The 1,153,433-nt window shown below is 40.3% G+C and overlaps 1 protein-coding gene across 1 annotated transcript; it reads right to left on the bottom strand.

Moving 5' to 3' along the window:
* Positions 1 to 247,221: 247,221 nt before the first annotated feature.
* LOC136860967 (uncharacterized) lies at positions 247,222 to 949,002 on the bottom strand. The gene is made up of 6 exons (XM_068226024.1): positions 948,816 to 949,002; positions 884,822 to 885,117; positions 866,579 to 866,798; positions 527,691 to 527,868; positions 397,392 to 397,528; positions 247,222 to 247,342 (listed from the first exon to the last, which is right to left on the bottom strand). The coding sequence occupies exons 1-6, from the start codon at positions 949,000 to 949,002 to the stop codon at positions 247,239 to 247,241; spliced, it is 1,122 nt and encodes a 373-aa protein (XP_068082125.1). The 3' UTR covers positions 247,222 to 247,238.
* Between the last annotated feature and the right edge of the window lie 204,431 nt (positions 949,003 to 1,153,433).

Here is a 1,153,433-nt window from a genome sequence, read left to right as displayed (position 1 = left end):
GGTTAACAGTCACGGTGAAAAGAAACTACTTAACATTTTCTGTAATAGTCGAGGATGGAGTATTTTAGGGCAATTGTAGTGCAGGTACATCTGAACAATATGGGAGTTAAGCTTGAGGGCCATTGTCTTGATATAACCTACAACACGACTTCGCAGCAATTCCAGGTATTTCTGCACCTTTTCGTAAATTTTGGCAAATAATATTTAGGTAGTCTTCCTTTTCCAAGATCTTAAAACAATACCAGATGTGGCGTTTGAACCTCCAAAAATGATGACCGTACATCATCCATCGTTCGACCTTTATCTCAACACCAAAATGATCTTCCCTGTCTCAGCGTCTTTATATGTGTAACGCTGAGAAATGATTAACTTCGTAGTGCATGTTACATACTTTATATTAAAGTATCTGACGTACCCGTGCTTCACTACGGAGTTCTACATTGTATACAGTATTCTAGGTTAGGTAGTGTGCACGTTGTGAGCAAGACTGTATTAAATTGTATAGCTCTTAACTTTACCCCAGATACGCGACGGGAAAATCACCAAACCTCTTTTCTCATATGAAGACTGGGTTAGGGAATTTTCATTGTAATGGTAGGCCCGCTTGAATACCATAAGTCACGATCAGGTTGGGGGTTTTCATTATAATGACAGACACTCTTTTTCCACCTGCCTGTTTACATCCTCAGAAAGACTGTCTTAGTGGTTTTCCCAACTGAAATGAACAAAGGTCATTACAATTACGTTAGTAGGAATGACGAGAGTAAAAGCAATGCTTTCATATGAAATACTCGATCAAATGAAAAACTACACATTTTCTCACTTTTAACGAACAGTAATACGCTGCCTATGTAACAGTCCAAAGTTCCAGAGCTGAAATGAGCAGGCCGCAGATAGCCGTGATCCGTGAACACTCTTCATCTCTTTTCGGCAGAGGGGTTGAATAGTGGAGAGTCTCAGGATAAAAACTATGCGCTTTCACTAATCTGTTTCCTAGGAGTACCCGATGAGTCGGAAAATCTCAATTCACTACACTGGCGGCGGGAAAATCCTTCTGACTTCGAGGAAATTTTTTTCTCCCCTCTTCACTGCAAATTCAGTGTTGAATTTTCAGTTGTTTAGTGAATTGTGGTGTTATAATTTGGGTTAGGCCTAAATTGTAATTCTAGACCAGGTCATACTATTACTACTACTACTACTACTACTACTACTACTACTACTACTGAGCCTCTACCTTAGGTTCATTCAAAACAGTGCGTCAGAGTAGAGATGGAATAGTTGGAATACTATGATGAACCAGTGTGTTACGTACCAACAGTATCAGAAAATGTATGAACCAGAGGAATGGCATGCTAAAGAAGAAAATTATCTAACTCCCCAACTATTTCCCGCCAGTACTCAGTCAGACTGTTATACTCGGTACGCAGCAGTAATCCCATCTGTCGGAGTTGAATGGCAGCATAAGAGACAAAGAACATTACAACAAACAATGGTCAATGTAATGCTATTGTTGATGAATGGCACGCGTTTTGGATATTATAGGCCTTCACATTTAGTTTTCTTCCAAATCTGAAATACCACTCTTATCATAGTCTGTACGTTAAAACTGAATAAAACATTAAGGAAATTATATTCTCTATATCTTTTGTTATGTAGTACTTTTCGATAGAACCAATAACATAGGTATTTAAAAATTAAATTTTAGGCGCCTTTCCCTAAACTACAGTTTCATCCAGGGTGAATATAATTGTTTATAGCTTAGGCTGTAGTTTCTTATTCCTCGACTCTATATACCTATTTTCGTTAATTTTTTTACCCATTTTCTCGTAGCTCGGCGTTGATATTTTCTTAGCAACAAAAATACAATTCACGAACGTCTGTATTATCGTACCCGGTACGGTAACATTGTATGACATAAATTATCAGAAATTTAATTCTATAAAACTTTAGTTATGTAGTGTTTATCGATAGGGCCACTAATAATATAAATATTTGAAAATTAAATTCTACGCCATCCCCTAAACTACCATTTCACTCAGCGTGAATGAAATTATTTATAGCCTAGACTGTAGTGGCTCATCCACCGACTTCACATACCGGTTTTCATTAAATTCTCTTCAGCCGTTTTCTCGTGATGCGTGTACAGACAGACAGACAGACAGACAGACAGACAGACAGACAGACAGACAGACAGACAGACAGACAGACAGACAGACAGACAGACAGACAGACAGACAGACAGACAGACAGACATTACGGAAAAGTAAAACGTGCATTTCCTAGTTACTGTGGACATGATCGATACATAAATACCATTATTTTCAAATTCTGAGCAATGTACAGACAAAACTCTTTATATATATATATATATATATATATATATATATATATATATATATAGACAACTTCTTGTATGTTAAAGAAGTCTGAAAGTCATATGAACTACTTTGAACGGATTCTGAACGTTAGAGACTTCCACGTTTTTAAACAAATAGATGGTAACGAAAGCTTTTGACACCTTTTTCCATTTATCTGTAAAAGCGAAAGTCGCATGGAATGCAAGTTGACCTAGCGCCGTTCAGGCATCGTCCTGCTGGACATGTAACATTTTTCTGAGAAAAAACGGCGTTTATCGTGGTTTTGACACATTGCACCTTTTCAATTTCATATATATATTTACTTTATGTTCAACATCACTTCTCAAAATGTAGGAGCTAAAGCCTATTATCGAATCATCTTATGTACCCAGATACAAATAATATTATATTTGTCACGTTACCACCTTTCTTTGCAATGTAGTTCAGTATAGTCATGATTATTATTGGATTTGTATTCAGTTTCTTGCATGTTTGTTACTTACAGTGACCGTCATAATTTTTCGGACAGGCAGTGTTCCTTTATATTGTACCCGACGTAGTCAGTCTGCGAACACGAGACACCCCAGGGGTGCTCAGTTCGATGGCTGTAGGCTTATAAAATAAATGAATGTGGCAGGATTATCATAGGGTTCATCGAATAAGCACGTTCCAGGTATAGAACAAATGTGACACCTTTATTTAAAATAAATGAAATATTAACCATCCTGAAGTCTGTGATTATGACTATGATCACTACGTTATGTACTTTAATATGGCTCTTGATGTAACAAACCTAAGTACAAACAAATGGGATGGTACACGGCAGTTGTTTCCCTAACATTCTAACAGAGTATATAAAAAAAAATTATCGTCTTTAAAGTCATTAACTTATTTATATAAAGTTGAATCAAAAATTGTCATTCAGAAAAATGAGGTCTGGGCCAAGCCTTCATCGACAATCTGGAAAAAATGTAGTAATTGTAAGAACGAGTATAATAAAGAAATATCCAAGATTCAATAAGTTAACAATTATAGCAAAAATAAAATTTACATTCGTTATCTTAACAATTTTGTAGTTGTAAAATGAAAAGTTGAATTTGCCTTGGTTTTCTCTAAGTTAATCCGAGACGTCGGATATACCTGTTCACGTCGTCTCACATCTCTTTTCGTGAGAATTAATACTGAACTTTAAGCATCTGATCAATAATTAAACAAAATAAAACGCCTTCTGAGCTTACGAACATAAGTAAATGGGGAGAATATCATCCATGTGGAAACCCCGTCCACTACCCATCGATAATATCAAAGTGTCACACATTTTCAGAACAGAACATATAGAAAATAATTCTCTAACTACTAGCAAATTACTACATCTACAGCTAACTACGGAAATTATCAAGAAGACTGTGATTACCAAGAAGAAAATATCTACACTATTTACATGTCGACGAGTGTCGATCAACCATATTACTCCCCTGTTAACAGATTTATTACTTTCCGGTAAGATTGAGTTACCTCATGAGAGCGAAAAATTGCATCAACGAATGAACTTGCATAGTCACGAATCAAATATTATTTAGATATTTCATCGAAGACCTGTTCTTCAGACCTAAGGCCTTCACGAACATTCACCTGTACCTTCAACTTGAAAATTATGGAATTACTTGAGAAAAGTTGGGATATTCCCACGAATTAAGAAGTACATCGATCAACATGGACTTTCATTTTCTTCATCTGAAGACACTAATATTAGACTACACTGCATTCATCTCGAATAATCCATATTCACCTTACAACCTAATCAACATCAGGCTTAATAATATCACGACATTAACATGTGAAAAGCTCAGTTTCACGAAGATTCATATCATGCGCAATTATTCCATATACTTTACACGTACAGTGTACCACAATGACGACTCTAACTTGTCGCATCCTTATCTCAAATATGTGTAGCCACGAAATATCAGGACCTACCATCGTCCTACAAATCTATATAAATAAAATTGTTTCTGTTTGTCTGTTTGTCTGTCTGTTTGTCTGTTCCACCATCACGTCGAAACGGCTGGATAGATCTCAACCAAACTTCATATTTAGAGTATACTGACCCCGGGGAAGGTTTCGATATGCATATCATTTTAAAATCTTTGAAAAGACGGGGGTTTTATAGGAAAAACGGTTTTCCTCCATTTTCTCTTATACTATTACTAGCGAATGTACCCGTGCTTCGCTACGGTATTCTACATTGTATTCGAATATCGAAGTAAATAGTGTACATGCAGTAAATAAGATAGTTTTAAAATTGCATGTCTCTTAGCGTTATCCGAGAAAGAGCATGGGGAGGTCCCCGTACGTTTCCAATGTAAAGTGTTTGTTACGGATTTGTGATAACGGCAGGCTCACTTGCCTACTGGCATTCACAATCAGGTTGGGAAGTTTACATTATAATTGCAGGCCCCATTGCCTACTATGCGGACAGAATCGATTTGGGGAGTTTTCGTTAAAATGGCAGCCCCCCTTTCCTACCTCCAGACAGATTACAGTTTTTATTATAATGGCAGGCAATTACCCTACTATCACTCGAAATTGAGTTGTGCAGTTATCATTATAATGACAGGCCCCTTTTCCTACTGCCAGCCAGCGTACTGCCAGTCACACCAAGTTGGTGAGTTTCCATCAAAATAGCAGGCCACTATGCCTAATGCCAGTCACATTTTAGATGAGTACATTTCTTTATAATGGCGGGCACCCTTGCCTACTGCCAAACACAATCGGGTAGGGGAGTTTTAAACAAAACTGCATGCTCACTTACCTTCTGCAAGTCAAATCGAGAAGGGAACTATTCATTACAATTGTAGGCCTTCCTTACTAATGACAGTTACACAGGAGTTGGAGAAGGAACCCTTTCCTACTGCCAGTCAAAGTCGGTGTGCGGAGTACTGATTACAATAGCAGACCGACCCTTTCTCGATCGCTAAATCGACATCAGTGAATATATATAGATCGACATACGAAAGTATATGCGTGTTTACAATATTGAAGACCTTCATTTACAGATTAACTGCTACTAAACGTACGTCATATCGACAAAGGATTATACCATAAGACACGCCGGATTTAGTGGCCTAAATGGCTGGTCCAATGATATGTCATCTATTCTTGGGTCAGATTTAGAAACGTGGAACAGGGTAAAGGTTTTGTAAGATCATCTCACATTACATTACTTTTCGGATAATAATGTGACAGCTACATACGTAGCATTTGGCTCACATATGGCTACTGAGTGGGCCAATTTTCGTGAAGAGTTTGATGATTCTGTATTTCATATAAGTAATTGAAAGTATGAATAATGCATGTGAAAATTCCAAATTGACTTAACATCGATTAATAGAGAAAAATCAAACGTAAAAGGGATACAGATACGGCATAAAGTCATGAGACCAAGGTTGTAGATCATTCCAAATTGAACGGAGATTGTGCAATCCGTTACGTGATAGGAATTTCCGAAGGTCTGCACCATCATTAAAATTGCCTGCATATTTCGATATTCTTCGGGGATAAAAAATGAAAAATTTAATGATATAGGATTTTTCATTCGTTACAGGCTAAAACGTATAATTTTGTCAAATTTCAATTATCTTCTTATTCTTCTGGCAGATTATGCCACAATGTGGATTTTGGGCGAGGCGGGTAAAAATTAGGACTTTCAGGAAATCAAAAATTATGGAGATTGTTATTATTACCCCTTAAACGGAAAGCTGTACGAAAATTTCGCCAAAATTGTCAGTGTAGAGGTACACAGTCGTTACGATTTGATTTATATAGATAAGGAATCTGCTCCATGTAAAACACCTTTTGGGCTATGTCCGCTGGACTTAACCTGCAAAAGTGACCATTCATGATATCTCCCTTATTAATCCTCCTGACGAAAAAATGCACATGAAAAAAAAGGTTTAGAGGTGGAATTCCATCAGGTTTGGTCGATTTCCAGTCAGGTTGGTCTTGTTCTGTATATATTGTGGAAGAGTAAAATCACCATTTCGGTTCCTTATAAACCGCCAGTCCATTCCGGAACATGAAATGTTATTTACGTTTAAAACCTACCTTTGGACAGGTGGATGCTAAATATAAATTTTGTTTCGAATGTCTTCAGTAGTTTTCAAGTTGTAAGGAATACGCTTTACACGCACCCGCTCGTGAGTTAAGTCCGATGGGACTTGTACAGAAAAACGGTCCTTTAATGATATCTCCCTTATTGATCCTCGTATCGAAATGATGCACATGAGAAAAAAAGGTTTAGACATTAATTTCTACCAAGGTAGGTAGACTTCCATAAACTTTTGTTGTGTATATTTTTTGGAAGTGCAAAATCACTGTTTCGGTTTCGTATAAACCCCCAGTTAGTTCAGGGATTTAGAAACAATATTTGCCCTGAAACCTATCAAGGACAGGTGTATTCTAAATACGAATCTTGGTGGAAATGCATCCAGTAGTTTCTAGCATTCACGTACATACGGCGTAATTAAGGAAGAAAATAATACAGTTAAGAATGTTGAAACTAATAGAAAATGGATTATAACTGAGGACAGCCGGATAACGACAAATAAATAAATGCCGTGAGTTATGGATATAATAAAGCGCTAACAGAGGAGAAATTTAGGTTCAGTGATTCTTAGGTAAACAAATATGAAGATGACTAATGGTGTTATTACTTAATCTATTCGAGGGCGGTTATAACCTCCAACGATATTCCGCCAATATCCCGCAGATGAGCCGATTGATGCCTCTCTTGCCATCTACCCAAGGAACAACCACGAATTTAAAAGCATGATGAGGAAAATGGCAATACGTTACTTCCCTACTGGCATGCAGTCAGAGACGTTGCCATGGTAACCTGTAGGTTTGTTGTCGGTCTGTCGGTCACTAAATGCAGAGCATGATACCAGCAGAAAATTGTAAATTTCTCCGTCATGTGAAGAGTAAGGTAAATTATGAACATAACGAAAGTTGTTTATAATGAAGAGACGTTTCACGTACGGTAAACGAAGTTTACAGAAAATCAATAGTATAAGAGAAAATAGAGGAAAATTACTGTGGTTTTCCTATAAACACCCCGTCTATTCAAAGATTTTAAAATTATATGCATATCGGAACCTTTCCTGGGATGAGTATACTCTAAATATGAAGTTTGGCTGAGATCTATCCAGCCGTTTCGACGTGATGGTGGGAAAACCACTCTGGTTTTCCTATAAACCCCCCGTCTATTCAAGGATTTTAAAATGATATGCATATCTAAACCTTCCCCGGGATTAGTATACTCTAAATACAATGTTTGGTTGAGATCCATCCAGCCGTTTCGACGTGATGGTGGAAAAACCATTCTGATTTTCCTATAAACCCCCCATATATTCAAATATTTTAAAATGATATGCATATGGAAAACTTCCCCGCGATGAGTATCCTCTAAATATGAAGTTTGGTTGAGATCTATCCAGCCGTTTCGACGTGATGGTGGAAAAACCATTCTGGTTTTCCTATAAACCCCCTGTCTATTCAAGGATTTTAAAATGATATGCATATCAAAACCTTCTCCGGGATGAGTATACCCTAAATATGAAGTTTGGTTGAGATCTATCCAGCCGTTTCGACGTGATGGTGGAGCAGACAAACAGACAGACAAACAGAAACAATTTTATTTATATAGATTTTTACACTCGTTCTTCACCCCCTTTCCATCCCCGCCCAAAGGAGTCCTACGAGTGCCTTACACAACAGTATATTTTTTTCCCAGATATTAAGTCTTATTTGTACCTATTTTGGTTGACAGCTATGCCCAAACGTACATGCATAATCTCACTGCTCTAGAATCCTGGAGCTGACGTTGCCATGGTTACGGCAGTTCATTTCTTTATCCGATTCCTAGAGCAGGGGTAGTGTGGTGCCAATATCTCCGTAACGGTTGGTTTTAGGGCCTTAAAACATGGTTTTCGGGCCCGTAGGGCTTACCGAGTTTTGTTCTTTGCGTCAAGAGGATTAAATTGAGCTTTGTCTCGTCCTTATACGACAAATTCGATATTTTGCCTATAATAGTATAAGAGAAAATGGAGGAAAACCGTTTTTCGTATAAAACCCCCGTCTTTTCAAAGATTTTAAAATGATATGCATATCGAAACCTTCCCCGGGGTCAGTATACTCTAAATATGAAGTTTGGTTGAGATCTATCCAGCCGTTTCGACGTGATGGTGGAACAGACAAACAGACAGACAAACAGACAAACAGAAACAATTTTATTTATATAGATAGGCAAAATATCGAATTTGTCGTATAAGGACGAGACAAAGCTCAATTTAATCCTCTTGACGCAAAGAACAAAACTCGGTAAGCCCTACGGGCCCGAAAACCATGTTTTAAGGCCCTAAAACCAACCGTTACGGAGATATTGGCACCACACTACCCCTGCTCTAGGAATCGGATAAAGAAATGAACTGCCGTAACCATGGCAACGTCAGCTCCAGGATTCTAGAGCAGTGAGATTATGCATGTACGTTTGGGCATAGCTGTCAACCAAAATAGGTACAAATAAGACTTAATATCTGGGAAAAAAATATACTGTTGTGTAAGGCACTCATAGGACTCCTTTGGGCGGGGATGGAAAGGGGGTGAAGAACGAGTGTAAAAATCTATATAAATAAAATTGTTTCTGTTTGTCTGTCTGTTTGTCTGTTCCACCATCACGTCGAAACGGCTGGATAGATCTCAACCAAACTTCATATTTAGGGTATACTCATCCCGGAGAAGGTTTTGATATGCATATCATTTTAAAATCCTTGAATAGACAGGGGGTTTATAGGAAAACCAGAATGGTTTTTCCACCATCACGTCGAAACGGCTGGATAGATCTCAACCAAACTTCATATTTAGAGGATACTCATCGCGGGGAAGTTTTCCATATGCATATCATTTTAAAATATTTGAATATATGGGGGGTTTATAGGAAAATCAGAATGGTTTTTCCACCATCACGTCGAAACGGCTGGATGGATCTCAACCAAACATTGTATTTAGAGTATACTAATCCCGGGGAAGGTTTAGATATGCATATCATTTTAAAATCCTTGAATAGACGGGGGGTTTATAGGAAAACCAGAGTGGTTTTCCCACCATCACGTCGAAACGGCTGGATAGATCTCAACCAAACTTCATATTTAGAGGATACTCATCGCGGGGAAGTTTTCCATATGCATATCATTTTAAAATATTTGAATATATGGGGGGTTTATAGGAAAATCAGAATGGTTTTTCCACCATCACGTCGAAACGGCTGGATGGATCTCAACCAAACATTGTATTTAGAGTATACTAATCCCGGGGAAGGTTTAGATATGCATATCATTTTAAAATCCTTGAATAGACGGGGGGTTTATAGGAAAACCAGAGTGGTTTTCCCACCATCACGTCGAAACGGCTGGATAGATCTCAGCCAAACTTCATATTTAGAGTATACTCATCCCAGGAAAGGTTCCGATATGCATATAATTTTAAAATCTTTGAATAGACGGGGTGTTTATAGGAAAACCACAGTGGTTTTCCTCTATTTTCTCTTATACTATTGATTTTCTGTAAACTTCGTTTACCGTACGTGAAACGTCTCTTCATTATAAACAACTTTCTTTATGTTCATAATTTACCTTACTCTTCACATGACGGAGAAATTTACAATTTTCTGCTGGTATCATGCTCTGCATTTAGTGACCGACAGACCGACAACGAACCTACAGGTTACCATGGCAACGTCTCTGACTGCATGCCAGTAGGGAAGTAACGTATTGCCATTTTCCTCATCATGCTTTTAAATTCGTGGTTGTTCCTTGGGTAGATGGCAAGAGAGGCATCAATCGGCTCATCTGCGGGATATTGGCGGAATATCGTTGGAGGTTATAACCGCCCTCGAATAGATTAAGTAATAACACCATTAGTCATCTTCATATTTGTTTACCTAAGAATCACTGAACCTAAATTTCTCCTCTGTTAGCGCTTTATTATATCCATAACTCACGGCATTTATTTATTTGTCGTTATCCGGCTGTCCTCAGTTATAATCCATTTTCTATTAGTTTCAACATTCTTAACTGTATTATTTTCTTCCTTAATTACGCCGTATGTACGTGAATGCTAGAAACTACTGGATGCATTTCCACCAAGATTCGTATTTAGAATACACCTGTCCTTGATAGGTTTCAGGGCAAATATTGTTTCTAAATCCCTGAACTAACTGGGGGTTTATACGAAACCTAAACAGTGATTTTGCACTTCCAAAAAATATACACAACAAAAGTTTATGGAAGTCTACCTACATTGGTAGAAATTAATGTCTAAACCTTTTTTTCTCATGTGCATCATTTCGATACGAGGATCAATAAGGGAGATATCATTAAAGGACTGTTTTTCTGTACAAGTCCCATCGGACTTAACTCACGAGCGGGTGCGTGTAAAGCGTATTCCTTACAACTTGAAAACTACTGAAGACATTCGAAACAAAATTTATATTTAGCATCCACCTGTCCAAAGGTAGGTTTTAAACGTAAATAACATTTCATGTTCCGGAATGGACTGGCGGTTTATAAGGAACCGAAATGGTGATTTTACTCTTCCACAATATATACAGAACAAGACCAACCTGATTGGAAATCGACCAAACCTGATGGAATTCCACCTCTAAACCTTTTTTTTCATGTGCATTTTTTCTTCAGGAGGATTAATAAGGGAGATATCATGAATGGTCACTTTTGCAGGTTAAGTCCAGCGGACATAGCCCAAAAGGTGTTTTACATGGAGCAGATTCCTTATCTATATAAATCAAATCGTAACGACTGTGTACCTCTACACTGACTATTTTGGCGAAATTTTCGTACAACTTTCCGTTTAAAGGGTAATAATAACAATCTCCATAATTTTTGATTTCCTGAAAGTCCTAATTTTTACCCGCCTCGCCCAAAATCCACATTGTGGCATAATCTGCCAGAAGAATAAGAAGATAATTGAAATTTGACAAAATTATACGTTTTAGCCTGTAACGAATGAAAAATCCTATATCATTAAATTTTTCATTTTTTATCCCCGAAGAATATCGAAATATGCAGGCAATTTTAATGATGGCGCAGACCTTCGGAAATTCCTATCACGTAACGGATTGCACAATCTCCGTTCAATTTGGAATGATCTACAACCTTGGTCTTATGACTTTATGCCGTATCTGTATCCCTTTTACGTTTGATTTTTCTCTATTAATCGATGTTAAGTCAATTTGGAATTTTCACATGCATTATTCATACTTTCAATTACTTATATGAAATACAGAATCATCAAACTCTTCACGAAAATTGGCCCACTCAGTAGCCATATGTGAGCCAAATGCTACGTATGTAGCTGTCACATTATTATCCGAAAAGTAATGTAATGTGAGATGATCTTACAAAACCTTTACCCTGTTCCACGTTTCTAAATCTGACCCAAGAATAGATGACATATCATTGGACCAGCCATTTAGGCCACTAAATCCGGCGTGTCTTTTGGTATAATCCTTTGTCGATATGACGTACGTTTAGTAGCAGTTAATCTGTAAATGAAGGTCTTCAATATTGTAAACACGCATATACTTTCGTATGTCGATCTATATATATTCACTGATGTCGATTTAGCGATCGAGAAAGGGTCGGTCTGCTATTGTAATCAGTACTCCCCACACCGACTTTGACTGGCAGTAGGAAAGGGTTCCTTCTCCAACTCCTGTGTAACTGTCATTAGTAAGGAAGGCCTACAATTGTAATGAATAGTTCCCTTCTCGATTTGACTTGCAGAAGGTAAGTGAGCATGCAGTTTTGTTTAAAACTCCCCTACCCGATTGTGTTTGGCAGTAGGCAAGGGTGCCCGCCATTATAAAGAAATGTACTCATCTAAAATGTGACTGGCATTAGGCATAGTGGCCTGCTATTTTGATGGAAACTCACCAACTTGGTGTGACTGGCAGTACGCTGGCTGGCAGTAGGAAAAGGGGCCTGTCATTATAATGATAACTGCACAACTCAATTTCGAGTGATAGTAGGGTAATTGCCTGCCATTATAATAAAAACTGTAATCTGTCTGGAGGTAGGAAAGGGGGGCTGCCATTTTAACGAAAACTCCCCAAATCGATTCTGTCCGCATAGTAGGCAATGGGGCCTGCAATTATAATGTAAACTTCCCAACCTGATTGTGAATGCCAGTAGGCAAGTGAGCCTGCCGTTATATCACAAATCCGTAACAAACACTTTACATTGGAAACGTACGGGGACCTCCCCATGCTCTTTCTCGGATAACGCTAAGAGACATGCAATTTTAAAACTATCTTATTTACTGCATGTACACTATTTACTTCGATATTCGAATACAATGTAGAATACCGTAGCGAAGCACGGGTACATTCGCTAGTACATAGTATCCACTGAAATGTGTCTCGATGATTAATTACGCCAATTAATTATCACATGCCCCAATGCACATATTCTCATTAAATTCGTACATAGAATTCAGACTTAATATCCCGATGACACGTTATCTCAGACACGAGGTACAAGTAGAAGTTCCATTACAAGGAAAATATTGAAAATATTGACAAAATATCCTATCATTAAATCCATCGGACATAAATTAACTCGTATTCGTGACGAAATTCACTCAATAAGCAAAGATGGTGTCGATAACACATGGATAACTCTATCAGAACCCTCGCTGTCAAATTCATGGCCACATGGTCATTAAGCAATCGCATGTGTCAGTTTTTACGACATATTCGAGAAAATATACAACCATAAAATGTGTCAAAATAGATTACTAAGAAGGAAGAAAGGATAGAACAAAACTACATAGAACAGATATAAATGAGACGTAATCGACTTAACTTAATGAGATATCTTCACGTCTGGAAGTCTGGATTCTCAATCACCCATGCTAGGATGAAAGAATCTGCATCCCGACGCCGCCGACGGTGGTCGATGGTTTAGAACTTCATGGTGAAGCGCTGGTAATCCATAATGCGAAGTTCCGTCCTCTTCTGGAAATGATCACGTCCAAGTCTTCCGCGTTCACTCGTGAGAAAGCTGAAACTTACACAAAGTGCTTTAGAATAAACTCCAAACACACACGTAACTGTATTTTGGAAATGACACGTACTTAAGGGATTAATATCTGCACATTCGACGTCTGATCACAGCACTGTTCTAAGTTGTATACAATTATCAGAAGTGTAGAGCACAGGAGTGAAGCCACTGTTCCTGACGACAGTATTCACGATGTTCCACGTTGAAAATCTTGCTGTCAAGGGCTCTGAGCGACCGAAGGTGATAGTCCAGGAACACGTCCGTATGTGTGAGAGTGAGTACTCTTATCACATGACTTAAATATCATGTCTGGTGCACATGCACGGAAGTAAAGTCAATTTAGATACTAAATTCGTCTCCCGTATGGACATACAACTTTATCACCATTTTAGCCACGAGGTCGTGTAAATCATTTCAAAAATTTTAGTTTTTAATTTATATCCTCTAAATGTGCTCTTATTTATCCAGTTGATTTTAATTTAATCCTTGAGCCTTCCGTAAATATGCATGTCACGCCACCAAAGATATTATAAGTATTTCATTCATATCGTTCCTCGCAATGACAAGTGACACGCGCTAGCATCTTTCTTTCTCTCGCCAACCTTCATTTTTTATTTTTATTCTGTTAGCCAACCGGCCGCCCTCTTCAAGTAAAAAAACTTGTTCGCGTCCTCGTCCAAGGTCGCGCACACCCCATCTCGCCGACAAGCGAACACAAGCCACACCAACACCTGTCCAGTCAGCTGTGGCCTCACGGTCACAATATTTCACATAAAAAGATTAATAACAAACACAAATAGTAACGTTTTGCTTACTTCAGAATGAATAGTTACACATACAGTACCAAAAGTAAGTACTCACTTCATTTCATGATACACAACAAATTTGAAATTTGTGAATGTAATAATAATAATACAAAAAATTGCCTGTTCATAAATATTCGGACAATAATGCAAGTACAAAAAAAATATGAAGGATGGAGTCAATGTAAGAATATTAACACTTCGTAATTCTTTTCTTCCTGCGAAGCACTTCAGTCAGGCGTGTCGGCATGCTCTTCACGAGTTTCTTGTGGTGGAATGGAACAATTTTTCCCACTCCTCTTGCAGTCGTCTCTTCAGATCAGTTTTGGAATGTATGGGAAGTTTCCAGATGTTGATTTCCAGTATATTCCATAAATTCTCTATGGGATTAATGTCAGGGCATTGTAGGGGAATGATTCACAACTTTAGGACAGTTCAGGCCGTATGTTCCGGGTCGCTGTCCTGATAAAATTTAAAAAAGTCCCCAACTCCCATATTTTTTGCACTTTTCTTAAGGTAGGTTTTTTAAAATCTGAAGATACTGGTGGTGGTCCATATTCCTGTCCATAAAAACCAGCTCACCTACTCCTTGAGCCGACGTACACCCCACACCATAACATGTCTCCCTCTATGTTTTACCGTTGCCTTTATATTTCTTTCTTCACACTTTTTATTGGGCTGTCTTCAAACTATGATGCGCCCATCTGAGCGAGAAACGTTGAATTTTGATTCATCGCAGAAAATTAGTCTTTCACCAATTCATGTCTTTGGCAAGATGCTCCTTAGCAAATCGTTGTCGCTTGATCCTATTTATTTTGTTGATACAGGGCTCTTGCAGTTCGCCCGTGATAATCACCTCTATATAACACCCTCCGGATTGTACTTGCACTGATCTTCTTTCCAAACTCGCTCTCAGCTGCAGCAGCAATAGTGGTTGTAGTAAGACGTGGATTTCTTTTCACTTTCCTTACTACTGACCTCTATTCTCTCCTAGTAAGGACCCTGTGGCAAATTTTCAATTCTGTCTTGAAATTTCTATCAGCAGATAATATCGTTAACAGTAATTTTCTTCATGTTCAGCAAATCTGAGATTTGTCGATATGTCTTCCCTTTTCATGATGGAATATGACTAATTCCCTTTGATCAAATGTACTGTTGTTTCCTCTGCGTCCCATTTCACTCATGAATCGTTGCGCCTGCTTTGTGCATGAGGAAGGTACTGACTGGGACCTGCCTGCACAGCGCATAACAAGTGCAAAACATAACTTTAGCAGCTAAACATCTCCTGTCCGAAAAATATTGACCAGCAAGTTTTCGTACCTCAAATAAGTAAAAGATATTATTACTTTGTAAACTCATCTACAAATCACAATTGGATAATTCCAGTACCTACGAAGTGCATTAAATTTATAGTTTAGACATTTTGACTTTATCGCCTGTTCTTTCTTTAATAACAGGGGTATTACATGTATAGATTATTCTGTCCGAAAAATTCTGACTGTCACTGTACATGTGTCCGGAGTTCATTTCAAATTTTGAAGGTCATAAAGGGTGCCTTACGCACTGTTAGTCGATGGAATATCTGTAACATGCCAACCGATGTCTCTTACGGTGTGTATCTTGAGTTCTAAGCCATAGGTGAAATATGAGTATTCCTTTCACCAATATACAGTGCCTTTGCGGGTGAACTTCTACTGTGCGCCTTGTTATTTGGATTACAGGTGCTCTAAAGGTTTAATGCATATCAACGTCTTCAGAGCAGGAAATAGTAAGTACCGTGGACTTGTGGTTCAGTGTGTTCTTGAAGAGCCCTCGGGGAGGACGAGTTAAATGCGACCCGGCGTTACTAAACCATACCGTGTTCTCCACTCACCGTCCCCGAGGTGATATTTGGCTGCTGAAACATCAGAGCATGGTCGGCAAGGAGAATGACTCAGAGGACTGTTTACTGAATTTCTCCCCAGAAATTAGGAGGAGAGACTGTTGGCTTTCAACGTTGCTTTGTAATTTTTAAATTCCGATTATTATAAAATGTAACTATCAGAATGTTACTTTTTATTTTTAATTTATTTTTAACCTCCAGGGAAGGTCAATTTTCTGGAAATCAGCGAGGTATATCGCTTCACTACCACTGTCAGAGAATGTTCCGAATGTATACACACTCAATCTCTTCTACGACTGGAAAGGAAGTTATGGTTCTTTTGGACAAAATAGAAAGAAGGCCTCATAGGGATCGAAATAAAGAGATGATAGGCTGTGCATTTAAAAGAGTCAATCATGGTCTTAACTTATACATTATCCCGGCATTTACCTTTTGGTTGAAATTGGAAACCATGGAAAAAGATTACAGTTTTAACCAACTTTCAATAGCTCTCATGAAGCTGAGTAAAGCTTAGGATTGTGACAGCTGGGTAACCTCGCTACTTACTTCTCGTAGTAATCCATGCCAATACGTATAGGGTTTTTAAAATAGGAAGTCATGTTCTCACTGTTCGTATTGCACGTAAAACTGGAGGTCCCATAGTTAATATTAAAATATCAATATTTACGTAAAACTGCAAACTTGCTTCCTTGTTGAGTAAAGCCTTTTACAGCCCTTATGCCTGATTGTACATCTCTAATAGAATCAAAAATTAAACCCAAGGTGTTTCGGTACGTAGCCGAGGCTATACAAATAGCCTAGTATTACATAACAAATTATCCAAGGTCAAATTTTTTATCAGTCTTTTATACTTTCTGTTGGCGTTCATGAAACATTCTGTTTTTTAAGTTTGTTACAGAGATGTGTGTGATTTATTGGCCAGCCGATTAGAACTGGCATTCGTTATAAATGTTTAAAAGTTGATTTTTATTCTTGCTAGCCCATGATTGTAACTTGTTCATTTCCATATTTGAAAAATTTTCATTTCTTTCACAATTCCACTTTTGATTATAATATTAGACGGTCAGCGAATGCATTTGTTTGTTTCATGTAGTCTAAGTAAAGTAAGGATTTGTATTAAATGTTCCGGAATCCTGGTCCACAACACGATCCTTGTGAACAACCTTTGCTCACATCTTTCTCAACAGCTTCGTTATTAACTGACAGTACTAGGGGCAAAAGATCCACATGGGTCGACGCCTCAACAAATAATTTAAAAAACTGACAGTACTGCACTTTCTTTGACTAAGGTTAGTTGTAATGAAGTTATACAAGTTTCTTTGCATGTTAATTATTCTAAGGTATTCAGTATGCTTTGCCTGGTACCGTGCTTCATCAAATGCACATTGCACGATTGGGCTGATAAGTACAGCAATTCTTCCATCTTTCAGTCCTTTTTATTACAGGCACTTTTTATAAACTATAATAATTTCGTGTGGCTATTTCTAGCCGAGTGCAGCCCTTGTAAGGCAGACCCTCCGATGAGGGTGAGCGGCATCTGCCATGTGTAGGTAACTGCGTTTTATTGTCGTGGAGGATAGTGTTATGTGTGGTGTGTGAGTTGCAGGGATGTTGGGGACAGCACAAACACCCAGCCCCCGGGCCACTGGAATTAACCAATGCAGGTTAAAATCCCCGACCCGGGCGGAAATCGAATCCCGGACCCTCTGAACCGAAGGCCAGTACGCTGACCATTCAGCCAACGAGTCGGACTTTTATAAACTAAAGACGTGTGACAATAAATATAGGATACTGTAAAGTTAAAAAGTGCTTTCTGTGAGGAAGTTCCTACAACTGACGTCTCTTATGGTAGAGGTACCTTACACAATTTTACTTAATTATAGTATTTTAAAATTTTACGTCTAGTAATTGACATTAATTTCGTAATTTTCCTGCTTTTCTACAAAACTGTTTAGAGCCGTGCTAAGCGTATCAGAAATATATTCGTTCGACTGCTCGTCAGGATGTTGAATACTTTGTGAACGAGACTTCCACCTGTTTGGAAACACATGATTCTGAGATTCATTCAGTTCCAGGTGAAATCCTGTCGTCAAATCTGACCACGAACAGGACTAAGCATTCTCTCCTAGTTATTTTCGGTGTGGGGAATATTTCTCCAGAGGCCTCTGATGCCTGAATGAATGGCTAGGTCCCTTTTCCTCTATTATTCTAAGTCTATAATGACCAATCGATGGCCGTGTGGTTAGGATCACGTAGCTGTGAGCTTGCATTCGGGAGATGGTGGGTTTGAATCACACCATCGGCAGCCCACAAGATGGCTTTCCATGGTTTCCTATTTTTACACAAGGCAAATGCTGGAGCTGTGCCTTACTTAAGGCCACGGTCATTAACTTACGATTCGTAGCCCTTTAACATCCTTGTGTAGCCGAAACCTTGATGTATTAGTGCAACGTTAAACCACTAGCAAGAAGTCCATAATAGCTTTTCAAAATTTTAAAAATGGACAGCACGTAAATTTAATATGCCGGCTCTTCTGTTTCCGCTCAATATGTTTCAGTATATTTATGAGAATAAGTTGCTCCCTTCGACGCATTTTCGAATTACCTTTTAAATAACTTAATCTCCTGCGGCAAGATCGCGTTCTTCATCGAAACCCATGGCATTAATTTTGCTTGACCGATCGTTTACTTACCGTTTTATTAGCTTTTCTATACTAGACACTCCAATCTTTCGAAAACGTGAGTTCTTTTCATTCCTGTATCTTAGGTTTGAGCATATTTAGACTTAATACTTACGTAGAAGCTTCGGTTTCCAAATTTTAATTAAAATATAAACCATCGACATACTATCGTGTAGAACAATGTCATATTACAATTTCGTGGATTTGAAAGAAAAATACGACTGCTTACTGGTTGTGCTTTTCTCACTAATAGAACATACGTGACAGCCAAAATAATGTGTGGCATTTGTCGGAGGCTGTTAGGTACTGGTGTTCAAATCCTCGTCATCAAGTCCGGAAATATTTCACATCACCACGTGTAGAGAGGTACATGTCGCCAGTGTTCACTCAGTCTACAGCGAAAGAGAGTGCCGGAAACAGAGTTGGATTATTGGTCTTAATAAGTGCAGCGTTAAACCATTATGAAAGAGATACAGTACGTGTTACACATTATTACCCGTCTTTTTCCTGGTCCTTTCGCAGTCACTTGAGATCGGCACTAAGTACATTTTCGGCACGATTAAGATGGCTACGGGAGCGTAGCAACTTGAGCCTGCATTGCTCGACTCTTGTAAAAACAAATGACAAATCAAATCATACAACTCTTATCACATCATTCACCATTGTTCTGTAACGTTTTGATAACTGCTGAAAATTGTGCAAATGTAAATTTAAACGAATAAATAAAACAATGTAAAAATGTCAACTTCTCTAGCATTTCTAAATACAATAAACGAGAGGCGTTTCACGTACCGTGCATAACTCTAGTGGCTGTACCTTGTACAATCTACCACTGATTTTCATTTACACCAAGGGGACTTCATAGTCGAGTGACATCATTATTCTCGTCCCACCAGGGTGGCCGCGGTTAAAATTTCGACCACCGCATATGGTTTTTAATTTTAAAAATTCATACTTGTGGTTATGAATCCACGTAATTTTGGAGATCTCGTCACCTTTCCTATAATATAAATATTTAAATAAAATTGCAAACTTGTTTTGTACTGTGCTACCTCTAGTAATGTGTGATTACATTAATACTGAACACGTACAGTTTTACCAGGGGGATGTAATTTAATAAATACCTTCCATAACTATGCATCGAATGCGTGCGATTTGTTGGGAACCAATTTCCACTCTGATATTCGTTGATTACCTGCATTATACAGGCAATCGAACACCCTCCATCGTAGACCGATTTGATGACATGTGTGTAGAATGATATCCTTATCTATTATTGATTGGATGCGTGATTGAACGCGGGAAAGAATTTGATATTGAGGACTGATACAGTGAACTGTATTCAACAGGCAATATTCTTATTCTACCGGTGAGAAATATAAAATACATTCAAGACCTGAAATTATTTCAGTATATGCTGATCAAAGGCGGTAATGAACATCTGTCTGACCTATTGTGTATGTACTCATCACAACCTTGTAAGCTGAAAGTCTGCTACTACTGGTACTAAAATATTTTCATTACTCCCCTCAAGGTGGAGTCAGTCGTCAGTCTTGGAGATTTGTTGTTGATGATGATGATGTGAGGGAGTTTGTAGTCGTAGCCTGTACAAGTTTCTGTCCTGTATTCGTCTTATTGCAGGAGAATGGAAAACCACGGAGAACCATTCTCAGGACAGCCGACAGTGCGGACCAGTCCCTCTCCGTCCCTTGAATGGTGTAGAGCCAAGATAGAGCCGTGACCACCCGCTCACTTCTCGTTCGTCGGTCGGGGTGCAGAGCTATCGAACCAAGCACCACCCGTGGCCATTTGTAGGTCCAAGCCTACTCTGCAACCGCCGACCTGAAAGTCTATTTCAAGAACTATGCAGTCATGAAAACAACATAGTCAATACGAATGTCCCAAAGTGGGCGATTAGCGTGCTTTGCAGTCGTGCTGGCCGTAGTGACAGACGTGTAGACCTGTGTTTAATATCTCCTAGGCACATTCTTCATGTACTCGACACGACCTAAAGAGCTGAAGTCATATTTCAAGTATCTACAGCGTGGTCGTAAAAACTAAATAAATAGTCATTTAGAATGGCCTACAGTGGACAACTAGTGCACTCTACTGTGTATTGGCTGAAGTGCTTAGATCCCTGTAAACAGAACAAGAATAGCATAGGCCATCGAAGAGCAGTGATAGAACATCGGGTGCGAAGTCAAAACGTTGTGAGTTTCGTTCCCATCTTGTCTATTTGTTTATTTTTGTTCAGTACAAATTATAACCGTATCTTGTACTATGTGTTCTCAACATGGTCTAACAAAATTGGGCTTATTTTAAGTATGAAATTAGCTGTATTCAGAACGTAACGTTTTTAATGAGGTAACTTTTATAAGTAGCAAGCTCACGTTTATATCTAATGAGACATAGTGTTTATAATGTATCATGTCCTCTGGTATGGTTTACAATAAGGTAATTCATTCGTCGATTTGTCAGAGCGCTGTCCTTGCATGTAGAGACTAGCTGAGATATAACTGACGTGAGTAGTACAATGTAATTTCTTTAGAAGCCGGTCCGGGAGATGAATGATGTGAAGTTGTTTAAAATGTACTGCACAGTTCAGTCAGACTGTAATCAGAAAATTAAAGAAACAACCTTAAAAAATGTGAATGCATCCTTATAGTTCACTATAGTTCAATAGATAACCCTAAATGAGTAAGGAATTATCTTTGTGTAAATGTTTTCTTTTTATTAGTACATCCTTTCTTTATTAAATATCTAAATTAACTAAACAATCGAGTACAATATATCCTACACCTGCTTCTCGACTCACCGTAAGCCTGTAAAAAGTAGCAAAGAGAGTGATTCAATCACGGGACCGAATTTTATCCAATAACCTCTCAAGCTCTTTAACTAAAATGAAATATCTGACGTTCACGAAGCATAACCAGATGCTGTCAAGGCGGAGACGAACGACGACATCAATTTGTGTCTAAACTTGCGTGGAAGTTGAGCCGCTTGATTAAGCCTCTCACTTCTCTGTAAGCTGTGAAAGCGTTTATTCTTTTCAATTACAATAAGAGGCGTTCTTCTCACACCGCTTCGTAGCTTTGAATACTGCACCTCGTTTGGCGTATCTTTCGGATTATAGAACGCCGAGGATTGGAGAAAATACTGACACGGCGTTTTATTGCCGAATGAAATCCCGTAATACTTCTGTCAAACACTGAATGAAAGAAAATACTTCGTTGTGGTTTTAGCGTTCGTGAACACATACGGTACATAAGGGTTTTGTTTTGTTTGCTACGGGCTTTACGTCGCACCGACACAGATAGGTCTTATGGCGACGATGGGAGAGGAAAGGCCTAGGAGTTGGAAGGAAGCGGCCGTGGCCTTAATTAAGGTACAGCCCCAGCATTTGCCTGGTGTGAAAATGGGAAACCACGGAAAACCATCTTCAGGGCTGCCGATAGTGGGATTCGAACCTACTATCTCCCGGATGCAAGCTCACAGCCGCGCGCCTCTACACGCACGGCCAACTCGCCCGGTAGGTAGGTACATAAGGGAGGAACGAGAAGAGAATTATGCGTAGCCCTATCTTCAAATCAGTGTTGTTAACGTTTCAGTAAGTTTTATTGCAAAGAATAACGGTAAGGTTTAGTTTTATGCTTACACTTGTCATTAATCAATAAGGTACGTCAATTGACTAGTAATGGAAAGTAATATCGAAATAGAATTTACACTCTAGGGATTAAGGACTGATAGTCTGAAAAGCTGCAGTGGCAGTCCAGCCTGAGTGCAGCTATCTTCTCTACCCGAAATATTGTATTTTGTGAAGTATGAATTCTTAATACTTTCAAAATTTCACGAACAAGTTCTTTATTATAATAGAGACGAAAATAACATTCACTCTCAATACCTTCAGATTAACTGTACATGGAGTTAGTGATCATCTACTTTTCCAATCCCCGTAAGCCAGAGGATATATTAAGTATTTACTGTAATTCATGAAATTAACGTTTTATAAATTTCATGAAGATTTAATGTATGATATTAGGTCGAACTATTACAGTACAATTGCAGTACTATTACAGTGAATTCTCAGTGCAGCGGCTTCGTGTCAGTCGTACAGGGGTTCGATTCCCAGCTGAACCAATAATTTTAGTCGTGTCCGGTTAATAACACTGACTCGAGAATTGGATACTTGTTTGTCTAATACTTAGGCTATTATTTTAGTTACGTATAACACACAGCGCAATCAACCCTTCAAAAAAAAAGCATATCATAGTTGAATAGGTATCTCCACATAGGATGGTGTTAGGAAGGGTCTCCGGAAATAAAACAAGGACGGTCCCATGTTGTAAGGTTGAGGTACCTACTAGTTATAAAAAGTGTGTTCGATTCTTGGGTTGTCTCAGGGTTACAGTACCTGACTGAGGGATGAACGGGATTCATTCAAATTCGTGAGTAGAACTGTAAAGTCGTTTTGTACGAGAGGTATTGGGTCCAGCCAAGAAAGTTAATTATCGTAATATGGCTGAGAAAATCATCACATTGGCCACATGAAACTCCAATATTTGCAAGTCATCTGGCTAAGATCTTGGCAGGCTAAGAATTCACATGGTTCATTTCTGACAGATTGCAATTGCATCTATAATAATAATAATAATAATAATAATAATAATAATAATAATAATAATAATAATAATAATAATAATAATAATAATAATAATAATAATAATAACCATCATCATCATCATTATCATCATCATCATCATTTAGCAAAGTAACTGTTCAGTTGTTTTTGATTCGTTATTCATTTGAAGTCCATAAATACTTATTTGACTTAAGTTGTGGTAATGATAAATGAAGTGGCGTATGGCTTTTACTGCCGGGAGTGTCCGATGACATGTTCGGCTCGCCAGGTGCAGGTCTTTTGATTTGACTCCCGTAGGCGACCTGCGCGTCGGGATGAGGATGAAATGATGATGAAGATAACACATAAACCCGGCCCCCATACCAGCGGAATTAACCAATAATGGTTAAAATTCCCGACCCTGTCAGGAATCGAACCCAGGACTCCTGTGATCAAAGGCCATCGTGCTAACCATTTATCCATGGAGCCAGACGTGGTAATGGGGATTGGGGGAAATAGAAATGGCAACCGTATACACAGCTATTGGAAGCTTTTTGAGCTAGTGCGACACTTATCAGCTTACACTGTGCCATTTAATGGTATAACTTGAATTATTCCTGGGAAGAAACACACGCATAGCTTACCAAGACTTGCCTTAATCCTCAGAATAGAATTAGCTTTGTTTTCCTGGTTGTTTTAGGGTATTGAAGACAACAACGATGTTTTTTTTCTTCTTCAGATAAGATATTTTAAAAGTGTGAATACAGGTAGGCCTATAATTATGAAAATGATATTATGTATAATAATTATAAGAACACAATCTTATAGTCTCAGCTACCATCTTGCAGACATTCTGGTTTGGAACTGGCTGAGTGGTTCAGACGGAAGTGTACAGGCTTTCTGAGCCCAAGGTGGCTAATCAAACGCGGCTCATTCGGGCGATATTTCAGAATGCATCTACTCGAAATTAAAATAACTCCTATGGATCAAAATCTCGGCACGTAAGTGTCTCTAAAAGTTGTTAAAAGTAGTTAGAGAGACGTGAAAGCAATAACAAATATACTTGACATCATTTGGGCTTCCTGCGTGTCAATTTCGAAGCTCCGTTATACTCTACTGGATAGAAGTGGATCTGCAACTCATTTAGGTGATTTATCGCTGAGTTATTTAACATAAGATGTGACAATAGTGATTCTTTACACACCAAAATCGTACAACATGGGATACTGAATGGATTTTACCTTCAGTTCAAAAGTCCTGCTACTGCAGTCGGATTTTGAACGTGCGATCTTGGGATCCGAAAGCGACGTTCTCCGATTGAGAGAGATTGTATGTAGATTAGAATTATATTTTTAAGTTATAAGATGTAAGATGGTGTAAGTTAAATTATGCATATATTCTAGATATAACTCTAAAATTAGTTTATGACATCTGGTACGATGCAGGACACGCCGTGTTCTCCAACGGGCAAGAACAAGTTTCCTAACCTCCATCGATCTGTCCCATTGTCGAGTTTGGCATCGATGATTTAAAAACAATAGGAGTAATTATTTTCCTTATTTAATCGGTTCTTGTGATGATTATCGTGAATGAGTTTCCTTATTTAATCGGTTCTTGTGATGAATATCGTGAATGAGTCCCTTATGGGAATCGTGCATGTATTTCAGTGGAACTGGAAGACTGGCATGCCGGCCCCGCGGTGTAGGAGTAGCGTACCTGCCTCTTACCCGGAGGCCACTGGTTCGATTCCCAGCCAGATCAGGGATTTTTTACCTAGATCTGAGGCCTCATTCGAGGTCCACTCAACCTACATGGTTACAATTGAGGAGCTATCTAACGGTGAGATGGAGGCCCCGTCAGAAAGCCAAGAATAATGACCGAGAGGAATCTGCAGGCCTTCGGGCTGAGCAGCAGTCGCTTAGTAGGCCGTGGCACTTCGGGGCTGTTGCGCCATGGGAATGTTTTGTTTTTGGAAGACAGGTATGTGGTAGAATCTTCTGAATCGATGTGCGAAGTAACATGAAGCTACTGCACACTTAATTTACATAGTACAGCTCTTCAAGGATAAGTGTTAGTTGAATTATTATTATTATTATTATTATTATTATTATTATTATTATTATTATTATTATTATTATTATTATTATTTTATTATTATTACATACTTGTATCATTAAATAAATAGGTGAATTAAAATGAAATTTACAGGACAAGTTGGCGACGCGTTCTGGATCGCGTAGCTATGAGATTTAGTTCATGAGAAGGTCGGTTTGAACTCCTTTGTCAGCAGCCATGGGGATGCTTTTTCGTGCTTTCTCATTTCTATCATCATCATCATCATCATCTGTTTACCCTCCAGGTTCGGTTTTTCCCTCGGACTTAGCGAGGGATCCCACCTCTACCGCCTCAAGGGCAGTGTCCTGGAGCTTCAGACTCTTGGTCGGGGGATACAACTGGGGAGTATGACCAGTACCTCGCCCAGGCGGCCTCACCTGCTATGCTGAACAGGGGCCTTGTGGAGGGATGGGAAGATTGGAAGGGATAGGCAAGGAAGAGGGAAGGAAGCGGCCGTGGCCTTAAGTTGGGTACCATCCCGGCATTCGCCTGGAGGAGAAGTGGGAAACCACGGAAAACCACTTCCAGGATGGTTGAGGTGGGAATCGAACCCACCTCTACTCAGTTGACCTCCCGAGGCTGAGTGGACCCCGTTCCAGCCCTCGTACCACTTTTCAAAGTTTGTGGCAGAGCCGGGAATCGAACCCGGGCCTCCGGGGGTGGCAGCTAATCACGCTAACCACTACACCACAGAGGCGGACTCTCATTTCTATACCAGGCTTAATTAAGAACCACGGCCGATACCTTCACACTCATAGCCCTCTTAAAGCGTTGCTTCACCGAAAACCTTCCACGAGTTAATGCGACGTTTAATTATTAGGAAAGAGTGTATTCGAAAATGTAACATTTTCACAGATACGTGAATTTTACGTCACGGTTATCAGGTACTAGTTGTAGTACCCGAATCTGCTATGGTGCTGTTTTGAATGTTTACTTTTACGATTTGTATTACTGGTTTTTGTAGTGAATATCTTGTATATTTCTTTATTGTGACGTTGACTGAGAGTTTACGAACACTTTCGTAGATTTAGAAATAGTGTTATTTCTTTCTTTCTTTCTTTCTTAATCTGTTTACGCTCCAAGCTTGGTTTTTCCGTCGGACTCAGCGACGGATCCCACCTCTGCCGCCCCAAGGGCAGTGTCCTGGAGCTTCAGACGCTGGATCGGGGATACAACTGGGGAGAATGACCAGTACCTCGCCCAGGCTGCCTCACCTGAACAGGCCTTGTGGAGGAATGGGGAGATTGGAAGGGACAGGCAAGGAAGAGGGAAGGAAGCGGTCGTAGCATTATGTTAGTTACCATCCCGGCATTTGCCTGGAAGAGAAGTGGGAAACCACGGAAAACCACTTCGAGGATGGCTGAGGTGGGAATCGAACCCATCTCTACTCAGTTGACCTCCAGAGGCTGAGTGAACCCCATTCCAGCCCTCGTACCACTTTGAAATTTCGTGGCAGAGCCGGGAATCGAACCGGGGTCTCCGGGGGTGGCAGCTAATCACGCTAACCACTACATAGTGTTATTCTGTGTGTATAATTCAAAGGTTTTATTTCAGATAATTTTGTTTCGCCTTAAACTGTTGTGGCACTTCATATTGTCTGGGAAGTAGTTGATCCTTTTGAGCACATAACAAACATTAAGTTATAACTGTATGTATTTATGCGTCGCGCTATTGATATGGTGTACACGATTCTAACTGTCAAGGAATTAATACTCCTCTCAGTCATTTTATACGTTTCCATTTTCACCCCTCTGAACGCCCTATGCCGATGGAGGCTGAACTTCGATTCAAACAGCATCTGGAGTGTCACAATTCATCTCGGCTACCCCGAAAACTATGGATTCGACACTAATATCGGTCCATTTCGGTTATTTTTAATATTTCGCCCCTCCTATGGGTGATAAGGGTGTCTTGCTCCCACAGTCGTTTTACAGATAGTAAGTCATACCGGTATGTGTACCAAGTTTTGATTGAGAGCTATGCTTGAACATACACACATTCATCCATAATCTCGGACATTTTGGAACTTTTTCTCCCCTTCTAATCACCGGCCTCATGGGGACTTAAACGCTACCGGCTGACCCCGAAAACTATGTATTATTCGTTAATATTGGTCTTTTTTATTATTTTTATACTTCACCCCTTTTCCACCCGGCCTGCCCAGAGAGATGCTATCGGTGTCTTACCCTCACAGTATTCTTTTTCCAGATAGTACCGTAAGTAATATTTGTACCAAGATTGGTTGACAACTATGCTGCAACATACACACATGCATCCTTAATCTCGAACATTTTGGAATTACTTCACCCCTTCTCACCCCCATGCCGACGGGGCTGAACTTAGACTTAAATGTCATCCGGAGTGCCTCAGAGACACTGTTAACTATGGATTTAACACTATTTTCTATTACCGTACTTTTATTTGTCACACCTCCCCCACCACCCCTTGGTGGGAGTGGCTTACTACCACAAAGCTTTCCTCCAGATATTAAGTCATATATGTACCAATTAGTGAGTTTAAAATACTTAAACAGGTCTCTTGTAAATAGCGACGGTGACACTTAAATGCTATTATCTTTATAGTGGTATGGAAATGTGTATTCAGTAACCGTACGTACCTCGACAGATTAACGCCGTCTATGAATTTTAAAATATTTTGGTTGTATTCACAATCATTATGCCATAAAAGTATGGCAATGTGGTTCCAGTAGCCGTACGTATCTCGGCAGATTAACGCTATTTCAATAGCGAAAGAATTTTGGTGCTTTTCACAACAATTGTGCTTTTTATATGGAAATATAGTTCTAGAAACAATATGTACCTCAGCAGATTAACACTAGATGAGAGTTAATTTTTTTGTAAGCGGAATCTCTCCTTGGCTTTGTCTACAATCACACACGTGCCTACTTCGAAAACCAGCCCTGTATTCTACTGTAGAATCCTTCAGCTGACTTTGCTATGGTTACGGTTGGTCATTTCTTCATCCGATCCGATTCCATGTTAAGAAAACAGTACTGGTCTTATAGACCTACAAGGATCGAACACACGCCTTCCCAGACACTAATAATTCATCGTGAATAATGAATGTACTCTACTTAATGTACTTAATATTGTATTGTGAAAAAACTAAACAGTATGAGGCATTTTCTGGCCGTGCGTTATTAAAATAACTACTGAAGCTTTCCTATTTCATAAATAATTTTGAAGGGAGGAAGCACAATAACCGGAACAGCCACTGCTTTGTTGCTTTCATTCATTCCCCTTCCGTGTCGTTCTGGTACATGTAACGCGTAATCTTTTATCCTGTGAATTCTAGTAGCTTATTACTTTTGTAGAGAAGTCGTCTATTTACGTGCTGCGTGTACTTTTTAGTCTTTATGTCTGTGCGTACTTGTATTTTGTTGAGTTAGTTTTATGTGATTAGTTGGCCTACGTGTTCGATTCCTTTCTTTAACATTAATACAGTGATTTACATACTTTATGGACGAGGCTGAGGAAAAAACGTAAGTAAACTGTGCTTAATTTGGAGCTTATTTCCTTCCCCCTTTCCCTGAACTTAAAAACTGAGCTTCACCTATTTATGTGGTGTTGTTTTCCCGTTATGCTATGAATACAGAATAGGAGCCCCTCTAGACCCCCCAGTCCTCTTGAGTTGATAAAAAATATTTTCATCTTACCCTTTATATCTTGAACGTAAATACTAAGTTTCACGGTTTTCTTAATATGAAATGACCTAGAGAGTGGGGTTAGCGTGGTGTCAGTATTTCCATAACGGTTGGTTTTAGGGCGTCAAAACTTGGTTCTAGGTCCCGTAAGCACTTAACCGAGTTTTGTTCTCCACGTCATGGGGCTTAAAATGAGATTTGTCTCTTGCTTGTGCAACCTATTCGATATTTCTTCTATATTAGCCTGTGTTAAAGTGCCAAAGGGCCTAAATCTAGGAAATGGAGAGAGCTGTTAACATTTCGCGGAGAGAGGGTTATTCGCAGTTTCCTACAAGGTAACTGTATACAGTTTGTTTCAGATTGCAAGAACGATATTTATTTGTATACGGAATCGACAGGTAAACATTCAGACATTCTGTTTTATATATGAGAGGCCGGAAGCCTGCAAAACTAATTAATGGCATGTATTCTTAGAAAATGTATTATTTTAAATTAAAATCGTGTTACTTTTAACTCACAAGGGAACATCCACAATGGTGAAGTCGCCGATCGCCATGAAACCTAGCAAACACATTGAGGTACATGTAAAAACAATGCCAGCATCAATTTTAGGCGCCAACATTCATTAGCGCGTTTACTAAGGGACCTAAAAGTTGCGACATTTCAAGTTCCGCGCGATCAGCGATGAATACCTGCTGGCCAATGCTAAGCCGGCACACACACTTCCTGTCTGGAGACACACCCTCTGCACCGCCTTTTACCCTCCAAGTGGTTCTCCCCGGCACGTTCCCCTCCCTTCTCCTCGCGCTTGCGAGGAGATATAAAACAAATAACTATTATTATTATGCTAGGGGCTTTACGTCGCACCGACACAGATAGGTCTTACGGCGACGAAACAAATAACTAAAATACATGTTGTTATGTGTATATGTATTGACAGGAACAACGGAGAACACAACCATTCGTTTAAAAACAACGAGAGTGTTATCGGTAATGAAATGAAATGTCGTATGGCTTTTAGTGCCGGGATATCCCAGGACGGGTCTGGCTCGCCAAGTGCAGGTCTTTCTATTTGACACCCGTAGGCGACCTGCGCGTCATGATGAGGATGAAATGATGATGATGAAGACAACACATACACCCAGCCCCCGTGCCGTAGGAATCAACCAATTAAGGTTACAATCCCTGACCCGGCCGGGAATCGAACCCGGGACCCTCTGAACTGAAGGCCAGTACGCTGACCGTTCAGCCAGCGAGTCGGACAGAGTTATCGGTATCAAGATATCATAAACCTACAATTTCACATGCAGCGCAAAAGACCACGCTTCAATCTACGTTATTACGGCCTATGTCCACAGTGTGACATCTCCCCGTGAGCGTCAAAACCTATTTGACAATAGTTGACTGCTTAACACTCACCCTCAATCGCGTCATAAAGCTGCAGCTCCCGAAAGTTCAGCGGACCTTCTTCACCGTGACTTCCATGCTTTGCTTGAAGATGAAAAATAATTTTTGACACGCTCAGTGACATTGCCCTTAAAGACTGGTCGCAAACGTTTTCATAAATATTTCATAAAATGTAAACTGCCTATACAATGTGGAAATTCCAAGGGAGAGCTATGAGGAAGGCTGATAGCGTACGCAGTGTAGCACAGGTTCTGTTCGACAGCTAAGCAGACGGCAGCGCGGGGAGAGGGAAACGAGTGGTGCTGAACCAGGCGGGGCGGAGGGGAGGAGGAGCAGAGGTGTGGCACAAAGCAGTGTTCCGGCTAAGCATTGGTCAGGAGGAATTCATCGCTGTTCGCGCGGAACTTGAAATGTCGCAACTTTTAGGCCCCTTAGTTAACGCACTAATGAATGTTGGCGCCTAAAATTGATGCTGGCATTGCTTTTACATGTGCCTCAATGTGTTTGCTAAGTTTCATCGCGATCGGCGACTTCACCATTGTGGATGTTCCCTTGTCAGTATAAAATATGCATTTCAGTGCTCTCAGTTTATCAAAACGCTGAGGGGCTGATGGCCAGGATGTTTGGCCCCATTAAACAGCACTCATCATCATCATAAATATGATTTCCAAGAAAATTATGAATCAGCTCTTGAAAATCAAACACTTCATTTTGACTGACGGAAATAATAAGCAAATTATGTTATTGATTCCTGAATATTTTTACTTACGGCTTAGCCTCTAGTGTTCCTATTACGAATTTCACCGCGTGAGTTGGCCGTGCGGTTAGGGTCACGCAGCTATGAGGTTGCATCCGCGAGATAGCGGGTTCTAACCTCACTGCCGGCAGTCCTGAAGATAGGTTTCCGTGGTTTCCCGTTTTCACAGCAGGCACCTTAATCAAGGCCAAGGTCGCTTCCTTCCAATTCCTAGCCTTTCCTATCCCATCGTCGCCATAAGCTCTATCTGTGTAGGTGCGACGTAAAGCAAATTGTGAAAAAAAAAAAAAAAAAAAAACGAATTTCTTCCGATACTAAAATGTATGAATGAGCTCCCATGAACGGCTATTCCAAACATCCTATTGCGCTGTAGCAACATTCCATCCCTTCATTAGAGCCAGTTTGTTAGTGTGCTTTCAACGGCTTACTGGAGTTACATCTGTATGAAAAGGACCACTGTATGTAATGAATGCTGGACGACGTACAAAACATGTTACTAACCTGCACACGAGAGAGATGTGTTTAACTTGTGTTTTACTAATCAGGTGAGCGAAATTTGAATAGTAGTAGCGAATTTTGCTTTACACGGAAGTACAACAAGGCAACGATCCCCAATAAAGGTTAGTACAGGTCAGAATATTACTCCTTTAAACATCAAGATTTGTCTGAAATGGCGAACAGTCCTATATCTACGATTAAAACATACAGAGTTTTGGATATGCTGCAGTGTACATAGAAATGTCTGGGATGGGTGAATAAGTCTCCGTTTTGATCTAGTGTTTATGGTACACGGCACCTTCAGGTACGGGCTAGAGCAAGATTCTTGCTTATGCTTCCGTAGATATGTCTCAGACCTTCAGGTACGGGCTAGAGCAAGATTCTTGCTTATGCTTCCGTAGGTATGTCTCAGACTACGCTTTGACTTTGGCAATATATTAGTGACTGAAGTATGAGTGATGCGTGTAACACCATTCACTATGCAGCCACTACCCGTGATGGAAAAGTTTCTTTCGTAGGGTAAGTGCATTTCTGGAGGCTTAACTTATTGATACGTAACAGCACGTTCTGGCCCAGTGATGAAAGCAGCGGGAAATAACGTAACTAACCAGTTCCCTTGTATGATTCTGCATTAAAATCCGGGATTCTATGATAGATACTTTATACCTTCGGGATGCGTGCTCAACATACATGCAATATTACAGTATAATTCATATGACTTGTATGTCAATGGAAAGCAATTTTATGTACATTCTGGTTAATGATTTACACGTGAATAACATTCGCTTGAACGTTGTAATTGGGAATCGTTCACAATAAATAAATTAATAAATAAATGAATAAATAAATAAATAAATAAATAAATAAATAAATAAATAAATAAATAAATAAATAAATAAATAAATAAATAAATAAATAAAATTTCATATTTAATGTAGTAGGCCTAACAGATAAACAAATTTTAATAAGGACAAACATACATGTGTCAAAACACAATTTGGATTACAATAAATGATTACTAGGCCTATTATATTCTATTCTATTCTAAGTTACGTACCCATTGCCAAAACTGTGTTATTCCCCTCTGGGTAGGGTGAGTTGAATGCATCCGCGAAATCCCGTGCCTGTCGTAAGAGGCCAGTGAAAGTGGGAACAGGGACTCTGAATTTTGGGGTGTGGGTTGGCTATCACGGTTCCCCTAGCCAAGTGTGGTATTGTTTCCACTTTATTGTACCCGGATCTTCACTTTTATATTTACTAACCGAATTCCCTTGGTCATATCTTGCTCTTTTTCGACCACGGCGGTATTTGGTTTCCGAGGCCTAAATTTTCATGGGCCTCCTGGCCCTTGCCTGTCTTTTGCCGATTTTACGATATGTCAGACCTCTTAAAATTTTTTCTCTGATTATAGTTCATAGAGGATAGTTTCCCCAGTTATATTTTCTCTTAAAACAATAATCACTACCACCATTTAATGTGATTACACACCCTCGCCCAGACTGGGTTAATTGACAGCTAGGAAGTCAAGCTTGTGATCAAAATCAACCCTCGGATCACTTGAAATGGTCCCCTTTTTTAGGGATGGCAGAATACAATCATGTTATCCTCCGCCTGTCGTAAAAGACGATGATAAGACGGACCACGGCCTCTGAACGTAGGAGCGTGAGTTGACGACCACGGATTTTCCAAGCCGAATTTTTCATTGTTTGCACTTACTTGTGCCAGTCACTTCACATTCATCTTTCTTGGTCAACTCTGGTTCTTTTCTGATTAATGTTAATGTAGGATGGTTACCCAGTGTGCTTCCTCTGAAAACAATAATCACCACCGTCTCAGTTTAAATATCCACAGATGACTCTCTTTTAAAACAAAAACCACCGCCACCCCACTTCAGCTTTCCACAACTGCGTCACAGTACGAAGTCATGACACGTATTTCAACACTCGTACTATTTTATTTTAAAAGCATGAATCTCTAAATTGAGGTGTATTTCCATTTAGTGTGTGGAATATAGCGGCAATTTACCGCCTTGAATATTGCAGATAACAACGTTTCTACTGATGCAAATATTTGTTGATTAACTTTGTTATATAAACAACCGACTCCCCGAAAAAACGTAACATTGAATTCATATTTACTAAACGTCAATTTTGATCATCCCATAGGTATATAATATGAACTCTTAAATAACGATTTAATCAACTCCGTAAATCTTTTAACTTTGAGGTGTAAAGACAGTGCAAATATACAATTTCGTTGAAATTGAATTCATATACTTCTGCTATATGTCTAGTATACTCCATAAAATTGGGACTTGAACATTTCGTCTGCCATATCAAAATATCCCAGTGAACGTAGCATATGATTTCACATGGATAGGAAGGTAGGAGGCTTGTATGTACAAAATGTACGCTCAAACTCTGTTACCATTTCGACTATCAGTATCAATACATAAGAGCAAGATTATCTTTTATATTACTGGGAAACAGGTGACACCAATTCGATAAGGCTTAATCAGCCTTTTCAAAGAAATTCACTAGTGCATGGCGGCAGTAGAAAGAAGGGGACACAGGAGCGAGGGCAGGCGATCACGTGTACGTTAGCTGATTCTGACACTACTTCAACTTACTTGTGCCAGGCTCCTCACCTTCATTTACCCTATCCGATCTCGACGGTGGACACCACGTCTTGTCCGTCTCCCGAATGCGGGGGTGTAGAGCCAAGGTAGATCTGTGGCTATCCGTCCACGGCTCGGCTGGTCGGTCGGAGTGCAGACCTGTCGGGTCATTGTTCAGCCGAGACCACTTGTAAGCTGAAGCCTAGTCTGTATCCGCCGATGTAGGATATAAATGTTCGTACCTATTATACTGTATTTGACATTCCTATCTGAAAAAGAAATCTGAGTGCTATGCCTGATGGTGATTCTGATAGGAAGAAACTTTGTCTTCGATTCCCAAGAGGGCCCCGTCTTTAATGCCATTCGTACCCCTTGTCTTTCTTTGGCCGATACCTTAATTTTTCGGAGTATCAGATCCCTTCCATTTCTCTCTCTGATTAATGTCAATAGAGGATGGTTGCCTAGTTGTACTTCCTCTTAAAGCAATAATCACCATCACCGACCCCGACGCCATGATAGCTCAACGAGAAGTCGGACGTTTCTGAGACAACTTTTCACCTCACGATTATCACTACCATCACAACCATCTACCGCATCAGCTAGTATCGGGTATCGATACTGCCTCTAAATATACTAGTGGTGGGTGGTTGCCAGTTGTACTTCTCCTTAAACATGGCCTTCGTATGTTCATCGCGTCGGGTATACTGCTGTAACTGGGGGCGGTAGAATACAAACACTGTATACTCTGCCTGTCGTAAGGGGCGACTAGAAAGGGACCCAGGAGCTTCCATCTTGGGAGCATGAGTTGGTTACCACGGTCTCAGCTGGCCCTTCATTGCTTCCACTTATTGTGTCAGGCTATTCGCCTTCGCCTTTCCTATCCGACCTCTCTTGGTCAACTCTACTTCTCTTCCGAACCCGACGGTATTCTGTTTATGAGGCCTGGGGAGTCTTTCATTTTCACGCTCATCATTGCCTGTCCCTTTGTTTTGCTGATATCTTCATATTTCGAGGTGTCGTATTTCCCATTTTCCCTCTGTGTTAATAGAAGATGGTTGCACAGTTCTTCTACTTCCTCTTAAAACAGTACTTACAACCCCACCAGCTCACCTCGGGTAACGCATATTCGGTTTTCATTTTACTCCTTTCTGATCTTCTTTTGTTAACTATTGCTCTCTTCCGATCCAACGGTGATAGATTTGCGAGATCTAGAGAGTCTTTCATTTTCACGCCGTCCATTTCTTTTGCCGATACCTTAATTTTCCGAAGCAACGGAATTCTTCATTTCTTCCCTCTTATTAATGTTAAAAGAGAATGGTTGTCCAGTTGTACTTCCCCTTAAAACAATAATCACCACCACCACGACTCGGTCAGCTTCAGGGTCATCTAATCACTGACTTAAGATGGTTCATTGCCGCCATTCTGTATTGCTTTCTGAGATAGCTTTTGCACCCTGAACCATTTTCCGACGTTTTCATTTTTCCACATCATACCGCATTTATTTAAATCTGATATTAAATTATGCACATGCACTAATGCAAGTCGTTAGTAGAAGCTTTGCTTTAATTGAGTATTCGGATTGATTTATTAAGGGATTAATCGACCCTCCATTACAGTCATGTTTAAGAAAATTTTCAAATATTTTGACCCATATTAAAGACTGTATTCTTTAATTTTCAGAAATGTGTAGTTTATACGAGGGCAGATCAAAAAATAAGTTGCAATTCCCAGTTATGGCCATTTATTACACCACCTATACAACAGCAACACGACTATAACGTTATACACTGTAACATCACTTTCCCACATAGTTTCCAAGAGACTCCAAACATGTCTGCGAACGCACAACCAACTTGTCGATGCCGGATGCATAGAAAATTCCTCCAGCGTTCTGCAACCACTCGGAGACAGCGGCCTTCACCTCCTCATCGGTCTGGAAACGTCGACCACCGAGCTCCGCTTTTAAGCTTACCGAACAGATGAAAGTCACATGGCGCTAGGTCGGGACTGTAGGGTGGATGTTGCCAGACCTCCCACTTGAAACGCTGCAGCAGTTCTCTCGTTTGGCGGGCCTTGTGAGGTGTTGCGTTATCGTGCAACAAAATCACACCGGCGCTCAATTTCCTCCAGCGCTTCTCTTTAATTGCTTTACGCAACCGGTGCAACGTTTGACAATACGACGCCGCGTTGATCGTCGTTCTTTTTGGCATGAATTCCACGTGCAGCAAACCCTCCAAGTAAAAGAACACTGTCGCCATAACCTTACCGGCTGAAGGTTGAACCTTGGCCTTCTTCCGTTGTGGTGATGAGGGGTGCAACCTTCTAATGATGTTCTCTTCGTTTCGGAGGTGAAGTGGTGGACCCACGTTTCGTCGCCTGTGACGATTCGCCGCAGAAACCCGTTGCCGTCTGCGGCATAGCGTTGCAAAAATGCCAACGAGGATTGGAAACGTTGTCCCTTGTGCTCATCGGTGAGAAGACATGGGACCCATCTTTGACACAACTTACGATATCCAAGGTTCTCGTGAACAATGGCGAACACACTGCCGTACGACATGTTCAGCTGTGTCGCGATTTCTCTCAGTTTAATGCGCCGGTTCTGTCTAATGATCGCATTCACACTGTTGACCTTTGCTCGGGTCCTGGACGTTGTGGGCCTGCCTTCGCGATGGTTGTCCGTGATATCCGTGCGTCCGGCTTTGAATTGCTGACACCATTTTACGTTACCTTGCCGGGAAATGGCCCGCTCCCCATACACAGCACTAATTTCACGATGAATGTCCGTGCAATTCTTCCTTTTGGCCCATAGGAATCGGATTGTCGCACGCTCCTCATGTTTGGAGTGAACGTCCAGTTGACGCGCCATTGCATTTGGCCGCTATTCACACAATACTAGAGGAGACACCACAGCGACCTGCCTAACAGACGTGTGCGCAGTCCACCTACGTACGTGTTTTCTTGTTGTTGGCCTTATTTAAATGACCGATACGAACGTTTGTTATTCAAAGCGTGGGATGTATTTGGACGGTTTATTTATCATACTCAGAAGTTAAGTCTTCCCAGCGGCAGTGGAATGTATTCTTGGCGAAGTGTTTATATGGGGAAAGCATAGAATCCCAATGAATCGTTCAACGGATTGATTTGGCAACATTGCTTGAAGGATGTGTACATACAGTGGGAAGCAAACCCCTACACCTTAGAGTAATTAAGAGTATTTGCCAATTTTACAGTGGCAGTACGTCATAGTTTGACATCCTGAATCAGGCTGGAATCAATCCTGGCAAGTAGGCAGTGTCCGGGGTTCGTGCCAAGCATCTCAATTTGGCTTTGAAGCGGTGTGTTCCAAAGTAAAAACGTCGAAGATACATATGACCCAGGAGGAAGCACATTGCCCTAAAACGCGAAAAATAAGCCGCCACCTATACAGTAGGATGATTTTAGGAATAGAAAAGTAAGCGATTTTACTCTTAATGTGTAACTCAACTTTTCAGCATTTCATTTTTTTAAAGTATCTGTCATTACTTCGGCGAATGGTATTAAGGATCTACCCCTGATCATATTTTTCTCCCTGAGAATAATTGAATTTGTGGAAATCATAAGTAAATTTGCGTTTATCCAAGCCACAAAAAGTATTCTGCTACACAATAGTCAAAAGATATTGCAGAGCAATATTTGCAGCCAACGAGTCCTCTGGATTAAATAGGAACAGAGATAAAGAGTTCTAAAAAATACACGTTATTCTTGTAATTTTACTTTTAAGAATACCCTCATCTATTACGTTTTAATTATTTATTGCCAGAAATCCACTAGATAATATCTGTAGAATCTGCGACATCAGTTCCAATAAAATAATTATGTGGAAAATTCTTTACTATTGTCGGTGGATATATTTATGCGATCTCCTGCAGCCATCTTGGAACTATATATAATCAATTCCGTAGCCCCTAGAACCAAAAACAATGACACGTGACCAGGGTGGGCGGGAAGAAACTAACTATTATTAAATGGCTGTTAAGTTTTTAATGATCATGGATTAATATTGAAAACAGCGCAAACATACAGAAAATAAAATAGGTGTGCGATTTTTCATGACGCGTAGTACCGGCGGTGGCCGCGAGAGGCGGTACACTCAACAGTAACAAAGATGGCCGATGGCCTTACAGTAAGGCAACGAACACAGATTGCTTCGCGCTATGAGGTGTGGGATTCGGTCGTTCTTGTGCAGAGATGGTGACGTACGGTGAAGGGAAGGAATGCGACAATTCGTCCGTAGACAAAAAAGAATTGTCACGCGAAGTTAATGACCAGAGGTTCGGTGAAGGATGCAGCAAAATCAGGTCGTCCATCCCCTTCTCGGAGTTCTGAGAATGTGGCGATTGTGCGGAGCATGTTCAATCGTAGCTCGGGGAAATCAACACACCAGACAGGTCGTGTGAGCGGACTCACAAGACACGCTGTGCGACAGGTTTTGTATAAAGAATTAAAATTTCGAACATGGAAACCCAGAAGACTGCGATCGCAGAATGGTGCAGGGGGAGTTGATGTTGGGTTGGCACGAAGATTGGCCTCAATTGTTTCACAACATCTTCTGCAGTGACGGGGCAGTATTCCATGTGGGAGGTTCCATCAATTGGCACAATTGTCATTACTGGGCGGCACTGGATCCTGAAATTACGGTGGATAAGATGCAGTCTCGTTCAAAAGCAACCGTGTGGTGTGGGATAACGGCTACAAATGTCATCGGCCCATATCTCCTGTGTTGCAAAATGCACGGGGAACGCTACATTAAAATGCTTCAGGATTACGTTTGACCCACGGTCTCTGCATGGGAAAATACCGCCGACATTATCTTCATACAAGCCGGCGCACTGCCTCACTTTGCACATGTCCTGCGGAACTGGTTGGATGGGAAGTTTCCAGAACGTTGGCTGTTGAGACGTGGAGCTCCGGAATGGCTTGCAAGAAGTCCAGACCTGACACCCTGTGACTTTTTTTATAGGGATGGGAAAAAGGGGAGGTGTACCGGACGAACTGTCACACATTGGACGAATTAGAAGCACGGATTCGGAAAGTTCTTACCAACGTTCCACACGACTACCTGCGGAAAGCTGTGAATTCCATTCCAGGTCGTTTTAGGAGATTGGTCGACAGGTACCTACATCGAAATGTAAAATGGAATTGTACGGTATGCAATCATGTTCCAATATAACAGTGTATGTACTGTATTAATTTCAAATTAATAACTCTGCGAACATAGAAATGATAAGTCAGTTTCAATATATAGTTACTTCCCGCACACCCCCCTGTATATACAATCTTTTATTATATCTGTAATTCAGAGCGATATTGAGAAAAGGAGAGGGTTTCAACGTCTGAAATTTCTTTAAAGGAACAATGCACTGAACCTCTCATGACCACGACTTTTCCACGTTTTCGAAGAAAAATATTATATCAGCGATATCTTAGCATATTCGTCACGACGCTGCAGGTTACAGGTATATCGGACTGCGTACAACCTGGCTTGTATTACCTTCCATAGATATATTCAATGATACCAGACTTGGGTTACAAGAACAATGCAATGATGACCATCGTACTTGAACTGTTCAGTAATGAATACTATCTTTCAGCAAAATAAATTTATTTATATTTCTTGATACTTCCTTGAAGGAATCGTAGTTCAATCCATTGATTGGTCGGCTTGGTATGCAGACGCCTCGGAATGTCTGCGTCATTGTTGGGCTGCTTCAAGGCTTCGGACTCCCCTTCAGCAAAATTAATGGCTACTTTTTTTTTTTTCTATTCTGATGTTTATCAATAAGCACGTCAACTATCCGATCTAGTGGCCGTGGTCGTTAACGCGCCAAATCTATTAGGACACAGTGGCTAGACAGAATGAGTCCCTTTCGTTGAAAATACTTTTAACATCCGAATGTTGGGTGGCCGGATAGGGGAGGTGGTGGTGTAAAATTTCTAATCACTAGAACGCGTGCCGAAAGCATGGTTTGAATTCCAAATTCACTCACATGGAGTGGGGACGTAAAACCCAGAACAGACCACTTGGCGTTATTCGACAGAAGTAGGCTATGTGCCGGCACCGGGCTTCGCCCTCTCCCTTCCCACTATCGTATATCATGTCATTAATCTCATAAACTCCTCTGACGAGGCTGACGTAAGGAAGAGAATCCGGTCGTAAAAACTCGCCACAAAGATTCATCTCTCTTCACACCCGACCCTGTAGAGAAACGGGACAAGTATTGGGCACACAAGCATAGACAGGAAGTCTTCCGCAGAGTTTGAGGAACGACATCTTAACAAATGGTGATCTTGGATACTACATGGTAGGTGATTTTTATGATAGAAATATGATTTGGATGACATGGAATTTCGTATGCTTCGTCATTTCTCGATAAAATGCCTCTCATTCAACGAGTCGAGATTGTCACTTTGTTCCACGCAATAACATTAATGTCATTAATTGGCATAACATTGAGCCTAGTTCTACGTACTCTGTGCTTTAAAGTTTTCACATATTAAATGCAGTAACAGACCGCAATCGTTGATGCTTCTCATTCAGTGAAGTGAGGTCATTTTAAAGCCTTCTAATGGCATTAGACTGAACCAAGCCCTGCTTCTCGCTTTGGTGTCTTCGCATTGCAGATAGACATGTTAGCAAACAACAATAATTCAATATTCAATATATTTTTGTCCTGTGTATTTTAGTGTTTGCGTATAGACATCGTCACCATTTGTTCGTATATAATGGCAGATTTAATGAGTGAATTATAATCTGGTAATTATTTACCGGGTAGTGGTTAGTGTGATTGCCTACCACTTCCGGAGGCCCGTGTTCAATTCCCGGTTCTGCCACGAAATTTGAAAAGTGGTACGAGTGCTCGAATCGGATCCACTCCGACTCGGGGAAAACTGAGTAGAGGGGATTCGATTCCCTTCTCAGCCATCTTCGAAGTCGTTTTCCGTTTTCCTACTTCCTTTCCTACTTTCCGTCCAGGATAATACCCAACTTTTTGCTATTTGTTTTACGTCGCACCGACACAGATAGGTCTTATGGCGACGATGGGAGAGGAAAGGCCTAGGAATGGGAAGGAAGCGGCCGTGGACTTAATTAAGGTACAGCCCCAGCATTGATACCTGACTTAAGGCCAAGGTCGCATCATTCCCTCTTCCTTGTCTATCCCTTCCGATCTCCCCCCTCCCGACAAGGCCTCTGTTAAGCATAGCAGGTGAGGCCTCCTGGGCGATGTACTGGTCTTCCTCCCCAGTTGAATTATGCGACCCAAAGTCTTACGCTGAAGGACTCTGCTCTTGAGGCAGTAGAGGTGGGATACCTCGCTAAGTCCGAGAGAAAAAACAACCCTGGAGGGTAAACGGATTAAGAAAGAAAGAAAAAGAAAGTATTTACCAGGGGATTAAGTTAATTTATTTTCATGATATTGTCTCCAGAGAAAGATACTTCAGGCCACATAATGCTTTTATTTCATTGGAGCTTGGACTTTTGGACTTAGTTCAACCGCCTATACGTGCACACAAACAGATAATAATTAGAGGGAATGTCAAAACATTGATTATGTCACGCATCGTATGGGTGCTTTTAATGCTGGCTTCAGCATTAATATAACGATTGTTTAAACCAGGGCCTCTCAAACGCCCAAAATCTCACGCGTGCAGATAGAGGCGCAAGACCTCCGTGCACTGTGCATCGCTGCCGCTCGGCATGGCTCGGATCAACGCTTCGTCTCTGGGCTACTCGGCTAAGCTCGGCTCAACTCGCCTATGCTCGGCTCAAGTCAGCTTGGATTTGGAGCGCTACGGCGCAAGTGGGGCAGAGGGAGACAGGCGGAGCGAGCGAGACAGGCGTGAGGAAAGAGAGAGTAAGCGCTATTGCTCCAAATCGAGGAGTGGGGGTCTGCACTCTGGTCAACCAAGCCAAGTCGTCTCTTGCACCGTGCACAGTGCATGCACCACGCGCATGCACCCTGAGAGGCCCTGGTTTAAACACTAATACTTCGTTTACACGACAGAAGGATTTTATATTTAGGCTGCTCCTGACTGATGTTCCTGCGTTTATCACCGAGTAGATCATTTTCCAAACATTGTGGAGTTTACGCCATCGCTTTTGCTGCATCCACCACTTCATCAGAAATCCTTCAGGAGTACATGACGTCCATGAAGGTATGAGGTCCCACTAGAAAGAACTTACGATCGTCAAAGGCTGTATGAATTTTGTGTGTTAAATCAACAAATTTTTAAAGGACCTGACCATCGAACGTACTAAAACTCCACGAGGAAGACCAAAAGGCACAAATACAATCATAAAATACGCAGTTACAGAGACAAACAACTGAAGCTAAAACGATACATTTCGAGGAAGATGAGTTGAGAAACGTTAAGTCACAGGAAAGAGAGAGTAATTCGCAGACCTCTGTCTGAAATAAGAATGTGAGAAGACGAGGAGTAAATGGGACAGGTTACGATACCCATATGGGACGAGGTAACTGCGGCTCCCCTTTGCGCTCCTTCAGCAGAAGATCAGCTGCTTATAATAAACAACATGTCACCTTTTTCTAGAAAAGTGATCTTGCTTTGTGCAGTTTTCAGACAGTGTCTGGCAGTAATTCCTCACTGTCACAGAACAGGTGTTATCCAGTCAAGTTTTAAATATTCTACTTCAAATCAAAAAATCAAAATCAAAATCTCTCTATTTGCAAATGAGGTGTCTACCTCGGTGGCAAATGGTACACTAAAATACATTATTGTCAAGCACTAAATTTTAAATTAACAAGAGACGAAGAAAATTTTCCTAGAATACAATATTATACAATTTACGCTAATAATTTGTTCTATTAAACACATACATCATCCTTAATAAATTTATATTGTTTACAAAATTCTACTTATAATATCTTACAAACATAGTCAACTCATATACAGTATGTCAAATTACTTATAATAATATACAACTGGTATAAGATTAAAATGAACATTGAATTTATTTACATATTTGTATTTTACCCATTTTGGAACCTAAGTAACATAACGACCTGCTGCGTCTTAACCAGAGCCCCTTTTGCCACCACTTTTCAGAGTTCCTGAAGGGCCTTCACAGCTACCGTAGCGGTCCCAGTGCCCTCGAAGTCCCCACTGTACTTCACCCCTACAGGCAGTCCCCTACTTGGGCTGTCCAAACTCCATAGACAAGGGGATGGAATTAATTTAATCACACACATTTTTTATTTACAATATCCTGCACTGGTCGAATGCCCTCCAACATTTCATTTATTTTCTCAGTTGTTGTTTATTCTCTTCTTGAATATCTGTACAGATTTTGGAAAAGGATCAAACACTACCCCTGGTAAACTGTTCCACTCATTCACGCCCTTCCCAATGAATGAAAATTTACCCCAATCGCTTCTGCTAAAATTCCTTCTAATTTTGTACTTGTGGTCAGTTCTACCAATATAATTATTTTCCAACTGAAGCCTCTCACGGATATCTCTCCAAGCTTCTTCTCCTGTATAGGCTCTATATAATCCTATAAGTCTAGTTTTCTCCTTTCTCTTACTTAAAGGTTCCCAACCAAGTTCCTTTAACATTTCTGATACACTACTCTTTCTCCGGAAATCCCCTGTTACAAACCTTGCTGCTTTCCTCTGCACACCATCTAGTTCTTTTATTACGTATTCTTGGTGAGGATCCCAAACACTGTTTGCATATTCCAATAATGGACGAACCATACTTAAGTAACTTTTTTCTTTTAATTCTTTGTTGCATCCTTTAAGTAGCCTCATTATGACATGTAACGATCTGTATGCTTTCCCAACAATGTCATCAACATGACCCTTCCAGTGCAAATTACTTTCAAATCTCACACCTAAGTATTTGCACTTGCCATCTTTAGGGATAACTACCTCATCCAAAGTATATTCAAATTCAGTTTTAAAGCTCCTGTTTGTAAATGTTGTAACAGATGATTTGCCTCCATTAATCTTCATATTATTTTCTTCAACCCATTCTTGGATACTCTCAAGGTCCCTTTGTAATTCTGAGCAATCCTCAATGTTATTTATTTCCCTATAAACAATTATGTCATCTGCATACAATCTTATTTTCGATGTTATATTGTTCCCTAAATCATTTGCGTATATTAAGAAAAGTAACGGACCGATTATACTACCCTGTGCAATTCCCTTCCAAACTTTCTCTTCCTGTGATATATAATTTCCTACTTTGACTTTCTGAACCCTTGAATTTAGAAATGTTCTTATCCAACGTATAACCCTTACGTCCAATCCTATTCCCTCCAATTTCTTTAATAATATTCCATGTTCCACTCTATCAAAGGCTTTGGAAAGATCTATGGCTATGCAATCTAACTGGCCTCCTGAATCCAACTGATCTGATATGTCCTGCTGAAATCCCACCAGTTGTGCCTCGCAAGAAAATTTCTTTCTAAATCCATACTGGCTCCTCATGAACCAATTTTTATCATCGCATATCCCTCTGATGTACTTTGCTATTAAACTCTCCAGTATTTTACAAACTATACTGGTCAGGCTGATTGGTCTGTAGTTCTCTGGTTTCTTTTTATCACCCTTTCCTTTATAAATTGGTATTATTATAGATTCCTTCCATTCCTTTGGTATTACACTATTATTTATGACATAGTCAAAGAGAAATTTTAAATAAGGCACTATATACCACCCCATCGTCTTTAATACCTCCCCAGTAATATGATCACTTCCTGGTGCTTTTCCTTGCTGAAGCAGTTGGATTTCTCTGAAAATATCTTCATTTGTGAATGAGAAGCTTCTTGTTTCCATATGTGTCTCTCCCTCTCTATCTTCTGTTATGGTTTTCAAGTCCTGACAATCTTCTACTGAATCTCTGAATTCCCTACTGAAGAGGTTTGCTTTCTCAGTATCTGTTAAATAGTGTTCACCCCCTTCTCCCACCATTGTAGGAATTTGGATTCCTTTTCCTTTTTGATTCCTAATATATGAATACAGCTTTTTCCATTTCCCTTTATGGTCATTACCCTCTTGAAGAATGCCATTCATATAATTCTCTTTTGCTTCGTTTTTCACTCTATTCAGTTCCCTCATTAGCTGTTTTCTAGTTTCTCTATTCTCCCTATCCTCTTTGATTTTCCTGTTTACTATTCTACATTTTCTTTTTAATTTTCTTATTTCCCTTGTATAATAAACAGGGTCTGAGGTCATTTTACCCTTCTTAGCAGGTACAAATCTCTTCTCTCCTTCCCAAATGATTCCTTTAAATTTAGCCCAAAGTGTATCCACATTTCTCCCTTCACTTATCCAACAACTGAATTGTGATTTAAGGTAAGTCCCAAATTCATCAACTTTAGTTTTTCTGTATAATTTCTTGTCTTTTGTGACCCTCTTATTAAGCATTTTTGGTACGAGTCCTGCATTCATTATTACAGCCTTATGGTCTCCTATTCCTTCAATTACCTCAGTTTTATCAACAATTTCCCATGGTTTAACCAAGAATACATCTAGTAAGTTATTGAGACGAGTCGGTTCTTGTACTACTTGTGTAAATTAACTTATTTGCCAGTTTCTGTTCATGGGCTTCACTTGCAGCTCAGTTCCATTCAACTTCAGGCAAGTTTAGATCTCCTCCAATTATTACAATATCATTATTATTGTTTTTATGAGTATAATCTATTATTTTCTCAAATATTTCCATGTCTCTTTCCTCTCTTCCAGGCCTGTATGTTCCTATAATTCCCACTTCCTTCATATTATGACAAACTAATTTTATCCCTAATATTTCATCCCTTTCATCGGTAAACCATTCATGTGAACAATAAGTTTCCTTCACCAGAATAAACACCCCTCCTCCCTTTTTATCTCCTCGATCTCTACGATAGACTGTGTACCCTTCTGGAAATACTTCTCTATTACCCACCCCTTCTCTCAACCATGATTCTACTCCTATCACCACATCAGTCTCATAAGATTCCATCAATGTACCGAATTTTAATTGTTTATTTACTACACTCTGACAGTTTACCAAGAGCAATCTCAGACCTCCTTCCTCCCTAAAACTTGACTGTTGCAATTGGGTAACGTTTGACTCACGAGTTGAGAACGTCCCTGGAACCCAGATCCTTGTACAAAGATCTTGATTTAAGGGTCTGGGTTTTCTGGCAAGTTTCCCTGTATGTGCCAGTTTAGTGGTATGGGTTTTAAGTACAGATTAGTTTATGGTCCAAAATTTATTTAACTTCACTGATCGGCTTCTAAACGTCGAAATGGTGAACTAGACCGAATGGCGCAATTGAGATTAAAACAGTATTTTAAAAAATTCATTATTCTATTGGTTCTTCTCTTCATCTAAGTCAGAGTATACTATTTTCCACCAAGAAACGAACAAGTTAACATCATCCGCTAATAGGTTCTAAATAGTTTGATAGATGACCAAATAACGTACATTAGCATTGCCTCCATAACGACCAATAATATTAATAAAGCTGGTTTGTGCAATGGAACGAGATTGAATCTAGGGAAGCTAAATAAAGATATCGTTCATGCAGAAATTCATACCGGCCAGCTTCAGAAAGGAAGGATACATTTAGCGCATATTAATCAGTGTATACCATTCGTTCTTAAATGGAGGCAATTTCTTTTAAATTTAGCCATCTGTCACAATAAATAAGTCACCAGGAGCAATTTTAAAGTAGAGATAAATCTTCCCATTCCAATGTTTTGGACAGTTGTAAGTAGCTTTCCCAAACTACACAGATCCATAGACGTCAAAGTAAAACTCCGAGCTACAACTGTACTCAATATGCTTTGTAAGGAAATACTATACTACCTGTTTTGATTCTAATAGAATGCCGTATAAAACCTGGAAAGTGTAACTTTTATTCATAAGATACATTAACAGTTCATTTAGAAATTCCAATTACCTTATAGAGGGTAATTTCGACTGTCAAAGGCAGGATTATGTACCAGTTCGAGAGAATGTTTCAACGTGTTAGGTTGTACGTAGGTCGAGTCATAAGTCATGGCAACTATTTTTTCTCGCGAATAGGAGATAACACGGAAAATCTAAGATATGCATTTGGAAACGTACGGTATGTACTTGCGTATGATGCCACTAGATGGTGTATGTAAAAAACAGTGTAGGTCTAAGCATGCCCCTAAGTTCAGTGTGTGAGTGAGAGCGTCACAACGTAGAAGTCAACAAGCAGCAGCAACGATTGTGTATTAAAATAGCAGTTCTCCGCGGCAGAAATGCACGCCAATGCCATGCAGAGCTGCGAGAAGCATTAGGTCTGCATGCCATGTCCTATAGAACAATGGCGAGGTGGGTGGAGATGTTCAAACTGGGTAGAGTATCAACTGCCGATTTGCTTCGCCCAGGCCGTCCAGTGTCCGTGCACAAAGATGTACGCATAATGGTGATCGATCCGTGTTTACATGAAGACAGGCGTTGGACAAAAGTCGCCCAATAAGGTTATGGTAAACCTGGCATACGATGTTCAAGGTGTTCTTGTGTGTCATCCAGTGCGTGAGGGGCACACTGTCAATGCGGTTTATTACAATTCCTTTTTGTTGTACCAATTGAGCCATGCAGTGCGAACCAAACGTCTAGATCTTTTGGGTAACGCCATAATCCTACACGATAACAAGACATCTCACACAGCAGCCATCGTTCTGCGTCGCTTACAACGGTGGGGATGGGGGTTTCTTCCACACCCGCCTTATTTGCCTGATCAGAGCCCATGTGACTATGATCTATTCCCCAAAGTCAAGAAGCTGTTACGCGGACAACGGTTTTCTAACTAAGAGGACATCGTATCAGCATTTCGGAGAGAGGTGTCACATGCTAGCGATACACATGCAGCGAATGGTATTCAGCGCCTGCCCCACCGCTGGCAACGCACAGTGGAAACCTTGGGTGATTATTTCGAAGGTCTGTAACCAGTGGAGACCTGTCCTTTGTACGTAGTCTTGTGTATTTGCTGTCTATACCATAATAAAACAATGTCCACCAACTGCCTGTATTCTGCCAGTCACTTTCCTACGAGAATCTCCTGAAGTCAGAATTTGTCTTCAGGCACTATGCATAAGTACATGCCCTATATTTCCAAATGCATACCTTAGATTTTCCGTGTTGTCTCCTGTTCGCGAGAAAAAAATAGTTGCCATGACTTATGACTCGACTCTCGTATTAACTAACGATAAAGTGTGAGAGGTATATAAAGAAGTGAACTGCTTATTTGAAAACTTTAAAAAATAGTTGCCATGACTTATGTCTCTACTCTCGTAATAAGTAACGATAAAGTGTGAGAGGTATATAAAGAAATGAACTGCTTAGCTGAAACCTTTACCACGATAATAGATATTCTAACCATAGATAACAGATATATCGTTCTGTAAAATTATACCCAATAGTACGGCTAGAATCAAGCAAACAACAGCCGCACTATGTGCAATCCGAGTAGCAGGCAATTTTTCCACGTAATGGCTTCTTGACTTTGGGGATTAGATCATAGTCACATGGGCTCAGATCAGGCGAATAAGGCGGGTGTGGAAGAACCTCCCATCCCCAGCGTTGTAAGCGACGCTGAACGATGGCTGCTGTGTGAGATGTCGCGTTATCGTGTAGAAGCAGGCAGTATCCAATCATCTCATGGAGGAATACCACGTAAACTCCGTCACAGTTTATGAATTGTTAGTGGGCGTAGGTACCATACCGGGGATGACTGCCGAGTTGTGGAAGAGATTTGCCCTCAAGGAAAGCTACCCAATCATGATTGCCGAGACGGCTATGCGTGGGTCCGTGTTTCTATTAAGGAGACATTTATACTCCTTGAATAACATTACAATACTGTGTCTTATGGCAAATCCGTTGAGAGGCAGTTCCTTGAGTAAAAGGTTATATGTATAGTGCAGAACAAATATAACCCAGGACATAGTACCTCAATGTTAAGAGCATCCGACGCAAAATCGGAAGGCCGTGGATTTGTATAGTGCTGGTGCCCGGATGTACTTAACAAATCTTTGATAGGTACCGTACACGACCTATTTATTTCGCGTGCAGTGTGGTCTTAAATTTGTATTACCTGGTTTGAGCATGGAATACCAGTCGAAAGAAATCTCTTTACATAAACTTACATTTTGTAGCTCTTTATGTTCCCCACGAAAACAAACCGAGAAACGACCGTCATAAAAGTGTAAGAAGCTTTATTTCCGAACAAAATTTCAGTCACCACTTATTATTACCGGTACCAGACACCACAAAAGCATACCAAAAGACAAAAGTAGGCAGTTAGTGAAAATACACTATCTAGCGGACTGAGTCTTATAGAAACTGATGATGAACGCTAATGGCTGAACAAGACCATTACTACCTCGGTCGCTATGACCCTCAAATGACCCCATGCTGAGCTAACACGGGATAACTATTGACTCCCTACTGGGCATTTAATCTAATAACCAAAACAAGCTGTAATGTGAACATATCTAATCATCCTTTAACATGAGTACAAAATTTAATTTTAAGAGGAAGATGTTGATGTTTATATATTAGGAAATGTTAGAATCATTTGGACATGATATTTAAGGGGAGACTTAATTATGACCTTCCTATAGTTGTTCTAACATTTCAGATAGACCAACAAAATTTCGGCACATACATTTTAAATTTTGACACTTTTATCGACACATTAACCTTCCAGCCAATTTTAATTCTTTCACACCGCTTGGATTTGAAAATATTTCTATGTTAGCGATGCTCGGATTTCATATGGTCTAAGCAAACAAAAGTATAAATTCTTGAATATCTCTGTTATCATTGTCAGTACGGTAAAACTGTAAAAGACATAAAAGATCGGACATTGTATTCTCTATAACGTTTTTATGTAGTGTGTATTGGTTGTAATACTAATAAACCAGATATTTGAGACTTAATTATTTGTAATTAAATTAAATTATTAAATAAATAATTCACATACAGATTTTCATTAAATTCTGTTCAGCCATTCTCCTGTAGCTCGGCGTTGATATGGAGCAAGAAACAGACGAATAAATTAATGAATATCTCTGTTAATAGACATAAATTAACGAAAATTATGCGCCTTATAACTTCTGTACTGCAGTATGTATCGATAGGATTATTAACAACATACATATATGAGAATTACATTTTAGGAATTATAAACCTTCCTCCCTTCTCCCCACACTACCATTACAAACAGGGCGAATAAAATTATTTATTTCCTACACTGTAGTACCTCATTCCTGACCTTAAATACCGATTCTTACTAAATTCTGTTCATCCATTTTGCCGTTGCTCGGCGTTGATATGGTAAAACTGCATAAGACACAAATGATCGAACATTCTTGAATGTACTATTTATCGATGGGACCACTTAAAATCATAGATATTTCAGAATTACATTTTAGGCCTTCCGTTAAAATATCATTTGACCCAGTGTGAATAAAATTATTTATAACCTAAAATGTAGTGCTTACTTGTTGACTGTCTGTCTGTCTATATCGGCCCCTCATTCCTGAGGATCGTGATCTCTGAAGATATTTCTTTGTACCCGTTTCCATCCTCCACGGTCTTCTGCTATACGGGTAGATTGTATGAACGATGTCTTTGTTGCATGTTTTATGCCATCTGTCCTGCGTATAGGTTCTCGCCCACGCTTCCTCTTTCCAGGCACGTTTCCCAAGATTATGTGCTGTTCAAGGCTTCCTTCTCTACGACGTATAATATGACCGAAGAATTGGAGAATCCTCTGTTGACTGTTTGCCAATAACCTGGTACTGATGTTCAGCTCATTGAGGACGGATTCGTTGGTTCTAAATGCTGTCCAAGGAATGCGAAGCATTCTTCTCCAACACCACATCTCGAATGAGTTGACCTTATTCAGATATGAAGCTCGTAAAGTCCACGTTTCAGCACCATAGAGGACGGTAGAGAATACCAGTGTCTGTACTAGTCTCATCTTTAGCTTTACAGAAATGGAGCGATCCTTCCAAATATGAGATAATTCAGACATGATATTCTTGGCCATGGCAATCCTTCTCCCGATCTCTATTTCACAGCTGTTGTTGCTAGTTATAATGGCTCCCAGGTACAACATTTCTAAAACCATTTCCATTTCGCTGAAGGCACTGAGTGCGTTCAGCTTGTCAGGCCTATCAATGTAACCGTCCAGGCTTCTCCAGCCAGACTAATTTAATATACTATCATTTTACGCGATATCACTCGATATCAAGTTTATCCGCCATCGGCAAGTATTCGTAATATCATATTTATTCAACGTCAAGCATTTGTAAATAAGGCTTTTGCAATCATATTATATAATTATAACATCATTTATTATTTAAATTATTATATTAGGTAGGATTGGAATTCATTATGTACTGTAAATATGGTCAATATGTTGAGACATAATTGTTGTCATTTCATCTCATACTTGTGTATACGGAAAAGGTTTTTCTTATAGCGGGGGAAAATTACATGCGTCATTGGGTTAAACTCATGAGCAAGGGACTATACAGCGACCCGCACGCGAGGCTTGCATACCAGCAGAATACATCATCGCCACGCCTACTGGTCTTGTCAAGAAGAAAGAAGAGGGAGATGATAATGCGATCTACGAATCAGATGCTTCGTTATAGAGAGAATTGATATTGAGCTATTATCAAGAGTGGGGAGAGCCCGGTGATATATTATGTAGCGCGGAGCATTCCTCGATTCACGGAGTCACGGATACTCACTCACATCGCTACTTCTGCTGAGAACCAAACTACTATTAGAACTTCTACTATGAACATCTACTTTGAACGACGTTATTGATTTTGAGACAGTGTGTGGTCTCTCCGAGACATAGTTATTTTTGTGCAGTGTGTTGTCGCTTCGATACAGTACTTTGCTGCGGTTATGTTATCGGATCTGCGTGAGACGAAACAAGCTTACGGCTTGTGTTATATTCAGTAAATCTTCTAGACGAAGAACTATGTTTAGTTCAAGTCCATGGAATTTGGTACAAGTCTGTACCGTATAAATAGTATAGCTCAGTTGGATTGAGATTTCTACTAACATGGAAAAATTCATATCTCTGAATTTTCTTCTCATACGATCAACGCTGATCAGTTTTTACAAGTATAGGGCCAATGTCTAATTTAAAGACTAGGCAGTTAGGGAGTGCTAGTCCAGATAGCCCGTACCACATCAGAGAAGGAAGGATGTCCATGGAGCCAATTCTACATCGAGAAGAAGAGAACGAGTAACCACGGAAACCAGATGACTTCAACGGAAACTGAAATTGGTGAGCTTCAATTAGATAAAGCAAGCAATTAGTAATTTCAGTAACGTAAATTCTAAATACCTCCACGCTTTAAGGAACTTTTCCGATTCATCTCATTTTCTGTATAATAAATTAATTTGTATTTTATATTGCGTTAATTTTCTTTCTCGAACGATACTTAATGGTTAATTATTTAAAATCCTACCCCTGTGATTTAAGTATAAGTCTCTATGGTAGTAAATATAAATTTTGCTTTACGGTCTTGTTTAAAACTGTAACGCTGGCGCCCATACATCACATAGAGAAATGGGAAACCATGGAATGTTAATTGTTTCTGTTTGCGTGGCAATTTGCGGGCAAGCCACATATAGTTTATTTGATATTCATGTGTCCTAAGGTATTAACTTTCATCTCCCCTAGTGTTTTGATGAGGAGAGCGAACAGTTACATCAACTACCACAATTTTTGTCTTTTGCCGACTATTCATACTGATTTTCATTAAATTATGTTCAGCTATTTTCTCGTGATACATACATGCATACATGTAAAATACATAGGCCCTTCATATGTACATAAATACAGAACCCATAATCGTACAGATTCAAAAGTACCGCGGTAGGAGTAACAGCATTTGGTACGCGGGCGACTGAACATCCATTTTTATTATAGAGAGGGCAAGAGGTAAATAATTTACACCTCTGCCTGTTGATTTATTCGCTACGCGTCACGTGACCCGAATCCTCAATGACAGCGCGCGCGATCTTCGGACCGCATTCAGATATTACATAAATATAATTCATTAATAACTGATGATCTGGAGATATTTCGCTCTACTCTAACAGGTGATTATTAGAAGGGATTTATTGAAAAGTTGTTATAAAATTTCATTTCACAGGGAGATATATTAATTAATATGTGTTGTTGTTGTTTGAGTCATCAGTCCATAGACTGGTTTGATGCAGCTCTCCATGCCACCCTATCCTTGCTAACCTTTTCATTTCTACGTAGCTATTGCATCCTACATCTGCTCTAATCTGTTTGTCATATTCATACCTTGGTCTACCCCTACCATTCTTGCCACCTACACTTCCTTCAAAAACCAACTGAACAAGTCCTGGGTGTCTTAAGATGTGTCCTATCATTCTATCTCATCTTCTCGTCAAATTTAGCCAAATCGATCTCCTCTCACCAATTCGATTCAGTATCTCTTCATTCGTGATTCGATCTATCCATCTCACCTTCAGCATTCTTCTGTAACACCACATTTCAAAATCTTCTATTCTCTTTCTTTCTGAGCTAGTTATCGTCCATGTTTCACTTCCATACAATGCCACGCTCCACACAAAGGTCTTCAAAAACATCTTTCTAATTCCGATATCAATGTTTGAAGTGAGCAAATTTCTTTTCTTAAGAAAGCTCTTCCTTGCTTGTGCTAGTCTGCATTTTATGTCCTCCTTACTTCTGCCATCGTTGGTTATTTTACTACCCAAATAACAATATTCATCTACTTCCTTTAAGACTTCGTTTCCTAATCTAATATTCCTTACATCACCTGCCTTCGTTCGACTGCACTCCATTACTTTTGTTTTGGACTTATTTATTTTCATCTTGTACTCCTTACCTAAGACTTCATCCATACCATTCAGCAACTTCTCGAGATCTTCTGCAGTCTCAGATAAAATAACAATATCATCGGCAAATCTCAAGGTTTTGATTTCCTCTCCTTGGACTGTGATTCCTTTTCCAAATTTCTCTTTGATTTCCTTTACTGCCTGTTCTATGTAAACATTGAAAAGGAGAGGGGACAAACTGCAGCCTTGCCTCACTCCTTTCTGGATTGCTGCTTCTTTTTCAAAGCCCTCGATTCTTATCACTGCAGACTGATTTTTATACAGGTTGTAGATAATTCTTCGTTCTCGGTATCTGATCCCTATCATCTTCAGAATCATAAATAGCTTGGTCCAATCAACATTATCAAATGCCTTTTCTAGATCTACGAATGCCATGTACGTGGGCTTGTCCTTCTTGATTCGATCCTCTAAGATCAGACGTAAAGTCAGGATTGCTTCACGTGTTCCTACATTTCTTCTGAAGCCAAATTGATCTTCCCCCAACTCAGCTTCAACTTGTTTTTCCATTCTTCTGTAAATAATACGTGTTAAAATTTTGCAGGCATGAGATACTAAACTAATAGTGCGGTAGTTTTCACACCTGTCAGCACCGGCTTTCTTGGGAATAGGTATAACAACATTCTCCTGAAAATCGGATGGGACTTCTCCTGTCTCATACATCTTGCACACTAAATGAAATAACCTTACCATGCTGGTTTCTCCTAAGGCAGTCAGTAATTAAGCGGGAATATCATCAATTCCAGGTGCCTTGTTCCTATTTAGGTCACTCACAGCTCTGTCAAACTCTGACCTCAAAATTGGGTCTCCCATTTCATCAGCATCAACAGCCTCTTCATGTTCCAAAACGAAATTATCTACATCGTTACCTTGATACAACTGTTGGATATGCTCCTGCCATCTTTCTGCTTTGTCTTCTTTCCCTAGAAGAGGCTTTCCATCTGAGCTCTTAATATTCGAGCACCTAGATTTCCTTTCTCCAAAGGTTTCCTTGATTTTCCTGTATGCAGCATCTACCTTTCCCAGGACCATACAGCCTTCGACATCCTTGCACTTCTCCTTCAGCCATTCTTCCTTAGCTACCTTGCACTTTCTATCCACTTGATTCTTTAATCGCCTGTATTCTTTTCTGCCCTCTTCATTTCTAGCATGCTTGTATTTTCGTCGTTCATCAATCAGGTCTAGTATCTCCTGAGTTATCCACTGATTCTTTGTTGATCTTTTCTTCCTTCCTAACATTTCTTCAGCAGCCCTACTGACTTCATTTTTCATGACTCTCCACTCTTCCTCTACTGTGTTTCCTTCGGCCTTTTCATTTAGTCCTTGTGCAACATGTTCCTTGAAACAATCCATCACACTCTTTTCTTTCAACTTGTCTAGATCCCATCTTTTTGCATTCTTTCCTTTCTTCAATTTCTTCAATTTCAGATGGCATTTCATGACCAACAAGTTGTGGTCAGAGTCCACGTCTGCTCCTGGGAAAGTTTTGCAATCCAACACCTGGTTTCTGAATCTCTGCCTAATCATAATGAAGTCTATTTGATACCTTCCAGTGTCTCCAGGTCTCGTCCACGTATACAGCCGTCGTTTGTGGTGTTTGAACCAAGTATTGGCGAGGACTAAATTATGGTCAGTGCAGAATTCAACCAGCCGACTTCCTCTTTCGTTCCTTTGTCCCAATCCAAATTCTCCTACTGTGCTACCTTCTCTTCCTTGGCCTACCACTGCGTTCCAGTCTCCCATCACAATTAGATTCTCGTCACCTTTGACATATTGTATTAAATCTTCTATCTCCTCATATATTCTTTCAATTTCTTCATCATCCGCTGAACTAGTAGGCATATAGACCTGCACTATTGTGGTGGGCATTGGTTTGGTGTCTATCTTGGCGACAATAATTCTTTCACTATGCTGGTCGTAGTAGCTTATCCGCTGCCCTATTTTCTTATTCATTATTAAACCAACTCCTGCATTACCCCTGTTTGATTTCGTGTTGATAATTCGGTAGTCGCCTGACCAAAAATCCTGTTCTTCCTGCCAACGTACTTCACTTATACCAACTACATCTAACTTTAGCCTATCCATCTCCCTTTTCAGATTCTCTAACCTACCACAACGATTCAAACTTCTAACATTCCACGCTCCGACTCGCAGAATGTCAGTATCCATCTTCCTGATGATCGCCCCCTCTCGTGTAGTCCCCACCCGGAGATCCGAATGGGGGACTAGTTTACCTCCGGAATATTTTACCCGGGAGGAAGCCATCATCAGTACATCATTCATACAGAGAGAGCGGCATGTCCTCGGGAGGTGGTTACGGCTGTAGTTTCCCGTTGCTTTCAGCCGTGTAGCAGTATCAACACAGCTAAGCCATGTTGAGTATTATTACAAGGCCGTATCAGTCAATCATCTAGACTGCCGCCCTTGCAACTACCGAAAGGCTGTTACCCCCCTTTCGATGAACCATTCGTTAGTCTGGTCTCTCAACAGATACCCATCCGATATGGTTGCACCTGCGGCTCGGCTATCTGCATCATTGGGACACGCAAGCCTCCCCACCGCGGCAAGGTCACATGGTTCGCAGAGGAGGATTAATTAATATATTATATATTAATATATTAATTATTAACTTACATAAATTTTCATGTGTTTAAGGTGATGAACTGTATAATGTGTAAAGTCAAAATGGGAAAATTACTGTAACGTGTTGAGCGTTGTGTGGTCGACTTGATTAATATTAATTATTAATATATATATTGTATAATATATATAGTGTATTAACATATCCATGAAAGAAGTTCATCGGTCAAACGCCAGGGGATAAGGCACGCGTGTCATGACTGCATCACCACGCCGCCGGAAAGTTAGCAAATAAAATTTGAGGAATCCATGGAGTTAAAATCTGCATAAAAGGCCCAACGGTGCAAATTATGACCTATTATGGTGAAACAAAAGACGCTTTTGTTGACGTTCCGGGCAAAGCTTTTAAATACCCACCCCCTTTGAGGACCTATCCATTCCATCTGGAGGTCGAAACTACGTCGGTTATCGCCAGAAGAGGAAAGCACTTACATAAATTTTCATTTGTAATGAACTGTACAATGTTTAAACTCAAAATAGGAAGATTAGTGTAACGTGCTGAGTGACGTGTGGTCGACGTGATTTCATAGGCCGGACAATATTTCTCAACAGCACAGTGCTGAAATACACAAGAAACTCGTTTATTCGGATTAAGTGGGCTCGGAACGGATCCGGATTATCGAAAATCCGGATAATCCGGAAAACTAAAAAATATAGTATATGTTATATAATATATGAACATAAGTTATACGGTAATACCTATCTTCAATTGTACACAAAATATCAGAACACTTTTCTTACATTTACTACTCTGATTTATGCACTAAAATAATCTTTGAGCCTTTTCTGTTTTACATTTGTATAGCGTTTGCGCGCAGCACGATCACGAAGACATTTTACTAACATCAGTTCTGCCGGTGTGGTTTCAATCTGGGATTCTAAATAGGCCATCAGTTTGTCCAGCTCCATTGTTGCATCTCCATGAGTCATTGTTTCTTTTGATAGAGCTCCGGGTTCATCTTCCAATTCACCATCACTCTCTTCATTACCTACCGAGGAACAGGAGGCAAACATTTATTCATCTGTCATTATGCCATAGCTTGAATTACTGTACAGTCATTTACGTTGTTCACATCTACGTTAGAGCATCCGGGAATCCGTCCAAGTGTATCAAGGAACTCAGAAGAGTCCGTGGTTTCCCATTCTCAATTCCAGGCGAATGCCGGGACGGTACCTTTGATAGACCGTGGCCGACTTACTTCCAATTCCTGTCCTGTCCTTGGCGGAAATATATTCAAGAAGAATCGACCCCGTAAAAAAATACTGCACAAGTAAAAATAAATTTGTATTATCTTCGATCCGGATAAACCGGAGATGCTGATTAATGAGGGCCGGATAGACGAGGTTGTTGCGTATCCTCTGTGTGTATAAATACACTGACTGACAGAGCAAATGCAACACCAAGAAGGAGTGGTTCGAAAGGGATGAAAGTTGGGGAAAAAAACAGAGACGGCACGGACGAATAATTGATGTTTATTTCAAACCGATATGCAGGTTACACAATGCGCACGGCATCGACTCAGTAGGATGTAGGACCACCGCGAGCGGCGATGCACGCAGAAACACGTCGAGGTACAGAGTCAATAAGAGTGCGGATGGTGTCCTGAGGGATGGTTCTCCATTCTCTGTCAACCATTTGCCACAGATGGTCGTCCGTACGAGGCTGGGGCAGAGTTTGCAAACGGCGTCCAATGAGATCCCACACGTGTTCAATTGGTGAGAGATCCGGAGAGTACGCTGGCCACGGAAGCATCTGTACACCTCGTAGAGCCTGTTGGGAGATGCGAGCAGTGTGTGGGCGGGCATTATCCTGCTGAAACAGAACATTGGGCAGCCCCTGAAGGTACGGGAGTGCCACCGGCCGCAGCACATGCTGCACGTAGCGGTGGGCATTTAACGTGCCTTGAATACGCACTAGAGGTGACGTGGAATCATACGCAATAGCGCCCCAAACCATGATGCCGCGTTGTCTAGCGGTAGGGCGCTCCACAGTTACTGCCGGATTTGACCTTTCTCCACGCCGACGCCACACTCGTCTGCGGTGACTATCACTGACAGAACAGAAGCGTGACTCATTGGAGAACACGACGTTCCGCCATTCCCTCATCCAAGTCGCTCTAGCTCGGCACCATGCCAGGCGTGCACGTCTATGCTGAGGAGTCAATGGTAGTCTTCTGAGCGGACGCCGGGAGTGCAGGCCTCCTTCAACCAATCGACGGGAAATTGTTCTGGTCGATATTGGAACAGCCAGGGTGTCTTGCACATGCTGAAGAATGGCGGTTGACGTGGCGTGCGGGGCTGCTACCGCTTGGCGGCTGATGCGCCGATCCTCGCGTGCTGACGTCACTCGGGCTGCGCCTGGACCCCTCGCACGTGCCACATGTCCCTGCGCCAACCATCTTCGCCACAGGCGCTGCACCGTGGACACATCCCTATGGGTATCGGCTGCGATTTGACGAAGCGACCAACCTGCCCTTCTCAGCCCGATCACCATACCCCTCGTAAAGTCGTCTGTCTGCTGGAAATGCCTCCGTTGACCGCGGCCTGGTAATCTTAGCTATACACGTGTCCCGTGGCACACGACAACACGTTCTACAATGACTGTCGGCTGAGAAATCACGGTACGAAGTGGGCCATTCGCCAACGCCGTGTCCCATTTATCGTTCGCTACGTGCGCAGCACAGTGGCACATTTCACATCATGAGCATACCTCAGTGACGTCAGTCTACCCTGCAATTGGCATAGAGTTCTGACCACTCCTTCTTGGTGTTGCATTTGCTCTGTCAGTCAGTGTACTACGAACTTCTTTTGGACGAGAATATCACTCTCATCGGTCAGGTTAGCGGACAATCACCTTATTTTGCTGCGTGGAGTCTATCATGTTGCTTTAATTTGTCAGTTATGGGAGGAGAAATTACAAATTCCAACAGCCGCGAGAGATAAAGGACGTATGGTAATTTGAGTAGTGTGCTAGTTTCGGTCTGCGCGCCATGTATTGGAATTTTATTGCCTGCGAATTTTTGTGTCTTGTAATGCCTGTAACAAGAAATCTATATAAATAAAATCGTTCGTGTCTGTTTGTTTGTCTGTCTGTTCCACCATCACGTCTAAACGGCTGGATAGACCTCAAATAAACTTCATATTTAGAGTATACTCATCCCGGGGAAGGTTTCGATATGCATATCATTTTAAAATCTTTGAATACACGGGGGGTTTATAGGAAAACCAGAATGGTTTTTCCACCATCACGTCGAAACGGCTGGATAGATCTCAACAAAATTTCATATTTAGAGTATACTCCTCCCGGGGAAGGTTTCGATATGCATATCATTTTAAAATCTTTGAATACACGGGGGTTTATAGGAAAACCAGAATGATTTTCCACCATCACGTCGAAACGGCTGGATAGATCTCAACCAATCTTCATATTTAGAGTATGCTCCTTCCGGGGAAGGTTTCAATATGCATATCATTTTAAAATCTTTGAATATACCGGGGGTTTATAGGAAAACCAGAATGGTTTTTCCACCATCACGTCGAAACGGCTGGGTAGATCTCAACCAAACTTCATATTTAGAGTATACTCCTCCCGGGGAAGGTTTCGATGTGCATATCATTTTCAAATCTTTGAATACACGGGGGGTTTATAGGAAAACCAGCATGGTTTTTCCACCGTCACGTCGAAACGGCTGGATAGATCTTAACCAAATTTCATATTTAGAGTATACTCATCCCGGGGAAGGTTTCGATATGCATATCATTTTAAAATCTTTGAATAGACGGGGGTTTATAGGAAAACCAGAATGGTTTTTCCACCATCACGTCGAAACGGCTCGATAGATCTCAACTAAACTTCATATTTGGAGTATACTCCTCCCGGGGAAGGTTTCGATATGCATATCATTTTAAAATCTTTGAATACACGGGGGGTTTATAGGGAAACCAGAATGGTTTTTCCACCATCACGTCGAAACGGCTGGATAGATCTCAACCAAACTTCATATTTAGAGTATGCTCCATCCGGGGAAGGTTTCAATATGCATATCATTTTAAAATCTTTGAATACACGGGGGGTTTATAGGTAAACCAGAATGGGTTTTCCACCATCACGTCGAAACGGCTGGATAGATCTCAACAAAATTTCATATTTAGAGTATACTCATCCCGGGGAAGGTTTCGGTAAGCATATTATTTTAAAATCTTTGAATACACGGGGTGTTTATAGGAAAACCAGAATGGTTTTTCCACTATCACGTCGAAACGGCTGGATAGATCTCAACCAAACTTCATATTTAGAGTACACTCCTCCCGGGGAAGGTTTCGATATGCATATCATTTTAAAATCTTTGAATACACGGGGGGTTTATAGGAAAACCAGAGTGGTTTTTCCACCATCACGTCGAAACGGCTGGATAGATCTCAACCAAATTTCATATTTAGAGTATACTCATCCCGGGGAAGGTTTCGATATGCATATCATTTTAAAATCTTTGAATAGATGGGGGTTTATAGGAAAACCAGAATGGTTTTTCCACCATCACGTCGAAACGGCTCGATAGATCTCAACTAAGCTTCATATTTAGAGTATACTCCTCCCGGGGAAGGTTTCGATATGCATATCATTTTAAAACCTTTGAATACACGGGGGGTTTATAGGAAAACCAGAATGGTTTTTCCACCATCACGTCGAAACGGCTGGATAGATCTCAACCAAATTTCATATTTAGAGTATACTCATCCCGGGGAAGGTTTCGATATGCATATCATTTTAAAATCTTTGAATAGACGGGGGTTTATAGCAAAACCAGAATGGTTTTTACACCATCACGTCGAAACGGCTCTATAGATCTCAACCAAATTTCATATTTAGAGTATACTCATCCCGGGGAAGGTTTCGATATGCATATCATTTTAAAATCTTTGAATAGACGGGGTTTTATAGGAAAACCAGAATGGTTTTTCCACCATCACGTCGAAACTGCTCGATAGATCTCACCTAAACTTCATATTTAGAGTATACTCATCCCGGGTAAGGTTTCAATATGCATATCAGTTTAAAATCTTTGAATAGACGGGGGGTTTATAGGAAAACCAGAATGGTTTTCCTCCATTTTCTCTTATACTATTGATTTTCTGAAAGCTTTGTTTACCGTACGTGAAACGTCTCTTCATTTTAAACAACTTTCATTATGTTCATAATTTACCTTACTCTTTACATGACGGAGAAATTTCAATTTTCTGCTGGTACCATGCTCCGCATTGAGTGACCGACAGACCGACAACGAACCTACAGGTTACCATGGCAACGTCTCTGACTGCATGCCAGCAGGGAAGTAACGTATTGCCATTTTCCTCATCATGCTTTTAAATTCGTGGTTGTTCCTTAGGTAGAAGGCAAGAGAGGCGCCAATCGGCCTATCTGCGGGATATTGGCGGAATATCGTTGGATGTTATAACCGCCTTCGAATAGATTAAGTAATAACACCATTAGTCATCTTCTTATTATTTGTTTACATAGGAATCAATGGACCTAAATTTCTCCTCTGTTACCGCTTTATTATATCCATAACTCACACTAGCTTAATTTATTGAGGGGCATTTGATTTTCCAATACATTAACTTGGCATTTACATATTTGTCATTATCCGGCTGTCCTCAGTTATAATCCATTTTCTATTACTTTCAACTTTCTTAACTGTAATATTTTCTTCCTTAATTACGCCGTATGTACGCGAGTGCTACAAACTACTGGATGTATTTCCACCAATACTCATATTTCGAATACACCTGTCCTTCATAGGTTTTAGGGTAAATATTGTTTCTAAATCCCTGAACTGACTGGGGGTTTATACGAAACCGAAATAGTGATTTTGCACTTCCACAAAATATACACAACCAACGTTAATTGAAATCTACCTGCCTTGGTAGAAATTAATTTCTAAACCTTTTTTCTCATGTGCATCATTTCGATACGAGGATTAATAAGGGAGATATCATTAACGGACCGTTTTTTTTGTACAAGTCCCATCGGACTTAACTCACGAGCGGGTGCGTGTAAAGCGTATTCCTTACAACTTGAAAACTACTGAAGACATTCGAACCAAAATTCATATTTAGCATCCACCTGTCCAAAGGTAGGTTTTAAACGTAAATAACATTTCATGTTCCGGAATGGACTGGCGGTTTATAGGGAACCGAAATGGTGATTTTACTCTTCCACAATATATACAGAACAAGACCAACCTGACTGGAAATCGACCAAACGTGATGGAATTCCACTTCTAAACCTTTTCTTCATGTGCATTTTTTCGTCAGGAGGATTAATAAGGGAGATATCATGAATGGTCAGTTTTGCAGGTTAAGTCCAGCGGACATAGCCAAAAAGGTGTTTTACATTGAGTAGGTTCCTTATCTATATAAATCAAATCGTAACGACTGTGTGCCTCTACACTGACTATTTTGGCGAAATTTTCGTACAGCTTTCCGTTTAAGGGGTAATAATGACCATCTGCATAATTTTTTGGTGTAGTTTCCTGAAAGTCCTAATTTTTACCCTCCTCGCCCAAAATTTAATGAATGTTTATTTCCTAAAAATTGAATTTAATGAATGTCCCACACTTAAGAAGACCCTTGTGATAGATACAGATTTGAGTGTCAGAGTAATTTCAGATGGCATAAACATAAATGTTCAGAAATTTGCTTCCATTTTAGGCTCAGAGCTTGTCTGTAATTCTTATTCTAAGTTAGGAAACCTACTAACTGCCATAAATGACATGGAACAAAATGATGTTGCACCTGACAACATCAAATATATTCGGAGTATTCTAAAAAAGTGTATTGAAAATTGTGGTGAAAGCAAGTTGAAAGTTGGTTTGAATTTTGTTAGTGAACAGCTGCGCCTCTTAACTTCTAACCAGTTGAGATATTCTCCAGATACTCTTGTTTTTGCCTGCAGTTTCTTCCTGTCTTTTCCAGCTGCATACAGGTTTCTTAGGAGTTCAGAGATTGTTGTGTTGCCACATCCTTCATATCTTAAAACATTCAATCTGTCCAGTATTAACTGTGATGTGAATCAGTCTCTTGTTAAGTATCTGAAAATGAAATGTGATACCCTCGAAGCTCATGAGAAACTGGTATGTCTCTTTTAGATGAAATATATGTCAAACCTAGAATAACTTACAAGGCTAACAAAGTTGTGGGTATAGCAAAAAACTTAGATGATCTGACACCAGCTACAACTATTCAGACATTCATAATTTCTTCAGTTTTATCAAAAAACAAGGATGTTGTGGCACTGACTCCAGTTAAAAATTCTAATGCAGATTTTCTTCAAAAATCAACACTTTCTGTTTTGAAGGTACTTCATCAGACAGGGTATGAGGTTATTGCTGTTGTTGCAGATAATGCTAACATAAATGTTAAATGTTTCAAATTATTATGTCAGGATAATACCATTCACCCTTATATTGCTCATCCTAGTGATAGTGAAAAGAAGTGTTTTTTGCTCTTTGATACAGTCCATTTATTGAAAAACATTAGAAATAACTGGTTGAATGAGAAGGACAGCACTTTTATTTACCCGTCAATAAATGACAGTAATGCAATTAAAGTGAGTAAATTTCAAGATGTTAGGTCATTTTATATGGCCCAAAAGCAGAACATTGTTAAGCATGCTCCTGGGCTGTCATACCGTGTGTGTTTTCCAAACAATTTAGAAAGGCAGAATGTGAGTTTTGTTGTTCCATTGTTTGAGGATAAAACTATTGCAGCTATGTCCACAGTGCAAGATTCAGACGGTACAAAAGAGTGGCTACAAATTATAAGAAACTTGTGGATGACTGTAAATGTAAAGCATCCTAAGAAAGGAATCCATTTAAGAGATAAATTTTGTGAACCCGTAAGAAGTATGGAACAGGAAAACATTGAGTATTTGCGTTCTTTCTGCTCTTGGCTGAAGTGTTGGGATGATATTGTTGTCATGGACTGTCCAGAGCGTTGTGGAAAATTGAGCAGACAGACATTCTCAGCGTTGCTACACACCACTGAGACCCTGATTAAATTGTGTGCATACCTCCTGAATGACCTGAAGCTGTGTTATGTTATGTTAGGTGTTTTCCAGACAGATGATCTGGAAAGACGGTTTGGTAAATACAGGCAGATGAGTGGCTGTAACTATAACATCTCAGTTCAGCAGGTTATAGAGTCTGAAAGAAAAATCAAAGTGACAAGCTTATTAAAGTTAAAGAATAGACAGTCTCTAAGTGTAGCTCAGATGCTAAATGACATCAGCACAGCTTCAGAGAATGGAGTAGGTGATGATTGCCCTTTGCCAGAGCAATTAGAGGATGTGTTAAACATTTCCCAACAAGCAGTAGTAGATTCCTCAACCCTAGAAGTTATTATCTTTCTTGCAGGTTATGTAGGCTTCAAAGTGAGTATCAAACAGCAGTGTGACTTATGTAAATCCTATCTTCTGACAGATTCAGATCTTATTTATGAATTACCTCCAGAAGTAAGATATCTGAATTTCCTAAATCGAGGGGGCCTAAAGTACCCATCAGACATGTCAATAGAACTTGGAATTGAGGTGTACAAAGTATTTTGTGTGTTAGTGTCAGATACATTTAAAATGGTATTCCTAAATTCAGACAATCCTAAGTGTGTCACAAAATCCTTGGCTTTAGAGTCAATGCAGTTGGCAGATTCAACAGTTATTTGTGACTGCGGGAAGAAATTGGAAGACCTGGCTGGACAGTGTATAGATATATGGGTGAATATTTTTTTAAATAACTTTTCCAAAATTCACACCGACGTGTGTATTCAACAAGGTGCTTCAAAGAGAGCAGACCTACTCCATAGAGAAGAAACAGGTGTAACTTCCTGTAAGAGGTCCAGGAAAGCTGCAGTGTTCATGGAGTGGAAATAGTGAGGTACAGAAATAATTCATATTATTTTGTAGTATATTTTATTGGTATTTGGTTGCATGTTTTCTGTCAGTATGTATGATGTGAATGTTCCACTTGACCAGAAAATGGATAAAATCGCAATAATATGTCTCAACGTGTTATCCTGTACTCACGCAATCGAACGGATATACGCGAGAAATAGAATGTTACGGGGAAGGATATGCATTGTATGTCAGAATTAACAAATATTTGAGGATAGGTTTTGGTTTTATAACGTGTTAACAGTTCTTTAAGTAATTTAAAAGAGTGTGTTATTCAAGCGGAGCGTATGCGTATCGCCTTCAAGTCCCCCCCAAAGCGTGACGTCATCAGACCTATAGTACGGCCTGGGACATTACGAAGGCAGTGCCACAACACTAGTTGCAAATAGAGGATTGTGGTGCTGTTTAGTAAATTCACAGAGGCTTGCAGACTGAACGCTGAAAGGCATAACAGTCTATAATGATAATGTATGTAATGTATGTATGAAATCCTATCAATGTAATAACAGTTCGAGCGGAATTAAATTCTAGCTGGGAACATCTATTTAAAGAAAGTAAGAGTAAGAGGAGGTCTCATTACTTCTTTGATGCCACTTTGATACGTAAATAATGCAATAGAACATTGCATTCGGCCTGACAAGATTCCGTCTCTACCATCAACAGTTTATCGTTATAAGAACAGCTTTTGTTACTCAACCACCTAAAACTCCACGAAGTTTGATTTTTAGCGGATAACTGTTTTGTTATCTCGTATTGTGGCTAGCAAATGGGACACAATTGTGTGCAGTGCAAAAGCAGAGCCGTTTAAAACTTTTATTGCAGTATTAACTCAGAAGTGTAACGGGTTTTGGATACACACCATATGTAGCCTAGTTCTATGCTATACGGTGTTATAGACGATAGTTACTAGCAAAACGACTATGTGATCAAATTCGCTTACACATTTAATGAATTTACAGTCGCCAGTAATATTAAGTTATATCTATACGTGACTTTGCAGTGTATATTTTTATTGCAAGAAATGTAAATATCAATATCCAAAATTATATTGTTGTATATAATCTTCCCAGAGATTGTCAGTATTTTAAGATACCAATATTCTTGTATAGGCGTATTCAAATATTCAGATTACTTTTTCACCAGGAGAACGCACACATTCTAATTCTTGTCGTCCATCGGCCCTGGTTTATACTTTAAACACGGAAGACTATATCTGAAACCTAAACACCAATCACAAGCATGTTAAAAATGAGATAAGCACAACAGCGTATTGTATAATACTAGGAATACAAGAAAAGTGTAAATAAATAAATAAATAAATAAATAAATAAATAAATAAATAAATAAATAAATAAATAAATAAATAAATGATTCAAATAGTTTTCACGAGTACATAATGTGCAATATATGTATCTTTCAAAACCATGAAAGGACACAAACCATGCAAATGAAAAATGTTATTTATAATATTTCATTATATGATTTTACCCGACCGGGCGAGTAGGCCGTGTGTTTAAGAGAGCGCAGCTGTGAGCTTGCATCCGAGAAATAGTGGATTCGAATCCCACTGTCGGCAGACCGGAAGTTGGTTTTCCATGGTTTCCCATTTTTACACCAGGCAAATGCTGGGGCTGTATCTTAATTAAGGCCACGGCCGCTTCCTTCCCACTCCTAGGCCTTTACTCTCCCATCGTCGCCATAAGAACTATCTGTGTCGTTGGGATGTAAAGCAAATTATAAAAGAAATGACTACAATGTTTTATACGAGGGTCGAGTCATAAGTCATGGGGTCAATTTTTTTTCTCGTGAACAGGAGACAACACGTTAAATCTAAGATATGCATTTGGAAATATAGGGCGTATACTTATACATAGTGACTGAAGATAAATTCTGCCTTCAGGATAGTCTCGTAGGAAAGTGACAGAACACAGGCCGTTGGTAGGCCTACACATTGTTTTATGATGGTATAGGCAGCAAATACACAAGCCTACGTACAAAGGACAGGTCTCCACTGATAACAGACCATCGAAAATAATCACCCAAGGTTTCCACTGTGCGTTGCCAGCGGTGGGGCAGGCGCTGAATATCATTCGCTGCATGCGTATCGCTGACGTGTGACACCTTTCTCCGAAATTCTGTTTGTTAGCAAACCGTTGTCGACATAATGGCTTCTTGACTTTGGGGATTGGATCATAGTCACATGGGCTCAGATCAGGCGAATAAGGCGGGTGGGAAAGAACCTCCAATCCCCACCGTTGTAAGCGACGCTGAACGATGGCTACTGTGTGAGCTGCCGCGTTATCGTGTAGGATTATGGCGTGGTCCTAATGCTTTCCGCAGCTTTGCATGGCATTGGCGTGCATTTCTGCCGCGGAGAACTGCTATTTTAATATACAATCGTTGCTCCTGCTTGCTGACTTCCATTTTGTGACTCTCTCACTCGCACACTGAATTTGGAGGCATGCTTAGAGCCACACTGTTGTTTACATACACCGTATAGTGGCATCATACGCAAGTACATACCGTAAGTTTCCAAATGCATATCTTAGATTTTCCGTGTTGTAACCTGTTCCTGTGAAAAAAATAGTTGCCATGACTTATGACTCGACCTACGTATTATATTTACAGAGCTCGATAGCTGCAGTCGCTTAAGTGCGGCCAGTATCCAGTGTTCGGGAGATAGTGGGTTCGAACCCCACTGTCGGTAGCCCTGAAGATGGTTTTCCGTGGTTCCCCATTTTCACACCAGGCAAATGCCGGAGCTGTACCTTAATTAAGGCCACGGCCGCTTCCTTCCCACTCCTAGCCCTTTCCTGTCCCATCGTCGCCATAAAACATATCTGTGTTGGTGCAACGTAAAGCCAATAGCGTATTATATTATTATTATTATTATTATTATTATTATTATTATTATTATTATTATTATTATTATTATTATTATCTGGTTAGCACGTTAGCACTTCGTGACCATGGTGTGGACCAAAATGCTTATACGAACACCACAAGACGTGTACGTTGCGCTGTCGGCATCTCGTAGAGCTTCCCATTGAAAGTCAGTGTACACCAAGGCTCCGCAATTCCCCCACTGCTGAATGTCCTCGCCATGGATGCAGTCACATAGGATCTGCAAAGGAGTGTCCCTTGGACTCTCTTTCATGCAGGTGATGTTGTACTTGTTGATACCATCAGAACAGGGCTGCAGTGCCAACTGAAGTTAGCAACAGCTGTCTTTCATAATATGGTCTTGGTCTGAACAAAAATAAGAGCAAATGCCTCGAAACCATCCCAAGCAACGGCTCCATCCTCGTTGATGAATAGACCTCGACGAAGACCGTAAGCTTCAGATATCTAGAATCTCTCCTACAGACTGATGGTGGGATAGGTGATGAAGTGCGATTTAGGATAAAGAGAGCATGGATGAGGTAGAGGGAAATCACAGGCTCTCTGCTAAAGAAGTATGCCACTACATCTGAAGTCTAAAGTATACCGCATGGTAGTACATGCTGTTGCTTTATACGGTGTTGAATGTCGGTCAGCTGATAAAGCTACAAAGAGCCAGTTACACAACATACAAACTACATGCGTATGCTCCGTTTGTCGATGTTTATCACTCTCCCGCATCATGTCAAAAACGACACCGTTTGGCAGCAAACAGGCAACGCAACCGCTGTGTTGCCAACTCAGCGGATTTTCCGCCAAAATTTGGCGGATGTTTAAATGGAACAGCGGATAAAATTTCCATTTAGTGGACAGCGGACGTTTTGACGGATTTTCAAACTTTTTTCTTAGCGATTTTCAGCGGTAGCAATATCACCTTTCATAATCAGGAAGAAAAATTAACATAGAACTTACCACTTATTCCCGTTGTATTGAACTTATGCTGCATACTACCACTCGTTTTCTAGACCAGCACTGGCCCACAGCCTCAGTCACAATTTGTTACAATCGTTACTGTACTCTTGACGAGCCGGGTAGTGTCGTGTTTGATAACGTGCTTCTTTTGACATCATGTTTCTTTTTCTTTGCTGCAGTACGTCAATATGTCGAGAGAAAAGGTTAAAAAGTAGTCAGATATTCCGCAAAGAGTGATTAAATAACTGAACTTTAAAAGACTAGCTGTTTGAGCTTCCCATTGATCCCAAATACGGACGGTGCGTCTATTGGCATTCAATACAAATGCGAAATTGTTTGACATTGTTTCTTTCCGCATTTATCTAAAACAATGAAAACAGTAATGAAAGTGAAAATAACTTTCGAAATAGATTTGAAAATTTACGTATGTGCTTCGCTGCTGTGAACTACCAGCATATAGGCCTATTTTGAGAAGGAATAGCACCATGCGGCTTCATATGAGACCACAGGACCTCAACCCAACACATCTGCTTCAGAGTTTATACGGCAGTGCGAGGAGAAGAAGATGTTGAAGTACTGTTCTGAAACTGGTGAGTTTTGAGTTAATCCCTTTCATTAAAACAGCTGGTATATGCTATTTTTTTCAGTTCAAAAGTTAGCGGAATGTAGCGGATTTTCAACTAAAACTTAGCAGAGAAAATATTTATGGGTTGGCAATAATGCGCACCCGTCACTGAGAGGGCACGGGAAAAGCGTCTCCAATGGTATGGCTACGTGCGGCGTGCCGCAACTGGAACAGTTGCCAGTGTCACTCACTCGTTTAAAATCGATGGGCAATGTCCACGTGGATGTCCAAAGCAGCGCTGCCATAACACAGTAAACGCTGATATGAAGACTCTCTATTTAAGACCACATGATGCCCAAGTGCATGCAGAATGGCGAGGCAAGATTAAAACAGCGGATCCTGCACCAGCGGAAACACGCTAGGAAGAAAAGGAAGAATAGGATTATTAAAACCACAGGTCCATTGCATAAATACATACAATGTGTTTACAATTATTACCACGATGACTAGTTTATCTTAATACAGCATGTTTGTTTGTGTCCGGCTCCTTTACTGAATAGTCAGCGTAGTGGTCTTCGCTTCAGAGGGCCCCGGTTTCGACTCTTGGACGGGTCGATGAGTTTAACCTCAGTAGGTTAATTCCTCCATTTCTGGGGTTGGGTGTTTGTGTTCGTTTTAATACACATCTTCGTTAGGATAAAACGCATCTCACTACAAACCACAACTGAAACAAATAGTAGCGAACACATCCCTCCGCACGGGATTGGCAACAGGATGGGCATCTCGTCGTAAAACTGGGCTTAATTCACAAAAGTGACAACTCCAGATAACTGGTAAAAGGCCTGGAAAGACGAGAAGAATCAGACAATTAATATTTGATTCATGCTTGTTGTTTAAAGGGGACTAAATTCTAGGTCATCGGCCCCTAACGGTGCGAAATGAGTCGAAATGAAACGGCAAATTAAAAACCCAAAATCCCCCACTGACCACAATTTAAAACGTGAGGACGAAGAATGAATGGATGGATGGAGATGAATTTAAAACGATCAATGGAAACGACCCACAGTGCCTCACATGCACAGACGCTGGTGTAAAACAATAGTATGTAACGCTCTTTGTACTTGATAGTGTCTTTGCTTACTATCAACTTGCTAGAAATAGCGTTGTAATTGAGATTTGTTTTTTAGGAGAGTGCCCTTGATCGGGATACTAGACAACAAGATATCAAAGTACTCAGAACTGACAGTACACAAGCGCGCAGAGTGCCGAGAAGCGTGCAACATGAGAATATAACAGTTCAATACATCGTGCCAACATTACCGTAAACAGTGCAATTCAGAGCTCCATACATGTGCATAAAGAAGTTAAAGGGCCGCTACCCAAGAGAATTGCCGTGGTGGGTACACGTGAAAACAGAAGTAATAGGGGAAAGGAATTCGTGAAAGAGAATTTTGGAAAACAAGTTTGAAAATAACAAATATATTATACCAATCTCAAAGGGGTAACAAATTATCTTTACATCAGAACAAATAGTATGAACCAGCATATGGCGTAATAAAAGCATTAAGTTTGATTTTAAAACACGTAGGTGATACAAAATTTGATTACATCGTCATAATCGAATTCCTAAGCACCAATCACTACAATCTTTGGACATATGTTCCGACACTTCAGTTAGGGGAAAGAGAAAAAGGGGGAGGGAACCCATAGATTCTGAAATCAGTTTCTTTGCATTACATTACACAATACGCTAGAAGGGAGGTACATCAAATAAAGTTTGAGGCTCGTGCCAGTAGAATACAAAGTTGATAGTGTCATACACTTGCTAGATAAGCTAACAAATTGATACAATGTTTACAATAGGACATCAAAAAAATGTAACCTCAAGCCAAAAAATTATAGAGATTCAGAATAGAAATAAACCAATCTCCAATCCAGGGAGTGATCCTTTTGGTAGATTAGAGAAAAAAAATAGGAATTCTAACAAGTGATCCCAGAAGGGATTAAAACACACATGCATGCGCAGAAGCGATAATAAAATTGAAGCTAACCGATGAACATACAAATTAAATTAGCAGACCACATCTTTTGAGCAAGCACCATTTTTACGCAAAGTTAACAGGTAGATGGGATAAGAAAAGAAAACAAGGAAATAAGAAACGGAGGAATGGGATAGGATAAGGATCAAGCCGCCAAGTCCCCAGCACTAACAGACGCGATGCAAAAGTTCATCTCAGAAGGTAGGAATGTGTATGGGCTAGAATTTTAGATCAGCTGTCCAGTACACCATTTACACCACATTTTAGGAATATAAATGTCCAAAAGGCAGAAAATTTGCGCTGCACGAATACTCAGATGTGTCCTGAAGGGACCAAAGTTCAATTTTCGTTGCTACGGCGAAGCCCGAGTATAGCAAGGTAGGGCACGTTAAATGATAGAAGGAAACAGTGTCTGCTCACCCTTGACAGAAGTCCAGCACGAAGTTTACAAGTAAAATGGACACGGTCCAGCCGTGTACAGAGTTCCAGCTCCCACTGTCTTTAACAAAGTTATACCACAACTGACCTGCCGAATGAACGACACAAGGCCATATATATATGCCAGCGGGGTAGATCGAGAACATACTATAGGCGTGACGTCAGAGTGGATGCGCCATGCAGGCGAGCAGTGACAGCAGTAGTACAAGCAGCCGGGAAGCCGACAGTTCGTAACAGCAGACGGAGAAAAGAGCACCAATTCGAAGGGGAGAATTTTTTTTTTGTAAGGTAAGCACAAACAGCTCGCAACATGTATTACTGACCAAGGGACTGCTTCTATAGCACAATACAGAATTGATGATGCTTGTAGTCGAGAAGAGTCCAAAATCCAAATCATTGCCCCCCATAATGGTACTTATCGCTAGAAAAGTAGAATCATGGTATTTGTCATGTTGCGGTACTAATCAAGAGTAGCGTAGACTCGCGGTATTCCACACATTATGGTACTACTCACAGGCAATGAAATTCGCACATGTATTACAGACCTACTGTGTTTCGCACATTACAGCGCCATTGACAGGTAACGCAAAACTATGTTGCTCATCACCTAAGTGTACTAACTACAGGGACTTGTACTATCCCGTGGTGTTCCTCATAAAGTGGGTACTAATCATAGGCAAGCCAGAACCATGTGTTCCGTAATCCCATGGTGTCGCTCATAAAGTGCTACTAATCACAGGTACTGCAAAAGCTGTCGCGCTCTTTTGCTATTAATCACAAACCTAGGCTATTTGGTATCTAACATAGTGGTACTACGCGCGAGTAAAAGCGACCCATGGTTTCACCGCGTGGTGGTACAAATCACGAAGAGTTTCATGGTTCTAATATAATCATCCCTTGGTCGCCCCTTTTAGTCTCCTCTTACGACAGGCAGGGGATACCGTGGGTGTATTCTTCGTCTGCATCCCCCACCCACAGAGAGGTACAATTAATATTTGTCTTAACTGTGCTTAAAATGCAGAAACAGATAAAGGAAATTTGAAATGTATAATTAGGTTTATTCTTAACACTCTGTCTGGCTCCATGGCTAAATAGTTAGCGTGGTGGCCTTAGGTCATACGGGCCCAGGGTTCGATTCCCGGCTGGGTCTGGAATTTTAACCATCAATGGTTAATTTCTCTGGCACGTCTTCAATATCATTTCATCCTCATTACGACGGGCAGGTCACCTACGGTCGTCAAATCAAATGACCTGCAACTGGCGAGCCGAACATGTCCTCGGACACTGCCGGCATTAAACGCCATACGCCATTCCATTTCATTCTTCACACTCTGAATTTGTACTTATTAATAGTAGGCTATATGCTGCAGCGAAACGGTTAGTGTTATTAGCTGCCGTCCTCGAGGGCTCGGGTACTGCCAGAAATGTAAGAATGTCAGGAGAGCTTGTATGTAGTTGAAATGATACATGCAGCTCACCTTCAATGGGGGTGTGCTTGAAAATGACGGCACCACCTGAGGGCGATAATACGAGTTTCCAATAGTAGCCTATGCTGACTACGCCCACGGCAGAATACACGCATGCCCTATGCAGCTGTTTATAACACTAGTTTAGGTCCATCAAAAAGTGTATTGTACTGTATGTTAAATCAATAAATAAAATATATATATCGACCCTCATCATTTTGTGGTACGACACAATAATAACTTTCTAGGAGTTGATTTCAGATGCCTGGTAGGCTCAATTTGATAAATGGTTAGAGACATTTAAAGGAAAATCTGTGGGATAAAATCCCGGCATTGAGATCCTAAGCTAGTAATTTAGTTTGTTGTCTTGCTAGCGTGTTATACACCAGAATCAATCCTGCCGTTAGCAACTTATTTTTGCTCCTGCTGTTAAATCCCTTCACATTCACAGAACAGAAGTAGCAGTGCGAACAATGGTCTGTAGATTCTCGCCATACCTTCGGAATTCCGAATGGTTAACGCTGTTCGGTCACCGTTTGCCTACTACCCTAACTGCTCTTTACAGGTCCTACAATCATTATGTGGTTTCCGCGGCTAGTCTTAGTCTCCCAGTTTGATGCCGAAGTACGCATAGTAGGGCCTCGTTTATTATCGCTTGCAAACATTCGTAACTCATATGATCAGAATTTAGTAAGGGGAATTTCGTGTTTAAAATACATCCACAATATATTTATGTATTTTTCCTATCCGGTTGTCCTCAGGTATTATCCTATCTCCAGTTATTGTCAAATTTCTTATCTGCCTTAAATTCTTCCTTAATTTCTCGGAATGTGTGGAGGTGCTAATTCAGAAATATGGACTCTCCATTTTTCAGCGATATTATATACTATTTATTTCGTACATTTTTTTCCTTCGCAGTCTATGATTTCGCTGATTAAGTCGCATAACGGTACTTTAAAAGGAACTTATTTAGAGTCAGTGGGTAAATTGTGACACTTTTGTGAGTCGGTGGCTTTAACTATGGCCACTAAAAAACGAGTTGCCCTTGGAAAATCATCGTTCAGACCTTAACGACACCTGTCAACGTCTACGGCGTATGAGAGTGCTTTTGAACTTGAGGCGGATCTGAATGCGGACAGATTTAGGAAGATATTTTGAAAACAATGCTGACAGCAGAACAGATTTAGCTCTCAGAGGTAATTGTAAATCTAGGGCGCCTGAGGCTGCTTTTAATAATGAATTTTTACGTCCCAAGTTTTCTGAAGATGCCGAGGTGCAGGATATTTTGTGCCTCAAGCGTTCATTTAGGTACAGATAGATCTACGAGCGATGTCCCTTCACATACCATCAACCTGAATCAGGATCAAACCCACTACCTTGGGACAGCCAACCAACGGTCTACTATCTAACCCATTTAGCAAGACTGCTTCAGAGCGCGAGGCCAGACTTTCGGCTGACTGATTTAACAAGAGCGCTGTTCGATATTCAATGTGTGGTGCCGAGCCAAAATTCTGCCTTCAGAGGGTTAGATAGTACCTTTTATGAGAAACATCGTTGGAAGAATCTAATAAAACTGGTAGAAAGGTTATTTCATTTACACGAGAAATCACAACCACTGAAGAAGATCTGCAGGCGCTGGCAGAACGACGAATTTACTATACGTCGTCTACGAAATACAGATTGCTCAGCAGAAAGAGGAAAGACGGCCATCTCAGTAACACATGTCAGAGACAAATGATCGCAAATGCTTACAAGTAGACAGAGAAAAAATTACTATTTTTAGAAAATTAAGCTCAAACTCAACTGGAACTAGATTTCGTACTGCTCCACGAAATGATTAACTGATTATATGATGAAATGCCATGGACAGGGACCGTATTAGCTAACAGCTTAATGTACTATTGCTTACGTGCCAACTGTATGAAGTAAGATGTGGAACTTAAGTTGTAAGAGCAGCTTGATAAAGAATATTATTACAACGAAGGGCCAGTGTTCTAATGTATCACTTCTCTGTACGCTACCTATATAAATAGTGAATCACTTTTTATTAGGACTAAGGAAATAATCTTGACTTGATCCCTTAAATATTTTGATAGTTGATATAACTTGCCTGTAGGCTGTACATAACGGTTGTTTTATACCATTTTCTAGTCATATGAAGGTCCCTATTTTCGTTTTGTCGATTCCAATTATTTTGTCTTAAATTAAACGGATACCTTTCTCTGGAGTAGTTTAAGATAACAGCGTTGCTCATTCCCTAGAACGATCCGTAAATCCTCAAAAGTCATAGCTTTGGTATACCCCATTTTTGTTCAATACCGGTACTTCGTGACGATTTCCTTAGCAGATTGTTCTTATATCTACCGCAGGTTGATGTTCAGTTGTCAAAAACACATTTCGTAGACGATTTATCATTCCAGAAAAGTTATAATTCCCTTAAATCAGATGACTGTTCAGTGCTTCTGAAGTAGCAAGACCCAATTGGTAAAACTATGCAGTCAATTATATTAGGCATTTGCTAGGACTCTTCATAAACTGAAGCTGAGCAAAGAGATGGCAGTGTTCTGACGCTGTTCTATCGACATCATTCTCAGATTCGAACTGTTATAATCACGAATTACATATTCTAAATATGTACTTACTAGTGCGTAATATTTACTAGAATTGAACCCCACCTTCCCCTGAGATGTTAAACAAATGAATTATTGAAAATCAACCTTACGGCCTGAGTTCTGTATACATGGCTAAGATTTCATTACATCTGTTGTTGTGATCGCTGAATAAATAATCCACCCTCGTCATTTCATTATATAATATACTAGCTGATGAACCCGTGCTTCGCTACGGAATTCTACATTGTATACAGAATTCTAGGTTAGGTAGTGTACGCGTTGTGAGATAGATTGTCTTAAATTGTATAGCTCTTAACGTTACCCTAGAAACGCGACGGGAGGTCACCAAACATCTTTTCTCATATGAAGACTGAGGGAATTTTCACTGTAATGGTAGACCCAGTTTCATACCATCAGTCACAATCACAGTGGGGTGTTTTCATTATAATGCCTTTTAACATCCTCAGAAAGACTGTCTTTATTGGTTTTCCTAACTGAAATGAACATACAATGACGTCAAGAGGAATGGCGCGATTAAAAGCAATGTTTTCATATTACGAAATACTCGTTCAAATGAAACACCACACATTTTCTCACTTTTAACGAACAGGATACGTTGCCTATCTAACAGTTCAAAGTTCCAGACCTGGAATGACCAAACCGCAGACAGCCGTGATCGGTGAACACTCTTCGGCTTTCTTCGGCGGGGAGAGGGTCTAATAATGGAGACTCCCAGGGCAAAAACCATGCCCAATTACTATTCTGTTTCCTAGGAGTAGCCGGTGAGTCGGAAAATATCAATGCACTACACTGGCGGCGGAAAAATCTATCTGACTTGAAGGCAAATTTTTCCTGCAAGCCAGAGAGAAACCCCCTCTTCACTGCTAGTTTGGAATAAATTGAATGTCGAATTTAATAAAAGTGAAGGGAAAAAAGCTTTTCTTAAGAAATGGCTCTTTTCAGAGTTGAATTTTGAGTTCTTTTCAGCGAATATTGTGGTGCTATAATTCGGAAAAGGCCTAAATTTTATTCTAGACCAGGCCATACTACTACTACTACTACTACTACTACTAACTACCACTAAGTGAGGCTCTGCCCTAAGTGTGCACACTGCCCATTCAAAACAGCGCGTCAGAGCTGAAATACTATGATGGTCCAGTGTGTTACGTACCAGCTGTATTAGAAAATGTATGAACCAGAGGAATGGCATGCTAAAGAAGAAAGTTTTCTAACTCCCCGGCTATTTCCCGCCAATATTCAGTCAGGCTGTTATACTCGGTACGCAGCAGTAATCCCATCTATCGGAGTTGAGAGGCAGCATAAGAGACAAAGAACATCACAATAAATAATGGTCAATGTAATGTTATTGTTGATCAATATTATGCACTTTCGATATTATAGGCCTTCACATTTCGTTTTCTTCCGACTCTTAAATACCACTCTTATCATAGTCTGTACGGTAAAACTGAATAAAAGATAAATGATCGGGAATTGTATTCTCTATAACTTTCTTATATAGTACTTTTCGATAGGACCAATAACATTGGTATTTAAAAATTACATTTTAAACACCTTCCCCTAAACTACAATTTCATCCAGGGTGAATAAAATTGTTTATAGCTTACACTGTGTTTTCTTATTCCCCGACTCTATAGGCCTATACCGATTTTCATTAAATTCTTTTAACCCATTTTCTCGTGGCTCGGCGTTGATATGGACTTAGCAACAAAAATACAAATTCATGAATATCTGTGTTATCATAGCCGGTACGGTAAAAATGTATAAGACATAAATAGTCGGAAATTTAATTCGCTATAACTTTGGATATGTAGTATATATCGATACGACAAATAATAATATAAATATTTGAGAATTACATTTAAGCCTTCCCCTAAACTACCATTTCACTCGGCGTAAATAAAATTAATTATAGCTTAAATTGTAGTGGCTCGTTCTCGGACTTTGCATACCAATGTTCAGTGAAATATGACCACTAATAACGTAAATATTTAAAAACAAAATTTTAGGCATTCCCCTAAACTACCATTTCACTCAGCGTGAATAAAATGATTTATGGCCTAGATTGTAGCGACTTATTCCCAGACTTTCCATACCGATTTTCATCAAATTCTCTTCGGCCGTTTTCTAGTGATGCGTGTACATACATACAGACAGACAGACAGACAGACAGACAGACAGACAGACAGACAGACAGACAGACAGACAGACAGACAGACAGACAGACAGACAGACAGACAGACAGACAGACAGACAGACAGACAGACAGATAGAAATTAGGAAAAGAAAAAGTGCATTTCCTGGTTACTATGGACATGACCGGTACAGAAACACCATTCTTTTCAAATTCTGAGGAATGTACAGACAAAACTCTCATTATATATACACATATATATATATATATTCTATATCAATATGCAGACTGGTAGTGGACAAAATAGTGACCTCTGAAGATCCAAAAGTTCACTGTTTTGATTGCAAGACAACAGTAATAATCAGTGACGTAGTAAATACCATAAGAACTGTAAACGATAAATACAATGAGAACTGTAAATTATAGGAAGTACAGCTAAGAACTATATGTATGTAACAATAATCTATTCAAGAGGATATAGCTTAAATATTGAAAATCATAAATCAATAACTTCCAATCTTCAATTCTGCATGTGTTAAGTACGTAATGAAAACTCAATTTAGTTGTAAATATACACTTCAGCTTAGAAAATAAGCACCAACCATCAATTCTGTACGTACTTTGTAAGCGATCATAACAACAAAGAATAATAATTTCAGCCATGAACTTAAGCGAAATCAATAAGGCAAGGAGAATGAATACTACAAGGCCCGAGGCTTCTTTCTTCTGCCGCCTGATGGGAAGAGCGCTTGCGCAGCTATCGAGTCAAAGAAGAGTTGGATGGCGGAATAATGCACTTGCATGCCAGTGGGGTAGAGTTAATGGAAAATTAGAGATAGCTATTATTGAGATGTTCCTCGTATGTTTTAAAAACTTTCCGTCAACCTTTCGGGATTTTAAATATTTTTAATAAAAACCATAATTTGAAAGGAATAAATATCCAAAGTTTGAACTTCCTAGCTTACTGAGTAATCAGTAAAAATCCTCGGACAGACCCATAGCTGGACGGAAAACATGATGGAATATATAAATATAGGTAGATATGCATACAATTTTTCGATTATACGCATATACCAGGTATCTTAACGATAGTACACGATATTATTATATTGCTTAGATACTACTGTGGGGGGCGTGGTTAGAGCAGTGGCTAGCTTTCCGCCCCGATGATCCAGTTACAAATCTCTGTCGATGCTGTGTTGGAATTTTCACCTGAAAAATCACGTGGCGTTAGAAAGGGTATTCGGCCTCAAACTCTCCCCCAAAACCAAAGTTACTCTGGGTGGATCCAGAGATCGTGTAATAATCTGGTATAAGCTGAAGAAAGTTTTTGTAGGTAACACAGTACCGAGACGATAGCGAAGCAATACGGCTGAGGATATCGTCACGCTGACCACCTGCGCTCCACTATGTGCAGACCATCTGGATGGACAAAACATTGTCATGGGAGACGAAGAAACTGTACACACCGTCCCATGCTTTTCTTAATATTTCAGAGATAACACTTTTCACTACGACCTTTGTTTGAATGCCCTTTTTTAACAGCTGCAAGTCGCGGTGGTGAAGAGAGAAAAAAAAAAACAAGATATTTAGAGATCCGCAACGTATCAATTGTACGAGGAAGAGAACGAGTTCCAGTTTTCTGTAAGTGTGAGTAAAGTTTAAAAAAATGAACCTGGACTAGCACTCTCAAACATAATACGCAAGTGTCGATAATGATTAACACGAGCAGGGGAGATAAATGGCATTCAGGCATAGTAATGGTAAACAAAGCCATCCTATGTCACCCATGCACATATTGCAAGTTAGACGGGATGAGAATAGGCAGATTTCCTTCATTCCATACGGTATGACTTTTCACTTTCATCATCGTTGCTGAATGGTTGTAGTGATGGTGATCACGGTTTTTTTAAAAAGAAGTATAACTGGGCAACTACCTCCCTTAACACAAATGACGAGGGAAAAATGGAAGAACTTTGATACCAATAACGTACAACGGGTGATTGTTTGGTCCGCCCCGTCAATATAGTTTGAATAATTTATACGTACATATTTCGGGAGTCTTAACTCCCTTCGTCAGCGTATTTACATCAAAATCTACCTTACCTACGTTTCAAGATATAACATCTTATCACATTAACATTCAGCATTGTCCTTTCTAACCTCAACACTAGATACTATGTGTACACTTTGAATTTTTGTATAATAATGCCTGTTGTACCCGACACGTAAGGCATGGAACATTTTAATAACACTCTTGAATCGTCCATTCATTCCTCCTGTCCTTTGCACTCATACACGTGTATCATCATCCTGGATGGATCCACTAGCTGTGTCGACCACTGTGATAAGATGTTATATCTTGAAACTTAGGTAAGGTAGATTTTGATGTAAATACGCTGACGAAGGGAGTTAAGGCTCCCGAAACATGTACGTATAAATTATTCAAACTATATTGACAGGGCGGACCAAACAATCACCCGTTGTACGTTATTGTTATTACGAGTCAATACGGACCAATTAAGCACCGATATGGTCAAGTTTGTCGAACTTTGATACTTCCATAACTGAGGGGAGGGCCACGAAGGGTATGAAAATTAAAAACTTTCGAGGACTCACAAACCTAGTATAGTCGGTATCGAAGGAGTCTGCAGGGCCTTTCATTTGTGATAATAAGGTGGATTTCTAAGTAAGTGAGGATTATTGTTAGACATCCATCTACCACTGATAGTCTTTCACATTAGCTTGACAATTAATTTCGTTTAACTTAAATTTTTATAAAAAGGAAACAGGGATAGAATGTCCTTGGGTGTTCCTATGTACGAGACCATGAAGTGAAGTAAATTATACCTCCTCCGGGGAAGGAAGCGTTGTGTTCTGGGAGTAGGATTTCAGTCCCTCTTACTGAATGGGTTGGTTGTGAAAAATCGGCAAGGATTGATTAACATTAATGAAACGTTTCGCCTGCTCTCTTGAAAATCGAACTTTTGTACTAAAAGTTCAAGAGAATTTAGATACTTAAGTTTTAATTATTCCAAGCTCGATTGACGGTGACGTCCTTGCAGTGTGACTTAGAACAGCGTTGAACACGCCTCAGCTCATTGAGCAGCTCACAGCTCCATTACTGTCTGACAGCAAGAGGGGAGAAAGAGAAGGCGGCGACCGGCTGACATTTACAGGCGGACAGTGAGCTATTTCGTGTACACCAGAATGCACGAAAGATATCGCTGACATGGGGGCGGACAGGGAGATATTGGAAAGAAAATAACATAGAGAATCAATAAGAATGTCCACCTCGAATGTCTCCAGATCCATTAAGGATATCGACATTCTGTTGTCATGTTCTGAAGTGATATTAAGGTGCTCCTAAAATAACGCGGTGAGTTGTCGAGAATTTCAAAGCTTAATTAATTGCTCAGAGGTAACAATATTACCTACTATTTTTGTTACATAATTAGAGTATGAGTTTTCCACGTCACGCAGCTTGTACCTAAGAACTTGTTCGTAAACTTATGTTACCAGCATGTCGAACTCCTGTCCTCCTACACGACCTATCACGGATTAGTGTCGTCCCCAGAGCTGTTCACTCCGTAATTCGTTGCACTTGGCATATTCAAGACCAACTTACTCCTCACACGCACTCCCGAAGGACTTGTCACTGACTCTCAGGATTTCTCAGATGTTGCTATTTACAGTACATACGCCAGCGGAAAGTATTCGATAAAGAATCTCGCAGTTTCCTCTTCGAGATCAGTCCGGATGCCTAGTCACTGTAATCCAATTCCCAACATATTAGATCCCCGTCAATTTCCTTATCGTGTGCCTCAACATGGAAGCATAATCACCTAGGCCAATAGGTGCACTACAGAAATCCGGAGGATTGATCTAGCTAAACACGCCTTTTGTAACAAGAAACAGATTCTGACAAGAAGGAACGTAAACATTAAAATTAGGAAAGAATTTGTCAAAATATTTGTGTGGAGTGTTTTGTAGGAAAGAATTTATCAAAATGTTTGTGAGGAGTGTTTTGTTGTATGGCTGCGAAACACAGGTCTTAGCAAAACGGTGTATAAAAGACCTGCAAGTAATGTAAATATTGATTTATGAAAATAAGCTGGACAGAGAAAAGGTCAAACGAAAGGGTCTTTAAGGAAATAGATGAAACAAGGGAGTTGATCAGAACTATAGAAAAGAGGAATCTGAAATTCCTTGGCCACACACTATGTCATAACAAATTACACACGACCATGTTGAAAAGGAGAGTTCTGAGGAAGAAGGGAAGAGGAAAATTGAGAACATATCTGTATTCAGTGGTGGACAGACTGAGTTTCAAGAAAATAATATGCTGACTTGAAACGCTCAGCAGAGGAGATACAAATGTGATTGCAGAGACAAGGCCTTGCCTTAAGGATATGAATGAATGTGTCTCAGCATTTCGGTGGGGATATTATTTTGCGTGCCGCTGGTCTCGCCCGCAATATCTTCTCTACACCGTTATAGTCGCCTTCCACCGGCCCCTACACTCTCAGTCCTCACTGTCACGATAATACGCAGCCATTTTAATGATATTATTAAAACACAATAGCCGGCCCCGTTGCGTAGGGGTAGGGTGCCTTCCCCTTACCTGGAGGCCGCGAGTTCGATTCCCGGTCAGGCCAGGGATTTTTACTTGGACTTGAGGGTTGGTTCGAGGTTCATTCAGCCTACGTGATTAGAATTGAGGAGCTCTCTGACGGTGAGATAGCAGCCCCGGTCTAGAAAGCCAAGAATAACGGCCGAGGGTATCCGTCATGTTGACCACACGACACCTCGCAATCTCCAGGCCTGCGGGCTGAGCAGCGGTCGCTTGGTAGGCCAAGGTCCTTCAAGGGATTTAATGCCATGGAGTTTGGGGGGGGGGTTAATAACACAGATATCGATAGCAGAGTTCAACAAAGAAGTATAGGACTACTGTATACCGATTTGCTGTATAGCAAACACAGTAGTGTTAAATTGGGTAAATATGTATATTGGTATACTTGCTATTAACGTCGCATCATTCCTTTGGGAGGAAATTAGCATTCCAATTTACACTCCTTAAAACGTGGCACTTATGTCGGATATGTTCATCAGTACGAGGTCACGGAGGGTGCTATGCTGTAGCTGTGAATCACGACGTGGTGACAGCCATAGCACGAACCCCACAGTAAGCTGCCCTGAAAATGGTTTTCCGTGGTTCCCGATTTTAATACCAGGCAAATGTTGGGACTGCACTTTTATTAAGGCCGCGATCACATAAGACCTGCCTGAGCAAGTGAGACATACAGCCAATAGCGTTGCAGGATGAAAATACCAAGTAATGTTTCTTCAGGGAGGAAGTGCGATTACTGTATATGAACAAAGTTGTCTGATAGACAATCCGCTTTGACAAGTAGTGAGACGCTTACGTCGTTGAGTCTTGTGTTCTACCTGTACGCCAGCCGTACGAGAGACTCAAACGGAAACCTCCTGGGGTTCTCATCTTGGGAGTGTTATTTGGCAACCACGGGACCCCTAGCTTAGACTCACATTGCTTCCGCTTACTTGTGTAAGGCTCTTCACATTTCAGGTCCGACCTAATTTGTTCAACACTTATTCTCTTCCAACCCCGATGGTAATAGGTTCTTGAAGACTAGTGTCTTTCATATTCAAGCACTTCGTAGCCATTCACCTTTTTTCACCGATACTCTCATTATTCGAAGTGCGAAACCTCTTCCATCCTTTCCTCTGATTTGTGTATGGTAGGATGGTTGCCCAGATGTACTTCCTCTTAAAATAACAATTACCGTCACTTCAACTACATTAATGTACTTGTTCATTCAAAATTATCCACAATCGATTATTTAAATCCTGAAACAATATATCAGAAAAATTACATTGAAGAAATAAAGTGAGTTTCAAAATCGTGAAACGCATGGCGTTAGATTTATATTCTTACATTCGTCTGCTAAAGAAATTTCTGTAGCTCAGAAAGCCAAAGGCGAAGAGATATATTGAAATGTAAAGACAACGCGCCGAGAACAATACGGTATTCCGCTCTCCATTTTTTCTCTCCTTGGCTGTCTCTGGGGACAAAAGCTTCAAGCGGAGCTTCGTTACTCAACTGGAGAGACCTTCTACGATTTTTATTTCGTTCCGTGTATCAGACGAAATTTGCAAACGATGGATTAAGGAAACAGCTCCAGAACTTACGTACATTAATATGTCAGGTAAGTATTTAAATAATTATCCCCTCGTGGCCATGACCGTTAAGGCGTCAAATTTTTATGGTCTGACACAATAGTTAGTTGATTGAAGCCTTGTTGGGACAAAAAGGTTACTATTTTATGAAGCGAAGTACCTTTCTTCCTAGGACGTACATGTCCATGACTGTACCGCCATGTTTTATGGAGTGTCTTATTTGCTGCGAGGTCCATGTAACTAGGCAGGGTAGGAGAGGTGGAAATTCAAATTTTTAATCACTGGACTGCGTGCTTGCGAAGGTTCGATTCTGAAAAACTCCGCATGTTCATGTGGTGTGGTATGAATATAAAAGTGAAACTATATTTGTTAGTTTATTTGTTTGCTTGCGATTTCGATGAAAATTTCACAATTTGTTTTTACTACTCCTGAGAGGGTTTAGAAAATGATAACAGGGACTGGCTGATAAGGAATGGAAACATTACTCATAAGTCACTTTCATGTTGTCAAAGTGTCCGGTTCCATGGCTAAATGGTTAGCGTGCTTGGCTTTGGTCCAGAAGGTTCCGGGTTCGATTCCCGGTCCGGTCGGGGATTTTAACATTCATTGGTTAATTCCAATGCTCGGGGGCAACGTGTTTGTACTATCCCCAACATCTCTGCAACTCACACACCACACATAACACTATCCTCCACCACAATAACACGCAGTTACCTACACATGGCAGAAGCCTCCCACCCTCATAGGAGGGTCTGCCATGTCTGCACCCGGCTAGAAATAGCCACACAAAATTATTATTATTATTATTGTCAAAGTCAAGGATGATACTGAGACAGGTCCACGATAGTAAAAAGCCTGTTCTAGCCCATACCAAATTACGTAATTAACTGTGAACAGAAGGACTCATCAACAAAGGCATATTATGCATATACGTGATGTATTTTTACTTAAGTTTGAGATTGTTATTTAATTAAACGTCATACTCACTCAACTACTGAGGCTGCCCTCATGCTCAGAGTATACGAAGAGGCATAAGTCATCGATATAACTTGTGGATAATTAAAAATGGAATGGTCAAATACTAATAATATAATAGCAATGCGCCCTAATTTTATTTTTATTTCTTTCGCTCGTAGTTTAACGTCACACTAAAACTCGCAAGACGCAAGAATGGAAAGGTCTAGGACTGGAAAATTAGCGGTCGTGGCCTTAAATAAGAAAATGAAAATGGTATAAAAGTGAGAAACTACAAACTATCATCTTCAGGGCTGTCTACAGTGGGTTCAGGACCCACTTTATCCGGAATGTAAACTCACAGTTGGGCGACACTAAACGCGTGGCCAACTTTCTCGACTAGAGTACAGTTATTTAAATTGCAAAATTCATTCGACTGCTATGGAATAAATATTTCACATATAGTTTCCGATTCTGTGGGCGATAATGTTTACTAAATACTACATATCCCATTATTTAACTTTCATTTGTGCTTGCTGTTGCCATACGGTTAAATATTGGTTATGTATCTACTGTAGATTTATTTGTTGTAATAACAACAAATTAATGAATTCTCATAACTGATAGATGGCTGTAATTTGCATTGACTGTGATTGTGGTATGATGTGCGGTGAAATATTTTCCTATGATCTTAGTAGCTATAAGATGTACTAGAACTTGGTAGAGGCCGAGGACGATAATGATAAAAATGACAACGAAGATGACCAGAAGGTAGCAACGCCATGGGCTAAAATGCAGTGAGAGAAACTCAGAAACGTTGATGTCGAAGCAGGAGGCAGCGTCCAGTAGACAATGCTGGGATTTATCCAAAGTCTTCCAATGAAAATCACGATGCATAATGATAGGTACCCATGTGGATGGGAGCAGTTTAACAACCACTTTATTTGGAGCATGGGTTGGTACCACATTTCCCTTAACTGAGTCTGTTATTACATTCACTTACTTTTATTAGATTCCTCACTTTCATCTTTCATATTGGACGTCTTCCGACCCCGCCGTAATGAGGTTTGCGAGACCTAGGGAGATCTTCATATTCACGATCTTCGTGGCCCTTACCTTTCCTTTGTCGAAACCTTCATTCTTCGATGTGTCGGGCATCCTCTGTTTTCTGATTAGTGTTAATAGAGGATGGTTGTCCAGTTCTAACTCTTAAAACAGTAACCACCAACACCAATACCAACAACAACGACAGGCTATGTGACAGACGAGCAGTTTCCTCAGAAGACCAAGGAACGTGATAGACATTACGGTAATTTTTAACATAAATCGTTTCCATCGAAAGGGGAACAAAATTTTAGCCCTCTGACTAATTTTACTTTTTGCAAGTGTTTTAACGTCGCACCGACTCAACAAGGTCTGTTTGCGACGCACACAGATAAGAAATTAAATGAAATGGCGTATGGCTTTTAGTGCCGAGAGTACCCGAGGACAAGTTCGGCTCGCCCGATGCAGGTCATTTGATATGACTCCCATAGGCGACCTACGTGTCGCGATGAAGATTAAATGATGATGAAGACGACACATACACTCCGCCCCCGTGCCAGCGAAATTAACCAATTATGGTTAAATTTCCCGACCATGCCGGGAATCGAACCCGGGACCCCTGTGACCAAAGGCTAGCACGCTAACCATTTAGTCATGGAGCCGTAGTGTTTTGAGCTATTTTTGATGTGTTAGTATTTCGGTTTCAGGGTTGATAATAATAATAATTTCGTGTGGCTATTTCTAGCCGGGTGCAGCCCTTGTAAGGCAGACTCTCCGATGAGGGTGGGTGGCATCTGCCATGTGTAGGTAACTGCGTGTTATTGTGGTAGAGGATAGTGTTATGTGTGGTGTGTGAGTTGCAGGGATGTTGGCGACAGCACAAACACCCAGCCCCCGAGCCAATGAAATTAACCAATGAAGGTTAAAATCCCCAACCCGGCGGGGAATCGAACTCGGGACCCTCTGAACCGAAGGCCCGTACGCTGACCATTCAGCCAACGAGTCGGACTTCAGGGTTAATGTGGCTACGGCTTTTTGTTCGAATTGTTCCATGAACGTTCTGTGTTTGCAGTCTCTGAAGAGAGTGAAGAGCTCATCAAGGCTTCTTCTGCCTATTCGAAGAATTCCCCGTTGAAATCGAATTGTCTGAAATGAAGACATTCTTTGGCTAGTGCCGACAGGTCTTCTGACAGTCTGTTGCTGGGGTTACGTGTCCGATGCGACCGTGCCGGATGCGACCAGGCCATTATCGTGCTACTAGCGACCGAGTGGTTAAGCATCGTGCCGCATGCGACCCATCAATCACTTACAATTGATCTGCATTTAGGGCTGTCACCAAGTGGCAGATTGCTTATCAGTAGCTAACTTGGTCTTTTCTAAAATAAAAGTCTGACACCGTGGTTAGCAGGTTCAAGTGCCGTTGGTCGAAAGAAAAATATAATAATGTTGCTGGATTTACGTCCCAGTAACTACTTTTATGGTTTAAGGAGACGCCGAGGTGCCGGAATTTAGTCCTGCAGGCTTATTTTACGTGCTAGTAAATCCACCGACACAAAGCTGACGTATTTAGCACCTTCAAATACCACCGGACTGAGCCAGGATTGAACCTGCCAAGATGGAGTCGGAAGACCAGCATCTCAACCGTCTGAGCCGTCTGAGCCGTCTGAGCCACTTAGGCCTAGCCTGGATGAAAAACAAATCACCATCAGAATGTTGGCCGACAGTGTAGAGGAGTTGGTGGTATACAGTTTCTAATCACTAGATTGCATGCCAAAAGCCTGGATTCAAATCCAAACCTCTTCGCAGCGATCACATGGGGTGAGGGGATATGATGCTGTTGATGGTGATTCGTCCGTCGGATGGTGACGTAAAGCATTGAGCAGACCCCATGGTATTATTCGAGAGGAGCAGGCTACGTGCCGACACCGGGTTTCATCTTACCCTCCCTCATTATCATAATCCCACAACCAGACGCGCAGGCCGGCCATGGACGTCAGGTAGAAAGAACTGCACCAGGCAAGCCGAACACGTCCTCGGACACTCCCGATACTAATAGTACACGATAAGTAAGTAGGCCTAAGTCGTAAATAGTTTCAGAGAATTAGGTTTTTTTTTTGTTTTTTTTTGTTTTTTTTTTTTTTTTGCTAGTGGCATTACGTCGCACCGACACAGATAGGTTTTAAGGCGACGATGGGATAGGAAAGGGCTAGGAATGGGAAGGAAGCGGCCCTGGCATTAATTAATGTACAACCCCAGCATTTGCTTGGTGTGAAAATGGGAGACCACGGAAAACCATCTTCAGGGCTGCCGACAGTGGGATTCGAACCTATTATCTCCCGGACGCAAGCTCAGGGCTGCGCGCCTCTAACTGTATGGCCAACTTGCCCAGTGAGAAAAGAGAAATATGGTGACACTTCGAAGAATGAAGGTATCGGACAAAGAAAGACAAGGGCCACGAAGGGCGTGAAAATGAAAGACTCCCTAGCCCTCGCAAACCTAATAGCGTCGGGGTCGGAAAAGAACAAGAGTTGACCAAAGGAGGTCGGATAGGATAGATGAAACTGAGGAGCCTGGCACAAGTAAGTGTAAGCAATGCCGGGACTCAGCTGAGGGCCCCGTGGTCGCCAACCCACGCTCCAAAGTTCAGAGCCCCTGGGGCCCCTTTTAGTCGCCTCTTACGACAGGCAGGGGATACCGTGGGTGTTATTCTACCGCCCCCACCCACAGAGGGTGACCTTCCGATGAGGGTGTGCGGCATCTGCCATGTGTAAGTAACTGCGTGTTATTGTGGTGGAGGATAGTGTTATGTGTGGTGTGTGAGTTGCAGGAATGTTGGGGACAGCACAATCACCCAGCCCCCGGGCCATTGGAATTAACCAATTAAATTTAAAATCCCCGACCCGGCCGAGAATCGAACCCGGGACCCTCTGAACCAAAGGGCAGTACGCTGACCATTCAGCCAACGAGTCGGACGCTGGGCTAGTAGCAGAAATACTTCTGTTAGCAGCATCTTGGTAAAAAGTGACATGAACTCAAACTTTCTGCTTTCGACGGATTGATCATTTGGGAGGTGAATGAAATGTCTGCAGTCGTTAACGTAGCTGTCATTGTGCCCGTTGAAGTAGGCCTGCTTAGTGGATATTAATGGATCTCCGGTAGGCCATTCAATTTAGGAGGTACCATCTCCGAAGAAATCTGCTGTTTCTGATTTTCGGCTGGAATACTGGAGTTTACCGCTAATGTGACAGAATTTCTTGTATAGCTTGTCACTGACTAATTCTAATGTACGTTGCTGATGCTGTTTGACGTGGTTCTGTCATTCAGATGCAAAGTGCTGTCAAGTTTCAGGTCGAAGAGAAGTGGTTGATTGTTGAGGTAATTCAGAGTCTGTCTGGTGTCACTGAGAAGTTCTATGCTGTAAATTGAGAGAATAGGGCAGACGCGTAATCATAGGAAACGTCATAGGTTAGGAACAATTAGACATGTCAGTTCACAGTCTTGACACATCGACATTGCTAGAAGAGGTTCCTTTTTAAATTAAGATGTGAAGTACGGCACGTAAATGGTATGGTGTGGTGACTTATGAAGCGTAATTACTACTGCTTTTTGCTAGTGGCTTTTCGCACCGACACAGATAGGCGAAGATAGTATAGGAAAGGCCTAGGAGTTGGAAGGAAGAGGCCGTGGCCTTAATTAAGGTACAGCCCCAGCATTTGCCTGGTGTGAAAATAGGAAACCACGGGAAACCATCTTCAGGGCTGCCGACAATGGGATTTGAACCCACTATCTCCCGGATGCAAGCTCACAGCCACGCGCCTCCAACCACACGGCCAACTCGCCCGACATTACTACTTTTAGAGCCTAAAATTAAGACTTACAACCGAACCACAAGGCCAAACACATAAACAAGTTGTCGACGTTAGAATTTAGGCCTTCTGGTAATTCCTGAGTTATAATACACGAACCTACACGCTTGAGATAGATAAGTGGAATCAGGCAGGGTCATACGTGGCATGTCGGAACATTGAGAGTTCAAATCCTCCTTCATTAATTACTGTTAATTTCATTTGACATTCGAGTAGACATCCTTTATGAAGATTTGACGTTCCTGAAGCCTCAGATGTCCTTATAACGAAGTTAAAATATAAAAATTAGACATAACAAATATCGACTAGCGACAAACACATAGTCCGCCTCTGTGGTGTAGTGGTTAGCGTGATTAGCTGCCACCCCCGGAGGCCCGGGTTCGATTCCCGGCTCTGCCACGAAATTTGAACAGTGGTACGAGGGCTGGAACGGGGTACACTCAGCCTCGGGAGGTCAACTGAGTAGAGGTGGGTTCGATTCCCACCTCAGCCATCCTGGAAGTGGTTTTCCGTGGTTTCCCACTTCTCCTCCAGGCGAATGCCGGGATGGTACCTAACTTAAGGCCACGGCCGCTTCCTTCCCTCTTCCTTGCCTATCCCCTCCAATCTTCCCATCCCTCCACAAGGCCCCAGTTCAGCATAGCAGGTGAGGCCGCCTGGGCGAGGTACTGGTCATACTCCCCAGTTGTATCCCCCGACCAAGAGTCTGAAGCTCCAGGACACTGCCCTTGAGGCGGTAGAGGTGGGATCCCTCGCTGAGTCCGCGGGAAAAACCGAACCTGGAGGGTAAACAGATGATGATGATGATGATGATGATGACAAACACATAGTGTATACCACCGTCACCATTATGCTCAACGCTTTATGGGGGACCCATGCTTTGAAAATTGGACCGAGGACCTTATATGTTGGGCATCTTTAAAAAGCAAGCATCACCGTCATCATCTACTTTTAAACGTAGAAAAATGGGGAGTGTTGAACTTTTATGCCGCAGTAATAGAAATGAAAACTAAACGGAAACTTAGCATGACAAACACATTATTCAATAATAATATGCATACTTATTTAGAAATCATTTAAACCAATTCCATTATATATAATTAATTATTCAAAATGTGGTGCATCGTGGCCACTATTTTGCCGCTTCTCTGATAGTTCCCAAACATGAATATTTTTTCTTTTTTTTAATATGATTAATAGTCTAATATTATAGCCACAACATATACTAGAATCAGTGAAGTCCATCCAGTATACATTTTTTCATGAAGTTGTTCTCAGTCAGTCAATTTTTTCATTTTCTTTTAATTTTTTTAACTTATAAAGATAGGTCAATAGTTCTAGTATATATTCCTCATCTAGGCCTATATGAAATATACAGGCATGCAAAGTTTTTTAGATGAAACTTTCAGAGTTATCGGGGAAACGGTTCTGAAATAAACAGAAGTTGCGGAAAACGAGAAACACACTTACCGATAAAGGGCTTGCTAGGGTGACGGAGCTTCACGTTTTTGGTCATAACTCCGAAAGTGCTGGAGATATCAACGAAATGTTTACTCTGTTATAAAGAGAAAAGCTCAATTTTGAATGCGAAAGTGCATTAAAAAAACGCATTTCTGTTCATTCACAGGTGTCGGTCGCCCCTTAAATCAAGCAAGGGATACTATTTCACTAAGACTGGAGTAGTTACAACTTAAGAACTTTGCTTAACAAGTGGTAGTGTGTAATGTTTTAAGATGAAGTGCAATTATCGTGCGAGTTGGCCGTGCGATTAGGGTCGTGCTGCTGTGAGCTCGCATTGGAGAGAATGTAGATCCGAACCTTACTGTCGGCAGTCCAGAAGATGGTTTTCCGTGGTTTCCAATTTTCACGCCAGGCCACGGCCCCTTCCTGCCCACTCCTAGCCTTTTCCTATCCCATCGTCGCCATACGACTTATCTGTATCGGTGCGACGTAAAGCAAATTGAAACAAATAAATGAAGTACAACTAGGCAACTATTATCACTGACCAGAGGGAAAATATGGAAGGGGTCAGATATTTCGAAAAATGAAGGTATTGGCCAAAGAAAGAAAAAGACCGCGAAGGGCGTAAAAATAAAATACTTCCTAGACCTCGGATGATCTAATACCGTCGGGGCCGAAGAAAACAAGAGTTGACCAAGAGAGGTCGGATAGGATAGATGAAAGTGAGGTGCCTGGCACGAATATACGGAAGCAATGCCAGGGCTCAGATAAACGCTCCGTGGGTACCAACCCAGATCCCAAGTCATGAGACCCTAAGGACCCCTTTTAGTCACCTCTTACGACAGGCAGGGGATACCGTGTTTTATTCTACCACACTCATCCACAAGGGAATCTGGGCTTAGAGGTGTGTCGGTACTGGTGTACCGGTACGCGTCACCTATTCTTGGAATGGAGCAGTGACAACCTGCTGCAGGAGTCTCTCCTCTACCGGTCCACTGCTACTGTGACAGTGTTGCGCTGCGACTCGCCCTTAGCTGTACCGGGAAGTGTTGTTACTGCTATCCGCAAACGGCCCAGTGATACAGCCATCGGCGTCCCGTACCGTTAAGGAGGCCATGACAAGAACAGGACGGAGACATACCGATACGGTGTTCATGTTCCTAATAATAATAATAATAATAATAATTTATTTTTATGATTATTATTAATAGTTGCTTTCCTTAATACTGTATAGTTAAAATATAGTCAAACGTCATTTTTGATATGATAACTAAACATTTAATCTGGCGAATATGATCAATGAACATTTTAAATTCGCAAAACTGAATACTTTTTTTAAACGTCAGATGTTTCAAAATTATTATTGGCGTTCTCTAAACAATATTATAGGTCATTCACATGTCAGAATCTTAGGGAGAATTGCAGACAAAATGATTTCATTTTCCGAGTTGGGAAGCAATTGGGTAAAAGTAATCGGATTACTTGTAACGATTACATTCAGAGCAAATTTTACTTGTAACCGTTACGTGTTACAAAAAAAAAAGTACGGTATTTCTTACTTGTAATTTACTTCTCGAATAAAAATATGCCGGGCGGAGTAGGTTTGTCGGTTAGTGGTGGGCAAAACTCTCGTTCGAGATACTCGAGACTGACGTCACCACTCTCGATGCATCTTCGAGGTCTACGTAGGGATGGGCATAACTCTCGTATGAGTTACTCGAGCCTGACGTCATTATCTCGATGCATCTCGAGGCACGCTCCAATTGGACCTCAGCCAGGACGAATATGGTAGAAACAGAAATGATTAGCAAACATTGAACTCGAGCTATTAGTATGGCTCAGTTGGCTAAATAGCATCGTTGGGTGTTATCCTACGCTACGTTTTGTGGTGGTTCGAATCTTCTCTTCAAAGATTTTTTTATTTAGCAATCGGAGTTTCGGCTACCAAACACACGCCTGTTCGTGCAGAAACAACCAAATCGCTAATAGAAGTAATTGTAACGTTACTGAACATACAAAATAACCAATATATAATAAAATCTCTTCCACTTGAGCACATGCAATATACACCAATCATAATGTAAACAAACCTGATTACCTCGTGGCCATGTCATCAGATCAGTTAGCTTTGTATCTGTATTGCACTGAAAATAGTACTCATAATAATGTAATTTGTTTTACGTCCGTCCTAAATGCTAGTTCTTGACAGATGCCGGGGTGTGGGAATTATGTCCCGCAGGAGTTCTTTAACGTGCCGGAAGCCAACGACATGGAATTGTTACCTTTAAAACAGTACACTGACAGAATATATTGAACACACTGTGATAAAAGTGTACGTGTTTCTATAGAGGGTTATCCCATTACTGTGTTTTGTGTTGTGCGTTTTGGTTATTACATATTACAGGCTTTGTTACTCTGGGTTTTGTGTTGTACGTTTTGGTTATTGAATATTGCAGGCCTTTTCTCTGTTGTGAAGACATTTCCACAGAAATAAGGTTGTTTGTGGTAATAAATCCGAAAAAAAAAAAAATTTAATTACCGGTTCTACTCTATAACGAGCCACCGGAGACTACGGGTACCTTCTACCAATATACACAGAAGGTTTCCCTCAACAGTTTCCGAAAGTTTGTCTACGGAATTCGGCTTCATCCTGTGTATGTGCCTTCAGGTTGGATAATATTGTGGCTGGTCTTGAATGATCCTTTTCATGGAAACGATCAATTTGTTACCATACTTATATAAAAATATCGATAGTCCAGAATGAGACTTAACCCGAGAACGAGTCCCTTTTCAGATACATGCACACATACACCAGTATCTTTATGCCATTACCGGTATATTTTCCGTTCTGTTAAAATTATTACACAACTCGATGCGTCGTAAAAGAAATGGTTTCAATAAAATGTTAAAAATATGTCACACTCTTCATTACTATTTATTTCACATACCCAGTCCCCGAACCATAGGAACTAATCAATGAAGAATAAAATGTTTTACCTAGCCGAGAATTGAACCAGGAAGTACTTGGACCAAGCGCCAGCACGCTAACCATTTCGCCGTGGAAACGGACAGTGCGTAAGGAAAATACAGGAAGTACAGGTATTAAGTTGACTGCGAGTAGATTAAAAAGAACTGGGCGTATCGTCATTAATTGTTATAATGATGTTATTTGCTTTACGTCCCACTAACTACTTATTAAGATTTTCGGAGACGTCGTTAGTTGATCAGCAGGCGTAGTATAGCGAGGAATAACATGCGCATGATGTCCCGATTCAAACTTCGAGATAGGATTACCGGTACGAGTCATGGACTGCATCACTTGCTCGAAATGCATCGAGAGCTCTCGATACGTTTCCCAGCACTGCCTCGAGACAAAGAGCTCATGCGCCTGACGTCACTATACGGCATCGAGACAGCATCATGAGGCACGTACTGTATCGCTTGCTCAGAATGCATCGGGAGCTTTGCATCACGCGACCCATCACTATTGTCGGTACAGCGCTGGCCTTCTGCCTCAACTTGGCAGGTTCAATTCTGGCTCAATCCGGTGGTATTTGAAGGTGCTCAAATACGCCTGCGCCGTGTTGGTAGATTTATAGGCACAAAAGAACTCCTGCGGGACTAAATTCCGGCACCTCGGCGTCTCCGAAAACCGTAAATGTAGTTATTGGGACGTAAAACAAATAACATTATTATGCATGTATTTATTAATTGAAGATAAAAACTATATTTTCGAGTCTTTCAACCTACCACCAATGTGCCATTATCGAATCAGATAAGACAGGCGTGATCATGACATTATCGAAGAACAGAGCAAATCCTGCATCCCCTGGCTACGTAAGCCTACTAGGCTATGTTTCTCAGCTCCATTTGTGCTTGTACCGGTTGTCACTGGACCGGCAACGTGTCACCACACTGTGCGTGCTATGCCATGCTCCTCAGCTCCATCTGTGGCTGGACCGGTTTGTCACTGGACCAGCAGCGTGTCACCACACTGTGCGTGCTATGCCATGCTCCTCAGCTCCATCTGTGGCTGGACCGGTTTGTCACTGGACCGGCAACGTGTCACCACACTGTGCGTGCTATGCCATGCTCCTCAGCTCCATCTGTGGCTGGACCGGTTTGTCACTGGACCGGCAACGTGTCACCACACTGTGCGTGCTATGCCATGCTCCTCAGCTCCATCTGTGGCTGGACCGGTTTGTCACTGGACCGGCAACGTGTCACCACACTGTGCGTGCTATGCCGTGCTCCTCAGCTCCATCTGTGGCTGGACCGGTTTGTCACTGGACCGGCAACGTGTCACCACACTGTGCGTGCTATGCCATGTTCCTCAGCTCCATCTGTGTCTGGACCGGTTTGTCACTGGACCGGCAACGTGTCACCACACTATGCGTGCTATGCCATGCTCCTCAGCTCCATCTGTGGCTGGACCGGTTTGTCACTGGACCGGCAACGTGTCACCACACTGTGCGTGCTATGCCATGCTCCTCAGCTCCATCTGTGGCTGGACCGGTTTGTCACTGGACCGGCAACGTGTCACCACCTGTGCGTGCTATGCCATGTTCCTCAGCTCCATCTGTGGCTGGACCGGTTTGTCACTGGACCGGCAACGTGTCACCACACTGTGCGTGCTATGCCATGCTCCTCAGCTCCATCTGTGGCTGGACCGGTTTGTCACTCGACCGGCAACGTGTCACCACACTGTGCGTGCTATGCCATGCTCCTCAGCTCCATCTGTGGCTGGACCGGTTTGTCACTGGACCGGCAACGTGTCACCACACTGTGCGTGCTATGCCATGCTCCTCAGCTCCATCTGTGGCTGGACCGGTTTGTCACTGGACCGGCAACGTGTCACCACACTGTGCGTGCTATGCCATGCTCCTCAGCTCCATCTGTGGCTGGACCGGTTTGTCACTGGACCGGCAACGTGTCACCACACTGTGCGTGCTATGCCATGTTCCTCAGCTCCATCTGTGGCTGGACCGGTTTGTCACTGGACCGGCAACGTGTCACCACACTGTGCGTGCTATGCCATGCTCCTCAGCTCCATCTGTGGCTGGACCGGTTTGTCACTGGACCGGCAACGTGTCACCACACTGTGCGTGCTATGCCATGCTCCTCAGCTCCATCTGTGGCTGGACCGGTTTGTCACTCGACCGGCAACGTGTCACCACACTGTGCGTGCTATGCCATGCTCCTCAGCTCCATCTGTGGCTGGACCGGTTTGTCACTGGACCGGCAACGTGTCACCACACTGTGCGTGCTATGCCATGCTCCTCAGCTCCATCTGTGGCTGGACCGGTTTGTCACTGGACCGGCAACGTGTCACCACACTGTGCGTGCTATGCCATGCTCCTCAGCTCCATCTGTGGCTGGACCGGTTTGTCACTGGACCGGCAACGTGTCACCACACTGTGCGTGCTATGCCATGCTCCTCAGCTCCATCTGTGGCTGGACCGGTTTGTCACTGGACCGGCAACGTGTCACCACACTGTGCGTGCTATGCCATGCTCCTCAGCTGCATCTGTGGCTGGCAGTGTTGCCAACCCATAAATCTTTTCTCCGCCAAATTTTAGATGAAATTCCGCTAAATTCCGCTAAATTTCGATATAGCATATACCAGCTGTTTTAAAGATATTACCTCAACACTCACCAGTTTCAGGACAGGAGTTCATCATCTTATTCTCCCCGCACTATATGCTCTGAAGCAGATGTGCTGGGTTGAATTCCTGTGGTTTCATATGAAGCCACAGGGTACCATTCCTTTTCGAAGTATATGCTGGCAGTTCACAGCAGCAAAGCACATACGGATTTTTTCAAATCTATTACTATTACGAAAGTTATTTTCACTTTCATTACTGTTTTCGTTGTTTTTGATAAGTGCGGAAATAAATAATGTCAAACAATTTCGCTTTTATTTTGCACTGCCAATAGATGCACCTTTTAATGTAAAGTTTATTTGCTTAACCACACTTTACGAAATATCTGATTACTTTTTAACCTATTCGTTCGACATACTGGCGTACCAAATAGAACCTGATGTTAAAAGAAGCACGTTATCAAACACGACACTGCCCGGCTCGTCAAAAGTACAGTAACGATTGTAACAAGTTCTGACTGAGGCTGTGGATCAGAGCTGGTCTAGAAAACGAGTGGCTGGCAGTGTTGCCAACCCATAAATCTTTTCTCCGCCAAATTTTAGATGAAAATCCGCTAAATTCCGCTAAATTTCGATATAGCATATACCAGCTGTTTTAATTAAAGATATTACCTCAACACTCACCAGTTTCAGTACAGGAGTTCATCAACTTATTCTCCCCGCACTATATGCTCTGAAGCAGATGTGCTGGGTTGAGTTCCTGTGGTTTCATATGAAGCCAAAGGGTACCATTCCTTTTCGAAGTATATGCAGCGTAAGTTCAATACAACGGGAATAAGTAGACTATTAATGCCGTAGTAAGTTCTATATTATTTTTTTCCCTGGTGATGAAAGGTGATATCGTTACCGGAAAATCGCTAAAAGAAGTTTGAAAATCCGTCCAAAAATCCGCTGTCCGCTAAATGGAAAATTTATCCGCTGTTCTATTTTAAAATCCGCCAAATTTGGCGGAAAATCCGCTGAGTTGGCAACACTGGTGGCTGGACCGGTAACGTGTCACCGCGCTGTGCGTGCTATGCCATGCTCCTCAGCTCCATCTGTGGCTGGACCGGTTTGTCACTGGACCGGCAACGTGTCACTGCTCCAGTCGTGTAACTGAAGCAGTTGGAGCAGTGACACTATATTTCTGGACCGTCACACCTATCTGGGTCCGACTGGTTGGCTGAATGGTCAGTGTACTGGCCTTCGGTTCAGAGGGTCCAGGATTCGATTCCCGGCTGGGTCGGGGATTTTAACCTTCATTGGTTAATTCCAGTGGCCCGGGGACTGGGTGTTTGTGCTGTCTCCAACATCCCTGCAACTCACACACCACACGTTACACTATCCTCTACCACAATAACACGCAGTTACCTACACATGGCAGATGCCGCCCTCCCTCGTCGGAGGGTCTGCCTTGCAAGGGTTGCACTCGGCTAGAATTTAGCCACACGAAATTATAAATTATTATACACCTATCTGGGCTTAAGAGGGACATGATTCAACACACACTGGTCGTTGGAGCAAGGCTAATCTCTCTATACATTTGAGTCATAGCTCTTGCACAGGCAACCGCTATGTATAAGGTGATGAGTACGTGAATATGATACAGTATTACTTCTACGAAGAAGCAAGGCGTAATGCATAAGAAACACGGTACTTATACCAAGAACGATTTCTTGCATGAAGATTACGAGACCGGCTTCGAATACGATTCGACGGGTTGAAGGACGGTTACGTGAAACGATCTTCTTTCGAAGAGACCTCTTCAGGGTGCACCAGTGACGTCTAATTATAAGGAAGAAGCTGTGGTTAATGCAATTGAGAACAACTCGCACACCAGCTCATTAGCCATAGCACACGATCTGAGCATTAGCCAGGAGTCAGTACTGCCTGCTGCATAGCAATAAATTGTAAAGGCTACGTCGAATATGATATGTGATCATAATATTACTCTTGCTCATAATTATTAAAGCTCACGTACGATTGAAATAAAAGCATATGCATCCTCGTCCATCAGTGGGTTTGAACCTGGAAACGTATGGCACATGTTGCCTTTAACGACCGAGGCCACTTCTATCGGCCATAGAAGTCCCAATATTGAATTTTAATATACTCTGTTTAACATTTGAGATTTAATCGTGTGAAAGAGAAAAACAATTATTGGAAAACATCACGTTGAGCTCATTTTTTTGCTTCATTTTCTCCGTAGAGAAACTGGTATCTTCACGAAACTTCAAAACTGATCTCTTCCAAGCGATATAACGCTACAAGTTGCAATGCTATCAATAAGAAAATACATTCGTATTTTATCGCATGGGGGAGGCCGATGTTGAATTCTCTACACAAAAATCCACCCAGACTTTTTGCCGGGATGTTTTACGTAAAAACCTGCTTTGTTCAGTTAGTCGCCCCTTATCTGGGAGACTGGTAAGTTTATGTCCGGTGTTGCCAGATCCACGAATAAAAAATCGGTAGATTGTACGTATAACCTGCATTTCGGGAGTTTTAACCCTCCGTTACACGCGCCGCGGAGTGAGAGTCCGCACTTTATTATTCTTTGGTATCATAGGCCGAAAATGCAAGGCAGAACGGGCTGCCTTCTTGTAGCTTCCTGCTGCAACAATACAAAGGCCGTGACGGCGTGAGAATGTCTGAGTAATCGCCGAGCTGTTGATTACAGAAGTTTATATTGTCAACTGCAGACTTGCGGAGTCTGAGTCCGCAGGCGTGTGTTGGTGAGTTGTTAATCTTACTCATTCTTTTGGTAAGTCATCTATTCTTCCGTTTCTATTTATTATAAAATTATATACTTTTATTACCTACAAGTGTAGTAGTGGGCTCATTTTGATATATTTTCTACTTGTGATTATTTACAGTGGGATAAACACGATATTACAAAAAGAGCTATGAAAAATTATTTTGCGTCCTCTTTCCAAGGAGTTGGTGCGATTTATTCCGAGAGTTATGGATCAAATAGAGCAGTCATTGGACGACGACGAAGTTGGTGCAAGTGATGATAATGATCGGGACGTCGTAAACGATAGTGATCATAATTCTGAGAGCAAACAATCCATGTACGAAGAGGACGTGACTGAAAGTGAGCAGCATGGAATATATGTTGGAAAGGACGGGACCGAGTGGAATCATCGCCCTGCAATACAAGGGTCAGGCAACCTGAACATAATATTATAGAATACTTGCCTGGGGTAGTAGGAGTTGCCATGAATACTGAGACGCCAGTTGAAGCTCTGCAATTGTTCTTTACCGACGAAATGCTACAAGAAATCGTAACATGCACAAATCGCTATATATACCCTTGTGTCATACAAGTCAAGAAAAGACAAAGTTATATTGGTTCTATCTACCTTCCTTGAAGACCCTTCTGTTGATGACGATTCAGATGGATCAAAACCCTCAATGATTACCTTCTATAATGACGCGATGTCGGGCGTTGTTAAGGTGGATGAAATGAAATGCACTTACTCCATGGCAAGAACATCACGACGTCGTGACTTCGTCCGTGCGATATACATCAATTAATAGAATGTAACGATTACAATTTTATTCCAAGAAGTAAACTAATAACCAATTATTGTTAATTTACAATTAGTTTTGCTAAGTCCTGTGATTTGTAATTGATAACTTCTAATTTATCGTAAAGGACTGAAATGTTCTTGTAAATGTAGATTGTATACACATTTATCAATATATATAAGATCAAATAAAGTAATTACGATGTAAGACAGATTGACAAAAGAGAGAAATTAGGAATTCTTGAAAACAGAATTGAAATGAAAGGAATGGAAGCTTACAAACAATCGCGGACTGTCAGTCCGCGCGCGTGTAGTGGTGTTACAACAGAGCGCGCGTTTAACGGAGGGTTAACGAAAATTTCGGTAGTTTCTTGAGAACTGAATATATAAGGGAATATGACTAAATTAAAGAATATAATAGTCACGTGAGGTTATTAGAAAAATATACAATTTCACTCACCCGTACACTCTGGTCACTCAATTCTTCTTCTTCTTTTATTATTATATTCTCTTCGGCTCGTTACGATCCCTGATGATCACGAGTGACTTGTTCGGTACGTCTTCTTTCTTCCCAATATCTCTTCATTCTCTCACTCCACCTCTTTCTCTCTGCTTCCGTGATCTGAATCTGGATCCTGGTGTCTGTCCATCTGTGACCTTCCATGAGCTTCTTGTGTTTGGACCTATCATTTACTGTCATCAGTGGATATTTTTACTTCTTGCCAATAGTCTCCCAATCTTCTCTGACTTCCTTCATCCACTTATTTCCAATTAAGCAGGTTGCATTCCATATCTTCTTCGTCAGCCTACTGTCATCCATCCTCATGAGATGTCCAACAAATCCTAACCTTCTCTTTCTTATCACACTCGAGATTGGTTCTATACTCGCATATAGTTCCTGCCTTGATCTGTGTACCCAGATTTCACCTTTCTTTTTGGGGCCCCATATATGTCCCAAGATTCTTCTCTCTACCTTCTCCAATTGTATGCATGCTCTCTTGCCCAATGTCAGCGTTTCACTTGCATATAATGCAGCATATCTGATGGTTATCATGTAGTGACGCAGTTTGGCGTTCCTCGAGAGGTTCTTCTTTCCATATGTAGTCATGGCTACATATCGTAGTTCAGCAGCAGTTGAGCTCTGTCTGTGGTACTTTTGTTGCTTTGTACTTTACCAGTGATGTTCTCACCTAGGTACCGGAAGCTTTCAACACACTCTACCACTTGGCCTTTTACATTCCAATCGGTCGTCGTATTCAGTACCTTCGTCTTGTTGTAGGCTTTTAGACCAACCTTTGCTGCAGTCTCAGCTAGATTTGCTAGTGCCAACTTCGCGTCTTCTTCCTTCTCATGTAACAATACCACATCATCTGCGAAGGCAAGGCAATCCAATATGACATTGTTCTTGATCTTATATCCAACCTGTACACCTTCAGTTCCCATGGTTCTATTCAACTGTATCCACTGCTTCACCACTTCATCCAAAACTAGGTTAAATAATATTGGCGACAGACCATCCCCTTGTCGGACTCCTGTCTTAATTTCAAAGCTCTCTGACAACATACTCCGGTATCTTACTCTAGCGGTTGTAGCCTTCAAAGTTTCCCCCACCAATGCATGTGTCGTAGAATCCAATCCTCTGTTGCGTAGCATGCTCCGTAGTGTGTTCCTGTCTATTGAGTCGTAGGTTTTTGCGAAGTCTACAAATGTAACTATTGTGTCCTTTCCTTTCCTGTGTCTTTGTTCTATGATTCTCTTGAGTTCAAAGATCTATTCTAAGCAGTTTCTTCCCTTCCGAAAACCACCCTGGTATTCTCCTATGGTCGATTCAAGCTGTCCTTCCACTCTGTTTAGCAATAATCTCGAGAGTATCTTGTACCCAAAGTTTAACAGTGAGATACCTCTGTAGTTATACAGTATTCTTTTGTCTCCTTTCTTATGTACTTGTATAATTATGGCTTCTTTCCAGTCGCTAGGTATCTTCTTATTTATCCAGATGTCCATTATGAAACCGTACAGTGTCCTGTACAGCTCCATGGGAATGATATGGGCTTTATACTCCATTAAAAATTACTCCTAAAGGTCGCGTCATAGGTAGCAGTATGGGCGAAGGGCATCGAGCGGCGGCATGCCAGAATGGAACCCGCGAAAAGAGCACTTGCCAGACAATGGAAAGACAAAGGAACAGCCAAGCCCTCGCGGGAATACGCTCTCAACTTGCAGAGAGAGATAGAAAGGGGACGCGATGCTGGAGTAGTCAGATACGCCCCGAGGTGGGGCCTAGCTTCCCAGAGTTCCAAACGAACATAAGGAACTTCCGGTTTTTTATGCACATGTCACGGGTGCCAACGTCGCGTAAAACGGGGCGATATTTTAATCCAGACATAGGAAAATTATGTGAGACACACCATTGAATAGAGCGGAATTTTCTGCGTTCTCCAGACTAAAAATATGTAATAACTTATGCAGGGGAAGAAATGAGGTCACCAGCTGTCAAGATGTAACATATCGCTAACACATGTGGATATAGCGGCGTCACCCACGCCAAGAATCGCGCTTAGGAGATAGCTCCACCCCCCAGAGGACGCTATGAATTAATCAAAGGCGGGAAGCAAATCACATAAAAACTGCTGATCGGAGATCCGGCACGCCTGGCTCAAATGAAAGAGGAGACAGAGGGCTACAAGATGCACTATTCAAATATCGTCAATTCTTGGTACGAAAGGAGCTCTTGTTCTTAATGAACCGTGAACGTTGACGCCCCCGAGCTTCCGGCGGGTAAGATAATATAAGCCGGGCAGGCCATTGTAGAGACAGTTGTTCTTTCACGGGTCGCGAGACGGACACTGCGTCCCGCGGTGCTCCAGTTACAGTCAGAAACCCTTGTACAAAAGCCTTTGTGTAGTGAACGGGAGGCCAAACGAGCCTAGGTGAATCGTTTCTGTGCTGCGTGTCAAACTAGTAAAAACCGCGAGCATAATTTTCGAACAAGTATTAGAATTCGGCTGAGAAACTGCCGGTTTAATGAGTCAGTGAAATTCATAATTAGGTGTCACCCAAAGTGTTACTTCGAATCAGGGGCTCGAGTCTCGTGAGCTACCCGATTCTTACTGTGAACGCGGATGTAAGCTCTGAAATAGAGGACGTGTGACGAGTGTGAAAGTGTTACCCAATTGGATTACTGTAAGATTTCAGCTGTGACGAGTTCCCCAGGATGTCGGACTTGAATGGACCAGGGATGAAGGACTGCACGCCCGCCACCTGCCGAGTGGTCATGGAGTACTAAGAACTTCACCATGGGTCTCCCGTGGCGGGAGAGACAACGGCCACCAAACAGATGAGTGATGTCCAAATTTAATTTCTAAGCATGACATAACCCGGGGATAGGATTAGCGTTCTTTTGTAAATATCAAATGTTGTAAGTTAATGCATGTCCTATATGGAATTTTTATTGATTTTATAATGTTGAAGTAAAATTCAAGGGGCTAAATTCCCGGACGACTCATATTTCTTTCTTAATGATTAGCTTATCGTGAGGGTTATATTTTTAGTAAAATGTAGAAGGTCCTAGCAAATATGGGAACAAGGTTAGGAGAATATTCGAGTTTCCCGTAGGGGCGGTTGGAAAAATAGTGTTGGCAAGCAGGGAAACATGTCGAAATATTGGTAGTCACTGTCCCACGAGGTTGTCAAATATGCCAGGGAAACTCATGGGTCAGTCAGATAATGCATGCCTAGCTTACAGATATAATCCGTGCATGTACATCAAGAATGAAGAAAATCCCGACCGGGAGAGGTACATACTGTGTGATCTAGATAGGTGTGAGGGACCATGTGCAAGTCTCCCGTGATTTTGATTAATTGGCCATAATGGTTTGGAGAGTTTTCTTTTAATCTATAGCCGGGGTAAGACCCAGGGGCATGAGTCCCTAATCTTTGGCCAGAAGGTTTAAATATAAGTGTAGTTATGTGGAATGGACGAGGAGCCATGAGAGCCATAGGCCCAAGGGAAGAAGATTCGCGATATGAGACATAGTGGGACGGCTGAATGCCCGAGTAATTTACGATGAAATGAGTTAGAAATGATTGTGCCCATAGCCGGCGCTCAGCGATAATAATGAGAGAGAATAAAAGAGTATTTCGTGGGAATTCCACAATAATATGAATAAACAAATAGAATGGGCCGTGGATGTGTCCCTGAGACGAGAAGGTGACGTTTGAGGGAGAGAAGAATCTGAATGGCCGTGCGAAGTGAATGACCGGCCTCCTTTATTTTTTGTGAAGGTCTAGCTCTCGCCATCGGGACAAAAGGGTCCCGTCTCGCATTGTGTTAGGGCTTGGAGCCTGGTCTGCTCACGTTCTTTTGTTTGGGTTATATGGCTTAGCTAAGAATACTTGTATAATGATAATATCACGGTAACTTCTTTTAAAAGGTATTTAATAAATGAATAGGGATTCCCCCAGATATCCGGCGAGATGAGATTGTCGCTATTCTCGGTATCTACAGAAACCCACAGTACCTCTCGGTCGGGAGTCTGCCAGTTCGACGCCGGATTATGGTGGCGCCCATGAGCGAGCTGATTCACGCTTGCGCTTTGGGCCGGAGACAGTGATAACCATGTTGTTTCTTTCTAGGAATGGTTCTCCTGAGTGCATGAAGTGTATATATCCATATGTTTTGTGTATGTTTCGTAATGATGTGCACATATTTTTGAGTTCAAACAGAACCTATGTGCACGTTGTTTGGTTTTGGTAATAGATGAGGAGTCCGGGGTTTAGCAAAAGGGTATTTGTGTTTGTTTGTGCAAATGTGTCTTTTAATATGATCTTATGTAGCGTAGGCCCCGGTTATGTTCGTGCTTAGAACAGCTAGTAATATTTGTGTATCGGGACATCAGTTCATCTCACGGTGTGATCGACAGAATAATGTACAAATGTCATGAACGGTATGAATTAATGAGAAAAAAAATGAACGATAGCAAGTCGCAAAACCTCAATCATACCGTTATGCAGACGACGCCCATGGGCGATTCGTATTTTAAAATGATTATTATTTTCTTTTCCTCCCATATGTGGAGAGTCATTGTATAGAGCTGTATCAACCTTTTTAAATTGTCATATTTGAATAAATTTGCATTCGTACCCCTATTAAATGGTTCTTGTCATTTGTAGCAGTGTTAAGCAGTATCCAATAGGCATTTGAACCCAGAGATCCTACTTTCATATTATAGACCTAAGACTCCATCTTAAGTAGTTGTTGTTTTTGTTTTTCTTGAACGTACCACTTCCCCAAGTGCTCAGGCTGCCGGGCCGGCACAGAAAGTAGGAAGGGGAGCGGTCCGAAGCTCGTTAAGCAATTCGACCCGCTCTTCAATCCAATCTCATCCGTGGGTGTTTACCCCGTTACGTGGAGGCATTCTTATGCGTGGGTCATCCATTCGACGCCCGGTAGGGTGTATACTTGGCGCCCTTCGTGGATGGGCATTGTTTATAGTTTACGCTGGAGCATTTTGAGTAAGAGATAGGCCGCCCACAGGGAGGATAGTGTGCGATGATGGAGTCAAATTGCCAGGTTCGTGCCACAATCTGATTACATTTGGTATCGAACGGGTTGGCAATTATTTGAAATGGAGTACCCGCCACGTAACCGAACGGATGGAGACGTTAAGCACATGTCCGAAGTGCTAAGATTCATAATTATAAATTGGATACTGCAAGGGTTGTTCAGATTGTGTGATACTCAGCAGGACTGTCATGGTCATCGTACGGGTGTGCGTAAGTCACAACTCGTGATAACTCACACAAGATCAGCCATGAAAGGGAGCGACGTGAATAATAAACAGGATAGGAAAATGACAAGAACAGGAAAATCATGTGTCCAGTTTAAGTGGAAATCCGCATGAGTGTCGCTCATAAATTAAAATTGGTACCCGGGACATACTATGAAGTTGTCAGTTCGTTGGGAGACAATGTTATGGTTCTCTCAGTGTGAGGTTAAAACGGCCGGCAAAATTCTTCAAATTTCGCCAGTTACGGGTATCGGCCAAAGATTGTGCGCTGAGGTAACAACATTTGGCAAATATAAATATTTTTTTCGAGAGGGCTTTAGACGCCGCGGATAGAGCAGGGTACCTCAACCCAGGCTCTAATTTTTGCGCAGTGACGGATGCGATGTTGCCAGTTTGAGACGGGTAATTGTCTGCTAACGTCATCTTACCAATCTCAAGGTGATAACATTCATTTGTGACTGGGGTATGCCATGTTTCCGGCATACGTAAAATCGAGCCCACGGTAGGCCGCACGCGTAACCGGAAAACTTATTCCAGGATAAAAGGGCTAACGTAGAATCAGTATTATTAGTGTTATTATTATTGTCAAATGATATGACGAAATTTCCTATACAATGAAGTATGACATTAATATGGTAGGGGGCGTGACACAAGCCGTTTGTAGGCCCAGTTTGGATTGATTGTTGGAATTTCGAGTAAAGTTAGGTCACGCTGAAATTTGTATTAAATATTTGAATGTATCTATGCTTTCTGTCGATCACCGGTGGTCAATTTTCTGCCCACGGGAGATCCGCTTTCTCCAAAATTGAATTTAATATGGACATGGAGGCCATGAGGGAAATGATGTGCCAATTATTGGCAGAACAAAAGGAACAATTAAATCAATTAGGCAAGCAGGCAACAGCCGTTAAAGCGCAGCTAGACAAGCAGGCAACAGACGTTAAAGCGCAGCTAGACAAGCAGGCAACAGACGTTAAAGCGCAGCTAGACAAGCAGGCAGCGGACTTTAAGGCGCAGTTTGACAGGCAGGCAGAGCTTTGCCAGGCTCAGGCGGCTACGAATAAGGCTTCGTTAGACGAGCTCGCAGAGGATATGAGACTAGGTCGTGAACGTAGCGACGAAAACGCCGCGAGACTGGAGGCCGAGATGACCGAAGAAATAGGAGTAGGAAGAATCGGTAAAGTTTCTACAGAGCATACAGTGAAGGCAGATGGGAACAACGGAGCAGAGAAGGTGGCTACTAAAAGGGATACCGAAATAGACGCATCCGAAACCCAATGTGACGTCAAGATAGATGAAACTGACGTACGGCGACCACCAGGCTTGGAGATGAGTGACACGGCTGGCGGAGTGTACTCAAGAGTGGAAGAGATAATGGAGATAATAGATGACGTCGCGATAAGCCATCTGGAGGCGAGAGAAGCAGTAGAAACTGAATTGGTAGGAGCAGGAACAGCGAGAATGGCTAAGGACATAGAAGCGTCAGTTGAGGATACTGGGGAGTCGAACTCAGGACTAGAAGATATGGAGTCACGCGTACATCAGGCAGAGATCGAACCCAAACCAGAAGACTTAGTGGAAAGAGATGCGACCCCAGATGCCGAAGGGAAGTGCGAGATGAAAAGGTCAAAGAATGAAGCCAGGGAGTGTGGCTCGCTAATGGACGTAGCAGTAGCCGTGGAACAGAGGGACACAAACTGCTGGGAGCAGGTAGTGAACTCCGGAGAAGAAAGGAAGACATTGGGTCATCTGGGAGCAGAGCTGAAAGAAGCGGGCGAGCTATTTGTAAGTACCCAGGCCATTGTGAATGGACAAGAGGCGACAGGCGTATCCCTAGCTTATAATGAAGGAAAGGTCGCTAATGTAAATGTAATGGGAGAAGTAAGTGCGAGCGCTAATTCTCGTACGGAGCTAAGTGAACAGGTGATGGAGAACAAACAGTTTCAACCAGCTGGAGAATCGAACTGGGTATCTCAGCCCAGAAGAAGGAAGAAGAAGGTATTAGGACGACGTAAAAGACGATACCGCTACAAGTACGGATGGTTCACTAGACGGAGGAAGTTGCTGTCAGGAAGAGAGGAGCGACGCTACGGAAGGACCATGAGATCGCGACCCGTGCAGCGTACCTTACGTAATAACAGAGCTCGGAAGAAGGAGGACCGGTGCAGCTACGGGAACGTTAGCGCAGGAAAGAAGAAAAAGGGGAAGAGTTGTGAACCTCATCCTAAGGAAGGCAGAGGCAGGGGCATCCAATTAGACCCCCACGTCTCAGATTACGATCCCGGAGGGCGAAGAGAGGATCTACAGGATTGATAGCGAATTGTGGTCGCATGAGAAACTGTATATTATGTAAATAAATTTCACCATAGATGTGGGCAATTTTTTTTTCGCCACATATTTTTAAGGGGGCACGAATATATTATTAATTATGCATCAGATGAGACCAAGCTGGAATCAGCGGGAGCCCAGAAAGAGTTAAACTGAACTTGTGTGAAGACAACGGTGCAAGGTGTCCAGGCATAGGCCGAGAAGAGTCTGACAGCGAGGAATTATTACCATAGTTTACGGAACCCTACATTGGAACCTAGAGAATAACACTTACGAAGTACAGCCAATGGACGGAAGAACAGAGACCACTTACAACGCTGCAGATAACCAAATTTTACCACGCCCCAGGACAACACCCTGAAGAAGGTCCGGAGGAAGAAGAACCAGGAGAAGCCGAGGATGACGAGGACAACCCGGATCCAATGGAAGAAATGGAAGCCGATGAAGAAGATGATGCCGTGAATCACATTGTTTTGGAAGAAGGGAGCGAGTCCGAGGCATCAGCCAGTGAAGATTGTCCAGACTGCTCTGAGAGGACCAGTCTTAGGAACGCTTTAATTAACCTATGCTACCAGATACAACTGGAGAACACAGAGTTGACCGAGAAGGTCCGCAAGTTACGCGACCATCACCAGTGACTATTTTCCGAGACAGTTTAAAGGGAAAGAAAAATCCCGAGTTCGTGATTTTTCTTTGATGAAGTAGGAGGAGAATGAAACCGTACAGTGTCCTGTACAGCTCCATGGGAATGATATGGGCTTTATACTCCATTAAAAATTACTCCTAAAGGTCGCGTCATAGGTAGCAGTATGGGCGAAGGGCATCGAGCGGCGGCATGCCAGAATGGAACCCGCGAAAAGAGCACTTGCCAGACAATGGAAAGACAAAGGAACAGCCAAGCCCTCGCGGGAATACGCTCTCAACTTGCAGAGAGAGATAGAAAGGGGACGCGATGCTGGAGTAGTCAGATACGCCCCGAGGTGGGGCCTAGCTTCCCAGAGTTCCAAACGAACATAAGGAACTTCCGGTTTTTTATGCACATGTCACGGGTGCCAACGTCGCGTAAAACGGGGCGATATTTTAATCCAGACATAGGAAAATTATGTGAGACACACCATTGAATAGAGCGGAATTTTCTGCGTTCTCCAGACTAAAAATATGTAATAACTTATGCAGGGGAAGAAATGAGGTCACCAGCTGTCAAGATGTAACATATCGCTAACACATGTGGATATAGCGGCGTCACCCACGCCAAGAATCGCGCTTAGGAGATAGCTCCACCCCCCAGAGGACGCTATGAATTAATCAAAGGCGGGAAGCAAATCACATAAAAACTGCTGATCGGAGATCCGGCACGCCTGGCTCAAATGAAAGAGGAGACAGAGGGCTACAAGATGCACTATTCAAATATCGTCAATTCTTGGTACGAAAGGAGCTCTTGTTCTTAATGAACCGTGAACGTTGACGCCCCCGAGCTTCCGGCGGGTAAGATAATATAAGCCGGGCAGGCCATTGTAGAGACAGTTGTTCTTTCACGGGTCGCGAGACGGACACTGCGTCCCGCGGTGCTCCAGTTACAGTCAGAAACCCTTGTACAAAAGCCTTTGTGTAGTGAACGGGAGGCCAAACGAGCCTAGGTGAATCGTTTCTGTGCTGCGTGTCAAACTAGTAAAAACCGCGAGCATAATTTTCGAACAAGTATTAGAATTCGGCTGAGAAACTGCCGGTTTAATGAGTCAGTGAAATTCATAATTAGGTGTCACCCAAAGTGTTACTTCGAATCAGGGGCTCGAGTCTCGTGAGCTACCCGATTCTTACTGTGAACGCGGATGTAAGCTCTGAAATAGAGGACGTGTGACGAGTGTGAAAGTGTTACCCAATTGGATTACTGTAAGATTTCAGCTGTGACGAGTTCCCCAGGATGTCGGACTTGAATGGACCAGGGATGAAGGACTGCACGCCCGCCACCTGCCGAGTGGTCATGGAGTACTAAGAACTTCACCATGGGTCTCCCGTGGCGGGAGAGACAACGGCCACCAAACAGATGAGTGATGTCCAAATTTAATTTCTAAGCATGACATAACCCGGGGATAGGATTAGCGTTCTTTTGTAAATATCAAATGTTGTAAGTTAATGCATGTCCTATATGGAATTTTTATTGATTTTATAATGTTGAAGTAAAATTCAAGGGGCTAAATTCCCGGACGACTCATATTTCTTTCTTAATGATTAGCTTATCGTGAGGGTTATATTTTTAGTAAAATGTAGAAGGTCCTAGCAAATATGGGAACAAGGTTAGGAGAATATTCGAGTTTCCCGTAGGGGCGGTTGGAAAAATAGTGTTGGCAAGCAGGGAAACATGTCGAAATATTGGTAGTCACTGTCCCACGAGGTTGTCAAATATGCCAGGGAAACTCATGGGTCAGTCAGATAATGCATGCCTAGCTTACAGATATAATCCGTGCATGTACATCAAGAATGAAGAAAATCCCGACCGGGAGAGGTACATACTGTGTGATCTAGATAGGTGTGAGGGACCATGTGCAAGTCTCCCGTGATTTTGATTAATTGGCCATAATGGTTTGGAGAGTTTTCTTTTAATCTATAGCCGGGGTAAGACCCAGGGGCATGAGTCCCTAATCTTTGGCCAGAAGGTTTAAATATAAGTGTAGTTATGTGGAATGGACGAGGAGCCATGAGAGCCATAGGCCCAAGGGAAGAAGATTCGCGATATGAGACATAGTGGGACGGCTGAATGCCCGAGTAATTTACGATGAAATGAGTTAGAAATGATTGTGCCCATAGCCGGCGCTCAGCGATAATAATGAGAGAGAATAAAAGAGTATTTCGTGGGAATTCCACAATAATATGAATAAACAAATAGAATGGGCCGTGGATGTGTCCCTGAGACGAGAAGGTGACGTTTGAGGGAGAGAAGAATCTGAATGGCCGTGCGAAGTGAATGACCGGCCTCCTTTATTTTTTGTGAAGGTCTAGCTCTCGCCATCGGGACAAAAGGGTCCCGTCTCGCATTGTGTTAGGGCTTGGAGCCTGGTCTGCTCACGTTCTTTTGTTTGGGTTATATGGCTTAGCTAAGAATACTTGTATAATGATAATATCACGGTAACTTCTTTTAAAAGGTATTTAATAAATGAATAGGGATTCCCCCAGATATCCGGCGAGATGAGATTGTCGCTATTCTCGGTATCTACAGAAACCCACAGTACCTCTCGGTCGGGAGTCTGCCAGTTCGACGCCGGATTATGGTGGCGCCCATGAGCGAGCTGATTCACGCTTGCGCTTTGGGCCGGAGACAGTGATAACCATGTTGTTTCTTTCTAGGAATGGTTCTCCTGAGTGCATGAAGTGTATATATCCATATGTTTTGTGTATGTTTCGTAATGATGTGCACATATTTTTGAGTTCAAACAGAACCTATGTGCACGTTGTTTGGTTTTGGTAATAGATGAGGAGTCCGGGGTTTAGCAAAAGGGTATTTGTGTTTGTTTGTGCAAATGTGTCTTTTAATATGATCTTATGTAGCGTAGGCCCCGGTTATGTTCGTGCTTAGAACAGCTAGTAATATTTGTGTATCGGGACATCAGTTCATCTCACGGTGTGATCGACAGAATAATGTACAAATGTCATGAACGGTATGAATTAATGAGAAAAAAAATGAACGATAGCAAGTCGCAAAACCTCAATCATACCGTTATGCAGACGACGCCCATGGGCGATTCGTATTTTAAAATGATTATTATTTTCTTTTCCTCCCATATGTGGAGAGTCATTGTATAGAGCTGTATCAACCTTTTTAAATTGTCATATTTGAATAAATTTGCATTCGTACCCCTATTAAATGGTTCTTGTCATTTGTAGCAGTGTTAAGCAGTATCCAATAGGCATTTGAACCCAGAGATCCTACTTTCATATTATAGACCTAAGACTCCATCTTAAGTAGTTGTTGTTTTTGTTTTTCTTGAACGTACCACTTCCCCAAGTGCTCAGGCTGCCGGGCCGGCACAGAAAGTAGGAAGGGGAGCGGTCCGAAGCTCGTTAAGCAATTCGACCCGCTCTTCAATCCAATCTCATCCGTGGGTGTTTACCCCGTTACGTGGAGGCATTCTTATGCGTGGGTCATCCATTCGACGCCCGGTAGGGTGTAATTATTATTCTGTACATGCTTTCTTCCATTGCAGGACCACCCCATTTGATTTCCTCGGGACATATACCATCATTACCTGCCGCTTTGTTGTTCTTGAGATCCTGGATTGCCTTCACAACTTCTGTTCTTGTGGGTGCTCGTCCTTGGTTGATGTCTCTGCTATACTGCAGAGTCATACTCCCTGTGGGTGCTTCTGTGTTCAGTAGATCTTTGAAATATCTTTCCATTTCTTCGCATACCTCTTTTCACCTATTTTCAACTAGCCATCTTGTCCTTTCACAAAAGGTTCTCTTGCCTCATAACCCTTTGTCCTGCTCTTCATCTCCTTAAAGAAGGATCGTGATTTGTTTTTCTTAACGCATGATCAGCTTCTTCCAGCCTCTCATTCCACCTTTTCCTTCTGGCGTTCCTGATCATCTGGCAGCCATCTTTCTTGCTGTCTCGAATGTTGACAGGTCCTGTTCCTTCTTGGTAGTCTGCTACCTTACCCACAATTTGCTCCTGTACTCTACCGCCTCTTCACATTCTTCTGTCCACCACTCGTGCTTCCTTCTCTTGTTGTTAGTGGCCAATCGTTTGGATTCTTCTCTAACCTTGTCCTTTAAGTGTTCCCATTTACTCTCCACTGTCAGGTTCTTCATATACTGATCTCGGTTTTTTGTTCAGCAGTTCTCTGTCGATCTGGTGTGAGTTTGTGTTCGTGTTTCTCCTAGTCCTGTTTGGTATCCATCTACATTTCATTTCAGTGAGATAGTGGTCAGACTCCATTCTGCTGTTTTTCCTGACTTTGGTGTTCATGATCTCTGCATGGTTTTTGTCTCAGATCGCTGGGTGGTCTATCTGCCTTTCACCAATTCTATTGCTCGGAATTTCCCAGGATGTCTTTTTACTCGCCCTGGCTTTATAGTGTGTCATCATGATTCTCATCTTGTGTCATTTGCACAAGTTCGCAAGCCTTTCTCCATTCTTATTTGTTCTCTTGTGCGCAGGGTAATCCGCTACAGGGCCTTTAAATCTCCTTTCAGTGCCTGGCTGTGCATTGAAATCCCCAGCAAGATTGTGACATCTATCTTGTTTGCTTCCGTTACTACTTTACCCAGTGTGTTCCAGAAGTTCTCTGTCCATGCTTTGTCTTTTTTGTTTTAATCATTTGTGGGGACATGTACATTGACAAGTGTATAAGTTTTATTGCCAATTTTCATCATCAGGTAAGACAGACTCTCATTCACACCCCTCCAGTCAATGATACTACTCAATAAGTTTCGGTCTACTATAAACGCCGTACCAAACATAAACGGCTGTTGCTTCATCTCGATACCCGGTTTTCCTTTCAATATTGCATATCCTTCTGATTCCACCGTATCTTCATCTCTGAATCTCGTTTCCTGTAGAGCCAGTATGCCGATTCCATGTTCTCTCAGTGAATCTAGGACTTGTTTCAGTTTCCCCACTCTGATCATGGTCTGTATGTTGATGGTTCCTAATTTAAAGGTTTGCTTAGGTCTGATCTCTTGTGACCGGTGTATTGAGGATGTTAACGTATTGGGGAGCTCCGACTCTCCCTGCGCACACGATACAGGTTCCCCAGTATCCGACAACCTGGGGTAAGGTAGTGATTATCATATTATGCTCCATGGTTACTTCACAAGCCGAAGTATTAAGCTGGGCCACCACAATATCGGTAGCGTTGTTACAACTGAGGTAATGAGCCACAGAGGGCATTTTATACCTTCTGCCAGAATAATGTTCACCCTAGTTGGTCAGGGCTGGGAGTAGGAATTTCCTCCATAGCCCCCAATAGCTATGGTTTTCCCGCCAATGCTCGGGTGGCTGACTGCAGTGGGTTCCCACTGGGCGATGGGGTCGCCACATCCCTACGCCTCTTCTATTATTATTATTATTATTATTATTATTATTATTATTATTATCCTCTTTCTCCCCACTCTTCATGTAGATATAGTTACTCATCGGGCGTAGATATTGTGTGCCAGTTTTGAAGTCTTAGCAGGATACATATCTACTGTATATGCGAGTCGGGGATTTCCCTTCGAATGATGCAGTCAACGTGAGTGAATTCAGTAAGAGGGGAAGGATTATGTAATTCGAGCCTAAAATGAATTCGGGGAAATACCTATCGAGTGACGTTATCGATATAACCGTTTCCGGACACCTGGAAACACTGCTTGTGCCCAACCCAGCACTTCCCACTCAGAGATATATCACGTATATTTGGGGGTACAGGCTGAAATTCATCCGCCCACCCACGAAAACAGTCTATAACCTTTTCCTGCACATCACAGTAGTCAGTAGAACATTGCCGAAACCCAGTAGCTGTGATTAGAGGAGCGAGGGGGCAGGCACTCCCCCCCCCCAAATTGTGGAGGAAATGTTACATTTTTATTCAGTTTTAAACGGCTGAAACTGGGAATTATAGGAATTATTTAAAACAACAATTTCTACAAGCCCTGTTGTCTTATCGGCTAATTATTTCCTTTATTTTCTTTAATTATCGACAAAATTACTTGCGGAAATACGCATACAGTGTCGTTCGTCGCGACTAACCAATTTGTATAACGCCACAGCAAGTAGTGGAGGTTTGCATGTGTTGTGAGGAAGGGTAGCAGGGTTATATTTTTATGACAAGGTCTTGGACATTGAGGTTTGATTCACCCGCTTGCCGCGCGTATTCGTCAGTCTAGCAGTCTCTTTAGTGTCTCTTAGTTTCTTACTGTGTAGTCAAATACACGTGTAATACTGTTTCTTCGGTGAAAGTTTTATTGTATACTATAGAATCAAAATCTCAAAAATAAATAAAAAATAAAAAATACCGCACTTAAGTTGTTAAACCGTCAAATTAGCTTAGAGGGCATCAAAGGGTTACCATTTTGTATTCCTTTTCCTTTAATTTTTATGTAGGCCTATAATATCCTCCCCGCTCCAGGCAGCTATATCCCTAGTGATGGCAAAACTTTACAAAATATCGATATATCGGTTTTTCGATACATCGGTATTAAACCATCGACGTCATTGAACTATCGGTCTTCAAAATATCGATAGCCTATATCGCCGATATATCCGTTTTTTAAATATTGGCGCTATCATCATAATTAATTAGGTTTAATAAGTATTCTTGACACAGATCAGAAAACATGCTTAAAGCAATGACCAAGTAACATTACTTTTTCACTACAATGACACATAAGAACATTTACAGCCGAAAGATGTTATGATGCATAGAAAAACAGTATATGCAAGGTGTCTTGTAACGAGCTAATAACTTACACCGAAAAACCATACGGAAAAACTACAAACGTATCATTTGATAATTATTATCAGAGCTGTGTAAAACAATAAAACACTTCCTTCCAAACTTCTTCCTCCGCACTGTCGTTCCATTTGTTCGTGAAAGAAACACATGATGATGATCTTCCATTTCATCGGTTTCTCTTTTCCGTGATGGTGTTACCGGCCTTTGAAAATAATCTCTCTTCTGGGACAGAGGTCGCTTTAATGCTCAACTATTGCCTGGCTAACGTGTAAAGCTATGCATACAAGGTATGCACGATGAATGAGTTGTGATATTATCACTGTATTTACCGAAGTGAATTGAGAAATGAAATTTCTAATTTCGTAACTGTAGTATGCAAATATTGAAAAGGTCTGAAAAAGAATCAAATCGTAGCCAAAAGTATTAAATTAGACTGAAATATCGATATATTGAGCACAAAATATCGATATCGACAATATATCGGACTTCAAAATATCGATGTCGATATATCGATATTTCTATATCAAAATTTCGATATTTTCGATATATCGATATTCGTTTGCCATTTCTATATATCCCATAAACCCGGGTAATTTTCTTGCCTGTACCTTTTTGCACCCCCACCCCACTCCCCCGCCTTCTAATTCCCAATCGCCGCTACTGCCGAAACCTCGTCGCTGTTGATACAGAGGCTGCAAGACTAGGACATAGTAATATATTGTATCGACCTGTTTGTTTCACACATGCCATACGGTTAACAATAGTACGTGGATGATAATCATCCCATTACGAACCCAACAGCGTTATAACCCACATACATTTGAGATCCTTGGGTTCGACGCTAATACGGAGAAATTTAAACCATCTTTCTTGGTCGATGCGGAGAGAAGACACAGCAGTTTGAGATTGTTTAACTCGTCTCTAAAAAGAGGAAATATTCTTCTACAAAGTGGTGCGACTTCCAGCTGCTAGCATTTATTCGCGCTCTCTCCCTCTCTTTCGCTTTCGTGTTCCCTTTTCCCTCCCACTCTTGTTTGCCTCGTATCTACCTCAGTGTTGCTACACAGTGATTAATGTCCTCAACTCGCCAATAGCCGGCTGTCACCGACGAGGAAAGTCACTGCCAAAAAAAAATGTTCCTGGCCATTTTTTTTATTTTACTCAGCATACACACACACACACACACACAGATACGGGACTTATTTATTAATCAAAGTAGTGTGGGATAAGGGCACTCAGTAGAATACTGTAGGCTTAGGGTGCCATTCACTTCGGGCCGTGTATAATACAAGTTTTAGTTGCTATGACAACGAACCCGGTTAAAAAACGGAGCTTCGTCCTTAAAATATAGACCAATATACAGAGACGGTGTTTTGAGTTGCTCTATTTTTGACAGTCTCCTCTTTCTTTTTATATATATATTTATTAAAAGTTGGCTTCACAATGAACTTTCTGTTGAAAAACGTGAAAAGGTCAACGCATAGGGAAGTCAAATTTGTCAAAGACTGTTTTTCTCTACTTTGTTTCTAAAGATTTATCGAGTCCTGAATATTTTGCACCATTTTTTACGCCATAGCTTAAAGCGGCAGGGGATGGCAACAGCCCATCACGAAAAGCATTAATTTATCATCGGTCAAAAATGTTTTCATGGTATTTCAGCGTTTTGCTGTGGATTCCTCCATGTTATTCTCATCTCACATTCACCATTGTGTGATATAATGTCAAAACTATTCACTGAATATGACAACACAAAAGTTATAAATTATTATATTTTATACCAGGTATTTATCCAGCAGACAATGGAATTCCTCATAACCAACAACCGGGTCATGTTTTATAGGATGAGCGAATGAATCCTGATAATGTCTACGCATGTTATTAGATTTAAGAAGGAAAATACTTAAAAAATGAGGTTACCTTCATATTACTGTGCCATTCTTTAAACACATTTTGTAATATTAATAATAATAATAATAATAATAATAATAATAATAATAATAATAATAATAATAATAATAATAATAATAATAATAAAGTTATTAGCTTTACGTCCCACTAACTACTTTTTAAGGTCTTCGGGGACGCCGAGGTGCCGGAATTTAGTCCCGCAGGAGTTCTTTTACGTGCCAGTAAATCTACCGACACGGGGCTGTCGTATTTGAGCACCTTCAAATACCACCGGACTCAGCCAGGATCGAAACTGCCAAGTTGGGGTTAGAAGGCCAGCGCCTTAACCGTCTGAGCCACTCAGCCCGGCACACATTTTGTAAATGGTCTGGTTGTGATAATGATTGTCGTTTCAAGGGATGAAACAACAAGGTTATATGCTTCTCATCAAACGAATTATTAAAGAAAATAATAATAATGTTAATTATGGTATTTGATTTGCGTCCAATAGTCCGGCTCCATGGCTAAATAGTTAGCGTGCTGGCCTTTGGTCACAGGGCTCTCGTGTTCGATTCCCGGCAGGGTCGGGAATTTTAACCATAATTGGTTAATTTCGCTGGCACAGGGACAGAATTTGTGTGTCGTCTTCATCATTTCATCCTCATCACAACTCGCAGGTCGCCTACGGGAGTCAAATCAAAAGACCTGCATCTGGCGAGCCGAACTTGTCCTCGGACACCTCCGGCACTAAAAGCCATACGCCATTTCATTTCATTTTTTGCGTCCAACTAACTAATTTTTGATTTTCAGTGACGCCAAGGTGTCAGAAGTTTTCCCCGCAGGCGTTCTTTTACGTGCAAGAAAATTGACCGATACGAAGCTACGAAAATTAGCATCTTCAAGTACCACAGGACTGATAAAAATAATGTTATTGGTTTTTACGTCCCACTGACTCTTTTTGCGATTTTCGGAGATGCCGAGATGCCAGAAATTAGTCCAGCAGGAGTTCTTTAATGTGCAAGTAAATCTGCCTACGGGAGGTTGACGTATTTGAGCAACTTCAAATACCACCGGATAGAGCCAGTATAGAACCTGCCAAGTTGGAGTCAGAAGGCCAGTGCTCCAGCGTCCGAACAATTCAGCACGACCCACATCACTTAGCTGGGATCGAGTCCACTAACTTGAGTTCAGCAAATGAAAGAAAAAATCTAATCTTTTAATTGCAACGTTAAACTAGTCATTGTCCTACTTAATCTACTGTAAACCATAGTGTTAAGTTATTGGATTTATTTACGTTACAAGTGAATTTCCGTGTTACAATTATTACGCTACACTACTTTTAATGGAATAATTTTAACAATATTTTGTAATATTTCTGTGAATTACTATGCGATTGATTGTAATTGTTATAGTGCACTGCTCTTTAGTAATCCGCCACTTTCAGTTTGGTTTTCAAATTTTCTTCTTGTTGTCATGTTTAACATTCGTCCACTTGTTCCATTGCCATTAGACTTTATGTTTTGATTTAATTAAAAAAAATATTTTCGTGCGAATTTATTTGTATATTTCTGTTGTTTTGTAATTTACGAGATTTCCATAGCCAGCATTTTCGTGGGAATGTTCCCAGTTGCAAGGTATTTCTTAATAATAATAATAATAATAATAATAATAATAATAATAATAATAATAATAATAATAATAATTGTTCCGGGGTTATTTGTGGAACGCAGAGGTGAAAGAAGGTGCGGGCTGGAATGGATCTATCTACGAGGGACAAAAAATAATTTATAATTTTAAAAAAGGTTATATTTCTTTCAGAAGATTAAATATTTTAGGTACGTGTAGTCAGGTACAAAATAGCAATTTTGATACAAGAATAGAAAACCCAAGGATTGGTAATTTACAAGTTTTGAGCTTCTAGCTCCAAATTCACTAGTTTCCAAAGTCGCTAATGTTGCGTTTAGATAGATAAGGAGAGAAATCTCCCAAACCACAATTTCCAAGTGCACTTTGCTCCAACAGTTACAAATTTACGGCCTTCCCAAGGCACCACTCAGTATTACACAAATATCAGAAAAGAGCTTACATGCTCTCCAAATTCAAGCAAGGAGACTGCGCTTCCAACCCTTACAGCCTGATCAAGGCCACCTTAAAGTTTACATTAAAGATTAGAGCTTCTTTGCTCAATATAATTACCTTACTAGGCCTCTCTAGTCACAACCTACAATTTACAATACCATATGAATTTTAGTTGATACAGGGGTATCTAGTACCCATTCTACTGGGCCTTCGTTAAAAGGAACAGGTTAAGTTACTGGCCCAAACGCCTGTATACTTCCGCTCCTAGAAAAACAAGTTTAAAACCCTTATTGGGCTTGCGGCCCGATGATGCAGAGGCTAATCCCATTCTACTGAAGTGACTAGAAGAGAAAGTTAATTTTTAATTTACAGAAGAAAAACAGTTACTGAATCGTAGTCACCTCAAGATAAATTGAATCGAATTTCGAGAGGGTAACGCACTCTCTATCCCCGATTTACGGTTTAAGCCTTTATTAAATTTTACATGAGAAAGAAGAAAGTTTATATTTTATAAAACCGACGGTTACGTAGTTAAATATTGAACCTTCCCCTTCGGGCAGCTTGCGGGGATAACTCCTTAGATGGAAAAACTGTTGGCCATTACCTTAGCTGATGTTCTGCCTGCCGATGATAGAGGCCCCCACCTCCTGCCTTAACACACACACTCACTAAGTCGACGATCAATATGACAAGTTAGCTCGAAAAGCTACAGCTTGTATACCCAAGGGGAAGCTTCGAGAAGGCTCTGGACTAAATCAGGACACTCCGTCTCATTTGACTGGATAATCAAAAGTGACAAGATGCTTTTGATTGGCTAAAGAAATAAATACAGAAAATTTGCCATTGACCAGACTCAAAAGCCGCAAATCTTGGATGATAAAAAATAATGAAAGTCAATTCAATTGAGAAAACCTATAAACACAAAACTTCTTAAAAATCTCTAGTTATTCCACTTCGCACCAGAGTGCATGACCTCAGTTCTTTAATAGAGACATCTATGGAGAAAAGTGCGAACTTCCTGTGATACACCAAAACAAAACAAAAAATCTAGTCAGTTTAGGAAACTTTAAAATAGCATATTACTCTGTTATTTAGTAGTGACATCTTCTGATCAATGTCCCAACTTCATGCGCTAGCTGTCTCATGATTTGTTCGATAGATAGCGTTCCTTAAGGCGCTTCTTTCAAATGTGCTGGGTTGAGGTGTACCTATAAAGTATAATAATAATAATAATAATAATAATAATAATAATAATAATAATAATAATAATAATAATAATAATAATAATAATGGATGGAATCCCATGTGGCAAGTCTTCAGAACTAACGTGCATGTGTGACTTACCTAGCTGGAATTACAATGTCAAAGAAGACATACTCAGTGTCCAAGCCAGAAGAATTAATTAAATTTAAAATCCCTGATTAGACCAGGAATTGAACCCGAGGATTCTTAGGCCAAGCGCCTGCATACTAACCAATATAAAGACAGACCGGCTCCAAGGCTGAGTGCTCTGTTTGTTAGATTTCCACCCCGGGGTCCTGGGTTGGATTCCCGGCTGAGTCGTGAGTATATACACTTCTAGGGACACCATGACCTCGATGTCGGTGTGCGGGCTTGTGTACTCATCCATCCCGAAGACAGTGTCAGCTCAGAGTTACCCAAACTCGATTGGCCACTGTAGGGTCAAATTAACAAGACTAACAATTAACAAGGTGTCCCCCTACCTGCCTGAGAGATATCTGCGCTCATATCTCTTCATTTCCATTTCTTTCTTTCCTCTGCTAACCTCCTGAGTTTTCAAATCTCTGACTACAGCCAGCCCCTCTGCTTCGAGTAGTATATTTGTTTCCGGCGCGAAAGCACCACACACACGCACTCATTTGCCAGAGAAACGACAATATGCAACCTGAGAAGCAGCGAGAATTTTGCTCAACTTCGGACAAGGAACTGTACCATACAGTAAATTCGTAAATCGTCCTCATACTGTCTCGACTTTGTTCAGCTTTATCGTACTTCATGGGCGCGAAGCTGTGAGCTTGGATCCGGAAGATAGTGGGTTCGAACCCCACTGTCGGCAGTCCTGAAAATGGTTTTCCCGTGATTTTCCATTTTCAAATGCTGTACCTTAATTAAGGCCTCGGCCGCTTTCTTCCCACCCCTAGGCCTTGACATTTTCTAGTCGGACCGTCACAGGTCCAAGAAATTGGATATTTCTTTTTGGACTAGACTACCTTTGGCATATTTTGGCAGTGATTTGGTCAGGTGCCGAACTGACTGGGAATATTTTCACCACCACCAGATCTCCAAACTGGTAGGAAACGGCTTTTCTCCCATGATTAAATCTCTTAGCTACACGGTTTCGGGCTGTGACCAAATGTCCAATGGCTTCTTTCCATTTCGCCTTCACGTCGATGTTCCTGGAGGACTCGCAAAGGTATCCGATGTCCCACTTCAGTTGGAGCGGATCAGGGACGCTCCTCTCTAAAAACAAGTCAGCTGGTGTTTGAAGATGGGATTCATGTACTGCATTGTTGAAAGCTACAACAAAGAAAGCCAGACGATTATCTCAATTGCGCTGATAAGCGCAACATCATGGGCCTCATTTTTTCAGGAACGAAGATCTTGTTCCTCCCTTTTTTGAGGTTGCGTTGAACCAGCAATCCGCGTTTAATCGCAAACGAGGCGTCACGAATGGACACTCAGCGATCCCTTTTATTAAGCCAGAACACTCATCGTCTTCCTTCTGATGTGTGGAGATGTCTGTGAAAGACCAAGGATAGTTTTGAAGAATGTTTACACTACCAAGGGATCACAATTTTCCTGAGGTTCGACGTCGGATGAGCATTTTCCTTCGAACATTCGCGACAAACAATCAGCCACAGCGTTCTCTTTGCCGCGAACGTGCACGACCGTGAATTTATAGGCCGATAGCCGGAGGATCCACCTAGCCATCCTCCCCACTCTTTTCACATTGGCGCTCATCCATGACAAATTTAATTCAGTCGTTTATAATTTGATTTTCCTTGAATGAATAAACCTTGTTGTTGGGACATTTGTATTTCATTCGAGTAGCAGTTGGACTCTTATTAGTACTATTTTAAGAGCGCTATTTCCAGCTCAGGGTCTTATTCTTTCGGCCTTTCCCAGTCACGGTTGACGGTTTTGTTCTCACGTATTATATTCCGGCGACTTTTTTGGTTATCGGGCATTTACGTGAGGGTGGGATGTGGTTCACCAGCCATCTAGTCGTAGCAGTCATCCTTTCTGAGTCCGAAAATTTCACACCGCACATTATTGTATTAATATATTATTCTTTTATTTTCATATTTTCAAATTTTTATATTTTTATTTACGTCATATGCAATAAACAAATAGAAATCCATACTATATATTCTTGTTTGAGTAAACCTCTGACAATATATTCTACTTAACAAGATACCAAGTACAAAATGGTGTTGTATCTTATCAAAGCTTTGTCGAAGTAATTATGAAACCAATGTCCAGCACAAACGGACGGCACACAGACAAGCGCTAGCTGTTTCGCAAGCCTCCGTCAGATAATCTCTCACGCAACCGTGGCTTGTGAAGCTACCTTATAGAGAAAAACCTCTCACAAACATATGTTCTTAAGGATTGCACATTTTCGCCACTTCTGCTCTTTTCAGATGTGCTTGCGATAATGCAATGCGTTTGCAACAGCAGTTAAAACGACCCGCCGTCCTGAACCATATATGCTGTGTTCCCTAGCCGTCAAACTCAACTGACGAACTCTACAGTGAGTGCTCCCCAGCACATTACGTCTCTCTGTCCCCCCGAGAGCGGACACGCCTACCAAGTAGTGATGGGAAAAACTCTCTTTCGAGATACTCGAGAGTGACGTCACTATTCTCGATGCATCTTTGAGGTGCTCGTAGGCATGGGTATAGCTCTCGTTTGAAATACTCGAGCCTGACGTCACTATCTCGATGCATCTCGAGGCACGCTTCAATTGGAGCTCAGCCAGGACGAATATGGTGGAAACAGAAATGATCAGTAAACGTTGAACACGAGCTATCAGCGTCGCTCAGTTGGCTAAATAGCGTCGTTAGATATTATCCTACGCTACGTTTTGTGGTAGTTCGAATCTTCTCTTCAAATATTTTTGTTTGTTTTTGTTTTGCAATCGGACTTTCGGCTACCAAACACACGTCTGTTCGTGCAGAAACAACCAAATCACTAACAGAAGTAATTGTAGCATTACTGAATGGTATACAAAATAACCAATAGATAATAAAATCTCTTCCACTTGAACACATGCAATATAAACCAATCATAATGTAAACAAACCTGATTACCTCGTGGTCATGTCATCAGATCAGTTAGGTTTGTACCAATCTGTATTGCGCTGAAAATAATAATTATAATGATATTTGTTTTACGTCCGTCCTAAATGCTAGTTCTTGACTGAGGCCGGGGTGTGGGAATTTTTTTTTATTTTTTTTATTGATTTAGCATTTTGGCATTTGGTCCGTAAGACCATGCTGCCAGCTCTGTACATTTAGAAAACAGGAAAGTCAAAGAGCAACATCTTTACAACATGGGACCGTTAATGACATTGTAACTAATTGGTGATGGAAAGCCACGGTACAGGAACTTTGGTTGGATGAGAACAGTTTAACTACAGACTACAGAACAAACGTATCACAATGTTAAATTGGCTTTACTTAAAAATTTGGCTATTGCTTGATATATACGGATGTCATAGCTGCTGAACAACGACGAAACGGAAGTGGGAAGTGGAACTTTCAGTTGTATAAGCGTTTGATATAAATTGGTCACTTGTGGTTTGTATCTAGTGCATCCTAAAATTGTATGGTTGAGGTCTGCTTCTTGATTGGGGTCAGAGGGACAATGTGGGGAGTCTATGACTTTGAGTCTGAACAGATGACTGGGGTAAGATGCATGTCCAAGTCGCATTCTGATAATTGATGTCATATGGCGGCGAGTTAGAGATAGTAGACTGAACCATGGTCTCTGTGGGATGTGTCTCTGGATAGCGGCGTAATGCTTGCCTTTGATGCGTTGAGATGTTGCCCAGTAATTTGACCATTCTTTGTAAGCCTGTTCCTTGATGTGGCTTTGGAAGTCCGTGTATGGTAGGCGTAGTGCTTGGAACTGGCCTTCTGTAATGCTCTGCTTTGCCAGTTGGTCTACGGTTTCATTGTGTATAATTCCAGTGTGACCTTTGATCCACATAAGATGAACTTCTTTTCCGTTTTCCTTAGCTTGGTATATGCAACTTAGGATGTCCATGATGTATTTATTCGAACGCGTGTTCCTGCATGGTTGTTCTAGTTTTTGAAGTGCACTCTTGGAGTCAGTGAGAATTAATATACTGCTGAAGTGCTGGACGCCGTACGTGATGGCTGATTTAATGGCAAGTATTTCAGCTGTGAATATTGAAGCTTCGTGGGGAAGGGAGAACATTTTGCTAGTGTTGAGTGCAGGGCAGTAGTACGCATATCCGACTCCTTCATTGGTCTTAGACCCATCTGTGCATATTTGAGTATAACTGCCCCAATATGCATTGATAAAATTTGTTACTTTTTCGTTGATATTGGTACTGTAGATTATAAAATCTGGAAGATGAAATGTGGATGGTTGAAATACTGAAAGTTCATACCTCTGCCGAAATACTGGAAGCGCTGTATCTTGAAGAGTAAGGGGTATGATGTGCTGCAATTTCTTGATACTTTTGACCAATAGAGGTATCCGTAGTCTTCTGTTTGTTCCTCTGTCACACAGTGGAAGGAGGCGGCGCAGTTTAGATGTTATAGGGTGGCTAGTTATGGACGAGCGTTGCAGAAGAAAGTTGTTGGCAAGCAGATCTCGTCTTATCTGAAGGGGCATTTCTTTAGCCTCTACCAGTAGTGCGTTAGTAGGACTTGAGTTTATGGCTCCGAGACATATTCTGAGTGCGCGGAACTGCAGGACATCTAGTTTTCGAAGGACATACTGCGGTGCGTTGCCGAAAAAGATGCAGCCATAATCTAGTACAGATCGGATTAACGATCTATAAATTAGTAATAGGACAGATGGGTCAGCTCCCCACCATACTCGACATAATGCTCTGATTATGTTTAACGTTCGGCCCACTTTAGTTGCCAGGTACTCGACGTGGGTTCTCCATGTAAGTTTACTATCGAGGTATAAGCCTAGTAGCTTGGCTGAAGTTCGTAAAGGGAAGGAGTATGGCCCAAGATGTACAGATGGTGATATTGAGTGGAATTGCTTTCGAGTGAAGACAATAATAGAGGATTTTGTTGGGGATAAATTAAGACCTGTTTGAAATGTTCAGGCGTGGAGTTTCCTTGCAGCGTCGTCTAGCCATAAGCAAGTTAACCAAAGAGACTGCGATGATGCGTAGATACATACGTCGTCTGCATACTGAAGAACTTTGACTGTTTGTTTAAACATGTGATCGAGATCTGCAGTGTAGATGGCATACAGTAAAGGACTCAGTATAGCACCCTGAGGGAGTCCTTTTGTTACTAGTCTGGGCCCATACAGGGTGTTATCTTGGGTTCGAATATAGATTGTCCGCCGGAAAAATAAGTTATATATGCCTCGCACGTATATTTCGGGAAGACCAAGGTCATGTAGCTTTTCAGAAAGTACTTGTATACTAACGCTGTCATATGCCCCAGATATATCGAGAAATATGGCGGTAAGGTAACCATGGTTTAGAAATGTATGTTCAATGTCCGTAGTCAGAATGCTAAGATGGTCGTAAGTAGAACGACTTTTCCGGAACCCATATTGAGATCGAGGCAATAAATTGTGAAACTCTAACCACCACTCCAGTCTTAGTTTCAACAGCCGTTCAAAAGTTTTAACTATGCATGAAGATAGAGCGATGGGTCTGTAAGAAGCAGCTTCGTTAGGATCTTTACCTTGTTTTAAAATTGGGACAATAATCTGCGTCGTCCAGTCGTCGGGAAAATTGGTTTCATTCCAAATATATGTGAAAAGTAAGAGCAATATTTCCTTGGCATTGCGAGATAAGTTAGAAAGCATGCAGTAATGTATATGGTCATATCCAGGCGCAGAGTTAGCAGTAGTTTTTAAAACTTGTTCTAATTCATGTAGCGTGAAAGGTGATGTTAGAATATCTTGCGTAGGACGGAAAAGTTCGAACAGTGGACGTTGTTTTGGAGGAAATGAGGTCGTAGGTGGAGCAATAATATCTGAAAACTCTTCTGCCCAACATTTAAGTGCTTTAGGGGTTGGCGTTTTTTTCTTCATTTTGTTAACCATCGACCATATTTGCGATAGGGGTGTATACTAGGTCAGTTTTTCACAATAAGATCGCCAGCTATTCTTCTTTACCCTTTTCAGAAAGCGTTTGACTGCTGCATCTATATTCTTGTAATTGAGGAAATTTTCCATTGTAGTTGCTCGCTTTAACTTGCTGAGGGCCTGATTTCTCTTAGCTATCTGTCGACTGCATTCGGAATTCCACCATGGAGCAGGGAATCTTTTGGAGATGTTGGTTTGTTTTTGTTCAGGAATGGATATGGCGGCAGCGAAATTAATGGTGTGTACGAAGGCGTTGTACTTATCAAGCGTGGTTTTTTGATGTAACACAGAGTGTATATTTGCGTCTATCACCCTTCTGTATTTGACCCAGTTAGCGTTTTGAACATTCCATTTAATAGTGGGTTTGATCGGTGAAGGACGAAATGGTAAAACAGGCGAAATGATGATAGCATAATGATTAGAACCCATTGGATACGGCAAGATTTTCCAATGAAAATCAGATGAGATATTAGAAGAACAAATGTTTAGGTCGACAGCGGAGAGACGTTGTCCCGGTACTGGTAACAGGGTAGCCGATCCATCGTTTAACACAAATAAATTGAACTCATCCACTATTTGTAAGACAGCATCACCATATGTGTCATTTATCTCGCAACCCCATGTTGTGCTATGTGCATTATAATCACCACAAAAGAGAAAAGGTGGCTCTATCTGTTGCGTAAGCCGATACCATTCTTGAAGTTGAATTTTTGTTCGTGGTGGGCTATATAATGAGACCAATGAAATATCTTGGTTGTTAATGTGAACTCTTGCGGCAACGGCCTGAAAACTTGCAATCTGCGAGTGATCAATAACTGCTTCTACGTATGGAATTGTATTCTTTATTAATATTGCTACCCCTCCATATCCGTCTTCTCGGTCCTGTCGGATGACATGATAGCCAGGAATGGTTAGATTAGAATCGTTCTTAAGCCAGGTTTCACTCAAGGTGGCGAAATCAATATCTTCAGTGTATAAAACTCTTCGTAAGGTCTCTTTATTCGCAAGTACGGAACGTGCGTTCCATTGGAGTATTTTATTCATTACCTGAAGTAAATATACTTGCGATCATGTTATGTATTATAGCCGGGTTAAAGGCATCGGGCGTTGTAGATTGAGCTTGAGTAAGGAGGAGCATGATAAGGTTAAATATCTTTCCGATCAAATGCTCATAATTTTTGGAGGTGGTTGTCAAGATGTTATGTGGTTGGGGGGGATAGGGGTTGTGGGAAATTGGTGTTACAGGCAAATGTGGGGGAATATACTGACGTTGTTGTATCGATGGATAATTTGGTTGCGGTGTAGATGGGGGAGGAAATCTCTGGGGCCGTTGCAATTGCTGTGGTATGCGAGGATGCACTCTCATCGGCGTTTGTTGTCTTTGAGGAGGCATTATTTGTTGTGGATGGTGCTGTGAGGTTAACGACGTGTTGGTCAAGTTGTTTACTTGCTGAGAAACCTGTTCTGGATACCGAGGCTGCATGTTAGCCGGCGGGATATCCGTGCGTGGTAGCTGTGGCTGAAAGTCCGCTGGAGACGGGACCGCTGATTGTGAGAGAGGAGGGAATTCTTCCCTGCTTTGCCAATTGAAAGACGGGGCCAGTACAGCAGTAGAATAATTTCTGTTATGGTACATTTTGATTGCTACTTCTTGAGATACATTATTCTGAGCCATAAGGTATTTAATTTCGGACCATTTCTTGAACTCGGGACACTCCCTATCCGTGGCTAAGTGTGGACCGTGGCAATACATGCATGATGGTGGTGCAGTGTCAGTACAAGTTCTTACGTCATGGGGTCCCGCACACCTACTGCAGCGTTGCTGTCCTCTGCATTGAGATAATGAATGGTTATATCTTAAACATCGGTGACATTGCATCACTGGAAAGATGTAAGGTTGAACTTCGCACCGTGTTCCTAGGATATAAATATGTTGAGGTAGGTGTTGGACACGAAATGTTATGAGGCAGACTGGAATAGGTCGCGTGTCTCCATTGGGAACCTTCTTTGTAAATCGTTTCACTTGGGAAATGGGAATAGCACTCTGAATTTCCTTTAGAATTTCATCTTCACTAAATGTCGTGTCTACATTTCTGATAATCCCGAGCCTGTGCACAACACTGCTGGGAATATATACAACAAGGTGTTTTTCCTTCAAAAAGTTTGATTCAACTAGCTTGTTTGCTGCTATTCCGGATAAGGTCTCGATACGAAGTCTATTCTTACCAGAAGGTTTAATGTCCAGAACTTGTTGACGGGGAATTATATTTTCACTAAAGATCAATCGTCCTATTGACATCGGATGTAAGTTCCCTATATTATCCTGAGTCCCTTCAACAACAACAAGGAACGGTCCGTTATCAGTATTATTGTACCTATTATTTTGACTGAGACGGGATGACGACGGTGTACCCCTAGTAGAAGATGATGGGGCAACTAACGGGGTATTAACAGAAAGGTGGTTTGATGCATTTGTGTCATTAGTTGTGTCGGAAGAGGCATTTTCATTCTCAGTATCCATGTCTATTAACTGTTCCGTATGTAAGTTGGGATCGGCACGAAAACGCTTAGTTTTAGGGTCTAAATTGCACTTCATATTAGAACTATTATGACTATGTGTACCTGTACTTGATCCTCGTTCTGTTGATAAGGTGCCCGTGCTGACGTTGCTCTCTTCATGATGTCGAGTACGTAAAGTGTGATGTTGCTCCACTGGGAGGGCTGGTTGCTGTTGATCTTGAAGACGTGATTGAAAATCAAGAGGATTTATTCGTAAAGGTGTTGTAGCTGGATCTGCATAACAAGTCTGTAGGGCAGAATTAATGATCTGCCCCGTATCGGGCGGATCATTCATAGTCCAGTTGATAATGTTAGCTGCAGTTCAAGAGCGATAAATATCCTACACGAACACTGAAAGCTGTACGACGGGAATACCAGGCTATGGATGAGTCACACGTAGCGAGCACGAAAGCGACTGCACTCCACCAAGGTTGCGAACGTGGGGTGTGGGAATTATGTCCCGCAGGAGTTCCTTAACGTGCTGGAAGCCAAAGAAATTGAATTGTTACCTTTAAAACAGTACGCTGACAGAACATACTGAACACACTCTGATAAAAGCGTATGTGTATCAACAGAGGGTTATCGCATTACTCTGTGTTTCGTGTTGTACGTTTTGGTTATTACATATTACAGGAACTCCGCCACTAGGAATGACTCGGATTTGCTAGTGCCGGTCCCAAGCCCGGTAAAGGAGCAGGGTCAATGGCTGGTTGTTGAGTCTTGGGGGTTGCACTGATGTCGAGTAAGTGCTGCCATAAAAACTCAAGAAATGCTTTAGTTGACAGTCCATCTGTCAATGTAACCAGCAAATCCTGCCCCTCATGGGGATGGGTGAGGGCGAGTACCTGGCGCCTTAAAACTGGGCTCGCGTCGCCATAAGACCTATCTGTGTCGGTGCGACGTAAAGCCACTAGCAAAAAAAAAAAAAAAAAAAAAAAAAAAAACTGGGTCCCTTGGCTAAGGTATGGTAACCCCTACAGAAGAGTCCCTGGTCCTCCAGGTTGGGGGTTGTGCGAAGGGCTGGTAACTCTTCCACTTAAAAATCTTCCTCACTCATAAATCTCAGATGAATAACCGGACGGATTCTACGATGATGACAAAGGCAAAATCAAAGGCCAAACGATTTGGAATTAGAGATAAATTAAAGTTGGGAACTTCGAACGTGAGAGGCATAAAAGGCAAAGAAGAAGAACTGGATGGAGAGCTGGCTAGGAAAGAAATCAATGTTGCTGGAATTACTGAGACAAAAAAAGAAATTACAAGGAACAAAAGATATTGATAAATACACTATGATTTATAGCGGAGTTACATAGGATAAAAGAGCTGCAGCATGAGTCGCAATATTAATAGACAGGAAGTGGAAAAACAAAATAGAAAGCTACACTATTATAAATGAAAGGATTTTGGTGCTGAGGTTGAAGGTAGAGAGAGGGAAATTAACCTTGGTAGCCGCATATGCTCCTGAAGAAAACAAACAGGACGAATCTGAACAGTTTTATGAAATTCTTCAATCAGTGATGGATAACACATGTAAAAGTGACTTTGTTGTTCTGGCTGGTGATCTCATTGCCCGAGTAGGGAACAAACCAATTGCAGAAATAGCGGGAAATAAAGGTGAACCAACTTTGAATAAAAATGGTAAATTATTGATAGAATTTTCATCCTATAATCAATTAAAAATTACTAACAACTTCTTTGAGAAGAAAGACATACATAAATTCACATGGACTGCAACAGGACAGCGATCAATTTTTGACTATATAATGGTCAATAAAAAGTTAGGCCCAGATGTAACAGATCTCAGAGTACATAGAGGCAGCGATTTATATACAGATCATTATCTGGTCATTGCAAAAATCATAATTCTTGCTAAATGGAGGAAAAGGCTGAATAGAAATATACACAGAAATCAAGAGATCTATAAGGTATATTTACTACAGGATGATGGAATAAAATACTTATATCAAAATCGGCTGCAACAGTATTTAGGTCAGATTCCGACAAGTACTGATATTAACAAAGAATGGGAAATCATAACCTCAGCAATTCAGAGGGCAGCAGATGATGCCATTGGAATGAAGAAGAGATTTAGGAGAAAAACTGGGCTTAAAATATGGAATAAAGAAATTTCAGAAGCTGTCAAGCAAAAACAAATATTATACCTGAAAATGATACAGCATCGCACCCCACAAAATGAGAAAGAATATAAAAACAGGAGGAACAAGGTCAAGTCACTAACGAGAAATCAAAGCAAGAATCATGGGATAGGTTAATAAACTCAAAAGAAGATGATATCCATGGTAGGAAAGAGATGGCATATAAGTTAATGTAGTACCTCAACAGTGATGAAAGAGAAACTGCTAATATAAATGTAATCGAAGAAGAATCATGGATACAACACTACAAAGAATTGTGGTATAACAGAGAGTATGGAGAGAGTCAGGAAGATCAAGATATAGATATCAACATTGAAGAAATTGACCTAATAGATATAGAAGAACTTAATACAGTTCTGAAATCTTTCAAAAATAGAAAAGCACCAGGGTTAGACAACATAAATATGGAATTGTTCAAATATGGTGGGATCATTCTTAAATTTAGAATGTTACATTTAATTAATCTTTGTTGGAAAAGAACAAATATACCTGAAGAATGGAGAAAAGCTAAAATAATATCACTTTTCAAGAAAGGAAATCGAATTTTTTGCAGTAACTATCGAGGAATAAGTTTATTAAATGTTGGCTATAAAATATATGCTAAAATAATAAATAATAGACTTAAAATCATTGCACACAATCTCTTATTGGAAGAACAATGTGGATTTAGGAAAGGCAGATCCTGTACAGATAATATATTTAGCCTCAAACAGATATTGGAGAAGAGAATTTAACTTGAATACTTATGTCGCTTTTGTCGACTATGAAAAGGCTTTTGATAGGGTAGATAGAGAACAGTTATGGAATATAATGGTAAAAAATGGATACCCTAAACATCTTATTCAAGTTATCCAAAGTCTGTACAAAAGGACGAGAATTGTGTTAGATCTAGGATACAAACTAACGGAAGAAATATGAATTAATCAAGGTGTACGTCAGGGATGCAGGCTCTCTCCAACACTATTTTATATATTTATATAGATGAAGTAATCAGAAATTGGAAACAAATTGTGCACTCTGGAATAAAATTGAACACAAACGCATACATAAATACTATGCTCTTTGCAGATGATCAATTTATCCTGCAGGATGATGAAGATAAACTCCAGAAATCAATACATCAGTTAAACACCATTTGTGAAAGTTATAATCTTCGGCTATCCAGAACAAAAACCAAAGTTATGGCGTGTCAAGGGAAATATCCTATCAGAGCGAAGATAGTAATTGACAATCAACCAGTAGAACAAGTAACAAATTTTAAGTACCTTGGTTGTGAAATATCTTTTAATGATGATGACGAGGTGAAGAAGAAGCTTCATCGATTTCAATATATGTGTGGGACAATTCGCCGAACACTGAAAGGGAAAATAAGAGAGGATACTCAACTTAAATTCTATAAGACTATGGCTGTACCAACTTTGTTATATGGAAGTGAGACATGGGTGGATAAAACAAGCTATAGGAATAAAATACAATCATCTGAAATGAGATTCCTAAGATCAGTGAAAGGATACTCCCTAAAAGATAAAATACGAAATGAAGAGATAAGACAACAATTAAATATATTCTCAATGAATGAAAGAATATTCCAAAACAGGATAAATTGGAAAAACCGCGTTCTGAGGATGGATAACGACAGAATCCCAAAACTTGCCCTGGAATACCATCCTACGGGAAGAAGAGATACTGGTCGTCCTATGAAGAGATGGAATGAAATCTGAGGTCGGAACACGCTATTAGCCTAATCCATGAAGAGGAAGTAAGTAAGTAAGTACATATTTGCAGGCTTTACTACTCTGGGTTTTGTATTGTACGTTTTGGTTATTTAATATTGCAGTCCTTTTCTTTATTGGGAAGGTATTTTCACAGAAATAAGGTTGTTTGCGGTAATAAAACCGAATAAATCATAATTACCGGTTCTACTCTATAACGAGCCACCGGAGACAACGGGTCGCTTGTACCAATATACACAGACGGTTTCTCTGAACAATTTCCGAATGTTTGTCCATGGAGTTCGGCTTCTTCCTGTATATGTGCCTTCTGGTCTGATAATATTGTGGCTGCTCTTGAATGATCATTTTCATGGAAACGATCTATTTGTTACCATACTTATATAAAAGTATCGATGGTCCAGAAGGAGACTTAACCAGTGAACGAGTTCCTTTTCATATACATGCACACATATAACAGTATCTTTATGTCATTACCGGCATATTTTCCTTTCTGTTCAAATTATTACACTATTTGATACGTTGTAAAAGGAATCGTTTCAATTAAATCTTAAAAATACGTCACACTGATCATAACTATTTATTTCACACACCCAGTCCCCGAACCATAGGAACTAATCAATGAAGGTTAAAATATCCCACCTAGCAGAAAACCGAACCCGAACGCCCTTGGACCAAAGGCCACCACGCCAACCATTTAGCTATGGAAGCGGACAGGGTGTAAGCAAAGTGCAGGGCGTACCGGTACGGAAGTTGACTGCGAGTAGATTATCAAGAAGTTGACGTATTGTCATTAGTAGATCAGGAGGCGAAGTAAATGGTAATGGCGTACCGGTGTGGCTTTTAGTGCCGGGAGTGTCCGACGACAAGTTCGGCTTGCCAGATATAGGTCTTTTGAATTGACACCCGTAGGCGACAGCAGGCGAAGTATAGTCGAGGGATTACACAACGCATGCGCATGATGTCCCGATTCAAACTTCGAGATGGGATTACGAGTAATGGACGGGATCAGTTGCTCGGAATGCATCGAGAGTTCTCGATACGTTTTCCAGCACTGCCTCGAGACAAAGAGCTACGACATCGAGATAGCATTATGAGGCACGTACTGCATCGCTTGCTCAGAATGCATCGACAGCTTTGCATCACACGACCCATCACTACCACCAAGCCCTTCACGCTTGCTAAGTCAGTGTGCGGTAACTGCACACACTGTGAACCGTGCAGCGTTTGGACATCGCTGACTTAGAGCTTGGGACCATCCGAAAATTTGTGTAACGAAATAGTGTCATGTAACAAATTTTGAGAAGCAATGTTACCTAGCAATATTACTTGGAAAGCTGCACAGGCGATGGATCTGTGTAAAGAGAGCAGGATAGGTTGTGTATCTGTATGCCATGGCCATGCATCAATACTTCACATTACAGCCTGCCCGGGTGCTAGGTAACATTGTGTCACACATTTTATTAAAAGACATTTTTATGATCATTTAATAGCATTTCCTGTAACAGGCCTAAATGTCTTATGACTGGGGCTCATCTGAAATTGGCGATACAGAATGTTTGAAGCGATGTTATCTAGCAACCTTGCAGGCTGTGATGTGAAGTATTGAGAGATGGCCAAGGCTGAGGGAGATACTATCAAAGAGGAGCGTTAGAGTACAGATAGTCGATGTTATCTTGCAGGCAAAGGTGTGGCTGTGGCAAGTATTGAAGGACGGTCATGGCTGTAAGACACATAAAAGGCTCCTTTATCAAAGAGGCCTCATCCCATCATTCTCTTGATAACTGACTATTTCATTCGTGTATTTTCATAGGCCCTGAATCCTACACTTTTCGACTTTGAATTCTATATAAATGTCTCGAAAACGATTCATTAGATGCAAATATATTAATCATTATCGCTTTGAGCTTCATTTATTGAAAGCCATATTCATTATAATTTATTCTTCCTAAAGGGACATTCGATAAATTTCCTTTTCCTGACTGGCCTCTGTTCTTCCAAATGTTTTGAAATCGCATTCTTTTTAATGTCCATCGAGCCAAGTCATTCTCTGGCTGTTTTAAGGCTTCTCTCTCTCTGTGTAGGCTAGACGTGAGCCGTGTGCACACCTCAGTTGCGGCTCGTGGGGCTCGGCCACCTCGAATTTATAACGAATTACATAGGTTCTCTTACACTCAGCCACGAAACTTTTGAGCATGTTCGATTCTCTTTGATTCATTCAATCTATTTGGTCCCATTTTCAGTAGGCTTGGACATTAAAAAAAATAGGCATTGAGATACACTGACTGACAGAGCAAATGCAACACCAAGAAGGAGTGGTCAGAACTTTATGCCAATTGCAGGGTAGACTGACGTCACTGAGGTATGCTCATGATGTGAAATGCGCCGCTGTGCTGCGCACGTAGCGAACGATACATGGGACACGGCGTTGGCGAATGGCCCACTTCGTACCGTGATTTCTCAGCCGACAGTCATTGTAGAACGTGTTGTCGTGTGCCACAGGACACGTGTATAGCTAAGAATGCCAGGCCGCCGTCAACGGAGGCATTTCCAGCAGACAGACGACTTTACGAGGGGTATGGTGATCGGGCTGAGAAGGGCAGGTTGGTCGCTTCGTCAAATCGCAGCCGATACCCATAGGGATGTGTCCACGGTGCAGCGCCTGTGGCGAGGATGGTTGGCGCAGGGACATGTGGCACGTGCGAGGGGTCCAGGCGCAGCCCGAGTGACGTCAGCACGCGAGGATCGGCGCATCCGCCGCCAAGCGGTGGCAGCCCCGCACGCCACGTCAACCGCCATTCTTCAGCATGTGCAAGACACCCTGGCTGTTCCAATATCGACCAGAACAATTTCCCGTCGATTGGTTGAAGGAGGCCTGCACTCCCGGCGTCCGCTCAGAAGACTACCATTGACTCCACAGCATAGACGTGCACGCCTGGCATGGTGCCGGGCTAGAGCGACTTGGATGAGGGAATGGCGGAACGTCGTGTTCTCCGATGAGTCACGCTTCTGTTCTGTCAGTGATAGTCACCGCAGACGAGTGTGGCGTCGGCGTGGAGAAAGGTCAAATCCGGCAGTAACTGTGGAGCGCCCTACCGCTAGACAACGCGGCATCATGGTTTGGGGCGCTATTGCGTATGATTCCACGTCACCTCTAGTGCGTATTCAAGGCACGTTAAATGCCCACCGCTACGTGCAGCATGTGCTGCGGCCGGTGGCACTCCCGTACCTTCAGGGGCTGCCCAATGCTCTGTTTCAGCAGGATAATGCCCGCCCACACACTGCTCGCATCTCCCAACAGGCTCTACGAGGTGTACATATGCTTCCGTGGCCAGCGTACTCTCCGGATCTCTCACCAATCGAAGACGTGTGGGATCTCATTGGACGCTGTTTGCAAACTCTGCCCCAGCCTCGTACGGACGACCAACTGTGGCAAATGGTTGACAGAGAATGGAGAACCATCCCTCAGGACACCCTCAGGACACCATCCGCACTCTTATTGACTCTGTACCTCGACGTGTTTCTGCGTGCATCGCCGCTCGCGGTGGTCCTACATCCTACTGAGTCGATGCCGTGCGCACTGTGTAACCTGCATATCGGTTTGAAATAAACATCAATTATTCGTCCGTGCCGTCTCTGTTTTTTCCCCAACTTTCATCCCTTTCGAACCACTCCTTCTTGGTGTTGCATTTTCTCTGTCAGTCAGTGTATTTCGAAAATATTCACGAAACTGAGGTTCCAGTGCGGCTGAGGGCCAGAGATAGTATGCTTGAAGATCTTTGTAACTTACTCATGAATAGTGTCTCCACAGTCAAGGAGCAGAAATCCCCAAAAATGAGAAATGTAGTGAAAAATTTTCAGGGAATATTACCGTTCAGAAAACTTTCTGTGGAAAAACAAGTAAATAAAACAGATGATAATGGCTTACAATGTCCTAATTCCCTAAAACTTACAACGATAACATTGCACTGGTCGACTATTATTATGTGAGATGTGGTTTTCCACTTCTGCTGCCTTACATCTCCGTTAGAGAGCATTACTGCAGCAATTAAAAAGACTGCCCTTTAACGGTGGTAACGACAGCTTTTATGTAAGGTAATGATGCCCTTATGCCTCACAGACAACTAACGTGGTGATATTAAAATGTTTACCCAAGTTAGAAAAGCAAATAAGAGATACAAGTGAACAAGAATCGCAAAACTAACACTTCTCGAGTTAGAGACAAACATAAAATATTTCCGGGCCGTATATCAGTGGCATTCATTCTAGAGATGGTAGGTTCAAACCTCATTAAGAGCGGCCTTGAAGATGGTTTCCGATGGATTTTTATTTACACATAAGCAAAATGCTGTGGTGATACCTTCATTTAGACCATGGCCACTTCTTTCCCGGCCCTAGTCCTTCACTTTCCGATCACACCATTAATCTATGTGAGAAGGTGTGACCTGACGAAACAAAACCAGAACAGACACATTACTAAAACGAAAAAGGCCAACTTTAGTCTTACTTAAAATATAAATCTTTCACAATATTAGTTCAGTAAGCATAAAACATATCTTTCATAATTCTAATAATTTAAATGGACAGTGATATATTGCTATGAAAAATGGAAAAATTATACTGGAAAACAATAATCGGAAAATTGCTTACCATTTAAACTGCACTGGAAAGCGATGAGACCCATAAGTAATAAATTTCACTGAAACTGTTCGTTGGTCAGTTTTATATTGTATTGCTCCTTCGAAACATAACAACCTCCATTATTTCATTTAAATGCCGTATCATAAAATCATTTAAAATGTTCCACACAGCATCTAATACCCTACAACACATTAATCTAAAAAGTCATACTGGCTTTGTTTTTCCTTCTTTCTCCTTTCTTCCTTTCACTTGTCTTTTTTCCTTTTACATTTAAAATAATATAGTCCTTTTAATAAAAGCGAAGTGATCAGTTTGGCCCTACTCAAGAATTGATTTCGTGCTCAAGGTATGTTTTCTTGTTCAACTTTCAAGATTTATTTACTGTATGTAGATTTCCTGTGCTGTCAATTTTAACATAGATCTCAGTCTGAGAAGATGTCAACTCTTCAACTAAAACATTCCAAGATGGGTGGTATGAATTAAAATATGCATTGGGATTCACTCCACCACTTTTATGTCTAATATCATAAAAAACATAAAATCACGTATAATTATACAAATTTCCCTGTTCATTTGTTCCATATACAACTCAGGACATAGACTTAAGACTGATGATGCTATACATACGCATAGACTGAAGCAAAGCACTGATGCAGTTCATGTGTTCAAATTTATCGACTGACTCATGTGTGATACAATCTCAATCAAATGTTCACAAAATGCTTGAAAATAATGTAGGCCTACAGCACAATGTACATCCTCTCTTGTTAGTGATTCAGTGCAGTTTACATCGTGATTTATATACCTCCAGTGGAATTTGCAGCCTCGAAATTATAACTGAAGCTGCAAATAAATACACACATCAGAAAAAGTTCTGTATCACTCCTATGCATCATTTAACTGTGTCAGTATCTCCGTCTGTCCTACAAATACCGGAAACATGACCCATACTCCGTGTGTAAATATATTCACAACTGCACGTACCCCCCAATCCACAGGTAGAACTCCACGCTCAAATGGGAGGCAGTATTTCAGTTGATATAGTAGCACTAGTTTGGAGGCGTTGATGGTGTGTTCTAAGCAGTGTAGTGACCGTCTAGAATGGCTCGACGTGCAATGTTGACATGTGAACGTGCATGCATAGATATTATTTCAAGAAGGATGGTCAACAAATTCAGTTGCTCGACCGGAGGGCCGTAATCAGAGTACTTTGGTTCTAATATGGAAGGGAGACAGGAACTGTTTATGACGTTCCCCTCACAATTGGTCCAGGAACTACGACTGCACACTATGAGTGATACATTCGAATTTCAGCTAAGCGGAATTTGGAACGCAGTGCAAAAATGCTGAATCATGAACTCTAGGCGGCCACAAATAACCGCATTTCAACTCAAACAGTGAGAAACAGGTTGAAAGTGGCACAAATTCTTTCTCAACATCAATAGCGAGGTCCAGCTCGTAAACCCAGTCATCGTAGGGAGCAGTACAAATGGGCCCAAAATTATGCTAAATGTACTCTGAGAATTGGCATAAAATACTTTTCACCGATGATTGTCGCGTAAGCCTCGTTCTTGACGATCGTCGGCGACATGTTTGGAGGCAGTCTAGTCAGGCTTCACGTTTCAGACACCCTGTCCAGCACGTGCTCCAGCTTGGTAATTGGGCTGGCATTGTACGGAGTCCCCGTAAGCACTGGGACGTAGGATACAGGGACATCATCCTCCGACCCACAGTAACAGCATATTGACATCATTTTGGAGGAGAACATTCGTCTTAATGTACGATAATGCGCGTATCCACCGTGCAGTTCTCGGTAATGACTTCCTTCGTGATCGCGATATCGCTCGGCTAGATAGGCCGCTGTGTTACCCAGACGTGATCCCTGTCGAACATGTCTGGGATAAATTAAAGAAGGCTGTGTATATACGTCACGGCATACCAACCTCTCTGCCAGTTCTAAGCTGAATCACCATTAAAGCATGGAAGAATTACCATTACGAAATAGTGGAGAATATGCCAAGATGAATTCAGGTACACGTCGATGCGAAGGAACGTGTTAGCCGGTATCACATGTACTGGTGTGTGCTATATTAATTAACTCAAATTGAGAAAGCAAAGGTATCCTGTTGTAGAGGCTCTGATTTGTTGTCTCACAGGGCAATACATAGCGCTGATATGGTAACAATGTACGTGTAAAAGATTCAGGAATACTTTGGCCTGAAGTTAAGTAATATTTTTTGATGTGTATACTTTGGAGATACGGGAATTGTTTTACCATAACTGCAACTTCATCTCGCTCGTTCACCGTAAAAAAATTCTACATGGAACAGGATTAAGATCCGAGAGTGATACTCAGCGATTAGTCGTTTCTTGACGCAGAGATTTATCATGCATTAAAATTAACTACCATACCATTTCAAAAATCTCTGTAGCATACAGTCTATGCAGGAATACTTTCAGTTTAACACGTGTTTCACTGATATTCCTTTTCTGTCCTTAAATGTTCACGGCGTGCATTACCACGTAGCTGGATACCTCATTATTTAAAGTTTTAAATGTAGTAGAAATCATGATTTAAAGAATAATTCAGGCAAGTTTCATGTAGAGATGGATGCCTTGTTACATGGCAAAATCAATTACTTCGACAAATATGTGTGAGAGGATTACAAAATAAGAGGCCCTCTTAGCTTTATATGTTTCACCGTCCTCATATTAATGAAAAGAATATATTGATTAGGGGCTTCTCAAACGTTATCTTCAAATTTAACATCCAATTGCAATTGGTAATTACAAGGTAAGTAACTCGTCGTTATAATCTATATCCGTACAATTAAAAGTTTGTTTGTTTGTTTGTTCGTAATACAAATGTAAACGTCTCCACTAATCAGTACCAAAATTTCACCAAGGCTCATGAGGCACTCGGACGGGTCGTAGAGGTAGGTATATAGTCAACGATTTAGTAAAATAAAATTGGCTATAGTATGTGATATACGGGTGGAAGGTTTGTATATTTTGACGCCATTTTTGATACCAAATATCTTAACTGACAGACTGGATAAACTAATAGTATTGACCTTAAAATAGCGAGGAATATTTACAATACAATCTAATGATTTGTTATCTAAAAAATTAACCTCAATTCCATAAATGAGAATCAAATTATTGTTTACAGGTGACAGATTTTACTGTGTGACACCACATGGCACCATATGGTGCAGGACAGGAAATTATTTATTAGCATGCATTAAAATTAAATATCATACCATTTCAAAAATCTCTGTAGCATACAGTCTATGCAGGGATAAATTCAGTTTAACAGGTGTTTCACTGATATTCCTTTTCTGTCCTTAAATATTCACGGCGTGCATTACCACGTAGTTGGACATCATTATTTACAAGTTATAAATGCAGTAGAAATCATGATTTAAAGAATTATTAGGGCAAGTTTCATTGATAAATCTATATAAGCAAAATATGGTGTAGGGCTATCAAATAATATTCAAAGTCATCGATTTTTTTATTATTCCGCTGAATATATTACATGAAACATAAACTCACGCAGAGCCCAGCATTGTTCGGGAAATATGGAGTGTCAAATATTCACAAAACAGTGCAGTTCATTCAGTTCCCAGCAGGCATAGCTTTCATCCGGTGTCACGCGGTAACTAGCTGTACAAAGGTATGCATGGCTGCATTCAAATAGTTTCCTAGAATTTTTGAAATGTAAAGGCTACGACCGTTTTTGTGAGGTTACATTATGTATTGAAGTGTTCTGATGTTAAATATCAATAGCGTGCCATTATTACTACTTGAAATAAAATTGACCAAATTTACATATTCATTCTGAAACGTACAAAATAAATTTACCCATAAAACAAACTATAAGCATACAGAGAAGGTATTGTCGGAACCTTTGGCTAGTGTTACGTTCTTTATACACAGTACAAACTCTCGTTCCACCAAACTTTGACAGCATTCAACAACAGGAAATACATTTGTGTAAATGAGTTCCATCAATTTAAAACGCCTGTAATATTGAGTGTGACGATTATTTCACGTCCTGGTTAGTCAATTGAAACCACAGTAATGAAGTGTTGTCTTACATTTGTCTTGAATATACCACTACATGATGATACACCCACCAACTGCCATCTACTATCCTGAATTGTATGCACAGAACGCAAGTCTGTAACCTAGTGTACCATTTCGCAACTACTGGCAGGTGTAACGCGGAGACAAATTAGTAGAAATGAACTGGCAAGAGAAATAATGCTAGAAGGAATTGCAAAGACATCTATGGTGAACACTAAATTTACCAGTGGATCAGAATGGAACGACACCAGTTCAGGCCAGAAATGTTTCCACGAACGTTATCCCCTGTCTATCATAAGAGACGATTACACGAGAACCCTTAAGAAATCTGATTTTGACCGTAGATTGGTGGTCATGGGGCCTCTAGTTGAGTATGGCAATGTTTGCATTCTTTTGTGCAAAATTTCTTGTTTCCATTTACTTTTCCTTTCTCTTAATATGTTTACCTTCCAGGGTTGGTTTCTCCCTCGGACTCAGCGAGAGATCCCACCTATACCGCCTCAAGGGCAGTGTCCTGGTGCGTGAGACATTGGGTCGGTGATAAAACTGGGGAGAATGACCAGTACCTCGCCCAGACGGCCTCACCTGCTTTGCTGAACAGGGGCCTTGGTGGGGGATGGGAAGATTGTAAGGGGTAGAAAAGGAAGAGGGAAGGAAGCGGCCGTGGTCTTAAGTTAGGTGCCATCCTGGCATTTTCTTGGAGGAGAATTCGGAAACCACGGAAAACCACTTCCAAGATGGATGAGGTGGGAATCGAACCCACCTCTATTCAGTTGACCTCCCGAGGTTGAGTGGACCACGTTCCAGCCCTCGTACAACTTTTTAAAATTTCGTGGTTGAGCCCGGAATCGAACCCGGGCCTCCGGTGGTGGCAGCTAATAACACTAACCACTAAACCACAGAGGCGGACTTGTTTCCATTTTTCCATTTAAATATACTTTGACCAGCTCTCGTCCTCTGCTGATCACGATGCTGTACGTGGCCGAATGTGGATTTCTTCACACATCCTTTGTGGCCCTTCACTTACCTTCACAGGAAATATGTCTTAAAATCTTCGGGATTTCTCCACTTTGATCTACGGGCATAGAATAATAACATTATTTTCAAAGAGAACAATCAGCTAGTGAACATCATCGTACAGTCCAGGTGAGTAGCCTTCATTCGAATATTTTGCAATATGTACTGTTGCCTACCTTGATAGCATATATGTGTGAGGGACGTTTGAAAAGTCCGTGCAAAAATAAAAACTACTTACATGTTTGGGGTAAAACGTTTATATTTTTCGACATAGTCTCCTATTAGGCTTATACACTGTGTCCAATGATGTTCTAGTTTGTTTATCCCTTCCGAATAATAGGATTTGTCCAAGTCTGCAAAATATCCGTTAGTGTTTGCAATCACCTCCTCGTTTGAATAAAATTTTAGTCCCGCCAACCATTTCTTCAAATTGGGGTACAAATAGTAGTACGAGGGAGCCAAGTCTGGAGAATAGGGGGGATGTGAAACGAGTTGGAATCCTATTTCCATTAATTTTGCGACCACAACTGCTGAGGTGTGTGCTGGTGCATTGTCGTGATGGAAAATGGCTTTCTTGTGGACCATTCGCGGGCGTTTTTCTTGCAGCTCGGTTTTCAAACGGTCCAATAACGATGAATAATATGAACCTGTAATAGTTTTACCCTTTTCCAGATAGTCAATGAGGATTATCCCTTGTGAATCCCAAAAGACAGTCGCCATAACCTTTCCGGCCGATGGAACAGTCTTCGCCTTTTTTGGTGCAGATTCCCCCTTAGTAACCCATTGTTTAGACTGTTGTTTGGTCTCAGGAGTGTAGCAGTGTATCCATGTTTCATCCATAGTGACGAAACGACGCTTAAAGTCCTCCGGTTTCTTCTGGAACAGCTGAAATCCATCCTTGCAACACTTCACACGATTCCGTTTTTGGTCAAGCGTGAGTAATCGCGGCACCCATCTTGCGGATAGCTTTCTCATGTCCAAATGTTTATGCAAAATATTATGTACCCATTCAGTCGAGGTGCGCACAGCACTAGCACTAGCATTCTCATGCACCTTAACTCTTCTGTCATCTCTCACCATATCATGGATTTGATCAATGATTTCTGGATTCGTAACCTCCACAGGCTGTCCAGAACGTTCAGCGTCACTTGTGCCCATATGGCCAGTCCGAAAATTTTGAAACCACTTATAAACTATTCTAATCGAAGGTGCAGAGTCACCATAATGTTTTTCAAGCTTCTCTTTAGTCTTCTGAGGCGTTTTGCCTTTCATAACGTAATGTTCAATCACCACACGAAATTATTTTTCGTCCATTTCTTGAAAATCACTCGACTTCCTTGATTCACACGAATGCCAAACACAAAGAAATAGACCAATATGGCTGAAACTTGGTGTGCGTTCATTCAAGAGATGCTACTAACTAAACATGACCTCGATACGCACCGGTGGTGCCATCTCTTGGACTTTGCACGGATTTTTCCACCCACCTTCGTACTTTTGATTGCGTTTAATCAATTTTATGTGTTTATAGCCTTATTATTGCATTTACTTTACCATATCTTGATAAAAGTATCGTATCAGTAATATTGACAGCCTCCGTGGCTCAGGCGGCAGCGCGTCGGCCTCTCACCACTGGGTTCCGTGGTTTAAATCCCCGTCACTCCATGTGAGATTTATTCTGGACAAAGCAGAGGCGGGACAGGTTTTTCTCCGGGTACTCCGGTTTTACCTGTCACATTCCATTCCAGCAACACTCTCCACTATCATTTCATTTCATCTGTCAGTCATTAATCTTTGCCCCAGCGGAGTGAGACAGGCCTCGGCAGCCGACACAATTCCTATCCTCGCCGCAAGATGGAGGCTTCATTCATCCCATCCCTGACCCGGTCACTGACTGCAAAACAGGTTGTAGGTTTTCATTTTCATCAGTAGTATTGGAATTACACGCGACTGCGTACACTTAGCACAAAGTCTGTGACATCACAACTCTCGGTAGCAGGCTTCTATATCAAAAGGCTGTAACCTAACTCAGTGGCGACGATGCTAGAGAAATGGCTCGGTATTGTGAAGGAAGTGGCTGTGGCCTTAATTAAGATACAGCCCCAGCACTTGCCTGGTGTGGGTCTTTAGGAAATCTGAACACTGACGCTTTTGAACTACCCCCATAATTGGATTTACAACCAGGCACACAGCACATACGATCCTTCTGATTAAACTATAAACAAACTGTACAAGTAACTGAAAATAAAACGAATACACTTTCAGAGAAGTACATGACAACAATAACGTAATCACCACCGGGATTGTTGGAGTAAATAAGCCTTTTAGGAAAAAATAACCTCTTACTGCACTGAAAGAGGCTCTATATCCTTTCTGAGGCTATAAATAAATATAAGTTAGATTAATAATGTTACCGGGTGAGTTGGCCGTGCGTTTAGGGGCACGCAGCTGTGTGCTTGCATCCGGCAGATAGTGGGTTCGAACCCGACTGTCGGCAGCCCCGAAGATGGTTTTCCGTAGTTTCCCACTTCCACACCAGGCAAGTGCTGGGGCTGTACCTTAATTAAGGCCAGAGACGCTTCCTTCTCATTCCTAGGCCTTTTCTATAGTACCGTCGCCATAAGACCTATCTGTGACGGTGCGACGTAAAACAAATTTGTAAAGTAAAGTTCAAATTTCCGTAATTATTTGGTAACGACATTACTTCCATTAATCAAATGAAACACATGCGAGCACTCAAGTTGCCAACAATATGGACATTTTCGATAGGTCGGTTAAAGTGTTGTAGTAGTTCTTAGTTAGCTGGAAATCGATAGTTGCAATAAGAACGGTTCTTTAATTAATAGCAGTACTTTAAAGAATTTCATTAATATACAATTACGTCACATGTAATTACGTTGCCAACGGCCGTAGCCGTGTTGAAACACTGGATCCCGTGAGATCTCCGAAGTTAAGCAACATTGGGCGTGGTCAAGATTTGGATGGGTTGCCACGCGCTGTTGGTGGAGGGTAAGGGAATGGAGGAGCGGAAAGGAACTGGCCACGCTACCGCACGTAAACTCCGGCTCAGGCACACCTCAGCAGATATTCAGACCTGCCTTTGGGCGGAATACACCCTTACCTTACGTAATTACCGTATGGTAGAACAAAAATAATATTTATATACTGATACCATCCGCCTCTGTGGTGTAGTGGCTAGCGTGATTAGTTGCCACACCCGGAGGCCCGGGTTCGATTCTCGGCTGTGCCACGAAATTTGAAAAGTGGTACTAGGGCTGGAACGGGGTCCGCTCAGCCTCGGGAGGTTAACTGAGTAGAGGTGCGTTCGATTCCCATCTCAGCCATCATGGAAGTGGTTTTACGTGGTTTCCCACTTCTCCTCCAGGCAAATGCCGGGATGGTACCTAACTTAAAGCCACGGCCGCTTCCTTCCCTCTTCCTTCTCTATCCTTTCCAATCTTCCCATCCTCCCGCAAGGCCCCTGTTCAGCATAGCTGGTGAGGCCGCCTGGGCGAGGTACTGATCATCCTCCCCAGTTGTATCCCAGACCCGGTGTCTGAAGCTCCAGGACACTGCCCTTGAAGCGGTAGAGGTGGGATCCCTCGCTGAGTCCGAGGGAAAAACCAACCCTGGAGGGTAAGCAAATTAAAAAGAAGATATACTGATACCGTCATATATTTAGTAATACTATATTAATTCACTTAGTTTTAGTTGCGGTAATTGTGTGTGCTTGCATCCGGGAGATAGTGGGTTCGAACCCCACTGTCGGCAGCTCTGAAGGTGGTTTTCCATGGTTTCCCATTTCCATATCAGGCCGTCGATATGCTTATGTACATTGATCGAAGCCTGCTGACGTTTCTGTTAAAAATGCAGCAGTGGGGCAATTCTGAAGCATGGTATGGCTAATTCCACAATAGATCGTAATTTCACTGCCAATATTACTGCAAATAGTACTACTTGAAGGTCGCAATAAATACTGTACAGGTACTCACTTTAAACAAACCTATCTTCCTAACATAAAAAAAGAGGATAAGTACTGAAAATTCTCGATTTACCATAACTGACAAATTATAACCTTCTGATTATAAGGTGATTAGAGGATGCAGTGAGCCGATCACTCCTCCTTTTCCCGCCAACATACAGCCGCAATAAAGTTACGTTTCATTTACTTCGTAATTTACCATATTGCAGATTTAGTCGAGTCTCACCTATTTGAAAGGAAGAGGAGCAAGTGTGCAAGTTGCTTTACGCCGCACCGACACAGACAGGTCTTATGGCGACGATGGAACAGGAAGGAGCTAGGAGTGGGAAGGAAGTGGCCGTGGCCTTAATTAGATACAGACTCAGCATTTGCCTGGTGTGAAAATGGGAAACTACGGAAAACCATCTTCAGGGCTGCCGACAGTGGGGTTCGAACCCACTGTGTCCCGAATACTGGATACTGGCCGCAATTAAGCGACTGCAGCTATCGAGCTCGGTGGGAGTAAGCGTATGTGAAACATTAAGTTTAACACTACTTTATCTCATTTCACATGACATGTACAACTCAAGATATAGACTTATGAATACTGATACTATAGAGACGTAAAGACCGACCTAAAGCACTGATGCAGTTCTTGTGTATAGATTTCTCGACTGACTCAGGCTTGATACAGTCTGAACAAAATGTTCACAAAATGCTTGAAAATGATAAACAACACAATATACATCCTCTCTTATTAGCGATACAGTGATACACAGGAATGATGGAAAACGTTTTCTGATGTGTGTATTACTAGCTTCAGTTATAAATGCGCGACAGCCAATTGGCTTGGAGGTCTGTAATTTATGGCTCTTTAAATGTGTACGTAAGTTAAGCTCGATAAGTTATCAAAAAATCAGTGAGAAATAGGGAATTTTCTGAACGACAAATGTAACTAACAACTGTTGTGTTTGGTATGGACAATACCCTTATTCTTACATTTCCCTTCTTTACGTTCTCCGGCAGTCCTGTGCTACGTTGGGTATGGAGGTATGAAAGCCGTCGATATGCTTAAGGGGGGAGACCTAGCTCAACACGGGGAAAACAGGCCAATATTCATTCGATTGTTATATATGCTACAAACGTTCTTGACAAATGCTGCACATACCCCAGGATTGGCATGCTTAAGAGCAATCAGAAGCAACTTCAATAATGTCAAAATTCTAATTATAACACTTTAAAATAAAATGTTCAAAATATCCCGCCTTTTTAACAATATATCACGGTTTCCTTCATAACTCTCTTACTGATTCACGGATAATTATGTTTTTTTTTCAGAGTTTCCTCCCATAATATTGTACTACAATCTGTACCTCATTCAGATCAATAGGATGTAAATTAGATTTTATGTAACATATTTATTTACAAAAATATTAATATTGTCTGGTGCTCGGAATAAAAACCCGACAAAATATCCAAATCACAGTCTATGTTAATGATTGAGGTTCATTTTGTAGCTGGAGGTTTGATACACACTTTAAAAAAGGAAAAGTACGAAAATTCTTATAAACTTGGAATTTATAAGGGAAACAGTGATAAACTGTTAAAAAGGCGGGAAATTTTGAGCATTTTATTTTAAAATATTAAAATTATTAAAATTCTAACATTATTGAAGTTGCTTCTGGTTGCCAGGAAGCATGCCAGTACTGGGATATGTGCAGCAATTGTCAGAAACAATTGTAGCATATTTAACAATCGAATGAATATTAACCTACTTTTTACCTTTGTTGAGCTGGGTCTCCCCCCTTAACGTGATTACGTTTCTTTAGTCTACCACATATTCACCAGCCGCCGATCTGAATCTTGTAGGAAATATTGGTCACAGTTCCTGGCAATGAGATGTAACCGTGCCGTCGTGCACACCATTCATGCATTTTTACTTCAATAGGCACCATGCAAAACTATCGCCATTGAACATGCATAGTTCAGCGGATCGTACATTATCCGTAACGTGAAAGCAACACTGTGTTCTATACTGCAAGAGGATGGCTAACTGTGCGGTATGGTGTGGTGCCTTGCGGTCACACAGAGTCCAAGTTTATCTCCACTTTATTGAAGTGCCGTACTCTACGACGTACTTCGTCATTTAATCTCGAGATAGGATGCTAGGTATCGAGAAGACTTATCATTCTCCGGTCTTTGTTATTGACTCGAATGGAACCGGCTGCTGAGCTCATTTTCATAAGCTTCGTTTTCGTAGCGTTTAGAATAAAGGGGAAGTCAATCAGTACAGCTGAAGCCGTTAAGACTATTAATAATCTTGACCATAATGGCCAGTATTGGGCCCGTATTGAATTAATCACAGTAAATAGAGAGATGTATGAACCGTATTGCTTTTATATCCCTTTGACAGTCGCATGACAGCCTTGCACACCGCTTGTATTATAACATCGACCATATAAAGTTCATATCAACCTAGCTGCATAAACATCTGCGAGTATTAACTGAGAGTATCGGCTTGACAACTTGGTTTTACGTCATTTTACATTATTCTTAATATCGTCCTACTTGAATTTTATAAGGGAGTATTGGATCACAAAGGACACCGCGATGTCACGTCGCAACAGTGCTCAATTCTCAACATTTTATCCACATAGACATCCTCCTACTGTGTTTACATTGAAATAATAAGATGGAATTTGATTCTATGCCACTATCCATCAATATTTAATGTTACATTGTACTTGTCATAATTTTAGCTTTCTTAAAGGTGGCCCCCATTTTCATTAGGTCTTACTGTATACACGAACTTTAATCTAATTAGCTGAAGAAGAGAATGTGCATATTCTCGAAACATGTACTAGATATAACGTAAACGTGAAATGTAAATATAAAAGAAAATAATCACTTAGTGTTGACTACGCGGATCATCCATCTCTCTATTTACTGGAGCTCTCACGAACAACACTAACTACAAGCAGATAACCTTTTTGCTCCGACTTGGGCGTCCATATTAGCCATAGTAACAGCCATCAGTTGACGCTTGGAAATTAGATTTTAAAAACACACCTTATTATAAGCGATCACAACTAAATTGTTCTTTCATGCCTTCCTTGTATATCTTCACAGGTACCTTTCAAAGCTTTATTGTTAGATATAATCCTGGGATCCACTGGTTGGAGATTCGAATATCGAGCTGTTGTAACGGTGAATTATTTCTGTGAAGGTTATAGTTCGGTGTACGTGGAGAGATAACTTGAACGAGGTATGAAGGTATGAACTTAAGGTACGAATATTTCTTATATCACTTTCTATTTTCAGTGAATTAGAGGAGATAAAGAAAGATTATTCGCACACATTTGAAGTCTCAAGTTAACGAATAACAGATAATAAACTACTTCAAGGTTACAGTCCAGTTCTTCAGTCACAAATCAAAGTGAGAAAAAATTTCTAATATATTTAGCCGCTTTCTTTCAGTCGCTTGATACTCATATTTCCAATTTTGAAACCATTAAAATGGTTATGGAAATTCTGCTTCCGCTTTCTGAAAATAGAACATAGAAGCCAAGTAAATTGATTAAAGAAGTTAAACTACACCAAAGATAGCCACTATTAGACCAAACATTTTTTTACCATGGTGGAGTTTCCAATTTCTACCGTGAAACGTGAAATCAGGCTTTCACCCAAGAAGTTGTGTCTTTATATGGAAACAAAACGAAGCCTGTCCCGAAAATTATTTTCATAATTATTTTCTGAATTACAAAAATATTTTGTGCATAGTATCAGTGAGAACCGTATATGTCCTTTGCTGTAATCATTCTTTCATTTACAGATTCTAGTTTACTGTGTATCAACACTGAATTCTTCCTCAATGGGACAGCACTGATATATATTTTGTCTCATTGAATTGTTAGCACATTAACGTATATCTAATACTAGATAGGGGAGAGTACGAGGAACCTCCATTTCCAGTGGGTAAGTTGACATTTCATATTTTAAGGGGCACGTCTAAAATAAGCTATAAATGAAAAGAGTACAGGTGAAGAATTGAACATACTCTATTGGTCCTGAATTTTCTTTACATATTAAGGTTAGCCCTGATTTAAATTTTAAAGATAAAAACACTTTATCCTTTACAACTAATTATGTCTAACTCCCAATTGTTCAATTTTTGCCACTCGATAACCACCACATTATACTAAATTTAATATATTTTTGGTTTGACTATTTATATTTTCTATTAAAGATACAGTGTGTATGAACAATCAATGCATAAATGCATTCATCAACAGAACTGTTTATTAAACAAAATAAATGAAACCGAAAATCTAGTTTAATGAATTCTCGCAAAATATTTCCCAGCGAAGGAATTATAACAACTTCGGAATTCAAAGCATATTTCATAATTAATTTCAATAAACAAAACAGTTGCAAATCTACCCTCAGAATCATTTTAAGAATTTTACTCGTCAGTAACATGTTCCTCATGCTCCCGTTGGACATTTGAATCAGAATAATAATAATCGTATGGCCTGAGCTACAGTGTGCAGACATTTTAATTCAACGCCAACTGGCTGTCTGCTCATCAATTTCGACGTTTCGTTTTGCTCTTGGCCTACTAGATGGCAGACAGGGTAAACCAGATCTCTCTTGGGCGTCTGTGGCTGAGGTTTAATTTTGTCGGGTAAACACCGAATGTGTCACCAGAGATCATTAACATGCCGACATCGTATGACATGGTGTGTCGAATGGACTTTTTCCCGCCCTTCAAAAATCCGACTACAACTACCGAGTTCGAACCCGCTGTCTTGGGATCTGGAGGCCGACACTCTACCACTAATCCACAGAGGCAGCTTATTTGAATCAGAGTCTACACCCATATAAATATTTTCAAGAACACCTTCTTCTGATCACAATCACAGTTGTTCATATGACATGATTTTTATGCCAGTAATAAATAAAATATCTTATTGTACTGGAAAAGGAAGAAAGGAACTAAAATGGTATATTGGAACGTATAGGATAATCATTATATAAACAACAAGTGTCTTATTTTCAACACATAGAAGTACTGCCCATGGATAAATGGTTAGCGTGCCGTCCATTGGCCCAAGGGTTTCCGGGTTCGATTCCCGGCTGACTCAGGGATTTTTACGTTACGTTATCACGTTTTCATTCCCCACCCTGAAGGGGGTGAGGCGGGCCCCTTAGAGAGTGACGCTCTCGCTCGGGCCGGGAGATGCGAAGAGAGCAGTGCGATGTGGCTGAATGAAGAGGATGGGTAAATCGATGTGAATATTTAATGGGAAGAGAAGATGGGTTCTCTTGGTTATGGAGATGGGAAGAAATGGACGTTTATACGGGAGTGCTTAAAGGGAAGTTGCGGGGAAGGGTGAGATGGTAAAGGGTGGAGGCGATATGATACAGTATAGTTGTGAGTTGCCGGAGATGTTCGAGGGTTGGCGGCGGTGGGAAGTAAATATTGAAGTGAAATGGCATATGGCTTTTAGTGCCGGGAGTGTCCAAGGACAAGTTCGGCTCGCCAGATGCAGGTCTTTTTGACTTGACACCCGTAGGCAACCTTCGCGTCGTGAAGAGGATGAAATGATGATGAAGACGACACATACACCCAGCCCCCGTGCCAGCGAAATTAACCAATTAAGGTTAAAATTCCCGACCCTGCCGGTAATCGAACCCGGGACCCCTGTGACCAAAGGCCAGCACGCTAACCATTTAGCCATGGAGCCGGACAAGGAAATATTAAATGGGGGGGATGGGGGACGGACGTTGTGGGGTGGTTGAAAAGGAGGATGATCAGGCCGGGTGCGGCGACGTGGTGTGGTGAGGGGATGTCTTGATTGTGGGGGGTAACGAGAGGGTTCGACGTTATGGAGACGACCGTAGATGGGGGCACCGGTGGCGATGAGATGGTCGACGGCTGTTGCGGTAAGTAGCTGTAGGCGCATTAAGTATGTTGGGCCCGTGGAGATGAAGATCCGAAACGGACTGGTACGGCGTGAAGGCGTAGCTGGCGTTGGACTTCTGTTACGGAGATGAGTGGGTCGACGCCGCGCCGCGAACGACGCAACTGTAGACTGTGTTGGTATCTGATGCTGATGGCTGCGATGCTGGTTGACGGGCGGCCAATGCTGATGGGGCTAGAGTTGACGGTGTCGTAGATGGTGGCTGTGCAGATGAAGAGACAGGTGGTGAACTGCGGCGCAGAAAGCGAGGAGGTAGTACACTGATCTGGGGAAAAGTTTGTGGCACGGAGAAAGATGAGGACATAAGTGGTGTAGGATGGGAAGACGTAATAGTCGTCAGAGGGTGGGAGGAAAAGGTGAGGGCGGAAGTCGTTGTGGTGGTAGTGGTGGTGGTCGTCATTGTTGAGCGTAATAGGGAGACTGACATCCAACTAGGAGTCGGCCGTTATGCTGATTCAGGTCGGCGGGAGCTGTTATTATAGATGTGAAGAAGCCACCCGGCCGATCAAAAGACACTGGAGGTGCTGCTACCAAGATACGTCCACGTACAGCGAGGTTTGCTTTCGCTTCGGTCCGTCTTGCGACGATCCGAGAATTTCACCTCTAACGTCGCAAAACGAATGCCCCCGCCTGTCCCTATTAATCATTACCTCGGGTTCCGAAAACCAACAAAATAGAACCGAGGTCCTATTCCATTATTCCATGCACACAGTATTCAGGCGCAGCCGACCTGCTTTAAGCACTCTAATTTGTTCAAAGTAAACGTGCCGGCCCATCTCGACACTCAATGAAGAGCACCGCGGTAGGATTTCATCGGGGTCCGCCTACGGCGCGCAGGAACCGCACGCGGATAACCATGGCGGCCGCGCGCTTTCGACTCGCCACCACCGGCAGGACGTCCCACGAACCATGCCAGTTGGACACCGACGAGCGATGAACCGACAGCGTGGGACACAAATCCAACTACGAGCTTTTTAACCGCAACAACTTTAATATACGCTATTGGAGCTGGAATTACCGCGGCTGCTGGCACCAGACTTGCCCTCCAATGGATACTCGTTAAAGGATTTAAAGTGTACTCATTCCGATTACGGGGCTTTGAGAGTTGCGCAGGTCTGTTGCCCGGGGGATTTTTACCTCCATTAGTTAATTGCAGTGACTCGGTCGCTGGGTATGTGTGCCATATTCAGCATTTATAATTCGTCATAGGCAGGTCCCAATCCCCACAGGCATGCAGCTCGCCTATACGTCGTCTACTCGAAAGACCCGCACCAGACCTCTTCGGAGGCTGCACGCAATTATTAATACTGAGAACACAGAAGAACAAAAAACACATGAATGAAAATGTGTCGTCAGGATAATGCAACGTCGAAGTAGTTCCACTTTGAAACTTGAGAGGGGACCATTAAATCACTCTGCATTTCTCGATGAAATTGCTGCGTGGTAACAATTGAGAGCAGGACGGAGTTCAGGATGTTTTGGTAAGCATTAATGCACAGTACAGTAGTCTTCAAGAAAGACTAACCTGACCGAGTGAGGTGGCCGTGCGATTAGGGGCGCGCAGCTGTGAGGTTGCAATCGGGAGGTAGTGTGTTCGAACCCCACTGTTGGCAGCCCTGAAGATTGCATTCCGTAGTTTCCCATTTTCACACCAGGCAAGTGCTGAGGCTGTACTTTAATAAGGCCACAGCCGCTTCCTTCCCTCTCCTAGCCCTTTCCCATCCCATCGTCGCCACAAAACCTATCTGTGTCAGCACGACGTAAAGCAAATCGTAAAATAAGAATTCAGTAAAACTAACCTGAAAATTCCCGCTTTAAATTAACTTTAACCATGCACACTACATTAATAAATATGCCGTCAATAAGCTTGTAGTTAATTGTCGGTTACAACATTTTTAAAATTATTATTTGTCGTAGTAGTATTATTAGTAGTAAAAACATTATTCAATTTACGAAAGAAACAAGATACGATTCTCTCTTTGGTTAGCCGCCGAACTTTTGCAAAGTTAAAAGGAGAGATATTCCCATTTTACAATACTCGTTATATTGTGGAACTTGCCTCACTAACGGACTACCTGGTGAAAGTAGGATATCAACTCAATCGATTATTTAATAAACCATTTTAGTCTTTTCTTTCGTCAAAGCACTGAATGAAATTCATTCGATAATTTAATGAATCATTCTAGTCTTTTCCTTTGTTAATGTGGTAAAGCTATAGTAAATTAATCCCAGATCATGAAGGCTTACAAAGGAGTGGAAGATAAAGTCTTTCACTATTCGTGAACTTGGAGCTATGTGGAACGGAATGGTTAGCTCCATGCCTGGTTTTCAAAGGAGTATGAGATATAAGACGTTCACTATTCGTAAACTTGGGACTATGTAGAACAGAATTGTTTGCTCCATGCCTGGCTTTATTTGTCCCCTCTAATTAACCAGGTACTCACTTTTTATATTTACTGAAATTCTCCTTACACTGAAGTGTCATTTCTTAATTTTCCTAATTTCTAGCGAGAATCGAACCTAACTCCATCCGAACCGAGTACGTATTTTATGCCTCGGCCACGCAGTCCCGTTCTTGAAAATAGAAGGCCACTATAATTACATTAATCCATAAATGATCACATCTTAATGTCATATTCTAAATATCGTCCTAGTAATATTACTTCCTGTTTATATTATTTACAATCCAACTTAAGCATTTAGCTGACAGGTTAATTGTCTCGGGTATTTATGCTTAATTTTAGCATGAGAAAACTACAAGCCGCACGGATGCAAAGCGACAAACTAGCTGACTGTGTCGTCAGGATAATGCAACGTCTAAGTAGTTCCACTTTGAAACTTGAGGGGGAACCATTACACCGCTCTGCGTTTCTCGATGTAATTGCAGCATGGTAACAATTGAGAGAAGGACGGAGTTCAGGATGTTCTGGTAAGCATTAATGTACAGTACAGCTGATTTCCTCCTATTACAAATTCGGTTCAATAGGAAACGTTACGTCACCTTAAATAGGAAAATTTGGTTAAAATACGCATAAGGGCAAATTAAAATCAGTAGAAACCTAAAAGCCCGCCTCTGTGGTGTAGTGGTTAGTGTGATTAGCTGTCACCACCGGACGCCCGGGTTGGATTCCGGGCTCTACCACGAAATTTGAAAAGTGGTACGAGGGCTGGAACGGAGTCCACTCAGCCTCGAAAGGTCAACTGAGTAGAGGTGAGTTCAGTTCCTACCTCAGCCGTCCTGGAAGTGGTTTTCCGTGGTTTACCACTTCTCCTCCAGGCAAATGCCGGTATGGTACCTAACTTAAGGCTACGGCCGCTTCCTTCCCTCTTTCTTGTCTATCCCTTCCAATCTTCCCATACCCCCGCAAGGCCACTCTTCAGCATAGCAGGTGAGGCCGCCTGGGCGAGTTACTGGTCATCCTCCCCAGTTGTATCCCCGACCCAAAGTCTGAAGCTCTAGGATACTGCCCTTGAGGTGGTAGAGGTGGGATCCCTCGCTGAGTCCGAGGGACAAACCGACGCTGGAGGGTAAACAGAAAAAAGAAGAAGAATATATTTCTTTACCGGTCATTTTTTAGATGATGAAGGTCTTCATACTGAACTTCCTCTGCCGCTCTTTTCACTCTCTATCTTATCCCATCTACGCCTAAACTCTTCTAATCTCGAAAGTATCAGGTAAACGAGGACTAAGCGCCTCTTGTTTTCTAGTCTTTTTCTTTATTTTGGCGTTGCCTTTGTTCATTAATGAACATCTCGATATCTTCTTTCATTACAATTAAGAGCGGATGATTATCTCGGTGTGCTTCCCTTAAAACTATAACCATCACCAACACTTCTCTACACGATATCTAAATGTACCATAGTTATTGTAACATGTCCGGCTCCATGCCTAAATGGTTAGCGTGCTGGCGTTTGGTCTCAGGTGGCCTGGGTTCCATTCCCGGCAGGGTCGGGGATTTTAACCATAACTGGTTAATTCTCCTGGCACAGTGACTGGGTGTGTGTGTCGTCTTTGTCATCATTTCATCCTCATCATGACGAGCACTAAAATCCATACGCCATTTCATTTTTATTATAAAATGTGCGCAAAAGAGGGGGATTGTTTGATCATTTCAGTTACTCAAACTGTAAGAAAAATAAGCTTCTTAGTCTACGTATCTAACTTGAAATCTTGTGATTGTAAGACCTATAACATTTTTACATTTAATTTGAGCTATAAAGATGTGATTTTACACTTTTTAATACTTCACGTTTACGATGATTTCAACCGGGTCCATATTGGCGAGAAGCAGACAATGGTATTATTTTGGATACCCTGCCAATCTGACCGGCATAATATATTAGTATATTCAACGTAACTGGATATCCAGCAATTCATCTGCCACTACCTGCATCGTGAAGCGATGGCGGCTATTTACAAGTGGCTCCCTAGCCAAGTCGGTAAGGCACAATCGTTTCACTCCGAAGGATGTAGGTTCGTTTCTGAAAGTCGAATGATTTATAAACGAAATTTCCACTTCCGGATGAGCACATGTCCCTGATGGTCACTCAGCCTACACTAGGAATGAGCACCACTTTAATTCCTGTGGATAAGGTTGGCCGGGTTTGCAGCTAACCATCGTATCTCACTCAGTACCTACACGGCGGAAAATGAAACCGCAACACCAAAATGCCATTAGTATAGAGGATTACAGTTTAGGCTAAGCAATTGTGTAAATAACGTATTTATTTCATTAAAGTTTCCAGGTCACAAGTTTGAGTATGCGTGAAAAGCCATGTGGCATTTTGGTACATTAATAACTGCTGTAGTAGCAAAAATCTTGAATGCAAGCATACAATTGTTCATCCCTTGTGGTGTACAGGTACCGTATGTCATTTTGTGGGATTAAGTTCCACGCCTGTTGAACTTGCTCAGTCAAATCAGCAATGGTAATTGCTTGTTTTGGATGACACTGGATTTGTCGTCCTATAATGTCCCATACGTGCTGATTGGGCGAAAGGTCTGGTGATCCCGCAGGCCAAGGCAACTGGTCAATTCTCCGCGGAGCACGTCGGGAGAAAGCAGCGCCATGAGAGAGAGAGTTGGAAAGCACCCCCTTGAATACCGTGAATGAAAAGCAGCACAATCGGTTCAGACACCAGTCTGAAGTACATACATATCGTCTGTCAAGGTTCTTGGGATAACGCCACGAGCGCTCCTGCTGTCAAAGGAGATCGCTCCCCTGACCATAAATCATAGTGTAGGTCCAGTGTGTCGAAGTCGTCGACAGCTTGGTTCCAAGCGATCACCAGGCGTCCTACTCAAAAAACTACGTCCATCACTGGCATTGGCTTTTGTCTGAGAACGCTCCAATCCACCCTCCAGTGAGCTCTAGCTTGACACCATTAAAGTCACAAAAGGCAGTGATTCGGAGTTACTAGCATGGACGCTACAGGATGTCTGGCTCGGAGCTGTCCGTCATGTAATTGATTTGTTACAGTTCGCTATGCCATTCGGGTAACAACTGAACCTGTACTGGCTGCTGCAGATGCAATACGATCCACCACAGCCATGCGACGAATACGGTGGTCTTCCCTCTCCGCAGGGACTCGTGTGCTGCCGGTTCCCGTTCTTCTTGAAACGGTGCCTTTAGACGACTATTGTTTCTAACACTGACGCTCTGTGGATACAGTATTGCCAAGGCTTTCTGCAATATCGATGAAAGAACATCCACATCCTCGTAGCCCTGTTACATGGCGTAGTTCAAAATAAGCCAGCTGCTGGTACTGTCTTCTTCGTATCCTTATAGGCGTGTTGGACTCACACCTGCCCCACAACGTCAACACCGGACGATAACTAATGCTCGCGGGTAGTGGAAACATTTAGTTTCCACTTCTCCAGGGGACTACATGTCCTGCACGAATATGACTTTAATTTTGTTTATGTTCTATCCCAGACCCTTCTTCATATTTTTAATTCCTCGTTGAAGAGTCACTATTGAAGACCTTCACGGAATGAGGATGTAACTAACACATTTTTGAAAAGTGAGATTTCATTGGAAAAAGGATTTAGAAAGATGCCTCTGTGCTTTGGTGTCATCTTATGTCTTACATATGTACTTCAAGCTGGTTTACAGCCAGCAGAACTTCGTCCTTCGTGGTGTAAGAATGGAATGTCAGTCAAGATGGTGAACAGTGCTTGCGTCGGTTCATCACCAGGTGTAATATATCATGTAAACAATTGTCATATACGATATCACATCTATACTTTGAAATATTTTCTTTACATTTTTATTGTTATTGTTGTTATTTTTATTATTAAACTAATAATATTTGATATAATTTGTGTTCCAAGTACATGTACAGGATTTCTCTATGTTATATACAAATGTAAGACTTACTTAGCCTACAGATTATTTTCCATTGTGTCACTTCCAGTTCATATATTATTTTTTAAACCTTAAGTTGTAAGATCAAAATATTGTTTCTAATAGATGAACGCATTTGTACACTTGCATATGCAACTGGTTCAAGTAGTGTATACCATGAAATAAAAAGACAAAGACAAAGACAAAGACACCTCAGTACAGGCCATGAAGGCCCTTGGAGGAGTAGAAGGTAAGGCTTCCACCATTTTAACCGCGGCACGTGATGGGTAGAGTGGTTAGCTCTACGCTCGGCCACCTTAGCCGCACGAATTAACCAGGACCTCATTTTTGGTGTAGGCTGAGTGAACCTCAGGGCCATATGCACCTCGGGTAGTGAAAATCTCGTTTCTTAAATTTTACGTCTTCCTGACGGGGATTCGAACCCACGTCCTTGCTCGCGAAGCGAGCACGCCTTTACCGCCTCGGCCAGGCAGCCCCTACCATGAAATAACCCCCCTCCAAATTAAATTTCCTCTCTTCTGCTGATTTAATGGTTTCATCCGTATTCTGGTGAGGCCTTCAGTTTAAAACAGTCTTGAGACCTGTTGAGCCATTTTAAGACAATGGAGTACTTACCTATTGTTTACGCGACATCAATATCAGAGCATGCTACTTGGAAGGTATGCATCTAAGATATCGTCTCCTGAATGTTTTATGTGATGTAGGGAGTGAATATAAATTGTTCCTTACCGAACAAGTGGCAGAATGGTTTGGGTCGCGTACCTATCAGCTGCATTTGGGAACTAGTGGTTCGTGATCCGAACGCCACTGTCGGTAGTCCTGAACATCCATTCCCACGGCTTCCCATTTTCACAGCAGACAAATGCCAGGGTTGCACCTTAATTAAGACCAAGGTCACTTCCTTCCCAGTCCTAGCTCATTCCTTACCAATCGTCGCCATAAGTCCTATCTGTGTCGGTGCGAAGTAAAGCAAATTGTAAAAATTTAAAAAGATTCCTTGGGGTAAACTTATTTTAGTCCCGGCCCCGTGGTGTAGGGGTAGCATGCCTGCATCTCGCCCGGAGGCCCCGGGATCGATTCCCGGCCAGGTCAGGGATTTTTATCTAGACCTGAGGGCTGGTTCGAGATCCACTCAGTCTACGTGATTAGAATTGAGGAACTATCTGACGGTGAGATGGCGGTCCTGGACTCGAAAGCCCAGAATAACGGCCGAGAGGATGCGTAGTGCTGAACACACGGCCCCTCGTAATCTGCAGGCCTTCGGGCTGAACAGCGGTCGCTGGGCAGGCCAAAGCCCTTTCAAGGGCGTTAAGTGCCGTGGGGGGAAACGTATTTAAGGGGTGAAATCACAATCCCGAAATTTATGGATTTTCAGATAGTTTTCAATGAAATCGGCATGAAAGCATTTCGATTGGTCGGTAATGAATGATATATAATGTTGAGTACTCAGACCGAAGGCTGGTTGGATCATCAGAAACTCCGTCATCAACTGTCATAGATGTGCTAGCAGTCACTGAAGAGGCGTAGAAGGGAAATGAAGAGTGAGGTAGCTTCCCGTTGCTTTCCTCACGAGCCTCAATTTGCTATTAAACATCAGTTCACCATGTCCCATGAGCAACATTTTCACGCCATTCATAACAGAGACTGGAACGGCATTAGCATCATCAGTCATACTTTAGAGAGTTTCATGTCGTCAAAGAGAAGGATAATACTGAAACGGGTCAGCGAAAGTTAGAAATTCCTTCTAGCCCATACTAGCAAACTTAGTGTTTAAATTTAAAAATTTCATCATATATATCCGTATTGAACTGAGAATAAAATGGGAACAACTTACTGGTCCACCTTTTCAATACAAAACAATGTTGTAATGTCCGGCTCTATGGCTAAATAGTTAGCGTGCTGGTCTTTGGTAACTGGTGTCCCAGGTTCGATTACCGACAGGATCGGGAATTTTAACCATCATTGGTTAATTTCTCTAGCATAGGGGCTGGGTGGATGCGTTGTCCCCATCATAATATCATCGTAATCACGACGCGCAGGTCGCCTACGGGAGTCAAATTTAAAGACCTGCACCTGGTGAGCGGAACAAGTCCTTGGATACTCCCGGCACTAAAAGCCGCACGCCATTTCATTTCAATGTTATAATGGTTGAATTACAACATTTTAATTAGTAATTAGGACTAGTATCCGCCTCTGTGGTGTTGTGGTTTGTGTAATTAGCTGCCACCCCCGGGATGCCCGGGTTCGATTCCCGGCTCTACCACGAAATTTGAAAAGTGGTACGAGGGCTGGAACGAGGTCCACTCAGCCTCGGGAGGTCAAATGAGTAGAGGTGGCTGCGATTCTCACCTCAGCCATCCTGGAAGTGTTTTCCCACTTCTCTTCCAGGCAAATGTCGGGACGGTACCTAATATAAGGCCAGGGCCGCTTCCTTCCCTCTTCCTTGTCTATCCCAATCTTCCCATCCCCCACCCAGGCCCTTGTTCAGCATAGCAGGTGAGGCCGTCTGGGCGAGGTATTGGTCATCCTACCCAGTTGTATCCCCCGACCCAATGTCTCGCGCTCCAGGACACTGCCCTTGAGGCGGTAGAGGTGGGATGCCGCGCTGAGTCCAAGGGAAAAATCCAACCCTTGAGAGAAAACAGATTAAGAAAGAATTACAACTAGCTCTATCGCCAATATCTGCGTCATCTTCAGTCGAACATTGAGAACGGACATAGACATATATATATATATATATATATATATATATATAAACATACAAAGCAATGCACTAGAACAATGAACCTCTATGTTTAAAATGATTGAAATGGGCTAAGAGTTAAATTGAGTCAACATGAACTGGAACTCACTGTTGTCAAATCTCCCAGTTCATGTTTACACACTTTAACTCAGTGTTGTCAAATCACCCAGTTCATGTTCACTCGCTTTAACTCTTAGACCATTTGAATCATTTTAAACACAGAGGTACAATGTTCTAGTGCATTGCCTTGTATGTTTATTGATATATGTGTCTATGTCCGTTCTCAATTTTCGGCTGAAGACGACGCAGAAATTGGCGTTGAAACTAGTCCTAATTACTAATTAAAATGTTGTAATTCAACCGTTATAACATTATTTTGTATTGAAAAGGTGGGCCCATAAGTTGTTCCCATTTTAGAAGATATAGTGCACTGCGTCTCGCCAGCAAAGGCATAACGGAGGGTATATATTCATTAGGAGTAGTTGTACTAATTCAATGGCATTTTGAATACTTAATTTTCGATGGCTCTAAATAAAATAGTGCCAATATTGGTAGACCGCAATATTTAATGAGCTAACAAGTAGAGTTACATTACATTCCTTCACTCTACTCACACGCAAAGTCTATTACCTTTTGTCTAATGTCGGGAACCAACTGGGGACCGCTGGGGAGGCGTTCTCTGGTCATGACAGCGACGGAGCGCCCTACTGCGTGGATTCCATATACCACGTGAGGAAATCGGTGGCCTCGGAGAGGTTCCTTCAACTTCGGAAACAGTCACAAGGATTCACGTCCGGTGAGTTCGGAGGGTGTTCCAAGACCTCCCAAAGTCATCATTGCAATAAGAACTCGACAATGTTTGTGACATGACAGCGTGCGTTGTGCAACGCCATAGCCTGATCATCTCGCAACAAACGTGGATGTATCGCTGCAGAAATCGGCAATAGTAGCCACTGTTGACGGTTTGTCCCTCAGGCACAGCAGGCGTAAGAATAACACCCTTGTAGTCGCATGCCATAATCAGCATAACCTTCATCCGAATTGGTTCCTGTCGAAATTTCTGTGGACGTGGCCAATATGTGTGACGCCATTCATTGGATTGACGCTTTAATTAAGGCTCGTAGCTTGTGCCCACGTCTCATCAATGGCAACATCCTACGCGGCAGAAATGCGTCTCCTTCCTTGCGGTATATGTCAAGGAGGATGCCAGCCAGTGTGCATCTGTGCTATTTCTGTACGTCGGTGAGTTGTTGTGGATCCCAACGGGACGCAATTTTCATTATGTTAAGACATTTCATCACTGTGTGCCACACCGTTTGATGACTGAGACAAACCTCTACTGTACGGATAATTCCTGGACAGTCCATCGGTGGTCTAAGGAAACGAGACCACTCGCGATGTCAATCTGATCTTGAGGAATGGACGGCCGACCTGTGCGGTGTAATCCGCAGTCTCATCTCGACCCGCATGAAACGCCTTGTTCCATCGTGCAACCATCCTATACCGTAATGCATTCTCGACACAGGCTTCGCGTAATATTCGATAACATTTTGGTGCATTTTTCTCACGGGTAACCTAGATTTTAATCCATGAACGCTGATCACCTTATGAAAATATGCCTTAAAGTGGTGAAATTGAAACTCCTCACTTCAACGCCACGCAACAACAGCCCTCCCAATTGAATGCCCGTCTAAAGCACACTACACACCGACAATAGTGCCACCTGACCGCACCAATATCCTATTGGCGCATGCTCCATCTCCTGCGAGTGTTTGCACAACCTTGCTACCAATTCCTTTACATCCCTCATATTTTCGCTGTATTATTTTGAAAACTAGGTCTGTAGTAGAGTAAGTAGAAGTTAATAAAATTGTAATGTCGTTGCACTATATTTGACAAACTTTTCTAACGTCGAAGGTGTGAAATGTTCACCTACAGTTGTCAAATCCAATTACAGCGAAAATATGTGAGAATACTTCTAGTTCAGCATTAATATTTTCTCATCTTGAGGGAATTTCATTCGAAAAATACTTACTTGAATTTAGATAAATTTTACAAGTAGTTTATGATTCCATATAAGTTCGACTTCATACATTAATTTGGGAACCACGAGAAGAAAACATATTTTTTATTAATTATCAAATGAAAATTTTGGTGTTGATTTAATTCGCCTAACGACGGTTTCTGTGTACAATTGTTTAATTTTACGATATTAAGTTCTACATTGGTTAACGATACCACTCCTGCATAGAAAAACTTTCTGAAAATAAATTAGATTCTTATAACTTACTAGCAGTAGTACCCGTTCTTCGTACGGGTTATCAGAAACTGGCTTTAGTTACTCATACTATCGGTGTGACTGACTTCATTAGATATTTATATCACGGGTGTATTTACTTAAGTACGTAGAAATTATTGGTCATGTTTGGAATTATAGTGTATCTTCTTCTTCTTTTCTTCATGGGGCCCTCTAAATATTAGTTCCTAATTAGCGTCGACCTCTAAGATCTTTTGCTACCATATTTTTCCTTCATTCCCACCTAGATATACCGGCTCCCTTCACAAAGCTGCAGGTTTAGTGTAAGTATACTTTCGCCAGATAGTACCACAAATATAAATATTATTGAATGTATTTGTTTGATCCGACATTTTATAACTGTTAAAATGATAAAGGAAATACGCGATGTATAAAAGAAACTACTATAATTATCGAGAATTATAATTCTCAGGGCTTGTCACTCGTCGCACATCATATAATGAATCTGAGTATAAATGTTGAGAAATTTTTTCAAGTCATGGGCGCACCATCTTGACAAAATTGTGTACAGTATATAGGTTTCATGATTACAATGATCGTAAAAGTGGACTTAAATATCGGCACTAATAACATCAGTGATCCTACTACTCCATGATTTGATAAAAAATAGTTTTAACTATAGGTAACAGAATCCGCAAAATGCTGAAACCTAAGCCAGTACGTAAAAACGGAGGCCCGTCGGCTACCGCTGTTCGCTGTACTACGGAGATTTCCGGGGCTCTTATTTTTATACTTCACTCCCTTTCCATCTCCTCCCAAAGGAGTGCTATGAGCGTCTTACACAACAGTTTATTTTTTCCACGTAGTAAGTCATATGTGTATCAATTTTGGTTGGCAGCTATGCCCAAACGTACATGCTTAATCTCGCTGCTGTAGAATCCTGGAGCTGACGTTGCCATGGTTACGGCCGTTCGTATCTTTATCTGATTCCTAGAGCAGGGGTAGTGTGGTTCCATTATCTCCATAACGGTTGGTTTTAGGGCCTTCAGACATGGTTTTCGAACCCGAAGGGTTTACGGAGTTTTGTTCTTTGCGTCAAGGGGCTTAAAATGAGCTTTGCCTCGTCCTTGTACGAAAAATTCGATTTATTTTATTTTAATATTTAATATTTTTATATCTCCCCTCGTCGCCCCACCCCCTCAAATTGTTTTGTAAATAAAATACAGCCCATATTACTCACTGGCAATGTAGCTTTCTACAGGAGAAGTAATTTTTAAAATCGGTTCAGTAGTGTTTGAGTCTATCCGTTACAAACGAATATACAAATTTTTCCTCTGTATAATATTAGTATAGAAGTATAAATTACATCCCCACACATACGGTTGCCGTCAGGAAGGGCAACCCGCCGTAAAACAGGGCTTAATCCACATGTGCGACACAGTTCGCACCCGCAACCTCACTTGTGTGGGTAAACCGATAGAAGAAGAAGATACCCATTTTTAAACAAATTCACCCGCTTTTTAATTATTTTCACCCCCTTAAGTGGATTTTTCAAAAAGAGTGTGTTCATTTTTAAAGGAGATTCCAAGTACAAGTTTTAAAGTCTGGAACATCTTCTTTTTTGAGATATTTGTATCCTCATATAAATAATTCAACTCCTTCCTCATTTTCTCTCAGCCCCCCCCCCCCGCCCCTTAAGTGGATTTTCTGAAAAGGAATATTTGTGTTCTTTTATTTTTAAGGATGATTCCAAATATCAATTTTCATGCCTGTAACATATTAAGTTTTTGTGATTTATTGTAGATAATTTTGCTGCTGTAGAATCCTGGAGCAGGTGTTGCCATGGTTATGGCAGTTCATTACTTTATCCGATTCCTATAGCAGGGGTAGAGTGGTGCCAATATCTCCGTAACGGTTGGTTTTAGGGCCCGTAGGGCTTACCGAGTTTTGTTCTTTGCGTCAAGAGGATTAAATTGAGCTATGTCTCGTTCTTATTCGACAAATTCGATATTTTGCCTACATTAGCCTATTATTTTTATATCTCCCCCCCCGTGCCCCCCCAATTCATATTGTTTTGAAAATAAAATACAGCCCATGTTACTCACTCGCAATGTAGCTTTCTATAGGCGAAGACATTTTTAAATCGGTTCAGTAGTTTTTGAGTCTATTCGTTACAAACAAACAAATTTTTGCTCTTTATAATATTAGTATAGATTTAATGAAGCCCTTAAATATTCCAGAAGTACAGCAAGAGCAGTGCACGATATATAGGTATTTTCCTTGTATAATGATTCATATTTAAAGAAAATTGGCCCAATCACGTGCCTCTCACCCGAAGGCACGGGGTTCGACTCCCGGCAGGTCAGGGACTTTTCGCTTTTTAAGAATTTCCTTTACGTTGCACCCACACAGAAATATCTTATGGAGACGATGGGATAGGAAAGGGCTAGGAGGGAGAAGTAAGTGGCCGGGGTCTTAATTAAGGTACAGCCCCAGCATTTGCCGGGTGTGAACATGGAAAAACATGGTGAACCATCTTCCGGGCTGCCGACATTGGGGATCAAACCTGCTATCTCCCTGATGCCAGGGACTTTTACCTGGATCTGAAGGCTTGTTCGAGGTCTGCTTAGCGTACGTGCGAACAATAGAGTTGCAATATTACGCTGAGACGCACGCTCCGGTCAAGAAAGCCGAGAATATCGTAAATTTCGCACATCGCAGATAAAAGGCGATGGCTGCTTCTGGATATATCAAGCTACCTCCATGGTAAGTGATGGCCTCCGGACCCGAAGATTGAGTAGGATTTCTCAAGGATGGAAGAAGTCTACTCCACGCTGCATCTCGTACGATTTCAGAACTAAAAGATCTGAGGAGAGACATTTGGTGTTTACGCGATAAAATAGTTTAAAACTCAGCCATGGATACTCAAAGATATATTCGCTTTCCTCTGCAATCTATTAGGCCTAGAATTAAACGGAACCTCGAAATTGACGAGCAAGCAGTCAAATGGCGAATTAGCAATAGTTTAGGCCATATAATAATAATAATAATAATAATAATAATAATAATAATAATAATAATAATAATAATAATAATAATAATAATAATAATAATAATTAATTAATGTGATTCCTTGGATGTGACCACAAAGCAGATCAACCAGCTTCAAACACAAGTTGCAAAGGCAGACTTCCAGATCTCCTTTGAGTAAATGATATTCATTACAAACATCCAACCGGTGACAAGTGAGCTAGAAGGGACTCACGGAAAAGTCAAGCGGGTTGAAAAATGGAAGCATCTTGGTGAATGGATAGAACCTAACACGTCCGGAAAAGAAGCCTTTGTATCATGCATGAATAAAATTGAAATGGATCACCATCTGACTTAAAATGTCTATAACAAAAGATCGATATCGCCATGAACATAAAAGGCATGATGGAGAAATTGGAGGCTAAGGAGAAGATTATTTTGAAGAAAATCTGAGGTCCAGACAAAGACAATGGCATGTTTAGGAGACGGCACAAACAGGAGATGTACTCGCACGTGGAGAGAGTAACCGACGTGACGCAGAAAAGGAGATATTTTTATGGGCACATGGCCCGAATGAAGCCAACACGGTTAACCAATCGCATTTTCGATTTCCTTTAAGAGAAAAAGTCACAGGGAACATGGTTCAGTGAAGTACAGAAAGATCTGAAGGAGATTGGGATCTTATTTGAAGATATCCAGGAGCGTGACTCACTTAAGAAAACATTCCAAGTACATCAGAGTTTCCAACCAAAGCCGAAACCGAAAACTGGAAAGGCATGGACGAAAGTGCGAAAGGAGCAACACCGTATACGCATGAAGGAATACTGGACCAACATTAAAGCTCAAAGGAAACAGCTGAAATAACGTGGTCATTAGTAGGCCGAAACGAAACAAGAAGAAGAATACAACTAATATATTATATTAATGTATTATATTCATATTTAAAGAAAATTTTCCCATCCCGCTTTCTAGGGATATGTAGCTTGCCTCCCTCGACTCCGGGCCAAGTCAGGACTTCCTGATTTTTTAGAATTTGCTTTACGTTGCTCCAACACAGAAAGGTCGTGTGGCAACGATATTATAGGAAAGGGCTACAATAGACAGCGGGCCTATTTGGCATTTACGCGACAATATTACTAAAAAATCAGCCATAGACACTCACGAGATATTCGGTTCACTACGCAGTCTATTAATATATTTTATATATTTAACATGCATACATATACATCAACATTACAGACCGTTATGCCTTTCACCGTTCAGTCTGCAAGCTACTGAGAATTTACTAAACGTCGCCACAATCCTCTGTTCCCAACGAGTGCTATGGCCTCATATAATTCTATACCTCTTATCTTTAAAACGTTTGAAACTGAGTCTAACCATCGTCGTCGTGGTCTCCCTTTTCTTCCCTTACCCTCGTCAACAGAGTCCATTAATCTCCTAGGTGAGCAATCCCCCTCCGTTCTCCCCACATGGCCCCACTACCGAAGCCAGTTAATGCTTCATCCATCGAGATCATTCCTAACTTACCCCTTATCTCCTCATTCAGAGTACCTCCTGCTATTGTTCCCACCTGTTTGTACCAGCAATCATTCTCGCTACTTTCATATCTGTTACTTCTAACTTATGATAAGATACCCTGAGTCCAACCAGCTATCGCTCCCGTAAAGCAAAGTTGGTCTGAAAACAGACCGATGTAGATATAGTTTCTTCCTGGAGCTGACTTCCTTCTTACAGAATACTGTCAATTGCAACTGCGAGCTCACTGCATTAGGTCTGCTGCACCTTGATTCAGTCTCACTTACTACTGAATATTACCAACCTGGGAGAACACACAATGAAGTTGCCTACCTGTTCCAGCTTTTTGATTACCAATCTGACATTCAATTCTGTTGAGTTTATTACCTACTGACATCAATTTAGTCTTCGAAAAGTTAATTTTCATACCATACTCATTGCACCTATTTTTATGTTCCAAGGCATTAGACTGCAAGCTTTTGGCACGATCTGCCATTAAGATTAAGACCAAGTTGTCAGCATAGGCCAGACTGCTTACTACATTTCCACATAACTGAATCCCTCCCTGCCATTTTATACCTTTCAGCAGATGATCCATATAAACTATGAACAGCAAAGGTGAAAGATTACTACCTTGTCTAACCCCTGTAATTATCCTGAACCAAGAACTCATTCTACCATAAATTCTCACTGTAACCCAATTGACAACATAAATGCCTTTGATTGATTTTAATAATCTACCCTTGATCCAATAGTCTCCTTCCAGAACGTATCTTCCCTCGGTGCCGTGACATATGCTTTCTGTAGATCTAAGAAACATGAATAGAACTTTCTATTCGGGCTGAGCCTAGGGAATGTGAACATTGTGACTCAGCTGAGGACGCTAGTCATTTCCTATCACTTGTATTCGAGGAAACAGCACCGGAAGTCGAGCAAGATGGTGTGTTGTTACTAGAATTGCAATTCTTGGTAGTATGAGAAAAGGAGCCGCATTTAAAGCAACCTTGAGGCGGACTAGCTCCGTTCCTATTTCCGCTCGATTTGACCAAGGGACACTTGTTCGTAACGTGTTCAGTTGATCCACATGCATAACACTTTCGAGTGGGGAGGGTTCGACGAGGTGGTGGCCGAGAACTTTTAGATGACGAAGGGGGCTCCTTGGCGACTCGTAAGGTGTCGGCGTACCTTACGCCTTCTGCTGACACTGTCACTGGCTCGAGTTCCGAGAAAGTTTGAGGCCGAGATGCAAAACATAGGTATAACCTATAGGGTGGAGAGATACCTTCAACAATCGTCTGCAGTTTGGTCTTCAGGGAAATGAAGAGCGAATACCCTGGTGTAAAACTTTATATCCTGAATAAACTCGGCAATGTTTACGTCCAACCGCTGTACTCTAAAGTAGTACTTTTGGATTAAATATGACATTGCTCTAGCTGGGATAAAGTTATCCAGAAGATGGGCATGGGAATCTTCTATTTAATATCTGTCAGCTATTTCTTCTACGAACTTGTCCGATAGGATATCTGCAGAATAGGGGTATTTGATATGAAGTATTTGAGAATGAGACAGAGAAAAAGCTAGCGCATGGTCTTGAAATTCTGCTAAGAACCTTAGGAAAGAAATTACTTCATTAGTTAAATTTACTGAAAACTTGGAAATGCCTTTAAGCAACATAGGCAAACTACTGAAACCGGGTGATATAATAGGTGACGGCATAGGAGGTTGAGAACGCTCGAACACTGCATTACTCAAAAAGAAGGGTGCAAGTTGTCTCAGATGGTCAGACACTTGTTCCGATGGGGCAGATGTTTGTTGAGTTGCCACAGATGTTCTACTCTCAATCACTCTACTAGATTCCTCCGCCGTAGAGAAGTTTACCATAGGAACTTGGTCGCTTTTAGCAGTAGCGGCTCCGGACAACAATTGACTAAATCTATTGGACACTAGCTGATGTACCCGTGCTTCGCTACGGGATTCTCAGAAAGACTGACTTTGTGGTTTTCCTAACTGAAATCAACATAGGTCATTACAAAAACGTAAGTACCGAGCTCGATAGCTGCAGTCGCTTAAGTGCGGCCAGTATCCAGTAATCGGAAGATCGTGGGTTCGAGTCCCACTGTCGGCAGCCTTAGTTTTCCGTGGTTTCCCATTTTCACACCAGGCAAATGCCGGGGCTGTACCATAATTAAGGCCACGGCCGCTTCCTTCCACCTCCTAGGCCTTTCCTATCCCATCGTCGCCATAAGACCTATCTGTGTCAGTGCGACGTAAAGCAAATAGCAAAAGTATGAATGTAGCGATTAAAAGCAATGCTATCATATAAAATACTCGATCAAATGGAAAGCCTATGATGATCCAGTGTGTTACGTACCAGTAGTATCAGAAAATTTATAAACCAGGGGAATGGCATGCTAAAGAAGAAAGTTATCTAACTCACCAGCTACTTCCCATCAATATTCAGGCAGGCTGTTACACTCTGTCCGACTGGGCGAGTTGACCGTGTGGTTAGCGGTGCGCAGCTGTGAGCTTGCATCCGAGAGATAGTGGATTCGAACCCCACTGTCGGCAGTGCTGAAGATGATATTCCGTGGTTTCCCACTTTCACACCAGTCAAATGTTGGGCCTGTACCTTAATTAAGGCCTAAGTCACTCCTAGCCCTTTCCTATCCCATCGTCGCCATAAAACCTATCTATGTCAGTGCGACGGAAATCAAATAAAAAGTACTCTGTACGCAACAGTAATCCTATCTACCGGAGATGAGGGGCAACAGAAGACACAAAGCACATCACGACAAACAATGGTCAATGTAATGTCATTGTTGATCAGTGTTATGAGCTTTCTGTATTGTAGGCCTACACATTTAGTTTTCTTTCGACTCTGTGATTTATAAAATATTGTATACAGTAAACTGTAATTTCTTATTCTCCGACTTTACATACCGATTTTCATTAAATACTGTTTACCCATTTTCTCGTTACTCTGCGCTGATATGGACTTAGTAACAAAAATTCAAATTCATGAATATCTTGGTGATCATAGCCAGTACGGTAACAATGTATAAGACATGAATAATAGGAAATTTAATACTATATAACCTTAGTTATCTAGCATTCATCGACTACACTTCTAATAAGAAATATTTGAGAATTACATTTTAGGCCTTCCCCTAAACTACCATTTCACTCAGCGTGAATTAAATAATTTACAGCCTAGACTATAGCGACTTATTTCCTGACTTTGCATACCGATTTTTATCAAGATAGGACTATTAATAACAATATTTGAGAATTAAATTTTAGGCCTTCCCCTAAACTACCATTTTTCTCAGCGTGAATACAATTATTGACAGCCTAGATTGTAGCAATTTATTCCCCAACTTTGCATACCCATTTTCTTTAAAATACGACCACTAATAACATAAATAGTTGAGAATTCAATTTTAGGCCTTCCCCTAAACTACCATTTCACTCAGCGTGGGTAAGATGATTTATAGCCTAGATTGTAGCGGCTCATCCCCCGACTTCACATACCGATTTTCATTAGACCACTAATAACATAAATAGTTGTGAATTCAATTTTAGGCCTTCCCCTAAACTACCATTTCACTCAGCGTGAGTAAAATGATTTATAGCCTAGATTGTAGAGGCTCATCCCCCGACTTCACATACCGATTTTCATTAAATTCTCTTCAACCGTTTTCTCGTGATGCGTGTACATACATACATACATACAGACAGACAGACAGACAGACAGACAGACAGACAGACAGACAGACAGAAATTACGGAAAAGTAAAAAGTGCATTTTCTTGTTACTATGGACATGACCGATACAGAAATACCAGTATTTTCAAATTCTGAGCAATGTACAGACAAAACTCTTATTTTATATATATAGATATCAGATAGGTGTTATAATACATTAGTGGCTCCCTCAGCATGATCATCCCTTAATTTTAGAGACAATAGGTCCCTAGCTCTACTGAAAATGAAATGGCGTATGGCTTTTAGTGCCGGGAGTGTCCGAGGACATGTTCGGCTCGCCAGGTGCAGGTCTTTCGATTTGACACCCGTAGGTGACCTGCGCGTCGTGATGAGGATGAAATTATGATGAAAACGACACATACACCCAGCCCCAGTGCCAGTGAAATTAACCAATGATGGTTAAAATTCCCGACCCTCCCGGGAATCGAACCCGGGACCTCTGTGACCAAAGGCCAGCACGCTAACCATTTAGCCATGGAGCCGGACCCTAGCTCTACTATAAAAGTGAAACAGTCTAGCTTGAACTCTCTTAAGTTGGTTGGCAGAAGGGTCACTTACTTCAAAGAAACTAACTACAGAAGCTAGCTCAGTGATAATATATTTGATAGTGTATAGAGCCTCATCAATTACTTTCTCCCCAAATACTGGTATAAAAATAAGAATTTGTAACGACTCTTTAAGTTTAGCAATATATACCACAACCGTGCCTCCAGATTGGACCTTAATTATAAGAAGCTCGTAAATGAATTCCTTGCGCAAGTACCCGGGAGTGAGGACCTCGCGAGGACCAGACGTGATGGTAGAAAATTTAGACAAATTTTGACATTTCCAGCAACCAAGGAAATGTATAGAGTTTGGAGCTAATTCTACGTTTAGCCCTCACGAGGGGCTAAATGTAGACACATCCAACCACCCTCTGCTACCACTTATTACCGAGCTTGCGTGGAACAGAGAGGTGAAATAAGGTGCTGGCTCGAATGGGTCTATCTACGATAGTCAAAGATTAAGTTAAAACTTTTAAATTAAAGGTTATATTTCTTTTCAGATATTAAATTTTTACAAAACTATTCACTTGGTGAAAGAACAACATTTCAGGTACAGATCTAGTTTGGTACAGATTATGAAAAAAAGGAAAAACCCAGTAAGGTGAGTTACAATATTCGAGCTTCCAGATCGCAACTTACAAAAGTCCCTACATCACTACTGTTGCGTTTAGTTATATAGTCAAGGAGACAAATATCCCAGTTTCTTTTACAGGATATTTAAATCACACACAATTTTTATTAGCAACTTTTGCTCCAAAGGTTGCAAGATACGGCCTTCCAATGGCACCATTCAATATTTGCACAAATTACAAGAAAGAGCCTCTACGTTCTGCAATTCTACCAAGGAGACTGCGCTCCCAAACCCTTACAGCCTACTCAAGGCAACCTTTAACTTTTACATTTGGGACTAGAGCGTCTTTGCTCAATAAAATTTACACTTTTAGGCCTCTCTAGGCCCAGCCTATAATTTACAAGACCATATCAGTTGTCTTTTAAGTTTACACAGGGGTATCGAGTACCCATTCTACCGGGCCTTCGTGAAAATAACAGGTTAAAGTTCCTGGCCCAAAAATCAAAATGCTGCGGAGGCAGACCTTTGCACTCCTTGAAATTTGTACGCAAGATAAAACCCCTTTTGGGCACCTGGCCCGAAGTTACAGGGTCTATTCCCATTATACTGAGGTGACTAGATGGACACGTTAGGTTACTATTCGCAATAGTGAAAACAGTTACAAAATCGTAGTCACCTCAAGATTAAAGTGAAGGTGAATTAGAGAGGATAACGCACTCTCTATCCCCGGTTTTAGTTAAGTGCTATAGACTAGTTGAACTTTTACATGAGAAGAAAGAAAAATGTACATTTTCGTAATTTCACAGTTACATTAGTAAAGATTGGAAACCTTCCAAACGAATTAGCTGGCAGAGAGACCTACAAAGTTAGAAATCTGGTGGTCATTACTTTAGCTGCTGTTCTGCTCGCCGACGGATGAGGCCCCCGGTTACTCTCTTAACACACGCACTCAGTAACACGACAATCAATCAGACATGTTAGCTCGAAAAAGCGTCAGCTTTTATACCTAACAGGAAGGTTCGAGATGGTTCTGGGCTAAAAACCAGACACACCCCGAGTGTTTTATTGGTTAATTAAATATGTACAAGAAAACCCTGATTGGTTGAAAACTAAATACCAAAAAAATTTAATTGGTTACTTTTAAAGTTGGCGGAAAGAGTTCGAAATGTTGACAACTGTGATACACCAAAAAACAAAAGAAATCCCGTCAGTTTAGGAAACCTTAAAATAACACATTACTCTATCGCTTTAGTAGTGACATCTATTGACCAACGTCCCAACTTCTTGCGCCAGTTGTTTCAAGTCTTATGTGTTAGATAGCGTTCTTCAAGGTGCTTCATTTAAATGCACGGGGTAAAGGTGTACCTCCCGGTACAATTATAAAAGCAGCTGCTGGTTGCGAAACAAGCTACGAAGAATGTCTTATCATAGAGGTAACTCGTAGTGTGCAAATGTTACTGTGTAATATGATATACTTTAGAATGGATTGCTAGCGGGAAGGGCATAGGGGTGTCATTATCGAAAAGGGTGGAGCATACTTTGGATTTGAATCGAAAATATATCAGTTGTGAAGGCACATAAGATATCAGATAACACGTACAATTAATGCATCTTTGATTTGGAGCACATTTACAACCAATATGCCGATAATTTTATCTGTTAGTTGTGGACAACATTATTCCTTGAACTTGTATACATGAAGTGTCCCGAAATCGCCGTTAAATGTTCCGGAATTGACATGCTGTAAAGAATGGGTAACTCGGCAGTTGCTTTAACACCTTAAACACCTGACTATTAAAAACGTGCTGGAGATAATTCATTCAGTATGGTTTCTTTTATTTTAAAAGTTTTCATTCGACAGCTTTATATTCTTATAACATTTGGATTTGTTTAATATTATTTATAGTGTTGTTATTATTATAATCCTTGCATTAGTACTACAGTACGCTCGTAGAGTGTCTGTTTATTAACAGGTTAGGTGATCCTCATGTACATAGTAGTTCAGAACAAAAATGGTCAATCGGACATCAGTGGGACAAGAACCTACATCCTTCCAATTTCAGAATCGGGTGCTCTTTTCAGTTGAGCTATTGTGACCCAGGTCATATTTTCTCGGTGTCCTGGATATTTTCCAACATAGCAAATATGACCTTGGCCACCATACCTCAATAGGAAGAGGGATCCCACATGAAATCGGAAGGTTGTGTTTGGTATTTCACTGGTGTCCCGTTAGCCATATTTTTCTATACCCGACGTCTCTTCGATATGTATTGAATATGACGTTGTATGCTGAGAGTTTATTTAGGCTACGTGGTCGTGAAAATTAAACGTGCATTAAGTAATGATGATTTTCTAGCCTATATAAGTTCTTTTTCATTTCTTGGACAACAAACCATTTCCAACGAAACGTAATGAAAATGTATTTACGGTCATGAATAAATATACGGCATTACAAATTGAATTTTGCAGCCCAATATTTAAGCGGCTTTTTCCCAATGAAATGACGACACAGTATTTTGAACTATATGGAAAGGACTGATCTGTCATCTTTCATTTCAGCAACACTCCCCATTCTCATTTCATAGCATCTACCATTCATTATTAAATAACTTTGGGAGTGGCGACCCCATCGTACTAACAGCCTATATCTGCTTCATTCATTACATCCCTGACCCGGTTAATGACTGGAAAACAGGTTGTAGGTTTTCATTTTCTTGGGAAGGACTGAAATGTACGCATTGAACTCATTTCCTAGAAGATCGCTTGGCATGCTATTAAAGGAATATATATTAACTTTACATATTGGAAGGCTTCTAGCTCATCAAATAGTTATAACTTGATCGTGTGGGTACCTTGACCTCGTTAGACTCTGCGAATCAATAGGCTGCCAATCAACACAAGGATATTGCTAGAACTTAGATAAGGGGCTGGCTCAGGGCGGGAAAGAGTCGTTGTAAAATTCCATTACGAATATAAAAGACTGCTTCTGTATCGGAAATATTCTTTGCACTCGACTAAACATAAAAATTCGCAATAATAAAATTTGACTCAGATTTTAAATGAACGATTACTTGTCAATAAATATTTCACTATCGAAACAGATCCTTGACGATAGAGGTAGGGACAAGTGACGAATTTGAACTACACCTCCAATGGCTATGTCACATCAATCTCAGGCGGGTTGTGTGAATGGGGTCGCGTTGAACTGTGCCTCCAATCAGAACTCCCTGAGGAGATTCCAGTGGCAATGTTTGCTTGCGAGACGCTAATGACGGAGAGTTGGTTGGAGTTCCTCACAACTTGCGCAACTTGGTCGACATTGCGAAGCTCATTAGTCACGAGGATCACGAACAGAGATATTTCCTTTCACCGTAGGAATTTCTAAATTGTAATGTTATTAATTTCGACAAGGCGTTGGCCTCAAGGTGGAGGTTATCGTTTAAACACTTTCTGTTCTATAAAATACATTTGCGTCATACTTCAAATTTGAATACATTCTTAAACTGTTCTTATCCTGAACTTCCTTTGCTTCAAAATATCCAACAATTTCGATCAATCATGTTCAATGTTGTTATATCAATAATAATAATAATAATAATAATGATAATAATAATGAGGAACATGGCCCCTTTACTAAATGGTCAGCGTATTGACCTTCCGTTCAGAAATCCCCTGGTTTGAAACCGAAGATATTTTACTGCATGTGGTTCATTGCTATGGCTTCGGCACTTGGTGTATGTGGTCGTCTTAATACACTTCTCCTCATCTAGATACAGCACGGAACACTACAACGATACTGAAAACATCCCACAACATAGCGTGGGCATCAGAAGGGGCATTCTGTTGTAAAACTGGACCATATCCAGAGCCTATCCTAATGAACTGGAAAAATATAAAGACGAAGAAGAAGGATACCGGGCTATGCCGTTCAGATGGTATAGGTGGAAACGTTTGTGAGTCGATGTTGAAGGGTTTGATCCCAGCTCGGTCCTGTGCCATTTGAAATCATTCATGTACACCGGCGTCGATTCAGAAGATTTATTGGCATGTAACAGAATTCCCGAGGGGCAAAATTTCCGACACTCGGTCTCTTCAAAACCAAAAAGGAGTTAACTCAACGTAAAATTATTATTATTAAAATAATAATAATAATAATAATAATAATAATAATAATAATAATAATAATAATAATAATAATAATAATAATAATAATAATCGTATGGCCTCAGCTACCGTGTGCAGACATTTCAATTTGACGCCATCTGGCTGTCTGCTCGTCAATTTCGACGTTCCGTTTTACTCTAGGCCTCCACTAGGTGGCAGACCGAGTAAACCGAAACTCTCTTGGGCGTCTATGGCTGAGATTTTTAATGAATTTTGTCGGGTAAACACCAAATGTGTCACCAGAGATCTTTTACATGCCGACATCGTACGACATGGAGTGTCGAATGGACTTTTTTCCGCCCTTCAAAAATCCGACTACCTCTGCCGGGTTTGAACCCGCTATCTTGGGATCCGGAGGCCGACACTCTACCACTGATCCACAGAGGCAGCTATTATTATTATTATTATTATTATTATTATTATTATTATTATTATTATTATTATTATTATTATTATTATTATTATTATTATTATTATTACTAGCAGTTACCCGCGGCTTCGCTCGCGTGGATTTCGTAAACTAATAAAAGTAATCGTTCCTTGGTAGTGTACTAAGACATTATTTAAAAATCTCTAAAGTATAGACATTCACTGACAAACTGAGTTTCATTTACCCCGGAAACTCTTTGTAAATCACGATTGTGTTATTGCCCTTTGGGGCTAAGATGACCATGCAACATAGAACTGTACATATGAGAAACAGTCTTCTCTCAAATCGAAAAAAAAAAATTAAAGTAGATTCCAAATATTTATCTGCACGTTGTAACATATTCAGTTTTTGAGATAGGCTATAAGAATCCCCATAAAAATAATTCAACCCCTTTAGCAGTCCTACCCATTTTTCGAAAACAAAAAGAAATACATGTTCCTTTATTTTTAACGAAGATTCGAAATACTAATATTCGCGTCTGTAACATCATCAGATTGTGAGATATAACCATCCTCATTAAAAATTATTAACTTCTTTTTCATTTATTTTCAGCTCCCGTTAAGTGCCTTTTCCGAAAATAAAAAGTACGTGTCCCTGTATTTTTAAAGGACTTGCTAAATACCAAGTTTCATGTCTGTAACATGTTAAGTTTTGACATATATAGTAGATATACCTGTACTCATTTTCAAAATTCACCCAGTTTGTCAATTCTCTTCAACCCCTTAGTGGATTTTCCGAGAAAAAGTACGTAATTCTTTATTTTTAAGGGAGATTCAAAATACAGTACCAAATTTCACGTCTGTAACATCTTAAGTTTTTGAGATAGAAGTATCCTCATAAAATGAATTCAGCTTCTTTTCCCCTTTTTTCCAACTCCTCACCCATTAAGTGGACTTTCCGAAAACAAAAAAAATTTATTAATTTTTAAATTAGATTCAAAATACCAACTTTCAAGTCTATAACATCTTCAGTTTCTGTGATATAAGTATCCTCTTAAACAGAATTCAACTCCTTCTTTACTTATTTTCACCCCTCACCCCCAAGTCGATTTTCCGAAAGCGTAAAAATACGTGTTAATTTTTTAAGGAGATTCCAAATACCAAGTTTCACGTCTGTAAAATCTTTATCCTTTAGAGATATAAGTATCCTCATACAAATAATTCAAGGAATATTTCAATACTTTACCCCCCGTAAGTGGATTTCCGAAAACAAAAGAAGACGTGTTTCTTTATTTTTAAAGGAGATTCTAATTACCAATTTTCACGTCTGTAAACATCTTTTTTCAGATATTAGTATCCTCGTAAATAGAATTCAAATCCTTTTTCACCCCACCCCGGTTAAGTTGATTTTCCCCAAAATGGGCGTTTCTTTATTTTTAAAGAAGATTCCAAACACCAATTTTCACGTCTGTGGCCATCAGTTTTTGAGATATAAGTATCCACATAAAAGAAATTCAATTTTTCCACTTACTTTCACCGTCCCTCCCTAAGTGAATTTTCCGAAAACAAAAGTACGTTGTGCCATTTCACCGTTCTATAGTTGTAGTATTTGGAACAAAAATGGCGCTCCAGCCATTAAAGAATTAAAATAGAGCAATTAGCAGCGGTACGAGCTGAAGAGATAATAAATTCAACCGGCAATCACGGAAAGAACCTCTTTTAGAAGGCGGTGCGAAAGAATGACGAGAGCGGATTATTTAAACCGATTATTGAAAAAAAAAGTCTTCCATTAGAACAAATCTCAATTCAGCACGACATCGAAGAAAGACGGAATCGAGTAAAGAAACCAGCTACTTATCGGATACTTTAATCAGTTATTGGAGATAAGATCAAATCTACGATAACCGGCTAAACATCAGCTGTGATTGACACATATACGTGAGACTATAGACCAGCTGTTAAGAAACGTCAAGTTGGATCTGTACTACGTCACGGTTGGGCTCGGAACATTGTATTTGCCCGATACTGCATAACGTTAAGAGAGCTGAATTAAAGGGAAAATAGAGTGCAATTCTAAAAGCACGTAAAATTCACTCCGTTTCGGCGAGTAAGGCAGTTGAAATAAGACGATATTTAGAGTCTTATAAGCAAATTAGACGGACCAGAAAACAAATATATTTTTCGCATTAGCATTACTAAGCAGATTACAGCATGTATAAATCAACTAATGCCTTGTGTTATTCTGTCCTTGACGCAATGAAGACCACCATGATGTTCTAAGAAGCTGAGGCAAAGACTACTCCGGCTATGGTGACACTTCACGAGATGGATGATCCAGGAGGGCAGTAATCAGCTGTGAGGACGAGATGGACCCGATTACCTAAGCCGAACCATAGAGCGAGGCCTACCATCCCATGACGATCAACAGCGAGATGGAAGTCAATATCCAATAAGCAAAGTTAAGTCCCCATTTGAGTCGTGTCGTAAGTAGAAAACCTTATTCTTTTGGTTAATATATAATGTGCATTTTGACAATGTGTGTGCGTAGTTAATATACGAGTGTGCTTACAAGGAAATAGGTATTCATCTGAAGTTACCGTAAATCCCAGACATAGGTGTGAAATACCAGTGAATGCCGTTCGTAAGTTTGTCAATATGGTAATGGAGAAGTGAGTGATATTTTCTTGATTCGTTGTCAGTGAAGTGTTAGAGTATTAAGAGGAAGTTAATGTTTATATGCGTGATGGCTTTAACAAAATAACAAGCGTAAAGATCGTATTTAGGGAATGTTACAATAAAATATAGTGGCACAGTTTTAAGGTTACGATGTGCTGTTCTTTGATACTATGACAGTAATGATAATGATTTATATATGTGTAGGTTATGGCACATATGTTGCTCATTTTGATGAAACGAGTGCTTCGATTATAAATGCTACGCGATAATGGAAGTGTTAAATGGTGAATGTAATTAGCATATGAGTTGATAGTATATTTTGATGGTGATAGTTATTGTTATTTAGGAAGTTGGTCATAGTATTTCTTCGAGAGATGGTAGTATGTGTAGGTTGCACATGCTAAGGTATAGGTATTGAAACGTACTGTTTCCGATTGCTATTTTATTCCCTAATATATATATATAATACAGATTAGGATACGATCTCAATGCCATCAGTATAGAATTAATTGAGTGAGTAGGATCTTCAGAAGAGCCGAGAGGCTACTTACGTCAATATTTAGGCCTTCACTGACATATCTACGATTGTTTTCATGTATTCTCACCTACGGCAAATTAACTTATGATTTTATGGGAGCAGTTTAATACATCACTGGTAACTTAGTCTTTCATATGTGGATTTTAGATGAAGATAGAGTCTTCCTATGTGTCAATTTTTCCACCTATGGTATTATTCGTTGGAAGATTAATTAAATACACTTGGTAATGTTATATTAAGTCATATACGCACTTTAACTGAATTTTGACCATGAATTAAAATAATAATTGAATGATTTATTCACATAAACCTTACAATGAAATTTATTTGAGATTGCTTACGACTTAAAGTGGACTTAGATTTGCATATATGGAGGCTAATTAGGATGAAATATGAAACATAAAATAATTTGGAACCTCAAATAGAGAAAATCCCTAATGGACAGACATTAATCTTCTCACACGATTTTTCTACTGTGCGTGGACATTGATGTGAAGTGTTCAACCGAGTGATATGCATTTCTTTAATTGCATGTGAATTTAGGTTCAGACGATTGAATTTTGGTAATTTTGAGAAGCAACCTAGCTTAATATGGAAAGATTCCAGATCTTAGTTTATTAATTAATTAATTGATTGATTAATTATTGGCCTTTTCTTTGCGTTTTTCACATTTTCAATTGAAATTCAATTTGAACATTGTATATAGTAGGGAGTATAGCTTATTTTACTTAAATATTTTGGATGCATCCAACTTTTACAATTATGTTGAATAATTTTACTTGATTATATAATTTATTTATTTTCCTTTCATTTAATTCCCTTGGATACTACTTAGTTATGATACAATTCCTTGACAGGCCAGGACTAGGATACAGATGAATGAGGCCTAATGTCATTTATTTATTAGAGGTTTTTTTAAACCTATTTTCTTCAAGGCAACATAATTACGTCATTTAGAGATGCTGATTGCGTAGGGAATCAGCCACAGTGTAAAAATAATTTTTCAAGATATTCTACCTTAATTTCAAATCATACTTAGACCAATTTATTAATAAAAGCTGAGTAGTGAAAACATTAAATTATTTCAATGTCTACTTAGAATAAGTACTAGATATAAGCTTGTAATGACTAATTCTGATTGCGATTATGATGATGACATGTACTGAATTCTTGACAAGCCATGATAATCTGAATTTTACGATAAATTTCGGTGTCATACATATACGGTAACCGACTAATAGCGTGTTGAAGACGTTCATCTACGTAGGTTGGGATTTACTGTAAGCCATAGGTGTTCTTTCTCACGCGGAACTCACAACCCAGCAATAGTTGGCAGATGAAATTGTTATTAAGAGCTAGTCTGGAACTCGTGTATCCCACCTGGACGCGGGTTGGTGCTTGTAGTAATTGGCGCCACAACAGTGGGGCAATTCAAGAGAAAGACACCGTGGGAGTCATGTGTGGCAAATAGAGAAAGACACCGTGGGAGTAGAGTTGCCAAAAACATGTAATTTTTCGTGCCCAGTTGTGTGGCAATTTTGAGAAAGATACTGGAATGGTTTCCGAAGGCATGTAATTTTGTCGCATTCCCGTGGAAATTTGAGAGAAAAACACCGTGGGAATTGATTTGACAGAGGATTTTGAATGTATGGACCAGATGATGGAGTGAAAATGGAGGTATCGTGCAAAACTTAGTTATATCTGGTAAAAGAAGTTGTCGTTTGACCAGATAAATTTTTATATTGGGATCGAAGAAAGCACAGGAGGACAATAAACTGTGAAGTCGAGTGGATGCCCAATAATAATAATAATCAGAGATAAGAAAGAAGAGAAACGGATGGATGAGACGAAGAAAATATCTCAGGACGGCTGGAAATAGTCGAATTTCTGTTTAGAGGAAGCTGAGGTAGAATATGAAGACTTTATAATTGTAAATATAAATAATTGGAAGTGAATTTAAGAAATGATATTAATATATTAGTCACAATTTATTATGAGATAACTTAGATATAGGGAGTAGATGGTAAGAAATTAAGTTATTTGAACCTTTTTAATTATTTATGCCAGAATTAAGGTTTGGAATCTTCGTCATTAGGGTAAATGTTTCATATTTCATGGTGTAATTGGGTCAACCTCGTAAGCAAAGCCTAGTCAGAGTAGTTAAGCCTATATTTAAGCATAGTACCAGTACAGTTGAGTGAGTAAGAATAAGAATATTTGTGAATATTGAACTATAGAGAAGTTAGGGCAGAAATAGAGTATTATCTGAAATAATAGAGAACTCGGAAATAATACGTAAAGTAAAGATGTCAACATTGAGCCAATTAAAAACACAATTTGAAGAGTACCAGAAGGTACAGGAGGAGAAGCAAGAAAAATATCGGAAAGAACAGAAAGAAGAACAACAGGGAATATTGCAAGCCAAAAAACAAATGATGGAAAAAATAGATAAGCAGCAGGAATTAATGGTAGAAAACCAAAAACAACGGGAAGTGAAAGAGAGGAAACAGAAGGAAGAACAGGAAGAGAAAGAGAGGAAACAGAAGGAAGAACAGGAAGAGAAAGAGAGGAAACAGAAGGAAGAACAGGAAGAGAAAGAGAGGAAACAAAGGGAAGAACAGGAAGAGAAAGAGAGGAAACAGAAGGAAGAACAGGAAGAGAAACATAAGCAGATGATGGAGGAGATCAGGCAGATGAAGGAGGAGATGAAGAAAAGTCATCGAGAGCAAGAAGAAAGACACGAAATAATAATGACGGAGATGAAAGAAGAGATCTTGAAAATAGGATCAGAAATGGGCAAGATCAAGAACCACATGGAGGAGTGGAAAGCAGAAATTAGTGGAAATATGGAAGAGAAAAACCGGAAAATACAAGAGGAAATAAATGACATCAAGAAAGAGATGATAGGGAGCAATAATTATCTACAATCTCTAAAAGAGAATGAGATAAAGAACCTGACAGACAATATGGAGAGGTTGCATATAGATTCCCAAGAGAAATGGAAACAATACGAGGAGAAGATTGGGAAGTTGAGCGACGAAATACAGACAACGAATGCTGATTTGGAAAAGAAATACGAACAAGCTGCAGATCAGATCGGGAATAAAATGACGGAAATAAGAGACGAAATCGAGCACAACAAAGAAGAACTAAATCAGAGGATGAGTAAATCTGAGGAAGGACTTCGGCAGATACAAGCTCAAATACGAGAGATCCGAGATGAAGAACAGGGAAGGACCGTTACGATATCCAACGACGAGTGTCGTAAGAACGTGGAATTTCAGATGAATGAGAGAGAAGCTACATCTATACCGGTTACGCGTTCGAATCACAGTATTGTGGAAAGGAATACAGAGAATGGAAGCAGTGGGAGTCCCACTATAATAAACGTAATAAAGACATTCGACGATAGGCCTAAACATTTTAATAACACCACGAGTATTTCACCAAAACGTTTTCTTCGGGAAATGGATGATTATTTTAGAGAGCATGGTATCCCAGAGGAGAAAAAACTGAAAATAGTAGAAAAACACTTGGACGCAAATCCTAGTTTGTGGTTCCAAGCATTCAAATATACTTTTCATGAGTACAGCGATTTTAAAACAGCATTCTTGCAGCGCTTTTGGAATCCAGACGTTCAGCATAACCTACGTTTAGAACTCTATTCCCGTAAATATGCTTCAAATGGTCAAACAGGATTCAGCGATTTCTTTGCCCACCAATTTTACCGTTTTCAGGACCTGGATTCACCACCCAGCAAACTCGAAGCAATTAAGACTATACAACGTCAATTTCCATTAGACGTTCAACGATTATTAGCTACTGCTAACCCGGTAACCGCAGTACAAATGGAGACAACGCTAAGGCAGATTGACATGACTACGGTACCACATCCTCACAGGATAGCTAGGAACGGTTACAGTGAAGAAACTGTTAACATACTTACGCAAGATGATACGAGTAGAAATACCCTGGAAGAACGTAGAAACATAAACAGAAAAAGACAATGGGGTAATCCAGAAAATGGAAGAAAGGAGGAAGAAAAATGTCATTGCAGGAGAGGAGCCTATGGTCAAGGGACATATATGGGAAATAGGAGATATAAGCCCAATATGCGACTGAGGAACCAGTATCGAGAAGGCAGAGGAAGAAGCAATTTCAGAGAGAGACCCCGATACGAAAGAAGGAATGTTAGGGATAGCCAAGAAAAGGAAAGTTACAACCGAAGATACATTCAGGAACTGAATGAGGCCCGAAATGATAAAATTAAATGGGAAAAGGCTATAAGAGATCAAGACGTAAATACTGACGTGGAAGGAACTGAGAGTCTTGAACTACAAAGATTTAAGAAACGAAGACAGGAAGAACAGGCGCTCAATCCCAACACAAAGGAATTTGAGTATAGGAGAGAGAGCGAAAGGCCACCAAGCAAAAAAAACGCCGATTTCAGATTAGAAGGCGAAATTGAAAATGTAGAAAACGCAGGAAATTTCAAAATTAACAGTTATTTTATAACGCAAGTAGATTCGTGGGAGATTGATTCTGAAGAATTGGTTAAGGACTTAACACAGCATCATATGAAGAAAAGATATAATTTACCTATTATAGTAGCAAGAGTAGGAGAGCTCAAAGTACATTGCCTTGTGGATTCTGGAGCCAGTATTAGTGTGTTATCCAAAGAGCTTTTCCAAGACATGAATAAAAGAATGGAACTACTAACAATACCAGTGTCAAAAATTAAGATACGGGGTATTGTACCTGACAAGACAGTGGAGTGTAATGTACAAACATATTTGGAGATTAATATAGGAAACAGAAATTTTGAACACCCATTCGTAGTCATGAACCGAATCAAATATAACATCATACTAGGAATAGATTTTATGACAGTCACAGGAATGACCATTGACATGGAGAAACAAGAGATAAGATTTCCTATTTGCGATGAGAATACCGAAGAAAAACAGGAAAGAATTAAGATCAATGAGGACGTTGGTGTAGTTAATAGTGTGAAGGTCGAGGAAGAAGGAGAGGACTCACAGTCAGGAAGGAATTCGAAATTGCAGATAGAAGGGAATGAAATGTCAATGTCATGTGAGAATATACTAGAAAGTATTGAGAAGGTCATGATTACAGTGGAGGAAGAAAATATACCAAACATCTCAGAGGCAGTTGCAAATGCTAAAGTTTCACCTGTTGAAAAATCCAGACTTCACGGAATCTTGCAGGAATATTCAGACCTATTCAGGAACAAGCCAGGACAGATTCCCAATTTTAGGTACAAGTTGGTGAATGATTGGACACCTTTTAAAGGAAAATTATATGGGGTACCGGAGAAATATTTCTCAGAAGTAAAAGAAATTATAAAAGGTATGGAGGATGATGGAATCATCATGAAAACATCCAGTCCATATTTGAACCCGTTAGTAATAGTAGCGAAAAGCAACGGGAAACTCAGAATTTGCCTAGACGCGCGATCCTTAAATACCCGACTAATTCCTGAATATAATACTGTACCGAAGATTAAGGATATTGTACAAAAATTCCGAGACATGAGGTATTTTTCGACGATGGACTTCACGTCTTCCTATCATCATATTGTCCTTCAAGAAAAGTCTCGACTGCTAACGGGATTCATGTTTGACAGTCAGACTTATGTCTACTGTCGGTTGCCTTTCGGACTGAAGAACAGTTGTGCCGTTTTGGTGAGAGCCCTGGATAGGAATTTAACTCCAGAGGTGAAGGAATTTCTAACTTGTTATGTGGACGACCTCATTTTGGCAACCAAGACATTTGATGATCATTGTGATAAGCTGGAGAAGTTATTTCAGAATCTAAGGACAGCTGGATTCAAAATCAACATAGCCAAGTCCAAGTTTTGTCAGGAAGAAGTATTATTTGTCGGTCACATGATAGATGGTACAGGGGTACGACCAAACCCAGTAAAAATCCAGGCGATATGCGACTTTCCTCGACCAAAACGCATTAAGCATGTACGACAATTCCTCGGAATGGCCCAGTTCTTTTCTAACCACTGTAAAGGCTACACTCAAACTGCAGCACCTCTACAGGATCTGTTGAAGACAAATAACAGATGGAAGTGGGATGAAAAAGCAGAAAGGGCATTCCAAGAATTGAAAACTTTGTTGACCAGAAGTATAAAGTTAGGCTATCCTAATTACGAAAGGGAATTTATTATCCAGTCAGATGCCTCGAATGTCGGTATAGGCGCGTGTTTATACCAAGAGGAAGAGGGGACACCTCCTAAAAGAATATATTTAGCCTTCACCAGTCGAAAGTTGAGGAGTCATCAAATTCATTACACTACTACAGAACAAGAGCTACTAGCGATAGTCTATGCTTTACAGCAGTGGAAAAAGACCATCTATGGATATCCGATAACTGTCAGATCGGATCACAAAGCGTTGACTTTCGGACTTAAAGCAGCAATGACGAACGAAAGGATAACAAGATGGATGTTGTTCACTCAACAATTCCAGATAAAGATAGAATACTGTAGTGGAAAGGAAAATATCCTAGCCGATGCTCTAAGTCGAAACCCCGTGGACAACATGTAAGAAGTCCATAGAATAGAGCTAATTCCAGAAGATGAGAATATTCTAGAAAAACTACGGAATATTGTACAGTTGCAACGTCAGGATGAGAAGTTGAAGAATATCATAGACAAGTTAGAAAATAGAGATTGTGATTCTGAGGCAAGGTCGAAAATATCAAGAGTATACAGCATCGAACGGGGTATGCTCATGGCTAAGACAGGCAAAGATCAAGAAAGAGTACGCATCTTATTACCTTCAATATTATATAGAGAAGTGATCTGGCACGTACATCGAATCACAGGACATGGCGGTATGGAGAAAGTGACTCAAGTTATCTTAGAAAAGTTCACTTGGAAAGGAAACAGAAGGACTATAAGGAATATAGTAAGAACTTGTGATATTTGCCAGAAAGTTAAACAAGGTAATTGTCTAATAAGGCATGAACCAAGGGCCATACTACCACACAAAGCCAGAGAGCTATATGCTATCGATATATTTGGTAAGCTTCCTACGGCTAAGAAAGGAAATAAATTCATCGTGGTAGTTATGGACGTTTTCTCAAAGTACGTATCACTTCAACCAATACAGCGTGCTAATTCGAAACAAGTAATACGACGTCTAGTTAAACATATATTGCCTAACATGGGAAAACCCGAGAGGTTGTTGTCCGACAGAGGAACTCAGTTTACATCACTTCAATTTAAAGAGGCTATGGAAGAGATGGAAATTAAACATGTTCTATGTTCAATAAGACATCCAGCATCCAACCCAGTCGAAAGATATATGAAAGAAATAGCTAAATTTTGCCGGATATAATGTTCCAAGCAACACTGGAAGTGGATAGATGTACTTGAGAAAATTGAAGAAAGCATTAATAACACTGTCCACGAATCCAGCGGTCAAATTCCAAAAGTTATTCACTACAATATTAGACCTGAGAGACCATGGGACAAAATAATTCAGATACCTACCGAACCAAGCTTAGACCAAGATAAGCTGAACCAACTAGTTCGAGAGAGGCTGTATAAACAATCCCAGAGGAGACTGAGGAGGATACAACACAAGAAATTCCATCCTGAATTGAAGAAAGGCGACCTTATATTAATAAAGAAGCCAGCAATCTCGAATGTATCCACTAAAGTATTTGCAAAGTTCGTACATTTATTCGATGGACCATTTGTTATACATCGATCATTTGGGAACAACGCATACGAAGTTCACGATCTGAATGGTAGAAGTAAAGGAATACACAACGCGGCAAATATTAAGTTATACTTCAAGGAACAAAGGGATTAGAGTCTATCAAATGTCGCAGATAAACAAGGAATGAGAAGTGGAATGGCCTATGACAAGAACGAACCAATTCATCTCAAAACTTACAGTAATGCTCTCAAAATTCTAACTAAGAACAGTGAAAAGTCCCATTATGATATTAGAAATATATAAGATAAATATATAGCAAGCCATATATTTAAATCAACGTGGAAGGAGTAAATATGTCATTTCACCGTTCTATAGTTGTAGTATTTGGAACAAAAATGGCGCTCCAGCCATTAAAGAATTAAAATAGAGCAATTAGCAGCGGTACGAGCTGAAGAGATAATAAATTCAACCGGCAATCACGGAAAGAACCTCTTTTAGAAGGCGGTGCGAAAGAATGACGAGAGCGGATTATTTAAACCGATTATTGAAAAAAAAGTCTTCCATTAGAACAAATCTCAATTCAGCACGACATCGAAGAAAGACGGAATCGAGTAAAGAAACCAGCTACTTATCGGATACTTTAATCAGTTATTGGAGATAAGATCAAATCTACGATAACCGCCTAAACATCAGCTGTGATTGACACATATACGTGAGACTATAGACTAGAGGTGGGCTAAACTGTTATTTTCCTGTAACATGTTCCAACATTCCAGTTCCACTGAGATAACATGTTCCAGAAACATGTTATAAAAATAACATGTTCCAAAACTAGCAAAGCATAATGTTACGTAACGAAGTTGTTACTAGAAGCAGCCAGATATCTTGACGGGTGAGTGATACACCGACAGCTGTATGAATTAGGTGTGAAAAATGACCGGAAATGCCTCCGCTGATAGTCGCGACGTGACGGTTTCGATTAATTATTGCCGATAAAAATATATGATACAGAAACGGGACAAAACTGAATCTAGGAAACATTGTATATGTACACTAGGCTCGCCTTTTTTTTCTACTAGACCACCGGGCGAGTTGGCCGTGCGTTTAGGCGCGCGCGGCTGTGAGCTTACATCCGGGAACTAGTGGGTTCAATTCCCACTGTCGGCAGCCCTGAAGATGGTTTTCCGTGGTTTCCTAATTTCACACCAGGCAAATGCTGGGGCTGTACTTAAATTATTGCCATGGCCACTTTCTTCGCATTCCTAAGTTCCTAGCCCTGCCCTGTCCCATCGTTGCCATAAAAGCTGCCTGTGTCAGTGCGACGTAGAGTAAAATAGCAAAAATAAATAAATGAATAGGCCACTGATCCGTATTGAAATTAGGTTGTAATTTACAAGCTATCTAGCTACATTTCATAGTACAAAAATAAGTAGGGCCCATCATGTTATCACAAACAAAACAACGCATGCTGTTAAAACAATACCTTAATGAAACATAAAACAAATTAACACAAAATGCATATGACATAAATTAAACATAATTGTAAATACCTTTTTTTCACGAAAGGAAGGTCTTAATAGTATGCAATAAACAAATTCTCAAGATGAAACAAATAAGAAATTTACCGTAGCCTACAGTATGCCAAAACGATTTCTCCTATTACACAAATAACATAAATTGACCACTTAATTAAAGATGCAAAACAAGAAGTAGTTAAAGATCATACGTTATTACGAAATTCAAGAAAGAGGAAACAATACAAAATACCACACACCGGAACAAAACAACACTTAGAAACAGATATAGCTTTATGAATGTTAATAAGAGAATATCGGAAATTATACTGGTCAATTAATAAAAGTATTCATTTTGTAAATCTACTCCTCACTATTCATAATAGGTCTGCGCGTTTTCAACCCAACCTAGGCTGACGGTGGAATTACTGAGGATCCAAACAAAAAGTCGGATTAAATGCTGTGTATGCACTTGTATACCCGATTATAGCCTTACACAAGATGTAGAGACCCATTTTCACAAGATCAGAAAAGTATCTTGGGTCTATAAACTGGAATTCCTATTTAAAAACAGTATCATCTGAAGATGCTTTGCACTTAACCGTGTTCGGCGTTCGTTGATTATGTTTCCAGCTTTGGAGAAAATCCTTTCACATGGTACTGAGGTGGCTAGCATGTTAAACCGTGATTTAACCAACTTGGCCATCGTGGGGTATAAGTACTGGTTTATCTTCCACCACGAAAGTGGATCTTGGCCTCTCTGCAGGTAGTTGTCGTCCAAGAATCTGTTTATTTCTATTGTTGCAGCAGATGTTGGTGTTCCTGTAATAGTACGAAGGTATATCAGTAAAAACATTACTTTCTGAGAAATTTTATAAGGTGTGATATGAGTTAACACCAACCTGTTGGCTTTTTTGACGACACTATTCTGTCAAAATCCTCCCAAACAGAGTACCCTCCGTCGCTGGGACTGCTTTCCACAGACAGCTGGACATCTTCATGTCTTCTCTCCTCTGCTGGAGCCACCCGACCGTCCTTATTTATGATGTGTGTCATTAATTCAGTAGCGTATTTCTTTACTGATTCAGCAGCAGATTGGTCAGAAAACGGTAGGAGCTTAAATCGAGGATCTAAAAGTGTTGATAAAGCAAGAGTTTTGCTGTACTGTATATTTTTAAACCTGATAGTTAGTCCCTTATGTAGCTCTTTGACACAATCAAGTACCATCGGGTGCAGATTTTCTTTTTGAAGCTTCTCACAAACAGATGTGAGACCTTTCGTCAAGATGATCACCTGACTGCCGGTTATGTACTGCTCTGCACTCATCTCTACCGTTACATCATAGAATGGTTTCAGAGCTTTGCAGAGTTCTCCACAAATCGTCCACTCTTCTTCAGACAGGACTGGAATATCCTTGTTGATGAGGGCCACTGCTGTTTTCACCGCGTCCTGGAGTTCCCAAATCCTTTGTAGCATATGGTATGTGGAGTTCCATCTCGTTGGTACTTCCTGAATTAACTTTTTGGGAGTAGTTGCTCCTAAATTTATTTGGGCTGTCATAAGTTTTTCCGTAGCAGTGGTGCTTCTTTTGAAAAAGGCAACAATATTCTTAATTTTCTCCTGAAGCAAACCCGTGACCTTCAGGGCATCGCGCACAATTAAATTCAAGGTGTGAGCGAAGCACGGGAAGTGTTTCAGGCCTAAATCGTCTGTCACGGCATTCTTGATATTGGATGCGTTGTCTGTGACAACAGCTAAAATTTTCTCCGTGAGATGAAATTTATCAGTGATCTTCTTAATTGCCTCTGCTAGATTCTTACTAGTGTGTGAAACCGGCATTGACGAACACTCAAGTAGAACTGATATCAACGTGAAGTCATCATTTATAAAATGAGCTGTTACGGCTAAATAACTTTCTACATTTTTAGAGGTCCAGCAGTCCGTAGTCAGACAAACACTGGAGACAGACATTAGACGATTACGGACAACGTTCATGCACAGCTCATATTCTGCAGGGATCATACTGTTAGAAATAGTCTTTCTATTAGGCAGTTGGTAGCCCGGGTTAAGTCCGGCAACAAAATCTCGAAAACCTTTATCCTCTACTATTGAAAATGGTTGAAGGTCTGTTGTAAATAGTTTAAGAAGTAGCTTGTCAATTTTCTTCCTCTTTTCCGCATTCATTGCCTTTGGTGGAAGAGTTAAAAATGATTTTACAGATGTCTGTCTCACTGTGGGAAGTTGTGGTGTTTGTGACGGATGGGTTTCGATTGTGGACGGGCCGGGTAAATTGTCAATCTGTGATCCTACATTTTCATTCTGAATTGACGGCATAGTAATGGATACGAGGTTGTCTTCATTGTGATCATGAGTAAAGGTAGAAGTTGAAGAGGCGGAGGTTGAATGGGCAAACAGACTTACAGTAGGATGCTTTCTAGTGAGATGTTTTCTTAGGTTAGTGGGAGTAGATTTAAAACATAGTTTTTGACCACAAATATCACACGAAGCTAATTTATTTACATCGTCAGTTACTGAAAAATATGTCCATATATAACTTGTTTTCTGTTTTTTACTCATTTTAAATCTGACAGATCACTCACAACGTTACAACTTGACGGAACAAGATACGCTTCTGGAATTAGCACGCTGTGGCTGTTGCCTCGACGCAACAATCGCTTGCTGTGGAACGGTATTCCACAAATTAACCACGAAACATAAGCCTATTAACATAAACAGGCTGGTAATTGTATAACAGATACAGTACGATGGAACAGTATTCCAAGTTCACGAAAAACCGTCACGAAACTTTAATAAGATATACAGTACGTACTCACAGTGCAAGATAATAGTTCAGTCATTAGCGGGAATACCAGTGTTGAGCACGTGTTCATGTGATCGTTTATTGGTTGAACGCTACCGCAGGACGCCTGCGCGGAGACATCAAACTATTTCATTAGCAAGGTCACGACATAACGCGATCCTACATGCACAATGTCCAAAATATAATTTAGCAAATAATTTCAGTCAGAATAACATTCAAGAACCGATTCATCTGCGTTACATTGTGAGTACCGGTAGAAATGGAAGAGGCTGAGTTTGAATGGGCTACCAGATTTAGACTGGGAATTTTGAAATTAGTGACTGTAGATATTTGCAAGTTGCTTTTCGTCGCACCGACACAGATAGGTCTTATGGCGACGATGGGATAGGAAAGGGCTAGGATTGGGAAGGAAGCGGCCGTGGCCTTAATTAGGGTACAGCCCCAGCATTTGCCTGGTGTGAAAATTGGAAACCACGGAAAACCATCGTCAGGGCTGCCGACAGTGGGGTTCGAACCCACTAACTCCCGAATACTGGATACTGGCCGCACTTAAGCGACTGCAGCTATCGAGCACGGTAACTGTAGATTTAAAACGAATGCAATAATGTTATTGGCTTTTCGTCTCACTAACTACTTTCACAGTTTTCGGAGACGCCAAGGTGCCAGCATTTAGTCCAGCAGAAGTTCTGTTACTTGCCAGTAAATCTGTCGACACGAGGCGGTGGTATTTGAGCACCTTCAAATACCACCGAACTGCCAGGATCGAACCTGCCAAGTTAGGGTCAGAAGGCCGGCGCCTCAATTGTCTAAGCCACTCAGCCCCGCAGACTTAAAACAGCCTTGATCACGAATATCATACGAAGTGAATTTATTGACATTGTCATTCACTGAGAAATATGCCTTTATGTAGGCTAACCTGTGTTCGACCTTTTATTCATTATAAACCTCAGCGGAGTTCTCTCGAAGCGTTACTACTTTACTGAATAACGATACGTTTCAGAAATTATAATACTGTGGCTGTTACCTGGACGTAACACTCGGTTGTGGTGGAACAGTGTTCCACAGATAACATTCATTGCAATGGAACAGTGTTCCACACACCTTCGGCTGTTATCTCCACAGAATATTCATAGCGACGGAACAGTGTTCCACAGAGCTTAGGCTGTTATCTCGACAGAACATTCACTGCGATGGAACAGTGTTCCACAGAGTTCAGACTGTTACCTCAATAGAACTCTCATTGTGATGGAACAATGTTCCACAGAATAAAAACGAAACGTATTAGGACACGCGCTTCGGTTGTTAACTCAGCAGAAAATTCGTTGAGGTGGAACAGTGCTCCAAGTTCACGGGATTCAATCAAGAACCATGCTAAGTTGTAATGAACTAAAATAACTTCAGTAATTATCAAGAAATGCAGAATGACTAATGAAATAATGAAGGGTCGAGGAAGAATAGCTATCTGTTACAAATATAACAGGGTTAGTTGAGTAACATGTTATTTTGGTAACATGTTACCAGGCTGGAACACTGTTATCTTAACTGTTATGTTAAATACCGCCCATCTCTACTATAGACCAGCTGTTAAGAAACGTCAAGTTGGATCTGTACTACGTCACGTTTGGGCTCGGAACATTGTATTTGCCCGATACTGCATAACGTTAAGAGAGCTGAATTAAAGGGAAAATAGAGTGCAATTCTAAAAGCACGTAAAATTCACTCCGTTTCGGCGAGTAAGGCAGTTGAAATAAGACGATATTTAGAGTCTTATAAGCAAATTAGACGGACCAGAAAACAAATATATTTTTCGCATTAGCATTACTAAGCAGATTACAGCATGTATAAATCAACTAATGCCTTGTGTTATTCTGTCCTTGACGCAATGAAGACCACCATGATGTTCTAAGAAGCTGAGCCAAAGACTACTCTGGCTATGGTGACGCTTCACGAGATGGATGATCCAGGAGGGCAGTAATCAGCTGTGAGGACGAGATGGACCCGATTACCTAAGCCGAACCATAGAGCGAGGCCTACCATCCCATGACGATCAACAGCGAGATGGAAGTCAATATCCAATAAGCAAAGTTAAGTCCCCATTTGAGTCGTGTCGTAAGTAGAAAACCTTATTCTTTTGGTTAATATATAATGTGCATTTTGACAATGTGTGTGCGTAGTTAATATACGAGTGTGCTTACAAGGAAATAGGTATTCATCTGAAGTTACCGTAAATCCCAGACATAGGTGTGAAATACCAGTGAATGCCGTTCGTAAGTTTGTCAATATGGTAATGGAGAAGTGAGTGATATTTTCTTGATTCGTTGTCAGTGAAGTGTTAAGAGTATTAAGAGGAAGTTAATATTTATATGCGTGATGGCTTTAACAAAATAACAAGCGTAAAGATCGTATTTAGGGAATGTTACAATAAAATATAGTGGCACAGTTTTAAGGTTACGATGTGCTGTTCTTTGATACTATGACAGTAATGATAATGATTTATATATGTGTAGGTTATGGCACATATGTTGCGCATTTTGATGAAACGAGTGCTTCGATTATAAATGCTACGCGATAATGGAAGTGTTAAATGGTGAATGTAATTAGCATATGAGTTGATAGTATATTTTGATGGTGATAGTTATTGTTATTTAGGAAGTTAGTCATAGTATTTCTTCGAGAGATGGTAGTATGTGTAGGTTGCACATGCTAAGGTATAGGTATTGAAACGTACTGTTTCCGATTGCTATTTTATTCCCTAATATATATATAATACAGATTAGGATACGATCTCAATGCCTTCAGTATAGAATTAATTGAGTGAGTAGGATCATCAGAAGAGCCGAGAGGCTACTTACGTCAATATTTAGGCCTTCACTGACATATCTACGATTGTTTTCATGTATTCTCACCTACGGCAAATTAACTTATGATTTTATGGGAGCAGTTTAATACATCACTGGTAACTTAGTCTTTCATATGTGGATTTTAGATGAAGATAGAGTCTTCCTATGTGTCAATTTTTCCACCTATGGTATTATTCGTTGGAAGATTAATTAAATACACTTGGTAATGTTATATTAAGTCATATACGCAATTTAACTGAATTTTGACCATGAATTAAAATAATAATTGAATGATTTAGTCACATAAACCTTACAATGAAATTAATTTGAGATTGCTTACGACTTAAAGTGGACTTAGATTTGCATATATGGAGGCTAATTAGGATGAAATATGAAACATAAAATAATTTGGAACCTCAAATAGAGAAAATCCCTAATGGACAGACATTAATCTTCTCACACGATTTTTCTACTGTGCGTGGACATTGATGTGAAGTGTTCAACCGAGTGATATGCATTTCTTTAATTGCATGTGAATTTAGGTTCAGACGATTGAATTTTGGTAATTTTGAGAAGCAACCTAGCTTAATATGGAAAGATTCCAGATCTTAGTTTATTAATTAATTAATTGATTGATTAATTATTGGCCTTTTCTTTGCGTTTTTCACATTTTCAATTGAAATTCAATTTGAACATTGTATATAGTAGGGAGTATAGCTTATTTTACTTAAATATTTTGGATGCATCCAACTTTTACAATTATGTTGAATAATTTTACTTGATTATATAATTTATTTATTTTCCTTTCATTTAATTCCCTTGGATACTACTTAGTTATGATACAATTCCTTGACAGGCCAGGACTAGGATACAGATGAATGAGGCCTAATGTCATTTATTTATTAGAGGTTTTTCTAAACCTATTTTCTTCAAGGCTACATAATTACGTCATTTAGAGATGCTGATTGCGTAGGGAATCAGCCACAGTGTAAAAATAATTTTTCAAGATATTCTACCTTAATTTCAAATCATACTTAGACCAATTTATTAATAAAAGCTGAGTAGTGAAAACATTAAATTATTTCAATGTCTACTTAGAATAAGTACTAGATATAAGCTTGTAATGACTAATTCTGATTGCGATTATGATGATGACATGTACTGAATTCTTGACAAGCCATGATAATCTGAATTTTACGATAAATTTCGGTGTCATACATATACGGTAACCGACTAATAGCGTGTTGAAGACGTTCATCTACGTAGGTTGGGATTTACCGTAAGCCATAGGTGTTCTTTCTCACGCGGAACTCACAACCCAGCAATAGTTGGCAGATGAAATTGTTATTAAGAGCTAGTCTGGAACTCGTGTATCCCACCTGGACGCGGGTTGGTGCTTGTAGTAATTGGCGCCACAACAGTGGGGCAATTCAAGAGAAAGACACCGTGGGAGTAATGTGTGGCAAATAGAGAAAGACACCGTGGGAGTAGAGTTGCCAAAAACATGTAATTTTTCGTGCCCAATTGTGTGGCAATTTTGAGAAAGATACTGGAATGGTTTCCGAAGGCATGTAATTTTGTCGCATTCCCGTGGAAATTTGAGAGAAAAACACCGTGGGAATTGATTTGACAGAGGATTTTGAATGTATGGACCAGATGATGGAGTGAAAATGGAGGTATCGTGCAAAACTTAGTTATATCTGGTAAAAGAAGTTGTCGTTTGACCAAATAAATTTTTATATTGGGATCGAAGAAAGCACAGGAGGACAATAAACTGTGAAGTCGAGTGGATGCCCAATAATAATAATAATAATAAGAGATAAGAAAGAAGAGAAACGGATGGATGAGACGAAGAAAATATCTCAGGACGGCTGGAAATAGTCGAATTTCTGTTTAGAGGAAGCTGAGGTAGAATATGAAGACTTTATAATTGTAAATATAAATAATTGGAAGTGAATTTAAGAAATGATGTTAATATGTTAGTCACAATTTATTATGAGATAACTTAGATATAGGGTGACGGTTCCGTCGTTTTCTTCTCCTTCGGCCCTTATTCGTTCCTCTGATCGGGTTTGACACCTGAAGGATGAAGTGAGTGCCCTGCACACAAAAATTATGGCCGTGGAGACCCGTATCAAGCCAGCCTGCCGCGATGACAGATCCAGCGTCATGAAGGCGAAACTTCCGTGCTACGACAGGACCACTTCATGGAGGATATTCCAAACCCAATTCGAGACCGTCTGGGAGCAAAAAGGTTGGACGTTGGAGGAGAGGGCCGTGCTATATGGACAAAGAGCAGATGTACCACACAGTCTCTAACCGGGTGCCAATTACGAAGCTACTCCTCGTCCGAAGAATCTCGAAGGGTCATTCTCCTTGAGCCCTGAGCTCCATAGTGCTGAATAGAAACTAGGTCTCAAGAAAAGGTTCGCGTACTATAGGTGTCGTTGTCCCAGTGTCAGTTAAATTAGCGCACCTTCACGACGGAGATGGTGTCTCCTGAAGCTGTTCGCGGTACTTACGGGTGGTTGGGCTCCTTCTCTTGCTGTCCCCCAGGCGGACACCCTTGGATATATTGAAGAATTTTGAATTGTAGCCGTGTACCTTTACATTGCAATGAAACATTGACAGCCATTTTTGTAATCGAAGAAGCAAATAAGAACACGGACGCAGAACGTCTTGTGCAACGGAATTAAGATAAAGCTCGTCCAATCTTTCGGCCATCCTCCCGTCGTCCATACCCTGTTACACAATGAGTGAAACAAATTCATGCCTTCTTCTCCCATCTACTTACACATATTTTCAGAAATAACATCCGGTCCAGGGGATTTGTTGTTTTCAAACGGTTAATGACAGTCTTTATTTCTCTTTGCAACATATAAGGTTCTTATTAGAAATTCTTTATCTTACTCCATATTTATATTAAAACATGCTTTATTTTTTCTCGTGAAAACTATACTGAAATTCACTTTTTGCAATGTTTATAAAATAAAACAAGAACAACAACCACATTATTAGCATATTACCCCATGATAGTTACTCTTAGTAACTCTCTATCAAGAGTTCATAGAGATAACAAATCCAAAGCGTATAAACGAAGTATTTATAACATCCTCCCACCTTGGAGTTGTGGGAACAAATTCAAAACTGTACTCTCCTATGGGGTCCTCATTTCTTCTATTAAAGGCTCAGAGCCCCCTCTGTAGCTCTTCAAATTTCCAGCTTCGTCCAACATTGCCTTCGCCTTTCCCCACTCGCCCTTTCTGAATTCCAACTCTGCAGTCTTTGATGCGAGAAGTTCAGTGGTTCCGACCAGCTCTGCACGAACGGATGAAATGCCTCCTCCCCTACTATCACTACCTGGTCCGCTCTGATTCCCAAGAACAAAAGTGAGCTCTTCTTTCAAAAGATTTAGGGCAGCATTCTTTTCAATGAGCTGTTTCCTACAACAATCTAATTCATCCCTTAGACCATCTTCACTTCTCAGTCCACCATTTGCAAACATGGCTGTAACAGTCTCTACCTCTTTCTGAATGGATGTCAGTTCCTCGCCTTGTTTCTGCCTGACAGGACTATTAAAGTGGGTCAATTTATCTTCACCTTTCACCACACTCTGCTCTCTCGGCTGAAGTATTTTCATTCCTTCCCTGAGCTTCATGTTTTCAGTCTGTTGTTTCTCGCTGTGGTTTTCAAGGTTCGAAATGACTACGTTTAAATGTCCCAACTCTGAGTATAATCTGGCCACCTCTTCTTTCAAACGACCTTCTAAGGTCCCTTTAGTGTCCTCCGGTGGCGGAGGTAATTCCACGACTGTCTCAGGAGTGTGATCCAGACCATTCTTTCCTTGACTATCACTGGATGACTCAGTCACGCTTACTGAAGTTTCACTTCCTTTAGAAAGAGATTTGATTTTCTCCAAGTTCTCATCCAGAACTGTGATTGCTGCAGACAAGGAATAAGAAGTTGACGAATCATCTTTCATATCCTGCAGCACGGTGCACCCAATCTGTTGTAAAGCAAATGCAGTCTGTTGTATGCAAACGTCATTCAGCATCTTTGATTTCTGAACGCAAAGCACTAGTTTCAATGCTAACAGCTTGCAAGTCATGATTTAATTTCTCCTTTTCATCCTTTAAACACACATTTTCATTGAAAATGACATTCTTCTCTGTATTAATTCTATTTCACTAGCAAGTTTCTCCTTCTCCTCGTATAAGGCATTTTTCCCAGTAACTATAGCCTCAAGATATTCATTCAACTTCTGTTCCTCAGATTTCAAGAAATTGTTTTCTTCAGTAAGGATATGTTTCTCTTTGCTGATAAATTCTAAACATACAGTCAATTTACGATTCTCCGACTTCAGGATGTTATGTTCTTGTATAATGATATCCTTCTTTCGCTTAACCGATTCCAAACATTCATTAAGCTTATTTCGGTTAGTCTTGTATTTACTGTTCTCAATGACGAGAGCATCTCGCTCTTTACAAACTCCAGCAAAAACTTCACTAAGTTTATGTTTCTCTCCCTCAAGTCTGGAATTGTCCTTCAATAATGCTTCATTTGATGTTTCCTTGTTCTGAATCAAAATCAACTGTTTCAGTTCATTGTTATTCTTCTTAATACTCTCAATATCCTTCAAGATAGACTTATTTCCTTTGGACAGCGATTCCAATTGTTCGTTTAGAACATCATTTTGATGTTTCAGCTTTTCTTTCTCTTGGAAGTAAGTGCCTTTCTCAGCGTGTAAGATCTTCATGACATCTTTCAAGTTCTCTGTGTTAGCTGAACAGTCTTCCAACCTCTTCTTATCCACAGCCAACTGTGCCAGACGTTCAGTTAACGTCTGTTTGTCACGCTCAGCCACTTCTGTTACGGCTCGCAAGCGTTCCGACAGTTCCTTGTTTTCATTAGTAACGGTCTCCACGGTTTCCTTCACAGTCTTCAATTGTATCTCAAGCTCTTTCTTTCCCTTTTAGCAACCTCAAAGGCTGTATCTAAACGCTCGATGGCCTCACCAAGTTCTCGGGCTGCATTATCCATGGCTTCGTTCATAATGCGCAGATCTTCACGGTCCTTTCCTTCCATCTTAGCCATCTCATGGAGGAACTGTTGGTTGAGCAACTCAACTGTTCATTCTTCTTCTTGTTTTCATCCAAGATACCATGCAGCTCTTCATGGAAGACAGAAAGCTCATTTTCCAGAGACGTCATCTTGGATCGGTCATCTGTAAGTCCAGAGCGAGTGCGGAGCAGCCTGACTTCCATCTCCTGTTCATCGAGATGCTGTAGTAAGTCGTCGTTCTCCTGATCAAGCCTCTTGCACTGTCACCTACTGCTCTCAGCCGATGTCTCCAGTTCATCAAAGCGAGCCTGCAGCTGAGTTAACTGCTGACGAGCCCGCTTCTCATCTTGTTCTTCAGCTGATTTTATTTCTAGAAGATCCTGAACACCAATCGTTTCAAGATTCCACAAGTCCGTGATTGAACCATCTCTGTAAGTCATAGTGATTGTTGTATTTGCCATATTCACTTCGGAAGAGTTGTCAGTTAGTTCTCCACCCAAATTCCATCCCAGCTTTGTTTCAATGGCTGTAAGACAATTCTTAAATCGAACAATATTTCCAGGTAGAATTTTAGCATAGACATCCATTCCAATAAGATGCTGAATTTCTGGACAGTTATCACCCACATCACTGATCCATATTTTCTTCATTCTAAGTTCATGAAACAACGTAAATCACGCTGAAACTCGTGGGACTGACTGGCAAATACGTGGCTGGTCCCTGACTTCGACCTCACAATCAACGTTACCGCCTGGTTTTTGGAGCTTGATTGTGTACTTCTTATGATTTATTTCCGAGATCTTGCTTCCACCGAACAGAACATGGGAAACCAATACCTCAGTGTGTGATTTCAATCCGAGTTCTTCAGCTGTTTTCTTCAAGATGTAGGATTGTTGAGAGCCACAATCCAAAAAATCTCTCACTGTTTTGCTTCTGCCATTTCCGTGGACGGTAACCATCAGTGTTTTTAGTATTACTTAACGAACAGATGTATGACAAGCCACATTTGAAGTTGTGTGAGGCTGACTGGCTTCCTCTTCTTTCTTCGATTCATCCTTATCTTTCTGCAAAAGATCAGGACACATAACCGTGGCATGCTTCTTACAACAAACCAAGCACCTAACGTTTGATTTACAGTTCTTTGAGAAATGATTAGGTCTCAAGCACGTGAAACAATGCTTTTTTCTTCTGACCTTCGATCTTCTTTCCTCAACTGTCATGTTTGTTGTTTTGAAACCCTTCTCGCTGTCATGGGCCATTTCACAAAATATACGTAAGTCTTCTGAAGTATTGCTAACTGTTGCCACTGTAGGTGAATTAATCTTACCTTTAATGTGCTTCCTGTCTACTTTTGAAAATATTCCTTCCTTTCAGTCTTTCCTTTCGCTTCTGTACTACCTAAACCTAACTGTGCTAAGAGTATTTGCTGCTCATTTCGGATTTCAGTCTTGACTAACTCCATTAATCAATCAAGTCGAGACATCCTAGGTTGCATTTCATATACACTCTGTTTCCTCTGTCATGCCCTAACGTTTCTTCTGGCGGACTTGACTCAACCAAGGGCAATAACCGTGTAGCCTACCTGGATTTGTGCCGGTAAAGTATAAGCATGACGAATATAAGAACCAAGTGTGATGACTCAACTGTTATAGCGTGGTAGTTTGTGGACCCGCCACTGCGAGCACTGCAAACGTCGGTGTCCAACACGTACTTCAATAGACCGGCAAACCGTGTGTTGGAAAAGTGCGGGAGATGTTATCGTACGAGATATTGCAAGTCAACAAGTTGAATTTTCTTTGCTTTCAGTTCCTAAACTCAGTTCATTGTGTGTTGTGCACTTAAAGCACGTGTGTTATGTGGCCTGATTAAATTAATAGTTCAACATGCCGTACTGTTTTGTGCCTGGCTGTAAGTCAGGCTATGGTAGAGTAGTTAATGGTATAAAATTATTTTCACCACCGAAGGATAGAAATAAATTTGAAAAATGGGCCAGGGCTTTTCCACGAAAGGATACTGTGTTAACGCGTAATAGTAGAATTTGTCAAATTCATTTCTCTGATGATTTGAGAGTAAAATCAGATAACTTTATAGTGAATGGTGAAAAAGTGGTTATGTCTCGTGAGAGATAGAAATTACGTCCAGGAGCAGTGCCTCATATTTTCCCTAATTTGCCGAAATACCTTTCAAGTGAGATTAAGTCCCATGAAACTCCCAACAAGAAAAAAGAATCTAGACACCACTAGGAGAAGAAGAAAGACGGGAGTGTAGCAGCAAATAGAGAATTAAAAGGACAGTCTAATGTTGATCAAAATTTGGGTTATTCTAGTGTGCTTTCTGATGCCGAAAAGACAATATTATCGCTCAAAAGGCGTCTAAAAATGCTAATCGAAATTTAATTCGAGCTAGATCCAGTCTAAACTCAGCAAAATCGAGAATTAATTTATTGGAGAAGCAGGTTAGAAATACACAGTTCGAAACTCTGTAGTGAACCATTTGGCTGGGTACGTTGTTAAGCACTCTTCTAAATTTATTAAGTGTTCGCCCTGTGCCCATTCTCTACGTGATAATAATCATAGTACATTTTCAGTTCTCTCCGAAATAAAAGACTACGGTTCAAGCAATAATGAAGTGTTTTTAACACGCCCTTCGAAAAATATATGTGACATTCTTTTCCAGGCCGAGAAAGTATTTAGTGAAAAACTGAACTCAAAATCGATGTGGAGCGAAATATTTTTTTGATTTTATCGATTCTATAGACAAAATTTCAGTTGATCCTTCAGGTGCTGGCTGTTGTCTTCAGCATGATATGAATATATTCCCCAGCCTTGTTTATCATTATCTGAAGTGCCGATTTTTCTTCAGAATGAAAGAAATCCGGCGAGATTTACAATCTCGAACATCCGCCAAATCTTCACGCAAGCTTTCGAAAGTCCAGTAACCGACAAACTGAGATTGTAAGTAGAGTATTAAATAGTTCATGGGTGTTTTTTTAATATGTTGGGAGTTTTGTCATTTATGTATATATACACTCGAGTACCTTGTGCTTTTCGCAACATGTGATGAAAGTCGTAGCTCTTATTTCCGTGTATGATATTTTTCCATTGTTCTCTGCCGTGGTATTTTAATTGTAATCTCTCATTTTTTTTATAAAAGACAGTGTATATACTGATCAGTTACGGAGTAATACGTTTCCTGTGTCACCATTCCTAAGACCAGCTGATAGGTATTGTGGAGCTACCAAACTCTAGCGCTGCCTGGCGGGGCGCGCCTGAACTCGATGAGTCATCACACTTGGTTCTTATATTCGTCATGGTATAAGGTAATGAGTGACCGTAAATGCGATTATAATTTAATTTATAAAGTTGAAAGGGGAAGTTTATCATTCTCAGTAGCATTTGAAATTACTAGTTTCAACAGTTCTTTTACATAGACATGCATCAGAAGGTCATCACTACCGAATCGTTCTTTTAACGCCTCAATGACTTTTGGATGAATTTCTGCTGTTTGAGGGTAACTAAGAACAATTGCCTCTGGTTCTGTGCCTGTAATAAAAACTGAAACTTGTCACTGTTGTGCAAAGTACCATCTTCGTGTATCTTTCGGAACTGAGACCAAAACTCTAAACATTCCTTAAGATCCCCATCTTCAGTTCAATTTTGGGTAACTTAAAGGACCTTCGTTTACTGTCATGATTGCCTACCTCATTTCCGAACATCCCGCTAGGTGGTGGACTAATCCTTCCTGCGAACACAATTGTATTGTTTACTTGAACCTTATTAACCTCAAATTCGTCGCTATATTTCTCAGCACTTTCTCTTTCAGCTAAAATAACATTATCCTCCGCATGACTATCTAATAAATGATCCATTTTTTCATGTCAATTTCATGAAGTTCCTCCATTAAATCTTCTAAACGGTTAAAATTTGATTGCAACAAGTCACGAATCTGCGAGGTAATTTCTGTTACAAGAAACTCTTTAATACATTGAAACTTCTTTGTTACACATTGCTTAATAGGCGTCCTACCTTTCTTTAGCCGTTCCATGTTGCTTCCTTCTCTTCTTGGATAGGAATAATTATTCACGATTACTCACAACTTATTCCTCTCTCGCCTTGGACAGGAATGTTCACAGTAATTTATATACGTCTGCAATCACGTCGAGGGGCTGCCTGGCCGAGGCGGTAAAGGAGTACTCGGTTCGCCTGGAAGGACGTGGGTTCGAATCCCCGTCAGGAAGTCGTAATATTTAAGAAACGAGATTTCCACTTCCGGAGGTGCATATGGCCCTGAGGTTCACTCAGCCTACACCAAAAATGAGTACCAGGTTATTTCCTGGGGGCAAAGGCGGCCGGGTGTAAAGCTAACCGCTCTACCCCATCAAGTGCCGAGGTTACGGATAGTGGAAGCCTTTACCTTCCACCCCTCCAAGGGCCTTCATGGCCTGAACGGAGATGACTTTGCCTTTTTTTGCAATCACGTCGGGGGTCACCAGTTGTTAGAAATTCTTTATCTGACTCCAAATTTATATTAAAACATGCTTTATTTTTTCCCGTGAAAACTATATTGAAATTCGCCTTTTGTAATGTTTATAAAATAAAACGAGAACAACAACCACATTATTAGCATATTACCCCATGATAGTTACTTACTCCTAGGAACTCCCAATCAACGGTTCATAGAGATAACAAATCCAAAGAGTATAAACGAAGTATTTATAACAGTTCTAAAGCGGAAGGTCCGTCTGGTTGCCGCTCTGCTGTATTATTATTATTATTATTATTATTATTATTATTATTATTATTATTATTATTATTATTATTATTATTATTATTATTATTATTATTCCCAGAGAGCAGCTTTCCATAGTATCGTTTCCACCTTACTAGTGCTTCGTTTATATCCCCAATTAGATTACCAGTCTTATCGTCTATCTCCCACGTGTGTAGTTTGAATTGTCCAGTGATGCTCTTGGTTTGCTTGAAAAGATATTGTTTGATTTCGCTTCTGGTTTTGTTCTATTTCCTCGCAAACACTGTGGATTAACTGTAATTTATCATTTCTACAAATACGCTGTACATCTTTACACACGATTCGGTACCTGTTTTCACTCCAGACGTTTTGAATACCACATTTATTCAATTACATTCTTTCTTTAAATCAGTCGCAAAGTCGTCTGTGCTATTGAGGGATGTTTTGCGATTGGTGTCCTCGTAACTGGCTCTTGAAGAAGTGAGGAGACTATATCTTTTATTCTGTCCCACGTCTGAGAAGCTGATTCTTTTTCATCTGGTATAAGATCTGGGAGCTTTGTCGTTACAGATTATCTGAAGTGTACAAGAGATCCCTGGTTAGCCAGTCTTGGCTTTATTGTCCTTATCTTCTTAGCAAATATTTATTTTATCCGTATTTCAGCCACAGTCCACTCAAGCAGACTAATCACAGATGTCAGTATCTCCAGTAATACCCTCAATCTTAGCAGTGTAATTTCCTGGGATTATTACTATCTCCCTGTTTGAAAACTTGTCGATGGTATGTTCTGATAGTTCAGAGAACTCGTCAATTTCAGCAGCAGATGCTGCAGATGCGGGAGCGTGGACTTGTATAATAATAATCTTGCAAGGGGAAGCATTCATTTTGATGGTAATTATCTTGTCATTGATGGGTTCATCGCCTAGGGAGGTGTTGTTAATTTTCTTAGGTTAACAAGTGCAACACCGATTCAACTGATGTCATATCTTACTGAAAAGTATACGGTAGTCATTCCACGAGTCAAAACATGACCCCATCCCTTCCAATGAGTCTCATTATGTCTAAGGATATCCACATCATGTGAAATCATTTCTATTTCTATGATCGCAAATTTTATAGGCTGCGGGGCACCACGGACGTTCTATGTTGTGAACCCTCAAATGACTCTCATAGATAATTTAATATGACGGGCTAACATAGGGATTTCTCTTAATCCTGTTCGTCCCGGAGGCTCGACTGGAAGACTTGAGGTTCCAGAACATTTAGAATCAAACAAAGTCATCATGGTTTTTTTTGGGGGGGGGGGGAAATACTACAGTGGTGGTTTCGCGTTGCCTTCCACTGCCTCAAAATCCTATTCGCTCACTGACCCCGTATCCCTCTGGAGTTGGTTACCCGACCTTAAACAGGGTTACTCGGCGTAACAGGGGCACCACGAGTGGGTAGGAAGTTGGAGAAATGATTATCAGCAATAAGGATATTTTATTTGAACGTGAATGTCGACGTCTGCATTCCAGGCTCTTTGTAATATAAATATTATAGAAACACCCACTGGCTTCAAAATGTATCTGAAATTCGTTAATAAAATTAAGATAAATCATTCTATATTCATTTAGACAACAATTCCTTCAAAATAGTTCGATGCGCCGATGCACTTCTAACAACACGTGCATTGTGTTTGGAAATATTGATCGCAACCATTTTACGAAAAGACTTGAAAACACTAAGAATTTTCATCACATTTGTAGAGAATTCTTCAGCGCTTGGGAATTGTTGCCCGTAGCATTGGGTCATTAAAAATAAAATTCGTCTCCAGAGATTATGTTGTTTAGCAACTTACCATCCTAAGCCAACTATACTAAGACTCCAGCAAAGAGTCATTTGTGTTTATTTTTTATACAGGATACAACATCAGAGGAAAACCATTTAAGTTAGTCGCCCAGGTGGCAGGTTCCCTATCTGTTGTTTTCCTAGCCTTTTCTTGAATGATAAAAAATAAATTGGAAATTTATTGAACATCTCCCCTAGTAAATTATTCCAATTCCTAACTCCCCTTCCTATAAACGAAAATTTGTCTCAATTTGATCTCTTTAGTTGCAACTTTACATTCATAATGTGATCTTTCCTACTTTTAAAGACACCACTAAAAACTTATTCGTTTATTAATGTCTTTTCACGCCATATCTCCACTGACAGATCGGAACAGAAAGCTTAGTCTGGCAGCTCGTCTCCTTTCTCTTTAGTCTTCCCAGCTTAAACTTTGCAACATTTTTACAACGCTACTCTTTTAACGGAAATCACCCAGAACAAATCAAGTTACATTTTTTGAATTTTTCCACTTCTTGAGTCAAGCAATGCTGATGAGGGTCCCATACACTGCAAACATTCTCTATTTGGGGTCTTACCAGAGATTTGTATGCTCTCTCCTTTACATCCTTAATACAACCCCTAAACATTCTCATAATCATGTGCAGAGATCTGTACCCTTTATTTGTTGGGTGCGCTTGAGAAATTTCGGCTGTTGAGAGTGCTCTTGCATTATCGTAGTGATAAAGAAGTTAAAAGCTATTGAAATTGTAAAATTTTGTGTGTATGTGATCCATTTAGAGCTTGGTGTTTAGTGCTTGTTGGTAGAAATTTGGTGTAGGGATATTTATTTGAATTTTATAACACGTTTTTCAGTTAGTGTTCAGTAGATTACGTTTTCTAGCTTTTCTAGCTAGATGTACTTCGTTTCGAATGTAGGTTTAGGTAATAATATTAACGCTTTGTTCAAACTATCACTCATAAATATGCAAAGTTCTGTAAAGGAGTGTGTGAACACATTTAACTGAAATCCTGCTGATACCTCTTTGGCAGTATATCGTCCAACACCCGTCACGACATCGTGCACACAACGAATGTTTTCTTCCCGTGTCGCAATTGCAAGTCGACCACCGCACAGATCGACTTCCGTACTTGAATGGGCTTCGTATAAATGTTCATGACTAGGCCTGAATCTGCATTTTCTTCAATGATTCTTCAATCATTTTTAGGTGTGTGAATTTTTTTTTTTTTTTTTTTGCTAGTTGTTTTACGTCGCACCGACACAGATAGGTCTTACGGCGACGATGGGACAGGAAAGGGCTAGGAGTGGGAAGGAAGCGGCCGTGGCCTTAATTAAGGTACAGAACCAGCATTTGCCTGGTGTGAAAATGGGAAACCACGGAAAACCATTTTCAGGGCTGCCGACAGTGGGGATTAGGTGTGTGAAGAAGACTTGTACCATAATATAAAAAAATTGAAATTTGTGTATTGTTCTGCAGCCTACATCTTCAAATGCACCCATGGAATAACACATAAATAAGAAATATTTACCACTGTAAGACAACAACGCTTATTAATATGACATTTATACAACAGTGACCCAATACAAACTGCCCATACTAATATTATATATAACATTATTCATTTCAGAAAAAGAAAATTTCTAGAAACTTTTTGAATCTAAAATTACATTACATGAAACCAGCAAACAAACCTTCATTCCGGAAAAATCTTCATCGGAGGTGAATGGATAATTTTATAGCATAGCTCGCAGCATATCTTATAAACTACTGAAAATGTAATGAGGTATGAAACATAAATTTTATAATTCAATTAAACAACATAATTATATTAGTTTGCTGCAGCCATTGATGTGATTACATTTCGTCCATTAGTTTCATATCCCCATGACGCCACCATACTTCTATATTTGGAAATGCTTTTAACTTCATCTTAATGGTGATCTTCTTTTCTTTGCTGGTCTGAGTCGCTCAGGTGCTTGAGACGCTGGCCTTCTGAACCCAACATAGTAGATTCGATCCAGGTTCAATCCGGTGGTAATTGATGGCGCTCAAGTACGTCAGCTTCGTACTGGGATGTAAAGGAACTCCTGCGGGACTACATTCCGGCACCTCGGCGTCTCCGAAAACCGTCAAAAGAAGTTAGTGAGACGTAAAAGCGTTATTAATGATGGATTTGGTTTGAACACTTTCAGTTATCCGACTTCAAAATCTAGTTAATGATTTAGGAATTCAAAAGTCACATTTAATTTCAAATTCCCATTGACTTTTTAATTTACTTATTTTTACCTATTCAGATGAGTAATGGTAACATACTCGTTGAGTTCGTTTGGAATGCTGTGGAACGAAAATAATCTAGTTTCAGAGCACGTCACGGCGCGAGGCAGTGCCTTGTTAGTCTTGTGGAGAAAATCTCTCGAACTTTAACGAGAGAAGTTCACACCAATACCTTCTTGACATGATTAAAACTCCTCTTTCTATTGCTTTTATTCTTTACTCTGGAGGAATATCAGGGGAATACTATTTTCGACTTCACTAACCAAGTGTGTGTCCAACCCTCATCCTCTTTCTCAACGGGGTCAAATATGAAGTGAGACGAATATTCGTAGCGAGCTTTTACGACTGGATTCCCTTCCTGATGAAAACCTCATCAAAATAGTTATTGAGATGAAATGCATGACTTAATATATGTCAGAGCGAAGGGAGAGAGTGAAATCTGGAACAGCACATTGCCTACGCCTGTCTAATAGCACGAAGGGACTCAGCTCTTAACGTCTCCATCCGACGGACGAATCACTATCAAGAACGGCATATCACCTCACTCTATATGAACATTGCACGTAGGTATGGAAGTGAATCCAGTCTTTTGACACGCAATCTACTTATTACAAATTGTATGCCAAACCTCTCGTACACTGCCGGCCAAAATTCTGATGGTGAAAACCTTTTCGACCAACGGGTCACGAACCGGGTAACTACGGTGTCAGACCATACAGACTTGGCGCCTTAAAGACCATGACCACCAGGCGGGCTGAACTCGTTAAGGACGTGATCTGTCAAATTACCACGTATTAACTATATATAAAACAATAAATGGTGTTATTTGAATTATCAGACTATAATTGTGCTTAAAATATTGAGCGCTCTAGGTACGGCCAGAACAAGCAAAGCAACATATGTTCACATTTCATACTCCAATATTAAACAGATGTTAATGTATGTAGTTCTTCCGAGAAGAAGTAAACAGCCTGTGACGACAATAAAAGAATGAATCGAACGGGGCAATGTTGGTTGACATTTTTGACGTAGAATAAGTTATAAGTTTCGCGTGTTAGTATTATCGAAATAAAATGTCTGGTACCGGGCGAGTTGGCCGTGCGCGTAGAGGCGCGCGGCTGTGAGCTTGCATCCGGGAGATAGTAGGTTCGAATCCCACTATCGGCAGCCCTGAAGATGGTTTCCGTGGTTTCCCATTTTCACACCAGGCAAATGCTGGGACTGTACCTTAATTAAGGCCACGGCCGCTTCCTTCCAACTCCTAGGCCTTGCCTATCCCATCGTCGCCATAAGACCTCTCTGTGTCGGTGCGACGTAAAGCCCCTAGCAAAAAAAAAAAGTCTGGTTAGCATGAAATTGGTATTTTTTCCACCATAGGGGCAGGTGGACGAGGTGACTATTACTACAGAAGTACTTAAATTCACCTATAATAACTAATAAATAATAACTAAAAGTTGAGTCCCGGAAGGTGGTGTTATGAAAACTTTATATTTTCTTATGCATGATACAGTACTGCCGGCCCCATGGTGTAGGGGTAGCTTGCCTGCCTCTTACGTGGAGGCCCCGGGTTCGATTCCCGGCCAGGTCAGGGATTTTTACCTGGGGCTGAGGGCTGGTTCGAGGTCCACTCTACGTGATTAGAATTGAGGAGTTAACTGAGGGTGAGGTAGAGGCCCTGGTCTAGAAAGCCAAGAATAACGGCCGAGATGATTCGTCGTGCTGACAACATGACGCCTCGTAATCTGCAGGCCTTCGGGCTGAGCAGCGGTCGCTTGGTAGGTCAAGGCTCTTCAAGGGCTGTAGTGCCATACAGGGTGAACACCTAGAACTTGCACCCCAAATATTTCTGAAATGAAAGGGTCTATTGATGTGCTGTTTTCACAAAAAGGAAGTGTAACTAATGACTCATAATTGCAATCCATACACAGAGTTTATTATTATTACTATTACTAGCGAATGTACCCGTGCTTCGCTACGGTATTCTACATTGTATTCGAATATCGAAGTAAATAGTGTACATGCAGTAAATAAGATTATTTTAAAATTGCATGTCTCTTAGCGTTATCCGAGAAAGAGCATGGGAAGGTCCCAGTACGTTGTTTCCAATGTAAAGTGTTTGTTACGGATTTATGATATAACGGCAGGCTCACTTGCCTACTGGCATTCAAAATCGAGTTGGGAAGTTTACATTATAATTGCAGGCCCCATTGCCCACTACGCGGACAGAATCTATTTGGGGAGTTTTCGTTAAAATGGCAGCTCCCCCCTTTCCTACTTCCAGACAGATTACAGTTGAGGAGTTTCTATTATAATGGCAGGCAATTACCCTACTATCACTCGAAATTGAGTTGAGCAGTTATCATTATAATGCCAGGCCCATTTTCTTACTGCCAGTCACACCAAGTTGGTGAGTTTCCATCAAAATAGCAGGCCACTATGCCTAATGCCGGTCACATTTTAGATGAGGACATTTCTTTATAATGGCGGGCACCCTTGCCTACTGCCAAACACAATCGGGTAGGGGAGTTTTAAACAAAACTGCATGCTCACTTGCCTTCTGCAAGTCAAATCGAGAAGTGAACTATTCATTACAATTGTAGGCCTTCCTTACTAATGACAGTTACACAGGAGTCGGAGAAGGAACCCTTTCCTACTGCCAGTCAAAGTCGGTGTTGGGAGTACTGATTACAATAGCAGACCCACCCTTTCTCGATCGCTACAAATCGACATCAGTGAATATATATAGATCGACATACGAAAGTATATGCGTGTTAAAAATATTGAAGACCTTCATTTACAGATTAACTGCTACTAAACGTACGTCATACGACAAAGGATTATACCATAAGACACGCCGGATGTAGTGGCCTAAATGCCTGGTCCTATGATATGTCATCTATTCTTGGGTAAGATTGAGTTAGAAACGTGGAACAGGGTAAAGTTTTTGTAAGATTATCTCACATTACATTACTTTTCGGATAATTATGTGACAGCTACATACATAGCATTTGGCTCACATATGGCTACTGGGTGGGCCAATTTTCGTGAAGAGTTTGATGATTCTGTATTTCATATAAGTAACTGAAAGTATGAATTATGCATGTGAAAATTCCAAATTGACTTAATGTCGATTAATAGAGAAAAATCAAACGTAAAAGGGATACAGATACGGGAAAAAGTCATAAGACCAAGGTTGTAGATCATTCCAAATTGAACGAATATTGTGCAATCCGTTATGTGATAGGAATTTCCGAAGGTCTGCACCATCATTAAAATTGCCTGCATATTTCTATATTCTTCGCGGATAAAAAGTGAAAAATTTAATGATCTAGGATGTTTTCCGTTCGTTACAGGCTAAAACGTATAATTTTGTCAAATTTCAATTATCTTCTTTTTCTTCTGGCAGATTATGCCGCAATCTGGATTTTGGGCGAGGCGGGTAAAAATTAGGACTTTCAGGAAACTAAACCAAAAATTATGGAGATGGTCATTATTACCCCTTAAACGGAAAGCTGTACGAAAATTTCGCCAAAATAGTCAGTGTAGAGGCACACAGTCGTTACGATTTGATTTATATAGATAAGGAATCTGCTCCATGTAAAACACCTTTTGGGCTATGTCCGCTGGACTTAACCTGCAAAACTGACCATTCATGATATCTCCCTTATCAATCCTCCTTACGAAAAAATGCACATGAAGAAAAAGTTTTAGAGGTGGAATTCCATCACGTTTGGTCGATTTCCAGTCAGGTTGGTCTTGTTCTGTATACATTGTGGAAGAGTAAAATCACCATATCGGTTCCCTATAAACCGCCAGTCCATTCCGGAACATGAAATATTATTTACGTTTAAAACCTACCTTTGGACAGGTGGATGCTAAATATAAATTTTGGTTCGAATGTCTTCAGTAATTTTCAAGTTGTAAGGAATACGCTTTACACGCACCCGCTCGTGAGTTAAGTCCGATGGGACTTGTACAGAAAAACGGTCCGTTAATGATGTCTCCCTTATTAGTCCTCGTATCGAAATGATGCACATGAGAAAAAAGGTTTAGAAATTAATTTCTACCAAGGCAGGTAGATTTAAATTAACGTTGGTTGTGTATATTTTGTGGAAGTGCAAAATCACTGTTTCGGTTTCGTATAAACCCCCAGTTAGTTCAGGGATTTAGAAACAATATTTGCCCTAAAACCTATCAAGGACAGGTGTATTCTAAATATGAGTCTTGGTGGAAATACATCCAGTAGTTTGTAGCACTCGCGTACATACGGCGTAATTAAGGAAGAAAATAATACAGTTAAGAAAGTTGAAAGTAATAGAAAATGGATTATAACTGAGGACAGTCGGATAACGACAAATATGTAAATGCCAAGTTAATGTATTGGAAAATCAAATGCCCCTCAATAAATTATGCTAGTGTGAGTTATGGATATAATAAAGCGGTAACAGAGGAGAAATTTAGGTCCAGTGATTCCTAGGTAAACAAATAATAAGAAGATGACTAATGGTGTTATTACTTAATCTATTCGAGGGCGGTTATAATATCCAACGATATATCGCCAATATCCCGCAGATAGGCCGATTGACGCCTCTCTTGCCTTCTACCCAAGGAACAACCACGAATTTAAAAGCATGATGAGGAAAATGGCAATACGTTACTTCCCTGCCGGCATGCAGTCAGAGACGTTGCCATGGTAACCTGTAGGTTCGTTGTCGGTCTGTCGGTCACTCAATGCAGAGCATGATACCAGCGGAAAATTGTAAATTTCTCCGTCATGTGAAGAGTAAGGTAAATTGTGAACATAACGAAAGTTGTTTATAATGAAGAGACGTTTCACGTACGGTAAACGAAGTTTACAGAAAATCAATAGTATAAGAGAAAATGGGGGAAAACCATTCTGGCTTTCCTATAAACACCCCGTCTATTCAAGGATTTTAAAATTATATGCATATTGAAGCCTTCCCCTGTATGAGTATACTCTAAATATGAAGTTTGGTTGAGATCTATTCAGCCGTTTCGACGTGATTGTGGAAAAACCATTCTGGTTTTCCTATAAATCCCCCGTGTATTCAAAGATTTTAAAATGATATGCATATCGAAACCTTCCCCGGGATGAGTATACTCTATATATGAAGTTTGGTTGAGATCTATCCAGCCGTTTCGACGTGATGGTGGAAAAACCATTCTAGTTTTCCTATAAACCCCCCGTGTATTCAAAGATTTTAAAATGATATGCATATCGAAACCTTCCCCGGTATGAGTATACTCTAAATATGAAGTTTGGTTGAGATCTATCCAGCCGTTTCGACGTGATGGTGGAACAGACAAACAGACAAACAGACAGACAAACAGACAAACAGACAAACAGACAAACAAACAGACACGAAACGTAAAAACCACCGATTCGGTCTTGAGTTGACCTAAAACGGATAAATATCTGAAAAATTCGCAAAACAAAAGAAATTACAGACAGCGGACCCCCTACAATTTTATTTATATAGATTATTATTATTATTATTATTATTATTATTATTATTATTATTATTATTATTATTATTATTATAACGTGCATTTATTTTAGAAAGTTACATTTTTGAAAAGGAACAATGGCCATTGACATTAACAAAATAAAATTAGAGTAAATTAGAATGTCAATGGGCGTTTCTCTTCATGGTCGTGGTAGAGGAAGTTTTCGAGCCATCATAGTTTGAAAATTATAAATACCTGCAGTTGTTTGCTCCATGTGTCAGTACGAACTTAAGAAAATACAGTGAATAAACAAACTCTTGGGATTGTGAAGAAGAATTAGCCTTCAAAGGCTGTGTTCAAAGTGACGACCACCAGTGTCAATATAAGCTTTCATTTTACCATGTAAAGATTGGGGAAAATATTCATGTGTAGGAAGAGGAAATTGAGATTTGAATAATTTATCAAGGGAAAGGATCGATAAATTTCCAAGTTCCTTGAAATCAGTTAAGAAAATGATAAAAACAGATCAATGATAACTGATTGATTGTTTGAGTGGATATGGTCGACTGGTCCTAAAATTGAGTGGAACTCATCTGACGACGCTCCGCGTCTTCCGAATTCCTTTTCAATAATTTAAAGCCATTTTCTCAAATGTTCGCTATTTGTCTTATAGAATTCACTGTGGTGAATCATACAACATCTAACACGACGTTGTACCACGCTGGAGTCCAGAGTTACAGTAATTGATGTTTGCATGACATTGTGATTTTATTACCTCAAGATTGCGACTCCCGTGCGGTTCCGAGACTACAGACTTATTCGATCTCAGAACGCGCAGAAGAAACTTTCTTCAAGCCAATGGAAGTAGGAAAAATTACTAAAACGAATGAACTAACGTGAACTCCTCAGTGAAATATGTGGCTACTCAGCAAGCGGGTAGCAATGCAGTGCGTGTTCTATTAACTTGCTCAGAGAATGTATAAGTTCAGGCGCGAGTTTCAACTGAACAAACAAATTCCCCCCCCCCCCCCCCCGTACAATTACAGAAAGCTTTATGAACGCAGTGATGATCATCTGGGTTACTATTCCTTATCTACAGCTCCTGTACACTGTAGCTCCCGTTACTCATAGCCGATTCATTTTCTTTTCCTTTTCGATAATAGTATTAATTAGGCATGAAGATCATTGCCAATTGGCAGCGTGACGGGACCCTGCAGTGTTGTACCTGTGAAGGGAGACGGCGCCTGCTTTTTCTATTCTCTGTCTTAATGTACGGCGCTGACTCGCTGACGCCTCAGGTGCGGTTAAATATCATACAGCACATTTGTAACCACTGTCAACGGTTGCCGTGTGTAACCATATACAGAAACATGGTTGAGAACCGGGCCTGTCGTTATAATGAAAAATCCCGAACTCGAATGTGACTGGAATTAGACTTTGTAATGAAAACTTCCCTGATCGACTGGCATTAGGCAAGAGGGCCTGCAGTTAACCTGGACTTCTAAACTTGACTCTGACTAGCAATAGGAAACGGGTCTGCCATTATAATATAAATTCCCGAAACTGGACTTTACGTGAGAAACGACGTTTGACGGCCTCCCCGTGGTGTTTCATCCAGTACACTCTAATCAAATCTTACTCACACAATGTATAGTATTTTACCTAGAATTCCGTTTACTATTGGTAGAATTTTACTATGCATATTAAGGTCATTCTACGTGGTTATCAGCTAACTGTTCTGCACGAATTTTTCAGCAATTAATAAAACTAACGATAACATTAAGGTAAAAGTGATTATTACAATTACATTTTAGATTAGGTAATTGATCATTCTGCCAAGAGTCTGGTTCGACCTTGAGAGTTCATTTTCCAGTGGCAGAGCTGAGAATCGCATAGGATGCTAAAGGTAACAAGAATGCGATTAGTTCGACATCACTTCAGCTCCAGCAGTTCGAGTGACACAGTGACGGAATTTATTCGACAATAAGGCGTTAGAACGTGGCAGTAATTCTACTGATGCTGGTCTCTCTCGGATCAGCACTTAGAGATTACAGGTGACGTGTACATGAGGAACTTCGCTACTCATTTACTCATTTGGTTTGTTTATAAGTTAAAATATTACTCCGAATTTAGTATTGCGTGGAGTAGTTTTCACGAAAAATATCACGACATTATTTGTTGTTTCTTACACTATTGGAGTATATACAATGAAAGCTGCATTCAGTCAATGTAGCCTCACATCTATTTTAGATAGAATGTTAATTTTATGGTTCAAATTTGAATGAGTTTTCTTGAATGTGTTCTGCTCTAGAAGTGTTAGAATTAGATGATGTGATACTGATAACATATATGTCAAATCATAAAACAACAATTAGCTTTGTTTCAAGACGAAATTCTTTGTGTAGCTAGTTATACTTTACAAATTCTGTGTAGCTTACTCAGAAACTGGTATATTTGACATATTGTTTAGGTTTATATACATTATAGTAATTATATGAGGGTCGAATTCCATCTGCCTTGACTAAAGAACTTTGTCAAAATTTCCGTAAGATAACAGCCCCATACTGCAGACTAATTATTGGAACTATTATCAAGTAATTACCATGTTGAAAACTACTCCATAACACGACACATACAACGAAGGCTGTTAGGGAATTTACGACAATGGCCACAACAATGAGGGCATCGTTTGGTTTCCCGGAACTTCCTGCTTAGGCTTGCCGCAATCCAGCGCTATTTTACAGGAGAAACCTGACACAGCTGAAAGCAAGGACGAGGTGAATCACGGCAGAGAATTAAGGTGTGTGCTTGTGCTTGCGCGCCCCATACTGAAAATATGCATAAAAGAGAGAATACTTTACATAAATGGAGGTAAAAATTACAATAACTGAAATTTTAAAATAATACCCTCGGCCAGGATTGGAACCTCCCACCTCACACAAAAGACCTGCCCACTTTCCTTGCCCTTAAAAACTACGTTACAGTACACTTGGACTCAATCTGTGCAGGTTATAGCTCATGAAATAGTTTTAACGCGGTCAGAATGCATAATTCTTGTTTCGTAAATGTTTCATTTTCATATAATTTGGAGACGCACTTCTGATTGCCATTATTCAATAACGTTACAGCATAGCGTCTTCCTGTTTTGGTCATGCGGTAAATACAATGAAACCTGTTTCTTTTTGCTGTGCGTGTCTCAAAGGAGGCCAATGTTTTAATGATATATGTAAAACCGTCCGTTAGTTGGGCTGAATAAAACAACATTCGTAGGTGCAAGAGCTTCACAAATATATAATGTGTTAGCTGATATATTATTGCGTTTATAAAATAATGAAGAAGATAGTCACTCAGAAATTAATGCCAGTAGGGAAGTTAATATTGTTGTTCCGATGGTTGTTTTAAACACTACACACTAGCGTTTTCTCAGTGTGTTATAGACTATTCAGCTCATGTCTCAAATGACCAATCACAAATAAGAATATTAGAAATTTCAACCAATCAATAGCTCTCAAGATAATTTTATTATTTTCGTGTTATCATTTTCTTTTTATCACATTTACCTGCACTTGCAAAGAAAAATCTTCACAGCGTGCACAACTGACAGGATATAACTATGTTATTCTGAAGAAACCGATCACCAACATAATGAGAAATTGGCACCGAAAGAGTTTAAAGGCAAAAACAGAACAGTGTATTTCCGTGCTGAATGTTTTGCTCTCTGTATAGGTTATTAATATTTATGTATTTGATATGTTTTATATTTATGCGCCGGCCCCGTGGTGTAGGGGTAGCGTGCCTGCCTCTTACACGGAGGCCCCGGGTTCGATTCCCGGCCAGGTCAGGGATTTTTACCTAGCCCTGAGGGCTGGTTCGAGGTCCACTCAGCCTACGTGATTAGAATTGAGGAGCTATCTGACGGTGAGATGGCGGCCCTGGTCTAGAAAGCCAAGAATAACGGCCGAGAGGATTCGTCGTGCTGACCACACGACACCTCGTAATGCTGCAGGCCTTCGGGGTAAGCAGCGGTCGCTTGGTAGGCCAAGGCCCTTCAAGGGCTGTAGTGCGATGGGGTTTGGTTTTTTTTATATTTATGCACTTGTAATATCGTTACTTAGTTGTTTAGATATTCACTAAGTAGTCAAAAGACATACAAGTCAACCTCCAGGTTCTCTCGTTTAATTACTACAGATAATATATTTGTCATCTGAAACCATCCACGTGTAATCCTAATTTTCTCACAGTTGATATTATTATGTGGTGATTATCACGGTGACCTAACGCTCACAGCGCCATCCGGTGCCATCTAGTCAATTACGAACTAGATTATTATTTATCCTTTTCCTAGATTGCGTTACACAATTCTTCAGCCTAATTATCCAAATAATATGAATATAGTGGTCATGTAACGTGACAAATAAATGTACATTATTTCCGCACAGCAACCTACATATTGGTGACCCCGACGTGATCTCTGTGAATACAAATTAATTCCTTTCTTCCGCGTGTGAATTGTTATATTTATACAACATGCGTTATCACTATTATCATTGTGCTGATCATACTGTGACACGTTTAACCAAATGGCTACCGAAAATCTGTTGTATGTCCTCCGCTCTCTTCGCTCAGCGCCAGCCAGCCGCACGCACGCAAGCGTGGATCATTCGAGACTCGACGCGCAATCTTCAGTGCGCGTGTCTGTTACGTCGTGTGCAGTATATAAGGAGCTTCCTGTCTGTCACTCATTAGGATTCTCCCCAGTGTCCTGCTCCAGAATACACTGAACGTCGAACACGGAGACTACTCCTCTTAAAAATGTGTCTCGACCAGGTGGACGGAATTCTGGTAGTATGAGGTTTCACCTCAGGTCACTACTCCACTTTCCCGTTCCTTCATCCATGTCGAGCCCCGATGTTGTATGTCACACATCCCCAAGCTCACTCAAGCTCCGACACACACATTAGATTCTCTAATTGTGAACATAGCTTTCATTTAGTACAAGCTTATGAACTCAGACACTTCAAGTTAGAAGGAACTCTCTTAGCTAATCTATGCTAGTGCAAATTATAGTTTTCAACTATCACGAACTATATCTTTCCCAAGAACTGTCTTTTCAAGATAGCAGTGAGTGTAAATACATTCAGAGTGTACATAGTGTATAGAAACAGAAACTCTCTCAAGATTAATCATCTACTTTGCTTCAAGACAATTTTATGTTTTATTCCTGTACATACTGTAGAATTCTATGTGAAGCAAATAAATAAGTTGTGTTCTTGTAAACCTTATCTTGTTTACAACAAAATCAACAGGCGATAAGTCATATCTCTGTAAAATTCCCACCGTTTTGGTCAGACTACCCTGTGCTTTGTTTCGCCCAACTCGAAAGCCACTTTCGGCTTCCAAAGTATTCGCAGACTGCACTAAGTACAGCCATGTAGTAGCCAGCTTGTCAGAGGAGTTAGCTACATAGCTGCAAGACATTTTATCATCACCGCCAGTTGCCAATAAGTATGGTGCCATTAAACGAGCATTAACTGAACGTTTGTTGCAATCGGAGGCGAAAAGTGACAACCTTTTCGAAAAGAGGCACTTGGAGATTGCATTCCATCACAATGACTCTGCCGCCCGATACCATTAGCCGGTTTGACAATAGCAGACGATATGCTCAAAAGCATCTGGATGTCCCGCCTGCCTTCTTTTGTACAGAAAATTCTTATAGTGTCAGAGAAGGCAATCTTGATGCATTAGCGAGGATTTTCGACAGGCTAATTGAACTGTATCCCACGACACCTACTAACTCAACTATGGCATCCACTTGCGATACTGCAACAATTGCGTTATTACAAACTCAAATGAGTGAATTGACAAACTTAGTCACTGCAATGTCCACTAAATATTCTCGTTCCAGCTGTTCATCTGCACATCGCCGTTCTTCACGCCGACATCGCTCCCCACGCCCAATCACAACCAACAGAGATATTTGCTGGTATCATAAAAATATCGGCTCTGAAGCTCGGCAATGTCGTCCCTCATGCACCCAGCGGAACAGTTCTTGGAATCAGTAGCGACAACAACTGACCCAATGCATATAGGCCGCAGTCTCATCATTACCGACCGAATATCTAAAGTGGACTTTCTTATTGACACCGGAGATGTTATTTCCGTTGTTCCTGCAACTCGTCTTCTTCGACGTCGTGCAGAGGACTATTGACTTTCAGTGGCTAATGGCACAGTTATTAAAACTTGTGGTCATGCAACCATACAACTTGATCTCTCTCTCTCTCACTATGCGTCGTGAATGAACATGGCCTTTCATTGTTGCTGATGTCACTCATCCTATTATCGGAGCTGATTTACTTGCATACTATGGAATTCTTCCAGACCTACGTTAAGAACGAGTTTTAGACTCAAGCACCAACATAACGAGTAATGGGTATATTCGTTGTATTACCTGCTCATCAGTTCAAACCATAGCTGGTGATTCACCGTATCATCAGTTACTTAATGAGTTCGCAGAGGTAACCCGCCCAGCTTCAAATGCTGCATGAGGTTTACACTCTACAGTACATCATATTGTTACCATTCCTGGTCACCCAATACGACCGAGACCACGACGAATGCCACCTGACTAGCATACAATTGCCAAACGAGTGTTTGAGTTTATGATTGCCCAAGTGATATGTCGACCATCGGAGAGTTGCTGATCATCACCACTTCACATAGTTCCTAAGAAAAACAACCAGTGGCGACCATGCGGTGATAATCGTCAACTGGTTGCTCGGTCACTTGCCGATCGTTACCCAGTTCACCACATTGAAGACTTTGCCTTGAACCTCCGTGGATGTCACGTATTATCAACCTTTGACCTAATACGTGCTTTCCATCAAATTCCTACCACAAAAGATGATATTCGGAAAACAGCTGTCACAACATCGTTCGGACTATACGAGTTCACTAAAATTCCATTTGGACTCTGTAACACTGCCCATACTTTTCAAAGTTTCATGGATGAAGTTACACGTGATCTTGACTTCTGCTATGTTTTCATGGATGATATTCCCATTGCATCACGAGACAATGTCGAACATCCTGACCACTTGAGCGAACTATTCGACTCCGTAATTACGGATAAGTGATTAACGCTGGAAAGAGCGTGTTTGGAGCAGAATAGGCACAGTTCTTGGGTTATTCGGTAAACTCAGACGGAATAAGTCTACTTCTAAACAGAGTCCAACCAATCACACTCTTTCCGAAACCGTCTTCAGTCGGAGACTTATGCAGATTCTTAAGGTTTGTTAATTTCAATCGACACTTCATTTGTCACGTCGCTACTATCGCTGCACCATAAAAACAGTTTCTTGCAAGGAAACCCGGTACGTCACATGAACTCCATTGGACTGAAGTCGCAGAACAAGCATTTCATGACGTGAATCATGCTGTCGCCAATGCTGCTCTTCTTACTCACTCCTCCCTATATGCACTCCTTCCTTTAATGGTAGATGTATCATCGACAGCTATTGGAGCTTCAGTTCAGCAACTCATAGATATTCACTGGCAGCCATTGGCATTTTTCAGTAAGAAACTCTCTCCTTCGCAAAAGCAGTGCTCTACATATGATTGTGAACTCCTTGTTGCATATGCCTCTGTGAAAACGTTTATACACATGCATGAAGGAAGACATTTCATCCTATATAACAGGGCTGACAACAACGAGGCCGCATGCGGCTCGCGAGTCAGTCTTGTGCGGCTCTTGACACCAACCTTAGAATTAAATTAAATGATATAATTAATGGAATCTAACGACATCTCGCGGCTGGCGTCAGTCAGTAGCAGTGATGTGCGGCTTAACGTTATTAGCGCTGTAAGTCAGTGGTAAGACATGGGAGGTGAAGAGAGTTCCGGCGCCTTCAATTTGATAGTGCTTTGAGCGGGAGTGTGTCAGTGAACCAGTGTCGTGAAGTGAAGCCAGTCGCGTTCACATATAGGCAGTCGTGTGCTGTGCTGAAGAAATCAATGGCAGATTTAATGATTTGAGATCATTCCTAGAAAATCCTTTTTCTGTTGATGTTGTGAGCGATGGTAGTCCTGTTTCATCACCAATAACAAAGGATACAGCAGCTGTAGAGTTGGAGCTACAAGAACTGCAAGAGGACGAAGGATTAAAAGGACTCAAACGAAGTGGCATTTCTACCATAGAATTTTGGAAGAATGTTCCAGAAGAAAAATACACACTAACAAAACAGTGTGTCAAAAGACTAATCTCAATCTTTGGGACTACTTATGTGTGTGTGAATCACTGTACTCAACGATTAAATTCATTAAATCTACATATCGATCTGAACGAAATGATGAACATTTAAGTGAAATTGTGCGAACTGCGCTTACCAATTATCAGCCAGATTTCAAAAAACTAACAGCAAAAATGAACACTCAGAAAAAGCGATTCTCAAAAGTAAAATCTCATTCCTTGATGTGTACCTGAAAAATAATGGTCTGTGTAGTGTAGAAAATAAATGTTCCTTCATTTGTTAAAAAATAAAAAACGTGTCTTCATTTTATAAACCATTTTCTAAACATGCTCCCCATTTTTTGTCTCTTAAATTTGCGGCTCCGTGAAGTAACGTTAGTGGCCACCCCTGCTATATAATGATCATAAGCCTCTAACATTTGCCTTCAAACAATACCTAGAGAAAGCATCACCCCGTCAGTCACGCCATCTAGACTACATTGCCCGGTTCACAACAGACATCTGCCGTATTCAAGACGCAAGCAATATTCCAGCCAATGCATTTTCTCACGTCTCATTGATGATCGTGGAAGTCGATTGTTGATGAACTTCAAGCCCTCATTCACATTGGTACGTGTCTTGTGCTGAAGATAATTTTAATCCCAGATTCTATGGCTCAGTTCTACTGTGATGTCTCAACGCTTCACGCTCCTCCATCATCACAAAATATTTTCGACAAATAGCCATCGCGTTTCTCACACCCTAGCGTGAAAGCTACAGCCTAGCTAGTGAAGAAATCCTTTGTTTGGCCCGACATTGATCGTGACCGCGAAGCATTTGTTCATAAATGGATAGCTTGCCAACGCAACAAAGTTACAAGTCATGTCACAGTTCCAGTTGGTTCGTTCACTCCACATATCTTCCGGTTTGAACATGTCCGCATTGACATATTTGGTCCACTTCCCCATCTAATGGTTCCATATATTGCTTAACAGCAATCAACCGTTTTTCATGATGGCCAGAAGCATATCCAATTGAAGATATTAATGCATTGACTGCTGCACGAACTTTCTTCGGTGGTTGAAATTCCCGCTTTGATGTTCCACAACGGCTCACATCAGATCAAGGTCGACAGTCACACCTTTTCAAAGCTCTGAACGTTCCCACAGGGACATCTTGTATCCGAACCACAGCATTCCATCCAGCCGCCAACGGATTTGTGGAACGGTTCAACCACCAGCTTAAAACTGCTATCAGGTGTCGTGCCACTGACGTTGGACCGATGGTTTACCTATTGTCCTTCTGGGTGTAAACTCTTCGTGCAGTTACGACATTGGAGCAACAACAACGGAGTTAGTATGGATAAACGGTGTGACCGCCAGGAGTGTTCTTCACGAACACTTCTAGCGACATCATCGAGGCATCAGACTTTGTGAGAGATCTGCGAAACCGATTCAGACATTTGCGTCCTACCTCACCGCGCATTCACTTTTGCATTCATTTTTCGTCAATTGGACACTTGTTCGCACGTTTTCGTACGACATGATGCAATCCGTAGGCAGTTACAATCTCCACATGATGGCCCCTTCAAAGTCCTAAGTCGTGCACGAGTAACTGTTTCCATAGATCAACTGAAACCTGCCTTTATCGCAGACCCAGATGATTCTAAGACACCGAGCACTTCAGTAATTCCTGTTATACCACAAGAAAAATCGACAGATCCTACACCTCACACCACATCACCTCCTACTGTGACGTTGATGACATATTCATTTTAACAAGAAGTATAGTCGAACACTCGTGGGAGAGTAATGTGGTGTGTATTACGGTGACCTAACGCTCATAGCACCATCGGGGGTCATCTAGTCAATTACGAACTATCTTCTTATTTTTATTTTCCTAGATTACGATAAACAATTATCCATCTACATTGTCTAAATAATATGTAGTGTTAATGTAACGTGACAAAGAAATACGCATTATTTGCGTGCAGGAGACTACAACTAATATAATTTGATGATACTTTGATTTCCAGATTATCCTTTATTATTATTTATATTTATTTACATATTTTACGCCCACATTGGAGCACTGAAATCAATACATTTGAGTTAATTTCTTCTTCTTCTTCTCCCAGAACTTTTTCATCCTCTCCGACCTGGAAGCCCTTTGTGTGTCCGATATAGTATATTGTTTCCGTTCAACTGCTTTTAGTTTGAGACTTATGCTTTTGTTCTTCAAAATCCTCTTCTCTTTTCTGTCTTTGATTTGTTGCCGAGTTATACCCAATTCTTCCAAATCGTCCTGAACTTCTTTGAACCAATTATTATTGATTTTATTCTTCAAAAAGTAATCGAATAGTTGTTTCAATATCCTGGTGTCTGCTAATCTTGATATGTGACAGAAAAAGGAAATTCTTCTTTTACGCATTGTAGATATTATTGATTCACATTCACGATAGACAATGTTGTTAGGCAACAATCTCCACTGTCCATCAACTTGGTGTTTTTTATTAATAATTGTTCTAAGAATTCTTCTCTCAGTTTTCTGTAATTTGTCTGTTGTAGATTTTACATTTAATTTGAATAAAGTTTCACTAGCATAGGTTGCCTCTGGTTTAACTATGGAATTATAGTGTTTCAGCTTAGCGTTTATCGAAAGAGATTTTTTTTTATAGGTTGGCCAGGTAAGTCTTTGTGCTTGTTTAAATTTAGTTGTTCTGTGTTCTATTGCTTCTTTTTCATTTGTGTTCCATGTTATTATTTCCCCAAGATATTTGAATTTCTGAACAATTTTAATCTCTTTATTACTGTTCAGCTGAATAACTGGTAAATCAACTTTAAAAGTTGGCATCATTTCTGTTTTTTCAAATGAAATTTGTAATCCCATTTTTTTAGCTATAATTTCTAGTTGTTCAATTTGAAATTTAGCCTCTTCTACTGTATTTGCAAGTAATGCTAAATCGTCCGCAAAAGCAAGGCAGTTGAGTTTAATATTTCTACCGATCTTGATAGTTGGTTGGCATTTCTTGTTCCATTCACGCATAACCTTCTCCAATGCACAATTAAATAACAATGGTGAAAGTCCGTCTCCTTGTCGAAGTCCAGTTCTTATAGTGAATGATTCTGATAATTCTTATCCTTTAATACAGTCTAAATAAAGAAGTATTCGAAGCAACATTTTCAGACGTAAACTGAATATTCTAGGGTGCATTAGTCATCGTTGGCATAAAATATTATCACTTTATTATTATATGCAACGTGATTCCTTTCAAGTTCCTAAGACTATGTGGCGATGAGGAATTTAAAGTTGTGATGCAATTCCACTAGATTGTAGAAGAGGTCCCCACTAACTGCGGGCTCATTTCTTACAATCATATTAACTGTAACTCAATTGACCAGGTATTCATTATTTGGCTGAAATAATGTCCAGATTTTCTGAATATTTCTATAAATCTGGTTTAACATTAATGATTTCCAATGGCATTTTTCCATTTAGGGATAATAATAATAATAAACTAACATAATCATACAATCTCTATCTCTATCTGGATCATGTTTCTTGCGACCTTCTTTCTTTCTGATACGTATGTGTAATCACTGACATGTTTATCATGACCGACTTTGACTTCTGATTTTATACGCAAACTTAGGCCAAGGAGATCACAGATGTCCCCTGTGTCGTCCTGAGCTTTTACGACGTTATGCTTCCTGATCTTGTCTGCATGGCCTTGTTTCTCGATACTTGTTTTTACAGGCATTATTTCAAACGTTTCAAGAGGTGATCACTATTAGTCTCGGAGGATTCCAACATGCTTTATGACGTGGACCACTTTTGTGGTTCTTCCACCATTCTTTATCCCTCGTTGGCCTCGTCGACCATGTTGTTTTAGTAACACCACGTGGAATTACGCTTGGCTCTAATTCTTTATTCTCCGTAGATATTAATTAATTAATTAATTTATTTATTTATTTTGTGGCCCGTCTTTGAGTTGTTTATGAGACACGTATGATTATGTGAATTGGGCCTCCGATGTTGTGTTGGTTTGGCCTGCCATATCCGCGTGAGACTGTGTTTATGATTCGTACTTCTACATTTTTGCGGATCTTTCTGACCGTTGTTCTCTGTTATACGTTCCCTGCTCCTTGGACCCTTTTAATCTAATGCGTGTGTGTTCGAATGTGAGATATGTAGGATGCATGTCATATTGCCCAGATGTGTCGTTTGTTCTTATCTATCATTTTCTTGGCCACTTGCATTATTTTTGTGTGACTTTCTATTTCCTTAGAAACACCTTGTTTACCCCTGATTCAGGGCCCCAATGCTTGCGCGTGACCCTCTCTTTCTTTTGATCTTTGGTCCGGTCATGTTTTGACATTTCCGCCTTCATCTTTTGTGAAGTTCGTTGGAAACCATGGTTGTGAGTTGTATTTTATTTTATGACCATGTGTCGCGTTTGGTGAATACTCGTCCGGTTGAAATGAATATCAAAATGATATATTGCTTTGGGCCAAGGGCTGCTTTATGCAAAAAAAAAAAAGATATTTTTAAGGTAACAATTTTTCCCTATATTTTGTAAGTTTTTATTTATGAATGTTGAACATGTTGAATGAATCCTATTATGGGTATACGGGTCACAATGATGGTAGTGAAAATGTTTGTAGGTATTGTTCTCACAAGTCCGGCTTTCATTTTACCTGTTTCTGATTTTCGTGTGGCCATTGATAATATTTCGGTCTTCTAAAGTGTATTTAATAAACTCTATGTTTCCTACTCGGCATTATTATTGAAGACGAAGGAGAAGTAGGGGAGCATCCTTTTAAATACACTGAAGAAAATAGAAAATGCAACACCCAGAAAGAGTGGTGCTACATTGGTGCAGTTGAACATGCAAGACGTGTGTTCGGTTGTGCTTCGATGATTACACTTTCAGGTCCTTCTGACCGCAAGTTTGGACAACAATCAATACAGGATGTTCCCACATTCGTCGAGGCATGGAGTCAATAAGACGCTGGATCGCTTCCTGAGGATTTTTTTTGTTAGTTGCTTTACGTGCCACCGACACAGAGAGGTCTCATGGTGACGATGGGGCAGGGAAGGGCTAGGAGTGGAAAGGAAGCAGCCGTGGCCTTAATTAAGGTACAGCCCCAGCATTTTCCTGGTGTGAAAATGGGAAACCGCGGAAAACCATTTTCAGGGCTCCCGAGAGTGGGGTTCGAACCTACTATCTCCCGAATACTGCATACCCTCCGCACTTAAGTGACTGCAGCTATCAAGCTCGGTCCCTCAGGAATTGAGGCCCATGCTTGCTGCACTGCTCGGGTCAGTTCTTCCAGAGTTATGGGTGGCTGAGGACGGTTGGCCAGTTGTCGACCCATTATATCCCACACATGCTCAATAGGACTGAGGTCCGGGGATATGGCGGGCCATTCTAAGGTTGTGATGTCGTGGAGAGCTTCTCTGGAGATGCGTGCAGTGTGAACCCGGGCATTGTCCCGCTGAAACATCCCATTAGCAATGTTCGCCATCATCGGGACATCAACTGGATTGAGTATCCTATCAACGTACTGTCGAGCAGTCATAGTGCCCTCAACAAGCACTAATTGTGATTTCACATTAAAGCCAATAGCTCCCCAGACCCTAATGCTTGGTATTGGCCCTGTGTGCCTCTCGACAATAAGATCTGGGCGGCCCCTCTCCCCGGTACGTTGGCGCACATGATTCCGGCGATCACTGCGGGCAAGACAGAAGCGCGATTCATCACTAAAGACGACGCTATGTTACTCGTCGACCCACGTCGGTCTTTATCGACACCAGGCCAGCCTTACACGTCGCTGTCGTGGGGTCAATGGAACACCTTCTGCAGGGACATGGGCTCGTAAGCCAGCTAAACGCAGGCGATTACCAACTGTTTGTTGTGTAACGTGGGGTGCCACAGCTGCTCGAATTTGCGCTGCTGTTACATAGGGTTCCATGCGGGCATCCGAATGATGCGGCGATCTTCTCTCACAGTTGTCTGTCGCGCTGGGACTGTGCCAGGTCTACGAGTGTGGGTACCTTCATTTGACCACTGCTGCCATACACGTTGTACCGTAGATGACTGTCGGCCAACACGTGCAGCGACAGTCCTTAGCGATAATCCAGCCTCACACAGCCCAATTATACGAGCCCTCTCAAACGGCGACAGTTGTTGATAGCGTGCTCTTCTCTGTCGTCGAGGCATGTTTGACGAGAAACACTTCACTGCACAGACTGCAAGTCAACTACGCTAGTCCAGAGTCCGTATACTGGAGTTGATTCCTCCGCGACCAATCACGCGGGGAGACCTGTAGCAACAATCCAATGGGTCTGAAACTTTGATCGTTTACATACCTACATGGCATCGTTCCATTTCTTGAAAATCAACACAAACGACCAATGCCTTCATGGTGTTTCAATTTCCATTTTCTTAAGTGTATTATCCTTTTGATTTAGTAGGCTCGAGTTCAGTTCATGACTTTTCTTTCTGGTCATTTTAGACCCGGTCCGCACAATCTATCATTAGTAATTATTTATTCATCTCCCCGTTACCTCTGGTTGATTGGAGCTTTAATTTTTCGATTTCTTTCTTCCTGTGTATGTGTTGTGTTTTCCGGTTATTTATTCCTTGGTGTTCACTGTGCCCAACACTGCCGTGAGCATGCGAGAATAATAAGCTAGTTTGGTCTAGCAGAAGCACATACCATATTTATCTATGTAGTAGAGGGGTGCACAATCTACAAGAGAGGAGTTAAATGACACTCGATAACTACAGTGGCATCTCACTACTAAACAACGGATACAAGATACTTTAGAGATTATTATTGGATAGCATGGAAGAACAGCTTGAATTGAGCATATGAGAATATCAATGTAGTTTCAGGAAAGGGAGAACCTGTATAGAATTGAGTTTTGGGCTCAAGAGTATAATAGTACACAGACATGGGAAAGGAAGAATCACGATAATGACATTTGCAGATTTCGCTAAAGCCTACGACTCAGTAGACAGGAATACAATACTCTACGTCCTGCGTGCCAGAGGGCTAGATACAATAACACTTGCAATAATAAAGGACACTCTAGCATTCACAACTGCCCGAGTAAGATTCCGGAATACCCTGTCTGACAGCTTCCAAATTAAGACAGGTGTCTGACAAGGTGATGGACTTTTGCCTATACTGCTCATCTTGGTTCTGGATGAAGTGATGAAACTTATGGGAAAAATAACATATCGAAGAACGCCTATTGCGACACTATGTTTTGCATACACGCTGCATTGTACGCTACTGAGACCATGGCATTGGGCAAAAAAGTTTGTATTCGATTGAAAAAGGAGGAAAGAAAGATCTTGAGAGATATGGGGATCGAATGTGCACTGACTGGATACAAGAACAAAGACAACGCCACAGTGGACTGCTTGGCCTTTGTGGATGATATGACATTGCTACACGAGAAAGAAGAAAATGCAAAGGTGGCACTAACAAACTTAGCCAAGACTGCGGCGGAGGTTGGCTTGAAGATAGCGTACAAGAAGACCAAGGTATTGAATGTATAGGCCAACTATAAGGTTGGAGATCAACTAGTAGGGAAATTCGACAGCTTCCTGTATCTAGGTGGTAACATAGCAGGCAAACTACGGAATAAAAGGTGTGGGATACAAAGAACAACAAAGAACTACGATTCACGGCCTAGACGACGTATAGGAAGAATAACCTATCGAGGAGCGCCTATTGCGACAGTATACGATGACCTTCTGAAACGCTGCATTGTATGCTACTGAGACTATGGGGAAAAGAGCTTGTATTCGATTGGTAAAGGAGGAAAGGAAGATCTTGAGATACACTTGGGGTACGAAAATAGCAGGTTGAAATATGGGTGCATAGATCAAAGCTGGAACTATACGAGAAAGTATAACGTATTATGGAAGAGAAGGTTGAGTTTCGTGGAACATTTGATGAGGATGGATGAGAACAAGTTGACAAAGAAGACATGGAATGCGACATGCTTCACGAGAAATAACTGGATAAAGGAAGTTACGGAGGATGGGAAGGCTATTAGCGTAATGAATAAATATACACTAACGACTGTGCGGGATAGATCTTTTTACAGGAAACTCGTCCAAAGTCACAAATGAACCGATAATAAGATCAAGATCCTAATCACAGAAGTGGAGAGAATTAGGAGGAGTGAATGAATGAAGAGGTATTGGAAGAACGAAGACGTGCTGAACAAGTCACTCGAGATCCTATGGGTCGAAATGAATTTAAAAATTATTATTATTCCTATTATTATTATTGTTATTATTATTATTATTATTATTATTAATATTATTATTATTATAACAGAGACCTATTGTCTTGTGCAATCCTTGTAAGGCGGACCCTCCAATAAGGGTGGTCGGTTTCTAAATTGTGTGTGTCTCAGGAATATTGCGGTCAGCACAAACATCCATTTTACGAGCCAAGGGAATTAATAAGTCACGATCAAAGTCCAAAGAATCAGTCGGGGATTGAAGCCGGAACGCCGAGGCCCTATGGCCTACTCGGCCATTAAACCGGGCTCTAAAGTTGATAGCAGTGAGTATGGTGGTCTTCGTGCTGTATAACATTCTGATGTGCGTTGTTTGCGAGATTCTGAATGAAACATATTGATGCCATTTTCTAATTGAGGCGGAAGTGCTGTGTGTAAACTATAAGTGAAGCGAAGGAAACAACCAGCCTGTCACGAGAGCGACGCGTCGCGCCTGCGGATTTTAAACCTACCGTAATTTAAGAACGTTGTAAAATACTCACCGAATGACCGCGAATACGACAATCATTAATAGAAATTACCAACCAATGACAATCAAAATAAGCAGCGAACATTACGTTACAACTAGATCTCGGGATTTTAAGCAAAGTTTGTCTGTCATTTCTCCTGAAGCTATATTCTTAGAGTTCAGTGTTCCGGATCACGGGTTCCAACCTGACAGAGGTATTCAGAATTTTGAAAGAAGGAAAGAATATAAATTGGTACCTGCATGTCCTGCGATATCGACGTGTACAAGAATTCTGTGAGACTTTTGGTGTTTACCCGGCAGAGTTTAACTCAGCCAGAGATTGTCCATTAGAGGTTCGTTACTCTGCCATCTGGTAGAGTAAGCAGAACGTCAAAATCGACATGCCGGTAGCCTAAATGGCGTAAAATCAAAATGCCATGTGATTTTCAATATTATCATTATATATAGTATTCCACTAAGGAGACCTTTTTTAAAGAAATTACCTACGCTTTTCCTTCCATTCTTGTTCAGATGTTATTGCTTCTACACTGAGAAATTTGTATTCTAGTATATTATAGCCAGAACACTTTTAACATTATAGAAAATAATTTCCTTTCAATAAAAATATTTTAATGTGAACGTTTGAACATTAGAAATACTGAGAATAATCTAAGTATGGCAGATAATTTCAGGAAAATATATTTAGGAAAAGTATTAAGGAAATAAGGAAAAGCAAATTGTAGGATGCAGGAGTCAGGAAAGATGATCAGGAACGTAAAGCTAATAAGGTTAAACTACTTAAAATGGTGGTAGAAGGAAAAACTCCTCCTGTAGCAATTTTTTTAATGGATGCACTAATTTTAAATCCGTCTCTTGGCACAGGCCAGAGGAAAGAATAGCTTCCATGGAAGTCCCAGTCTCGTTCTTGGCTGTGACAATATGTAAGCTGCTGGAGTACGGATGGTGCTGAGTCATGACACTCAGTGCGTCGGACTCTTATGAAATATGTTGCTCATAGCGTCAGTCGTGCTGAAATAACACTTTCTGGCCCAGTGAGGAAAGCAATGACAAACTATCTCACATCTCATCTTGTCTCTTACGCCTTATTTTGGCACTCCCATGGGCTTTCTCGGTTTCCCTATAACCACATGCCTTTGCTGACGAGACCTGGTGTTTACCGTGCACTTTGTCTTCTGGTATTGGCAGGAACAAAGTTGTTATTTTTATTGACCTGTCTCAGTGTCATCCTTGGCTTTGACGGTATGAGAGTGACTGAGGTATGAACTTGTTAGTCATGTCATTCCTTATGTACCCAGTCCCTTTTATAAATTGTGTTAAAATGTCACTCATAGGGTCGGTTGGTGCATGCAGTTTCGTGGTCATGGCAGATTGATATTTAATAGTAACTAATGGCTCGGTGAGGAAAGCAACGGAAAACTACCTAACTCCCCGTTTTCCTAGAAGGCACCTTCAGTGACGTCTAGGCCAACTATGACAGTGGATGGTGTATATGTTGAGGATCAAACCAGCCTTCGGGCTGAATACCCAACATACGTACTGTAACCGCATAACCTATTTGAGGATCTAACTAGCCTCTTTGATGATGAACTAACAGACGGAGATTTCTATGATCGTATGTTCGTGATTTATTTCCGAAAATGATTACTGAACATATTTTACATAGTTTAAATAACCTTATTAGAGGGTTGGAAATAAATGCCAAAATGGATCACTTTTAAACTTCATTCGTGCTGCGAGGTGTTACAATATGTTTCAAATTCTCTTTTTGAGCTTGAAACGTTGTTTCCATTTTTCCATACTGCAGATGGTGGAAATCAGCTATATTAATAGTACTGGTTTCGCCCGAACTGCACAAAACTGTACTGAACGGACAGACAAACATAGCCTAATACTATGCAATATATTGTTACGAAAAAGTAGAAAGCAACAATTCTCACACTCTGGATATAATTTGATATGTGGCACCACTTAAAAGTACTAACTCTTCCGATATAATTCAAATTGTTCTCCATTGGTTGGTCTTCCAGATTTATCATTTACCACAGGAGGAATATGAGACTGATGTTAAGGGGAAAACGCTACAGGGAAATTGAATGAAAATTTTGAAAAATTATCGCGCAAATAAACATGAATGAATCTATAATGCTCATACAGCGATAGAAAAACTTGAGAGACGTGGTGTAAATATCCTTCGTCGTGAATTTCTCAGAGCCTGTTTTGTTTTTGTTGTCCCTTAAACTTGATTTTCTCATGCCTAAAATTCCAAGGTCTAGTTATAACTCACCATAGTTATGGCAGATACTGGAAGTGTTTTTCGTGGTGTTGAGGGAAGAATTCGACCCTTTTACGTTCACGTGAAAACACTTTCTGTAAATTATTCTAGAGAGTAGATTGAACTTGAATAGTGATTCCCATTTACTCCAAAGATAGTTTTATGATCAGGGGAGCTGATGGGCGTGGAGGGAGGCAAGTTCTTCAGAATATAATCTCTTCATAAATAAACATGATCTAACAGGAAACATACGGGCCGTTACATTTATCAGCTGTGTTCAGTCTTACGGTACATTCATTGAGGTGGGGAAACAAATGGACAAACTATGTCTGATCAAAGGCCAGTGACTGGACGAAATTGTTATAAGAATTGGTATCAGTATCGTGCCCTTCTTATGGCAATCTAACATCCGATGTTTCTCGAAGTTCATGGAATTTAATACCATAAAATGAGTGAATTCTGGGAAATTATAAGAATAAAACTGTGGAATTACACCAGTGGAACAAATTATGCTCAAGAAATCAAGTCCTTAACGGTTGGTGAATGCTAGAAACCACGTACGTAGCACTCCTCCTTCTCCTGATCTGTCTCCCTTAATTCTTGAATAGCTGCATAATATGTGAACCAGTATGTGTGAAAACTCCCTTACGTGCTATTCGCAAGGGCACAGGTGACCGTTCTGTTGAGTTCTACGTTGATTTATTTGGGCTTCACGACATTGTGTCATTCAGGCGATCATGTACACATACACTGGACATTGCATACAGGCAACGCATCGAATCATGTTGTTAACGTTTTCAATTTGGAAAACGAACGTGAAATTTAAGTAAAATACTTTCTGTCAACTTGCACCTGTACAGAAAACATGCTCCATTACTCTAAAATCACCCTGTTTCCAGTAAATAACATCCTGACTACACTCATGTCATAAACTCACTAATGGCAGGCTGTTGATTTTTTTCAAAGTTTTTATCAGCATGCCACATGGCTACGAACACCAGCGTAATTAAATGAGACGGCCAGGCTGCTGCCATTACCATCTTAGTAGCCATGTTTATTATAGAGATAATCAAGGACAATGCGTTTTAAGTTATTTTGTACAGGTTCAACTTCTTGTCTAAACGGTCAGCGTATCGGTGTTCGGTTTACCAGACCCAGGGTTCGATTCCCTGCCAGACCGGAGATTTTAAATGGGTCTGGTTAATCCTTTAGCCCGAGAAGTAGATTTTTTGTTCGTTTTAATACACGCCTTTAGCTATATGCAACACCACTCTATTAGCTTCCACTGAATTAGGCAGTAATCCACGTAGTGTTAGCGTCAGGAAAGGCATAAAGGTGTCCGACTGTTAAACTTGGCTTCATCTACACATAGTGCAAACCCCAAATAATTCGGTGCAGGGCAGGAAAATTTAAAAAAAGGAAGGAGAAGGAATAATTGCATATTTATGCACAGGCATGATTATCTTTGTAAGTCCTGAAAGAAGCGTTATAAGGGTAATTTTGAGGATGTCTTGGACGGTAATATTACCAGTTGGTCACATACGTACAAGCTACTATCATAAAGTAGCAGTAAAAAACAAATGGCAGACTAGTAGCAACGTTAAGTCCCCGATCATATTACATTGGGGGTCATGTGTCAATGAATAAACACGTAAGGTTTCATGAAAAAGTGGGTGATTGGTGGAGGTAGAACATATCAATGGTATCCCCTTCCTGTCGTATTAGGAGACTAAATAGGGGACTAGGGGCCAGGGGTCGGGAATGTGGGTTGGGGTCCACGGATACCCAGGCTGGGTCTGGCATTGGTTCCTTTTACTTTTGTCAGGCCCCTTGCTTTCAACTTTCCGTTCTGACCTCTTTTAATCAATTCTTGTTCTCCTCCGACCGCGAAGGTGTTAGGTTTGCGAGGCTTAGGGAGTCTGTCATTTTTGGGCACTTTGAGGCCCATTTTTTTTACCGAGACCTTCGTTCTTCGGCGAGTGGTGCCTCTTCTATTTTATCTCCAATTAATGTTAGGAGAGAATGGATGCCCAGTTGTACTTCCTCTTAAAAATGATCACCACCATCACACTACCACTCTTATAAAGTCCTTGGATTTTAGCACTAATTTTTGACGTTAATTAAAAAGTACGACGTAGTAAATTATTATCAATCATATTTGACGGAGTTCTCCTTGACCCATTTAGATCTAATTCATTTTCTTACGAATAGAACAACCATATTTAGGTGACTTGGTCTCCGAAATGGGCACGAAAAGAGCACCACACTTCAGAATAATTTTTTCCATATTTTGCTCAGGTTTATATACACTTGTGAGCTAATCATCTCGCCGATATCGAAGCAACTATTCGGATTGGTAATAAAAAATGTCCCACACCATATTCCTCCGTAGTGCCTAACTCCTTTCCCCTCTCGATGCTTGTAGGAACATGATTGACAAACGGTCCTTCCCCTCACGCCCCAAATTATCAGTCTTAATCATATTATACTGGTTTAGCCCCACCTTTCCTTATGTTTTTCAATCACAGCAAAATCCGCCAGTGATCACCAGGAGAAGAGTAACTCGGTTGATCATACATTAGGGATTCCCTTTCATTTTATCTCGTTTCTCTCAGGCCACACTAGGCAGTATTGTTTATGCAGTGAATGATCTCTTCATATGTATATACACGTACACTTATTTCAAGGATACAAAAGAAAGTACAGGAGCTGTAATGAATGTAGCTTACTTAACAGAAAGAGAATGGTAATTTATCGTAATCATGTGAAAAGAAAAATCCACAGCCTGTTTCCAGTCATTTGACCGGGCCAGGAATGCAACGAATGAAGTCCCAATCTAGCGGCGAGGATAGGAATTGTGCCGGCTGCCGAAGCCTGTCGCATTCCTCTGGGGCAATGATTAATGACATAGACGAAATGAAATGATATTGGAGAGTGTTGGTGGAGTGAATGATGGCAGTGAAAACCGCAGTACCCGGAGATAAACCTGCCCCGCCTCCGCTTTGACCAGCACAAATCTCACATTGAGTGACCGGAATTTGAACCACGGAACCAAGCGGTGAGAGGCCGGCGCGCTGCCGCCTGAGCCATGGAGGCTTCTCGTAGTCAGGTATTGAAATTAATTAAAAATTGCATTAATGAAATGTAAAATTATTCTAAATAAGCCCGAACAAAAAGGAGCAATTCTTGCACAAGTCCACGTCTAGGTTGAGAATGTGAAACACTCTGGACACGAATACGTGCAGTATTGAATGCATATAGCTTTTCGCAGTTTTCAGTTTTCTTTTCCTTCCTTTTTTCTTCTTGGCAACAAAGCACAAAAACCTTCCGTCAGTCGACTACGTCCACGTTCCCCTTCTAATTCCGATTTCTGCCAAATTTACCATGCATCTTCGTGAATACAGTGCCAGGTTAGGTGTAGCCGCACATCCAATGAGATGTGCTTTCATCAGCGCAAGAGGCTCTTCAAGTATATGCTTTTGCGGTATGACACTGTTTCGTTATTATTGTATCATTATATATTACCTCATTATTATCTTCCCTGAGAATGATTTGACAGTATACTCCTGTGATATTAAGGAGAGAAAGAAACACTGTTGGTGGCAATCTTAATCTTATACGAGATGTATCCAAAGAACGTGCATCCACATCTCCCTTGCTGATAATTTAGAAAGTCACAATCTCGGGTTTTCTTACTCTGTTTTTGACATTGAGTGCTGCATTGAGGAGAAAGCAAGTACTGTTGGGAGATCAGAAGAATGCACATGCCCGGTGAGGTACGGGGCGTAGGGCTTTTCACCAGCAGAACCAGTGACGCAATGATTACCATAGTAACTCCGCTACTACCCAGGTGACTTTATACTGTCTTCTACTGGCAGCTCTTCGCTCTTGTCAGTTGTAATCCAACAAACTGCAAAGTGTGAGTCAATGTTTTCGTGTAGCAGATAAGAGCAGATAAGAGCCGATCTGTCTGGGCAGAACAGGAAGTTCATACTTGGAGCCCACATTCTTTATTCTTGCATACTTCTCATCTCTGCACAGTACAGTTATTGCGTCTGAGAACATAGCATTATGATACTAATAAGCATTTTTTTCGAAATACAAGCATATTTCTGCAGGGGTCTGATTTTCGTGTTTAAAAATGTGGCGGAATTTCTTTGTGTTACATACATACATACATTATCATTATAGACTCTTATGCCTTTCAGCGTTCAGTCTGCAAACCTCTGTGAGTTTACTAAACGTCGCCACAATCCTCGATTTGCAACTAGTGTTGTGGCCTCATTCTTTGTGTTTTATCGCATTATTCCAACAGTAATATTTTTTTGTTTAAGCAGTTCATTGGATAAAGGGGCAGATTTAAATTAATTATCCATTGTTATTGCAGAACTATGTACAAGGTAAAGGCCTTCTCATAAACACTGTAGCTCGGAAGCACTCTGGCAAAGATCCATCATCAACCCAGAGTTGCTGCAAGTTCGTTTTATTGCAACCGTAAACGAAAGATCTAGTCGACCTGTTGCGTATCGGCTTCATGATCGCTGTGCTCCCTAGCCCTATCAGTAATTCAAGTGTCGTTTGACGCGTGTTGAAAGAAATCCTTCAAATAGCGCAGCGATTTAGAGAAAACCCCGTTAACGGGATCGGTAAACACTTAATTATACGAGCTTATAATATGTAACGGTCATAAATTCAGCTAATGAGATCTTGGTGATGATGATGATGGTTGGTGTTTAAAGGGACTAACATCTACGTCATCGTCCCCAGTTAGAAAGGAAACCAGATTTCGAAGTGGAGATACTATGACGTATAGGCCCACAAATTCTCTATATTGGTGTAAGGGAAATCTCATACCAGTGCGGTGTTAAGGGAGGATACTTATGACCAACTCTTACCCCGAATGTAACATAGTTCATTGGTTCGTTCTTGTTCCTCCGGATTTACTTCAGTCCAGTCAGCAGTTAGGACTGGGTGGAGTCAGCTGTTAGTAAACTGAGTGCGGAAACCTTAGGAAAGAAAAATCAGTTTTATGATAAACGAGTATGGACCAGATTTTCTTCACACAAGTGTATACGTTCAACTAAGAACGCCTTTGATATTTTTCTTGAACGTTTACTGTATATTGTACAAATATTTTGTTATGTCCGAGATAACTACTCTCGAATTTTAAAATATTTTTACTTGTAACATTTGAAATGTTGTAATTATTATTATTTTTTTGCTAGGGGCTTTACGTCGCACCGACACAGATAGGTCTTATGGCGACGAAATTATTATTATTATTATTATTATTATTGTTATTATTATTATTATCATTATTATGATTATTATCGTGTCAGAAACATAACTCATAGCTACAAACGTTTCTTCATTACATTATTTTTGACCAAAACTTGACCGTTTCCAATTTATCTCGTCTAGCATCAAATAGTTCACCTTCTGTACAATAAGATGGGCACAGTTAGCACTGGCGCATGTGATTGCCAGTTTGATCTTTCCCACATTTAACCTCGATCATGTTAGTGTTGATGTAGCCCCACCTCACCAAACTGACCACACCAATTCTGACTCAGTTTGTTCAGAGAGTTCCACACCATCGAATTCTCATCATGACTTGGTGGTAATGTTTCGCGTCCTTTCCTCCTTCCAGAGAGTAGGAAGAACTTTGTTTTCCACAGCTATAACTTAGCCCTTTCAGTTCTGTGGATGTTTGAATGAAACATTTTTTCTGCGAGATGGGAAAGCCGATTTTAGCAATCTGTTATTAATCTGCAGGTCTCGATGATATCCTCATCATGTTTGGAATGCCATAAATTGTGCCACGCTGGACAGGCACACTCTAGCGAAGAATAACAGAGTGTCAATTCTGAATTTTATTCAGTTTGTGGTTGACTACTCCATTGTGATCCAACCCATTTTCTCAGCAGATTATTCCGATTTGAAACTTTCAGCTTGCAGTTCATATGTTGTCTGTTGACTGTGAGCGTTCTCTAAAGAGCAGCTCCTAGGTATTCTATAGTTTCGTAGTTTTGTATTTCAATATCTAAACACTAATTTCTGCCTATGATGGTCTTCCTTGTTCCTTAGATGAAGAACACACCCTTGTTTCTCAGCAGGGTTTGGTCATGGTAGTTTGCTCTATTATACCTTGATAAACCTTCGAGGGTGGTAATCAGCTCTCAACCTTTCCTAATACACATTAAGAAAACTCACAAACTTACTTACTTACTTACTTACTTAATTACTTACATACCTATTTGCTTACTTACATACTTATTTGATCTTCTTTTAACCGCGTGCACGCGAGGTGCTGATAATTTATTAATTTTTAAGGTCATGTGTGTTGGAGATATTCGAAGTACAGCCATCGTGAGGAGGATCCAGAGATAGAACTTAAGTTCAGCAAAAAGCCATTGCAGGGTCCCTGTGATATCGTGGGCGTAGTTAGGACGTTTCCAGCTTTGAGTGGATTCTAAGACGTAAATTTTATATCAAAGAGAACCATGTGTGTTGGAGATATTCGAAGTACAGTCATCGTGGGGAGGATCCAGAGATGGAAACTTCCACAGCTATTTACAACTCATATATAAACATATTTTTCAGAGAATATTTCAGGCATGTCTTGAAAATTGTATCCTCTCGGCCGACCAATATAACAAAATTATATGTATTTATAGGCAGCAATGTGATGCACAAAATTGTAGTAACTTGTATATATAAATAATATCTTAGAATTAAAGCAAGTATTATAGTATATCATACGTACCTCCTAGTTGACCCTTGTCGAATCATATCAGGACATGTGCTACACTACACCTGTCTCCAAATGTTCCTCTGAAGAGAGTTGTGATGTATGGTACTTTAGCTCATAAAATCATAAAGATGATTTCAAAATATTGCGATTGATAATACTTTATTTTGTCAGTTACGCTTACATTAGTTTCAATATAAAATGTTATTCTTGAAATTTATTGTTTAATATGTTTTACATGTTACAGGTAACTGTCCATATGCTGAAAAGTTATCATTTTATCCAGCACACATATAATAAAATATCTTCCTTTACGACACAGTAAAACAATTCTGCAAGAGTCTCCATTATTTCATAATAAGGATGTCTTTCCAAGAATTCAAGTTCATTTACACTTCAATTTACACTTCAAGGTTGGAAAATAAGTTGTTCTTTCTCTCATGGTGGACACCAATGAGGCATAAAATTATTTCAGGTACGAAAAATTATTAAAATTATTTGAAATAACTGAAAATTCACCTTTTAAACATAGCATTTTCATCGGGAAACAAAACCTGATTGACTACGCAGATTACTGGAAAACACGATATATTAGTAATAGATAATAGAAATACTTCGTTGCAACATAATCAAATATTTACTGCTATTAACTATCACCCAAACTAAATAACCCGTGTGCAAGGTCTCATTTAATTCAAACGGTGAACACATCTCTTAGCGAACACTGATAATAATTTAAATAGATTTGAGGAAAATGGGACGAAAAGTAAATGAATACATATGAGTATATTTAACACGACATGCTGTTTGTTGTGATTATTAAACTAGTGCATTTGAAAATATTAAAAGTATCTTATGTAGCTTAGGTAGGGTTCCAGTTTATACAGCTATATCTCTTCGATGCCTTAAAGCAAAAAAGACGAAAACTGCATTGTTATTCATGTGGAAACTGAAAAGTATTGTTTGAAGTAGATAATTTTCACTGTACAAACAATGTCAGCTCAAGGTAATCATGATGTTTTCTAATGAGCGATATTTACTCAAACTTCTCTCATGTAGATCGATAATATGTATCGCAATAAAGACAAACCATTCGAACTCCTATTGCATACGAAAAGGAATTCGGAAAAGGTATATGGAGAAATTTCTAAATATGTGGGAACTGAAAACGACATTTTCATTTAGGAAAAGAGCAAATCTTCACAGTTTTCAGTTAGATTTTACATCCATTATCATTTGGCAGGCAGAACGAGAGAGTTTCACGCCTTAGGTCTATATTTTGCTGCAAATGAAGTATTGTCCAAATTGGGCGCGGGAACCTAGGCATTCCTTGGATTGTACTAGAGGTCTCTGTAATCCTACGCCTGAAGTCCAACCGTGTGTCTAATAATGTATGAAATGCCACTGGAGAACATTTTCTTATTTGGCGAAGGATTCCGAGCAGAATGAGTTGAAAAGTTGGACAATATGATTTCATCTCATGCTCACCGAGAACACTGCTCTAATTAAAGAAATTGAAGATTCCCGAGTTATATTTGTGCAGAGATTAAAGTATGTCAGATCTATTTAGTGCAAGCACTGCGGTTGAAACCTTGAAATTGAAAACTTAAAAATAAGACAGGTAAGTTTTCTTACTACTTCAACTGACAGAGTTCCTTTCAAGTATTTGTGGAGAACACCGATGAGTTATTGATTCTTATAAAGTTGTGTATTATTATTGGCTTTAACATGTTTGAAGATATTACTGGCAGTGATGATATCAGATGATCCCCTTCATTATGAAGTTTAAATTTTATACACACGTGCACATTTCTAACAAGAGCTTTAGGTCACATTAAATAGTAAGTTAATCATACTAAAAGCAAAACAAAGTCACCTCCGTACAGGCCATGAAGGCCCTTGGAGGAGTGGAAGGTAAAGGCGTCCACCATTGTTAACCCCGGCACGTGATGGGGTAGAGTGGTTAGCTCTACGCCCGGCCGCCTTTGCCCCCAGGAATTAAACTGGTACTCATTTTTTTGTGTAGGCTGAGTGAACCTCAGGGCCGTATGCCCCTCCGGAAGTGAAAATCTCGTTTCTTAAATTTTAAGACTTCCTGACGGGGATTCGAACCCACGTCTTTCCGGGTGAACCGAGCACGCCTTTACCGCCTCGGCCAGGCAGCCCTTAAGTTAATCATAATACGATTTCCATAATACTGATATTAAGTGGGGAAAAATAAAAGTTTGCAGTGGTGACAAATACCAAATTTTCAAAATAAGGTGGTACTCAAACAAATATAATATACGCTACAGAATAGATGGTCCATCAAAACATGATGAAGGGTTGGTTATATTATTTTACGTATTCATTTGTTGGGAATATACGTACATTTACAAGTTATCAGTAATAAACAGTTTCAAAATAAACATCGTAACCACGGGAAATAGTATTTTATGGGGATCATTTTTGACAATCAAGTAGAATACACATCGACGGCTTACTTCTAAAACCTCGTATCTCGCAATGCTTTTTCTATCCATTATTTCCCTTAAGACTGGTCACGCCTCCGAGCCATATATTGATATGCAGCCCATCAGAACAATTTTCGTTGTATTCACTTTCCTGTGCTGATGTGTAAAGGAAATTGAACTTTAAATGCATTATAGTGTAGGAGTGCGTAAATACGTGATGAAAACAACATCCCTACTGTACAGTATGATAAGGTCCATTTTCCTTTACACAACAGCATTGGAAATTGGTCACAATGAAGATTGTTCTGATGGACTGCATATCCATGTGTGGTCGGGAGGCGTGGCCAGCCTTAAGGAAAATAATGCGTAGGAAGTGCATCGGGACATACGAGGTTTTAGAAGTAAACCGACGATATGTCGATTATCTACATTTAGAGTTTTATACACTCATGTAATCATTTTTTGTCACATGACGAGTGAAACATTTAGCTGAATACCGCTGTCTTATCTGTCAATTGATGGGATGGGACTTTCACATTGTGGTCGTTTTATCAAACTAACGATCACGTTCTTTGGTGCAGTGATTTTTTAAGACTGATTTCGTGAGGCACTCCACAGTCTTCAGCTCAGTTCATCCTAGAATATATCACCTAACGAGAAAATATCCTCCAGAGTCATTTCAAACGGACAAAAATGTTTCTGTGTAATAAACCTGAGATGGAGGACTGGATTTTTTCAATTCCATTTTGTTCCGTGGAAACAAAATTCACTTTATATTAATGAAAAAAAGTACGTAACTTCACTTATTGGTACGGTCGTCAACATCTGCGTCTGTTGAGAATAATTAAATCATCGAAGGAGCGAACGAACTACAATCTTCGACACTATAATAGGCATACCTCGATGATAGTGTGACAGCAATGTTGATAGTAGTTCACAAGTACACGTATATCACACACGCTTGTAAAAACATCTACTGGTCCGTACTATTCTAGCTTCCTTCTGTCGATGATGACGATGTAACTTAGGCACTGGGGGTGATATGTTGCTGCCGCGGGCTCATCTGCAGGCAAGAGCTGCTACCAGCCACACCGCCGCTAGCCATAGCCCGAGAAGCGGCGTCCCGTCTGACCCACTGCCGTGATGCAGCTCCGCCAAGCTTTCTCCTGAAACAAAGGTTGACACTCAAACTATTTGTTTAAAGATAGCAAATATAATACAGGATCTATATGTTAAATTCAAGTGATTTATCGTACGTGTATATTATAATCAAACAGAAGAAGTAGGGATATGGACAAAGAATAACGGTAAAGCTTTCGTAATGATTTGGGTACGTACGTGTAATACTTCGGTACATATTTTCTATATCTCGTGAAGTAATTCAAACAAAAATATTTGCATTTGAATTACTGACCATTTTTCTTACATTACAGTACATTCTTCTTTCAGCCACACACCCTAGTTTTTGTTAAACATAGTTTCTGTACTCTTGGGATTTATAAATTCTCTAATTATTCTCAAATATAAGCTTTGAAGAAACAAAACCTCGTATCTTGCAATGTTCTTCCTATCCATTATTTTCCTTAAGACTGATCACGTCTTCCAGCTACAAATGTATATATAGGCCCTAGTCCATCAGAACTATGATACAGGTATATATGTGACGTATTTACGCACTTCTACAGTATACTGTACTCAAGATTCATAATTTAATAGTGAAGAGTAATAGCAAGGAGTGTGGCAGCACGAGTGTTAAAGTTATGACAAGAGAAAAGAGTCAAATTATTAAGAATAAAATGTACTAAGGCGAGTGGGTATGCAGAAGTCTGTGTTTTAATGCATCTAAGTGATATTTTCGTCAAATTAATATTTTTCAGGCAGTGAAGTTCTTGACATTAAAGAGTTATACACACATAATAGTTACAGTTAAAACATTTATTAATTAAGTATAACAAAGTTAGACATTCAAGTATTTGAACATGGCGCCATAATGAACATATCAGAACTAGCCATAATATTTCAAAACCGGTCACGTTAAGAATTTATGGTAGAATGAGTTCTTAGTTCAAAGAAGTTACAGGGGCTTCACAAAGCGTAAAATATTTCACGCTTGTAGTTCGTAGTATACAGAGGTACTTCCTGAAAGGTCTAAGATAGCAGGGAGGGGTTCAGTTGTGTTCAAATACAGCAAACAGTTTGGCCCAGGCCAACTACGTGATCTCCAAAGGGGACTATGCAGAAAGCCTGAAAAAACAAACAAGTATTATTCTTATTGCACATCTATCACCTAAGAGCTAGGAAAGAGGTACTTTATTAAGAAATGAAAACTGGCAATTCCAAGACTAAAGGCATATTACTAGGGAAGAAACCTAAGAATATTCAACGTCAAATCTGGAATAAAAATCTGGAAAAGTGGGTAATTTCAAAACAATAGTATGCATACCCTCCCCGGACGGTAGTATACGAAATGAAATGGAAATAATGTGAATCAAAGTGAACCGCTGGCCTAGTAGCCAACTAAAACAACAACAACGTAATCAAGCTAAAATCCACGAAAGGTAGTAGATACATAAATTTGCGCCGTGGCAGTAGTAGAAGGAAATGCCAGCAGCCGATGGATTCCTCCGAAACAAATGTAGAACCCGTTTGAAGTTGAACCTGAAGTCAAACATAAATACCAGAGGATTCAATCTACTAAACTGGCATACTAAACACGAAAAGGGTATGAGAAAAACATGGAGTTTATTAATTGCTATTAAAAGGTAAAATACTTAAACAGCTTTAAAATGAAGACAGGTAAAAGTAAAGTGTAATACTCGCAACGTACTTTTGTACAGTATAAAAACGGAGTTGGCTTAAACAAGTTCTAGTAACAAGCATTTAAAACTGAATCCGTTTATGAATCAAAAGAAGAAAATAAATCTCCGTCTCACTGTATCAGTAACTCCCCCACCATACGGGGTTTAATATAATAAGTTGAATTACTAAAAGTTCATGTAAACGTTTTTGTAAATTTACAAAGAAAATTCACCCACGTGTCGAAAAGAAAAAAGAAAAAAAAGGTCACTAAATCCCTAGACGAAGGCAAAGGTGCGAAAGGGGAAACCTGACGTAACAGAGACCAAGCCATTACCGTCATCAACACTTTCCGTCCTCAACGCCACCATAACACACCTCACCGCGCAATACTTCCCTAAGCAAACTAGTTTCGAAAGGCACGAAACCACTCTTGTATAAAAGGTGCTTTAGGAAGAATCATATACATGGGCCTCGGACAGCTCCAGTACAATTTTTTTCGACGGAAAGGAAAACTTACCATCTTAGACAAACACGCAAACATACCTACAGATAAACAAATTATAATCGAGTGCCAAGGGCTGACGAGGCAAATAAAATACGAGCTAAAAGGAATTGCAATTTTTATAGATAAACACAGGAACCAAATCAGCTCGTGATAAAGTAAGGCAGGGGAGATGTATATGACGATAATTGATAAACGTACGAACGCATTTCGTCCGGGACAGTCTTAATCAGCGTATAAGATAACTGGTCACCTAAGTGCCGTACTACTTCGTTCCCAGCACCCCAGGAAAAGGAAACACTCAATTTCAGGCAGGGATAATCCAGAATTACACCATTTTGTTGCTGAATTGGTAAAAGGGACAGGGAGCCCTTTCCACCATCTCACTTGTTTGATATACCCCGTGCATTTAACACGTACGTCCGTGTTCAGGAAAACTTCTCTTTGAGGAAGTGTTTTGGTGTATAAATCAACAGTGAGGTGTACAAATTAAAAGGGCTTAGGGTAGCGAAATGTGGGAAATGGATTTTTGATAAACTTTCCAGGATATCGAACCGAGTCACAAATGAAAGCGGTAAGCATGATTAATGCGGTACGAAGAATCTGATGTAAGACTGGATAAATTGTGTTAGAACGTATTTAAGACACTCGTAAAACCGAATGCAGAACAGTGTGGTGTTAAAGCATATGTGAATGGTGATTTCCTGAACCAAGGATAATTTCGTGTTGATGTTCCCAATAAACTATATTTGGATACGCGTACAACCCATATCCATGAATAATCGAAGGACCAGCAAGATGCTGAACCAGGATCCATGAAGTTCGACGCTAGTGAAATGCAGAGTTAAACCCACACCTCTGGACTCCAGAGAGCTCGAGCGGAAACGGAAGGATGACTAGTAAATGGCTGTGTACATAATGTATTTATTACCACATGATTATGCCACGTGAATTTCCTTATTTCTGTAAATAAAAAATTACAGTAGTTTTAATGATGCATGAAGAATAGTCCAGTTATATATATATTTAATTCAATGTATATGTGCATGAAGATTTGTTTGAATAAGATCATTTTATTTTTAGCTTCAGATTTTACATACTTTTGTGATTATGTCACACGTATTTTTATTAGTGAATGCCCGTAGTTTTTGGGAAATATTTAAATGTCATAGTGTTCATTCAGTGCCATTTGCTACAACATATTTGTTTTATTGTGAATTGAGGATTAAAATTGGCATTCAAGTCATAAGTTTAATTTGCATGTGCATGGTATCGTAAGATAACGTCAGAATTTGAAGAGCAGCAGAATGTAATGAGGATCGAACCGTATACTAAAATGTAGCTAGATTAGAGATGCAGATTTTAAATGAATTCATAAATTAAATAAATTGCTGAGAGTTGAGAAGAGAGTAACATTGTCCTAAGAACTTAGAAGAAGCTTTGAAGTACGTATTTTAATTGCCAATTATTTGGCAGTGAATTTTTGTGTCAAAGCATAGAGCAAAATGTAACATAAAGATACAGCAGGTTTTGTTAGCTGGAACTCTGAGCTGGAAAGATTGAACATCCGCCATGAAACGCAATACGAGATATAATGCCTCAGTCATCAAAGTGCATTAACGGGCAAAATGTGAGATTATATAGGCGACGATAATATGAAAGCCTTTGCTGGTGGGACCTAGTGTTTACAGTGCACTATGTCTTCTGGTATGGGCTAGAGCAATTTTGTTACTTTCATTGATCTGTCTCAGCTTTATCCTTGGCTTTGACAAAATGAAGGTGACTGAGGTATGAGTGATGCTAGTAATGCCATTCCTTCTGCAGCCAGTCTCTGCTATGAATGGTGTGACAATATTGCTCACTAGCGAATGTACCCGTGCTTCGCTACGGTATTCTACATTGTATTCGAATATCGAAGTAAATAGTGTACATGCAGTAAATAAGATTGTTTTAAAATTGCATGTCTCTTAGCGTTATCTGAGAAAGAGCATGGGGAGGTCCCCGTACGTTGTTTCCAATGTAAAGTGTTTGTTACGGAATTGTGATATAACGGCAGGCTCACTTGCCTACTGCCATTCACAATCAAGTTGAGAAGTTTATATTATAATTGCAGGCCCCATTGCCTACTACGCGGACAGAATCGATTTGGGGAGTTTTCGTTAAAATGGCAGCCCCCTTTCCTACTTCCAGACAGATTACAGTTGAGGAGTTTCTATTATAATGGTAAGCAATTACCCTACTATCACTCGAAATTGAGTTGCGCAGTTATCATTATAATGCCAGGCCCATTTTCCTACTGCCAGCCAGCTTACTGCCAGTCACACCAAGTAGGTGAGTTTCCATGAAAATAGCAGGCCACTATGCCTAATGCCAGTCACATTTTAGATGAGGACATTTCTTTATAATGGCGGGCACCCTTGCCTACTGCCAAACACAATCGGGTAGGGGAGTTTCAAACAAAACTGCATGCTCACTTGCCTTCTGCAAGTCAAATCGAGAAGTGAACTGTTCATTACAATTGTAGACCTTCCTTACTAATGACAGTTACACAGGAGTTGGAGAAGGAACCCTTTCCTACTGCCAGTCAAAGTCGGTGTGGGGAGTACTGATTACAATATCAGACCCACCTTTTCTCGATCGCTAAAAATCGACATCAGTGTATATATATAGATCGACATACAAAAGTATATGCGTGTTTACAATATTGAAGACCTTCATTTACAGATAAACTGCTACTAAACGTACGTCATATCGACAAAAGATCATACCATAAGACACGCCGGATTTAGTGGCCTAAATGGCTGGTCCTATGATATGTCATCTATCCTTGGGTCAGACTGAGTTAGAAACGTGGAACAGGGTAAAGGTTTTGTAAGATTATCTCACATTACATTACTTTTCGGATAATTATGTGACAGCTACATACATAGCATTTCGCTCACATATGCCTACTGGGTGGGACAATTTTCGTGAAGGGTATGATGATTCTGTATTTCATATAAGTAATTGGAAGTATGAATTATGCATGTGAAAATTCCAAATTGACTTAACATCGATTAATAGAGAAAAATCAAACGTAAAAGGGATACACATACGGCAAAAAGTCATAAGACCAAGGTTGTAGATCATTCCAAATTGAACGGAGATTGTGCAATCCGTTATGTGATAGGAATTTCCGAAGGTGTGCACCATCATTAAAATTGTCTGCATATTTCGATATTCTTCGGGGATAAAAAGTGAAAAATTTAATGATCTAGGATGTTTTCCGTTCGTTATAGGCTAAAACGTATAATTTTGTCAAATTTCAATTATCTTCTTTTTCTTCTGGCAGATTATGCCGCAATCTGGATTTTGGGCGAGGCGGGTAAAAATTAGGACTTTCTGGAAACTAAACCAAAAATTATGGATATGGTCATTATTACCCCTTAAACAGAAAGCTGTACGAAAATATCGCCAAAATAGTCAGTGTAGAGGCACACAGTCGTTACGATTTCATTTATATAGTTAAGGAATCTGCTCCATGTAAACCACCTTTTGGGCTATGTCCGCTGGACTTAACCTGCAAAACTGACCATTCAGGATATCTCCCTTATTAATCCTCCTGACGAAAAAATGCACATGAAAAGAAAGGTTTAGAGGTGGAATTCCATCACGTTTGTTCGATTTCCAGCCAGGTTGGTCTTGTTCTGTATATACTGTGGAAGAGTAAAATCACCATTTGTGTTCCCTATAAACCGCCAGTCGATTCCGGAACATGAAATATTATTTACGTGTAAAACCTACCTTTGGACAGGTGGATGCTAAATATAAATTTTGGTTCGAATGTCTTCAGTAGTTTTCAAGTTGTAAGGAATACGCTTTACACGCACCCGCTCGTGAGTCAAGTCCGATGGGACTTGTACAGAAAAACGGTCCGTTAATGATATCTCCCTTATTAACCCTCGTATCGAAATGATGCACATGAGAAAAAAGATTTAGAAATTAATTTCTACCAAGGTAGGTAGATTTCCATTAAGTTTGGTTTTGTATATTTTGTGGAAGTGCAAAATCACTGTTTCGGTTTCGTATAAACCCCTAGTCAGTTCAGGGATTTAGAAACAATATTTGCCCTAAAACCTATCAAGGACAGGTGTATTCTAAATATGAGTCTTGGTGGAAATACATCCAGTAGTTTGTAGCACTCGCGTACATACGGCGTAATTAAGGAAGAAAATAATACAGTTAAGAAAGTTGAAAGTAATAGAAAATGGGTTATAACTGAGGACAGCCAGATAACGACAAATATGTAAATGCCAAGTGAATATATTGGAATATCAAATGCCTCTCTATAAATTATGCTAGTGCGAGTTATGGATATAATAAAGCGGTAACAGAGGACAAATTTAGGTCCAGTGATTCTTAGGTAAACAAATAATAAGAAGATGACTAATGGTGTTATTACTTAATCTATTCGAGGGCGGTTATAACATCCAACGATATTCCGCCAATATCCCGCAGATGGGCCGATTGACGCCTCTCTTGCCATCTACCCAAGGAACAACCAGGAATTTAAAAGCATGATGAGGAAAATGGCAATACGTTACTTCCCTACTGGCATGCAGTCAGAGAAGTTGCCATGGTAACCTGTAGGTTCGTTGTCGGTCTGTCGGTCACTCAATGGAGAGCATGATACCAGCAGAAAATTGTAAATTTCTCCGTCATGTGAAGAGTAAGGCAAATTATGAACATAACGAAATTTATTTATAATGCAGAGACGTTTCACGTACGTAAACGAAGTTTACAGAAAATCAATAGTATAAGAGAAAATGGAGGAAAGCCATTCTGGTTTTCCTATAAACACCCCGTGTATTCAATGATTTTAAAATGATATGCATATCGATACCTTCCCGGGATGAGTATACTCTAAATATGAAGTTTGGCCGAGATCTATCCAGCCGTTTCGACGTGATGGTGGAAAAATCATTCTGGTTTTCCTATAAACCCCCCGTCTATTCAAAGATTTTAAAATGGCATGCATATCGAAACCTTTCTCGGGATGAGTATACTCTAAATATGAAGTTTGGCTGAGATCTATCCTGCCGTTTCGACGTGATGGTTGAAAAACCATTATGGTTTTCCTATAAATCCCCCGTCTATTCAAATATTTTAAAATGATATGCATATCTAAACCTTCCCCGGGATGAGTATACTCTAAATATGAAGTTTGGTTGAGATCTATCCAGCCGTTTCGATGTGATGGTGGAAAAACCATTCTGGTTTTCCTATAAACACCCCATGTATTCAAATATTTTAAAATGATATGCATATAGAAACCTTCCCCGGGATGAGTATACCCTAAATATGAAGTTTGGTTGAGATCTATCCAGCCGTTTCGACGTGATGGTGGAACAGACAAACAAACAAACAGACAGACAAACAGACAAACAGACAAACAAACAGACACGAAACGTAAAAAACACAGATTCGGTCTTGAGTTGACCTAAAACGGATAAATATCTGAAAAATTGGCAAAACAAAAGAAATTACAGACAGCGGACCCCCTACAATTTTATTTATATAGATAGGGTCAGTTGGTGCATGCATTTCAGTGGGCTTGGCAGAGTGATACGTAATAGCAGCTTCTGGCTCGATGAGGAAAGCAACGGGAAACTACCTCACTCCTCATTTCCCTAGTACGCCTCTTCAGTGATGCCTAGGCCATCTATGACAGCTGATGGCGGAACTGTTGAGGATCCAACCAGCCTTCGGGCTGAGGACTAAACATACATACATACAATATGAAAGCCGTGATGGGAGATTAAAGATGTATTTTAGAATGAAGTATGTGAACCAAAGTTGCTAACGGAGAGGTTTGAAGATGTGCGTTGACTACCTTACTTGATGAACGATATATTTCGTGTGATAGGGACACGCCTACAAGAGGGTCGCGGAATGGGGCGCGAGAGAGATTTTTTTTTTCTGTGAGGCGACATTTTTGACATTGGGGCCCGTTTCCAAGACATGCAATTTATGTATTTAAGTGATTCATTAAGAAGGTTTTTTTTTATTTAAACTACTTTGATCGGAGACAGGGTCTATGACCTAAGGTAATGCAGCCATTTTTGCTTGAATAGGCTGCTTAGGGTTTTTCAGCGCCTATCTGCGGAGTCCAGTGATAACTTGTTTGAACCTCATGTATCCACATGTGGTATTTCTCTTAACACTGTCGAGTTCCGTGTTCATTTGGTTTTATTGTATTATATTTTTGTTTGAATGTGCAGGGTGCATTTTTATGTTGATTGTCAACTCTGGTTTTTAACCCTGTGGTTGATTGTTTGCGTCCTGGATTTGATTTCGAACCAGAGAGAATTTTTAGTTGAAATTGTCTGTATGTTGTTTAGTTGGTGTTATTTTAAATACAGTATATATTTTTAATTGGTTAGGTCAGTATGTTATGTTCCACTCAGACTCGCATAATAACAGTATACTATGGTTCAAGTGTTTATGAAACCATTAAATTCGGTGTATCGCGCATGGTCAGAGCAGTAAACCTTATATGTATTGTACTTAGTCTTGATCTAGGTCATTAAAAAGTATAGAAACAACGCACAATTTCCTTAAATGAAAAATTAAATGGATTTTTCATTAGCAAGAAGTACCTTTGTGCGAATTGTCCAGTGGACATGCTTATTTGTATATTCATCCCCTTTACTGCAGAATTTTCTTGTTTCATTTCTCACCATAACCAAGAGTTAATAAACCCTTTGTATTTAAAATGACATAATATTTAATTCCTTTTGTAGTTAAATGACACCTGTCTGTCCTTCCCTGTATATTTTTATATACGCTCACTAGATTAAAATTCAGATTATGACCCTGTATATACCATTGCCGGATAACTAAAGGGGTATTATTAGGTGTAATACACACCCAAAGTCTGGTAATTCGTGGTAGGTTTCACATGAACGCGTTTTAAAACGGGAAACGATTTGCCCTCTAGCGGTCGCAAATATTATAAGAGAAGGCATACTGCTACGTCAGAAGAAGTTAGTACAGGAAGCGGGTACACACAGAAACTCCCAAGAATACGAGCCTAGAATGAGCAAAATATGTGCAGTGAGGTGCAGCTCGAAAGCTAATGCAGTGAGTTCGCAGTTGCACTCACTGGTATTCTGTATGAAAGAAGTAAGAACTATATTTAAACTGGTCCGTATTCAAGCCAACCTTGCTGCAAGAGAGTGAATCAGTGTGAACACCTATCCTTAAGTTAGAAATAACAGGTATGAAAATAGCGAGAATGATTTCTGGTACAAACAGGTGGGAACAATGATAGAAGGGTACTCGAAATGAGGAGATAAAAGTAAAAGGTACAGTAAATATGTTATCCTCGTGGAGAGTTCAAATAAAAGTTACGGCCATCTACGAAAATCTGTTTATTTTAATAGCCATCTAAATGAAGAAGCATATGTCACTACCCAACGAAATTTTAATTGTCTATTCCTCATCTTATCAATTTTCGTGAAGTACGATATCATTGTTAAGCTCAAATTTTAACATTTTGCTTTCAAATACTAAGGAAAGTTGATTTATTGAATTAAATTAAATTAGTTATTTTATGACAATTCAAATTTATTATTGCTCTAAAATGCATTTTTATTGTAAGATACAAACCTTCAACCTATTACCCTTTCCAGATTTATGATACTGGTGAATTATTGATACCATGAAGTAATTTTCGTTTACCGACCGAATATTATATATTTTACTTGTGATATATTTTCTATAATTTGTAGTTCTAGTGCTTATTTATAGATACATTGAATGGTAAACCAAGCCCAGTCGTAAAATATTTTCCTGTAATTTCACGCAGAACATCACCCTTATGCGTACTCGAATATTCCTTTATAATACTGGTTCCTCTGGCTGGGACCTGAAATTAAGTTGCCTCCTTATGTAACATGCATTCTTTATATTTTAGTCACAGCATAATGTTAGACTAGCCGCATGACTTAGCAACATCACTTTTTTGTTATATATCATAATTAGATATTTATTATATAGTTAATTACGTTATTTCTTTTTAGGTACATGTTATTGTATGGTTTCCATTTCAGATATTGCATAAGTTGTATTTATTCATAAATTAGTTTGGACAGACTGAGGAATATAACACATACATATACGTGAAAAAAAGAAAGAAATAGCTGCTGAACGGTACCAAGGTTGCCACGTTCAATAAGCATATACTACAGCAGATTTAAAACACTACTTTAGCCTACTTTTCAAACCTCAGCACAGAGAAAAAGGAAAAAAAAACACATGTCTTTCCAAACTATGAATTTCTCTCGCGAAATGGGAATGCTCCATATTCATTCGTAAACAAATGGTTTTAAGAACACTGCCTCTTACTACAGCATTAACATTGTAGGCCTAGAAAAGAGGAATGGCGTTCGATAAGTAAATAACAGTAAAGCTGTTACGCATCTTTGCAGAACAACGGTAATATGCACGTTTTTATATAGCTCAAAGTTTCCTTAACTCGAAGTTATATCTGCCTCCCGATGTGTTTTGAAATACTGAAGTTCGACTGTGTATATTAAATGCTATGCGTAACCGTGATGTTGAAAATATAGCCTGCATTTAAAACATTTTGTAAAATTTCACACTCGACATTGAAATGGATTTGGTTTTCTTTAATGACTTAATTTGTGTACATCGACTTTGCTATTGAGATAACGTGCTCGTCCGTGAACAATGTAGTGTTCATGATGCACATAAGATATAAGTCTCCTAATTGTTCTATAATTTGATATATATAATATATTTAGAAAATGCGTAATCTTCCGGTGATTTACAAAGCCAGGACTGATGTTTGCATTCATTATATGATTGTTCTTATATAGATTCAACACATGAGTTTCTGCAAGGTTTGTTGTTCCTTCACTCCTTATTTCTCAATGGATGTTCTCCTGGTATGAAACCAACAGTAACAATTAAAATCCTACTTCTTTTTAAATAAAATAGTTTCAGACTATAAAAAACAAACTGCAGTTGGCAAAACATTGAGGTTTAAGGGAGCTATCCTCAGATTTAATATGCAGTACGCACAATATATCAGCCAGTAGGACGTCCATGGCAAAATGTAGCATTCATCTTGGAACACCACGACTTTTCATCAGCAGCAATATTTACTTAGGAAGTAGCATATGCAGTCAAAAATTGAGATCCAATGACATTATCACACAACTGCCTAATTTTGGGAAGTGCATAACGGAAATCACATGCATGAATACTCAAGAAGTTTTTTTCATGGTTCCATATATTATAGACACATATGTTCATTCTCCATCCAAATTGAAAATCTAGATGTTCTGTCAAACGTGACATAACTGGGTGAAAAGATTCAGTTAAAGATTCACATAAGTCCGCTGTAGGCTCTTTTTGGTTTCATTGAACCTACGAATGCCTATTTCAGGGTTAGTGCCTATTTGGATTATAACTGCAAATTTAATACCTTTTGTCAATCGTTTGAAAGTGTCCGATTTTCTTCCATTGCATTATATTCTAACTGGTGTGGTCGACAGAATTATACAGAATCATTTTCTCGTTTCTCAATATCTGTTTACCCCACTAATAATAAGGAGAATTCCCTGAAATCACCAAAAATAGTGCTTGGAGAAGTTACTGCAGGACAAATAAGGAACAATTTGACCACGAAGATTTCCAACCCTCCCACCTCCTAAGATGATACGCGAGAACTAATCACTGTCGAACTATGTTGTACACATCCAAATTGCCTACCTTCTTCTCCTTGCAAAGTATCGTACATTTTGTTATGAGATCGTGTTGAGATCTACTTTGAGGAAGTGATAATGATTGTTGTTTGATGGGTCCTAACATATAGGTCATCGGCCGCTTTGAAGATATGTGTTTGGCAATGATTGAAGAATCTTCCAAATCCTATTGGCTGAAGCAGTGGATCACTAGGAGATCCCAACTTCATCAGTGATGGTCTTCTGCCAAGTTTCAAGTAAGAAGGTCCCTTTTATCTCTTTATAACTTAGGCCTATTCATTTATCTATTATGGCAAGTTGTTTTCTTGTAATGCGATATAATGTGGGCGATGGACGATAAGGATGTTGTCTGTATAACATAAGTCAAGAAAGGCACGTCCTGCCCGCCAGTTCGATCAGATTTTGCGTTCCTGAAGGCACCTTCAGTAAGCTGCCAGGAGGCACCACAGTGTTGGAGAGAAGTAGCATGCATGCCCCTTATGGTGTACATTAGGATTATGAAAGCATTTAAGAGAAGTATTGAGGAAATATATGGGAAGATAGTGGCTATCAGGGAAATGATTGGAAGATTCTTGCACCGAAATTCACTGAGGCCTTCAGTTCATAGGGTCCCGGGTTCGATTGCGGGCCGGGTCTGGGAATTTAATCGCGACTGATCCTGGATGCCTGTGTTCGTCCCAACACTTACCTTTTCAAATTGAGACAATATATCATCCTATCTACCACTACAAAAACATGCAATAGTAATTACATCGCTCCATGTGGGGTTGGCATCAGGAAGGGCATCGAGCAGTAAAACAGGATCAAATCCACATATGTGGACCCGGAAGGTGCGGGAAAAGTGGCGGAAGAAGAAGTCATTGTGTGTACTATTCAATTATATTCTTTCATGCGTATATGGTTACCTATTTCACGCGATGGTGCCTATTTCAGATATTTTAGTGCATATATGCCTGCCTATCTTAACTGATTTTAGTGCCTATAAATCCTGAACTTACTCATTATTTAATATTTTAGAATTAAACATAAAAACATGTATAATTATCTTCATGAGCATAAAACTGTGATATATGAACATACCACCAGCCTTGACTTCTTTCACTGCTTAAACGCACTCATGCTACGATGCTCTGTTTCTTTCAACTTGCCCCACGTCACTTAGACAACGTTTTGGTCTTTCCCGATTTTGAAGGCGTAAGTCTCCTTTGCCCGGAGAATCACTAATTATTTTTCTTCCATAACGCTTCTATTTATTTAGCCGATACCTTTAGCCTCCGAAGACTGAAACCTCTTCTCCTTCCGCAATGAAGTCTAGAGGTGATTTCATAAACGTGCTTCTAACATGAAGACCTTTCACCAGACGTTTTGACCTCTAAATAAGTAAGTAATTAAGTAAGCTATTTAATTTACGTCGCACCGACACAAACAGGGGACAGGAAAGATAAAGTTGGAATTCAAGAGGACAAATTGGGGCAAATATTATTTTATAGGAAGGGGAGTTAGGGATTGAAATAACTTACCAAGGGAAATGTTCAATAATTTTCCAATTTCTTTGCGATCATTCAAAAAAGGCTAGGAAAACAACAGATAGGGAATCTGCCATCTGGGCGACTGCCCTAAATGCAGATCAGTAGTGATTGATTGATTAATTGATTAGAAAGGACTAGGAATTGGAAGGAAGCGTCCGTGGTCTTAATAAAGGTACAGCCCCAGCGTTTTCCTGGTGTGAAAATGGGAAACCACGGAAAACCATCTGCAGGACTGCCGACAGTGGGGTTCGGACCCACTATCTCCCGAAAACTGGATACTGGCCGCACTTAAGCGACTGCAGCTATCGAGCTCGGTAAGTAAGTAAGTAAGTAAGTAAGTAAGTAAGTAAGTAAGTAAGTAAGTAAGTAAGTAAGTAAGTAAGTAAGTAAGTAAGTAAGTAAGTAAGTAAGTAAGTAAGTAAGTAAGTAAGTAAGTAAGTAAGTAATAATAATAATAATAATACTAATAATAATAATAATAATAATAATAATAATAATTGCGCGTGGTCTCCGAAGAGTTCTGGTTCAGGTATTTTAAGTCTATTTTGTGCCTACTTTACTCTGCAAGATGGCAGGGTAAACGATAGTGCTACTACAATATCATTACTAGCTATTATTATTATTATTATTATTATTATCATTATTATTATTATTATTATTGTTGCAGTTTTATATATGTCTCACTGGGGTGGAATATTATTCTATTTATATTTTGATTTTGTTTAAATTGTGTTTTATCTAGTATTAATTAGCCTACTTCAGAATTAATTATTACTCTAATGTATAGTAATTGGTTTAGTGTAAGAGAAGAAAGACATTTATTTTTCTATCTATCTATCTATCTGTCCATCTTAGTCTACCTATGGCTGATTTTAAATTAATTTTGTTGGGTGAACACCAAATGTGTCAACAGAGATTTTTCTCTTGCCGACATGGTACGACATGGAGTATTGATTGGAATTATTAACGTCCTACAAAATTCCAGCTACCCTCTGCCAGGTTTGAACCCGCAATCTTGGGATTTGAAGGCCGACACTTCGCCCCTAATCCGCAGAGAGAGCTAACCTGTACCCAAGAAAAAAGATTCGTACTCAGCCGGCTTTGTGAAGCTCATGTTACTTTTCAGTTGACAAGTTTTCTCACTAACCCGCTGACAGTGGTAATGTGCCGGAGAAGATGTTAACACATTCTCACTCCTCTGCGGAGAGAACGACAACACATTTATCAGCTAAGCAGACCCAACTACCTTGAGCAGACCTACCAAGACGACAATACCTAACATCAAAATAAATTATATAACTCCGAAGATATCACTGATTTCAGTACAGACAGGTTTGGAATTATGTCCACTTTCTTCGTAAGAATGTATGCAATGCATAACACGTCAGGCGATAACTGATATTCAGGTTCGATGCTACAAAAGTTATAATAAAAGCGCAAAGCAAGTAGTGAAATTGCTTGATCTGTATTTGCCGGTCATAAAAGAGGAGTTACAAATTTAGTTTACTCGTTTCACACAGTACAGGAGGACTGAATTCAGTCCCGCGGCCTAGAGACAGTACGCTTATCCATTACACAGTGACCTCGGGTTCAATTGCCGGCAATGTGAGACATTTTTACGTTGATCTGAGGACTGGTTCAAAATCCACTCAGCCTGCGTGAGAACAACTGATTGTGAGTCCCGTTCTAGAAAACTAATAACAACGGCCGAGAGGAATCGTCGCACTGGCTATGTGCCACCTCGTAATTGCAGGTCTTCGAGCTAACCAGCAGTCGCATGGTAGGTCAAGGCCCATCATGGCTACAGCACTATAGAATTTGGTATTTTTATTATTAGAAGGCACTAGGTTTAGCTAAAATTGCCTTAACTGACAACACAAGTCAGCCGTATCATTTTATCAATTTTCATATATTTCCTCACGAAACATTGGTATAATTTCAAAAATTTTAAACACAATATGGCTTAGGATGTGCATCTTATTTCAAAATGTTGCTTCTAAGTTTCATTCCATGGCATCCTGTACACCATATAAAAGCAAACTAAATGCGGTGAAATAATTATAAGTATTTTACGAATTGCGTTGCTTTGTAATCCACAGTCACATCAGTGAGGAAGTTTTGACCGATAATATTTTTCTTCTGTGGTGATCATAACTTTAATTATTTGTTCCAAAACATGGATTAGCTTACTCCTGAAATGAGTATAGCAAAAGACCGGAAATGCCAAAATAGGAAACAGTATGCCAATGTCTATTTATGCAATATACGTGATAGTTTAGCGTTATGTCACTAGAAATATCTCTGAAATGAGTCCCATGCAGTTTGGTATTTAGTTTGGTATTTAGAGATCCAAGTAAGAACAAAACGAAGTGCTTCATTCCATCATATAGCCTACAGTACTATATTATACTGTATATTGTGTTTTATCTGCGCCGTATGTGCGATTTTCTACTGGCCTTTCCAAACAGTTCTCCAGCTATGGTTCCAGTTCATTAACGATTAGCACAGTTACCAGTTCTATTCTTCTTCGTCATCATGAACACGTACAGCTGTACGTACCTGGACCATGCTCTACGCTGACGAGTGATGACTGTCGTACCCCAGAGGGACGAAACTAAAAAGCAGGATAAGATAAAAAGGAAGCAATCTTGACAGAAGGGGAGCTGCAAATGTACATATTTGTTTCCACTTCCCAGAATACTTTAAAGATTTCCTAACCAAATTGGTGTATTGCATGTTATAAAAGTCACGAATCATGATATCCCCTTTTACCTTTATTAAGTAATGATTAAACCGTTTTCATTTATTTTTAATTCAAACTCTGTATATCCAAAATCACCTGGCAGAAAATGCTGTGGTTTACTAATAATTTTCCAGTTTTCTCTAGCTATGGATCAAGTTCATTAGCGATCAGCACAGTCACCAGTTCTATTCTTCATCGTAATCATGAACACGTACAGCTGTAGGTGCCCTGGACAATGCTCTTCGTTGACAGTATTGCCAAAACAAGTATAGCGGCCTGAAGTTGAGTTTCTGGTTAACAATTCAGATTTGTTTCCGAAAAGTTTTCATATTAAATTACTTTATCTCAAAAACCACTAAGTTTGTAATATTCAAAGGTTTAAATAAGTTATAAAACATTTAAGGGGGGGAGACCCAGCATAACGAAAAACATAGGTTAATATTCATTCGATTGTTAAATATGCTACAGTTGTTGTTGACAACTGTAGCACATATCCCAGTATTCGCATGTTTCCTGGCAACCAGAAGCAACTTCAATAATGTCAGAATTTTAATTATTTTAATATTTTAAAATAAAATATTCAAAATTTCCCACCTTTTTAACAGTATATCGCTGTTTCCCTTATAAATTCCAAGTTTATAAGAATTTTCGTGCTTTTCCTTTTTTAAAGTGTGTATCAAACCTCCAGCTACGAAATGAACCTCAATCATTAACATAGACTGTGATTTGGAATTTTTGTCGCGTTTTTATTCGGAGCACCAGAAAATATTAATAGATTTTTAAATAAAAATGTTATATAAAATCGAATTTAAATCCTATTGATATGAATGAGGTACAGACTGTAGTACAACACTATTTGAGGAAACTCTGAAAAAATCGTAATTATCTGTGACTCAGTAAGAGAGTTATGAAGAAAACCGTGATATATTGTTAAAAAGGCGGGAAATTTTTAACATTTTTTTAACATGTTATAATTAGAATTTTGACATTATTGAAGTTGCTTCCGATTGCTCTTAAGGATGTCAATGTGCAGCATTTGTCAACAACGTTTGTAGCATATATAACAATCTAATGAATATTGGCCTATTTTCCCCGTGTTGAGCTAGGTCTCCCCCCCCCCCCCACCCCCTTAAGAAGATAAACTGAGCCAGAATAACAGTATAAACTCTCTTATTTCCAAAAAGTAATATTTTGAAATAAATATGTATTAGATTTGGGGACCATTCGAAAATGTATGTTGGGAAATAATGTTTGTAACAAAGTGTGTGATGGAAGTGTAAACTAGCAACCGTGGATGTAAAGTATGGATGGGTGGCCAGACAAAGTTATCTAGCAGCCGTGCAGGCTGTGTCTTATAGCTGGCGGTCAACAGTTAACTTATGGCACCGAGCAAGTTGGCCGTGCGGTTAAGCTTGCATCCAGAAGATGGTGAGTTCGAACCCCACTGTCGGCAACCCTAAAGATGGTATTCTGTGGTTTCACACCAGGCAAATGCTGATGCTGTACTTTTATTAAGGCCACAGCTGCTTCATTCCAAATCCTAGCCCCTTCCTATTCTACCGTCGCTATAAAACCTATCTCTGTCGGTGAAACGTAGAGCAAATTGAAACAACAGCTTATGGTAACCGTTGATAAATGGCCAAGACCGGTAGACATTTAATAGTAAGCGATGATTTGATTTTCCCATACGGAAATTTGATACCCTTACTGATTACTTAAAATGAAAATATTAAGATAGGGCAGTATCAAGGTCACGACCGCAATGTAAGGGGTAACATAGGTAGAATGAGTTAAGTATTGTCGAAATAAACTATTTCGTCAGTGTTTATATTATATTTCTCATTTATAACAATGCATACATCTTGAATACAGAGGAGATGTATAATTAGATATTAATTTTGTAATGTTTGAAGTAAAATTCGGTTATTATTGCTCATGTACTGCCTGCGTTTTCCTAACAACGAAGTCTTTATTTATTGCATATGATATTTTGATACATCGAGATTTAGTGCTGTGTTTATCGTGAAATATTATTTTTGGTCACACAGAGTGGGGCCTCAGAACGGGCCAAATCTGCTTCACATTTAAAAACAGTACGAGGAGCGATTTACTAAGTAAGCAGCAAACCGCAGAACAATGTCGGAATCAGTTTTATGTCAACGAAATGAGACAACAGGACGCCGAAGGACGCTCACTACAAACAAGAATCGTGTAGTACTACCCGTACATGTGTTAGAGATCCCAAAGTTTCGTCGCGTACGGCATATATGGCAAGCGAGCTGGAATTCGGATTGAGCGATAGATCTGTTAGGCGGATGTTTAAGGAGCTCAGCTGATTTGCATACCACATCAAGTTGCTCAGCCAATAACAGAAAGGGATGACTGACTTCGATTACAGTATTGCAGCCGAGTGTTGCCTATAATGTATGAGGATTCTGATTTCATATTTACCTTAATTGCTACATCAATCGACAAAAAATATTAATGTCGTTTCACAGAAACCACTACACAATGCGCTGCCTACGATTCGGTACGCAGTGTGCGGTTCTTTGAATCATGCGGCCTGGTTTTGTCGAGAATGCTGCAGAGAATCCAGGAGCAGTGATCAGGTAGTGAACACAGACCTCATTTTTACCTCTTTCGTTTGAGATTTTCGTCTTTTCTTTGTCGCACCAGAAACTTACCACTCCAACGACCAAGGATGCAGCAAGAACGAGCTACAGCTCACACCGCAGGAGAGTCATTTGCTCTTCTGCAACAACACAATGAGGTTACCTAATTTACCGTGGAACTTCGTTCCAGTAGCCTCACTGCTCACAGAATCGCATAGCTAGACCAGATGTCTACAAATGGTGCATGCTGAAAGGATCAGTTTTTATGACAGATGACCTACCTACAAATACTTCCAAAAGAAAATATGACGTCATACTTAATGTCCTTAGAGCAAAGTACATTCAGGAACATGTCCAATAAACTTTATATACGTTACAAGAAATGTGTGCCACGTGATGGTATCAACTTGTATTCCACAATACTTGTATTGTAAAGGTGGAATTATAAATTCAAATTTTCACAAGTTGATACTTTGACAATACGGGCTCTAATATGAAGTTTATAACGTGCAACGTAATAGTACACATTTTGATCACATACTGTACCATCGTAAGTAAATAAAATCCCAGTGTCGCTGGTTTTGTTGCATACGATATATATGGCAAGAGATCGGCAGGAATATTACGGACGCAAGTGAAACCCATATTTGTATCAGGTAGATTAGTAGGAGCTTCAATGGGTTCAGTGGAGCATCTTCCTTATCACGGGAATGATCTACATCCACATCCGTCAGTTCCAATTCATTTTCTACCACTAGGGCAATAGATGTGCTCGATTGGGGCTCGAGCAGCGCGGAAGTTGCTTCACGACACTCGGCATTATAAATTTTGGACGTTGTGGAATACTGAAAAGCCGCTATGTCCTCAGAAATTCATTTTGGATACATTTGAAACAAAACACTGGCGGAAAAAAGTCCAAGCACCATGAAATATAGAATGTACTGTAGAATACGGAAATTTTGGCAGTATATTTGTCGAAGTGACATATGTAATTGATTCAAGGTACAATATCCGCGCGAGGAAAGCCATCGGAAGTATGCCATGCTGCTCCATTCATAACCGGTGTTCTCGCCTGACTGTTGATTGCATAGTGTCGTACAGGTAACGAATGTCAGCTTTGTGATGGATTTCCACGCCTGTTGCACTTGGTCGGTCAATACAGGGACGGTTAATGCCAGTTGTGAATGTCGCTGGAGTTCTCGTCCAATGATGTCCCATACGTGCTCGATTGGAGACAGATCGGATGAGCGAGCAGGCCAAGGCAACATGTCAACACTCTGTAGAGCACATCGGGTTACAATAGCGGCATGAGGGCGTGAATTACTCTGTTAAAAATCACTCCCGGAAATGCTGTGGGACGTGAGGCATTGGGTCGGGGGATACAACTAGGGATAATGAACATTACCTCGCCCAGGCGGCCTCACCTGCTATGCTGAACAGGGGCCTTGCGGAGGGATGGGAAGGATAGACAAGGAAGAGGGAAGGAAGCGGCCGTGGCCTTAAGTTAGGTACCGTCCCGGCATTTTCCCGGAGGAGAACTACTTCGAGGATGGCTGAGGTGGGAATCGAACGCACCTCTACTCATTTGACCTCCCGTGGCTGAGTGGACCCCGTTCCATCCCTCGTACCACTTTTTCAAATTATGTGGCAGAGCCGGGAATGGAACCCGGGCCTCCGGAGGTGGCAGCTATTCACACCAACCACTACACCACAAAGGCGGATCACATTATATTTGTTTCCTTTTTATTTACACTAGTTCGCATGTACAACTTACAACGAAATGTCTTAACATTCACAGTACCTAGTGGTGAAGGAGTTATGTTATCTGTGCTGTAGCACGTTGGACTCAGTTCTGACCCGCTGGGTCGTCACGCAATATGCAGTATAGGTGGGATGAGTGTGCCGATATGTATCTCATATTGGGGAATGTCGATGTGTGGTTAACACTGCTGCACTTATGTATGTGGGAAGCTATCCAAGTTGGCGTCATCCAGAATTTTCCGCATTTCGGGAAAGGACTGTGAAGCAGCATTTCCCTCAACTTGACTTGATCACTGGATCATTGTCTAGTACTTTGCGTCCTACCTGCTGTGGCGTCAAGAAGGCCGCAAACCTTCTTTGTGCAGAAAGTTATGTGCCTTGTTCCTGGAAGTGCAGACGTGCTGCTACTCACATATAAATCTGTCAATGGGAGAAGCAGTTCGTTCCTTGTTCGACTCTTTTAGCGCGGGGCGTTGGACTCCACAACTTACTGATAGTCATAAACAGACGCCCACAGAAAAATGCAGACGCTTGTACTGGAATGGAGAGTCGTAAGGGATGAACACGCTCCCTCCTCAGCCACAACACTGCAGTATGGTCGCCTCTATCGCATGTCTTGGTGCAACTTCACTAGTAGCCGCGTCCCGATTTTAAAGTTTGGCAGCGCTCAGATTGCGCAACAACATTAGAGGTGCGGACTTCCGATAGCGTTCAGAGAGTTTAAAACTTGATAGAGTAATTGGTCGTTTCTTTTCGATTAACGACCTTATTGATGGACGTGTGAACACCATCTCGGAAATCACTGACATGCAAAATTGGTATTATTAATTTCAAACATCTAGTGATATTTTGGCGTGAGGTTATCTCGTTCGTAAAGCCAGCAGTTTCCTTTGTTTGACAGACGGTCTACGTCTGGGTACACTTGCACGATTAGCTTTCTGACCGAGGGGAGGGTCACGAACAATAATTGAAGACATGAGTGCAAGAACTAGATAATGACCACATTTAGCGAAAATTAGCTTTTGACTTCTATTTGTAGCCATAACTGCCCTCTATCAGTTGCTATAGAAGGTAATTTCAGAAAGTGCCTATTTTTCTCGCTAGATGACCTTTAAGATTCAACTGGTTCCTTTCTGAGTGCAAGACTTGGATAATAACCGGAATTATCCAGTTCTTGCTCTCAGTTGCCCTCATGCTGAAGAAGAGTAAGGAAGGTGGCTGAATGCAGTGAGTTATTGTGTGCTGCAAATGCAAGCTTTAATTCAGAGGTAGGTTCCATTAAGAACTGTATTTTAGTGCTAAATGTGTATTACAGAATATTCAGTTTAATGTTACATTGTATTATACAACAATATTTTAGACCAAAATATTATATTCAAATAAATGTGGAAGTTTGAAGCCCACACTTTATGCTTTTATAAATGATTGTCATTTTTAGATACCGCTACGAAGTTCTACTGATTCTTCTCCAGTGAAGAGTAAGAAAAGGACAAGAAAAGAAGATAACTGGCAAAGGAATGTTAGGAAACGAAACATTTTGAATGGTGAAGAATATATATCAACAGGGAAACTTGTGCCTGTAAAGACAGTTGCTCCAGATTGTTTTTATAAGAGAAAATGTACAGCCAACTTCTCCAAACATATTAAAGAATGAATTCTTAGGAATTTAAACTAAATGAGTGATAAGAATGCTCAGGATGCATATCTCATGGGCTTAATAACCTCACATAATATTCAGAGGTAAGCTTTAAATAAATATTAGTTTTAGACATATATTTTGTAGGAGCATTGAACACACAACAATGCAATATATTTTTGTTGTAGAAGGCGCCCTGATCTGAGCATGAAGTGGAGAAGGAAGAAGAAGCTTGTTGCAAGAAACAATGCAACTGAGAGTGAAGATGAGGATGAAGAAATAGGTGTAGAGCCATTATGTAGAGAACTACATTCCGCATGAAATTAAAACTCCGCACATTTTTACTGACGACTGTGCAGGGCAAAACAAGAACATTTTGATGGTTCAGTAGTTAAGTACACTAGCGGCTTCGGGCAGATTTGTCAAAATATATCACCATTTTCCAGAACGTGGAAATTCGTTCATGCCCTGTGATCGTACCTTCGCACAGATTGAGAAGCTAAAACGCAATAAAGAGTATGTGTTTGTCCCTCAGGAATGGTACGATATTGTTTCATCTGCTTCCCAAAAATTTGCTGTGGTGAAAGTACACCAGGACATGGTATTTGATTTTAAACATCACTTGGTGTCACATTTTAAGAAAATAATAAAAAATGGTACTGAATCATTCAGAATAAGTAGGTACTATAAATGTGTTTATGAAGGGAGAGAGCTGTCTGTTTCTGCTGGTTAAAACACTTTTGTTCATAAAAATTGTGTCTGTTCAAGACGAAACGTACTCCAATATTACATCCCGCCAAGTTGTACCAAACTCCACTGCCTTTGAATAACAAGAAGTACAGAGATATGATGAAATTGGCACAGAAGTATATTCCTCCTGCACACATGAAATGGTATTCCGAAATCAGATGTGAACGCGTGGATGAAGAATATGGCTCTGAAAGTGAGGCATCATACCACGAGTACTAAAAATTGTTTTCAACCATATTTTACTTAATACTTATTATGTATATCATGCACTGGGCTTTAAAACTCAATATTTTATAGTTAAAACATTAAAACATGTAATGGCATTCATTCTCCAATTTCTATACCCGTTTTTGCATTTCTTAAAACATCTGAGTGCAAGAAATGGATAATTCCATCACACATTTCCTCGTTTTTTTATTATTGCTAAATGGAGTAGAGGGTTAAAAATTGAAACAGTAGTGTATATTCATATATACTTTCATATTAAACTGAAACCTTTAATGAATTATAGGATTTATATAGTTTTAAATGTTTTTCTCGTTTTTCTCAGAACTTAACTTTTGGTTATTAGCTAGTTCTTGCACTCAGGTCTTCAATTATGGCAGCTCGACTTTACGGTTGAGCTCTGTCATTCACTCTCTATAATCTTCAACAACAGGTCGGAGAACTCTTACTCAAGCGAATCGTCCCCCAGTTTAATGTTCACATTTGTGTTAGGCTAGAGCCTTTTAACGTGATGCCAGAAAACGGATCACTTCATGTTGGCGTCTTCTTCGTCAGCGCGTGAGCCTCTGATGATCATGGATTGAACTTGCTTGAATTGGCCAGGAAACAGGAACATGGATCCTCCCATTAACAGGAATTGTTTCATAGGTCTTTCAGCTTGCGGTTAACGGCTTTTATTGCTTTTTCGCTCAGTAGACATTCATCCCACACGATAAGAAGACAATTTATCAGCACTCGTGATATGTCACCGTCCTTTGGGATAATACACACAAGACGCTTGGTGTGGTTAAGATCAATAGGTACTTTCCAATACTACACAAAGAACGCTCGGTGTGGTTAAGATCAATAGGTACTTGGAATATGTATTTAGTCACCTTGTCACCCCGAGACACCAAGGTGGCTGAGCCGTCACTGAATATCGCTTCACCGGACTGCAATGTGACACTGTTTAAAAGGACGTCGGTACTCACACATTATGAATCAACATCCGCAAAAAGTATCCTTCGCTATCGATATGATGTACGATGATGAATACCCTGCCAATGGTGTTTTTCGGTGCATTGTCATGGTCACAATTACACATTTGCGAAGTATTGTAGCTTATTTCAGCTGCGTTCTTTTGTTTAGCACGCATCGTTTGGGGTCTATGGTGTCACAAGACGGTATTGTCTTAAAAATTCCCGCCAATTGAAATGATACCATGGGGATTGTTACTGCACATATAGCATTAACAATTATATGTAAGAAATTATGTCATTTATTTGTGTTTTTTAAATCTACATTATCGTAGTATTTCATTTATGAAATGTATTTATTATTGAAGTTGTGAATAGAGAGCAGCACCTCGCTTCCGGGACTGTTTCCTGGCGCGAGTGACTGGCTAGGGACGTGAGGAGAAGCGTATCAGACATGATACGAGTAACATGTGGAGACAACAGTCTCATACAATAATGTAATTGCACAATAGTGCTAACATTTTAAGTGCAGTCAAACCATTGGCACAATAACAATTACGTCTTTTCAAGTGTAAAGAATATTTCTGGTGTTTTTTAGTGTCAGTGCGTACCTCATGTGTGAATGTATAACTGTATATGTACAAGCAGTACTTACAGTACTGGTGTGTTTTTAGTTCACGTATACTGAATAAATCAGTGACTTATGTGCTCTTTATGTTTTACAACTGTATTTTCTTAATAACATTTAAGTGGTCCTCCGAAAGTGTACTTTATTATGTGGTTATCATATGCGACCACCAGAGGTAAGGTTAGATCTTGAACAAAACAACAGTTTCATCTCGGGCAAACATTTTGCCCCTCCGGGCCGGATATTCGAACTTTCCTTTTTATGTGACAACAAACATAGTGCATTTACAGTGACTGGATTATGCCGATAATATTGTGTGATGTATCGTGGTGCAATTTATGACGCAATTCGCAACATGGCTGATTTACGCGCGAACTCACGCCGCTATATCAGAGCTACCAACCGCGCCGGTCAAATCTTCCGCGCTGTGGAACGTACAACCTGTGGACTGTTGGCAGTAGCAACCCTGAGCCATGTCAAGATGGCTCCTTGATGACAACAACTATTTCCCACACCTTACAAAGTCAGATCCAATTCATATCTTTATTCCTATCCTTTCATTATGGCAGAGGAGAGTATTAAAATTCTAATACGCAAACGAGGTGTAATAAAGGGCAGCGTAACATGAATTAGAAACTTCGTAGATGGGTTTAACAGTGAGCAGGGAATTGTGGCTATTATCTCTCGTAGAGAAAGTTTAGAGGAATATTCATAAATTTCACTACTTAATTAGCAGTCTAAGAAACGAACCTCTTTCAATTGCACAAAGTCCCCCTCTATCTGCTAAAAACTATAGCATAGTTTGGCAAATGTTAAGACAGGTTTCAAAACAACAAATTAATTTCGTCAATTCACATTAAACGGATATTAGAGCAAGACACAATCCAGAAAGAGAATGCCAATTCTCTCAGAGAGGCTATAAACACAAGTCAGGCCAATGTGAAGGCATTACAGGCCCTTGACTTAGGTGTTTCAATTGAAGATTTATTATTATTGTCACAATTGTTAATCAACAAACTAGACCCAGCGACTAGGAAGGCATGGGAAATACACACTTTAGGCTCTGGAGGCGTTGTGGTCATTTTTAGAAAAGAGATGTTTAGAACTTGAGACAATCAAGCCAGGTACTCAAGTTCAGCAGATTAAACAGTCAATTAGGACTTCACCGAAACATCAAGTAAGCAATGTGCATGCTAGTGTTAATTACCAATGTGTACTCTGAACGGGCTCACACTACCTATATAAGTGCGAGTCCTTCAAAAGGCTTAATGTCCATGAGAGACATGATGATGTAAGAGATTATAAATTTTGCTTTAACTGCTTGGGCAGCAATTTAAATGTCAATCAGTGCCAATCAGGCTCGTGCATGATTTGCGGAAAAATATCATAATTCACTATTGCATGATGACACCAGACGTGACCGCAGCAGGCCAATGCTTAACTCACGGGAAACAGAGAGAGAACACAGCTCGCGCCAGGCAGTAACTAATCACACAACCCGTTCAACAGATGTTACTCACTGCGCTGTCAAGGAATCCGATCTGTCTACAGTCTTGATATCAACAGCGATAGTCAAGGTTAAGGACATTCACGGTAATATGCATGAGGCTAGATGTCTTTTGGATTCTGGTTCTCAAACGAATTTCGTGAGTGAAGAACTAGGTCAATTATTACGCCTCAGGAAACAGAAACATGTTACACCAGTGACTGGAATTAACGGTGCAGGAGTTCAAACTTCACACTGCATTACAGTTCATTTGCAATCTGCGGTCAGCCCTTTCAATATAGATGTCACAAGCTTAGTGCTACCAAAATTACAAACAATTTGCCAAGTAGAAAAATCGACATGTCAAGATGGAATCTACCCACCAACATAAAATATGCCGACAGAAATTTCCACATTCCAAGCAAGATCGATCTGCATCTCTGTGCAGACATATTCTTTAAGGTTATATTGGAGGGCAAGAAAACTCATGATGGGTATCCAACATTGCAGAATACGAAACTGGGTTGGGTAGTAGCTGGCCAGGCACCAATACAACAACACCAAGGGGAACATGCAACATCACTATTCATCCAGGTAGACTAATTAGACACACAACTTAAAAGATTCTGGGAAATAGAAGAACTGAGTATGCCACCAATCACCAAAGAAGAAAGAGATTGCGAAGAACACTTCACCAAGAACACAACGCGAGATGCTACAGGAAGATTCAGAGTTCGACTGCCACTTAAACAGACTTTATCGCAGTTAGGGAATTCATACCCACAGGCACTAGTGAGATTCTACTGTGTTGAGCAGAAACTTAATCGTGATCCCAAATTAAGAGAAGAATATTCTGCATTCATGAATGAGTATCTGAAACTTGGCCACATGAAACCGGTACCCACATGCACTGAAGATGGAGGATACTTCATGCCACATCATGCCATATTCAAACCGACAAGTACCAGCACTAAAACTCGTGTTGTCTTTGATGCGTCTGCTAAAACTGGCAGTGGCGTATCTTTGAATGACAAGTCACTCGTAGGTACTACCATACAAGACGACCTGCATTCTATTGTACTACGTTTCAGATCACACAAGTTTGCTCTTGTCGCAGATATTACAAAATGGATCGAGAAATACAAGTTGACAACGAGGACATGAAACTACAACGAATACTATGGAGAAACACTAGCACCGAACCACTCCAGTATTATGAACTCACGACAGTTACTTACGGAACGGCAAGTGCTCCCTTTCTCGCTGTGAGATGTTTGAAACAGCTGATGAACAGTTAAAGGAATTTCCACAAGCAGCAGCTGTCCTTAGAAAGGATTTTTATGTTGATGACATCCTAACCGGAGCCAGTAATTAATCAGAAGCCATTCGCTTACAGCAAGAATTAGACACATTACTGTTAAGAGGAGGATTTGAAATTAAGAAGTGTTCTAACAGCAGTCAAAAATACCAGAAGAAAATAGAGAAACCAAATCAGCACTTCAACTGGACAATGCAGACACAGTAAGAACATTGGGAATTCTCTGGCACCCTTCTACAGACCAATTTCAATTCGACATAACTGTTAAAAGGTTTCCCATGCAACCAAGAGAAGTGTACTCTCAACTATTGCTGCAATTTTTGACCCTCTGAGCTTATTGGGTCCAGTTATTCTCTCATGCAAGGTCTTTATGCAACAACTCTGGACTTTTCAATTAAAATGGGACCAAGACCTTCCAAGTCAGCTTCTTAACACTTGGAATGCAATTTACTCGCAATTACCAGAACTTAATGATATAAAAATTGACAGGCACATTTTAAGTAAGACTAATGTTGTAAATTGTGAATTACATGGTTTCTGTGATGCCTCGGAACGTGCTTACGGGGCGTGCATATACATTCGTACCACAGATGAACAAGGGCTTACTTCATGCAATTTGATATGCTCTAAATCAAGAGTCGCTCCACTTAAACAATTGTCAATTCCACGCTTAGAATTGTGCGGCGCTCTCCTGTTAGTAAGACTACTTAAGCGAACGTTCACGAGTCTCAACTTGGATATTAGTTCTATTCATGCCTAGACAGACTCTACAATTGTCTTACAATGGATTTCGTCACCGTCGACAAGGTGGAAAACATTCGACGCCAACCGGGTCTCTGAAATCCAGGACACGGCAGAAAACTGCACATGGCATCATGTATCTACACAACAGAATCCAGCTGAAATATTGTCACGAGGAAGCGAGCCTCAAGCATTAAAATTACACGAACTCTGGTGGCATGGACCGTCCTGGTTGTGCCAGCCTGAAGGAATCATGGCCAATCAGTACTGCAGAATGTACCTCAGAAGCACTTGATGCCAAACCCATTACATGTGCAATCAACAGCTGCGATAATGAAGACATCACTACAAGGTTTTCCTCGTTATAAAGAATGAAACGTGTCTTTGCGTACTGTAAAAGATTCATCTACAATCTACAGCACTCTCACGCGAAGATTACAGGAAATCTAAGCACGGAGGAATGCAACAATGCACTACTTTGCTGTGTACGATATATTCAACACCAGAAATTTCAGAAGGAACTTCAATATTTTCAACTGAAAAAAGAAGTTGACAAGAGAAGTCAGTTAAAATCTCCCGCTCCATTTCTTGATAAAGACGAGTGTCTCAGAGTGGGCGGGCGATTACGTAATGGAGACGCAGCATATGACCAGAAACATCAGATTATATTACCAGCGCATCACCATGTCACGAAATTAATTATTCGTGACGAACACTTAAGATTACTACATGCTAGCACACAGCTACTAGTTGCATCACTTAGAATGAATTATTGGATTCCTCACGCAAGGACAACTGTCAAAGGTGTCATTCGCAAATGTGTGACATGTTACAGGTTCAAGGCCGAGAGCTCATCGCAATTGATGGGCCAGCTGCCTGCTGAAAGAGTTAAGCCCACTCGTCTTTTCCTATATAGCCGTGTAGACTTTGCGGGACCCTTCTTCATTAAACAAGGTTCTCCACGTAGTTACACGAGAGTAAAAGGTTACGTTGCACTCTTTGTCTGCCTAGCCAATTGTAAGCAATTTAACCACCGAAGCCTTCATTGCTGCCTTAAGGAGAATGATAGCCTGGAAAGGAAAGGCACTCCAACTTCACAGTGACAATGGTTCATCATTCATCGGAGCCAGAAATCAACTTCGAGAACACATTATTCCAATAAGAGCAACACCAACGTGAGAGTGATAATGTTGGAATCCAAGAAGGATTTACCTGGAAATTCATTCCTCCACGAGCACCAAATTTCGGACGTCTTTGGGATGCTGGGGTGAAATCTATGAAATTTCATCTTACTAGAGTTACCAAGCACGCTCACTTGAAATTCGAAGAAATGACTACTCTTCTCTGTCAGATTGAATCCATTTTAAATTCACGTGGAGTCACTCTCCTGAACAATGACCCAAATGACACCTCCTACCTTTCACCAGGATATTTCCTGATAGGAGAACCCATGATGGCCATACCTGAAACAGACCTAACCTTATCAAACACAAGGCTTTCCAGGTGGAATCATCTTCAAAAAATGAAGGGACATTTTTGGAACAGGTGGTCATCCGACTATCTGGGCAGCTTGCAGCAGCGCATGAGATGGAGGTCAGCACAGCCCAGTGTATCTACAGGAACTGTTGTCCTAATTAAGGACGACAACATTCCACCATTCGACTGGAGATTACGCATTATTGAGCAAACATTCCCAGGCAAGGACGGGTTGGTGAGAGTCGTTGATGTCCGTACACCCTCAGGAGTTTATAGGAGACTTGTGTTCAAATTATGCCCACTCCCAATTGACTAGTGACCTCAGTGTAGTGCGTCGTCAATAATTTCTTGTTTATTTGTGCATATGTATTTATCTTTGCCTTGACAGAACTCCATGCATTATTTGTTTTATTTTCAGGGTACTTAATTTCATTGTTATTGCATTTAATTTGTAAATATAAAATGTGAGCATATTTTAAGTGGGCCGGTATGTTACTGCACATATTGCATTAATAATTATATCTAAGAAATTATGTCATTTATTTGTGTTTTTTAAAACTACATTATCGTAGTATTTCATTTATGAAATGTATTTATTAATGAAGTTGTGAATAGAGAGCAGCACCTCGCTTCCGGGACTGTTTTCTGCCGCGAGTGACTGGCTAGGGACGAGAGGAGAAGCGCGTCAGACATGATACGAGTAACATGTGGAGACAACAGTCTCATACAATAATGTAATTGCACAACAGTGCTAACATTTTAAGTGCAGCCAAACCATTGACACAATAACAATTACGTCTTTTCAAGTGTAAAGAATATTTCTAGTGTTTTTTAGTGTCAGTGCGTACCTCATGTGTGAATGTATGACTGTATATGTACAAGCAGTACTTACAGTACTGGTGTGTTTTTAGTTCACGTATACTGAATAAATCAGTGACTTATGTGCTCTTTATGTTTTACAACTGTATTTTCTTAATAACATTTAAGTGGTCCTCCGAAAGTGTGATTTATTATGTGGTTATCATATGCGACAACCAGAGGTAAGGTTAGATCTTGAACAAAACAACAGTTTCATCTCGGTCAAACAGGGATGTATGGGACAACATTTTTCTATGTCGACATGGTGATCGTCAACATTTCCGGCGTGTACCTGTTTCCTAAGATCCATGAATAAATATTCGGAGGCATTCTTTCGACACTTCGCTCGCAGACTGGTGAGATTTGAAATATTTCAACAGACCAACACGACAGTGAAAAAGTTGACGCAGTTTTGAAGCATTATCACTGACGCAAGTTCCACTCACTGTGTCAACCCGAACAGCGCCATATTCTAATTGATAGATCTGACAGATAAGTTTTATGCATTGCGCCATCGGCAGAGTTCAAACTGTGAAATGACGACGGTCCTCACACATTATGAAGCAACATCCGGTAAAAGTATCCTTCGCTATCAATATGATGTACGACGATGTACACCCTGCCAATGGTGTTTTCTCTCAACACCCGCGGAACGTTTTCTACACGACTACCACGTTTTCTGCAATTGAAAACTCGCATTGCTTGTCGAATATATATTATCCTGGTACGCCTTCGTACAGCAAAGTTTGTGCGAAATAGTCTTCCTGGTAGAATTTTAAGAACGCATTCAACGTTGAATTTTTCAATATTTTTAACTCGTTCTCTGTTCGAATCAAAGTAGACGAGCTGATAATTCCCTAAGTGAACGCTCAAGTGGATCACGGGTGGAAATCGTTCGTGTATATGAAACGACAGAATGCGCCAAACGGGCTCCGAAGTACTTTCACATATTCCAGACTGGTGTCTCATCACTTCGTTGTGTTTGTCTTGAAAGGCGAATGCAGCTTGAACGCTGCCGTTGTTAACGCATTTGCACCATTCGATGGTTTTTAACAGTACCGGTGAGGCCGGAAATATGCGCCTATTGTCCATCTCTATAATATGACACCGCATGTGAATTTGCGCAGTAAAGATGCCTGACTCAGGTTCGCGCGTGCTAGGTCGGATAGTACCCTTTCCAATCTCCCTTGCTGCAACGAACCGTCTTTAATGCAAGGTGACTGCGTCTTCAATGTTCTACAGGGACCGTGCATCATGTGAGTCTTCACAATGTCGTATACTTGGGTATCCTTATAGGGATTTGATAAGTCTGGGCGAATGTCTCGACTTATTTCGTTTGTCCTGTTATTATCTCCAAGCCATAAGAGCATGTGAGCGTGAGGGAAAAATCAATTCTGCTACTCCACAGAATGTATGAAGTATCGTGCAGCACCGAATATCATGTTTTTGTCGTCTAAGTGGATAATTATTTTTAACATTAGATGAAACACTTCATAAACCAGAGCGTGTCTGTCGTAGGGAAACTGGTCAGAGAGAATTAATTTCGTCCCACTTGAGATTGGTGGTGATACAGGTCAAACCATGAGTACTTCCTGACATAGCAGAAGGCATCCCGAGCGCGTTCGTACACGAATCTCGACCTACCGGCGAAAGTGTATGGCCGTATTACCAAGTGACACAAGTTTTTTCCATGTCCGTCCTGCGTCAGCACATCTTTTAAGTGTACATAATATTCAGATCTCAATTTCTTCTGATTACTTCTGATAAATAGCAAGCTCTCTGTTTCTGTCTTGGCGCACATGTCCACCAGGTGTTGACAGTAAAGTTTTCGATAATAGTGCACGTGGTTATAGATATCCAGTCAGATCATCTTCCGGAAGAAATCGAATTAGAGAGTGGAGGTAATTTGCGTGTGTTTTCCGCGTGTGCTGGGATCGAAATTGAAGATCTAGAAGTTATAACCGTCTTCGCCGCGGAAGAGCAATAGAGGGTATTTTAGTGCATCGTGCGATCGGTGAGTCTTGCATATATTCTTCAATCGATCGTCTCGCAAGTGAACATCAATGTCACTTATGTTGCACTCTTGATTCACTAGCAACACGGTGACTTCATTCGAGGTTGGCTCGTCATTCTGTCCTCTGTGAATGGTCGCCGACCTACGATCGGGGCTTATGACCAACTTAATTCCTGGAATAGGAGAGTGTAGAGCTTTTTTGAAATTGTTGATATAAGGATTGGATTTGTTTAACACTGTTTACACTGTGCTATCTCAGTCGAAAACATGTGACATCGTTACATCGGTTTGAGCATTGTAATTCGATATGAAGTAGGTCTGTACGAATTTTGCTGTTGCGTTTTCAGCGGGAAGCAATGAACCTATGCGATGGTAAAACTGCCTTTGTATTGAGGAACTTGGCATGAAGTGGCCTTCCGAAATTTAATTGGCCTCGAAGGAGTTCATATTGAAGGCACTGTTGTAGAAGCTAATATAATAGAGGAAACGCATGGATAGCATACAGTTCCTGTTCAGAAATGATATGAGCGGCTCTGGAGGCGCTTGTATGGACTCCAAGTAACCCTTTTCCGGAAAAGAAACACAAACCATTCGAGTATTTCTTCTAATTTAAGGCCTTGAAGTGACGACAAACAACATTCATAGGGCTGATCAGAGACTCTTCGCCATAGTTCATCAGTTTATTAGTTATTAGGTACACTAAACTCCACTTTTCTCTCCACCCACTTTGAAATCTCTACCACCCAGCATCACGTTTCCCTTCCATGTTTACGACTAACTCTATAACAGAAGCATGTATTTGTCGTGCCAATTGCTCAGGACGTGCATATTGGAACAGAGGAGTTCGAAGCGCCGCAAATAGTTATTTGTTAACATCTGTCTATTCCCCTCTTGACTTAAAATAGCGTACCTCCCATGACTGACCGCTAGACGTTCTGCATGTTATGTTTCATTTTAATTACTATCTGATAGCAAATGATGCATTCCATCAGCAGCCAATTGCTCTTCAAGCACTGATGCAGACTGAAATTTTCGCACGTGAGTGAAATGTGCACGGTCGCGCTCTCTTTTTTTGTAATTCCATCTGATGCACGTGCGAAGTACGCACACAGTTGAGCGATATAAACGCTCCTGTAGCTTTGGCTTGGAATCCGTCTCACGTGCTCGTGAACTGCGTGCACGGTTGAGCGACAAACGCAGTTTGTGTTCTGCATCGCATTCCATCGACACGTGCGCGAATATTGCTTACGATGTAATGATAAACGACCATGCTACTTTTATGTGACTCCAGCTATCTAGACAGGGGATACCACTCACGGTTTGACTCTAGACGTGTATCTGTCTCGTACTGACTTCGTGATTATCGAACACGTCTACCTGCCTTTGCTCTAGCCAACACAGATTTGGCGCAAAACTAGAAAGCAATATAACTGAACGTACCTCATATTATATAAACAAATTATTTTAAAAGATAAAGTCAATAACTTTAGCGAGGTATGAGTGAAAACAAATGGAGACATCAGGAAAGTAAGGAATCCACGGCGGAAAACTACCCAGGTGAAGTTAACTTAACGAACCTGATACATGAATAAATTAATTCAAATTGATTAATTAAACGTCCGTCTCTGCGGTGTAGTGGTTAGTGTGAGTAGCTGCCACCCCCGGAGGCTCGGATTGATTCCCGACTCTGCCACGAAATTTGAAAAGTTGTACGAGGGCTGGAAAGGGGTGCACTCAGCCTCGGGAGGTCAACTGAGTAGAGGTGAGTTCCATTCCCACCTCAGCCATCCTGGAAGTGGTTCTCCATGGTTTTCCACTTCTCCTCCAAGCAAATGCCGGGATGGTACCTAACTTAAGGCCACGGCCGCTTCCTTCCCTCTTCCTTGTCTATCCCTTCCAATCTCCCATCCCCCTCGCAAGGCCGCTGTTCAGCATAGCAGGTGAGGCCGCCTGGGCGATGTACTGGTCCTCCTCCCCAGTTTTATCCCAGACCCAGAGTCTGAAGCTCCAGGGCACTGCTTTTGAGGCGGTAGAGGTGGGGTCCCTCGCTGAGTCCGAGGAAAAACCGACCCTAGGTGGTAAAGAGATAAAGAAGAAGAAGATTAATTAAACTGAGATAAAAACTTAAGTCATGCACAAACGAAAACAATTAGGAGAATCAGGAAAGTAGAGAATAAACTACTGTCTGCCCCACGCAAACTGAAGTTTTCTCTCGCAATTCTCACAATCCTCTGAGGACAACTATGCGGCCGCTTGATCCACTGTTTATATACAGTAGTACAGTGGACTACCCACTCGCTTCTCGCCAAATCTGCACCACATTCAAAACTAAAATCATAGCATATGTAACAACGTGTTTTACATGTAACAAGCTTTGACAGCCTAATTTTAGATCAAAACACTTATAGACTATAAAATCAAGTAGTGAATCTTATTTTTCTTTTCCTACGGCTTTTCTCACACCTATGGGCTCGAGGATGCGAACTGTGTCACACATGTGGATTTGACCTTTTTTAAGGCCGGATGCCCTCGCTAACGCCAACCGTATATTGCGTATTTGTGCGGGCGTGGGTAGTGTAGTGTATTGTGTGAATTTGAAGAGGAAAATGTTTTGACAAACACAACCACCCTGTCCCAGGGCCAGAAGAATTAATCAGAGGTGATTAATATCCCCTTCCTGTCCGGGAATCGAACCCTTGACCCCCTAACCCAAGGCCCCAAACGCTGAACATACAGCTAATGAGTCGGACAAAATCAAGTAGTGAATATTTAAGAATAAATTACATATTATATTAAGCAGTCTGCCTATTCAATACATGTAATTTATTAAATCTAGTACATCTTTCTCCCCCTAAGGGACATCATCAGCTAGAATAAATCGCACAGTATATTAGATACTAAAAATTACATGACTAGTCAAGTGGCAGAAGTTTGAGGCGATAGAATGTCAAAAAAGGCACTGCAATATTGAGATGTTAAAAAAATCAGTCACATCAGCTTTGATGAGTGGCCACAACGTCTTCCCAACTGTATTGCCGCAACATGATGATTAATTATTATTAATCGTTACTGCTCTGCATTTATTGCAGTCGCCTAGGTGGCAGATTCCCTATATGTTGTTTTCCTAGCCTTTTCTTAAATGTTTTCAAAGAAATTGGAAATTTATTGAACATTTCCATTGGTAAGTTATTCCAATCCATAACTCCTATAAACGAATATTGGTCCCAATTTGTCCTCTTCATATCGAACTTTATCTTCATATTACGATCTTTCCTACTTCTAAAGACACCACTCCCCAAAAGGAACTTTCACCACATCAACGCAGTAATTAAAACTGAGAGAACTTTTCTTATTTGTGAAACTCACAACCTGACTTTTAACGCCGTTTATAACAGCGTGTATGTATAATCAATGGATATTGTGAAGCTGTGAAATAGATAAAGGGCGTCCATAATGCATTCTTAGGGTGTTTTATATGAATTAAGTGTTAAATTAATAATTTTCAGGATATTATTACGTGCTAGCCCTGTGGTAGCCCCTTTCGGTTCTTCCTGGAAGGGGATAGCGAATCACACGCCCGAGATCTCCCAGCCGGCCTGGAGGTCGGGACCGTCCTTTCCGTGTATTGATCTTTTCTGCTGATTTCCTCGTGAGTTTTCGGAAGATGCAACGAAAAAGTTCCGTCTCTAGTGCACATCATGAATATTGCGGTACACATCACTCAAGGTATAAAAAGAAGCTAGCCGCGATCATTCAGTGTGTGCTGGAGTGAGTGTGGAACTCCGTGGTGGATTCAGTGTTGGACTCGGTGTTTAAGTCGAAGTTGGACTCGGTGTGATGGGAGTCGGTGGCTGGTTTGGGGCGACAGGGTGTTGGCTATCGCCAATGTCCCACCGAGGTCTGAACGAGGAGTTGTTGAGTGTCCAGTGAGTAGGTGGTCTGAAGCCGGCTGTTGGCTGCAGTCAGGTTATCGTCGGGTGCGGGACGGAATACTGCGTGATTGGAGCAGCTATCGTGAGCGTAATTGGAACAGTGTTAATGGTCTTTGTTGTAAGGAGAATTGTCCTGCTGTTTAACACTGTTGAACTGTTGCTGTTCAGTTGTTCGCTGTGTTTTACTGTGTGAATTACTGGATTGTCTTTGGAGTCAAACCAAGGAGCAGTCATCGTGTGCTGGGTGACGAGTAGCCCTGTGTTAAAATCTAGTTGTCTGCACGCAGTTGCTGTATGGGGTGACTGCACTTGGAGAAGTGAAAATAAGGTGAGCCTGTGAATAAGATTATAGCCCTGTCAGGTAATTTCCACGAGCCGGGGCTCCCTCCTGTGTGCAAAGAACGGAGACTTGTAAATAGACAGAAATTAGTGAGCGTCGTCATTCACGGTTGAATAAAATAGTGTGTGACTGTGTGTGTGTATGCATTTATTGGGTCATCTTGAAACAAATTAGAGTAATAAAGCAGACGGTGTTTTATTCGTAAAAATAGCTAAGCGCGATTAAACTGTATTGTAGCGTTTCCTGTGCGCAATGAACCCATGTATACGTGTACTGAAACAGCCTTCTTTCCAATGTATTATGGTAGATGTTTTATGTGGACTTGGCTTAGTTTTACGCCTGGATGCCGTTCCTGATTCCAAACCACTGTGGAGGGATGTGTTCACTATTGCGTGTGCATGTGGTGATTGATAGTGTGGTGTGTTGTATGTTAATGAAGAATATTAAGACGAACACAAGCACCCTGTCCTCGAGCTAGGGGAATTTACCGTACACAGATGAACTCCCCAGCTCAGCTGGAAATCCAACCCGCGTCCTCTGGACCGAGGGACAGTACGCTCAGTATTCAACCAAGGAGTCGGGCACGCTGGAAATGAGCCAACAATCACGAAATAAAAGGAAAAGGTTAAAATTAGATGTACAGGTGAAAGAAATGAGTGAGGATTGTTTGTTGAATAATTGGATGATTTATCAATATTTTTACTCCTTAGGTGTAAAATAGTCCGCCTCTGTGGTATAGTAGTTACTGTGATTAGCTGCCACCCCCAGGGGCCCGGGTTCGATTCCCGGCTCTGCCACGAAATCTGAAAAGTGGTACGAGGGCTGGAATGGGGTCCACTCAGCCTCGGGAGGTCAACTGAGTAGAGGTGGGTTCGATTCCCACCTCAGTCATCCTGGAAGTGGTTTTCCGTGGTTTCTTACTTTTCCACCAGCAAATGCCGGGATGGTACCTAACTTAAGGCCACGGCCGCTTCCTCCCCTCTTGCTTGTCTATCCCCTCCAATCTTCCCTTCCCCCGCAAGGCCCCTATTCAACATAGCAGTTGAGGCCGCTTGGCGAGGCACTGGTCATTCTCCCCAGTTGTATCCCCGACCCAATGTCTCACGCTCCAAGACACTGCCTTGAGGTGGTAGAGGTGGGATCCTTCACTGAGTGCGAGGGAAAAACCAACCCTGAAGGGCAAACCGATTAAAGAAGAAAGAAAGGTGCAAAATGAAGTTTTAATAATAATAAATTCAATGCAGCCATATAGCCATATACAAGTTCTATTAGGCTATTGTAAATAATCAAAATTTTATTAACATCATTTTAATTTTACAATAATCCATAAGGGATTTTGCTAGGACTGAAATTACTCCTCCAGGCAGAATTTCGTTACAAAGCCCTTCCATCTACCCCAGCCTATAATCAGCTAGTCTAGAATCTACATCAGAAGACAGCAGATATATGGACAAATTCTCCGCCACAGAGGCTATGACTTCTCGCAGATGTGCTGGGAGAAAACTAAGAACTGCGATAACTGGTGACCCGAAGGACAGTGCACGGTTTCCACCACCGATTATGCAGAAAGAAAATCTATCATGCACCCGATGAAAACTGTGTGTGTGACCGTTGCGATCAACATTGTGAGAGATATCACGTTCTAAACTTTTTTTAAGTCTTAGGCCACGGAAGACATTAGTAGTTAATAATCTAAACGTTCATTATTCATCACCACCCATTGTACATATATCACAATTATGGTTATTATTACTATTATTTCATTTGTATTTCTCCGAGGAACATATAAACCACTTGATCAAAGGCAAAACAGCTATTTTACAAGCACTAATCTTTCCTTCAAAGCTTGATGGAAGAACACTATGTGAAATTATAAGAAATCGATCCTTTCAGTCATGGTGCCAGTTACAACATAAAAGGAAAGGGCGTAGTGTTATATTCAGACTGCCTGAAAGCAAACTCTTGGGGGACTGAAAAATCACCTCCGTCCTCTTCTGAATACATAAATATCGAGCTCGATAGCTGCAGTCGCTTAAGTGCGGCCAGTATCCAGTATTCGGGAGATAGTAGGTTCGAACCCCACTATCGGCAGCCCTGAAAATGGTTTTCCGTGGTTTCCCATTTTCACACCAGGCATATGCTGGGGCTCTACCTAAATTAACGCCACGGCCGCTTCCTTCCCACTCCTAGCCATTTCCTGTCCCATCGTCGCCATAAGACCTATCTGTGTCGGTGCGACGTAAAGCAACTAGAAAGAAAATTTAAAAAAATACATAAACGAAGTGAAGATGTCATGCAACCTCATAGCAGTCAGATCGGTTCCCGGTAGGTCATTCAGCACAACCCGTTGCCGCTGAAATGGATGCAATGGGACAGAAACCGTTGGATATACGCTGGAATTCTACCGGAGCACTGAGCTAATGCGCAACCCTCGACACCATGTGTAAGAACGCAGAATGCTGAAGCCTTGGGACAGCGTGGATCGGAGGTGTACGAGGAGGTTCACTGCATGTCTACCGATGACTCTAATCGGAGGGCTGACATCATAGCCATCAGCAGAAATGACAGTAAAGCAATGGTCTTAAATCCCACCATTCGCTTTGAAAGAGACTTGAATCAGGCTCAGGATGTGGACCTAGAAAACAGGCTATTTGTGTACCATGCTTGCCTTACCTGTTAGCAAATTAAAAAAATACATATCGCTCGGTGGATTTTCAAAGGCCTGCTATTCGGAGTATGAGACACCCTCCTTAGTCAGGCATCGACTTTACTACAAAATTTGAAAGTTCAATTCTGCGAAATAGAAAAAAAAAAAAATACAGATTTTTAGGGACTCTCTACAAATCATTCATTTCCATTTAGGCCTATACCTGCGAACGTTATTAACAATACTGCCCCCTCCCGCCTGAAAAATTGAGTCAATACCAGTAATTAACAATTAATTATACATTTCCACTTTTTATGTTTATTAATTTCTATTGAAATTGTACCCTGATTGTATTGGAGGACGATTTATTACTTCTTTCTCCATAAAGTCTGACGACAGTTTTCGTAATCACCTTTTCATTGACTGTTCATATCTGCATAGATACACAGGAAGTCATAAAAATGAAACGAACCTTTATAACTCCTACTTACGCATTTAGAACTTACAATGGAAGCGAATTATTCCGTACGATATGCTGGATGTCGTTACTTTGCACCACACTTTTAGGGTGTATTAAATCTCACAGATGTATAAGATGAGTTTAATAACACTATTTACTGGGTAAAATTTAAATTAGCTGCAGCTGGGTTTGTATAGGAAGTGGGAAGGATAATATAAATATTCTGACCAGGATATGAATCACTAACCGCAATTTTAAAGCTGACAGTCTGTAGGATTTTAGTCCATGTTATTTTTTAAAATCTACATGTGAGCTTGCACGACCTAGAACTTAAGCCCTCTCAGCTGTTCTGTCCAGAGGCACTCGTCATAAACAGACAACGGATATATTTTAAGAATAATATGTATTGTATGTCAGAGTGGATTATTTTCTCCAGTGAAAATGAAAACCTACAACCTGTTTTCCAGTCAGTGGCGGGGTCAGGGATGGTATGAATGAAGCCCCAATCACGCGGTGAGGATAGGAATTATGCCGGCTGCCGAAGCCTGTCGCGCTCCTCTGGGGCAATGATTAATTACTGAAAGATGAAATGAAAAGATAGTGGAGAGTAGTGTATCTGGGATGAATGATGAAACGGAAAACCGGAGTAGCCGGAGAAAAACCTGTCTCGCCTCCGCTTTGCCCACCACAAATCTCACATGGAGTTACCGCGATTTGAACCATGGAACCCAGCAGTGAGAGGCCGACGCGCTGCCGCCTGAGCCGTGGAGGCTTTCATTTTTATCAGTATCGTGTGTAAAGTTATATTTCCCCTACTCAGACCAAAACCTTGGCAATATATATACAAATCAGGTATTTCCTCGGAGTTAGACTAGAAATGCCTGGGGATAATTCACGCAAAGAGCAATCGGTCAAAGTCACCATGACTCAAAATTGACTAGCCTATTCAATTTTGACTACGCATTGTCTGTTTCTACACGCTAAACAGTTGAAATTGATAAGATTAATGAAAGAATACCATCGATTCACCTAAGTTAACGAACACTATATTATCTGAACTTACGAAGTCCTTGATTCTCTCTATCCCGAACATGATTATACCACTTAGACTATGCGACTATGCTAATTAAGTTTTATGGTAAATGTAAATTGCACATCATATGAAGTCTTAATGATTAGTAGGCAGAGTCTTTGAAATTGATGAAAAGATATACACAGAATTATAGGGGCATGTGATGATTGATGCTGAGGTGTATAGGAGTGAAAATAAGGATACGTTCATATTTATTGCAGCGTGTAATTTCGTGTTGATCAGGTTGCATGTATACATCAACGATAGAATTCTGAGTACAAGGCACGACCTGCTTAAATACAGTGTCGCTTTGTGTAGATCTGATGTATTTTCATGAAGCATGTTCCGCTTCTAGTCAAACCAAATGAGATTCACTGAAGTTGAGGCAGAACAGCTAGGAAAGGGAATCGATGTAAATCACCGACTGGTAGATGTGAACTAAACTAGTTTAGTAAAGAAACTGAAGTGAAATTTCCTAGTGCAAATTGGTCTCTCTGTCGCTCTTGGTGAAGTTTCTGAACAGATGGTATGAAAAAATTTAAACGGTAAACCACCATAGAAGTCTAATGGCTGGCTTGTAGGGATTAGAGCTGAAATAGAAATGGCCATGCATGTTACGCTGTAACTTTTTTTAAAAATTTGAAAGCAATGGAAAGAGAAAATGAGTTTTGATGGGGGCTATTACAAAGTGGAAAGAAAAAGAGGGTAACATATACTTGTACACTGGAATACAAAATTGTGTGGTCGTATGTTCGAAGTATTTATAAACTGTAATTAAACCTTTCTTGCATGGTTCGTCTAGGGGATGCCGTTAATTAGTGAAGTTGGATCGCTTGTTAACAATTCACGTTTTCTCAATGACCAGGTTGAAGCGTAGAAACTAATACGGGGGAACCAGAGGAAAAGTGCGGTGAGCGAGCTAAATCGGGTCATCATAGATGAACAATATTCGTTGAGTGCATAACTAGGTTTATTGCATGCCAAGAAGAAAATGCATAAATATGATAGTACATCAATTTCAACATTATAAAATGAGAGCACAACAAAAAAAAAAAAAGAATCAGTATGAAGGTAACGGATAGTTTACAGACGTGTGTGTCCAACCCTTTGTTCCCGTTCTCTAGGGGATCGGATGTGAATTGAGAAGAATATTCGTAGCGGGATTTTACGATCGGCTGCCCTTCATGACGCCAAACTTATGACAAGAGTTAATGAGATGAAATGAATATGACCGAGCTCGATAGCTGGAGTCGCTTAAGTGCGGCCAGTATCCAGTAATCGGGAGATAGTTGGTTCGAACCCCACTGTCGGCAGCCCTGAAGATGGTTTTCCGTGGTTTCCCATTTCAACACCAGGCAAATGCTGGGGCTGTGCCTTAATTAAGGCCACGGCCAATTCTCTCCCATTCCTAGGCCTTTCCTCTCCCATCGTCGCCGTAAGACATATCTGTGACGGTGCGACGTAAAGCAAATAGAAAAAAAATGAATATGTGATATATTATAGCGCGAACGGAGAGAGTGAAGCCCTTTACTGGCATATAACCTATTTCTATATAATACCAAGTAGTCTGCTCAAGTATTAACGTCCACATACGATGGACGAATCATCAGCGACAACTGTTTCATACACCCTCTCTCCTTATGAACACTGAGGAGAGGTTTAGAACTGAATCCAGGCTTTTGGTACTCAATCTAATGATTAGAAATGGTATACCTCCACCTCGACCAATGGGTCCCGAACCCACTAACCACGGTGTCGGACCATATAGACTAGAGGCGTTAACGATCACGATCAATAGGTGGGCTACGATCGAAATTATAACATAGCGAGACAGTTCTTTAGAACACCGAGTGAGTTGGCCACGTGGTTCGGGTAACACAGCTGTAAACTTGCATTCGGGAGATGATGGGTTCGAATTCCACCGTTGGCAGCTCTGAAGTTAATTTTTAGTGATTTGCCATTTTTACACCAGGTAAATGCTGCGTCCATACCTTTTTAAAGGCCAAAGCCGCCACTTTCCCAATCCTATCCCTCTCCATTCCTCACGTCACAGAAAACATGCCACGTGTTAGTGTTGTGTTACACCACTAGCAAAATAATATCTCTCTATGCGTCAACATTCCTTACTCCCTCTCAGAAATGTGCATTCGCTAAGTTAGAGAAAAACGATAGAAAGAATCTCCGTGACATTCTTGAAGTAAGCTACAAAAACGGAATGTACATAAGAAAATTCAGACAATACATCTATTCTATGATAAATAAGATCGCGGACACAATGCGCAAACATAATATAACTACTAAGTTTATTGCCTAGTGCGTATTGAAATAATGCATCTTAAAGAAAAATAATAAATATTTTGTTATGAAAGATCGTAGCGCAGGACAAGGTACGCAGGGCTTGAGCTTGAATCTTCCGCATGAGAGCCTTGTTGTTTTTTTTTTCGTTGTGCTCTCATTTTATAATGTTGAAATTGATCTACTATCATATTTATGCACAACGAAAAAAAAAAAAAGAATCAGTATGAAGGTAACGGATAGTTTACAGACGTGTGTGTCCAACCCTTTGTTCCCGTTCTCTAGGGGATCGGATGTGAATTGAGAAGAATATTCGTAGCGGGATTTTACGATCGGCTGCCCTTCATGACGCCAACCTTATGACAAGAGTTAATGAGATGAAATGAATATGACCGACACAGATAGGTCTTATGGCGACGATGGGACGGGAAAGGCCTAGGAGTTGGAAGTGGCTGGGGCCTTAATTAAGGCACAGCCCCAGCATTTGCCTGGTGTGAAAATGGGAAACCACGGAAAACCATCTTCAAGTCTGCCGGCAGTGGGATTCGAATCCACTATCTCCCGGATGCAAGCTCACAGCCGCGCGCCTCTAAAAGACGCACGGCCAACTCGCCCGGTATACAAGAGTCTGCCCAGTTTCTTGTCAGTAAGTGTACCCGTAGTGAAGAAAGACTTTTTATTTCTAAATCACCTTAATTTGTGCCAGTGACGGTGAAATTGGTATCAAAGAGTCTTATTATCTCCAAACTGCGGAGTAACAGATGCATCCGTGAGAAAACTGTAGTAAGATATAATGGACGTAATTGTTCTCGTGAAATGAGAGAAGAATCCCATTAGATGCTCTGAGTGGAATGTTTTGTTCGAAGGGAGAAGAGTGGAATGAGGAGCTGCGATAATGGGCGAGTATGAGATATTGTGCACTGTGAAATAAATTAAGTGCTCGGGTAGAAAATCTTTTCGAGGAACAGAGTAAGGCTTTACACGTGAAAAGTCAAGTTATTAACGTTGGAATTATGAAACAACAACTATTACGAAGATGTGTAAAATGTAGGGAGAGTTTGGGTAGCACTCAAGTAATACAATCATTTAGTTCGTACAGGAAATGAAATACGTGTCCAGTTCATTGGCTTAATCGTGAACGTAGTGGCCTTTGGTGCAGAATGTACCGGATTCGATTCTCGAATGGGTAGATTTTAATTTCGTCTGCTTAATTCCTGTATATCGAGGGTTGGGTGTTATGCTCGTCTTAGTATGCATTTTCATTTACATACAACACATCACACTGCAATTCACCACGGAAAAACGCAATAGTGAATACATCCTTGCTTGACGTCAGGTGAGACATCCGACCGTAAAACTGGGATAAATTAATACAAAGTGCCGACCCAAGGTAGCTGGGAACAGGGCAGGAATAAAAAGAACGAACCAATTGAAAATGCGTCTTGTGGAAGAATTGGCCAAAGCAGAACGTGTCAATTTCTGTGTGAAGTAGGTACTTCATCGTTTCAGCCAGGGAATAAATAATAATCACGAACGGAATAAATTGTGAAATAGCAGAATTTAGCAATATTGGTTCAAGTGAATTTCTTCAAAGAAATAATTCCGTATTTTCCTTCCTATCTGTAAATATATTAAATCTTACCTAAGGTTTCAATTATATTTATTTTCATATATTGGCTACATTACTTGGTTATTGAAGATGAATAGTTAAAATTCATCAAGATAAAATATTCTCTAATACTTAATGAATATGTTTTCATGTGTAACTGATGGGGCGGGGGGGGGGGGAGGGGTTCGCTTTAATAAGGGAACGTTTTTGAAATAAAATATTTTTGGGGTTGCCAAATCCTTAAAGGATAATAATGATAAATTGCCTCTTATGATTATTCACTATATCCTTTTGTTAAATACTAAAGTCATCTCCTTACAGGCCACGGAAGCCCCTGGAGGAGTAAAAGATAAAAACAAACATGCACTCTCTGGAAGTGTACAAATTTATGTACGTCCAGCATGTATAAATGATTCTTTCAAGCCTAGCCTTACTTGTTAATATTGTGCGCCTCAGTAGTATAACGGTTAATATTATTAGCTGCCGTTCTCGCGGGCCCGGGTTTGATTCCAGGTACTGCCAGAAATTTAGGAACGGCAGGAGAGCTGGTATATGGTTGGAATGGTACATGCAACTCCCCTCCATTGGGGATGTGCCTGGAAAGAACTGCACCACTTTGGGATGAGGACACGAGTTTACATTACTATTAATATTATGACGATAGTTGTGCTTTAGCTCATAGAGGACAGCACATTCCAGAAGGGTGGCGTGACAGGCGAGTCATTGTCAGTTGAGCAGCAGAAGCGGGAAGTTTTTTGTGGTGGCTTTCACGATGGACTGGGACATGGTCTTCTCGATAGGTAATTCCGACGTTCTATACTTGACAGTTCCACAGGAATGACGTCACATGCATGGTGCTTCGATATGGAGGCATGAGTCGTGTTTGTGTAATGGTTCGGTAGGACGGTGTTGTTATTTCATCATTAATAAAAGCGTTCATAGGTATTTTCAAGTTATAATATTACGAAAGAGCATCAGTAAAAGTATATTTTCTGCCGTAGTATCTGAGATGTCCGCCTCTGTGGTGTAGTGGTTAGTGTGATTAGCTGCCACCCCCAGAGGCTCGGGTTCGATTCCCGGCTATGCCACGAAATTTGACAAGTGCTACGAGGGCTGGAACGGGGTCCACTGAGCCTCGGGAGGTCAACTGAGTGGAGGTAGGTTCGATTCCCACCCCAGCCATCCTCGAAGTGGTTTTCCGTGGTTTCCCACTTCTCCTTCAGGCAAATGCCGGGATGGTACCTAACTTAAGGCCACGGCCGCTTCCTTCCCTCTTCCTTGTCTATCCATTCCAATCTTCCCACCCCCACCCAGGCCCCTGTTCAGCATAGCAGGTGAGGTCGCCTGGGCGAGGTACTGGTCATCCTCCCCAGTGGTATCCTCAGACCCAATGTCTCACGCTCCAGGACACTGCCCTTGAGGCAGTAGAGGTGGGATCTCTCGCTGAGTCCGAGGGTAACAGATGAAGAAAGAAAGAAAGAAAGAAAGTATCTGAGGGAGTATTGTATGAGTATTACTAGGTTATACTATAGGTTATGTTAACCCACTGAAATATTATGAATTGCCTGACATGCTTTCAAATTTAGTATTTCATTATGATTATTATTAAAATGTGTTAGTGCAGTGTACGCTCTTCTTTACAATATGAGACGAACGTGTAGTGTGCTTAGTTGTACATCTAATTCCCAATGAAATGAAGGAAGGGGCCATCTCAATATTTGCGTTTCCTAGCGATAAGGAGAAGCGGGACAAGTAGATTCATGCTATACACCAAGGTGATTTTGAATCCAGAAAAAATGCCAGTGTCTGTATTAGAATTTTCTCTGAAAATGAACAGTTCGGGTAGAGACTGCAAAAAGACCAGACGGCTCGGTTTTAACTGATGGTAGCGTTTGAAAGGGTAAGGTATTGCTTCTGCTAGCTTTAATTTCGGAAAATTCTATAATTTTTTTTTTTGCTAGGGGCTTTACGTCGCACCGACACAGATAGGTCTTATGGCGACGATGGGACAGGAAAGGCCTAGGAGTTGGAAGGAAGCGGCCGTGGCCTTAATTAAGGTACAGCCCCAGCATTTGCCTGGTGTGAAAATGGGAAACCACGGAAAACCATTCTATTATTTATAGCTCAATGACTACAAATGCCAGATCGGCTCCTTGGCTTAATAGTCAGCGCACTGGTGTTCGGTTGGAGCACACCGGGTTCGATGTTCACGTTTCCTCACCCTTTATACTTAAGAAGATTAGGTGAGTATGTGAAGAGTGAAGTAGATTTGAAGGACACTCAAGTAAATTACCTAAAAGATTGATTGATTGATTGATTGATTGATTGATTGTTTGATTGATTGATTGATTGATTGATTGATTGATTGATTGATTGATTGATTGATTGATTGATTGATTGATTGATTGATTGTTTGATGTTTGTTGTTTAAAGGGACCTAACATCGAAGTCATCGGCCCTTAATGGTACGAAATGAGACGAAATGAAATGACAACTTAAAATTCCACAATCTTCCACTGACCAAAATTCAAAGCATGAGGACGAAGAATGAATGGATGGACGGAGATGAATTTAAAACGATCTGTGGATCCGACCCACAGTGCCGCACATCCACAGAAGCTGGCACAATACAATCGTGTTACTGATCAAGGGACTGCTTCTATAGTACGATGCTGAATCGATTAAGCGTATAGTCGAAATGGGTCCAAAATCCAGGTCATCAGCCCCTCATAATGGTATTTATCGCTAGGAAAATAGAACCATGCTATGCGTAATGTTGCGGTACTAATCAAAAGTAGCGGAGACTCGCGGTATTCCACACATGATGGTACTATTCACAGGTAGTGTAATGCGCACATGTAACACAGACCTATGGTGTTTCGCACATTGCGGCGCTATTTGCAGGCAACGCAAACCTATAAAGGCGACGCAAACCTATGGCGTTCCTGACATAAGTGGACTAACCACAGGACCCGTACTATCCCGTAGAATTCCTCACATAGTGGGAACTGAGCATAGGTAAGGCAGAACCATGGTGTCGCTAATCCCATGGTGTCGCTCATATAGGCGTTCGAATCACAGGTACTGCAGGACCCACATCCTGATTCACATACTGTGGCTACTAATCACAAACCTATTGCGTACCTAACATAGTGGTACTACGCGCAAGTAAATGCAACCCATGGTGTTCCCTGCGTGATGGTACTAATTACAGGCAGTTTCATGTTTCTAATTGGATCATCCCTTGGTCGCCCCTTTTCGTCGCCTCTTAGGACAGGCAGGGGATACCATCGGTGAATTCTTCGTCTGCCTTCTCCACCTACAGGGGGTGTGTGTTTGGTCCGAGAGAGGTATTTTATTTCCCTCAAGTCCGCCGGCAAGCCTGTTAGGACCCCCCCCCACCCTATCTGCCACCTGGGACGCGCCTGCGTAGCAGGTTCGTGGTTACCTAAAAGGAGAAACAAGTGTAAATCATAGGGAAGTTTATACAAACAATTTGAAAACGGAAGTGAAGAACCAGGCAAGTTATGTTACAATTGTGTGTGTGCGTGTCCTTTTTAGTTGCAGAGATTCTGACTGCTAAATTGGGAGATATATATGTATGTATGTATGTATGTTTAGTCCGTCAGCGATGCCGCTGGTGGGATCCTCAACAGCTCTGCCATCAGCTGTCATAGATGGCCTAGGCATCACTGAAGAGGCGTACTAGGGATATAGATACATAACAGTTATTAAAAAATAATTATCAACGAAATGTTATAAAATAAGGTTTAATAATGAGATTGTTTTGAGAGACTAATGACCATCACCATGCAATCCATGTGCGTAGCCTTCATTTAAACAGTTTACAGTATCGACAGCCGAGTTCTAATACCACGTATATGACAATGCTGAGTGTATTTACAATCTTAGAAGAAATTCAATCGACATGTTTATATTAGTCCGCACAGTTGCATTACTTAATCCTTGCAAGCCATAGCAACATTACTAGGACTCTAATGGAAGACATATATGAAATACATCTGTACTAAGAGTTACAGACGTGTTCAAATTATTAGACTAAAGAATATATTTTGAATAATCCTAAGTTCCATGGTATAAAAATAGGAGAGAAAAGTATAATACCATATTATTTTTACTGGTTAATTCATTCTTGATTGATACTCAGACATTTCTACCCATTGACACATGTCCACTAGTTGAAGCAGTGTATAATTGAGCCATAACATAGATTGTGCTGGCTTTGCTAGAGGCTTTACGTCGCACCGACACAGATAGGTCTTATGGCGACGATGGAATAGGAAAGGCTTAGGAGTTGGAAGGAAGCGGCCGTGGCCTTAATTAAGGTACAGCCCCAGCATTTGCCTGGTGTGAAAATGGGAAACCACGGAAAACCATTTTCAGGGCTGCCGATAGTGGGATTCGAACCTACTATCTCCCGGATGCAAGCACACAGCCGCGCGCCTCTACGCGCACGGCCAACTCGCCCGGTAACATAGATTGTAATACCTGCAGAATTTACTAGAGAGAAATACTTGTATATTATTCCTACTTAGACATTTTAGCATTATTTGTTGTATTTTACTTTAGGTGCATTTAGCTGCATATATGTTCACTTATTACCACACGACAATATTTTAACATCTGTAACTTACCCAGAACCATAGCGCTTGGTCCAATTCAACCACTCATCACGGCACATATTATAATTGTTCATACAACTCATATCATTAGTTTTATGTTGCTCATTGATGGAATACGTAATGTTTAGGTTATTTCGACTAAAATGTGTATTTCTCTTACTATGGCTGTGGATGACTCCGAGTAGTGTCGAAACTAGTTCCAAGTGACTTAATGTAATGTAAATTTATGCATTGCAAAAAAATAATGTATTGAATAGGTAGAATTTTATGAGGATAAATTATATGTAATGCTGTTCTTATCAATTATTTTCCTTAATACTGATCACTCCTCCCATTTTTGTTGTGCTAATTTTCCTATGCGAATATGTAAAGAAAAATGAACCTTACCGTACCGTACCGCAGGAATGTGTGTTTGGGTGGAGTAATTACGCACGCCTACAGTATCATGTATTTCAGGTTCGTTTTCCTTAATACATAAGCAAATGAAAATGATGGACTGCATATCCATATGTGACTGGGAGGCGTGATCAATCTTGAGGAGAATAATGGAGAGGAAGATCATTGTCAGATACGTGGTATTAGTACTAGGCCATCGATATGTAATATACCTTGGGGACGATTTATATAGTGGTGTGTCATTTCCTTAGATAGCGATTCTGCGGTTTTAATGTGTTTATACGTTTATTATTGCATTTCTTGGTCATATTATAATAAAACTTATCGTGTTAGTAGTATAGGAATTACATGCGACTATGTAGACTTGGCTCTACCCGTGTGACGTCACAGGTCTAGGTAGCAGCCTTCTATATCAACATGGGTGTGATTCGGGCGATTAAGAAAATCATTAACTGTGATAGCGTTACGTGAATAAGGTAAGTCAGCAAGTGAGATTCTGAAGTTGCCCCACAAGCTCAAAATGTCCAAGAGACTCATGTATCGAATTATTTGGAACTGTAAAAGATCCTGCACAGACGAGGAAGTCCATGCACAACACGGTCTCCAGAATTGGTTAAAACACTGGCGGCTCCTTTGTGTGAAAGTCAATTCAGTAAGGAGGACTAACAGTATAAATATCCATATTATTTACATGTAGTGTATCATTTTTCTTTTTTAACAATTGGCTTTACGTCACGCAGACACAGTTAAATCTTATGGCGATGAGGGATAGGAAAGGTCTAGGAGTAGGAAAGAAGTGGTCGTGGCCTTAATTAAGGTAGTATAGCCCCAGCATTTACCTGGTGTGAAAATGGGAAACCACAGAAAACCATCTTCATAGCTGCCAGTGGTCTCCCGAATGCAAACTCACAGCTGAGCGACCCTAACCGCTCGTATACTTTCTCGTTCGCGTGTCAAATGACTACATGCTAGGATTTTGAATAAATAGATCATTGCAGCAGACTTTTACATCTATTTTCCCTGTTCTAATTCTTTCCCTCACCTCGTAAACTATGGTATTTTTAGCAGAGTAACGACCCCAAATTTTAACGTACGATACTTACCGCGTGATAACAACTATTCTCGAAGGAAAGTACCTATACACCAGAAAGGATATTTAGAATATCAAGAATGCAATGCAATGATCAGTTTACAGAATGTTGTTATATCACAGAGACACACAACTTGGATATGTAAACTCTACAAACTGAAATATTTTCCTTAAAATATCTTACGCAAATAAACAGTAATAACGAAAATTTTATAGTTATTTTGTGAAGGTCTTTCCATCTTCACTCCTAGTACAGTACCGTGTATCAATACATCGCCGTCATCTTGAGAAAGAACGTCCCAGTCAGTCTGGGTAATTCTAATAAGGACTGTGAGTGGCCGTGAAGGTTGTCGACGATCGAAAACAGCCGTTTTCAACCTGTCCCATGCATGCTTAATCCAATCCATATCCTGTGAATTAGCTGGCCAATTCACGAGGTTGACATCCGCCTCTCTGACGTAGTTCTTCGCCGATGCCCTCATTGCGGACGAGCTTTGTCATCGATGAAAATGAATTCAGTACCATATTCATCCCTACATATAGTCGAAGAATTTCGTTGGTATACCGCTGAGTTCTAAATGTCCTTCATTAGTTTATGAAATACTACCTCTCATGTAGAGGCTGCCTTGCGACAAAATATACTTTTGCATACATTATTATAAAAGAAATAACCCTAGATGGAGTTGATGAATTTAGATTATAACCTAATTGTAACAATGATTTCTTATAATGGTTAATGACCCCTTTAAGGCGATGATGGCAATTTCCGCCAACACTGTCACTGGCAGAGAGATCTCTTTTGGCGGTAAAAACGGGAATTGTCCCCTTCGCTCCAATTAGACCCACTATTTCGATTTCCTCTAGGTGGCATTTACCGCTGTAGTAAGGAATTGTTTGTAAGAAAATATTCCTTTTTCTCAAGGGTTGCGACTTATGGCTTTCAAAGCGGACAGTTGGATCGATGATGTAAATTCTCTTCTTATATTTGAAGGCAATGATGACGATCCTTCTGTGACTTTCATTGTGCACCAAGCCATGAACCTCCTCAAATACTTGGAAACCATGGTCTTTCAGCGTTGTTGCAATTAACGTGTGGATGTTATAATGTCGCGTATTCTTTAAAAGTTTGCCATGAGGAAAAGATCTCAAAACATGCGCAAGAGTTTCAATCTCCTTGAGGCAAAACGCCTACAAAGGGAATCGTTCTGAGATCTTCCTGGCATCGATCTAATTGGTGGCAAACATGTACGACGGCCATGAATAATCTCAGCCCAAAACATTACACCACTTAAAAATGCATGAACCTCTTGAAGATGCTGGTACTTTCCAGCACGTCCTAAGTCTCCACACCTTTTATCGTCGTGTGTCAGGCCTAAATGATATCCGCGTTTCGTCTGAAAACATGGTCTTTAGCCACTAATCAAATCCTCAATTAAGACATTGGTTCCCCCATCTTCTCTTATCAGTACGATGACGATTCTGTAGAGTAACATGTCAAATCGGTGAGAATGACCTAGGGCACTGTGAAGCCGATTGCGCGCACTTTGATCAGATGGAGGGACCCCGGTTGCCCTCAGGAAGTCATCTCGTAGTTTTTGAGCAGCCGATGTTGGTGTCCTCTGTGCCAATATACTTCTTAGTCCCGCTTCCTGATACGGCGTCCGGGGCAAGGTAGGAGAAATTATATGGCATGATTATTACGTCCGGACGCCTTTTTTGACGCCAACATCAGTTCATGAGATGATGAAGATGAGATGAATGCTCGTTTATGAAATCGAAATAGGGTATGGCCTATGAATAGGAAATTTCCTACCTTGTGCCTGGAAGAGGAAATGGGAAACCACAGAAGATTCCCTCGATAACCCTATTCCCACTCAGAGTTGGTGATTTTGGACAAGCCACCCTATGTTTCCAAATACGTTTTCGATAATTTTGAAACCATTTATTCTCCATATACCGTGATATTTTCGAAAGAGATGTTTCGCATCACAATATTCTCTAATATTTTCCGGTTGTTTTGTCTTTATCAAATATCTGTAGAACTCCCTGAGACGACTCAAACTACAATTCGCACGACATGTCACCATGCTGGAGTCCAAGCTACACTGCTGTAATTGTTACCACGAGAAAATGCGATTTAGTACGCCAAGATTCTGATACTGGTGTGGTGGCGACGTTGGTGGTGATTACTAATTTAAGATAACGTACAATTGGGTAACCATCCTCCACTAACACATAATAAGAGGCAAAAATTGTAAGGGTTCTAATACTTCGTAAAATGAATGTGTCGGCCAAAGAAGGTCCAGGGCCACGATGGGCGTGAAGGCTTTTTTTTTTTTTTGCTAGTTGCTTTACGTCGCACTGACACAGATAGGTCTTATGGCGACGATGGGACAGGAAAGGGCTAGGAGTGGGAAGGAAGCGGCCGTGGAGTTAATTAAGGTACAACCCCTGCATTTTCCTAGTATGAAAATGGGAAACCACGGAAAACCATTTTCAGGGCTGCCGACAGTGGGGTTCAAACCTACTATCTCCCGAATACTGGATAGGCTACTGGCCGCACTTGAGCGACTGCAGCTATCGAGCTGGGTGGGCTTGAAGGTGAAAGCCTTCCTAGGCCTCGCAAACCTAACACCGCTAGGGTCCGAAAAATCAAGAGTTGACCAATGCAGGTCTGCTAAGATAGTAAGAATAGAGAAGCCTGGAGCAAGTAAGTGGAAGCAATTTCGGGACTTAGTTAAGGGCTCCGTTATCGGCAAACCACGCTCCCATCTTAAGAGCTTCTGAGCCCCTTTTAATCGCCTCTTACGACAGTCAGGGGATGCGCTGGATATTATTCTATCAACCCCCCACAGCGGGTGGCGATACTATTGCGTCCGCCGATAACGTCATACCGAGGTCAAACTCTAGTTGCTAAGCACTGTGGTCCTTGCGCTTTACAATGATATATCGAACACTGTCGTCGCGGGTGTTGTCTAAAAGTCTCAGACTTTTAAACATTGATATTTTTGTTACGCTCACAGCCCAATGTACCTACTGTTCTCTAATTACAGGCGTGTTCTACACGAGAACTTCCCCAAGTTCATTTATAATATAACTGGTTTTTGTGTACACGTCGTTGTTGAGTTAATTTTTGTAATTACAGCAGTAAAACCATCTAGCAGGGACTCGTTGGCCGACTGGTCAGTGCTGTAGCTTTCGATTCAAAGAGAGACCCAAGCTGCATCGGGGATCATAGCAGCTTATTGCTAATTCATCTACTTTGGAGATATGGTGTTTTACTGCGTCTTAATACACATATTTTCATCTACAAACAACACGAAACACTACCAACCAAAACAGAAACATGCAATAGTGAATGCATCTCTCCACATAGGGCTGATGTCAGGAAGAGCTTTAGGCCGTAAGACTGCACCATGTCTGCACGAAGTGCCGATTATAGGAGATTCTAAATAAGCAGGAAGAATACAATGCCATCTAATGAAGATTAGTAGCAGAGGAAGAGGCAAATCACACGTAAACTAGCAACAATCTGTCAGTGCTAAGTTATTGTTCATTTGATTTAGTGTCTGAAGACATTGTGGACAATTACATTTTATTTCATTTTTGCACGGTGATGTTAGAGAAATTGACGCTCAATCTTTCAATTCATCCACCCACTTTCTTTTCCTCATTCAGAGAGATTATTTGATCACATTTTCCTTCTCATTTCGATAGTCATTTTCATTATTTTCCTCATCAAGAGGGGCTAATTTTCACGCAGTTTGGCAGCTTATGGTTATAACGCCATATTAATGACCATCGCCCTAGCCAGTAAGTTCGATTTTCATCAGTCAATTAATCAATCAATGAATCATCAGTCAGGGTTGTCGCTCATTTGGCAGATTCCCTACAAATTGCTTACCTAGCCAAATTACTTCAAAGAACTCGGAAATGTGTCGCCTATTTCCCTTGATATATTTTCCGATAACCAATCCCTCTTGCTATAAATTAATATTTGCCGCGATTTGTCCTCTTTAATCCCAACTTAATAAAACGCTATTTGCTTTACGTCGCACCGACACTGATAGGTCTTATGGCGACGATGGGACAGGAACGTGCTAGGAATGAGAAGGAAGCGGCCGTGGCCTTAATTAAGGTGCAGCCCCGCATTCGCCTGGTGTGAAAATGGGAAACCACGGAAAAATATCTTCAGGGCTGCCAACGGTGGGATTCGAACCCACTATCTCCCGGATGCGAGCTCACAGCTGCGCGCCCCTAACCGCACGGCCGACTCGCCCGGTAAATGTATCAAACGTAAGAGTTGTTAATTTTTGTTCCTTCCTACCTTTAAGAGCTCCACTCAGGATTAATGGTCCATTTATTTCACGATGAAAGAGCAATATTTCCTTGTTAGTGGTACTCACCGTTCATGTTGCGAACACAAGTCCAAATGAGTGAATATGTTCGTTATCTTAACTCGTACGATATTAATGTCTTAGGCGTAAAAGGCGGTAAATTGAAGTTTCTATGACCTTTATCATGTACATATTTAGATATAGAGCTACTATTTGCGGAGGTATCTGGACTATAATTAACTACTAAGTAATAGCGAAAATTTCTATTATTATCATCTATGCGGTAACAATGCATGAAACATAAGAGTTGTCAGCAAATTTCGTTATGTACAACTTTTTGATGCAGCTAATATTGATGGAGAAATTTGAAAATTCCTTTCTTGGCCGTGTTAATAATGGTACGCCTCTGTATACTAATCCAGTACTTTACAAGGTAAATGGGAATGATGTGCATCGATCACCAGGGTTAACAGAGAAGAAGGACATTTTCAAGGCATACGTGAAAGCCATTTTTATCTTTAGTATATCCTGTAGGTAAATTTTATGGAATTCAATACAATAGCTTAGAATACGCCTCGCAGTACAGTGGCTTGCTGCTTTATGCTGAGAATCACTCCAGTCGCACGGGCAAGCAACCTCTTGTGACAAACACAACGCAACTGGACGAAGGTCAGATTAGTGGAATGAATCACAACAAACACACGAAATGGTTATGTAACATGATCTTTACAAACACTTGCTGTGTATCATAGACACAAACACCGGTGCCATGGTTGTTTATCTGACGGTTACTCGTCTACAGTGAATACATATGTGTTTTCTAACATTCACCACACGTGCGACATAAAGCAAAACGAAAAACATCGGATTTTGACCTTTTGTACCATAACAGAAAGTTGTCAGCTGTTCCATATTGTAGCAAATACACTTCCTATGCAACCCTACCCTTACATTTGTACTCGGTATAGCCTAGTGCATAACCAAGCTATCTCCGAACTAAACTACCAAGTATCAAGAAAGATTCTGAAATCGTTTCATCATGGTGTTAGAAATTCATAGACAGACGAAATTTAAACTCGATCCACTTTCAACATTTTGTTCCTAATTCGAGATGAAACAAAGCATAGGGCAAAATTTTGAAGCGTACACTCAACATTTTATTTCCATTTATGTACAGTCACTCAAAAAAAAGAAAGGATGAGCGCATGGCATTGTATGTTTATCGTATTTAATATTTTATCCGACTTAATGTTAATTATTAACAAAATAAGATTTCTCGCCGACCGCTTCGCAGAATATCCCTGTAATTATTTGGATGTTCACGCACTGCAGTGGCTGGAGAATCATCTTTTAACAGCTGAATTTTGAGCTTTTTTTATGTATCCCTTTTGCTCTTTGGGCCACTGAGGATGTTTCCTTGTTTTGTTCTAAAGTTTCTCCTCTAATTCCAATTTTCACAAGCAGCTCGTTAGAATGACCTAATTTTCAGAGTTCATATCTCTCTTGCATTATAATAATAATAATAATAATAATAATAATAATAATAATAATAATAATAATAATAATAATAATAATAATAATAATAATAATAATTGTACCGGGTGGTACACCTCCACGTCGCTAATTCAAACTTTGCGCCAGTTGAAACTCCCCTACTGGAGGAAGTCTGAACTTTATCTAGTGTGTTAATTTTCAAGTTTCTCAGAAGATGTCCCTACTTGTAAATTTTGAAGTTTCTGAACTGTGTCGTTTTCGAGGTATTTTTGTTTTGCCTGTAGTAAGAAGTGTGAACATTCTCTTGTAGAGGACACTACTGAAGAACTACAATGGTGCACCCTAGTGCGAAGTGAAAGAACTGTTTTTTGGAGAAATTTTGATTTCAAAAATTTGTTCCTTGTTAAATTTCTTTCTGTTATTGTTTAAGTTGGCTGTATAACCCTTTCTTTCCCCTTGTTTTGAATTTAGCCAATTCCGAATTTCTTTAATTAATTTATGACCAATCAGGTGTATCTTCTCCAACTTGGATATGTTGCTTAACCCTAGCCAATAAAATTCTTGTGGGAGGGTGTTCTCATTCCTGAAACGCCTCGAAATTTCCGCGAGAGTATTTAAACTACTGATTTTCGGGTCTCCGCGCCACTTCAGTAACATCTTTCAGTGTGTAAAGTACGTAGCAGGGGGCGGGAAGCGCCTCTTACTTCGGGCAGCAGTTCAACCACAAGGTAATGGCCTTTTAAGAACTTCTTTTCTCGCTAGCTCAGCAGTTTAACTCTCGGAGCAGGTCCGAAGCCTTTTCCATGTAACTTTCCTTTAAAAATGTAAAGACACTCGGTGTCAATTCTTTGTGTTTTAACTACATATTGGGATAGAGAGTGCTTCACCCTCTCGAGCTCCCACTCGTATTGCATTGAGGTGAACTTATTTTTCACAACCGTTTCTTCCTTAACGTAATGTAAATTGTTTCCTTCTAAAAGTCACCTCTTTAGTATGGGATTAGCCCTTGCAGTAACGGCCTAGTGCCAAGTAGCTTTTATATAAAATGTGTTAGGAGTGCAAGGACGCCTCCTCTCAAGTTGGTATTTTAGAGGCCACGTAATTAACCTTTCCTTACTTAATAGGCCTCAGTAGGTTGGGTAATTTACCCCTGTTTTCATGTCCTTGGAGGACAACTTGAAGGTGGAGTTTGGTATGGCCTTTTATAGGCTTGAACGTTGAGAGTGGTTTGCTCTTTTTGAAATTTGGTTCTGCGTGCCTCGAGGAGGCTTCACTGTGTAATTTGGAGCAAGTGCTCCTGGGCATGAATGGGGTTTTCTGCCCCTCTGTTGAAACTTGTTTTGGGGTAAAGCTGGGCTAATTGCTCAAGAATTGTGAGTTCGGGGCTCGAAGCCCAAATCCTGTAAATACTGTAATTGTACTTTTGTTGCCTTGCTACTCTGTACCTGCCATGCTTGTTATTTCTTGATTTTGAAAAGAAATATAACCTTGTTAAATTTTATCTTAACTTTAATTTCGTATTTTGAGGCCCGTTAACCCCCGCACCTTCTTTCACCTCTGCTGTTCCACAGATACCTCGGAACAAGTGGTAGCAGAGCGTGGTTGAATGGGTCTCAATTTAGCCCCTTTTGACGGCTAAACATTGCCTTATTGTCGAACTCTAACAATTTTCTCAGTTGCTGGAATTTTTTGATTTTTCTTTTTTCAAAATTGTTCTGTCATCATGCCCGGACCTCGCGATGTTCTCCATCTTAACTATTTGCGCAAGGAGGAGTTGATCTATGAATTAACTATCAGAAATGTGCAATCTGGAGGCACGGTTCCGGTAGACACAAATAAGCTTAGAGAGTCCCTTGATTTGCCCATTTCCATCCCCACTTTGGGAGAGAAAGAAATTGACGACTCTCTTTCCACGATCACTGACAATACTACAGAGCTAGCATCTGCAGTTAGTTTTTTTGAAGAAAACGATCCTTCTCCTAATCAAATTAAACGTGTGCAAGCCAGGTTATTTCATTTTTCTAATAGAGTTAACGATCTGTTGCCTCTGAAGTTGAATGACGTTCAGAGGAAGGAAGCTAGTATGGTTCTTGAAAATCTTTCTGAATTGTCCGGTAAGGTTACCCAATTGTTAACTGGGGAAGTTCCTCCCAAAACTGATCAAACCACTACGGTGAATGTACGTAGCGAGGAAGAGCCTCCTCAGGGAAAAGTCAATAGGAAAACCGTTGGAGCTCAAACAATCTCTGCCCCATTGGACAACGAGTCTGAACGCCGTACCTCGTTGAATAATGTACGTTCTGAATTAACTTCTTTGCCACTTAAACCTTTACCAACTATGTCACCTGGGTTCAGCAGCTTGCCTCATCCATTAGCAATGTTGCTCAGAGGTATCTCTAAGTTTTCTGTTAATACCACCAGTGAAGTAATTTCCTTCTTAAGGTTTTTAGTTGAGTTTCAGGACCATGCCCTTGTTTTTTCTCTTTCTCCATGTCAGATTTTGCAAATCATCTATCCCTATGCAATTGGTATTCTCTCAGACAAAATAGTAAGAGCCATTGCCGAGCAATCATCTATTGAAGACTTCCACGCCCACTTGCTAGCTAACTTCATCCCGGCTAGGGCAAGGTCCTCACTTATTCAGAAATACTATTATCGTGTACAGCGCTTGGATGAAAACTTGGCAGATTTCATCCAAGATATTAAGTTCTATACTAGGGTGTTTGCTCTTCACTTCCCTGAGGATCAGATTGTACAAGCTATTGTGGAAGGTATCTCACCATCCTATAGGTCATATTTGTGTTTCGCGGCGTGCCCGCAAACCTTCTCTGAACTTGAAGCATTGGCCGTCTCAGCGGGAGGAGTTAGATACGCCGATTCCATGCGTGTCGCGAAAGAACCCCCTCGTTCTTTTAGTAATCCTCGGCCTCCTCCTCGCCGACCAGTCACACCTCGTAAATGTTATGCTTGCGGGTCGCCTGACCATCTTCGTAACAAGTGCCCATTGATCAAATCTAGTAGGGCAAATAATGGAGCTGGTTCATCACAAGGCTGTTTTAAATGTGGGGCTTTCTCACATATCGCCAAGAATTGCCCAAATTCGAATAGCACCCCCTCCTGCTCAACTTTTGGTGCAAATTCCACCAATGCCAATAAGAATAAGTGACTAGCGGCTTCGGCTGAGTCGACTAATTCAGCTTCCCAAGGCTCAGCCTCTGGTAAACAGGTCGAAAATTCAGGGAAAACTCAATCTTCAGATTTATCTTTTGAATGCCCCAAAGAATGTCTTAGGATTGCGGCGGATACCCCCGCACCTGTTCCTTTTCTTAAGATTGAATTAAATAATGAACCTGTAACAGCTCTTTTAGATTCCGGCAGTGTTTGTTCTATTATTTCGGCTGAATGGTATTCAAAATTGAAATCTATTTGTAAGCTTCCTGACTATGGTTCGTCTTCGGTCCAATATGTTTCGGCTAATTCATCTCCATTAGAAATTCTAGGTTCTTTAAATGTCAAAATTCGTATTTTTAAATTTACATGGAAAATTAAATTGTTTGTGGCCAAGCACTTGTCTTGCCCCATAATATTGGGAGCTGACTTCATTTCTCACTCCGGTGTAGTGCTCGGCCTTCAGAGTAAGTCGTGCACATTCAAATTTGCTTCCAATTGTAAAATCCCCTTGTTAAAGTGTAATTCTGTATCATGTTCCTCTATTTCGCCTACCCAGGATGAGATGTTGTTTGACCTTAGACATCTACCTGAGGAGCAGGCTGATAGTATTCGTAAGTTGTGTCAGTCGTTTCCAGAGGTGTTCTCGGATACTCTTGGTGTTACTGACCTGATCGAATACAAAATTGAGGTCACGGATTCGATTCCTGTCCGTTTTCCACCATATAGGCTGTCTCCACCTAAAATGAAGGCTCTGAAGGAAATCATTGATCAAATGTTGAAGGATGGTATTATTCGGCCCTCTAAGTCGGCGTATTCTTCACCTATTTTTCTAGTCCCGAAACCCCAAGGGGGCTTCAGGCCTGTCATTGATTATAGGGCTCTCAATCGGAAGGTGGTGTTACAATCTGTGCCCATTCCCGACCTTCATTCTTGTTTTTCATGGTTTCGTAAGGCCAAGTTCTTTACTATCTTGGGCCTGAATCAGGCCTACAATCAAATTACCCTAGCCGAAGAGTCTAAACACCTTACAGCGTTTGCCACGGATTGGAATTTGTATGAATACAACCGCGTGCCTTTCGGGCTCCCCACGGGAGCAGCTGTACTCACTAGACTGCTAGAAAGGGTATTCTCTGACATCAAATTTGAGTACTTGTATCACTATCTTGATGATGCGTCGTATTTTCGGAGACTTTCGAAGAACATCTAGATCATCTGCGAGAAGTTCTCAATCGCTTTCTTAAGGCCGGGTTAACTGTGAAGTTGTCCAAGGTTGCCTTTGCTAAGCCCTCCATGTTATTCCTAGGGCATATTGTGTCACCTGATGGTGTTGCGGTCGATCATTCTAGAACACAGCCCATCCGTGATTTTAAACCTCCCAAGGACATCAAAGGTATCGCCAGGTTCATTGGTATGGTGAATTTCTTCAGGAAGTTTATTCCTAACTTCGCTAATAGAGCGGCGCCCTTAAACCTTCTTCGTAGGAAAGGCATCAAATTCGAGTGGGGACCTTCTCAACAGGCCGCTTTTGAAGATCTTAAATTAGCTCTCTGTAATGCCCCTGTCCTTGCTATGCCCGATTTCTCGAAGAAATTCATCGTCCAAACCGACGTGTCGTCGTCGGCGGTAGCTGCAGTCCTTCTTCAAGAGACTGAACTAGGGAGGCGACCCATCGCCTATGCATCTAGGACTCTGTCGGCTCAAGAAGCCAAGTATTCCATCTATGAGCTCGAAGGTTTGGCAGTCTTATTTGCCTTAGAAAAGTTCCGTCTCTATCTGGAACATGTCAAATTCGACCTGGAGACAGATAATCAAGCCTTAAGCTGGGTCTTAGGTAGGGCGCGTCGTACTGGTCGTATAGCCCGTTGGGCCATCCGAATTTCTGCCTTCCAATTTGATGTTAGGCATATCAGAGGTACTGAAAATGTTGTCGCAGACGGACTCAGCCGTATGTTTTCCAACGACGTCAAGACCCATGAACGGGTCGATAGTTCATCACCTCCCGTGTCCATACTATCTGATGTTAATGCCATCTTAACAGATTCTCCCATGCTCTTTAGGGATATCGAGAAATACCAACGTGAAGATCCGACGCTGGCTCCGATAATTGAAACCCTTTCTTCTGGGGAACATGTCGTCCCTTATGTACTGATGAATGGTGTTTTATGTTGCCCATCGAGGCATGATAAGATGATGAAAGTTGTCGTTCCAGCTGTTCTTGTACCTATGATCTTTAAGTACTATCATGAGACCCCATTAGGGGGGGCATCTAGGCATCTTTAAAACTCGTGAAAAGATTCGTGAAAGGTTCATCTGGAAGGGTATGGACGGTGAAATCCGTGAACTAGTAAAGGCTTGTAAATCTTGTTTGCTTAGTAAACCAACCATGTCCACCAAGGTAGGCCTTTTGTCTTCTCATCAAGCGTCGCGCCCTATGGAACGCCTGTATATTGATTATGTAGGACCCTTTCCCCAGTCAAAAGGGAAATGCCAACAAGTTCATCTTTGTATGTGTAGATGGTTTTACTAGGTTTTCCTGGTTATTTCCGACTAAGCTGGCTACCGCTCAGTCCACCATTACTTGTCTAAATTCTATCTTTGCTTCTTTTGGTCCGTGTCAATATATTGTGTCTGATAATGCTAAGGCTTTTACATCTAATCTATTTCGTAAATTCTGCTTTGACCTGTCCATCTCTCATGTGACAACTTCTGCTTATTACCCTCAACCATCTCTGGCTGAACGGGTTAATCGTAATCTCAGGTCCGCGCTTATTGCCTATCATCATGAAGATCATTCTAGGTGGGACACGTCCCTGCATTGGTTAGCCTTTGCTTTGAACTCGGCGGTTCATGAATCTCATAAGTTTACGCCAGCTTCGCTGATGTTCAAGTTTGTTCCCAACACGCCGCTCTCTAACCTCTGGTCTCTGAGTGACATTCTACCTGACACAATAGACCCAGATAACATTAAAGATCTTTGGAAGAAGGCTAAAGCCAATCTTAAAGTGTCTCGTGAAAAGGTTAGGGAAAGATATGATCGTGGACTGAGACCCACCAATTTGAAGGTAGGCGACCAGGTGATGGTCAAGAATTTTGTTCCCGCGGGCAAGCTTGCCCCCAGATTTCATGGGCCGTGTATCATTCTCGATTTCCTTACTCCCGTTACGTTATTGTTAAGCAATCCAGCCACCGGGAGGATATTTAGGGTTCACCTGTCACAGGTGAAACCGGTGTAATTTCTGTGTTAACTTGCTTCTTATATTGAAAGAAATAGGAAGGTTATATTTTTTTGAGTGGTTTCACTTTTAAGGCCTTCTGCCCTTGGAATCTGTTTCCTTTGTGTGTAATTATTTTTGTAAACCTCCCCCGATCAGTTAAACTGCCATCCTGTCCTTACCATGGCCATTACCACGCTCCCGTCTCCTGCTAACATAACACACAGTGGCTCATATATTAAATGAATATCTTCACGCCGCTGGCCCCTCAACCTCTCCACAAAGCCTGTGCCCTCAAAAAAATGATGATGGTCCAACAAAATTCTGCCGCCGAGCTTTAATGTTTCAGTGCCCCCGCAGCAGCGTGGCGCCGTACCGCTACTGAGGCAGGGTAAGGGCCCGCCCTGCTCCAGTGAGGCCAACCTGTGTACGGCGAGCCGGAGTCCTCCTCCCGGCCAAGGCTGATGTGCGGCGCACAACCTGTAACTGGCCCGCGACCTGCATGTTCGCCGCGGGCGCGGCGTGCTTCAACTCCACTACTCCTCTCATAGTGCGGGCGAGCGGTATCTCAGGGTACTTGAGGGGTCCGAGCGGCCTCCTCTGAACTCAAGCAGCGGCGGCTGGTCTGGCCGTCAAACTTATCAACGTTTAAAGTACATATCCAGCTATATGGACATTCCAGTTCAACAATAACTACCTTTTTTTTGGATTTTACTGCAATATCTGGTGGACTTAGAAAATTTTTCCTCAACTTTAAAAACTAAAAGTTTTTTTCTGAATTCAACTTCTACAAACATAAAGACATTACTTCAAAAGTTACTACAAGAATTTTGAAACTGGATCCAATCATTTTAAGAAAATTTGTTGGTAAATACTTCTGCAATTAACTTCCATATCAACATCATAGCTTGGACCTTATGTTGAAATAAAAGTTTATGTTCTTCTGTGTTACCCCTTGGAGGGACTTTTGGGGGGGGGGGTGGTCTGTACCGGGTGGTACACCTCCACGTCGCTAATTCAAACTTTGCGCCAGTTGAAACTCCCCTACTGGAGGAAGTCTGAACTTTATCTAGTGTGTTAATTTTCAAGTTTCTCAGAAGATGTCCCTACTTGTAAATTTTGAAGTTTCTGAACTGTGTCGTTTTCGAGGTATTTTTGTTTTGCCTGTAGTAAGAAGTGTGAACATTCTCTTGTAGAGGACACTACTGAAGAACTACAATGGTGCACCCTAGTGCGAAGTGAAAGAACTGTTTTTTGGAGAAATTTTGATTTCAAAAGTTTGTTCCTTGTTAAATTTCTTTCTGTTATTGTTTAAGTTGGCTGTATAACCCTTTCTTTCCCCTTGTTTTGAATTTAGCCAATCCCGAATTTCTTTAATTAATTTATGACCAATCAGGTGTATCTTCTCCAACTTGGATATGTTGCTTAACCCTAGCCAATGAAATTCTTGTGGGAGGGTGTTCTCATTCCTGAAACGCCTCGAAATTTCCGCGAGAGTATTTAAACTGCTGATTTTCGGGTCTCCGCGCCACTTCAGTAACATCTTTCAGTGTGTAAAGTACGTAGCAGAGGGCGGGAGGCGCCTCTTACTTCGGGCAGCAGTTCAACCACAAGGTAATGGCCTTTTAAAAACTTCTTTTCTCGCTAGCTTAGCAGTTTAACTCTCGGGGCAGGTCCGAAGCCTTTTCCATGTAACTTTCCTTTAAAAATGTAAAGACACTCGGTGTCAATTCTTTGTGTTTTAACTACATATTGGGATAGAGAGTGCTTCACCCTCTCGAGCTCCCACTCGTATTGCATTGAGGTGAACTTATTTTTCACAACCGTTTCTTCCTTAACGTAATGTAAATTGTTTCCTTCTAAAAGTCACCTCTTTAGTATGGGATTAGCCCTTGCAGTAACGGCCTAGTGCCAAGTAGGTTTTATATAAAATGTGTTAGGAGTGCAAGAACGCCTCCTCTCAAGTTTGTATTTTAGAGGCCACGTAATTAACCTTTCCTTACTTAATAGGCCTCAGTAGGTTGGGTAATTTACCCCTGTTTTCATGTCCTTGGAGGACAACTTGAAGGTGGAGTTTGGTATGGCCTTTTATAGGCTTGAACGTTGAGAGCGGTTTGCTCTTTTTGAAATTTGGTTCTGCGTGCTTCGAGGAGGCTTTACTGTGTAATTTGGAGCAAGTGCTCCTGGGCATGAATGGGGTTTTCTGCCCCTCTGTTGAAACTTGTTTTGGGGTAAAGCCGGGCTAATTGCTCAAGAATTGTGAGTTCGGGGCGCGAAGCCCAAATCCTGTAAATACTGTAATTGTACTTTTGTTGCCTTGCTACTCTGTACCTGCCATGCTTGTTATTTCTTGATTTTGAAAAGAAATATAACCTTGTTAAATTTTATCTTAACTTTAATTTCGTATGTTGAGGCCCGTTCACCCCCGCACCTTCTTTCACCTCTGCTGTTCCACAGATACCTCGGAACAATAATAATAATAATAATAATAATAATAATAATAATAATAATAATAATAATAATAATAATAATAATAATAATAATCGTATGGCCTCAGCTACCGTGTGCAGACATTTCAATTTGACGCCATCTGGCTGTCTGCTCGTCAATTTCGACGTTCCGTTTTACTCTAGGCCCCCACTAGGTGGCAGACGGAGTAAACCGAAACTCTCTTTGGGTGTCTATGGCTGAGATTTAATGACTTTTGTCGGGTAAACACCAAATGTGTCACCAGAGATCTTTTACATGCCAACATCGTACGTCATGGAGTGTCGAATGGACTTTTTTCCGCCCTTCAAAAATCCGACTACCTCTGCCGGGTTTGAACCCGCTATCTTGGGATCCGGAGGCCGATACTCTACCGCTGATCCACAGAGGCAGCAATAATAAATCAGACCAGACATAGTTGCTGAAGCTAACGGACGACAGTAGTTAAGATAAGTACCTACTGGAAAATTTCCATCATTTACTCGAGTGACTGTAGAGTACTATTGCATTCATTATTTGCACAAAGTTGTTCATAACATCGCCAGTTCACAATCATTGACTAGTTTTATACAACGTAAACAAAATTATATATATACATGGTTTTAAGGGATTTCATAGAATCTGAGATGTTCCTGTAGAACGAAACAAGTCATTCTTTGCACTAGAAACCACATCATTTTCCAGAATTAATCAAGGTACTACTGAAAGAGCATTTCATATGGAAAAGTTTAAAACAGTTTTAGCTTTAAGGATCGAGGAGGAGTTGAAAAATCAGCTGATATCTCCAGGCATTAAATAAATGTTAGATAAACGATACTACGGCTTGTCAGCTTCTGATCCGAGGAGGGTTGTATAAGAGTTCACTGAAGGAAATTGACTTGTTTATACCTTCGACAAAAATAGGAGAATAGCGGGAAAATACTGGATTCAGGAGAGTCTAATTTCGGCCGACTCAAGCAAGAGAGAAGTGAACATGGAAATTGGAAAATGGATCTTTGTAACGAGCTCCTTGTACAAATTGGAATTAGAGGAAAAACTTCAACACAAAACAAGCAAACATTGTCAGTGCACCAAACAACAAAAGGGCTATATACAACAAAGCACAAAAGTCAGCTGTCAAAAGATGCTCCACCAGCCTCTGAACGCTGTACGGACACCAACATATAGGAGCAGATCCAGTGTATTAAGCGCAAATAGTAGATGTACGAGAAATACACCGACAATTACCCCGAGGCTAATGAATTTGTGTGTGAATCTTGTGTCATTAGATGCCTAGAGTACTTGTAACAAGAGATCACAGAAATCACCCTCCCATTTCGTAATGTAATTGCCTAGAGGAACGCTTTTGTTAACATGTATTTATCTCGTTAGTTGTAATGTCGTTATACTTATTACTGCTTTGTGTAAGTCAAACGTTAAGCAGTATATTCTGATTCGTAACCTATAGTAAGATGATACTAACTTGCTCCAAGTGGACGCTTTTACCCGCACTACTATGGGTTAGTGAATCCACCTGCCTAATCTTACTGATTTTATTATTTCATGAATAAATATATTTTATTCGATATTTTTGATCGCTGCGTGTCATTAAGAAGGTCGTAAGGTACGTTTTCCCTATTCATGATTACTTTCAAATAATTATCCCAGGCATTTTTACATATTTTGCCTTAAGGTGTCTAGCTCGCCCCTTCCTCCCCTAAAATGAACAGCAGTATGTATATTATACATATTTACAAACAGATTATTTTGATACCAGAATATTGATAGCAAGTCACAATTAAATTTTCAGTTCCATTTTCTAAACCAGCAATCAATATAAACAATAATATATTACTAGATTTTTGCTGAACTAATTTTGAATTCTCCTTTAAGAAGTAAAAACCACAGTCCTTTGATTTATAAGGTAAACTGGTTCGCTGCTGCATTTTAAAAGTCGGTAAAAAGTATCATTATATGTCATGATAAATAGAAATAACGTAAAGTGCTCTTCTATCTTAACTGATTGCTATCTGTGGTATTATAGTTCAGTCCCTCATACGCAAGCATGGCCTGAAACTTTATTACAATGTCTTTATACATCAATTCTCATGACCTCCTCTCTTCGTCTAACTCACGTACGTTTGTAATCCTTAATTCTCTCAAAGGAACCCATAAATGAGACTAATAGGAAAATCGAATGTCTCGTTAATTTTGAAGAAAGTATAATCAACTATAATCAAGTATAATTCATGAAGCTATTACAGTACTATATTCACCATCTACAATATTTGGAACCTGCCTGTACCGCTAACTTATCGAAAATGGTCATCTCATTCATAGTTTCCAATTAGGTGAAATAATGCATTCATAAAGAAACCAATGTTTACATAACATGGTATCGAGTGAACTAACATAATAACATTATGGCCTAGTGGAAAATTGAAGCAATCTTAAATGCACCTCAGGTAAAGTAAGACACGAGTTTATGCGGCTCCCTTCAAATACACCCATAACGGATATGAACTCTGTGTACCTATTTAACCATATACCACCCCTCCAGCCAATCCTAAATATCTTGGGTACTGGGAATAAACCTCGGGCCCTCAACGACGACACATAATTGCGCTAGCCGTTACAATAGGGAGATGGTGAAACTTGCTGGCATGCCAATCAATTTTTAGGCTTCGGGGCAACTAGCTGCCGTATAGTGTTCATAACTAAGATAACGCCATTGCTGTAGCTGGTAATTCTAAATAGTAAGGAAACCACGTAATTGTATTTGTTATTTAGTATTCAGTAAAAACCACGGAAGTCCGGTAAAAATATCGTACAACATATCTACAATATGTGCTGTGTAGCACTGTGAAACTCGATGACAGTTAATTTGACTCAGATGATATTAGCAAAGTTCGTAAGAGCAGAGATTATTATTATTATTATTATTATTATTATTATTAGCAGACACCTGTACTTTAAACTGAAAGTTATCTTTTTAAGTTTTACATTTTAGAGGTCCACTGTCGCTTATGCTTGTGAAATACGTCCTAAATTCGCAAATTGAAAACGGTTTTAGAGAAATTATTATACAGCAATCATTGAAACCCATAGCATTGGAATGTTTTGAAACCCTACGTTATTCACTATTTAGTCACTACTGAGCTGCATTTAGGGCAGTCGCCCAGGTGGCAGATTCCCTATCTGTTGTTCTCCTAGCCTGTTCTTAAATGATTGCAAAAAGTTGGAAATTTTTTAATATCTCCCTTGGTAGGTTATTCCAATCCCTAACTCTCCTTCCTATAAACGAATATTTGCCCCAATTTGTCCTCTTGAATTCCAGCTTCATCTTCATTTTGTGACCTTTCCTACTCGTAAAAGCTCCTATCACTCTTGTTCTTCTACTTATGTGACAGCTCGAAACATACCACACGGAGGAGCATCTCGCCTCCTTTATCCCAAGTCTTCCCAACCCAGAGTTTGCAGCATTTTTCACAACCGTATTCCTTTGTCGGAAATCACCCGAAACAAATCATACTGCTTTGCTGTGAATTTTTTCTAGTTCTCATATCAAGTGGTCCTGGTGAGGGTTCCATACACTGGAGCTATAGTCTAACTGCAGTTTTACCAGAGACTTACTACGCCCTCTCCTTTATATCCTTACTACAACCCATAAATTTTCTCATACTCATGTGAAGAGACCTGTAGCATTTCTTTATAACCACGTTGATGTGATTACCCCAATGAAGATCGTCCTTACATTAATACCTAGGTAAATTCATTGTTCCCCATGTCCGCCTCCGTAACGTAACGCTTAGTGTTATTAGCTGCCGTCCTCGGGGCCCCGGTCCGATTCCCGGTACTGCCAGAAATTTAAGAAAGGCAGGAGGCCTGGTATGTGGTTGAAATGCTACATGCAGCTCCCGTCCATTGGGTGTGTGCCTGAAAAGAGCTGCTCCACCTCGGTATGAGGACACGAGTTTACTTTCTTATTGTTCCCTGTGAGTTACTATCACCCAATTTACACAATAATTAAAACTGAGAGGTGATGTTGTATGTGTGTTTATGTATGCGTAAGTCTCATCTCAGATCTTGGTAAAAGGGGTTCGCGAGTAAAAACTATTTGGCAACCACTGTTTTGTGGTGATCATTTGCTTCTTCAGCATTCGTTCATAATGAAACCTGATTGTCACAATGTCACAATAACAAGTTAGCAAATCACAATTCTTTCATTTTGGACGGCCTCTGTTAATTAATAAGGAGGGCCATTAGAACTGTGAAGCAACATTCTGACCACGAATACATTGATCTTTGAATGTAAAATTCCATTCTGACATAACGAAACTATTCAATGAATTCTTTCTCGAGCCATTCACTCTGATTCTGCACGCCGACGTCCTGTGGTGAATTTAATAACACTTTTCACTGACGTTAATTAATTTTCTGGTCAGATCACACAATTAAGTAATTCCAGCACGAGGTTCTCTAGACACAGACAAATACCATGAGCATGGGACGTCTTGATCACTGTTGAGATTGAAATAATGTGTATTTATGAAGTTAACAATAGTTTACTAGCTCCAGTATAATAATTTCATGTGGCTATTGCTAGCCGAGTGCAGCCCTTGTTAGGCAGACCCTCCGATGAGGGTGGGCGGCATCTGCCATGTATAGGTAACTGCGTGTTATTGTAGTGGAGGATAGTGTTATGTGTGGTGTGTGAGTTGCATGGATGTTGGGGATAGCACAAACACCCAGCCCCCGGGCCATTGGAATTAACCAATTAGGGTTAAAATCCCCGACCCGGCCGGGAATCGAACCCGGGACCCTCTGAACCGAAGGCCATCCAGCCAACGAGTCGGACACTAGCTCCAGTAAGAGTATGGGTATTAAAATATGTACTCTATTTATATATGATTCTTTCTTAACTTATATCTGAAGGACAGTTAAATGGTCAGCCTGTTTTGGTAAACTTTGTGCTTAAGATGCAAATAAGAATATGCTTTCCTGCTTCAGGTTTTAACACAATGCCAATATTTCCTTTCATTGATTGACATTATGTGATTACTAGAACCTGGCTCGTCCGAATTTCCCGAGTTCCAATAATGGCTCTTCCGTGAATTTATGGCAGTTTTAAGTATCAGGTACGAGGTTAGAGGAAGCTATAGAAATGGAATGAGCTCACGCACACAATCAACGTCATGGCTCTTGTGCGGGTCACTTCGCTGCTCGATTGAAGTTAGATAGGCCTATACACGGAAGAGAGTGACGTCAGTGGGAGGGGATAGTTTACACTTGAGTGCAAATAGTTTCGGAACAAAGTGCGTTATCACTTCTCCCTGGTTGGTTTGAGTACATACGCTAACACGATGTACAACAATCCGAAGCGTAAACAAGTATGTTCGTTGTGTGACACACAGTAGCAAGGCGCATGCGAAAACATACAGCACGGAACATTCTCCGCAATACGAACTTGTCCAGAATTTGAGAAAAGAATATTTTATTATAAAATGAGATAAAACCATATTTTTCAAAGCTTGCCGAAATGATGGTACAGCAGTTAGAACTTGAGTCTTCACAAAACTTTGTAGTAGCGAATTATACAAACAAAATATTAAACTAAAAATTTAAAACTTTCATATTACTCCAGATGTATTACTATTAAACAAATAAAACGATTCTTATATTCACAAAATAATAGATCAAATGATCATGGAATTTCTAATACCAAGTTATGACTATTCTTGCTGATAAATGCATCAATGATTTCCTGAATTGTGACTCTGCATGTGTCCAACAATTTTTCCCGTTTTTATATGGGGTAAGGTATCAAGTAAGATGAATCTTCGCTATGATTTCTCACAACCCAACTGCCTTCATGACGTTAACATCATGAATGGAGTTAATGCGAGATATATGGTAGTAGGAAGGGTAATTTTTAACAGTCATTAATTTGTTTATAAATTTCAATATTTCTGAATGGCATTGTTATTAACTGCAATTAGTAATGAATTAATTACTGATGACTGTCAATATTAATAGGACTTATGGAAGAAAGTAGAACTGGCTGAGTCAGCAACGAGTATGAGTCTGGATATATATTGGGAGTTAATGATATTCGGATAAGGAAAGATAACGAGAAAGAGGTAGGAGACTATATAGTATTCTTAACGGGTATTAGAAACGGAACGATAGAGTGTGGGGAAGGAGCGTTCATGTGGAATACGATTGCACGCAACATAGTTTATGTTAGGCACTAAATGAGTGAATCATGCGGGTAGATTTACCAGTTGGAGAAATAGGATGAAAATATTCTTAGTTTATGCACCTTGTGAGGGTGCAGGTGAAGATGAAGTTGACAAGTTTTATGAAGCACTGAATGACAGTGTTAACAACAAGGATATAAGAGTGCTAATGGGAGATTTCAATGCGAGAGATGGAAGTAGAACTGAAGTGCATAACAAAGTTTCGAGTTAATATGGGAAAGGTATGGAATTTATGGGAATGGGAAACGTTTATTGCACTTCTGTACTAGTATGGCATTAGGAGTTACGAATACATTCTTCAAGATCAATACTATTCACGGTTACACATGGGCGGGTAAAAACCTCAGATCCTTAATAGACTATACCATAACCGACTTTGATTTCAGGATCACTTAGGAATGTGAGGGTATTCCGGAAATTTTTCGATGATGCAGACCACTATCTGATTTACATGGGGTGATTTCAGTTATAACCTAAAAAAAACTTGTCCAGGTGGCAGGGAAACCTTTCTGGGCAGACAAAGAATCTTAGAAAGGGAGAAAAAATGAAATGAATAGTATTTAGGTACATCCCAGGAAATCATTGGACAAAAGGAAGGAATATTCTGAAAATCTTCTCATTATGAGAGAAATTATTTCAGTTGAGGTCACGAACAATCGAGTTCATGGAGAGGAAGATAATGACTACAGTGATATTAAGTTCTAGGAGTCGTGGTGGTGGTGGTGGTGGTAGTGATTGTTGTTTTAAGAGGAAGTACAATCCGGAAACCATCCTCTATATAACACGAATTAGAGGGAAGAAATGGAAGGGGCCCGACGTTTCGAAAAATGAAGGTTGCGGTGAAAGAAGGACAAGGGCTACGAAGGGCGTGAAAATTTAAGACTCCCTAGGCCTCGAGTGTCCTAATACCGTCGGGGTCGGTAAAGAACAAGAGTTGGCCAAGGAAGATCGGATAGGATAGATGAAAGTGAGGAGCTTTGCACAAGAAAATGGAAACAATGCCGGGACTCACCTAAGGTCCCCGTGGTCACTAATCCATGCTCTAATGTTAAGAGCTCCTGGGGTCGTTTTTAGTCACCTCTAACGACGGGCAGGGATACCGTGGGTGTTATAACATCGCCCCCACCCATAGGGGGGGGGTAAGCTCTAGGTAGAAAGTATGGCAGGTGCATTGTCATAACACAACATGAATATAAGAAAATAGACCTGAAATTGTGAATATAATGAAGTGGAAAGGACTAGCATGAAATTTTCTGGTTACACGATAGCAATACAAATTATTGCACCTATCCATAAGCAAGTGAACAGAAAGGATTTCAACAACTGTCGAGGTATTACATTGATCAGTATACAAGGCTAGGTTTTCACTGGCACTTTGTAATGGAAGACGTGATCAATGATTGAGAGTAAGCTGGATGGAAAGCAGTGTGGTTTCAGACCACAGAGGGGCAGTCAGAGCCAGATTTACAGTATATGTCAGATAATTGATAAATGCTAAGAGAGGAATAGACAGTTATGTTCAAGTTTCGTAGATCTAGGGAAGGTGTATGAAAGGGTACCAATAGGAAAGTTGTTAACCGTATTGAGGGATTATGGAATTAAGTGTAAATCATCACAAGTAATCAAAGTCATTTATGTGGTCAATTGGGCTGTAGTGAGAATTGATGGCGGAATGAGCTCTCAGTTCAATGTACTTACAGGGGTAGACAACTTATTATTTCAACTTTGTTGTTCATAATTTACAATTTAATGAAAGGTATTAAGTGAATGTGAGGGGTTCAGTTCGGTTGAAATGTAGTAAGCAGTTTGGCCTATGACGACGAATTAATCTTAATGGCAAATTATACTGAAAACTAAGATTTTGCAACTTCAAAATAGGTTTGTTGCTATTTTCTTTACGTCGCACAGACACAGATAGGCCTTTTGGCGACAATGGGACAGGAAAGGCATAGGAATGGGGAGGAATTCCCTGTGGATTTAATTAGGATACAGCCCTAGCATGTGCCTGGTGGGAAAATAGGAAACCACGGAAAACCGTCTTCAGGGCTGCCGAGAGGGGGTTCGAACCCAGTATCTTCCGGATGCGAGCTTACAGCTGCGCTCTCCTAACCGCACGGCCAACTCGCCCGTTTGTATGTATGTATGTATGTATGTATGTATGTATGTATGTATGTATGTATGTATGTATGTATGTATGTATGTATGTATGTATGTATGTATGAAGATGAAGCACTGATTAAATACTCCATCTAAGCCATTCAAATGTATTTAAGTACTGGAAAGTAATTGACACATGATCTACAGTTATTTTATAACCTACTATAATGAACAAAAGCACACGACGTAGGCACGTGGTACATTATTTAGAGTAATGTTTACACACCTCTCGGAATGACCACAAATAAATGAATATGAATAACCATAAAACGTCCAAACAGGGAATTTAATGTACCATGGGAAATAAGGCAATATGTCTAGACTTTTTCTGTAACTAATGTTTGAATTCAGTATCAAGGTATCAAATATTAGTTACAGTAGTACTATCAATTTTACATCATCATTGCATTCATTAAGGATCTTCATTTTCCCGTTACTTTCCACTATTTTTGGTCAGCACTTGATGTTAACTTGGACCAAGTTCAACAAACGGATTTTCTTCCTGATCCCAATCCTATGCGGAGGGATGTATTCACATTTGCATGTTTATGAGGTGGTTTGTAGTGTGATGCATTCTACTGAGTGTAGATTAAGTGATAATATTAAGACGATTACAAGCACCCTGGAGCCAGAAGAATTATCCCTACATAAATAAAATACCCAACCCGGCCGGGAATCAAACCCGTGGCCCTATGAACTGAAAGTCAGCATGCTGTTCACTGGGCCAAGAAGCCGGGCTACTTGAGAAATAGGGATAACTTATTAATTAATTTATTAACATATTAATTTATCACTTGATAATCATGAACGATGGCTTTGCTGGCGAAACTGCGTGTTTACAGTGCACTATATCTTCTGGCGTGGGCTAGAACACTTTTTTTTTTTTACTTTCGTTGATATGTCTCAGTCTAACCCTTGGCTTTGCCAATATGAAAGTGACTGAGGTATGGGCGATGCTAGTAATGCTACTCTTATGCAGCCAGTCACTGTTATAAATGGTGTGAAAATGTCGCTGATAGCGTCGGTTGATGCATGCATTTCAGCAGGCTTGGCAGACTGATGTACAACAGAAACTTCTGGCTCGGTGAGGAAAGCAACGGGAAACCATCTCACTCCTCGTTTCCTTGTACGACTTTTCAATGACGCCTAGGATGTCTATAACAGCTGCAGGCGGAGCTGTTGAGGATCAAACCAGCCTTCGGGCTGAATAGTCGACATACATAATCATGAACAAACGACATGGTCTCCTTCACTTGTTTATGGACAGACTTCGTAGAGCAGGAGCGTGGGAACAAGTGTTCGCCATCGAGTTCAGTTACAAGACTAATTTCGTCCTATCACAGGAAGTACATTTTCTCTGAGGCAGTCCACTACTCTATTGATCTCTCGGAGACTAGAAATTTAATCAGTGTACTCGCCCCATTGAATGGAAGTTTGTAATCCCTTGATGTACGCACGAGTGCCACCAGCGTAAAGTGGTATGGTTTACATGAAACGCTATTGTGAAGCAGAATTCCCCTGGAGCCAACTCCATAATACTGAACCTCCCGGTATTAATCGGTGTTGCAGCTGCTGAATTCAAAGGATTCTTGTTTAATGTATTGAGTATAACAATAAATGACGGATTGTGACCTACTATCGATGATAAAGGAATATTTTGTCCAGTAATAATTACCGCTCCATAAACCAGCTATCACAAGTGGATAATGATATTTCTCCTAACTGAATGTTGTAAAAAGTATTTCCTTGGACAAGTCATTGGAAACGTAGTTCTATTATCTACGAACTTATCATTGAAACTCCTTTTTCTTGCCCATCTACCTCCAGTGATGGAGTTTGTTAAAATATATAATTTAAACTAAATGAATTAATAAGAAATAGGTCTAATTTGTTAGTTTTCTACAACCTGATGCAAACACATGACGAATATGTTCAAACAACTTTGGAAAATTGATCACAGTAAAATAGTGAATTTTCTACAATCTATATATTATACGAGTTTACTAAAAGCAGCTTAGGCGAATCCGTCCGTACGTTCCACTCGATCGATATCCTCCATTTCTGTTTCATTCTCTCCAGATTTACCTGCCGGTGAACTATGAGATATTGATTGGTCCCTAAGTTCAGCCGACTTTGAGTAGTCATAAAATCGAGTCATTAATGATCACTCCAATAATTGAAGGCGAAGGCTTACCCTAACACGCAAAAATTCTGTACTTAGCAAGTTCGTTAATATTATGATACTAGCAAATGTACTCGTGCTTCGCTACGGTATTCTTCCTCGTATACGGAGTTCTACATAAATTACCGTACACGCAGAGAGTAAGATTAAAATTGCATGTTTTTAGCGTTATCCGAGAGACAAAACCGGGGAGGACCTCATACTTTGTAACCGACGGAACGATCACGTTGGGGGAATGTTGATGATAATGGTAGGCCACATTTTCTAGAGTCATTCACAATCAAGTTTGGGACTTTCTAATATAACCGCAGGCTCACATGCCAACTGGCATTCACACATAGAGATGGATAATTTTGATTATAATTACAGATACCCTCTCCCAATGACAGTCAAAACCGAGTTGGAGAGATTTGATTATAATCGAGAAATACAGCGCTACTTAAATTATAAAGAATCGAGATACGACAATAAAGCATAGGACCAAATTTAAAGTTCCCTCCAAATTGAGCAGCGATTGTGTAATCTGCTTGCTGAAGTAACTTACCGTTTAGAAAGCAATTACCCAGAAACGAAGGTCTGCTCCGTCGTTGAAATTGCATCCACATTTCGATATTTCCGGGGACAAAAAGTTAAACATCTGAATATCTTGGGATTCTTCCTCAAAGGAAAGGGTGTCCAGGTCTCTGCATTAGCCCTCGCATACATACGGAGTAATTAGGGAAGAAAGTATTACAGTTAAGAAAGTTGACATAAATAGAAAAATAGGATTATAACTGAGAAGAGCCGGAGAGGACAAATATGTAAATGCCAAGTGGATGTATTGTAAAATGAAATGTCACTCTCAAAATTGTGATGATATGAGTTATGAAATTAAGAAGGCAATAACAGAGGAGAAATTTAGGCGCAGGGATTCGTAGGCAAACAGATTAGTAGATTACTTACGGTGTTATTACTTAAGCCTAAAGAGGCAAGACAGAAGCAAGTGGAAAAGAGAAGTGGAAGAGAAACACAGTACAACAAATGCCGGAAAACACCTTACGGTGTGAAATCATGTGCTACACTCCGCGGTACATTTCAAATATTAACTGCCCCCTTAGTGCTATTCGAAGACGATTGTAACCTCCAACGGTATTCCGCTAATATCCCCGCAGAATGGCAGCTTGATGTCTCTCTCGCCTTCTACGCAACGGACAACCATGAATTTACAAGCAGCAAGCGACGTTGCCATGGTAACCGGTAGATTCTTTGTCGGTCTATCGGTCACTCAATGCAGAACATGAAACCCTTAGTAAGTAGTCATTTGAAGGGTAAGCGAAATTATGCTCATAAGAAAAGTTGTTGACAATAAAGGGGCCGTTTCACATATCGTCCACGTATTTTAGAGAAAATCTATAGTTGTAAGAGAAAATGGAAGAAAACTGTTGTTGTTTCTCTATAAACCCCTAACTATTCAGTGATTTTTAAACGATATGTTCACCAAAACCTTCACTGATACGGTCTTGAATTGACCTAAATCGGATAAATATCTGAAAAATTGGCAAAAATACCGGAATTACAGACAGCGGACCCCCTACAACTTTATTTATGTAGATAATCATGGGCACGTTTATATGTGCAGACGTTTATTACGATGTTTACTGCTTTTAAACGGTTTGTCAAATCAACACACGGATTCCGCCATCAGACGCCTCATTTTGTGTTCTACCTTGTTCCTGTGATATTTTCTCGTATCACTTATATTTATTGGTTAGATTGAATTAGAAACTTAAATAGAGTGAAATTTGGATGCATTTTTCATATTTTACTTTATTTTACGGATACTCATGTCCATCTGGAATCATAAAATTTAGCTAACATATGAACACTGGTCTTTTGAATGTACGTACCGAATTTGATGTTTCTATCTTTCAAATAAGGACGCCAAACAATAAGATGTGCGTGTAAAAAGTACAAAATTGAAAAATTCACCTCTGTCTAACGTATAAGGGAGTCTGACACCACGGTGTAGGGGGCAACGCGTCCGCCTGTAACCCGGCGGGCCCGGGCTCGATTCCCGGCCTGGTCAGAAGCTTTTAATAGCAAGTGATTAATAATCCCTGGCCTGAGGACTGGGTGTTTCTATCGTCCTTAACGTTCCTTTCCTCACATTCAACACTTTACACTTCCGCAATTTCCAAATACACGCACGTTCCTAACATACGGTGCAAGCAGGGGCAAAACATCTTACTAGGGCGACGCCCCGATCAAATAGCTTTAAAAAACGTATAAGGGATCGACATATGGCGATATATCATAGGACCAATGTTGTAGATATCTCCAAGTTTAAAGGCTACTTCTCTATTTGTTTTGTGATACGACTTACCGTTTAGGAAACCAATTACCCTGGAATGATGGTCTGCACCGTCACTGAAATTACCTCCATATTTCGATATTTTCCGGTTCCAAAAAGTAATACATTTGAACAGTTTGGGATTTTTTCTCAAGGGAAGGTGTGTCCAGATTTTTGGAATAGCCCTGGCATTCATACTGAGTAAATAAGGAAGAAAGTATTACCGTTAAAAAGTTGACGGTAATAAAAAGTAGGATTATAACTGAGGACAGCCGGATAAGAAAAATGTGTAAATACTATGTGAATGTATTGTAAGATGAAATGTCCCTCACTAAATTCTGATGATATGAGTTACGAAATTAAGAAGGCAGTAACAGAGAAGAAACTTAGACGCTGGGATCCTTAGGTAAACAGACAAGAAGGTGACTTATGGTGTTATTTCTTAGGCCTGAAGTGGCAAGACAAAAGCAATATATTAAAGCGGAAAAACAGAAGTAGAAGGGAAACACAGTCAACATTATAGCAAATGACAGAAAACACCTTACGGTATGAAATCATGGGCTACACTCAGCGGTACATTTCAAATATTAACAGCCCCTTTATGCTATATGAAGACGAATGTAACCTCGAACGGTATTCCGCAAATATCCCGCAGAATGATTTCATGACGTCTCCCTCGACTTTTATGCAACGAACAACCACGAGTTTACAGGCATGTTGACGAAAATGGCATTATGCCCCTTCCCTGCTGGCAAGCAGTCAGAGACGTTGTAACCGGTAGGTTCGTTGTCGGTCTGTCGACCACTCAATGCAGAGGATGAAACCCGCAGAAAGTGGTAATTTTGTCCGTCATCTGAAGATAAAGTGAAATTATGCTCATAACAAAAGTTGTTTAGAATGATGGGACGTTTACAGAAAATCGATAGTATAAGAGAAAATAGAAGTAAACTGTTATTGTTCCCCTTTTAAACTCCTATCTATTCAGTGATTCTTAAACCATATGCTCATCTAAACCTTTCCCTGGATGAGTATACTCTATATATGAAATTTTGGTCGGGATCTATCCAGCCGTTTCGCCGTGATGGTAAAACAGACAGAGAAACAGATAGGTGGACAAACGGACACGAAAGTTAAAACCCAATGATACGGTCTTGAGTTGACCTAAATCGTATAAATATCTGAAAAATTGGCGAATTAAACGAAATTACAGAGGACCCTCTACAACTTTATTTATATAGATATGTTATTTTCATCTTGAATAATATCATCACATGCAACTATCTTTGATTAATAGCTGTCAAACCATATTATTTACACTTCTGATCACGGAAGAATACTATTCCCTGCTAGATATTCATTGATTCTCGAACCTTTCCCAGCTTCCAAATATATTCAACAGATGGCAGAGCGTTCCAAGTATCTTAGAAGCTGCTAAGAGAAGAAAAAAATGTCTATATGCAAACAGACCCCATTATAACATACGCCTTAGATATTATCTTGGAAAAACCTAGCGAAGGATAATCTAGCTAGACTAGAAAAAGTAAAGGCCATGTATCTTAAAAAAGTTCTCTTCTTGGCAAAAAACGCTCCTATATAGAGGAACTGCCTTCTACAACACAATACCAAGCTTTACATTGAGAGATGTAGGATAAATAAGCGATTATATATAAGGACAGATTTTTACCAAACAGACGGCATGATGGCGTCAGAGTGGATGAATTCTGACTGCGAACTGCGGTATACCACAACGCGCTTCTTATTAAATGTTCATAAAACCATTGAAATGGTCAGGCAAAGCAATATCACTACGACAGTCTTACAACGGATGCTGGGGAGTAGCACCGGTCCACTAATTAATTTTTAATATGAAATGTTTATATGGATATACACTATGCCTCCCATATACTCACTTAGATATACATGAAAGCACCTAATTTTGTTCGTGAATTAGTTGTCCGTAGTAGAGTCATCTGCTAGACGACGATCAGGTTACTGTGAAAGCACTTGACAGTACCGGCGGCCAACGCTAACAGACACAGAGAAATGGCTTTAGGGAATATCTTCACTTAAAATGGTCTTAATAAACGAATTGAAAAATTACCGTTATCGGTAACGAAACTGCAACTCCATGGTTTTCCATGCTCCTGCACTAAGGCGAATGCCAGGACAGTTCTTAGTATAGACAACGGCTGCCAACCGTCTCACTTCTACCGTACATCTTTTTCACCAATTCAAATCTCCTTGGCCTGAGATAAGCCATCACCTTCTAGGAAGTCCACCTACGGAAGGTTTTCATTCCCCTTTTCTCCTTCGGGGAGGTGCGGGCCAACTAGAAGGTGACGCCTTCTCTCTGGCCAGGAGAAGGCCCACCTTACAACTTCAAGGTACGGAATGAAAACAATTTTACTTATCCCAGCTTTTTAAGCATCACATGATCCTCAGATGAGTTCTAGTTCCATCTCAATAGATATCTGGATATTCCAATTAGAGCCTCACACACCCAGATGGTATTCAGGAAAGACCCTTACATCCACGGGAATGCCCTTTTTAGCATACAGTTTCCGCAAATCGAATTATACGATTAAACCGACAATAAAATATCGAGGAATATTATTCATTTAACAATTGAACGGTTTAGAACTAGCTTATATGAGAGTTGTTTACAGCAAGACAACTTCCACAAGTCAACTAAGACTATCTTTCTGATCGGAATGCTTTTTAGGACCGAAATTTTCTACGAATCTGTGGCCACCAAAATCTTATAACTTAGTCGACATCTGTTTATATGTTTTGAGATGATATCAGGGATAGAGTATGTCGAAATAGACCTAGAATAATGCACGACCTCATGGCCAGCATTGTCGCTGAAATCAAGACCTCCTAGAACCAAGGGGATGAGTTCTGTGTCTACTCAACAATAAGGTAATTTCAAACGTTTATTGTGATGATAATTCTAGGAAGGATAAATCGAATTTCATTTTCAAATATTTAAATCTGCTACTAGAGAAGTATGAGACTAATTTAAAAATAGTTCAGCTCGTACGAATCGACTTGTAAATGGTGAAGTTTTTTCATCCAGATGTGTCCTGTATTGTCAAACAGCTTTGCCGTTGTCTCCATAGGAGATAATTTAATATTTTTACTCATATCAGTTAATATAAACTTGTGCATGCAAATAATTAGATGTATTAGCTCCTCCTGTGCACTATAATATCTCCCATAAACCATCCAATGCAAATGCCTTATTCAACCTGGACGTTGGCGATTTAGGCCAGAAACCACTGAGCAATCATCCTGAGTCTGAGTTTACTAGTGGCATGATGGCCGGTTCCTTCTTGCTCCACCTAAAGCAAGCAACACGCAGGCTACCATTCCAAGTGGTGACTAGTTCCATTATTGCTTACCTTATAAAAACTTAGGGGATGCAGTGTTTTGATATGACTTTGCCATTAGCTTCATAGGGGTTATACATACCAAATTAATACAGTTAGAAATTGTATTAGGTAATGATATTCGTTTCGTGGGTCATTATAGATCGACAATGATATTGTAATAATTTTCTCTAATTTATATCTACTGTATTTTCCAGGCTGAGTAGCTCAGAGAGTTGAGGCACTAGCCTTCTGAGCCCAACGTGGCAGCTTCGATTCTGGTCAGTCCGGTGGTATCTGAAGGTGCTCAAATAAGTCAGCCTCGTGTCGGTAGATTGACTAGCACGTAAAATAATTCCTGCGGGACTAAATTCAGGCACCTCGGTGTCTTCGAAAACCACAAAAGTAGTTACTGGGACGTAAAGCAATAAAAATGAATACTATTCATACCTATTCTGAGCAACATTTTAGTACATTGTAGTATTTGACAGTATGAATTAACGGAACGAATAGCAGAAACTACCAACAGTGTAACTGAACACTCTAATGTTCTGACAGGTAAGAAAAGTGTTATACAGTTCTAACACTGATAGTTGAAAGTACGATCCTCTGGTTTGTCCATTTTATTTCTACAATAATGCTCCAATGATTGATTTCTTAAGACAATTTCATTCAAACTGTGGTCTCTAATAAAATGAAAAATTCACATTAATACAGTTTATCGGAAATAATTATGTCGATTTGGCTAATTGCGGGAGTTGGGGTGTTATTTCACCATTCTAAAAGTCTACAATATAATATTCCTGAAAAGTAATTCCTACCATCTTTAAAATAACCTTCCTCATCCCAAGTATGATCGGTATTTCGTACCCCACGTAACAGGGAAGAACAATAAATATCTGGTTTCTGGTAGTCGTATAACCTAATTTTTCACAAATTAGCCATATTTTATTTCCTAAAACAGCTATGCTTGCGACTTACATAATCAATAAAATCTCTTTAAATTATACGGTACATGAGAGTATTCATTTTGCGCCTAATTATTTCATTACCGTGGTTCAAGAAGTTTTAATCTTGTTGGTGAGACCTCTTCCTTGACTATTTCTTTAACAACCCTTTTCCGTTTCTCTTTATCTCTTCAGTTCAGTTAATTTATTCATAAGAGCAACTTAAACAGTTAACGAAAGATGCTTTCCATTCATGAAGAAGCCGCAGTGTTGACGAGTTGGAGCTCGCTTTGAAGGCAAACTCTGTATACAAACGGAGAATGGAGCTCACTCTTCTCAAGTAAATTGCTTAGTGCCGTCAGAAGTTGAACTTCTCCATTGAAGCTGTAAAACTACGCTCTAAACTGCTCAGGTGTTCGGAAGTTGTTTCTGTAAATAAAGAAATGAACACTTCAAGTAACGAAGTTTTTCAGTCCTTCACATAATGCATAATGTATTTGAAGTATCTGAAGTAAAGAATAAAAATGGAAATAGCTTGCGTATTATACACACAATCTCTTATTAAAACTCTGTGAAGAAGCACGTGTCTCCCTTCACCTTCCATTTCGGCATTCATGGGTAGGCCTACTTTACATATCATGTCCGTCACATGCTGTTCATGATTGCAACAAAATAAGCAATATGTATTTAGACTATACTGTACCGTACCCAGGGGTAAATACCCTCTAGGACGATGCCTCCATTCCTGTATGAACATCCGACTAACTCAGGGTTGGGCAGAGTGTGGGTTGGTTGTCGATTGGGTCAGGATAAAAGTCGAAGTTCAACACTAAAATAGCAATCAATGACAGGAAATGGAGGTATAACACGAATGAGAAACAATCATAGGGGGTAAGATGGATTTATTAACAAATATCCCCGATCAAATCACACGAAAATAATTGAATAAAAAAAATAAAACTTGTAAAAAAATGAACTCAAAGTAATAAAATAAATCGAAATCAGAAACGTTAAATGAGTGATAATACAAATTTGACATTAAAAGAAAAACAAGTTCAATAAAGAACATATATAAAAATCAAGACTGAGTATCTTCTCATAGTCCAATGTTTATGTTGTATGGCAACAAGTGTATGCAAACACTGCCATGTGGTGTTTCGGTATGGAGTTTCACACTATCGCATCCCAACGATACGGTTTCAAAATTAAGTTACTCCCGAGAGTCAACTATTTCCGTAAAATCAAAGTTACATTGTATGAAAAATTACGACGGAAAGAAAAATAATTAAGACGCACCGGACGCTATGTAAGGTATGCAAAATACTAGGGGCAAATCCTACACTATATTTACAATAATTCAAATAATCAAACTAAACATATATATACATCGGATATCGAGTAAAGTCTTAAATGCTACACTGCTTCTAATGTGAATCCCGGTTCACTACAAAAGATCTAGACAGAACTAGATAAACCAACAATGCATCAGCACTCGGGCTGTTCCCTTTAAAAACAACGAGACAAGGTATGCAATCACAAAATAATAAGGTAAAACCATCCTGTAAGAGAAAAACATATAAATAATCCTTGATGTCATGAAGAAAGCAATGGGCAACATTGCCTCCTTCTGCTGCGTTTGAGCGCTCAACAGCGCGGTCATCCGTCATGTACTTCCGGGTAGATTACGAGCTGTAAAGAAATATAGAACTCCACTACGCTAAAGATTGGATTTTATCTCCCGTGGCCGCCGCAAGGAAATACTGTCTCTTTCACACATGCCAATAACACAGGCCAGGACTCAACTTGCCATGAGATAACGCCCATCATCAACTACACGGAAACTCCCGTATATTAATTGCTTCTTAGCATGCTTGGGCCATTTAACAACATCAGACTCAATAGTCTGGAATTAACACTGTCCATTCTGATCACAATATACTCAGAAGACACTAAGCAGGCACACACACATCTGCACAATTTCTCTCTATCTTGTCAGGCATACAATCGGCCTGTACCAATACATTATAATTAAGCATGCAATTATTATCTCATCATTCCTCATGAATCCTACTGGCCTTTCCACATAACGAGACGCTGTTCAAGTCCTTGGCAGACCATCAGGCAAACAGAATCCAACTTAACTTCAAAGATCTTAATTTAACAACGACGTTCTGCAGCTCCTTCTGGCAGCTTCTGAAAAACCATGCATCATGCAAAAATAGCAATACCTGTCTCTCTGAATAACCGAAATAAAAATGAATTGATACGTGTTTGACGTAATATAAAAATGAACCTGTCGATCTAGCCCTTCTAGCCTATATTTAAGGAAAACTCGGAATATCCTACTCTAAGTAATATATTTACAACAATAACTGATCCTATCAATCCCTCATTTTCCCAAACATCTAATCATAAATCAAAATGAAAATAAAATAAACATGCATTAATCTCGTATCCGAATCTACCATAGTGACAAAATTAAACAAATACATGCCGTCAGGCTTACTTTAAATGAAAATAAAAATTCTATCTACACTGCCCTAGTACCTTAACATAACTTACATATCGTGCCATATATAATACGTGCATCTTACTTTAGATGACTCTCGGGGAACCAGGATAGCAGCTTACATCCCCACTAATTTTGGGATCTACACCATGTTAATCACATCCTTAACATGTGGGAATGCACTTCCTTCCTCTGCAGGTGTATCCATCATCTTGCTGGAAAACAATTCACTGGAACACAGAAGACTATAGTTGATAACCTCTTCGCTGCTTAATGCTGCGAGCCGAAATACCCTTTCTTTTACCAGATCAGCTAACACACTGATTCACATATATATAACACACTTCACTAAAAGGGTAAAATTACAGTTTTAAAAGCAGCCCACGGTTCGGTACGGAAGTTCCACGCGAATACGCGCCCGTCGCGAAATAGTGAAACACTAGCACGTTTCCACAACACTTGTTACTCAGCGGTCACTACACCGTCTTTATCGATTAAAAGTAAACTCTGTCAAAGCACAGTAAATATTACGACTGCACAATTTGAAGTATCAACGAGAACCAGTTACTATTTCTGGAATAACGCCACGTTAATTACAATCACCAGTCACAGAGTTGGTACATCCGCACTGTTCAAACTTTTCCTACAGAGTGCCGAGTTAATACATCCGTACTGCTCAAATTTTTGCTACAGAATGACGAGTTAGTACATCCGTACTGCTCAAATTTTTGCTACAGAATGACGAGTTAGTACATCCGTACTGCTCAAATTTTTGCTACAGAATGACGAGTTAGTACATCCGTACTGCTCAAATTTTTGCTACAGAATGACGAGTTAGTACATCCGTACTGCTCAAATTTTTGCTACAGAATGACGCTCTCCAGAGCTTGGATTACTGAGGAGGCTTCGGTGACGCTAATATTGTTGGGGTTCCCGGGTATCTGAACCAACCACCAATCAGAGAGTTCGTCATGTACGATGATACAATACTTATTGTGATATATTTATAAAACACAGCTCAAACATTAGCAAATCTCTTCCACCAATTTTTATAATATATTTCCAAATATATCTAACTTCAGAAACTGTGGAAAACCGATTGTCTATAGAAACTGACTTTATCCACAGAGCATGTTGGTCATCCTGGAATTAACATATGACGCGGTGTAGCCTCCATGTTTGCCAAATCCATAAATTCCCATTGGCTGAAATATCTTGCTTGGTCAGCATGTAATACACGTGTCGGTCCTTGCCAGCGCTTGGGTACGCTTACTTTCTCACGGTCATGCGGAAATATGAAGCAACATCCAGCGACTTACAGTCTTGCTCAACATCCGGTATTAACTATCTTGGGATACGATGCTTTAACATATTAGCCTGTAACTTTTTATGAATAAAATTCACATATTTGGTCAAATAATATTCCAATTATTATTATGGGCCGGTCGGATACGGCTCATCCTCCTCTTACCCAGGAAAAAAAAATGAATATGGAATATTTATTTTTTTTCTTAATGTATTATTGGACTATTTATTATCATCTGGATATATGTAATCTCTTTCCTTTAGTACTATTTGCCGTCTCGCAAATTTGTATTCTCTTCCCACAGTCTATCATTATCTTGGCGGATGTTGTAGTAGATGTCAAGTAACGCATGAAAACGTCTCTGCACACCACCACACTCATCACAATCTTCTTCCTCTGAATAATTGTCTCTTTCCATCTGCGCGAAGTTGACATTCTCCGTGTCTTCTTCCGGGTCATCTGCATCCACCATCACAGGTTCATCATTTGGGTTTTCCTCTTCTTCTCCATCATCTTCACTCTCATCTTCTGCCATCTCTCCTTCTTCTTCTTCTCCTTCTGGGATATCGTCTATTCTAATTTGACCTCTGGGATAATAAAGCTTGAGGTTTGAGGCATTGAAAACCTTCTCCGTAGATCCGTCTAAGCTACAAACTTTGTAGGAATTATTTCCATATACCTGAGTTACTTTATATGGACCTATATACAATTCAGCAAACTTCTGACAGAAACGCGCTGACACATCTGAGCTCTGAGGACGTTTTACCAGTACAAGCTCATCAACCCGCAGTTGTCTATGAAATCGTTTGTTCCTGCTTCTGCGTAGCCTCTTGTCTGCCTGAGCCTTTAATTTTTCTGCAGTCTCTCGTATGCATAATTCTGCAGACGGCCTTGGGTCATTTGGACATTGAATTTTCTCGTACCATGGACGCTGTGGGTATTCGTTGAGATGAATAATACTGGGAATCTGTCCGGTACTTTCATGCTTGGTAGAATTAATGCTTTCCATGATAATTGGAACTACATCTGGCCATTTCCAGTGCTCTCTTGGTATGAAGATCCGACAGTACTTTGCTATCTCTCTCATAACACGTTCGCTCGGGTTAGATTCCGGATGTCTCACTGAACTCAACACATGTCTTATCTCCATCCTATCGAGCTCCCTCTTGAAAGCAGGCGAGGTGAACTGTGGACCGTGATCACTTAGTATGCTTTCTGGCTTGCCCATTCTAGGAATGATCTTATTTTTAATCTGATGTAGTGCGGATTTCGTGTTGGCCTTTTGTACGGGACACAAAGTTACATACTTAGAAAATACATCCATGCATACTAGAATATATTTCACACCACGACGTCCTGCAGGTAACGCTCCAAAATAGTCAATTGCGAACAGTTTCCTGGGCATTGTGGGCAATACAGCTCTTGGTTGCTGTTTTAATAGGAAAGTGTTAGGTTTGATACGCTGACATGTGTCACAGGTTCGCAAGACTTGTTGAATCATGCGCCTCATCCTTGGCCAAATAAATGTTTCCTGTAACGTAGCTGTAACTTTCTCAATACCCGCGTGTCCAGTGGTATGATGCCCTAACCATATCAAGTCCATCTGGAACACTGGTGGAACAACAATACGAAATTTAGTGTGTTCTTCGTCAATAAATTTATGCAAAAGGTTATTGAAGTAGTGATATTGGGATGCCTTCTTTTGTGCCTCGATGAAACCTGGGGTGCCGGGTTCAAGTTCCTTATTAAAATAATCAATCAGTAATTTGGTTGGTCCATAATTTTTCTGCTCTTGGCCTAAACTTGGTAACTTGTCCAAAATGTCTTGGTCCTCTTCGCCCAACATTGCCAAATTTACAGTAGCCTCAACTTCATCCGGGTTTCGACTGAGTGCGTCTGCCACGGTATTCAACTTGCCTGGGCAGTGTTCTAGTGTCAGATCGAACTGTTGTACAAATAACGACCATCTGTACACCCTGTCGCTACCTACATTGGATTTTAGGATGAAAGTTAATGCCTTATGGTCCGTTCTAATGATGATCGGAAATCCATAAATATACTTCTTCCACTGACCTAGGGCAACTACTATAGACAGCATTTCTAGTTCCGTTGTAGTCCACTTTAACTCATGGTTACGTAACTTCCTGCTCGTGAATGCCAAATAGGTGATCCTGGGTTCGTTCTCTGGATTTTCCTGATACAGAACCGCTCCTATGCCCACATTTGAAGCGTCTGTTTGAATTATGAATGGACGGTCATATACAGGATAGCCTAGCTTCACTGCCTTCGCCAGCATCTCTTTGGTCTTTCTAAAAGCCACATCTTGATCCTCTCCCCATTTCCATCCGTTGTTCACCTTCAAAAGCTCCTGTAATGGTGCTACAGTGTCTGTATATGATTTACAATGGTCCGAAAAGAATTGACAAAGTCCTAAAAACTGTCTAATATGCTTAATTTTGGTAGGTTTCGGAAAATTTTGTATTGCTGATATCTTCGCCGGATTAGGCTTGATTCCTTTTCCATCGATGACATGGCCCAAAAATAAGGTACTCCTGCTACAAAAATGAGATTTCTCCAGATTTACCTTGAAATTGCAGCGATTAAGATCTGCCAAAAGTCGGTCAATTTTGTCCAAATGTTCCTCGATTGTTTTCGAACAGAAAATTATGTCATCGATGTAGATGATAGTAAATGATTTTATGTCTGGACTTAAATTGCCTTCCAATGCACGGATAAGAACGGAACTTGAGTTCTTTAACCCAAAGGGCAAACGTAAGAAGTGATAAGTCTGGTTGTTGAACATGAAACCAGTTAGCATACTAGATTCTGGATGTAATTCTATGTGATGAAATGATGAAGTTAAATCAACGGTGCCGAAGTACTCCATGCCTCCGAACCTCTTTAAAATGTCCTTAATTGCTGGTGCCTGCGTATACTCGGGGACTAGGCGCTTGTTAACCTCTCGTGCGTCCAAACATACCCTCACAGAACCATTTGCTTTTGGAACAGCCAAGATCGGACTCAAAAATGGTGTGGGCGATTTGGTAATGACTCCATTCTTCTCCATATCATCTACCAATTCCTTCACCTGAGGGAATATCTTCTCGGGAATGGGATATGGTCTCTGTTTAAATGGCTCCCAATTATTCACAATAATTTTGTACTTGTAGTTAGGTATTTTTCCTGGTTTTGATCCAAATACATTCTTATGTTGTTCTAAAATTTCTTTCATTTTTCCACGGGCTTCTTCGTTCACTGGTGCTTCCGCTAACTTCTCTGGTAACAATTTTGAAAATTTTTCATCCTCCTCGGCTTCTAAATTTAACGTCATGGCCTCAAAATATTCTGCGAGCTCATTACAATTTTCTACAAAATTTACTGGAAACTCAAAAGGTTCTTCTTTTCCCTCGGTTACAGTTGCTGTCCAAATTCTTTCATCTCCAACATTCTCTTCAACCTGGTCTAATCTCAACTCTTCACTAGAATTTTGTGTTCGGAAAATAATGTTATTGTTTCCCATGTCTATCAAGGCATTGTATTCTCCAAGAAAATCTGCACCAAGAATTAAATTAAATTCCATCTTTGGTAGAATTACGCAGGGATGTGACATAGTTAAATTTCCAATTTGAATATCCAAAAGAGCCTGCTCCTTACACACAGCTGTCTTGTCCGGTACAATTCCCCTGACTTTCAATTTTGATATAGGAATAGTGAGTACCTTCATGCGTGATTTCAATTCGTTAATCAATGCCTGAGATACCACACTAATCGACGCTCCAGTGTCCACCAAAGTTTTTACTCGTAAATGACCAGCTCTAGTATATATTACGGGTAAGCGCTTTACCGAATGATAATTTTGTGATACTTCCTCTTCCAATAAATCCTCGGGTCTCACAATCCAACTGTCTACAGAGACTACGGTCCAACCATTATTGTTCCCATTGATCAAATCCAGGCCATCTTCTTCATCATCTATTGTGCTTTTTTTTTGTTGTCCGTCCCTCGGCTCTCATAATTAGGAGCATTGGGATTCAACCTGTTTTCCTGTTGCCTTACACGGTATTCCCTGTACGCCACACTTTCAGCTCCATGACATTCTTCGTTACCATTAGCTTGTATGGCTCCTCTCCACCGGTCTTCCTCCTGCCTTTTTCCTCTCAACTCTTCAACGTATTGTCTTGATTCTTCTCTTCTTTGGTCACGGTTCTCCTGGTAATTGCCTCTTCCTCCTCTGGGGTTTCGCTCCTTCTCGTCCCAACGATAATATGGTCTTCTGGGTCCACCATAATTTCTATACTTGTATCTATAGGTCCTTCCATTATTTCCATTTGGATAGCTATATCCTCGCTGATTTAGGCTGTTACCTTGATAATTATTTTTTCGAAACTGGTCTCTTCTATCTCTCCGCTGCCAGTTACCATCCTGATGTACAGCACTCCTGTTGGCTTGCTCATGTGTCGCTGTTTGAGTCCCTAAGCTTTGATAATCATTTCTCTTCCTTACTTTCGGTGGATTACTTCCTTCTTCCACCCCTACCGTATGGATAGCCTCAACATGCCTCAACCTAGGCTGGTTTTGACTAGATGTTAAGTCTAACTGTCTTAAAGTCAATTCCGCCTCTGCTGCAGTTTTAGCATTAGCTGCAATTAACGTTCTCTGCACTTCAAGAGGTAGTTGTCGAGAGATTGCTGCTATAATTTCGCTCTCGCTTGGGGGCATGTCTAAATCACGAAATTTTAGCATCTGAGAAATGAAAAAAGGAGAATACTTCGTTGGCGTAGTAGCCGGATATCTACGTGAATACAATTCCATCCTCAGTGATTGCTGCGTAGATACATCCCAAAACTTTTTAAGAAATGCCTCCTTAAACTCCTCATATGTAGTAAATGTATAACGGAAAGCATTCGCCCATTCAGCCACGGTTTCGCCTAGAAATCTTTCTACTGTCCTTAATTTACGCTCTGGTGGTACCTTGTAATCTGCTAAGAAGTCATCCATTTCACGCAAGAAAGCTTTAGGTGTTCTCTCATCATTTCCTGTAAACTTCCGTGGTTTTTCTTCATTGCTCCTCATAATATTGTAAATAGGAACATTGTGTGTTTCATTCGGAGTTGAACAGTGGACCTCCTGACGCGGTAACTGTAAAAGATCGCTCAACGCTACGTTATCGCTAACTTGACTGGGTGCCTTCTCTATAATGGTTTGTTGCACTGTACATTTTAATTTACTGAGTTCTTTGTCCGTTCGTAAATCCAACAATTCTAACTTATCCTTCATGTAGGCGATTTCCTTCTCAACAACCCCTATCTTCACTTGATTTTTCTGTGAAACCTCTGTCCACGTCTCCAGACTCGAACCAAGTACCTGTATATCTTCCTTGTTCCTTTCCCGATCAGCCATTATCATATCTTTGACTTCCTTGCCTGTCTCCGCGATGTCCTCCTTCATTTCCAATCGAATCTGAGTTTCTATTTCCTTCATTCTTTCCTCAGTCTCCTTTTGCTTCATCTTAAGTTTCAAATCAATTTTGTCTTCAGTATTCTGCTGAGCTTCAGTAATTTGTTTACTGATGTCCACGGTGAACTCTTCCAACCTCGTCTCCGTGTCAATCCGTAACTTATCAATCGCGCCTCGCTGGAGTGTAATCTCTGCTGTAGCTTCTTCTACTGTATGCGATAAGTCTCCCAGCCGCTTATCTGTGCTAGTCATGTGTTCTGTAACCCGATCGGCAATTTCCTCAACAGAATCTCTAATTTTTTCAATTTGCGTCTGTGTTTTAAATTCTACTGTATCTAGCTGTTTCTCTAATTTTCCCATGCCTTCTAGACAGCATGTACGAACGAAGTCAATTTTCCCCTGTAACTCATTAGTCGCCACCTTAAGTTGCTCCTCAGTTTTCTCCGCCGCCTGTGTCAATAACTGTCTAGTCTCTCTGGACTGTTCTTCGCTTTTTTCCGCAGCCTGTTTTAACTGTTCGTCAGTCCTATCTGCAGCTTGTTTAAATTTCTCCTCCAACTTACTCGAAAGTTCATTCATACGCTCCTGTTCCCTCATCTCGGCCTGCTCTGCCCTCTTGTCCATCTCCTCTAACAACTCCTTCATCGTCAACGCCATACCAAATACGTATTTGAGAAAACGCAGGGATGCTCGCCACTACCTAGTATCCTATACCGTATCTTGTGTACTCCATACGAAAACCATTTATTTTACTGAAAAGCTTCTATGATTTACGTTAATCATATATCAAGAAAACATGGCCTCAAAATTCGCCATATAGAAGCTTCCTATGATTTGGAATATTTATCTTCTGCCGCGCATAACAAACAAACGCGTTATCATAACTTTAAAAATAAATTACTAATACCGTAGCCCCAAATTCTTTAAATCCAAACATTAGTAATTTTCCTGTCTTTTGGGCTCTAATCTAAGTACTAGACAACAGTACTGGACCATATTTACGATAAATACCTCCGACTCCAGACTAATATTCCAGCATAGGTTTACCAGTCCTGAATCATCAGCACTCATTGCAAATATCATCAACATTTTCTTAAGACTGAGGCGCTCTTAAGTTCCTAGCCTTACTCTAAATCAAATAAAATTATCGTTACTGGCAATTGAAATTTGATCTACACACAAATTCCAGGCTATATCAAGATCAACACATGTCTGAAGGACACGTCATCGACCACTTTACCTCATTAGAGAAATCTTTTTATAGTTCTCTGACTCAAATAGAGTTCCTTTACTACTACGACACGCCTTATTTATCGGCTATATTCCTCATTCTTCCTAACATAATTTAAATCAAACTTTTTGCCGATGTCCCTAACGTAATGCATTTAGATTTTACTCTGTTTTCTAAACACACGATTTCCGATGAAATCTTGCCCTTTCATGTCCGCCTACTATCATTCGTAGCACTGAACATGGGACTCTAGACTCAAGTTGTCTGAACGTTAGGTTGCCAGATTCCTAAGTTGCGCCTATGGTTCGAAATTACCTATCTACCTTTCTTAAATTTAATCATTATCTGGATACCAATTATTGGTCTCTTCCAGCTTTCGAACCATAATCCTAATCCTATCTAGCCTTCGAAATAGCTTGTCAAATCACATTCACTCTCGCAAATCTCAATTTGACCTGCCCAAGTTTGTAAGAACAACCTAGACATCTTTGGGTAACACAAAAATACTCCCAGTGGGATACGAACATACGCCAAAGTGTCTATTTGCCCTTAGTTGCGGCGCCAAATATATATGTACCGTACCCAGGGGTAAATACCCTCTAGGACGATGCCTCCATTCCTGTATGAACATCCGACTAACTCAGGGTTGGGCAGAGTGTGGGTTGGTTGTCGATTGGGTCAGGATAAAAGTCGAAGTTCAACACTAAAATAGCAATCAATGACAGGAAATGGAGGTATAACACGAATGAGAAACAATCATAGGGGGTAAGATGGATTTATTAACAAATATCCCCGATCAAATCACACGAAAGTAATTGAATAAAAAAAAATAAAACTTGTAAAAAAATGAACTCAAAGTAATAAAATAAATCGAAATCAGAAACGTTAAATGAGTGATAATACAAATTTGACATTAAAAGAAAAACAAGTTCAATAAAGAACATATATAAAAATCAAGACTGAGTATCTTCTCATAGTCCAATGTTTATGTTGTATGGCAACAAGTGTATGCAAACACTGCCATGTGGTGTTTCGGTATGGAGTTTCACACTATCGCATCCCAACGATACGGTTTCAAAATTAAGTTACTCCCGAGAGTCAACTATTTCCGTAAAATCAAAGTTACATTGTATGAAAAATTACGACGGAAAGAAAAATAATTAAGACGCACCGGACGCTATGTAAGGTATGCAAAATACTAGGGGCAAATCCTACACTATATTTACAATAATTCAAATAATCAAACTAAACATATATATACATCGGATATCGAGTAAAGTCTTAAATGCTACACTGCTTCTAATGTGAATCCCGGTTCACTACAAAAGATCTAGACAGAACTAGATAAACCAACAATGCATCAGCACTCGGGCTGTTCCCTTTAAAAACAACGAGACAAGGTATGCAATCACAAAATAATAAGGTAAAACCATCCTGTAAGAGAAAAACATATAAATAATCCTTGATGTCATGAAGAAAGCAATGGGCAACATTGCCTCCTTCTGCTGCGTTTGAGCGCTCAACAGCGCGGTCATCCGTCATGTACTTCCGGGTAGATTACGAGCTGTAAAGAAATATAGAACTCCACTACGCTAAAGATTGGATTTTACCTCCCGTGGCCGCCGCAAGGAAATACTGTCTCTTTCACACATGCCAATAACACAGGCCAGGACTCAACTTGCCATGAGATAACGCCCATCATCAACTACACGGAAACTCCCGTATATTAATTGCTTCTTAGCATGCTTGGGCCATTTAACAACATCAGACTCAATAGTCTGGAATTAACACTGTCCATTCTGATCACAATATACTCAGAAGACACTAAGCAGGCACACACACATCTGCACAATTTCTCTCTATCTTGTCAGGCATACAATCGGCCTGTACCAATACATTATAATTAAGCATGCAATTATTATCTCATCATTCCTCATGAATCCTACTGGCCTTTCCACATAACGAGACGCTGTTCAAGTCCTTGGCAGACCATCAGGCAAACAGAATCCAACTTAACTTCAAAGATCTTAATTTAACAACGACGTTCTGCAGCTCCTTCTGGCAGCTTCTGAAAAACCATGCATCATGCAAAAATAGCAATACCTGTCTCTCTGAATAACCGAAATAAAAATGAATTGATACGTGTTTGACGTAATATAAAAATGAACCTGTCGATCTAGCCCTTCTAGCCTATATTTAAGGAAAACTCGGAATATCCTACTCTAAGTAATATATTTACAACAATAACTGATCCTATCAATCCCTCATTTTCCCAAACATCTAATCATAAATCAAAATGAAAATAAAATAAACATGCATTAATCTCGTATCCGAATCTACCATAGTGACAAAATTAAACAAATACATGCCGTCAGGCTTACTTTAAATGAAAATAAAAATTCTATCTACACTGCCCTAGTACCTTAACATAACTTACATATCGTGCCATATATAATACGTGCATCTTACTTTAGATGACTCTCGGGGAACCAGGATAGCAGCTTACATCCCCACTAATTTTGGGATCTACACCATGTTAATCACATCCTTAACATGTGGGAATGCACTTCCTTCCTCTGCAGGTGTATCCATCATCTTGCTGGAAAACAATTCACTGGAACACAGAAGACTATAGTTGATAACCTCTTCGCTGCTTAATGCTGCGAGCCGAAATACCCTTTCTTTTACCAGATCAGCTAACACACTGATTCACATATATATAACACACTTCACTAAAAGGGTAAAATTACAGTTTTAAAAGCAGCCCACGGTTCGGTACGGAAGTTCCACGCGAATACGCGCCCGTCGCGAAATAGTGAAACACTAGCACGTTTCCACAACACTTGTTACTCAGCGGTCACTACACCGTCTTTATCGATTAAAAGTAAACTCTGTCAAAGCACAGTAAATATTACGACTGCACAATTTGAAGTATCAACGAGAACCAGTTACTATTTCTGGAATAACGCCACGTTAATTACAATCACCAGTCACAGAGTTGGTACATCCGCACTGTTCAAACTTTTCCTACAGAGTGCCGAGTTAATACATCCGTACTGCTCAAATTTTTGCTACAGAATGACGAGTTAGTACATCCGTACTGCTCAAATTTTTGCTACAGAATGACGAGTTAGTACATCCGTACTGCTCAAATTTTTGCTACAGAATGACGAGTTAGTACATCCGTACTGCTCAAATTTTTGCTACAGAATGACGAGTTAGTACATCCGTACTGCTCAAATTTTTGCTACAGAATGACGCTCTCCAGAGCTTGGATTACTGAGGAGGCTTCGGTGACGCTAATATTGTTGGGGTTCCCGGGTATCTGAACCAACCACCAATCAGAGAGTTCGTCATGTACGATGATACAATACTTATTGTGATATATTTATAAAACACAGCTCAAACATTAGCAAATCTCTTCCACCAATTTTTATAATACATTTCCAAATATATCTAACTTCAGAAACTGTGGAAAACCGATTGTCTACAGAAACTGACTTTATCCACAGAGCATGTTGGTCATCCTGGAATTAATATATGACGCGGTGTAGCCTCCATGTTTGCCAAATCCATAAATTCCCATTGGCTGAAATATCTTGCTTGGTCAGCATGTAATACACGTGTCGGTCCTTGCCAGCGCTTGGGTACGCTTACTTTCTCACGGTCATGCGGAAATATGAAGCAACATCCAGCGACTTACAGTCTTGCTCAACATCCGGTATTAACTATCTTGGGATACGATGCTTTAACATATTAGCCTGTAACTTTTTATGAATAAAATTCACATATTTGGTCAAATAATATTCCAATTATTATTATGGGCCGGTCGGATACGGCTCAATACTGAATGCAGGAAAACAGGAGGCTTGTTATAACAACTTAATTTTGTCCGTGCTTATACAGTATTGTGTATTATCCGCACACTTTATCTTGGTGCATTTGTGTACGGGGTTGAGGAGTAAGGAGGGAGCTGTCCCGGTATCGATAGTGCTGCCTGGTGCTGCCAACTGAATGAAAATGAAATCTGAATTGAATCGAGAATATGATCGATCGATATGAAATTTCTAAACTGTTATCATCTTAAGCCAACAACTATGTCACATACACATTATATAACATTATAAAACATTTCTCGATGCGAATCTTGTTCCTAGCATGAATTCTATACTTTGGCTTTGTTGTGTAAACAACAACAATACTAGTACGTAAAGTGTACGCCAGATGTCGCTCAACGATGCTTAAGCGATTCATAGTTTGTGTTTCAAAGGTTGCCAGTACGAATCTCGAAGATCGCCGAGGTCGACCGATTCAGCACTAGGGTGTAAATGCACCAAGATAAAGTGTGCGGATAATACACGAGCAAGTCTCTGTTGACGGGAGAGCTTATTACTGTATACGTACTAGATGTCGTATCCGTCGTTGACGGCTTATTGTTTGTAAAGCTGAGGGAGTAAGGTGGAAGAACCTCTCAACTAACAACAGTGAATCAATACAATATATCATATTTGATAAGGGTTACGGACTTCGGACATTCTAAACCATCACATTTAGTTCCCTTCGAGCTCGGCGATATTAGAGCAACCATTTCTTTGTAATTCCCTTTTCCCTCATTATTCGATGGATGGCGTATTCATTCTCATTTCGGTAGTCATCTTCATTATCTTCCTAATCAATAGTAGCTAATGACCAAACAGATTTGCAGCTTATTTAATCGATCACAAAATTCACTATCATTATTATCTTGTTGATTACATGACAACAGTAAAATAGAGCCTGTCTCCGTCGGCAACGGTTGCCGTTGACGGACTTGCCAATAAAGTCTTAAATTCCCGAATATCTCCATTATATTATTGCTCATAAGGTAAAATACAGTATATGAGACATAAAATATATGTAAAATGTATTAAAATTCATCTTCTACAATATTATCGTTGTACGCATTGTTTGGATAGAACTAAATCTTCCACAAATATTTGGAAAATTGCAAAAAATGTAATTAGGTCGGCCTTGTTGGTGGTGGAGGTAAATTAATAAAATAAATCTGATTCTAAGCAAGAAGGAAAGTATGAATATGGAGTGTGTCACGTACCAGTAGTTATAAGAACATGTATGAACCAGAGGAATCCCATGGTACATCACGCCAGTATTTGGGCAGACTGTTCTACTTGGATATGTAAATAGAGGTAACAAAATTCCTTAGCTCACGCGGTATGCAGGAATAAAACCATCTACCGGAGATGAATGGCATGATAAGAGACAAGTACACCACAACAACCACTAGTCAATGTATAGGATTTCGATATTGTAGGCTCTTGTTACATTCTTCAAGCGACCGTTCGTTTCACAATGATTTTTCTCAGTTCGACAGCCATCTTTAGAGTTTTTCTTTGCCGATATGGCGTGATGACAACGCGGCTTTGCACCGTAAGATACTCATGGTAAAAACCACCACCACCTAGTACACGATTGAACAATATTTTCACATTAACGATGATTGGCGTTGATGTGGGCTAAACAACAGTCCAGATTCATTAATATCTCTGTTATCATAGCCAATACTGAAAAATTTGCTATTTGTTTTTCGTCGCACCGGCACAGGTAGGTCTTATGGCGACGAAGGGATAGGAAATGCCTAGGAGTGGAAATGAAGTGGCCGTGGCCTTAATTAAGGTACAGCCCCACCATTTGCCTGACGTTGAAATGGGAAATCACGGAAAACCATTTTCAGTGCTGCCGAGAGTGGGGTTCGATCCCACTATCTCCCAGATGCAAGCTCACAGCCGCGCGCACCTAACAGCATTGCCAACTCGCCCGGTCGGTAAAACTGTATAAGGCATAAATGATCATATATTGTTTCTCTATAACTTCTGTTATGTAGTATTTAAGAACCTCTAATAATGCCTTTTGCTGGTGGGACATAGTGTTTGCAGTGCACTGTCTTCTGGTGTAGGCTAGAGCAATTTTGTTACTTTCATTGATCTGTCCCAGTCTTACTCCTGGCTTTGACAATATGAAAGTGACTGAGGTATGAACGATGCTAGTAATGCCATTCCTTACGCAGCCAGTCCCTGTTATGAACGGTGTGAAAATGTTGCTCATAGGTTCGGCGGGCTTGGCAGACTGATATGTAATAGCAACTTCTGGCTCGGTGAGGAAAGCAATGGGGAACTACCCACATCCCATTTTCCTAGTAGGACTCTTCAGTGATGCCTAGGTGATGGTGGAGCTGTTGAGGATCCAACCAGTCTTAGGGCTGAGGGCTGAACACATACCTCTAATAACAAAGATATCTGAGAATTAAATTTCAGTCCGTTCCCTACACTACAACGGCCGTAGCCGTGCTGAAACACCGGATCCCGTGAGATCTCCGCAGTTAAGCAACATTGGGCGTGGTCAAGATTTGGATGGGTTGCCACGCGCTGTTAGGGGGGGGGGGGGTAAGGGAATGGAGGAGCGGAAAGGAACTGGTCACCCTACCGTATGTAAACTCCGGCTCAGGCACACCTCTGCGGAGTCTCGGACCTGCCTTCAGGCAGAATACACCCTTACCTTACCCTACACTACCATTCACTTAGGGTGGATAAAATTATTTATAGCATAGACTACAGTGGCATTTTCCCCGACTTAACATAGCGATTTTCAATAAATTCTGTTCATCTATTTTCTAGTGGCTCGACGATGATATGTAACAAAAGTCTAATTTCATGAATAACTCCTCTATCAGAACAGATACTGTGAAACTGTACAAGACATAAATGATCTGAAATGGTATCCTCTATAGCTCTTGTTATGCAGTATTTATCGATAGGACCATTAATAACATACATCTTCGAGGATTAAATTTTAGGCCTTCCCATAAACTACCATTTCAATCACCATGAATAAAATTATTTATAGCCTAAAGTACAGTATGTGCCTTATTGTCCGACTTTACATACTGATTTCCAACGAATTGTCTTCATCCATTCTCGTGACAAGCGTACATATATATCTGTAGATACATAAATAAATATACATAGATACATAGATACATACATACATATATATATGGGTGACGGAAAATTAAAAAAAAGTATTTCCTTCTTACAGTGTACACGACCAAAACAGAAATGATCTTTCTTTTTAAATTCTGAACAATGTACAGACGAAATACTTATTTTAAATAATGAGTGTTAGGTGTATACGCGCAGATATTTTGCTTGTCGGTAAAGAAAATTACATCTTACACTGTTCCATTAGTTTCCCTAGAAAGAAGCCAAATATTTCAGTACTAGTCGATAATGGTCGAAGTAGGAAACGCCTTTTATGTCATAATGTCGCCGTATCGTGGAGTTACGTGTTAAACTACAGTAGTGGCGTATAGGAGTTGTTGAACCTGTTGGCTATCGCAGGCCACCTCATGTTGCTATGCTGCTTGTGTACATTGCGCGAAGAGCTACAGTAGGCCTATTACACCCACACCACTACCAGAGAGTTCGGCATCTCCACCTAACAACAGCTGAATTCTGTATCTGGTTCTTTTAAAATGTGAACGTAATGCAGAATTTCCGCACAACGTGTAGATTACAGATAAAGCATACTTTAACCGCCACTTGCACTCCTTATAAAAACATCAGAAGATTCTAGTAGTTGCCATTTCTGTATTAAACTAGGCATTCAGTCGATTGATTCATTTTCACAATGCCCATACATGGGCAGAAGTAAACTCTCATCCATTCACTAAGGTCCTTCCTAGCGCAGGTTTTCTATAAATATTTGGGCCAGGATATTGGAAGATCATATTCTTGGACCATTGGAGCTGCCTGCACGACTAAATTGATCTAGTTACCTGTATTTTCTGCAGTCTTCTCCGCCAGAGCTTCTGGATGATGTTCAACAATAGATACGTCAGCGGATAATGTTCTTGCTCGATGGGACACCTCCTCACGTCAGTATGGACGTTCATCAATTTCGGTTTGTTGGTCGATATGTTCCGTCAGCTGGCCATCGGGGTTCCCCGATTTAAAAAGACTAGAATTGTATTTCTGAGGGCACGCCAAAATCTAGCTACACCAAGTGGAAACTGCTGAAGAAGCAACTCTACGAGACGTATCTGGGTTGCCGTCGCAACTTTGAGCGCTGACGGGGAGGTGTGGAAGCGGAAGAAAACTTCGTGGTGTCACCACGTGAAAGATTGTCGTCGAGATAACGAACGGCATTTCGATCGTTACTTATGGAGGAACAGAACGGTAATTTTGAATGTTCGAATACGCGTTCCTGTAATTACGGAGACATTTCCAAATTCCAATTCCAAATTTCCAAATTAAGAGCTATAAAGTTTGAGTGTGGTGGTTGACTTCCATATTAATAATAGTCTAATAATAATCTATATTTAGATCCCACCAATTTCTTTTACGTCTTTTGGAGAAATTTTGTCCCTCAGGTATTTTTTAACCTGCCAGTATATATACCGATAGAAAGCTGACGTATTTGATCACTTTTAAATACCGCATGGACTGAGCCAGAATCGAGCCAGCAAAGATGTGGGTAGGAAACTATTGCCTCACCGTCTGAGCCACTCAACCCGGCAAGTTTTATTCTGGTACGTTTAATATGCACTGTAAATGCAGCAGTAAGTTGCAATGCTTTATTGCACCATTACACATGTTCTTTCCGTTTGGAAGCACGAACTGCAGATACATATAATTTATGTATTTACATAACATGTTCATTATTCGCTTGAAAAGAAAAGCACGATGTACTTCGGCAATTCACTTCCGATACTATTCATTTGGACATTCTATTCCATGCATTCTTTCGTTGACATAAGGGTCGTTGTTTACGTACACGTCAGCACGATCTTGCCTTGCTGTATCCGCCTTTATGCAATGGAAAACGGGGATAGTAGCATATTTCACGTCCCGAAGCGCTTACTCCAACACTACGCTCGAATGAAATGAAATGTCGTATGGCTTTTAGTGCCGGGATATCCCAGAACGGGTTACGCTCGAATAATCATAGTATTACACACTCGTACAGGCCCCGCGACCACACAAACTGGCAGGCCATTCCCACATTCGCGAGGGCATGGGGCTGATTACCATAAATGGCCCAATTCCATAAACGACGTAACAGCTAAGGAACCCTCATTAACAGTGGCTCTTCGATACATCTCCATTACCCGCAACGGATGACCACGGGAGTCTGAAGCCCCTAAAATGAAAACAAAATACTAACAAACACTATTCCAGTCTGGCGAGAATGTTATGTAATATGGCACGCCGTAGTAGCAATTTTCTTCAGTGATTATCGTAGTTGCCCTGAACATAAACAAAACCAGTTTGGCAAGAACGTTACGTAATTTGTCGTTGCATAGTTGCCACAGCCTTCAGTTGTTACCGTAGTTCAGATGCTCCTAAATATAAATAAAACCAGTTTAGCAAGAATTGCGCGTAACATGGCTGTTATCGAAGCAAAGATATTCATTGAAAACAAGCAAAGCAAAGCAAAGCAAAGTCACCTCCGTACAGGCCATGAAGGCCATAGGAGGAGTGGAAGGTAAAGGCTTCCACCATTGTTAACCTCGGCACGTGATAGGGTAGAGTGTTTAGCTCTACGCCTGGCCGCCTTTCCCTCAGGAATTAACCTGGTACTCATTTTTGGTGTAGGCTGAGTGAACCTCAGGGCCATACGCACCTCCGGAAGTGGAAATCTCGTTTCGTAAAGTTTACGACTTCCTGACGGGGATTCGAACCCACGTCCTTCCGGGTGAACCGAGCACGCCTTTACCGCCTCGGCCAGGCAGCCCATGAAAATAAGGCTTATTACTTATTCTTAATTCATCTTTTCCCCTTACCCACGAAAGTAACTTCCGAGGATTACTAAAAGACTGATATACATCGGTTCCTCACATCGTTCTCTATTGGTCCAGTCATGCCCCTAATATCACTTATATAGACATGTACGTGTGTGTTACTGATTAATATTCCCAGTCCCTGTAATGGTATGTATTATATTTTGTGGTAAATTATCATAGTGTCCGAGGAATTGGATGTTTAATTTGCTGATTCTCGTAATGTGGGCTGCTCGAACACTGCAGGGTCAGTAACTTCAAAGGACGTAAATTCTTATGGGGAATTCGAATAACAATCATGGCATTTTGTTTCAATATTCATACATACGTTCACAACCGCCTTTGACAATGGCAGAGATTATGAGTTTCTATAATACTATGCGAGTCTATAATGTTGAAAGCGAACGTCTTATTTTATTGTCTAAAATAAGAGCAATAAACTTCAGTGTTTTTCATTCCAATCAGTTATTGACACAACTCCAGTATCATAAAGGAGTAAATGTAAAAATTGAGTAATGTTTTAAACAGAATATTGTATTATGTCGTGCAGGATAGAGTAGGCCTAAGTATTGCATGCAGATGGCCTATCAAGAATTTAACTTTTATAATTCGACGGAAGTACTCCATCGAATTTGATTAGGGCTTCTCACCTTCTCTCCTCACGCACACTCTCACGCACAAAAGTATTCATAATCAAAATTTCCATTTTTGAGAACGTAAGGTTAAATAGACCGCCTCTGTGGTGTAGTGGTTAGTGTGATTAACTGCCACCACCGGAGGCCCGGATTCGATTCCCGGCTCTGTCATGACATTTGAAAAGTGTTACGAGGGCTGGAACGGGCTCCACTCAGCGTCGGGAGTCCAACTGAGTAGAGGTGGGTTCGATTTCCATCTCGGCCATCCTGGAAGTGGTTTTCCACGGCTCCTTCAGGCAAATGCTGGGATGGTACCTAACTTAAGGTCACGGCCGCTTCCTTCCCTCTTCCTTGTCTATCCCGTCCAATCTTCCCATCCTCCCACAAGGCCCCTGTTCAGGACAGCAGGTGAGGCCGCCTGGGCGAGGTACTGGTCATCCTCCCCAGTTGTATCCCCAGACCCGATTTCTGAAGCTCCAGGACACTACCCTTGAGGCGGTAGAGATGGGATCCCTCGCTGAGTCCGAGAGAAAAACCGATCCTGGAGGGTAATCATATTAAGAAAGAAAGAAAGGTTAAATAGCTAAAATGAACTTATTTCACTAGTGTTCCATTAGGTGACATAAATTTATTGATTCTTATTTCTTTGGCATGTACTTTCACTAGAATGTATTCTCCCATCTGTACAATATTTCAAATATTATCTATTGCCTCTCCCTAAAATTTGAAGTCCATAATTGCAATACCTGCTTAGTAAATTGGGTGTTCGAGCTGCACGTGGCTAGTAACTCGTGACAACAAAGCTCGTGGTAAATAATCATGCATACTGCACAACGATTATATTTATATGTAGTTAGTTGTGAATGTGAGTTTACGTTGGATAAGGAAGTCAGTTCTTTGACAGTCTTACACCCAGAATTCCACAATAAAGTTTCCAGTTGATCGCGCAGTGTTCAGCAAACCATTGTAAGAACATTTTTACATGCCTCTTGAAATAACTTTATACCCCCCCTCGTATCGAATTGTGGATTTTACGATCCGTTGTATCCGAAGGTAGATATTCGACAAGCAAGAGTGATAAATTATTTATATAATGAGAATTTTTACAGATTTTGTAAGGAATGACCTTCCTTTTCAGGAAAGTCGTAAATGTGAATAAGTTAATAAAATCAGCCTTCCGAGATCATTATTAGCCCCAGTGAATGGAGGTGGTAGAATAAATCCATGGTGTATCCTGCCTCGTCATAATAGGTGACTGGTATGCGAACTTCCAGAGATTCTCGCCTTGAGAGAGTGCGTTAGTGACCACGGGGCTCCTACTGAGTCTGAAATTGATTCCAATCACTTGTGACATATTTGTCACTCTCATCTATCCTATTTGACCTCCACTGTTTAACCCTTGTTCCCTTCTAACTCCGATGGTTTTAAGTTTGGAAAATCTAGAGTGTCTTTTATTTTCATACCATTAATGGCCTTTCCCTTCTTTTCCCGGCACCCTCACTCTTCAATGGGTCGGATGTCATCCATTTTACCTCTGTTTACGGATGGCTACCCCGTTGTATTTCCTACTAAAATGGTAACAACAACAAAAACAACAACCACCACCACCACCGGATTATGATACAACTACCAACTTCACGCCCTGAATATTAATTTGTATTGAGTGAACTTTAAGATCACGACAAGAATAAACAACAGGTAATGAATCTTACAGACAATATTATTTCAAATGAGCAACGAGACCGACCGGTGGCTTCCCATCCATGAGCAGTAATGGTTGTTAAGCTGTTTACGTGTTTACACTGTCATAAGCAAATATTAAATGCGGAGATTGAGTAGTTATATATGAACTAAATCCGAAGATATTCCTCATACTCTAGGTTCGGAAATGGAAATAAGAGGAGCAATCCCGTGAATCAGGAAGGAGTTGCAAGGTTCATTAAAGGGCATATGATGTTGGAAGAATCGATATGAAGCAAGCCCTCACGCTCCTGACCCCATTACCCAGAAATCTGTGGCATAAACCACTCAACCTATTTCACACACCGTCAGTCACACGCAGCCCTTACACAACCACATACAGTAACAATCTTGAATTTCACTGTCTACTCGGGTAGTCCAGAGAGCTACGCTATCACCCACAGATTCCTTCTTTGGTGACACAGCATGGAACTCTCTTTCTTTCCCTAAAATTCAGTGTTTTAGAAGATTTGTATTCTTATTTATATGCAAGTTTAAGAAAGCCCTCTGAAACACGAGAATCTTATAAGTTTACAGTTCACTTTTCTAATTTCAAAAGCTTACTAGCTTTGAAGAGTTATTCTGTACAGGGGAGGAAACAAGGACAATAATAGTAAGCAGAAGACCAGATAGAGAAGTATATTAATTTGTGCAACGCTTCGAATCCGGACCTCAAGATCACGGGCTCAAACCTGATAGGCGTAGTCGAATTTTTGAAGGGAGAAATAAAGACTACCTACAGTTCTCTGCCTTTATAACATAGGATATTATTTATGTTCCTAAAACCGTCGACAAATGGTCCGTTTTGAATTTGAAACTGCGCTTCATGTCTTCACTAAAATAATGATAAGGATAAGTTCCTGCCACCGTCAATGTAAGCTTAGAACAAAATTACCCACAGTATCCTAAGGAGCTGAAGAGTTGTTCTTTAACTCATCATGCGATAACAGCAGTTACACTCAGTGTGTGACTAATAAGTATTAGCAGGAAGTCGAGACTGTCCGCAGATGTTCAGAGAGAAATTTGTGATTTTTCTGCGCGCTCTAAGCAACACACCAATAACTAAGCATTTATTAATTTGATACTTCTATCACCAGTCACGAAAACAAGACCACGGTGCCTCTTCTTTTATGCATCAACCTCTTTCAACTGCTTTCAGTCTTGATCAACCGAGTTCGATAGTTGCAATCAATTAAGTGCGGCCAGTATCCAGTAATCGGGAGATAGTGGGTTCGAGCCCCACTGTCGGCAGCCTGAAGATAGTTTTCCATGGTTTCCCATTTTCACACCAGGCAAATGCCGGGGCTGTACCTTAATTAAGGCCACGTCGGCTTCCTTCCACTTCCTAGACATTTCCTATCCGATCGTCGGCATAAGACATATCTGTGTCGATGCGACGTAAAGCAAATAGCAGGTAGCAACCTTGCTCAAATCTTACTGTTGGATCGATAACGAAGCCTTTGCTAAATTTCCTATCAATGAAGTCCGCTCGTTTAATAGAACATTTAATTGAACTAACCCCATCTGAAAGCACTGTTTACAGTTGTATTTGAAACGTCAACACTAGAAGCCCCATGTGATACAAACTGATTTATTTTCTGACTGACTTTCCATAAAATGCACCTCTGCGATAGTATTTATGTTCGCTACTCTTTTATTTTCCTACTATATTGCCAACTATAACAACTTTTTCGTAGTAGGTGTACAGTGGATTTCTATAACGAATTTCCTTCTTTGACTTTTCTTATTCTTCCCAAAAGTGCTATTCTCTGTTTAATCTTCTTTATACTGTAGTAAATTTTCAACTCTTATCACTTGGATCGTACCGAACACTGGTCGTCTTACTAACAAAAAGTCCTTATACAGTTGTTTAACACTTGTATAGTTATACAGTGAATAAACCCTGTATAAGCGTTGCATACTTTTCTTACTAATAAACGTAGTATACGCATTGTATTACTATACAGCACGTATACACTCGTTCCGAGTTGTAGGAATCTCTTCCTGCAGTTCACTGACGTACGAGTATTTTGCACGTTCACCGCCTTAACGATTGCTTCTGCTGGTTATCTACGAGCAAAACTTTTCGGAAAGTCGCGCTTTAGCACGGCATATCGAAAAGACAGTGGCAACACAAAGTGAGACAGCTGGAAATTGGCTTATATTGATACCAACATTTCTTCAGCTTGCTTGTTTAATGAACGCCAAGAAAGAAATAGAAAAGCTTAAGAAAAGATCAAAAACTCCTAATTGGGATAGTACAGAAAACGTAAGCACAATTATTATTGAATCGGTGAGTTGGAAAGGGTACACATTCAAAGTCCTTACTTTTCAGGAGAAAGGAAAAACTATTTTGTAGCTAAAAGAATGGTTTGATCAAAAAAGTTTCTGCGTATCCAACTACAAAGTATGGAAATCATATTACGTATAGTTTTCAAGTTATACAATTTTTTATGTCAAGGAATTTGTCCCTTTTTTTATTAAATTTGAGAAAAATCTTAGTGGAGGCAGATAATGTATAATAAACTCGCAATTTCAAAAGTCTATTAAACAGTATAATAATTTCGTGTGGCTATTTCTAGTCGAGTAAGGCAGACCTTCCGATGAGGGTGGGCGGCATCTGCCGCGTATAGGTCACTGCGTGTTATTGTGGTGAAGGATAGTGTTATGTGTGGTGTGTGAGTTGCAGGGATGTTGGGAACAGTACAAACACCCAGCCTCCGGGCCATTGGAAGCAACCAATGAAGGTTCAAATCCTCGACCCGGCCGGGAATCGAACTCGGGACCCTCTGAATCGAAGGCCAGTACGCTGACCATTCAGCCAACGAGTCGGACTATTAAACAGTAACACATTATTACACAAAAATACGTCCAACCATCATTTCTTTTATGGTTATTAGTTGTGATTCCGACTCTTTACAGTGTTTTACTTTACGAAGATGTCTAGCCTCCATAACCTCTGAATGGTGTATGTCTCCTATGTTTAAAATATCGTGAAGATCATCAATGTTATCGTCCATTCCTTCAATGTGTATTCAATGTTAAATGGATAGGTCGAATATTTCACCACGATTATATTACTGCACGATTATATTACTGCAGCCAGTAAATACCATGAAAATAAACTGCTCACTCGTTTCTTTTTTCCGCTACTCGCTGCTATACAACGCTTATACAAGAGTCCTGGTCTGTATAAGTAATTCATTGAATAACTATAACAGATGTATACACAGGAGGCTTATACACGGTTTATTAGTAAGGAATTTTACATAAACGGTGAACCTTGTATAAAAGTTATTCACCGTTTGTTAGTAAGACGGTGGGTGTATAACAAATTGTCACTGATATAATCGCTTCAGAACATTGGGATATTCATGTGCACGCAATACCCTGGTATGTGGATCATTACTAGAAATCAATGCCCAATATTACCCTGAAAATTCGTTCGAGGGAAGATAATAAAATACGTCATGTTTCGCCTCGCCCCAGAAAGAGGAAGTAATTGCACTGTGGACTCCTTTCTAAGCAGTTTAAAAAATATGAAATAGGTAATCTATCTCAAAGCGTATTTCGTACTGCACATTGACTTTCTTCAGCAAGGTGATATATCCTGAAACCTCACTAGATTCCTCTGCCCTGAGTCACAGATTTGGCGTATCTGCAGACAGACATAATTACTGAACGGCAATAAAATGTACCACGCAACATTACTAACTCATCAGAAAACATTATTTATTTGTTCTCTTCTTTCTCGCAGTATAAATGATGACTCTGGGATAACTTGCAATCTGCACACATTTGCACCTGAAGTTCAATTACAGAAATAAGAAGGAAGCAGCAATAGTCAATGAGACATTTGTACAAAACCACATATATCTTACTTGGATAGCAGATCCTTCAATTCCGACCTATGAATTTCAAGCAATCATGGGAATTCCATTGCTAAAATGGAGTAACCGGGCTCTCTTCTAGTGAATTACAGTTAATAATGTCATGGTTATGAGTCATTATACGATTAGGCGATAAGGAAGTTTCCTCCTCTAATTTTAAGCCACATTCACAAATCTTGCTATCATAAATTTTTCATAACCAGCAAACAGGTTTCCCAGACGTTCGGTATTTTACGGATTATCCCTATATTTCAGGAAAATGCCCCATGCACCTTGTAAAATTTTCCGGGATGCGAATTTTCCATTACTTTCAATCTGAATACAATATCTATTTTAAACATTGGATGATATTACTCACGCAACTTTTAGTGATACCTGGGCTCCCTAGTGCTGAATCGGCAGACCTCGGTTATCTTCGAGATTCGTATAGGTAACCTTTGAAGCATGAACTATGAATTGATTATTCATCGCCGTGAGACATCTGGCGTACACTTTATGTACTAATACTGATGTTGTTTACACAGCAAAGCCAAACTATAGAATTCATGCCAGGAACAAGATTCACATCGAGAAATATTATATAATGTTATATAACGTGTGTGTGACACAGTTGTTGGCTTCAGATAGTAATAGTTCAGAGAATTCATATCGATCTATCATGTTATCGATTCAATTCAGATTTCATTTCCATTCAGTTAGCAGTATTACCGGAACCGGGAGAGCTCCCTCCTTACTCTTCCCCTCGCCCCTGTAACACCAGGTATCGCTAAAAGTTTCGCGAGTAATACTTATTGCGTCGTAAAATAAACATACACTGCTGCGTATTTACGAGAGCGATATACATGAGTATATGAAATATTTAAATCAGATTACTGTTATTTTACAATGTCGACACTTGCATAGAAATATCTTGATTCATTTCTTGATCTAAAGTGCAAATGAATTTATCTGTATCGATTTGTTTAAACGTGTCCGCCTCTGTGGTGTAGTGGTTAGTGTGATTAGCTGCCACGCCCAGAGGCCCGCGTTCCATTCTTGGCTCTGCCACGAAATTTGAAAAGTGTTACAAGGGCTGGAACGGGGTCCGCTCAGCCTCAGGAGTCCAACTGAGTAGAGGTGGGTTCGATTCCCATCTCAGCCATCCTGGAAGTGGTTTTCCGTGGTTTCCCACTTCTCCTCCAGGCAAGGCCGGGATGGATGGTACCTAACTTAAGGCCAAGGCCGCTTCATTCCCTCTTCCTTGTCTATCCCTTCCAATCTTCTCATCCCCTCGCAAGGCTCCTGTTCAGCATAGCAGGTGAGGACGCATGGGCGAGGTACTGGTCATCCTTCCCAGTTGTATTCCCGACCCAGAGTCTTAAGCCCCTTTAGGCGGCAGAGGTGGGATCCCTCGCTGAGTCCTAGAGAAGAACCAACTCTGGAGGTTAAACAGATAAAAAAGGAAGAAGAAAAAGAATTGTTTAAACGTTACGAGTGCTGCAGAAGTGGATTTTTCACATGCTGGAACCCAATGCTTGTGTCCTTATTTAGATGTGACAAATCTGGTTTTGAATATGTAGGATACTGTCTAAAAACCCAAAGAAAAAATTCTTTCTTTCTTTCTTTCTTAATCTGCTTACCCTCCAGGGTTGGTTTTCCCTCGGATTCAGCGAGGGAACCCACCTCTACCGCCTCAGGGGCAGTGTCCTGGAGTTTCAGACTCTGTGTCGGCGGATACAACTGGGGAGGGTGACCAGTACCTCGCCTAGGCGATCTCACCTGCTATGCTGAACAGGGGCCTTGGTGGAGGAAGGGAAGAGTGGACGGGATAGACAAGGAAGAGGGAAGGAAGCGGCCGTGGCCTTAAGTTAGGTACCATCCCGGCATTTGCCTGGAGGAGAAGTGGGAAACAACGGAAAACCACTTCCAGGATGGCTGAGGTGGGAATCGAATCCACCTCTCCTCAGATGACTTCCCGAGGCTGAGTGGACCCCGTCCCAGCCCTCGTACCACTTTTCAAATTTCGTGTCAGAGCCGGGAATCGAACCCTGGCCTCCGGGGTGGCAGCTAATCACACTAACCACTGCACCATTGAGGCGGACGAAGAAAAATTTAATTTGTTTATAAATTTTTGAGGGATGTAACTGTTTTCGAAGTTGGGATTTTTATAACTTAACTTGAAATGTTTTCATTCTTCACCCTGAAGGGGTGGGGCGGGCCACCTAAAGGGTAACCCTCTCTCTCTGGCCAGGAGATTAGACGGGGTTCGGAAGAATTGAGAGAAGATGGAGGTGGGTAAAAGGCGGTATGAAGAAGTTAAGGAGATGAGAATAAAGGAAGTGCAGGTTATCTAGTGCTTTATGGACTGATTCATAAATACGTGTATAGGAGAGAAGCCAAGAAGGGAAGGTTTAACCAAGGTTGTAGAGGATAAGATGAAGTGCAAGGATGTGATGGAAGGAGGAGAATTTAACAAGAGAAGTGAGTAGGAGGCTGAGGAGGTGAGAAGTTGGCGATGGTGGCGAAAAGTAACGGGGTGGGGGTGGATATGTCGGAGATGTGGACTAGGTGGTTGAGGAGGAGCGACAGGTCGGGGACGACGTCGAGGTGTGGTATGTCGGGGCGAGGTTTGGGGAGGCGAGCGAGATGGTTCAACTCGATGGTGGCGGCCATAGTGGTTTATCCCGTTGTCGATGAGACGTTGAGCGTCTTCGGAAGTTGGAAGATGGAATGTGACTAAGAAGGTCGGACCGTCGACGTTGTGGATGCGAAACGCTCTTCGCACGGGCAGTCCTGACTGGTGGAGTTTCTGGGTGGTGACGTCAGCTGATGTACTTGGTTCCACACCGCGAACGACCCAGCTATACAGGGTATTACGGTTCGAAGGCGGTGGCGTCGATGGTAGACGTAACATACTTCCGGAAGTATCAGGAGTAATAGTTCCCTCGGCAGGTGGCTGATGAGATGTGCTATGGGGAAGTGGTAGATTCGGGGTGGGAGGGATGGGGAGAGAAAACATCTTAAGAGGGAAAAGGTGGGACATCGTTGTAGTGGTAATAGGAGTGTTGGGTGAGATGTGCGCAGAGGTGGTCGTGGTGGTGGTAGTAGTAATGGTAGTAACGGGGGTGGTATAACTAGAGGGTGAGGGTGCTGGTGGATACGGGGATGGAGGTGTTGCGATGGGCGAAGCGGCTGTAGCAGGTGCGTTGTCCATGAGCTGCGCTAAGACGTTGGGAAGAGTAGATTCCACACGGTGAAGGCGATGTTGGATGAGCGCACCATTATCGTGAATGTTGAAATAGGCATCTGCAGAGTCGATATACAGAAGTACATCTGGTGATGGTGCGGGGCCGTCGTAGAGTCGTGCGACGCTATGAACGCCGAGCATGCGGAGATCGGTCTGGATGGCCTCGTCGGAGATTGCAAGGTCAACATCACGGAATATACAGGTATAATTCAAGGCGGGAAGGCTGTCTTCCAGCTTGGTGTCTGGCCGATATCCTTTGTTGGGTCGGCAGGGTGCGATCTTAGAGTTGCTGCGTCACCCGGCCGAATCAAAAATAGTTTGGGATGAGGCGAAGGAGAAGACAGTCCACTGTAGAGACAGACGGCGGAAAGCGTGTTGTCTTGAAGAAGAAGGATGTGTGCGGATTTTAATACTTCTTCTTGTTCTTGAGAAGTTTTCATTCCCCGCTCGAAGGTCGGGCCCCCTAGAGAGGTGTGAAGAGAGTAGGTCAGTCTGATAGATGCGTAAGAATGGTAATTGGGCTGTGTTGGTAGGAATTAGCTTGGCTAGGGAGATGAAATAAAGTGAGGATTTATACAGGAGTACAGACATGGAAGTTGCGAGAGGGGATAAGGTTGTGTAGTGTAAAAGCTATGTGGGAAAGGACAGTCGTGAGTTGTCCTAGATGATCTAGTATAGGTAGGGGGAATGAGATATGAACAAGCGGGGTAAGTGGACGGACGTGTTGTGTACGGTGAAAAGGAGGATGATCGAGCCGGGTGTGACAACGAGATGTGGAACGGAGATTTCTAGCATGGGGAAAGGAACGAGGAGGTTCGACAGTATGGCGACGGCCGTAGAGGATGACACCATGAGAGACAAGGTGGTCAACTGCTGCTGCGCTGGTGAGCTGGAGATGGATTAGATAGGTTTGGCCGTGGGTGTTAAAGATGCGAAACCCCCTCCAGATGGGTATGGCATCACGACGAATTTGATGGTGAACTTCCGCTGGCGAGATGAGGGGATCGACGCCTCGAACGACGCAACTGAACAGTGCGGGTGGAGTTGATGTCGATGGCGTAGGGCGGTCGGCGACTGCTGCAGGTGCGGTTGAAGATGGTGGTAACACTGTTGATGGCGGTAACGGAGGTTGACGAGCTGTTGCTGGTGACACTGTGGATGGCGGCAACGAAGGTTGACTGGTTGCTGCTGGTGTGGCTGAAGATGGTAGTGACATAGTTGATGCCGATACAGATGGAGTTGGCGTAGACAGTCGGTAGATGCGATGGGGGTCGGGGAGGTGTGATAACAGGAGGATATGGTGGTGGTGTTTGTGGTCGTAGGCATGGTGGCGGAAGGTACTAGGGAGGCTAACGTCCAACGAGGAGTCGGCCTATATGCTTTGTTGGCTCGGCGCGACCGGATCGTAAAGATGTGTAGCCACCCGGACGATCAAAAATAGCAGGAGAATCTTCTGCGACGAGTTGTGTAGTCCACTTGAGAGACGTCGATGAACGACCGATTTTTATAGAGAATGTATCAAATTTATGTGCACAGAATTTCAGGGGAGCCTCCGTGGCCCAGACGGCAGCGCGTCGGCCTCTCACCGCTGGATACCGTGGTTCAAATCCCGGTCATTCCATGTGAGATTTGTGCTGGACAAAGCGGAGGCGGGACAGGTTTTTCTCCGGGTACTACGGTTTTCCCTGTCATCTTTCATTCCAGCAACACTCTCCATTCTCATTTCGTAGCATCTATCATTCATTAATATATCACTTTGGGAGTGGCGACCCCATCGTAATAACAGCCTATATATGATTCATTCATTACATCCCTGACCCGGTTACTGACTGGAAAACAGATTGTAGGTTTTCATTTTTCATTTCAGAATTTCAGGCGTGATAGAAGAGAAAACATATATTTCTGTTTAAATAATCATAGGTAGAAATCGATTGTTGAAGTACATTTTGAAGTGGCTGAGAAAAATATTATTACCTCTAAATGTAATAATATTGTATTGTAACCCTTTGAGAAATCTGCTCAAAAGTGCGGCTTTCTGCTTCAGCACGCGCTCTGCACTGGCGTGCCATTGCCTGTCGCATGCACTTACTGTAAATACCGAATGCATGGGCTGTGTAGAAAAATCTGCCTGGCCGACGCGGTAAAGGCGTGCTCGGTTCACACGGAAGAACGTGGGTTAGATTCCCCGAAAGGAAGTCTTATTATTTAAGAATCGAGATTTTAAATTCCGGAGGTGCACATTGCCCTAAAGTTCACTCAGCCTACACCAAAAGTGAGTACACAGTTAATTCCTGGGAGCAAATACGGCCGGACCTGGAGCTAGCCATTATACACCATTAAGTGCCGAAGTTACGGTTAGTGCAATCCTCTACCTTCCACCCCTCCAAGGGTTTTCACGGCCTGTAAGGAGATGATATTTCTTTTTTTTTCTTTTTTGTGGTGTAAAGAGTACGCAATTGTAAGCAGCCGAGTAATGAGCATTTCCTGGGATTCAATTGGATTCTTACACGTCATCTCGTTCTGCACTAAACGAAGGAAAACATATTGCCTGTTGTTACAGCACAGACACTGTATTCTGATGTAGTGGCATGTTCAACAGAATATGTAAACCTGATGGTTTCGAAAAATGAGAGTCGTAATTAATGTATACCCTTTGAGTACAGTTACCGATGTTGTCAGTCGCCAGTGCATTTCAAACCCATTGTTATCTACCAAAAAGCATTTCATCAATCTCTTCTGTCATCCCTAGAAGGTGGACGGTGTCCCTAGTTTTAACTGAGAAGTCTGTCAACCCCGCAGGCTTAATTAGATATGCGGTAAGGAAGGTTGATAGTAGTTTAGTATTTTTCGATTCAAATGGTATCTACAAGTCTGCTAGCTAATTCTAACCTCAGGATGAGAGTTTGTAAAACAATCTTCATACGAATTACAGAATTTCGCATAAACTGGTGGTTATAAGGTCATGAAAATGTACGTTCAGTCAGTGCAATCTCGAAGCAGCTAGTTCAGCGCATTCAATGACATATATTACAAGGATAATAATGGTATAAACGGATGGTATGAACAGTTAGGATATCCGAGTAACGGAATTCTCTCCGTGATTTAACTATTTTCATTTCCTGTGTATTGATGATTTCGTTCCTGGAACAAAAGAATTTTCCTGTGACATGTTAAGTTTCCAATAGTATTCAATCTTCGCAGATAATTCCATTTTTACTCCATAATTAATTACCACATTATCTTATTCCTATTCTACAGTACATGGATGTGCATCCTTCATTCCTTCCTTCCTTCCTTCCTTCCTTCCTTCCTTTCTTCCTTCGTTTGGCTGTAACTGGATGTGGAGTGAATAATTCCACAAAGGATGCCCCTTTTTCTGTATACAGCTAGTGTAGCACATTCCTTATCCGTACCTTCGTGACAGAACGCACAGATCCTTACTTTTGCTAGGGGCTTTACGTCGCACCGACACAGATAGGTCTTATGGCGACGATGGGATAGGAAAGGCCTAGGAGTTGGGAGGAAGTGGCCGTGGCTTTAATTAAGGTACAGCCCCAGCATTTGCCTGGTGTGAAAATGGGAAACCACGGAAAACCATCTTCAGGGCTGCCGATGGTGGGATTCGAACCTACTATCTCCCGGATGCAAGCTCTCAGCCGCGCGCCAGATCCTTACTTGGAGAGCTTAGAATTGCAGGGAATTGCTACTTAAAGTCTTGTACAAATAGAAGCCACGACGATAATTTTCTCCTCAACTTGTGCACTTAGATCAGACACGAGGTAAAATATTCCTTTATTTTTTGATTATGCACCAGCCTTAACTACAAATAAACTTTACATTAGAAGACTTAGAATATGTCTGGTGGCGATAATTATTATTGTTTTAAGAGGAAGTATAACTGGTTAACCATCCCCTCTTAGCAGTGATCAGAGGGGAAATGAAGGACGAATTAATGTATCGTCAAGAGAAAGATACTAGCAATCAATTAAATACTCTCTAGGCCTCAAACCTCTATTATCATAAGGATAGAAAGGGAACAACAGTTAACCGAGGGAAGTTGGAAAGGAAAGTTGAAAGAGACGAGCCTGATGCATGTAGGTTCTTAGTAAAAGCAATGCCAGGCTCAGCTAGGAGAACTCAACTGTCTTAGATAAGCGTGGTCCAACTGTTGATCCATAGGTCCCATCAGTCATTTTAATCGACAATAATATAAAATCAAATATTCGTGTTTCTCATGCAATGAGCTGTCCCTTAACTAAAACTCAACACAATTCCCCATTTAAGTTTTAAAAATTAAAAAAAATAATTTCAAAAATTCTGTCCGTTGCAAATATAATGAATGATCGTTCTGAGAATATTTTGTAATTTTTTTCAAAGGTTAGTAAATCTCTTGCTCTGTCTTGCACACACCACGTGGGTCAAAAGGAAATTCCCTAGATAGCAAGCGCAGTCTTATATATCGACTATGTTCCAGTCAGTGTTCGTTCATTGAATTAACTAAATATTGATCTTAATTTTAATTGGTCAATACAGACTTTGTAACACTTGTGGAACAATACAGTCTTCTGTTTGATTGATTATACTATTATTGTATCTCTAAATTTTAGGTTAGTACTGTCGCCCGTCTCTGAATCGGGTGTCAATTCGTTCAAATTTTATGCACATAAATTTAGCCATCATGATATTCCAAAAAGTACTGGAAATTTTGAAGAAGTTGAACTGTTCTTAATGAAATAATCAAACCAAATTTTCTCAAGAAAATGCAGTGTATCGTGTTAATGAAGTCAGGACTCTCCAAACTTCAAAATAAGTCTGGTGTTGTCCAAGACAAAGACTGAAATTGACGGAGAATCGATATTGGAAGTCTCTGATTTCGTTCAGTTCGAGTGTGCTCCTATTGTGGTACGTGATACAGAGAGAGTGTTTTCCGAGTACAAAATCATTACAAGTGAAAATAGGCGCAAGTTTGTGCTTGAGAACCTGTTCATCATGTTGTGATTAAGTGTTATCGAGACTTGTTAATATCATCGAGAAACTGAATCATTTTTATTTTGGCACGGTATGTAGTGTTCTTTTTTTTCCTATTTAATAGATAATAAAAGTGTAATATTTACTTTTATAATATACTTCTATTGCTAACTGATATCAGATTTATGTTCTACAGTGCATATTTTAACATTTTTAGTGTAAAGCTTGACACTTATTCGTGCATATTTATATGCTCATTTTGGCATTCTCAAATGCCAAAATATCGCCAATGCTGACCTACGGATTAGAATTGATATGGGAAAACCTATCTTTTTCAGACCTAAACTCAATGGAGAAAGTAAAAGCCCGATATCTGAAAAGAGCACTTGGAGTGGCAAGAACAACACCTTCCAGGCTTGTTTACGAATTGGCAAGAGAAACCTTCTACATCGAGGACTTACGTTACAAACTATCCCTGCCATCTACTGAGCAAGCGACAAAACTTATCCAGACAAGAGAGAAGAAGCGCGAAGAAATCCCTCTGGACTTCTATAGCACAGATGCAATGATCGACAGGAGATGGGTAAAAGAAAATCAAGAACTTAGAAATGTAATTACAAGATTGGCAGTGCATGGTTTTCACCATAAAATTTGTAAAAACAAAAAGTTTCATGAACCAAACAATGAATGTGTATGTGCATTGTGTAATAACCACTGTGACAGATACCATATAACCATGTGTCCTAAACGAGAAAGATCGATCGTGGACTATAGCAAAGAGTAACTATATAGGTGCAAATTTTCCTTTTACTTCATCTATGTACATTAGTATGTAATAATAATAATAATAAAATGCATAATTATCCGAAGCCTGCCCATAAGTTAATTATGAAAAGTGAATAGTTTCATTCCGATGTTTTGTGATTAAAGGGTTGACATTGGAAAAACTACCATAATTATATTGTCGTTAATTTCCACATTTCCCACTAAACTAGAGGATTGAAATTTGGCACAGCACTCCATTGTAATCTCACTGAGAGCTGTAAAATATTTCATTATGATATTTTGATGATAAACCTGGTAAAATTGTGCTAACTGTCCTAAATACAATGTCACAATGGTGCAGGGCAGAAGTGTTTCTAATAAGCTAATTAAGAATAGTTTTAATTCAATATTAGATTATTAAGAGGATTAAATGGATGTAAGTACGCAAATTACACTACTTAATTCTTACACTTATCACGAAGCTAGAGAGCTGCAATTGGGTAATTTGTAAACAAATCACAGGTATAGTCGCTAAATAAAGTCTGGTATCGAATTACGTGAAAGTTGTTTTTCATATGGGCAGTTTTGTGAGCCTGTTCGAGTGTTAGCAGCAAACCATCTGCACTGTTTCATATTTTAAAGCTTTTACATCGTACCTTCCTAGAGGGAGACGCACTACCCAGGCCAGTATAATCTCGTAATTTTATAACCACGTGGAAGAAAATCGAACGACGTTTACTGAGAGAATGAAACATATCGTCATATGCTCGAGTTCCAGCAGACAAGAAGGAGGGGAAGCGAGGACCGCAGGCCACTAAACCCAGAAGCACCCGTACATAAGGAAACAGGTGCTAGGAAGAAAGAATATCTTCCGAATTGGAATTAAGGACTCCATCGAACAGTGTAGCCACATTGGAAAAATCCCGAAATCACGGAGAGGCAATCAGTTTATATTAGTCACCATGGATGTATTTTCGAAATTTACAAACCTTTCTCCAATGCAAAAGGCCAATACTAGGTCAGTTTTAAGATGCATTAATAGGGAAATAATTCCGGCTATGGGAAAACCGGAGAAATTATTAACAGATCACGGAACACAGTTCACCTCCGCAGAGTTTAAAACAGGTTTACGGCAACTAGGAATACAGCATGTTCTGAGTTCAACACGTCACCCAGAGTCGAACCCGGCAGAAAGAGTAATGAAAGTCATCGCAAAATTCAGTAGAATTTATATCCCAGAACAGCATTGGCGATGGGTCGATATTCTCCCATTGATCACTGACTGCATAAATAATACTGTCCATGAAGCAACAGCGAAAATCCCGGCCACAGTGCATAATGGCTTACAACCGGCCAGGCCGTGGAATCCAGTCGTCAATTGTCCGCCAGAACCCCTATTATCTCCGGAAGTGTGTACACAACAGGTACAGGAGCGTTTAAGAGAGCAAGCTGACCGCAGGCTGAGAAGGGTTCGAGGAAAAAAATTTCACAAGCCATTAAGAGTAGGTGAAATGGTATTGATCCGTAGACCAGCCATCTCCGATCCTGAAAGGAAATATTACGCAAAATTCGCACCATTGTACATCGGTCCTTACCGCATTGTTCAAGATATGCAAAACAATGCATATAAAATTAGAAGTTTAGATGGAGAAAATGAAATGGTTATGAATGCATCTAATCTTAAAATATATAGAGTAGCACCAGGCGCAGCTCAAGTGAATCTCGTGGAAAAACCAAGGAGCTCAAACGCAGGAGAAGACACAAGTTTCGGCACGGAAGAAGAAGATGATGATGATGACCCGTGTACTGAAGCAGAAGAAGAAGATGACCAGGAGACCCTATCAACGAACCCAGGAGACGACAGTCATTTCGAGATTGAGACTGGTCAACAAACAGAAGAAAATTGTCCGGAATGCGAACAGAACTCAGCCGAGATACTGGCAGTCATGAAACAGATTGCAGATGACCTCGAGAGAGAGAACAAAAGTTTAGAGAGAGAAATCAAAAAAAAAAACTCAGACATAAGCAGAGGTATACCTCATAGTCAGGAGTATACATTCGCTTATGGCTGCAAGTGTGTGTAATATCACTGGTTGAATTGAGAAATCTTCCACTATCGCGTAAGATTTCTAACGTCGTAAGGGAGCATTGCACCCATAAGCGAATTTACGTAATTAATTTACAGATTAAAAGTTGAATATTTCGCATATGGGATACTACAGTAGGCTGGCAAACTAGCAATCACAAAGGAACTTTCTGGCGCCAGTCAGGCGGCGAGTAGAATCCACAAAACTCTCCTTAGAGCACGTCCAACTTGTAAACCACCCTGAGTACTCCTTCCAATAAATTTTATGACACCGCCTAGGAGTGGCGACTTTCTGTTGGTTCTCACGAGAAAATCACGCTTTGAGGCCTGACCTACTTAGCTAGGACAAAGGGGACAACGACAATAACCGCCAATCCTTGGGAGGAAATGGAAGTATCCACGTTACGAAGAGCGCGAAAGTCTCAGCCAATCACAAAATTCTAAATTTGAATGAACTGTCATAGCGGGAAATCTACAGTCAGTATTTCGCGATCTGAAGCCCGGTGTGGTGGTGAGAAACAGTGTCCTGACTTCTTTATAATATTTGGAAAATTATCAGTGCGAATCTGTGGTTAATTAGTGCCTAATTAATAAAATTTAACTGTACACGGAGGAGTAAGAGGACCCAGAAGAACGAACTGTCATGGCAGGATGGAGCCATTCACCGGAAGAAAATAACACCAGTGACGCGCGCCGTCGTGTGGATTATCCTGTGATCATTTCCCACGGCGCAATATTACATGTAAGTCAGACTGAAATTAGGAAGATTTGTACATAAATTTTGAAAACCTTAACCTACGGATGTACGATAAAGCGCTCCTGAGGGCGAGATCATTACGCCACATCCCTTCCACGGAACTATTTTCTAGGTGGAGGGAGAACTCTTTACAAAACCCAGCGACCAGGGGGTTGAATTCTCAGTGTGTCTTGAGTTTTCGCAGTGGTTCTTGAGTATTCTGAGTGAAACTTCAGTTTGACAGTGTGAATCAGAGCGACAGTGTGACAGAGTGCGACAGCTAATTTAGTTAGTCAGCTTTACTTTCGGCTGGTAAGAAAGTGATTAGAGACACTTGTAGGCATTTTGAGAAAGCCTTGTATTATTCTACTTGGGAGAGTAACACTGCAGAAATGAACACTTTAACAAACTCTTACTATTTACGCAGAGATAACGGGCAGGAGCTACACCTACAACACTTGGCTTAAATGAGCTCACATTACGAGTCGAGAGGAACAAGTCCATGTTTTCAGCATAATTACATAAAACCTCTTTAACCACGGGTAGTTTCACATTTTGTTATCAGCATAAATTTCTCCACAACATTGGAACTGTATTTAGCTCGCTTTTACCATTTAATAAACTGTTTGGCAAGCGAGATGTTTACGAGGAGAAACTTGTAAAGGCAGACGGGGAGGAGAATGACTTTTCTTTAATGAAGGCCGCAGTGGTAGACCTTGACAAACAGTTATGTCCCGCTGGGGTGAATGTACGGTAAGCTGCTAGGTAAACAAAGCTGAGAGAACGGTGGCAGACCAACAGGTGATTTCCAGGCAGATAGCGGGGACGACCGTCTAACTTCACGACAGGAGTCTGCAGTGGAGTGCGAGAAATGCGAGTGTTTTCTGTCAACGTAAGCGTGTGTTACGCCATGGCAAATATGTGTCAAATTTGCGTGTGTAAAAATTTGGAATACCACATCAGCTTGAAGATGGAATTCTAAATTCACCATGACCGAGGCCGGAGGGTGAGCCAACATGCCGCCATCACACAGGTATGAGCATCAATAAATAATGTAAATAAATAATGTAGGACCGTGACTAATCGATGATCAATGTAGCTTAAAGTATTAGGTAGGATTGTAAATAGTTCACATCTTTTAAATAATCATAATTGTAACTATAATAATAATAATAATAATAATAATAATAATAATAATAGAGTTATTTGCGCACTTCGTTTAGGTAGATGTTGTTTGCGTGTTCTGTAGTATGTCACTTTGACAGTTTAGGCAGCTATGATATTTGATCTATGAGTGTAATGCCGATTTATAAGTAATTTTTATATTTCATCATGTTATTATATCGATGGTTTTGAGTCATATTTTGTTGGAGTTTTGATCTTGTAGACGCCGCCTAGATGATTTTAATGTTTATTTTTGCTTTTATGCGCATTCAGCTTGTTTTATGTTGTGGGATCATCCTTCAGATGACCGTTTTCTGATTGTACTTATCCCATGTATTTTGCGACGATTTTGGTTGACGCGAGTGTTTATTTCTGTGTAGTTGCGGTTACACATCTTTCAACATCTGTGTTTTGAGAGGCAATATCGCCACCTTTTTTTTATATATATAGAAACAGTGAGTGCTAGGAAGCCATTGATGAGTCAGCTCTGATATTTTGTGATATGTGAAGCAGAGAACGATCAAGAGATCGAGCTAGATGATTAATATCCCTGATGATCTACGTTGATAATGGAAATATGATATTTGGACCATGTCATGAACTGTCGTAAGAAGTCGTAATATGCACGACAGATATGTTGCCCGCCGGATACGAGCGAGGCCGTGTTGTAAGAATAATGAATAATAATGACGTCGAGAATTAATGAGTAAAGAGAATTGTGAAATAAATAATTTAACCAAGAGTGTTAAATGTGTTACGACATGGGTTATGATTGTAGGCAGAAGCCTGTATTTGTTTAAATAATTCCAGGGAAAGTGGATGCTCGGCAAATAATGCTAGCCATTGTAAAATGTGAGCAGAGCGACGAGTCAATGTTTTTTTTTTAATCATGTAGAGTCATGGATGACATGAAATAACACCAGTTATTGTACACAAAGGTTAAATAGTATCATGGCCAGACATTTATCGTCTGAGGTTAGAGATTGCCGTCAAATTCGCAATATATTGCTACTCGCAGCGGGGTAAATTTTTATGGAGACTCCGATTTTATTTTGCGCATTCCATCCTTCTTAATTTCCAGTAGGCCGCGATGGTGGGATCTAGTTTTGCTTATTTTATTTCTTTCTGAGTGTACTTTATTTCCGTTTATTTGTAGGACGTAGGCGTATGTGAATTATTTATATTTGATTTGATGTAAATAGATAGGTGTAGATAGGCTAGTTTTGATTTTTGTATTTTCTTTGTCGGAGCAGTGTTTCTCCATTTAACAGATTTAATGACGTAAATAGATTTCAGATGTTAGGTTAATGGATCGTCGATTAAGTCACAGTCGAAACGATAGTAGTGGTATGCTCATACCAGGCATTTAAGTAATTACCAAACTTTTAAAATCCACTACATTTTATTTTAGAAATGAAGCGATCTTTAATAAACCACTTGTATAAAACTGCCGCAATGAATGAGGTAAACAAGATGGCATCTGCCTCCATCTAGTGGTGGTACCACAAATAATGCGTTGATAATGAAATGCAGTGAGCGGCAAATTCAATAGAAATTTCAATGTACAAGGATCGCTATCATTTAAAATGTTAACATCAGGCACTTGGCCTAATCTTTGGATTATTTTTAAGCAGTCCAGTCTATCACAGCTATGCAAGTGAAGTTTAAAAATTAGATGAGTGGTTGTAACACTCAGATTGATGTTTCAATAATTTATTTGTTTAATCATGAGGTGTTTTAATAAGACAATGGTTATGTAGGAAATGAAGGGTGATGTTCATGGCTGTTTTGTTTTCTTCGATTTATTCTCGATGTGATACACTTGGTTAGTGCAGTCCATGATTATTTTAAAGTTGGGTATTTTACCAAATGAGCCACATGTGATAAATATTTGATAACTCCTATGAGTCAGTGGATTGATGACGTAACTAATTATTTTATTATGATTCAACTATTTTAGTTTAGTTTGAGAGATATTTTCTACGTAATATAATTCTGTATTTCAAGAAGATGGTCTTTCTGACCAGAGTTTAAATTGATTTATGTTATTAACTTAAAGACTGTGTCAACATAGTCTGGAATATATTTTAGTTAATGTGTTTGACCTTCAGTCAGTTTATTAGGCAGATTATGGTGTTAGTGTAAGGCAGATCCTCAATCTTAAATTTTCTTAGTCTCATTTATTTCATTCTGTTTACATTTTTCAACTAGTTCAGCTTACATTCCTTTTGGCATTTTGCATTTTATTCAATAAATTAGTCTTTTATTTAAATTTTAATTCAGTCTTTGGGTACCGTCATTTTTAGTTAGTTTACCCCTCTTTTCATTCCCTCACTCCTTGATCGTCGGATGGCCTCTCTTCGGGGATAGCGGACGGTCACGACTGAGGAAGAAGAGTCTACATGCAGCGGTGAGTATGATTTACATGTCATTTATTACAGGAGCAGCCGGCGCACAGAAGAAGGAAGAGTTCACCGCAGTTGTTGCCTTGAAAAGGGCACAATACCAAGCCTGTATATACGTTTATTTTTCAAGTTTGAACCAAACCGTTGCGGTGTGGTAGGCAAGGATGCTTTGTCCGCCAGTTCGAATTTTCAACCAACCGCAAGCTGGAATGGGGAGATTCAAACTTCGGGAGCTGCCGAACAGCGTTTGCATGATAACCAACCTCGACTACCCTGGAGTAAATTCACTGGAACATGAGAAGAAGTATCCGTCGCTGAGCCGTATTCCACAGTTTTATCCTATGGAGAAGGCGAGAATAGAATTATCACCTCCCTGTGTAGGATTATATTGATTAATTATGTCGATTTGATGTATATTGCGTTTAAACTGGTGGCCTGATTTGAACTTGCTTGGTCGTTGGACAGGAAGCTATTATCGCAAGAGGATCCCCCGTGAGTAACGGAAGACTGCGAGGCTTTAAAAGAACCTGCGGTGGGGCAGCCGCTCTCATTTTCCTTGGTGCTGTTTTCGACCGTGTTGATTCAACCTGTTTCAGTCGCTTAGCCGCTTTGTTCGTTGAGATACTTTAAAATTTAGCCGCTTGCCAGAAGCGAGCTAAGTCTTTATAATTCAAATATCAGCCGCACAGTATATGTGCTTAGTTTAATCTAAATATGTGGCTTTGAAACTATGAATAGTTTTTTTTTTTGCTATTTGCTTTACGTCGCACCGACACAGGTATGTCTTACGGCGACGATGGGAGAGGAAAGGACTAGCAATTGGAAGGAAGCGGCCTTGGCCTTAATTAAGGTACAGCCCCAGCATTTGCCTGGTGTGAAAATGGGAAATCACGGAAAACCATCTTCAGGGCTGCCGACAGTGGGGCTCGAACCCACTATGAATAGTGAACTAGATAGTTTCCTCTATCGAAATAACGTAATATGTGTAGACGCCAAAGTGTGGGCTGGCAAGAAACTGTTAACTATTGACTGTGAGTGGTGTACTCGGTATCTACGAGCTATTTCACGTATGTACATTATTTGCGTTAGCAATACTTTTTCGGGTAACGTGCGCGGATCGCGTGTCTGTCGAATGAGTTCCGTTATTAATTTTTGCCGCTGTGAAAGACTGATACACGCCCGGGCTTTGTGCTCTTACTTTAATGGTGCATAATTTGAACTATACATTTTTGCACAGGTTGTGGCAAATCGCAGCCTATCATTAAGGGTGGAATCCATGTGCACGAGTACTACGAAGCGGTGAAGAAGACGAGTTCCAGTAGACTACACTACAGGAGTGTCCAGCATCTTCGGGACAATCATGGCTGTCTTTGGACTCTACAGGATGATGCTTCAAATCCAAGAGACCGCTGTTATGTCGTACTAAGGCCTGAATGACACTAACGATCATGTGAGCTTCGCTGGTTGTACCTGTTGTCAAAGCTAAGTTTTCTAATGTCCATTAGCATGCTGTAGCCATCAAAGATACACTAGGCTGATTAGATTTTTCATGTAAATATTTTTGCATATCTGAATGTCAGCCAGAGAGGCAATTGTTTGTTTTAATTTCAATAACGTAAATGTGTTTAGAGCTATGTGCATGACCTAGCTTGGGACTTGTGTATTTCAGTTAGATAGACGGGTTTGAAGGGATGAAGGACAGATATAGGTGTGTTTTAAATTTTTTTTGGTGTCTTTCAGTTGTGTATTTCACGTTATTTCACTTTACGGAAGAGAATTTATGAATATAGTCCTTACACAGTAATGAGGACATTTGCCTTTAATGTCGCGTGGGTACGAGTTTTATTTTACAGAATTAGTACAGGATGTTTTCTTTTTTAATATTATCTATGCATGCAGCATGCACTTCAGCAACCACAATGTGATGTGTGACAGAGCTGTGATGAAAGTTGATTGTAATAAGATCTTTCAATATGCAAGGAAAGAAGATTTTTGTGACCAGTTAGTGTCGAACCAATGTTATATGTGTTGTGAAGCTAGAGATGCCTATGCATTTATAAATGATGGGCCTAATCTAGGAAAGACAACGTAGGGAATTTAGATGAGAGGCCAGTGTCGCCTTTTAGAGTTGCTTATGTTAAGGGTCGAACTCTAGATACGATGAGTCAGAGGCCAGTGGAGCCCGTACTGGCTAGTGAAGCCATATATGTTTTGTGATAGGCAGGAAGACCTATATATTTGCCGGGAGCGAATCAGTATATGCGAATTAGCCAGTTTCTGTTTTTGCTATTTGAAAGTTAGAGCTGGGATTTATTATTGACAATGAGTTTCGTCTCTCGTGTACGGAGACTAGTGCCTGCCAAGGACAAGTTATGTTTTGTGTTCTCCAGCGTTAGATAAAGAGAGGATCAGCTGATGGCTTGCCGCCCTTTAAGGAGAATGTTCACAGGGGGAGACCGCTAAATTCCAAGAATCGTGCAACCCCCTAGCCAGCCAATCCGGCGTATTTTTGTGGGTCACAGCTGTGTATAAGAACCAGCTCACGAGGAAAGTAAGAGTGAAGGACTGAAGTATTTGCGTCTTGCTCGGCGCAACATGACAATGCCCACCTATCGGAATGTTTACCCCGAAATATCTACCATGCATTGTATATTTCATTTGTCCGTTATTTTCAGGTATCTGGTGTGTGTGATTTTTATATTTCTGTTTTGTCTATTGTCTTATGTTGTGTGTTTATGTCTCGTTAACATAACCAACGTTGTTTATTTTGTGTTTATTATAGCCCGTAAGCTAAATTTCTATTCGACGGTCTTTGAACCAGTCTAAGTTGAATATGGCTCGGGGCCATATTTAGAATCTGTGCATTTTGGATGGGATGTATTAGGATGGCCTGAACTAGACATTTATTTGTTATATATCCGAATTATTTGTTTCGGAGTGTGTACATATAGATTTGACTTTGCCTACTAGTGTATTACTTGATAACGCAGCATCTCAGTGGCAGTTTTAGATATTGCAGCCCTCGGGCACGGAATTAGAAAACTAAGCCGCGGCGATAAACCACTCGAATTTAACATCATCAATGTATTTTTTGTTTTCTCCTGTAACAATGTCGTTTGTTCATTATCGGGCCCATACCCGATCTTTTGTAATTTATTTGTAACGATTTTGATATATAGTCACTTGTGTGCGCGGCACATGACCCTTTATAAGTCTCCAGTTTAATAGTCATTTTTAACTACCTTGATTTTGTGTGATTGATATCTATGTTTTGAGACGAATAAATCTATCATCGCCCTATATTTGCGTTCTTATTCACTAGAATAATGTAATCGTAACTCCTGTCCATATACTTATTCAGTAAAACTTATTTTTGAGATTTTTCTTGTAGCATATTTTTGCCGAAATGCACCACGCGCTCTTATCTCTGAGTCTAGCATAATTTTTGGACAGAGCACGGTTCAATATTATAAACTAAATTAATCCCATTCAATCCTCAATTCTTCTAAAGTATTAACTTCACTTTCGAGATAAAGCTACTAGACGCAAGTAAAAGGTCCCGGGCGGAAATAAAACTCCCCATGAGTCACCTCTTCACAGTTTTTTCTCGAGTAGGGCTAAGAACCCTGCTATTAAGCCTGAACATAAACGGTACTAATGTAATTGTGATGTAAATGTAATTGGATCAGCGAATTTTTTTATGCATATCGTAGAAAACAATTATTTACAGTACGTAAGTATGGACAGGTTTTATCGAGTCCATTGTCTGGTTCTGTTGCCCAGTTATCAGCGTCTTGACCTTCGGTCGTCGGGGTCTAGTGTTCCATTCCTGTCTATGTATAAGGATTTTTAATTATTAACGGTTAATTATCTTGGCTCCGGGAGTGGGTGTTGGGGCTGTCCTCAATTTTCCGCAACTAATACATCACAACAACATTACTCTCCACCACATAAACACGCATTCTCTTATACAGGGCGGACGTCACCTACCGTCATTACAAGGGCTGCACTAGGCTAGGGGGAGCCACGCGAAATTATATTAATGTTATCATTTTTGTTATGAAATATGATGTATTTATAATTTATATCATGTGATGAACAGTCTCTTGATTTCTGTTAGTTACTGAGTTATATGTAGTACAGCCATTAACTTCGTGGATTGGACGTCTTAGTGTCGCTGTGGTGCACTATAGAGGAGACTTTGCACCCAGAACGTTGTCGTGACAGTTCTTCCCTAGTCCCAACAAGAGGCATTTGGGTGCGTACAGTATAAGCATAACGGCCTCTGTTGAGAATGGTAGTTGCATGTCAGTGGCGGAACCTCAGAATGTCGTAGTTGGCACAACAGAAACATTTTAACTTCCGTCAAAAATGAGACAAATTCCTCCAGCGAATCTTTTGAGATGATCAAGTCACAATCTCCCAGATCACCACGACGAGAAAAACACGCGGAAAGTCAGATCAAAAGCATATGTGATCCTCGAACTGTTAGCACCAGTCCACGAACATATTGACTGTAGTACGTACATACTGTACGTGTACACTGTCTTGCCTACACTGTAAGCGCCAGTCCAAGAAGTTATTGACTGTAGTACATGAGGCTACACAGTGTTGCCTACATTGTAGGCACCAGTCCACGAATTTACTGGCTGTAATAGTATTTATACTACATATAATATGAGTCCGCATCTGATAAATGTATTCTCTAAATTAACTTTGGTTCTGCAAGTTAAAATCAGACAAACTCTCAGAATAATGCTCATTTACTGAATTCTTTTGCATAAACAAAACTGAGGGGAAGAAATGATGACGATTTCATTGTCAATGGAAGAATGCGGAACTACGATTAAATTACTCGACCCAAAAACTTGATAAATTTTAATGTTATTAGATTGCTGAGATGGTATCTGATGTCGATATCGTTACAGTAATGTACATTCAAATTGATCTAGTTGCATTTGCGCGTTCAAAATTATTAAATGAACTTATTTTAAATATACATTTCGCACGTTGCACACTTTATGTTTACTGAAGTCTGTAATTTAATAATTTCAACAACTAGATACGTTTTAGACCAATCACTAAGTTGCCTCAAAATATCTGGGTACTAAATACGTGATAATCAAAACATAATCTGGGAGACATTCTTGAAGAGAAAAATGTGGAGCCTTATCTTTAATTTTATCTACGATTAAAATTGTTTACAACAAACTTAAATTTGGTGATCAACTTACAATTTAATTTTCCAGTGATAAATTTGGTTTATTCCCTGGTGAGGTAGAAAATTTGACAATATTATCTGTTTATTACTCAGAAGGAACAGCGTTCCACGAAAATCACATCCTACTAGACTCCTCTAAACAAATTGTTGCTGCTATTTGTTTAAAGCTGTACTGACACATCAAAGGTTTTCGACTATGCAAGTATGGGAAAGGACTAGGATTAGAAAGACAGCAACCGTGGCCTTAATTAAGGTACAGCAACAGCATTTTCCTGGAGTGAAAATGGCAAACCTCTTCAGCGCTGCCGACGGTGGGATTCGCATCCTCCATCTCCAGAATGAAACATAACACCTACGCGACCCTAACCGAACGGCCAACTTACTTCTCTATATTAGCCGCGAAGTAAATTTGGGGTTTTCTCATGGGAAAAGTGATTAGTGTTCACTGTTTTCACAACACATGATTTAGAGTCGAATCATATCTGGTTTGCTGGTTTTAAGAATCAAATGCCTCCAAATTATCAACATGTACCGTTTAAGGTATTGATAGTAATTTTTGGAATTTCCTTCTAGTTGCTAATAATATCTTCTATAAAGAAACTAGAAAATTTCCTCATTATATTCGTTTGCAATAGGAAGGATTGAGAGTGGGGTGTGATTTTTGTTTTAACAGGAATAGGTCAACGATCATCTCTTAATTAGAAGAAAATATGGGGGAGGTATTACCCTCCGAAGAATAAGGATTACGGCAGAAAGAAGTAAAGGGCGTTAAAGTGAATGATTGCCCTGACTTCGAAAACTTAACGCCATTGGGTTCGGAAGAGAGCAATAGTTGACCAAGGAAAAAGTTAAAGTGAGGTATCTGACACAATAAGAAGCAATGCCAGACTGAAGAGGCGGCCTGTTGTTACAAACCCACGCGTGAAAGTTGAGATCTCCCCTGTGAGTTACCTTCTTTAGTTGCCTCTTTCGTTACGTGGTGGACAAATGTATTCTACCCCTTCCGCCCACAGTGGGAAAAAATAATGTTAACACTTTTGTTGTTCGTGAAAAATGTATTTCATTTGAAGAGGACATTTTCCTACCACTCTCTTCATTTGCTCTTTTCTTCTTTGTTATAGATCAGTTCCTTTAGTTACGACGACATTCATTCCACGAAAGATATATCTCGCACTTCAGTTATCTGATGACAGTCTATATTGCCATAAAAGTCCGTAGACGCAAGTCTATCAGTGCGGAATGGGAGTCAGAGGGTTGAAACTGAAAGAATGGAGTAGTAAAACTCAGACTTATCTGCATTATAGATTCCTCTCGGGGTCGCTCCCAATTTATTAATGAAAATATCATCGTTTGTGGCATTAGTTATGGCAATGATACTATGCTCAATAAGGCTTCATTGCTGTAGATCTGGTAGAAAAATAAAGATTACGATTACGATTACTATGCTCACGATCAGCCCGTGAAAGGCATGCCTGATAGACTCTTCCCCTTCCATTCTAGAATGCAATTTTTTGATCCTTGTTTAATTCCTGTGTGTAGAGAGACGAGACTTCTCTCGCAAAAGCTAAATATTTCAATATATCTTATCTGCGGGAGCAATACCGTCAATGCATTTCCTGTGTATTATTTTCCTTTAGTCTGGTCACGCCTCCTAGCAACATATGAATATGCAGTCCATCAGAAGCATTTTCTTTGTGTTTATTTTCCTATGCTAATGTGTAAAGGGAAATAAACCTTACTGTATTATACTGTAGGAGTGCCTAAATACGTCACTTATCCGTTCTTCAAATACGGTACATTTTAAGAGCTATGATACATTGAAGTAAGTGTTACATTTGGTGTTTCGACAGACTGGATAACTTACAACTTATATACTCGTATTTCTCCAGTCAGCATCATGAAACTTAATAATAAACGGCAAATGTCACTCGTCATATATTCTTCCACACCTTTTGATGGAATATCAATAATATTTCTGTTCGCAACAGCGGAACACCAGTCCTTCAGTTCGGTATATTTCTTAAACCGCGTAACAAAGAGCTTAAAAACTTTTTTGCGTTTAATAGAACTTTTTGAGCATCATAAACATACCACTAAATCAGTACAAATACTCATAACACGAATAAAGGAGGGGAAACTAATATTACGTAATATGTCTTGAAACAAAAAAATTTTTGATTGGAGGTTTTGGGTGGAATTCAGAACAAAATTTGATATATCCTAGAGTCAAATACTTACAGTTAAAGAGTGTGTTATTAATAAATTCACCTTGTCATGTACAAGTAAGTAGATTTAAGAGGTGAACTTGCAAAGTATTCCTACGGTTTGGAGACGCAGCAGAGACGATTTTATAAAACTGTATTTTGCGTTTAATAGAACATTTTTGAGCGTCATAAACATACCATTAAATCAGTACAAATACTCATAACAATAATAAAGGAGGGAAACTAATATTACGTAATCTGACTTGAAACAGATTTTTTTGTGTGTGGAGGTTTTGGGGGAATTCAGAACAAAATTTGATTTATCCTAGAGTCAAATACATTTAAAGAGTGTGTTATGAATAAATTCACCTTGTCGTGTCCAAGTAAGTAGATTTAAGAGGTGAACTTGCAACGTATTCCTGCGTTTTGGAGACGCAGCAGACACGATTTTATAAAAGGGATCAAACAGATGATTTCGGTAAAGATGTTTGAATTTTTTGATTGCACAGAATTTATAACTGATGATTAAGCTTCTTTGTCTTTAAAGGAAAAAGTAGTTTACAAATGTTCCAGTTCTTGAATGTCAAGGATATTGATAGGCCTGTTAATTGAATGTAGAGAAAGTAACTATAGTCACAAATTTCCAATGCAGCACGCGGACGTAATTGTAAAAAACGTTATTCTGATGAGAATGAATGAAATAAAGATTTTCAGGGACCGGAGACCTGTAAAATAAAGTAGGTCTACATGGAGACAGTGGGTTAATCAAAATAACACTGTTAAATCTACTAGGCAAAGTTCCGAAAACAAAGGTGGTTTTAAAGTGCCTGTGGGGAAGATGGGCCGAATTATTACGACATACATGTTTGACAGCATACCTTAACTATAGGCTGACTCCACGGTGTAGGGTTAGGGTGCCTACCTCTCATCCGGAGGTAGCTGACGGTGAGATCATTTTATTAAACTTTAAGGTAAACAAACAAAGTAAACGCTATCACACTGTAGCCCTAATAGGCATTGACCCAAGAAGCGACCACTGCTCAATCTGAAGTCCAGCCGATTACGGGGTGACGAGTGGTCCGACGAATCCTCTTGGCCGTTATCTATGGCTTTCTGGTACGGGGCCACTGCATACCACCAAATATCTCCTCAATTGTAATCACGTTGACTGTGTGAACCTCAGGTCCAGCAAAAAGTCTCTCACATGGACAGGAATCGAACCCGGAGCCTCATGATAAGACTCAGGCACGTTAACCCTACAACATGGGTCCGGCTATTGTTAAAGTATGCCGTGTTTAAGTAATGAAGGTAATTTACATTAATTGCCATTGCTTGTGGTTCCTATGTACATGGAAATGTGTAAGCATGAAGTTTTTACGACAATATCAGCTGAGGAGCAGAAAGAATAATTAATCTAACTAGTTGGACATATGTGATGAACTAGTAGCAGTAGCTTTAAAGAGGCTAAGTTGAATGGACTAGATGTAGACAGGAATTTATGACTAGAGCGGTTTTCTTGCATTCAGTACATGATGTTGATAATGGTGATGATGAATTCGTCTCCTGAAACTACCATCCATCCTAGTATAAGTTCCAAGTCTTCGTTCCTTCGGTTTAGGTATCAAGCTTTATTAAATTACAGTACTTTAATTCAAAGTAATGGGATGTCGCAAAAGACAAACAAGAAAATGTAAATGCGCAACTGAGCCAGTTTTTGAATTTATTTGCCTAATCTGAAGGTAAAAAAAGCATTATGTGAAAAGGTTTATGCACAAAAGGGTCATTTTGTATATGTATTGTGTGTAGGTAATTCATCGTTGACGAATATTAACTTGTCAATCAATTGACAACCTCCGTAAGTTTCAGTGTATCCTCATTAAATCATACTTAAGCTCACAATCCCTCCTAGCCTGAGTGATATTATCCGCTGCATATGACACAGGTTGATATCTGGGATCAATCACGAAACTTGTGGCCTGAATGATTTACCACTTAGCACCACAACGAGTACACATATAACCGATAGTACAACTGGATTGTAGTAATTATGATTAGACATAAATTTTATAGGAGCTGAGAACAACGATTGTCATTGAATTACCGTCCCTATGGCAATGTGTATTTTTGACCACTAGGTTTGATTTTAAATATAGTTACCTACCTACCGTCAAATAAATTCGGATGGATTGTTGTGGATTGCCTAACTCCTGGACACCAGATAGTTGAGACCAACGACGTTAGAATTTGGATGTAACTTGGCTAACAGTAGGCAGTTTTCATCTGTACTCTAATACGTTACCATTGGTTGTCCAAAGGTAACCTGAGGCGAAAACTGAACATCGGTAAAGACAGTAAATTATGAAGGTCGAAATAAGGAATTAAACTTATTACATAGAGTACATGCCTCGGACTTGGAATATAAAGTAACTACTGGAAACAGAATGAACGATACTCTGCGAAACGTTTTGGTCTACGAGCAGCATTTCCTACCGTACGGTTTGAACCGTACTTTTACGGTTTTCAATCCTCTATGTATAGTTCAAATATCAAATTTATAATTTCTAAATGAATATATTTTATTATTGGAAATGTTCAAATTTTGTATGAGTTTCTTTTCTCCTGTTTGGACATGTATGACGTTGGCCTCCAGTTCTTCAGGGGATTGTTGTGATTCAGATCAACCAATGAAGCACCTAAGTAGTCTAACGCGTGGGATTTTTCTGTCTCACTGTGCGACCGGGATTATCTTACCTGAAACTTTATCAACTGTGGGTATCCATAGTCGTATATGTGTTCACAGTCACTCTCTTGAATGAGCCCACACCGAACTCCGTCAACGTTTGTCAACCAGTGTCAAGTGTGGTGTAACATCAAACTAGTTGTCTAGTTGTAAATCTTATGTTCGCCAAACTTATGAATAATATTGTGATGTATTTACAAATTCTTTCGCGTGACAGAACAGTGCTTCAATTTTTTGTTGGTTAGCTCACTATGTATTAATTAAGTATATATTATTTCCCTTGGCGATTATTTTGAATGTTAAGTAAGTAAAGATGCGGTTAACTTCCGATTACAAAAAATGAAGCAGGTCCTCCGACACATACAAAATTACAACTTTCCGATAAAAACCCAGAAGGAAACAAAAGTACAGGCATTCGTGGAAGAGTATAGACAGTACCAAGTGTATGCATAAGTATTTTCCAATTTCACTAATAGATGGCGCCACAGCGTATGAATTTGACACATACGTGAGTTTGTTCGTCTAACATTATCCTACCAACACACATAAGTTGAGTCCGCTGAACACCAGCGTCTGTGCTGTATCGTTCAGTGATCATGTCGACGTTTGTGCCTGAAGAAGAAAATTTACGGCACACATTGCTTTTCTTTAATCAAAAGAAAAATGCCATGGAAAGTCATTGTTTGCTGGTAGAAACATATTGTGAACACGCTCCATCGATTAGATCATGCGAGACATTAGAACATGTCTCACATGTTCTAATCGGCAAGAAGACCATACTTTGTGTCTGGTGAGACCAGAGCGGTATTGTGTCTTATGAACTCTTGAAGCCCGGCGAAACCGTTAATGCACAACACTATCGCCAACAAATGATTAATTTAAATCACGCATTGATGGAAAGACGACCAGAATGGGCCAGAAGATATGGCAAAGTGATTGTGTTACATAACAATGCGCCGTCTCACACAGCAAAACCAGTGAAAGATACCTTGAAATCTCATGGATGGGACATCCTTCCGCACCCTCCGTAGTACCCTGACCTGACGCCATCTGACTATCACCTCTTCACATCAATGGGGCACAGCAATTTCGAGTAAGTTGGAAAATGGCTCGACGAATGGTTTGCCGCCAAAGACAAGCAGTTTTTCTTGCACGATATTCATAACTTACCTGAAAGATGGGTGAAGTGTCTAGAAGCTGATGGCCAATATTTTGAATAAAAAATTAAATTCACTCGAAAATTACACGTTTCCTTTACCACAAAAACTGACAAAACCCTTATGCATACACCTGGTATAAGAATTGGCTGCGTCCTGATCCAACATGTGAAGAAACGGCAAAGTGTATATATTGCATTTCCTTACTTCCAGTAAAATATTTCACTTAAGTATTCCTATTTGATATTATTGCCACTTGCTATTGTTGCACACATTCTATTGCATTTTAGTGTATTTGGGTGAATATTAGTACTATACACTTTTAGGATAAAGAATATGTGTTATTTCGAATTTCTGTACGGTTTTTCTATTTTCGGAGTTTGGCAACTCTGTCTACGAGGCAATAAGATGCTCTATGGTGGAAATTCTCCTACTATGACGAACTGGTTGATCATTTACATAAATGTAATTTGGTGACAGCAATTACTCTGATTTCTCCACTTGCTATGATGGATCTGCAATACTGCAGTTGAGGCAAAATTATTATAACTTCTTTAAGTAACAGACCGTGAGTGACATTATTTCGTGATTAATTTCAACTGCGTGTGCAAGTCAGATCAACGAAGACTAGATCTGTACATTCTGGATATAAGCAACCTATGTCAGCGTAATGTGTTCTAGTGCGAAGCCATCCAATCGAGTTCTTTACTTCCTTTTGAGATAAATTACTAACCTTCAAGCTGCACAAACCTGCCCAACTGCATTCATTAGATAGAAATTAAAGGATCTTGGATCGACTTATGGCGTCGATGAGATTCCTATGCGATTTAGACTTCATTCCTGGTAAATTAAACAAAGTGAAAGTGAAACATTAATACATGTGGCACTAGCATTCCCTTCATAGTCATTCTGAAATTTCTAACTTGTTTAATCCTCCTTCAGTCCACGCGAGTAGCTTTTCCTAATTTAAATTAGATCGCAAATGATACTTTCGAAACCTGTAAAGTTCACTCAAACATATAACTGCCGTTCCGCAGGTTCTACTTTGAACTCCTCACTTTGTCTAGGGACTAGTATTTAAATTTTGTCATTGTTTGTAACTTGGTGGGTGATTGACTGGCTGTCGTATTTCAATGTTGCTATTTCTTGATGGGTGAAGTATGTTTTAATCTGCTCTTTGTCACAGTTCAAAACACAATGCAGCTTCCCCCGAAGCCTCAGTCTCAATGACGGCTGTGACTGTATGGCAGCTGCTGAGGTATGAGTGGGCCTGAGTAATGGCATTCAAAACACAACTACTGCGTCTAGATGTTTCGAAAGGTGCTAATCACAGACCTTGTCGTGCTTTAGTTGAACTTTTCGGGCTAGCGAGGAAAGAAATGGCAATAATGCGACATAATGCGTGCTACGTCTCACTATGCTGCCACCATATGTTTTTGAGGTCTCCCTATAACCACAAACCCTTGTTGGTGATTTTAAGGGATTCAACTAGCCTCTGGGCAGAAGACTTAAAATACATACATACATACATACATACATACATACATACATACATACATACATACATACATACATACATACATACATACATACATACATACATACATACATACATACATACATACATACATACATACATACATGCATACATACATACATACATACATACATACATACATACATACATACATACATACATACATACACACATACACACATGCATACATACATACATACATACATACATACATACATATATACATACATACATACATACATACATACATACATACATACATACATACATACATACATACATACATACATACATACATACATACATACATACACACATGCATACATACATAAATAAATAGAGGCAGACAAACAGACGGACAGACGGACAACGTTTTGTACACTATAACTCGTCCGACATTCAAGAATCCCTTTCTCGTAAATTGCTTCACTATCCAGTGGAATTGGGAGGTAGATAACGAACTTCACTTACACTCTAATAGAAGAACATCACGTCCTGCAATTGATTTTTCCGTCCGTTCTGAATGTTTACATTGTCGATGTGCAACACTTTCCCCGGTTCAAAACCTGTGAAATGAGCACGGCATAACATTTACATACTAAGTACCGGACTCATCACATTGGCTGTGTGTAGCCCTTGCTTTGTCCACCTCTGTAGAGTAGTGTAACGCTTAGCACTATTAGTTGGCATCCTCGGAGTTCCGGGTTCAATTCCCGGCACTGGCAGGAGGGCTGGTATATAGTTAAATGGTATATGCTGCTATAATCTATTTCGGGATATTCCAGAAAACTGCTGCACCACCTCCGGATGAGGACATGAATTTTCTTTACTTCAGTTGTTGCTTTCTTCTGTTCACGACGCTAATTGTATCGTGAGACTTAAGGAGACATTCAGTTTCACAAAATTAATGGTTTTTCCTATTTTATAAACTGATAAACTTATTCCATAAATGTCAAATATATTCAGCTTCCTCCACCAATTAGTGTTATGAAAGTCTGATCATATAGTTCTTTTAACGATACCAGGAAGTATTATTTTTCAATCGTGGATATCAAGAAATGCTGAAGATACATATTCACAAATCAGCGAATTAGAAGTGTGTCGTATCCCAGGTTAAGGATGTATTTGTATTGATACAAGGAAGAACATCGGTATCAACCATATGATACGGTCACCTATAGTCTGTCACGATTTAAAGACTTAACCAAATTTTAAATATTACGATCACACACACATAACGAAAGACCACTACTGATTTGAATTTAAATTAAATATGAATATTCCTCGTATAATACAAGCGTATTAGTTAGGCCCCTTTCAACAACACGCGTTATCAAGCTTATTAGTTACTGGGTTCATAAATTAACAATTCTGTAAGAATTTCACATTTCAAAACATTTTGTGAATGATTTATAATTCACCAAGGTGCTATTCCACTATGAATGCTAAGTGAGATTGATTCTAATCCGTTCCACAGGTACAGCTTACTCCCGAATTAATTTAGATCTGTCAGCTTTAAGGTTATTAGGTACCTATCAGCCAATTCATTACCTTGAATTTGGGCAATTAAGGCACCCCCAAGGGTCTGCAGCAAATGAGATGTCGAAACCGATAATTGTTGAACTGAATAGTGAAATTAATAGTAGGCAGGCTGGGGTCGCTCTGCACAGTAAGGAATTGGGTTGACGTAGTCTGACTGTGGGTAATATCACCAGCACGGCTTTATGGATGGAGCAAGCTGCAAAGGAGGGATTGAATAGCTCAATACTGAGCTAATATTATTGTCTCCCAGGTTACATTAGCGATGGAAAAAATTACGTAACTATACTCATAGTCTTGATCCTTGAACAGAACAAACTTTCGTTCAAAAATTAACTATGATTTCCCTTAAATTACCCATCACAAATCCAGAATACAATATTAAAATACAAGACCCCATTTCGAATTATTTTATATATTATCATGCTGAGTGTGTCAGAGAGTAGAGAACTGATTATTTGAGCCCAATTTCTCGGGTTATTCGTCCTGGTGTTGTTTAAAATTGCTAAAATATTTCGTCCTCGTCTCGGTAGGTATAACAGCACGTAAATGATATGTTTTGTAACTAAATTTTCGCCACCTCATTGTCTCTGTAAACCATAAGTAAAATTAGTCGAACGTATGATCATTAAAATTATTGCTACTATTCTTTGAACAAGTGTAGCATTGTAGTATTGTAAGTAGAATATTCATATATTTGTTTAACAGTGTATGTGGTATTCTAAATCTATATATGATAATTCCGTGAATTTCAAAAGCCGGCCCCGCTGTGTAGGGATAACGTGTCTGCCTCTTACCCGGAGGTCACGGGTTCGATTCACTATCAGGTCAGGGATTTTTACCTGAGTCGGAGGACTGCTTCGATGTCCGCTCAGCCTACGCGATTAAAATTGAGGAGCTATCCGACGGTGAAATAGCGGCCCCGATCCAGAAAGGCAAGAATAATCGGCAAGAGGATTCGTCCTGCTGACCACACGACACCTCATAATCTGCAGGCCTTCAGGCTGAACATTGGTTGCTTGGTAGTCCATGGCCCTTCGGGACTGTTGCGCCACGGGGTTGTGGGGAGGTGAATTTTGAAAATTTCATCCACGTAGACGTAAACTAGCACAATATTCCTTGACTTGAAATATTCGGGGAATTTTTCGTTGAAAGCATCGATTACTCAAGCTTCCACTAAGTTGCTCGGCTTAACATGGGCACCCCTTGTAAGTTACATGTTGGAATTGAATAATAATAATAAAATGCGAAGAAAAATGCTCGATAAAACCTCCACTACAATGCAAATCTTGGTCTTGATAAAGTTCCACTACAATGAATTTGACAGAACATTGACCGTATGAATACGGATGACAGCATTTAAAACTATTACGTCCATGATAATGGCACCGAGAAGTATAAATTCCATGACCCATGCAACGTTGGTGAGTGCGTGTGCCTATCTTCTTCATGGTTTCCATGGCAGGGATGTCAAATAAAACACGATGGCTGACACTTAGGGCAAAGATAGTATACACATAAACCGAGTGTCTCGAGTTTCTCTGTAAATAGTGTTATCTATGGACTGTCGGCAAAACAAGATAGCTGACACTCAGGGCACAAAAGACACGAAACATTTGTACCAAAAACCAACACTAACTAATCCCAGATTCAACATCAACACATGCCACATCGTCACAAACACTTGCAGGAAGCCACAAATGAAGAACAGTTCCATTCCACAAACGGAGATGCACCAAATCTACAGATGACAGTCTATCTCCACCATTATTATTATTATTATTATTATTATTATTATTATTATTATCATTATGATTATTATTATTATTATTATTATTATTATTATTATTATTATTATTATGTCCGACTCGTTGGCTGAACGGTCAGCGTACATTTCATTTTTTATTATTATACTTCGCACGAGTTATCCCAATACGTGGGTTTAATACAGGATTAATATCAAATGTCCTTCGGTGATCCAAAGTTTTGGGGTCACGTTAGTACGGTAGATTTAAGACAATTTGCATGAACAAATTACATTGATCTGTTTACATTATTTGTAAGTGAGAGTCCTTCATATCAAACTTCAAAGCAGCTGTTTAGTATATAATTCAACTAGGTTTGCTATAATATTGTTGAAGACCATATAGCAGTTTATCAATATTGTACCCGTAAAAAGTGTTCATATCTTTAAGGCGCTTGATATTAAATTAACGAGCATGGTTCTTAACCTAGGGAGTGGCTTTATCATTGGAGTTGGTACAGAGAGGGGTATTGTTATCAATTTTAGAGATTATTTCGATAAATTGAGTTTATTGATCATCAAAAGCAAGTTCATATCACCTTCGTAAAGCAGCATGAAAGTGTCGTGGCTGGTTGGTACCTCCAAGTCCTGGGATGGCGTTGGACATCGCCTGAGCAGGGACCACGCCTGCTCGGATGAGGAGTTCTGGAATGTCTCGAGGTTCTGGAATGTCTCGACGTTCTGGAATGTCTCGAAGATTGGCACACGTTCCTGGGTTCGATTTGAGACGTAATTCACACTTGAGTTTTCTGCACGGCACTCCACACATTCATGGCACTGTCTGAACAGATATGACCTTTTAATTATGGTCACTGCACACTAGATATTAAATCAAAACGTTCTGGAATAATCACTCGAAGGACAAGATGATTTTGACTTCGTACCGGTAGAAATGCAAGTTCATAATTCAAGCTTACTGTAAATTGGAATGTTCTAGAGGATTATAGTCACCACAGTTCTTAATGCATAGTTTATGTAGATTTAAAACACATTGGCAATGAACTGAATAAATAGCACTCGGAAACTATCTTGTTTCGTCAATAGGCGAAGTGAATGGCCATTAGAGAAAATGATATTTGAAAGAAAAAGTCTGACTTCATAAATTATGGATTCACTCAAACTACTGGAAAGTTCTAGGCTTTCTGGGAAGTATTCTGAATTGTCACATTCTTTAATGAGGATAAGAATCAAAACACAAGTCCCCGTGCAGCACTTGGGAAATATTGCATATTTCACAATTAAACGTAATATTGAACGTCCCCTAAGTTCCACAGTTTTTACAAGACGTAAGTTCAATGAGGCACTTGGGAAAAAAATATCGCTCACACGAAAGTTTATGTCGGTAGGGCACAAGTTCATCCTACACGCTCGGAAAATTTCAATGTTCCAGAAATTGATTCACAAAATACAAGTTTGAATGAGTTCGAAACGTAAGTTCAATGTGGTACACAACACTCGTGAAAATTCAAAGTCCTTTCAATCGTCGTCGGATAACTAAGTCCCTATGTGGCACTTAAAAAAAATTACAAAGTTCCAATGTGTAGAAATAACAAAGTTCAAATGTGTCAAAATACTAAAGTCCCAACACGACACTCGAAGAAAATAAAGTTCCGATGTGTCAAAATATTAAAGTCCCAACACGACACTCGAAGAAAATAAAGTTCCGATGACAATGTTCCAGTATGTCACCTTAAGAAAATAATAAAGGCTTACCGCGACACTTGGCGAAAAAACTAAGTTCCAATGAGACGCTTCAGAAAAATAACAAAGTTCTTATATGGCACTTTAAGAAAATATCAAAGTCCAATCACGACACACGAAAAATAACAAAGTTCCAATGTGTCAATATGACAAAGTTCCAACACGATGCTCGCAGAAAATAACAAAGTCCCAATCATGCACTTCAAGAATATGATAAAGTCCCGACACAACATTTAGAGAAAATTTCGAAATTCCAATACTTGTTTTTCGAAGACTGTCAACTATAAGTTCGACACACACAATACTCCTCCTGTCACCCGTGTCACAAAGACGGCGGAGTGACAGATACTGAATTCGTAGGTCGGGTGGTCCTCCTTTTATACACGTTCGTATGGAAGTGTCTAGAACTCGGGTATTATCTACCCTTATAACTCCTATAATACTCGGTGAATTTTCTTAAAATATTGATAGATTACGTCCACTGTAATGGTTTTTAAGATGGTAGTATCAAAATAGCGATAAAGTAGCGCAATATGTACTTTTGAGGGTAAGCTGGAACATTACCATATATGGCACGTATAGCTGGCTTACGGCGGCCACGTCACTCGCTGGGTACGTCACTGCGTTCGGTAGGCTACCTACCTTCCACTTCGCGCGAAGTTCAACAAACATACTTCGGACTTCTCTCGTGGCGGCGTTCCCGGTACAATAAAAATAAAGTTGTAGGGGATCCGCTGTCTGTAATTTCGTTTGTTTTGCTAATTTTTCAGATATTTATGTGATTTAGGTCAACTCAAGACCGTATCAGTGGTTTTTAGCTTTCGTGTCTGTTTGTTTGTCTGTTTGTTTGTTTCACCATTATGGTGAAACGGCTAGATAGATATCGACCAAACTTCATATAGAGTATACTGATCAAGGGGAAGGTTTAGGTATGCACTTGATTTGGAAATAACTTAATAGAATGGGGGTTTATAGGGAAACCACAAGTTTTCTTCAATTTTCTCTTATACTATTGTTTTTCTGTAAAATCTGTGGACTACATGTGAAACGTCCCTTCATTTTAAACGACTTTTTTTTAGTATAATTTAGCTTACTCTTCAAATGACGGAGAAAATTACTACTTTGTGCAGATTTCATGCTATGCATTGAGTGGCCGACAAACCCACAACGAACCTACCGGTTACCATGGCAACGTCTCTGGCTGCTTGCCAGCAGTGAAGTAACATAGATTAATGTAATTTTCTTCAAAATTCCTGTAAACTCGTGGTTCTTCCTTACGTAGAAAACAAGAGAGACGCCATGCTGCCATTATGTGGATTATTTTCGGAATCCCGTTGGAGGTTAACAATCGTCATCGAATAGCTTTAAAGGGGCTGTTAACATTTGAATAGTACAGCGGAGTGTAGCCCAAGATTTCACACCACAAGGTGTTTTCTGGTATTTGCTATAAATTTTACTGCATTTCTCTTCTACTTCTGTTTTCAGCTTTAATTTTTTGCCTCAGTCTTGCCTCTTTAGATTTAAGTAATAACACCATAAGTCATCCTCTTATCTGTTTACCTAAGAATCCCTGCGCCTTAATTTCTCCTCTGTTTCTGCCTTCCTTTATCCTAACGCATATCATCATAATTTAGTGAGGGGCATTTCATTTTACAATACATCCACTTGGTATTTTACAGAGAGCTATTTGTCCTATCCGGCTGTCCTCAGTTATAATCCAATTTTCTATTAACTTCAACTTTGTTAACTACTCCGTATGTATGCGAGTGCCAATCCAGAAACCTGGACACTTCTTTCTTTGAGGAAAAATTACAATCTGTTCAAATGTATGACTTTTTGGCCCCGGAATATATAGAAATATGGAAGCAATTTCAATGACGGTGCAGACCTTCCGTTTCGGGATAATTGGTGGCTAAACGGTAAGTCGTATCACAAAACAGAATGCACAATCGTGTTTCAATTTCGATGGATCTACAACTTTGGTCCTATGACATACTGTCGTATCTCGATCCCTTATACCTTAGATCAAGGTATATTTCTTAATTTTTAGTTTATTTTGTACTTTTTACACGTACATCTTATCGTTTGGCACATTTATAGGAAATATAGAATCATCAAATGCGGTATGCACATTGACACGACCAGTGGTCATATGTTAGCCACATTTTATGATTTAATAATATTATTAGATTTACGTCCCTCTAACTACTTTTACGATTTTCGGAGACGCCGAGGTGCCAGAGTTTAGTCCCGCAGAATTTCTTTTAAGTGCCAGTAAATCTACCGACACGAGACTGACGTATTTGAGCACCTTCAAATACCACCGGACTGAGCCAGGATCGAACCTGCCAAGTTGGAGCAAGAAGGCCAGCGCCTCAACCGCCTGAGCCACTCAGACCGGCAGTTTTATGATTCTAGCTGCTGCATAAGTATCCGAAAAAGAAAGTAATGTGTGAAAAACTGTACACCGATTTTACCCTACTTAATGCTTTTAATTCAGTCTAACTCATAAATAAATGTCATAGGACCAACCATGTAGAAAATTAAAAGGGGCGTCTGATGACGGAATCCGTTTGTTGATATGACCTACCGTTTAAAAGCAGTAAATTTCGAAATAAAGGTCTGCACTTACAAAACGTTTTCATGCTTATGTATATAAATAAAATTCTAGGGGGTCCGCTGTCTGTAACTTCGTTTGATTTGCCAATTTTTCAGATATGTATCCGATTTAGGTCATTTCAAGGCCGTATCAGAGGCGTTAAGCTTTCGTGTCTATTTGTCTGCTTGTCCGTCTGTTCCACCATCACGGCGAAAAGGCTGAATAAATCTCGACCAAAATACACATATAGAGTGTACTGATCCAGGGGAAGGTTTAGATATGGTTTAAAATCACTGAATAGAATGTGGGTTTATAGGGATACAACAACCGTTTCCTTCCATTTTCTTTTATACTACTGATTTTCTGTAAAATCCGTGGACTACATGCGAAACATCCCTTAAACGTTACGCCCCTCTGTTATATACATTGTTTCGCTTGGTCACTGCACACTCTTTCCTTTGAGTGAGTACTGCAGGCTGTTCAAATGTATTACTATTAGTCTCCAAAAAATATCGAAATATGGTGGCAATTTCCTCGACGGTTCAGACCTTCGTTTCGTGGTAACTGCTTCCAAACCATAAGTCATTTCGCAAAACAGATTAGACAATCGCTGCTCAATTTGGATTGATCTTCAACTTTGGTGTTATGCCTTATTGTCGTATCTCGATTCTTTATATTTAGGATAGCGCAGCATGACTCGGTTACAGTCAAATCTCTCCAACTCGAGTGGGACTATCGTTAGGAAAGAGGGCCTGACATTATAATGAAAACTACCCATCTCTATTGCGAATGGCAGCTGGTAAGTGAGCCTGCCGTTATCGTAGAAACTCCCGAACTCGAATGTGAATGGCAGGAGGAAATGTGAGCTCCCATTATCATCTAAATTTCCCCAACCTGCACCTTACACAGTGTCAAAAGCATCCGTGATATCTATGAGCATCGTAGCGGCCTTTAGCTTCTCCTCAAATCCAGCTTCAGTGAATGTCTTCAGAGCAAATACTTGGTCTTCTCAACTTCGTTCCGGTCTAAAGTCAGCTTGTTCTGCGGGGTGGTCCTTGAAAATGGCTGGATGATTCTGTTGTAGTTTAGTATTTCTAGTAGCTTGTAGGTTAAGCTTAATGATGCTATGGGTCTATAGCTTTCGGGAGAACTGGACGGATTTCTAAGTTTCAAGAAACAATGATCTTTGATCTCTTGAAGTCCAGTGGCAGGTGTCCTGTGCGTTGAATGAATGAAAAGAAGTCAGCAAGATATTTCCTAGCATTTCTTCCACAGTGAACGACGAAATCATTGTGAATTTTGTCAAAGCCTGGCGCTTTTCCCATTTTGCAGCTTTGAAGGGCTATTGTAACTTCGTCTATGGTGAATGGTGGTGCTAGCTCCGGTGTAGAGGAGCATGATTTTCTTAGTTTTCTCAGGTGTCTTCTGATTACCTTGGAGTGTGTCTGATTTAACCCTGGACATCTGAATGATTCGGTCCGCTATTCTGTCTAGTTTGAATTATTGAAGTACTTTTGGTTTGTCGGAATGGCCTCCTAATTTGTTTATAACACTCCAGGCGTTATTGAATTCTTAAAATCTAGTTCCCTAACTGTATTTATCCATCTTTCCCTTCTCTCCTTATCCAGAATGGTAATGAGATCATCTGCAAATTATGTCCGACCACTCTGTAGAAAATCTTGATACAGAACCTTACTAGTCTCCTTCCAGCATGGTATGTGTTGTTTTCGAATGTCTTCGGGTATGTGGTTTTTGGTAGTTCAGATTAGCATCCTGACGAACTTCCATCGAACATTGCTGTCTAGGTCCTGAGAAAATCAGTCCCAGTTAGCTTTGGAAAAATTCCATCGCGCGTATGGTTAATTTTCAGTAATTGATATCTGGATTCCTACTTTAGGATGATGGGGCGGTGTGGAAATTTGTCAACAATGTATCTGATGGTCGGCAGAGGTAACCCTGCATCGCGACGAAGCTCTAGTCTGGCTTTGTTTCTCATTTCCATCTGGCTGAAAGGAATGTGCGTTTATCATCTTAAAATTATACGAGGTGCAAATTGTATACTACGGCCCAGTTGATCACTTCAGTACTATGTGAATTAACCTGTCTGTAACCCCAATTGGTATGGAGCTGGATGTGAGACGATTGGCAGAAGACCATCAGTCTATGACGTATTTGGTGACTTGTAAATATTTGTAATTCTTAAGTTGCCCATATTTTTGGTTATTGCTGAGGAATAATTGTGAGAGCTTATTGCAATGAATTGGGCGTCAGCTATTGACTTTCGTACATAGATAGATGTGCCATACTGGTCATGGTAAGTGGCACCTATCATGTGATAATCAGAGATTGAACCACGTGTCTGAAGTTGGTCTGGCTTTCCCAAATGCGTCTCCTACAAAGCAACATCTACTTCGTGCTCTCTAAGTGTCTTGTGTAATATTTCACATTTTGATATGCTGATGCCTTTGGAGAAGACAGATATGGAGAGTTTCTCCAGGGAATCGAGCCGTTGGGCAATCTTTTGTGCGCCTCTTGTGAGAGCCTTTGAATGTGTGCACGTATCGCTTCCTCCGAGAGGTCAGGAGACAGATCCGGATAACCAACGCTGCAGAGTGCCTTTAAGAGTAGATGATAGCACTTCCTTGGCACCTGCAGTGACTGTTCTTTAGCATCACCCAGGAGACACGTGTAACTTAAGGAGTACTACGGCACTAGGGGTGGGAAGTGGGGTAAAGGAATATGTCCAAACTGAACGCGATTATGGATGTATGTGTATATGTTTCACCACAGCTCTCAACCAGACTTAGTACACATATGAATTCCTATCTGGAGAAAAATACTGCGGAGGTAAGACATCCCTAGTACCCCTACGGTTAGGGTTTGGGAATGAATGACATGTAAAATTAATCGAAATCGACCGAAATTAGTGCCGAATCCATACTTTCCGGGATCTCTGAGATGAATTGTGATAGTCTAGATGCCATTTAAATCCAAGTTCAGTCGGCATCGGCATGGGGTCATAAGGATTAAACAACGTATAAAATAACTGAGATTAGAGTTCAATCTACAGTAGTCGCGTTCGCTAGGGTGACTGCTCAGTGACAGTAGGAATCCCGTACATTGTACTCACAGCGCGACGCGTAAATACCTACTAACATCACCTATTTTTATTATTTATTTGAAAGTAACTACTTCCCAGACAATATGGACTGCAACAAGGACAACGTTCTACGCGAAACAAAATAATATAAAACTAAAAATTCTAATGAAACACACAAGAATAACTCTAAAACTACAAAATAGTTTGTAATATTTCAATCAACGTCACAAGAAAGAAATCTACACAAAGTCAGCCGACAATTAACAGGTGGACCTAGTAAGTATCCTAAAAGTAAACATTCAAGAAACTACATGGGCACGCATGAAAATGCACTCTACCTGATCAATTAATAATAATAATAATAATAATAATAATAATAATAATAATAATACAAATAATTTAACGCCTCGTGTTTTAAAATACGTGATGTAGTCACCCGAACAAATTTGTCAATACGTCATTCGACGGCCGGCAAAGACTAGCGTATTGAGGGGTAAGGGAATCTTTGATTTATAAATAATAATAATAATATGTAAAGGAAATGAAACAATTTTTTGGAAGATCCTTGCATAAAACATCTAGTTAAGTTATCAATGGTGTGCTCAGTGAATTGAAAAAATTGTTATTTGATATTACTCATTGGCAAGGGGGGATTTCCCAGTTCATAGGAATACAGACGTTAGGAGGGAATTGATTAATTGGTTTATAGTCATTCATGATAAATTATTAGGTAATAATAATAATTATAATAAGCGCATGCCCTCAACTTCTGCGTGCAAGCATTTTAATTTGATGCCACCTGGCTGCTTGATCGTCAATTTTGAGGTTCCGTTTTACACTAGGACTACTAAATGGCAGAGTAAACCGAATCTCTTTTGAGAGTTTATAGCTGAGTTTTAGTGAAATTTTTCGGGTAAACTCCAAGTGTGTCACAAGAGTCCTGTTACATGCCGACATCGTACGGCCTGGTATGCCGAATGGTCTTTATCCTGGCCATCAAAATTCCGACTACCTCTGCCGGGTTTGAACCCGCTAGCTTGGTATTCGGAGACCTAACCTCTGCCACTGAGCCACAGAGGGAGCTGATGATCAGATAAGATACTTACTTCTTCTACATAGGTTTTCATTCCGTCTCTGAAGGGAACGGTGGGCCTCCCAGACAGTTACGCCGTCTCTCAGGACAGGGAGATTTGAGTCGGTGACTGAGATATTCGGAAAAGTCAGAATGTGAGGGGTTTGTGGCCGTGTACTATTTAAGCATTAAATCTTAAGCATCTCTCTTTCCATGAGTTGTCGATGTGTCTACGGGCGCACTGCAGTTTTTACTTTGCCACTGTGTATTTAGTATTAACTCCCATAGTTTCTGTTCGCATTCAGAGTAATTTCGAAATACTCTGAATTTTGGAAGTAAAACAGTGAGTTTCATAAATCAGTACTCACCATTAAGCACGTGGACCATGACTGTTGCGTACTCTGTCGGTGTAATGGAGCATGTGTAGTTACCACTGTCGGTCTTGTTCACTCTCGCTACTGACAGGGAACTGTTGGCACCCTCCTCCATCAGATTGGTCTTCACGCTGAAATATAACAAGAACACGTTACACTCAGTGAAGATACAACAAAAACAACAACATCAATAATAACGTAAATAGGATTATTACCGCGTATGAATCGATGTATTTATTCTAAAATACGAAATTTTAATCAGTCATTTCCTTGAGAGTTGGTTTCGAACAGCCCTGTTGGTAGCACTGAAAACGGTTTTCCGCTGTTTGCCGTTTTCACACCAAGATGCACCTCAATTAAGGCAATAGTCACGTGTTCGCAATCCTAACCCTTGTTCTATCCTATCGTCAACAACCTACCTGTCTGTGTCGGTGCAACATGAAATAAATAGTTTCACTTATAGTTTCTCTTACACATTTTTAGGACCTTCTCCGTGATTAAACTATTCAAACTATTTGTACAGTTCATACAATATATTCAGTAATTTGATCTCATTTGCGCATTACCCAGGAACACTCTCCGTTCGGATAATGACTTCAACAATCTGACATTTAGCTTCATCGTTTGGAAGCAAGAGTGATGGAATCTCTTCTAAGTCAGAGGAAATTCTTTTCGATCACATTGTAAAGTTATTGTCAGTAATTGATGTCGTTCGGCTGCCGAGCTACGTCTATCCTAAGTATAAACATTCGAACTGAGAAAATGTGCTTTATGTGGAGTTTAAGTAAACACGGCGTATGGTATGGTATTTAGTTCTTATTGTCAAGATTAACAGGGGAACATTAATATCGTTCACCGTTCTAGCTCCATTCTTGAATGGAGTACACGATATAAAGCATAGAATTCACAGGGGAACTATTAATGAAACTGTGTATTACAAAATATATATTCACACAAAACAAATCACCAAACTAAAAGGTACTACGAAATTTTGAAGACGGAAATAACCGGCAAAGCATAACCTTGACATGGACGCAACAGGTATTGCAACCATCAGTCCATCTTCACAAGCTATTACGTTATCTCTGTTAAATGTTATCGGTACGGTACCCTGCCAATCTCTTCATTAGATGCGATGTTCGTATAAACTTAACATGGACAGAAATATTTCACAACCATGATAGGTGATGATGATGAAGATGACGATGATGATGGTGATTGTTGTTTAAAGGGCTGAAAATCTAGGTTATCAGACCCTTTTTCAACCATAATCACACTGTTGTTCAAATAATAAAACTACAAAATACAACAGCAAATACAATCCAGTAATGGGAAGGAAAATACAATAAGATGTGTGCATCCAGTTTCTGTTCATAATAAAATGCTATCATAGAAGTTTAAAAGGCAAAAATGTTACATGATTCAATAAAGATTCACAGAGGGTCATTATCATCTGTACTCCCAAGTACATGATAAAATTATCGGACTATAGAAACGGAAGTGATACATGCGTACTGACCCAGATACAGAACCTTATCTGCAGGACAGTTTCAAGAGGCAGAAAACGTCAATTGATTTTAGCCAGGATAGTTATGACAAAAATGTTTTTGTCTGCCAGATTGTGTTTAGAATGTGTATGGGCTCATCATGCGAAACGAACTGCGCTACGTAGATGAAGGCACTCGGTCGTTATACAAATGTCCTAAATCCGAATAACTTTTTTACAGAAATTCTTAAATCAGTACAGCAACATGTTCTTGACGTAATTATGTTCGTATATTCAATCATGATATAACTTACATGATACTTTTCAAATTAATATATAAGAACATATAGGGCCCTATATGTTCTTATATATTAATTTGGGGTTCACTTCCCGGGCAGTTCAGGGATATTTACCCAGATCTGAGGGCTGGCTCGTGGTCTACTAAGCCTTTGTTTGTTTATTAGACCGTATTGGTCAATGTTACATTGTATAAAACTGCACGTCTCACGCGTTGTTCATAGCTGCCCTGTAAATTGTCAAAATTGTTGATGAACGCTGGTTCTACCAAGGACACAAAAATCACTGTATCTTATCTGTAACTCTGGGCAGGCTGAAAGAATCCGTTTCATGTCAGATGGCCTACCTATGACTGTTCTAGAATTAAGAGAGAATATAGAGTAATTTTAGTATCTTATGTTCATCACCATGTTCGACAATCTACAGGAAAGTAATGTACAAAGTCTGAGACGTACGGCGCACATTTTCAATACAAACTGTACAGACGCAGTTAGTTGCGCGTTGCCATCGTCTCCTTCAATGTTATCAAGACGTATCTTGATGTTCAGAGCATATTTATGATTTCAGTACTCTTTGTTTTGCCCCATACTGTAAGTTCCCTCCTTTATTGCTCAAAAGCTAAGGAATGGGGCTAACTCCAGCTGATATATGTGATAATTTGTGGTCACACCTGTAGGTTACATACAGATGCACAACTCAGAAAACCAGAAACTTGGCACAGCGACAGTTGCAAATTGACAAAGTTACTGAACGAATTATCACGGGAGGCGTTCTGTAACATCCATTTTCATCTGGTAAAAACATGAAGCCTGCCATCATTCATCGGGGAGATTGTGTCTGTGAACGGAGAGAGCACTATAGTCGAAATATTTCAACGTATGAAGGCATACTCCGTATATATCATAGATATTAATAAAGATTTTACTGCAGCCAATGGCCATTAAAATATGTTTACATGACAAATGACATCAAACAGAATTTGGTTAGTCCCATCTGTCTTTTAGTACACGTCACAACATGATATAAGTCGCAAGTCTTCACGCACAGTACACATATACATTCCTATCTCGGGGTGTGAAAAGTTTTGTTAACACACACACACACGATGATGAAAATCGTGTGTTGCTAATCTAGTCACTATGTGCCTGAGTTCATAGTTTACCTTCATCCAATTCGTACTGGTCATAGCCTCTGTGGTGTAAAATGTTTCCCATATATATCCCTTCCTGGTTTGCAGCTCTGTTTGTAACTGGTTGAATGCATCTGTAGACGGCAATATTTATTTTGTGACGTAGTTCTTCTGTATAGAAGAGTTCTCTTGTCAGCTCGTAACATAGTCTTGAAGGAGTGAATTTGTTCAAAAATAATACTTTTTTCATGTAGATTGCTTTTACACTTTCAATGTATCGAATATTTCCTTTAGTGAGATGTTCCCATATCAATTCTAGTCCGTTCGTCATTATCGGATATATTTTTGCATGGAACAGTTTCATAGCGACTTCAACCGAAAGTTTGCGTAAGATCAAGATGTCATTGATTGCTATGTCCGACTCGTAGGCTAAACGGTCAGCGTACTGGCCTTCTGTTCAGAGGGTCCCGGGTTCGATTCCCGGCCGGGTCGATGATTTTAACCTTAATTGGTTAATTCCAACGGCGCGGGGTCTGGGTGTATGTGTTGTTTTCATCATCATTTCATCCTCATCACGACGCGCAGGTTGCCTACGGAAGTCAAATAGAAAGACCTGCACCCGGCGAGCCGAACCCGTCCTGGGATATCTGGGCACTACAAAAAGCCATACGACATTTCATTTCATTTTTTCATTGCTATTACGGCCGCAGCCACTCTATCTTTGTTGTGTCTGGTATAAGTAGTTCCTGACGTCTGTAATGTAATGCCCAAATATTTAAATTTGTTTACGATTGGCATAGTCTCTCCTCCATTTTCATAATGAATTTTCTCTTTTAATGCTGTTCTGCCTCCCTTGCGGAAGATCATCTGTACCGTCTTCTGTCGAATAATTCTGGATTTATTGTCCTCTGCCCAAATGTTCAACTTGTTGAAAGCAGCCTGTAGTTTTTCGTGTTTGTTTTTAATACGAGTACCATGCCATCTGCATGCATGTATATATGTACCTCGTCGCCTTCGACCTTTATAGTGGGTATTAGGTCTGAGACCGCTATATTGAAGAGTATGGGGCTCATTGGATCACCCTGTAGTACTCCGTTCATCTGCGTTATGGGATTCGAGATAGAGACGTTACCGTTTACAGAGATGTAATAAATTATAAATAAGAATGGTCCTAATGATGTTCGTTAAAGGATTTATATATCCTATTATGTTTCCCAGTTTCTTCAGTAGATTTTCCCTCTCCACTGGGTCGAACGCTTTGTTGTAGTCTACGAAGATCGCGTAAAGCTTCCCTGTATGAGGGCATCCGTTATGTCGTCAATCACTTTCTTTACCGCATTCATTGTAGATCTCCCTCGTCGAAAGCCGAATTGCTCTTCCGGTAAGACTTCTATCAGTCTCGTTGTTAGTAACCTGGTAAAGAGCTTAAATATATTGCTTTCTAAGGCAATTCCACGGTACGAAATCTAGGCAACTCGTGTTTCCCTTTCCTTTATATAAGATCTTCATCATTGAGTGTCGCCAGGTGTCACGGATATCGTTCATTTCCACGCACTTATTGAAGGGCGATGTCCACGTTTTTAGTAGTATATTTTCTGTAGTTTGTATATGTGCGTTGAAAATGCCAACAATTCCTGCAGTTTTCTTAACTTTCAAGTCCCTTATGGAATTTTTTACTTCCTCTTCAGTGAAGTCCTGAAAGAGTGTTTGTTCTCCCTGTACGAAATTATCTAATGTAGTTACCGATAAGTTCTCCGTGTTCAGCACTTTCCTAAAATGTTCTTCCCAGTCTTCTATGGCAATATCATGAGGGAAGTGCGGCTTTCTTGGTTTTAGAGCTATAAACGGATTTACTTTTGCCTCTTCTACGAGTTTATCTACTTCTTCATCTATATGTTTTTCTCTTTTTTTCTTTTAATAAAGCCTTATATATTCTTCTCTTCATCGCGTAGATATGTAATTCGCTTTCTTTGTGTGAGCGCCTTGCTTTGTGGAGAGCTATAAGAGTATCTTTTCGAAGAATATAGCATTCTTTATCAAACCATGATTTTGATTTCCTCGTCCTGTCCTCAATCTTTACCATTCCCATTCGTATTACCTGTTCTATCTCTTGGGTTGCCTCATTTATGTTGCCTTTGGTTATGTAGTTTTGAATAATTTCCAATGTTGGAGCGATTTCCTGGAAGGCTGTTAGATTGGTTACTCTTTTGTATTTAGTCTTCACCTGTTGGCTCCTCGGTTCAAAGTGTTTCACTGTTACAGTTATCTTGATAAGTAGATGTTTCCTGATAGGGATCGTTGGTGAATTATCTATTACTTGGAGAGATTTTACGGTAATTTTATGGTTTACGAAGACAAGATCTATGATACTGTGTCCGTTGTGACAGATGTACGTTGGTTCCGTTGGCTTGTTTACTAGCATGAGTCATTCAGATTCTAGGTATTCTCTCACCAGTTGTGTTTTCTGATTTGGCACGTCTATGCGACAGCTTAGAACACCTGCTATGATGAGGGGTTCATTCTTTCCTATAATGTTTACTGCTTCCTTTAAGTGAGTCTATTATGATGTCTTCTTGGATAGCTGCTTGAAAGTATGCACATATCAATGACGTAAACGTGGTTTTGACCAGCAAAATGTGCGATGTTCTGTATATAGTTCCTGTAGATATGGTAGATATTGGAGAACAGTTAAGTACAGAACGAAAATGGCCAACTAGACACAAGTGGGATCCGAAAACACAACCTCCCAAATTAGCTTCCGTTTCTCTCTCCAACTGAGCTTAGCTTCTTTTCAACAGGAAAAATATTACCTAGGGGAAATCGGGAGGTTGTGGTTTCGGATTCCACAGGTATCCCATTGGTCATTTTTGTCCTGAACTTATTATACCTTCAATACGTACGGTATGTACTGCACCCTTGCTTGCCATTAAGTCCCCGGCTACTTCAAGAATCAGATCGTGTTCAGTCCGTAAGGGCACACGTAGGTATAACTAAATGGAATGGCTATCTACTTTAAATAAGGAGGCGTGTATCGTGGAGAAACAAGTATATTAAATCTAGGCTACACTAAATATTGACATCAAGAAACCCTCAACTTGAAAAATATATATAACACTGAGCTCCAAACGAAGCCACGCTTTCCTTGCCAAAAAGTCAATAATTCGAGGTTGTTAACCATGACTGAATGCGTGGTTATGCGTATCTGTGGTACAGATAAGCTCCCCCTTTGATCGTTTGAGCCATACGACCCGTGATTTATTGCAGTGATAACTGAATGAAACTCGCCGACATTTACAATTACTGCCCAAATCGGGCACACTCATTAACACACTGAAAACTATACTGAATTAGACTAAAATCCTAAGTTCATTCCCTACCCTAACAATCACGTAAGAATTAACACAAATCAATCCCAAAGAAAACTAAATCAGCCCGTGCTTAAAGTCACAGCTGAGCAGTAGGATGTCAGAACCAGTATTACACCACAAAGAACCAACTTAATTAACATGGGACAATCCCTGAAAAAATCACACGGAATAAATAATCAGCTCCCGGAAATAAAAACATGATATTAGAATGAACGTCAAATGTGAACCCGTGTCGTTTAAAGATGGCGGAAGAACATCCTCCATATTCATCCATCACTGGTTATAGGAGGGCTAGAAAGTAAGAGTGGCCGTTTTTCTCAATTCCCTTGCAATTGGCTTTCAACGTCAAGAAGATTTTTAATCACTCGGACGATTTTGAAAAATGCATAACATCTGTGTTGGTTAGTTAGTACTATGTATCGCTCGTAATCCTTAAGACCGGCCAAGGGCACTCACCCTCTCTTGCTAGATCCACGGGATCTTAATAATTTATGTCTGTCGGATGCCGAGGTAGATATTCGCGTAACGTCCTCAACCACGAATTCGATTGGTAGACACGCGATAATCTGGAGGGCTATGCCTGGAAGATAACTTGAGAATTTAGAATGAGGCACCTTTGTCGGCCAGTTTATTCCTTTCTAAGGCCAATCTCTAGATGACTAAGGGTGGGGTTGATTACGAAAAAGAACTCCTCCCTCCGTGGTCAGAAAATTACGCCAAGCATTTCATATCGTAGCCCTTGGGTGAGAAAGATCCGATATCCATTTGTGATTGGAATCCGATTTCACAATTCTACGTAATTAACCCATTTATAGGTACGTTACTGAGGTCACTGGCCCTCACCACTATGCTGGTTTTGAACGTCGGTTAAATTCTCCCGGGGCTTATGGTTGGGTTCTATAAGTCGTGACGGTTCACTTTGGACTTTTATTTACATTTCTGATGTATGGGTTTGGAGATAACGAATTTGTTATGTCACAATTTTGTCCTAAAGTTGGTATTACTGTGGCGGGTTTCCCTTGTTTGGCGACTACTCCCTGAAATGTAAACGTTTAGATGAATCTTCCTTCCTTTACTGGACCGTGTGTCTTTACTTGCTTTGGGCGACTGCACCATCTGCGTGAAGGTGTGTGAAACGCTCTTGGCTTCCACTCCCAATTGTCACTCTGGCGTGCCTTCTGCTAGACTCCTAGCTGTGTAAAGCCATGAAGAATTGGCGCAAAGTCGTTAGAGTCCTGTGTTCATGTACCGTTCGTGTGTAGTACAAAACAGGAAATTTATTTCGAGTTTAAAGATTTGTTTATGAAGTGCGCAAATGGCGTCGAGAATTTACAGGGGATCCAAAACTGTGAAAAACGCAGAGCAGAGTGTACGACCATCAACATCAGAAACATTCGTTACTGCCAACGATGAAATGGAACACTTTTTTTTTTTACAATCTGCTTTACATCGCACCGACACAGGTACGTCTTATGGCGACGAAAGGATAGGAAAAGGCTACAAGAGGGAAGGAACTTAGCTATTTGCTTTACTTCACACCGACACAGGTTTTATGGCTTAGGAATGGGAAGGAAGCAGCCGTTTTCTTAATAAGGGTACAGCCCCAGCATTTTCCTGGTGTGAAAATGGGAAACTACGGAGACCATCTTCAGGGCTGCCGACAGTGGGTTTCGAACCCACTATATGCCGGATTCCGAAAATGGAACGAGAGAACAGACCTACTTGGATAAGTCCTTCAATAACTTACCTTATTAAGTCAGGAGAAATGCGACGCGAAAATTAAGCAGTGTTCTTTACCTTTCACCCACAAAACCTTTTGAAAACTTAATTTTCGACTCAATCTCGTATGTACGAGAAGTCATCATTTGCGATCAAGTTAAAATTATCCCCGATTGTAACACTTTAGTTGTATTCGGCGGTCAAATTTGGGTATAGATTAGTTTGTGGTTGGCGGTCAGATTACCTCATGTTGAGTGTACATCAGTTGAGGTTGGGCTCAGTCTCCGTGCGGCAGCACTTTCCTTCCTATTTCTAGAGACTTAAGACTCCGTCCAATGAACGGGTATGGTTAAAAAAATACCGTTTAATGTAATTATACAAGTAAATTTGTACTTCCCAGAGAAAAGAAAGTAATTGTAACTTGTTATTCGTCAAAATGAATAAAATAAGCGTACCATTAAATTGGTACTCATCAGAGAGAGAGAAATAACATTGTTTATTTTCCTATTGGCTTTACGTCGCACCGACACAGATAGGTCTTATGGCGACGATGGGATAGGAAATGGCTAGGAGTTGGAAGGAAGCGGCCGTGGCCTTAATTAAGGTACAGCCCCAGCATTTGCCTGGTGTGAAAATGGGAAACCACGGAAAACCATCTTCGGGGCTGCCGACAGTGGGAATCGAACCCACTATCTCCCGGATGCAAGTTCACAGCCGCGCGCCTCTAACCGCACGACCAGCTCGCCCGGTAAAATAATATTGTACCGGTAACTTTGAGCATACTTATGATCTATGCTTTCCGTAATAACTAATACTTTCGTGGAAGTATTGTGTGCTAATATTTCCTTGACTTCCTTGAGAAATAAGATTTCATCGTACTTTTTGCGTTTTCCAGATTTCGAACTGACCTATTATAATTTTGTGTATTATCGAATTCTCTGGCTTGTATTTCAAAGATAAAGTCTAATAATAGGCAAATATGTAGATGTGCACTCTTGAAATACAGTGAGAGATGTATATGAAATGCATAACCTGCATTGGTAGTTCTTTCAGAAGTTATGGAGATCAAAGATTTGTGGATGGAACAGTGAATCATATCCTATGAATTTTGTGTCCTATCAGTCGATAAAAGTCTGTTAGTTTTCGACTGTCTAGTTGGACGCTTATCAATTCAGCTAGAACACCTCCAACTTCAGCAGTATCAAAATATGTTAAAAAATGTCCACTGTAAACACTTTCCAATTTCAGTCATATTCAGACGGAAAAAAAAGCGATTACATTTTCCTTCACCACGCATGAGATAAATGAAACCAATAGTCTATATTAGATGACAAAGGCATTATGTTCAAGGATTTATGCATAGCTCTTCCGAAATCTCTAAAAAATATATGTCGGTTAAAATTGTTCATTGATGTTGTCGCAAAATATGAAGAGGGAAATCGACAGACAAAAGTTAAAAGAAATTGCTATAAGTAACGTACGTTGGCAGGAAGAGCATAATTTTTGGTCAGGCGACCACAGAATTATCAACACAGAATCAACAAGGGAAATTCAAGGGTTGGCTTAACATTAAATAAGAAAATAGAGCAGCGGGTAAGCTACTATGACCAGTATTGTGGGCGAATTATATTTGTTAAGATAGATATCGATGTCCACCACAATAGTGCAGGTCGTTTTCCCACTAGTTCAGCGGATGATGAAATCGAAGGAGCATATAAAGAGAGAGAGAATGAGGATTTACTAGTGGGAAGGGGTGCGATTAGATCACAGGCTGAGCTCCTGGCTTCCCACCCGAAAGACTGAGGTTCGAATCCTGGTCAATTCTGGGGTGAGATTTTCATCTATAAGACGTTTTTTAAAAATTCGCTATACGTCGCACCGACACAGACAGATCTTATAGCGACGATGGGATAGGAAAGGCTTAGGATTGGGAAGGAAGTGGCCATGGCCTTAATTAAGTTACAGCCTGGTGTGAAAATGGGAAACCACACAAAACCATCTTCATTGCTGCCGACAGTGGGGTTCAAACCCACAATCTCCCGGATGCCAGTTCACAGCTGCGCGCCCCTAGTCGCACGGCCAACTCGCCCGATCTAAAAAAATGTGTGGCGTAAGGAACGGCATCCGGCCTAAAAACCCCGTGAATGCCAAAATGAGCCTAAGTGGCTCAGAGATAACTGGCGTAAGTTTAAAAAAAAAGTTCTTACGGAATATATATAAGAATGTAAAAGAAATGAGAATATAATAATGATCGGAGAATGGACTGCAGTGGTAGGACAATTCGGACTGGGACAAGGAATGAAATACAATGTTAGCTAATAGAATTCTTCACCTTGCTAATAACGTAGTTGGTTCAAATCCCACAAACTACGGCTGTATGCGTGGACAGGACCTGGAGACACTGGAAGATTTCAAACAGACATCATTGTGATTAGGCAGAGATCAAGAAACCAGGTCATGAATTGGAAGACCTCTCCAGGAGAAGACGTGGACACTCACCACAATTTCGTAGTAATGAAATGATGTCTAAAGTTGAAATTGAAGGAACGAATGCAAGGAGATGAGATCTAGACAAGTATAAGGTAAAGAGAGAGGGGAATTTGCTTCAAGAACATATTGCACAAGGACTAAATGAAAAGGTTGAAGGAAACACAATAGATGAAGTATGGACAGTGGTGCAGAATGAAATCAGTAGAGCTGCTGAAGAAAGGTTATGAAGAAAGGAAAGATCAAGTCAGAATCATTGGACAACTCAGGAAATGCTAGAACTCATTGAAGAACAGCGAAAGTACAAGAATTAAAAAAATAACGAGCCAAGAAAAGAATACAGGAGAATAATTAAGTAGATAGAAAGTAGAGGACAGCTAACGGGGAATGGCTGAATGAGAAGTGGAATGACGTTGAAGGTTGTACGGTAGTAGGAAACGTATATGCTGCCTGTACAAAGTTGAAGGGAACCTTTGGGGAGAGGAAAACTAGGTATACGAATATTTTTGCTAGTGGCTTTACATCGCACCGACACAGATAGGTCTTATGGCGACGATGGGATAGGAAAGGCCTAGGAGTTGGAAGGAATCGAACGTGGCCTTAATTAAGGTAAAGCCCCAGCATTTACATGGTGTGAAAATGGGAAACCACGGAAAAACATCTTCAGGGCTGTCGACAGTGGGATTCCAACCCACTATCTCCCGGATGCAAGCTCACAGCCACGCGCCCCTAACCACTATACGAAGAGTTCAGAAGAATCACTTGTATGGAAAGAACACATGGCAAAAAAAAAAGAAAGATGGAAGGAACATAGCCAACAATTATATCAAGTGAAAGAAGTAGATGATAACGTTCTGGAACATGAAAAGCTGTTCAATCAATCAATCAATACTGATCTGCATTTAGGGCAGTCGCCCAGGTGGCAGATTCCCTATCTGTTGCTTTCCCAGCCTTTTCCTAAATTATTTCAAAGAAATTGGAAATTGATTGAACATCTCCCTTGGTAAGTTATTCCAATCCCTAACTCCCCTTCCTATAAATTAATATTTGCCCCAGTTTGTCCTCTTGAATTCCAACTTTATCTTCATATTGTGATCTTTCCTACTTTTATAAACGCCATTCAAACTTATTCGTCTACTAATGTCATTCCACGCCATCTCTCCGCTGACAGCTCGGAACATACTACTTAGTTGAGCAGCTCTTCTTGATGCTGTTGAAATGAGAGGCCCAATTTTAGGTCATAATTTTAATAATAATAGTAATAATAATAATAATAATAATAATAATAATAATAATAATAATAATAATAATAATAATAATAATGTTATTTGCTTTACGTCACACTACTTTTTCAGTTTTCAGAGACGACGAGATGCCGGCATTTAGACCCGCAGGAGTTGTTTTATGTGCCAGTAAATCTACCGACACGAGGCTGGCGTATTTGAGCACCTTCAAATACCACCGGACTGAGCCAGGACCGAACCTGCTAAGTTAGGGTCAGAATGCCAGTGCCTCAACCGTCTGAGCCACTCAGCCCGGCCTCAGAACTTGATAGAACTTTGGAAGACCTAAAAGGTTTCGAAGCACCTGAAATTGGTGTAACATCTTCAGAATTAATGACTACGTTAGGAGAAACTGGCATGGCGGAGTTAATCCATTTAGTATGTAATATGTATGACACACTGCCATCCGATCTTAGACTGAATGTTGTTACGTATATTCCTAAGAATGCAGGTACTGACAAGTGTGAAAACTACCGCACCATTACTTTAGTATTTAACACCTGCAAAATATTAACACGTATTATTTTCTGAAGAATGGAAAGACAATTGGAAGCCAAGTTTGGAGAAGATCACTTTGGCTTTGGGTGAAATGTAGGAACACATGAAGCTTTCCTGACTTTGCATCTGGTCTTAGAGGATCGAACCATGAAGCACAAGCTCACGTACATAGCATCCGATAATGTTGATTTGCAAAGCTATTTGATATTGGGATCAAGTATCGAGAAATAGGGATTATCTGAAGTATGTAAAATAAATATGTCTTCTGTGATGAGAACCGAGGGCTATGAAAGAGAAGCAGCAATCTGGAGAGGTAAGAATCTTGATGGTCTCTTCTTATTTCAACATTTATACAAAACAAGCGGGAAAAATCGAACAGAAATTTGAAAAAGGGCCGCAACCTCAAGAGAGGAAATCAAAATTCTGAGATTTGCCTGTAATGTTGTTTTTTATCTGAGTGTGCAGAAGACCCGAAGAAATTGCTAAATCGTATGGAAAAATTCTGGTTGAAGAAGTACAAGTTGAACATAAATAAACCCAAGCAAAAGGACAAAGACACCTCCGTACAGGCCATGAAGGCCCTTAGAGGAATGGAAGGTAAAGGCTTCCACCATTGTTAACCGCGGCACGTGATGGAGTAGAGTGGTTAGCTTTACGCACGGCCGCCTTTGCCCCCAGAAATTAACTTGGTACTCATTTTTGCTGTAGGCTGAGTGAACCTCAGGGCCATATGCACCTCCGGAAGTGGAAATCTCGTTTCTTAAATTTTACGACTTCCTGACGGGGATTCGAACCCACGTCCTTCCGGGCGAACCGAGCACGCCTTTACCGCCTCGGCCAGGCAGCCCCTAAATAAACCGAAGTGATGTAGGTAATATTTTATTAGAAAATTAAGTCGTAAAGGAAGTACGCGAATGTTTTTACTTGGGTAAAATCAAACGATGACAGAAATAATGATGACCTGAAATTCGGTAAGGAGGACATAAAATGCAGACAAGCGCAAGCGAGGAAAAATTTGGAGAAAATTTACCAAGAGATAGAATGACAGGACATATATTAAGACACCCAAAACTTGTTCAACGAGCTCGAGAGCTGCAGTCGCTTAAGTGAGGCCAGTATCCAGTATTTGGGAGATAGTGGTTCGAGTCCCACTGTCGGCAGCCATGAGGATAGTTTTCCGTAGTTTCCCATTTTCACACCAGGAAAATTAAGGCCACGGTCGCTTCCTTCCCACTCTCAGTCCTTTCCTGCCCCATCGTCGCCATAAGACATATCTGCATCGGTGCGACATAAAGCAACTTGTTAAAAAAAAGGCTTGTTCAATTAGTTTTTGAAGGAAAGTGTAGGCGATAAAAATGGTACGAGTAGACCAAAGCATTAATATGACCGACAGATTATCGTAGGTGTAGGATGAAGTAATAATTAGAAATGAAACGGTTAGAACAGCATAAGGTGGCGTGGAGAATGGCATCAAACCAGTCTATGAACTGATGGCCCTAACAACAACATTGTTGCATATTTGGACAACTTCACGAGGCGTGCATTCGTAGGTTTTCGTTGATTTGATTGGCGGGAGGCAGATAACTAATGTAAAAATATTGTTTCCATAAGCATGTATGGTAACATTGGTAATGGTTTGTGGGAAGGTCTGGTGCAGGACTGTCGATTGACGTCTAGAGACGACTTGCGGGTCTATCAAAATGAGGCCCTATTTAAGATGAATTCTAATGTTTGTGCCATCTTAAACATCCAGTCCCGCGAGCCAGAGAAATTAAAAAATACATGTTAAAATCACTTACACCACCGGGAATCAAAGCCGGGGCCTCTTGAGCCAAAGACAAGTATGCTAATCATTTAGCAACGGAGCAGGACAATATGTATAGTGAAAAACTGTTCAAGAAATTTTACAACAATACTCTGAAGTTTTATCAAGAATTTTTTATCATATTCATGATAGCGGAGATTGATCTCAGTGAATAAACACATAATAATTTTAATGAACTGTCACTAACATAAACACGTTTCCTTTCTTGTTGTTTACAGTGGTCATCTGTTGTAAATGTGTGTGTACGTCATGTAATTTCTTACGTAAAGGTGGGAGTATAGACCCCTTTGCTCTATAAACATTATGTTTTTGGAACTCTGGAAACATCTCCACTTGTAATTTCAGCTCCTGTATTTGAATCATCAATGATAGAGTTTTAACAGCTTTTCAAACATTTCATTTAAAGCTTTTCGTTTCACACTAATTCGTATTATTCATGATAGCAACCACTTACCTCATGACTGCGATTAACATTACTAGCAAATATAATTTCTAATGCTGTTCCAGTCATATGATCTTCTCTTGCGTGTTTTACGATGCATTTCCAAGCCACACGTCACCATGTTTCATGATCTTTACGGAACTGAAAACAGCTCACTAAAAAAACTCCCTTATTTTCTCCCTGAGAGTATGTTGAATCTGATCTACACTGCATGCAGGTCACACGAGGAGAGATAGTGACCTTTACAGGTTGTCACATATGAACGTACACGTTATTCAAGAAGTGACAAACGTTGTATAGTGCCTACCCCAGTAAACATCGTCAGTAGTTAGTGACAAGCGAGAAGCGCGGAGCGGCAAATATATTGTCACAGTATCACACATGTTATTTTTTCCTTGTGCCACTTACTGGGGATAAATATGTTCCGGGTGCAACCGATGTATTTACAGCGAAATGAAATGAAATGGTTCCAGTGCTACTGACGCGTTCACTTCTAGGGGTTTTGAGCGAAATCGATTACTGTAAAATCCTTTCGAGCGCAACTGGTATACACTCAGATGTCCATCTGGTCTCATGCTTGACCAGTGTTAATGACAGTTTTATCATACACCAAATATTTACATCTAGAGAGGTGACGTTATGTGGAAGCAAACGTTTACTAATCAAATGTTTTACGAAGTAAACCTTCGCCGACTGTGAATCGAATCCAGGACAATGCAAAAGTGACTTCTAAAGTGCTAAACATAATAATAAAACCGTAGAATTCATGGTTTATTCAATGTTTAACAATAACTTAAACAATAGTTTCTAGTTTTGTAGATACTAAACTCCATTTATACAGTTCTGTGTGTGGCTGTGGTGTTACACTCGTCTTTATTGTGTAATCAAATCCAGCTTAAAGTTGATGCAGCACTTATATATATGAAAATATTGATTTACTTGAACCATTCTTTTTCCAACGAGTTCCACATTGTCACCGTATTTCATAAACCTTCTAGTGAACAGCCTTCTCCATTTACACGGTACAAATTTCTTTCTCCTTTAAAATCTTTTATAGACAGTAATTTCTAGCTGTCCCGTCATACAGAAGCTATTTATCTTCCTTGCCTGCTTCCCTCTCTCAGAATCTCTTTTAAAGTATAGAGCAGTTCCCTTGCGTTGTGCATTTTTATGTTTCATACCTTAAATTCTTGAGGTACACTGACTTCCTATTCATAGCATGGACTTGCTATGTATTCAGCCCACGGAATATTAATAGATTATAATTATGGACACAAACTGAAAACCGTAAACTGTCCAGAATACTGTTCGTGACATCATCTACAGTGATTGAAGTTGGAAATTTCTTAATTGAAAACTACCAGCTTTAATGGAAATCAATTTCTCCAACCTTGTTTTCCTGTGCACCTTTTTGATAAGAGGACAAGACGGGAGATATCATTAACGGACTGTTTTACAGGCTCTCATGTCATTTCAAGGTGGGTTAAAAGGTTCAACTAAAGAGCCACTTTACTCCTTTCGATAGAACAGGTAATAAGAGAGGAGATCGTAAACGACTGATTTCATGAGTCTTCAGCCAAAGCACCACTCACGGTTACAGATAAACAACAATATATAACCGAGTAGTAGGCAGAATTAGGGATAATTAGGGAGAATTACCCACTACTTCGGGCCAGAAACTGTACCGTTCAATAAACTCTGTGATCGTCCTCATTCTTTTTCCACTTTGTTCAGATTTATCGTACTTCATCTCACTGCCACGTGATATCGCAGGAGAATATCAGTTTAAAAAGCCGTATTAAATGTTTAAATACAGGCATGTAACTTCGCATAAATTCATGAGGGAATCGTGTAATCGATTACTAATTTCCGTGCGAAGAATGGGTATATATGCTGGTATAATACAGTAATATAATCTATACTGTTAAAATATTGTTATATATTTATTGTACCGAGCTCGATAGCTGCAGTCGCTTAAGTGCGGCCAATATCCAGTATTCGGGAGATAGTGGGTTCGAACCCCGCTGTCGGCAGCACTGAAGATGGTTTTCTGTGGTTTCCTATTTTCACACCAGGAAAATGCTGGGGCTGTACCTTAATTAAGGTCACGGACGCTTCCTTCCCACTCCTAGCCCTTTCCTGTCCCATCGTCGCCATAAAACCTATCTGTATTGTGCGACGTAAAGCAAATAGCATATACATATTGTTTCGTAAACATATAGTTCCATAACGGTAGAAAAGTGAATCTGGGTGGTAACAGTATGTAAAGTCAACCTTACAAAAATTAGCTGCCGCAGGAGATGACAGTTTCTAAATGCTCTTGTTTTGAATAGGCTGAACATATTGTTCAGGTGGTAGGATTCCAAAGAGCACATCTTCGGCCACTGGCTATCCACAGTTTCCGAATATCCTCACGTTTTGAGTATGAAATGAAATATTTCTTTGCCGACCAATTTTTGTGCAGTTGAGTTTCTCTCCGCCAGCCTCGAAAGGGTACTCCCCTGTATCCTCCAATTAAAGTTTCTAATGAAATTAAAACGGTGACGTTTACAAAGACACAGATATCAGGAACTTGTTGAATGAGTGCTGAATAATATAAAAATATACAATGAGTATGTGATGAACCCGTACCAGGTCTGGTACAAGTTCAATTTACGTGTTAAAAGGTGCAAGTGTCATACCTGCCGTGTCTGTGCTTTGGAATTGCTCTGGGACAGATGATCAACATGTGTCTGGAACAGCTGTATTAAAATGACGAGTCGGCGTGTATATTTTAAATGAAAAGAAATCTGTTTTCTCTCTAAAACTGTGTCAGAGCTACAGCCCGTGGTCTCTGTTAGGGTCTTGTGGCTTAATAAAAAATATAAGTTGAATTACGAGCTGGAAGCTTCGTCATTAAATTCATTATGTCGATTCCCAAAACATATCAATCATCCTATCCAGTGGTACACTAAATACACTCAAGCCTACGCAAATTCATGTAATGTTTCATACCGTAAAATTTCAACACCAATGGGAAGATGAAACGAAATATTTCTAATTGTACCCAACAACATTTAGACTACGATGAATACGCCATTGAATTACTTGGAGGTTGATTAATAATCTGCTTCTTAATCTCTTTACTAAAAAGGTGTTGAATGGACATTAACAACTTGATTTTACATAGACCTATGGTCTCATATAGAATCATTACCTTTAGGCAATGGCGTCAGTTACTGCTAAGGAACACATCTACTTTACGTGTGCATTTATTTACTTGATTTGTATCACATAAATATTTCATGTCACAGGGGCATCGTTAACACAGCCTGTCCCAAAATTTTATGCATTATAAATAATTGTTAATTTGAGTATTTATTTCCAGAAGTCAATACAGAGTTTTTTCTCCAATTAATAGACCCTATGATCTCTGGAGTATAAGTCTACTTAGAATATTCTTTTGTGCAAGTGTCTGCATATGACAACTACACACCAGTCACGGATAACCACCAACCTGGCGGCGAGCCTCGTATATCTCCCCACCACGAATTTTCGGCAGTTGAGGAGAACACGCTGTCACCTCATACTCTTATCTCAGCAGGTTTTCCAACTCATATAACACACAATAGCTTACTCTCCCAGCTAAGGATTATCGCCAGCTGAGGGTTCACCCCTGCCTTTCTCAGCTCCTGAGTAATTATGCACATAGCTTTTAATAATCACCACTACAATCTCGCTCCTTCCTTCCATTACTACAACTACTCCTTTCCTGTACCTTTCCTATACACATATTTATAACCACAGCTAAGTATTTGCTTGCATTAATAAGGTTAATCTATTCATTCTTCATCCATCTTATAATTTTATGATCGCTTTCTTTCTGACTTAATACTAATAGTTCACTATTACTCAAAAATATTTTTTCTAACCACTGTAGTTTCTTTACATACTTGAAATACTTCTCTCATTTCCCCACAAAACACACATCTTGCATTGTCCTTTTTTCCTTGCCCATCTCTTGTTTTTGTTACCTGCCATCATCCAACATATCAGCCCTCGTCTTTATCTTCTGTTTACATTACTTACCCTTATATTCGTTTCCTTGTTTATCATATTAAATGCCGAGGGGGTCGCCTTGCTCCTGCACTCAGACTCCAACAACTGTCTTCGAATATCCTTGACCCTTCCTACGATTCTCCTGTATATTGTTGCCTCTCGCCTCACAATGTCTATCTCCGAATAATTACCAAATCCCAAACTCTCTAAGGTACTTTTAACTTTACCTAACCAATAATCTCCGGACATATTATCCCTCTGGTGTTGGTATGCCCTCTGCATGTCATTATTTTTCTGATATGGAAGGGACGAAACTCGTTAGAACATTTCAGTAATACTGTCGGGGGGGGGGGGGGAGGGGAGGGAGGGATTGATACCCCCCTCATCCCCTACATCCATATATTGTATACTAATTATTTCTTCAACTGAGTTAGTGTGTCCAGTGGCGGTCGTGGTTGTGCTTGTTATTTTAACGAGAATAAAGCCCTTAAAAATATCAATAAAATACAATACGTGGACTATCAAAGAATGTAGGTATCAAAATAGGAATATTTGCGGAGGCGAGGGGTACGGCGTGAACGTAAGACTCCTTCCACCTTACGCGCCTTACCGTAAGATGCTGGATGCGGACGGGCTCAAAAGAGAAGAAGAGTTCATCAAAATAATTTGTATAGGCAAAAATATAATGCAGGAACATTATTCTTAATTGAGTGTTTTCTCAATAGCTATAGTATTCAAGAGACTCATATCCGTGGGATATATCTTGCATATGAGTTCATTAAAAGGCGTAACATATTTACTGTACGTATCAAACTGCTCCTCTTGCAATATTATGCTCCTACCATCAGAATCATTTATTCATTTCTAATGAAAATTTGCACACATAAACAACGGATCTCACTAAACCAGGTACAATAGTTACGATCCTCAAATCACTCATATCTCTGCGTTACCAATGATAAAAGCGAATGTATTTCTAAGCTTCCAACTTCAATAAAATTTACATTTTTAGGCTAATGACTGAAGAAGGATATTTCAAATTAACCACACGGAAAGAAGAGTGCACACAATACAACCTAACGACAAATTCGTGGTCAAAGGTTTCCCTTCAATTTCTTTTCATAACATCGTAATAATCATGAAATAAATCTACGTCTTAAGTACTATACACATTACAGCTATTATTATTATTATTATTATTATTATTATTATTATTATTATTATTATTATTATTATTATTATTATTATTATTATTGTTACGGAGGTTGGTGGATCAGCAGAGGTGAAGGAAGGTGCCGGAGTGAATGGGTCTAACTGCAAAGCCGAGATATGGATTAAAATTTCATTAAAGGTTATATTTTCGAAAATGAGAAAACTTAACAATTTTCACATAGAATTTCAAAATTTAACAAATAACAACAAGTCAACAAATAACCGACAATCAGGTAAAAGACCAGGAAAAGCCAAGATTCAGAACAATTCTGGGCCTTACGCCCCTCGCTTTACAATTCCCTTGAGCTCTTAGCTCGAATATACCAAGCACAATACTTTCAAGGGGAAAAACCAAAAGGAATGGAGGCGTGTATTTGCATTCTTAAAACCTAAGAGGAACTAGGCCGATGAAACAGGGGCTATTCCCAACCTATGGAGGTGAGCCGTATAAGAAGAAAATTTAAACATTACGGAAAAGAAAAATTCAGTTACCAAAACATAGTCACATCAAACCAAAATGAATGGGAGCTCGAGAGGGTAAATCACTCTCTATCCCCGAATTACAGTTACAGATTTAAGTAAGATTTTACACAAGCCTGCAGAAAATTACATATTTAGGAAATGAGGTTACATTGTAAAAGGTTTCGGACCTTTCCCGCGGGTTAAACTGCTGAGCTAGCCAGAAATAAAGATGTTAAATGGCCATTACCTTTTTGAAGACCTGCTCCCGGATGAAAGAGGCGCTACCCGTCTCCTGCTTTACGTCCACACCCTTAGTAAGATGTTGATCGAGTGACCAAGAGACGTGAAAATACGCATTTTATAAACTCTCGGGGAAAGTTCGAGGCCTTTCAAGAATAATAAAGCCACACCCTCTCACCTTTATTGGTTAGTTTAAAGTTACACACCAAAACGAAGAAGAAGCCAGTGATTGGTTAGAAATTAATTACAGAAATTCTGGATTGGCTAAATTCAAAACTGGCGGAAAGAAAGATAATTATCGCCAACCCACAACTGGATGAACGAAATTTAGTAAAGAACAAACTTATGAATATAAATTTTCTTCAAATAAAGTTCCTTCACTTCGCACCAGGGTGCATGATCATAGTTTTTTCGGCAGTGACATCTATGTGAAAATGTCCAAACTTCTTGATAAATAGTAAACAAAAACAAGTCGAAATTCACACAGTGACATCTTCAGAGGAAAAATTTAAGTTGGCCCAGTTTCAAGTTCACTGTTTATCCTGTAGAGGAGTACTTTAAGGCGGAAGATTTAAACGTGCGGCGTAGAGGTGTACCACCCGGTACAATTATTATTATTCATAAGATTAATGCAAAAAAGCCTATAAGCATAATACAGTAAATCCAAGCTAATTGATTCAATAGTCAATGAGATAATGCTAGCCTACTTAATTCTAGTGGAAGGGAGAGTTGTAGAAAATGTCCATCGAAGAGGGTCTGCATGATTTTAACAACAATGTTGGTTTTTCTTATGGATTTCCATGATAATTGTTTTATTAAGTAAATAAGAATCATCTTATTGTGAATCTTTGACATTTAGTGAATTATGATTATTCCATCGAAGCTTTAGTTGGTGCCTCCTTAAGATCCAGGAAGCCAATGACGCGGACTTGCTGCTGTTAAATACACGCAGATGCCACCGATCCATGTGCGACTTCATAGTACGATAAGGAGAGCAGCAGAACCACCAGAATGAAAGGTATCATACACAATGATAAGCGATCCCATCCTGGATAATACGTGCTATTTTCAAGCCAAGAATTTTACACCCATTTCGTTACTGGTGACCTGGAAACCTTGCTAGGATCTGTGAACGACAGCACAGTAAGAGAAAGGATAGAAGCATGTAGCCACCAATCGGAGAAAGCTGTATTTAAGAGTCGCCGATAAGGTTGTATGATCCGCAAGGTTTGCAGCCTGGCTCATCTAGTACAATAGGTTTGAAGATTGTAATTTCTCTCTTCAGTTTCCAGTGCTTCTCCTATCTTGGACTATCACTAGTGCAAACTGTACCCGATTGTTGGAATGGCCCCACCCAACATTCGGAGGTCACTGCTGCAGATGCCGAGAAAACAATGCAGGAGAATGACCATCGACATCCACTCCATGGTCACCAAGTAGCAAGGTCTTGTCTCAGATCCCGCAAGAGATTCCTTGCTAGGACTCTGCTGCTGGAGGGAACACCAGAGACAACTCGTCTTAACAGACTGCGGAGCTCACTGCCCAAAGATATGTCACCAAATGAAGAACTAGCTCCCGGCACCGACCTACCTTACCCTGCTGATGCTTGTTGTGTTAAGGGGCCTAACATCGAAGGTCATCGGCCCCTACCTTACCCTGTATGGAGGTCCCTCAACCATTTAAAAGTGGGCGTCCCTCGATGCAAGACCATCCTGAAGAAATGGGGGATCCTTCCAGCGACCTCAGACACCTCGTGTGAATGTGATGCTGAACAAAATTGAAACCACCCACTTATCTGTCACCTCCTGGATAACCCATGCACATCACACGATGTTTTAGAGGAAACAGCGAGGCCATCACAACTGCAAATTATTTTAAATGCTGACCGGACACGAAAATGAATGACCATAATGGGATGACCTTGACTTACAGGATGTGAAACGAAAGACAGGCTTTTAGACTCGGGCTGATGATTTGTATTGAAATGCCATTGCTCCTAGTCGACATCTTACTATTAGCACGCGCTGTGGCGAAGAATACATTTGAAGTAGGTGAAATTAACCTCATTTCGATTAAGATTATGATAGGTAGCCTTTCACTCTTCGTAACACAGCTGGAAAGATTAGACACGCCGTAAAAGTAACTTATATACCTGAATGAACGTTTTAAAAATAATTATGAAGACGTTTCTCCGTAACTGTACAGATGAAGTGAATTCTTCGAAGCTGGGTAGTCATGGAAATGAAAATAGGAACGTTAGTATCATCAGACGATGATTTCAGCCTCCATTAGGAAAATCGGCCCTGAAAATTGAATACAGGTCTCGAAAATTCTGTAAATAATGTGAGTGAGTCGATACTAGATCAAAATTATTTTCAATAAGGGGAAGAATGCTTTATTTCTGTAACATTTTAATCATTGTTCACTTATTTATATCGTCAAAGTCCCTCGAAATGAGGAAATATTACAAAGTCAGGTGTATGTTTATCTGTATTTTTCAGTAAATTTTCGGGAACCTCAAAGCTGGTAGGACATGGGAAGAGAGGGGTCCATTTGGCATTTCCGTGGTGTTGGAGGACGGGCAGACACGAGCTGAGTTGTCGCTTCCCATATGCAATATGGATTTAAATTTGTCTATTACACTTATTGAAATGGACTGATCTTCACTGTACAGAACCACCAACAAAATCCAGCTACAGCAGCCACTGCACCGATCTCAGCCAGGAATAAACCAGCTTTCTTGCGAACAGAGGGATAAAAATTCATCGACTGCATCACTGAGGTCGGTTTGGAAGTAAGTTGGAGGATTGTAAGATTGCATAAGTAATCCCGTGGTCATTACTATCCACTCCCAAATAGCCCCCCTTTAATTCATCTCTTACAGTAGGCAAGGTAGATATTGCATGTATTTCGCCCCCTCCACCCACCTCCCCCGCCTGCGCCTACTGGAATTTGGAAAGCAGTAGTTTTAAATATGTTGAATTTATGCAGTACATCCGTATATCTCACGCCGGTAATAAGGTGATACTGTTCTTAAAGTGGAAGTTCAGAGAGGTGTTCTGTTCTCAATCAGGTCGCACGAAGAGGGATTATTGATTGGTTCCCCCAGGTCTCCGCTCCTACTCGCTTGGTCTTGATGAAGTCAGTAATTTACATCTCAACAGGTTCACGACCCGAAGCTGACGAGTTATTAGACCATAACTCTTCCTTCGATCCTGGTGATCATTACAGAGAGGTGACATTAAACCATGTGTAAGGACGAGAAAATGATTGATTGGTTCTTCATACTTCGAGGGCAGTGTATGTCGTGTATTTTTCAAACAGATATTAAGAGTGTGGTAATGCCTTATTTCGAACGTGAACGTTATGTTTTTAAAATACTTACGTCAAAACGAATGAAATTTCAGAAATGTTATATCTTGGGTCCTAATTATTTTCTCCTGTTCTCTTATTACCTTCACTCCTTTCTTCCTTATTTAACTTTTCCGTTCTTTCGGAAGGTTTATTTTCATTTTTCTTCTTCCTTCAACCTATCTTTCGACCAGGAATCATTGCATCTATTTCTTAATTTATTTATTTATTTATTTTCGTATTCTACATTCTTAGTCTTGAAGCCTTCTCATTTTACCTATGTTTTCAACAAATCCTTCAACATCCATGTCACTCTTCTTTTTCCTACGGCTTCTTTATATCAGTAGCTCATGTTTCCCTTCCTTAGATGCTTAATTTGTATTACTATATGTTTTACATCGCACAGACTCAACCAGGTGTTATGGCGTCGCGGGGATTGGACAGGGCTTGGACGGGCAATAAGCGATCATGGCCTTAATTACGGTACAGCTCCAGGATTCGCCTGAAAATTGGAAAAGATAAAAAATCATCTTCATCGCTGTCGACAGTGTGTTTCATTACTACGTATCTGTCACTGCATTTTTATCCTTGCCTTTACTTTTTTCCTGTTAAGGATCTAAGCAAGTTACAATACTCACCAGTGGGGCGAGTTACTTCGACTCGTGGTAAATACGTGTTGAAGTCAGTGACAGCGCATCTGGAGGTTTACTGCTCTGGAAAATAACGTGTTTATATTTATTGCAACTTGATGTTTATGTAGATGTAAAATAATGACATTGCTTGACTAGCAACGTGACTTTCCTTTTGAGGCACACGGCTGCAGCTCGAAGTTACCAAAACAATGAGGAATGAAAGAGAACGAAAATCTATAGCCTGTTCACAGTTATTCGACCGGGTCAGGAATGAAATTAATGAAGTCCCCATCTAGCGGCGAGTGTAGGAATTGTGCGGGCTGCCGAATGAATCAATCCATCCATCCATCCATCCATCCATCCATCCATCCATCCATCCATCCATCCATCCATCCATCCATCCATCCATCCGTCCGTCCGTCCGTCCGTCCGTCCGTCCGTCCATCCATCCATCCATCCATCCATCCATCAATCAATCAATCAATCAATCAATCAATCAATCAATCAATCAATCAATCAATCAATCAATCAATCAATCAATCAATCAATCAATCAATCAATCAATCAATCAATCAATCAATCAATCAATCAATCAATCAATCCATCAATCAATCAATCAATCAATCAATCAATCAATCAATCAATCAGTCAGTCAGTCAGTCAATCAATAAATACTGATCTTCGTTTAGCTCAGTCCCACTGGCCTTCCCCTTTCCTTAACACACAGGGGCAACTATAGCAACTCTCCATTCATCTGGTATAGCTCCTTCAATCAAACATTAATCAAATAAGTACTTCAGATATACTAGTGTATCCCAACCCTCTGTCATTAGTATATCCCCAGAAATCTTATCAATTCCAGTCGCTGCGAGCTTCTTTACTGTCATGAATCGATTCCTCGTCATAACAGCAGTTGCTTCGATTACATTCTGTTCTAACACTTCTGGAACATAACAGGCCTGGTCCTTAATTCAAGATTCTTGGTACCTATTCGAGTTATAGGTCATAATACTAGCATAGATACTCACACATTTTAAGTACGCGCAGGGTAATTACACAGGATTTTAGATTCCTTTCATTGTATTAATGACAATCCTGCTGCCTGTAGTATAGATATCAAGAAGCTCCATAACTAATGTTGTTATTTGTTAATGATTATTTGCTCTCGTCTGACCATCAAAGTGTCCGCTCACTGCAAGTACCAGAGAATTGACGGAATTAGGAAAGGTCGAGGTTGCTAGCAAGAGTTCACTGGCATACCTGTTCCAATTGCATTCAGTTTGGCGTGGGATAGTAGTATTGTATGATAGTCATTTATTCAGGCCTTCATTTATTGCCATACCCCCGAGACCACATACATACTTTCGACACCAGCTCTGGAATACATTACAAAAGAGTTCAGATATATCGCTGACACGAAAATAAATGCCCCTATAAATATGACCTATATGCTCAAAATATTTGAAAAAAAGATACCACAGTAGCGTTCTACGTTGTTTTTATTTATTAATAATTTATTTTTGGTAATGAATGTTGTAAAAGAGCCTCTTTGGATCAAGCGGCAGCGCGCCGGGTCACTCCATGTGAGATTTGTGTTGGACAAAGGGGAGGTGGGACAGTTATTCTCCGGGTATTCCGCTTTTGCCTGTCACCTTTAATTACAGCACCACTCCCAAATATAGTTTCATTTCACCTATCAGTCATTAACCATTGTTCCAGAGGAGTGCGATAGGTTTCTGCAGCCAGCATAGTTCCTATCCTCGCCACTAGATGGGGCTTCATTCGTTACTTTGCCAGCTCGGTTGAAATTAGAAATAGGCTGTGGACCACTTAACGATGTTGTTTAATACTTTATGTCAAGGATTCTGGCTGCTTGATGCCGTAATATGCCGTAATGCAGCTCCATGGTTTAGAGATCAACGGTATGAATTCTATAACTTCCATTTGTAAGTATTAGTATTTTTGTGTATTCTTCCATATTCACTTCAGGTGGGTGGAATGCTGAATCGTGATTTCTATTCTGTTTTTTTTTGCTAGGGGCTTTACGTCGCACCGACACAGATAGGTCTTACGGCGACGATAATCTCTGCTTTTGAAATTAATTATAATACAGTCAAGCCCACAGTAATATGGTGCATACAGCACATTAGGGACTTCGGCTTGTCAAGACGACTACTGCCCTGGCTGATGACCCGCCCATTTGGAAGTGTCACGTGGTCAGCGTATACCAGTCTTAGTCAAATTGCTTGTATTTCGTGATCTAGTTTATTCTTTAATATCACAGAGGTCCTATGCTGGTCTCACAAGGCTGCATGAATCCATTCTAGCCTTTAGACCATAATGAACATTCTTGGAGTGGTCGAAAGTCAATCCCAGGACCCCCTAGTAAGGGGAAGGCACGCCGCCTGGACCCCACGGTGCTTACCACATTAACACAGGATATTCAGAAAAGAACAATTATCTACGGCTATCCGGTATGAGTCGCATATTGTACGCTAGCATTGGGAGGTGTTTAGCTCGAACCCAAGGTCGGAAAACCTGCAAATATTTTTCCCTTGTTTGTTTACTTATACACCAGCTTAATGTCAGAGTTCTCTTTAAATAAGACTACGGCAGCTAAGTCCGGCTCCATGGCTAAATGGTTAGCGTGCTGGCCTTTGGTCACAGGGGTTCCGGGTTCGATTCCTGGTGGGGTCGGGAATTTTAACCATAATTGGTTAATTTTGCCAGCACGGGGCTGGTTGTATGTGTCGTCTTCATCATCAAGTCATCCTCATCACGACGTGCAGGTCGCCCACGGGAGTCAAATGAAAAGACCTGCATCTGGCGAGCCAAACTTGTCCTAGGACACTCCCGGCACTAAAAGCCATACGCCATTTCATTTCATTATGGCTGCTAACTTCCCAGTACAAGACCTTTCGCACATCACGGTGACTGAATACCTCATTATGTGGGGACGAAAAGCAAAAAGTAAAATTCTTGATCAGATTTCGATGAATAGCTCGAACTATCAGATATTTCACCTGGCGCTATTTTTCTGGGCGCTATTGAAATGCAATTTTTATAATTCCAAGTTGGGTAGACGGAGAACACACAATCAGATAGATAACACTGTCTGCCTTTTCTTAACACCGAAGCGCAGAATATTCTCGACCCTCCCGATAACAACACGAGCGTTCTGAATTGGGTAGGCTACACGTCATGTTGTGGAACACATCCATGTAGAAGAGAATTGACTGGCGACATTTTCACCATTCCGTTATAGGTTCCCTGCTTTACTAGTCATTTTAACTGCCTTGCGAAGCTAATTACTTCGGATAGAGGAGAGGTACCCAAAACATAGGCTACCTGTATGATGTACGTAGGACAAAGTGATCTAACCCACACAAAGAATCATCCTGCCACCGGTCCTATGTGGAGGGATGCATTCACCATTGCGTGCGGCTGATAGTGTTGGGTTCTACATACGGTATATATGAAGAAGAGTTTTATTAGACGAACACAAGCACCAGTCCCCGAGCCAGATGAATTAACCGTACGCCAGTTAAATCTTCGGTCCGGCCGAGAAACGAACACGGAACCCTCTCAAACAAAGGCCAGTACTCTGTTCATTCGGCCAAGGGGCCGCACCAAACCAGACCAAGAATGTAATAGTGTATTCAATTTAATCTGTTAACTACGCTTTTCTTCCTTTAATTTCAAAACTATTTCCTAAGCTCCTTAAACTATTAACTAAAGGAACATTGCACATTTTGAATAAGTATTATCTCCCATGAGCACAAAATAGCAATAAGTCTTTAAGTATATACTCCCACTGAACACACAACAGGAAAAGCTATGGATATAAAATATTATCCTGGAATTACAGATTGCCTATGTAATAATATGAGTTACAATTCCTAAAATCACAGAGATTTCAGACACCTTGCAAAACCTGTATTTTCCCGACAACTAACTTTTTTTAAGCATTCAGCAATCAGTTCATGCTTAGACCTCAACAAGTCCACAACAACAATAGAAATATCAAATCGGCACTTACAACCTAAGAACAGCTTCAATAGACTATGCAGTGAACGATCGCAAAATGCGAGTCATGGTAGTTAATGGATTAAGTGAGAGTACATCCAGTAAACCAAGGCTGTCTCATTGAAATATCCGTAAAAGAGGAGGAATTGTAAATTAATCTAATTCACGACCTGTTAATGACAAGTTTATTTACTAAAACATTAATTCATATTAATGTAAAATCAGCTATCTAATAAGTAGAGCAGTACATAATTTTCCTAGACAGCTGTAAATCATGCGAGACGTGCATCTCTACGAAATTATCTTCGAAGTTGAGGATGGATTCTGAATTGGTGTTTTGAATTTCATACAGAGCATGTTAAGTGCACTCTCAAATATAACGCTTGATTTTAAAAACGTGTGACATTATTCCCGGGTGTAGGTTAAAAAGCTGATGATAACATGTAAATAATACGCATGGTATTATCATTGCAGCGTCCTAAAATAAACAATCCCCACTTAACAGCATTACATAAAAGGAAATAAAAACTAAAAACAGTGAAAAGCGTATTGCTGATAGGTGCTAAAAACAAAAGCGGTGAGCTTTGTACCTTTGCAGTTGATGCCGATAACAGAAGCTCGGGATTAAAATGCAAACACGGTAATATAGTTGATCAGGACAATGCGATAGCATACGGTATTTGCGTGTAGGTTGGTAACGATTCACGAACCTCCAATTTATGGCGATTATTGGCTTATCAAGTAGTTTATAAAATATAGGACAGATAATAATTTTCGGAAAATACCATCATTCATCACGATCACTCACAGTTGTCATAACTGGAAATCATATAGCAATTAATATGAACATTTCTGTATAATAATAGTCTTGCTGAGTATGACTGTTGAGCAGTGATTTTACTGAATATCAATGTTGTTATACTTATGTTATTGATGTGAAGGTTTTCACTGGCTGTGTGTTCTTCATAGGAATGCGGAGGCATCAAGCGTATGTGAGATATTTTCATGAGTGAAACACAATATATAAAGCAAAAGTTGAAAAGGTAATATATTTTCAAACGTAATTATTAGTAGTATAATTGGACAGTTCGGCCGCCACCGCCACCTCCGGCTCCCAGTGGCCACCTCCACCTCAGCCAGTGGTCTCTTCCAGTACTGCCAACTTAACCTAACTAGCGCGACAGTACAGCCAACTTAACCTAACTAGCGCGAAATTTGAATTTGTAAACAAAGCCACGTGCTTTTTGACAGCTGTCATCGACAACAACGCATCGCTAACCTCAGTACTGCCATCTTGACGGGCCTAAACCTTAGTAGTGCCAACTTAACCTAACTAGCTCGAGATAAACAAAGCCACGTGCTTTTTGACAACCACGTGCTTTTTGACAGATTTGTAAACAAAGCCACGTGCTTTTTGACAGACAACAACGCATCGCAAACCTCAGTACTGCCATCATGACGGGCCTAAACCTCAGTAGTGCCAACTTAACCTAACTAGCATGAGGTAAACAAAGCCACGTGTTTTTTGACAGCCACGTGCTTTTTGACAGATTTGTAAACAAAGCCACGTGCTTTTTGACAGACAACAACGCATCGCTAACCTCAGTACTGCCATCTTGACGGGAATAAACCTCGGTGGTACCAACTTAACCTAACTAGCGAGAGGTAAACAAAGCCACGTGCTTTTTGACAGCCACATGCTTTTTGACAGCTGCCATCCGCCATCTTTGAGCACCGTGCTGCCCTCTTTCGTCACCTGTCATCGGCAGTGCTGCCATCTTGACGGGTCTAAACCTTAGTGCTACCAACTTAACCTAACTAGCGCGAGGTAAACAAAGCCACGTGTTTTTTGACAGCCGTCATCCGCCATCTTTAATCTATAGAGCACAGTGCTGCCCTCTTTAGCTACTTACCTTTGAAATGTGGTGGCGGATAATTTGAAAAATGCTTTTTGACAGCAGCCATATTGCATCGCAAACCTCAGTGCTGCCCTCTTTAGCTAGATACCTGTGGTAGCAGACAATTCCATGTGACAGCAGCCATCTTTAATCAAGAGAGCACCGTGCTGCCCTCTATGTGGTGGCGGCAAATTGAAAAATTCCACGTGCTCTTGTTTGGAAACAAACTCACGTGCTTTTTTGACAGCTACCATCCACCATCTTTAATCAACAGAGCACAGTGCTGTACTCTTTAGCTAGATACCTTTGAAATGTGGCGGCAATATGAAAAATTCTATGTGCTCTTGTTGGGAAACAAAGCTACGTGCTTTTTTTTGACAGCTGTCATCCGCCATCTTTAATCAATAGAGCACTGTGCTGCTATCATGCGGGCAATTTCGTTAGCTGTCATCCGCCATCTTTAATCCAGAGAGAACAGTGCTGCCCTCTATGTGGTGGCGGCAAATTGAAAAATTCCACGTGCTCTTGTTTGAAAACATACTCACGTGCTTTTTTGACAGCTGTCATCCGCCATCTTTAATCCAGAGAGAACAGTGCTGCCCTCTATGTGGTGGCGGCAAATTGAAAAATTCCACGTGTTCTTGTTTGAAAACATACTCACGTGCTTTTTTGACAGCTGTCATCCGCCATCTTTAATCCAGAGAGAACAGTGCTGCACTCTATGTGGTGGCGGTAAATTCCATGTGCTTTACAAACCTATGTGCTTTTCTGACAGCTGTCATCCGCCATCTTTAATCTAGAGAGAACAGTGCTGTACTCTATGTGGTGGTGGTAAATTCCATGTGCTTTACAAACCTATGTGCTTTTCTGACAGCTGTCATCCGCCATCTTTAATCTAGAGAGAACAGTGCTGCACTCTATGTGGTGGCGGCAAATTCCACGTGCTTTACAAACCTATGCGCTTTTCTGTCATCCACCATCTTTAATCTAGAGAGAACAGTGCTGCACTCTATGCGGTGGCGGCAAATTCTACGTGCTTTACAAACCTATGCGCTTTTCTGTCATCCACCATCTTTAATCTAGAGAGAACAGTGCTGCACTCTATGTGGTGGCGGCAAATTCTACGTGCTCTTATTTGGAAACAAATTCTACTCGCTCTTCAGCTGTCATCTACCATCTTTAATCAAGAGAGCACCGTGCTGCCCTCTTTGTGGTGGCGGATAATTTGAAAAAATTCTTTTCGACAAGCAGCCATCTTTAATCCAGAGAGAACAGTGCTGCCCTCTTTAGCTACTTACCTTTGAGGCGGTTAATTTGAAAAATTCTTTTCGACAAGCTGCCATCTTTAATCCAGAGAGAACAGTGCTGCCCTCTTTAGCTACTTACCTTTGAGGCGGTTAATTTGAAAAATTCTAGCTGCCATCTTTAATGAAAAGGGCATCGTGGTGCTATCTTGCGGGTAATATTTTACGTCACAGCTGTCATCCACCATCTTGCATTGCTAACCTTAGTGCTGCCCTCTTTAGCTACTTACCTTTGACAAGCTGCCACCCGCCATATTGCATCGCAAACCTCAGTGCTGCACTCTATGTGGTGGCGGATAACTTGAAAAAATCTTTTTGACAAGCAGCCATCTTTAATCAACAGAGCACCGTGCTGCCATCTTTAGCTACTACCATCTTACATCGCTTACCTCGCTGCTGCACTCTATGTGATGGCGGTTAATTCGAACAAGTTTAATCACGCATCGGGTAAGCTAGAGTAAGCACGTGCTGCAGTGATGACGTTATCATGCATGTTTAAACCCGTTCGTTGACTAAAAGCATTAGTCTTCGGGAAACAGTGATAGAGTGTGGAGTGCAAACATGACGAAAACATTAATAGTTGATGTGCAAGGCTTTAAAGTAAACGGAAACAAGTTTGTGTTTAAAGAGGTGGCTGTGTTAGATTGCTGTGTGTTGTGGGCACCAAAACTTGTTAGTTTAGTATTTAGTCCACCGTTCCCTTACTGTTTGCAAACAGATGAAGATAAAAAGCAGACTCAGTGGATTGAAAACAATTTAGGTTTGAAGTGGGAAGAAAAAGGAATACCTTATCGTTTTCTACCTTTAATGATGAATGCACATTTGTCAAGAGCAGATCTTGTTCTTTTAAAGGGTTGTGAAAAGAAAGAATGGTTGCGTGATTTTCTACCATCATCATGTGAAGTTATCGACATGCATGAATTGGGGTGCCCATCATTTAAAACTCTTCCGAAAGAGCATAGTAGAGAAACAACTAAACAGTCTTTACAACATGTATGCATGCTCTTTGATTGGTTGTGTCGCAGTGCATGTCGGGAAGTGAACAACATATGTAAAGTGCAGTGTCGAAATAACCTTAGTGTAAAAGAAACATTTGTAGAGTAAAGACATCATGTCATTTCTAACAGATACTAAGTGTAACGCAGTTGAAAAGGCGATCGTAAAGTTTTATGCATGCAAAAAGAAACTAAACACTTTTACTGAAGAAGAGTTAAATGCATTACCAAAGGCATTTTTGGTCAATGTAGCTGCGAATGCTGTAAAGAAGATTTGGGATAAGGTGCCTCGTGAGTGGACTCAAGATCCTGTTTTGTCAGAGCTTTAAACGTGTAGTTTACATCATGAACACGTGAGTTTAGCTAGAAGACCTTCTGTGAGACAGTGCCGTACATGTCAACTAATTAAACTGTATCACGGACCTAAAACTAACGAGTTGTCTTCGCTTATAAACACTTATCATGGCTGTGGAGAGAGTAAACAAGGAAAAGGTGAAGAAACGTGCTGGGAGAAAGATGAGGAAGCATGTTGGGCGTGGACTCATCAATAGAGTGATTGATCTTCTTTTCTTCGTGCTTCATCTCCCCTGCTGCCCTAGAACACGTTCGCCTGATACGTAGTTACATGCTGCCTGCATAGAGTGTAGCTGTTAAAATCTGCTTCGTAAAGTTATGCTGTGTGTGTGTGTGTGTGTGTGTGTATGTGTTATTACCTAGTGCTTTAGCTACTCAGAAGAATATAGCAGCACTTGTCGTTGTTGGTGCAATAAAACGAAAAACTGAGTGACAAAGACCGTAACATGAACAAAGGATAAAAATGTATGTATATAGTCTAAAATAAATATGAATTGTCAAAACATATTACAGGTGTTGTTTAATCCTACAGCATGTCCTGGTGACTTAGAAGAAAGGAAACGTAGAGGATTAAAAGAAAACACACATAAGATTTAAAGTACATCCTCTTTATTAATCCATGAATTAAAGCTGTTATTAAAACCAAGCCATTTAACGTACAGTTTATTACTACGACGTCGAATAACACGTTCAACTAAATAGTGATCAGGATATTTTGTTTTCTGCAGTTCTTCGATGTAGAATCCTCCTTCAATAGGCTGTCCTCTGAGATCGCGAAGTAAATACGTAACTGGATTAGTAAGCTTAACACTTCTGATTTGAAAAATTTCAGTGCTCCAGTTAGGTGTGTATCCTTTTGCAAAGATAGACTTGTGTTTGCTGATGCGAACGAAATCACCTTCTTTAAAGCGATAGCGACGTGGATCAGCTGTTTTGATTACAAGATGAATAGCATCTAGACGAGGTGTATTCTTTGTAACAAGACGTGGCTTTGTTCCGATAGTGCGATGAGGTGTATCGTTGTAGGTAGATAAAAGTCTAGGTAGCAGATCAATCCAACGATATGAACCTTGCGCTGTAAATTCTCGCCACATCATTGTTTTGAGTGTACGATTAAAGCGTTCTACAACACTTGCCTTGAGATTACTGAACGTAGAGTAGTGTTGAATGCCAAGTAACTTGAGGTAAGAAGAAAAATCCTTGTTGTAAAACTCTTTACCTTGATCAGTTTGAAGAAGCCTTGGGCAGCGTTTCGATTCATCAACAATATGTTTAAATGCTTCTTTAACTTGAGCTGCTGTTTTAGAACGCACGGGTTGTGCAAAAGCAAACTTTGAGTACACATCGATAACAGTAAGTAGATACTTATAGCCCTTATTACTAGAAGCATATGGAATCATTTCTACTAAGTCTGCTTGCTAGAGATCATCTTTTCCTCGTGTAATAACGCGTCTGCGACAGTAGGTGCGACGTGCTGGTTTATGTAACTCATGTGCGATGTTTACCTTTACAGGTGAGATCTTCTCTTGACGAGCCATTATAAAATAATACCGGCATAACGTAGTTCTCTTTCTATTTCTAGAATTTCTGATCCGTGACCAGTGTGACCAGCCTCTTGCGATGCTCTTAAAAGTTGTAATCGTTCAACGAGTAAGTTTGGGTCATTCCAGTATCTTACATCTACATATGGCAACAAAGGCTTGTAGATAACGTCTAGACTACGTGCAGTCGGAAACAGCTTAGAAATAAACTCACGATACTTGTAACTCTTATTCGCATTTACAGCTTCTGTTCTCTTGTAATTACGTCGTGTTGCATCGGTAGCAAAAAGTATTGCTTTATACTTTTTAAGATCATCTTGTAAAATTATATCCTTGTCAGGTATTCGTGAGAAAAGAAGTTCTAAGAGTCCTTTCGTAGGTTTATAGGTAACACCTTTTACAATGAGTTTGTTGCTATTAATCTTAACATTTGAATTTCCTATCCGGAAACAGTCATCTTCGTAGCGAATACCATAGGTAGTGTCAGTTTGTCCTGTAAAAAGTTTTTCTATATAAGGTGCAAAGAGAGATCCATAGGTATCTTGAATAAAAGTTCTAAACTGATTGCGATATTCTGGTGTAATCATAACCTCAGACAAAGATGGTAGATTTTGCGTCGATGTAGTAGGTGTTTCTGCAATAACATCTGTAGTTAAAAACTCAACACGCTTAGATGGTGATGCATCATTAAGTTCTTCTTCTTCTTCTTCCTTATCTTCCTCTTCTTGATCTACATCCTGCTTCTTCTCTTCCGTATCTTCTTCATGCTTTTCTTCTTCATGCTTCTCTTTATGATATGATGTTTGCATAGAAGCAAAACTTGAAGTAGACTGCGGTAATGAAGTAGAATTAAAAATTTCTTTGAGTGGTGTACTTAGTTGTGTTTTTAAAAATAAATCCGTGTCTGCTTGAATACGTTTAAGCTCTTTAAATTTCCGTCGAATATTGTTTCGAGCTTGGATGATATGTTTTGTGATCTCCTTGCTAGATGTTAACATGATGGTGGTTTTTAATCAAGTAGTTACTGTAATTCTGTGTTAATGCATATAAAATGATCGAAACCCATGCGATATCGTCCATGCTGTACATCACTTTCTTTATCAATAACTAAAAAGGTGTAACGGTGTAATGACCAACATTTAGCACACATACGTTTAAAGTCATCGAATGTCATATCAGTGTTAACATGATCGTTATACACATGTCGCATGTTGCGCTCATCTTGCCGAAAAAGCACAATAACATTTGCGTTGTCGCGTATCAACTGCTTGGGCACACGAGAATAGGTTTGGCACAAATAGATGCAATCAACATATTTATGTCGACCCATACTAAAGAATGCACGAATAACGTTTTGCTGTTCTGTTGCGACATCATCAAAGATCATTAGAGAATTAGGAAGCACATCGTCTGGTGATGGTACTTGCTCATGTGAATTAAATTTAAAATATCTTATTCCATCTTTAACTAGATCGTGCATTACAGTTTGTAGAATAGTATATAGCGGCTGATAGAGTGACTTTGCGAAAACGTAAATATTCTCGAAGCGTATACCATTTACAGAAGTAATAAGTGTGAGTAAAAGATTTGTTTTACCGCATCCCGACGGACCTGATATAATACATCGCACAGTAAAAGGAAACAACGTTCCATGACGTTTTCTTGTAGTTGTACTAGAACTAGGTAAGAGATGTGGTACAATGTCGGTAACAGGTAGCGTGTCTTGCTGCTTTATAATCTTCATGATAACTGAATCATAAAGTACGTAATAGTAATATATATATATATATATATATATATATATATATATATTAAACGAAACAAGAGGCAACGGTTAGTTTATGATTTGCTCTTGACTAGTAAAGTCGTGTCCAGCATGGTGAAACAACGATATCCAAACGACATGAAGAAGAAGAAGAAGAAAGTAAAAACTGTTGGATGGAAAGATGTTATAAAGGCTGCGCAAAAAGCTATTCGTGGGGAATACAATCCTCGTGTAGCTATTACTAAGGCGTTACGCGCAGCAAGAGCGAGAATTTCTCCAAAGTGCAGAGCAATATTTAGTAAACGTGCGCGAATTATTCCTGTACCAAAACGAGGAGGATTTCTTCCTGCGCTGTTTGCTGGCTTAGCAGCTTTAGGGTCATTGCTAGGTGGTGCTAGTGCTGTAGCGAGAACTGTCAAAGCTGTAGAAGAAGCGAAACAACAGTTGAAAGAGAGTGAACGTCATAACAAGACGATGGAGGCAATTGCGTTACGAGGCAAAGGTGTGAACATGAAGCTAGCGCCATACAAGAAAGGGCTTGGTACCTACATTTCTCCAAAAAAACGTCTACTGAATGCACTGCCATATCGAGCTCTAACGCATGATGAAGTTTTTACGTTTGCTAAACAACTAGGAATTCATTATTTTCGAGGAGTGTATATGCGTGATCAACTACCAGCACGTCCACGTGAACGTGAAAGTGCCGTAATTAACTTGGACGACAGTCGTGGACCTGGAACTCATTACGTTGCTTATGTAAAACGTAAATCTAAAGTATGGTATTTTGATAGCTATGGAGATTTACCTCCTCCTTTTGAGCTCATACGTTATTTCGGAAGCAGTGCAGACATTGTTTACAATAAAAACCGTGTGCAAAACTTTAATACACGCATGTGCGGACGATTATGTCTTATGTTCTTATATCAAACCCAGACAGTAGAGAAAGTGTATTAGTGTCTACGTGATGACGAACAGTGAAAGAACGTTTGCTGTACGTGGAGAAGGACCTGAAACAACCATCTATTTTAATCCGCCAATCGAACTTGGTTATCAGCCGCATAGTCTTGGACTAGTATCGTTTGAAAGCTACAATAAAATCTATAATGTGCGTGATGGTTTAAACAAGTTCTATTACGATGAGTATGTGCTAACACTACCCTCAGGTAGTTATACAGTAGATGATATTCACGACTATATTGAAAGTACGTTAATTGATCAGTTTGGGGAAGATAGTTTTAGTAATCATAATTACAAGTTCTCAATCACTATAAGCAACATTACGCACAAATGTGTTATTGAATCATCATTTAAGATTGACTTCAAATCACAACCTGATTCGATTGGTCCACTGCTTGGATTTTCATCGAGGGAGCTCCTACCGAACGTACGTTACGAGTCTGATCAACCTATAAAACTCTTCGATGATTATAATGTGAACATTACTTGTAATATTATTACAGACTTGAATAGTAATCTACAAACTTCGCACGTCCTGCACGACTTTATTGTTACAGAGGAACGTGGATATACTATTTGTGGGAAACCAGCAGTAGTTCTTTATCATCCTGTGTCTGTAAAACACATTAGCAACATTACTCTTAGACTTGTAAATAAACATAATCAGCTTATTCATTTAGATCAGCACGCGTACGTAGCTTACAAACTACATCTTAAACCAGTATGAAAACCATCTATAAAACACGGTGTACATTCCGAAGGCATACTACATGTGTGCAGAGACTCATCGAGTTAACAGATACCCATAAGCAGATACTCCAAGATTTAGGATATACACTACTACAACAGAATGGAAGAAATGCTAGACATTACGAATACAGTAGAAAGTCGTGAAGGTGTAGTACGAAGTGAGCTTCATTCTTATCAACCTTTTACGTTTGGATTAAATAACAATGATGAAATTCATTTTATTATTAATCAACAAGATGTTTACACCTTACCACACGAAAGCTACCTCTATATTGAAGGACGATTAGAAAAGTCTGATGGAAGTGGACCAAGCACTTCACAACTAAACAACCATGCTCTAGCTTTTCTCTTTTCTGAAGCGCGATATGAAGTAAATAATGTTGAAATATATCGAACGAAGAATGTTGGTATTACAAGCGCAATGAAACTCTACCCTTCTTTCTGTGATGAAGAAAGTAATCTTTTGCGGATGGCTGGATGGTGTCCAAAATCTACTAACAACTGGATGATTAATGAGGATGGAACTTTTACGGGTATGTTATCACTGAAACATATTTTTGGATTCGCAGAAGACTTTACACGTATTATAATCAACGTAAAACAAGAGCTTATTCTAATCCGTGATCGAGGTGATTACAATTCTCTTAAAGCAGTAGAAACACCTGTAGAATCGAAAATAACACTGCATCGTATACTGTGGCGGATCCCACATGTAACCTTATCCGATCGTGAAAAACTTCGATTGCTCAAGATTGTAGAAAATGATACACCATTACCTATACGTTTTAGAAGTTGGGAGCTGCATGAATATCCTGTGTTACCACCTACAAACAAGCATAGCTGGGCAGTTAAAACATCACGTTTTACTGAGAAGCCCTTGTACATTATTTTTGGATTTCAAACTAATCGTAAATTCAATCACGAAAAAGATAGCTCACTGTTTGATCACTGCAAATTAAGACACGTTAGACTATATCTCAATGGAATTACGTATCCCTACGAAAACATCGACATTAACTTTGAGAAAAATAAGTTTGGGATGCTCTATGACATGTTTTGTAAATTTCAATCATCGTATTATCAGAAAGAAGATCGTCCGCTATTTACACCTCAAGAATTTAAAAATAAAGCACCGATTGTAGTTATAGACTGCTCTTATCATGAAGAATCTATAAAAGAATCTCCAGTTGATATTCGTTTAGAATTTGAAACATCTGAAAACATTCCTGCTAACACAGCAGCCTATTGTCTTATTATTCATATGAGTGATGTTACTTACCATCCGCTAACGAATATTGTTACGAGACTATAAATAAGAATAGATCTTTATCATTTTCATTAGTGTGTGCTTCGACATCGTACGCTATGGAACAAAACTGTAAATGTGCATGCTGTTTGCATGCTCATACGCAACATCTTATTTATGTTTCACGAGTGAGTGAGGCTATTAAGATGTTCTATAAACGTAGATCATCGATGCCGAAACATCTTATTCAATACTTACCACCAGGATTTTTATATACGTACGCTGCCTCTTACGTACATAATTTTTGGGACATCCTTCCTCTACACAGTAAGATGTCAATCGAAGTAGCTTTATGCAGAACTTGTGAGCGACATTACAAGCATCGAGGAGAAAATGGTGATGATGATTGGGATGGACCAAATCCGAGGATTGAACACTGTACACAGTGTATGAATGAACTTTCTCTAGTACTTCATGATGATGATGATGATTCCGAAAAGGAATAACAGCAAGGTAAGAAGTACATGATCTTCTCTGTAAAGCATAACATACTTAGTATAATATATTTCTAAATGCTTTGTTTAGTTTGAATGTTGCAGGAGGCATTTCGGAAGCATACGTTGTTAAGAAGCACACCAACCTTGTCAGCAGCAAAAACGAACACTGTTGTAGTACATTTGTAAATAAATATTTGATCGCATTCAAAAAATGTTGTACTTATTGCATTGCTTTACACCGACTTACTCTTAAGAAAAACGATCAGGTCTAAACATGCACAATGACGTCATCACAACAGCACTTGCTTACTCTAGCTTTCCCGATGCATGTTTAAACTCGTTCGAATTTACCGCTACCACATTCCTTTACATCGACTTACTCTTAAGAAAACGGACAAGTCTAAACATGTATGATGATGTCATCACTGCAGCACGTGCTTACTCTAGCTTACCCGATGCGTGATTAAACTTGTTCGAATTAACCGCCATCACATAGAGTGCAGCAGCGAGGTAAGCGATGTAAGATGGTGGTAGCTAAAGATGGCAGCACGGTGCTCTGTTGATTAAAGATGGCTGCTTGTCAAAAAGATTTTTTCAAGTTATCCGCCACCACATAGAGTGCAGCACTGAGGTTTGCGATGCAATATGGCGGGTGACAGCTTGTCAAAGGTAAGTAGCTAAAGAGGGCAGCACTAAGGTTAGCAATGCAAGATGGTGGATGACAGCTGTGACGTAAAATATTACCCGCAAGATAGCACCACGATGCCCTTTTCATTAAAGATGGCAGCTAGAATTTTTCAAATTAACCGCCTCAAAGGTAAGTAGCTAAAGAGGGCAGCACTGTTCTCTCTGGATTAAAGATGGCAGCTTGTCGAAAAGAATTTTTCAAATTAACCGCCTCAAAGGTAAGTAGCTAAAGAGGGCAGCACTGTTCTCTCTGGATTAAAGATGGCTGCTTGTCGAAAAGAATTTTTTCAAATTATCCGCCACCACAAAGAGGGCAGCACGGTGCTCTCTTGATTAAAGATGGTAGATGACAGCTGAAGAGCGAGTAGAATTTGTTTCCAAATAAGAGCACGTAGAATTTGCCGCCACCACATAGAGTGCAGCACTGTTCTCTCTAGATTAAAGATGGTGGATGACAGAAAAGCGCATAGGTTTGTAAAGCACGTAGAATTTGCCGCCACCGCATAGAGTGCAGCACTGTTCTCTCTAGATTAAAGATGGTGGATGACAGAAAAGCGCATAGGTTTGTAAAGCACGTGGAATTTGCCGCCACCACATAGAGTGCAGCACTGTTCTCTCTAGATTAAAGATGGCGGATGACAGCTGTCAGAAAAGCACATAGGTTTGTAAAGCACATGGAATTTACCACCACCACATAGAGTACAGCACTGTTCTCTCTAGATTAAAGATGGCGGATGACAGCTGTCAGAAAAGCACATAGGTTTGTAAAGCACATGGAATTTACCGCCACCACATAGAGTGCAGCACTGTTCTCTCTGGATTAAAGATGGCGGATGACAGCTGTCAAAAAAGCACGTGAGTATGTTTTCAAACAAGAGCACGTGGAATTTTTCAATTTGCCGCCACCACATAGAGGGCAGCACTGTTCTCTCTGGATTAAAGATGGCGGATGACAGCTGTCAAAAAAGCACGTGAGTATGTTTTCAAACAAGAGCACGTGGAATTTTTCAATTTGCCGCCACCACATAGAGGGCAGCACTGTTCTCTCTGGATTAAAGATGGCGGATGACAGCTAACGAAATTGCCCGCATGATAGCAGCACAGTGCTCTATTGATTAAAGATGGCGGATGACAGCTGTCAAAAAAAAGCACGTAGCTTTGTTTCCCAACAAGAGCACATAGAATTTTTCAAATTGCCGCCACATTTCAAAGGTATCTAGCTGAAGAGTACAGCACTGTGCTCTGTTGATTAAAGATGGTGGATGGTAGCTGTCAAAAAAGCACGTGAGTTTGTTTCCAAACAAGAGCACGTGGAATTTTTCAATTTGCCGCCACCACATAGAGGGCAGCACGGTGCTCTCTTGATTAAAGATGGCTGCTGTCACATGGAATTGTCTGCTACCACAGGTATCTAGCTAAAGAGGGCAGCACTGAGGTTTGCGATGCAATATGGCTGCTGTCAAAAAGCATTTTTCAAATTATCCGCCTCAAAGGTAAGTAGCTAAAGAGGGCAGCACTGTGCTCTATGGATTAAAGATGGCGGATGACGGCTGTCAAAAAACACGTGGCTTTGTTTACCTCGCGCTAGTTAGGTTAAGTTGGTAGCACTAAGGTTTAGACCCGTCAAGATGGCAGCACTGCCGTTGACAGGTGACGAAAGAGGGCAGCACGGTGCTCAAAGATGGCGGATGGCAGCTGTCAAAAAGCATGTGGCTGTCAAAAAGCACGTGGCTTTGTTTACCTCTCGCTAGTTAGGTTAAGTTGGTACCACCGAGGTTTATTCCCGTCAAGATGGCAGTACTGAAGTTAGCGATGCGTTGTTGTCTGTCAAAAAGCACGTGGCTTTGTTTACAAATTTGTCAAAAAGCACGTGGCTGTCAAAAAACACGTGGCTTTGTTTACCTCATGCTAGTTAGGTTAAGTTGGCACTACTGAGGTTTAGGCCCGTCATGATGGCAGTACTGAGGTTTGCGATGCGTTGTTGTCTGTCAAAAAGCACGTGGCTTTGTTTACAAATCTGTCAAAAAGCACGTGGTTGTCAAAAAGCACGTGGCTTTGTTTATCTCGAGCTAGTTAGGTTAAGTTGGCACTACTAAGGTTTAGGCCCGTCAAGATGGCAGTACTGAGGTTAGCGATGCGTTGTTGTCGATGACAGCTGTCAAAAAGCACGTGGCTTTGTTTACAAATTCAAATTTCGCGCTAGTTAGGTTAAGTTGGCAGTACTGTCGCGCTAGTTAGGTTAAGTTGGCAGTACTGGAAGAGGCCACTGGCTGAGGTGGAGGTGGCCACTGGGAGCCGGAGGTGGCGGTGGCGGCCGAACTGTCCAATTATACTACTATTATTCAAATTTAATGTGGTACTTTTACCGAAATTAAAATCTGATATATTTAGGCGATACTGACAAAGCAAAATAAAAATGTGTTCTTGCGCAAGATTCCTCACTCATTAGGGTAATGATGTGCAGATGTTGGATAATGGCAATTACAATCAGATCTCCTTTATTTAATTAGTTATTTACTCCGAAGTAATTGAATAAAATAAAGGTAAATGGCGCAATTTATTGTCTAATTCATAGAGAAAAGCTTTCACTGATACCTACTCCCAATTGAATGTGTTAGACATCCTATTCAGGCTGGTTTCCTGAGGCCGCTTCCGTAATATTATTCTGGAAGTCAACCATATCAGCTTCTTCTCTATTTTCTTCAGTGCATCTATGGCTATCCACGTGTGGTGTTGTGGCATTAGTCCATAAAGGAGATTATATAACATATATTATATTCTATATATATTTAAAACACTAAGCTGAATTTTGTGACCGCCAGGTTGGGAGAACTGCTGAACCGATTGACATCTTAAAGTATATTGACGAAAGCTCTTGGCCTCTACATTTTCAGAGTGTCTTTAAAGTATAAACATTTCTTGCAGTATATTTTTAAATTTTTAAAGAAAAATTGGTCAAAGCGCTCGCCAGTACTTCAAGGCCTCCTGAACCGTGAGAACGCTGAGCAGATGACACGATAAGGGAGGTGAAAGAGGGTAGGCATGCGCGGTAAGACGTCTTCCTGGTCAGTTGTATCTCTTGGACAGGAATAACCGCTGTTTTGCTTCACAGCCGAAGAAAAGTGTATGCTATCTTCACAATTCCTCTACATTTAAAGGAGAGTTCGGTGTCTGGATTACAATTAAATTCCAAAGCAGGTGATGTTATTCGATTAGTACGGCTCAATATGGGATAAAGCCCCAGTGGCAAATAGTCATTGATTAACGTGTGTGAGTCGCCTTCTATAAGATATCATAGGTAACGACATTCCATTCCCTCTGGTGGGAAAATTATTGTTCTTGGGGGATATTTCATAAAAGCTTTTCGCTCAACAATTATTATTTCTTTAAAATTTCTTCAAAACACGCCACTTACGTAAACATATGCGGGCAAACCCACAGAAAAATGGAATTCGCTGATTTTTGCAAGAAATCGGAGACAGCGACTACCCGTCTGTATCAAATGTTATTGAACTATCAGCCACAGTTTTAGCACATGAATATACCGTGATTGACATTTATAGCAAACATGTTCGCTTCTGAAATATGATGCCTTCATTTCCTCGGAATGTGCCTTTCTTAATTAATTTGATAGTCATTGGGCTTACACCAGTTAGTTCATAACCATACTCTAGTGCCAACAGATTTATACTGAAAATGAAACCTAGCTAATTCAAATCCCTAAGTAATTATAGAATTCTTTGGAATTAATGGATTTACACCACATTTAAAATTTGGAGCTGTAGTTACGATCCTTAGAAATCAGAACGTTTCCCAACGGCTCCTAAATGGAAACAGATCAGGGCCTAATTCCAAGAAATATGTAGGAAAATTGTAGATTTGGAAATAATACGTGAAGATAAACCTGGACAGAAAGCTCCAATGCCTTGAATTGACTTAACAACATCAAAAAAAAAACACGTCGATTTTCTTTCAACAGGTATCAACTTCCAATTTACTTGGCATTTTGTATCACGATAATAAATCTCAAGGGACGTGAAGGTGTTTATTTATATCAGCCAGTTTTCAGCCATGGCCAGTTAAATGATGCCATGTCAATAGAGCGATATTTTAAAGTTGCAATAGCGCCAAACGGTATTTGTACAAGAAAGGCACCGGGCAAATGGCTGTGTGGTTTAGTTCACGTATCAATCAGCTTGCATTCGGGTGATAGTGGGTTCGAAACCCACTGTCGGCAGACCTGAAGATGGTTTCCAACGGTTTCCCATTTTCACACCAGGGAAATGCTAGGGCTGTACCTTAATTAAGGCCACGGTCGCTTCCTTCCAACTTCTAGGCGTTTCCTATACCATCGTCTTCATAAGACCTATTTGTGTCGGTGCAACGTAAAGAAAATAGTGAAAAAAGGACATAGTATGTCATTTTATAAGGAAATCCTTCAATCCTTGACGATTTTAAACAAGTATTATATTATACTAGCATGCACCCGCGGCTTAACCCGCATTTATTAATTCAACAGATAGATGCTTTTAAGACCAGTTATTTAAAGGCTGATTAAAAATATTTATTAACACATATAGTTTTTACGTAAATTGCATTAATTACATTATTGTATTCTTAAAAATAGTGTATTTCTACTGCATAAGACGTACTTGGTGGATGGTACAAATAATACAAAAGCAATATAACAGAGCTTCCGGATAAACTATATTAATTGCCCTTCTATTTAGAGCTATGTTGTATAGTGTGTGTGCCATTCGAACTCTTGAACGATCCACATACAGTTGACCATAACAGAAGCAATGTTTCCGATGATCCAGTCCTACAACTTTAAGCGATGCCCTTGTGCCCTGGTGATGCGCATATCGAAACTCAAATAAGCAGATGTCTAAAATGAAACGGTATATCCGAAGAGATAATTTGAGTACAAGGAATGAATACTTACACCCGTGGCATAACCAGTCATGATGGTGGCTTCAATATATTCGGCATCAGTTTCTTGACTGAGAGTCATAATCCTTTTCAGAGGGAAGGAGGATTCATATTCCTGTGAAGGATAATCGGTGCCACAATCGTCCACTCCATGAAGTTCGTGGTACTCCAGGTGACTCCAAGTTGTTCAGAAGCTCAGTAGTGTTGTTAACAGCCTCATCTGTATTACATGTTGTGTCGATAAGCTTGAACATTTGTAGAACGCCGGATAATTTTTGTAAAAGTCACTTTTTGATGACGTTGACAACTTCATTTCTTAGAGCAAGAATTTCTCTTTGATACAGCCATGCGTGATCAGTGAACTGCTGTACCGATCTAGGACAAAACTTTCAGATCTCTGCATGCCGTAGATTTGGCTGAGCATCGTACAAATACACACAAACACTTCCGGATATTACGGACTGAGTTTGGCTCCTCGTGTCAGGGAACGAAAAAAGCTTCCTACGCCATGGATTTAAAATGTCGCCTTGATATGTATTACATATCTTATGTACGTTGACTAGCGCTGGTGAATCTATGCTGGTGGTAGCACGTTGGATTGCTACAAACTAACACATTTTTACCGAATTAAAAAAAAAAAAGGGGGCTTGTATATTTGACATCAGCAGGTTCATAAAGGGCAGCCATGTTTCGAGTTGTCTAAAGAAAGCAAGTTGGCGTAAGAACATATGACCACGGGACAGGGAGATTGTGGGTGGCGATTGAACGTCATAAATTTGTAAGGATTTCAAGAACGCCAGCCGTATGCTCAGCGAGTGACTGCACTAATCGGAGTGCCTAGTGCCTAGTTTTTTTATGTCGCACTAACACTTCGAAGGCTTCGGCAAGGGAGGGATGGGAAAGGGCTAATAGTGGGTAGGTAGCGGTCGTAGACACAATTAAGTTACAGTCCCAGCTTTTGCGTGGTGTGAAAATGTAAATCTACGGGAAACCATCTTCAGAGCTGCCGTAGTTGGAATTCGAACTCACTACCTTCCGAATGCAGGCTGACAGGCAGCGCGACCCTAACCGCACGGCCAACTATCTTGATGGAGGAATGAGGTTGTAACCTACCGCAGGTTCCTTTCGTTTTAAGGATTTCCGTCCTAAATATTCATTTATGTCGACTGTTCTTATTTTATTGTAATTTACACTTAACTACAACAGTCGAGCAGGGTAACGCTCTTGATTCGATTTCGCGGTCGGTTCATATGCTACTGTACGAAGATTTTCTTTACATACCTTTCGAACTACCCTACAATCAGCTGGTCGTGATGTTGGCCTCACGCCACAACATGGATGAAGTGGTGGTGTTCGTTATCTATTATTATTTTATTTAATGCCCTAAGCTTTCGGCACCTGTGATTTTATAATGCGTATTTCCAACATTTCCTGTTATTCGGAAACCAGGTCCCCTCGCTTACTTGACCACTGGAATCATGGCGGACGTTCCTGGAGTTAGGTTCAACTAGGCAGCGATTCCGCCTCTCTATGCTATTCTAGGTCGTTGCTTTCACTACAGGAAGATGCAGTTCCTTGGATGTTACGCTTTTCGTTACTTATGGCTGTAATTTTTGCTACCTTCGGAATGTACCTATGCAACAACCTGTGCCCGTTGGTTGCGGCGTAGGATATGTCTACGGTATTCCCTGCCCGTTGTAAGAGTCCAATAAAAGGGGGTAACCCTAGGCTCTAAACTTGAGACCGCAGGGCCCCTAGCCATGTCTGACATTGCTTCCATGTACTTCTACCAGCTTCACCAATTTCATCATACTATCGGACCTCGCTTAGTCAACCCTTGTAGTTTTCCGATCCAGACAGTATACATATGCCCATTTCTTACTCTAATCCGACCCCAACGTTGTTAGGTTTGTGAGACTTAGGGAATGGCCCGGTTTACGACCGATTTACAAAGAGTTTTTGGGGTAAATAAAACTCAATTTTTCGGTGAGTTTAGGCTATGTTCCTTAGCGATTTTCAGATAACATCTTAGTACAGTACCGGGAAACGATAGAGATTCGACGAAACATCATAGGACCAAAGATGTGGACCACTTCAAATTGAGCTGAGATTGTGCCATCCGTTTTGTGATACGACTTACCGTTTAGCCCCGAAATATCTCGAAACGAAGGTCTGCACCGACTTTAAAATTGCCTCAATATTCCGATATTTTTCGGGGGTAAAGAAATGAAATATTTAATGATCTTGGAAGCTTTCCGCCGATAACAGGCTAAGACATATAATTTTGTCAAATTTCACTTTTCTACCTCGTCTGGCATATTGTGCCTCAGTCTTGTTTGCGGGGGGTTAAAAATGAGGACTTTCAGGAAACTAAAGGTAACAAATATGCAGATGGTTATTAATTACATTTGAAACGGACAACTGTACGAAAATTCCGACAAAATAAAATATGTGCAGACTGACGGTCTTCACGATTTTATTTATATAGACAAGGAAACTGCTCGATGTACAACACCTTTTGGGCTATGTCCGCTGGACAAAACCGACCGTTGATGACATCTCCTTTATTAATCATCCTATCGAAAAATTGCACATGAGAAAATGGTTTTAGAAATGGATTTCCATCAAGGCTGGTCGATTTCAAGTCAGGTTGGTGTTTTATATACTGTGGGAGAGTGAAATCACTATTTCGGTTCCCTATGAATCCCCAGTCCTTTCCGGAAATTAGAAATGGTATTGACCTAAAAACCTACCTTTGGACAGGCGAATGCTAAAAGTTTGGTTGACATATCTCCAGTAGTTTCACGTTATAACAAATACGCTTTACACGCACCCGCTTTTGATTAAGGCCGGTGGGACTTGACTGAAAAACCGTCCGTTAATGATATATCCTTTATTAAACCTCCTATCGGAAAAATACACATGAGAGAAAGTTTTAGAAATGGATTTCCATCAAGGTTGAACTATTTCTAGTCAGGCTGGTCCTGTACATATTGTGGGAGAGTAAATTACTGTTTCGGTTCCCTATACACCCCCAGTCCGTTCCGGAAATTTGACATGGAATGGACCTAAAAACTTACATTTGGACAAGTGGAAGCTAAATATAAGCTTGATTGAAATATCTCCAGTAGTTATACAGTTATATGTAATATGTTCTAAAAGCACTCGCTCTTGAGTTAAGTCCGGTGGGACTTGTATCAAGAAACGGTCCGTAAATTATATCTCCCTTATTGATCATGTTATCGAAATGATGCACATGAGAAAAAAAAGGTATAGAAATTAATTTCCATTAAGTTTGGTTGTGTATATTTTGTGGAAGTGCAAAATCACGGTTTCGGTTTTCGTATAAATCCCCAGTCAGTTCAGGGATTTAGAAACAATATTGGCCTTAAAACCTCCGCAAGGACGGGTGAATTCTAAATATGATGTTTGGTAGAAATATATCCAGTAGTTTTCAAGTTATAGACAAACAAACCGACAAACAGATACCAGAGCAGATGGTCATTATTAAACCTGAAACGGAGAACTGTACGGAAATTTCGCCAAAATAGTCAATCTACAGACACACGGTCGTTACGATTTTATTTATTTAGAAGATTACATTATACTAGCAAATGTACCCGTGCTTCGCTACGGTATTCTACAGTGTATACGGATATAGAAGTAAATCGCTGTACGTACAGTGAATAAGTTTTTTAAATTGCACGTCTCTTAGCGTTATCCACAAACAGAAGTGGTAAGTTCCCATACGTTGTTTGCAATGTAAGGAGTGAGTTGCCGAATTGTGATGACAACGGCAGGCTCACTTTCCTACCGCCATTCACAATCGAGTAGGTAAGTTTTCGCTATAATGGGAGGCCCCATTACCTACTGCGCGGTGACAATCGATTTGGGGAGTTATCTTTAGAAAGGCACGCGCCCTTTCCTTTTCCAAACAGGTTACAGTTGAGGAGTTTTTATTATAATAGCTGGCACCGTCCCCACTACCAGTCAAAATTGACTTGTTCTGTTATCGTTACAATGACAGGCCCCTTTTCTTAATTGCAGTCACACCGAGTTGGTGAGTTTCCGTTATACTGGCAGTCAAACCGAGAAGGTGGTAATCACTCCTTACTAATCCTAGTTACAAAGGAGTTGGAGAAGGATCCCATTTCTACTGCCAATCAAAGTCGATGTGGATAGTAATGATTACAATAGAAGACGACCTCCTGCCGAGAGTCACTATCGATATAAAATATTAATTTTAATGGCACACACACACACTTTCTACATCGCTACAAATCGACTTCAATGAATATATATAGATCGACATACGAAGTATATGCATGTTAGCAACATTGCGAACCTTCATTTACAGATTAGCTGCTGCTAAACGATACACCATATCGACAAACGGATTGTACCATAATAGGCCTCATTTAGCGGTCTAAATTCCTGGTCTTAAGATACTTTCTCCTGTCACATCTATTTATGGGTAAAATTGAGTTAGAAACGTAGAACTGGGTGAAATTTGGGTAAGGTTTTCTCATAGTGCATTACTTTTGGGTACTAGCATGACAGCTACAAACATAGAATTCGGTTCACGTATCGATACTGGGCGGGTCAAAGTTCCTGTAGAATTAGATGATTCTACCTTTCGTAAAAGTGATTCAAACTACAAATTATGCGTGTACAAAGAGCAAAATATAGGTATAATCGAGAAATAGAGACAAGTCTAACATATAAGGAACAGAGATATGACGAAACATCATACGATCAAAGTTGTAGATCAATTCAAATTGAACTGAGATTGGTCCATCCGTTTTGTGACAAGACTTACCGTTTAGCCGCGAAATACCTCGAAACGAAGGTCTGCACGGACATTAAAATTGCTTCAATATTCCAAAATTTTTCGCTGGTAAAAATTAAATATTTTAAGACTTGGAATCTTTCTGTCGATTACAGGCTATGCCATATAATTTTGCCAAAATTCAATTTTCTAGCTCATATGGCAGTCTGTGATTCAACCTTGCTAACAAATATGCGGATGGTCATCATTACACTTGGAACGGGTATCTGTACGGAAATATCGCCAAAATAGTCAATGTACAGACAAAGAGTCTTTACCATTTTATTTATATATATGGCAGATGAGCACGCTGCTTCATTCCTTCTATATGTTTGGTCCTTAAACTTATCCTCATCTCTCCCGTATTTATGGGTTAAATTGAGTTCGAATTTTGAATAGGGTAAAATTTGGGTACATTTTTAAAATTTTACATTGTTTTTTGCATACATATGTATAACTTAGAATCATTAAATTTGATCCACACATGGCCTTCGACTGTGTCAATGTGCGCACCAAACTTGATGACTCTATCTTTCCCATAAGCCTGTCAAACAATTATATATATAATGTAAAACTCACCAAATTTACGAACAATCCAGAAATACAGCCACATCTAACGTATAAGGGAGAGAGATACGACAAAAACTCGTAAGACCAAAGTTTTAGATCACTCCAAATTGAACCGAGATTGTGCCTTCCGTTTTGTGATACGACTTACCGTTTAGCCGTGAAATACCTCGAAACAATGGTCTGCACGGACATTAAAATTGTCTCAATATTCCGAAATTTTGGGGGGGTAAGAAGTGAAATATTTATTGATCTTGGAAACTTTCCGTCGATTACAGGCTAAGACATTAAATGTTGCCAAATTTCAATTATCTAGCTTGCCTCGCAGACTGGGCCTCGATCTTGCTTTGGAGTAGGGTTAAAAGTGAGGACATTCACGAAACTAAAGCTAACAAATATGCAGATGGTCATTATTACACTTGAAACGGGTAAGTGTACGAAAAATTTGCCAAAATAGTCCACAGTACATAGCTAGCAAAACCAACCGTTCATGATATCTCCATTATTAATCCTCCTACTGAAAAAGTGCACATGAGAAAAAAGTTTTAGAAATGTATATCCATCAATACTGGTCGATTTCCAGTCAGGTAGTCTTGTATGTATTGTGGGAGAATAAAATCACTATTTCGGTTACCAATAAATCCCCAGTCCATTCCGGGAATTTGGACAGATGAATGCCAAATATGAAGTTTGGTTGACATATCTTCAGTAGTTTTCAAATTATAAGGAATAGGCTTTACCCGCACCCGCTCTTGGGTTAAGTCCGTTGGGACTTGTACCAAAAAAAAACGGTCCGTTAATGATATCTCCCTTATTAATTCTCGTATTGAAATGATGCATATGAGAAAAAGTTTAGAATTTGATTTCCATTAAGGCAGGTAGATTTCCATTAAGTTTGGTTGTGTATATTTTGTGGGAGTGAAAAATCACGGCTTCGGATTCGTATAAACCCCCAGTAAATTCAGTGATTTAAAAATAAGATTGGCCCTAAAACATACCCAAGGACAGGTGTATGATCATTTTGCAAGAATAAGTATCTTAAGGCAGTAGGGTGTTTGTAGGTGCGAACTTAAGGCGTGAATGGGAAAATGATGAAAGTCTAACTTTAATCCTAATTACTTTGCCTTAAACGAACTCTCGAAGTTGTACTTCCAAATATCGATATCATAATGGGCGAACTCCAACTAATGGACCTGGGCATTAAGAGTGCGTACTTATATTTTAAAAGGGCTTAATGTTCAGGACGACCCGTTTCAATTAATATTATTAAAAGCAAATTAGAGCTTATCTGCATTTGCTTACTTAATGGAATTAGTTCTATCACATGTCATATGCAGCTCAAGCATAAAAATTGATTTAAAAAAAATTATTGTCAGACTGAGGAAAGCAAATATCATAGGTGTACCGTAAGTAATTCCTGGGATTTGTCAGTAGCTGTTTATAGTGATAAATTCTGTGAAAGAAATTCCTTCCGTTGTCTAGCATGAGTAAATTCATAACTTCGGTCAGATGGATTATGAAAAGTGCCTGAACATGATATTTTCAAATGAAAAACAGAATTTCGAATGAAGTTGAATGGAAAACATTTTCGTTACAATTTTTTTCCCTTGCAATCAGCTTTACGTCGCACCTACACAGATAGATCTTATGGCGGCGATGGCATAGGAACGGGCTAGGAATGAGAAGGAAGCGACCGTGGCCTCAATTAATGTACTGCTCCAGCATTTGCTTGGGTTAAAATGAGAAACCAAGGAAAACCGTCTTCCGGGCTGCCGACTTTGGGGTTCGAACTCAATATGTCTCGAAATCAAGCTAACAGCTACATGACCTAAAACCGCACAGCCTCGTTTTCGGCCTTTGAAGATTCCATACCTATTTGGGTTTTGTATATTGCACTTGAACTCAATATAACTTAACCCTTTGATTACCAAGGAATTAAATAATGAAAATTGTTTTAAGTGTTTAATACTGATCTAATGAAGTACAAATGAAAATTACATAAATGATAATTTTTGTAGCAAAAAATATTTTTGTACAATTTTTTGGGGGTGATATCACGGTAAAACCACTGGGAAACTAGGCGTCTTCTCATTTGGCATGGTACTCAGCGAAACAGTTTTTGTTATTGCCCATACATAGTCCAACACCACATGTCTGACATGCCCATCTTGTACGGTGGGGATTTATTTTCGTGCTGCAAAAAGCATACCTCCTAGATGTTCCCTGAACAGGAATATGTGCCGCTTTATCCACCCTCTTCTCTTTCGGAACATATGGTCTGAAGTGACTGACGCGAGATGCACGCCTAGAATGAGTTGTAGGGGCGCGTTGTAATGCTCCAACAAGACCCGCAGTTACATCCAGTCGAAACTTCTCCAGACTCATCTGTGTTTCAGGATTTACTTCCCTGAAAATTATGAAGGCATTGACAACAGCAACATCAAGGAAGTGCCACATTATCCGATGCCACCACTTCTTGCTCTTTCTTCCCAGTTCATAACAGGCTTTTAGCATATCAGCTTCATCCACGTGGCCCGTGTGGGAGTTGCAAGGCTTCTAATAGTTCACTGTTCAACTGATTCGCGCAAACATTCCATGATGCTTCAAGTTCCTCCTTGCCAGTGGTTACAACCTGAAACCACCCATATTATTATTTTTTATTATGAAAACATTTTCTGAAATGTTGCAAATAACGGTGATACCACTAGCAGGAATACCAAATACAACAAACGAATTATTGCAACAAACGCAGTCACAAACAACGACAATCACAGCAACACAGCGACCCACAGGTGGCATCACAACATACTACCTCACATGAACGGACTCCCGCACAAAATATGCTCGAAACAATTGCTCAAATTGACGCCAGAGTACAGCAGCTATCAGCAGGCATGGTGGTTACAACATATTGCCACTGGTAAACTGTGCAAATGCCTCTAAAAAGGATGGTTTCACAGACAAACCACTGGTGATCAAAGGGTTAACTGTATAACACGAAGCTTGCTTAGTATAGTTTCTTCTTTGTTTTAATGTTTGCTGACCTAGATAGCGAGATCATTAAATAATACTTAAGGTATTCATGTATTGATTTAAAGGTCATACTGATATTGGATGGTCAATGTAACAATCAATGTTCAGAATATTTTCTTAACAATCCTCTACTGAAGCACATTGTACAACTGTTCAAATAACTGCTGTAAACTGGAATAGAAACATGCACATTTTTGCCTATGGATCTCACGTTATTGGTTGCTCATTTCCTGATAATTCTATATTTTTAATAAATTCCATTACCTCTATTACAATTTCAATGTCGACGCCAGAAAATACCCGTGTAAAATGATAAAGTAAGAAGTATATTATAGCCCGTGAAAAGTTCTGAGGTACTGTAGTTAACGTAGACCGCAAAGGCAGTTCGTTAAAACATTTTCCGATTTTGAGTCCCACGTTCTTGAAGTATGAAACTATATATATATTTTGCAAGGAATGTTTCAAAACGTTTATCACTGGGTGAAGTGGCCGTGCGGTTATAGGCACGCAGCTGCGAGCTTGCATATTGGCTTCAGCAATGATCTCGGATGTTGCGTTGCTTTCGTGTACGATGGATTCTGTAATTACTCCATAAAGAATTCCTCTTCAACAATTCCATTTAATTATACAGTTTCTACATCGAATTCTTGGACATACATACCACGATGAGCATCGAGCGCAATAGCCATTCGTATCGAGCTGATTCGTCCTACTGGTGCGAACGTTCGTACCTGGCCTCTGGGAAATATCCCTGACCACGATTCTAGCCTTCCTTTTTGTGATTTCGCTATTTCCTCAGTACACGACTCCCAATTGTCGTCCTATTTGTCTACGAGCTCCCAGGTATTGTCTATTAGAAAAGAGACAAATTCATCTGGCATGGCCATAATCCACTCATTTCTCTCTGGACCTGAAAATGCCATTTGAATTGGAACCTCAGTCAGACATACCGAATCAATTTGTCCTCCACTTTTTTCCTGGTAAAGCTTTCGAGGTCTGCCTCGTGTTCCCGAGCAAATCAGTTGTGGTCTCCGTGGAGTATGTCGACATTGTCGTATTTCTGGTTCTTGTTGTCTCGTTGTCTGAACGGTCAGCGTACTGGCCTTCGGTTCAGAGGGTCCCGAGTTCGATTCCCGGCCGGGTCGGGGATTTTCACCTTAATTGGTTAATTCCAATGGCACGGGGGCTGGGTGTATGTGTTGCCTTCATCATCATTTCATCCTCATCACGACGTGCAAGTCGCCTACGGGAGTCAAATAGAAAGACCTGCACCTGGCGAGCCGAACCCGTCCTGGGATATCCCGCCACTGAAAGCCATACGACATTTCATTTCACTTCCATACAATGCCACGCTCTAGCCGAAACTCTTCAATAACTTATTTCTTCCTTTCTTAATCTGTTTATCCTCCAGGGTTGGTTTTTCTCTCGGACTCAGCGAAGGATCCCACCTCTACCACCTCAAGGGCAGTGTCCTGGAGCGTGAGTTTTTGGGTCGGGGGATACAACTGGGGAGGATGACCAGTACCTCGCCCAGGAGGCCTCGCCTGCTATGCTGAACAGGGGACTTGGTGGGGGATGGGATGATTGGAATGGATAGACAAGGAAGAGGAAAGGAAGCGGCCGTGGCCTTAAGTTATACTCCATCCCGGCATTTGCCTGGAGGAGAAGTGGGAAACCATGGAAAGCCACTTCCAGGATGGCTGAGGTGGGAATCGAACCCACCTCTACTCAGTTGACCTCCCGAGGCTGAGTGGACCCCTTTTCAGCCCTCGTACCACTTTTCAAATTTCGTGGCAGAGCCGGGTATCGAACCCGGGCCTCCGGGGGTTGACAGCTAATCACACTAGCCACTACACGACAGAGGCGGACAATAACTTCTTTCAAATTCCTATATCAACGTTCGAGGAGAGCATATTTCATTTCTTAAGACAGGCCTTCTTCCTTGCTTATGCTAGTCTGCATTGTCGTATTTCTGGTTCTTGTTCATTTTCAAAACCAAGAAATTTTTCTTCTGATCTTTGATGCTTTCTGTGCGTTCTGTGTGTCTAGGAGTTATGCTTACATTGATGAAAGGATCAACCTGCTCCGGCTCTATGTTGGGATGATCGTCAATAAAGTGCTCTTATTGAAGAAATACAGTTGTGCGTTGACATGGGAAAAATCATGATTGTATTGTTGCTCTTTTATATCTCTTTTTAATACCGAAGGTTGAATTGCTAAGATGATATCTGACATAGCTTCACGTTCATCCCATTCTGTAATAGCGGCCGCGTTCTCGCTGACCAGTTCAGGCTTAACCTTTGTCCCAGCTACATACGCCCAGGTTCGATTTTTTACAAACACAGCCTTCATGTGAATTTTTCATGTGTCAATGATTTCCTTGAAAAACGTCTCGATACGCACCAAACTTGAAGTGTTCATCTTCACACACTATTTCTTCGCATAATTCACTTGCCTAAATGTTTAACTCAACCTCGTCAACCGTACGCGACATGAAATTTCCACGCGTCTAAGTTAGTTTTCGTTGTATTTTATCACTACAAACTTAAGCGCTTTCCAAACGCTATTCCTGAGCCTGTAATCTGTTCAAAAGGCACGATGTTTCGGAAAGTAATCAGGTCAGCACGGTTTATGTTACAATGACACTATTTATAACATATGTAAATCATAGATGGATGCAGTGAAATAATAGGCATGGAGATTATAACCGTGACGTGTGACAATGGAAAAAGGAACCGAAATATGTAGGTGGCGCTACTTGATGGTGGCTCAGCAAAAGTCATATGTAGGCCTATAGATATAAATATTCTCAACCGTGATTAATGTATAATTTATTTTTAAGGATTACATGATTGTTTTCAAAAGATTGTTCTTTTATAAGATTTATTTTTAACCACAAACTACAATTTAAACGTTGAAATGAAATGAAATAAAATTAAATGGCGTATGGCTTTTAGTGCCAGGAGTGTCCGAGGACAAGTTCGTCTCGCTAGGTGAAGGTCTTTTGATTTAACGCCTGTAGGCAACCTGGGCGTCATTATGAGGATGAAATGATGATGAAGACGACACATACACCCAGTCCCCGTGCCAGTGTAATTAACCAATGATGGTTAAAATTCCAGACCCTGCCGAGAATCGAACCCGGGATCCCGGACAATTTAAAAGTTGATTATGGGCTATATTTTACCCTGAGTACATACCGTCCGGCACCTTTATGTAGAGCTTTTGTATGGTCAACTTAGCGTCTACCTTTAGCGGTTCAGCCCACGTTGGCCAAGAAAACGTTCGGATGGCCTTTCCATTTTCGTTTCTCCTTTGACTTCTTTAACTAAAATCGCAACTGTTCTGTGTCATTTTGTCACGTCGTACGTGTCAAACAAATAGACAGAAATGTAATTCAATTTCCTTTACTCAGCATATGATCATAATGTGTACAATTACGTGCCACACAATGTTCATGACGTTTCGGAAGGTTTTTGAACATTTGATGAAAAATGATTGCTCAAAGCACACAATTTGACGTCACTTCCTCGCATAATTCGGGAATACTTGTAAGTAGGTCTTCTAGCTTGAAAACTGGTTTTTCAACATGACCCATATGTAGGTATGTAGACCGTGAGATCCGAGAAGCGGGAAGGGTACCGGAATAGAGTTCCACGAGAAATTCGGTGATCTCCAAATTGTTGTTGCAGATGGGAAGTGACTCCTCAGTGGTGTGGGCTGTACCGCCATCTTGTTGCATTCATTCTTATTGGAGATATAAGTTTCTGGCTTGAGGAGAATGGCACAAATTCCGCACGAATATGGTAAAAATGAGGCTCTGATATCGATGTAGATTACCAGGTACATTGTTTTGGATTCTGCGCAGTATCCTCGTTGAAATAATGTCCCGATATTCTACGAATGAACACGTAATACCTGCTGGAGAAATCGTCCATTATTCCAGTTTGTGGACGCCCTGTTGAACACTTTCGTTGACTGATCGCGTATACGGAACGTGCCAACGACAGGTAACATTGTTTTGTTATTTGATGCCTCCATATTATATCGCTCCTCATACTGTTCTTGAACGTTAACCAATCTCGTCCCATACCGACGGTCCACTCCGTGCGAACGTAAACAATGTTTCTGGATAAACACCTTCTGCTCTGCTGCGGGAATTTTATTGGCAGAAATCAACACAACACTGAATATTATCTATAAAAATACATGTCCTGACTGACCATCAATCAACGCCCAGACAAAACTATTGGACATGGAGACATGAAATTTTGGAGATACATTTCAATTACAGTATAGGTGTTCAATAAAGAACTGTTTCAAAAAATTCTGCACCCAAGCATATGGAAATTAAAGTATTCATTCCTCCGAAACTGCTCACCGTAAAATGTCGAAATATCACACAATGGTTGCCTCTTTGTGTCCTAGATGTTATTCAAGAAAATGTTAGGGTTGAATGGGGATTAATACCCGACTACAAAATTATTAATTTCATTAACTGATGGTGGCTCCTCTCTGTCCTAAATTTGAAATAAGAAGTGGTTTTGCCTGTTGTTGAAATGGGCCTAACGTCTAAGGTCATCGGCCTCAAAAGTGGTCTTAATACACCCCTAGGATTTTGACCATTAGGTGAGGCCTGATGACAAAAATATTCATTTCTCCGAAATAGTTTAACAGGGATGATCATCATCAACATCATCATCTGTTTACCCTCCAGGTTCGGTTTTTCCCTCGGACTCAGCGAGGGATCCCACCTCTACCACGTCAAGGGCAGTGTCCCGGAGCTTCAGACTCTTGGTCTGGGGATACAACTGGGGAGAATGACCAGTACCTCGCCCAGGCGGCCTCACCTGCTATGCTGAACAGGGGCCTTGTGGAGGGATGGAAAGATTGGAAGGGATAGGCAAGGAAGAGGGAAGGAAGCGACCGTGGCCTTAAGTTAGGTACCATCCCGGCATTCGCCTGGAGGAGAAGTGGGAAATCCCGGAAAACCACTTGACCTCCCGAGGCTGAGTGGACCCCGTTCCAGCCCTCGTACCACTTTTCAAATTTCGTGGCAGAGCCGGGAATCGAACCCGGGCCTCCGGGGGTGGCAGCTAATCACGCTAACCACTACACCACAGAGGCGGACAACGGGGATGATAATGTACGTTATGTTTGCTCCTCTAAGAAATGTTACATAACACGTGGTCCTAAAGCTATACACCCTAATGAAGTTTTCATGGGGAAGGGAGCGGGGGTGTAACCTCATGATAAATTCATTTCTCTAAAATTTGCACATGATTGGTGTCACTCACGTCTTAGATTTTAAGTAAGAAATAGTCTTAAATAATACATCCCAAAGGGATTTTGACTTAGGGATGTGGGGCCCGATGACAAAAATATTCATTTCTCTGAAACCGTGTGACGTATCAGGTTTAAATTTCACATTATTGTTGCTCCTATGTATTTTAGATTTCAAATAGAATACACCCTTAAAGGTTTTAGACAGAGGGTGAACCTGATTTCAAAAATATTCATTTCTCTGGAAACGTTTGACGAAGTTAAAATTTCACACGTGCTTGCTCCTCTATTACAGATTTTAAATAAGATGTGGCCTTAGGATACCAAAAGCCTAAGGGGTTCATTTGGAGAGTGAGGCCTGATGACAAAAATATGATCCTCTATGAACCCGTTGACATACGAGGTTGAAATTTCTCATGATGGTTGCTTCTCTTTATCTTACAAGGGGGCATTCCCTACTCATCACCTCCGATTTTGATCAAATTTATAGAACATGCAGGGATTGGCTTGAAATGAAAGTACCCGAAGTGGGAACTCCAGATGGCCAAGCGTAAAGAAAATAAAAATAAAAATGATGACGCGGCTCTCGCACCGTATAAGCCACGTACGTTAGCAGTTGTTGGCGTAGCGGTAAGAGCTCGGACTGATAATTCGATGGTCGTGTGTTCGACTCCCAGTATGGAGACTGTTTTCTCTGTCAACTTTTATGTTATTCATTTTTAAATTACGCAAAGAGATGAATAATTAATATTATTTACTTATTTATACGCAAAAGGCATAGAAAATGTATAAAATTGGGATTTCATTGTCATTGTCTTCCTGCGCCAAGAATCTATTGTTTGTGTACAGCCGCCAGGAGCAACCTTCACTTGTCAGGGTAAAACGAATCTTTCAGCGAAATGACTATTCACGTTTATGGCACATTCCCCAAGGAGGGAAGATAGCCAATAAAGGAGAAGAAAAGGAAAAATTCTGTTTGAGCACGTCGGGAAAGTTCGCAACTCCAAATTTTCTACAATTGTGCGCTCATAAAAATAATTACGTCCTATATGCATTTTGCATATAAATAAGTAAAATAAATTAAAATAAATGAATAATACAAAAAAGGAGAAACATATTCTCCACACGGGGATTCGAACCCTCGACCACCGAACTACAATACAAAGCTCTTACCGCTACGCCATCACCTGCTCGGTGTACTCACCAACGTTAAGTGCGATAGCCGCGTCAACATTTATATTTATATTTTTTATTTTCTATAAGCTTGGCCATCTGGAGTTCCCACTTTGGGTACTTTTATTTCTAGCCAAGCCCTGCATGTTCTATAAATTTGAGCAAAATCGGTGGTGACGAGTGGGAATGTCCCCTTGTTATATGTGAAATACAGTAAGAAGTGGTGTTCAAGCAATCCACCCCTATGAGGCTTTAACTAGTGGGGTTTGGCCTTACGACAAAGATATTCACTTCTCTGAAACAGTTTGACTTAGACAGTTAAAACTCCCCATGATGCTTGATCACTGATGTCTTAGATATTAAAAAGATGTGGTCTTAAGACAATGCATGTATAACGGGTTGATTGGGGGTCACGCCTGATGATAAATATATTCCTCTGAAACCGTTCCACTTACGAAATTAAAATTTCTCTTGATGATCCTCCTCTACGTCCTAGATTCTAAATAGAAATGGTCCTAAAACAAAACAACGTGGGGGGGGGGGGTGTTATTTGAATATTTGAAGCAAAATTATTCATCCCACAAACAAATTGACGTAAAATTTGTAATTTTACAATATTACGTTATGTTTTGGATGATAAATCTTATAACATTCTAAATATTTCACGCATGTAAGTGTTGTGATCATGTAGATTTCGATGAAGTTCTAAAACTGACCATGGCTTCACAAGAGCCTTGGTATTGGACCGAATTTCCTACCCTTTTCCTAAATTGTCTTAGAGGGGTTTTGCCGAATTGTACTTCTTAAAACAATAATCGTCCGCCTCTGTGGTGTAGTGGTTAGCGTGATTAGCTGCCACCCCCGGAGGCCCGGGTTCGATTCCCGGCTCTGCCACGAAATTTGAAAAGTGGTACGAGGGCTGGAACGGGGTCCACTCAGCCTCGGGAGGTCAACTGAGTAGAGGTGGGTTCGATTCCCACCTCAGCCATCCTGGAAGTGGTTTTCCGTGGTTTCCCACTTCTTCTCCAGGCAAATGCCGGGATGGTACCTAACTTAAGGCCACGGACGCTTCCTTCCCTCTTCCTTGTCTATCCCTTCCAATCTTCCCATCCCCCACCAAGGCCCCTGTTCAGTATAGCAGGTGAGGCCGCCTGGGCGAGGTACTGATCATTCTCCCCAGTTGTATCCCCCGATCCGATGTCTGAAGCTCCAGGACACTGCCCTGGCGGTAGAGATGGGATCCCTCGCTAAGTCCGAGGGAAAAGCCAACCCTGGACAATAAACAGATTAAGAAAGAAAGAAAACAATAATCACCCCCATCATCTCCTTAATTGCGTACAAAATCTATTTGTAAAGCTTAGGGGTTTAACTTAAATGATAATAAATTTTGTAAACGGCTGGCGGGAAATCCTTCGGACTCAGCGCCATTAACGCATCCTTGCCGGCACTGAATGTCTATATTATGAAAGATATAAACCTCTCAAACTCTTAGTCAAATTTCCACACGCTTAATAAGTTACATAAAGTAAATGAAGACTTGATATCGATTATCACAGAGATATTGCACTGCCGTTTACATACATAAAATTCTGAAGTGGTTAAAACAATGCACTTCTAAGTAGTTTTGACTGTGGGATGAGGCCTGATGAAGAAATTCAAATTCATTCTGAAACATACCAGTACACATTTCAAATTTTACATCGAGGTAGGTCTTCTATGACCTAGATGTTAAATATGAAGTATTTTTAAAGTGTTTTACCCCTAAAACGAAATATTTATTCCTTCATTACTCTTCGACGTACGAAGTCAGCATTTCACAGACTGGTCGTTCGTACGTTATAGATGATAAGCGAAAGAAGGGTTTGAAGCATTCTAATTCAATGGGGCTCAAATGAGTGTTGAATCCGAAAATAAATCATAATTTCCCCTTAAACTGTTTTGCATACGAACTGAGGGTGTGTTTTACAGGCTCAGCCGACGGTGGACTCTTCAAAATTTAAAACATTAAAAGATAACTTTCAGTTTGAAATCGTAGCAAAGCACGGGTATCTTGTTGGTAAACATACAATAAATAAATACTTCTTGTTAGGGAAACTTTGACGGTAGATTAGCAATAATATTAGTGATTTTCCGCATGCACTGGATTAGTGCTTTATGAATTTACACCGTCTTATACGTGTTCTATGCAACGGTGAATTCCAAATCATAACTAGTTCGGTAGTTCTCGGCGTTACCTGTAGCAGCTCCAAGACGGTGTGACACCTACCGGCGACTTCACTGTTTGGTATGTATAAAATAAGTATGAAATATGTTTCACGAATTCAAACAAAGCAAACTGCAGCATTCATTTTGGCATAATTTTCCGAGAATCCAAATATTCGCAACATCCATTTTTTTTTTTTTTTTTGTATTGGAAACCACCCACTTCACAGTGACTTTCACAGCTTCTGTGTGTGACATTAGAGACTAAGCTGCTAACTAAAGTTTCCCAGTACAGTATATTTCAATCGTCCTGATATGTTACAGGTTCTCTGACGATATATATGTCAATGCAATTTACATTCGAAAGGGTGTTGGCTAAAAGATAATAAACAGAGAAAAACAACAGTTAAAAGTGAATGAGGCTGTATTTAAATTTAATATACGTCCTCCAAATGCTGTACCACCATACCGACAGTAAATACTCCCATGAATAATTATATTAATCTATCCATTACATAAATATGAATATTTGACAATGATTTAAAAAGTTCGAATTGCTTTTGACTACATTGTTTATCTAGCTGCCAGATTCAAACTGTTCGTAATTTTCACATTCGCTCTGTTAATTGAAAAGCAGCATTAACGATCGCATGTGCCCTGGAGCCTCCAAGTATTTAAATTCTCAATGATAATTACATGTGTCTGAGGTTGTCAGAAATTAATAACGACCCAAAGGAGAACATGTTAATTACATTCTTAAACAACGTGACAGTAATGAGCGTTATTCAGGGAAGCGAGAAAATTAGTTGGCAAATCAAGGGTTGAATTAATGTGTGGAGAGAATGACATCGCAGATTCGTACGACAGGACGAAGCTTGAAATCTTGACAGTGTAAATCTTTCGCGGGTTTCTGAATACAATGGAACCGAGTTGGTGATCTGTGTGCTACGGGTCAGGTAGCTGTGAGTTTTCACTCGGGAAGCGGTAAAGTTCAATCCCATCCTCAGCTACCCTAAGGATAAGGATGTTTCTCCATGGTTTCTTATTTTCACACCAGGTAAATTCTGGTGTTGTGATTTATTTACTGCCATAGCTCTTTCCTTTCCAGTCCTCACCCATTTATATCCCCTTGTCGACCAAATTACTTCTGAGGTAGTGTGACGTTAAACCTTCAGCAAAAAAGATAAATAGTACAGTGTAAGAAGTGACTGATGAGTAATGGCAATACGCTGACAGCGCTTTCGTGGGAGATAATGATGGAGATGTGTGTTCTTTTGAGAGGCAAACGAATAAAGGGGAGACAATGGCTGAATAACTTCGCAATGTTGAACTTGTCACAGCTTTCGTAATGTATGAGACAGACTAACGAAATTTTATGCACACATTCACAATAGGTTAAGTAGTGTAGAGGATGCTTTTTTGGCATACTGGTGTTGGTGCTGTAACCTTCCAGCCAACTGTCATTCTCTTTACCCATCACTGTACTAAGGAACATTTTTCAAAAACCCAGAGAGATCGCTTAGAATATTTTTTGCACTTTTCATATGACATCAGGACCTTCACCATTTGGAACAGTTTATTTATATTTCAATTCCATGAATTCTACTACATTTTAAAACTTAATATTTATTGCCGCCAGGTCATAAGATTACACATACGAGCATAACATGGATATTTATAAGCATCAAAGTTTACTTTACATAACGCAGGAAGTGGTGTTCCACTTTAATTAAAATCTTTGCAATATCAAAATTTAAATTATACCTTCCTTCTAGGAACCTTAGTTTTGACATAAATGCCAAACGCAGACATTTATTCAAGTGGAGGCACATGCTTCCCCTAGTGCACCGTCACTGGTTGCAGTGGTGTCTCAACTGCGCACTAGGCACCAGCATCTTGGAAAGATGTGGCATTCCAACTGATGAGCCCACTGCTACACTGGGGCGAAACGCTGATAATTTCACGATCGAAAAACCTAAAGAGCTTAAATGTTTTAAATATCTTTGAAATAGATCTAGAAATTGTTCACCTATGCTGCGACAATTGTAGAGTTTAGAAAAAAAAGAGGTCCAACATGAGAAGTGCAAAAGAAAGATGGTGAAGAAGAGGAGGAATACATGTACTGGATTTATTTAAATTTCCCTGACAAGCAAACCTAATTTTTTTCTCCCAGCAACAACTAATTTATTATTCTGAACCCTGCAGTTTAGCTATTTTTAAAATGCTATTTGTTCGGGGCGTCGACCTAGAAAGATCTTTTGCCCCTACTTGCACCATATGTTATGAACCTGCGTCTATTTGGAAATTGCGGAAGTTTAAAATGTTGAATGTGAGGAAAGGAACGTTAAAGACGACACAAACACCCAGTCCCCCGGCCAGGGATATTAATCATTTACAATTAAAACCCCTGAACCGGCCTGGAATCGAACCCGGGGCCGCCGCTTGACAGGTGGACGCGTTCCCCTCTAAACCGCGGCGTCGGACTAGTTTAGCTTTACTTTCACAAACACCTTACCGAAAACTGCCATTTTAGTGAAATGAAGATTTATCAATATTTTTACATGGATTGGTTACCGAACATTCAAGCACAAACTGAAGAACAGCCACTGACTTGTAATGCACGGTCGAAGCAAGTCTGAAGAATAATTTAAGTAGACAGTCATATTGCATTTGCTACATTCCACAACACCGGTCAAAATTCTCCCTTAAACGGAACACTAGAAATGATGTTTAACAGAACATGGGACTTGGCTCCTGAAAGGCCTTGAAATCTAAATCTAATTAGGCTATTGATGACTTATTTCAGACATGAAATTTTGGGAGTATATTCTCAAAGCACAGACACTTCTTGAACATTTATTTTAAACGTTATATTCAAAATTTTCTGTAATTATTCCCCTATTAAGAATTCAGCCTCTCGTTTCAATACTTCAGACGCGCGAAAAAGAGATCCGACTGCTCAAGAAATGAGGGCATCATACAAAGAAAGTGTAATCTAAGAAAAGAGGGAGATTAGAACACTACCTAAGCATCACAAATTAGAGTCATAATAAAAGAAGAACTGAGCAAGGGAGTTCGTTCAGGAATGTGAACAGGAGGAATCGATACTTGTAAGCAGGAGCAGTGCTAGATTCAAGAACGGCTCCATGCATATCACATACGTCGCGTCTCTGTGTTGTGAGCTTCTGGTGGACCACTTAACTGCTTTTACTTATAAAATATCCTAACATGGATAGAGTGATCATCCCCACGGGGTAGCTGCTCTAGAATAAGTGGTAACGTACGGTATCAGCATCAAAGTGAGAGTAAGTTACGGTAATGCAAATCAAATTCTCATACAGTATTTGTTAAATATATGAGGTTATATATTTTTATTTCTAAAATGTCTCTGGTATACAGATATCTCCGACGAGCAAGTAATCAATGTTGAATACGTGCCAAGACTGTAATACATACTACTAATAATAAGAAGGACCGAGCTCGATAGCTGCAGTCGCTTAAGTGCGGCCAGTATCCAGCAATCGGTAGATAGTGGGTTCGAGCCCCACTGTCGGCAGCCCTGAAGATGGGTTTCCGTGGTTTCCCATTTTCACACCAGGCAAATGCCGGGGCTGTAACTTAATTAAAGCCACGGCCGCTTCCTTCCAATTCCTAAGCCTTTCCTATGCCACCGTCGTCGTAAGACATATCTGTGTCGGTGCGACATAAAGCAAATCGCAAAAAAAGAATAAGAAGGAGAAGAATAAAAATAGGAAAACCGAGCGAATTGGTGGCGCGGTTCAGGCCACGTAGCTGTGAGTTTAAATTCGGGTTCGGCTTGCTTACCTACACCTTTCAGGCTAATTCCAGGCGGCAAAAACGATCAGACATAAAGGTAACCCCTCTACCCTACCTCGTGCCGACGTTACAAATGGTGGAAGCTTTAATCTTTCATTCCTCCAGAGGCCTTCATGGTCTAAACTGTGGTGGTAATACTACTACTACTACTACTAATAGTACTGAGCGAGTTAGCCATGCGGTTGGAGTCGTATAGCTGTGAGCTTGAATTCGGAAGATGGTGGTTTCGAATCCAACCGCCTGCAGCCCTGAAGATGTTTTCCCGCGGTGAGCAAATCTGTCTTACAGCTGGCTCTGCATTTAAATTATTTCTCTAATGTCTCTAATTGTCATGTTACATTATCGGTTTGTAACATGATCTTCAGGGCTGCCGACAGGGCTCCCGAATGCAAGCTTACAGTCGCGCGACCCTAATCGGATGATCAACTTGCTCGGTTGCACTTTAACTGTTATGGTATTAAACGCACAAACACGAGACTGTCCCTCTTCCGTAATGCAGTGAACTCCATGAACGGATCAACTTCATTTCGGTAAACATGATAAGTAGAGCAATACACGAATAATTAATGAAATAGTACAAAATCTTCCTTTGGAACATCAACAATAAATGCAATTAGATAATTTGGAGGAGATTTGTTGTCAATCTTTCCCATTTACTTCCTTAAACGTACATTGGAAACATCGTTTATCATATTTGTTGTTCTTTCCAGGCATCCGTTATAGGACACTTGATCAAGACTTGAAAGTAGAAAGCGGCAGAGAATACTAAGAATTATTACGTAAGACTGTGGTGAAGGACAGATAATTTTCTACCTTATAATAATTTCTCAAACGCATGAGCTTGATGTATTACAACATTACGTATTTAAAATTAGGTGGATGTTTTAGCTAAACTGACTGCGGAAGTTACTGCAAGTATTTCATTATAGGAATATGTCGAACAAAATTTAAAGCAAGTAACTTACATTCTTATCCAACCACTTCCTTTTCAAGTGCGTTTCACTAAAACGATGGAGTAATAGAGAAAGAGCATCGTATTGCAGCCACAGAATGTTGTGTTGCACATCCCTAGTCTATCTTATTAGTGCCGCTAGCCTCATATATTCTGAAAGCCAATGCTCCTCCGGGAACGTTTGACACTAACTGCCCTGCGAGAGGAATTCAATCCCGCACAGAGGAATCTTCCTCCTCTATCAGCATTCCTCCTCTTAATGGATCTTTTAGCGATTAATACGACCACTGCGCTCATCGTCTGCAGCCCTATAAATTTTCCTTAATTAATACGAAGGGAAGTGTGTATTACGGTAATAAAGCATTTTGATGAAGAAAGAAACCCGTACAGTCGAGCCCAATACGAAAATTAATTCATTTTAAAAATAAGTATGTAGTCATTTAACAATGTCATTGAGAGTTACGTGTCAGAAACTAAGATGTTCTGAGCCACGTATTCCATGAATGTACGTAAGTAATGGATGCTAGAAGAGAAGAACCCTTATTCGAGTTTATTGAAAATGGAATTATCTTAAATTAAAACATTTCTGTACTTGCTATTAATATTGTTGTTCTTACGTCCCACTAATGACTTTTTACTATGTTCGGAGACACTACGATGCCGGAACTTCGTCCCGTAGGATTTCATTTATGTGTCTATGAATCTACCGACACAAGACTGTCATATCTGAGCGCCTTCAAATACCTCTGGACTGAATCATGATCAAATCTGCCAAATAGGGCTCAGAAAGCCAGCGCTCTAAATGTTTAAATTTCCGGGTGCCTCATGATATGGCCAAAGTAAGAGAGCGTCTTGATGTTAACAGCCCTACACAGTTCTATTCTTTGTTTCTAGATTAGGTGCTGAAAAATCAGAAGGGCTATGCAGAGGTATTGATAAAATATATAATTATAAGTTTTAGTCGTAGTTAAAGATGAATGTGACAACAACGAAAGTTGTAAAAGTAATACTATTAAGTCGCACCACATGGTTGATAAGATAGTGGTGAAGGATTTTTAAAAAAGTAATTATGACCGGTAGAAAATGGTGAACAAAAATGTTAATGTAAATGTAGGAGTGTGAAAAGAGGTACGTGCCTTTAAAGACGGTAAGGAATTGTAAAGACCCTCTGTATTATAAGAGAGAAATAGATATTAAGAACGAGGTGGAGATAACAAAGGAATAGAAGGAGGAATGGTTGTGGAAGTAAGAGAGAGTAAAAAAAAGCTTACATTTAAATTGAATGTAGCTAAAACGTCAGTTAATGATAACATGATGGCAAGCATTATTGGCAGTCATATGCGTTTTAGTGGAAAATAGGAGGGTATGTATAGATACTTTAAGGTAGAAACAAGTATCAGAAGTGACATTCTAGGAATCTATAATGGACCAGGGAAGTTCATATGAGAGGAGTTACAGAAGACAGAACTATTCTTCAGCATTATGTAAAGATATTTGGACATAAGGGCAATGTCCAGGTAGGGGAAGTGACTAATATGAGAGGTGTAGTGAAATTTTCCTCCGATAGTAAAGATATTCACAGAAAGATGTAAAAGTAATTAGCTAAGAAAGCTAATAGATTTGGTGAGTTCTGAAGAACTTATTTGATTACTGTTTGCAGGAAGGATCCCTACCGAATGAATGGAGAGCTATTACAGTAGCCACAACAGTGTGATAATCATAAAAAGGATAATTACAGGCCAGTCTGCTTGGCATGTGTTGCATTCAAGATCTCGGAACGCTTTCTTTGTGATTAAATAAGAGACGTTTGTGAATTTACCAACTGGTTAGAAGGAGGGCTGTTCGAGTTTAGGAATTGTTATTCCCGTGAGGCTCAACTTCAGGATTCCAGCAATATACGGCAAGTATTTTAGATTCAGGAGGGCAATTGGACCGAATCGCTATTAGCCTATCCAAAGTTTTTGATAGCGTAGATCGCACTGTGCCACGGGATTGCTGATTTCGTCCAGCCCATGCCGTCACAGGGCGAACTAAGCCCTCGTAATCCATGATGGTTTCTCGGTCCTCAACGTATGCTGGTGTAATCTTTGTTAAATATCCGAAGGTATTTCTCCCATGTGCTTTACGCTGCTCTTGAACATCTATACATCTTCGCATCAGCACAAAGAATAAAAGAACGCGCCTGCATTCGCCACTGCGATATGTTCATCGGCGAGAACATTACGATTACCGAGAAGAGGTATGCTAATACAGTATGCATTTCAACTACTGTTAATTTAACTGATTTCTTGGTTTACTGGGAACTCATTTTCTTCCTAAGAACTTTTAGCTCGTTTTTTCATTGAATCACGTTATGTTAGGAGACCTATACCAGTACAGAAGAAGGAGAGAGAAAATCCACTAAGGATAGCTGCCTTAGAACAAGAGGTACAATACGGTAACTGCATCAACTAGATAGTAATGGCCTCACTATTTTTCTTACGAGGGAACACATACATATGTTACACACGGATTCGGTTGAAATTTGGTAGGAATATTCGTGGGAGGCAATAGAATGCTAAGGTGAAAACTGCATGTGCCCAGCGCAAGTTTAAACGCGAAAATTGAACAAATAAACAGTCATAAAATTGGAAGTGCCACGGGAGTATCGGGATGTGGCGGGGAGGTAGGGAGGAGCGAAGCAGCGGACGTGAACCAACCGGGCTGCGTCGAGCTGTACCAGCAGCGAGGCAGCGTATAGTTAGCGCGTTCCCCGTCCCTCCCCGATCAGATGTGCAAAACGTAAATATGAAAACAGCATATGCAACAAGTGTATAAAGGACGTTTGAACAACGATGCCAATGTATGTATGTGTTCCCTCGTTAGAATAAAATGGCCCCATACATTTTAAATTTTGAATATCCTGTTGTACAACTACCTCCGATCAGGAAAACTGTATTTTTCTTTACATATAAGACTACAATATTAATGGTTATTTACCATTGGCAATGAATTACGTAAAACAGCTAAATATATGTATTTTAGAAACTAAACAGGAATACCAAAATGAAGGAAGAATGCAACAGGAAAGTAACTCGGTCACCTCCCAGCAACTGGCGGGTGTGTGATACTTTCGTTCAAAGTAGACGTACTTAAAACAGGGTTCGTAGTGTCTCTTCTTTCCAGAATCAACCTCTTACGCCTGTGAACTATTCCTCTCAATCCTTATTGTTGGATCAATAACAACGCCGATGTTGCTCTTCCTGTCATTCGCGACAATGTCTGCGCGTTTACTGGATCTATCGCTAGAGATACAGTACACTTCTTCAAAGGCATAAAATATGCCAGATATTTTGAGAAGTTCTGCAATACTCCTCCTGATCATATGGTGCCCGTTATTTCCCAGTACTTCCGCTTTCAGGCTGAAACCAAGAACATGAGGGAGGGTTCCATCTCGTTGCAGTGATGGCAACGGATTTTTGGCTTCTGCTGGGAACGCTTCGGACTGCTTTCACATAACAGTTCATTCGTCCATTGGGAAGTTGACAGTAGTTTCTTCGTTCTAATCCAAGTGTTTTATTATGTCCAATGTAAAAATTGCAAGACACCTTTTCCACGGTGTGATAGTTCTTTCCATGCTTCAAATGCAGATTGATGGCCGTTGTGGATGGAATGAATGAATGACTTAATTAATTATAATTAACTAATTAATTAATATATTGCTCTTATCTCATAGTAACGTATAAACACCAATTGGAGAGAGTTCAATCATTGTGATCATAATACATAAAGTCAGTCTTTCTTAACGCACAACGTTGAAGGTAATTCAACCAAGGAAATGTTTAGTAATATATTCTGTATCCCATAAATATTTCATGGATATATCTTTAATTAATGATTAGATAAACTTCGCCTTTGAGGTATTTTCTAGACTTTAACTGCTGGAGTATTTTTTTGTTTGTTGAGAATTTGCTTTACGTCACACCGACATAGATAGGTCTTATGGCGACGGTGGGGTAGGAAAGGCCTAGGTGTGGGAAGGAAGCGTCTGTAGCCTTAATTAAGGTACAGCCCAAGCATTTGCCCAATGTGAAAATGGGAAACCATGGAAAACCATCTTCAGGGCTGCCGACAGTGGGGTTCGAGCCCACTATCTCCCGGATGCAAGCACACAGCTGTGCGCTCCTAACCGCATGGCCAACTCGCCCGGTACTACTGGATGTAATAATGTCTAGGATACCTCCACATGTACTGTATGTCATTACTACTAGGTACATGCACCTTCTCCATTTTCACCTGCTTTAGATTTCTTTTCCCACATGCCTCTTATAATATGGCATAGTTTAGCAGTTCCTCCTGTTTTCTTCCATCCTCCGTTTAATAATTTGCACCCAATAACCCTCGTTCTGATGTTTCATTTGTGCTAGTATGTTATCTTTAGAATTTCACCTGCTGTCCCCGTTGTTACTTTCAACATGCATTTAACTGTTTAGGTCCATTTCCGATTTTACCTTTCTCGTTCTAGTCCATATACATGGGCGGCCAAAAAATATCCAAACACCAAGAAGGAGTTGTGCTAGATTAACGAACGTTAGTAGGCGTGTTTACACATCTGAAAGATGACGTTGATTCAAATCTCCCGCAAATCGCATTAGCGTGGCGCTCGTATCGGCCCCACGAGATTGCGCATCAGATTTGATTTAAATACGGGCTGTACTATGCGAGAGCATTGGTTACCATACCTGTGAGATTGGACGGAGTAACTGTAAGTGGGTCAAGAATGCCTTTACGACGACGAAGAGGTCAGTATCAACAGCTCACTGCGATTGAACGAGGCCGTATAATAGGGCTACGTGAAGGTGGATTATCCGTCCGCAAATATGCAAAACAACTTGGCAGAAATGCGTGCTGGCAGTAGTGGTCACGAGAAGGTACGCTCGATAGAAGACCGGGCTCCGGACGTCTCCGTGGCACCACCGAGAGGGAAGACCGCCGTATTCGGCGCACGGTATCTAAAGAGGGGCGGTAGGTGTCACGCGCAGCCGGCCAGGAGCGTATGACGTCAGTGGACTCTAGTCTGCCAGGCGCTGCAAATCAGTGTGCCGAGCGCCTCCCTTATCTTCCTTATCACAAACTCGTTTACGTTGTAACATAATATATTCACATGAAAACCAGTAAGATATTGCATAAAGCTATTTTTTCGTTTGTTTGTTTGTGTGCTTTCGTAACTATTGCAGACCTACATTAAAAGCCAGAATTGTAAGAATTTTTGCTAATATGTTTAAAAATAATATTTAAGTGTTCCAATATACCGGAAATTTTAGTATTTGCAGTTTCCAATTACTTGAAAGAATTTAAAGTAAGTTCCCTATACATGTACAGATTAAATAAATCAAAGCTAAACAATCAAGAAGTTAAATGAAATGGCGTTTGGCTTTAAGTGCTGGGAGTGTCCGAGGACATGTTCGGCTCGCCAGGTGAAGGTCTTTCGATTTGATTCCCATAGACGACCTGCGCATCATGATGAGGATGAAATGATGATGAAGACGACATATACAGCCAGACCCGTGCCAGAGAAATTAACCAATGTTGGTTAAAATTCCCGACCCTATCGGTAATCGAACCCGCAACCCCTGTGACCAAAGGCCAGCACGCTAACCATTTAGCCATGAAGCCGGACGATCAAAAATAATATTAGCCGATAAAGTCTAAATAAAATACAAAAGATTAAACACTGCATGCCGTTAATATTCCTGAAAATAGTAAGTACTGTACTAACAGTATTTTTTTATTTCTAAAAAATTTAATAATAATAATAATAATAATAATAATAATAATAATAATAATAATAATAATAATAAATATCCAGTACAGCATGGAGCCCTATTTCACACTATTTTTCCCTCCGTAGATGAAGGTAGTGACAATTCCTTTTTTCATAACTCGGTATGCAATATACCCCGCCAACATTTTCAATAAGTCCTTATTTCCATTATTATAAACAATCACATATATTTCAAAACAAAACATTAAGAGTACAATTTGTTAAAGATGATGATGATAATAATAATAATAATAATAATAATAATAATAATAATAATAATAATAATAATAATAATAATAATAGTAATGGCATCACTATTAATTTAGGCCTACCTTTCAGGACTTAATTTTGTTCACCTTCTCGATTTTTTCCGTGTTGCGTCAATATGGGCATCTGTAGCCCGGCTTTCATTCTCTGATCTCTTGAGTGCTCTCTTTTTATTCAGTTATTTTGTTCTAATAAATGAATGAGTTCTCGAAGAACACGTAACAGCGAAGTCGTCGACTTCACTATACTTAGGTCTGATGCTATCTATTAGTTCGTTCGTTACTCTTGGGTACTTTCTTAGACCATTTCCGTGGAACCTTTGAAAATCTTTTTCTAGTTCGCAAACAGTGTCGAACCACTGGGAGGATGGATTCATGAGGCCTCCTCTAGATAAAGCCGAGATCCAGGCAGAGTTCCCAATACTAACGCATTTTCTTTTTTCCCCTCCGTAGATAAAGGTAGTGACGATTCCTTTTTTCATAACTCGGTATGCAATATACCCCGCCAACATTTTCAATAAGTCCTTATTTCCATTATTATAAACAATCTTCAAGATTGCGCTGCTCAGTAAATTGATATATTAATGAGTCAACCATAAAATTAAAGTCTTCATACTCTGAATCAAAAACCAAACAAGTTTCGACTGATTCTATGGTGCATTAGTAACAGCACAGTCTACTTGGTCGAGGACATCTACAGTTAATGTTTCACACTCTTCCCTATTGTAGTATCCAATTTTAATTATGTTATATGCACTTTTGTTCAACAATAGGGAATTTATTCTTTGGGTAAATGTTATGGGCAGGAGGTGGTCATAAAACCGACCTAAGTCCCTGATCATAGAAAAATATGACTCTAAAACATCCTGATTACATTTCGATGCTAGTAGATATAGATATCCTTCAGAATGTAGGTTTCGAAATAATCCCTGTAAACTACGAAAGGCTAGTAAGTAAATCTTTCCAGTAACTCTTGCTGATGAAAACAGGTCGAACATTTTATACAGGATAACATCCTGTTCCTCTAAAGTTGTTCCGTAAGCACTTTTGAACTTGTTTGTTGGATGATGAGGGATTCTGTCAATAAGAACATAAAATGCATCCTTAACAATTTCAACAAACTGTACTACATGTTCATTTCCAGGAAAAATATACGATATATACTTAGTTACAGTATCGGAGAGAAGTTCAGCAGCTTTTCTTACGTTTTTTCGTTCACTACTAGTTACTACCAAATGTTGTTCGGTTATTTTGTGAGTGAATTTTAAGTCTCCACTTTCCTGGTACTCTACTGAGTCTGCAAAGATGTCGTTTGTAACAGCTTTCCAGATGAAAGCTTGTATCCTTGGTGTAACAGATGGTTACTTAAGGATGTGAAGAACGTCAAAAAACGCTCAAATCACACGGTCTTCAAATTTTATGGAAGTATTCTCTGGACTTATTCCCTGCTTAACTTTCGGTTGGAACCACCCATACCACTCACAAGAGCCCTTAGGCGAAATTCCGTTCCCTCAACAAGTTTCTACCGTTTCATAAAATAAATCAGTAGTGACGATCTGGTCGAACTGATAGTAAACAAGCTATTTTCGTTTACCAGTTAGACTTCTTATTATAATAACCTGGACATTTACATGGGGCCCTCTAAATACATCTTCAACACCATCGTAGCATATATCAGATTTAACTTTCATCTCGTCAAAGCTCATCACTGACATCCCTTTTAAAATTATCATTCATAATATTTGATTGACACTTTAGTTGGTTAAATCTGATATCCAAAAAAACCAGATGGAGTTGAAAATTGTGACAAGCACCGTGTTATTGTTGTTTCACTAGAAAGGGGATATTTTAGAGTTTCCCTAACATATGGAAAAGGTGTTTCGGAGATATACCGAATTGTAACTTCTTTGGCTAAATCTTCAGGTGACCAGTTTGTACACTTTCTCTTTAGTAAACATTGCTTTTTGCATTTAGAAAAAAATTCTCATAGTTTTTTAAATTTTCCTCCAACTTCTATAGTTTGCTTTCTGGCTCTTTACAGATCTTCAGTAAGTGATTTGTTTCTTTCTTTTAATTCTTCATTTTTGACCATCACACCAGGTACGTCAAACTTCAAGGGCAAGCTCTCTTTATTTTGCCATAACTATTAGTTAATTTGTCCTCCTTGAGAAAGGTCATCAAGCTCACTTGACTTCTGTACAGATTTTCTTATTAGCTATTCTAGAAAATTTTGCGCGTGTATTTCTATCTGAATTGTCTATTGATGCAGAAAACCTGGGAATGTTTTGGGATGAAGCTGTACAATTTTAACAAGCGCTTTTGGGGAAGGACTAACAGTTTAGATGGTAAATCTCTTTCAAAATCAGAGGAGAGAAAATATTCGGAGCATATACGTACGATTTTAGAGTTAAAAGCATATCTTCTTTTACAATAATGTACCCATTGTTTTGTGCAGAATTTTGGAAATCTATAAAATGACAACGATTCTTGGCGTTGTTGGGATCGTTGTACAGCCTGCAATCACACAGCACGGCATTTTAACAGCACAAATATGACATATACACTGGAATTAAATTCACTCACGAACGATACGCACAATTTCACGACTTTCGAAACTTTCGCAAGCCTCGAAAGTAATTAAATAATTAAAGAAACAATGTACAGACCGCAGAAAAACAGTATTGCACTGAACTTCACAGCTTAGAAAGAAGACACCGACACCAAAGAGTTATAGACTGATATTAACGCGCCAAACAATGCGCAGTGTAATGGGAGGGACGTTCCAGTGACGTCACGACCACGGCAGTCTACTGCGCATCCCTCTCGTGGCACCTACCGTCTCTCGTCTAGCTACCGTGATTCGGCGTATGGCTTTGACGCAGCGGACTGCGTCTGCAGCAGCAATTCGAGCGGCAGTTGGTACCACAGTGATGTACATAACTGTTCGAAATCGGTTACTTGAAGGTAGAGATGTGACGATCCAGAAATAATGTCACTGCTCCAACTGCTCCAGCGACACGACTGGAGCTGTGACACGTTGCCAGTCCAATGACAAACAGGTACAAGCACAGATGGAGCTGAGGAACAGCATAGTAGGACTACGTAGCCGGAGGATGTTCTGTTATTTCCAATAAATATATAAATAAATAAATAAATAAATAAATAAATAAATAAATAAATAAATAAATAAATAAATAAATAAATAATGTTTTTGTTTTACGTCACAATAACTACTTTTAAGGTTTTCGGAGACGCTGAAGTGCCAGAATTGTGTTCTTTAGGAGCTCTTTACCTTGCCAGTAAATCTACTGACACGTCGCTGAAGTATTTGAGTAGGCTACCTTTAAATGCCACCGGAGTGAGCCAGGATCGAACCTGCCAAGTTGGGGTCAGAAGCTCAGCACTGTACCGTCTGACGTGCTCATCTCAGCACAATTTTATTTCATGAAGTAAATTACAAGTAAGAATTACTTTTTGTAACACGTAACGATTGAAAGTAAAATTTACTATGAATGTAATCGTTGCAAGTATTCAGACTACTTTTACTCAGTTAATTCCCCACTGAAAATGAGGGCATTTTGTGTGCACTTCTTTTCTAATATTCCGATATGTGAATGATCTATAATATAGTTCAGAGATCGAGGAAAATCTGACGTTTTAATAAATATTCAGTGCTGTGAATTTAAAATGTTCATTGATCATATTCGCCAGATTAAATTCTTAATTATAGGCTAGTATCAAAAGTGACGTTAGACTATGTTAACTATGTTCAGATAAACAACCATTAATAACAATAATAATAATAATAATACTGGGCAAGTTGGCCGTGCGGTTAGGGGCGCGCAGCTGTGAGCTTGCATTCTGGAGATAATGTGTTTGAACCCCATTATCAGCAGCCCTGAAGATGGTTCTCCGTGGTTTCCCAATTTCACACAAGGCAAAGTTTCCTTGGCTTCTACCGGGAACACTTCGGACTGCTATCGTACAGTTCATTTTAATGGCATTAGTCTATTGGGAAGTTGAACGTCTTTTTTTTCTTTGTAATACAGTGTTTGATTGTGTCCATTCTGAAAAATGCAAGAAACTTTTTCCACGGCGTGGTGCTTTTTTCCATGTTTCAAACTGTAGATTGCTGGCTGCTGTAGATAGATAGAATTAATTAATAGAATGCTATTATTTCACAGTAACGTATGATCACCAGCTGTATCACTGGACCTGGGGCGTATTCCCCTTGCACGCAAGGCATTGATTATAAAAGCGGGAAGAACTGTCTGAAGTACGAATTTGTTTGTTTCAAGTCAAGTATTATCAGTTTACCTCTCAGAAGTTCAAATGTTCCGCGCAACTAAACTAGTTCCTTTACTTGACTACGTATGGTGCTGGTGTATTCTCGTCATCTAATCCACTGTAAATAGAAAGAGAGAGCAAATGGGGAAGTTAAGGACGTAACGCATTCAATCTTTAAATTGCATTCGGTGACAGACTTAGTTCTGGAACCCACAGAATGATGTCGCTGCAATTGAAAATTGGTCACAATCCATGTCCTACCCTCTGCCATCCGTTATTAACTTGGAGAAAGTCGGCATATCCAAGCTTACAGCCAGCGGGAACCGCGGATTACCCCCTAGTGAGAACCCAACGTGACGAAAGTGACCAGTGCCATTGGGGTGATTTTCCTCCAGTGCTTGAGGAGTGGCTGACAACCTTGATGACTGACTGCTCATTCATCGTGTATTTTGTTGATTAGTGAATTCATTGTGTGTTGTTTCTGTGCTATTCCTCGTGTTTGATGTTCTATGTATTAACGATGGATGAACCTAAAACGGCCTGCCTCTGTGGTGCAGTGGTTAGTGTGATTAGCTGCCACGAAATTTGAAAAAGTGGTACGAGGGCGGGATCCACTCAGCCTCGGGAGGTCAACTGAGTTTGATTCTCACCTCAGCCATCATTGAAACCACGGTCGCTTCCCTCCCCGCCACAAGGCCCCTGCTCAGCATACTAGCTGAGGCAACCTGGACAAGGTACTGGTCCTTATTCCCAGTTGTATCCCTCCAACCCAAAATCTCACGCTCCAGGACACTGCCCTTGAGGTGGTAGAGGTGGGACCCATCGCTGATTCCGAGCGATAAACGAACCCTGGAGGGTAAACGGATTATGAAAGGAAGGAATAAAGGAGGAAAGAGTCTTTAGAAAGCCATTTACAACACGTTCGTTTGATGAAAATTTAACATTTAAATTGAAAAAGAGAAAACAAGAATTGTGTTCGCACGTTCAATCCAGAAACTTACAGTAAAACTGCTTGTCTTTGCGGCTCTGTGCCGCTCTGATTCACTAAACAAATTATTATGTTGGCCTTGTTTATTGTTTTTCGCTGAAAATTCCTCTTGGAACAGCAAGATCTAAACAATCTGCACCCTGCTATTGAGAAGGACAGATTCTCATATCCAAGCATGGTTATCCTTAGGTACCTTTGGTAAAACTAGGATAGATTTGCAACTGGATAAACAGAACCAAGAACATGTTCTAACGCACAAAGAATCCGTTAACAAAACTAGAGAAATTCTGAAACGGCCGACTTAGGTGACATGCTTTTTGGGAAAGCAACAGTTACCATTCTGTGAGGACAATGAGGCTGGTGAGTCCAACAACAGAGGAAATTACATTGAACTAATTAAACTATTAGCAGAATTGGATGAAAAATTAACTTCACAACAGCGAGTGTATTTACAGAACTTTCTCCACTCATACAGAACGATTTAATTTAAAGCATCTGCAGCGTAATGACCACTGAAATAGCGATCCAGATTCTTATTCTTTTCCTACCGCTTTTTCCACACCTGTTGGCTCGCGGATGCGAACTGCGTCGCACATGTGGATTTGGCTCTGTTTTACGGCCGAATGCCCTTCCTGTCGCCAACCATATATGGAGGGATGTAATCACTATTGCGTGTCTCTGTGGTGGTTGGTAGTGTGGTGTGTTGTATAAACATGAAGAGGATAGTGTTGGGAAGTACAAAACCCCCGGTCCCCGGGTCAGAAGAATTAATCAGAAGCGATTAAAATCTCTGACACGGCCTGGAATCGAACCCATGACCCTCTGAACCGAAGGCCAGTACGCTGACCATTCAGGCAACGAGTCGGACAAATAACGATCCAGATTTGGGAAGCTAAATTCGTACGAATTATGATCGATGAGACTCCCGATGTTTCGAACTGTTCACAGTTGTCTATGGTCTTCAGATACGTTCATAATGGTGATGTTGAAAGATTTGTTGGTTTCTATCATGTGTGTTCTGATAGAACAGCGGAGTGAGACTTGCAATTGAGTGCCTGAATCAATTTGACTGCCGCGATAAACTAGTTTCGCAGGCTTTTGAGGGAGTGACGGTGCTTGCAAATCAACTGAAAGGTGTGCAAGCTAAACTAAAAGAAGTGGTTCCTGACGCTGTATTCACCCACTGCTACGTGCACAAGTTTTAATTCTCTCTCAAGCCGTGTCATGCACGAAAGAATGTCGTTTATTCTTCGCAACGATGAGTGGCTTTTGCGGCAATTTTTAAGTTCCCCTAATAATACTAACCTGCTAGACAGTGTCCTCAGGAGAAAGTTTTCCGGGCTAACTCCAACAAGGTGGAACTATTCCAACCGATTATCACAGACCATCGCGGAATATCGTGCCCCGCTTCAAGTGCTTTACGAAAGTATTTTGGAGGAACTTGGAAACTGGAATAACATTACAGTCAATGAGGCAAGCGGGTTTCTTGCGAAGTTAACGGAATTTCCGTTCAATATTCTTCTGAATATTTTTAATGAAATGTTTTAATTGACTGATGTTACACGTAGGCTTAAATCCTTCAAACTAAGAACCTAGACATTGCATTTTTCACCAGAGAAGTGAATTAATTAGAAACTAAAGTATCAATAATGCGAAACAGTGGATTTGCTAATGTCTGAGACAGAACAGAAGAGAAATTTGATCCAGTAAGGAAAAGGTGGTGGTGGTGGTGGTGATTATTGTTTAAAGGGGAAGTACAACTATGCAACCATCATCTATGCAACACCGATCAGAGAGAGAAACTGGAAGGGATCCGACACTTCGAAAAATGAAGATATCGGCCAAAGAATGACAAGAGAATCGAAGGGCATGAAAATGAAAAACTCCCTAGGCCTCCAGTTATCTAATACCGTCGGTGTCAGAAAAGAACAAGAGTTAACAAAGGGAGTCTGACACAAGTAAGTGCAAGCAATGCCAGGACTCATCTGAGGGCCCCGTGATCGCCAACGCAGGCTCTTAGGTTAAGAGCCCCTAGGGCCCATTTTAGTCAATTCGTACGACAGACAGGGGATACCGTAAGTGTTATTCCACCACCCCCACCCACAGGGAGGACCAATGAAGAAAAAAAAAAGAAAGTAAGGAACATCACTTTCGGTTAAAGATGAGTAAAGGAGGGTTGACCCGGAAATATATGATATTATTCTAGCTTCTGTTCATTAGGGGATTTGTCCTTCGTTAAAATGCTTGATTGAATTTTTTTAAATTCTTTTCTGGCGATTTTCCTGTAGAGAAATTCAGGAAATTGTTTGAAGTGTATGGAAAATATTTTGAAGTAGCACTACTTAAATCCGAACTGAGGGCAATGTTCACTTCTGAACAGTTCAAACATAAGACTGTGGCTCAAATCCAGAAATTCCTATTGCCCAGTGGTCTCCATAGTGGTCTTCCCGACCTTTATAAGTCACAATCGTCCCTCTTCCTTAGGAATGATGTCTATAGAAAAGGATCTTCTTGTTGATATGAAATCACGTGAGGACATCTGTGGTGATGTCATCAAGATATAATGCAAATAAAATCGCAGGGCCGAGTTCACCTACATGTAGGCTAATTACGGTGATCAGAATTGGAATTTACTTAATACACTGTGATACTGCATGGTTACTAGTTGAATGCCTCGGAGGAGAATCCAGGATACGCCACTGCACTGGACAGTTTCCGGGTAGCAGTAACGACACTTCCCGGTACAGCAAACTGCTTAGTCCTTTCCAATCCATCGTCACCATACGACCCATCTGCGTCGCTACAACGTAAAGCAAATTTTAATAATAATAATAATAATAATAATAATAATAATAATAATAATAATAATAATAATAATAATAATAATAATAATAATAATAATTTGTAGAAACGTTCTAATGTTCAAGTAGATTACTGTGCATTTCTTTCCCTCACATGAAGTTATAAACACCGTACCGGTATGTCTCCGTCCTGTTCTTGTCACAACCTCCCTACCGGTATAGGACGACGACGACGACGACGACGATGAACAGCTGTATCACTGGACCATTTGCGGGTAGCAGTAACAACACTTCCCGGTACAGCAAACTGCGAGTCGCAGTGCGAGACTGTCACAGTAGCAGTGGATCGGCCGTGAAGAGGCTCCTGGAGCAGGCTGTCACCGCTCCATTCCGAGATTAGGTGACGCGTGCCGGTACACCAGTACGGACACAACACTTGAAGGACAGCTCCGAGCCAGTCGCCTTGCGGGGTGCATTCCACTTACTCCAAACCACCGCCGTCTGGTACTTCAGTGGTGTCAAGCGAAAGCTCATTGGAGGATGAAGTGGAGGTGCGTTGTGTTTTCCGATGAAAGCCGGTTTTGGCTTGGTGCCAGTGATGGTCGTGTGTTGGTTAGAAGGAGGTCAGGTGAGCGCTTGCATTCCACCTGTCTGCGTCGTCGACACACTGCACCTACACCATGCGTTCTGGTCTGGGGAGCAATTTCCTATGACAGCAAGAGCACTCTCGTGGTTATCTAAACGCAGCCTGACTGCAGATGTGTACGTCCGTCCGGTGATTCAACCTGTTGTACTGCCATTCATAATAAGCCTTCCGGGGGTGTTTTACAACAGGATAATGCACGCATCCATGCTGCTGTTGTAATCCAGCATGCTCTACAGAGTGTCGACATGTTGCTTTGGCTTGCTCGATCCCCCGATCAGACCCCAATCGAGCACGTATGGGACATCATTGGATGACAACCACAACCGACATTAACCGTCCCTTTATTGACCGACCAAGTAAACAGGCATGGAATTCCATCCCACAGACTGACATCCGGCACCTGTACGACACAATGCATGCACGTTTGCAGTCCTGCAATCAACAGTCAGGCGATTGCACCGGTTATTAATGGACCAGCATGGCACATTTGCGATGGCTTTTCTCGCGTGGACTGTAACTTATAATCTTTACACCTGTTTATATTATTGAAGAAAAGCCGTTTTGAAAGCATATTCTGGGAAAAATTACCCAACTTTCTATCTACGATGATGGATTGGTCACAGGGATCCTGGGTTCGATTCCCGGCAGGGTCGGGTTTGGAACCATAATTAGTTAATTCCGCTGACACTGGGGTTGAGTGTCTGTGTCACCTTCATCATCATTTCACCCTCATCACGAAGCGCAGGTCGCCTACGGGAGTCAAATCAAAGTACCTGCATTTGGCGAGCCGAACTTGTCCTTGGGCACTTCCGGCACTAAAAGCCATACGCCATTTCATTTTAACATTTACATTCTTATTTTCATTCTTTTACGTATTTAACAAAATTCTACAAGTGTCCTGTTGCTATTATATTCTGTTCTTACTGCTTTTAACTTTATTGATCACTTTGTTAAACAATTATATATCATTCATTGATTCATATTTTTCTCAGTGGTACCCATTTCTATGTTATCTAGTGGTTTCTGTTTCTCACCTTTTGCACCCATTAACTCTCGTTCTTATGTTTCATATGATGTTTGTTTACCGTCATTAGAATTTCACCTGCCGCCCCCGTTGTTAGTCTCAACCGGTATTTAACTGTTCTTTTAAAAATATCTGCCCGCATACTCACCCCTTCGCACATCATTCTCACTCCAATGTTTGCAGTACAGTTTGGCAATACCGGTTTTTTTGTGTGGCAAATTTACTTATGACTACGTCTAAAGCAGACCCTACACGGTCAGTAATACTGATCAGTAATACTGAGTCAATAATACTGACAGTACGCATCAATATTGTAGCGACCTTACACGATCATTATTACTGTCAATATTTTGGTCAGTACCAGTGCACTAGCTTACCATTGCGGCATTCTCACTTTACAAATAAAGTCAATAACCGTCACTACGGAATGAGATTTATAACATGCAATTGCGGTATTCTATCAAAATGGATCGTAAAAGACGGGCATTTTGTAGCTATCATATTAGTACTGCACGAAACGCGGTTTTAAACGTAAACGATGGGTTAAAGATTGGCTTAGGAAAAGAGAAGAGTATTCTCATATGAAGTGTTGAGGGAAACACAATATACCGAAGCAGAAGATTGTCAAAACTACGGTATCTCCGAATGCGTGAGGGTACTTTTGCGAAATTACTACGAATGGTAGAGCCTTTTGTAATAAGGCAAAATACAAACATGCGGTGCTGTTTATCGGTGGCAGAGAGATTGACGGTGACAGTGAGGTATCTTGCAACTGGTATAAATTTTGAAGATTTAAAGTTTTCCGCTATAATGTAACCAGTTTCCATCAGTACAGCAGTTGTGGAAACATGTAAAGTATTGTGTTGAGTACGTTTATTCTGGCAGCGTTTCATATAGCTCGATAAACTTTTGCAAAAGGCCTACTTGACGGTTCCACAAGCACCTCTACTTGGCCTTGGTGAGAAACGCATTTGTCGTCCACCGCTGCTCCGTTGATACTGACAGAAATAATGACAAGCGCACTCACGCGGTCAGTATAACTGTCAGTATCCCCACCACTCTATAGTACTGACGCTCGCAGATCAGGGAATCCGGATCTGCTTCAGTACTGGCCTTCATTCCATCATTCCAGTCCACACGCGATCAGTATTACTGTCAATATTTTTCGGTACTGACAGTTTTATTGATCGTGTAGGGTCTGCTTAATGCTACAATTCCATCATCGTAGATAACAAGTTGGGTGAGTTTTCCGAGAATATGCTTTCATAACGGCTTTTGTTCAATAATACAAACAGGTGTAAAGTACAGTGCATTGCGTATGGCCTCCGTTATCAAGTAACTGAAGTATCAATTAATAATTACTTATATCAATACTAACTTTTAAGTGATAATTTTGAAAAATAGAATGTTTTAAATCTCTTCATACACGGTAGCAACAACCACCTTTCGAAGTCAGATGAACATTTCTTAGCTATTATAACCGAAAACTAAAATTTCGGAAGGGAATACATAAAGAAAGGAGCAAATACTGTTTCCTTTCATTACAGCAGTCCTTTGATCATGCATTTGCAACTAGCTCTGTGGCTGTTGACTCAAGATCCATTAAACTGCAGGATTTCATCTGCAGAACAAAAGATGCTTACTGAGTAGTCTCGTGACAATAATTGCAATAATAATATATTGATGAGACCTAAAACCATCTCCAGAACCTTTTGTCAGCAGTAAAGCGTTCTCAGTTACAAGGACAAGCATTGAAGAATGTGAAAGGAATTGCTTTAAAGGGCGAGAGTTATAGTTGATGTCCAAAAATTTAAACCTTCCATCCCTTTTGAACCTCATCGCTCCGCCAGTTCCCGTCCGCTTCCTGTACATAAATCAAAAGGCTCCAAATTCTCCCCGTCTCCCCAGCGAGGTCTCTGTGTACACAAAACAGTGCTGACTCCATATCCAGTGTGTTTAAACGGAGCGCAAGGAACATAAGCGCGGCTGTTGATTTCAATTCCATTCGTTCTGCTCTGACGTCTACTGCAGTGTGGTGAGCGGGTAAACAAATGGTTGACACTCAGAACATCTTCCTGTCTGCCTTCCGCCTCTTCAAATTCTCGCTCGCTGGTGTGCCTGCGGTAGCAAAGAACATGTGATGGGCTCCCACTAAGAAATGGTCGGCTTTCAATTTGCATTCTGTGGCAAAGCATAGAGGGAAGGATTTGCTTAGGCAGTACAGTATATACAGGCGTGTAAATAAAATGTAACGACACGTGTATTTGAGCACGAAGAGCCCTTATTCCAAGGAACGACCATTCATTGTAAACAAGTTTCGTTGAGTTGTTTTGAATAAAAGATAGACTTATGATAACAAAACAAATGTATATCTCAAGTAATTTATGCCAAATTACAAATATCTCATTAACATCGATATGGGGACCGATGACCTAGATGTTAGGCCTCATTAAACAACAAGCATCATCATCATAAACATCGACATTTAAATTGAACATTATACAGGAAGCAGAAAAAGAACTAGGTAAGGTCACAAAAATATATGTATTACACATGCATACATGCATCTTCATTACGGACTGCCATGCATTTCAGCGTTCAGTCTGCAAACCTCTGTGAATAAAATAAACGCCTTCACAATAATGTATTTGCAACTAGCTCTGTGGCCTCATGTAATTTCTTTTCTTTAAATCATTAAAAACTGAGTCCAGTCATCCTCGCCTTGGTCTTAGTTCTCTTACCCTCCATGGACAAGTACCTTGTTCTCCTAGATGCCATATTCTCCTCCATTCGTCTCACATGACCCACCACCGTAGCCGTTCAATGCCTACAGCTTTGTCCAAAGTGTTAATTCCTAACTTAGCCTTAAACACGTGTTCCCTCCTGTCATTGTTCATGCCTGTTTGTACCAGCGATCATTCTCGCTATTTTCATGCCTGAATAAGGCATCCGGTACCTTTTACAGCGAAATCGGTAAGAAACCAAACCGGTGTCAAGATAGTTTCGTCCGGAAATGACTTCCTTCTTACAGAATACCATTGATCGCAACTGCGAAATCACTGCATTAGCTTTGCTTCACCTCGATTCAACATTACCATCGTAGAAAAATGCCCATCCTGGATATCTGGATTCGACTTTTGTATCCGCACGTGTAGTTCTATTCGTTTAGCTTTGTCATATGAGGATAACTAATTACTAAAATCTGAATTAAAATTAATTGCTATATTGTTTAATTCCTCTCCTACGAACCATGTGACCTTGCCGCGGTGGTGAGACTTGTGGGCTCCAGTGAAGCAGATAGCCGAGTCGTAGGTGCAACCACATCGGATGGATATCTGTCGAGAGACCAGACTAACGAATGTTTCATCGAAATGGGGGGTAGCACCCTTTCGGAATTTCCACGGGCGGCAGTCTAGATATTGATTGATATGGCCTACGGGAGCCTAGAGCCGTAACTAACTCCCGAGGAAATGCAGCTCTCTCTCTGTGAATAATATACTGATGATGGATTCCTCCCGGAAGTAAAACAGTCCCCCATTAGGATCTCCGGGAGAGGACTACACGAGAGGGGGCAATAATCGGGGAGATGGAGCATGGGATGTTACATGTTTGAATAGTTGTGGTAGGTTAGAAAATCTGAGAATTGAAATGGATAGATTAAAGTTAGATGTAGCAGGTGCAAGTGAAATACGTTGGCAGGAAGAGCAGGATTTTCGATCAGGCGACTAAAGAATTATCAACAAAAAATCAAAGAGAAGAAATACAAGAGTTGGTTTAATATTGAATTTTTTAAAAATAAGGTAAGCTACTATGACCAGCATAGTGAAAGTATTGTTATTGTCAAGATAGATACCAAGCCAACGCCCACCACGAGAGTGCAGATCTATATGCCATATATTTTAGCGGATGGTGAATAAATAGGAAGAATATATGAATAGATAGATAATTTATTACAATGCGTGAAAGTTGACTAGAATTTAATTGTGATGGAAGACTGCAGCTAGGCCAAGGAAGAGAAGGTAGTGCAATAGGAGAATTCTCATTGGAACAAAAGAATGAAATACGACGGAAGCTGTTTGAATTATGCACTAATCATAATTCAGTCCTTGCTAATATTTAGTCCAAACACCACAAACGACGGCTGTACGCATGGACAAGACCTAGAGACACACGAAGGAATAAAGTAGATTGCATTATGATTAAACAGAGACTCAGAAATCAGGTGTTCGATTGCAAGACTTTCCCAGGAATAGGACGTCGACTCTGACCACACATTTGTGGCCACGAAATGCCATTCGAAGTTGAAGAAACTGAATAAAAGAAGGAATGAAAGGAGATGGGATCTAGGCAACTTGAAAGAAAGAGTATACGCGATTATTTCAGGAAACATGTTGGACAAGAACAAAATCAAAATGCTGAAGGAAACAAAATAGATGTCGAATGGACAGTCGTGAAGAATGACATCAGTAGGGCTGTTGAACAATGGTTAGGGAGAAAACCAAGATCAACTAAGTATCAGTGGATAACTCAAGATATACTAGATATGATTGACGGACGACGGAAGTACAACAACGCAAGAAATGAGGAGGGCAGAAAAGAATACAGGCGATTACATTAGATTGAAACTTCATGACAGCTATGCAAAGAATGACTGAAAGAAAGTGCAAGACGTTGAAGGTTTTGTAGTCGTAGGAAACTTAAGCTATGCATACGGGAAAATCAAGGATACATTTGGAGGAAGGAAAACTACGTGTATGAAAATTAGGGAAAGAAGACAAGACAGAAATGTGACTGGATCGTATCCAATAGTTTCATCAAGGTAAAGAGGTAGGTGATACGGTTCCAGAACAAGAAGAAGCTCTTGATGCTCATGAAATGGAGGACCCCGTTTTGAGTTCAGAATTCGACACAGCTTTGGGAGACCTAGATATGAACATGGCACCTGGAAATGATGACATAGGCTACCATCAGAATTACAGACTACTTTAGGAGAAACCAGCATAGAGAGGTTATTTCATTTAGTGTGTAAGTTGTACTGTATAATACAGGAGAAGAGCCATTCGATTTTCTGCACAATATTGTTATAAACATTCCCTAGAAAGCCGGTGGTGACAACTGTGAAAACTAACGCACCATTAGTTTATTATCTCACGTCATCAGAATTTTAATGCGTACTATTTACAGAAGAATGGAAAGACAAGTTGAAACTGGGGTGGGAGAAGATCAATTTGGCTTCACAAGATATGTAGGAACATGTGAAGCAATCCTAACTTTACGTCTGATCTTTGAAGACCGAATTATGAAGGACAATCCCACGTACATGGCGCTCGTAAATCTAGAAAATGCATTCGTAAATGTTGACAGGACAAAGCTATTTCAGATTTTGAAAATGATCGGGATCAGATACTGAGAAAGAATCTGTACAAAAATCAGTGTGCAGTAATAAGAATCGAGGGTTTAAAACAAGAAGCAGCAATCCAGAAGGGAGAGAGGCAAGGCAGCAGAGGAATTCAAAACCCTGAGATCTGCCGATGACACTGTTATTTTATCTGAGCCTGCAGAAGGTATAGAGAAATTACTGAATGGTACGGACAGAGACTTGGGGAAGGAGTACAATTTGAAAATAAATATGTTTAAAACAAAAGTAATGGACTGCAGTCGAACAAAATCGAGAGATGCAGGAAATATAAGATTAGGCAATGAAGTCTTACAAGAAGTAGATGAATTATGTTACTAGGATATTACAATACCTAATGATGGCAGAAATAAGGACGATGTAGAGTGCAGACTAGCACAAGCAAGGAAATTTGCTCACTTTGAATATTTCTTTTACAACTTGTTTTACGCCGAACTGACACAGATAGATCTTACAGAGAAGGTGGGATAGGAAAGAAGTGGGAATGGGAACGAAGCGGCCGTGGGCTTCACTTTGAATATTTATACAGATTTTAGAAAAATATTTTTTGAAGATTTTCGTCGGTAGTGTGGAATTGTACGGAGGTGAAACATGGGCGATAACTACCTCAGAAAGAAATAGAATAGTTGCTTTTGAAATTGTGTGGTACAGAAGAATGCTGAGGGTGAGATAAGTAAATCTAATCACGAATACACAGATACGGAATCATATTGGTTAAATTGGACGAGAAGCAGCGATACAACGATAGGACACATCTTAAGACACGTTAGTTGGTTTCCGAGGGAAATGCAGGCGCAAAGAACAGTATGGATAGGCCAAGTTGAGAATATGACAAGCAGATTAGAGCAAATGTAGGAGGAAGTAGTTACGTAAAAAGGAAAAGGTTATCATATGATCGGGTGGAATGGGGAGGTGCATCAATCCGGTCTATTGACTGATGACTCAGGAAACGTACGTAAATTAATTTGAAGCTAATTTTTACATAATGAATAAATACCCTGTTGGCATAAATTGACCCCCTCCCCAGCACATTTACACATTAATTCGTATAACAATATTTTCACGAAAAATCTCCATCAATCTCAAAAACAAGGAACATTCAATTCAAATCACAGTCAAAACAAAATTCTTCCTCAGCGACAATGTAACCGCTTTACACACTAATTACTAGAATTATTTATCATGAGCTCCGTTTATCCTTCCGTTGTTGAATCATGGGATGACGAAATTAAAACTTAAGATCCTACCTTATTACCGGTTGATATTATTTAAATAAAGTGAGGATATAATACCAATGATAATCATCCTATTTAAACAACCAAATGACTTGAAAATTTTTGAAGTTAAATAACTATTCGAAGTTCATATCACATAAACAACAAATTCCTTAGATTTCAAGCGTTGGTGGTGGCACAGTTTGTGGATATAGTAACTAGTACTGATATCTCAGCAAACAAACTGAATATTATTATTCTTCTATCGTCTCGACTAAAGACCACGCCTACCGGGCGAGTTGGCCGTGCGCGTAGAGGCGCGCGGCTGTGAGCTTGCATCCGGGAGATAGTAGGTTCGAATCCCACTATCGGCAGCCCTGAAAATGGTTTTCCGTTGTTTCCTGTTTTCACACCAGGCAAATGCTGGGGCTGTACCTTAATTAAGGCCACGGCCACTTCCTTCCAACTCCTAGGCCTTTCCTATCCCATCGTCGGCATAAGACCTATCTGTGTCGGTGCGACGTAATGCCCATAGCAAAAAAAGAAAGACCACGCCCTTAGAACTACTTTAGTATAATTTTCTGTTCTTTAAAATAGTTGTCAGTACTCTCGCATACGTGTTCGGTGTTCTTTCCTCTTCTCAGTCAACGCATTTCCTGGCTTTCGTTCCAGCTTTTCTTGGAAACTTCCATGTGACTGACGTTTCTTGTTAGGAGGGTTCAACTTTCTCAATATCTTCGGTTATGATTCTAAAACTCTGGCATCGCTCTCTACCATAATAAACCAGGCTCCTTAGGTATTTTATCTAATGGTTAATCCTCCTGTGCATATTCGGGTCAGGTGACCATAAAATGCAATCCTTCTTTACTCAATTGCGCTAATGTTGTTCTACCCATGCGTGTATAGTTCGTGGTTATGTATTCTGAACTCTCCATTCTGTTTGAAAGGACCGAGGATTTTCACCGGAATCTTTAATTTCTTGATTTCCTATTTCTCTATCCGATCATTTCAACTCATTGCGAGGCATTCAGCTACTGTACATATAAGGCCGTCTATGATGTGAAGTTGTGGGGCTTCCGGAGAGGCTTCGTGCAGGTCTATCTGGTTAACGCTCGTGGGCAACCTGCGTCCGGGTCTGTGATGACTAATAATAATAATAATAATAATAATAATAATAATAATAATAATAATAATAATAATAATAATAATATAATGTTATTTCGTTTACGTCCCACTAACTACTAGTATGGTTTCCGGTGACTGCGAATTGTCCGAATTTTGTCCCGAATTATATCTTTAACATGCCAGTAAATCTACAGCACAAGACTGACGTATTTGAATACCTACAAATACCACCGACTGAGCCGGGATGGAATCCGCCAACTTGAGCTCAGCTGGCCATCGCCGCTTCGTCTGAGCTACCCAGGCCGGCTGTGTGTTGACTGACGATGACGATAATGTGGTAGGGAAAGGGTGTAACCTGATGACAGAACGCAGCTTACTCCTGTCGAATAACAAGGGATCAACTCAAAAATTTACGTCCCCATTCACCCTCCGAATCACCATCAAGATCGTCATATGCCCTGACTAAACATAAACACTACGAAGAGATTTGTAACTGAGGCTTTTGCACCCTAGTAGTATAATAGGAGAGTTCGGCCGCCTCCTCCCGCGGGAAATTTGAATTCTGGCGGGAAATTTGAATTTTGGCGGGAAATTTGAATTTTCGCGCGAGATTTGAATTTGTAAACAAAGCCACGTGCTTTTTGACAGCTGTCATCGACAACAACGCATCGCTAACCTCACTGCTGCCATCTTGACGGGCCTAAACCTCAGTAGTGCCAACTTAACCTAACTAGCGCGAGGTAAACAAAGCCACGTGTTTTTTGACAGCCACGTGCTTTTTGACAGACAACAACGCATCGCTAACCTCAGTACTGCCATCTTGACGGGCCTAAACCTCAGTAGTACCAACTTAACCTAACTAGCGCGAGGTAAACAAAGCCACGTGTTTCTTGACAGCCACGTGCTTTTTGACAGACAACAACGCATCGCTAACCTCAGTACTGCCATCTTGACGGGCCTAAACCTCAGTAGTACCAACTTAACCTAACTAGCGCGTGGTAAACAAAGCCACGTGCTTTTTGACAGCCACGTGCTTTTTTGACAGCTGTCATCCGCCATCTTTAAACCAAAGAGCACTGTGCTGCCCTCTTCATCGCAGTAGCCGCAAATTCGTCACCTGTCATCCGCAGTGCTGCCATCTTGACGGGTCTAAACCTTAGTGCTACCAACGTAACCTAACTAGCGCGAGGTAAACAAAGCCACGTGTTATTTGACAGCTGTCATCCGCCATCTTTAATATATAGAGCACAGTGCTGCCTTCTTTAGCTACTTACCTTTGAAATGTGGTGGCGGATAATTTGAAAAATGCTTTTTGACAGCAGCCATCTTTGTGCACCGTGCTGCCCTCTTTAGCTAGATACCTGTGGTGGCAGGCAATTTCACATGACAGCAGCCATCTTTAATCAAGAGAGCACCGTGCTGCCCTCTATGTGGTGGCGGCAAATTCTACATGCTCTTGTTTGGAAACAAACTCACGCGCTTTTTTGACAGCTGTCATCCGCCATCTTTAATCAACAGAGCACCGTGCTGTTATCATGCGGGCAATTTCGTCAGCTGTCATCCACCATCTTTAATCCACAGAACACCGTGCTGCCCTCTTTATGGCTACTACCTTAAGCACGTAGTAGCGGGCAATTTGAAAAGTTCTGTTAGCTATCATCCGCCATCTTTAATCAAGAGAGCACCGTGCTGCCATCTTTAGCTAGATACCTTTGAAATGTGGTGGCGGCAAATTGAAAAATTTCACGTGCTCTTGTTTGGAAACAAACTCACGTGCTTTTTTGACAGCTACCATCCGCCATCTTTAATCAACAGAGCATAGTGCTGCCCTCTTTAGTTTGAAATGTGGTGGCGGCAAATTCCACGTGCTCTTGTTTGGAAACAAAGCCATGTGCTTTTTTGACAGGTGTCATCTGCCATATTTAATCAACAGAGCACCGTGCTGCTATCATGCGGGTAATTTCGTCAGCTGTCATACGCCATCTTTAGTCTACAGAGAACAGTGCTGCACTCTATGTGGTGGTGGTAAATTCCACGTACTCTTGTTTGGAAACAAATTCTATGTGCTCTTCAGCTGTCATCCACCATCTTTAATCAAGAGAGCACCGTGCTGCCCTCTTTGTGGTGGCGGATAATTTGAAAAATTCTTTTCGACAAGCAGCCATCTTTAATCCAGAGAGAACAGTGCTGCCCTCTTTAGCTACATACCTTTGAGGCGGTTAATTTGAAAAATTCTTTCGACAAGCAGCCATCTTTAATCCAGAGAGAACAGTGCTGCCCTATTTAGCTACTTACCTTTGAGGCGGTTAATTTGAAAAATTCTATTTAACAAGCTGCCATCTTTAATGAAAAGAGCATCGTGGTGCTATCTTGCGAGTAATATTTTACGTCACAGCTGTCATCCACCATCTTGCATTGCTAACCTTAGTGCTGCCCTCTTTAGCTACTTACATTTGAAAAAAAAATCTATTTGACAAGCTGTCACCCGCCATCTTGCATCGCAAACCTCAGTGCTGCACTCTATGTGGTGGCGGATAACTTGAAAAAATCTTTTTGACAAGCAGCCATCTTAAATCAACAGAGCACCGTGCTGACATCTTTAGCTACCGCCATCTTACATCGCTTACCTCGCTGCTACACTCTTTAGTTGAAATGTGGTGGCGGTAAATTCGAACAAGTTTAATCACGCATCGGGAAAGCTAGAGTAAGCACGTGCTGCAGTGATGACGTCATTTTGTATGTTTAAACCCGTTCGTTGAATAAAAGCTTTAGTCTTCGAGAAACAGTGATAGAGTGTGGAGTGCAAACATGACGAAAACATTAATAGTTGATGTGCAAGGCTTTAAGGTAAACGGAAACAAATTTGTGTTTAAAGAGGTGGCTGTGTTAGATTGCAGTGTGTTGTGGGCTCCAAAACTTGTTAGTTTAGTATTTAGTCCACCGTTCCCTTACTGTTTGCAAACAGATAAAGATAAAAAGCAGACTCAGTGGATTGAAAACAATTTAGGTTTGAAGTGGGAAGAAAAAGGAATACCTTATCGTTTTCTACCTTTAATGATGAATGCGCATTTGTCAAGAGCAGATCTTGTTCTTTTAAAGGGTTGTGAAAAGAAAGAATGGTTGCGTGATTTTCTACCATCATCATGTGAAATTATCGACATGCATGAATTAGGGTGCCCATCATTTAAAACTCTTCCGATAGAGCATAGCAGAGAAACAAGTAAACAGTCTTTACAACATGTATGCATGCTCTTTGATTGGTTGTGTCGCAGTGCATGTCGTGAAGTGAACAACATATGTAAACTGCAGTGTCGAAATAACCTTAGTGTAAAAGAAACATTTGTAGAGTAAAGACATCATGTCATTTCTAACAGATACTAAGTGTAACGCAGTTGAAAAGGCGATCGTAAAGTTTACTGAAGAAGAGTTAAATGCATTACCAAAGGCATTTTTGGTTAATGTAGCTGCGAATGCTGTAAAGAAGATTTGGGATAAGGTGCCTCGTGAGTGGACTCAATATCCTGTTTTGTCAGAGCTTCAAACGTGTAGTTTACATCATGAACACGTGAGATTAGGTAGACGACCTTCTGTGAGACGGTGCCGTACATGTCAACTAATTAAACTGTATCACGGACCTAAAATTAACGAGTTGTCTTCGCTTATAAACACTTATCATGGCTGTGGAGAGAGTAAACAAGGTAAAGGTGAAGAAACGTGCTGGGAGAAAGATGAGGAAGCATGTTTGGCGTGGACTCATCAATAGAGTGACTGATCTTCTTTTCTTCGTGCTTCATCTCCCCTGCGCCCCTAGAACACGTTCGCCTGACACGTAGTTACATGCTGCCTGCATGGAGTATGTCGTGTAGCTGTTAAAATCTGCTTCGTACAGTTATGCTGTGTGTGTGTGTGTGTGTGTGTGTGTGTGTGTGTGTGTGTGTGTGTGTATGTGTGTGTGTGTTATTACCTAGTGCTTTAGCTGCTCAGAAGAATATAGCAGCACTTGTCGTTGTTGGTGTAATAAAACGAAAACTGAGTGACAAAGACCGCAAAATAAACAAAGGATAAAAATGTATAGATATATTCTAAAATAAATATGAATTGTCAAAACATATTACAGGTGTTGTTTAATCCTACAGCATGTCCTAGTGACTTAGAAGAAAGGAAACGTAGAGGATTAAAAGAAAACACGCATAAGATTTAAAGTACATCCTCTTTATTAATCCATGAATTAAAGCTGTTATTAAAACCAAGCCATTTACATACAGTTTATTGCCACGACGTCGAATAACACGTTCAACTAAATAGTGATCATGATATTTTGTTTTCTGCAGTTCTTCGATGTAGAATCCTCCTTCAATAGGCTGTCCTCTGAGATCGCGAAGTAAATACGTAACTGAATTAGTAAGCTTAACACTTCTGATTTGAAAAATTTCAGTGCTCCAGTTAGGTGTGTATCCTTTTGCAAAGATAGACTTGTGTTTGCTGATGCGAACAAAATCACCTTCTTTAAAGCGATGGCGACGTGGATAAGCTGTTTTAATTACAAGATGAATAGCATTTATACGAGGTGTATTCTTTGTAACAATACGTGGCTTTGTTCCGATAGTGCGATGAGGTGTATCGTTGTAGGTAGATAAAAGTCTAGGTAGCAGATCAATCCAACGATATGAACCTTGCGCTGTAAATTCTCGCCACATCATTGTTTTGAGTGTACGATTAAAGCGTTCTACAACACTTGCCTTGAGATTGCTGAACGTAGAGTAGTGTTGAATGCCAAGTAACTTGAGGTAAGAAGAAAAATCCTTGTTGTAAAACTCTTTACCTTGATCAGTTTGAAGAAGCCTTGGGCAGCGTTTCGATTCTTCAACAATATGTTTAAATGCTTCTTTAACTTGAGCTGCTGTTTTAGAACGCACGGGTTGTGCAAAAGCAAACTTCGAGTACACATCGATAACAGTAAGTAGATACTTATACCCCTTATTACTAGAAGAATATGAAATCATTTCTACTAAGTCTGCTTGCCAGAGATCATCTTTTCCTCGTGTAATAACGCGTCTGCGACAGTAGGTGCGACGTGCTGGTTTATGTAACTCATGTGCGATGTTTACCTTTACAGGTGAGATCTTCTCTTGACGAGCCATTACAAAATAATACCGGCATAACGTAGTTCTCTTTCTATTTCTAGAATTTCTGATCCGTGACCAGTGTGACCAGCCTCTTGCGATGCTTTTAAAAGTTGTAATCGTTCAACGAGTAAGTTTGGGTCATTCCAGTATCTTACATCCACATACGGCAACAAAGGCTTGTAGATAACGTCTAGACTACGTGCAGTCGGAAACAGCTTAGAAATAAACTCACGATACTTGTAACTCTTATTCGCATTTACAGCTTCTGTTCTCTTGTAATTACGTCGTGTTGCATCAGTAGCAAAAAGTATTGCTTTATATTTTTTAAGATCATCTTGTAAAATTATATCCTTGTCAGGTATTCGTGAGAAAAGAAGTTCTAAGAGTCCTTTCGTAGGTATATAGGTAACACCTTTTACAATGAGTTTGTTGCTATTAATCTTAACATTTGAATTTCCTATCCGGAAACAGTCATCTTCGTAGCGAATACCGTAGGTAGTGTCAGTTTGTCCTGTAAAAAGTTTTTCTATATAAGGTGCAAAGAGAGATCCATAGGTATCTTGAATAAAAGTTCTAAACTGATTGCGACACTCTGGTGTAATCATAACCTCAGACAAAGATGGTAGATTTTGCGTCGATGTAGTAGGTGTTTCAGCAATAAAATCTGTAGTTAAAAGCTCAACACGCTTAGATGGTGATGTATCATTAAGTTCTTCTTCTCCTTCTTCCTTATCTTCCTCTTCCTCTTCTTGATCTACATCCTGCTTCTTCTCTTCCGTATCTTCTTCATGCTTTTCTTCTTCATGCTTCTCTTTATGATATGATGTTTGCATAGAAGGAAAACTTGAAGTAGACTGCGGTAATGAAGTAGAATTAAAAATTTCTTTGAGTGGTGTACTTAGTTGTGTTTTTAAAAATAAATCCGTGTCTGCTTGAATACGTTTAAGCACTTTAAATTTCCGTCGAATATTGTTTCGAGCTTGGATGATATGTTTTGTGATCTCCTTGCTAGATGTTAACATGATGATGGTTTTTAATCAAGTAGTTACTGTAATTCTGTGTTAATGCATATAAAATGATCGAAACCATGCGATATCGTCCATGCTGTACATCACTTTCTTTATCAATAACTAAAAAGCTGTAACGGTGTAATGACCAACATTTAGCACATATACGTTTAAAGTCATCGAATGTCATATCAGTGTTAACATGATCGTTATACACATGTCGCATGTTGCGCTCATCTTGCCGAAAAGCACAATAACATTTGCGTTGTCGCGTATCAACTGCTTAGGCACACGAGAATAGGTTTGGCACAAATAGATGCAGTCAACATATTTATGCCGACCCATACTAAAGAATGCACGAATAACGTTTTGCTGTTCTGTTGCGACATCATCAAAGATCATAAGAGAATTAGGAAGCACATCGTCTGGTGATGGTACTTGCTCATGTGAATTAAATTTAAAATATCTTATTCCATCTTTAACATAGATCGTGCATTACAGTTTGTAGAATAGTATATAGGGGCTGATAAAGTGACTTTGCGAAAACGTAAATATTCTCGAAGCGTACACCATTTACAGAAGTAATAAGTGTGAGTAAAAGATTTGTTTTACCGCATCCCGACGGACCTGATATAATACATCGAACAGTAAAAGGAAACAACGTCCCATGACGTTTTCTTGTAGTTGTACTAGAACTAGGTAAGAGATGTGGTACAATGTCGGTAACAGGTAGCGTGTCTTGCTGCTTTATAATCTTCATGATAACTGAATCATAAAGTACGTAATAGTAATATATATATTAAACGAAACAAGAGGCAACGGTTAGTTTATGATTTGCCCTTGACTAGTAAAGTCGTGTCCAGCATGGTGAAACAACGATAACCAAACGACATGAAGAAGAAGAAGAAAGTAAAAACTGTTGGATGGAAAGATGTTATAAAGGCTGCGCAAAAAGCTATTCGAGGGGAATACAATCCTCGTGTAGCTATTACTAAGGCGTTACGCGCAGCAAGAGCGAGAATTTCTCCAAAGTGCAGAGCAATATTTAGTAAACGTGCACGAATTATTCCTGTACCAAAACGAGGAGGATTTCTTCCTGCGCTGTTTGCTGGCTTAGCAGCTTTAGGGTCATTGCTAGGTGGTGCTAGTGCTGTAGCGAGAACTGCCAAAGCTGTAGAAGAAGCGAAACAACAGTTGAAAGAGAGTGAACGTCATAACAAGACGATGGAGGCAATTGCGTTACGAGGCAAAGGTGTGAACATGAAGCTAGCGCCATACAAGAAAGGGCTTGGTATCTACATTTCTCCAAAATACGTCTTCTGAATGCACTGCCATATCGAGCTCTAACGCATGATGAAGTTTTTACGTTTGCTAAACAACTAGGAATTCATTATTTTCGAGGAGTGTATATGCGCGATCAACTACCAGTGCGCCCACGTGAACGTGAAAGTGCCGTAATTAACTTGGACGACTGTCGTGGACCTGGAACTCATTACGTTGCTTATGTAAAACGTAAATCTAAAGTATGGTATTTTGATAGCTATGGAGATTTACCTCCTCCTTTTGAGCTCATACGTTATTTCGGAAGCAGTGCAGACATTGTTTACAATAAAAAACCGTGTGCAAAACTTTAATACACGCATGTGCGGACGATTATGTCTTATGTTCTTATATCAAACCCACACAGTAGAGAAAGTGCATTAGTGTCTACGTGATGACGAACAGTGAAAGAACGTTTGCTGTACGTGGAGAAGGACCTGAAACAACCGTCTATTTTAATCCACCAATCGAACTTGGTTATTAGCCGCATAGTCTTGGACTAGTGTCGTTTGAAAGCTACAATAAAATCTATAATGTGCGTGATGGTTTAAACAAGTTCTATTACGATGAGTATGTGCTAACACTACCCTCAGGTAGTTATACAGTAGACGATATTCATGACTATATTGAAAGTACGTTAATTGATCAGTTTGGGGAAGATAGTTTTAGTAATCATAATTACAAGTTCTCAATCACTATAAGCAACATTACACATAAATGTGTTATTGAATCATCATTTAAGATTGACTTCAAATCACAACCTGATTCGATTGGACCACTGCTTGGATTTTCATCGAGGGAGCTCCTACGGAACGTACGTTACGAGTCTGATCAACCTATAAAACCCTTCGATGATTATAATGTGAACATTACTTGTAATATTATTACAGACTTGAATAGTAATCTACAACCTTCGCACGTCCTGCACGACTTTATTGTTACAAAGGAACGTGGATATACTAATTTGTAAGAAACCAGCAGTAGTACTTTATCATCCTGTGTCTGTAAAACACATTAGCAACATTACTCTTAGACTTGTAAATAAACATAATCAGCTTATTCATTTAGATCAGCACGCGTACGTAGCTTACAAACTACATCTTAAACCAGTATGAAAACCATCTATAAAACACGGTGTACATTCCGAAGACATACTACATGTGTGCAGAGACTCATCGAGTTAACAGATACCCATAAGCAGATACTCCAAGATTTAGGATATACACTACTACAACAGAATGGAAGAAATGCTAGACATTCGAATACAGTAGAAAGTCGTGAAGGTGTAGTACGAAGTGAGCTTCATTCCTATCAACCTTTTACGTTTGGATTAAATAACAATGATGAAATTCATTTTATTATTAATCAGCAAGATGTTTACACCTTACCACACGAAAGCTACCTCTATATTGAAGGACGACTAGAAAAATCTGATGGAAGTGGACCAAGCACTTCACAACTAAACAACCATGCTCTAGCTTTTCTCTTTTCTGAAGCGCGATATGAAGTAAATAATGTTGAAATAGATCGAACGAAGAATGTTGGTATTACAAGTGCAATGAAACTCTACCCTTCTTTCTGTGATGAAGAAAGTAATCTTTTGCGGATGGCTGGATGGTGTCCAAAAGCTACTAACAACTGGATGATTAATGAGGATGGAACTTTTACGGGTATGTTATCACTGAAACATATTTTTGGATTCGCAGAAGACTTTACACGTATTATAATCAACGCAAAACAAGAGCTTATTCTAATCCGTGATCGAAGTGATTACAATTCTCTTAAAGCAGTAGAAACACCAGTAGAATCGAAAATAACACTGCATCGTATACTGTGGCGGATTCCACATGTAACCTTATCTGATCGTGAAAAACTTCGATTGCTCAAGATTGTAGAAAATGATACACCATTACCTATACGTTTTAGAAGTTGGGAGCTGCATGAATATCCTGTGTTACCACCTACAAACAAGCATAGCTGGGCTGTTAAAACATCACGTTTTACTGAGAAGCCCTTGTACATTATTTTTGGATTTCAAACTAATCGTAAATTCAATCACGAAAAAGATAGCTCACTGTTTGATCACTGTAAATTAAGACACGTTAGACTATATCTCAACGGAATTACGTATCCCTACGAAAATATCGACATTAACTTTGAGAAAAATAAGTTTGGGATGCTCTATGACATGTTTTGTAAATTTCAATCATCGTATTATCAGAAAGAAGATCGTCCGCTATTTACACCTCAAGAATTTAAAAATAAAGCTCCAATTGTACTTATAGACTGCTCTTATCATGAAGAATCTATAAAAGAATCTCCAGTTGATATTCGTTTAGAATTTGAAACATCTGAAAACATTCCTGCTAACACAGCAGCCTATTGTCTTATTATTCATATGAGTGATGTTACTTACCATCCGCTAACGAATATTGTTACGAGACTATAAATAAGAATAGCTCTTTATCATTTTCCTTGGTGTGTGCTTCGACATCGTACGCTATGGAACAAAACTGTAAATGTGCATGCTGTTTGCATGCTCATACGCAACACCTTATTTATGTTTCACGAGTGAGTGAGGCTATTAAGATGTTCTATAAACATAGATCGTCGATGCCGAAACATCTTATTCAATACTTACCACCAGGATTTTTATATACGTACGCTGCCTCTTACGTACATAATTTTTGGGACATCCTTCCTCTACACAGTAAGATGTCGATCGAAGTAGCTTTATGCAGAACTTGTGAACGACATTACAAGCATCGAGGAGAAAATGGTGATGATGATTGGGATGGACCAAATCCGAGGATTGAACACTGTACACAGTGTATGAATGAACTTTCTCTAGTACCTCATGATGATGATGATGATGATTCCGAAAAGGAATAACAGCAAGGTAAGAAGTATATGATCTTCTCTGTAAAGCATAACATACTTAGTATAATATATTTCTAAATGTTTTGTTTAATTTGAATGTTGCAGGAGGCATTTCAGAAGCATACGTTGTTAAGAAGCACACCAACCTTGTCAGCAGCGAAAACGAACACTGTTGTAGTACATTTCTAAATAAATATTTGATCGCATTTAAAATATGTTGTACTTATTGCATTGCTTTACACCGACTTACTCTTAAGAAAAACGATCAGGTCTAAACATGCACAATGACGTCATCACAACATCACGTGCTTACTCTAGCTTTCCCGATGCATGTTTAAACTTGTTCGAATTTACCGCCACCACATTCCTTTACACCGACTTACTCTTAAGAAAACGGACAAGTCTAGACATGCATGATGACGTCATCACTGCAGCACGTGCTTATTCTAGCTTTCCCGATGCGTGATTAAACTTGTTCGAATTTACCGCCACCACATTTCAACTAACTAGTGCAGCAGCGAGTTAAGCGATGTAAGATGGCGGTAGCTAAAGATGTCAGCACGGTGCTCTGTTGATTAAAGATGGCTGCTTGTCAAAAAGATTTTTTCAAGTTATCCGCCACCACATAGAGTGCAGCACTGAGGTTTGCGATGCAAGATGGCGGGTGACAGCTTGTCAAATAGATTTTTTTTTCAAAGGTAAGTAGCTAAAGATGGCAGCACTAAGGTTAGCAATGCAAGATGGTGGATGACAGCTGTGACGTAAAATATTACTCGCAAGATAGCACCACGATGCTCTTTTCATTAAAGATGGCAGCTTGTTAAATAGAATTTTTCAAATTAACCGCCTCAAAGGTAAGTAGCTAAAGAGGGCAGCACTGTTCTCTCTGGATTAAAGATGGCTGCTTGTCGAAAAGAATTTTTCAAATTAACCGCCTCAAAGGTAAGTAGCTAAAGAGGGCAGCACTGTTCTCTCTGGATTAAAGATGGCTGCTTGTCGAAAAGAATTTTTCCAATTATCCGCCACCACAAAGAGGGCAGCACGGTGCTCTCTTGATTAAAGATGGTGGATGACAGCTGAAGAGCACATAGAATTTGTTTCCAAACAAGAGTACGTGGAATGTACCTCCACCACATAGAGTGCAGCACTGTTCTCTGTAGATTAAAGATGGCGTATGACAGCTGACGAAATTACCCGCATGATAGCAGCACGGTGCTCTGTTGATTAAATATGGCAGATGACACCTGTCAAAAAAGCACATGGCTTTGTTTCCAAACAAGAGCACGTGGAATTTGCCGCCACCACATTTCAAACTAAAGAGGGCAGCACTATGCTCTGTTGATTAAAGATGGCGGATGGTAGCTGTCAAAAAAGCACGTGAGTTTGTTTCCAAACAAGAGCACGTGAAATTTTTCAATTTGCCGCCACCACATTTCAAAGGTATCTAGCTAAAGATGGCAGCACGATGCTCTCTTGATTAAAGATGGCGGATGATAGCTAACAGAATTTTTCAAATTGCTCGCTACTACGTGCTTAAGGTAGTAGCCATAAAGAGGGCAGCACGGTGTTCTGTGGATTGAAGATGGTGGATGACAGCTGACGAAATTGCCCGCATGATAGCAGCACGGTGCTCTGTTGATTAAAGATGGCGGATGACAGCTGTCAAAAAGCACATGGCTTTGTTTCCAAACAAGAGCACGTGGAATTTGCCGCCACCACATTTCAATGGTATCTAGCTAAAGATGGCAGCACTGTGCTCTGTTGATTAAAGATGGCGGATGACTGCTGTCAAAAAAGCGCGTGAGTTTGTTTCCAAACAAGAGCATGTAGAATTTGCCGCCACCACATAGAGGGCAGCACGGTGCTCTCTTGATTAATGATGGCTGCTGTCATGTGGAATTGCCTGCCACCACAGGTATCTAGCTAAAGAGGGCAGCACGGTGCACAAAGATGGCTGCTGTCAAAAAGCATTTTTCAAATTATCCGCCACCACATTTCAAAGGTAAGTAGCTAAAGAGGGCAGCACTGTGCTCTATAGATTAAAGATGGCGGATGACAGCTGTCAAAAAACACGTGGCTTTGTTTACCTCGCGCTAGTTAGGTTAAGTTGGTAGCACTAAGGTTTAGACCCGTCAAGATGGCAGCACTGCGGATGACAGGTGACGAATTTGCGGCTACTGCGATAAAGAGGGCAGCACAGTGCTCTGTGGTTTAAAGATGGCGGATGACAGCTGTCAAAAAGCACGTGGCTGTCAAAAAGCACGTGGCTTTGTTTACCACGCGCTAGTTAGGTTAAGTTGGTACTACTGAGGTTTAGGCCCGTCAAGATGGCAGTACTGAGGTTAGCGATGCGTTGTTGTCTGTCAAAAAGCACGTGGCTGTCAAAAAACACGTGGCTTTGTTTACCTCGCGCTAGTTAGGTTAAGTTGGTACTACTGAGGTTTAGGCCCGTCAAGATGGCAGTACTGAGGTTAGCGATGCGTTGTTGTCTGTTAATAAGCACGTGGCTGTCAAAAACACGTGGCTTTGTTTACCTCGCGCTAGTTAGGTTAAGTTGGCACTACTGAGGTTTTGGCCCGTCAAGATGGCAGCAGTGAGGTTAGCGATGCGTTGTTGTCGATGACAGCTGTCAAAAAGCACGTGGCTTTGTTTACAAATTCAAATCTCGCACCAAAATTCAAATTTCCCGCCAAAATTCAAATTTCCCGCCAGAATTCAAATTTCCCGCGGGAGGAGGCGGCCGAACTCTCCTATTATACTACTCACGCTATGTAGTGATTAGAAATTGAATACTACTACTCCTCCCAACCTCCCGTCCAACAGCTAAAGGAGAAACTTTTCCCACCAACGGGACTCCAACGACACCATACGGCTTAATGCCTTAACAATCATAGCAAACAGGGCTATGACCGTGCAGTAGGGTATGAGGTGTAGATGCCTGTGATGAGTATCTACGTACCGTTATTATTATTATTATTATTATTATTATTATTAGTAGTAGTAGTAGTAGTAGTAGCAGTAGTAGTAGTAGAAAAGGAGGAGGAGGAGGAGGAAAAGGAGTATTACGATTATGAAATGAAATGTCGTATGGCTTTTAGTGCCGGGATATCCCAGGAAGTGTTCGGCTCGTCAGGTGCAGGTCTTCCTATTTGACTCCCGTAGGCGACCTGCGCGTCGTGGTGAGGACGAAATGGTGATGAAGACAACACATACACCCAGCCCCCGTGCCATTTGAATTAACCAATTAAGGTTAAAATCCCCGACCCGGCCGGGAATCGAACCCGGGACCCTCTGAACCGAAGACCAGTACGCTGACCGTTCAGCCAACGAGTCAAACATTACGATTATTATTATCATTATTTACCCACCAGATTCGAATGACCCCGTTACACAACAGTGAGAAATCTCACCTCGCTCATACCATCCCGCAGCTGAACACACACATTCAAGGCTCCAGTTGATAGCCCGGAGGGTGATCTCACTATCTCGAGCGAAGGTTTTCCAGAAAAAGAGTTCAATAACGGTTTGTATTTCGAATGAGGTCCACAAATTAAATATTATCGCGGTATTTTCCTACTGGAAAGAAAATGGACAAGTACTTCCAGGATGATCGAAGAGTTGTAATTGAAAGAAACCCTACTCCTTTGCTCTCTGGAAGAAGAAAACAACCCTTTATAGTTATTACAACAGAATTTTAAACTCCAGTAGTAATAGTATTGCATACTGGGACATTTGGGATAGGATTCTCAGTATTTACAAGGGTATGATATGTACTGTATATATTTGAAACACTAGGCTCATTTTTGTTACGGTGATTTTGAGATAATGCCTGAACCGATTGACATCGTAAAGCATTCAGGTGAAAGCTCTTGGACTGTAGATTTTCAGAGTCTTTAAAAGCGTAAACAACTCTTGCCAAATATTCTTAAATTATTAAACAAAATATGTAGCATTCTGACTCGCCAAAGAGCTCGCCAGTAGATCAAGGCCACCTGGACTGTGGTAGCGCTGAGGCATATGATGCGAGAGGTGAGTTGGAAGGTGGCAAGCACGTATGCGCAGTCGGACGTATTCCTGATCCGCTGTTCCAGTCTGTGTTGTGTTGCAGTTGCAGAGAATCGCTTAGTTGAGAAGAGCTATTCGGGGCAGTGTAACTGTCTCCTTGTAGCTCTCCGTGTACTTGCTAGCTGGAAATGATGTCGGAGAAATGCAAAAGTCCTTTTCTCCTTGTCGTAATTTTAACACTAAGGCTATGAATTTCCTTCTCTCTGGTAGTAAGGAAAGTGAGTCGATCCTCCATGTCATAATTTACTGTCATGGAAACCCGAAGGATTGCACCTTTATTACGAGCAAACTGCTAATGTGCGAATTTTAAAGTCTGATTTGGCTGACATTGCGCTCATAGAAAACCAGGAGCAACTTTCAATCATATTAATGAAATCCTTGACGTGCCCCAACAAGACAACACAAATGTAAAGAACGCATTTTTCATCGATGGACCCGCGTGCACTGGAAAAAGACGTTTATTTACCGATGCTTAATACAAAAGCGTTTTTTAATCGGTTTTGCGTTATATTAGTAGCGGGACAGGAGTAGCTACCATTTTGTTTGCCAACGGCGGATCAGTGCATTGTACATTCAAAGTAGGCAAGGATCTATAATTCTTCGAGATGATTTAACTCCTTCCGATAAAAGACTTCCAGTTTCTTTTATGTGCCAGTCATTTCCAATTCGCCATTTTGTATCACGATCAATAAAGCTCAAAAGGAAACACTGGGACGTGCAGGTTTCAGCGATGACACATGTTGCAAAGTCAAGAGTGCGAACATTTGACGTCCTTAAAGTTTCAGTATTGTCAAAAATTAATTGTAAAAAAGATGGTTTATATAAATATTAACCCCAATGACCGTCATGTTTTGATGGGTTTCAGATTATTATTATTATTATTATTATTATTATTATTATTATTATTATTATTATTATTATTATTATTATTATTATTATTATTATGATACAGAGCCTCCGTAGCTCAAGCGGAAGCGCGCAGACCTTTCACCGCTGGGTTCCGCGGTTCAAATCCTGGTCACTCCATGCGAGTTTTTTTGCAGGACATAGCGGAGGTGGAATAGGTTTTTCTCCGGGTACTCCGGTTTTCCCTGTCACCTTTCATTCCTGCAACACTTTCCATTATCATTTAATTTCATTAATCATTCATTAACCATTCCCCAGAGGTGTGCGACAGGTATCGGCAGCCGGCACAATTCCCATCCTCGCCGCATTCCATTACTGACCCGGTCAAATGACTGGAAACAGGCTGCGGATTTTCAATATTAAAAATGTATCTTGCATAGTCTATAGATATTAGTCACTGCAAACACCAATCATTTCCGGCTCTTATAAAAATATTTCCGTTCCTTTGGCATAATATTGTTCTTCATTTTATCAATACATTTAAATTTCCTTCGGCAAAGCCTTTCCTATGGATTGATGGAGAGAATACTCTGTTTAAACTCGGAGGAAACTCTATGCGCTGTTTGAAATTCTCCTTCTCTATTTTTCTTACCTCCGGCTTTGTCTGCTTCTGCTTTATACTTGTTGAATATTCCTCTCCTGAATAAGACATTGCGCCACAGATATTTGCATTCGTTAAAGTTGCCCACCTTAGAAACACTAGAGCTTCTGTCGACTTCTTGTATAGGTGTTACCACTGCAATTCACACAACTGACATTCGAATGAGTTCTTCATTTTCACTTGAGAATAATGTCTGATTTAATGTGGCGCGTTCCTTACGTGGTATTTACGTAGAGGATGTTAAGAAGTGTTTGACATACACTATGATGTTTCAGGTCTACACAGGGTTTATGTATGGAGGTGAAAAGTGTACTCGACTTTAGTATGGAATTGGGGTATGAACTATTAAATTCAGAAAGGATCAAATTTAGCTACATTCAAGGAGTTTCTTAATTTATGCCGTTCGCGTTTCCTTGTCATACTTTTCATTAGGGGCATCACCACACTTCAAGAGATCAAAGTGGGCTGCCTCGTTTTCTTCCGCTTACTCTTAGAGGATGTCCTTGGGTATAGAAAATCTGTCCAGAAACATAAAAACGAGCTGACGAATCAAGAGCAAGTTCGTTGGTAGGGGCAAGAGCTGAATTCGCTGTTTTTGATGAGCGCCGAATTTTCGACTAGACTTTCTGTGCATTATCCGATAGATCACTGCAGCACTTAATGTACAGTAGTTTGCAATCTTATGCGTTTCCTAATCGGGACAGTAAAGCTGTTCTCAGGAGAATAATAGGTATGAGGTTATCCAACTTTCAATACACTATAAGTAAAATGTCAAAGACCTTTTAGATTATTTCACTATGTAAGGGACTGGTTTCATCCAACATGAAGTTCTTAAATTACAAAGGTGCGCTCAGTTCGACAAGAAGTTGAAACATTTATAATCGAGGTTTCCACTTCTGGAGTGTTCATGTTCCCACTCTTACAGCAATAACATTGCTAATCATTTGTTATCTAGCGTAATTGCTTCTCACCAAGTGAGCTGGCCGTCGGGTCAGGGGCGCGCAGCTGTGAACTTACATCCCGGAGATATTGGGTTTGAGCCCCACCCTTTCCAGACCTAAAAATGGTTTTCCGTGTTTTCCCATTTTCACATCAGACAAATGCTGGGGCTGTAGTTTAATTAAGGCCAAGGCAGCTTCCTTCCCACTCCTCGGCCTTTCCTATCCCATCGTCGCAATCAATCAATCAATCAATCAATCAATCAATCAATCAATCAATCAATCAATCAATCAATCAATCAATCAATCAATCAATCAATCAATACTGATATGCATTTAGGGCATTTAGGCCCAGGTGGCAGATTCCCTATCTGTTGTTTTCCTAGCCTTTTCTTAACTGATTTCAAAGAAATGGGAAATTTATTGAACATTTCCCTTGGTAAGTTATTCCAATCCGTAACTCCCCTTCCTATAAATAAATATTTGCCCCAATTTGTCCTCTTGAATTCCAACTTTATCTTCAATATGTGATCTTTCCTACATTTAAAGACGCCATTCAAACTTATTCGTCTACTAATGTCATTCCATGCCCTCTCTCCGCTGACAGCTCGGAACATACCACTTAGTCGAGCAGCTCGTCTTCTTTCTCCCAGTTCTTCCCAACTCAAACTTTGCAACATTTTTGTAACGCTACTCTTTTGTCGGAAATCACCCAGAACAAATCGAGCTGCTCTTTGGATTTTTTCCGGTTCTTGAATCAGGTAATCCTAGTGAGGTTCCCATACACTGGAACCATACTCTAGTTGGGGTACCAGAGACTTATATGCCCTCTCCTTTACATCCTTACTACAACCCCTAAACACTCTCATAACCATGTGCAGAGATTTGTACCCTTTATTTACAATCCCATTTATGTGATTACCCCAATGAAGATCTTTCCTGATATTAACACCTAGATACTTACAATGATCCCCAAAAGGAACTTTCACCCCATCAACGCAGTAATTTAAACTCAGAGGACTTTTCCTATTTGTGAAACTCACAACCTGACTTTTAACCGCGTTTAACAAAATACCGTTGCCTGCTGTCCATCTCACAACATTATCGAGGTCACGTTGCATTTGCTCAAAATCTTGTGACTTATTTATTACTCTATACAGAATAACATCATCTGCAAAAAGCCTTAAATCTGATTCCACTTCTTTACTCATATCATTTATATATAAGAAAATATAAAGGTCCAAAAATACTTCCCTGAGGAATTCCCCTCTTAATTATTGCAGGGTCAGATAAAGCTTCACCTATTCTAATTCTCTAAAATCTATTTTCTAGAAATATAGCAACCCATTCAGTCACTCTTTTGTCTAGTCCAATTGCACTCATTTTTGCCAGTAGTCTCCCATGATTCACCCTATCAAATGCATTAGACAGGTCAATCGCATTACAGTCCATTTGACGTCCTGAATCCAAGATATCGGCTATATCTTGCTGAAATCCGACAAGTTGAGCTTTAGTGGAATAACCTTTCCTAAAACCGTACTGCCTTCTATCGAACCAGTTATTAATTTCACAGACATATCTTATATAATCAGAAAAAATACCTTCCCAAAACTTACATGCAATGCATATCAAACTTACTGGCCTGTAATTTTCAGCTTTATGTCTATCACCCTTTCCTTTATACACAGGGGCTACTATAGCAACTTTCCATTCATCTGGTATAGCTCCTCCGACCAAACAATAATCAAATAAGTACTTCAGATATGGTACTATATCCCAACCCATTGTCTTTAGTATATCCCCAGAAATCTTATCAATTCCAGCCGCTTTTCTAGTTTTAAACTTTTGTATCTTATTGTAAAAGTCATTGTTATCATATGTAAATTTTAATACTTCTTTAGCATTAGTATCCTCCTCTATCTGGACATTATCCTTGTAACCAACAATCTTTGCATACTGCTGACTGAATACTTCTGCATTTTGAAGATCCTCACATACACACTCCCCTTGTTCATTAATTATTCTTGGAATGTCCTTCTTGGAACCCGTTTCTGCCTTAAAATAGCTATACATACCCTTCCATTTATCACTAAAATTTGTATGACTGCCAATTATGCTTGTTACTGAACCCTTGAACTTACCATTCCATCGTTGGTCGGCCACGGCTGCTACAGTAGAACAATATAGAACTCTTAAATCATAGGTCGTTGCGGGAATAAATTCGGTCACGATCTTAACCAAACGATGGGGTTCAGAAGAGAGCCTAACTACTTGAAATGAGGAGCAAATATGTGCTTACTAACTTTTATTTAAAATCGAAATAGCACGACAACATTATTATTTTAATATAAATCCTTGAAAAAAAAAATTATAAATCTTTTATTATTGAATGTTTCAAACGCAGTCACATTGCATAGCGTTGATTTATTTCTCACAATATCGAAGAGTTGCTTCGGAGAAATTAATACATTAGTGGACAACGAAACTGAAAAGCTGAAAAAGGGAAGACCTGAAAACCGGACACCTATTACTCCAAACGAAAACTGAGAATTAATCCACACGATCCGTGGAAAATCTGACTTTCAACAAGTAGAACGCCTGATTTCCTCTCAATTAAGGTTATCCACCAGTCGAATACCCTTTACGGATACGGAACAGCCGCCGAATGGACCCTTAATCGAACCAAATTGACTATTAGTTGCTTTGGATAGGTTGCGAAATATTACGGGAAATCATGGTGTTCACTACGAGTTAACAGCATCATTCACAATTGAAATAAAATTCCACCATGTATTTGTCATTCATGACACCCTTAAGTGATAAGGTAATCCCGATGCTAAATGTGCATCACCCAAACAGCTGTTCTGAAGGAACCAACAACAACATGATCCGCGAGGATCTTACGTTACGTCGTTCTAAAGGAACAAAACTGCGAAATGCAGGAAACACTTATTCATCACGCATTTAGGAGAAATTCCAAACACTGAAGTTAATTAAAAAGTGGAAAATCACTTGAAAAAGTATTGTTATTGAATCGATTTTCAGGTTAGAAATGGTTATGTTACGTTTAATAAAATTACCAGTCCACATTGAAAAAATACTACTTTAAGGAATTCTTTCCTTTGAAGAACAATGACTACCATTACAGATCCATCTACTTATTGTCTGTCCCAACACACTACCTATAAAGTGATTACTTAATCGAATTCAATTACGAATAAAATGAAACTACGACAAAGATTGAAAATAAAATAATATTACTGGCTGACGAATCGAAACCGCATTCGCAACTCAAGTCTCACACTAATATACTGAGTGTCAATATGCACACTATCAAAACGAAACGGACGTCAGAACGACAAAACAATTAAGTCCGTAAAACAAAATAACATATCGAAGTCATTAAAACTCAACACGCATGGAGAATTACAGTAAAAGTATTTAATCTCCATCAGGTCGATATCCAATATTTGGGCAACCCTCATTCACCGATAGCGGCCCCGTTATCTTAGGGAACACCTTCCAGTTGTTGGAGCTACGCACTAGTTCGCCTCATTATTATCGATCTAACCCTCTTCATATTTCATATTTTACTGTAGACGCTACCTTCGCCCAGGTCACTTCGCAAAAACAAAAGAAACATCTAATCTGAGACTTGAGTATGTACAGCTGACATCCCAGACCTATCGTCGGGCTCACTTAAAATCTGTACATCCTAACACTAATCTCTATGTACAAGATACCTTCCAAATTCCATTGTCGGGCGTGAACTAGGACGTATCATCATCAGTAACTCCAAGGATAAGATGTGACGTCCTAAATCTATGGTCGGGCGTAAAAATGGGTCGTACTACGCATCCCCTAGCATATCAGGCGAACTAACAATTTCAAACCATCTCTGATATTTCAATACACATGGAACCACGTCTCTTACTATTAAACGAATGCAAGTAGGAAATTGCAGTAAGTCTCCATCTCGTTACAATACGTGAACTCGAAAATAATTATACGTGACGAACAATTCTCCAACTCAAACACAATCTCAGCCTGTGCAATGAAGTTTTTAGGGAAGCAATGATAATTCCCAACACACGTCTACCATTTAGTGGATGTATTCAAAATAATAATCATCACTACCTCATTAGAAACTCTCAAATCGCCTACCGTCATTTCCAAATATTTATATGAATGACATATCCAGTGAAACGAAATTCAATACAACACCAACCATGTATTCTGAAATGCTCCTTTATCCTTGAGGTCACATTATCTTAATATTCATACGCGCTTTACGTAACTAGTCACCTGACTTTTACTACCAAGATTTTTAACCTTTACTAGAGTCGTTTTCACTTGGGATCTTACTAGAAATCTACGGTGCCTCACACAGTAGTCGTCTCAAATTTCGGATAGGTAGCGGAAAACACTACAGCCTGCCACAATACAGCCTGTCTCACAAATACTTCCTCGGCAAACATAGCCTATCTCAAAGTCATTCTCCTCGCCTTATCCCAGCGGTATCAGTTAAAATCCAGGCTCTCTTTCTCCATCAATATTCCTATCCCTCTCATCTCCACATATATAAATTCTTCGCTCTCAATCCATTTTTCTTATATTTCCAAGACCCTTTTCATATTTCAATCCTCTAGTGAAAACTACAACCATTATAAAATACACCCCCTTACTTTACTGTTACTACACTTTCGGACCTCGAGAATCCAAGAACACACCGCGATTTTCCGTATCATTGATATACACGATGTCCCAAAATATTACTTCCATGAATAAATATAACTCTATCGAATTTCACTGAAATTTTCTAAATGCCTGCGATCCTTGTAAAATATACTGGTTAAATGCACTTTTAACATAGAAAAATTTCTTTATCCCGCGGTAGACATTATTATTATTATTATTATTATTATTATTATTATTATTATTATTATTATTATTATTATTATTATTATCGACAAACATTTCTGAATTCAACTGATATTTGAAATTAAGGCATTCGCCACGACTATTTTACCATTATAGCTTTCCTAATTTTCCTCACTTTGAACAATATCTCATAGAACATTAACACCAGATTTAAACGTCGCATTTTACAGTTCCTTGACGTGAAATTTACAAACTAAAATTTTCACACGCTGACCAAAATTATAACACTTTTCGCCTGATAATTGCAAATATCAACCCGACAATCATCTTGAAAAATTTGTTGGGACAGAACAATAAAATCTAACTACAACATAATACAAATATAGACAGACCTGAAAAAATGGAGTCATCCTCAGTATTCTGGCTACATTGTCGCCAGATGACCTCGTGCCTTTAGCCGTACAGTGGTACAAATAACATCATCATCTCCAACATATCACTCTTACAAACACTGCCTTTTGCACACGATATTAAATACAACACAAATCACGCCCTTTCCTCGTTATAATTTGTACCACGAACCTCCCTCGTTCTGCAGTCAACTGCGACTGTCTGCTTTCTTCCCAGAGTTGTCTCTCTCTGTCACCCACAACACACCAGGTGTTCAACAGATAACGAATCAGAACTACTCTGACTAGCTTCCCAACTCTCTTACCACTTTCAAACGCACATGAGGTGATACAATAAAATTTGCTGTGTACGTTAACAGACGCCTATACTTTCACAGTTTGTCGGCAAAAGTTCAGAAATTTTCTGTCACCTTCCCTTTCTAACCGAATATGTGGACCTCAGCCACGAACATGTACCAAGTTGTTTGTAGATCAATCTGGTACAATTTTCTGCTGACGACGGGCGTAAGCTACCGCCGCTTCAAAACCCAGATTGACACTGAAAAATATGCAGTGGGGGGTTCCTTTCATAGTCTTATGAGGGACACTACTAAGCTTGATTGCGTAATCTGCTAATTTCGCGTCCAATAGACCGATTTTTATGAGACTTGTCCCAGAATTCCGAACAGACTTGTAATTAATTTAGATGTTAATCTCATAATTTTACCACACTCGCAACAGGTGAAATAAATTATTTCTGCCCGGGCGTTTCGCTGGTTTTCTTCATCCATTGACCTTGGCACGTGGAGCTAGTCCACTGATCTGACGCTGACTTATACTTAGGCTTAACTGTATTTATGTTTTACCCTGGGGGCTCTGTCTTCACGTAGGGTTTAAGAATAATTTAGATTATTTATTTCTTTATTTACTGTATTGCCAAAATCCCTCGTTATGCAGAATTCCGTGACTTTAAAGAATTATCGGGCACTCGAAATCCGCCGAGGTGTCACGGTATTTCACGAGCTTGCCGCGGGTGAGATCGTTCCCACGCGACATCGAGGCTCTAAGAGCACAACATGGCTGCCCTCAAAAATAAAAGTAGCTTGTTGATTTGAATTAAATATTGAGAAAAATAAAAAAAATATTTTTCTCATCGTAGAATTATGGGTTCATCATCATGTTATTCTTAGCTGCCTTCTTTGCTAGATTCAATTTCCTAGTAATTTCCTTCAATTTCTCCTTATTCCACAGCAATTTCTGACTCTATTTCTTTCCAATCTGCACCTCCTTCTTAGTCTCTTTATTTCTCTATTATAATAAGGGGGGTATTTACCATTTCTTAGCACCTTTAAAGGTACAAACCTGTTTTTACATTCCTCAACAATTGCTTTAAACCCATCCCAGAGACTGTTTACATTTTTATTTACCGTTTCCCACCGATCATCATTACTTTTTAAAAACTGCCTCATGCCTGCATTATCAGCCATATGGTACTGCCTAATAGTCCTACTTTTAAGACATTCCTTTGTAATACATTTATTTTTAACTACGACAAAAACAGCTTCATGATCGCTAATGCCATCTATTACTTCGGTTTCTCTATAGAGCTCATCTGGTTTTACCAGCACCACGTCCAGGTTATTTTTCCCCCTAGTTGGTTCCATCACTTTCTGAATCAGCTGTCCTTCCCATATTAGCTTATTTGCCTTTTGTTGGTCATACTTCCTATCTATCTATCTATGTCGGTGCGACGTAAAACAATTTGTAAAAAGAGAATGGAATTGTTTCTACCTTTGGTGTACATTGTTATACTATTTCTAACATTCACACGGATCGTAATTCAAATAAATTATTGCCAACGGAAGTTAGGTTATTAGAACTTCACAGAACAATTTCCTTTGAAATAATTTGCGGTTAGGGGCGCACAGCTGTGAGCTTGCATTCGAGAGACTGTGAGTTCGATCCCCACAGTCAGCAGTCATGAAGGTGAATTTCCGTGGTTTCCCATTCTCACATCAAACAAATTTTAGAGATGTACCTTAATAAAAGCCACGGCCACTTCCTTCCCACTCTTAACCATTTCCTCTCCCATAAGACCTTCTGCGTCGGTGTGACGTAAGGTAAATTGTAAAGAAATAATTATAATTTTTAACATGGTATTGCTTTAACCTTCATGCCAGGGAATAAGAAAAAATGTCTGTCATGTGACTGGAGTCAAGTTTAATATATGTTTTCATCCATCTATATAGATATTCTCTTTGATGCTGGGCTTAAAGCGAGCGCCAAATATTGTGATGGATGTTAGAACAAATCCCTGTATTACAGGAGCCATTGTAATGCTTCAGTAAATCAAGCTGTCAGAAGCGTTTGGGTTGAGCAGCGTATTATAGCTCTATATGATCCGAGTTATCATATTACTACACGTAGATGGATGTACAGTACTTACCTCGGAACAAGGCGAACAATTCCACAGTCTAAGGTTTCCACATTTAAAAATCATCAAAATATAACTGATAACATGATGGAAATATTTAAAAAATACGAGCTTAATATTTCTCTAAAATATTACGTACCTACATGCATCTTCTAGACTGTCATGAATTTTTCAGCGTTCAGCCTGTAAACCTTTAGAATGAACTAAGCGCTTCCACAATTTGTAACTGTCTCTGTGGCCTATCTGAGTCGCTTTGGACTCTTGGTTCTTTCAGCCTCGATGACCGAGTACTTAATTTTTGCGTTTCCCTGTCCTCATCCATTCGCTTCACATTATCCTATCACCTAAGTCGATTTGAACACACAGCTTCAACCATCTAGTTCATTCCTAACTAGCCCGCCTCCGTTGAGAAACGGTTAGCACTATTAGCTGTCGTTCTTGGTGACCCATGTTTGATTCCTGCCAATGCCAGAGTTTTTTAAATTTGCTTTACGTCGCATCGACACAGATAGGTCTTATGGCGACTATGGGACAGGAAAGGGCTAGGAGTGCGAGGGAAGTAGTCATGGCCTTAATTAAAATACAGCCCCAGAATGTGCCTAGTGTGAAAATGGGAAACCATGGAAAACCATCATCAGTCCTGTCGGCAGTGGGGTTCGAACTCACTACCTCCGGGATGGAAGCTCAAAGTTGCGCGTCCCTAACCGCCCAGCCAACTCGCTCGGTACCAGTGATTTAAGAAACGCAGGAGGGCTGATACGTGATTACAAGTGAATATTCAGCTCAAATCCATTTATGGTGTTCCTGAAAAGAGCTGTATCACCTCGAGGCGAGGACGCGAGTTGATTATTCCATTTTAAACATGTCTTTATCCACTGACTGAGGGTGTCCTACTATTGCTCCTTCTATGCGTACTAACAATTTCCACTACTTGCATGACTCTTTCTTTCAGTTTATAAGATATATCACGTTTATTCAGCGTTAACTTCCGTACAGTTCAACTGATCAGAAAATAGAGCGACGTAAGGAAAAATTCGTCAGACAGCGAACTAGTACTTCCTTACAGAATATCGTCAATCACAACTGCGAGCTCAGAGATAGCCTTGCCACACCTCGATTCGGTATCACTTCCTGTACTATAATCCTGGGATAATACACATTCTAAGTAGTAAGGAACCCTTTTGTGAGGCAAAATCCATCACTGCGACATTTTTGTTGTTTCAATGAGAAGTACTACGAGACAGTCTTCCCTTCTTGACTCTAAACGCAGGAGAATGAACAAGGAGAGGTATCAGAAAGAATGAAAACCACCGTGAAATATATTAAAATTAAGGCCATCTTTGGACTCGAAAAACGGAATACTCATATTGAGGATTATTGTTTTTGAGGGGAGATACAACTAAGCAAATCTCTTCTTATAATACTAATGGGAGGGACAGAAATGAAAGAGGTCCGATGACCATTCACAGGTTGAGGACATCAGCAATAGGAAGGGAAGTGCCATGAAGGCCGTGAAGGTGAAGACATTCCAAAGGCCGCGAAAAGTCTTCTCATCTGGAAGAGAACAAGCGCTGATGAACGGAGGTTGGATATGAAAGGTAGAAAGGTGCCACAGGTGGACAGATATAATACCAGACTCTGCTAGTGGTACCGTTTTTGACAACCCAGTCTCTCTAGCTGAGGGCCCCTGTGGGTGCCATTTTTTCTTGCTTGTTTCTGACAGGCATCAAAAAGTAGAAGAACATCAATTACACTTTCTTCAAAAATCCATCAAAATATTCTCGATTGAGACAACGTCATTTGGCACAGGGGAATAACCTGCTATTCATATTTAGATTCTAAACTCTTACCATCAAGAGTTTTCACAAAATCTCTTCGAGTACTAGCGACAGTAGGAGTGGTTAAAATGATCAAAGACAACTCCGTACAGGCCCTTGGTGGAAAGTAAGGGCTTCCACCGGTTGTAAACTTGGCACTAAGTGTGGTAGCTATATATCTCTAATTCAGGCAGCTGCCTCTGTGGATCAGCGGTAGAGTGTCGGCCTCCTGATTCCAACATAGCGGGTTCAAACCCGGCAGAGGTAGTCGGATTTTTGAAGGGCGGAAAAAAGTCCATTCGACACTCCATGTCGTACGATGTCGGCATGTAAAAGATCTCTGGTGACACATTTGGTGTTTACCCGACAAAATTCATTAAATCTCAGCCATAGACGCCCAAGAGAGTTTCGGTTTACTCGGCCTGCCATCTAGTGGGGGCCTAGAGTAAAACGAAACGTCGAAATTGACGAGCAGACAGCCAGATGGCGTCAAATTGAAATGCCTGCATACGGTAGCTGAGGCCATACGATTATTATTATTATTATTTCTAATTCCGGCAGTCTTTGTGGCCTTGAATTAACCTGACACAGATTTTTGCTTTAGGCTGAGTAAAACTCAGGATCGCGTGCCCATTGAGATGTGGCTACCTTGTTTTTAATTTTCTCGACTTCATAACGTGTAACAGAACCCGCAAGCTTTCAGGTGAGACGAGCACAGCTTTACTACCTCGGCTTAGGCAACCTCTGTAGTATTACTAGCAGTAGTAGTAATTGTAACATGTTTCACATCATCATGCATTCGAGTAACCATTCGTTGCTCAACTGGATACAGCATGCTAGACAGGAATAACGAGTGGTAAAGAGGCCTGTATTTCCCAATAGTGATTTTATTTATTTATGTACTTACAAAGTATCAGGCATATTGTCAGTTAACTTGGTAAATGTTTGCTCAGTTCATTCGGAAGGACATGGTCAAGGTGTCGAGAAATTTTGGAGCAGTAACCTGGTGCACCCTGCCTACGGTTATTACCATATCATGCCAAATATAACGACGGTGGAAGTTTTTATTTCTTACATTTTTAGAAATCAAGGAACTTTCTATCCTATATGGATATTCGATTCCTTCACTTTGATTGATCTCAAATGATAGGGTAAACAAGAAATATTGAGGTAGTGCGCGATTTTTATGTTATTAAGCAATCTTATTTCTTTAAAATTATAAACCGGGAGAGTTGGCCAAGCGGTTAGGGGCGCACAGCTGTGAGCTTTCATCCAAGAGATAGTAGGTTCGAACCCTACTGTTGGCAGCCCTGAAGATGGTTTTCCATGTTTTCCCATTTCAACACCAGGAAAACGCTCGGACTACACCTTAATTAAGTCCACGGCCGTTTCTTTCACGCTCCCAGGCCTTTCCACTCCTATCGTCACCATATCTGTGTCGGTGCGACGTAAAGTCAATTGTGAAAATAAGTATAATATAAAATATTTATAAACTGTATAAATAATAACAGTAAAATATGATAAGGAAAATAAATATGTTGAAGTAGATGAGAGGGAAGGAGAAGGATGATATAAAGTATGGGAATTTAGGGAAGCTCTGTTAACTTTCGACACGCTGTTGCAAAGATAGATGTCTGAAGTGTAACACGAGCTGCCTCTACGAAAGAAAGTTCGGTTACTCCGCCTTTCCGTCACGCAAGTCCAACCGCGAGCCAACTTTATTCGAACGCCAGAACAAACTACAAGTTAACGGATGGAGCTTCTTCTCTTTCTGACTCATCCTGTTTCTCCTCCACCTCCGTTTCCTTACACGAAGTAATTTCTATTTTGTTCTCATCACAAACCAAGGATTAACTTCCCTCCCAAACCACAGTAACAGGTTTCTTACATTGTCAGATGGTGTAATCAATTCGAGCAATTTCTCGTTTTACACCGTGGGAATTTCAACTGCTGAGAGTTTGCTCAACTCCATTAAATACATGCAGAGCTTTTCATTTTAATGCAGTAACTGTTTTCAAAGGAGAATAATGGAAGAACGAAGTTGCGCATCTATAAACTGCACAATAAATACAGACTACGGATTGTGAAGTAAAATAATGAAACAGCCATTACTTTTCGTCATCAGCAAGACACGTGAAAACCGGTTAGAATTTTTTTAACAGTTGGTTCTATTTATATTTTCCCTTCTATTAATCACAGAATGTAAGTTTTTTTTATAAAAATGATTGGAAATGCTGTCCGCCTCTGTGGTGTAGTTCGTTAGTGCGATTAGCTGCCACACCCGGAGTCCCGGGTTTGATTCCCGGCTCTGCCACGAAATTTGGAAAGTGGTACGAGGGCTGGAACCGGGTCCACTCAGTCTCGGGAGGTCAACTGAGTAGAGGTGGGTTCGATTCCAACCTCAGCTATCCTGGAAGTGGTTTTCCGCGGTTTCCCACTTCTCCTCCAGGCAAATGCCGGGATGGTACCTAACTTAAGGCCACGGCCGCTTCCTTCCCTCTTCCTTGCCTATCCTTTCCAATCTTCCCATTACCCACCAAGGCCCCTGTTCAGTGTATTAGGTGAGGACGCCTGGGCGGGGCACTGGTCATTCTCCCCAGTTTTATCCCCCGACCCAATGTCTCATGCTCCAGGACACTGCCCTTAAGGCGGTAGAGGTGGGATCTCTCCCGAGTCCGAGGGAAAAACCAACCCTGGAGGGTAAGCAGATAAAGAGGAAGAAGAAGAAGAAGGTTGGAAATGCTAAGTTAAAATCCAATCAGTTACTAGGGTAGGAAGTAGTTCTTCTTCACGTGCCATCTCCTCACAGAAGGTCAGCGATCACCATGGAGAAAATGTTTCTACTTTGTGTTTCGCGTATTTTGACATTAAACCACTGTTGGAGATTACAAGTCTAGGACAATCTTCTCCACCCACTTCCACATCCTTTCCTACCTTGCCTTCCATGATCAGGTGTATCAGGCTGCATTTGTCATTTATGAAGATGTTTAGTACTGACATGTCCTTTTTCGTAAGGAGGTACCGTACTTTTTATGTGAACAGAGTAATTATTAACACAGGAAGTTGCGTCATTTCTCATACCTTGACCGTGCAATTTTCCCGCCCTTCAGGAGATTTTTTCGTAAGATTTTACCTTTTTCTTAGTTTCATGTTGTCTGGCAACTGAAACATTTGGCTTCCTCTTGCTCTGTTTCCATGCACCGTCCGTTCCATCTCTTCTCATAAAGTGTCCATCGTCATCAGCCAAATAATTCACTTAACGCAACTATTTGCTACTTCCCATTAGCTGACAGAAAATGTTATAAATAACAATCTAGGTTAAATATAATTAATTCAATTACCTTCAAAGGCCATTTGTTTGCATTTCAACGATATGAGGAGTAGAAAAATCGCATGTATTCACTGAATAGTGCAACGTATTATTCAAAATTTGCAGTCATTTTTCCGTGTAACAGGTTCTTCTACCCGAACGTGTAGGGTAAGTACAGTATAAAAATACTAAGCAATCTTCACAAAACAGCACAACGTTTTGGTATGGGAAAGGACAGGTATGTGCAGCGCACATACTGTTCACGGACAATTACAGCTTAAGAGGTATTTGGATGATACTCCTTTCCTTTAGAACTGAATTGTTAAGGAAACTTAATTCAAACTAAATGGAACATTTGCTCTTGGGAATGTAAAGAAAAGAAGATAGATTGAAACGACGATTGTGTTTTAGATTGAAGTTCTGCTACGTTGTAGCTTTCTGCTATATGCAGTCTGATCTCTGCACCAAAATATTTTTTTTCTATACGCAGCAGAATTCCACTATATTTGCCAAATATTCGTATTTGTCTCTTCTCCCTAGGATCCGGGTTCGTTTCCCGGCTGGCCCAAGAAGTTGAGTCCTAGACCAAAGGGGTAATTGGTATGAGGGTCAGCGTTTCAAATCATCAAAGGCAAGAAATGCGGCTAATGATGTGGTCACATTGACCACGTAGAATTTCGTTATCTGTAAACAATATAGCTGTGTAGCAATCGTCTTTACGGATAAATGAGTTCTGTGTGTCACAAGGAGAGAGGGGGGGGGGGAAGGGCGGCGGTATACATTACTTAATTATTTGTACTTATTATTCCACTAATTTTGGAAATTCTCTTTCGAAACTGCGCTCAGAGCAGCATGATATTAAGAGCTACTTCTCAATAAATAAATAAATAAATAAATAAATAAATAAATAAATAAATAAATAAATAAACGGATTTAATTAATGAATTAAGTAAATAAGTAAATGAATGTCATTCGTCTTCATTTATGGCTGTCGTACAGGTGGCAAATTCCTTGTCAATTTTTTTATCTAGTCTTTCCTTAAATGAATTCAAAGAACTTGGAAATTTACAGAACATTTTAATTTATAAAATATTCCAATTCCAAATTTCTCTTCCTGTAAATTGTTATTTGACCTAAGTTCTCCTCTTGAATTCCAACTTTATCTCAAGCCCTACTCAGGCTTATTTGTCTATTAATGTCATTCCATGCCATCTCTTTCGACTGACAGCTCGGAACGAACTGCTTAGTTGAGCAGATCGTCTCCTTAGTTCTAAGTCTTTTAGGCCCAAAATTTTCAACATTTTCGTAACACTACCTTTTTTGCCAGAAATCATCCAGAAAAACTTGTATTGTTTTCCTTTGGATCTTTTCTAGTTCTCGTATCAAGATATCCTTTAATGATTCCCATGCAATGGAACTATATTCTAACTGGGGCCTTACCAGAGACCACCTATAGCCCTCTCATTTATATCCTTACTACAACCTCTAAATACCCTCATAACCGTATGAAGAGATCTTTAATCTTCATTTGCAACCTCGTTAATGAAGATCTTCGTGTAGCCTATATTAATACCTAGGTACTTACAGTGATCCCAATGAGGTACTATCACCCCGTTCTATGTTAAATTCACATGTAACTTGTACGCAAGTTAAGTAAAAATGAGGGTTATAATTTATTCACAGGTGCTAATGATCATCTGCAACTAAGGTTGAGGAAGGCACTTCATTGTTTGGTTCTCAACGTCGTCCACGAATTTCACGGGAGTAGGTGTAAATACAGCAGGAAGAAACTGTCGCATTGAACTGTCCCATATTTGCCTTGAAGATACAGTATATAATTTCCTAAGTATTATTTTTCATCCCTCATATGGAGATAATTCATGATTAATTGCTTGTAATCAGTTCTGCCGCACCAACTAGTAGTAGAGCACTACTTTTAAGTGACCATCTAAGGATAATATCATGAGGGATTGCCTTTTACGCCCCTGAACACACGCATCACATCACGTCATCTGACCTGACGTAATTTAATGTGGAATATTTCACAAGAAAAAGGATACGCGTAAGTGACAGCAGAGAAATTGTTCCACTGGGTTTTCGTAACAAAGTCGCTCTGCGCAAGTTTGACTGGACGAAACGATAGACATGTTAGTAGCGAATAGTGTACAGTTTTATTTACAAGTCGCCGATGATAACTATATAATAATAATAATAATAATAATAATAATAATAATAATAATAATAATAATAATAATAATAATAAATAATAATAATGTCATTTGCTCCAAGTCCCACTAACTACTTTTACGGTTTACGGAGACGCCGAGGTGCCGATATTTTGTCTCTCACGACTTATTTTACGTGCCAGTAAATCTACCGACACGAGGCTGACGTATCTGAGCATCTTCAAACCTGCCAAGTTGGGTTCAGAAGGTCAGCGCCTCAACCGTCTGAGCCACTCAGCCCGGTACTACAATAACAGACGAATGGTATTGTAGCTGGCAATTGTCACGTCAGTAAATAAAATAAAATATCATAAGGTAAAATATATTAAAATAAAATAAGATAAAACACATCAAAATAAAATCAATTAATTGATTAATATTATTTGTTTACGGTTGTTACGTTATAGTTGTTAATCTTTTTTGAACTAATTGGGCGCCTAGCCTAGCGTATAGCTTATAAATACAGTCTAGCCCCAGTACATTGTTGAATACACTTGGTAAATTTTATTATTTCGTACACAACATAACTTCTGCCCAAACTGTCTTAAGTGTACCGAGATGGCACCACTATGAAGGGCGTAATATTTCCTCTTCAGTCTTACACACATTAACTACCGGAATTTACATTCCAAAGCCCATATGGAGTAAATTATGAAATTCTCAAGTTTTCTATCCACATAACTTCGTTCTCAAAGGTCGTAGGTAAACGGTTGTGCTATCACCATGTCCGGCTCAGAAACAGCTTTCTAACTGTAACGCACATGGGGGTTGTAATTTATATGTTGTTGCTCAAGTCGCCAACTTTATTCTTAACCTGCGAATGGAATTGTTATTCTGTTTATAAAGTCACTATATGTGTTTGTTATTTCAGATACTGACACCAGATTTCTCCGATCAGATGAGCCGTTTGCTCGCTGCAGCGGTTCGAAATCATAGGTTAGCATCTCCCCGGCCAAGTGGCCTGCTAACATCAGCGCGAGATGATTATCTGTGAATTATATAGCAATAATACAAATGTTATTGGTTTTACGTCCCATCAAATATATGTTTATGGTTTTTTGGAGACGCCGATATTTTTTCCTGTATGAATTCTTTCACGTGCCGGTAAATCTACTGACACGAGGCTGGTATATTCGAACACCTCCATATACCAGGATCGAACGTGCTGCCAACTTGGAGTCAGGAAGGCCAGCACTGTACCGTCTGAGCTACTCATCCCGGCAAGTATATAGTCCAATGGCCGATCTAGGCAGTGGTACATTTACATTAAAAGCACTCACTATTGAAGGGTAATTGCCATGGACCTCAGCAAAAGTTCGTTACGCTGACTTTACATATATGTGTGGTTCAGTTGTAAGATTTTGTCACCTCAAAAGTTCTCCTTTAGAGTAAACAAATATTAGGATGGGCCACTACGCGTCATACGGAATCAGAAAAAATCCACAAAATCGCTAATATCTAATTGATATCAGCTATCGCTAGTTCTTGACGGGACGGACCGGCCCAGAGCAGGGCGCTTAGACACATCGGATTGCAATCGTCTTTTTTCAGCGTTACCCCTTGCAGTATGCCTCCCTTCGATAGATTTTATGATGGGAAGCAAAATATCGTCATTGCCGGGACAAAACATCCTATGTGAAAATATATTTGTAGATATACTGACCCGCAGTACATAAATTATTAAGAGCGGGAATGCCTTGACAATATTCACACAATATTGCACCTTAGATGATAGAACCTTACCGGCCAAAGTTCTAAGCTAAAATATTTCACATAGGAGGTTTTGTCCCGGCTGCGACGATATGCGCCTATATCCAAATCAACTGGATGCATCTGAACTTCAATATTGTTTATAGCTTTGTTGTTGGGATGGCTATATACCATAATCAACATTTGTAAGAAATAACATATGTGAAAGATTATTAATTAATTAATTAATTAATTAATTTATTTATTTATTTATTTATTTATTTATTAATATCACCGAGCCTCCGTAGCTCAGACGGCAGCGCGTCGGCCTCTCACCGTTGGATACCGTGGTTCAAATCCCGATCACTCCATGTGAGATTTGTGCTGGAAAAAGCGATGGCGGGAGAGGTTTTTCTCCGGGTACTCCGCGTTTTCCTGTCATCTTTCATTCCAGCAACACTCTCCATTCTCATTTCATAGCATCTATAAGTCTATATAAATAAAATTGTTTCTGTTTGTCTGTTTGTCTGTCTGTTTGTCTGTTCCACCATCACGTCGAAACGGCTGGATAGATCTCAACCAAACTTCATATTTAGAGTATACTGACCCCGGGGAAGGTTTCGATATGCATATCATTTTAAAATCTTTGAAAAGACGGGGGTTTTATAGGAAAAACGGTTTTCCTCCATTTTCTCTTATACTATTATAGGCAAAATATCGAATTTGTCGTATAAGGACGAGACAAAGCTCAATTTAATCCTCTTGACGCAAAGAACAAAACTCGGTAAGCCCTACGGGCCCGAAAACCATGTTTTAAGGCCCTAAAACCAACCGTTACGGAGATATTGGCACCACACTACCCCTGCTCTAGGAATCGGATAAAGAAATGAACTGCCGTAACCATGGCAACGTCAGCTCCAGGATTCTAGAGCAGTGAGATTATGCATGTACGTTTGGGCATAGCTGTCAACCAAAATCGGTACAAATAAGACTTAATATCTGGGAAAAAAATATACTGTTGTGTAAGGCACTCATAGGACTCCTTTGGGCGGGGATGGAAAGGGGGTGAAGAACGAGTGTAAAAATCTATATAAATAAAATTGTTTCTGTTTGTCTGTCTGTTTGTCTGTTCCACCATCACGTCGAAACGGCTGGATAGATCTCAACCAAACTTTATATTTAGGGTATACTCATCCCGGAGAAGGTTTTTATATGCACATCATTTTAAAATCCTTGAATAGACAGGGGGTTTATAGGAAAACCAGAATGGTTTTTCCACCATCACGTCGAAACGGCTGGATAGATCTCAACCAAACTTCATATTTAGAGGATACTCATCGCGGGGAAGTTTTCCATATGCATATCATTTTAAAATATTTGAATATATGGGGGGTTTATAGGAAAATCAGAATGGTTTTTCCACCATCACGTCGAAACGGCTGGATGGATCTCAACCAAACATTGTATTTAGAGTATACTAATCCCGGGGAAGGTTTAGATATGCATATCATTTTAAAATCCTTGAATAGACGGGGGGTTTATAGGAAAACCAGAGTGGTTTTCCCACCATCACGTCGAAACGGCTGGATAGATCTCAACCAAACTTCATATTTAGAGGATACTCATCGCGGGGAAGTTTTCCATATGCATATCATTTTAAAATATTTGAATATATGGGGGGTTTATAGGAAAATCAGAATGGTTTTTCCACCATCACGTCGAAACGGCTGGATGGATCTCAACCAAACATTGTATTTAGAGTATACTAATCCCGGGGAAGGTTTAGATATGCATATCATTTTAAAATCCTTGAATAGACGGGGGTTTATAGGAAAACCAGAGTGGTTTTCCCACCATCACGTCGAAACGGCTGGATAGATCTCAGCCAAACTTCATATTTAGAGTATACTCATCCCAGGAAAGGTTCCGATATGCATATAATTTTAAAATCTTTGAATAGACGGGGTGTTTATAGGAAAACCACAGTGGTTTTCATCTATTTTCTCTTATACTATTGATTTTCTGTAAACTTCGTTTACCGTACGTGAAACGTCTCTTCATTATAAACAACTTTCGTTATGTTCATAATTTACCTTACTCTTCACATGACGGAGAAATTTACAATTTTCTGCTGGTATCATGCTCTGCATTTAGTGACCGACAGACCGACAACGAACCTACAGGTTACCATGGCAACGTCTCTGACTGCATGCCAGTAGGGAAGTAACGTATTGCCATTTTCCTCATCATGCTTTTAAATTCGTGGTTGTTCCTTGGGTAGATGGCAAGAGAGGCATCAATCGGCTCATCTGCGGGATATTGGCGGAATATCGTTGGAGGTTATAACCGCCCTCGAATAGATTAAGTAATAACACCATTAGTCATCTTCATATTTGTTTACCTAAGAATCACTGAACCTAAATTTCTCCTCTGTTAGCGCTTTATTATATCCATAACTCACGGCATTTATTTATTTGTCGTTATCCGGCTGTCCTCAGTTATAATCCATTTTCTATTAGTTTCAACATTCTTAACTGTATTATTTTCTTCCTTAATTACGCCGTATGTACGTGAATGCTAGAAACTACTGGATGCATTTCCACCAAGATTCGTATTTAGAATACACCTGTCCTTGATAGGTTTCAGGGCAAATATTGTTTCTAAATCCCTGAACTAACTGGGGGTTTATACGAAACCGAAACAGTGATTTTGCACTTCCAAAAAATATACACAACAAAAGTTTATGGAAGTCTACCTACCTTGGTAGAAATTAATGTCTAAACCTTTTTTTCTCATGTGCATCATTTCGATACGAGGATCAATAAGGGAGATATCATTAAAGGACCGTTTTTCTGTACAAGTCCCATCGGACTTAACTCACGAGCGGGTGCGTGTAAAGCGTATTCCTTACAACTTGAAAACTACTGAAGACATTCGAAACAAAATTTATATTTAGCATCCACCTGTCCAAAGGTAGGTTTTAAACGTAAATAACATTTCATGTTCCGGAATGGACTGGCGGTTTATAAGGAACCGAAATGGTGATTTTACTCTTCCACAATATATACAGAACAAGACCAACCTGACTGGAAATCGACCAAACCTGATGGAATTCCACCTCTAAACCTTTTTTTTCATGTGCATTTTTTCGTCAGGAGGATTAATAAGGGAGATATCATGAATGGTCACTTTTGCAGGTTAAGTCCAGCGGACATAGCCCAAAAGGTGTTTTACATGGAGCAGATTCCTTATCTATATAAATCAAATCGTAACGACTGTGTACCTCTACACTGACTATTTTGGCGAAATTTTCGTACAGCTTTCCGTTTAAGGGGTAATAATAACAATCTCCATAATTTTTGATTTCCTGAAAGTCCTAATTTTTACCCGCCTCGCCCAAAATCCACATTGTGGCATAATCTGCCAGAAGAATAAGAAGATAATTGAAATTTGACAAAATTATACGTTTTAGCCTGTAACGAATGAAAAATCCTATATCATTAAATTTTTCATTTTTTATCCCCGAAGAATATCGAAATATGCAGGCAATTTTAATGATGGTGCAGACCTTCGGAAATTCCTATCACGTAACGGATTGCACAATCTCCGTTCAATTTGGAATGATCTACAACCTTGGTCTTATGCCTTTATGCCGTATCTGTATCCCTTTTACGTTTGATTTTTCTCTATTAATCGATGTTAAGTCAATTTGGAATTTTCACATGCATTATTCATACTTTCAATTACTTACATGAAATACAGAATCATCAAACTCTTCACGAAAATTGGCCCACTCAGCAGCCATATGTGAGCCAAATGCTACGTATGTAGCTGTCACATTATTATCCGAAAAGTAATGTAATGTGAGATGATCTTACAAAACCTTTACCCTGTTCCACGTTTCTAAATCTGACCCAAGAATAGATGACATATCATTGGACCAGCCATTTAGGCCACTAAATCCGGCGTGTCTTATGGTATAATCCTTTGTCGATATGACGTACGTTTAGTAGCAGTTAATCTGTAAATGAAGGTCTTCAATATTGTAAACACGCATATACTTTCGTATGTCGATCTATATATATTCACTGATGTCGATTTAGCGATCGAGAAAGGGTCGGTCTGCTATTGTAATCAGTACTCCCCACACCGACTTTGACTGGCAGTAGGAAAGGGTTCCTTCTCCAACTCCTGTGTAACTGTCATTAGTAAGGAAGGCCTACAATTGTAATGAATAGTTCCCTTCTCGATTTGACTTGCAGAAGGTAAGTGAGCATGCAGTTTTGTTTAAAACTCCCCTACCCGATTGTGTTTGGCAGTAGGCAAGGGTGCCCGCCATTATAAAGAAATGTACTCATCTAAAATGTGACTGGCATTAGGCATAGTGGCCTGCTATTTTGATGGAAACTCACCAACTTGGTGTGACTGGCAGTACGCTGGCTGGCAGTAGGAAAAGGGGCCTGTCATTATAATGATAACTGCACAACTCAATTTCGAGTGATAGTAGGGTAATTGCCTGCCATTATAATAAAAACTGTAATCTGTCTGGAGGTAGGAAAGGGGGGCTGCCATTTTAACGAAAACTCCCCAAATCGATTCTGTCCGCATAGTAGGCAATGGGGCCTGCAATTATAATGTAAACTTCCCAACCTGATTGTGAATGCCAGTAGGCAAGTGAGCCTGCCGTTATATCACAAATCCGTAACAAACACTTTACATTGGAAACGTACGGGGACCTCCCCATGCTCTTTCTCGGATAACGCTAAGAGACATGCAATTTTAAAACTATCTTATTTACTGCATGTACACTATTTACTTCGATATTCGAATACAATGTAGAATACCGTAGCGAAGCACGGGTACATTCGCTAGTCATTAATAAATCACTTTGGGAGTGGGGACCCCATCCTATTAATAGCCTATATCTGCTTCATTCATTATGTCCCTGACCCGGTCAATGACTGGAAAACAGGTTATAGGTTTTCATTTCCATTAATTTCACCATCCTCCTCTACTTGTAGTAAATCCTGAAAAGGGGAATGTAATTACTGAAATATCTTTCTTTTCAAACACCCTGGCAGCATTTTCTACGTTTAAGTCTATTTACATCATTTTATCCTCGTCAAGCAAGCAGTTGACATAAGAAAGTACTTCATCCGAATATTCTCCATTTTATAACACGATACGGTCACAAAATAAGAAAAACACTACTGTCTCCAAATGTGATACGCTATGGAGCGTAGTAAACACAGTGTATATCACAGCAAATTATGATGCTTTGGACAGTTAGCTCTGGACCACACAAGTGTGTATTCAGTAATGCGCTATTTTTAACCTATTAGTAGACATAGTTGAGAAGTCTATCGAATAGCGTCTGTCCGAAGACGTTCCCAAATTGTTGTAGTTGACTCTATTTTACCCTTTCCTGTGTGGTGACCTCTTTCCTCTACTGGGCTCATATTTTCAATTCTTGTCTATCGCCGTATACTGAACTATTTACTGCAGTCAAGATCATCGATGTCTTAAGTAGCCCCATTAAACACTGCTGATAAGCAGTAAACTTATTCGACTCGTTTCTTGAATGGTCAGCGTACTGGCCTTCGGATCAGAGGGTCCCGGGTTCGATTCCCGGCCGGATCAGTGATTTTAACCTAAATTGGTTCATTCCAATGACTCGGCGGCTGGGTGTGTGTGGCGTATTCGACATTAGAAATCATCCTAGGTAGGTCCCTGATCTTCACAGACACGCAGGTCAACTAATAAGGCGTTTACTAGGAAAAGACCTGCACCAGGCCTCTCCGGAGGCCATACGCCATTATTATTATAGCAGTAAACTTACCTTATTCCTCCCCTTGTAGTGTCGTAGTTGAGCGTCCGGTCGCCGTGCAGCCAAGACACAACAGACGAGGTCATGGAGACGTGACGGACGATACAAGATAGCTGAATAGTACTGTCAGCCTCATAATACTTGTCGTGAATAGGCCGGCCTTGCTCGTCAACAATCACCACCTCAGGGGCTGAAACGCAAATCAATCAGATATACAGTACGTTTTAACGAGGTACACAGTCATGCAGTACATAGGAAACACACTTTCAAAAGGATTAAGAAATAGCAAGGAAGAAGCGATAATGTATGGATTTTTGATGGATGGATTTTAAGTAAAATCGGAGCCACAAGGATGTGATCTCCTGTTTTGGCTAAGAAGATGAGTACAGCCGCTCTGTTAAGGAGTTGACTGCTATTTTATTAAGCTAGCCTGACCATGACAATGAACTAAAAGTGTCTATCAGTTGGCTTGTTTGACCGTAAAACTGTTTCTATCAGTTATGGATTATCCAGTGACGGCTGGGATCAATACCAATCTCTATCTGCTTGCTTCTTAGCTGAGAATGCGAAATCGACAGAACCGATATTCGTAGAATTTCTTATTTATACCCCAGTTCGTCCAAGTTAAAAGATAGGCCATATTTTGTCTTCTTAGGTAAAATGGGAGATGGAAATCTAGGGTAGGTCGAAGTATGAAGGGCTCAAATTAGTCTAAGTGAAACTCAGTTTAGTTTTGACTTGAATAACAAAATGCTTGGTCCAAAGACAGCAGGGTTAACTGTTTCCGACGTACAGGTACATGTTCACACACACACACACACACACACACACACACACACACACACACACACACACACACACACAAACGCACGCACGCACACACACACCGCACGGTAGCTCCGTACACCATTTTCTGTCACTCTCGTCGGGACCCCGCTGTGGGCGGGGGTGGTAGAATAACACCCACGGTATCCCCTGCCTGTCGTAAGAGGTAAAAGGGGCCTCAGGGGCTCTGAACTTTGGACCGTGGGTTGGCGACTACGGGGCCCTCAGCTGAGTCGTGGAATTGCTTCCACTCACTTGTGCCAGGCTCCTAACTTTCATCTATCCTATGTGACTTCCCTTGGTCAACTCTTGTTCATTTCCGACCCCGACCGTATTACGTATGGAGGCGTAGGGAGTCTTTCATTTTCATGCCCTTCGCGGCCCTTCTCTTCCTTTGGCCGATACCTTCATTTTTCGAAGAGTCACACCCCTTCCATTTTTCTTCTCTGATTAGTGTTATATAGAGGATGCTTGCCTCGTTGTACTTCCTCTTAAAACAATAATCACCACCACCACCACCACCACCACCACCACCACCACTACCACTACCACCACCACCACATCGCCATCTCGCCGGGACTTGGATGAGCTCCACCCCTCACTAGTCACCTTCGGTCGCAGCAGGTTTCGACTATAGAGTTATCTGTACCATCATCGGAAAGACCAGGAATGTGGTATACCCAGGAGTTTGAAGCTAACAGTATTACAATCGATTAAACCGAGCTCGATAGCTGCAGTCGCTTAAGTGCGGCCAGTATCCAGTATTCGGGAGATAATAGGTTCGAATCCCACTGTCGGCAGCCCTAAAGATGGTTTTCCGTGGTTTCCCATTTTCACACCAGTCAAATGCTGGGGCTGTACCTTAATTAAGACCACGGCCGGTTCCTTCCCACTACTTGCCATTCTCTGTCCCATCGTCGCCATAAGACATATCTGTGTCGGTGCGACGTAAAGCAAAAAGAAAAAACAATCAATAAAATTATCTCGGACTGCATCGGGTCTATTTGATACTAAAATGTATGATACATTTATTATTGCATTCGAGTTGAACCTCAGTACACTGCCTGTTAACAACCAATTTCACTTTCAGTGCCTGGGCCTTTTTCTTCTACCGACTTCGACATCCTGCAAGTGTCCCTTATTTATTTATTTATTGATGTCTTTATTTGTGGCGAAGTTAGGGCTCCTGGCCCTCTCTTACACTTAACCACATTACGCGGCTTAATACTGAATCCAAACTTTACATTCTAACTTAACACAGTGTATATAATATAATATTAATATAACTTAATATAGTCTAATACTAAAAGATTACATCCTAAGTCTAAAATTAGAAAAATAAAAAATAAATTCAATATTAACTACTCTAGGTGGAATTCATAAAAAATAACAGTAATTTATGAAAACTTTTGGGAACTATTTACTCCAGATATTCACTCACACATTCACACATAACTACATGATATAGCCTACGTATTCAAGAGGAAATCTTTAGACTGTCTTTTGAAGGTAATTAATGAGGAACAATTTCTAATTTCAGGGGGTAAAGCATTCCATATTCTAGCGCCCGACACAAGGAAAGAATTACTGAAGGCAGATGTATGATGTGGAGGTATTGCAATTGTTGACACAGATCGCGTGTCACGGTCATGAAAGGAGGATAGAAAACGGAAATTACTGGAGAGATATTCAGGTATATTTTCAGTCAAGAGTCGATAGATAAGGGTTGATACATGGTGATTCCTCTGCTGCTCTACTTTTAACCAAGAAAGTCGTGCATAAAAAGGGGATACATGCGAGGCAAAATTCAATGAAAAGATAAATCTAATGCAGGAGTTTAAAGCTCTCTGCAATTTCCTATTTTGTTCACTGGTAGCATCCAGTAACACAACATCACAATAGTTAAAAATTGGAAGTATCAATGTTTGAACCAGTTTTACTTTTAAGTTGAGAGGTAATACGGTCTGGTGAATCTTAAGGGGATGAAGTGATGAGTGAACTTTCCTGCATACGTTAGTGACATGCTCATCCCAGTTTAAAGTTTCATTTATAGTGACTCCAAGGCTTTTTACTGATTTGCAGAGTGGGATAGCAACGCCATTTAGTTGAATGACTGGAATTTGTAGATTGTGTAGATGGGCAAGCAGTTTTCTCTGCCCTAGTATGATAGCTTGTGTTTTCGTTGGGTTGATGGAGAGAGAATTCTCAGCTGCATAACAGCTGATCTGCTCTAAGTTTCGGTTCATATTTTCAATAGCTGCATTTATGTCATTCACTTTTGTGTGGCAGTAAATTTGAAGGTCGTCGGCATAGAGATGGTAGTTGCAGTTTTTCAACTTAGAAGAGATGTCATTCAAATATAAAATAAATAACAGGGGGCCGAGTATAGAACCTTGTGGCACACCATTGACTTTGTACTTCCACTCCGTTCTCTTATCATTCATGACAACACACTGTCGTCGGTTATGGAGGTAGGAAGCGAACAATTTGAGAGCAGCGTGGCTAAGATGGAAGGAATGAAATTTCGCTATTAATATGTCCGTACTGATAGTGTCAAAAGCACTGCTGAAGTCTAAGAGAATGAGCACGGTCACTTTACGTTCGTCCATTGCTTTTCTTACGTCATCCGTAATTTTTAGAAGAGCAGTAGATGTACTATGTCCTTTTTTGAATCCAGATTACAGGTGATCAAGTAACGAATGGTGCATCAAATATTGGAGCAGTTGTTCATGCATGAGTTTTTCTAAGACTTTCGAAAGTGAAGAAAGTATACAGACAGGTCGATAGTCAGATGGAGAATTTGCTAGAGATTTTTTTGGTACTGGGAAAATTAAGGCATCCTTCCAAACAATTGGGAAGTAGCCTTCCGAAAGACATAAGTTATATATGCGGGTTACAATTGGCAGTACTACATCTATCAAGGTAACGACGAAGGATATCGGGATGTCGTCCACTCCGATTGCTCGCGATTTGATTGATGTTAGTTTTCTTCTTACATCGTTTTCATTTTACGAAATTCGAATAAAGGCCGTTGTGGCAACGGAGTAGACTGGAGAGAATTTATTGTTGTTTGTATAATATGAGGGTGGGTATTAACTATTTCTCTAGTAAAGTGGGCATTTAATTCATCTGGATTTATGTCATGCGTATTGGAGTTTGTAGTTTGCCTCCCTTATGTCTATCGATAAATGCCTCCTCTCTCTCTTATGGCAGAGGGCCATAGGCTCTGATTTATCTTTAAAACTATGACAGATTTTGAATATCCGTCTATATTCATTCCGGTCATTGATATTTTCTTTTGTGATTCCAATCTGTCTCAACTTTGTCGCCTTTGGTCTTACATTTGTAAAAGTATTTTAATTCATTTGAAATTTAATGCATAAATAACTATGAGAGAGAGTTTCTAGAGTTATTTATGAACGAGGTGATCTTTTGTACTTTATTGTGGGCAAATTAACGAAACAAATTAACCAACGTAATGTTCACGTATACCTCGTTAATAAACCACAATCTTCATGTTTTATAAAAGTCAATCTAGTCCACCTTGTGAGATAATTCCCTATGAATATGTTGCATTTTCCTTCCGTTAAGTATGAGTCTGAGCAGTTATTTATTTGTGCATACGAGTTATTCTTTTTTTTTCGAAATTATACCATTACGTCTACTAGCGTTTTTGTAAAGTTCGGGATCCTTGTGGTCACACACAGTAAGTATGCTGATATTCTACTGAAAAGATGTATACTGTAGCCTAGGTATATTAATCACGATGAAAATCACTGTAAAGGCAAGTTAAAGATGATTTATTAACGACGTGATGAACCCGAGTGACTTAGGCCCATAATCAATCATGATTTGATCGGTAAAATAATATGAGACATTTATTGAAATACAGAGGAGTGTATTTGAAAATATTTCGTTTAGGTAATGTCGAAATCAGAGCGAAGGAAGGACGACAGACTGGAGCCTGACGGATTAGCTCAACCCGACAACTTTTAGCTACTTCACAGCAGGGAATATCATTAGTTGGCGTACAAGGAAATACAGAGTCCACAAATAAGTCTTGGTCAGAAAGAGGAAGGGGAGAGTCATACAAAGAAAACCCACCACATGAGTAAGACCTTGGGATATTTTTGGTAGGACGGAAATTCCATGACCTCATGGAAAATTACAGCGGCTGAGTGTACGTTCGCTAGCCTAAGTTCGAGCAGGTGGAGATTTAAATCACGTGACCGCTTGCCGGCCAATAGTAACAATTTGATGGGAGACTCAGTGATACCATCTTAAGGAATGATGGATGAGATATTTTCGTAACTACAAAAGTAATCAGTAATAAATTAATCTGAGTACGCGGATGGATGTAATGAATTTATTAGATGTCACGCATGGAAAAATAATCAATACTTATTGGCAAATTAATTAAATTGAAGGCTGGATTTCTTGGAAACCGGACAGCTTGAATCTCATTGGCTGAAAGAAGACCACGTTGTCAGAGACGCTTACGAAGGCGCGAAATGTGAGGAGCGAAATCCATCCATATCTCCTAAATCTGTGATCACCTGGAGTTCATATTTTATCCAGCAGATATGCTAGCGGAGTGGATTAATTTGATGTAAATTTTAACTTCCAATTCGGAGTGCAAGTACCGATATTAAAAATCCACCCCCTCCCTAAGGGGCATGACGTCAACGAATCCGCGGGAAAAAGGCTTCATCCATATATACGGAGCTGAATTGACGGTCGCCAGCCACTTGTCTTGAATCGTTGGAGCTGAATTGACGGTCGCCAGCACACGTGAATTGAAAATCGGGAGTTGAACTGTTGGTCGCCGGTAACTTAGAATTCTACGGACGTACAGTCATTTAATGGCGCGAGCATCCGCCAGTGTTTGTAAAGTGTGATCGCGCTCAAGCAACATGTTAAATCTGGAAATAGTTAACGTAGCATAGTGTTTTTTTTATTTATGAATAATCAGTGACGTAAAGTAATTACCCTGCAAGAGAGTAGTATAAAATATATCACCGTGAGTACGTACATAATAGACTGTGTGACGAACAGTACTTTAAGGAAGTAGTAGCCTGTATTTAGCTATACCGAACCGATGTAATGAACACGTCAAGAATGCCGTATAAATCGGGCGTATCGCGGCGGGCGTAATAGTTGACACCACGTCGTACGTGTCCAGGTCCATTGTGCGGTAGGTGGACGAAGATTAAATAGTGTAAATATATTAAATTCTTGGGTCTAGGATAGAAATTTGTTGTATCCAAATTAAAGCATACAGTGTTAACGTAGTAAATGGTGAAGGTTTGTGGTAATCAAGATATGAGTATAAAATAATAATGTGCCAGGAAATCTTTTGTGAAACTACGCCATCAAGGATGGAGGAGTAAAACGCAGAGAGGGGCTGGATGAAGCCTCTCGTCTGCAAAGCTGCAATGGAATACCGATAACTAAGATGAGTACTAAACTGTAAAATATATTTGGGAAATGTTATCGTGATGGGAAAAATGGGAATAATTTGGTCATACTTGGTTACCTTCTGTAACAAGATGGGTCGCTTAACGACCCCATCCTAAATTTGTAGCACGGACAGTTGTAAATCATAATAATGTAAATAATCGGGTCTTTTATGTATTCAGTTTGTTGGAGATGTAAATTTGTATATATAGTGTAGTACGTTAAGTCATGCATGCATTCATTATTTTCTTTGTAGTCGATGATTTTCTTTACATTTGATTTTGATTATGCTAGTTAAATAAGACCCGATATGTGCTTTTATGTTTTGTCATTTTAACGAGCCATTTAATGACATGGAAGGAAAATCCAGCTTCGCCATACCAAGTGTGTTTTGTTGAAATTAATATGGTCATATTTTCAAAGTGAAGTTGTTAAATTTGTGAGATGCGATTAATATAATATTTCCAAGTAAATCATATCTGGAGTGATTAGTGCCAGAATAAATTGAATTTGTAAAAGAGGTTATGCGTTAAACATAATAAGAGCGGACTACCGTATTACAGGCGAAATTATTATTTTTTTTAAATATTAATAATAATAATAAATAAATAATATAACTATTTTTTTAAAGAAGATATTTTTTTTTATATGGTTCGGGGATAATAATAATTTATGTGATCAAGTGTTGAGTTTATTGGGAATCATTTAATGACGGGAGGTCGTTTTAATTTGGAATTAAAGTGCGTGATAACTTAATTTGATCGATTAATAATATTCAAATGTAGATCGGTGTTAATAATCCGTACATGTTAATGAACGTGTGGTTTAAATTACGGTCCAATTTTTTTTTTACGTATAAATGTCGCGTTTTGAAGTTGCGATTCATTAGCCGGAACATGTAGTGCTAATATTACGAGACCATGATTGTCAAATTTTGGTAAATATAATTTCAAGATGTTACGATTATTTGTGGAGAATGAACTAAGGCATAGATCCAAATGAGATAGAAAATGTGAAAGAATTTGCAGTCAGATAATAAAAGGTCGTACGATGTCCGAAATGAATAAATAAGTCAGTTGATAATTCTGTGAGGAATAAATAAATGAATCGAGGAATATTGAGATAGAGAGGAAAATAAATTCCGTATGAGAGACACTTAGGATATTGATATGAGTGTAAAATGTACGGGCAGTGTCACAGAGAAATACTGAGTTACGCAGCGGGTAGAATTCGAACCCGTGACAGCATGTACGAAATAAATAGACTGCACGGTTATTCGTTGAGATACAACGGATCTAAGGATAAGGAGAGTTCAGATTCCACAGAAATGGTCGTATATTGTATTCATTGTAATAACGAGTGAGGACAATCATGATGTCGTGATAATAATAATAATAAATATTGCAGATAAAGGATTGGACCGCCTTAATTAATTGAGCGTTGATAACGATGTTAAACGGGAATCTAATTGAGAATATGCAACCGATAATAATAATAACAATGTAAGGACGATGTTAAATCACCGCGGTCGGATTAATAATAATTGTCATAATAATAACTGTAATGATGTCGTTGGTTGATCAGTGAATTAATTTGTAATTGCGACCGATATCTTAATATATAATTTGGCGGAAGTGACCGGTCTATTAATAATAATAACCTTTTTAAGTGACGTGAATAATAATAATATCTTGAGTCACCTAGTCATTAATAATAATAATAACCACGAGAGGGATATAATAATAATAATAACAGTAATAACCATTTGTGTTTGCATCCCGCATAATAATGATGATATTAATCAAACGTGACAGTGCCAGGAACCGTTGAGTAATAATAATAATAATAATAATAATAATAATAATAATAATAATAATAATAATTTCGAGGATGATAATTTCGTGGATTAAATTATTTGGTGACGATATCCCTCTATTCGTATGTTTGAATAATGAGAATGATAATATTAGAGTCATTTGGTACCTCTTTATTGTACGGTCTCCGTATGGGACGATGTTACAGTCATACTTGCGTGTTTGTTTACTTCGCTCGCGATGCGAGGGGGGCCATGGCCACGGTATTTCCCACCGCTTCTCGTTATCTCATCTGTGTCAGTAGTCTACTGAGGCTAACTGGGGACAATTCAGATCACATGTAAATAAAATGTAAATGCTAATTCATTGGTATGGCATCAGCTGGATATCGTAAGATAGGAACTGTCCGTGGAATCCAGTTTTCGCATTTCACGAGAAACATTACCCAGTCCGAGTACCGGTCTCGGAAAAATGTATATAGCCGGAGTACATCATCTTAGTTAAATCGGGAAGCCGACCGTAACATGGGTTATGCTCGGGCTCCCGATAGAAGGAAGCTATATCTTTGAGTGACGGTTCGATTTAAATGGAATCGATCCGTAAATTATACCTCCAAAATGTCATTTTATTTCAGAAGCAACGCAGCAAGATATTGATACCACTTGCGGTATGGCAAGTGATTTATATATGTAACATGTGTGTAAATTCAAATATTGTTGCCACGTGTATCAAAGTTTTATACGTCAAATGGCGTAATAAACCGCTCCTTCTGGCAAATTATTTCAAAGGAAACCACTCTCATAATATTTTTATTGTAGTTAGATAATGCCCTTTTTAAAGTAACAGTCACTTCCTAGTCCTATCATGGAGTCCTTAAATTCAAGTTACAATCGAGCCTTCCCCCTTTTAATTTTAAGTTGCTCCGTTCATCCCCGTGTTCTATTATGCCGTTATATTTATATTTGATGATTTAAATAATGAACCGACACCCCTGAGATAAATGCTAGTCTGGGACTCGGGAGGTGGACGGGTGCAAAATGGCTGGCCCAAAGTGGGGCTTTAAGAACGGCAAAGTGTTGCTTTAAGAACGGCAGAGAGGCCAATTTTATTGCTAATCAATTTTTATATTTTTATACTTTTTTTCAAAATTTTATATTTTTAAATTTTTGATTTTTATTAATTGATGACCGCATCACGGTCAAGTGTGTGTTCACTTGTAACGTAGTATCATGCTAGAGTAAGGTTAGTTTCGAACGGAGCTAGATTTGGCTAGTTATTAATATAATCCATTGCTAATCTCTTCAAGTTTGGCAATGATTCAAAATTCAATAAGCTCGAAGATTTGATGTTTCTCTTTTTCCCATATGGAATTTAATATTTTTTTGGTTATTCAGGACTCCATTTAAATGTCATTGGACATGAGATGAATATTATAAACAGTTGTTTAGGAAGGCTTGAAATGGTAAAAATATTACTGAGCACCAGTTCAAGTTATTATTTAAAAAGAGGTTGAGATGGTATAAAATTAAAATTAACGTATTTCAGGGCAGGAGATTTCCAACTTCATCGTTGTTTTTAATGTTGTTGTTGTTGTTATATTGGAGCGGTTTATTGTGAAATCTTAGGCGCAGGCCAGCATTCAAGTTGAATGACCTGCAAATGTAAACAAGTTTTATAGTCAAAATTTTTTTTGTTAAATGAAAGTTAGTGTAGGGGTATAATGTCATAGGATAGGGCCTAGACCCAATAGCGTATTCCTTCGTGTGCAGCAAGGTGAGAGGCCGATCGGCCCTTTTGCTTTCTCAAGAAAAGTTATAATGTCTGACGACGGTGGGGAGCGATCCCAGGACATGGTGGTAGAAGGACAGGGAGAGGTGAAAGATACAACGTTAGAGAAATTAATGCAAGCGTTGGCTTTGAATAATGTTGCGATGGAACGTAGGCTAGATCAAATGCGGGCCGATAGTGTTTCGGAAATTGTTCAACAAATGAAGGCTGATAGGATTTCAGATAAACAGGAAATTATTGAGCAAATGAAGGTTAATAGTGTTTCATTAGAAAACAAAATAGACCAAGTACAGGCTGCGTGTCAAGTTAATAAAACAGAACTCAAGGCACAAATAGATGCAGTTCAGGCCGCGAGCGTAGCGATGGGACAGGAACTTAGGGACAAATTAACTCAAGTCCAGGAAGCATGTCACTTCGCGAAAGACGAATTAAAAGTGCACATGGATGCGTACATTACCATCGTTAATGAAAAGGTTGACCGCGTTAGAGATGAGGCTCAAATGGAACGCGCAGAAATTAAGGAAAAATTGAACGCTAGTGTCAAGGAACTCGCCGCTCTACGATTAACAGACAGAAAAGACATAGAATCACACATAGAGGAAATTCGGGATGAATGTCGGAAGGAGAATGACATCGTCCGGGGACAAGTAGAAGAAAAATGCGCGCAGATAGCTGGCACCTTGGACAAGCATGACAAGGGCATGAACGAGTTACGTGGGGAAGCCGCACGTACACTTGTCATCGTAGCAGGACTGAAAAACAAAGTCGAAGAACTAACTATAAATTTAGAAGACCGTAGCCAGAGAATAACTAAGTGCGAAGACGCAAACTTAGCGTTATTCCAGCGGACGGAAGACTTAATTGAACAGGGCCAATCATTTGCCGACACGGAAGTTCGCTTGTTAGAACAATGCAAGGCGTATAATGGGCAAAATTCCGGCACAAAAGAAATAGCCAGTTGTAATCCCGACGGAATGGATGACATCCGAAAAGACTTGGAGATGTTGAAGGCTAGGTTGGAACCATCAGCGTCTAGCCAAGATTTTAACCTCCAATATCGCGAATACGAACCCCATGATAACCAGGGGATTCATAAGAAAGGAGGCCTATCCCATGCTGATACACACGGTTTCAAGTTTGAAAACAGAGATGGGTCGTCTACGTCATCAAGTGCTATCCCGACATCGGTGGTACACGTCATTAAGATGTCTGATGACAAGCCACCAAAGTTCGATGCCCGTGGGCATGTCACCCCGAAAGGTTTCATCCGGGAAATCGCCGGTTATATAAGTGAGAATAAAATACCAGTAGAGCGACAACTGCGAACGGTCGAGAAATTCCTAGACGGAGCACCAGCTATATGGTTCAGGGCTTTCTTGTATACTTTTGAAGATTTTGAAGGATTTCGGCGGGCTTTTCTCCAAAAGTTCTGGAGTATTCAGGAACAGCAGGAGTTAAGGCTGGAAGTATACTCCAGACGATATGCAACATCTTCACCAACGAAATTCTCTGATTACTTTGTGGCACAATTTCACAAGCTACGGGAGCTTGATAATCCAATGAGCGAAACAGAATTGATTAGCGCCATTGGAAAGCAATTGCCATTCGAGGTCCAACGAATGATGATAGCGTCAAATGTCCAGACAGCTGGCGATGCGGAGGCTTTATTACGTCAATTAGACCTCACAACGCATCATTCGAACCCAAGACAAATTAGGAGCAGGGACCAACAGGTGAATAATATCGAACGGACAATCGAACCGAAGACCACTAGTACGAAGAACCAGGGAACTAGTACTGATCCAGAACCTCGTCGAGCATATAATACGGAGTGGAAGCCGCGACAATGGACGAGACCAAGGAATTTTGCGGAAGGCAACCGGCAAACAAACCAAGGAAATTTTCGAGCCGACAGGGGATACCGTGGATGCCAGAGAAGTAATTACGGGCCGTATCCAGCTAGGAATCAAGGGAACCCGAGATATTACCAGGGAGGATCTCGTCAAGAGAAGGATGACAGATACCAAGAGTCTAGGCGGTACATAGAAGAGCTGAACAAGAGAAAATGGAAGGAGGCGATCCATGATCGGGGCCGTGATGAGGAAGCGACAGGAGCGGAGAGCTTGCAATTCCAAAGAGCAAGGATAGGTGGCAGCGACTTGAACCCGAATGCACCGACGTTCGATTCGGGACAAGGAAACAAAGAGATGTGACTGGAAGCAGAGGATGAACGAGAGGAAGCAGATGACGAGCCGGAAGAAGATGATGTCGAAGAAGAGGATGAAGAAGATGACGGAAGGGAAGAAGAAGTCCAAGTAATCCATACACCAATTGAAGCAAGGCCATGTCCAGAGTGTGGAGAGATAGACAGAGACGTGCAGGAATTTGTCAATGCGATCCATGATATCGAAAGACAGAACGAGGAGTTAAGGGTCAGGAACCAGATGTTGAGAGACGAAATCAATAGCCGTCGCAGAACAGAGGATCCAATGTCAAATCATGATAGTGATGATATGGACACATCATAAAAAAAAATCTCATGATGCTCACTAGATTTTTTTTACCTGGGCAAGAGGAAGATGAACCCGAGTGACTTAGGCCCATAATCAATCATGATTTGATCGGTAAAATAATATGAGACATTTATTGAAATACAGAGGAGTGTATTTGAAAATATTTCGTTTAGGTAATGTCGAAATCAGAGCGAAGGAAGGACGACAGACTGGAGCCTGACGGATTAGCTCAACCCGACAACTTTTAGCTACTTCACAGCAGGGAATATCATTAGTTGGCGTACAAGGAAATACAGAGTCCACAAATAAGTCTTGGTCAGAAAGAGGAAGGGGGAGAGTCATACAAAGAAAACCCACCACATGAGTAAGACCTTGGGATATTTTTGGTAGGACGGAAATTCCATGACCTCATGGAAAATTACAGCGGCTGAGTGTACGTTCGCTAGCCTAAGTTCGAGCAGGTGGAGATTTAAATCACGTGACCGCTTGCCGGCCAATAGTAAAAATTTGATGGGAGACTCAGTGATACCATCTTAAGGAATGATGGATGAGATATTTTCGTAACTACAAAAGTAATCAGTAATAAATTAATCTGAGTACGCGGATGGATGTAATGAATTTATTAGATGTCACGCATGGAAAAATAATCAATACTTATTGGCAAATTAATTAAATTGAAGGCTGGATTTCTTGGAAACCGGACAGCTTGAATCTCATTGGCTGAAAGAAGACCACGTTGTCAGAGACGCTTACGAAGGCGCGAAATGTGAGGAGCGAAATCCATCCATATCTCCTAAATCTGTGATCACCTGGAGTTCATATTTTATCCAGCAGATATGCTAGCGGAGTGGATTAATTTGATGTAAATTTTAACTTCCAATTCGGAGTGCAAGTACCGATATTAAAAATCCACCCCCTCCCTAAGGGGCATGACGTCAACGAATCCGCGGGAAAAAGGCTTCATCCATATATACGGAGCTGAATTGACGGTCGCCAGCCACTTGTCTTGAATCGTTGGAGCTGAATTGACGGTCGCCAGCACACGTGAATTGAAAATCGGGAGTTGAACTGTTGGTCGCCGGTAACTTAGAATTCTACGGACGTACAGTCATTTAATGGCGCGAGCATCCGCCAGTGTTTGTAAAGTGTGATCGCGCTCAAGCAACATGTTAAATCTGGAAATAGTTAACGTAGGATAGTGTTTTTTTTTATTTATGAATAATCAGTGACGTAAAGTAATTACCCTGCAAGAGAGTAGTATAAAATATATCACCGTGAGTACGTACATAATAGACTGTGTGACGAACAGTACTTTAAGGAAGTAGTAGCCTGTATTTAGCTATACCGAACCGATGTAATGAACACGTCAAGAATGCCGTATAAATCGGGCGTATCGCGGCGGGCGTAATAGTTGACACCACGTCGTACGTGTCCAGGTCCATTGTGCGGTAGGTGGACGAAGATTAAATAGTGTAAATATATTAAATTCTTGGGTCTAGGATAGAAATTTGTTGTATCCAAATTAAAGCATACAGTGTTAACGTAGTAAATGGTGAAGGTTTGTGGTAATCAAGATATGAGTATAAAATAATAATGTGCCAGGAAATCTTTTGTGAAACTACGCCATCAAGGATGGAGGAGTAAAACGCAGAGAGGGGCTGGATGAAGCCTCTCGTCTGCAAAGCTGCAATGGAATACCGATAACTAAGATGAGTACTAAACTGTAAAATATATTTGGGAAATGTTATCGTGATGGGAAAAATGGGAATAATTTGGTCATACTTGGTTACCTTCTGTAACAAGATGGGTCGCTTAACGACCCCATCCTAAATTTGTAGCACGGACAGTTGTAAATCATAATAATGTAAATAATCGGGTCTTTTATGTATTCAGTTTGTTGGAGATGTAAATTTGTATATATAGTGTAGTACGTTAAGTCATGCATGCATTCATTATTTTCTTTGTAGTCGATAATTTTCTTTACATTTGATTTTGATTATGCTAGTTAAATAAGACCCGATATGTGCTTTTATGTTTTGTCATTTTAACGAGCCATTTAATGACATGGAAGGAAAATCCAGCTTCGCCATACCAAGTGTGTTTTGTTGAAATTAATATGGTCATATTTTCAAAGTGAAGTTGTTAAATTTGTGAGATGCGATTAATATAATATTTCCAAGTAAATCATATCTGGAGTGATTAGTGCCAGAATAAATTGAATTTGTAAAAGAGGTTATGCGTTAAACATAATAAGAGCGGACTACCGTATTACAGGCGAAATTATTATTTTTTTTAAATATTAATAATAATAATAAATAAATAATATAACTATTTTTTTAAAGAAGATATTTTTTTTTATATGGTTCGGGGATAATAATAATTTATGTGATCAAGTGTTGAGTTTATTGGGAATCATTTAATGACGGGAGGTCGTTTTAATTTGGAATTAAAGTGCGTGATAACTTAATTTGATCGATTAATAATATTCAAATGTAGATCGGTGTTAATAATCCGTACATGTTAATGAACGTGTGGTTTAAATTACGGTCCAATTTTTTTTTACGTATAAATGTCGCGTTTTGAAGTTGCGATTCATTAGCCGGAACATGTAGTGCTAATATTACGAGACCATGATTGTCAAATTTTGGTAAATATAATTTCAAGATGTTACGATTATTTGTGGAGAATGAACTAAGGCATAGATCCAAATGAGATAGAAAATGTGAAAGAATTTGCAGTCAGATAATAAAAGGTCGTACGATGTCCGAAATGAATAAATAAGTCAGTTGATAATTCTGTGAGGAATAAATAAATGAATCGAGGAATATTGAGATAGAGAGGAAAATAAATTCCGTATGAGAGACACTTAGGATATTGATATGAGTGTAAAATGTACGGGCAGTGTCACAGAGAAATACTGAGTTACGCAGCGGGTAGAATTCGAACCCGTGACAGCATGTACGAAATAAATAGACTGCACGGTTATTCGTTGAGATACAACGGATCTAAGGATAAGGAGAGTTCAGATTCCACAGAAATGGTCGTATATTGTATTCATTGTAATAACGAGTGAGGACAATCATGATGTCGTGATAATAATAATAATAAATATTGCAGATAAAGGATTGGACCGCCTTAATTAATTGAGCGTTGATAACGATGTTAAACGGGAATCTAATTGAGAATATGCAACCGATAATAATAATAACAATGTAAGGACGATGTTAAATCACCGCGGTCGGATTAATAATAATTGTCATAATAATAACTGTAATGATGTCGTTGGTTGATCAGTGAATTAATTTGTAATTGCGACCGATATCTTAATATATAATTTGGCGGAAGTGACCGGTCTATTAATAATAATAACCTTTTTAAGTGACGTGAATAATAATAATATCTTGAGTCACCTAGTCATTAATAATAATAATAACCACGAGAGGGATATAATAATAATAATAACAGTAATAACCATTTGTGTTTGCATCCCGCATAATAATGATGATATTAATCAAACGTGACAGTGCCAGGAACCGTTGAGTAATAATAATAATAATAATAATAATAATAATAATAATAATAATAATAATTTCGAGGATGATAATTTCGTGGATTAAATTATTTGGTGACGATATCCCTCTATTCGTATGTTTGAATAATGAGAATGATAATATTAGAGTCATTTGGTACCTCTTTATTGTACGGTCTCCGTATGGGACGATGTTACAGTCATACTTGCGTGTTTGTTTACTTCGCTCGCGATGCGAGGGGGGCCATGGCCACGGTATTTCCCACCGCTTCTCGTTATCTCATCTGTGTCAGTAGTCTACTGAGGCTAACTGGGGACAATTCAGATCACATGTAAATAAAATGTAAATGCTAATTCATTGGTATGGCATCAGCTGGATATCGTAAGATAGGAACTGTCCGTGGAATCCAGTTTTCGCATTTCACGAGAAACATTACCCAGTCCGAGTACCGGTCTCGGAAAAATGTATATAGCCGGAGTACATCATCTTAGTTAAATCGGGAAGCCGACCGTAACATGGGTTATGCTCGGGCTCCCGATAGAAGGAAGCTATATCTTTGAGTGACGGTTCGATTTAAATGGAATCGATCCGTAAATTATACCTCCAAAATGTCATTTTATTTCAGAAGCAACGCAGCAAGATATTGATACCACTTGCGGTATGGCAAGTGATTTATATATGTAACATGTGTGTAAATTCAAATATTGTTGCCACGTGTATCAAAGTTTTATACGTCAAATGGCGTAATAAACCGCTCCTTCTGGCAAATTATTTCAAAGGAAACCACTCTCATAATCTTTTTATTGTAGTTAGATAATGCCCTTTTTAAAGTAACAGTCACTTCCTAGTCCTATCATGGAGTCCTTAAATTCAAGTTACAATCGAGCCTTCCCCCTTTTAATTTTAAGTTGCTCCGTTCATCCCCGTGTTCTATTATGCCGTTATATTTATATTTGATGATTTAAATAATGAACCGACACCCCTGAGATAAATGCTAGTCTGGGACTCAGGAGGTGGACGGGTGCAGTATACGTGAACATTAAACTTGTCTGATTCATGAAGCTTCATTCATTAAAATATCTGTATTTGAACTGCTATCCAATTACAGAAGTTCCTTGGGCGTTTTACTTCAATAATATGAGTGAAATATAAATTCAATAGAGTTTCCACACAGTCTCGTCAAACGAGAAAGCCGATAGGTTAAAGGAGTTTTTAAGTACTTCACTAAAAATAAACTATGAGAAAAATCGGATGACTGTAGTTATATAGACTCTTATTCTTTACTAAAATTGAAATCTTAAGGATGACTTTGCTCCTACGAACACACAATGGTGTCAATACGACAAGACGTACGGAAAGGTTCATTACTATGCTCTGACCATGAAGACATGTGCCGTCCGTGGATTATTTACGTATCTACCGCTAACAATCTCCCCGTGAAAACCCAACATCTGGTTCTGAGCAGTTCGACACAGGACGACTGTCCCTATCATATCCTCCTATGATTATTAAATAATATCATTACCATTCTTTATCTGATCATTATCATATCCTGTGACTACCATCAATTAATTTATTATCATTAATTTCAATTATAATCCTATATTTGATTATTATCATTTGTCATCCGGGATGATTATATGCCAACCCTTGCCGACGTTTCAAACGAAGGGTCGTTCTTCCTCGTAATTTTTCCGCACAATTTAATGATCAGTTTCCTAATAAAATATTATTATTATTATTATTATTATTATTATTATTATTATTATTATTATTATTATTATTATTATTATTATTATTATTATTATTATATTCGTAACCATGAATCATCGCCCATTAAATATCTTAACTTCCTTTCGTCATAATTATTATTCTCAAATTACTATTGCAAGTTCTTCATCTTCTGCTTCCTCAACTTTTCATTATTATTATTATTATTATTATTATTATTTCACGTTTACACTACCGTTAGCGATATTTATGGTTAAATGCATAAACCTTTACAATTTCAGTCTACTTTGGCACTACGCAATTGATTTAAGACAAGATTCACTTGGAGTATTATTATTATTATTATTATTATTATTATTATTATTATTATTATTATTATTATTATTATTATTATTATTATTATTATTATTATTATTATTATTATTATTTCACGTTTACACTACCGTTAGCGGTATTTATGGTCAAATGCATAAACCTTTACAATTTCAGTCTACTTTGGCACTACGCAATTGATTTAAGACAAGATTCACTTGGAGTATGATGATTATTATTATTATTATTATTATTATTATTATTATTATTATTATTATTATTAAAAATGGAAAGATGATATCTTAATTTCCACTCTTTAGAATTTAGTCACATATGTTAAATCCCGTTATGAACCACTAAGATCTGCTTTATATCGGTCGGGAAAACACGGTATTCGGGACCGTACTTTCAGTTTCGTACTGCCGTTAATTTATATGGGGACACACGTCCTCCAAAGACACATCTCACAACCTATGGCACATCGCGGCTGGGTAAATACCTCCAATGCCGGCGATTGCTAAACTATTCCTTCCAATTTGAAGTCCATTTCCTTTTATCGGAACTCTTCAAACATTTAATTCATAAATTAATCCTCGGTGCGTGGATTCTGCCACTAATAACACCGGAATATTCATTTTATATCATCTTAGTCCTTGAGATTCATCATTACAAACAATACGGCTCAATTTATTTCACGCCGGATATTCGTCCCTCATGACTTCCAACTCTAAATATGGGCTCAAACCACTCTGGGCTTTTAACATATCGTGACCATTCTAATTCACGTGCCTCTATCGCTTTTAAACAAATTTTAATGGTTAAAATAAAGTCCAAAAACGTGAAATCAAAAATTTACGTAAAATCACTCTGATTACGCGAATGAAAGTCTTTAACGCTACATGTCATCACCACATTGATTATTATTTGCACTAGCTAACTCACGAAGCACTGTCATTATTATTATTATACTTTAACTTGCAAACGCACAAATATTATTATTATTATTAATTTACATTCCTTTGCCAACTCACAAACATTATTATTTCTTTCTCGCAAACACACCGATCATTATTATTACTATTATATAGAACTTACAAACGCCCATAGCAGATGGAACATTATTATTATTAGTAGAAATCGTGATTATCGTAACCCGTAATCATCCTTGCTATAATACTTCAACTTCTCGGTCTTATGATTTTCATAAAAAAAAAGTAGCTTCCTTTTTTATTCTTCTTCTCGTTCTTCAAATATTCTCATCATTATTATTATTATTAGTTAAAAATCTCAAATTTTTCATTTCAACTCCCAACATCATTATTATGTACAAAACATAAAAAAGTAAATTCTTCTTCTTATTCTTCAAATATTTTTATATTATTATTGTTATTATTATTATTATTATTATGACCCGTACGCAACACAAATTTTACATCCTCTGGTACTCTCATAATCTGGCTGTCTGATAGAAAATATTCCTAACTAACATACAAATAATCACCGCAGTGATTGAAATCAAATAAATGGGTTAGCACAAAAAGGAATTTAACACTTGAAATGAACTTAAGTCAAAGTTTTACAAACAGCATGCATTAATTGAAAGAAATATATCCCATATTTACATTATATACAACAAACAAATACTCAAATTAATTAATCTAACCCATTATTACGTTAATCTAAATTAGTTCGTCCGTCTAACAAAAAAATCATGGACTCGGGAGGCGGGCCATGTTAAGTAACCATAATTTATCTACATTGAACCCCGTTTAGTCGCGATAACATCCCCAACTATTAAAATTGTGTACTCATTCCTATGTAGAATTCCATTGTCTCGTAGCGGGAGATAGGCCTCACGGCCCCATGGTGATTTACTCGTCGATCATGTTGCACAATATAAAATTAACACAGCAAAACACTTCTGTGCGATTACCCATGATTAACACCTTATTACACTATTTTATACAAGAATACTAATAAAAAAACACTTATAGGTGCTCCTAGATCCCTGACACTTGCACAATATATTCTTCATATAAGCCCGAAACACACGTCGTGACACATTACGAAGAAGTGTCGTTCATTTGAACCGGCGCGTATCGCGTCTTCAACCGGCACTTCCTGGTTTATTTCTAAGCCGTCTTGATAATCGCCTAGCTCCTATAGTTCCCTGCTCGGATAGTTATTCACCGTCTATCTTGAGGTATTTACTTCAGGCTCCACACACTGCCTTCCAAAGGTACTATCGGCGTTCCGTTAGTTATTTATTATTTAATCACATGACATTTATTAAATTCAACATACAGTTGTACTGATTACTTACACTCGGTACTATGGATAATCTCACTGTTCGTCTTCATTCTCCTAACAACTCACGCACTTTCAGCTCTAACTGACTTCGAATGCGTCCCGAGGTACTGACTTACGGAGTCTCAACTACCTCATACGACTGACACGACTGGTGACCGATAACAACTGGTGGCTGGTAAGAACTGGTGACTGGTAAGAACTGATTGATGTGAGGTCCCACTACTGGTTATTTATGGACGACATGGTTTCCCGCCGGGGTCATCCGCGGTCATGTCCTAGGGAGGGGGGTTGGTTATCCTAAATTGGCATATGCAGGTGGATTTTGATCCCTTGCTTTATCCTACTTAATAAACTGGCGATACACATTCATGTGTCGTATTCTGAACTTCGGTGATCATGGAAATATCACTTAATTCCTGTCCTCCACCTTTCGCGCGCTAACTCGGCGTCCCTGATGGCGTGCTCATCTTGACCAATGGCGAGATAGCGTGGGTCATTTCCACGAATTCATTACTTTAATTTATTACGATTACAATTAATCAACATGGGAATGATATCCCAAAAATCCCCTCTATTCAATTATGTGGTTGGAATAATTTAATTATTGTTATCGGAGAAGCTAACTAGAGTTCCACTCTGAGTTTTTCTTATGTTGGTTTATCTGCGGGCCTATGATAAATTTTTCTATTGGTCAACACCGCCTCGGTTAGTTTAAAATGTCTTCCTTGCAACATGACAACACAAAATGCCTTGAGGCAGTGGAGAAACTGGTACGTCACATTCTCGGTATTGGTGATACACCTGCTCGCCCTTGGTCCGAAATATATACTCTTTCACTTCCTCGTAGTCATTACTTCTGTTGTTGTGAGCTCTAGATTTAATCCTCTTATCTTTTGACCAGGAAACCTTCTCCCCATAATGACAAGCTTAACTGTGGCGACGGCTTGTCGCGATCACGGCTGGCTATGTTGAAATTCTCCCGTCCACACAAAACTGACACTGTATTCAATTTAATATTCCTGTATATCTGTATTTCTCGTATAAAATCAAATCATGAAATCTAGAGCCTATCTCATCCGGGTACAATATATATAAAATAACTTGTCCTGACTGACTGACTGACTGATTCATCATCGCCGAGCCTTCACTACTGGACATAAAGAAATGAAATTTTGGGCATAGATTCATATTAAGATGTAGGTGCTCGCTAAGAGAGGATTTTTAATTTTTAAAATGAGTGTACCTATATCTCAAAACTTGAAAGGTTTACAGATGTAAAAATTGGCATTTAGAATCTCCTTTAAAAATAAAGAAACACGTATTTTTTCGTTTTCGGAAAATCCCAATAGGAGGGGTGGATAAGGGTGAAAAAGTGCATTTGTTTTTGGAAACTCTACTTAAGGGTATCTAAAAAGAGGTGAAATTTTGAAATGAGAACTTCTACAGTATATCTCATAAACTAAACATGTTAGAATTGAAAAATGTTATTTTTATCTCTACTAAAAATTAAGAAAAGTGCTTTTTTTAGTTTTCGGAAAACCACTTGCGTAGGGGGTAAAAGTAACTGAAAGTGGCGTTGAATTCTTTTAATTCGGATGCTGATATCTCAAAACTGAATATTTTACAGACATGAAATTTGGTATTTGGAATGTGTTTTAAAACTAAAGAAACACGTATTCTGGGAAAGTCCAATGAATGGGGTGGGGTGAAAGAATTGAAAAATTAGTAGAATGAATTGTATGAGGACACTTACATCTAATAAAAACTAAAGTTCTTTCAGACGTGAAAATTGATATTTGGATCTCCTTTAAAAACAAAGAAAAACGTGTTTTGGGGAGGGGGGGAAATAACCTTGGGGACGGGAGTGAAAAGGAGTTAAACTCCTTTCATGAGAATACATGTTTCAAGAACTGAAGATGTTAGTCGTGATAATTGGTATTTAGAATATCCTTTACTATTAAAAAACAAGTATTCTTGCCTGAAAATTCAGGAAGTGAAAAAAGGTAATTAGGGGATATTTATATCTCAAAACTGAAAGTAACAGACGTGAACATTGGTATTTGGTATCTCCTTTAAACAAAAAGAAAAGCGCCTCCATTTGGAGAGGGGGTAAATCAACTTAACGACGGTGAGGTGAAAAAAGACCAGTTGATTTTACCGTTCATAATGTAGTTATAAGGGGCCTCCGTACCTCACGCGGCAGCCCTCACCGCTGGGTTCCGTGGTTCAAATCCCGGTCACTCCATGTGAGATTTGTGCTGGACAAAGCGGATGCGAGGTAGGTTTTTCTCCGGGCACTCCGGTTTTCCCTGTCATTATTCATTCCTACAACACTCTCCAATATCATTTCATTTCATTTGTCATTCATTAATCATTGCCCCAGAGGAGTGCGACAGGCCTCGGCAGCCGGCACAATTCCTATCCTCGCCGTTAGGTGGGGGATTTATTCATTCGATTCCTGACCCGGTCGAATGACTGGAAACAGGCTGTGGATTTTCAATGTACTTATTCTGATCATAAACCGATCATTTTAAGTATTTTCTGGGTTCATTTTCAAGAGCAATCTTTACCTTTGGAGAATGTTCTTAGATTACAGTAGATTCTCCTGCATATAAATAAAAATTTAAACACATTTGAAATAAACGATGGGAATGAGAGTGACCGTGCAATTTTTCACCTCTATAGTAAGGTCAGTAATGCACGGAAGTATGTCATTCGTATCGCCAGAAATCCCGCACACTTGTCTAACCGCGACAATGGTGCTGGTCACATTTTCAGCAATGACAATGGCAGCATATGAAATTTACCGCCAAGTAGCCGTCTTGCATCTTGCTGTGGCGTCCAGATTAATAATAATAATAATAATAATAATAATAATAATAATAATAATAATAATAATAATAATAATAATAATAATAATAATGTCTTGGTCCGTCGTCAAAATGTGCGGACCGCGCTGGAAATGTGTCCTGGACTACGAATGCAGTCCGACTGAGGATTCAGTACCGCCAATGCACCCAAGACGACACCACGTCGGATCTCCTCAAGGATTTGATCCATATTAAAAATGCTTATTGCCAAAGTTGGCAAAGATTTAGGGATCCAACTAACCGGGAGGAATACCTGGACGTAGCCTGGGAAGTACGTAATCAATTGCTGGAAAGAAGGATTGAAAAATGGGAGGAACTTTGCCGTAATCCCTCACAAAACGATCCAGATCGCAAATTTTGGCGGATTCTCTCAGAAAACGAGTCAGATCGCGAATTTCGGCGGATTATATATAAAGCGTAAAGTATCCAATTATAAATTTCAGTGTAATACAGTAGCGAAGCGCGGGTATCTTGCTAGTATCCAATATATCATGTTATACTTAATATAGAGCAGCGATTTCTGTTACAGGTTGTTTGAAGAAATGGCTAAACATGTTGAGTCTGCAATAGTCTCTTTAGAGTTCGTATTATTATTCTTCGTCGTCGTCTTCTTCCTCTTCTTTTTCTTCTTCTACTACCACATTCCGTATACTGTGGGGTCGCGGGTGCGAACTGTGTCGCACATGTGGATGTGGCCCTGTTTTACGGCCGGATTTCCTTCCTATATAGAGGGATGGAGTCAGAATAATATAATTAGATTCTTTGAGTATATCTGTTTAATAAATTATTGCGAAATTAGGTAGCACTTGCATTTCAGAAAAGTCCTGTCGCTGTGTTCTTTCGTACTTATATAACAACAATCTACAAAACAACTTAAGAAAATTTAAGTAAATGATTTCAACTGTTTTAAAAAATTATCTGACTACGATGCAGATCGATCTCCTGACTTCGGGAACTATAACTGCCAATCACTCAGTTAAACGTGTCATTGTGATATACATTTCCAAACTAAGATCCATTCGCAGATATTCAACGTGGAGCTCTGAAATGTTATTGTATATATTACTTTAGAAGTATGACTGCTTATAATGGAAGAGATTCGATTTCCACTAAGTGTAGTTAACTCTAAATTACTAACTGATCACACAGTCATTTGAATACTTCTAGAATACAGGAACTTAGGAGCAATTGTTTCCCCTAGAGAAACGCAGTTATGTTTCTATCACGGAAAGTACTCTCTACAACTGGAACAAACTGTGCTGTTTACTTACAAGAATGTCTATTTTACTTTAAATGGGAAGAAGGAAGGGATTCAAACCTCATATTGAAGTGTGCGATTCTAATAATTTTATTTTTTACAATTTGCTTTACGTTGCACCGACACACATAAGTCTAATGGTGGCGATGGGATAAGAAAGGGCTAGGAGTGTGAAGAAAGCGAGCCAGAGCTGCCGAGAGTGGGGTTCGAACACACTGTCTTCCGAATGAAAGCTGATAGTTATGTGAACCAAACTGAGCAACCATTCGCTCAGTATTTTTATACTATGTATATGGGAAAGGTACAAATTAATATAAACAAACTGGAAGGCAATGTTGATTAAGACAATATTTACGTTCAAGCGATATGTATATATATTCCCAAAACCAGTAATTTCACCTGGAATTTCAAGAATAATGTTAATGCATCAATGTGTTTATGATTCGGAGACGAACAGGTGAGAAGGGCGTTACTTGTAGGCTATTATTATTTAGTTCACAAACCAGTCATGTATGATTTAAAAGTAGGTAGGTCAAAGGTCACCTGGAATGACCACCTCATCCTATATTTAATATTGCAACATTACTGTATCGGTGTCTTGAACGTTTCTCTTCAATTTGTGGATGAATGAACACTCACAATAAATAGAATCCCAAACGGATGACGATACCTTCAAAATATAGTTAAATTGAAAATGCTGCTTAGATACCGTATATTCGGTATTAAATATACAACTCCATTTCATGTAGAGTAGCTTATTGTTTATCTATATATTGTACATGAAAGAACCACTCCTGACAGTTCTACTTCATACGTCAGTTTATAGTTCATATTGATTAATCGCTTGTTATCATGTACATAAAGGATGTGAACATAATTTTGAATCATGATAGGGTATTATTGTATGTTAAGGAAAGGAGGTCTGATGTGGTCTGGAGCGTACCGTGTACAGTTTAGTTTATTGATTGCATTCATACATTTAACGTCGTATGTATTTTTTTTTATCTGGTACGATTATACCTGGTTCTTAACACTACATACCCTAATATTATAAATAGTAAAACATAATTAATTATTTAATTAAGGAATTCCATAAAACTGTAGGCATTGAGTGGGCTGGCTACGCGAAAAGAACCGTGTATATACAAGTTTGAATTCGGGAGGTGGTGGGTTCGAATCCAACCTGGGAAGACCTGAAGATGACATTCCGTTGTTTCTCATTTCCACACTAAACAAATTCCGGGCCTGTAAATTAATATCACAACTGCTGGCCGAAGTTGCCGTCCTGAGTGGTTCGAAACGTGTTCAATAGGCTAAAGGTCTAGAGACCTTGCTGGTAACTACGGCTAATTACGAGGGTCAGTTGCACCAGCTGTGTCAACTGTCAAGAGGTCTTCCTCAGGAGAACACCTGGCATCGTATCTCTCCATGCCCTACCCTATCACCACCTGTCTCCATGATACGGGAGGTGCAACACCGTAATACAGTATATGTATCCTGCAAGTGTTTATTAAGCTGCAATAAATCCTGGTGTGACAGAATATGTTGTTTCCTCTATACTACCGATTCCTGTGGCCTGTACCCACTTACGTGCCCGTGAGATGGCACTTTCATGCTGCACATTTTTTGCCAATGAATATTAAAAAGTAGCCTATATAAAATAACTGGGAAGTAAGCATATAAATATTGATTTTTATAAAGATGTGAATGAATGAGAGAGTGAAGGGAATAAACTAAATCTTATGTTCTAATCTGTGTGTATTGTATTCTTCTGTCTACTTTTGTTTCAGAGTTATTTTATTCTGCTGAGTCAGGGAACACAATCTGTATATTGGACTTACCTATTCGTATAGCTATTGTGATAAATAAATAACATACCGAACGAGTTGGTCGTGCTTACTGCCCAGTCCTATTCCTCTCCAACGTCTCCAGCAGCCTAAAGTGTTAGCACCACGTCAAAGGCCTAAAAATATCCCAACAAATTCTTTTATGGTATTTGTTTACACATTTCACTCAACTGTACACAAGTTTGTCATCGCACCCAAAATATGCCAGAACGATACTGCTATTTTATAGTCGATGATTGCTTCCTACTTTTCTATTTTCAGTACACAATTAAGCTTAGCTAATGTAATTATGCTGTGGTGAAAAGTTATGAATGAACAGAAGATACGGTTAAATGTACAACAAAACCTCACTTGTTCGAAAATGGCACATAAGTAGACTTAAATTATAAACTAAGTTTAATAGACTCTTTTCAGTGAAACAGAGTAGAGATATTCTACTCCAAATTTAAGCTGCCTTGTAAAATTTGATGGCGGTGATTTGGAAGTGATTCTGGATATCACTGACTTCCACATTCCTGGTACGATGGGATTAATACAATTCACTTTTATAACCGGTAGAACGATTTTTGAGCTTTAACCTCAGGTTTAGGATTTGTATTAATATATAATTCAATTTTAACGCTCAGTAGTACGGGCGGACGGTTACAAGCGACAGAAAGTATGTTGAATTATTATACACATCACTGCTTCAGGATAAGTTGCAAAATCACTGCTTCATGGATTAGTTCACAATATAACGACCTCTGCTCTAATAGCAGATAGTACTGTATATGAATATAGCAGATAGTATTGTATATGAATACCTCGAAATGTAGACTAGCATTTACGTCTCGCGACGACGATTGATACGTACTGGTTAACCAATACACATAGTCAAAATTAAACCCATTTGATGAAAGGGATATATTCGTTTAACAAAGTCTGAAACTTTACTTAACATTTTAGATTTTAGTGACCTTACACAATTCTGGAAGGAAAACTGCTATCATCGAATAAACCTACCTTCCTACAATATTTTGAATATTTCACCAGATGATTCAAAAATTCCGGTCTAGAAAGCCAAGAATAACGGCCGAAAGGATTCGTTGTGTTCAACCCACGCCACTTTGTAATCTGCAGGTCTTCGTGTTGAGCAGCGGTCGCTTGGTAGGCCATTGCCCTTTGGATAATTTACACCATGGCGTTTGGTTTGGTTTGGTTTATTCCAAACAATTATTTCAAATTCACGAGATAACAGTGCCATATTATACAGAAAAATGCCCGCGAGAGGATATTCAAGTGATGGGTCTTATGATCGCTGCCAGGAGGCGATTCTCTCAAAATGGATGTTACAAATATCAGCCTAGTATTTGAATTTATATATTTTCCACCACGTTAGTAAGACTAACCAAAATGGTGCAATATTCAGTTTTCCATTCCATATAACAAATAATGATAGTAGGTTTGCTGTTATTTTATGGGCAAATCAGCGACTGACTTTTAATGAAATATCACTTTCCACTGAATTTCGAATACAATATACCATATTGAGCGAGAATTAACTCTCCAGTAATGGACCTTACGAGAAATCACAGTGTTCCTTCTGTAGAATTAGAGTACGGTACGTTAAAAATCACGAATGCCACAGCTAGTGCTAAATGTATTAACCAGTCCCAAAATATCACCCGTGAATTTCCCTTTGTGATCCAGTGAATAGGGATGGACACAGATGTGGGAGTTTGAAACTGATCATTTTTGCCCTCTGTCTGAGTGTGACTTGTGCTCTCTGAACGTCTAGGAGCATTGTTAGGATATGTTGTTGTATCATCTAGGATGTAGATTCTTTGAAATAAAATGGTAGAACATAGTTAACTGGAAGTGATCCCCTTTTTCATTTTAATCTATTCACTACGTTTATTGGCGCCACCCTGGTCGACCTCTAGTGGGACGACTAGCTGCACTGGACGTGTAATCTGATGTCCGTCAATCTTGCGGAGTATTAGCGTTCTTGTCGTCACTCTTGGATGAGTGCTTTCTCCCACAAATGACAGTGATGTGAGTCATTTTGTAGAAGAACTACATCTTCCACTCGTAACGGAACTGATCATTCATGTGTCCGCCGGACATGATGATAGTTTCCCAGTTACAAGAAATATTCTTTGGTCCATCTTTTCATAAGATCGTTTGTTGCCTGTTGCTGAAGTCTGAATTGTCGTTTCAAGTCTTTTTGTAGAAGTGGTTCAAATCCAGTAGGGATATAAGTCAATCGTCTTCCAAGGTTTAGGAAGTGAGCAGGAGTTAATGTGGTAGGGCTTTCATCCCGGAGTAATGGACGTCAAATTATTGCGGCCTCCACACTGGCCAGAATTGTGTTAAGTGTTTCATGGTCCAGTTGTCTGCGTCCTAAGACCTTCCTAATATATCGCTCAACTCTGCCGATCATATGCTCCTACCATCCTCCCCACCAAGCAGCACGTGGAGCAATGAATGTCCAGTTAATTCCATTGGTTGCAAAGTATTGGCAAATTTCGTTTTGTTGAAGGATAGTAGTTACTTCTCTGAGTTACGTATTGGCTGCATGTATGGTAGTAGCGTTGTCTGAATATACTGTGTGTGGAATTCCCCTACGACTGGTGAAGCGTTGAAAGGCGAGTAAGAATTTGTCTACAGTCATGTCGGAAGTAAGTTCCAGGTGAACAGCTCGAGTAGTGGCAGAAGTGTGTAATAAGACATACACTTTTTCAGAGTGTTGCCTTGCTTTGCATACAGTGGACCAGCGACATCCAAACCTGTAACTTCAAATGGAGTTGCGTACTTAACGCGGTCTGCTGGTAATGAAGCTTCAGGAGCCTGCCCGTGAGGGTTATTCCCGAGCTTTCATGGCAAACACATTCGAAGAACTTCTTGATGGCTTGTCGTACTCGAACGATCCAGAATTGTGACCGAAGTTCCGAAAGTACTACTCGCAGTTCCAGGTGATGCAGTTTAGTATTAAATAGTCTGATGAGAGAAATGATGATTTCCGTCAAGAAGGGGTGGGTGTCTCTCATTAAATGATGTTTCAGTGAACTGATGTCGACCTCCTAGGTGGATCATATTGTCTTGCAGAAATGGTTGGAAACGTTTAATTTTAGAGTTCTTCGGCTGTGGAAAATGCTCCCGTAAAGCTTTATACTATAAGGGAAGCGTTCTTGATGGGCCATGAGAATTAGATAATGTCGACTGGTTTCCATTTCAGAAGATGCCGTAACGGTATTTCTCTGTTGCGTATGTTATTCATGAAACGAAAAATCCATCCTATTACCGGAGTAGTTTGAAGCAGGAACTGTACTTGGAAATATCAAGAAGGGGTTTTGAATGGTAACGGCAAGTATTTGATGAGCAGTTGTCTAAATTCTGGAAGTGTATTGTGGTCAGATATGGAATCTTGAGGCCAGTGTTGTGGTGAAGCTCGAAGCCAGGTAGGACCATACCACCATGTATCAGTCGATCGTAGGTCCTAGGCTTGAATTCCTCTTGATAAATGAACTGCCAGATTATTAATTCCTGGGCAGTGCACCCACTGAGATGTTGAAGTGTACGAGATGATCTCGGTAACGCGATTGTAGACGAATGTTTTCTAACGATGAGGTTCGCTGCGAATCCACCCAAGTGTAACAGTGGAATCAGTCCATATTGTTGCTTTTGTAATATCACAATTTGTGCCATTACAGAAATATTGTAAACGTCTCGCACCCACTAATGCTGCAAGCAGTTTTAGACGAGGTAAAGTTATCTTCTTTACCGGTGCTAATCTAGCCTTGCTGCATACCAGTCGCACTGTTGTGTCATTGTTAAATTCCTTACGCAGGTATATAACAGCTTTATGCGCTCGTTCCCATGCATCAAAAAAAACATGTAACGTAGAGGTCTCAAATCGTGAATTTACAGCTCCTATCCATCGCGGAAGATAAATATCTAAAAGATGGTGGAGATTGGAGCAACTAACGACAATTTTGCACCATTGTCGAAAGGAAGTGTTCCTAGGCATTCAATACCTCTGTACCAAGTATGCTGGAATAGTAATTTGCCAATTATTAAGACTGGTGAGAACAATCCGAGTGGATCGTAAAATTTTGAAATAACCTGAAGTACTAGGCGTTTGAAACTAGGTTTATCTAAATAGCCAATCAAAATATCACCAGCGATGTGAGAGAAGGCATCCGGGTCAGTATTCCAATCAGTGCCAAGAACTTTTGTTCTTATATGTGGCGCTATTTTCTTAGCCTTCCATGAGTCTTGTAGAGATTCAGAGTTATTAGCCCATTTCGACATCGGTAGCTTGTTTATGTTCAAGAGTGCGATAAGGTCTCTGTGTATTGTGTAGAAAGCAGTTTGTTCTGTCGTAGAAATAATAAAGTCATCCATGTAATTGCACTTGTCCACCAGTACAGCAGATGAAGGAAATCAGTGTGTAACATTGCTAATCCTCTGAGTGTGGCAAACAGAAGAAAGGGGGCTACAAGACAGTCCAAAAGGTAGTCTGGAGAAACGATAAGTGATTACGTCACCAGTGAATAGGGAAGGGATGGAGACTGCATGGCAGAGAACGTAGGGTGGTATAGCTATCTTGGGCAGCTACATGCAAACTCGTGTGATGGCCATTTCTGATTGAGTCAATATAAAAAATTCCAGTGAGGCTCCGTTCGAATCATAAATTAATAGCAAAGTTTCAAATAGGAAGCAGACTGTCTCCCAGTGTATAGGCTGGGCATTCCAGTGGCATTACTTTGGGTGATCTGTTACGCTGATAGCAACTCCTTCCTACACTAACTCGTGGCTAAGTTTTATTTGAATGGTCGGTAATTTAATTTTAATTTGATTCATATAATCTGTAGGCCTATATGGAAGTGAATTACAAACACGTACTTCGCATTAAACTGCAACCTCAAGATTTCAGTTGTAAAATTCAGATCGGGATCAAGAAGGTTATTTATTTATTGTATGGCTTTTAGTGCTGGAAGTGTCCGAGGACATGTTAGACTCGTCCGGTGCAGGTCTTTCTATTTGACGTTTATAGGGGACCTGCGCATCTGGATGCGAGGATAATGATGATAATGGGGTAGAGAGAGGAAACCCGGTGTCAGCACGCAGCCTAGTCCTGTCGAATAATACTAATGTCTGCTCAAACCTTTACGTCGTCATCCAGCGGACGAATTACCATCACCCGCGTTATATTCCCTCACTCCGTATTGCAGAGAGGTTTACGAATTTAATCCAGGCTTTTGGCACACAATCTAGTGATTAGAAATTATATACCACAACTTCCCTTACCCTGGCGGCCAACATTCTCATGGTGAAAATGTTTTCGACCAACGGACTCGAACCGGCTAACCACTGTGTCAAAACATAAGCCTTAATGTCTTAACGATCATGGCCACCAGCCGAGCTATAAAGACGGTTTGCACCTTTGTATAATGAAACAGTTTAATACACCGGGCGAGTTGGCGAGTCGCGCAGCTGTGAGCTTGCATCATGAAGATAGTGGGTTCGAATCCCACTGTCGACAGTCCTGAAGATGGTTTTCCGTGGTTTCCCATTTTCACACCAAACGAATGCTGGGGCTGTACCATAATTAAGGCCATGACCGCTTCCTTCCCACTTCTAGTCCTTCCCTATCCCATCATAGCCATAAAACCTATCTGTGTCGGTACGACATAAAGCAAATAGGCGAACATTTTAATACCATTAATACAGCGAGTGATGATAATACTACTACTAATAATAATAGTCGTCTCTCTTATTCAAGTCCTAACGCAATTTGGCTTGGATAAAATGACAAAGCAATCATCGAACGGACTCTAGCTAACACAATCTCCAGGGTTAAGTTCAGAGGAGAAATTTCAGACGCTTTCAAGGTAAAGACAAGAGTTGGGCAAGGAGGTCATCCACGAGTGGCGTGAAGAAATTAACAACGAAGGGCTCCAAAAAGGTGTGAGTTTGGGTTACAACAACATGAACCTTTCAATTGATTACCTAGATTTTACAGATGATGTAGCAGTTTTCTTTATTCTTTAGGCTTGGCTACAATGCACAGGTGGGATATGCAGGCCTTCAGATGTCTTTGGAGAAAACGCAATTCATAACTACATCAAGCCAGCACCAAGAGAGCTAAAAGAAAACCAGAGGGCAATCAAACGGATAGGTAAGTTAAAATATCTTAGCGATTGGATAGAACGAAACATTTCTGAGAAAGAAACTTTCGCGTCGAGCAGGAATAAAATGGAAATGGCTTATCAACTGACCGAAGACATTTAAAACGAAAGTCCATATCCTTCAATGCAAAACGCAGCCAGTATTGATAAGACCAGAGGATTTGTATGCAGCCTTGCTATGAACAAGAAAGGGCTGATAAAATAATTGGGAATTGAAGAAGGAAAGAAAGATCTTAAGGAAAATTCTTGGCCCATTTAAAGACAAATATGAATGTAGACATCGGCATAACCATGACCTGAATACCCATATCCAGAATATATCTGATGAAATGAAATGTCGTATGGCTTTTAGTGCCGGGATATCCCAGGACGGGTTCGGCTCGCCAGGTGCAGGTCTTTCTATTTGACACCAGTAGGTGACCTGCGCGTCGTGATGAGGATGAAATGATGATGAAGACAACACATACACCCAGCCCCCGTACCACTGGAATTAACCAATTAAGGTTAAAATCCCCGACCCGGCCGGGAATCGAACCCGGGACCCTCTGAACCGAAGGCCAGTACACTGACCGTTCAGCCAAAGAGTCGGATATGTCTGATGTAATGCGGAGAAGGATATTTGCATTCTAAGGCCACTTGCATGAAACCCAAACGAATATCGAACCGGATTTTTACCTATTTTTGGTTCAAGGAGGGAGAATGGGACCTACAGGAGATTTGAATCATTTATGAAGATGTACAAGAAAGCAACCCACTCATGAGGAATCTAAAAGACCATCATGGTTTTCAAGAAAGCCAAACTTGAAGACGGGGAAGACGTGGACGGAGGAGAGAAGAGAGCAACACCGGCAACGAATGAAGGAGCACTGGGCAATAGACCAAAGCCCAGAGAAAACGCCTGAAATAACGTGGTCCTTAGTAGGCCGATTCGAACAAAAAAACAAAAAAAAAAAATAATAATAATAATAATAACAACAACAACTAGCATGTGGGCCCGTTCATCGTATGGGATTTGACAATCAATTTCACGATTCCCTAACGAATTTTTGAGAAGTCACATGCCTGTATTCAAACGTTTAATACGGCATGCTAAACTGATATTCCTCTATGAAAGTACGTGACAGTAATGTGAAGTACGATAAAGGTGAACAAAGTGATGACAGAATGGGGTGGATCATAGAGTTTACAGAACGATACAGTTCCTGGTCCGAAGTTGTGCGTAATTCTCCTAATTTGTAGGTTACATATTCTTGTTAATCTGAAACCGGGAGTAGCACAGCGGCTGAAGACTCAGGAAACCAATCGTTGACGATAACCTCCCTTATTATATATTCTATCAAAAGGAGTAAAATGGCTCTTTAGTTAAATCATTTAATCCAAGTAGAAATGACACAACAGCCTGTAAAGCAGCCCATTAATAATATCTGTCTTGTTATCATCCTATCGAAAAGGTGCACATTGGAAAAAAGCATTTTAGAAATTGATTTCCATTAAGGCTGGTAGTATTCCATTAAGGTTGGTAATGCATATTTTGTGGGAGGGTAAAATCAGTTATTCGACTTTCTATAAACCCCCAAACCAATCCAGGATTTAGAAATAATATTGACCTTAATATACCTATCCAAGGACAGATATAAAGTCACATCTCTATAATACTTTATTTTTGACTTTAATTTTCAAATGAACTGAGTACCATATGTTACAGTATGTCCTTTCAAGGGAAAAATTACTTCTGTTACGTTCTTCTATTTTACCAGAGTATAAAGAAAAACGTCAAGAGATTATAGTCCATTAGCTCTCTTTAAAAGTCTGTTTGGGAATAGTGGCATATTTGTGGAACAATTTTATTTATATAGATAGATAAGGAATCTGCTCCACGTACAGCATATTTTAGGCTATGTCCACTGGACACAGCCTGTAAAGCCGTCCGTTAATGCTATCTCCCTTATTTATCATCCTATCCAAAAGGTGCACATGAGGAAAGAGTTTTAGAAATGAATTTCCATCAAGGTTGATTGATTCCCATTCAGGTTGGTCCGGTGTATTTTGTGGGAGGGTAAAATCACTGTTTCGGTTTACTATAAACCTTCAGTCCATTCCGGGTATTTGAAATACTAAGGACCTCAAAATCTACCATTGGACAGGGGGATGGTAAAGATGAAGTTTGTTTTAAATATTACCAGTAGTTTTGGGGTTATAATAAATAAGCTTTACACGCATCCGCTTTTAGGCCAAGTCCGCTTGAACTTAAAGCGGACAACTTTCCGTTAATGATATCTTCCTTATTAATTTTCGTATCGAAATGATGCACATAAGTAGAAAAAGAAAAAATGATTTCCATTAAGTCAGGTATATATCCATTAAATTTGGTTGTGTATATTTTGTGGGAGTGCAAGATCACGGTTTCGGTTTAGTATAAACCCCCATTAAATACAGGGATTTATAAAGAATATTGGCCCTAAAATCTATCCAAAGGCAGGTGGATTCTAAATGTGAGATTTGGTAGAAATATATCCAGTAGTTTTCAAGTTATAAGAGCTCAGGCAAACAAACGGACACACAAACAGAGAGACACCAAAGCTAAAAAAAATATGTAAATGGTCATAATTACATCTGAAACGATAAGTGAATGAAAATTTCACCATAATATTCAATGTGCAGACACACGATAGTTACGACTTTACTTTTATAGAAAATAATAATAATAATAATAATAATAATAATAATAATAATAATAATAATAATAATAATAATAACAATAATAATAATAATAATAATAATAATAATAATTGTTACGGAGTTATCCGTGGAAGTCAGAGGTGAAAGAAGGTGCGGGCTGGAATGGGTCTAATTACAAGTCCGAAAGATGAATTAAAATTTAAATAAAGGTTGTATTTTCAATAGACAACAAGAGTTAACAAAAGTTTACATAGAATTTGAAAACTTAACAAGTCAACAACAAGCCAAAATCAGGTACAAAGATATCACACTATTTAGGGGGTTATTACAAGATCTGGGCTTCGAGCCCCAAGTATAATTTCTGAGCTCTCAGCTCACAATCACAAAACACCAAAGGGCAGAAAACCCTTAATTACAGGGAGTATAGTTCCCGACTTTACATCTCAAGCCTCTCTAAGGCACTTTTGCCACAACACCATAAAGAGCTGACCCGCTCTCGATATTTCAAGCCTTTTACACAAGAATTTTACACAAACTACCATCAAGGCATAATAAAGAAATAGGGGTATCTCCTACCCAATCTACTGGGCCTTAGTGTGCAAAAACTAGGTTAATTTAAATGGCACAAAACAAAAAGGATGGAGGCGTGAATTTGCACTCCTAAATCTACATTTTAAAACCTAAGTGGCTCTAGGCCGATACACAGGGGCTAATCCCAAGTTAGGGAGGTGACTCGTATGAGAAAATTTTAATACATTGAGGAAGAGAAGAAACGGTTACAAAACGTAGTCACCTCAATTTCAAATGAAGGGGAGCTCGAGAGAGTAAAGCATTCTCTATCCCCGAATTAAAGTTCAAGAAAACTGAAGTTTACCAGGAAAAGGGATTACATGTTTAATAGTTAACATATTAAAGTTTCGAACCCTCCCCGAGAGTTAAACTGCTGAGCTAGCAAGAAATAAAGATGTTAAAAGGCCATTACCTTGTTGGAGAACTCCTGTCCGAAGAAAGAGGCGCTTCCCGCCCCCTACTACATATTCACATACACTGAGTTAGATGTTATACTAGTGGCGCGGAGACAAGAAAATCAGCAGTTTTTATACCCTCGTGGAAAATTTGAGACCTTTCAGGAATGAGTAGACACACCCCCTCAATTTTATTGGTTCACTAATAATTACACATGGAAATTCGAAGAAGAAAGCAATGATTGGAGGAGAATTAATTACAGAAATTACGGATTGGCTAAATTCAAAACAGGCGGAAAGAAAGGATTAATGTTGCCAACCCACAAACCACAGAACAAAATTTAGTAAGGACAAAACTTATGAATACAACATTTCATCAAGAGAGTTCATTCCATTGCACCAGAGTGTATTACCATCGTTTTTGGTAGAGACAACTGTTAGAGAATGTCCACGCTTCTTGATCACTGAAAAACAAAAGTAAATAAAAAACACTGTGACATCTGATAAACCGTAGAGTTAGTTCAGTAGTTAAAGTTCCGGGTTTCTCCAGTAGAGAAGTTTCAATTGGCGCAAGATTTGAACTAGCGGCGCGGTGGTGTACCGTCCGGTACAATAATAATAATAATAATAATAATAATAATAATAATAATAATAATAATAATAATAATAATAATAATAATAATAATAATAATAATAACCCTCGGCTGTTTCCAGATTACTTCTGAAACTAAGCATATTTACCATAGAATCCTGCGAAATTTCTTCCAGTTCGGAAGTGAACAAGAGATTACCAAGGGAAGTCGAAAATGAATGGTGGAAATGAGGGTTATGGTAGGCCTATATGTATGTGGAAGCAAGGACAGTCTCAGCTCTATAATACTTAATTTTTGACTTAAATTTTCAAATGAACTGAGTACCATATGTTACAGTATGTCCTTTCAAGGAAAAAATTACTTCTGTTACGTTCTTCTATTTTATCAGAGTATAATACAAAACGTCAAGAGATTATAGTCTCCTAGCTACCTTTAAAAGTCTTTTTGGGAATAATGGCATATTTGTGGGACATAAGAACATGAAATACTGCCCGTCTCCATATCATTTTTGAAATTACTTTTATTTTATGTATAATGAAGATGAGACTTTTGATTTTTGACCACGATTGCCTTTCTTTGACCATTTAGCTCATGGTTTCACTGAGCAGTTCGATATAAGAACTCGATATGATATGACAACAGCTGTCAATTGCCACTATTGTATCGCTCTCGTGTTAACACTTTAATTTTTTCGTACCTAAAACGCACTTATTTTGTATAAATTCCATCAGAATAGCGCATTAAAAGATCTTCAACATCACATTTGACATCAGAACAAACAATTAACTGGACGTAATTGTGTTGTTGTGATGAAGCCAAAGGCCAACATGTTGGGAGACTGCATGTCAAGAAGTTCAGTGTAAATGAAAAATTAAACCACTGTATTACCGTGCTGAAAGTTTTGATCTATGTATAGGTTATGACTACCTACGATTTGATTAGATTTTTATGCAAGCACTTTTATTAAAATTATTTATTTCATTCCTTAGTTATTCGTTAAATAGTTGAAATATATAAGAATGGACTGCCAGATCATCTCTAGAAAAATTCTGGAGCTCCCATCATACTACTACAGATAATATTCGTACTCATTCCAAATGAATTCTGAACTATTATATTGTATCAAGATTCCGGATGAAATAGATATCATTAATTGAATGAATATCAAGAAAGTTTGCACATATTCATAGACCAACTACTGTAACTGTTTTCACAGAGAACTGAATTCCAGATATTGCACTGTCTTAGTTGAAGTTGCGATAATATCCCCTGACAAATATTGGTTTCTGAAAAAAATACATTCACGCACTGGACAATGTCGGAATAACAGTAGAAATACCTAAAAAATGCCATAATGAACTTTACGATTTAGACCTTACTTTTCATAAGTGCGGATAGTTTTCCACACTTCATGAAACGCGGCCTTTAATTTTGTCACCAGTTGTATGTTAAAGAAGTGAACGGAACATAGTGGACGTTGCAGGCTGTTGTTAGTGCTCATCTAGCATAGAAATTCAGAATATTAAGCAAACATAAAGCTGCCACTATTCTAGGACGTTCCTTGTCTGTGCTCAAGAAAGCCTGTCCATTAGGGGTATAATGAGTTGCTCTGTGCAGCACAAGACGAACAGCGGTCATAAACAGTCCGCCTCCAAGTACTTCTCGCCGTTATTACATCTCCCAACCACGTGCTTAGAAGTACCGTGGCGTGTCTGGCATGGACTGCTAAGTGGCAAAGTGAATGCGCTCACCAGAGATGATTACAGGGAAAATTACACCCCGCATTGTACAACTGAGATGTCTCTTGCTATTTCATCGCTATTTTTGTTCAAAAGAACGAACGAACTGCTGACCTCGGAATCTTGGCCTCACATTCTACCTTCATTCCCACATACTGCTTGAAAGGAATACCTCCCAGGAAGTCATCGATGAATATATTAGGAAGGCTATTTTAAAATTAGTGAGAATATTTGCTGCTGACAAAGGTCTGCACATTCCAAAGGATATTTGACCTCAAATCCATAACAACGGTTGGAATATTTATATCTTTTCTTCTACCAGTTTCCCAAGACCTCGGTGAAGTCACGTGTGAGAGTAGTGTCGCACTTGTAGACTTGGCATAATTTACGACCCGATGCTCTTCCCGACGCAAATCCGGTGCGAAAGGATTATTCACAATATACTGTGTGTTTCTATAGTGATTATTAGTGTGGAGTATTTTTTATACGGAGATAGCTGCACTGGAACAAACCCAAAGAACCATCCTCGAATCAGAGAAGACAACCAAACGCAGAAACTAACCCCGATCCAGCCAGGAATCGAAACCGGGACCCTCTAAAATCTCAATGCTGAACATTCATCCAACGTGCCATAGGAAGGTATTTTATAGTTTTCACATACCATCCTCTTTTTCATCTTCGTTATCCTCCACTTTTCTGTCTTTTCCCCAGTTATCTGTGATCAGCGCTAAAGCAGATTAAACCTAGTAGTTTCAACGCTAGAAACTCTCCCTATCACCAAACCAATGATGAGAGATACATGAATTATTGCATAGTCTGTGATGGTTAATTGTGTAATGTGTTGTGTGTAAACGAAGCTTTGTATTAAGATGATCATAAACACCCACCCGTCAAGCTGGAGGAATTAACCCAACGAGGTTAAAATTCTGGACACAGCTGGGAATCGAATCCGGTGCCCTATGAACCGAAGTGATCAGCTAAGGAGTCGAACATAAATAACTTAAATTAAACTATACTTTTGTCTGTCTACTTTAAAGTTTAGCCTCAGGCTTCGTTTTCCATTTCGATTTAAGTAAACGAAATTCGAAAGTGAGTTCGGTTCAGTTTTTGTTTGTTTGTTATATTACGGGATTCGACCTCACTGGATTTATCGAAACTCGGTGTTCAGGGATAGCCGAGCCGTGCGTTAGGTCGCATACTGCATACGGCTGCATACTGTGATTAAAAGGCCGTTGGAGGAATTGGTGAATTTCCTCCGGAATATTTGCTGTAACGAAAAACGAGGGGAAAATGTGCAAAATGTAATTTTCTAAATGTTTTCATTCACTTCTTACTGTATGAGGAAAAATCCCTGATAGTCGCAATTATTGCATTTTTCATGGACATTCAATTATCTCCAAAAATATAAGTTTTTCATAATACCTATAAATGATATACATTTACAGTATTTTATGCACTATGGATTTTTGCCGTAATAGCAATAATAATTAAATGTCACGATATTAAAGAACTTTTATCGCTAAGTAACGTGGAACACCGCTGATCAATAAGGCGTCATAACTGCATTTCTCTTTGATGGTCTTAAGTGTTAGATTTATAATTGTGTGGTGCCTGAACTAATCTCCGTCATACTACTTTCATCTGTCATTCTGGTCTTCTCTACTTCGACACCTCTTATCTGGAGGTAATAAATCATTATTATGAGGAGCGTTACGTTCACATGAGATAAGTCGGGTCTGCGCAGTTTGTTGTATTATCTTAACAATTGTAACTCCTATTGAATTATAATAAGTTAAATCGAGAACGACAATCAGGGAACAGAGTCCAACAGCCGGTGTAAAATTGACTTCACAGTAGATCAAGGTGACAGATTTGGGGCAGCAAATGAATAGATATCACGGCAGTTAATTATCAATACATACGTCCGACTATATCACAAGTAATATTCACTCTTATGTCCAAATAAATGTTCTTATTAATAACTTCCATATCACTAGTATTTATAAAGCCGGGCTGAGTGGCTCAGACGGTTAAGGCGCTGGCCTTCTAACCCCAACTTGGCAGGTTCGATCCTGGCTCAGTCCGGTGGTATTTGAAGGTGCTCAAATACGACAGCCCCGTGTCGGTAGATTTACTGGCACGTACAAGAACTCCTGCGGGACTAAATTCCGGCACCTCGGCGTCTCCGAAGACCTAGTGGGACGTAAAGCAAATAACATTATTATTATTAGTATTTATAAACATATTATATTTTTATTTATAAATCCAATCCTCTTCTCTATATAAATCGAATTAAATGTTGTCAACTCTAAAAAAATATTCTAAATATTTGTTCCCTTCGTATTCAAATATTTTATCTTTCCAGAGATAGAAACTGACCATACTTATCCCAGTCTTAACTGAGATCAAGTAAGGATTTAAAAGTCGAACAGTTAATTGAACTTCTGCGCCTTATTATTGTCCCAGAGGCTGCCCTTCCAATCATCACAAGGGAGTCGTATTGAAAACTCCATCTAAAAATGAATCGGCTTCTAACTCGGTATACTCAGACTAGTAGTCGAGTGATAAAGCAACTACGAAAGCGAACCCTCGAGAGGTAACGTTGTTTTGTTGAATATTTATTATACAAACACAGCGAAACTTAGAAGGGGTTTTGTAACCCACTCACTCGTTCTTAATGCAAGAGGCAGAATTTCTAACATACTGTAACTTCGTGCCTGCTTCTTCCTTATCGGATCATTAGAAAAATAACTCAGCATATCAACGTTTATTTACGACGGCTAAGAACACATTACTTTTGGGAATAAGATAAATTAAAATGTAACTACATGGAGACACCTTCACTGACTGATTTATTGCTTTGTACATCCTCACGAGAAAGGCGAAGCTTCCGAAATATTGTGACTGTGCCAAGCTTTCGATCTGGTGTGGATGATTTACGTCGCTTCATTTAAGTCCTGGAACACTGAAGACCATATCAGCGATGAAAATATGTTAGTACATAAATTCAAGACAATGTATGATGAACGAAGAAATGTAATACTCCAAAAAATCGAGAGTAGCTTACAACTCAATATACCCTAAGAAGTTTTGTGAAATTAATGTTTTGTACAACCAAGAATGAACACAAGAAGGGAGTGATCATGGGCAAAGTGTTTCCTTCTTTAATTACTGCGAATTAAACAGTGAGTAAATGTATTATATTCTCACGTATTTGTAACTCTCTTGAAAAATAACCGTGAAATATATACTTAGCTAAATAAAAATACGGTTGAGGTTAAAGCACATTTATTTGTTTGCATTTGTGAAAAAAAGTCGAGGCCAACATTCTATAATAATAATAATAATAATAATAATAATAATAATAATAATAATAATAATAATATGGTTATTCATCTCACTAATTACTTCTACGGCTTTCGGATACGCCAACGTGCAGTAACTTTGTTGCCCAGAATGTCTTTAACGTGATGGAATACGGATGGAATGACGGAATAAGAAAGAGCTAGGAGTTGTAAAGAAGCCACAGTGGCCTAGAATAATATACAGCCCCCTGCATTAGCGTAGTGTGAGAACGGAAAACCATGAAAATCATCTTCAGGGCTACTTACAGTTGGATTCGAGCTAGTAATGGGACAATCGAAAACTCTTAATAATCGAATAACCTGCATCCGATTATTCAAATAATTGAATACGTAGTCGAATAAGATAATCGAATGTGTTATAATTTAGTTTATTGCAAAGAATAATCGGATACGTCATGAATAAACTTTCCTGTTTTTCAATGTATGGTGAATAAGCAATTTAAATAAGCGAATACATAAACTCTTACAAAAAAAAAAAAAAAAAAAGATTTTTTCAAATGAATCTCCAAGTGTTGAAAATAAATGAGTGAATGAACTGTCCTGTAACATTAGTTCTTTAAGTGTATGCCGTCTTGCGAACACATAATGGAAGTAAGCGTAAGTACTACCAACTGACAATTTCTTTTAACCAACAACAGGCAATGTACCTAATTTAATTGTATATGAAAGAGAAAAATATATTAGCTTTAAGATCATAGCGAAGTACTGGAATAATAATAATAACATGCACACATTCAGACATACATTCATTCATACATAGGCCCTACATCATCATTATAGACCGTTATGCCTTTCAGCGTTCAGTCTGCAAGCCTCTGTGTGTCGCCACAATCCTCTATTTGCAACTAGTTCTGTCGCCTAATGTAGTTGTATTCCTCTAATCTCTAAATTGTTAGAAACCATCGTCGTCCTACTTCTCTTAACCCCACATAACAGAGTCCATTATTCTCCTACGTGACCTATCCTCCTCCATTCGCCCCATGTGACCCCACTACCAAAGCTGTTTTATGCGCACAGCTTCATCCATCGTGTTCATTCCTAACTTAGCTTTTATCTCCTTATTTCGAGTACCCTCCTGCCACTCTTCCCACCTGTTTGTACCAGCAATCATTCTCGCTACTTTCATGTATGTTACTTCTAACTTATGAATAAGATATCCTGAGACCATCCAGCTTTCGCTCTCCTAAAGCAAAGTTGGTCTGAAAACAGACCGATGTAAAGAGAGTTTCGTCCGGGCGCTGACTTCCTTCTTCCAGAATACTGTTGATAGCAACTTCGAGCTCACTGAAATAGCTTTACTGCACCTTGATTCAATCTCACTTACTATATTACCATCCTGGGAGAACATATGTTGATTCCCATAGGGAACTTGAAATATTTGTCCTGAATGAGTAATTTTATAATACCAATATAGTTTGTCCGTTATTGGACATTATACATTTTCCAGCTAACTCCAAGTAGCCTACGCAGTAGCCTCCACGGTATGCGCTACCCATGCATCTTGGTAGGTGTGCTATTCACCATCTGATAAGCCCAACTTAGCACACTGGGGCGAAACGCTGGTAACCAGGAATGAGTTTTCTGGAAAATTTATTATGTCCAATAACGGACCAAGTATATTGGTACAGTAAAATCCTGGGAAAACACACGTCCATAGTGGCGGGGGGCTATTTGCTTGTCTATTTTGCGACATTCTGTTGAAATCGCATATTGCAGAGCACAGTGATGAAAGATCTTGTGCTTGTCTAGTTTGCAACACTCTGTTGAGCATACCGCGTCCGCCTGTAGGTGTTTGTGGTTTCACTTCACCATTCTTTAGCGAATGCGGCAATGGATACTGTTCTTGCGGTGCAGTTGATGAGGTGGTACATGGCACATTTTCCTCCACAGCCCCGACAGGTACATTCTTCATCTGGTTCGTGGTATCCGGTGGTTTCACATACCTTTCCGTGGAACCCGTGGACGGCGAATCGGGTGAAGGTGTGACGTAGGATGTAGCCCGGCCTCTTCCATTCATAGTTCCTCATTGCCTCCGTTTCGTAGAATTTTTTGGGAATTTGGTGTGCGTTTCGTTGTCTTTCTTCCAGGACTGCGGTGGATGTTTCAGTGTCGGGGAAGTCGAAGGTAGTTTTTATGTCCTCTAGGAAGAACGGCTCGTCCACCAGGGTGTACACCAGTCTGTCTTCTGCGTATTTTGATAGATGGAGGATCCGTTTGAGGAATGTGGTTTTGATGTTTTCAATCATTTTTAGATTCGCAGTGGTTAGATTGTGCCAGATTAATTGTATTCCGTACGTGGCTACTGGGGCGACTTTGAGTTTGAACAATGCCACGGCCGTTCTTACCGAGAGATTCTGGGGCTTGGGGATTTCGAACATAGCTCTAGTTGCTGCTATCGCTCTTTCTTTGACGTGTAGTGTGAAAGTTGCTCCTGTGGTCTGTGGCGTGACACCTAGGTACTTGAATGATGGTACTATTTCAAGCTGGTCCCCTCCGTTTGTGAAAACTTCGTCCTTTGCCAGGCTTCCTTCTCTTCTAAATTCCATCACTTTCGTTTTCCCACTGTTGATGCTCAATGAGTTTTGTCTGCCCATTCTTGTAGGTTGTTGAACGCCGTCTGGATTTCGGTAGGGTCTCTTGATAGCAGAGCCATGTCGTCGGCATACATTACAAGATTGACCCCTGCTGGCCCTTTTTTGTACTTGCGATGTCGGCTGTCATGAGGTTAAACAATACCGGGCTCATTGGGTCTCCTTGGAGTACCCCTTTGGTCTGTGTTATAGGTGCTGAGATTGTTGTCCCATCGTGGATTTTCACGTAGTTACATTAAGTATAACTTTTATGATTTCCATTTCATGCTGCAAGTTGGTTAGTGTTGCTTCCAGTTTTCCTATTGGTATCTTCCTGTCTATCCTGTCGAAGTATCAGTCACAATCAATCAATACTGATCTGCATTTAGGGCAGTCGCCCAGGTGGCAGATTCCCTATCTGTTGCTTTCCTAGCCTTATCCGAAATGATTTCAAAGAAATTGGAAATTTATTGAACATCTCCCTTGGTAAGTTATTCCAATCCCTAACTCCCCTTCCTATAAATGAATATTTGCCCCAATTTGTCCTCTTGAATTCCAACTTTATCTTCATATTGTGATCTTTCCTACTTTTATAGACGCCATTCAAACCTATTCGTCTACTAATGTCATTCCACGCCATCTCTCCGCTGACAGCTCGGAACATACCACTTAGTCGAGCAGCTCTTCTTCTTTCTCTCAATTCTTCCCAACCCAAACATTGCAACATTTTTGTAACGCTACTCTTTTATCGGAAATCACCCAGAACAAATCGAGCTGCTTTTCTTTGGATTTTTTCCAGTTCTTGAATCAGGTAATCCTGGTGAGGGTCCCATAAACTGGAACCATACTCTAGTTGGGGTCTTACCAGAGACTTATATGCACTCTCCTTTACATCCTTACTACAACCCCTAAACACCCTCATAACCATGTGCAGAGATCGGTACCCTTTATTTACAATCCCATTTATGTGATTACCCCAGTGAAGATCTTTCCTTATATTAACACCTAGATACTTACAATGATCCCCAAAAGGAACTTTCACCCCATCAACGCAGTAATTAAAACTGAGAGGACTTTTCCTATTTGTGAAACTCACAACCTGACTTTTAGCCCCGTTTATCAACATACCATTGCCAACTGTCCATCTCACAATATTTTCGAGGTCACGTTGCAGTTGCTCACAATCTTGAAACTTATTTATCACTCTATAGAGAATAACATCATCCGCAAAAAGCCTTACCTCCGATTCCACTCCTTTACTCATATCATTTATATATATAAGAAAACATAAAGGTCCGATAACACTGCCCTGAGGAACTCCCCTCTCAACTATTACAGGGTCAGACAAAGCTTCACCCACTCTAACTCTCTGAGATCTATTTTCTAGAAATATAGCAACCCATTCAGTCACTCTTTTGTCTAGTCCAATTGCACTCATTTTTGCCAGTAGTCTCCCATGATCCACCCTATCAAATGCTTTAGACATGTCAATCGCGATACAGTCCATTTGACCTCCAGAATCCAAGATATCTGCTATATCTTGCTGGAATCCTACAAGTTGAGCTTCAGTGGAATAACCTTTCCTAAAACCGAATTGCCTTCTATCGAACCAGTTATTAATTTCACAAACATGTCTAATATAATCAGAAAGAATGCCTTCCCAAAGCTTACATACAATGCATGTCAAACTTACTGGCCTGTAATTTTCAGCTTTATGTCTATCACCCTTTCCTTTATACACAGGAGCTACTATAGCAACTCTCCATTCATCTGGTATAGCTCCTTCGGTCAAACAATAATCAAATAAGTAGCAATAGAACCCGCTTTTGGGTTGTTAGGCCGTGTGCATTATGCAGAGTTTCGTCCAGACGTGCCATTTGGACTCATCAGCTGGAATGGCACGCCCCTCCAGGACGGCTGTGAAAGCATTTTTTTGACAATAATCAAATAAGTACTTCAGATATGGTACTATATCCCAACCCACTGTCTTTAGTATATCCCCAGAAATCTGATCAATTCCGGCCGCTTTTCTAGTTTTCAACTTTTGTATCTTATTGTAAATGTCATTGTTATCATATGTAAATTTTATTACTTCTTTGGCCTTAGTCTCTTCCTCTATCTCGACATTATCCTTGTAACCAACAATCTTTACATACTGCTGACTGAATACTTCTGCCTTTTGAAGATCCTCACATACACACTCCCCTTGTTCATTAATTATTCCTGGAATGTCCTTCTTGGAACCTGTTTCTGCCTTAAAATACCTATACATACCCTTCCATTTTTCACTAAAATTTGTATGACTGCCAATTATGCTTGCCATCATGTTATCCTTAGCTGCCTTCTTTGCTAGATTCAATTTTCTAGTAAGTTCCTTCAATTTCTCCTTACTTCCACAGCCATTTCTAACTCTATTTCTTTCCAGTCTGCACCTCCTTCTTAGTCTCTTTATTTCTCTATTATAATAAGGTGGGTCTTTACCATTCCTTACCACCCTTAAAGGTACAAACCTGTTTCCGCATTCCTCAACAATTTCTTTAAACCCATCCCAGAGTCTGTTTACATTCTTATTTACCGTTTTCCACCGATCATAGTTACTTTTTAGAAACTGCCTCATACCTGCTTTATCAGCCATATGGTACTGCCTAACAGTCCTACTTTTAAGACCTTCTTTTCTATCACATTTATTTTTAACTACCACAAAAACAGCTTCATGATCACTAATACCATCTATTACTTCAGTTTCCCTATAGAGCTCATCTGGTTTTATCAGCACCACATCCAAAATATTTTTCCCTCTGGTTGGTTCCATCACTTTCTGAATCAGCTGTCCTTCCCATATTAACTTATTTGCCATTTGTTGGTCATGCTTCCTGTCGTTCGCATTTCCTTCCCAATTGACATCTGGCAAATTCAGATCTCCCGCTACAATCACATTTCTTTCCATGTCATTTCCCACATAGCTGACTATCCTATCAAATAATTCCGAATCCGCATCAGTGCTACCCTTTCCCGATCTGTACACTCCAAATATATCAAGTTGCCTGTTATCTTTAGAAATGAGCCTTACACCTAGAATTTCATGTGTCTCATCTTTAACTTTTTCGTAGCTTACAAATTCTTCTTTCACCAGAATGAAAACTCCCCCTCCCACCTTTCCTATCCTATCTCTACGATACACACTCCAGTGCCGTGAGAAAATTTCTGCATCCATTATATCATTTCTCAGCCATGATTCAACTCCTATTACAATATCTGGTAAATATATATCTATTAAATTACTTAATTCTATTCCTTTCTTTACAATACTTCTACAGTTCAACACTAACAATTTTATGTCATCCCTACTTGATTTCCAGTTCCCTGTTCCCTTATCACCGCTCCCTAGGCCATCCCGTTTCCCTGAATGTACCTCCCTATTACCCTTCCAAACAAATTTCCTAACTTATACGTACCACTGCGGTTTAAATGAAGGCCATCCGAGCGCAGATCCCTATCTCCTACCCACCCATTAGGATCTAGAAATTTCACTCCCAGTTTCCCACATACCCACTCCATAGTCTCATTTAAATCCCCAATCACCCTCCAGTCAGTATCCCTCCTACACAGTATTCCACTAATAACAATCTCCGCTTTCTTAAACTTCACCCGTGCTGCATTTACCAGATCCCATACATCTCCAACTATGTTGGTACTTATATCAGCTTGCCTTACGTTGTTGGTACCAACGTGAAACACTACCACCTTCTCCTTCCCCTCCTCCCTCTCTTCTACTTTCCTCAACATCTGCCTCAATCTAATTCCTGGATAACATTCTACCCTGGTTCCCTTTCCTCCACACACTTTCCCCACGTGTCTAACGATGGAATCCCCCATGACCAGAGCCTCAACCCTACCCACCTCATTTGATCCCCTCCCCTCCTGGTCAGCCCTATCTTTCCTGATAGCTGCAGAAGCTACTTCCTCCTCCCTTTTCTCCTTCCCATGACCCTGTTCCACCGGTCTTTTCCTATCCTCTACTCTACATTTCCCTTTCCTACCTTTTCCCTTCCTCCTACTTCTACGCATCTCAGCAACAGTTCCCTGTCCCTCATCTTCCCTCTGTTGTTCTACCTGGAGTGACTCGTACCGATTTCGCACAGACACCTGTCCTGCATTCTGATCCTGAATAGAGCCCTTGGCCTGCAATCTCCTTCCCCTTAGAACATTAGACCACCTGTCTTCTACAACTCCTCCCTTTCCTTCCCCTCCCTCTTGTACACCTACTGTAACCTGTACATTGTTTGAGGGAGTCCTATCTTCCTTCCTGTCTTCTGTGAGAATCCTAATTATCTCCCTCAAACTTTCCAACTCCTCCCTCATATCCCTCAATGCCTCACCACACCCACAATAAGTACACTTGCGCTCCTTAGCCATTCTTTACGGGGGGAAAATTTTAAATTAAAAATAAAATAACTTATTTGCAAAAAAAAAATAAATAAATAAATAAATAAATAAATAAATAAATGAACGGAGGGATATATTGTCTGGGATAGTACACAACAATAAGGTAATTAATATACGACTACACTACAATACCGGTACTACTTAGTCGTGCTCTATTTTTTTTTATCCTACAACCCCTAACAGGATAAAAGCTGCTGTTAATTACTGAATATCGAAAGTAATACACAAGAACTACACAATTCCAAACTGCAATTAAGCCTATCCTAATTTCAACAATATTTTATTAAGAGTTTCTACGGATAGCTCTACTACACCAGTACCACACAAATATTTTACAATAATAAAATAAGCACACTCAATTCTAATAGGATATTACTCGTATACTACTGTACAGTACACTACAGTAATTTTTAAACTACTTTCAGACGTATCCTAATTACGATACCGGTACCGTACCGTATGTCACTACTAAGCACAACAGAAATGAAATTTGCAAGAACTACTGTACTCAAAGATTACCAACGAAGCTAAATGCTTAGACAAATTATTATTAGTATTACGGTCTAATAGATATACACGAAAGATAACACACGAATATAGCAGGCAAGATACGGCACTATCTAAATGTACTGTATCTATACTACAATGTATCTACACTACACTACACTGCGTTTGGTTAAATGCTTAATTATCAAAAGGTTTGCCGTACACGAAGAAAAACACGAATATAACTGGCAAGATACTATCTAATATATTATACCTTATCTTCACTACAATTCTACTGAAATGTGGTTATGTGATTATTACAGCTGGTGGATTAGTATTATTTTCCCTACTCCACGGGACGGAGAAAAAAAAAGTGTCCTTAATTAGGCCTACTGAAAAATACGAGGTTGTCTACAATAATTTCTCAAATATTTCTATCAAAACTACTACTACTACTACTCCAGGGACTTGAACTGCAATTACTGGGATATATGAACTTTATTATTATTAGCTAACCGTTCACAAATACTGAAAGATCGAGGGAACGAAATATAAATTCCGGATACTAACTACCTACTCAGAAGTACAAATGAATGGAATACAAGGTCAGCTGATTTTTATTTATATTTACTTGACTACACTACACCCTTTGTTCACGACTGGAGCCAACAATGCAATATTTGAATATGAGGAGCGACAATAATCAATAACAATACGACTGTTAACTATTACCGTGTAATCTCTTTAACTTCTTTTTAAATGGAAGTTTGCAGGCGTATCGTGTTTTTTAATGTAGTAAATTATATCCTTCGCGATAGTTTGAACGGATATCTATACGAAATACCGGAGAAGTTGCTGCAGAAGTTACGGTACTATTCCTTACGATAATCTGCCTTTGTAAGTACAACCAACGAACCTACAGATATTTACAAATATTTTTAAAGTTAATATTGTTACCTAAAGTATTGCCTAAACCTAAATTCCAAACAAGGTGCACCTAGCTAGCCTACTTAACCTAGAAAACGTAATTTACTGAAGACCAACTGAATTACTTGTTACAAAACTTAAATAATTATTACTACTCCCAATTTCTACCAACAAGCACTAAACACCACTATATAAACAGCACTAAATGAATCAGATATACACAAAATTAAGCTATTTCAATAGGTTTTCACTACTTTATCACTACAATAATGCAAGAGCTCTCTCAACAGCCAACCGTTCTCAAGCGCATCCAACAATGCATCCAACAAGGCTTTTTAATAGTCGATGAATATAAGCTGGTGTAGATGTTTGCGCTAGTGCGGTGTCTATTTCGTTTCTTACTTCCCTAATGAGGGATATATATCGATTTATCATCCATGAATCCATATTGGTTGGGTGGTATCGCTTCCATTATTCGTGGTCTGATGCGAGTCAGGATAGCCTTTGAGAACATTTTGAAGATATTGCACTCCAGGTTAATTCCTCGGTATGAGCTGGGGTCGTCCTTGTTGCCTTTGCCTTTGTACAATGTGATTAGATTGGCCTGTCTCCATATGTTCGGAATCCTCTTACTTCTCAGGCATTCGTTGAATAGTAGCGTCAGTACACTTACAATGTCCGTCGACCTGGCTTTGATGTGCTCGTTGAGCACTTCATCCGAGCCTGCTGCCTTTCTGTTCTTGGATACTTGGTGGGTGGAGTGTTGTTCCGGGTGGTCCAAGTTTTCAAACTCGTTCGATGTTGCATTTCCAAGAAGTGTTCCGTTCACCGTTGCGGGCTTATTACAGAAGTTTTCTGTATTGACTTCCCCGCTTTCAGGACTCGGTGGGGGTTTCCCTTTGCTTCCTCGATCAGCTTCTTCTCTTCTCGTAGTTTGTGGTCACGATTTTTCATTCTTAGTATTTCTTTGTACGCTTTCCTCGCCTCAGCGTATCTTTGTAGATGGTGTTGGTTGCTACTGGATCTGGCTTTGTGGAGGTATTCCAGGGTTTTCTGTCTTGCAATGTAGCATTCTTTGTCGAACCATTTCTTGGCCGTTCTCTGGATGTTTGGTTTCGTAGTTGAGGCCAGTAGAATTTTCTGTGGTTTTGTTGTGGCTTCGTCATTGCCTCCCCGTTCGATCATTGCCTTTATTTCCGACATGGCTCCTTTGTTTACCTCCCATAGGTTCATGTCTAGTCTTCTCTTCTCTCTGAATACTATAGTAATAGAAGAGGATGGTTGCCCGCAGTTTTACTTCCTCTTATAATGGTGGTCACCACCACCTTTTACGTGATTGTTTTCAACCCTTGCTGATTTGTACTAACCTTTTACATATTTTCTTGGAAGGAGAAAGAACGACTATCATCATGATCATCACCATCATCATCATCATCATCAGTGCAGCCAACTCTAGCGATCTGGAGTCCTTTTGAAATCATTTAGCAACAGAATGTTAAAGATAGCGACTAGCGACTTCGCTATTTAGAGAAAACTCTGGCGAATTTTAATTTATGGCATGATACATTTGGTCATCCAAGTAGTCGCACTAGCATTGTGCTTCTCGTAATGGAGTGGGTGCTTGATGCAACGTATTCATCTACGCATTTTATGTAATGACATGTGAGTGAATGACTCATTCATACGCGTGGAGCGTGAGTTTGTATTTTCGGAAGGCTCATCAGAAACAGACCCCCTGCCACACACTCCTTGCAAGGAAATGGGGACAGGTAAGTTTAATTTCCCTGTGACAAGTTTTAAGAGTTTATGACAATATCTGCCCTACTTTTCATGCAATTATTTCTAAATAATTCACTATTCGATTGCCCCGTTCATTCGAGTGGGGTTTCGCGCAGTTTTACTTCCTCTTAAAACGGCGGTCACCACCACCTTTTCCGTTAATGTTTTTCAATGTTTACTTATTTTCTTGGATAGAGAAAGAATCATCATCATCATCATTATAATCAGTGCAGCCAACTCGAATAGAAAAATAATTCAATGGAGAAAATAATCAAGCAATATAAAAACGAATGGATAAATCGAATAAAATTAAATAATAGGATAATCGATTATTTTGTATTCGATTATCGCATCACAATTTCGAACCCACTGTCTTCCGAATCCAAGTTGACAGCTACGGGACGCAAAACCATGCAACCACTCACTAGGTCCGGTTATTTCTATTGACATGAGGATGACGTATTTCAGCACCTCCAAATACCACCAAACTGTGCCAGGATCAAACCTGCTAATAATAATAATAATAATAATAATAATAATAATAATAATAATAATAATAATAATAATAATAATGCCCCCACTTTAGCCAACAATGATTATAAGCACCGACGTGATCGGGTAGCTAAAAATTATTCACCAAAAACTTTCTGTAAAATCTGATTGTCCTCATTCATCAACTGCATATTGGAAATACACCCCTCCACCCGTTCTCGATGTCACACTCAGCAACAACAATCCAGGTATTAGCCTATTCCAGTCGATAAAGCAATAGGAACCGTGCCCCTTATTAAAAAATTGTTTTTTGTCCAAACAACTGCAAACCACAATAGCCACAAATATATCAAAATACACAGAACTGCTAATAGAAATACAACGCCTATGGAAATCTGTCACCTCAGTTCCAATACTGATATCATGATCTGGCGTTGTTCCATAAAGCTTGTGCACCTATCTGTTCGCATAAAACCTGCATTACCACATGCATGTTGAGCTGCAGAAATCCACCCTCCGAAGTAGTTTGCACATTGTAAGAAAGTTCCTAGGATCAATTTCTCCTCTGCTTTAAATTAGCATGAATATCCAGGCTCTAGTCCAGATGATACCAAAGGACAGATTCTCGGGAATGGCAGACGAAAAACGTCTTTAGGGAGACATCATTTGTGCACATGTGTTGAATATACGTATGCCGTAATTATTTTTGTTGTAAATATTTGTAGATATCTGTACAGTTTCCTAATCAAGAGGGCGACTCTTTGCTTAGACCAAGTCAGCCCATTATGTTACCTGCAAAAGCAGAGCCTTCCTAAAGAGATACATAACAATAATAATAATAATAATAATAATAATAATAATAATAATAATAATAATAATAATAAATTATAATAATACATTCGTGCGTCTATTCCTGGCCTTGTGCAGCTCATGTAAAGCAGACCTCCGAGGGTGGTGGACGTCTTCCTTGTTGGAAAAACTCCCTGTAGTATGAATGCACCTATGTTCCTATTCAATTTGCGAAACTTTAGGAGTTTGAAGGGACACTTTCCTGAAATTTCAGTCTGTGAAAATGTGGTGAATAAAATATATGTATGTTGTAAGTGATTGAATAAGAGATGTTGCCACATTTCAACACAGAAACACAGCAAATTATCACTGAACGACTGAAATATCATGAGTTCTGATACAGGGGCGTATAAATGTAGGCTCATATAAATAATAATACGCAGGATATGTTAGGATATGTCAGGATATATAAGTTTTTACACAAAATTTATTTCATTATAAGGTGGCATTAAACAATTTGATCCAAAGAAGGTGGAAGACACACATCAACAACATGCTACACGAACGCAGCGCCCTGAGACGACATCAACACACACAGAGGACGCTAAGAAACTTTCCACAGGTTTCCCAAAACTATTTACAATTTAAATTACGATAGTAATATAACAATAATAATAATAATAATAATAATAATAATAATAATAATAATAATAATAATGATAGCTTAATTTGAATGAACTCAAATATCAAGTAACAAACTTCAACACCACACGTAGGCCTATAGGCTAAGCAAAACTAAATTTCAACACCAGATTAAAAGGAAAATTACGGTAATATTAATAATAATAAGACTGCAAGTATAGTTCTAAGAGAGTTAACGTAAGCGAAAATGACATAAAGGAAGACTACCGGTATATTAGACAACTCATTACGATCCCCTGCATAGTTTACAAAATACATTTAGGACAGTAATAATAATAATAATAATATAATTATTATTATTATTATTATTATTATTATTATTATTATTATTATTATTATTATTATTATTATTATTATTATTATTATTATTCATGTTTGTGGGTTACTGTAGTCACGTCCTAGTTCGTGAACCATGGGCAACGGCTGAGTGTCCTAGTAAGTGGTCCTGAGAGTCGGGATACCAGTTTGGGAGTGGGCATCTCGGACATATTCTGAGTCATGGCCCTCCTTGTGCTCAGGCGGATTGGACTATACAATTCACCGCTGGTCCCTAACCCGTTAGAGGAGAGATCCTCACTTGGACTAAGTGCAAGTAGGGTAGCATCCTGCTTCATGAATTTACCGTGCTCAGAACATTTTAAGCGAGCCTCGGACCTATGGGAGTAATTGAGTCCCACTTCCATTTGACAGGCGAGGGACTCCTTGGAAACAACTTGGCGAACAAAATGGAATTCGATGGGGGGCTACCAATATTAATGGGGCTTATGGAAGAAAGAAAGTAGAACTGGCTGAGTCAGCAAAGAGGATGCATTTGGATGTGCTAGGAGTAAGTGATATTCGGGTAAGGGGAGATAACGAGTAAGAGATAGGAGATTATAAAGTGTACTTGACGGGTGTTAGAAAGGGAAGGGCAGAGTCTGGGGTAGGGCTGTTTATCTCGGAATACCATTGCACGCAACATAGTTTCTGTTAGGCACGTAAATGAGCGAATGATGTGGGTAGATTTGTGAGTTGGAGGAATTAGGACTAGAATTGTGCCCGTGTATTCGCCATGTGAGGGTGCAGATGAGGATGAAGTTGACAAGTTTTATGAAGCATTGAGTGACATCGTGGTCAGGGTCAACAGCAAGGATAGAACAGTGCTAATGGGCGATTTCAATGCGAGAGTTGGGAATAGAACTGAAGGATACGAAAGGGTGATTGGTAAATGTGGGGAAGATATGGAAGCTAATGGGTATGGGAAGCGTTTGCTGGACTTCTGTGCTAGTATGGGTTCAGCTGTTACGAATACATTCTTCAAGCATAAGGCTATTCACCGCTATACATGGGAGGCTAGGGGTACCAGATCCATAATAGACTATATCTTAACAGATTTCGAATTCAGGAAATCTGTTAGGAATGTACGAGTTTTCCGGGGATTTTTTGATGATACAGACCACTATCTGATCTGTAGTGAACTATCTCTAGGCCTAGGGTAGAGAAAGTGAAATCTGTCTGCAAACGAATAAGGGTAGAAAATCTCCAGGACGAGGAAATTAGACGGAAGTACATGGATATGATTAGTGAGAAGTTTCAAACAGTAGAGAGTAAGGAGGTTCGGGATATTGAAAGTGAGTGGGTGGCATATAGGGATGTTGTAGTAGAAACAGCAAAGGAATGCCTAGGAACAACTGTGTGTAAAGATGGGAAAAGGCGAACATCTTGGTGGAATGATGAAGTGAGAGCAGCTTGTAAACGTAAAAAGAAGGCTTATCAGAAATGGCTCCAAACACGGGCCGAGGCAGACAGGGATTTGTACGTAGATGAAAGAAACAGAGCGAAACAAATAGTTCTTGAATCCAAAAATAAGTCCTGGGGAGATTTTGGTAACAACTTGGAAAGGCTAGGTCAAGCAGCAGGGAAACCTTTCTGGACAGTAATAAAGAATCTTAGGATGGGAGGGAAAAAGGAAATGAACAGTGTTTTGAGTAATTCAGGTGAACTCATAATAGATCCCAGGGAATCACTGGAGAGGTGGAGGGAATATTTCAAACATCTTCTCAATCTAAAAGGAAATCACCCTGGTGATGTTGCGGACAGCCAAGCTCATCGGGAGGAGGACAATGATGTTGGTGAAATTATGCTTGAAGAAGTGGAAAGAATGGTAAATAAACTCCATTGTCATAAAGCAGCAGGAATAGATGAAATTAGACCTGAAAAGGTGAAGTATAGTGGGAAGGCAGGGTTGAAATGGCTTCACAGAGTAGTAAAATTAGCATGGGGTGTTGGTAAGGTACCTTCAGATTGGACAAAAGCAGTAATTGCACCTATCTATAAGCAAGGGAACAGGAAGGATTGCAACAACTATCGAGGTATCTCATTGATTAGTATACCAGGCAAAGTATTCACTGGCATCTTGGAAGGGAGGGTGCGATCAGTCGTTGAGAGGAAATTGGATGAAACCCAGTGTGGTTTGAGACCACTGAGAGGCTGTCAGGATCAGATTTTCAGTATGCGCCAGGTTATTGAAAAGTGCTACGAGAGGAATAGGCAGTTGTGTTTATGTTTCGTAGATCTAGAGAAAGCATATGACAGGGTACCGAGGGAAAGGATGTTCGCCATACTGGGGGACTATGAAATTAAAGGTAGATTATTAAAATCAATTAAAGGTATTTATGTTGACAACTGGGCTTCAGTGAGAATTGATGGTAGAATGAGTTCTTGGTTCAGGGGTTACAGGGGTTAGACAAGGCTGTAATCTTTCACCTTTGCTGTTCGTAGTTTACATGGATCATCTCCTGAAAGGTATAAAATGGCAGGGTGGGATCCCGTTAGGTGGAAATGTAATAAGCAGTCTGGCCTATGCTGGCGACTTGATCTTAATGGCAGATTGTGCCGAAAGCCTGCAGTCTAATATCTTGGAACTTGAAAATAGGTGCAATGAGTATGGTATGAAAATTAGCCTTTCGAAGACTAAATTGATGACAATAGGTAAGAAATTCAACAGAATTGAATGTCAGATTGGTGATACAAAGCTAGAACAGGTCGATAATTTCATGTATTTAGGTTGTGTGTTCTCCCAGGCTGGTAATATAGTAAGTGAGATTGAATCAAGGTGTCGTAAAGCTAATGCAGTGAGCTCGCAGTTGCGATCAACAGTATTCTGTAAGAAGGAAGTCAGCTCCCAGGCGAAACTATCGTTACATCAGTCTGTTTTCAGACCAACTTTGCTTTACGGGAGCGAAAGCTGGGTGGACTCAGGATATCTTATTCATAAGTTAGAAGTAACAGACATGAAAATAGCAAGAATGATTGCTGATACAAGCAGGTGGGAACAATGGCAGGATGGTACTCGGAATGAGGAGATAAAGGCTAATTTAGGAATGAACTCGATGGATAAAGCTGTACGCATAAAACGGCTTCGGTGGTGGGGTCATGTGAGGCGAATGGAGGAGGATAGGTTACCTAGGAGAATAATGGACTCTGCTATGGAGGGTAAGAGAAGTAGAGGTAGACCAAGACGACGATGGTTAGACTCGGTTTCTAACGATTTAAAGATAAGAGGTATAGAACTAAATGAGGCCAAAACCCTAGTTGCAAATCGAGGATTCTGGCGACGTTTAGTAAATTCACAGAGGCTCGCAGACTGAACGCTGAAAGGCACAACAGTCTATAATGATAATGTATGTATGTATGTTATTATGATGTCCATATTAATTGTGGAGTTAGGGGTCCTGTCCTCTGTCGTACACTTGACCATAATATAAAAATATGATTATATGTTATATTAAAATCCGATATAAAGTTTTAACTACAGTACTAATCATATATTACAGATACAACTTATTAACTACTAAAAGTATAATTATAGTCTAACTTAAAACCTTAAGAATAGATATAGCCAATTACTCACACAATCATACATTATTCACTCTGGTAGTCAAGGAAATAATTTCGGCTAGTTGATATGAAGATTTTCAAATTTGCAGATTTTCTATTCACTTCAACATAGTACCAGAGTACGGCATTCGACCCTTAGAATGACCGATTGAAAATAATAGCATGGTAACTGGAACGTGTATTGTGGGCATAAAAGGAGGAAAGTGAGTTAAGCAAAGGCGAGAGGTAGTGCAGTTGTGATTCATTCGCAGTCTATATACAAGAGCAGCGGTGTGTATCTAACTTAGTTCATCGAATTTAAACCAGCATAGTTTTTCAAAATACGGTGTCAGGTGAGCAGAGCATTTTAATGATATGAATTTTAAATATGAATTCTGTGCTTTTTGTAGATTTTGTAGATTACCAATAGTCGCTTCAAATTACATCACATTAATTATTTAATGGGAGAGTGAGTGTCTGAATCAATCTTTTCTTTAAATTTAGTGGGAAATAGGATTGTTGATAATTGAGAGGATGAAGATAAACATGTACTCTCCTGCATACATTCGTTTTGTCTTCATTCGAATTTAGATTTTCAGTCATACTGTTACCCAGGATTTTTACTGCGTTTGTGAAAGTGCTATTAAAATGCGTACCGTAGTCAAGGATGATAAGGATCGCCACTTGTCTTCGATCCATAGTTTGTCGTACGTAATCAGTAATTTTCAGTAAGGCTGTTTCAATACTGTGTCCTTTTCTAAAGCCGGATTGAAGAGGATCGATGCGGTTATGCTTTTTTTTTTTTCAGATATTCCATCAGCTGTTCGTGAATAATTTTTTCAAAGACTTAAGCAACGCTGCAATAAGTGAAACGTGCCGGTAATCAGATGGTAGGTTAGGACATCACTTTATCTGTAGGGGGATTATTACAGCCTCCTTCCACGGTATTAGGAAGGTCCGTGTGTGTAAGCAGTAATTAAATATGTGTGCGATGATTGGCAATATCGAATCTGTAATATTGTTTAGAAGAGAAATGTCATCGCTGCCTCTGGCACAACGGAAGAAGAATACGAATTTCTTCACTTCGTGCTGGGTAATAGTGTGAAACTTTCAAGGTGGATGGTGCCGTATTTGTTTTGTACTCTTTCAGTAGAGAAAAGCAAATTTAGCCCATCTGACGCAATATTAGTTTCGGTGGGTTTGTTGTCCAGTTTTCCAATGCCCGCTGAACGTAGTAGACACAAGGTGTTCATTGAACTCAAATAATAAGTGAATTTCCTATTCGTGATAGCTTGCTTCTATTTTTCTTTTCGACACAAAGCTGTTCTAAACTGTCTAATGAGGTGTTACGTTGGTATGCATCTCGATCTGATTTCGTCCAATAAACAAGGGGCAAGTATACGCGTTATCTTAGCTTTGCGTGCTGAGACGTACTTGTCGTAAAGAATGACGTTGAATATTTGGACTTCAGGGTCAAGGTCATTTATAGATAAAACTTCATGCACACGCGTCTTCTAGGAGGAGTTGCATGTTAATGTGTTTCGAATCTCTATCGGTTATTTATCTGGGTGGGCATTGTGGAAACTCGAAATGAATATGCTATATAAATGAGGTCATGATGTGATACACCCGAGACTGGGAACTGGTAGTAAGTCAGAATTTTGTCAGGATTGTTTATTATCATTAGATCAGTGAGGGTATCGGAAGTAGATCGGAAATAATCACTGTTGAGTGAATGTGGTGAATTGGGTAGGGTAAGTACAGTCATCTCAAAGGTTTCAAATATGTTAAGCAACTGTCTTGAGTATACCCTACGTAGATACAAGTAAATTCGTATTGAAGTCACAAAAACGGAGCTCGACAGCTACAGTCGCTTAAGTGCGGCCAGTGTCCATTATTCGGGTGATAGTGGGTTCGAACCCCACTGTCGGCAGTCCACACCAGACAAATGCTGGGACTGTACCTTCATTAAGGCCAAGGCCTCTTCATTTCCACTCCCAGCCCTTTCCTATCCCATCGTCGCCGTAAAACCTATCTGTGTCGGTGCGACGTAAAGCCAATTTTAAAAAAAGTCACAAGAGAGTACTTTATAACACATTTGTAGGCTGGTAATAATCTTAGTAGGCTCTTATCCAATTCCAAGAAATTTCCTGTTATGGGAGGTCTGTATACCACTCCTATTAGAACTTTCTGAGTAAAGGTAGTTATTTCCACGAATAGAAATTCAGGTTCTAGACGTGTGAAATTCCTACCGTTTAGGAGAGTAAAAGTAGAAGTTTCAATGTGATATAATAAATCAGCCCTTCTCAGTGGTACGCCCCGTTCAATTTTCACCGTATACCTTTTGGCTTACATTTTAAATACAGGTGATTTCCGTTTAGTTGTCGTAGTAGCTTTGGTTTAACTATATTAGACTGAAGTTTGATATATTAGTTACTTTACGCTGCATACGCATTTTCAATTGGTTGATCAGTTTCACGTGACAAACTCGCAAATATGCTTATTTTCTCCTCCTAAATTTCAAGTTATGTCACATACACCATGTGCTTGAAAACAATCATTACTCTTTACTCGTAATGAACACCAGTACCTTGGAGCTTAAGCGGGCAGAAAAGATGAATAAGAAGAAACGTTCTATAAACCAATCAACAAAGACATGATTGATTAATGAAATAATGTATTTATTTTCATTATTTGTATAATAACTTTATTTATTCACTTTTATACGTTTCTTCTCTTAGCTTTGCTTAAAACAGTTCTGCGTTGGTGCGGCGTGAAAGAGGTAATATAAAAATGTATGTGCATCTCACATACGGTTGTAAAAGATTGTTAAGTCTCGTCAGAGTCTCTGATAATCCTACAGTTTTGTCTCATGAAACAATAATCACCACTCCTATAATTATAAATTTGGTAAGATGGAATAATATAGGTATTTGAATATACTCGTAAATAATTTAACATGATATGGAAGACGATTGTTATCAATTCTACTACATATTCCTAAATATTCTTAAGCATCACTCGATGTTAAAATTAACATGTATGCCGGTGGAGGCTTTTTTTCTATTCTGAGAATAAAAACAGTTATATTTATATACGTTAATATCAAAAGCAGGAAAATGAGGACGGTTTGTCACAACCCAAAAATGAATAACGAGAGTATCGGTTAAGATCTTCAAAGGCCAAGAAATAAAATAACCTTCTCCGTTCAAATGTAATACATTGAAATCTAAAGAGAGCAGATTTTGACGAAGGGATGTCGGGCTGAATAATTGTAAGTGAGGAGACTGGCAGAAGTAATCCCGGGCTTAAATGGGATCCCGTATTCACCATTACAACGTTCCTTAAGCTGTCCGCCCCTGCGTTAATCCTGATATATGAAAGAGTAATTAGACCCATACTGGTTTATGGTATCAAAGTAGGTACCCAGACTGGTAAGATTTAGAAATTCAAGACGGTCTAAGAAAAAGGGAGAGGAATATCTTGAGATCTACTAGAGAACTGGTGAATGGCGGTAATTTACGCAGTAAACATAAAGTAAAATAAATCAAAATTTGACGTTAACACGCGTAGGAAATCTGATAAGAACCCTACAGCGAATATTAAAAAGGATCCTCCTGAACAGAAATTGAAGCCAGAGAAGGAAATAATTCAGACTATAATAACCGGATGATGTGAAGGAGGAAATAAGAAGGTTATACGTGAAAAGATGAAGAACTGTGTTACCTCAGCAGAAGGCTTACCAGTTGTGATGAAAGTAATTACCAAACTATGACAACAGTATTTTACAAAAGAAGCATAACACCATGTTTATGATCATAATGTTACCTTAATTAGTAAAGGTTAACGGCCCATGAAAGAAAATTATTGTAAGCGGAAATCTTATCAAAATATATTGTACTGGCTGCATTAATATTTGATATGTGTTATATGAGCTATTATTAGCTATTATTAGACTCATCAGTACGTAGCTTATCAGAGTACCTTTCAAATTCCAAGCATTCAGGAAAATTGTATACGGTGCCATGAGTCCATTTGAAGAATAACCAAATGATGATCATTTATATATTTAATGATTAATATATATGGGAGTAGATGTATAAAAAATGTATAAACATTTTAGCATATAAATGATTTTTTGTTACAATTGGTTTAACGTCGCACCAACACAAGTAAGGGTTATGGAGACGATGGGATAGGAAAGGCCTAGGAGTGGGAAAGAAGCAGCCGTGGCCTTAATTAAGGTACAGCCCAAGAATTTGCCTGATATGAAAATGGGAAAACACGGATAACCATCTGCAGGGCTTCCGTCAGTGGCGTTCGAACCCACTATCCCCCGGATGCTGGCTCACAGCTCTGTGCTCCTAACCACACGGCCAACTCGCCTGGTGATAACTATTATTATTATTATTATTATTATTATTATTATTATTATTATTATTATTATTATTATTATTATTATTATTATTATTGATTTAACTGAGTGTAGTCCGACTCGTTGCCTGAACGGTCAGCGTACTGGCCTTCGGTTCAGAGGGTCCCGGGTTCGATTCCCGGCCGGGTCGGGGATTTTAACTTTAATTGGTTAATTCCAATGGCACGGGGGCTGGGTGTATGAGTTGTCTTCATCATCATTTCATCCTCATCACGACGCGCAGGTCACCTACGGGTGTCAAATAGAAAGACCTGCACCTGGCGAGCCGAACCCTTCCTGGGATATCCCGGCACTAAAAGCCATACGACTTCATTTCAACTGAGTGTATATAGTGCAGATGATGAAGGAATAGAATTTGTATCTCTAATACTTCAGAGGTTAAGTTCACTTGATCTTGAGCTTCCCACCCTAGTGGTTAATGAGAGAAGAAATTAAACAGGAACACATAATAGGACAACACAACGACAAGTCATAATCGGAAGAGTAAACAAATGTAGGCAGGAGAAAATATCAAAACACGAAAGAACAAGGGAAATCTCCACATGTTCATACTCTGCCGTCTTCAACTTGATAGGCTCTATCTGTATCGATCCCAGTTCTTTAAAATATAATTGAACCAGTCTTTGTTTAAAGGGGATATGTACACCTTTTGTCAAAATCGGCGTATTTATTTAAATCTGCACTAATAGTTACATTGTTCAATGAGAGGATTGTGTAGATATATTATTAAAATATCAAACCACTTACAAAGCCTTGAAAGTATGGTTCGTAATTAAGAAGTATTATGTGGTGACCATGCCGCCCTCTAACACCATATGGAACACGTTAACTGTGCTGGGCGTTGCTGTCCCCAATCGTTCACTGTGGGTAGCTGACAGCTCAAATTCAACTGTGAAAACATCCGATATACAGAACTTGAATACCGAAACATTCTTCCAGGAAAAGTTACCGTTTAAGTTTGAGTGGTTCATTCACACTTTCTGGCTAACAACAGTGCACCTTTACACGCCATGGAAGCTAAGCCATCATGGCGGTTTCCAATCAATGGGATTAGATGACCTAGTAACCCTTTCTCCTTACTTCGTTGATTACAATTTCGTCTCCAAGTTGCGACGATTGGGAAGCTCAGTTACGAGAGAACTACATATACAAAGCGAAGGCAGTGATGATAGAAATGGCAGTGGAAAGTGAAAGACATCAAGAGCGTAGGATATTTGTAAAATATGCTTCCTATGGAAGTTTTAACGAAGTAAAAAAAATATATACTAATAAGACTGGTAATCAAACTGTATAAATCAATGTTACTTGCGCTTATTATTCTTTCCGGATATTCTAATACTTTCCTAATTATGTCTAACGTGTAAGAAACAATAGAAAAAATAGACAAAAATGCTGTGTTAAAAGGGGATGTGTGCTATTTTTAAATGGATGCCACAGTGGTATATGCACATATTTTTTCTGAAGTTAGAAGATATTTTCAAACATGTTTACGTGAAAGTTATTATAGGTTAAGATAAGAAAATGAATTGCTTAATATTGCTGGGACGGTTTTTGTGATTCTCTCAAAATATTGGTTTTGTAACATACTATTCTTTAACAGTGGTTGATCCTATTCTTCTCAGCCCCCTAAAAGCTCGTTTCTGCTTTCCAGCTTCATCAGAAAGACGGTCTTAAACGCTCTTAGAACAGGAATTGATGGCGTGAGAACCTATCAGGCTCTTAGAACAGGAATTGATGGCGTGAGAACCTATCAGGCTCTTAGAACAGGAATTGATGGCGTGAGAACCTATCAGTTTGAAGGAGGCAGTGTATGAAGTTGTTGAGATTGTCCGAGTAATTTTGTGTTTTCATGTTTGTCCTTGTCTCCTCCTTTTGTTACTACCTCTTCCGTTGCTGGCATGTGATTGTGATTATCCCATTACGAGTTGCAAATTGTTTTTCTCCCTCTCTACATATACGACCACTTGATGACTTGCGTGTTCTTTCCATTATTCATAGTGCTGAATAGAACAAAGTAAGGAGGTAAAATCGAAAGTGTTTTAAACTGCGTGGCTCATACATTTTATCACGAGAAGGTGAAAATCCCACTTGTATTTTTATTCCGAAGGTTAAATAGAAATTTTAGTATGTTACTTTTATAAGCATTAAATAAGCTCTTCACCTTCCAACGATGCCTCAACCCAAAATCCTTTGGAGGGATTTAGGATGCTACTTTCTTCACTTGAAGGCAGTTAACGATATCAGGATACAGTGTTGCTAGACGACTAAGCCGCTAAGCTGACGCTGACTTGGCTGTGATATGGACGCAAGAGCAGCTCCACAGCCCAGGAGTCAGAGCACATTCAAGATGGTGACGCATGCAAGAGAGAACGAGTGAGATAAGAGACAATTTCTAACTAATCACTAAGGCCCGGATATTTATGCAATGTCAAAGTGCGAATTATTTACATATAATGTAGTAAATATCCGTGAAATATATGTAGGCTAATATTCGTAAAATATGTAATACGTATTAGTGCAATAAATTTACAAAAACCGGGCAAGTTGGCCGTGCGCGTAGAGGCGCGCGGTTGTGAGCTTGCATCCGGGAGATAGTAGGTTCGAATCCCACTATCGGCGGCCCTGAAGATGGTTTTCCGTGGTTTCCCATTTTCACACAAGGCAAATACTGGAGCTGTACCTTAATTAAGACCACGGCCGCTTCCTTTCAACTCCTAGGTCTTTCCTATCCCATCGTCGCCATAAGACCTATCTGTGTCGGTGCGACGTAAAGCCCCTAGCAAAAAACAATTACAAAAAATGTCCGTGTATTATTTTAAATTATGGATAATGGTTATTACATCTATATATATAAAATAAGAGTTGTGTCTGTACATTGCTCAGAACTTGAAAATAATTTCTGTATCGGTCATATCCACAGTAACAAGGTAATGCACCTTTTACTTTTCCGTAATTTCTCTATGTCTGTCTTATGTTTGTATATATGTATGTATGTATGTACACACATCACAAGAAAACGGTTGATGAGAATTGAATGAAAATCGATATATGAAGTCGGAGGACGAGCCACTACAATCTAGGGTAGAGATCATTTTATTCACGCTGAGTGAAATGGTAGTTTAGGGAAGGCTTAAAATTTAATCCTCATATATTTACAGTAAATTATTAGTGGTCCTATCGATAAACACTACACAACTAAAGTTGTATAGAATTAATTTTCCTATCACTTATGTCTTATACATTTTACCGTATCGGCTATAATAACACAGATAGGCTTATTCATGAATTTGTATTTTTGTTGCTAAGTCCATATCAACGCCGACACACGAGAAAATGGGTGAACGGGACTTAATGAAAATCGGTATACAGAAACTGCAGTCTAAGTTATAAAAAAATGTATTCGCTCTATAAGAAATTGTAGTTTAGGGGAAGGCGCATAAAATGTAATTTTTAAATATCTATGTTATTAGTCCTATCGAAAAGTACTACATAACAAATGTTATAGAGAATACAATTTCTGATCATTTATGTTTTATTCAGTTTTACCGTACCGACTATGATGAGAGCGGTATTTCAGAGTCGGAAGAAAACTAAATGTGAAGGCCTATAATATCTAAAGCACATAACATTGAACACAAATAACATTACATTGACCAATGTTTGTTGTGATGTTCTTTGTCTCGTACGCTGCCACTCAACTCCGATAGAAGGGATTACTGCTGCGTACCGAGTATAACAGCCTGACTGAATAGTGGCGGGAAACAGCTGGGGAGTCAGAAAACTTTTTTCTTTAGCAAGCCATTCCTCTGGTTCATACATTTTCTGATACTGTTGGTACGTAACACACTGGTTCATCATAGTATTCCAGCTATTCGATCCCTACTCCGACGCGCTGTTTTTAATGAGCAGTGTGCACACTTAATGCAGAGGCTCACTCAGTAGTAGTAGTACCTGGCTTAAAATTACAATTTAGGCATATTCCAAATTATAGCACCACATTTCAGTAAATAACTCAAAATTCAACCCTGAAAAGAGCCGCTTCTTAAGAAATGCTTCTTCCTCTTCACTTTTATTACATTCTATATTAATTTTATTCCAAATTAGCAGTAAAGAGGGGTTTCTCCTCTGGCTTGGAGGAAAAATTTGCTTTAAAGTCAGATAGATTTTTCCGCCGCCAGAGTAGTGAATTGAGATTTTCCGACTCATCGGGTACTCCTATTAAACAGATGAGTAAAAGAGCATAGTTTTTGCCCTGGGACTCTCCACTATCCCTCCCTCCCCCTCCCCACCTGCATAAAAATACGAAATGTGTTCACGATCACGGCTGTCTGGTGCTTGGTCATTCGCGCTCTGGAACTTTGGACTGTTAGACCGGCAGCGTAGTACTGTTCGTTAAAAGTGAGAAAATGTGTGTTTTTTCATTTGATCGAGTATTTCATATGAAAGCATTGCTTTTAATAGCGCCATTACTACTGACGTCATTGTAATGACCTATGTTCATTTGACTTAGGAAAACACTGTCTTTCTGAGGATGGCAAGTGGGCCTACCATTACAATGGAAATTTCCTAACCCAGTCTTCATACGAGGAAAGGCGTTTGGTGACTTCCCCGTCGCGTTGCTAGGGTAAGGTTAAGAGCTGTAAAATTTAATACAATCTTGCTCACAACGTGTACATTACCTAACCTAGAATTCTGTATACAATGTAGAATTCCGTAGCAGGGCACGGGTACATCAGCTAGTGAGACAATAAAATTCCTTTACATACCTCCATATTTTATGACAAAAACATCGTTGTTGATGTAGATAACTTACATAGTCTACTGTTTTGTAATATTTACAGTAATAATTATCAAAATATTCTTAAATAGCCTATTTAAAAATAAAGATACGAACTTCAAATCATAGAGTATGTTACACAATGTATCGTAGCTGATTTAATATCACCCTGATGCTCTGAAAATACACTGACTGACAGAGCAAATGCAACACCAAGAAGGAGTGGTCAGAACATTATGCCAATTGCAGGGTAGACTGACGTCACTGAGGTATGCTCATGATGTGAAATGCGCCGCTGTGCTGCGCACGTAGCGAACGATAAATGGGACACGGCGTTGGCGAATGGCCCACTTCGTATCGTGATTTCTCAGCCGACAGTCATTGTAGAACGTGTTGTCGTGTGCCACAGGACACGTGTATAGCTAAGAATGCCAGGCCGCCGTCAACGGAGGCATTTCCAGCAGACAGACGTCTTTACGAGGGGTATGGTGATCGGGCTGAGAAGGGCAGGTTGGTCGCTTCGTCAAATCGCAGCCGATACCCATAGGGATGTGTCCACGGTGCAGCGCCTGTGGCGAAGATGGTTGGCGCAGGGACATGTGGCACGTGCGAGGGGTCCAGGCGCAGCCCGAGTGACGTCAGCACGCGAGGATCGGCGCATCCGCCGCCAAGCGGTGGCAGCCCCGCACGCCACGTCAACCGCCATTCTTCAGCATGTGCAAGACACCCTGGCTGTCCAATATCGACCAGAACAATTTCCCGTCGATTGGTTGAAGGAGGCCTGCACTCCCGGCGTCCGCTCAGAAGACTACCATTGACTCCACAGCATAGACGTGCACGCCTGGCATGGTGCCGGGCTAGAGCGACTTGGATGAGGGAATGGCGGAACGTCGTGTTCTCCGATGAGTCACGCTTCTGTTCTGTCAGTGATAGTCACCGCAGACGAGTGTGGCGTCGGCGTGGAGAAAGGTCAAATCCGGCAGTAACTGTTTAGCGCCCTACCGCTAGACAACGCGGCATCATGGTTTGAGGCGCTATTGCGTATGATTCCACGTCACCTCTAGTGCGTATTCAAGGCACGTTAAATGCCCACCGCTACGTGCAGCATGTGTTGCGGCCGGTGGCACTCCCGTACCTTCAGGGTCTGCCCAATGCTCTGTTTCAGCAGGATAATGCCCGCCCACACACTGCTCGCATCTCCCAACAGGCTCTACGAGGTGTACAGATGCTTCCGTGGCCAGCGTACTCTCCGGATCTCTCACCAATCGAACACGTGTGGGATCTCATTGGACGCCGTTTGCAAACTCTGCCCCAGCCTCGTACGGACGACCAACTGTGGCAAATGGTTGACAGAGAATGGAGAACCATCCCTCAGGACACCATCCGCACTCTTATTGACTCTGTACCTCGACGTGTTTCTGCGTGCATCGCCGCTCGCGGTGGTCCTACATCCTACTGAGTCGATGCCGTGCGCATTGTGTAACCTGCATATCGGTTTGAAATAAACATCAATTATTCTTCCGTGCCGACTCTGTTTTTTCCCCAACTTTCATCTCTTTCGAACCACTCCTCCTTGGTGTTGCATTTGCTCTGTCAGTCAGTGTATAACAAATACATGTTACAAAATAAAGGTAATAGAAAATCTGTCTTTAAACCTCTATTAAGCAGCACAAATAGTACGGTATTTTCTTTACTGTGATGCGTAGTGTGTTACCAAGTACTTATCCATGATGTCCACTGTGATGTTTTGGCGCTGATCCGATAAAATTATCTTCAAAGGTATCTTGTAGGCTGAGAAAGACCTTTCAACCTCCCAGGAATTCACAGGTCCATATTTTAGACGATGAAACTAACTGCTTATTATATGAGCCTCTTGTTCGCCAGTTATGAAGACTTGCAAACAGATAGCTTTTGAATAACCTAGATTTCATTTCAAGACTGAATGCATTTCGTTAGAAACTCAGATCACTGAAAGGCACCTTGCCATCCCAGATTCTGAGAAAGGATTACCGCTGTTGTATTTCGCAGACAAAGCGTCAGAAATCCTAATTTTAAAAGAATTTTGAACTCAGCTTTAGCAATTGAAATATATTCTATATGAGATAAAATTCGGTAATGATTTCACTATTGTCTGAAAATTAAATCAGGTTGCAAAATTTTTAATTTTTGGATTTTTTCTTAGATATGTACTAATATGTTACAATATTCACGTTATAAGTAAAAATATGCAATATTGCAGAGAATATGTACAAATATGCGAAACGAAACATAGGTTAAACCATAAACCACATCAGAACCACAGTTCATCGACAATTTTCATTTTCATGTATCTACGAGTAAAGGAATGGAATATGTAATTACAGAAGAATCCGAGCCCTACTAATCACAAGCCTTGAGAAGATATCGTTGAGAAAACATATCTTTAATAGCTTTAAATTTGTTATTGAATGTTATGCAAAACTCATGGATTACAGTTACTCAAAACTAGATTACCTTCACCCATAGTGCCACTGGCAGGGGATATTTTGAGTTGTGCATTACAAACCTTTTAGTATCATTTTAGACAAATAATTCAACGTCACCTTGCAATACGCTCTGAGTAGCCTATTTCAAACGTATTCTGTAGTGAAGACCAGTACTCTCAGTATCACATGCATATCAGAATAATACAATTTATGACGCATTCATAAATGGAGCATTTATGAATGTAAGTTACATCAAACGATGATTTTGAATTAAACAACTTCTTTGGAATCGATATTTACTACAGGTTTTGATGTATAAGTAATTAAACAGAGGGAAACAAGAAGCTTCTCATTCACAAATGAAGATATTTTCAGAGAAATCCAACTGCTTCAGCAAGGAAAAGCAGCAGGAAGTGATCAAATTACTGGGGAGGTATTAAAGACAATGGGGTGATATATAGTGCCTTATTTAAAATTTATCTTTGACTATGTCATAAATAATAGTGTAATACCAAAGGAATGGAAGGAATCTATAATAATACCAATTTATAAAGGAAAGGGTGATAAAAGGAAACCAGAGAACTACAGACCAATCAGCCTGACCAGTATAGTTTGTAAAATACTGGAGGGTTTAATAGCAAAGTACATCAGAGGGATATGTGATGATAAAAATTGGTTCATGAGGAGCCAGTATGGATTTAGAAAGAAATTTTCTTGCGAGGCACAACTGGTGGGATTTCGGCAGGACATATCAGATCAGTTAGATTCAGGAGGCCAGTTAGATTGCATAGCCATAGATCTTTCCAAAGCCTTTGATAGAGTGGAACATGGAATATTATTAAAGAAATTGGAGGGAATAGGATTGGACGTAAGGGTTATACGTTGGATAAGAACATTTCTAAATTCAAGGGTTCAGAAAGTCAAAGTAGGAAATAATATATCACAGGAAGAGAAAGTCTGGAAGGGAATTGCACAGGGTAGTATAATCGGTCCGTTACTTTTCTTAATATACGCAAATGACTTAGGGAACAATATAACATCGAAAATAAGATTGTATGCAGATGACATAATTGTTTATAGGGAAATAAATAACATTGAGGATTGTTCAGAATTACAAAGGGACCTTGACAGTATCCAGGAATGGGTTGTAGAAAATAATATGAAGATTAATGGAGCCAAATCAACTGTTACAACTTTTATAAACAGGAGCTTTAAAACTGAATTTGAATATACTTTGGATGAGGTAGTTATCCCAAAAGATGGCAAGTGCAAATACTTAGGTGTGAGATTTGAAAGTAATTTGCACTGGAAGGGTCATGTTGATGACGTTGTTGGGAAAGCATACAGATCGTTACATGTCATAATGAGGCTACTTAAAGGATGCAACAAAGAATTAAAAGAAAAATGTTACTTAAGTATGGTTCTTCCATTATTGGAATATGCAAACAGTGTTTGGGATCCTCACCAAGAATACGTAATAAAAGAACTAGATGGTGTGCAGAGGAAAGCAGCAAGGTTTGTAACAGGGGATTTCAGGAGAAAGAGTGTATCAGAAATGTTAAAGGAACTTGGGTGGGAAACTTTAAGTAAGAGAAGGGAGAAAAGTAGACTTATAGGATTATATAGAGCCTATACAGGAGAAGAAGCATGGGGAGATATCCGTGAGAGGCTTCGGTTGGAAAATAATTATATTGGTAGAACTGACCACAAGTACAAAATTAGAAGGTATTTTAGCAGAAGCGATTGGGGTAAATTTTCTTTCATTGGGAAGGGCGTGAAGGAGTGGAACAGTTTACCAGGGGTAGTGTTTGATCCTTTTCCAAAATCTGTACAGATATTCAAGAAGAGAATAAACAACAACAGAGATAATAAATTAAATGTTAGAGGGCATTCGACCAGTGCAGGATATTGTAAATAATAAATGTGTGTGATTAAATTAATTCCATCCCCTGGTCTAAGGAGTTTGGACAGCCCAAGTAGGGGACTGCCTGTAGGGGTGAAGTACAGTGGGGACTTCGAGGGCCCTGGGACCGCTACGGTAGCTGTGAAGGCCCTTCAGGAACTCTGAAAAGTGGTGGCAAAAGGGGCTCTGGTTAAGACGCAGCAGGTCGTTATGCTACTTAGGTTCCAAAATGGGTAAAATATAAATATGTAAATAAATGCTATGTAAATTTTAATCTTATACCAGTTGTATAGTATTATTAGAAGTAATTTCACATACCGTACTGTATATGAGTTGACTATGTTTGTAAGATATTATAAGTAGAATTTTGTAAACAATATAAATTTATTAAGGATGATGTGTGTGTTTAATAGAAAAAATTATTAGCGTAAATTGTATAATATTGTATTCTAGGAAAATTTTATTCGTCTCCTGTTAATTTAAAATTTAGTGCTTGACAATAATGTATTTTAGTGTACCATTTGCCACCGAGGTAGACACCTCATTTGCAAATAAAGAGATTTTGATTTTGATTTAAAATATTCAGAAAAATGAAGCATATTTCTACCATTGACGTTTAAATTTACGGCACACATTTTAATTAATTAATTTCCAATTTCTTTTGTCGTTGTTTATTTGTTTCTTTTGAAAACTTCAAAATGGGAATTCGAAACAACCTTTCGAAAACCACCGTGTTTTGGATATTTGATCATGTTCGCTAGTTATCTAATATACAATTCTTAGAGTAGATCGGGGAAGATGCCCAACTTAGTGTTTTGAGGACAAAAATTTACATGAAAATTGAGAGTTTGAGTTAGACATAAAACAAGTTTTCTATAAATAGACCAGTTAGCGATGCCAATCATTAGTAATTTTACGTTTTAGACATTTATTTATAAAGACATGTATTTAGTCGTCTCTTATATCTGGATGAATTTCGACTACTAGTTTTATATTATTCAGGGGACAAATCGTCTAAATACAATTCATTAAGTATATTTATTACGATTATAAAAAAAATTTACACACACATTGTAGCCACATGCAATTAGCTGTATGAATGACTCTTGTATCAGGGTTGTTTAGCACAGTTATTGAACATGTTTTCTGAATCTGTACAGGTTTCATGTAACCATTTATCACAAACGATGCACCGAATCCAGTCTACCTGTGGTCCATTTTTTCATAATAATTGAGGGCACACTCAACACAAAAGTCACTCTCACTTTCTGACCTGCTTAGTCTAACAGAGTGACTCGTAGTGCATTTATTGGTTTTACTTTCCTCTCGTAGAGCTCTTGCATCGTCTATTCGATGTTTTTCTGTGAGAATTGCAGCTGATTTATTTCTGCGCTTAGGTAACGGATCCAAGATAGGTATAGGAGAAGTTACTTCAAAGGGTGTTCCTGGCATTGTCTCATTTGCAATCGCTGATTCCGCTGTATCTTCAAGTCTTTTGTTGTCTTTCTCTGAGGGAGGAGCACATCCTCTGCTATCTGAATAATATCCTTTATTCCTGTCACGGTTTGATGTCCTGTTATAATTATGTTCTTGGGATGTTCCTACAAAAAGAAAATGTTATATCTAAAGAATCGAATTCGGCATCTTACCACGAAGAAAAAGTGGCATCTCTACCGAGGGTCTGGGTAAGATGCCACTTTCGGTAACGTGCAGATCATTATGGCAGCTTCGGAGCAAGTGAATTTAACAACCTACACTGCAAAGTATTCACCATGCCCAACACATAATAATATTTGCATATCCTACTTATTATATAAGCTGATAAACACTTTAAGAAACTGTGCGTTATTAAGAAGGCATCGTCTCAAGTTCTTACCTTGAATTTCTTCACAACAGAGCAGGAAGACAGTTACACAGCGCTGTACGCATTGGACTCAATGGCCAACTGAGGCCAAAAAGCGCGAGACAAGTTGGTGTTGCGATCTGGTGGTACCCGACGGAACTACGAAGCTATAGGCATGTGTCCCCATAGGCATCTCCCCCCGATCCACTCTAACGATTGCAATTTATTAACTGTATTCCCAGACTTTTGAATCATGGTAGGTTTTGGATGTGAGGTAAGATCTTCATTATTTACACTTTTATTTTTTTATTACAAAATCATTTTGCGACTTTAATTGCAGACATTATTTGTCAGGATAGTTAGCCGAATAACGCTCACGGATGTGATAAAACATGGCAATTTCATGAAGAAAAATGGTTTATGTTATTCGGTAATATATCGAACAATGATTATGTCTAAACTAGCTAACAATGCACTTTGTGCTAAAGGTCTACATATATTCTATAATTTTCCCTACCACAAACTTTTGAACCTCATGTGTTCTTGTGTGAAATATAATGTTGATTAGCAAGCAGCAAATTAATTAAATTAAGTACAGTTTTGCGATAAGAGCATATACATTTTTAATAGATACAACAACGGTTTGCACGTAGCTAGTGACTGTGTTAAATCAATTGTTAATTTGACAGCATAACACTGAATACAAAATGATATGTTGGATTTTAGTGGATGTTCGTTTACCACCTAAATGTTATTAGAAATTTGTTGAAAGCATGTTATAGTACCGTACAGAATAATTGAAATATAAAGCTAATTAATGGAACTGAAATGCCATAGCACGTTAAACATTGCTTAACAGCTGTCCTAATGTATGGATATCAGGTCGAAATTTACCAACTCAGTATTACCTGTTGAGAAATATGTATAATAGGAAACATATATTTCATGATATAAGACCTGAAATGATGAAGGCTAATCTCTGAGGCGCAAAGCGTTATATCTTTAACTTAGGATTGGTCTTTCGTGAAATTGGTTAGAATATTCTTCAGCAATACAAAAATAAATGTTGTTTAAAACTAACTTGTTATGGTAAGTTGTTTATCCTTTCTTCTTCTCTTCACTCTTAATGAGATAAACGTATCTAAATTTAAGATGTTGTTGATTGAAAGTATAATTTGAGTAATTTGATCTAAACTGGAAACTATTATTCTTTTATTATTGATATCGGCACTGATAACGGCATCATCCAAGTAACGGGCAGCGTTTTGACAATGACTACTAGTTTTAGATATCTAGGTTCCAACTTGCAAACTGATAGACATTTCTCTGGCGTCTGGGGTCCTCTGTGATAGAAGAATCCCAGTCCATCTGGAGTCCAAAATATACCGTAATTCGTCTAGTTACCCAGTATGGAGGTGAGTCCTGGGCAGCAACTAAGAGTCCCGAGAAACTGTTCCTTGCTATGAAGATGCTGCGCTGCAGATTGGGTAACGTTGGCAAAACTCCATAAATATAGACCTGTGGTATACCAGCTTACTTCCAATTGACTCTTTAAACAGAGTTAAGTTGTAATCCAGGATGAATCTGGTGAACAGTACCTTTATGGCGTTCCTAGAAACCGAACTGCAAAATTTTCAGTTTTTAATTTGAAGTCACAACCATTATACCGGAGGTACCAATGGCCAACGTTTTCGAAGACTCTTAAAATAATTCTGAAGTTAATCGGTAACATTCTAAATCACCTCAATAACGCTCAGAAATAATATTATGCCTATACAGAGCAATGATTCACAGCATGCAGGCTCATATCACTGTGTGAATTGCAGGAACTCTAGCTTTCTATCACCATTCAGAATTGAGTCAAACACATCCCTTAAAGACAGCCATGAGTAAACATGAGTAAGCAGCGTCTGCTCCTTGAAATGTGAAATATTTTCCAGAAGATGAAACATAGAGCTAGGATACGTTTCGAGACACCCGTGATTTATTTAGTCAGTTATTGAGGAAAGTATTGACACCAAGAATAGCAGGAGTAAATCCAGGCGTGAATATGACAAACAGATTAGAGAATATATGAAATGTAGTAATCACGTTGGAATAGGATAGGGTGGCACGGAGGCTACACTGAAATCAATATATGTAATGATGATCCAAACAACAACACTAATTCCCAGAATCAATGAGATATACAATACTTTCATACGAATAAAGCACTAATAACATCACTTTATCGAGATATTTCTCGATATGGAAATATTCATCACGCCAGTTTTGTTTCGAACACGATATACTAATAAAACATTGATGGAAATGAAGTATCGAAGTATTTTTGAATCTCAAAACGTTATTAAGATGCAAAGGAAGAAAGAAATTTCGAGAAGAAATTATGTTTCTCTCTTTAAATCACTTTTACACTTCTTTAATTATGTAAATTTCCTTCCTTCCTTCCTTCCTTCCTTCCTTCCTTCCTGCCTTCCTTCCTTCCTTCCTTCCTTCCTTCCTTCCTTCTTTTTTCCTTTATCTTCTTTTCATCATTCCGATCTATCTCTATATTTATATAGTGTTAAATAAACGTCTATAATCCTGTATGGGTTAACAAGACGATTATTTTAGTATTAACCTCGTAGTGTTGCCGGTTATGCTTCTGGCGTTATAGATAATTTTTGAAAGTGCATTGCATGTTCTCAGATAAATATCATTACGCCACTTTCTAGTTTATTTTCTTCCGACTTAAGACCCTTCTATCCTGTAGAGATATGGCCATTGTACACTGTCTGGGTAATCAAGGATGTCATTCCCAACTCTACACACCTGAAATTATGGAACCCTTCTAAATTCTATTTCAAGTTTTCAATTTACGGCCTTCCATGGATTTTATATGCGTTAGGTCCATTCCTCTGACTTGATAACTGGGTGTTTATGATAGTCTTAATACATATATTCATTCACATGCAACGCATCACACTACCAACCACCACACAGACACGCAATAATAGATATATAAGGTTACAATTGCTCTAAAAATCTCGAAGCAGCACACATAAATAAAATTTCACGAGTTTTAATGTACAACGTGTTCTTAATTGCTTAATTATAGCGAAGTTCGTGAACAATATCTCAGGATGATGAAAGAGAAAATGCGTCTGTGCCCTGACATTTATAGCGTAAAAGACAAAAACTTGGCAGGAGCGCAAGCCATGAGATTGCCTACAAATCATATTTGAAGAGGCTCTCCTTGGCAAGTGACCATGGCTAAATCGATTACCGTTCCAAGTAAGTAAGAATTACGACGCATTTTCAATTGCTTCAGATTCATTCTACATTTTTGACTGACGTTTTCAGCATATTCCATACAACAGATTGTTAACAGGTTATTGTTCACTTCGATTTTCACGAATCCTTTAAAATACAAAGGGAAAACTATCGTTTGTGAGTTTGATAAAGTGAGATCAACCATCCCCAAGACGTTCCACAGAATAAGTTCCACTTCAAGCTCATTTACAGTAACAGTAACCTTAGTTCAGATGAGTGCACGACCCCCTGATTTAATTGAAAATCAGTCAAAACCGACCGCAACTCACTCAGAAACAGTTGTTGTAATTCGTTCAATCTATCTCTCTCTCTCTTGATTATTTGTCCGAATAATATACCCGGCTCCTTCGCTGATTGGTCAGAGTAGTGGCCGTCGGGCATTACTAACGCACGCCAGTTAAGGACTCGAACAAGGCTACGTCACCGTTTTTTATTTGAGTTTTCTGCACCTTCATCCAGTGGAATCATACCAATACTGAATATTTCAACCATTTCTCCGTCTGTACTATTGCGCTGGTCCGAGAAGAAAGCTGCCATTCCATCCCTCTGCTTCTGTCAGTCATGTTTCAATATTCCGGCCAAAAAGACTTCGCGGGCCCCAGGAATTGCTTTAGGTAATTTAATGGGAAGAGACTTCTTTCTCGCAATTATTTTACTTTGTCCTGAAGGTGGTTCTTCCTAAAGACAAATTAATAAATTCTGGATCATGCTTTATTTCTGTTCTCACATAAATGGTTAGCATGCTGTCATTTGGTTCAAGGGGCCCCTGGTTTGATTCCCGGACGGGTCGGTGATTTTAACTTTCATTATTTAATTCCTATGCTTCAGGGGCTTGATGTTCATGACGTTTTCAGCGTTAGATTTCATCTTCGATAGGGCCCCACCCTCACAGTCGCGCAGGTCGCCTATAAGGCGTAAAATCGAAAGACCGGCACCAGGCCTTTTCGACGGTCACATACGAGAAAGTCCTTCGCAATGATTAACCTAACTTCCGCCTGAGTTGTAAGGGCGATCAAATTGGGCCCACCTCCATGTGTTCGATCTCACTGGACTTCAAAAGCACTTAACATAACCTCTTTCCCTTTTACTCCCTCCTAATTTTAATGGGAATAGTCTGAGTTATGTCCTAGCGTGCCCGCAAAGGTGTGTGTGTTCTTTCCAACCTCGGATTCAATTTCAGGCCGTTCAGGGATTTTAGCCACGTTTATTAAATCTCTTTGGCTCAGGAGCTGGGTGTTTGTGATAGTCTTAATGCACATCTTCATTTACATGCATCACATCACCTCACAAACACGAAATAGTAGATACATCTCTCATCATATTATGGTTGCCGTCATCAAGGATATCCTGCCGTAAAACAGTGCTTCAATGATATTTGTACTGACCTCAAATAACTGAGAAAAAGGCCTCTCCTAAACTATGTGTATTTCTAGTGTAAAGGAACTTGAAGTGGAACTCATTCTGTGGAACGTCTTAGCGATGGGAAAGGGCTAGGATTGAGAAGGAAGCGGCAGTGGCCTTAATTAACGTACAACCCTGGCATTCGCTTGGTGTGCAAATGGGTAATCGCGGAAAACCGTATTTCGGGCTGTCGACGGTGGGATTCGAAACCACTAACTCCCGAATGCGAGCTTACAGCTGCGCGATCCTAACCACTCGCCTAATTCGCTCAATAATAATAATAATAATAATGATAATAATGTGGTGATTATATGCCTGCATAAAATCGGATAGATAATATCTGTTATTGAAATGTATGCGACGGTGTGCATAACGCTGAATGAATGATGCAGAATTGAGAACAGTGCTCCAGATGGATGGATGCGAACACATCTGGGAAATATCTGTCAGCCACTCTCTTTGCTTAAGATCTTTGAATAATACTTGTTTCTGACTGCTTTCGGCGGAAATGGAAATACAATATTCTTTTAACACTGTGGCCACTCGCAGCATTATGTCTACCGTATAACTGTAGTGTTCCAGGGAAGTACACCTTGTACAATAAATTGTATGTAATGATTTTCTTCAACTTCTTAATGTGTTTCTTATAAGCCATTTCCCCCAATACATTACCTTACAAGCACTACGTACTCGTTAGGATGGAGCAGTGACCACGAGACCTCTGATGATTTGCCTTAGCATTGAACTTCATGTGCCAGGTTCCTCATTTACATTCTTCTTTTTGATATCTATTGACAGTGTCTGTACCCCAACAGTGTTGATATCTGAACCTACGGAATCCTTCTCTTTTGTGTTATTCATGGGCTTTCTTTTTCTTAAGCCAATAACTTCACTTTTCCAAAGGTAAGACCACCTCATATTTCACCCATGACTGTGTTTATCTACCCGTTGTTGATAGGCTGATAATTGGCTACGATAGTATATCGTACAAACTAAGATTGGTGTAGTTTTGGCAGCGTATTTCAACCCCGAATGCTCCGCAATGGATACTGTTGACAGTCTTGGCATAGCGTTGAACGAGATAAAAAATGATGAGAGAATTATATTAGCAGGTGATCTAAACTGTGCCATAGATAAGCAAAAAGGGAAAACCGGAGAAGTTATGGAGTTCCTGCAATCACAAGGTCTAAAGCTGCTTAACCGACAATCCGACTGGACGTATGTCTGCCCAAACGGAGGGAGTACAATAGATCTCATCCTTACTAAGGTATTCAAGTCAGTTGGCCCAGCTAAACCAGTTTGCTCAGAAGAAGCCGTCGTGAGAAAACACATCCCGGTCAGCGCAAAAATCATCTCAAGCATAAGCGAGACTAAAGAATAAAAGAAAGCCAACACACTTGGCAAGAAAATTGACATTGAGAAAATAAAGGCCGAGGCTACTCAAAAACTACATATCGAGAACTTGATAGAGAAGGAAAGATGAAGGAACTCTCTCTCTCTCTAGAAAGACTCCTTAAGGCAGCGGTATTACCGCGATCTGAAAGGAAAGGAAAACCCTGGTTTGACAAAGAGTGTTACAAAGAAAACAAACGATAGAGTCACTCCACAAGGCTAAGAATATAAAAACTACAGAAGTACTCGAGGAATATAGAGCCAAAAGAACGGTGTACAAAAAGCTCTTGAAAAAGAAAATAAGTAAAACAAATTATTTAAATCAATTTTCTGCACCAAAGTACAATAATATGTTCCAATTTACTTGATAAAAGTCAGGTTATTACACCGACATACCCATTTCAGAGTTTGAAAATGTAATTGGTGTGGCTTTTGATACTGGACTGCTTGAATGCAAAATTGACGTTCAGTGTAGAAATGCCGTTTTAGTGAGGTGTGCATATTGTTCCCTTCCCCTTTAATCCAACCCCTTCAATGAAATCACACCTATTCACTTTGAAGACTAATAGCAGCATTATCAGGTCAGTAAAGCAAATGTATTTCACGCATCGTATTACCTTAAGCAGAGGTTTTGTATAACTGTTGATGGAAACTGTAACACAGCATAGAATTATGTGTGTTTTCCCCATATTATGCTGATATCATGTTTCCTTGCGACTTGAGTAAATGGACATTCAGATGTCTCTTGAGGTACAATGCATTGTTTTCTACGGGAATGACTCAGACCGCTGCCATTTTAATGAACGATCTATATTTAAAGCACGTCTTCGAGCAGCTCAGTGTATTCTCGGTTCTGTCTCGAATATCAAAGCACTGAATCTGACAAATGCTAGAACCTTCACCAGATACTCAATTCTCTGTTAATGTAAATACAAATTCAGCTGTAAAATTGCGTTATTTATTTATACGAAATCAAAGTAAAATCCGTAACTCATCCTCTATAGTCTATTACAGATCTTGGCTTGCCAGGACGACTGTTACCTATCCAGGTGGCCTATAGACATTGAAGTGACACGTGGTCAGCATGATAACATCTTCAGCCGTATTGTTGGAATTTCGTAGCTGGGTCTGCTGCCTATCATACCAGACAGGTCGTCAGGGTTTGAGCAAGATCTGTCTCATCCCTCATTTCACATCTGAAATTCTTGAATTTTCTGAATATCGAACCAGAGCATTATATGAAAATATATGCCAACGATCGAGGTAATTAAATGATATTTTTAATGAATTAATTGAGTAATTGAAACGTACCCGTCGTTGACGGACAGATAGTTGGCGATGTCACTCACTTTTCTTGGTACGCATAGTTGACGGTATCTATAATCTTGACTATTATGGCCACCAATGGTCAGTATTGACTTAAATCACTTTTATTAGTTAGTTAAAAGTCCGCCTTGTCAATACCGTAGGAAATCTAGTAGATTTACTTATACATAAAAAACAGCTATGTAAATAAACGGTAGGTTTCAACTTCCCGGAGTGGACTGGGATTTTTTAGGGAACCGAAACAGTGATTTTACTCTCTCACAATATAAACAAGACCAACCTGACTGGAAATCGACAAACGTTTGATAAAAAAGGATTAACAAGGGAGATATCATGAATGGTCGGTTTTTCAGGCTAATTCCAGCGCACATAGCCCAAAATGTGCTGTACGTGAAGCAGATTTCTTATCTATATAAATAAAATCGTAACGACCGGGTGTCTGTAGAGTGACTATTCTGGCGAAATTTTCGGACAGTTGTTCGTTTCAGGTGTAGTAATGACCACCTGCATATTTGTTAGCTTTAGTTTCCTGAAAATCCCCTTTTTTTACCGCCCCTTCCCACAAAACAAGATTGTGGCACAACCTTCAGATGAGTTAAAAGTTTGAAATTTGGCAAAATCTTATGTTTTAGCCTGTAACCGACGGGGAGCATCCAAGATCTTTAAATATTTCACCTTCTACCCCCGGAACATATCGATATATTGAGACAATGCGAATGTAGGTGCAGACCTTCGTTTCGAGATATTTCGTGGTTAAACGGTAAGTCGTATCACAGAACGGAAGGCACAATCTCAGTTCAATTTGGAGTGATCTACAACTTAGTTCCGATGACGTTTTGTCGTATTCCTATTCCTTATACGTTAGATTTGTCTCTATTTGTTAATTGCACGTACATGTTGCACTTTGTACATGAATAATTCACAGTTTGAATCACTTGTGCGAAAGATAGTATCATCTAATTCTACACGAACATTGGCCCACCCAGTATCCATATATGAGCCGAGTCCTATGCTGTCACATAAATATCCAAAAGTAATGCACTGTGAGAAAACCTTACCCAAATTTCACCCTATTCGACATTTCTAACTCAGTCTTACTATAAACAGATTAGATAGGAGAACATATCATAAGACCAGCCGTTTAGACAGCAAAATAAGGCGTCCTATCTACAATCGTCGATACGACGTGCCGTTTAGCAGCAGTTAATCTGCAAATGAAGGTTACCAATAGTGTAAACATGCATATGCTCCGTTCGTCGAAATATACCCATGAAGTCGATTTGTAGCGATGTAGAAAGGGTGTGTCTGCCATTATAATTAATATTTTACAAATCGGTAGTGACTCTCAGCAGGAGGGCGTCTTCAATTGTAATCATTACTCTACACATCGACTTTGACTGGCAGCAAGAATGCGGCCCTTCACCAACTCCTGTGAACTGGCATTAGTAAGAAGAGTCTACTATTGTCATGAATAATTCCCTTCTCTATTTGATTGGCAGAAGGCAAGGAAGCATACAATTTTCTTCGAAACTCCCCCACCCTTACCCAATTGTGTTTGGCTGTAGGCAAGGGTGCCCGCCATAATAAACCAATTTACAAATTTAAAATGCAACTGGCATTAGTCATAGTGGCCTACTATTTAATGGAAACTCACCAACTCGGTGTAACTGGCAGTAAGTTGGCTAGCATTACGAAAAGGGGCCTGTTATTATAATGACAACAGCACAACTCAATTTTGACTGGCAGTAGAGGAGGTACCTGCCATTATAATAAAACTGCTCAACTATAATCTGTCTGGAAGTAGGAAAGGGGTCTGCCATTGTTACGAAAACTCCCCAAATAAGTTGCGACCACACAGTAGGCAATGGGACCTGCCATTATAATGAAAACTTCCCAAATCGATTGTGAATGGCAGTAGGCAAGTTAATCATTATCATCACAACTGCGCAACTCACACTTTACATTGGAAACAACATGTGTAGATCTCCCCAGGCTGTTTCTCGGGTAACACCAAGAGAGATATATATAATTTTTAAATCTTATTCACTGCATGTACAGTAATTTACTTCGATATCCGTATACAATGTAGAATGCCGTAGCGAAGCCCGGGTACATTTGCTAGTCTATAATTATAAAAGGAAGTGTTTGTCTGTCTGTCTGTCTGTCTGTGCGCGATGCCCAGCAAAATCTACAGCACATAGAGATCTGAAATTTTGAACATATGTAGATGGAAAGGGATCCGAATGCACCTCGAAGCCGGAATTTTCATTTTCGCTTTCGTTGGTGAGTTATGAACGAAAAACCATCGGAAAACGTGCATTGGGATATGACAATCCAACGTGCTATCACCAAGATGGAATGCATTGAATCGCTGTCGCTAGGCAACGTACATAGAGATTGGTAGAGAACACAATATTCAAGGAGCCATTTTACGTCCAGGACGTAGGAAGCTGTTTTTGGTCTTATATGGTGTGAGGGCATATGTCGGTGTTGATGATGATTCGTCCGTCGGAACGGGACGTTAAGTCTTGAGCTATTCGCGAGGAGTGGCATATGTGCCGGCGCCGGGTTTCATCCCCTTCATTCTTGCTATCATATATCATGCCAATCATTTCTTTCAACAAGCAACTTTTATAAGAATTACCCGATGTTCTACACATTTACAAGTCTATCGACTACACGGCAGAGCTTCGAAAGACTTGGAGTCTCCTGGAGTACCCTCGAACATCTTAGAGCGGACGATTGTGGCACCAATTATCCTTCTTAAGAATAAGAATCCTGCCCTCTGCAATGAACACGACTCTGAAACTGATGACTAATATTATTGAAGCCATTCTCATGTTTGGGCATGCCGCGAGCGAAGTAATATTCATTCCTCGGATTCGAATAATTTCTTCGGATATACAGTTTAAGTTTAGATCTCTGCAGTGTTCAAAATAAAATTTCTCCATGTAATAATAAAGCAAGCATAATCTTCTTCTTACTATATATAAAAATGGATGTATGCATGTATGTGTGTGTGTAAATGAAACATCTCATAAAAGACTGGAGCAATTTCATCCAAACTTCGTACACTTATGACTTACTATCTGGAGACAAGCACTGTGGGGGTAAGCCATCCGTAGCTCCCTTAGGGGTGGGGGGCCAGGGGTGCAAGGTATAAAAATAATCGAAAAATTTGCCGAATCCACAGTTTTCGGGGTCACTGTGATGAACAGTGACACTCCCGATTCATCTATAATTATAAAAGGAAGTGTTTGTCTGTCTGTCTGTCTGTCTGTGCGCGATGCCCAGCAAAATCTACAGCACATAGAGATCTGAAATTTTGAACATAGGTAGATGGAAAGGGATCCGAATGCACCTCGAAGCCGGAATTTTCATTTTCGCTTTCGTTGGTGAGTTATGAACGAAAAACCATCGGAAAACGTGCATTGGGATATGACAATCCAACGTGCTATCACCAAGATGAAATGCATTGAATCGCTGTCGCTAGGCAACGTACATAGAGATTGGTAGAGAACACAATATTCAAGGAGCCATTTTACGTCCAGGACGTAGGAAGCTGTTTTTGGTCTTATATGGTGTGAGGGCATATGACGGTGTTGATGATGATTCGTCCGTCGGAACGGGACGTTAAGTCTTAAGCTATTCGCGAGGAGTGGCATATGTGCCGGCGCCGGGTTTCATCCCCTTCATTCTTGCTATCATATATCATGCCAATCATTTCTTTCAACAAGCAACTTTTATAAGAATTACCCGATGTTCTACACATTTACAAGTCTATCGACTACACGGCAGAGCTTCGAAAGACTTGGAGTCTCCTGGAGTACCCTCGAACATCTTAGAGCGGACGATTGTGGCACCAATTATCCTTCTTAAGAATAAGAATCCTGCCCTCTGCAATGAACACGACTCTGAAACTGATGACTAATATTATTGAAGCCATTCTCATGTTTGGGCATGCCGCGAGCGAAGTAATATTCATTCCTCGGATTCGAATAATTTCTTCGGATATACAGTTTAAGTTTAGATCTCTGCAGTGTTCAAAATAAAATTTCTCCATGTAATAATAAAGCAAGCATAATCTTCTTCTTACTATATATAAAAATGGATGTATGCATGTATGTGTGTGTGTAAATGAAACATCTCATAAAAGACTGGAGCAATTTCATCCAAACTTCGTACACTTATGACTTACTATCTGGAGACAAGCACTGTGGGGGTAAGCCATCCGTAGCTCCCTTAGGGGTGGGGGGCCAGGGGTGCAAGGTATAAAAATAATCGAAAAATTTGCCGAATCCACAGTTTTCGGGGTCACTGAGATGAACAGTGACACTCCCGATTTTTCAAAAGTCAAAGTTCAGCTCCCTTTCGTATGGGGAACGAGGGGGGTGATATATCAAATTAAACGAAAATAATGTCGGATACATAGTTTTCGGGGGTCGCCGAGGTGAATTGTATACTCTGGATTTTCAGTATCAGGAGACAAACCACGTGGGGGTAAGACAGCCCAGGAACCCTTAGGGGCGGGGGGCGAGGGTGGTCAGATAAACAAATTAAAGAAAATAGTGTCGAATCCATACGTTTTGGGGTCGCTGAGATGAATAGTGACACTCCAATTTTTTTTAAAGTTCAAGTTCAACCCCCTTTAGGGTGGGGGCGAGGGGGAGTGATATATAAAATTAAACGAAAATAGTGTCGAATACATAGTTTTCGGGGTCGTCGAGGTGAATTGTACACTCCGGATTTTTAGTATCAGGAGACAAACCACGTGGGGGTAAGACAGCCCAGGAAGCCTTAGGGGCAGGGGGGCGAGGGGGCTGAGATATAAAAATCATCGAAAATAGTGTCGAATCCATACTTTTCGGGGTCGCTGAGATGAACAGTGACACTCCGGAATTTCTGGAAGTCCAAGTTCAGCCCCCTTCGTGGTGGGGGGCGATGGAAGAGTGATATATAGAAATAATAATTATATATAGAAATAATAGTGTCGAATACATAGTCGCTGAGGTGAATAGTGACACTCCGAATTTTTAGTATCAGGAGACAAACCACATGGGGTAAAACAGCCCAGGAACCCTTAGGAGCGGCGGGGGGGGGGGAGGGGCAATGGGACTGAGATATACAAATCATCGAAAGTAGTGTCGAATCCATATATTTCGGGGTCGCTGAGATGAATAGTAACATTCCGGATGTTTAACGTCTAACTTCAGCCCCCTTTGGCATAGGGGGTGAGAAAGGGAGAAAAAATAGTCAGAAATGACCGAGATAATGGACGTGTGTATGTTCCAGTATGACTTTCAAGTATGACTTTCAAGTATGACTTACTACCTGGAAAACCTACTGTGGGAGTAAGACGCCCCTAGAACCGCTAGGGAAGCGGTTAAAATATTATCCATCCTAATAAATGGAAGTCTGTTTGGCGCGATCTATATATACTGTACTATATATATATAAATTAAGGCATAACAATGAAAACAGACGTAAATTAGTGAGACCATTCTAGGAATCTTAGAAATTTAAAACTTGGTACCAGACAACCTGATGACTTCAGAATCCCTAGAAAAATCTCAAATTCTCATAATTCTCTGAGGAGTACATGCTGGGAGTTTCAAACCTGCATAAGAACACAGTCGGTGACATTTATCCAGAACCTACAGGTTTTATGGGCTTAAAAGTTTCCTTAAAGTCCTGATTTTTAACCCACTCCCGCATATGAAGATCGCAGCACAATCTCCCATACAAGTTAGAAAATTGAAATTTTGCAAAATTATAGCTTTTAGCATGTAACCGACGGAAAATTTACGAGATGTTTAAACATTTTATTTTTTACCCCAGAAATTATCGAAATATGGAGGCAATTTTAATGACGGTGCAGTCCTTCCTTTCGATGTATTTCGTGGCGAAACGGTAAGTCGTATCACAAAACGGATGGCACAATCTCGGTTCAATTTGGAGTGATCTACAACTTCGGTCCTATGACCTTTTGTCGTATCTCTATCCCTAATACATTAAAGTTTTCTCTATTTATGGATTTACCTAAATTTTCCACTTTGTACACGTACAATTGATGGTTTGATTCACTTATAGGAAAGATGGGATCATCAAATTCTACACGAATATTGGCCCACCCAGTAGCCATATGTGAGCCAAATTCTATGTTTGAAGCTGTGGCATAAGTATCTGAAAAGTAATGCACTGTGTGAAAATCTTACACAAATTTCACCCTATTCAACGATTCTAAAACATAATGAATCGTGGTAGACAAGTGCACCTGTCGTTATCATCACAACTCCACAACTCGCACTTTACATTGGAAACATCGTCTGCGGACTTCCCTATGTTTTTTCTCGGATAACGCCAATTTACATGCAATTTAAAAATTATTATTAACTTCATGTACAGTAATAATAATTTCGTGTGGCTATTTCTAGCCGAGTGCAGCCCTTGTAAGGCAGACCCTCCGACGAGGGCGGGCGGCATCTGCCATGTGTAGGTAACTGCGTGTTATTGTGGTGGAGGATAGTGTTGTGTGTGGTGCGTGAGTTGCAGGGATGTTGGGGACAGCACAAACACCCAGCCCCCGAGCCATTGGAATTAACCAATGAAGGTTAAAATCCCCGACCCGGCCGGGAATCGAACCCGGGACCCTCTGAACCGAAGGCCGGTACGCTGACCATTCAGCCAACGAGTACAGTAATTTACTTCGATATCCGTATACAATCTGGAATACCGTAGCGAAGCACGGGTACAATTGCTAGTATATATATATATATATATAACTTTAACTACGTGGTGTAGGATTGGCCGAGTACTCCAGATCCTAATTTTTGCAATATTTATTAAACATTTGAATCAGTAACTTAATACAGATACTTTTTAAAATCAAATTCGTTTGTGAGTTGCTACGATGGAAAATGCGTTTATTTTCATGTTAGAATGTTAGGCATGTTTGTTCTTGCATAGGCTACGTTTTGCAACAGTATAAATGAATACAAAGTACAAGAAAACATTTCTTGTCAGAGGAAGCTGACCTTCCTTTTAATAAGTATTTGTCGAAGATCTGAAAATATTGATTATGTAATGTTCATAAATATTTAGCTGCCATTGAAGCCTACTGAAATATACAATGTTCAATGTAAGATTTTAAAATTGCATAACCCCGTAAGTAATTTGTAATCAATGATTGGTAGTTGATCTTTGCATAAATTTTCAGTTGAAAAAGGATTGAGAATGTCTTAGCAAAAGCGTGAGAGACTAATTATCCAAAGGTTTCGTTTTATATATTTATGTATGTTTCTCAGTATTTTCCAGATGTTTGATATGACTGTATCAGTTCCACCCGAGCTTCACACGGAGAAGGTTGTGCTATACAATTCGCACGAAATAACAACACGATGAATTCATATTTACCTGCGCCACAAACTGAAATGTTTTATTATATTTTATAACCTTGGATTTGTTGAAACATCTCTGTGTAGACAATAACCAAAATCATGTTAAAATTCTACTTCCAATGAAATATTATTTCAGTGACTGAAACTCTAAAGCTAACAGCACAACAGGTACAAGCCGCGCAATTAGATACACCAACAAATTAATTCTTTATAAATGTGATATCACGTGCCAATTAGTAAATCATAAGGTCAAAATTATGTTACATTTTCTTCTCTGGATCATGTAACTGTAAAAATTACAGCAGCTGGGTCAGTTGTAAGGTCAGACCCTTTAAAATATCCGACAGAATATTTAAAGAAAAAGTGGCGAAATACACTGCGCCCCAAATGAGTGTTGGTCATATTATTTTGAACTACCCGTAGCAAATGCAATTAGGCAGGTCCTTATTAAATTAAAACAACAGGTACCGTCGTCATTTACGGCTACAAAGGATAAGTAACATGTGACGGGCAGGAGAAACGTTTGCCATCAGTAATGCTATCAATGACCTGCGGATAAATTGCCCGCATCGCTACAAACCAATGATCCGGCTAGAAAACGTTAGCGCGTTTTCAGCATTATACCCGAAACGTGCTATTGATTCCAGCAGTCAGATGAAACACAGGCAACACTATATTGCGAAGTACTCAACTAGAATCGACAAGTTTACTAAGCTAAAGTCTTCACCGTAACACAGAGAGTACAGTATAGTACGAGTAATAGAAATAAAATATAAACCTGGAACAACTGACTATAAAACTTAACACGATAAACTGATTCTCTCGCCGTTACTATTAAAGCACTAATTATAAAACTCAATAAAAGAAGTCCATATGATAAAAATTCACAGCCAAATTCATTGAAGAAGAAGTATAAGGTTTCTTTCCAATGTAACGGTAACCATTTATTGTGGGCATTGGACAATTTAGGAGTAAAATACGTTCCATGTACTTTGAAAACATGGTTCATATGACGTAAATATAGGATGATAATTATCCTAACTTTAAGTGACTTTTGTTACTATTTAACAACCCTATAAAGTTCACAATCAGAACTATTGATATTGTTTCCAGCAGTATCTTTCCTCGAATGAAATGAAGGGTTGTCATAAATGAATTATATTAAATCAATAACATTTTCCGAACTTAACTCTAATGTTATATGCAACGAGTATTGGTCTTCTCTCCTTCGTCCTTTCTATCTCAGCCTTATTAAACATCACGTAGTGGATTGAGCAGTAGTAAAATTTATTAAAAATATGTCATCCGTCCACCAGTGAGGGTGACCATAAAATTCCAGAATACATAATTCTTAATTGAATTAAATCTGTATCAATAAAATAGCTATGACTACGTGTCTATACACTAATTCTTATGGGGAAAGCTTCATATTGTTCTCCGTTTCAGCTTTTGGCTTTGCTGTATGCTTGTCGGCTTGTCTATTCGTTTAATACATACATCATATTTATAGACCGTTATGCCCTTCGGCGTTCAGTATGCAAGCCTCTGTGAATTTACTAAACCTCACCACAACACTCTACTTGCAACTAGTGCTGTGGCCTCATTTAATTTCTGTACCTCTTATTTTTAAATCGTTAGAAACTGAGTCTAACCGTCGTCGTCTTGATCTCCCTCTACTTTTCTTACCCTCCATAAGAAAGTCCATTATCCTCCTAGGTAAAATATCCTCCTCGATTCGCCTCACATGACCCCAACACTGAAGCCGGTTTATGCGTACAGATTTATCCATCGAGATCATTCCTAACTTAGCCTTCATCTTCTCATACCAAGTACCCTCCTGTTATTGTTCCCACCTGTTTTTACCAGCAATCATTCTCGCTATGTCTGTTACTTCTAACTTAAGAATAAGATATTCTGAGTCCACCCATCTTTCGCTCTCGTAAAGCAAAGTTGGTCTGAAAACAGACCGATTTGAAAGTAGTTTTGTCCGAGAGCTGACCTCATTCTTACAGAATACTGTTGATCGTAACTGCGAGCTCACTCCATTAGCTTTACTACACCTTGATTCAATCTCACTTAATATATTACCATCCTGGGAGAACACATAACCTAAATACTTGAAATTATCTACCTTTTCCAGCTTTCTATCAACAATCTGCATTCAATTCTGTTGATTTTCTCACCTGCTGACATCAATTTAGTCTTCGAAATGCTAATTTTCATGCCAAACTCACAGTACCTATTTTCAAGTTCCAAGATATTAGACTGCAGTCTGTCGGCACAGTCTGCCATTAAGACCAAGTCGTCAGTGTTGTAACCAAGGTTGAAGTTTACAAAACACAACTTTTATTTGCTTCACTTTATAATATTTACACAAATAACTGAAATTTATTTTGAAGCAAAAGGAATATTGAATCTTGAGAAAAGTCTGTCTTTATACAATATGTACAGGTTTGCAGTCTTTATATACACTTCTATCTTGAAAAGATAGTCTTTGTGAATTGACACGTTGATAGTCGAGAACTATCTGGCACACTAACATAAATGTTCATGAGAGTCCTTGTTTGTTGAAGTGCCTGAATTCCTAAAAAGCAAGTTCAATTGATTGAAGAAATTTCCACCTAGCGAAACTAAGGGAGCTTGCATAAATTAGGGAATGAAAATGGCTTGTAAAAGAGTTACGGAACATAGGCAGCGGAAACAGGTAAGGGAGCGGTGACCAGAGGTGAAACCTCGTACTGCCAGAAATTCAGTCCACCTGGTCGAAGCACATTTTCAAGAGGAGTAGCCTCCGTGCTCGACGTAGGGTGTATTCTGGAGCTGGACACCGGGGCAAGTGGGCAAGTGAGCAGGCCGGGAGCTCCTATTTATAGTACACTCGATGGTCAGGCACGCGCACTGAGGGCTGCGCGTCGAAGCTAGCAGAATGATACACAGGCGCGCGTGCAGCTGGCTGGAGGAGCGAGAAGAGAGCGCCGGACATACAACAGTCAGCATAGGCCAGACTGCTTACTAAATTTTCACCTAACTGAATCCATCCCTGACGCGTTACACCTTTCGGCAGATGATCCATGTACACTGAGAACGGCAAAGATGAAAGATTACAGCCTTGTCTAACTCCTGAAAGTACCCTGAACCAAGAACTCATTCTAACGTTAATTATCACTGAAGCACAATTGTCGACATAAATACCTTTAAATGATTAGAATAATCTACCCTTTACTCTCTAGATCTACGAAACATAAACACAGCTGTCTATTCCTCTCGTAACGTTTTTCAATTACCTGGCGCATACTGAAAATCTGATTCTGACAGCCCCTCTGTGATCTGAAGCAACACTGGTTTTCATCCAACTTCTTCTCAGCCACTCGTCGCACCCTCCCTTCCAAGATGCCAGTGAATACTTTGCCTGGTATACTAATTAATGAAATATCTCGATAGTTGTTGCAATCCTTCCTGTTCCCTTGCTTAAAGATAGGTGCAATTGCTGCTTTTGTCCAATCTGAAGGTACCTTACCAACACTCCATGCTAATCTTACTACTCTATGAAGCCACTTCATCCCTGCCTTTCCACTATACATCACCATTTCAGGTCAGATTTCATATACAGTATTCCTGCTGCTTTATGACAATGGAGTTTATTTACCATCCTTTCCACTTCCTCAAGCGTAATTTAACCAACATCATTTCCCTCCTCCCCATGAGCTAGGCTGTTCGTAACACCACCAGGATGATTTCCTTTTACGTTGAGAAGATGTTCAAAATATTACTTCCACCTCTTTAGTGATTCCCTGGTATCTATTATGAGTTCACCTGAATTACTCAAAACACTGTTCATTTCCTTTTTCCCTCTCTTCCTCTGATTCTTTATTACTGTCCAGAATGATTTACTTGCTGCTTGACCTAGCCTTTCCAGGTTATTACCAAAATCTTCCCATGACTTCTTTTTGGATTCAACAACTATTTGTTTCGCTCTGTTTCTTTCATCTACGTACCAATCCCTGTTTGCCTCGGCCCTTGTTTGGAGCCATTTCTGATAAGCCTTCTTTTTACGTTTACAGGCTGCTCTCACTTCATCATTCCACCAAGATGTTCGCTTTTCCAATCTTTACACACAGTTGTTCTTAGGCATTCCCCCGCTGTTTCTACTACAGCTTCCCTGTACGCCAACCATTTTCTTTCTATATCCTGAACCTGCTTGCTGTCTACTGTTCGAAACTTCTCACTAATCATATCCATGTACTTGTGTCTAATTTCCTAGTTCTGGAGATTTTCTAAACTTACCCGTTTGCAGACAGATTTCACTTTCTCTATCCTAGGCCTAGAGATACTCAGTTCACTACAGATCAGATGGTGGTCTGTGCCTTCGAAAAATCTGCTGAAAACTCGTTTATTCCTAACATACTTCCTGAATTCGATGTCGGTTATGATATAGTCCATTATGGATCTGGTACTCCTAGCCGCCCATGTGCAGCCTTATGCTTCAAGAATGTATTCGTAACTGCTAAAATCATACTAGCACAAAACTCCAGGAAAAGCTTCCAATTCCCATTAGTTAATGTATCTTCCCCACATTTACCAACCACCCTTTCGTATCATTCAGTTCTGTTTCCAACACTCGCATTGAAATCGCCCATTAGCGCTATCCTATCCTTGCTGTTGACCCTGACTACGATGCCACTCAATGCTTCATAAAACTTGTCAACTTCATACTCATCTGCACCCTCACGTGGTGAATATACTGAGACAATCCTCGTCCTAATTCCTTCAACTGCCAAATCTACCTACATCATTCGCTCGTTTACGTGCCTAACATAAACTATGTTGCTTGCAGTGGGATTCGTGATAAACAGCCATACCCCATACCCTGCCCTTCCCTTTCTAACACCCGTCAAGTACACTTGATAATCCCCTATCTGTTCCTCCTTATCTCCCCTACCCGAATATCAACTTCTAACGTCCAGATGCATCCTCTTTGCTCACTCAACCAGTTCTACTTTCTTTCTTCAGTAAGCCCCATTATTATTGATAGCTCCCCATTGAATTCCATTTCGTTTGCCAAGTTGTTTCCAAGGAGTCCCTCGCCTGTCAAGTGGGAGTGGGACTCTGTTACTCCCATAGGTCCGAGGCTTGCTTAAAATGTTCTATGCTCGGTAAATTCATGAAGCATGATGCTATCCTACTGGCACATAATCCAAGTGAGAATCTCTCCTGTAACGGGTTAGGGACCATCGGTTGATTGTATATTCTTAGCCGTCTGAGCATAAAAAGGGCCATGACTCAGACTATGTCCGAGATGCCTACTCCCATTCCATAGCAACTGGTATCCCGACCCTCAGGACCACTTAGTAGGCCACTCAGCCGTTGCCCATGGTTCACAAACTAGGACGCGATTACAGTAACCCACACCATGTTTATTTATTTATTTATTTATTTATTTATTTATTTATTTATTTATTTATTTATTTATTTATTTATTTATTTAACAAAAACAGCGAGAAGCCGAAATACAGAGTTCGGCAATGAAAAGTATATTTACAATGGAGTAGCGCAATGCAAGCTTTAAAAAAATGTGGAAGAACAATGAGAAAAATACATTTAATTATAAAAATAGACAAAAACTTAAAAACTGCCAAAATAACTGTACAGATACAACAATTAACAGCAAAACATATAGACAAAAGAAGCAACGAGGAAAATTAAAGATTGAACGTAAAACGAAGAGAAGAACTTATAGTTAGGCGCAGTAAGATAATTACAGATATAACACATAAGTAACGGTATAGTACAGTTAAAAAAGTATGACATTACGTACAAAATAGGGGACAGAAATGAGAAGAGAAAATGGAATATGAAGAAAACGAATGGATTAAAGGAGGCATACGAAGAAAACGACGTCCAAGTTCCTGTCAGAAAATAAATAGGTAAAAGGGGTTGTATGCGTATAAATAATGTTCTTTGAACGAGAGAGAGGTGGGAATACGGAATATGAAGGGGTGGATTAATACTGGTTTTGCGAGTTGGCACATGTAGAGAGAAGACGGATGCAGGTTCAGGAGAACGAAATAAACCTTTAACAGCGTTATGTAGTAATCTAAGGTCGGCTACTTTCCTGTGACTAGATAACGGGTGAAGGTTTAACTTATTCAGTATCTGATTACCTCTCAAGTTTCAACAATCAGATACTCCGGGTCTAACAATGGCACATAAGAATTACTGCACGTGGTTAATGTGATTTAAATTAGTGGGTGAAGAGGTAGACCAAATGGGAGACGCAAATTCAATAATCGGTAGGATGCAAAATACATAGTAACCTCTGCGGGCGTGGATATCGGGGATGTCAGAAAATCTGTGTGATTGAGTTCTTATAGTTGAGAAACTACTAGATATATTTCAACCAAAATTCATATTTGGAATCCCCCTGTCCCTAAGTAGGTTTTAGGATCAATATCATTCCGAAATCCATTAATAGACTGGGGGTTTATACGAAGACCGAAGCAGTAATTTTACTCTCACACAAAAGATGCATGACAAACCTTAATGGAAATACACCAACCTTAATACAAATCTATTTCTAAAACTTTTTCTCTTACACACTTTTTCGACACGAAGATTAATAAGGAAGATACTAGTAACGGAATGTTTTATTGTCTATGTTTTAGAGGACATAGCCCAAAAAGAGGTGCACGTAGAGCACATTTATACTGGAAATATGTCAACCAAACTTCATATTTAGAATCCACCTATCCATGGGTAGATTATTAGGTCATTATGATTCCAGATCCATGAACGGATTGGGGTTTACAAGAAGACCGAACAGTGATTGTAATCTCCCACAAAATGTACATAACCGACCGGAATGGAAATCTACCAGCCTTAATGGAACTCGGTTTCTAAAACGTTTCTCTCATAGACAATTTTTCCATAGGGGGATTAATGAGACACTAACGGAATGTTTTACAGTCTAAGTCCTAGCAGACATAGCCTTGAAGTGGGTGCGGTTAGGGCTGATTTTCGTAACTGGAGAACTACAGGACATATTTGAACCAAACTTCATATATAGAATCCATCCAGCCATAGGTAGGTTTTAGGAAACTAAATTTTCAGTATACTTAAATAGACTGGAAATGTATGGGAAGACCAAAACAGTGATTTCACTCTCGCAAGGAAATACCCCAGACCAACATTAATCGATCCGGCTCAGTCCGGTGGTATTTGAAGGTGCTCAGATACGTCAGCCTCGTGTCGGTAGATTTACCGGCACGTAAAAGAACTCCTTCAGGACTAAATTCCGGCCCATCGGCGTCTCCGATAACTGCAAAAGTAGTTAGTGGGACGTAAAGCAAATCAAATTATTATTATCTATATCTAAAACTTTTTATCATGTACACTTTTTTGACGGGAGGGAGGTATTTTCCTATCGGACATAACACAACAGTGGGTGGGCGTAGTGCTGATTTGTTATAACTGGAAAAAAACTGAGCGTTTTTTTCTTCTTTGGTTAAGTAAGGCCTTTATTCATCGTCCTGTTAGGAAGTCTGCAGTTTAAATCTGGACGCCTAAACACCGGCCGTTGTCGGTAATTCAATGTGGTCCCCTTCCCACCTCCCACCATATTAAAGGGGAATGATTAGATGGTACCTCATTTCAAGTACCAAAACACATATTCTATCCCTACTCAATAACAGCAGCACACAATACACTTCCACACATGTGACATGACATAGGTTCCTAGCAGTTTCTGTTTGCATTTAACCGCCAGTCCTTGCTTGGAGATGACTATCAACAAATCGCTGGATCAGACCCTGAGAGCTACAGGACATGGCATCAGGTAGAGCTGCTTCGTACCCGGCTAACTACGTCACACACTCCCGTTTTAGTAGCAGTGAATCACTTTTCGTTTACGCTCACGTTAACAGAACGGCAAATATGGTGTACAAAAGCATTAGATTAAATGGTGGGCTTCAAGTACATCTGATATAGAATTGGACACACATGTAAGCTCCTAGCTGACAGAGCCCAGCAGAGCGTGCGTGTCAGCAACGACGAAGTTACATATCCTTTATCCTGTATCAGTCTGTCTATCAGGTCATCAGCCCAGAGGCTGGTTGGATCCTCAAACAGCACCAACAAAGGTTATGCAGTTATAGGTAAACTCAAAAACCGATGGCAGGGCCTAAATTAGTGTGTATCATAACGACCATGTGTCTGTACATTAATTATTTTGGCGAAATATTCGTATAGTTATTCGTTTTAGGTGTAATAATGATAATCTACAAAGTTTTTAACTTTGGTTTCTGTCTGTCTGTTTGGATTCTTATAACTGAAAAACTACTGGATGTATTTCGACCAAACTTCATATTTATAATCCAGCTATCTACGAGTAGGTGTCAGGATCCAAACTATTTCAAAATCCCCGAATGGGCTGGAGATTTATAGGAAGGCCGCAACAGTGAATTTACTCACAAAAATGTACTACCAGCCTTACTGGAAACCCATATCTAAAATATTAATTTGACATATGCAATTTTTCGATAGAAAGATTAATCAGGGAGGTACAATTAACTTTTTTTTCTAGGGGCTTTACGTCGCACCGACACAGATAGGTCTTATGGCGACGATGGGATGGAAAAGGCCTAGGAGTTGGAAGGAAGCGGCCGTGGCCTTAATTAAGGTACAGCCCCAGCATTTGCCTGGTGTGAAAATGGGAAACCACGGAAAACCATCTTCAGGGCTGCCGATAGTGGGATTCGAACCTACTATCTCCCGGATGCAACGTACAATTAACGAAATATTTTACGAGTATATTGTAAGTCCTAGTAGACATAGCCCGAAAGTGATTGCGCGTAGAGCGGATTTCTTATAACTGGAAAACTACTGGAGTTATTTTAACTTATTTCAACCTATTTCAAATCAATCAATCAATCAATCAATCAATCAATCAATCAATCAATCAATCAATCAATCAATCAATCAATCAATCAATCAATCAATCAATCAATCAATCAATCAATCAATCAATCAATCAATCACTACAGATCTGCATTAAGGGCAGTCGCCCAGGTGGGAGATTCCCTATGAAATGCTGTTTTCCTAGTCTTTTCTAAAATGATTGCCAAGAAACTGAATTTTATTGAACATCTCCCTTGGAAAAATTATTCCAATCCTTAGCTTCCCTTGCTACAAATGAATAATTGCCCCTATTTGTCCTCATGAATTCCAACGTTATCTTCATATTGTTATCTTTCCTACTTTTAAAGACACCATCTTCTTCTCTCGGTGCCTATCCGTTTCGGATGTTGGCGATCATGATGGCTATTTTCGTCTTGTTTTTGGCAGCGCGGAACAGTTCAGCTGATGACATATTGCACCAGCCTCTAAGATTGTCAAGCCAAGATATTCGTCATCTTCAGGACCTCTTTTGATGTTGATTTTCCCCTGAAGTATTTTTTTGAGTAGGTTGTATCTATCTGTGTTGCGCATGATATTGTAATGGTCAGAGCATCCGCCATATCAACTGGCAGTGGGCCCGGCCCGGCACCGTATAGACCCACCCCTTATGTTTCAACTGCACCAATCACTAGCAGCGCTTAAGGCTAGGCAAGCCCCACTCGCTTCCGCTCGCGGTCCTGTAGCAGAAGAGTGTGGGAATGACTCTACGATTAATATGGAGTGTTCCATCTCGCGATGTTCCTGGATCCATCAAGCATCCGGACGATTCTAGAAGAGCCAGCGCAGGTATATAAGAGAGGAACGACCTGCCTGGAGTTAGTGAGAGTTAGACTGAGTTATAATTTGTATGTAGTCTTGTGTAGTTTAGTGCCTAGTTAATAAATCTTAGTATTGAAGCTACCAGTCTAGTGTTAATTGATCCTGCTACCCCGCCAACATGTTACAACTGGTGTCAGAATCGGGATCGACTGGTAGCAGTAATTTCGTAACTAGGAGTTTCTAGTGAATCGTAAAATGGATAGGGAACAGTTTCAGGCTTTCCTCAGTATGTTCATCGAACTCTCCTCCAAACAGGACGAAATCAATAGCGAAATGAAACTGGAATTAAATGAACTTAAGGGTGGACAAGGTAAAATAGAACACGAAATGCGCTCTCGAACGAAAAATTAAAGAGTGACATTATGCAAGACGTACAGCAATTGGTTGAAAAACAGATCAAAGAAAGACCGCAGGTTGTGGAGTCAGGGGTTCGAGACCTGAAAGAAGAAGTGCCCTGCGTACGAGAGTGACAGCCACGGAAACTCGTGCTAGCGCCACCTGCAGCGACAGCGGCTCCAGCGCCGGGAAAGTAAAACCCCCGCGCTTCGACGGGACAACAACCTCGCAGACCTTCCGGGCCCAATTCGAGACCGTGTGCGAGGACAACGGTGGGACATCGGAGGAAAGGGCCGTGTATCTAATCGCCGGACTGCAAGGACCAGCAGCGGAAGTAATACACAGCATTCAACCGGGTGCCACTTACGACGAGATCGTTAGAGCGCTCGACAGCCGATACGGTGACCACCAGCCGGCAGCCCCCTACCGAGTCCAGCTAAGGAAGAGGACCCAGCGCCCTAATTAGACGCTGCAAGAATTCGCGCAATATGTGGAGCAGCTAGCCCATAAGGCTCTGGATGGGCTGCCTCTGGACCACATTCAGCGGGAGGCAGCCTATACATTCATTGATGGGCTCCGCGACGGTGAGATCCGTCAAAAGCAGATGCTCAGCGGAGAGCATGACCTCAAAAAGGCCCTGACGTTAGCCCTGAGGGTGGAGGCAGTGAAGGGAACAGCGGCACCGTCACCAAGAATACGAGCCGTGAGAAGCGAGGACGCACCGGAGACCCGCGCCGTTACGGGAGACCGACGCACCCCGCCGCTGAGACGCGCACCATCGAGATCACCTGTTGGAAATGCGGCGAGCGTGGCCATCAGCGGAGGAACTGCCGTATGGAGGCGGCCCCTGATCAGGGAAATGAGTAAGGGCCGACAAGGAGAGGGGCTCGTCGGCACCGTCACTACCGTCCCCTCGTTTCACGCTAAATGTGGTCACCGAGCGGAGCGACGACAGCTTGATCGCCGACGGGTGGCTCGGAGACAGGCCGTGCCAGTCACGATAGACATGGGGGTGGCATTGACCATCGCCAGGCCGGACATCGCTGAGGGACAGCCAGAGAGGGAACCCCACCGCCCTTATCTGCTGCGAACGGCCTCATGAGACACCATCCCTGTCTTGAAGGAGGCGCTACTTCAGCTGACGCTGGGACAACGACGCCTACGAGTCTGGGCCTTCATCGCCGCCATCACGGATGAGGTCACCCTAGGCCTAGACGCGCTACGGAAATACGAGGCGACTGTCGACGTGGGATGACGTGTACTGTCGCTAGGCAAACAAGCGGTAATGTTGCGACGCCCAGGAACGCAACCTCGAGTAGCGCGGGTAACGTTGGCCAGTGACGAAGGGATACCAGCCAACAGCGAGGTGATGGTTATGGCACGGTTAGAGGAACCCATACAAGGGGACAGCGTGCTCGTGGAACCCGGTTCGCCGACCACCGATCAAGGACTCTACCTGGCCAGGACGCTCGTTCCGGCACGAAGCTGCGTGCCGGTACCAATATTGAATTCGACCGAGCTTGGGACTTGTGAACCAGTCACGTGCGTTGTTCCAGTGAACGACGAAGACGCACAGACCCTGGAAGGAGGCGAAGGATTGGATAAGCTCCGCAAGATTATATCCGACGCCCGGAAACATTTAGAGGCGAGACAGCTCAGGGAGGTTAAGGAACTAATCCATGGGTTTCAGGACATTTTTACTGCTATCGGAAGTGACTACGGAAAGACGGATATAGTGTAACATCGCATTTCCACCGCGACGCCGCTCCAATCCGACAGCCACCTCGTAGATTAACCCTGGCGAAGAAGGTGGAAATCGACAAGATGCTAGATGAAATGAAGCAGCGGGGGTTATCGAGGAGTCGAACAGCCCGTGGTCATCGCCAGTCGTCCTTGTGAAGAAAAAGAAAGGTGAACTCCGTTTCTGCGTCGATTACCGGAAGTTGAACTACGTCACAAAGAAGGACTGTTTCCCGTTACCACGGATAGATGACACCCTGGACACATTATCTGGAGCCCAGTGTTTTTCGACTTTGGACCTGAAGTCTGGTTACTGGCAAGTAGCGCTCCATCTGGAAGACAAGGAGAAGACCGCGTTCTCAACCGGCCAAGTGGTCTACTTCACCGTGATGCCCTTCGGCCTCTGCAAGGCGCTGGCAACTTTCGAGCGACTGATGGAGGCCGTGCTGAGAGGGCTAACTCACGACGCTTGCCTCGTGTACCTGGACGACATAATTAGTGTGGGACGCACGTTCAAAGAGCACGTCGAGAACCTGCGGAAAGTGTTCGAGAGGCTACGTGGGGCTGACCTAAAGTTAAATCCCGGAAAGTGCCAGCTGTTCCAGAACGAAGTCCGTTACCTGGGCCACATCGTGTCATCGGAGGGAGTAGCCACGGATCCGGAGAAGTTAGAAGCTGTAAGGGACTGGCCGGTGCCGAAGGACAAGTGAGAACTAAGGAGTTTCCTCGGCCTTTGCATGTATTACCGCAGATTTATAGCTGGCTACGCAGACATCTCAAAGCCTCTCACATGGCTCACCGAGGAGAGGAGGTCTTTCCAATGGTCAAGCGAGGCGGAGGCTGCGTTCCGTAAGCTGAAGGAGTCGCTGTGTACTGCACCCATCCTCGGGTACCCCAAGACTGGGGAGAAGTTCATCGTCGATACCGACGCCAGCGACGTGGGAGTTGGTGGGGTACTGTCACAAGCGCAAGACGGCCGGGAGAAGGTGATCGCCTATTTCAGCAAGACGTTGTCAAAAGCTGAGATAAATTACTGCGTGACGCGTCGGGAATTGCTGGCCATAGTGAAGACCTTGGAGCACTTCCACAAGTATCTGTATGGGCAGCCTTTCCGCCTGCACACCGACCACTCCGCATTGACCTGGCTCCTAAGCTTCAGAAACCTGGAAGGTCAGACAGCTCGCTGGGTGCAACGCCTTCAGGAGTACGACTTCACCACCAAGTACCGACAAGGAAAGAAGCACTGCAACGCCGACGCTCTATCGAGAAGACCGTGCCCTGCGAACTGTACACACTGCCAGAAAGTGGAGAGACAGGCCGGCATCGTGGACGTCCGGGCCGTGAGGGCCACCGCCGCTGAAGGATGGGATTGAGACACCCTCAGAAGGGAGCAGCTGAAGGACGACGACATCGGCTGATCTTACGAGAAGTAGAGTCGGGCCAGAGGCCGGAATGGAAAGACATCGCCGAACGCAGTCCAACCTATAAGGCGTACTGGCCCCATTGGTCGTCTCTCATGGTTATTGACGGGGTACTTACCCGCACGTGCGAATCAACTGACGGAAAGAAGCACATTGCACAGCTGATAATCCCCAGGAGCATGAGAAAAGAGGTGCTGACCCAGTTGGATGCGGGCGCTACTGCCGGCCACTTTCGAGTGAATAAGACACTAGATCGTGCCCGACAGCGTTACTACTGGGTGCACTTAAGGAACGATGTTGAGAGGATGTGCCAGCTGTGTGACACCTGCACGGCGAGCCGGGGTCCACGTACCAGGAGTAGGGGCCAAATGATGCAGTACAACGTTGGAGTAACATTCGAGAGGATCGCTATTGATGTCGCTGGACCATTCCCCGAATCTGACGCCGGGAACAGTTACCTACTCCTGGCTATGGACTACTTCACAAAGTGGCCGGAGATCTACGCCATCCCGAACCAAGAGGCATCGACAGTGGCCGACGTCTTGGTCAAGAACTTCTTCTGTCCATTCGGTGTCCCGAGGGAACTTCATAGCGACCAAGGCAGAAACTTTTGAGTCCAGGTTGATGCAAGAGGTTCTGCAACACTTAGGAGTGCGGAAGACACGTACGACGCCTCTCCACCCTCAGTCAGATGGTATGGTGAAGCGTTTTGTGAAAACCGTCGAAGAGCAACTCAGGAAGGTGGTTTCGGCGCACCAGAAGGACTGGGACGAGAGGGTCCCCTTCTTGATGGCCTATCGAGCGTCCACCCATGAGACGATGGGCATGACACCTGCCAACATGGTCTTTGAAAGGGAGCTCCGCCTGCCATTAGATCTAATGTTCGAGTCTGCACCAGACCAGCAGCAACCACCGACAGACTATGCATGGGAGTTGGTGGATCGGCTCAACGACATCCATGATTATGCCCGACATCATCTAAGGGTAGCCAGCGACAGGATGAAAGCTCGCTACGACATGCCCGAGAACTCTGCGGGTTTCCAAGACGGTGACAGTGTGTGGCTATACCGTCCGGTTCGGACGAAGGGGAAGTCACCGAAATTGCAGCCACAATGGGAAGGCCCATATACAATCAATCGTCACCACGATCAACGACGTCGTCTACCGAATCCGGCGGCCTCCCCGAGGGAAGATGATGGTTGTTCACCTGGATCGCTTGGCACCGTATCGTGGAGCAGCTCGGGACGAGCAGCCTTGAGGAGGGGGCAGTGTAATGGTCATAGCGTCCGCCATGTCAACTGGCAGTGGGCCCGGCCCGGCACCGTATAAACCCACCCCTTATGCTTCAACTGCGCCAATCACTATCATCGCTTAAGGCTAGGCAAGCCCCACTCGCTTCCGCTCGCGGTCCTGTAGTAGAGGAGTATGGAAATGACTCCACGATTAATCTGGAGTGTTTCATCTCGCGATGTTCCTGGATCCATCCAGCATCCGGACGATTCTAGAAGAGCCACCGCAGGTATATAAGAGAGGAACGACCTGCCTGGAGTTAGTGAGAGTTAGACTGAGTTAAAAGTTGTGTGTAGTCTTGTGTAGTTTAGTGCCTGGCTAATAAATCTTAGTATTGAAGCTACCAGTCTAGTGTTAATTGATCCTACTATCCCGCCAACTCGTTACAATATGTCCCAGATACTGCAGCTTTCGGCATTTCACTATCTTGATCAACTGAGGTGTAGTGTTCATTATTCTCATTACTCCCACGTTTGTCATTCTCTGGGTCCAAGATATTTTCAGTATCCGCCTATAAAGTCATGTTTCAAAGACCTATAGACACTTCTCTGTGTTTTTATTGAAGGTCCATGTGTCTACATCATATGAAAGGACAGAAAATACATAGCGGTGCAAAAGTCGGATTTTAGTTCCTAAAATTCATTTCTTATGGTTCCAAGGTATGAATATTGTTTTACCCTTTCTAGACTCTTTCGATTTATAACTAGGTTTGATCCGGAAATATTTTACTTACTTACAACCATGAGTTTTGTCTTTGCGGTTTTTATTTCAATCCCGTATTGGCTGCTGACTCTTACAGTTCTATCCATTAGTGATTGTAGCGCTTGGATAGTATCAACAAATACAATCGTATCTTCAGCATAGTGAATGTTGTTCAATCTCACTCCATTTATCAAAATTCCTTCTATATCTTCAAAGGCTTCTCTAAATATCTATTCTGAATAAAAATTAAATAGTATAAGTGAGAAGATACATCCCTCCCACACTCCTCTCAAGATTTTGACTGCTTCGGTGTGTTCTCCTTCAACACGCAACACCGCTGTTTGATTCCAGTACAGCGTTTTGATGACTCGCAGATCTCATCCTCCATTCCAATACTTATCAAAATCTTCATCAATTTTTCATGTTTTACACGGTCAAAGGCCTGCTGGTAGTCTATTAAACAAGCAAATACATTCTTATTTAGATCTCTACATCTCTGAAACAGTACCTGCACACTGAACAAGGTTTCTCTCGTATCTACTGCTTTAACAAACCCAAATTGATTAGGGGCTATCGGATCTTCACACAGTCTGTATATTCTTCTGTGTATCACCCTCAAGAACACTTTCAAGAAATGATTCATCGAGCTTATCGTGCAGTAATCTCCACATTGTTTTGCATTTGGCTTTTTTGGTAAGGTGATGAACTCTGATTTGAGCCATTCCGATGGAATATTCCTGGATATATAAATTTGGTTGAAAATTTTGGTCAACCATTTTACATGATTTTCATCCATCAGTTTTAATAACTCTTCTTCTACTTTATCCGGTCCCACTGCCTTTCCGTCCTTCATCTGATTGATGGCTGTTTGAACTTCTTATCCTAATATATCTGTGCCGCTTATTTCACTCGTACTTTGTGTAAAAACACATCTAGTGTCATGAAATAAATCTTCCATATATTTTTCCAGATCTTTTTCTTGTCTTCTAAATTCACCATCAAGTTCCCGGCTCCATCTACTAACTTTCCACCAGTGGTATTCCTGCATTTCCCTGTTATTTGCCTTACTTTTCTCTGTACATTGAAGCTGTAATACCTACTTTGATATAACTCAATCTCCTCACATTGCTCCACTTTTTATTTTCTTTCTTGCCTCCCTGATCTTTCTTCTGATGCCTGCATTTATCTTTCTGTGCTCTGCAGGCTTTCCTTTATTGACTCTTCTTTTCTCCATTAGGTTCAATATTTCATCAACTCAAACTTATTCGTCCACTAATGTCAATCCACCCCATCTCTACACTGACAGTTCTGAACATACACGTAGTCGAGCTACTCGTCTCCTTTCTCCCAAATCTTCGCAGATCAAACTTTGAACATTTTAGTAACGCTATTCTTATGTCCGAAATCACCCAGAATAAATCGAGCTGCTTCACTTTGAACAATTTGCATGACAAAATAAATCACTCACAATAGACAGCACTCCTGACCTTATTCGAATTATGCTAATTTGACGAATTTGCGGAGCATTGATGTACACCGAGATTCTTTCCTACTACGTCCGGAGAGCTAAGAGTATTGGGAAAGAAAGAAGCGTGGTTAAAATGTGTGAACAAATGCAGCTATGTGGAGAGTATACACTGTCCACCCAAACTACGTTGCGTGTTATCAGCTTCGATTATAATATTATTACTGCATGGGTACGCGTTAAAACGTATTTTGAACATCTAAAGACTGTCGACGGAGTTCTTATTCCTATGTTCCAGCGTTGGTAAAGCATTAGGTTTGTTAGAAGTTGAAAGATGCTGGAATTCAACACTAGAAGGAGCAGCTTTATGCGATTCGTCTTTGAAAATGCGACAACGTTACACAGTACTGTAACGTTAGCCTTTTGTCACTTGACCGACGCTTTAAGACTTTCGGTAAAGCATAAGGACAAACTATTAGGACACATTAAGCTTGGGATGGGGAGAGCTATAGAAAATCGGAATGGATTACAACAGCTGACGGAGGTAAACAACAAATGCTTCATGTTGATTGAAAGTGCTATGTTGGTTTTGGGCGGACATTTCCTGCAGCGGTATGGGCTAATTCTAACTGCGAGAATCGAAAGAGTTTTCCGAAAACAGAGATTATCTAACAAAAACAAACTACTAGTGCCAGACCTCGGCCCAAGTAATAAGGGGTAAAGAGGTCTTATTGAAAAACGGGCAACACGATGTGTACCGGGAAATTGTACAGAGCGTGGAATCCGAAGATGGAAAAATCTTCTTCAGTTGTTTGAGGTGGAAATGGAAACATATTTCTTATTAATTTAGTTTTGGCGAATGTGAGATTTAACTTAATGGTTATATTCCTGCAGGTACCACCTGTTCTAACATTACTCCCACATTACCGTAAGGCGATAAAACGACGCAGAGTGGTTTTAAATTACCTCTTGAAATGAACTATGCGGGGAATCCAATGTGACACATCACAAAACAATGAAGTATGACTCAGGTTTTAAAGGACAGTAAGCTCATCGTTAGGGATGAAAGCGCTGTGGCACACAAGGGTGAATCTGAGGCACTAAGCAGAACTCTACGAGATACAAGAAGATACAACAAAGTAAATGGAGGTGTCACAGTCCTGCCGGCAGGGGATTTTCGACAGACCTTACCAGTTGTTCCAAGAGGCATTCTTGCCTAACTCGATAGCTGCAGTCGCTTAACTGAACCCAACTGTCGGCAGCCCTGACGATGGTCTTCCGTGGTTTACCATTCTCACACCAGGAAAATGTTGGGGCTGTACATTCATTAAGGGCACGGTCGCTTCCTTCCTACTCCTAGCCCCTTCATATTCCATCGTCGTCATAAGACCTATCTGTGTCGGTGCGACACAAAGCAATTTATAAGAAAATGGGTACTCGAGCTGAAGTTAAAGTCTGATTTTAAACTTAATCACTAAGACCACATACACAAATGTGACCCTAAAAGTACATTGGAGTACGCATAGGTGGCAATATTTCTGCTGGACAGTGTTCTGAACTTCTCCTAAAAATGGAAAATTGAGAATATCGTGAACCTGGGGTAAGGTCAGTATACGTGAATACTTGGATTCAGAACTAACTACCTTGAATGAATTGAGAGAATATGCCCGTTTACCCAGTCGTGGCTCACATAGAAGAAAAATCTATGGACTGGTTGTGCGAGCGAGCTGTATCAACACCCAAATACGGCGTCGCTGTTGACATAAATAATCATCATCATCATCATCTGTTTACCCTCCAGGTTCGGTTTTTCCCTCGGACTTAGCGAGGGATCCCACCTCTACCGCCTCAAGGGCAGTGTCCTGGAGCTTCAGACTCTTGGTCGGGGGATACAACTGGGGAGTATGACCAGAACCTCGTCCAGGCGGCCTCACCTGCTATGCTGAACAGGGGCCTTGTGGAGGGATGGGAAGATTGGAAGGGATAGGCAAGGAAGAGGGAAGGAAGCGGCCGTGGCCTTATGTTAGGTACCATCCCGGCATTCGCCTGGAGGAGAAGTGGGACACCACGGAAAACCACTTCCAGGATGGCTGAGGTGGGAATCGAACCCACCTCTACTCAGTTGACCTCCCGAGGCTGAGTGGACCCCGTTCCAGCCCTCATACCACTTTTCAAATTTCGTGGCAGAGCCGGGAATCGAACCCGGGCCTCCGGGGGTGGCAGCTAATCACGCTAACCACTACACCACAGAGGCGGACGACATAAATAATACGCTCCTAAAATCGTTACAAAGGGAAGAGAAGGAGTATATGTCTTTCAATTTTTTCCTGTAGACAGATGTCGCAATTAATTAACCTGTGAAGGTTTTTAAAACCCTCGATCCTTCAGGATTTCCAAAGCACAAACTTGTTCTGAAAATACGGCCACCGGACGTGTTGTTGCGAAATGTAAATCCACTGAAGTTAAATTCAACGGTAGTAGACTTCGAATCGCCGGCCCCGTGGTGTAGCGGTAGCGTGCCTGCGTCTTACCCGGAGGCCCCGGGTTCGATTCCCGGCCAGGTCAGGGATTTTTATCTGGACCTAAAGGCTGGTCCGAGGTCCACTCAGCCTATGTGATTAGAATTGAGGAGCTATCTGACGGTGAGATAGCGGCCCCGGTCTAAGAAGCCAAGAATAACGACCGAGAGGATTCGTCATGCTGACCACATGACACCTCGTAATCTTCAGGCTTTAGGGCTGAGCAGCGGTCGCTTGGTAGGCCAAGGCCCTTCAAGGGCTGTAGTGCCATGGGGTTTGGTTTTGGTTTTAGTAGACTTCGAATCACAGCACTGCACAACAACGTAATCAAAGCTACAATTGTTACCGACTGTGCTCGAGGTGATTCAGTATTTATTCCGAGAATACCTGATATCGCTCTGATTTAAAGAGATTGCAATTCCCCCTTAAGGCGCATTTTTCTATGACAATCAACAAGGTCCACGGCTGGTCCCTGAAAACAGCAAGTATTGATTTAACCTAGAACTGGCAATGTTAAATCTTGTGGTGGCAGCCATATTTGGCAGTTTTTACTCGTCCAAATAAAATACAAAATATCCGCGACGTGTGTAATAAATCTACGAAGTTTTATTTATCTACGTAACGGTAATACACTTTGGATTGCCGTATTGATATACAATTTCATAAATGTTTTGAGTAGAAAAATTTACACTCTGTTCAAAAAGAGGAATTCCTAAAATTCAAAACAATAATAATTAAAATTTTGATCATATGTACACAAAATTGAATCATGTCACAAACAAACTGAAATATACAGATTGTCACAAATGTACCTGTAAGGCACTAGCAAAATTGTTATCACTCTCAGAGTATTATTCTTTATGATACTGAGGAAAATATATCGGTATGTCTTGCTCAGTAGACGTGATCTTGACCACGATGTTACGATATGTTTCTCTATTGCAGGCTCGTTATCACTTTCATTTTCCGATAGTTGGTGGGAAGAAATAGCTGATACATGTTCTGAATCGACTCGTAATCTGTTGGTTCATTCTCAATATCCTCAAAAGTCAGATCTGTCACTTTCATCTTCCGACAAATTTCGCCATACTTCATCACTAACTTTCCGTAATGAAGATGTAACATTTAGACACACTGTACTAAAAATTTATATAATAAATCAAATATTATATAAAGAGAAGTAAATGTCTCTCGCCGAACCGAAAACTACGAAATAAAATGAAATAAAATAACAAAGCAGAGTCCGATAGTTTGTTTACAAACACTACAGGAATTGCGCTCAAACAGCCGGTCGGAAAACTATACTTATTTATTTCCGCGAATTTGTCTACAAAGAAGACTAGTAATATGAATGAAACTGAAGTCACAGCTTCTGTGGACATCGAGAATGACAAAAGTAGACTATCATGACATCTTTTGAAGAACTGAGGAAATTACGTGATGAAATACGAACATGTCGAATATACGACAGTGCCACTACAGCGGGAACAAAGTGTCGAATATTCGACAGTTGACGGTTCTAGGGTTAACGGAGAACTACTTTTCGGACGGACAGTTCTACGTGGCGTACTACAGAGTCAGCTGAACTAGCAATTTTGTGATAGAAGAAAAATTTCATCATTGTATAAAGACGATCAAACAGCTTACAATACCTAACCACCTAAAGTAATTTAGATGAAAGACAATTTTCGTCATGACTTTAAGAAAGCCAACGATAATATCCTCAGTAAAACAAAGATCGGTAGACTGACTAAATTGTTCTCCAGTAATTTGTGGGTTTGATTTTGACGAAAATGAAGTTAGGCTGATCTCATGGAATGGCTGTCGAAGAAATACGGCACTATTTGGAAGTAACCCATGATCACACACCAGACATTTACTCCCCCATTGCACGTGAAATGCATTCTGGCTTACCCAATGGGCGTTCCGTGGTTCAAATCCCGGTCACTCCACGTGAGACTTGTGCTGGACAAAGATTAGGCGGGACAGGTTTTTCTCCGGGTACTCCGGTTTTCCCTGTCATCTTTCATTCCAGCAACACTCTCCACTATCATTTCACTTCATCTGTCAGTCATTAATCATTGCCCCAGAGGAGTGCGACAGGCTTCGGTAGCCGGCACAATTCCCGTCCTCGCCGCCAGATGGAGGCTTCATTCATTCCATTTCTGACCCGGTCGAATGACTATAAACAGGCTGTGGATTTTCTTACCGAATGGGGATTCCCAGCACTTTAATAGTTTTTACTGGGTGTATTAACAATGCCATTGTTGTTAAATCGTGATTAATCTGAAAACAAGACTCCTAATAATAAGGGTGCATCGTTGTTCACACTGAGTTATGACCATGAACGTCTAAATCACGTCCGTGGAGCTGATGATGTAACTACAGATGGTACGGTTGAAATTTATTCATATGCAATATTCAATTAACGGATGGATGGCTGATGGCCTGTCTGCAAGTGTCCGTGTGCAAATGTGAGGAATATTCCAGACAGCGTCCAAAAAATCTCGTCAGTTGGACCAGATGTGAACCAATGTCCCGGTTGGCCACAATCGCAGTTCAAGTTTTCGGAACGTATTGGTAGTTGGTAGACTTCTGCCACGAAATCACTCGTGATACAGGCGTTGCAACTCATATGCGTACTGCCTTGTTTTTGCATAAATAATTAGCAACGTACTCGTGAGTGAAAGAAAAAGTGCTGAGGTGTGAAATGGTAGATGAGGATACATTTCGTGGCACGATCTGCCGTTCAAGAAAGAAAAGTAATTTCATAAGGTGAGATTTGAACTACAACTCCACCGATAATCAGAGGTACATTACCGACTCAGCCACAAAGACAGGATACCGTATATGATATTCACTAGAAGTGTAGTACTGAAGTACGGTCCTTCCACCTTGAATGTTAATATCCCTTCCAGAGTTTTCAATCACTAATTACAGTGTTCATTTAACTTTCTACCATAACAGATTACGTGAAATTACCCATTCATTCGATCGTATTACGTGTACATATGTTATTTCAGGAAGCAATATATCACATGTTTGCACAATGGTCCGTAGAATTTGGCGGGAAAATTATGCATAGCCTTTTCCATTGTTACTGCAATGGCTCATTTACATCGCTGACACAGACGAGATGCAGAGAAATATCGACCTTAAAGAAGAAACTTAATGTAGGTATATGCATTAAAGTTGTGTGCATAACGCCGCTATATTGCCCTGTAAACAGCAATCATATCTGTCACTATCAAGTGCACTTACCATATTAACTCTCATGCAATATTTTTCGCTCAGAGGAAACGGCCCTTTTCTTTTAACTGTTAAGTACCAAATTCATAGATGGTTGCTTACAAACTTCTAGTTCAAACCAGACTGTTATACAGTTTATGAATAAAAATTAAAAGTGCACTTTCACTACAAAATGTATTTAGATATATTTCATAGTTATAAAACCCTGAAGATGAAAACAGAGATTCGATTTCCAGTTTGAACGCATGTACGAAGTATTTGTTTTCTTTTTTACGATGCTTACGATAATGTTTTGAAATATAATGCACGGAAATTGTTTTACCTCTGACACACATGCTATTAAATTTTTCTAAGCTTAAGCTGTAACTGTTCGATAAAATGGAAATGCAAATGCTACGTAACTTAAAAATTACGGTAAGAGGACTAAATTTTCTAGAGAGGATTAACCTCACATGTGACGAGATTAAAGTCCGTGATGACACTGAGTTATATGAATCAAGATAGCTGGGAGGTGTACTACATTAGCCATACTCTGGCCTGGTTGAAAATAACTTTATTACTTCATAGATTCCAGACAATTAGCAACCCAAGTTCATTTCACCAAATGTAGCAGAAGTAATCAGACGAATTGCATTGTGTATCACTCATGCTGCGTCCTCTGCGTCTGTCTCTGAAAGCCTTGAATCTTCTAATGAAAAATTGAGTCATTAGTGAATTCGCTTCCCTTGGAACGCTGCCAGCCTAGACAGGACTCAGAAGATTATCACAATTAACAAGCAGTATTTTATTAGTCCAAAAAAGTTAGGTTATTCAACATTACGATTTAACTGCGTGCTATTAAATCTTCGAGTTAATTCTGACGAAGCGTAGGCATGACTTCCCGTTTAGCCTAAAACATCCGGGTGACAAATATACTGCAGCAACGGTAAGATAAAATAAACAACGTAATGATTAATTTTGGCTCATAGTGCAGAGCTATATATAGTGCGAAAGTCTTCGGCGTGTACTTTCTGTTTGAACATTGTCTAAAAGTCTACATAACTATAGGATCGGAAATAATAATGATAATAATAATAATAATAAGTATAGGAATAAGAATATGAATAAGAATAATATCTCCTCCGTGAATCATGTGACCTTGCCGCGGTGGAGAGGCTTGCGCGTCCGAATGAAGCAGATAGCCGACCCTCATGTGCAACCATATCGGGTGGGTATCTGTCGAGAGACCAGACTAACGATATGGGAGTAGCAGACTTTCGGAAGTTGCAAGGGCGGCAGTCTAGATGACAGACTGGCATGACCTTGTAATAATACTCAGCATGGGTTATCTGCGTTGATACTGCTACACGCCTGAAAGCAACGGGAAATTACTGCCATAACTAACTCCCGATAACATGCAGCTTTCTCTGTATGAATGATGTACTGATGATGACTTCCTCCCGGGTAAAATATTCCGGAGGTAAAATGGTGTCCGGACATTTGCTGTCATCACAAAATCAGGGACATTTGCAGTCAATGAGATAAACTTGTGTTCACTCACAGAATTTCCCCAGTTGTCACAGGACATTTGCGGTCACTGCAGCAGGGGGTGGTCCTCATTGGCTTAATCTCGTGGTATCCCCGCTAACCTGCCTGAGCTCCTTCTCGCTCCTTGCAGATCAAAATTTTTCTCTCGCGGGTATTATTTAGAGACTGATACCTTCAGACACAAACACAATTCTACATCGAAACTTCCTGGTGTATGTATTTACTGTTATACGCTGTAATGGATTTGACAGTTACTAATAAGGCAAATGGTTGTATGTACAGAAAGTATAGGGCTAGTCAATATAAAATCGTCACGTGGCTGTGTCTAAAGGAGAAGAACAAGTCATGCCATGTTTTGGTAACATACAATTCTGTAGATGATAAATAAATATATTCTATTCTATTCTACTCTATTCTATTCTATTCTATTCTATTCTATTTCCTATCCGGCTCTCTTGGTCAGCTCTTGTTCTCCTCCGACCCCCATGGTACGATGTTTGCCAAGCCCAGGTACTCTTACATTTTCACGACCTTCGGGCCTTTACCCTCTTTTTTCCTAAAAGAGAGTCGGACTTATTCGACTTTTTTCTGGTTAGTTTTAAGGGAGGATGGTGTCACCGTTCTTCTTTCTCACAAAAAACAGTAATCACCAGCATCACGAAAAGATCCCGTGGCTACCACGTTATAAACAGTCACACAGATATACAAGCTCGTATATTTGATATTTAAACTCTAATACACCACAAAGTGAATTTTTATATACAAACATAAGACGCTAATTCACAAAATAAGTTTCCTATTTATTTATCGTGGAATAATTAAAGATAGGCCAAGGTAAAATACACTATTTTATTCGGTACCAGTCCTTAATTCTTCGAAAAACAAATTTATTCGATCATGAATTCATTTTTTTAATTTGTGGTAGTCTAACGCCACTCTTAACATATTTTTCGGATAAAATGGGATGGGAAATTAAAAATGCCGGACTCAGTGGCTCACACGACTGAGGTGCTGGCCTTTTGGCCCCAACTTGCCAGGTCCGATCCTGCTAACCCACGCTCCCAAGTTCTGAGCCCCCGGGGCCCCATTTAGTCGCCTCTTACGACAGGCAGGGGATACCGTGGATGCATTCTTCGTGGCTGAAGAATCAATAAATAACACCCGCGAGAGGAAAATATTGATCTGTAAGGAGCGAGCAGGTGCTCGAGCAGGTTAGAGGTAATACCCGGAGATTAAGGTAATAAGGCCCACCCCCTGCTTCAGTGACCGCAAATGTCGTGTGACTGCTGGGGAATTTCTGTGAGTGGGCACAAGTTTTATCTCGGTGACTGCAAATGTCCGTGACCGCAATTGTTCGGCAACCGGTAAAATAGTCCCACATTCGGATCTTCAGGTGGGGACTACACAAGAGGGGGCGATCATCAGGAAGATATATATATATATATATACTGACATTCTGCGAGTCGGAGCGTGGAATGTTAGAAGTTTGAATCGTTGTGGTAGGTTAGAGAATCTGAAAATGGAGATGAATAGACTAATACACTTATTAGATATAGTTGGTACTATGTGAAGTACGTTGGCAGGAAGAACAGGATTTTGGTCAAGCGACTACAGAATTATCAACGCAAAATCAAACAGGGGAAATGCAGGGGTTGGTTTAATATCTATACTAATATAATAAAGAAAGAGTGCGAATTTTGTGAGTTTGTTTATATCTGGAGGGTAATCTCCAGAAACTTCTGGACCGATCTTAAAAATTCTTTCATTAATAGAAATATACATTATCCCTGAGGGCTATAGGAGATATTTCATTTTCAAAACAATTCGAGGGGGGCGACTGGGGAGATATAAAAATAATAGGTTAATACATGCGAAATATCAAATTTGTCATACAAGGACGAGACAAAGCTCATTTTAAGCCCCTTGACGCAAAGAACAAAACATGGTACGCCCTACGGGCCACCAAACCATGCTTTAAAGCCTTAAAACCAACCGTTATGGAGATATTGGCACCGCACTACCTCTGTTCTAGGAATCGGATAAAGAAATGGGCTGCCGTAAACATGGCAACGTCAGCTCCAGGATTCTAGGGCAGCGAGATTATGCATGTACGTTTGGGCGTAGCTGCCAACCAAAACTGGTACACTTAATCCCTGAGTGACGTTGGCTGTATTTTATTTCCAGAAGTGGCGACGGTGGGAGATATAAAAATAATAGGCTAATATAGGCGAAATATCGAATTTGAAACAATTCGAGAACTGGCGACGGAGGAAGATATAAAAATAATAGTCTAATATAGGCGAAATATCGAATTTGTCGTATAAGGACTAGACAAAGCTCATTTTAAGCCCCTTGACGAAAATAACAAACCTCGGTAAGCGCTATGGCCCAAAAACCATGTTTTCAAGCCAAAAAACCAACCGTTGTGGCGATATTGGCACCACACTACCCCTGCTCTCGGAAGCGGATAAAGCAATGATTTGTCGTAACCATGGCAACGTCAGCTACAGGATTCTACAGCATAGAGATTGCGCGATTGGCATAGCTGCCAACCAAAATTGGTACTGACAATCCCTGAGCATATCTACAGTTTATCTCCAAAACGAAAGATGTTACAGATGTTTAAAAATTTAAAAAAAGTTACTGTATTGTTTTTGAAAACAACTCTTAACGTGAGGAGGGGGGTAAAAGGGACTGAAAATTTGAAAAGTGGTACGAGGGCTGGGACGGGGTCCACTCAGCATCGGGAGGCCAACTGAGTACAGGGGTTTCGATTCCCACCTCTCCCATCCTCGAAGTGGTTTTCCGTGGTTTCCCACTCTTTCTCCAGGCAAATGCCGGGATGACACCCAACTTACGGCCATGGCCGCTTCCTCACCTCTTCCTTCCCTATCCCTTCCAAACTTTCCATCCGCCACAAGGCCCTTCTCCCGCATAGCTGGTGAGGCAACCTGGTCGAGGTACTGGTCCTTCACGAAAATTGTATCTCCCTGACCCAAAGTCTCACTCTCCAGGACACTGCCCGTGAGGTATCAGAGGTGAAATCAGTAGCTGAATCCTTGAGAGAAACCAACCCTAGAGGGTAAACAGATTAAGAGAGAAAAAGAAAGAACAGAGTTACTGTTGTGAGATTAATTTAAAGATTTAGGTTTAGATTATTTTTATATGCGTGGAAGTTTGTCCTTATTGCAGCCCATACTTTATGGGAAGTAGACGATCCCTTCAAACAAATAATAAAATAAGTGATAATTCTATGTATTTACGCGTCGTCCTGTAGTTATGATGTGCACGATTCCAGCTGCTATTGGGAATGTCAGTAATTAGCCTAGCGAGCCCGTAAACTGTGGATCAACACTAATCTCGGTAATTTTGGACATTTTATTTTTCAACCTTTCTAACCCTCACGCCGATAGAGGCTGAATTTGGACATAAAACGACATCCAGAGTGCGACAATTCAACTGGGCGTACCTGAAAAGTATGGATTCGATACTATTATTGGTCGTTTTCAGTTATGTTTACATGCCAGCCTTTCATAAACCCAAAAACCCGAACCGCAGGGGTGCTAGGTATATCTTACCACCCCCCACCGCTCCACACCACATTAATTTTCTCCAGATAGTAAAACATACGAGTACAAGTTGGTTGAGAGCTGTGATGAAGCATACATACATACATACATACATACATACATACATACATACATACATAACTTCGGTCATTTTGGGAATTTATTTTTCAACCCCCTCTCTCCCCTATGCCACTGGCGACTGGACACGGACTTGAATAGTTACATTCCGGACGACATTTATCTCAGTGACCTCCAAATCTAGGCATTCAACAGTAATATATGTCGTTTCCGATTATTTTCGCATTATTTTCTCTCCCCACACCACCTTTAAGGCGCCAGGTGTGTCTTACTCCTAGAGTATTCCTGTTGGGATAGTATTAAGTAATATGTGTACCAAATTTGGTTGAAATTGCAGGTTCGTCTACAGTCGCCGACGTTTTAAATCGTTTAGCTTCGCCGATATCGACACGTAAAGATATTACGCCTTAGCTGTGTGAAGAAATAAGGAGATTTAATTTCACTGTATTCCGAGATTGACGTCTGATAATATTTGACATTTCCTTTGAAAACAGTCCATCTGATTTCAACGATAATCCTCCAGCCAACAATTTTTGTTCAACTCTGGATTCATTTCTAGTCAAATCAGCTTTATTCTCATGTATTACTGTTTTATATGTATGTCTTACTTCTTGTACATGAAGCTGAAAGTGGCCTTAATACAGAGCGAAGCATGTCCTTATATATAATGTTTAGACAGACCATTCAATTTAAGTGGTAACATTTTATTGTATTAAACAGGTGGGCAATATATACGTAAATTAATTCAGACTTGTGAGTTCGCCTGCTATTTAATCTAATACCAGATAAAGCGGAAAAGGTGAATAAAGCCAGGGCAATATGAACAAGGAGGGTCTGCTTGTCCGGGGCGATAAAGGCGTCCTCAATTCACCCAGAAGTATGTGGGTTCTCTTCAGCGCCAGGAAATAGAAACATTTAATAAACGAGATTTCCACTTCCGGAGGAGCACATGGTTATGAGATTCACCCATACTACAGCAGAAGTGAGTACGAGGTTAATTCCTACGAGACAACGGTGACCGGACATAGAGCTAACCACTCTACCCCACCAAAATCTGAGGCTACGGTTAGTTGAAGCCTTTACCTTCCACCCTTCAAGGGCCTCCATGGCCCGTACGGAGACGACTTTTCTTCTTTTTACAATATTACTAACGAAGTCGTTACGCCTATCAAGTGACACGCCAATGTATGCAGGCCAAGTGGCTGGGTAGCAACCATCATTGCTGACCAAGGTGTTAAATGGATTAAATTATGTTCCACAGGGTACAACAATCCTTGTTCGAACATACTAATAAAGTTGTGATAACCTGTCTTAGATTGCGGATGTCATCCGGGAACCGAGTGAGTGGCCGTGCATTTAGGAGCGCACAACTGTGAGCTTGTCTTCCGGAGATAGCGGGTTCGAACCCCACTTTCGGCAGCCCCGTGATTTTCCATTTTCACACCAGGAAAAGACTCAGACTGAAGCTTAATTAAGGCCACGGCCACTTTCTCCCCTGTCCTAACCCTTTCCTTTACCAATATCGCCACAAGACCTATCTGTATCGATGCGACGTAAAGTCACTTGTAAAAACAGAATCATCTGGTGAGCGTAAGAAGAGAGCTAATTAATTGTACGTTGAGGAAGGTTCTTTAAAAGATCAATATTCATTCCATTGTACCACAGTCCATTCTATATACGATAGAAATTGAATGAAAGAAGATTGTCTTAACATGTTTTATGAAAATCTAATGAACAATTTATGTTACGTGTGAAGATCAATTTATGACTACTAGGTATAGCCTTCTAGAGACTCAAACTTAGAACCCTATTGGTCTGCCGTTGCCTAACCTGGCGTGAACTTCAAGGCGTGAGGTTTCTGGCATAGAAATTTAAACATCGAAATTAGGTATAGTCAGATTCACAGAATTAGCCTACGTGCACATCTGGTATTAACCTGCAAGCAAAATTATGTCCTCGTTATTTCTGGTTCCATCTTTCATAATTCTTCGAGTACATCACAGTCCGATAATACCGTTTGAGGTTTCTGTTGGTTCATATTCCCAATTCTTACTACAATCTCTTTAATACAGGCATACAAACATACTTCCGTATTACGAAAGTTGGCCTTAACTACTTAATGGTGCCTGCTTTGGTGTTCGTTTAATCAATCCTATAATGACATTAATATACACACATTCCCAGTTACTTAATACACACTGTGTACTGAAGAACAACATTAAATAAGTGTTCTCCTTCATACGCTGAGCAATTCATGCAGCTGACATCCCATATTTGCGAACATAATTAACGCCTATAACTTACTACAAAATTTTAAACAGTAACATACGTTTAGTCCGCCTCTGTGGTGTAGTGGTTAGTGTGATTAGCTGCCACCACCGGAGGCCCGGGTTCGATTCCCGGCTCTGCCACTAAAATTTGAAAAGTTGTACGAGGGCTGGAACGGGGCCCACTCAGCCTCGGGAAGTCAATTGAGTAGAGGTAGGTTCGATTCCCAACTCATCCAATCTGGAAGTTGTTTTCCGTGGTTTCCCACTTCTCCTCTAGGCAAAAGCTACCTAACTTAAGGCCACGGCCGCTTCCGTCCCTCTTCCTTCGCTATCCCTTCCAATCTTTCCATCCCACACCAAGACCCCTGTTCAGCATAGCAGGTGAGGCCGCCTGGGCGAGGTACTGGTAATCCTCCCCTGTTGTAGCCCCGACCCAAAGTCTCACGCTCCAGGACACTGCCCTTGAGGCGGTAGAGGTGGGATCCCTCGCTGAGTCGAAAGGAAAAACCAACCCTGGAGGGAAAACAGATTAAGAAAGAAAGAAAATACGTTTATATTAACTTGTTTCTTAAAAATGCAAAATGGAGTAGTACCACTGTACGAATAGGTATGGTACCTAATAGTCAAATACTACCCTCCTCTCAAGGAATGTAATTCATTCTATATGCTCCAGCTGGAAATTTTCGAAAATATTTGTGCTGTTACTGGTACTTTTAACATGTGTGACTTACATTATGAAGACAAATGCAGAACAAATATCCTCGCGCACAGTTCAGGCTACATTCCATCGGCCTAACGCATAATCACTCCCTTCGCCATGTCTGACATCGCGCAAGTGCACAACATGTTTATGGTTACAGTAAAGAGAAAACACTGTTTTCACTCTCGTATTCCATGTTTGTGGGTTACTGTAGTCACGTCCTAGTTCGTGAACCATGGGCAACGGCTGAGTGGCCTAGTAAGTGGTCCTGAGATTCGGGATACCAGTTGCTATGAAATGGGAGTGGGCATCTCGGGCATATTCTGAGTCCTGGCCCTCCTTGTGCTCAGGCGGCTAGGACTATACAATCCACCGGTGGTCCATAACCCGTTAGAGGAGAGATCCTCACTTGGACTATGTGCAAGTAGGGTAGCATCCTGCTTCATGAATCGACCGAGCTCAGAACATTTTAAGCAAGCCTCGGACCTAAGGGAGTAACGGAGTCCCACTCCCATTTTACAGGCGAGGGACTCCTTGGAAGCAACTTGGCGAACGAAATGGAATTCGATGGGGAGCTATCAATATTAATGGGGCTTATGGAAGAAAGAAAGTAGAACTGGCTGAGTCAGCAAAGAGGATGCATCTGGATGTGCTAGGAGTAAGTGATATTGGGTAAGGGGAGATAACGAGGAAGAGATAGGAGATTATAAAGTGTACTTGACGGGTGTTAAAAAGGGAAGGGCAGAGTCTGGGGTAGGGCTCTTTATCAGGAATACCATTGCACGCAACATAGTTTCTGTTAGGCACGTAAATGAGCGAATGATGTGGGTAGATTTGTCAGTTGGAGGAATTAGGACTAGAATTGTGTCCGTGTATTCACCATGTGAGGGTGCAGATGAGGATGAAGTTGGCAAGTTTTATGAAGCATTGAGTGACATCGTGGTCAGGGTCAACAGCAAGGATAGAATAGCGCTAATGGGCGATTTCAATGCGAGAGTTGGGAATAGAACTGAAGGATACGAAAGGGTGATTGGTAAATGCGGGGAAGATATGGAAGCTAATGGGAATGGGAAGCGTTTGCTGGACTTCTGTGCTAGTATGGGTTTAACTGTTACGAATACATTCTTCAAGCATAAGGCTATTCACCGCTACACATGGGAGGCTAGGGGTACCAGATCCATAATAGACTATATCTTAACAGACTTCGAATTCAGGAAGTATGTTAGGAATATACGAGTTTTGAGTGGATTTTTCGAAGGCACAGACCACTATGTGATCTGTAGTGAACTAAGTATCTCTAGGCCTAAGGCAGAGAAAGTGAAATCTGTCTGCAAACGAATAAGGGTAGAAAATCTCCAGGACGAGGAAATTAGACGGATGTACATGGATATGATCAGTGAGAAGTTTCGAACAGTAAACAGTAAGCAGGTTCAGGATATAGAAAGTGAATGGGTGGCGTACAGCGTTGCTGTAGTAGAAACAGCAAGGAAATGCCTAGGAACAACTGTGTGTAAAGATGGGAAAAGGCGAACATCTTGGTGGAATGATGAAGTGAGAGCAGCTTCTAAAAGTAAAAAGAAGGCTTATCAGAAATGGCTCCAAACAAGGGCCGAGGCAGACAGGGAGTTGTATGTAGATGAAAGAAACAGAGCGAAACAAATAGTTGTTGAATCCAGAACGAAGTCATGGGAAGATTTTGGTAACAACCTGGAAAGTCTAGGTCAAGCAGCAGGGAAACCTTTCTGGACAGTAATAAAGAATCTTAGGAAGGGAGGGAAAAAGGAAATGAACAGTGTTTTGAGTAATCAAGGTGAACTCATAATAGATCCCAGGAAATCACTGGAGAGGTGGAGGGAATATTTTGAACATCTTCTCAATGTAAAAGAAAATCATCCTGGTGGTGTTGTGAACAGCCAAGCTCATGGGGAGGAGGAAAATGATGTTGGTGAAATTATGCTTGAGGAAGTGGAGAGGATGGTAAATAAACTCCATTGTCATAAGGCAGCAGGTATAGATGAAATTAGACCTGATATGGTGAAGTATACTGGGAAGGCAGGGATGAAATGGCTTCATAGAGTAGTAAAATTAGCATGGAGTGTTGGTAAGGTACCTTCAGATTGGGCAAAAGCTGTAATTGCACCTATCTATAAGCAAGGGAACAGGAAGAATTGCAACAACTATCGAGGTATCTCACTGATTAGTATACCAGGCAAAGTATTCACTGGGATCTTGGAAGGGAGGGTGCGATCAGTCGTTGAGAGGAAGCTGGATGAAAACCTGTGTGGTTTCAGACCACAGAGAGGCTGTCAGGATCAGATTTTCAGTATGCGCCAGGTGATTGAAAAATGCTACGAGAGGAATAGGCAGTTGTGTCTATGCTTCGTAGATCTAGAGAAAGCATATGACAGGGTACCGAGGTAAACGATGTTCGCCATACTGGGGGACTATGGAATTAAAGGCAGAATATTATTAGCATTCAAAGGCATTTATGTTGACAATTGGGCTTCAGTGAGAATTGATGGTAGAATGAGTTCTTGGTTCAGGGTACTTACAGGGGTTAGACAAGGTTGTAATCTTTCACCTTTGCTGTTCGTAGTTTACATGGATCATCTGCTGAAGGGTATAAAATGGCAGGGAGGGATTCAGTTAGGTGCAAATGTAGTAAGCAGTCTGGCCTATGCTGACGACTTGGTCTTAATGGCAGATTGCGCCGAAAGCCTACAGTATAATATCGTGGAGCTTGAAAATAAGTGCAATGAGTATGGTATGAAAATTAGCCTCTCGAAGACTAAATTGATGTCAGTAGGTAAGAAATTCAACAGAATCGAATGTCAGATTGGTGATACAAAGCTAGAAAAGGTCGATAATTTCAAGTACTTAGGTTGTGTGTTCTCCCAGGATGGTAATATAGTAAGTGAGATTGAATCAAGGTGTCGTAAAGCTAATGCAGTGAGCTCGCAGTTGCGATCAACAGTATTCTGTAAGAAGGAAGTCAGCTCCCAGACGAAACTATCTGTACATCGGTCTGTTTTCAGACCAACTTTGCTTTACGGGAGCGAAAGCTGGGTAAACTCAGTATATCTTATTCATAAGTTAGAAGTAACAGACATGAAAGTAGCAAGAATGATTGCTGGTACAAACAGGTGGGAACAATGGCAGGAGGGTACTCGGAATGAGGAGATAAAGGCTAATTTAGGAATGAACTCGATGGGTGAAGCTGTACGCATAAACCGGATTCGGTGGTGGGGTCATGTGAGGCGAATGGAGGAGGATAGGTTACCTAGGAGAATAATGGACTCTGCTATGGAGGGTAAGAGAAGTAGAGGGAGACCAAGACGACGATGGTTAGACTCGATTTCTAACGATTTAAAGATAAGAGGTACAGAACTAAATGAGGCCACAACACTAGTTGGAAATCGAGGATTTTGGCGACGTTTAGTAAATTCACAGAGGCTTGCAGACTGAACGCTGAAAGGCATAACAGTCTATAATGATAATGTATGTATGTATGTATGTATGTATGTATGTATGTATGTATGTATGTATTATTCTCAAGGCATTTGGTTGCTGAACCCGGAACATTTCCTTTCAGTTATGATTTACCTTATTTTCTATTTCTTTCTTTCTGTATCTTGATTATTTGTTCATTGCTACAGTTATTAACTCATATAATATTTTCGTTGTGAAATTCGAAACCAACTTTTAGAAAAATTCGTAATTATAATTATTATGAATTCACTTCAAAAGTTTCAACAACAACTGAAGTTGGTTTGGTTGGATGACATGAATAAATCTCCGATCTGGCAGACGATCGAGTTTTGCGGTAAGGATGTTGAGTAGGGTGTATTTGTAGAGTTTGTACATGGTAGATAATGGTAAAGAACCGAGATGTATACTCCGGAAAATGATGTAATGGATTGTCTGGAAATTCATTCTGAATTGAGTGTGAAAGAAACCTATCAAGAGGCACAGTAACCATATGGCCTGTCACTGGAATCGTCTACAAACGGTGTAGCTTACTTGCCCTCCGGTGGAGGAGCCGTAACACACGGTCACATAAGTGGGTATACTAAACCCCAAACCACAATCAAACCCCTTTGCGCCAAAGCCTTAAGGAGATTTATACCTCTCAAGCGACTGCTACTCACCGCGAAGGGTTACATATTACAAGGTAACACGTGATCTGCGTGACGAATGTCGTAGGTTGTTAATCTTGGCTTTGTAGACCCGGGTTGCTATCTGACTGTCAGAGAGCGGAATAATTGTTCCCCTGTAGACTGAATGGACATTGAGACTGCCCGAAATTCAGGTAATAATCCCCGATCTCGTCAGGAATCGGACCCAGTCATTCTGGTGAGAAGAACACTTGCTACTCCTAGATCACGAGTTAAAATCCTTTTGCTTCTCTCAGACGTAGACTAGAACGTACCGTTGCATAAACATTTCCCTGTGTTCTCACGCTTGGAACCTACTTAGAGACCTCTCTACGTTATCAATAACTTATGTTGCTTTTATGACTTTGTTACGATCTCCCTTCTGCGACCCTCCCTATGGGACCATTTCAGCCGTCATTATATGCGTTATCGTAATTAACATCTCGTGCTTGTGCATCACATATGCTCCGCTACATGTAACACCACACAAGTGTAAAATGTACAATGTACTCATAATTAACGTTCATCAATTTACACTGCATGTAATTGAGAAGAATTTGCCGTGTCTTCCATATTTCTATACCAAGAATGTAAATGTGTTAATAATATACGTGTAACGTTCCTTAGATTTTTTAGGTTTTATAACTCTGCTAAACATTTGTCATGTCATTCGAAATTGAGAAATTTACAGGAAACCGGCGAGTTAAGCTTCTTTAAAACTGCATAGTTACACTCGTACCAGCAAAAAATGTTAACTTACAGAGCAATTAATGTTTAAGTAGACTTTGCATTCAACACACAATTTCACAGTCAAAATCTCGAAACCTCTATAGGGAAGGAATGACCTGGCAAGAAGAATATGTCACAACACAGTTAAATAATGCTTCTGCCGAGCTCGATAGCTGCAGTCGCTTAAGTGCGGCCAGTATCCAGTATTCGGGAAATAGTGGGTTCGAACCCCACTCTCGGCAGCCCAGAAGATGGTTTTCCGTGGATTCCCATTTTCACTCCAGGCAAATGCTGTGGCTGTACCTTTATTAAGGCCACGGCCGCTTCTTTTCCCGTCCTAGCCCTTGCCTGTCCCATCGTCGCCATAACACCTATCTGTGTCGGTACGACGTAAATCCAATAGCAAAAAATGCTTCTTTACTCTCCCAAAAGGACATACTTTGTACTGAACGACATTCAGAAGTATTCCCTTCTCTTCAGATACATTTAAGTACATACGTAGATAAAAATAGTTTTATTTAAACATTAATTGTATTTTACTTTTAATTGTACGAATAAATTATAACAATTAATTTCAGTTTTTCAATAGTTAAACTTTTAAAATCCTTTGTATAAGGCACATTATAAGGTTACAGGAAGATATCGTACAATGAAAAGTTTATAAACATCAGTATTTTAAAGAAGAATTAACAGATCCTAACTAGACAACTAGGAGTTTGATCCATATTTGACGTTGCTCCTCTCTCCGTAGCGTAGAGCTCAAGTTATTACCGAGAAAGTTGGCTAGGCCGTTTCCGACACGTAGCTGTGAGCATTCGTCAGGGAGATTGTGAGTTCGACAGCCCTGAAAATGATTTTGCGTGCGTGCTGGGGCTGCGCGTTAAGACCAGGGTCGATTCCTTCCCATTCCTGGCCCTATTCCGTATCATAATCACCATAAGACCTGTCGTTATTGCTGTGATCACATGGCAATTGCAAAATAAAATCTCAGTAATTATTATCACTCTTCAGAAAAATATTACTTTCCTGTGGATGAGATTCAGGTTATGATGTTATACACGATGCAAACAACGAATTACCAAGAAAATTATTAATTCGAATTTCATTGCGAAAGCTACTTTCATTATTTCATTCTCTTGAATAGGAATTAGTCCGCCTCTGTGGTGTAATGGTTAGTGTGATGAGCTTCCTCACCCCCCCCCCGGGAGGCCCTGGTTCGATTCCCGGCTCTACCATGAAATTTGAAATGTGGTACGAGGGTTGGAACGGGATACACTCAGCCTCGGGAGATCAACTGAGTAGAGGTGGGTTCGATTCCCATCTCAGCCATGCTGGAAGTGGTTTTTCGTGGTTTCCCACTTCTCCTCCAGGCAAATGCCTGTGTGGTGCCTAACTTCAGGCCACGGCCGCTTCCTTCCTACTTCCTAGTCAATCCTTTCCAATCTTGCCATCCCCCGCAATGCCCCTGTTCAGCATAGCAGACTAGGCCACCTGGGCAAGGTTTTGTCATCCTCACCAGTTGTATCCCCCGACCCAGAGTCTGAAGCTCCAGGACACTGCCCTTGAGGCGGTAGAGGTGGGATCCCACACTGTGTCCGAGGGAAAAACCGACCCTGGATGGTAAACAACTAAAGAAGAAGAATAGGACGTATGGATTATTCAGCAATCATTTACAGATACAATTACTGAGGACAATAACCGAGATCAGTTGCGAAAAATAATTTTGTCATTGTATTCTCTTGAATAAAACTTTTATGAAACTCTGCCATTTACAGTTAAAGCTGCAAAGTGGAAACTAAATACAATCCTTTGAAACTGATAAATATATAATTATATACTGGGTGGTACAGCTGCCCCTATTTTTTCCCAAACATATGTAATCATCTAGGAATTAAATGTCCCTTAGTCCTATCTTGCGCAACATCTTACAGCAATATTTTATCAGCAGTTAGTCCGATATAGACTTCCGCGCAGAATGCAAACACTGTTCTCGAAATAGTAAGTTAGGACCTTTTCAAAAACAGTGTACCATTTAATGTAGAGCGGAGTCCAATACTCCAGTCATTTTTACGAAATGTTACTGCACTGTACAAACCATAGCCACCCTTTTAGCTGTCGGTAGAGAATTGCGCACCTGATTGGTTCAAGCGGCCATTTTCTTTTGATGGAAAATTGAGGTCACGGTATCATAGAGAACGTTAAAGGTTACTTCCAATTACAGAGATGTCAATTCAACGCCATTTTGTGTAGTCTCATCACATCGAAGTTGATAGGAACGTGTTTTTCACAGTATTTTATAATATGGCACGCAAATGCTGTACAGCAGATGTGATAGCTTTCATTCTTTCTTTCTTAATATGTCTACCCTCCAGGGTTGGTTTTTCCCTCGGACTCAGGGAGGGATCCCACCTCTACCGCCTCAAGGGCAGTGTCCTGGAGCGTGAGACATTGGGTCGGGGGATACAACCGCGGAAGGTGACCAGTACCTTGTGCAGGCGGCCTCGCCTGCTATGCCGAACAGGGGCCTTGCGGGGGATGGGAAGATTGGAAGGGATTGACAAGGAAGAGGGGAAGGAAGCGGCCGTGGCCTGAAGCTAGGTACCATACCGGCATTTGCCTGAAGAAGTGTGAAACCACGGAAAATCACATTCAGGATGGCTGAGCTGGGCCATGACTCGTTCACCTGGTTTTCCTCTGAATATTCTGAAATGTTCAGAATCAAAGTCGTATTCATCTGTTTATCGTGAATCTTGGTACGCAATTATTTTTATATTGCGTCCTTTAGAACTATTTGGGATATTTTTAAATTTCCTGACTTTCAAAGGGAATTATTATTATTATTATTATTATTATTATTATTATTATTATTATTATTATTATTATTATTATTATTATTATTATTATTATTATTATTATTATTATTATTATTATTATTATTATTATTATTATTATTATTATTATTATTATTATTATTATTATTATAACTGTAGAGAACGAATCCATAGAACCAGGCCTTAGTTCCACCTGTAGAGTAGAGATTGTATGTGAGAAGGCAAATTACACTTTTTCCCATTCGATGCAAGAGCGCGCAGGTGGTTGATTATATGAACAAGGACATGCTTCACAAGGAGAGGGATCCGTGGATTCTACAATATAATGTCACGTAAATACAGAATACTTTCAACAATTAAGAGAAACAGATTCCAAAGTGAAACATGTATTGGGAAATACAGCGTACAAGTTATTTCTACGTATTTTTATTTCGCCTCTTGTCTTTTTGAATTCTGCCTGTGGTTTGGTGGTCGTATTTGACCGTGACAACTAAGTCATCGGCATATCGACTTAATCTCATTCTTCATTTCCCTATCCCTATTTCACCTTTACGTTGAGCTTCTTGAAGATGCTTGCTTGTTTATTGATGGTCCCGTATCTTGTGTTGGGACATGCCTTTGAATTAAATACACTACTTAAAGAGAATGATCTGTTACAATTGTTGCTTTTTAAACAATTAATATTTATAAGTTGATACCCACATTCCATAAGAGGAGAGCCCAACAGAGTAAATTTGTTCATCATTAAAACTTTTGCACGCAATTTAAATTCTATAAGGCTCTTGAACTGATTACGGGAATTAAGGATGAAATGTTCTTATGCTTTTACTAATTAAAACGTAGATGATGATGATGATGATAGTTAGCCTTTGAGAGAGTTTTCTTTAAAGTCAGTAGCATTTACAGATAAATGGACCATTTAATTACAGTGATAGAAAGCATGCCAATAGGGTACGAGAATGTGACTGGTATGCTTGAAAAAAATATGTAATGAACATAAATGGCGAATACTTGTTGGATTTTTGAACTAGTAAATGATTGGGCGTTGCAAAATTCATTCTTAAAATTAAATATACCTAAACCTCCTTCATCACCATTACTACAACACCCACGATCATGTTTTTGAAAGTGGTGAATCCATACTGATAACAGACTATAACCTAAAAATCCCAATCTGGAATCCTGGAAAGAATCTATGAGTTAACATATGATTTATGAATTTACTGACCATTATTATGATTTTCAATGTTCTGAGTGTCACTCAAGTTAAGATGAATAGATCAAAGAGTATACTGTATATTATTTTCAACAACATTATTTCTGTGAATTAATCCAGTCTCGATATTTAATCATTCACTCGGAATTAAGGTCATAACTCTGCTGGTATGGCTTCCGCATGAGATGCATTTAAGCCGTCCGCGTACACAAATGGGGAGCCTACTGATTTCCAATAGGAAACACTGCCTTCCTGATCTGCCGCCCTATAGCGATTCGGTGCTCCAAATGACGCAACTGGCGAGCAGGCGTACTTTGCTGCTAATCTAAGCATTATTCCCCTCCTAATGTTTTACACATTCCGTATTAGTAGACTCGATTGGCTTTCCGGACAGCTGTGAATTTTTTGACCTTGTGAAATGAGCCCAAGTTTTTCCTGAGGAAAACAAGCTATAAGTTCTGACGAGTCACGGTGTTCTAACAAAGGAAGGATTGTGCCACAGTTCCGCTAATGTAAACAGCAATGTATACTACAGCACCTTCACCATAAACTTACCAGTATGTCACTTATTGATTGAGATTTGCTGACTCACTCCATCACATTATATTATTACATTTCTTTTACCTCTTCATGAAACTGAATGAGGAGAAATTGCGATCACCCTGTCAGAATAGCAAATGTATTTTTGGCTTACGCAAACTATGCATTCCTATGTTCCTTCTTTAATTTGAGAAGAACTTTGTAGGATACGAGGTATTGCTCGCGCAGCCACGAATTTGAAAAGAATCGATATCTCACGCCGTTTCTATTTTATCAGCAGCTGAATTTAATTCCTCTTCCCGGGCGAATTCAAATGTGCTTTCCGATGCGGTGACGATAATGTGCACGTAGCTTAAGACCGGCTTGAAAACACCAGTAGAAGAAAGGAACTTCGTCTAGGAGTAGTAGAGCAATGGGGATTCAGAACCATGGCGTCAGCATTTTTCTGCTGAGTCAGCACCCGAGGTCATTGACCCCGGCCAAGATCATCGACCCTATGACGCCATGACCACTTCACCGTGACGTCAGATTGTTTACAAACAAGGCCACGTGCTTGGCCACGTGTTTTTGACAGCTGACAAGATGACAGCTGTCATCCTGACGAAACCTAACCGCACTTTTTAGACGAGAGAACGTCGCTAACCTCACTGCTGCCATCTTAACAAGGCCTAACCTCACTGCTGCTATCTTAACCACGCGGAAGGCGCGGAATTTAAACTCCACGTGCCTTTAACACCGGTTACCTTGACAGGTCCTAACCACGTGGGGCGCAGAATTTTGAACGTCGCTAACCTTACTGCTACCATCTTGACAGGCTCCAACCTCACTGCTCCGAACTTAACTACGTAGGAGCGCGGAGTTTAAACAGCTGTCAAGATTACAGCTGCCATCTTGGCAGGACGTAGCCACGTGCACTTATTTTTAGCGCGGAATTTAAACGTCGCACGTGGCCTTGTTTGTAAACAATGTGACGTCACTGTCACGTGGTGATGACGCCATGGGGTCAACGACCTTGCCGGCCTCAATGACCTCGGGTGCTGACTCAGCAGAAAAATGCTGACGCCATGCTTCTGAATCCCCATTGCTCTACTACTTCTGGGGCCTCTGAGCTGACAGGATCGCATTATACTTAATGCACTTCCTGTCAATTATTTTTCTTAAGACTGGTCACGCCTCTCTGCCACATACGTAGGGGAGACCGGGGCAAGTTGACGATGATAAGCTTTCTTTCGACATTCCTCCGGAAAATGGCGTGTTTTACAGCTGTGATGACATGATTATTACATCTTACCTTTTCGTGAAACAGTACTGCAATATTAAAAGTTCTTGTTTAAATAGCTTTTTTATTAAGTAGTAAAGTTTATAAATATGTAAATTTCGTCATCTTGCCCCGTGCCCGGAGTAAGTTGACTAACCTATTGGGGTAAGATGACGAGCATTCTTCTCAACTGTTTCATCACGGAATTTCTCTGAAATGTGTTCAGCACACAATCAACACGTGGATTAACTTAATTTTAATAATGTACTGCACAAGGACATACATTTCTAAAGAACATAAATTTGAAAAAATGTTAAAATACTTTAAAATAAGTTGAAAATAACTTTTAGAAGTTCCTACTAAAATTAATAACTACTGTGCACTACATTAAATGCAAGAACTCTAAAGAAAACCGTTTTAAACTGGAATATACTCAGCACATATCGCAGAGAAACCGTCAACTACCTTCAAAACTGAGCAGTCTTCATGCCACCACACTTTACAATTATCATACACTGATCCAGTCTTCATTTAGATGATGAACATAGGCTAATTTTATTCACTGTTCTTCATAATATCTTTCTGTTGTCACTGCTGGAGAGCAATTTCCTCATCAAATATTTGTGGGTTGAATGAGTCAATCGCACAAGCTTCAAACTTTTCAATGGCGTTGCTCATAGTTGCATTACGAGACATATAAGATTCTTTGACAGCATGCATTGCGGGTATTATGCTTACTTCATCCCTGTCCCGTCTATCCGTCTTCCGTCGAAAATGTCTAGGTGTTTCTGTAATTAGCTTAAGGGTACAGGTGACTACGTGTAGCCTATACCTGTCTTGAGTTAAGATGACGAATTCGTCAACTTGCCCCCGTCATCTTGCCCCAGGTTGCTTAGGAAGCGGGTTGTCCTTATAATCGACAGACAGTAAGAAATACATTGACATTTAAAGAAAATAAAACAGTGAATTCGTATTGTGAGCACACTAGTAGTAGAAGCTACCTGCACATACCTCAGATATTTTAGTGCGACAGCGCGAGACAGACACTCCCCTACCAATGCACGTCTCAGACTGAAAGGAGTTTCCTTCTATGTGTAAGTTATACGTGTGAGATATCGGGCCCAAGGTCATATGGTAGCCAACTTAGTGAACAGAATACTACAAAAGTTATGGTTGATTCGACATCTTGCCCCGTTCGTCATCTTGCCCCGGTCTCCCCATATTCAGTCCATCAGAATAAAATTATTTGTGTTTATTTTCCTATGCCAGAGTGTAACGGAAAATTAACCTTACGGTACTCTACTGTAGGAATGTTTATTTTCAAGAAGTATTTACGCATTCCTACAGTGTAACGCATTTAATGTTCCTTTACACATTAGCACAGGAAAATGAACACAACGGACGTTGTTTTGATGGACTGAATATCCATGTATGGTTAAGAGTTGTGACCAGTTTTAAAAAAGATGTTCGACAGAAAGAGCATTGTGAAATACGAGGAATTGCTCGCGCAGTGACGAATTGTTTATCAGTATGACCAACCCTCTAACTCTCGATTACCCGGTTCACGTTGTTGTCCACCACTCTGTATAAATGTATTGCACAGAATACCGTAGTTACAAATGTCTAATGTACACCTCTCCAGACTTGAGCTGTCTAATAAAGTCCTGGACTAGCGCTCGTAACAGATGTTTCTCACGCACGCAGAACTGTCAGTTGTCTCGAGACATTGACATGCCTACTGTACCTTAACCAAAATGTATAATTATTACAACTATTGTACATATATATCATGTTCACTTTGAAGAAATTTTGCAATCGACCGGTCAGTTGCAGCATGTAAGTCGTATACAGCTTGCACTTGAAAGAAAGGAGTCAGCAAAAGAGGAAGAATAAGCCAACTGCCGGGCTGAGTGGCTCATCCGGTTGAGGCGCTTGCCTTCTGACCCCAACTTGGCAGGTTCGATCCTGGCTCAGTCCGGTGGTATTTGAAGGTGCTCAAATCCATCAGTCTCGTGTCGGTGGAATTACTGGCACATAAAAGAACTCCTGCGGGACTAAATTCAGGCACCTCGGCGTCTCCATAAACTGCAAAAGTAGTTAGTGGGACGTAAAGCAAAATAACATTACAAGCCAACTGACAGGAAGAGACATGCGTCCGCGTGCACAGAAATATCTAGCACAGGCATTGCGCTTACGGCGAGCAAGTTTTGACACCTGTAAATTACAAAATTCTATTTGTTTAATATATCACATCAAAGTTGTAAGGAACAGGAGGTAATGTGTTAGGTGGTTCGGACATGTTCGCATTTGCTCAGGACTATCGATGTCTCCTCTATTTCATACCTATACTGTTTACTTTCAGCATTCCGAATAGGCCTATCTGTTCGGTTTTGGTCAGCTTTCAGTTGAGATAAAGACTCAAATGGTACAATTGTATCTAAACCAATTCATAATTATTTTTATTTTACTTTTGGACACCTTCGAATTTGCCGGGACGCTATTCGATTGTAGTTTCTACACCAAAAAAACCCTGTTAATTCTGATTAAAATTTTTTAACTCATGTGCCAATATATTTGCTGGGTAGTTTCAAAAGGCCTTCTGAGACACCGTAGGGAAGTACATCTTTTATATTAGGCCTAATAATACGCAGTATTTTTTTCCGAAATGACTTGTGCAAGACATATCTTAAAAAACCGTGCTATATACGTATATGCACAACGAACATTGTGTTCCAAAGTAACTGGCACATTGAAACTCAGTTATTCGTTGCATGTACCATCGTAGTCTACTGCATTAATATACTACTGAATAAGGAAAGATCTCGAATGGGCTAATCACAAAAATAGAATTACAAATAAAGATTATAGATCTCTTCATATGGTTTTAGGGTGAATAGGGGCTGTAATGAGGGTGGAAATAAGAGGGCGGCAAGTAAGGCAACCGAACCAGGATGTCATGATTCAAGAACTGGAAAATATCCAAAGGAATGCAGCACGATTTTCTAGAGCAATTTCCTAAAAGAAAAAAGCAGTGGTACGTAAATGTTGCAAACTTAGGCTGGAAGGACTTGGATGTAAGGAGATAAACAGTTCGACTAAACGGAATGTTCTGATATGTCAGGGAGGAGTGAAGGCTTGAAACGATATTAGTAGACGAATAGCTTGAATTGAGTTTTTAAACGTAGGAAAGACCGTAACATGAGTATAAAGTTGGGATTCAAGAGGACAACTGAGGCATATACTCGTTTATAGAAAGAGGAATTAGGTATTAGAATAATTAACAAACGGAGATGTTTGGTAAATTTACAACTTCTTTCAAGTCATTTAAGAAAAGTCTAGCTAAACAACTGAAAAGTATTTACCACCTGGACAACATCCCTAAATGTAGATCAATTGATTGATTGATTGATTGATTGATTGATTGATTGATTGATTGATTGATTGATTGATTGATTGATTGATTGATTGATTGATTGATTGATTGATAATATCGGTATCTATCACTATTCGGTTAAATAAGTGGCAAACGTATTAGGATACAATTGATTTGATTTTCTTCGGAAGCGATGTTGATAAATTGAAGCAGTATTCTACGAATTAAGGGTCTGTAGTATGCATTATTATTATTATTATTATTATTATTATTATTATTATTATTATTATTATTATTATTATTATTATTATTATTATTATTATATTTTAATATCCCTTTAATATTCCTAAAATCTATAAGTACATCGAATCGGAACATCGTTTTTCTCACTTGTGAAATCAGAAAAATCGTGACAAATATCGCTGGGGAATTTAAATTTGTATCCACTCCAGCGAACATTTGATAAAAATAAAATTCTGTATGATGATGTTGATTATTACTAAATTTATGATAAGGTTATCACATATGAGGATAAGTGGTCTGTAACTTTGTTCTTCTAACCCTTGAAACCACAATCATCGCTACAAACACATCTGAAGAAGTTGTGATTGAAGATCGACAGTATTGTTCAATGCGTTAATATGCATTAGAAGTGAATAATATCAAGGGGAATGGCAGGTGGGAAGGATCAGATATTAAAATTGTATCTTGTACGAGTTCATTGCAATGTATACCATTCTCCCCATAGCTATTCAAGGTAGCATAAACTTACTAAACAAGCAAGTGGCCGTGCGGTTTCGATCACGTAGCTATCAGGTTGTATTCGGGCGGTGGTGTGTTGGCAGCTCTTAAGATGGATTTTCGAAGTTTGCCATTTCCACACCAGACAAATGTCTTAAGTAAAATCATGGCAGCATCGTTCCCAGGACCAGCCCTTTCCCATCCCATCAACGCCATAAGACATATCTGTGTCGGTGCGACGTAAAGTAGATTGTAAATAAAGTATAAGCCTACAATGTGTTTCGGAAGAATATCCAAAATGAACAAGAATATTCTAGTGCATGTTCGGGCAATCAGCAGACAACGATCATAACTTCAATGTTCAAGGGTTATCAAAGAAAGGAATATAAAATGATTGTTTGAATGTTCATCAGAGAGCGACAGTATTATGAGTGAGCACAATAAAACAAACTTTATGTGGGGGAATGGTCAAATCAACAAGTTGAGAGAAAAAATAAAGAACACACCGGGCGAGTTGGCCGTGCGGTTAGGAGCGCGCAGCTGTGTGCTCGCATCCGGGAGATAGTGGGTTCGAACCCCACGGTCGGCAGCCCTGAAAATGGTTTTCCGTGGTTTCTCATTTTCATACCAGGCAAATCCTGGGGCTGTACCTTGCTGTAATTAAGGCCACGGCCGCTTCCTTCCCATTCCTAGATCTTTCCCGTCCCATCGTCGCCATAAGACCTACCTGTGTCGGTGCGACGTAAAGCAGCTAACAAAAAAATAACATCAGTGACCGTAACTGAACGGACCGGGAATCACAAACCTAAGATCCGGTGTGCTGTACTATGACAGTCGAGAAAGTTCTAGAACTTGCGACTTTATTCTGTCAGAGTGTAACGGTTAGTGAGCACGTGAAGAATTTTTCCTGTCCGCGTTCCTTTCTAAAAGAATAACGAAATGAAACGTCGTATAATAGCTTGACAATGAAATGGCGACCCTGCCGGGAATCGAACCCACGACCCTTGTGGCCAAAGGCCAGCACACTAATAATTTAGCCATAGAGACGAATATAGCTTGAAGAAGCACAATTTTGTGGTTGGTTTTAAAATCTTCAGCACCATTTCATTTGTACCTAAAACGTCTCTTGTATCAACCCATCTCCTTGAAACCACCTATCTCATTCTATTTAAATGATACCACTACTATCGATTTCTACAAATCTAACTTCCTCTCACCGGCAATTACGAGTAACTTAAATTCTCCACTAATTCGAAGCTGGAACTGTAACATCGCCTTCCGTAATATGATCATAAAATCCGGCTTCGGTAATTAACTTTAGAATACAATTTTGCACTGGCCATTAAACAACTTTCGTAAACACTTGAACATCTTCATGGTTAACTATCGGCTACACCCACCATTTGCACACAAATAGTTATTTCCATCATACCTCTTTATTTTGTAGTAATTATACTGAAACAATCCTCCATCATAAGCTGACCTCATTATTTAGTTGATCAAAAATATTTGAGGGGTAGTCTGACATCACTGCAGAGTAGACAAATTCGCTTACACTGCGGATAGGAGATACACATATCAAATAAAACAAATTTTGATGCAAAATAGAATTTGAATACCATTTCCTATCTGTCGAACACGAGTTGTAACGTGAGTTAACAATTAAACAAAATAAAAACAATAAGTGTGTTATTCCACCTTTTCAATACAAATTAAATAGTATTTATTAAATAAACATTTAATGGGACTAGTTTCGACCTATTTAAAGCTAATCTTCAGCCATGTCCGCCTCTGTGGTGTAGTGGTTAGCGTGATTAGCTGCCACCCCCGGAGGCCCGGGTTCGATTCCCGGCTCTGCCATGAAATTTGAAAAGTGGTACGAGGGCTGGAACGGGGTCCACTCAGCCTCGGGAGGTCAACTGAGTAGAGGTGGGTTCGATTCCCACCTCAGCCATCCTGGAAGTGGTTTTTCGTGGTTTCCCACTTCTCCAGGCGAATGCCGGGATGGTACCTAACTTAAAGGCCACGGCCGCTTCCTTCCCTCTTCCTTGCCTATCCCTTCCAATCTTCCCATCCCTCCACAAGGCCCCTGTTCAGCATAGCAGGTGAGGCCGCCTGGGCAAGGTACTGGTCACACTCCCCAGTTGTATCCCCCGACCAAGAGTCTGAAGCTCCAGGACACTACCCTTGAGGCGGTAGAGGTGGGATCCCTCGCTAAGTCCGAGGGAAAAACCGAACCTGGAGGGTAAACAGATGATGATGATGATGATGATGATCTTCAGCCATATCGCGTGTAGAGCAAAGTATTCGAAACACAGTTGTTTTAAAGATGGTCTTAAAACATAGAAGTATGAAAGATTGATTACAGAATTGTTTATTTAATTTCTATTGTAAAGGTGGAATAACTAATTTGTTATTTTTATTTCGTTTAATCAAAGTTCAATATGAACCCATAAAATGAAATTCATTTCTCTAAATTAACAATTAGATCTGAAATTCTCCTTAGCACTGAAATATCTGCTTGACAGCCGAGTTATGAAATATAATGATAATAATAATAATAATAATAATAATAATAATAATAATAATAGTTTGACGTCCCACTAACTCCTTTATAGTTTCTACAGACTCCGAAGTGCCGGAATTTCGTTACGCAGGAGTTCTCTTACGTGCCAGTAAATTTAGCTACACGAGGCTGACGTATATGGGCACTTTCAAATACTACTAGACTGAGTCAGGATCGAACTTGCCAGGCTGGGCTCAGGAGGCCAGCGTTCTATCGTCTGAGCTACTCAACCAGGTTTTACGGAATACCTTCGGGAAAAAGTACTACGACTATTTATTTGTAGCTACAAGTGGTTTATCCCTAGACATCGAATAGCATTCAAAATCAAGGATTTCATTAACCTAGTTAATATTTAAAAAAGGTTTTTAATGCCAGGGGATAGATTGAAGAAGTAGCCTATATGCTTTTGTAAAAATATCTATGATAATGTTCACCTTTATTACCACGGAAACTTCCTGGCTGTTGGGGGTGGGGTTATGATACATCTACGGCATCCCTTGCCTATCTAAAAAGGAGGACCAGGCGCTCTGTAATTCGGAGCGTGGGTTGGCGACCACTGTTCGCCTAGCTGAGTCTGTTGCCAGAATGGGGAGCTTGGCGTGGTGGAAAGTCAACGGACTGACTAGCCAGCTGAAATCGCGCCAATGGTTGAGCAACGGTTTTGCCACAACTCACATTTTATACTAAAGAAAGAAGAGATGAATTCATTAAGAAAAGTTCGAAATTTCGATCATTTAAGGATTTTAAAAGAAAAAAACATACATTACTTAGTATTTTGAGTGCGATTTGATCGAATCTGATGATGTTCTTTCAAGAAAGAAGCATTGCATTCTATTTCAGTTAAGTTTTTCAGGTAGTTTATACATTTATTTATTAGAAGTTAGTTTCGGAAAACTGAAGAACCTAACAGTTAGACTATAATGTAACTAAATCGAAACTGACAAGAAATTGTTTCAGATATTTAAAAACTCATGTACTGATCATCATTAATTATCCGATTTATTAAGTAAAGATTTATATTTTAAAAAGCAGCCTTTTTAATTCTAAGCAAAGAAGAAGAGAAGCTCTATTACTCCTCCTCTGTTGCGTATTGGTAGGAAATGATCAGATTTGCGGGTTTCTCCCTCCTCTTCTAAGTCGTAGTCAGGAACTAGTTGATCTTTCCGAATGTCGGCAACCATTATAGTCAGTTTTGCCTGAGATGTCGAGATATACGCATGCTTTATACATTTCCGCGGGGGATTTTCCCCATTAAATGGTTCCTTTAACTCATTTATATTCTGAAATCTTTAAATTCACTTGATTTGTTTTATTTTTAAAATTTCTGTATCTGTTGTCTTAATTTCTTTCTGACGATTACAATGTGTTAAGTTACTCCAATTGCTGTCCATTTCAACGTTATGGGAACTTATCTGCATCAGTTTTGAATTACATCTAAAAGTTATGTTTAAAGATTTAATGTTGGCATTTTTCTAAAATAGTTAACCGATTGCTTGATCCGTTCGTACACAAAATAAATCATAAGCTGAGAGTTTTCACTCCTCATCTTGCTTTAAACAAAACGTAGCTCTGTACAACTTAACAATATTTGTTCAAAGGGTTCCTTCAATTAAACATTTAAACTACTATTTATTAATTCTAAATTGATTAATGGCAATAATAATAATAATAATAATAATAATAATAATAATAATAATAATAATAATAATAATAATAGTAATAATAATAATAAAAGGAATGGTGCAATTATCAAGTATCTATTTTGTGTTCGTACATTATTGACGTATTAGGTCGTCGAAATTAACCTTATTAATAATACATTTTTTGTCCGACTCATTGGTTGAATGTTCAGAGTTGAGCTCTTCGGTTCAGAGGGTCACGAGTTCGATTTCCGGTCGGGTCGGGGAATTTAATCGCGTTTGATTAATTCCCCTGGCCCGGGGACTGGGTGTTTGTGTTTTACCAACACTTTCCTCTTCATATTCAGACAACACACCACACTACCAATGATCACAGAAACACGCATTAGTAATTACATCCCTCCATATAGGGTTGGTGTCAGGAAGAGCATGAGGCTGTAAAACGGGGCCAAATCCACATGTGCGAAACAGTTCACACACCTGCGACCCAACAGATGTATGAAAAGCGGTGGAATAATAATAATAATAATAATAATAATAATAATAATAATAATAATAATAATAATAATAATAATAATAATAATAATAATAATAATAATAATAATAATAATAGTAATAATATACTTTGTTTTAATCATGAGGCGATTATGTATTCGGTCTTGGTAGAGGATAGACGTGTTGGCGTTTACTTTCCTTGCGAATTGAATTCACGATTTCGTGGTGTGAAGCACCATTCGATTTTTATTAATTCCAAATTGATTAATCGACTGGGTTCTGATTAGAAATGTCACTGAAGGTCAGTTTCTTGAAAATTTTCATTTTAATCAATTAATGTATTGCAGATTAATATCAAGGTCCATATTCAGTATATTACGGGACGTTAGCATCAAACATCTAAATATACTAAGCTTTATTATTTAATTGACTACTTAAATATTATTTAAATAATTAATCCATTGATTTTAATTCTTTTCTGGAACTTGTTGAAATTCGCTACAAAAATCATCTGAAACATTGCTAAATTTACTGAGATTAATAAAAAACGTCCCACTTGGTAATTTACTTAATTTACTTAGTTGCTGGAAGTAGAATATATTATCTGAAATATGATCAACATTATTCAACTCGGAACTAAGTGTTTTGATTTGTAATTGTATTTTATTACCTCTTATAAAATTTAAATTGGATGTTACATATTCTTATCATCCAGTCAGTTTAAGCAACGACTACAACAACTAGAACAACCACTATATTTTACGCATTCTACAGTATTTTTTATGTCTCCCGATGTGAATGATATTTTATAAGTATCTTCTCTTCTGTAAGGTCAGCTATTTATTTCTGTGCCTTCTTATTAATAATTATTTATTGAGTTATCGTAACGCCGTCGCATGCACCACAGAAGCAACACGCAAAATTAAGTTTATACAGTATTATACATAATTCATTTTCACAAGACGTAGGCATGGTTTAAAATGGACATTTTTAAAGGTCTTCGTTAAAAAGGACATGTGCGCATTATACGCCTATACCTTCATGAACACATTACGAAATCAGCTGTATCGAAAGTGGACATTTTGTTCACGGCTCCTGCAACCTTAAGGGGAATTTTACCAGGCTGTTAGTCGCAAGGATGAGACGCTTCTTGCACGAAATGAAACAATTTTTAACTGGAGCATCCGTACACTGAAAGTTGTCGAAGATGCTTTTGAGGTGACAATCAAACGCCGCACTAGTTCATTAGCCCATTCTACGAGTATTTTCAGATCCTACCTTATGATTTATCGAAAGGTGACCATCAAGGCAAGAAGAGTCTCCGATAGTGTGCAGGGCCTCGTCGTTGAACACGTTACGTAACTGTTTAGAACAATAAATGCCAAACACGTTGCAGTAGCAAGCACTTTACAATAATGGATTAAATTTACAAGGTTGTGCAATGTTTTTGCCATTAATAATAATGTTATCGATTTTAGATCCCATTAACTTCTTTCACGTTTCTTAAGACGCTGAAGTACCGGAATTTTATCCGAAGGAGTTCTTTTAAGTGCCAGTAAATCTACCGACACGAGTCTGAACTATTTGAGCACTTTAATATGCCACCGGACTGAGGCGGGATTGAATGTATTTTGGACACCAACCTAAATGAAATATTCGTTGACTTGCTAGCTTATCATCTCATGTTCATTCGAAACTGTAAGGACGCAGAGATATTGATTTCCTGATTGAATTATCTGGGCTGCCGACAGTGGGGTTCGTACCCACTCTCTCCCGAATTTTAGCTCACAGCTGCGGGCCCCTAACCCGATGGTCATCTCACTCGGTGGTATTGGATGAATGGTCAGCATAGAGAACTTTGGTTCGGTAGGATCAGGGCTCGATTTACGGCTGGACTGGGGATTCCAGCCATGTCTAGCTAACTTATCTGATTCGGGGACTCGGTGTTTGTATTAATACGCACGTATTCAGTCACAAACGATACACCACAATGCTAACTACTGCATAAATAAGTTATACGAAACCACATGCCTCCACATATGGTTGTTGTCAGGGAGGAACATTGCATACCGGTATTCATTTACACCTCTGTTTCCTTTTATTATCGTTTACACTTGACAGAGCATGGTGGCAAATCACTAGCAGTTGGAGTGTTTTCGCCATGCTGATTGATCTTTGTCCAGTTGCGAAGTCCCGAATAAAGACTTTCTAACCAGTGACTTTATCTGATCGACCCATTTTACAGGTGCCCTGCCCTGAGATCTACCTTCCTTTCTACGACCATCTCCTCCATGGCTTTCTTCCTCCTTGAAACCTGACCAAAGTATCTCAAAAATGCTCGGTTGATCTTCTCCATGAATCTCTTCTTGACTCCGATCTCCTCAAGAACTGAAGCGTTGGTTAGTATTCCGTCCAATATATGTGTAGATCTCAGGGGTAGACCCTTATTTCGTGTGGTTCTACCTTCTGCCTGTCAGATGTTTTAACTATCCATGTCTCAGCGGTGTACGTGTTGATTGGAAATATCAGTGACTTTAGCAGGTTTCGTATTCCTGGTGATAGCTCTATCCTTCCTTATCTTGTCAAATTTGGCAGTTGCCATGCGGCCAGGGCAAGGCATTTCCTTATATCATCCGAGCAGCCCCCGTTGCCCGACACTAGTTTCCAAGTAGATGAATCTCCCCACCACCTCAAATCCAGTTACACTACTCATGTGCGGCAGGTTTTGTTTGCCCTATTCACGATCAAAACTTTCGTCTTCCTCTTTTTGATCTCAAGGCCAAACTCCCTGCTCGTTATTATCAGTCGATTCCCTGACACTTTTATGATGAGAGTGTCATCTGCGGGTTGCTGATCGTTTTGCCTCCCACTCTGAAGCCGCCTTCCCATCTACCCAGGACCTTTCTCATGGTGTGTTCAGAGTAGATGCTGTAGAGTAGGCGACAAAATATATCTTTGCCTGACTCCTGCTTCGGACTTGAAGGTGCTGGAGAACATTTCGTTGACCCGTATTTTGGCTCCCTTGGTAGGTGTACAGTGCCTTAATCAGACTCGGCAGATGATTTGTGGGAGCTACTTTCTTTGTAAATAGGGATAAATATTGACTCACATCATCATTTGCCATTTCTCTGTGTCCCATACCTTCTTACAGAGATCTAGTAATACATCCACCATTTCTGTACCCGTGGCCTTTATGATTTCAGCTATTATTCCACCTGTACCAGGGGATTTATTTCGTCGTAGGTGCCTGGTTATCTTCTCAACTTCCGATCTCGGGACAGAAGGTTCCTTGTTTTCCATCAGGTCACTGTGGCTTCCAGGGTTCCTTGCTGTGTCTATCCTAAACAGGTTTCACAGTATCACTTCCAGACCTCAAAGATGCTTTCGGGGTCAGTTTTCTTGTACCCATTTTGGTCACAGATGACTTGCTTTCCAACTCCGAATTCCATCCTTAGGTACGGTATTTCATTTCACTAAAATGTTCAAGAGATTCTGAGATGCTGTTCCAATTCATGTCAAAGGTCCTTGATTTGTGCATTCTAGTCTTTTATGCACTCAGCCTTGATCACACTGTTCACCTTCCTCATTCTCTCCTCAGTTTCTTCAAACTCCTTACATTCTGTCCTCAGACCTCTCCTCTCCTTAGCTAAAGTCAATGTGGAGTCCGTAATCCAGTGCTGCTTCTTCACAACTGTGGTGGTTTCACACTTATTTGCAGCCTTCTCAATCCAGTTATTTGCTCCCAACCACGTCTCGTTGACGTCTTGTGCCACCTGTGGTCTGACTTCCTTTTGAAGATTGTGGTGCAGTTCAACGTGATTCGTGACACATATTCGCAATCTCCACTCACTCTTTCTGGAGGCGCGAAGCTTGAGTGAACAGGTGGCTTTGAATAACTTGTGGTCTGAACAGCCATCAGCACATGATTTCGCCTTAACGTTACTTAAATATGTCCTCCATCGCCTTTTTACTAGTACAATATAATTCTTGAAATTCCCTTTAGGGTTGATCCAGGTGGATAGTCGGCGTGGGTGGTGCTGGAACATTGTGTTTGTAATTACTATGCTGTGATCTGTGGCAAACTGTATCAAGCGTTCTCCTCTTTCATTTCTCACTCCTAGTCGAAACCGTCCAACGACGTCCCAAATGAGTTGGTGCATACAGCTTTGGCATTGAGATCCCTTAAGATCCTTCCTTTGGATTCAGTCGAGTTCTTCCTCCATCTGATTGTACAACATTTTTTGTCTACTTGTTTAACGTCGCACCAACAAATCGTAGGGTTTCAGTGACAGTAGGATGGGAAAGGGCAAGTATTGGAAATGTAGTGGTCGTGGCCTTAATTCAGGCACAGCCCTAACATTTTCCTGATGTGAAAAGGTGAATCAGGGCTGCCAACACTGTGTTTCAGAATCAAAGTCTCCCAAATGCAAGCTCACTGCCAGCTCGCTTGGTGACAGTATAACCTTTCATCCTTTTCGTCTGGTGCATCTACTGTGGGCATGTAGACCTGTAGTAGGTGAAAGTTCTCAGGATTGGCTTGCAGGGTCAGTTTAATAAGCCTGTAATTTAAAGCCAAGGACGATAGGACATGCTCTGCGATCCTCTTGTTTGACAGTACCGTTACTCCATTTACACTCGTCTTCTTTCCTCCTGAGATGTATACCATATGATTCTTTGTTGTGAAGTGTCCTTGGTCCTTGCAATGGCTTTCGGCAATGCAGCATATGCCGAGTTCCTGCTTCATCAGCTCTCTTTATGAGAAGTGGAATTTACCTGTTTGCAGGAACTGTCTCACATTTCAGGTGACAATATGCAGACTTCTGATGCTTTTCACCTTTTCTCTCTTTCAGTAGCCGATTTCGTGTGGAGTGCCTCGTTACCTGCACCACCATGATAGGTCGCCCATTTCGCACTGCCCGACCCGCATGCGGTTCAGCGCCTGTTGCTAGCTGGAGTGCATAGCATCTCCAATCCAATTGCTTGTGCTACCATGGCATGTAAGTGCACGAATAAGGTAGAGATGTGGTACCACATTGCGTCCTGATCCCATGCCGTTGACTAGATATTTTCATTTCTTGCGTCTAATGGCTAATTGATCCACTGAGGGGCCATCAGACTCCCAAGAGACCTCATCTGCCCGAAGCCGTTGTCCCTCCTGACTTCTCAGGTTAGTTCCTGTCACCCTACACTCGGCGTAGAACTACTAATTATACAGACCTACAGTATCTGAACCTTCAACGTATTAGCTATCGTTTCGGAAGGTCTCGGATTCAGTTTCCAGTCTGGAGGGGTAGTTTAGAAAATTCCTCTGCTTCTGTAACTCGGTGTTTGTATTTATTTGACTACACATTCGGTCATAAAGTTGGGCGAAGTCCACATGTGAAACACAGATCAATTCCAAAAACGTACCAAGATGTGGGAAAAGTGGGGGAGAAAGAAGAGGAGGAAGAAGAAGTGTAGTCAAATGTAGAACAACGAATGACGTACTAAAGAGCTAAAGCAGATAATCATGTAATGCCAGCAGTTTGCTGATCAGGATGCAGTTATTTTGTGTGTATAGGATGTAAAGGAAATACAGAGTGTTAAATGAGGGGTGTCTGTTCCAAAAGTGCTATTTCCACTTTTAAAAAGTAAATCATTATTTCATCCACATGCGTTACAGGAGGTGAATATTATTTACTGAGCGATCCAGACCATTAATAATTCCTTAAAATTTGTACCAAACCCGATCATTGCTACTTTCCATGTGACTTTTATTTCACGTTTCCTGCGCTTTTCCCACAACTATCCTAAGGTGAAAATAGCACCTTTTATAACAGACACTTCTCACATGTAGTAGTAATAGGGCTGACAAGGATTTAGATGTCCGAATAGTTGTAGGGAAGTTTATAATTGCCAGAGCAGATTTTGGCTGCATTTTACCACAGAATATGAATGCAGATGATAACAGTTGGTGAATTTACATTTTCGCTATTCAAATAGAAACAAGGATGATTTTATCACTGTTAACGCGTTGTAAAGTATTCTTTAAGCTTCAAATTTGCTTGATAGACTGTTGGGAAAAAACATACACAATTGTAAAATCAGTACGCTTTTTAAGATAACAGTTAGGGTTGTCGTTTCCTAAAAGATACAATACTTTTATTGATAAAAAATGGTATCATTCATTATATACATGCAATCATCAAGGTGCAGTGCAGAATCGTTATAAATTAATACTCCATGTTTGCATCTGCAGCAGATGTGTTAAAACCTTTCTGTAGCCATGTTGATAGGAATCAAAATTTTCATTTTCTTGAACATTCACCACCTTTTGTACCAGAAAGACACTAGAAAGTTATTTTACTGTTCTATGAAATATGATGTAAGAGTGGGAAAGTGGCATGCTTACTGGCTGTGCCACCAATAGCTTTCAGACTAAATGTAGTATAAACACTCAAGGTGTCATAAGTCTTTGGAAATTTTAAATAAGTTATTTCAATTGTACTAGTAAATAATTTGAAAAGCAAAGTTTTACATGAGCTTACAGTAAATATACTGAAATTCTTACATGAACGTTGATTCACAGTTCTGCAGTAGTATCTGAAAACAACAGAAGCTTTTGCACTCCTATGTCGAGAGGGGTTCGACATTAAAATATTAGACTTGCGCTCCGATGTCGAGTCCCACTCGACATGACAATACCTTGTAGTTGCAACGTTCGTATGACGCCTGTGCTGTTTTCCAGTATTATAGAGCTATCTAACGATCTTCGAAAGAACAGCCTTTCCCTATTTAATATAGCTCGCGGGAATCGCGATGACTTTGTAACCTCTGTTATTTTCGAATATTTATGAATGTTTACTGATGACAAACATTGAACGCAAACATGGCTTCTGCTTCATCTTGGCTCACGGAAGTTGTTATTTTAGAACAGTTAGTGTAAAATGATAGTGACGTTAATGAAGCGAAACTGACTTGGATGATTTAATAGTGAATAATGTAACTGAACGTGAACAGACTGATAGTGAAAAGAACTGGAGGTGCTGATGCTCCTCCAAATCCATGGTGCGAGTGGAGAGCTGGCGATCCTGATTTACTTGCGATCTTATTCAACGATACAATTTTTGGTTATAAGGCATCTCGTAGGAACAATCCTCCAACACTGCAACTTTAAATATATTTCACGTACCATAACATAATTTTATTTATGTTAGACCGGTTTTCAGTGTTCACTTCCTACAGCTGTTCATAATATAGAAATCAATTAGGAGTGGAGCAGGAAGCATACGCTAAGGGCAATGGAGTTCAAAAGGTAGAACATGTTTCATTTGATATCCGGTTCATTACTTAAGAAGAGTTTCACTCCCCCTCAAACTTCCGATGAAATTTGCACCATTTATGACGCCGTTCATTTTATATATGTGTTAGAAACAATAACCTCAATGTATACTATTGCACTTAATCATATTTTCTTGCATTTCAGGAGCTAGATTGTGACACTTATAATGTGTTATTACAAGTTGCTTTACGTCGCACCGGCACAGATAGGTCTTATGGCGACGATGGGACGGGAAAGTGTTAGGAGTGGAAAGGAAGCGGCCGTGGCCATAATTAAGGTACAGTCCCAGCATTTTCCTGGTGTGAAAATGGGAAACCATCTTCAGGGCTGCCGACAGTGGGGTTTAAACCCACTAATCTCCCGAATACTGGATACTGGCAGCACTTAAGCGACTGCAGTTATCGAGCTCGGTCTTTTAACGAAGGCTGAGTTTGGAGTTGTGAGAGATCTATATGTGAAATATTCGGTAAATATTATTAAAAGTACTTCTAACCTGAACTGTCAACTCGGTGCTTAAGATACTTCATTAAGCATTATATTAAGCATTGTTATCTAGTGGTGCAACTTAAACTGCGGCTTTTACGAAAATATTTCTACAGTGGTGGAACATTTTAAATACCAAAGATATTTTAAAGGGAGAAGAACAAGCAGTCCATTTCCATGTCCATTTTGTTCAATAGTTAATACTACGTTGTAGTTCTTGATTAAGTTCCTTAAATATTTTGATGCATGTAAAAGCTTATGAAGAATAGTATGCTTACAAAAGATACATTAGTTGCTGTGAACTGTATTAAAAGCGTGCACTGTAACATAATAACAGTAGGATTATCCAAGCATCAATTACCTTATATTTCGTCTGTAAATTCAACACAGATAGCTCAGGACACAGATTCAGCCCTTACGCACAGCTGGCTGTACTTTAATTCGGATCATGACTATGAACGGAAGCTGGGAATCAAGAGTTTAGTGGACATGAGCTCTGCTCGCAATGGTAATTTATCTCTGAGTATTGATACTGTACTTATACCATGCTATTACATTATAGACTGTAATGACTTTCTAAGTTCAGTCTGCAAGCTTATGTGAATAAACTAGGCATCTCCCTCCTCCCGCTAATTAGCTGTGTGGCCCCGTTTATTTTCAAATATTTTATCTTTATATCTTTTGAAATCTAGATTAACCGTCGTCACATTGATTTCCCTCTATTTCTCTTACCGTCCGAGTCATTTATTCTCCTAAAAACTTACCGCCTCCATTCGCCTCAAAACACCCCACAGCCGAAGCTGGTCCATACCTACCACCTTTTATATGAGTTCATTCCTAATTTAGCCGTTATCTCCTTATTCCGAGTACCAGCTTGCCATTGTCCCCATTTGCTTGTACCAGCGATCATTCTCGCTACTTTCATGCCTGTGAATATTTATGAATACTTATGATTACTTATGAACATGATATCCTGAATTCACTCCTGTACAGAATGTCAGTCTGAAAACAGACCGATATAAAGATTGTTTCGTCCGGGAGCTGACTTCTTTCTTGCAGAATACAGTCGATTGCAATATTGCGAGCTCACTGCATTACCTAACTTACCATTTCCAGTTTTGTACCCTAAATGTGTAATTCAATTCTTTCAGGTTTCCTACTGAAATCCCATTGGTCTTCGCAATACTATCTATATTAAAGCTACAAGATGAGAGAATGCAGGCGTTCAGCGCAGTCTGCCATTAAGACCAAATCATGGGCATGAACAAAGCATGGATACTAAATAGCAATGAAACAAATCAGGAGGAAATTTTCTGTGTACATAGTATTTTAATAGGCAACATTAGAAGAATTTTATCTAGTGACAACTACTATGGTAGCTATATTATATACAGTATACTTGTATGTAGCACACACGATGCAGTCACCTTTAAATCTGGTCTCTTTTGTTTCACTTGTAAATGGAAAGGTTAACAACATGTTAACACGTTGATTAGAGGAAGACTGAGTGTACCTTTTGATTTTGTAGTTGAGGTAGGTATGTGTACATATTTTCTATTTTTCGGATTATAATTTCAGAGGATAATTAATTTCAGAATTTTTTCGAGCAGTATTTCTTTCTTTCTCTTTTTTTGCTAGTTGCTTTCCTTCGCACCGACACAGATAGGCCTTATGGCGACGATGGGACAGGGAAGGGCTAGGAGTGGGAAGGAAGCGGCCGTGGCCTTAATTAAGGTACAGCCCCAGCATTTGCCTGGTGTGAAAATGGAAAACCACGGAAAATCATATTTTCTTTCTTTACAGATAGCAATGTTTCCTTGGAAAGCGTGTTAAATGAGGCCTGGTATTTGAATTCAGAAAATGAGAGCATAGTACGAAGGCATATTTTATATTATTCTCATGAATAATTACTTGAAAATATAAATAATAACATTTCTGAAACAAAGTATAAAAAAGGAAAACAAAAATGCTATGTCTGGTATATATTTTGGCGGTGATATTAATGTTTCTGACGTGAGAAAGCTTTGATGTGTTGATTATGAAACATTACCTGTTCACTTCAAGACTTCAGTAGTATCTATTTAATGAGATCACAGTCTCTTTATTTCATCGGTTTGTTAACTTGCATCCTCTGTGTTCATTCCACCAATAAAACCTCGCTTTAAATCCAAAAATATGTTTACATATTGGTCCGTGGTCGAGCCGTATGTGGTGGAAGGATGAGTCGCAAAGCAAAATTTCCAACTGCGTGGCACAAAAATGGATAACGTTAATAATACCTTCGCTGGGTCTATATCTGCAAAGAAGGAAAGTTCAACAACTATTCTCTGCGTAAGACAGATATTCCAACTCCTCTCTTTGTGCCATACAGATGTTGATATTTTGTAAGGAATATTCTTATTTCATCTGCCTTGGCAATCAGTTCAGTAGCGGGATTAGACGCGAATGAGTCAACCATCCTTTGTGTTAAGCGGATATCGATACAGGACACACAGAAAGAGGGAACGACTTATTTAGTGACTCTATGTACACCAGAAAGTCAGAGTAGGAAATAATATATCACAGGAAGAGAAAGTTTGGAAGGGAATTGCACAGGGATGTATAATTGGTCCGTTACTTTTCTTAATATACGCAGATGATTTAGGGAGCAATAAAACATCAAAAATAAGATTGTATGCAGATGACATAATTGTTTATACGGACATAAATAGCATTGAGGATTGATAAGAATTACAAAGGGACCTTGAGAGTATCCAACAATGGGTTGAAGAAAATAATATGAAGGTTAATGGAGGCAAATCAACTGTTACAACATTTACAAACAGGAGCTTTAAAACTGAATTTGAATATACTTTGGATGAGGTAGTTATCCCAAATGATGGCAAGTGCAAATACTCAGGTGTGAGATTTGAAAGTAATTTGCACTGGAAGGGTCATGTTGATGACGTTGTTGGGAAAGCATACAGATCGTTACATGTCATAATGAGGCTAATTAAAGGATGCAACAAAGAATTAAAAGAAAAAAGTTACTTAAGCGTGGTTCGTCCATTATTGGAATATGCAAACAGTGATTGGGATCCTCCCCAAGAATATCTAATAAAAGAAATAGATAGTGTGCAGAGGAAAGCAGCAAGATTTGTAACAGGGGATTTCAAGAGAAAAAGTAGTGTATCAGAAATGTTAGAGGAACTTGGGTGGGAAACTTCAGGTAAGAGAAGGGAGAAAACTAGACTTAGAGGATGATATAGAGCCTATATAGGAGAAGAAGCATGGGGAGAAATCCGTGAGAGGCTTCAGTTGGAAAATAATTATATCGGCAGAACTGACCACAAGTATAAAATTAGAAGGAATTTTAGCAGAAGAGATTGGGGTAAATTTTCATTCATTGGGAAGGGCGTGAAGGAGTGGAACTGTTTACCAGGGGTAGAGTTTGATCCTTTTCCAAAATCTGTACAGATATTCAAGAAGAGAATAAACAGCAACAGTGAAAATAAATGAAATGTTTGAGGGCATTCGACCAGTGCAGGATATTGTAAATAAAAATATGTGTGATTAAACTAATTCTATCCCCTGTTCTATGGAGTTTGGACAGCCAATCTAGGGGGCTGCCTGTAGGGGTGAAGTACAGTGGGGACTTCGAGGGCCCTGGGACCGCTACGGTAGCTGTGAAAGCCTTTAAGGAACTCTGAAAAGTGGTGGCGAAAGGGGCTCTGGTTAAGATGCAGCAGGTCGTTATGCTACTTAGGTTCCAAAATGGGTAAAAAAACTAAGTAAATAAGTGCAATGTTAACTTTAATCTTATACCAGTTGTATAGTATTATTAGAAGTAATTTCACATACTGTGTATGAGTTGACTATGTTTGTAAGTACAGGAGATATTATAAGTAAAATTTTGTAACAATATAAATTTATTAAGGATGAGGTGTGTGTTTAATAGAAAAAATTGTTAGCGTAAATTGTATAATATTGTATTCTAGGAAACTTTTCTTTTCTTGTTAATTTAAAATTTAGTACCTGACAATAACGTATTTTAGTGTACTATTTGCCACCGAGGTAGACACCTCATTTGCAAATAAAGAGATTTTTATTTTTATTTGAAAACGTTCCGATGTTCTTCAATACCAAGAGGGTAACTCTACGTTTGAGACAAACATTTTACTGCCCCTTCTCAAGTACCTCACATCATATAAATTCACCTGTTGTAAAAATGTGTAAAGTATATAACAGAATATCTTCAGACATCAGGCAAATAGATTTTGCTTTATCACTTCCTTTATTTTCGACATTATTAAAACAATATTTACATTAAAGTGAATCCTTTACTGGAGAAAATTAATTCAGCACTGAAATATGCCTATTATTTTTCGAATGTATATGTGTTTTTGTATTTACTATTCTTATGAATAATTTTCCTTCTTTCTCTGATAATTTGTTTTCTCTCCTTTAATTTTGATATTTTATATGTTTGTATGTTTTACTGAAAATATGTTTAAATTATTCTTAATTTAGTCATGGCAATCTTGGCTTTTAATTGCCTTGTGTACATATAGGTACCATTTATGTGCTGAATGTATTTTGTACCATCCATTGTAATTGGGGATATACACTGTTATGGATGTATTAATAAATAAATAAAAGATCGTCTTCGATGGAAGTAACACGGAACATATGTTTGTTCTTAATGTAACAGGTATCGAAACAAAAAAAAAAGGATGGATGTATTCAGAAAGCGTGCGAGAGACTACGTGTCAGCTCTTTTTCACCTGGTGCTTCGGTAAGTGTTTCAGATTTGTATTTGTACTGGCTGATCCACCAACCCCTTATAGTTCATAAGGATACGAAACCCATACCGGTATAACACTGATAGTCCTTAAGGTCAATATTGCTGTGCTTGTTAGCAGACGTCACTAATTTAACAAAATGTAGATTTGTACAGGATAAAAGGACTACATGTTATCTTCGCGCCAAGATAAAATGACCATTCCACAAACTTGTTGTCTAGAGCTGGCTGTTAGAAAGCTAAAGTTTAGCCTTTTCCAAGGTCCGCAGTGTCCTAGGAAAATACTGCTTCTGTTTTCTCCCACTATCTTTTCCTGGTAAATGCAGCACGAGTGAAGTTTACAGAAGAGGAGATTGTTATCAGTAGAATAATGTGTAGGAGAGATACTGACCGGAAGGTGATTAGGGATTTAAAAGAAACTATGGAGTGGGTATGTGGGAAACTGGGAGTGAGATTTCTAGATACTAATGGGTGGGTAGGAGATAGGAATCTGCCCTCAGATGGCCTTCACTTAAACCGCAGTGGTACATACAAGTTAGGAAATTTGTTTAAAAGGGTTATAGGGAGGTACATTCAGGGAAACAGGGTTGTCTACGGAGCAGTGATAAGGGAACAAGGAACTGGAAATCGAGTAAGGATGACATAAAAATGTTAGTGCTGAACTGTAGTATTGTAACGAAAGGAATAAAATTAAGCAATTTAATAGATATATACTTAGCAGGTATTGTAATATGAGTTTAATCATGGCTGAGAAATGATAAAATGGATGCAAATTTGTTTAAGGGAACTGGAGTGTGTTTCGTAGAGGTAGGATAGGAATGGTAGGACGGAGAGCATTCATTCTGGTGAAAGAAGAATTTGTAAACTACCAAAAAGTTAGAGATGACAAACATGAAATTCTAGGTGTAAGTCTAATCTCTAAAGCTAATAGGTAACTTGATGTCTTTGGAGTGTACAGACCGGAAAAGGGTAGCGCAGACGCTGATGCAGAATTATGTGGTAAGATAATCAGCTATGTGAGAAACGATAAGGAAAGAAAAATTTTTGTAGCGTGTGATCTCAATTTACCAAATATCAATTGGGTACGTAATGCGAACGACAGGAAGCATGATCAACACATGGCAAAAAAAGTTATTATGGGAAGTGCATCTGATTCAGAAAGTGATGGAACCTACTAGAAGGAAGAATATTCTGGATGTGGTGCTGGTAAAACCAGATGGGCTCTATAGAGAAACCGAAGTAATAGATGGTATTAGCGATCACGAAGCTGTTTTTGTGGTAGTTAAAAATAAATGTGAAGGGAAGATATTACACTTAGGACTATTAGGCAGTACCATACGGCTGATAAAACAGGCATGAGGGAGTTTTTAAAAAGTAACTATGGTCGGTGGGAAACGGCAAATATAAATGTAAACAGAATCTGGGATGGGTTTAAAGTAATTGTTGTGAAAGCAATTGAACGTTAAAAACATTTGTACCTTTAAAGGTGGTAAGGAATTCTACAGATCCACTATATTATAACAGAGAAGTTAAGAGACTAAGATGGAGATGCAGGTTGAAAAGAAATAGAGTTAGAAATTGCTGTGGAAGTAAGGAGAAATTGAAGTAACTTACTAGGAAATTGAATCTAGCAAAGAAGGCAGCTAAGGACAACATGGTGGCAAGCATAATTGGCGGTCATACACATTTTAGTGTGTAGGTACATTAAATCAGAAACAGGTTCCAAGAAGGATGTTCCAGGAATTATTAATGAACAAGGTGAGTGTGTATATGAGGACCTTCAAAAGTATTCAGTCAGCAGTATGTAAAGATTGTTGCTTACAAGGATAATGTCGAGATGGAGGAGGTGACTAATACTAAAGAAGTATTAAAATTTACCTATGACAACAATGCCATTTACAGTAAGATACAAAAGTTGAAAACTAGAAAAGCGGCTGGAATTGATAAAGTTTCGGGGGATATACTAAGGACAATGGGTTGGGATATAGTACCATATCTGAAGTACTTATTTGATTATTGTTTGCATGAAGGAGCTATACCAAATGAACGGAGAGTTGGTATAGTAGCTCCTGTGTATAAAGAAAAGGGTGATAGACATAAAGCTGAAAAATACAGGTCAGTCAGTTTGATATGCATTGCATGTAAGTTTTGGGAAAGCATTCTTTATGATTATATTAGACATGTTTGCGAAATTAATAACTGGTTTGATAGAAGCAGTTTGGGTTTAGGAAAGGTTATTCCACTGAAGCTCAACTTGTAGGATTCCAGCAAGGTATAGCAGATATCCCAGATTCAGGAGGTCAATTGTACTGTATTGTGATTGACCTATCTAAGGCATTTGATACGGTAGATCATGGGAGACTACTGACAAAAATGAGTGCAATTGGTCTTCACAAGAGAGTGACTGATTGGGTGGCTATGTTTGTAGAAAATAGAACTCAGAATATTAGAGTAGGCGAAGCTTTAGCTGTCCCTGTAATAATTAAGAGGCGAATTCTTCTAGGCAGTATTAATGGACCTTTATATTTTCTTATATATATAAATGATATGTGTAAAGAAGTGGAATGAGGGATAAGGTTTTATGCAGTTGATGTTATTCTGTACAGAGTAATAAATGTTACAAGATTGTGAGCAACTGCAGAATGACCTAAATAATGTTGTGAGATGGACAGTAGGCAATGGTGTGATGATAAACGGGGTTAAAAGACAGGTTGTGAGTTTCACAAATAGGAAAAGTCCTCTAAGTTTTAATTACTCGTTGATGGGGTGAAAGTTCCTTTTGGGGATCATTGTAAGTGTCTTGGTTTTATATAAGGAAAGATCTTCAATGGGATAATCACATAAATGGGATTGTAAATAAAGGGTGCAGATCTCTGCACATGGTTATGAGGGTATTTAGGGGTTGTAGTAATGATGTAAAGGAGGGGCATATACGTCTCTGGTAAGACACTAAATAGAGTATGGTTCCCGTGAATGGGTCCCAATCCAGGATTATTTGATCCAAGAACTGGAAAAAATCCAAAGAAAAACAGCTCCATTTGTTTTGGGTGATTTCCGACGAAAGAGTAGCGTTACAAAAATGTTGCAAAGTTTGGGCTTGGAAGACTTGGGATAAAGGAAACGAGCTGCTCGACTAAGTGGTATGTTCCGAGCTGTCAGTAGAGAGATGGCGCGGAATAACATAAGTAGACGAATAAGTTTGAGTTGTGTCTTTAAAAGTAGGAAAGATCACAATATGAAGATAAAATTGGAATTCAAGGGGACAAATTTGGGCAAATATTCGATTATAAGAAGGGGAGTTAGGGATTGGAGTAACTTACCAAGGGAGATGTTCAATAAATTTCAAATTTCTTTGCAATCATTTAAGAAATGTTAGGAAAATAACAGATAGGAATCTGCCATCTGGGAGACTGCCCTAAATGCAGATCAAGATTGATTGATTGATTGATTGATTGATTGATTGATTGATTGATTGATTGATTCCGAAAACGCTGTACGCCCCATCCACGGTCTTGCTTAGTACCGTACACCTGAACCACGTAAGTTATCTGTACGCCACGACCACGCACCCGTCATGTTCGGATTAAAGGTGGCAGGTTACGATTGCTCATTCCTGGCCGATCACCGCGGCCCCTCTTCAAAGACAGTGTTGATACTGAACCATACGGTTCATGGGACAATTGTATTAATTTTAGTATTGGATATTGGAAACACACGAGGCCACCCACGAAGCCAGTGTCTTACAGTATATGTCATAAAGGAGTCCAGAAGAAGCGTTCTTGTGTGAAGTGAGCGAGAGTGTCATTATGAGAAATCTCCAGAAACTCATTAAAAGGAGTTATGTCCCAAGCCAAGCCTCTTGATGAAGATTGGGGACGCTTCCCAGATCCCGGCAAAACTTATAGTAGGAGGGAAGAAAGAATTAAATTAATATCTTTGGGTACGGAAGAGTTGCATTGGATTTGAGACAAGAATTGCAACCTGTATAATTTATGCTTTATTTTGATATGCATTAGGGCTGCATTCATAAATGCATTCGTTAATTAGAGCTCATGGTGTACATTATGCGGGAAAAACTTCGCGGGCGCGCGCAGATTGCACGCGATCAAGCGGCGTGATGACGCTATACGGGATTATAAAATAAGGCCGCCTGGCATATCAGGCTCATTCTTGGACCAGAAGGCCGCTTGAACGAGTCGTCATACTGCGTGTTGGTACTGAGAACAACGCTTTGTCTTCGAGCTGCACAGACTACTTGTACTGCTATCTCTGCGATGAAGTAAGTAATCAACTTGAATATTCAGCTGAATTTAAGATTTTACCTGTGAGAATATGCTATGGGGAGATGAGGTACGGCTTATAAGAGACTAATGAACTAGTAGCTTCATATTTCTGTGAGGTCAAGATATGACTGACGAACTGCTAGAATTAAGATTGGCTCAGGATAGGAATTCAAAACGACATGTTGTCCGAAGGAAGGGATGAAATAACAGTGACATAAAGTAGTGAAGAAACTGTGTACCAGGTTTAAAACTCTGAACGAGACTTGGTCAATGTGACGTGTGAGACACGAGAGTAGTGGAAACAGGCATCGAGTTTGGACAGTCTGTAATATATGAATTTATTTTCAGTTACCCAGCATCAAGTCAGAACGAGTGTTTGACATCATCATTGCAAGGAAGCCACAACCAGGAGCTGAAGCCAACACGACAACGGGCATCGATCCAGGAACGTTGGGAGCACCTGATCAGCGCGACATCGAAGGGGACACCTTCCAACTACAGAGGGAGCTGTACGAAGGCGCCACACAAGAAAGAATGTCTCCAAGCGGTCAACAGTATCTGATGCCAGCGCCGCAGTCTATCATGAGTTGGTAAATCCAGTGGTCCACAGGGAGGGCCGCTCCGTAATGTCATCGATAACATAAGGTCAGAGCTGTTTCAAGCATGTCATTTAAATTTAGATAGGAATATGGGGGCCGTCAGTCAACAGATTAGTTATGGTAGGAAAATTTTCCTTGTAATTAAGAGCTAGGCCTCAAGCTCGAACCCCGTACATTAAGGTAGATGATATTTTGTAGATTCCTTGTTAGCGTGTGTGTTTCATTTCGATTGTATTATTTTAACGTACGTGTGATTTTTATGGGTCGGATCGAACTCCTTTGGTCATAGGAGGATAGTTTAACAGACAGGCACTTTTTATTATATCACATTTAGGCATTTGTTTCTGCAGACGTAGATACGTATAGTTGAGACCAAGACGTGAACCGTAACTCACCCAGCTTCACTAATAGAGCGAGCGAGTCCGAATATTTGAGAGATATGAGCCCATGAGAGGCAAAGGTAAGATTTGCGATTGATATGAGAGAGACCAGCACAATTGAGAGTATATTGGATGTATTTGGAGATGCCTAGTATGGCCATGTGACTATCGCTTAATGATTAGTGTTTTTGTAGCACCAAGGTTGAGCCCATGAGAGGCGGAAGTAAGATTTGCGATACTGCTGGTGATATTGAGACGAGGGCAGATAGCCCAGGTGTATTTAAAAGAGGGCTTTTAGCAGCAGATTACGTGAGGTGTTTCTTTTGAAAGGCGAGATTTTTAGCCTGCCGCCCAGATGAGCTCATAAATTAGGGGGACTGTCGCTAGTGGAGTGGTGAGGGTGAAGGTCGTTGAGCTTGATGTCACAGGCCTGAGAATTGGTTTTTGCCGTCTGCAGCTTGTCAAGTGTGCGAAGGGGAGGAGGACCTTGATGTTTTGAAAGCAGGAAGAGATCTTTTTTATGTCCTATTTGTTCTACGTAAATTTTTAACACTGGCCCGTTTGAGATTGACACTCGTGGATATTTTAGTTATGTTCTTTTTATAGTGTTTGCATATGTATCTTATACGCCTTACTCTTCATGGGACTAGGGTACGTGACCGAGTCAGGTCATTGGACGTTTTGTGGTGATATTTGTTTGCACCGGGGTTCGACGGTTCGAGGCATAGTAAATTTTATGAGAGTCATTCAATAATGTGTATTTCTGCACATATCCGTTTTACTTGAGGTCGTTACTTACACTATGGTAACATGCTTGTTACAGAACAGCTGTTTTCGTGAAGGCAGTGAACTGGTTGTCATCGGCTCAGCGTTATTTTACCCTAGCATAATGAAAAGCTCTTTCATTTGTATATAATTCAATTTTATGTAATAAATCCCTATTTGTTAAACTTTGAATGCAGCGATGTTTCTGTTAGATATTTTATTTTATTTTATTTAGCCGATTCTTACCTGATTAGTCATATATCCTCGTGTTGATCTTTTGTTGCCCCGTTATACCCATGTTATCCCTGAGAAGAACGCTTATCCGGCTGAGTGAAGAGGAATATGTTCAGGTAAGACTATGTGCACCAGCTCACGTCTGTGAGAGTTCTTTCACTACTGTACTCTGGGTTCGAGACCGGCTTTCGCCTGGCCGGAACTTCAGAGTCCAGTAGGGCACAATACCTCGTACACTCGGACCTGATATGAGGATGGTCCTGGTGTTTCCCGTTCCAGACCCACAAAGTACGCCCTTCCCGCCTTCAGGATGGGTCACGTAAAAGAAATCCCGACCAGTCCCTCAGTGTTCTTGAATGTATAGTTATTTTACGTGGGATCTGGAAAAGACCGGATACGCCGTGTAATATTTTATCTCCCAGTAGACTTGATGGACTTCTCCATCCGACGTATCTATGGGTCATATTATTACCCAAAAATGCATCGCCTTAACTCTAAGATACCTTTTACTATTGTAGAAAGCTATAAATAATATCTCAAGTAAATTTTAACTCCTATTCTTGATTGAGAAAAATAAGAATCTTGGAGGAGAAAAATGAAATAATGGTAATAATGTTCAAAATCAATTAATTAGTTAACATCTGGTGGGTTGAAATTATTCGTTAATGATCACGTTCTTCATTTCGCCTTGTTATCATAATTGAAATGTGCTAAAACTTCTTCATATTTTCAACCTTCATAAAATAAAATTGTTAACATATGTAAGTTCATCATTGGAAAATATTACGGTTACAGTACGGTATAATATTTTTTGTAGCTAACATTCATTGTCCATCGCAATATTCTCACTTGTCCAAAGCACACTTTGCTAAAATAATGTCTACTAACTTTTAGGTTGGAATATCTTATGATATTTTTAATACAGCTCAACATAAGCCTCCGGTAAAGTGATAAGGTTCCTATTAGTTTCAGAGAGACTTTGCTTTAATTCAATTAAAATTATCACATCATTTAAAATCATATCTCAAATAACTTTCCTATATACACAAAAGTAATCATTAAATATAGCATGGTATTCACTACCTTAAATGAGTCTAAATATAACTATGTGATCTCGCGTGAGTCAATTAAAATATTTGGGAAACATTACTTTTGATGACGTTGTACGATATCAGTTCATCTAAAATCTTATATTCAGTAGCATTGACCCTTCGTGTTAATCTATCTATGCCATCATCAAGTTAAAAGAATGCAACTTTTCAGAAGGTGTTCTACGTTAACAAGTCCAAGTGTAATGAATACTCTTTCTTATAGGATATCTTTTGATGGCTAATTCCTAGCATAATATTCCACGAAGGTTAAAATACGTCACAATTATCGTAATAAATGGATTCTTGACAAAATACAATGTTATTCGATCATCAGCACATATGTTTGTGTCAATCATCTTATTTCTCATTTCTAATACTCCTTCTTTCATTTCGTCGTAGCTCATACTTCCATTCAATTCATCTATTTCTTTCATATAAAAACTCCATATCTCCTTTGTTATTCATTTCAACTCGTAACTCTTCCTATTATTCTGAACTCTTCACATAATAACCTCTCTTGACGTACACGTAGTCTTATTCTCATGCATTCTCAACATCTGATCTACATCTTCTTAAATTATAACAAAATTCCTTCTGTCTGGTGACATTTGCATATCTCGTGACATTCTACCTTATAATAGCAACGTATCACCTACTTGTATTATATAGATATGTCACCTATATTCAATTATTCATTTCAACCTATCACTTGGAATCTATACAACATCACAACATATTCTTATAAGAACTTCATGTCTGCTATGGCATAACATATTTGGATAACGCATTACTCTAACTGGGTTTTGGTTACATTTTGTAGATGACTATCTTTTCCCTTTTATATAGACATGCACAGGAATCACTCGCGAGCATCTAACATAATATAGGTTATTTTGAAGATTAAAACGATACAATCTTGACACATTGACTACAAATGATCTACTCAAAATAACATCTACAAAACTACATATTTTTATTTAAGGAACTTATCTCTTTTCCTTCGTTTTTTTTTGGAATGATTTATGTCTCGTTTATTCTCCGCTGCTAACGGCGATCGTCGTGATGCGTGGCTAGCTATGCAGACGTCATCTGCGATGTTGGCCCCTAACGGTTCAGCTCAGGTTACTTCAGGTAACTTGTCGCCCATCTTCTTAGAGAAGCAACATCTTGTCTTGCTCATTTACAGAAACAAAGAACACATATGAGATCAGCTGATGCATGTGGATAATAGCAAAGCCTTCTAATTTAATAATTATTTTTCTTTTTTATAAAAACTTCTTTTTTGATCTCTGTTTCTTATTAGACCTCCAAAATGTCTGATATAATCTCAAATTATATGTTGTATAGGTGTGTTTCAGATGATATTGCATCATTTCGGCTTATTGCTTCTTCGACTGATACATTTTTCTTGGCGTCTTTAGGTTGGCTGGTTTCCAAGTCTTGTTAAGCACTTAGGATGGAAATAATGCGTTTTATTATTATATAACGCTATATTTTGTGTTATAACAGCGTATTATCATAGCTAATATGTGCTTATCAAATTATCTTTTCTTGATATTTCTATATAATTCGATTCGCTTTTTATCTGCGACAAATCAGCTCGCTAAGCTTGTCAGTCATTTTGCCATTTTTTTACAGTGTTCGGTCTTTTAACAATCCGAATCGCCTGTTTTCGCCTTTTCACTGCCCTCATGATTATATACATTTCATTATAGCGTCAATCTGAACTTCTGCGATATATTATGAAGTTATTAATTCTGCTTAATTTCGCTGTGGGTAATCGCGTTTACTCCGGTTCGATTGAATTTTCACTTCTGGAATAGAGTAATGGCAAGAAATCTAGTTGAGGATTTCTGATAAATACTGTAATTCAATTCAGACCAACTGGATTAAGTTACAATTTCGCTGATGGATGTCGAAATAGTTCATGTAATTAAAGTTTCTATAAACAAAGGTATATAGGAATTTCAAAAGAGTGCAAAATAAATATTGCATATATGGCATTCAATAAGAGATCAATCTCCATTTGAGAACATTTATATTCACTTATTATGTAGAAAGATTCCCACATTATACGTTTTCCAGAGAATAATATTAACAACACAGTTTGTGGCACCACAACACACAGTAAAATGAAGAAAACCTGAGTGTCCAAATGACAAGTAACCGATCCTCCTTCCTTTACAACTCTCACCCTCGTTTTAGCTCATTATTGCTCGTGTGTATGAAATCGCTGGTTCACGTATTAGCATCACATCAATAACGCAGTTAATTATTCGAAAACAATGATACGGTAATATGTTAACATAAGAGGTTTTGTAAGTTCCCAATGGAAATAGGAGAACAAAACTTTTCCTTCTATGTGTGTGTGGTAGATGTCAAGCTGTGTGAGATTTCGTTTATTCCTGAGATTCACTTGAGTAAGCACAACGTAGCTGACTGTTGTTTCTTCACAAAGAGACATACAATTCGCTAGCGGGTGTTCTTTGATTGGGCACAATGGAGACGGCATATAAGCGTAAAAATGCAATCTTCTTTCTGCCTCCAAGAAGGTAGCCTAGAAAACATCACAGAAGAAAACTGAGATGCTTCTTTTGAAACATAAGTCTTTACCATTTTACTTCACTTTACTTTACTTTACTTTACTTACAGGGAACATTTCTGTAATCACTTCAACTCATTGAATAGTTGTGGATGCTATTGGTTTCGTGGGCGACAATGCATTCCATTCTCATTTCAGGTCAGACTCAATAATTATATCCGATAACTTACCACCATAGTCTGTTTCCTCTGTGTGGATCTGAAAAATCAAGGATATATTGGGACAAGACGACATTCAAACAGATTTATACTGCTGTATATTTCAATTTAGGAGTTTTGGATGATGTGGTCAACAATCCCACATACTTAATATATATAGAATTCCTAATAATGTCCGTAATTTTAGTAGGCTCTAATGTAATATAAGAACGTTTTAGTAAACTCCGGCAAAGTTTGAAAGAAAGATACTATAATCTAAAAATTAACATAATCCTAATATTACCTAGATGATGAAATGAGTAAAACTATTAAAAAAATTGTAAGATCGAATGTGAAATATTAAAGTATCTGCCTTTCCGGGATCGTAGTTATTCGAAATCCTCAAATCTGAGTATTAAGAGTATTAGCAGAATATGATGACTGTAGTACCTACGGTAAGAGAAACTGGGCGAGTTAGCCGTGTGGTTAGCTTCGCGCAGCTGTGAGCTTGCATCCGGGAGACAGTGGGTTCGAACCCCGCTGTCGGCAGCCCTGAAGATAGTTTTCATACTAGGCAAATGCTGGGGCTGTACCTTAATTAAGGCCACGTCCGCTTCCTTCCCACTCCTATGTCTTTCCTGTCCCATAGTCGCCATAAAACCTCTCTGTGTGTCGGTGCGACGTAAAGCAAATAGCAAAAAATATAAACGGTAGGAGAATTTTACATTCACTATATAAACATGAGGGCTATTGAAAATAATTCACGTGATATGGGTATATTTTGAGATTAATTTTCCCTTAGATCACCTTCGTAGCACAGTTTGATATGTTCAGACTTCTTGCAGTCAGGGCAGTGAGATCGAAACCCGGTAAAATCGATATAACTGTGTATGGATGTGAGAAGTCCGCGTGCTTAATTTACCAGCAAATTAACTTCAATTTTGACAACAACGTTCAGCCAGTCCGGTGTCACATTGAAAGCGAGATGAAGCGACGCTAACTAATTGCATTATTATTAGTAGATTTATCTTCAAGCTCTCCTTATTTCGATATCACTAGTAATATGCCCACAGGAAGTAGTCGCCAATACCGCGAAGAATTGTAACAATCTGAAAGAGTAAGAATTTCGTTCATCGGTAGACATTCACATGATTACCTTTAAATGAGAGGAAAAGGTTTGGTAATCACGAGGCTTGAAGTATATTTAGATTGATGAGCTGTCAAACTAAAATGTTTCAGCCAAGAAATATTATTGTTATGATTTTGTTGCGAAAGTTCAGGAACAGTCGGAGATTTTGCAGAGTACTTCATGCACAGAAAATTGACTAGACGAATGGAAATTCACGACCCTTCGAAGCCAAAGTTAGGGATTAAAAGCAACATGCGTTTTTGTGTGATGTCGATTTGCTCTTTTCCTTTGAGCTTCTTTGTGTTGAAATGTGGGCATGTGAGTATGTGTAGGATTTGTCCTCACAAAGGCTTATAAAACGACGTTTTCACTTTAAACTGTGTTCACAACGGGTTAATGAATTTTGCTGTAATGAAGCACACTTTACAACAATATAGCGTTACTTAGAAAGGGGCACATCATTTGCTCACCTGCTATAAAGCTTTGTGAAAGCTTCTATCTTCGAGTTTAAAATGAGTAAAGCACCAGCAAAAAGAAGGTTTTTGAGGGACCACTGAAGTTGGATACATGTCAAGTTACCTCTTGTTTTCAATACACTATGAACTTCTTCACACCGAAACAGGAGGAACTTAGTCAAGGACCGATGAAGAAATAAGTGTTAATATCTTCTTTTCCGGTAAAATAATATTAGAAATAAATAAAACGTATTCTAGTAAAAATATGATAGTTTGTATGTCACTTATCATAGTGAATCTTTATCTCACTCGTCTGGGAAGCGGGACGATTCGGGTTCGAATCTCAAGGAAAGGACTACCGATACACAAAATTAATGTTATGCCTGCTCTGGGATTGTTGTGCACAGTAGGCCTACAGTAGGTATGCAAAACGGTGAACGCTCTAAACATACAGATTCTGAAATTTACGACATATAAAACTGACATACGTTGAGTGGCCTACTGAAAGGGATAAATAATCCATATTAAAACAGAACAGATATGAATTCTAATGTAGATAACATAGGCATATTTTAAATTACAAACGGTTACTTAAAATGGAATTTTCTTCCTCAATTTACTAACGTACACTGAAAGTAAACAACAAACATATTTTTATCATCCGTTAGTGTCCATGTGTTTAGAATAATCATGAACAAGTTCTTTTACATATGTATTTCCTTATACATTAAAACATATCGCATAAGATTTATTAATTATACTGTTTAGACAGAAAAGTTCACGATGATTTTGAAAACTAATATCGTACCTTCCCATCAACATCGAGGTTATGGAAATCATGGCACAATAAATTACCCAGAACAAATGAGTGGAGTTTTGATATGTTAAAAACCGCCATTATGTTCTACAGTTTAACATGAACAGATCAACTATCGCGAATTTGAATATTAGTGTAGAGCTTAGAACGACTTTCTGCGTGCTTTATGAGGACAGCCAAGAAAGGATGCAATTGGAACTCGAAAATGGTTTCCCGATAGTCTTTCCATTTTTCTTCATGTATAGAGACATAGGCTAACGGGACAACATACCAAACATACCACCTCCTCTTCCTCACTTGACACCCGTAGGTGACCTGCGCGTCGTTATGAGGATGAAATGATGATGAAGACAACACATACATCCAGCCCCCGTGCCATTGGAATTAACCAATTAAGGTTAAAATCCCCGACCCGGCCGGGAATCGAACCCGGGACCCTCTGAACCGAAGGCCAGTACGCTGACCGTTCAGCCAACGAGTCGGACACTATTATAATAATAAAGTTATAACGTAATTACCAACAACAACAACAACAACAACAAGATTACAACAAACAATTCCATGGAAAGAAAATATTATAAAAATACTACTAGTTTAACACTATAAATCCAGCATCATACACAAATTCACACACAATTTATGTATTTCCAGAGCTTAAAACTACGGTTTACAATATTATAAATTGAGCTTTCTATTAGCATAACATTTCAAGTTATAGTGAAGTAAAGTTAAAACATAATTATTATCCAACAACACTGACTACAACAACAAGAGTACAACGAACAATTACATGTAAAGGAAATATTATAAGAAATACTACTAGGCTTAGTTTCATATTCTAAATCCAGCATCATCGTATACTACAAATTCATATACACAAGTATTTCCAGTGCTTAACACTACCCGATGGCTTTCTTTTAAAACCTCGTATGTCCAAATGTTCTTCCTACCCATTATATTCCCTAAGACTGGTCACGCCTCCCGGTCTTATATTTGTATGCAGTCCATCAAAATAATTTTCGCTGTCTTCATTTTCCTTTGCTAATGTCTAAAGGAAAATGGACCTTACCGTACCGTATTGTAGGGATGTTGATTGCATGGCAAATTTACACACTCCTACAGTATAATGTGTTTAAGGTTCATTTTCCTTAAAAAATTGGCAGAGGAAAATGACCATAGCGAACATTATTCTTTTGGACTGCATATACAAATGAGAATGTGAGACGTGACCAGTCTTAAGGAATATACTGGATAGGAAGAGTATTCGGACTTCGAGGTTTTTAAATAAATCCATCGTACTGCTTAGCCTACAATACTATAGGATGAGCTTACTACTAGCTTAACATTACCATAAACTGTGGTTACTTCGTGACTGAATGGGTTACTTTGTAACATGTGCTCGCCAAATTTTTTATTTCATATTTTGCGGAATGTGCAGCGATCGTCTGACAATGAACGGCATATGTTTTCACTCCTCAATAATGCTCCTACCTGTGCGAACAATGACAACTTCTTAAGTGTTGAATTGTTGGCGACAGAGAGCATTTTGTTGTACTGTACTGTACTGAGAGCGTTGTTTTGTGGATAGCGGGAAACTTTTGTTGACGGCATGAAACGTTAATGAGGTACACACATCAAGTTTAGTGGAAGTCTTAATTTCATGCTTCCTGATAAACGTTCGCAGTTCTCATGTCAGTATGAGCTATATTTTCAGTTAATTATGTTTAATTAATATCAAAACGAGAACTTTAAGGGGTAACTTTCTGGTTCTCTCGGAAAATAACCGCAGTGTTCTAAACTTCCCTTTTTTAATAATCTGCAGTCGAAAAATGATGTTTCGCTATATCGAAACAAGAATGTCCATTTCTTATTAAGATTTAATTGAGAACTAGATAAAAATAATCCGAATAATCTACGTTATGGGATTAAGAAATGTGGTATTTTCCCTCTGAATCGGGAAGATGTGCTGAAGCACCTGTCCAATAGGGTAATGGATCACAAAGTAGGTATGGTAACAACTAAAGGCCGAAGAAAGGGGAGACGTATGGATGTGCCACCTGGAAGAGGTATGGCAGCTTCAGATTTCGACACTGCAGATGGAATTCCTAGCTGTATTTTGGCACCAACGAGAATTTTCTCAAGGAACCGTAAAGACACTCGAACTGAGGATTCACGTAAAATGACGATGATATCTGTACTGAATCAAAGGACAGTTCAGAGCATGAAGAAGAATCTAATTCTGATTCTGAAGAACTTCCTACCTTTGAAAATCGTGCTTTCCAATCCGAAGATAAGACTATTGGAACACACGTAATCGTAATATTCGAAGGCAAGTACCATCCAGGAATCGTAAGAAAAGTACACAAGCGGCGTGCAGTTGTCAGTGCAATGGAGAGCATCGAGAAGTGGCTGGATATCAGGGAGAAAATATAATACGCAGATAACAAAATATGGCGTAAATTCAACCACACAAAATGGAAAACTTGAAATCTTTGACATTCCAGAGCTCACAAATCACAGAACAAAGTATTCAGTTTGTAAATTATTCTCTCTTGAATGATGTGCATATTTCAACTGCTTTTATCGGAGGGTTTATAAACTATATTATGTTGTGAAAGAAATTCTCCTTTTAAATTTACCCGAAGTCTTCAGCAACCACTTAATGAGGGTAAATTTGTGACATATTGACCAAACGTGGAAATGCAATGGTAAAATGAGAGTATCACAAAGTACCGCACCTAACGGGAAGACATTGTGTCAAATTTTTCTTGAAATATTGAGTGATTAAATGCAAATATACGCCTAAAATTGTTTCAAAGCATCACCAAAGAGTGGACGCATACGATAATATAGGAAAACATCAATATATATTGATACTCGCTGAAGTACCCGTGCTTCGCTAAGGAATTCTATATTGTATACAGAATTCTAGGTTAGGTAGTGTACACGTTGTGAGCAAGATTGTATTAAATTGCATAGCTATTAAAGTTGCCCTAGAAACGCGGCGGGGAAATCACCAAACCTCTTTTCTCATATGAATACTGGGTTAGTGAATTTTCATTGTAATGGTGGGCCCGCTTACCTACCATCAGTTACAATCAGGTTGGGGAATTTCATTATAATGGCAGACACTCACTCTCCACCTGCCTGTTTACATCCTCAGAAAGACTGTCTTAGTGGTTTTCCCAACGGAAATGAACATAGGTCATTACAATGGCGCGAGTAAAAGCAATGTACGGTATTCATATGAATTACTCGATCAAATGAAAAACCACACATTTTCTCACACTTAACGAACAGTACTATGCTGCCGATCAAGAGCCCATAGTTCCAGAGCTGGAAAGACCACCCCAGACAGCCGTGAACACACTTCGTTTTTCTTTGCTGGGGGTGGGGTTTCGAATAGTGCAGAGTTCCAGGGCAAAAATGATGCCCTTTTACTAATATGTTTCTTAGGAGTACCCGATGAGTCGGAAAATCTCAATTCAGTGCAATGGCGGCGAAAGAATCTATCTGACTTGGAAGCAAATTTTTCCTCCAAGCCGGAGGAGAAACCCCCTCTTCACTGCTAATTGGGAATAAAATGAATATACAGAGGAGAAAACCCCTCTTTACTGATAATTTGGAATAAAAGTGAAGAGGAAGAAGTTCTTCTGAAGAAACGACTCTTTTCATGGTTGAATTTTGAGTTATTTAGTGAATTATGTTCTAGAATTTGGAATAGGCCTAAATTGTAATTCTAGACCAGTTCATACTGCTGCTACTAAGTGAGCCTCTGTCTTATGTGTGCACAATGCTTATTCAAAACCGCGAGTTAGAGTAGGGATCGAACAGCTGGAATATTATGATGAACCTGTGTGTTACGTACCATCAGTATCAGAAAATGTATGAACCAGAGGAATGGCACGCTAGAGAAGAAAGTTTACTAACTCCCCCGCCATTTCCCGGCAATATTGTAAGGCTGTTACACTCTGTACGCAGCGGTAATCCCATCCAGCGGAGTTGAGCGGCAGCATAAGAGACGAAGAACATCACAACAAACAATGGTCAATTTCGATATTGTAGGCCTTCACATTTAGTTTTCTTCCGACTCTGAAATACCACTGTTATCATAGTCGGTATGGTAAAAGTGAGTAAAACATAAATGATCTGAAACTGTATTCTCTATTACTTTTGTTATGTAGTACTTTTCGATAGGACCAATAACATATGTATTTAAAAATTAAATTTTAGGCGCCTTCCCGTGAACTACAATTTCATACAGGGTGAATAAAATTGTTTATAACTTAGACTGTAGTTTTCTTATTCCCCGACTCCATACACCGATTTTCATTAAAGTGTGTTAACACATTTTCTCATGACTCGGCGTTGATATGGACTTAACAACATTAATACAAATTCTGAATACCTATGTTATCATAGGCAGTACGGTAACAACGTATGACACAAATGATTGGAAATTTAATCCTATATAACTTCAGTTATGTAGTATTTATCGATAGGACCACTAATAATATAAATATTTGAGAATTAAATTTTAGGCATTCCCCTAAACTAACATTTCACTCAGAGTTAATAAAATTATTATTTTATAGCCGAAATTGTAGTGAATCATCCCCCGAATTCAAGTACCGATTTTCATTAAATTCTTTTTAAGCCGTTTTCTTGTGATGCGGGTACATACATACAGATAGATAGACAGACAGACAGACAGACAGACAGACAGACAGACAGACAGACAGACAGACAGACAGACAGACAGACAGACAGACAGACAGACAGACAGACAGACAGAAATTACGGAAAAATAAAAAGTGCATTTCCTTCTTACTGTGGACATGACCGATACAGAAATACCATTCTTTTCAAATTCTGAGAAATGTACAGACAGATTTTTATTCTGATTATTTTGAAGAAATCACCAAAACTGTCCCAAGGTAACAGTTTGTGATAATAAAGTAATGTTAAAACATAGTTACGCTACAACAACAACAACAACAACAAAACAACAACCACAACAACAGTACAACAAGCAATTCGATGGAAAGAAAATATTACAATAAATACTGTTAGTTTAACATTCTAAAGCTCGCATCAATATATACAAACTCACACACAACTTAAGTATTTCCAGTGCTTAACACTACTGATTACAATACTATAGGCTGAGCTTATTACTAGCTTAACATTACAAGTATTAACGAAGCAAAGTTAAAACATAATTACGCAACAACAACAACTATAACAACAAGAGCACAACAAGCAATTTCATTGAATTAAAATATTACAATAAGTACTACTAGTTTAACGTTCTAAACGCAGCAGAAAATCACAAATTCAGTGTCCATCATATGCAACTTTTACGATTTTGCATAGTAAAATATAACGATCTCCAGGATTTCTCAACTACATATTCCACTTGCTTTGACCAGTTTAACTTAAGTCTTTTCTAATAGTAACACCTAAGTATTTACAACTATCAATTTCAACAACACTTTCTCCCCCAGTTACTAATCGCTATTTCCTGTATTTTTTTTTTTACTTGAACACAATTTCTTGCATTTGCCGCTTTGGATTTTCATTCAATTTTCACGCGCCCATTTTTCAGTCGTATCTAAATACTACTACTAAACACGTTTTCGTTCCGTCCCTAAAGGGGCGGCGGGATTCCTAGACAGTAACACCATCCCTCAGGTTGGTAGCGATGGCCTGTAGTCTACTAGGCACTGCCCTGGCATTCGCCCTAAGCAGGAAAATCTCAAATCCACAGACGACGGTGGGGACCATCCCCTCTCTGTCTTCCGAATGCAGAGCTGTAGAGCCACGGTATAACCGTAGCCACCGGTAAACCGAAGCTTTCTCTGCTCGGTTGGACGGTTGCAATGATGCAGAACACCGAGTAAGTGACTGCGAATTTGCATTCGAGAGATAATGGGTTGAACCCCACTATCGGCAGCTCTGAAGATGGTTGTCCGTGGTTTTCCATTTTCACATCAGGCAAATGCTGGGGCTGTTCCTTCATTATGGCCACGGCCGCTTTTCTCCCACTCCAAATTCTTTCCTATCCCTTAGTCGCCATAAGACCCATCTGTGTCGGTGTGGCGTAAATCAAATCTCTAATATATATATAAAAACATAGCTGTAAAGCCACTGTCCAGCCATGTCCACCGCTACGGATGATCCCCATTTTATACTCTAACATAATTTCAACATTTGTAGTATCGACCTTTTCGTACAAAACACAAGCCCGACAAACTGATCAAACTAATCCGCCTTGCACATGCATTTCAATTAATTATGACTGGCAAGATTTACAACGAAGTACACGTCAGAAATATATATAAAAGTCCGTTTCAACTCCCCATAACATGCATTCCCACTCCCTTCAGGGCAATTTAAACTGAGGGTGCTAATGTACGTTTCTTCTCTTGTTTCACAATGATTCTGTTTATTTACTGCTCAGTATGCGAGCTTGCATTTGTAGGTTTTAATGTGTGTGTTATTCAGAAAATTCTTACAACTTAGTGTAAACTACGTACAATTTAATGTTAAGTAGGGCTCGCCATGCGCTATAATTCCGCGCAACTAATTTAGGAAATTAACAATAATGTTCTATTTCACTGCTCTTTGTCCTAACGTTCTAAATGTTGTAGCAAAAGCAGTGTTTGGTGTGTTTAATACCCGGTAAGCATTTGATGTTTTGTGCTGGAACATAACCGTGTTCATTTTTTAGTTTGACGAAGTTATTCATCTTCTGCATGCAGTGTCTACCTATAGCTTTCTGAGTCTGAAAATGGATATTATTGCGCTACTGTTTAAAAGAACTAATTTATCGACATTTTCATGCGGTTATGCAGACCAAAGGTATCCTCGAAATGCCACTGTAATATTTGTCCAAAATGTCCTTTTTAAATATTTATATATCTGTAATTTTAGATTCATATCTATTGTACATAGCTCAGATCGTTGTAATTCGGCGTTATGCTGTTGCTGATCCTGAATAAATAAATAAATAAATAAATAAATAAATAATTAAATAAATAAATAAATAAATAAATAAATAAATAAATAAATAAAATAAATAAATAAATAAATAAATAGCGTAAGAGAATAGCTCCAAGCATTCACCCATGACGCGTTCATATACTTATGAAATAGCAGCACGAGACTGATACAGTGTCTTTCTTTTGTTCTGTTTTGGCTAGTGGTTTAGCGTCTCCGGGGTAGGAAGGCAAGCACAACGGCCGAGAAGATTCGTCGTGCTGGCTACACGTCACCTCGTAATTTGCAGGCCTTTGAGCGTAGCAGTGGTCGCTTGGTAGGCAATGAACCATCGGGGCTCTAGTGGTATGGGTTTGTGTTGGGTTGGCTTAGTGGTTTAACGTCGAACTAACACACGGAAAATTTCGGTGAAGCAAAGATTGTAAAGAACTAAGATTGGAAAGAAAGCGGACATGGCCTTAAGTAAGGCACAGCCCCAGTACTCGCTTGGTGTTAAAATATTCATCCACAGAAATCCATCTTAGGTCCGCTGATGACGGGGTTCAAACTAACCACATCCCAAATTCAAGCTTAGAGCTGCATCATACGAACCACGTAGATAAGTTGCTCGGTGGGTTGTACTAGCCTACAAGGAGGCAGGAACAAATGTAGCTACAGATATGAGGTACTTTTCCCTTATGCTGATCAAATTACTAAGGAGCAATAATTTCAATAATTCATTTAATCCTCATCATGACGCGCAGATCGCCTACGGGAGTCAAATCAAAAAGATCTGCACCTGGTTAGCAGAACTTGTCCTCGGACACTCCCGGCACTAAAATCCATACGCCATTTCATTTCTTTTCTTTTTCTTGCTATTGGCTTTACGTCGCACCAACACAGATATGTCTTATAGCGACGATGGGACAGGAAAGGGCTAAGACTGGGAAGGAAGCGGCCGTGGCCTTAATTAAGGTACAGCCCCAGCATTTGCCTGGTGTTAAAATGGGAAACCACGGAAAACCATCTTCAGGGCTGCCGACAGTGGGGTTCGAAGCTACTCTCCTGAATACTGGATAGTGGCCGCACTTTAGCGACTGCAGCTATCGAGCTCGGTCATTTTAATTTCAATAATATACCAATTTGTATTTATGACAGGAGCAGTGATAACGACACCTAAATCAGTTGTAATCATGCAATTGATTTCACTAAGTGAGCGCTGACATGCGGATTTCGATCCAACAGTACCGGACGGCGATATGTCTTTGGCGCGTATAGGCAGCCCCGCTTGGCGTAAAATGGAATACAATGCCGGATAGCTAGTGGGACATACTTCAGTTCCGATGGCAGCTTCAGTGATAGCAGTTCTTCTGGTCATTGGTGGGGGGGGGGGATGAACCCTGAACCTGCCCTGCTGGTACCATATAGTTGGATGGAATGAGTTAGAGAAGATAAGGGAAGTGTCAAAGGCCAAGCAGAACAACAACTCCTACGGGAATAAGCCTAAGAAATTAGACAAATAAAGGACTCCATGAAGGAGAAATTAGAAAATGTAACGGAACTGGTAGTCCAAAGCCGTAAGGAAATATAACGTTCGAGGAATAAGGTAAAAAGAATGGAAGAAGAGATAAAAATATTGAGGTGGCAAGAGACAAAGCTCCACCAGAAAACTCGTAAGGAACATATTTTAATACACGGGTCACCTGAGGATGCTAACGAAGATCTTGTACTTAAAATGCTAGAGTTAATAAATGAGAGGTTGAAGATCATCTGCAGGGAAGCCGACTTTGGGGAGATTTAGCGAATGTGAAAGACAATAGGCAAGGGACCAGTGGAAGTGAGTTTCGTTCCAACCATATTGGTGAAGAAGATTTTGGACAATACACGCCAATTGAAAGGTGCGGGAGTTGGAGAAAGAAGACTTTAGGAGGCAGAAAACGCGTAAATTCTATCTGTAAAAGGCTAGGTGTTCAGAACTAATCGCGTACATAAGGCGTAACAAATCAGTGGTGGGTGACGGGAAGAGGACTCGAACAAGGTCGATGGAGCAGTTAATGAATATGTACAACACAGAGAGTACGTTGGCCTATGTGGAATGTGAACGCATGCGGCAGCTGAACTCAGCAGAACGCGGAGCAGTCTAGGCCTACAGTGACCAGGAAATGAATAGAAGAGAAAACAGAGAAGAAGAAGGTGATTCAGAGACAATTCAAAGCGGCAGATGAGTGCTGATTTTGCGAGAGGCACAACCCCCAAACGCAGGCGTGTGAGTTTGAAGGAACTCTGGCAGAGAAAAGTTAATTTAAATGCGGATGGCTGCGATAGGAAAAGTGTTAGTACATTAGGTGAGATCTCTGTTGAACTGGGTTTAACTAGGATTGCGAGGAATAAGACAAGTAATCAGAGTGGGATGCTGGGGAGGAGGAAATAACAAGAGATGACAACCGGGTATTGAAGGTTTAAGGAGTAAGTTCGAGAATGAATCTTTTAAACAGTTGTTGGGAATCTTCCATGTCCTCACTTGTGTGGAAAGCTGGATATCACCATGGAATAAGTTAGTTGACGAGTTTACAGTTTATTCTAAGGCAAAAGAAAGGCGAGCTGGCAGGGGAGGAATTCCGGGTGGAATAATGGTTAAGGTGAGGGAGGATGTGCAAGGTAAAATAGATTATATTGAATCGGAAATAGAGGATATGCTTTGGTTAAAAGCAAAATTTTAGGAGGAGAGTGAGCGAGATAAACATATTGGTTCCGTCTGCAACCTGAGGCCTCTACGTTTGTAGGGAAAGATTTCTTCGATGAGTTGGCGCTAGAAAGTAATCGGATTCTAAATAATTTTCGACGTAGGCATTTTGCTAACTTCACTGCCAGGGATGCAGATCAGAAACCGTTGTATGACAAATATGCAGATGAAGTTTATGTGAAAAACAGAGCAAGTCAAGATAAAGGCTGTAATAAAAATGGTGAAAAGTTGTTAGAGTTGTGTAGTACTGTGGAACTATATGAATGGGTGGTGGTATGGCGAAGAAATAGAGAACCTGGCATTCATGACGGAGACCGAGTGTGGTATCATAGATTAGGCGTTATGCTCTAGAAATTTGTTGCGTACGATTAGGAGCATGAAGGCTGAGGAATGGGAAGAGTCACATCACGTATCATTATTGTCAGTGGAAATGATAGAGAGAGCAGTGCCTTAAAAAGCAGCGCGATGAAGTTCAAAGAAAGATCAGTTGCTAAATATAGGTGGATAGAGGAACTAAATAGTTTATGAATTATTATGAGGTAGAAACAGGTCAGATAGTGCAAGCTGAAGTAGACTTAATGATAGATAATAACCAAACGGTTCACCAGTAAAATTAATAGAAAATAATGTAAAGATCGTGGGGGAGAAGTTCCGGGTACAGGAGATGAGGTGATAAATAAGAAAGGGTTGATACAACGAATAGTGCGGGCATAAAATTACGTAGTAATGAAAGCATTAAAGGCCCATAGGACGCAAGGTGGAGAAAATTAAAGGACTGAATTTCGTAACAGGAGGAAATAGAAAACATACATAACAAAGTCCGAATGGCAGAAACAAGGAGCTGTTGAGCTAAATAGAAATTCTAAACATAATGAAAATAGGACACTTATCTAGGAGCTCATATGATTACAATACTGTGAGTCCTGCACTTAGGAGCGTGTATGTACACAAATCTGGACGATCTGACCGTGAAACATCTGTCCGTGGGAGAAACAGCAAGTGCTTTTTAAATCAACTCCAGAACTGGTTGTCGTCGGACCATTGACTATTACACAGAACTCATTGAAAGGTTCATAGTCCCTACCTCAGCTAAACAACGCTGTGAATTGAGCGTGACAAGTAGTTGGACGTCTTCAAAGTGAGAACTGAAAACATACAGTATAGCCGCCCTATTAGTCATATCATTTCCTCCGAAATCGTAATATCAATTAGTCAACTAACACCATCGTAATGCCTGTATATTCCAAGCTCCATAGGAGGGAGCCATGATGATTTCGCACGTTACTCAAACATACACACATACATACATACATACATACATACATACATACATACATACATATTGAACCATTCACTTCATGGTCAAGTAATGTGGATTTTGGCCTAATGTATTGGAATTATATGAGACCACCATGCAAGCCCTCTGTATAGCATTTTATTATGTAAGAGGATAAGAGATTGAGTGTTTCTCATGGGAACATAGCATCAGAAGCGTGAAGAGAATTCCAGAGTCTCATAAAGGAATTTATTGCCCAAGCGAAGCCTCTTCAGAAGTGGCGTTGGACGCTAAACACTGCATGAATCTCGCGGGTTGATTGTAACATTGGAGGGAAGAGGAAGTTAATTTAATATCTCCAGCAACATATGAGATGCACTGGATCTGACAGGAGAATTGCAACCTGCATAATTTCCCGTAAATTTTGATATGCGACACGCCTGCAATTATAAATGCATACGTTAAGTGAGATACTTGTCACTCTTTGCGCGGTAGAAATTTCCACTCGCGGGCGCGCGTTAGAGACCTCGCACATTGAAGCTTGGTGACGCGTGCGCGAGCCTGATTATATATACACGGCCGCCGAGTGCGTCAGAGTCATTCATCGACTGTACTGCTGCCGGAACGAGGTCATCACGCTACGAGTCGGCATAGAGAAGAGCGTCTTTATCTTCGAGCTGAGTACGCCAAGTTCAAGCAAGCCTTGGGGAAAGTAAGTCATTGACATAGATAGTTAAGATGTACTATTGAAATTACTAGCGTTGATCTGTTGCCTAGAGGAATTATGCTGCTGATTACATGCTATTTGGCTAGTAACTTCACATTACTTGAGGTTCAAATTGTACCAAACGAACGATACAAATTAGTGTAGGCTCAGGTTATTGGTTTGGTTAGAAAGTACGGTCTGTGTGAAAAGCATGAAATGACACTGCTATTATATCTTGAGAGATGAACAATTTGAGGAGCAGATCTACACTCTGTAAGTGACATGATTAACCGACCACATTAGATACGGTGGTAGAGGAAAGTGTGTAATGGACATTTCTTTACAGTTTTCCCTACATCATCCCGGAACGAGATACTGCTCATTTACGTTGGTGGAGCGGGAAGCGGGAGCTGAAGCAGACAAGGCGTCTTCACGGCATCAGGAGTCGATCCAGAACCAGCCAGCACGTCTACTCAACACGACAACGAAGTGACGACCATTCAACCATCAGGGAAGCTGCAGGAAATGCAACCGCCAGTCAAGATGTCTCCCGCTACCAACTTGTGTGTGCCGTCACCATCTAAGCCCGTCATGATGCAGTAAATCAGGCTGTCCACAGAGGAGCCGTTCCGTAATGTTCAGCATTTCAGGTCAGAGCTTTCCAATTGTAATAAGCATGCTGTCATAAATTCTATTTGACAGGAGAATGTTGGCCGTCAGCCAACATGTAAATATCGTAGGAAATTGTCTTGATTTTATGTCTATGCCCAGGACTCGAACTCAGTTTGGTTAATAGTAGATTGCTTGTCGTGTGTTCTTTATTTAGTGTGATAACCATGATACTCGGTATTATTAGGATTGTGTTTTTGTTGTATATATTTTCATGTAGGATCAGCACAGTCACAACAGTTAGGTCGACAGCTATTGTTGATAGGGATGTGTCATGTACGTAACGTTTTGGTCTATCGGAGTTCATTGGTGTACGTTACTTATCCTTTATCTTACTCGGGTTGACGTGGCAAGAGGTGCAGTTCAGAACATTTGAGATATATGAGTATTGTGTAACTAGCTGACCGTGTGTATCAATGCCAAGGAGGGCCTATTACTCAGTCATAATGTGTTATATGAGATGTAAATGCCCTTTGTTGGCCAAGGATTAATTGCGCTGGAGATTGCGCCAGAGAATCGTAATAGACGAGCCCGTTGTAGGCAGCCGCGATGTATTGTAGATTTGGTAATGGTATAATATGGTGGCATGTAGTCCGAGCATAGTAATGAAGAAGAGAATGGAAGCCAGATTTCTGAAGTTGCGGTGAGAGAGAGACTGTCGCAGTGTGTTTAATGTTCACAGCTGGAAGCCATTTTTAGACACAGAAGTATGGCCGACCCTGTCATGTACCTGTAGTAAGGGGAGGGAGAGAGTAGTATGACGTCACGACATAGGATCACAGAAGGGATATGCTGGTGAATGTCTGTTAAGTGTTTAGGGGGACCAACGACCTTCTGTTACGGAACAGGTAGCGATTGTATTCCCAGTTGTAAATATTATATCTATGCAACCAGCCCCAAATTATATGATTATTGAATGATATTAGAATTCCTAATGATTTATCTTATATGTTTGTGTCTTGCTCTTGGTAGGGCATGTGTCCGATGCCTCATCGGAGCAATGTAATTTCGTATGTTATGTCTTATCAGTTAGAAGGTTCTGAGTTCTGTGGCATAGACCAGTTTAGTGAGGATCACGAAGAAATTAATAGCTTTGCATTTTGTGCTGATGCACGTTTAATTATTCCGTTACTCATATTATTGTTGACATTCTTGTTACAGCACGGAAGTCGTGTGAAGGTGTTTTCGCGACCTAATGTAGGAAGGATATCGACGGCTCCATGTTTAAAGTCCCATGTGTTATATCTCAGATTTGACTTATATATTTGCATATATTTTCTATCGATCTGACTGTAATAAATTTCATTGTAAAAATTTGAATGCAGCTAGTTAATTTTTGCTATTTTATTAGGATCGCTCTTACCTTGCACTTTCGGTATCCTCTTTAGTTATGTAATATTTATGCCCTGTTCTTTACCCACTACCCCTGATTTATGTTTCTCTAGAGCTGCTGAGAATGGATACCCATCGCAAGGTAAACTATGTGCCATAGCACGCCCTATTGTGGTAGTATTGGTAACTATGATGCACTTGGTTCGATTTCGGCGTTCGCCTGACTTGAACCAAGACATTATAGTGCACAATATGGACCGAGCAAGTGACAGTGTGGTTTGGATTACGTAACTAACAGTTTGCGTTCAGGTAGTGGATTCGAACCCCACTGTTGGCAGTCCTGAAGATGGTTTTCCGTGGTTTCCTAATTTCACACAAGGCAAATTCTGGGGATGTACCTTAATTAAGGTCACAATCGCTTCCTTCCCTCTCCTAGCCCTTTCCTATCCCATCGTTGCCGTAAGACTTATCAGTGTCGGTGCGACGTAAAGCAGACCGTAAAGAGGAAGAAAAAGTAAAGCATACATACGAGCTTGTAGACTGGCAAATTGACAAAAATTAAACCATTAGTATCAGAGATCGTTAATATAATGAGAAGGGATTTTTAGTGATTGAAAATTATAATTTTGTTAATGCATGCTACATCCAGAAATTAAAGTTTACTTATAGTTTAAAATGCAGTCAGCACACGAACTCATGACCTGCCGAAAGCCTGCAGTATAATATCTTGGAACTTGAAAATAGGTGCAATGAGTAGGGTCTTAATATTAGCCTTTCTAAGAACAAATTGAAGTCAGTAGGTAAGAAATATAAAAGAATGTCAAATTGGGAATACAAAGCTGGAACCGGTAGATGATTTCAAGTATTTATTCAAGAATTTATGTGTGTTCTCCAAGGGTGGTAGTATGGTAAGTGAGATTTGATCAAGGTGTATTAAAGCTAATGCAGAGAGCTCGCAGTTGCGATCAACAGTATTATGTAATGAGGAAGTGAGCTCCCAGACTAAATTATCTTTACATCGGTCTGTTTTCTGACCAACATTTCTTTATGGCAGTGAAAGCTGGGTGAACTCAGGATTTATTAATAAGCTAGAAGTAACAGGCATGAGAGTAGCGAGAATGATTGCTGATACAAGCAGGTGGGAACAATGCCAGGAGGGTATTCGGATTGAGGAAGTAAAGGCTAAGTTAGGAATGAACTCGATGGATGAAGCTGTACGCTTCGGTGGTGGAGTCATGTGATGTGCTGTCAATTCTCACTGCAGCCCAATTGTCAACATAAATACCTTTGATTGATTTTAATAATCTGCCCTTAATCTCGTAGCTGCCAAGTACGGCGAACACCTTTTCCCTCGATACTCTGTCATATGCGTTCTCTAGATCTACGAAACATAAACATAACTGTCTATTCCTGTCATAGCATTTTTCAATTACATGCCGTATACTGAAAATCTGATCCAGACAGCCCCTCTGTGTGTCTGAAACCACATAGATTTTCATCCAACTTCCTCTCAACCATTGATCGCACCCTCCCTTCTAAGATGCCAGTGAAGGCTTTGCCTGGTATACTGATCAATGAAATGCCTCGAGAGTTATTGCAGTCCCCCCTGCTCCCATGTTCATTAATAGGTGCAATTACTGCTTTCGTCCAAACTAAAACACTCCATACCAATCTAATAACGCAATGAAGCCATTTTATCCCTGTCTTCCCACTATACTTCACCATTTCAGGACTTAATCTATTCCTACTGCTTTGTGAAAATGGAGTATATTTGCCTTCCTTTCCACTTTCCATCATTGTCCTCCTCCCGATGAGCTCGATTGTTTGTGACATCACAAGAAAGAACCCCTTTTACGTTGAGAAGATTTTCAAAAGATTCCTTCCATCTCTTCTGTGATTCCCTGGAATCTATTATGAGTTCACCTGAATTACCCATAAAACAATTCATTTCCTTTGTCCCTCCCTTCCTAAGATTCTTTATTACTCTCCAGAAAGGTTTCCCTGCTGCTCGATCTAGACTTTCCAAGTTACTACCAAACTCTTCCTAAAACGTCTTCTTTGATGCAACAACTATTTGCTTTGCATTCCTTCCTCTACGTACAACTCACTGTCGGCATTAGTCCTTGTTTGGAGCCTTTTCCGTTACATCTTCTTTTTACGTTTACATGCTGCTCTCACTTCATCATTCCACCAAGACGTTTGCTTTTTCCCATCTTTACACACATTTCCTCTTAGACATTCTCTTGCTGTTTATACTAAAGCATCCCTGTATGTCACCCAATGTATTTCTACGTGGGTTGATTTTTAACAGTGGCAACTATGCTGTAACAATGCCGTGAATCGTGGCCAGGCAATATAATGTATATCTGAGGTAGCTTAGATACTTACCCTCCCTTAGGGTAACTGAACTCGCCCTCCACACAACATGTACGTGTGCATCCACAACAAGAACACAGTTTTGAGCGCGTGCTCGTGGAGTACAGCTGTAATGATTTCAAAGCAAAATCAGAGGAGCTGGTTGAAAGGTGAATGCGCTAGAGGTCGCAACGCAAGGCAGTGTTACAAGTGATTGCAATAGGCTTGCGGTGAAAGCGCATTGACTTACCGTACAGTGGGTTAAGGCCTTCAAAGACATACGATAAAATGTGACGGACAAGCCGCGGCCTGGTCATAATGCAGTAAGTGATGAGTAAGTGATGTGCAGAATGTTCTGGCGGATCGGAATGCCACAATTCGTGAACTGACCAGCGACACAAGGCTGGCACCTTCGACTGTGCTTCAAATCCTGAAGAAACGGCTGAGAATGTGGAAAGTCGTCTCTCAAAATGGGTTCCACATGATTTGACCGACCATAAAAACTTTCTGCGATATGATGCTGGTCGTACTCACTTGGAGTGCTATGATCGTGAAGGTGAGGCCTTCTTACGGCGGGTAATCACTATTGACGAGACCTGGTCCAGAGCATATGAACCACAGCAGAAACGCCAATGAAACGAGTGGCTTCATAACGGGTCATAGCAAAAAGTAACGGTTCGGCCGACCGGAATCAATGTGAAGGCCTTGCTGAGCATGTATGATGTTGTCTTAAAGCATACGGTTCCCCGAGGACGCACCATTAATGTGGAGTATTACTGTGCATTTCCGCAAACGAACCTGGTAGCAGCTCTAAGAAGAAAACGAGGACACTTCCTGAATAACCCACCCATCATTCCGCATGCAGTTGTTCGATCGCTGGGGCTAGAAAGTGATTTACCATCCCCCTTATTCTAGAGATCTCTGCTCCTGTGACTATGATCACATCTTTAAAATAAAAGCACCACTTCGAGGGGTCCGCTTCCGCACAGTGGATGGCATTCTCCAGGCCACCAACCGGTCCGTTCGCGACCTCCAGAGATCAGGCGCCACGGCTGACACGTCGCTGGGAACGAGCGTTACACAACCGTGGTGATTACTTCGAAGGCCTGCAAAACACCTAACGTTGCAAGTGGACTATTTATCTAAATAAAGAAGTTGCCACTATTAAAAAATCAACCCATGTATATCCTAAACCTGCTTATTGTCCATTGTTTGGAACTTTTCACTAATCATATCCATTTACTTCTGCCTAATCTCCTCGTTCTGGAGATTTCCTACCCTTATCCGTCTACAGACAGATTTCACTTTCTATATCCTAGGCCTAGAGATACTTAGTTCACTACATATCCGGAAGAGGTCTGTTTCATCAAAAATTCCCAGATTACCCTCACTTTCGTGACAGATTTCCTGAATTCAAAGTCCCTATCACCACATGTGTAGCCGTGAATAGCATTATGCTTAAAATATATTTGTAACTGGTGATCCCATACTAACACAGAAGTCCAGCAGATGCTTCCCATTCCTATCAGCTCCTATATCTTCCCCACATTTACCAATCAGCCTTTGGTATCCTTCAGTTTGATTTCCAACTCTCGCATTGAAATCGCCAATTAGCACTATTCTATCCTTGCTATTGAGCCTGATTACGATGGCACTCAATGCTTCATAAAACTTGTCAGCTTCATCTTCGTCTTCACCCTCACATGGTGAATACACTGACACAATTCTCGTCCTAATTCCTCCAGCCACCAAATCTACCCACATCATTCGATTATTTACGTGCAGAAACTATGTTGTGCGCAATAGTATTCCTGATGAACAGTCCTACCCCACACCCTGATCTTCCCTTTCTAATACCCGTAAAGTATATTTTATCATCTCTTCCTCGTTATCTCCACTTACCAGAATATCATTAACTTTTAACACATCCGGACACATCCTCTTTGCTGACTCAGCCAGTTGTACTTTCATCCTTCCATAAGCCCCATTTCGTTCGCCAAGTTGTTCCCAACGAGTCCCTCGCCTGTCAAGTGGGAGTGGGACTCCGTTACTCCCATAGGTCCGAGGATTGCTTAAAACTTTCTGAGCGTGGTCGATAAAACATCTGTGAATCAGGATGCTACCCTTTCTTACACATGGTCCAGGTGAGGATCTCTCCTCTAACGAGTTACGGATCACCGGTGGATTGTATAGTCCCAGACGCCTGAGCACAAGGTGAGCCATGATTCCAAATATGTCCGAGATGCCCACTCCCATTCCGTAGCAACTGTTATCCCGATTCTCAGGACCACTTACTAGTCCACTCAGCCGTTGCCCATGATTCACGAACTAGGACGTGACTACAGTAACCCACACCATGAATCATTCCCAGTGTTTGCATCGAGCGAAAATGGGAAATTATTCAAACAGATTCTTCAGATCTTCCGACAATTGGATTCGAGCTTACCATCTCTCGAATGAAAACTGTTAATCACAATGTTCTGTAGATTTTACTAGCATCGTTATTTCCTGCGAGTGGAAACTCCTGTGGGTTACATTATAATCTGTAACTGTACGTTTTCAAACATTATGTGTCTTACAGTAATTTTATGTAATTTTAGCCTGATATAGACTTTCCCGCACCTTGCAAAATGCGTACAAGAAGCAGTAAATAAGGCCTCTTTAAAACGTTACTCTTTTATGTAGAACTAGCAAATGTACCAATGTTTCGCTACGGTATTCTGTATTGTATATGGATTTCTCTGTAAATTACTACAAAGTCAGTGAGTGAGATTATATTAAATTGCATGTATCTTAGAGCTATCCGGAAAATAAAACATGGGAGACACCATACGTTGTTTTCGATCTATTGTAGGCAATGGGGAAGTTTTGTTGATAATGGCATGACACATATTCTACTACCAATCACAATCGAGCACCGGAGTTTCTACTACAACGGCAGGCCCACTTGAAAACTGCCATTCACGCTAGATATGGAGAGTTTTTATTATAAAGGTAGGCCTCTTTTCCTAATGCCTGTCACAATCGAGCTCGATAGATTTGACTATAATCGAGAAATGCAGCGCTATCTAACGCGTAAACAATCGAGACACGACAACGAATCATAGGGCTAAAGTTGTAGATCTCTCCAAATTGAACGGCGACTATGCTATATTACGGTTTAGCCACCAACTACCCAGAAACGAAGTTCTGCACCGTCATTAAAATGCATCCATATTTCGATATTTTTCTGGGCCAAAAGTTATACATTTGAACGGCTTGGAATTTTTCCTCATGGAAAAGAGTGTCCAGGTTTCGAGATTAGTACTCGCATACATACGGAGTAATTACGGGAGAAACGAATACAGTTAACAAAGTTGAAATTAACAGAAAATAGGATGATAACTGAGGACAGCCGTATAGGACCAGTATATAAATACCAAGTGGATGTATTGGAAAATAAATGCCCCCCACCCCAATAAATTGCGATGGTATGAGTTATGGGTATAAGAAGGCGGTAACAAAGGAGAAATGTAGGTGCAGGTATTCGTACGTAAACCTAAAGAAGATGACTTATAGTGTTATTTCAAATGCCTAAAGAGCCAAGGCAGAGGCAAGAAATTAAAGCAGAAAACAGAAGCAGAATAGAAATACAGGAAAAATTACAGCAATGCCAGAAAACACCTTACGGTGTGAAATAATATGCTACACTCAGCGGTACTGTTCAAATATTAACAGTGCCCGTTAGTGCTATTCGAGGACGATTGTAACCTTTGACAGTATTCAGCCAATATCCCGCAGAATGGCCGATTGACGTCTCGTTTTTCTACCAAAGGAACAACCACGAGTTTGCAGGAATGATGAGGAAAATGGCAATACGTTACTTCCCTGCTGGCAAGCAGTCAGAGACGTTACCATGGTAACCTGTAGGTTTATTGTCAGCCTGTCGGTCACTCAATGCAGAGCAGGAAACCCGCAGAAAATAGTAATTGTCTCCATCATTTGAAGAGTAAGGGAAATTATGCGCGTAACGAAAGTTTTCTGTAATGAAAGGACATTTCACATATAGTCAACGGATTTGACAGAAAATCAATATTATAAAAGGAAATGGAAAACTGTTCTTGTTTTGATATAAATCCCCTTCTGTTCAGAGATTTTTAAATCATATGCATCTCAAAACCTATACCGGGATGAGTATACTCTAAACATGAAGTTTGGTCTCGATCTATCCTGCCTTTTCGCCATGATGGTGGAACAAACATACAAATAGACACGAAAATAAAAACTAGTGATACGGTCTTGAGTTGACTTAAAACGGATAAATATCTGAAAAGTGTCCGGCTCCATGGCTAAATGGTTAGCGCGCTGCCCTTTGGTTACAGTGGTCCTGGGTTCGATTCCCGGCAGAGTTGGGAATTTTAACCATAACTGGTTAATTTCGCTGGGACGGGGACTGGGTGTATGTGTCGTCTTCATCACGGGCGTCAACTAAAAAGACCTGCATCTGGCGAGCCGAACTTGTCCTCGGACACTCCCGGCACTAAAAGACATACGCCATTTCCATTTCATTTCATCTGAAAAGTTGGCAAACAAAACGAAATTACAGACAGCGGAACCGCTACAATTTTATTTATATGGAGGGTGTCCGCTTCTCTAACAATTTTTGACAATTGCTACACTTGCACCACACCCACCCCTATATCTGTCGCAGAAGAATTGCGTACCTGATGGGCTCAATGGGCCATTTACTTTTGAGGTAAAATGGAGGATGCAGGATTAGATATGATGCGACAGGTTGCGATAAATTACAGGCATACAAATTCACCGCCATTTTGTATTGTCCCGTTAGATCAAAATTGATACGAAAGGAAAATTGTGGCATACACTATTGTACGTAAATAGTATTTGCTGGACGTAATGGCTTACCCCTTTGTAATTACTACTGCTGGAGCTTTCAACAACGTTTAAACACAGGCCATAACACTTTTAACACAAGTTCATTTTCTGAGTGAGAGCATCACGAAGTGAATACAGTGTTATAATGCTCGATTGTCCACGCCTGAAGTAGCTGCGTGGAATTATACAGGACTGATAACTGATATCACAGAACAGCTGTAAGTGTTCCTACCATTCTTCAATCATCCACTATTTTTTATATTTTCATTTTGTACTTGGGTATCCGGCTCCGCGTTGTAGGGGTAGCGTGCTTCCTCTTCACTGGAGGCCCCCGATTCCATTCCCGGCAAGGTCAGGGATTTTTAACTGGATCCGAGGGCTGGTTCTAAGTCCACAAAGCCTGCGTGATTACAGTTGATGTGTTATCTTAAGGTGAGACAGCGACACCGGTCTTAAAAGCCAATAATATCAGCCGACAGAATCCGTCGTGCTGATCACACGACACCTCGTAACCTGCTGGCCTTCGGGCCGGACAGCAGTCGCTTGGTATGCCATGGCCCATTGGCGCTGTTGCGCCATGGGGGTTTGTACTTGCGTAGACATTCCTTATGAAGATCTGACTTTTCTAATGTCTCACATATCTTTTCATTTGCTAAATGTCTTAGGGTACACCGACACAGATAACTTACGTCTTATGATTACGATCTAATAGGACTGGTGAGGATCGACCGGGACCTTCATTACACTCCCAGCATTTGCTTGATGTGAAACTGGGAAACTACGGGAAAACGTTTTCAGGGATGCTGACAGAGGGGCTTAACCCACGATCTCCCTAATGCAAGCTTAAAGCAGCGTGATCCAAACCACGCTGTCAACTCGCTCGGTAAACACAGATATCATTATAACTAAATTATGATAATTAAAGTAGACATAATAAATATCGCCTCGAAACAACCGACTGTGGAAAAGCTAATTGTGTATGCCTTTGTTAGCTGATGTTAGATTCTGATGATGCTAGATTCTTTCCATCAAGTAGATTTCAATAATTTTCTCATTGCGAAGGGTTATAACTATTTGAGCTTAAAAGGGACATTATTTAATTAACTGTGGTTAATGCAGAAAAAGTCATAGGTCTTCTACAAATAATACCTAGGTAGGCATAGCAGTACAGATTAACCCTTAAGTGCGCAATTTATTATTTCTTTTAAATACGATGGTTTTTCATTCCAAAAATAATAAATTGGTACCAGAAAACATTTATAAAATACTTGCCAAAATTAGTACATTTTATTTGTATTTCTTCTTCTTCTTCTTCTTCTTCTTCTTCTTCTTCTTCTTAGTCCGTTTACCCTCCAGGGTTGGTTTTTCCCTCGTAGTAAGCGAGAGATCCCACCTCTACCGTCTCAAGGGCAGTGTCCTGGAGAGTCAGACATCGGGTCGGGGATACAACTGGGGAGAATTACCAGTACCTCGCCCAAGCGGCCTCACCTGCTATGTTGAACAGGGGCCTTGTGGGAGGATGGGATGATTGGAAGGGATAGACAAGGAAGAGGGAAGGAAGCGGCCGTGGTCTTAAGTTAGGTACCATCCCGGCATTTACCTGGAGGAGAATTGGGAAACTACGGAAAACCACTTCCAGGATGGCTGAGGTGGGAATCGAACCCACCCCTACTCAGTTGACCTCCAGAGGCTGAGAGGACCCCGTTCCAGCTTTCGTACCACTTTTCAAATTTCGTGCCATAGCCGGGAATCGAACCCGGGCTTCCGGGGGTGGCAGCTAATCACACTAACCACTACACCACAGAGGCGGACTTTATTTATTTGTATCAGTCAAAATGTTAAGCGTTTTGAATGTTGTACGCATTAGTAGGCCTATATGCAAAGCTGTACGATTACTGTGGCTACTGCCAGATTTCAATCTTAGGGATGTCCTGGCCCACGAATTCTCTGAGGCAAACAACATTTTATTTGGTTTACCTCAGCTGTATAAATTTTACACCACTCGAGCTCAATAGGGAGGAAAGTCGTAAAAAAAAAACAATAGATTGTTCATTTTATACACTAGCGAGTTCGTCTGCAAGGTAGAAGTAAACAGACACTTGTAAAATCAAAAAGCAGATATAACAAGCAGGTATATTCCCCTTTGCACACATGCAATGCTGTGCATTTGAGGGTTAAAATTTACGTACTTTCAATCTAAGCACACCTAAACATGAGGACGTTAGCATTGTCAGGATAGGCAGCATGTGAGCCTCCTAAGGGCTATATAACATGCGGAATGTGATAGGCGATCACAATTACTATTGGTATTCATTAGTGCGGCTCGCAGGTGATGGAAATAAAACGAAACAATTTTCCGCCAGCCTAGTCTTGAACCTCCGATCACAGAACAACGCGGTAGTCGTTCAGCACCGCGACCACGTAGACGTCTCAAGCAGCTATGCTTATAATATAGCATCTTAGTATCAACTCAGTTCCTAATTAACAGGGAATATTCATTTTATTCGCGTAGCAGGATTCTATCTGATCATTCATTATTGCCTCCTTATTGCTAGCTTGTCAGCGACAAATACTGGTCTTTCAAGCATTGTAGGCTATCTTATCTACACGATAACGTTTCTCTGGAGTACAGAAAAGATCTTTTCACGTTAGGTTATAAACTACGGGGCATCATAAATACAAAAAATATGAGCTGGTAATTCACCCTACTATTGGATCCTGAATTGCGTCACGTATGTGCTGTGACAGGTGAGGCGTGAAATATTACAGTCTCCAGTTGATAGATAGACCCTGTCCTCGTACATTATAATAAAAAACAGTACGTGGCAAATATGAAACAACATTTATGAAAACTCTGGAGCAAAAGTGTATTGCAGTCGAGCAACTGCCTCGAGTAGCATCTACTTATTACCATACTCCTCTGATTCTGAACAACGGAATGTAGAAATTGTATCTAACGTGCAGAATGTGATAGGTTGATTGTAATTACTATTGATATTCATTAGTGCAGCTCGCATGGGATGGAAATAAAATGTAAAAGTATTCTACCAGCCTGGGGCTCTCCGAAGACCAGGACACAGTACATTGCAAAAGAATAATTATTATTCATAAAACAAATAATTTCTCATTTCTCAATCGTGCGAAGTTCAATGCAATAAAAATACGCAATGCTCGACATCTGCTTAGAATGTATCATACGCACTAGATTCATGTACTGGTGATTGGACTGCAGCTAACGTAAATCTATTAATGCTACGGATCAGAAAAACTCATAGAAAACGCGACGAAGCTATAAATATAGAGTGAAAATTAAGTTTACTTATATTTTGCACATGTATTACCTCCATGATAAAGAAACTTCGATCTTCTCTGAGAAGAGAAAATATCATGAACTTCGCGATATGCTTTACCCTTGCATAATTCGGTACATAAAGTTGAATCATGTTTGTGTTCAGAGAGAGGCACTATAATGAGGTGATCAGCTGTTGAGGAAAACAGTAAGAAAGTTGATGGAAGAAGCTATGCAGGCGTGAAGAGTACAAGCATAAGGGAGGCAACGGCGTTCCGCAGTTCGTCTCGACCAGGGTGCTTGAGCGAGAGAACAAATCGGAATGGAAACCCTGCCAAAGAAGCTGAAGAAAAAAGTGGGGAAAAGGCAAGTTGAAGTGTTGCCAAGTCGCAGAACACTTTTATCGCGGATATAAACCTTAGAGATGTAGCCGTAGTGGTTGAATATTGTCGAATACAGAAAAGTTGCTATCAGATACAAGAAAGAGAGAAACAAATCACAACCAGTGTGGATGAAGAATGGAAAGTAGTAGGTGACAAATTATATTCACATACTGTAATAGTATATACAGTGCATATATAGAAAAAAATATATATTCAATATGTATTCCTGTAGATACCAATAAAAATATGTAATAATAATGTTGTCCGCCTCTGTGGTGTAGTGATTAGTGTGATTAGCAGCCACTCCCCCGGAGGCCCGGGTTCGATTCCCGGCTCTGCCACGAAATTTGAAAAGTGGTATGAGGGGTGGAACAGGGTCCACTCAGCCTCAGGAGGTCAAATGGGTAGAGGTGGGTTCGATTCCCACCTCAGCCACCCTGGAAGTGGTTTTCCGTGGTTACCCACTTCTCCTCCAGGCAAGTGGTACCTAACGTAAGGCCACGGCCGCTTCTTTCTATATTCCTTGTCTATCCCTTCCTATCTTCCCATCCCACTGAAAGGCCCCAGTTCAGCATAGCAGGTGAGGGCGCCTGGGCGAGGTACTGGTCATCCTCCCAGTTGTAACCTCCAACCCAGGGTCTGAAGCTCCAGGACACTGCCCTCCAGGCAGTAAAGGTGGAATCTCTCGCTGAGACCGAGGGAATAACCAACCCTGGAGGATAAGCAGTTTCGTTACCGTGTATTCGAACAAACTTTTAAAGAAAATATAAGCAATTCTGCTTTAAATCTTCTTCCCCGTACAAGGTCTAAGTCAAATTCAAATTTCGTGTCAGAGCCGGGAATCGAACCCGGGCCTCCTTGGATGGCAGCTAATTACACTAACAACTACACTACAGAGGAGCACACGCTTCTTAACCACGCGTCATACTGTGGCACGTTTTTGTATAATAGTGTTATTTCATTTCATCTGCGATACGTACACTAAATGTTCAGGGAATCTTTGTCCCACATCATATTTAAGATGCATCACAAAACCTTACCATGATCCCAGGAACAAAGTTACTCCAAAATATTACGGTGGCATTTTTTTCCAAATTACTTAGTCATTTTCTAAATGCAGTGTGATAAGAAAAGATCCATCATAGAGTTCGAAAACTGAACCTTACCGTACCACATTGTAGGAATGCGTGTTTGCATGACGTATTTACGCACTCCTACAGTATAATGTATTTAGGGTTCATTTTCCTTTACACAAGAGCATAGGAAAATCGGAACAAAATGAACATAGTTTTAAAGGACTGTATATTGATAGGTGTCAACTTGTAAAAATTTAAATGTATAATTCCACCTTTAAAATACAGTAATCGTCTTTATTAACAAGACTACATAAAACTATATTGGTGATACATGGTTCATCCTCTTATGGGACATCTTCAGTCACACATAAAATTATTGGAAATACGGTAAGTACATATTAAAATTAATGAATAAAAAGTCCTTATTGTACTTCCCATGATTATATATGACTGAAGATGTCCCATAAGAGGACGAAACATGTATCACCAACATAGTTTAATGCAGTCGTATTAATAAAGACGTATTACAGTATTCTGAAGATGGAATTATAAATTAAAATTTTCACAAGTTGATACTTATTGACAATACGGACTCAAATATGAAATTTATCACGCGCAATATTCATATGTGGCTGGGAGGCAAGATCATTCTTAAGAAAAATAAAGGATAGGGATAGTTTTTCCAAATACGGTACTAAGTTGCCCGCATCAAATATCTTATAATCCGTTAAAAATATTGACATTCCGTTTTCAAATTCATAAATTCATAAAATCATAAATTGTATTAAGGGGCTCATGAAACCCTGTCCAACTCGTCTCCATCACATTCCTATAGCAAGTTTTCATGACTGTGTTATAGAGATATTAAAGGATTCTGTATGTGTAGGCATTAGACAGGAAGTGATGTGCCACTCGCTGTGATGAAGAAGGCATGTTGCGTGACCCACGCCTTGTTGGTGAACACACACAGTTGCGGCGATTAAGCGGGGCGAGGGCGGGGGGTCAGTCCCCTCCAACGTTTTGGAGAAAGCATTACTTTCTTTCCATTTTAACTGCCTGAAACGAGGAATTATAAGAATTATTTAAAAAAATCAATTTTTACAAGCACTATCACCTAATTCATTCCTTCATTTTCTTTAATTATGAACAAATCTGGGTACTTTTGTGTATATTCCCTCCCACGTTAAATCCCCTTCACTTCTAATTCCCAATCGCCAATACTGAACACACATACAGTACCTCGCCCGTATCGCCCTTGCCTTGAGAGGGCCCGGATAAACAACATTATGATGTACAGCGTCCGCCTCTGTGGTGTAGTGGTTAGCGTGATTAGCTGCCACCCCCGGAGGCCCGGGTTCGATTCCCGGCTCTGCCACGAAATTTGAAATGTGGTACGAGGGCTGGAACGGGGTCCACTCAGCCTCGGGAGGTCAACTGAGTAGAGGTGGGTTCGACTCCCACCTCAGCCATCCCGGAAGTGGTTTTCCGTGGTTTCCCACTTCTCCTCCAGGCGAATGCCGGGATGGTACCTAACTTAAGGCCACGGCCGCTTCCTTCCCTCTTCCTTGCCTATCCCTTCCAATCTTCCCATCCCTCCACAAGGCCCCTGTTCAACACAGCAGGTGAGGCCGCCTGGGCGAGGTACTGGTCATACTCCCCAGTTGTATCCCCCGAACAAGAGTCTGAAGCTCCAGGACACTGCCCTTGAGGCGGTAGAGGTGGGATCCCTCGCTAAGTCCGAGGGAAAAACCGAACCTGGAGGGTAAACAGATGATGATGATGATGATGTACAGCATTTCGGTGTTACAAAACTTTTATATCACTGACAGTAAATAAGAAAGAGACGAGATAATATAGTGAAAATGTAATAATTCAATTGCTGTCCGGCTTCACGGCTAAATAGTTAGCGTGCTGGCCTTTGGTCACAGGGGACACGGGTTCGGTTCCTGACAGGGTCGTGAATTTTAACCACCATTGGTTAATTTCGCTGGCACGGGGCTGGGTGTGTTTGTCGTCTTCATCACCATTTCATCCTCATCACGACGCTCAGGTCGCCTACGGGCGTCAAATCGAAAGACCTGCACCTGGCGAGCCGAGCATGTCGTCGCACACTCTTACAAGTCATACACCATTTCATTTTACTTCAAGTGCTTTTATTTTTCATCTCCGAGTACACAGTAGCCTACAAGAATTGAAATCATCTACTTCAAATTCCAATTAATGACGTAGCCATTGGAAAGAATGCATACAAAAATTAATGGAAAACATGTTGGGCTCTTTGGTCCTCCCCAAAGCCAGCACGTAAGGTCGATGTACCTTCGCAACAGGCAGTGGTACAATTAAGAACAAATTACCGCTGGTATGGCACCATACAAGACTCCTTGGCTCAGGCGGCAGCGCGCCGGACTCTCAGTTCTGGGTACCGTGGTTCAAATCCCGGTTACTCCATGTGAGATTTGTGCTGGACAAATCGGGGGCGGTTCAGGTTTTGCCCTATCACCTTTCATTCCAGCAACACTCTCCAACATTATTTCATTTCATCTTTCAGTCATTAATCATTGTCCCAGAGGATTGCGGCAGGCTTCGGCAGCCAGGTCACTTCCTATCCTCGCCGCTAGATGGGGCTTCATTCATTCCATTCCTGACCCTGTCGAATGACTGGAAACAGGCTTTGGATTTCTTTCATGCTACCATACACCGCTGTTTCTGTTTAGACAATATAGCTCTTTTTTTAATTTAGGAGTAGGGAAATGTACATTTTTTTCGCTATTGGCTTTACGTCGCACCGACACAGTTAGGTCTTATGGCGACGGAAGAGAATTGTACACTCGTTACAAAAATCGTTGAGGGCATGCTATCATTTTAGTGTCTTCTAAATACAAACTGCAGTATGTTGTTGTTTGAGTCATCAGTCCATAGACTGGTTTGATGCAGCTCTCCATGCCACCCTATCATGTGCTAACCTTTTCATTTCTACGTAGCTATTGCATCCGACATCTGCTCTAATCTGCTTGTCATATTCATACCTTTGTCTACCCATACCGTTCTTACCACCTACACTTCCTTCAAAAACCAACTGAACAAGTCCTGGGTGTCTTAAGATGTGTCCTATCATTCTATCTCTTCTTCTTGTTAAATTTAGCCAAATCGATCTCCTCTCACCAATTCGATTCAGTATCTCTTCATTCGTGATTCGATCTATAAATCTCACCTTCAGCATTCTTCTGTAACACCACACTTCAAAAGCTTCTATTCTCTTTCTTTCTGAGCTTGTTATCGTCCATGTTTCACTTCCATACAATTCCACGTTCCACACGAAAGTCTTCAAAAACATCTTTCTAATTCCGATATCAATGTTTGAAGTGAGCAAATGTCTTTTCTTAAGACAGCTCTTCCTTGCTTGTGCTAGTCTGCATTTTATGTCCTCCTTATTTCCGCCATCGTTAGTTATTTTACTACCCAAGTAACAATATTCATCTACTTCCTTTAAGACATCATTTCCTAATCTAATATTTCCTACATCACCTGCCTTCGTTCGACTGCACTCCATTACATTTGTTTTGGACTTATTTATTTTCATCTTGTACTCCTTACCCAAGACTTCATCCATACCATTCAGCAACTTCTCGAGATCTTCTGCAATCTAAGATACAATATCAGCGGCAAATCTCAATGTTTTGATTTCCTCTCCTTGGACTGTGATTCCCTTTCCAAATTTCTCTTTGATTTCCTTTACTGCCTGTTCTATGTAAACATTGAAAAGGGGAGGGGACAAACTGCAGCCTTGCCTCACTCCTTTCTGGATTGCTGCTTCTTTTTCAAAGCCCTCGATTCTTATCACTGCAGACTGATATTTATACAGATTGTAGATAATTCTTCGTTCTCGGTATCTGATCCCTATCATCTTCAGAATCATAAATAGCTTGGTTCCTGAAAAAACAAGGCATGTTCGATTAAACCGAGCGAGATGGTTTAATACAAGCACAGATATGCTGAGAGAGATAAAATACCATGCACTTAACCACTTTTGGTTGCTGATAATGCTTGTTGTTTTAAGGTGCCTAACATCGAAGGTCATCGGCCCTGAACCACTTTCTCAGCGATCCCTGCGCTATGAGAGTGGTTGAAGAGGGGGAAGGGGAGGGGGGATAAAGAATGAAACAATTCTCCTAAAAATATCTTTACAATTTTTTTCTAAACAGCGGTATATCCCAGCATGTATACAATATCAGCGACAAATCTCAATGTTTTGATTTCCTCTCCTTGGACTGTGATTCCCTTTCCAAATTTCTCTTTGATTTCCTTTACTGCCTGTTCTATGTAAACTAGTTGGATCCTCAACAGCTCCGTCATCAGCTGTCATAGATAGCCTAGGCATCACTGAAGAGGCATACTAGGGAAACGAGGAGTGAGGTAGTTTTCCGTTGCTTTCCTCACCGAGCCAGAAGTTGCTATTACATATCAGTCTGCCAAGCCCACCCTATGAGCAACATTTTCACACCATTCATAGCAGGGACTGGCTGCATAAGGAATGGCATTACTAGCATCGCTCATACCTTAGTCACTTTCATATTGTCAGAGCCAAGGATAAGACTATGACAGGTCAATGAAAGTAACAAAATTGCTCTAGCCTATACCACAAGACATAGTGCACTGTAAACACTATGTACTGCCAGTAGAGGCATATATCCCAGCATAACAGCGGTAATTTATTCGCTGGTCGACCACTGCCTGTTGGGAACGTACATCGATCTCACATGTTAGCTTTTCAGGAAGACAAAAGAGCCCAACGATGACGTTATCCGTTACGTTTTTCAATCAATCTTTTCAGTGACCATGCCAATAACTTCACTTTGAAGCTGTTAATTTCATTTCATGTACTGGGTACTCATGAGAAGGACAATACAGCGCTTGAAGTATTATAATTTCACTGTGTTTTTCGTTCTCTTCTTATTCCAGTTTAATGAAACAACAGTTTTGTAACTCCGAACAGCTGTTCATACTGTTTTACAGCTACAGTCGCTTAAGCGCGGCCAATATCCAGTATTCAGGAGATAGTGGGTTCGAACCCCACTGTTGGCAGTCTTGAAGATGGTTTTCCGTGGTTTCCAATTTTCACATTAGGCAAATGCTGGGGCTGTACATTAAATAAGGCCACAGCCGCTTTCTTCCCACTCCTAACCCATTCCCGTCCCATCGTACCTATAATACATATCTGTGTCGGTGCGACGTTAAAGTCAATTGTAAATAAAATAAAATTTAAAAAAAAACACTATTGTGTCTCATAGGCCCGCTCGAGTTATGGGCGTGGTATGTGTGTATTAATCAACAAGGCGTGAGTCACCCAGCGTGCGAGTGGCGCATCGCTTTCTGCCTATTGCCTACACATATCTCCAAAAGTACTCGTCAAATTAGCAAAATAAGCAGGTACTGTACTTGTCGCTGGATTCGTAGTAATTCTATTGATTGAAATTAGTACAGTCCCATTTAAGAAAACAAAGTTGATACCGGTTTCTTGGTAATTACGTAAATAACAGTTACACATTGAACAGTGTTTTATGAGCCCCTTAATCAAATTAAATTGTGAAACAGAATGTCTATATCTTTAATGAATTAGCAGATATTTGAGGTGGACAACTTAGCTGAATAATATTGTACGTTGCGTCCCAGTCTAGACTTATTATTCGGTGAATAACTAATTATTCCGGCTCTGTGGTGTAGTGGTTAGCGTGATTAGCTGCCACCCCCGGATGCCCGGGTTCGATTCCCGGCTCTGCCACGAAATTTGCAAAGTGGTACGAGGGCTGGAACGGGGTCCACTCAGCCTCGGGAGGTCAACTGAGTAGAGGTGGGTTCGATTCCCACCTCAGCCATTCTGGAAGTGGTTTTCCGTGGTTTCCTACTTCTCCTCCAGGCGAATGCCGGGATGGTACCTAACTTAAGGCCACGGCCGCTTCCTTCCCTCTTCCTTGCCTATCCCTTCCAATCCTCCCATCCCTCCACAAGGCCCCTGTTCAGCATAGCAGGTGAGGCCGCCTGGGCGAGGTACTGGTCATACTCCCCAGTTGTATCCCCCGACCAAGAGTCTGAAGCTCCAGGACACTTCCCATGAGGCGGTAGAGGTGAGATCCCTCGCTAAGTCCGAGGGGAAAACCGAACCTGGAGGGTAAACAGATGATGATGATGAATAACTAATTAAAATTCCTTTTAAAATGGCAGTTGAGAGGAATGAAGTAATTTATCCAATTTCAGTTTTTGATAGTACTTTCAGCAAGAAAGTGAAAACAATTTTCAGAGACATTAGAAAAGAGAACCACCAGGCGAGTTGGCCGTGCGGTTAGGGGCGCGCGGCTATGAGCTTGCATCAGGGAGATAGTGGGTTCGAGCCCCACTGTCGGCAGCCCTGAAGATGGTTTTCCGTGGTTTCCTATTTTCACACCAGGCAAATGCTGGGGCTGTACCTTAATTAAAGCCACGGCCGCTTCCTTCCCAGTCCTAGGCCTTTCCTATCCCATCGTCGACATAAGACCTATCTGTGTCGGTGCGACGTAAAGCAAGTAGCAGAAAAAAAAGAGTACCTAGAAGAACTGATTTATAAGTAAATGCTTCTCTAGTAATTGTAAACATTTCCTTATGTACTGTAACGTATACATTGTGTAGCTCAATATTAGTGATGTGCGCGATTGACGCTTGGTCTCGCGAGAATCAAGTCTGGCGAGTCCGAGCCTCGCCGAGTAACTCGTGCGAAGTACTCAAGTCTCCACGGTTACATCATTATCCGTAACTGCGACCTGTTGCCGAGCAGTCGGAATAAATACTCTAATCATTAAGTACTATTACAGCAGCTAAGTAAATGATGACCATAACGTGAAACACACGAGTGTAAGACCGTAACATATTTGTTTCGAAATGCCATTCGCTTAGTTTGTCACACAATGACATTCTCCTTTTTCTCCTTCGTCTGTATTTAGATGTGCTAATTTATTACAGCGCCTCTGTAGCGTAACGGTTAGTGTTATTAGCTGCTATCCTTAGGGGCTGGGTTCGATTCCCGCTACTGCCAAAAATTTTTGAACGTAAGGAGGGCTGGTATGTGGTTGAAATGGTACATGCAGCTCACCTGCAATGGGGGTTTTCTTGAAAGAAGCTACACAACCTCGGGATGAGGACATCAGTTTTTATTTTTGCCTTATATCGCCCGTTAGGTCAGTCTTTGGTAACTTGAGATACGGAGTGAAGATCATCATCATCATCATCATCATCTGTTTACCCTCCAGGTTCGGCTTTTCCCTCGGACTCAGCGAGGGATCTCACCTCTACCGCCTCAAGGGCAGTGTCCTGGAGCTTCAGACTCTTGGTCGGGGGATACAACTGGGGAGTATGACCAGTACTTCGCCCAGGCGGCCTCACCTGCTATGGTGAACAGGGGCCTTGTAGGGGGATGGGCAGATTGGAAGGGATAGGCAAGGATGAGGGAAGGAAGCAGCCGTGGCCTTAAGTTAGGTACCATCCCGGCATTCGCCTGGAGGTGAAGTGGGAAACCACGGAAAACCACTTCCAGGATGGCTGAGGTGGGAATCGAACCCACCTCTACTCAGTTGACCTCCCGAGGCTGAGTGGACCCCGTTCCAGCCCTCGTACCACTTTTCAAATTTCGTGGCAGAGCCGGGAATCGAACCCGGACCTCCGGGGGTGGCAGCTAATCACGCTAACCACTACACCACAGAGGCGGCCAGTGAAGATTAGGAACATAATTTAACTATTCATTGTAGGTATTACATAATTCCTCCAGGTTGGTGGTGGTGGTGGCGGTGGTGATGATTGTTTTAAGAGGAAGTACAACTAAGCAGTCATCCTCTATATAATACTAATCAGGGAGAAGAAAATGGAGGGGATCCGAAACGTCGAAAAATGAAATATTGGCCAAAGGAAGTCAAGAGTGTAAAATAATGCCTTTTATAATAGACATAGATTAGTCGAAAATGTATTTTTGTCTTGCCTGATCTCTAAAATTTCACACTGTGCGCCGGTAAAATGAAATGGCGTATGGCTTTTAGTGCCAGGAGTTTTTTTTTTTTTTGCTAGGGGCTTTACGTCGCACCGACACAGATAGGTCTTATGGCGACGATGGGATAGGAAAGGCTTAGGAGTTGGAAGGAAGCGGCCGTGGCCTTAATTAAGGTACAGCCCCAGCATTTGCCTGGTGTGAAAATGGGAAACCACGGAAAACCATTTTCAGGGCTGCCGATAGTGGGATTCGAACCTACTATCTTCCGGATGCAAGCCCACAGCCGCGCGCCTCTACGCGCACGGCCAACTCGCCCGGTAGTAAGTGCCAGGAGTGTCCGAGGACATGTTCGGCTCGCCAGTTGCAGGTCTTTCGATATGACACCCGTGGACATCCTGCGCGTCGTAATGAAGATGAAATGACGATGAAGACAACACAAGAACACAGCCCCCGTGCCAGCGAAGTTAACGAATGTTGGTTAAAATTCGCGACTATGCCGGGTATCGAACCCGGGACCCCTATGACCAAAGGCCAGCACGCTAACTATTTGCTACGGAACTAGACTGTGCACCTGTGAGATTGTGGTACATAAGCACCTCTGTCCACACGTTCCTTAGTTTACGTTGCAATAAGGTTTTGTTGTGTAAATATGGCATAATGTACATGTTCGGCTGTATATCTTCTTGTGCAGTAGAACAACGCATACCCTAGTTCAACGTCCACAACGTTCAATTGACTGAAGGAATGCTCTGGGCATTTGGTGAGGTATCCAGGAAAAACATAATTATATTGTTTCCACCTCCGGTATTTTGTCCTGCTGTATAATTCTTCTTCTTTTTTTTTGCTAGGGGCTTTACGTCGCTCCGACACAGATAGGTCTTATGGCGACGATGGGACAGGAAAGGCCTAGGAGTTGGAAGGAAGCGGCCGTGGCCTTAATTAAGGTACAGCCCCAGCATTTGCCTGGTGTGAAAATGGGAAACCACGGAAAATCATCTTCAGGGCTGCCGATAGTGGGATTCGAACCTACTATCTCCCGGATGCAAGCTCACAGCCGCGCGCCTCAACGCGCACGGCCAACTCGCCCGGTAAATTCTTCTTCTTAATCTGCTGGATGGCTGAGGTGGGAATCGAACCCACCTCTACTCAGTTGACCTCCCGAGGCTGAGAGGACCCCGTTCCAGCCCTCGTACCACTTTTTCAAATTTCGTGGCAGAGCCGGGAATCGAACCCGGGCCTCCGGGGGTGGATTGTTTCAAATGGTGACTGCGTACACACTTCGTTAAAGTGATGTTCATTACCGCATCGCAACATTAGTTTGTACATTATTTCTTTTCTTTCTTAATCTGTTTTACCCTCCAGGGTTGGTTTTTCCCTTGGACTCAGCGAGAGATCCCACCTCTACCGCCTCAAGGGCAGTGTCCTGGAGCTTCAGACTCTGAGTCGGGTGTTACAACTGGGGAGGATGACGAGCACCTCGCCCAGGCGGCCTCACCTGCTATGCTGAGCAGGGGCTTTAGTGTGGGATGGTAAGATTGGAAGTTATAGACAAGGAAGAGGGAAGGAAGCGGTCGTGGCCTTAAGTTAGGTACCATCCTGGCATTTGCCTGGAGAGAAGTGGGAAACCACGGAAAACCACTTCCAGGATGGCTGAGGTGGGAATCGAATCCACCTCTACTCAGTTGACCTCCCGAGGCTGAGTGGACCCCGTTCCAGCCCTCGTACCACTTTTCTAATTTCGTGGCGGAGCCGGGAATCGAACCCGAGCCTCCAGGGGTGGCAACTAATCACGCTAACCACTACACCACAAAGGCGGACTTGTACATTATATCACTGTGCATTATTGGGAAACGGAACCAATACTTGTCCTTGGCCTACCTACAATATTATACATCGTGTTGTTTCCATACACAGCTCACAGATAACGCTGCCAGCGTCCTCGGCCTCAAGTCTGGACTCGAGTACCTCGAGTTTTACGGTCCCAGACTCGATTCTTCGCGAGTCCATTCGCAGCCCATCACTACTTAATATCTTTAGAGTAGAGGAGCCAGTTGCACGACGTGGTTTTTGGGAATATTTTTTCCATGCTCGTTCTTGCAGGATCTGTCCTTGACCACATATTTCATCTTAAATCTGCTGGAATGGGAGAATCCAATGTCAGTAAATTCACTGTCAAATCATTGAGAACCTCTTCAGACGAAATAAAGAGCAAAAAGGAATTCACCGCTCAAAGAAGCGCATTTTATCATTCCAATTGAAGATGGAACCATGCTAATTGAGGAGAGTCTGTTCAAAAGTTCCTATTTCAACCATAAGAGGGTTGTGGGAAAACACGAGAAACGTATAATAAAAGGTACATTGGACGTACCCATGATCGAGTATGGTACAACCGTTTAGAACGATGCCGTGTTCCCAAATTTACATAATGGGTGTTCTATCGTTAATGTTAACGTCAATATCGGGTACCACACAAACAGCCCTTTTCGTTCACGCGCATTGGAAATAACCTCTTTTGAATGGGAATGAGGATATAGGAAACAACTTGGCCGATGACCTTCGATGTTATGCCCCTTTAACCAATAAGCATCATCTTCATCAATAGGAAACAACAAAACATCATAGATTCGCCTACTTTTTTAAAATTTGGGATGATTTGTACACTAATCAACAAGAGAAAATGACACTGCATGGTCACAAACATCATTTTCAATGTAATCCGTTCCTCCACAATGTCATCAACAGATTATTTAATCAATCAAAAACATTATCTTCAAAATGTCGGCGTATGGTTATTGCATAATGTTTGTTACATACGGTCCACTAACGCGTTAAGTTAGCTTACCACAAAATATCAACAGAGACATGTACCTCAGCATTAGAACACAATGGTATTCCTTTACCATCACACAGGTACAAACGTGTAGTGATTATAGCAAGGCGCAATCAAACTTTGAGTGCATTGCGCCGTATCGGGTCTTTGCACCTGCTTGCTAATAGTTGCCGCCACACATACGCCTCCATGTCCGGTATAGTTCTCATACTTCAAATACGTGACTGAAAACCCACAGGAAATATCTTACCTACCACCCATAATGCGAAGCAAATATTCTCATTTGTTCTCGGCATTCATTCGGCGATGCCGAACGCACTCCGATATTCACAATACACATATGATCTTTCGACTCGGATTATGTTGTGAGGGGTGTGTTTATACAAGAAATTATACATTTTTGGTCTGTCAGCCCGCATGGAAATCGATAGTATTCAACTACTGCAACGCCTGTGGACGAAATACTGTTTTCTTAAGTAGGGATATCACATTTAGAACAGACACTCCTCCATAAACTGAGAGACAGATATTGACATATCAGGGAGAGCAATGAAAATTATTTTTTTAATAGCATGGATGTAATCGCAGTTAAAAAAAACCCTTGTCTATAAACGTTCGTGCACCTGAAATTTAACTGTAAATTGTAAGTCAGATCTGAGGTATTATTTCATCGTTTGTGTTTTTGATAAATTAGCTTCGTTATTGTGAGTGTTGACGGAGTAATGTAAGTCATTAAAGAAGGTACTGTAAGTGAGAAGTTTAAACTCATCGCATACATGTAGTTAAATAATGGATGAACTTTGATACGCCTATTGTACGGAGACGTTGCTGGCTCTCGATTCCTTATGAATGTGACTACGCTATCAAAGTGTAATTTACGTGTAAAAGTCAATTTGTTTGGCGGTGAGAGGTTATTTAATTATACTGCGAGGTAAAGTTTGCTTCTTTCCTCTAATGTTATATTAGACTTCAAATCTCCAGCCATGTAAAGAGAGAAATAGAGTGTGTTTAAAAATTAAGGCCATTTTTGGAGAAAGATTTAACATTCAGTTGTCAGGATACGGTCTTAAATATAAAAGAATTAAATTACTTTATAATGGTAAATTAACGAATTACACAAATGGAAACCATGGTAGGATAATGTTTGTTGGAGACATCAGAAGGTCAGAAGGTTCTAGATAAAGGTAGAGTGTCATGGCAATTTCTATACGAAATTTACCTCTGAATTAATAACGAGTAATCATTTTTCTGTAGCTTTTGACAGTATTTTATTGGCTTATTTAGTTTTTGTTCATCTAGCGAGTTTTTTCAGCCACAATAGTGAATCACGCACTGTACTGAAAAATACGTTAATTGTTCGTTTGTAGGGGAACAATTGATTCTTAGGTTATGATATATTTATCAACAATTCATACTGTAAGTGATAAAAAAAATATTTTTAACTTATTTAAAATAATAATACACAAATATTTGTACATGAGCATCATCAGTCGACTGTTAAATATACATCATTGTTAAAGAGATCACCCTTGAAATTGAACAGGAGTGGAAAGTATAAAAGGATATGAAAAGAAATTTTACCAGCACTCCTCTTTGAGAAAAATCTCATATAACAATCAATCTACTTTATAAATTGACAGTTGAGGGAGAAATGAAGTAGTTTATTCACATTCAGCTTTTGTGAATACCTTCAGCGAGAAAGCGAAAACATTATTCAGTAGATTTAATGTAATTAAAAATGTAAAATGTATGATAAAGATAAAACAACGGTGCCATTATTCTGCGTTTAATATTTATGTCTTTTCCCTCGTATTTATTGCCTCATATAAAGTATGTTCGACTTACCAACTCTTTTCCCACTGTCAGTAAGCCGTGCCTACTGATTTAGGTGCCTACCTTAGATAATATATATTCAATATTTCGATTTACAGACGCTACATCTTGAGAAACATTTTTTAAACAAATATAATTTATTTACGGAAGCAAATATAAGTACAATTACGAGTGTTACTTATAATATTTCAAAATAAAAATGAGATAATTATTACACAGTGACGACTGTGTTTATATCCTTGCCAACATTTAAACAGTATTTAACATGGTTAATATTAGACTCATTTTAGAAAGACTTGGACCATCGCCCTTACATATTTTCAATCGCACCAACACTTGTGATAACAAAAAAAATGAAATATTTAATGTTAGCTACTTGAATTCCTTTTCAAATTTAGGACTACGGTTTCTTTCAAACGTTCAGAATTGTGTGGTGTAGTGACAAAAGGGACCTCCTACAAAATTTATAATTTTTGAGTTACTGACTCTAGCACCGTCCTCTTGAAAGCTTTCATGAAAGTTAGCATGGATTAAGTTCCAAACTGCATCCGTTTCAACGTAATTGAATAATAAAAATAATCGTAGTTCGTTCCAAAAATCCCTTATCCGTCATTCGGCTTGTTCCTTAAGGTTCCTTGTCCGGTTTATTCCCAAATGACCCTTTATCTTGGTTACTGAGATAGATGTAATTAAAATGTGTTCCATAACAGACCTTCTCCTTTCTAACTTTAGTTTATTTCATATTACTGAGTGATATTTCAATATTATTTGCCCCAGTAGTATAGTTGTCGAAAAAAGTGGGAAATGAAGTGACAATATAATAATGATTGTCGGACAGCAAGCAGTATTCTATGAAAGTACCTAACTACTTATCGACATGGACGTTAACAGCAATGTATTGGTCCAGCAACCAGGAAGGTGGAAGTAAAAGAACCAGATATCCAAATATTTGGTACACACACAGGAAAATGTTGTACAGGTAAGAGTTCTGGTACTATTTATGTGTAACTAAATACCTATAGCTTATCTAAATAGTCTTAATGTTCATTTCTTAACATTTAATTTCCAAAACCCTTATTTTTCAGAACTAGAAATTAGTTTACGGATGGCGTTAAAGAGATTACCATTGATAATTGTGTATATATTACTTTATGTTCCAGGTATTCCTCTAAAGGATCTCCTGTTCATCCTTTTTGTGGTCATGGTTCAGATTCTTTTAAGTGTTCAAAATTTTCGAGAAGAGTATGGTGTAGTGAATAAGATACAGGATTGTGAGCGCCTGCAAAAATAACTCTACAATATTGTGAGAGTGACAGCAGTTAGTGGTATTATGGTAAACGAGGCGAAAAACCAGGCTGAATGTTTCGTCAAGAGAGAAGTGCTCTGCATTTTAATTACAATGTTGATGTAGAATTCATTTTCCCAGTTACGGGTCAATCTTTTATTCTACAGGAGTGAGTATTCGCTCGCATAGAAAAAGTTATTAGGAAGTTAAAAACTATAACAGACCTTCATGATTATGTATATAAATAAAATCGTAACGACCGTGTGTCTCTACATTGAATATTTTGGCGAAATATCCGTACAGTTATCCCTTTCAGGTGTAATAATGACCATCGGCATATTTTCTAGCTTTGGTGTCTGTTTGTTTGTTCGTCTACTTGTCTATAACTTGAAAACTACTGGATATAATTCTACCAAACTTTATATTTAGAATCAAACTGTCCTTGGGTAGGTTTTAGGATCAATATTGTCTCTGAATCCCTGAACTGACTGGGGGTTTATAAGAAACCGTAAACGTGATTTTGCACTCCCACAAAATATACTGCACATAACCAAACTTAATGAAAATCTACCTGCCTTAATGGAAATCAACTTCTAAAACTTTTCTCTCATATGCATCATTTCGATACGAGGATTAAGAAGGGATATATAATTAACGGAGCGTTTATCGGGACAAGTCCCACCGGACATAACTCAAAAGCGGTTGCGTGTAAAGCGTATTTCATATAACATGAGAACTACTGGAGATATTTCAACCAAACTTCATGTTTAGCAACCACTTGTGCAAAGGTAACCTTTTAGGTCCATACCATGTCAAATTCCGGGAATGGACTGGGAGTTTATAGGGAACCGATACTCTCCCACAATATATACAAGACCACCCTGACTGGAAATCGATCAGACTTGATGGAAATCTATCTCTAAAACGTTTTCCTCATATGCATTATTTCGATAGTAGGATTAATAGGGGAGACATCATTAACGGTCGATTTTTCAGTACAAGTCCCACCGGTCTTGACTCAAAAGCAGGTGCGTGTAAAGCTTAATTTCTTAACTTGAAGACTACTGGAGATATGTCAACCAAACTTCATATTTAGCATCCACCTGTCCAAAGGTAGGATTTTAGGTCCATACCATTTCAAATTTCCGGAATGGACTGGGGTTTACTGGGAACCGAAACAGCGATTTTACCCCCAAAATATACCTCAATATTCAAGACCAACCTTACTAGAAATCGACCAACTTTGATGGAAATCCATTCCTAAAACTGTTTTCTCATGTACATTTTTCGACAGGAATATTAATAATGGAGATATCATGAACGGTCGGTTTTATAGGCTAAGTTCAGGGGACATAGCCCAAGAGGTGTTCTACGTAGAGCAGATTCATTATCTATATAAATAAAATCGTAACGACCATGTGTCTGTACATTGACTATCTTGGCGAAATTTTCGTAAATTTATCGGTTTTAAGTGTAAAAATGAGCATCTGCATATATTTTGTTAGCTTTAAATTCCTGAAAGTCCTCATTTTTAACCCACCTTCCTCCCCCAAACCACGGTTGAGACACAATCTGCGAGACGAGTTAGAATATTGAAATTTAGCAAAATCATTCGTCCTAGCCTGTAATCGACGGAATGCTTTCATTTATTTCATTAAATTTTTTACCCGAAAAATGTCGGAATATTGAGGCAATTTTAATATCGGTTCAGACCTTAGTTCCGAGGTATTTCGCGGCTAAACGGTAAATCGTATCACAAAACTGATAGCACAATTTGGAGTGATCTACAACTTTGGTCCTATGACGTTTCATCGTATCTCTATTCCTTATTAGATTGGTCTCTATTTCTCGATTATGCCTACATTTTGCTCTTTGTACACGTATAATTCGTAGTTCGAATCACTTATACGAAAGGTAAAATCATCTAATTCTGCACGAAGATTGGCCCAACTAGTATCCATTCGCGAGCCAAATTCTATGTTTTTAACTGTCATATTAGCACCCACTGTGAGAAAACCTTACCCAAATGTCATCCTATTCGACGTTTCTAACTCAGTTTTACACATAAATAGATGAGACAGGAGAAAATATCATAAGACCAGCCACTTAGGCCGCTAAATGCGACGTCTTACGGTACAATCCGCTTGGCGATATGCTACATCGTTCAGCAGCAGGTTTGGAAAATTGTAAACATGCACATTCTTCGTATGTCGATCTATATACATTCATTGAAGTCGATTTATAGTGATATAGAAGGGGTGTGCTTGCCATTATAATTAATATTTTGCATCGATAGTGACTCTCAGCAGGAGGGCGTCTGTTATTGTAATCATTAATCTCCACATCGACTTTGACTTGCGGTAGGAATGGGCTCCTTCTCCAACTCCTTTGCAAGTGGCATTAGTAAGGGGGGATTGTAATTAATAATTCCCTTCTCGATTTGACTGGCAGAAGTCAAGGGAGCATGCAGTTTTGTTAAAAAAACTCCCCTAACCGATTGTGTTTGGTAGTAAGCAAGTGTGCCCGCCATTATAAGCATATTCACCCATAAAAATGTGACTGGCATTAGTCATAGTGGCCTTGCTATTATAATGGAAACTCACCAACTCGATGTGACTATCATTGAGAAAAGGGGCCTGACATTATAATGATAACAGCACAACTCAATTTTGACTGGCAGTAGGGAAGGTGCCTGCTATTATGATAAAAATCTCCTCAACTGTAGTCCGTCATGAAGTAGGCAACGGCGCCTGCCATTTTAACGAAAACTTCCCAAATCGATTGTGACCGCGCAGTAGGTAATGGGACCTCTCATTATAATGAAAACTTACCTACTCGATTATGAATGGCAGTAGGCAAGTGAGCCTGCCGTTGTCATCACAACTCCGCAACTAGCACTTAACGTTGGAAACAACACATGGGAACCTCTCCCTGCTTTTTCTGGATAACGCTAAAAGAGATGCAATTTAAAAGAAACATTATTCACTGCACGTACAGTAATTTAATTCGATATCCGTATACAATGTAGAATACCGTAGCGAAGAACGAGTACATTTGCTAGTGAAGAAATATTTTCTGATCTTGGTATTTTTTTTTTGTTTTTGTTTTACATTTGGTTCAGATTCAGTGCCCGTGTGCGATTGGAAGTGTCAGAGAAATGCAAGCTTGAAAGCACCAGGCTCTATGCATTTTAAGCTCCAATCATCAAAACAGTCATTTTCAAAAGTGTCTTAATATTCTAGTGAATGAAGAAACATTCTAAAGAACTACGTGGTGTATTTAAAGGATGTTTTAAGAAAACAAGGTGGCCACAAGCAACGCCCCAGAATCCTTGTCAATTGGAAAACTTGTCAAAGTACATAAGTTGAAGAACATTTCAAACCTTCTGAGGAAACATTATGAAGACGAATGGATGAGTGGAGAGAGACTCCGATTAAATGAAAAGCCAAGTTATATTGAGGAATTAAGAACATTTTTAAGTGCCTCATGGTGACGATGTTTTATATGAAAATGTTCAAGATAACAATGATTTGCGAATACAACATATTCTCACACTTTTCTTCCTCTACTTTCCAATATTTTGTCCAAACATTTTACTGTTGTTCCAAATTATTATTGCGAATAATTGTGCAATCTATAAAGTATTTATCTTCCAGTTATATTTACTCGAGACGATTGTTCTTGCAATATATAAGTATTTGAATATTAATTGAATACGCTTGATAATAATAATTACGTATATTTTATCATTGTTTCATTAGTGACCTCATTCACAGCTGATTGTTGCAAACTTTCCCCACGACACCGGAGTTCTCCAAAAGGAACCTCATTCATTTTTAAACCAATATATAATAAAAAGTGCTAGAAATAAATTATTTTAATTATATCCATCACATTTCAGCCGGGAGAAACTTTTCAAGTATATCCAATTTTCACAGTTTAATTTAAATTCATGCTTAGAAACACTTTTCCTCAAATACCCGAAAAGTCCATCGTATGGAGAAGATTCCTTTTGAAACTATATGACTAAATTTATCGTGATGGTTTTCTCACACCGATGCCGTTAACTCATCTGTATAACTCGTGCATCGTGGCTTCAGGGCTCCTGAAATATTTCAGATAACTTTTTAAATTTTACTATTGCACTGTGTTTAAGAAGATGCACATGTAGGAGGTTAAACGGTCTCCGTATGCTCCTATTTATCTACTTTCTGGATGATTTTTGGTGTATTTCATTATTTATGAATCAAAACGTTAAGTGACACTCGGTGTTTTGACAATGTATTCATAAATGTACATTGTATCTGCATCATGTTCAATACTGAAGGCGATGATGTTCATGGCATGTGCTATCTAAATATCACTACATACACGAGTCGAGCTTTCTTGAACGTTGACGAAATCTTTACTTTGTATTGTGGTATAGACTATATGGCACCCTCAACGAAATGTCGAAGTCAAATGTTCCACTTTTTTTACTTATTTCAATGGTTGAAGTTCAGGTTCAGTGATCACTATGCTCATTGGTGAGAGTCAGGATGGTAGCTGCAGACCACCTAACCTCGTTGAAGGAGACCATTATGGAGTAAAATACTTGTCTGCTGTAAGGTCACATTATTATTAGCAGTGTTTTCACAGAGTTTACAGAAGATTAGGGTATGCCACTGCCACTCTCGCACTGAGATTACTATTTAAAATATTCACCAATACTTCCTCGAAACGGGGTCCGTTGGCCATTGCTAAAGGAAATCGGAAAATATTTTCCGTTTGACACTAAAATAAAACTCTTTCTCGAAATAATGATTTTGTACCTCGAAGTATTCCTGTGTAGCAGTCTCACAATGATGTAATCAATTCTCTTCGTGGAGACAGGCTGTTGGAAGGTGTAATGATGTTCTTACATTCCGCCACTTTACAAAAATTATTTCTTTTCAGGCTCTCCATTTTCATGATTGTCTTCTTCGTCTTAACTCGACCTCGGTCCGAACCTTACTAATGAATGCCAGTTGCTACTCGAACATGGCTACGTAATCGCTTCTGGTTCTTACGTTTCTTTCGGTATGTTCCTTCCCCCTCCCCCTCTTCATTTTCTGCCCCGTCTTCCGCTGAAATCATATACATACTGAATATTTTCAACTTTTTCTCCGTCTGTGCTATTGCACTGGTCCGAGAGGAGTGATGTCATTCCATTCCTTTGCTTCTGTAAGTTACCTAGTTTCAATATTCCGACATTATGCTTTGCCAGAAAGACTTCGCTTGTAGCAAGAATTGTTTTAAGCATTGGGAAGAGACTTCTCCTTCACAATTATTTCGCTTTGTTTTGAAGCTGGTTCTTTCTAAAGGATAATTAATATATTTTGTATTTACTTCTATGTCCACATACGGGAAAGTCGTTCGTAATAATTAGCCTAACTTCCACCTGTGTTGTACGGGTGATCAAAGTGGGCCCAAATCCATGTGTTCGATCGCACCGCACTTCATAAATATTTAACATACCCTCCTTCCCTCTTCCTCTCTTCTAATTTCAGTTCGAATAGTCTGAGCTATGGTCTTGCGTGCCTGAAAAGGGGAGTGTGTTGCTTCTTACATAAACACTGTTGGTGCTGTGAGCACTGAATGCGATACATCGTTTACATTTTAAATTCATATTTTCCGACTGTTACGCATCAACTTGACCTGAAATGCTCTTGTTTATCGAAATTATTTTGTTCACTGTTTTCCTTTGCGTCGAAGCAGGAGATTTGTAGTTCGTAAATAGTAAATGTAGGTGTAACTATCCTTATAAAGAAGTATTTGTCAAAACAAGAAAACTTCTTTTATGAGCCTCTTCCATGTTGCTGTTCAGGTTAATAATGAATTGGTAAAAATTATCATTGAAAATTAACTCATCTATGAATTTAAAATGTTATATCCCTTCTTCCATCCTTACAAACCTCCTGAGGTTTGGGCCTGCTTTTTTGTCATTTGTTTGTTTGTCGTTTAAAGAGCTTAACAGCTAGGTCATCGGCCTTCTTGTCTTTTCATTGGGGTCTCCACTACGAGCTCACTCTACTTAAGAAATGTTGTTTGTACTGTTTGATGATACTCGATGATATCTTTTTTCTAGATATATGATATTTGCTTCTCTGGTGAATTGTTTCCGAATATCAAACTATCGATAACCATAACTAAATCCGGTCGGAATATCTAAGTACTCCACCGTGCTATTACTCCGATCGCGTCACAAGCTGGCTCGAGTAACATCGCCTGGGCACGTTGTTTGGTAACACAGAACTTTGAAGACGAACGACGTACGCCGACGTCCATAGTTATGTTCCATGGGGGACGAGCGACGTACGCCGTGCGGCGTTCAGTTCTGGTGCTTATATATCCGCTTCAGCGTACTACAAATGTTAGCCGAGTGCTTAAACACATTCCACAGTGCTTGTAGTTTATTAAAAATATAAGGTAGCAGCACACCATCGGAAACTTATTCTATTATGATACTAAGTTGGTACTTCAAAGGCGGCTTCGTAGCTGCATGGTCTCGCTCGGCTGACGACTAGAGTCAATTTCCACAATTAATGCATTTTTTATTTCTCAGTGATTAGCATGTATGTGTGTGTGTGTGTGTGTGTGTGTGTGTGTGTGTGTGTGTGTGAATACGTACCTTTTCATGTTTTAATATGAATTGTGAAAATTTAAAAAATGAAAGATGAAAAGTTTGTATGTATTTATGAAAGTTAGTGGTTTTGCTCCAATTTCGAAACACAAGGTATGCATGCGTAGCTCAACCGTTGGTGAATCCAACTTAGGGTTGTGACTGTAAGTAAGGTTATCAGTTATTTTTGTACAAAAATGTGAAAAAGCACTAAAGTGTAACGTCTAACTTCATCTGCTCAGCCTTCAATGTCTTCAAAGAGCAAAAGACATGTCGTAAAGGTGTCTTGCAATTTTATTGTTTTAGAATATCTCAGGAGAATACGAAATTTCCACATAACGCCATGTGATTTCGTAAATGTGGGAAGAATTAAAACATGTCAAGTTTTATTCCATTTCCTGATTATTCCGCCGAGAATGCTGTAGGCCCTATATGTTACAGTAGTCTTACATGGTCTTATTGGCGTATAAAAGTATGAACATCAGTAAAGATAAAACTGCAGACATTTAAATTTAAAACCGGTAGGAGGGAAATATAGAAAATAACATATTCATAAGTTTCACTATTCAGTTTACGCTTCTGACGCAGTATATTGGAAGTAAACTAATCACTGGACAAATCAAGGTGCTGGACGATAGTTGTACGCCGTTGTGAGAGCTAAACAGAGAGTGCAGTTTAATCAGCTTAATGCTATTACGTGGTAACATCCTCCTCGGTTTAGTAATGGGTTCCCAAGCACTAGTTTCGCATCCCTGTTTAATTTATACTTTTGAAAGAGCCGTTCGTAACTATCATGTCTTCGTTCGCAACTTATCGTCGGTACTTCGATCCTAAATAATCCTTTAACACTTGTTTCGAACGAGCGGTGATTGTAGAAATATTCCAAGTTATCAAACGTACGCAACAAATCACGCAGAATCCATAGCATATAGTCTCATCCCTAGCGTAACAGTTACCGGTATTAGTTGCCGACCTTGGAGGCTCAGATTCATTTCCCTGCACTGCCAAAAAAAATGGCATCAGAGCTGGTCCACCTCCAGAGGAAGACACGAAGTTAGTTCACCCCCATTTCAAGCCTAGGTACAAAAGAAAATTTCTGCATCACCTTAATACGAGAATTGGAATTTATTTTCACATGTGAGATAGAAAGCAGAAAGAAAGGTAAAAACAATCCTAAAAGATCTGATAGAATTATGTGGAAAAAAAAATAATAAATGAAGTTGTAGGTGGGCAATGTAAGTTAACACATGCCTACAGCAAATTTGATTCGCCCACGCCGAAAGACGATTGAGATGATATCTTCTGTACGACTGGTCACTGTCGGGTTTCGAAACATCTTATCGTATGTTTAGCACGAGAAGATACCTAAAAATCACTGGTGTAGGCTGTGATCAATAGGAGCTGATGATCGACTTATGCCTTACAAAAGCAACCACAACAGCGATTACCTCCATCACCAGTTCACTCAATACCACTGACTGAAAATATTTCTATATCCTCAATGTTTACCAGTAAAATCCAAGTAGCAATAACTACGATTTGGGGCTGCTCAGAAAAGGAAACCATTTTAACTGTTGCAACTTGTCACCTTCAAAACAGATATCAGTTTTCTGTTTCCATATGGGTATATTTCATAACTTTTGTTTTCTTGTTAATTGTCATATCACAGACTAGCTAATGTACCCGTGCTTCGCTACGGAATTCTATATTGTATGCAGAATTCTAGGTTAGGTAGTGTACACGTTGTGAGCAAAATTGTATTAAATTGCATAGCTCTTAACGTTACCCTAGAAACACGAAAGGGAATTCACCAAACGTATTTTCTCATGTGAAGACTGGGTTAGGGCATTTTCATTGTAAAGGTAAGCCCGCTTGCCTACTATCAGTCACAATCAGTTTGGGGAGTTTGCATTATAATGTCAGACACTCACTCTCCATCTGCCCTTTTACATCCTCAGAAAGACTGTCATAGTGGTTTCCCAACTGAAATGAACGTAGGTCATTACAATGACATCAGTAGAAATGGCGCGATTAAAAGCAATGCTTCCATACGAAATATTCGGTCAAATAAAAGATCACACTTATTCTCACTTTTAACGAACAGTACTACGCTGCCGATCTAACAGTCCAAACGATCAAGCCGCAGACAGCCGTGATCCTTACACAATATTCGTCTTTTTTTCGACGGGAGGAGCCGAATACTGGATAGTTCCGTGGCAAACTATGCCTTTTCACTAACCTGCTTCTTAGGAGTACCTTCAGTCGGAAAATCTCAATTCACTACATTGGCGGCGGAAACGTTTATCTGACTTGGAAGCAAAGTTTTTCCCCCAAGCCAAAGCAGAAACCCCGACTTCACTGCTAATTTGGAATAAAATGAACGTAGAATTCTATAAAAAGTGAAGAGGAAGAAGATTTCCTTAAGAAACGGCTCTTTACAGGGTTGTATTTGAGTTGTTTAGTGAATTGTGGTGCTATAATTTGGAATAAGACTAAATTGTAATTCTAGGAAAGGTCATACTACTACTACTACTACTACTACTACTACTACTACTACTACGCCTACTACTATGTGAGCCTCTCCGTTAAGTGACCTCAATGATCATTCAAAACAGCTTGTCAGAAATGAAATGGCGTATGGCTTTTTGTGCCGGGAGTGTCCGAGGACATGTAGGACTCCCGTAGGCGACCTGCGTGTCGTGATCAGGACGAAATGATGATGAAGACGACACATACACCCAGCCCCCATGCCAGCGAAATTAACTAATGATGGTTAAATTTCCCGACCCTGCCGGGAATCGAACCCGGAACCCCTGTGACCAAAGGCCAGCACGATAACCATTTAGCCATGGAGCTGGACATCGTGTCAGAGTAGGGATCGAATAGCTGGAATACTATGATGAACCAGTACGTTACGTACCAGCAGTATCAGAAAATGTATGAACCAGAGGAATGGCATGCTAAAGAAGAAAGTTTTCTAAGTCCCCACCCAGCCATTTCCCGCCAATGTTCAGTCAGGCTGATATACTCGGTATGCAGCAATAATCCCATCTGTCGGAGTTGAGAGGCAGCATAAGAGCCAAAGAACATCAGAACAAACAATGGTCTATTTAATGTTATTGTTGCTCAATGTTATGCGCTTTCGATATTGTAGGCCTTCACACTTAGGTTTCTTCCGCCTCTTAATTACCACTCTTATCATTGTCGGAACGGTAAAACTGAATAAAACATAAATGATCGGAAATTGTATTCTCTATAACTTTTGTTATATAGTACTTTTGGATAGGACCAGTAATATAGGTATTTAAAAATTAAATTTTGGGTGGCTTCCCCTAAACTAAAATATCATCCCGTGTGATAAAAACTGTTTGTAGCTTAGACTGTAGTTTCATATTCCCCGACTCTATAGGCCTATACGAATTTTCATTAAATTCTGTTAACCCATTTTCTCGTGGTTCGTCGTTGATATGGACTTAGCAACAAAAATATTAATTCATGAATATCTGTGTTATCATTGCCGGTACGGTAAAAATGTATTAGACATACATGATCGGAAATTTAATTCTATATAACATTAGTTATGTAGTATTTATCGATAGGGCCACTAATAATATAAATATTTGAGAATTGAATTTGAGGCCTTCCCCTAAACTAATATTTCACTTAATGTGAATAAAATAATTTATTGCCTAGATCATAGTGGCTTATTCCCCGACTTTACATACCGATTTTCATTAAATTCTCTGCAGCTGTTTTCTCGTGATGCGTGTACAGACAGACAGACAGACAGACAGACAGACAGACAGACAGACAGACAGACAGACAGACAGACAGACAGACAGACAAACAGACATTACGGAAAAGTAAAAATAAGTCATTTCCTTGTTACAGTGGACTAGACCGATACAGAAATACCATTCTTTTCACATTCTGAGCAATGTACTGATAAAACTCTTATTTCATATATATACATAGATAGGAGATACATATGCTTCAGTTTCTCGTTCCAAATTTATAAGGCCTCTTGCATGTCATGTTCATCTTCTAAAATAAGAATTATGCCATCGGTAAATCATACAGTGCCAGACTATACTACATTTATTTTGACCCTATACCAGGTTAAACGCGGTGGATGAGAGTCCACTACCTTGCCTCACTCCATTTGACAACAACTTTGCCTTGACTATGATTTTATCAATAACGCTATTTCATTCAAGTGCACACGTAAAAGAACCTGATTATTTATTCAGCAAAATTCTCTCGTTAGGCCTATTCTAACACGTTCACATAATGTTTTCAGTTTGCTTGCAGGGACGCTGACTGTAGTTACTAGCGTTAACTGGATCTAGAGCCGCCTCTGTGGTGTAGTGGTTAGCGTGATTAGCTGCCACCCCCCGGAGGTCCGGGTTCGATTCCCGGCTCTGCCACGAAATTTGAAAAGTGGTACGAGCGCTGGAACGGGGTCCACTCAGCCTCGGGAGGTCAACTGAGTAGAGGTGGGTTCGATTCCCACCTCAGCCATCCTCGAAGTGGTTTTCCGTGGTTTCCCACTTCTCCTCCAGGCGAATGCCGGGATGGTACCTAACTTCAGGCCACGGCCGCTTCCTTCCCTCTTCCTTGCATATCCCTTCCAATCTTCCCATCCCTCCACAAGGCCCCTGTTCAGCATAGCAGGTGAGGCCGCCTGAGCGAGGTACTGGTCATACTCCCCAGTTGTATCCCCGATCAAGGGTATGAAGCTCCAGGACACTGCCCTTGAGGCGGTAGAGGTGGGATCCCTCGCTAAGTCCGAGGGAAAAACCGAACCTGGAGGGTAAACAGATGATGATGATGATGATGAACTGGATCTAGTATTACTTAGAACGAACAGTTAGTTGCGACTTTTATTTCTCCAGTGAAGTCAAATTAAAAGGCGCTTTTTTGAATTGTAGTAAAATGCGGCATTTTAAATCATATTATAACTATTATGTCTGATTTCTTGAGAGAAATTTCAGTGGAAGTTCCCTTGGTTCAGAGAATACTAGGTTCGATTTCCGGCTGGGCCAGTTAATTCCTGATGTTTGGCAAATTGTGGCCCACCGTGTATTAGTCATCATAATTATTACCGTGTATTAGTCATCATAATTATTACCATTTATTCATTCATATTAAATTTCTGTACATCAGAGTTGAAAGAGAAGGAAATTAAACGGTGTAAAGATTTTGAATGGCTTCTCCACTTGGTGTCTTCATGAGGAGCACACAGTAAAATTTTACAATTACCAACTATAGAAATTATAACCTGCAAGGGAGTCGAACCCCTCTATAGGTACTGTACAAGGGATTCCGAACTTTTATAAGCTTGCTTATTTGGTTGTAACAAGTGTCGCAGCAGGTGTGGTATGTTGTATGGGACATACAACCCAGGATCGAGTATACTCTCCTAATGGCCGTGGGAGTGGGTTTATCTGCTGCCAGACCGCACTCACGCGGCACGCAACATGGCAAGTCAAGTTGCATTAGCACTAGAGGCGTACGACTCGTTGGCTGAATGGTCAGCGTACTAGCCTTCGGTTCAGAGGGTGCCGGGTTCAATTCCCGGGCGGGTCCGGGATTTTAACCTTCATTGGTTTGTTCCAATGACGCGGAGGCTGGGTGTTTGTGCTGTCCCCAACATCCCTGCAACTCACACATAACACTATCCTCCACCACAGTAACATGCAGTTCCCTACACATGGCAGATGCCGCCCACCGTCATCGGAGGGTCTGACTTACAAGGGCTGCACCTGGCTAGAAACAGCCACACGAAATTTAATTTTAGCACTAGAGGCGGAAACCGTTTCTCACTGTCGCCAAACTGTGAGATCCCTAAAGGCGAAATTGATTGATGAATTGTTTCATATTTTGACCATTGCTTCTAAATTTCTTCGTCTTCTTCTTCTTCATATTATTATTATTATTATTATTATTATTATTATTATTATTGAGCCTCCGTGGCTCAGGCGGCAGCGCGCCCGCCTCTCACCGCTGGGTTCCGTGGTTCGAACCTCGGCCACTCCCTGTGAGATTTGTGCTGGACAAAGCGGAGGCGGGACAAGTTTTATCCGCGTAAACCGATTTTCTCTGTCATATTTCATTCCAGCAAAACTCTCCAATACCACTTTATTTAATTGGTCATTCATTAATCATTGCAGTAGAGGAGTGCGGCAGACTTCGGCAGCCTGCACAATTCCTATCCTCGCCGCTAGATGGAGGCTTCATTCATTCAATACCTGACCCGGTCGAATGACTGGAAACAGGAAGTGGATCATTATTATTATTATTATTATTATTATTATTATTATTATTATTATTATTATTGTTCTGAGATATCTGTGGAACAGCAGAGGTGAAAGAAGGTGTCGGGGTGAATGGGTCTAACAACAAGGCCAAGATATGAATTAAATTGCATTAAAGGTTATATTTTCGAAAATAGCAAAACTCAACAATTTTCACATAGAATTTCAAAGTTTAGCAAATAACAACAAGCCAACAAATAACCGACAATCAGGTACAAGACCAGGAAAAGCCAAGATTTAGAGACAATTTAACAATCTGGGCTTCAAGCCCCAAGTTTTACAATTCCTGAGCTCTCAGCTCACGAACACATATTTACCACAGGGCGAAATCCCCTAATAATATGGAGCACTTGCTCCCACCTAGCAATGTCAAACCTCCTAGAGGCACATTTCCAATACTTAAAAGAGCTGACCCGCTCTCAGTTTTCCAAGCCTATTCAAGGCAATACCAGGCTTTACCCAAAATTGCCATCAAGGCACAACTTACACAACATGAAACGAGGGTATCTTGTACCCAGCCTACTGAGCCTTAGTAGAAAAATAATAGGTTAAGTAAATGGCACAAAATGCAAAAATGAATGGAGGCGTGAATTTGCACTCCTACATGAAACTTCTTAAAACCTAAAAGGCACAAGGCCGATGAAACAGGGGCTATTCCCAAACTATAGAGGTGACTCGTATACTGAATAAATTTAGCACATTAAGGAAGAGTATAAAATCGGTTACGAAAACGTAGTCACCTCAAATCAAAATGAAGGGGAGCTCGAGAGGGTAAAGCACTCTCTATCCCCGATTTACAGTTAAAGATACATGAAGTTTTTACATAAACTGTAAGAAATGTTCATGTTTATGGAGATAGGTTACATGGTAAAGGTTTTCGGAACTTCCCCGCGGGTTAAACTGCTGAGCTAGCAAAAAATAAAGATGTTAAGCGGCCATTACCTTACTGAAGAACTGCTGCCTGAAGAAAGAGGCGCTTCCCGCCTCCTGCTACACGTCCATACACTAAGTTAGATGTTGATGAAGTGGGCGAGAGACAAGAAAATCAGGAGTTTTTATACCCTCGGGGAAGATTCGAGACTTTTCATGAATAATTAAGACACACCCACAGGCTTTTATTGGTTACAGTACACAGTTACACACAGAATCGAAGAAGGCATACGGTATTGGCTGAAAATTAATTACAGAAATAATTGATTGGCTAACTTCAAAACTGGCGGAAAGGTTAATATTGCCAACCCACAAATGAAAGAACGAAATTTAGTAATAAGAAAACTTATGAGTACAAAATATCTTCAAGAAAGTTCCCTCACTTCGCACCAGGGTGCATGAACATAGTTTTTAGTAGAGACATCTACGAGAGAATGTCCAAACTTCTTGATAAATAGTAAACAAAAAGACGTCGAAATACACACAGTGACATCTTCAGAGGAAAGGATTAAGTAGGTCCAGTTTTAAGTTCAGTGTTTCTCCAGTAGAGGACTACTTTAAGGCGAAAAATTGAAATGTGCGGCGTAGAGGTGTACCAGCCGGTACAATTATCATTATTTTCTATGTATCCTTTAGCTTCCCAATGCTGTTATACATTTTTCCATGCAAAGCTTAACTCTGGAGTCCTAAGTATACTTCGTTATGTGTACTTCAAGACCCTACTTAGAATTTTTCTAATAATAATTACCAAACCCAAACCCCATAGCACTACAGCCCTTGAAGGGCCTTGGCCTATCAAGCGACCGCTGCTCAGCCCGAAGGCCTTCAGATTACGAATTACGAGGTGCCGTGTGGTCAGCACGACGAATCCTCTCGGCCGATATTATTGGTTTTCTAGACCGGGGCCGCTATCTCACCGTCAGATAGCTCCTCAATTCTAATTACGTAGGCTGAGTGGACCTCGAACCAGCCCTCAGGTCCAGGTAAAAATCCCTGACCTGGCCGGGAATCGAACCCGGGGCCTCCGGGTGAGAGGCAGGAACGCTACCCTCACATTACGGAGCCGGCAATAATAATTACGGGGCTCAAAATATTTGTTTATTACGATTTGACACGGTCTATGTCACGGTACCTCAAACATATCATAGTATGTGTGCACTGTTGGGTACTGTCTGAGACACATTTCTTTCTTTCTTAATTTGCTTACCCTCCAGGGTTGGTTTTTCCCTCGAACTCAGTGTGGGATCCAACCTCTACCGCCTCAAGGGCAGTGTCCTGGAGCGTGAGACATTCGGTCAGGGGATATAAAAGGGAAGGATGATCAGTACCTCGCCCAAGCGGCCTCACCTGCTATGCTGAACAGGGGCCTTAGTGGGGGATGGGATGATTGGAAGGGAAAGACAAGGAAGAGGGAAAGAAGTGGCCGTGGCCTTACGTAAGGGACCATCCCGGCATTTGCCTTCGAGGATGGCTGAGATGGGAATCGTACATACCTCTACTCAGTTGACCTCTCGAGGCTGAGTGGACCCCGTTCCAGCCCTCGTACCACTTTTCAAATTTCGCGGCACAGCCGGGAATCGAACCCGGACCTCCGGGGGTGGCAGCTAATCACACTAACCACTACAGCACAGAGGCGGACCTGAGGCATATATTGATTATAAATCCAGATCAGATACGATATTTGCCCAATGGGAGGTATTTTTCGTGTCGATGTTTAACATGAGTCAGAAATGGCAAGAGTATCGGTTTCTGCTACTGACCACATTTGAATTGTGACATTACTGAAAAAAGGATGGCAAGAAGATGATGTCACTCGTGCTACAGTGAGCCAGAGCGATTAATCCAGAGTTCGGAAATATATATTTTAAATGATAACTGGTCCATGGGTCGGGAATAGAACTGGGGAGGATGACCAGTACCTCGCCCAGGCGGCCTCTCCTGCTAAGCTGAACAGGGGTATTGGTGGGGGATGGGAAGATTTGAAGGTATGGAGAAAGAAGAGAGAAGGATGCGGCCGTGTCATAAAGTTAGGTACCATCCCGGCATTTTCTGGAGGAGAATTGCGAAACACGGAAAACCACGTCGAAGATGGCTGAGGTGAGGCTGAGTGGACCCGATTCCACATCTCGTACCACTTTTCAAACTTCGTGGCAGGGCTAGGAATCGAACCCGGTCCTCTGGTGGTGGAAAATAATCACGCTAACCATTACACCACAGAGGTGGACTGCTACCATACCCTACGCATAGATTATATAACTTCTTCTTCTTCTGCTGCTGCTTAATCTCCTTACCGTGCAGGGTTGGGTTTTCCCTCGGATTCAGCGAGGATCCCACCTATAGCACCTCAAGGGCAGTGTCTTGGAGCGTGAGACATATGGGGAGGATGACCATTACGTAGCCCAGGCGGTCTCACCTGCTACGCTGAACAGGGGCCTTGGTGGAGGATGGGAAGTTTGGAAGGGGTAGACAAGGAAGAGAGATGCAAGCGGCTGGTGCCATGAGTTAGGTACTTTTCCGGCATTTGCCTGGAGGAGAAGTGGGAAACCACGGAAAACCACTTCCAAGATGGCTGAGGTGCGAATCGAACCCACCTCTACTCAGTTGACCTCCCGAGGCTGAGTGGACCCCGTTCCAGCCCTCGTACCACTTTTCAAATTTCGTGGCAGAGCCGGGAATCGAACCCGAGCCTCCGGAGGTGGCAGATAATCACACTAACCACTACACCACAGAGGCGGACGATTAAGTGACATACTATTTCGTTTAATGAGTCCAACAGAATGTTTCAGGTGGTATTCACAATGCATTTGTCCATAGTGCTTACGTGGTAATATTTATTATAACTTTCTTAGAATAATATAATTATGAGACTTTAGAAAAATTAAGTCTTCGTAAATGATGCCTAGGCGAGTAGGAAATGAAAATTAAAAATGCATGACTCACGAAGGGTTTGGAACCTCACCGCTCCAAGAAGTCTATCTAGGCAGCTCTACCACGCGCAATTCGGCGCAGCTACTTCAAACGTGCAAGTTCAACTCTTATAACTCTGTATTCTCGAGGAGAGTGAAAGTTCTCACTCGGAAGAGTTACAGCCCCATGGCCAGGTTTTATGCCTTTATTGAAGGCTTTAACGGTAGTAATTACATGGCCTAAGCTACCGCAACTGCTGTACAGCATTTGCTTACCATAGATTATGAAATACTGTGAAAAACACGTTTCTTTCAATTTTGATGTGATGAGACTATACAAAATGGCTGTGAATTGACATGTCTGTGATTGAGCCTAACCTATTACGTTTTCTGTGATACCGTATATCAAAAGAAAATGGCCACTTGAACTAATCAGTTGCGTAATTCTCTACTGAAATCTATAGGAGTAGCTGTGGTTTGTGATATTTCGTAAAAATGATTAGAGTATTAGACTCCATCATCATCATCATCATCATCATCATCTGTTTACCCTCCAGGTTCGGTTTTTCCCTCGGACTGAGTGAGGGATCCCACCTCTACCGCCTCAAGGGCAGTGTCCTGGAGCTTCAAACTCTTGGTTGGGGGATACAACCGGGGAGTATGACCAGTACCTCGCCCATGCAGCCTCACCTGCTATGCTGAACAGGGGCCTTGTGGACGGATGGGAAGATTGGAAGGGATAGGCAAGGAAGAGGGAAGGAAGCGGCCGTGGCCTTAAGTTAGGTACCATCCCGGCAGTCGCCTGGAGGAGAAGTGGGAAACCACGGAAAACCACTTCCAGGATGACTGAGGTGGGAATCGAACCCACCTCTACTCGGTTGACCTCCCTAGGCTGAGTGGACCCCGTTCCAGGCCTCGTACCACTTTTCAAATTTCGTGGCAGAGCCGGGAATCGAACCCGAGCCTCTGGAGGTGGCAGCTAATCACGCTAACCATTACAGCACAGAGGCGGACGTATTAGACTCCGCTGTGCATAAAATAGTACAGTGCTCTTGAGACGGGCCTCACTTACTGTCTCTCGTACCGTTTTTGCATTGTGTGGGGAAGCCTATATCGTGCCAACTACACATAAAATTGCTGCAAGATGTTGCGTAAGATAGGACTAAGAGGCATTTAATTCCTAGCTAGTTGCATATTTTCTTGAAAAATAGTGGCAGTTGTACCATCTGGTATACAGCATGTTCCCTGCTCTGATGAATAACTCAGACGGTAGTGCACTAATCTGCTAAGATCACGAGCAAGACTTCTCTTGAACCAAAGAGGTTTTCTTCTGAAAAAGCGGAACAATATTGTCTGCTAAACGTGAACAATTACAGTATATCCTGTCACAACAAAAGCCCAAAAGGTTATTAACATGTCTGCAATTACAGGCCGTAAAAGCGTCAATCAAAGTATATAAACTGATGTACGTTATTCGGCGAAAGTCGTTGCATTCGCTATGAAACTAAATTAACAGCATTGCATACGTTAGTGCAAGCAAAATAAATTATACTTCACATATTACGGTGTATTTATTGTAGAACGCTAAATACAAGGTATTTTGAAAAACAGCGTATTTGTAGCGAGTATAAAACATAACATATTTCTAGATGGTTTAGAACTTATTAGTAGAGACGGGAGTTATAGGCACGAATAGGTTACATTGAATGTACTTGAACAAGGCGCAAGTGTAATATAGCCGCTCTACAGTTATGTCGGTGAGTTACATAAATTTTAGGGGGTTATGATAGTTCAGATCGCTAACATTTATGCAAATTTCAGTACAGAACCGTCATGCGGATATATGACACTTGCACCTTGGTTAAATAATTTACTAGGAAATTATTTCATAATAAACCACGACTAGATATTTCGGAGAGTAATGATATCTTAATCACAGAGCATACTGTGTGTAGACCTGGAGCTGGGTACGAAGATAGGTCCAAACTACAATGTGCTCCAAATTCTTTAGACTGAAATTTTTCACATAAGGTTCACCTTACAATTGTGCTGGTTACAGTGATATTGTTTCCATAAATCCTCCTTGATGGACAGCGACCCAGTCATTGAAACACGATCCCGCGTGTGCAGCAACCAAACCATGGAACGACGATCCCTTGTAGACAGCGGGGTAACCTCTCACAAAGTAAAGTAAACTCGTGTCATCATCCCGAGGTGGTGCAGCTCTTTTCAGGCACACCCCTATTGGAGGTGAGCTGCATGTACCATTTGGACCACATACCAGCCCTCCTGCCAGTCTTAAATTTCTGGCAGTACCGGGAATCGAACCCAGGCCTCCGAGGACGGCAGCTAATAACACTAACCGTTACGCTACGAAGACGGACACCTCTCACTGATTATGTTACTCGAGTAACTACATTTAACTGTCCCACGAGTACCGGAATGATTAACGAAAACCGCAACACTTTGTGAATTGTAATCTTGGACTTGGCTCTAACTTCGACTCCAAAACGTAAATTATAAAAATAAGTTGCACTTGGGAAACTTGTGGTGGCTTTTCACAGGAAAGGAAAAGTTTGACTTCTATCATTTGCGTAGAATTTTTCTGTCAAATCAAAATTTGCACTGTTCTTTGAAACTTATCACAACACAGCTTATTCCTATTCACTTCAAAAAATAGAACGTCTGATGGAATTATGCTCTCCTATAATTATTTATAATTGTAAAGAAACTGAATCTGTCAGCCTCTGTGGTGTAATGGTTAGTGTGATTAGCTGCCACCCCCGGAGGCCCGGGTTCGATTCCCGGCTCTGCCACGAAATTTGAAAAGTGGTACGAGGGCTGGAGCGGGGTCCACTCAGCCTCGGGAGGTCAACTGAGTAGAGGTGGGTTCGATTCCCACCTCAGCCATCCTGGAAGTGGTTTTCCGTGGTTTCCCACTTCTCCTCCAGGCGACTGCCGGGATGGTACCTAACTTAAGGCCACGGCCGCTTCCTTCCCTCTTCCTTGTCTATCCCTTCCAATCTTCCCATCCCCCACCAAGGCCCCTGTTCAGTATAGCAGGTGAGGCCGCCTGGGCGATGTACTGATCATTCTCCCCAGTTGTATCCCCCGATCCGATGTCTGAAGCTCCAGGACACTGCCCTTGAGGCGGTAGAGGTGGGATCCCTCGCTAAGTCCGAGGGAAAAGCCAACCCTGGACAATAAACAGATTAAGAGAAGAAGAAGAAACTGAATCTTTCTAGCGAGCCACTAAAAGCACAGTTCACTTGGAAATTTCACTTGCATTTGAGATGAATGTCTATGAGTGCACTTGTGTCCATGCTGTGTAAACAACTTGGAAGAATCACTGGCATTTGTAACTAATGCATTTATGCGAGGCAATTTTATTATTATTATTATTATTATTATTATTATTATTATTATTATTATTATTATTGTGAAAAGTCTGTTCGAAGAAAATAATCACATACCGTATCACTCTCACTACCGCATCTGATGTAATATCTAAGTGAATTATACTTGTACGGAAAGTAAATTCTCTGAACATCCTGTTATTCACATCGTATTGTTAAAGTTTAAGTCGAGTTCACTTGAAAAATCACTATTCTTGCATACATGTAAATGTCAGTTATACAAGTCTTAGAATCACCTACTTCAATATTTGTAAGTCCTTCAACGAGTTTCAACTTTACTGAAAGTTTATAAGTGCCGTAACGCCGTAATTATTCTATGCTCCACAACTCGCACGTCACTTAGGCATAATCTTGCCCTGCAGGCTGACTCCGTATCATGCCGTGAACCAACATCGTCGTGTTGCCGGTTTGAGCTGAAGTGACAGGACGAAGAGTTTATGGCCTTTTACATAAATGTAGCTCTGACGTAATGTTTTTTAAAAATCTTGAATATCTCCGTAATCCCTGTATCGATTTTTCAGAAATTAACATGAGGAGACGTGCATTATAAGAGGACGTTGTTTATGAATCGATACTACAGTTGGTTTAGGATATAGAAAACTTCTTGCTTGGATGTTTCCAGATCGTATGACGCAACTTCTTCTTGACACCGCGCTGGCTGTGTGATGGATGAAGAAAGCGTTGTGCGGGTTGACTATTTGCTCCTGCGAGCCTTCGTTAGTATGAGCGCTGAAAAAAACACTCGCTAATCTATATAAATAAAATTGTAGGGGGTCCGCTGTCTGTAATTTCTTTTGTTTTGCCTATTTTTCAGATATTTATCCGTTTTAAATCAACTCAAGACCGAATCGGTGGTTTTTACGTTTCGTGTCTGTCTGTTTGTCTGTCTGTTTGTCTGTTCCACCATCACGTCGAAACGACTGGATAGATCTCAACTAAACTTCATATTTAGAGTATACTCATCCCGGGGAAGGTTTCGATATGCATATCATTTTAAAATCTTTGAATACTCGGGGGGTTTATAGGAAAACCAAAATGGTTTTTCCACCATCACGTCAAAACGGCTGGATATATCTCAACCAAACTTCATATTTAGAGTATACTAATCCAGGGGAAGGTTTCGATATGCACATTATTTTAAAATCTTTGAATAGACGGGGGGTTTATAGGAAAACCTGAATGATTTTTCCACCCTCACGTCGAAACGGCTGGATAGATCTCAACCAAATTTAATATTTAGAGTATACTCATCCCGGGAAAGGTTTAGAAATGCATATTATTTTAAAATCTTTGAATAGATCGGGGGTTTATAGGAAAATCAGAATGGTTTTTCCACCATCACTTCAAAACGGCTGGATAGATCTCAACCAAACTTCACATTTAGGGTATTCTCATCCCGGGGAAGGTTTCGATATGCATATCATTTTAAAATCTTTGAACAGACGGGGGTTTATAGGAAAACCTGAATGGGTTTCCTCCATTTTCTCTTATACTATTGATTTTCTGCAAACTTCGTTTACCGTACGTGAAACGGCTCTTCATCATAAACAACTTTCGTTATGTTCATAATTTACCTTACTCTTCACATGACGGAGAAATTTACAATTTTCTGCTGGTACCATGCTCTGCATTGAGTGACCGACAGACGGACAACGAACCTACAGGTTACCATGGCAACGTCTCTGACTGCATGCCAGCAGAGAAGTAACGTATTGCCATTTTCCTCATCATGCTTTTAAATTCGTGGTTGTTCCTTGGGTAGAAGGCAAGAGAGGCGTCAATCGGCCTATCTGTGGGATATTGGCGGAATATCGTTGGATGTCATAACCGCCCTCCAATAGATTAAGTAATAACACCATTAGTCATCTTCTTATTATTTGTTTACCTAAGAATCACTGGATCTAAATTTCTCCTCTGTTACCGCTTTATTATATCCATAACTCACACTAGCATAATTTATTGAGGGGCATTTGATTTTCCAATACATTCACTTGGCATTTACATATTTGTCGTTATCCGGCTGTCCTCAGTTATAATCCATTTTCTATTACTTTCAACTTTCTTAACTGTATTATTTCTTCCTTAATCACGCCGTATGTACGCGAGTGCAACAAAGTACTGGATGTATTTCCTCCAAGACTCATATTTAGAATACACCTGTCCTTGATAGGTTTTAGGGCAAATATTGTTTCTAAATCCCTGAACTGACTGGGGGTTTATACGAAACCGAAACAGTGATTTTGCACTTCCACAAAATATACACAACCAAACTTAATGGAAATACACCTACCTTGGTAGAAATTAATTTCTAAACCTTTTTTCTCATGTGCATCATTTCGATACGAGGATTAATAAGGGAGATATCATTAACGGACCGTTTTTCTGTACAAGTCCCATCGGACTTAACTCACGAGCGGGTGGGTGTAAAGCGTATTCATTACAACTTGAAAACTACTGAAGACATTCGAACCAAAATTTATATTTAGCATCCACCTGTCCAAAGGTAGGTTTTAAACGTAAATAACATTTCATGTTCCGGAATGGACTGGCGGTTTATAGGGAACCGAAATGGTGATTTTACTCTTCCACAATATATACAGAACAAGACCAACCTGACTGGAAATCGACCAAACGTGATGGAATTCCACCTCTAAACCTTCCTTCCTGTGCATTTTTTCGTCAGGAGGATTAATAAGGGAGATATCATGAATGGTCAGTTTTGCAGGTTACGTCCAGCGGACACAGCCCAAAAGGTGTTTTACATGGAGCAGATTCCTTATCTATATAAATCAAATCGTAACGACTGTGTGCCTCTACACTGACTATTTTGGCAAAATTTTCGTACAGCTTTCCGTTTAAGGGGTAATAATGACCATCTGCATAATTTTTGGTTCAGTTTCCTGAAAGTCCTGATTTTTACCCGCCTCGCCAAAAATACAGATTGCGGCATAATCTGCCAGTATAAAAGAAGATAACTGAAATGTGACAAATTTATACGTTTTAGCCTGTAACGAACGGAAAACATCCAAGATCATTAAATGTTTCACTTTTTATCCCCGAAGAATATTGAAATATGCAGGCAATTTTAATGATGGTGCAGACCTTCGGAAGTTCCTATCACATAACAGATTGCACAATCTCCGTTCAATTTGGAATGATCTACATCCTTGGTCTTATGACTTTTTGCCGTATCTGTATCACTTTTACGTTTGATTTTTGTCTATTAATCGATGTTAAGTCAATTTGGAATTTTCACATGCATAATTCATACTTTCGATTACTTATATGAAATACAGAATCATCAAACTCTTCACGAAAATTGGTCCACCCAGTAGCCATATGTGAGCCAAATGCTATGTATGTAGCTGTCACATAATTATCCGAAAAGTAATGTAATGTGAGATAATCTTACAAAAACGTTACCCTGTTCCACGTTTCTAACTCAATCTGACCATAGAATAGATGACATATCATAGGACCAGCCATTTAGGCCACTAAATCCGGCTTGTCATATGGTATAATCCTTTGTCGATATGACGTACGTTTAGTAGCAGTTAATCTGTAAATGATTGTCTTCAATATTGTAAACACTCATATACTTTCGTATGTCGATCTATATATATTCACTGATGTCGATTTGTAGCGATCGAGAAACGGTGGGTCTGCTATTGTAATCAGTACTCCCCACACCGACTTTGACTGGCAGTATGAAAGGGTTCCTTCTCCAACTCCTGTGTAACTGTCATTAGTAAGGAAGGCCTACAATTGTGATGAATATTTCACTTCTCGATTTGACTTGCAGGAGGCAAGTGAGAATGCAGTTTTGTTTAAAACTCCCCTACCCGATTGTGTTTGGCAGTAGGCAAGGGTGCCCGCCATTATAAAGAAATGTCCTCATATAAAATGTGACTGGCATTAGGCATAGTGGCCTGCTATTTTGATGGAAACTCACCAACATGGTGTGACTGGCAGTAAGCTGGCTGGAAGTAGGAAAATGGGCCTGGCATTATAATGATAACTGCACAACTCAATTTCGAGTGATAGTACGGTAATTGCCTGCCATTATCATAGAAACTCCTCAACTGTAATCTGTCTGGAAGTAGGAAAGGGGGCTGCCATTTTAACGAAACCTTCCCAAATCGATTCTGTCCGCGTAGTAGGCAATGGGGCCTGCAATTATAATGTAAACTTCCCAACTCGATTGTGAATGCCAGTAGGCAAGTGAGCCTGCCGTTATATCACAAATCCATAACAAACACTTTACATTGGAAAGAACGTACGGGGACCTCCCTATGCTCTTTCTCGGATAACGCTAAGAGACATGCAATTTTAAAACAATCGTATTTACTGCATGTACACTATTTACTTCGATATTCGAATACAATGTAGAATACCGTAGCGATGCACGGGTACATTCGCTAGTACTTTATAAATTCTTTACGGCGTATTTCATTTAAGAAATACTTGATGCACGGTCAATCCGGGTGCAATACGTTTGCATTATAACTTATTCGTGCCTGTCATTCCCTTCTCTACCCATTAGTATTTGGTCAAGTCAAGCGACTCTAGGTTGTTTTCTTCCATTCTTCACTGAAACCGGCCCTCGTGTTGAACGTCCGTTGCCTCAGTCCTCGGTCCACTTCTTCCCGCAAATGCTCTATCGGATTTAAATCTGGCCTCTGGCTCGGCTACTTAGGCACCCTGATCATACTCTTCTTCACGAAGTCTGACGTGATGAGAGGTGTCCATGTGACCATCGACCTGTTGAAATGTCCAGTGTCGACCCATTGACCTTTTAGCGTGGTGTATCATATTCTCTTTAAGGACACCGCAGTACTTGAAGTCATCCCAAGTACCTTCCATTGATACCAACGGAGCGATATTTGAATGGGAATCACGTGGCTACCACCATGCTTTGCAGTCGGTACGTGGTACCGGACCTTTTCCATACGCTTACAGGTCTGCGTACGTATCGAATTCCATCCGAAGAAAAAAAATTAATTGTCGTCACCCCAAAGCACGCGAGACCACTGTTGACTGTTCTAGCCATTATCCGATATGTCAAAATTAAGACCCGCCTTCCTATTCTTCGTTGATATGAAAGGAATTTTTCTGAAGCGTCGCCTCGGAAATTGGACTGTCTGAGGTTCGATTTTATGCTGTTGTTGGATATGTTCAAATTGTTGTGGAGCAATTTCTCCTTTACACTTCTCGAGGTAGCTCGAGGTGTACTTAGAGCTTGTAGGTTTAAAATCTGCAGTTTCATGTAAACTATGTATTTTCTAATTAATTGATAATGTAATGCAATCATTTAATAAGCTTTTTAATAATAGGCTGCTGTTTGTATGCAGCGTTTTATGGTTGTGTTTACATGTTTATAATGACTTAATACTTATGTCAAAAAACGTATATTGTTATAATTCCCCATTATGTATTTCTGTGGAGCATTCCACCATCAACGTGCGCAGTACTGGCACCTTCAACCACTGAAAGAGGAGTACTACCTTGTGACGACACCAATAACTAAATGAATCTAGCAGGCACCGACAGCGAAATTAATTGTTATGGCAACTGTACCTCCAAACTAAGCAATATGTTGTTCTATAGACCTATATATACACGGAGATTAATAATGTTTTAAAATGTACGCGCATTTCGTACCTGCCTTTTGGAGATGTTTACGGGCAACTCATGTATAGCCAGAATTGAAGATACGTGCAAATCGAGCAGCCCCGAAATGGAGCGCTGTATCAAACCAGTGTACAGATATCCAACAAACTACAAGGTTCTTTTTCATTATATCCTGGTGTGAAAATAGAAAAAAGTAATAATTATTAAAAATTATTTATATGGAGAAATGAATGCATGACCTTTTCGCTCCTTTATAGTTACGAGTACAATAACCAGAAAAAGTTGTTTTCGTGACTGTTGATATAGTAATCCCAGGCACAGACCTCCAATTTTACTTGTAAATTGAACCACAGGAACTTTTCCAAAACTACATATCCATTGATCGGAATTCAAACCTTGGTCTCCTTATCGAGGAAACCAGTGACGATGTCACTCAGCTATCACGCCCCACATTAACCTTTACAGGACGGGAGTTGAAATATAAGACGGTTACTCGGCACCATTTGTACTCCTTGTGATCGAAGCAGCTCCGCGTTTGTGATCGTTCCTTAAGGAAGTTAGTATTAAGCCACGTAAAGCAAATGTGGTAGTTTGAACAAGGCAGGAGAGAACTTCGTTCGAAGACAAGCGCGGTATTGTAATAATGTTAAAACTTGAAGCTCGGAGATCAGAAAGTGTGCGACATGCTAACTAGGCGCCCAACTTTTTGTGCCTTGTTAACAGCCAGGGTGACAAGTTTCTCACAGAGAGGCTCTCATGCCTGCCGATACCATCTCAGTTCTTGACCAGCGTTCTCCTACTACAAACTTTGCCCATCAATTATGTTCAAGTCCAGAGCAGCATTGAACTTTCTACCGAGTGTGATAGAGGTCATAGAGATAGCATCCATCTGGCTCCCTGAATCCCTGAGGCGTGTTCAGTGATGTCCATTATGTCACATTCTATAGCAACGTGAAGGAGGAGATTAATGACAGTCACTAACGTGGGTGCCAAAAATATGTATGATATCATTAAGTCTGGAACAGAAAACTTTCTAGCCGTTTCTACAAGTGAGTGTTGGGCATGTGTATGAGTCGTAAAAGCGTTTATCTAGCAATAAAGTTAATAAAGAGGCCAATAATAATAATAATAATAATAATAATAATAATAACAATAATAATAATAATAATAATAAACTCAGCCCATTGAGAGCTTTAGCCTGCGAAGACACCCGCTGTCCAGACAGATGGCCTGCAGGTACTGGATTCTCGACAATGACCACTGTCTCTCGTATCAAATAGCTCCACAATTGTTTTCACGAGGTTAAGTTAACTCCATTCCAGGCCAGGAAACGAAAACGTACCTTACTTAAAATTGCAAACAACGCACCTATCTAGTTCCGATACCTCTTTTTTTGCTAGTGGCTTTACATCGCACTGACACCGATAGGTCTTATGGCGATGATGGGATAAGGAAGACCTAGGAGTTGGAAGGAAGCGGTCGTGGCCTTAAGTAAGGTACAGCCCGGTGTGAAAATGGGAAACCACAGAAAACCATCTTTAGGGCTGCCGACAGTGGGTTTCGAACCCATCTCCCGGATGCAAGCTCACAGCCGTGCGCTCCTAACCGCGCGGCTATCTCGCCCGATCCGAAATTCTTATCCATTTTTTGTTCAAGGCAGTTAATAACACTAGCACAGATCGAATGTCCGCCTCTGTACCGTAAAGGTTATCGGTATTAGCTGTTGTCATCGGGGGCCCGAGTTCAAGATTTAAGAATGACAGGAGGACTTGTATGTGGTTAAAAATGTTCGTAGAGTTGACCTTCATTGGAGGTGTGCCTAGAAACAGCTGCACCACCCTGGGACAAAAACACGAATTTACAGATGGGGTAATTCAAAGAGAAAAACGATTGTCCTTAGTTGAATGGTCAGCGTACTGAGGGCCACGGGTTCGATTCTGTACAGGGCCGGAAATTTTGACTGGGTATGATTATATCCTACGACTCGGGGATTGGCTGTCTGAATTTATTCGAGCACATTCCTGCAACACATCACACCAGATAAACACGCAATAGTGAAAACATCCCTCCACATAGGATTGGCGCCACAAAGGGCACTTGACCGTAAAAATGACCGAAACCACGTCTGCGACACATTTTGCTCCCGCGAACCCACTAGTGTGGGGAAAGTGGTAAAAGAAGGCAGAGAAGTGAATAAAAGGTAATCACATGGACTTACGAAGTGTGTGCATCCATTTTGATATGTCTCCATTTAGACTGTCTGTATTCCAATTTCGGCATTTCACTCCACCGAAGGGTAGAGAAATTGGAAATCAGATGAGCGTCCAATGGCTGATGACTTAATTAATTTTGTAAACATTATATGTGCCACCAGAGATCTTTTGCAGTACATACCGACATCATACGGCATGAAGTGTCGAACAGACTATATAAAGCCCTTCAAAAGGAGAGTTAAATATTAGTACCGCACGTTATTAGCTATTGGTAGCCCACACCACATTACGATACGCAAACTTTCAACGTGGTCCAGCTCATAGTGTTCAATTATCTTGGCACTCCATGCCATTGCTGTTAGATATTAAGAATATCTGATGCCACACTTGCAAGGGAAGTCTTCGAGATGTTATATTCCCATTTACGTTCAAAGTAGCTGGTAGCTGAGTTAGTGTACACTCCCAAGGTGAAAACCCACATTAATATAGTGTATAATGCTATATTTTAATGTTGGATGTGGCGAAGAGATACACGGAGAAGCGCTGTGCAGTTTTCGTGGCCGAGGTCAAGTTGAAGTGGAAATAAAGTCTCCACTGGTGCCGTAGGGCGACGGTCAAACTGATTATTTATTTATTTATTTATTTATTTATTTATTTATTTATTTATTTATTTATTTATTTATTTATTTATTTATTTATTTTGCTAGTGGTTTAACGTCGCACTAACACATCGAAGGTCCTCGGCAACGCAAGAATGGGAATGGGCTAGATAAGGTGGGATAGTGGCCGTGGCCTAATTAAGGTATAGCCCCAGCATTTGCTTGGTGTGAAAATGGGAAACCGCGGGAAACGCCCTGCAGGCTTGCCGGTGGTGGGATTCGAATTCACCATATCCCGAATACAAGCTCATAGTTATGCGACTCTAACCGCACCACCAAATGGCTCGATATGAGATATATTAATTGTACATTTGGCAACATGGCACACGTGGTATTTACAAACACCGTGTTCTCGACTATCAACTAGGGCATGAAATCTGTACGTTAGACAGCACATAGTAAAGTGGTGGCAGTAAATACACAACTGATAACATTAAAATTCTACGACCAAGATACTGTATACTAATTTTTACACACCACACAGTCACACAAGTACACCAGTTAGCGCTCTCTCGCTTACCAAACTAACTCACTCTTCCACTACTGTCGCATACTCTAATATAGTTCGTCACTTATACTCGCTGTATACTACCATAGCCACACAGTTCAAAGATTGTGCACAACACAGTCTCAAAACTCAGTATATCGTACAATGTCCGTACACTCACAACACTCTTCGTTCACTAACCCTTACCGATCCTTCATCGAACTCTACTACGCTGCAGCAGAGAAATAATGTTCGCTCACAGTAGCTGGACACGAGATACTCAACTCCTCGACGACAGACATAACAGAACAATAGACTCATTTCCATAGGCGAAATACTCAGTTCACGTCACTGACTGCGCAGCACTGCTCAACTGACCGCACTCGCTGTCAATACACACACACACACACACACACGAAGAAATCACTGATAGCACTGAGCCGTCACTATCCACTGACTGACTGACCGACTGAACCATGAACTCGACGGTAGTTCTCACACACAGTGCTCCATAGCAGTACACTCGCACAAAGCACCTCATCCACACTGTCGCACACTGACAGAACTTCCAACTCAACCTCACTGGTCGCCTGACTGGCTTATATTATAGGCGCCTAGTGGTTCCTGAACAGTCCGGAAACTGGATACGCCCAGAACACTCTCGGTCTCCAATACTCTACAGGGAGGAATAGAGCTACTACTGTTGGCCCGTTCTTCCTGAGACGAAATTGTGTTGGGTGGGCCAACAGCTTGGCTATCGGGTGGGGCCAAACTCACTCACTCCTCCTTACTTGGGAACAATAATGTCGTACACTGTCACAATACTTTCAATTTTCAATGGGTTAATATATCAGTCAAAGATGTTGCTTGTCTTACTCGTAACACTTAACTGTACTTATGTTACACGTCCGTGTGGAAGAATAACGTTAGGTACTCAACATCATGCACCGTTTCGTCACGGGTCAAAATCTACTGTACCAGAGGGCTGTTTATGTTTATGTCGTGTCTTCCATGCTATTCCTAAATTATTAGCCCGTCGTGGTTAGCCAGCAGTCAACTGTATGACTGTGAATCCTTCCTATGAATCTTACCTTAGTCATGAGAAACTGCGCGGTGAATCTCCACGCGTATTTCACAACTTTCAATGTTAAAAAAGCATTAAATATTAATCTGGACACGTAAGGTTCTCACTTTAGGAATATACACTAGCTCAGCTACCAGCATACAGTATTTGAATGAAATCTAAGTGTAATACATTAAACACTCTCGTTATCAGTGTCACGGTCTGTCTGTCTGTCTGTTAGGTCATCAGCCCAGAGGCTGGTTGGATCCTCAAATAACACCACCAAAGGTTATGCGGTTATAAGGAAACCCGAAAAACCAATGGCAGCACCAAAATGAGGCGTACTAGGCAAGATGAGGAGTGAGGTAGTTTGCCATTGCTTTCCTCACTGGGTCAGAAAGTACTATTGCAGCACGACTGACCCTATGAGCAGCACCTTTCATAACACTCAGATGCACTAGGTCATGCTCTGAATGTCATTACTCAGCACTACCCATACCCCAGCAACTTCCATATTGTCACAACCATGGATGTTGACTGGGACTTCGGTGGAAGCTACACTTTACTCTGGCCTGTGCCAAGAGATGGATGCAAAAGTACTGTATCCATCAAGAAATGACAGCAGGCAGAGTGTCACGGTCACCCGACAAAATTATACACTGACTGAACAAATATCATGGGATAGCGGAGCACTGATGCGCAGGTGTGTTGTCTGCGCACCACACGCCCCCTGTGCCAGCGGCAATTGTATAGGAGACCTTGTGAGCAGTGGCTGTGCATGTCACAGGTGTAACATGGAACGTCGTCGTGAGCTGGCATCGTTCGAACGGGGTATGGTGGTTGGTGCCCGACGGATGGGAAGTGCGATTTCAGAAGTTGTGCGGGAATTCGACTTCACACGATCAACCGTGCCCAGGGTGTATCGTGAATGGTTGAATGCGGGTGTCACCGTCCACAATAGATGGACGACCGGCCGTCCAGCCACCCTCGATGACCGTGACCGGCGACATTTGAGACGGATTGTCAATAGTGACAGACGGGCAACAGTGCAACAAATCATGGCTGAATTCAACACAAGCCGTGCTAGACACGTATCCCAATGGACAATCCGTAGGAACATGGGTTCTGTGGGGTTCGGGAGCCGGCGCCGCATACGGGTGCCACTGTTAACCCAACGTCATCGGGCACAACGACGCGCATTTGTCGCCAGTCACCAGGGATAGACACTGGAATAATGGCGTAACGTGATATGGTCGGACGAATCACGATTTCAACTGCACCATGCCGATGGGAGGCATTGTGTATGGCGCAGACCACATGAAGCGATGGATCCCGCCTGCCTCGAAGGTATGGTCCAGGGCGCTGGTGTCTCTATACGGTCTGGGGTGCATTTTCCTGGTATGGAATTGGCCCCATAGTTGTTCTGGAAGAGACTTTGAATGGTACGCGGTATGTTGAGCTGCTCGGAGACCATCTCCACCCATTTTTGGCCTTCCAGCGCCCAGACGGTTCTGCGGTGTTTCATGATGACATCGCTCCTACGTCGCCCGGGAATGGTTCCAGGAACATGCAGCGGAGGTCCAACGACTGCCATAGCCACCCAGGAGCCCCGATATGAATCCTATCGAGCATATCTGGGATGTCCTGGTGCGCAGGCTCCGTGCCATGGATCTTGCACCCACGAACAGACCAGCATTGGCGGCCGCTCTGCAAACGATTTGGTGTCAGCTGCGCCCAGAGGACTACCAGGGACTTGTCGACTCACTTCCACGGCGTCTTACTGCAGTTCGCAGGGCCAGAGGAGGCCTCACACGCTATTAGGTGACTATCCCATGACATTTGCTAAGTCAGTGTACTCTTGCATAGGAACCGTCCAGTAGAACTCCACTTCTGGTGCTGGAGAGCAGTACAATCCTAATGTCGAAATGGTTAAGAAGGCCGCCTGGATATCATCACTTCAGAAGGACTGGTACTTGATAGCTGAGGCAATCTCATAAAATGGTAGGAGGATTAAGTCCAATTCTCGGCAAATGAATTACGTCCGGTGGCTCCTCAGTTCTTTACTGAGCGAATGCTTGAATGATACCTAATATACAAGCCAAAGCCACTTTCTTCCAACTTCTAAGCCCGGTTAATTACAAACAAACACTGCAATACAGACATTGCGTTGAAACAAATTAACTAACAAAATATTCAAACAAGACTGACGATATATTAGCCCCAAGCGCTTTACAATATAATATTAACATTTGAAGTTACACAAACAAGCCGGCAACGTGTGCATGAAAAAACGGAATTACAACATCAAAACACATGTGAAAGAATGAAATCTGATGTAGGTCATAAAATAGAATAGAACAGGAAACACGAGTATTAAAATTTCGCGTATTTTACATCCAATTCTGACACCCTGTTTTCAATGAGTTACGCATCCGGTCCCAGTTTAATAATACTGGCAAATCAGGAAACCGAGGTTCTGGTGATATATCTGGACTTTTGCCCATTGTACCGCAGCATTGATCCGTATCTCGCAGAGAGGAGTCACACTCTATAACACAAAATGAAATTTAATTTGAAACTGTCGGTCTGATAACTTTCACTGGCCTTGTCTTATTCATCCTTTGGCAGAAAATTGTTAAAATGTGAATACTGATAACGACCAAGGAAGATCTGCTTTTTGAGTTGGCCAAAATACAAGGTGTTGACGTATTATTCCAATTTTTTATCAACATTAAAACTGTTCACTTTGCTGTCTGTTTAAAATATCATAGTCTGCTTCTTGATACCCCGATAGTTGGTTTGAATTTTATACGCAGTTAATTAAAATGAGACAAATTTATCTTCTTCTTCTTAATCTGTTTACCATCCAGGGTCGGTTTTTCCCTCGGACTCAGCGAGGGATCCCACCTCTACCGCCTCAAGTGCAGTGTCCTGAGCTTCAGACTCTGGGTCAGGGGATACAACTGGGGAGGATGACCAGTACCTCGCCCCGGTTGCCTCACCTGCTATGTTGAACAGGGGCCTTGCAGGGAATGGGAAGATTGGAACAGATAGACAAGGAAGCGGGAAAGAAGCGGTCGTGACCTTAGGTTAGGTACCATCCCGGCATTTGCCTGGAGGAGAAGTGGAAAACCATGGAAAACCACTTCCAGAATGGCTGAGGTGGGAATCGAACCCACCTCTATTCAGTTGACCTCCCAATGCTGAGTGGACGCAGTTCCAGCCCTCGTACCACTTTTCAAATTTCGTGCCAGAGCCGGGAATCGAACTCGGGCCTCCAGGGGTGGCAGCTAATCACACTAACCACTACACCACAGAGGCGGACGACAAATTCATCTACGGAATAATATTCTATGGATAATAAAGTCTATGAGATTTCAGGTAATTTTCTAGAAAACAACTTAAGGATAATGCTGATGTGAAAACTGTCAATAGAAGAGAATTACTGTCTGATCTATCGAAAACACAATCTTCCCACTTAGCGAACGAAGATATAATTCGGACATGAAGATGAATATAAAATATAAAATATAAACTCCGGGCACTAATGGGTTAATCGATGAGGAGGTAAATGACTGATTGGTTATCCTGTGCACAATAAACGAGTACCGGGCGATGGTGGCCGAGCATTCTAACCTCTCCATCTTAGTGTCGTGGTTAGGCCTTTATCTTCCAATCCTCTTGGAGCCTTCAAGACGTGTATGGAAATGACAAAATATTTTATTTTTATTCTGACCACCCGAACCAAGCACACGTCCGCAGCGTTTATAATCGTACAAGCAATAAACACAATATCTCCAAGAGCAATTCGCCGGTTCATCTATCATGAAGGTAATGTTTTCTTTAAATAATTCCATACCCTTGTAAATTTTGCTTATAAAAAAAATCAACTGAATATGCAGCATTTCACTGCCGTTATATTGTTATTGATTATTGCCGCTCTTCGTATTAAAATATTGCATTGTTAGGGCTACCTACGGTCGAGAACAAAAGAATAATGCAGTCAAGAAAATAAAAATAATAATTACCTGATTCCTGCATTCCGATAAATCATTTGTACGAGTGGTACGAGTAGTTCGTAGTTCCGTGTAGATACTTCAAGTCTCCGGCGTAATTTATACTTGCACTCTCGATCTTTCAGCATTTAAGAGCAGGTTTTATTTCGGCTAGCTTTCAGGAATATAGCGAAAATATTCTAATGATGATTTAGTTTTAACTACGGTGCATTTCTGTTGTTTCAATTAACCAATTGTAATTAGGATACGTCTAAACGCAGTTCAGAATTAACGAAGTGTATTTATATTATTTGAAATCATTGTGCTTATTGTATTATGACATGTTATCTGTCTATTAGGGTAAAAATCTATCTTCTGTTAGCGCAACAGTAGAAAAAAAAAATCCGAATAAGTATCATATAGTTTCAACTCCAGTTCTATTTTTCAGTTAAGCTATCAATTTCTTTTTCTTTTTTCTTTTCTTTTTTTTGCTATTTGCTTGACGTCGCACCGACACTGATAGGCCTATGCCTTTCGGCGACGATGGGATAGGAAATGCCAAGGAATTGGAAGGAAGCGGCCGTGGCCTTAATTAAAGTACAGCCCCGGCATTTGCCTGGTGTGAAAATGGGAAACCACGGAAAACCATCTTCAGGGCTGCCGACAGTGGGGCTCAAACCCACTATCTCCCGATTACTGGCCGCACTTAAGCGACTGCAGCTATCGAGCTCGGTGCTGTCAAAATTAAGCTACGCTGAAGTGCAGTTGAGATTGTAGTAGGTTCTATAGTTGTTTTATCTGATATTATCTTGCCTGCTATATTTGTCTGTTATTCTGGTGTGCGTTAAACCTTTCGATATTTCAGCATTTAACTAAACTGCAGTTTTAATTTCTGTTAGAGCATAGCAGGTTCAAGTATTAATAATATGTCGTCGTATTTAGCTTTGTTGTGTTATCCTTGTGTAGTTTTTCCGAATTTGAACTATTAATGGCAATTTTTATTTCTCTTTGCGCATAGTTTGCTAGTGGCTTGACGTCGCACCGACAGGATGGGTCTAATGGCGACGATGGGATAGGAAAGGCCTGGGAGTGGGAAGGAAGCGGCCGTGGCCTTAATTAAGGTACAGCCCCAGCATTTGTCTGGTGTGAAAATGGGAAACCATGGAAAACCACCTTCAGGGCTGCCGACAGTACGATTCGAACCCACTATCTCCCGGATGCAAGCTCACAGCCGCGCGCCCCTAACCGCACGGCCAACTCGCCCGGTGTTGTGCGTAGTAATAATAGTAATTAGGATGTGTCTGAACGCTGTTTAGAATTATTGTTCTTCTTGCAGTGCCTTCTCCATTACTGAATGTTGACCACAATCACAGGGAAGTTTGTACGATGTTGGGATGTCCTCATCAGTCTACTAGAATCTAGTCCTGTCCAATCCCGTGAGTTCCTTAGCCAAGAGGGTTTCCTTCGACTGTGACCTGAAAATTAAAATGAAATCCTACAACCAGCTTTTCCAGTCATTGAGAGGGTCAGGGATGTAATGAATGAAGCAGATATAGGCTGTTAGTACAATGGGATCGCCACTCCCAAAGTGATTTTTAATGAATGATAGATGCTATGAAATGATAATGGAGAGTGTTGCTGGAATGAAAGATGACAGGGAAAAGCGGAGTACCCGGAGAAAAACCTGTCCCACCTCCGCTTTGTCCAGCACAAATCTTACATGGACTGACCGGGATTTGAACCACGGTATCCAACGGTGAGAGGCCCACGCACTGCCGTCTGAGCCACGGAGTCCACCGACTGTGACCTCTACGTCCATAAATGTTACCCTGCTTGATCAATGTATAGGTTGTACTATTCATTCCTCATAAAATGCCCAAGGTAGGCTGACTGTCTTTTCTTCGTTGTACACTATACATCAACACACGTTCACTCCTCATGCGTCTGAGTACGTACGGCAGCACTGGAGACGTGGTCAGATCAGGAGATCCCTAACAACCTTCGGAACACCCACATCTCGAAGGCATTTATTCTCTTAACGGTGTTACATTTCAACGTCCACGTTTCAGTGCCGTACAGAAGCACTGAATATACATAGCATCTGACGAAGTTGTGATGTGTCTCCAAGCTGAGCTTCTCTCACACAGAAGATTCCTTATTTTCAGAAAACTAGCACGAGCCATTTCTATTCGTACAGGGATCTCTAAATCCTGATGTACCGAGCTCGATAGCTGCAGTCTCTTAAGTGCGGCCAGTAAAATAAAAAATAAAAAAATAAAATAAAATCCTGATGTAAGTCCTCAGTAATCCAACTGCCAAGGTAGGTAAACATCAGCATTTGTTCAACTTGTTCCACATAAATATTCATAACTACCGAATGTACCCGTGCTTCGCTACGGTATTCTACATTGTATTCGAATATCGAAGTAAATAGTGTGCATGCAGTAAATAAGATTGTTTTAAAATTGCATGCCTCTTAGCGTTATCCGAGAAAGAGCATGGGGAGGTCCCCGTACGTTGTTTCCAATGTAAAGTGTTTGTTACGGATTTGTGATATAACGGCAGGCTCACTTGCCAACTGCCATACACAATCGAGTTGGGACGTTTACATTATAATTGCAGGCCCCATTGCCTACTACGCGGACAGAATCGATTTGGGGAGTTTTCGTTAAAATGGCAGCCCCCTTTCCTACTTCCAGACAGATTACAGTTGAGGAGTTTTTATTATAATGGCAGGCAATTACCGTACTATCACTCGAAATTGAGTTGTGCAGTTATCATTATAATGCCAGGCCCATTTTCCTACTGCCAGCCAGCTTACTGCCAGTCACACCAAGTTGGTGAGTTTCCATCAAAATAGCAGGCCACTATGCCTAATGCCAGTCACATTTTAGATGAGGACATTTCTTTATAATGGTGGACACCCTTGCCTACTGCCAAACACAATCGGGTAGGAGAGTTTTACACAAAACTGCATGCTCACTTGCCTGCTGCAAGTCAAATCGAGAAGTGAACTATTCATTACAATTTTAGGCCTTCCTTACTAATGACAGTTACACAAGAGTTGGAGAAGGAACCCCTTCCTACTGCCAGTCAAAGTCGGTGTGGGGAGTACTGATTACAATAGCAGACCCACCCTTTCTCGATCGCTACAATTCGACATCAGTGAATATATATAGATCGACACACGAAAGTATATGCGTGTTTACAATATTGAAGACCTTCATTTACAGATTAACTGCTACTAAACGTACGTCATATCGACAAAGGATTATACCATAAGACACGCCGGATTTAGTGGCCTAAATGGCTGGTCCTATGATACGTCGTCTATTCTTGGGTCAGATTGAGTTAGAAACGTGGAACAAGGTAAAGTTTTTGTAAGATTATCTCACATTACATTACTTTTCGGATAATTATGTGACAGCTACGTACATAGCATTTGGCTCATAAAATTACCTGCATATTTCGATATTCTTCGGGGATAAAAAGTGAAAAATTTAATGATCTTGGTAGTTTTCCGTTCATTACAGGATAAAACGTATAATTTTGTCAAATTTCAATTATCTTCTTTTTCTTCTGGCAGATTATGCCGCAATCTGGATTTTGGGCGAGGAGGGGAAAAATGAGGACTTTCAGGAAACTAAACCAAAAAATTATGCAGATGGTCATTATTACCCCTTAAACGGAAAGCTGTACGAAAATTTCGCCAAAATAGTCAGTGTAGAGGCACGTTTATATAGATAAGGAATCTGCTCCATGTAAAACACCTTTTGGGCTATGTCCGCTGGACTTAACCTGCAAAACTGACCATTCATGATATCTCCCTTATCCTGACGAAAAAATGTACATGAAAAAAAGGTTTAGAGGTGGAATTCCATCACGTTTGTTCGATTTCCAGTCAGGTTGGTTTTGTTCTGTATATATTGTGGAATAGTAAAACCACCATTTCGGTTCCCTATAAACCGCCAGTCCATTCCGGAACATGAAATGTTATTGACCTTTAAAACCTACCTTTGGACAGGTGGATGCTAAATATAAATTTTGGTTCGAATGTCTTCAGTAGTTTTCAAGTTGTAAGGAATATGCTTTACACGCACCCGCTCGTGAGTTAAGTCCGATGGAACTTGTACAGAAAAACGGTCCGTTAATGATATCTCCCTTATTAATCCTCGTACCGAAATGATGCACATGAGAAAAAAGGTTTAGAAATTACTTCCTACCAAGGTAGGTAGATTTCCATTAAGTTTGATTGTGTATATATTGTGGAAGTGCAAAATCACTGTTTCGGTTTCGTATAAACCCCCAGTCAGTTCAGGGATTTAGAAACAATATTTGCCCTAAAACCTATCAAGGACAGGTGTATTCTAAATACGAATCTTGGTGGAAATACATCCAGTAGTTTCTAGCACTCGCGAACATACGGCGTAATTAAGGAAGAAAATAATACAGTTAAGAAAGTTGAAACTAATAGAAAATGGATTATAACTGAGGACAGCCGGATAACGACAAATATGTAAATGCCAAGTGAATGTATTGGAAAATCAAATGCCCCTCAATAAATTATGCTAGTGTGAGTTATGGATATAATAAAGCGGTAACAGAGGAGAAATTTAGGTCCAGTGATTCTTAGGTAAACAAATAATAAGATGACTAATGGTGTTATTAGTTAATATATTCGAGGGCGGTTATAACCTCCAACGATATTCGGCCAGTATCCCGCAGATGGCCCGATTGACGCCTCTCTTGCCATCTACCCAAGGAACAACCACGAATTTAAAAGCATGATGAGGAAAATGGCAATACGTTACTTCCTTACTGGCATCCAGTCAGAGACGTTACCATGGTAACCTGTAGGTTCATTGTCTGTCTGTCGGTCACTAAATGCAGAGCATGATACCAGCAGAAAATTGTAAATTCCTCCGTTGTGTGGAGAGTGCGGTAAATTATGAACATAACGAAAGTTGTTTATAATGAAGAGACGTTTCACGTACGGTAAACGAAGTTTACAGAAAATCAATAGTATAAGAGAAAATGGAGGAAAACCATTCTGGTTTTCCTATAAACACAGTATACCCTAAGTATGAAGTTTGGTTGAGATCTATTCAGCCGTTTCGACGTGATGGTGGAACAGACAAACAGACAGACAAACAGACAAACAAACAAACAGACACGAAACGTAAAAACCAGCGATTCGGTCTTGAGTTGACCTAAAACGGATAAATATCTGAGAAATTGGCAAAACAAAAGAAATTACAGACAGCGGTCCCCTACAATTTTATTTATTTGGCTTCATGGGAACAGGGATTAGAACTGACTTAAGCTACTCTTGTGGGATGTATCCTGTCCGGTGTATATAATTACCAAACTTAGTTAGTATTCTAACACTGTTTTCACCAAGTAATTTTAAAAGTTCAGGGTGAATATCACCCGGACCTGCTGCTCTTGCAGTTTTTAATTATTTTACAACCCTCTGCACTTCACTGATCAAAATTTCCGGTCCAGGCTGTGTACTTATTAAGCCTAATGGTGAAATTAGGTTTATTCCTTCTCCAAATAGAATTTGCACGTAGTTCACACACTCTTCCTCTGATTCCTCTCCACTGGAAGTCAGACTGTTTGCTACATTCGGTAGTCGAGTGTAAGGTCGATTTTTGAATTTATCTGTTACCCATTTTATCTTCTTATGCACATTATACACATCATGTTTGCTTTGTAGGCATTAACTTTCTTGACCTCTCTCCTTCATCCAAGATTTCTTAGCCTTCCCGACTTTCTCTCGTATAATTTTCCTTATATCATCGCATTTCCTTAAATCAACATTCTTATATTTCCGTCATAAGGTCATTAGATGTTATATTTCTTCCGTAATTCAATTCTTCTTAGTTGACTCAGTTTTCATTTCCCGAGTTGAGTTCTGTGCAGATGTGATTGCTCCTTTCAACTGTTGCCAAACATCTTCAGTTTCATTTTCCACCTTGGATGTTTCCGACCTCTCGCCCATGTTACCCGCTTGCACTTGCTTAAGGTCATCGTTACATTTCTCTTTACTCGGTCGCTAGATGCAGATTGGGTCTTCGCCCTTAAGTGGCCACGGCTGGTCCGTGGTCCAAGAGCTCTGCACTCTGACCGGCCATCCGAGCAGAGGAGGGCTGGACTCGGCTTTACCGTGGCTCTACGCCTTTGCATTCGGGAGACGGGACCGGACTGGACCTCATGGCTAGCCCCAACCGTCGGCTATCGTGTGAATGGTTTTCCGTGGTTTTCCATCCACCTGAACTAAGGAGAATTGCGGGACAGTTCCTAGTATAGGCCACGGCCGACAACCACCTCACTTTCTCCAAAAATCTCCTTCACTGAACAAATCTCCCGGCCTGAGAGACGGCGTCACCGTCTAAGAGGCCCGCGCCTCCCCCTTGAGGGAAGGAATGAAAACATTTAGTAGCAGTAGTTTCTGGACTCCTCAGCGCAGTTTTTATTTTCCTTTGAGTTCTCTTGATAACTTTCTTGAACCGAAAGGAAACTTGTGCCGCTAATAAATTATGGTCCGTTCTTATTTTATTATTGTGAAATATTTGTATGCAAAAGGAAGTATCGCTCTAGAAATTTAGCTCTTCCTCGAATTCTATTGATATAAATGGAATAGGGTAAACTTCCGTTCAGGTTTGTAGCGTAACTATGCTTACTAGACGGTATATTGCTTCCTTTTTATGTTTGCACATAACCCTTCTATATGTATATATATATATATACGTATTCAGTGTAGCTATACGTTTGTATAATTTACATCTTATTCCTAGTATTTTATAAACAGAATACATCTAATCAGGTAGTTATTTCATCAGTCGGTTTCCTATTTGCTTATTGTCGTGAAATCCTTGTGTAGTAGGCTATGCATTATTTGCTTCCTCTGACATACCTACTTTTAGAATAGACCTATGCTGCCTTTTCTATTCATATCTTCATATTATTTCACATTTATTTGAAGAGAAAATGTAGGGCTAAGTGAGTCAGGTGTAAGGACTGTGATTGTGCGTAGAAACTAAGGAAGATGCGGGAAGGCATAGCGAGTCTGAAGGGAGATAATTAGACTTGTAACAGAGGACAGGAATGAAGGCAGGTATCCCTCTGTCAGTGTACAGGATACGATACGGAAGCAAAACGGAGGGGAAGAAGACAGGTGGGCTAATTTAAGGGGAAGGAAAGGGCGTGCAAAGGGTGTTTTTCAGGGGGTGGGTCCAGGAGAGGTATTGGCATGAGTCACTGCAGCTGATCAACAGAGGGACGATGGAGATCAATGAAGTGCTACAAAGCTTTAAACTAGGGTAGAGCGTTTTTAAGTGGGGAGTCCACTACAAACTGGGCCCGCAAAATACACCCATGACCACAGCCTCAACCCCACCCTCCTTAGTAGATCTCCTCCTCGCCTGGTCTTCCTTTCCTCTCCCTCCCACTATCCTTGTTCTTTTACGTGCCACTAAATCTACCGACAAGAGGCTGACGTATTTGAGCATCTTCAAACATCACTGAGCCAGGATCGAACCTGCCAAGTTCTGGTCAGAAAGGTAGCGCCACAACCTTCTGAGCAACTCACCCCGGCATTGAATGGTTCTTTGAAAATTCGACAATAAAATACTCTGAAATATTTACGAGCCTGTGTGACCTTAGGTACATATTACTCTAATTACGAGGAAGGATCAATCTGCAGCACATGTTTTAATATTTCACACTCCTCCATCGAGGCCCAATGGGAACGCGAAAGCCCGTTTAAAGGAAATTTGTTTAAATGATTTTAGTTATGGAAACAAAGTATTGAAAACAAAATATAATAACGATAATAATACACAGCATAGAAGAGTACAATATTATATCCATTTATTTTTTCGAAAATTAATTGTTTCTTTCTTTTATGCATACAGTATGTCCACTACTCATCTATTTAGGTGTATATAATACACGGATAAAAGAGATGATACACTGACTATAGCAAGGAAAGGGAAATTATAAGTAAAGCTTGCACCAGAGACATTACTCTAAATCCTAGTGGCAGAGAAAGTTAAACAAAAGCGTTCACCCGGTTTTTAATTATGCTCCGCTGAAGAATACAATACTAATGTTCAACATACTGTTTGATTTCCATTGGACATTATTTTGGAATGCAGATATGTATGAGCGTAAGGATGAAACAATGTCACTGCCCATCCTCTACTGTACATACCAGATGAATGTTTAATGATATTTAGCGGGATGTATTGAGCTGAGTCAATTAAGTAAAACACGTGTTCATGTAGTTACATGAATACTTCAGATGTTACGAAGAGAACTCTCAGCGCTAGCTTCTTTTTTTTCTAGTTGTTTTACGTCGCACCGACACAGATAGATCTTACGGCGACGATGGGATAGGAAAGGCCTAGGAGTTGGAAGGAAGCGGCCGTGGCCTTAATTAAGGTACAGCCCCAGCATTTGCCTGGGGTGAAAATGGGAAACCACGGAAAATCATCTTCAGGGCTGCCGACAGCGGGATTCGAGCCCTTTATCTTCCGGATGTAAGCTCACAGCCGCGTGCCCCTGACCGCACGGCCAACTCGCCCGGTGCGCTAGTTTTAAGTGTATGCGTATAGATATAAAAATTTTAATAATAATAATAATAATAATAATAATAATAATAATAATAATAACCCATTAGTGGCCAAGAAATCATTATAATAACATATCCACTATAAATATAAAATTGTTTTCCTACCTACGTATAACTTGCAATTTTCTAACCCAGCTATACTTTTGCGTGTATTTTTATTGTTCTGATAGGCTCTCTGTATTGTTAGTGTTATTGCTTATTCATTTTTGGGTATTTTATAATGTCTCCTTTCTCTATGGATTCGGGTATGAAGTGGGACGAATATTCGTAGCGCCCTTTCTGACGTCAACCTTACCAGATGAGTTATTGAGATGAAATGAATGACGTGATATATGATATTAGGAAGAGAGAGGGTGAAACCCAGTGCCAACATATAGCCTACTCCTATCGAATAATTATACGGGGCCTGCTGAAGACTCTACGCCCCCACCGACAGACGAATCACCATCAACAGTGTCATATGCCCTCACTCCATATGTGCACTAAAGTGAAGCTTCGAAATGAATCAAGGATTTTGGCAAAACGTCTAGTGATTATAAATTGCATACCACCACCTCGCCTACCCTGATGGCAAACATTCTGATAGTGAAATGTTTTCGACCAACGGAACTCAAACCCTCTAACCACGGTGTCAGACCACATAGACTTCACGCCTTAACGATCACGGCCAACAGGCGGGCTCTCTGGACGCTCTCTATCTCTGAGAGGTAAAAATGTAACAAAGAAGGACCAAACTCTGTTTCATTACTACACTTAAGTAGATTTTGGAAATACAAAAATATATATTTCCCTTCTTCAGTGACTGTTGAGTACATCTACCAATTTAATTTATACTGTATTGATGTTTTTATCATTGTAATACTCTATAAGCGTCTCAGAACTCACCAAACATATTATAATCCTCATTTTAATAAAATTTCACTTCGATAAAGAGGTTTGCTTTCCGTATACACTTATATACAAAATTTTTAAGAGATACAAAAGCAAAAATAAATGTTTGTTATGCTCATAAATGTCTACTCTGATCACTAATGGGTTAATTCAATTCGTTTAATAAACTTGTGTAGGACTCTCTGTGATTCATGGCTTCTATATTGTCCGTCGTGCCCTTTCCTTTCTGGGGAATCTGTTAATGAAATAAATGTGATTTTAGCTAAAGGACTTATGGGAATTTTAACAGAGATTTTGTCCTTTACGCACATCGTAAAAGCGGTCTAACGACTTTCGTTTAGATGTGGGTGAGTGTGTTAGCTCGTAACTAATATTTATTGCGTTCTTTTCCTCCACTTTGTGTACTCGAGAGGAAAACTGAAAAACAAGAGCCGTTTCCCTCAGCTGTATGCTCTTTAGGTTAAGATCTTAAGGCAACATATATATGTAGCTCTTTTGCAGTTATTTGATACTAATTTATTGACGCTAAGGTACCCTCTTTTATTTTGTACGGACACGTATTTTCACATGTGCGTCTGGGTTCGTACCGTACAAGAAAAATCTGGCAATGACCGTATTGTGTGTTTTGAATGTTATATTGTGATTCATTAATGTTATTTTATGTTGCAGTACACGACTTAATTCAGAAATTGTGATGAAATGGTTATCATACTGCCGAATATATTTCAAAGGAGATATTCAGTGAAAGTTACGATGCGACGGTTCTCACTGGAAACAGGCGTTGGTTTCGTTCACCGTCATCATCGTCATCATCATCATTATCATCATCATCATCATCATCATCATAACCAGCATCGGCGGAAGTTCAAATTTTTCTAAAGAATGCACCTTGAGGGTTACGCCCTCTATCTGTCCAGGAGAGGTGACGGGGAAGTGGAGAAGTGTGGGATGAAGGTGATGGGTAAATCGAGATAAAGAAGAAGGAGATTGAAGGAATGGCTTCTGGGCTAAGGAGTACATCAGAGATGAATCTTTATTGAAAGAGATACAATGTCGTGTACATTCAAAAATGGAGATGAGTGAAGAGGTAGACGAAGGTGCTAGGGAGAAGATGGGAAGCTAGGATCCGGTAGAAAGAGGAGAAGTTAACTAGGAAAGTGAGGAGATGGTGGAGGAGGGCAAGGTAAGGTGGTGGTTGAGAGGAGAAGTTTGGCGGGGGTGGGACTGTAGAAGATCGTAGACGTGGACGGGGTGAGTGAAGAGGAGGGACAGGCCAGGGTCGACTGCGGGTTGGGGGAGGACGGTGTATGGGTTGTGGAGGTGAATAAGAGGGTTCGACCCAATGATGGCGACCGTAGAGGTAGAGTCCTTGAGCGATGAGGCGCTGGATGTCGTCGGGAGTCTGAAGTTGAAGGGGCAGCAGAAACGTTGGACCGTCGGCATTGTAGATGTGGGAAGCTCGTCGTACAGGGAGGCCTGCCTGGCGAAGATCTTGAACAATGGCTGCAGGTGCTATGCTTGGATCCACACCGCGAATAACACAGCTGTAGGTGGAAGAATGTTCAGGTGGCGGTGAATGTACCACGTTCGTAGGAGAAGCTATGAAGGTCCCCCGGCAGACTGAATAGATGTAGGCTGGCGATTTAGGGTTCAGGTGGGAGGGGTGGGGGAAGAGGTTATCAATAGGGGAAAAGGATGGGACGTAGTGGTATTAGTAATAGGAAGGATGAGAGAGGAGTGAGCAGAAATAGTGATGGTGGTGGTAGTGGGAACAGGTATGGTAAGAGGAATATTGAGGGATGGGTAAGTATATACGGTGGAGGTGATGGTAGTAGTTGTGGGGCAGGATGATGGAGGGGGTGGGGGTGAGAAATACGGAGGAAGCGCACTTGCAGCGGGCGTAGCAGGGTCTTCAACATCCAAGATCTGGGCGATGACGTGTGAATGTGTAGATGTCACTCGGTGGAGACGGCTATGAAGAAACACTCCATTAGTCTGGACGTGGTTGCAACCATCCAAAGTATGGAAAGAGAGAAGCACCTCTGGTGCGATTTCGGGGCCGTCGTGAAGTCTCAAAGACAGCGTGTGTGCGAAGCGCATTGTAAATGTCCTCATCCGAGATCGCTGGGTCAACGTCATTGATTATATAACATTGCTGGGGAAGGGCGACCTCCAACTTGGTACCAGCCGATGCTTATTGGCGAGGTGCGAAGTTACAAGTGTGGCGTCACCCCGGCCGATCAAAAACTGATGTGACAAAAATTGAAGTGCGTATTGCCTCGTGTTGTTTAGATAAAGAAGTTATGGGAATTTTAACATAGATTTTAACAGAGATCAGTTTGGAGTGTAAATGGAGAAGAACACTTTTTACCTTTTGAGAATAAAACGATCCAGAATATTTTCATAAGCTCAAGAAATATATGGCCACGTTTTCATGAAACGAGTACCTTCCCAACGGGATACAGCGCTTCAGGTGTGGTACGGAGATCATGAGACCACACCTGAATCTGGCATGCAATAAAATATTTGATTCAATCAAAGGAAACAATCACGTTATGAGAGAGGTATTGTCTTCAAATAAATAACATTAGCATGATTAATCGGTACATTTTACCTCATAAAAACGAATGTGTTTTACTAAACATGAAAATATGTGCACCTAATGTGGTTTTATATGATTTATCCCTTTTCTAACTTCTCCCCCGGTTTCCTTCATCTATATCATTGATTTCACTTTCTCAGTTACTGATTCCGAAGAGAAATAGCCATGCTTCTATAACTAAGACAAAACTATCTATTTTTGTGAAGGTTTCTTTATCGATGTGATGAATAGGAATATATTACCTGGAACACTTAATGCATATATCACAATCTGGTGTTAGTGCGCTGATGTGATCACATGTATTTTAAATCAGTTTCGAGTATAGATGGAGAAGAAGATTTTTTTTTAAAAATTGTAAAAGTACCATCCAGAATCTTTTCATAAGCTCAATGAATAAACGGCCACGTTTTCATGAAACGAGTACCTTCCCAACGGGTTACAGCGTTTCAGGTGTGGCATGGAGATCATGAGACCACACCTGAATCTGGCATTCCTTCCGCTTACTTTTGCCAAGCTCATTCATTTTACTCCTATTCTCCCCGAGTTGGTCACACCTTAATCTGCTCTGACCCCTTCGATATTATGTTTCTCAGGCATACATGAATATTTCATTCCTCCGCCTTTCAAGATCCTTAATTTTATTTAACCGATACCCTCATTTTCAAAAGTGATCTCCCTCTTTATTCTATGATTAATGTCAATAGGGGCCTATAACCCAGTATTTTGTCCTTAAAATATCAGTCAGCACCACAGATCTAAGTTGTGGGGTTTGCTACGTTACCATATTCACGCTACTTTCATTAACGATAGTCCTTGAAAAATAAAATCTTTCGTCAACTTATACTTGATTTTCTGAGATCATTGGAACAACCCCTAGCTCATTTTTGGTTTGGTCAGTAATCTGAGGTCACGTGAATTTTCATGTGAAATTTTTATCGCTGGATAGACCAGGATTCGAATTTCAGCTGTTATATCAGAAAGCCAGATTATAAGCTACGGTACTAAACACGTCCTTTTATCGATTGTCCTTTGATAATAATTTATTGTAGGATTTCATTCTGCTCAATTAGATACAGATTTAATGAAAATTACTAACGTGAATGTGCTTGTCATTTTGTGTTGCATTCTACCCCATTAAATACTACAACTAAATATTTTATTTTATAATATCGTTAAATACATCAATGCCTCGCGGTACATAGCACATATAACCATTAATTTGCTTAAAACATACTGCATTGTACTTCAATCACGTGAAGCACAAACCGAATTATACCTGGCCAGGAACTTTGCAACTAGTGTCGTAAACTAAGTGACATCATTATTATTACATCCAACACTGCTATCAAGCACAGATTATTACACTATCTGCTCCCTAGTAATTTATCACTAACGAAACTACCAACTGATTGTAAAATTTAAGGACAGTAAATCTAGATTAAGCTCTCATTGCAATTGGAATATCTGATGAGTATATTCATTTGCCATCCTCTTTATAGTGACCGGTAACCCCTCTTCCCATTATGTGGCTAAGATTATTAATTTACACTAAACTGGGCCAAGATATTAATTTGGTACTATGGGATATGAACTGATTTTTTTTAGTAACGCCTGGATTTCTAAGAAGAAACGCGCAGTCTTCTAGTATGCACTAATGTTTCATGAAAAAAGCAATAGAATATAAAATACGAGTGCCACGTCCTTAGACTCTCAGCTATTTGTATATTATAACTCTAAAACCCAAACTGCTTGGCAATAATAATAATAATAATAATAATAATAATAATAATAATAATAATAATAATAATAATAATAATAATAATAATAATAATAATAATAATAATAATAATAATAATGTGTGGTTTATTGTTGTTGTTGTTTGGGAGATCAGTCCACAGACTGGTTCGATACAGCTCTTCATGTCACCCAGTTCTGTGCTAACATTTTCTTTTTTAGGCAACTACATCCTACTACTACTCTACTTTACCATATTCATCTCTTGGTGTTTCCCTACCGTTTCTACTAATTGCACTTCCAAAAATATCTATCTGAATTAGTCTTGGATGTCTTAAGATACGTTTCTTCAATCTAGCTCTTCTTATGGTTCAATTTCGCCAAATCTTACTCCTCTCACCAATTAGATTCAGCATCTCTTCATTCGTGATTCGACGCACCCATACCACCTTCAGTATTCTTCTGTAACACCACATTTCCAAAGCTCCTATGCCTTTTATTTCTGTGCGAGTTCTTGTCCATGTTTCACTTCGATACAATGCCGCGCTCCAGATGAACGTTTTTTCAAAACTTACTTCTTATTCCTATGGTAATTCCGAAAAAACGTCTTTCTTATTCCTATAGTAATTTCGAAGTGAGCAAATTTCTTCCTTGCTCCTGCCCCTCTTAGTTATTCTACTATCTCAGTGAAATTATTCGTCCACTTCCTTTAAGACTTCATTTCGTAATTCACCATTTCTTGTGTCACCTGATTTCGTTCGAATGCACTCCATTATCTTTGTTAAGGATTTATTTATATTCACATTGTACTCCTTATCCAAGCCTGTGTGAATAACAATGTCATTAGCAAATCTCAGAGATTTGATGTCTTCTCCTCGGATTGTGATTCTTTTTCCAAATTGCTCTTTCTTTTCCATTACCTCCTGTCTAAATTAAAATTTAAAAGAGAGGGGGAAATGCAGCCTTGACTCACCCCCTTCTGGATTGCTGCTTCTTTTCCATAGCCCTTGATTATTATCACTGCAGACCGATTTTTGTAGAGATTGTAAATAATAATTTCTTTGCCGGAATCAGATCCCGATCATCTTCAGTATCTCAAGTAGCTTGATCCAGTCTACATCAACGAATCACCGAGCTCGATAGCTGCAGTCGCTTAAGTGCGGCCAGTATCCAGTATTCGGGAGATAGTATTTCCGAACCCCACTATCGGCAGCCCTCAAGATTGTTTTCCGTGGTTTCCCATTTTCATACCAGGCAAATGCTGGGGCTGTACCTCAATTAAGGCCACGGCCGCTTTCTTCCCACTCCTAGCACTCTCCTGTCCCATAGTCGCCACAAGACCAATCTGTGTCGGTGCGACGTAAAGCAACTAGCAAAAAAAAAAAAAAACCATTATCGATTACCTTTTTCATGATCTACGAATGTCATGTACATGGCCTTGTCCTTCTTAACCTCATTCTCTAAGATCAGATATAAAGTCAGGATTGTTTAACTTTTTTTTTTTGAATTCTTCAGAAGCCAAACTGATCTTCAAAGGAATGTGTGATGAACATAAAGTGGATAATAACAGGCCGGTCAGCTTGACATGGGTTTCATGTAAGCTCTGGGAAGCATTCTTTATGATCATATTAGACATGTTTGCAAAATTACTCACTTATTTGATAGAAGACAGTTCGTATTTCGGACAGGTTAATTCAGTGAGGCTCATATGTTTTACTCCAGCAAGATTTAGGAGGTAATTTAGATTCAGGAGGCAAAATGTACCGTAACCGCATTATCTCATCCAGTAACGATATAGGGGGTAGGTGAGGACCCCATCAAGGCAATATTATTAGACCTTGTCCACCTTCGTAGCGTAATGGTTAGAGGTATTTGCTGCCATCCTCGGTGACGCGGGTTCAGTTCCCGGTAGTGCCAGAAATTTAAGAAATTTAAGAAGGGAAAGAGGTCTGGTATATGGTTAAAGTAGTACGTGTAGCTCACGTACATTTAGGGTGTTTCAGAAAAGAGCTGCACCATCTCAGGATGAGGACGCAAGGTTATTCTTGGAATCTTTTATTGTGTATATAAATGATATGAGTAAAGAACTGGAATCACAGAAAATACATTTTGCTATGATGTTATACTGTATAGCAGGGCCTCTCAGGGTGCATGCGCGTGGTTCATGCACTGTGCACGGTGCAAGAGACGACTTGGCTTGGTTGACCAGAGTGCAGACCCCCCACTCCTCGATTTGGAGCAATAGCGCTTACTCTCTCTTTCCTCACGCCTGTCTCGCTCGCTCCGCCTGTCTCCCTCTGCCCCACTTGCGCCGTAGCGCTCCAAATCCAAGCTGACTTGAGCCGAGCATAGGCGAGTTGAGCCGAGCTTAGCCGAGTAGCCCAGAGACGAAGCGTTGGTCCGAGCCATGCCGAGCGGCAGCGATGCACAGTGCACGGAGCTCTTGCGCCTCTATCTGCACGCGTGAGATTTTGGGCGTTTGAGAGGCCCTGCTGTATAGAGTAGTAAATAAGTTGCGACTGCGATAAGACCTCGACAATGTTGTGAGATGAACAGCAGACAATGGTGTGACGGTAAAATGCATGAATAATCAGGTAGTAAGTTTCATTAAGATGGAAAGCCCTCTCAGTTTGAAGGGGTGAAATAACTTCACAGGGATCACGGTAAGTACTTGGGTGTTAATGTAAGGAAAGTCCTTCACTGGAGTATTTCCATTAATGGAGATGTAAATAAAGGTCATATACCCATTGATATGGTTATGAGGGTATTTAGGGTTTATAGTAAGGATATAAAGAAGATGGTATATAAATCTCTGGTAAGACTCCTATTAGATTATAGTTCAAGTGTATGCGATGCTCAGCAGGATTACTTGCTACGAAAACTGGAAAATATCCAGAGGAAATCAGTGCGATTTATTCTGGGCAATTCCGAAAACAGAGTAGCGTTACGAAAATGTTGCATACTTTGGGCGGTGAAGACTTGGTAGTAAGGAGACGAGCTGCTCGACTAAGCGGTTTATTCCGAGCTGTCAGTGAAGAGATGATGAAGAATGACATTAGTAGACGAAAAAGCTTGAGTGGGACTTTTAAAGGTAGAAAAGATCATAATATGAAGTTAAATCTGAAATTCAAGGGGGAAAACTAGGGCATATATATGTGTATATAGGAAGAGGAATTGGAGACCGGGTGAGTTGGCCGTGCGGTTAGGAGCGCGCAGCTGTGAGCTCCCATCCGGGAGATAGTGAGTTCGAACCCCACAGTCGGCAGCCCTGAAGATGATTTTCCGTGGTTTCCATTTTCAGATAAGGCAAATGCTGCGGCTGTACAATAATGAAGGCCACGTCCGCTTCGTTCCCTTTCCTAGGCCTTTCCTGTCCACTCGTCGCCATAAGACCTATCTGTGTCAGAGAGACGTAAAGCAACTAGCAAAAAAGGGAATTAGGGACTGGAATAGTTTATCAGAAGAAACGTTCGATAACTTCGAAGTTCTTTGAAATTAATTAAGATAGTTTCGGTAAACGAGCGCCGGTGCCGCGGTTTAGAGACATCGTGCCTGCCTCTTATCTGGAGGCCCCGAGTTGGATTCCTGGCCAGGTCAGGGATTTTTACCTGGATGTGACGGCTGGTTCGAGTTCCATTCAGTCTACGTGATTACAATTGAGTAGCTATGTGACGGTGATATGGCGGCCCTGGTTTAGAAAGCCAACAATAACGGCCGAGAGGATTCGTCGCAATGACCACACGACACTTCGAAATCTGCATGCCTTCGGGCTGAGCAGCGGTCGCTTGACAGGCTATGACCTTTCGGGACTGTTGCACCGTGTTGTTTTTTAATTAAATAATTAGTGGGAAGTATGCCATCCTGGGCGGCGGTCCTAAATGCAATTCAATGGTGTTTGAGTGATTGGCTGAACTGAGTTAAGCTCGAATTTCTCATACTGAGTGCCATATCCGATTGTCATGAAATAAGGATCCCACGAACAACCTCAGTGCTGTATATTACCGTCTGTTTGTCGACCTCATTCATACATCCACATTCAAGGTATACCCCGGCTGTCCTCAGAGTTGACAAAAATGGGAATCCTGAGAAGCTCTCAATCTGTGGGGGAGGTGAATTGACCGTGGGGTCCACAGGTGATTCTGCTCTTGTTTCCACTTATTTGAACCAAAGTAGTCACCTAAATCTGACCTTCCTTTTTCATGACTTCTCTCCTTCGGATGCTTAAGGATTTGGTGTTGCCGCGCCTAAGGAGTATTTTACGCATTTTATTGCCTTGCTCGTTCTTCAACTGATACCTTCATTCTTTGAAATTCCATTATGGTTCATTTTATCTTCTGATCAGAATTAAGATGGGATACTGTCATTTGTATTTCCCTTAAAACATTAATCACCACCACCATGAGAAGTTTCTTAAGTTATGATTACAAATTAGAGAATTTAGAAGGGTAAGAATCACCTCGAAATGGCCGCGCAAGAAATCCTCCAGAATAGATATGCAAGAAAAACATATAATGCCCTCTGCAGGTATCAGAAACTCAAACACAGATACTCCAATTACACAGTTCGTCAGAATGTTGATCTTTTGTTAACTTCTCAAAACAAGATGAATGTATAGGATATCACGTTGTTTGTTCAGAGTATGAAACTGTGAAAAGACCTCTAGTTAGTCTCATAATATTTTGAATTAAATATATTATTAAGCGTGATATATTTACTCGACCATGCACTGCACAGTATTATAACAATAATCCAATCTTCACACCACAGACAGAAAGGGCTTCTCCTAGAAGCCTCCACAGTTCTCCAGCAGTTGAACGCTATTATTTGCTACTCAGCGGATAAACTACACACGCGATTGTTTTCTATGAAACCATTATGTGTATCGTTAACTCCGTGTTTTGCTCAGTAGGTGGAAGTTTCTGCTGGAGGAAGCACGAACTGTAGAATGACGTAACCACCTGAGTGAGCACGCCCAGCAACGAGTGTAGGGAGTGTCCTTCATTAGATGTGACTAAATCCTTTAAACTTCACACTCCCATCATCTACAGGACCAGAAATAATTTAAATTTACGCAATTTTGCCTTCACTAATGTCAAATACTGGACTTTAAAGGAGAGAAAAGGATTATTGAAATGAAGATAGAACAATCGTCTCTAAATAGGCATGCGTGCTAAATCAATGGCTATGAAGATTCTTGGAACTAAAAGGACATCACGAGAAGTAAGCACAACAGTAGTCGGTTCTGACAATGCAGCGGGGGTTCTTTATACCGCAATGATAATCATTAAAAGGAAAAAAAAGCCGCAAGAACTTGAGTATGGTGCCCCAACAGGCATTGTGATACAAATTCCTGATCACCTGTACTATTGAAGGCCACACAACACACAGCAAAAATTTAGATGTCACTGAATGCACTTGATTTTGTGCGTTTTATTTATTTTATTTGCTAGGGATTTTACGTCGCACCGACACAGATAGGTCTTATGGCGACGATGGGATAGGAAAGACCTAGGAGTTGGATGGAAGCGGCCGTGGCCTTAATTAAGGTACAGCCCCAGCATTTTCCTGGTGTGAAAATGGGAAACGTTGGGATACGTCGTATCCATGCATGACGATAGTGGGATTCGAACCTACTATCTCCCGGATGCAAGCTCACAGCCGCGCGCCTCTACGCACACGGCCAACTCGCCCGGTTTGTGCGTTTTACATCTTTTCAAACGCACTTAAAGCAAGAATAATACAAGTGGATGTGCTGAAGCGTAGGAAAAACCATTTCACATTTTCGGATATCTGGGCTATTAACAAAGTTTAAGGACAAGGTGTTTTCTTTAAGGTAGCATAAAGTGCCTTCCACGCAGAAACAATTTAGCAAGGAAATGAGCATGTGTTCTCAGAACACTATTTTCAACCATAAAGTGTTCTCACTGATGAGGAATATTTGACAGAACAGCCTACTGCTAACAAGGGTACGGAATAATCCTCTTCAGAAGAGAGATCCAATGATAATTAGCCTGTATCAGAAATTTCAAAAAATTAAGAAGTTTGTAATGAGTTGTCACCACTTCCCAACGTATCCCAGTATTTTCCAAAACATTTCTTTTTCTTGCTTTTTAAACAATTTATTGGTGATAATACATCGTGTGGATTTGACTATCCTTTACTACCGGTTGCTCTACCTGGTACCACTATTCACTATTGTATGTATCTGTGATGCTTGGTGCTGTGGTATGCTGTAAATATATGAAGAAAAGTTAAGACGAATAGAGACACCCAGTGCTCAAGTCAGAGAAATAAGGTACACACAGATATAATTTCCGGTCCTGAACCTTCTGAAATGAAAGCCACTACACTGACCATTCATCCAAGGTGCCATACAGTTATTTTCCACAAAATCATGACGATGTTTAAAACTGTTTCTGTATATTGTGTGGAAAGGTAAAGGAAGACACTATAATCGAGTGAAAGGACTGTAGATCGTGGGTTCACACACAGTGTGTAAAATATATTTATATGCAGACAGTGAAAAAACATACCAATCATTTTACAAGAAATTATTTAATCCTACCTTTTTATTATTCGTATTCTTGCTTTCTTTACAATTAGTGACGTATTAAAATGACTCCTACATTAAAACAATCATTCCAAGGGGAGGTATGACAGATTATTTCAATTTCCACATTTTTTATCTAATCATAACCAAATATAAGTCGTACATAGAGAGAGATGTCAACATACATACTACCATTTTATTGCTAAATAGATGTTTTAGTTTTTAATTATTGGATTTTTTTAACTTAGAAAGTGGTCTAACGAAAACAGTCCCTTGCGTTAAAATTTTTTTTTGACAAAGCCAAAATCATTTAAAATTTAGCTCGCAGATATACGAACACAAGATTTCTTATGATTTGAATATTAAATATATATTATTCTATGTAAAATGCTTAAAACTCCATTCATTTATATTTTGAATATGCATTAATAATTCAATTCCACCTATCATATTAAAATTCAAGACATGTCAGAACAGTGAACAAACTTATATTTCTGTACCTTTAACAACAACCTTACCACAACAATTTCTGATAAGAATTGCAATGCAAGGAACATTTTGTACACATATTAATATTAAGAAACACAAAAGCGAGAAAACAGCAATGTAATTTACACAGTTCAAAAAATTAGGGGAACATGTGTTGTAACGTCTGGTATGTGAACGTTAATTTGGTAGATGGGGTTCCAATGATCGTACAGCATACCTTGAGACCTTAGCTACTCGAGGTTTGTCAAATCGAAGTTATACTCCATGTGCAGTCGTATCCATGCATTAAACTGTCAGGTGACCCCTCAAAACAAAGTGAATAGCGGTGCGTCCGTGTGTCGGGAGGTACACAGATTACTGCTGTCATTTGAGCACGATGTACGTCAACAAGCACATCCTATGAGACATCCTAACGAGATTCGCTTAGCAGGTGCCGTCACTTTGATCCGGTAAGGATGGACTTATCGTCGTGTTGCTGTGGATCTCAATGTCTCTCAGTCAGTTATTCACCGCTTGTGGAATCGCTACAAGGAGAGTTGGTCAAGGTGGTAGACGCATGACAACCCCACAGGATGACCAAAATCTGACCATCTGAGCGTTGTGGCGTCGTTCAGCAACGGCTAGAGAACTGCAACAAGACCTCAGGAGGGTCCAATTATTTTTAAAATTTTTAGGGTTACGTCTTTAGTATACCTATAATTTTGTCTACAATATCATATGTTACTAAAAAGTTATATCTCCAATTGAATTTCAGGTGTAAGAAATCTTTTATGTCGCAGATTTTAAAAGGAAAATGAAACAAATAAAACAAACACGATTATAATGTTACGTGACTGTTCATATCTTGATCATACCCATGGGATCATCAGTTTACATGAAATCCAAACAATACGGACGCATTATCTCTTCTCAGTCCGACTCGTTGGCTGAACGGTCAGCGCACTGGCCTTCGGTTCAGAGGGTCCCGGGTTCGATTCCCGGCCGGGTCGGGTATTTTGACTTTAATTGGTTAATTCCAATGGCACGGGGGCTGGGTGTATGTGTTGTCTTCATCATCATTTCATCCTCATCACGACGCGCAGGTCGCCTGCGGGTGTCAAATAGAAAGACCTGCATCTGGCGAGCCGAACCCGTCCCGTCCCGCCACTAAAAGCCATACGACATTGCATTTCATCTCTTCTCAGAAACACCACTTCCCACACAATTGTTTTACAATTGACTTTACGTTCCGCCGACACAAATAGGTCTTATGGCGACGATGGGATATAAAAAGCCCTAGGAGTGGGAAGGAAGCGGCCAGGGCTTTAATTAAGGTTCAGTGCCAACGTTTGCCTGGTGTGAAAATGGGAAACCACGGAAAACCAGCTTCAGGGCTGCCGACGCTAGGGATTGAATCCACCATCTCCCCTATGTAAGGTCACAGTCATGAGTCTCTAACCGCTCGGCCAACTCGCCCGGTCCCCTTCCCTTGACCAGGATTGAAAACATGGCTCCCTTGGTGAGAAGCCAGTGTTTATACCACTCGGCTATCACGCTACCGATTTAAAAAGGAACAGTCTTGTATTAAATACAGTATATGTTCCAGAGCTGTTCTCCTTTATACGAGGTTCCGTGTGACGTTTTCGCTATAACTATGAAATACTCATGAATTTTTTCGTTAGTATAATCATGGGCATCTTTAACACCCTATAAAACTTCTGCCGTACCCAAGTAGCAGGTGTCCTGTTTATGGATGTAATGAACTCCAGGTAGCGCGGAAATGACTCTCTCGTTCTACGGCAACGAGAACGCACGGTTGTTAATTCTGCTTTGGGAGCTGGTTGGTTACAATAATCATGGTGAGGTGGCATACAGAGACCGATGTGTCCCAAGAGCACACCTTGTGGTTCTGCTACAGATCTTTCTTGGCCGCAGACATCGGTTCTACTGCTGTGTCCTTTGCTGGACTAAGCTATAAATTAGCCTACCCTCCCCACTGGTAGTGTTTTCTGTTTGATCCCTCCTCTCCCCCATCCTACCTCTCTTGCATGCTCTCTACCCTCTGACCTACATGACCGAAAAAATAACCACAGATAAGACCGATCTCTCTCACTACCAGAATATACAAAATTATTCATGAAAGACTGGGTTCAATGTGCTATTTTATTATTGTTATTTAAAATTACTAATATCTTGATCGTTCCTTTCTTGCGGCTGTGTAGATATGTGTGTGTACGAAATCCAAATATTAATACTTTTTGCAGATAACAAGGCACCCCAGATCTCAACACCATCTAAAGCATGTGGCCTGAGAAAAAGCGCGTCATGAGGGAGAACTAACCAGAGCGCTCCCCAAGATGACCTTTGGGATCTAGCGGGAGGAGGTTGCAAAGAGCGAGCAGTATATTGATATGTTAGTAGGAATGGAGAGGGCTAAAACCGGTGCCGGCACATAGCCTATTCCTGTCGAATAGCACCAAGGGATCTGCTCACAGCTTTACGTCTCCATCCGACGGACGAATCACCAACAGCGTCATATGTCCTCACTCCATATGAGCACTGCGGGGAGGTTTGAAATGGAATCCATGCTTTTGGCACTCAGTCTAGTGATTGTAAATTGTATACCACCATTTCTTTTTTTTTTTTTTTTTTTTTTTGTACTTGCTTTACGTCGCACCGACACAGATAGGTCTTATGGCGACGATGGGATAGTAATGGCCTAGGAAGTGGAAGGAAGCGGCCGTGGCCTTAATTAAGGTACAGCCCCGGCATTTGCCTGGTGTGAAAATGGGAAACCACGGAAAACCGTCTTCAGGGCTGCCGACAGTTGGGCTCGAACCCACTATCTCCCGATTACTGGATACTGGCCGCACTTAAGCGACTGCAGCTATCGAGCTCGGTACCATTTCTTCTAACCAGCCGGCCGACATTTTGATGGTGAACAGGCTAACTAAGCAATCAGACCGTGTATACTTCACGCCTTAACGATAACAACCACCAGTCGGGCTTGTCTGTTACCTTCAATCCTGGGATTTTTTTTTTGCTAGTTGTTTTACGTCGCACCGACACAGATAGGTCTTATGGCGACGATGGGACAGGAAAGGGCTAGGAGTGGGAAGGAAGCGGCCGTGGCCTTAATTAAGGTACAGCCCCAGCATTTGCCTGGTGTGAAAATGGGAAACCACAGAAAACCATTTTCAGGGCTGCCGACAGTGGGGTTTGAACCTACTATCTCCCGAATACTGGATACTGGCCGCACTTAAGCGACTGCAGCTATCGAGCTCGGTAATCCTGGGAATTAAAGACGAGGCCATTTATGGCATGCTTAATGTGGCGGTGAACTAACATGGTTTGTACATTTAACAATATAATAATACGTCTAATTAAATTCAAGTTATTGATGATGATGATGATGATCATGATTTCGTGTGGCTATTTCTAGCCGGGTACAGCCCTTGTAAGGCAGACCCACCGGCGAGGGTGGGCGGCATCTGCCATGTGTAGGTAACTGCGTGTTATTGTGGTGGAGGATAGTGTTATGTGTGGTGTGTGAGTTGCAGGGATGTTGGGGACAGCACAAACACCCAGCCCCTAGGCCATTGGAATTAAGGTTAAAATCCCCGTCCGGCCGGGAATGGAATCCGGGACCCTCTTAATCGAAGGCCAGTACGCTGACAATTCAGCCAACGAGTCGGACAATTCAAGTAAGTGTTAAGAAAAATAAAACATAAATGCGTTCGCTCTACGCTTATCATCTTACCTAAGCAGTTAATGGGCCAAGTACTATCGTACTTGCCGCTATACAGAGAAAGGAAACGGAATGGGGGAATTGTTATAAATCTTCCCCGTTAAACTTGTTAGTGTAGGGCCTATTCCAAAAATCGACTGTGTTTAGAAGTTTTCTAGTTAGCAGTAAAAAGTAGTAGTTGGGTGGATTCGATCCGCTGCTATGTATACGATATAGTGGCTTTTTCAAATAAGCTACTCCATGCCACCACCTATACTCGTCTCATATCCTCCATTTACCGATGAGGTATGCTTTTAACGGGTTTGTCGAAAAGACGGCTGCTCTTTTAATTTCTAGGAATTTCTTGTTTATGAGTTATGCGTCGATATAGAAACCGGAACTATGATGTCTACAAGCCAGATACTATGTTTGTTTCCATTTCATGTTCAGTATTGTACAGGTTTACACTTATTGACGGGTCTCTAAGCCGATCCCACGGTGTTGGGGGTAGCGTGCTTGAAGGCCATATCAGAGACTTTACCTGGATCTGAGGGCTGGTTCGAGGTTCAATCAGCCTACGTGATTACAACAGTGAGATGATGGCTTAGTTATAGAACGCCAAAAATAAAAGCTGACAAGACGACACTTCGTAATCTGTGGACTTTCGGGCTGAGCAACGGTCGCTTGGCAAGCCATGGCACTTGGGGGCTGGGTTTGGGTTTTGGTGAGTCTCTAATGTCAGAGATTCTTCGATTTTAGCTAGAGGCCAAACTGTGTGCGGTCGAATGTATATTCATTTCATTCCAGTGTGCTATGCCTTTGAACGTTGAGTCTTCTAGCCTCCGCGAAATAACTAAGCGCGTCTACGACCTTCTGTTTGCAATTAGCACTGTGACTTTATCAAGATCTTTTGAAATGACAACAAACTGTGTCCAACCAAAGCTGTCTTGGACTGACTCTACTTCCTTAGCTCACCATGGCCTATTCTATTATTCAACAAAGTAGCTTATTTCCATCCATTCACCTCAAATGACCAACACTGGCTTACTTGCACAACTTCACTTGTGGAATTCATTTCTAATTTAGCCAGTTCTCATTGCGAATGCTCTCCTGCCATTGTCTCCACGTGTTTATACTGTGCATCTAATATACACATTCACCTCTTTCTAGTTTTATACTTTTAATTCTTCACATATGTGCAATGGAAACGGATTAGTAATAATAACTTACTAATTTTGTTCCAAATCATTGACAGAGTATATACTGGATATTCGATGACGGATCGAGAAGTACGGATATAATGCCTGTAAAGTCCAGCAGGTGTTGTCTGTTATGTGAATACGAAGAGACTAAATGTGTAAGGATTCCAAATACTGCTTCTAAACAGTCTCCCCACCGGCTCAGGCATTTATTCCAATACTCGTTAAGTCCGAGGGAAAAACCAACCCTGGAGGTTAAACAGATTTAGAAAGAAAGAAAGAAAGAAAGAAAGAAAGAAAGAAAGAAAGAAAGAAAGAAAGATCAATAAAATGATATTTCTAATTAAACTCAAGTAATTATTAAGAAAAATAAAACATAAAAGCCTTCGCTTTACGCTTATTAAAACATAAATGCTTTCGCTTTACGTTTATCATCTTACCTAAACTATTACCAGGTCAAGTATTGTCGTACTTGCCCATATACAGAGAAAGGAAAGGAAATGGGGGAATTACTATAAAACTTTTCCCTTAAAATCGTTCGTGTATTCCAAAAATCTCTCGTAAACTTGTGTCCTCTTGCCGAAGCGAAGCCTTTACTTCGAAATATACAGGCTTGCAGTAATCTCACGCAAAGTCACTCGATTGTCCTTTTCAATTTTGCTAACGGTACATCAAGTGTTACGTCAGCAGCTGTGTTCTGTATCGCCAACTTCGTCTTTTCTCTCTAGGAACAATCGACGCCACTTCGCCATTATTGCTTTTCAGTTAATTAGTTCATTGCATTTCATTTCCCACTCAGTATGTTTCCGCCGGCAGTAACGCTTTTGCGAAGAAGAAAAAAAAAAGGAAGTAAAGATCGCAACTTCTCAGCTGTTCAGTACTCCAAGAGATGTACCGTCTGTATCTGTTAGAGTTCAACAACTGCACACACTCCTGTTATTGAGTTGCCATCCTCACCAGTGATTGCTCAATAAATGATGGTTGAAGCAAGAGAGTTACAAAAGGGAAAGAGGGAATACGACAAAAAAACATATTTTCATTTTTTGATCATATCTCGTATATTGGTAGGCATTCATGTATTTCAGTACATATTACCTCAATATGGAATATGTACCAAGAACAAAAGAAAGGGAACAACCCTTGAGGATTAACAGCCTGTAACGGGAGTAGCTATCTGCGCTAGAGATGGGATAATCGAATACTTTTTAGTAATCGAATAACCTCCATCCTTATTCTTTTTCTTCTTTTAAATCTGATTACCCTCCAGGGTTGGTTTTTTCCTCGGACTCAGCGAGGGATCCCATCTCTACCGCCTCAAGGGCAGTATCCTGGAGCGTGAGACTTTAGGTCGGGAATACAACAGGGACGGATGACCAGTACCTCGCCCAGGTGGCCTCACATGCTATGCTGAACAGGGGCCTTGTGGGGGATGGGAAGATTGGAATGGATAGACAAGGAAGAGGGAAGGAAGCGGCCGTGGCCTTAAGTTAAGTACCATCCCGCCATTTGCCTGGAGGAGAAGTGGGAAACTACGGAAAAGCACTTCGAGGATGGCCGAGGTAGGAATCGAACCCACCTCTACTCAGTTCACCTCCCGAGGCTGAGTGGACCCCGTTCCAGCCCTCGTACCACTTTTCAAATTTTGTGGTAGAACCGGGAATCGAACCCAGGCCTCAAGGGGTGGTAATTCATCACGCTAATAAGAATAAGAATAAGAATAAGAATACGAATAAGAATAAGAATAAGAATAAGAATAAGAATAAGAATAAGAAATTATCAAAATACATTGGTGTGGTCTTAAAGCAAATAGGATTTATTTTATCATTTTGACCTAATTATAAATAATGTCGGTATATTGTCTGCTGCTAGTTAAGATAAATTGTCAGTTTGTCTTAAGAGACGGTAAAAGGGGCCCCCAGGGACTCTTACGTTTTTTAATGGGAGACTAGGTAAACAACTGATAGACAATCTGCTACCTAGGTGACTGTCCTACATACCTATCAGTAATGATTGATTGATTGATTGATTGATTGATTGATTGATTGATTGATTGATTGATTGATTGATTGATTGATTGATTGATTGATTGACTGAATGATTGATTGATTGATTGATTGATTGATTGATTGATTGATTGATTGATTGATTGATTGATTGATTGAGCTAGAGTTGGCAAACACACGGTCCTCAGCTATGTTTAGGCATTGCTTTCACTCACATATGCCAAGCTCCTTACTTTTGTTTATCCTAACCGACCTTCTTTAGTCAATTCTTCTTCTTTTCCTACTTCGACGGTAATATGTTTCCGAGGCCTAGGGACGGGGGAGTCTTTCAGTTTAACGTCTTTCGTGGCCCTTGTCTTTCTTTGGTCGATACTTTCAATTTTCGAAGTGCCGGACACATTACATCTCTTTCCTTTCATTAGTATTAATATAATTTAATTGCCTATTTGTACTTTGTCATAAAACAGTACTATCTGCGCACTTTTTAGTGATAGATTTACACCCTAGTGCTGAAGTGGTCGACTTCGGTTATCTTCGAGATTCGTATTGGCAACCTTTGAAACACAAACTAAGAATCGCTTATCATCGCTGTTCGCCATCTGGCGTACACTTTAAGTACTCGTACTGTTGTTGTTTACACAGCAAAGCCAAACTATGGAATTCATGCTAGGAACACGTTTCGCAACGGGAAATGTTATATAGTATTATATATTGTGACCGTATAGTCACAGGAATAATTATTTCGAAGTATATATTGAAGAAATTAGTAGGCTTGTAGCTTCCTTTGTGTGGATGCTGGCAGTAGCGTCATATTGCATAACACTTCGCGACATAGAGGCGCCTAGATCTCCCAGGGGGTGGCTTAGAAAAACTCCCGAACTGCGCGCGTATCATGGAAAAAGGGGAAGAAGAATACAATTTTGCTGACTCCATATTGAAAACATATGCCAACGTACAGCGATGCCAAAGCGATGGGGCGATTTCAGGGGTATTTTCAGCTCAATAAAGGCTAAACTAACCAGAAAACATACGGCAGAGTAATAAGAGGAATATTGGATGAATGGAAAAACTGAAAATCAAGGTAAAATAATCTCACCTACGAAAATGCATCTCCATAAGGTTACGTAACCTCCTCGGCGTACCCACGCCTACAGGGTCGCCAAATGCTCATAGCGAGTACTACCCCCACCCCGATTGTATTGGAATTAATTACTACAAATCCACCGATCATCCTGAGTTCCGCATTATAGCGTGTATTTCGGAGTAGTTGGCCACACAAGTTGCCGCATCGCTGGGATTCGTAAGCCTTGTGGATCTGGAAAACTGAAATGTGTAGGAGGGAGATGTCTCCCCAAGCATTCCCCACCCTAGGAAGCCTTTATATTTGCCTGCACATATGAGGGTGGACGCCAGTCTACGAGGAGTCTACGAGGTGACCACACGGCCGATTTTTGGTCTGATTTCCCTCTCTTTGTGTGAAAAAGTTCTGTAAGCGGGAGTGTGAACAGTCGGATTTCAGTGCGAATCTGCAGTAAAAATCTGTACTGTGTAAACATGATGTGCGCATCTATTGTTTGATCGCGGTGCGACACGAAGGATCGTGAGTGGCATAAATTTGCACCGAGAACGGTGAAACAATGAATTGCCGTCTGTCGGACGTGGAACGTTGTTTTTCAATCAGTATCCCGTAGTGGAGGCAGAGAGCCTCTTAATTATAATCTATGTTAGAAACTGTGTAATCGGCAGGCGAGTGAATAGTGATGGTACGAAGAATTAGTGGTTATCACATAAACAAAATTGTATCAACGTTTATCGTGCTTCAGAACGGCGTAATTTGAGGAGCGCGCTGAACAAAGCATACCAGACAGGGTTGAGAATAAACATAAGTAGCCCACTTTGGGATAATGCGGGAGGTTAAACTGTTCCGGTAATGAAACAATGAGCTCGGAATTGCATATGTTAGATTAGGATAGATTTGATGCGTCCTGTACCAGGGTATCGTATGCATTCATAACTTTCATTCTGGTTAGAAGAAAGGAAAATTTGCCTGTGACGTGAGTGGAGGAAGTTTTGTGAAAACAGTGTAAACAGTGTCATTTCAGTGTTCAAACCCCAACGCTATGGATTATTCCAGGAGCATCATGGAACGTCTTGAACCAGCGATCTCCAACTTCAGCAGGATGGGTTAAGACCTACAAGGCAGCCCTCCTCGGGGCTCGAGCGACGGACGATGGACAACGGACCAACATGTTGAGTACAAAATTATGATCTTATGATATTGATATTCCCTGTAGATAAATCATGTCAGAATATAGGAATAGCATGGGATGATTTTATATTGAATAATTATAGTAAGATTAGAGTGGTCGGTATTTTTATTTTAGTTTAACCTTTTCAAGTTGTTTGGGAAGGAAACAAATTAGGAATAGAGTATGAATTTCCCATCTAGTTGTCTTTATTGCACGAGCATGATTATATCCTTGTTTTATGAGTACTGTCAGAGGAGACGGGGGAAAAGGCTAATTAATTTCGTTGAGGTAATAAAGGAGCCTTCGTTCTTGGAGAGATATATGAAAGAAGTCAGGTTAAGATGACGCAAGAATCTTTGCCATATATCCTGTGAACCAGATAAAGTTGGATAGATGAAGTACTCGATTTAACGTAAAGTAGTTGTATTTTATGCATGATAACTTAAGGCGTTGCTGTATAACATGTGTGTGAAGAGTCATGGCACCGAGGTACAAATGTCCACCCCACCAACTCTAGCTAGTGCCCCTGTTAAAGAAAATTTTTTTTGTGATTGCTTAAATACCTTTTTGGGTAGTTCATTTTATTTCATTTAGATTAATCAGTTTGGGCGGATAATCTTATGCCGATCTATTAAAGAATTATAACTTCATGTCAGGTACATAGTCCGTACTATTATTATTATTATTATTATTATTATTATTATTATTATTATTATTATTATTATTATTATTACTATTATTATCATTATGGTGATTATTATGACTATTGTTATTAGTAAATTCTGTGAGGTTATTAAACTCTAGTTTGCTAGCCCATGGATTGTGGTAGTTTTACTATGAGAGGCACGAGGATGGAACTCCGGACTCCTATATAAGAGAGAGAGAGAGAGAGAGAGAGAGAGAGAGAGAGAGAGAGAGAGAGAGTAAAATCATGTAACGGCCCAAAGGTTGAGAGATTGGTCCGATGAAGAATACCTGAGCGGGTTAGAGCATAATTCTATGCACCTGTTTGTATTTGTTATTTTTGTTCGCGTGAATAAATTGGCCCACTGAATAGGCTTTTGTAAACGTACTAATGTTGGGTTTTAAAGAAAGAAGTATGTGGCCGGCGTGAGGGCGGTTGACAAGGAAATTTATGGCATCCTTCCCCGGGGGGGTCGGAGCTCGCTTGTCGTGCCGAACCAGGCCTGCTAAAGGACAAATACATGGCCGTCTTTCTCAAGGAAATGTTTTATGTTAATCGATTACCACAATCTAATAAGGCTAAGAAAGAATGAATGCAGGAACGCTTAATTCATACACATGTAGAAGCGATAGATAGGGTCTTGATTTTCCAGGTTCCCCGACTCGAGAGACCTGTTGGTCTCCTGTTCGTACCTCGGACATGACAAAAGGGAGTCAGTCACACAAACGACGGCTAATAGTAAACCAGATGCAGCTACCATGTATGGGAAATGTTATAATATGTGTTTTCTCTTCCAGGTGTGATAATAATGTAAATAGGGAGGTTGTAACGCCGTGAAGTTGTTTATCATTTTATGATTTTTTTAATGTCTTTAAATATTATATTTCTCGTGTTATGTTCGATGTAGGTGGCCACTCTAATCTTAGAGTAAATTAGTGTAACTTGCTGTGTTTTAAATATGTAATTTGGGAATTAATCCCGGGAATATTTATATCCGTAAGGTCATAGTTTCCTTATAAGTTTTTGTAAAAAGTTTGGTTCATTATAATAGTGTTTACCGTACTCAGCAGGTAAAATAATCGTGTCCGTAAACTCGAAACCAAGTTTATCAACCAAGAGTGTAGTAAACGCAACTCAAATTTCTCCGAGTTGTTTGAAGTTATATGTGAACACCCAGGTGCTTAATCCGAATAGGTGATAGTTTTTGTGTTATAATATTCAACAGCGTAATGTCAATAGACCACATAATGAATCTTATAATGATGTGGATCAAAATTTCACTTGTGTGAGAGCCCGGACATGGCTGTCCGTGGCTGGTATTAAAATTCAATGGATGTAATTTGACGTTGAAGGTTGTAGATTGTAAATATGTTCAACGGGAGTGAATTAAATAGTCAGAAAATTTATTCGTGCCTAATTCTCGCCGATAATTAGCATCCAGAACCTCTTCCGTTCATGTTATGCCTTTAAGTTAGTTGTAAGGTATTTTATTCTCTATATGCCGCGAACGGTCTTCGGCCCTGAGGAGTCCGTGTTCAGACCTCAGGAACGGGAGAGTAGCTTTGATCTGGCTGAATCATATGGCCGATAACCTCTCATGTGAGTGGATTAAGTATACAATCCCAATGAGGGGAAATCGGCACAGACCAAAAAGATCCCTTGACTATCGACTTCCGTGGAGCATGGTCCCATGTGTTCGTGACCCGACAGGGTCACCTCTTTGTTGGCACATGGTACCATGAGCTATGGGGATGGTGGGAAAGGTCCCAATATTGTGTGTGTGATACAGTTGTTTGCTTAAAATAATAAAGGTTTATAAAATTCATATCGATCGATCATATTATCGATTCAATTCAGATTTCATTACCATTCAGTTGGCAGTATTAACGGAACCCTTCTTACTTCTCCAACGAGTACAAAAATCTATCACTAAAAAGTGCGCATACTATAATTACCACCACATTTATTCATTGTTTTCAACCCTTATTGATTTGTATTCACCCTTTACACAGTTTCTTGGTTGGGGGAAGAACCACTATGATAGAATATAATAATAATAATAATAATAATAATAATAATAATAATAATAATAATAATAATAATAATAATAATAATAATAATCAGTGTTGACAACTATAGCGATCGGGAGTATTTTCGAAGTAATTCATCGACAGAATTTGAAAAATAATGACTAGCGACTTCGCAATTTAGAGAAAACTCTGATTACTGCCGAATGTTAATTTATGACTTGCTAAATTCGGTGACGCATGCAGGCAACACTAGCCTTGCGCTTCGCGTAAACGTGTGGGCACATGATACAATAATGGTATTAATCTATGCACTTTAAGTAATGGCATCTAAGTGGATGATTATTCACACTTGTTTAGCGTGAGTTCGTATTATTTTAGGAAAGCTTATCAGAGACCGATCGTCCCATCCATACGCTTCATGTAAGGGAATGGAGATAGGTAACTTTAACTTCCCTGTAATCAGATAGATGAGTTGATGAAAACATTTGGATCACTTTTCATTTGAATATTTCGAAAGCATTCACAATTATTCGTTTGCCTCATTCGAAAAAAAAAAACCCTCGAAAAAATAATCGAATGAAAAATTAATCGAATAATCGAGTGAAATGGAATGATCGACTGTGATTATTTTTGTATTCGATTATCAGATCACTACAGCTATAATGGAATAAGTCAGAAGTAGCGCTGCAAGGAACTGTAGAATTCTGCATCTTAATTTCTTTAGAGCAGTACGCTCTATCTGGACGAAGTGAAAAGTTTAAACGCGATACGGCAGAAAAGTCAACTGCACCTAGCAGCTTTCTCTATGTGAAACCTCTTGAGCCCTCATTGCGCTCGCGAGCCAACACAAAGGCGTGGGGTGAATCAACCGGAAGTTAACTTAACTCCTCCCCTTTCCTTTTCTCCAGTCGTCAGATCGCACGACCCGTGGAGCTCCACTTTTATCGATATTCCAGCCCACAGGGTGCGTGCCAAGTGTATCGGATCGTACAATGTGCTTATCTTTGGTAGCAGTGAAGGTTAGGGAATAGATGCAGCTTCAGGGAGGGCATTATTGAACATGGAGGTGCAATGATCTCTCCTGAGGCACTCAACAAGGTGTCTAAACAACACTGTCTGACATCAGCAGGTGTGGCAGGATAATGTGACATCATCAGCACACTTGAGGTGAAGGGCTTGAGTTCCGTAACACGTTAGGGCTGTGACATGCAAATTGTATCGTATCGCTGGATAGCGTGCAGACTCCAGGATTGTGCATTCATGCGGAACATGAAAAGCGTCGTTCTTTTACGTGAATATCTATGCAAACAGGGAACACTCTAAACATAGGAGACTAGAACTGAGAAAACGAACAAGAGTGGGTTTGTGCCTGCTCAGCAATGTGAATTGTGAACGTGAAGACACCTTTAGAGAAGAGAAAATGTATTCAATGATTCCCTGTGTGATAAGTTCTGCTATTTGAGTCTCTACAAATATAAAGAGTTAACCTCATGTGCAACTTTTGTGGAAGAAACATTTGAAATTATTTCATTAATTCGAATTCAAGAGTGAAAAATAATGATCGCATAGTATTATTGTTTGTCCCTCGCATTTAATACTTTAACAGACTTAGTTTTAATTATGATGAAAATATAATTTCCACATGGATACTAACAACAAACATTATATCAATACGTTCACTCTATTGTTTCGGAAAAGAAGCGTACCTGCACGAAAATATACAATATACAATATACAATATACAATACCAAACGTTCATTCTTTGTTTGAGTGACGGTACGTTCTTTTCAGACGAGAATACTTATTCAGAGTACTTAGAACGGGCTCATTTATTATATTCTACGTTCTATTCAATAGTTTTTAAATACTCCCCTGTGGGTGGGGGACGCACATGAAGAATAAACCCACGGTATCCCCTGCCTGTCATAAGAGGCCACTTAAAGGGGCGACCAATGGATGATGACTTAGAACCATAAGACTACTTATAATTATTACCCTTATGTGAGGAACACCATAGGTCGACATTACTTGCAGTACCACCATGTGAGGAACACTAGTGGTTTACCTTACCTAGGAACAGTACCATTATGTGAGGAACACCAGGGGTCTGGGCGTTGTCTGTGATTAATACCATCGTGTGCATCCCACCGAGGATGGGGAGCGGGCGCTGGCTACATAAACTAGTGTCTAGCGTGAGTAGGTAACGAGCGCTGCTCTCGAATGTGTTCGTTCCATTCTGTTCAGAATGGGTCTTACATTGCCTATGATTAGTACCACTGTGAGGAACACCACGTATCTAGCCGGCGGCCGTGATTAGTCCCACTATGTGAGGAACACCGTGGGTCTGCGTTGCTTGCGAGTGATGTCCTTTGTGAAAAGCACCATGGGTCTCGTACCTGCTGGTGGTGCCATTTTGTGTGACATACCATGGGTCTACATTACCTTGATCAGTACCACCATGCGAGGAACACATGCCTACGTTACCAGTGATTAGAACCATTATATGAGGAACAACATGGTTCTGCTTCACCAGTGATTAGTACCATTATGAGGGATCGGTGATCTGGATTTTGTACCTCTTTGATGACAAGCTTCATCTCAGAAAATAAAGCATTGTACATAGGATCCTTGGTCACCATTCGTTTTAGATTCTAGTCAGTGGATATATTTTTACTTTTTAATTGTCGTTTAATTTCGTTGCACATTGTACCATTAGGGGCCGTTGACCTACTTTTCAGGCCCCTTTAAATAAAAAAATCATCATCATCAGTTATAAAGACTAAGAATCTCTAATGATCAAATTATGTATAACACATGTGTTCTCCAATAAAATATTTTTTCACAAAAGTCAAGTTTTGTGACCTATAGGCTACTTAGTGTCATCATTTTTGGCCTTCCCTTTATGAAATTTAACTTGTGCTTTTAATTTTAAATGTCTTTCTTTAGCACATGTTGGCTTCAACAGCTGAAGATGGGTGAACTGGTAAACGCATCGACGCTTACGTAAACAAGGTGAGTTGTTAATTTTGACCTACTTACCCTCAGCAACATTGCAGAAAATCTTTGCTCGGTTTTCTTCAGTGTGGTTTATAAAAAGGAAAGGAATGCAAACTCATTAACTCATGTAGTTGACTGCCATTAATTTCCTCCTTGGCTCCTAATTTACAAGCCGGCACCACGGTGTAGGGGTAGCGTGCCTGTCTTTGACCCAGGGGCCACGGGTTCGATTCCCGGCTAGGCTACGGATTTTTACCTGAACTTGAGGGATGATTAGAGGTCTATTCAGTCTATGTGATTAAAATTGAGGAGCTATAAGACGTCGAAAAAGCGACTCCGGTCCAGAAAGCCGATAGAATTCGACGAAAAATTTCGCCTCATGTTAAGATTAGTCTTTACTTCCATAGCGCCGTCATTTTTGCTAATAGCCAAATTAGAGATATGTAGAAAATGAAAATCCACAGCCTGTTTCCAGTCAATCGACCGGGCCAGGAATGGAATGAATGAAGACCCCATCTAGCGGCGAGGATAGGAAATGTGCCTGTCGCACTCCTCTGGGGCAATGACTAATGAGTGACAGATGAAATGGCATGATATTGGAGAGTGTTGCTGGAATGAAATATGACAGGGAAAACCAGCGAAGCCGGAGAAATATCTCCGCTTGTCCAACACAAATTTCACATGGAGTGACCGGGATTTGAACCACGGAACCCAGCGGTGAGAGGCTGGCGCGCTGCTGCCTGAGCCACGGAGGCTCTACAGATATGTAGAATTACTTTAATTTCACACAGTATTTGACTGCACTTGACTTGGTTTCCGAAAGTTGTTGGATCAAGATCTCACACGTGTTCCTTACCTGATCCCGATTGAAAATCTGTTTTCAGTCCTACTTCAAATGACACAAATGACCAAACGGTCTTTCGCATGCTTCATTTAGGATTTTCTCAGATAATATATCTGGCTGTTGGTGAGTAACTTCTCGATATTGTAGTCCTAAAATTGTTTAGGAAAGCCTCTATATTCTGTATATTTTATACCTACATACAGTGTATATACACTGTGTAATTTATCACATTCAACACCAGAAGTTTTATAATGTGCATCATTTTTAGTTACTGTCTGTATAACGGCTGTGAGTCTCTGTGGGATTGTCTGGAGTGATATTCTTGAGTTACTCATTATTACAGGCCCTCTGCTTAATAAAAAGCATAACAGGGGGTCTGTATTCGAGAAATGGCTTCTGTACTTGCAGCCTTGTTCTTTCGACTTCACAAGGATGCACAAGCCATATCATTACTGACTGATTATCTTTAAGTTATCATATTAGTGAAACGTTTCAAAATATGATAAATTTGAGATTAATATTACATATTAATAATATATGTTGATATTTAAAAAGCCGCATATCTCACAACGTGAAGTTAGGAGGATTAAGAACTGACTCACTGTTTAAGAGCCACAGTAAATGGCGAAAACATCAAGCATGGGATATTTTATTTCTGATTTCCCTTTTCAGTACTGTTTTGATAATATTCCTTTTGCGTCCCAATAGTTACTCTTGCGATATCAAGAGATACCTCTAATAATTTATACACCTCCGTGGTGAATTTACCCCTTCAGTCAAGGCTGACGCTCTGAAATGTTCTGTTCAAGGCACTCACGTAGGCCTAGTTCTGTTTTGTAATTATTTTTGGTGAACTGGTTTCAGTTGCCGATGATCTTTATGAACAACATATGTTCTAAAGAATCAGCACGTATCATCTGGCGTAGTAAGAGACGCTGCTTTGTGATTTTCGCCTGCAATGAGTTCTCCGACCGTATGATGCCAAAGAATGTTATTTTGTACAGTCCACGGAATACCCAGCGGCATCTCCTATGCCATTATTCGTAGTTTTTAATTGTGTTAATACTTGTAAATTCATTATTTCAATAAAATTAATTATTTAGACATAACAATCAGCAGGAATAATGACAACCTGTCATGTAAGGTATACAGAAAGCCCACTCACACGTCGCCCACTGTTGATAACGAGTTTAACCACCTATACACACATAAAATAGCAGGACTGAATACAATGATACACAGAGCTATTTCCATACCATAAAGCACAACGAATTTCATTGAAGAGTTACAAATCATTAAACCTGGCGAAAGAAAACAACCACCCTCCGGACACAGTAAAAGAACTATTAAATAAACATAAGAAAAATCACCGGGAAACCACCACACATGACGGGGAAACTACGTGGTTCTCAACTACGTTAACAAGAACACATGCAAAGTAGCTAATATTTTCAGGAAACAAGGTTTAAAAGTATCCTTTAGAGCAAGTAACACACTGCAGAGACACACCAGCAAGTGGAGCCTAAAAAAGGACCCTTTCTTAAAGTCAGGAGTCTATGAGCTCAAGTGTTGAAATATGGTTTCCGACGACAACGTAACACCTTCCAGGCGATCAGAAATCTGCTAAAAGAAGTAGAACAAGCACTGATACACCCGTGAGGGAAGTATATCGGAATCTTCTTCGACTATAGAAAGGCTTTTCGCCTCCTGAACAGAGAACAGCTGCTAAAGGAATTAGTGCATATGATCGGAGAAGAACACAGCATCACTGTCCTGTTGAGAAACATACTGGCCTACAACGTAGTAAACATAAGCGCCGGTATAACAATCTCAAAAGTCATAATACAGACCAACGGAGTCATGCAAGGGGACCCAATCAGCCCCCATTCTTTTCAACATACTGACATCGGACATAATAAGAATAATAGAAAACAACAAAGGAACCTCACTGCACATGTATGCAGACGACATGGTTCTTGGCTCAACCAGTCTAGAGAGTCTACAACAAACTGTCAACAAACTTGAGACATAGGTGGAAGAAAACTCCCTGCAAATAAATGAAAGCAAGACAATGCAAGTGACCTTCAGAAAAGGCGGAAGAGTGGAAGAAAGTGAAAGAATAAAATTCAAAGGCAGACACCTGGAAGTTTCACACACATATAAGTACCTAGGAATTGCACTTCAGGGAGATCATTTGGAATCCATATCAAAGAAAAAGCGACAGCAGCTATCAGAGCCACCTGCAGAATACAGGAACTGCACAATCTCTCTCTAGAATCAGCAATGACAATATTCCACGCAGCAATAAGTCCGATCATAACATATGGGATTGAAATAATCTGAAAAAATCTATCATTAGCAGATCTAAGAACCATGGAGAAAGTCAAAGCAAGATACCTGAAGAGAACTTTATGTCTCCCAATTAACATGCAATCAAGACTGGTTTACGTACTACCAAAGGAAACATATTACATCGAGAACGCGAGATATAAACACTCCCTACCAACCACATGCCAATACATGCAGATTCTTGAAGAAAGAAGAAAGAAATGTGAAGAAATGTGGCCAAAATTCTACACATCTGACGCCATGATGGAGAGGAAATGGACCGGCACAAACCAGGAGCCACGACATGTAGTAACAACGTTGGCTATACGTGGGCTCCACCACAAAACTCTGTGAGACGGCGCACTACCACGAAGGAAAAGAAGACTGCGAGTGCACGCTATGTGGTAAAAGATAGAGGTATGCAGGAAAAGAACCAAAACAGTGACTGAATATAGCAATGAGACCTAATTATAATATCTTAATATCACCAACTGCTGCATAAAGAATTTCCCTGTATTAATGTAAATGTACCAATTAGCCATTCGGCTGCAATAAAATTTCATTCAAGAATGTTTCGCAGCGCTCCTCTCGCTCTGCCTGTATTTCCCGCTCCCCTCACCGTGGTAGAGTATAGTAGATTATAACATCCAATAGGAAAGATACACCACGTTCCACCGGCTCCTCGCATGCTTCCTGTCCCCTCTACGCAATCATTGTGCTATTCCCAAGACTTTCCATTTTCCTTTCCACGACCAAAGTCCTGAAATAGTGTTTGGTGACAACGGAATTAGCATCGGCAGTCTAGATAAGTACAGAAGTTTATCATTATGTTAATACTTGTAAATTCATTACGAGGGCAGATCAAAAATAAGTTCCACTTCCCAGTTATGGCCATTTATTACACCACCTATACAAGAGCAACACGACTATAATGACATACACTGTAACCTCACTTTTCCACATAGTTTCCAAGAAACTCCGAACACTTCTGCGAACGCACAACCAACTTGTCGATGCCGGATGCATAGACATTTCTTTCAACCACTCGGAGACAGCGGCCTTCACCTCCTCATCGGTCTGGAAACGTCGACCACCGAGCTCCGTTTTGAGCTTACCGAGCAGATGAAAGTCACATGGCGCTAGGTCGGGACTGTAGGGTGGATGTTGCCAGACCTCCCACTTGAAACGCTGCAGCAGTACTCTTGTTTGGCTGGCCTTGTGAGATGTTGCGTTATCGAGCAAAAAAATCACACCGGCGCTCAATTTCCCCCAGCGCTTCTCTTTAATCGCTTTACGCAACCGGTGCAACGTCTGACAATACGACGCCGCGTTGATCGTCGTTCCTTTTGGCATGAATTCCACGTGCAGCAAACCCTCCATCTCAAAGATAACTGTCGCCATAACCTTACCGGCTGAAGGTTGAACCTTGGCCTTCTTTTGTTTTGGTGATGATAGGTGCACCCATTCCATTGATGTTCTCTTCGTTTCGGGGGGTGAAGTGGTGGACCCACGTTTCGTCGCTTGTGACGATTCGCCGCAGAAACCCGTTTCCGTCTGCGGCAAGGCGTTGCAAAAATGCCAGGGAGAATTGGAAACGTTGTCCCTTGTGCTCATCGGTGAGAACACGTGGGACCCATCTTTGACACAGCTTACGATATCCAAGGTCCTCGTGAACAATGGCGAACCCACTGCCATACGACATGTTCAGCTGCGTCGCCATTTCTCTCAGTTTAATGCGCCGGTTCTGTCCAATGATCGCATTCACACTGTTGACTTTTGCACGGGTCCTGGACGCTGCCAGCCTGCCTTCGCGATGGTTATCCGTGATATCCGTGCGTCCGGCTTCGAATTGCTGACAGCACTTTACGATACCTTGCCAGGAAATGGCCCGTTCCCCATACACAGCACTAATTTCACGATGAATGGCCGTGCAATTCTTCCTTTTGGCCCATAGGAATCGGATTATCGCACGCACCTCATATTTGGAGTGAACGTCCAGTTGATGCGCCATTGCATTTGGCCGCTATTCACAGAATACTAGACGAGACACCACAGCGACCTGCCTAACAGACGTGTGGGCAGTGTCTGTCCCTTTCTCCGCTGTGCCCACGTTTGCGACCACAGCGCGCTGCTGCGGCGCGTTAGTGCAACTAACCATTTGATCCACCTACGTATTTATCAATACCTGTTCATATTATCACAAAACTCTCAATCACTGACAAATTTACGCAACGTAAACAATACTGTACACATATAAACCTGTTTTAAGTGATTTGGTAGAATCTGAGGATGTTCTTGTAAAACGAAACATGTCATTCCTTGTATAATAGTATGTACATTTTTCTATGTTTATAGTGTTATCATTTATATTGAAATTGTTGTGTGTTTGACAGACTGTAAAGCTTTTGTGTTACATTTAATTGAAGATTCACAGCCCCACTGACATAGAATATGAATGAATTAGGTGAAAAATTATGTCCAGTGTCCAGTCTTAAATTTCCTACTATTATAATAATTATTTCCACAATATCCTATTTTGTACCTAGCTTATTGCCTCTTATACTTTTTTTCTATTACCCAGCCGTCTTCAAATAGATGTTATGTCTTCTATGTTCTCCTACCCTCCGCAGTAAATATGTTAATTTTCAAGATAATTAACCTATGTTTTTAAGCTAATTACCTTGTCTATTAAACTTGCTACCGCTACAAACAATTATAGAATACTCGAGAGGTTTTACTTTACATCTACTAATTTAACGTAACTGGCTAGGGAAATATTTAATTTTCATCTAAGGACAAGTCCACAAATGGAGCAACAAGACGTTGGTCTTCTTTCTGTCTTTCTTTCTTTCTTTCTTTCTTCCTTTCTGTATTTCTGTCGAGTGTTACAATAGAATGGAAATGTACGTCGGTATCTAACGCATTCAGGACACACTCATGTTTTGAATCAGAAGTTCAGGAATTACTAAATCAATGGTCTGAGCATAACTATAGACTGATGCAATAATACAAAACCTAATCGTACTGGCTTCTGATTTCTGATTCTGTAACAAACAAAAATGCAACTGAACACACCATAGGCCTGTATTTATTCTATCCGATATTAAAACCAACTATCAGGTCGATATTCAAAATGTGCAGACAGAAGGACGATTTTACATACATACATAATATGAATCATTGAAGAATAATGATGTCAAAGACTCTTGAATAGAAATCTCGTGTCAGAGAGTGTGTGCGACACTATCGCGTATTAGCCTATGTAATTTTACGGCCTGTAATTCTTCACCACACAAAAACATCGGTATTAGTTTCATTTTAAATTTTATTCGTGAAATATTTTACTCAATGCACTTCTCAATTAATATTTTTGCTCACCATCATTTCTTTTGAAAATGTTGTTTTATTAACGGCAGGTTGTGTTTGCTACCTAGAAGACAATCTAGTTAGACATTGGCTATAATGAACGAACTCATGTTACACCACTTAGTGCTTTTCTTGGATTCTCATTTGTTGAATTTCAATTATTCGGAGGTAAAAGCGCTTCCTGCTGTTTTGGTATCGGGGTAACTCTCACTTTAATACTATACAGATAGACTCTGTGAATCAGTGCATAATATTCAGCATTCATACAAAGAAGATTTATTGAGCGACATGCTTTTCCATTTAGATGGTGCATTTTTTACAGTAATTTATTGACTGTTGATAAGATAAAACGTATTTTTCCATTTTAAATACTGATTGTGTACCATGTTCTAAAAAGTACGCCTCTCTTGCAACACCAGAATGAACTCTCCACACGCATTAAATCTAATCACTTACCAAATAAAACTGCGGAAACTCAAGCCCCGATTTCAATTCACGACCAGGTCTGGAATTTTTACGTGGATCTGAGGGCTGGTTCGATTTACACTCAGCATACGTTATTACAATTGAGGAACTATCTAGTGGTGGGGACAGAGGCTCTGGTCTAGGAACCAAAGAATAACGCCCGAGAGGATTCGACGCGTTTACCACGCGTCAACTCTTAACTTTCAGGCCTTCGGGTTGAGCAGTGGTCGTTTGGTAGGCCAAGACCCTCAAGGACTGTAGCATTAAGTGGGGGTTAATGCTATATAAAAGTTGAGTTTGGACCATGAGTAACAACGAATGCTCCACTTCATGCTCCTAGAATCTAGTGATCATTCATATCGAATCTTAGTGATCAGTATGAAATAATTAATTCGTGATCATATTATGCATCATCAGTCGAAATATAACTACCACTTACCCATTTTCATTATTGAAAGGAATATTTCTGATTTACAATCATATTATTACATTTTCGAGGGTTGTTTTTTCAATTTTATGGTATGACTAGCAAATGTACCCGTGCTTCGCTACGGTATTCTATATTGTATACGAATATCTAAGTAAATTACTGTACATGCAGTGAATAAGATATTTTTAAATTCCATGTCTCACAGCGTTATCCGAGAAACAGCATAGGGAGGTCCAAATACGTTGCTTCTAATGTAAAGAGCGAGTTGCGGAGTTGTGACGATAACGGCAGGTCCACTAACCTACTGCCATTCGCAATCGATATGGGAATATTCATTATAACGACGGGCCCCATTGCCTGCTGCGCGGTTACAATATATTTTTGGGGAGTTTTCGTTGCAATGACAGGCCCCATTTCCTACTTCCAGACAGATAACAATCGAGGAATTTTTATTATAATGGCAGGCACCTTCCCTACAGCCAGTCAAACTTGAGTTGTGCTGTTATCAATATAATGACAGGCCCCTTTTCCTAATGCCAGTCAGCTTACTGCCAGTCACACCGAGTTGGTGAGTTTCCATTATGGTAGCAGGCCGCTATGCCTAAAGTCAAACATAATTTAGATGGGCAAATTTGTTTATAATGGCGAGCACCCCAGCCTAATACCAAACACAATCGGTTATGGGAGATTTAAAAAAATGGTATCTTCCCTAGCCTTCTGCCAGTCAAATCTAGAAGGAAAATATTCATTATAATGGTACATAGGAGTTGGAGATAGACCCCATTCATGCTGCCAGTTTAAGTCGATGTGGGGAGTACTGATTACAATAGCAGATGCCTTCCTGCTGAGAGTCATTATCGGTTCGTGAAGTATTAATTACAAAGGCACGCAAACTCCTTCTGGATCGTTATAAATCGATTTCAATGAATAAATAGAGATCGGCATACGAAAATAAGTGCATTTTTATCTTCATTTGAAGATTAACTGCTCTAAAAGCTACACCATATCGACCAAATGATTGTAGGCCTGCGATAAGACGCCATATATAACGGTCTAAATGGCTGGTCATATGATATGTTCTCGTATATCATCTATTTATGGGTAAGATTGAGTAAGAATGTTGAATAGGGTGAAATTTTGGTAACGTTTCTCACATTGAATTACTCTTCGGACACAAATGTGGGAACTACAAACATAGAATTTGCTACACATATAACTACTGCGTGGGCCAAGGTTCATGTAGAAGTTGATGATCCTATCCTTCGGATAAGTGAATCAAACTACCATTTATACGTGTAAAAAGTGCAAAAAATACGTACAATCCAGAAATGCAGTCACATTTAACGTATAAGGAATAGAGATACGACAAAAAGTCATAGGACCAAAGTTCTAGATCACGCCAAATTGAACTGAGAATGTGCCATCCGTTTTGTGAAAAGACTTACCGTTTAGCCACCAAATACCTCAAACGGAAGGTTTGCACCGTCTTTAAAATTGCCTCAATATTTCGATATTTTTTGGGGGAAAAATAAACATTTTTAACATCTCGTAATTTTTCCGTCGATTACAGGCTAAAAGCTATAATTTTGCTCAATTTCAATTTTCTAGCTCGTCTGGCAGATTTTGCCGCCATCTTGATATGGGGGAGGGGATTAAAAAAGGACTTTCAGGAGACTTTTAAGCCCATGAAACCTATAGGTTATCGTTTAGGATAAATATATCCGACTGGGTTCTTATGCTGAGCCCCAAATTTGAGACTCCGAGCGAGGCCCCTCAGGGTATTTTGAAAACTTTCTATTTTTCTTGGGTTCTTGAAGTCACCAGCTTCTCTGGTACCAAGATTTTGAAGTTTCTAGGATGACTGGAAGTGCCTCATTAATTCACGTCTATTTTAATTTTTATACTTTAACTTATATATATATATATATACACTGACTGACAGAGCAAATGCAACACCAAGAAGGAGTTGTCAGAACTTTATGCCAATTGCAGGGTAGACTGACGTCACTGAGGTATGCTCATGATGTGAAATGCGCCGCTGTGCTGCGCACGTAGCGAACGATAAATGGGACACGGCGTTGGCGAATGGCCCACTTTGTACCGTGATATCTCAGCCGACAGTCATTGTAGAACGTGTTGTCGTGTGCCACAGGACACGTGTATAGCTAAGAATGCCAGGCCGCCGTCAACGGAGGCATTTCCAGCAGACAGACGACTTTACGAGGGGTATGGTGATCGGGCTGAGAAGGGCAGGTTGGTCGCTTCGTCAAATCGCAGCCGATACCCATAGGGATGTGTCCACGGTACAGCGCCTGTGGCGAAGATGGTTGGCGCAGGGACATGTGGCACGTGCGAGGGGTCCAGGCGCAGCCCGAGTGACGTCAGCACGCGAGGATCGGCCATCCGCCGCCAAGCGGTGGCAGCCCCGCACGCCACGTCAACCGCCATTCTTCAGCATGTGCAAGACACCCTGGCTGTTCCAATATCGACCAGAACAATTTCCCGTCGATTGGTTGAAGGAGGCCTGCACTCCCGGCGTCCGCTCAGAAGACTACCATTGACTCCACAGCATAGACGTGCACGCCTGGCATGGTGCCGGGCTAGAGCGACTTGGATGAGGGAATGGCGGAACGTCGTGTTCTCCGATGAGTCACGCTTCTGTTCTGTCAGTGATAGTCACCGCAGACGAGTGTGGCGTCGGCGTGGAGAAAGGTCAAATCCGGCAGTAACTGTGGAGCGCCCTACCGCTAGACAACGCGGCATCATGGTTTGGGGCGCTATTGCGTATGATTCCACGTCACCTCTAGTGCGTATTCAAGGCACGTTAAATGCCCACCGCTACGTGCAGCATGTGCTGCGGCCGGTGGCACTCCCGTACCTTCAGGGGCTGCCCAATGCTCTGTTTCAGCAGGATAATGCCCACCCACACACTGCTCGCATCTCCCAACAGGATCTACGAGGTGTACAGATGCTTCCGTGGCCAGCGTACTCTCCGGATCTCTCACCAATCGAACACGTGTGGGATCTCATTGGACGCCGTTTGCAAACTCTGCCCCAGCTCGTACGGACGACCAACTGTGGCAAATGGTTGACAGAGAATGGAGAACCATCCCTCAGGACACCATCCGCACTCTTATTGACTCTGTACCTCGACGTGTTTCTGCGTGCATCGCCGCTCGCGGTGGTCCTACATCCTACTGAGTCGATGCCGTGCGCATTGTGTAACCTGCATATCGGTTTGAAATAAACATCAGTTATTCGTCCGTGCCGTCTCTGTTTTGTCCCCAACTTTCATCCCTTTCGAACCACTCCTTCTTGGTGTTGCATTTGCTCTGTCAGTCAGTGTATATACACAGTATACTACGAATAGAGATAGTTCCAAACCGACTTCCATTTTTTAATATGGGTTATATTTAACACCATTCCGTGTGGATTCTAGGGGCGTCCTGCCCCCACAGTATATTTTCCAGATAGTAGGTAATATTTGTATGCCTCCCACCCCAAAACGGGCCGAACTTGTACTTTAAAATTATCCTGAGTGACACTATTTATCTCAGCAACCCCAAAAAGTAAAGATTCGACACTATTTTCGATTATTTTCATATATCACTAACAAATCCCCCCCCACACACACACACACACGAAAGGGAGCTGAAGTTGGACTTTAAAAAATTCCGGAATGTCACTATTCACCTCAGCGACCGCGAAATCTATAGATTCGTCGCTATTTTGGATTATTTTCATATATCACTCCCCCTCGGACCCCCACTCCAAAGGGGGCTAAACTTGGAGTTTAAAAAATTCCGGAGAGCCAACATCCACCTTGGCGACCCCGAAAACTATGTATTCGACACTATTTTCGATTAATTTTACATAACACTCCTCTCGCCTCCACTCCAAAGGTGGTTCAACATGGACTTTAAAAATATTCAGATTGTCACTATTCATCTCAGCGACCACGAAAAGTATGGATTCGACACAATTTTGGAATATATTATATATCACCCCCTCGCTCCCGCTCCCCAATGGGTACATGGGGCGTCCTACCCACAAGTGGTTTGTCGAAACAAATCCGGAGTGTAACCATTCACCTCAGCGACCCTGCAAAGGGTGGATTCGATGCTACTTTCAGTCATTTTGATATATCACTCCACCCTCGCCCCCACCCCAAAGGGGGCTGAACATGTACTTTATGACACTATTAATCTTGGCGAACATGAAAAGTATGGATTCGACACTATTTTAGATAATTTTCTTATATCACTCCCCCCCTCGCCCCCACCCCAAAGGGTGCTGAACTTGGACTTTAAAATCTTCCAGAGTGTCACTATTCATCTCAGCGACCATTTTTCAAATATTTTATATATCACCCCCTCGCACCCCCCCCCCCCCCACATCAAATGGTACGTGGTGATGTCTTACCTCCACGCGGTTTGTTAAAAGAAATCCGGAGTATCACTATTCATCTCAGCGAACCCGTAAAGGATGTATTCGACCCCATTTTCGGTTATTTCGATTTAAAACTTCCCCCTCGCCCCCACACCAAAGGGGGCAGAACTTCGACTTTAAAAAATTCCGGAATGTCACTATTCATCTCAGTGACCGTAAAAAGTATGGATTCGACACTATTTTCGAATATTTTATATGTCACCCCCCTGGCGCCCCCCGCCCCTATGGGTACATGGGGTGACCCCCACGCGGTTTGTCAAAGGAAATCCGGAGTGTCGCTATTCATCTCAGCGACCCCGAAAAGGATGGATTCGACACTACTTCCTATTACTTTGATGTATCTCTGCCCCCTAGCCCCTACCCAAAAGGGGGCTGAATTTGGACTTTGAAAAACTCCGGAGTATCACTACTCATCTCAGCGAATCCGAAAACGATGGATTCCACACTATTTTCGTATATTTTTATATGTGTCACCCCTCACCCCCTCGCCCCCTCGCCCCATCGCCCCCCCCCGCCGCCCCTATGGGTACATGGGGAGTCTTACCCCCACGCGGTTTGTCAAAATAAATCCGGAGTGTCACTATTCATCCCAGCGACCCCGAAAAGGATGGATTCGACACTATTTCCTATTACTTTGAGATATCACTCCCCCCTCGCCCCCCACCCAAAAGGCGGCCGAATTTGGACGTGGGAAAATTCCGGAGTATCACTATTCATCTCAGCGAATCCGAAAACGATGGATTCAACACTATTTTCATATATTATGATATGTGACCCCCCTCACCCCCCGCTCCTACGTGTACATGGGGTGTCCTACCCCACGCGATTTTGACTTAAAATATTCCGGAGTGTCAGTATTCATCTTAGCCACCACGAAAGTATGGATTCGACACTATTGTCGAATATTTAATGGCACCCCCTCGCCCCCCACGCCCCTATGGGTACGTGGGGTATCCTGCCCCACGCGGTTTGTCAAAAGAAATCCGGAGTGTTACTATTCATCTCAGCGACCCAGAAAAAGACGGATTCGAAACTATTTTCTATTCCTTTCATATATCACTCCCCCTCGCCCCCCAAGCAAAAGGGGGCTGAAATTGTACTTGGAAAAATGCCGAAGTGTCACTGTTAATCCCAGCGACCACAAAAAGGATGGATTCGATATTTTTAAAATATTTTATATATCACCCCCTCGCACCCCCCACCTCAAATGGTACGTGGTGGTGTCTTACCTCCACGCGGTTTGTCAAAAGAAATCCGGAGTATCACTATTCATCTCAGCGAATCCGAAAACGATGGATTCGACACCATTTTCATATATTATGATATGTGACCCCCCTCAACACCCCGCTCCTTCGTGTACATGGGGTGTCCTACCCCACGCGGTTTAGACTTAAAAATATTCCGGAGTGTCAGTATCCATCTCAGCGATTCCGAAAACGATATATTCGACACTATTTTCATATATTTTAATATGTGACCCCATCGCGCCCCACCGCCCCTAAGGGTAGTTCGGGTGTCTTACCCCAACGCGGTTTGTCTAAAAAATCCGGAGTGTCACTATTCATCTCAGGGACCCCGAAAAGGAAGGATTCGCCACCATTTTCGAATATTTTTTAATGTGACCCCCCTCGCCACCCCCTTGCCTCTAAGGGTACTTCGGGTGTCTTACCCCAACGCGGTTTGTCAAAAAAATCCGAAGTGTCACTATTCATCTCAGCGACCCCGAAAAGGATGGATTCGACACTATTTTGATATGTCACTCCCCCTCACCCTCACCCTAGAGGGGGCTGAATTTGGACTTTGGAAAATTCCGGAGTGTCATTATTCATCCCAGCGACCCCGAAAGGTATGCATTCGACACCATTTTCGAATATTTGTAAATGTGAACACCCTCGCCCCCCGCCCCCCCCCGCCCCTTAGGGTACTTCGGGTGTCTTACCTCAACGCGGGTTATCAAAAAATCCGGAGTGTCACTATTCATCTCAGCGAACCCGAAGAGGATTGATTCGACATTATTTTCTATGATTTTGATATAACACTCCCCCTCGTCCTCCAAGCAAAAGGGGGCTGAATTTGGACTTGAAAAAATCCCGAAGTATCACTATCCATCTCAGCGAATCCGAAAACGATATATTCGATACTATTTTCGTATATTTTTATATGTGACCCCCCTCGCCCCCCGCCCCTTAGGGTACTTCGGGTATCTTACCACAACGCGGTTTGTCAAAAAATCCGGAGTGTCACTATTCATCTCAGCGACCCCCAAAAGGACGGATTCGACACTATTTTCGATTATTTTGATATATCACTCCCTCTCACCCCCCACCCCGAAGGGGGCTGAATTTTGACTTTGAAAAATTCTGGAGTGTCACTATTCATCCCAGCGACCCCGAAAAGTATTGATTCGACACCATTTTCGAATATTTGTAAATGTGACCCCCTCCCCCATCCCTATGGGTACATGAGGTGTCTCACCCCCCCCCCCCTCGGTTTGTCAAAAGAAATCCGGAGTGTCATTATTCATCTCAGCGACCACGAAAAGGACGGATTCTACACTATTTCCTATTACTTTGATATACCACTCCCCCTATCCTCCCATCCAAAAGGGGGCTGAATTTGGACTTGGAAAAATCCCAGAGTATCACTATTCATTTCAGCGAATCCGAAAACGATATATTCGACACAATTTCTGTATATTTTATATGTGACCCCGTCGCTCCCCCGCCCCTAATTGTATTTGGAGTGTCTTACCCCCACGCGGTTTGTCTCCTGATACTAAGTCGTAAGTGTACCAAGTTTGGTGTAAATCGCTCCAGTGGTTTAGGAGGAGGTGTAATACATACATACATACATACATACATACATACATAAATACATACATACATACAATGACATTTATATATATACTAGCTGTAGTACCCGGCGTTGTCCGGGTAGCTTTTGAATGTTTACCTTTAGTATTTTTATCACCAGTTAGTTAAGTCGGAAGTGGATGCTTATTGATTTAGTTTAGAGATGTTGATATTACGACCAATTATGTAGTTTTAGAGTTATTTAGATGTATCTGATTTCAAGTTTTAGATTATTTAATATTCGAGTAAAACCTTGTTATTGTGGAAGCTAGAATTGACTGGGAAGTATTTGATTCATTCCAAAAAAATAAAAAAATAAAAATAATCTTAGCGACCCAGAAAATTATGGATTCGACACTGTTTTCGATTATTTTGATATATCACTCCCCCTCACTCCCCACCCCAAAGGAGGCAGAACTTGGACTCTAAAAATTTCCGGAATGTCACCATTCATCTCAGCGACCATAGAAAGTATGAATTCGACACTACTTTCGAATATTTTATATGTCACCCCCCATGCGCCCCAACCGCCCTTATGGGGACATGGGGTGTCTTACCCCACGCGGTTTATCAAAAGAAATCCGGAATATCACTATTCATCTCAGCGACCCCTAAAAGGATGGATTCGACACTATTTTTGATTATTTTTATATCTCACTCCCCTTCGCCCCCACCCCAAAGGGGACTGAATTAGGACTTTAAAAAATTCCGGAGTGTCAGTATTCATCTCAGCGACCTAGAAAAGTATGGATTCGACACTATTTTCGAATATTTTTAAATGTTATTCCCTCGCCCCCCCCCCCCGCCTCTAAGGGTACTTCGGGTGTCTTATCCCAAACGCGGTTTGTCAAAAAAATCCGGAGTGTCACTATTCATCTCAGCGACCAAAAGAGTATGGGTTCGACATTATTTTCGATCATTTCGATATATCACTCCCCGCTCGCCCCCACCCCAAAAAGGGGCTGAACTTTGACTTTAAAACAATGGGCACATGGGGTGTCTTACCCCCACGCAGTTTATCAAAAGAAATCCGGCGTGTCACTATTCATCTCAGCGAACCCGAAAAGGATGGATTCTACACTATTTTAGGTCATTTTGACATATCACTCTCCCCTCGCCACCACCCCAAAAAGTGGACTTTAAAAATCCGGAGTGTCACTATTAATCATAGAGACCCCGAAAAGTATGGATTCGACAATATTTTCGATAAATTTCTTATATTACACCCCCCCTCCCTCACCACCACCCCAAAGAGGACTGAACTTGGACTTTAAAAAATTCCAGAGTGTTACACTTCCTCTCAGCAACCCCGAAGATTATGGATTCGACACGTTTTCGAATATTTTATATCTCACTCCCCTTCCCCCTTCGCCACAATGGGTACGTGGGGCTTACCCATCACGCGGTTTGTCATGAGAAATCCTGAGTGTCACTATTCATCTCAGCGACCCCAAAAAGAATGGATTCGACACTATTCTCGGTCATATTGATATATAACTTCCCCCTTGCCCCCACCACAAAGGGAGCTGAACTTGGACTTTAAAAAATCCGGAGTGTCACTACTAATCTTAGCTACTCAGAAAAGTATGAATTCGACACTGTTTTCGATAATTTTTTATATCATTCTCCCTCACCCCCACCCCAAAGGGGGCTGAACTTGAACTTTAAAACATTCCACAATGTCACTATTCATCCCAGCGACCACGAAAAATATGGATTCGACACTTTTTCGAATATTTCATATGTCACCCCCCTCGCCCCCCCGCCTCAGTGGGTACGTGGGGTGTCTTACCCTCACGCATTTTGTCAAAAGAAATCCGGATTGTCAATATTCATCTCAGCGACCCCGAAAAGAATGGATTCGACACCATGTTAGGTTATTTTGATAAATCACTGCCCCCTCGACCCACACCCCAAAGAGGGGGGAGAACTCGAACTTTGAAAACTTCTGGAATATCACTATTCACCTCAGTGACCATAAAAAGTATGGATACGGCACTATTTTAGAATACTTTCTGTCACCCCCTTGCGCCCCCCCTGCCCCTATGAGTACATGGGGTGTCTTACCCCCACGCGGTTTGTCAAAAGAAATCCGAAGTGTCACTATTCATCCCAGCGACCCCGAAAAGGATGAATTCGACAGTTTTCGATAATTTTCTTATCACCCTCCCCTCGCCCCTCACGAAAAAATGGGGCTGAATTTGGACTTGGAAAAATTCCGGAGTATCACTATTCATCTCAGCGAATCCGAAAACGATGGATTCCACACTATTTTCGTATGTTTTTATATGTGACCCCCCTGGTCCCCCACCCTATCGTCGGCTGAATTTGGACTTGGAAAATTCCGGAGTATCACTTTTCATCTCAGCGAACCCGAAAACGATGGATTCAACACTATTTTCGTATATTTTATATGTGACCCCCCCGCCCATATTAGTGCATGGGGTGTCTTACCCCTACACAGTTTGTCAAAAGAAATCCGGAGTGTCACTATTTATCCCAGCGACCCCGAAAAGGATGGATTCGACACTATTTCCTATTACTTTGATACATCACTCCCCCCTAGCACCCAATAGGGGGCTGAATTTGGACTTTGAAAAATTCCAGAGTATCACTATTCATCTCAGCGAATCCGAAAACGATGGATTCGGCACTATTTTCGTATATGTGACCCCCTCGCCACCCCCCGCCTCTAAGGGTACTTGGGGTGTCTTACCCGCACGCGGTTTGTCTCCTGATACTAAGTCGTAAGTGTACCAAGTTTGGTGTAAATCGCTCCAGTGGTTTAGGAGGAGATGTAATACATACATACATACATACATACATACATACATACATACATACATACATACATACATACATACATACATACATACACTGACATTTATATATATAGATAGATAGATAGATAGATAGATAGATAGATTTTTATATATCACTGCCCCCTCGGACCCCCACTCCAAAAGAGGCTGAAGTTGGACTTTAAAATTTTTCGTAGTGTTACTATTCATCTCAGTGACACCGAAATCAATGGATTCGACGCTATCATCGATTTTTATATATCACTGCCCCCTCGCCCCCTTCACGAAGGGGGCTGACTTGGACTTTTAAAAAATCCGGCGTGTCACTGTTCATGTCAGCGAACCCGAAAACTATGTATTCGACGCTACTTTCTATTAATTTTATATATAGCCCCCCCTGATCCCCCACCCCTAAGGGTGCTATGTATGGCTTACCCCCACAGTGCTCGTCTCCAGATGGTAAGTTATGAGTGTACCAAATTTCTTTGATTTTTCTCCAGTGATTTAGGAGGAAATGTGTCATTTACATACATACGAACATACATTCATTTATATATATATATATATATATATATATATATAGATAATCATAGCCTTAAAACAATATACCGCCTTCATCATACCTAGGCTTAACGCTGAACCTCAGATAGCTAAATCAAAAGTACTGAAAATGTATTTATTGATACATAATTAAATTATACAATCAACCTCCACCATAGACTTTCTGCTTATTATATGTTCATTCTCTGTAATAGTTCTTATGGTCTTCTCACCCATCTCGTTGTCGGAGAATTCTCAAATATTTCTGAAGTTTTGATGCCGGCTAGCATCGTCCGTTCGGGAAAGAGACATAAACTAGTGATAAGTCGTGATGTTCTGTAATAGGACGTATGCAGGCTAATGGAGCAGCAGACTCACCACATCGTAAGAACTGATGGAGCTTATAAATCTGCTCCGCAGTAACTGTCTCCTCGGATGGCACTTTCTAAATTATTGAAGCAGAGCAACCAATCCAAGCAGTACAAACCTACGACTTCATATCCATGATAACTAGAGATATGATCCCTAATTCAAGTGGCGAGTATATTCTCCATGAATGTTCAGAGTACTGTATGTTTCATTAACGTGATGAGAAAAAGTTATAACACTTTTAATTTAGTTGTGAATTTTGTACGTTCTCTTTTCACATTTCATGCCAAGTAGTAGTACTGTACGCTTCAGACACAACCAATGGTTCATGAATGGAAGTGAAGTAGTTAGATATGTTACTACCGGTATATAGGGGTTGTAGGAAGTATGTGTAGGAAAGGGATTGCCTTCACAAGCGCGTGTATATGATCCTTTACAGCTATATAAATGTGTCACAGATCTATTAAAGATGCCATGTGACGTATGTGAAACAATAAAGCGTGCAACGCTCATTAATCGACCAACGTTTTCCTGAATGCACCTCAGTGTAACTCTTTTAAAGGCACCACGTAACTTATACGTGCGTTTAATATTCATGTGAGGGCCATCTGAGCATAGATTTACAATTTTAGAAATGTATCCATAAATTCAACCACTCATTTGTCTAGTCCAATAGCCCTGAATTTCGTCAGTAGTCTCACATCTAGTGTTTGGGACCCACACCATGATGTCAAGATTTACACATCGTATACACCCGCTTGTGAAGACAAACCCTATCCTATAAATGCTTAATAGAGCCCCTATATATCCTCATAACAATATAAAGGGAGCTGTAATTCAGACGTCATCACGTAGTTGCTCTAGGGAGCCGGTGTTACTTGCTCCGCTCGGGACAGCTGTCTGTCACGTGACAAGAGAGGAGTGGACAGGCGGATTGCATGCCGTAGCGGTATTCTACTTGCCGCTCGGAAAATAATGTTACCTTATGAACAAAAGCAGTAATAATAATATGTCCTGAATAAATACATTTTCACGATTAACTGAAGCTGTGGGACACGTACATTTACCGAAAGAAAATACAATTTATGTGATTTGTACACATTCTTTGCACTCTCATTAACATACATTTCAATATTTATATGCCATTTGTGACTATGACAACAAATTAAACATACGAACTGAAACATATCACTGTGTGTACTCATCCTTCACGGGACCTTTGGTCTCGTTTAGATAGTATTTTGTCAATATTTAGTACTATCGTCTACGCACTGGCAAGTCGCAAAGCACGTTTCGAATTATGATCGGTAAGCCCACTTCTGTGTCTAGATTTACAATTCCTCATTAATGAAAACATCTGTTTATACAAATAAGCTGATCCGAATACACTTAAAATATGTGCATTTACGTTTGTGCAATCTAGGAAATATCTGACGTGTAAAACGAACATAAAATTCAACCAAATCTGTTTGCTTTTCCAAACTTACTTATCATTTGAGCATTGCACTGTCAGTCAATCAGCTGTAGCTGCATTTCTGATCTAACATTTTGCACATCCACTAAGAAGGGCGTAGCGAACATCTGCAGATCCTTTTGCACTGCCTGAATATCGTGAAACCTACTCTCAAATTCGTCATATACATTAGTGACATTAAAACCTCTTTATACTTTTCTAATTATTTACCGCCAGAGTTTGGACCCAGACATAACTCTGCAGTCAAAGTGGAAAAATGTGTTGCGTCTTTATTCACGAACTGACTTTCTCATAGCGGTACTTTTCGCTTAAAAGCTGTAACAGGTCAAAGAGGTGAATAGTTTTAAGACCTCTAACTTGTAGGGAGGAATTCAGATCATTAAGATGGTCGGTGAGAAGTACTAGAAATGCTAAATTTCGTATCCATTTTCCATTGTTCAGTTCTTCTAGTTGTTCATATTGCACTTCCATGAACAGAGCTATATCGTTCCTCAGAGTATACAACTGATGGAAAGCTTTTCCTCTACTTATCCATCGAACGTTCGTATACATAATACGGAATATCGCCATATTCGCTTTCGATGTCACGAAGAAACTCTTGAAATTCTCTGTTAGTTCACTTCCCTTGATCTGAAAAATTTAGTCGTTTTAGTAGCTACATCCGTGACAGTTCTAAGTTGGATATGCTTCACACAGAGATGTTCGTGGTGTATAATGCAGTGCACAAGTGTCGGTTGCCTACGCTGTGCTGAAGCCTCCTCCATAGTAAATGCAACCTCCACCGACTAGGCTTGGACGCCGCGTGATGCGACACAACTCATCCTTTCCATGAAGGCTTGGCTGTTGCCGTTCGATGTCTGAAATCAAGATCTCTTTTCATTCATACTGCTATAGAGCTTATCAATAGGTCCTATAATGGATTCCGTAAGTGGCAACTTGAATGGAACAACACAGCTCCAATTCAGTGGCATGCCTTATTTCGTATCCAGCATCCACCAATTGGCTAAAATCTCCCAAGAAAATATATGGGTTGCCCTCATTAGAGTTCATACCAATAATGGACGGTATGGTTCATTGCTGCATAAGTGAGGTATTAGATCCTCCCTTCACCGAGCTCGATAGCTGCAGTCACTTGGCCAGTATCCAGTATTCGGGAGATAGTGGGTTCGAACCCCACTGTCGGAGGTCCTGAAGATAGTTTTCCGTGGTTTCCCAATTTCACACCAGGCAAATCCTGGGACTGTACCTTAATTAAGGCCCGGCCGCTTCCTTACCACTCCTAGCCCTTCCCTATTCCATCGTTGCCATAAGACCTATCTTTGTCGGCGCGACGTAAAGCCAATTGTAAAAAGAAAAGGTCCTCTCTTGAGTGCTACGGTGAGAAAAAGCAGACAGTCCGGGGTATCGCCACTCAGTATCCAAGGGCCATGAGACTGGTCACCAGTAGGACAATTTAGATTTTAGTTTTGTGATCTCTCCATTAGCTTGGTTGATTATATGGTGTTTTCTTTTGTGTCTTTTTCTCTTCTTTTTCTATTACTTCTTTGTTATTTGTTGTATATTATTTGTATGTATAACATTGCGTACTAGCCATAAGCTAAATATATAACCATGATTACTTGATACGAGGACTGGACAAGGTCCAAAAGAAGGCAGCTTGATTTATTCTGGACGATTTCCAACAAAAGTATAATGTTTCAGAAATATCACAAACTTTGGACTGGAAAGACTTGTTAGTAAAGACCAGTTGCTTGAATAAGCTGTAGCCTAATTTAGGAGCTGCCAATTGAGAGTTGACGTGGACGAATATGCTTGAGTTGGGCTTTTAAATTTAGGAAATAAATAATACGAAGATAAAATAGAAATTCAAGAGGAAAGATTGGGTAAAACATTCATTAATAGAAGGAAGAATAAGGGTATGGGGATAATTGAACAAGGGAAATGATCGATAAATTTACAAGTTATTCCAAGACCTTTAAGAAAAATCTAGGTAAACAGTGAATAGCGAATCTGCAGCCTGTGCGAAGCCCTAAAAGATTTATTTATTTCACAGTTGCCTGTTTTTGAATTAACAGATGAGTGTGTATGATTACTTACAGCTATAAAAATGTGTCACAGATCTATTAGGATTCACATAATTTAAGAACTTTCTTTCTACCGAGTTTCGTATGTGAAACAATGAAGCGAGCAAGTCTGGATTATTCCACGACAGTTAAAATTAATGCACAAGGTTCTTACGTGAATCCCAAACAGTTGAGACGTATTTTTCATTTTAAAATGTTCAGTTAATCTCCAGATTTGGAACATTGGCTCTCGGTGTAAAACGCTATTAGCTTGCTCAGTCCCTGATTCTCTTGCGGGATAAAATTGTGTGGCATCAACATAATGTTATTCTAAATATTAGTAGTCTTATGTCCCACCCAATAGCATTCTGTGGCGTCTGGAAAAATACGTCTAAATATTTTCTTAGTTTCATTTTCAGGTTTTAGAATTAGGTATATTTGATATAAGAAAATTTGTTATCGTTTCTATTGGTAACATAGAATTGACACGGTTAAATAATAACATCCTCTCACCTTCATACTCTAGGTCTGCGGAACAAGACAGGAAAGGAATAAATTATATTAATTCAACGGAAATTATTACAATCTCTGCTTTTCTCTAGTAGAGAGGATAATGCATTACAGAATGGCAACTGCTGCAAGTGACTATTAAGTTAGTTGTCAGGTAATATGTTTCAGAGGATGTATATTCTGATATTGTGATTAGCCATGCATGGGGTCTGTAACTGAATCTGCCCAGATAGGTGGAAGGTGATTGGGGTGCAGTAGAGGTGTCAGATGACCGCACATAGTCAGAATACCGACAGGTACAGATGCACAGCCGCTATGTTCGGCAATATTGTACTGCACGGAATGTATGGCATGTCACATTGAACTGGCGTGCCGGATTTAAATGACGTGCATTTTATAAGAGCATGCCTTACTGTGTTTCATGCGAGGAACATGAAATTGATCAAAGCGACGTGCATTTCTTGCGTGGCAATTTCTCATCTTCTAGAGCTTTGGTAAAACCATTCAGTTATAAATAAGAGGATTGGGGCATAAGTCATGGCATCTATTTCTCTTCGCACTGTTGCGGGATCTGTCAGACAAACGGAAATATACAGATGGGAGTGGGGAGCGTAATGTGCTGTGGAATGTGTGAATAATGGCGGGTAAGTTTACCAGGTGTAAATCGAGGAACCTGTCGGACATGAAGTTCCTGTGTTGCATAATGTTTATTCTCATAGAGTCCAGTAACATTAACGGTAAACTGTCAAAGTAGTACCCTAGATTGTCCACAGCAGGCTGCCAACGTCGGAAATTAGCTATATCACTACGTGTGAATTCTGCAGTCTCATGTTTCACAGAGTTGGCAATGTCGTCACGTGTCCCGAACCTACTCCCACGCAATGATTCCATCAATTTCAAAATCGCACGGAGACAGGTTGGGTAAGAATGACGGATGTTCCATCACTTTTCACGTTGTTCTTGCCTCGTCATATCCATTCTGCACGGTGCCAGACTCACTACGCAGTCTCATCGCTCTGTGCGTGGTACCTGTCCAACGCACCGTCATCTCATGCTGTGTCCGTGTGTCATGCTTTCAAGGAGAATACAGTAGTGGAACCGTGCAGACGTGAGGAGAAAATAATTGCCATGGCATGTCCCAACCTTCTTGTTGTTTCGATTGGAACACGGATCTTATAGCAGGCAGCCTTCAGCCGAATATATTGCAATCGTACTTTCGTCAATTTGGAATTCAATCGAATAAAGGACGCATTAATTAGCGGGGGAAAATTCATATTCAGGTGAGTATTTATTTACGGCATACGCGACAATCAGAAGTTTCAGATAATAACAACCAGGGATTTGCCGTGATGAAATACACATATTAAGTTTACTTCACATTTAATGGGCCTTTATTTCTGAATGAATAAGGCATTTTCAATACAATTAATTCGGTATTTGATATCAACTGTCGCGTCAGTAGAAATGACTAATATTCTGTACACATTGTCAAATCATAGAGTTGCAAATTTGTTATTAATATGATGGTGAATAGAGTTTGTTACATGTGTGAGAACGATTAATTTTGCTTATGTGCCGGATTAAAATATGTTTTGTCCATTCGTACTCTTTCTACCGATGAGTTGTTAAAGAGAAAGCTCATGTACTTATTTACAGAAGTATACACATTCTTTGACGTTACATTCAACTAATTTCTCTACCACTAGTTTACATATCACAGGTATATGGAAAACGATCTCCAGTTTTCACTTAGGTTACGTAAAATAATTTCTCTCCTAATACGTTCAAATTTGTTTTCGTTTTAGATAATAATAATAATAATAATAATAATAATAATAATAATAATAATAATAACAATAATAATAATGTAATAATAATATAGTCTCAAAATAGTCCGAGGAGAGGAAACGGAGACATATTGTGCAGATGAAGGAGTATTAAAGGAAGAAGAAAGAACAACAAAGGATGAAGCTTCGAAATTGTCACTTGATCCCTAGAAGACCCTAAGGGGGAAAGAAGAAGGTATACCATTATTCTTCTTTCCTGGCCGTATATGCGTCCAAAAAACGGGCAATCTCGAGCTCATTCAGGATCGGCTTGTCTGACTCGGAGAGAGTATGTCCGAAGTTCTTGTACCAAATCTAATGACACTTCACTTTTCCTTAAAGTAGCCTCAGCAGTTCGTTTCCATGTTGCCTTAGGACGCCCTCTTCCTCTCTTCGGCTCTTCGATGGCAGGAGCTTTCTGTACTAAATGGTGTTCATTTCTTCTCATGACGTGACCATTTCAGCGGAGCTGTTTCTCCTCCATCTTGTCGCTGATGGTCACAACTTTAAAGGACCATCGCACCATGTTCATTGCGCACTTTTCCATGCAGAGTGACTCCCGCCGACCCTCGCGACATCCGTATCTTTGTGACATGCATTCGTTGGTCATGCTTTTCCTGCCTTGCCCTACATTCGGTGCCGTATACGTGGGCAGACTGGACAGTGCTTTTGTAAAATTTGCCCTTTAATTTGGCATCCGATTATCACACAGAACACCAGTAAAAGACCACCATTTCACCCAACCAACACTGATGCGGTGCTTGACAACTGCATCGATATTACCATCAGTTGTGATGTCTGATCCAAGATATTTGAACTTGTCGGTCTCATCAGTGGTTCTCCAGCAAGGAAGGCAGTGTTGTATGGCTCGCTTGCCATATTATTGAACTTTTAATTTTAAAAACATCGAATAAGGTACCGGTAATGGTTAATACATAAATAGCTGCCCCATGGGCTCTTAACTTGGGAACGTCGCTTGGCGACCACGGGGCCCTTAGCTGAGTCCTAGAATTGCTTCCACTTACTTGTGCCAAGCTACTCACTTTCATCTATCTTTTCCGATATCCCTTCGTTAACTCTGGTTCTTTTTCGACCCCGATGGTATTAGATTTCCGAGGCGTAGGCACTCTCTTTTTCAAGCTCTTCGTGGCCCTTGTCTTTCTTTGGCCGGTACATTCAGTTTTCGAAGTGTCCGACCGCTCCCGCTTTTTTCAGTCTGATTAGTATTAATAGAGGATGGTGGCCCACTGCTACTTACTCTTAAAACCTTTTTTTTTTTTTTTTTTGCTAGGGGCTTTACGTTGCACCGACACAGATAGGTCTTATGGCGACGATGGGATAGGAAAGGCCTAGGAGTTGGAAAGAAGCAGCCGTGGCCTTAATTAAGGTACAGCCCCAGCATTTGCCTGGTGTGAAAACGGGAAACCACGGAAAACCATTTTCAGGGCTGCCGATAGTGGGATTCGAACCTACTATCTCCCGGATGCAAGCTCACAGCCGCGCGTCTCTGCACGCACGGCCAACTCGCCCGGTCTTAAAACATTAATGACCACCACCAACATCTTAAGTTTTTTGTGCCAAATCAATGTGATGTATGGGTTTTCTCGTGAAATCAGATCTATAGTAATGCAGACAAGAACTTCTGCGAGAAAGGATTAAATGTTTTACAAGTCATGATTTGACGAACATTCTCCGCTCGACTATTTCTGTGATACGTGTTCCGTATCGCGGTGTATAACGCAGAAGCATGAAGGCTGACTGATGCCTTGTACAGGAGACTACAAGCTATTCAAATCTGCGTTTACCGAGATAAATTGGATGGCTAAGGTTGTAAGTTGAAAGATATTCAAGCCATGAAGAAGTAAGTAATAGTTATTCACACAATTAAGGGAAGACCTCCAGGCTACATTTTTACAGTGCGTCAGCTAGTGCTAACTTATTTCTTAGGCGTTAATCTTCAAGGCAAGATAAATCGAAAAAAGTGGAGAGACTGTAAACTTTCCAGTTATGTAGATGTAGATCAACAATAACCAAGAATATCATGCCCATGATCACCACCGTTGTTAATAATAATAATAATAATAATAATAATAATAATAATAATAATAATAATAATAATAATAATAATAATAATAATTACATTTAGGGTTCAATAATACCTTTGAGATGAGCATTTTATGACCGAGTAACCAGCGTAACGGTCTTTAGCTGTGTGTCGGTTCGATTAGCCCAAACAGTAAAAGCGATATTTCAATGTGATCAGGTACGAAGCCTCAAGGCGGTAGATTTTTTTTTTTGCTAGGGGCTTTACGTCGCACCGACACAGATAGGTCTTATGGCGACGACGGGATAGGAAAGGCCAAGGAGTTGGAAGGAAGCGGCCGTGGCCTTAATTAAGGTACAGCCCCAGAATTTGCCTGGTGTGAAAATGGGAAACCACGGAAAACCATATTCAGGGCTGCCGATAGTGGGATTCGAACCTAATATCTCCCGGATGCAAGCTCACAGCCGCGCGCCTCTACGCGCACGGCCAACTCGCCCGGTGGCAGTAGATTTACTGGCACGTAAAACAACTGCAGCTTTCCCACGATTAAACAATATAAGTTTCTGATTATTACCTCCTTCATTTTAACATTGTTACTTAGAAGTAGTTTAGCGATATCGTTGGATCAAACGTCTTTATTTGTATTGGCCGTGGCTATTACCGCCCATAATAAGCTAAACAAACGCTTATTATCTGTGAGTCTACCGTGTAAAGCATCTGAACAAGCTGCTATGTACTGGAACATGGTCTTTGAAAAGGCGTACAAGGTGAAAAAGACGCATAAATAACGCTAAATTAATTAAATTAATTAATATAAAAATAAGGTGATTTGTGATGCATCGCATTAAAAGGACGTGTTAATGGGTAACAATAGAAGAGAAAGACCAAGACATGAACAGTGCAAAATATATAAAATATTAATAATAATAATAATAATAATAATAATAATAATAATAATAATAATAAAACCGAGCTCGATAGCTGCAGTCGCTTAAGTGCGGCCAGTATCCAGTATTCGGGAGATAGTAGGTTCGAACCCCACTATCGGCAGCCCTGAAGATGGTTTTTCGTGGTTTCCCATTTTCACAATAGGCAAATGACTGGGGCTGTACCTTAATTAAGGCCACGGCCGCTTCCTTCCCACTCCTAGCCCTTTCCTGTCTCATCGTCGCCATAAGACCTATCTGTGTCGGTGCGACGTAAAGCAACTAGCAAATAATAATAATAATAATAATAATAATAATAATAATAATAATAATAATAATAATAATAAATGGATGTACGATTCAATAATACCGTACAGATGGGCAGTTCACGACTGACCAACCAGCCTAACGGCCTTCAGCTGTGAGTCGAGCTGATTACCTCAGACAGTAGAAGTGATATTGCAATGTGAATGTGCTCAGGTACGAAGTCTCAAGGCGATATATTTACTGGCACGTAAAACAACAGCTGCGGGACAAAATTACGCCACCTCGGTGTCTCCGAATACTTTAAATGTAGTCATTGCGACATAAAATACAATAATAGTACTATTTAGTTCACGGGGTTCTCTTTCAGATCTTCTATTTACACATACAGCACAGCAAAATGCCAACCATGCAGAAACGCGTAATTTTTCAATGCATCCTTCTAAATAGGGTTGGTATCATGAAGGACATTCGGTCTTAAAAGCGGGCCAAGTCCACTCCCTAAGTCTCACAAACCTAACAACGTTGGGGTCGGATCAGAGTAAGAGATGGGCATCTATATCCTGTGTTCAGGGAGCTATAAAAATTAAATGATTGACTAGGCCTCGCAAGCCAAGTACTGTTGGGATTGGAATAATACAAAAGTTCTTTAAGTGAGGTCCGATAGAAAGATGAATGTGGTGAAGCTGGTTGAAGTACATGAAAGCAATGTCAGACATGGCTGGGGGTCCCATTGTTTCAAGTTCAGAGCCTGCGGTCACCACTTATTGCTGTCTCTTCCGACAGGCAGGGGATAACGTAGACATATCATACGCCCCAAATAACGGATACAGGTTGTTGCAAGGTACTTTCAGAAGATAACAAAAAATACAGCCATAAGTAACCAAAATCGTAACAACTAAGAAACTACAGCAAGAAGAAAATTTACAAATTATGGGACAATTCAAAAGGCTGTGGTACCTTTCTCTACACGTGTGGAATTTCTCACTGAACTCCTCTACGAGTTATTACCAAACCACAACAATGAACCAGTTACAGACAGGCAAAATGGCGGGTAACTCCTCTCTTAGAAACTGGAAGTGGAAATGAAGAGAAATATATCATCCTGTAGTGCATGCAACGAGCTAACAGAGCCGAAAGCGCTGCCTGGCTGAAGCTACTTGAACGAACGTCCACCATGTTTTCAGTGATAATATAAGCAAGAGGATGTGGCTCTCGAATAACGAAAATGTTGAAAATACGCATTATATAACCAATGGTGCAAAACTGAGAACCGTTAGCCGAAAGCTTAGAGCATTAATAATAATAGAGTACGAATTACTTTCCCGTTTTCACAACAGGAAAATGCTGGGTCTGTAAATTAAGGCCACGACCGCTACCGTACCAAACCTAGCCCTTTACTATCCCTCCGTCGCCTAAACCTACAAAGTATTAGTGCGACATTAAGAAATAAAATAAGACCCACCTCATTCTGGTCATATTTTTAAGGGTATTACGTCCCCATGCAGATTGCTATAATTGTTTAACGCAATGATTTATTATAATGGAGATGACATATCACTTTTTCCCATTACCGTATCGTACTGGGATTACTAGAAGAAATTTGACCTTGAAAGTTGTCCATTATGAGATATAACCTAATTTTAAATATTAATGCACTGACATCTACAATAAACACTTCATAAATTTCACAAATAACAGTAAAATACTATATATAGCATACTTGGTGTACGTTTCAATGAAATAGGCCTACATAAAACCAATGCACAAGCAAAAAGTATAGAGAGTGACACATAGCCTTTAGGACCATTATGGAGAAAACAAAGTAAGAACCTGAATATCAAAGTTCTCTGAATCATTACCAGAAAAACAACAATAATAATGTTATTTATTTACGTCTCACTGACCTCTTTACGGTTTTCGGTAACACCGATGTCCCGGAATTAGTCCCGCAGGAGTTCTTTTGCGTGCCAGTAAATCTATCGACATGAGGCTGGCGTATTTGAGCACCTTCAAATATACCCAGACTGGGTAGGAACGAACGTGCCAAGTTGGGGTCGGAATGCCAGCGTATTAGCCGTCTGAGCCACACAGCCCGGCACCGCCAAAAGCAGATGGCAACAAAAATGAACTCTCAAACGCAAAAGATAAACAGGTACCAATAAATCTTCACTTCAATAATAGGGTGCAACAGTGGCACAATTCAAAAAATCGAGTTCTGAGATAAATGAGTAGGTGTACAAAGTGTCCCTTAGTAGTGAAATGAAGAAATCTTACGATTATTTTTATGGAATGAAAAGCAAGTGGAACTAAACGGCTCTACAGGAGTTCAGTTAGTATAAAATATTACACTGTATAACAAAAAGAAAAGGACGCACCAGGAAGGAATTGTCCGATGGCGATAAAAATCGGAGGACGTGAGGAACAGACATAGAAATACAAACGATCAAATGTACAGAACAATCGAAGAGTTAGACGTCACAAATTGAGGTCGTCAATAAGGTGTTTGTCCTTCCCTGGCCTGGACGCAAGCTGTCACTCGACGTGGCATAGACTGATAAACTTCCCGGATGGTGTCCTACGGAATTTCGTGCCAAACGGTCTCCAACTGTTGGGCTAAATCGGCAACATTCCGGGATGTTCGCAATCGCCTTTCCATGACATCCCAAAAGTGCTCTATGGGAGAGGGATCCGGCGACCGAGCTCTCCAAGTTCAAGCTTGAAGACAGTTCATAGCAACACGTGCCGTGTGCTGCCGGGCATTATCCTGTTGGAAAGTAAAGCCTGGATGTCGCTGAAGGAACGGTAACACAACCGGCCGTAGAATGTCATCAACATACCGCTGTGCTGTCAGTGTGCCAGGAATGACTACCAGAGGGGTCCGGCTATCAAAGGAAATGGCACCCCGGACCATGACCCACTGTTGTGGAGCTGTGTGGCGTGCGATTGTCAAGGCAGGATCCCCATGCTGGGCTCGACGTCTCCAAACACGTCTGAGGGTGTCGTCAGGGCACCGTTGGAAACGGGACTCGTCACTAAAGACTATACGTCCCCAGTCAGAGCAGTTCCACGTTGCTCGAACGTGGCACCACTGTAATCTGGCTTGACGGTGAACAGGTGTGAGTGGTAAGCGGCGTAACGGGCGTCGCAAGAGCAAATTCCTCTCGCTGAGGCGTCTGTTGATGGTCATGGTGTACACATGTGTGCGTTCACACGCTGGAGCGTTGATAAGGACGACATCGGTGCTGTGATAGCTGTTCTGACAATCGATCTGTCTGCCCGTGCTATTGTGGCCCTCGGTCGACCACTGCCGTCCTGACGCTGATGCCTGCCATTGCTGACCCACGCTTGCCAGCATCGTCTGATCGCCGCATCACTTCGAACGAAATATCCAGCGACAGCGCGATTCCACCAATCAGCTTCTTTCAGTCCGATCGCACGACCACTTTCAAACTCTGACATCTGCTCGTAATTAGCACAAATCCTTCGGCGTGGCATTCTTACAGCTGACGTTAAGATAGCGCAGTCGAATGCAACAGCTACTTTGAGCATACGCTTCAGAATCGCGCCTTATATACACCTGATGCATGCGCAGTTCGGATGCACGGGAGCTCCCACTATTCATTCATTGGACACGAAACTTTAATCATTTGCATGTTCGGTCAGAATGACTTTGCATGAGTAATTTCATCACAATTGGACAACGACTTCCCGATGCGTTATTTTGTTTGTTTGTTATAGAGTGTACGTAAAAATTGCTCCTTCATTTCCCTTGCCGAAGCCGTGATCTAGACGTTTTGAGATGTGTCACTATTGTTACAATGTTTCTTCCATAGATTATATTGGACTTTTTGGGAGTTTGCAGCTTATAATAATGAAACAAATTTACGAACAATGATTAAATTTGCAATAAATCCCATTTCGTATTTTTTGAGTTGTACCACTATTGCATCCCATCAGCGACCCATCATAAGTCGCAGAAAGGGATGTGTCACTATTGTTACAATGTTTCTTCCATAGATTATATTGGACTTTTTGGGAGTTTGCAGCTTATAATAATGAAACAAATTTACGAACAATGATTGAATTAATCACCGCACATACGCACCACCTTACTCCGATTAGTGCAGCCATATGCTGAGCATACACCTGGCATTCGTGAAGACGAGAATCTAACTTTTCACTTCTTAAAACTTACGATATTCAATCGCCATGCGCATTCTCCCTTTCATCTGATCATATGTTCTCGCACCAACTGGCTTTGTTTTGACAGCTCGAAACATGGCAGCCCTTTATTAACTTGCTGATGTCACATAAACAGCCGCACTGTGCATGTGTGTGTGTGTGTGTGTGTGTGTGTGTGTGTGTGTGTGTGTGTGTGTGTGTGTGTGTGTGTTCACGCAGAGATCTGAAATATTAACATAGGTCAATGGAAGGAAATCCAAATGTGCTTCGACGCCGGAATTTTAACTTCAGAAAACGTGTGTTGGCATCTGGCAAACCAACGTGCTGCCACCAGGATTAAATGCATAGATTCACTGTAGCAAGGCAACGTACATGAGGTAGGTAATGCACGTCAAGGAGCCATTTTAAGTTCATGCCGTAGGAAGCCATTTCCGGCCGACACGAGGATCCAAATTCAGTTCATAATCAATCAATCAATCAATCAATCAATCAATCAATCAATCAATCAATCAATCAATCAATCAATCAATCAATCAATCAATCAATCAATCAATCAATCAATCAATCAATCAATCAATCAATCAATCAATCAATCAATCAATCAATCAATCAATCAATCAATCGATCAATCAATCAATCAATCAATCAATCAATCAATACTGATCTGAATTTAGGGCAATTGCCCAGGTGGCAGATTCCCTAACTATTGTTTTCCTAGCCTTTTCTTAAATGATTTAAAAGAAATTGGAAGTTTATTCAACATCACCCTTGGTAAGTTATTCCAATTCTTAACTCCCCTTCCTATAAACGAATATTTGCCCGAATTTGTCCTCTTGAATTCCAACTTTATCTTCACATTTTGATCTTTCCTTCTTTTAAGGACACCAAAAGCAAGCAAAGCAAAGTCATCTCCGTACAGGCCATGAAGTTTCTGGGAGTGGTGGAAGGTAAAGGCTTCCACTATTTGTAACCGCGGCACTTGATGGGGTAGAGTGGTGAGCTCTACATCCGGCCGCCTTTGCCCCCAGGAATTAACCTTGTACTCATTTTTGGTGTAGGCTGAGTGAACCTCAGGACAATATGCACCTCCGGAAGTGGAAATCTCATTTCTTAAATTTACGACTTCCTGACAGGGATTCGAACCCACGTCCTTCCGGGCGAACCGAGTACGCTTTTACCGCCTCGGCCAGGCAGCCCTATTAAGGACACCACTCAAAATTATTCGTCTACAAATATCACTCCAAGCCATCTCTCTGCTGACAGCTCGCAACATACCACTTACGCGAGCAGCTCTTCTTCTTTCTTCAAAGTCTTCCCAGCTCAAACTTTGCAACATTCTTGTAACGCTACTCCTTTGAAGGTAATCACCCAGAACAAATCGAGCTGCTTTTCTTTGGATTTTTCCTGTTCTTGAATCAAGTAATCCTGGTGAGGGTCCTATACACCGGAACCGTACTCTAGTTGGGTTCTTATCACAGACGTATACGCCCTCTTTACATCCTTACTACAATCCCTAAACACCCTCATAACCATGTGCAGAGAACTGTACCCTTCATTTGTAATCCCTTTTATGTGATCACCTCAAAAAAGGTCTTTCCTTATATTCAAACCTAGGTACTTACAGTGATCCCCATAAGGAATTTTCACCCCATCAACGCAGTAAGTAAAAGTTAAAGAAAGTTCCTATTTGTGAAACTCACAATATGATTTTTAACCCGGTTTATCATCCTACCATTGCCTGATGTCGATCTGACGATATTATCGACGTCATTTTGCAGCTGGTTACAATATTATTACATACTAGCAAGATACCCGTGCTTCGCTACGGTATTATACTGAAATTTATAATTGAATACTTATTTAGATATATAATCCGCCGAAATTCGCGATCTGACTCGTTCTCTGCGAGAATCCACCAAAATTCCCGATCTATTATTTTACGGCAAGTTTCCTCCCATTTTTAAATCTTTCTTTCCAGCAATCGATTTCGTACTTCCCGGGTTAGGCTCAGGTATTCCTCCATGTCAGTTGGGTCCGTAAATCTTTGCCATCTTTTCCTATAATATTTTTAATACGGATATAATCCTTCAGGAGATCCGGCGTGCTGTCATACTGGGTGCCTTGGCGGCACTGAACCCGCGACCGGACTGCATTCTTAGTCATTACCCGTCCAGGAGCCGTTTCCATCGCGGTCCGCAATTTGACGACGGTCCGGAATATTATTATTATTATTATTATTATTATTACTATTATGTGTTGCTGGAATGGCTGATGACAGGGAAAACCGGAGTATCCGGAGAAAAACCTGTCCCGCCTCCGTTTTGTCCAGCACGAATGCCACATGGAGTGACCGGGATTTGAACCATGGAACCCAGCTGTGAGAGGCCGGCGCGCTGCCGCCTGAGCAACGGAGGATCCTTATAAGTACATTAATAACAGTAAAATCAATTGGTCTCACCTCCTTCTACACCCCACCGCCGTTAAGTTTATTTACAGCCACCCCCCCCCCCCTGAAAAAGAATTAAAAGGATGCTTGTTTCTTTATGTTTAAGGGAGATTCCAAACACCAATGTTCACGTCTATTACCTTCAGTTTTGAGATATAAGTATCCACATAAAAATAATTTACTTTCTTTCACTTCATTTCACAATAATCTCTCCTCCCCCTAAATGAATTTTCCCGCAAAAAAATACTTGTTTCTTTAATAGCAAAGGATCTTCTAAATACAAATTATCACGACTCTAACTTCTTCAGTTCTTGATTTATTTGTCCTCATGAAAGGAATTCAACTCCTTTACACTACCGCCCTCCAAGATGGTTTCCCCACCAAAACGCCTTTTTCTTTGTTTTTAAAAGAGAACCAAATACGAATTTTCACGTCTGTAACAACTTTAGTATTAGATGTATGTATTCTCATACAATTAAGTCAACTAATGTTTCAATTCTTCCCCCCCCCCCTTCATTGTATTTTCCGAGAATACGTGTTTCTTTACTTTTAAAGCAGATTGAAAATATCAAATTTCACGTCTGCAACATCTTCATTTTTGAGATATCAGTAGCCTAATTAAAAGAATTCATCACCATTTTCAGTCACTTTTACCCCCTCCCCCCCTCCCGCCCTCCACCCAAGTGGTATTTCCGAAAACTAAAAATACACTTTTCTTTATGTTTAATAGAGATAAAAAATACCATTTTTCACTTCTGTAACATGTTAAGTTTTTTAGATATCCGTAAAAATTCTCATTTTAAAATTTCATCCCTTTTGGGTTCCCCTTATGTAGAGTTTCCAAAAAAAAATAACCTACATTTCTTTACATTTACAGGAGATTTACACCCACTTTTTACGTCTGTAACATTTTACGATTCCAAGATATTCTGTAGATATAGTCTTTCAAAAAATTCACCCCAATTTGTCACTCCTGTTTAACCGCCATTAATTGGCTTTTCCAAAAACTAAAAAATACGTGTTTCTTTATTTTTAAAGGAAATCCCATATGCGAATTATCAGTTCTGTAATCTCTTTCGTTTCTGAGATATGTGTATCCTCATTAAAGGCATTCAACCCATTTTTCACCCTTTTACACCCCTCCTATTAGGACTTACTGGAAACCAAAAATACGTGTTCCTTTATTTTTAGAGGAGATTCTAACCACCAAGTGTTACATCTGAAAATTTTAAAGTTTTAAGATGTAGACACACTCATTTTAAAAAATTCACCCCCGTTTTCACCCCCCAATATTTGGATTTTCCAAAAACGAAAAAATACCTGTTTCTTTACTTTTAAAGTAGATCCAAAATACCAATTTTCAGGTCTGTAATATCTTCAGGTTCTGAAATATAAGTATCCTCATGAAAGGCATTCAACCCATTATTCACCCTTTTACACCCTTCCTATTGGGATTTTCCGAAAACAAAAGAATACGTGTTTCTTTATTTTTAAAGGAGATTCTAAATACCAATTTTTACATCTATAAACTTGAAAAGTTTTGAGATATAGATACACTCATTTTAAAAAAATCACCCCCTTTTCACCCCCCCGTTAATTGTATTTTCCACAAACAAAAATACGTGTTTATTTATTTTTAAAGGAGATCCCAAACACCAATTTTCAGGTCTGTAATATCTTCAGGTTCTAAAATATAAGTAGACTTATGAAATGCATTCGACCCCTTTTTCAACCTTTCCCACCCTTCCTATTAGGATTTTCCGAAAACAAAATATACATGTTTCTTTATCTTTAATGGAGATTCTAAATACCTATTTTTACACCTATAACCTTTAAAAGTTTTGAGATATAGATACACTCATTTTAAAATATTACCCCTTTTTTACCCCCCTTAATTGGGTTTTGCAGAAACAAAAAAATACGTGTTTCTTTATTTTTAAAGGAGATCCCAAACACTAATTTTCAGGTCTATAATATCTTCAGTTTCTGAGATATAAGTAGCCTCATTAAAGGCATTCAACCCCTTTTTCACCCCTTTTCACACCTCCTATTGCGATTTTCCGAAAACATAAAAATACGTGTTTCTTTATTTTTAATGAAGATTCTAAATACCAATTTTTACATCTGCAAACTTTAAAAGCTTGGAGATACAGATTCACTAATTTTAAAAATTCACCCCCTTTTCACCCTCCCATTAATTAGATTTTCCAAAAACAAAAAAATACGTGTTTCTTTATTTTTAAAAGAGATCAAAAGTACCAATTTTCAGGTCTGTAATATCTTCAGTTTCTGAGATATAACTACCGGTATCCTGATTAAAGGCATTGAACACATTTTCCCCCATTTTCACCCTTTTTCACCCCTCCTATTGGGATTTTCTGAAAACAAAAAAATACGTGTTTCCTTTTTTTCAAAGAAGATTCTAAATACCAATTTTTACATATGTAAACTTTTAAAGTTTTGAGATATAGGTGCACTCATTTTAAAACTTCACCCCCCCTTTTTACCCCCTTAGCAACGGAATATCCAAAAATCCTCTCTTAGCGAGCACCTACATCTTAATATGAATGTATTCCCAAAATTTCATTTCATTATGTCTAGTAGTTTTGGCTCGGCGATGATGAATCAGTCAGTCAGTCAGGACAAGCTATTTTATATATATATAGATTTATTACTCTATACAGAATAACACAATCTGCAAAAAGCAATATCTCTGATTTCACTCTTTTATTCATATCATTTATGCATCTAAGAAAACATAAAGGTCCAATAATACTGCCAGGAGAAATTCCCCTCTTAATTATTACAGTGCCCACCTATTCTAATTATCTGAGATCTATTTTCTAGAAATATCACAACCCATTCAGTTACTCTTTTGTCTAGTCCAATTGCACTCATTTTTTTCCAGTAGTCTCCCACGATCCACCCTAACCAATTCTTTAGACAGGTCAGTCCCGATACAGTCCATCTGAACTCCTAAATACAAGATTATATGCTGTATCTTGCTGGAATCCTACAAGTTGAGCTTCAGTGGAATAACATTTCCCAAACCCAAACTGATTTCTATCGAACCAGTAATTAATTTTGCAATCATGTTTAATATAATCAGAAAGAATGCCTTCCGAAAGCTTACATGCAACGCATGTCAAACTTACTGGCCTTTAATTTTCAGCTTTATATCTATAGCTCTTAACTTTATACACAGGGGCTACTATAGTAACTCTCCATTCATTTGGTATAGCTCCTTCATGCAAACAATAATCAAATAAGTACTTCAGATATGGTACTATATCCCAACTCATTGTTTATAGTATATTCCCAGAAATCTTACCAATTCCTGCCGCTTTTCTAGTTTTCAACTTTTGTATCTTACTGTATATGTCATTTTTATCATACGTAAATATTAATACGTCTTCAGCATTAGTCTCTTCCTCGATCTGGACATTATCCTTGTAACCAACAATCTTTACATATTGCTGACTGAATAGTTCTGCCTTTTGAATATCCTGACATACACTCTCCCCTTGTTCATAAATGACTCCTGGAATGTCCTTCTTGGAACCTGTTTCTGCTTTAAAATACCTACACATACCCTTTCATTTCTCACTATCTGCATGACTGCCAATTATGCTTGCCATTACGTTATCCTTAGCTGAGCTCTTTGCTAGATTCAATTTCCTAGTAATTTCCTTCAATTCCTTCTTATTTCCGCAGCCATTTCTACCTCTGTTTCTTTCCAATCTGCACCTCATTCTTAATCCCTTTACTTCTCTATTATAATAAGGTGGGTGTTTACCATTCCTTACCACCTTGAAAGGTACAGTCCTCTTTTCGCATTCCTCAGCAATTACTTTAAACCCATCCCAGAGTCTGTTTACATTTTTATTTACCGTTTTCCATTGATCATAGTTACTTTTTAAAAACTCCCTCATGCCTGCTTTATCAGCCATATGCTACTGCCTTATAGTCCTACTTTTATGACTCTCCTTTCTATCACATTTATTTTGAACTCGACGAAAACAGCTTCATGATCACTAATACCATTTATTACTTCGGTTTCTCTATGGAGCTCATCTGGTTTTACCAGCACCACGCCTAGGATATTCTTCCCTCTAGTTGGTTCCATCACGTTCTGAATCAGCTGCCCTTTCGGTATTAACTTATTTTACATTTGTTGGTCATGCTTCGTGTCGTACGCATTTCTTTCCCAATTGACATTTGGTAAATTCAGATCTCCCTCTACAATCACATTCCTTTTCATGTCGTTTCCCACATAGCTGATTATCTTATCAAATAATTCAGAATCAGCGTCAAGGCTACCCCTTCCAGGTCTGTACTCTCCAAAGACATCAAGTTGCCTATTACCTTTAGAAATGAGCCTTACACGTAGTATTTCATGTTTGCCATTATTAACTTTTTCGTAGCTTACAAATTCTGCCTTCACCAGAATTAATTCTCCTCCACCAACCATTCCTCTCCTATTTCTACGATATAGTCTCCGGTCCGTAAGAAAATTTCTGCGCCCTTTATATCCTTCTCAGCCATGATTCAACTCCTATTACAATATCTGGTAAGAATATATCTATAAAATTACTTAATTCTATTCCTTTCTTTACAATACTTCTACGGTTCAACACTAACATTTTTATGTCATTCCTACATGACTTCCAGTTCTCTTTACCCTTATCACCGATCCTTAGACCACCCCGTTTCCCTGAATGTACCTCCCTATAATCCTTACAAACAAATTTTCTAACTTACACGTACCACTGTGGTTTAAGTGACGGCCATCTGAGCGCAAATCCCTATCTCCTACCCACCAATTAGGATCTAGAATCTCACTCCCAGTTTCCCACAAACCCATTTCATAGTCTCATTTAAATCCCGAATCTCCTTCCAGTCTGTATCTCTCCTACACAGTATTCCACTGATAACAATCTCCACTTCTATGAACTTCACCCGTGCTGCATTTACCAGATATCACACATCCCCGACTATATTAGTTCTTATATCTATTTGCCTTACGTTGTTTATACCAACGTGAAACACTACCACTTTCTCCTTCCCCTCCTCTTTCTCTTCTTCAACATCTGCCTTAATCTAATTCCTGGATAACACTCTACCCTGGTTCCCTTTCCTCCATACACTTTCGCCACATGTCTAACAATGGAAACTCCCATGACCAGAGCCTCAACCCTACCCATCTCATTTGATCCTCTCACCTCCTGGGCATCCCTATCTTTCCTGACAGCTGCAGAAGTTACTTCCTCCTCCCTTTCTCGCTCCCGTGACCCTGTTACACCTGTCTTTTCCTATCCTCTATTTTACTTTTCCCTTTCCGACCTTTTCCCTTCCTCCTACTTCCACACTTCTCAGCAACAGTTCCCTGTTATTCATCTTCCTTCTGTCATTCTACCTGCAGCGGCTCGTACCGATTTCTCACAGACACCTGACCTGAATTCTGATCCTGAATAGAGCCTGGAATCCCCTTCCCCTTAGAACATTAGACCACCAGTCTCCTATAATTCCCCCCTTTCCTTCCCCTCCCTGTTTTACACCTTCTGTATCCTGTACATAAGGTACTTAAAGTTACAGACAACATTCGCAATGCGATGGACAAAAGACAAGTTACCATCCTAGCTCTTCTTGACTTCTCTAAAGCTTTTGACTCAGTTGGCATAGACATACTACTTTCCAAACTATTTAAAATCCAGTTTTCGACAAACAGTCTTCAGTGGATGAATTCATACCTCCGCGGTCGTCTGCAGTTTGTAAGAAATAACAATAATGAATATTTATCCTGGCGATCCGTAGAGATTAGTGTTCCACAGGGGTCTGTCCTAGGACCGCTTCTATTTTCTGTCTGTATCAATGATATTACGGCGTCGGTAAACAGTTGCAGACACCACATGTACGCTGATGATATACAATTATACTTGCACTGTGAACCGGAAAGACTAACCGGTGAAATTAAAAATTTCAATAGAGACTTACAAGAAATCTGTAACTGGACTGACATGCATGGATTTAGATTAAATAACGTAAAATCTTAAGCTATAATAATTTCACATGCTCAGCTTTGTTATAAAAAGTAAGCAACTTCACTTTACCAAAACTCTACCTACAAAATTCACCCATTGATTTCAGTGAATCTGTCAAAGATCTCGGCGTTTTGATAGATGAACATCTTTCTTGGAAGCAGCAGGTTACCAGCATCTCCAGGAAATTATTTGCGACACTTAACTCACTTAGAAGATTCCGCAACATATTTTTTCGAGTATTAAAAGAACGCCTCATTTGCACTCTGGTACTACCTCATTTCAACTACTGTGACGCCGTGTACAGCGACCTGACTGCTACTCTCAACGACAAAGTACAACGCGCGCAAAATGCCTGTGTTCGCTATGTATGTGACCTACGTTACTTTGACCATGTTACACCTGCCTACGATAAACTCGGTTGGCTGAAACTCAAACAGCGCCGTAATCTTCATGCTTTACGCCTTCTTCGTCGAATACTCCCCTCATGCTCACCTCCCTACCTGTACAGTCAATTTCATCACCTCTCATCCAATCACAGTTTTGGAACACGGTCAAAATCCGATACACTCTTATCTATTCCACCTCACCGCACCACGCGATACACAAACTCATTTGTTATTTCTTCGGCACGACAATGGAATGCACTACCCGCCTCTGTCGGAGGAGCCTCACCTGCTAGTTTTAGGCAACTTTGTCGCCGCTACCTACTAAGTAATACTATGGAAATATTGTAGATTTAGCCTTCCTCAAACTATAGAATTTATATAATCCCACTGTTATTACCAAGGATAACAGAAATTAGCTAATCATGTAATAATTGTGTAAATAATAATAATCATCATCATCATCGTGATCATTGTCCATTTTTTCCTTTTTATTTTTTATCATAATATTGTATTGTTTAGTAGTTGAAAGATGTTTCATTTGTAAGTATATTTATTTCAATTTTGCTCATGCAGATACTGTATTTTCTGGTTAGATGGAAGAGAGGGCCTAATGACCTTTATCTTGCCAGACAAAATAAATACATTGTATTGTATTGTATTGTACATTGTTTGAAGGCGGCCCTGCCTTCCTTCCTGTCTTCTGAGAGAATCCCAATTATCCCCCTCAAGTTCTCCAACTCCTTCCTCATACTCCTTAATGCCTGGTCACACCCACATTTCCTGCACTTGTACTCCTTGGCCGTTCTGTATGGAAAAATGTAAATAGGAGGAAAAATAAAATAATTTATTATGTGCAAAAGAAATGAATTGAAAGGAATATTGTCTAGAATAGTCCACGAAGATTACACAACAATAAAGTAGTTAATATAGTACTACACTACAATACTACTTAGTCGTACTTTTTTTTTCATACAACACCCTAAGAGGATAAGAACTGCCATCAATTCCTGAATACCGAAAGGAATACACAAGAACACAATTCTAAATTGCAGTTGAGCCCATTCTAATTGCAACAACAAAATTCTAGTAAGAGAGTTTTTACTATACTACGCATATATTGAAAAATAATAGAGTATGCATGCTAATTTCTAATAATTTATAATTTCTAATTTCTAATAATTTCTAACATCCGGAAGTGTTTTTCTGTGTGTATGTGTGCGATACCCAGCCAAAACTATGGCATGCAGATATCAGAAACGTTTGTCATAGGTGGGTGGATTATTTCACCGATCACGCATGGCTGTGTCAAACAGCAATTCTTGCTCCACGAAATGAAGTTGTCTATGTAATCAACAAGCGACTTTTACAAGAATTACCGGGTGTTCTACACATTTCGAAGTGTATCGACATAACATGTAATACAGATGAGGCTGTCAACTACACGACCAAGCTTGGAGTGGATGATTGTGGCACCAATTAATCCTTCTCAGGAATGCGCATCCTCCTTCCCTCTGCAACGTAATATGACTCTCAGTCAAAAAAAAAAAAAAAAACAAAAAAAAAAAAAGCTGATGCCGAATATTATTAAGACACTATCATGACTGGACATACCGCGGGCTTATTATTCATTCCTCGTATTCAAATGATCCCTTCGGATATCCCGTTTCAATTTAGACTTTCCCAGTTCCCCCATTTGTTTGAGTTTAGATATGCGCATCAACAAGGCGCTAGGGCAATCGCTTGAAGTTGTAGGACTCGATCATTGGGTTGGAAAGACAAACAAACTGTTCATATTAGCTCCAAATGGGAAGGCAAAAAATATAGTTTATACGGAAGCTCTGTTGTTTTGTTTTAATATTATTTGTACCATGTACCGAACCGGTACGAATTTAACATTGGATGTAAAAGTATTTTTTTAATAAAATAATGTAATGTATGTAAAAAGGGTATGTGTCAATAATATTTATTGCTTTTAAATAAATGGTTTACCTCATCTATCTGTTCAATGAATGAACGCAGGTGAAGCCGCTGGTACATGCTAGTAATTAATATCATTGTGATTTGGTGTATTCTATTTTAGTTAGTTTCAGAACGTCGCACTAATTGATTGAAGTATTCCGGCGACGCGATGACGGGAAAGTGATAGGATTGGCGTGGTAGCTTCCATGGCCTTAATTAAGGTACAGCTGCGGCATTTGTCTGCTGTGAAATTTGGAAACCACAGGAAAAAATCTTCAAGGCTGCCGACGGTTGGTTTTTATTATTATTATTATTATTATTATTATTATTATTATTATTATTATTATTGCTAGGGGCTTTACGTCGCACCGACACAGATAGGTCTTATGGCGACGATGGGATAGGAAAGGCCTAGGAGTTGGAAGGAAGCGGCCGTGGCCTTAATTAAGGTACCGGTACAGCCCCAGCATTTGCCTGGTGTGAAAATGGGAAACCACGGAAAACCATCTTCAATTATTATTATTATTATTATTATTATTATTATTATTATTATTATTATTATTTACAATTAGTATTACGGCGAAGATGTGATAGGAAAGGGCTAGGAGTGGGAAGGAAGCGACCGTGGCCTTATTTAAGGTACATCCCCAGCATTTACCTGGTGTAAAAATTGGAAATCGTGGAAATCCATTTTCAGAGCTGCCGACAGTGGGGTACGAACCACTATCTCCCGAATGCAAACTTTCAGCTGCGCACCCCTAACGGCACGGCCAACACTCCCGATCTTCTTCTTCTTCTCTTCTTCTTATTATTATTATTTTGTTACTCCCAAATGACTCTAGCATGACATTATATAGCCTAAGGCGAGTAAAAGTGAAGCCAATGTCGTGAAATAATAAGTTAAACAACACTTCTGACAGCTTGTACTCTCTTTAATGAACACGTGATTTTTGAAACGCATGAACAATTCTTCTGCATGCCTGACATGGTAATCATAAGTTCTAGATTATTTTGGGGGCTCAAAAATAATGAAGAGTTATTTTATTTTCTGTGGTTAATCGGGGATAGGAAGAAAAAGTGACTTTGTCTGTATACATTTATAATAGGACTCTGATGGTTATAAGAATAAAAGAAGCCCATACTCCAGTTTGTTTTTTCATCGTCCGCTCTCCTCACAGTACGCAGACACGCTTACTCGTTATTGTCATGGTCTCCTCTGACTAAATATTTGCACATTCTCGGTTGCATTACGAGTAAATATTACCAGCTACAGCAGTCCAGCAATTCACTTTTTACAGTCAATTATACTGAATTTGTATACGTCGCATGTCCTTAATAAGCAAGATGTACATGGGTTGCTTTCCACCGGAATTATTTCCGTCACCGAATCACATTAATAGACGGACGAATTGGCCATGGATGAAAGCTAAGTTGACACCACTTTCGCTTATTTATGCCAAGTATTTCTCAATCAATCTCCTTCTTAAGGAGTTTAAAGGTAAATTCCTGTTCTGTTTCGTCAGCTGCAATATTAGGTAGGCGTTATGATAACGGCGATGGTGACTATTGTATTAATAAAAAGTAAAATTCGGCAACCATTCTCTTTTAACACCAATCAGAAGTAATTGAAATGGAAGAGGTCCGGTACTTGACTTCATAGGTGAAGCAAACGTAATACTATCGGAGAACACGAGTCGACCAAGGTAGACCGAATAAGTGGGGCAAAAGTGAGAAGACTGACACAAGTAAGTGAATGTAACGCAAGGCTCACCTAGGTAGACCTAGGGCCTATGGTCGCCTACCAATTTGAGAGTCCATGGAGGTACTCCTCTTAGTCACCTTTCACGTCAGGCAGAGGGTAACGCCTGGACTTCCAGGTGATTGGTTAAAATGAATTCATAACCCGCCAACCCCCCCGCCCCGTTTTTTTAAAGTTGACACTCCCTCAATGCCAACGGCCATAGCCGTGTTGAAACACCGAATCCCGTGAGATCTCCGAAGTTAAGAAACATTGGGCGTGGTCAGGAGTTGGATGGGTTGCCACGCGCTGTTGGTGGGGGTAAGGGAATGGAGGAGCGGAAAGGAACTGGCCACCCTACCGCACGTAAACTCCGGCTCAGGAACACCTCTGCGGAGGTTCGGACCTGCCTTCGGGCAGATTAACCCTTACCTTACACCCTCAATGATAGGTATTCCTGCCTTTTATTCAGACATGTGAATTAATGCCCCTGTCTTTGGGACTGTGTGTTTGTGTTTATCTTAATGTATGTTTACAGCCTCCCCCCCACTCTACTCTCTTCCGCAGAAACACTCATACAACATTGATCTGGCATATGGAAGAGCATCCGGCAGTAAAGCAAAGTGTATATGAGGCCCGACTTTCAGCTAAATAACTATAAGGCTAGGAAATCATCTGTCATCCTTGATATGCACCTTGGTCCGTCTCCCAGTTGATATGTTTCGTATCAATCTTTTTAACTAGAGCTTAGACTTACGCGAGCAGCTCGCCTCCTTACTCCCAAGCCTTCCCAGGCCAAAATTTTCAACATCTTTGTAACACTACTCATTTGTAGGAAATCACCCAGAGCAAGACGTGCTGATTTCCTTTGGATCTTTTCCAGTTCTCGTATCAAGTAATCCTGGTATGGGTCCCATACACTGGACCCATACTGTAATTGGGTCTTACCAGAGACTTATACGCCCTGTCTTTTACATCCTTAATACAACCCGTAAATACTCCCATAACCATATGATGAGGTGTCTAAACTTTATTTACAGCCTCATTTATATGATATCTCCAATGAAGATTTTTCCTTATAAGTTATTAACCACTAACTACATACAGTTATCGCCATGAGGTACTACACACCATCAACACTGTATTTCAAACTGAGAAGACGTTTTCTCTAGGTGATTCTTACAACCGGACATGTCATCCTGTTTACCACCATACCATTTTCTACTGATCATCCCACAACATTGTAGAGATTTTTGCAGTCGCTCACAATCCTATAACTTATTTAATAATCTATACAGTATAACATCATCGGCGAAGAACCTTAAGTGTGATTTCAGTTATTTACTCATATTATCTGTTGTTGTTGTTGAGTCATCAGTCCATAGACTGGTTAGATGCAGCTCTCCATGCCACCCTATCCTGTGCTAACCTTTTCATTTCTACGTAACTATTGCATCCTACATCTGCTCTAATCTGTTTGTCATATTCATACCTTGGTCTACCCCTACCGTTCTTGCCACCTACACTTCCTTCAAAAACCAACTGAACAAGTCCTGGGTGTCTTAAGATGTGTCCTATCATTCTATCTCTTCTTCTCGTCAAATTTAGCCAAATCGATCTCCTCTCACCAATTCGATTCAGTATCTCTTCATTTGTGATTCGATCTATCCATCTCACCTTCAGCATTCTTCTGTAACACCACATTTCAAAAGCTTCTATTCTCTTTCTTTCTGAGCTAGTTATCGTCCATGTTTCACTTCCATACAATGCCATGCTCCACACAAAAGTCTTCAGAAACATCTTTCTAATTCCGATATCAATGTTTGAAGTGAGCAAATTTCTTTTCTTTAGAAAGCTCTTCCTTGCTTGTGCTAGTCTGCATTTTATGTCCTCTTTACTTCTGCCATCGTTGGTTATTTTACTACCCAAGTAACAATATTCATCTACTTCCTTTAAGACTTCGTTTCCCAATCTAATATTTCCTACATCACCTGCCTTCGTTCGACTGCACTCCATTACTTTTGTTTTGGACTTATTTATTTTCATCTTGTACTCCTTACCTATGACTTCATCCATACCATTCAGCAACTTCTCGAGATCTTCTGCAGTCTCAGATAAAATAACAATATTATCGGCAAATCTCAAGGTTTTGATTTCCTCTCCTTGAACTGTGATTCCCTTTCCAAATTTCTCTTTGATTTCCTTTACTGCCTGTTCCATGTAAACATTGAAAAGGAGAGGGGACAAACTGCAGCCTTGCCTCACTCCTTTCTGGATTGCTGCTTCTTTTTCAAAGCCCTCGATTCTTATCACTGCAGACTGATTTTTATACAGGTTGTAGATAATTCTTCGTTCTCGGTATCTGATCCCTATCATCTTCAGAATCATAAATAGCCTGATCCAATCAACATTATCGAATGCCTTTTCTAGATCTACGAATGCCATGTACGTGGGCTTGTCCTTCTTGATTCGATCCTCTAAGATCAGACGTAAAGTCAGGATTGCTTCACGTGTTCCTACATTTCTTCTGAAGCCAAATTGATCTTCCCCCAACTCAGCTTCAACTTGTTTTTCCATTCTTCTGTAAATAATACGTGTTAAAATTTTGCAGGCATGAGATACTAAACTAATAGTGCGGGAGTTTTCACACCTGTCAGCACCGGCTTTCTTGGGAATAGGTATAACAACATTCTGCTGAAAATCGGATGGGACTTCTCCTGTCTCATACATATTGCACACTAAATGAAATAACCTTACCATGCTGGTTTCTCCTAAGGCAGTCAGTAATTCAGAGGGAATGTCATCAATTCCAGGTGTCTTGTTCCTGTTTAGGTCACTCACAGCTCTGTCAAACTGTGACCTCAAAATTGGGTTTCCCATTTCATCAGCATCAACAGCCTCTTCATGTTCCAGAACGAAATTATCTACATCGTTACCTTGATACAACTGTTGGATATGCTCCTGCCATCTTTCTGCTTTGTCTTAATTCCCTAGAGTGGCTTTCCATCTGAGCTCTTAATATTCATGCACCTAGATTTCCTTTCTCCAAAGGTTTCCTTGATTTTCCTGTATGCAGCATCTACCTTTCCCAGGACCATACAGCTTTCGACATCCTTGCACTTCTCCTTCAGCCATTCTTCCTTAGCTACCTTGCACTTTCTATCCACTTCATTCTTTAATCGCCTGTATTCTTTTCTGCTCTCTTCATTTCTAGCATTCTTGTATTTTCGTCGTTCATCAATCAGGTCTAGTATCTCCTGAGTTATCCACTGATTCTTAGTTGATCTTTTCTTCCTTCCTAACATTTCTTCAGCAGCCCTACTGACTTCATTTTTCATGACTCTCTACTCTTCCTCTACTGTGTTTCCTTCGGGCTTTTCATTTAGTCCTTGTGCAACATGTTCCTTGAAACAATCCATCACACTCTTTTCTTTCAACTTGTCTAGATCCCATCTTTTTGCATTCTTTCCTTTCTTCAATTTCTTCAACTTCAGATGGCATTTCATGACCAACAAGTTGTGGTCAGAGTCCACGTCTGCTCCTGGGAAAGTTTTGCAATCCAACACCTGGTTTCTGAATCTCTGCCTAATCATAATGAAGTCTATTTGATACCTTCCAGTGTCTCCAGGTCTCGCTCACGTATACAGCCGTCGTTTGTGGTGTTTGAACCAAGTATTGGCGAGGACTAAATTATGGTCAGTGCAGAATTCAACCAGCCGACTTCCTCTTTCGTTCCTTTGTCCCAATCCAAATTCTCCTACTGTGCTACCTTCTCTTGCTTGGCCTACCACTGCGTTCCAGTCTCCCATCACAATTAGATTCTCGTCACCTTTGACATATTGTATTAAATCTTCTATCTCCTCATACATTCTTTCAATTTCTGCATCATCCGCTGAACTAGTAGGCATATAGACCTGCACTATTGTGGTGGGCATTGGTTTGGTGTCTATCTTGGCGACAATAATTCTTTCACTATGCTGGTCGTAGTAGCTTATCCGCTGCCCTATTTTCTTATTCATTATTAAACCAACTCCTGCATTACCCCTGTTTGATTTCGTGTTGATAATTCGGTAGTCGCCTGACCAAAAATCCTGTTCTTCCTGCCAACGTACTTCACTTATACCAACTACATCTAACTTTAGCCTATCCATCTCCCTTTTCAGATTCTCTAACCTACCACAACGATTCAAACTTCTAACATTCCACGCTCCGACTCGCAGAATGTCAGTATCCATCTTCCTGATGATCGCCCCCTCTCGTGTAGTCCCCACCCGGAGATCCGAATGGGGGACTAGTTTACCTCCGGAATATTTTACCCGGGAGGAAGCCATCATCAGTACATCATTCATGCAGAGAGAGCTGCATGTCCTCGGGAGGTGGTTACGGCTGTAGTTTCCCGTTGCTTTCAGCCGTGTAGCAGTATCAACACAGCTAAGCCATGTTGAGTATTATTACAAGGCCGTATGAGTCAATCATCTAGACTGCCGCCCTTGCAACTACCGAAAGGCTGCTACCCCCCTTTCGATGAACCATTCGTTAGTCTGGTCTCTCAACAGATACCCATCCGATATGGTTGCACCTGCGGCTCGGCTATCTGCATCATTGGGACACGCAAGCCTCCCCACCGCGGCAAGGTCACATGGTTCGCAGAGGAGGGATATTATCTATAAATAAAAAATAAGAGTTTTTCTTTACATTCATCAGAATTTAAAAAATATTGGTATTTATGTATCGGTCGTGTCCACAGTAACAAGGAAATCCAATTTTTTTTATTTTCCGCAATTTCTGTCTCTCTCTGTCTGTCTATCCGCATGTATGTATGTACACGCATCACGAGAAAACGGCGGAAGAGAATTTAATAAAAATCGGTATGTAGATTCGGGGAATAAGTCACTACTATCTAGGGCGTAAATCATTTTATTAACGCTGGGTGAAATGGTAGTTTAGGGTAAGGCCTGAACTGTAATTCACAAATATTTATGTTATTAATGGTCCTATAAATAAATACTACATAAATAAAGTTATGTAGAATTAAATTTCCAATCATTTATGACTTACATATTTTCACCGTACTGGCTATGATAAGAGATATTCATGAATTTGGATAATGGGTAAACAGAATTTAGTGAAAATCGGTATGTACAGTCGGGAAATAAGAAAGTACCGTCAAGGGTATAAATCATTTTATTCACGCTGGATGAAATGGTAGTTTAGGGGAAGGCGCCTCAAATATAACTTTTAAATACCTATATTATTGGTCCTATCGACAAGTACTATATAACAAAAGTAATAGAGAGTAGAATTTTCTATCATTTATGTTTTATTCAGTTTTGCCGTACCTACTATGATAAGAGTGGTATTTCAGAGTCAGAAGGCCTACAATATCGACAGCTCATAAAATTGATCAACAATAATGTTACATTGGCCATTGTTTGTTGTGATATTCTTTGTCTCTTCTGCTGCCACTCATCTCCGATAGATGGGGTTACTGCTGCGTACAGAGTATAACAGCCTGTATTAATATTGGCGGGAAGTAGCTGGGGAGTTAGACAACTTTCTTCTTTAGCATGCCATTCCTCTGGTTCATATATTTTCTTATACTGCTGGTACGTAACACACTGGTTCTTCATAGTATTCCAGCAATTCGGTCCCTACTCTGAGGCACTGATTGGAATGAGCAGTGTGCACACTTAACGGGATAATAGCAAAGATTGGCAGCGTAGTGCTCTACTTTAAAAATGAGAAAATGTGTTGTTTTTCATTTAATGGCAACATTCCTACTAACGTCATTGTAATGACCTGCGTTGATTTCAGTTGGGAAAATCAGTCTTTCTGAGCTTGTAAAAAGGCAGGTGGAGGGTAAGTGTCTGCCATTGTAGTGAAAAATCTTCAGCTGGATTCTGACTGATGGCAGACATGAGGGCCTACCATTACAATGAATATTCCCTAAGCCAGTCTTCACTTGAAAACCGTCGTACGGTGACTTCCCCGTCGGGTTTCTGGGGTAACGTTAAGAGCTATTCAATTCAATAAAATTTTACTTACAACGTGTACATTACCTAACCTAGAATTCCCTAGCGAAGCACGGGTATATCAGCTAGTTATTAATATAGATCGTGTACCGCCTTTGGTGGCGAGATGTAAAGTTTACAGTGCACTATATCTTCTGGTATGGGCTAAAATAAATTTGTTATTTTCAGTTACCTGTTTCAGTCTCATCGTTGGCTTTGAAAATATGAAAGTGACCGAGGCATGGTCCGGCTCCATGGCTAAATGGTTAGCGTGCTAGCATTTGGACACAGGAGTCCCAGTTTCGATAACCGACAGGGTCGGGAATTTTAACTAAAATTGGTTTATTTCTCTGGCACGGGGGCTGGGTGTATGCGTCGTCTTCATCATCATTTCATCCTCATCACGACGCGCAGGTCGCCTAGGGCATGCACTCACAAGACCTGTATCTGGCGAGCCGAACTTGTTCTCGGACACTCCCGGGACTAAAAGCCATACGCCATTTCATTTTTACCGAGGCATGAGAGATGCTAGAAATACCATTCCTTATGCAGCCAATCCCTGTTATGGATGATGTAAAAATATCGCTCATAGGGTCGGATGGTCAATGCATTTCAGTAGGTTTAGCAGACTGATATGTACTAGCAACGTCTGGCCCGGTGAGGAAAGCAACGCGAAACTACCTCACTCCTCATTTCCCTAGTATGCCTCTTCAGCGACATCTGGGCTACCTATGACAGTTGTTGTTGGAGCCTTGGAGGATCAAACTATCCTTCGGGCGGAATACTCAACATACCTATATAAGGCCAAACTTTTAGGACACATTAATCACATGAAGAAGAAGAAAATGTGTTTATTTTGGTTCAGAAATATTTTATTTCATGTTAGTACTCATTTTCTACAACTTATTTTTGCTAGTAGTTTAACGTCGCATTAAAACTTTGGAGAACTTCGGCGGCGGAACAATGGGAAAGCACCATGATTGGGAAGAAAGCGGACGTGGCCTTAATTTCGGTACCGCTCCATCATTTGCCTGGTTTAAGAAGAGGAAACAACAGAAAACTACCTTTAGGCCTCCCGACGGTGGGAATCGAACCGACTATCTACCGAATTCAAGATTGCAGCTACGTGATCGTAACCACGCGGCTAACGCGCTCGGGTTTCTACAACTCTACATTATACATTAATCAAAGGAAACACTCGGGATCAGAACACACCACCATACTATACAAAACTCCTTCATACCGGAAATGTTCAAAACATCCTCCACCGTGAGAGTTGGCCGTGCGGTCAGGGGCACGCAGCTGTAAGCTTGCATCCGGGGGATAGTGGGTTCGAACTCCACCATCGGCAGCCCTGAAGTTGGTGTGACGCTGTTTCCCATTATCACACCAAGCAAATGCTGGAGCTGTACCTAATTAATGCCACGGCTGCTTCCTTCCCATTCCTAGGCCTTTCCTGTTCCATCGTCGCCATAAGACCTATCTGTTTCGGTGCGACGTAAAGCAAATAGCAAGAAAAAAAAAACCCTCCTCCGTAAGCATGCCTCAATCCAACATCTCACTGAATCTCAGATGTGCTAAAGTGACAGGTTAGTAAAAAAAGGGATGCAATGACCAGGCTATTTCCAACCTGCTGTCAGTTTGCGAAGTTGTTCAGCTTCTGACTTTCAGTTGAGACTGCCCCGCGTTCGATTCCCGGCCGGACCGATGATTTTAACTACGTACATTTATCTCTGGAGTAACGATTGGGGTTTGTGATTGTCTTAATACAAATTTCCATACGAGATATCATGCAACCACAGAAACACGGCATTGTAAATGCATCCCTCCACGGAGAGTTGGAATCAGGAATGGCATCAGGCTCTACATCTGGGCTTAATCCGCTTTAGAGCAGATCCTAGACAACTGGGAAGAGTCCAGGAAACAATAATGATATGCTTTTAAGATTCAAATTCTTTTGTTCAGTGAACATGAGCGATCAACTGCTATAGCGGTAACTCATACTACTATACATCGATGAATTTGTATTTCACAGAAAGAAATAGTGAAGATATTTAAAATAATCTCGGTGGTACTGAGATAAATGCGTAATTTTGTGCTGAAGATGGCTTCAGTATTACACTTATTTACAACAACGCCCCTACATATCATACTAGGGTATCTAAGAAAATGTAAACATACACTGACTGACAGAGCAAATGCAACACCAAGAAGGAGTGGTCAGAACTTTATGCCAATTGAAGGGTAGACTGACGTCACTGAGGTATGCTCATGATGTGAAATGCGCCGCTGTGCTGCGCACGTAGCGAACGATAAATGGGACACGGCGTTGGCGAATGGCCCACTTCGTACCGTGATTTCTCAGCCGACAGTCATTGTAGAACGTGTTGTCGTGTGCCACAGGACACGTGTATAGCTAAGAATGCCAGACCGCCGTCAACGGAGGCATTTCCAGCAGACAGACGACTTTACGAGGGGTATGGTGATCGGGCTCAGAAGGGCAGGTTGGTTGCTTCGTCAAATCGCAGCCGATACCCATAGGGATGTGTCCACGGTGCAGCGCCTGTGGCGAAGATGGTTGGCGCAGGGACATGTGGCACGTGCGAGGGGTCCAGGCGCAGCCCGAGTGACGTCAGCACGCGAGGATCGGCGCATCCGCCGCCAAGCGGTGGCAGCCCCGCACGCCACGTCAACCGCCATTCTTCAGCATGTGCAAGACACCCTGGCTGTTCCAATATCGACCAGAACAATTTCCCGGCGATTGGTTGAAGGAGGCCTGCACTCCCGGCGTCCGCTCAGAAGACTACCATTGACTCCACAGCATAGACGTGCACGCCTGGCATGGCGCCGGGCTAGAGCGACTTGGATGAGGGAATGGCGGAACGTCGTGTTCTCCGATGAGTCACGCTTCTGTTCTGTCAGTGATAGTCACCGCAGAAGAGTGCGGCGTCGGCGTGGAGAAAGGTCAAATCCGTCAGTAACTGTGGAGCGCCCTACCGCTAGACAACGCGGCATCATGGTTTGGGGCGCTATTGCGTATGATTCCACGTCACCTCTAGTGCGTATTCAAGGCACGTTAAATGCCCACCGCTACGTGCAACATGTGCTGCGGCCGGTGGCACTCCCGTACCTTCAGGGGCTGCCCAATGCTCTGTTTCAGCAGGATAATGCCCGCCCACACACTGTTCGCATCTCCCAACAGGCTCTACGAGGTGTACAGATGCTTCCGTGGCCAGCGTACTCTCCGGATCTCTCACCAATCGAACACGTGTGGGATCTCATTGGACGCCGTTTGCAAACTCTGCCCCAGCCTCGTACGGACGACCAACTGTGGCAAATGGTTGACAGAGAATGGAGAACCATCCCTCAGGACACCATCCGCACTCTTATTGACTCTGTACCTCGACGTGTTTCTGCGTGCATCGCCGCTCGCGGTGGTCCTACATCCTACTGAGTCGATGCCGTGCGCATTGTGTAACCTGCATATCGGTTTAAAATAAACATCAATTATTCGTCCGTGCCATCTCTGTTTTTTCCCCAACTTTCATCCCTTTCGAACCACTCCTTCTTGGTGTTGCATTTGCTCTGTCAGTCAGTGTAAGTAACAAAGTACGCCGGTTAATTGCTATGAATCAAGAATACAGATACATGTGCATACGAATGGTTCAAGTATATCTTGTGTACGTACTGTATAACCACAAAATTGTCGTCATAACATGAATTCTTCTGTGTTACATATTTCTGGTGTCTTTATAGATTCAAGTTTGTTACAGTTCTTTCATCGTCCTCTTCTCAATTTTATGTGAAGTCTGTGGAACGCAAAATGTTCAGTATAGAACTGGACTGGGTTAATTCCAACGTTAGATGTAATAAAACGCAACAGGTCTGTTGAAAATTCCAATTGAAGGTAGCACGGGATTCGAACCTAGAACACTAGAATTACCAGACCACTGTTCCAACCCGCCGCACTCTTATGTCGTAGTTTATTTCACAATGCATTCTGTTGACAAACAATGTAATAAATGTTTGCGAAAACTGATTATACTGTACGTTACACGAATGAGGAGTATGGTTTCTCCAGGGGTGAACTTCTCTTATAGCACTGGGTATAGTCCATTGTAAGTAATGGTACTTTTGACTTACAGACATCATGTTTTTATGATTAAAATACCTCTTCATCTGTAAATATTCCCCATTAATTACAACTCACTCCGAACTTGCATCAACTGCCTTTAACTCCTGATCATTACTTTCCTCCTACAATTTTTACTTTGCTAATTGCTGTATTCCTTCTACTTTTCTCACAATTGAAGTAATAACCTACCTTTTCAAGTTCAATAATAATTTTAAACAACGTTGACCATATACTTTCACAATTATAATTAAAACATAGGATAGGTACATTCAAAATAATTTATCCCGGTAAGTCAGATGAATTATCTGTGATGAAACTGAGATTGACACTGCAATATCGTTCAGAAGCAAGGTAATGATGTATGGACAAAGAATGAACACATGCACTTAGTTGGGTGAAATTGAATGTCTGCGCAGTTCTGCAGTCCATTGGTTAGTTGCGACAAATCGGCATTCGTTAGAATTGAAGAATTAGTCGTAACCCACTGTTCCTTCAGAAATTTTACAGTCTGTTAATGCGCATATAATTTGTTTGTTTGTTAGTTATACATGGCATACAGTAAAATAATTTACATCAAAAAATCTGTTCAAATACTGAATTTACTCAATATACTCAATTTAATCCGTATTTACAATTTACAAAATTGTAAACATGTCTTAGTATCCATAATACTTCTTCTTCTTCTTCTTCTTTTCCTGCCGCTTTTCCCACACCTGTGGGGTCGCGGGTGCGAACTGCGTCGCACATGTGGATTTGGCCCTGTTTTTACGGCCGGATGCCCTTCCTGACGCCAACCCTCTATGGAGGGATGTAAGCACTATTGCGTGTTTCTGTGGTGGTTGGTAGTGTAGTATGTTGTGTGAATATGATGAGGAGAGTGTTGGGACGGACATATACACCCAGTCCCCGAGCCAGAAGAATTAATCAGAAGCGATTAAAATCCCCGACCCGGCCGGGAATCGAACCCGGGACCCTCTGAACCGAAGGCCAGTACGCTGACCATTCAGCCAACGAGTCGGACCTTAGTATCCATAATACTAATTTGTTGAATTAATTATTTGAATGTAGGTCCATTGTCCTACTCGACTTAATAATAATGTTTATATTTCAGTTTTGCAACATAGAAGATAGACAAAGAATACATTTTTCTGAAGGAAACCAGATTAAATATTTTCGCAACACCGATTTACACAAGACTCCATCCAAGGCAACAATATACGATGGGAATTGTTAATTCAAGGTCGGCAAGTGACTGCTGCTAATCTATATACATAAAATTGTAGGGGGTCCGCTGTCTGTAATTTCTTTTGTTTTGCCAATTTTTCAGATATATATCCGTTTTAGGTCAACTCAAGACCGAATCGGTGGTTTTTACATTTCGTGTCTGTTTGTTTGTCTGTTTGTCTGTCTGTTTGTCTGTTCCACCATCACGTCGAAACGGCTGGATAGATCTCAACCAAACTTCATATGTAGGGTATACTCATCCCGGGGAAGGTTTCGATATGCATATCATTTTAAAATCCTTGAATACACGGGGGGTTTATAGGAAAACCAGAATGGTTTTTCCACCATCACGTCGAAACGGCTGGATAGATCTCAACCAAACTTCGTATTTAGAGTATCCTCATCCCGGGGAAGGTTTCATATGCATATCATTTTAAAATCTTTGAATAGACGGGGGTTTATAGGAAAACCAGAATGTTTTTCCACCATCACGTCGAAACGGCTGGATAGATCTCAACCAAACTTCACATTTAGAGTGTAATCATCCCGAGGAAGGTTTTGGTATGCATATCATTTTAAAATCTTTGAATAGACGGGGGGTTTATAGGAAAACCAGAATGGTTTTTCTACCATCACGTCGAAACGGCTGGATAGATCTCAGCCAAACTTCATATTTAGAGTATAATCATCCCGGGGAAGGTTTCAATATGCATATAATTCTAAAATCTTTGAATAGACGGGGTGTTTATAGGAAACCAGAATGGATTTCCTCCATTTTCTCTTATACTATTGATTTTCTTTAAACTTCGTTTACCGTACGTGAAACGTCTCTTCATGATAAACAACTTTTGTTATGTTCATAATTTACCTTACTCTTCAAATGACGGAGAAATTTACAATTTTCTGCTAGTATCATGCTCTGCATTTAGTGACCGACAGACCGACAACGAACCTACAGGTTACCATGGCAACGTCTCTGACTGCATGCCAGTAGGGAAGTAACGTATTGCTATTTTCCTCATCATGCTTTTAAATTCGTGGTTGTTCCTTGGGTAGATGGCAAGAGAGTCGTCAATCGGCCCATCTGCGGGATATTGGCGGAATATCGTTGGAGGTTATAACCGCCCTCGAATAAATTAAGTAATAACACCATTAGTCATCTACTTATTTGTTCACCTAAGAATCACTGGACCTAAATTTCTCCTCTGTTAACGCTTTATTTTATCCATAACTCACACTAGCATAATTTATTGAAGGGCATTTGATTTTCCAATACATTCACTTGGCATTTACATATTTGTCGTTATCCGGCTGTCCTCAGTTATAATCCATTTTCTATTAGTTTCAACTTTCTTAACTGTATTATTTTCTTCCTTAATTACGCCGTATGTACGTGAATGCTAGAAACTACTGGATGCATTTCCACCAAGATTCGTATTTAGAATACACCTGTCCTTGATAGGTTTTAGGGCAAATATTGTTTCTAAATCCCTGAACCGAAACAGTGATTTTGTACTTCCACAAGATATACACAACCAAACTTAATGGAAGTCTACCTTCCATGGTAGAAATTAATTTCTAAACCTTTTTTCTCATGTGCATCATTTCGATACGAGGATTAATAAGGGAGATATCATTAACGGACCGTTTTTCTGTACAAGTCTCATCGGACTTAACTCACGAGCGGGTGCGTGTAAAGCGTATTCCTTACAACTTGAAAACTACTGAAGACATTCGAACCAAAATTTATATTTAGCATCCACCTGTCCATAGGTAGGTTTTAAACGTAAATAACATTTCATGTTCCGGAATGGACTGGCGGTTTATAGGGAACCGAAATGGTGATTTTACTCTTCCACTATATATACAGAACAAGACCAACCTGACTGGAAATCGACCAAACGTGATGGAATTCCACCTCTAAACCTTTTCTTCATGTGCATTTTTTCGTCAGGAGGATTAATAAGGGAGATATAATGACTGGTCAGTTTTGCAGCTTAAGTCCAGCGGGCATAGCCCAAAAGGTGTTTTACATGGAGCAGGTTCCTTATCTATATAAATCAAATCGTAACGACTGTGTGCCTCTACACTGACTATTTTGGCGAAATTTTCGTACAGCTTTCCGTTTAAGGGGTAATAATGACCATCTGCATAATTTTTTGGTGTAGTTTCCTGAAAGTCCTAATTTTTACCCTCCTCGCCCAAAATCAAGATTGCGGCATAATCTGCCAGAAGAAAAAGAAGATAATTGAAATTTGACAAAATTATACGTTTTAGCCTGTAACGAACGGAAAACATCCAAGATCATTAATTTTTTCACTTTTTATCCCCGAAGAATATCGAAATATGCAGGCAGTTTTAATGATGGTGCACACCTTCGGAATAGACATAACGGATTGCACAATATCCGTTCAATTTGGAATGATCTACAACCTTGGTCTTATGACTTTTTGCCGTATCTGTATCCCTTTTACGTTTGATTTTTCTCTATTAATCGATGTTAAGTCAATCTGGAATTTTCACATGCATAATTCATACTTTCAATTACTTATATGAAATACAGAATCATCAAACTCTTCACGAAAATTGGCCCACCCAGTAGCCATATATGAGCCAAATGCTATGTACGTAGCTGTCACATAATTATCCGAAAAGTAATGTAATGTGAGATAATCTTACAAAACCTTTACCCTGTTCCACGTTTCTAACTCTATCTGACCCAAGAATAGACGACATATCATAGGACCAGCCATATAGGCTACTAAATCCGGCGTGTCTTATGGTATAATCCTTTGTCGATATGACGTACGTTTAGTAGCAGTTAATCTGTAAATGAAGGTCTTCAATATTGTAAACACGCATATACTTTCATATGTCGATCTATATATATTCACTGACGTCGATTTGTAGCGATCGAGAAAGGGTGGGTCTGCTATTGTAATCAGTACTCCCCACACCGAATTTGAATGGCAGTAGGAAAGGGTTCCTTTTCCAACTCTTGTGTAACTGTCATTAGTAAGGAAGGCCTAAAATTGTAATGAATAGTTCACTTCTCGATTTGACTTGCAGCAGGCAAGTGAGCATGCAGTTTTGTTTAAAACTCCCCTACCCAATTGTGTTTGGCAGTAGGCAAGGGTGCCCGCCATTATAAAGAAATGTCCTCATCTAAAATGTGACTGGCATTAGGCATAGTGGCCTGCTATTTTGATGGAAACTCACCAACTTGGTGTAATCTGTAATCTGTCTGGAAGTAGGAAAGGGGGGCTGCCAATTTAACGAAAACTCCCCAAATCGATTCTGTCCACGTAGTAGGCAATGGGGCCTGCAATTATAATGTAAACTTCCCAACTCGATTGTGAATGGCAGTAGGCAAGTGAGCCTGCCGTTATATCACAAATCCGTAACAAACACTTTACATTGGAAACAACGTACGGGGACCTCCCCATGCTCTTTCTCGGATAACGCTAAGAGACATGCAATTTTAAAACAATCTTATTTACTGCATGTACACTATTTACTTCGATATTCGAATACAATGTAGAATACCGTAGCGAAGCACGGGTACATTCGCTAGTTTAAAATACACACCTCTGTGCGAAACGCTAATGGAGAATATAACATATATTTATTTACTCACTTTTCCTTGAATCTTAAATAATTCTGATAGGCTAAAAGATCATGTTAGCCTCTCAACTGATACAAAATAAAGAACATGTTACTGGCTTTTTTGTTGATCCGTATGTGAGTGGGTTATCCTGTACTTCTTTTTTCCAAATGTATTTGGAATGGGCGCCTATTGACAAGAGACACTTACTGCATTTGATTATTTCAATTAAATGTATCAGAAACCTATGCAACGAAAGTTTCGACCATAAAGGAACACAAGAAACATGATTATTAACGTTCTGTGTGAAGCCTTCTGGAGATCGATCTCTTCTTTGAATTTTGTTACTATTATTTACGAAGAGTAACAGTTACTCTATTATGTTCTTCAGTAGAAAGAAAACTTACAAATTCCAATTTATTTAACAACTGCTTCAATGCATTAAAAGTATTTCCATTCACCGCTACAGACAGACTATGAGTGAAGCCAAGTGCGTTGAGGCTCTTTCTAGAATTCACTCATTGATAAACTGAGCCTGAAATGCAAGAGACGGCACTATTTAAGGTAGTTAGTTGAGTACAATACATATCGACTTCTAATAAAGTACTCGGCATGTACTGGTGAAATTATTGCAGGAATGAGTTTAGTACAGGAAGATTTAAACATTAGTAGGAATTTCTAGAACTAGCGTAATGATATTCGCTATCTGTAAGGAGAACGTGTGGTCAGTTAGTCATGCAATAGCTAATAGTAACGCTTACTAAACAGACAAGACCTAACCAACAGTATCTACAGGGGGAGAAGAGTGAAGAGGAGATAATTATCTTATGTTGGTCTTTACGTTTCACATTTCGACCTTCCAGGCTGAGTGTACACATACAAACAGACGACACGGCAAACTGTAACTGAAACTACACACCATACCCTTCACCGCACTCCTTACTCCTCTCTGTTACTCTTCAGATATTTCCGGCCTACTGTGACCGTGGTTCATGCAGTCAGTGGCCAATTAGAAAATGTGACGTGTATGATCCCTGAGCGTTGCGGCTAGCTGCGGCGAAGCTGAGCAGTCTGCCACAGACACTAGTGTCGTGAAGATGGTAACACGTCCCGTGTTATCCGACTTAGAACGTGGGATGGCGCATGGGTCATAGCTAGAGATGGGAATATAGGCACGAATAAGTTAGAATTCAAGCGTTTTTGAACAAGGCGCAGGTGTCATGCACCTGAACAACGGTACTGCACTGACATTTGCATAAATGTTAGCGATCTGAACTATCAGAACCCCTAACATTTATGCAACTCACCGGCATAACTGTAGGACGACTATATTATCCTTGCTCCTTGTTCGAATACATTCATTCTAACCTATTCATGCCCATAATTCCCATTTCTAGTCATAGCATTGCGGAGATTACACTCGAATTTGGGTTTCCGAGGTCAACAGCGTCGAGGGTGGATCTTCAATATCTCAGAATGAATGTTACCTCCCGCGTAAACCGCCGCATGGGAAGACCACAGGTGTTTAACGGACGGATATCGCGTTACCTCCGCAGGACCATACTGGGAGTTCGGCGGGATACTGTGAGTCAGATCACCGCTCAGATGAATGTTCGGAATCAGAAACCCATTTCAACCAAGACAGTAAGATGGGAACTGCACCGCATAGGCTTCACCAGCCGACGACCAACTCGTGTCCCTTCGCTGACACCTCGACACAGAGCTCAACGAGGTGCATGGGTCAGACTCCTGCAGCCAGACCCACCGCGCAGCACTTCGAACCCAGAGGCTCCGGCAGCCCAGCCCGTGCAGTGCCTTTCTCTTTCTGACGCGGCAGCGTACTGGCCCACAGCACTGGGCTCATACGGCCCACCGCAGTCCACCGCACTGGGCGGGCCGCGTGGAATAACCTTGAGTAGTTCTCCACAATAACATGGGCGCTGTGCACAACGAAATGTTCACGTCACAGTACTATTCGGATCATTCACTCTCCGAATTCCGTACGCTACTGAACATATTGCAAAGTAGGCTAATCGCATTTTGAAATAAAACGGTATATATTTCTCCTGCACTATAATAATAATAATAATAATAATAATAATCATAATAATAATAATAATAGTAATAATTGAAAACAAACAGAAACTTTATTATAAACTAATATTCGTTTGCAATTGACATCAAGTTAACTGAAAATGAATCTAAATAACACGAAGCATATTCATAGGACTTCATTCGCGTTTACCTCTAAATAAAATATAAACCGAAATGACGTGCAATTTGCCAACAACAAAAACAATCCTGAACATAGCTTTTACTTAGTGTGAGTAGTTTATTGGTCATTGTTAATGGTGGTGGAATGGAATTAATGTGAATGAAAAGAAGAGCATCAGCATTGTCGTGCGTTGAAGCCCGCTGAACTGCAATTTATCTCTGAAGCTGAACATGATGCTTGCATACATATTACTTTCTTAGCGATCTGGTACCGAGCTCGATAGCTGCAGTCGCTTAAGTGTGGCCAGTATTCAGTAATCGGGAGATAGTGGGTTCGAGCCCCACTGTCGGCAGCCCTGAAGGTGGTTTTCTGTGGTTTCCCATTTTCACACCAGGCAAATGCCGAGGCTGTACCTTAATTAAGTCCACGGCCGCTTCCTTCCGATTCCTAGGCCTCTCCTATCCCATCGTCGCCATAATACATACCTGTGTCGGTTGCGGCGTAAAGCAAATAGCAAAAAAAAAAAAAAAAAAAAAAAAAATAGCGATCTGGTTAAATTTTGGATAGTTTTGTCCATTTGTTCTCCAATAGGATGCTATATCTATCTTCTTGCATTCCACAATTTTGCTTTAAATATCTTTCCAGCCCATCTATTGGAATAGGAGCATCATGAACGTCAGTCCACGAAGAAAATTTCATTACTTTGGCAGGTTGTGGCATGGTTGTGGAGTCTGATGAAATGGCGTATGGCTTTCAGTGCCGGGAGTGTCCAAGGACATGTTCGGCTCGTCAGATGCAGGTCTTTTGATTTGACTCCTGTAGGCGACCTGCGCGTCGTGATGAGGATGAAATGATGATGAAGACGACACATGCACCCAGCCCCCGTGCTAGCGAAATTAACCAATTAAGGTTAAAATTCCCGACCCTGCCGGGAATCGAACCCGGGGCCCCTGTGACCAAAGGCCAGCACGCTAACCATTTAGTCATGGAGCCGGACACGGAAACATTAGAATGCTCGTCATTCAAGCACACCTCGTTCATCGTAAGTTTTTTATCTAATCATAAAAAAGACAAAATCAGTCCGACTTCTTTAATCTACACTAATATAACAGAGAGCGCGAATTTTGTTAGTTTGTGTATATCTGGGGGGTAATATCAGCAACTACTTGACCGATTCTAAAAATCCTTTTACTAATGTAAATATACATTATCCCTGAGGGACATGGGCTGTATTTTATTTTCAAAACAATTCAGGGGGGGGGGGGGCGGGCGACAGGGAAGGCATAAAAATAATAGGCTAATATAGGCGAAATATCGAATTTGTCGTGCAAGGACAACACTAAGCTCATTTTAAGCCCCTTGACCCAAAGAACAAATCTCGGTAAGCCCTATGGGCCCGAAAACTATGTTTTACGGCCCTGAAACCGACCGTTATGGAGATATTGGCACCACACTACCCCCGCTCTCGGAATCGGATAAGGAAATGAATTGCCATAACCATGGCAACGCCAGCTCCAGGGTTCTACAGCAGCGCGATTATGTGTGTACGTTTGGGCATAGCTGCCAACCAAAATTTTTATACATAATCCCTGAGCATATCTACAATATATCTCCAAAAATTAACATGTTACAGATGTGAAGTGGTATTTATAATCTCTTTTAAAAATAAAGAGACATGTGTCTCCTTTCTGTTTTTGGAAAATCCACGTAGGAGGGGGTGGAGGAAGGGCTGAAAAAGGGGTTGAATTATTTTTATGCGGATACTTATATCTCAAAACCTGAAGATGTTACAGATGTGGAAATACGTATTTGTAATCTCCTTTAAAAATAAAGAAACGTGGGTTTTTTTTACTTGAGGGAAGACGTTCTCACGTGTACAATTCTATGTCGCATGGTCATCTCAGCCCCAAAAGGCAATACGACAAGCTTTGTTTACAAAAAGTTTCTGGGGGTAATTGAAATTCAATTTTTCGGTGAGGTTTTATACTTCAGGGATTTTCAGATAATGTCTTAGTACAGTGCCGAGGAACGATTACTTTTATAAAATTACGAAATCCACGCGAGAAGTCGCGAGTAACTGCTAGTGTGTACATAAAGTTCACCGCAGATCGTACAGCACATAAAATTAACGTCTTTCCCAACACCGTCAACTGCAGGCTTGAATACCAACCAAATACGACTTTTAAGTTTAGGATCCGGTTCGGAAGTCTTGTATTGTGCGGTTTTTAGTTCGTTTGTTGCTTCTTTCTTTACTTCACGATTTTTTGCCATGGTTTCTTTTCTTTTGGAATTACAGTCCACATTCGTTTCCGATAACAGGATGGACGGAGAAGTCAAACTGAAAACCACAGCTAATTTGATCGGCTCCACTCGACCGTACTGCAACGCACTCCGGTGACACGCAGTACACTGTACACATTGAAGCAGTCAGCCCATAGAACTACCACAGCGCTGTCCTTGGCTCACCGTGTACGAATGGCATAGCGCTGGCCCAGACCGGCCCGTGCGATGACGTCACGGGCTTCGTTTGTTCGAGCCTTTCAAAGCCCATTGCAGTGTACTGCTGAAGCAGCTCATGGGCTGGGCCTCGCTGCAGGACTCTGGCATGGGTCCCAGAACATCGACAATAGACTATGGAATAGTGGCGGCGTGTGGTATGGTCCTATGAACCCCGGTCCCAGTTGTATCGAGCTGATGGCCGCACGAGTGTGTGGCGTATGCCCCTTGAAGCTATGGATCCTGCGGGTCAAAAAGTTTGTGTCCAGGCGGGAGGTGGATTAATTCTGGTCTGCGCGGCGTTCTCGTGGTCACGATTAGACCCCATTTTCCGGCTGGAGGGAGCATTGACATGTGTACGTTATGTGGGCATTGTTACAGACCATATGCATCCCTTTCAGGTCCTAGAGTACCTTGATGGAGATGCCATGCTTCAACAGGATAGTGCGCCATGTCACCGCTCTGTAGCGGCACACAGGTGGTTGGAGGAGAATTCCAGTGAAGTTACAACCACGGACTGGCCCTCCAGATCCCCCGATCATAACTCAATCAAAAATTCATGGGATGCTCTCGATGCTGGTGTACGCTCATGAGCCCCGCACCAACTACACAAGACCAATTGTGATGCGTGGGTCCAGATCCCACCACATCGACTCCAGCATCTTGTAGAGTCAATGCTTCGCCATATTGGTGTCGTTTTGAGGGCTCGCGGAGAAGTAACTCGTTATTAACATTACATTCAATGTCTTCCCATGACGTTTGGACACTCGATGTAGAGGCAGTCAGTGGGAAGTGAATCCGAACCCAGGTGTAGTAATTGTGGAATTAATCTAAAAGCATGCAATGTTTATGAAGAGGAGGTTCCAATGACCTATCTCAATAATGTTTTCTTAAATCCATGTTCCACCTCTTCAGTAACTACAGTGTCATCATCACCACTGATCAGCATTTAGGGCTCTCACCTTGGTGACGGATTCCCTATTATTTCTTTACCTATTTTCTAAAATGATTTCAAAGAAGTTGGACATCTGTCAAAAATCTCCGTTGGTAAATTATTCCAATCTCTAATTCCACTACCTATAAACGAGTATGTATTCTCAAATTTGTTCTCTTGAATACCAACTTTTTCTTCATATTATGATCCTTCCTATTTTTTAAACTGCATAATGTCATTTCATGGTATTTCTCCATTGACAGCTCGAAATATATCACGTAGTCTAGCAACTAGTCTCCTTTCTTACAAGTCCTCCAAGGACAAAGTATGCAACATTTTTCGTAACACTACTTGTTTATTGTAGTTCAGCCATAAAATATCATGCTGAATTTCTATGGTTCTTTTCCAGTTCTCGAATCAAATAATCCTGCTGACGGTCTCATACACTGCAAATATACTCTAATTTGGGCCTTAACAGCTACGTATATGACCTCTTCTGTAGATACTTACTACAACCCGTAAATGCCAATAAAGTAACCATTACATAATGTAGGTCAACTTCTTCACGAGGTTAATTCCTGTAGAGAGCTAAGCTCTCTGTTCAATTTCGAGCCCCGGTGAGAACCAGGCGAAACACTTGCCATCTAATGCTGCCAAGGCCCTCACCTTATGGATGGAGATAAATAACCATTTTTCATCACCAAAGCAATCCCTTACTTGGTTCATTTTTTATCACGAGCTGCATTATCGCAGAAAGTAATTAAAACTGAGTATTTAAAAACGAAGTACTCTAAGAAGGACTTTCTCTTCCGTTGCATAGACACTTGCTATAGTGCCTGCTAAACCCACGCCATATATATTTTTTTAAATTTCTGGTTAGTTCTTCATCCTACCTTTTTCTATTCAAATCCTCTAAATTGTCCTATAGAATATTTTTGATTTTAAATCATTATACTAGTACGAAATATGTTACACTTACCGTTGATGTGGAGGTTGATCTGGATGACCTTGGGGGGATGCGTCGATATTTGACACTCGTACATTCCCTCGTCCCGTTTATTTGTGAACTTAATCTGCAGTCTCCAGTTATTGGGGTACTGGAACTCTACTGTGTATCGTGAGTCTCCACTGTAAGTATGCATACCAACTGTTAGAAGCTGGAGGTCGTCCTCTCCATGTTTTCTTCTCACCCAGGAGACCTGGAAGAGATAAAAAAGGTAAACATCCGCGTATTAATGAGTAAAAAAAAAGTGCAGCACATTTGGATATAATTGGGAATAATTTCAATCTCACACAGGGTTTAGTTTAGGGCGTACTCGGATATATTATTATGAAGTAGAGGGAAGGATATTACACCTTCGCTTTCCGATAGATATGTCCTATACATCAGTACGAAATAAACGTTGTAACACGTGAAGATAAACTGCACACATTCTTAAAAGTAGCTTGATTTTTTCGATTAGGCCTAGTGCTTTCTCGGGGCTCATTTACTGATATCTGACATGCTGACAGTAATATACTGAATATTTCGTACAAATACACCTATATGATTGCACTCGCGAAGTAGTGGGCTCGATCCGCACCATCGCCAGCCCAGAACATGTTTACCCGTGGTTTCCTAATTTCACACCAGGCGAACGTTGGAACTGTACCTCAATTAAATCCACGGCCACTTCCTTTCCTCTTCTAGGCCTTTCCTCTCCTACCGTCGCCGAGAACCTATCTGTGTTTTATAATATAAATCACGAGCTGCTGTACCCGTCATTGACTGAAATGTCACTTATATTGTGCAGGATCACATGTTGTTGTCGAGGTTCTGAGGCACGTCGGTGGGCAGCCTCACCCAGTCAGCGACTTGTGATGTATTCATTTCGTGGCAGTCTTCAGCCCTGTGCCGTTCCTTCAAGTTTTCGCATTTGATCTCTTCCTTCTGGCATAAAAGCGAAGCATCAAGGAGTACAGAGAGATGGACAAACCTTCTATAACTTTGCGTGTATGATCTTCATACCATCTCTCCAAAGAATTAGCTTTCGGCCCTTGGAATTAAACATTCGCACAACCAGAACTGATGTTTACCTCATTTTTCACTGCATCGGAAAATAGTTACAAACTACCAGTTTTAAAATCATATTACCTCAATTTGCTCATGAGCAATCCATCTTAAGAGAGATACATCCAGTTTTATGTTTGAAGCCCCCCCCCCTAAATCAGCTCGTTGTAGATTTTTTCGAACAAACAATTTTCAATGTCCCATTAACTCTTATCGTAAACTTAAATACGGTACCAAGTTCCATAAAAATCTCGCAATCCATTTTCCCGCCCTGTTCTAACAAACAAATATACAGACAGACAAACAGACAGACTAACATAAAAAAACCTGAACCCCACATACGCTATTACTTGTCTTGTTCGATTGTTATGCCATTCAGCCAGCCTATACTTGCATTGACTTTTACATTTGTAATTACCCAATGATTGTAATTGAAAGATGAAATGAGAAACACTATTCTAATATATAGAAGACACACAGAAACACTCTGTCTCCTAACTAGTGGAATTTACCAGTTAAGATTAAAATCCACGACCCGACAGTGAATCAACCACGGGACACCATGAACCGGAGGCCAGGACGCTAACCATTTAGCCATGGACCCGGATACCCTATGCTCTTCACTGAGGCAATTTTCTGTTTCTTCTACTGCTACGCATCTCCGCTGTGTGACATTACTCTTGAGAAGTATATGAAGACACGTTTCTCCAATTGCACAAATACTAACCCGACAAGGACAGGTACGGCAGCTAGCTTTTGTATACATTTACAGTTTGTATAAACTGCACGTGATCAACTCCTCGTGGAGTTACGATAAGAAACTATAGGAACCGAGTGAGTGGCCACGCATTTTGAGTTGCATAGCTGTCAGCTGGCATTCAGAAGATAGGGTGTTCGAACCCTACTCACGGCTACAATGAATACACTTTTCCGTGGTGTCACCATTTTCGCACCAAGCAAATCTTTGAACCGCACCTTAATTAATTAAAGCCACGGTCACTTCCATTGTTTCTTAAACATCATATTTCTTCTCATAATTTGTATTATGTTCTATGTTGTGCATTTATCACACACTCAACTACAAAAGCCCTGATAATCGTTGGAGAATTGTTCCACTTTAACGCATGCGTTCGCGTATAACTAATGTTTTAAACACTTCGGAAAGTGGTGTAATGTTGCTGTCAGCTCACATTACACACTTGTCCAGGCAGTGACATCATTGTTGTGAGGAACTGAGATATTGCTGGGGAAGCGTGGCTTATCGACCGGGCACAGAAACTTGGCAGACTTTATTGAATGGCCAGGCTCCACGCGTTCCGAGAGAAATCTCAGATTAATAAGGCTGGATAGATTTTATAAAAGGGTGAACTCATGGAATGCAAAATGCAGACGACTGAGTGGTTATTACATAGAAGCGTTACATAAATTGCCTTGATTCCGCACGTTATGTAATGTAGATTTTGACGAATGAGAAATTCAAATATCCGCCTCAGGTTATTTTGTAAATTACCTTTTACTTGGAACCGCCTCTGTGGTGTAATGGTCAGTGTGATTAGCTGCCATCCCCAGAGACCCGGGTCCGATTCCCGGCTTTTCCACGAAATTCGAAACGTGGTACAAGACCTGGAACCGGGTCCACTCAGCCTCGGAAGGTCAACTGAGCAGAAGGACTTCGAAGATTCCCTCCTGAACCATCATCCCACTTCCCCTCCAGACAAATGCCGGGAGGGTACCTAACTTCAGTCCACGTCCGCTTTCTTTCCTTTTCCTTGCCCGTCCCTTCCAATCTTTCAATACCCCAACAAGGCCCCTGTTCAGCATGGTAGATGTGGCAGCCTGGGCGAGGTACTGGTACTCTTTTCGAGTTATATCCAACCGACCCAAAGTCTCACGTTCCAAGACACAGCCCTTGAGGTGGTAGAGATAGGATCCCACGCGGATTCCGCGAGATAAACCAATCCTGGAGGGTAAAGGGATTAAGAAAGAAGAAGGAAGATCCATAACTTGGGAAAATCATATGAATAATGAACTATGCTTGATTATCTATATACTATGTTAATTAATACAAAGTGATGGGAACGTATATTATTAACTTAATGCGAGATAGTCCTTCCTTGATATCTGTCGGATTCGAAGTTATTACCATCACAGTAGACAAGAGTTTCTTATTTAATCGTGTACCTTCACTTAACTAGACGAATGATCGTAAATTTAAACGGGTTCGACGATCATTTAATTATGGATGGTTGTCGTACTAGATTTGGATGGCATTCTCAGTTGTTTCTGAACACCTTCGCAATGAGGAATATTTGTAAAATTGTGCGAAACCCCGTATAGTATTTAGTTAGAAAATGTTTAATTTTCACGCTTAGCCTCTTGCATATTGGCAAGAAGGTGAGTGTTGTGAATTGCTCTCTTAATCTTGTTTGGTTGCATGAAACAAAAACTCTACAACTAGAATTATTGACTAGAGTTCTTTCAAGGAATAACTACGAGTGTCCGGATAGTGAATGCTGAATGCGTGATAGAGTGCACAAAATCGAAGAACGTATTTCTCGATAGTCACCCCGATAATTCTTGCTCGGAACCTGCCTCGAATTAGCCTGTGGTTTACAATGAAGTGATTCTATGATATTCTTGGTGGAATATCCCCTTAAACCATGGGAAGGTGTATACTGTACGACATATGCAGGGAAGTGTACGAGCACCTTGAATCTATTCTCGAATTAATTATTGTCTTATTCTGCATCTTATTCTTCTTAGACCTCTCCCCCCCCCCCCACACGCACACCTTGGAGAATTAGCGGGTGCAGACTGTGTTGCACATGCGTACGTGGCCATCTTTTACGTCCGGATGCCTATCTTGACGCCAAATCTATGGGGAAGAAAATATTAACTATTGTATGTTCCCGTGGTGGTTGGTATTATGGTGTATTGTGTGTTACAAGAAATGATGAGGTCACAAGGAATACAAGCGATTAAAGAATGCAGTAGAGAGAACGTTTAGGACAGCTAAGGAAGAATGGCCGAACGAGATGTGAAAGAATGTCGAAGTTTGTATGGTTGTAGGAATGGTAGAATCTGCACGCAGAAAATTCAAGGGAACCTTTGGAGAAAAGGATATTAAGGGCTCAGATGGAACACCAGTTCTAGGAAAAAATACAGCGCAGAAGGGCGGTGGGAACTTACCCAACAATTGTATCAAGGGAAAAAGGTACATGATAAGTTTCTGGGACATGATGACGCTGTTGAGGCTGATGAAATGCGAGACTCAATTTTGAGGCCAGAATTCGTGGGAGCTTTGAGAGACTCAACCAGGAACAAGGCACATGGAATTAATGGCTCAGCCTCAGATGTACTAACTTCCTTAGCAGAAATCAGCATGGCGACGTTATTTCATTTAGTGTGTAAGATGTATGATACAGGAGAAGTGCCATACGTCATTAGACAGAATGTCTTCATACCTGTTTCCAAGAAGTAGGTTTAGTATCTCACGCTTGCAAAATTTTAACAAGTATCATTTACAGAAGAATTCAAAGTCAAGTTTAAGTTGAGTTGGGTCAAGGTTAGTTTGGCTTCATAAGAATGTACGAACACGTGAAACAATTGAATTAGAAAGGACAAACCTATGTATATGGCATTCACAGATATAGAAAAGGAATTTGATGATATTTATTGGACCCCGCTGTTTATTATTAAGAAGGTGATCGGGATTAGAACCCGATAAAGAATGATTACCTACAATCTGTGTAATAGCCTAAATAGTCTACTGATCGAGTGGCTTAGCGGTTTGGGTAACGTAGCTGTCAGCTTGCATTCGGGAGATAGTTGTTTCGGACCCAACTGTCGGCAGCTCTGGAGAAAGTAATATTAACACCACTCAGCTATAAGTAGGGGATATTGCTGCTCTTGAGTGTTGTTATGAGTTTAGTTTGTCCAAGGATTATTGCTTACGTTTTATTCGGATCGGTAATTAGAACAATTTTGATGGTATACTCTGTTGTGTTGAGATCGTCATTTTCTTTATAGCAACATGGATGTTTTCTGCTGAGGAATGATAGTATATTTGGAGATAATCAAAAAAAAGATGCTATTTGCAAAATTTAAGCCGTTTTGAGATGTCATTTAGATACAAACTAAAAGGAACCGGGGCTAGGACACTGCCTTGAGGGATTCCAGATTTTCTTACACTCCACTGACTCTCGTTAATGACAACACGTTGCCTGCGGTTTGTGAGATAAGAATTTAATTGGAAGATCATCTGACAAAAATGCATGGCTTGTAATTTTGCCAAAATAATATCTAAATTTACGGTATCGAAAGCGTAAGAATTGTAACATCTCTTCGATCCATGACTTGTCGTAAGTCATCTGTAATCTTCAGCAAAGCTATTTCAGTACTCTGTCGTTTTTTAAAACCAAACTGATGAGGATCGAGAAAAATTATGTTTGTTCAAGTATTCCATCAGCTGTTGGTGAATGAATATTTCAAGGACTTCGGACAACGCTGAAATAACTGAAACACGACGGTAATCATATGGTAGGATAAAACATGATTTATTCGGTAGGGAGATTACTTGAGCCTCTTTCCTCGGTGTTAGAAAGGTCCTTGTGTGTATGCAGTCATTAAATATGTGCACGATGATTGGGAGTATTGCACCTGTACTATTATTAGAAGAGGAATATCATCGCTATCTCTGGCATTTGAAACTATACGATTTATTGCTATTTTCGTTTGAAAAAGCATGTATCTGTCCTTTTCTGCCTCTAATTTATTTGAGTGCTGTTTTCTTCTTTTCTTTCTTTCTTTCTTTCTTTCTTTCTTTCTTTCTTTCTTTTTTTTTCTTTTTTCTTTCTTGATTCAATACGCAGTAATGGAGGGAGATTTTGAAACATATTTTCAGTTTGCAGACTGTTTCTATCTTAAAGCTAACCACACTAGGAAAACCCAGCAAACGTAGAGGAGCACTAATAAGTCAAATTATGTCTACGGAATTTCACTGAGAAATTAATAATTAATTAATAATTATCATTCTCTCAGACTGTAGTGATTCCATGCTGTAATAATATACACAAGCAAATATTACATGCACATATGCCATAAATCAATAATAATACGAAACAGCAGAAGTCTGGTGATTTCTCTTTCCTATATCCAGATATTTCTTGTTTCTTACATATTGCAATAAAAATCTGCAGAGGAATTGAATTCCATTCGTCATCTTACACCAAATACTTTGTTGTATGCCTAACGTTTAGTCTAGTTTCCTGTTACGGAGTCGTGGACGAGGTAAGATAAAATTATATTATGGCATGTGTTACTGCCTCACTTGAGAAGCGAATGAAGACGAAATGGATCATGACGAATGAAATTACACCAACTATATTATTAGATACTTTATTCGAACATGTCACTGTTCTACCAAAATAGGTGTAAATCCTACAGAAAAAAAAGAGATTATTAATTAATTTTACCCTTAAATGGGCCAGTAGTAACTTTTACAATGTGGTGGCATAACTGTTGACAATACATAATAATCTCGCAAGTGACGAAAAGAAATTACCACAGAAAGACAATATGCGGGATGAAAGACAACCGCAAGACGTCGTGTCGACAAGGAGGATCCCTACACGGTATGGTTGGTGATGCAGAAAGCAATCCAACAATTAGAAAATATCTATAAATCACTACATTCAGTAGTCATGGAGGAGAAATAATTAGGTTACTTCCTTAGGAACCAAAGTTGCGCGGCACGGAATGTATACCGCTTAGGCCGGCCGCAAGATGAGACGCAGGTCCGTGAGGTGACGCAGGGTGACTCACGGTGAGTTTCTGCGAACCACAGAACTGACAGGACCCGCGGATGTTACGGCGCAGGGTGATGTGACGAAGTTGCTGCGCGTAGTGACCCTGCGGACCGCAGTCTCTCTTCCGCAGTTTCCTGCAAGACTCACGGTGATTTTGGTTGTTCATATTGTCGATAAACCATTTTACTGACACAGGAATTATTTTTGAAACATCATACTAAATGCATTTTTGTCTAAACCACCTTAACTATATACTGTATTTTGAGGAAGAATTAATATACAATATAAAGCAACAGAATACCAATTTATTGCAGTTAAATATTTTATCTATTGATGAATACAAAAATAATTGTTTTGAAATGAGAAATTCCAAGAATAAACTCATGTGACAAATACAAATTACTTGTAATGGCTAAACTGAGATATACGAATTGAAAACAACTTATTTCCATACATAAAAAGTGCGTTTTAGTGAGAAAAACGAGTAAGAAATAATGTGGCGAGGTCACGACGGGGGGGGGGGGGGGGCTATGAGAGAAGGAAGTAATTATGAGTATTTCTTTTTTCTTTTTTGCAAGCTGCTTTATGTCGCACCGACACAGATAGGTCAAAAACTGCGTACTGAAACTGCGATCCAACTTTCGACGATTGTCGCCGTGACTCACTCTGCCATGAAGAATTCGACATGAGTCACCCTGCGTCTCATTTTGCGGCCGGCCTTACCAGCGTTTTCGTAAGCGGCGTCACTTCGCTGAACAACTAATCACATCACTGTTGTACACTGTTCTACGCATCCATCCACTGTGGGTTCCATTAGGTGGGTATTCCTAGTGTTGCGGTTTAAATCTCCAACAGTGCTGGTTGACTCCACATATTCCATTCATAAACTAGAGATAAGGCAGATCATCCACCTGATAGCAGTCCCTATTAGGGTATCAAAAGATCGGACACAGTATCAGTCCATGTGAACAATATTTTAAAAATAAAATATAAGGTTCCTAGAAGGAAATTTCTTCAGTTGCAAATGTTAAAAATTTAAGCTTTTTAGGCTTTTCCAAACGTGAAATAACCAGCCTCTCACCCCAGTGTAGTAGTGGGCTCATTAGTTGAATTGCTGCACCTTTCCAAGACACTGGCGGCCATTGAGTCACCACTGCAAGCCTGTTATGTAGGATAATGCAGTGACCGTGTACCAGCGGAAGCTTGTGCCTCCACTTGTATAAATGACTGCCTTTGGCCTTCATATCAAAAATAAGGTTCCTAGAAGGTAAGGGTGTATTCTGCCAGAAGGCAGGTCGGAACCTCTGCAGAGGTGTGCCGGAGCAGAAGCATACGTACGGTAGGGTGGCCATTTCCCTTACGCTCCTCCATTCGCTTACTCCCACCAACAGCGCGTGGCAACCCATCCACTTCTTGACCGAGTCCAATGATGCTTAACTTCGGAGATCTCACGGGATCCGATGTGTCAACACGGCTGCGGTCGTTGACAAGGTTCCTAGAAGGAAATAATAATTTAATTTCATCGACTGCAAATATGTAGCAATCCAACTGATCAGCCCACTCCTACACTGGGGCGAAACGCTGGTAATTTCACGATTGAAAAAGCCTGAAAAGCTAAAATGTCCTTGTTGTTGTTTGAGTCATCAGTCCATAGACTTGTTTGATGCAGCTCTCCATGCCACCCTATCCTGTGCTAACCTTTTCATTTCTACGTAACTAATGCATCCTACGTCTGCTCTAATCTGCTTGTCATATTCATACCTTGGCTACCCCTACCGTTCTTACCCCCTACACTTCCTTCAAAAACCAACTGAACAAGTCCTGGGTGTCTTAAGATGTGTCCTATCATTCTAACACTTCTTCTCGTCAAATTTAGCCAAATAGATCTCCTCTCACCAATTCGATTCAGTATCTCTTCATTCGTGATTCGATCTATCCATCTCACCTTCAGCATTCTTCTGTAACACTACATTTCAAAAGCTTCTATTCTCTTTCTTTCTGAGCCAGTTATTGTCCATGTTTCACTTCCATACAATGCCACGCTCCACACGAACGTCTTCAAAAACATCTTTCTAATTCCGATATCAATGTTTGAAGTGAGCAAATTTCTTTTCTTAAGAAAGCTCTTCCTTGCTTGTGCTAGTCTGCATTTTATGTCCTCCTTACTTCTGCCATCGTTAGTTATTTTACTACTCAAGTAACAATATTCATCTACTTCCTTTAAGACTTCATTTCCTAATCTAATATTTCCCGCATCACCTGCCTTCGTTCCACTGCACTCCATTACTTTTGTTTTGGACTTATTTATTTTCATCTTGTACTTCTCGAGATCTTCTGCAGTCTCAGATAAAATAACAATATCATCGGCAAATCTCAAGGTTTTGATTTCTTCTCCTTGGACTGTGATTCCCTTTCCAAATTTCTCTTTGATTTCCCTTACTGCCCGTTCTATGTAAACATTGAAAAGGAGAGGGGACAAACTGCAGCCTTGCCTCACTCCTTTCTGGATTGCTGCTTATTTTTCAAAGCCCACGATTCTTATCACTGCAGACTGATTTTTATACAGATTGTAGATAATTCTTCGTTCTCGGTATCTGATCCCCATCATCTTCAGAATCATAAATAGCTTGGTCCAATCAACATTATCGAATGCCTTTTCTAGATCTACGAATGCCATGTACGTGGGCTTGTCCTTCTTGATTCGATCCTCTAAGATCAGACGTAAAGTCAGGATTGCTTCACGTGTTCCTACATTTCTTCTGAAGCCAAATTGATCTTCTTCCAACTCAGCTTCAACTTGTTTTTCCATTCTTCTGTAAATAAAACGTGTTAAAATTTTGCAGGCATGAGATACTAAACTAATGGTGCGGTAGTTTTCACACCTGTCAGCACCGGCTTTCTTGGGAATAGGTATAACAACATTCTTCTGAAAATCGGATGGGACTTCTCCTGTCTCATACACCTTGCACACTAAATGAAATAACCTTGCCATGCTGGTTTCTCCTAAGGCAGTCAGTAATTCAGAGGGAATGTCATCAATTCCAGGTGCCTTGTTCCTATTTAGGTCACTCACAGCTCTGTCAAACTCTGACCTCAAAATTGGGTCTCCCATTTCATCAGCATCAACAGCCTCTTCATGTTCCAGAACCAAATTATCTACATCTTTACCTTGATACAACTGTTGGATATGCTTCTGCCATCTTTCTGCTTTGTCTTCTTTCCATAGAAGTGGTTTTCCATCTGAGCTCTTAATATTCATGCACCTAGATTTCCTTTCTCCAAAGGTTTCCTTGATTTTCCTGTATGCAGCATCTACCTTTCCCAGGACCATACAGCCTTCGACATCGTTGCACTTCTCCTTCAGCCATTCTTCCTTAGCTATCTTGCACTTTCTATCCACTTGATTCTTTAATCGCCTGTATTCTTTTCTGCCCTCTTCATTTCTAGCATTCTTGTATTTTCGTCGTTCATCAATCAGGTCTAGTATCTCCTGAGTTAGCCACTGATTCTTAGTTGATCTTTTTTTCCTTCCTAACATTTCTTCAGCAGCCCTACTGACTTCATTTTTCATGACTCTCCACACTTCCTCTATAGTCTTTCCTTCAGCCTTTTCATTTAGTCCTTGTGCAACATGTTCCTTGAAACAATCCCTCACACTCTTTTCTTTCAACTTGTCTAGATCCCATCTTTTTGCATTCTTTCCTTTCTTCAATTTCTTCAAATTCAGATGGCATTTCATGACCAACAAGTTGTGGTCAGAGTCCACGTCTGCTCCTGGGAAAGTTTTGCAATCCAACACCTGGTTTCGGAATCTCTGCCTAATCATAATGAAGTCTATTTGATACCTTCCAGTGTCTCCAGGTCTCGTCCACGTATACAGCCGTCGTTTGTGGTGTTTGAACCAAGTATTGGCAAGGACTAAATTATGATCATTGCAGAATTCAACCAGCCGACTTCCTCTTTCGTTCCTTTGTCCCAGTCCAAATTCTCCTACTGTACTACCTTCTCTTCCTTGGCCTACCACTGCATTCCAGTCTCCCATCACAATTAGATTCTCGTCACCTTTTACATATTGTATTAAATCTTCTATCTCCTCATATATTCTTTCGATTTCTTCATCATCCGCTGAACTAGTAGGCATATAGACCTGCACTATTGTGGTGGGCATTGGTTTGGTGTCTATCTTGACGACAATAATTCTTTCACTATGCTGGTCGTAGTAGCTTACCCGCTGTCCTATTTTCTTATTCATTATTAAACCAACTCCTGCATTTCGTCTGTTTGATTTTGTGTTGATAATTCGGTAGTCGCCTGACCACAAATCTTGTTCTTCCTGCCAACGTACTTCACTTATGCCAACTACATCTAACTTTAGCCTATCCATCTCCCTTTTCAGATTCTCTAACCTACCACAACGATTCAAACTTCTAACATTTCACGCTCTGAGTCGCAGAATGTCAGTATCCATCTTCCTGATGATCGCCGCCTCTCGTGTAGTCCCCACCCGGAGATCCGAATGGGGGACTAGTTTACCTCCGGAATATTTTACCCGGGAGGAAGCCATAATCAGTACATCATTCATACAGAGAGAGCTGCATGTCCTCGGGAGTTAGTTACGGCTGTAGTTTCCCGTTGATTTCAGCCGTGTAGCAGTATCAACACAGCTAAGCCATGTTGAGTATTATTACAAGGCCGTATCAGTCAATCATCTAGACTGCCGCCCTTGCAACTACCGAAATGCTGCTACCCCCCTTTCGATGAACCATTCGTTAGTCTGGTCTCTCAACAGATACCCATCTGATATGGTTGCACCTGCGGCTCGGCTATCTGCATCATTGGGACACGCAAGCCTCCCCACCACGGCAAGGTCACATGGTTCGCAGAGGAGGAAAATGTCCTTAACATTTGCAATTGATGAAATTAAATTATGGTTTCCTTCTAGGAACCTGTTTTATATAAAGGCCAAAGGCAGGCATTTATACACGTGAAGGCACAAGTTTTCCCAAGTGCACCGACAGTGCATTGTCCTACCTAAAAGGCTTGCAGTGGTTCGACGGTTCCAGAGTGGGCTTCCGCTGGACCAACAGCTTTGCACTCCGACCGACCAATCGAGCAGAGGTGGGGTGGCCGCGGCTCTGCCGAGGCTCTACGCGTCTGCATTCTGGAGGCGGAGAGGGCCTGGTCCCCACCGTCGGATGTCCTGAGAATGGTTTTCTATGGTTTTCCATTCTCCTGCACTAAGGGGAATGCCGTGACAGTTCCTGGTATTGGCCACGGCTACCAATCCTCTCACCTTCACGGCACATCTCCTCCACCGTAACAAATCTCCTGGCCTGAGAGACGACATCACCTTCTAAGAGGCCCACCTCCCCCTTCAGGGCAGGAATAAAACAGTTTAGTAGTAGTGGACCGAGCTCGATAGCTGCAGTCGCTTAAGTGCGGCGAGTATCCAGTATTCGGGAGATCGTGGGTTCGAACCCCACCGTCGGCAGCCCTGAAAATGGTTTTCCGTGGTTTCCCATTTTCACACCAGGCAAATTTTGGGGCTGTACCTTAATTAAGGCCATGGCTGCTTCCCTCCCACTTCTAGCCCTTCCCTGTCCCATCGTCGCCAAAAGACCTACCTGTGTCGGTGCTACGTAAAGCAACTTACAAAAAAAACAAAGTAGTAGTTGTTTTAGTGTCTCAACGGCGGACTAGCCGCCAGCGTCTTGGAACGGTGTAGCAGTCCAACTGATGAGTCCACTGTTACACTGGGGCGGAACGCTGGTAATTTCACGAATGAAAAATCCCCAAAAACTTAATTTTTAAAAATAATTTTATACGATATTTGGATTAAACAGGGCTTGAGTCTTAACTCAATTTTTAAATTGCCATCATCAGGCAGATTGTCTCTTTCAGATTTTGTTTCAAAACAAAAGTTACCGAGCACAAATGGTGTCTAACAATCGCCAATGAATTTCTAAACGTAGAGTCCCCTATGGTCTGGAAAATGGTGTCCGGGTTTTTGTTTATCCTTAAGTACAGTGTCTGTTTAGGAATTGTTCCTCTAGCGCCAATCATATGGCCAATGACTTCCCATTTTCTAATTTCATACTTCATTTCGAATAAATAATTAAATAAATAAATAAATAAATAAATAAATAAATAAATAAATAAATAAATAAATAAATAAATAAATAAATAAATAAATAAATTCATTAATGAAATAGACGGAGAAAATAAAAGGTTAGTTAGCTTTGGGAAATGAGCATTTATTTTCATCAACACTAGGGATGAAGTTATTAAACTAGTGCATTAATTCGGAGGCCAGAGAAGCAAATGACAGAGAGTAGAGAGATGCGGAAACCCACTGTAAGCGACAAACAGATAAATGATTAGACTCGTATGCTCTTGCAATAAGAAGAGAGGACAAGATGACGTCTAAGTGCTAACAGTGAATTGAAGAACATGACGGTAGTCCTTCTTTTCATCTCGGATTTGTAACTAAGCACTGGAAGGATAAAGCATACATTTTTCTACGCGAATATACATATAACACCAACTAACTGTGGAAATTAATAATTAATAAACTAAATATATATAATGTAACACAAAAGAGTTCTTCAACAACAACCTGAGCAATTCTCTTCATAGTATATAATGATTACATAGATTTTAGTGTGATTTAAATTTATCTTTGGGTCATTTTATGTAGATTCAGTCACTTGGTTGTGCATTTGGAGACATAACATGACTGTCATTCCAGCGTGCATTGTTTGAATGCTCCCTCAGGATGGAATTCCTTCACCGGGCAGGGGCCTGTGCGAGGCCTCCACTGGAATACACTCGCACACACACTTATAATCAACTACCTGTGTTGTCTTAGAAGATATTATGCCTACCTTCATCCTAATGTCATGAAGTGTAATGAAACAATACTAATCTTATTTGCTTTACGCCCCACTAATTACTTTTAAGTTTTGGAGGCGCCGAGGTGACGGAATTTAGCCCCACAGGAATTCTCTTGCGTGCTTGTAAATATAACGACACGAGGCTGACATATTTCAGCACCGTCAAATACCACCGGACTGTGCCAGGATCGAAACCTGCCAAGTTGGGGTCAGAAGGCCCGTGCCTCAACTGTCTGTGCCAGTCAGCCTGGCTAATTTTAATAGACATATTTTAATGTAGTTACCTCGTAAGTAAAAATGAAAATATATTGAATACATATTAAGGGCATAAGGAATATCAATACAGGAAATGTCTACCAGGTGAATGCATAAGTCCTTTCCGGTTTCAATAAGAGATGGCGCCAGCGAACAGTACGCAGCGTATGAATTTGACACATACGTCAGTTTGTTCGTCTGATATTAACCTACCAACATACACACGCACAAGTTGAGTCCGCCAAATACTAGCGTCTGTGTTGTATCGTTCAGTGATCATGTCGACGTTTGTGCCCGAAAAAGAACATTTGCGGCACGTATTGCTTTTCTTATTTAATCAAAAGAAAAAGGCTGTGGAAAGTCGTCGTTTGCTGATAGAAACATATGGTGAACACGCTCCATCGATTAGAACATGTGAGACATGGTTTCGACAATTTAAATGTGGTGATTTCAATGTGAAAGGGAGTTCGCGCTCTGGTAGACCACAAAAGTGCGAAGGCGAGCAATTGCGGCGAAACCGTTAATGCACAACGCTATCGCCAACAAATGATTAATTTCAATCATGCAATGATCGAAAGACGCCTTGAATGGGCCGGTAGACAGGGCAAAGTGATTTGTTACACGACATTGCGCCGTCTCACACAGCAAAACCAGTGAAAGCACTTTGAATTCGCTTGGATCGGACATCCTTCCGCATCCGCCGAACTGCCCCCACCTGGCGCCATCTGGCTATCACCTCTTGGCATCAATGGGACATGCGCTCGCAGAGCAGCGCTTCAGCAATTTCGAGGAATTTGGAGAATGACTCAACGAATGCCTTGCCGCAAAGGACAAGGAGTTTTCTGGCATGGTATTCATAAATTACGTGGAAAATGGGCAAAGTGTGTAGAAGCCGATGGACAATATTTTGAATTTAAGAAAATGAATTTCCATTGAGAATTACGTGTTTTCCTTACCACAAAACCCGGAAAAAACTTATCCATACACATGGTAATCAGTTTAGCTGTCACTCCGCAGCCCTGGAGATGTTTTCGATGGTTTCCCATTTTCTGAGCAGGCAAATGGTAGGAAGATACAGTAATCAAAACCATGACTGTTAGTTGTTACCTTTCCAACCTAATGCCGCATCAATCCTGTACTTATTAGTTGACCTTATGCCTCTAGGAAAGGAATATAATCTTTCAAGTTCCTATTCTAGATGTCTATGTGATAGTTATATAGGCCTATCCTACTGTTCTTACACTATGACTCAGTTATTAGTTTAGTGCCTTAACGTGGCCATCACATTAGGGTAAGTTAATTTCAAGACTAAAATAGTGGATTTACAAACAGAACACGTTACTTTAGAGTAATACAGTACGTTCGAAGGCCTTCGTAATCCTTCATTCCCAATGTCTGCACTTGGGTTTATAAATAAATAATAAATGGAAGATGTTTCCTTAAAATTAAGCAATGGGTTTGTTTCCTTACTTTGTAAAGTGCTATGCAGCTGAATGTTTAAGGCTTTCATTTATTGAGTAGAAACAGTTGTCCACTTTTCAACAAAATAATATTCACTAACATAGAACACTGGTTTCTGTTACGTGTCTATATTAGTCTACCCCCCGATAGTCCGACTCATTGGCTGAACGGTCAGCGTACTGGCCTTCGGTTTAGAGGGTCTCGGGTTCGATTCCCGGCCAGGTCGGGGATTTTAATCTTAATTCGTTAATTCCAATGGCTCGGGGTCTGGGTGTATGTGCTATCTTCATCATCATTGCATCCTCATCACGACGCGCAGATCGCCCATGGGAGTCAAACAGAAAGACCTGCACCTGGCGAGCTGAATCCGTCCTCGGATATCCCGGCACTAAAAGCCATACTATATTTCATGTTTTCCCCCGATACAATTGCATAACAGGAAAATTGTCCACTCGTGTCACCTACGGAGCTATATTTTACGGTAATTAATTAGTACGATAAATTCATAATTACAAATAATTCGTTGATCTTTTAAGATAAAGTAGATGTATCAACGACTCCATATCTATTCGTATAGCTGCATGAATCCACGCTATTGGTGATATCATATCACACGCAAATGATCGTAAACTATCCTTCGAATGAATTTATCTCCTCTGATAACGTGATTAATTGTTTATATCAATTACAAATTACACAAAGCAGGCCGGCTCTTTCGGATACAATAGATATCTCAGTCAGTTAAAATGATACTCATACTAATGTTATCTCTTGGATTAGTAATTATGTATTTAGTGTTTAATCATACTTATTTTAATACTAATATTAGAAATACAGTGAATGTTTGTTTATTTATTTGTTTGATTGTATTGTACCCTTTGGTTGCCATCCTATCGTCCATCGGCAGCATCGGTATAGCACTGCAAGGTTCCTATACATCTCAAGGGGTTACGAGTCTTTTCTTGTCCCTTCGTTGAATAATAGACAGGGTTCGAAAGGAGATATCTACTACTTGAAATATAATCCAAGAATATACTGGCTCAGGTTTATAAATTAAAATAAAATCGTCGAAGGAACTCTAATGATTTGAAGAATCAACAAACAAAAGAAATTAAACAATACAGATGATAATTATAAATTCATTCGAAAATAAGTAGACCTACTTCCATATGTTGAGTTCCACAAAATATTAACTGTCATTATTTTAAAAACCTGAAAATTATTACTTCTGATTCCGAATAATACCGTTGGTTGATTTGACTGATCCGTGAAAATTCCGTTTCCTTGATCGAACTCCGATTTTACCTTCAATTAGGATTATACACCGAATAATTGCCATGTAGTATATCAGACAAACACCAAATGGACCCTTAATCGAATCGAAACAACCTCCAGTTGTACTTGAGCTTGTTATAAAATTTGTCGTTTACCGACCTCCCCAAGGTTTCGAACCGGCGGACTGTCAGATGAACGGCAGCCGGGATCCGCAGCCGATATTTGATCTTAGAATATCAAGGGAAATAAATTAGTGTCAGAGTAATAACCAGTAATACCTTGAAGTGTCAGAACATTTGTATGGTAATTATATTCAGATTTAATAATTAGAAGGAAGAAGAAGCTTTTCAGTGAAGTTACATGTAGTGGAGAGCATTAGTCAGGCAGAGGGCTTGCGAAACGCGCCTACGAAAATATGTTTACAACAGAGGATGTTTGTTTGTTTGTTTGTGTATTGACAAGCAGAGTCTGATAGTCGGTATAGGAACAGGCGACTCGCCGACAAAGAGCACAAAGCCAGTACAGTTGTAATGTGGTAGAGACAAGGAAACAAAAGTGCAAGGAGTAGGACAGAGACAGTAGTGCCCAGAGGGCAGCACCTACTGAGACAATTAGTTCAGAATAGTAATTGAGAGCGTCACCAACCAGGCGAGTAGCTAGGTAACGCCCATGGGCCCAACCCCTAAGGTAGTGGGAAGGGACCGACCTTTGCTTCAAGGAGAGCAGATATAACCCTAAGCCAAGATGGCGCGGGGCTCTCTCGACCAGGCTCTTTCGAACAGTCAGTCGTATCAGTGAAATTGTACATAAGTGCCGCAGGGTAGAATTCGGATTTAGCGCGTAGCCGTAGGTTAGGCTCGTGAAGCAAGCTTTCGTCAGACCTACTTATTCAGAGCCTGTAAATGAATTTGTATATAGTGTACATAGTCGTCCTGGGTAATAAAGGACAGTGAAGCTAATTCATCTTTTATTTCGGGAGTTGCGGGACAGAGTTCGCACCTACATTTACCTCCCTACTATACCGCTCGGCAGGACAGGTGATACGCCAACTCCATCGGCCTGGTGTCCAATAGAATAGAACGTCTCACAGGATGGTAGGTCACGACAAATTGTCATAAATTATTATTTAATAAACTAACTTGCTTATCTACAAAGCATGGTGCCATGAATGTTTAGTAAGAGATCGAAGAAATAACATTATTGCCCCATGTTATATCATAACCCGACTTCATTGAGAATGTTTTACATTCAAATGCTTAAACACGCATTAAAATAACACTATTCAACTGAACCAAAAATATTTAATAAGATTCTTTAACTGATTTTTAAATTAAATTAAATGAGTAACGTTCAGGTTATGCACGAAATAAATTTAAAATGGAATATTCTTCCCGCTAGTAACCTACACACTTGTCATGTTTACCTGAAATTGATTCAAATTCTTTGTTGTAGTGAGCAGTGTTGACAGTCATGGTACTCACAGTTTTATCCTGAAGCAAACTGATGCGGCAGTTGAGGTTGGCCGTGCTCCCGGCTTGGACGGTAATGTTTGTCGCATTGGCCCCGACGTCCACCTCGTCGAAGTGCGGTCCCCAACGATGGTCGTGGTGGTGGTGCTTGTTGAGGGGAGAGTGCATGTCAAATATGTAGCCCAGCATGGGCGCTTCTGTGCGGTAGGTGGAGATAGGTGGCACTGCGGGAGCGGCCTCGTTATGGCTCTCGGCTGGCGAGGAGAAGGGAGGTGTGGGAGATGGTGGGCTGACGGTACTGCTTGGATCTGGAACAAAGAGAAGACAACAGTTTAAAAATCAGAAATGAAGAAATATGGACTTAACTATATTAACTATATTGTAAGGTAAAGTACGCAAGGCTGTTGAAACAAACTTATAAAAAAAATTATACTGCTGAATAAACACTGTCAGGAAACTTAACTACTGAATACAAAATGTTATGGAGAGTATAATTTAAGACTTCACAGCAGAGTACCGAAGTCTAAGAGCCTAGAGAAGCGGTAACAGCGAGAGCAGTGCCCGCAATTGCGAGCGGATGTAGTCGTCTCAAAGAAGTGGCATGATTACGCCTACAGAAACCAAACGAAACTGAATTCACCGGCTGTATACATGCTCAGGACAAATAAATAAATAGATAGATATGTAAATAAACCTAGCACACAAGAACCTCGTTTATCCGCCCATCATTATTCTGGATTTCCGGTTTATCTTTTTTTTTTTTTTGCTACTTGCTTTACGTCGCACCGACACAGATAGGTCTTATGGCGCCGGTTCATCCGGATCGAAGATCTTCTTCTTCTTAATCTGTTTACATTCCAGGTTAGGTTTTCCCTCGGACTCAGCGAGGGATCCCACCTCTACCGCCTCAAGGGAAGTGTCCTGGAGCTTCAGACTCTGGGTCGGGGATACAACTGGGGAGGATGACCAGTACCTCGCCCAGGCGGCCTTACCTGCAATGCTGAAGAAGGACCTTGTGGAGGGATGGGAAGACTGGAAGGGATTGACAAGGAAGAGGGAAGGAAGCGACCATGGCCTTAAGTTAGGTACCATCCCGGCATTTGCCTGGAGGAGAAGTGGGAAACCACGGAAAACCACTTCTAGGATGGCTGAGGAAGTAATCGAACTCCTCTCTACTCAGTTCACCTCCCGAAGGCTGAGTGGACCTCGTTCCAGCCCTCGTACCACTTTTCAAATTTCGTGGCAGAGCCGGGAAACGAACCCGGGCCTCCGGGGGTGGCAGCTAATCACATTAACCACTACACCACAGAGGCGGACCGGATCGAAGATAATAATTTATATTTACTTGTACAGTATTTCTTTTACGGCGTCGACTCTTCTTCAATGCCCTTTCCACCAAGGATCTTTAAGGATAGGACTTGAAAGTAATTCGGCCACGGTCTATGAAAGGTGCCGTCCCGGCGTTCGCCTGAAATTAAGAATAGAAAACCGTGGACAACCATTCCCAGGACGGCCGAGGTGGAATTCGAACCTTCACTCTACTGAATGCAATGCATAATTAATTCACTGGTGGTGAATTCGAAAATGAAACCGACGCACCATCAGAAGAAACAATGACTCATGGAGAGGCAACAACGCAGCTGGACAAACTGATAGCCTCTTTAGAATCCTTGACTGAATCCACGCCGGCAGAACTGTTGTTAGTAAAACTTCTTCGTGATCGTGCTCTGCGCAAACGCTATACAAATGTAAAACAGAAAACTCACACATTATTTTAGTGCATAAAACAGAGTTGTAAATGTAAGAAAAGTGTTCTTAAATTTTTGTACAATTGAAAAAGGTATTAGCCTACTATACAAGTTATGTTACTAGATTATATAATATGCACTGTATTTCCTTTTGAGTTTTCCGGATTATCCGGATTTTCGATAATCCAGATCATTTCCGGTACCATTTAATCTTGTGTAATTGAAACTTGCAGTCTTGTCTGTATATAGAATATTCTGAACTCTCCTTCGCCGTTTCATATTATTTACGGAACCAGTTCTACGTCACATGTGAACGAGTTGATGCACACAAAGTTTTGATGTAACTGTTGAACCGGAAACCAGTTTGCGGAATTTTCGAAGGTACATTTTAACTGGTTTCTTTTTCTTGTGCAAATAGCACTCGACCAAAAGTATACTCTGCGCTATGGTGTACTTATAAATCGCGATAATAACATTACAACATAACTTGAAAGTACAATCGTTACTAGTGAACTGAGCGACAGAGCTGAGCATCTGCTGCCTCAGCTGTCAACACTTCTTATCACTAGGCTTGATACAACAAGCCATATGACACTCGGTTGGGAATTCCCGCGGCCTCAAGTGTGAAGACTTAAACTATACTCTATATATACACAATTGTAGTGGATTTGTCTGTTGTTATATTGGAATGATTAATGGCATTATCGTACCCATCTAATGCGTATCATGAAAGGAAGGTGATTAAATACAGTAGAGGGTTACTTTAGTTATTGTCTCAGTAACACAAACAATTCTTCCATTGCTACTGATAATAAACAGGCCTATTACATTTTGCTTATACAAGGCGTCCTCGGTTCACCTGCAGGACCGTGGGTTCGATTATCTGTCCGTAAAATCAAAAATTTTAAAAACGGGGCTTAGACTACACTTCGGTATATGCACCTGGTCCTGAGGTTCACTCACACCACACTAAAATGAGTCTTTAGTAACTCCTGAAGTTAAATGTGCCTGGACCTAGAAATACCTACTCTCTCCCTCTTAGTGCTCATGTTACGGATAGTGGAAGCCTTTACATTCCGGTCCTCCAGAGGGTTCAGGCTTCACGGCTAAATGGTTAGCGTGCTTGCCTTTGGTGACAGGGATTCCGGGCTCGATTCCCGGCATGTTCGGGAATTTTAAATATGATTGGTTAATTTCGTTGACACGGGGGCTGGGTGTATGTATCGTCTTCCTCATCATTTCATCCTCATCACGACGTACAGGTCGCCTACGGGGGCCAAATCAAAAGGCCTTCATCTGTCGAGCCGATTTCCCTCGGACACTCCCGGTACTAAAAGCCGTACGCCATTTCATTTCATTTCATTTCATTTTTTCCTCCAGGGGAATTCATGGCCTTTGATTTGCTTTATGAAGAAATGTTTATTTATATCAGGGACAGTCTAAAAATGTGAAACCACGAATACCGAGCTCGATAGCTGCAGTCGCTTAAGTGCGGCCAATATCCAGTATTCGGGAGATAGTGGGATCGAACCCCACTGTCGGCAGCCCTGAAGGTGGTTTTCCGTGGTTTCCCATTTTCACACCAGGCAAATGCTGGGGCTGTACCTTAATTAAGGCCACGGCCGCTTGCTTCCCATTCCTAGGCCTTTCCCGTCCCATCGTCGTCATAAGACCTGTCTGTGTCGATGCGACGTAAAGCAAAATAGCAAATAGCTAGCTTCCTTCCTAGCCCTTTCCTGTCCCATCATCGCCATAAGACCAATATGTGTCGGTGCGACGTACAGCAACTAGAAAAAAAACATGAATAGATCATTTAGAGTAATCCGTCAGTACTTTTGAAATTCTGCTGGAGATTTTTACACTTCAAATGGGCTATTTAATTTCTACACAAGGAATTCTTCCGGTTTGAAAACTATTTGCCATGATAGCACAGGACACTAGGGCTACTAACGAAAATGGAACTTAGATTTCTGACTTGACTATTCAGTGATTTAATTACTACTATTGTAGTTACCAAAAGTCATATTCTCTCTCGCCATTATTGCCACCGAGACACTTTGCAAGACGTTCTGAAGACGAGAAATCTAGTCACATGATGAAAGAATAACTGATTCGTTTCGTAAAATTTATTTACACGTAGTATTTATAGCTTAGACTGCCCGAACACTCTCAGAATATATGACTACATCCACGGCCCATTAAACTCTGAACTATCCATCCACAGAGTAAATTGTTTCTTCAAGTTGCACAATTATTTCTGTTACGACGTTGTTAGAACGAGTGAAGAGTTGTGTGTGCTATCTTGTAACTTGAGGATTTCTCTCGAGAAATGAATCAATGGTAACTTCGCAAACTTAGAGATTTACAGTCTGTGTGGTTGAGCATCTCACAATGGAGCTGCAATTATTTCTACTGAAAGTTTGTGTAACAATCCTCTATAACTGTACAAAAATGTTACCTCATTAGTTTGTCTTTTTTCTCTTCAATGTAGCATCAAATAACGTTTCCTTTACGAACTCTACAATATACCAAACAGTTAATATTGCAAACTTTTGAAAAAGACCGAACCGTTTTCTTATCAGTTTAAATAATAGAATAGCTCAAGTCGTCAATGATGTCATATCAGGACGTCCACTTTCATAACTACGCACGGGTGTCTTTTTATTCACTTAACCCCCGCGGTCATTCAACCACTCTTATGGAACGCATTATACAGAATGTTTCCCAACATGTCGGAAGTAATCGGTGGATAGTAGTACACCTAGGCACAACACAAAATATCCTTATGAACATATGCCTACGATCGATCGTTTACTTGCCAAGCCTGTTTTAGTTATGAACTAGAACTAGAATGGAGTTCATATTTAGGATTAAGTTTGGAGTCACGCATATCGTTACGGAAATTGCACTACTTCGCTAGCGTGTGTAAAAAGGTTGATGTGTTATTCCTGGAGTGTTTTTACTTGTCCGATGATGAATGAGGCGGCGTGTCCAGGCGTGAATTCAGGTGATTGGTAGACATACTGTACATCTTCTTCTACCGCTTTTCCCATATCGGTGGGGTCGCGGGTGCGAACTGCATCGCACATGTGGACTTGGCCCTGTTTTAGGTAGGATGACCCTCTTGACACCAACCCTATTTGGAGGGATGTAACCACTATTGCGTGTTTCTGTGATTGTTGGTAGTGAAGTGTGTTGTAGGAATATGAAGAGGAAAGTATTGGAACAAACAAATACCCAGTCCCCGATGCAGAAAAAAATAATCACACGTGACCCGGTCGGGATTTGAACCTGGGACCCTCAGAACCGTAGGCCTCAACGCTGACCATTCAGCCAATGTGTCGGACGCTTGGTAATATACTGAGCACTTATTCAGTATCCCTGCTGGTGTACGGTGACAGCTACTCTATTCGGTATGTGCCAGGTAAGGTTGCAGCCAGAATACTATCGTACAGAACTGTAAAATGTGTAACTCGTAAACGGCCGGCTGTAGGTTATGTTCATCGCGACTCTTTATGTCAATATCCCCAAATAAGTTAGTTCCCATGTGTTTGGGAACATTCTGTAATCAGTTGAGGTCAACACATAAAAGCGAATAATTTTCCGCCGCGGTTTTAAAAACGTCCGCTTCTGTGGTGTAGTGGTTAGCGTGATTAGCTGCCACCCCCGGAGGTCCGGGTTCGATTCCCGGTTCTGCCACGAAAATTTGAAAAGTGGTACGAGGGCTGGAACGGGGTCCACTCAGCCTCGGGAGGTCAACTGAGTAGAGGTGGGTTCGATTCCCACCTCAGCCATCCTCGAAGTGGTTTTCCGTGGTTTCCCACTTCTCCTCCAGGCGAATTCCGGGATGGTACCTAACTTAAGGCCACGGCCGCTTCCTTCCCTCTTCCTTGTCTATCCCTTCCAATCTTCCCATCCCTCCACAAAGCCCCAGTTCAGCCTAGCAGGTGAGGCAGCCTGGGCGAGGTTGTATCCCCCGACCAAGAGTCTGAAGCTCCAGGACATTGCCCTTGAGGCGGCAGAGGTGGGATCCCTCGCTGAGTCCGAGGGAAAAGCCGAACCTGGAGGGTAAATAGATGATGATGATGATGATGGTTTTAAAAACACAACGCGTTCCATTTCTTAAGCGGAGTCGTGGCCGCAATTTGACATGAAACACAATGAGTGATATGAATAAAGCGGAGACGTATCTCTTGTCTTATAAATATTAAGACATGTCTCAAATGTATATGACTAAAAAAGCGATGTCTCAGCAGTGACCTGTGCTCCTTGAGACACAGCTCGTTAGCGTATTCTCTCGGAGACACATCTCCAAATGTATATGAATGAACTGGAGCTTAGTCTCTCTGAATGGAGACTGATCTCAGAATTTCTTGAGACTGCCCAGAAGGTGACTCAAAGCGACAGAATCAAGCTAAAAATGTGATGGCGGAGTTTAAGATGGTTTTACAACGGAGAAGAAACATTTATAAGGCAGGATGAGATTCTCTCGAACATGATTATAAAGAACTCTACCGCTTCCGGAAAGAAAATGTATAATGGTTAGCACACCATTTTCTGGAGCCAGTACACGAGACATTCATATTGTAACCGTCCAGGCTTCTCCAGCCATACTAATTTATTGTACAGTTATATTGCGTGATATCACTCGATATCAAGATGATCCGCCATCGGCAATTATTCATTAACAGATATTAATTTAACTTCAATCAATTGTAAGTAAGGCTTTTGGAATCATATTGTATATAATAGAACATCATTTATTATTTAAATTATAGATAGGAATTCATTATGTACTGTAAATATGGTCAATATGTTGAGACAGAGTTTGTGTCATCTCATACTTGTGTATACGGAAAAGTTATTCTTGACGCTGGAAATTTCGGATGACTCACTTGGGTTTAACTCATGAGTACTGTACTATACAGCGACCAGCGTGCAAGGCTAGCATGCTAGGAGACTACATCATCGCCACGGCTACTGGTTACTTGTGAAGAATGAAGAGAGGGAAGATATGATATGAGATCAAGGAATCAGATGCTTTGTTGTATAGAGACTGGGTATGGAGCTGTTACCAAGAGTGGGAAAGCCCGGGTATATTATTGCGCACGGAGCAGTCTCAACACACAATTACAATTTTTTTTTGAGACAGTGAGTGGTCGCTTCGAGACATAGTTTTTCGAGACAGTGTGTTGTCGCTTCAAGACACAGTACGTAGCTGCTGTGGTGTTGTCGGATCAGGGTGAGACGAAACAAGTATACGGCTTGTGATATATTCAGTAATTATTCTGGACGAAGAACTACGTTAGTTCAAGTCCACGGTACATGGTACAAGTCTGTATTGTATCAGTAGAATAGGTAAGTGGGAGTGAGATTTCAGATAACATGGAAAAATTCAAAACACTGAATGTTCTCCTCATACGATCAACGGCGACCAATTTTCACAAGCATAGGGCCAATGTCTAATTTAAAAACCAGGCAATTAGGGAATGCTAGTCCAGATAGCCCAAGCCATATCGCAGAAGGAAGGAAGGATGCCCATTGAGCCAGTCTGCAACGAGAAAAGGGAACGAGTAACCACGGAATATAGATGACCTCAACGGAAGCTACAAATTGGTGAGCCACAATTTGACAATGCAAGCAACAGTAAATTACATAAACGTTAAATTTTTAATTCCCTCCTAGCTAAAAGTACTTTTCCGACTCATCTCATTTTTTGTTTAATAAATTCACATGACCAGATATTGCGTTAATTTTCTTTCTCAAAGCGATACTTAATGGTTAATTATTTAAAATCCCACCCCTGTGATTTAGGTATAAGTCTCTATGCAAGTAAATATAAATTTTGCTGTACAGTTTTGTTTAAAACTGTAAAGCTGGCGCCCAAACATTACATAGAGACATGGAGTGATAATTGATTCTATTTGGGTGGCAATTTGCGGCCAAGCCACATAGAGTTTATATTTATATTCATGTGTCCCCAGCTATTAACTTTCGTCTCCTGAAGCGTGAAGCATAGGAGAGCGAACACTTACAATATAACAATAATGATAAAGATGATGACGATGATAGCCATTAGCGATAGGATTTACATGCATCATAAAGTCTTAAATGTTCAAAATAAAAACCAGAAATATGCAAAACCGTGCAACATACAATTCTGAAAATTTCCTTAGCAATTATTAAATTAATTTTGTTCTCCCTATAATTGCTAGCTTGAAGTGATTTCGGGTAAATTTAAACGTTTTCTTATCTGTGTCATCTGTCCCTCATTTGTTAGCTTGAGTGATTTCAGGGAAATGTTAACTTTTTATGTCGTAATTTTAACACTAAGGTTGTGAAATTCTTCCGTTCCAATAGTTAGCGAAGTCATTTTCCGTGTCATACTAATTTGCTAACTTTCAATTTTGATTTGGCCGACATGGTATTCATAAAAATCCAGGAACTCCTTCCAATTATTAATGACGTCATTGACAAAACAACACAAATGTCAAAAAAGTGTTTTCATCGATGGTCCCGGGGACACTAGAAACCACTTAGGATATAGGCCTATAATACTAAAGTGCTTCAATTTAGGGCTTCATGTTATGTCAGTAACGTGGAAATGAAGAGAAACTGTTTCCTTGCCCAGCGGTTGAACAGTGCACATTATATACAAAATCCTCCAAATTTAAATGAGAGTTCGATATCTGGATCAAAATTAATTTCCAAAGCAGTTGACGATATTTGATTAGCACGCCTCAATATGGGAAAAAGTCCCAATTGCAAACAGTAATTCATATATGTGAATCGTCTTCTGAAATATATCATAGGTAAAGACATTCCATTCCTTCTGGCTGGAAAAAATTCATGAAGTATTTGCCTGTTTTGACACATGCTTATCGCCAAACAATAATTTATTTATAACTGAAATATATAGTCTCCTCTTTGAACCTTCCTCAAAATATACCGCTCATATAAAATATGCGGTAAAAACCACGAAAAAATGGAATTCGCTGATTTTTACAATAAATCGGTAACGGCGACTACCCCTCTGTAGATGGCGAAGAATCAAATGTTATTGAACTACTAGCCAGTATTTTGGCACATGATGCTATCCTGCTTGAAATCCAGGAGGTCTTTCTAGGTACTATCTTATTTTACTTTTTGACGTTGATTAATGTAAGTGCTCTACGTGTACAGTTTCAAGTTGTCGGCAAAACCTAAACGTGTTGTGATGACCATTGAACAGGAAACAGAAGAAGTTAGATAATGGGGGATTGTTACAAAACGTGGCAGCAAATATTGACAGTAGGCCTATCTGACCGGAAAAAAGTGAAGCCAAAATTTCAAGAGCATTTGTCGAAAATTTCAAACTGCAAAATTGTGAAAAACTGAATATGATAAATTAAACGAAGCTCTCTATTTCTGTGGTTTACCCAGCGATATGTTCAAGGACGTATATTTACGGTTTGTCGAACAAAGCAGTGAATCCTTAGTTGTTCGTAATCATTGGGAGAAGAAAGTTCAAAAGAAAATTTACGATTTTAGGAATTTCAAGAAATGTGTTGTCTACATACTGTACTTTATGTATAGACTAGGTGATGTACCCGTGCTTCGCTACGGAATTCTAAATTGTATACAGAATTCTAGGTTAGGTAGTGTACACGTTGTGAGCAAGATTGTATTAAATTGCGTAGCTCTTAACGTTACCCTATAAACACGACGGGGAAGTCACCAAACGTTTTTCACATATTGTCCCCTTCTCCGGGGTCGCTCAGTCGGCAAAACGAGAGTCCCAAAAGGGTGGACCGTTCGCAGGGCCGATTTTGCTATTAAGGGACAATTTCATAGAGTTTATATTTTCAGGACCCTTGGTGACTGGATAGGTGACACAATATAAATGAAAATCAGGGCAAATAACAACAACGTTTATTAAAACATAACGGAAACTCAGTCTGGACAAATGCATGAAAGAAAAAAAAAATTTTTAAATACAATGTGACTTTGCAACAAAAGAAATATCTCAATCTTTAATGGCTTGTGAATAAATGAACACGACTATAAGTCCTCGCATGCTTCTGGAGTTAGATTCCATTGCTTCTTCAATGAAACTCCACCCAGTATTTTACTCTGCAACATCGAATGAACCACAAAATTAGCAAAGCTGTCATTTCCCGTTATAACTCATGTTTAGTCATTTACAGGTAAAATAATTTCATACATTTTGAAGAAAAATTACTATTAGCTCAGCATTTACTTGTTCGAGGAAATCTCTTGAAAATTCATTCACTCTACCTGTGAAAATCCTCTAACTCATCTTGTCATCATAAAATTCCTTTACAATTTCATTTTAGTGTTGGGAAATATTTTTACAATTTCTTTGGCATAACTCCCTCTCTCTCGTAGACTACGCTTGACTGTATTCTTTCCTTACTCTATTTAACTTTTCTAAATTACCTAGCATTTCATGGATGGATAGAGCATCATGAGATCCTACACGGAATCAACAACAACAACAACAATGCTTCACAGTCACCAAAAAAAAATATATACAAGATAAGTTTCCTTGGAATGATATAAGTAAATGACATCAAACAACCCAATTCTACCAACTGGTTAAGTAAATTTTTATCACACAATGAATCTGTAATATTTATTATTATTATTATCATCCAGTCATTTATCTCGTCTTTCCCTTGAGTTTTATTGAAGATCCTTACAATCATCTGACCAGAATAAAAACTCGCTCATGACTGTAGTTATGATGATACAGAAAGCCAAATTTCTCTCTCGAAGAATAACTATCACCATCATCAGTGATAAGAGCTCACGAGCCTCGAAAACATCTAATAACGATTAAGTCATGTATTATTCATTTCAGTTGTTGAGCCAGAAATAGACCTATTATTAGTCACTAAATTCGTACATCCTCATAAATCATTATCGCCATAATCATTCATTACAATCACTGTGACTCATAATACCTTTTAGGCCCGACATGCACCCTAGTAGTCCCATGTCGTCCATTAATGGCGAACTCCATTATCACAATGACCATACAAGTTTAATCTCAACAACTTTTACATTATCCGACCTTTACTATTATTAGCATTATTATTATTATTATCCTATAATGGCTCCTAGATCGTTCTCTCGAAGAATATTTCTCACATTCGTCGTTCACTTTCCCTTCTACCATCAATCACTACACATGACTAACAGGGTTTTAAAACTACGATTTAATTATAGTGTACTCCTACATCTAATCATATCTTCATTTACTATTTTTATGAGTTTAATTTATTCTTATTATTATTATTATTATTATCATGATTGTTAGTAGGCCTTACTCCCTTAAAGTCACTTTCGAAGATCATAATCACTCACTCTTGTCGACTCAAGAACAACTGGGATTATTCATCATCACGTCCAAAATAAAACTATCATTATTCCAAGGAAATGCAAAGATAGAACAATATTGAAATCACAAATCAACGAAGTAAGGAACGCTCTCCCATCACCATTAAATACAAATTACTAAGGAAACTACTTTACTCTACGCAAGAATACAATCTAGTCATCTACTAAAAGAGAAGAAATTTTACAAGGGTACTCATATTTCCGGTGAGAATCCTTGGCGTCGGGATGCTGCTCCAGGCGACGACATCTCTTGCCTCATCTATGGTGGTTTACGGATGTACAAAGTCATCGCGTTGGCGTGCACTCTGGAATTTAGTTCCACATGACTGTAGCTCTATTCAGCGTCTTCCTTTTATTCCAGCAAAGTCCCAGAAAATCTCTCGATTTCCCTCTTGATCGCCGCATGTCGACAACTTGGTTTCCTCGGAGATCGCTGAAACTAAAATATTCTATTAGCACAGGGATCCACACTAGCTATAACTCACTAAGTTATTTTCAACACTTAACTTGGCGCAACGATGTACTTCAGGTCCATTATTACTATAAGCTTTGTCTTCTGAACACATTCATTAAGTTACGATGCGCCTTAGGCTGACAAATAATAGGGCTGAATATTATGATGATTAAATAAAGGTTAGATTTCCTCTCGTCTATCCACTTGAGATCGTGACTTCCTTTCATAATGTCCAATGGAACATTCCTAAAGCTTCTATGGCAAGAATCGGCTTTAATGAGCACGCTGACTGTCTGTGGTTTAACATTTTCCACCCGGGAGAATGCATGACTGTAATAAGCTCGCTGGATACTGCGTTGAGCTAACAATGAATTACACTGGCATTCAAGTAATGTAATGATCGTACCCTACAAGGATTACACTAGTATTCACGTCGTCTGAAAATATTCTTCTTTCCCGTAGAGAATACACGGTTCGACTTCTCGTAAGAAAACCACTGTCCGACGTGCTCTTGGAAAACTGTTCTGGCCGTCGTCTCGTGAAATTTCTCCTGAACTGTTCTGTCGTTCATACACAAGAACTTTCTTCGACTTTTCCAGAACAATCCTAATATTTCCAGCACTTTCCTCAATTTCTATTGGCTGGTAATCGACCTGCGCCATAGCTCGTCCTTGACCGCTACGAGTGGATTTTATGAGAACATTTCTCCTCCCCTCTGTCGTCTGCTGGTGTCATGACGTAACTGCGCTCTGGTCACCCTCGATCAGCTGTTGACCTAGTTTCGGCCGGCTCGCTCTCGCACAACTATGTCACAGCTGGTACACGCGCACTCGTAAGCAATGCTCCGTAATAAATATTCCCAGCTTTCCCAAATTAACTGGGGTACCATTTAGACGGGTACAATATGAAGACTGGGTTAGGGAATTTTCATTGTAAGGGTAGGCCACCTTGCCTACCATCAGTCACAATCAGGTTGGGGAGTTTTTATTTTAATGCCAGACACTCGTTCTCATATTGTACTTTATGTATAGATTAAGTCTAATTTGAATGTAAACTATACTGCATGCACTTAGGAGTAGAAAGTTTGTATCTTTCACTATAACAGTAGTGCTTATTGTTTATCCGTAAAAATGTGTTGTACGAAATTGTTTTCCCCCTTTAGATCGATTACTTGACTTACTTGATTTATTTCCTGTTGCTCCCTGTGGAGCATAAGGCTTTGGGGAAATTTTTTCACACAGTACGGTTCCCAGCCATTCTCTTCACTTCGCTCCAGGTCTTGTCAACCTCTGTAATTTCCTTCTCAATCGTCCTCTTCCAGGTCTTCTTGGGCCGACCTCGCTTTCTGGAGCCTTGAGGGTTCCAGTCCAGCGTCGCCCTTTCAACAGCTCCATCCGGCTTCCTTAGTGTGTGGCCGATCCAGCGCCATTTCCTCTCCTTGATCTGGATGTCAATCGGCTGCTTGTTGGTCATGGTCCAAAGATCTTCATTCGAGAACATGTCCGGCCACCTCACATTTGTTATGCGACGCAGACATCTAATAATGAACACCTGTAGCTGGTTATTGATCTGTTTTGTAACTTTCCATGTTTCACAGCCGTAAGAAGAATCGACTTTACATTGGTGTTGAAGAGGCGAAGCTTAGTCTTCCTGGAGATGTTTCTATTCTTTCATACGGGGTAGAGCTGGACAAACGCACCATTTGCCTTCCGGATACGGCTTCGAACATCTTCCTCTGCTCTCCCATCCATTGTAACTATACTTCAAAGATATAGGAAGGGCTCAACTTGCTCAGTTATACTTTTATTTACTGTCAAGCTGGTCATGACATCCGAATTAATCCTCATCTCTTTAGTCTTGTTTGTGTTGATCATGAGACCTGCACGTTCCGCTTCCTTCTGCAACCTACTCAGTTTATCTTCTATGTCCCGGTACCGCTGTGCCATAAGACAAATGTCGTCTGCGAAGTCAAGATCTTCAAGCCTGTCTCTCATCCCCCACTGAACACCCCTCTTCCGTCCTCCTATTACCTTCTTCATCACACTGTCTAGGACCAGCAGGAACACAGTGGGAGAAAGAACACACCCTTGTTTCACTCCACACTTAACGTTTATGTTTTCTGTTAGTTTAGATCGATTAGGCCAACTTTTATTATAAACACCATCCATTATGCAGATGAGACCGTGATACTTGAAAACAATTTAGAAGACTTCCATTTCCTTCCGGACATCCATCAATGAAATAAGCAAGAAGTTTGGTGTTTGCATGAACAATCAGAAAACAAAATTCCCTGATAATTAGCAAACAGAAAATTAGCATCATTATGAACATTCTGGACGGGAACACCACTGAAAGGATGTCGTATCTGAACCACCAAGAGTGTGGCTAACATAACATTGAGATACGTACGCATACATCAAAATCGGAATCAGGACTGAAAAAAGTGTCTGTGAAATTAAAACAACTTGTGTGTAACCGTAACCTCTGATTCGAAACTCGTTTGCGTGTCGTGTTACGTGTTACTGGTGTTTCTTTACGCTTTTGCTACTGTAGATGCTTCGCGAGTGGACTCACTGTGGGCCTTTGACATTGGTCTGTATCGCAATATACCGTGGATAGACCATGTCACTAGCGAGGAGTTTCTCCATCGAACTGGAACGTCATGTGGAAACTTAACCCAAGAAAAATGCAGGAAAACTACCTATTTCGGTCACATCTTCCAAAATGGCAAATACAGCTTAATACAACCAATCGCAGAAGGCAAGATAGAGGGGAAATATGAACTTGGGAGGAAAGTTACCCTGGGTGCGGAACATTGACAATGGTTCGACGGCAACTCTGACGAGAAACACGAAATAGGACAACGCACTGGTTGATGGTCACCAAACTTCTGTAAGAAAACAGTACGAGGAGAAGAAAGAGGGAGTGGTGATTATTTGAATAGGAAATACAACTGTGCAACCATCCTCTACTAACACTAATCGGAAGGAAAATGAAATGTGCAGACACTTCTAAAAATGAAGGTATCGTCAAAAGAAAGAGAAGGGTCAAGAACAGCACGAAAATTAAAGATTCTCTGGGCCTCACAAACCTAACACCGTCGGGATTGGATAAGAAAAGAACTGACCTGGAGAGTTCAGTTAGGAGAGATGAAAGCGAGGAGCCTAACACAAGTAAGTGGAATGAATTTCAGGCTCAACTATGAGACCCGTGGTTGCCAACCCAGTCTCCCAAGATGGAGCCTCTGGGGCCCCCTTAAGTCACCTCTTACAACAGGCAGGGGATGCGGTGGGCGAATTCTACCGTCCCCACCCAGAAGAGGACCCAAGGTAGAGGGTCTATCCAGGGTGATGCTGGTAACATTTGGAAGTGCGATAACTTCATGTTGCTGGTTTTCCGTAAGTTAAAGAAATCTGGTGGTCAATACTTTTACATTATGCAGAATTTCAAAATCTTTTGCAAATGAAAGAATGCTCAACAAATAACGTTCTGCTCAGTCAGTTAAATAACCAGGCAAGTTGAAATTGTTACGAGACTACTGATACAGCATGGCACCTAGACTTTTAGATTTACGTGCAAATCTAAAAGAGAGGTGATTTTATAAAAGTTATCACGTTCGGTTGGTTCGTAATTCACGTAAAAGTAGAGGTCCGATTGGTACGATCACCATATCAACAGTCTAGTAGAATTCCCGATTTGCTTGAGTTAAATGGTAACGGCAGTGACAGGTTCACCTTGGTGTCTGAAAGATAGAAAAGGGTATTTCATCACTTAGAAATACGATAGAGCTTGATGGAAAGCACTTCTCGATCAAATTAGAAGGAAGGGGCTTAGACCAATTGTATAACCTACTTAAAATGGTGAGAAAAACATTTACAGAAGTAAGTGCTGAATTTAAAAGTTAATAAAATATTAACCTCATAATACTACGAGTAAATCTGTGTGCAGTGTATATTTACACTATTTCGTTTTTTACTCTTACAACATGAGATTTGCTTTTCATTAGTGTCAATACTTAGGCCTCCTTATATAGCAAAGAATGTATTCCATATCTCTACTGACAAGTGAAGCCAAGCGTAGATCGCACACATCACAGACGTTGAGGATAGTGAATACCTTCTCAAACTGATCAGTACGGAAACGGCATTACATTTCTATGAAAAATGTAATTTCATTTGGTTGTTTAATATGTCGTGATTAAAATTGAGTAACATATTCGTTATTAATTACCGGTCCTGTACTTTCTTGTTTACGAATTTCTAATACTCTGTGACAATGTTCTTGGTAAGGACTCCTACTGGGCTGGGGAATTTTTCCTTCAGGGCAAGGAATAAAAAAAATACACTTTAAGATCGAAATATGATGCAATTGCAGCACACTGCTTTTTAAATCACAAATAAGGACACATCATAGCATTAGTGAAAAGCCTGAAAGTATAAACGAAGTGATGTGATAGCCACTGAGAGAAGTATAAGACAACATAAACGCACAGTTGTTCCAATATTTTGTTTTCAACAAATGTCATGTTGCGAAACATGAAAGTTTTAAAACAGTTTTAAAATATCAATATTCTTAACGAAAACCCTCAAAATATTTCACTAGTTTTGCATTGCTCTGTAAAGTGAAATAGGTTACTGCCTCTACATGGAAGTAGACCTTTAACACTAATACTGTTAATCTGTAATTTGGAGAAGTTTCTCTCGTAGAGATCTGCGATTTATCATTTTTGTTGGGCTTGCATAAAACATCGGATTTCATTCAGGAAGAATTCATTTATCAAACTAAACACAAGAATATTTATTACCGAAGCTACGGATGAAAAAATCCTACGGTTGCTTCCGTCAAATAAAAAAACGTGAATATGACTAATGTAGCGTTGGAGTGGTCGTCCATCATTAACGGTTCTGCTTGACATGCAGGGTAGAGCCTTAAATTGTCATGGCATTAGATTTGACTTGAGCGGGCATACGGACATCTTCTTCACTTCGTAATATTGTACGGGTGGGTCATTTACCTTCAACAGGACAAATTAATTCTGATTTCATTTAGGCTATAACTGTCTACTTGTGTTCAAATTCGATAACAAGAATAAAAAAGAGAAATTTATTCATTTTACGTGCCACTGTTTCGAAGAATACAATATTATATATCTTTGCATCACGCATTGAAGTTTTAATGTTTAATGTTCTCTAATTACGGGAATAGAGATTTATATCCATATTAATAATTAGGTATAATCCAGTAGAAGCTGCTCCGTGCTACGTACGCACATTTTCCAACATTATGATAGAATACAAATACTACTCAATAAACTATAGTATTATATTTATTATAATATATCAGCATTTCAATAACAGAAAATTAAATGTTTAATCATGTGAAATAGTTAACTATTAACTAGAGAGTTAACCACTTAAATGTCTAATTTTACATTCACTGTAGATAACAGAACTCCCATAACAGTTCATTAAATTTTTGTACGTTAAATTATACGTCAGTTATTTATACCAAGGTCGATTTTAACGAATTATGTATTATTTTTGCCGTTGGTGATGAAATAACATTTTTCAAGAAATTATGTAATGACTGATGTACATACACTGACTGACAGAGCAAATGCAACACCAAGAAGGAGTGGTCAGAACTTTATGCCAATTGCAGGGTAGACTGACGTCACTGAGGTATGTTCATGATGTCAAATGCGCCGCTGTGCTGCGCACGTAGCGAACGATAAATGGGACACGGCGTTGCCGAATGGCCCACTTCGTACCGTGATTTCTCAGCCGACAGTCATTGTAGAACGTGTTGTCGTGTGCCACAGGACACGTGTATAGCTAAGGATGCCAGGCCGCCGTCATCGGAGGCATTTCCAGCAGACAGACGACTTTACGAGGGGTATGGTGATCGGGCTGAGAAGGGCAGGTTGGTCGCTTCGTCAAATCGCAGCCGATACCCATAGGGATGTGTCCACGGTGCAGCGCCTGTGGCGAAGATGGTTGGTGCAGGGACATGTGGCACGTGCGAGGGGTCCAGGCGCAGCCCGAGTGACGTCAGCACGCGAGGATCGGCGCATCCGCCGCCAAGCGGTGGCAGCCCCGCACGCCACGTCAACCGCCATTCTTCAGCATGTGCAAGACACCCTGGCTGTTCCAATATCGACCAGAACAATTTCCCGTCGATTGGTTGAAGGAGGCCTGCACTCCCGGCGTCCGCTCAGAAGACTACCATTGACTCCACAGCATAGACGTGCACGCCTGGCATGGTGCCGGGCTAGAGCGACTTGGATGAGGGAATGGCGGAACGTCGTGTTCTCCGATGAGTCACGCTTCTGTTCTGTCAGTGATAATCACCGCAGACGAGTGTGGCGTCGGCGTGGAGAAAGATCAAATCCGGCAGTAACTGTGGAGCGCCCTACCGCTAGACAACGCGGCATCATGGTTTGGGGCGCTATTGCGTATGATTCCACGTCACCTCTAGTGCGTATTCAAGGCACGTTAAATGCCCACCGCTACGTGCAGCATGTGCTGCGGCCGGTGGCACTCCCGTACCTTCAGGGGCTGCCCAATGCTCTGTTTCAGCAGGATAATGCCCGCCCACACACTGCTCGCTCGCATCTCCCAACAGGCTCTACGAGGTGTACAGATGCTTCCGTGGCCAGCGTACTCTCCGGATCTCTCACCAATCGAACACGTGTGGGATCTCATTGGACGCCGTTTGCAAACTCTGCCCCAGCCTCGTACGGGCGACCAACTGTGGCAAATGGTTGACAGAGAATGGAGAACCATCCCTCAGGACACCATCCGCACTCTTATTGACTCTGTACCTCGACGTGTTTCTGCGTGCATCGCCGCTCGCGGTGGTCCTACATCCTACTGAGTCGATGCCGTGCGCATTGTGTAACCTGCATATCGGTTTGAAATAAACATCAATTATTCGTCCGTGCCGTCTCTGTTTTTTCCCCAACTTTCATCCCTTTCGAACCACTCCTTCTTGGTGTTGCATTTGCTCTGTCAGTCAGTGTATATAATCAACGAATGAGTAACACCTTATTCTTCTACCACTTTCCCCGCATCTGTTTGGTCACCAGTGTGAACTGTGTCACACACGTGGATATGTATCTGTTTTATGACCGGATGCCCTTTCTGACGCAACCCTATATGGAGGGATGTAACCATTACTGCACGTTTCTGTAGTGGGAGATAGTGTGTTGTATGAATAAGAAGATAAAAGTGTTGGGAAAAACACAAACACCCAGTCCCGTAGCCAGAATAATTAATCAGACACGATTCAAGTAATCGACCAGACCGGGAATCGAACCGCGACCCTCTGAACAGAAGGCTTCAATGCTGACGATCCAGCTAATGAGTCGGGCTAAATCCTTTTGTTATTCTTATCTTCCTTGTCTTTCACCAATTTATTTTGTTTCGGAACTTCATGTGTATTTGGCCTAGTTTTACGACCGAATGATTTTCCTCATATCAAATCCATGAAAAGGGATATATTCGCTATAGAATGAATGTGTGGTAGTTGATAGTGTGGTATGTAGTGTAGATAAAATGAAACACGAACACAATCACCCAGTACCCCAGCCAAAGGAATTACCCTTGCAAAAATTAAATCCCAAGTCCGGGCAGGAATCGAACCTAGTACCTTCTAAACCATACACCACTACGCTGATCATTCAGCCAATGAACCGGAAAAATACGTGAGTAAATAAATTGCTAAAATATGTTGATATGTATTTATCTTCTTAAAGCACAATATTTATTCATGTTCTTATATCAAGCTAGCATACAGTATTACCCGTTCTACTTTTAAACTGAAGGTTATCGTTCAAAGTTTTAAATATTGGGGGCTCCACTGTCAGCTGAGCCTGAAAATACACCCACAGTTCGGATGGTTGAGTAATTTTGTTTTCGAAGATAACGCCATTTAAACCCTTAGGGGTGGAAAGCTTTGACATATTTCCTACTTCACATATAGGATACCGCCATTTGGAATTCTATCTACGTATGTTAAACGGTTCCGGGCGAGTGATTTTTTTCTGGTCTTAACCCTATTCAACTCCCTGAGGGCTTAATTTTTTTCATATCTTCTGTTATTTAACACCTAGGATATCATTTGAATTTAAAACTTCGTAACTCAAACACATTCAGAGAAATGAATATTTTTTTTATCAGGGCTCATCCCCAGTCAAAACCACTCCGGGGTGTATTGTTTCTCAAGACATCTTGGTATTTCAAGTTTAAGATATAGACTTTTGAGTGTATGGAAGACAGCACTAATGACCGTAAACCTTACACGTACAGTGTTCACTTAACACTAATATACGAAAAGATTCATCGCTGTCTAACAGCTATTCTAATAAATACTATGGGACAATGACCTACATGTTAGGCCTCTTTAAACAACAAGCTTCATCATCAAGCAATGAACATTTTCAAATAGTTTTGATTGTGGTCGACAGGGGGTAGCCCGTGTTAACACATGAATTTTAATTGCTGATGCATCCACCATTTTGGACATTGTTTGCTGAACCAAAGCGTACTAGATGCTAGGCTAAACCCGTTGTTTACGTTATTATGCAAGGCAGGGAAATGAAAAATGATAAGTGGGGTCACGCATTTTAGTTTTCAGTTCTACCGTTAGGATCGCCTGTCTAAGACACAAGGTTTGAATGTCTTCCTATGTTCGGTATGGATCTTGTGACAAGTGCTTGTGATAATTCGCTATTGTATAGCTAATTATGATACGGAGAAACCATGTGTTCCGTATATTTCCTATGATTCATTTTTGTTATTGTAATGCAATTAATCCCGGGCCGATGACTTACAGTAGATGTTAGGCCCCTTTAAACAACAAGCATCAATCAAATAATCCCATCAATTTGATGTTAGTATGTCCTGTTGGAAACTCTTTTACATCATTATTTTAGGTTATAAGTCGTAGTATGGACCCACAGTCAACACAAATTTATACAAACTTACAAAGGTGTTTTAAAGTGTTTATGAAAATCTATAGTCAAATTACACAGACGTAAAAGCTAATACTTAAAAACGTAGTCTTTGTAAAGAGTCTCCAGTTCAGAGTTACCATTTGAATCTCACATCAATGCCTAGCCTAACTTAGCTTTAACATTTATGTGTTCAAAGGTTTGCTGTGTGTAAATTAATATGACACAGGAATACTGTAATGTGTGGGAGGACCTTTGTACAGAATGCAGAGCAATCTATTAGAAAGAGTGTCTACAAATACCAACAACATCACTCTCTACAGTACATCAGTCATTCCAAGAAGCTTATCCAAATTTGTGTCATAGACGAGCTTTGCTTTTACTGCTATCTCGTCTATCATGAGAGAAGCAGCCTTTGCATTATCGTGCTGTAAATATTTATTTTCTGAATCCAGACGAGCTTGTACCAAAGACGACATTCCTATCTCTCCTCAGGAATGACCAATATAATTTTGGACAGTAATATGCAGATCTTTAAAGTATTCTCTCTGAATTTACACTTCTGTTTACAAAAAGGTTGACTCTAGTCAAATCAAGAAATTTGCTTTCAAATCACCTTGTTCATCTAGTTCTGTAATTCTATTTAGTTGACTCTCAAGTTCATGTTGATTTTTCGAGTTTTGCATTCATTCTTTAAAGTGGTAATAATATTTGCCTGCTTCACTATAAGGTGCTGTTTTTTTCCTACATTTTCCAACTATTCCTTTCAGTTTCAAACATAGTTTAGCGCTGTATAGTTTATTAGAACACTCTGTGCCTATGGTTTTTGGAAATGGTTCACTGATAATTACAGATGCAGAGACCTTCTCTTCGCTGGCTGTAGATGTGATTGGTTCTACATGAAGTTCAATTTTATTGTACAGTTTAGCTTAATTTTCCACTTCTGCAGCCCCCCTCTTATGTGGTCTTCCTGTATGCGATTGTGTTTATTTGTGTCCAGAAAAAACTTGAAATACAGATTGAATGACGTACTAAAGTAGGATTTATAGTGCTGTGTTTACACTAATCTGAGTCTGTAAAATGACTACTGCAAACAATGGAATGCACACTAGGTTTCGACAGAGATCGATCAATCAATCAATCAATCAATCAATCAATCAATCAATCAATCAATCAATCAATCAATCAATCAATCAATCAATCAATCAATCAATCAATCAATCAATCAATCAATACTGATCTGCATTTAGGGCAATCGCCCAGGTGGCAGATTCCCTATCTGTTGTTTTCCTATCCTTTTCTTAAATGATTTCAAAGAAATTGGAAGTTTACTGAACATCTCCCTTGGTAAGCTATACCAATACTTAACTCCCCTTCCTATAAATGAATATTTGCCCCAATTTGTCCTCTTGAATTCCAACTTTATCTTCATATTGTGATCTTTCCTACTTTTAAAGACGCCATTCAAACGCATTCGTCTACTAATGTCATTCCACGCCATCTCTCTGCTGACAGCTCGGAACATACCACTTAGTCGAGCAGCTTGTCTTCTTTCTCCCAATTCTTCCCAGCCCAAACTTTGCAACATTTTTGTAACGCTACTCTTTTGTCGGAAATCACCCAGAACAAATCGAGCTGCTTTTCTTTGGATTTTTTCCAGTTCTTGAATCATATAATCCTGGTGAGGGTCCCATACACTGGAACCATACTCTAGTTGGGGTCTTACCAGAGACTTATATGCCCTCTCATTTATATCCTTACTACAACCCCTAAACACCCTCATAACCATGTGCAGAGGTCGGTACCCTTTATTTACATTCCCATTTATGTGATTATCCCATTGAAGATCTTTCCTTATATAAAACCAAGACACTTACAATGATCCCCAAAAGGAACTTTCACACCATCAACGCAGTAATTAAAACTGAGAGGACTTTTCCTATTTGTGAAACTCACAACCTGACTTTTAACCCCATTTATCAACATGCCGGGCTGAGTGGCTCACTCGGTTGAGGCGCTGGCCTTCTGACCCCAACCTGGCAGATTCGATCCTGGCTCAGTCCGGTGGTATTTAAAGGTGCTCAAGTACGTCCGCCTCGTGTTGGTAGATTTCATGGCACGTAAAAGAACTCCTGCGGGACAAAATTCCGGCACCTCGGCGTCTCCGAAAACCGTAAAAGAGTAGTTAGTGGGACGTAAAGCAAATAGCATTATTATTATTATTCATTTATCAACATACCATTGCCTGCTGTCCATCTCATAATATTATCGAGGTCACGTTGCAGTTACTCGTAATCTTGTAACTTATTTATTACCTTATACAGAATGACATCACTTGCAAAAAGCCTTACCCCTGATTCCATTTCTTTACTGATATCATTTATATATATATATATATAAGAAAATATAAAGGTCTAATAATACTGCCCTGAGGATTTCCCCTCTTAATTATTACAGGGTCAGATAAAGCTTCGCCTACACTAATTCTCTAAGATCTATTTTCTAGAAATATAGCATCCCATTCAGTCACTCTTTCGTCTAGTCCAATTGCACTCATTTTTGTCAGTAGTCTCCCACAGTCTATTTCCTTGATGATAAATTGCCAAACACCATTTAGTTTAAGTTCCTCGTCTTTCAGAAATCTGTTAAATTAAATACCACATCCTTTTGAGGTATTTGATTTACGGTAAGAAGCACTGCAGTACACCATGCTTTTTAAGAATTGTCCGATGTTCGCAATACGTAAATACGGTCATTAATTTCAGTCACTAAATCATAATAACCCGCACTTGCACAAGAAAGCTCGTAAAGTACAAAAATACGTCTTGACACGCTCGTGAATATTTGAATGAATACTTCGCCCGCGCAATTTTATGACTAAGATTAGCGTATCTAGGGGCAAAACGATGCCTTTCACGAGCCCGAGTGGGAACCAGTTTCACGACCAGCGAGGCCTCGTTTTTCCCAGCCATGTACAATAGCGTAAGCAACGCCTAAACCACCGTTGACTCTAGAAATTCGGAAGGTTGGAATTAATTGACAACACTGTGGCTATTGGTGTTGTCAGTCATATTTCATCACGAGAGCTGAAGGAAAGGAAAGGGACAAAATATACCAGGGAATAAGTGATGGATAAACGTACATATGTGTTCAGCAAAAATAAAGATAAAATCTTTGTTTCTGTTTCATTTTGCGAGTATGTCAATCTGATGCAGTCGACGAAACTGCACAAATCATCGTGAAAAAATAATGTGATAAGAGCCAAGCAGATGATTGTAGGAATGAGGAACACGGAAATAATATTTAACCAACATAAACATGTTCAACAAAATAAAGAAAAACACCTAGCTTTCTTTCATACTTTACTAGTCTCAAATAATCAAGATTGGTGGTTAAATAATAATATACCGGTACACGTAATCATGTATACATACCCGTCTGTAAAGTGTTGTAAAGCCTTACTTAGTTTTAGAACATCAACAACTTTACTATGATAACAATCCTTATATACGAGAAATATTTTGAATCGTATCATACATGACACCAACAAAATCAAAGAAGAATCTTCCTGTAAAATTAGAAATTCGTACGCAAGTAGTTTCGAGAGAATAATTTTGTCATCACGCCCAGACAAATACTCTTAGGGGTACAATGTTTAAAGACTATTTCTTATTTCAAATCTATAAAAAGCGCAGTAGACTAGCAACCATCATGTGGAATTTCAAACTCGTATGTCAAACAGTGTCAGGGATATGAATATTGTTAACACCATTTTCTTATCTCCAACTTAAAACATGAGGATCATCAATCATGTAAAATTGTAAGTTCGTAAGTCAAACAGTTTCAGAGAAATTAATATTTTTGTCATCAGGTCTCCCACACTCCCAGTTAAATTTCCTTCTGGGTGAATTGTTTTATGACCACTTCTTATTATAATCTGAAACATATAGTAGCAATCATTCTGTGAAATTTCAACCTCCTTTGTCAAAGGGCTTCTATTTTTGTTTTCGAGTATTAACCCAAATTTAAACCCTTAAGGGTCAAAAGTTTTAATAAACTTGTCTTGTTTAATATCTAATGAGTTACATAAAGGAGCAACCAGTGTGTAAAATTTCAACTTTGGTGAACGGATTCGGAGGAATGATTATTTAGGATTTTAGGATATTACCCCCCGTGTCATCATCCCCTTAGGGTTAGGAATTTTGTGAAGTCCTACAGTGTAAATGAAGTGTATCCCAAATATTTCATTCCTTTATGTCCAGTATTTTTACGTTGGCGTTGATTGACAGTCAGTGAAGGTATTGCCTTCTGTTTGTTTATTGTTTCTTATGTCATTAAGAACTGGGAGTATGTTTGTTATAATCGAGTTAGTGTGTAAGGTGTAGCAATATTCTAAATTGTTATTTTAATGCATCTTTATCTGCCTATATCCTTCTTTGTTGAGGTGAAATGGTTCCAGTGCACTTCTGGTATGGGATAGAACCAGTTGGTCTGTCTTAGTCTCTTCCTAGGTTTAGACAATACGAAACTGACCGAGGTATGAGGAATTCTGGAAACAACATTCCTTTTGCATGAACCGTGTAAGTGTGTCATTTCGGTATCGGCCCGGTGATCGGAATCCAACCAGCTTTCTAACAGAGGACTCAAAATACATCATTCATCCTTTCCTATCACGATTCAGAGAAATCTTATTAATTCATCAATTCCTTGTTTAATTTGGTGTATTCATCAGTAGGCTTAGCGATTACGTGTTCTGATGTACGAAATGTACTGCTAATAATAGTGAATTTATATCTTCACTAGAAATCTCTTTCAACATAGAGTATACTTCTTTACAAAATTCAATTTATTGTACTTAGTAGATCAGCTAGCAAAATACTTTCCTAACGAACGTCTTGGTTGGGTTGATATAGTTGTTCATGGCATAAAAATATAAGAAGACTGAAACATTCTTCTCTTAGCCACATCACAATTTGATGAATAAATACAGAAGATACAGGCAGCAGTATCCTGATTTCAAAACTGAAGCATGCTCTAAAACAAGTACTCAGACCAATGCTTGCTTAACATAGGATCGAGGAGTAAATTCAATGAAAACATTTTATCCAGCTTTATGGGGAAACTGGTATTTTGCCCTCACATTTAAGGTCAATTTTCCTTCCTAAACCCACAGGACGTTTCATATCGAAACTCCGTCTTGGATTCAAACATATTCCATACTATCCCCCCCCCCCCGCCCCCCACCACCAATAGAAAGTTAGTAGATGTCACTACGTTAAGTTCCCACGGAGGTTCATAAGTGTATGCGTAGGGTAGGTTATTAAGATTTCAAGACAAATATTCCGGAAAAGCCATGAAGAGGGAATGTATAGCACATACGCTATGGTGACGAATTATAGTATTGAAATTCATGTGGCGAAGTCAAATCTCTCACTAAATTTTACATTTAAATAACACAGCTTAAGTGGTTAGTTATACCAAGAGACCGGGTTTCTAGGCAAATGCATGTTTTCAAATAAGCTGGTTACACTTCAAAAACTTTGCAAATATTATTTATGACCGTTCTTTTTCTCTGCATGTTTATATGTTTTTGTCTTTCTAGGAGAAAATTCATGCATAATGTATATATTGAAGATTTTGGATTTAATAGCGAATACTTCGAAGTTTATATTGCATAATATGACTTTTATTCTGTCTTTGGCGCATACATACCGGTAATGTCCACTTGCATGACAGGGCTTTTTATGAATTTTTTGTTTACAGAATATGAGACCGTTTTTCCACGTTATACTGTATGTCCATTATTGAGAGACGGAGAGAAAACATTCCTGGCATCCTATCTCACAACCAAAGTTAATACATACGTTAGAGGTCCTATAAAGTAATTTACCAAGAATTTTCCTGTATGTTGCTTGAGAAAACATTGACGTAAGCCCAAGGTCCCACGTCGAATAAGGTGTCGCAGTTATAAATCCAACCGTAAATAGTGCATTACTAAATGACGGCTCATTTTTACGTCTATTTTAGAGAACAAAACTAAACTTGTATCACACTTCTGTGACGCCGCGTTACTGAGATAGCACCTTACAAGGCTTGGTTTTTCACTGAACCATCTCCCGTTGTTATTCTGGAATTTCCTACCCCAATCTATGACTCGTCACACGTTTTTGTTATCGCAGCAGGCAGCCGTTACCAATAATGAAGATATCATAATCTGCAGTCATCGCACGGAGAAGTAGCTACAGCAGCTAGAGATAAGCTGAACAAAGTGATCCGGTCAAATCATAATTTTTAATTCGTCAAGCTTACAAAAGATGGACTGTGGTAAAAATGCAAACACGTACAATGTTTCCCAAATGTCTTCAAATGAAGTACGCACCTGTCACTTCTTGTGACGTAGAAAGGTAATTTTCTGTGCTTAAGAGTATGCTGACAGATGAACGGAAGAGTTTGAATAAAGACAATTTGGAGAAATTAGTTGTTGCACAATGATTCGAAATGAACTGAGTTTTAATAGTGGATATTTTCCAGATTATTGTGCATGTTTTGCCATATGATAATGGATGAATGCATCATTTTTTTGAGATTTGATTCTGCATGTAAATCCGGGCTCAACTTATATCTATTTAACAGGAGTTAGAATATCTGTTGTTGTAAATGTTAGAACTGTCAATTTTTGTTCCTGTATCCCCTAAACCTCTTCATAAAATGTTGTTATACTAGTGGAGCAGTTTTTGCCACCTCTTGTATGAGAATGAGGTGATCCTTACTGATTGAATTATTTACGTTTCCTTTTATTTAATGTAATTTTTGAAGGGCACCATATTGTATGTCTCCCCATTTCCGACTTTCAATGTCTCCCCAGTTCCGACATTCACAAGTGTTTTACTGCAATATTTCGTTTCAGCGGAGTTCCGTACTTACGTTAAGTTAATCAAAATTTGGGTGTTATCTGTTTATTCGTTTTCAAAAAGAGGTACTTTTGCTTGGTGAAAATCTGGCCGATACCTGCCGATCGCAATAGTGGTTTTCCTTCCGTATGGTTTCCGTATTTACCCAACACCTGACTCCACCCAGCCCGTACTGCCTTCCTCTATGAACAGCGTGAAGTAAACCCGGAGAAAGCAAATTCGAACCAATGAAGGATGTTTCGTTCAGTGCAAAATGAAGATTGCGCCAGAAAGAGCCTGGTTTAATTAAATTTTCTATGACTGGAGAAAAGAAGGAAAAATATGGTAGCCCAGCGTAATGTGATCTGATATTCGATCTTGAGGATGGAGGATTGAGTGGTACTCTCCACTCATCTTTTGAGAGGCACGTTAATAACTTTTCAATTATATAGCTTGAATAAAGGAAGAAGGTGAAAGAGGTTGACACGGAGAAGATTGAGTCTTTAGACATTTCGTTACCAACCTAAGTCGCCGTTACCATACAGGCTAGAATTTTACTCGCAGGTGCACATTATATTATTGAAAAAATACGAAATGCTACAAGCTGAGGTCAGGAAGTTCATCATAAAAATTCATACACTGAAGTACTTAATTGCTTCCCAAGTACCGGACTCCCGGCAGTCGTAAATGTTATGACAACAGTACTAACGTACAGAATGTAAAATTTCTCGAACTCTCAAGTGAAGTAAACATTGCATCAGTAGTTTTAAGAAATGTGGAGCTTTCGATGGAAACATACAAAAATGGAGTAATAATTAAATATATAGTCACTGAATGAAATCCAGAAATATTTTTAGAGGTCGAATTACATAACATATGATACAACAATACTTTTATGAAATTACACATTTGGGGGGAGGGGGAGAAAATTTGACAGAGATAGAGTTTCTATTTTTAGGATTCAAACTCCCCTTCGTAGCATTTTCTCGTAGTAAACCAGTACAGGTTTAACTTCTAAAATATTAAGTTACCTTTCTTTGCTTCAGATTCCGCATAAAACTAAGGATTGCATAATTTCCTTGCTTCACAGCAAACCACTGTCATTCTTTCTGTCATTCTCCCTTCACTAATTTTTATATCGTTGAATTCGGAAGGTAAAGAAGAAATTACTTCATAGAATGATAGCACAGCATAGTACATTATTAAGATACCTTGTGTCTGGGCGAAAGTAGTAATTGCATCCACCTCTAGGCAAGTGTGCAGGAACAAGATAGATATGTTTATGTTTCGAAGCTCTACAGACGGCGCATACCAGAAAAATATCTTAAACATACTGATATATTACGGAATCACAGATATGTTATAAGAAGTAATTGAAGCAATTTATGTTGGCAAAAGTGAGAACTGAATATATAATAGAATGAGTTTTTGGTTCAAAGTTTTTGCGACTAAAATTTAACCCTTGTTTTTCATGATTTACATCGATCGTTTAGTGGAATTTATAAAACAGCCGAGAGGGATTCAGTTTGATTGCAATGTGAGAACCTGTTTTGCCAACGCAGATGACGTTGTTTCAATGGTAGATTGTATTGAATGCTTGGAGCTTAATATGAGGTACAGGGAGTACGGTATGGAAATGGCCGATGTGTGGAGGTTTATAGTTTTTCTATAGAACCCTTTTGGTCCATATTGAGGGATACCTACCTTTTTTACCTACCAGCAAAGTTCATGAGATCTGTCTCTTGGGTCTATCGAGTTCTTCGTCACTTGCTGAGGTAAAGGTAGGGTTCAGTAATTCTAATCTATCTACTAAATGAAAGGTCTGTTTAAAAGATTCCTATTTATTCATGAAATTCTGAAGCATTCTGATTTGTCAACGGTATCATTGAAATTAATCGTGTCCACTGGACACCACAATCATTTTTATTACATAGAAGGTCAGAACACTTGTGTGAGCCTTTGACGTAACTGCCTGATGGGCATTCTTACTAGAAACCATTGTCTCATTTTTATTAAAGAAAGGAAAGTCTGGAAATCCTTAAATTCGGCTTCCATGTGAGACCACATGTACCATCATAGTGATTCGTTATTGTCCAGCCCTCGTAACACGAACTCTGGACTCTGGGTATAATTAAGGCAGTCCAATCGGTGTGTGCCACACAGTGGTTCTACGGCATGGACCCTTAATTAAATCTATGTGACCTGCGTCTATGTCATGGACCGACATCTAAACTTCTAAGTTACTGCAAAGTCATTGTGGATGATGACCGCAAGGAAAATGATGCTACAGTGGCATATGGCCCTAATCTAAGTCACTGAGGTTGATGAACCCCTGACCATCCAAGTTTCTAGGCTGAAGGCTAAACACAATTAAGTTACATCGGTTGATGACCAAAGTTTCCACTTTACTATCCCCAGCACTTTCACTGCTCAATCAATCAAAGTTAAATAATACAACAATAGCAATGCTCACAATACCTTGTGGCAGTAAAATCCATTACCTTCGGATATGTCCCCTTAATTGTTACGTTAACATTTACACATTCCCCAGAAAACAAACTAAGATTTCCAGAATGCATCTCCAAGTTATTCGCTTGATTTAAAGTTATTTCAAAATGCGGTTTACTGAATATAATAACTAAATAAGTTTAAATGATTTAATGAAATCTTAAAGATCAACAATTTCTATCTCCGCGGACTCTGGTTTCTTCACAAATTCCTACGCAATTGTGTTCTCACAATTTTAAAATACTGTGGTGTTAACTGTTTATTCCTATTGGCTGGAAAAGAACTATTACATCATTCATGTCCAGTTTATATCCTGTTTCATGACCTCACACTTTAAATCTAATCTAACCCTAGCCATTATTAACACTTGGATACCCTAATAATCTACGTACAAACCAAAAAGCAACTCGCCCTATAATTACGATGTCATATCTCGTCATAACATTTTTGAAAGTTTGCGTACCCCTCACAGACAAACAATCATCACTATCATCGCTCTATATTTTGGACAACCCTGAATTTGGCTAATCTTGGTCATTATATTCTAAGTCCGTCGTATCATATGCACATTACGTCCCCAATTAAACAAATTTACAGTATCCAATAACACTCAGGTTATTACCGGATGAAAATATCAACTAAATCCAACATTTAACGTTCTCCCCGGCCGAGAAATACAATCTCAATTCCACGCGTAACATGTTCTCCAGGCCCCGTTATTCCAGCGGTCAACCCCTATCAGCTGACGGCATCTCGCCCAAGCCTGCTTGGAAGTGATACGATACATCTGTTTCATTCTACCTGACTGGCTTCTCAAAATGCTCCCTTTTAAACTCCGCCGACATAATTAAACAAATACGATATTTCTGATCAACAAAATGCACATGGATTATACTTCAAAATGCCCACAATAATTATACACGTCGCAAATTAATACCAGCGCGGATTCCTTGTATTTTGCTTTCCATTCCCAACATTATAAAATCTTCCTCGGGCTTCCACAAGTCTCGGCTTCATTGACAGGTCTCCAAACTGATTGAAAAATCCAATCTCGACTCACACGACAAAACTAACATGTTTCCCAACTCACGACTAACACCGTCAAAGAACTGGAATAAAATCCTTACTAGAATCCACGACGTCTAATACGCACAATGCTGTAATAATGAATAACTTCGCATAAAATGATATCGTAATTTAATAACTGGATTTCCACGAAAATGACAGAAAAATTCTACTAGATCTTTTTATTGTCAGTCGGACACAGTTTAAATGAGCCTAGAAAAACGTTTCACTCCGTGACCAAATTCATCACACTATACTCTCACCCGACAGCGCGCTTCCACTCGATTGAAAATGAGTAACTATGGATTTCTTATATTATTTACGTCGAATGAACATCTTAATTTGACATCACAAAATATAGGCAGTAAACACACAGAAATGACGATCTACATTGGACATGATATCACTTCGAAACCGTATTTAATAACTTTTTACAACATCATACGGCACTCGCAAGACTTCAAAATTTTATCCAAGTGGAAAATAAAACAAATGACTCTTTTTAGTCGTATTCTAACATTTACAAAACCACATAGGGGTGACCACTGCGTCGTATATACCCCATTCAAATACACATTTTTAGAGATCATGAAACAAGGTATAATAGGTAGTAAGATGGTAAGTCACATACCTTATGTTACGCCATCGGTCATCATTGGACTCACCAGCGACCCTGGCATTTTTATTTAGCCATTTTTGCATTTCTGGCTTCACAGATCATTATATTTCTTCAGGTTTGCCGGAAATAAAGCATAAAAAGAACATGCCCTTCACTTTTTCTTGTTGAGCGCACACGGTAGACTGTATTTATTTCCGCACACGAATTACTTTCTTTATCACATAAAAGTTTATTCGGTACTTGACAGTCCTATCTGGTACAATTATTTCCACTCGAGAAAACTATCTCCACATGGAGTCAAGACCCCAGCCACAATGGCTAAAATCTGCGGTTGAACTTAGTCTACTTCTGTCGTTCGATTTCACAGAGCAGCTCAACCCTTTGTCGTCCGCTTCTTAACACAAAATGCAGGAGACTTCGTCATGGCGTCAATTCTTATTTATAGCAGTTACCCCCTCTCTTCGGGCATCTCCCTTTGCCGCCAAGAATTTTTCTATAACTTTTCTGATTTAGCTAAACTGTAATCACAAGAGTTCTGAAGGTGACTACATACTCGCTACATTTCTGGCGGCAGTGTTCATGGACATTTAAAATGTATACGTGTTCGATTTGCGGGATAAATGACCTCATTTGATAGGCACTATATTTTCGACTTGGCTTGGGCACGCCATATACACGCGCTTTGAAATAGTTCACAGAAATGACTTAAGAATCTTCCGCCGTTGACACGTGCGACTGACGTCACGTAGCCCAGAGCGTGGGACCAAAGGTAATCACCCCCTTGCCACGAGTCAATTCCATGCTATGAATAATCGAACTTCTTATTAAATTGACAATTTATGCATAATAATCTTAGGGCACAAAGGTCATGGGTTCACTATTCCACTTCTTTTCAACATTAGCATGAGTTAATTAACTAATATGAAGCTTCTTCTCTTCTTGTAAACGTTACTTATGTAACTGATCATATCTCGTTGCAAGGTGATACCTGTATTTTTATTATTATTAATATTTCATCTGTGATATTATTATTATTATTATTATTATTATTATTATTATTATTATTATTATTATTATTATTATTATTATTATTATTATTATTATTATTATTGTACTGAGAGGTACACCTCAACGCCGCGCATTCAAAATCAACGCCTTAAGAACTCTCCTATCGGTCAAAAGGTGAAACTGAAACTACACGCACTTGAAAATTTAATCAGAAGATGTCACCACTGAAATGTGAAGTATTTTTGTTATTTGAAGTTGCCTAAACTGACTGAATTTCTCCTTGTTTTGTCAAGAAGTTTGGACATTTTTCTACAGATGACACCACTAAAAATTATGATCATGCACTCTGGTACAAACTTATAATTTAAAGAAGTTCTGTATTCCTAGGTTTTCCATTACTGATCTATGTTCATTTATTTTTGGGTTGGCAATACTTCCTTTGCTTTCCGCTAGTTTTGAATCTAGCCTTTAACTACTTTTTGTAATTAAATTTTAACCAATCCGGCATTTCTTGTTCACTTTGTGTTAATCAATAAAAATTAAGAGGGTGTGAGCTGATTAGTCTTGAATGCTTTTGAACCTTCCCTGAGGGTTTATAAACTGCGGCTTTTCACGTTTCCTTGCCAATTGATCGTCGTCTTTCAAAGTGTGTGTGTTTAAGCAGGAGGTGGGCGGCCTCTTTCGTCGGCAGCAGAACATCTATAAGGTAATGGCCACATAACTTCATTTTTTCTTGCCACCTCCGCAAATTATTCCGAGGGGAAGGTCCGAATCTTTACTATGTAATCTACTTTTCTAAAATGTAACTTTTCTTTTGGCTAATGTTGACATTTCATAAAATCTTTAATTGTAAATCAGGGATAGAGAGTGATTTACCCTCTCGAGCTCCCCTTCATCTTGATTTGATGTGTCTGCGATTTTGCAAAAAATTTTCCTGTAATGTATTACCGTTATTTCCATGCGAGCCGCCTCAAGTAGCTTGGGATTAGGCCCGGTTTCATTGGCCTAGAGCCCTGTAGGTTTTTAATATTTCATTATCTGGAGTGCAGTGTACGCCTCCTTCAGTTTGTGTTCGGGCCGTTTATTTAACCTTTTCTTTGTTGCAAATTCCCTGTGGTTTGGGTACTAGGTACCCCTGTATAAAATTATTTTCTGTTTGTAAGTGGTACCTTGAGAGGCCTGAGATAGCAAGTTTTGATGTTGCCTTGAGTAGGCTGGAATAAACTGAGAGCCTGTAGGTCCCTTTCCAAGTTTTGTAACAGTAAAGTGTGCCTTTTGGAGGCTATATATATATATATATTTGTTGTAATTTAGGGAGCTAGTGCTCTTGAATTAGGGGATTTATGCCCTTAACTAAACAATACCACTTCCATTTGTAAAATTCTAAAACTTGGGGCTTGAAGCCCAGAATCTGTAAAAATCACTAACCTGGCGCCCGTAACATAACGTATGTGTAAGTAATCAGGTAAGAACTAAGTGTGAGTACAAGGTCCGAAGATTGTGTATTTTATTTAATGAATATTAATTTTCATATTTTTTAATTTAAATGCAGTTTTATATTTTTAAAGTCAGTAAATGAGTCAGGAAACGTTTACACTAATATACACTAATTATATTTTTATCATTAGAAAAATATTTTTAAACATCACAGTATATCAAGAAACATCGAACACGTCATCTTTGGATGGAAGCTACGATGATGTATTCCTATAAGGAAACTTTTTTCACAGTTCTAACGAATTAATTAACTGATTTGAGGCTTGTTCTCTTCTTCTAAATATTTAGGAAAGATAAAAATTATACTGTAACGACCCTTTTATTTATTTATTTATTTATTTATTTATTTATTTATTTATTTATTTATTTATTTGCAAACTGCTTTACATCGCACCGACACAGATAGACCTTATGGCGACGATGGGATAGGAAATGAAAGGAAGGAAAGTTCCGTGGCCTTAATTACGGTACATCCCCAGCATTTACCAGGTGTGAAAATGGGAAACCACGGAAAATCATCTTCAAGACTGTCGACAGTGGGATTCGAATTATAGAGAAATCGCTGTAGCCACATTTTTAAATAGTACTGAATACCAAGGAACATTGAATATCGTACGTCATCTGTGCACGGAATGTACGACGATGTACTCTTATAAAGGAAGAAAATAGTATTCTGCCCGACGCTTACAGGATTTATGTCGAATACAGGGGTCAATAACTCGTTGTTTAATGCCCCAACACAACAGTCATGATCAAGACCCCATCAGAAATGTAATGATTTCCCAAACAGCCTGACAACCACAGTGACTGCTGACTTGAGAGTTACTAACTCACATTTCCCTTCCAGGTGGTATACCTGGACTTAAGAGTGTGATAAGTGATAACATAAGAGAACGTCTATAAAATCAGGCTATATACATTCGAACCTCAGTGTAACGAAATTACGTGCTCACATTAGTACTTATAACATCGGAACTAAAGATTTGATCAGAATGGTTAAGGTACCGTTCGATCGGAAATGTGGAACATGAGAAAAAATACAACGCCCAATGGGCCTTAGTTTAATACACAGTGCGGAGGAGAGCTTTAAGGAAGTGTCGATTTTGAATGATGATATTAGATTTTATTTAAAAATCCGAAGCAAAGTGATATGCGAAGGCGGTTATGATATCCTTAGATAGAATTTTCCATTCCTCCAATTCGTGAAACGATATTATCTGAATCCTTAAAGAAAAACATGCCAGTGGGGCGGCCCAAATTTCAGATTTGTTATTTTTCGTAAAAATCGCTATGTGACCGTCCAAAGAGATATTTTAACTTTTCATCAGGATACCGTTTGAAAGCTCCCTTGGATTATATCGACTTTCGATTGTAAATCCCGACGCACGATTTGTGTATCATTGATGACAAAATCTTGCACCTGATATAACGGTGCGATCGCGGTAGGCGTAGGATGATTAGAGTAGACAGTAGAGATGGGAGTTACATATCGTAACATGATACTGTATCCTATTGCATCGGTGTGAGCTCTTCCAGAAATATTATGTTCCACCGGAGAATTTAATACAAAAGTTACTCTCTGAGCGAAACCAAAGGGAGGTTTCGGAGTTTCTGATTGGCTAACGGATATTAGGGATCATAGCAGCTCGCTTTAAGCGCGCACTCCTACGCAGGCGCGAGCGATAATTTTGTAACGGTTTAGAGGCTGTACGGATAGCCTATTCCCACCCTGTTACTTGCTGGCCGGTTACAGATATTCTCTAGTTAATCGAAGTCCTTTGTATTAGGCGTACAGGTGGTGATACAGAAGCGTAGTTCCTTGAAACAATTACGCGTGGTCTTCCCACTTTGCATCTCGTGTTTCATGCCGTATTGTGGACAGAGAGCTAAAGACTCGATAGATTGATATGGACAAAAACTCAATTACTGGGAAACAGTTTCTTAGAGACGCGTTGTAAGGAATTACATAATAATAATAATAATAATAATAATAATAATAATAATAATAATAATTTTAAAAATTCAACTGGTTAATGTAGTTCCCATTAATGTACATGGTACTCAAGTATCACATCCTGAAAAGCCATCGTAAGTGCCATCACGTGTATCTGTCCCTCCTGAAACTTTGTCATCGACTTCAACCTGCAAGACAGTGCAGCAACAGCTGTTATAATTTTCACCAGTACAAAGGAAAAAGAGTGACAGAATAAAACGCTGGACTAGCCACTTACACAGTTGTTTACCGCATATTTCGAACCTTCATCCTATGGCGGAAGACGAAGATTTTGGAGACTTTTATACTGGATTTCAAGAGCGAGTTGGCTACACAGTTTGCGTCAAGTATCTGTTAGCTTGTGTTCGGGAGATGGTGGGTTCTAACCCCACTGTCGGCAGCCCTAAAGATGGTTTTCGGTGGTTTCCCATGTGCACACCAAGCAAATGCTGGGACTGTTTCTCAGTTGAGGGCACGGCCGCTTCCGTCCTAGTCCTGTCCTTATCTTATCCCATCGTCACCATAAGACCAGTCTGTGTCGGTGCAACGTAAAAAGAAAGAATGAATTCTTGATAAAACTCTGTTTACGTCTCTCCTGATGGGACTGTTCCCTCATCTCTTATTCCGGCAGCAATCTGAAGTGTATATGACACTCGTCCATCAATATATTTTATAATCTCTGGCCCGAGTGTCTATTTAAATACAGATCCTCGGACATGTAGGATTACATAGAGGTACTTAGCAATCACGGCGATTTTTACGAATGAATGTTTCGAAGTATTACTTTTCGGAGTGTATATGCGTCACCGGGAGGGAAGAAAGCGAAGTAAACGTACAGTATTGCTATTTATAAGTACGGTACTTACTAAGGTGCGGTTAGGGGCTGCATGAGGTAGAAGTATAGTGGATGTTCCTCCCAAAAGTTGACCTGCAACTTGTATTATGTTATTTTTATATCCTAATACTCCAACCTAATACTGCACTGTAACGGATACACAGGAACATGATACTGGAAAAGTAACCGTTCGTTCCATCCCTCGTAGACAGGGCGAGTTTACTTGTGCCGCTTTACATTGTCATGAAAAGCCAGAAGGACAGTCCGTCCTCTGTCCTCACTCGTATTTCATTCCATCTCCTATTATAAATCTAATTTTGGACAGGTGATGAAGCCTCAATAAGCACCAACAGTGATAGCGTTCCATTTGTGAAGCCTGCCGCATAGATGTGTGTCGATGGATGAGTATAATGCAGTTCTACTGGTAAGAAAATGACGGCGGAAATCTGAGATCACGGAGTCTAATACGTATTTTACATACTATCACTGAGTCCAGGAAACAATGGTTAAAAGCTGACCTTATATGTGTGTATGTTAAGTCCTTATCCCGAACACTGGTTGGAACTCCCAACAGCTTCATCAATTTCAATTATAGACAGCCTAATCGACATCGAAGAACTGTGCTAGGGAAATAAGGAGTTAGGATGTTTTCTATTGCTTTCTTCATACACGCAAAATATGCTGTTATAATCAGTCTCCCAAGTCCACTGAAATGCATTAACCAAGTGACTCTAACAGTAAGAGGGTCTCATTCGCATCGTTCTTAACAAAGTCTAGCTACATAACGGCGGCACTAGCTTTGCTCATAGGCCTACCACAGTCCATTAATATGATCAAAGTGAGGGATGAGACTGGTGTAAGTAAATAAAAGTAACAAATCTACTCTAACCCATATATAGGGCACTCTAAACACAAAAGAATGGACTACCACTACCTGAAATTATATGACTTTACCCATGCCGATGATGCTTGGATTATTGCATGAGGAAGTAGTTGTCAAGAGGTGAAGATTAAGACAACAGAGGCCTTGTAACCTATGAGTTTGTTATAAATCAAACAATTAAAAACTGCTGTAAGTCTATGTATTGTAAATTTTGCGCTAGTGCATTACCTCGCTTTGAAGCAAAACTCACCACCACAACTCCTTTTTACACAGCTTTTCCCAAAATTTGGTCTGGTCACGGGTATGAACTGTGTTATATAGGCTGTATGTATGATTGTATGTATGTACACTGACTGACAGAGCAAATCCAACACCAAGAAGGAGTGGTTCGAAAGGGATGAAAGTTGGGGAAAAAACAGAGACGGCACAGAAGAATAATTGATGTTTATTTCAAACCGATATGCAGGTTACACAATGCGCACGGCATCGACTCAGTAGGATGTAGGACCACCGCGAGCGGCGATGCACGCAGAAACACGTCGAGGTACAGAGTCAATAAGAGTGCAGATGGTGTCCTGAGGGATGGTTCTCCATTCTCTGTCAACCATTTGCCACCGTTGGTCGTCCGCACGAGGCTGGGGCAGAGTTTGCAAACGGCGTCCAATGAGATCCCACACGTGTTCGATTGGTGAGAGATCCGGAGAGTACGCTGGCCACGGAAGCATCTGTACACCTCGTAGAGCCTGTTGGGAGATGCGAGCAGTGTGTGAGCGGGCATTATCCTGCTGAAACAGAGCATTGGGCAGCCCCTGAACCCTGAAGGTACGGGAGTGCCACCGGCCGCAGCACATGCTGCACGTAGCGGTGGGCATTTAACGTGCCTTGAATACGCACTAGAGGTGACGTGGAATCATACGCAATAGCGCCCCAAACCATGATGCCGCGTTGTCTAGCGGTAGGGCGCTCCACAGTTACTGCCGGATTTGACCTTACTCCACGCCGACGCCACACTCGTCTGCGGTGACTATCACTGACAGAACAGAAGCGTGACTCATCGGAGAACACGACGTTCCGCCATTCCCTCATCCAAGTCGCTCTAGCCCGGCACCATGCCAGGCGTGCACGTCTATGCTGTGGAGTCAATGGTAGTCTTCTGAGCGGACGCCGGGAGTGCAGGCCTCCTTCAACCAATCGACGGGAAATTGTTCTGGTCGATATTGGAACAGCCAGGGTGTCTTGCACATGCTGAAGAATGGCGGTTGACGTGGCGTGCGGGGCTGCCACCGCTTGGCGGCGGATGCGCCGATCCTCGCGTGCTGACGTCACTCGGGCTGCGCCTGTACCCCTCGCACGTGCCACATGTCCCTGCGCCAACCATCTTCGCCACAGGCGCTGCACCGTGGACACATCCCTATGGGTATCGACTGCGATTTGACGAAGCGACCAACCTGCCCTTCTCAGCCCGATCACCATACCCATCGTAAAGGCGTCTGTCTGCTGGAAATGCCTCCGTTGACGGCGGCCTGGCATTCTTAGCTATATACGTGTCCTGTGGCACACGATAACACGTTCTACAATGACTGTCGGCTGAGAAATCACGGTACGAAGTGGGCCATTCGCCAACGCCGTGTCCCATTTATCGTTCGCTACGTGCGCAGCACAGCGGCGCATTTCACATCATGAGCATAACTCAGTGACGTCAGTCTACCCTGCAATTGGCATAAAGTTCTGACCACTCCTTCTTGGTGTTGCATTTGCTCTGTCAGTCAGTGTATGTATGTATGTATGTATGTATGTATGTATGTATGTATGTATGTATGTATGTATGTAAATAAATACAAAACTAACTTTGCTATGTTTTACTGCTGGATACCCTTCCTGACGCCAGTCCTATATGATGGGATGTATTCACTACTAGCAAATGTACCCGTGCTTCACAACGGTATTATACAATGTATACGGATTTATACGTAAATTACTCTACGCGCATTAAGATATATTGAATTGCATGTTTCTTACAGTTACCCAGAAACAAAACAGGGAGGACGCCATACGTTGTTCCCGATGTAAGGTGGGCATTGGGGATGTTTTGATGATAATGACAGGCCACATTTCCTACTGCCATTCGCAATCGAGTTCGGGAGTTCCTATTATAACGCCAGGTCCACTTGCCACTGTCATTCACAATAGACATGTAGACCGTACATTATAACGAAATGCCCATTTTCCTAATGGCAATCACTATCTAGTTGGAGGGACTTGAATATAATCGAGAAATGCAGCGCTATCTAACGCACAGAGAATCGAGATACGACAAAAATGTCATAGGCCCAAAGTTGAAGATTTCTAAAAATTGAGCGGTGATTGTGTAATCTGTTCTGTGACTCGACTTACCGTTTAGCCAGGAGTTGCCCTGAAACAAATATCTGCAAAAGTCGTTAAAAATGCCTCCACATTTCGTTATATTCCGGGGTCAAGAAGTTTATAGCCTACATTTGAACAGCTTGGAACTTTCCTCAAAAGAAAAAAGTATCCAGGTTTCGGGATTAGTACTCGTATGCATACGGAGCAATTAAGGAAGAAAGTAATATGTATAGTCAAGAAAGTGATTGGCAGTAGGAAATGTGGCCTGCCATTATTATCAAAACTTTCTTAATGCGTACCTTACATCGGAAAAAACGTCTGACGACCTTCCTGTTTTGTTTCTCGGATAGCACTAAGAGACATGTAATTTAATATAATCTTACTAACTGTGTGTACAGTAATGTACGTAGAAATCCGTATACAATGTGGAATACCGTAGTGAAGAACTGGCACATTTGCTCGTAAAGGATATTATGATTACTGTCTGGAATATACATAATCTAATCAGTATTTGATAAAGTCGAGGGTACATGGTTTGTAAAAGGATGGTTAGTGTCAGGATACCACATCATCTTGTTACTTGCTAACGTGTAGGCCTAAACTACAGTATACTGGAGCGCTTCACTTCAAAACACTCAAGAACATTTATCTTCGTTGTATTTCAAAACATTATTATTATTATTATTATTATTATTATTATTATTATTATTATTATTATTATTAATTATTATTATTATTATTATTATTATTTCAAGGTTGACAGGGTACCGTACCAACGGCGACTACCGATGGTAACATGCATTGGAACGTTAAATATCCTAATATCTCTATGACTTCTTATTTATCACCTTCTTTGGAATTCTTTTCGGAATTTCACCGAAATTAAGAACGTGGTCTCAAGTCATACTTTATACAAATTCCATTCTCAAAAACAATAAGAGTGAAAGTGTCATTTACAATTTGCGCTCGGGAATCAATGCAAAAATATCCCTTAGAAATTCCCGTATTTATGTGGAAACCTACTCAAAAGAAATCTAATACAAGGATCAGGTTTTATTTATTTGTGAAAAGACGAGTACGATCTCGATCAGTGCCAAGATAAATATCGTCGGATAATCCAATAAAGTAATCTCCGGCAAGCCGGCGAAATAAGCTTAGAGACTCTGTGAGAAGCAGCAGCGGCCTAGGGATTACAAGTGTCTGGAAGTCGGGCTGATGAAAGGCTCCTCTTAATGCGATGTGAAGACTGGCGGTGGAAAGAACGAGCACATGGTTGCCACAGTGGTCTGGCAAACAGAATACCCAATTCTGTCATGAGCAATCTTCGCTATTTTTCATCCACTAACATTCCTCTGTATAATCCGGTCACCTGCCTCTTTTTCAACCTCAGTCTGCAAACCTTGAAAGTCAAACTAGATTGTGAATTGAGCTCGTAGAATGAACATAAAATTACTGATTACCATTCGAATGAAGAAAAATGGCTTATCCCATGTAAGACCTCTTACGATTATCGTTTTCATTGTTAGGTGGATCACATAATAAATAGAAAACAATTGCTGCTTCAAGATGGCGCTTTTTCACGTAACTCAAAGAAGGAAAATATATTATACGAGCCAATATCATTAATCTCGAAAATATACGCCACAGATGAGTAAAATTTAGTAATAATGATAATAATAATAATAATAATAATAATAATAATAATGACTGTTTCACAGCCTCATGGTATAGGTGTAGCATGCCTACCACTTACTCGGAGGTTTTGGCGTTGATGACCGTATCAGGGATTTCTACCTGGATATTAGGACGGATTCGAGATCCACGTAGTCTACGTAGGCCTAATTACAATTGTGGAGCTAACTGACGGTGAGATAGTGGCTACGGTCTAGAAAAGTAAGGATAACGGCGAGAGGATTCATCGCACTGACCACGAACCACTTCATAATGTGCAGACCTTCAGAATGAGCAGATGTCGCTTGGTAGGCCAAAGACCCCTGGGATCGGTAGCGCCAGGGGATTTCATTTTGAATAATAATAATAATAATAATAATAATAATAATAATAATAATAATAATAATAATAATAATAATAATAATAATAATAATATCCCAAGGATTAACCTGCGAGGAGTCATTGTGACTGGCAAATGGGAGTGAAATGCGTCGTTGCCAACATCTGCAACATTAATATATTGGGTTCAGCCTCTTTCACTCCAACTCCAGCACGTAACCTACAAGAGGTGCCCCTCTTAAGTCGAGCAACCTAGTGGGTGTTGGGTAACCAATCCCAGCAGGAAACAGGGTCAACGAGCCGATCAGTGTTGAGGGCTCCAAGGCTCATACCCTTGTTAGTAAAGATAAGCCAGAAAACATCTTGAGGCAACCTCTAGTGCTAACAACCGTAGTTGCAAGATGGATGCGTATGCGTCTAAAACAAATTCAGATCAAGTAAGCATGATGGCAAAACATTTCAAGAAAGCTCCCCCAGGGGGTAAGTCTTCGGATAAATACTTCGTCGTGAATCCCGCGGCTCAGTAGTCTCATTCGAATTCTGGGGGAGACATGACATCATGTAAGAGACGAGTCGGAGCGTATCGGTGTATCCCAATCAGTCAGAAACTCAGAACCAAATCGAAAACCTTTCTAGAAACATTCGATATAAACTCCCTTACACAAACTGGCAAAATGAAAACTCTCACCTAAGCCATACATGAAAATGAGATATCCATAACTGCCCTGCAAGAATCACGCTACACAGACGAAGAGACTTTTGAATCTGACGGTTTCCGTTTCCTCAAGAGCAGAGCTCAGAAAAGAGTCCTGAATGGATCTTTGATGCTTTGGAACCGCGTTTGTTGTGAGAACCAGAATCCTTAAAACGGTTGCAAATTTCGAACCGGTAAATGGCAGATTATCTATATTAAAAATCAAATGCGCCAAGCCTAGTTAACACACATGCACCCACAATTGATAAGAACAGGTCTGATATGGACGAAATGGATAAATTCTGGGACCTACTGGATGAAAAACTCCCCAAATTTCCCAAGCACCACGTGAAACTTCTTATGGAAGATTTCAATGCCCAACTTGGCCGAGAACAAAAGTACAAGAAAATTATTGGAAACTATCCTGCCCACAAAGAACCAATCAAAACAGCAAGTTATTGGTCTCCATTTGCGAAAACCATAACTTGCAGATCACGTCAACCCACCTTTGCCATCTTCCCAGAAAACAGACAACACGGCGATCTCCTATCCCAATAATCGGAGAGTTCTAAATAGATCACGTCACAATCTCTCCGAAAAACAGTTCAGAGATTATGAATGTTAAGGTTAGAAAAGGCGTAAACGTGGCCTCACACTACTACATGTCTATAATTAAATTCAAGCAGGTCCCTGAAAACTCCAACTAGACCCCAAAAATATCATTCGCTTTGACAACAATAAACTACGACAAAAGTTCTCGAATTTCCAGGAAAAGGCACGACCGACCGACTGTGACTCTAACATCGCAAAAAACCGCCTGATTGATGCTGCAAAAGAAGTTACTGAAATCAAAAGAAGCAAGAAACATGCCTTGTGGAATGAAATGAAATGAAATGTCGTATGGCTTTTAGCGCCGGGATATCCCAGGACGGGTTTGGCACGCCAGGTGCTGGTCTTTCTATTTGACTCCCGTAGGCGACCTGCGCGTCGTGATGAGGTTGAAATGATGATGAAGACAACACATACACCCAGCCCCCGTACCGTAGGAATTAACAATTAAGGTTAAAATCCCCGACCCGGCCGGGAATCGAACCCGGGACCCTCTGAACCGAAGGCCAGTACGCTGACCGTTCAGCCAACGAGTTGGACCCTGGTGAAATGATACCTGTGTTCTCAAGGAAAGGCTAGAAGCATGGAAAAAGTATTATTCAAGAAAATCGGAAACGGACTGGGAAACCTACAAAGCCCAACGGGCCCAGATAGCTAAATAGATCCGAGATGAGAAACATTGATATGAAAAGTCACTTATTCAGAAGATTGACCATGACTTTAAAAGAAATGAAACCAGAGAGTACTTAAGGAACGTCCAAAAGGGAACTTACGCCCTATAAACCTCCGTCGCTATGCTTTCAGCGGAAGGACGTAACGTTGGCGACCTCAAAGGAAGAAAACTATACCATCCTAGCCGACTACTTTAAGAACTTACTAAATTGTGATCAACCAAAAATTCATCAAGACCGAAGAACCCATACTCAGATGCCCAGAATCTAGACCACCCGACAAAGAAGAAATCATGCGTCATTGTGCACGACTCAAAAACAACAAAGCGCCTGGAAAAGACTTTGTCGTTGCAGAACTTTGGAAATATGAATCAATCACTACTGATCTGCATTTTGGGCAGTCGCCCAGGTGGTAGATTCCCTATCTGTTGTTTTCCTAGCCTTTTCTTAAATGATCGCAAAGAAATTGGAAATGAATTGAACATCTCCCTTGGTAAGTTATTCCAATCCCTAACTCGCCTACCTTTAAACGAATATTTGTCCGAATTTACCATCTTGAATTCCAGCTTTATCTTCATATCGTGATCTTTCCTACTTTTATGCCGCTGAAGAAGCAGTTGAAATCTTGCAGAAACAAATAGGACAAATTTGGAAGGAAGAAATCCTACCCAAAGACTGGAAAACGGCGTTGATCCATCCGTTACACAGAAATGCATCATGAAAAACGTCAACGAATATCCCTGCTACCGGTAACGTAAAACAATTTCTCACTTGCTATCCTGAAGCGGTTAGAAGCCCAAGTCGAGCATCAAAAAGACGAGTACCATGGGGGCTTCAAGAAGAGTCGTTCAACTGCTGAACAGATCCACAACCTCAAAACGATCATCAGGAATTATAGTCTCAGGTCGAAAATGTGCGTGTCAGTCTTTGTGGACTTTAAGAAAGCCTACGATTCGATTGACGTCACGTTCTGCTAAACATCCTCAAATAATTTGGGGTTGACCTGAAACTGATGGCATTAATTAGAGTTACCCTGACTGAAGTTTCTAGGATGCCTATCAGATTCCTTAGAAGTCAAAACAGGAGTCAGACAAGGTGATGAGCTCTCTACGATGCTTTTCAACTGCGTGCTCGAAAAGATCATTAGGACCTGGCGAACAAAATTATTAGAAGCTAACTATAGTCCTCTGAGAATGGGAACAAAGTCTAAGGGGATCATGATCGACTGTCTATCGTTTGCTGGTGACAGCGCCACTTTCAAACGATGTAGAAATTGCTAGGATGCAAATCGACCTTATAAAATAAATCGCTGAAGAAACTGGCTTGCAGATATATTTTGAAATCAACCAATAACTAACATCAAGGATGCCGCTGAAAAACTGCAGACAAAAGTACGAGAAGATCAACGGAATAGAAATATTTCTATATCTGTGTGAGTTCATAATGAAAAATGGACTGGACACAGAAGCACTTATGGAACGAGTACACAAACTTGAAATAGCCTATCAAACGTCGCGCTCAATCTACAACAAAAAATGTCTGTCCCAAAATACTGAACTACATCATTATGAAACTGTTCTGAAGCCAGTAGTTATGTATGCAGCCGAAACCCTACCCCTACATGCTAATAAAGGACTCCTCGAAGAACTAGAAGAAAGAGAGCGCAAAATCATCAGAAGCATCATGGGATCCAGTTACAAGAAAGGCACCCATTATAAAAATCCAACAAAGAAGTGTGCTGTAAAATAGAGAAAATTACAGAAATAATCCATAAGAGACGGGCACGATATTACGGTAATCTCAAACGAATGGACAGAAACGGGTTGACTACGCAGATCTTTCACTTTTTTGACTCCAAACCCAAAACATAAATGCCCTGGTTTATGAACACCAATGGAGACCTCCTAATACTGAATATAAAACCAGAATACGCCTTCAATAGAGATCTCTTCCGCAAATAGATACTGACGAATGGGCTAAACCGAGACAAGCAACCGAAAAGAAGACAAATTACCACCTGGACAGAGGAACGCAAGCTGGCCCCCTCACAGAGAATTAGGGAATTCAGGGCTCAAAAGAGTTGTTCTAGAAAGGACAGTTTTAGATTCATGAACAAATCGGATCGGACGTGGCGTTGACTCAACAAGCTTCCTAAAGAATTTCTCGTCAAAGGCGAACTCCTCCCATGTGTCAAACATAACGCCCGACAAAGTATCATGCGCAAGCGCGGGTGGGTGTGACCAGTGTTTCTTTAAATGGCGTTTCCACGTTGCCCGCAGATGTTCATGGAGTTCAAGTCTGGATCTCGAGGGACCCAATCGAGCTGTTCATTGGCATCCAGCTCAGAAAACCAGCCCTGAACACGACCGCTCGTGTGGATTGGGCAGTTGTCTTGCATGAACTGTATTACCTCATCTGGATCACGCTCGTACATTTAGAACCATAACATTCTACAGCCCCACTAGACGATATCCACCCCAAACAGACACACATACAGTATAAGACCACCCCGCGAACAGCTGATGACCTGGAAGTTAGGCCCCTTTAAACAACAAGCATAATATTTTTTATCGTGTCGGGCTCCCCGTGGTCTGCAAACAAACTATCCCTGAATGAAGTCTCGTCAGAGATCTTCATATTATGATCCCAATTATGATTTAACTCCATCTTGGCAAAGGAGCACCAATCGACCAACTGTTTACCGAGGCGAGATTCTTTGTTGGGAGCTTTTCTTCAATTGAGTCCGGCTTCTCGTAATCATTTACATCCAGGAAAATTGGTCGTCTGCATGCGCTCGCCGAGTTCAAGAACGGGTTCTCGTGTGAAGTTTCAACTAACGTATTATCTTCTTCCCTAGCAGAAACCCTCGTTAAACCAGTGACCGGTAGATGTCGTATATCTCTTGACAATCTCTACTGCTATATCCATCTCTAAGCAGCCCTAGACGAAACGCCACACCAAATGGCCGCCTCGTGAATGCTAAAATTGCTGTGTTGAACGAGCATCATGTGACTTGCTTGACGTGTGTAAATAATGTGTCATGTCAGAATGAATTGGTGTGTTTGTTGCGTGATGTCATCGTGGTATATTTATTCGGGAACATAATGATTTCAAAACACAGGCCTAGGCCTACATAATTGCATGCTGTTATAAATGGGACATGAGGAACAAACGTAAGAAATGAATTTTTACATGAGAATGAAAGAGGTTAGCAATTTGTAGCATACTGCCATTGAATTCAAATGTGACTCATGATGTCAAATTTAGTGTCTTGTTCTTAAGTAACTTTGGAGAACGGAATATGTGGTATCAAACCTCGTACAGATCAATCCCAAATAATTGTTCCATTTCTCAAATCAACAATAGACGTCGTAGCTCATCTTCCTCCTCATACTGAAATTCGCCGATAGCGAACGACAACAGTGTAATAAGGAAAACAATAAACGTTATGATTTAAACTCAATAATAAACACATATTTTACCATTTGTTTTACGCCCGCCTCTGTGGTGTAGTGGTTAGTGTGATTAGCTGCTACCCCCAGATGCCCGGGTTCCCCGGCTCTGCCACGAAATTTGAAAAGTGGTACGAGGGTTGGAACGGGGTCCACTAACCCTCTCAAGGTCAACTGAGTATAGGTGGGTTCGATTCCCACCTCAGCCATCATGGAAGTGGTTTTCCGTGTTTTCTCACTTCTCCTCCAGGCAAATGCTGGGATGGTACCTAACTTAAGGCCACGGCCGCTTCCTTCCCTCTTTCTCGTCTATCACTTCCAATCATCCCGTCCCTCCGCAAGGCCCCTGTTCAGCATAGCAGGTGAGGCCGCCTAGGCGAGGTACTGGCCATCCTCCACAGTTGTATTCCCTGACCCAGAGTCTGAAGCTCCAGGACACTGCCCTTGCGGCGGTAGAGGTGGGATCCCTCGCTGAGTCCGAGGGAAAAACCGACCCTGGAGGGTAAACAGATAAAGAAGAAGAAGAAGAAGCTTTACGTCGCAGCAACACAGGTAGGTCTTATGATGACGATGGGATAGGGAAGGGCTACGAGTGGGAAGGAATCGGCCGTGGCCTTAAATAACGTACAGACTCAGAATTTGCCCGTTGTGAAAATGGGAAACTACGGAAAACCATCTTCAGGGCTGCCAACAGTGGGGTTCGAACATACATATCACACTATTAGTAGCGTGCATAGTATAAATTTCTGGGCGTTCCAACCCTGGAATAAGCTACAAAAATGTACCATGAGAGGAATACACAATTTCGAAATTAATCCATGCTCCTATCGGTGATTGTCTTTAATCCTTGTTTGCAGTCATCGCGAAAGCTTCCTTACACTTATGTAGTAGAATCTCATAAACCAGCAACAGTTTCTACTACTAAGTATGTGCTTTTGATTTCCTGTAATGATGAAGTTGAGGTAAAATATTCACACGGACTTTCCAAATGCTGCAATCTACGACTAAAACGCTCCCGAGGTTGTAGTAAAAAAGAGTCAGGGAAATACGTAATAAAGGTTTCGTTTAGGGTCTAAGAAATGAAGGGGAGTGCAAAATTTTTCCTTTGCTATTTGCTTTACGTCGCACCGACACAGCTAGGTCTTATGGCAACGATGGGATAGGAAAGGCCTAGAAAGTGGAAGGAAGCGGCCGTGGCCTTAATTAAGGTACAGCCCCGGCATTTGCCTGGTGTGAAAATGGGAAACCACGGAAAACCATCTTCAGGGCTGCCGACAGTGGAGCTCGAACCCATTATCTCCGGATTACTGGATACTGGCCGCACTTAAGCGACTGCAGCTATTGAGCTCGGTATGTGCAAAATTAAGGTGCATTGTATGGAAGAAAATAGTCCGCACCTGAATGCAATCATTCCATACTCATTAAAGGAATTGAGGTTAATTCTTCAGATAATGAATTGGTAAATTATGTCGTAGAGCAAAATCCAGCTGTAAAATAAGCTACCATAGCAAGTGTTATCCGGCTTCCATGGCTAAAAGGTTAGCTTGCTGGCCTTTTATTGGATTCCCGGTAGGGTCGGGAATTTTAACCATCATTGGTTAATTCTGCTGGCATTGGTCTGGAAGTAAGTTATATGTCGTCTTTATCATCATTTCATCCTCATCACGACGCGCAGGTCACCTACGGCCGTCGAATAGAGCGAAGATGTCCTTGGACACTCCCGGCACTAAAAGCCATACGCCATTGAAAACATAAAGAAGTGTTTTATGAGGATGTCCAGAGATGGCGCCACAAAATATGCAGTTGTTTAAGTAAGCCCTGCTATTTTTGGCCACTGCCTCTTACAATGTTAGAGGGAAAGTTGAATGGGACATCTTGAGCATGCGTTGCCATGGTTACGGCCGGCTATTCATTTGTCGGGTTCCATGAGCGGGGAGTTTTTTGGAAATATATCGGAAACGGTTGACTTTAGATGTTGTTTTCTGGTTGCCGAATATTGTTTCTCCCAGTAAGGGGCGTAAAATTAGCTGTGTCCGGTCCTTCTACGACAACCTGGATAGGTTGCCTGTCTTTTGTTTGAGTCCCGTTACAAGATGGAGTTCAAATTTGAATTTGACAGTATAGCTCTCTCCACGACCGTACGAGTGCCTCACGCGCCTTAGTGTATTTTGGTACCGATACGTGGAGGCATGCAGATTTGTATAACGAACAAACAAACTTACTTTTGATTTTATGTATATAGAAGATGTTGCCTAGACTCCGCGAACCTTTCCACTGTGTTTGATCTGTAACGAAACCGTTCCAATAATCAAATATTCAAATATAAAAGGACATTATTAAACTAAACATGGATCGTTTGTAGGAAGGTATCCATTTGGTAATAACCTTAGGAAAATAAAACTAGATACCTTCCTTTCCAACTATTTTAGTGCTACCGATGTATGTCGCAACAAGAAAAGTCCAGTGCGGCATGTCTACGCATTTCATGGATTTCGGAAGAACATATGAAGCCTTTTACCGACGCACAGTCCGACTCGTTGGCTGAATGGTCAGCGTACTGGCCTTCGGTTCAGAGAGTCCCGGGTTCGATTCCCGGCCGAGTCGGGGATTTTAACCCTCATTGGTTAATTCCAGTAGTCCAGGGACTGGGTGTTTGTGCTGTCCCCAACATCCCTGCAACTCACACACCACACAAAACACTATCCTCCGCCACAATAACCGCAGTTACCTACACATGGCAGATGCCGCTCACTCTCATCGGAGGTCTGCCTTACAAGGGCTGCACTCGGCTAGAAATAGCCACACGAAATTAAAATTACTGACGCACAAATAGTTAAGGGGTGCATGACTGGTGTTTCATAGATATTAATTGAAACCAAACGGGACATTATTGATCCGCTTAAATGTGTGCCAGTATCAGCTCATTCAAACACAAGGAATACACATTAGCCCAAGAAAATGGAAACACAGTTAAAGATGCTCTAAACGTCATGCCAAATTATGCTTTTGTCGTAGTTGAGTCCTGTGATAATACAGACTACGCTCATCTGTTACCTTATGAGCTTTTCTAGGATATAAAATCGCAGGGGATTTCTGAAGCGTTGGTAACTGCGACAGCAGAAAATACAAGAGAGAACAACACCTTCATGAAGCTGTCATTGACGTGAAATAATAGCATGAACTAGATTTATGCAAATTATTACCGATTACAACTGTCGGTGCTCCGGCTATGTTAAGTTTCAGGATTAGTTTCATGACTTATAAACACAAATCCAGAGTTGTTATCATGTCACTGCGTCATCTATCAAAGTGTTTTGTGTTGTAAATTATATTTTGAACTCCGGCGGATAACGCAACATATTGTTAACATAGTTACATTTTTTCCTGGTAAATCATCACTCAGCCATCTTTTGTTCTCCTCATTTCTTGATGAATCGTTGACAGGTTAGCTTTTTTATGCAATTATAGCAGTAATGGCGGCTACTGGAGATGAGTTTCAGATACAGAGCACAAGTCAATGAACAATGGCTAGTTTATGCAATATTATTGCTGATTAGTAACAATCAAAGCAGGAGTAAAAAAATACTAGCAGCGCGAGAAAACGGACTACAAACCACAGAACAACAACGCTTAGCATTCTCCAAAAAGGACTCTAACATCGAAATATTTCCGCGAGAATTTTGGATTCCTGCAATGAATATAGTCGTGGCTCTCTGACGTGCTATCAACCGAACAGGCACGAGTTAATACAAGTGATAATGAATACGGCGTAGTTGATTACCTCGGCAGCGTATGAGCAGCTGCACGTTGATCGCTGTGACGAAGTAAATATTTCATGCTGAATATAAGCAACAAATAAAACAATTTGTCTCACTGTTTCAAGTGTAACAAAAATTAGAGAATGAAATAGTACGTACAATAATTAGATGAACAAGTACCTAAATGGATTAATATAAGTCATGTATATGTTACAGAAAATAAAAATTATCCGGGAAAATATTCGAAAATCTGTTAGTTTTTCTAATAGGCCTAAATCCTCTGTCAAGTGAGTCTTGAAATTACAGTTGTTTCAAAACCTGTTCCCAAATATTTTGTCTCTAAATATCGTTTGGTCTACATACTATTAGTCACTTTCCCGTGCTGTTGAATGAATAAAATTGAACAGACATGAAACCTGCATACCACATTATATGAATTTGAGAGACCGGAAACGAATAACTATCTTGGAAATGGAAAATAACCAATGTACGGACATTTGAAATAAACCAATCCAATCTAGCCGACCAAATAAGACCTAGGCCACCATAACTCACTCGTTAGAGTTTTCGACGCACAGTCGTAAGCTGTTGGTTCGGAACCCACTGGTGTCCGATTGATCACTTTTGTTCACAATTTAACTCTGAGATATATGCTAAAAGTAATGAACACGGTGTAATAATCCGGAAATTTATTTCAAGTAATATCGCGTCATGAAAATTAAATATTAACTGAACGTGCCGACAGTCGACCACTACAGTTCTGTTTATATGAAATGGGCTAGCAAAGAAAAAACTAAAGCTATCTCCGCACAGGGCATGAAGGCCCGTGGAGGAGAGGAAAGTAAAGGCTTCCACTATCTGCAAACTCGGCACAAGTGGGATGGAGTGGTGAGCCACTAGTCCGGTCGGCAGCCTTTTGAGCTTCCCACACCCAGAAATAATCTGGTATGCTACTCATTTTTTGTTGTACGTTGAGTGAAAATCAGAACAGAAAACTCTTTTCAGAATGAAATAGAATGGACTTGTTACTAATTCAATCGTATTCTTGTTAGGCATTCGAAGGAATAACTTATTCAAAAAGGGGTAGTTAAAATAAATTTAGCTGATGACAATTACTGTTCTACTCCTGCGCTGAATAGTCAAGTACTGGCCTCCCGTTCAGAGGGCCCCAGGTGTAATTGCCGGCAGGGTCATGGATTTGAACGTCGTAGGCTTAACTCCTCCAGCTCGGGGACCGGGTATTTGTGTTCGCCTTAATACATATATTCATTTACATACAGCAGCACACAACACTACGAACCTCCGCAAAAGCACGTAATAATAAATACATCCCTCGACTTTGAGTTGGCATCAGGAAGGGCACCTGGCCGTAAAACTGGGCTAAATCCACACAAAGCGTCTATTCCATGAAATTGGGAAACGGTGAAGGAGAAGAAGAAGAAGAAGAAGAAGAAGAAGAAGAAGAAGAAGAAGAAGCTGTTGACGACTCCTAATATGTCTTCTGTCTTCATAAATTTCTTCCTCATAATGTCCAATAGAGAAAGTGTTGTGAAATATTACGCAAACAAGTTCCTTAACAGAGAATAATACCAATTTAATTACAGTAATGACGTCATATACCACTTTATTAATCATTTTCTTCATTACGGAGTGGATATGAGACGTGAAACTCGCTTCGTGCGTTATACTAAGGTTATCGCAAATGCTATGGAGTAAAAAAAAAAAAGTGAATGGAATAATAACGATAACTTACAATCTTAAGTTGGTTAAAAGGCAAGTGAACCTAAATATTTCCTGTTCAAGACAGTGGTCATAATATATTGAAATGTGTTTCGAAACACTTCAGTTTTGGAGAAAAATGTAATTTCATGATTATTCTCTGATTGGAACAGGTGAGTGTTTTAAAGGAAATCCTTGGAATGTTGATTGAATAATGAGTAACTTACAATAACTTAGCCCTCACCTTTATTTTTCATAATGTCATCTATTTCATCCCCACAAGTACGACTAATTTGCAAGTGATCCTGTGAACAGCAATATATTGCGTGCGACTGAACAATTGTAAAATGTAACAAAGGCTTTTCAGTCTGTCAAACACACAGCAGTCCTGAAATAGTGTTTGGTGACAACGGACTTAACATCGGCAGTCTAGATAATGTGTGCTTTACAGATATGTTTATAGTGTTTTAATTTACATTGTATTTGCTGTGTGTTTGACAGACTGAAAAGCCTTTGTTACATTTAACTAAGTCAACACTGGAAAACATGGCTTCATTTTTAACATTAAAAAAAACGACTGAACAATTGTTGAGTATTTAGGATTTTTAGGCACTCTCTCAACAGCTCATTATTAAGTACTGTGAGAAACACAGTTGAAGTTAGCCTGATAGTTCCCAAATTCATATGCATGGAGTTACTCAGCTGAACGATTAATTTTACTTTAATTAAATATGTTCCAAACTCCTGATATAAAGTTATTGCTGTAACATTTTATTTCCACTTATTTTGATCTACGGAATTTACAAAGAAACATCACACACATTTAGTGACTGTGTTATTAACACTAATAGGGATTATTCTGGAAATGTATTTAGCCTGCAACGTGGTGATATATGTCCAGGGAAGCAATTTGGTTAATGAGACGAGGGGAACTTTCCGTTAACAACTTGCTTATCAGTCTTTCTCGAATTCTTTAAAGTATGCGAAGGAGATAAGCATTAACAGCGATTTTAATGGACAGGCCACGATAACACGCCAGTCTTGCCTTCCTTGAGCTCATCAAAGCGAAATAGACTCCTTTGTTCCATGAGGTTAGCGGTTTGTAAACACGAGCTCACGCTGTCTGAAGCCCCATCGCCTCGCATACATGCCGTTGCGCTATCTCTGGGAATGGAAAATGCTCAGATCTAGTAACATTACTCAACAGGACCTCAGTCATGTTTCACTGACTTCCATTATTTTTATGAGCACCATCAGAGAGCTGTTCTTCGTTTAAATATTTAATATGACATGAACTTGGATGTATTTACGGATATAATGGTAATTTTTTTTTTTTTGCTAGAGGCTTTACGTCGCACCGACACAGATAGGTCTTATGGCGACGATGGGATAGGAAAGGCCTAGGAGTTGGAAGGAAGCGGCCGTGGCCTTAATTAAGGTACAGCCCCAGCATTTGCCTGGTGTGAAAATGGGAAACCACGGAAAACCATTTTCAGGGCTGCCGATAGTGGGATTCGAACCTACTATCTCCCGGATGCAAGCTCACAGCCGCGCGCCTCTACGCGCACGGCCAACTCGCCCGGTATAATGGTAATTAATAACAACAACGTTGATATTCAAGTTGGTAATATCTGATAATGTAAATCCACAGCCTGTTTCCAGTCATTCGACCGGGTCAGGAATGGAATGAATGAAGCCCCCATCTAGCGGCGAGGATAGGAATTATGCCGGCTGCCGAAGCCTGTCCCACTTCTCTGGGGCAATGATTAATGAATGACAAATCAAATGAAATGATATTGGAGAGTGTTGCTGGAATGAAAGATGGCAGGGAAAACCAGAGTACCCGGAGAAAAACCTGTCCCGCCTCCGCTTTGTCCAGCACAAATCTCACATTCAGTGACCGGGATTTGAACCACGGAACCCAGCGGTGAGAGGCTGGCGCGCTGCCGCCTGAGCCACGGAGGCTAATATTTGATAATATTAATTGTTCATAATAATCAGCCCGCCTGGTGGCCATGATCGTTAAGGCGCAGAAATCTAAACGGTCTGACACCGTGGTTAGAGGGTTCGAGTCTCGTTGGTTGAAAAAATGTTCACCACCGAAATGTTGGTCGGCAGGTTAGAGGAGGTGGTGGTGTACAATTTCTAATCACCAGATTGCGTGCCAAAACCCTGGATTAAATTCCAAACCTCTCCGAGGTGCTCGTATGGAGTGAGTGCATATGACGCTGTTGATGGTAATTGGTCCGTCGGATGGTGACGTTAAGCCTTGAGCAGACCCCTTGTTGCTACTCGACAGGAGTAGGCTATGTGCCGGCACCGGGTTTCACCTTCCCCCTTCCTTGTATCATATATCACGAAATTCATTTCATCTCATTAACTGGTCTGATCAGGTTGACGTCAGGAAAACTCGCTACGAATATTCATCTCACTTCATACCCGAACCGTAGAGAAACGGGACAGGGGGTTGGGCATATGTACAGTTTGTTAATATTAATGGCGTATGGCCTCTGGAGAGGCCCGGTGCCGGTCGTTTCCTAGTAGACGGCCTAAAGGCTACCTGCAAGTGTCTGTGAAGTTGGGGCCCTATCTGAGATGAATTCTAATGCTGAAGACATCACAAATACCCGGGACACATTGGACCAAAGGCCAGCATGCTAAAAATTTAACCATGGGGCTGGGCATGAAAGTTGTTAATAGTGTTGGATAATAATAATTTCGTGTGGCTATTTCTAGCCGGGTGCAGCCCTTGTAAAGCAGACCCTCCGATGAGGGTGGGCGGCATCTGCTATGTGTAGGTAACTGCGGGAGGATAGTGTTATGTGTGGTGTGTGAGTTGCAGGAATGTAGGGGACAGCACAAACACCCAGCCCCCGAGCCATTGGAATTAACCAATGAAGGTTAAAATCCCAGACCCGTCCGGGAATCGAACCCGGACCCTCTGAACCGAACGCCAGTACGCTGACTATTCAGCCAACGAGTCGGACGTAGTGTTGGATGAATGTCTAAGATTGCAGCCATAATTTTCTCATCACGCAAATTAGATCAATTATTGCCGGCCTTTGGACTATACCATCGCAGCCTAAAATGTGCATTTGATATTCTATGACGTACGCTGTCTAATTCACCACTTACTCACCGAAATGAAATAAAAAACTTAACAGATCTTCTCTGCTATCTGATACAGAGAAAAAGTACCAACTCATGCGCAATCACCATAGTTTCATATCAAAATGCCTGTCCATAGAATATGAAGCATGCGATATTTGTATTAGTATTTCAACATATAACGTACCTTTTCTGCCGAGAATAATGCTTCCAGTCCACTGTGTCCTGCGGTGAGGGCTAGAACATTTGTTTACTTTCACTGAGCTGTCTCAGTCACATCCTTGGCTTTGACAACATGAAAGTGACTTGAGTTATGAGACATGCTAGTAATGCACTTCTTTACGCAGCCAGCCTCTCTTATGAATGGTGCGAAGATTACGTTCATCGGGTGGGTTGGGGCGTGCATTTCAGTGGGTTTGTAAGATATTTAATCGGGAGGAAAGTAACGGGAAACAACCCCACCCCTTATATCCTTAGTACGTCTCTTTATTGACGCCTAAACTCACGCGTCTATGAGGATAGGGCCCTCCCTAAGATGAATTGTAATGTTGAAGGCAGCACAAACACCCATCCGCCAAGCCAGGAGAGAACTATTGAAACTTAAAATACCCAACCCTTTTGGAAATCTAACCCGGGAGCCCTTGAACCAAGACTAGCATGCTTACCGTTTCGCATGAAGTCGGACAATATAAACATGCAATGACGTTTCTGTTTGTCTGTCTGCCTTTCGAAACAATATTTAATGAACTGCCTAGTATTTAATGGTATTTAATGAAATTTAACAAAATATTGAGAAAGGGATCTGACACATGACTATATTTTATATCAAAATATATTACTTGAGCATTTTGTTCGAATAATCGTGTTGTAGCCTAGCTTACTTCCAACCCAAATACCATGGTTATGTCAGCATAGCAGGGCATAAGTCGATCGCGTAGCAAACCGCGACACGTTCTCAATTTTGATAATGTTCCGAAAGAGGTAACTTGGTTTCGTAATTGAGCCTTAAGTCGTGTCCAAAGAAGATGAAAACAAATAAAGTCGTAGAGGTGATAAGTTATTTATGTTGCCACGTGTAGGCTACCATCAGTAGTCACAGTTCTTATGACATATGGTGACGTTTAAGTAAGAAGAAGTTGCAGTGCACAAACAAAAAGGAGTTAAATTTTATTTAAATGAAGTCATGTCCTCAAGTGCAGAGCTACAAGTACATCTGATTAGGTTATAATGCCTTTACAAAAAGGATATCTGGCCTGACATGTTGACAGACGATTATAATAATTGTATTAAGAGGTTCCTCTTAATAAGGCAAGCAACTGACAAATTAAGATACATGAACTTAACCCACCGTAACAAGATAAGCGGCTGTGGCTTATTAGGATACGTGTACCTACTCCCTTAGGTTGTTATGATGATATCTAATAAAGGCTTTCAGCTAATGAGCAGTCCAATTATAAATACAGCCGAGTACACTTAACACTGTTGAGATATACATGTTCTCTCTGAAAGGAGGGGCAACTGATGTCATAAAATATAACAGATAAATGTCATGGAGTCCTGAGAGTAACAGAATATTCCTAAGTGATTATATACTCTTATCTTAAGGGAGAATCTTACGCCATTACGTCACAAATGTATTGGTGTGCAGACGATAAAGATAGATAATTTACTTATCCTGGCAATGTTATGGACAGCTGTCCGTCTTCAACTTAACCAGTAACATAATTGGAATGATAAATAACTAATTAAAAATCTTAGGAAAACTTAATAATTATGAATAACTGTAGCTAACAGTAACTACATGTACATCAAAAGTTAAAATAGTCAAGGGGAAAGACTACAATATTACAGAAAATGAGTACGGTTTTGGGGATACACATAAACACGTAAGGTGTAAAAATAAGAGGAGAACTGCGAAAGAAAATAGAATTATCTGTGTAATACTGATAGTCTACAATTAATGACGAAGGCAATCGTCGTCCTATTGATAGTCTGTCGTGAAAGTACGTCGGCCTGCGTAGATGTTTCATACACCAGAAATATTCTTCAGTAAATTATGTTTTTAACTGACCTCTAATTTCTGACAGTGCCATAAATCTCCGAAGCTACTGAAACTTCCGGGTGAGATGAAATAAAATTATTTGACTTTCATTAAATAGAAACCAATAGCAACCTGATATTGCAACCATAGTACATTCAACTAGGTCATATTTGAAAAATAATGACACCAAGCACATATAGGTAGGATTTTTTATAACCACGATAGGTGGGAACAATGGCAGAATGGTAGGCCTACTTCCGAAGTGAGAAAGTAAAGGCTAAGTTACTAATAAAGTCGATAAATGTAGTTGTATATTACAACCGGCTTCGAAAATAGGGACGTGTGAGGCGAGTGGAAGAAGTTAGGTTGCCTAAGAGAATAATGAACAGGGCCTTGGAGGGTAAGAGAAGTAGAGGGAAACCAAGGTGACGACGGTTAGGCTCAGTTTGTAATGGCTACGACCATGTAACATCAAAGTGCGAAATATGTACATAATGTAGCAAATATAGTGAAATATGTAAAGAAAATATGTAACATACATACATCATTATAGACTGTTATGCCTTTCAACGTTCAGTCTGCAAGCCTCTATTAATGTGCTTAATGTAGCCACAATCCTCTACTTGCAGCTAATTCTTTCGCCTCATTTAGTTCTATACATCTCATCTTTAAATCGTTAAAAACTGAGTATAACCAACGTCGTCTTTGTCTCCCTATACTTATCAAATCCTCTATAACCGAGTCCATTATTTTCCTAGGTAACCTATCCTCCTCCATTCGCCTCACATGGCCCCACCACCGAAGCCGGTTTATGCATACAGCTTCATTCATCGAGTTCATTCGTAAATTAGCCTTTATCTCCTCATTCCGAGTACCCTCCTGCCATGTTTCCCACCTGTTTATGCAGCAATCGTTCTCGCAAATTCCAGGTCTGTTTCTTCTGACTTATGAATAAGATATCCTTAGTCCACCCAGCTTTCGCTCCAGTAAAGCAAAGTTGGTCTGGAAACAGACCGATGTAAAGATAATTTCGCCCGGGAGCTGACTTCCTTCTTACAGAATACTGTTGATAGCAACTACGAGCTCACTGCATTAGCTTTACTGCACCTTGATTCAATCTAATAATATTACCATCGTGGGAGAACACACACTCTAAATACTTGAAATGAACTACCTGCTCCAGCTTTGCATCACCAATCTCACATTCAATTCTGTTCAATTTCTTACCTACTGACATCAATTTAGTCTTCGAAAGGCTAATTTTCATACCAAAATTATTTCACCTATTTTCAAGTTGCAAGACTGCAGTATTTCGCCACAATCTGCCATTAAGACCAAGTCGTCAGCATAGACCAGACTGCTTACTACATTTCTACCTAACTGAATCACTCCCTGCCACTTTATACCTTTCAGCAGATGAGCCATGTAAAGTACGAACAACAAAGGTGAAAGATTACAGCCTTGAATAACCCCTGTAAGCACCCTGAATCAAGAACTCATTCTACCATCAATTCTCACTGCAGCCAAATTGCCAACGTAAATGACTTTGATTGATTTAAATAATCTACCTTTTATCCCAACGTCTCTCAGTATGGTGAACATCTTTTCCCTAGGCATCCTGTCATATGCTTTCTCTACATATACGAAACATAAACACAATTGTCTATTCCTCTCGTAGCATTTTTCAGTTACCTGGCGCATACTGATAAATAATCTGATCCTCACAGCCCCTCTGTGGTCTGAAACCACACTGGTTTTTATCCAACTTTCTCTCAACCACTGATCGAACCCTCCCTTCCGAGATGCCAGTGAATACTTTGCCTGGTAAAGTAATCAATGATATTCCTCGATAGTTGTCGAAATCCTTCCTGTCCCCTTGCTTATAGATAGGTGCAATTACTGCTTTTGTCCAATCGTAGGTACCTTGCCAACATTCCAGGCTAATCTTACCACTCTATGAAGTCATTTCATCACTGCCTTCCCATTACAGTTCACCATTTCAGGTCTTATTTAATCTATTCTTGCTGCTTTATGACAATGGAGTTTATTTACCATCCTTTCCACTTCCTCAAGCGTAATTTCACCAAAATCTTTTCGCTCATCCCCATGAGCTCCGTTGTTCGCGACATCACCATGACGATTTCAGTTTTCTCTCCATCTGTCCAGAGATTCCATGGGATCTGTTATGAATTCACCTGACTTACCCAAAACACTGTTCATTTACTTTTTTCCCCTATTTTCCTAAGATTTCTTATTACTGTCCAGAAAGTTTTCCCTGATGCTTAACCTAACCTTTCCAGGTCATTACCAAAATCTTCCCACGACTTCTTTTTTGATTCAACACATTTGTTTCTCTCTGTTTATTTCATCTATGTACAATTCTCTGTCTGCATCAGCCCTTCTCTGGCGCCATTTCTGATAACCCTTCTTTTTACGTTTACAAGCTTCTGTCACTTCATCATTCCACTAGGAGGTTCGCTTTTCCCCATTTTTAAACACTGTTGTTGTTCCTAGGCATTCCCTTGCTGTTCCGACTACAGCATCTCTGTATGCCACCCATTCTCTTTCTGTACCTTGAACCTACTTACTGTCGACTGTTTGGAAATTCTCACTAATTATATCCACGTACGTCTGTCTAATTTCCTAGTCCTCGAGATTTTCTACCCTTATTCGTTTGCAGACAGATTCAACTTTGTCTATCCTAGGCCTAGATATACTTAGTTCACTACAGATCAGATAGTGGTCTGTTTCATCAAAAATCCCCGAAAAACCCGTACATTCCTAACAGATTTCCTGAATTCGGAGTCGGTTATGATATAGTCTATTATGGATCTGGTACCCTTACCCTTCCATGTATAGCGGTGAATAGCCTTACGCTGAAATGAAATGTCGTATGGCTTTTAGTGCCGGGATATCCCAGGACGGGTTCGGCTCGCCAGGTGCAGGTCTTTCTATTGGACTCCCGTAGGTGACCTGCGCGTCGTGGTGATGATGATGATGATGATGACGATGAAATGACGATGAAGACAAAACATACCAACAGTCCCCGTGCCGTTGGAATTAACCAATTACGGTTAAAATCCCCGACCCGACGGGGAATCGAACCCGGGACCCTTTGAACCGAGGGCCAGTACGCTGACCGTTCAGCCAACGAGTCGGACTCGCTTTACGCTTGAAGAATGTGTTCGTAACTGCTAAACCCATGCTAGTGCAGAAGTCCAGCAGACGCTTCCCATTCCTATTAGCTTCCATATCTTCCCCATATTTACCAATCATCATTTCGTATCCGTCAGTTCTATTTCCAACTCTCGCATTGAAATCGCCCATTATCACCATCCTGTCCTAGCTGTTGACCCTGACTACGATGCCACTCAATACTTCATAGAACTTGTCAAATTCATACTCATCTGTACCCTCACATGGTGAATACACTGAGACAATTCTCGTCCTAATTCCTCCAACAGCCAAATCTACCCACAGCATTCACTTGTTTACGTGCCTAACGGAAACTATGTTTCGTGCAATGGTATTCCTGATAAACAGCCCTACCCCAGACTCTGTCCTTCCCTTTTTAACACCTGTCAAGTACACGTTATCATCACCTATCTCTTCCTCGTTACCTCCCCTTACCTGAATATTACTTACTCCTAGCACATCCAGATGCATCCTCTTAGCTGACTCAGCCAGCTCTACTTTCTTTCTTCCGTAAGCCCCATTAATATTGAAAGCACCCCATTTAATTCATTTCGTTCGCCAATTTGTTTCCAAGGAGTCCCTCGCCTGTCAAATGGCAGTGGGACTCCGTTACTCCCATATGCGAGAGGCTTGCTTAAAATGTTTTGAGCTCGGTAAATTTATGAAGCAGGATGCTATCCTACTTACACACAGTCCAAGTGAGGATCTCTCCTCTAACGGGTTAGGGACCACCGGTAGACGGTATATAGCCCTAGCAGCCTGAGCGCAAGGAAGGTCATGACTCACACCCATTCCGTAGCAATTGGTATCCCGACTCTCAGGACCACTTACTAGGCCACTCAGCCCTTGCCCATGGTTCATGAACTAGTACGTGACTACAGTAATCCACACCTTGAACCATTTAAAACAATATTCGTGAAACATATAATAGTATTACTGCACTGAATTTATGAAAATGATCGTATATTCATTTTATTATGACATATAGCTATGATATGGGACAATAACATTGTTTTAAATACCTTCATATTTTATGACGAAGTCATCGTTGTTGCTTTAGGTAATTTATGCAGTCTGCTCTTTTCTAATTTTGACAGTACTAAATTATGAAATTTAAGGCATACTTAAAATACTTCAAATGTTTAAAAATGTTTTGCGCTGTAAATCCGTGAGTATATTTCACAATATATTGTTGTACGGTAGCTAATTTCCTGCTGTCCACCTGCCCTGAAAATGAAACAAGTAAATGTTACTAAATAAAGTTAATATAGAATAGAATCTGTCTTTAAACTATTATAGCGTAACACAAATAGCACGGTAACTTTTTAATATTGATGCGCAGTGGTTTACTGTGTACTTCTCCATATTTTCCATTGTGATGCTTAGGCGTGGATCCCATAAAATTCTCTTGTGGGCTGAGAAGGACAAGAGATTGCAGCACTGGTCAATAGTCTAGGTTAAGGTTGTGAAGCAATGTATACTGCACGCGAATGTATAAAATGAATCCAAGAACACTTTATATGACGAAGAAATCGATACTTTTGTTGTGCGTGAGAATGTAGTGTGTAAGTGTAACACGCGTAAGAATGTAGAGTCGGCTGTTGGCGTGAGCGATGGACCGTCACCTTCTTGTGCCGCCTTGACTCACCATGTCACGACCACATCGTCGGGCGCGTAAGGTTCCCTGGTCAGAGGGGGAACCAGGGCTACGTCGTATATAGCGGTCCCCCTCGCCTGCGACCAGGGAGTTTGTCGCCTATGTACCCCAGCCGACGTTGGAGGAGACTTTGAGAGATTACTGGACCAGCATCGATCTAGACCAAGAGGAGGAGATACGGGCCGCCCCGTCACTCCGGCCCCTTTATCCTGTCGAGGGACTCAGACAGAGGTCTGCCCCATGGGATATCCTCACTGATGAGGAAGGCAGCGACAACTCCCGCCTGGCCAGCCCAGGAAGAGCCGGCACACCGGCCAGCCAGCCATATGACGACTATGATGACTAGGCTGACTTCAGCGGCCCGTGCCTTCGGTCGCGGCCTCCTTCTGAACAGTCACCGGACCACCTTTCACATCGCCCCCGCGGACATCCAACGGCACCCGTAGCCCAGCCGCTACATCTCCGTGACAATCAACTTATCTCATCCGGTTCCGTAACAGGACACCGCCCTGGGCCGCTACGCGACGCGCATCCTGTCCAAAGGGGTGCATCTACCGAAGCCTCGGGACGTCCAAACGCTGATTCGACCGACGCGGCCTTCCGACCTAATGGATCAGGTCATCGAGGACATCCTGCAGCACGACATCATCGAGAGGGGTGAATGTTCGTCGGCATTTCCCCTGTTCCTAGTCCCCAAGGAGTCAAGGGCCGCTCGAGTCATTTATGACCTGAGTGCTTAGATACCGTTCATTCATCACCCATATTTCTCTCTCCTTGGTCCAGCGCAGGCTTTAGCTTCAATTCCAGCCCACCATCTGGCATGCAAACTTGATTTGCGTTCCGGTTTTTATCAAACCCTATCTCCCAACTTACCCGGCAACCCTACGGTATTCTCTAACGGGGGCGCCGGTATCGTTGGACGGGCCTGCCTATGGGGCACAGTCTGGCCCCATCCGTCATCCAACACTGAGCCACCGCTGTGCAGGAACTTCTGTCCCAGGAGTTCGGCGTTCAGGTGATCTCTTAGATGGACGACTGGCTCATCCACATCCCTGATCATACCTCTCAGCTTATGGTACAGATCGAAACCTTTCTCAATAGGATCCTTGGCATCACTTTGAATTACTCCAAGTCGGTCCTGCACCCGACTGCCATCTTGACGTACCTCGGCGTCACCATCGACATCCAAGACCAAGAGATCACAATGCGTTACGCAACACAGCAGCGTGCCCTCTCTCTCGTGCAGGCGCTGACTGCTCCGACCCCGTATCCCCTTCAACAGGCGGTCGGGTACCTCTCATGGCTAGGTTGGGTCATGGGATGGCCAGCCTACCTGCACAATCATATTCTCACAGGTGAGTTCTTCTGGGTCCGACGCCTGCTCACCCCGGACTTCGTAGCAATGCCACGCCCTATGCTACCGGGCACACACGAGGTCATCCTGCATGCTGATGCGACGCCCTGGTCCATCGCCGCCGTGTGCCCAGAGTTCAAGCAGGTCTGGGCCCAGGCATTCCAGGTACGGACCCGCATCAACGTTGCCGAGACATTAGCAGCCGTGCTCGCGACACACCATTTCCTGTTGGACTGTGCTATTATTTCATGTAACTCGTTTATTGCATATAATACGGACAGCTCTGTCACTCGGTACACTCTGGTGACCGGTTACGAGACTGCCCTTCATGCTACCCGTACTTGTTGTCACTGTACATCAGGGTCTTTCAAACGCCCAAAATCTCACGCGTGCAAATGGAGGCGCAAGAGCTCCGTGCACTGTGCATCGCTCCCGCTCGGCTCGACTCGGACCAAGGCTTCGTCTCTGGGCTACTCGGCTAAGCTCGGCTCAACTCGTCTCAACACGGCTCGGATTTGGAATGCTACGGAGCAAGTGAGGAAGAGGGCGGCAAGGAGAGCGAGCGAGACAGGCGTGGGGAAAAAGAGAGACAGCGCTATTGCTCCAGATCGAGGAGTGGGGGGCTGCACTCTGGTCAACCAAGCGCAGTCGTCCTTTGCACCGTGCACAGTGCATGCACCAGCCGCATGCACACTGAGAGGACTGCTGTACATTGACATAATAATAAAGTGTGCCCAGAGAGGGGTTAGCCTCTCGTGGTGGCCTATCGTCTCCGCCGACATTCCGGCTGACGCTCCCTCCCGAAAGTGTTCTCTTCAGTACATGCGAGACTCGTTTCCCTATAAAAGAGCGCCTCGCCCCGGGAGGCCTGGTAACATGCTGAGCATGGGGACAGGCAGATACTCCTGTAGTATCACTTCCCACTCTACCCAGCTATCTCTTTTCTTCATAGAAACTAATAGCATGTCGGAGGCCATGTAGATTGAGTCGATGGTCACGACGGGGGAGCGGGCTACGGGGGCCCCCCGTAAAAAAAAGAAAAAGAAAAGAGAGGTTCGTTAGTCGGCTGTTGGCGTGAGCGATGGACCATCACCTTGTAACACGTCGTCATTATTTATCGTTCTAGATTGCACTGTTCAAATAATATAAATGTAACTAGTCCCGAATGCATCGGATAAGAATTAGTATTCTTCGGTGAGATCATTGACCCTTACACAGAAGGTACACTCAAAGCACACAACTTGGCCACCGGCTAAAATCGAAGAATCAGCGACGTTACAGAGACCCACCAATCCGGGTAAACCTATACTGTACTGGTCACGAAAAGGAAGCAAACGTATTATCTGGTTTGTAGACATCACTGACGTTCGATTTCTAGACTGACGCATAACACACAAACAAAAATAGGACAGAAATTTGTTTCTGGAAGATAAAGGAGCAGCAAGCTTTCCGATAAATCCTTTAATAGGCATACCTCGCCGAGAATGGACATTATGCGAGCTGTTCCGCAGTGGGATATTGTATTTTAGTTGGTGTAGGTGCAGTGATTCGAAACCACCCTGTGTTTTCTATACTTTTTATTATCGTTCAAAAGAACGACATGTTACTACAGTCGCCTTTTGGAAAACACGAAATATTAACGGGGAACAGTTATCGTTATTCCGTTATTTCATTTCATTTCTTTTCTATGTATAGCAGTACGTACAGCAGTATTTGGTCTATTAATAGTTTAAGTAAGATGGTAAGTTAAGAGAGAAAACATTATATTTATTGTTATTTCGTTATGTTACGTTATGCTATAATTCGAAGGATACTTCTGAAAAGCGATGGATTTGATCTCGACTGGTGTGATGAATTTTTCTATTTAGCTATATCACAAATACAACAAATCTTGAAAAGCGTAATTATTGTTCTACTGCCTCCACGTGATAGTGCTATACGGTACTGACCGAAGTTTCACCTCTTTTGACCAATCAAGTCCTTTATTAGAAGAAATGGTTTGAAGAACAAAATGCATTTCAAACAACAAAGGAGGAAAGTTTCACCTTTTTTATAGAGATGAACTCACGGAGTAATTTCTGTGTAACTTTAGCACTCATATTACACTATTTATAGTATGTTTAAAATTAATGTACACAGACCGTAATTGTATTTATTCCAAATTTTGTGGAATGAATATTCAAGAATAGAAAATACGTTAGTTTTCATCATATTTATTGTAGTACACTTACGAAATCATTCATAGGTTACTTACCAATTAGCTGTTATAATCTACTCCAACATTTGCTAATAATAATAATAATGTTATTTGTTTTACGTCCCATTAACTACTTTTAAGGTCTTCGGAGACGCCGAGGTGCCGGAATTTAGTCCCGCAGGAGTTCTTTTACGTACCAGTAAATCTACCGACACGGGGCTGTCGTATTTGAGCACCTTCAAATACCACCGGACTGAGCCAGGATCGAATCTGCCAAGTTGGGGTTAGAAAGCCAGCGCCTTAACCGTCTGAGCCACTCAGCCCGGCCCAACATTTGCTAGTATCGCACTTTACTTATTACACATATATGGAGGCCTTTTTTATTAGTGGAACTATAAAAATGCAAGTTGGTGACATTATATTCGCAATTTACAATAAATTTAAGTCAGTGTTATCATTACTTGATGGTATCCTAGATGCACGCATCGGATAGGATGTCATTCCGCAACGATAAGCTGAGGAAACGCATACGTTTACCTTACGAGAGATGAAACTTCAGTGACACACTCTTTGTGAAAGGGAAACTGGCCAACAAAGTAGTTCATATATTTCGTACTGAGACTGAAGTTATCATTTATGTGGTTTTCTTCATTGCTGTGTGTCTACTGTTGCATTAACGCAGATTGGTTCTTGTCGACAAGGGGAAAGGGAAAGGAGACAACAGAATTTAGTGGGCGTAGCCTTGACTGAGATACAGCTCTGGCATCTGACCCGTGTAAAAATGGGAAACTATGGGAAACCATTTTCAGGGCTACCAACAGTTGGACTCCATCCCATCGTTTCCCGGATGAGCCTACACAACGTACATCATGTAGTCAACTTTCTCGGTGCTAGGTGTTTGTACGTCAGTGTAGTTCAAAATCAATATTGTAGTTTTACGTGATAATAGCTGCGGGACATCCAATTTTATGTATCATTGGAACCACGGCTACATGGTGTTTCGTTTAAAAAATCCCACAGGCATTGGCCGAGTTTCTAAGGCAACGTATCGGTGAAATTTGTTGAAAATTATGTAAAATCTATATTTTTTACGTTTTCACAATGTTCATACCTTGTACTTTCTTTTAGCGCTTTGTTTTATTTCAATATAAGGCATTTAAAGCCCTTTTTTTGCTAGTTGCTTTACGTCGCACCGACACAGATAGGTCTTATGGCAACGATGGGACAGGGAAGGACTAGGAGTGGGAAGGAAGCGGCCGTGGCCTTAATTAAGGTACAGCCCCGGCATTTGCCTGGTGTGAAAATGGGAAACCACAGAAAACCAATTTCAGGGCTGCCGACAGTGGGGTTCGAACCTACTATCTCCCGAATACTGGATACTGGCCGCACTTAAGCGACTGCAGCTATCGAGCTCGGTATTTAAAGCCCTTAAAGGCAATTTAAATTACCTTGCGAAAGCCGGTGTTTCCTCACGTTGTCACTATTCTCATAAATATCTTTAGTTTTGTTTACCGTAGATTCACCAAAACATGACATAAAGACTGTACTAACTCCACAGGTAGTATGTAAAGTATGTAAAGGACTTGCTTCGAATGAGGTTTAAGAAAGATTGAAATGGCGTATGGCTTTTAGAGCCGGGAGTGCCCAAGGACAAGTTCGGCTCGCCAGATGCAGGTCTTTTGTTTTAACGCTCGTAGGCGACCAGCGCGTCGTGATGAGGATGAAATGATGATGAAGACGACATATACACCCAGCCCCAGTGCCAGCGGAATTAACCAATTGTGGTTAAAATTCCCGACCCTGCCGGGAATCGAACCCAGGACTCCTGTGGCCAAAGGCCAGCACGCTAACCATTTAGCCATGGAGTCGGACTGAGGTTTAAGAGCTCCGCACAGTAAGTAAAACACAGAATGCCAACGAATCGTTGCATAATGTAATTTGCGCTAAGTGCCTGAAGAAATTCTTTGTGTCAAAGAAAAAACTGGAGATTGCTGTAACATCATCAATTGCTGAATTACACTGAATCCCTGTGACCAAAGTCCAGCCAGCACGCTAATCATTTAGCCATGGAGCCGGACATTAGACATAAATCTTGTAGGATAAGGCAGCAGATAGGACATTTAGTATGGTTCAACACAGTGTGGCACAAATATTACTAGAGTAATTCGGTATTATTTTGTGCAGACGGGTTGAGGCATAATGACAGTGGTGAAAACCCGTATAACAATTAATATAAAACATGTGAATATTATCGTTTTGGGCCATAATAAATGAATCAGCATCTTTCTCAGGGGAATGCGTTGCGTAGCCTGATGGGACAATAACTGGGCTATTGATAGTGGTATCAATATAATGGAAACCGGGATATCCCCAGTGCTTGCAATTGCAGCATACAGTGGTCAGGTGTTACTAGTAACTGCTTACCACCTGCGCCGATGCAGGTCGCATTTGGGAATATTTCTGCTATACAAGCTTCGTGTAACTGTTAAAACAAATGTCTGAAACGTGTAAACACGTTGTAATTGACCTAATGTACATATAGCTTTAATAATTCTGGCTTCAAAATAACAAACCTTGTTTCCACTCTGGACTACGCAATGTTTGGCTAGTGGGCTACGCAGGTTTCATGCGGCTTTTGTTTCAAAAACGGCCTGTAGCTGCGGAATATATACACCACATAAAACCTAAAATTATTTGAATTTTATTGTAATATTCTCTTTTGCATGTCGCTCCATTACACAACGGAATTCCAGACCATACTGGTAATTAGTGTCCTGGAGCGCAGAGAAAGGCTCTCTGCTGGATCTCCGCTTCTGTGGGGATGGTAATGGGCGGAATGCTGCAGGAACGTCTGACACGGAATAAAAATAGTGTAGTTGGTTTATTCAAAGCTCGTACAATCTCATCTAAAATGTAAACTTCGTATTCATTACTGGACAGTTTGGAATATCTTTTATGGAATAGACTATAGAGTGACAGTTCGAGATGTGATAGTTCATAGGGCCTAAAATGTCTTCAGGGAACGTTTAAATATGTGACTGCAATAAATATTTAGATCTAAAATGTAATTTACATGTAGATATGTATTACATTTTCCTATATTGAAACTTCTCTTTCCAGGTCTAATTCTTTGTATGTAGAACGAGATTTCTATCCGAGACGTGTTAAATATGCCCAAAAAAAGAACTCCATTTACACCATCTGCATCGTATTTCAGAGATAAACGTTAAAATCGTCGAGACTTAAATGTGACGTTACTGAGAGAGTGGCTGCGCGGTTTGGGTCACGCGGCCATCAGCTTGCATTCGGGAGATAGTGGGCTCGGACACCATACTCGGCAGCCCTGAAAATTGTTTTCCGTGGTTTCCTATTTTCACATCAGGAGAATTCAGGGGCCGTACCTTAATTAAGGATACGGTCTCTCCCTTTCCACTCCTAGTCCTTTCCTATCCCATCATCGCCATAATATATACCTGTGTCGGTGCGACGGAAAGCAGATTATAAAAAGTAGTAACATAGAAGTTCATTTCAGATCACCAGTATTAGACAATAGCATATTGTCGCTGGAACGGTAAAACGTTGTATCCCACAATACTCTTCCTATCCATTATTCTCCTTAAGACTGGTCACGCCTCCCAGCCACATATGGATACGCAGTCCATCAGAACAATGTCCGTTGTGTTCGTTTTCCTATGTCGATGCTTAAACGAAAATGAACCTTACATGCATTGTACACTAGGAGTGCGTAAATACGTAATGCAAACGTGCATTCCTACAATACGGTACTGTAAGGTTCATTTTCCTTTACATATGGGCATAGGAAAATGAACACAACAAAATTTGTTCTGATGGACTGCATATCCATACGTGGCTGGGAGGCGTGGCCAGTCTTAAGGAGAATAATTGATAGGAAGAGCTTTGTGGAATACAACCTTTTACCGTTCCAACAACGATATTTTGAAAAAGTCAACGCCATTGTGTTGTGGCGGGGAGGTGGCGGGGTGGGGGGGAAGGTTGCGATACCCAAAAAAAAAAAAAAAGAAAAAAGAAAAAGTTGTTTCGGGGGGATGGGAGATGAGACGCTATGATTATTAGTTACTGTGTCACTTGGTAGGTTTATTAGGCCGTGGGTTGTCATAACATCATATTCATCATCACAACACTCTGTGCGTGTGAAGTACAGGAAAATTCCTAAGGCAACCAAATCATGGACTACACTTCATGGTGACTGTCTGGATATCTTAAGAACCTAGAGGATATTTTCCTTTTACTTTATTGTTGTATTCAAAAGACAAATAAACTAATTATTAACATATGTTCCCCACGCGAAGAAGGATAATAGCAGAAGGTGATAATAAACAATGTTGTGAGTTATCAACAGGTCTGTACAACATCAATTGATAGGGAATCCGCCACCTGGAGGCCAGCCCTAAATGCAGATCAGTGATATGGGAATTAGTGAATTGCAATATTTCGTTGCAGCCAACAGGAACAATGTTAAGCAAGTTTCTAGGTATGCTACTCCAATTCCTCCCCAATGCCATATGTGTCGACTACAGGTTAGCAAGAGCGTATGTTCGCTAAAGGAGTTTCCCACTTGGGAGCATTGTCCCTGAGCAAAGAATGTGGGGAAAATACATATATATATATAAAATAACTTGTCCTGACTGACTGACTGACTGACTGATTCATCACCGCCGAGCCAAAACTACTGGACATAAAAAATCAAATTTTGGGGATACATTCATATTAAGATGTAGGTGCTCGCTGAGAGAGGATTCTTGGATATTCCGTCGCTAAGGGGGTCAAAAGGGGAATGCAATTTTAAAATGAGTGTATATCTTAAAACTTCAAAAGTTTACACATGTAAAAATCGGTATTTAGAATCTTCTTTAAAAATAAAGAAACACGTATTTGTTTGTTTTCTGAAAATCCCAATAGGAGGGGTGAAAAGGGTGAAAGAGGGGTTGAATGCCTTTATAAGGATACCGGTACTTATATCTCAGAAACTGAAGATATTAAAGACCGGAAAATTGGTACCTTGGATCTCTTTTAAAAATTAAGAAACATATATTTTTTGTTTTTGGAAAATCCTATTAATGAGAGGGTGAAAGGAGTGTGAATTTTTAAAATGAGTGTATCTATATCTCAAAACTTTGAAAGTTTACAGATGTAAACATTGGTATTTAGAATCTTCATTAAAAATAAAGAAATTACAGACCTGAAAATTGGTATTTGGGATATCCTTTAAAAACATAGGAACATGTATGTTTTTGTTTCTGGAAATCCAATCAATGGGGGGTGTGAAAAGGGGGTAAATTTTTAAAATGAGTGTATCTATATCTCAAAACTTTTAAAGTTTATATATGTAAAAATTGGTATTTAGAATCTCCTTTAGAAGTAAAGAAACACTTATTTTTTATTTTCGGAGAATCCCAATAGGAAGGCTGAAAAAGGGTGAAAAGTGTTGAATGCCCTTAATGAAGATACTTATATTTCAGAAACTTAAGATCTTACGGACCTGAAAATTGGTATTTGGGATCCCCTTTAAAAATAAGGAAACACCTATTTTGGTATTTAGAGTCCCCTTTAAAAATAAAGAAACACATATATTTTTTTGTTTTCGGAAAATCCCAACAGGAGGGGTGAAAAAGTGGTCGAATGCCTTAAATGAAGGTACTTATATCTCAGAAACAGAAGATATTACAAACCTGAAAATTGATATTTGGGATCTCCTTTGAAAATAAAGGAACACGTACTTTTTTTTGGAAAATCTAATTAATGGGGGTTAAACAGGAGTGACAAATTGGGGTGAATTTTTAGAAAGACTATATCTACAGTATATCTCAGAAACGTAAAATGTTGCAGACGTAAAAATTGGTATTTGGAACCTCCTGTAGAAGTAAAGAAACATAGGTGATTTGTTTCTGGAAACTCCACTTAAGGGGAACTAAAAAGGGGGTGAAATTTTAAAATGAGCATTTCCACAGTTTATCTCAGGAACTTAACATGTTACCGAAGTTAAAAAGTAGTATTGTTTATCTCTATTGAAAATAAAGGAACATGTATTCTTTTTCTGAAAAAACACTTGGGTGGAGGGGTGAAAGTGATTGAAAATGGGGTTGAATTCTTTTAATCAGTATACTGATATCTCAAAAAGCTGAATATGTTACAGACGTGAAATTTGGTATTATGATTTTCCTTTAAAAATAAAGGAATACGTATTTTTTGTTTTCGGAAATCCAGCTAAAGGGAGGAAAAATTAGTTGAATTATTTGTATGAGGATACTATTATCTCAAAAACGAAAGATTGTGCAGACGTGAAAATTGGTATTTTGAATCTACTTTAAAGTTAAACAAACACGTATTCTCGGAAAATCCAATGAAAGGGGGGGGGGGAGAGGTGAAAAATTGAAAAATGAATTGAATAATTGTATGAGGTTACTTACATCTAATGAAAACTAAAGTTGTTACAGACGTAAAAATTGATATTTGGATCTCCTTTAAAAACTAAGAAAAGAGCGTTTTGGGGCGAAATCATTCTGGGGGCCTGGGGTGAAAAGGAGTTGAATTCCTTTTATGTGGACACACATCTCAAAAACTGAAGATGTTAGAGTCGTGATAATTGTTATTTAGAAGATCCTTTACTATTAAAGAGACAAGTATTTTTAATGAGAAATTCACTTAGGGGGGTGGAGTGTGAAAGGAAGTAAGAAGGGTGAATTCTTTTTCTGGAGAAACTTATCTCAAAACTGAAAGTCACAGGCGTGGATGTTGATATTTGGAATCTCCTTTGAAAATAAAGAAACACGGTCTTGCATCTTGCTGTGGGTTCCAGACCAATAATAATAATAATAATAATAATAATAATAATAATAATAATAATAATAATAATAATAATGTTCTGGACCGTCGTCAAAATGTGCGGACCGCGCTGGAAACTGGTCCTCGCCGGGTAATGACTATGATTGCAGTTCGGGCGCGACTTCAGTACCGCCAAGGCACCCAAGACGACACCATGCCGGATATCCTCAAGGATTTCATCCATATTAAAATGCTTATGGGAAAAGATGGCAAAGATTTAGGGACCCAACTGGCCGGGTGGAATACCTGGACCTAGCCCGGGAAGTACGAAATCGATTTCTGGAAAGAAAGATTGAAAAATGGGTGGATATTTGCCGTAATCTCTCAGAAAACGAGTCAGATCACGAATTTTGGCGGATTCTCTCAGAAAACGAGTTAGAATGCGAATTTCGGCGGATTATATAAAAAACGTAAAGCATTTAATTATAAATTTCATTATAGTACCCATAGCGAAGCACGAGTATCTTGCTAGTATCCATATATAGTAAATGCGTTTGATGACATAAATATATTAAGATACCAGCACATGCACCCGTTATTCGCACGGGAATCGGTAATCCATTTCACGATTTCTTAATGAATTTATGCGAAATTAAATGCCTATATTCAAACGTTTAATACGGCATGTTAAACTGATATTCTTCTATGAAAGCACGTGGCAGTAACGTGAAGTACGATAAAGCTGAACAAAGCGGAGACAGAATGAGGTAGCTCATAGTTTATTGAACGATACAGTTCCTGGTCCGAAGTTGTGCGTAATTCTCCCTATTTCTCGGTTACATATTGTCGTTCAGCTGAAACCTGGAGTGGCACTGTGGCTGAAGAGTCATGAAACCAATCGTTGACGATTATCTCCCTTATTGTCTGTTCTATCGAAAAAAGTAAAATGGCTCTGTAGTTAAACCATTTAACCCAACATGAAATGACATGACAACCTTTAAAGCAGCTCATCAATGATAACCACTTTGTAATCCTCCTATCGAGAACAACTTTCTGAAATTGATTTCCATTAAGGCTTGTAATTTTCCATTTAGGTTGGTCAAGTATGTATATTTTGTGGGAGGGTAAAATCACTGTTTCCACTTCCTACAAGTTAGCTTTGGACAGGGGATGGTAAATATGAAGTTTGGTTAAAATATTTCTAGTAGTTTCGCAGTTATAAGAAATATGATTTACACGAACCCGTTTTAGGCTAATTCCGCTCGAAGTTAGACTAAAAACGTGTCGGCTAATGATATCTCCCTTTCTAATCCTCGTATGGATATTGTATGGTGAAGTACAAGAATGGTGTGTCAAGTACACTGGGAAAAATGTTTTAGAAATTGATTTCCATTAAGGCAGGTAGGTTTCCATTAAGTTTAGTTGTGTATATTTTGTGAGGGTACAAAGTTACGGTTTCGGTCTCGTATAAACCCCCAATCAATTCAGGAATTTAGAAACAATAATGGCCCTCTAACGTACCCAAGGACAGATGGATTCTAAATATGAAGTTTGGTAGAAGTGTATCCATTATTTGCAAGTTTTCATATGTGGCAATCGTCTTCCTAGGATGACCATCGAACAGAAATATCATCCGCAGGAAATATAAGACAAGAATATTAGACATGAATTCAACTCGAGTAAACCCAATGACAGAATTTCAAAAGATATATAAGAAAAAGCAACAGCTTCCGCTAAATTAGAAGCATCGAATGGGAGAATAATTAGAACACCAATATTGTACAAGAAACTGATTGAGACATAAGGCTGCTAAAAGTCGGTGCGACAGTACCTAAAAGATAAAGAATAATTTACTTTTGAGGATGTTGCAAATAATTTAATCAACATTTTCCTGTCATCATAATCACTTGCACGTTATTAAAATTGGCTTAATATGGATGTTCACTGGCCTGAATATCTCAGTTCATTTCCCAATTGTATCACGAGTTTAGGAGTTGTTTGAGAATCTGAAAGTGAATTCACACTATCTCCAGAACTTAAATAAAGTGCAATGCGAATATAAATATGAGACTCTAACATGCTATACGTAAGTTTCGTGGATATTCTTTGGAAATTCAGAAGAGTAGCATTAACCACTTCTAGAAAAAGGAAAGAAATACGTGCATTTAGTGCACATAAAGCTACGATATATACAGACTTAACATTCAGTACAGGGGTGGGGGGGGGGTGGGGCTGTTCATGACTACTTTTCTATCTGTACATTTTCAACAATCTGGTTTCAACGTGTCACACATTGCAGAAAAAGGAAGAAGACATGAAATCTATGTACCTTGTCCCAGAACCGTCGAAGCTCTGGAAAAGTTGTGATATTACCTCTGACGTCTACGTTCACTATAGTTTTCACCGTTTCTTTGATCAACTAATTTGGAAGGAATTAATTTTATTAAGATTGCTGGACCATCGAAAAGAGAGACCTAAAGTAAACTGATGCCTTCGAAATGTGCTCTTGGGGACAGGTGCTGAGAATCCCGTGTGCTTATATCAGAATCAATCAATCAATCAATCAATCAATCAATCAATCGATCAATCAATCAATCAATCAATCAATCAATCAATCAATCAATCAATCAATCAATCAATCAATCAATCAATCAATCAATCTCTCTCTCTCTATATATATATAGATAGATAGATAGATACTAATATAATAAAGAGAGAGTGCAAAATTTGTGAGTTTGTTTATATCTGGAGGGTAATCTCAGTAACTACTGGACCGATTCTAAAATTTCTTCCACTTATAGAAAAAACATTATCCCTGAGAGCTATAGGCTATATTATACTTTCAAAACAATTCGAGGGGGGGGCGATGGGGGAGATATAAAATAATAGGCTAATATAGGCGAAATATCGAATTTGTCATACAAGGATAAGACAAACATTAAAACCCCTTGACGCAAGAACACAACTCGGTAGGCCAACGGGGCCGAAAACCTTTTTTTAAGGCCCTATAACAAACCGTTATGGAGGTATTGGTATCAGACTATCCCTGCTCTAGGAATCGGATAAAGAAATGAGCTACAGTAACCATGGCAACGGCAGCTCCAGGATTTTACAGCAGCGAGATTATGCGTGTACGTTCCGGTGTACGTTCCGGCATAGCTGCCAACCAAAATTGGTACACATAATCCCTGAGCATATCTACAGTATATCTCAAAAACTTAACTAGTTACAGATGTGAAATGGTATTTATAATCTCTTTTAAAAATTAAGAAACGTGTATTATTTCGTTTTCGGAAAAAAACACTTAAAGAGGGGAGGGGGTGTAAAAGGACTGAAAATTGGGTTGGCGTGAATTTCTAAGATGAGAATATCTACAGTATATCTCAAACAGTTATTGTTTTACAGATGTGAAAATTGGTAGACCTATTTTTATTATTTTCGAAATAGAAAAAGGGTATTGTTTGTTTTTGGAAAAGCCACTTAACGTGGGGGTAAAATGGACTGAAAAGGGGGTTGAATTACTTTTATTAGGATACTGATATCCCAAAAACTGAGGACGTTAGAGACGTAAAAATGGGTATTTAGAATCTCCTTTAAAAATAAAAATAAACATATATTTTGGGAAAAATCAACTTTTGGGGGGTGGGGATGAGAAATATGATATGAATTATTTTCATGAGGATACAAATATCTCGAAAACTGAAGATGTTACACTCTTGAAAATTGGTATTTGGAAAGTCCTTTATTAATAAACGAACGATTACTTTTGATAAATTACGAAAACCGCACGAGAGAAGCCGCGGGTAACGGTTAGTAGCCTATAAAATAAGATTTTTGTCTGTACATTGCTCAGAATTAAAAAAGAATAGTATTTCTGCTTCTGTCGTGTCCACAGTAACAAGGAAATGTACTTTTTACTTTACTGCAATCTCTGTCTGTCTGTCTGTCTGTCTGTCTGTCTGTCTGTCTGTCTGTCTGTCTGTCTGTCTGTCTGTCTGTCTGTCTGTCTGTCTGTCTGTCTGTCTGTCTGTCTGTCTGTCTGTCTGTCTGTCTGTCTGTCTGTCTGTACACGCATTACGAGGAAACGGCTGAAGAGAATTTAATGAAAATCGGTACGTAAAGTCAGGGAATAACCCTCTACAATCTAAGATATAAATAATTTTATTCACGCTGAGCGAAATTGCAGTTTAGGGGAAGGCCTAAAATTGAATCCTCAAATATTTGTTATTAGTGGTCCTATCGATAAATACTGCACAAGAAATGTTATGTGGAATTACATTTATGTCATTTATGTTTTATACATTTTTACCGTACCGGCTGTGATAAGAGAAATATTCTTGAATTTTTATTTTTGTTGCTAAGTCCACATCCACGCCGAGCCACGAGAACACGGGTAAACATAATTTAATGAAAATCGGTATATAGCGTCGGGGAATAAAAAAGACGGTCTAAGCTATAAACAATTTTATTCTTGCTGGATGAAATCGTAGTTTAGGTGAAAACCAAACCAAACCCCATGGCACTACAGCCCTTGAAGGGCCTTGGCCTACCAAACGACCGCTGCTCAGCCCGAAGGCCTGCAGATTACGAGATGTCGTGTGGTCAGCACGACGAATCCTCTCGGCCGTTATTCTTGGCTTTCTAGACCGGGGCCGCTACCTCACCGTCAGATAGCCCCTCAATTCTAATCACGTAGGCTGAGTGGACCTTGAACCAGTCCTCAGGTCCAGGTAAAAATCCCTGACCTGGCCGGGAATCGAACCCGGGGCCTCCGGGTAAGAGGCAGGCACGCTACCCCTACACCACGGGGACGGCTAGTTTAGGTGAAGGCGCCTAAAATTTAATTTTTAAATACCTATGTTATTAGTCCTATCGAAAAGTACTACATAACAGAATTTGTAGAGAATACAATTTCCGATCCTGTATGTTTTATTCAGTTTCACCGTACCGACTATTATAAAACTGGTATTTCAGAGTGGGAAGAGCATTAAATGTGAAAGCCTACAATACTGAAAGCTCATAAAATTGATCAACAATAACATTACGTTGACATTGATGGTTGTGATGTTCTTTGTCTCTTACGCTGCCACTCATCTCCGATATATGGGATTACTGATGCGTACCGAGTATAACAGCCTGCTTGAATATTGGCGGGAAATACCAGGGGAGGCATATAACTTTCTTCACTGGCATACCATTCCTCTGGTTCATAAATTTTCTGATACTGCTGGTACGTAACACACTGGTTCATCATAGTATTCCAGCTACTCGATCCCTAGTCTGACGAGCTGATTGAATTGATCAGTGCGCAAAGTTAACGGAATAATGGCAGAGGCTCACTTATGACATGGTCTAGAATTACAATTTTGGCCTATTCAAAATTGTAGCACCTCAATTCACTAAATAACTGAAAATTCAACCTTCGTACTTCTTCGTTCGTGATTTTATTAACCACCTCACCTTTAGAATTCTTGCGTAACACCAAACTTCAAAAGATTATACTCTCTTCGTTCTGAGCTAGTTATTGTTCATGATTCACTTCCATACAATTCCACGCTCCAGACGAAAGTTAAAACATATCAAATATCAAAAATATCAAATACCAAAAATGTCAGTGTCAAAATGAGCAAATTTCTTTTAACCGTTCACTGCATGCATTGTTTTTCGTTTCGGTTTCGTGACGAAAATTTCAAGCTTTAAGTTTCAAATTGCCTTCATTATCTTAGAATTACTGTACCATTCTGTTCATTCAATAATAAGCGATATTTAACGCAAAAGTAATATTGCGCAACATGACGCCAACTGTGAGGGTGTGATGCCATATAGAACGCGGGAACTCAGGAGATGATTACCTAGGCAGGACGTGGTTATGCACAAGTGAAACAGAAGATATGTGGGAGAAGGAATGAAAGATAAGAATTTGTTTTGGGAAGTACCATACCACCCTAACAATATTTTAAGCGGGAGTAGTCAGGTTCACCACATCACGGGAATCGTGTGATATCTCCTCTATCTGAAGGATTTCCAGAATGATAAAATGATGAAAATTATCTCTAGAATTTTATGAAGCCAATGATACGTTTAATGCTGTTAACAAGGAAGGAGATTAATAACTACGTAATAATCCGACCACCGTGGGAAACAGTTTAGTAGCTGCATACCAAACTCAAGAGTGTTTCGAGGGACTTTCCTTCGCGTCGCTTAGCTTTTTGCCCCCTATAAGATGAGAGATATGGAGGGGGTTGTTCATTCGATGGTGAGATTGCTGCTGGTGCGTGTCGCGTGTCTGTCTGTATTTGCGCTAGAAACCTTTGTTTAGGACAAAGACTGTGATTACTTTAGTGCAGTTGTGCCGATCGGTGATCCATAAAGTTTCCAGTAATTATTCAATTGTATGATGGTATTTAGGCGCTGTACAGTGAGGTCGCGAGTGTCTAATTAACCGACTGTAGACGAGGTTGTACATATAGACTTCATCAGGAAGCGGTATGGGTAACCCCGCAAATATATTGCGAAGTGCGGAGGAAGTGCAAGTATAAACTAAGACTACTATTGTTATTCCGCGAGACTTATGAGTCTGAATCAGTCGAGCATGAGATAATGACAATTTGTTCGATCGATTAAGTTACTGATTCCAGATAGTAGATATATTGCCTACATACATTCGTGCGCGGTTAAGCAGCTAAAGGGGAACAATGACTTTTAGCGTCGCAGATCGCCAGTATTGATTTCTGTCTCAAAATTAAAAGTACCGGGAGTGATGTGCTGTTAATAAACTAGGCATTTCATTGCAGTGAAGACCTGTGCCGTGTTTTGAGAGACGTGTGATACGAGACCTTCCGAATAAATCCGCAAGAAGACGACCTCATGAACGAGCTATCCATGGAGACTGGACCCACAGGATCGACCCAGGACCACATCGCTACCATGATGGGCTGAGCAGGCACAGCCTAACCCTGACAGAGAGAAGGAGGTCATCAAATGCCAGATAAGTGAACCGTATTTGTAGGCATGTGTTGGGATTGGGGTTTCGTTACGCAGAAATGTAGTAGTTAAATTTGTAAATATTAGTATATTAGGATATTTATTAAGATGGTTATAAAAGTACTAAAATTGTAATGTATAAATAATTTATGTAGCAGATAACGATGTGAGTACGTTACGTGGTGGAAGAAGAGTATCTAAGGTTCTTAAGGTTGTTTACTGGATATTAGATCAGTATATTCCTTAATGTCTATCGTCAGATAAAATTTTCTTGTAAGTAAGGATTATTTGGAGTAGTTTATCATTCTCTCTATTTGGAAGGATAAATATATCTGCGTAGCGTAGTATTTGCATGCTACCTGAATATGATTTATATGCATGTATTTATTTGATCGACTCCGGGTGAAATAACCACATCGTAGGCTGTGTCATTAAAATCTTTGACTCCGTTTTACTCTGCCAAACATGGACTTGAACCTTGGACCTAGAGGCTACCAAGAGCACGTCATAAGTATAGACGATGGTAATTGTATGAGAAGTAGCACGGTATAGTACTTATATGAGATAAATTAGGCCCGTGTTTGTCAGTTATTATAGCCTGATTTGTTCTATGACTTATTGGTTTGTCAAGAGAAGACATGATTAAAAGCCATTTCGTGAAGTTAGTCCAGAAAGCAATGAAACCGGGCCACTGGCACCCTTATTTATGATTTTTGTGTGTGGGATGGGGGAGGCTTTACTGGCGAGACGAACAGGCCAAAGTCCCAACCCTGCAACCCAGGGAGCCGCAGCCATTTCTAAAAGCCAAGTGTGGTAAGATATTCTTCTTCAGGCAGAGAATTATTTGTGACAGAGATTCTTTCTTTTTGTTTTCCCCTTTCCTTTTCCACTTACAAGATTGATGTGTATTTGTATTGTACCAGGAAAAGTTGTGGGCAAAGGGCATGAGTAGGACCTCAGGGAGTGGAACTTGGTTTTGGAGCTGATACAGAGTAGGATAGACTCGCAGAGCGAATAATAGATGGTTAAAAAATCTTTTTCAAACAATTTATTAATTCTTCACCCTGCGATATGATTTTTGATTCAAATCTGGCATTGAAATTAAAAGTTTGAAAGTAATCTTCCTGAATTCTGTTCATGAAAATGGCATAAATACTACTGATTTCAAAGTCTTTCATATGTGAGAATATGAGGTATTGAATTTCCACCTAAAGTCTTTCTAAACCTAAGCACACTTATAATTGTAAGTTGATATGAGAAATTAAATTTTGGTTAATAGTTTTCAGTTCTCAGTTCGTCGCCCTTGATATATAGCACACTTGAAAAGCCTAAAGTCTTTCTACGAGATATGAAACTGAAATTTGAAATTAAATTAATCACTTCTGAGAAATTATGAGAACTCTGAAATATTTGTTCACACGCGGCACTGAAGTTTCCACTGTTCACAAATTAATGAAAAAAAAATTTTAGTCAGTTTGTTACTACTCACTTATGGCAAGAAATGTTGCTACAAAATGTCGAAGGATGGACATCTGGAATGTTCCGTGGAGAATCAGGATCGGCGATGTTCCCTTGACACACCATGTTGACGTTCCCGATGAGGTGATGACGGCTGGAATTGGATCATGTAGAATTGCAGCTCGTTAGGGTGATTTTTCGCACGCGAAAAATTCACTTAGTGCGAGTAGTTAACACTGACACTGTCATTGACTGTTGAACACTATTTATGGCGTAATTGAAAGAATCACAGTCCTTCCTGTATGAATTACTATTTACAGTCGTTATTGAAACGTTCATAAATGCACAGTTCACACTTGAAAAGGCAAGTCGATAATCACAGTCTTTGAACACAGTCATTAAGTCACTAAGAATTATTTTCTGCTTATCCTGTTATTATGTTATATTACCTCAGAAAAGTTCTTAATTTTCACTCAAATTACTGTAAGTCGTATACTGACGTGGCATGAATAAAGGAATACAGTTCAATACTCGGAAAGAAACGAGTTCTGGTGATTCTACACATTAGTTTCTGCAGAAGTTCAAAATCATAAGTCTACACGTAATGACGTAATGACGTAAAATAGTTAATGTTTGCACTTCAATAAGTTCACTCGTATTACATTCTTAAATGTCTTTAGGATTAGACTGTAGTCGCGACGCGATATACTAAATATAGTGCGACGTCTTTTATAATTCTGTCGGCGATATAACTTCACGTTCCGGAAATACGACGGAAAGTACTTTCACCGTGACTGCGCGAACATACTGTACGCGGGCCGGTCTCTCCTCTGTCTCACTCACACAGCTGTCTACTCGTTCTTGTACTGCTTGCTGGCTGGCTGGCCTTGGCATATATAGATACCAGCGCTGGGAGGGGTAGAATCTCTCTCGGCCATGTGACCGTGATTACGTAATTTCGTTGAAACTTTAAATTATTATAACTCAACAACCATGGGATGAATTAATTCGAAATTCACAGGGATTAACTTTTATGACGTCCGCTATAATTCAGCGTTTGTCCCGTTGAAATTGGTTAAGGTGTTAAAAAGCTGGTAAAAGAAAAATTATTTCGAGAAATATCTCTAGGGGAGGTGAGCTTCAAGCGACAGGTGACGTCACTTGACTCCGCCTAGTGCACTCGTAGGGTCTGGCACATACTGGAACATTCTTTACATAGATGTTCGTACGTCGGTCGGATCTTTTATGCTGAAGTAATGTTTCTTTCAATTAATATGGACCAGGACCTAGGCTTTCCTGGTACATCTTCTCCTTGGTTGGACGAAAAGAAAATACGCAGGATTTTCTTTTCCAGGCTTTACTCTTCCTGTGGTACATATTGTTTTAAATTGGCTGAGTTATAAATACCCTCGAAAGTGCCGTCCAGTTTCACAATTTCATAAGCCCCGTTTCTCAATACAGTGCGGACACGGTAAGGACCTACGAATAGTGGACAGAACTTAGCGTAAATCCTTCTCTCAGGGTTGGAAGTAGCTGGTCTCCGTATTAAAATAAGGTCTCCAGGATTCAATGGTCTTCTGAACTTCCTATTACGCTGGCGTCGTTCTCTGAGGGCGGCTGCATGTCTTAACCTGGTCAGCGCGTCGTTGATCTTAACTTGCTGCGGCACAATAACATTTGGTAGAGCTGGTAAAATTCTGTCCCAAGGTCGCTCTGGTTTTGACCCATGATGTAGGCTGAGAGGAATGTCATTAGTAGATTCATGCACAATAGAGTTCATAATTTTTTGCATTACTGGTAAGACCTCGATCCACTTCCAGTGATGTTCACTACAATAAATTCGACAGAATTTAGCGAGTTCTCTCATTATTCTTTCAGCAGGGTTAGCTTCCGGATGCCTAATAGAATTCATGATATGTCGAATGTTGAGTTCTTCCAAAGCCTGTTGGAATTCTACGGAAGTGAATTGCGTTCCGTGATCCGTCAGTAGGTATTCAGGCTTTCCCATCTCAGGGATGATGTTCTTTTTCAGCCTCCTTAAGATGTTACCGGCGTTAGCTTTCTGGATAGGCAATAACATAGTATATTTGGAAAAGACATCCACAACTACAATGACATGTCTGTTCCCCCTGGTCGCCTTTGGCAAAGGGCCGTACAGATCGATTGCCATTATTTCTCCGGGCTTTTCCGGGATCAGCGGTTTGGGAAATTCCTTGAGGAGATAATTATTCGACTTGATCCACTGGCATAAATCACAGGACCGTAAAATTCTCCTAATGTCTCGCCTAAGATATTCCCATGTAAACCTTTCCTTAATAAGGTTGAGAACTTTATCCGTACCAGCATGACCTGAAATTGAGTGACAATGCCATATGATGGCCTTCCTGATTTTAACAGGTGCATAAATCCTGCATTGCGTCTTGGCTTAGTCAATGTATTTCATAAGAATCCCATCCCGTAAACAGAAGTTTGAAGAGAGTCGTTGGAGACGTGGGAATTCATCATCATCGGCGGGAATCGAACCTGATAAAAATCGAATTAATTCCCTACAATTGGCGTCTCTTCGTTGCATCTGGGCAAGGTAACGAAGTTTGCGAAGACATTCTTCGTCATCATCAGTCATGATGTTAACCTCGTGAACTTCAATAACTTCAGCAGGGTTGCGGCTGAGGGCATCTGCTAATGCATTCTTCCGGCCAGGCCTATGTATTACTGTGAGGTCAAATTGTTGAATAAAAAGAGCCCATCGGGAAACTCTCTCATTCGTCATGTCAGATGACAGTATGAATGTCAGAGCTTTATGGTCTGTGTAAATCGTAATGGGATAGCCGTAGATAATTTTCTTCCAATACTGGAGAGAAAAAACAACAGCCAGAGCTTCGAGTTCAGTTATAGTATAAGACTTTTCGTGAGGTCGTAGTTTTCTACTTAGAAACGAGATGAAAAGTCTGTAATCGGGATCTTCAGGTCTCGCTTGATACAGTACTGCGCCTATTCCTACAGAGCTGGCATCACACTCTATGAAGAATGGAAGAGAAAAATCCGGATAAACTAGTTTAACAGAGTTTTTCAACATGTCCTTGGTGGCAAGGAAAGCTCGTTCACATTCTTCGGTCCACTTCCATCTATTATTCTTAAGTAGCAGTTGCTGAAGAGGAGCTACCGTCTCAGTGTAATCTGGACAGTGTTGAGAAAAGAACTGACAAAGTCCTAGGAACTGTCTCACGTTTCTAATGCGTTGAGGTCTAGGAAAGTCAATGATACTCTTAATCTTGGCAGGGTTGGGTTGAATTCCATCACCACTAATTACATGTCCTAAGAATAATACTGATGTTTGAAAAAGTTGGCTTTTCTGGGCATTTATCTTGAAATTCTTCTTCTCCAATTCCTGCAGGACCAGATTGACATCTCTTACGTGCTCTTCGAAAGTTCTCGAGGCAATCAAAATGTCGTCAACATAAATCGTAGTTATGTCCTTTACATCATCTGATAAGTGTTTTTCCAAGGCTCTGATCAAAACAGCTCCCGAGTTCTTAATGCCAAAGGGCATTTTGTTGAAAACATAGGTCCTATTTTCAAATAAGAAACCTGTGAATAGCCTACTTTCAGCATCCAATTTTATGTGATAGTATGAAGAAGTTCCGTCAAGGCAACTAAAGAAATTCATGCCGTGGAATCTTCTGATAATATCCCTAAGTAGTGGAGGACGGTCATATTCTAAGGTCAGTCGGTCATTTAGGACCCTTGCGTCGAGGCAAATTCTGGTACTGCCGTTAGACTTACGTACTATGGCCAATGGATTCAAGTACTTAGTTACGCAAGGCGAAATTATCCCATCATCTGTCATTTTATGAATTAAGTTGCGAACTTCTTCTCGATATTTCTCGGGTACGGGATATGGTTTCTTCTGATAAGGGGACAAGTCATTTACATCAAGATGATATTCATAGCCAGCTATCTCTCCAGGCTTCTCATCGAATACACATGCAAATTTCTGTAGAACGTCATTTTTAGCCTCCTCCAATTTTAATTTAATTTCCGGGTCTTCAACCACACTGGCTATTGACACTATATAGTCCGGACCTATGATAGAGTTCTCATTGAATAGGGACTCTGCATCGTCCTCACTTTGGTCACCCTTTCTACTTTCCGCTACGGCTGGCGCAACCTCACTTACAGCGGGCTTAATAATGTCACCACCGGCTTCTTCGAAACGGGCTCCCTTCTCTTGAACTTCCAGGTCACTTCGTCCTACCAGCTGTAGTCCTACGGAATTATTCTTGAATCTTACGAGGTTGGCATCATAGTCAATGGTTCCTTTGTATTTGATCATAAAATCTGATCCAAGTATTAAGTTGAAGTTAAGACGTGATACTACTAAAAATATGTGTTCGAATGTCTGACTGTTAATTTCAAACTCTAAAAATGCCTGGGATTTACATTTAACAATTTTATCAGGAACTATCCCTCTTACTTTAATCTGGGCTGCAGGCAATAACAAAACATTGTTCTGATCTTTAAGCGAGTCTACAAGCTTATCAGAAATTAAAGAAGCTTGCGCTCCAGAATCGATGAGCGTAATCACCTGTAGGTTGCCTGTGCGTACTGTTATGACAGGTAGTGAACGTGTAATAATTGGCCTTAGTGTTTGTGCGTCTTCGAATAGTAATTCGGAATCATCAATATGCCAATAATTGATAACAGCAGTACAATAATTTGAAATTTCATCCTCATCGTGTTCTGTTGTTAATCTCCCTATTGCGAGATCGGCGTTTTTTTATAGCGCCTGTTGATTCAGGATCAGGTGATCTTTGTTCTCTTGGTCCGAATTGACGTTGGTATTCCAGGGATGTAGCTCCAGGCTCATCAGGATTACGATTTCTCTCCCTGATGTATTCCCGTGTATCCTTCCATCTACTTTCAAGTTCTCGTCGTCTGGACTCACGATTTTCTTCAGGAGTGCTTTCGTGCTGTCTCCATAAATTCCTAGGTTGGTAAGGGTGTCTATCCTGATTCCTCTGACGTCTGAAATTCCGGAATCTGGTTGGGTTGGTAGGGCTTAATCTGCCTTCTTCACGTGTCCTGGGTTCCTCTCTCTCCGGCGGTTTTATTTCCGCAGAATTCGTATTTATTTCTCGACTCCTGTTAGTTTTCGGACTAGATTGAGTATTAGCCGTATCTAACCTACGCAAAGTAGCGTCAAAATGCTCCAATGTTTTAATGTTGGCAGCGACTAGTATTTCTTGAACATGAGGCGGATATTGAAGTGTCAGGATCTGAATAAGTTCGATATCTGGCAAAGGTGGATCTAAAAACTGGAGCTTCTTTAATTGCATTAGGCAATAATCGGAATATCGGGAAGTATTGACTGAAGTATTGTATTTACTAGAGTAGAGTTGCATCTTGACAAGGTGCTGTCTTTCTGAATCCCAAAAGCGTTTAAGAAGTGCCTTTTTAAAGTCGTCATAGTTTTTAAAGTTGCTCTTAAAAGCTATGAACCATGATAAGGCTCGTCCTTCTAGAAGTTTGGATACTACTCGAAGTTTCCTATCGTCATCTACCCTATTCTCTTCCAGGTAATCGTCGACATTTAACAAAAATTCTCGAGCAGTATACTCGTCACGTCCTGAAAATTTGACTGGTTTGTCATCTGGTACTTTAATAAGTGTTGTTGTGCTGTGTACTTCCCTCGACGAACCAGGAATTGTGACGTCAGTCGTATGTTCTTTGAGTTTAATTTGATTCATTTCTTCAGACAAACTTTTAATTTTAGAATTAATTGAGGTGTCTAAATTTGTTATTTCATTTCTCAAGTCAGTTTTAATGACTTGTACGTCTTTACAGAAAGCAGCTATCTGGGTATGCGTGCTGTCTAGCTGTCCTGTAATACGCTTGTCGAGTTCTCCTTGCGTGCTCTTAATTAATCCTATCTCGCTTCGTAATTTACCCACGTCGCTCTTTAATGCATCTCGTAAGGTTTCCTGTACCTGAGCTAGCTTTACTTGAGTTTGTGAGATGTTACCATGGGATTCTTGAAATTCAGTCCGTAAATCTTTAAGTTCAGTGGAAAATGCTTGAACGGAAGGAAGAACATTTCTAAGATCTTTGTCTAAAGACTTGACGACCTCTGTCTTTATTTCTTCCTTAATAGACTCTAAGTTTTCAACAAACTGATCCCGCATGTTTTTCAATGTGGCTTCGACTTGTGCACTAGAATCAGTAAGTTTCTTTTCGAAGCGGGTTCCAGCTTCACGGAATCGTTGCTCGATAAGGGCACTAGATTCAGTGAGCCTTTTATTAATGACTTTATCCGCTTCAGCAAACTTAGTGTCCAAGGTCCTGTCAATTTTAGAAGTTAAGTCTTCAACCTTACTATTTGACTCAGTTAACTGCGCTTGAAGTTGAGTATTTTGTGCCTGCATTTGTTGTTGAAGTTGAGTATTTTGTGCCTGCATTTGTTGTTGAAGTTGAGTATTTTGAGCCTGCAACTGGGAATTAGACTCTACCATCTGCGCCTGTAGTTGAGAATTAGAGTCAACTATTTGTGATTGTAGTGCGGTTATTTGTGTGTTTATTTGAGCCTGCAATTGGGAATTAGACCTATCAATCTTAGCATTCTGATCGTTAATGCTAAGCCTGAGAGCTTCGATTGCTGCAAGTAAGTTATCCATGTTCCCAGAATATTCGAATAAGTCAAATACAACAAGTTCTTCGTGTTCGTAATGATTGCAGTCGGATCCTGTACTCAAAATGCAATTTATTATGACTTGAGTCGAACCCTGAATGTTGCGATTATTACCGGCGCATCATCTATTATTACAGCACGGCTCCAAATCAAGTCCTTGAAGTTGCGACGTCATCTATTATTATAGCACGGCTCCAAAATCGGGCCCCTAAAGTTGCGGCGCCATCTATTATTTTACTATCCTCTCTGTACCAGGAAAAGTTGTGGGCAAAGGGCATGAGTAGGACCTCATGGAGTGGAACTTTGTTTTGGAGCTGATACAGAGTAGGATAGACTCGCAGAGCGAATAATAGATGGTTAAAAAATCTTTTTCAAACAATTTATTAATTCTTCACCCTGCGATATGATTTTTGATTCAAATCTGGCATTGAAATTAAAAGTTTGAAAGTAATCTTCCTGAATTCTGTTCATGAAAATGGCATAAATACTACTGATTTCAAAGTCTTTCATATGTGAGAATATGAGGTATTGAATTTCCACCTAAAGTCTTTCTAAACCTAAGCACACTTATAATTGTAAGTTGATATGAGAAATTAAATTTTGGTTAATAGTTTTCAGTTCTCAGTTCGTCGCCCTTGATATATAGCACACTTGAAAAGCCTAAAGTCTTTCTACGAGATATGAAACTGAAATTTGAAATTAAATTAATCACTTCTGAGAAATTATGAGAACTCTGAAATATTTGTTCACATGCGGCACTGAAGTTTCCACTGTTCACAAATTAATGAAAAAAAATTCTTTTGTCAGTTTGTTACTACTCACTTATGGCAAGAAATGTTGCTACAAAATGTCGAAGGATGGACATCTGGAATGTTCCGTGGAGAATCAGGATCGGCGATGTTCCCTTGACACACCATGTTGACGTTCCCGATGAGGTGATGACGGCTGGAACTGGATCATGTAGAATTGCAGCTCGTTAGGGTGATTTTTCGCACACGAAAAATTCACTTAGTGCGAGTAGTTAACACTGACACTGTCATTGACTGTTGAACACTATTTATGGCGTAATTGAAAGAATCACAGTCCTTCCTGTATGAATTACTATTTACAGTCGTTATTGAAACGTTCATAAATGCACAGTTCACACTTGAAAAGGCAAGTCGATAATCACAGTCTTTGAACACAGTCATTAAGTCACTAAGAATTATTTTCTGCTTATCCTGTTATTATAATGTTATATTACCTCAGAAAAGTTCTTAATTTTCACTCAAATTACTGTAAGTCGTATACTGACGTGGCATGAATAAAGGAATACAGTTCAATACTCGGAAAGAAACGAGTTCTGGTGATTCTACACATTAGTTTCTGCAGAAGTTCAAAATCATAAGTCTACACGTAATGACGTAATGACGTAAAATAGTTAATGTTTGCACTTCAATAAGTTCACTCGTATTACATTCTTAAATGTCTTTAGGATTAGACTGTAGTCGCGACGCGATATACTAAATATAGTGCGACGTCTTTTATAATTCTGTCGGCGATATAACTTCACGTTCCGGAAATACGACGGAAAGTACTTTCACCGTGACTGCGCGAACATACTGTACGCGGGCCGGTCTCTCCTCTGTCTCACTCACACAGCTGTCTACTCGTCCTTGTACTGCTTGCTGGCTGGCTGGCCTTGGCATATATAGATACCAGCGCTGGGAGGGGTAGCATCTCTCTCGGCCATGTGACCGTGATTACGTAATTTCGTTGAAACTTTAAATTATTATAACTCAACAACCATGGGATGAATTAATTCGAAATTCACAGGGATTAACCTTTATGACGTCCGCTATAATTCAGCGTTTGTCCCGTTGAAATTGGTTAAGGTGTTAAAAAGCTGGTAAAAGAAAAATTCTTTCGAGAAATATCTCTAGGGGAGGTGAGCTTCAAGCGACAGGTGACGTCACTTGACTTCGCCTAGTGCACTCGTAGGGTCTGGCACATACTGGAACATTCTTTACATAGATGTTCGTACGTCGGTCGGATCTTTTATGCTGAAGTAATGTTTCTTTCAATTAATATGGACCAGGACCTAGGCTTTCCTGGTACAGTATATAGGATGTCTTGGTACTAAAGGGGTTAGTATTGTTAGTCTATCTAGCATGTACAGATATTGCTTGGAGAATATGAATTCACATCCCTATGAATTTATATATATATAGTCGCGTAGCATATTAGCTTCAGTGTTTGATTTACCTTAGTCGTCGCTTGTAACTACATGTAAATATTTCCCCAAAATGTGAGAGAGCCTTCAGTAATAGCGTTGTTTCTGCGAATCGTCCTTAATCCTAGCATCATGTTTTCTTTTATTTTATAGGTCTATGGGTGTTGTTCCATATAAAGGACCTATTTTTGGTTCACTTATCTACTACTACGCACGACATCATCACGAAATTTCATTTTGTAACGTCATACATTCTATTTTGTGAAAATTATAGATGTAAGCCTTTATGGCATTTATCTTTTGCACTACGAGTGCAATCTATTGTAAAAAAGAAAATGGTTTGTAAAACAGAAACTTATGATTTGTCAAATTATATATTTAAATAGCAACTGACATCCTCATTCCCGTAATTCAAGGTAATAGATTTATATTCCTGACCCCACATACTCTCGTCACAAGAACCCCAAATCGACCGTCTACCGGCTGCAACTAGGTTGTTCGATAATCCATTATTGTTTACGCCCTGTAGGGCATATCAAATTGGCGCCCGAACGTAAATGGGCTGCTGTTATGGATTACTGGGCATATTACGAACAATTCTTAAGTGGGGCTAATGTGATGTGGTTTTCCACAATGGAATGCACATACGATATTTCGCATTCTTTCCCTAATCTTTTAACATTCAACGACCGATCACTACTGCATACTGGCCATGGGTACGTATTACATGGCGCAACTATACTTGCACGACCATAGGTCGGTAATGTCTTTGAGGCTGAGCCAGAGGTACTCCTGAAGCCTGTGGTAATGTGATGGGGAAGGCTCACGTAAATTAAACGGTGGGTGGTACGCGTGGTTGTTGACGGGGTGGAAGGAGTACCTTTTGTTTAAGTTTTTTTGTCGTCTGTTATGTTATCACTTCATTATTCTGCAAATAATACACCGGGTGAGTTGGCCGTGTGGTTAGGAGCGCGCAGCTGTGAGCTCGCATCAGGGAGAGAGTGGGTTCGAACCCCACTGTCGGCAGTCCTGAAGACGGTTTTCCGTGGTTTCCAATTTTCACACCAGGCAAATGCTGGGGCCGCACCTTAATTAAGGCCACGGCCGCTTCATTCCCATTCCTAGGCCTTTCGTGTCTCATCGTCGCCCTTAGAACCATCCGTGTCAGTGCGACGTAAATCAACTAGCAAATAATACATGTACAATTATTTGCAACCTTGAGGAAGTGAACTAATGGTGGAGTAGTATTCACACTTGTGCAGCGCCTGCTTTTTCGGAAATATATACAACCGCATTCTTCATTCTTCTACGTGTGTTCTGGAGGCTCAGATCTCTCTCCTGTGAGACACAATGTTTACATCGAGCTACTATATGTACGGCAGACGCTACGAACTCAGTTTATGTCGGTACTCCATGTGAAGACTTGCGTCAGAATGTCAATTGTAGGGTAAATTGGTGTTTACGGTTCAACGGACATGGTAGACATAAAGTGCACAGCAATATTTTGGGGCTCGGTGATAAAATAATGGAAAATTACTGAATTCTGATTTATAAGACTCTTCAGTAAAGCGTAGGCGTTGTAAGGAAGCTAGATCTTGGCAATCCAGGGATAATTTTGCTAGAGGACTCTATATATTGTGTTCTGTCATACGAAGTGTAGACTTACGAATTAACAGGATCATTTCAGAAATATATTGTGTTCTGTCTGTTTTCATTCTTACATCTCTTTAACTATTCTTATGGTTTTCGGAGTATCTGAGGTGTCAAAATGTTGTAAAGGTGGTCTTTAAAGGTGCTAAAATACGTCAGCCTCGTGCCGGTAGACTTACTGGTACGTAAAAGAACTCCTGCGGGACAAAATTCCGGCACCCTGGCGTCACCGAAAACCGGAAAAGTAGTTAGTGGGACGTAAAGCAAATGACATTATTATTATTATTATTATTATTATTATTATTATTATTATTATTATTATTATTATTATTAAAATGTTGTACCGAAGGGGTTATTTTAAGTGGTCAAAATCTTTTTCTCTTTTTTTTTTTCAAATAATGGCATCAACAAATTTTATGAATATTAAAATATCGTAAAATTTCTTTTTGATGTAGTTAAGATGGAAGCTAGTCTTTTTCTGTGTTGACTAGGTTAATAAAATTTTATTTTACAGTCAGTTGAAATACGACATATAACACTAAAACTTAAACCCGCTGAACGTTAAATTTTAAGAAGTGTATCATCGTAAAGGAGCAAAATTCGGGAAATATTTGCTTTGTGCCGAGAATCCGGAACTATAACATAACTGTTGTAAGAGTTATATTTCGTGTTTCGTCAGACGGAAGAACTTTAATGTTAAAGTACCTAATCCGATTTTTAGACAAATATCCGACTAATATATTCAAAATTAATGAAAATACCACTCGTGCGGTTAGGGGCGCGCAGCTGTGATCTTGCATCCGGGAGTTGGTAGGTTCAAGCCTCACTGTCGGCAGCTCTGAAGATTGTTTTCCGTGTTTCCCCGTTTCACACCAAGCAAATGCTGGGGTTGTACCTTGATTTAGGCCACGACCGCTTCCTCCGCATTCCAAGCCCTTTCTTATACCATCGTCGCCATAAGACCTATCTGTTCCGGTGCAACGTAAAGCAAGTTGTAAGAAAATCCTCTATTGCTTTGTATGGAAAAAAAAGTCTATTTGACGTGTTCAAGCGCGCAAGCATACACTGACTGACTATTGTTGAAGTATGTTATGTTTCTACTGCTTCCACTCTTCTCCACTAAATGGCAGTACTGATGCAAGTACACAAAACTAACCCGTCAACAAGGGTTACAGTAGGTAGTATAATATTATTTTATATCAGTTTTTAGAACTATCACGTTATTTAACTCAGAACTTTAACATAGGTTTTTATGACATTACAGAGGTCCTTGCTGTCTATATTGGAAATTGTGCACATTTGCAATTCTGATTTAATTAGAGGAGTGGATCATACATTCCTCCTTGCTGATCATTTGTAATTTATCATAGAGAAAATACTTTCGATTACTGTTACCTAGATCAGGATGTTCATACGTAGAATCTATTATTTCAGTGAGGTAGCCATAATTGTGTTGTGTAAAATTAAAACTACTTAACCCTTATTATTATTATTATTATTATTATTATTATTATTATTATTATTATTATTATTATTATTATTAATGTTTTCACCGTCTCTCTGTCTGTCTGTCTGTCTGTCTGTCTGTCTGTCTGTTACGCCATCAGTCCGAAGTTTTTTTTGGACCTGAAATGGCACCATCAAAGGTTATGTGGTTATAGTGAAACCACAATAACCGAAGGCGACAGCAAAACGAGGCATTTATTTTAATGCTATTTGTTCGGGGCGTCGACCTATAGAGGTCTTTTGCCCCTACTTGCACCATGTGATATGAACCTGCGTGTAATTGGAATGGAGGAAGTGTACAGTGTTGAATGTGAGGAAAGGAACGTTAAGGACCACACAAACACCCAGTCCCCAGTTCAGGGATATTAATCATTTACAATTAAAAATCCCTGACTCAGCCGGGAATCGAACCTGGTGCCACCGGGTGATACGCGGACGCATTGCCCCCTACACCGCGGAGCCGGACATAAAGAGGCCTAGTATGAAGGATGAGGAATGGGGTAGTTTTCTATTGTGTTCCTGGTAAAGGAGGATAATTCAGTAAATATTCGTCTTTATTTGGGAACTTGGAAACCTTACCACGAATGACATAAGTATAGGAAAGCTGACAACCCTATTTCCTAATCTATAACTATTATTGACATACTTTAACTTCCAATTGAAGTTCAGGTGAAATGCGCCAGTTTTGATGAGTATCATAATCATCATCTGTTTACCCTCCAGGTTCGGCTTTTCCCTCGGACATAGCGAGGGATCCCACCTCTACCGCCTCAAGGGCAGTGTCCTGGAGCTTCAGACTCTTGGTCGGGGGATACAACTGAGGAGAATGACCAGTACCTCGCCCAGGCGGCCTCACCTGCTATGCTGAACAGGGGCCTTGTGGACGGATGGGAAGATTGGAAGGGATAGGCAAGGAAGAGGGAAGGAAGCGGCCGTGGCCTTATGTTAGGTACCATCCCGGCATTCGCCTGGAGGAGAAGTGGGAAACCACGGAAAACCACTTCCAGGATGGCTGAGGTGGGAATCGAACCCACCTCTACTCAGTTGACCTCCCGAGGCTGAGTGGACCCCGTTCCAGCCCTCATACCACTTTTCAAATTTCGTGGCAGAGCCGGGAATCGAACCCGGGCCTCCGGGGGTGGCAGCTAATCACGCTAACCACTACACCACAGAGGCGGACTTTGATGAAGTATACAGGAATAAAAGATTGAATAACGTAATCGAGAACACGTGGACAGATAACTATGGGCTCGTATGGACAGGGGCTGGGGCAGGTTTTCCCTAATTGGAAATGTGAGTTAACGATCACAGGGATTCTAGCCCTATCTGACATAGTGCCAAGTTCCTCAGTTTTACCTTTCCTGTTCCACCTGTCTTGGATAATTCCTCATTCAACAAAAGGGTTCTAGCTTTCCGTGTCATAGAGTCTTTTATTGACCCGCCTTTCGTCACCCTTCACCTTCATTTGCTGGTACATTTTTATCCTTCAAATATTTGGACATCGCCTTTTCTACATTAGGGAGAGAAAGTGTATTTAGCAATAATCACTGAAATCGTATACATATTAAACACGGTTCCTGTACTTCTGTTTGTCATCATCATCATCATCATCATCATCTGTTTACCCTCCAGGTTCGGCTCTTCCCTCGGACTCAGCGAGGGATCCCACCTCTACCGCCTCAAGGGCAGTGTCCTGGAGCTTCAGACTCTTGGACGGGGATACAACTGGGGAGAATGACCAGTACCTCGCCCAGGCGGCCTCACCTGCTATGCTGAACAGGGGCCTTGTGGAAGGATGGGAAGATTGGAAGGGATAGGCAAGGAAGAAGGAAGGAAGCGGCCGTGGCCATAAGGTAGGTACCATCCCGGCATTCGCCTGGAGGAGAATTGGGAAACCACGGAAAACCACTTCCAGGATGGCTGAGGTAGGAATCGAACCCACCTCTACTCAGTTGACCTCCCGAGGCTGAGTGGACCCCATTCCAGCCCTCGTAACACGTTTTAAATTTCGTGGCAGAGCCGGGAATCGAACCCGGTCCTCAGGGGGTGGCAGCTAATCACACTAACCACTACACCACAGAGGCGGACACTTCTGTTTGTACCTACGTAAAATAACTGAAGATGTTACCAACCGACTACTCCATAATACGTCATCGATTATTCCAGTTGTCCTGTTAAAATATAGCTACGTATGTGTATATGAGAAGAAATTGATGATGTTTTTCCACCATAAAACTAAACGGTATTGTTTTATAATCGATTGACATTTACATATTTGTATAGACTTCTGTTACGAAATAGCATTCAAACTCGAATTAATGTCACGCAGCTGCAATAAATTTTATGACTGCAATTCAATGAAAACTTTCTCCGTATTCATCGTAGATGAGTCAACCGAAAAGGCATCACTCAACGACGACGGCCACTATAATGGTAATGTTAAAAATGTTCATCCTTGTTTGTAATATACTTTCGGGGATAATCTTCCCTACATAATCTCTCAGTACCGGTATACAAATGGAATGACGACTTTATGCCTGTCTGCCTACCTTACAAGAGGACATTACGTCTAATCCGCCAGACAAAACTTCATAAAATATTGCAAATCATTCTCAGAGGAAGCTATTTTACACTGACTGACAGAGCAAATGCAACACCAAGAAGGAGTGGTCAGAACTTTATGCCAATTGCAGGGTAGACTGACGTCACTGAGGTATGCTCATGATGTGAAATGCGCCGCTGTACTGCGCACGTAGCGAACGATAAATGGGACACGGCGTTGGCGAATGGCCCACTTCGTACCGTGATTTCTCAGCCGACAGTCATTGTAGAACGTGTTGTCCTGTGCCACAGGACACGTGTATAGCTAAGAATGCCAGGCCGCCGTCAACGGAGGCATTTCCAGCAGACAGACGACTTTACGAGGGGTATGGTGATCGGGCTGAGAAGGGCAGGTTGGTCGCTTCGTCAAATCGCAGCCGATACCCATAGGGATGTGTCCACGGTGCAGCGCCTGTGGCGAAGATTGTTGGCGCAGGGACATGTGGCACGTGCGAGGGGTCCAGGCGCAGCCCGAGTGACGTCAGCACGCGAGGACCGGCGCATCCGCCGCCAAGCGGTGGCAGCCCCGCACGCCACGTCAACCGCCATTCTTCAGCATGTGCAAGACACCCTGGCTGTTTTAATATCGACCAGAACAATTTCCCGTCGATTGGTTGAAGGAGGCCTGCACTCCCGGCGTCCGCTCAGAACACTACCATTGACTCCACAGCATAGACGTGCACGCCTGGCATGGTGCCGGGCTAGAGCGACTTGGATGAGGGAATGGCGGAACGTCGTGTTCTCCGATGAGTCACGCTTCTGTTCTGTCAGTGATAGTCACCGCAGACGAGTGTGGCGTCGGCGTGGAGAAAGGTCAAATCCGGTAGTAACTGTGGAGCGCCCTACCGCTAGACAACGCGGCATCATGGTTTGGGGCGCTATTGCGTATGATTCCACGTCACCTCTAGTGCGTATTCAAGGCACGTTAAATGCCCACCGCTACGTGCAGCATGTGCTGCGGCCGGTGGCACTCCCGTACCTTCAGGGGCTGCCCAATGCTCTGTTTCAGCAGGATAATGCCCGCCCACACACTGCTCGCATCTCCCAACAGGCTCTACGAGGTGTACAGATGCTTCCGTGGCCAGCGTACTCTCCGGATCTCTCACCAATCGAACACGTGTGGGATCTCATTGGACGCCGTTTGCAAACTCCGCCCCAGCCTCGTACGGACGACCAACTGTGGCAAATGGTTGACAGAGAATGGAGAACCATCCCTCAGGACACCATCCGCACTCTTATTGACTCTGTACCTCGACGTGTTTCTGCGTGCATCGCCGCTCGCGGTGGTCCTACATCCTACTGAGTCGATGCCGTGCGCATTGTGTAACCTGCATATCGGTTTGAAATAAACATCAATTATTCGTCCGTGCCGTCTCTGTTTTTTCCCCAACTTTCATCCCTTTCGAACCACTCCTCCTTGGTATTGCATTTGCTCTGTCAGTCAGTGTATAACTATGTTTATTTAGAAATTTTGACCTGAAAATTATTTGTAAAATCTCCCGTAATTGCTTAAAGTAAACGGTATCTGTTGATTTCTTGCTCTATAAATCCTAAAATACTGGACCAGTGGAATTAAAACTGGGTATCGATATTATATCTCAGACAGTTATTTCAAATGCGAACCTATTCTGATTTTGCAATAACTAGTTTTCCATAATGGTGGTCATTAAATTGTGCATATTTACTGAGTTTGGGTATGATTTATGCAATAAATACCAAACTAGTGAACAATTGGCTACCACAAGCACATAAACAATTCTATCATGTACATTTTCTACAAAGAAGGTCATCAAGATATTATCTTTGTAACACTCATGCTACTCCTTCAGATTGTGCTTTCACGTGTTAAAGCACGCACAATATACGCTGACTGACTATTATTTAAGTATATTATGCTTCTTCCGCTCCTGCTAATCTCCACTAGATGACAGTACTGCTGCAAGAGTGCAGAACGGTTACAACAGCTGGTATATTATAAAAATGAAATGACTCCTGTCTATCTTTCAAAGTGGCATCACGTCTAAACCACTGGGCGGGATTTTAGCAAAAAATATAAAAGGGAACTGTCACGTACCTAATTATATTTAGTATAAAAACTGAGCTGAAAAGTATATTTCCTGAAATTATTTACAAAGAGTAGCGTAAAAGCTGAAAATTAGACGATGCCTGTTTCTTTCCCGAACAGCCATGCTAAAAATTCAGGATCAACTAAGATGAAATTTTATATGGTTTGTATTGATTTTATTCATATAAATTAAATTTTCTGGAATAGTACTTCATTGAAAATGATGTATCCAAACGGGGGCTGCCTGGCCGAGGCGGTAAAGGCGTGCTCGGTTCGCCCGGAAAGACGCGGGCTCGAATCTCCGTCAGGAAATCGTAAAATTTAAGAAACGAGATTTCCACTTCCGGAGGTGCATATGGCCTTGCGGTTCACTCAGCCTACACCAAAAATGAGTACCAGGTTAATTCCTGGGGACAAAGACAGCCGGGCGTAGAGCTAACCACTCTACCCCATCACGTGCCGCGGTTAACAATGGTGGAAGCCTTTACATTCCACTCCTACAAGGACCTTTATGGCCTTTACGGAGGTGCCTTTGTCTTTGTCTTTTTGATGTATACAAACGCAGATGTGGATTCGGACCACAATCCTCTAATGTCTCTTCTTAGAATAAAATCGTGGAAACAAAACATCATACTTTATTGGAAAAGAACCGACTTAACGAAACTCAGGATTGAAGAGGTTCCGATTCGAGTAGTAGAAGCAATATCCTGTGGCAACAAATTCAGGGGACATGCAGCCTTAAGAGTTGTGGAATACTTTCATTGAAGTGCTTACGTATGTTAATGGTGAACAATTGAAGGGAATCACTATTAAGTACAAAAGGAAGCCCTGGATGGCGGAAGAGATATCACGACTCATGCAACAAAGGGACGAAATGAAGATAAAGCCTGCCCCCATAGAGTCATTGAAAATAAAATTAGAGAAGCCAAATAAAGGGGATATATAATATCTACTTAATGTACACCAGAAACTCATCAAACATTGGCATGGAGAGAGAGCGTATAACCAGAAATATTGTGGACGAGTATGAAAACCTTTTCCTAGCAGTTAGTAGAAAGTTACACGTTTGGGAGACATACACTGTATCCAAAAGCTCTTCAAGGATGGAAGTATTTCGGAGTAGCCGGAAGTGGGTACATTGAAGATCCTGAAATAAATATCTCCGAAGTCTGGCGGACAATCAAACGTGCCAAGGGCGGAAAAATCTGCAGGTCTAGACTACATCATTGTGGAAATTTTTGAAGGTCATGGAGGAGGAATGTCAAAACATGAATCTGTATAACAAAAAATTATATAATAAAGATATCATCCCTAAAGACTGGTTGATATCTACATACACTACCATGCTTAAGAAAGTGAATGCTACAGAATTCCGAAACTTTGAATCAATCAGTGTCACGAGTCACACTTTAAATTATTTCTCACCGAGCTCGACAGCTGCAGTCACTTAAGTGCGACCAGTATCCATTATTCCGGAGATAGTGTGCTCAAATCCCACTGTCGGCAGTCCTGAACATGGTTTTCCGTTTTTTCCCATTTTCAACTAGGAAAATGCTGGGACTGTACCTTAATTAAGACCACGGCCACTTCCTTCCCACTCCTAGCCCTTTCCTATCCCATTGTCAAAGACCTATCTGTGTCAGTTGTAAAAAAAAAGTACTTCTCAATTATTCACAGTGAATTTTACCGGAAATATGAAGGGAATTCGGGCGAATCCCAATTTATATCCCGCAGTGGTCTGAGCTGAGGTCTTATTCGAGGTGCATGTGTTGTTCAAGAATTACAGGAACGTCAACCGCGATATGAACGCCTGTTTCTTCGACTTCTCCAAAGCCTTTGATATACGTCTTCACGACACAGTGATCAATGAGCTGATGAGCACAAGGGTACATGGAAAGAGCACCCGTAAAATCTAAAACATCTACTGGAGTCAAAAAGTGACTGTGAGCACGCACCTAAAACAAGCTCTTGGATCCTGTAACGATCACTACAGGCATGTGACGGGGCCTATACTCCAAACAACTCCCTAGAGAAACGCTTGATGATATTTCGAACGGAACAAAGATGAACCATGATGTCATGAAGAGTATACGGTATGCGGACGATACCGCACTCATTCCGACAGTATTGAGCGACTAGGCAAGGTGTACTATACCTACCTTCATTACGATCTTGATATTAATGTAAGAAAGACTAAAACAAAATAGATGGTCATCAGCAAACATGAAGTGCCACTTGATATACTGGTGAGAGGGCATCTAGGTTCACCTACATGGGAATTACCATAAGTGAAGAATAGTATCCTTTTTCATCTATATATATATAAAATAAGAGTGTTGTCTGTACATTGCTCAGAATTTGAAAAGAATGGTATTTCTGAATCGGTCATGTCCACAGTAACAAGGAAATGCATTTTTTACTTTTCCGTAATTTCTGTCTGTCTGTCTGTCTGTCTGTCTGTCTGTCTGTCTGTCTGTCTGTCTGTCTGTCTGTCTGTCTGTCTGTCTGTCTGTCTGTCTGTCTGTCTGTCTGTCTGTCTGTCTGTCTGTCTGTCTGTCTGTCTGTCTGTCTGTATATATGTACACGCATCACGAGAAAACGGCTGAAGAGAATTTTATGAAAATAGGAATGTAAAGTCGGGTGATGAACCACTACAATTTAGGCTGTAAATTATTTTATTCACGCTGAGTAAAATGGTAGTTTAAGGGAAGGTCTGAAATTTAATTCTGAAATATTTATGTTATTATTGGTCGTGTCTTAGTGAAAATCGGTATGCGAAGTCGGGGTAATAATTCGATATAATCTAGACCATAAATAATTGTATTCACGCTGAGTGAAATGGCGGTTTAGGGGAATGCCTAAAATTTAATTTTCGAATTTTTATATTATTAGTGGTCGTATCTTAATGGAAATTGGTAGACAAAGATGGGAGATAAGTCGCTACAATATAGGCTATACATAATTGTATTCTCGCTGAGAAAAATGGTAGTTTAGGAGAAGGCCTAAAATGTTATTCTCAAATATTTATTATATTAGTGGTCGTGTCTTCACGAAAATTGGTATGCAAAGTCGGAGAATAAGTTGCTATAATCTAGGCCATCAATAATTTTATTCACACTGATTGAACTGGTAATTTAGGGGAAGGCCTGAACTGTAATTTTCAAATAAGTTATTTATGTTATTAGTGGTCGTATGGATAAATACTATATAACTAACATAACTTTAGTTGTGTCGTAAGTTAGTAGTAATGTAAGAAGTTATTAAATTTCCGGTCACTTATGTCTTATACATTGTTGCCGTACCGCATTAATCACAGAGATATTCATGAATTTGGATTTTTGTTACTAAGTTCATATCAGTCACGAGAAAATGGGTAAACAGAATTGAGTGAAAATAGGTATGTAAAGTCTGAGAAAAAGGAACTACAGTCTATGATATAAATAATTTTTGTAAGACGCCCCAATATCACAGAATCGAAAGAAAACTAATGTGAAGGGCTGCAATATAGAAAGCTCATAAACTTTATCAACAATAACATTACATCGCCCATTGTTTGTTGTGACGTGCTTTTTTTTGCTAGTTGTTTTACGTCGCACCGACACAGATAGGTCTTACGGCGACGATGAGACAGGAAAGGGCTAGGAGTGGGAAGGAAACGGCCGTGGCCTTAATTAAGGTACAGCCCCAACATTTGCCTGGTGTGAAAATGGGAAACCACAGAAAACCATTTTCAGGGCTGCCGACAGTGGGGTTCGAACCTACTATCTCCCGAATACTGGATACTGGCCGCACTTAAGCGACTGCAGCTATCGAGTTCGGTGATATGTTTTTTTTCATCCCCGATAGATAGGATTACTGCAGTGTACCGAGGTTTTTTTAAAATTTGCTTTACGTCGCACCGACACAGGTAGGTCTTATGGCGACGATGGGATAGGAAAGGAATAGAGGTGTGAAGGAAGCGGCCTAGGCTTTAATTAAGGTACAGTCTGGTGTGACTGGTGTGAAAATGGGAAACCACGGAATACCGTCTTCAGGGATGCCGGCAGTGGGGTTCGAATCCACTATCTCCCGGATGCAAGCTCTCAGCTGCGCGCCTCTAACTACACGGCCAACTCGCATGGTGGTACCGAGTGTAACAGCCTGCCTGTATATTGGCGGGAAGTAGCTGGGGTGTTAGATAACTTTCTTCTTTAGCATCCCATTCCTCTGGTTCATACATTTTCTGATATTAATGGTACGTAACACACTGGTTCATCATAGCAAACGAGCTATTCAGTCCCTACTCTGAGGCACTGATTGAAATGAGTAGTGTGCGTATTTAACGGAATAATGACAGAGGAGTGTTCACGGCAGTCTGCGACCTGGTTATTCCAGCTCTGGAACTTTGGACTGTTAGATCGGCACCGTAGTACTGTTCGTTGAAAGTGAGAAAGTGTGCGGTTTTTCATTTGATCGAATATTTTATATGATAATATTGCTTTCAATACATTCCTACTGACATTTTTGTAATGATCTATGTTGAATTAAGTTAGGAAAACCACCAAGTCAGTTTTTCTGGGAATCCCGGGTACATCAGCTAGTATATCATACGACACATAGAACGATCAAGAAACACCTTCATGATGTCAGCCTGAACTTGAAGAGGCGAATAGTGAAGCCTGCCACGGTGTCAAAGCAAAGGGGGGAGACCCAGCTTAACAGAGGAAAAAGGCTAATATTCATTCGATTGTTAAATATGCTACAATTGTTGTTGATAATTGCCGCACATATCTCAGTATTGGCATGATTCCTGGCAACCAGAAGCAACATCAATAATGTCAAAATTCTAATTACAAATTTTAAAATAAAATGTTCAAAATTTCCCGCCTTTTTAACAATATCTCACTTTTTCCCTTATAAATTCCAAGTTTATAAGAATTTAGTACTTTTCCTATTTTAATGTGTGTATGAAACCCCCACCTACAAATGACCCCCAATCACTAACATGCACTGTGATTTAGATATTTTTGAGGATTTTTTAATCCGAGCACCTGAAAATATCTTTTTGTAAATAAATATATTATACAAAATCTGATATAAATCCTATTGACCTCAATGAGGTATAGATTTTAGTACAACACTATGGGAGGAAACCCTGACGAAAATCATAATTATCTGTGAAATAGTAAGAGAGTTATTCAGGAAACAGTGATATATTGTTAAAGAGGCGGGAAATATTGAACATTTAATTTTAAAATGTTATAATTAGAATTTTGACACTATTGAAGTTGCTTCTGATTCCTAGGAAGCATGCCGATACTGGGATATGTGCAGCATTTTTCAACAACATTTGTAGCATATTTAAATGTCGAATGAATATTGGCCTATTTTCCCCGTGTTAAGCTGGGTCTCCACCCTAACCCTAACCGATGCATGGAGAAGTAAATCCATGCCGCAAAATATGGACATGCGGGAGCTTGTTCAAGATTACGTAGGTACAAAATATATCCAAAGAGGAAGTCCTTTGACGAATGGGTTGTCAGCCTAAACTCAAGCTTACCCTTACCCTTACGAAGAGGGAAATGCTCAGGCTATATAATGGTCAACGAGTCGAAGTACCACCTCCTGCAGGTCTTCTTACAAGCAAAGATAGACGGGAGAAGAGAGCACGGGAGGAAAACGACTTCTTGGTTGAGGAAAACTCGCACAGGTGGAACATGACGTCACAGGAGCTTCAGGACGATCGTATCAAAAGTGAATATCGCCCGCCATGATGATCACCGACTTCCGCAAAGTATTAGTCACCAAAACGTAGGAGAATAAGAATATCAAATATTCAGTTCGAGTACAAGCCTATTCTTCTCCAAAATTAACATATTCAAAGTGGCGGTCATTGCTATGTAGGTACTTGCGCATGTTTTATCCTCTAAAATGCAAAATAATTGTCAAATAGCTGGATCTAACATAAAATAGATCAAAATGTGGACTTAAAATTCATTTTTCAGCAAAGGTGTCATATTCATTTTCCTTGTAACTCATATGATTTTCCACGAAAGTGCGCTTTTACGAGTTAAAGCGCACGTTGCAGAGGTGGCGACCATTACCATGCGAGAAGTAATAACAGAGATATTACATTTCTAACGAACTTCCATATGTCTCCAGAAATAATAGTATTAAATAAAAAAGTACATAACAACAATGGTGGAAAATTAAATTTTCAACCTTTTACTACTTACATAAGTTTAGTGGACGAGCAATAACAACGGAGCTATACACGAAAGTAAATGTTTATGTCTATGTCAGCCTAAAATGCTCTAAGCTCCTGAAAATTACCAACAATAATATTACACTAACTGCCTACTGATGTTAGGTCAGGTGATCTCTTTTCCTTCTGCAGCCACTCTTCCCCCTTGGAATGGATTTACTGGTTCAATTGCAAAAGCGACGGTTGCACAACATATAGTTCGTAATAAGTCTATTGTCCAATTAAAAATGACGAATAACTTTTTAATTTAATTATATTATGCTCGACGAAATTCAAGGTGGGTCGCGTTAGAAGTCCTGTTCATTTACTAGCATTTCCTCAGAAGTTTCTCCACTAAATATCATATTGACGAGTGTGATTTTACTCTTTGCGTAAAACTGAAAGCGAGATATGAAACGTCATATTTCCTGAATTTCTCCATGTAAGCTGAAGCAGATTGTTAGGAAGTGGAAAGAAAAGCGAACACCATAGAAATAAAATGAATCACTAGAATAGGAGACAACTTGCAAACTTCTTTACGGCGCGCTTTTGCTGCCTCATAAAATGAAGAGAAGAGATTGCATTTGTTCAAGAGGTGAAGGGAGTGTGATAGAGAAGAAAGAAGCAGGTGGACTGCCGCAGAAAGATTCAAAAACATGTTGGCCTGGAATATAATATTAAGGTGAATATCTTTTGTTCGCTAATGCTTTGATGTGGCTTTTTATGGATCACAACGTAAATAAAACGTCGGAGTGGCATCGCAGACGACAAGCTTCTCCTATTAGAGCAACAAACCTCCTTGGTTATTAGAAATATTAAACCTGCTGCATACACTTTATTGTCTCCTCAATACTTAAGGGTTACGCTTGGTTTCTTGCACCGCACATTACCATTGTTAGCATGATTCAACGTTAGGAATTTCTATATCTTTGTGCATTCTTTGGATATTGGAAAAAAATTACATTAAAGAAAGGTACGTTTGTAAACTGACATCATGTCATAATATGAATAATAATGTAAGAATAGCCGAAGTTCAAACAAGTTTTTGACATTGTCCTTGGTTACGAATTTCTTCAAAATCAATAGATCACTATTTCCCAAAAGAACTTGATGTTCCAAATGCTAGCAATAATTTCCAGAGGTGTAAATTAAAAATATTCCCAGCATTGATCAAATTCGAGATATTTCTTCTGGCATCCCAGCATAGAATACTTGACACTTGTGAGGTTAATTTAACCTTGGCTCGAGGACTGAGCGTTTGTGCTGTTCCTAACATCCCTACAAATCATATACCACACACTACACTATTATCCACCAAAATAGCACGCTATTTCCGGTACACGGTAGATACCAGCTTCGCTCATCGGAGGCTGCCTCACAAGGGCAGAGCTAGGCTAGCAATAACCAAATGAAATTATTTTTAATAGTAAATCTACCCGTGCTTCGCCACGATATCCTACCATGTATACGGATTTATACATAGATTACTGTACACGCAGTGAGTAAGATTATATTAAAATGCATGTTTCTTAGCGCAATCCGAGAAACAAAATGGGGAGGACCCGATTACTTGTTTCGGATGTGAAGCGCGTGTTGGTTACTTTTGATGATAATGGCAGGCCACGATTCCTACTGCCATTCAAAATCGAGTTCGGGAGTTTCTACTATAACGGTATGCTCACTTGCCAACCAAAATTAACAATAACAATTAACAATAGACAAGGGGACTTTTCATTATAACGACAGGCCCCCTTTCCTAACACCATTCACATTCGAGTTTGAGATTTGATTATAATCGAGCAATGCAGCTCTAACTAACGTATAAGAAATCGAGATATGGCAAAAAGTCATACGACCAAAGATCTCTCCAAATTGAGCAACCATTGCTTATAATCTGTTTTGTGATATAATCTACAGTTTTGCCAGCAGTTACCCAAAAACTAATGTCTGAACCGTCATTAAAATTGCCTCCATATATCGATATTTTCCGGGGAAAACTGTTATCCATTTAAGCACCTTGGAGTGTCCAGGTTTCCAGATTTTGGGACTAGCATCTGCATACATCCGGTGAAATTACAGAAGGAAGTAATACAGTTAAAACAGTTGTCATATATAGAAACTAGTTTTATAACTGAGGACAGCCGGAGAGCACAAATATGGGGGTAAATACCAAGTGAATGTATTGAAACATGAAATATCCCTCACTAACTTGTGCTGATATTAGTTACGGATTTAAAAAGGCGGTAACAGAAGAGGTATTTAGGCGCAGGGAATATTATTTTAAATTAATAACATTGTTTGTCCGTATGGAAATAAGAACGTTGCAGGAAACCTTAAATAAACATATAAGAAGATGACTTATGGTGTTATGACTTAGGCCTAGGAAGGACAGAGGCAAGAAATTAAAGCATAAAACGAAAGTAGAGGAGAAATACACGGTAATTCAAAAAGAAGGAACGGATTCTCTCAAACTACAAAAGATAGAAACACGATTCTAACGTTACTGGAAACAGAAGGAATTCATTCTTCACTTTTGTAAGGTTTCAATATTAACACAATGTGTTGCACGACATATTTCAAAACGGTGGCTCATTTTTTGCCACACAAGAATCAGGTGGTCTCTAGTTATTGAATTCACAGCTTCACCAATTCGATGTCGCAAACTTTCAAGCGTCAGGCATAGGGGCATACACACATGGTCCTTTACGTAACCCCTCAGATAAAACTCACAAGGAATGAAGTCTGGAGACCTGGAAGGCCACATGCGATGAAGGTTATCTTCTGCTCCTTCTCTTCCAATCCAACATCCTGGATTGGTGCCAATTAGGTAACGTTGAAAGTGCTGAGAGAAATGATGCGGGGCACCATCTTGCAAGAAGATGAAGTCATCGGAATAATCTTCCACTTGAGGAAATAATCAGTTTCGAAGCATGTCTAGATAGGTTAGTCCTTTCAAAGTTTTCTCCATGAAGAGGAAGGGTCCATAAACTTTCTTTACAGATATGGCACAGAAGATTTTCACCTTCGGTGAATCTCGTTCATGTTCAGTAATTGCCGTATAATTTTGATTTGCCCAAATTCTAACGTTATGCCGATTAATTTTACCGGACAGTTGAAAAGTGCATTCATCTGAAAAAATTGATCATTCAGAAACATTGTCTTCTTCCATATCATCTAGCATGCTAATGCAAAAGTCGTACCTTTTGTTGTAGTCGTCTGGATGCAATTTCTGCAATAACTGTAGTTTGTACGCCTTCAGGTGCAGACGGTGTTTCAGAACTCGCCATATCGTAGGTTGAGGAATGTTAAGTTCCTTGCTTTGCCGTGTCGTGGATTTCTATGGGCTCCTTTTGTAAACTGCACGAATACGCTCGACATTGTCATTCGATGTGCGCGGACGTCCAGTGTTTTTCCCCATGCAGATGCAACCATCTTCTACGAACTTTCGATGCCACTGGTAAATCTGCTCATGCCGAGGCGGTTGTTTATTAAACTAACAGCGAAAAGCACTTTGAACTCCAATAATGGTCTCTAGTTTTGCTAATTGTAGCACACAAAATGCTTTTTCCTGTTGTATCGCCATTTGCTCACACTTCTACTGACAAGCACCAGCACGCCGCGGGCAATGCGGTCGGGCACAGCAAGCACCAGCGCCAATGCGGCGTGGATTGGAGTTTGCAACAGTGGCGCTTCTACATGGATTGTTCAAATTTTTTAAACTTTTCCTGTCCAGGAACGTTCGAATTGTGGTTCTACCTTTTGTAGTTTGGAAGAAATCATGGACTGCAGTCCGCGGTACTGTTCAAATATTAAAATTCCCCCTTTAGTGCAATTCGAAGACGATCCTAACCCCCAACGGTATTCCGCAAATATCCAGCAGAATGGCATCTTGACGTCTCTATCACCTTCGACTAAAGGAACAACCACAAGTTTACAGGTTTAATGACGGAAATAGCTTTACTTCTGTGCCATACCTGGCCTGCTCTATGTCTATCTGGTTCGCGTTTACTTTCTGATAGTGTACTCATTGATATTGCCATCATGGCCGTCTTTGACTTTCAATTGTACACGCAAACTTAGTTCAAGGAGATCAAAGATATCGCCTGTGTCGTCCTGTGATTTGACGACGTTATATTTCCCCATCTTGTCTGTCCGGCTTTTCCATCACTCTTTTTCTAAATTTTTATCCTGGTGAGGGGTAATGAAGAATGACTCGATGCTTCTCGAGGCTTGTTTTTACCAGCGTTATTTCAACCTTTTAAGATCTCATCACAATTGGTCTCGGTGGTCTCCAACGTGCTTTATTGCACTTATACGAATGACATGAGTAAGGTAATTTAACTACTATTTTTCTTGCACCATTCTTCCTCCGCTTTGGCGGGGGGGGGGGATTTGGCCTCGTGGACCATGTTCGTATTTTATCACCATGTGGCATTAATTATATTAGCTATGATTTTCTTGGTGTCACAACTCGACACATTGGTCAGAGCCTTACTAGAATCGAGTGTCTGTATTGAGTGAATGAGCTCCCTTGCGCCTTTGTTACGTAGACTTTATTCTACGGTTCCTGTTGTGGAGGTCTCTATCTTATGATTCAAGCACCAATTTGTTATCCGATGCCCCAGCTATGTGGTTATGTATTTGAAAAGCAAGTACATGGAATGCTGGTGCTGTGTTGGGAACTGAGTTGTGTATGAGAGACGTATTGATGATGTGAATTGAGCCTCCGGTGGTGTATGGGTTTGGCCTCGCACATCCGAGTGAAACATTATTTATGAATCGTACTTACACTTTTGCGGTTTTTTCTGATTGTTTTTCTCTGTTATACGTTTCCTGTGCGTTGGACACTTTTAACCTATTGCATGAGTGTTCGAATGTGAGATATGTAGGATGCATATGATATTGTCTAGTTGTGTTTTTTGTTTGTTCTTATCTTTGAATTTTCTTGGCCACTTGCATTTTTTTGTGTTTGACTTTCTATTTCCTTAGCAACTTCTTGTTTACCCCTGATCTCGGTCACCATACTTGCGCGTCACCCTTCATTTTTTCGTCTTTGCCCGGCTATGTTAACCTTTCCGCCTTCACCTTTCGTGAAGTTCGTTGGAAACCATTGGTGTGGATTGTATTTTACATTATGATGTGTGTCATGTTCGGTAAATACTCGTCCTGTTGAAAAGAATATTAGAATGATAGATATCATTTGGGCCGCGGACTGCATAATGCAAGAATGATATTTTGTCCTTAAGATAATACTTTCTTTACCCATGTTCTGAATAATTTTATTTATGAGGGTTGAACCTGTTAACTAGATTCTATTATCGGTAGACACGACGCTATGATGGCAGTGGAAAGGTTTATACGTATTGATCTCATGATGCCTGTTTTCATTCATTATTTCATATGTTTCTGATTTTCGTGCGGTTTCCGTATGTTCATTTAACAAACTCTGTGTTTCCTACTCGGCGTTATTATTGAAGGAGTAGGAGGGGTACTTTTCAAATCTTATCCTCTCAACTTAATTGGCTCGAGTTCAGTGTATGACTTTCTCCTTCTGGTCACTTTCGACACGGTCAGCGCAAAAATGGTAGGTAAGTATTTATCGCCCTGTTACCTATGACTTGAGATTCTACATTTTCTTAGTTTTCGATTTATTTCTGCCTGTGCATGTGTTGTGTTTTCCGGTTATTTTTTCCTCGATGCTCATTGTACCCAATCCTGCCGTGTTGAAGAATACGATAATACGAGAAGAATAACGTAGGCAGGTCTAGCATAAGCACATACCATATTTATCTGAATAGCAGAGGGACACACGTTTCTTCCCTGCTGGCAAGCAGCCACAGATGTTGCCATGGTAATCGTGATGATGATATGGACAAACAAACACGCAAACAGACACTACAGCTAAAAACCAGTGTTACGGTCTTGAGTTGAAGTAAAAAGGATAAATATCTGAAATGTTGGCAAAATAAACGAAATAATAGACAGCGGACCCCCTGCAACTTTATTTATGTAGATAAGCAAGGACACTTTGATAAGTGTAGACCGCATTTAGAGGTATATTGCTCTTAAACGGTATGACATATCTACAAACACATTCCGCCATTAGACTCCGATTTTAGTGTTTTACATAGTTGGTCCTGTGATATTTTCTCGTAACACCTATATTTATAGGTTATACTGAATTAGAAACATTGAATGGGATGAAATTTGGGTACAGCTTTCACATATTACTTTATTTCCGCATAATTATGTGGCAGCAGTAATCATAAAATTAGGCTAACGTACGGCTACTGGACGAGTCAATGTGCGCGCCGAATTTGATGGTTCTTTCCTATAAGTACGGTGTGAAATAATGGGCTACACTCTGCGGTACTTTTCAAATATTTACAGTTCCCTTAATGCTATTCGAAGACCATTGTGACCTCCAACGGTATTCCGCCAATATCCCGCAGAATGAAAGCTTGACGCCTCTCTCGCCTTCTCCCCAAGGAACAATCACGAGTTTACAGGAATGATGACGAAAATGGCACAACGATACCTACCTGGTGGCAAGCAATCAGAGACAACGCCATGGTAACCGGTAGGTTCGTTTTCGGTCTGACGGTCACTCTGTGCAGAGGATGAAAGCCCAAGAAAGCAGTTGTTTTCTCCATAATTTGAAGAGTAAGTAAAATTATTTACATAACAACAGTTATTTAAAGTGAAGGTACGTTACATATATAGTCCACAGATTTTACAGAAAGTCAATAGCACAAGAGAAAATGAAAGAAAGAACTCTTGATGTTTTCCTATAAAACCCAAGTCTATCCGGTGATTTTAAAATCATAAGCATATTTAAACCTTTATCTGGATGAGTATACTCTCATTGTGAAGTTTGGTTGTGATCTATCCAGTCGTTTCGCCGTGATGGTGGAACATACGGAGAAGCATACGGACAGATACGAAAGTAAAATCCAGTGATGCAGTTTTGAGTTGACCTAATACTGATACATATCTGAAAAATAGGCAAAACAAACGAAGTTACAGACAGTGGACCACTTACTACTTTATTTATATAATTATTATTAGCCTATTATGGTTATTATTATTGTTATTTTCTTTCTTTCTTTCTTTCTTTCTTTCTTTCTTTCTTTCTTTCTTTCTTTCTTTTTCCTTAATTTATTAGCGATGGATCCCACCTCCATCGCCTCAACTGCCGCGTCCTGGAGCGTAAGATTTTGGTTCGGTGGTATACAACTGGGAAGGAGAATGAGAACCTCGCTCAGGTTGCCTCACCTGCTATGCATAACATGGTCCTCGTTGGAGGATGGGACGATGGGTAGGGATAGAGAAAGGAGAGGGAAAGAAGCGGGCGTGGCCTTAAGTGGTACCTTCCCGACACTTGCCTGTAGGAGAAGCGGGAAACCACTTCTAAGATGGCTGAGGAGGCAAGCGAACTCCCCTCTACTAAGTTGATACCCCGAGGATGAGTGGACCCCGTCCAGTCCTTGTACCACTTTTCAAATATCGTGGCACAGCGGGTAATTGAACTCCTGCCCACAGGAGAGGCAGCTAATCACACTAAACAGTACGCCACAGAGGCGGACTCCTATTATTATAGGAAGTTAATTACTTTCTTGTACCCAATGCTCTAATTCAAGGTAGCGCCCTAGTGTAAGTACTCCAGGCCAAGCTCTGTCATGAGGACAGTGGCCCCCTTCACACTGCCTTCGAGAGGCTCTTTATCGCCGCGGTGCATACTGCCCGCACGACAAGAAAAAAGAAATTTAGTGGTTGTAAACTAATGACAAATTTCGCAACAGTCCGTTGGACATTTCCTTAACAAATAGCAACAGTTCGCAGATCGCTGGCGGATCGTAAAGGACGCTCCTATCGGCAATCCCGTGAACTAAAAACAAAAGAGCATCATCGGTCGCCGAGCTTCCCTATAAGGCACAGAACACCAAGCGGGTGAGTGGAGTGCCTACACTGGGCCATCCCAAAATAAGTAGCATCTTAAAACATTGAAGTAGTCTATTCTTTATTGAAATAATACCGTAATATCACTCTCCTTATCTATCAGCTGATTGAGGACTGGGCTAAAACATGGCGGCTAGACCAGACTTGGCCACACTGTACAGCCATCCTGTCCACTCCGCTACGTTCGTTCATCCTTGCGCGGGGACCATGACCTGAATCCCAGCGTTGGTGTCGGTGGCGTGTGTACTGAATTATAGAAATCTGATACTAAATAATATTCATCGAGTAAACTAACTACACATGATGGTGATTTTTTTTTTTTACTATTTCGGGAAGGAAGCCTGGGGTTGTGATGAAGAAGTGTTCTCTATTCATTTGCTATCTCGTTATTACAACTCTCAATAATTTGGCAAATACTATGGAATAAATATTGACGTTTTCAGGTTTCGAGCATATTGTTACGGGTTTCGTGGAACAGATGATGGGATGTCCGCTTCACGCGAGACCCCTTCTTCTGTTTAAATCTAATTTTTGGAAGTTCCGTCGAAAGGAACTTAAGCAATAAGTTTAAACAAAAGATTTTTGTTATAGTAGTGCGCAGCAAAACATCCAAGTAAAAATAGTTTGACACCACGACCGAACGAAAATACAAGTTGATATAAAAGAAGTGAATTTAGCGATGGCGAAAATTTTTGAAGTAACAATATATTCATATTTTCGATAATCGATATTTATTGCACTTAATATATCGCTAATGATAACCCGAGAGTCCAAGACTAACTACAATATCATCAAACCTCAATGCATACATATATCAATATTGGTTTATTCTGCCTATGCACGCAGGAGTGGAGCTGTGTGCGTCCCATTGCGGGCCAATCAGAGGGGCTTAACCTCACCTTTTACGCGCAAGACAGCAAGCCTAACCTCATGGAGGGGCCTAACCTCCGTTTAAGGCCGGATGCCCTTCCTAACGCCATCTTGAGTAGTAGAGCAATGGGTACTCTCGAGACGTTATTTTAAGTAGTAGGGCAATGGATATTAGCATAAGAGAGCACACCTAACAGCATGGAGGAGCCTAAACTCAGTTTTACGGCCGGATGTCCTTCCCGACGCCGATCGCACAAGATGGCGGCTATACACATCTCCTTGTGAGAAGGCTTAAGGGCGCTTGCGCAAGATGGCGACTCTCTAATTGCACAAGATGGCTGCAATACATAGGCTCTTTTGAGACGCCCTAGGGACGCTTGCACAATATGGCGGCTATCTAATTGCACAAGATGGATGCTATACATAGGCTATTATGAGACACCCTAGGGACGCTTGCGCAAGATGGTGACTATGTAATGGCACAAGATGGTCACTATACACAGCTCCTTATGTGACGGCCTGGGGTGCTTGCGCAAGATGGCGGCTATACACAGGCTTATATGGAGAAAGCTACCTTAGAGGCTACTACACAATATGCAGCTGCTCTTATGAGACGGCTTAAGTGCGCTTGCGCAAGATGGGAGCTATACATAGGCTCTTATAAGACGGCATTAGGCGATTGCACAAGATGGCGACTATACATGGACTTTTCTTGAGAAAAATGATGGCTATGGACGCTTGTGCAAGATGGCGTTATACACAGACTTATACGGAGAAAGCTAGCTTAGAAGCTACTGCGCAAGTTGGCAGCTATGTACAGGCTCTTATGAAGCTAACTCCTAGAACGTGGGTCAGAGCAAGATCGCGGCTATACATAGGCTCTTATGGAGAAACCTGGCACAGGGGTGACATAGGAATTAAGGTGACGGCCTAAGCCTGATTGCACAAGTTGGCGCCGCGTAGAACTTCCTAGTGCTAGGGACCCCGAAGCAAGATTGTCGCTATACATTGGTTATATGAGACTAACTTTAAGGAGATGGACTAGGAGCTAATGGCGATACATTGTTCTTATAGGCCTAACTCTACAGAGCTGCCTCAAGGGATCACAACTTGTAACTTATGATCTATTAGTTTTACCATCTAAATTTTCGAGGGACTGAGGTAAGGGTTACTATGCAAGATAACTGCTATACTCTATTCGTATAGACCTTAACTAGAGGGTCGCCTCAGGGGCTGACAATTTGTAACTTATAACTTATTTGTTTGATCAGCCTGAAATTCGACAATTGAGGCGAGGGTTATTATGAATGATAATGCTATACTCTATTCGTATAGACCAGATGGCGACTGCTCCCATGGAGAAAGCTGGCTGAGGAGGCCTACTGCACAAATGGCGGCTATATACAGGCTCTTATGAAGAAACCTAGCTTAGGGGCTACTGCACAAGATGGCGGCTGTACATAGGCTATTTTGGCCCCTCCTCCTCCTCATCGTCCGTATAGCAAAAGGGCAAAAGGGCACCTGTTCTTAGCAAAAGGGCAAATAGGCAAAAAGTACACCTCTCCTCATCTGCATGGCAAAAGGTCAAAAGGGCTTCTCTTCCTCGCAAAAGAACTCCTCCTATCAAAAGGGCAAAAGGGCACCTCCTCCTAGCAAAAGGGCAAATGGGCAAAAAGAACAATTCCTCCGTATCTGTAGGGCAAAATGGCTACTCTTCCTGGCAAAAGGACAAAAGGACTCCTTGGCAAAAGGGCACCTCATCCTAGCAAAAGGGCAAAACTGCACCTCCTCTTAACAAAAGGGAAAATGGGCAAAAAGAATACCTCCTCCTCATGTTCAGGGAAAAAGGGCAAAAGCTTTCCTCCTCCTAGCAAAAGGGCAAAGGAGCACTTCCTTATCTGTAAGGCAAAAGGGCATATGGAAAAATGGAAAAAGGGCTCCTACTCCTGGCAGAAGGACTCTTCCTTACAGTAACTGAGGTTAGCTCTATCCCGCCTCTTACAAACAGATGATTTCCTGAATTTAACTTTACATTACAAATATACTTACATTGTGTAGCGTTATCCTCATCGCATAAGTTTTTCGATTGAGGGGAAAGCGGTAGAATGAAGAGATGGTATGGAGAATGTAATACATTTTTCAGCATTCCAAAATATTGTAGGATAAGCAAATGCTGTATCCGACAAGACAAAACAGGTTCAATCTAGTTACAGAATACAATTGTAAAATATAGAATTAACATGCTTTATGTCTTTATCCGAAAGACAAAACATGTTGACTATTAAACAGAAAACATTTTGCGCTACTGTGCTTCATCAAGACAAGTTACAATTAGCACACTCTAGAATTGATTGTAGAACAAGACGAAACATGTTGGCTACGAGTGTTCATAACAAAATACTTATAAAGCAAAACATTATAAGATTAATCACTCTGTTGATACAAACGCACTCTTATGCGATCAGCGCACACACATAGAATTGCAAATGTTGTATATTTCCATCCGACATACTGTCACACTACGAATAGGGCTTCGGTGACAACTCTTTTACACTACTCCACGCTATTTTTTCGGCTGGGTGGCGCTCTTCTCTGCTCAGTCGGCCCAAAAACAATCAAACGGGCAGACGCCTAGTTGGCTGACGCCTATCCCCCACCATGTACACCTGTTTCATCAAAAGCGTGGACACGTCCTTCTCCGACTGGTTCATTTGTAATGAACTTGATGGCCGCGGCCACTCAATTTGGGAAGTTGCCCGGCTTCAGAACAGATCTTCTGGCCAGACCTCACCGGACGTCCTCGCCTTCTTCCGGGAACAAGCCCAAGTGGAGAAATTCATCGCAGATGGCGAGATCATCGCTGGTCGTCGGCACGAGGTGATTCCCACTCCTGATTATCTCATCCGTGACCTACGATCCCTTATCGGCCCTCCTATCACAGTTGAACCCCGTTTATCTCGCCCGACGTCGTCACCTACCCCCACCTCCATTTCGTTTACCATCACCACACCCACCTTCACTACTTCTGCCTCCATTCCCTTGACTACTTCGCCCGTACTTACCACGACTAGCCACTCTTCCCCTATCATGTCTACTCCCCCCATCTCCTTACCTGCCTCTCTCCCGAGTCCATTGCCTCCCTCTGTCGACGTTTCGGCTACCACCTCTGCAGCTTCGGCTACACGGCGTAGATCCCCGCCCGACGCGGCAGCACAGCCTCTCCATCCATCTCTGAGTTGCGTAGTCCGTGGCATCGACCCTGCCATCCAGGAACAGGATATCCAGACCGAACTTCAACTGGCTGGTGTTGCGACCCGTCGAGCCTTTCGGATCTTCAACGACCAAGGCCCCACGTTCATGGTCCGTCTTCAGCTCTCCTCTCCAGCCGACGTTGACCAGCTGATCACCACCGGCGTCCGTCTCCGAGGAAGAACTTATCGAGTGGAACCTTCCCGTTCCCCTCCCTGCCATGTCCGCTCTTCTTCACCCCCACTTCTCCTCGCCAACCACCAGTCCCGCCACCCACCCCACCCCCGCCGCCCCTCAACGTCCCCGCTCCCCCGCCCATACTTTTTCTACCACCCCTCGCGATCTTGGACCTTCTCCGTTTACTCTCCACTTCCGTCACCAACATGACCATTACCCTGTACAACCTTCTCTCACAACATTCCCCTCCTCCTGCCTCCAACTACTTCCCGCACCCCCTTCTTTCTCCAGCTCAGTATGTGTAATGTAACTCTCTGTAACGCTATGTAACATTGTCTTTTTCGAAATGCGTGCCCGAGATGCTTTGCTCCTACAATAAATAAAGTTCTCCTCCCCTTTCCCTCTGCTGTTCACGGGGGTTTGCTTGTGCGGGGTGCCTTGCGGGATCTCCCCTGGAGTCCGCCTTGTTGGCCCGGTCTCCTTACGCCAGTTTACTACACACTCTCTTTTTATGGTATGTACGATACATACCCCCTGCATTTTCCATTTCACTCTGTTTTTCTTCCTCTCTATGGCCCAAGAGCTCCTTAGTTGAGCTGATGGCCCGCCCTTCCTCGTATGAGGTACGGGAATGAAATAACCACCTCGCTTCGCTTCCATCCGACATACTTCTTCTTAATTACTGCAGACAAAGAGATTACTACATAGTAGAGGATACATTTGTCGTAAACAGATTGATTTTTGGGGATTCGAATCCATGCAACAGAAAAAAGTCTGTTTAGTTACCGTAACAGAATAAATAATCTTACTACTGTGCAGATAAAATTATTCTACTACTTTACTACTGGTAGATTTAAAGGAGAATCTGTTAGCAGAAGGTAAAGTCCGTCATGGAAAAAATATTTCTAGGTATATTTGCAAAGAATGTGTAAAAGTATTTTCCCGAAGCTACCACAAGAGACGTTATGAGATATCATGTAGGACAATTTTTCAATGCAAAGATTTTAGAAGAGAGTTCAAGAACGCATACAACGCTCAACGTCACGAAGCCGCGTGTAATGTAGCTTCATCGAGAAAAAAATACAAAGAGCTCAACCGTAGTCAAGCGAACACTGATTTATTTTTAAAAAGTACACCGTTGCGAGAGATTTTTAATTCTCCCTTGTTGTCTAAGCCTGCTACAAGTTCTGTCACTAAGCACAAACTTCAAGATAAAGAGAGGCGAGATCATGATTAAGATAGTAAGGATAATGATGTTGATCAAAACAGTAGTAAAGGACAAGTAAAAGAAGGAAAAGGAAGATCTCAATGTTTCATTGCCTGTAGAGCTTGATGATTTTACTTCATTTTCTAAGCTACTACACTTTCTGTTGACGGGCAAACATGTCAAGAAGAGATGCAAGGTGAAGAAGAAGGAAATGTCAACCCTTCGTTGCTGTCGAAACAAGTTTGTACCTGAAAACGCTACTCCTGAAACACGTATTACATCAAAACAAGTCCCTTCACATCAACTGTCTGCATATAGGCTCAAAGTTCACACCAAGCCTCTGTTACCCTGTGTAGACATAAGATACTGTAAAGACACCAACGTACCCGTAAAATATTTGCAACTGCTAAAAGCCTATCAAGATGCTGGCTACACAGAGTACAAAGCAGATATTTTTTGAAATAGAGCAAGAATTACGTCGTGTAGGTATTATTGATTATCAGCTCTCTCTCGACAGTACAACAGCTTAAACACCTTCCAACATTCCCAGCGCTTACCCTCACCTAAGTCATCCTTCTGTAGTATATAGTCGATCGAGAAGGTATATTCGTGTAAATTATTTTCCAACATTCTTCCTTCCTTAGGGTGTTCACTCCGCCTCTAGATGTAGAGCCGGTCTCAAGCACTGATAAAGAGAGGGGGGGCACCCTAGCCCATTAGCCCTTTATCCCTACGAGGAAGGCGCGGTAAGGAGGAGGAAGAGTCCTTTCGAACAGTTCATTTATTCTGCATAATAGTAGTGATTATTGATTTAAGGGGAGGTGTTAGCCCAATTGGATGAAAAAAATAAAAAAAAACTAAATTTGTGTGTTATGTGTCCATTATAACCTCACTTACGTGTCCAAAGCAAAATTTTACGTCTAACGACTCTCCTAGTTGTTTAAATAGACGTTTACTAAGCATGCTGCCTTAGGTGCTACACCCCCTTTTTCTTTCGCTCCTCAGTTATGTTATATAATTATGAAATTCTTCATTTTTTCGAGTTGAGACATTTTATTTTCGGTGTAATACACGTTGGCTACTCTGTAGGTTATCTAGTAGACATGCGGACATCGCTATTTTTTGTTCCTTTGTTTAACTGTGACAATTTTTTTGGTTGTATCCTTGTTTTCACATTCTTCTTTTTTTCATATCGTGTGTTTCGTGCTTACTTCAAATGACAAAACCAAAGGGTATTTTCAAGAAGAGGAAAGGTGTTGGAGGGAAAATAAAAGTTGTCTTGTGCAATAATAGAAGTCCACTTGAAAATGTGAGGTTAGAGCATACATGTGATCATGATATTAGAAACACAACTCCCAAATCCATTGGAAGTGCTTATAGACGTAAACTATTATCATTTGAGAACTCGTATGAAGATGAAGATGATTTACACAATGTATATATTGTTGTATCATTGGATTTGTTGAATAATGCAATCAGCTCTTACTGATTCCAATTTGCTAAAAAAAATATTTGCACGGCAAGACGTAAAATCCCAGCGAGTCTTTCAACAATGTTGTTTGGACTCTAATCCCTAAGAATGTGTTTATTGGCTTGGAAACTCTGTGCACAGGTGTGTCTGTTGCTGTGTTGACCTTTAATGATGGTAATTTTGGAAGGATATGTGTTTTGAAACATTTAAACGTTGAACCCGGTAAGAACACTGTGAGGTCGCTTAAAGAAATTGATAGTTTTAGAGCTAAAGAGCTTATAAGGATATCAAAGCTAGGAAGCACAAGAGGAAATTTATAAATACTGAGGATGAGTTTGATGATGATGACAACCCGGAGTATGCTCCAGGAATGCGCTGATATATGTTGAAACTTCAAGTTCATTTTTTTGAAAACTAATTTTTTTTGTATAAATGACCCATTTTTTCAGAAACTTCTCATGGTAGAAAAATGATTTTTTTTCTAATACATAGTGATACTAATGATAAATCTACTGAGTTACTCCTAACTCCCATCTTGCAGTTGTACGGATTTTACAGATATATTTTTGATGAAAAATGTACTAAAATTGCGTACTACAGAAAAATATCCCTTAAAATTTCATATTCAGTAATTACTTCCTGAAACAAACTCAGTGTACATACAAGGTATCACCATAATAGCATACCAAATTTGATATTTGTGGGGCTAACTGTTCCAGAGAAAATGGGTCACAAAGTATTGCAATTTAACATTGTTTATATAGGGGCTAACACCTCCCCTTAAGAGGAAGTACACTTTTATTCCTCTCCCTCGTAAAACAAAGTTTCAATCCCATGATTTTTATTGTGTTAGAACATGGTTTGAATCCATAATATTTCTCCTTAACACAATATTATGAAGTACAAAGGTATCCCCTGCTAAGTAGTAAAATCATATTATCTGCACAGTAATATGATTTTTTGTTCTGTTACGGTAACTAACCAGACCTTTTTCTGTTGCATGGGATCGAATTCCGCAAAATCCATCTCTTTAGGACAGAGGTATCCTCTGCTATGTAGTAATTATTTTATCTGCAGTAATTAGGAAGAAGTACGTCGGATGGAGATATACAACATTTGCAATTCTATGTGTGCGCGCTGATTTATAAGAGTGCGATTGTATCAACAGAGAGATTAATCTTATGATGTTTTGCGTTATAAGTTTTTTGTTATGAACACTCATAGCCAACATGTTTCGTCTTGTTCTACAATCAATTCTAGTGTGTGCTAATTGTAACTTGTTTTGATGAAGCACAGTAGCGATAAAAGTTTTCTGCATGCCAATTCTATATTTTTACAATTGCATTCTGTAACTAGATTGAACCTGTTTTGCCTTGTCGGATACAGCACTTGCTTATCCTAGAAAATATTTGCATGCTGAAAAATGTATTATATTCTCCATACCGCCTCCTCCTCCTACCACTTTCTCCTCAATCGAAAAACTTATGAGATGATGATAACGCTACATAACGCAACTATGTTTGTTTGTAATGTAACGTTCAATTCAGGAAATCATCTGTTTGTAAGAGGCGGCTTAGAGCTAACCTCAGTAACTGTAAGGAAGGGTCCTTTTGCCAGGGGTTGGAGCCCTTTTTCCATTTTTCCATTTGCCCTTTTGCCTTACAGATAAGGAAGTGCTCCTTTGCCCTTTTGCTAGGAGGGGGAAACCTTTTGCGCTTTTTCCCTGCACATGAGGAGGAGGTATTCTTTTTGCCCACTTTCCTTTTGTTAAGAGGAGGTGCAGTTTTGCCCTTTTGCTAGGAGGAGGTGCCCTTTTGCCAAGGAGTCCTTTTGCCAAGAAGCCCTTTTGCCCGTGTGCCAGGAAGAGTAGCGCTTTTGCCCTACAGATAAGGATGAAACGTTCTTTTTGCCCATTTGCCCTTTTGCTAAGAAGCCGTGCCCTTTCGATAGGAGGAGGTACTCTTTTGCCAGGAAGAGATGCCCTTTTGCCCTACAGATGAGGAAGTGTTCTTTTTGCCATTTTCCCTTTTGCTAGGAAGAGGTGCCCTTTCGCCCTTTTGCTATACGGATGAAGGGGAGGAGGAGGAGGAGAAGGAGGAGGAGGAGGCCATAACAACCTATGTATATCCGTCATCTTGTGCAGTAGCCCCTAAGCTACCTTTTTTCATAAGAGCCTGTTTATAGCCGCCATCTTGTGCAGTATGCCTCCTCAGCCAGCTTTCTGCATGAGAGCCTTCGCCGTCTGGTCTATACGAATAGAATATAGCAGTTATCTTGCATAGTAACCCTTACATCAGTCCCTCGAAAGTTAGGCTGGTAAAACTAATAAGTTATAAGTTACAAGTTGTGTGCCCCTGAGGCGACCCTCTACTTAAGGTCTATACGAATAGAGAATAGCATTTATCTTGCATAGCAACCCTTACCTCAGTCCCTCGAAAGTTAGGCTGGTAAAACTAATAGGTCATAAGATACAAGTTGTGAGCCCTTGGGCAGCCCTCTAGTTAAGGCCTATACGAATACAGTATATCGGTCATCTTGTATAGTAGCCCTTGTCTCATTTCTCGAATGTTAAGCTGATCAAAATAATAGATCATAAGTTACAAGTTGTAAGCCCCTAAGGCAGCTCTGTAGATTTAGGCCTATAAGAACAATGTATCGCCATTAGTTCCTAGTCCATCTCCTTAAAGTTAGTCTCATATAACCAATGTATAGCGACAATCTTGCTTCGGGGTCCCTAGCACTAGGAAGTTCTACGCTGCGCCAACTTGCGCAATCAGGCTTAAGCCGTCACCTTAATTCCAATGTCAGCCCTGTGCCAGGTTTCTCCATAAGAGCCAATGTATAGCCGCGATCTTGCTCTGACCCACGTTCTAGAGTTAGCCTCATAAGAGCCTGTGTATAGCCGCCATCTTGCGCAGTTGCCTCTAAGCTAGCTTTCTCCGCATAAGTCTGTGTATAGCCGCCATCTTGCACAAGATCCCATAGCCATCATTTTTCTCAATAAAAGCCCATGTATAGTCGCCATCTTGTGCAATCGCCTAATGCCGTCTCATAAGAGCCTATGTATAGCCCCCATCTTGCGCAAGCGCACTTAAGCCGTCTCATAAGAGCAGCCGCATATTGTGTAGTAGCCTCTAAGGTAGCTTTCTCCATATAAGCCTGTGTATAGCCGCCATCTTATGCAGTAGCCTCTAAGGTAGCTTTCTCCATATAAGCCTGTGTATAGCCGCCATCTTGTGCCGTCTCATAAGGAGCTGTGTATAGTGACCATCTTGTGCCATTACATAGTGACCATCATGCACAAGCGTCCCTAGGGTGTCTCATAAGAGCCTATGTATAGCATCGATCTTGTGCAATTAGATAGCCGCCATCTTGCGCAAGCACCCCAGGCCGTCTCATAAGGAGCTGTGTATAGTGACCATCTTGTGCCATTACATAGTCACCATCTTGCGCAAGCGTCCCTAGGGTGTCTCATAAGAGCCTATGTATAGCATCCATCTTGTGCAATTAGATAGCCGCCATCTTGCGCAAGCACCCCAGGCCGTCTCATAAGGAGCTGTGTATAGTGACCATCTTGTGCCATTACATAGTCACCATCTTGCGCAAGCGTCCCTAGGGTGTCTCATAAGAGCCTATGTATAGCATCCATCTTGTGCAATTAGATAGCCGCCATTTTACGCAAGTGTCTCTAGGGTATCTCAAAAGAGCCTATGTATTGCAGTCATCTTGTGCAATTAGATAGCCGCCATCTTGCGCAAGCGCCCATAAGCCTTCTCATAAGGAGATGTGTATGGCCGCCATCTTGTGCGATTGGCGTCGGGAAGGGCATCCGGCCGTAATACTGAGTTTAGGATCCTCCATGCTGTTATGCTAATCTTCATTGCCCTACTACTTAAAATAACGTCTCGAGAGTACCCATTGCCCTACTACTCAAGATGGCGTCAGGAAGGGCATCTGGCCTAAAACTGAGGTTAGACCCCTCCATGAGGTTAGGCTTGCTGTCTTGCGCTTAAAAAGTAAGGTTAAGGCCCTCTGATTGGACCGCCGTGTGACGCACACAGCTCCACTCCTGCGTGCATAGGCAGAATAAACCAATATTGATATATATATATATACATTGAGGTCTTATGGTATTGTAGTTGGTCTTGGACTCTCGGGTGATCATTAGCGATATATTATGTGCAATAAATATTGATTATCGAAAATATAAACATATTGGTATTTCAAAAATTTTCGCCATCGCTAAATTCACTTCTTTTATATCAACTTGTATTTTCGTTCGATAGCGGTGTCAAACTATTTATACTTGGTTGTTTTGCTGAGCACTACTATAACAAAAAACTTTTGTTTAAACTTATTGCTTAAGTTCCTTTCGATGGAACTTCCAAAAATTAGAGTTAAACAGAAGAGGGGGTCTCGCGTAGAGCGGACACCCCAACATCTGTTCCACGAAACCCGGAACAATATGCTGGAAGCCTGAAAACTTCAAAATTTATTCCATAGTATTTGCCAAATTATTGAGAGTTGTAATAACGGGATAGCAAATGAATAGAGAACACTTCTTCATCACAACCTCATGCTTCCTTCCCGAAATAGTAAAACAAAAAATATTTCACCATTATGTGTAGTCAGTTTACTCGATGAACATTATTTAGTTTCAGATTTCTATAATCGTGTACACACGCCACCGACACCAACGCTGGGATTCAGGCCATGGTCCCCGCGCAAGGATGAACGAACGTAGCGGAGTGGACAGGATGGCTGTACAGTGTGGCCAAGTCTGGTCTAGCCGCCATGTTTTAGCCCAGTCCTCCATCAGCTGATAGATAAGGAGAGTGATATTACGGTATTATTTCAATAAAGAATAGACTACTGCAATGTTTTAAGGTGCTATTTATTTTGGCATAGCCCAGTGTAGGCACTCCACTCACTCCGCTTGGTGTTCTGTGCCTTATAGGGAAGCTCGGCGACCGGTGATGCTCTTTTGTTTTTAGTTCACGGGATTGCCGATAGGAGCTTGCTTTACGATCTGCCAGCGATCTGCGAACTGTTGCTATTTGTCAAGGAAATGTCCAACGGACTGTGTCGAAATTTGTCATTAGTTTACAACCACTAAATTTCTTTTTTCTTGTCGTGCGGGTAGTATGCGCCGCGGCGATATTAAGAGCCTCTCGAAGGCTGTGTGAAGGGGGCCACTGTCCTCATGACAGTGCTTGGCTACCTAATTCAATGTTCAAGAATAATTCTTCGCTCGCAGTATGAGATTTACACAACTACTTTCGTTACAGTTACAGTAGTAGAACGACAGAAAAATACTTAGGTTGAATGAAGTTGAATACTTATATGAAACCAAGCTAATATTGTTGGATATTTCGCAATTAATGTGTAATCTGTTCATTTAAAATACTGGCACCATAATCTGAAACTCTTCAGTGAGATAAGCCACCTCGTGCGCGTTTTATTCAATGATAGGTATTCCCGAAAACGATTGTTAATAACACATGCGATGCGATAATTCCATGGTGTGTCATTATTTATAAATGAAATACTGGCGCAAATTGAATATAAAACCGTAAATGGTCTTCTCTGCATTACGACAGATTGGCTCAATTGTTGGTATATTGTTAAAACAATGAAATCCATAAATTTAACCTATTTAATTGCCATATTGTACGCATTATTTGAAGCGATCAATTGTCACAAAGCCATTCTAGTTACTGTTCGGTGTATCACAATTATTCAGGCATTGGTTTAATATTCTGTAATTCCGATTTGAAATTCAAAGGACATACCGGTATGCTATAAAAAGAGTTCGTAAATGGAAACTAATCCAAGTATTGACCTCTATAGTCTATTTTCACGCTTCGTAACTCGTCTGATTATTTAGACAAAAATCTTGGATTTTAATTAAATAATATCAAATATGCCCCGCAATGAAAACTGCTGAATACCTCTTTGTTCAGCGGTCGCTAGACTATAACATTTAGAGATCTCGGAAATATTTTATGCAGACCTTTTAGAGTAGGTATCGGCTGGTTTTCTCTAGCTTTGCACATCTGCATTCGTGAGGTGGAGGGGTTGGTCCCCCGTCGGCTGTCCTGAGATATCGTTTCAGTGGTTTTCTATTCTGCTGAACTAGGATGAATGCCGGGACAGTTCATATTATCGTTCATGTCACAACCACCTCACCTTCTCCGTAAATCACACCTCTGAAACAAATTTTCCTGGCCTAGGAGACTGTGTTACTGTCTGGGAGTCCCGCCGATCCCACAAGGTGCGGAATGTAGTAGTATTTGTTGTTGTTGTTGTTGTTGTTGTTGTTGTATTCACACCTGTGATCTCAGCCAGTTGAATCTTATATTCGTTGCTGAGAAACCAAGTAATAATAATAATAATAATAATAATAATAATAATAATAATAATAATAATAATAATAATAGCGTGGCCTCCGAAGAGACCTGGTACAGGTCTTTCGAGTTGACACCCTATAGGCGACCTGCGTATCTAGAAGGGTGAGGTCTTACTTACGATGAATTCTGATGATTAAGACGGCAGACGCACCCAGCGCCCTAGCCAACAGAATTAACCAATCACGTTTAACATACCTGACTCGCCAGGAATCGATCCCGAGACCCTCTGGTCCAAGGGCCAGCACGCTAACCATTTAGCCATGGAGCCGGATGATAAGGAGGTAACAATGAATGAAAGCATAAAAGCATAAAAGTAGCGCTCCACATTTTATAAGAAGCTGTGTTGAGACTGAAATATTACGGTAAATGATTACGGTAGTTGCAGCAGCCTTCTTCCGCGCTGAGGGTGTTAACTGGCCAAAGTTCAGTCGTGTGTTCAGAGGTACAAACTCGGTGCTAGTAGGGTTACGTTTATACCGTTATTTCAGTCCTACAAAAGCCGTAATAATTAAGACCAATAATAATATGATCACATATCACACTCGACGTGCACGATTTATTGCGATGCAATATGCGAGGTGCAGACGCTTGGCTTAAGTTCAGATCATGTGATATGGCTCTTGAGCTGGTGCATCGTGCCCCTCTCAAATCCTAACAATGGTAACCATTGATGTCAGTATTAGCGTATTGTATTTCGGAAACAGGTACAACTTCAATTTTGAATTTTCTTTGCATGTAACAGGTTCCCTACTTAGTTTACTTCAAACCTAATGTTCATAACGCTGAGTTTAAGATACTTCAGTCTCCACTTCGACACTCGTATGAAGTAATATATCGAAATCTCTGATGATGTAACACACAACAATGACAAAGGGGTAGGTAATTGTATCCGGGATATAGGAATAATGTCGTCCAGTAATCGCTGGTGTTGATAAATGGAATCTGGTCATTAAAAGGAGGATATGGAATCACGAATGAAGAGATACTGAATCGAATTGGTGAGAGGAGATCGATTTGGCTAAATTTGACGAGAAGAAGAGATAGAATGATAGGACACATCTTAAGACACCCCGGAATTGTTCAGTTGGTTTTTGAAGGAAGTTTAGGTGGTAAGAACGGTAGGGGTAGACCAAGGTATGAATATGACAAGAAGATTAGAGCAGATGTAGGATGCAATAGTTATGTAGAAATGAAAAGGTTAGCACAGGATAGGGTGGCATGGAGAGCTGCATCAAACCAGTCTATGGACTGATGACTCAAACAACAACAACATGGAACCAATCTTCTAACTCACAATTTTCATCGAGAGTCTACCAGGGGGAAATAAATTAATGTGGTGTCCCAACCAAAATTTATCAGTTAATGAGTCTCCGTGGTCGTTTTGCTTGGTCTCTGTTTGGTTTTTCTTTTGTATGAATGGAGTATTGCACTCGTACAAAAAATCGACGTCCTGTTTTTGAAGGATCTCAATGTTTCGTGGCCATCAGACACCGAAAATAGTTGGTTTCCCAACATAAATGTTGTTTCAGACGTCGTGGGATTTCAAGGCATTTATGATGCAGATCCCCTGGAATGGCATTACCTTACTTTTCCCATGTTCAATCTGGATGACAAGTTACGAGTTTGAGGGTTGCATCCTACCCTCATTTTAATTGCCCTTTTCACTCAACAAGTGAAGTGTAGATTTTACTTAGCCTATTTCAACGAGAACATTAACTTCTGTTTCGGTCAACCACAGAGTGATGTATGCTCCACGTCTAAAAATCTGGAAATGAAATTAAGATCACCCCACCCGTCTGACGCTGCTGAGAGAGCAGTGCTAGCCTATGTTTTTGTAGTTGTTCTGGAACTTCATACTCCGTCGCTTACGAACTGTCAGTTTAGATTCCAATGAGAGTTATTCTACTTCTGTCTCAAGGAATCAGACGCAATCATTCACACCAGAATCCTTCAGACAGTTTCTGTTTTTCAAGCAAGGCCGCGGGATCTGTAGAAGCGCGTCCGTTCACAGGTAGTGTTGTGTCTCACACCTTCCAGCTGCAGCAAATAGTAAGCCGACCAGAGCCTGAAAATCTATTCTCCACCTTGAAAATGTATTACGATACTGGAAATGTCCCTATCAACAAAACCAATGAAACGGAATGGCGTATGGCTTTTAGTGCCGGGAGTGTCCGAGGACATGTCGGCTCGGCAAATGCAGGTCTTTTGATCTGACGCTCGTAGGCGACCTACGCGTCGTGATGAGGATGAAATGATGATGAAGACGACACACACACCCCGCCCCCGTGCCAGCGAAATTAACCAATGAGGGTTAAAATTCCCGACCCTGCCGGGAATCGAACCCAGGACCCCTGTTACAGAAGGCCAGCACGCCAACCATTTAGCCATGGAGCCGGACAACAAAACCATTGTGGATGTTATTAAAATGTTTCGCGCCTACTTACCTCATACTGACTCTATACAATACTTCCGTGAAGAACTCTAGCACTACAAATGGTCTTAAAAATGAGGAATGCTAAAGGATATGTTCTTATTTTTTATTATATTCTGTATTTGCAAAAGGATAATATTAATTACGTGTGGTTAACAAATAAATGACACCAAACCGAAAGCATTCATTCATCGTTAATCTGTATAGAATCGAAAAGAAGTAACTTACTTTTTCCTCTGTGACAAAAATATGTTAACTACTTTGATTTTTTCTGCTGCTTGAAGTTATTTTACCATTCCCCCATATTCCAATACCAAAATACAGTAAAAAATATTGGCAATTTAACCTCTAAAATGTTTTATGCATTTTCCCATGAACATAGTCTGGTGTGGTGATTTCCCTTCAATTCTCACCAATTCAATGGAACTTTACCCGCTTAACCCACTCAAAACAGGAAACTGTTCATATTCCGCGTGTCAGACTCTGTAGGAATAATGGCCATAAGGCTACAAGGTTTGCATAGTTCACCATAGCTCAAAGGCAGACTTTATCAGGGAAGCATTCACACATGTGCTGATTTGAGAGAAGTATATCAAAGAGGTAGCAGGCATACCCATGGAGATGCTTCGGGTAGCACACTTTGTAGTCTGATGGATGATGCTTTCGTAACCAATAGCCATACTGCGTGATGTGGCGACGTATAAAAAAAAGGGCTTCATTCGTCTTGTTCATTCACTTTTTCTCTACCGCGTGTCATTTGCAATGTTTATATAAAGTGCCATGTTCATGCAACCGCTGGTTTTCGACACAGAAATAATTAAGTAACGAAGGTTTAATTATAACCAACCGGTAGATCGGAGTTATTGTGCGACTATTATACACTCGTCACCCCATTTTTGGTTTGAGACACTAAAATCTATCATCGATAAAGAACAGTTTAATTCGAAAGACTCGTTCAAGTAGATTTCTTTGCTCGTTTAAATGTCACTGATTGTAGCAACTGTCCGTTTGAGGTTGTAAAGGGTGCTCGATTCACTTGGAAGGACGTGGATCCGATTCCTCGACAAGAATTCGAACAAATGCAAAAAGGAGACGTCCTCTTTGGAAGTGGCACATGGTCCTGGCGTACACGGTTACTTCTCGGGGAAAAAGGCGGCTAATCGTTCTATCCGAATGGTAACTCCTACGACGGTAATAGTTGCCAGCAAAGAGCTGGCTTTGCTTTGACTCTGCTTTAAAACACCATATGATAACTTGATTTACGATTGGATAAACGTACCGTGCATTGGCACCAAAGTCAATCTAAACCGTGGCACCAATAATCAATCTCAACCAATGTTTAGTATTAATACTAGGTGCTATGGTTTTATCATTCCACTGTATGCTGTCGTACCTGAGAACTTCTGAAAAACTGCGATAATATTTCGTTTGTGACTGTAATTCTTGGGGCCTAGAATTGTTATCGGCATCATAAATCTGGAGAACTATAGGCGGGAAAAATCTTCCAGAAATTATTTCATACTCATGGTAGGCACTCATTCTGGGATTAGGCATACAATAGTTGAAATTATGTTCAGTTCAATTTGTGCTTATCGCTCTGGTTGGTTGGTTGGTTGGTTGGTTGGTTGGTTGGTTGGTTGGTTGGTTGGTTGGTTGGTTGGTTGGTTGGTTGGTTGGTTGGTTGGTTGGTTGGTTGGTTGGTTGGTTGGTTGGTTGGTTGGTTGGTTGGTTGGTTGGTTGGTTGGTTGGTTGGTTGGTTGGTTGGTTGGTTGGTTGGTTGGTTGGTTGGTTGGTTGGTTGGTTGGTTGGTTGGTTGGTTGGTTGGTTGGTTGGTTGGTTGGTTGGTTGGTTGGTTGGTTGGTTGGTTGGTTGGTTGGTTGGTTGGTTGGTTGGTTGGTTGGTTGGTTGGTTGGTTGGTTGGTTGGTTGGTTGGTTGGTTGGTTGGTTGGTTGGTTGGTTGGTTGGTTGGTTGGTTGGTTGGTTGGTTGGTTGGTTGGTTGGTTGGTTGGTTGGTTGGTTGGTTGGTTGGTTGGTTGGTTGGTTGGTTGGTTGGTTGGTTGGTTGGTTGGTTGGTTGGTTGGTTGGTTGGTCGGTCGGTCGGTCGGTCGGTCGGTCGGTCGGTCGGTCGGTCGGTCGGTCGGTCGGTCGGTCGGTCGGTCGGTCGGTCGGTCGGTCGGTCGGTCGGTCGGTCGGTTGGTTGGTTGGTTGGTTGGTTGGTTGGTTGGTTGGTTGGTTGGTTGGTTGGTTGGTTGGTTGGTTGGTTGGTTGGTTGGTTGGTTGGTTGGTTGGTTGGTTGGTTGGTTGGTTGGTTGGTTGGTTGGTTGGTTGGTGGGTCGGTCGGTCGGTCGGTCAGTCGGTCGGTCGGTCGGTCGGTCCGTCGGTCGGTCACCGGTCGGTCGGTCGGTTGGTTGGTTAGTTGGTTGGTTAGTGTCGACTTCACCGGAAAACGGCATGACAGAATTTGTCGAAACTCGGTAATTTCAAGGATAGTCAGGGTGTGTAATAAGTTATATATATTCTGATTAGATTACAGTCGTGTAGAAATACTCAGGGAACCAAAACAGAAAACATAAAGTATGTCCCTTAATATTAGCTTCATAGAAAAACTGTACGGAACACAAGATGATTATAATATCTGAGCTCTTATTTTTCATTTATTACCTTACGGTGAAATATTGGCGATTTTACGTTCTTAATTTCTTAATATCTCTGAAAATATTGTTTCTATATTAAAATTGTATGTAACGGTACTGTACGTACAGAAAGTACAATTGTTGATTTTTATATGTCTGATGTATTTTTACCGTTAGAGTTGTGATGCTGGAGATAATTCCGAATAAATGTTCCTACTGCTAAGTCCATCTACCGCTGATGTAGACATGTTTTTCAGTCTATATGGAACTATTTATAAGTTAATTATGACAAGAGTGGTGCCTGTAATAATTTTAATAAGCTTCAGATTCGGAAGGTCATTAACCGCCTTTTGATCAGGAACATAATCATGGCCATTGAAATTAGAAGAAAAACTGCAGAACGATCACCCGAAAATGAAGAGGAGCTAAAAAACTAGGCGTCGAATGACCTAATTAATCACTGGGCTGGAAGTAAGCAAAATTCTTGTCTCTAAAACTTACCAACAATAACCTTACACTCTTTTTTGCTCTTTTGCATCCACATTTCTTCGATAGAAATCATGATATATTTGTATTATGAATATTCCTGGGAGAAAATTTATTCCAGACATACATACCTGTATATGCCTCAATTGACAATGTGTCGTTCGTTTAACCACGGAGGCAATAAGCCACTATAGTGAAATGCAATTTTTTCAACTGATGACGTTCACTTTGTTCACATCTATACCCCATAATGTAGAATTATAATCATTGTGATCGTAGAACATGTATTATCCATGCGAATTTTTTGAATATGTGAACTAGTTAAAGGTCAACTTTCCTGATGCCTAATTTCCATACAAATATTAGTTCATTCATGATGAAAGTTATTTAAATAGCATTAACTAACTGATATCATTCATGTGAGTCCATTAAACAGTTATGGATATTAACTATGCTATTTGATTTCGATATTTTGTTGTCGTTGAATGTTAACGTTTAATTAAACATGTGGGCTTATTTTCCAGTTTTCGTAATCAAATTAATTATCGAGTAATGTTTCACTCAGTCTGTCCTGGTGCAAAGAAGTGGAAGCTCACCCACTGTCTTCATTTAAATGATGTAGACTCCAATACGTGTTAGAACCTAATATTTTGCTAGAAGTGTATATTTATTTTTTTCATTTATTTTTTATTTATTTATTAGATAAAAAGAACCTCCGTGGCCCAGGTGGCAGCGCGCCGGCCTCTTACTGCTGGGTTCCGTGGTTCGAGTCCCGGTCACTCCATGTGAGATTCGTCCTGGACAAAGAGGACGCGGGACAGGTTTTTCTCCGGGCCCTCCGGTTTTCCCTGTCATATTTCATTCTAGGAACACCCTCCAATATAATTTCATTTCATCTGTAATTCATTAATCATTGCCCCAGAGGGTGCGACAGGCTTCGGCAGCCGGTACCATTCCTATCCACGCCGCTAGATGGGGGCTTCATTCATTCCATTCCTGACCCGGTCGAATGACTGGAAAAAGGCTGCAGATTTTCATTTTCATTTATTAGATACAGCCTATGGAGGGCCATTTTAAACTAATAATATGACACATTTAAATAACTGTAAAAAGATAACAATCCGTATAAACAACAATAGCATTAAGTATAACAATGTAATAAGAATAGCAACGGTAACAACCAAGGGTCGGTTACTGAGGTAGCAAGAAGAAAGGTCATGGGTTGGAAGGAGGTAAAATAATGTAAACCTGGAGAGAACTTCAAAGAAATCTTTTAATCATGTTATTGGAGGATGTGTGTGTATGTTCAGTCTTCAGCCCTAAGGCTGGTTGTTAGATCCTCAACTGCTCCGCCATCAGCAGTCATAGATGGCCTAGGCCTCACAGAAGAAGCGTACTAAGGAAATAAGGAGTGGGGTAGTTTCCCGTTGCTTTCCTCACCTAGCCAGAAGTTCATATGTCAATATCGTGTACTGAGTTTCCAATAGTAGGGAGATGGTGGAAGATAGCGCGTTGTTATACGGTTAGGTGCGGACGGAACACATGACGAGTACGCCGGTTGCGTGTTGGGTGGGAGAATGTATATAGGAAAGTATATTAGAAGGGTATTTAATTTGGTATAGCCATTTTGTGAAGGCAACATAGATCGGAGAACTGTAAACGGCTTCTCAGGTCAAGGTTCATAAAATACAACAAACAACACAGAATAATATTATTTCTACTTCCTGTAATATTAAGTGCTTTTGAATCCTACATGCACCGTTCATAACATTAAACTCACTAGAATAACACCGCATGTTTATACAGCTAATGTGATACTGATGGAGAAGTTGTAGTTTGCGAGACTATACAGTACAAAATCGAGATTTGTCATTATTCTATGGTATTTTTTCATATAACTAGTTTACATCGCTGCTGCTTATTCTTTACAAAACTAACGTAAACTTGCGGTCTTTTTCAGTTTTCGTAATCAAATGAATTATCCAGTTATTTTTCTCTCAATGTTTTTTTTTCGAAATATATATAGAAATTGCACGTTAATGAAATATGGAGCCACAAAATGGAGCCATCTATGTCTAAGACAACTAACATTAATGCATACTGCCAGATTTATAGCCACCTTCTTGATCGCTTAATATCCAGTTGATTGCTTTATTGCTAGTGAAATTGAGGATATTAAACACTGTTATCAGAGTTCGTCAATGGCTTTTATGATCCAATACCTAGTTCTTGGAGTCAACGTACCAGAAGGCAGATAGTAGGTGAATTACGAAAATATGTGTGACACATACATAAGGCTGTGGAAGCAGGTGTGTGAAACATCTTTACTGTTGGTATTCAGACATTCTGATGCACTTTCATAACAGTGTTCCTTGTCTCGGATTTCTACCTTTGTAAACATAATAAATATAATTTCAATGCATATAACGTTGTTGTTCTCTGATTTTAATGGATCAAATATTATAGGAAAATTATTTCATAATACATTTAATGACCTGAATAAAGCTGACAATGGGAAGTGAAAAATGAAAAGTTGGTTTGTTGTGAAAACTGGAATTTTATCCGGTTGTTTATCGCACTGTAGGCTCTATTCCGTCCTTTCAGCTGCACTAAAGACAGTGGCTGTTTCTTGGTCTATCAACTTACGATCACCGTAGAGAACACTGCTTAATGCTTTGTATACTATTCTCATCAGCATATAGTTGTATCTTCTACAGCAGAACACGTGCATTATTGTGATACTTATCAAACGCGCTATATGTAGTTAATTCTAGGTGTATCATTGGTAGTGTCCGACTCTTAATCCGAAGATGATGGGCTCGATCCCAGTGAATATGGTTGATGTTGGAAAAGCAGTCGAACATATTATACTCCACTACCCACTACATTATAACAGAGGAGTAAAGAAACTAAGAAGGAGGTGCAGGTTGGAAAGGAATATAGTTAAAAATGGCTGTGGAAGTAAGGAGAAATTGAAGGAACTTGCACGGAAATTAACTCAAAGTCAGCTAAAGATAACATGATGGAAAGCATAATTGGCATTCATACAAATTTTGGTGAGAAATGGAAGGGTGTGTATAGATACATTAAGGCAAAAGCAGGTTCCAAGGAGGACATTCCAGGAATCATTAATGCTGCTTGTGCTTGTTGTTTTAAGGGGCCTAACATCGAAGGTCATCGGCCCGAATCATTAATGAATAAGGATAGTGTGTATGCGAGGAAGTTCAGAAGGCAGAAGTATTCAGTCAGCAGTATGTAAATATTGTTGGTTACAAAGATAATGTCCAGATATAAGAGGTGTCCAATACCAATGAAGGGTTGAAATTTACCTATGATAACAGTGACATCTAAAATAAGATGCAGAAGTAAAAAACTAGAAAATCAGCTGGAATTGATAAGATTTCTTGTGATATTCTAAAGGCAATGGGTTGGGATATTTTACAATTTATGAAGTACTTATTTGATTATTGTTTGCATGAAAGAGCTATAGTTGTTATAGTAGCTCCTGCGTATTAAGGAAAGGGTGACAGACATAAAGCCGAAAATTACAGGCCAGTAAGTTTGACATGCGTTACATGTAAACGTTGGGAAAACATTCATTCTGATTACAGTATATTAGACGTTTATGTGAAATTAATAACTGGTTCGATATAAGGCAGTTCAGGTTTAGGAAATTTTATTCCACTGAAGCTCAACTTGTAGGATTCCAGCAAGGTATAGCAGATATTTTGGATTAAGGGGGTCAAATGGACTGTATCGCAATTGACCTATCTAGGGTAGATCATGGAAGACTACTGACAAAAATGAGGTCCACTTGACTAGACAAAATAGTGAATGAATGGTTGGAAAATATTTATAGAAAATAGAACTTAGAGAATTAGAATATGTGAAGCTTAATGCGATTCTGCAATCATTAAGGTGGAATTCCTCAACGCAGTATCATTGGACCTTTATGTTTTCTTATAATGATTTAGCAGTCCCTTCCTATATAGTTTGCTGCAGTCCAACTAACGTGCACATGCAAATCTCCTTCCGTTGTCTTCACCTGTTTATACCAGTGATCATTCTCGCTACTCTTATGTGATATAAGACAAGGAAATTAAATCATTAGGTAAGTAGATGCATTTTTCTATCTTCGAAGTAAAATAGCCAATGTTGGATGGAGCTAACAAGACTTAACATTTTAATTTAGCATTAGAAAAGAAAGTTTTTATAAAAAGAAAAGGAAGTCTACTTACCACAAACAGATATATTTAGGCCAGACTGCTGATTCTGAAAGTATTTGTCTGGAACACGGGAGTGAAACATGGACCATAACTGCTGCAGAGAGAAAGAGAGTAGAGGCCTTCGAAATGTAATGTTACAGAATAATTTTCAAGGTGAGATAGATCAATAGGTTAAAAAGTGATATTGAACCGAATAGTTGTGAATGGCAATATTTGACTCGAACGAGAGGTACGTTGGTTGGTCACAATTTTGAAATTCAAGGATTTGTTCATCTATATTTGGAGGGAGCTTAAGGGGTAAGGAAAGGAAGTGAGGAAGACAAAGCGATCTCTATAAAAAACAGAGAAACAGGATAGGATATAGGATGTGAAAGTTGTGTAGTGATGCATATTGTTGATATGAATTCATTATGCAAATGAGCGTGGTATGGAGGCTGCGATGGTGATAATTATTATTTTAAGAGGAAGTACAACTAGGTAATCATCCTCTGAGTGTTGTCATGAATGAAATATTACTGAACCCAGTCACATTTTGCAAAGTGTTAGGAATAAGATTTTTGAGAACTGTGGGATGTGTTGTGCTATTGGCCATTTATAATAGCATATGAATAAACCGTATGACTCAAGTAGTACATTTGTAACAAACTTTCTGTATGGCATTTAGTGTTTAGAATGATTAGTTTTTATCCAAACATTCGTTTCACTAAACACGTCTTCCCAAGGGTTATGATTGATCGAGATAATTTTATTGTCTTAAAATCCATGTATTACCGTTAACACATATTCAATATCAATTTTCAGAAACTTCACCAGTTTCATCAATTGTGTATCGTAAGTACGAAGAAGATACAATGAATACGTAAATGTAGAAAGTTATGTTGGCAAGGAGTGACAAAAAAAAGAAAAAAGAAATGGCGTATCGTAAATACGTAAACGCAGAAAGTTATGTTGGCATTAAATGCAAATGAAATGAAATTAAATGAAATGGCGTATGGCTTTTAGTGCCGGGAGTGTTCGAGGACAAGTTCGGCTCACCAGGTGAAGGTATTTTGAATTGACACCCGTAGGCGACCTGCGCATCTTGATGAGGATGAATTGATGATTAAGACGAAACATACATCCATCCCCCATGTCAGGGGAATTAACCAATTATGGTTAAAATTCCTGACTAAGCCTTGAATCGAACCCGGGACCCCTGCGATCAAAGGCCAGCACGCTAACCATGTAGCCATGGAGCCAGACTGACATTAAATATTTTATCCCAATAGCAGTACGAATGCGTATGTGGTGTAATCATGACCTTTTGTATCAGAATTAATAAGAAAAAACCAATACACTGCTATTTTCCTCCCATTCTCATTAATGTGTTCTGTAATGCATGTGTAAATGTTACTCACCTAGCTACGAAGAAATATGCGTTTGACGACCTACATGCCAGTGACACCATACAATATCGTTTAGCTAATCATTGTACAGTTCCATTATATTTAGCGGTGAAGAAATATTTTTCTTTTACGTGGTGTGCCAAGGAGGTTGAGTAACATTATTATACCCTATGATCAAGGCGAAAATTTCACTCTCTACACACGATTTCAAACTAGCATTTAATCAGACCTCTCCTCACTTAAGCCAGTCCTGCAGTAAGCTTTGTAGCTCTAAGTATAAGGTATTTAATCTTCCATGAATACATGAGTAGATGTTACGACTTACCACCAGGGCGCTCTATGGGACTGTTATAACACAATTACACGATTTTGCCTGCACAGAATACCTGCTTAACCATATGACCAAGTTAAGTAACACATTCTACAGACAACGGAAACAGACTAATAAGTACGTTGGACATGCTAAACTAAAATGTAAGCCAGAACACATACCTCCCATGAGAGTCAGCTCAAAAGACCTCCACCGGGCCTCTTTAGAGGCCACCCGCCATTACTAGTAGGCCTATCGCAGCAATATCTGCGAAAAATTCTAAAAATGAAACTGGTGTTAAAGGAAGCGTGAGAAAACGTAACGGAAAGTGCACAGAAAACTGGAAGACAATTTATTTGCCAATAAACTTGCACTTCAGTTGTGACTATAAATATGGAATTTTTGAACCTTGGAAATTGCCCTGTCATAATCTTCGTGCGCATGCTTTTACTAGTCACTTTAAGTTCTCTGCCATATGTTTGCATTTGACTGTCCTATTCATTGACTGATTTTAGTATAACATTGTAAACTTTTTTGTGAAATACCCATCAATTTCTGGGAACTGACCTGATGTGGCGTAGATATAATTTCAATTTTGACATCCCCAGCAGTTTTAACTCTACTAAATGCCACATATAACTGACCATGGCTGAAAACGCACCGAGATAAGTAAATACCTATTTTTTCAAAATTTTGACCCTGTGCTTTGTTAATGGTCATTGTGAAAGCAAGACGTAATGGGAACTACCTCCCTCTGAATTTGAAATATAGGTTACTGCCCTTCCTATGGTATGTTCATACCTTTTACAACAACATTGTAAGTTTATATGTATTATTTTCATGCTTTTACACTTGTTCTTTCTTTTACTCATTTTTTACAGTTGATGTCAACAGGGCTATATTTTAAACTCATTTTAACCAATTTTGACGACACACTTATGTGAAATTAAATTTAAATTTTAACACTGATGATTGACCTTAGTGTCCGAAACACGGTTATGTTTTAATAAAGTGTGTGCTGATACGACTGTATATAATAATAATAATAATAATAATAATAATAATAATAATAATAATAATAATAATAATAATAATAATAATAATAATAATAATAATAATAATAATAATAATTACATCGGCGCTGTTAATGAGAAATGGCTTTGATATTTTATAATGATTATATAATTTTGTCATACATCGTTTATTAGAACCAACTTGGTAATAACTTAATTTCACAGAGCCGTCTATCGTACTAACATAGCAAGGTCTGCAGAGACAACTTTCACAGAGCCCTCTATTGGGCTATAATGTAAAGCGCAATGCTTATGGATCCGAAAAGAAGTATAACTTTATGTCTGACGGTAGTCAATGTGGAGCTAGTTTGAGCTTTTATTTTATAGCTCTATTTGTGAAAATGCAAAATCTTTTATCAAGTTTCTTCGTTTGTTTCCCGGTTTTACCTTCACAGTACTTTTCCTTTCATTTACGGTACTTATTTGGCGTATGTCTTTTAGTGCCGGGAGTGTCCGATGACATGTTCGGTTCGGCTGGTCCAGTTCTTTCTATATGATGCCCATGGACGACCTTCATGTGTGGATTCGAGATGATAATGAGGTAGGTAAAGGGTGAAACCCGGTGTCGGCACATAGCTTTCTCCTCTATAATAACACCAAGGGGTCTGCTCAAGTCCTCAAGTCTCCATCCGAAGGAGGAACTACCCCCAACAGCGTCACATGCATTCGCTCCATATGAACTCTGCGGGGAGGTTTTTAATTGAGTCCAGGTTATTAACTAACAATTTAATGATTATAAATGTTATAACTCCACCTGTCCTACCCTATCAGCCGACATTCTGACGGTCACGAATGTTCCAGCAACGGGTGTCAGACCGTGGAGAATTGGCGCCTCAACGATCAGCCGGGTTACCTTTTACAGTATAACTATAGTCTTCTTATTATTATTCTTCTCTTCCTACCACTTTTTCCGACACCTGTGGGGTCGTGGGTGTGAACTGGGTCGCACGTGTGGATTTGGCCATGTTTTACGGCCGGATGCCTTTTATTTTTTTATTTAGAGGGGTGTAATCACTATTGCGTGTTCCGTTGGTGGATGTTAGTGTGATATGTTGTCTGAATATGAAGAGGAGAGTGTTGGGACGGATACAAGCACCCAGTCCCCGAGTGAGAAGAATTAATCAACAGCGATTAAAATCCCCGACCCGGCCGGGAATCAAACCCGGGACTGGTCTGAAATGAAGGCCAGTACGCTGACCATTCAGCCAACGAGTCGGATATTACAGTATAACTACAGTATTCCCCCAAATTATATCGTCGGATTGAATTGCTCAGGGGTTCGAAGCACTGGCCTTCTGACAAAAATTTTGTAGTTTTGAAACCGATTCAGTCCGGCAGTATATCAAGGTGCTCAAATACGGCAGCCTCATGTTGGGTAGATTTACTGGCACTTGCAAGAACTCATACGGGGGAAAATTCCAGCATCTTGGCTTGCAAAAGTACTTTGTGGGGCGTAAAATCATGTTCTCTAATTTTTAAATGACACCTTCTATAATATAATTCTATGAACAATGTCGTGAATTTTTTATAGTTATTCTTCTTACAATTGGCTTTACGTCGCATCTACACAGATAGTTCTTACGGTGACAATGGGATGGGAAAGTGCTAGGAGTGGGAAGGAAGCGGCCGTGGCCTTAATTGAGGAACAGCCGCCATTTGCTTATGTGAAAATGGGAAACAATCTTCAGGGCTGCCAACAGTTCGAGTCCACTATCTCCCGAATGCAAGCTCACAGCGAGTTGGCCGTGCGGTTATGGCTTTCTAATTACACATTAAGTGTGTGTTTGGTTAATGATATATTATAGTTTGTAATTCTAGTATAACAGGTCGTGGGAATGGGCACCTTCGTTTAATGGATGACATGAGTTCACACGAGTATATTATTTGAAGTAAGGAAATGATTTCGTTAATCACAATAATATATTGAACATATTTTCATTCAAAAATTTGAATAGAGGCATTGAAAAGAAAGAAACTGAGAATTTTTTTACGACATTGAACAGATGAGTAAAATATGCATTACCGAGTTCGATAGCTGCAGTCGCTTAAGTGCGGCCAGTATCTAGTATTCGGGAGATAGTAGGTTCGAACCCCACTGTCGGCAGCCCTGAAAATGATTTTCCGTGGTTTCCCATTTTCACACCAGGCAAATGCTGGGGCTGTACCTTAATTAAGGCCACGGCCGCTTCCTTCCCACTCCTAGCCCTTTCCTGTCCCATCGTCGCCGAAAGACCTATCTGTGTCGGTGCGACGTAAAACAACTAGCAAAAAAAAATTTTAAAAAAATGCATTGAAGGATACTAATGGAGTGATCATTGTCCTTCCTCTCTGAATTCTTGAGTGTAGGATACTGGAATACCGTCCGTAAAAGGTAGTAAATGGAAGCAAGAGGGAACGTGAAGCAGCCGTACTGTAATCTGAGCGTGGAGAAATATCTACTGAAAGTAATTCCCTCCTTTGTTGACTTCCTCCTATTTTCTGTCCTAATCGTACTTCCTACAACGTAAGAGAGTGCCGGAGGCAAAATGTTCCTACACCTCACTTCAATTTATTAGGAAATCTACTACCGTCTCGAGAACAAGGGTAGACGTTGTGTGGGTTGAGCTTTGTTCTGATTCCATTATGTTCCACAAACTGACTTCAAAGCTCCTGATAACTATCGAGATATCGTAAAAGACTAATGAGAGATGCACAATATAAAAACTCCACAATAAAAGGAGACCAAAACTGTTGAAGAGACATAGCTGTCTATCAAACTGAAAAAGAAGTCGCTAAAATCTTTTATCGCCCTCATTACATTCAAGTCGCAAATAACTTCCAACGCAGTAATTCCATTTTCAGGAGATTTACTCCTTAAATATGTCAGCTCTTAATCAAAAAGTATTTGATGGCGTTTTTTTTTTGTATTTGTCCAAAGGAATAATTCATGTAACTTCATTCAAATATAGTTTAATTCTTTATATATCATGTCACTATATGAACAGAGTGCACAGGTGAAGTTTTACGTACATATAACTGTCTGTGTGTCACTGCGAGATCGGAGTTTATTATGAATCCCGTTACTAGTTAGTATTCATATGTAATTTTCTAACGGCGTTAAAATATTCAGAAGCAATCTGGTTTGAGTTCAAATAGCACTAAAGGTTTTAAAACATCTCAAGATATTCAATTAAGAAGGGCTTCTGTGGCTGACTAAAATACAGTGGTATAGTATGAACAATATTATGCTATACACTGTCATATATTTGTGGACGAAAGGAGAAATGAATGGAGGATAGCATAACATAATGAATACACTCTAATATGTTACAAATATAGAAATATTACGAAAAATCAGATCACATATTATAGGATCGTCATTTTCGTATCATGCCAGGTTTAAATTCTTTAAGAACAGTCATCGTTATGCACCCCTTCCGTTATTTATATACGAGGGTCCAGTCATAAGTCATGGCAACTATTCTTTTTTTTTAGCGATCAGGAGACGGCAAGGAAAATCTAAGATATGCATTTGGAAATATAGGGCATGTATTTATGCATAGTGCCTGAAGACAAATTCTGACGTCAGTAGATTCTCGCAGGAAAGTGACAGAACACAGGCCATTGGTAAACATTGTTTTATTATGCTATAGACAGCAAATACACAAGACTACGAACGTCGGACAGGTCTCCACTGGTTACAGACCTACGAAATAATCACCCAAGGTTTCTACTGTGCGTTGCCGGCAGTGGTACAGGCGCTGAATACCATTCGCTGCATGTGTATCGCGAACGTGTGACACCTCTATCCGAAATGCTGTTACTATGTCCTCTTTGTTAGCAAACCGTTGTACACATAATGGCTTCTTGACTTTGGGGATTAGATCATAGTCACACACCTAATGCTTCCCGCAGCTCTGCATGCCATTGGCGTGCATTTCTCCCACGGAGAACTGCTATTGTAATATATGGTCGTTGCTCCTGCTTGTTGACTTCAATTTTGTGACGCTCTCACTCACACACTGAACTTGGGGGCATGCTTAGGCACACACTGTTGTTTATATACACCATCTAGTGATATCATACACAAGGACATACCGTACGTTTCCAAATGCATATCTTCGATTTTCCGGGTCGTCTCCTGTTCGCGAGAAAAAAATAGTTGCCACGACTTACGACTCGACCTCCGTATTACATAATATAAAGCGTCAAGTCTTTATGGTCGCGTCCCTGGATGGCTGGTTCGATTCCCATTCGTGGAAAAACAAAAAAAGGTCACCATCAGAACGTTGACCTGCTGGGATGGAAAAGTGGTGGTTTACAATTCCTAATGCGTGTCGGAAGCCTGGTATTCAATTTCAAACCTCTCCGCAGTGTTCACATGGAGTGAGGGTAGGGTCTATACGAGGCTGCTGATGGTGATTCGTCCGTCGGATGATGATTTTAAGCCTTAGGCAGACTCTTGGATGTTATTCGACACTCTCCCTACTGCATCATAATCATCATCATCATCATCACACGGTCGGTGTCAAACATAAAGTCTTGCACCAGACCTCTACGATATTAACTACTTTTCTTTGCTAGTGGTTTTACGTCGCACCGACACAGATAGGTCTTATAGCGACAACGGGATAGGAAAAACCTAGGAGTTTTAATGAGGCGGCCGTGTCCTTAATTAAGGTACAGCCACAGCATTTGCCTGGTGTGAAAATGGGAAACTACGGAAAGCCACCATCAGGGCTGCCGACAACGGGATTCGAACTCACTATCTCCCGGTTGCAAGCACTCAGCAGCGCGCCCCTGACCGCAAGCCAACTCGTCCGGTACCTTAAATAATGTATCCTATGTATCCATAATAACAATTAATATTGAGATTCACGTAATTTGCACCGTATAATCATTAACTGTAAACATTCAAAATAATAACATTTTCTGAAGTGAGTGTTATTATATGAGTCTCGTTTCGAGCATTTCATCATTGCGTTGAAAAATATGATTATTTCAACTCAAAGAAAAGCACATCACAGCAGTACTACAACAGCAACGGTTAAAGTTGCAAACGTCATTGTTACATCTATGTATTCGTATAACGGACAAGAGACTGTCTTAACATTATTTGATCTCAGTAAAACCTTGGCGTGGGTCAACACAGATATCATAACAGCCAAATTAAGAATTAAGCACCCTCAACTTTTCCAGCTGATGGGTAGATGGATTCCTACCTCTCGGATAGCTAACAGTGAATTTCAGTAGGTGACAGGTCCTCTTCGTGGCGAGCTGTTGAAACTGGAACATAGAGCTATTTGTCCTAGGGTCTCTCCTAGTTTCGTTCTTTGCCATGATATTACCTCGATTAGTAAATCAAAGCAACTATCGCATGTATGCAGACGATCTACAAATATACAGTACACACATGCTCATACTCGAGACCTACTTGAGATGCATATGTCAATGGAGAGATGACCATGACTTAAATTGAATGTATTGAAATCACAATGTCTTATGATAAGTACCCAGAAATCTCACATACAGATCAATGGAATCACTATTGAGCCAATAACATTCAACGGAATTTCACTACAATTTAAGGACACAGTCAAAAACCTACGAATTCTTCTGAACAAACGCCACAGCATTTAACAAATATATGCCATTCATGTCTTACTATCTACGAAGAGTTTCATATAATTATTGTCACTAAATATATAGAGATTGTTGACAACAAAGTCTTATAATGCCCATGCGTTAGATATATCGTTGTTCGATCAAGTATTCCCAGCGTTCTCCGAACTCGCATGGTGATCTTTGAGAGAGCGACGAGTCTTCAGTACGTCACTATGTTACATCCCACACTGACCCGTATTACCCCAGCTTACCTTACCTCACATTTCCATTACCTGTCAGCTACAACCAGCCCACAGACGAAATCCTCTGTGCTAAGTATACCCATTCACTGATCAGCTGCTACAGCAAATCATTTGTCACCGCAAGCAGCAAGCGGAATTCCCAACCTGCTGAAGTTAAAAGCATGTCGATATATCAAGGTTTTAAGGATCAATGCAGGACATGTATGATTATAAGTACAATGAGTAGCAGTGGAATATGTATGTATTAACACATAAGCAGTATATTCATATAGAATAGTTTGTAAATTTGCAATACGTAAAGTCAATTAATTACATTGTTCTAATTGAAAGTAACATAAGTTGCTAATAACATATTTTAGTACAGTTGAACGTATGGTCGGACAAAACGTCGGACTTCATAGCTTGAGTCACGCTATGTTAAATAAATAAATAAATAAATAAATAAATAAATAAATAAATAAATAAATAAATAAAATGATGCCAAATGTTTGGAGATACCAGAAAAGCACACTTATTTCAACCAAACTTCATACTTAGCATACACCTGTCCAAAGGTAAGTTTTTAAGTTCATATCATGTAAAATTCCCGGAATGGTTTGGGGGTTTATAGGGAACCGAAACACAATATATACAGTACCAATCTGACTGGGAATAGACCAACCTTGATGGAAATCCTTTTTCTAAAACTGTTTTCTCACGCGCATTTTTTCGATAGGAGGATTAATAAGGGAGATATCATTAACGGACGGTCTTTCAGTACAAGTTCCACCGGACTTACCTCAAAAGGTGGTGCGTGAAAAGTGTATTTCTTATAACTTGAAAACTACTGGAGATATCACAACCAAACTTCATATCATGCATCCACCTGTCCAAAGGTAGGTTTTGGGTCCTCACCATATCAAATTCCCGGAACAGACTGGGGGTTTATAGGGAACCAAAACAGTGATTTTACTCTCCCACAATATATACAAGAACAACCTGACTGGAAATCGACCAACCTTGATGGAAATCCATTTCTAAACCTTTTCCTCTGATGTGCATTTTTTTCGTTAAGAGGATTAACCCCTCAAGCGTGACATTGTAAAACTGCATACTACACCCACAGTGTGCTTTATTTCTAGCCTACTCCCAATGCTGAGCGCGGTGTCTAATGAATTTCGCTATAATTTTCAAACAGGTGGACGAAATATTATCAAAGAAACACACAATAACAATAACATTTTACACTATAATATAAACATATGCTAACCTGGACAGCTGGACATCAATACTGACACTTTGTGTGATATATTTCAAAGCAGAGAAAATTGCTCCTCCGACATAACATTAGGAATGAAAGGTGTTTCACTGAGATGTTTTCCACTGAAATATAGCTTTATGCTAGACTTCTAAACAATATAGGAAGTGCAAGATACACCATTACCTCATTGACATTAGTTGGCGTCCAGTTCGACAGCCGGGAATTTGTCAGTACTCGGAGGCATAACCGATGTTGCTGCAAGTATTTATCAGCGTATGCATAGGTTTCACGAATGATTAGATCTATAAAAACATCGTTTACAAACATTTCATGAAAGCCAAATGGTGTACCTTCAGCTGGGTCCATTTAATTTCCAAATGCATAGTCACAATCGAAAGGTATTAGCAGGTTTATGATATCACAGTCACCCCATGTGTTTGCATTTCGCGGCGTATTATCACGAATTACATCGTCAGTATCACTATCTTCGCTGGAGGTTTCGCGAACTCATCCTCTAAATCACTGTCACACTCTGAATTACTTTCACCGCCACTATTAACCGGTAAATTGATTATTTCCGCATCTCAAATCACTCCGCTTGGACCTGCCATGTTTACACACAAACTCGCGGTCTTTTAGAGCGAAACACGTGTGCAGATCTCTACGAACTGATAGGATATGCTTCTTTTGATTCTTCTTATTATTGAATGGTGGGGTTGGACTCATAACTGATAAGTAGAGCCCGGATTTCCATGCACTATCAAATCTCAAAAAGTGCATCCATTCATGCACTATCATATGGCAAAACATGCACAATAAACTGGAAAATATGCACCATCAAAATTCAGTTCCTTCTGAAACATTGTACAGAAACTACCCTAATTTCTCCAAATTGTCTTGATTTAAGCCCATCCGTTTATCTGTCAGCACATTCTTAAGCACAGAAAATGATCTTTTTACATCACAGGAAGTGATAGATGCATACTTCAATGAAGACATTTGGACAAAATGAGGTCAAATTGTACATCTTTTGCATTTTCACCACAATATGTCTTCTATATGCTCGACGATTTCAAAATCAGGATTTGAACTAATTAATTTGTTCAACTTATGTCTAGCTGCGGCAGCTACTTCTCCATGCGATGATTGCAGACACATTTGAATGTCCTCATAACTGGTAACGATTGCCTGCTGCGATAACAAAGACGTGTGGCGAGTGAGAGTTCCGGGTAGGACATTCTAGGATAACAACGGAAGAGGGTTCAGTGAAAAACCAGATTTTGTAAGCTGCTATCCCAGGAACGCGGCGCCACAGAAGTGCGATACAAGTTTTCTTTTGTTCGTCTAACAGACGAAAAATGAGCCGTCAATGATTAATGCACAATTTACGGTTCAATTTATAGCAATGTACAACTGTAAAACTGGGACACCTTATTCCTAAGAATATTGACGTGGGGAGTTACAAAATACGTCATTATTTACTCAAGCAACAGATAAGAAAGTGTTTGGTTAATTGGATTATAGGACTTGTACCGTATGCAGGCTACTAACTTTGATTGTCGCATAGGATGCCAGGAATACATTCTCTTCGTCTCTCAGTAATAGACATACTATAGCCTATAACGTGGAAACATTGTACCGAATTCTGCACAATAACATTCAGAAATGGCACTATCATGCATGTTAACAATTTATATGCGTCAAAATCAGAATAAAAGTCATATTATGCCATATTAAAGGTCCAAATATTCGTTATTAAACCCAAAATCTTCCAAATATGCATTATGCATGAATTTTCTCCTAAAATGGCCAGAAAATGCAAACATGCACGGAAAAAGGACGGTTATTTGGAATTGTTAAGTCGTAACACGAAAATTTGCAAAGTTTGAGAAGTGTAGCTTAGTGAAATACATGCATTTGCATGGAAATCCGGGCTCTACTGATAAGATATGAGACATCTCTCGGGAATAATTATTAGCTCAGAGTGTAGCTCAAAGCTGCTTCTTCCTGCCATCTTACGATGAAGCAGATAACTGTTATGAAATCCACGTAGCGGTCGTTTCAAATGTTACGGCGCACCATTGCGCCGTACACGCTCTGACCGTAGCAAACCAGTGGGCCCAACAATACGCCGCACATACTAGGGGGTTAATAAGGTATATATATCAACGGACGGTTTTTCAGACTAAGTCCAGCGGACATAGCCCAAAAACTGTTGTGCGGGGAGCAGAGTCCTTATCGATATAAATAAAGTTGTAGGGGTTCCGCAGTCTGTAATTTCGTTTGTTTTGCCTATTTTTCTGATATTTATCACGTTTAGGTCAACTCAAGACCGTATCAGTGATTTTCATTTTTCGTGTCTGTTTGTTCCATCATCACGGCGGAACGGCTGAATAGACCTCAACCAATCTTCATATTTAGAGTATACTCATCCCGAGAAAGGTTTTGATATGCATATGATTTAAGAATCTATGAATAGAAGAGGGTTTATAGGAAAACCAGAACAGTTTTATTCCATTTTCTCGGTAAAATCAGTGGACTATATGTGAAACTTCACTACATTGTAAACAACTTTTGTTATGTACATAATTTCGCTTACTCTTCAAATGACGGAGAAAATTACCACTTTCTGCGGGTTTCATGCTCTGCATTGAGTGACCGACAGACCGACAACGAACATACAGGTTACCATGGCAACATCTCTGACGTCTCTGACTGCTTGCCAGCAGGGAAGCAACGTATTGTCATTTTCGTAATCAATCCTGTAAACCCGTGGTGGTTCTTGGGTAGGAAGCAAGAGAGATGTGAATCGGCCATTCTGCGGGATGTTGGCAGAATACCGTTGGAGTTTACAAGCGTCCTCGAATACCACCAAAGGGTGTTGTTAATTTTTGAACAGTGCCGAGGAGTGTAGTCCATTATTTCACACAGTAAAATTTTTTCTGGCATTTGCCTTTTTTTTTTGCTAGTGGCTTTAAGTTGCGCCGACACATATAGGTCTTATGGCGACGATGGGATAGGAAAGGCCTAGAAGATGGAAGGAAGCAGCCGTGGCCTTAATTAAGGTACAGCTCCAACATTTGCTTGGTGTGAAAATGGGAAACCACGGAAAGCCATCTTCAGAGCAGCCGATAGTGGGATTCGATCCCACTTTCTCCCGGATGCAAGATCACAGCAGCGCGCCCCTAGCCATAATTTTTACTGTATTTCCGCTTTATATTCTTGCCGCTGCCTTGCCTTTTAGGCTTATGTAATAACACCATAAGTCATCGCCTTATATGTTTAACTACATATTCCCACTCCTAAATTTCTCCTCTGTTACCCCCTTCTTATCCGTAACTCACACAATCACAATTTATTGAGAGGCATTTTATTTTCAAATACATCCACTTGGTATTTGCATGTTTGTCCTATACGGATGTCCTAAGTTATAATCCTATTTTCTATTCATTTCAACTTCCTTAACTGTATTACTTTCATCCTTAATTTCTCCGTATCTCGAAACCTGGACACTCTTTTCTTTGAGGAAAATTTCCAAGCTGTTCAAATGTATAACTTTTGGCCCCGGGAAATATACAAATATGGATGTAATTTTTAATGATGGTGCAGGCCATCGTTTCGGGATAATTGGTGACTAAACGGTGAATTGTGTCACGAAACAGATAGCATAATCGCTGTTCAATTTGGAGAGATCTACAACTTTGGTCCTATGACGTTTTGTCGTATATCTATCCCTTATAAGATAAATAGACCAGTATTTCTCGATTTCAAGTTAATTTTGTACTTTTTACACGTATATATTATCGTTTGACACACTTGTAGGAAAGATGGTATCGTCACGTTCGGCATGCACATGTACACGACCAGTGGCCATATGTTACCCAAATATTATGAACCAGCTGTCTCCATAAGCTTCAAAAAATAAAGTAATATGCGAAAACTGTATCAAATTTCACCTCATTCAATGATTCTAACAGAATCTAACCCATTAATCCATAAATATAGGAGACTAGTAGAAGTACCCGTTCTTCGTACGGGTTATCATAAACTGGCTTTAGTTACTCATATTATCGGTGTGAATGACTTCATTAGATATTTATATCACTGATGTATTTACTTAAGTACGTAGAAATTATTTGTCATGTTTGGAATTATAGTGTATCTTCTTCTTTTCTCCATGGGGGCCTCTAAATATTAGTTCCTAATTAGCATCGAAATTTTTGCTACCATGTTTTTCCTTCATTCGCACCTAGATATACCTGCTCTCTTCAAAAAGCAGCAGGTTTGGTGTAAGTATATTTCCGCTAGATAGTACCACAAATATAAATATTATTGAATGTATTTGTTTGATCCGACATTTCGTAACTATTACAAATGATGAAGGAAATACGCGATGCATAGAAGAAACTACTATAATTACCGAGAATTATAATTCCCAGTGCTTGTCACTCATGTCGCACATCATATAATGAATCTGAGTATAAATATTGAGAAATTGTTTCAATCTTGACAATTGTGTACAGTATATAGGTTGTTTTCATGGTTACAATGATCGTAAAAGTAGACTATAATACAGGCACTAATAACATCAGTGATCCTACTACTCCATTATTTGAAAGGAAATAGTTTAAACTATAGGTGTCAGACTCCGCAAAATGCTGAAACCTAAGCCATTACATAAAATCGGAGGCCCGTCGGCAACCGCTGGTCGCTGTACTACGGAGATCACCGGGGCTATTATTTTTATACTTCACTCCCTTTCCATCCCCGCCCAAATGAGTGCTATGAGCGTCTTACGCAACAGTTTATTTTTTCCAGATAGTAAGTTATATGTGTATCAGTTTTGGTTGGCAGCTATGCCCAAACGTACATGCATAATCTAGCTGCTGTAGAATCCTGGAGCTGACGTTGCCATGGTTAGGGCCGTTCGATTCTTTATCCGATTCCTAGAGCAGGGGTAGTGTGGTTCCAATATCTTGGCTTTAGGCCCATAAAACGGTTGGTTTAGGGCCTAAAAGCCTGGTTTTCGGGCCCGTAGTGCTTACCGAGTTTTGTTCTTTGCGTCAAGAGGATTAAATTGAGCCTTGTGTCGTCCTTATACAACAAATTCGATATTTTGCCTATATTAGCCTATTATTTTTATATATAACCCCCCCGTGCTCCACATCTCGAATTGTTTTGAAAATAAAATACAGCCCATGTTACTCACTGGCAATGTAGCTTTCTGTAGGTGAAGTAATTTTTAAAATCGGTTCAGTAGTTTTTGAGTCTATTTGTTACAAACAAACATACACGTTTTTATATACGAGAATATGTCATATGACATTAGATAGCGCTGCATTTCTCGGTTATAATAAAATCTCTCCATCTCTAGTGTGAATCGCATTTGCCAAGTGAGCCTGCATTTATAGTAGGAACTATAGATTGTGATTGGCAGTAGGAAATGTGGCGTGTCATTATCATCAAATTTCCCCAACGCCTACCATACATCGGAAACGACGTATAGTGTCCTCCCTGTTTCTTTTTTCGGATAGTGATAAGAGTCATGAAATTGAATATAATCTTACTCACTGCCTTTACAGTAATTTACGGAAAAATCTGTATACAATATAGAATACCGCAGCGAAGCACGGGTACATTTACCAGTCTAAAATCGTAACGACTGTGTGTATGTGTACATTAACTATTTTGTCGAAATTTTCATTCAGTTATCCGTTTCAGGTGTAATATTGACCATCTGAATGTTTTAACTCTGGTGTCATTTTGCCTCTTTGTTTGTGAGTTTGTCTAGTTAATGTAATTTACAAACTACTGGATATATTTCTACCAAACTTCATATTTAGAATCCACCTTTCTTGGGTAGGTATTAGGGCCAATATTCATTCTAATTCCCTCAAATTACTGGGGGTTTATACGAAGCCTAAACCATGAATTTTCACTCCCTCAAAGTATACGCAGCCAAACTTAATAGAAAACTACCTGCCTTACTGGAAATCAAACTCTGAATTTTTTTTTGTCAAGGAGATCATTTCGATACGAGGATTAACCCTCACCACGTTTATGATTCCAATTGGAATCACCAACTTTCATGTTTTCTGTGAATATCTACGTAACTCTTTCATATTCCTTTTGGAATCATTTTTCTATTTCTATAGTTTTCCGAACATTGTATGGATTTTTGTACCGACATTTTATTCATAATTATTTGAAGGGGGTTTTCAAGAATTTCCTTGTTGACGTGTCAAATAAATTTGGGCTGGAGAAGGTTAATTATGGAGATATCATTAACGGACCGTTTTTCGGTATAAGTACCACAGAAAACTGAAGAGCGGATGCTTGTAAAGCCTATTTCGTGTAAGTTGAAAACTACTGGAGATATTTCAACCAAACTTCATATTTTTCGTTCACGTGTCCAAAGGTAGGTGTTTAGGTCCATACCAAGTCAAATTCTCGGGATGGACGGAGGATTTATAGCGAACCGAAACGGTGATTTTGCTCTCCCACAGCATATACAATACCAACTTGACTGGAAATCGACCAACCTTGATGGAAATCCATTTCTAAAACTTTTTTCTCGTGTGCAGTTTTTTGATACGAGGATTAATAAGGGAGATATTATTAAGTGACGGTTTTTAAGTACAAGTCCAACCGGACTTATCTCAAAAGGTGGTGCGTGTAAAGCCTATTTCTTATAACATGAAAACTACTGGAGATATTTCAACCAAATATCACATTCTGTATCCACCTGTTCAACGGTAGGCTTTTAGGTCCTTACCATGTCAAATTTCAGGAGTAGACTGGGGGTATATAGGGAACCGAAACAATATATACAAGACCAACCGGGCTGGAAATCGACCAAACTTGATGGAAATCCAATTCTAAAACTTTCTTCTCATGTGAATTTTTTCGATAGGAGGATTAATACGCGAGATATCATAAACGGTTGATTTTGCAGGCGAAGTCAAGCGGACATGGCCCAAAAGGTGTCGTACGTGGAGCAGATTTCTTGTCTATATAAACAAAATTGTAACGACCGTGTGTCTGTATATTGAATATTTTGGCGACATTTTCGTATAGTTATCCGTTTCAGGAGTTAAATCGACCATATGTATATTTGTTAGCAGTGTCCTGAAAGTCCTCATTTTTAACTCCCCCTACCCCCAAAATAAAATTGCAGCATTATCTGCCAGACCATCTAGAATATTGAAATTTGGCACAATTGTATGTCTTAGCATGTGACCGACGGAAAGCTTCCAAGATCTTCAAATATTTCACATTTTACCCCCGTAATATATCTAAATATTGAGGCAATTTTAATGTCGATGCAGACCTTCGTTCCGAGGTACTTCGTGGCTAAACGGTAAGTCGTATCACAAAATGGACGGCACAATCTCAGTTCAATTTGGGATGACGTACAACTTTGGTCCTATGGCGTTTTGTCGTATCTGCATTCCTTATACTTTAGATTTGTCGCTATTTCTAGATTATTTGTTGACTTTGCAATTTGTACACGTATAATTCGTAGTTTGAATTACTTGTACAAAAGACAGAATCTTCTAATCCTGCGCGGTATCCATATGTGAGCCATATGTTTGTAGCTGCCACATATGTATCCAAAAGTGACGAAAACCTTACCCAAATTTAGCCTATTTAACGTTTCTAACCCTATCTTACCAATGAGTAGATGCGATAGGAGAAAATATCATAAGAACGGCCACTTAGACCGCTAAATGAGGCGTCTTATGGAGCCATCCCTTTGTCGATATGACGTATCGTTTAGCACCAATTAATCTTTAAATTAAGCTTTCCAATATTGCAAACATGCATATACTTCGTATGTCGATCTATATATATTGACTGAAGTCGACATGTAGCTTAGAAAGGGTGTGTCTGCCATTATCTATATATATAAAATAACTTGTCCTGACTGACTGACTGACTGATTCATCATCGCCGAGCCAAAACTACTGGACATAAAGAAATGAAACTTTGGGAATAGATTGATATTAAGATGTAGGTGCTCGCTAAGAGAGGATGTTTGGATATTCCTTTGCTAAGGGGTGAAAAGGGGGTTGGAATTTTAAAATGAGAGTATCTATATCTCAAAACTTTCAAAGTTTAGAGATGTAAAAATTGGTATTCAGAATCTCCTTTACAAATTAGGAAACACGTATTTTTTGTCTTCAGAAAATCCCAATAGGAGGAGTGAAAAACGGTGAAAAAGGGTTGAATGCCTTTAATCAGAATACCGGTACTTATATCTCAGGAACTGAAGATATTACAGACCTCAAAATTGGTACTTTTGATCACTTTTAAAAATAAGGAAACACATATTTTTTGTTTTTGGAAAATCCAATTAATGGGGGGGGTGAAAAGTGGGGTGAAGTTTTAAAAAACAGTGCATCTATATCTCAAAACGTTTAAAGTTTACAGATGTAAAAATTAGTATTTAGAATCTTAATTAAAAATAAAGAAACACGTATTTTTTTGTTTTCGGAAAATCCCAATAGGAGGGGTGAAAAGGAGTGAAAAATGGATTGAATGCCTTTAATGAGGATACTTATATCTCAGAAACTGAAGATATTAAAGACCTGAAATTTGGTACTTTTGATCTCTTTTAAAAATTAAGAAACACGCATTTTTTGTTTTTGGAAAATCCAATTAATGGCGGTTAAACTCGATTGAAAAATTGGGGTGAATTTTTTGAAAGACTATATCTACAGAATATCTAAGAAAGGTAAAATGTTACAGACGTAAAAAGGGGTATTTGTAATTTCCTGTAAATGTAAAGAAACATAGGTTATTTGTTTTTGGAAACTCCCCTTAAGGGGAAATAAAAAGGGGTGAAATTTTAAAATGAGAATTTCTACAGTATATGTCAAAAAACTTAACATGTTACAGAAGTGAAAATGGTATTTTTATCTCTATTAAAAACAAAGAAACGTGTATTTTTAGTTTTCGGAAATACCACTTGGGTGGAAGGGCGGGGGTGTGTAAAAATGACTGAAAATGATGTCGATTTATTTTAATTAGGCTATTGATATCTCAAAAATGAAGTTGTTACAGACGTGAAATATGATATTTGGAATCTGCTTTGAAAATAAAGAAACATGTATTTTCGGAAAATCCAATGAGGGGGGGGGGGTGTGTGTGAAAGAATTAAAAAATTAATTGACTTAATTGTATGAGAATACATACATCTAATAAAAACTAAAGTTGTTACTGACGTGAAAATTGGTATTTGGCTCTCCTTTACAAACAAAGAAAAACGCGTTTTGAAGGGGAAACCATCTTGGGCGGCGGGAATGAAAAGGAGTTGAATTCCTTTCATGAGGACACACAAATTATAAACTGAAGAAGTTAAGAGTCGTGATAATTGGTATTTAGAAGATCATTTACGATTAAAGAAACAAGTCTTTTTTGCCGGAAAACTCACCTGCGGGGGGGGGGGGGGGGAGGGGGTGGTGAAAGGAAGTGAAGAAAGGTGAATTATTTTTATGGGGATACTTATATCTCAAAACTGAAGGTAATAGACGTGAACATTGGTGCTTGAAATCTCCTTTAAACATAAAGAAACACGCCTTCTTTTAATTTTTCTTTGTGGGGGGGGGGGTAAATAATCTTAACGGCGGTGGTGTGTAAAAGGAGGTGAGATCAATTGATTTTACTGTTCATAATGTACTTATAAGGAGCCTTATAGAGACCGAAATGACCGCGTGGAATACCTGGACCTACCTCGGGAAGTACGAAATCGATTGCTGGAAAGAAAGATTGAAAAATGTGAGGAACTTTGACGTAATCTCTCAGAGAACGAGTCAGATCGCGAATTTTGGCGGATCCTCGCAGAAAACGAGTCAGATCGCGAATTTCGGAGTATTATATATAAAACGTAAGGCATTTAATTATAAATTTCAGTATAATACCGTAGCGAAGCACGGGTATCTTGCTAGTAATGAATATATTACAAATCGATAGTGACTCTGAGATGGTGGATGTCCGCTATTGCAATCATTACTCTCCACATCGACTTTGACTTGCAGTACGAATGGGATGCTTCTACAACTCCAGTGTAACTGGCATCAGTAATGAGTGACTACCATTGTAATGTACAATTCCCTTCTCGATTTGGCTGGCAGAAATTTTCTTGAAAACTCCCCTAACCGATTGTGTTTGGGAGTAGGCAAGTGCGCCCGCACTTAAAAATAACGTTACCCATCTAAATGTGATTGGCATTAGGCGTAGTGGCCTGCTATATATTCGAAACTCACCAACTCGGTGTGACTAACGTTTGGGAAAGGGCCTGACATTACAATGATAACAGAAAAACTCAATTTTGACTGGCAGTAGGGAAGGTGCCTGCCATTATAATAAAATCTCCTCAATTGTAATCTGTCCGAAAGTAAAAATGGGGCCTGCCATTGTAACTAAAACTCCCCAAATCGAGTGTCACAGCGCATTAGGTAATGTGGCCTGCCATTATAATGAAAACTTCCCTACTCGATAGTGAATGGCAGCAGGCAAGTCAGCCTGTCGTTATCATCACAACTTCGCAACTCACACTTTACATTGGGAAGAGCGTATGGGAACCTCCCCTGCTGTTTCTGGATAAAGCTAAGGGGTATGAAATTTTAAAAATCTTATTCACTGCATGTACAGTAGTTTACTTCGATACCCATATACAATATAGAGTACCGTAGCGAATCATGGGTACATTTGCTAGTTTATACTATTAATTCAGTCTTAACAGGAAATATTTATATTACCATAAATATTGTATCTTTCTGGCATTAATATTCATTCCATTTGGTAGATGCTTCAACTTGAATTGGATAATTTGTTGAAGTATTCAATGGATTGTCTGGAGTTAGTTATGCAGTAAAAATAGAGTAGCTAAGTATAGTTACAATGATACTTGGTATTTTATTGTTACTTCTACAATTTTAATATATCGGGCATAAATGAAATATCCTCCTCTGTGAACCATGTGACCTTGCCGCGGTGGGGAGGCTTGCGTGTCCCAATGATGCAGATAGCCGAGCTGCAGGTGCAACCATATCGGATGGGTATCTGTTGAGAGACCAGACTAACGAATGGTTCATCGAAAGGGGGGTAGCAGCCTTTCGGTTGTTGCAAGGGCGGCAGTCTAGATGATTGACTGATACGGCCTTGTAATAATACTCAAATGGCTTAGCTGTGTTGATACTGCTACACGGCTGAAAGCAACGGGAAACTACAGCCGTAACTACCTCCCGAGGACATGCAGCTCTCTCTGTATGAAGGATGTACTGATGATGGCTTCCTCCCGGGTAAAATATTCCGGAGGTAAACTAGTCCCCCATTCGGATCTCCGGGTGGGGACTACACGAGAGGGGGCGATCATCAGGAAGATGGATACTGACATTCTGCGAGTCGGAGCGTGGAATATTAGAAGTTTGAATCGTTGTGGTAGGTTAGAGAATCTGAAAAGGCAGATGGATAGGCTAATGTTAGATGTAGTTGGTATAAGTGAAGTACGTTGGCAGGAAGAACAGGATTTTTGGTCAGGCGACTACCGAATTATCAACACAAAATCAAACAGGGGAAATGCAGAAGTTGGTTTAATAATGAATGAGAAAATATGGCAGCCGATAAGCTACTACGACCAGCATAGTGAATGAATTATTGTCGCCAAGATAGACACCAAACCAATGCCCACCACAATAGTGCAGGTCTATATGCCTACTAGTTCAGCGGATGACGAAGAAATTGAAAGAATATATGAGGAGATAGAAGATTTAATACAATATGTCAAAGGTGACGAGAATCTAATTGTGATGGGAGACTGGGATGCAGTGGTAGGCCAAGGAAGAGAAGGTAGCACAGTAGGAGAATTTGGACTGGGACATAGGAAAGAAAGAGAAAGTCGGCTGGTTGAATTCTGCACTGATCATAATTTAGTCCTCGCCAATACTTGGTTCAAACACCACAAACGACGGCTGTATACGTGGACGAGACCTGGAGACACTGGAAGGTATCAAATAGACTTCATTATGATTAGGCAGAGATTCAGAAACCAGGTGTTGGATTGCAAAACTTTCCCAGGAGCAGACGTGGACTCTGACCATAACTTGTTCGTCATGAAATGCCATCTGAAGTTGAAGAAATTGAAGAAAGGAAAGAATGCAAAAAGATGGGATCTAGACAAGTTGAAAGAAAAGAGTGTGAGGGATTGTTTCAAGGAACATGTTGCACAAGGACTAAATGAAAAGGCCGAAGGAAACACTATAGAGGAAGAGTGGAGAGTCATGAAAAATGAAGTCAGTAGGGCTGCTGAAGAAATGTTAGGAAGGAAGAAAAGATCAACTAAGAATCAGTGGATAACTCAGGAGATACTAGACCTGATTGATGAACAACGAAAATACAAGAATGCTAGAAATGAAGAGGGCAGAAAAGAATACAGGCGATTAAAGAATGAAGTGGATAGAAAGTGCAAGGTAGCTAAGGAAGAATGGCTGAAGGAGAAGTGCAAGGATGTCGAAGGCTGTATGGTCCTGGGAAAGGTAGATGCTGCGTACAGGAAAATCAAGGAAACCTTTGGAGAAAGGAAATCTAGGTGCATGAATATTAAGAGCTCAGATGGAAAGCCACTTCTAGGGAAATAAGACAAAGCAGAAAGATGGCAGGAGCGTATCCAACAGTTGTACCAAGGTAACGATGTAGATAATTTGGTTCTGGAACATGAAGAGGCTGTTGATGCTGATGAAATGGGAGACCCAATTTTGAGGTCAGAGTTTGACAGAGCTGTGAGTGACCTAAATAGGAACAAGGCACCTGGAATTGATGATATTCCCTCTGAATTACTGACTGCCTTAGGAGAAACCAGCATGGTAATGTTATTTCATTTAGTGTGCAAGATATATGAGACAGGGGAAGTCCCATCCGATTTTCGACAGAATGTTGTTATACCTATTCCCAAGAAAGCCGGTGCTGACAGGTGTGAAAACTACCGCACCATTAGTTTAGTATCTCATGCCCGCAAAATTTTAACACGTATTATTTACAGAAGAATGGAGAAACAAGTTGAAGCTGAGTTGGGGTAAGATCAATTTGGCTTCAGAAGAAATGTAGGAACACGTGAAGCAATCGTGACTTTACGTCTGATCTTAGAGGATCGAATCAAGAAGGACAAGCCCACGTACATGGCATTCGTAGATCTAGAAAAGGCATTCGATAATGTTGATTGGAACAAGCTACTTATGATTCTGAGGATGATAGGGATCAGATACCGAGAACGAAGAATTATCTACAACCTGTATAAAAATCAGTCTGCAGTGATAAGAATCGAGGGCTTTGAAAAAGAAGCAGAAGTCCAGAAAGGATTGAGGCAAGGCTGCAGTTTGTCCCCTCTCCTTTTCAATGTTTAAATAGAACAGGCAATAAAGGAAATCAAAGAGAAATTTGGAAAGGGAATCACAGTCCAAGGAGAGGAAATCAAAACCTTGAGATTTGCCGATGATATTGTTATTTTATCTGAGACTGCAGAAGATCTCGAGAAGTTGCTGAATGGTATGGATGAAGTCTTAGGTAAGGAGTACAAGATGAAAATAAATAAGTCCAAAACAAAAGTAATGGAGTGCAGTCGAACGAAGGCAGGTGATGTAGGAAATATCAGATTAGGAAACGAAGTCTTAAAGGAAGTAGATGAATATTGTTACTTGGGTAGTAAAATAACTAACGATGGCAGAAGTAAGGAGGACATAAAATGCAGACTAGCACAAGCAAGGAAGAGCTTTCTTAAGAAAAGAAATTTGCTCAGTTCAAACATTGATATCGGAATTAGAAAGACGTTTTTGAAGACTTTTGTGTGGAGCGTGGCATTGTATGGAAGTGAAACATGGACGATAACTAGCTCAGAACGAAAGAGAATAGAAGCTTTTGAAATGTGGTGTTACAGAAGAATGCTGAAGGTGAGATGGATAGATCGAATCACGAATGAAGAGATACTGAATCGAATTGGTGAGAGGAGATCGATTTGGCTAAATTTGACGAGAAGAAGAGATAGAATGTTAGGACACATCTTAAGACACCCCGGAATTGTTCAGTTGGTTTTTGAAGGAAGTGTAGGTGGCAAGAATGGTAGGGGTAGACCAAGGTATGAATATGACAAACAGATTAGAGCAGATGTAGGAAGCAATAGTTACGTAGAAATGAAAAGGTTAGCACAGGATAGGGTCGCATGGAGAGCTGCATCAAACCAGTCTATGGACTGATGACTCAAACACACAACAAATGATTATGCATCACAGAAACTTTAACTATACCTGGAAAAATACTTGTATTTATTCTAAGGAATTGGTTATGTATAATATTATTTCGCTGTTTGGTTGTGGCGTAAATGATTACTCTGTTCCCAGCAGTTCCGTGTATTTATCCTACTTTATGACATTCAGTCGCTTAGCTGTTATGAGTCATATTGTGCAATACAACTTTTTTTTTATAAATTAAGACTGCATAGACAGATAATTTGCAGTCATTTTTTAAATTTATTACAAAAAGAGTACGTACTTTTTATTGATATCATATTGCAACACTGTCACCCTGCTTTTCAATGCACATGGTCTACCATTTCACAAGCTTTCTGATATCCTCTGCAAAAAAAGATGTTTGGTTGCGCAGAAAGCCACGTATTCAATACTTCCCTCGCCTGCGGATCGGAGCTGAATAGACGACCCCTTAGATCATTTTTAAGTGGACCAAGTAAATGGTAATCCGACGGGGCGAGATTGGGGCTGTACGCAGCATCTGAAGAGTTTGGGCGGCGCTATGTGGAAGCGTATAGTCATGCAACAAAATAACTCCTTCCGACAATCGATCTCTACGTTTGTTGCGAATTGCATGTTTCAGCTTTATTTTTTACCAGATTACCACTGTAATATTCATTGTTTACTGTTCCCCCTTTTCCCGGTAATGTTCCAGTATTTGTTCTTGAGGGTCCCTAAACACTATGAGCATCACTTTTCCTCCGGAAGGTTGACTCTTAAATTTCTTTTTGATTGGGGATCCGGGATGCTTCCATTCCATGCTCTGACGTTTGCTCTCTGGTTCGAAGTTGTGAACCTATGTTTCACATCCAGTCATGATCCGTTTCGGAACGTGTCACCTTCGTTAGCATGACGGTCCAGTAGTTGCTGACAGATTCTCACACGATTGCGCTTCTGCTCTTCATCGAGAAGTTTTGGAACCCATCTCGATCAGACTTTGTGAAAGTTAATCCTCTTATGCATGATTGCATGTCTAATGTGCATATGGTTTGTCACGTCATCAACAGTCACTCGTCTGTTATTCAGGAACATATCACGCACTTATTCAATATTGGCATCAGTTACGGCTGCAGATTGACTCCTAGACCTTTCCTCCTTCTTCACGCTCGTGTGACCGCTTTTGAACTGTTCAATCTACTGGAAAACTCTTCGCTGTGGCAAAACATTTTCTTCCTACTGTGGTGAAAATCTTCTATGAATTTCTGCTCCTGGTACACCTTGTGAACACAAAAAACGAATTACGGGACACTGTTCTTCATTAGTGCAAACAGAGAGCGATGCGGCCATCTTTATATCGTAACAGCGCAAGCTGTACTGATCTGATAATGCTGAAATCCACCTCAGACGTAGAAGACGGTGCCATCTAGCGGCTGGTGTGTACACAACGCCATACAGCCAACCGAAAGACAATCAGAGGAAAATTGCAGACACTTATTGACTTACCTACGTAAATTCCAATGGAAGAAATGGTATTTGATGCCGTCATTGTGATTGAATTCATTAGTCTTAGGATGTAGCGCAGTATATTAATCCTCTACATTTTTCATATGAGACAGCTGTTCAACCATTGCGTCATTTCAATGAAGGTTTCTAGTGCATTATTACTCCAATATCTCCCTGCAAAAAGACAATTACTTAAACGAGTCCGTAGCTATGAGTTATCCTTTGTATCTTATACTGGATATATCCAAGATTACTCCGACTGAGAATTTCTTATTCTGTAGTATTCTTTTCTGGATAATGAAAGAGCACAATATTACTTGCGACATTCAAAATAGCTTTTTCATTTTAAGTTTTCCTTTGATATTCAAGAAGTAACTTTAAATTTCCTCTATGTATAGCATATAATTAAGGTACGTACTTTGAGAAACTGGAAACTTTTGGAAGAAAGCAAACAAAGCTGTGTTAGCATTCAAAGGTGTGCGTACAGCCTACTTCGAGCGATATCGAGCGGTACTATCTATGATAATGCGAAGCAATATCTTTCTGAAGGACGAATATGAAAAATTTGTCGTTGGAGAGCTCTCTAGAGCGGAATTAACGCAACAGTACCTAGCCAGAGAGAGCGAGGGAGAGAGAGAGAGAGAATGTGTAATGTATCTAAATTTCAGTATTAATGATGTTCGACTAAATAATTATAACAATTATTCTCTCTTCGAAACACATTAACTTGAAAAGTAATGTTATCTTACGCAAAGAGTAGATAGTGAAATGTACCATTTTTTTACGAATGAACTTACACACTCACTCACAGTTTTACTATAGTGACTACAAGAAATTCTAGCAGTTAATTGGTTGGATGGTACCACTCATTTTCTAAATAGTTACCAACATGACACGAGGAAACCAAACTGAAATCTGCGAATGACCAATTTTGGTGGTCATCAGAAATACATCATGCATACTGAAATTGTTCCAATATATGATTACTAGCTGATATACTCGTGCTTCGCTTCGGAATTCTACGTTGTAAATAGAATTCTAGATTAATTAATGTGCACTTTATAAGATTTTTAATGAACTGTATAGCCCTTAGCGTTACACCTGAAACACGACGGGTAAGTCGATATTCGTCGTTTCTCATGTGAAGAACGGTGTGGGGAATTTTCATTGTAATGGCAGGCCTCCATGCCTACTGCCAGTCACAATCGAGTTGGACAGTTTTCATGATAAGCCTAATGGTTGACATTCACTCTCCACCTGGCTTTTCACATCGGTAGAAAAACTCTCTCTTGGTATTTTTCCCAAACTTAAAGGATCAGCCAATGGATAGGAAACCAACATGACAGCAATATTAAAGCAATAAAGGCGTTTTTAATATGTATCTGTGCAAGTACAAGTTCAAAGGCTAGGTTATTAATGGTTACTATTAATATTTCAATTATTCGAACATATATCGCTGGTTTTCTTTTAAAACCTTGTTTATCCCAATGTTCTTCCTACACATTATATTCAAGAATGGTCAAGCCTCCCAGCTATATATTTAAACGCAGTCCACCAGAACTATTTTCTTTATCTTCAATTTCCTATTCTAATATGTAAGGGGAAATGAACTTTAAATACATTATACTGTAGGAGTGCGTAAATCTGCCACATAAACAACATATTAAAATAGATATAGTAAGGTCCATTTTCCTTAACACATTAGCATAGGGAAATGAACATAAAGAAAATTATTCTTTTGGACAGCATATAAATAAGTGACTGGGAAGAGTAAAAAATATGAAAATCCACAGCCTATTTCCAGTCATTCGACCGGGTCAGGAATGGAATTAATGAAGGGCCCAAATAGCGGCAAGGATAGGAAATGTGCCGACTGCCGATGCCTGTCGCACTGGGAAGAGTGTCCGTTCTTAAGGAATATGGTTTGTAAGGAGAGCATCGGGATATACGAGGTTTTAAAGGAAAGCCATCGATATGGGATAATTGGGCTGCACCAGTGGTGGTTCGTGAAGTTTCAAACAGGAGGTGCACATTATGTTTTAAATACAGACACGGATAAGATAGGTATGTATAAAATACTCACACAAATGTACACATAGAAGTATAAGCAATAAAATACAATACACCAAAACACGCCTAAGTTTATATTGTGATTAATGTCAGATGCACCCTTCATTTTTAGCTGTAGCAAATCTCTTGACCATAGCCTGCGCACTTTTATCTCTCAGCTATCATTGTACATCTTAGGAATATCTTTATTCTATCTAGTGTCATTGGTATGGTTGGAATGTTATTTTCAACAATTGCACATTCAGAAACGCAAGTCAATGGTCTGTGTAGCTTTCCTTTTCAGAGTACTATTTGTTATCATTCTCGGTCACTGTTTGCATGTGACCGAGGCTCTCTCATTACAACAAGACTATTCCCCAAAAAACATAGCCAGCGGCAACGTTTGGAGACCATGCACTTCAAACGTCTGCTCTACGGTCACACGAGGGTTGTAGCCGGGAGTTGAGATATACGATATTACGTCCTATCCTGAAGATAGCACCTAAAAACCTGCATCATACTGTATACAATATACTGAGAAGTAAAAAAAAAAATCCCTGCTGATTGGGAGGACACGTGACTCTGTGACATTTAGCCACCCGCCACTGGCCTGCGTATAGGTATCGTGTAAAACGTTTCTATAAGAACAGTATGTTTTAAGCACATATCGCTAAAATATGTCATATCAACCTGGAGAATGTTAAGAATCAGAAAGGCTGCGACTGATTGAGAGTTAAAACGACCTCTGTTATATTATATTATATTATATTATATTATATTATATTATATTATATTATATTATATTATATTATATTATATTATATTATATATACTGGCAAATCTACCCGTGCTTCGCTACGGTATTCTACATTGTATTCGAATATCGAAGTAAATACTGTACATGCAGTAAATAACATTGTTTTAAAATTGCATGTCTCTTAGCGTTATCCGAGAAACAGCATGGGGAGGTCCCCATACGTTGTTTCCAATGTAAAGTGTTTGTTACGGACTTCTGATATAACGGCAGACTCACTTGCCTACTGCCATTCACAATCGAGTTGGGAAGTTTACATTATAATTGCAGGCCCCATTGCCTACTGCGCGGTCACGATCGATTTGGGGAGTTTTCGTTACAATGGCAGCCCCCCTTTCCTACTTCCAGACAGATAACAGTTAAGGAGTTTCTATTATAATGGCATGCAACTAACCTACTACCAGTCGAAACTGAGTTGTGCAGTTATCATTATAATGTCAGGCCCCTTTTCCTACTGCCAGCCAGCTTCCTGCCAGTCACAACAAGTTGGTGAGTTTCCATTAAAATAGCAGGCCAACTACGCCTAATGCCAGTCACATTTTAGATGAGGATATTTGTTTATAATTGCGGGAACCCTTGCCTACTGTCAAACAAAAGCAGATAGGGGAGTTTTAAACAAAACTGCATGCTCCCTTGCCTTCTGCAAGTCAAATCGAGAAGGGAACTATTCATTACAATGGTAGGCCTTCCTTACTAATGCCAGTAATACAGGAGTTGGAGAAGGACACCATTCCTACTGCCAGTCAAAGTCGGTGTGGATAGTACTGATTACAATAGCAGACACACCCTTTCTTAATCGCTACAAATCGACATCAGTGAATATATATATAGATCAACATACGAAAGTATGTACGTGTATACAATATTGCAGACCTTCATTTACAGATTAACTGCTGCTAAACGTACGTCATATCGACAAAGGATTGTACCATAGGACGCCGGATTTAGTGGCTTAAATGGCTGGTCCTATGATATCTGATCTATTCTTGGGTCAGATTGAGTTAGAAACGTTGAACAAGGTAACGTTTTTGTAAGATTATCTCACATTGCATTACTTTTCGGATAATTATGTGTCAGCTACATACATAGCATTTCGCTCACTTATGGCTACTTGGTGGGCCAATTTTCGTGAAGAGTTTGATGATTATTATATATTAAACGGGTATCTGTGCGAAAAGTTCGCCAAAATAGTCGATGTAGAGGCACATAGTCGTTACGATTTTATTTATATAGATAGATAAGGAATCTGCTCCACGTACACCTTTTGGGCTATGTCCGCTGGACTTAACCTTGAAACTGACCATTAATGATATCTCCCTTATTAATCCTCCTGACGAAAAAATGCACATGAAAAAAGTTTTAGAGATGGAATTCCATCACGTTTGGTCGATTTCCAGTCAGGTTGGTCTTGTACTGTATATATTGTGGAATTGTAAAATCACCATTTCGGTTATCATTAAACCACCAGTCCATTCCGGGAACATGAAATGTTATTGACCTTAAAAACCAGCCTTTGGACAGGTGAATGCTAAATATAAAGTTTGGTTCGAATATATTCAGTAGTTTTCAAGTTGTAAGAAATACGCTTTACACGCACCCGCTCGTGAGTTAAGTCCGATGGGACTTGTACCGAAAAACGGTCCGTTAATGATATCTCCCTTATTAATCCTCGTATCGAAATGATGCACATGAGAAGAAAGGTTTAGAAATTAATTTCCATTAAGGCAGGTAGATTTCCATTAAGTTAGGTTGTATATATTTTGTTGGAGGGCAAAATCACCGTTTCGGTTTCGTATAAACCCCAAGTCAGTTCAGATATTTAGAAACAATATTTGCCTTTAAACCTACCCAAGGACAGGTGGATTCTAAATATGAAGTTTAGTGGAAATATATCCAACAGATTCTAGCACTCGTGCACATACGGTGTAATTAAGGTAGAATATAATATTCTACAGTTAAGAAAGTTGAAATTAATAGAAAACGGATTATAACTGAGGACAGCCGGATAATGACAAATATGTAAATGCCAAGTGAATGTATTGGAAAAACAAATACCCCTCAATAAATTATGCTGGTGTGAGTTATGGATATAATAAAGCGGTAACAGGGGAGAAATTTAGGCGCAGTGATTCTTAGGTAAACAGATAAGGAGATGACTAACGGTGTTATTACTTAATCTATTCTATTCCAACGATATTCCGCCAATATCCCGCAGATAGGCTGATTGACGCCTCTCTTGCCTTCTACTCAAGGAATACCACGAATTTAAAAGCATGATGAGGAAAATGGCAATATGTTACGTCCCTGATGGCAAGCAGTCAGAGACGTTGCCATGGTCCTGTAGGTTCGTTGTCGGTCTGTCCGTCACTCAATGCAGAGCATTATACCCGCAGAAAATAGTAAATTTCTCCGTCATGTGAAGAGTAAGGTAAATTATGAACATAACGAAAGTTGTTTTTTTTTTTTTTTTTTTTTTTTGCTATGGGCTTTACGTCGCACCGACACAGATAGGTCTTATGGCGACGATGGGATAGGAAAGGCCTAGGAGTTGGAAGGAAGCGGCCGTGGCCTTAATTAAGGTACAGTCCCAGCATTTGCCTGGTGTGAAAATGGGAAACCACGGAAAACCATTTTCAGGGCTGCCGATAGTGGGATTCGAACCTACTATCTCCCGGATGCAAGCTCACAGCCGCGCGCCTCTACACGCACGGCCAGAAAGTTGTTTATAATGAAGAGACGTTTCATGTACCGTCCGCGGAGTTTACAGAAAATCAATAGTTTAAGTGAAAATGATGGAAAACCGTTTTGGTTTTCCTATAAACCCCCCGTCTATTCAAAGATTTCAAAATGATATGCATATCGAAACCTTCCCCGGGATGAGTATACTCTAAATATGAATTTGATTGAGATCTATCCAGCCATTTTGACGTGATGGTGTAACAGACAAAAAAAAACAGACATGAAAAATGAAAACCACCGATTCGGTCTTGAGTTGACCTAAAACGGATAAATATCTGAAAAATTGGCAAAACGAAAGAAATTACAGACAGCGGACCCAATACAACTTAATTTATGTATATTATATTATATTATATTATATTATATTATATTATATTATATTATATTATATTATATTATATTATATTATATTATATTATATTATATTATATTATCACAGGATCTTTCAGTGAACATCCATGCCAAGCTAGCAGACCGAGTGTGATTGTTTACGTTTCATCATCTGTTTAATCTGTTCAAGTTCCTTTCCAATCAAAGACAATCAAAATAAGCTATAATGACACGGGCACTTGTGTACTGTCCTCAAATTGAAGAGGAGTCAGTTGTATATCATACGTACTTGGTTACTGTAGGAAAAGAAAAAGAAGCACGAGGATGAGTGGCCGCCGTGAATCACGCACGAATGTGTGTAGCACTTCTCGAATTAAATGGTACAGCTTCCACTACTTTTCGGCTTATCATATTCGTCACAAGTAAGGACGTCACACTCCAATCCCAACCCGGAAAATATTTTCTCGGAATTGTCAGGGATACTAAGAATTCATGTAAATTTATTCTGGCAAATCGAAATTTATATACACCTGCTCTGCTGCAGTGTTTAATAGGACGAAACCTTCAGGCAACTTAGGGCCTTAGGCGTAAGTGTTCTTCTGATTTCATTCAGATTTTATTTCGATACTTGTCTCGCTTAAGAGAAATTCTGATAGTAAAACACAGAAAAGCATACTGTATGGAATACTTTTATAATTACGAAGGAAATGCTTAGAAACTTTTCTCTAGGAATTTGAATTTTAAGTACATTCGCTGACTCCATTATTTAATAGGGCTAATGGTTAAGACAGGGTATTTACTTTCAAGGGTCCCAGGCGTATATTTTCCTATGACTTGCTTCAAACTTTATTTTTCTGCAGAGCCCTCGTAACTTAATATACGCTGTAATAGTAAGGAGCCTATATGTTAACCAAAGGCTCCAGTTGTAAGTTTGGCATATACGAGCACGGTCCGTGAAGTAGTTTTTAAGTGAAGGAAACCAAGATAAAGAGAGCAAGGATAAATCATGTGCCAAAAAAGTAAAATATTTCTTCTCGCAAACTATTAGAGATTCGATGACTATGCATATAAACTTTTTCTGGGAAATCGAATTTCAAGTACACGCGGTGTGCTCCATTGTTCATTAAGACTAACCGTTTAGTCAGCGTATTCAAGCGTTCGTTTTCCTCTGAAATGCTTCACATTTCCTTCTGCTAAATAGCCCACTTAAAATATAGTGTGATAGCTATAAGGTTGCCAAATTTGAGCTTCATCAGTCAAGCAGTTTTTACGTGAATAAATACAGAACGGCAAACATACAAACTTTGAGATTGATTATTGCTGCCATTTTTTCCTTAAATCACGGTTCTCGCGAGAACTTCTTGATATTCCGGATGATAGGTCATATTGCATGTTACCCGGAATGCAGGTCTTTGATTTGACACTCGTAGGCGACCTGCGCGTTGTGATGAGGATGAAGTGATAACGAAGACGACACATACACCCAGTCCCCGTGCCAGGGAATTAACCAATTATGTTTAAAATTCCCGACCATGCCGAGAATAGAACCAGGGACCCCTGTGAAAAAAGGCCATCACGCTAACCATTTAGCCATGGAGCCGGAATCCCGGAAAGTTATTATGTTTCAAAAGGTAAAAGAACTTTCAAAATCGGTCGTTTAGTTTCTGAGATTAACCGTTGTATACAAATAAACTCACAGTCTCTGTTTATATATCAGTACATATACAGATTACGTGTTCTTTAACTACTGTAATAAAAAACTGTGCAATTTCAATATTCTAAAATAAGTTATTTAGAAGTTCGCTGTAGAACAGTTGCTGCCACTGGGTTTTCAACATGCGGAATACTGGTGACACAGCTGCCATGAATTAGTGAGAGGATTTTGGATATGATTTAGAAAAATAATAAAAAAAGGTACGTACTTTTACTTGAGCTGGGACGAATGTATGTCCATGAAACTCTTTTTTTTTTTTTTTTTTTTTGCTAGGGGCTTTACGTCGCACCGACACAGATAGGTCTTATGGCGACGATGGGATAGGAAAGGCCTAGGAGTTGGAAGGAAGCGGCCGTGGCCTTAATTAAGGTACAGCCCCAGCATTTGCCTGGTGTGAAAATGGGAAACCACGGAAAACCATCTTCAGGGCTGCCGATAGTGGGATTCGAACCTACTATCTCCCGGATGCAAGCTCACAGCCGCGCGCCTCTACGCGCACGGCCAACTCGCCCGGTCATGAAACTCTTAGCAGGATGTGTTACCGTTCGGAATATAGTGACTCTTGGATCCTCTGCATATAGATGAATTTGTAAATATTTCTCCGACTGTCCTCCATAAAGGACTGTCAACATTCTAGAATTCATTATGTTGATAAACATTCACATAAGATTGCCAGATTGATAAAAATATACTGTACATCAAATTCATTAGCTTATAGCACCAAGAATTATTAGTGAATAGAGGAGTTCTCTATCTTGCTAGAGAGTTCTATGCTTTGTCTTTGTTTCTCAATTGGTTGAAGTGACATCTACCAACACATTAGTGAATTATGAAGATAAACAACAAACATGGCAGACAAGCATGCTGTTAGTGGAGGTAAGTGGGAAAATTTTATTCTTTATTTTTAACATTTTATTCTATTTAGGGTAAAGTTCTGTTTGGGGGTTAAAGATAAAGGTTTGAATGGAATATGCATACTAATTATAGTTAGTCTTTCATATCCCTTGACTCATAACATCCATGTATATTAGCATGTACAGTATACTGTACATGGGGTCTCAAGTGTTGCAAATAGTATGACTGAGTTCATTGTCTTTCACAAAGTTTTATTTATATACCTGGTATTTTCTAGTAATATAGAAGAAGATTAAGTGTTTTACACTCTAGATTGTCTCTTAGAAATGTAAAAGAAACTTTGTTTTTGTTCTCTTAGTTCCCTAAAAATATATTTTTGTTGAAATTCAGGCACATCAAGGATGAAAATGAACCCAAGCGATGTTGATATGATTTTGAAGTTGTTGGAGAATGGAGATGTGTCTGATGCGGAGGAACTAGCCAGTGATGATGAGGATGAATCACAAACCAGCCACAAATACAGCGCATTGGTACGTTATCACATTCAGTATTATTACGCATTATGAAACTCCAGTACTCTTATGGCAAACTGAGTTGCCCATATTTTTAGTTAATAATTATTAAAATACAGCTTTATTTTGCGATATATTTCAGGAGCTGATGTTGAGATGATATCTGTAAGAAGCCCAACCGAGGCAAGTGGCAATGGATATACTACTGGTACTTCTGGAGATGCTGAACTTTCTGTTGAAGATATTTTCCTGACACAGAGGCCTGATATTCTGCTCCCATGACAATGTGCAAACCAAACAACACTTTAATTACTTTCCTCAGGTTTGATTGGCTTGTATGTCACGTCTTTCTGAAGTGCATAAATATATTGTTTTCTCTGAGTGATGGAGTACAGTCAAATTGCTAGAAATGTTGGGTTGGCACAGAAGGAGATAATGGATTTGTTGGATTTCAGGCTTAGGGTAGCTGAAGCTTTTGTGAAGGTTGATAACCAATTCAAGGGTATCAAAAGAGGAAGGCTATCTACAAGCCCTGTAACATCACCTTCAACTAATAAAAAACAAACAACTGAGAGGAGACCATACAGAGAAGTGCAGGATAGTGTTGATCACTCACCAGAGCATGATGGCAATAAAGAACCTACTCGATGCAAGAAAATTAATTGCACCCAGCGATCACACATTATCTGCAGAAAATGTGGAGTACATCTTTGTATAAATAGGAACAGGAACTGCTTTGCAGCATTTCATAAGCAATGAAATGAATGTGAATTGTTATGAAGCATTTCTTTGTCGGTAACATGTGAACAAAATATGAATATTTGTAATTATCTGTAAACAATGAAAATACCTCAAAAATAAATAATTTCAGTTCTATAGGAATGTATGGCTTACTATTTAGTACAGTAGAAACATTGTATACCTCCAAATCCTGTCCTAAGAAGGTTGCCATCCCAAGGTAAAAGTTTAGGATTCAGCAACACTTGAGACCAAATGTACAGTATACTGTACATGATATATTTTTGTAACGGGAGGTCTCTCATCAACCAAATTTTGTAAGTACATCCCCAGTATGACATAAAATCAAAATCCAGTCAGAAATGATTTTTATTTCTAAACAGAAAAATTCAGGACTGAAGGGGTTAAAGTTGTCACAACGATGACGTATTTGCGAAAGGAATGAGATTATAATTCGATTGCTGTCACTTATATCCTCTGAAATGTGAAATCCTTAAACAAAAGGTATGTATAGCCGATGGGAGTCCTCAAACAGAACTTTATTTCTCTTATGTGCAAATACCTTTCGAAGATCTCTCTACCGGGCGAGTTGACCGTGCGGGTACGAGCGTGCAGCTGTGAGCTTGCATCCGGGTGATAGTGGGTTCGAATCCCACTGTCGGCACCCCTGAAGATGGTTTTCCGTGGTTTAACATTTTCACACCAGTCAAATTCTGGGGCTGTACCTTATTGAAGCCACGGGCGCTTCCTTCCCATTCCTAGGCCTTTCATTTCTCATCGTCGCCATAAGACCTATCTTTGCAAAATTGCAGAAAAAATCTCGGGATCGAACTTTTCCTTATAAATAGCTGTAATTAATAATTTCGTGTGACTATTTCTAGCGAGCGCAGCCCTTGTAAGGCAGACCCTCGGATGAGGGTGGGCGTCATCTGCCATATGTAGTTAACTGCGTGTTATTGTGGTGGAGGATGGTGTTATGTGTGGTGTGTGAGTTCCCGTGACGTTGGGGACACCACAAAAACCCAGCCCACGGGTCACTGGAATTAACCAATGAAGGTTAAAATCCCCGACCCGCCCGGGAATCGAACCCCGAACCTCTGAACCGAAGGCCAGTACGCTGACCATTCAGCCAACGAGTCGGTCATAGCTGTAATTCATGCATGTCTTTAACGAACAGTAAATCGCAAGTACAATTTGAAGGAAACGACTATTCGTATTTTTTAAATTTACAGCATAAATGCTGAGCATCCCTGAGACCTGCACCTCATGAAGGATGCGTAACAATCGTAAAACCCAAACTTGGTTCATAACAGTCTGCTCTTACATATGGGGGACTCCGTCATTCAGTCCTTCCTGCCAGGTCCTCTTTGTTCTTTGGATTGTAAGACCTGTTTCATTCTTATACCTTCTGTACAACTGTTTACAATTGCTCACTACTCCATAGCATCTCTAATTATCTGGTCTGAGAAAAAGTGCCGCTCAGATCTCTGTAACTCACCCCAGAAATGTTCAGGTACATAATCTTTTAATGGCCGTGCATAAGACGTAGCACTATAAATGCACATACCATATTAAAACAAACTAAATGGGCATAATTAGAAATAACAGACTGTCCAGTTAATTTTAAATTATGCAAGTGTTATATAAATATTAGATAGACCATTAATTAATTGATTTACAATTAGCAATCTCTATCGTCTCTCTAAATGATACAGATATGTTTATTTACACTATTACTACATTATTATTACCACTTTTATTGCTTTTCATCATTATCATTTATTACTCTAAACACACCTTTAAGGCCCATGGTAGAAGACAAAAGTTACTATTCGTGAAAGTCACAAACGCACGTATTGTTGACAGATGTCTATTCTTTTGTCCCTCGCAACCTCCACTGTAGCTGCTGGCTCCGCTTAGTACAACATTACCATCACTCGAAATTTCCACATCGTTCTTGTATATCGTTTTACACAAGGCTACAAACTGATCACTCGGTTTGGGAGAGTTTTTTTCTTTTTTTTTGCTAGTTGCTTTACGTCGCACCGACACAGATATGTCTTATGGCGACGATGGGACAGGAAGGGGTTAGAAGTGGGAAGGAAGCGGCCGTGGCCTTAATTAAGGTACAGCCCCAGCATTTGCCTGGTGTGAAAATGGGAAACCACGGAAAACCATTTTCAGGGCTGCCGACAGTGGGATTCGAACCTATTATCTCCCGAATACTGGATACTGCCCGCACTTAAGCGACTGCAGCTATCGAGCTCGGTGGGAGAGTTCCCTCTGACCTTCAAACATGCCGTATCACATCGGATTTTTCTTTTTTATCGTCTTGCTAATATTTGGTTGCTCGAAGCGTCGATAAAGCTCTTCATTATATTGTCTTCATTCCCACTTTCCTACCATAGATAGCCTATTCCTCGGCAGTTTCCTCTATAATACACCAGTCCTTATATGTGTTTTGGGAGTTGCCCATATCATCACACTCATACAGTAATAGTGGCCTAACTAGACGTATCTAAATATGTATCTCGCTTACGTGGGATACGAAATGCGATGACAATAAGTGATTTAAGCTAAAGGATATATGACAAGCGTTTGTTACTTTCTGAACGTCATTTTCTACTTTATTTCTGCTCGAGAGTATGGAACTTACGTACATGAAGGTATCTACTCTCTTGAAAGTATGTTCGTCGGTACAGGTTCCATTCTGATTATTCTTCCGACGTGGGAGAACCATACACTTCGTCTTATAGTCGCTGACTAACAGTCCGAGCTCTTGCATAAGCCGGGATGTATCAGTGTTAAGCTGAGCCAAACTTCCACCCACAAGTAATGCGTCATCCGCAAACGCTTTGATAGTGTTAGCCCGAAAATTCGACTTGTACGATCGTTTTACTCTGCGTCTCAACTACTCTAGAGTGATGATAAATAGGATTTCTGGCAGTAGGTCGCACGGCCTCAATCCGTTCATAACTGCCAATGGCGTAGACAGTTGGTTTGCATATATTACTTGACAGCTTTAAGCCTTGTAGCAAGCCAGGATCAGTCTAATGTGCAAGTATTTTGGTGGAATATCCAACTCCAGCATTACCTTCCACGGAGCCAGTAGGTGAATGGTGCCTTATGTCCGATGAATGTAATGTGGATCTTTTTATCAAATGCATAGAACATCTTTGTATCAGTGTGAAGATGTGGTTAGTAGTGGAGTGGTCAAGGCATAAATCCACACTGATACAGACCCTCGGTCGTCTCAAGGAATGACTTCTATTTTTTTTTTTTTTTTGTTGCTATTTGCTTTACGTCGCACCGACACATATAGGTCTTACGGCGACGATGGGACAGGAAAGGGCTAGGAGTGAGAAGGAAGCGTCCGTGGCCTTAATTAAGGTACAGCCCCAGCATTTGCCTGGTGTGAAAATGGAAAATCACGGAAAACCATCTTCAGGGCTGCCGACAGTGGGGTTCGAACCCACTATCTCCCGAATACTGGATACTGGCAGCACTTAAGCGACTGCAGCTATTGAGCTCGGTAGGAATGACTTCAAGCGGCTCAATATCAGAGAGCTTATCTCAAGCAATGAGATACCAAGGTAGTATACACACGTATAATGTCACCCTTCTAAAACATGGGACATGACTAACGTTTGGTTATTATTATTGCCCACCTGGTGACCATGAGCATTAAGGCGTCAAGTTTATATTTGGTTTTGACACCGTGGTTAGCTGATTCGAGTCCGTTGGTGGAAAAAATATTCACCATCAGAATGTTGGTCGACAGAGTAGGAGAGATTACGTGCCAAAAGTCTGGATTTAATTCCAAACCTTTACGCTGTATTTACAAATTGCTTTACGTCGCACTGACACAGATAGGTCTTATGGCGACGATGGTATAGGAACGGGCTAGGAGTGGGAAGGAAGCTGCTGTGGCCTTAATGAAGGTAAAGCCCCAATATTTGCCTGGTGTGAAAATTGGAAACCATGGAAAACCATCTTCAGGGCTGCCGACAGTGGAGTTAGAACCCACTGTCTCATGCAGTATTCATATGGAGTGATGGCGTATGATGTTGTTGATGGTGACTCGCCTGTCGGATAGAGATTATTAAGCTTAGTGCAGACCCCTTGGTGTTATTCGACAGGACTAGGCTATATGCCAACACCACGTTCTTCTTACTCTATCATCATCATTGTTCAACATCCAGAGATGTAGATAACCCATGGATATCAAATAGGAAAACCTGTAGCAGGTAAGCCGAACATGTCCTCGGTCACTCCCCGACTCTCAGCACTAAAAACCATGCGACAAATAAATAATAACTGTTATTATGACTACACGTTATTATAATGATCATTAATATTACTCGTATCCTAGTTAGCTACGCCCATTAAAGATCACCTAACTCAATTATTAAAATGTGCCATGTATCTGCGTATGTGTACAATGTTTAGGGATGCTTGTACTGTACCTGTTGTATGCCAGATACAATAAAATACACTGACTGACAGAGCAAACGCAACACCAAGAAGGAGTGGTCAGAACTTTATGCCAATTGCAGGGTAGACTGATGTCACTGAGGTATGCTCATGATGTGAAATGCGCCGCTGTGCTGCGCACGTAGCGAACGATAAATGGGACACAGCGTTGGGGAATGGCCCAATTTGTACCGTGATTTCTCAGCCGACAGTCATTGTAGAACGTGTTGTCGTGTGCCACAGGACACGTGTATAGCTAAGAATGCCAGGCCGCCGTCAACGGAGGCATTTCCAGCAGACAGACGACTTTACGAGGGGTATGGTGATCGGGCTGAGAAGGGCAGGTTGGTCGCTTCGTCAAATCGCAGCCGATACCCATAGGGATGTGTCCACGGTGCAGCGCCTGTGGCGAAGATGGTTGGCGCAGGGACATGTGGCACGTGCGAGGGGTCCAGGCGCAGCCCGAATGACGTCAGCACGCGAGGATCGGCGCATCCGCCGCCAAGCGGTGGCAGCCCCGCACGCCACGTCAACCGCCATTCTTCGGCATGTGCAAGACACCCTGGCTGTTCCAATATCGACCAGAACAATTTCCCGCCGATTGGTTGAAGGAGGCCTGCACTCCCGGCGTCCGCTCAGAAGACTACCATTGACTCCACAGCATAGACGTGCACGCCTGGCATGGTGCCGGGCTAGAGCGACTTGGATGAGGGAATGGCGGAACGTCGTGTTCTCCGATGAGTCACGCTTCTGTTCTGTCAGTGATAGTCACCGCAGACGCGTGTGGCGTCGGCGTGGAGAAAGGTCAAATCCGGCGGTAACTGTGGAGCGCCCTACCGCTAGACAACGCGGCATCATGGTTTGGGGCGCTATTGCGTATGATTCCACGTCACCTCTAGTGCGTATTCAAGGCACGTTAAATGCCCACCGCTACGTGCAGCATGTGCTGCGGCCGGTGGCACTCCCGTACCTTCAGGGGCTGCCCAATGCTCTGTTTCAGCAGGATAATGCCCGCCCACACACTGCTCGCATCTCCCAACAGGCTCTACGAGGTGTACAGATGCTTCCGTGGCCAGCGTACTCTCCGGATCTCTCACCAATCGAACACGTGTGGGATCTCATTGGACGCCGTTTGCAAACTCTGCCCCAGCCTCGTACGGACGACCAACTGTGGCAAATGGTTGACAGAGAATGGAGAACCATCCCTCAGGACACCATCCGCACTCTTATTGACTCTGTACCTCGACGTGTTTCTGCGTGCATAGCCGCTCGCGGTGGTCCTACATCCTACTGAGTCGATGCCGTGCGCATTGTGTAACCTGCATATCGGTTTGAAATAAACATCAATTATTCGTCCGTGCCGTCTCTGTTTTTTCCCCAACTTTCATCCCTTTCGAACCACTCCTTCTTGGTGTTGCATTTGCTCTGTCAGTCAGTGTATATTAAAAAATGGAATGCTACGTTTCCTCCAACGCTTGTTTTAAACATATTTGTATAAAATAAGACAATTTTTTCTCTCAGCACACTAATTTATGACCTCAGGCTCCGAACTCCAACACGCAGACCACAATATTTCTCAATCCAAAGCAACGGATGACATACGAATTGCTTTGAAATAATATAACAACACATAAGGTGTACTTAGTACTGGGAAGGGAACTTAATATTAACAAAACAGAAGTAATATGCAACCGACACCAAACTCCAGCGAGGCACCACCTGTTTAATTCGCAGGATGTAGCGTTTGATTGGTCGAAATGGTGACATAATGCCCACGAGGCCCCACACCATTTCGAGCTACAGTAGCTGAGGCGCAAGTGTGATGATACAGATCGTGGATAAAATAGGAGAAGCCTACAATAAGTAGCACTGGTTGACTTCATGTGTCAGCAGAGCTTGTGGCTGTAGAATAGGTCTCTTCAGCCATCTAGTGGTCGTTATGATTATTATTTTATATGAACTAAACTGGGCAACCATCCTCTCTTAACACTAATAAGAGGAAATAATACATGTCTGATACTTCGAAGAATGGGAGTTTCGTGAAATGAAAGGGCCCCAAAGGGCAAAAAAAATAAAAATAAAAATAAAACTTCTAAACCTTGCAAATCTAATACCTTCGTCTTCGGTTGGCCGAGAGATATGATGGGGAGTTTTACGCAAATAACTGAAGTAATACCAGACTCATGTAAGGCCTCTGTGGTTACCAAATCGTGTTCCGAAGTTCAGAACCCCTGACGATCACTTTTAGTCGCCTCAAAAAACAGGCTCTGCCATCTAGGAACACATATTCGCCAGCACTCATGCACTCGGAAGACAGTCATTATAATCCCCAGTGCTGCTGCTGCTGCTGCTGCTGCTGATGATGATGATGATGACGATGTTGATGATTTAGGTGATGATGAGTATCTTGTAAACCTCTCAGTGGATAATATCAAGGTTTCCTGAATTTGATTTCTGTCGAGGCAGCGATTTATAACTGCCCTTTAATCACGAGGTGACTAATCATTCCCCTCAAATAAAAGAAATTTCGCCCATAGAAAAAATGTCCCAAAAATTTGACCATAATTGAGTTTCCACTAAATATTTTGCCATCAAGGGAGTTCAGAAATCTGTGGGAGCATTTTCTCTTCATCTCTCATTGTCAGTTAGATCAGAACGGGTACGTTACTAGTCTCAATCGTCGAATCTTAGTCAAAAATATCCTTGGTAGAAATAGAAATAACAATGAAACACGTCGTTAGTACAGCACACGGGCCCTCGATGGGCCAGAGAAACCGTGTTCAAATTTTAATGTTACGAAAACTTGTTTAGTACTGGCCTAGTTAGCCGAATTCTGGAGGGTCGGCTAAGGTCTTAGCCCTCCCCTTCTCAATTGTGGGAAAGTTAAATACATCTGTTGGTAATCTGCATCCACCCTAAAGAAAGATAACTCTACCTTAGGAACTATTCAATAGAGCTTTAAAGTCTCTGCTACATGGGACAAATTGAAAACCTGGATATCATCACCTCAAAGGTTATTCAGTCCGGTACACTGAAAGAACACCTTTGAATAAAGCACAACAGTTCCACTGTTCGTCATGATCATGTGGGAGAAATCTGCATTTTTGATGCTGTAACATGTATAATGTTATATAAATATTACACAACAATTATTTACTTAAATTTGTATTTGATATATATTCTGAATAATTCAATCGTAGGAAGGTTCACTACTGTAATTAGATTAAGATATTAAATGAAAATTTTTACATTGTATATTTTTGAGGGTATACTGAACCCGATGGGACTATCTCCAATGGGAGACAGTTTCTAAATAAATAAATAAATAAATAAATAAATAAATAAATAAATAAATAAATAAATAAATAAATAAATAAATAAATAAATAAATAAATAAATAAATAAATAAATAAATAAATAAATAAATAAATAAATAGATTATAAGGTTATGATGCTGATGAAATGTGAGACCCAATTTTGAGATCAAAATTCGACAAAGCCTTGAGAGACCTAAATAGGAGCAATGGACATGGAATTGCTAAGTTATTGGTACACACTTGTGTAACATAGATAACGTTGTTTACAGTCGTTAAATCAGGAAGCGCATGAAGAAATCTAATCCAGTAATAATGGAAATATTTAAAGTGCAAGGATGTTGAAGTTTGTATGGTGTACGATAGGTAGATGCTGCATACAGAAACATCGAGGAAACCTTTGGAGAAAGAAAGCTAGGTGTATGAATATTAATAGCTCAGACAGAAAACCACTTATAGGGAAAGAAGGCAAGGCAGAAACAGCAGCAACATATTAAACAATTGTATCAAGGGGAATAAATACATTATATGGTTATGAACAAGAAGAAATTGTTGATGCTGATGAAAAGTGAGACTTAATTTTGATATCAGAATTCGACATAGCATTGAGAGACCTAAATAGGAGCAAGGCACATGGAATTGATGGCATGCTGGTACACTGAGAACTATTGACCGCCTTAGGCGAAACCATCATGGGAAGGTTATTCCATTCAGTGTGGAGGGTATCCCGTTTGGTGTGTATGATTTATGAAACATGAGAAATACATTTTCTAGATCTACATATACATGTACGTAGGCTTGTCCTACTTAATTCTATCCTCGAAGATCAAACGTAAAGTCAGGATCACTGCAGGTGTTCCTGTATTTCCTCTGAAGCTGAACTGATCTACACCTAACTCAGCTTCAACTTGTCTTTCCATTCTTCTGTAAATAAAACGTGTTAGAATTTTGCAAGCGTGAGATACTAAACAAATACTGCGGTAGTTTCCAGACTTGTTTTTTGAGAATTTGTACACCAGCATTCTGTGTTAAATCAGTCTGCAGTGATAAGCATCGAAGGCTGTTAAAAGAGCAGCAGAAATCTAGAAAGGAGACAGGCAAGGCTGCAGTTTGTCCCTTTTTGTTCTCAATGTTTTCGTAGCACAGGCGATAAAGGAAATCAAAAAGGAATTTGAAAATGATTCAAAATACAAGAAGAGGAAATCAAACCTCTGAGACTTGCCGATGATATGGATATTCTATTTGAGTCTGCAAATGATCTGTAGAAATTACTCAACGGTATGACATAGTTTACCATTTTTCTGCCATGCTCAAACTGTATGCAACTTTTCACACATTATGCACTAACAATTGGTGCACTAACTATACTTGAACACCATTTATTCCTTAAGGGATCTTTTAAAAGATTAAGTTTTGAGAACACTCGCTCCCAGTCGGCACTAGAATGGGGTAAAACTAAGATATCTAACACAGCACTTCCTAGTTCTTCGAATTCTTTATTTGTATGAAGATCCTTTGCACCTCTTACGGAAAATTATAATTCGTCCACATCTTTAGAAAGAAAGCCTTCATAAAATACTGACACTTATAATGACGTCCATTGGTGTCAATTTTTTGAAGATTTTAAATTTATTGCAGAGCACTTATGGAAGTAATTTTAAAAGGGGTCAACGATTTGGTGGTCTACTTTAACTTTTGGACAAAGGCCTACTGATGTGTTGCATAACTTAAATTACGCAAAAAATAAATAAATCCGAATTCATACCCTTTTAAATTTTAGGAATATTGAGATATCACTCCTGTGCACTATCATTTCACTCACTGTCCGATATCAAAATTGCACAACGGGACTGAATTAACCTCTAACTTGTAAACCTAAAATGTACTATAGTAATGTCTTGTGAGCGTACTCTGTCTTTGTGGCAGCTGCATTTGATGTAGGAAGAATTCAAAATAAAATGGAATATCAAGCAGTATGATTGTGATACATCCAACGTGGAGAAACTTCAGTACTCTATGTTGATATCATCAGTATGAGATTTCTGTATCTTATGGATGCATAGACGCAAAGCTGTTTTCTTGTTTCATAGTTTTGGAATATTGAGAAGTATTAGGCCAAATGCTAACAAACTCTTTATAGCAAGTGTGATATACAGATTTCTTAGTTTCTCAAAATATTTCTTCTTTCCCCTGGTGCTCTCAACTCGAGGCGTGACCTAGTCCTCCTCTTGTCGACTAACCTTAGTGACTTGCGCCTCTGGTCGCACGCGTATGCTAATGGACTGCACATTCTACCCCCATCATATTTCCATATGAACACGCCATAACTCTCCTCCCGCTGGCACTTGCCTGCAAAGGACGTGCCGGGTTGTACGTGGTGGTGACACACCTAGCAGTGAATATTCCGGAACAAAACCGTGCATTAATCAGCTTTAATTACACAATTGCTGTATCTTAGCCGACAATATTCTCCTTGCCCCTTCGGAAAGGGGTGATTAAGGTTGCACACTGAGTTATAGTGACGTTAATCTACGTACAATAATCTGTTCATGATCACGGGTAAATCAAATATATTTACTTATTTTATGAAACTGACACAGATTAGCTTTACGTATTATTTTACAACTTTCCTAATTATAGAGTTACCACCATTATAAGTATACCTCATTTACCAATATATGTCATCAGTTTTTAAGAGCTTATACAAGAGATTAATATCACAAGAGATAATCATACGAATATTTAAATATGAAAAAGTAACTAGGAACTAAGAAGTAAGTTAACAAACAGTACACAACACACAAAAACAATCCCTGTATGAATGATTTCTCAAAATTAACATCGAACCGCGGATGGCCGCTTCTGTTATGTTTTCCAACAAGTACTTTTCTATACCTAACGAAGTCAAAAATTATGTTCCCCGTGCTTCCATCAGTAACCCTGTGACAGATACATTTTACAGTCCCTGTTATTCTTTATAATATGGGACTATAGTTTCATAAGTACACCTCTCCTCTAAATCCACTTTCTTCGGCTGACTTGAATGGGATTAAAACCACTAAGCGGACTAGTTGATTATTGCTGTAATATCTACTTGCATTATCATCGAACAATTAGTTTCATGAGCCACACCCTTAAAATATTCCTAAAAATTATCCACTGAAGTATCTTCAGGAAGTTAGAACAGAATATCAGCGAAACGTAATTTGGTTTCAGAATTGTGCTAGGAACAAGATAAGCGCTGTTTATCTTCAATGTGCTGGCACAATGATGTTTAGATGTCAATCAACCAATATATGTTTTTTGGATTAAAATAAATTTTTCGATAATGTTCGTCATGATTGTCTCATCAAAATGCTCAGGGAGAAGGAGTTGGACGAGAAGGACATTCAAAGCATAAGCAATATTTATTACAATGAAATTGCTATCATAAAGGAGGTAGGGAGTTATCTGAAGAGGCAGTAATAAAACGTGGAGTCAGACAGGGTTGTGTCCTGTCTCTATGCTGTTTAACCAATACTCAGAGGAAATAATACAAACAGCTTTGGTGGAAGAAACAGCAGGAATTAGGGTTAATGGAAAAAACAATCAACAGCTTAAGATTTGCAGATGACACTTTGTTGTTGGCAGAAAACTTACAAGATTTACAGCGACTGACCATCCGAGTTGTGGAGGCAAGTGACCAATGGGGTTTAACACTTAATGTAAGTAAGACACGCTTTATGGTAGTATCCCGAATACAGCACCAAGAGAGCTTGATGATCAATGGAGAGACAGCACAGCAAGTGAAAGCGTACAAGTATTTAGGAACAAATGTGTACAACATTGACTTTGCTGAGTATATATAGTCCAGGATCGGCCAAGCCAGGAATGCATTCAATAAAATAAGGAGAGTGTTCTGTATCAGAGAGTATACATCTAAACATTAGATTTCTGAGATGTTACGTCTTCTCCACCTTGTTCTGTGGAGTTGAGACCTGGGCCATAAAGAAAAGAGAAACGGACATATTAGAGGCATTTGAGTTATGGACGTACAGAAGGATATTGTGGCTGAGTTGGAAAGATAAGGACACACACGATGAGGTAATGGGGCGAATGGGTAAAAGAAAGGACATATTTAATACTGTCAAAATTAGAACGCTCCAGTATCTCGGTCGTGTGATGCGAGGAGAAAAATATCATACATTGCAGCTAGTCATTGAAGGGAATACACAAGGCAAAAGAAAACCGGACTAAAGACGCATTTCTTGGATTGATAATCTGAAAACTTGAATCAACTGTTCCTCTATTGAGCTTTTTCGCGTTGCATCTTCTAAGGCAAGAATCCCTATGATGGTAGGCGATCTTGTAAGAGAAGATGGCACTTGAAGAAGAAGGAGATATTTCCACTTGTCGACAATCGAGACACTTCCTAGTAGACAATTTCGCCTCGTTCTTTGAAGGCGCCGACCATCATAGGTCGAATCTTGTGGTGTCAGCTGTTCCTTAAAACATCTCCGAACGGACAAGCACCCAGGACATAGGCAAGTGTTTAGTGTTGTCCGTGCCATCGCTGACAGAAGATATTTGTTGTCCTGGAACATGCCCGATAAGGAGAGAACTACGGAAAAATTAACTGGCATCTTGATTGCTTCCCGCCATTCTGAACATGAAAGGCCATTGTGACCCCATATCCACTTATTAGCTGGTATGTAGTCCATAAGCTATTGGACATCCTTAACCATATGGACAGCTCAATAATGTGCAAAACCTTCTCGCAACGCGGAGTGACATGGAACAGAACGAAAATTTCGATCTGTGTTAAGTCGAAAAGGTGAATAACGAGGATATCAAAACGTAGGAACACCAGGCGAGTTGGCCGTGCGGTTAGGGGCGCGCAGCTGTGAGCTCGCATCCGGGAGATAGTGGGTTCGAACCCCACTGTCGGCAGCCCTGAAGATGGTTTTCCGTTGTTTTCCATTTTCCACACCAGGCAAATGCTGGGGCTGTACCTTATTTAAGGCCACGGCCACTTCTTTCCCATTCCTAGGTCTTTCCTGTCCCATCGTTGCCATAAGACCTATCTGTGTCCGTGACGTAGAGTAGATAGCAAAAAAAAGTATTGTTATCATTAATTTCTCTTTATTTTAAATGTTATTTAATTGGAAGTCGCAAGTGATTATTACATTCGGTTGAAGTACTAGAAATAAATATCTTTATTATTAATAGCAATTTTTGAAGTTATAATTTGCGCCCTGCAGTGGGAAATGTTTTGTGTTATGTTACAATTAACGCCCAAGCGTGAAGCGAGTAATTTTATCTGTAAGTAACAGTTTGTCCTGATGAACTATTTATTGTGGCAGAGAAGGCTACATTTTGGGAAAATTCCCTCCAATTAAGAACGAATGGTATGAGGGGATTAACAGGTGCTAAATATATTCTTGGATTAAAACACTTTCTTCCTGAATCTGAGCTCGTTAAAATTTCTGCATGAACGATTATTTTTGTTCAGATTTATTACAGTTAATTTCGCTCTGTTGCACAAACCAGCGCATAGGGGGCAACGGGTCCGCTTTCCACCCGGCGGTCCCGGGTTCGTTTCCCGGACGGGTCAGGGGTTTTTAATTGTAATGATCAATATCCCTGGACTGAGGACTGGGTGTTAGTTGCATCCTTAATCTCCCTTTCCTCACACACAACATTTCACACTATCGCCATTCCAATTACACGCAGGTTAATACAATATGATGCCAGTATCCACATTGGTCGACGCCCCGAACAAATAGCATTTTTTCAAAAAAATATCATTGTACACTGCGGAATTTGGTCACCTATCAAACTATTCAGAACTTGTTGGTTGATGAGGGTAACTTGTTCGTTTCTTGGGCACAAAATTTCTTCTTTGGAAACGTTTACACTCTCACTTGGATGAAAGAAGGACCAAGTGAATCTCGCACAATATGTGTTGAAATTGATTTTGTTGAATTTCGATAGTACAGTTTGGCGTAGATCTTCGTTTTTGTGTTTTCGAAGGCATTCTCTGAAGTTCAATCTTAATTTTGAGTCATAAAGTAGAATATCTTAAACTTCATTGACAGTGAGGAATTGCCAGGCACTGTCCGAATTCTGCACCAAACATAATCACGGTCCTATCGAAAGGTAATTTGGTATTCATTAAAAGTAGCTAATATAATGCTGAAGGAGTGTGACGGTGAGTTATGGTTATCTCATCCCATATGAGTAACTTATCCTGTCTCATTTCCCCCGCTTATTCTATTGTCATTCTTATGTTAGACGTAGAGGTCTGCAGATTAAGATTAATTACTCTCTCTTCCCTGTGACTTAAATTCTCTCAACTCATCTTTCTTCAAACGTATAATTTCAGCTCCATTTGTTGTCACTATAAGTGTATTTTATCTTCGACACTTTTGTCTTTGCTTTGTCTTCCGCGCCGAGTTTAAGTAGGTTGGATCATCGGCTCATTTACAATTTTTTAGATTTAACACAGGAAATTCATACAACCTTTGACGGTTTAATTTTTTCTGTTTGTTTGTCCTTTAAACCATCATGGGAAAATTCCTGGTTGGAATGTCATGTAACTTGTTTTTTCGTTAAGAGTGAGACCTACTTGCATCTTGACTACTCATATTCTGATTAACATTAAATGGAGTGGAGTAGGGAGGTAAGTCTGAACTCAAAGAGGTAAATACACTCTAATATTTCCTTGAATATTAGTGTAATAAAAATAAATGTGTAGCCTATTATAAAGGTTGTAGTAAATTTCTTCCCAACATTTTTACATCATTTATTCCTGTGCCTCTTTTAATACGAGTCAACTATGGAAGGGCGTGTCTTAGTACTATGCATGACGTATGGGGAAGGAGTGGAAGGTCAACAGATACCACCTCATTCCCACTAATTATGCACACGTGAAAGCGATTTTCTCGTCAAGGGTGGGTACAACAGATCACGTCTTCTGACACCTAACAAACGTCTGTAAAAAATATTGTGATGCTACATTATACTTTATACCGTTTCTGCATATCTACATAGAAGAGGCTGTCAAGTTTATTTCTCAATAGGTTTGAAGATGTTTTTAAAGGACCAGTTAATAGCAAGCTATTGGAGAAATTTTACGTCTTCATTCATTGTAGATTTTTTTACCCTTGGTTATTGTGACTACGGAGACATATTTCAATGTGGAATTCATTCTTGAGACTTCGCAAGTTGAGGTGAGAACCCGAAAACGTCTGATTAAAAGAGAGTTCAGAATAGAATTCAACCTTATTTTCATTACAAATATGACAAGCGTCAAATATTCCGCTTGGCAGAAAATGGGAATACTTAAAGTACCCTCCTCAATAAAAGTTTGGAATACCAGTTAAAGAAAAGTATACTTAAAAAAAAAAACAGCAATTTTTATACAGAATAAATCATTTGAAATATTAAATATATATAGAGGGCTTCATCTTATTCCTGAGGGTAAAAATACGAGATAAGTGCGTTTATTTATGTGTTGACCCGCAACATACTTTCGGCAATATTCCAAACTCTTTAATTTTTAATATTAATTGTTTTTCATCCCACTATCTTTTTGAGGTTTTAGGAGACACGAATGTGGTGGAATTTAGCCCCACGGAAGTCCTACCGACACGAGACTGACGTATTTGAGCACTTTCAAATACCACCGGACTGAGCCAGGATCGAATCTGCCAAGTTGGGGTCAGATGGCCAGCGCTTCAATCGTCTGAGCCACTCAGCCCGGCTCCAAACTTTTGTTGAGGTGCGTATATTAGAACCGTCAGTATTTATAAACCAAACTCTAAAACAAACCCCGTGAAACGTACAATTTATTAAGAACCTTGGAATCCCAAGACAACTGCTGCACAACCAGATAACCTGTAGACATCGTAGTGGCTTTTGTTCAGAATTCTATGTTCTTCCATAATTTCACTTTATACGGATACTAAACGCCATAGCAGACCACTGACATTCTAGGTCAAAACAGTTTATTAATATCTCTGAAAAACAAATAATTTACATAGCTCAATTATAGAGCAATATAGCTGCTAAGTGTACAAAATTACAACTTGATAAACATTTGTCCCCTCAGGGTTGCAAAAATTACTTACGGTACTTTATCTGTGAACAACCCATCGTCATCAACACCTTGATCTAAATGACTATTATTGCTATTATTGGATGTGACTTCAACGCAGTGATAATTTTGTATGCATCTTCGCAGTTGATTCGTTGGTATGAAACGTGTCGTAAGAATATCTGTAGAAAAATATTAATTATATAGCTTTTGAAATGATCTGGGTAATTTTTCATTTGATAAGGGATATATAAATGATCTGCTACCTAAAATGCAATTCCTGTCGTCCACTTTACCAAACACTGAAGGTAAATTATATCGATCTTCATCGAAGTAGGATGGGAATGTAACCACAATAATATTTCCCTCTTTTACTTCCAGGAGAAATGCACACTGCGAGACTGCAATTTACATTTGCTTAGAAGACTCACCTAAAGTTCTTATCAATATCTAAATAAATTAACCACATTTATTACATTGATATTGGTAGATTTCATATTTTATACATACCTGCATTAATACTGTGGTAAGAATTTTTTACGTGTTTTAATTGTTCAGAAATTGATGCTAGCATTAAAAATAAGAACATTAAATATTTCAATCAAAAGCAGAATAATTTTATCTAGATGAAGAGAGTGAATGTAAATACGTTCATTTCAATGATCGATTTCCATACGTAATCTATACTGTAACGAAATTCAACGTTTCAATGTCTCCGTTCTCAATATACAGATTGGCGGATAATATCCTTGCTTTGTCACAACATCGCCAGCCCCATTGCTTACTGCTTTTAAACAACAATCTGCACCACCACCACCACCACCACCACCACCACCACCACCACCACCTGTTTTTGGATAACTTTTCCAATGATCAACGATCCCAATATTTATTCGTAACGACGAGTGTTGTCAAGATCTTCACTCTCCTTGGCATATATTTATTTCTATAAGACGTTTGTGTCGTATCAATCGTGGTTTCTATTACCCCGCTTCTTGATTGAATGCTCAGCGTTATAGCCTGCGGTTCAGGAGGTTATAGTTTCAATTCACACTCGAACAGCGGATTTTATATTCTGTCTCTGTTTCAGCGTGTTTGTATTTGTCTTAATACAGACCTCTTACAAATAATATTGCCAACAGGGACCGACAAATGTAACAGGTGAGCACAACCTCTCACGTAGGGTTGGTGTGGAGAAGGAGATCTAGTCGTAATATTGGATGAAGCCTACATATACGAGGCCGATCGCACCTGTAACCCACCAAGGTGTGAAATAATCAAAGAAGATATAATCTTTCGAGAACATGGCAAAAACAACTTCAGGGCGTAACTGGGAAGAGTCAGAATCGAAATTGAAGTCAAGCGAGCGTTGTAACCCACACCGTGTTTCTAAGGATTGATATTTTAGTCGCGACTGAAAATATCTTGAGTTTGATAATGTCTGGAGTAACAGTCATTGCTGAACAATTACATGAGTCCTCGCAACTTTTGGTCCTCATAGGGTCCAAAAGCCGATAGTTTGTAAAACAGTGAAAGAGAATTGAAGAAATGATATAAGTGTACGAACAATGTCAGAGTCATCTGGAACCTCCAAATTTTCTTGTACGTTTCACAAGTTTAGTGATAATAAGGAGCAATTTTAATTTTCACCATGTTCGGAGAATGAATTTATAAAGCTAATACACCAAACAGGAGGTACTTCAACGGACAGTTACCATTCACTCGTATAAAATCAACGCACATTGAAGACAACAGGAGGACCTAGCGTGGAATTTCTTTCCATGGTTTATTCTACATATATCAAAAAGTGAATACATGTTTGTGCAATGGCCACTCTAGCGATATTAATATTATATTTCAATTACGAGTAGTTTGAGGAAGATCTGTCTTGCTATGTAAGACACACAACATTTTTGTTTCTTTCAAATTCTGTTACGAAATTGAGATTAATCTTAGAGCTTGAGAACATATAAGGTACAGTAGTTTTTATTAAATGTTTCCATTTAATGGCACGGCAAATATTCATAAACCCATTGCTGGTGATACTATATGTGGAATCTACCTAAAAAATCCGCATTGTAGTACGCTTAACATATTGAGTATGTCATTTTTATCGCACTTTATACACTGGAAATGCTTGAGTTGTGTGTGAATTTGTATATGATAATTCAGGATTTAGAATGTTAAACTAGTAGTATTTCTTTTAATATTTTCTTTTCATGAAATTGCCTATTGTACTCTTGTTGTAATTGTTGTACTAGTAGTTGTTGTTGTTATTTTTAAGTCATAGTACAAAATTTTAAAATAGTTAAGGTACGTGTGAATTTGTATAAGCTGGTGTTGTAATGTCAAGCTAGTAGTAAACTCAGCCTTTAGTATTGTAAGCCGTAGAGTTATGCACTGGAAATACCTAAGTTTTGTGTGAATATGTATACGACGATGCTGGATTTAGAATGTTAAACTAGTAATAGTTCTTGTAATATTTTCTTTCCAAGGTATTGCTTGGTTTTGTAGTAGTTGTTGTTGCTTTTGTGTAATTATGTTTTAACTTTACTTTGTTATCATACTACTGTAAGTGATCATTGCCACCCGATCGCGATGTCGTTGTTAATAATAATGATGATGATAATAATAATAATAATAATAATAATAATAATAATAATAATAATATTATACTTAAACATAAGGAGTTCCAGGGCAGACTACCAAGGGAGAAGACTGGCGCCCTTTGGACAAAGGAGAGGAAGGAGCAACACAGCCTGAGGATGCGCAACCACTGGGCAAACATCAAGCCCATTCCAAAATGTAATAGTTGAATGTCGTGGTCCTTAGCTGGCCTATAAGAAACAATAATAATAATAATAATAATAATAATAATAATAATAATAATAATAATAATAATAATAATAATAATAATAATAATAATAATAATAATAATAATAATAATACTAATAATAATAATAATAATAATAATAATAATAATCATAATAATAATAATAATTATAGCACCGGACGTACACTCGCCCCCTACATTAAAATTAAGCGCCTTGCATATGGCCCTCTGTAAAGTAAACTGGAACAGCTAGCAAAAGAAGTTTGGATATTTCTCAACAGATGTCGCTACTATAAACTTATGTCGTGCCCTCTGGGGTGAAGATGAACTATTAAATTACAACAGTAATTTTGTATGTAAAGGTTTCCTAAACTGCAATATTTAGTGTTTTTTATGTTCAAAAATTATCAACACTTCTATCTCTTCACGCCAACTTATGATGTTGGCGAAAGAAAAATTTTGTGTATTTATTTTTCATACAAACAAAATGTTCTGGTATTGATTGGATTATCCAATGATAATTGGGGGTGTGTCAGGGCCTTAGCCCAGAGTTTTCTGGAAATTACCCCTTGGCTATAAAAGCTGACACATTTTCAGACCAGGTCGTCTTTGTAATCGCTCCGAGTCTAAGTGTGTGTTCGTAACGGAGGGGGGTGGCTGCCTCATCCATCTTCGGGAGGTCCACCAGCTCAAGGTAATGACAGCTTCAACTTAAAATCTGATAGTCTTTCAAAGGTAGATCAGGGGAAGGTTTCAAATCTTTAGTAATGTAACTTCATTTTCTAAAATGTATATTTAATGCTCTAAATGTAAATTTCTAACAAACCAAATGAATTTAACCGAAATCAGGGAACAGAGAGTGCTGTACCCACTTGTGTTCCCTCTCAACTTGATTGTGAGGTGACCATGTTTTTGTAACGTTTTCTATCTTGTAATTTCTGTAACTTAACTATTTTTCTCCATCTAGTCACCTCCGTATTATACGCTTAGCCTCTGCAACGTCTTGCCCTAAGCCCAAATACGGTTTTAAGCATTTCATTTAAATTTTTGAGGAGCGCAAGTGTCTGCCTCGTCACCTGTTTCATTTTTTGGTCTGTAACTTTAACCTTTTGTTCCTACCAAAGGCCTGATAGAATTGGTACTAGCTACACCTGTTATACTCTATTCCATTCTTTTAAAGATATCAGACTGTTGAGCATTTCAGATAGTGAATATTCTATTTTGTAAAATGTAGGTTGTGCCTTTGATAGGCCTGGAAGGTGTGAAAATTTAAGATGGATTCCTAAGTGTAAATTTATAGTGCAATGACGCTCTTCTTTTTAAGGTAAAGTTTGAATAGTGGCATTGGAAGGCTGGAATGGTATAATGTTTGGAGTGTAATCTCGTAGATAATTGATAGGGCAAAGATATTCTTACTATTGGTGTAAAAGAAGTTGGGAGATCCGTTTCCTTGACTTTTTGTTGAAAGGGGCCACAGCGATCATGATGAATTTGTAATTAGGGAGCTTCAAGATCAAAGTTTTTAATTGATTATCAATTGATTTTCTAAAAATTTGACCCAAACTTACGAGCTTTTGTATCTGAATTGTAATGTTTAGACTTCGAAAGAAAACCAGGAAGATATCAGAGAAAGAAATATACCCTAGTTCTAATTTTAAAGTTTTAAATTAATCTTCTGACTTTCTTATATCCACCCATTCATGCCCGAACCTTCTTTCACCTCTGCGTTCCACGCAAACCCTGGAATAATAATAATAATAATAATAATAATAATAATAATAATAATAATATACATTATCATTATAGACTGTTATGCCTTTCAGCGTTCAGTCTGCAAGCATCTGTGAATTTACTAAACGTCGCCACAATCCTCGATTTGCAACTAGTGCTGTGGCCTCATTTAGTTCTGTACCTCTTATCTTTAAATCGTTAGAAACCGAGTCTAACCATCGCCGTCTTGGTCTCCCTCTACTTCTCTTACCCTCCATAGCAGAGTCCATTATTCTCCTAGGTAACCTATCCTCCTACATGCGCCTCACATGAACCAACCACCGAAGCCGGTTATGCGTACAGCTTCATCTATCGAGTTCATTCCTAAATTAGCCTTTATCTCCTCATTCCGAGTTCCCTCCTGCCATTGTTCCCACCTGTTTGTACCAGCAATCATTCTTGCTACTTTCATGTCTGTTACTTCTAACTTATGAATAAGATATCCTGAGTCCACCCAGCTTTCGCTCCCGTAAAGCAAAGTTGGTCTGAAAAAAGACCGATGTAAAGATAGCTTCGTCTGGGAGCTGACTTCCTTCTTACATAATACTATTGATCGCAACTGCGAGCTCACTGCATTAGCTTTACGACACCTTGATTCAATCTCACTTACTATTTTACCATCCTGGGAGAACACAACATAAATGCTTCAAATTATCGACCTGTTCTAGCTTTGTATCACCAATCTGACACTCAATTCTGTTGAATTTCTTACCTACTGACATCAATTTAGCCTTCAAGAGGCTAATTTTCATACCATACTCATTGCACCTATTTTCAAGTTCCAAGATATTAGACTGCAGGCTTTCGGCACAGTCTGCCATTAAGACCAAGTCGTCAGAATAGGCCAAACTGCTTACCACATTTCCACCTAACTGAATCCCTCCCTGCCATTTTATACCTTTCAGCAGATGATCCATGTAAACTACGAACAGCAAAGGTGAAAGATTACAGCCTTGTCTAACCCCTGTAAGTACCCTGAACCAAGAACTCATTCTACCATCAATTCTCACTGAAGGCCAATTGTCACCATAAATACGTTTGGTTGATTTTAATAATCTACCTTTAATTCCATAGTCCCCCAGTATAGCGAACATCTTTTCCCTCGCTACCCTGTCATATGCTTTCTCTAGATCTACGAAACATAAACACAACTGCCTATTCATCTCGTAGCATTTTTCAATTACCTGGCGCATACTGAAAATCTGACCCTGACAGCCTCTCTGTGGTCTGAAACCACACTGGTTTTCATCCAACTTCCTCTCAACGACTGATCGCACCCTCCCTTCCAAGATGCCAGTGAATACTTTGCCTGGTATACTAATTAATGAGATACCGTGATACTTGTTGCAATCCTTCCTGTTCCCTTGCTTATAGATAGGTGCAATTACTGCTTTTGTCCAATCTGAAGGTACCTTACCAACACTCCACGCTAATTTTACTACTCTATGAAGCCATTTCATCCCTGCCTTCCCACTATACTTTCAGGTATAATTTCATCTATTCCTGCTGCCTTATGACAATGGAGTTTATTTACCATCCTTTCCACTTCCTCAAGCATAATTTCACCAACATCATTTTCCTCTTCCCCATGAGCTTGGCTGTTTGCAACACCACCAGGATGATTTCCTTTAACATTGAGAAGATGTTCAAAATATTCCCTCCACCTCTCCAGTGATTCCCTGCGACCTATTTTGAGTTCACCTGAATTACTCAAAACACTGTTAATAATAATAATAATAATAATAATAATAATAATAATAATAATAATAATAATAATAATAATAATAATAATAATAATAATAATAATAATAATGAGAGATTGGTTACATGTTTATTGATGTGTTGATCTTCATAGGCTACGTTTTAAAACGCAGGAACGTTCCGATATAATTTTTAGTGTCACAGTTCATTATATTTCTCTTTATGATGCCCAGGCATGTCCAATACAGTGAATAATTTGAGAGAATAACAGTGATTTCACGGTTATTTTAAAAGTAAATAAAATACTTTGTTGCTGTGTTGTCAGTACGTGAAAACAGCTGTACGCAGTTTCTGACTCTTGGTACAGAGAAGCGTGTGACGTCGGAACTAACCTGTGATGAACGCATGGGGAAGACGAGCGGGCCGGCCGCCCACTACAACTATAGCACACTACTACGTTCACTTTGAGCGAAAATGTCCTTCGGAGAAGGGATTGAAAATAGAAGATAGTGGAATTGAATATATTTTTATCTGTGTGGGAAGACCTATTGTTGTTCGTTGAATATGATGGATAGGAAAAGTGACTTATTATTCTTTAAGGAATCAATACGTACATATATTCAACCTTCAGCGTCATAAGTTTACGCATGTATCATGTAACTGACTAGCCTATGGAAAATACTAGGAAGAGGAACGAACGCGGATCATTGCATAATTAGAAAAGAAGCTGATGGGAAGTGCGAGTAGTGAAGAGCACTCTATCAGTAAAGTGGCCGTACGCCTGAGTTGTAAGATTGCTTGGCAGATTGCTCGAAAGTGCGATCTTTTAGTGATAGATGATACATTAAGGAATGTCTTATCAAAACTGTTTAGTCGAAGCTGTAACTTCAGTCGTATAACAGTAACGCGACGCGTCCAGGATCTGTTTGTTAACGTACAAGAGCAAGTTATTAACATAGCGTCACTAACAGATCTTATGGCACACCTAAATCAGTTCAGTGTTTACCTCCAAGGAAAGGGGAAAATTACCTCTCAGTTTTACGATAAAGTAAATGCATTTAAATTGAAACTCCCTCTTTCATCGCATATTCGTTAAAGGTTGACGATAGTACGGACATCAGTGATATCGTACAGCTAGATATGTTTGTCCAAGATGTTGAAATGTTCCTTCATGTGGGGAAGAAATTACTCGATCATGTAGGTATGAAGGACACGGCGACAGGGTTAGACATATGTCGATGCGTAGATGGGGCGTTACAGTCAACTGGCTTACAATGAAATAAACAGGAATCCGTGACGCCAGATGATGCCCCATCTGTAATTGCGAGGAAGAGGGAATTAGCAGAACGCCTGAAGTGTACCCTGACGGAACGTGGTGTGAACCGAGACATTATCCCCGATTCACTGCGTAACACACCAGCAAAATATCAGTGGTACAAAAGTTATACTTCACAATGTTATGCATGTGATTGTGAAGACCACCACTGCCATCCGATCCAAAGGCCTCCGCATTCATCAATTCAAGGCGTTCCTGTGATTACGTAATACGCGTTGTACTCTACCACTGTTTGGTGTGATTCCTAAGCCGTGGTAAGGGGCGCGGAATGTTCTTCCAACTGAGAAACAAGATAGCAACATTTATAGATATTTATGATCAGGCAGTGCCCAGTTACGAAATGGCACATAATTGTGTAACCTAGCGTCACTAACAGATCTTATGGCACATCTAAATCAGTTCAATGTTTAGCTCCAAGGAAAGGGGAGAATTACCTCTCAGTTTTACGATAAAGTGAATGCATTTAAATTGAAACTGTCGCTGTAGGAACGCCAATTATTCGCTCCAAATATCACCCATTTCATGCAATTAGCGACATTAAGTCTGTCTCTTCAGCGCATCGATTACGAACGATATGTTGAAACACTGCGATAACACTGTGACGAATTTAAGTCGCGATTTCATGATCTGCCAAACAAGAAACCACATTGTATTATCTCTGCAACACCGTTCTCCGTTAAATACGACAACCATGAAGAAGAATGTCAAATGGAACTCATTGACTTGTAATGCGACAGGTAAATAAAGGGAAAGTTCCACTCTAAAAAGATATTACGTGATTTCAACATACAGTTTATGCAACCACGGTTTCCCCGTCCACATAGACTTGCCGTCCGATTATTATACATATTTTTGGGTCGACATACTTATACGAATAGTTGTTTTCGCTCGATGAAACTTGCTATTGGACCTGAACTTAGAGTGCTATATTCGACTTGCGCTACGCAAACCATAACGCAAAACACTGAACAATTTTTAATGGCAAAGACAATAAATCGATCGCGAGGAAACACTGCCGGTGACCAACATACTGTACATGGAAGTTACAACCTATGTTGCGTGATGGTTCTGTACGTTCATGTACTCCGCTCGTGAATGTTCGTTTCGTTTAAGCCCATAAAAATGAGAATTTAGACTGCATTATTCAACGTATTGAGCAAGAATTGTATCATTCGTTGTACCCACAAATTACAGAATGTTATATTAATTATGACTCATTCCCACTTGCATTTAGTGTCCTGTGTATGTAATGTAGCACGATATATGCGCCGAGAGGCACTTCTGGGTTATAATTGGCCAACTATTCGTACCATTTACACTTGCGTACGTTTGACATGTAATTCATTCACGTACGCTTAATACTACTCGATGGCTTTCTTTTAAAACCTCGTATGTCCAAATGTTCTTCCTACCCATTAAATTCCTTAAGACTGGTCACGCCTCCCGGTCATGTATTTGTATGCAGTCCATCAGAATAATTTTCGCAGTGTTCATTTTCCTTTGCTAATGTCTAAAGGAAAATGGACCTTACCGTACCGTATTGTAGGGATGTTGATTGCATGGCAAATTTACACACTCCTACAGTACAATGTATTTAAGGTTCATTTTCATTTACGAATTGGCAGAGGAAAATGACCATAACGAAAATTATTCTTTCGGACTGCATATAAATATGAGACCGGGAGGCGTGACCAGTCTTAAGGAATATAATGGATAGGAAGAGTATTCGGATTTACGAGGTTTTTAAAGAAAGCCATCGTACTGCTTGTGTAAATCTCTTGTATGTGGAAAACGGTCTCCGCCTCCCTCTCTTTGCGTCAGAGTAAATCACACTGCACATACTGCGATGGTACAGAGCTGCCTCGGTGGACACAACTCATCTATGCGTATGAGCTCGAATTACGTCTACCCCTGACTTCTGTCATTTTCCACAGCGATACTCAGAAATAGGCAACAAGGTAGAAAACGTCTCGGGAAATATATTACAAGTGCACAGTGATGATATTCATACGGATGTATTTAGTGAATCATACCCTTTAACCCTCCGTTGGTCGCGCCTCATTTCTTAACGCCGCTGGTCGAGGGTGAGCGGAGCGCTCACCGTTAATGTAATATGATTTTTGAGACCTTTATTGTTATTATTTTTGGTGTTATTGTTTTAATTTTGATACTTGTTTATTCTTCAATTACTTTTTGGTTGACAGGTTAAGTACAATATTCATTGGAACAGAATACACATAATTATGCAAACACCATGGTGACTTACTCTCCTACGAAATAGCAAACTTTACAGCGCTGTACAAAGCCCTCAAATATTTCTCGAATCGCTGCCAATTTATCGACGGATTTCTTTTCATTTCTCATCTGAGCATCATCAACTCGGAGACATCTCAAAAGTAAGTAAAATATCCGGTATGACATTACTAGGCGAAATATTTCTGTAGCTGTCCCATCCGTCGCCCACACTGTCTTCGCATTCTGTGTAACACCTGGTGGATGAATCACGATGTTTCCTTCCTTCCTACGTTTGTTGGGGCTAGGGGGATGAATATTCCACAGAGTAATGTTGTTACGACCAACGTATTGAGGATCAGGCTCGACTAGCTGACCAGGAACGGCTTCGTCCACAGAAACATCAGATGCGCTGTCGTGATCGCTGTTGGCGGGTTGCTCTGTATCTGAGTACTCAGAATCTTCATTATTGCATTCAGCTAAGAGAAATGCTTCATCATCCGACTCCTCTAATAACCAATTACAAATCATGAAATCTTGATTCATGACTTGTAGGCTATTATGATAGGAATAAAGTGGAAGTTGGAAAAAATGTAACACCAATGGTCGCGGGTGAGCGACTCGCTCACTTATAGTACACTGTGGTCATTAACGATTGCCTGGCTGCTAATGAAAGTCGCGCCGCATCCTGCACCATTGTGGACTTGCTCAGAACATTCCAAAAGTCAGCTACTCCGTGATTAAGAAGTATAGTGCTACTTAGCTTCGCACGGCACATCTTTAAATAGGAAAGTGAGCGCTGCGCTCACCCCGCGACCAACGAAGGGTTAAGCGGATTGAATTTATCTTCTTGATTACTCTGTCATAGGAAACAACATTGCTTCCATGTATAGCCACAAGAATATAACTCTCACAGGTGTGTTTGGGAAGTAATATCTAACAAATTTTGATCACGGATGCTTCGCTGTGGGTATTTCCATGTGAGAGATATGATTCGGACGAAGTAGAAACTCAAATGCTTGGTCCTTTTTCAGTAAAATGCTTCCTATTCAGCGAAGTAATATTGCCAAGATGGTGCAAACATTTTATCTACTGGCATAAGTTTGACATTTACGCGGGAATCCTGACGAGCTTAACTTCATGAAAACGGTATTTTATACCAAGAATATATTCGGTACCATACCATACCATATCATACCGTACTATTTGTTATACAACAGATGCCATTTCTTCTAAATTTGGCCTTCTCCCCCGCGATCGAAAGGTCATACGGACTAACTTCACATGAACTTGGGATATACCTCCCCACCAGAGTGTTTAACCGTGGCTTTCTCAAGAACAAGCAGATCCATAGACGTCAGAGTACAACTGTCACCTAAAACTGTAGTCAGTATGTTATTTTTAAGGAGATGTTCTTTTTTTTGCTAGGGGCTTTACGTCGCACCGACACAGATAGGTCTTATGGCGACGATGGGATAGGAAAGGGCTAGGATTTGGAAGGAAGCGGCCGTGGCCTTAATTAAGGTACAGCCCCAGCATTTGCCTGGTGTGAAAATGGGAAACCACGGAAAACCATCTTCAGGGCTGCCGATAGTGGGATTCGAACCTACTATCTCCCGGATGCAAGCTCACAGCCGCGCGCCTAAGGAGATGTTCTAGTACCTATTCTAGTTATATTCAAATGGAACAGTATTATTCATAAGATACATTAATAAGTTTATTTCAATTTTTCAATAATTTTCACATATTGATTTCGACTGGCGAAGACCAGTTGTACAATAAGAGAGTTATCATAACTAAATAACTGAATGAATAAAACGGAGCAAATTAATATAATGCTGTAAAAAAAAAAAGGAATTCTGTTATCCAAGAGGCTCCGTCAGTAACACTTCATCAACACCCAATATGTCACTTTACCTTTCTCCTTCTATCATTACTTCTCCCTGAAGTCTGTAACCAAAAGCTTATTCACGCCCACCACAAAACACATAATTTCTTTCTCACCCAACTTCCCTTTCCATACTATCTGCAAATCCAGCTGAGAACGGGCTTCACGCAAATGTTGGTTCACCAATCCCTAATATATATATGTAGACAGATAGATAGATAGAATGCAGCTATGTGTATTCACAGAACTTGGTATGGTATCTTGATACGTGAATAAAGAACTGCATGCTACCTACGAGACGAACAGAGATATAAGATGACAGTATTAGAAGATGATAAGGAAGCATCAGGATGTTTGACTTCAGTACATGATACAAGACAGCAGACGAAGAAGCAGAACTTCCCACAGCGATGGCGGCAACTAATGTACTTTGAAGGCGCTTACATTTTTCATACTTTCTCTCTGCTCGAACACAGAAAAGTCTAACGATCTGCATTGAAACAAAATACATCCATACCTACTACAATAAATACCAATAAAGATCATGAGGTATTTAAGTTTTTGAATGTTTCACTGCATATAATGCAGATTACTATGCAAATAGAGGATGCAGGATGAACAAGAAGTAACCTGGCATGTTCGAAATAATAGAAGTGTATGCTTGAACTATTTAATAGGCAAAAGGGACAAACATGAAGAGATATGATATTCACTATGAATTATTGGTGTATATTTTCCTCAGCGAATGAGCTCTTTGATGTTTCAACTTCATTTTATATATGCGCCGCACTTATAATGGTTGTGTTCATATTTTAATGGAAATGTCACAACACTGAATATGTAACTAAATGGATATTATAAATCCATCAAGCTTCACCACCAACACCCCCACACGTCATCATCCCAGTCCTCCCCCCCTCCCCCTCGTATGCCATCCCCTACTGCAACTCGCCGTTCCGCTAACTGGCTGAACGCACCAATGGATTAACTGACTGACGTAACGCCAGGCGATGAACCGAGAAACTTCCCTATATTCACAGCTTCAGAAAAACAGTATAATACCTCGGTGCCTTATATGAAGTATATCGCGATGTAGCTTTTAAGACATGATACTGTAGTAATCGGTCACGATTTCAAAATCAATGGTTATAAATGATTGATTAAATGAATGATTGAATGAAAGAATAAAATACTCTTCATTCACAATAATGGAATACAATAAAATGAGAAGGGAATATTCATTTATTGTAATCTTTAAAACACATGCAGTTAATACTACAGATACTCCAACTTATAAAATATTACAACATAATCAAGATATAACATTCCTGTACAAATACAAATGGTGAATCAGCTTCTGCAATCTTCTTCTTGAGCACATGAAAACTATTAGGAATAACGTAACAGTTAGTCGTATCTTTCCCAACGTACTGAAGCAAATTGATGAACACAAAGCCTAAAATAGGCTTTTCTGTACAATCCAAAGCCGTACAATAGGCATTAAGAGAGGCCCACGTTACGGTATTGTACAAACTACAGTATACCCATCCCTATAGCAATAACTGCAGAATTGCGTATCACATAGATTCAAGAAACTTATGTCGGTCGCACTATCACAGAAAACATATCTTTGGACCAATTACAGAAACTCCTACTTACTACCTATATTGGAAAGTCTGCGCAATTAATAGCAAAGTATCGTTTCTTAATATTATGTTATATGCTATGGTACATAAATTGTATACACTGCCTGATCAAAAGTACCCGGACACGTATCTGAAATTGCACTTAATTTACTCGTGTCACGTTCCCAATTATTGGACCTTAATATGGGGTGAGTCCACTCTAAGTCTTTATGACAGCTTTAACTTTGCAGGGAACATTTCCAATGAGGTTTCTGAATGCCTGTGGAAGAATGGCAGATCATTCTTCATCAGCAGCCGAAACCAGATAATGTAAGTGAAGTTGGACGCAGGGGTTTGAAGTGAACTCGATGTTCTCACTCATCCCATAGGTGTTCCATTAGGTTAAGGTCGGAATTCCGGGCAGGAGAGTTCATTTCAGGAATGTTTTTTTCAACAAACCATAGCCCCACATGTGCAGCTGTAAGACAAGGTGCATTGTTCTACGGATACAACCAAAGTCGTTTCCTAAGTGGTTCTCAACTGTACGCAGTACACAATGGTTTAAAATGGGTTCATATCCTTCCGCAATTATAGTTTTCTTAAGCGCAATAATTGGACCGTACCTTAACCACGAAACATACCCGCACACCATAACACCACCTCCTCCGTACTTCACTGTTGGCATTACACATGACTGCAGGTGACGCTTTCCACTCATTCGCCAAACTCAAACCCTTCCATGGGGTTGCCACAGGCTATAGCGTGATTCATCACTCTAAATCACTCCACTGTCCAGTTGCGTCGCTCTTTACACCACCTCAAGCGTCGCTTTGGAATTACTACATAAAAATTTGGCTTATGGGTAGTAGCTCGACCATTGTACTCCATACTTTTAACACCCGATGAACAGTCATCGTGTTAGCTAGACTGTTGGTAGCACTTTGGGACTCACAAGTGATTCTATCCGCTGATTTATTGTGATTTATTACAACCATCCTCCGCAATGTTCGATGGCCGCTGTCCGTCATTAAATGAGGTCTGTTTGGTCTTGTTTTTTTTTTTTTTTTTGCTACTTGCTTTACGTCGCACCGACACAGATATGTCTTATGGCGACGATGGGATAGGAAAGGCCTAGGAATGGGAAGGAAGTGGCCGTGGCCTTCATTAAGGTACAGCCCCAACATTTGCTTGGTGTGAAAATGGGAAACCACGGAAAACCATCTTCAGGGCTGCCGACAGTGGGGCTCGAACCCACTATCTCCCGATTACTGGATACTGGCCGCACTTTAACGACTGCAGCTATCTAGCTCGGTGGTCTAGGTTTAGCTACGGTTTTTACTTCACGTTTCCACTTAAAAATCACATCACCAGCAGTCGGCTTAGTCATTCACAGTTCAAATAAATTAGGGGAACATGTTTTGTAACGTCTGGTATGTGAACGTTAATTTGTTAGATGGGTTCCAATGGTCGTACAGCATACCTTGAGACCTTAGATACTCAGGGTATGTCACATCGAAGTTATACTTCATCTGTAGGCGTAGCCATGCATTAAACTGTCAGGTGATCTCTCAAAACAAAGTGAATAGCGGTGCGTCCGTGTGTCGTTGTGAGGTACACAGACTACTGCGGTCTGCGGTCATTTGAGAACATTGTACGTCAACCAGCACATCCCCTGAAACATCTTAACGAGGTTCAAGTCGCAAGAACCATCACTTTGAACCGGGAAGGATGGACTTATGGTCGTATTACTGAGGATGTCAATGTCTCTCCGTGAGTCATTCAACGCTTGTGGAATTACTACAGTGAGACAGGCCAGTTCACAAGGAGGGTTGGACAACGTCGTGGACGCATGACAACCCCAAAGGATGACCGATATCTGACCATCTGTGCGTTGCGGCGTCGTTCAGCAACTGCGAGAGAACTGCAACAAGACCTCAAGAGGGTCACTGGAGTCACGGTATCTGACCAGACAGTAAGAGAAAGGTTAAGAGAAGTGTTGTTATGACCGAGACGTCCTGTTCAAGTGCCTCGTTTAACGCAGCAACATCGCGCAGCTCTCCTTCGGTTTGCTCGTAACCACGTCAACTGGCAACTTCACCAATGGAGACCTGTGTTGTTCACAGGCGAGTCCAGATTTCCCCTGACACAGCGTGATGGACGTCAACGTGTATGGAGACGCCGTGGTGAGCAGTGCATGCCAAATGTCGTCAAGGAAGGCGACCGATTTGGACAAGGTTCTGTGATGGTCTGGGGTGGCTATTGATGGCTGTACGTCTCTTGTCGTCGTCCGTGGTAATCTTACCGCTGCGAGCTACATCGAGCAGATACTGCTACAGCATGTGTTGGTTTCTGCATACGGAGTTGGCCCTGAATTCGTACTCATGCACGACAATGCCAGGACACACTTAGCGCGCATTACCAGAGCTGTCTTGCGAGAACTGGACATTCAAGAGATGGAATGGCCAGCAGTGAGTCCCGAACTTAATACCATCGAGCGTGTGTGAGACAGGCTTGACAGAAGTGTTCGTGGACGTTCTGTTCCACCACAGACTCTCTAAGACCTCGAACAGGCTCTCATTGAACAATGGGGCCTGATACCACAACGTGACTTCAATCGACTTATACGGAGCATGCCACGTAGGTGCCAAGCTGTGTTAAATGCTCGTGAGGACACACGCCATACTGAAGCTATCCAACTGTGATAAAAATCCATACTGAGGGACTGTTCTCTCTTTGATTTCGCCCCTATTTGGAAATTTCCGTTGTGCTCTGAAAATTAACGCGAATCCATCGATATCCTATTGTATACTTCAACGGTAAAGAATTAATGTTTAGTTGGTGATATACCTGGGTGTGAAGTATGGTTTTGTAGAGCATAACATACGTTCAAAGACATGATCCCGTAATTATTTTGAAATGTGAATTTAGAAGTGTTCAAATGTCCCTGATTGATCTCTTACTCAGGCGATATCCAATGACAAGTCCACGTTGGAAGTCACTGAGCTCTGCTGACCGACCCATTCTGCTGTTGCTGCTTCTCTACTGACAGCACAATACTCCCCGTTATTTTTATAATGGCGGATCCGTTTCTGTCGTGTCAGCCAGGGTTGAATTCCTAATTACATGGGGGTAACCGGATACTTTTGATCAGGTAGTGATATACGTGATAGCTTATGGCAATTACTGTTGTTAGAGCGTTCAATAAAGGTTCAAAACTGAGCCATACAGCTTTAACCCACAAGGAAATGTTCGAAGTTCGAGATTCAGTCTCCTAGTGAATACCAAGTTACAATGTTGCAAAACAGAGTTAATAATAATAATGTAATTTGCTTTACGTCCCAATAACTACTTTTACGGTCTTCGGAGACGCCTAGGTGCCGGAATTTATTCCCGCAGGAGTTCTTTTACGTGCCAGTAAATCTACCGACACGAGGCTGTCGTATTTGAGCACCTTCAAATACCACCGGACTGAGCCAGGATCGAAACTGCCAAGTTGGGGTTAGAAGGCCAGCGCCTTAACCGTCTGAGCCACTCAGCCCGGCCAAAACAGAGTTGAATTGTCTATGCAGTGACAGTGCAATGTCGCTGTAGCTGCCCTATACACTCTGCTTTATGCGGTTCTGCATTGTTGTGCAGGGTTATTGCACTGCCCACAAGATCCGGACGTTTCTCCCGAACACCACGTCGTACCTGTCGCACCAGGAAGTCCCTGCAGTACTGTGCGGTCACTGTTCTGCCATGACAGGTCGTCCCGAACGTTGAACATCACTGGTTGACACACGTCCTTGCTGAAACTTTCCTAATCCGCCGTGCTACTGTACAGTATGGTAGGACATTATTCCCAAGGGCTTCCACTAATTCCCTATGACATTTCATCGCATTTCTCCCTCGTAGAACGGCTATTTTGATGTAAGCGCGCTGCTCAACATGGGTTACTTTCATCTCACACGACACTCACCAAGTGACTGATTTCACAGCCCTCACTGCGCTACTACCAGCCATCACAGAGCCATCTGTTGTTCTGCATACACACTATGCCTGCAGAAATTCCACACGACACATATATATGTTTGTGATCCGTCCACAAATCTACAAGAAAAAAATAGTTGCCATGACTTTTGTCCCAATCCTCGTATTTGCCAATAAACTGTTAAGATTTTGCTGACGATTCGAAATTTTCCAAATACATTAGCAACTACAATGACCGTATGAATTACAAAATGACATTGATAACGTCATTTCTTGGTGTATTGTTATCATATCGATAAAATAACAAGAACAAATCGAATACTAGTGTCTTTGAGAAGACATTAGGGACCTTTTAACAAGCCTTTCCTACTGAATAAATTACAAAGTATTTGTTACCTTAGTAAGGAGCATATTGGAATATTCTGCAATTATTTGGAAGCAGTACACAAACAAAAAGTGAATTCTATTGAAATTATATAAAACAAGTTCCTAAGTTATCATTACCACCAAACCATAAATATTTTTATCCTTTCGATACATCGACCCAATTACTGAGGTGAGGTAAAGATATATTCTGCACGAAGGCACGTCCGAAAATCAGCAGTGGTATGCCTGAGCCGGAGTTTAGGTACGGTAGAGTGGCCAGTTCCTTTCCGCTCCTCCATTCCCTTACCCCCACCAACAGCGCGTGGCAACCCGTCCAAATATTGACCACGCCCAATGATGCTTAACTTCGCCGATCTCACGCGATCCGCTGTTTCAACATGGCTACGGCAGTTGGCAGTTACTGAGGAATATTTCTTCTTCTCCTTAATCTGTTTACCCCCCAGGGTTGGCTTTTCCCTCGAACTCAGCGAGGAATCACAACTCTAACCCCTCAAGGGCAGTGTCCTGGAGCGCGAGACATTGGGTCGGTGGATACAACTGGGGAGAATGACAAGTACCTCACCCAGGCGGCCTCAACTGCTATGCTGAACAGAGGCATTTGCCTGGAGGAGAAGTGGGAAACCACGGAAAACCACTTCCAGGATGGTTGAGGTGGGAATCGAACCCACCTCTACTCATTTGACCTCCCAAGGCTGAGTGGACCCCTTTCCAGCCCTCGAAACACTTTTCAAATTTCGTGACATAGCCGGGAATCGAACCCGGGCCTCCGGGGGTGGCAGCTAATCACACGAACCATTACACCACAGAGGCGGACCACTGAGGAATATTTCAATTTATCTAATTGAAAATCAGACCTACTTTACTTTCTTTAAAAATATTAAGGAAATTCACAAAAGGAAGAATTGATTCTTTGTACCTATTGTATCACATTTCATTACGTGTTTCTCAAATAACATCACGTCAGCATCAATTATTCCATGTTCAAAGATCACAAATATTGCGTCACTCAAATTCACCTTTCGGCTTATAATAGGCCACTGTAACTGAAGAAGTTTACCGAAACTAATAATGAATTTCATAAGAAATTAGAAGCCTGTCTGCAGTTTGTAATTATTATTGATAATTCTTTCGTTCTGGTATCACGTTATCTCCCAGTGTATCATTTGTTTCTTGTGTTTGTTTTATTTTGTTTCCGTTGCCGTGTGATTTTCATTGCGCATTTTTTATTTCTTTTAAATTATAGGAAGTGTCATGTTACTCTGTATTTTGTTTCAGTTTCCTTTTTAAACCTTTATTTTTGATTTCATATATACAGATTGCCCACCTGTGCGGTGTAGTTGTTAGTGTGATTAGCTGTCACCCCCGGAGTCCCGGATTCGATTCCAGGCTCTGCCACGAAATTTGTAAAGTCGTACGAGGGCTGGAACGGGGTCCACTCAGCCTCGGGAGGTACTGAGTGGAGGTGGGTTCGATTCTCACCTCAGGCATCCTGAAAATGATTTTCCGTAGTCTTCCACTTCTCCTCCAGGCAAATGCCGGGATGGTACCTGACTTAAGGCCAAGCCCGCTTCCTTCCCTCTTCCTTGCCTATGTCTTCCAATATTCCCACCCCCCGCGAGGTCTCTGTTCAGCATAGCAGATAAGGCCGCCTGGTCGAGGTACTCGTCACCCACCCCAGTTGTATACCCCGACCCAGTGTCTGAATTTCCAGGACACTGCCCTTGAGCCGGTAGAGGTAGGATTCCTCGCTAAGACCGAGGGAAAAACCGATCCTGGATTTTAAACAGATAAAGAAAAAAAAGAAGGTTCAGATTTATAGTCAATATTGAGAAGCGAGTAAATTATTTATATTCACGTCAATGTACAAATAAAAATATAAATAAAAATTATTTGAGTCATTTACAGTAAAGAAATAAACTTCCGAAATTCCAATCATGCAGGGTGGAAATAAATTTCACTTCCTATTTCATGGAAATATTATATCATTGATGGTCTAGTACTGAGTTGAGTGGCTCATACGTAGAGCACTGGTCTATTGATTGAGGGACTCTCGCTTCAATAACGGCTCAGTCCGCTGGTATATGAAGGTTCTCAAATACGCTTACTTCAGGTCAGTTGGTTCATTGGATCGTAAATAATTAGTTCATGCGGGTCTAACTTCTTGTACTTCGGTGTAAAGTAACATTCCTCTTTGTATTTTTATTATTATTATTATTATTATTATTATTATTATTATTACTATTATTACCATAGAAATACCAGCATAACTACAATGAAATACATAGTGGCTGTGCGAAATGGGATCTCTGTTACCGGTTGTCTGAAGACAGGGACGTGTGTTCTTGAAGTAAGCGGGAGCATGTAACTTTCGCCTGGCCTATCTCTGAGAAACATTGAGATAACGAGAAAAGTTTTATCTCTTTGTGACTGAAGTGAAGTAGGCACATATGAAGTGGCCTTGTATTGCCTTCAAAGTCATCCAAACAATATCACTTAACTTGTTACAAGAATGAAAAAAAAATATAGTACACTCAGTCTCCTTGCTACGATGTTCATTCTTACAAGAAACATAGCAGAATTATTCTCTTCATACTGCTTGCAATTACGAAATAAACAAGCAAACTAGAGAATTTCAGAGTAAATTACACAACAAGTGAGATATTACACGGTTATTTCTATACATTTGTCATGCTAATAGGAATGTTTTCAATAGTAAGGATATTTAACTGATAAAATAACTTTTCCAATGTATATGCTACCAAACTGTATCACATTTTGCTATCTTAGGAAAACGCTGATAACTAATCTGGAATTAATCAAACCGCTCTGAACAGAGTGTGCCTAGATGAATTTATCCATCAATATTATGCAAATACGTGCTCCCAAGGTTAATTGTTCCCTCCCAAAACGGTTACGTCTCAAAACTCACGAGTTTCAAAACTCACGGGCTAAAATTAGTTACAAATAGTATCAAAACTCACGACTACAAACTGGTTAGCTAAAGTAAACATTCTAATAAGTCTCAAAATTCACGAGTCCGGACAGCAGGTGCTTGCGATGACCGCAGGAGGAATGAGGTGCTCGGTGACTTCGCTTTCCTTGCGATAGGCAGGGGATACTGCGGATGTTATTCTGCCACCCCAACCCACAGGGGAAAAATAATGGCTGGTGAATGAAAGAGACCGAGGTGTATTATTATTATTATTATTATTATTATTATTATTATTATTATTATTATTATTATTATTATTATTTAAAAATTTTGCTCTTATCTTACAGGAAATATAATACATTTTATAACTTTCACATAAATTTATAATAATTACGTGTGGCTTCCGGGGAGGTCTGGTGGAGGTCTTTATGGCTGACGCTGTATAGGCGACCTGCACGTCTGTGAGGATGAGGCCCTTACGAAGACGACGTCTAATGCTAAAGATAGCACGAACACCCAGTCCCCGAGCCATAGGAATTAACTAATGAAAGTTTAAAATCTCCCAACCGATCGGAAACCGAACCCGAGACCCCTTGGACCTCTTGGATCAAAGGTCAGCAGGCTAACAATTTATGCATGCAACCGGACGACATAAAATTAAAGTAGGTATATTGCCCGCTGCTAGTTAAAAGAAACTGAAGTTGGCAGTAACGGGTCTTAGTTCCATTATGCGGTCAGAAAGCGGTATTTACTTGAATAAGGAATTTTATTTAGAGATATTAAAGGAAAAAGGCGCATTTCTATTTTTCGTAAGAGTTCATCTATTCGCTTATTTCAATAGATTATCTACCTGACACACTTAAACCGAAATAAATTATTCATGACGTATTCGCTTATTCTGTGCAATATAACTGAATGTTGTTTGAAACTCATTCTATTATTTAAATTGATTATTCATTCAGTTATTTAAATAATCGGATGTAAGTTATTCGATTATTAAAATTATTCCATTATCCCATCACTAATAGGTTGGACATTTATCCATTCAGTGAAGAACTGTCCCTGCTCGTGTGTTTTGAGACTGGTCCAGGTAGAGAAACCTGTTCTTACTAATTCTCTTCCTGGAATTAGTGAGTTTTGAAACTCGTGAGTTTTGAGACTCGTGAGTTTTGAGACGATACGCCCAAAACTTAGCAGATCTTTATAGTTACACTCTACTTCATTTTATACATTCGTGAGCAATTGTATTAGCGAGAGCTTCCACAGTGCGGAAATGGCGCTGTGCTTGGTACAGTGCAATATGAGGGCGTGAACGCCAGACCCCGTACGATCTGTATTAGTAACAGTTGACTGCCGAATGGGTAAGACATGAGATCTCAGCGCATTTGATTGTCACAAGATTGTCGGCTCCAGATATAGGGCTACTCCCTCTGAAGTCGTGTAGGCCACCGTGTCAAGGCAGTACCGTGAGTACGTGTGCGTGGATTTGGGCGAACTACTGTCGCCAGGATCAACTGTCGTAGTGTACGACGCGTTGATGACAGGGGTTGGGGTTGCCGTCGGCTAGCTCGGATCGTGAGAGTGGATTGGCGTGCCACATTACAGCAGATCACTTGTCAGTGTAATGCTGGACAAAAGCTGCGTTTGAGCAGCCATATCATCCAGAACTATGTCCTCGCCATGGGGTACAGAAACAAGTGGTCAGCGAGGGTACCTATAATCCACTAAGTCTGGTCGGAGCAAGGACCAGGGCACGCACATTCAACTCAACAGACTTCTAGATGTGCTCAATGGGATGTGGAGCGCGGAAATCTAACATGAAATATACACTGACTGACAGAGCAAATGCAACACCAAGAAGGAGTGGTCAGAACTTTATGCCAATTGCAGGGTAGACTGACGTCACTGAGGTATGCTCATGATGTGAAATGCGCCGCTGTGCTGCGCACGTAGCGAACGATAAATGGGACACGGCGTTGGCGAATGGCCCACTTCGTACCGTGATTTCTCAGCCGACAGTCATTGTAGAACGTGTTGTCGTGTGCCACAGGACACGTGTATAGCTAAGAATGCCAGGCCGCCGTCAACGGAGGCATTTCCGGCAGACAGACGACTTTACGAGGGGTATGGTGATCGGGCTGAGAAGGGCAGGTTGGTCGCTTCGTCAAATCGCAGCCGATACCCATAGGGATGTGTCCATGGTGCAGCGCCTGTGGCGAAGATGGTTGGCGCAGGGACATGTGGCACGTGCGAGGGGTCCAGGCGCAGCCCGAGTGACGTCAGCACGCGAGGATCGGCGCATCCGCCGCCAAGCGGTGGCAGCCCCGCACGCCACGTCAACCGCCATTCTTCAGCATGTGCAAGACACCCTGGCTGTTCCAATATCGACCAGAACAATTTCCCGTCGATTGGTTGAAGGAGGCCTGCACTCCCGGCGTCCGGCGTCCGCTCAGAAGACTACCATTGACTCCACAGCATAGACGTGCACGCCTGGCATGGTGCCGGGCTAGAGCGACTTGGATGAGGGAATGGCGGAACGTCGTGTTCTCCGATTAGTCACGCTTCTGTTCTGTCAGTGATAGTCACCGCAGATGCGTGTGGCGTCGGCGTGGAGAAAGGTCAAATCCGGCAGTAACTGTGGAGCGCCCTACCGCTAGACAACACGGCATCATGGTTTGGGGCGCTATTGCGTATGATTCCACGTCACCTCTAGTGCGTATTCAAGGCACGTTAAATGCCCACCGCTACGTGCAGCATGTGCTGCGGCCGGTGGCACTCCCGTACCTTCAGGGTTCAGGGGCTGCCCAATGCTCTGTTTCAGCAGGATAATGCCCTCCCACACACTGCTCGCATCTCCCAACAGGCTCTACGAGGTGTACAGATGCTTCCGTGGCCAGCGTACTCTCCGGATCTCTCACCAATCGAACACGTGTGGGATCTCATTGGACGCCGTTTGCAAACTCTGCCCCAGCCTCGTACGGACGATCAACTGTGGCAAATGGTTGACAGAGAATGGAGAACCATCCCTCAGGACACCATCCGCACTCTTATTGACTCTGTACCTCGACGTGTTTCTGCGTGCATCGCCGCTCGCGGTGGTCCTACATCCTACTGAGTCGATGCCGTGCGCATTGTGTAACCAGCATATCGGTTTGAAATAAACATCAATTATTCGTCCGTGCCGTCTCTGTTTTTCCCCCAACTTTCATCCCTTTCGAACCACTCCTTCTTGGTGTTGCATTTGCTCTGTCAGTCAGTGTACAATAGAGGTTTATGTTCAGTATGTTTACTCACCTATTTGGGATTGCTTACAAGTTTCATAGTAGGAAATATTCTTAATGAGACCGAGTGAGTTCGCCGATCGGCTAAGATCGCGCAGCTGTGAACTAGCTTTCGGGAGACAGTGGTTTCGAACCCCACTGTCGGCAGCCCTGATGATGGTTTTCCGTGGTTTCCCCACTTCCACACCGGGTAAATGCCGGGAATGTACTTTAATTAAGGCCAAGGGCGCTTCCTTTCCACTTCTAGCCCCTTCCTATCATATCGTCGTCATAAGAATTATTTGTGTCGGTGCTGTGAAGCAAACTGTAAAAAAAACGAAAATAAAAATCTGTTCTATATAAACAATGAAAGGGAGAGGATACAAACTACAGCCTTACCTTGCCTCACTCCTTTAGGATTTCTTATGTTATTTAACTGGCACGGCACTTTTTCTTCTTCACCCTCTCCCCCCCCCCCGTTCTTTTACAGAGTTATTTCATAGTGTACATGGTACCATCACACAAAAAATGATTAACTTCTTTATTAGGTTAGTTTATTTTCGGGCCGATTATAGATAATTGGTGGATGGCCAACACTTGTTGTCACTAGTCAGAATCGAACTACTCAAATTAAGTATTGGTTGATGCTACATATCTGGAGTATCACCAAATGCATTTGAGGATTCTATGATGACCAAAAACTTTATACCTGAGCTAACAGGCAGATTAATATTTTAAGTGCTGTTCGATTGGGTACAAAGAGGAAACCATTCTTCGGAACGATATATATTTGCACTTGCATGATATTTAAGTGGTTATTAATATTTTAAGTGCCATTCGATTGGGTACCAAGAGGGAACCATTCTTCGGAACGATATATATATATATATATATATATATATATATATATATATATATATATAAAAGCGTGAATGGATGGTGTAAGTTTTCGTTAAAAATATGTTTGATACCTGCGTCCAAGTTTACTGGCCATGAAAATTATTTTTGCCTCATAAAATTTACGTAAACAACCTAAGCAGTTATGTTCGGTCGTTATGAAGGCATGTTGTTTATAATAATAAAATTATTACTTGTCACATGACTTTGTAGTTCCATTTCTCTCAAGGAAAATTTTAAATTGAAAGCTTTAATTTTTACCCTACTTCAAGTTGATAACACATGCATTTGTCCGAAATTATTGAAATGGTATGTGAAAATTAAAATATGTTTCTCATTATTATAGTTCTTAATCATACCTGCAACCTAGCTTGATTACTTGTGCATGACGAATATAATGTGATAAACATGACTGTTGCTCTGCCTTTCATTGCCTCCCTCACTGTTCATCGTATCAGGTACCTCTAAAGCGAACTTAACGTAGTAATAAGGAGTCTCACACTCGAATCAAATAATACAATATCTTGAATATTGAACGTTGGCCGTCAGTGCAAATCGTAGTGACGATGTCCTAAGACCATGCGGTCCCAACGAAACGTGAAATTGATTACATTTAGCTAAAATTATGATTAGGGAGGGAAGGTCACACTGAGGTTCTATATCCTTGAGGCTCTGCCACACATTTATCATCATCAACAGTTGTTCGAATCCCGGTCAATGTATGTGGGGATTTTAAATAAAGAACATTTCCATGTGTTTCAGATTCCACGTAAATCTGGAAGTCGTGTGTATATGATAATATTATAATAACAGCCACGTAATAAAAGCTTACATGCTCGTTGCTTTAAAGTGGTCACGGTTAGAATGCGATACCGAAACACATGAAACCTAGTTACAGGAAAATGAACGGGAAGCTTTTCAAAAATAAATATCAAGTAAGAAATCCGTATGAAATTCAAGGGGTTTTATTAAAAATGTTGTTCAATGACAAATGCTTATCTTCCATATAATGGATACTGTTAACAGTTCATCGCATTAAAGTGGCCTAACAAGTTTTTTCTATAGATTTAATTAACATTTATACTACTCTAAGTGTTTTGATCATAACCACATTGTTTTAGTGTGGCTTATACCAAGTATAAGTTATTTTAGTTAATCCTGACATTTATTGTATTAATGTAGGCTATTACTGTAGACTGTATCATAGCAGGCTTCCTCACCTACCGAAAACCAGTAGATCATATCTTAATATCCCGAAATACTTTCTTTGGCGGTCTAATAGAAAAAAGTGAATTTGAAAAATCAGGAAATTTTTAAACTCATAAGAGCTACAAATTATAGTTAAAAAAAATGTATTTCTCACTGGGTGAAAGAAAACTTTCGCTAGCGTACTTATTCTGTTATACATCTGAATACCAAGATTTACTCCCTGTCCCAAGCTGGGATACCTCAGAGAGTTTAGTATTTTTCTAATTTTTAAGTGATCTTAACCATATTCTAATTTTCCAGGGTACCGGAGATATGTCAAACCTAGCCTGCATATAAACTTTGATTTCCGGTTATTGACTGCTAGATTCTATAGACTTAGAGACGCCCCGTCGTGTTAAAATCCAGTTAATCATACACAGTAGCTATATTCTCTCACATGATACCGACACTTCATCATTCTAATTGCTACAAGCACATTAAAAATTGTGGTAGAAGTGAGGATCTAAGAACAGCTAAATGAGTGAAAAACTACTATTTAGGATAGACGGAAGAACCTGATTCGGCATACACGACAAATATGCCGTTCTATACGGAAAGTATATGATTATCAATCACCATTTCACTTAGGGACCATCCGACAAGGTTGTTTTGCCATAACATCCTAAGTATGACGATATTGCTATAGTACATCATTACCATTTTTTCGAATGGAATCGGAAACGTTACGTGTCATTATCTTTGGAAATAATTATCTGAGAAAGGGGTTTAGGTGTCTTAGGAGAGAGTTACGAATGAACATCTACTTGGAGTGAAAATAAAAAGCAAGCGGCTGGTTGCTTTTTACTCGAGAAAAAGCTCTTTTTAAAAAAGAAAGAGTAAGATCGAACGTTGTTCGTCATTAGTAAGGAGCATGCAGCCGTGTGAAGTAATCGCAGGCAGCCGGAAAAGCCAAAGGCATGAGTCTGTAAAGAAGAATGAACGAGAGGCTGCATCGTACTGGACTAAGGATACGGTAAAAAAGAACCTCTTTTCATTACGTTCTATCTGAATATTTCATAATGCCGCATCTAGTACGTTCGATACTTCGACATACTTCATATTCTCATTTATTCAAAAATGTTACGCCTGTCTTTGTAGTACGTTTCTACGGGTTACAACAGCTCTATTTTCTCCGTATTCAAATGCTCCTGAAATTTGTAAAAATCTAATTAATAATAATGTTATTGGCTTTAGTCTCACTAACTATTTTGGGGGTTTTCGGAGACGCCAAGGTGCCGGAATTTATTCCCGCAGGAGTTATCTTCAGTGCCAGTAAATTTACTGATGCGAGGCTGTAACCGTCCAGGCTTCTCCAGCCAGACTAATTTAATATACTATCATTTTACGCGATATCATTTGATATCAAGTTTATCCGCCATCGGCAATTATTCGTAATAACATATTTATTCTTCGTCAATCATTTGTAAACAAGGAATCATATTATATAGTTATAACATCATTTATTATTTAAAGTATTATATTAGGTAGGATAGGATTTCATTATGTACTGTAAATATGGTCAATATGTTGAGACATAGTTCTTGTCATTTCATCTCATACTTGTGTATACGGAAAAGGTTATTCTTATAGCGGAGGAAAATTACATGAGTCATTGGGTTAAACTCATGAGCAAAGGCAGTAAACAGCGACCCTCACGCGAGGCTTGCATACCAGCAGACTACATCATCGCCACGCCTTCTGGTCTTGTCAAGAAGAAAGAAGAGGGAGATAATAATGCGATGTACGAATCAGATGCTTCGTTATATAGAGATCTGAGATTGAGCTGCTATCAAGATTGGGGAGAGCCCGTATATATTATCAAGTGCGGAGCAACCCTCGAGATATAATACGGAGTGTCGGACTTACGGAGTCTCGGATACTCACTCACATCGCTACTTCTGCCGAGATACAGACTCACATCGCTACTTCTGCCGAGATAGAGACTCACATCGCAACTTCTACTGTGAACATCTACTTTGAACGACGTTATTGATTTTGAGACAGTGTGTGGTCTCTCCGAGACATAGTTATTTTTGTACAGTGTGTTGTCGCTTCAACACTTAACTCAGCTGCGGTAATGTTATCGGATCTACGTGAGACGAAACAAGCTTACGGCTTGTGTTATATTCAGTAAATCTTCTGGACGAAGAACTATGTTCAGTTCAAGTCCATGGAATTTAGTACAAGTCTGTACCGTATAAATAGTATAGCTCAGTTGGATTGAGATTTCTACTAACATGGAAAAATTCATACCTCTGAATTTTCTCCTCATACGATCAACGCTGATCAGTTCTTACAAGTATAGGGCCAATGTCTAATTTAAAGACTAGGCAATTAGGGAGTGCTAGTCCAGACAGCCCGTACCACATCAGAGAAGGAAGGATGTCCATGGAGTCAATTCTACATCGAGAAGAAGAGAACAAGTAACCACGGAAACCAGATGACTTCAACGGAAACTGCAATTGGTGAGCTTCAATTAGATAAAGCAAGCAATATTAATTTGAGTAACGTAAATTCTAAATCCCTCCACGCTTTAAGGAACTTTTCCGATTCATCTCATTATTTTTGTATAATAAATTCATTTGTATTTTATATTGCGTTAATTTTCTTTCTTAAACGATACTTAATGGTTAATTATTTAAAATCCTACCCCTGTAATTTAAGTATAAGTCTCTATGCTAGTAAATATAAATATAAATATACATTTAAAAAACCAAACCAAACCCCATGGCACTACAGCCCTTGAAGGGCCTTGGCCTACCAAGCGACCGCTGCTCAGCCCGAAGGCCTGCAGATCACGAGGTGCCGTGTGGTCAGCACGACGAATCCTCTCGGCCGTTATTCTTGGCTTTCTAGACCGGGGCCGCCATCTCACCGTCAGATAGCTCCTCAATTCTAATCACGTAGGCTGAGTGGACCTCGAACCAGCCCTCAGGTCCAGGTAAAAATCCCTGACCTGGCCGGGAATCGAACCCGGGGCCTCCGGGCGAGAGGCAAGCACGCAACCCCTACACCACGGGGCCGGCAAATATACATTTATAAAGTATAAATATAAATTTTGGCGCCCAAACATCACATAGAGAAATGGGAAACCATGGAATGTTAATTGTTTCTATTTGCGTGGAAATTTGCGGGCTAGCCACATATAGTTTATTTGATATACATGTGTCCCAAGGTAATAACTTTCGTCTCCCCAAGTGTTTTGATGAGGAGGGCGAACAGTTAAAAGGCTGACGTATTTGAGTACTGAGCCAGGACCGAACGGGTCAAGTTGGGGTCAGAAGGCCAGCTCCTCAATCGTCTGAGCCACTCAGACCGGCTTGTAAAAATCGAATACAATATTTCGTATAAATACAGAAGCATGGTATTGGATATTTTTACATACGAACATCATTATACACTGTTATGCCTTTCGGCGTTCAGTCTGCAAGCCTCTGTGAATGTATTAAACGCATCCACAATCCTCTATTCGTAACTAGCTCTGTAGCTTCATTTCGTTCCATACCTATTATCTTTAAAATATCACTAGAAACCGAAAAATTGAAAATTCTCAAAATTCCTCGAAGGCGGAAAGTTGGGGGGCTTCAAATTTTGGGCTCAGAATGAGAACGCAGTCGTATAATTTATCCAAACGACAAGCTATAGATTTGGTAGGCTTAAAAAATTCGTGAATTTCGCAATTTTTATCCCCCTTCCCCCAACCAAGATGACGACACAATCTGCCAGGAGAGGTAGAAAATTGATATTTGGCGAAATTATAGCTTTCAGTCTGTAAACGACGGAAAAATTGCAAGATGTTCACATTTTTCACTTTTTACGCCAAAAATTTCGAAATCTGGAGACAATCTTAATGACTGTGCAGACATTCCTTTTGAGCTATTTGTTGGCTGAACGATAAGTCGTGTCACAAAACAGATGGCACAATCTCCGCTCTGTTTGGAGTAATCTACAACTTTAGTCTTACGACTTTTCGTCGTATCTCTCTCCCTTATGCGCTAGATTTGTCTGTGTTTCTGGATTGTTCGTAAATTTGGTGATTTTTACAAGTATATTTCATTGTATGATACACTTATACGAAAGATAGGCTCATTAAGTTTAGTGCGCACATTGGCACGATCGAAAGCCATATATGGACCAAATTTCATGATTCTAGCTTATACTTAAGTGTGCACAAAGTAATGTAATATGTATGAAATGTACTCAATTTTCATCCTATCCGAAGTTTCGAACTCAATTTAACCCATAAATATGGGAGACATGAGAAAATGTTTTAGAAATAAACATGTAGAAGAATAAAAGGGGGTTCTAACAGCGCAAAGCGATTGTTAATATCATGTACCGTATAGAAGTAGTGAATCTCGAAGTAGAGGTATGCACGTTAACAAATGCAATGAAATCTCAACTATGGCGTGTAAAGTAATTTATTTAGAGATCCGTATACGACGTAAAATTAACCGTAGCGAAGCTCGGACATATTTGCTACTTATTATTATTATTATTATTATTATTATTATTATTATTATTATTATTATTATTATTATTATTGTTATTATTATGATTATTATTATTATTATTGCATTGCCATTTTGAATTTTAAAGCATTACCAGCGGTCGTGTCAATCGTTCACTGGTCTTTTAGCTTGCGAGAGAGATCAGTGGTGGTGTGTGACCCATCGTCACGGGTTCGATTCCATCCAACAAAAGAGAACAAAGAGCCAAAAGATTGCATTTCATTTTAGCAGATCTACCTGTAAAAAATATATTACTAACAGCAGACCTGCAGTGTCTTCCTACAAGGATGTAGAAGTAAATGGGTGTGAAAAGCCAGCACTTAGTTGTCTATACAATTAATTCAGATGTACGAGTTTAGGAAGTGTATACGATGAGAAACGCATGGTTGTTCGTTAGCAGTGGCGATCTGACAGTGCGAAGCCTAGCACATCTACCCTCCCGGTCCCCGCACCAATAGGGCATTCAACAGCAAGCCGCGCGAGGTGCGTCGAGGGGAGAGGGACGAAGAGCCTGGGTAGCAATATCAGTTCCGATGTCTTGCTACCCCTTTTTGTAAATGGAGCAATATGTCAGACGCTTACATTATAATGTGCTTTAGGTTGTCATCGTTCTCATTTGAGGTTCGGGCTTCACCGATAGACTTGGTAGTTTCAGTAAACGTCACTGTACATAGCAGTACCAATTGGAGCATTTTTCCTCGTATAAGTCGTCCTTCTGCAATGCTATCCTCCACATTCTGGTGGATTTATGGATACTATTTTTCTCATGCGCATGTGGACTAGGCCCAGTTTTAGTGTTGGTTACATTCCCGATGCTCACCCAGTGTGGAGGGTAGTGTTTCTATGTTGGTAAATGAAGAAGTGTGTATTGAGACAAACTAAAACACACAATCCCCAAGCCAGATGAATTAATTAGACGGCTACACTCAATGACCCGATTAGAAATCGAGCCTGGAAATCTATGAAATCAATTTTACTGTATAGCCATGGAGATGCAATTTCACCTTCAGTTTATATGAGTCAGAGCCAATTGTAAAGGTGCATGATACAACAGAATTTTCATTGAGGGTTGAAATACTTTTTCTTTCTAGCAATTATATAAAACTCAGTTTTATCTCCTACATTCTTAGCAGTTCAGATTTTATCATCAGTTGCATGATAATTTTGATGTTTGCCTCCTAAACAGCATTCAGTTTTAAATAGTGCTCCATGTTAGTCCCAGAAGGTTATGTGGTGTAATGTCACGTTTTGCTCCCAGTATAAACACATTAGTGTATTGGGTTACTCGAGACCCAACATCTCAGCATTATTATTTATAATAACAGTTGAAGCAAATTTCAAATATCATTATGAATGTATTTTGTCACCTTGTATTTGGTTACTGGAGATCCTGCATCTCAATATTCATTATAATTGCCTCTGTGGATCAGTGGTATTTTTTCGACCTTCGAATCCCAAAATAACGATTTTCAAACCCAGCCGTGATAATCGGATTTTTGAAGGGCGGAATTAATGTCAGTTCGACACTCCATGTCGTGTGGTATCGACATCTGAAAGGACTCTAGTAACACATTTGGTGTTTAACCGGCAAAATTAATTAAAACAGCCTTAGACGCCCAAAAGAGTTTCGGTTTACTCTGCTATCTTGTAAACCGGAACATCAAAATTGAGGGGCAGGCAGCCAGATGGCGTCAAATTAAAATGCTTGCGAACGGTAGCTGAGGCCGTACAGTTATTAATATTATTTATTATATAACAACTGTCCTAACAAATTTATAATATCCTTATTTTAATTTAATACACAGTAATAGATATAAGACTTGTTTTGCTGGGAAGTGGCTTTATAAAACCACTGTAGATAGCATAAAAGCCGAATGCATGGCTTAATCTGTATAAGAGTCAGGCAATTTTCTACGTAAGGAGAGTATTCTTACCAAACCTCGGAAACAACAAGTGTTATATCAATACCTAAAATATGCATGATCTAAGCACTAAGTTCAGTATCATGTATTGTTTTGTAGGATCATTGTCAAAGACAGTGTCCCAGGAAAGACTCTATTGCTTGCAGATGGCCAGCTGTAGGACTGCACCAATTCTCAAGTCTAAGTAAGTATCATCTTTCTTCAGTTGGACTTCTCATTTGATTCATCTGCGACTATGTTTTCATAGCAAGTATATAGAACGAGAAATATTATCTATCATATTTCGACTTGTTACATGGACACCTTTTGACCAGAATCAAAGCTTTACCTCGATCCAAAGATACATTTTAGGAACATTATAAAAATTGACCGTTCCATGTTTTTCTACGTGACAGTTGGAAGACATGAAGACCCGAACTTTCATTCGTATTGCCTGACGTTTGCAGTTAATTGTGTCATGTTCGTTAGCACGTGGTTCAACCTGATAGGGTTTAAAGTTATATTGACACTAAAGGTGTTTATAATGAATGCTTGGAACACACTGCCACCGTAGTGTTTGTATTAGTAACGTTCCACTCTACTTTCCGTTGTGACGTCATCTCCTTGAATGTTACAACACATTATCACCGATTGATTGCGGCAGGACAATCTCGTATGAATCTAAATTAATATTCTTCATATTTTACAATATTCTGTTAAGAATGGATTTCTGACCCCAAGCAAGTTCAGAAGTAGTTACTTACTTTCAGTTCACTGGGAACCTATTCAATTGTTAACAACAGTTACTGAGCTTGCACTAATAAGTCGTTGTATACGGTCTTATCTTCCACGCAATTTCATGATGTTTACGTGCAGGCAGTCTAAATAGTTAAACAAATAATGAAAATGCTTGTACGCGGTATCTGAAGATATATTGTTATTAATGGTATTACAAATAGAAGGAGAGCATTGAGCTTATTGCAGGGGCGTAGCCAGTGGGCGTTTACTGCGGGGGTTAGACTCCCCTCCCCCCACCACAGTGAATGTTTGCAAAAAGAAAATAAACAGAAACTGACAATAAACAATAAATGAAAGAAACATTCTGACACATCAATTGTAGAACCAACAGGTCTGTAATTCACTTATATCAGATGTATAATGACAAATCATTCATGCACCTTCATTGTGTTCTACAACCCCACCCAGTCGGCCGACCCTGGCTACGCTACTGGCTTATTAAATCGTATTTTGTTCACGAGAGGAACCTATGCGAAAGGAAGACGCTTCTCGATAGCTCGCAGCATATGTAAGTTCCAAAACTTAATTTCAAAACATTCATTGAGGTGACATTTCCTCCAACTTTTACGGGTTGTAAACACTTTGAAGTCTCTAACTACGGCACATTCAGTCTTTATGAGAGTCTCTTTTTCCAAGTTATTGACTTTCCATGTGTGAGAGTTGTGCTGAGTTATTTCGCGGTTCCCCTACTGAGTCAAGAATGAAGTTTGACGTTTATTTTACTCTTCAGTATTATGTAACCTGTGCCATGGTAAAATAGGACAATTTATTTGCGCTGATTCTTAAAACAAATACGTATTTGTCGTGCCATATTTAAGATACCGGTAATTTTTAAATATTGACTTTGAGGAATAGACGAGGATGAAACAACATAGTACTTTCAGACTAGCTGATGTAGGTACCCGTGCTTTGCTACGGAGTTCTATATTGTATACTAAATTCTAGGTGAAGTAGTGCAGAAGTTGTGAATACGATTTTATTGAAATGCATACCTCTTAGCTTTATCCCAGCAACCCAGCGGGGAAGTCGCCATAAGTCGTTTCTCATGTGAATAGCGGGTTAGGGAATTTTAATGGTAATCGTAGGCCATCTTACCTACTCTCAGTGGCAATCAATTTGGGGAGTTTTTATTATGATGGCAGGCCACCTTGCCTACTGCCAGTCACAAGCTAGTTAGGCAGTCTTCATTATAATGGCAGACAGTCACTCTCCACTTGCCTCCTCACATCCTCAGAAAGGCTGTTTTTCCAATTGAACTCGACATAGGTCATTGGTACGTCAGTTTTCTTGTCAAACTACAATATTAATAGAATGGAATGTCACGATTAAAAACAATGTTATCAAATGAAATACTCGATCAAATGAAAAGACACAGTTTTTCTCACATTTGACGAACAGTACTATGCTGCCGTTCTAACAGTTCAAAGTTCCAGAGCTGGAAAGGCCAGGCCGTAGACAGCCTCTGCTATATTTCGTTAAGTGTTCACACTGCTCATTCCAATTAGCGCCTCGGAGTAGGGATTTAATAGCTGGAGTACTATGATGAAACAGTTGCTTACGTACCAGGAGTGTCAGAAAATGTATGAACCTGAGGAATGGCATCCTAAAGAAGAAAATAATATAAATCCCTAGCTACTTCCCGCCAATTTTCGGCCAGGATATTTTACTCGGGATGCAGCAGTAATCCCATCTATCGGAAATGAATGGCAGCAGAAAAGACAAAGCACATCATGCAAACAATGGTCAATGTAATGTTATTGTTGATCAGTTTTATGAGCTTTCGATATTGTAAGCCTTCAGATTTAGTTGTTTTCTTCCGCCTCTGTGATATTAAGGCATCTAATGTAAAGGGAGTCCTCCTTTCATTCATGACTCCCTCGAGTCCTATTCTTCAAGGGATCGTTACTTTACGATTTTTCTCAGTTTTATAATCATCTTCACAATTTTCATTGTCCATATTGAGCCCTTATTAATGTGTTAATTTTATTGCTGTAATATCATTTATTGAGAGTACAGTGAACATTCATTTTATTAAGACTTGGTAAATCGCAGCGACCAGGACGTATGTTTCACAGGAAGTTTGGTGCTGGTGGTCTATTGTCTGCAAGGTAAATTAAGAAAGAAGTGTAGCTGTCGGATGCGCGCACGACCTTCACGTACACACTTCAGAACAAGGGAATGACGGAGGACAATGACAGACACCAACGTACGACATTTCGGATGCCCGACACGAGGCTAGAATGTCATATGACATGAGTTTAAATTAAGCGTAGGGGACGTAATGATTTTAACCAATGAAAAGAAGCATCATTTCAATATTGGCAATACATTGTTCCAAACAAGAGACGTGCTCTGAACGAGCGTATGCCCACGGCTGTGGAGGCGAATTAATAAAAGTGTCCAGCGCATGGGTTAGCTACCTATTCGGCCGGGGTCTTCGAAGTTGTCAAGTCGTGGAAAGTAGTGCCTACTTACCGCGTATGTGGAGCTAGAGAAGTCAGGTATTACAAGTCTTGATCGTATGTTGGGACATCCTAACACTAGCTCAATATGCTCAGACTTTGCTTAGTTATTCATCATTGGAATCGAGCTAAGAATATTTTGTAGGCATGGGGAGCTTGTAAGAACAATACTGAGATAACAACTTGATCATTACACACTAGCATTTCTGGGTGGAAGTGAACTCTGATAAATTCGACATTTTAGTGTGTGCAGAATTTAGGTGGAAAGAACAGATCGACATGAAAATTTACACGTATAGTTGCTTGCCTATTTCAAGTTTATATCTGGGTAGAGTAGAGTAGATTTTATATGACACGAACGTCTGATACATAGCACAGTTTCTCGTCCAGCTTTGTGTACTGTTACCATACGGAGAGTTGTGAATTAACCCGGCTGTAGAGGGGAGTGAGAGGGAATTTACGGTGTCAGATAAGCAGTGAGTTGTCACGCGGTTGAATGAGATCTGGTTTTCACGGTCACGGGAATCTATGACCGAGTGTTGTGGCAGGTTGCAATGGCCCAGTTGTAATACCGTGAATGACCGGAATGTTGTAGTCAAGTTCCGAACCAGCAGAAGCAGCAAGACATCGGGAACGTGATTTCTACGCCAAGATGGAGATCCACTAACTGCACGAGTTTCAATTTGAAGAATTCACATAAGAATGCCTGCTAGCTAAAAGGAATGAGAGGTGGCTGATCGGAAGCAGGCGTCGGAATCGACTAAAGATGAGTATTAGATCTGCAATGCCATTATTTACTTGTGCATTTGTTTAATGCAGCACAGGGGATAAGTTTTTGTTTATTATTAAATTTCAGTAGGTTTAGCTATTGGTTGGAAGGACTACGTGTTATCTTATTAAACTGTAGTTAAGCTTGTATATTTAAATGTAAATAACTGTAAATTACATGTGGAGCGATTGCACGAGGTCACAGATTGCATTTTCCTTTTATTTTGATTCTATAGCTGAGAGGTTAACGCCATTTCTTTTATAAATCAGGTTCGCGCTTTTAGCCGTGTTTCATAATTTGTTGGTCTTTGATGTTTGAGGAATAGAAAACGTCGCGGGGCTTAAGGTAAATTTAAAGGGGGCTTAAATTAAAGTCATCAAAGACTGTATTCATTAGATAATGGGATTTCAACGTGTACGAGAACATGCCGTCACGATTTTCCGATTTATTGCACGAAGTGTAAATGAGAATGTGTGTGTTGGGGGAGCTTGGAGCCACGACCTTTATACCGTCATCATCATGATTATGTGAGCGTACTTTGTGGCGTCAAGAGCTAGTTGTCATTATTGGTGTGAATTTGTGATTGGTTCACAGTTTTCTCCGTCGCAGTTTCGTTTTTCATATTCTGAATATTAGGATCAGCTTGATTTAAATATTATTATATATATACATATGCAAATAAGCTCATTAAGACTACGCGAAGTTCTTAGAGGCGTGGATTTACCTTCCTCTGCGCCCATATTCCTTTCATTCTTTTACTGTGGGCTTCATTGCTGTCTTCAGGCCAAGATGTTCTGTTCTTCTTCTCTGGTCTTCCTTCTTTATCAACTTACCATTTATGAATTTTGGATCTAAAGGTTGCCCTGTTTTGGACATCTGCTGGTGCAATTACTGCCTGCTTCAAATTGGTTTTAATTTCGCCAGTCCATTTCGTTGTGTCTGTTTTAGCCTCACTCCTATTTTCATAAAATTCGACTATTTGTTATGTAAGTCTGTCTGGATGCATTCTTTTAATATGACCATAGAATCGTAGCCTCAGTTTTCTAATATCAATGTAAATATTCCGGTATTGTTTGATTTTATGTCCGTCCCTAAGTTGGCATTGTCCGTTGGTGAGTTTTGGGCCTAGAATTTTTCTTATGATTTTGCGTTGCTTTTTCTCAATGTTTTCAATGTCTGCTTTCTTGTTCAAAATTAGCGTCTCCAATCCATAAAGACATTCTGGTTTATTGACTGTATTGTAGTGTCTCTGTTTTTTATGCTTGGAGATACATTTTTGTTATAGATATTTTGGGTTAGTCGATGTGCAGTTTTCATCTTTTGGCATCTAATTACATTGGCGTTTGTTTCGAGTCCATTTTCCTGAATTGTTTCACCAAGGTACGTAAATTGTTATACTCGTTTAATTTTGCCATATTTTGTTTCCATGAATTTTGGTGCATGTTAGTTGCAGGTCATGTATTCTGTCTTTTTAAAAGCTACATGAAGGCCGACTTTTTCCGCATTTTCTTTCAAGAGTTCAATCTGATTTTGGGATGTTGAAATGTCTCGGTTAGTATTGCAAGGTCATACGCAAATGCTAAGCGATCCATCGCTATTTTTCCTCTGTCTAAAGTGATTGGTTGGTGAAATTTGAGGACCAATTTCTGTTTGCGCCATTCTTGTATCCAGGACGCAGTTGAATAGTAAGGACGAGAGTCTATCTCCTTGTCTTACTCCCGTTTAGATTTCAAAGAGATCTTATGTTTCCCCATGAATTTAACCTTGGACTTCGTGACTGTCAGCGTCTGTTTAATGATTGAAAGTGTATACATGTCTAATTCTTGTTCTTTCAATATTTCAAAGAGTGATTTGCGATCCACTGAATCACATGCTTTTTTGATATAAAAAAATGTGCGCACTAAATTTTTTATACAAATTATCTGATGTCTTAGGATTAGCTTTTGGTTCATGATTTGCTCTGGACACGATTGGCCTGGTCTAATCCCTGCCTGATATTCTCCGATTTGTGGTTCTAATTGTTGCTGTACTCTATCAAGAAGACTTTGGGATAGAATTTGTATTCCACCGACACTAGTGAGTTTCCTCTGTAGTTGTTTACATCTGTTCTGTCTCACTTCTTGCATAGCGGATGAATTAATGCATTATTCCCGTCTTCTGCGATTTGTTCTGTTTCCCAAATGTCTTGCATGATTTTTCGTGATTTCTTTTGTGGTGTTTAGGCCTGCTGACTTACATACTTCTGCTATGATTTTACCCTCACCCTCTTCTTCATCAGGTGGCAATGAATTTGGATTAGTATTTTCAGTTCCTTGTGGAGAAAATTTTTGTGTTGGTTATGGCCAGTTTAGTAAGTCTCAAATATCTAGCGAGTTCCTCACAGTTATCTTCGTTGTTTAGTGCCAACTGTCCATTTTCTTTTTTGAAGCAGAGACTTTGTTGTTAATATCCTGCAAGTTTAGTTTAGTTCTTGTAGAAATTTCATGTGGTGTTTCTCTCAAAGTCATTCTCGATTTCAAGTAGTCGATCCTTTTCAAATTTCCTTTTGGTATGTCTGATCAATTGAGCCGTCTCATTCCTCACTTCAGGAATATTTTGTAATTATTCTCCGTCTATTTGGTGTTCCAATAATTGTATGCCTTCAGTCGAGATTGGATTGCTTGTTCACACTTCTCATTCCACAACGGGTGTCTATTCTTTTTCTGCAGAAGAATCAGTTTTTGTGCTGTTGTAATCAGTTTAAATTTGAGCTGTTGCCAATGTTTTGCCTTCTTTCTCTATAATTATTTTGTGAGGGTTGGTTGGATGCTAGTGGGATCAAATTTTGGGATGAATGGTTTCTTCTTTGTGAATCTCTGAGGTTTCAACTGTAGGTTGATTCTTGTCAGGTAATTATCTGAGTCTATGTTTGCACCCCTTCTGACTTGAACATTCATAATTTCTCTGTGGTTTGGATAAGAGATTGCTACATGGTCAATTTGGAATTCGCCGATGAGTGTGTTCGGTGATCTCCATGTCATTTGTTTTGATGGTTTATTTTTGAAGTGTGTTGACATGATTTTCAGGTTGAATATCCTGGAGAGTTCAACTAATCTTTGTCTATTTTGGTTGGCCTTTTTATGTGCTGTGAATTTTCTTATTGTTTATCTGTGTTTTCTTTCTTTGCCTAATTGTGCATTGAAATCATCTAATAAGATTTTGCCGTGGTTTGGAGGAATTTGGGATATTATTTCTGATATAGTTTCCCAGATTTGTCTACCCTATCGCGGTATGTTTTATTGTCCTCCTTAACTGGCATGTGTGCATTAATTAGTGTGCATGTTTTATTTGCACACTTTACAGTGATTGTCATTATTCTATGGTTTACAGGCTTCACATTTGTTATTGAGTTGAGTATGTTTTTCTTGATTGCAAAATCGATTCCTAAAAGGGGCGTGCTTTTGAGAATCCGTTTGTCTATTTTAATTTTGAAAGAGTCTGTAGCTCCCGAAATCCATTGCGTTTCCGTCAGTCAGTCTTGTTTCTTGTAGTGCCAGTACCTGTATTTCTTGTTCAAGGTTTGCTCTAGTTCATACAATTTTCCTGATCGTATAAGAGTATTTATGTTTAGTGTTCCAAAAAGAGGTTTTGCTGTTTGGGAGAAGTTGGCCAGAGGTCTCCGATTCCCTTTGTTTGCGTGTCAGTCCAGACTCCCCAGAATCCGACAGTCTAGTTCTACTGTTTTTGACAGCAGTGGATTGGTTACCACCTGGGGTAAAAGTTTGATTTCTGATTTATCACAAGTTTGGACCTAAGTCCAGTTCTTAGGACTGCAGTGCCGAGTCCCATAACAAGAATTTCCAGTCTCACCTCTGGTGATAAGACGCTGAGCACATTGCCGTCTGCTGCAAGTCAGACGCGAAGTTGATCTGAGTTGGCTCTTACGTTCCCTCTGCCATTGGGATATGTCCTCTTCTGTCTTCGAGGCGACTGACCATTTTCCCTTTACCTCAGTTTATCCGTGGGTGCTAATTTGGCTATGCCTTATTCACAGCTCTCCTGCATATACCTAAGTAACTTCACCTATCAGCCGTTGGGACGCGCCGCGTGGGATTGAGGGACCCCGCCCCAGTGACTCATGCAGTGTTATGCTCAGCTCTTACTCAATTCAGAGCCAAACCCCCATGCAAGCTGACCAGGCACAGATTTTTGTTGTTATAATTATTATTATAAATGCGATTTTCTCGTGTGAAACGTGCAAGATATTTCAGTCCAGAATTATGTCTAGAATTATGTCTATGGTAGTAATTTCTCATTTTTTCTATTTATTGTATTATAGCTAGAGACGAGAATTATAAGCACTAAAACCAGTTAAAACAGGCAGGCATATAGACTCTTAAATTAGCCAAAATAGGCATTTAAATAGGCACTAACGTGAAAAATAGGCAACAAAATAGGCATGAAAAATTTCTTATAATTTAATAACACACTCAATTACTATAAAAATGAATTTACAAGCAACGTTTCAATGTTTTCCGGTAACAAACTTGTTCTCCTCTCATGCATAATGTTTTTTTACTGAGAGAAATATATAGTATCTCAACATCACATGTAGTGATTGGAAAAAACTTCAATGAAGTCACTTCATCTAGTTTTATTTCGCTGACAGCGGCTGCCTTCCCAGAGGTCCGGTCCAAACTCCCCTTGACTTCTTCTACAATCCTAAATGACTCCATCAGGGGCATGCCTCTCTTCTCCGGTGATTGCCCCGGCAACTTGTTGAAATTTGAAGATGATCCGTTTTATCCAGGGCCATATTAGCTCCCAACATTGCAGTGCATAGGTCTGAAGAAAATGGTTGTTGGTCGCTGCTTAAAGTGGACTGGTAGAAAGGCTGTGTTGATACAGGTTTCTGTACTCGTATCAGATGCATCGCAGTATTTCTAAGTTGATCTATGTGGTATTTTTCTCACATTTGATCAGAAAAATAATAAAATTGACATAAATTACATTGTCCCTATATCTTAAATTTCTACAGTTGGGCTAATTGGCAGTAATGCTTAGTATATATCATGCATTTGTTTCATAAAAATGAAGACTATTAGAGACGATGTTTCTAGAAGTACAAAACTTTAAAGTAGGAAAAAGGGAATTACTAATTTACATGGAAATATATCCTCAAGGAATTTCAGTTATAATTTTGCGGTAACGTGTCGAGCTCACCGGGTGAAAAATATAACAAAAAGACGTGAAAAGATACAGGAGTAGCGTAGAGGAGAGATCCGTTCTTTATGCTTGCCAAGGACCCACCAAGCATGCCCTAGCAGTATTCTTACTTGTATAGAAGAATGAAAACGGAGGCACTATCAATCTCAGATTTGTGAACATTTTATTTGTTTCTATTCGCCGGCTTTGTTCAGCCTAGTCAGCTGTCATGATTACTATTTTCTGTTCCCTGGAACAGATCCTGCATAATGTGTGCCGCCAAGGCCGCCACACTGGTTGTAAGTTAAAAACCGCGTAATTTGAAACTATCGTGGCATGCGCCCACACCCTTATTTTACCGGGGGAGTTGGCCGTGCGGTTAGGGGCGCGCAGCTGTGAGCTTGCATCCGGGAGATAGTGCGCTCGAATCCCGCTGTCGGCAGACTTGAAGATGGTTTTCCGTGGTTTCCCATTTTCACATCAGGCAAATGCTGGGGCTGTGCCTTAATTAAGGCCACGTCTGCTTCCTTCCCACTCCTAGCCCTTTCCTATCCCATAGTCGCCATAAGACCTATCTGTGTCCGTGTGACGTAAAGCCACTAGGAAAAGACCCGTTATTTTTTTCACAATTTAGCAAGACTCTATAGGGGATGTTAGACGCTTGTTAACCTGCGAGCCTAAGCCCCTCAGACTATCTTTGCTTCCCCTCCCCCCTCCCCACCACTCCAAACGCAACGGTTACTAAGCCGACCTCACCGATCCTGGCCAACGATCTTTCGCTGGCCTGTTCTTGTCATGATAGTCTATGCAACCTTGTAAAACACGATGTGACATCGTCCTAGCCGGGCTATATTGGATATGCAACCTGTTTTTCGCAAAGGCTTAGCGGAAGTGTAATAGAATTCCCAAGTTTTAAAGAGAATTTAAAAAAATTGCATTTCAGTTGTAAATCTATATTCTCACAGGAAATGATTCACAGTTCAAAATATCGATTCAATTTTCATCCATTCTGTGAGAAGAGACCACCGGCGTTCTAACTCCTCGTTCAGTAATTTAATGATTTATTTGCATTTTAGCAATATAAACTACTGAAAGTTCACGACTAATTCAGCATAGCAACAAAACAACTTGCCACAATATATAAGTTAATATATATATATATATATATATATATATATATATATATATAAAAGCAAGTCGGCCTGGAGCGATGTATATATAAATATTTAAAAATAAAAAAGACGTGAATTAATGAGGGACTTCCAGAAATCTCCGAATTTTTAAACTTGGTACGGGATAAGCTGATGACCCAGGGATCCCTAGAAAAATCGAAAATTCTCAAAATTCCCTCAAGAGGGCACGCTGGGGGGCCTCAAATTTTGGACTCAACATAAGAACACAGTCGTATAATTTATCCCAAACTACAACCTATAGGCTTCGTGGGCTTAAACATTTTCGGGAATTTCCTAATTTTTATCCCCCGTCCACCCAAATCAAGATGGCGGCACAACCTGCCAGACGAGGTAGAAAATTGAAATTTGGTGAAATTATAGCTTTTGGTCCCTAACCGATGGAAAAATTCCAAGATGTTCAAATTTTTCACTTTTTACCCCCAAAGATATCGAAATATGGGGGCAATTTTAATGACTGTGGAGACATTCCTTTTGAGCTATTTGTTGGCTAAACGGTAAGTCGCATCACAAAACGGATGGCAAAGTCTTCTTCAATTTGGAGTGATCTACAACTTTGGTCCTATGACATTTTGTCGTATCTCTCTTCCTTATACGTTTGATTTGGCCTTATTTCTGGATTGTTCGTAAATTTGGTGATGTTTACTAGTATATATCATTGTTTGACACACTTAAATGAATGATAGGATCATCAAGTTGGGTTCGCACATTGGCACGATTATGGGCCATACGTGGACCAAATTTCGTGATTCTAGCTTATACATAAGTAGGCAAAAAGTAATGTAAAACGTTACAAATGTACCCAAATCTCATCCTATTCAAATTTTGAACTCAATTTACCCACTCAATAGGGGATATACGAGGAATGGTTTAGAACCCAAGATATAGAACGATAAATGAGGCGTCTGATGGCGCAAACCGTTTGTTAATATCATGCACCATTTAGGAGTTATGAATCTCGAAGTGGAAGTCTGCACTGTTCAACGTGCTCATGCTTATCCGTCACCTATATATATAAAATCAAGTCGGTCTGGAGCGATGTATATATAAATATTTAAAAATGAAAAAAATACGTGAATTAATGAGGCACTTCCAGTAATCTCCGAATTTTGAAACGTGGTACGGGATAAGCTGATGATCCCAGGATCCCTAGAAAAATCGAAAATTCTCGAAATTCCCTCTAGGGGGCAAGCTGGGGGGCCTCAAATTTTGGGTTCAGCATAAGAACGCACTCGTATAATTTATTCAAAACTACAACCTATAGGTTTCGTGGGCTTAAAAATTTTCGGGAATTTTGTAATTTTTATCCCCCGTCCCCCCAAATCAAGATGGCGGCACAACCTGCCGGGCGAGGTAAAAAATTGAAATTTGGTGAAGTTATAGCATATCATATATCACTAAATGTGGCCAGAAAGCGCGTCTTATCGTACAATCCTTTTTTCGATTTGATGTACTGTTTCGCAGCAGTTATTCTGTAAATGAAGGTAAACATCCATATACTTCCGTATGACGACTATATTCCTTCATTGATGTCGATTTGTAGCGATCTAGAAAGGGTTTGTCTGCCATTGTTATTAAATGCATTTCAAATCGATAGTGACTGTCAGAAGGAGGACGTCTGGTATTGTATTCATTCCTCCCCTCATCGACTTCGACAGGCAGTAACAATGGGGTCGTCCTCCATCTCTTGTGCACTATTTTAATGCATAATTCGCTTCTCGGTTCGACTAGCAGACGACAAGGGACCGTGAAATTTTTTCAAAACTCTTTTACCCGATCCTGTTTGTCAGTAGGCAAGGGTGTCTTCCATTATAAGCAAATTTACCCATCTAAAATGTGACTGACGTTAGGCATAGTGGCCTGCTATTATAATGGAAACTCATCAACTCGGTGTGACTGGCAGTAAGCTGACTGGCATTAGAAAATGCGTCTGCTATTATAATGATAAGAACGCAACTCATTTTTGACTGGCAGTAAGGAAGGTCCTTACAAATATATTAAAAGTTCCTTAACTGTAATCTATCTGAAAGTAGGAAATGGGATTTACCATTGTAATTAAACCGCCCAAATCTATTTTGGCCTCGCACTAGGCAATGGGGCCTGGCGTTAAATGAATATTACCAACTTCTTTGTGAATTGCAGTAGACAAGTGGACTTGCCATTATCAGCGCAATCCCGCAAATCACACTTTCATTGGAAACAACGTCTGTGGATTTCAGAATGCTGTTTCTCGGATAAAGCCAAGACACACCCAATTTAAAAATCTTATTCACTTCATGTGCAGTAATTTACTTTGATATCCGTACACAATGTAGAGTACCGTAGGGAAGCACGAGTACATTTGCTAGTAGGCCTATACGTGCTACAATGAAATGCGATCATAATTCTCAGTCACAAAAAAGATAAAAGGAAGAAACGAACTTACCTCCTTACAGCAAGCTTGACATACTACCCTTCCATCCGTAGTGAACTTGGGATCCCCTGTGATCCACTGTTTCAGCCAGTAGGACCTCGACAATTTTTCTTTGGGCATTGCCGCAAATGCACTTCTTCTTCCACTTCACAACAAATCACAACACGTTCTAAATGTAAAGCGCACGTGTACAACAGTTCGCATTGAAAGGAAGGTACAGGGCATATGTGTTGTGCGACATAGTTCGACGTTGACTGGTTCTCACATATGTTTTAGGAGGTTGGAGGGGTTGAAGGCTTCGAGGTCAAATTGCTCCTTGTATCTCCTGATGGAAATTTCCCTAGAACTAGTTCTGGTGACTTCTAAGAATTCCCATTTTTGTTCGTGGGTAAACAGATATTGAGAAAAGGAGATAAATCTGTCGATCTGTCGGCTTTTTAAAAATAGAGTCAAAAGGCATAAAATAGGCAGTTATAATCCAAATAGGCACAAACCCCTGAAATAGGCGTTTATAGGCACAATAAAACCAACGAAAAATAGCTAAAATGCCCTAAAACGGATTTATATCACAAAAGCGTACGTTTCTGAACACAGGAATAAAATAGGCAAATAGGCAATATCCCGTCTCTAATTACAGCACAGTTGGTGATTCTTTTTAAAGCTTAACTTAACGAACGCGAGTGCTCTTGTATTTGACCAGCGCAGAAATGTTCTTTTTAGAGAGCGAAAGAAATGCAACGTCATTTATACATACTTGTATTAGATTTGGCAACTTTAGGACATATGATTTACTGCGTGATGATGAGTAAGGGACGCTTTCCTCGCTGTAAAAGGCCTGCATTTTTTGTTTGAGTAACTTGCCTCGGGTAGACTTGTGAACAGCGTGTGTTAAGGGTTGGACGCCGGATATTTTTGGTATTTGCTGCAAACTTCGGGAGATTGAATCTCCACCTTTCGGCCGTGTGGTAGGCGAGGATTTTTTGTGTTTCTACCGAGAAGAGTTTTGTATAATGGTCTATTTTGTTGATTTTATTGGTATTTTGTCCATGTTTCTACTGTTGATGCTGTAGACGGGACTTTCATAGTGCAACGCTTAGATTTTGACTAGCTCTATATGACATGACCGCGCTGAGGATTATTTGTCTCATATAATCTTTTTCAGAGATCAACGTTGAGTTACGTGATGAAAGTCAAAGCCCACTCTCTTTATTTTCTTGAATTGTGTGCCATGTATTTCTTTTTTTCAGGAACCCACGTTGATTTATGCTTGACGTTGTCCAAAAGATGATTGGTTTTGTGTAATGTAATCTAATTCAGAAGCCTACGTTGAATTGTAAGTGATTGGTGACAGTGTAAAATTTATTTCATTGATATTTTCCAACGAGACTCTTTAATAGTGAGTTGCCTGAATGCGGCATGCTTTTCTTGGTAATGCCGAGAAAATATGACATGTTTTTGTTCTTTGACTTGTGTAAATTTTGCCATTTATGTGATAATTATTTCAATGTGGTTCCGATCCACAGGTGATTTGTGTTCTAGTCGATACTTATTATCGAGGTGTATATTTTGGTAGGATGTTTTTAACTTAGCAAATTTTTATGTGTACAGTTAAATATTTGTTTTTGCTATTGGCTTTACGTCGCACCAACACAGGTAGGTCTTATGGCGACGATGGGACAGGAAAAGGCTAGGACTGGGAAGGAAGCGGCCGTGGCCTCAATTAAGGTACAGCCTGGTGTGAAAATGGGAAACCACGGAAAACCATCTTCAGGGCTGCCGACAGTGGGATTCGAACCTACTGCCTCTCGAATACTGGATACTGGCCGCACTTAAGCGACTGCAGCTATCGAGCTCGGTAAATTAATTATTTTAAAACACGGTTTTCTTTTAAGGTTAGGTGCCCCCAATGCAATGCAAAGTGTGCAGGAAAGGAGAAATACTAATCTAAAATGGAAAGAATTAACAAACCACCAATCGCGTGGTGCGGGCATGCGAGCCAAATCGTGAAGTGTTAAAGTTTATAACCTACATTTTTTAAATTTTGGTGTAAAGGTTATGTACGTGTGTTGGCAAACGAATGCTTATTTGTAAATGTATATTTCCTCAAGATGAACTCTATGAAAGGTTGAGACAACATTTGTATCATGATTTGTTTTGCCACACTATGATTTGAGTGGTTAACTACCATTTTTTACTCTTTATTAAAAAAGCTTTCCTCAAAACTGACGTCATGCCTCGAACTGCATCATTTACAGCTATTAGTTGATCTTGTCTCGTCCATATTAGATATACATTCCTCAACAAATCCATTGTGGGGCCCGATGACCTTCGATGTTGGGCCGCTTCAAACATCAAGCATCATCATCATCATCATCATCAAATCCATTATGGACTTTTTAGTTATTTTCACAGTTTGAGTTGTTCGAACTGAGCACGCACGCAGTATCTGCATTTCTTTTTCAAGGTTTGTTGTAGTCTGGGACAGATTATTGATGGGAAAAGGAGGGACAACATGGGACTGATGGCCACACGACCATGACAAAAACCATTACCAGTTAACAAGATTGAACAATATGTCCATGTCACCAGTGATACGGACTAAGCAAACATATTATAAATTCATGAAGTTTCTTATAATATTCGGTACAGCGAAACTGAATAAGATTATCAGAAATTGTGTTCTCTATAACATTCATTATGAAGTATCTTTCGATAGCACCAATAACATAGATATTAAAAATTACATTTTAGGCGCCTTCCTATAAACTACCATTTCATACACGTGAATACCACTAGCACTAAGCGTACCCACGGCTGGGCAATGTCCGTTAGGATTTAGACTCTAAAACACGCCGTTAATAATATCTCCCTTATTTGTATTGCTATCGGAAAAGTGTACATGAGAAAAAATTTAAGAAAGAAATTTCCGTTACGGATGTTGGTTTTCCATTAAGGTCTTTTATAGATATGTTGTGGGAGAGTAAAATAACTGTTTCTCTCTTCGTATAAAACCTAGCCTATTCAGGGATTTTGAAATGATATGAACGCTAGAATCTGCCTTTGTATAGGTGGATTCTAAATATGAATATTGGTTAAAATATGTCAAATAGTTTCAAATTATAAGAGATCAGCTCTCAGTGTAACCATTGCTGGGCTACGTACGTTAGGATTTAGACTGTGATTTATACTGTAAAACTTCGCGTTAATAATAAATAATTAAAATCCACACTCTGTTTCCAGTTATTTGATCAGATCATGAAATGGAATGAATGAAGCCCCATCGAGCAGCGAGGATGGGAATTGTGCCAGCTGCCGAAGCCTGTCGCACTCCTTCGGGCAATGATTAAATTATCACAGATGAAATGAAATGATATTGGAGAATATGCTGGAATGAAAAATGACAGGGAAAAATGAAATACCCGGAGAAAGTTTTAGGAACAGATTTCCGTTAAATTTGTTAGATGTCCATTAAACCGGGCGAGTTGGCCGTGCGCGTAGAGGCGCGCGGCTGTGAGCTTGCATCCGGGAGATAGTAGGTTCGAATCCCACTATCGGCAGCCCTGAAGATGGTTTTCCGTGGTTTCCCATTTTCACATCAGGCAAATGCTGGGGCTGTACCTTAATTAAGGCCACGGCCGCTTCCTTCCAACTCCTAGGCTTTTCCCATCCCATCGTCGCCATAAGACCTATCTGTATCGATGCGACGTAAAGCCCCTAGCAAAAAAAAAAGATGTCCATTAAAGCTCATCACGGATATTTTGTGGGATAATCTATATAAATAAAATTGTTCGTGTCTGTTTGTTTGTCTGTCTGTTTGTTCCACCATCACGTCGATACGGCTGGATAGATCTCAACCAAACTTCATATTTAGAGTATACTCCTCCCCGGGAAGGTTTCGATATGCATATCATTTTAAAATCTTTGAATACACGGGGGGTTTATAGGAAAACCAGAATGGTTTTTCCACCATCACGTCGAAACGGCTGGATAGATCTAAACCAAACTTCATATTTAGAGTATACTCCTCCCGGGGAAGGTTTCGATACGCATATCATTTTAAAATCTTTGAATACACGGGGGGTTTATAGGAAAATCAGAATGGTTTTCCCACCATCACGTCGAAACGGCTGGATAGATCTCAACCAAATTTCATATTTAGAGTATACTCATCCCGGGGAAGGTTTCGATATGCATATCATTTTAAAATCTTTGAATAGACGGGGGTTTGTAGGAAAACCAGTATGGTTTTTCCACCATCACGTCGAAACGGCTCGATAGATCTCAACTAAACTTCATATTTAGAGTATAATCCTCCCGGGGAAGGTTTCGATATGCATATCATTTTAAAATCTTTGAATACACGGGGGGTTCATAGGAAAACCAGAATGGTTTTTCCACCATCACGTCGAAATGGCTGGATATATCTCAACCAAATTTCATATTTAGAGTATACTCATCCCGCGGAAGGTTTCGATATGCATATCATTTTAAAATCTTTGAATAGATGGGGGTTTATAGGAAAACCAGAATGGTTTTTCCCACCATCACGTCGAAACGGCTCGATAGATCTCAACTAAATTTCATATTTAGAGTATACTCCTCCCGGGGAAGGTTTCGATATGCATATCATTTTAAAATATTTGAATACACGGGGTGTTTATAGGAAAACCAGAATGGTGTTTCCACCATCACGTCGAAACGGCTGGATAGATCTCAACCAAACTTCATATTTAGATTATATTCCTCCCGGGGAAGGTTTCGATATGCATATCATTTTAAAATCTTTGAATACACGGGGGGTTTATAGGAAAACCAGAATGGTTTTTCCACCATCACGTCGAAACGGCTGGATAGATCTCAACCAAATTTCATATTTAGAGTATACTCATCCCGGGGAAGGTTTCGATATGCATATCATTTTAAAATCTTTGAATAGACGGGGGTTTATAAGAAAACCAGAATGGTTTTTCCACCATCACGTCGAAACGGCTCGATAGATCTCAACTAAACTTCATATTTAGAGTATAATCCTCCCGGGGAAGGTTTCGATATGCATATCATTTTAAAATCTTTGAATAGACCGGGGGTTTATAGGAAAACCGGAATGGTTTTTCCACCATCACTTCGAAATGGCTGGATATATCTCAACCAAATTTCATATTTAGAGTATACTCATCCCGGGGAAGGTTTCGATATGCATATCATTTTAAAATCTTAGAATAGACGGGGGTTTATAGGAAAACCAGAATGGTTTTTCCACCATCACGTCGAAACGGCTGGATAGATCTCAACTAAACTTCATATTTAGAGTATACTCATCCCGGGGAAGGTTTCAATATGCATATCATTTTAAAATCTTTGAATAGACGGGGGTGTATAGGAAAACCAGAATGCTTTTCCTCCATTTTCTCTTATACTATTGATTTTCTGTAAACTTCGTTTACCGTACGTGAAACGTCTCTTCATTATAAACAACTTTCGTTATGTTCATAATTTACCTTACTCTTTACATGACGGAGAAATTTACAATTTTCTGCTGGTACCATGCTCTGCATTGAGTGACCGACAGACCGACAACGAAGCTACAGGTTACCATGGCAACGTCTCTGACTGCATGCCAGCAGGGAAGTAACGTATTGCCATTTTCCTCATCATGCTTTTAAATTCGTGGTTGTTCCTTAGGTAGAAGGCAAGAAAGGCGTCAATCGGCCTATCTGCGGGATATTGGCGGAATATCGTTGGATGTTATAACCGCCTTCGAATAGATTAAGTAATAACACCATTAGTCATCTTCTTATTATTTGTTTACCTAGGAATCAATGGACCTAAATTTCTCCTCTGTTACCGCTTTATTATATCCATAACTCACACTAGCATAATTTATTGAGGGGCATTTTATTTTCCAATACATTAACTTGGCATTTACATATTTGTCGTTATCCGGCTGTCCTCAGTTATAATCCATTTTCTATTACTTACAGCTTTCTTAACTGTATTATTTTCTTGCTTAATTACGCCGTATGTACGCGAGTGCTACAAACTACTGGATGTACTTCCACCAAGACTCATATTTAAAATACACCTGTCCTTGATAGGTTTTAGGGCAAATATTGTTTCTAAATCCCTGTACTGACTGGGGGTTTATACGAAACCGAAACAGTGATTTTGCACTTCCACAAAATACACACAACCACCTTAATGGAAATATACCTACCTTGGTAGAAATTAATTTCTAAACCTTTCTTTTCATGTGCATCATTTCGATACGAGGATTAATAAGGGAGATATCATTAACGGACCGTTTTTCTGTACAAGTCCCATCGGACTTAACTCACGAGCGGGTGCGTGTAAAGCGTATTCCTTACAACTTGAAAACTACTGAAGACATTCGAACCAAAATTTATATTTAGCATCCACCTGTCCAAAGGTAGGTTTTAAACGTAAATAACATTTCATGTTCCGGAATGGACTGGCGGTTTATAGGGAACAGAAATGGTGATTTTACTCTTCCACAATATATACAGAACAAGACCAACCTGACTGGAAATCGACCAAACGTGATGGAATTCCACCTCTAAACCTTTTGTTCATGTGCATTTTTTCGTCAGGAGGAATAATAAGGGAGATATCATGAATGGTCAGTTTTGCAGGTTAAGTCCAGCGGACATAGCCAAAAAGGTGGTTTACATGGAGCAGATTCCTTATCTATATAAATCAAATCGTAACGACTGTGTGCCACTAAACGGACTATTTTGGCGAAATTTTCGTACAGCTTTCCGTTTAAGGGGTAATAATGACCATCTGCATAATTTTTGGTTTAGTTTCCTGAAAGTCCTAATTTTTACCCGCCTCGCCCAAAATCCAGATTGCGGCATAATCTGCCAGAAGAAAAAGAATATAATTGAAATTTGACAAAATTATACGTTTTAGCCTGTAACGAACGGAAAACATCCAAGATCATTAAATTTTTCACTTTTTATCCCCGAAGAATATCGAAATATGCAGGCAATTTTAATGATGGTGCAGACCTTCGGAAATTCCTATCACATAACAGATTGCACAATCTGCGTTCAATTTGGAATGATCTACAACCTTGGTCTTATGACTTTTTGCCGTATCTGTATCCCTTTTACGTTTGATTTTTCTCTATTAATGGATGTTAAGTCAATTTGGAATTTTCACATGCATAATTCATACCTTCGATCACTTACATGAAATACAGAATCATCAAACTCTTCACGAAAATTGGCCCACCCAGTAGCCATATATGAGCCAATGCTATGTATGTAGCTGTCACATAATTATCCGAAAATTAATGTAATGTGAGATAATCTTACAAGAACGTTACCCTGTTCCACGTTTCTAACTCAATCTGACCCAAGAATAGATGACATATCATAGGACCAGCCATTTAGGCCACTAAATCCGGCGTGTCTTATGGTATAATCCTTTGTCGATATGACGTACGTTTAGTAGCAGTTAATCTGTAAATGAAGGTCTTCAATATTGTAACACGCATATAACTTTCGGATGTCGATCTATATATATTCACTGATGTCGATTTGTAGCGATCGAGAAAGGGTGGGTCTGCTATTGTAATCAGTACTCCCCACACCGACTTTGACTGGCAGTATGAAAGGGTTCCTTCTCCAACTCCTGTGTAACTGTCATTAGTAAGGAAGGTCTACAATTGTAATGGATAATTCACTTCTCGATTTGACTTGCAGAAGGCAAGTGAGCATGCAGTTTTGTGTAAAACTCCCCTACCCGATTGTGTTTGGCAGTAGGCAAGGGTGCCCGCCATTATAAAGAAATGTCCTCATCTAAAATGTGACTGGCATTAGGCATAGTGGCCTGCTATTTTGATGGAAACTCACCAACTTGGTGTGACTGGCAGTAAGCTGGCTGGAATTAGGAAAATGGGCCTGGCATTATAATGATAACTGCACAACTCATTTTCGAATGATAGTAGGGTAATTGCCTGCCATTATAATAAAATCTGTAATCTGTCTGGAAGTAGGAAAGGGGGGCTGCCATTTTAACAAAACTCCCCAAATCGATTCTGTCCGCATAGTAGGCAATGGGGCTTGCAATTATAATGTAAACTTCCCAACTCGATTGTGAATGGCAGTAGGCAAGTGAGCCTGCCGTTATATCACAAATCCATAACAAACACTTTACATTGGAAACAACGTACGGGGACCTCCCCATGTTCTTCCTCGGATAACGCTAAGAGACATGCAATTTTAAAACAATCTTATTTACTGCATGCACACTATTTACTTCGATATTCGAATACAATGTAGAATACCGTAGCGAAGCACGGGTACATTCGCTAGTAATAATAATAATAATACTAATAATAATAATAATAATAATAATAATAATAATAATAATAATAATAATAATAATAATAATGGAAACATGTCAATAAACAATGAAACGAAGTACATATATAATATTAGGTATAGCACAGGTAACCGCTCGCCTCTTACCCGGAGGCGGTGGGTTCTATTCCCGGCAAGGTCAGGGATTTTTACCTGGATCTGAGGGCTGTTTCGAAGTCCATTCAGCGTACGTGATTACAAGTGAGGAGCAATCTGACGCTGAAATGGCGGTCCAGGTCTAGAAAGCCAAGAATAACGGCCGAGAGGAATTGTCGTTCTGACCACACGACACCTCGTAATCTGCAGGCCCTCGAGCTGAGCAGCAGTCGCTTGGTAGGCCGTAGCCCTTCGGGGCTGTTGCGCCATGGTGTTGGTTGGTTGGCACAGGCAACCGTCGGTCCCGGTAGGACGATGGAGTATCGCAATATTTCAGTATCTGCATATCCTGGAATGGTTGAAAAAGCACAATCATGTGTGGCAGTCCCTTGTACAATATAGGCACGTGAACTTTGACGGAACCTTGTCAGAGACCGTTCTCTCTTTCCATCTGTCTTTCCTTGCGATGGGAAAGGACCCTGTGTGACTTTATGAAAGTGGCTACTTACTTGCTCCTCTTCGGAACTACGTTTCGTATCACAAGCCACAATGCACATCTGACTTCGAGCACCAAGGAATGAAATCATCCGGCCTGTTTTCTTGTTGGTATTAAAAAAGACAGTCTTCCGACTGACTTCGAGTAGTCCAGTAGTTCTCCTTACAGATGAGTCTTTAGTATTCTTTAAATTCCATGTATCTGACATGATGCAGCCTACTGAGCTCCTTGTGGCTTAGCAGGTTGTGCATACCGGAGATAACGTGGACGTTGTGCGCCATCAGTATCGGGCAGTGGAGATGAAGTTTCTTCAGTCTCTCCTCGGGTCTGGCAAAGGACATAAAAGCCTCATTGCTGTAAAGAAGTGCCCCAATGACACAGGCACTGAAGAGTCGAAGTCTGCTTTTCTCAGTCAGCCGTCGGGCAGAAATGATTATGATTATGATGATGATTATTATTATTATTAGACCTTATTCTTATTCTTATTCTTATTCTTATTCTTATTCTTATTCGTATTCGTATTCTTATTCTTATTCTTATTCTTATTCTTATTCTTATTCTTATTCTTATTCTTATTCTTATTAATTTCGCCGTCATTTCCAGTTTCCAAAAACGTGAGTAACTACGTTAAGGACATGCCTATTATTTCCTCTTATCGCTTATCTCTTTAGGTCCAAAATTCCATGAATTGGTTGTAGGCCTCAAAAATATCAACATGGCACGCTGGTACTAGTCAATAGAATCAGACAGAAGCACTGGATACGTTTCTTTTTATTGTTATATATCCATAATCGTTCATACAGTAGTGTCGGTTAATTTACCTGGTACCTAAGATATGTGTGACTGCTGGTGATGGATCTGTTGAGGATCCAACCACCCTTTGGATTTAGGATTCAACATACAATTAAACGCATTATAGGTGTCATAAATCCAGTTCTCTGATAGACATAATATCTTCTGATTTTTTACTATGCAAAAATACAAATTGCAGGGTAACTTAAAGTGTCTCAAGGACTTTGCTTTCCTTTCTCAGAAGATAATCTCGACCGACCGTGATTGAAAGGCATACTTGCTGCAGAACCACCCTCTCCATTCAAATGCTTTATATCAGTGCAGTTTATGGTACCAAATTTGAACAGTCATGGGTGGTCCAGTTTTCCTTCTAATAAAACTGGGTAAAGTCTTCTTGAAGCGTTAAGTCTCTGGGCATTTTTGTTCTGTTTCACATGCTTCATATCATCTACTGTACCTAAGCTAGTTCGTGAAATCAAATCCAAACATGTCCTTGGAATGTTTGCACTATTACAGTTCAATAAGTGTATACATGTTGAGTACTTAGACCGAAGGCATCTTGCGTCCTCTACAGCGTCACCATCAGATGCATACATGGCCTAGGTGTCACTGAAGAAGTTCGCCAGGAAAAATAGGAGTCAGGAAGTTTCCCGTTCCTTTCCTCACTGATATAAAGCACGTGTTTCACTTAAACAGAAGTCGTTATTACATATCAGCCTGCCGACCTTATGAGTAATATTTTTATGTCATTCACAACAGGGACTCGATGCATAAAATACAAACATAGCTCATAAGCTCATACGTGAGTCACTACCATATTGTCAAAGCCAAAGATGAGATTGAAACAGGTCAATGAAAGTAAGAAGTTTACTTTAGCCCGTACCAGAAGACACAGTGTACCGTGAGCACTAGACCTTTCCAGCAAATATAGGGTTACATAATTATACGGTCCAGATATTATTGCCAATTCAGTGTAATTTTGAATATACCTGGTAGTTATATTTTTATCCTTCGTGAAGAGAATAATTGCAAAACAAAACTCTACAATTTATTTCATACAAGTTAAACCATGAAAAAGTGTAATCGCGAGTGTAATGAACTTCACCCGAGAGTCAGTTTCTTTCTCATATGGAGCATCTCGGGGCAGACGCGAAGGAGATTGTCGGAAGGGTCTATGAAGAGGGGTGAAAGTAATAAGCCAAGTCATTCTCATGAAACTTGGATCAGGCACGTTACTAAGACAATTCTGTTAGACATTTGAGGATATGAGAAAAGAAGTAGGTTGAGGGGATTATTTTTCTGTCCTTCCCAACAATATCGCAGAAATTTCCCCACGTGTCACCCTAGATAGAACTGAGGGAAGTACGAAGTGACACAGATGAACAACAGAGCTGAGGCGACATACGGCGAGACAGAACCTCTCTCAAGCTTAGCAGCGTCTGCCTTGATAAAATAACACTCGTATTACTCTGAAGACTGCGATACAATGCATAATATTTCATTTTAAATAGCTCCTTCTAGAACAATAGCTTGTACCAACTTTCTTGCCGTAAAATTGCTTCTAGTAATTCACAATATTACGGAGCGCGTAAGCACTAGAAAATTTCTCGTTCATGACGGCGGGCTTACTTCTGTGGATATTACATAGATACATGTGGCGATGTTACGTGAATTAATCACAGAGTCGTAACGAAGTCAGAAAATTTATTCAGATCAATCAGGCAGAAGAAAGCTAAGCTACCTCGAACACCATGAACGTAAACATACAGTAATTTATTATTGAAGAATCAATGAATGCATGAAATTGAATAAAGTAAGATCTTCAAGTAATTGAGGGTATCACATTTGCCGGGTTGTTCTGAAGTATACATAAAATAGTACATCCGAGTAAATCCTTAATTCACATAAAAGACTATTCGTCCTGAAATTTCAACCAGAATTTCAACCTTAATACACATGTTGTAATAAGAAATATATTTTGTCCAACAAGTATTATAAAGGGTTTGTTAAAAATTAAGAAGAATTTCGTTATTCTATTAAAGAATATAAAATACATTTATTCCTAAAAAGTCCAGTGTTATTTGATGTGAATATAGTCCAAATAATACTATCGTACAAGCGGGTTTTTATTCTTGCGCTAAATTGGTGCGTTGAATGCCACAGTAATTCAATGAATACTTAGTGGGGATTTACGTTTTTCATGGAGGAATGAGTGCAGTTGACAGCATTTTTTAGCAGGAATAAATGTTTACCATATACATGTATATATTTGGTTTCATGGAAATTTTACAAATTATATTCAACAGTAGCTATGGGCCAATACATCGATCAGTACTTTACATTTGGAAAATCACAGTCTCGACAAACGTTTAAATCATCCCGCTGATATTTTTCTAGATGATTCATGATTAGTTGTTAAATTTAAAGGTAATTAATATTGAGATCGTCATGTGAATGATTTATGAATCAAATTCAGGACTAAAAGAGAGATAATTAGTTCCATTATAAAAATTCGAGAGCAAATAATCATTGAAAACTGAAGGTATTGGGCAAAGAGAAGGAAGGCGCATGAATTCTAGGGAAATAGAACACATACGGGCAATCATAAAAGTTCATAGTCGAAAGAAAATACGAACTGAATTACAAAAAAAAAAAAACAAAAAAAAACAAAAAAAAAAAAACAAAAAAAAAAAACATTGTAGAACATTTGACGGCGGAAGTCTGTTTCAAGTTATGGTCTCCAAATGATCTTCTTAGAAGAAAGAGTAATGTTCATTCCTCAAAATTTAAAGTGAGCTATGTTGAGAAGGAATCTAATATAAGTAATACACATCAGTCAGTTAAAACACTTCCCGCGTCCAATAAGCACAGTTTTTAATGTTGAAGAAATGTAAAGACATAAGTATAACGTACATATATTTTTGCAAAATTATGATGGAGAAAAAGGCATTGTGCATCTCTTATAGTGACAAAATTGCGAGAGAACAAAAGTTGATCAAGGTTATTCAAATAGGAAATTTAAAGGAAATGCCAAAGATGTTGTATAATAATGTTATTTGCCTTACGTTTAACTTGCTGCTTTTACGGTTTTCTAAGCCACCGAGGTACCGGAATTTAGTCCCGCGGGAGTACATTTACGTACCAGTAAATCTACCAACACGAGGCTGACGTATTTGAGTACCTTCAAACACCACCGGACTGAGTCGGGATCGAAACAGTAAAGTTCGGGGAGGGCAACCGTCTGAGCCGGCCCAGCAATGATGTTGTATATTTATCAGGCCTTCAATTATTGTTAATCCATTAAATGTTCACATTTCCCTGTTACAGTAAAGCGAAGTAGATCACAATTCATCAGTCCTTAAAAATGTGTCCAAGAAAATGCGCATCGCTTCGTATAATTTCCACAGGCAGAAATGCAGAAACGAAGTCACTCATCAAGAAACAAAGGCTGATGACACACGGAGCGGTTTTCGCCGAGTCGGCCGCCGCGTCGGCGCATGTTTCTATTGTATCAGATGGGATGAAACAGACAGAGCGGTGCTCGCCGACAGGCGGCAGATTTGCCGACTCGGCCTGTCGTGTAGCTGGCGGTGCAGCGAGCGGTTTGAAGACTTTGTGCACGCTCTAGCGCCATAGATTTATTACATTCAGCTGAATCACGGCTGACTTGATGCTTCGCTCTTGTCGGGCGTGGCTGAATTTACGCGGCGAATGCATCATTGGTAGGTATTCTTGTATTAGATATCATGAAGTATCTTTGAAATTCAATAATATACACGTAAAATGATATATAGAGTAAGTAGTCTTTTGGAATAAGAATAAGAACAATCCTTTATTTTTCGGTAATTTTAGCTAGCTTACTCACCTAACGTCACGCTCACTAATGTGTTTTGTCCACTGCCTGCTCGATACGCACCCGATGACTGCTTATAAGCAGTCATTTTAGATGCAGATCGAGCAGGCAGTGGTTTCGTCACAGTCGGCAAAAACCGCTCTGTGTATCAATCACAGGCGGCGGCCGACGCGGCTGCCGACTCGGCAAAAACCGCTCCGTGTGTCATCAGCCAAATACTGACCCTGTGTAGTGATACAGGTAAAAGATCACCGACTTATTTGGCTTGAGTACTGAGCAGAGGCATATCTGTGAATAGTTGGAGTATTCTCTTGGCCAAGCGTGAGATTTGCCTGAATAGCGGTTGGTCTCTGTCTACCGATGGCACTGATCGAATGTAACCCTTCTCCGCCATACATCGATTAAATCATCGATGGACGTTGGGGTAAGAATGGTGACGTCTAGAAATTGGTGTTGCATAAACCTCTGTAGCAATGATTGTTTGATTATTACCTACAGCAATAATTAAGGTGAGTTTCGAATAAAATATTAAAACGAACATCATTTATGTTTATAATTCCAAATACAGTATTTAACGTACTGCACCAAGGAAATCAACATACTTGTATCAGAATACTGGTTAGTACGAACATCTCAGTGACATTAAAAATTATCGTGCCATTGAACGTATATAAACAACAATTTCATCATCTATATACGAAAAAATGCAAACAACTAATATAAATAAGCGGGAATGTCCGTTTTATTGTTTTCGTAAGACCAGATATTACCACCATCTGATTCTCCCTGTGATGAGTTATACCTTACTGTATACTCCATGGAATAAGATGAATAGTCACAGATATATCAGGTCATTTTGTTCTGCTACGTTCTTTCAAGAATGGTGGTGTGGTTTGGTGCTGGGCGGGGAGGGGGTGGGGGGTGGTGGTAGGGGGATCCGAAATGTTAATACGGATGAAAGAGGAATGTCCCAAATAGCATAGTACAAATTTGGTTATCATGGAAATTCATCAATATTATTTACCTCAAGGTATTTGTACAATGTAACCACATTTTATTTGTTTTGTTTTATTTCATTTTAGAGCTACAATGTGTTTTGAAGTGTATTTCTTGTGCAGCTCTAAAGTCGGATCAGATGTGTAACATTATAAGTTTGTGTAATATGTCATAATTTATTGACGAGGACCGGGTGAATTCGGCAAATGGGAAGAAACTACTGAGGCTAGAAAAATTAACAGATGTGAAGGAACACCTTTAGGCTCAGACCAATGAGACTGGTGAAGACGTTAAATGTATTTGATACAGCGGTATTTATTTGTTGTCAAAATTCGTGTTCTGACCAAAGCTAGTGGAGTTCCCGATGGAAATCAGATTATACCAAATTTTAGCACGTTAATTCATAATTAATAAAATTCTGACTGAAACAAGATTAAGTCAAGGCTATGTGCATAACAATGCACGAAATGTAATTTGGGGCGCTCTTTCTTCACCAATGTCTGCAGGCCATTCAAGAGGCCAGAAAATCCTTCCGCCCCATCATACCCATGAACGACGAGCTTGTCCCCACAATGAAACTGTGATAGCATTTTGAGAATTATTCACTTAATGCGGCAGCAGACCGATCTTTGCTGCCGTCGACAATGTCTAAAGCAATTTCCTGAAATTTGCCCTGCTTTACATATCGAATTACAGTGGAAAGTTAAGATAATTTTGCAGCATCTGTAGTTTTATCAAATATTAAATATTTTATTTCGTCCGTCTCTGTGGTGTAGTGGTTAGTGTGATTAGCTGCCACCCCCGGAGGCCCGGGTTTGATTCCCGGCAATGCCACGAAATTTGCAAAGTCATAGGAGGGCTGGAACGGGTCCACTCAGCCTCGAGAGGTCAACTGAGTAGAGGTGGGTTAAATTCCCACCTCAGACATCCTAGAAGTGGTTTTCCTTGGGTTCCCACTTCTCCACCAGGCAAATGTGGGATGGTACATAACATAAGGCCACGGCCGGTTCCTTCCCTCTTCCTTGTCAACCCCTTCCAATCTTCCCATCCTCCACAAAGCCCCTGTTCATCACAGCATCGCCTGGGCGAGGTACTGGTCATCCTCCCCAGTTGCATCCCCTACCCAGGTCTGAAGCTCCAGGACACTGCCCTTGAGGCAGTAGAGGTGGGACCCCCGCTGAGTCCGAGGGAAAAACCGACCCTGGAGATAAACAGATTAAGAAGAAGAGAAGAAGAAAAAATATTTTATTTCTTTTTCTTGTGTCTAGAATTACTTTCTGAATAATGTCGCATTGCAGTCGATTAGAAGTGCCGTTAAATACTTTTGAATTTCACAAACGTATGTCTTAATTATATCATACTTCGATAGTAATTTCAAAAACTCAACATAGTTTCTCCGATTAAGAGATTCCTTTTTCACCTCGCGATTTCTGAAAAAAACTCTTGTTTCACTAGTAGGCAAGTTACTTCAATGAAGCGTTTCAATATTTATCTGTTGGAATCAACTTCGGCATTAAGCCTTCAGTCATCCGCCCTGTGTTGTTCACTTAACTGCCTTGACTTACCAGAAGTTTTCCGTCTCGTTACTGCATTTAAATGCGACTGAGTCTTTTCATGAAGGATCTGTGCTTTTATGAAAAATAATGATGTCTGAGAAAGCAGTAGTATTCCGTACTCCTATATCTGTTTCGAAAAGAGCACAAGGCTAGCAAAATAATGTATAGTTAGATTCGCATACAGTAACCATTCTGAAAAAACATAATAGTCTAGAAATGACGCACAGACGTCTTCATTTGTATACTTATATAATGTTCCTTTTTCCTTCAATCTGCTTTACGTTGCACCGACACAGCCAGTCTTATTTGCGACTATGGGATAGGAAAGGCCAAGTAATGGGAAGGAAGCCGCCGTGGCCTTAATTAAGGTACGGCTCCAGCATTTTCCTGGTGCGAAAATGGGGAACTACGGAAAACCTTCTTCAGAGCTGCCGACAGTGAGGTTCGAACCCGCTGTCTCCCGGATGCAAGTTCAAAGCCGATCTTCCCTAACCGAACAGCCAACTCGCCAGGTACCCTTTATTGCTGAGAACCGTTCATATTCTACTGGTACGATTGACAAAGGGATTATTACGAACTAAGGAATGTCGTCGTGTGGGAGTTTTGATTAAAATACCAGTTAAAGCGAGGCATACGAGTACACAGCAATACAAGATTTTATTCATAGTAAAGAGACACTGAAAATTGCATAGTAGAAATTTCATGATTTAAGTTAGACTACTCTCTGACATTTTCCCTATATAATCACGAACTCCTCTGCTATGTTCTAACGTTCGAATTTGTTTTCATTTTTATATACTTTTTGAAATCCTTGAAATTTTCTAATAGTTTCTTGTCAAATTGTTCAAGTAATCACATATATACCAATTGCATATTAATTTCCTCATATATTCGTGATAAATCTTCTGCGATGTTTTGCACGGTGAATGTTAGAAAACATAAGTTATTCCCAGTACTTTATTTAGAATTGTTTGTGCTAGAAAAAATCCGTACTTACAGTATTGAATATTGTCTGTTACTGTTGCTAGAAAATTTTTTGCAGAATAGGTTGTAATGGGAAAATGACAGATTTATATTATTAATGGTGTGCCAGTTAGTATGTCGGTACTGTGGATGACATATACTTTAAACGTGAATTATTTTCATTAGCATAGAGCGAAATAGCTGAGTAAGCAACAGTCATAACAGAGCTGACACGTTCAACTCACTTCCGGCTGACGTCAGCTAACACGACACTCAGTACCAACTTATTCATCAATTTGTAGGAACTAAACGCCATTTTAAAACAAGATTTACATTGACAGGCATATTGATGCGACAGACCAACTGTCAGTTACTTACAAAACTCAATTTCAAGCTGCATGTAATTTCTAATAGGCTAAAACAGCGCCTGATGCAAGTCGGAATTACGTAGAATCTTACGCTACGTCTAGCTCAAGATATAAAAGATTGGGCCTGGAGTCGAGTAAACATACAGGGAAAAACACTAAAATACTAGCGTCCACCCACACCGCCGCCGGCCAGAAAGAAGAAGTCGGCTCTGCAGTGGAGCTGCCCGTACCACCAAGGTCCCCAGGCATGGAGGAGGGCACTGGCAGGACGATGCCTTATTCCCTACTGAGACGAAACCGCCGTCAGATGGAAGAAGACCCTGCCCCGCACCAGGGGCCTTTTCACCAGAATAGGGCAGGGAGGCAGTCGAATGAATGACCAGAAAGAAGAGGTGAGATCAACAAGTCTCCGTCAACAGCCCTTGCAGTGTTTCCGATGAATGAGGTGGTAACACCATCACGGTAGCTGTGCTCTCTCGGTAGGCTGCAATCTCTTTTCTCGTGACCACCATCACACAGCTTGTTTGGCTACTATGAAGGCGCCGCCGGTATGTGCCAACTGCATGGAGCGCCTCGTGGCCTCTCATCGCAACTTCTGCACACTACAGAAGAACGTCTGGTTGTAATGCAGGTTTCCTTCCATTCTGGCTCCAAACATCCTCAAGGACTTTTTTTTTTTTTTTTGCATTCTAACCAAATTCTTCACTATCATCCTCAGGTTTTTTAGTCATCGTAGCCTAAGTACGTGCTTCATAACTTTCTTAGTATATCCCTTCACTTTGACCGCCCACCAAGATATTCTCTTTTGTTTTCTTTTCACGTTACTCTTACCACAAACCTCGGTTGCTTTGAATTGACGTCATCTCTCTTCCAACTGCTCTTCCCCTTCGGGGGTAGCTCTACTGATTAAATACGCTCTTTGGCAGGTTGCTCTTAGGCTTCTTGAGTGGTTTCATACCTTAGTTTGTGTGACATTGTACTTTCCTTTGTCTTAATTCTATAACAGTTTCCTGGATCCTGCCAACAAGATGCAAACGCATGAGTACCAAATAATGGTTGCTACCGATTTCTAAGCTTCTGTACAATCTGACATCTAAGGCTAGTCGCCATTTGTTCTTCTGAACCAAAAAGTACTTGATGTTGAATTTTTAGTTTCGGCTGAGTATTTCCCTCGTGTTTTAATGGGTTAACTTGTGCGGAAAGAAGCCCTATTTTGTTATCATTGTGATGTGGGTCTCCATATTTTTCCAACAGCGTTTGCATTCCTTCAGTGTTGTTTAGAACTCTACCACAAAAATCACCAAGGAAAACATTATGCTGCCCCTGGCGCTGACAACTGCCCTGTCAATTCATCATATGACCAATCTTCTCTTTCACAACATCGCCCTACTTAGGTCCGCAAACTGTTTCGAAAATGGAATCATACTGAGAGTTACTGCTTAGGATTAGGGTCAACGTAGCCAATCATTTGTTAATATATTTCCAGCTCTTGACATGAGGTCTATATCCTTCAGTGAGGACTACACGATCTAGTTCTTGTTTACTACTGAATGCAATATTAAAATCATTTCACAGTGCGGCTCCATGGCTAAATGGTTAGCATGCTGGCCTTTGATCACATGGGACACGGGTTCGATTCCCGGCATAATGGGGAATTTTAACGAACGTTGGTTAATTGCGCTGGAACGGGGGATGGGTGTATGCGTAGTTCTCATCATCATTTCATCCTCATTACGACGCGCAGGTCGCTTACGGGAGTTAAATAAAAAGACCTGCACCTGGCGAGCCGAACATGTTCTCGGACACTGCCGGCACTAAAAGCCATACGCCATTTCATTTCATTTCACCGCTCTCCGGTTCCATTAGCCACCCATCCCGTTTCCTTTTTACATTGGTTCAGAGATGATTCCTAGTAAATTTAGCCTTTCTCAAAATATTTTCAAGATTAGTTCACACTCTGTTTTTTTCTTGATCGTCATGTTAATTAGTCCGGTTTCCATTCTTATTTCTATTAGTAATGGTTTCTCGGAGACATAGGTTATCATTCCTAGTTCAAGAACCTTGTCTAGATTTTCTGTCGGAGATTCTTCCCTTAGCCTTTAATGTTCTCTTCCCTGCAAAGTAACGGTTTGGATAATTACATTATTAAATTACGGTGAAATTTTACCGTGTCACACTGTCGTATTTGACCATACGTAGCTTTTAATGATGCTCCCACGCTACTGGGCTCCTCCACATTCTGGTGATTGTGCGACCTCAATCCGGGATACATATACTAGTTTTTCCTTATTCGCAGCTAACCCTCATATCTGACGCCCGTCCCCTATCTGCCACTAGAGACCCACCCAGTAGTTTAGACTCACCTCACAATCTATTACAAACATGTGAATATGTGGTACCTAAAATTGAACATACATCTCAGAGACTGAAGATATGACTACTACCACAACTACTTCTTCTACTACTACTACTATTACGATGACGACGACGTATACTACATAAGCTATATTGTTCCACGATGCAATTAGGACAAGGCGCAAGTTATACTGTTCCGCATTACTGATGCACGGGTTGGTCGGAATGAGGCTGGTAACTGATAACGTACGCAGCTCTAACAGCGCTATTTAAGAACACACTTAGTCAGACATTGTACGTAAATTTCTTAATCCCATTTTCATAGGTGTTATCAGTAGAGTAAACGAGAAGTCAGGAGAGAGAAACAACTTTGTTGAAAATATATCGTCGTTTTCGGGACAAAACCTCCTATGTGATAATATTTTTGGAGATATACTGACCCGCAACACATACATTATGAAGAGCGACAATGCCTTGACAATATTCATACAATATTGCACCTTAGATGACAGAACCTTACCGGCCAGCGTTCTAAGCTAAATTATTTCACATAGGAGTTTTTGTCCCGGCAGCGACGATATACAAACAAAGCGAAACTGGCCCATGCAGGAGATGCAATAGTACCCAGCGTACTGACCAGTTGTAACCATGGACTGTTTTCAGGATCTCTCGCACAGCAAGATTGTTCTGTAAGTCATTTAGCCCTAACTCTGTTATACCCCCGGTCTTTGTCAGCCAGATGATACAGACTGTCTTGTTTCTCCAGAAGGCGAACAGGCGGTTGGTTATTCTATTCGGAGATAATAATAATAATTTCGTGTGGCTATTTCTAGCCGAGTGCAGCTCTTGTAGGCAGACCCTCCGAGGAGGGTGGGCGGCATCTACCATGTGTAGGTAACTGAGTGTTTTTGTGGTGGAGGATAGTGTAATGAGTGGTGTGTGAGTTGCAGGGATGTTGGGTACAGCACAAACATCCAGCCCCCGGGCCATTGGAATTAACCAATGAAGGTTAAAATCCCCGACCCGGCCGGGAATTGAACCCGGGACCCTCTGAATCGAAGGCCAGTACGCTGACCATTCAGCCAACGAGTCGGACTATTCGGAGATGATCTTGTCACATGACCATAGAAAGCCACTCTATTCTTCCTGTCACAGTCATTCCCTCTATCGGCGTTTCCTGACGCCCTTCGTTATTAATACATTTTGTCTATCCGAAACCTATTCCAGGCGAATTGTAAGACCTACAGGTTCAACGTGTGGACTGGAAAATTATATCCCATTAAAGTACAAGGCAGTTTTCACGACGTCTTAAGGACTTCTTGGATATATCTCCTCAAAGCAGTGGCTATCTGGAATCTAATTGTATCGTGGTATAAATATATAAATATGCCGTTGGATTTTACTAAAGTAGGCTTGAAAACTTTAATAACAAAGGACAGTTTTATAGGAAAGGCGCCTTGGCATTTATTCTCAATTAACAAAAAGCCTAAAACCAAACCAAATCCCATGGCACTACAGCCCTTGAAGGGCCTTGGCCTACCAAGCGACCGCTGCTCAGCCCGAAGGTCTGCACATTACGAGGTGTCGTGTGGTCAGCAAGACGAATCCTCCGGCCGTTATTCTTGGCTTTCTAGACCGGGGACGGTATGTCACCGTCAGATAACATCTCAATTCTTATCACGTAGGCTGAGTTGACCTCGAACCAGTCCTCAGGTCCAGGTAAAAATCCCTGACCTGGCCGGGAATCGAACCCGAGGCCTCCGGGTGAGAGGCAGGCACGCTACCCCTACACCACGAGGGCGGCAACAAGAAGCTTAAGGTTTGAAATTCTTGTTTATGGTGAACACACATGTAACGCACGTTCTCTATAGGTTAATGCCATCTTTTGTCAGAATAGATTTTAATGAGTAGTTCAATACTTCTGTGTTCAAAACACATAGTTCATTATCTTATGAATGAAATATTCGACCTCTTTGTCACTGTGGTGCCGCTCTGCCGGTGGTTATTAATTCGATCATTGTACTATTCTGACGAATAAAATGAATTCTATTTGTAACGTCACCCTGTGTTTATCTTTGTCCTGTAAACATATGTACGGCTGTGTCGTTAACAGCAATCTGTTGAACGCGTTCATTAGGTAAAAGCAATTTCGCTCAGCTTTGCACGGTAAACGAAGCTTCTGTTCGTCAGCTTTTAAAATTTTAGTCGAGTGAGTCCTGTCCATGACAAATAATTATACAGTATATTGTTTGTTTGAAGGTCTCCTTTGATAAAGTAAGTAACTTTTTCATTAATAACTGTGAGGTACATACAGCACTGCCAGGAGAGACATATGAATCATTTTAAGAGAGAAAAGTGAGTTTATGCCTTAAGCTATTCCCATTAAAAGTAGATTGTAGGTAAGAAGTTCATATTCGTGTTGTGAGTCATTGTTCACAGTACGCTGAAAACAAACATTTAAACAACATGCAAACTTTTATTCTTTTCATGTAGACTTTTCTTCAGTGTTCAGAAAAAAATTAAAACAGATAAAATGTGCTTTAATCATTTGTCTGGTACTGGGGAGTAATAGAGTATATGTAAATATACGGTGTGCAGGCATTTTAATTGAACTCCATCTAGGCTGCTTATGCGACAGTACCAACGCTCCGTTTTCTCTACCAAATGGCAGAGTAGACATATTGGTTAGGATATCTACTGTATGATCAAGTTTTAATTAATTTTGTAAGGTAAACAACAAAGGAGTCATTAGAAATTATTTTCAAGTCGCGATCATGCAACGTTGAATACCGAAGTGATATTTTTCCGCCTTTGAAAATCTGACTATCTTTTCCAGGTTTCTATCCACAATCCTAGGGTCCGGAAAACGTTACTCTAACACAAAAAGAACATATACGTAAGTAACAAGACGTTACCAACTAAATTTAGTCATCTATGCCTGTAACCGGATATTCGACTTCCTGATGTTAGCTTGTGTGTGCATATTAAGGTAATCATGTTAAGTTCATTTAATTTAAGTTACGTTATGTTATGTTATGTTATTATTGTTAGGTTATGTTAGGTTAGGTTGTGTGTTGTGTTGTGTTGTGTTGTGTTACGCTGAAACATGATAGGTAAGAGTGTGAGCGCGGGAGCAACTCTACACCAGTCACACGGCTCTCATAGTATCTGTTGGAAGATACATGTTTTTCACCACTTTAGGTACAGTACCTACGAAACAACGTGATATACCTTGGATTTCGCCCGTAGGCTTAATGAGCAATTCACTGGTCACATAACCGCCGGGGTATAATTTAGATACCCACGATTATTAGTGTATAGTGCCTGTGCATCACCCTCGTATCTTGCTAACAGCTAGTATGAAGACACGACTGGATTTGCTCAGAACCATGAAAGGACAAGAGTCCAAACTCGAATCACCCAAAACATCTTCATTCTTTCCAGAAACGCTTAACACCGGATAATACTCCACATGCTTACACGTACAATCTAAAGCTGCATTCCTGTCAGCTTAAATAATAATAATAATATTAATAATATTAATAATAATAATAATAATAATAATAATAATAATAACAAACAACAACAAAATAATTATGAATGCTCGCTAGCGTTGAATTTCAGTCACGTTCGTTCTTAGATAAATTGGTCAGCCAATCGTAAAATATTTCCAATACACATTGTAGTAAATCAAGGTGAAAAATCCTTTTGTACGCTATTATTTTTCAACTGCGTAGATATCTTGGAAAATGATTGGCAAAAGTAGTACATTTTAAAACCGAGCTTTGTAAGCATAAATTGATATATATTTTTAAATTTTAACCATATTTGACCCATTAAGAAATATTCCTCGACAATATTGTTCTAATTCCGACTCCCCATCTTACCGTAAAAATAATGGTATTGTTTTAACGTCCTATTAACTATATTTATGGTTTCATGAGACACTGCGGTTCAGGAATAATTCATTTACGTGCCGGTTAATTTGCCGACGCGGGGTGTACGTATTTCAGCAACTTTAAAAACCAACGGACTGACACGAGATCGAATCTGCCTGTTTGGGCTCAGAAAGGCAGCGCTCCAACTGTCCGAGGCATTCAGCCTGGGGACTGTATATCTACGAAGGTTCACGAGTTGTATAGATATTTATTGAAATGTTTTAAGGTTGAAATTATGATCTGGAATCTTGGTGAGATTCGCGCTTCTGGTCGATGTTCTTGATGTTTCGCGAAGTTCCGGGAAGGACAATATCCACACCTTCAAACCCTACCGTCTACAAATAGATTGGCTCTCTTCTGATTAAGTCCATTTCTTCTACATCTATTTATTCTCAGCCCCCGACAATTTCGTTTTTGCTTCTCGCTTTCATGAGAATGTCGGCTTTCAACAATTGGTGACCATTTGGACAGATCTTAGTTTTGATCCTTTTGTGTTTTCTTTCTGTTTCTCATTCCCACACTCACCTGTCATTGTGCCTCTCCTATTACTTGCCCGACTCCTTCGATGAATGGTTAGAGTGCTGACCTTCGGTTCAGATGGTGCCGGGTTCGATTCCCGGCCGTGTCGGGGATTTTAACCTCCATTGTTAATTCCAGTGGCTCGGGGGCTGGGCATTTGTGCTATCCCCAACATCTGTGCAACTCACACACCACACATAACACTATCCTCCACCACAATAACACGCAGTTACCTACACATGGCAGATGTCGCCCGCCCTCATCAGAAGGTCTGTCTTACAAGGCCTGCACTCGGCTATAAATAGCCACACGAAATTAATTAAATTATTCCTATTAATTACTTTCAATGTTTATGCTCGATTTAATCAGACATAGTTGACTTAACCGGTCGCCCCCGCGGTGTAGGAGCAGCGTGCCTGTCTCTTACCCAGAGGTCCGGGGTTCGATTTTCGGCCGAGTCAGGGACTTTTACCTGGACCTGAGGATTCATCTGAGGTAAACGCAGTCTACTTGATTATAATGGATGCGCTGTCTGACGGTGAGATGGTGGCCCCGTTCTAGAAAGAGAAGAATAACGGCCGAGAGGATTCGTCGTGCTGACCACACGACACTTCGTAATCTGCAGACCTTCGGACTGAACAGTGGCCCTTCGAAGCTGTTGCAACACACTTTTATTTTAGTTGACACCTCAAAGAATGACCATACCTAAAATTACCATCCGATGGCAGACATGGAAAATTTTCAGAAAATTTTAGATCAAATATACTCGCCGTCTGAGTGGTGTTCTATTATTATGACAAGAAATGATATAATATTGCCTACCATCACTCAAACTTTTATCTGAATGTTATATAAAAATACTGAGAATAAAGCATGGTAGCCGGAACCGAAACGAATATTTCCTTTCTGACTTTTTTTTTATTAATTGGGGTCGCCACTGCGATTGGATTTGGTGTCGTTTTAGGGCTGTAAATCCTTCATAAAGCCAATGCTATCTGGATGATCTATTACGTGTTTCTGTGAAAACTGCTAGTGAGTTGCGTGTAAATGAGGAGGTGTGTGTTTAGACGAACAAGTAAACCCGTTCCTCCGGCCCGAGGATTTCAGGATATGTGACTAAAATTACTTAATTGGCAGGGAATTGTTTACAGGGCCTTCTCAACCGAAAGCCTATTCACTGACCATTCTGTGAAGGAGCAAGACTGGCATGAAACTAAGATATGAACTTCCTGCCACTATAGGAAATTTATTTAGATCCAGAGGTATCCTAGCCGGTGTTATTAGAAATATGCATAATAATACTGTATAACAGCCTAGATAAGATATTTTTACGCTGCAACTGTACATCTGCTTACTGTGTACGGATAAGGAGCAGAGTTTGTGCATCCAAATTAAAAACGACATCCCTCTTCACTGACGTTCTTCTAATGAATTTGCTACTTGCATATCCCGGTTTATATGTATAACGGGTAACTTTTTTCTTTGACGATAGAAAAAGTCAGGGAAAGGAAAAGCGCACAGGACAGTCTCCAAAACACATCATTAGATATTTCTTATGTGATCTACAATATATTCCTACAGAAGTCTCATATAAATCTGCCAGTGCTGAAATCATTTTTTCACTTCGACTTAGTCATCACAATGTTCCTTTGTTTCAGAGTAATAAAATGGGCAGCGTTATTTTCAGACTTATCTTAGCACCACAGAGACTGACCGTTGGCTACTACCCTAAAGGACGCTGCTTTCTAATTATTCATTTCATTCACGCCCTTGTTAAAAAAGGGCGTCTTCATTTACCGAGTTAGAAGGCATTATCCTTTTCCTCCCTGTTGGCAGTCCGTGTAGGGAAGACGGTAGCTGGATGGCGCTTTCGCGTGATCTTTTGTGTAGGATTCTTTTGTTCTGTATTCGGAAGTCTCTTTAGACACCGGCTACTCTGGCGGGAACACTGCGAAACAATGTGAAGACAGATGAGCAGCGGAGGTCAAAACTCTCCTAACTACTTCTCTCCCTCTAGCTTCAAATCATAAAAAGCCGTACTTGACGTTCACACGGCTTAAGATGGAAATGTAACGTCGAGGTTCAAGTGAGCGTCGACCCCACCCTTTGTTTATTGTCTACTTACTTTGCCGCCAAGAGCGAGCGTTCTCCCATATAACTACTTCTAATTCAAATTCCACGTCTGATCTTAATTTCAAAGTAGACCAAGGATACTATTCTTTAGAATCTAATAAGAAAATATTGAATTGAATTATAATGTAATAATATGACTAATAGCCTTATTATTATTATTATTATTATTATTATTATTATTATTATTATTATTATTATTATTATTTCTTAAGCTGTTTACCCACCAAGGTCGGTTTTTCCCTCGGACTCGGCGAGGGATCCCAGCTCTACCGCCCGAAGGGCAGTGTCCTGGATTGTGAGACTTTTACGCGGGGGAGACAACTTGGAAGGAGGACCAGTGCCTCTCCCAGGAGGCCTCACCTGCTATGCTCAACAGGGCCTTGTGAAGGGATGGGCAGCTTGGAACGGACAAGCAGCCTTAAGTTAGGCATCCATCCCGGCATTAGCCTGGAGGAGAAGTGGGAAACCACGGATAAAACTCCGAGGATGGCCGAGGTGGGAACTGAACCCACATCTACTCAGTTGACCTCCAGAGGCTGAATGGACCCGTTCCAATCCTCGTACCACCTTTCAAATTTCATGGCAGCACCAAAAATCGAACGCGGCCTCCTGGGCTATTATTATTATTATTATTATTATTATTATTATTATTATTATTAATAATCCATTTCATTCCTGATCCAATGCAGTGCAATATGTCTTCTGATACGGGATGGAAAAGTTCATATTTTCATAGTCATACTTGGTTAATTGTTTATACCTCAGTCAACATGACAGACGGATTGATAATGCTATGTTCTGGCTTGCCAAAAAAAAGCAACGGGAAAGTTGTCACGAATTTCATTACTGGACATGTGGCCTTTCTACGGAAGCTGATTGTGAAACTATATGGGATTTTATCTTTAGGAGAATTTAAGATTAGTTTAAAAGTGTTGTTCTTTATCTCCAGGAGTTGTACCTCTTGGATATTTTTTCTGCCATGCATTGCAGTCACAATCTTAATTTAATTGTTAAGCTGCTTGTATTATACAGTTCCAGTCTTTCGTCGGCCATCCATCGTTGCTTCCTGGTCTCTTTTCTCAACGTTTACGTGTTATTTCCCTGTATCCATCCGACACTTTTATCCACAGGATTTCTATATCTCCATCAAGGTACTTCATTTTGTCTAAACATTCGGGCAGGTCATGATTAATGTTCCCCTCACCACACACACACACCTACTAACACAAATTCTTACTTCGTAGACTGGTCGGAACAGGCTAAAAACAGCCCGTACCTCATCAATCAACGATAGGAAGCAGAAAGGTGATAACCCGCACCGCCAAATAAAAGAATGAGATCAAAAACATAAATTTATTAACACGAGTAGGAATTCAAATAAAAACGTAAAGTGAACAACAATTAAGAGGGGATACGGAAAATAGATTACTTACGTATCACGGATGTAAGGACTGTAAAACGCGCGGTTGTGTTTCCCATAAGTGTCGTTTGGTAGATATTAACAAACTTGTAAGGAAACGTGAATTGCAATCACAACAAGAATCAGAACATACCTCTTTCTTGGTGAAATAATTAATTATTTGGTACGAAGCATCTCTTTCACCAAAACGAGAAGTTGGATAAGTAGAATGAAAGCAAACATTTACTTTCTTAAATCACACAAACGAGCAAACGAGTTCAAATCATATCTTATATTAAAAGGCGCGGTTCAGAAAAATCACCTCTAGGGATCCGCATCCCCAGACAATAAACAAAAGAACACTGGGACGTTGGCCCGGCAAGAAACAAAAAATATGACAATATCAAAGACGAGAGGTTGCCATGGTTACGAGATCGTTAAATATATCCGACAATGAGAAAGGTAAATTGGAGAGCAAATCTTTAAAGTAAACAATCAAACCGGATTGTAAGCCGAGAACACAAGAAAAATTAGAAAAATAAGGGCCGTATTAAATAGACACCATTCAGATACGAAAAAATAACATATAGGCCTAATCAAACAAGTAGATCCACGCCAAGTCACTCACGCACGGTGTAGAGACTAATATGGAGGAACGCTGTTAGTGCTGTGTGTGTGTGTGTGTGTGTGTGTGCTCCCAGTTTTCGATCATCAACAGGTGTAGTAAAGGCGTAATTCGTTGCAAAAATAGTGAATTTCAACTCTAAAAGTGTGTGTTGTTTACTTCACGACATCGCTCAAGGCTGTGCAGTGTATTTCTGTAAATACAGTATAAACAAATTTTAATTACGGGAAGAGACAAGAGGAACGCGGCCAGCCGGGGAACCAGGACCAAGGCGGGGCCTGCAGCCGGCAGCGGTAGTGAAGCTACCCTAGCGGACAGCATTGTTCAGCAGGTAAGGGAAGCTCTACAGTGGAAACGCATTCTCTCGGCTATCGTTGAGGCAATAACTGAAAGTGTCACAAAGGCCGTGGCTGAACAACTCAAGGCCATACTGGACTTCAACACTGAGATTATCAATGAACTTAAAATTGATATTAAAAATAGGGAAATTGAACTGAAAGCAGTGCAGGATGAACTCAAAAGGAGCACAGATGTTCTTGAACAATATCAACGTAGAGGAAGTGTGCGTGTGTTCGGAATTCCCGAATCACCGAATGAGAATACGGACGAACTTTCAGTCAGGTTGTTTAAAGACAAACTTGGCCTTGACATCGCCGTGCAGGATATTGATAGGTCTCACCGCGGTGGCAGGCCGGTGCTGGGAGTGAAACGCCCTATAATAGTGAAACTTATAAGCTATGGGAAAAGGGAGGAAGTATTTCGTAACAAGCGCAAGTTAGCAGGCACTGGAATCACTATCAGGGAGGACCTGACTGTGGCTCGCACTCTAATATTAAAGGCAGCTGTAGATAAATTTGGAGTGAGAAATGTCTGGACCATACAGAGGCGCATTGTTGTAAAAAGAGGGGAAACCAGACACAACATAACAACAATGGATGAACAGAACTCTCTCAAATAAATGAACAATACCCTGTGTCTGTAGATTCTGCTGTGAAATAGCTTTCTAGTTCCTCAACTGTTTCTTCCAATGCGATTTCTTCATTTGTAACAAATTCCTAAAATAGTCGTATAGCATTCACAAGTTCCACCCACACCTACAAACTCTTTCTCTTCTACTTATTTCTGAAATGCTCGCCGGCAGGTGCACTTAAATAAAGCCTGGGATTACAGCACCTTAGCAAAACCATACTCTAGACCAGGGATGGCGAACCTTTTCCAACTAGTGTGCCATTTTAAGACTGGTTTCTTATTATCAACTGTTTACTGTGCCACTTGTTATTTTCCTTAAAGAAATGGCTACAACCTATTACGCCCCCCCCCCCAACCGCGACTTCCTTTCCAAATTCCCAATTATGTTTCATAATGGTATTTACTCATTTCTTTATTTACTGATTTATTTATTTTATATATGTGTATGTTGGGTATTCAGCTCGAAGGCTGGTTTGATCCTCCACAGCTTCACCAAAAAGCTATCATAGACAACCTAGCGTCACTGAAGAGGTTTAGTAGGGAAATGAGTGAGGTAGTTTCCCGTTGCTTTCCACACCGCGCTAGAAGTTGCTCTTGCATATCAGTCTGCCAAGTCCACTGAAATGCATGAACCAACTGACCCTATTTTCACACCATTCAAAACAGGGACCGGTTGCATATTTTATATATATATCTTGTAAATACATTTGATTATTGCATATTCCGTGGTCGTATTTTGCAAATAATGCAAAATATAAATGTTTAAATATGTAATTTTTGAGAATACCTAATATTATTTGTAAAAAAATTAATAAGCTCCCATTGTAACACACTTCGCCATTAAATATGATTACCGGGCGAGTTGGCTGCGCGGTTAGGGGCGCCCAGCTGTCCGCTTGCATCCGGGAGATAGTGGGTTCGATTCCCACTGTCGGCAGCCCTGATGATGGTTTTCCGTTGTTTCCCATTTTCACACCAGGCTGTACCTTAATTAAGGCCACGGCCGATTCCTTCCCATTCCTAGGCCTTTCTTATCCCATCGTCGCCATAAGAACTATCTGTGTCGTGCTACGTAAAACAAATTTTAAACGAAGTGTTAGACAAAAAAAAATACTAATATTGCCAATGGACTTCACTTCCTCCATTAGCTTCATTGTCTTTCCATGTTGTCGTAGTTCGTATGCTCAACAATTTAACTTATTTTCCCTCATCAAATCTCCACAAGGAAATCGGAAAAAACAGGTATCCTCGCTTGTAAAATCACATCCGTGCTTTCAACAAAACATACTGCATACATATGGGAGTTATCGAAATCGGCTTTCAATTGCTCAGAATCTTCTTCACTCATTCTTATTATTCTATCCTTGACAGCAGTTCAGGTAGCTGGCATTCATTTAATTCTGGTAATTTTTTGTTGTTTGTCAGGAAAATTTTCAAATGATGTGTCGGACGTCAATATAAAGTTTCTTTTAGGAACTCACCGTCAGAAAGCGGTTTCCCATGCATGCTGTACTATGCAGTGAGACAGTTGGAAACAACCGCACTGATATTATTCCTAGGGTGGAAATATGATACAAAAGAACTAGTTCGTTTTGTGTAATGTTCAATATTTTCCGAAAGGAACTCTCTTCTTTCTTCATTTGGCATGGAACAAACATTTAAAATTATAGTCTCGAAATGGCGCTTTTCCTTAAAAGTGGGGGATAAAATGGTTTTCGAACACAGGCAATACATCTTTCTATCAGTCCGAATTACCCTTTTCACTGTTCTTGAAACTCCGGTCACTACCGCCATTAAGTTTCTGTTCTTTTCGGCACCGAAAACGTTTGAAAGGTCCATATACAAAACCACCAGAAAATGACACTTATCTCACTTGACTTTCGGTCATATCATATTGCACGTCCGAATATAACAAGTATCTAGATTTTCGATATTTATTTCTTGCACGTGAAACAATATACTCGTAAGGTATGTATTGTCCGTAGTACAAGACGTATATAGAAACATTGGTATGTTCATGTTGTGTGCCACTTAAATCGTGTTCGCGTGTCACCTAGTGACACGCGTGGCATAGGTTCGCCATCCCTGCTCTAGACTAACTCTTCAACTGTATATTAGTGTAATTTTATTAATATCCTTATTACTATTATTATTATTATTATTATTATTATTATTATTATTATTATTATTATTATTATTATTATTTATTTATTTATTTATTTATTTATTTATTTATTTATTTATTTATTTATTTACTTATTTATTTATTTATTTATTTGTCTATTGAAATGTTCAAACATATGCTATGTGTACGTAATTATCTGCGTGTGTCAGTGTGTGTGTTATCATTGTTTGTTGCAGGTATTTGTCATGTACCCTTTAAACATGTCAGCAGCTGATGTCCTTTAAACTACTCTTACGATAGATGAGGCATTCCTGAATGTCATTGATCCGAGTGTATTCCAAGACGAAAATAACCCTCGTGTACCTTCACCAACTGTCCCCAACCCTCAGCCTTCTGAACTGCTATTGAAACAATCTCTGTCTCAGTTCTCGCGAAGTCTACAGTGTTGCCATACCTGGTGCTTGTTGTTTTAAGGGGCCTAACATCTAGGTCATCGGCCCCTGCGTTGCCATATCAATTCTCTCTCACTCCTCAGTCACATAGGTGAAGTTCGTTGGATAACATCAACCTGTAACATGCATATTATGTGTATTACTGAAACCTGGTTGTCCGATAAAATTAGCTCTACCCTTGTAAAACTAGAAAGATATACTCTCTATCGGCATGATCCCACTGCCAGACGCGGTGGTGTTGTAGCCGTATATTGTAGAGATGATATTAAATGTAGAATTATTATCAAATCATCATCTGGCATCACTCCACATACGGAATATATATTTGCAGAGAACATAATTAACCGTCAAAAAGTATTGATAGGAGTTGTCCATAAATCAACGAATGTTACTAACATCTCTGACCTTGAATCTGACCATCTCAAAGTAGTACCAACCTATGTACTACTTTTTGGTGACTTTAACTCAAATATCTTAGCCCCGACTGGCAAATCAGACCGAATCCGCAACCTATTTACCTAATCATTTTCATACACTTAGATATACAAGCCATACTTGAATTGACCTCCAGATTACAAATAACCAGCATAAAGTTTTTCAGTATGGTCAATTTCCTGTACCTGGCATCTCAACTCATGACTTAATTTACCTATGCTTCTCTCTACGTGTACCAAAATACAAAGCTAAATACATTAGTTACAGGGATCTGAAAAATATCGATCTACAACAACTCCAAAACGATGCGTACACTTTACCTTGGGAAGATATAAAGCAGTTGCATGACACAGATATGAAAGTGACAAGATTTAACTCCTTACTCATAGGACTATATGACAAGCATGCTCCAGTTAGGCAAGCTAGAGTCAGTCGCTCGTCTGCACCTTGGTTAACAAGCGATATAAAAGCAACAATGCCTCGCCGTGACGCAATGTTTCGCCGATACAAGGAAACAAATAATGAAGTAGATTTTGAACAGTATCGTCTTTTATGTAACAGAACAAAGCAATTAATTCGCAATAGCGAATTTAATCACATTAAAAATGTAACAAAGAACTTAAATATACGTGAAACCTGGAACGAACTTCGAGCTATGGGAGTTGGAAAATGCAAAGAGCCACATGTGCCAGCTATATCTCTCGATACACTTAACGCTCACTTCGTGACTAACCCAATAAAGGAATCTCGACCTCAAAATCATTTAAATAAAAGAAACAGTGGCCCTACAGAAAACGAATATAATTTCTCTTTTCACCCTGTGAGTGTAAATGCTGTAAAGCGTATTTTGAATTCAGTTAAGTCACAAGCTAAAGGAGCAGATAACATCACAATGGGCTTTATAGATACATTATTGGCGCCGTCCTACCAACTATTACCCACATTGTAAACCACTGTCTCACCACAGGGACCTTTCCAACTGCATGGAAGGATGCTCTAGTAACCCCAATATTAAAGCATACCGGTACCATTGCAAATGCGCCATCTGAATACCGGCCTATTTCGATGCTTCCCCCTCTCTCGAAATTTCTTGAACGAGTTGTACACGAGCAGCTAGTAGAATTCTTAACCAGACATTCTCATTTTGACCCATTGCAATCTGGCTTCAAAAACGGACACAGTATTACGACTGCACTTTTTCGGGTAACAGATGACATAAGACTACCAATGGACAAACAGCAGGTGACGATACTGTCACTCTTTGACTTTATTAGTGCGTTCGACACGGTAAATATAGACATACTACTATCCAAGCTACGCTCTCTGCATATCAGCTCGATAGCCCTAAACGTTTTTAAGTCGTACCTTACAAATCGTCGCCAGTGCGTTGTGGTAAACAATCAAAGATCCCAATGGGCTGTGAAATCATCCGGTGTCCCTCAAGGGTCTGTTCTAGGAACCTTACTGTTCGTCTTGCATATTAATGACATATCTTCCACACATCAGTACTGAAACTACCACTTATGTGCTGATGATCTGCAGATATATAAACACACCACTACAAACAATTTACATGAAACAGTTCAGCATATTAATTTGGATACTGAAAGGCTTACCGCCTATGATAAAAACAACCACTTAATCCTAAATCCTCGTAAAACATAAAGTATTGTCATAGGAAGCACTAAATTATTACATGTAATAAGCGAAAACATTCCCCCTCCAATCATAATCAATGACATTGCTTAAAAATGTAACTAATCTTGGAATCTCCATCAATGAGAATCTGACCTGGAATGAACATGTAACAAATGTATGTAGAAAAGGTTCATGCAGCTCTATATCCCCTGAAACGTCACAAGAATCCTTTTCCTCAAAAACTTAAAATTAATCCAAGCACTAATATTCCCAATTCTAGACTACTGTGATACGGTACTGGTCAATCTAAATGCTGAACAAGCTTTGAGACTTCAGCGAGCACAAAACTCATGCATACGATATCCCTTCCAACTGCGATATGACGCTCATGACACACCATATTTCAAAACTTTGGGATGGCTACGCATAAATGAACGAAGGAGTTTTCACCTAATGACACTTGTTTACCATGTGCACTCGACGAACACTCCTACTTACCTCTCTTCTAATTTTCGTTTCCTATCCTCATTCCACGAAATTAGTACCCGTTTTGGTTCTCTACTTGAAACTCCACTAAGTCGAACGAATTCATACAATCATTCCTTTTTAGTTACTGCATCGAGACTCTGGAATACACTCCCAATGGACATCCGGCACCTTACTTCCTCTCATAAAATCAAATCTGCCTGCCAAATGTTTTTTCTGGGAACATAAAACTGAGTTGTGTGATTTATTGTGTGTATGTTGTGTGAATGGGTTTCTTCATTTATTATTATTATTATTATTATTATTATTATTATTATTATTATTATTATTATTATTATTATTATTATTATTAGTAGTAGTAGTATTGTCACATTAATTGCTGTACTGATATGTAGGCCTAACCTAGTCTTAGAATTATCTGTCCGTAGTATTATGTCCTTTTAAAATTTCTATGTCTTACTTTTATGTTTACATTTTTAAAATTTATTGTTTATAGTGGTTAAGTGTAAGAGAGGACCGTGAGCCCTAACTTCGCCACTAATGTAAGTCAGGAATAAATAAATAAATAAATAAATAAATAAATAAATAAATAAATAAATAAATAAATAAATAAATAAATAAATAAATAAATACATTTGTGCAGGACAAAATGAGTATTACTATCAATACACGTTACGAGAAAACTCGTCCTGCATGAGAAATAAGATCACTGGCCCACGAGCTTGATTAAAACTTACCAGGTCGTAACCCAAGGATCGCCGCATAATAGATAGGCTCATTTAGTTACGATCATGACCTTTATCCAGTATTCTCGCTAGATAATTTATTCATATCGCCTCTCCTAGGACTAACATGAATTACACAACATTGGCGTTAACGCAACACCACCAGCCATAACCACGAAGAAAACATAGCATAGGGTCTCAATTCAGAACAACAGGCAAACACATCATTCACACAGAGCTATTTTCCAACATTTTGAATAATCTGTACGGAAAAAAAACGCACACAAGAGAAGCAAATAAAACCTACAGCAAATGAAAATTTAAAAAACCTGTAGGACAGGGTCTCAGTACACGAGATCAGCATAACTACGGCAAACCAAAAATCAAAATAAATACCTTAATTTCCGAAGAATAGAACCGGCAAATTCTATATAATCGAAATCATTGACTCCGAGCATAGAGTCGCATAGGATGGACGATAAATCCATTTGATAAACCACACAAACTGGAGTGCAATCATTTTGAAGCTTAACATTTCCGCCTTCCTCGCATCAGACATTGTTGTCTCTCTCGCATAGATCGAAAGACAAAAAGTGTCACAAGAGAGAAATGCTTCGTCAGATATTGATGGCATGAGACGCCATCTGTCAAAGAGGAGCTAATGATACGTCATGGTTGGAAATATTACAAATTTATACGTTCGAGACATTGACGCGAGAGCGACGTCAGAATGGTGCAACACAAGGACTAACTTGGTGTTCGCCCGAATTGCTTCGTCCTTGATCTTATTAATCTCGTAATCTTACAAA

The sequence above is a fragment of the Anabrus simplex genome, chromosome 1, assembly GCF_040414725.1.
Source record: "Anabrus simplex isolate iqAnaSimp1 chromosome 1, ASM4041472v1, whole genome shotgun sequence".
Lineage (NCBI taxonomy): Eukaryota > Metazoa > Arthropoda > Insecta > Orthoptera > Tettigoniidae > Anabrus > Anabrus simplex.
Note: the sequence above shows the minus strand (reverse complement) of the source record. Positions and strands in the feature narration are given on the sequence as shown.

Coding starts and splice junctions, on each gene's coding strand:
- LOC136860967 (XM_068226024.1), bottom strand. CDS start 949,002: ATGATCAGGGATGTGGATGAGCCAGTCGTCCATCTAAGAGATCACCTG. Junction 885,118..948,815: donor GAATACCGTAGGGTTGCCGG/GTAAGTTGGGAG, acceptor TCTTTGTTCCAG/ATCCAAGCAGTACCGTCAGC. Junction 866,799..884,821: donor GTTTGCTTCAGGATAAAACT/GTGAGTACCATG, acceptor TATCTCTTCCAG/GTCTCCTGGGTGAGAAGAAA.